Here is a 1,153,433-nt window from a genome sequence, read left to right as displayed (position 1 = left end):
ATACCTGGAGACAATTGAAAATAAAAACATATAGGGTGCAGCAAAAGCAGTACTAAGAGGAAAGCTCACAGCATTCTGTACCTACCTCAAGAAAGAAGAAAAATCTCAAATAACCTAACTTTATACCTCAAGAAACATGTATGAAAAAAATCACATATGAAGCCCAGAGTTAGTAGAAGGAAGGAAAATAGATTAGACTATAAAAGGACAATAAAAAAGATCAATGAAACCAAGGGGTGTGTTCTTTTAAAGAAACTGGGAAATCTTTAGGTAGCCTCAACAAAGGGAGGATTCAAAATCAGTAATTAAATATAGACATTACACTTGCTATCACAGGAACAATTAATTATACTCTAATAATTGGGGAATGAAGGATGGATAAATTCCTAGAAAGACAAAATCTGCAAAGACTGAATCAAGAAGAAATAATTTAAAAAAATTGAACAGACATAACAGGTAAGGTGATTGAATCAGCAGTCAAAAAACTTCCAAAAAACACAAGCCCAAGACCAGACAGCTTCTTTGGTGAATTTTACCAGATATTCAAGAAGAATTAATACCAATCTTTCTTAAACTCTTCTAAAAATAGATTAGAGAATGTTTCCCAACTTATTTTATAAGGCCAGTATTACCCTAATACCAAAATTAGGTAAGAATGCCACAGGAAATAGTAGGCCAATATCCATAACGAACATAGATGCAAAAATCCTCAACAAAATGTTAGTAAATAGAATTCAACACCATATTCCACACCCGTACGCCAAGATCCAAATGGGGGTTATCGCAGGGTAGAAAGGAAGGTTCTATATTCACAAATCAATGTGATAAAACACATTCACAAAATGATGGGTAAAAATCCCATGATCATCTCAGCACACTCAGAAAAAGCACAGAACAAATTTAACATACATTATAAAAACTCTCAAGAAAGTGGATAAGAGGGAACTTACTTCAACCTGATAAAGTCCATCTGTAACAAGCTGTGGAGCTAACTTCATACTCAATTGGTGAAAGCTGTTTTATTTGGTAAAACATGGAATATTAAAATAATTTTTGACAAAAAAAGTTGAAAGTTTTTTCCCAAAGTTCAGGAGTAAGACAATGATGCCCATTCTTACTGCTTTTATTCAACATAGTACTGGAAGTCCTAGCTACAATACTCTAGGAAAGAAGGAAAGAAGGAGGGAAGGAAGGAAGGAAGGAAAGAAAAAGAAAAAGAAAGAAAGAACAAAAGAAAGAAAGAAAGAAAGAAAGAAAGAAAGAAAGAAAGAAAGAGGAGAGTGGAGGAAGGAATGAAGAAAGAAGGAAAGAGAGAGAGAGGGAGAGGGAAGGAAAAGAAAGAGAAAGAAAAAAGAAAGGAGAGAGAGAGGGAGGGAGGGAAAGAGAAGGAGAGAAAGAGAAAGAAAGAAAGAAAAAGAAAAGAGGAGAGGAAGGAAAGAAAGAAGGAAAGAGAGAGAGGGGGAGGGAGGAAGAGAAAAAGAAAGAAAAAGAAAGAAAGCATATCCAAATTTGAAAGGAAGAAGTAAAACTATCACTATTTGCAGATTACATGTTATTCTATACAGGAAACCCTAATGACTCTATCAGAAACCTGTTAAAACTAATAAATGAATTCCATAAGTTAAAGGATACAATAGCAATACACAGAAATCTGTTGTATTTCTATATACTATTAATGAAGTACCAGAGACTTTCTAAAATCCCATTTACAATGGCATTAAAAATCATGAAATACTTACAATAGATTTAACAAGGGAGATAAATGAGCCATACACTGAAAACTGTAACACACTAAGAAATTAAAGATAACACAAATAAGTGGAAAGTTATTCACGTATATGGATTAGAAGAATATTGTCAAAATGCCCATACTACCCAAAACAATAGATTCTATGCAATCCCTGTCAAAATTCCAAAGGCATTTTTTCACATAAATAGAACAATCCTAAAATTTGTGAGAAACCACAAAAGATGGTTTGCTGTGATGAGCAGAGTGATGTAAGCAAGGGTTGAATCACTATATTATACACCTGAAACTAACATAACACTGTGTGTTAACTAAATGGAATTAAAATAAAAACTTTAAAAAATAACCCCAAATAGACATAGCAATCTTGGGAAAGGAGAACAAAGCTGGAAGCATTATGCTCCCGGACTTTAAACTATGTTACAAAGCTACAGTATTTAAAACAGTATCATATTGGCATGAAAAAGACATATAGATCAAAGGAACAGAATAGAAAGCCCAGAAGGAAAGCCACACATATATGGTCAACTAATTGATGACAAAGGGGCCAAGACTCTACCATGAGAAAAGGACAGTCTCTTCAATACATGTTGTGGACAACTGGACAGAAACCAGCAAATGAATAAAACGATCTTATGCCACATACAAAAACTAACTGAATGTGGACTAAAGCCTTTAATACAAGACTATGAAAACATAAAATTTCTAGAAAAATAGATAAGATCCTTGACACCAGTTTTGAAAATCATTTTATGTATGTGGCAGCACAAGCAACGCCAGCTAAATGAAAAATTGTTTAAGACTACATCAAAACAAGCAAACAAACAAAAGCAAACTGCACGCAAGCCACCAGCAACATGAAAAGGCAACCTACTGACCGGGAGAACATATTTGTAAATCATCTATCTGAGAAGGTGTTCATATCCAAAGTATGTAAGGAACTCATGCAAATCAATGGCAAAGAAACCAACCATCTGATTAAAAGTTGGGCAAACTTTCTGAATAGACAGTTTCCCATGAAAGACACACAGATGGCCAACAGACACATGGCAATGTGCTCAACGTCACTCATCATTGGGGACACTGGAGTCCGAACCACAATGAGATTTCACTTCACACCTGAGAGGCTGGCTACAATTAAAAAAAAAAAAAAAGAAAGACAAGAACGAGCAAGTGGCAACAAAGGATGTGGAGAAAAGGGAGCCCTGGGAACTGGTGGTGGGAATGTTGCTGCCACCACTATGGACAACAGTGTGGAGTTGCCTCAAAAAGTTAAAAATAAAATTATCATATCATCCAGCAGCTGCACTCTGGGTATTTGTACAAAGAAAACAAAAACACTAACTCAGAAGATACATGCACTCCTGTGTTTATTGCAGCATTATTTACAAGAGCCAAGATATAGGCCACACCCAAGAGTTCACTGACAAAGGAATGAATAACGAAAATGTGCTATACATACAATAAAATGTTATTCACCCCTAAAAAAATGAAATTTTTCCATTTGAGAAAATACGGATGAACATTAAGGGTGTTTTAGGAAGAGAAGTAAGCCAGACAGAAAAATGAAGATCATATGACTCAGTTATATGTGGAATCTAAAATTAAAGAAAGAAAAAAGCACACATAAAACAAGCTCATAGATACAGACGACAGATGGTTGGTGGCCAAAAGTGGGGTGTGGGTAAAATGTGTGAAGCAAGTCAAATGGTAGAAACTTCCAATTATAAAATAAGTCACAGAGATATAAAATACAGCATGACAACTACAGTTCGTAGTCTATTGTATCATTGAGAGTAGATTTGTATAGTTATCACAAGAAGTATTCTGTAACTAGGTATGGTGACAGATGTCAACTAGACTTGTTTTTCAGTATATATAGATATCAAATCATTATGATGTATTGCTGAAACTACCACAATGTAGGTCAATAATGCCTCCATTAAAAAGAAAATATTCCAGGGCGCCTGGGTGGCTCTGGCAGTTAAGCACCTGACTCTTGATTTTGGCTCAGGTCATGATATGAAAGGTTCATGAGACTGAGCCCCATGTCGATCTCCTTGCTTGAGATTCTGTCTCCCTCTCTGCCCCTCCCCTGTCATCCCCTACCCCCAAAATAAACCAAAAAAAAAGCATTTTCCAAAAAATGTCCAAAACTAAAATATATATGTATACATTTGCTACCCAGAAGATTATTTTTATATTAACATGTTTTCTTAATAGAGAATTTTACAGGAAATCAATATGTCTAAACTTTTATATAGATAAATACCTCTTCTATTAAAGAGAGTATCTGACTAAGGGGTACGAAGAGTTGAGCAAGATGAGTTAGTGCTAAAGATGTAATTTATAGCCATGTAACTATGGTTAACACCAATGGGTTGCGTACCTGCACGTTGCTAAATGGCTATGTCTTAAGTGTTCTAATCACACAAGAACAGAAAATCCTATGTGAGGCAACAGGTACGTTAATTATCTCGACTGTGCTCTTTCGCTATGTATTTTTTAAAAGCATCTTAAAGTACATCTTGCATATATACAATTTTTTTGTTACTTATACTTCAGTAGACTTGGCAAAAAAAAAAGAAAATGGCAAATGTATAAATCTAAAAATCTCATTTACATATTTTTTGTACATATCATAAATACTAGAAGAGGATATTTACTCTGGTGTTAGTTTTTAAAGTAACAAACCAGTCAGGATTTCTGAAAAGAGGGCCTCCTGGGTGGCTCAGCTGGTTGAGCATCTGGCTCTTAATTTCGGCTCAGGTCACCACTCCAGGGTCCTGGAACCGAGCCCCACGTCTGGCTCTGTGCTGAGCATAGAGCCTGCTTAAGATTCTCTTTCTCCCATTGCCCCTCTCCCCCACTTTTTTCTAGAAAAAAACAAATTCCAAAACAAGAGTTGTGGGGACAGGGGGAGTGTTAGAGAACAAGGTCAGGGAGGGGAGCAGGCACACATCCTCAGCCCTAAGAGTTGCTCTTAGAGGCATAGTCCTGCCAGGGTGGCCATTAAGTGTGGGTCAGTTAGGAAGCGTGGTGTCACTTTACACATGAAGTTTCAACCCCCAATCCCTCCGTCTTTTTTCCCTGTGTTACCTTCCTCTGATTGTGCTTCCTCATAACTGTCACTAATGGGCATGAAAACTGATAGCCTTGAGATTTGCAGGAAAACCAAAATCAGAATTCACTATGAAGACACGATTTTTTAAGTGTACAAAATCACATTAATGATTTGATAAAATTTGAAGTCACAAGAAAGAAAGATTGCCTCTGAACATCAGCCACACAGCCTTCCAGAAAAGGCAGTCCATCACACTCTTCATGTCCGCGTGGCTACAGACCGTGGGGTCATTTGAAATTTGTTATTGGTATGAACGGATGGCAAATGAGGTCACATTCGATTCCAAGGCTGTCTTCCAAATACTTTAATAAAAACAAAAAACCCAAGAACATTTTTTCCCAAATCTATAGCTGCTTTCAACACACTTTTATTGCTATTTTCACTCCTGTTCCTTCTCCTTATTCTAGCATCTTCTACTTGCGGAAGGAAAAACTGACAGAAGGGAACTAACAAGCAGGAACAAATGTAAATCCTGGTGAATAGCAGAATCCTGTTCTTCATGTTTTAATTTTACAAAAGGATATAATTAATCTAGCAGTTCTTCGTTTTTAAAGTGTTAGAACTTCTTTGGGGGCACCCGGGTGGCTCAGTCGGTTAAGCGTCCAACTCCTGATTTCAGCTCAGGTCAGGATCTCATGGGTCATGGGCTCAAGCCCTGCATTGGGCTCCAGGCTGACTGCACAGAGCCTGCTTGGGATTCCCTCTCCTTCCTTCCCTCCAACACCTCCCAACTCGTGCTCTCTCTCTTTCTCAATATAAATATACTTAAAGAGTAAAAAATAAAAAAGTTAGAACTTCTATGGATGTCTACCACCACCTACAAATGTTTTCATACACTTTGCAAGGAGAAAGAAATCACGTGGTTACAACTCAACCCTGGGAATTAGAAGGAAAGAACAAAATTAATGGTGTGGGGAAATCACTGTGGCATTGTACCAGGCTGTTTTATTTATATCTACGTCTTGATTTTCCTTTTCATTTCACTAAATTAATGTCGTTCTCATATTATTTTCTCAGTAGCTTAATTGAAATGTAAATTTTTAATAGGCAATTAAATCTATAGTTTATTTCCTTTTCTTTGTATTTCTAGTATATTTTTCTAACCATAAAGCTTATTAATGAACTTGGTAAGTTTCAGAAAAATTAGATGCCATAATTGTTCATCTATCAAAAAAGATAAAATTAAAATGTTGAACTAAATGCAGATGATATTAAAAAACTGACAATTGTAACTTTATTTTAAATTTTTTAAATGTTTATTTACTTTTGAGAGACAGACAGAGGCGTGAGCAGGGGAGGGGCAGAAAGAGGGAACACAGAATCTGAAGCGGGCTCCAAGCTCTGAGTTATCAGCACAGAGCCCAACACGGGGCTTGAACCCACAGACTGTGAGATCATGACCTGAGCTGAAGTCGGATGCCCAACCAACTGAGCCACCCAGGCGCCCCAACAACTGATACATTTTTAAGTTAAACTTTACATGTCATATTAAAGAAGTGTTTATGCCTATGAAATTATTTTTTTAACTTTCTTTGTTGTTAACCAGACTTATTCTCATTGGTTACAAACATGCTAATTGGTGGCTACATTTTACACAATGTTATACCCGTGTGTACACAAATATAAAACGAATATCAAAAATATCACCTCTAATATATTTATTTTGAGACATTTATTTTTTCTGAAAAGTAATGGTGAGTGTTTAGTTTTATATTTAAACTTAAAATATTTGGCAAATATCGTTGGTGTTCATGGGGCACCTGTGTGGCTCAGTAGGTTAAGCTTCCAATTTCAGCTCAGGTCATCATCTCACTGCTCATGAGTTCAAGCCCCGCATCGGGTTCTGTGCTGACAGCTCAGAGTCTGGAGCCTGCTTCGGATTCTGTGTCCCCCTCTCTCTCTGCCCCTCCCCTGCTCGTGCTCTCTCTCTCAAAAACAAATAAATGTTTAAAAAATTTAAAAATATATATATATATTGTTGGTATTCTGATTATATAAGGTCAAGTGAGAATCTTCTGGGTTATCTGGTTAATTAAGGTTACAAAGTATGTTGACTATGCTCTATTACAGTCATGACCTTTCCTTAGCCATAGAGTATTTGGATTGTTACTTATTCTCTGATATTTTAATAAGTGTTAAGTGACCTCCTCAATTTATTTGTACTCAGACTAAAGATGATTCAGGATTTATCTATTAAAGATTGCTGGGAATGAAGTCCCTAATGAATTATAGCTTTACAATTTTGTAATCATTTTTGACTTTGACTCATCTTTGATTTTAGTGATTTCCATGACTCTCAGTTAATAAACTATAAAACTGAGTCCCCCTGTTTGGTGAGCACTGAGGAACATATAGAATTGTTGAATCACTATATTGTACACCTGAAACTGATATAATACCGTATACTGATGACACTAGAAAACTAAAAATTAAAAAAAACACCAAAAAAATGAAACTGAAACAAAATGCAAGTGTCTGTTTCTAAATTTTCTCTTATAAAAATAAGACAAAAAATAAAGTACTTTAAAACATGTTAATTTAGATTGCCCTCAGCTGCATTTTAATGTGTTTTATGCATAATTACAGGTCATTAATTTTAATAATGTATACAAAATGAAATGTGTTAAGTAATGAATATTTGGAGATTGTCTTGTTAGGATAAGCATCAAAATAAAAATTAGAAGAAAAATCATTAGCCTTTAGCAAATAAAAAACATGTTTTTTTTTTCTCTCAGTTGTAAGAGTCTTTAAAATACCTGAGACTGGAATTTTAGTCCTTTGGTGCTTTTACCTAAATGTTAAATATAATCAATACAGTGCAGCATAATATGTATTCATTAATGCAACAAATGTTTATGTCAGACACTATAAATATGTGTCTAATAATAGACAAATCAGAAGAAAACCTCTCTAACCTCATGGAGTTTTATCCTATCAAGGAAACGGGAAGTAAGTAAAAACGTGCAGTATACATGGTGATATGTGAGAAGGAGAAATTCCCAGCAAGAGAGAATACAGAAGGCACCGGGCAAGGGGGCCAGGTTGCACTTTCAGCATTAAAGCAGAAAAAAGGCCAAGTGTGAGTTGGCAAGTCCCGCCCACTCAAAGGGAGGTTAATGCCGAAGTGTGACTAGCAGGAAGCAGGATCCCCGGCATCTAAGTCAGCTAGCCCACTCCTCTCCTAGCAGGATCTCGCACAGAGAGCCGGGACACCGAAGCTTTTCCGTCCAGGAAGCAACTTTAACCATCATGCCTGCACGGGCTCCAGGGTTCTGTACCCGAAAAACTGAGCCCTGAGCGCATCAGGGTGTGGCCTTTCATGCACTTTCTACCGGTCTCCCAGACATGGTGATATGTAGACTTATTGGACACAGTCCAGGTTACAGAGTCCTGTAGGGCTACGCCTACGTGTACAGGAGCTGATTGGGCCATGTTGCCTTCCTTTGTTCTGAGGAGGCCTCCACCACATTCCCCCCTTTGATGCTCAGACCCCCTGTCTGATTTCCTTCCTCAAGAATGACTGTCTGGGTTAGAGGCGTGAATAGCTAAGAAAGCACAGAAGACTGTTAGGGCAGGAAAACTACTGTGCATGATACTATAAAGACCAGTACAGGCCTTCATAGATTGGCCCAAATCCGTAGAATATACAATACCAGGAGTAAGCCATAACATAAGCTACTTTTGGGTGATGACGATGTGTTAATACAGGTTCATCAGGTACAGCAGACATACCCTCTGGTGGGGATGTTGATAGTGAGGGAGGCTGTGTATGTGTGGGGTAGAAGGCATACGGGAAATCTCAATTTTGCTGTGAAGCTAGCACATTATTACTTATATGTTAAAAGGCTATTGGGGCGCCTGGGTGGCTCAGTCGGTTAAGCGTCTGACTTTGGCTCAGGTCATGATCTCACCCTTGGTGAGTTTGAGCCCCACATCGGGCTCTGTGCTGACAGCTTAGAGCCTGGAGCCTGCGTTGGATTCTGTCTTCCTCTCTCTGCCCCTCCCCCACTCATACTCTCTCTCTCTCAAAAAAAAAAAAACATTAAAAATTAGAAAAAAAAGTCATTAAAAAAAGGAATGACTTTCCAGTAGATAACGTGATCGCATATGATTAATCAACACCCAATGGCAATAATTTACTAGTGCACCTCTCTATTATGATCATTAAGGTGGCCACCACCTGCCTTGTTTAGCAACCACATATCTAAATGCACAACTGAACAACTTTAGAACAGAAGGCTTTATGGTTTTCATACAAGTCTACGTGTTTTTGCTAATTTCTGATTATCAATCCCATCATGGATTTACTTCAGGAGAGCACCCCCCTCTTCTGTCTTGCCCTTGGTTTGACCCACAGAGCAAGCGGCCACTAGGTTGCTGATCAACTATCACTTCACAGAAAAGGAAACAGAGACAACCCCCCCCCCTCCCCGGAGGCAAAAACTTCCCTGAAATTGACAAAGTAACTGGGATTGCATCACTCCAAGGCCAGTGCCTTTTGACCCTACCTCTCAGAATTAAACACACATTGTGGCAAATAGAAGGCAATGATTCCCACATTTGTTTGATTTGCAGCACAGAATGAAATTTCAAAACTCAAATATTTGCCTGGAGGACTTAGAAAACACCTGAGACTTAACCAATGGACTCTGAGCCCTCTGTGCTTTCTAAAGGGTAGCCATTACTCCAGAGGCAGCCTTAACCATTGAGTCTATTGCCCGGGAGTATCTTTACTCTCTCCTTTGAGGGAAGCATAGGGGATGGCCTTGCTGAATATGGAGGCATGCACCTGAAAGTGGGCAAGGGACAGTTAAGTCGACCCTGTAGTCTGTCATACTGTCCAGAGCCTGCAGGACAGGGCGTTTCCTGTTGAGCACGATCTTTCTTGTCCCCGATGGTCTGAACCAGCTCCAGACCTCAGCCATCATCCTTCTCAAGTGACCACAGCAGCCTCTCATGCTACTTTTCTATTTTGAGACTTTTTCTTCTAATCTATGCCATCCAATCTGAGTCTTCATGACGGTCATTTAAATCATGCATTTTTTTTTGACCTGTGCAGAGACCAGTACATTTCTCACTTAACAACTTCCAAGAATTTTGCCGATGTCTCTGCAATACTTCTGCTTCCAGTCACACCCACCATGATACACCTCAGTCAAGCCAGCCCCCTCCTCCCATCTCCTCTCTGATTGGATTCCTCTGCTTCCGTGTCTGGACATTCACAGAGGACACCCTCTTCTTCAAATCTTGTCAGACCTTCTCCACTATTTAAAATGCAACTCTTGTATTAAACCTTCACAAATGTCACCGAGTTATCACCTCAATTGCTCTGGTGATCTCTCAGCATTTGTGAACCATTTGTGATTCATGACACAGGACAGGTTAATATGTTTGTATTTTACTGGCGTTCTTGTCCATTTTTTATTTTTATCAAATTATCTCTCTGGAATAGAGTTATAACTCGAGGGCAGAGACCATGACTTTGGCCTCCTTTGTTATTCCCCAGGCACTAAATGTCAGAGTGTGCATACAGGAGTCACTCAATAAATAATTACTGAGTGATGGTCATGGGCTATTTGCAAATACTCTGCCCTTTGGAAAAGTTGTTATTCTGATATTCTCCCCTTAGACCTGGATGAATGCCACCATATGTAAAGGCTTCTCTTTTCTCCTCCCCAACCCCTGCTCATCCCACACATAGTACAAGGTCTTGCTGCTCAAACACGGACCCATTTGAGCTGCATCGGCATCACCCAGTAGCTTGTTCAAAATGCAGAATCATAGGCCCACATCATGCCTAATATACCTGCAGTGCTCTTTTCACATCATCCCTACCAGAACATTGTATGCACATTAACACTTGAAAAGCATTGTCTTAAGGGGAGTGATTCTCTTCTCTGGAAAACCCTACCCTGTGAAGCTGGGATGTTCATAGCCTGCAACTGATGTGGAGAACAAAGGCAAAAGGAAATGTAGATGAAATTAAATCTCCTTATAACTTGCAGCCCATTGACAAATACTTGAGACAGGCAGAGTATGACATTTCTCCAGGAACTCCCCACCATCATAATATTAAGGCTTTGCTATAAAGAAAAAATACACACACACACACACACACACACACACACACACACACACCGCTCAGCTTGACAAGAGCCAGGCCTCCAAGACCCTGTAATTCTTCCCTAACATATGACTATCTTCTTGGAAACTTGCTTTATCTCTGCTCCCCGTGCCAACTTCAAGTATATAACCAATGGGTCCTTACAATCCCAGTTTGGCTCTTTCTGCACAGGGGTCCCCATGCTTTAATGAAACCCCCTTTTTTTGCACCAAAAATGTCAGAAGCATTCTTTGACCGTTTGCTCCTGGACCTCACATCAAATCACACCACAACTGCTTACTTTCATTCCCTGGGTTGTAGCCACTTAAAAACATTGTGCCTAGTCAAATCGTTAACTGAAATGAGAACAGGCATACCTCAGATCTATCACTATCAGATTTGGCTACAAACCACAGCAATAAAGCATATAGTGCAATGAGGTGAGTCAAATGAATTTTTAGGTTTTCCAGTGCATATAAAAGTTATGATAACACTATAGTGTAGTCTAGTAAGTGTGCAATAGCTTTAGGTGTAAAAATACGCATGCCTTAATTTAAAAAAATCACTTTATTGCTAACATATGCTAACCATCAGCTGAGCTTTCACAAAATCATCTTTTTGCTGGTGGAAGTTCCTGCCTTGGTGTTGATGCGGGTGGAAGGCTTGCTGGCTGATCAGGGTGGTGTTTGCTGAAAGTTTGGATGGCTGTGGCAGTTTCTCTACAGAAGACAGTGAAGTTTGCCACATCAATTGACTCTTTAACATATGGTTTCTCTGCAGCACGTGAGGCAGTTTGATAGCATTTTACCCACTGTGGAACTTCTTCCAACTTTGGAGCCCATCCTCTCAAACCCTGCCGCTGCTTTCTCCACTCAGTTTATGTCATGTGCTCAGTCCTTCATTGTCATTTCCACAGTCTTCACAGCGTCTTCCCCAGGAGTAGATTCCATCTCAGGAAACCACCTTCTTTGTCCATCCACATGAAGCATCTCCTCATCTGTTCAAGTTTGATCATGAGACGCAGCCACTCGTCCACTTCTGACTCTCATTCTCTGCCTCCTTCCACCACATCTTTTGTGACTTCCTGCATGAAGTCTTAAATCCCTCAGAGTCATCCCTGAGAGTTGGAGTCCACTTCTTCCAAACTCCTGTTGTGAATGTTGATATTTTGACCTCTTTCTATGAATCAAAAATGTACTTACAGCATCTAGAATAACGAATCCTTTCCAATTTTTCAATGTACTCTGCCAAAATCCATCATAAGAATCACCATCTGTGGCCCTATCCTCACAAATTGCAGCTCTTAAGTCAGAAGATTTGCAAATCAGAATCACTCCTTTGTCCGTGGGCTGCAGTTGAAATGCTGTATGCAGGCATTAAAACAACAATCTCAATGTGCGTCTCCATCAGAGCTCTTCGGTGACCAGGTGCATTGTCAGTGAGCAACAATATGTTGAATCTTTTTTTCTCTGAGAAGTAGATCTCAACAGTGGGCTTACAACATTCAGTAAACCACATTGTAGATATATACACTGTCATCCAAGCTTTGTTTTTCTCTTTGTAGAGTGCCAGCAGAGTAGACGTAGCATAATTCTGAAGGGCCCGAGGATTTTCAGAATGGTACATGGGCATCGGCTTCCACTTAAGTCACCAGCTGTGTTAGCCCCTGACAAGAGCATCAGTCTTCCTTTGAAGCTCTGAAGCCAGGCATTGACTTCTCTCTTGCGGGGAAAGTTCTAGATGGCATCTTCTTGCAATGAAAGGCTGCCTCACCTATGTTGGAAACCTGTTGCTGAGGAGCCTGGGTGGCTCAGTCAGTTAAAGAAAAGAAACTCTGTTGTCTAGAGTAGGCAGCTTCATGAATTATCTCCTCCAGATCTTCTGGAGAACTTGCCGCAGCTTCTGCATCACCTTGAACTTTCATGTTATAAAGATGGTTTCCTTCTTTCAACCTCGTCAGCCAACCTCTCTTGCTTGAAACACTTCTTCTATAGCTTCATTACCTCTGTCCACCTTCGTAGCACTGAAGAGAGTTAGGACCTTGCCCTGGATTCGACTTTGACTTAAGAGAATGTTGTGGCCCCTTTGAGCTTCTATCCAGACCACTCACACTTTCTCCGTGTCAGCACTAAGGCTGTTTGGCTTTATTATTTTAGCATGTCTAATTTTTGTAAGAATCTTTCCTTTGCACAGTTTAACTGTTGCGAGAGGCCTACCATGGCTTTTGACATGCCTTCCTCGCAAAGCTTCATCATTTTTAGCTTTTCATGTAAAGAGGGAGATGTGAGACTTTTCCTGTCACTTGGACAGAGGCCACTGTAGAGTTATTAACTGGCCTAACTTCAGTATTGTTGTGTCTCAGGGAACAGGGAGGCCCAAGGAGAGGGAGAGAGATGGGGAGGGGGGCAGCTGGTTGGAAGAGCGGTCAGAACACATATTTATCAATTAAGTTCCCAGTCTTACAGGGGCTCGGTTCGTCATGCCCCGAGATGATTACAGCAGTAACATCAAAGACCACTGATTACAGATCACGATAACAAATATAATAGAAAAGTTTGAAATATTGTGAGAATTACCAAAACGTGAGAGACACAAAGTGAGCATATGCTGTTGGAAAAATAGTACCTATAGACCTGCTTAATGTCAGGTTGCCAAAAACCTTCAACTTGTAAAAAAAAAAAAAAAAAAAAAAAAAAAAAAATCAGCAAAGCTTAGTAAAATGAAGTATGCCTGTACGTGTCCGCTAAAAATTATTCCTGATCACAAAATTCCACCCATGTAGTTGTCGAAGTCACCTGTTCTATGTAGTAAGTACTGAATCAGTATTTAAAGCCACTGAATCAACAGATAGATTTCCATCAGCCCCTCTGCATTACACCGTATTATATGTATGGTATTGAAGTAAGTATTCAACACACCTCTCCTGTCTTCAGAGGGCTTGTAACTGACTGGCTGATTTCCCTTATCTTCATATAATAGTAAACACTTTTTCTATTTGCAAAATGAATAGAAATTCTGTGATTATTTCAGTTATTTATCCTACAGAAAAAAGTATTACTACTCGGATGGAAAGCTAGCAAAACCCCAGGTGGAGATGTGCACTCACAAACGGAGGTAATCAATCTCTACAGAGATGAACAACGTGTCAAAAAACTTTAATTCTGGAGGTGAAATTATCAAGGAAGGCTACTGTTATCCTTCCCCAATGCACCTTGTATTTCACAGATATCTTAAGCCAATTAACCAGTGATCTTTCTTACCATTTATCATAGTCTCTATTCTCATCTTTCCCAACCTTCTGTAAGAAGTGAAACCTTGTCATGGGTGGTTATAACTGACTTGAAACTTTCTGATCATCACAGTCTTGAAATATTGAAGTATCTATTTACTTTCACTATATCAGTAAAACAAGTTAGCTTGAACTTTATGAATTTGGCAACAGCATATTGATTCTGACTCACAGATTTGGCAACTCTATAGGGTTCAACCTAATACTTATGACATCCTTTCACAAGTCAGAGATGAAGATTTTGGTTCATATGCAAAGAAGGTAAACTATAATTAAATAATTTTCTCTTTTTATTTTTTGTATGAAATTTATTGTCAAATTGGTTTCCATACAACACCCAGTGCTCATCCCAACAGGTGCCTTCATCAATACCCATCACCCACCCACCCCTCCTTCCCACTCCCCATAAATCCTCAGTTTGTTCTCAGTTTTTAGGAGTCTCTTATGTTTTGGCTCCCTCCCCCGCTAACCATTTTTTTTTCCTTCCCCTCCCCATGGTCTTCTGCTAAGTTTCTCAGGATCCACATAGGAGTGAAAACATAGGGAATCTGTCCTTCTCTGCATGACTTATTTCACTTAGCATAACACTCTCCAGTTCCATCCACGTTGCCACAAAAGGCCATATTTCATAATTAAATAATTTTCTACAGCTAAAAATTTTGCTCATTTAAACTAATATTAAATGGGTAACATTATAAATTCTATAAACATGAATTATGTTGAATGTTATGAATATGTGTTGTAGAGCAATTTGTCTTTTATTAAGATGGTTTTTCCCTTTAATAAGAGACAATTTGAAATAAAATTAGAGTAAATAGTTACTGAAATATGCTAATAAAATACAGTCAAATATGGTAATTGAAATGCAAAGACCACTCAATCTAAAATGTCCATGGATTGCAATTCTCTCCAGTTTCAGAGCCAAAGTTGCTATACATAAATTATTTTTAAAATTGAGGTAAAATATGTTTATGGTGAAATGCTCATATCTTAATTATACAATTAATTCAATGATCTCTGACAAATTATTCACTCCCACAAATCCAGCCAGGATGAAAGCAAAAACCATTTCCATATCACAGGAAGTCCCTTATTTGCATTTTACATTCAGTCCCTAACCCTTCCCTTCCTAGGCAACTTTTGTGACTTCTAGTATCAAGCATTAACTTCATTTGGTCTATATCTTCATATAAATGGAATAAATATATGCCTTAGGTCTGGCTTCTGTCTCTCAATATAGTATCTTAAAGATTTATTAATGTTGAGCGTTTCAGTAACTGATTTCTTACTGTTGGGTAGTATTCTTTTGTTTAAATATGTTAACATTTGCTCATCCATGTTTCCCTTGATGAGCACGTGGGTTTTTGCAGTTGGGGGCTATCTGAATACAGAGGCTATATTTATATTCCTGTACACAATGTTGTGTGGACATATGTTATCACTGCCCATGGGGAATAACAAGAAGTAGAATTCCTTGGTTATAAGGTAGTATGTTTAGTGTGACGCAAAACCGCCAAAGGGTTTTCCCAAGTGGTTGTACCGTTTTGCACTCCCAGATTGTCGTGGATAGTTCAAGTTGTTACGCAGCCTTGCCGACATTTGATGTTGTCGGTCTTTATAATTTAGCTACTTTTTGCATTATGCAGCAATATCTCACAGTTATAGTTTGCATTTCCCTGATGATTACTAATGTTGAGAGATTTTCATGTGTTTTTGTCATTCTTAGATGTTCTCTTTTACTCAAGTCACTTGTTCATTTTCTAGTGGTTTTTATTACTGACTTATATGAATTACTTAAATATCAGATGCAGTCCTTTATTACATAAAACCACGTTGAATATTTTCTTTTAAGCCATAGCTTTTTCCTTTATGGAATATTTTGACGATATATAGTTTATCAGTTTTATTTCCTTTCATAGTTAGTGTTTTATCTTCCATAACACAACTCAGTCTGCCCCATGACTGTGAAGTTATTCTCCGGTATCTTTGAGAAGTTTTTAAATATTATCATTTACACAAGGTCTAGTATATGTGTAAATAATATTTTTTGCATGTGGTGTCAGATAGGGCTGGAACTTAATTTATATATTTATTTTGATTTCAGACTCCACTGGATCCCCTCCGTTGTGGATATATTGCAGTTTGAAGGTTAGGAAGGAAACACAGCAAGGGTCATTTATACATATTTTCTAGGGATTTAAAAACTGATGACAATAGAAGGTAAAAGTGAAATAATAACTTCCTGATCCCATGAAACCAGGATTCATATGAATATATATATGTAATGTATAAATGAGCATATACACAGATAAATTTACACACACGTGTGTGTGTGTGTATATATATGGTGTATATATATATATATATATATATATATGGTATATATATATTACAACATATATATATGGTGTGTATATATATATATATATATATATATATATACAGAAAATATAACTGTTACTATATACACAAAGAAAAACACTATATATCATGATGTATAAAATATAGGGTTTTTTTTAATTTTTATTTTTGAGAGAGAGAGAGAGAGAGAACATGCATGAGTGGGGGAGGGGCAGAGAATGAGGGAGGCATAGAATCAGAAGCAGTCTCCAAACTGTCAGCACAGAGCCCAACATGGGGCTCAAACTCATGAACTGTGAGATGGTGACCTGAGCCAAAGTCAGACACTTAACTGAGCCACCCAGGTGCCCCTAGAAATTATTTTTTTTTAAACTGCTTATCTAATTCTAGGACCTTTGTTTATACACAATGGACAGTTGATTCAAACTGAGCAAAACACTGTCTTTCCCTACTCCTCCCCAATTTTCTTTTGTTTCAAGAGAAATGAATTTATATGTGCAAATGAAAAAAAATGCAAATAATTAACCTAAACATATTACCTTATATACAGAAAATTCTTCAGTAGATTCACTTATTCAACATGTATGGGAGAATAATAAAGAAACCACATAAATGTGATACTCTTCTTCTAGCTTTGAAAAAATTAATAACCTATGTATGGTATGCATTAATAATTAACATATGAAAAAAACCTTTCAAACATTTTTATCACCCTCAATTTGCTACATACTGCTTAACAGTATTCTTTAATACTTTAATAAAAGGTTTCATAATGTATTCATTTTAAACCATAAAAAAATAGGAATGCGTGACACATAACTTACCTATCACCAACTCATTTTACTATTTTAAGATTTGAGAAAGTGAAACATTGGTGTAATGTGAAATGGAGGTTCTAAAATACGTGATTAATAAAACCTTATGCTCTGAAATTGAATAAGTCAGTTTCCCATTGGTACATTTTAAAAAATCCCCTGGCTGCCTGGCCGGCTTGTACTTGTAGCATAGCAAAAACCAGATATGTATTTTGGGTGAATTTTACTTCTTTATCTGAAAATTAAAGGTGCTTCCGGTTCTGCATGTCTAATATTCTAGGCATTCTCTTAACAAGAAAGTGTACAAAAACTCTGCTCATTGCTGAAATCAAATGATCAAATTCACTGACTTCTAGAACTTATACAGCAAAACTCTAACCTGAATGGACAGGACACTAGGTTTGGAATACCATAGATTTGAATGCAATCTAAGTTGCCCACATGCTATGTAAATTGAGGATATTTGTATAACCTTTCTGTATCCCAAGTTTCATTACTGAGGATGGAAAAAAATATCTCGGCTGTACATGTAACGCTCCAAAATTCAATATCTGCAGTGTTTCCACTTGACTTTTGAATCTCGATTCTCTTATTGAACTGAATAAAAGTACTTGTGGCTAATGTTGTGTTACTTGAAGCTCTAATGAGATATATTGTGTGTGGGTTGTTGCTATGTGAAAAGAGCACAGAATGTGTGGCTGAATATAAATATCCAGCAAAGAGGAGCAGGGCTTTCAACAAACATATTGATTACAACATAATGGTACTTGATTGGAACAAGAAGATATATTGGGAAAATTGAGACTTTAATGTCATCAGAAATTATATTAGGAGGCAGTTCAAAGTGGTGACATAGGAAGATCCTGAACGCCCATCTACCATGGACATACCAAATCCACAGCTATAGGTTTCCTCTGAAAACTAGCAGGACAACTGCTTTACATTGGCAAATGATAAAAGAGCCACATCAAAATGGTAGCAGAGGCTGAGACACCATCTTTCCATAAACTTCACCCCATTACAGCGACCCACCATAGGGGGCAAACCCCAAACATGGAGCTTCTGAGGAGCAAAATGTTCAAACCCTACATCAGGCATGCCCACATTGAAGATCTGCACCTGAGCAATGAGCACCCATAACGTCTGGCCTTGAAAACCAATGGGGCTCTCATCAACAAGACCCAAAGTGCTGTTAGCACACTGCAGAAATTCCTCCTCACAGGCTCAGGCCTGGACTCACTCACTGCAGGGCCCAGGGCAGAAGGGTCCATTTGAAAAGAACATGCATTACATGTCAGAACTTCGTTTGCTAATCTTAAAGTGTCAGCTTGAGGGGTCAGGCCTGTCCGGATATTCTCCAGAGATTGAGGCACTGACAAGCACCATTTTTGCTTTGTGTTCTCCCTAGACTTTACTAAAGCCAGTAGGCACCTTTTGTTTTCCTCAGTGGGAGCCATCTTCACACCCCCTTTTGCTATGCTCCCAAACACCAGTATCTTCTAAAAGGGAGGTTCTATAGATATATGTTGCCTCATGTTTACATCTGTAGCCCCAGTTTTTATGGATGCAGCTTAGGGTCACCCCTTGATTGTCTGGCTTTGGAGGCCAAGGGATTGTATTCCTGAGTCCTGTGGGACTGTAACAGTTGAAGACACAGTTTGTTGCAGATTACCACAGCCAAGGCTCTATAGAGATAACAGCCTAAAAAAATACCCCTAGTTTTTTCTGAGAAAGATACCTATTTACCTGAGCAGGAGTTTGGCCTGAAGGGAATGTTTCAAGTATGACACACATCTAGAGGCTACAGAGGTGCTCTCAGGAAACAGAAGCCAAGGGATGCCATCTTAGCACTCTCCTTTTGCCTTGTTATAGCTTGCTGCTATCTCCAGGAGTTTATACACTGATCTGTAGCCCTGAATTTAGGACTATGGCTTAGGGAGCACATCCCAGTCACCTGATATGATGGCCATCAGGACTTAGGCTTGCAGTCCCACAAAACTGTATATATTTTTATAATTTGAAAACAGTTACCTATGATTCTGGCTTCTAATCAACTTGAATCTAGGTGCTGAAGGAAATTCTCCTTGTGCTCGGACACTGGCAGGTCATGGCACACCCTAAATGACTGGTATCTTTTAAAAATAAAATAGGCTGCTTGGAAGATATGGAAGGTTTGAGAGACAAGAATTGAACAGAGTTAATGATAATGTTCATTTCTATACTAAGTTCAGAATGGGAGAGGGGGCTGTTTTATCTAATACATAGAAATCAACACAGAGAGTCAAACAAAATGAAGAAACAGAAGAATGTGTTCCAAATCAAAGAACTAGAAAAAAATCCTTAAAGAAACAGAGATGACTAACTTGCCTGGTAAAGAGTTCAAGGTTATGGTCATAAGAATGTTAACTGAACTTGGGAGAAGAACGATCAAACACAGTGAGAACCTCAACAAAGAAATATAGAATGAGAAAGTACCAAGCAGAAGTCACAGAGCTGAAAAATACTACCCATGAACTGAGAAAAAACTTCCTGAGAGGGATTCAACAACAGACTAGATGAAAAAGGAAAAAAGGTCAGTGAACTTGAAGGCAGAGGAATTCAAAATCCAAGAAATGATAGCTTAACAGACTTCTGGGACAATATCAAGCAGGTTAACATTCTCATTTTAGGGGTACCGTCAGGAGAAGAGAGGAGGTGGCAGAAAACTTATTTGAAAAAATAATGGCTGGAAACTTCCTTAACCTGGAGAAAGAACCTAACATCCAGATCCAGGATACCCAGAAATTTCCACAAAAGATAAACACAAGGAGACACAAACCAAAACACCTTATAATTAAAACATCAAAAGGTAAAAAGAATCCAAAAAGTAACCAAAGTAAAACAACTTGTTATATACAAGGCAACCCCTGTAAGATTATCAGGAGAGTTTTCAGCAGAAACTTTTATCATTCAGAAATGAAGGAGAGATAGTTTCCAGACAGTCTAAGCTAAAGAAGTTCATCAACAATAAACCTACCTTACAAGAAATATTAAAGGGACTTCTTGAAGCTAAAAAGAAAGGGTACTAACTAATAACAAGAAAACATATGATAATATAAATCTCACTGGAAATGGTAAATACATAGTAATGGTACCATAGTAATGGTAGTATATTAATTACTATATAAATATATAGTAATAGTAAAGCTAGTTTACTTGTAAAGCTAGTAAGAAAGTTAGAAGACAAAAGTATTAAAGGTAACCATGATGATCAGTTAAAAGATAGTCAAGATCAAAATATCTAAAATGTTACATAAACGTAAAAAAAGTTGTTGGGGAAAAATTTAGAGCTATAGAATGCATAAATTACGTTGTAATCAACAAAAATATACTGTTAAATATAGGTTGTTATGGGTAAACCTCATGGTAACCACCCAGCAAATTCCTATAGTAGATGCATATCTACTTTAAATAACACGTTAGGTCAGATGGGGACACACACACACACACACACACACACACACACACACACACACACACACACACTTGATCCAAGAAAGAGAATACATATTCTTCTCAGGGGCACATGGAATGTTCTCCAGGACAGATAATATATTAGGCCACAAAGCAAGTCTTAAAAAATTTAAAAAGATGAAAATCACACAACATTTTCTGAACATTATGGCATTAAACTTGGAATCAATTACAAGTAGAAAACTAGAAAATTCACAGATGTGTAGATGCAACAATGCACAACTGACAAAAAAGAAATTAAAAAATACCTGGAGACAAAGAAAAATGTAAAAGTAGCATGCCAAAGCTTTTAAGATGGAGCAAAAGCAGGTCTAAGAAGGAGAGATTCGTAGTAATAAATGCCTACCTCAAGAAACGAGAAAAATTTCCAAAAACATAACTCTGCACCTCAGAAAACTAGAAAAAGAAATGAATCCCAGAGCTGGCACAAAAAAGGAAATAAAGATTAGAGCAAAAATAGATGAAATAACAACTAAAAAGGTAATAGAAAACATCAATGGAACCAAAAGCTGGTTCTTGGAATGAGAAACAAAATTTACTAACTTTAAGCTAGATTCACCAAAATTCTCCCCACCCCTTCCTCCCTCCCTCTCTCCCCCCCATATATACACATATATATACATATGTATATGTATATGTATACATATACATACATATATACTCACATGCAGTATACATATATACATATACATATATATACACATATGTATATTGTGTGTATATAGAAAGAATAGAGTGTGTTTGTGTGTGTGTATATATATGGTATAGAAATGGTATATATCTACATTTGTGTGTGTATATATATATATATATATATATATATATATATATATGTCTCAAAATCAGAAATGGAAGAAGATATTTTATAATTTCTACCACAGAAATACAAAGGGTCATAAATGACTACACCAATCAATTTTATGCTAAGAAATTGGACATCCTAGGAGAAAATGGATAAAGCTCTCGAAACACACAACCTTCCAATACTGAATCAAGAGGAAATAGAAATTAAAATACAGTGCTTACTAGTAAGGAGATTGAATCAGTAATCCAAACTTCACAAAAAACAAAAATTCATGACCAAACTACTTCACTGGTGTTTACCAAACATTCACTGGTGTTTACCAAACATTCAGATCAGAAATAGTATTGATCCTTCACATAATCTCCCAAGAATAGAATAGAAAATGCTTGTCAACTCATGTTACAAGGTCAGGATTATCCGGGTGGAAAAGGACAAGATGAGAAAGAAAAAACAAACAAACAAAGAAACAAAACATAGGCCAATTTCTGTGATGAACAGAAATGCAAAAGTATTCAACAAAATTGAACAATACATTAAAAGGCTTGTAAACCATGATCACACAGGTTTTACTTCAGGGACACGAGAATGGTTCACCATTTACAAATCAACATGTTATATAATACATTAACAAAATAATGGATGAAAATTATATGATCATCTAAACGGATACTGATAAACATTTGATAAAATTTAACATCCTCTTATGATATTAATGCTCAACAAAGTTGGTAGAGACGGAATGCGCCCACATAATAAAGGCCATTTATAACAAGTCCTCAGCTAATATCATACTCAATGGTAAAAGTTGAAAGCTTTTCCTTTAAGATTAGGAACCAAAGAAAGATGTCCACTGTCGACCTAAGTCCTAGTCACAATTATGCAAGAAAATGAAATAAAAGTCATGCAAATTGGAAAGGTAGAAATAATATTGTCTTTATTTGCAGATGACATATTATATATTAAAACCCCTAAAAACTCCAGCAAAAAAAACTGGTAGAACTAATAAATCCAGTGAAATTTCAAGATACAGTATCAATGTGCAAAAATCTATCTTTTCTATACAATAATGAACTATAAGGGAAAAAGCAATCTCATTTACAACTGTATCAAAAATAATACTTAATAAATTTAACCAAGGAGATGATACGCCTGTGTTCTGAAAACCAGACAACACTGACGAAAGAAACTGAAAAAGACATAAATGGAAAAATATTCCATGCTTGATGTTTAAGAATTAATACTGTTAAAATGTCCATATTTTCCAAAGCAATTTACAGTTTCAATGCAATCTCTCTAAAATTTCTGATGGTGTGTTTTTCACGGAGTAGAAAAAAGAATACTAAAATTTGTATGGAGCCACAAGAGATCTCAAATAACCAAATCAATCTTAGCAAAGAAAAAAGTGAGAGGTATGCTAGAAGTAAGCTATAGCTACAGTAATTGAAACAAATTGTATTGGCATAAAAATACATATAGATCAATGAAATGGAATACAGAACCCAGAAATAAGCCCATACATTTATGGTCAATTACAACAAAGGAGCCAAGAATATATAGTAGGCAAAGTGCTGTCTCTTCAAGAAATGTGTTGGATAAACAGGACAGCCACATGCCAAAAAAAAAAAAATTTGGACCACTGTCTTACACCATACACAAAGAGTGACTCGAATTGATTTAAGACTTGAATGTGAGACTGAAACCGTAAGAATCCTAGAGAAAAATAGGCCATAAGCTCTGTGACATCAGTCATAGCAATAGATTTTTGGATTTTACTCTAATAGCAAAGGTAACAAAATAAAAAATCAACAAGTGGGACCACATAAATATTAGAAGGTGCTGAACAACAAAGGAAACCATCGACAAAATGAATAGACAACCTATGAAATGGAAGAAGATATTTGCAAGTCATATTAATATCCAAAATATATAAAGAACCCATACAACTCAATAGCAAAGAAAGAAAAAGGGAGGGAGGGTAGAATCCAATTTAAAAGATGAGCAGAGGATCCAAATGGTCATTTTTCAAACAAACAAACAAAAAAGATATACAGATGGCTAACGGGCTCATGGAAAGATGCTCAAAATCCCTAATCATCAAGAAATACAAATCAAACCGCAACATGATTTCACCTCATGCTCGTTAGGATGACTATTTTTGAAAAGGTGAGAAATAAATCTAATAATAATAAGATTATGGTGTTGGATATGCAATGCTGTAAATACATTAAAGCATAGTGATTTACATATTTTAAGCAGGAAATGTAAGGTATATAAATTATATCTCAATAGGCTGTATAAAACAAGACAAAAGGAAACTGTCTTTAAAGCCCGCAAATGTCAAAAATATACTGGTAATTAAGAAAGGCATTAAAGGTAACTTGTGTTAATCCCACATTGGTTTGTAAATCCTTAAAGATATACATTATGGATGTGTAAAATAAGCTTGGGAAATCTACATAAGATTTCTACTATGCCTTTCCACTTTAAAAATACTGGTTCCATCTTGGGGCACCTGGGTGCCTCGGTCAGTTGAGGGTCCGACTTCAGCTCAGGTCATGATCTCACAGTCCGTGAGTTCGAGCCCCACAATGGGCTCTGTGCTCTCAGTTCAGAGCCTGGAGCCTGCTTCGGATTCTGTGTCTCCCTCTCTCTCTCCCGCCCCCCCCCCCCACTTACACTCTTATCAAAAAATGAATAAACTAAAAATAAATAAAATACTGGTTCCATCTTTTATGAAAGCAGCATTGGAACCCATCTCTATGGCAATGTCATGGTCATTTCAACATGTGGCCTCCTCACAGATTCTAAACACTTGGATCCGGTCATGCCTAAAGCAACGTGAAATCATGTATTTTTTCAGCACGAAGTGTTCCGTGCCTGCTATGTACCCATTCCTGTCCTAAGTGCTCAGTGTACCGTGAATCCAGGGACTTCCACTGAGTACAGCAGACAGTTCCCAAGGTTCAGGGGGGGATATGGATACTAAGCAAATATTTGAATGGGCAAGAATTAAAGACTGAACATCAGATCATAAGAACTCAGCTGAAGAGTGAAGAACTGGCTAACAGAGAGGGGTGTCAAGGACAACACTCAGGGGAGAGGAGGTAAACCCTGAGGAACAGCTTCAGAGTTGGGACCATGACAAGGCATGGAGTGCACAAGACAGGCTGGCCAGGAGATGGGAGTGTGGGAGCCCTGGAGTGGCTGCAGTGCATTGAGAGAATGTAAGCCCGGGACGAGATGAGGTCAGAGAGAGGCCAGTATGAAATCACTTCCAACTTTGTTCAGAGAAGGACCTTGGACTCCATTCAACTTGAGAATGGAAGTCCTAAGTGAGTTTTGATCAGGGGTGACACATAATCCAATTTCCATTCCTTTTTTTTTTTTTAACATTTATTTTTTTTTGAGAAGAGAGAGAGCATGAGCAGGGGGGCGGAGAGAGAAAGAGGAAGACACAGAATCGGAAACAGGCTCCAGGCTCTGAGCCATCAGCACAGAGCCGGACGCAGGGCTCAAACTCACAGACCGCGAGATCATGACCTGAGCCAAAGTCGGACACTCAACCAACTGAGCCACCCAGGGGCCCCTATCCAATTTCCATTCCAAAAAAAAAAAAAAAAAAAAAAAAAACCCTCTTTTTGCTATACTGAGGATAGACCAAAGTAGGCCACAGAAGAAACATGGTCACCAGTTAGGAAGCTGGGCCTGAGCCATCCCGGTGGGAATGAAGAGAAAGGAAGAATACACAGACATTTCCATCCTCCCACTGTCTTAAATATCAGTTCAAAACATTTAAGTGATAGGTGCGAGATGCTAAAAAAGTTATTTTGCATTCTGAGCCCGGTTGAAATTCCAATGCATCATAAAAGCAGTATTAAAAATAGGCAATGTGAATTAACTGGCCACTGATAGTCAAAAAGGAGGACATTCATTGAGAAGTACTTTTTGCCCAGAAAAGTATTCCTTTTCCCAAATCTATGTGACTATAATAGACTATGGAACTATGGATTTGATAGCTTTATTAATTTCAGTGGTTATAAAGCCATTATACACTACTTGCCTGTGAATTAGATGAGCATTAATGCAGCCAAAGGTCCAGTTGCTCACTTTGGTGCATATTTTTTCATAAAAGTCACATTTTCTTTTATTAGCTTCAAGTTTTTATTTAAATTCCAGTTAGTTCACATACAGGGTAATATTAGTTTCAGGTGTACAATTTAGTGATTCAACACTTCCATTCAACACCCGGTGCTCATCACAAGTGCACTGCTTAATCCCATCATCAATTTTACCATCACCTCCCTTCTGGTAACCAACAGTTTGTTCTCCATAGTTAAGAGTCTGTCTTCTGGCTTGCCTCTTCTCCCCTCTGTACTCATCTATTTCTTAAATTCCACATATGAGTGAAATCATATGGCATTTGTCTGACTGATTTATTTTGCTTAGCATAGTACATTCTAGCTCCATGCAAGTCATAACAAATGGCAAGATTTCATTCTTTTTGATGGCTGAGTAATATTCCATTGTGTGTGTGTGTGTGTGTGTGTGTGTGTGTGTGTGTGTGTGTGTGTGTACATACATCTTCTTTATCCATTTATCCGTCGATAGACATTTGGGCTGTTTCAATAATTTGGCTATTGTTGATAGGGCTGCTATAAACTTTGGGATGTACATACCCCTCTGAATCAGCATTTTTGTAACCTTTGGGTAAATACCTAGTAATGCAATTGCTGAGTCATAGGGTAGCTCTATTTTTAAACTTATGAGGAGTCTCCACACTGTTTTCCACAGTGGCTGCACCAGTTTGCATTCCTGCCAACGGTACGTAGGGATTCGCCTTTCTACCTGTTGTTTCCTGTGCTCTCCATTTTAGCCATTCTGACAAGTGTGAGGTGGTGTCTCAATGTGGTTTTGAGGGGCACCTGGGTGGCTCAGTTGGTTGAGCATCCTGCTTCAGGCTCTGTGCCGACAGCTCAGAGCCTGGAGCCTGCTTCAGATTCTGTGTCTCCCTCTCTCTCTGCCCCTCCCCCTGCTCATGGTCTCCGTGCACGCTGTCTCTAATAAGTAAACATTAAAAAAAAATTCAATGTGGTTTTGATTTGTATTTCCCTGATAAGTGATATTGAGCATCTTTTCATGAGTCTGTTGGCTGTCTGTAGGTACTCTTTGGGGAAAAAAAAGTCTATTCATATCTTTTGTGCACTTAACTAGATTATTTGATTTGGGGATATTGAGTTTGATAAGTTCTCTATATGTTTTGGATACTAATCTTTTATCAGATATGTCATTTACAAAAATACCACAGAAACACAATTATAAGAAAATCTTATGAAAAATTATATGCCAACAAATTGGGCAATCTGAAAGAAATGTATAAATTCAAGAAATGTATAAATTACCTGAACTGAAACAGGAAGAAATACAAAACTTGAACAGACCAATAACCAGTGAAGAAATTGGATCAGTAATCAAAAATCCCCAACAAACAAAAGTCCAGGGCCATAAAAGTCACTTTAAAAGAAAATATACACACTCTTCCTAATGTAAATAAAAAGGAATACGATTAGAAAGGGAAATATATACTATTATTTCTATAGAATATTTACTGCAATTCATCATTAAATGTACCTTTGAATATCGTTAACAGTCAGGAAACAAAATATGTTTGGTCACATGTCTTCATATCTTACAATTAAGAACATCAGTTTAAAAAAAAAAAAAAGAGCGGATTTACTTTCCCGGTATGTGATTATGAAAAATGCCATGGGTTAGTGAAGGTGACCACTTCAGGGTCTCAGGTTAGTAGCCCAGAGGAGAGTGCTTCCCCACCCGTGTGCCCAGGTACCATTTTCCTCACAGGCCCCTTCTCCTGGCCTCCAAGGCCTGGCTCATGTTCACCATGGATTGCAGTTAACCCCCCCGCCCCCAGGTGAGAGCCCTAGAGAAATGTGGATTATGGAGACAGCATGGTGCTCATGATGAAAGGAAAAGGGCTAGGATGGCTACCATTTCCCCTAGGATGCCAACATCTCAGGGGAAGGAGCCACATCTGCCCACAGAATGCCATTATCATAGAGAGACATGTTTCTCTGAGACACCATCATCACAAGGGAAGAAATACCATTTCCCTTAGAACACCATCATCCTAAGGGCAATTTCCTCCAGAAGACACAATTTTTCCCAGAGCACATCAACTTAAGGGAAGCAATTACCATTTCCTCTAGGACACCAACAGCAGGAGGGAAAAAGCCGCAGTCCCCCCAGAACACCCCACCATTCCAAAAAGCAGCAGCAGTTACGAGTAGAGCCATGGTATCCGGCTCCCTCCCTTGGTTTGGCCTCCACCCCGGCTTCCCAAAGATCTGCGAGGGATTTCTGAGTCATGAAACATACTTCCTTCTGCAATAGGAATAACGTCTTGTTTGTAAGAAGCACATGAACCTATCTGAATCATTCTCTCAAATCAAAGTGATGTCTTTAGACAGGCAATTGTCTTGGGGTGGAGTGTGATGGAGGACAGTGGAGTATCTGTCATTGTACCACAGTGTTTCTTTCCCTGTTTTCATTTTTTTTTTAAAAATCTCATTCATTTGGGCTGTTTGAATCCTCTCTACCCAACATTTGTGGGTGGCCTCTTTCACTATGTTAGGATTATCACTCATACCTGTTCAACTTCCTTTATGACAGAAACCTCACCATGCCTCGGTTTCCTGGACTGCTCTTCTGGGACAGACTCAACACTCCTTGTAGGTGGCCAGGTTCCCAGCAAGCACCCAGAGATATGCTCCAGAAATGCTCACTCTTTCCCCCTTCTTAGATTCTGGGCAGGACTTTTGCTCAGGCAGGCTGGGGGAGGCATCCAACAGTGTTGTTACACAGAAATTGTTTCAAAAGATATGAATTTGAATTGGAAAAAAATAATCAGTTGGTTTGGCGGTCTCCAATGTCCCTTCAGTTTTAATACTTATTTATGAAGGCATTAAAAAAGCACAGTTCCACCTACTATAATCAATGACATAGGAAGACTTGGCCTTACTTGGCTAAACAGACTGCTTTGGGTTTCCAGCCCCACCCCTAGATCCCAGAGTAAATAAAAGTTGTTTTAACTGTTAGCTATAGGGCTCAGTTTTTATCCTCTCTGATATATCACTCCTTCATTTCTTAGTAATAGCTTCTCTGTAGCGATGTTTGAAAATGAAAATGCTAACCATTGTATGTCCTTGAGAGCAGGTAACACCAACACATTGAATGAAGCTCTTAAATATCCAAAGACAGCCATGCTCCCACGTGACCAATTGGAAGCCTCCATAACTGACCTCTCCCAGGGAACCAAGACAGGGCTGTGGTGTTCCGTATTCAAATCATAGCACACATGCCCAACACAGAAATGTAAACGTTTATAGAGCTCCTTAAATAGCGCTAACGGCAGTGACAAGAGTGAACTACACTTCATTCAGCCTCATGTGTTTCAAGCAATCCTTTGAGCACTTAACCTTCCGAACAATCCAATGAGACAGGTGATGTTACTGTCTCCGTTTTAGACATGGAGAAATTGAAACTTGGTTAGAGGAGGTTAATTACGTAGCAAAACGTTAGTTGCTTTAGCTTCTTAACTCCCGACAAAACATACCGGACAGTTATCTGGTCTACTTAATCTAACTTCTAGAAACAACTTAACCTGGCAGCAGATTAATAGTCCATGAGCAGGCTCTTATCTGTAAGAGATAGGTTCAAAGACCCCAGTCCGTGCCTAAATCCACACATATTACCAAACCCTATATGTACTGTCTTGTCCCACGCATACGTGCTTATGATTAAGTGTAATGTATAAGTCAGACACAGTAAGAGTAACAACAATAAAATACAACAATTATAACAACATGCTGTACTAAAATCTATGCAGATGTAGTCTTTCTCTCTCTCACAATACCTTACTGTCCTGTCCTTACCCTTCTGGTGATGGTGGGAAATGATGAAAGTTCTCCACGATGAGACGAGGCGGCACCAGTGACGTGGGCACATGATGTAGCGCTAGGCTTCTGCTGACTTTCTGATGCTGGTCACAAGGACAGCCTGCTTCCAGGCCTTGGTTAACCACGGGTAACTAAAACCGCCCAGGACAAAACATGACTTCCTCTTACAACCAGACCCCAGCTACCATGTGCTAGAGGACTGGGGACATCGTAGCCCAGGCGGCCTGTCCACAGAGCCCAGGAGCTTCCTCTCCCCGCCTTGCCATGCACTGAGGCAACCTCCCATCTCCTCGGATAGGACACAGTACCCGTGGGAAGGCTTGCAACTTACTCACACCTTTCAATTTTCTCTTGCAACAATCTGCACTGGAAAATTTCATGAAAAAGCCAGGACACTGATAGAGCCACATTTCCATGCCATAGTAATTTTCCTTCGGTAATCAACAGAAACTTAAGCAATTTATACAGCACGCCGGCAAAATATTCAATTTTGTACTTGAGAAAAAGAAAAGTAATAGAAAGAGATTGAGCTGAGAATATCACCAAGCCCTTTAGAGTAATTCGACACCGTGGGTAGCGGAGGGGTGTTTTCTCATTTTTTTTCATACGTGTAATGAAAGGCAAAGATCATTAGACCAGAAATGTCAAGTTATCTTTGAAACACGAATGCAGTGTTACCAGTGCAGAGCTTAAATAGATACTAATGATATGTTAATTGGTTAATTGCACATTTTAATAACAGACTCACAAAGCCAGGAATTCTTTATGTTTAAATGACATAATCGTGTGTTACTTTTGTTTTCGATAAACACTGGGATATTTTCATTCACCTACACATCTCTATATAATTAAGTTTTGGCTTTCTCTCCTTGAGCTATAATTTATCCTAATGTCTTTACTAAATAGGAATCATCTTGAGCAACCTATTTTTAGTCCCCTTTCTGAGCAGTCTAGGTTGTCAGTCAGAGTCACAGAAAGGTGACACATCCTCACTGGGATGCTGGTGCCTTACAAATGGAATTGCCCTTCTCTCTCGGGTCTTGCAGCATCCAAAAGCACTCCCTGCTCGCGCCTGGTAATCAGAGAAAATAAATTATTTTTTGAGGGTATGTGCAAATATTTTCAGTCCGTCCCAAACTTGGGTTCCACTTTTAATTTTTTTAATGTTTATTTTTGAGAGAGACACAGACAGACACAGAGCACAAGCAGGGGAGGGGAAGAGGGAGGGAAGGAGACACAGAATCCGAAGCAGGCTGCAGGCTCCAGGCTCTGAGCTGTCAGCCCAGAGCCTGACACGGGGCTCAAACCCATGAACCACGAGATCATGACCTGAGCTGAAGTCAGACGCTTAAGTAACTAAGCAACCCTGGGTTCTATTTTTAAATTGCCTTCTTATACAGAAGATACAGCAGTTACGGGGTGGGGGGTGGGGGGGGAAGGGGAAGGTTTGTTTATGGAAGACCTTTTAGCCTTCAGCAACGTCACTCAAGAATGTATCTCTTTGGAATCATATAAATGGTCCTCAAAATTAAAAACAAAACAAAAAAATATACACACACACAGTTACGTATATATGTAGCATTAAATATATACACCTAGTTACCATGTTTTTTATATAAGTATATGCGTATATAGTGTATATATGTACATACGTGTGTGTATATATGTGTATATATGTATATATATTTGTATATGTGTATATGTTTATTTGTATATATATTTATACATAAATTTATTAAAAGTTTTTTTGCAAGACAACATTACCACAAATTATACCAAGAGATACAGGATACACAATAAAGGCTTTTACAGTCACACTTACTAAGGGAAACAGAGGTGTCTTGTCTTTTGTTCTTATGGTAACTGGAAACTCTCTGAAGTAAAGACAGATTTTAAGAATCTTCAGAATTTTGGTATAATTGGAGGGTTTACTGTGATATATAAAACTATCATCAAAAGCAAATTTTACCTACTCTACAAAAAATTATGGAAAAGACTTCAAAAATTTGTGTCCTTCTCTTGAAAAGTTTCCAATTGTAAGTTGTCTCCATCATGAACCAGGGATAACACACTAGATACAGGTCAGTGTATAACGTGGGCAGGACTGACATGTTTGGCAATAATTGTGCCATCATCTCGGTAGTATCTTATTAAATTGTTCTGCATCAGAGGTAATTCCTAAACCAAATAGATTTAAATTTATTCGTATGATCCTTCCAGCATTTGGCAACATAGCAGTTTTCTCTGTTGCTTAGAACTTCAAGCACCCATCCTCCCAAGGGTAGGATGGCAATAACGTGAGGGTTGCTTTTATATAATTTCCAAAGTGTCTCAGAATGTGAAGTTTGGGGAAGGGGGCAGTTTGCAGTAGAGTAAGGCAACGTGTTTCCAAATCAAAAACCTAGCCCTTACGTCCTGATGACAGTTGTGCAGTAACCTCAGGGATTCCCAACTTGCGGCTGCCTTGGCCAAATGCTCATGCAGGTGCCTTGGAACAGCTCACCCCATGCAGAATGTTCATTTGCAAGAACAGACACATAGATACAGATACAGCTTAAGAAGACGTGGATGAACCGAGAGTAGAGCAGTGGGTGGCACCTGCTCATCCTCCAAACAGCCCCCAAAGAATCAGTCAGCGTCCCTGACGTAGGGCAGCCCACCCCCTGCCATGCCATGGCCTTCATTTAATAAGGTGGACTCAGGTCTTTGCTTAATGCACCTTCTATACACAGTGAGACCTCTGGGTAAGGAGATGGGCAATCAGAAAAGGGGCCTGTGGGGGCGCCTGGGTGGCGCAGTCGGTTAAGCGTCCGACTTCAGCCAGGTCACGATCTCGCGGTCCGTGAGTTCGAGCCCCGCGTCGGGCTCTGGGCTGATGGCTCGGAGCCTGGAGCCTGTTTCCGATTCTGTGTCTCCCTCTCTCTCTGCCCCTCCCCCGTTCATGCTCTGTCTCTCTCTCTCCCAAAAATAAATAAAAAACGTTGAAAAAAAAATTAAAAAAAAAAAAAAAAGAAAAGGGGCCTGTGAACAAACCCATCACTGTGTCAGGCGTTCGCCTATTGAAGCACCTGAAAACCCATGTAAATCACGGGAGTTGCACTCTACAGATATGCACAGAAAGGTCAAGAGGAAACTTCAGAATCCATATAGGAACCATGAGGATGGGATCGAGTGCAGTATGGTGGCACCTAGAGCCATGGGCATGTGACTACTGAATGTGATAAATACAAAACCAAACCTCTCTTCTCTGGATCCAGGATGGCTTAGCCATGGTCTATGCGCATAAGGCAGCAGGGGGGCAGAAAAGAGCCTAGCTTGACCTGGGCTTGAGTCTTGCCTTTTGCTAGTGACTGCCATGTGCAATGCGTGGAAACTTTCTGCATTTCAGATTACTCATCTGTGTTATATAGAAAGGCAAACCGAAGTCAGAGCTGGAATCTTCTCTAAAACAGATCTTTCTAAATGTGTATTTACATACTGCACAAAATGAAATGACAATTGTACAGCCTACTGGAATAAATAGATGAGACTCTCTAAGGCTAGAGGCAAGTGGACCAGGGCTGCTCCAGGCCACACCCATCTGCCCAAAAGATTAAGGGTATCTGTCTCCTCCATTCCACATCCAAAAAGGCAGGAAACTCTCCTCTAAAGTACCACACTTTAGTCATGCCATGCACATGTTCATAAATGAAAATACACTATTTATAGCTTATTCAAAATTGTCATTGATAAATATTTGTACGATTATCTTTGTCATAATCAGTAGATTCTATTTTATGGAATCGGGCATCGTGGCTTTACCATGTCTATGTTGACAGTGATTAGTACAAACTACCTGGTTCTTTACTTGGAAAATGATATTGGACTACACGATTGTTAAGGTCCCTTTCAACTACACCATCCCAGAAACCTGTGGTTCTCAAACTTCTGTCTATTTCAGAATTACCTGCTAGACTTGCTGGGACACAGAGTGCTAGCTAGACACGTCCAGACTGTCTGATTCAGTCGGTCTCAGATGGTCCCAAGCCTTCTCTTTGTAACATGTTTCCAGGTGATTGTGAGGCTGCTAGTCTGGGGACCACACATAGTAAACAAGGATCATGAGCCTGTGAGTCCATAAGTAGGGTCGGGCTTTGTTAGAAGGTTGAGAGCAGGGAGCGATGGGAACTGAGGGTTCTTGAAGAGGAGTAGATACTCCTTTCCCAGATTGAGAGGCAAGGTCATGGGCCTCTGGGAAAACTGCTCAGAGAGACTGTGAGATCGCCCTCATTGTGTTTGCGTTTCTCTCTAACCCATCACAGTTTACTCAGCATTCAACAAATTGTTGCCTATGCAGGGGCCATCCCACATACTGATACGGGCCTAATTTTATGTTGGCTCGCATTCCTCCATGCGAAATTAAGTATCCTTTCTTCTGTGTCCTTACCTCCCCAGCTTTGTGGTGACGTTGGGGATATTTTAATGTTTTGTCTGGTTGCCTTTCTCCCTTGGTTTTTTGGGACAATAGCACCATCTCCAAATTATACAATTATAGGATCAGGAATATAGTCAGTGATCAGAAGTCAGAAGTGTTGGGGGAATGTCTAGTCCTTGATTGTGTAGAGAAGTCTTCATCCAGATATTAAAAGGAACTCTGCTGTTTCGTATATTTCTGAGATCTCAGAAGAGGAAGAGAAGCCAAAACCCAAACCACCAGAATTATTGGACAAAATTCTTTTTCATTTGTGAAAATCGACATGGGATTCAGGAAATACTGTGACTTAGGAGAAGGAGCCAAGTCAAAGCATTGCCCGCCTCCAAAAAGGCAGGCGGGACAGAAGGACGCAGAAGCCACTGTGTGAACATCACACCTCAGAGGCAGCCCTTCCCCTGGGTTTGGATTTGGGTTTGAAGGGCTGACGATGGTGCCTTTCCAGGGAAGGTGTGATTATTATCCAGCTGTGATAGCACCTCACTACCACACACTATTGGTGTCAGAGGCCTGGAAGCTTTATCAAGTTGTGATGAAATTGGGGAAGGAAAGAACACCGAACCCATGAACAGGAAATCGGGGTTCCCTTCTCGGCTCTGGAATTTCACAGCCATGTGTTCAACCCAGCAGTGCAACACCTGGTTGTGGTCACTTTTCTGAACTTCGACATCAGGGAGTGGGGTAGATGATCTTTCCAGGTCCTTTCCGGCTTTAAACAGAAGTTCCTTTGTCCAGAGATGGGGGGGGGGCGGATAGTGCTCAACCTTCCGGCCCTTTGTCTGTGAGATGGAGATAAGGACGCTTGTCCTCTATCGATTTGGATGGAAGGGCTTTGAAGCCTTCAAGTTACGTGACAAGTTATGGCTCCTGCTTGTTGGCAGGGAATGAATCTTAAATTTTAAAGAGCCGCGTTCTCGAGTTCATGATGGAAGCTTGTTCTAAGAGTAATCCTTCTGTGTCCGTGTATATACATAACTACTCTGTGTTGTTCAAAATGTCCTACAGAACTGTGAGCTTGGAATCCGTCCTATCACCGAAGTAGTTTTAAGGAAGAGGGGAAACATGTGAGTAGAAAACACTGAAAGTAATTCTGAAGCACAGGGAGAGATCACCAGAGGTAGGTTTATGACCACTGAAAACTGCCAACCTGCTGGAAGGTTAGCACTGTGGCTTAATTACAGATAATTAAGGCTTTAAAATTCCACCTGTACCTGTGATTCTTCCTTGTTTGGATTCACAGAGCATCTTAGAGAACAATTTATTTCACTTTAGTCTTATAGTAGCCGTCTGATTTGATCTGTACTGGACCCCTATTTCCCCCCTCACTAGGTATCTCTTGACACCTTGGTGAAGCAGTCCTCTGACTTTCCTTTAACAGCATGTTCTCTCCTCTGTGGTCTGTGCAGTTGGGCACACTGATGACACCCCAGGTCAAGACCAAGGCGGGGCAACACTACCACTCACTCCTGGCTGTAGGATTGGGCACAGGATACAAGCCAGACCATTCACTGCCATTGTAAGCACCAAGAACACTAGACAAGTGTTTGTTTTGCCAGGAAAATGGTGGGATTTTTTCTTGCTGCATTTGAAAGAGCAAAAATATTAGGTTTTCTGTTACACAGACAGTTGAGGATGCCAAGAAGAGGGGATAGCTTCCCAGACAAAAGCTGAGATAGGACACAAAGAAAGCTGTGAGGACATTGCTTGAGCACCTGTTAAGCAATGTCTTGATGTCACCCTATTGCCAGGGTTTCTAGTCACACCGCCTAACACACCTTCAAGTTTTCCTCAAGCCAGTTTGGCTGAAGTTTTTGGTCATTTGAAACCTAAACGGTCTTAACAAAAGGCACATTGGAAAGTGCTTTCTTCTTGTTTCTTTGAGATGTTTAGACCTTAACCCTAAGTCAGTGATTGATGATGTTTTAGTAGGTTTTTATGCTTAGTGTGGAAAAAAAAAACAATTCCATGAAGCATTTCAAGGTTTTCTCAGTCACTAGGATGAATTAGTGAACCTCGATATAATTATTTCCTTAAAAGACAACAACAGATCCACTTGCTAGAATATCTGTTTACATTCTTATTCATTTGATATTTATATAATTTTAATCAGTGATTGTTCTGATTCAAAGAGACAACATACAAATAGTATTTTCCTCTACACAGAAAATATAGGAAATGGAAGTCCGTAGAAGAAATGAAATAATTCCATGATGGCTTGGGGAGACTAGAATCTCACAGGGGACATTTCTGCCTTTTGCCCACCATGAACAATGTGCCTATCAGTTTGTTTCCTGAACCCAGTATGTATGCCAGATGGTAAGACACTTAAGTGAAGGAAAAACAAAGGAGTTGGCACACTTAAATATTAATTAAAATGTTTCACAGTGATGTGACTGGGTTACGGTATGACACAGTCTCTCCATTGTGGCTTATGTGTTTTAGGACACTAAAAAAAAGTGGAAAACAGTTCAAACGTTGAGCTGAAATTGAACTATGCTTGAAATCTTGCTTATGAAGGAATAAACACTTACTCCATGAATGACCAAAATGGAAAATGCATTAACCAACCCATCTGTGTACCGTCCAGAGTAGACAAGCAATAAAAGAAGAGATGATGAAGCATGTGGATGACAACAAGAGCTCTTTGTTGTCCCGATAGACCCCTGGATAGCCTGGTGCCTCCCCATTCTTGCCTATTTTAATTAACCAAGGGTCAATCAATAGTAGCCGTTGAGTTAACTGCCTTTCCTTTGAGGTTGCAAAGAGTTTTGAAGCATGTATTCAATCAGTGCCCAAATTAGCCAACGAGGACCACTTTAATGGCATGCCAGCTCTTTTGTGGTCATGATAATGTGTTTTGTCTTTTTTGATAACATCAGGTATCTATCATGGTAAAGAGAAGAGGCAGTGCAATTTTGTGGGAGGAAATTTGGAATTCACTCTTAGGTTACTTAACAGAGTATGGTGACACCATTTAAAAATCAAGGGTTTTACATAGGTGAATACAGAAGTAAAACCCTACTTTCAGCTAGTTTTATTGCCTGGACACTTTCACGTGTGTTTCCACAAAATTTTTTAACACAATTACACCTCAGTGGAATTCATGACATTTTAATTTCAGTTTAACATCCTTACCAGTAAAAATGAGGGAGAAGCTACATTGTCGTCATTAATATAGCAAATCAAATTGCACGTATGTATAAGCAAATGTGTAAATACGTTTAGTGCTCCAAGAGTTTATGTGATAGAACGATGCAAGATCAGATATACCAGAGGTGCATTTAATTATGCAAATTATTTGAAGGAAATAAATGATCTAAGCCATTGAAAGAGGCCATATTTTCCTCAGCATCCCACGTAAGAATTATTTTAATTAATTCTGTGAGCACTGTGTTCAGTCAACCTCCTATGCTTGGAAATTATGTTTGAATTCAGAGAACAGTATGAATGTGAAGATTGATCGATCTACCTTAATGAGTATCCGTCAATGCAGTAGATTGAGAAAACACCCCCGAATAACAGAACACAAAAGTACCTACAACTCAATTTAAAAATTTCAAGATAGTTTTAGGACATGATTCTTCAACCTGCCTGTGTTCTATAAGGAAGTTAACATGTTATTTAGAAGCAATTCTCCAAGTGGCTTAAAAGCCCTATGCTTGCCAATATTCAACTTTTTTTTTCCTCTCACCAAATTGTCCATCCTGAGAGAGGAGGAAGGTGGGCGGGGAGGGAATGGAGGAAGACAACCGAAAATGGCATCACTCTGCTAATGCCTTCCATTACTGGCCAAACTTGAAGTCTATGTGTCTTCTCTAAAGCTTGGAAATGTATGTGTTTTCGATCAGACATGTTAAGAGGAGAAAGTGATCACTCCCCCCTTTTTGTTGCTGTTCTTAAGAGGTCTCTGCTCTTGGAACAATTTGTGACAAATCTCTTGAAATTTTGAAAATGTTGATTTAAAAAAAATCATTTATTCATTTTTGAGAGAGTGTGAGCAGGGGAGGGGCAGAGAGAGGGAGACACAGACTATGAAGCAGGCTCTGAGCTGTCAGCACAGAGCCTGACACGGGGCTCAAACTCATGGACCACGAGATCATGACCTCAGCTGAAGTCAGACACTTAACCGACTGGACCACCCAGGTGCCCCAAAATTGTGATTTTTACCTAAGTAAAAGACAGCAATTTAACAGATCTGTACAACAGAATAAAAGTAGCTATAAAATAAAACTGATAATCATCATGTAAAATACTCTAAAGACAGAGCTACATCCAGGGCAGAACCATTTTTTGTCAACATCTACCACCTCAGCCTCTAGCTCCCACTATTGCCAGAGTTTACGGCTTGATGGGAGCTTCGCAACACTTGTTATGCAGTTCTTGGCACATCCTTTATTTGCATTCAGAATAGAAATGAGATTTTGCTTACACTCAGTTCTCAAGTTCCGCATCTGGCCCACAAATCATTAGTCCTTACTACTACTATTGTTCCTACAAAACAGGACCTATAACCTGATCAAGGACATCTTCAATGCCAAGTACCTCTTTTTAATATCCCACATCGGAGACTAAACTTTGGTGTAAACACCCTCCAGATTGCCACCGAGTAATAGAACGGCATGAAACGAGGCCTCTGTACCCTCAACAGTTCTTTAGCCCAGTGGTTTGAACGGTGGGTGGTTTTGCAACCTTTCTCTCGTAGGGCGTATTTGGCCCTGTCTCAGGAGAAATCTGTTGTCGTATCTGAGTGAATGTCCCTACAATTTGGCGGTAGAGGCCAAAGATGTAACTAAGTATCCTATGAGACACAGGACAACTCCCATCAACAAAGAATTATCCAATCTGAAATGTCAGTGTTGCCATGGTTGGGAAACCCCGTTAGCCCTATGGTTATCGGTAATTTGGGAATGGTGATTCTATCTTACCCATGAATCTACAACATGCATTTTTTATTTACTATTCTTCCACTCTTCTATTTATTTGTAAGTGTATGATTACTTCACACCATTCTAATACTGTAAAGAGACATTAATTACTAGGCAGCCCCACTTGTGTTAATTATTCAAAATTGTAGAATAAAACAAAACACTTCCATTACTTCTGAAACCAGTCATCAAATGGATATGATCTCCGAAGACACAATGGCCTGCACAAGTGATAAAATAAAAGTGATGATACAATCTTTTTTTTTTAAGACCAAATTAATCAATAGTGGAAAGTACAAGGAAAGGTATTTAAATATCTCCTGATATTGAGCAAGACATATTTTAGAGGATAATTCAAAACAGATGATGTGTTGCTTAGTATTTCTCTCAGATGTGGTGGTGGCTCTTAAATTTCAGTCATCGGAGGTCCCTGTTGTTCTTCTATTTTACTCTTCTATTCGGTTTTATAGGAACATAGAACACTGTTAACATCTGGGGTAAATGCCTGAGGATGTGTAATCCTGAACACAGGAGAAAGAATAATGAATGCAGTTCTGGGTTAGTCCGCTCCCAGATAGAGTCATGTGTGATAGGCACCCGGTGGGGGTCAGGGAATACCATTATAACTTATAAATGGTAATTTTATTTTTTTTTATTTTTTTTTTCAACGTTTTTTATTTATTTTTGGGACAGAGAGAGACAGAGCATGAACGGGGGAGGGGCAGAGAGAGAGGGAGACACAGAATCGGAAACAGGCTCCAGGCTCCGAGCCATCAGCCCAGAGCCTGACGCGGGGCTCGAACTCACGGACCGCGAGATCGTGACCTGGCTGAAGTCGGACGCTTAACCGACTGCGCCACCCAGGCGCCCCATAAATGGTAATTTTAAATTTATTAAGATGAATTATGTTTATAGTATATATATAGTTGACGTTGACGGATATTTTGCCAGTCCCCCGAGTTTCTGTGCAAATATAAAAAGTAAAGTCTAAAATATGTGTATGGTAATATTTAAATATGACAGCAAATGACACAAAGAAATGTGGGTTTGCAAAAACCAGTACTTCAAAATTATATAAGAAATAGTATGATTCTTAAAGCTCTAGATCTGATAGACAACTCAGAAGTCATGTTTTCACAGAAATACAGCCTAGACTACATACTCCCCCAGCCTCTTATCACTGATCATGACTTTTTTCATATTCTGGATTCATCTGACACTGTCTCTTTGAACTTAGAGATGCTCACACAGATTACAGAAGGTCATAAAAACACATTGTTCCTTTGATCTATAGTAGTAAGTCAGTGAAAGTGTCTCAAGAGGCTAAATTCTAGCCTTTGCATCACAGCATGTGGCAATGAAATTAAAGCCAGCTTTACTCCACACTTATTAAACTAAATTATCATCAAAAGTAAATGGAAAGAAGAAAAAGAGAAATAATTCATTGGACTAGAAATTTCATTTATTCCTCCAATAGGTTTGCTGATAAAAGCATTATAGAATCAAACTTTCAAAGTCAGTAAGATATTGTCTGCATTATTAGGTCTGACTGGGTCATCTCTCTTCAGGAAAATTCTTGCCTTCATGATAAACTTTCCAGTTGTATTTTCCCTACCCTGCCTCTGAACTGAATTGAAATAATGGCAATTATAATTCAGGTCCCGCTTCCAGGAAGCAGTGCTACAAGAGGCTGACATGGTTATATGTAAGTGGGTCACAGTCCTCCCTCTCACCCCCCAGTGACAAATAGTGGTGGATTAGAATAGATGTAGCTTGCTCTTTGGGGTTTCTCAAAAATGAAAAAAAAAAAAAAAGGAACACATGAATAAGTAGATTAAACAAATACTACTTGGCAATAAAAAGAAATCAATTAACAAACGTGTGTATTGTGACTGTTCTAAACAATGCCTAAGGACTTAACAAAACAGAATAATTGAGGTGCTAATCCTTCTGAACTACTCTTTGTATATAGAAAATCTCCCCACCTCATAGTTGAGTCCATCTTTAAGTCTTAGTTCCCTTAACATCAAAACCCCAGGTTCAAAACCTAAGAAAACACAATGTAAAAAATCCTCTCTCATTCCAGATTCAGGAAGAATCACAACTTTTTTACATAGCAGGGAGAAAAATATACTTGAGCCTAATTACTGGAAACTTCTTTCCCCTAAATTAAGCTGTATTTCACTTTTCCCACACTCTGTGTCATCGCTATGTGACCCTTCTCTGTGGCAGTGACCCAAGAAGATAAACCAACGAATAAATACATAAATAGACTCAAACCATGCTTCCCGATGTTATGTAAGAAAAGAGAGGGTGTCTCAAGGGAAAAACAGCAGCCAGATGACGGGAGAGAATTGGTTGTGGTCAGGTTGCCCAAGAAGATGACCTTAGGTAGAGATGGGAATGAGGGGCATTTAGCCCACTCGACCCAAGGACCAAAGCTGTCCAATCATCTGTACCCAGAGCCACAAATATGGCAGAGCCAAAATTCAGGTGGCATTTTAGGAAAGCGCTCCCCTTTTAAAGCCTAATGTGGACCTCCACTGATCCACTTTTGGAAGGTATCCTGATCTTCAATATCAGCAGTTAGGTGGAACCTTCTAGAAAAAGGGGTAGAAAAGATCCAGAATATTGAGTAAACACATTCATCTGCCCATGCCAAACCCGACTTCCAATGTCTGTATCGAACACGCACCTCACAGCTTCACGCTCAGAGTGTTAAGGCTGACGTGTTACACAGCAGTCCTGTTAACTGTAGACAGGAAGCTGGTGTTAGAGAAGTGGATTTTTCTGGTGCGTTCGGTGTACTTCTGTATGTTAGAGAAGAAAAATAATAACTCAACACTTTCCGCTGATGCCCAAAGGTTCGACTCTTGATCCATTCGGTGTGAGGCAGGAACGCAGGAGGAGGGCTCAAGGCAGTCTGGCCCTGACTCATTCCGAGACACTGCAGCCCAGTGTAACAGCCAGATGTTTCAGGCAAGGGAAGTATTTCCTTTGGCTTTCACACTGTCCCAGCCAACATCCTCCCCAGATCTGCTCCTCCAGGGAAATGTGCAGCCCACCCCATCCAGGCAACCAGAGACACCACCCCCCCACCCCCCCGCTCTATTCAGAGTCACAGGATGGGGTAGAGAGACTGACTCACAGTTTTTAAAAAGCTGCACATGAAAGAAGGAAAGCCCTTTCTTAATAGAAACTTCTGCATGTCAAATCCTGGAAGGAGGTCAAAGTTTCAGAAAAAAAACTATTAATTAACTCATGCATCACCTATTAATTGAGCACATTATGCGTGCCCAGAACGTTCTTAGGCAGTAGAGGCACTACAGCAATTAGACAATCGGGGGCTTCACCCTCAAGGGGTGGGCAGACCAGGACGGCACGGGCATGTTCCAGGCACATGAAAAGCACCGTCAGATCGGGGGGAGGTCCGGGTGCCCAGAGACCACAGGATAAGAGCCCTGGCCTCACCATGTACGAGCAGCAATGACCTTTTGAATGAAGGGACGTTCAACACAGCGAGGGAAATGGAGAATACCAGCAAAGAGGTGATATCAGGACAGACAGAAGGTGTCAGGACACGCCTGGCAGGATCCCCAACGCATCTACGTCCCTCTCATCTCTACCTCACCTATTAACCAGCACTAACGAGAGGGTCCCTGGCATGACTTAACACTCCTCCTCCCACTTTCCTCCCGGAAATGCAATATTAGCAATACCACCCCACACACATGTGCGCACACACAAGCACCCTCCTGATTAGGATTTGCCAGTTTACAAACTTTAGAAGGGGGGTGGGGGTTGACAGTAGGCTTGCTGTTCACTCCCTTTTTGACGCACGTGTGACAGTAACCGGCAGACGAGGGAGGAGAGACAAGAGAGGTGGGAGACAGATGCTGACCTTCATGGTGGGAAGGGACCAGACATCCACCAAAGATTTAGAGGACAGTGACTCTGATGTCCTCTAGGCTGGTTTTATATACAATCCCTGCTGTTGTGCAGGCGAGAACCCCAGCTTTTCGCTGTGAGGAACCTATATTCTCTCAAAGAAATGGCTGCAGCGATTAAAACAGATGGTGCTGGCGAAGAGACAGGCGTGCAGGCCAACAGAACATAACACACAGCCAAGGAACAAACCCGTGCACAGTCAGCCAGTCCACGGACCTTTGACGAATGTGCCAAAAACCACACTGGGGAGTGGCCAGGTGTTGGGAAACTGGATATCCACGTGAAGAATGTAAGTAGGCCTTATACCGGAAACAAAGATCAAAGTGGATTCACAATTTAAACCGCAATTATAAAACTACTAGAAGAAAATATACAAGAAAAGCTTCATGACCGTAGGCTTGGCAATCATACCTTGCATATGAACTAAGAACACAAGTAACAAAAGTAAACTCAGACAGGTAGGACTTCACGTCACTGCAATGGAAACAGCCAAACAGCATGAAAACAACAGCTTACAAAATGGGAGAGAAGATTTGCAAGCCATATATCTGACAGGAAACGGATATCCGAAATATGTAAGGAACTCCTACGACCCAATAACAAAAGCAAACAAAGTTTAAAAAATGAGCAGAGAAGACAGATCAGTGGTCGTCAGCTGTGTGAAAGGATGCTCAGCATCACCAATCATCAGGGAACCAGAAACCAAAACTACAGAGACATCGGCTCACACCTGCTAGAAGGTTATTTTCAAGACAGGTATCGGCAGGGATGCGGTGAAATTAGAATTCTCAGGTATTGGTGGTGGGAACACAAAACTGTGCGTTGTTTGCTGTGTAAGCCAGTATGCAGACTTGTCAACAACGAAAGATAAAACTAGCATTTGGGGCACCTGGGTGGCTCCGTCAGTTAAGCTTCTTTGGCTCAGGTCTTGATCTTGGGGTTCTTGGGTTCGAGCCCCACGTTGGTCTCTCTGCTGCCTGCACAGAGCCTGCTTCAGATCCTCTGCCTCCCTCTCTGCCCCCCTCCCACTGGTTCTCTCTCAAAATAAATAAACTTAAAATAAAAAACAAAACTGGCATTTGATCTAGAAATTCCATTTCTGGGTATTTATTTATCCAAAGGAAACAAAGGCAGCATCTCAAAGAGATACCCGCACTCTCATGTTCATTGCAGCATTAATCACAATGGCCAAAACATGGAAGTAACTGGAGTGCCCACTGACGAATGAATGGATAGAGAAAACATGGCGTATGCAAACAACAGAATAGCATTCAGCTTTCAAAAAGAAGGAGATGCTACCGTTTGTGACAATATGAACGAACCTGGAGAGCATAATATTAAGCAAAATAAGCCGGTGATAAAAGGGCAAATACTGCATGACTGTACTTACATGAATTCTCTAAAACAGTTGAACTTACAGAAACAAGAGGAGTAGAATGGTGATTACCAGGAGCTGGGAGGAGGGCAAACGAACCACACTTGTTCCACTGATATCAAGTCCAGTTAGACAAGACCCATGAATTCTAGAAATGCGCCCTACAACACAGAACCTGTACAATACTCTGTTGTGCACTTCATTTCTTGAGGATAGACCTCATGTCAAAGAGCTCTTACCCCCCGCCCCACACTCACACGAAGAGACATGGGAAAGTTCAGGAGGTGATGGATAGGTCACTATCTCGATTGCCCAGACTCATCCAATTATGCAAATTAAATACATGCAATTGCACGTTTATTAATTATACCTTAATATGCCTCTTTTTAAAAGGTTCCTAGCATTTATTAAGCTATAGAATGATGACTACACTACTTTATTATTCTATCACTGTAACCACCTTATTTTGCTGAAGAAAACTAACATTTAGGAGAATATTTGCTCCATATGGTAGAAAGAGTTTGAACCCAGAAATCTGTGTGTACCCTTGCCCTTTCTTATATTCCCTGAAGAATACTGGAGCCCAACCAGTGGCAGGGATGTTGAAAAGGTCCAACGTAGGCACACAGAGCAGAGGTATGTTACAGATGCAGAACTGACTTGAGTTAGCCCAGCAGCGCCTCTCTCAGAAAATCAGTATTAGGTTTACTTGCAGATTCATAGCTCTTCAACCTGTCTTCCACTTAGACATCAGCATCACCCTTTGCAAATATAAATATTGGATAAGGCTAATTCTCTACTTAGAACTCTCGGTAATTCCTCTTTTTTTTAGAAACAGACACACACTTTAGAATGCACCAGGATACTGCCCCTGGCCAGTGCAGACCAGTTCAACGTGGACACCTGTCAATGTGCCCTACAGATTGCTCGGTGCTTCGGACACTAGCATTAGTCCGTCCTCAGTGATGGCCTCCAACTTCAAGGGCCTTATGAGGTAGTATTAGGTGACAGACAGGGTTGCTGAACAGTTTGGTGCAAGTGGGGGGGGGGGGTGGGCAGAAATACGTGCAGTGCGTCAGGTGAGATCAGGAGAGGAAATGTGCATGCCAGGTGGGCTCCTAGGGCAGATGGAGTTTGAACCGAGTAGTAAAGAAAAACCAAGAGTTGACCATGATGAGGGAGATAAATAAAAAGGTGGACCAAGCAACAGGAAAGCATAAAAGGTGCTCCAGGAAACGGGGGCTTGAGCAGAGTGGACATAACAAATAGGTGGTTTTCCCATCCATCCAAATTGAGCTTTACAGCTACCTTCCTGCCCCTCACTGGAGTCAGGTTCAACGAAGGAGTTAACATTCGTCGAAACTCCATGCTGTTCCATGTCCCTGCAGCTTGGCTCCTGCTATTCACTTTTCCTGAGATAGCCCGCTTTGCTTCCATGGTTTTTCTTGTACAATTTCTGTCCTTTAAGAGTTAATCTCAAATCTCTCCTTCTGAAATAGTCCTTCAATGATCTCAACAGTTAATCACTTCATTCCTTGAGCAGACACCAGGCTACGTGTCTGCCTCTGTATTTACTTACCCATTAAATGCACTGACTGTGTGTACGTATACCCTTCAAAGGCACACTCCTGGTCTCACAGATCTCTGAAATCTTCATACCAAGCATATTGCAAGTAATCAAACCGATCATATTTAGAAAGAAACAGAAAGAAATGGAGTTCTTGGATAGTTTTTAGTGTATCTAGAGAAAGAATAATGTCAAAGATATATCTCTATTTCTAAAAAATTAGGGTACACATTTCAGAACAGAGCTACTGGTCTCCATAAACATTATAGGTAACAGGTGTGCTGTGACTTCTACTTTCTTCCAAGGGGAGATTCTGCATCCCCCTCAATCAACGCATCTTAATCAGTCCCTGTCTCCTCCCTGTCCCCACCTCCTTCACACACTAGGTCACAACCATCATTTTTAGCTTCATACATCCACACACAGTGACTTCTTCCTGGGCAAGTGGCATCTTAAAATCCTCCAAGTTTAAGAGGACATTGAACTTTCAATATGGGTTGTTGACAGTAAAGGACAGATAAATGATTGATTCATGAAACTGGCCTGTGGGTTTATTTTGGATTAGTTACATAAAGATAAATGCCTGTGACATTTCAGAGGGTGTATCTAAATTTAAGCTAGATTAACTCGCTCTAGAGAGCTAATAGAGACTTGGCTGATATCCAGTTACCCTACTAAGCCACATTGGAATCAACCTAATGTGCTGCCTCGATTTCCTTTGGTTGTGAAGGTTGAGTCAACTGAAGAAGTAATTCAGCATCAGTATTCTGGGATGTACATGGTCATGGAAAAGCTTCCAGGAGGAATAAACTGCCCGTGATGTCATGAGCCTTTTATACAAATGCCAGTTATCCCACAGAGAGAAAGTGTTGTCTGTGGTTTCAGAACCTTTGCATTTCTCTTTGTTATGTAAGAAATCAAACTCGGCAATATCCTTAAGAGTTATCGGTTTAGGTAGAGAGCTAAATGGTGGAGAACTGTGAAATGGTTTAATTTTGCCAGACCATGTCCAAAATTTTTGTCCTGAAAACCTCCTGTTGTATGTGTGATAGAAATATAGTAATGCCATTTTTAATCCTGGTTGTCTTACTTAACAGAGTTAAATATCCTTAGATTTCAGGAAAGGAAACCACATTTCTTCTGCATACATTTCAGGAAGGAACTGTAATTTTAGCTTATTTTTGAATTAGCTTATTTTTCACAACGCATCAAGTATCCTTATGTTTGTTCCTCTAAAATGCCTTGCCGATCTTGGTCAGTTAGATATAAACGTATGTTAAAGGTGATTTTGATAAAGATGGTAATTTTGTAAACTATCTTAATGAACTTAATATTTTATCATTACAGTCTTCCATTTTATTAATGCGGAGAATTAAATACTTGGCTTTTTACATCTACGTTTCAATTTCTTCTAATATACAAACATTTCAAATGATCTAATTAAGTCCAGTGATGCCTGTGTCCTTGATAAATGTCACTGAACTTCCCTTCTACGCAAAGGTCTGTTTCACTTTCATTTTGGTTTTGGATGGTCTGTGAGGTGTGGGAATAAAAGTATAAATGTGAAGCTGTCTCTTATTTCTGCAGAAACATTTCCTTCACAAGTAGAATCAAGTATTCCTTTGGGAATATCTGTAGTGTGGGAGACTATGTCTAATTTGACAGAGCTGTTGATTTATTTGAAAAGGGAATTCTAAAAAAAGGCAGGCCACCTCCTTTGAGTACATTTTCACAAACCACCACCACACCCCCCCCCAAAAAAAAAAATAAAACAAAAAGCCTACAGATTCTGTGAGACTTCCAGGTGGTCCGTACAATGTTTTTCAAATGACAGTAGGCAACTTTCCTCCCAAAGCTCAGAGCTACAAAACTTCCAATGGGAAATATAAACATTATCATCATATGTACCTTTTTCTTCCCCTCCAGAGCTGCAACGCCCACTTTCACAGCAACCAGCCCCACACAGCCATTAACTCTTGAAATGTGAGGAATCTGAACAGATGTGCACTATAGCTATAACGTACAGAAAGGGTTTCAATGGCTTAGTCCAGAAAAACAAAGTAGTGTTTCAGTGACATTTTTATATTGATGTGTTGAAATATTTGGTATTTTGCACTGGGTTAACAAAATTTACACAGAAATTAATTTCACCTGTCATCATTCCTTATAATTTGGTGACTTTAAAAAAATCAAATGACATGTGGCTCACAACATATTAGAGCATTGCTCTCAAGTCTAAACTGATGGAAAATTGATTAATGGTACCACCTGATGCAGGTTTTGTAGGAATTCTATAGCTTTTAGTGTGGCTGTTCTATCCGTAAAAACTGTAAAAACTCTGATGTCTTTTTTTTTAAACTACTACATAATACTGATGACTTAAGTTTCAAACTTTGGAAATGTGCTAAAAATGCTGATATTTTTTCCATCTTCTGTGAGGCTCCTTTGTGATGGGCCCCCTGGGTATATTTTATTCCGCCAGGAATTTCTCAGGAAGGTCTTTTAGAAGGAAGTACATAGGAGCATTCTTGTCCTTTACGCCAGATGCTGTGGGTCTGATTGTAAAGAGTGTTTGTTCCCTGAGGGGCAGTAACAATAAGCAAATACACAGGTCAGCCAGAAAACACTTGAGAAGGAACTTCTTCAGAGGTATCAGGGAGGGTTCGTGGCTGCAGGGTAGGCAGTTGGGCTTCATGTACTGGGATAAAGGGGGAGAACTTAGAAGCATGTACAGTTTGTACTTGGGAGATGAAACACACACCCCTTAGAGCTGCCGAGGAACGCGTCTGCTCCCCAGAGAATCAGCAGCTCTAGCGAAGATACGGAAGCTAGTTATGGAAAATTATCTCTGGAGCACATAGGAGGCTGGTGGAGCCACATCCAGTGTTGAATCAGTCCCCATTGTCAGGCTCAGTCCAGATTGTGTAGAATTTGGAGGCTTGAAATACAATTTTGATATAAAATAGACTTCTATAATTATCAACTCATTGTACAGTAGGGCAAGACTGAAAATTAAGATGAAGTGACAAAATCAGACACACAAGTAGAGATTTTTTTGATGAATTCTAAGTAAAATCCCTTGTTTTAACTAGACTTTCAGCATGATGATATTCTCTGTCACTTCACCGCTTTTTCTTAAAGGTCACCATATTGTCTTTCAGCTGTATGCCCACGTGGACCCTTCTGTCACATACGAGTTATAAACAACTTCACTTCTGCAGTTGGGGGCCTCATTCTGAGAATAAGGGATTTGGTTTGATCAACCAAGGACCTAATTTAAAGCCCTCTGTAGCAACTGTAGAGCTGGGCAAGGTCACTAGAAGACATCCTGCATGTGGTCAACCCAGGCAAAGACCGTGCAAAGACACTTCTACGTCAGGTCACAAAGTAAGCTGAGTTATTGATGTGTGGAAATGAGTTATTTCTTCTTGAAAGTAGCCAAAGATACAAATTCCAAAAAATTTTTCAAGGAAACTGCTAATTAAGGACTTCAGTGATAAGATGCCTTTTAAGGGAAGATCACCTTTTCTAACTGGTAGGCTCTGTTTTCCTTCCTACTTGAGGCAGTCTTTTTAAATCTTATAGGTCAGGAGATCATAAAACTACTTCAGGTCCAACATTCCAGATGTCTTGTCTTTCAAGTTCCTAACATGGGGCTTAAAACACGTCCTGTTGGCTGACTGGACTCTCTCCCAGGGGGTTAAAGTTCTGTTTCTGGGACAATCAAGCTATTTGTATCTTTTCACTTCTATGGGATCCTACATCTGAATCCTCTCTGTTAACAGTATCTTCCCACGTTCTGGTGAAGCATCTCTGACTTAGTCCTTACAACTTATTAAACAATCATTTAGGGTTAAGTATTAGAACGCAATCATAAACATACTTTTAAACAGTGACACATCTAATGTAGAGAAGATAATTGTAAAAGCCTACATCTGATTACATAGTTTTGATCCTTAATGTAATCATACTCATTCGTTCTTGAAATATTCCATGTTGTTTCAAAGATTAAGTACAGGGGCACCTGGGTGGCACAGTCAGTTAAGCGCCCAACTCTTGATTTTGGCTCAGGTCATGATCTCATGGTTCAAGGGATGGAGCCCCACGTTGAGCTCTGTGCTGACAGTGCAGAGTTTATTTGGGAATCTCGGTCTCCCTTTCTCTCTGCCACTCCTCTGCCTTCACTCTCATGCTATCAAAGTTAAAGAAAGAAAAGGTACAAACTTGCCTTTCATTCTCACTATGTCATGTAGGTTTGTGCTGTCCTAAAATTACTAGTTGAAAATCCTAACACGAGGTAGAGCCACTGGGAGGTGACTAGGACAGGAGGGGGGAGCCCTTATGAATGGGGTTCGTGCCCTAATAGGAGAGTCTCCTGAGGGAGCCCTTGCCCCTTCCACCACCTGAGAATGCAAGTAGAAGTCAATGGTCTGCTACCAGAAGGAGGGCTCCCACCAGAACCCAAGCAAAATGGCTCCTTGATCTTGGATTTCAGCCTGTGGAACTGGGAGAAATTTCTATGGTTCATAAGCCACCCAGTTGATGGTGCTTTGTTATGGCAGTGCACAGAATGAGATAGTTCTGAATTGTCTGCCAACAGTCAAATGAACTGCACGTCCCCTTGCAAAGTTATATTTAAACCACAGGTGATTGGAATCAAAGGTTCTGTATAAATAGAAATAATTAATCATGAATAATTAAAGACCTGAAAAGATGCCTGTTTAGGTAACACCTGTATTTAGAGATCATATGTATCTGGTTAGGAAAAAAAACAACATTTTAAATAAAGGATTATTTTAGTGGCTCAAAACATGTCTGGTCCTTCACGATATGATTTTTAACTTGTAATTCCTCTGTGACATCTCGATTTCCCCAAGGAACTGTCATATTCCTGAAATGTTTTCTGCTAGATCAAAGCCCAAGATAAAATTTCAATTACATCAATGAAATGAACTATTCATATGGAACTAATCTTTCTATAAAAACCTCTTCAAATAAAAACATCATTTTTGAAAGGCAGATAAACCCAATTTATTGACTCAGTTGTGAAGTTTATCAGAATATATGTTATCAACATCCTGTGCTTCTCCAATATACAATACTGAATAGTTGAATAAGAAAAGAGTACCCTATAAATTGTTGCCAGTTATGCAAATATGAAGCTGTGAATGCTGCCACACTGATCACAGACATCCTTGTTACAGAACAGTCCCAAGAGCTCCAAGTAAATGATACAGTAAGCAGGATTTAAAATTAGAAAATAAAGTATCTTGATATTGCTACACAAATAGGAATCCTAATCTACAGACTAACATCCTCGTGCTTGGCAAAAGCTGACATCTATACGAATTTGTGGGTGACGTACTCCACGTCAATGAGCAAAAAGTTTTGACACAAAGAACTTAATTTCATCGTATACCGGATGCTAACAGACCATATGGCAGTACCTGGGAACGTTGTAATTGAAAGTCACTTAACATTTACAAAGACAACCCAAGTTTAACGACGATACAATTCTTCACATTTCTGTCCAGAAAAGACACCCTTGCTCTCATGGAAAATAAATGATGATGCTGTGTAAGTTCTCATGGCTCTTTTCAATGTGCTTGTTTTCAGTTTGGAACACCTGTCACGGCTTTCACTTAATTATAATGCATCTATAATTAAGAATCTGTTAGATTTTTCATAGAATAGTTTTGAGAAAATTGCATTAACATACTGTCAGATTCCAACAGCCTCTGTCTTGGAATACAAAAAAAAAATAAAATAAAATAAAAAACAAAACAGACTCCTATACAGAGAACAACCTGGTGTTTGCCAAAGTGGTGTGGGGATGGGCAAAGCAGAGGAAGGGAATTAAAAGGTTTGACCTTCCAGTTACAAAGTAAGACAGGAGGGGCGCCTGCGTGGCTCAGTCGTTTAAGTGTCCAACTGTTGATCTAGGCTCAGATCATGATCTCACCGTTCGTGAGTTTGAGCCCTGTGTCAGGCTCTGCACTGGCAGTGGGAAGACTGCTTGGGATTGATATTCTCTCTCTCAAAATAAACAAGTAAGATGGGAGAATGTAACGTATGGCATAGGGAATATAGTTAATTTGTAACAAGTTTGGAGATAGTTGGAGTAAGGTGTGGAGATCACTGTGGGATGTATATAAATGTTGAATTACTGCTGTATGCCTGAAACTAATATCGTAGACCAACTACGCTTTGATAAAAAAAAAATAACCATCAGTAAATCTCACGTGAACAGATGAGAACTTGATCTTTATCAGGGCTTCCCAAACCCTAGTCCTCACTGATTTCTGTCCTCCTCCCCACTCCTTTGATCTCCTCTAACACCTCTTACAGACTCTCTGGAAAACAATCCATCTCCCCCTTGTCTCTTCCATGCCAGTCACGCCTTCCATCTAAACCCTAGTCCCAGCCATTTTCCTCCCTCTGTGGGCCTCTTTGCAGATGCTTTTTATTGGTCTATTTCTGTTCTTGACTTCCGGCACCCCTTTCTGCATGTTAGCCAAAATGGCTTTATTAAACAGAAATGAGATAATATGCCTTCTCTCCCATGCATTCTCACACAGCTACCCTATCGCATCTCAAGCTGAAACCAAACTCCTTGCTCTTGATTACAAAACTCAACACTGTTGGGTCTGGTCTCAGACCCCATTTCACATCACTAACCCCCTGGCCCACGGCAGCAGCCACCAGCTCGCCCGGGACTTCACCGCATTGGTCTGTTTCTCAAGCGTGGCAAGCCCATCCCTTTAGGGTTTATACTCCAGGAATGTCCTCTGTCCACAATGATCTTTGCATAACCTGGCCCTTCTTGTCACTCAGAACTTAGTCTAAATGTTACCCCTTCAGAGAGGCCTTCCAGGGCCATCGATCTAGCAGCCAGAGATAGGTCGATTCCTAGGCTTAGCTACAAACTCAGATGCCCCACCAAACCCTTGTCACCCTCCTGCCTTGCTGGCTTGTTTGTTGCAGAGATCCCCAGCCCTGCATCAAACAGGATTTCGGGAGGTTAGGGATTGGTCATGATTTTCCTCGCTGTAACCTCAAGTATGTTTAAGGCTGACGGATACATAATACACAGTGAATAAGCATGGGTGGAGTGAAAACTGTTCTATGAAACACACAGAGTGGAATCAAGTAGGGTCAAGAAATAGGCGAAAAAATGAGCCTTCTGTAGCATTTCTCCAGATTGTTAATATGTCATCACGTGGTGTCCCCAAGACAGGAATGTGAAATGAATGATTTCCAAAAATGTATTTGACCACTGGAGAATTTTTTGTAAGGAGCAGCTCTGACTAGTGTGTAACGATGAATTAAATTAGAAGTCACCGACATGAACAAATTTGTCTCCACAGACCTGTTGAGAACCTTAAGGCTTTATTTTTTTTTTAAGGAAACAATCTGCACAAAAAAAAGTTGAGCTCTTTTTGTTTTCCTTTTCACCATGATAACTACACTCCAGATCTAGCTCTGTTAATAACTATTTGTGTTGACTTTGGACAAATCATTGTAATTTTCTGTGCCTGTTTCCTCCACTGTAAAATGAGCACGATTTCTCCATAGTCACATGATTCCTTATGTTTTAGAGCTTCACTTCCCTAAGTCCTGATAATTTGAGAAACCCCACAGATGCACACAGGGGAAGGGAAGGAAAATAAGGTAAAAACTGAGAGGGAGGCAAGCCATGAGAGACGCGTAAATACAGAGAACAAACCGAGGGTTGCTGGAGGGGTGCGGGGTGGGGGGATGGGCATTGAGGCAGCACTTGGGATGAGCCCTGGGTGTGGTATGGAAGTGATGAATCACCGGGATCTACTCCTGAAGCCAAGGCTACTCTGTATGTTAGCTTGAATTTAAATTTTAAAAAGGGGGGGGGGATTAAGTATGATTTGAGGTCAAGTAAGGGAAAACCTTATCCAAGTGACCACAGGTGTTTGAAGCACTGAAGAACTCAGTGATCATCCCGAGTGCCTGTCTTTTTGGCAAGATGAACCTTTGCCTCGGCAGGCCTCGGCCGTGACCACCAGCCCTTCACCCCTCGGCTCAGATGCTGCCTCCCCCAGGAATAGCTTACTGCCTCCAGCGCCCCAGATCGGACCTTCTCACAGCTCCCTGCTTCGTCTTTCCAGTGTGATCCTACGTTGCCTTCTGTGATTGTTTCCACACTAGTTCCCTTCTCTACATTTTGAGCTCTGTCCAAGTGAGCAGCATTTTGAGGACTATTACCTCCTGGAAACCCCAAAGACTTCTCGCAAGTAGAAGGCACTCAACCAACAGGTATCTGTTGAGGAATAGGAGTTGGGGGGGAAAAACTTTGACATAAAATAACAATAGAATTCACTACCATGGCTGATATCAAAGTGGATAGCCATTCATATTCAGATCAGAGAGAGATAATGCGCCTGAAAATTCCTCCCAATTTTGTGTTTATTCAAATGCAGTAATTGTTTCAGAGCACATAGTCTCAAGATGAACACACAGGCACACCAGCACAAATGCTAATTGAAATAAAACGATTAGGGGCCAGTAAGCTCTCCTTTCATGAATGCCTAATGACAATTTTAGGAGCATATTCATTGAAGTTTGATACGTTAATAAAATCTATACTCCCCTTCTCTCTCAAATTCTTTGTTCCCACTTTCCAGGAGAGGGTTTATATGAGGACAGTCAACAAATGGGCAGCATTTCCACACAAAGAATTTCTGCCTGTTGGCTCTGAAGGGAGCTTGGTACAAGATCAAGACCCGAGGAATAGAACATCAAGAAGGAAGCATCAAATATTGAATATCTAATACTGTTTAGAATTAGAAGTCAAATATTATTTCACAAATGCTTTCACAATTCAGAAGAAAACCAATTTCTCTGGAGAGTGGCACATTGACGAGTGATCAGTTTTTCACAAAGGCATGTGAAAAGTTAAAAGGAAAAAAATATTTTGAGAGAATACTGTTATTAGTTATTTCTGCTCCTCGGGGGAGCTGACCCTGGGGCGGTGTGGCATGTTGCATTCAGTCGGTTCCATCTGTCTCCTTCTGGAATTATTAACAGCACTTGCAAACTTGTCTTCATGATACAGACAAATGGTTCGTGGAATTGCCCTAACAATGACCAAAACCATATTAGAATTCCATAAGAAAAGAACCAGGGGATTCCTTATAAATATGTTATCAAGGTATTGAAACACACAATGTCAATAGTTAGAAGTTCATTTTAAAAAACAAGCTGGAGGCAAATGTTTTCATCCTCCTCTGTGCTCACTGCAGTAATGGAACATCCCAAATGTTCTGTTGTTGAGCCGTTTTCACTGCACTGCTTATGGATTTCCTTCAGAATGAGTCCATGACACGTACAGTCTCTACTGGCCAAGACTATGTTTAGAAAGCTAATGCATTTATGATTGAAGAAGAGAAATAGAGCATTTCAGAGTACTGTTATCAGACAGATAGCGTACCCTCTAACGATTCCGGATCTCTTCACTCATAGGTGACGATGCAGATTACTACGTATTACGTCTCAGATGGCTAGCTCACTAATAGAGCATCTTTTCAATTAAAGTTGTATAGTTTGGTAATCGAGAGATATTGGAACACTAAAATACTTTTCACACTTCGGCTGTGATGCATTGGCAGAGTTTATTAGGTTTCTTCAGTTTGTGGGGTCATGTCCCACATTCGCTGATGGTTTTATGTGTAGAAACCTGTATTATGTGAAAGTAGGATAGTAATCCTTCAGGGTTACTTGAAAAACGGAAATAGTTATGCCAGCTAAGTCAGATGGGACAAATGTGCTGCCGTCATCTGAATTCAGGCTCAGCCTTCCGTCCTTGCCTGAGGTCCCTTGTCTGAGCACGCTGGATTATCTTCCTCTTAATTGAAAAATCAAAATGATGTTGCCTGTTCAAAATGTTTATAGTAAGATTCCTCTTTAAAATCATTACTTGCCTTCTTTTATTTACATTTTCTCAACTGGATCATTTTTATAGTACTTCTTTACTGAAATTCTTCATTTGTGAGCCATTGTTATAAAAGATAAAATTTTGTCTCTTATTCTAAATCCCTAGCCACGTTTCTCTCTTGCACAGTGTTACTTTTTCTCTTAACTATTTTTTATGTTTAAGAAATGGAAACATTCTAAGATGGAAAAAATAACTTAAAGAACCCAGCCACAACAATATGAGTATTTGAAAGAGTCAAAGATTTCAAGTACTTGCAAGGAAATTGAGATCGAAGGACCTTGAACACTACAGATTTGTGACTGTGTTTCAAGAGGAGACGAAAATGGGGCTTAAGCATTGATAGGCTTCTACTCTCTAGAATAGGATCCTGATTTTAATTTTGATCTGGCTGAGACTTGAAACACTCTGCTTTCATTGAAGAGAACACAAAAATCAATCTATAGTGTTATAGAGGAGAACAGAAATGTATATTTGGAGAAGAGAAGAAAAGCCATACTGCATGGATAACACAAATAGGAGTTGAGTGTTTATTCCTTCAATGCATTATACATCTATGTGGTGGTTGATCATTGGGAAGCTTATGCGATTTTTCTTATTTACATTCAAGTATCAATTGTATCAATGATCATGACTATTGAGGACTGTCAATTTGATATCTGAACCTTTCTGATGTTTTCAAAACATTAGGGAGGTATCTAATGGTAAATTTCTCTGAGTTTCTAAGGAAAGTACATAATCATAGTAAATTTATCAGAAAACTCTAATCAAGAAGTTCTTGTGTTTACCGTTTTTATTATATATGTTGTTAATATTTGCAATGTTTCAGGCTGTCTGAGTGGCTCAGTCAGTTAAACATCCGCCTTTAGCTCAGGTCATGGTCTCTTGGTTCATGAGTTCGAGCCCCGCATTGGGCTCTGCGCTGACAGCTGAGTGCCTGGAGCCTGCTTCGGATTCTTTGTCTCCCTCTCGCTCTGCCCCTCCCCAGCTCATTCATGCCCGGTCTCTCTCAAAAATAAATAAACCTTAAAAAAGCCTTGCAATGTGTCATTACAACACTAATTGTTATTTTGTCTCTATACAAATAATGTTCTAAGTATCTGGGCAATTTTACATAGAGGGACGTTTCATTGGCATTTAAAATAACTTAGGTTCAACTCTTCTTTATAATTAATCTATATTTTCATATAACTTCCGTGTTACAGGGTTTTATGTTTCTACTTTTCCACAACCTTTTTCCATTTTAACATCTAGAATTTATTTCAGTAACTAAGTGTGTAGTAGTGACGAATGTTTCTGATCAACAAATTGATAGAACTTTGGACAATAGTTTCTCCAAAATAGAATGCAGAAATCTCCTTTATATGCGTTATGGTGTTGTAGGATGACTTTCAACAGAAGCTAGCCATGTCGTAGTGTGCTTTGGTCCAGTCTTGCAGGGTCATCATAGAATGGATAACTGCAAGAATGTGGCTATGGTTGTGTTGTTCACATGGTAGCCATGCAGAGAAAACCTTCTTAAATGGAAGAACAAAATGGGTCAGAAGATGTGAGATGTCTTCTTTGACCACCAAACTCTGATGAACTGGTTTAGTTGTAAAGGACATACTTACGTATTTTTTGTGCTAAATCAAGTGTAGGTATTATTGTCCATCGATCTCCTGGCATTCTTTCCAACCATTCTCCCTATGTAGTTACAAGATCTTCTTTCTGGCTTGGGGTTTCACCTTAGGAAGATGTGTGGGAATCCCTTCAGGTCCTTGTGGGAATTCCCAATACCCGAATGCAAAGGTATCATCTCAGGGGACATACAGTTCCTCCAAAGCAGAAATGTCCCATCTCTGAATTAGGTGACGGGCATTAGACAGACATTGCTCCTTTGTATATGGTTTTAAGCCCCATCTCCTCCTTGGGGAAAGAACTTGTCTGGAATGATTCCAAAAAGTGGTGATACCAGAGTTGGGTCTTAGAAGAAAGGATAAGTAATTTATTTATACTAAGTGATATTTAACCTAAACCCTATTACACACTACACGAGACAAGTGATATTGCACAACAACCTGGGTTCAGTTAGGATTACAATTTAGAAAATAAGCAGTTTATTATCATTTCACTCCCAGGAGAGAGTGAAATGTGTGCAAAACAAAAAATAGGGTAAAATTTTCTTAACTCCAAAAGCTGGGCATTCCGATTCCTGTTACCTTTTAAATAGTCCCATAGAAAAATTGAAGGCGCTAATATTTACATTTTGGCCATTTTATGTAATTGGGTAAAGCGGGGCTTCGAGGTCCTCATTCACGAGATACTGCCCTGCTTCAATATCAATAAACTGATGTTGTCATGAATAAAAAGTTCTGTAAGAGCAAAGAAAACTGATCCCAGTCCTTCACCAGTTACTTTGAATGAAGTTACTCCTTTCTCAGCCCCAGGTTGGGGGGAGTTTATGTCCATGGGTGATTTTTAACATAGACAGATAGGAAGATAGCAGACATGTAGCAGATCCCCATTCTGTACTCAGTGTATATATGAAAGGTATGGCCATGAAGGAGACTGTTTCATCCTATCAGTTCCATGGTCTATGGTCAAAGAAAATAATTGGCCAGTTATTCCAGCATAGATGTGCATAGATAAAACTTACTTAACCCTTAGAAATATCCTTTCGACATATAGATGAATCTCTTCAATAGTAGAAAATGGGACTGCAGCCAGCACTCATTTCTATAGCTGAGCCCCGGGCTAGAGCTATATTCAGCCTCCACAGGGTCAGAGACATATTGAAGAAGCATGAACTTTGATCTAGAATGACTGTGTCTGTCCCAACCGGCATGCATTTCTAAGAGCAGAGATGCACCCCTGGGAGCTAATGCCCAATGACAGAGACAAGATTTGAGGTCCTGAGGACGTAGAAAAAAATGAAAAACAACAGAGCTGACTCCCCAAGATACTGTTACAAATAATGATGTTTGAAATGATTGACAAAGTGGTTTAAAAGTCTTTATGGAAAAGTCTAGGATTTGGTGGAATTTTCTATGGATTGTGAGGAGCTCCTTCCTTATTTGGGCACAGAGGTGTCTGTTCTGGAGGGAGAAGAATGTGGGCGGACAGCACCTGTCCCCTGTCCTTAAATCCTAGATTTAAGATCCACTCGTCAGCTCTGTCTTCGCTCTCGGAATGCATCTATCACAGGCAAAAACAGACAAAAATAAAATACATAGTGCTGTTTTTGTCATTGGTGTATGGAATTCTATTCCCATGAGCTTTGTCGTAACCTCATGGAAGTAGCTGTTTTTCTGCCTCTTGGAAAATGCACAGATGGGTATACAATTTTTCAAATTCATAGACACACCAGGGACACCTGGGTATTTATTATTAATATTTGGATAATGTTGCTATCAATTCTTATTGCCCTTGATGGCCACCCCCTTCTCAATTTGTAGTTCTTCTCTGGGTGTCCAGCCAGCTAGCCTAACTCCGCAGATTTCAGACTTACACCAGCCTCCACAGTCATGTAAGCTAACTCCTTAAAATTGATCATTTTCTGTATACATACACACATCTTGTTCACTGCTTCTCTAGAGAATCCCAATGAATACAATTCAGTATAGGTTTATGTCACCCCTGCTTCAAACGGACCAGCTTAGCTTTGATTTTTTTTCTAAATATTTGAGCTTCCAGATGTAATTTCATTCAGAGACAGTTTCTACTGATTACGAAAGAAAAAAAGTTTGTAAGTCAATATTCCACAGTGTTCTGGGGCATGTGTTAGATACTGGGAACGAAACAGAAAATACAATACAATCATGCACTTGAAGAACAAATAAATTAAATGTCTAAGTAATAAAATAAGGAATCAGCATTGTGCATTCCAAACTTACACCAGGTCCCACCTTCCTGGAATTGAGTGTGACATTGTTTGATGCTCTAATGGAGTCATCAAAGTACAGGTCTTACTGATACATGTATTAGTTCATCAGAGATGCCTTAGCAAATTACAGGGTGGCTTAAATAACACACATTTATTTTAGTTCTGGAAGACAGGGATTGAGGTGTCCACAATATTGGAATTTCTTGGGGCTTCTCTCCTAGATTAGTCGTCTCCTCAGGTTTTCCCTGAGTGTGATTCCTAATTTTATTTTCTTATAAGGACACTAGTCAAACTGGATAGTGCCCACCTTCCAAAAGCCTCGTTTTAACTGTCTCAAGATATGGTCAGATCTGAAGGTATTGAGGGTAAAGACTTCAACATGTGGATTATGGAGGAGGAACAATTCAGCTCATAACAATAGGCACCATGACATCCCTAATTTCCACTGTTATCATGTAAGTGGGAGACTGTGGCTTCCATGGGTATCGTCTTGGCTTTCTTTAGAACCATTCTTAGGGGATATAAAGACGTCTGGGCAATGCTCAACTATCCTGGGTAGCAGCAGCCTTTTAACATTGAAATGAGTCTATGCTACTTTGTTCTTTGAAAAACAGTCAATATCTTAATGCAAATTACAAGACCATTGGCAGTACAATGTGAAATTAACAGAAGATGCCGTGACTGTCCATTCAGTGGTGTGCATGGCTGTCTATAAGTTGTAAGGCAGAGCTCGTGAGGCTGAGTGGGCTGACCGAATTTATGAAGCATCATCACATACGGGTCAGCAGGAATCACCTCAAACACATGAAGTAATTTGGAATTATGTGCTTTTTATATTTATTGATACGATTCTGTGGGAGGTTTTTACGGAACACCCAAATACTTTCCCCCAGTTCATTGAGATATGTAATCAGCATATAATGTTGTATTAGTTTAAGGTGTACAATGTAGTGTTTAGTGGTATTTCATAAATTGCTAAATGATTGACCGCAGTAGGTTAACATCCATCACCCCACATAGATGTAAATTCATTTCCCTTGCGATGAGAAATTTTAAGATTTCTCTTAGTAAGTTTCAAATATACAATACAGTATTGTTAACTATAGTCAGCGGGCTGTAAATCACATCCCTAGAACTTACTGATCGTATAACTGGAACGCTTTTTTTTAACCTTTCAACCACCTTTACCTGTTGCCATCACCACCCCCCATCCCTGTCCTTGTCAACAACCAGTCTGTACTCAGCCATAAACACGAAGGAAATCCTGACATTTCTGACAACCTGGGTGGATCCTGAGGGCATGACGTTGAGTGACATTAAGTCAGAGAAAGACAAATACCATATGATTTTACTCCTACGCAGAATCTAAAAAAAACCCAAATGAATAAATAAAGCAGACTCTGAAGTACAGAGGACAGTGGTTGCCAGATGGGAGGTGGGTGGAGGAATGGGTGACCTAAGAGGATTAAGAGGTACACACTTCCAGTTAGAGAGTAAGTCATGCAGACGACAAAGACAGCGTAGGGAATATAGCCGATGACATCGTAATAACGTGCTTTGGTGACAGATGGTGACTGCACTTATGCTGAGCACTGGGTAATGTACAGAACTGTTCAATCACTATGCTGTAAACCTGAAACCAATACACCACTGTGTGCTGATTGTACTTCAACAAAATATACATATTGAACCCCTACTAAACATGACCCTGGGCTAATATCCGATGATACATAGTAAAGCCAAAACCAGACACAGTGTCTCTTCCTTTGCTACTCACAACCTCATGGGAAAAAGGAGTATTAATGAAATACTTTCAGAAACACATCACAGCAGCATTTGTGAAAAATGCTACAAAGGAGAGTTAATGAGGCTGTCGGACAGACCTATGATGGCACAGAGATGTGACCGATGTTGGACGCCTGCCTGGATGAGGAGGACAGACAGTACCCCGGGTAGAGAGAAAGGCCTGCGGAGTCGACCAGCTGTGGGAGGTGCAAGGTAACTGTCAGGAAATGGAAGTCAGGGTTCACTGGAGCCCCCAGAGATTGAGGAGATCCTGGTATACAGCCCAGCTGGTGGGTCATGCCCATTCCTCACGGGAACTTACAGGTCATGTTGGTGACTGTTGCCTCGACCTCAGCAGCGGTGGCAGTGGAAAGCAGGCAGGACGGGAGGAAGCACGATCACTTTGGGAAGAATCTGTTTAATTGCAAAATGAATACTCTTGGGGGGAATAGAGATTGTGTGTTGAGACTGATTTGAGGGGCTGTAGCGATAATGCAGATGTGACACTGTGATAATTTGGTCAAGGAGATACATAAAGAAGTCGACCAACAGGAAACAGATTCATACAAGATGTTGGTGGAGATGTGAGGGAAGATTTCCATGTGGAATAGATGGTGGTGCCATTCTCTGAGCTGGAAAAGTCTTGTAGAGGAAGAGTATACAGAGGAGAGACTGAGATTTAGCCTGTGTGTGTGTGTGTCTGTGTGTGTGCGCACGCACACACACAGACATGAACATACACGTACATTCACACATAGATGCATATGTGTATTTATTCTCAATATCTGGGTGTCTAATATATATATGTCGCTATATACACACACGTATCTATATGTTTATATATACACATCAGGGAACATGGTGTCTCCAGCTTTGTATCTATGTATCTATATGTATATCTCTATGTATAACTTGTTTGCACATATGGTTAAAGGTGCTTTTGGAAGTTTAATAGGATATTTCAAATAGGCAGAATAATGGATCAAGAATTCACAGAAGAGATATGAGCTAGATTAATTTATAAGAATTTGTATCTGATCATTAAACATAAGGGCATACTTATTTGTGACCTCACAGGGAGAGAAAATGAGAGGATCTGAAAGTTGTGTTGGGAGATGCCAACATTTAAATTAACTGTTTAAAGTAATCATACAGTATGATCAAGTGGTGTTTATTCGGGTATGCAGGAGTTCAACACCCACAAAATCAGTGTGAAACACCACACTGAAACAGTGAAGGATAAAAATCATGCCATCATTTCGGGGCACCTGACTGACAGCTCAGAGCCTGGAGCCTGCTTTGGATTCTGTGTCTGACTCTCTTTCCGCCCCTCCCCCACTTATATTCTCCCCCCTCCCTCTCTCAAAAATAAAAATTTAAAAATCATGGAATCTTAATAGATGCACAATTAAAGACACTTGACAAACTTCATCTATTTATGATAAAACCTCTCAACAAAATGGAAACATACTTCAACATAATAAAAACCATATATGACAAGCCCACAGTTAACATCATACACAATAGTAGAAAGCTAAAAGCATTTTTTCCAAGATCAGGAACACGGCAAGAATGCCAACTCTTGCCACTTTATCCAACATCGTATTTGGAGCTCTAGCTAGAGTAATTAGCAAGAAAGAGATAAAAGGCATCCAATTTGGAAAGGAAGAAGTAAAAATGTCTCTACTTTCAGATTACATATTATATATAGAAAATCCCAAAGACTTCACCAAAAAAAAAAAAAAAATGGTTAGAATAAATGAACTCAGCAAACTTGCAGGATACAAAAACAATATAGAAAGAAAGCCCGTTGCAAAAAGAAATCCTTTGCATTTTTATACACTAAGAACAAATTATCAGAAAGAAAAAGTAAGAAAATAATCCAGTTTGCAACTGCAACAAAAATAAAATCCAAGGAATACATTTCATCAAGGAGATGAAGGATGTGTACACTAAAACCTACAACATTGATGAAAAGAACTGAAGACAAGACATATAAAAAGATCTGTACTTTGGGGCACACGGGTGGCTCAGGTGGTTAAACGTCTGACTTCGGCTCAGGCCATGATCTCACGGCTTGTGGGTTTGGACCCAGCATCAGGCTCTGTGCTGACAGCTCAGAGCCTGTAGTCAGCTTCAGATTCTGTGTCTCCTTCTCTCTCTGCCCCTCCCCTCCACTCATGTTGTCTCGTTCTCAGAAATAAACATTAAAAATATTCTTTTACATAAAATAATCAAGGATGGGGTGCCCGAGTGCCTCCGTCGGTTAAGCGTCCCACTTCAGTTCAGGTCATAATCTTGCGTTCCATGGATTTGAGGCTACCAGGCTCTGTGCTGACAGCTCAGAGCCTGGAGCCTGCTTCAGATTCTGTGTCTCCCTCTCTCTCTGCCCCTCCCCCCCCCCCCGCCTCATTCTCATTCTCTCTCAAAAATAAACATTAAAAATTAAAAAAAAAATCTGCGCTTATGGATTGGAAGAATATTGTTAGGGTGTCCATACTACCCAAAGCATTCTACAGATTCCATGAGAGCTCCATCAAAATTCCAATAGAACTTTTCACAGCAATTAGAACAAACAATCCTAAAATTTGTGTAGACGTACAAAGGGTCCTGAATAGCCAAAGCAATTTGAAGAATAACAGAGCTGGAGACATCATCCTCCTTGCTTTCAAACTTTATTACAAAACTACAGTGAATTAATTTATGACAAAGGAGGCAACAATGTATGACAGACACAGGACAGTCTCTTTCAATACATGGTGTTGGGAAAGCCGGACAGCCACTTTACAAAGAATGAAAGCAGACTACTATATTCTACCATACACAGAAATTAATGTAGAAAAAAGATTAAAGAAACACCCAAGTGTAAGACCTGAAGCCATAAAACTCCTAGAAGAAAACATCAGTGGGGAGCTCCTTGACATCAGTTATGGTGATATTTTTAGTTGACACTGAAAGCAAAGGCAACAAAAGCAAAAATCAACAAGTGGAATTATATCAAATTTAAAAGCTTCTGCACAACAGAGAAAACCATCCACACAGTGAACAGGCAACCTACAGGGTGAGAAAAAATATTTACAGATTACCTGGTAAGGGATTAATATCCAACATATATAAAGAACTCCTATAAGTCAATAGTAAGCACACACACACCAAAAAAAAAAAAAAAAAAAAAAGCAACTGATTAAAAAAAAAAAAAAGTCAACAGAAGATCTGAATAGGCATTTTTCCAAAGAAGATATACAGATGTCCACATTAAAAGATATCCAGAATCACTAGTTATCAGGGAAATGCAAATCAAAACCACAAGAACGACCTATCAAAGGACATTAACAAGTCTTGCTAAGGATGGGGAGAATAGGCAACCCTGCATACTATTCATGGTAATGAAAACTGGTGCAGCCACTATGGAAAACAGTGTGGAGGTTCCTCAAAAAAATTAAAAACTGAACTGTCATATAATCCAGTAATTCCACTTCTTAGTATCTACCCAAAGAAAACAAAAACACTAACTCAAAAAGATGTAACAACACATGTTCATTGAAGCGTTATTTACCACAGCCAAGATATGGAAACCAAAGTACACATCGACTGATGAATGGATCAAGATGATGTAGTATATACACAATGGAGTTTTATCCAGCCATATAAAGAGTGAAATATTACCATTTGCAACAACATGGATGGATCTGGAGGGTGTTAAATGGAATAAGTCAGAAAAAGATAGAATGTATGGTCTCTCTTATATGTGGGATCCAAAACAAAAACCACCCCAGAAAAACAACAACAAAATACAAACTCAGATACAGAGAAGTGACCGATGGTTACCACAGTCAGTACGTGGGGGATTGGAATAATGGGTTAAGAGAGTCGAAAGGCACATATTTGTAGTTATAAAATAAGCATGTCATGGGGATGAAAAGTACAGCAGGGTGAATATAGGTAATACTATATAGTATGAAGTAGCTAAGAGAATAGTTCTTAAAAGTTCTCATCACAGGAAAAAAATCTATATATGCTAATGGATAACTCGGCTTTCTATAGTGATCACTTTGCAATACATACAAGTAACAAATCATGCATGAATGCTGCCATTTGTAGAAAAGTTTAGATTTGTTTCAAGAGAACCCGATGGCAAAACACGAGTCTGACAAGTCCAAGTTAAAAGGAAGGAACATTTTTGACTCATCACCAGGAAGAAATTTCTAAGATCAGAAGAGCCTTTTGAAGTAATAAGTGCCTTAGTCGAGTCTATCAGTATAAATGCAGTGATCATTGTCTGCCACGGTATTAGGAAACTGAATCACTGGGTGAAACATTGAAAGAAATGCATTTAAGGGTCATTCCAAAGCTAAGCTCCCAGGGATCCCACGTTTCTTTGATATTATAGCTCTACATACATTTTTTATGAGCATTTTCTTCACTGTTAAAAAAGACCTATTATGAACAGCTTGCTTCCCTTTTAATGTTTTCTCAACATGCCTAAGCCATCAAAAAGGTTTCATGAAGTAACTAAATGCTTCTGTAACTTTGAATCTTAAAGAAAAAAAAAAGGCAGCCTATATTAGCCAAATGGTGAGACAGATGTTCAAGAATGGCAATGCTGAAGGAGGTGATTAAAATGCCAAATAGTATCTTACTGTCCCTTTAACAGAAATATCCTTGAAAACTGTCGGGTGCAAGTAATGTGAGGGAGAACAATTTGCAGGTAAGCAAAGTAAAGTTGCTTTTAATTGTCTTAATAGCAAGAATGCCTACTTCCTGGAACATAGTAGGCATTCAACATATTATTGACTGAATGGAAAAAAATTATACACATGGAAAACAAAACGGTGGAGGAAATCTATTCCTGTAAATCAATCAAAATGCACATGTGCCTCATTATTTCAGGATAAAGCGAGTGTGTATAATGGTGTTCTCAATTCTGCCAGTCATGAGATACAGGGCAAAGTCCCAGGATAAGTAAATTCTCACTGGTTGATTTGAATCCAGGCATTAGAACGGACTGTTCTACATGATTTGTTACTGTTGGTCATCGTGATGAGGAACATATCAGATGAATAGTTGAAATTGGGTTTTTAATCCATGTAACGCAAACAAATACAAAAGAATTTTCATGAGCTTTTGGCTTGGAAAAGTTTTTATTACATAGTTTTGAATACCTCATGAGCTTGATTTTGAACCATCCTTAAAAATTAAAATAAAAAAAATTGGGGTGCCTGGGCGGCTCAGTTGGTTAAGCCTCTGATTCTTGATTTTGGCTCAGGTCATTATCTCACGGTTCATGAGATCGAGCCCCACACAGGGCTCCGAGCTGAGTGTGGAGACTGCGTGGGACTCTCTTTCTCCCTTGCTCTCTCCCCCTCCCCAACTCACACTCATGTGCATGTGTGTGCTCTTCAAATTAATATTAAAAAAAATCTTAAACTAAAAAATTAATTGGTAAAATAAATGGTCATCAAATATATGTTCTAACCAATTTTGACTTCCACTAAAAGCCACTATTTTTTATCAGTGGCACTGGGAGGAGGGACCTTTGACAGCCTTTCAAAGTAAAGACCAAAAACTCTATTACCCATTACTCTTTCATTACTTTCAAAGCTTTGCAGTTATAAATTTCCGTGTAGTACATAATCCACTTAAATTGCTCATCATAGAAGTCACCAAATCTCAGCACGAATAAGGGATCTTAGAGTTGGTTCCCAATTTTTCAGGCCCAACACCCTTTCAAAGTTTTTTTTTAACGACACGATCATAATTCGAGTCTTAGTATCTTTTGATTCAAATAACAGTACCAAAATATATATATATATACACGTAATACCAAACTATACACATTCCCTAGCAACTGAGAGGAAGTTGTATTAATAACATGCACAAAACATTGAAACTTATTGAACATGTACAACCTGGTAAACGGTCTCTATCCAAAGCTCTAAGACCATGTAGGTCTGGCATTTCTTCATGGGAACCTCACCTCGCCGTTGGATCGGAAGCACTGGCCGTAGCTAAGCCTTTTCTACAAGGACTCTTTGTCCCAACTCAGATTGTACTTATTGCAAAAGTAAGGGGAAAGCTACAATTTTCAAAAAACAAAAACACAACAACAAAAAGCCAAACACAGTTATTTCCCTATTTTTTGCAGCATTAATATTTATATTGAGCTGAAAATCCCTAATACTTGTTCTTTGTTCCCATATTTAACGGAGCACAGAATAACTACAACTAGATAATAGACAGGCCATTTGCCCTCAATTCTTTCAGCTACCACCACCCAATTCAACCCACATCTACTTGTTAAACAATTTCTGGTTCCTTTACACTTTTCTGGATGGCTTGAATCTAAGTAGTACCCTTATTCAAACCTCTGTTGTAGAGTCATGCCCATGTGAAATTCAAAACGAATCCCAAGTCTCCCCAGGAGACCAGATTTCTCTTTCTAGAACATTCTATGTATCAGTGCACCCTAAGTTAGGTTTTGGACAGCCACATCAGCACTATTAGTCCATAAAGTAAAATCTCAGTGACTGGTTGGTGTGTGTTGTTCTTATGCTCATTCCCCCATTTTAAGCAAACGTTAAACCATCTCACCCCCTTGTGCATTGGCACACCATCACCAGTTTTACCTACTTTTAAACTTCAGTTCCAAGCAAGAACCGGGTTCTAATCTCAGACCTCTTTCAGAGACTCTCCTAGATCCTCGGGACACGCTAGTACAAATAACACATGCCCTCCTGTCCGCATGGAATTTACAAAAGAGGCTGCTGACAGCTATAGTTTCGACTTGTTGGGACCCTAAGTTACATAGATTTCAAAGAGAGCTTGCAAATAAAACCAAACTAATAAACTGTCAAAAAAAAAAAAGTGTCAATTTGATTCAAATTGGCAAAAAAAAAAAAAAAGCGCAGTTAATATTTGGTTTAAAAATCATCTTTTAAAAAGTGATGAAAGGAGTCAGGTTTGAAAAATCCAGTAGCAAGGAGCCACTGTCATAAATGGAAATATAATATTAAGACCCTAGGTCTCACAAACTCGATGCGAGAAGGAAAAATGTAAAATTTCCTAAACGCAGTAAAGGCATTCCACGAGTGAAATGAAACTGCCAGTAGTCAACATTACTCAATTATTTAAAAAATCCCAATTTGATTTCTAAAACCACCATCAGATTTAAGGAATGTTATTACTGTTGGGTCCTGAAACATGGATTTTACCTGCGTGGGTCCACTTACACACAAATATTCCGTAAGTATTTGTACAGTATCGTAAATGTATCCGCTGTTCCTTTTAACATTTTTTCTCTACCTTCCTTTATGGTAAAAATACAGTGTATAATACACCTAACAAAATGCGTGTTAATTGTTAAAGCTTCTGGTCAGCAGTAGGCTATTTCTAAGTTTTTTGGGAGTCAAAAGTTATTTACCTATTTTTGATTATGCTGAGGGAGTGAGTGCCCCCAACTTCCGTTTTCTCCAAGAGTACAGTGTATTCACATTTACAGTTGGTGAATGTCCTGGTGATTTTTTATCTCAGTGTTTTTTTTAATTAAAGAATTTGGATAAGTGATTAAGGTGGCATTTTCAAACAGAATCAACTCTCTATTATCCACTCTGGTGACCTGTAAATTTCTAGTTTCCTTGTAAGTCTTGCTTTCCTGCTTTTTGTAATTAACAAAATATCATCTGCTCCACTGACAAGAGTTTCATCACTTGTGAAAGATTTTCTCAGGGTCCCTGGGTGGCTTTGTCAGTTAAGTGTCCAACTTCAGCTCAGGTTGTGATCTCATGGCTCATGGGTTCAAGCCCCACATTGGGCTCTGTGCTGACAGCGCAGAGCCTGGATCCTGCTTCCAATTCTGTGTCTCCCTCTCTCTCTGCCCCTCCCCAGCTCATTCTCATTCTTATCCTCTCTCAAAAATAAAGATTTAAAATAAATAAAATAAATAAAGGTGTTCTCTTTTATACTATTTTTTAACATGAGTGAAATCCTTTAAATTATTCATTTATTAAATATTCATTGAATGCCTACAATGTATAACTGTCAGCAAAAATATCGAAAGACATTTAAACCATTTGTTTCATTCAAACAGGGATAAAAATTTCAAACTATACCCAGACCCTGTGCACATGAACCATATCACAGGTATGGAAAAAATACGAAAACAAAAAAATTAAAAACCAGTAATTGGTATTTATATCAAAAATTAAGTTATTAGAGGTTTTTTTGGTTTTGAATAAAAAGTAGAATAACTATAAATTACAATGCCTCTGCGTCAACATATCAAGCTGGAAACCAAATATTTGAATATTAGAAAAAAAAACTGATGCAATATCATGGAATGCACATTTAAAAAAAAAACAGGCAGGAAAGATACAGTCAAGAGCCCCCACTGTGGGGAGGAGGAGGAAGATACAATATACAGTCTGTTAGGAAGTTCGTGGTCTTGGGGGAACACCCCCATCTGTAGGAATCTCGGATCTATCATCTGAAAGTGGGAATGACAAGAACCCTCAGTTCAGAGAGCTGTTTTAGAAATCAAATACAACGTACACTTGGAAATTATAAAGCAGAACACACGTGGTGAGTAAAACTTAGAGTAAGCCAATTGAAACTGAGCAGAACTTTCCACCGTCGCATCCCAGCAAGGTTCCAGGAGAACCATAAACATGAACTGAAAAAACGTATGTTTTTTCGGCCCGAGGGCTTGGCCAAGGAAATGCCTGGCATCCAGCACTCACACAAGGTCTTGCTGTCATTGTCCCTATGGCTTGACTTGAGCATAATTGAATCCCCATCTCATTCCTAACAAGATCATCAAAATGGTGCTCCCTCTCATCTTTATTTATATTAACGCATATACAAAAGCAAACTTTAGGAATAAATCAAAATCCAGAAAAGGTCCTGTGTTATTTATTTTCCTTAAGTAGTTTAGAAAATGGGCCTGGCTGGTCACTCAGATCTCTAGCAAGACAGCCATGGTAACTGCCCAAAAGGTGATTTTCAATGAAAAAAGGAAAATCAATAAGGACTTTGGGGGATCAAGTTTGGGGTGAGATGGAATGACAAATACTTGCAGAGAGCCTGAGAAGCCATACTCAATAGATACATACATACCTCACTTTCCAAGCAAATTATTATAAAAGAGTGATTTTAGGACTCAACTCTGTGATCCATAGTGGGAGCGCTCGAGTTGATTTATGTGCTCAGGGAGTGCAATCTGTTTGGTAATGTGACTAACAGTAACTTTATCATTTCTTAGCAGAATTGTCACAGGGAAAAAATTGGATTTTTAAGAAAGTAATAACTAGGGGCCAATGTCATTTAAAAAGGCACGTGCGGAGACCTCCTATCTGCAGGTGGAGGGAGTCCTCTGAGCAAGCATCTGGGAACTCGATGTTTGAATTCATCATTGTCTGGAATTGAAACCTTAGTAGTTTATTTCCAATAGGGAAAAATGCAGGGTTTCATTGGCAGTGAGGTTATGTGACCTTAGTGGCTTCTAAGTGAAATATCCTCTGCCTTCTGGAATAATCAGGTGTGTTTTTTGGAGGGGTAGGGGGAGGAAGGAAGGAAAAATGTCTCTTAAAGATTAAAGCATGTTAAAGGTAACTTGTTATTCTTATCAGTATTCTGTGCATTTAAAAATTGAGATTCTAGTCCCCACTGGTTTTTCATTCTAGTGTCAAATAAGTAACATGAGGATACAATTCAAACTTCAGAAGTAAAAACAGGTTCACAACATGTCTCATTTTGTAATGCAATTTAACGAAGGTTTCTTCTGAACCCACCGTCATCTTGAAAATGCACAGGTGCGTTTGAAAATAAGCCTCAAGTATAACGCACATGTGTAGATACTGATGTGAAGCCAGGAATAATTAGTAAGGCTTAGCAGCCCAACTTGGTCGAGAACGTGGTACCTGTAAAAATCAACATATGTACGTCCTGATCAGCATCATCAACTGGACAAGTAGATGAGTTAGACATGTTTCCTAAGCAAGTATCCCCTCTCTGTTTCTTCATGTGTAAAGCTGGGATAACGTTAGGATGTATTCCTTGGGACTGCCGTGTGCATTGCGTGTCAGTGTGCAAGGCCTCCAATGTCCATCGACTTGACATTGGAGATAACAGCAGCTAACTTTGTGAACATTTAACTCCCCCTAATTCTTCAACAAGACCAAACACCTCAGCCAAAGAACTTCTTTTTAAAATGCAATCTTCCTATCTCCACCAAAGATCACCAGTTTCTCCCCTCAGTATGGTCTCAGGATCAGAAAGGCAGGTAGAAAGTGTGTGGTAGGCAGAAGTCTAAGATGAGCCTCATTCCTCCTATAATCTGGGGGTCCTAAGAGTATGGGCTGGACCGTAACCCACTTCTAACCAAGGGGGTGTGCAACGATGGTGTGAGACCACTCCCATGTTGATGCTGCTATTTGGGGAAGGGAAGGGGTTTTGAGGATGTAATAAAGGTCCCTGGATTGACTGACTTTAACTTATCACAAGAAAGTTAATCCTGGGAAGCCTGATTTATTGGCTGATCCCTTTTAAGTGTTTTAGTTCAGAGACCACAGCGGTAAGGACACTCAACTGCTAATCTGGAGGAAATGCACTGGCATTCCATGGGGAGGGCCCCTGGCACCCAGGAGCAGCCAGCCAGCCATCAGGGGCTGCCTTGCTCAGTCCTCCACCCGCAAGGGCCTGCATCCCATCAACAGCGACATGAGTGTTGAAACAACCTAGACTCTCAGATAAGATCGCAGACCACTGTGTGTAGGACCTTGAGAAAGGACCCGGCTAAGCCTGACTGTGGTTTCAAGTTTGTGTTAATGTTTTGCGTGTTAGAAAAGCAACACAGAATGCTTCCTTACATCAGATCTAAATTCCTAAGGCTACAGTTTGGTCTAATGTCCCTGCCCAACACAAGTGATTATGAAATTCCGTTGAGTAGCAATATATGCACAGCGATTTCAGCTAACACAGAACACCAGCTAATTCAGGTGGAGATCCTCTTTTTCTTGGGCACCTGTAACTTTTCAGCTTTATGCACTTTCTGTTTGAGTAAGGCTAAGTATGTTTTCTCGCTTTTAAAATAACCCAACAGGATTTTTCCACTTTACAAGGGATCTATCTCCCTGCCACATCTTCTTTCTCTGTTTTAACCATACTGGTGATATTTCGCTCTCTCTGTTTCTCTTTGTGAACTTAATAGCTCACCTTGAATTTTTTATTTTCTGCTGTGATTACTGTTTGGGACGGAGGGCGAGTTGACCTTTTTTTTCCTACTGGCAAAAAACCACGTCAAAGAAATCCAGGATATCTCAGAGGAGACATCCTATCCTCCAACACCTGCCTCCCAACATGGGAGCCCATTCTGTCTGCTTCCTCGAGCAACAGAGCCCACGAGATCAGGAAAAACAACCAAAAACGAACTTTTGTTACACATAGTAACTAGAAAAAGGCACATGCTGTTCTATGGTCTTTAGACACAGCTAATGTTTAAGCATGTAGCAGCTGTTTTATAACTTAAATGTTTTATTCCATGAAGTGATCTGGAATCACATAGTTTGCATTTCATAACAAAAGCCAGAGGATTTGCTCGCTTATTTAGTACAACCTTACCTGGCACCCATGTACTATTTTTTGTAAATATGAACTTTGAACAATTTTGCAAAGCTCAACCTCATTTTTTTTTGTTTTTTAATGTTTATTTACTTTGAGAAAGAGAGAGTATGAGCAGGGGAGGGGCAGAGAAAGAGGGAGAAAGAATCTCAAGCAGGTTCTGCACTGTCAGCACAGAGCCTGCTGTGGGGCTTAATTCCACAAACCCTCAGGCAAAATCAAGAGTTGGAGGCTTGACTGAGTCACCCTGGAGCCCCATCAACTCCCTTATGTTCGAAGGTAGATAACAAGTGGAATTTCAAAGCAAGAATTTTTATTTAAGTCCTGTTCTACCACTTACAAAACCTGTGTGGCTTCATATCTGAAAATAGAATAGTATACGAGATGCTCCTGGAACACATGTGTCGGGTCATGATTATAAAGTATATAGTACTGTAAGTTATTATCGGTAATAAAAGATGTTTAGAAAGTATGTAGGTTTTGGTCCAGAAATAGCAAACAGTGATGTATGGCACCTATTGTATTGCAAAAATTGACTCCCACGTATGCAATGAGGTTGTAACCACGGGAAAGAAACCAGTTGAGAAGACTAGCACACTAAAAATTAAAGTGTGAGGGTCACGACTATCAAGAAAATACAATAATTTCAAGCAATAGCCTGATAGGTGAGTGGCACTTGGGTGGCTCAGTCGGTTAAGCATCCAACTTCAGTCCAGGTCATGATCTCAGTTTGTGAGTTTGAGCCCCTCGTTGGGCTCTGTTTTGACAGCAGGGACCCTGGAGCCTGCTTTGGATTCTGTGTCTCCCCCTCTCTCTCTCTGTCCCTCCCCAACTTGCGATCTTTCTGTGTCTCTCTCAAAAATAAAAAATAAACTTAAACTCAAAGCATGTGCTGTCAGGCGAAGAGTTCAGCTCTTAAGTCTGTTGTGGGGAAGATTCTCCTGCAGATACTTGAAAGCAGAGAACAGCACCATAATGTCCCAAACACATCTGCATTTCAAGGAGTGTAAATCTAAATTACAAAATATAAACAATAAATCACTTTAAAGTGATCTACTCCAATGAGTTTGTCTAATTTTCAATATAAAGATGTGTTAAGTACCTAGCAGGATTCTAAAAACAACCAAAATCAAAACAAAACCCAAAACTTTGTCCCCAAATGACATCTGTCTGGTTCTAGTGTGTGATAGGACTTTATCCTTCCAGAGACGGTGAAAAGAGGACTAGGGGGTGTGAGATTTTAAGTCATACTAAAGACTATGTAAATATTTGGTCTTTGTCCCATTTCTGGCACAGAGCTCCTGAAACCCTGGAGATTCCCCACGTAGCAAGAGCAACAGTGGTGTCTTATGTTAACGAGGCAGCTTTTGGAAAGCACCTTAGGAGCTGGTTGCCAGTAGAACCAACCAGGGGTTAGTTGGGTTGTCAGCTCTACTCCCCCGACTTCTGGGGAGGCGGGAGGGGACCTGAGGTTGGATCGATTGCCAATGGACGCCTATGTAGTGAATCCTCCATTAAACACACAGATACACACAGGACAGAGTTCAGAGAGCATCTGGGCTGGTGAGCACATGGTGGGTGGTGAGCATGCGCTGGGAGTGTGGTACTCCTGGAGAGCTCATGGAAGTCCCCCAGCCCTTCCCCCATACCCTTCCCTGAGTGTGTATCTCTTCCGTGGGGCTGTTCCTGAGTTCTTTTTATAATAAACTGGTAATCTAGTCAGTAAAATGTTTGAGTTCTGTAAGCTTCTCTAGCAAATGGATCAAAACCAAGGAAGGGATTATTGGAACCTCTAATCTACAGTGTGTCTGTGGGTCAGAAGCACAGGTGACAATTTGCACTTGAAAACTGCCACCTGCAGTCATGGGGAGGAGTCTCTTAGAACTGAGCCCTTCACCTGTGGGATCTGATATCATCAACTGGTAGAGATGATCAGAATGGAGTTGAACTATAACACCTCAGCTGACCTCAGAGCATTGTTTGGACATGTGTTGGGGGAAATCACACACACACACACACACACACACACACACACGAATCGGTGACCAAATCATTAATAGAAAAAAAATCAGGTTACTGAAAATTTCATGGGATCCAGTTATGTGGTTTTTTTTTTTTAGTAAATTGATCAAAGTTTTATAAATAAACTTTGTATTACACCTAATAAAGTGACATTAGAGAGGACAGCTCACTCTATATCTGAATTTTTTAAATTTACTATTTACATCTAGCTGTTCTGAATGCAATATGTGCTCTAATTTTTGAAGACTATTTTTTAACCAGACTCCCTTTTACTAAAATTTTGATAAGGCAGAAGTGGAAATACGCAAAATGCTGTTCAAAAGGAGAAACAGTATTAAATGACTCACATTTAGTTCAACCCCTTATGAAGGCAATAACAATTCTGAACATAACTCACAGCTACATAACTATAACCAAGACATAACTATAGCCTTTCTAAGCCACCTCACTGCACACACTATGTAATCACCTCAGTTGCCAAATGCCAGAATTTTCCAGAAAGTTCTCTGCTTAGGCTCAACATGAACACCAAAACAAAGATGGCAGCTTTCTGGTCTCTCTGAAGGGTAGATTCACTTTAGGATTTACTGTGTTTCTTTGCATGTTATGAATTGAAAACTGCTCTGTCATCCTCCTTTCATTCACCCTGGTCCACTTTTCATTGCCATTAATTCTTTTTTTTTACTGAAATTTTTAAATTTCACTTTTGTTTTTGGTTTTGGAATTTGGTTTTCTAGTTTCTCAGACTCAGGAGCTTCATGAACTTGGCAAATATTAGAAGACACACTAAGTGAGTCTCACAGATGTTTCAGACTAATATAGATCACCAGCCAGGCCAGTTACCATTTTCTCTGTGTCTTTACATGGTGCTTTTTCTATATTGCAATTTAAAATTTGTGTTGAGTGGAACAAATTCTATAAATTTTCACTTCCACTTGGAGTTTTCCCCCACTCCTCCTAGACCTGATGCCTATCCTAAACTTAAGGATTTGTTTTATTCAATTTTTAGATATTTTTTCCCTCATCCTCATTCTCTACAAAACCATGATTTGGCATCCTGATATGTAACGGTGATTGTCTTTATTTCAACAGGAATTAACAATCTCACCAATCATATGATAATAGACTTTAATAATTAAGGTTCTCCTCTACTCTCTATTCTCCCTGAATATAAAGTTGGTGTGTATAGTTTTGACCCTCAGCATTGATCACATTTACTAGCTGAATGGGTACGATACCTGAGGGCTAGGTCAGGATCAGGAAAGCCTAGATAAGGAAAGCGAGGGTTTCTTTAGAAATGAGAGATTAGGGGCTCCTGGGTGGCTCAGTCAGTTAAGTGGCCGACTTCGGCTCAGGTCACGATCTCACAGTCTGTGGGTTTGAGCCCCGCTTCGGGCTCTGCGCTGACAGCTCAGAGCCTGGAGCCTGTTTCAGATTCTGTGTCTCCCTCTCTCTGACCCTCCCCTGTTCATGCTCTGTCTCTCCCTGTCTCAAAAATAAATAAAATGTTAAAAAAAAATTTAAAAAAGAAATGAGAGATTAATTTAAAGGAGGAGTCAGCCTGGGAATGGTTGATGAGCAAAGGAGGGAAAAATTTACAAAACACATGCACCAGCTCAGAAATACACAGGACGGTGTGTGGGCAGAGAGACAAGACACATGGGAGGCTTGGAAAGACACTATGGGAAGTAAAGTTCAAAGAGGTAGAACAGATCAGAAGACTGTAAACTCAGAAGTCAAAGAAAGGAGGTACAAGCGGGTGAGTCACTGCACAATGACTTTAACACAACCATGCTGGGCATGGTGATCTATAGTCTTACCTACATCCACATTGTAAGCAGTAAAATAAGTAAATATATAGCTCAAGGGTTGGAAGGATGATTCTGGCAGGTATTTGTATCTGTGATGCAAGTGACTTCATTTAATGCTCCATAGGGAAAACGAAATGGGATTCCCGAGACTGTCTGCACACATTCTGCCTGGTTTAAGAGGAAAAGCCTCCAGTGGGAGGTCCATTTTGGTGCAGTTGTGAATTGGGGACATGAGGGTCTGGATAGGAAACAGGATTTAAAATCAAATTCAAAATTTTCTGAAGCTTTGGTAAAACTATTTACAAGGAATATTTTTTTGAAAGAGTTAATGTTACAAAAGATTATACCCTATAACAATATTGATAAATTTGGGATAAAGAATCAATGTTTAAGTCTCATGACAGAATCAGCTTTGTACTAAGTACACTCCATATTGGTTCAATGTCTTACTGTCCTGTTGGTCGCACTGTTTCTCTGTGCATCTAAACATTTGCCGCTGAAGTACTATTTCAAATTCACACTCATGTACATCCTATAAGTGTGATTTAACAGGTTGTAAAAGACAGGAAACCATCAAAACCCTAGAGGAGAAAGAAGGAAAAAACCTCTCTGACCTCAGCTGCAGCAATTCTTACTTGACACATCTCCAAAGGCAAGGGAATTAAAAGCAAAAATGAACTATTGGGACCTCATGAAGATAAAAGCTTCTGCACTACAAAGGAAATAATCAACAAAACTAAAAGACAACCGATGGAATGGGAAAAGATATTTGCAAATGACATATCAGACAAAGGGCTAGTATCCAAAATCTATAAAGAGCTCACCGAACTCCACACCCGAAAAACAAATAATCCAGTGAAGAAATGGCCAGAAAACATGAATGGACACTTCTCTAAAGAATACATCCAGATGGCCAACAGGCACATGAAAAGATGCTCAACGTCGCTCCTCATCAGGGCAATACAAATCAAAACCACACTCAGATATCACCTCACACCAGTCAGAGTGGCCAAAATGAACAAATCAGGAGATTACAGATGCTGGAGAGGATGTGGAGAAACGGGAACCCTCTTGCACTGTTGGTGGGAATGCAAATTGGTGCAGCCACTCTGGAAAACAGTGTGGAGGTTCCTCAAAAAATTAAAAATAGACCTACCCTATGACCCAGCAGTAACACTGCTAGGAATTTACCCAAGGGATACAGGAGTACTGATGCATAGGGGCACTTGTACCCCAATGTTTCTAGCAGCACTCTCAACAATAGCCAAATAATGGAAAGAGCCTAAATGTCCATCAACTGATGAATGGATAAACAAAGTGTGGTTTATATACACAATGGAATACTACGTGGCAATGAGAAAGAATGAAATATGGCCTTTTGTAGCAACAAGGATGGAACTGGAGAGTGTTACGCTAAGTGAAATAAGTCATACAGAGAAAGACAGATACCCTATGTTTTCACTCTTATGTGGATCCTGAGAAACTTAACAGAAGACCATGGGGAAGGAAAAAAAAAAAAAAAAAGAGGGAGGGAGCCAAACCGTAAGAGACTCTAAAAAAATGAGAAAGAAAAAAAAAAACAAGAATAAAAAAAAAAACTGAGAATAAACTAAGGGGTGGTGGGGAGTGGGAGGGAGGGGAGATAGGGGAGGGTAGGTGATGGGCATTGAGGAGGGCATCTGTAGGGAGGAGCACTGGGTGTTGTATGGAAACAAATTTGACAATACATTTCATATTAAAAAAAAAAGACCAAATAAAACTGATCCCAAAACTTACTAAAAGCTAAAAGCTCATGTATCATAAAATTTAGGTCAAAGAGACTCTGTAGATTTGAAGGATATGTAGTGGTGATTCTCCTCTAGGTATCTCCTTTCTTTGACTTCTGAGTTTATTTGATCATTTACATTGTTTTCAAAGAAAATAGGTTTCTATTCAAAAAGAAATAGAAACTGCTGTTTCTTCTGAAAGAACACATGAGCATAGTAAAAAGGGTGTGTTTCAACTTGATTATATTTTGTTTCACTGGTATTAAATTTATAGAAATTAACATGGGAAGATAATTTAAATATGTAGGTAAAATTATGGATTTTTATTAAAGATGAATTGTTTTCCACTGACATTAAGATTTCTGAGGAACCAGTTCATGACATAATGTACTGTATCATTTTTCAAAAAATAAACCTGGTAATTATTTTACAAAGCAGAACATTTGAAATGAGGATTCCTTTCTTGACAATGGTATATATCACAGCCCTGAAATCTCTTCAAGTTTGATTCTTCTCATACTTATCATAGAGGCATAGAAAAAATTAAAGTTCCCAATTTATGCCCAACCACTGAAACTGTTTAACTATATGTGGTTATCTTTTTTGAATCAACATGTCTAATGCAATTGATTTTTCAGATACTCATTTGTACACTCTGACAAATTATCTCAAAGGGAAGAAAGAAAAAAAAAAAAAAAAAAAGGAAAAAGAAAACTGGTTCCAGAGACCTAAAGTTTTGTCAGACCCTGAAAGGTTAGTATTTTAAACTATGATTAGGCACCATTTATTATAGGCCAAAGAAGGGGAGTTTGGCCACTGTACTAGCCCTGTGCCAAGTATAACAGATTAGGCTTTATGTAATAGTGAGAAAGAAAGAAAAAAGGGAAGAAAAATAAGATCAAAACAGAGTTGGGAATGCAAGCTGGTGCAGCCACTCTAGAAAACAGTCTGGAGGTTCCTAAAAAACTAGGAATAGAACTACCCTATGGCCCACCAATTGTACTACTAGGCATTTATCCAGGGGACACAGGTGTGCTGTTTCGAAGGGACACATTCACCCCAATGTTTATAACAGCACTATTTACAATAGCCCAAGTATGGAAAGAGCCCAAATGTCCATCGATGGATAAATGGATAAAGATGTGGTGTGTGTGTGTATGTCTATACACATATACATACATATATATATATACATACACACATATACATATATACATACATATATACATATACATACATATACATATACATATACATACATATATACACATATACATACATATATACATATACACACATATACATATACTTACATATATACACATACATATATATACATATACACACATATACATACATACATATATACATATACTTACATATATACATACATATATACATACACACACATACATACATACATATACACACGATGGAGTATTATTTGGCAGTCAAAAAGAATGAAATCTTGCCATTTGCAACTATGTGGATGGAACTGGAAGGTATTATCCTAAGTGAAATTAATCAGAGAAAGACAAATATCATATGACTTCACTCATAGGAGGGCTTTAAGAGACAAAACAGATGAACTTAAGGGAAGGGAAACAAAAAATAATATAAAAACAGGGAGGTGGACAAAGCATAAGAGACTCTTAAATATGGAGAACAAACAGAGGGTTACTGGAGGGGGTGTGGGAGGGGGAAGGGGCTAAATGGGTAAGGGGCATTAAGGAATCGACTCCTGAAATTATTGCACTATATGCTAACTAACTTGGATGCAATAAAATTAAAATTAAAAAATATATGAGTAGAGAAGAAAGGGCTGAGTGGGCAGCAAAAGGAAATGTACAAGGAAACAATCAGAATGATGAACATGATATTTCAACATAAAAGAATGAAGACAGAAAGTTGTTGGAAGGATGGTGAAAAGGACCATAAAAATCTGGTTAGGCCAGTGGGCCAGAGACACTGGGGGAGTCAAAATACTGAAGGGTTGGTGTGTAAGAAGAATTGAGCTGGAAAGATAGCAGACCAAAGAGAAACATGCATAAAACTTCGACTATGGATGGATTGCAGGCACTGGTAGAGAAAAGTTCTCTACGACAGTGTTGAGAATGACTGTGGACAACTGAAGATTATTGCAGAAAAGTAGTTCAAGACACTGAACATATAGGTTGTTGGAAAAGCCATCTACGCATGTGTTGAAATCATTAAGAATCAAGTAGAAGTATAGAGAATATGGCTAAATCAGGTTAAAATAACTGAAAACAGATAGAATGGGTCAGGCATTGTTGGTGGCAACAACCAGGGGATGTCGTGAATGCTCTACGCTGGAGGCTCAAGAAGCAAAGATGGGGGTTGATAGAGATGAAGTCTGGTCTGAGGTCCGTCACGTAGAGCAAGAACAACGCATGCCCCCCTCCTCCAGTCTGGTGGGCGGAGAATCACAGCAAAGTCCCACCATTACATTGAGAGGGCTGGAGGGCTTCAGTGTCCCCAGGAGCAAGCAGGAAGTAGATAAAATTCAGATGGAAGAAGTCACAACTGACAAAGAATTACAGAAAAATATACGTGGTCTCAGGAAATGAACAAAGATGGGGAATGGAATAGAGAATACGAAATTCGCCTCAGGAGGATTAGAATACTGGTGAGCAAAATCTCCTCACTTATCAAGGTGATGGACAGCAATAAAAAGAGAAACAGGAGGTCTAGGTGAATTTATGACAGTGGCAAAGAAAACCTGAGTAATGGAAGCATGAAGGGGGGATGGTATCAGTGTCCTTCCACGTCATTTGTGCACTAGATTCACATCCTCTCTTGCTTACACCGTTCAGCAGCCCTTCTCCTCTTTCTAACCCATTAGTATTTGTGCCTGTCACCTGGGTCATTGCCTTCAACATCCAAGTAGGCTTTATCTCTCTCTTTCTCGATCCCATTAAAACAGTATCTCTTGATCCCATTTCCCTTGCCAGATAATGTCCCATTTTTTATATGCCTTTATAGCACAACTCTCCAAAGGAATTTTTTTTCCAATGTTTATTTGCAGAGAGAGACACAGGGAGGGGCCAAGATAGAGGGAGACAGAGAATCCCAAAGAAGCTCCATGCTGTCAGCACAGAACCTGATGTGGAGCTCCAGCTCACAAACCGTGAGATCAGATTCAGACGACTAACCCACACAGGCGCCCCTCCAAAAGCGTGTTCTGCGTTTTGCAACTCTTCTTCCTGTGCTTTGAAAACCAGTCCACCAGGCACTCAACCTTGCCATGCATCTCCAACTGTTCTCCTCCGAAGCATCGATTATCTCCACATTGTTCAATCCAATGCTCATCATTCTTGATCTATCATCAGTAGCATTTGCAACAGGTGGTCACACCCTCTTCACTAGTTCTTCCTTTTGAGAACTCAGCCCTGAAGCTCACAACTAAGTCACTGGTCTTTGTAAACTCTCCGCTGTGGGCTTAATACTTTTCACCTCACATATATTACTTTTATTCCATGCTATATAATTTATTTGAAATATTTATTTTCCATCTTCTATTAGGAAAATGTCAGCTCCATGATGGCAAGGCTATTTTGTTCATGGGTCTTTCTCAAGCATTAGTATGAGTGACTGATAAATAGCAGACGGTCAAATCAGTATACATGGGAGGTAGGAGGAAAAATGAACTAGAGATCACTTATCAAAAAGAAATCCTTGACATCATGAGTAATGGTCTTGGCCATTCAGGGTTATTGTCTCCTAGTCTGGGAGATTGTAAAGCAATGCAGTTGGATAAGCCTCAGAAACCTTGACAAGTACCTCTTTCTGAAACTTGATCACCTTCTATTGGTTCTACAAACCATGTAATTTTATAATTTTGAGTAAGCTAATAAAGTGTCAGCATGCTGTGCTTAACAATAGAAAGAAACCAGCATTGTATTTTTTGCAGTGTAATAAATTATGCCTTTGTCTATGCCAACTGTAGTAGTGATCCCCGTTTCACTCAATGAGCAAATCATTTGGTTATATTATAAAAAGAGTAATTGAATTTGTTTACTTCTTACTCATTTGCTCCTTTTCAGAGAAAAGACTTATTATTCTCATGTTTACATCTTTGTTGATATCTTCCCGGTCAAATATCAACTATTTTTTATTATTAATAAGCATAAGTAAAAACTATGAAATTCTCTTAATAAAACAAAAATTGGAAGTGAACACCATGCTAATACTTTGGGAACGTTTGAAACTTTCTTCAAAGGCTCATATGTTAAACTCCAAAACATTCTATCAATAATCCTTATAAAATTAAATTTTAGTGTGCATTGAAACTTTTGCTGTAATTTTCCTTTTTGTTGTAATTGTTTTTCCCTTTGAATAACTTAATTTGCTTTAAAATTGCAGATAATAAATTAACTTAAAGTCTTACATTTCCAGGGGTTTTAAATGCTAATATGGAAGAATATCCAAATAGCAAACCTTCAAAATTAGTTGGCACAACTTTTATTTGTATGCATTTTTATGTACAAATAAAGAAGGCATAATCACTGAACAGCACAATGTTATCAGTAGTTTTGCCTTTGTTTATCTGTCTTTTCTGTCTTCCTCCACTACAACTCTTACTCCCAAGGAGACTTCTAAGTTTATCAGCCAGATTATCAGGCTTTACAATATAGAATGGGGGGGGGGGGTAGGGAGAGAGGATATATACAAGGATTGGGGAAAGAATTAAAAACTAAGAGACTCTAGAGAGGGAAACTAGGAGATATTAAGTGGTGCCATGACAGAGGTCAAAACTCAAGTGAAAAACTCAAGTGACCTTGACTCAAGGTCAAAAAGTGAAAAAGCAATTATATCAAAGTAATAAAAATAGTAAATTAATAAATTTTGATTCATTTACAAGATGAAAAATTACATAGATATTATAGTTTTTACAAAATATTTTTAATATGAGTGTTAAAAATGATATTCAATGAAAACAATACAAATGGATGGAGGCTCATTGACAACCAATGACTCAATGAAGAAAATTAAAAGAAAACCAATACCTTGGGACAAATGAAAATGAAACTACAACATAACAAATTTTATTGAATTGAGCAGAAAATAGTTCTAAGAGGGATGCTCATAGTAATAAATGCCTACCTACCTCAACAAAGAAACATCTCAAACAAGAGGTGTTTACACCTCAAGGAATAAGGGGAAAAAAATGAAGCCCAAGTTAGCAGAAGGAAGGAAATAACAAAAATCAGCAGAAACAAATGGAGAATAAAAGAAAAATAGAAAAAAAAAATCAATGAAACTAAGAGCTGCTTCTCTGAAAAGATAAAACTGGCCAAAGTTTAGCTAGACTCATGAGGAGAGACACAGAGAGAATTCAAGTGAAGTCAGAAATGGAAGAGGAGACACCGCAATGAATACCACAGAAATACAAAACATTATAAGAGGCTACTACAATTATACACTAACAAATTGAACAACCAAAGAAATGGATAAATCCCTAGAAACATTCAAATCTGCAAGGAAATCATAAATAGAAAATGTGAACCGATTACTAAGAGATTGAATCACTAATCAAAAACCTCCCAACAAACAAGGACCAGACGGAGTCAGACGTGAGTTCTATGAAACATCCAAAGAATTAACACCAATCCTTCTCAAATTCTCCCCCCCCAAAAAATAGAAGAAGGGAGAACAATTCTAAGTTCTTTTTACGAGGCCTACCTTATTCTGACTCCAAAAGGAGACAAGGACATCACAAGCAAATTACAAACCAACATTCCTGTAAACATGATACAAAAATCCTCAACAAAACTTTAGCAAACCTAACTGAAGACTACGTGGAAAGCATCACCATACCATGGTTAAGCAGGATTTATCCCAGTGATGCAGGAGTGGTTTAGCACCCACAAATCAAGCAAAGTGATATGCCACCTTAACAAAATGAGTAAGAATTATATGATCACCTCAATAGATGCAGAAAAAAATAAAAAAACCACAATGAGATACCACCTCACACCTATTGGAATGGCTAATATCAAAGAGACAGGAAATAAATGCTAATTAGTATTTGGAGAAAGGGGAACCCTTAAGCATGGTTGGCTGACCTATAAATTGGTGCAGTCACTATTCACAATAGTATGGAGTTTCCTCCAAAAGTTAAAACTATGCCATGATCCAAAATTTCCATCTCTGGATATCCAAAGAAAACTAAATGCTAAGTTGAAAAGATACATGCATTCCCATGTTCATTGCAGCATTATCTACAATAGCAAAGATATGGAAACAACCTAAGAGTCCGTTGACAGATGAATAGAGAAGAAATGGTATATATACCTAATGGAATATTATTCAGCCATAAAATGGAAACCTTGCCATTTGTAACAACACAGATGAAACTTGAGGGTTTTATGCTAAGTGAAATAAGTCAAACGGTGAAAGACAAATGCAGATGATCTCACTTATATGTGGATCTAAAAACAAAAACCCCCATAGGTACAGGGAACAGATTGGTGGTTGGCAGATTGCCAGAGACAGAGGTTGAGGAATGGGTAAAACGAACGAAGAGGGTCTAAAGATACCAACTTCCACTTATTTAAAAAAATGTTTCATGGGGATATAATCTACAGCATGATATGTGTGGTCAATAATGCTGTATTATATACTTGGAAGTTGCTAGAAGTAAATCTTAAAAGTTATCTTCACAAGAAAAAATTCTGTAACGATAGATGATGATGAATGTTAAGTAGATATATTTTGGTAATAATTTTGCAATATATACAAATATCAAATTGTGTTATATGTCAGTTATACCTCAATTAGAAAGTGTCATATTCAATGAGAAAATACATCTATAAATCACATGCAGCCATACATGCATAAACTCACATATTTACAAGTCAACACACATATACAGAGAGAAATTGAAACATCCCAAGATAACAAGTAGTTATTTTCTCCTGTTAAAACTATATTTAAAAATTTTTAGTGTAATTTTTTTTCCAAAATTTTGGTAATTGGTATGATTTTTAGTAAGAAAAAATTATAAAAGCTAGTGAATGTGGCCAAGTCTTCAATAATGCAAAAGTAGTAGTAACAGATTTTTTCATATTCTATACTAAAATCTTTACGATTTAAAGCCCAGGACACATATATATGTCATAGGTGTATATAAGTACACACACTTTTTCAGAAGCAAATGCAATTATATCCTAACCCTTAACTTGCTAAAGAATACAAAGGTGTATAGTATAAAGTTAAAAAATCAGATCTTGGAAATATGTTGATAGAGATATGTACTGGTTATGACATTGAAGAGTCTCATGTGCTGAGAAACTTATTTTCTAACTGCCATTTTGCCTTTGTAGGTGTTAATGAGTTTAACAGAAAAATTGATCAATCAAGTTCTAGTTGGTACAATGCCAGATGACTAAGTATGCTAATTCTTATGATAGTTTACTGCTTGAAACATGAACATAATTATCCTGATTTCATTTATCTTAACAGTCACTTACCAAATAATGGAACTATTTTCTGTCACCAGGATTTCATTCTAATGAATCATGCAGTATTAAGTGCTAGTGTACTAACTTTGAGTGAGATTGGACTTTCCATACAATTCTTACTTGTGGGGGTTCCTATTGCCTCCACTGACTTAGAGCCTGCATACGTTTATTATGGCACTTTGGGAACATGGTTTCATTTGCATTTTTATTTGCACCACTAAATTTGTACAGGTGAGCTAAATACTGGATCTCAGAGGCATATTTAGTAGTTTCATTACTGGTATGTCTCATCTGATCCTTTCTATTTTCTCTGGTATCTAGAGAAACATTCTCTAACTTTTACATCACTTCCATCATCATGCGATCAACAGGCTACCCTAGTAGCCTGGAGTTTGTAAGGAAGAGGAGTCCTGAAAGACTAGGTGTAATTTAACCACACCACTGATTTCAAGATTTCCCAAATCATGTTGCATGGGGAGTACGGTCATTGTACTCTAACTTGCCATCTATCCCACGTCCTGTCTCTAAGATGGCCATTCCGACATCAGGAGAAGAAATTTCCAGGCTGATAAACTCAGGAATTCCTATTGGTTATTGAAATATAGGTGGAAAGGACAGAAGGTTTCCCGGCGCCATGTTTCAATGCCAATGTCTGGTTCACCATGCATCCTTTCCGTCTACGTGGAAACTGAGCACTTGTCAGATATAGGCTGCAGGCCAGAGTGAAGACAGCAGGGAACAATACCCAAGCTGGCCCATGGTGGCCAACCATCCCAGATAAACACTACTAGAAGTTGAAGGACATGTGTCACTGCCACATAGCCTAGCTATACTGACAGTCATGAAGAATGAGATCGTATTAGGGAATCTACTTGCGTGGAGAAAAGTATGTGATAAAGGCATGGAAATGACCAGAAAAGTTTGAGAGCTTCGGTTTCCTGTGCTTTGCTTTGTGCAGGAAAAATTTTAAAATGACCAGGAAAAAAAAAAAAAAAAAAGCCCATAATACCTGTCTCAAGGTTGTCTAAGAGTAAAATGATGGGATTATATAAGCTTCATGAACAATGTGCTAAAACCGTATAGGAGGAAGTCATTGATTCAACCTAGGTAGTAGAGAAATTTTTCAAAAAGGGGGTAGTAAGTAAGCTGGGTCTTTAATGTCAAGAAAATTTTTCTAATGAGGAAGCTGAGAAGGTCAGAGCAAATTAAACCAAAGAAAATTAGCAAAAGCTCCTATTTAAGAGATTATCTTGTATTTGAAGTAGCAAGTCCATGAATACATGATAGCAAGGCAGAGAACACCCTGCTTCTGTGTATGAAGACGTCCAGGTCCAGAAGTGGTATGTGACTTGTCAAAGATGACACACTGGCAAATTTCAGACACCACCTACACCTGACATCCTGGTCCTCTGTCAGATGTCTCCATGAGCTTCCCAGTGAGGAAAGACAGAGATAGAAATAAGAGTGGGAACTAATGTGTGACAAGCCTGAATGAGATTTTAATCAATCTCTTAGAGTCTTCATGACCTGTGAGCATCTTGTGTGAGAATTCCTTCATAAAGACAGAGTTTAACATGGACTCTAAGGATACAAATGTTGAGAAAGACGGTACAGGGAAAATAACTCAGCATTTGTCCCAAGTTGAAATGAGAACTCAGGAGAAAATAGCTTATTCTTTTATAAAATATCTAGTCACCTTCATTAAATGAGAGGTTATCTGGCATAAAGCAGATTTCTTCAGTCTTTAAAAATGGTCAGCCTTTGGCTCGTAGCCAATCCACTAACGCTTAAATTACATTTTAAAACCTATTGACTTCTCTGTAAGAAATTGTTCTGCATTTGTGTTCATTCTTGGAGAAACGAGTGATTATATTTTAATACATACAACTGGTTAGTTGACCCTTGGACAACATGAGTTTGAACTGCTTGGGTCCCTTTTACAGATCTGTTGATGAATATAGCATGGTCCCTAACGCCCGTGTTGTTCAGGGTCAACTGCACTTGCCTCTGGGAAGATGTAATTTATGACTGTCAAATTGCATTTTATAACTTAGTCAAATCACTTCAATCTTAGCTTTCTTTCATCAAAGATAGAAACTGAGGGTTTTGCCAACGGAGTGATTTTTTTAACACCCTAAATATCTCTATTCTCTAAACTCATAATTCAAAGTAAAAGTTAGGCAATGTTTTTCTCTAATATAGTCCACAGAATCAGGGTGGACTTTATCAAACCCTCAGGATTTCATTAATATGAATACAAACTTCAAAAGGTTCTTTTTCAGAAGAATGTTTAGAATATTTCATGCTTGACCTTGATTTTACAACAGTGATTTAAAATGCACTCTGTATTATCGCTTACCTTTTTCATCAGCTTGATCTTTTGCTTTATTTCAGCAGAATATCAATACTAATTTGTCTTTATATAATAATTCTAACCATTGGTAGGAATTGAAGGTCTACTTAATTATAAATAGATGTTTAGAGTATAGTGTTCAATATGCATAAATTAACTAAAAGAATACTCAATTTTTTAGTTTTTGCTAAATACTTATACATCTATTTTAAAAATTATCCATTTCTAGACCTTCAGTGTTGTCTTTATAGTCTTAATAGGGACTCGCTTGCTATACCCCAAATAGAATAGTTGATTAGTTAACATGATATCTTCAATACTACTTTGTAGGTTACGATCCTGCACATATTAAGAGATTAAAATTATTGAAGCCATCTCCTTACGTTCTTGGGAAGTCAGGTGACACCTGTGGCACATTTTATTTTCAGTAGAGCATTCCAGTAGGATCAGGTTCATTTTACTAGGTAAATTCAGAGTTTACAAATGGATTGGGAGGTGATCGGGGCCAGGTTAGGTAGAAGCAGCAGAAATAAGGACTACGTCAATCCCTTCTACTTAAAACCTTTGGAAATCACTAACCTTCCCCTTAAAGACATTATAATGGAACTTTTACTTGTGTGATTTAATAAATATCTACCTCCTATGTGCACACAATAGACTCTAAGTTCTATGAATAGCGATCATAGCTGTCTTAACTCAAAGTCTTAGCACAGTGCTGGAAACAGCCTCTCGAAATACTTGCTGAAATCCTCAGCAAATGAGCAAAAGACACCATTCAACTTCTTCAATATCAGCCATTCAGAGACACATTTGGATCTTCCTACTTTTCCTTCAGCATCTATCCATGGTGTCCAACATGTCTCCCATTTTTAGGATTCTTTTTCTCTATAACATTTTAGGTCCAGAAATAAGATTTTAAAAAACTGTCTTTGGAAATATCATGATTTATTTATAAGTTTGTAGTAAGAATTGTGGCCATAAAGATCTGGCTTTTGTGTTTGGTTTCTGGGAGGTAACCTTCATTATAGATAGAAGAAATCTCTTTGTTTTCGATGGGGCTGACCACACCTGACAATTTAAGGGTAGGGTCCCAGCCATGCCAGAAAGACCAACATTGTGATATGCGGTGGGGACTTTGGGCCACATGCTATCAGCTGACCTGGAGACTGAGGTCAGTCATTTGGGCAATCAATCCTGCCTATGTAACAAAGCCCCACTGAAAATTCTGGATGGCGAATTTGGGCAAGCTTTACCGGTTGGCAGTATGAGTGCACATTGTCATAAATCAGTTCTGGGTGTGTAATGCAACTTGACCCCCTGGAGAGGGGACAGGAAAAGCTTCATGTGGGTCTCTTGGTTGATTTTAATCTGAATTAAAATCCTAGAATACGTATTGAAATGCTCATTTGGCAAGTTGAGGGATTCAGCTAAGATTTTCACAAAGGAATGACCACATCAGAACAATAATGTCTCCAGCTACTGGCTTTCTGTTGCTTGCCAGCCCACTCGGGCATTAATTATCTGTTCTGAGAACTCTGTCCTCTGGAGAAATGTCAAGGAACACAAAGGTCTTAAGAACTGTCCCACAACTAGTATAGTTTAAATATTTATACTATGATATGAAAAATTGTCCAACTGAGCCAATGGATGTGTGTCACTAAATAAAGCATTTAAAATTTGAATGCAGGTGTTCATTTCAGGAGAAAATAGAATATACTTGCAAATTCTTTCAGGCAAAGCACCTTGTACATAAAATACTCTGGTGTTCTGGATTCACCAAGGATACCAGAAATAATTTTTCAAGTATGTTGTTAATGATGTGAAAGTCCTAAGTGATGATTAGCGTGAATGCTGGGTTACAGATCATGGGTGCAAAGAAGAGAAACTGATTTTTATATTCCTTTCATTGTAATGACAATTCTGTAAAGTAGTTACGTTTTTTACAAAAGGGTGTGAAATTAGATGAAATCAGGTGAGTGAAATCACCAAGCTTTGTAGGCTGGCCTAAGTGCAGCACTTTGTAATAGCAAAGTCCAAATTTGAACCCGGGCAGCACGAATGGAGAAAGCAGGCCCATGTCGCATTGCAACAATTAACGCCTCTGATCAGCAGCTATGTATATGGCAAACCGCCCCACTCTACCACACGGCCTTCGGTTCCTTTACTATACTCTGCGCCTGTCCCTCAACGAGCACGGTCAAGCATCTGTTCTGATTGCAGTCACCCAGAGGAATCCATCAATGACTGTTGGGAAGCCAGCGCTTTGGACTTCTCTGAGGGATGTGCCTTTAACCTGGGCATACCCCCTTGGGAGGACTTTGGAAGTGAACCTTATCCAGGGATTACGTGGGAATGGGTGAGAGGGGGCATTGGTTTCTAAAGCCAAGTGATCTCCGGCCCACCTCCCTGAACCTTGTCCCCTTGGGTATATCAAAGCCCTCTTGTTACCTGGAGGAACAAGGAATAGTTCTGTCTGCTGCAAGAAATTGACCAAGGGAAATCTCCCAATGGTTCCACTGGCCCGTTCAATCCCCTTTCTTCTTATCCTTCTAGGTGAATTTAATGACAAATTTGATCTAGGAGGCCACATGTGTATAAATGTGTGGCTGAGCCTAAGGTCTGCAGTGGAAATTTCATTACCCAGCATGTCTGCATTTCCAGGCTTCCATGGCTCCTTGGAAGGCAACCTCTGCAGTATGCCTTCATAGCCTATTTAGGGATGCATGTGTTTATGTCAGTTCAGACATCATGAATCTATACTATCATTCCATGTGCCTTTGCCTACTTGCTAAATCTAAGTTTCCTCCCCCAAACACTCTAATTTCCCTGTTATGTAGTTTATCCAATTTTTTATGGCCTTGTACCTGTCCCATCAGAAGGGGGCTCTCCTCTTTTTTAAATTATGCCAGGTCATAATTTACCTACCTAATACACCAGCCTTAACCTACCTAATACACCAGCTTCCACTCCCGAGACCATCATGACTCACTCTTGCCATTTAGACCAAAGTAGACTCTCATGGGTATCATTCGCTCACCTAGGGGCCTCTACCAGCGGAGCTAACTTTGCTTCTCCCTGTATTTTCTTTTTATGCGGCACTTCCATTTTCCGCTAACATTCTCCCACTTGCCTTTCATTATCCTCTCCCGGAGTAATGGTCTCTTCTCATAATTCAGATGTGGTCTTTCTCTAGAACCCAAAGGTCACCTTTTCTGGAGCTTACAACATTTTAGTACCCTAAATTCACCTTACTCTGAAGATTGTCAGCACCTGTATTTGCAGGGTATTCTATTAATTTAAAAATAAAATGTTTGGGAGAGAGCAATCACATGTGCACACAAGTAGGGGAGGGGGGGAGAGAGAGGGGGAGAGAGAGGGGGAGAGAGAGGGGGAGAGAGAGGGGGGGAGAGAGGGGGGAGAGAGGGGGGAGAGAGGGGGGAGAGAGGGGGGAGAGAGGGGGGAGAGAGGGGGGAGAGAGGGGGGGAGAGAGGGGGGGAGAGAGGGGGGGAGAGAGGGGGGGAGAGAGGGGGGGAGAGAGGGGGGGAGAGAGGGGGAGAGGGGGGGGAGAGAGGGGGGGAGAGAGGGGGGGAGAGAGGGGGGGAGAGAGGGGGGGAGAGAGGGGGGGAGAGAGGGGGGAGAGAGGGGGGAGAGAGGGGGGAGAGAGGGGAGAGAGAGGGGGGAGAGAGGGGAGAGAGAGGGAGAGAGAGGGGAGAGAGAGAGGGGGGGAGAGAGGGGGGGAGAGAGGGGGGGGAGAGAGGGGGGGAGAGAGGGGGGGAGAGAGGGGGGGAGAGAGGGGGGGAGAGAGGGGGGGAGAGAGGGGGGGAGAGAGGGGGGGAGAGAGGGGGGGGGAGAGAGGGGGGGAGAGAGGGGGGGAGAGAGGGGGGGGAGAGAGGGGGGGAGAGGGAGAGAGAGGGAGAGAATTCCAAGCAGGATCTGTGCTGTCAGAGACCAATGCGGGGCTCAAACTAAGAAACTTTTTGAGATCATGACCTGAGCTGAAATCAAGAGTCAGATGCTTAACCAAGTGAGCCAGTCAGGTGATCCTGCATGGTATTTTTCTTAAGCAAGGATTTTGTTTATATATTGCCGTGCAACTGCTTGATTGTTCAATTAACTGAAACATCCAATATACTTTTCAGTTTTTGTACTGAAAGTACTTTTACACGCAGGGATTCACATGCTTTCCTAACAGCAGAGCGTGAGATGTAAGAAGAGATTATTTATGTTTTACAAATAAAGAAGTTAAAGCCCAAAGAGATTAATCACAACGGCATCAGTTACCTCAGTGGAAGAATCAGGATTAATGTTCAAAACTTTGGTCATGAATTTTATGCTTTTATTACGTAAATTCTTTTGGAACAATGCTCCAAGACTCTAACACCAAACCTTGTGAACATATTTCATGTTGTGGCACTACAAACCACATGTGTTTTCTCGCTCTCTCTCTCACACCTATATCCTGAATAATTAAATAATGTACATAGTCTCTGATTAAGAAATCTCTTTCATCTAAAATGTTAAAGATCCACCCAGAATTTTCTACCAGTTTTTTCCGTTTAAAAATCCCATAATGTCTCCATTTTTAATGCAGAGTGCTCAAAATTTAAGCACCTGAAGAAAGCATCGATTCAATCGGGTAGTTTAATTTTCACCATTGCTTTTAAAGAGTAGTGTAAGAACAGGGAAATTGACATATGTCCTTCCAAACATTATGGAAAAATGGTCTCAAGAGTCTCCGAGGTTTGATTTCATTCTTTTGTGTAGCTACATTCTAGTCAGGTCATGAATGCATAGGTTAGACAAGAAAAACAGGTTTCCAAGTCTTAGAATTACTCTGTGAAAGTAAATGTGAAAATGGCTCAAATATATTTTTTTTTCTGAAGTTAAAATGCCATTTCCCACTTCGTTTTAAAGCTCTTGATTTTTTTCCTTTTATTTGATCAGCTTCATATGGATCACCTTTTATATTTCAGGAGATCTGCTAAAAGTTAAAAAATAATAATACAATGATGACTCGGGCTTTCCTTGTCCACAAGGCCTCATAATTTTCTCTGTTGTGATCAAGGTTTGGGGCAATCAGAATTTACTAATTCAGATATGTGTTAAGTTCTTCCTCTGAGAATGTGTGTTGGATAAAGACAGGGCATTGATAAGTATAGAAGAGGCTGATCTATCCATTTCCATGGGAAAAGGCAGGAAACAAAGTTAGGAGAGAAAGTGGGGAGGAAGGGAAGAAAGAGAGACACTTCTGGGCAGTGGAGGGTCCCGTCTCTTTGGGATAGGAGCATTATAACTAAAGTTCATCTCCCTCCCTCAAAGATAAGTGTGGGCAATGTGGTCATGCAGGTGTTAGTATAGCTCGAAGTCTGTAAAGTTACTAAGAAGTTGTCCCAAAAGTTATACTAGCATTGGTCAGGTTAAAGCTAATGGCATGGCTGACTGAGTATACTTAGGACAAGCCAACTATCATGTTGGGACTTCTGACTGAACAAGAAGCTTTTGTCTCTAGTTGGACAGCCCAGTTTGCGAGTACGACATCACCCACTTTAGTGTGGTCCCCTAGGTGCTATTTCTCTCCTTTCCCAAGTCAGACATGCTCCGGGTCTACTTGTCTGCACATCCAAAGCATATTGCTTTGGTCAATGTGATTGAATAATATTTCTACCCCATACTTCAGCCCTTTAGCCCAGTCGATGGTTAGGCTTAGATGCGGAACTCTTGGTCAATAGCATTGGTGCCTCGAGAACCCATTTGGGGAAAAGACAAAAATCATTCATCCACAAATCAGGGTGGTAGTAACTCCTCTCATGTGGATTTCACAGCATCTAAGCTGATTTTGCTGATCTAAACCTGGGTGTACAGATGAAAGAGACACACGTTTCTGGACCCCATGCCGGGTGCTGGGCCAGTTCTGTGCAGAGCTAGACAAGAAGGGCTAGCACACAGAATCATAGGTGCTGACAGATCTGAGAGGGAGCTGGAAAACTAGAGAAGGAGGTCTACAGTAATGCAAAAGACAGTGGAGAACAGGACAGAGGAAGCACAGAAAACAAGAAACAGAAGTATTTAGATGCCACTATCAACATGATAATGACATCATCCCTTCATTTATTTCTTTACCTCCTAACAAAACACAGCATCTACTACATACTAGGTCCTGTTCTAGGTTCTACGGAGCAGTAAATGAGACAGTCTGCATTCAGGGCTTCTATGCTGATGCACTGATTCTGCTCACTAGGTTTCCCTCAAATTCTCTAAGTTTTTTTTATTTTATTTTAATATATAACTACCCTTTCACTAGTGAATTTGAACGAGGAACATTTATTGTAGAAAAATCAAGTTGTAAATAGTATTTACAAGTAACCTCTAAACAAGATTAATTCAGGTTTCCCTCATATCTGGAAGCGTAATTAAAATGATAAAATGGAGAGAAATTTTATAATCATCTCTCGCCACATTAGTCAGACAAATTTCCCCCAAATAACCTAGCAGTACTTTTGAAAAACAAGAAACCATTTAAAAAAAATTCATGAGCTTTCTTCCAAGGAAGGATTAAACTATTCCATATATGTTTATGAATACACCAAAGATACATTAAGAAGTTGCTTCGTAACTGCATCAATTTGAGCCTCACTAAGTCTTTATTCCTCATTCAAATCTTTAGCCCCCGTTTTGAACATCATTTGTAAGTACCTACAAACATTTTTTTATGAACATTTTAAAAGGGAACAGTTAAAAAAGACTAGCTGAGCCCGAGGGGATTGGCATTTCTGTCCTTTTAATGGAATACAAAACTTCCCACATATTTCACTTTACCATTGCTTAGCTCAGGTTTTTTCTTTTTTGAGAAACATTTTCAATTTAACTGATTTAATTTTGTGTGCACACACACATATGTGGGATGTTAACATTTTGAGTGTAGTGTGATGGGGGCACACCCTCTAAGGAGTACACTTCAGTCTGCAAACGGCCCCCTTAGTCCTGGGGAGCGGGGGGTAGAGGGGCAGGAGCCACTGAAAAATACTGTGTAGTCTGTGCTGTCCACGCCTCCACCTTGAAGTCAGGATTTGGAAACGGATGCAAGGAAAATCGAGTAGAAAATAGTTCTTCTCAAAGCCATTCTGTCAGAATGGTTCTCGCACCGTGAAGAAGCCTCAGGGATCCCTCTGATGGTATAAATGTATCCAAAGTGAAGATTCCTGACTCTGATTATGGCTCCACATCCAGAAGGATGTGGTCTGTTTACTATTATGAATGGCCCCTCGTTACTAACCTATCGATTCATCTTTAAGCAGTTATTCCAATTTGGTTTTGAGCAATTAAAATTTCTGTGGCACCAGACACATTTTTGAGGACTCTAATTCTGATTTTCGCTGCCAACTGTCGCTCTTGTGCAATACATGGCAAGGTTATGTTCCCATGGGACACATGCACGCATAGAGATTTAGCCGGCCAAACTCTTGAATTGTTCCTGTTAAGATGTTGACATAGACTTGCTCTTTTATTGTCCTTTTACCGACCACTTTTTTCTATTAAGTTATGGCAACCATTTTTTTTTTAATTTTTTTGTCTTTTTTTTTCCTATTAAATAGTGAGGATGGGTAAGACAGCTGGTTGGTGTTCTGTCTTGACAGTGAATATATGGATGAAAGAGGAAATCAATAACTAGCTACCTAACTTGAGGACCACGGCCATATAGTTAAAAGCTACAAGTCATATCTTGAATCGAAGGGGAAATGTGATCAGTCTAATAACCACCACAGAGGGTAGGTTTACGTTTTACAGAATGGACTGAAACTGTAAGATTTGTTAGAACAAAGATCCAGTATACAAGTGCCCTTCATTCCTGTCTTTCAAGGCTCTCATTCAAGAGTGGTTTTCCTGTGTGTGTTCCTGGGCAGTCGTGTCATTAACCAAGCGACAGCAACAAGCTGAAGATGACAGAACAGACAGCGTTTTAATGTGTCCGAGGGAACGTGGGGCTGGCGAGCTACCTCTAGTGAGGTGCGTAGGTACCTGAGACCCACACAGAGTCCTTTGCACACATGATCCTCATCTTACAGAGACCTGGGGCAAATGCCATATTTACCTCAGTCATTCCAGTTGCTTATCTAGACCAGGTGACAAGGAGCCCTCCTCCACCAAGGCCCAGGAAGCAGCCTGCGTCTGTGGAACGGGACCCAACTCCACCAGAGTTCAGGTCTCCATCTCCAGAACTGAACACTGGACACCTGACCCCATCTCCCAGAAGTCATCCCCCAAACTCCCTGCACCCGCTCATCTTTCTGCCTAGAGACTGTTGGGTCCAACCTGTTCGTGCCCTTGGTGGCTGTTTATGTCACTGCAGGACACCCACATTGCCCCCTCCCCAGGCCGTCTGACATTTGGCAATGCACACCTTTCTGCCTGTATCAGTTGGTAGATTGAGTCTTGTACATGCGCATCGCGTCTTACTGCGTTTTTGCTTGGCAGAGGCAGGACGCTGGCTAAACTCAAGTGTTTGCCTAGTTCGCACCTGCCTTATTGCACCTGCGTAGCGAACCCCAAGCCAGGACGAGGGGTCTCAAGGTCACTTCGGGGCCATTCTTCTGATGCGCACCCTGTTCTCTGCCCTGTAGTCCTACCATCTTTCCCAAGTGCGGGTTACTCCCCCTCCTTGGGAGGTTACCTGTGCCTTTCTATCCTCGTCGCATCTTAAATACTACATACGCAGGGCCACGGGGCACCGTTCACACTTCCCACCAAACCAGGGGGATCGAGGGGCAGCTCTGGGGGCCATCCTCATCTTTGTGCACCAGGCACAAAGACCACGTGCAAGCCACCAACCATTCCCAAATGCTTGCCTCCAGCCTGAACTGCACTCATGAAATAGGGGTTCACCTTCCCAATGGCCTAAGACACTTCATAGGTGTCTTCAGTTTGAATGGGGAGCTCAAACTTTCTGTAAGAACAAGTTCCTAGTGTTTCTCTCCAAACGCATAGTCCTATGAACTCTCCCCAGCCCATTAACACAGCCCCCTTCTTCCTATTGCTAGAGCAAGGAGCCTGAGATCCATTCTGGATCTTTCTCATTTTCTCACAATCCACATCCAATCCACCCGCAACTCCTGTCTCTTCTCCCTCACTGTGCACGCAGAATCTGAGCATTCTCTGCACTCTGTGTGGGTCCACGCTCCCATCCCCCCTAGCCAGTTATTATGACCACCTCCAAATTAGGGTCCTCGTTCATATCCATGCGACTCCCGCCACCTTCTACCAACACCGCCATGCTGACCCTGTTCCAAGGAACATCAGGTCGTGTCTCCTTGTGTCCAGAGCCTCCCAGTGACCTTCCATCGCTCTCCAAGTAAAAATATGGACCATGACCTGATGGGACCCTGTGTGACCAGTCACCCCCAGGCCACTTTAGGACAGCAGCTCAGTGTCCTCACCAGCCCCCTGGCTCCAGCCACACTCACCCAACGCAGCGGGCAAGTCCCACCTCCAGGCTTGTGTGCCTACTCTTCCCTGTGTCTGCAGGGAGGTCCCCCAACAGCTCTGGGACTTGCACCATCACACTCCAAGTCTTCAGTCAGCTGTCACTTTGTCAAATGGCAAAGCACCCTGCCCCACTGCACCGGTTTTCCACCTTATAACTACCCTACAGTCCAGAGCACAGAGGGACCTAGTACAGGCAGACTCCTACCTACTGTGCCAGTAACTTTTTTTCTTTATTCCTTTTCTCCGGTCCTGTTGTCAGTTCCTAGAACCAGTCTCACCACTGCTTTAACTTGCACTTCCTTCCACTGCTAGGAAGGTTGAAGGTCTTTCGTATGTTTAACTACCATGGATACTTTTCTTCCTAGGAATGCCTGACTTCACGTTGCTGCTCACTCATAAATCAGATACAAATTTCTATCAGAGGCGCACCTGGGTGGCTCAGTCGGTTAAGTGTGCAACTTCAGCTCAGGCCATGATCTCACGGTTCAGGAGTTCGAGCCCTGTGTCTGGCTTTGTGCTGACAGCTCAGAGCCTGGAGCCTGCTTCGGATTCTGTGTCTCCCTCTCTCTCTGCCCCTCCCCCCACTCATGCTCTCTCTCAAAAATAAACAAACATTAAAAGATATTAAAAAAAGATTATCAGATATAAGTGGGGAGAATGGAAATTTGCCAGATTCCTTTATGAACTGCCAGCTTATCTTACTTGCATTTTTAAAATTAGTTTCATGAATTTGTTATCTCTTACCTTCAGTTTTGTTCAATTAAATAAACTCACTGATACAATTTTGTATTAGTGCTTGAAGGGCACCGATGTCCATCACCTTGTTTAAGGCTCCCAAGGATAACACAAGCAAAAGAACAGGGTGATCATAAAAGGTCATCCAGATATTATAAAATTATAAAACTGGTGTGTAACTAATGGGAAAAGTATACAGCGGTACAAAGAAGGAAAAGTGGAGGTCTCTGTACCTTCACTGTAAGCAAACTCCCCAGATATGCTAACCTTGGACAGTTGTGGGCTTTCTAGATAACATCCCCTCTATAAGAAGGTCTTCTGAAAAAATACAACTGCATTTTCCCACAATTTGAATCTCCTTTAAAGGCTCTTTTCCAGAAGGTCCAGAAAAATTTGTCATACACAATTCTCTCAAGCAATATAGGACAGTAACAATAAATTCCATCAACTCTCTACGTATCCATCTTTCCATGTTTGTATGTCCTCACGTTTTCTTGGCCCTGTAGTGACCCATAGTGTGTATACAGACTAACCAACCCCTCACCGATACGCCTTTTTCCCCCAGCTATGCATATACCACTATAGTGAACATTCATACACGTCTGTCTTTGCCCGTTTGCAAGTATTTCCTGAATTCCTAGAGTTGTAATTACCGGCTTAACGCCTCCGGCAAACTTGGACTTTCCCGAGTCCTGCCAAACTGCCTACAGAAAGTCCATCACTTTGTTACCAACAACCGGTAAGAGTGTTTCTTTAAACTTAATCCAACATGTATATATAAATTATATATTAGAGTTTAAATTCAGTTAAAGTAAAAAAATGGATTTGTAAAATTATAAGTATTTCATTTGTAAGACTCATAGTTACATTTGTTATCTGAATATTAGAAAAAAGTTAACAAATATTTAACTTACAAGTTATTTGTCCTTCTCTGTTAATATACTATCCCTGTTATTTGACCATATGTTTACACATTAATTTAAATTACTCAAATACTATAGAATTGCATTCTTTTTGTGAAACATTAATAAGAAAAAAACATCAATATGATCACTCCCGTTCTTCCTAGACTTTTATCAACAGAGTTTGACATTCTGTTTCTTAGGGTTTTGTTTGTTCAATGTTTTTATAAAACTTTACATGGCCCTGTAACATGCAAAATATGGCTTTACATTTTCAAATGATTTTTTAAACAGATCATAATTTTTTTTCCATTTGAAAGCGTACAAATCTCAATGTTTCTTTGTACTAATGTGTAGCATTCCATGAGATGGATATATTAGAGCTTCTTTAACAATAATCCTATTAGTAGACATTTAGAATGTTCTAAATTATTATAGCAAGTAATGCTTCACTGAGCATCCTTGTATCTGCTTTTGATGAAAACAGGCAAATGTTTTTCTAGAATGAATACCAAGTAACCTAATGAATAGGGAACAAGTCTTATTAGCACCTAATAATAAAATTGCCTTCCAAGCAACTGCACCAGTTTAAACCCCTACTGATGTCTCAAAATTTTACCCTCCGGTTGATACCAAATGTTACTCCTTTTCCAGGAATAAGGAGTCAAAAAGTTTCATAATTAAGTTGCATTTCCTGCAATTATTAATGAGGTTGAATATCTTTTTGAGATGTTTAACCACCGTTTATATCTCCCTTGCTGTGAGGGCCTGAATTTCTTAGTCTCTTAGCTTATTATTGATTTGTAAAAACTCTTTATATATAGGGAATATCAAGCTTCAAATAATATCACGTATGATGCTCCTATATTTCTCACTTTTTAATTTATCTCAAGTTCTTTTTTTTTTCATATGGAGGTCAATCATTTTCTGTGGGCAAAAATATTTTTATGTAATTGCTTCCCAAACCCACACTTTAGTATCTGAGAAGTTTCTCCAATTATAGATGGCATGTAGATTAAATATAAAGATGATGTGAAGTTTGAAGATTCGGGTGAGGCTTTTACAAGTAATTCTGAGCCATTAATTCCTTTCTCAAAGTAAACAGCACTATTCATTTGGAAATAAAGAGGAAATAAATTGGTTTGTAATTCTGAGATCATCTATTCTAGTCTGCCTCTTTTTTTTTTTTTTTTTTTTTTTTTTTTTAAGTAAAAAGAGTACAGCTGTGAACTGAATATGTTGTGCCTCAGGTCACTTGGTAACTGCTTTTGTGTTCATTTTAAATTCTGCCAGCATTCCCTCCCGTGGAAGCCAGACGCTGTGCTGGCAAGATGTTTCTGCTTCAGTTACCCCCTACTCTATACATCATAGCCTCCCTGAATTGCTAGTTAACAAGCATTATCCCAATCCCATTTTGCAAATGAAAAAGCTTTGGAAAAGGACAGGTAAAATGTGTCCCCTTGGTGCCTTAACTAGGTAATACCCTGCCAGGTCACTTAGATGATGGCCCTCAAGAATTGAGGTTTTCTGTTTCAGAGTTTCCTGATGGGCTCTGGTGAAAAGTCATTTTATAATTCAGTTTTCTCCATCTATTCATTTATTCTTCATTTACTCATGTTTATTCCCCAGCTCTTCAATCCTTTAGACCTGCTTACTCTGTAGAAGGCCTTTTTTCTCACAGCATTATAGATACAGAAAACACATGCACGCACAAACGCACGCAAACACACACACACACACACACACACACACACACACACACACACACAAGACACCTGTCTCAATCATAGGAGCTCCCCTGCATGGGTGTAGGAGAAAGAAATGACTAATGGTTGTCTGGTCGCTTTCCAGGGATTGGCAGTCTGTCAGGGCTGGAGTCTACCTTCGTAGGTTCCTAATGTTAGGAAGACAGACATATTCATTTGAATCAGATTGACTAAGAGCAAGGGGTTACCAGTCACTTTTTTCCATCTTATTTTTGAGAGGGAGAGCGAGCAAGCAGGCGGCGGAGGGACAGAGAGGCAAGGAGACATGGAATCTGAAGCAGGGCTGTCAGCACAGAGCCCAACATGGGGCTCGAACTCACGAACTGTGAGATCATGACCTAAGCTGAAGTCAGATGCTTAACCGACTGAGCCACCCAGGTGCCCCAAGAGGTTAGCAGTCTTGAAAACAAAGAGATCTGAGTGGGGATTCTGGTAAGAGAAAAGCAACGCTCTCCAGGACTGTGTTGGTCTACTAGGTGTGTTCTGAGACACCATGTGGCTGAGGCAATTCTCCCTTGGTTTGGCACCTAGTTTTTAATAAGCATTCTGCACCTAATTCCATTATATGTATGGGGCGGGGGTCCCCAAAGCAATTCTCTGGACGTTGGCTTGGTATTCTATAGGTTAACTCAATTCTGATGCCATCTGTGTGAAGATAGCATCACATCTCACAGTTGAAGGGCTCAGTCCTGTAAGACTGCCCGCCATTCCAGAGACTAATCACAAGTCCAAGGGGACATCTGCACTCCTGGATCAACTAGTTATAAATCAGAGGTTCCCATGCCTCCTTTGAGTTCAATTAACTTGCTTTTCTAGCTAGCAGAACTCAGAGAAACATTTTCCGAACTAGATCACTGGATTATTACAGAAAGGACATATCCAAACGCCAGATGAAGAGATACATAGGACAGGAAGTGGGGAAAGGGCACAGAGCTCCCATGCCCTGTGTTACTTTCCTTGATTATCCAGGTACACACCAACCTGGAAGCTCTCCAAACTCACACTTTCGGAAGGCTCTGTGTTATGGACGCGTGACTGATTAGATCATTGGCTTTTTTTTCTTTTTTTATTCAACCTCCAGCCCCTCTCCCCTCCCCATAGTTAGGGGCGGGGCTGAAAGTTACAACCTTCTAATCACGTGGCCGGTTCTCCTGGCAACAAGCCCTCACTCTCAGCTGGTGTCCAAAAGTCACCTCATTCATGTAACAAAGCACACCTTTCTTTCTCTCAAAACTTAATTCCACAGGTTTTGGGAGCCTGGAACTAAGAAATCCTGGATAAAGACCAAATAGAGATGAGGAGTAGCTTTTGGTAATCTAAATGACCAAATACAGATTTCTTATAAACCACAATGTTGCACTTTCCCACATCTCCCTGCAGCTGAGGGGGTCTCCGTGTAGGGTCCTGTTGCCAAGCCCCGAAGTGTCTTCTCTCAGCAGCATTCACCCCTGTCCACAGGGTTGTGCTGTCTGCCACCCCTCCATTCCATGAACTAGCCAGTGTCCATGGCCATGGAGATCACCCTCAAGGTCTTGCCATTTTGAAAGGGAAGGAGAGTATGCTTACTGTATAACTACAAAACTCAAGACCAGGCCTCTGCCTGGGCCAGAGAAGTCCTAGATGATGGAATCGCAGGCTTCCCAACTTTGAACAGAAGTAGAGCCTAGAGAAATTATACCTCCGGGGAACCGTGTGAAGACACAGCTTCAAGTAGTTCCTGTAGCCATCATAGGTGTTACCCCGGACCAAGCAGAGTCATCAGAGACCAGAGAGCTCAGATTTTATTGCAGTCTCCTATAGACTTTTTACTAGGTTACACTGGACCACATGTCCTAAGCTTTCACAGAGTATCAGCAGCACCTTATGACACATTGCCATATCTACTCCAGGGTGTTAGAGACATCATTCAACATATTCATTCCCACATGTGCAAATTTTTTTTAGCTTAGTTCAGAAAAATTAGACTTCCAAAGGGAACTGCCATGCTTCTCCCTGTGGAAAATGAACCCCACAATCCCTTTAATACAACAAATGTTATGGAGCCCTTACTCTGTGCCAGGCATGGCCACATACAACAAGAGGAAACGCCACAAGGTGTTCTATGAAGACTAGATTTTGGTGAGAGACCCTGACCAAAGGAAATGAGCAAGGAAACACATCGAAGACAGGGCAGAGTTCAGAGAATACAATTAAGGGAATAGGGTGCCGTGATAGAGCCTGATGTGGGCAGCCGGTGATATAGACAGGACTTGGGGAAGGCCAGCCAGGGAGGTGAGGTCTAGTGGAGAGCCGCCAGAAGCAGCCAGCAAGGGCTGCTGGGGAAGAGCTGGGCTTCAGAGCATCACAAGAGGAAGCACAGATGCAAAGGCATCAAGGCAGGTAGGAGCTACGAACACTGGACAAGTAGAGAGAGGAGGACAGGAAAGTAGGTATCACATCCCACAGTGACTTCAAGACCACAGTGAGGTGTTTGGAAATTATTCTAAGTTAATGTCAAGCACTGGAAAGGACCTTAGGGGAGGAGGGAAGCAACGAAGCCATTTGGGAGGCCCCTAGGATGGCCTACGTGGTTTCAAATGGGAAGACAGTTGTGCAGAAAGAGGAAATCTTTGTGCTGCATCCAGCACCCCAAACTCAATGGATTTATAGTTATATTGAGTGAAGCATTGTGAGAGATTGAGGGCAATGGATGAAGTTTTTGTTTTCAGAAGATTAACGGTGTGTAAAGTTTTGGGGTTGGAAGAAGCCATCGGGAGGCAGTGAGAGAAAGAAGAACAGGTGGAAAAGCTAGACAGGAGGCTCCCTGGCATGAGGGGGTAGAACACAGGAGAAACAGCAGGTGTGGAAGGGAGAAACCCAGGATAAGTGGACCACAGAAGAGTATTTTGGAAGAGGATTGGCCCAATTAGGAGAGAGACTGGCAAGAAGGGGAGGACTGCACACAGAGGCTGGTGAGGGCAATTCCAGCCACAGTCCCGGGACAGAAGCCTGGTGACCTGGAGGAAGGAGTGAATAGGGATTAACAAGGAGAAGACAACATCTAGAAAAGTCTTCACACTGCATTAAATGGGGGAGGAAAACAAGGTGACAGCTTGAGGGCATGTGGCATCCAAGCAAGGATCATCCGTAGGGACCACTACAGCGTGTCCCAGCGTTTTTCAGAAGGACCATGAAAATGACCATGCTTCTCCTTGTGAATGAGTAAATGGGAACTTAGAGTGTGAGGGTCAAATGTCATAGTTATTCCTCAACTATACTTCTACTTTTGTATCCTTTGATCTTGCGTTTCAAGTTTACATTTGAGATTTACTTACACAGGCATTTTCTACACATTCACTTCATTCCTTTCAAACGGATTTAGCAGTGCTAATAAGAAATTAACCACTGGAAAACCTGTGACAGACGCCTTGAGCCACGAGGGCTATAGATATTTGAAGGAAGGGAAGGGGATAGCTCCATCCAAATCCCACATGTCATGTCATGTGAGCCACACTTATTTTATTATTTTTGAGAGACAGAGGCAGGCAGGCAGAGAGAAGATCCCAAGCAGGTTCCGTGCTGACAGCAATGAGCCCAATATGGGTCTTGAACTCACAAACTCTAAGACCAAGACCTGAGCTGAAGTTGGACGTTTAACTGACTGAGCCAACAAGGTGCCCCTATATGTCTGTGTATGCTTTTTTTTAAAGGAGTTGTTAGAAGCATAACAAATAATTCGTAACTCTTAACACAGCTACTAACTAATAGTACACTTTTAGGTGAAATGTAAGCATTTTAAGAAGTAAAATAGAATTGTTTTACTTCAAACCACAAACCACACCAACTTCAGAGTCTTTGACGGGGTTCTCAGCCTCATGTAACTCAACTCTCCCATGAAGGGAGCTATTTAATCCCTGCTTTATTCATCCTCTGTCCTTCATGATAGGAAGGAAAGGGACATTTGGAGAAAGGAACTGGGCACTCGGCTCAGCAGGTCTTTCCCTGAAGCTTTGGAACCTGACTGACTACTGGGAATGTATGTTCTGGCATGCTCTTTGTTGTACGACCAAGGGGTTCTTCCCTGTGTTATGGGTCCTGAAGGTGTCCAGCTAGGTCAGAGATGGCAGAGGAATGTGCCATGGTGCTGTGCTAGACTTGGCTGCTGACCCAACCCAAGTCCACTTACAAGTATCAATGGTGGTAATATTAAAGTGAGTTATATAGTGCACCCTGGGTCTCTTTTTCTATTTGGTTCTAATCGAAGTAGAGAAGTCACAGAATTTACTTAGAGATGCCCTCATGCCTCAGTACTCCCCATTTTTGGTGCAGCCCAGAGGTATAAAGTGAGTTACTCTTGGATTGAAGACCAGAATCCAAGACTCAGTCTTGCTCACACTCTCTTTTTAAATGTGAAACAGTACAAGTTTTCTGTTCCAGTTAATATGCTGTTTACAGTAAAGCTTCTGTTTTCTCTCATTTATGGCTCTAAGCACATAGCTTGTATATTTTGTGTAATTCATGTCTAATAATGTAAAGAATTAGCAAGTCTATTAATAACTCGGTTTTATACTTAGATTATGTTAATACTATCAAGTGTATAATCATATAAATATTGCAACTTTAATAACCATGAACAACAAAAACATTGATAAGGAAAATATTTTATATATCCAGGACAGAATCTAAAGTTTATATTGGGTCTACATCAAAATAAAAAGCTTCTGTAACGCTAAGGAAACAATCAACAAAACTAAAGGCAACCTACTGAATGCAATAAGGTATTTGCAAATGACATTTTCATTAAAGGGTTAGTATCCAAAATGCATAAAAAACTTCTAAAACTCCATGCCACAAAAACCTACATGATGATACAATTAAAAATGGGCAAAAGACATGAACAGACATTTCTCCAAAGACTATCTATAGAGAGCCAACAGACACACAAAAAGATGCTCATCATCACTTACCATCAGGGAAGTTGATTTGATACAAATCAAAACTACAAACAGGTATCACCTCACATCTGTTAGTGTGACTAAAATCAACAACACAAGAAACAACATACATCAGCAAGGATGTGAAGAAGGAATACTCATGCTCTGTTGCTGGGAATGCATGGTGGTACAGCTACTCTGGAAAACAATATGGAATTTCCTCAAAAAGTTAAAGATAGACCTACCCTATGATCCAGCAATTGCACTATTAGGTATTTCCCCAAAGGTTACAAAAATACAAATTCAGGGGCGCCTGGCTGGCTCAGTCGGTCGAGTGTCCAACTTCCTTCAGCTCAGGTCATGATCTCACAATCTGTGAATTGGAGCCCCATGTCGGGCTCTGTGCTGACAGCTAGAGCCTGGAGGCTGCTTCAGATTCTGTGTCTCCCTCTCTCTCTGCCCCTCTCCCACTCATGCTCGATCTCTGTCAAAAATAAATAAACATTTAAAAAATTAAAAAAAAAAAACAAATTCAAAAGGATGCATTCACCCCTATGTTTATAGCAGCATTATTTATAATAGCTAAGATATCAAAGCAGCTCAAGTGTTCATCGATTGATGAATGGATAAGACAAAGTGCCACCCCCCGACACACACACACACAGGAGTATTCAGCCATAACAAAGAATGAAATCTTGCCATTTGCAAAAACATGGTTGGAGCTAGAGTGTATTATGCTAAGCAAAATAATTCAGTCAGAGAAAGACAAATACCATAGAATTTCACTCATGTGGAATTTAAGAAACAAAATAAATGAGCAAAGGGGATAAAAGTGACAAATGAAGAAACAGATTCTTAAATATGGAGAACTGATGGTTACCAGAGGAAAGTTACGGGGTACACTTGTTGGGGCACCTGGGTGGCTCAGTTGGTTGAGCATCCAACTTTGGCTCAGGTCATGGTCTCCCAGTTTGTGGGTTCGAGCCCTGCGTTGGACTCTGTGCTGACAGCTTGGAGCCTGGAGCCTGATTCAGATTCTATGTCTCCTTATCTCCCTGCTCCTCCCCTGTTCATACTGTTTCTGTCTCAAAAATAAGCAAGCATTAAAAAAAAAATTTTTAAAGGAGTGCACTTGTGATGAGCACTGGGTGATGTACAGGAGTGTTGAATTACTATTGTAAATACGAAATTAATATAACACTGTATTATAGGGAATTAAAGAATTTTAAAGTTTAAACTAAATTATGGCTCATAAGTCTTCAACTTAAGCAAATATACATGATAAATCATAATAGGTTATTAGATGGCTAGCATAAAAAGTAATTCATTCTGGGTAGTTATGTAATAACCGTTTTTTGTTTTGTTTTGTTTTGTTTTTGTCATGTTTTGCCTACATGCCCACACTCCCTTGGTCTCCAGACTTTCTTTGCTTGGGAGACTCAAATAGAGCATTCCATGTTGGGTAGTTCAAAGACAAAACAAATATCAGGTAATGCAAATGGAGGTCATTTCTTAGATTATACAGTTTCCAGGGAGGAGATTAAAAGGAGCTTGGTCCGTCTCCTGAAGTAACGATATACTATCCGCTGTTCTGAAAACGCCCTGCGTCTGTAAGTTCTTCATCTGAGAAGAGGAATCCTTGAGATTGCCTCTGTAAGTATCCCCACAAATGGAACTATTACAATGGCGATGATAATGATGCGAGTTTTACTTTTCATTTAGAACCATGAAAACAAATACAAATATTAGCTAAGTAAAACATGAGCTAATTTTGTTTTGTTTTTCCTCGTTCTAAGAATTGAAAAATTATATCAACAGGGAAACATGTAATCAATGTGAATTCTTTCAAATATCTACTCCATCATTTACTGCGCAAAGACTTTAAAAGGCTCAAAAAAAAGTCTTTTATTCAAGGGATCGGAGTCGCTGTTATGTCTGATGCTTTGCCTAGGGCACAGTTTAGAACATGTGCCGTTCCTTCTACTTAAGGTCAGTCACCTACGCTTCCTGATTTTGAGCTAACTTAGTAACTATTTTACTATCATGAATTCCCTTTTTCATATATTTAAATTTTTTGAGAGAGTGCGCGTGTGCATGTGCACAGACAAGTGTGGGAAGGGGAGGGGCAGAGAGAGAATCCCAGGCAGGGTCTATGCTTTCAGCATGCAGCCCCCACCTGGGGCTCAATCTCATGAACTGTGAGATCATGACCTGGGCTGAAATCAAGAGTCAGGACACTTAACCAAATGAGCCAAACAGGTACCACACACCCTGCCTTCTCCTATTTTATCAACTGTGTCCAGGATACAATAAACTGAGCCTAATTCTTCCCTGATATCAGAAGTGATAATTAGAGTGGATATACGGGAATGTAGCTTCATCTATGCATTTTACATCATGATTTGGGTACATCATTAAAAACTTCGTATAGTACAAATTCTTGAATATCTTTTACCCATCCCTGATATTCCATATCCTTATGGTGTTTTTTGTTTTTGGTACAATATTACCTTTTGATAACTGTGCAGGCATAGGATGCCATCTTTGTGATTTCCGGCTCTCCCAGGATTTTATTGTATTCTCTACTCAGTGTTCAATACATTGTGTTTTATTATTGTCAGTTCCTAGTTAAGGCAGGTACACGTCATGTCTACTAACAAAGTGTTTAGTAAAATCATAGTTTTCATGTATCCATTGATACACCCATAAATGCATGTGCTGCATGCATATTCTAGAGTTTATGGGTCTATAGCAAACATGCTCTAGAAGTGAAATCTAAAATTTTCAGGATTAGGGTAATCCAAGGACACTCTACATACGTCAAATATCCATGCACTTATGTAGCAATAGCCATAAATGTGGAAGAAATTAACCACTGGTTGTGCAGGACTTCTTCCCAGGTGAGGCTCGGATTTGCCTGGGACATAAAGCGAGTTATGGAAGATCCCCTCCCCCTTGGCAATCCACTTCGTTGTTCTCCATTGACACCACTTTTTAAAAAATCACACAGGCATGGCGGCCACTCTGTCGGTTAAACGCCCAACTCTTGATTTCGGCTCAAGTCATGATCTCACAGTTCATGGGCCCGAGCCCCATATTGGGCTCTGTGCTGAGAGTGCTGAGCCTGCTTGGGATATTCATTCATTCATATTCTCTCTCTCTCTCTCTCTCTCTCTCTCTCTCAAAATAAAAGACACACAAGCATTCTAACTATATTTGTTCCTATTCATTGGCTTCACAAGTGATGAAGCACAAACATCTCTTTCCCTTTAGAAAGCCAACATGTCTAGCTATCTCATGGTTTACAGAAAAATGTGAAAGGCTAATACTGGTACCACAAAGAGAAAAACATTGTAGGTGGATGAGAGCTCACATCAACCTAAATTAACACTGCTTTCAGATTCAGATATTTGTGGTTTATTTGTTGTGTGTGTGCGTGCACTTTAATCTTAGAGTGGGACTTCTCTAATCATTTTCATATCCTTATTGACCCAGTGCTCTGTATGTGGTAGAAAACTAGAAGTATTTTTTAATAAATTAGAAACTTATTAAAGATGGGCTAGTAGGTTGGATTACACAAAGTTATTGTCTACTGCAAAGTGTTGAAACCCGTAAAAGATTAAAAAAAAAAAAAAAAACAGTTCCTAACATAACAAGTATATTAATTGAATCCACATAGGGTCCTATGTTTCAGTAGTGAATTCCAGAGCATTCTATCATGGTACAAAAGAAATTAGATTCAAGAATAGCCAAGAGGAGCAGTTAGAGGAAGCAATTTGATTCCAAGTGCAATTCTGTATGAATTACCTTCTCTTAGCATGTATTATAAATCAAATTCTTTTGCCCTATGCACCAATATTTGGTTACATCTTTCAAACTCCCAAAAATATGGAGGTTTTTTTAAATGTTTATTTTTTAAAGAGAGAGAGCATGAGCGGGGGAGGAGCAGAGAGAGAGAGGGAGACACAGAATCCGAGGCAGGCTCCAGGCTCTGAGCTGTCAACACAGAGCCCGACACGGGGCTTGAACCCACCAGCCGCGAGATCATGACCTGAGCCGAAGTCAGACACCCAACCCACTGAGCCACCCAGGTGCCCCATCAAAAATATGGAGTCTTAGTTCTTTATTAAATTTTACTTGAATGACAACAATATTCCCATTTTACATGTAAATGAACTGCCATATGACCAAAGTGGTTTTACAGTGTTTATTTTATGTAAATTTTAATTATCCAAATATTGCTACTCAACTTTTTTTTTTTAGTTATAGATGAAACTTGTTTTCCAAAGCTACACAAGGGATTGATTTCATTAATTGCCTTTCAATGGGCATTTCAGTTATCTTGTGAACAGTTACTGTATTTTTGGAAATTCCTTTTCCTAACTGTTCATATAAATCTACGGAGGAAGGAATGCTTGCACTCGTGTTTCATACTCCCTCAGTTTCAAATCTCCCAAGCGAGGAAAAATTACTCCTAAAGATAGTTATGTAAGTATTATCTGAAAATAAATCTGTGAAAAGTAATATATTTTCCCTTGCAATGACTGATCATAAGGGATTTCATTAGAGTAATCTAATGCCTGGGACATGTTTGTGTGCTTGTCTGTGTTTTGTTGGTAACCAACTTCCCTAGTCCTCCTTTGTGCCCCATTAACTGCGAATCCAATACTACTTAGCAAGTATTCACGTTGGATACAAAGCCAATAAACATAAAAATGAAAAATAATTTTTTTAAAGGTGCCACTTATGACAACAGCAAAACCTCAATCCCTATGAGTAAATCTGAGGAATGACTCATTAAACTTAACATTTGTGGGGGGGATTACAGAAGAGATAAGGTGGGGTGTCTGGGCAGCTCAGTCAGTTAAACGTCCAACTCTGGATTTCAGCTCTAGTCATGATCTCACGGTTTGTGAGATCAAGCCCCGCATCCGTCTCTGTGTTGACAGCTCGTGGTGCCTTCTGGGATTGTCTGTCTCCCTCCCTCTCTGCCCCTCTCTTGCTCACACTATCCAAATAAATTAAAAAGAAAAAAAAAGTTAAGAAAATGCAGAATACACTATGCCCAGGTGTTAGGAGATAAGGAGACAGTACTGTAAAGGTAGCAATTCTCTTCAAATCAATAAGTTTAATCCAATCCTAACGCAAACACCAGCAGGGTTTCATTTTGTTTTGTATAAATTGACAGACCAACGGTAAAGTTTGTAGAAGGCTAAGTACATTGAAGAGTAATTTTGAAGAGCAAAGCTTGAGGTCTTCCACTACCAGTGACAAGGACTTCTGGTAGTAATTAAGCAGTTAAGACTTGAGGGACTCATTCAAGAAATGCCTTTCTGTTCTGTGGGGAAAGGACTGGCTTCTCAGTGGTTTTCACAGGACACCTGGGTGGCTCAGTGGGTTAAGCGTCAGACTCTTGTTTTCAGCTCAGGTCATGATCTCACGGTCTGTGCATTCGAGCCCCGTATTGGGCTCTGCACTGACAGCATGGACCCTGCTTGGGATTCTCTCACCTCCTCCCTCTTTCCCCCTCTCCCTCCCCCTCCTCATCTTTCTCTCACTCTCAAAGTAAATAAACTTAAAAAAATGGTCATCAGTAGAGGATGAATTGCGTATCCATGTGTAAAAAAAGTATCTAGACCCTCTATCATTCTGGATCTAGAAGTAAAATGAGAAATTTCCTAGAGCCCAACACCAGCTAACATCTTCATGACCTTTGAGTAGGCCAAGGGTTTTCAAACAGGAGAATAGAAGTTAAACCATATTAAATTTATGAAATTCTATGCATCAAAAGACACTTTTAGCCACAGAGAAAGGATGATCACCATTCATATACCTAATTAAAGATTGACTTACAGAATGTATAAAGAAGCCTTATGAATCATTAAGAAAGAGACGTAACCCATAGGGGGCAAAAAGGCAATAGGCTTGAAGGGACAATTCTTGGAGAAAGATCAAGAGAACCAATCCGATAAATGTGAAAAGATGCTTAACTTTATTAGATAAAGTCAAATAAAACCTCCATAAGGAGATACCACTATATCACTATAAAGAAAACGGAACATTAGCAAGGTTGGAGAACAACAGAGTCCCATACACTGCCCAACACCATGAGTTAGCACATGTATTTTGTCAAACGGTCGCCAGACTCTAAATTGAACAAAGTCATATTCCAGGACACCATACCATTTGTAGGCATACACCCAAAAGGTGTTTATTTATTCACCTAAGACATGCTAGAATGTTCAAAATGACACTATGTGTAATCCTCACAACTAGACGTTATATAAATGCCCATCAACAGAAGAAATGCATCAATTACGGTGTATTCACAAAATAAAATGCTGCACAGCAACAAAAAGGAACAGACTCCATGTAGACAACACTTGGATGAAGACAACAAACCTATCCTTGAGTGAAAGAAACTAAAAACAATGCAAGACGTATGGTTCCACTACATAAAGTGCCAAAACACAGGAGAAATTAATAAACACTGGTCGAAGAGTATGGTTACTTGGGCAACGGGATTTAGGATTCCAAGAGCATAGCCAGTTCTTGCGGGGGTGGATATTCTACTACATGACCCTGAGCTGAAGTTTCAAAAATTCCATTTGTGAGCATTTTCAATTCTAAATGTAGAACATACGCACATTTCCATATGCATATTTTATTTTGTTGAATTGATCAAAAGCCTGAGAACATCCGAGAATGTACGTTGTCTCTTTGGCTAAGAAATTCTCTAAAAATCCTTAATATAAACAAAACTAACAGCATGGTTAAAAGCTTAGGCCTCACTCACATGGGTTCATTCCAGAAAATGCAGATTACCAGCTAAAGGAGCAATTTATGTCTCATTTTTTCTCATTAAAAATGGAAATAAATTATTTCCTACCTCATAGATTTATTGTGAGCACTGAACGAATCATACAAGATGCAGTGTCCTACACATGGAATCAAATTTGAGATCTCCTCAGTACTAATACACTATAGTTTTTATTATTTTTTTTAACATTTATTTTTGAGAGAGATAGAGACAGGGTGTGAATGGGGAAGGGGCAGAGAGAGAGACACACAGAATCTGAAGCAGGCTCCAGGCTCTGAGCTATCCGCACAGAGCCCCACGTGGGGCTTGAACTCACGGACTGTGAGATCAGGGCCTGAGCTGAAGTCAGACGCTTAACAGACTGAGCCACCCAGGTGCCCCAAAATACACTATAGCTTTATATGAATAGTGTGTGTGTGTGTGTGTGTGTGTGTGTGTGTGTGTGTGTGTGCGCGTGCGCGCACCTGTAATTAGTTCCCACTCCTGCTGTAAATGAATCCTTAGGATTTATAGGTCTTTTGATCACGGATGCACATTGAATCAATGCCTTCAAGTCTACAAAAACTCCAATTCATTGATGAAATTTATTCACGCAAACTTATCGATCAAGTACCATATACCATTGTATGGTTGATCTCTACAATCTGGAAATGATCAATTGAAACTAATTGTAAACCAACAGGAAAGTGGCACCTTTTAGCTTGTGTTACAGAGTTTCATTTATAAGTATTGCTCAAAAAAACAAACAACAACAAAAAAACAAATGCATTTACCAATTGGGACAATAAGAAAATAATCGGCTATATAAATATGTTCATCTATATAAATTACAAAGTATAAACTACACATATACCGTCTAGTGAAATAGACACAAAGTCAGATTCTTCAGATTTTAGCTCCCATACCAAAGATGGGTTTCTATGTCGTTTTCCTACCTTCTAGGAAAAGTAAACACAATGAAAGAAATCCCAAGTTATTTTAGCATTCTGCCCTCATTTTCTTAGTATTTATAAACTCGGGTGCCTTAAAATTTGCTTTATGAGTAGGTAAGTTTATTCGGCAAGCCCCACACTTTCCTTTTATATGCTTATGACAAGTCTAAACACCCTTCCATTTAACATGCAATATCATCTGCGCTGTGTGGACAGTACGTGCATTATGAAAGCCTGGATAGACAAAGAGTAATAAATATATTCCTCATAGAATTGTTACAAAGACCTCACGCGTATCCAGAGTGGCATGTTCTGCTACAGGTCTTGAGCTCAAAGGACGTGAAAGGACACCAGAGAATAAAAAAAAAAAAAAAAACATAGTTGCTAGTGCCCCCAAGGATCTACACAGGAGCACCCACACTCAAGGCTGTGTGAGGTCATGTGCAGGTTCAACACCATAGTCAGTCTTGATTCCCTGATACACACAGTTCTACAAGTATGCGTGCACACATGTAAGAATGTATTCTGATTTTGTTAAAAAGTTTTAATGCTTATCAGCAAATTATCGATATTCTCCTTTAAATTACAATTTTATCCAACTCCACTGGGAAATGTCTCCTATGATTGGCCTTCATTTGTATAAAATGTAGGTAAATAAGAGTACCAGTCTCATGGACATTTTTGTGCTTTCGTAGAGACCACATAAAAATATCTACTTTGTCCTCATGTATATCAAAATTCCAAGGCTGAGAAACTTGCTACCATAAAATGATCATTTTCATGCTAAATGCCCCATGTGTGGGCACAGGAGAAATTTTTGATGACCAACTCATTGCAAATTGTAGGATGCTTAGACATTAAAATATTCACTTACTGATGTTCTATTTATAACAAGACTTGATCTTCCGAATGGATATGGTTTTGTTCCTTTGTGAATTTCATGGAGTAAAAATGGGATCCAAAATTTACTCTTTTTGGTCCGGTACTAGTTAAGCTAGACATGTTGAAGGAGAGGTGAATAGAATGCGTTCCCTGCACACCCGAGACTGAGCAGTGGACCCAGTGTGTAGACATTGGTTAATGATGTGGAAGATTCTCTGTGGCAAAGAATTCTTGCCTAGCTTGCCTGTGGTTCCAAGGATTTGGGCATTCAGTCAACAACTTACTAGACATCCAGTATTTGCCAGGCACCATGTAGACACTAGAAATAGAGGTGAAGAACAAGGGAGATCTCATACTTATCCTTCTAATGGAGAATACAGGCGAGAAAGCAGGCAGTTACACTGTCCTATCACAAATGCCATTTGAAGTTTGAAGAAAGTCATACCAGCTTTGGAGGGTTAAGTGTGCACAAGAGGTTTTGTGGTTGGGAAACTGAGTTAGGAATGAATGTGGACAATATTGTGATGAGTGTCTGGATCAATGCTGGAGAGGGTCTTGATGTGAGTCAAAGGTAGTTCTGATGGGGTCTAGGGTACCTTCCTTAAAGATAAACAGAAAATCAGCTTTGGAGAGGGGAAACACAAAGAGGTTTGGAGGGCTTGGAAGCCAGACTGCAGGACTTGAACTCAAGAACCAGAAAAGGCGGAGTGCTGAAGGCACCAGAGCAAGCAGCGACACTGATTGGAACTCCCATGTACGTAGGATTCCCAGTGGGGTCCTGGAGAGCAGCAGGGGGAGTGAGGCCAGGGAGGCAGAGGATGAAGGGAGCCCACACAACAGGACTGTCAGAGAGCCAAGAGCTGACATGGGTCATCTAGAGGGACAGCAGCTTCAGAATATGGTGGCAAATGTGCACAAGGTGGGAAAAGAAGAAAATTGGATTTCTGGTTAGGTGCTGGGGATGGTTGCTAATGGCATGACCAGCATCTTTGGGAAGACAATGGATTTGATAGCTGTTCAGCAGGGTATAGGGAGTGCCCATTGATAAAGCTTACATTAATCTATTAAATGAAACACAACTTAATACATCCCAAGGCAAGTGAAATTATGTGTGTGGTTTCCTTGACTCTATCCTGTTCCTGAAGCAAATAGCTTCCAGTATACAACGAATACAGACACTAAGGTTTATTAGGAGGTATGAACATGCAAGAAAAATGAAAGATTCCTCTGGGAGACCATCTTAACAGCATGCACAGAAAAATCCTGAGAAGCCATTAGAATCAGGCACGTGTGTGAGTTATAAAATCAATCTGACCTTTGTCAGGGGTTTGTCAGTATTTATTGGCACCCTAGCGACATTTATATTGTTCAATGAAAATATAAAAGCTTGAAGCTGCCAATGGAATTGTTGTAAGGACAATATCCGATCGCAGGATGCTATAAATTATGTGAACAGAGCTGAAGTACAAATTTCTACTGTTCTCAAAGATGAAAACCTTCTGAGAAACATCTCTCCAGAGTCTGCTGTATCATCAGAGAGATGAGGGAAGAAAGGGTTTACTTCACCTATCACTGCCATCACACAGACTATTATCTGGAGTCTCAATTTGCCACAAACATGTCCATGGTCTCCATTTACTAATTGTATCTTCACTGGCTTTCTCTTCTCTATTCTTTGTTACCCCTCCTTTTTTGCATATTCATGCAAGTACATGTGTTCATGTATTTGCATCACACACCAACACCCCCCCACACACACACACACGTACATTGAAATAAAGCTTATTTATGGCTAAGAGCAGACTTTCTGAAATCAACCATATGGTATTTCTGATCTGACAGAATTTCTATCAACAGAACAATTTGCTTTTACGTTTTTAAATTCTAGTTAACGTATGATATCAGTTTCAGGTGTACAATATAGTGATTCAATGCTTAACACCCAGTGCTCATCACAACCGGTGCCCTCCTTAATCCCCTACCTATTTCCTATTTCCCCCAGCCCCCCCCCAAACACACACATCCCCCCTGGTAACCATCAGTTTATTCTTAGAGTTAGGAGAATGTCTCTTGGTTTGCCTCTTTTTTCCTTTTGTTCATTTGGTTTGTTTCTTAAATTCCACATAGAAGTGTAATCATATTGTATTGGTCTGACTTCTTTTGCTTAGCTTTGCTTGACATCCTAAATTGGGGTTTTCAATTTTCTATGAGGTTTGTGGCTTCTCTGTGAATCAGTACAAAAGTAACAAGTCATAACTTAAGCTGTCAATAAACTCTTTAATCAAAGTATAGCAACATTGATATAATTTTAATTATTTAAAAAACCTATCATGGTCAGTTATCGGTTTGCTAAACACGATAGCAGTAATTTAGAAGGTCATCCGTTCAAGATTTTCCTTTTATGGAGCCAGATGGTAATTATTTTGGGTAATTACCTACATATTCTGTCACTACTCAGTGCTTCTATTGGTATGTGGAAACATCAATGACAACACATTCACAACTAAGTGTGGTTGTATTCCAGTAAAACTTTACAAAAACCGGTGGGAAGAATTGGCCCAGGCTCTTATTTATGGACTCCTGAGACAGATCTTGTAATAACTTATTAAGAATCCTCTATATGTGACACCCTTGCTAAACCCTTAATCTGGTTCTTTTTAGGTAGTGATCATTCCTGTTCTCCAGAGGCGGCTACAATTTAGGAAGGTGAAGAGATTTTACCAAGATTACATAAATAGGGAATAAAAAATGGAATTTGAACCTCGTTCTAACTCCACAGTGTCTGCCCCCAGTGGCTACACTCTGACTCAATCCATACTGATTCACTAAGCATTAACACAGCCAATAATCCAGTCACCATATCACTTCTCGGGTTCTATTAGACTCTGGAGGCATTAAAACACTCTTCAGTGGACAAGATCTAAGGAAAAATTCGTTTGCTAACTTTCAGAAAAGCCCTGAGTGTTCCCAAGAGCGAGGACTGTAGGCACCTTTCAAATTCTACCCTAAACATTTTCTCATCTATTCTTAGGACACAATTCCACTCAAGCCAAGTATCTCCGTTAGAAATTCAACACTTTACCAAAACTATACTGAGTGGGTGAAGTTGATGGCATTCTTAGAGAACGTTCCAGACACTGGAAGTGTTTGAGCTCCCAAAGGTGCTTATCAACAAGGAACAGCTGACTGTGGGGAAATCAAGGTCCTTGTGCCTGCAGAGTAATAGAGCCACCTGGGAGACCCACAGGGCAGCCTTCTTCCACTGCCAGGTGATCCTTTTCAGGACAAAAAGAGAGTAATGGTTCTTTGTAGATGCATCCAAGGGCATGCTATTTTGTCTGAAACATCCGTGAATATTAGGTATTGTATTCACAGAATTAGAATTTAGTTCTACACCCCGGTTTCTCATCTCTGGCTGCACATTAAAATCACCTGGTAGTATTTGAGGACTTCCAATACCCAGACCTTCTCCTGAACCAATTAAATCAGAGTCTCTGTAGGGCTGGGCAAAGAAAAGCAAAGCTCCCCAAGTAACTCTAACATGAATATAGAGTTCAGAGCACTTCTGTTGACCTGGAGTTAGGATCCATTATCTTTGTCCCTGAGGAAAAGAGACACTAGAGATTTTGCAGGAAACAGCTTTGACTCCAGGAGAAGACTGGAGCTAGTGACCCAGGCCAGTACATGAACTGGGTGTGTGGTGTTAGGAAAGTCTTTTGTGCTTCTATGCCTCAGTTCCTTACATATGCAAAAAGAACTTGGAAATGTCAAGTCTTCTTCAGGCTTCCATGGGGCGATGAGTGAACAAAGAACCCACTTAGCAAAAATTACAGTTATGAAAATAGTGCTGTTGATAACAGGATAAATTTGAGGGGAAAAAATAGTGCCTTCAGAATTTTTATCTGATTGTGACAGAAGCCTAGCTTCTGGTAAAGAAATTGAAAGCCCAAAAGAGATTTATGATACAGTTATTATTCTGCACTGTTGTACAATTAAAAACAAATTGACCTTTATCTAAACAGGGTAACATAAACAGCAAACATTATTTGTGTAAAATATTTACCATACTGTAAGGTATTTTTTTTAACAGACTTAATCTGAAACTTCAAATCAGAGCCTAAAGATTAAGTTAGGTGTCCTAAGGAAAATGTGCTCATCTGCTAAATATACCCACATACAAATGCCTTGTTAACACAAACCTGACAAGTTGATCTTCAAGCAAAGACTTTGTATCCAAATTCAAAGCGTAGTGATTACTCAGTTGGGTGAACTGTCAACAATCTTGATAGATAAGCTTATTTCATTCCATACCAAAACCTTTTTTTTTTTTTAACTTAATGCAATGTTCATGTGCAAAATGCATAATTAAAAAGGAGTGTCATTTAGGAGATGATTATCGACGAGTGCAAATGAAACACAAGGTGCTTTGCTAGTTCTCCCTCCTGACCTTGCCAGGACTCCTGTTGTATCAAGTACCCAGCTGGAGAAAGCGGAGCTAATAATGGCCCAGCTGCATCATCTAACAGGATCTTTGTGATACAAGCAAGGTCAAGTGCTCTATCATGTAGCGTATTAATCTCACTGTGCACAGAAGGGGTGGGGGGGGCGCTGCTGGGACGTGATTTCTAGCTGGAGAGCCTATGGAGGTCCAGGCTATGGGATTGTGAGTGGGAGTGTCCAAGGTGAAATGAATAGTACGTCTACAAGGAGCTGAAAAGGATGGTCTGGAAATAATGTCTATGCTTGTGAATGTGTAATATTTTCAATGATCTTCAATATAGTTTTACCACAATAAAAGCATATCTTTACATCATTTAGGCATGCATATACATTACTAATTGCATTGTCCTTGAAACGTCTACTTCTTATGACCAAAACCCCTTGTAAATCCAGCTGCCACAATTACTATAATTCCATACAACTGTAACAAAGAGCTTAATATGCCAAATATAGATTTCATCTGTAGATCACCAATGTATTAGAAGTTTGACTTCTAATAATTCAAGACCCAAAAATCAAGGTCTCGAATGTAGCAACGAAGACTGTTGTTAAGGTGTTTTCTCCAAGAGAGATTTGTAAACAATGATAAAGCAACAATTGAATAAAAAAAATGGAGAGGGTTATTAGATGTTGACCTTCTAGAAATCCATAGCCTGTAATTTCAGAAGAAGTAAAACCCTGCCATGTTTTATGCTATTGAAAATTTTTTTTCTAAGTAATTAGCAAATGCTCCTTACCTATCAGAAGAAATGCATTTAGACTATAAATTCACACAGATGAAAGTCTGAAAAGGATTGGGATACTGTTTCTAATGTGGCCCTACCATGTACAAAAGCAGACTCAACATTATCGTCAACACATGGCCGTAAAGGTAGAGGTATCGGATACTCATCTGTCGTGAAGTCTTCAGGAATATAGACAACAAGAAAATAAAAACGAAATCTCTAAAGTCAAAGGCACTGAAATCCAAAAATTCCTTCTGAATCACTATTATCTCATTTTCTGTAGTGTCGCTTCAGGGTCAATTCACTAATTTAACAATACAGTTTTATAAGTTATTGAATATATGGATCAGACCTTCCTTTGGAGTATTTTGATAGCTAATATATCGGAAGGATAGAATTTCACTTTTGATAAAAGACAAGCAATCTTATCGGTCCAATTTGCAAAGAAACATCAGACATTTTACTGGATGTTAAAATTAATCTGCTTGGAAAATCTTAATAATATGGAGAACTGCACCCGTTAATTCACCAGATGCCTCTTGTTCCTTTACCATTGGGCAGACCCTCAGCTAGACGATGGAAAACATAGATAGATAGAAACTTGGTCCCACCCTCGAGGAGCTCCAGGTGTCTTGGAGAAGACATAGGATTCCAATTTAGTGGGAGGCGTTTGAAGGGGGAGGACATGGTAGAAACAGCTGGGAGCCCCGTGGAGAGAGGCGGGATTCTGGCTGCCACGAGAGGCAGCTGTGAAGGCGTCCTGACTACACTGGCAGAGATTGAGGTCCACGGGGGGCACAGATGACGAGGAAGTTTTACACGAAGGGAGGTGTCGGAATTCTTACTCTCCAAGAGAGAACCTGCTCCAGAGGGGACAGAGGATCTGTCTCTAGGGTAGAGTGGTTTGGGAAACTGGAACTAGAGAGGCCCTTTGTGACAAGATGGAGAGTGGCGTTCTATCCCACACTAGCAGGTAAGGGCCCTGCACGGCAGCAGCACACTGAGGCTGCCACGGCCAGTGCTCTCGGAATGGAGGGCTTCAACAATAGGAAATTATTTATTCACGGCTCTGAAGGCTGGAAGTCTAAGATCGCGTTATCAGAAGGTTTGCTTTCTCCTACCTCCTGGGCTTCCCGAGAGCCGCCTCCTCCCTGGTCCCCACGGGGCCTCTTCTCCAGGCATGCTTACTGCCTGGTGCTTCTTCCTGATCTTATAAGCGCAGTGGTCCTACCAGATTTGGCCCCACCCCCCCTGACCTCTTTCTAACTCAGTTCCCCCCTTAAAGGCTCCATCTCCACATACAGTCACGTTGGGGGCTCCAACCCCTAATTTTGAGGAAACACAATTCAGTCCATTATAGGGACCATTATAGGGTTTTAAGCAAATGAGAATTTTAGGAACATGACTTTGAATGTGGTGCAAAAAGTGGAATGGAGAGAAGAATATTATCAGGTGCATTTAACAGAGAAAAGTAGAGCCCCTTTCCTGACGATCAAAGGTGATGGGTAGGCAGAATGTTCTGTGTTCGACTTTTCTTTCCCCATGCTTACAGCCGCACTCCCAACTTGTACTGGAGCTGAGTAAGTTTTGGCATAAGGAAAATATGCAGACATTTAAACACCGGGGCTTTGTTATTTTTAATACCAGTGGCCTGGGCCAGTGAGAGAGGTTAGAGCCTTTATGGAGGTCCTACCTTCATGCAGGGCTGCAAAAGCCCTGCCAACACCTGGGATTCACCTGATCCCCCTGAGTCCCTTGTTCCATCCCCGGGGTGACCCAGGGTGTCCACAGTGGCGCCACCCATTTGTGTCCTTCTCTGAGAAACCACACAGGTGTGGTTGAGTTCCAAATCTCCACAGAAATAGAAATTATATCAAAGGCATTTCTGATGGGACCCTACCAGCTGGTATTCAGTGGACACTTCTGTGGGTGCTGAGAATTCATGTCCCTGAATTTCCAAACACTGATGAACTTGCACATTGTCCACCAACTGTTCTGATTGTGGGGCCGGTCCAGAGTAGAGAGTCTCAGCTTCCTAACTCAGATAGGACGGGGCGCTTCACATCTCTGCAATTAAAATAATGTTGATCAAAAAATTAAAAACAGAATTACCCTGAGACTCAGCAATTGCACTACTAGGTAATTACCCAGAGGATACAAAAATGCTGATCTGAAGGGGCACATGCACCCCAATGCTTATAGCAGTGCTCTCAACAATAGCCAAATTAGGGTAAGAGCCCAAATGGCCATTGGCTGGCAAATGGATAAAGAAGATGTGGTGTGTATGTGTGTGTGAGTGTATATAATGGAATATCACTCAGTGATCAAAAAGAATGAAATCTCGCCATTTGCAATGACATGGATGAAACTAGAGTGTATTATGCTAAGTGAAATAAGTCAACAGAGAAAGACACATATACGATTTCATTCATATGTGGAATTTAGGAAACACAATAGATGGACATAGGGGAAAGGAAGGAAAAATAAGATCAAATAGAGAGGGAGGAAAACCATAAGAGACTCCTAAATACAGAGAACAAACTAAGGGTTGATTGAGGGAAGATGACTGGGGGGATGGGCTAGATGGGTGATGGGCATTGAGGAGAGCACCTGTTGGGATGAGCACTGGGTGTTACACGTAATTGATGAATCACTGGGTTCTACTCCTGAAATCAATAAATACCACAATGTGTGTTAACTAACTTGAATTTAAATAAATAAGTGTAAAAAAATAAAATTTATCTCTAAAAGGATAGAATAATACCTAACTCACAGGGAATTCTGAATAAATATTACATGAAATAGAGCACGTGGCATATTTCCCCATCCCAGAAAATGAAGCGTGTTTTCAACCCCTAAGTTAAATAACACTTGTTACTCCAGATGAGTCTTGCCTCAGAGAGCACTTGAAGGAACACGTTAGGAGCATTTTCCAAAGAGAAGGAATATCTGATGCCTATAGTGATGCAAGGTTTTTGTCTTGAGTCTTTCCAGGGACTAAAACACTACAATGTCGAGTGTGTGGTTTATGAAAAAAATGTTCATATTCACAGAGTGGCAGAAAAGAAACTTTTCCTAAGTGTCTGATATGGACTAAATGCTGTGATATAATTCTTCTGACAACATGCAAAATTGATGTCATGAACATTTTCCAGGTGAGGAAAATGAAGTCCTCTCAACGAGTGAGCAGGTTTTTGAAGCTACGTCTCTTGGATTCCATAACCCATGAACTTTCCACTGTACCTTCCCGCCCCCAAAACTAGCCTCCAAGTGACACAATTCTGACCTGAGATGGAATCACAGCTCTTTAAGTTCATAACTATGTGATTAGGACACATTAGTGATTTCCATAAGCCTTAATGGACTCATCTGCAAACCTATTCGAAGGTGCTCAGTGAAGGTTAGCTATTGGTATATTTATTATTTCGGTATAAGTTTTACAAAATTGTCAGAATGCCAAGCTCTGAAGAAATATTTGATTATTTTCCAATTAGTTTCCAAAAGCATATCAATTATTTTGATAATAGTACATGATAATGTTAGTAATATGAGAGCAAAAAAGCAAAAAAATATAGAGGCTGGTCACATTTCGGTAAGGTTTTATCATATACATGCTGAGAAGTCCTTCTTTACATTAAGGCAATACAGATTACACACACACACACACACACACACACACACACAAAAGATAACATTAGTAAGTGAAAGGTAACAGCCCAAAATATACGATGTCTTTACAGTGCTTAGAATGGGCAGTTACATTTTATAAGGTTAAACCAAATAGTTGAGGTCAAACATTTACTCGGATACCTGAACATTCAATAATCCAGCACCCCGGCTACACATCACTCACCCGTAATTGCTAAAGAGAAAAAACTGTCTTCAACCTCCCTCTTCAAGAAGATGTGTGGGAGAAGATTCTACACTTTTTATATCTTAGCATTTACCTACACAAATCATTAGAGAAATGTGTCTCCCAAAGCTAGCAAATCGTAGGCGTCAGATCCAGTCACTTGAGAAAGACCCTTTCCAGCCCTGGAAGCTGCCCTCTCCGAGTGTGCACCTAGGGTCCTGTGGTTGGAGGATTGTGCAAAATAAGAGACTTTGCATATGAATGGTGAAGACTGCTCTCCCCACTCCATTTTTTCCTCACTTTCACGTATAGCTGAGTTGTCACTAGTCCTCCTAAGATAATTCCTGTGCGACCTCGGCTCGATCATGGCACACAGTGCTGACCACAGGAGTTCTAGAGCGAGGATGTGCTCTAAGTGACAGACACTGGAAGTAGGTAAGCCATGGGCATGAGAAAACAGTTGTTGATATGGATAGAGACAGATGCTACTCAGTGAAAGTAACTCGATGGAAGCTTTCCCAAGTAACAACGCGCATGACGTCACCAAAATGTGTTGTCACACTCACCTACAACTTGCCAATATGAGTGATACTTATAAAACAAGTGTGAAAAAGTATTTGACTAAGAGAATCCCAGATGATCATTCTGTTGTCTCTACCAAAAAGTATTACAAAATCATAGGATCACATGAAGAGGTGATCAATCTGCCAAAGCTGTAGAAAAATACATGTTATAGGATTTGTCAGAGGTAAAAGGACTACTAGGCCACTTTGTTTTCAGATTCCCACCCCCCCACCCCCAATATTTCTGATGGTTATAGAATTGTTCAGCATTGGAAACAGGTGTAACTTGTAATTTCTTGCCTAATTCTTAAAAATGTCAATTTTAAACTTAATATAATATTCATAATTTTGTATCTTTATTTGGTAGAGGGTCACCCAAATTGTATGACCTTTAGACTTGGCAAGACCTAAATCAGCCTCTGGAAACTATTATGACAGTTTGATATCTTGTTCTAAAGTTTTATTTTTAAAAAAAAGTAAAACCATCACATTTATTAAAATGTTTTCTGTTACAAATGAAATTCAAGAATATTCGAAAAGGAGAGGCATACACCCATCTTCTACTTCCTATGCCTTGTGTCTTGCTTCCTTCCCATCCCACCCCCTGTAAACTTCACTCTGGGTTTTCTCTGCTTTTGGCAGCAACTAGATATTACAGTGCCATCGGCGAAATATCTCTTATGGCTGTGACATTCATGAAGACCAGCATACATTTAAGTTTGTCTGATTAAAAGAAAACAATTTTTGCACTACCTTGAGCCCTCAATTACAGAACTGCAGATAGCTTTAAAATTATCTAATTAAAAAAATTCTAAGACATTTTCCTCAAAAATATCCACTTAAAATAGTTTTTCCACTGTCCATTGATTTGTTGTCCGGCATTGGGCGATTTACAGGAAAATAAATGCTCCGAGATATGGCTAAAGTAAGTGTTCGGCGTTACTGCTAACAAGAGAGTCTAATTGAAAACTGCATTGATCCTTTTTTCCACCTCCAACTATATGAATTCCTTTCTTGATTAACTGGAATTACCAGGGAAGTGTCTCCTACCTCCACACCACAATTAGAGCCGCGTATGGGTGTTAAATATCTAGGTGCCCTAATTTAGATTCACTGGCAATGTTTGCTCTGGTTCTGTTAAAAACAGCATTGTTTTACACTTGTCTTATAAATCCTAAGAAATTATAGTGTCTTAGGAGCATTAAAAATTGAACTATATAGGTGACTTAAGTTCCAATATGATGAAGAGACTAATTAGAAAAATCAATCATGAAATGTCCATTTGGCTTGAGACCAGCTTGACAGAGGCCATTTGAAAGACATTTGCAAGCTGAATGCTGTTCAGGCGAAGTATAACCATGGTCATCATAATTACATATTCAACAGCTTACTCACATATTGATTAGACATAATTCATGAATCATCTAGATTTGAGGCTTCACCTCAAAATCACAAACTTGAAGACACCAATAAATATTTCCTGTATACTAAGAAAATGAGTTTTAATCAAAATAATTGATTTTTTAATCATAATTGTGGCTCACCACAACACAGAGTTAGAATGTCCATTGCATACTATTCGTTTATAAAGTAAACTTGAGTAGTAATTGATTAACATAGATTTTGTGCTTTAAATTATGACTGAGAAGATTTATCACCCAAGGGAATGTCTTATTTTACACAGTAGATGAGATACTATGTGATAGTGTTTATGTTTGTCCCTGGTAATACAATAGTATAGATCTACAAAATTTAAATATCAGTAGACAAAAAATAGAAAAATCAATGTTATTAGCCCTACTACTAATTTAGGTGTACCTGCTCTTGTGAAATATTTAGAAGGACATAAACGTATTTAATATTTATATGCATGGAATTATGGACTTATATTTCTTTTTTTAAGTTTATTTTGAGAGAGAGAGCATGCGTGTGGTGTGACCAGGGGCGGGGCAGAGAGAGAGGGAGGGAGAGAATTCCACGCAGGCTCTACACTGTCAGCACAGAGCCCTTTGTGGGGCCCAATCCCATGAACCCTGAGATCATGACCTGAGCCGAAAACCGAGAGTTGGATGCTTGACTGATTAAGCCACCTAGGAACCCCTATGGACTTCTATTTCTAATGCCTGGACGCATCTCACTTTTAAAGATTGTCCTTGGGGCGCCTGGGTGGCTCAGTCGGTTAAGCGTCCGACTTCGGCTCAGGTCATGATCTCGAGGTCCGTGAGTTCAAGTCCCGCGTCGGGCCCTGTGCTGACAGCTCAGAGCCTGGAGCCTGTTTCGGATTCTGTGTCTCCCTCTCTCTGACCCTCCCCTGTTCATGCTCTGTCTCTCTCTGTCTCAGAAATAAATAAAAACGTTAAAAAAAATTAAAAAAATAAAAAAAAAATTTAAAGATTGTCCTGATAAATTCTCAAAGAGGGGAACGATCATATGTACAATGTTCTATGCACATATTTCTAGTTTAAGACTTTGCATTTAGCTTCTAACTTATCCATTTATGTGTTTGTTCTTTCACTTATTTATTCATCCAGAATGTACTTCTCAACTAATACTACAGTGTTAATTTTTCACACTCAAAATGTGGAAGTCGAGGAGCCACACATCAGACACTCATTAGAAACATGGACTCTCAGATCCCTGCCCCCACCCCGTGCCGCCCCCCCGCAGATATATTGATTCAGAATTAGTAGTTTCACAATATCCCCAATGGCTGTGTTAGAGAAGGTTCTGGTCAGAAAAACATTGTTCTGAATGGAGTGTTTTAGGTCACACTGGTAAAAGGTGAACCCTTTCATGCCCTGGTGGTACTGGTTCACATTTACTGCAGCACGACTGGTTCTAGAAAAAGAAAGGCATGACGAACCAGGGAACTGAGGACTAACTAGCGATTTCCAATGAGACATACTATGGTTTATAACTTCCCAACATGCTCACCACCGACCCATAAGAGATTCGCTCCAGTATTTGGGTCCCATTCAATTTAGTCAATAATATGCCTAAGAAACAACTAATAGGTTATCTTGAAATCTGTAAGAAAAAAAAAATCTACCAATTCTATAGCCTTCATGAAGTTGACAAAAGTGCTTGAATCAATGCTTTCAAAACCTGTATCTGTCTGTCTGTGAATGAGACTACCCTGGCTTCTGGGGCGGGGAGGGGGGAGGGGGATGCATGAACTGATTTGTAGAAGTTTATATACCCCTTTTTCCAAATTAGCAATGTTTTAAAGGACTAAGACATACTGAAGATAGTGATCGCTCTACAGTGGGAGAAAGCCTATAAAGATTCTGAAACATTGAAAACAGAGGCCAGGACAGAAAACAAATGGAATAAAATGCTACCAAATGCATATTGAAAAATTCTAGATTCTCTAGTTCTAAAAAATGAGAAGTAGAAACTAGTTTCAAAAAAAAAAAGCAGAAAAATAGATGGAGACAGCATGTAAATGGGCCTGAAGGACTGGTGTCAGCATGGCATCGAGTTTGAACCACGACTGTTTCATTTGCCTATTACTTACTTCGTTCTGACATCCGGCTCTCTGGTAATATAACAGCTATCTCATAAATAACTCCGTCCACATTGCTAATGAAGACTGCTTGACCCCTCATCCCGTGTGGTGCTTTCTGCCGGCCATCGATCTGGAGCAAGGTCACCTCTCTCTGGATCTAATTTGCCTCCTTGGTGAAATGGTCTCATTACACTGGAAACTTCCTAATGTACCTCTCATGCTGGGGGTATTCATGAGAGCCTCGAAACCATGGAGACCCTAAAGCACAGCCGCTAATTTTAAAGCTGTAGTTGACATTTCAACGAGGTAAGGTTAGAAGAATGGCAGCAGGAAGTTGGCAAAACAACCAAGAAGTTCAAGGACACTTACCTGGAGACAGCGGTTGCTTCACGCCTGGTGATGCAGATTATCTACACTTCACAATACCCACAATATCTACATGATGAGAGTTATTATGTGCGAGGGGCAACCAAATACGTGGATCGGGGTTCTCTCATCACCAATTAGCTCTAACAGTGTTTCAGCCTCTTGTAAAACAACCAAAAGTTCTCAAGGATCCATGGGCTGATTAGTTTGTTGTTCAAGTTATGATCTTAAAATCATGCAATTATAAAATTAGAAACGCTTACAGCTTGTATACAACTACAAAAAATGCCAACAAATTAAATGCATACGGAATTATATAAATGAGAATTTCTGAAAACATCAATGAGTGTGATGAATTTCAGTAACAAATTGCCACTCAAAACGGACTCTTCTGGCACAAATCATCATCATTAATAATATTATTATCACTATCAATATCCTTTAACATGTCCACGATACTCTGATGAAGCACTATTAAAAACCATGGCAAAAATCTCTTCTGTAGGAAACACTGATATAATTTACCTTCCTTTGGCCCCAATGGGTCAAGGTCACTTGCACCTTTTTCTCATTAGCCTGGGGATATTACGGTAGTGCTACTTATAGCCGATGGAATCTTAAACACAATGCAAATAAGGTGGCCATGCTGATAATACAGTATTTGCTTACACAGAGTTATATAATCATAAAATGAAAACACAAAATTAGAACCAAGGCACAGAGAACTAGAGACTCCTAACACGTCTTCAGATCCCGGTTTGAGATTGCTGTTCTCATTGTACTTGGAAGCAACACATATAAAGACATATGCTACGATCATCGTAACACCCACTGTCTCACAGGGTAGCGGCTGGGACAGACTGGGGCAACTGTGACTCACCAGTTTCCCCTCACCATCCAGCTACAAGCTTATAAACCTGGAAAATGTCTCTTATATATGGAAGACATAAAGATCAGATAAAACTTCAGGAACAGGCAGAAGTACAAATGATAACCCATCATTTGAAAATTGGAAGTGCAGACAATCAGATGTCATTTAATCCACGTGGAGTAAATTACCTGTTGTGTGTCATAGCTTGTTGTTTAAAGTAAGAACTGTCACTAATCAATGGTCAATATGGCACCTTAAAATATAGGACATATCAGCTAGTTTTAATAATATTGTAGCTTAGCATTGTAACTGTACTAAACATAATATTCCAGAGAGTGCTTTGGGGTCTATAGTGTCTCTAGGTTATCACAATAAATATAAATCTTTGCTGCAGTAAAATGTGCAGATATAAAAACCTGCGTAAGACCATTAATTCATTCAAAGGTGCACCCATACATCATTTTGAATCCACAGGTTCTCTTAGCAATTGTCGATTTGTCTCTCTCTCTTTTTAATGTTTATTCATTTTTGAGACAGAGACAGAGAGTACGTGCATATGTGCACAAGCGGGGGAGGGGCAGAGAAGGAGGGAGACAGAGGATCCGAAGCAGGCTCCGTGCTGTCAGCACAGAGCCCGATGTGGAGCTCGAACCCACAAACTGTGAGATCGTGACCTGAGCCAAAGTCGGACGCTTAACTGAGTCAGCTGGGTGCCTCAATTTGTTTGTCTCTCAGAGTTCATAATGGACAGTTGCATGAATTCTTGGGCAGAAAAACCTGAATGTTGTGTTGCAATTGAACCCTTATATCAAAATGAGAAAGGAGCCTTTCTCTAAGATATTCACACCTTCCTGAGTTCAACCAGTGGATCATCAAATATTTATTCATTGCTCAGGACAGAGTTGATGGCCCAATGCACCGGTGGCCACCACTGGAGACACAGTGATACAATCTGTGTTGACTTTCCTTTCCCCTCCTACCCTACCACACTTAATTGTATTTTGCATTTCTTTTTGCCCAGAGATTTGTACAAGCTATAGAACCGTCATTTTCCTGTCTCTTTGTGTCTCTAAAATCAGCCTGCCTGACCACATTGTGGAAATATGAGTAAGATAGATGTTATAGAGCAACCATCAACAATTGAGCAGCATTCCTACTACTAAAATGAAGAATCGTCATTCTAATACTTGAGCTTTTCCAAACTGTGTTTTTCAGGTCACTGACAAGCCCCCTGACTCCTGCCCAGCAACCAGAGTTCAGAGTGGCTCTTTCCTGGGTCCATGCACTGCCCCCTTTTTTACCATCAGCTGCTGTTCCTCAATCCACACTACCCAGAAAGGAGTTTTAAGACTGAATCTTAGCTTTTCCATTTACAAAATTGTGTGATCGGGAGTAAATTATTCTACCCCTCTAAGGCACAATTTTCTTATCAAATAAAGTGGAGCACTATCTACTTTGCAAAGTTTTATGAGTATTAAATTACATAATGCACTACCTGGCCCATTTGAGAAATTGAATAAATAGTAGCTATATCCAACCTTCCTTCCGTGTATCCATCCACTAATAAGAATGATCATTCTTATCCAAACTACTTATTTTTACTCTCATTTTCCACAGCTGGTACAACACAATATGCTTCTTTGGTTCACTATTAGTTTCTTTTGGTTTGAAGCTGGAACCTGGAAAACTCTATGGTACGCCTGCACTGCTGACAGGCACCTGTTTTTCCAGGCGTGGCCTAAATGTCACTTCCTGCAGCGTTGCTTTCTTTGCAGATGTCGTGTCTTCACTCTGAAATCTTACATTACTTTTGTTTATGACACTTTTAGAGAATGAAGGAGTTCTGCCTTGCATTATATTTGTATAAATATTTGGTCTACTTTGCACCAGTATGTGTTTCTAGGGAACCAGAATTATGGCTCATTTTGGAACCCCATAGGCGTAGTAAGAGCTGAATTACGATATAGATTAACGCTGCCCTTCTTTCCCAAACGGATTCTAAGTCCTTTCAGGAAGGATGCTGTTCGCTGCCATGTGACCCAGTCCATTGCCAGCAATCTGAAGTCTCCTCCTATGTTGTGGTTATGATTATTATTATGGGCCTACGCTAGAGATTGTGTCTAGCCATGTCTCCCGTGATTTAAGTAAAACACGGATTTTAAACCAGTCATTCTGACTTGAAGCCTGAGATCGAGCATTTCTGAGAAGCTCACTGGTGATGCCAGCTCTGCCTTTGCGGAGCTCACCTGGAGGACGAGGAATTCAATTATTTTTAATATCTGACCTTTGATGTCAATGAAAAGAGGTGTGGAGCTGCACGTAGAATGTCCCTGAACCAGGATTTGTGCCGAAGATTGACTTTCTCTGTGTTTACTCTACCACAGAGCCAATATCCACCTAAATCTCTGTGGGGGCGCTGGCACAATCTCCTTGATATTTTGTAAGAGATTAACAGAGTCCCTCTGTTTAAATAATTATCAGTAAAAGGTAAATATATAGCCAATGTGTTCCTGAAAACAACCCATCCTTCTCCATGATATGAACGTTTTTTTTTCCCACCTATGGAGAAGTATATTTAGATTACATTCTTTTATACACAAGGAGAGGAAGGTATCCACTCAATACCAAAAAAGATTAATAAAATCTACCCGAGTTTAAATCCAACATAGCAAATAGTGTTGGTCACCTGAACAAAGTTCTCTACAGACTTCGTTAGCAGCTGTGAGCAGTGACATGGCTTCAACTAACCAGGCAGGTGACATAAAGTCACTGTACAATGTAATGTCCCACCAAAGACCGACAGGATGCCTATCACCCCCCAAAAGTCAGTACATGATGCATCTGTAGGGACTACCCGGTGGGTCTCCACATTCCTCATTCACCAGCATCCCTCAGAGCCTCGTGAAAGTACAGAGTATGTGCCCCACTCCCAGAGTTTCTGATTCAGCTTGGCTGGGAGTCTGCGTTTCCAATAGGCTCCCGGGTTGTATTCCTTCTGCTGGACCAGGGGCCATGTGCTGGGTGATCTCCTTACCTACACACAAGTCCACGGGAATGATAGGGTCATGGCAAAGTTGGATTTTGATTATGTCACTCTCTTGTTCAGAATTCTTCAATGGACTCTTCTTTAGTAAGTAAAGTCCAAGCACCTTGTCCTGCTTAAGCTCTTCTCTGACTTTGGACTCTCTCTCTCTAATATTATATATAATATATATATATCTATATATATATATAGATATATATAGATATTGCATTATATATTATATATGCATTATATATTATAATTGTTATATATTAATATATAACATATTATAGTCATATAATTATTATATCATATATTAATATATATTATAATTATATATATGTGTGTGTGTGTATATATCTATATATATATCTGCAAACATGCTTGTCCATTTTTTTTCAATCCTGTTCCTTCACCGGATGGTTATTATGTCTGAAGGCTCCTGTTTTTGTCTGTCTCTCTATGCCCTACCTGTTGGGGGAAGGTGAGGGGATTCACATTCTCTCCCTTTGCTTCTCCCAAAGCTAACTTCAGAGCTTTGAGAACCCCTCCCACACTCTAGGCACACCATTCAAGCATCATCCTATAGGCATTGCTGATGGGAGGCATTCTAAGTAAATTGTAAATAATTATCTTGACTCGGGCACTAAATGCCATGGCATAACGTTGCAACGTGGATCTGCTTCAAATCAACTGTTGCAAGAATAAAAAGTATGACACATCGATTTGGCATACTAACTAATTCAAAATCCCAAGGTATACCTTCATCATCTACTGCATAGTCTAAATATATCATGTGGAACATTTAATACATTTTCACCAAATATGAGAGAGGAATGCTTAATACTTTAGAAAGCCTGTTGTAAATTCTAGAAAGAGGCTATTGACAAATTGTGTCCAACAGGGAGAATAAAAAGTCAAGGTTATGCTCAATCAAAAGGTTGAAGAAAAGGATTTTTAGGCAAAAGCCACAACAACAACAACAAAAACAAAAAACAAAAAAAATGCTGTACCATGATCTTTGGAAACTTGTCTTTAAATAAAGTAATAATTCAGTATCAAATGAGCCTAAATGAGTATTTTGTTTTAGATTTGCAAAGTATAGTTTTCATAGAAAAAGTATACATAATTATTTATGGCTTATATAATAATGTCAATTAACTCAGTGGCTGGAAGAAATTCCCTACCTCTGGAAATACAAATACCTCTGAGAAGGAAAAAAAAATACATATATATATGTATATGCATATAACATATATATGTATATATAATGCATATATATGTATTTTATATATAAGAAATACATGCATATGTGTATTATATATGCATTTAACACATATGTATACTTTATATACAACATGTATATGTGTAACATATATGTACATAATGTATATGCATATTTTATATAGTATACTATATATGTATATTTATATATGGCACATATGTAATACAGATATAATGTATACAATGTATATGTGTGTTTTTTATATATAACATATGTCTACATAATGTGTATATGCATATATGAAGAAGGATATAATTTCCATTTTGTAAGTTATATGAAAATATTAGGGTCAAATCCTCATATATAGTCCCCAACATCATCATCAACTGTTACCAGTGAACATTATCCATCAGACTGATGCTGGGTGGCTTCTTCTAGTACTAAGTGCCCTTTGTAGCAGACAAGTGAAATTCCTCAAATACTTTGTGTTTTTTTCTTAAAATTTTTTAAGTTATACTTTTTATTTTGAGAGAGGGAGAAAGTGCGTGCACACGTGTGAACAGTGGAGGGGCAGAGAGAGAGGAGAGATAGAATGCAAAGCGGGCTCCAGGCTCTGCTCAGAACCTGACACAGGCCTTGATCCCGTGACCCTGGGGGTCATGACCTGAGTTGATATCAAGAGCTGGATGCTCAACTGACTGAGTCACCCAGGCGCCCCTCCTGAAACACTTTGTAAGTGGGTTTTATGTTGCCATTTCCTAGATACAGAAAATGGTTGAGAGGTTAAAAATGTTCCCAAGTGACATCAGCTACTAAACAGCCAAAACAGTATTCAAATCTAGACCAGTCTGATTCCCAAACCCTGGTCTTTAATCAGCCCACTATGCACAAGTTACTTTGTATACTACTGTGAACAGAATAAATGCACATAACCTGAAGCCAGATACCTGAACTCCTACAGCAAATGCAAAGATGACCATTTGTGTTGGAAAAGCAAAAAAAAAAAAAAAGAAAAAGAAAAAGAAGAAAAGTTTAATTTTATCAAAAATCTTAAAAAAAATACATTTCGTCAACATATTATACACACAATTTAAGACCATGATAAAAATTAAATGTAAAGTTCACATTTAGTGTTTAATTAAAATTATAACTGGAAAAAAAAATCAAAGTTCAATTATGTAGGAACTATCCAAATGTGGTGATTTAGGTTTTTCTTTGTTTATCCCCTTATCACTTTCCCCTAGTGTACTTTTAGAGATCTCATGATGCATACACTTTAAAGTAACATTATGATAAAATGTTCCACAGCCCATTTCAGTAGGGTATCATGTAACCACGTAGCAGGTCTTTGCTTTATCTGTAAGAACTGGCTTCAGCCAAGGGTGGGGTACCTCTGGCTGTGGCTGGTGCCAGGTATAGGGCAATACCATGAAGAAATACCCTACGCCAAGGTTAGCTGGCAAAAATGCCACCCATTAATTCATGTTAGGGAAGAAAGGGAACAAGGTCATTGGGGGAATGTGGACTTCTCTGGATCCTTGCCATCAGCGGTGCATGTGAGTGATCAGACTCTACCTCTGGTCAGTCATCATCCATCAGACTCAGAATTCAGGCCCTGTTACTGATGATTAACAGCCCAGAAGTTCTCTTATATAGACCCTCTTTTCACAACACTACCATCTGGGATTCAGGAAGATAACCTCCTGTCTTCCCGAGAACTTTATTGGGGTTCTTGCCTCTGAAAACAGACCTTATTATTTTGGGGGGGCACTGAGGGCAGAAAGCGGGGTGATTTGCTGGGGATAGCAGGGAGCCCAGATGTATTCACGGCCTCCTCTAACCCCCAGGATGACTGCAAAGATTTCACTTATGATAGGAGATGAAGTCCAGTCCTCAAAGTGGGAGCCACTGAGGATCAGAGCCCTAATCGCCTGCTCCCTTATGGAATATAGGAATCACTGCAAACCTTTATTTGCAGATGCCTGACCATGAGCCAGACTAGATGCTGAGCACATAACATTCACCATCCACTTTGCACAACGCTTTGAGAAGACAGGAGAGGGGCCCCTGGGTAGCTCAGTCAGTTGAGCACCAAACTCTTGATTTCCACTCAAGTCATGATCTCTTGGTTCATGGGACTGAACCCTGTTTAAGGCTCAGTCCTGAAGGTGTGGAGATTGCTTGGGATTCTCTCTCTTTCTGCTCCTCCCCTGCTCTCTCTCTCTCAAAATAAACTTGATATATATGTATATACATGTGTGTGTGTGTGTGTGTGTGTGTGCGTATGAATAAAAGAATAATACAATAATACAATAATAAGAATAAAAGAAGATAGGAGAACACTGGGTCAAGTTTCATTAAGAAATTTATTTACTCCAGGTCATTACATTGTGAGTGGAAAAGTACATTCAAAAATTTCTAACTTAACCTCATAGCTGATGCCCTCACCACGATGGCTGGAGACCTCCCAGCGGGAATGTGAGGAATGTAGCGATGCTGTCTCGATGGACAAGAGCAGAAAAATGTGCTTGCAGTTTTGGGTGTTCCCAAATGCCCTAAGCTTTGAAAGGTCTTATGTCTCCTGATAGGAACTCCCAACCTAAGGGAAACTCTTTTGTAGCTAGAGACCTCATACTTACCTCTCTCTCTGTTCTTAGCCTGGAACATGCTTAAAAACTTTGCTCAAAAAATATATATTTTTTAAATTGTTCTGCTGGGCCTACTTTAGCAGCATGAAACAACTCTGCTGAAGAAATACCTTAATAGCAGCCTCGAGGTCTGACAGATATTATTAATATAACTTCCAAAGGTGCCAAACTTGCTTCCAGGCATTAGAAGAGATTCTAGTTCTTTGCTATTATTTGAAAACAGGATCTGTATGCGAGGACCAGCAGCATTTAGACTTCTCAAATATCGCTCATGGATGTAATATAATAACACATTCCTCCTCAGAGAAAGATCACTCTTATCACACTTATATTGTTCTTCAAAGCCTGATAGGGAATAATGTTCTTAATGTTATTTCGGTAGGAATGTCCTTGCCTCTCATGTCATGAAGTGAAAGGAAAGATGTAACTCAGAAAGCCTTTGGGGGATTCTAGGAACAGGTGTGGTGGCTGCAAAGAATCAGTGATGGACTTGGAGAGACTGCACGATCAGGATGGGGTCAGGCCCTACCTAGGATTAGCTAGCGTGGCTACCATGTCCTTGCCTGGGAATGGACATCTATCTTCAGAAATGGTTGGGTGTTGGGGCAACATTTCCTAACTGGGGTCTACCAGTTGTACATCTTCTGTGATGATTCAGCGGGTGACGATGGCTGAGAAGCTTTGCTAGAGCTGATGGTTGCAAGTGGGAAACAAGACCAAATTCAGAGGGAAGATGAGCTGGTCAGTGGCCAGGACAGGATCAGCGGATGAGAGAGAGCACATAGCCCACACCTGACATGACAACAGGGACGACAGCCAGTGTGTTGTTTTGTTACATAAGAAGGAGCCTTGTGACAAGGTGTGATCTTTGTCCAGGAGTCCAGGAGACCTGTTCTGCCTTTAAGTAGCATAAAGGGACAAGTCCTAATGCCCTTTGTCACCCATCACTGCAGGAACAGGTGAAGATCCATCTGGGGATCTTCATATTCCTCTCTGGACATTAGGGTTCCCCTTCATAAACTCTTAGGAAGTGGGGAACAATGGATACTGGGTTAATTTTACCAGCAGGTGCAAACGCTGATCAAGGTAAGGGCCTCTTGACTCTTGAGATAACATGAACTCCATGGATTGGAAAAATGACCATTAGTTTCCATCGCCATTTTGGGTAGTGTCTGTAATGAAAGTACCACATACATCTGGATGAAAGTTGATAGAATGGGTGCAAAATAATTAAAAAACGAATCCCTGTATGACAACTGTGTCCGACTCTAATTAGATACGTAAGACACACGGCTTTTTGACTGGAGTGAAGACAAAGTTAGAGCGTGACAGGAATGTTGTTTCTTATTTCCTGATCATCACCTATATTTTGCTCTAAATGGAGACATCCCCACCGCAAAGGTCAAATAGTAACATGGCCCTGGGAAAAGAGAACTAAATATAAAATGAGGGGAATAGCAGTGTGTGAATTTTAAGGCTTTGAGTGCACTGGTTTTATTGGAAGAAAAGGATATTGATAATGCTGTCAAAACAATCCTCATGAAGCTCAGCACATTTTTGTGTAGAAGTGAAAGCCTGTCAGAGGTCAGTCTGCTGTCCAAATGCTCGGATGTCTCGCCACCGTATTAGAATAGATGGGACAAGCAGTACCCTGCCTGTCCCACAAGCTGACTGCAAGGGGACCCAGAGCATGGGGATCACAGGACCATTCACGACACTGCTCTGAAGGTATTCCCTTGAACATCAAGAGGACTCTGAGTCTCTTTACAAAGTCCTGAAATGTAACTTCACTGATATATTTGTTATTATATATTTTATTTTTTTAAATATGAAATTTATTGTCAAATTGGTTTCCATACAACATCCAGTGCTCATCCCAACAGGTGCCCTCCTCAATGCCCATCACCCACCCTCCCCGCCCTCCCACCTCCCATAAACCCTCAGTTTGTTCTCAGTTTTTAAGAATCTCTCATGCTTTGGCTCCCTCCCTCTCTAACCCCCTTTTTTTTGTCTTCCCCTCCCCCATGGACTTCTGTTAAGTCTCTCGGGATCCACATAAGGGTGAAAACATATGGTCTCTGTCCTTCTCTGTATGACTTATTTCACTTAGCAAGTTATTATATATTTTAAATGTGAATCGGACAAGCAGGACACGAACTTTACCAAGAGGTGGGGTTTGAACGGAGTAGGCGTTCTTATGGATGTATTATTGGTAGGGCTCTAATACAACAAAAGACAGATGAGTTTAATATGAAGCTTTTATGGTTAATAAGAAAACAGACCAATATTGCTAATTATATAATTTATTTTTCTCCTCTGTTGTTAAGATATGCTTTCTCAAACCATTAGGGGTGTAGAAACACTACCGCAAATCCAGCACCGCTTTAGAGAGTGTATTGCCTTCCCCCCAGAGGACACCGCTATGAATGTAAGCTGTTATTGGAGAGTGTGCATAACAGGCTCAATCTCCATCTAATTTCTCCTTTCTTAGAGGAGATCAATTTTAAGAGAAGTAGAAAAACAAGTGTTTCCCACACACTTTCCATACAATATTGTTAGTATCTTGATTGACAATGATCACTAACGCTTTCTTGGGCATATTTCTGTAGCTATTTCAAGGCGCACTGAGCCAAGTCCTACTTATTCAGCGGCTGCCCAGCTATCCCTTTGGGGACATTCCAGTGCTCTAGAAATTTGAGATGACCAGGGCACTCTGTCAAGTTACCTTGGCAACAGTGGTTTACTGGCCAGGACGCCAATCTCAGGACTCAAAAGGCTCCCAGAAAATCACATCATGCAGGCCAGTCTCTGGGGACCTCGATGTCACAGCCTCACTTGAAAGCCTATTCCAGGATTAAATCACATCATTCTTAAGGTCCGTTTTCTTACGTTTAACTGAAATTGCTATTGTAGATTCTGGGTTTCCCCCCCTTTTTCCTTACTAAACGGCCACAAACACCATCTGTTCCTATTTCCAGTGTGTTTCCTGTGCAACCTAATGAATCACTAGAAGTGTCTTTCATCATTTTGAGCTGGCAGTGCTTGTCTGAATAGCCACGTGTGCTCCTGGGGCTCCCGTAGCACCTCCAAATCTTCACCCCCATCACTGCCATGATGAGGAAGGACCCCTCATCAAATACCTCCTCACCTCACCTGCCTGACTTCTCAGGACACTGAAGCCTGTGCCCTCTGTTTAGTTAAACTCATTTCTGTTGCTCACCACAGACACTAAATGCCAGTTTTCACCTCTGATTTTTCCCATTACTTTCACCAGAAGACAAGGACCTGTTTCCTTACCTCTGTCACCTTTTCTTATCCTCGCACGTTCAAAACAACGGTCTTCCATGTACTTTCCTGTATTCCCCACATCGCCTAGTGTCTCCAAAATACTTACTAGTTTGATTTTTAAAAAATGTTGAAAGCATCACTTGCTGTGTATATATATTTTTTCAGTATATTTTCTTTCACCCCATTTTATACTTCATTGAGACTTTTAAAACCCTAAATCAATACATATAAATATTCTGTCAAGCCCTGTGAAAACAATTTTCTATTCTTAATTAATTAGAGAAATGTGAATCTCACATTCCCAGTGAACTGGTGATAACTTCAGAGAAATGTTTTGCTAGTTCTCTAATTTGACACATTCCAATATGGATGTGAATTTATTAGGATATGTCACTAAATATGGAAAACACAACAAACTGAGAGTTAAGATTCCATGTTTTGGCAAACTATGTAAGGTGCAAACTCATGAGTCTTACTTCAGTCAAAATGCTTATTGAATATTTCCTACATTCAAGTCCGTCTTCTAGCCCCTTGGGGGCAGTAATAACCAAGGCATCAGGATTCTCAAACAAGACTGTTTAAGTGTTCCTAGACCCTCATGCCAAGCATTGGACTGGTTTAGTCTCCCTACAAACTCTATTTTGGAGTTGAGACTTGGAGCATAAGCAGGAAGAATGGTGACAAGGGAAATCAAGTCCCGTGGTAAAGGGAGAACATTCTAGGTACTGTTTACATGAGTCCTGAGGTAGGAAAAGTAGAGTGTGTGTCAGACACTACACACACCAAAAACACGCAGATAGAAAAACGGAACGAGAGGCCCAAAGTCAGGCTGGAAAAGTAGACGGGGGTCTGCGCTTATAGGCCAAGGGCAACAGGAGGCATTAAATGCAAGTAGGTAGAAAAAGTGGTACAAATTGGCTTTTAAATGATCCACCATTGGAAGCATGGGACAGGGAGTTACAGGGAAGGTGACGTTAAGACAGCATTAAGACTGACTGGTTGGCAGCTATGGGCAGTCACATGCAAGAGAGAACACAGTGGGCTTGGAACAGGAACTGGTCACAAGGATGAAATGAACCAAATAGGGTGGATACAGGGAACCTTATTTACTGGTGGATATAAAACTAATGAAAAGGAAGAATCATGACTTGGGCAACTACGTCACTAGAAACGGCACCTTTGAAGACATGTAGCCCTACAAAAGGGACAGCTTTATTATGTGTGTGATGATTTGGGGTTTGAGCATGTTGATCTATGAAGTATCCATGCTAATCTATGCGGAGACATTGAGTTAAGTGTTGAATATATGTGTTGGAGCTCAGAACAGACGTTAGGGTTGGAATAAACGTTTGGAAAGTTCCTGACACACTGATGACAACTGGAACCATAGGACTAGTTTTCTCAAAGGATGATCTGAGAATCACCTATCTACAAAGTAGAGAAGATCCAAGGCCAATCAGGACAAAGGGAACTGGTAGAGGGAAATGAGCCTCCAGAGTGGAAGAAAGAAAACCATGGGAATGTGCCACAGAAGGAAAGGAAAAATAACTTTTCAAAAGGGGTGGAGTGATAGTAAGAGAATAAATAATATTACTACTGAATTCCAATGCATTTGGTAATAGAAAGATCAGGGCCTGCTTAGTAAGAGCATCTATCATCAATTCCCGATTCATTACCAATGTATCCCCTCAACAAATACTCATTGAGCACCTACTCTACCATGGATCCTTCTGTTAGACTTTAAATTCTTCAAAGACATGGATCATATAGGCCTTAATTTTGTGCTGCTTAAATATTACAAATAATTCAATAAAAAAATTGTTCAGCTCTTTGTAAAATTTAGGTTTAGAAAAGGCAAAAACAACCTAGCAGAATTTCAGTGTAATGAAAGCTGACAGAGAAAAGGACTTTGTGAATATAGGGGTGTCCAAGATGGCGAGACTCTACAATGGCATCCAGGGATGCAGAATGGAAATAGCCATTGAATGGGTCATTAGAAAATCCCTGTTAATAGAGAGAGAAGAATTTCAGTAGTACCATGGGTTCAAAAGATCAACTTCAAGGACTTAAGAAAAGGGGTAAACAGCAGGGAGCAAGATGTAATTACATGTTACCTAGTATTCAGTCCAATTCTAAAACAAGTCTCATATGAGATGAATAATTACATAATTCTGCAAATAGGCAACAGTCTTCTAAAACATTTGAAAAGCTTACCATAAGTTATATTTAATTTTAGTATAACTAGTGTTCTTAATAACTTATTAACATTACTGATTATGTAGAATTCCATAGCCCTTATAATTTATAGGTTGAACATTCATGTAGTTAGTTAGCTGCTCAAATTATGAACTCTCTGAATTTCCATTACATCTGTTCCTAAGAATTTAACATCAATTTTATTGTATTTATCTACCTTGCCTTTCAAGGTTTAACATTTCAAATATCACCCCAACTAGACATTTTCATTCGCTTTGGAATTAAAGTGAAATTAAACATCATATGAATTTCTAGCAGAGTTATTTGAGGCAGAATTACAAAAATTTATTCATATTAAACTCATCTGTCTTTTGTTGTATTAGAGCCCTACCAATAATACATCCATAAGAACGCCTACTCCGTTCAAACCCCACCTCTTGGTAAAGTTCGTGTCCTGCTTGTCCGATTCACATTTAAAATATCAGGAGTGAGATGAAGCAAATAAATGGTTGATCTCATTGCTCTTTGCTGGGAAGGAAATGATTCCCAAGCTTTCTTTCAGCTTCTGCTTCCAGGTTTAACCACTTCCTGTGGTAAGTTCCCTGAGAGCAGGAGTCCTTGCTTGGGTCTCAAAGCCCCAGTGACATGTACCACTCATGAAATCTTCAGGATTTTTAGCAAATTGCTAGTCTAAAATTTGTCAGAAAGGAAAACTGCTAAGTCCATCATGTATTTGTTTTTAAATTTTTAGATTTATTTTGAGAGACACAGAGAGAGCACAAGCAGGGGAGGGGCAGAAGATGAGGGAGAGAGAGAAGCCCAAATAGGGTCTGTGCCATCAGCTCAGAGCCCAACGCCAGCCTCGAAATCAGGAACCATGAGATCATGACCTGAGTCGAAGTTAAATGCTCAACCAACTGAGCCACCCAGGCGCCCCAAGCCCATCATGTTTAAATGCAAGATGACTAGTATGTCTTAAAGCAATTGATCTGACACTCTGTAATTCTTAATTAAACACCACCACATGAGCTTTTCTTATTTATGATTTCATGTCTAGAGCTCAATTATATTGTAAAGTTTCTTTATTTAGAGAGAGAGAGAGAGAGAGAGAGAGACAGAAGGAGGGAAGGGCAGAGAGAGTGGGACAGAGTGAATTCCAAGCAGGCTCCATGCTGTCAACACAGAGCCCAACTCGGGGCCTGAACTGTGAACTGTGAGTTCATGACCTGAGTCGAAACCAAGAGTCGGACACTTAACCAACTGATCTACCCAGGCACCCCAGGAATATTTTAAAGAATATTTTAGAGCTGACTGCTAGAAGGGGAGTGAGAATTCATCCAAGGGATACTCCCACTTGATGGCCAGGCTATTTGGCTCAGTGTGTAAAGTCAAGAGTTTAGCCAAAGACTCACTCTTTTTTCTTGGGCTAATGATCATAGTTTTTAGCTCATAGTGCAAAGACATTATAATTCTATGCAAGCACTTCTTTTTACCCCCTTCCTTTCACACTACAGTGCTTTAATTCATGTAAGATAGAATGATACTACCATATTATAGTGCTGCTTTGTGTAAAACAGGACAGTAACATTCTAAAACATTCAAAGTACCAAAAAGTTTGAGTTCTATGCTTGTACTATAAGTTTCCAATTCTCCCATACAAGGCCCCCATTTTCCTGACAAATGCAGTATAGATTTCTAGTTGTCTGAAAGCTTATAATAATTTGTAAGTAATATTAAATTGGCATTACCAAATGGTGTATTTCTCCTTGGAATAAACATAATTACACAGCTTTACTTGTTGTAACACTTATATCTTTAATTAAAATACCTAGAAAATCGTATTTCCCCACATATTTCATGGATATCAATATCATCTTAGTTGGTATTAACCTCTTCTGAGAAGCTGCCATTCTACTTGGTTAATCATGATTTTGTTTTTCACATGAAAACTTGTAAATCATTTAGGGAAATCATTGAAATTCTTGAATTGGCCGCAACATGTGAGAATATTGGTTTTCTGCTTATTTAATTGATTTTGAATGTAACATAGCATCAACATGGGGCTATTTCATCTACAGCTTTCAGATTCAAATACCTATAAAATTTTACTTTTCTTGTAAAATTGTGTATAGTTCTTCTTGCAACCCATGGCCTTTTCATCAAGTGCTTTTTTTCAATTTTCAACAAAGGAATGTCAAATTCTGGACATTCTTCTTTTTCTAGGGGTTGGTAGCCACACCATTACAAATCCAATATATTTTTTTATCTGCCTACCTCTCCTGTTGAGCGATAATTAAGTTGAGTTATAATTAGATATGCTTAATGTTGTGCAAACTCTGAACACAAAATGAATGTGGCATTTAACACACACAAGGGCCTTAATAAGTGTTTGTGGAATGAAGCCAGGCTTCTGATTCTCATCCTCACTCCCCATTGTGGATTCCCTCTTATCCAGCCTCAGCCCATCACTAAGCCAAGAGCCCGACAGCAATCCACCTCAACTCCACACGACACCATTTAAGTCCTGGGTCAACAACATGGCTGCCTCAGGACTTTGATACTTTGATTATCTCCTCCATTTTGGCTTCCATCACAAACCTGCTCCCATCCAACTTCTCTCTCTCCATCTCTTTATAAGGGCAAACCCTTAGTCCTCTTTGGCCTCCCTCGGAGGTCACTAAAGCCGTGGCTTCAGCTGTCCTGTGTCCAAGTGAACCGAAAGCCTTTGTGCCCGTTGTTCAATCTCTTCTGATCACCATGAGTGTGAACCTACTCTTGACTGGGCATAGTTCATCAAATGTCTCAGAGATACCTCCATCCCAGCATGCCAAGATGCTATTTGCGATCTGTCATTCCAACCCTCTCTCAAGCCCTGGCTCTCTTTCAGTGTCCAGTCTCAGCAAACAACTCTTCATGTCTCCTTATGCAAACCAAGGCCCTGGCATCACCTTGCCTGTTCCCTCTCTCCTCATATGCAACCCGGCACTGGACCCTGCTGACCTTCTGCCTCCTGAACCTACTCCCACCCCCCTGCTCTCCCCCGCCCCTCTACTGCCACCACCTCAGTGTGAGATCTGTTATGTCCCAGGGAAGGGTCATGAAAGCTTCTATCCCTCACCTTCTGCTTCTGTAGCCCACTGTTTGACAATGCTTCATAGAGCAATCTTTTTGAAATTTCAGTGTGATCATGACATATCCCTCCTCTATGCCTTCAATGTTGTCCAAAGCATTTAGGAACAAGAAAATTAAAAAACAACAATAATAATCCTTGGCATAGTCTATGAGGCATCCCACAGTCTAATCTCCCCCGCCCCCGCCTACTTTTCCAAATTCGTAAGACATCCACTCGTTTCACCTCTCGGTACCCAGTGCCCCGGTCCTGGCTCTCTGCCGTACCACAGTGCCTGCTGTGCTCACCTTAAAGGCAACCCCACTGGCTAGAGATCTGGGTCCTGGTCACTCTCAGCACCTGTCAGCCCTGTGCCAATGTGTGGCTGGCACAGCCACCCTGTCACTCCCGCACATGTGTGTTACCTGCAGTGTCGGCCCATGGCCACTCACACCTGCCTGTCTGTGTTGGCCACAATACCACCCCAGGAGGTACTGGATTTAAATGATCTGCCACTAGCTCTGCTGACCCCGTCGGCCCAGTTATTTTTAATGTATGACCGAGTGGAGCACTAGGATTTTCAGGAACATGGGCCCCACTACGTCTGTGGCCCTGCTTCACTTGACGGAAGACATCAGGGTATCTGACTATGGACCCCTATCCCCCTGAAACGCCACACAAGATGGAATGATGGGTATACAAAGAGAGCAAGTAGAAACATGTTGAAGCTTTTGGCAAAATTTGGGCAAATACCCTGAAAGCAAAATGATGGTTGCCAGGAACTGGACACGGAGGCAAGAGGACACTGCTGTTCAAGAGGGTACAGAGTTCTAGAGGAAAGGTTCCAGAGACTTTGCTGTACCACATTCTATAGATAACACCACTTTCTGGGGCACCTAACCATTTGTTAAGAGCATGGATCTCATGGTGTGTGTGTGTGTGTGTGTGTGTGTGTGTGTGTGTTTTACCATGATGAAAAAACTAATCACCTGCTCTCATTAGGTTTCCTATGGTGTTAATATGTCATTACTGCCGTCCTGAAATGAGGTTCTTAGATAAGAAGACACCACATTTGTGGACTATCTTGTAGTTTATAATGATCATTTATATAAAAAAAAGGTACTTACTAGTGTTTCCTTTTGGGGCATTTCCTTCCTATAGGCCAGCAGTTTAATAAAAGCAGAATTAGTATTACCATATATAGGCTAGTAAATAATTACCTGTAACTTAAGAACAAGCACTAAATTAGGATTCAGATGACTTATACTCTGTCTTATACTGTGTTGTAAATTTGCTTTTCATGTGATACAAACCTTGTTAGTGTCAGATTCTTCCTGTATTAATGAGGAAAATGAGAGGATATGACCCCTAAATTCTTTATGGCTCTCTAATTTGATTGTTCAAGTTATCAAGTTATCCATATCTCTTACCAAACATGTAGTAAGTGGACGGAAATATAGATTAATGGACAGATACTCTTAAATTATACATTAAAATATCAAATGTCTCTTTATCTTATCACCTCCTTCTATAACCACTTACCTGTTCTTTAATGGAATTGGTATTTGAGATTATCGTTCTTATAAATGAGTCTATTAAAATTAGAGAATGAACTTAGAGGAGAAAATGTAACGGGAAACACTGTTGAGCGATGGATCTAAGAAGTACAGAGAGAAAAATGATCAAGAAATGAGGTGCTTAATGGGGGACATTTATTAATATGTCTCCATCACATAGTGCCCCGATACCACCACCATCAAAGCAGGTCTCTGCTATGACCTCCATAGGATGGAGTCCGTGATCGAATTTCAGAGACAGAAGGCAGTTAGAGGCATGGTTCTTCCCAAGCACCTGCAATTCCCACCACATAGACAGCCATTTATGTACTGACTTCCCTGTCTATGAGGATGTGGGAGAAAGATGATGGATACTTGGGGAGTTCTCTTCATAAGTGGGGGGTATACAGGCAGATAAACCATCTCACTGTGTCCACAGTCACACATCCTAATTCAAGGGCCACAATATGGCTCCATGGGGCTCCATTCACTCCATAGTCTATTGTGAGGGTAACCCCTGGGTTGTGCAGCTCACAGTCTGCTTGGCCACAGTGCAAGATTGCCTTAATTCTATGTAATGTGCCTCACTGAATAAAACACATAGAGAGACAGGAAAATCGTGCAAATTTAATCTTAACCACATTCAATGAGAGAGGAATGAAAAAATAAATTACATGTGTGAACATGTTATTGGTGTTACACGTTCTAATCCATGGAAATTAGCAGCTGCAATTTTTTTTTTAAACTTTGCTCTAGTTACCAACCTAGTACTTCTGGTTAAATAATAAGGGCCTTTGTCTTGTTTCAACAACTTGGGTCGTGAGCTCCTGGAGAGCTGAAGCTGTGTCTTTTGCTTCTCAGGGAATCCCACACCCCCACGCATTTAATAGGCTCCTAACTATCTGCCTCTTTCCTTTTGATTTGATTTGAATCGATTTGATTTGATTTGGTTTGGTTTAAATGTCCCTTAAGAAATACTTCATTCCACGGAGTCAAACAAACATCATGGATATTTTAGGGACAAGTAGACAAATATCTTTTAAGTTTCCTTTTTTTAAATTTTTTTTTAACGTTTATTTATTTTTGAGACAGAGAGAGACAGAGCATGAACAGGGGAGGGGCAGAGAGAGAGGGAGACAGAGAATCTGAAACAGGCTCCAGGCTCTGAGCTGTCAGCACAGAGCCCGACACAGACGCGGGGCTCGAACTCACGGACCGTGAGATCATGACCTGAGCCGAAGTCGGACGCTTAACTGACCGAGCCACCCAGGTGCCCCATTTTAAGCTTCCTTTTTACATTTAGAAACCTATGATGTTATCTAAATTCTCTGGCAATGCCTAAACCCCTTCCACTCTCTGCGAATCTCAAAATATCCAATACATAGAGAAAATTATTGAGGAAATTGTTCTGAGGAAAAGCAAGAGGGCCAACTGATTGACTTTCTTTTTGATTGATCTATAAGAATGTCGCCAAAGAGATTAAATCGGCTTCATGTGTACATGGGCTCGCATTCTTTCCGTGGTCAACTGACATAGTTAGGACCACATTCCAGCCTCCGTGGCTGGGGAAAGGTCCAGTTTGGGGTCGGTTTTAGCGAATTATTAGATGACTTTGCTATTTGTGAGTTATTACCGATACAATTCAGTATTGCCACAAAAACTGGTTTGTAATGGAATGCTTTCTGATATTGGCGTCAGGAGGTAATTTTGAAACATTAAAGTTGTGAAAGCCGCTGTTACGAGTGAGTCAGCAGTGTGTATAACGTGGATTAAAAGGGGATAATTAAGGACCAGGCAGCCTCTTGACTGTTTGCAGTGCTTCCAAAATCTGATTCTGACGAACAACTCATTTGTGGAACACCAACGGGTCGCTTAGCATCATCTGTGCTGTTTCTGAGCAAGAAAGGACTAGACAATACTGATTTGATTAGTCCTGGTATACTTACGTAGGGAGATAAAAGATGCCATTCACTTTGAACTTTTGATGTTCGCTTTGTGCCTGTAATTTTTGTATCCAGATGGCACAGTTTTATATCAGACCAACCCTAATTATTTAATACTGAGTCGTAAGGCAAGAGGATTTAAAATGATACAAAGAAGATGTGTCACAAATGTAAAGGGAGGGTGTGAATGTCAGGGGCATGCTTATTTGGGGGAAAAAAAGTTTAGAAGTTCACATTGTTTCGGTACCCAATAAATTAAAACATTTCAATTTGCGAGTATTTAAAGAACTGGAAAATACAAACTTAAAATATCCAAGACTATCTTAAGCAACTATTTTTCTTGTTCTCTGTTAAATATATCTTGACATACGACTATTAAACATTTCTGAACATTAATCTTTTTTCTGGAATGAGCATGAAGACTTAGCTCAGGATATATTTCAAATAACTTCAGTATAATTCTGTGTTCTGCATATATATATGTATTAGACAATCTTATTATGCCTGTTTTTCCATATTTCGAGTCATTGTCATGACATATGTGCGACTAAAATATTAACCCTGTCATCATCTACATTTTATTAAAATACCAACTTACACACCAACATAATTGCTTTTGGATATTGGAGCATAATTCATGGTTAATTTGCATGGATCATTTACTAGGGTAATTTTACATCAAGCATGGATGAAATCAGTGAATGCTATAAAAAGATTATTTTAACACATATAAAATCCTTTTAAAAATGACAATTTAAACAATCTCTCCCTATGCTCCTAATTGGCACTCATCCATTACAGGTTTTCTGAAGCCCCTTCTCTATCGTGGATCATTGCAATTTATAGCTCCAGTGCTATTTTTAAATAAAGAACGCACGTAAAAATCAATAGAAAATCTGAAGCCTAGTTCCTTAAAGGCTCAAGCAGATAGATATCGCTCTTGCTTTTTGTTATAGGTTAGGAAGGATATCATTGGTTCTGTTTCATGTTCCCTCAAATATTTCACACACACACACACACACACACACACACATACAAATGATGAAAATATTTCTCTGAAAGGTAGATTTAGAAAGTCATCTACCATGTATTACATTTGGAGGAGAATAGAAATGGTAATTTGTCATAAAAATGTTGATCATGCAAACATTCTGGTGTCTCTACGCTTATAGGAGCCCAGGAAAAAAGTGCTGGGAATCAAAAGGATACAAGTCAGGCCTAATTGTCCTCCCAGAATCAGCATTTTCAAAGAAAATCCTCCTGATCAAGGAACTCCTGCCCTGCTTTGCTTACAAATGCCTACAAGCAATACTTTTTCTCGACCATGCATTCAATGAGAAACCATAAACATGTACAGCAGTCAGGAGAAATGTGTTTTGAGCACGACACAAGACTCCATGGGGCCTAGTCCCGAACCATTATATTCAACCCAATTTTCAAAGACCCTGAGATGAGGAGGGGACAGCTGGGGAGCCAAGGCATGAATAGGTCTGGAGCTACGGGAACCAACAACCTGGATGTAACCCAGAGACGGAGGGAGGCGGAAAGATGAGACGCGGGATGGGGGCTGGACAGTGTAGCCGTGCCTTTTCTCCTCCATCTGTAGCCTCAAGGGTTGAACTCCAGGAGCCTGCGTACCTGGCTTTCATCGCAAGGAATGTAGTAATGGGGGCCGGGGACCAGAAGGTGTGGAAGACGGGGTGCAGGCAAGGTGAGGGACCTGTAACAGAGCCGGCATGGGAAGATACCATTCTGGGTTGCGTTCATTTATTTGCGTCCGTCCCTACCTTATTACAAAGTGACTTCAGGCAGCTGGCGTTTGCATATGCTACCCTAATTAGAGAAGAGGTAATAGGAGAAAGACACCCTTTCAAATGTATTTTGGCCTGAAAGTCAAAATAGGACACGATAGCAAATGTCAGCAGAAGCAATAGAGTAAGATTCATCAACTTCTACAGAGCAGATGGCCACCTCCCCCTTCCCGCGCCTTCTGCCCCTATTTCTAACTGCTCCTGGTGTCATTTCTTACCGGTCCCAGACGGAGTCTCAGAGTCTTTCCCAAGCTAGTGTATTAATTAGGTCAATGGTTCCCCTTTGGTTTCCCCTGGAGTCAGCTGGAGACCACATCCATCACATGGCCAGAGTTCTGATGCCACAGGTCTAGGGTGGGGCCGGGGAATTCGCATTTTAAAGAAGTGCCCAGGTGAAATTGATGTTGCTGGTTGGGGTGCAGGTGGCGAGGAATATCAATCTGAGAACAAGTCCTCAAGACGATTCTCCCCCGTTGACTGCAGCGAGCACAGGAGACAAAGCCCTCCTGCACAGACGATCTTTTGGCTCTCAGAGCATCTCCAGTCCATCTTCATTGAGAACAGCAAGACACCAGAAGGAAGGCTCCCCTTGCTTAAAGACCGGGTAGGGATTGGCAAGATCTCCCGAGCTTGGAGAGCTACGGAAGAGGGGCCTCGACCGCGTCCTGCATGTAACACCAGTCCACCCAGAGGCACTACTGGCTGAATTATTGCATGAGCAAGATTATTCATTCATCCAACAAATACTTCCTAAGCACCTATTATTTCCTAAGCAAAAATCAAACAAACTGAACTCCTGCCTTCAAGGAGCTCGTATTCTATAAAGGGAGATGAATTTCAAAAATGAAATAACAAGTAGTATATACACACACGGGTACTTATGTGTATATATGTGTGTGTGTGTGCGTGTGTGTATATATATATACACTTGTATACATGTGTGTAGCTATATCTAGATCTAGACACAGAATCTAATCCATATAGCTTTATCTTTACCTATCCATCTCTCGCCCATCTATCTAAAATCAGGTAGCAATGGGATTCCTGGGAGGAAAATGAGGAAGAGAATGATTTGGAGCATGGAAGGACATCAATAATACAATGTTAATGAGATTAACCATAGTCCTAAAGGAGAAAGAAAGCCAACCTTGAGAATATCTGGAATTCTGGGCAGAAGGCATTGCAGGTTCAAAGGTCCTGGTGTATTCACAGGATAGCAAGAAGCCAGCGCGGCCAGAGCTAACTAAGTGTGTGGATCAAAAGTGGCCAGGGATGCATTTAGAGAAGAATAAAAGGTTGTAGGTCCTCGCAGGACATTTTTAGATTTTAGCTTTACTCTAAATGAGCTGGGTAACCATTGGAGAGTTTTGTTCAAAGATGAGTTGTGATCTAATTTATGCTTTAAATGATTCCTCTGGATGCTGTGTTGAGAATGAGATGTAGGGGCAAGGACAGAAGTGAGGAGGCTGCAAACGTCATGGTGGGGGACACCATGGATCCATCCAGCTGAGAACAGGGTACCCATGAGGTGCTGAGAATGGTCAGATATGGATCTCTTTTGAAGGCAGGATCCATTGGATATGCTGATAAATAGAGTGCATGTGAGAGGAAGAGGGGAGCAGGGGAGAGGGGCAGATTTACAATGATGAAACCCACCAGGCAGGTGGATAAGCCCACTCTGAGATGGCGACTGGACACTACGTGGAGCAGACACGGAGGACACTGGGTGATGGGCTGCAGGTCTGGCAAAGAGGTCCAGGCTGACGATGCATACTGGCATTGCCAGCATGTAGATGGCATTTGAAGCCATGAGACTGGGTGAACTCTCCGAGAGGGTGAATGTAGAGCAGGAGAGAGGTCCAAGGATGGAGCCCAGGTTGTTAATAACCCCACTATGGGCAAAATGCAGCCAACCACGCAATGACACGAATGCTCAGTAATGTTTTGTGGACTTTTAGCTCAGTAGGGGGACAAAACTAATTCACAACCCAGGTCACAGGGTAATTGAACCATATGCTTATGTAAATCATTGAAGAAATAGAACCCATTTCAATGGCGTTGTGTTGGTCCCTCCACCAACCCCTCATCGCTTGTATTGAACTACACATTGACATTAGCACATGGGTCTACATCAGGAAACATTTTAAGATGACCTCTTCCAAAAGGTTTCCTTGTTTTTCTTGTTAGGACCCCACTGGTGATATCATTCAGGACCTCAACCAGTGTCTTTTTCGTGATGATCATGAATTTAACACTTCTTTTCTTTCTGTCTCCCAAACATGGTTGGTTTTCAGTTGATGTGCACGTTGAAGTCAATCCTATTTCCCTTTTTGTTCTGTCTGCTGAAAGATCCAGAACCAAATGTATGGGAGGAACCCTTTAGTGCATAGCCTCTCTCCTGGATCCATCTTATCTTTTCTCATTTTCTCTTTCCTTTAATTTTTCCAATGCATAATATGAATTTTTTTGTTTTTAACTCATTTTGCAATGTTTCAGGCATGCCTTCCAAATCCCATTTTGACTTAAGTTTTATGTGAATAAATGAACACTGCTTTACAATTTGACCCTGAATCTGCCACATGGTGCTGATCAGAATATGACGTAAACATCCTTCCACCAAAATTTGAATCTAATTAGCAGAAATCAAGATGTTGCTCTTTTTAATCTTAGTGTTGGTCAAAGGGATCTGTTCAACAATCTCCAGCTACGTGTTCCGTAGTTCAAAAAGGACAGTGAGAGTTTGAAATCCATTCGGAACTGAAGATTAACCAGGCAAATGCAGAAAGCGCTGGCATTCCGAAAGCTAATGAGGGAAATGAAAGATGAATACCGATGCAAGTAAACAACGGTCATGTATTTATGCAGTCAACATCCCCTATGCCCTGTGGGCAGTGTGGTGCAGCCCCAAGCAGAGCCCCACGGAGGGACAGCAAATGCAACCAGCAGACAGAGCATGCTCCCTGCTACATCACATTGGCGTCCTGGGGAGAGGACAGATGTCCGAATATCTAGCCGTGCTACGAAATCTAAGGCGCTATGCACTCCACTAAAACTCAGATGCCATGGGAATGCGTAGAAATTCCTTTCTGACTGAGGGAATCTGCAAGAATTTATAGAGAAGGTGGCCTTGGAGCCAAATCTCAACGGATAAAATAAGGTTGAAGAGTGAGGTGAGGTCAGGTGGTTAAAAAAGAGAACAAGAAAGGTTTTAGAGGACATTCTAAGGAGGGTACATTTATCCTCAGGGTCTAACAGGAGACGGACAGGGAACATTTTTCGAGAAGTGGCAGGACTCAAGCTGTACTTTAGGAACCTAGCCAAGAGCGCTAGCGTGAAAGATGGTGGAGGGAGAAACCCAAGAGTGCGGGAAGAGTGAGGAGAAAACAGATGTGGTTTTAATTCGGACTCTTCTTAGCTTTGCGGCAAATTGCTTAACCTCACAGATCCCCGGGATTTTTTTTTATTATGAATAACATTAAAATAATAATCGGTACATGGGGCAAAATCCATGATTGAGTTGTGACAAAACCTAAAAGAGGGCTGACACTTGAAAAATATTTATTCTGGGTTAACTGCTATTTCCGTCATCACCGTCATCATCACTTCTAGGGGGTCGATCAGTTAGGATGCTACCGCTGTCAACCAGCGAAGAAACCGGAAGTCAAAATCTAATAGCGCTGCAACAATACTGATGTCGCACCTATTGGAGTTTCGCTAGCACTATGTGAGGCAAGGCGGCACCTGAGGAAGCTGCACACTCTGGGGACACAGGGCCAAACGGGTGAGGGACATGGCATGGAGGGAGGGTGACGAGCGGCTGAAGCAGCTTCTGTCACACACGCGTGTTGGAGAGCATGCACCGCGATGAGTGGCCGTCACGGGGCCTTAGGACCGTTCAGTATGTGTGGAATGGATTTGCATTTTAGATTTCTCCCCTTCCGAGGATACAAGGAGCAAAGGGAAGCTTTGTTCCCGGTTTCGGACGCTCACACACGTTGTCCTGGTATGGACTGGGAAGATGAAGAGGTAAAGAAGGAGTCAGATGCCAGGACCAGACACTTCGTGTGGGGCCCGCTGAACGAGGGCACAGGTTCTGGGCAGCCGGGAATTGGATAAATGTTGTAATTACTGGATGCCAGCAGACATCACACGGCGTGTTGAGTTGCCTCCTGGCTATTTTTGCCCTCTTCATATCTGGGTCAGATCAGGGTTGCGGTAGCTCTCAAAGTGGGCAAAGAAGGACAGGGAGAGGATTCGTGAGAATCAACCGAACCCATGCCTTTGCTCAGAGTAAAGGGATCCCAGAGTATTTCCGAAAACGGGAGAAGTGACTGATGCTACTGTCATTTCAATCACTCACTCTAGGCCACTGAGGCCAGCGTCCAGTGTCTCTTTACTTTGGGTCACCAGGGGCCGCCCCACGCACCTCCACCCCCGCCGAGCCCTCGGGGGAGATTTTAGGGCTGGCCTGTTCGGAGTCCCTGTCCTCCAGCTCTCTGGGGCTTCGGGGGGCTGTGATTCTGCCCTGGCCGTGCGAATCCAGCACCTCTAGGAGCAGACGTGTGAGAACTCAGACGTGCTGGGTGTTGGGAGGCTGGTGTCTGGGAGCGGCCCTGCCTCCTCGCCCAGCAGCCTAGGAAAAGGACTTTACCTGGGCCCTGCAGAGCACTGTGGATGGACACTCCCCTTCCAGGGCGCGGTGCTGGTGCAGGGTCTGAAGCAACGCAGCCCGAATTTCAGGGAGCCCTTTGTCCCTAAGCGACAGGGAACAAGCACAGGGAACAAGCACGTGGCCGCTGGCCTCCAGCAGCACCTGGGAGCGGCCGTGACCTCGCACATAGGACTTGCCAAATGCAAGTGATTTGCAAACCAGGAAGAACCTGGCCCTGATGCAGTTAGGCATGTTTTCTCCCCCAAAATGTACCAAGTGATAATTAGCACGTGTTAATTTTTCTTCTTTTTAACAATTTGGATAGAACCTTCCAAGACCCTAAGAACACAATATCCTAGTGGCCGAGTGTCTCCGTGGACACACACACAAAATGCTTGCACGCTCAGCCCACGTTAACAACCCCACGTGAAAGTTTTGTTTACCTCCCGGCAAAAGAGGAAATTCACCTGCCATCTGAAAGCAATTAATTTAGCCCCAGAGAAATAGGCTTGAGACTAAACATCGAGTGGCACCACAATTTGTTTTTGTTCTTTTCTTTTCTTAGATTAGCTGCTGAATATGCCATGGTTAAGAGAATGCAAAGAAACATTTAATCACGTACAGATTTTGTGGCAGATGGGGAAGGGGAGTTATCACAGTCACAGGGACGGTAGGTGACAATTTTGGAAGGATGGTCAGTAATGACAAGAGAAAAAAGAACATGCAAAACACTTTTCCTGTCAGGCCCTTTGATGGCTGGTATGGGTGTGGAGAGCCTCTTAATGATTCCCAGCATTTCCTTTTTATCAAGAAAAAGAAGCAATACATAGATGCAGCTTTTAGGGAATCCTATCAGAGGGGTTTCACACTCAAAGCATACGCCATGGCTTCCGGTAGCTTTTCATCTCAAGGTAGAGACGGACGTGGTAACAACTCTGCCGTGAGAAAGAACAAGGTAATACCAAAGGAGAAAAACAAGCCATATGTGCTCAGAGTTCACAGAGAAGGTGGCAAAATCAAAGAACGGAAGATCACACTAGAAAGTTCATAGAGTCCCTTTGAAAGGGTTCTTCCCAAAGTTTATCTTTTTTTAGAGGGCAATTTTACAATATCTATATGTTTATTAAAAAAATAGTCTTGAGGAAGTGAATCCTTTCTGACCCATCAATGCTACTTCTAGGAGTTGATCCTAAGGAAATAAATGCAGTGATTCAAAAAGCACTCATCATGATGTGGTTTAGTATAAAATTCATCAAGCTAGCAGAAATCATATCGAGTAACTTCACTGGGACATCGGTTACATGAGTGATGGAATATTCATTCAATGGGATAGTACATAAAATCCACAAACTATATGTATTAAACATTTTTTTTTGAGAGAGAGGGATAAAGAGAGAGAGAGGGGGTTAAAGAGAGAGAGAGAGAGAGAGAGCGCACACACAAGCTGGGGAGGGGCAGAGAGAGGAGGAAAGAGAAAATCCCAACCAGGTTTGACGTCACAAACCGTGAGATCATGATGCAGCTGAAATCAAGAGTCAGATGCTCAACTGACTGAGCCACTCAGATGCCCCCCGTCTTTTTAAACATTATTGTTTTTCACAGATGATATATATTAATAAGGCGATAATGCTCACTGAAAGAGAAAAAGTAGGTCTTTAAATGGTATGTAAATAGCACCACCTTTTCACATCTACCTACGCATATCGTATAGGAAAACATTTAGGATATTAGATTCATTTTTGTGACTAATTTAAATTTTATTATTACTACTATTATTATTCTTTTTGCTTATCTACAATTTACTCCTTGACCGTGGAAGAAAAAAGTAGTGCAGGATGTCACTATGAGCTAAACCTCTCTGGAATATTCTTTTGCATCAGTGAGTGCTTTTGAATATAATATTTAATGGGTATTTTTAGCCGATTTGGTACAACTTTCTTTTAACGATATTCCAGTTCTTCTCAAGATGATTATGACTACAGACCAGTATTTGACTACGGTTTATCTTGTTACTGACTTACAGGGAAGAATCACAGTGAAGATTCAAATTAATTAGAATAATTGCTTTCAAGTGTGAGACTCTCACTAGTGTCTCTGTGGATATTAAAAGTACACAGAAAAATGGCAAGAGTAAAACTTTAAGTTTTCATTGCTTTTCAGTCAGTTTAGTTAGTATTAAAGAAAAGTTGTATGTTTAATTATTGCTTCAACTCTGCTTATCCATATTGACTTAAAAAAAAAGACAAAAAACACCACCATTCCTAGAGTAAAAGCAATAGCTCCTCGGGCATGGTGTGAGCAGGCCAGTGAGGAAGACAGCTGGCCTTTTGTGCACTGGTTACCCTCCTTCAACACAGAACAGATGCTTGAAAAGCCGTAAGTACGAAGCAGGCTCTCCTTGGATAAGGTGACATGCATGCATAATACACATATATACATACACATAAGACATACGTATATACACATACATATGTATACACAATGCAATATATATAATATACATATACAATGTACATGTACTATAAATATAAACCTATATACAATGCGATATTCCTCAGCCATAAAATGAAGGAAATCCTGCATTTGCAACAATATGAAATTCTCTTGTGGAATTCCTTCTGCCGAAAGCCTGAACACAGATTCTCAAACCTGAGGATGCTTTAAGAGTTAAATTACTCATGTGAGATATTGAATCCTACCTACCAGCTAATGGGGATGATCGATGAGACCAATAACCCTTGCCTGACAAGAAGGCAGAGCGTCGTCCACCCCCAGGCTGGACGGAGAGGCTGGCTTGAAGTTCTCTGGCAGCCAGCCCTCCAAGTTCACCCAGACTCACCTGTGGCTGACCGGACCTGAGCTCCTGCACATTTTCAAGAAGCAGCAGACATTTGGCTCAGTGAACAAGGGATTGTAGGTTGGGATGTGATTTACCTTGGACCAGCCCCCACGATCCCACAGACCTACACGGATGTGCATTTTCCAAATCTAAAAGGCACTAAACTCAATATTCAACAATAATAAGGCAGATATACCTATCGTGTACTGTATGCTGAGTCCAAAAACCAAACTCCAGGCCTAGGGGCTTACTTCCTCTTCTGTAAAATGGGAGAAATGATACCGATTCCAAGTCAAACAAACAAATCCTAGTTGGGTGAAGGGTCTCTGTGCATCTCCTGCAAGACCGTGGAATGCATGAAACTGGGAGCATTGTCCTGAGCACAATAAACCAGAAGCAGGAAGAAACATACCGATGATCTCACTCACATGCAGAATCAAGAAAAGCCAACTTCTGAAACAGAACTAGAATGGTGGTCGTTGGGGTTTGGGCGTGGGGGAAATGGGGAAGAGGTTAGTCAAAGGGTATACACTTCCAATTAGAAAATGAATAATTTCTGAAGACTGATGTACATCACGGTGACTGTAGTTAATAACAGTGTATTCTATACTTGATAAGAGAGTAGGTCTGAAACGTTCTCACCACAAAGAAAGGCAAATATCTGAGGCGATGGGTGCGTTAATTCCCTTGATTGTGGTGATCATTTTACATTGTATGAAATCATCATGTTGTACCCCCCGAGTACATATAATTTTATTTATCAATTATGCTTTGATAAAGATGGAAAAAATAAAGTATAAATAAAACAAATAATTTTTTAAAATAAGTACATTGAAATACATGTATTCACATGATTAACCACCACCAACACGCTAAGCGGGTTCTGTGAGAGTATCTCTAGGATTTGCATTTCCTAAGGCCTATGTGACTTTGTGTTAGATTAATATTCAAGAGAATAGTTTATTAAATGAAGTTATTGGCAGATCTTAGGATAGGCCCTACCATTTCTAAGACCATTCCAGAAATGTGTGACATACAGACTTGGTTAAGATACAAGCAAGGAAGTTATGTATATCTTTGCCAGCATAGCTTGGAGGGGGCAAAAACACACGTACAAGTTCCAATCACTGTACAACTAATGTCTGTCTCTAGCACACTTCACATTGAATGGGAAGTTCTCTTGAACTTCAAATCGGGTTTCCACGTGCTTGGAGCCACGTAGACTTTCATGTCCATTCTTCACATGGTTTCCTGCTATTTTTCCTTTATTTCCCAACTAGAAACCTTCAGAGAGAATGGGTTGAAGCTGTGCTTTCTAAATACAGAGTATATAATCAGTGAAAGACGTTTCCGAACACAGACTGATCTGCAAGGGTGTTTCCTCTGAAAGTCTGGATGTCGTGAATTCCCCAATGCTGTTCCATAGGGGCTGTGACCGTGTGGTCAGATTTGTCCATGGGTGGGATGTTACAGCACCTGTCTCTTCCGTCCTTCATGTTTACCTGGCCAAAGCCAAAGCATGTGCCTTGCACAACATTTGGGATATAGAAGAGAATAGATAAATTGAAAAAATTAACGGAACAATATGCTGCTCACGAACGTGAAATGGAAAATTGTTTATATCCAAAAACTTCTTAGCTCGGCATGTAGATAGATGCCTGCGTGCCCACACACGTATCACATAACATGTAGATAATCCAGTTTTCACCACTCAGCATAGGTAGAACTTGCATACCTAAGAGTGTACATGTATATCATGCATATACATATATGTGGAGGTGGTCAGATGTAATCCCTTTTCCCTGAATCACGTTGCTGCTGGGAGAGAAGCAAGACAAAACTGACGCCTTCTGGGATGGAAAAGTAGGGAACAGCGCTGGGCACCCCCAGCCTGTCTAGCCCAGTGTGCGTGGGCTTATGCACACGGGTGAGGCCTGGAGGTCCAGGTGACTTGAGCAAAGGCCCGGGGCCACCCAACGGGGGGCGGGGGGGGGGCGGGGCATGGCTGGCTTTCAATCCAGGTGAGGCTGATGCCACAGTTTTTGTCTGCAATGATGGCAGGATTAGAGATGTGCCCCTGATGGAGGGAGGAGGTGGGCCTCCGCAAGAGCGCTAGCCAGTCCGCAGCCTCAATGCAGAGCCCTGTGCGTGGAGGGAGCTCACCTCCTGTGACACGAGGGTAGTGGCCACAGACCACAGCAGCCGGGAAGGCAGCAGCTGCAGACCCACACCCGGGGGTTGCACGTACTTGTGTGAGGTGTAACCAGGTCTGCGGGAGCTGGGAGGCGACACAGGGGTGCCACTCGGTGAGACACCACAGGCTCTGATGATCTCAGGTGTCACAGCCCTACGCCTCGGGTGCCCTGTGATAGCAGTGGGGGCGGCTGAGCTCCTGCCGTGGGCCGTAGCACAGCAAGGTGGCCGTGTCGTACCAGCTGGTTGCATAAGGTGTTGCTAAAAAAATAAGTAAGTTTGCTAAAAAAATAAATAAGCTCATTTCAGGTTCTTGAAATGGTCTAGGATAAGACTAATCTTACCCCAAGATTAAGGAGAAAGTATTTCTTACAATGTCTTAGAACGCATGTATGCTAAAAATATCAAAGAGAAAATGATCAGTGGTCCAGAAATCCAATGCTATCTTGCCTTAAAAAAAAAAAAAAAATGTTGGTCTTCAGGTATTGACTGTGCATGCATTTATTATAGAGATCTGTGGATAATGTCTCTTTTAATGGCCAGAAAATGATATCGATACTCATCCGTGTCTAGCACCAACTGTTAGCTATTTTGAGAGTCCAAGTGATATAGGAGACAAAGAATGTTTTTCCTGTTGGCAAAATCCAGACACCTGTCTTCACAGATAGTTATAAAACGACCCACCAGGATATTGGACAGAGCAGAGGATTAGAGACACAGACCGGAAGTTTCGTTTTCCAGGTCACTGACTTAGAGGCAGACGAGCTTGCTCCCCGCCCAGGATCTGTAATACAGATATGACCTTGTGCCATGTATGTGTGGAATAGCTCCCCCCACACGGAAGGGCACGCACACAGCCCCGGATGCGGTGAGGCTGCCCTCCGGTCTAGGAAGGAAAAGACATCCATGGGCTGACTCCGCTTTCCGGGTTGGCCTCCTTCCCCTGTCTGGAGGGGGGCCCAGAGGCCCAGAGAACTTCCCACTGAGAAATGGTGTCAGAGCCCGCTGTCTCTTGACTGTCTTATCCTATTACTTGTCTGTCTGAGCCATTTCCCGGGCTTCATTCAGGGCAATTCCCTGACATTTAGTCCTTGAGCTTTAGAGGACAGGATTTGTCACATTCCCTCCCAAATGATCCTCTCTGCTTGACCTCCGGGTTAATTCCTGATGCCTGGCTTGCTGAAGTCCTGGACACCTTTCTGACCCTCTCTCAAATCCCTCTTGTCTGTCCTGGGTCTCTTTGCCCCACCTCTAATAGATTTTATTGTCCTGCTCCCGCTCCTTCCTTGACACAGACTGATGTTTTCACTGCCTTAAGTGAGTCCGGCATTCCTGCTCTGGGCCCCATGGATATTCTAGGAGAAACACAAAGAAGATGCCAGATCTGTCCCACTCAGTGTTCACACTCGACAGAGACTTCCCTGTGTGTGGAAAGATGGAAATGACATTCTCATAAGGAGTTTAACTGTTCTGCAGTCTTACGGTGTGCCGCTGTTTGAGTAGCTCACATCGTGAGCAAAAATAAAAGCACAGAAACCATTCAAAGTGGGTATACTGAGACTCTCTGGTGTATGCACAGTGCTGCAAGCATGAGGGAAATTAACAAGGTGTTGGCCGTGCCCTCAGTGGGCTCCCAGTTCAGTCGGGGAAGCGGACATCTACATAACCACCTACGGTACCACACACTCCTATCATCTCCATAGAAATATGTGAGCAGGTGCTCAAGGGTTACGAAGGCACGGGTGGTTGATCCTCCCCGCGGAAGGGAAGGAGTTTAAGAGGGATAGTCTTCTGCAAAACCTTTGAAATTTGAGGAGAATTTAAACAGGCAAAAGCCAGGTAAGGGACTCTGGCTGGGGGAGCGCAGGGGAAGCAGACCTGGAAGCTGGGCCACGTGGGACAAGCTAGGGAGCCACCCTCTGTCGCTACAGAGGACTTGGGAAAGAACAGACAGGAGATAAGGCAAAAAATGGTTGGAGTGTCTTCGGGAAGCGTCTTCAATTCCAAGCTAAGAAAGTTGACGTCTTTCTCGGGAGTGATTTGGAGCAATGAAAGCATTTTTAGGAGAGGCTCGTGCTGTGACTTAGCTTGGGAATCAGCACAAGCTGTTGTTGTCGCTGTCCCCAGTGCCCCCCCCTTATCCATTCAGCTGGCAAGTCACAACTCAGACATCACACCTCCAGGAGTGGCCTCCCCCCTCCCCAGAGGAGTGGAAACCCCCTATTGTGGACGCTTATGTGGGCTGCACTCCGCTGATGCCTGTTGGGACCACAGCTTGCTGGGAATTTATGTCTTCAGTGCCCGGCAGGGTGTCAGGCACACGCAGGTCATTTGTAATGTTGATTTGAATTACAGTCAGGGCAGTGATGTCGTAGTTACACAGAGGGACAGGAAGAGACCTCTCCAACAGCACGCATAGAGGTTTGGGTTTGGCCAGGACACGGGCAGTGCCTGGTCAGAAGAGAGGAGTGTAGCAGACGTCACAGAGTTGTGTCCGAAATGCTCAGCGTCTGAGTAGATTTTGCATGCAGGTCTCAGGTGGAGGAGGCATCTACGAGATGAGGGTACCTTGCACACTCTGATGCCTCCCTTGGATGCCCTGCTGCCCTGCCTGATTTGGTGTCATCAGGATTACACATCTGAGAGCTTGCCACACTTACAGAAATCTGGGACATGGTGTGTCTATGGTCTAAGCGTCTGCCAAAGAGCTCACCAGCCACCAAAGGCAGAGCTGAGGGGGTGGGTACTGAGGACATTCCTGGAGCAGCAAGTGGTGGCTCTCTGGATTCCCTTAGGGATCATTACAGTGAGTGGAGAGTAGATGTCCTGTCCGTGAAGAAATGGAGCTCTGGGGGCATCCATTCAGATCGTATTCCCTGGAGCTGTGCATGTCTGTGTGCAGAGACCTAGGTCTGGGGCACATGGGAGCCATTGTTATTTTCCTGGCACAGGTTCTCCACTCCTTCTTTGCTTTCCTCCAGGGTCACAAAGGTGTACAAGATACCCAACACAGACATTGCCTGGGCACAAATGCAGCCCAGCCTGGTGTGACAGGAAGCGTTGTTTAGAGCAGCGCTCACTTTGTGAAAGGCAGCCGGGGCTGGGCCACATGTTTAAAGTTACCGATTCCATTTATTAATCCCATCTGTAACGAGCTGCTCCTATATGCCCAGCGCCTGGATAGGTTCCAGAGCGACAGTGGGGATAACACAACTTCAGCTCTGAAATGTCTCCATGAAGGCTCTAGGAGAAGACATAACCCGGGAGGAAGGATCTCAACTTCATGGTCAGGTCATGCTTCCCTGACAATGACACCCATAATCTGAAATCGACAGGGGGACCAGGAATTACTAGCAAGCAAAGAGGTGGTGCACCAGGGTGGGTAGGTGTCCTGGGTCCTGGTGGGAGAGTGATCTGTACAAAGAGTCTGAGCAAGGAAGGAGCACTGGGCTTTCCGCTGGGAACTGAACCAAGTCAACCGCATCTGCATCAGAGCATAGAAACCAAGGGGAGGGTGTGTACATGGGGTGAGCCTAGAAAGATGAGCCGGGAACTGAACGGGGGACGGAGAGCTCGAGAGGCTAGAAATCGGTTTTGTAAAAGGCACAGAATATACAAGAGGAACACAGAGCAGGGACAACGTGATGGCTCCAGACATGAGAGGAGACAACGTCCGTGAGAGGGAGGAGAATAGCTATTGGCGTGCCATCCTGAGCGAATCTTCACAGGTACCTCGAGCAAAGAGTGAAGCTAGAAAGAAAAGCTGTCCAGGAGAGAGCAGACCTGCATGAGGGCTAATCACGAGTGCCATGGCGCGTGGAAGAGATGCCTAACAGAAAGAACAGATTGCAATGAAAGAAAGAACTTTCTGAAGGAGAGGTCTTCTCCTGTCGTATGCTTTGAAGTAGGCTAGGGATGGTTTTTTGTTGTTTGGTTGTTTTCTTTTGTTATTGTAGCAGTGTCTCCCAGAGGGTAGATATGTGAGTGTGAAACTTTAGGAATAAATTTCTAGAAATATCTGTATATAAATATATCTATTGTATTTTATATATATCTGTGTACATGCATATTTGTGCGCACACACACAGACACACACACACACACACACACACACACACACTTCTGGATCTCTCCTTTTCATTGCTTTTCAATGAACTTCCAAGGTAAGAACTACCTTTAACATCCATCGTTACTTCCATCAAAGTCCAAAATATGGCTTAGAAGAAGCAATATGAACTCAATGTATGCTCAGAAGACAGTGGCTTTCCCTGGTAGCATGAATAACACTCACTGAGAAGCCTGACACTTCAGGAACCCTTTGTTGGATCAGATTATTCCATTCCATTTTTATAAAGCAGAGGGAAGTGAAACATCACACTCTGAATCATGTCAGTTACATGTCCAGAAGAGCACAGGAAAATCTGACAACTTCTAGATGACTTTCTGTAGATGACAAGTGATCAGCTCTTGGGAGTAATAGGTTTATGAAATTCTTGAGTCTCCTTAGGGAGGCTGGGTAATTCACAGTCTCTGTTGATGGTATTGATGCTTTCTGGCTTCTTAGTCATCGCAGTTAAAGAGGTTTAACTAGAGAGAAACTCCCAGCAATTTATATGATGATTTTCTAAAGACATAAGAAATCTGGCTTAATGTCAAACAAGTGCTCAAACAGAGCTCTTTCAAAACCTTTCACATTTCTGAACGCATTTCAGAAAATTATCTCAATAAATTGACTCCATGTTTTTCGAGTTACATAAGTAAAATGAATGAGTCACCGACACAAGGCAGTAATGGTTGAGAAGAAGAGGTACTCAAACCCTTCATTTTACACCTGAGAGTGTGGACGGCGGGAGGTTAAGTGGGAAAGGAAGTTACGAACGTATTATAAATAGAACCCTGAAATTTATGGTAAAGCTATTTGGAGAAAGTGGAACAGACTGGCCGGTTCTATTTCGGCTCAAAGAAGGTCGTCTTAACTTTAAGTACCCCGCGGGTCCCACATCTATTTTTACTGTTGGCAGCAGCGAAACCTTGTTGAGTCTTTGAAAGAAATGAGTTTGCCAATGGATGAAATTGCCTAATTTGGCCATCTTGGGGGGGAAGAGTGAGAACTACCAGTTCCTCTAGCCATGTCTAAAGGGACTGCTCAATATCCGCACTGTGAGTCTTTATGGGTTTCCTGACCTAGTTTGAGATGCTCCAGAAATGACGTGCCTCTCACATTCCCTCAGGAAGACCCTTTCCTGGCAGATCACCCTGACGTGTCCTTTATTTTTTAAGTCCAAATATACTTGAATCTCCTGATTTCACCAGGTAATTTTCCTTTGCTTTTATGCGTATAAGATAAAAATTCAGAATATGTTAGACACTTTCAACTAATAGGCAGAAACGTGTCTTGATCCCTGCCATTATTTCATCCTTTCTCTGTGAAATGTTTCTGCTTTGTATCTTATGCTCACTATTCATGTCAAGTTCCTACTATTGCCCCATAATCTCTCACATCCCAAACTACTTACTTATTAGAAAACCAAATCCAGAAGAGTTCAAAGACATACAGCTAAGCACTGAGCAGGACTTTTCAGAGAAACAAGCCAACAATGATGGATGTTCAATCCCTGATAACTATACAAAGTGTTTAAAATGGGCCAGTTCCCCAAGATTATTAATAGGTTCAGAGTGACGACATGTTCTACCCTATTTCCTCTCATTCCAGACTGTTTTAGAATGAAACATACGACACATGTATTAAAAGGTTTGTTTTCCATTACTGCCATAACAACTTCACACAACTATGAATGCTTAAACCGACATGGATGTATTATTTTATGGCCGTGCTGGTTATAAATCTTACACAGGCTATACTGGAATAAAACTAGGGTGTCAGCGGGGATGTTTTCCCCCTCCAGGCTCTAGGGAAGAAGGCATGTAAGGACCATCCACATTCTGTGGCTCGCGGCCCCTTTTTCCCTTTTCAGGGTCAACAGCCATGGCTATGACTCTCATGTGCATTCCCCTGACCTCCTTCCTGGGTTCCTTCTTCTCCCTGACTCTCCTCCTCTGTCTCCCTCTTCCATTTGTAAGGATTTTTGATTACATTGGGCTACCCCATAATCCAGGATAATCTACCCCAGGTCTGTAACTTTATCACATCTTCAAAGCCCCCTTTTGCCACGTAAGGTGACATAGTCACAGGGCCTGGGGATTAAGCTGTGGACACCTTTGGGAGCCATTCTGATAACACCAAGCTGTTCAGTTCAATTCTTTACATCTTGTCTGAATCATCCAAGTTCTTAGTAAATCTATTATAACAACCACTGGCTTGTGTATGAGTCAACTTCCTTTAAATTAGTTTGCAATGAAGGAACAATTGACTTTATAATGTAATCTTTCTGTTAAATGACAGCTTTAAGATTAGCCCAGGCCTGGGGCACCTCAGTGACTCAGTCTGTTGAGCATCGGACTTCGGCTCAGGTCATGATCTCATGGCTTATGAGTTCGAGCCCTGCATCAGGTTCTGTGCTGACAGCTTAGAGCCTGGAGCCTGCTTTGGATTCTGTGTCTCCCTCTCTCTCTGGGTAACCCACCCCCCACACCTGTGCTCTGTCTCTCTCTCAAAAGTAAATAAACATTAAAAAAAATTTAGCCCAGGCCTGTGGATGAGGACAGAAAAAGTCACAGTTCCAAAGGATATGCCTTATATAGAACCTCCACCAACCTGACACCCCAAGAAAAGAGGATATGAATATTTGTCTATTTCCCATGGACAAATCAAGAAATCCAAGCATGTCGATCCACTCTGGAGTGTGACTCATTGGCACGGCTTGCCTCTCACCATAGAAAATGAATTATATAATTATTACAAAGTCCTCACCCTTGATTCTACATAAAATACATCTGTCCAGGAGTTACACATTTGTAGAAACTAGTTACACTACCTTGATATGTGTCACCTAATTATCTACCTGCTCAGTATTTTTACAAATTGCCTCATATTCGCCAAAGCAAGGGTCAGCAAACCATGGTCTACAGGCCAAACCTAGCATATAAACTAAGAATGGTTTTTACATTGTTGAGTATTTGAAAAACCGTCAAAAAAGAGTAACAATTGTCTTTCTCTGACTTATTATAGAGCACAATACTCTTTAGCTCCATCCACATCACTGCAAAAAGATTTCATTAGTTTTTATTACATATATGTGTAATATATATGCGACATCTTTTTTTCTTTATCCATTGGTCAGTCAGAGGACTCTTGGGCTATTTCCATAGTTGGGCTGTTGTAGATAATGCTGCTATAAACATTCCGGTGATTTCATTCATATGTGGAATTTAAGGAAGAAAGAAAGAAACAAACAAAAAACAAGCAAAAGGGGGGGAAAGAGAGGGAGACAAACAAACTCTAGAGAACAAACCGATGGTCACCAGTGGGGAGATGGGTGGGGAGATTAAGGACGCACTTGCCGTGCTGAGCACCAGGTGACACATGGTGGTATTGAATCAGTATATCGTACACCTGACACTCATATTACACTGTATGTTAATTAACTGGAGTTTAAGTAAAAACTTGAAAAAAGAAAAAAAGTAACATTTTGTTTAGTAGAAAAATTACATGACATGCAAACCTGCATAAAGGAAGTGTTCCTGGAACACAACCATAACCATTTTATGGCTGATTTTTCACTACAACAGCAGAGTCGAATGGTTACAGCAGAAACCACATTACTAGGGCACTTGAGTGGATCGGTCGGTTAAGCATCCGACTCCTGATTTCAGCTCAGGTCATGATCTCACGGTTTCCGGGTTCGAGCCCCATGTTGGTGCTCTGTGGAGCCTGCTTGGGATTCTTCCCCCCCTCTTTCTCTGCCCCTCCTTTTATTGCACACTCTCTCTCAAAAACTAAAATAAATAAACGTTAAAAAAAAAAAAGAAACTGCATTCCTAGTAAACCCTAAACTATGTCTTCACCTTAGAGATGAAATTTGTTGATTAACACAAAACTATCATTTTTTGTGGGTCGGTATTTGAAAAATGTGGGAGGTGGAGAGCATATTTACTTACTCACATTACTAATGTTGATACACCACTAAAATGCAATCCCACCCTGCTCTTGAGATCTGAACCCCTCAAAAAGAACCTAACTGAGGGGGAAAAATACTGTTAAAGCCTCAACAAGTAAACATGGAATTCAGTTATAAAACTGCCAGTGAGTAAATGTAGGTGAGCAGGATATACTGGGTTTTTGAATCCAGAAGTCACTTACCTTTTGGCCATTGTCAGTATCAGGCAAAGGGGTAACCTATTTCTAACAGAATCTAACACACGCTCACCAAGGTGGTGGGGGAGAAAGCCTTCCGACAAAGTAGCAGAGTAACGCAATGCTTCCGAGAAGCAGCTGTATCCGACCTCGGCAGTCAGAACTACATAAATCCAGGCAAATAGGCAGATCGGAGCGGTGTATTTCCTCTCACAGAAGATTATTTCAAACGGTGACATAAACACTGTTGCAATCGGTTACAGCCAAGGTTTGGCTTTTCTCTTTAAACGGATCCTGCACGTTTTTAAACCTGAGAGTTTAAGTTGAACACCCTGACATCAGAGAGCTTGACTATGTATTTCATTTGATGCTGCTTTCCCTCCAGATAATGGAGAAAGGAGGGAAGCCAGCCCGTGCCTAGGGAATCCTGTGCACGGAAGACGGCTTGCAGCCCGGCCAAGAAGCCCTGCGGGCACAGGCCAGCCCACGAAGGGCAGCACAGATTCCAGCCACAAGTGGACTGCTTAAACCTTTGCTGATCACTGGCACTAATAAGCATCGTTTTGCAAATGTACTTGGCAACTGAGATGCAAAATAATCCTATGATGCATAACTCGGGGTGACATTTAAAATGCGCATCAGGGGCATTTACACATATCTCTTGATCATCTCTTTCAAGCCCTCAGTGGATGTGTTTTCAGGTCCAGTTTACACACTGGAAAGTAGAGGTTCAGAAAAGATAAGGCAACTGTACTACCTGAACTTGTACCAGGTGGAACCAGAGGTGGCCCCACCCAAGGATACTTCTGCCCTTGGCCAAAACCCAATGTACCCCTGTGTCTCCGACAGGGAGGAGTTTTAACACCTGAGAAGAGCTGAGAAGACTTTCACTTCTTGGAGATGCCAGGTTTTCAGTAGCAGGAAGTAAATTACTCTTTTTTTTTTTTTTTTTTTTTCTGACAACTAAACCATACAGTGTAAACTGAGGGGGGGGGCTTCAACAGCTTAGCCAGAGATCGTGTCTGATTCTGAAAGATTTGTGTTTAAATACCGCTTGCCCCAAACATAACTTTATCTCATCTCAAATCTCTTCAACAGTGCTTGTCCCCAACCCCCTAAACACTGCTCTTCCTCCCGTGGGTGGGGAAGGGCCACTGTTTGGAACTCTGTGCACAGGAGACTAGAAATGCAGGATTCTATCAACATGATAAACAGTGTATCTGAGGGCAGGTCAGAATCACAAAGTGTTGAAAGGGTGAAAGGCAGAATGTTACCGTTTGCCTATTTCTTGTCCTTTTAGAAGTCATTAGGATTGAGGTCCTGATGAAAACAGGATCTGATAACAGATCCAAAGAATATCTTCTCATGTGTCCATCATTAATAAAGAAGAATAAAAAATGTCAAGTATGGGTGAAAGCCTTCACGTCATCAAGGGTAAAATATAGCGCTGATATGCGGGCAAACGTGACATTACCTGAGTCATTTCAAGGGGTCAGCACAGCTCATCGATGACTTCTGTCCTAAGCAGCTCAAAATCATGACTGTCAGCAGTCAATTTGAAAAGTGGGTTTGAGGGGCTCCTGGGTGGCTCAGTCGGTTGAGTGTCCAACTTCCGCTCAGGTCATGTTCTCGCGGTTCATGAGTTCGGCTCAGGCTCTGTGCTGACAGCTCAGAGCCTGGAGTCTGCTTTGGATTCTATGTCTCCCTCTCTCTCTGCCCCACCCCTGCTCGTGTTCTGTCTCTCTCTCGAAAATGAATAAACATTAATTTTTTTTTTAAGTGGGTTTGATAGAGGACATTTATTGGTTGATTTATAAGGAAGCTTTTTTTTTTTTTCTGGTTCTCTTTTCCAGGCTGACTGGCATGAACCTTCCTTCTCCCGTTATAAGCAGCAAGAACTGGTTACGACTGCATTTTACATCTGACAGCAACCATCGGCGCAAAGGATTTAATGCACAATTTCAAGGTAAGAATGCCCCATTTGATATACAGAAAATAACGGAAGATATTTTGGTGTTTTCACCCTCAAGTTTCAGGATTCCCTTGCCAGAGATGGAACCAGAGATATAAGCTTGAAAATACCTTCTAGAACTTTCGTAAACAATTGACTTTGGAAATTCTACAAAGGATACTAGCAACTTACTAGTAAAGCTTTCTTGCTTTGACCGCATGCAATGTATTTTATTGTTTTCCTTGAATTATCACTATGTTTTAATCAGTAAGTCAATAAATATATATTAGCATTTATTTTAATTCATATTTACCTAACCGGAAAATATCCACAGATGCCCTGTTGTTTTCTTTATCCGCTCCTTAAAAATGGTACAGCATATAGGCCACGTGAATATGCAAGTGTGACATCATACCCTTTCAGCTGTAAAATATATTCACAGTACCTAAACCCAGCTACCTGCTTTAATAATTTACATGTACGTGAACATCAAAAGGAAAAATGTGAGATTTTTTTTGCAGCTGAGTGAAACAAAGTCTGTGGTCACCAGTATGTAGGTTTGAAACTTCCTCTTGGTATGGAATTTCTAGTGTTTATACCTGGATAACATAGTGTCCTTGCCCATGTGTTTTTAATAGTCAATAATCCTTATCGATACCATAAAAAGGATCTAACTTATTAGGAGATCCATTGAAAACAATTCCATTTTGCATTTGCAAATAACAATCAAATGAACCTGTCAGAAAGCAGGATGCCCTCCCAAGCAAACTTCTCATGCTTCCCCCAAATCATGACCATGAGCACATCAGTTAAGCCCGCATTCCCTAAACAGTAGCCACATGCAAGCCAGGACGCCAAACGAGGAGATTCTAATAAGCCCCCACGCTCCAGAATCTAGTAGGTCAGAGAGACAGTTTGCAGACAGCTTCCATGAAAGGCAGAATGAAAAGCGAAATCATGCCAGCCACTCCAGGAGATTTTAGTAACGCTCCAACAAATGGTCTGGACATGTCCTATCTAAAACCCACTTTAAAATCCGTAATGCCTTCATTGTGTCCTTTTGGACAAGAGGTAGAAAACTAAGAGTAATTTTCAGGGGCTTGAATACAGATAGCGCTGGGGAGCACACGTGGAGGAGTAGTGCTGGTTTTATTTGTCACCGGGGTCCCCGGGGCAGGGGGACCTTCGAGGAATTGCCAGACTTCAAATGCAGGGCCAATTGTGTTTTACCAAAATGTATTCATCCGTCATCAGGAGCCTTGCCCATCTCACATCGTCTTCTGATGCTGCCAGAAAGTTCTTTCCTTTATCTTCTTTGACTGCAAATATATGGTTTTATAGGAGTCATTACACTTGGCTTCTTTTCCTGAGATCAGGCAAGGCTGATCTCCTTTTTTAGAGATCTCTATTTGCCTTTAGCTTTTAAGGCCACATACCGTGCCTGTAGTCATAACAGGGGGCATACATAACATATGACACATATATATGTTGTACAGTCTGCGTCTGGAGCCCTTTCTTGTCCAGCAAGAAAGCAGGACGCAGGATTAAAAATGTGAGAGGAGACAAGAGCCCGGGTAAGGGTCTTTGCTCCGTTTTTATTAGGGTCAGAAGGCTTACAAACATGGTGATGGACTTGCACAAAGAGACAATAAATCTGTGAACACTAACTCAGGGGCCTGAGGGCAAGATGTGCGGGGTTAGGGGTTTGGGTTACTACAAAGCAAAATCCTGGCCCTGGGCTAGAGGTTGTTTACAGCAGACATGAGGCCCCACCTCTGTTTACAGAAACGGGCCTAGGGGACAAGGAAGACAGAGCAGGCTACCTCAGGGTCAACAAGGCACCTTTCTTCTGCTAATTAGCTCCCCTCAGGGCAACTTTGCCTGCAGAGGTCTGTAGCCCTATTTACCTGTTTACCTCCTTGGATCCTTCCTTCCTGTGAAAGCAGCTTCCTGCTCTTGTACTAAGTTGGAGGGATGTTACCTGCCCTGAATACCTCATCTTGTTTACCTCATCTTGGATGTTTTCATCCTGAGATTCCCTATCCTTATACCTTTGTCCTATACTGGGACCTTTGCCCTGTTTACCTACTCTGGGACCTTTGCCTGGGAAGTTCCATCTGAGTTTTGTCTATATCCATCCATATCCACAGAGCTATATAGCCCTGACTTAGAAAAATCCTAAATCAATATTCAGAAGGCAAACTGACTGACCAATAGGTAGGTAGGTTGATCAATAGGGTTGTTCTATAACTACTGATTGATCTTCTCCAAAGGTCCTGATCCTGATTAACAGATTGGCATTGAACCACAGAAGAAATTTCTAGGTATCATTCCTTAAACCAATCAGTGAATTTGGCATCTATACCAGTGATTGGAAGAAAGGCAAAAAATAGAATACCAAATTTGAAGAGGGTCCAAATTGGTAGATCTAAGTAACATTCTGGTTGACAGAAAATTGTAATAGCTTAGACATATCAGCCATTGATAAATAAATAAATATGAATCAACTATATATAAATATATATAACCATATAACTATTTATATAATTAGCTAACCATATATACATATACTATTTAATATATGTAAATATATTTATATATAACCAATATACATATGGTTAAAATTATACACACACACACACATACACACACGGAGTGATGAATAGAAAATTTGCACATAGTGCAAAAATATAAAAAGATGCAGAACTATAAAAAGGAATGAACATGAACATGGCTTAACAGTAATATATTCGAAAACCTCTCCAGGCGGACTTTGAAGTTCAACTCCAAGACAAACTGATTTCAGGGAGCTGCCAAATGTTTACTCTCATTAGCACACAGACCCTTATCTCAAAGGAGGAGTCATGCCTAAGACCACATCGAAGCAGACAATATGTGGAAGATAGGGGTCAGTACCAGATATTACCCTTTTGAGAAGGAAACCAACCAAATGGGCAGCATCCAGGATGATGAAAAGAAACCTTCAAGAGAGGACGCAAGGACCACTGGCTTAAGGAGTGTGGTAAATGTTATGCAGGAAAGTATTGCATTCATTTTTGCTGGTCCAGAGGGAAGAAATATCACTAATTAATGGAAGCGGAAGCTACAGATAGTCCTTTCTGCTGATTCTAGAACATGCCTATGGGCCCCAGAAGGCAAGAGATGGCTCAGTAGCTCAGGATGAGACGAGTCTCCTCTCAAAGTCCCCCCCGCGCCCCCCCCCCCAGCCACCCTCCTGGCCCCCTCCCTGCATGACTTTGCAGTCAGGAGCATTCAGGTGTTTCATTCGACGGGCCAGCGGGAACCTTCCTGACACACGAGAAAAATAGGTTGTGCATCTAAGTCTTTCCTTTTTTCTCTGCCTAGATTGAACTCCAAGGGGCCCCAATTTGTATTGGACATTTGTTCCAAGGAAACAACAACAAAACACAAACAATAATAGACACCAAGGTTATTACCAACACAACTGCAAAAAAGAAAAGCATAGTAGATGAGCAATCCAGAAAAGCAACAAGAGAAACAATAGTAGTAGTGAAAACTTACAATGTGTTTACCGAAGGCTGTTTTAAGATCTGGGTATATATTCCATCAGAGTCTGAATCTTGGGTTAGTCGGTGGAGGAGGGGAACGTTTTTTAGAAATATACATTTCTATGCTTATGACCTTTTAAACATAATTGCAGTCACGTTGATCATTTATGGTCACTATCAAGACTATACAAATTCCATCAGTATTCCTCGGGGTAAATATGATTACAACTTATGTAGGATACCTCTAAAAACTCTTTGTGATTCTAAGCTGCTAATGAAGCCTTTGGGTGGGATCTCTGGATGACAAACTTCTTCTCTGTTCAGCAGTACCGTGCATGAGTAGAATTTTATAACTTCTAACAACAAAGAATAGCTTCTTTTTAACTTGGTGCTTTTCTTGGTCAAATAAACAACCACCACAACATATTCTTTCTTCTCTTTGTGTCTTTAACTTTCATCTCTATGCTCTTTATTCTCTGGATTTTACACTTTGTTCTGTGCTGTCATCTCTTCAATCAGGCAATAAATTATGCCAAAAGTAGCAGTGAGGTTGACTGAGAAGTAAAACTGGTCTGTAGTTGCTACTCCTAAAACATGTTCACTTTTAAAATAGCAATGTGAACAAAGAAGTGGAAAATGCAATAAAAGCCACTTGATATATTTGCAATATCTTGTGTATATATTGGGTTCTCATGGAATGACAGATTTATGTAGGACACATTATTTCTTTAAATCAGCTGAAAATTGAGCTCATTCATTATATGTTGCCTCCCTCATTAATTATAATTAAATAAGTGCCTCGTTAGCACAATCAGTCTCGTAGACATTTTTGACGTCTACGAGATGGATTTTCTAAAGATGTATTGATATTGAACCACAGGCACCACTTCCCTCTTAAGTAACAATATGTGTTGAGCTCTACGTTTACATATATTTACCTGGCTACTTATAAAAATACAATTTTCACAAAATGAAACTCTCATTGCTTTCTGAAACTGATAAATCATTTTGAGTGTTTGTCATAAAGTACCAGTTTACACAGAGAACACCTGTCTCATAAATCAAGGGAAAACCTGACCATGGATTTAAATCTTGTGTTGACACAAATAATTAGCTTTCTTTTTAGGTGATAGCTCTATGTAACTATTCATTTTACTTCGTATTTAAAAAAAAATTTTTTTAATGTTTCCTTATTTTTGAGCGAGACAGACAGACAGAGCATGAGCAGGGGAGGGGCAGAGAGAGAGGGAGTCACAGAATCCGAAGCAGGCTCCAGGCTCTGAGCTGTCAGCACACAGCAGGGCTCGAACCCACAGGCCAAGAGATCATAACCTGAGCTCAAGTCAGATGCTCAACCGACTGAACCACCCAGGGGCCCCGTTTTTACTTTGTAGTTAAAGTGGAGAGCTTTAGGGGCACCTGGATGGCTCAGTCAGTTAAGCGTCTTTCTTCAGCTCAGGTCATGATCTTGCAGTTTGTGTGTTTGAGTCCCGCATGGGGCTCTGTGCTGACAGCTCAGAGCCTGGAGCCTGCTTCGGATTCTGTGTCTCCCTCTCTGCCCCTCCCCTGCTCTTGCTCTGTTTCTCTCTCTCTCTCTCTCTCTCAAAACTAAATAAACATTAAAAAAATTTAAAAAAGAAATTATATATATTCATACAGCAGGATACTAGACAAAAATGAAAAAAAGACAAATGACCTCCACATGCATAATGTTGAATGGAAAGATCCAGGCACAGAAGCGTGTGCATTGTATTGCCCACATAAATATACTCGCATAATATAAATAATATTTCAGGAATATATACATAGAAAATTTAGGATTCTAAAAACTGTTTACGTGGGTGTTCATTACTAAAAGAATATTTTTACTGTGTGTATGTGTATGTAAAATACTTGAACTTAAAAAGTGTTTTTAGAAACGGTTAGAACAATTCCTATCCAAGAAAATGACAAGGTGTTTAGAATTCTTTTACAAACAGGGCTAGGCCAAAATACCTACAGAAGCCCTACTCAATGCCATGGTGCAACTGAACGTCAAAATTAGAAGCCCCAACCCGCACACAAGGAAGAGGGTTAGTAAGTGACAGGGCTTGCACAACACAGCTTGTAAATGGCAGGCAGCGTCAGGATGTAAATAGAAGTCTCTGATCTTTCTTTTCAATGTCATCCTTTCCAACCCTATTTTCACAATTGACTTGCTGCCCTGATTTACGAGTTCCGATCAGAACATCTTTCTTTGGGGAGCAGTGATTTATTTTTCTAAAGCAGAAATCCCACTGAAGAAAGCAACACCCAGGGACAGCTCTAAGTTAGTGGCAACGTTATCTATTTTCTCAGGTTGATCTATTCCAAGCAGAAAACTGGCAGACCACTGCGGGAACAGGTGCAGCAATGATGGGAGGGGGTTGGCAGAAATCATAAATCTGGAACATGAGGCACTGAATAAGAGAATGAGCAAATGTATTCACGAAGAATGTGTGTGTGTGTGCGTGTGTGTGTGTGTGTGTGTGTAACTACTGGACAACAAGAAGGTAGAAGGTAGTGTTGGAAAGAAGCTAAAAAATTGAAACACAATTCTGCAGAGGAAGGAAAATAAAAAAATAGAGCAAAGGAACAGTTTCACAGCATGGCTAAGGGCAGGCCCAACTAACAGAGAGGTTCCACTGGCACAGACACCTTGAGAAACGAGGAAGCCACTATGCAGACACTCTGTCCACAGTGTTCATCCTGCTCCCTTCCCTTCAACCATGAGCGATTGACTGTGTGGCTCAGAGAGAACAGGATTGGAGGTAGGATTCCTTGATCTCAGTCCAGTCCTGACTCAGTCTGGAGTCTCAGAAACTCTTAACTGGAGAGATGTCCCTCTAGACCTATAGTCCTCCTATATAGTGAAATCTGTTTCCTGTCCTAAGAATGGGGAGAAGAACAATGCTCACCTGGGCACAGAAGTGGAGATTAAAAAGGTAATACATTGGAGGCATCTAGCACAGTGCCCAGAATGGGCTCCCATGTGTCTCATAAACTTGGGTTTGTAATCTCGAGCCGGGGAAAATACCTCGGTTAGCCTGTCTCTCCGTCTCACAGACTTCGCATGGAAAACCCAGTAAGTGCTTTGCGGGACTGTATTACTTTCACAAACTTCCTGGAACTTCTTAGAGTGATTTTCAGTCCCCAACTGCTTTGTCTCTTACTCCCCTGCCTCCCTCTTTCATTTACACTACCTCACTGACCCAAGTCCGATGACCATTCATTGGGATGCCACCTCAAGTCATTTGGAATTAAACTCTCTCCAGCTCCCTTATTGGACACCGGCAGTGTGGGTTGCACGGTGCCAGGGACACAGAACCAAACAAGACGAGCCACGTTTCAGCCCCTGGATTCCAGCGAAGAAGTCAGGGAGACACATAAGCTGACCATTTGCCTACATCGTGGGTGAGATTATGCACAAAATGCCCTACAATTAGAAAGGTGTACCTCGACTGACTTGGCAGGGAGCACAGGGCATTTGTAGGAGGTTTCCTAGAGGAGAGGGTGCCTGCACTGTGTTCAGGTCACCAGGAGAGAGGGAGGAGGGGGTTCTGACTACGAGAAAAGTGCGAGCAGACCCAGAAAAGCATGACATGTCACAGTGTGTTCAGCCTCCTGCAAATATTGATGGTTCAATACTGAGGTGTGAAGGGAGTCAGACAGAGCAATGAGAAATAAAGCTGGGGAGGATAGCTGGATCTTGGAAGGATTTTATGCTATCCTTAAAAACTTAACTGTACCGTGGGTAAACAAGAAAGATCACTGGAGTGTTTGTGGAGAGGAAAAATGGAGAACAATGCACACATTTTCATCACCCAAGCTGCTGGTAAGTTCCCCTTTGTTAGCTTGCAGGTAGTGCCCAGGGATAGCTCTGAAAGAAGGACCATGTACTGGAACATTCTAAGACAGTGAGCACAGGAACAAAGATTGTCCCTAGGTCATCATGTTTAAAGAAGAGGAACAATGTTGCTGAGGTACATGAATTTGCCCCTCAACAAATTTGATCCCTAAAGGGATCCAATGTCCTTCAGTCCAAGGCTTTGCCACAGTCAAATTTAAGGAATTAGTATATTTGAGAGAGAGTGTGTCCATCAGAAGTGTGTGTATGTGTGTGTTTGGTGGTGATGGTCATAGAAACTTCTTCAGAGCCCAGTGAGCCGGGTGCTAGACAAGACAGTGATGCGAAGCCTGGTGGGACAGATTCCCAGGCTCGGCAACAGTGGTCTGGTCGTATCCCAGCTTTCTCCTGGGGACACATGAAGGGGTCAGTATAAATGAACACATTTCACCAACAGTCATGGTACCCCCAGTGTGCACCAGTAACACCTCTGTTTATAGTAGTGGTCAATAAAGGAAAGGCCTCTTCTCCCACGGAGTGGCCATTGTAGACAGGATGAGACAATCCATCCAACCAGTCAAGAAACACCAAGTGGCAACTGCAGAGTGGGAAACTTTATCACTCGGTCAAGAAATAGCCTTCCTCGCGTCAACTCCTGAGCTGAGATCCGAATGGACTGTGTAGGTCAAAAAGAGCAAAGCAGACACAGAACAGAGCAAGTCCCAGTCCCTGGAGGGAGGAGGAACCGCAGAGGGACAGGAACACACTGAGGTGTGGAAAAGCTCAAGAGATGCATTGGGGCAAATTCCTGCAGGGCCATGTGGGGGCATCCACAGGGGGAGACTGGATTTATGTCACGTACAAAGTAAGACTTCAGAATGTCTGGATGAGAAAGTGATGTGACCTGATTTCCATTTTGAACATATCATTTGAGTTTTTCTGTAGAGAATGCAGTTCTAGACCTTAATATTCTGTCCCCTCAATGTGTTACGGCATTCCTTATAAATTAATAAATGATCATGGTGGTTCTTACTGCCTTCTCTCTTGTCGTGACTACTTGACCACATCCTGAGATATAGAACATGTCAGAGTGCTAGAAAATCATGCTTTCTGGTCTCCCGTGTTGAGGGCACCCTGAGCTAAAGGGCCTGGAGGGTTGTAGTCCTGGCTCAGGTGATATGCAGTTTTAATGTTCTCATTTGTCCAAAATGCCACTTGGCCAAAAATCTTTACCTACTGCACAGTGTGCTCTTGGGCTGGCTGTGCAACAATCTCATAGACACGTCCCACTTATGTTGTAAAAGACAGCAAATAAAACAGGTATGATTTTGTGTGTCTCTCAATATATTTAAAAAACCCTAATGGTAAAAATTCATTCTGAACAGCTGTTTGGTGTCTACTAAGAAGAATGAAGAGAATGTGTTTAAATTTGAGTAGTAATTATTTTGACTAAACATTGAGGGTAATATCTTACTAAGTTGAAATAAGAGAACATATTTCTTAAGGAAAGCATGCAGTTTTATTCAACAGAGATGTTAAATTAATAGATAGAGTTCTCACCTCGAGGCAGCCCTAATGGAGTAAATGAACTTTTGAGTTAGTTCCAGACTTTTGATTTAAATCAATGCATTTTCATGTATCGATTTATTTTAAAGTTGTGTTGGAAATATTAACACATGATAAATCTTAGTCGTTGTATATCAAACCACTTAAACTAGACCCTTTCTTTTTCTAAACTTCAAAATGTGGTTCATCCTGGAAAACGGGAAGCCGACAATGTGACACAGTAAATCACAGCTATTTAAAACAGACTAATACATAGCAACAGCAGGTGGGTGTTAAGTTCTTATGCATAAAGAACAGAAAAGCTTAGGAGGGTTATTAGTCCCTCGGTAAATCGTATTTCTACAGTTTCGGCTTATGTGACGTTAAGACAGAAGTCGTTCTGGCTTTCAGTTCAACGAACCCCTAACTGGACCCATTCTTCATGCTTTTTGTCTCTTGCTGGCAGTTTGATCGGTCCATTTTGCAGACTACATTTAGTGCTTATGGGCTAAATGGGTGCATCCACCTCTCGCAGGACACGCATGCTTTGGAAGCTAAGACAGTACGCTGCCCATACCAGGAGGCTGTCAACCCAAGTTGTCGGCATTTACAAGGACAAGGGAGCCTCAGAGTGTGGTTCCTTCCCTCCGAGTGGCTGTAAACCACTCACCCAAAGCAGTTACAGCGTGGCACCGTAGGGCCGCCCGGCTCTGTTAGTGCTGCAGGAAGCCAGTCAGCTTAGAACGGACGCATCACACTGCTTGTTCTCTTAGTCATCTGGGTCAGGTTGAAGAGCAAAGAGGTGCCCAGTCGGCATCATGAGTAATCCAGGATGAGGCAGTTAGCTTCGGCACTACCAGTGGCCGCCTCGTGGGACCAGAGCCTCAAGCCTCTTACGGTATGCTAGTGCCCACGTCTCAGGGCAGAAACACAACCCCCGACACGAGTGCAGATGTGAATTCACGTTGGGTTTGGAAGCAACGTGTGGCGGGAGGATGCGTGCTGTAGCCATTGAAGACTGTGGTGGGAGAGTTTATTTTTGTTCAGATGCAGACTGTTTCCCTCACATCACTTCAGTGTATTTCAAGTCACTCATCTGAAAGTCCTTCCTCTACCACAACAATTCCCGGGAGGTTTCTCCAAGGGTCCCGTCCATCTGGTAAACAGCCTGAGTGGTGGTTTCTAAAGGCTCACAAGGTTCCAGCCAGCATCTTTGCACAGTTGACCACCATGATCTTTACCATTGGAAGGGCTGTGTCTTTTCACTCCATGGGAGATCTGAAGTTAACTCTTGACCATGACATTGCATACAATTCGCTAACCCAAGATATATTTAACCGAAGAATATATATCACATAAGGTATAGAGTTCTAACTATTTTCCTATAGTTACTTTAAAATTTACCTTGAAACTAATAGGAGCTTTCTCCAGACATATACCCAGGGCTGCGATTCAGCTCGTCTGTCCATATTTATTGTGAAAATACTGACTGACGAATTACCTGACAAGCCACAGCCTATTTATCTGAATGGCCTCCTGGATGTCCTCGCCCTGCCCGACCTGGGTTGTTCTGCAGAATGCCTCAGTGTTAGCTCATGAAATTCCTTAAAGATTTAAGCTCTAGAGTAACAGCCAGCTTCAAACCTTCCCAGAGGTAGAAGAGTTAGCGGCTTGTGCTGTTTGAATCGCGCCTGCGATATACCAGGTGCCCAACACATTTTAAAACGTCCTCCCAAAATATATTCAGAGTAGCTACGTGTGACTAGCCAGCTATGTGGAACTATTTACTAAACACACCATTAAGTTCTATAGAAATATACAGCAAAACAAATATGGATGTCCTTCTTTCTAGAGAAATGTACACTAAGCCTCTAGAAGACTTATGTTAGTATATGTAGCTAAGTCACTAACTCTTCCTCATTTTTAATCCATTGGTAACTATCTTTGGCTGGTACTTTGTTGGTTCCTTTTGGTTTGGTTTGGGTTTTTTTTTTTTTCCTCCAAAAATTAAAGAAAACAACTTCCTAGGTAAATCTTCCCCTGTGATAAATGCCCTCATACTTCCCAAGCCTGGGGCTCAAATCTGGTCATGCTGGGTCCCTGTGTAAAACATCGCTGTAGTTCCCACCACGTACAACACACAGAGCAGACACCAAAGCTCTCACAGATATGTCTCCAGCCTTCCTTTGCACACTCCTCTTTTAGCCCACATTGCAGACACCGCACACTCCTCTTACGAAAACACTCACTTTGTCGGGACGCATCATCCGGTCCCCACCCTGGCCCTATGTTCCCACCTACACACGCAGCCCCCAGGGTCTTTGACTCCCTTTCTCTTCAGAGAAGCCTTCCCAGCCTCCCTCACCAGCACCGATCACGCACCTGCATGTACCTGCACAGCACTTAGCCTTTTCTTATGACTTTTGTTTTGAGCTACGCTGAAGTTTAATTGACAAATAAACTTGTACATAGGCAAAGCGTGCTATATCATGATCTACTTGCACAATATGGAAAGATCTCCCCCATCACGCTAACGAACACACGCATCACCTCACACACTCACCTTTGTTTTTGTTTTTGTTTTCTTACAATGAAAACATGTAAGTTCTACTCTCTTAGCAAATCTCATGTATACAATAGAATGTTATCAACTGTAGTCACCAGGGTACGTGTTAGATCCTGAGGCCTTATTCATCCTATGACTGATTGGTTGTACCTACCAATCTCTCCTGATTCCCCCTGCCCCCCGCTGCTGGAAACCACTTTCCTACTGTCTACTCTCCATTTCTGAGTTTGATTTTTTTTTGTTTTCACATATATACATCACACAATCACTTGCCATAAGTGAGGATAATAAGGTAGTAGTTTTGTCGTTTTGTTTTTGTTTTTGTTTTTTAAGAGCAGAAGCACCTTCTCTGTTGTCTCCAGCACTCAATGAAGTGATCTTCAGGAATAGCATGCACTTGATGTTTGTTGAATGAGTAGCTGAACTCCTGAGCAAATCAAAAGCACGTGGAAGGGATCTACTACCCTGTATCCATTCAAATGGTAGCATGGCCTAGTGGAAAGAGGTTGACATATGGAGTCTGAAGACCACTGTGACCTTAGCCAAGTCTTTTAGCTTCTGCAGATGTCTGTTTTTTCATCCATAAAATAGTGCTCACCACAGCCGCCTTGCAGGAAGAACACCGTGGGGCTCCGATGGGGAAGCCACACAAAGGCCGCGTTCCAATGTGGCGCAGATCCGATTGCTTTAGCTACTGCTGCGGTCTGTGCTTCTGTGTCTCGGGCAGCGAGATGGCTGGGATACCGCGTCCCCCGGAGGCCTCTGTGCCTTGTTCGCCTCTCCACCGCAACTTGCCTCATCTACATGAATGCGCGTTACCTGTGGCAGTCAGGACGCAGTCAGAACTCTTCACGGGGAAAAAAGTTGGGTGGCTTGTATCATAAACTCCTTTCTCTCTGATCCTTCCCAACCATCTCAGGAGAGCCTAGACCTGAGTGGTGACCCTAAGGGTAGGCGAGCCGGACAGACCAGTGCCCTGTTACCTGCAAGGCCACAGAAGCAAGAGCAGAGGCTGTGAGCTTCTTACTGGGAAGCACACACAGTCTTCGGAGAATGTGTCACTACCTTGGTGTCCCGTAACGTCCTTGGGTAGTGGTTTCCTTGTCATATAATCTTCCAGCCTCTTCAGACCCTGGATGTGTATAGTTCTAGCTGGAGGCTGATGGGGTGGTGGCTACGTGAACAAGTTTGACGAGGGGTAGCTATTTCACAACGCATACATATATCGGAACATCGAGCTGCACACCTTAAATACACACAATTTTTATTTCTTAATGATACCTCAATAAAGCTGGGTTTGGGGATAAAGATAAACAGAAAGAACAAAAATAGAAGTTGGACAAATATAGACCAAAGCGCTTTTTTTTTTTCCTAATGCTAAGTAATTGTGTTCCTTCTCACGATAAGCTGATTATGCTTACAGACTTTCCTTACCTTTACGGTAAGACTGCCCAGTAGATCATTTATTTTTTCTAATTCAATAAAAACACAGTATGAAATAGATATATACATAGGCAACATCGTTTTCACTATTACCTTTTTTCAGAAAATTATATTTATCCCTGGCCAACAAATAATTGACTGAATTTAAAAACCTCAACCAAGTTGAAATTAGAGGTTTCTCTGACATCTTACGGTCTACAGGTTGAAGCTGTTGTGATGACCAGTGTTTCCCCACTTTCCTCAATTTCACTGTAATCAGCCTTGGCTGCATAACAGGGACAGTCAGAGCCTTTAGAAAGCACCCAGAGATTGTGATTTTCACGATTTAGGCTGCGGACCAACATGGCTACTTTTTGTGAAACCTTTCTACATGACTCCAATGTGGAGCCAGAGTGAGCAGAATAATGTAAGCTGCCTCTAAGAGTTCTGATACAAGCATCCCCCCTCACTCATGGGGGTGTTCCAAGACCCCGGCAGAGGCGTGAAACCATGACGGTATTGAATCCTATATGATCTATGTTTTTTGTCTACACACACAACTTATGATAAAGTTTAACTTGTAATTCGGCACAGTAGGAGACTAGCAATAATAACTCATAATTAAGTAGAACAATTATAGTAATATACTGTAGTTAGTTTTTTTTAAATTTTTAAATGTTTATTTTTGAGAGAGAGAGACAGAGTGTGAGCAGGGGAGGGTCAGGGAGAGAGAGGGAGAGAGAGAGAGAGAGAGAGAGAGAGAGAAACAGAATCTGAAGCAGGCTCCAGGCTCTGAGCTGTCAGCACAGAGCCTGATGTGGGGCTTGAACCCACTGACTACGAGATCATGACCCGAGCTAAAGTCGCGCTTCACCGAGTGAGCCACCCAGGCACCCCTATAATAATATACTGTAATAAAGTCTATGTGAATGTGGTCTCTCTCTCTAACGTCCTGTACTCACCCTTCTTCTTGGGGTGATGTGAGATAAATCGCCGAGTTGGTGAGATGAAGCGAGGTGAAGGATGTTGACATTGTGACGTAGCATTAGGCTACGATCGTCCTGGATGCTGTCAGAAGGAAGATCATCTGCCTCCAGACCTGGCTCATGGCGGGTCACTGAGACCAGAGAAAGCAAAACCCCAGATCAGGGGGACTGCTGCTCTAACTTACAATTACTTCACCACCAGTAATCTTCAATGCTTTAAAAGGTGATGGCTGTTGCATAATATTTTGAAATTCAAAATTTAACTATTTGAATTGCCCACTTAAATTAAAAATTCCGTATATTAGAAATTACCTTGGTAGGGGTTGGAATGCAGATAGCAAATCTACTCTAATACTAGCAAAACAAAAGTAGATAATTCATCTTATATCCTATTTGCTTCATAACTTAATAGGAACGGCAGGCACCAGTGCATGTTACTTATGAATTTATCTGATACCTTCTTACTGTTGAAAAATCATCCAATATAGTTCTACAAACTCTCTATCATCTTCATTGTTTTATGCTTTATTCTTTAGAATGACTTAAAACATAACAAATTATATTTGTTAATTCAACCTTTAATACAAAGGTATAAAGATGGGCATTTTTCTCAAATTCTTTTTGAGAATATTCTCTTCTTTGTTCTAAGTGATTTCTCTTTTCTACGTAATCTTTAACAATGAGATCAAATTTCTAAAATAGATTACCTTAATGAATGCCACTGTTAACTATAAACCTGTATTAACTGCTATGACACATTTAAATAAATATGCTATCTAAATGAAAACGAGCATTTTAAGATCTAATTTAACAAAAAACATAAAAATAAAATAAAATCTAATTTAACTTGGTAACTTGAACATAATATACATTTACAAAATCCTTTTTGTCATATGATAAATATAAATTTTGTAAATATATCTAATTTAAGCATAGGACATAAAAATAACTATCTCTGCCTTCAGGAGTTTATAATTTAATTAGTAGCTCTCAATATATATTTGGCTCAGACTCCCTATGGAAAATTTAATAAATGTTACAGACTTAGAGAGGGTCCATATGTATCAGATTTCACGTATATTTTTGTGAACTTCATGTTTGCATGAAATCCTAGGGGTTACAAATACATTTCAGGTAAGGAATTATGTCTATTGGAAATACAGTGTAAGAAATATGCTTTCAGTTAGCATTGGGCTGTAGGAGACCCACTTAACAGAAAGATGATAGATACAGATAGGTAAATAGGTTAATATACAGAAAGGGTTTTTAACGTGTGTGTGTATGTGTGTGTGTGTGTGTGTGTATGTGTGTGTATACACACATACACACAGACACACACATTATATCTATATCTATATCTATATCTATATCTATATCTATATCTGTAGATTAGGCAAAAGTGTGAAGGGGACAATAATGTGTTTTGGGAAGCTGGGAAAAAAGGGGAGTATCCAGCTTCAAAGGGCAATTTGAGAGGGAAAAAAATCAAGAGTGCTTGGAAAACGTTGAGTTACATCTGCCATTTGTGGAAGAAAGTGGTGGAAAAGTACATGTTGGCCAGAACGTGACTGCCATTAGAAAGAACCTGAACCCTATAAGTGGGTCTTCAGAAGTTGCTGAAGGACACCTACCTGAACAGGGTTTGACTTGGAGAAGGAGGACAACGGGTCTGGCATAGGTCAGAGAAATGGGCATGGTGTGGCCCCAAGTATGTTCAACGACTGTAGGGCACTTTGTTCTTTTGAAGGATGACTATCCATTCAGAGGACAGAGATTTGGCGTGGTGTTCCTGTCCCAGTGCGCAGTGTAGAACACCCTTGTCATCTGTTACTGTGCCGGGAGTCACCTGTCTACACTCGCTCACTGCACTGAAGAAGTCAGGCTCAGCAAGGTTCATGGCGAAGCCCCTCAGAGCACATGACAGACGTGCGGAAGTAAGTCCGCTGCTGAAAAGTGGAACACAGCCCTGATCGGAATCCCATCGCACGTTTGCTGCGACACACTTGTCACGAGATGTGACAGGCAAATGGACAAGAGTCTGGATTCGAACACCTAGTCACCGAAGCCTCCTGGGGTTCTGTTCTCCTTTCTCATCTCTCTTTCGACCTCTTGAAAGAACACTTGGGGCACCTTCTTTACCACCTGTGCCCTGCTCTGCCCTCGCAGCTTCTGGGCCGCCAACTCTGTCTCCTTACTCATGCCTCTCCTCCTTAGTTTGCACCTTCCCTGCCCCGTAAGTGAGGGACCCCAGCAAAGCTCTGCTCTCATGCCCTCTCCCTGTGCTCTCCCCGCTGGGAGCCCTGTCCCTCCAGGGTCTTGCTAAGAAGGTGCTCGACACAGGAGCTCTCTGCCCTCTTTCTGCCCCCTTCCTCTGTGCCAGTGGGCACTTCTGCCTGTTGCTCGGGTCACCCTGTCCCTCTCCTCCCCTGTACAGATTGGAGCCTACATTCTGATTCCCTGAACTTCTCTCTGCATCACCACCTCGAATCCCAGCACGAACTCCTCCCCCTCCTCTCCTCCCCCTTCCTCCTTCTCCCTCCACCTCTTCTGCCTCCTTCTCCTCTTCCCCTTCCCTCCTCCTCCCTCCTCCTCTTTCCGCTCCCTTCTCTCCCTCCTCCTCCCTCCACCTCTCCCCCTTGCCCTTTCCTCCTCCACCCTTCCTCCTCCTTCTTCCACCACTTTCCCCTCCTCCCCCATCCACCTCTTCCCCCTCCTCCTCCCTCCACCTCTTCTCCCTCCCTCCTCCTCTTTCCCCTCCCTCCTCCTCTTCCCCCTCCCTCCTCCTCTTCTCCCTCCCTCCTCCTCCCTCCACCTTTTTCTCCTCTGTCTCCTCCCTCTCCTCCTCCTCCTGTCTTGACCATATGGTTTCTCTGCTGCAGAAGTCCTCCTTTCTTCCTACTATCTCCAACTCATATACATCCCGAGAGTACTCTGTCCCAAAGTGCTGTCTCCCACATCTGATAACTATGGAACCCGCTCCTTTCCATACCAGTCATGCTGCTCTTGACTAGTACTGCCTTGTGCTGTTGATTCTTTTCATCGGAGCTCCCTTTCAGATGCAGGAGCCACTGGCCAACCATGGCTGGTGTCAGTGGAGATGACCTGTGGGTATAAAATACGGCAGGTTTCAAGGCAACAGGAATATACTGCTATGTGTGTGTGTATGACAGTAAGACATTATATGCTAAAATATTTTCATCATTTTTTCAACCCTTTAAATGTGTCCACCAGAAAGTTTTAAATTACATATGTGGTCACATGGCTCGCCCCTATTTTCTTTCTACTGACAATGCCACTGCATGTCATTTTGGTCTCACACTGAGATTGGGAGGGCCTCTCCGACAGGACCACGTGAAGTGATTTCTAGAATGGTAGCTACAACCTCACCTTGTTTCTCAAGATAGGTCTCCTACCAACTCCTAATGTCTGAAACCCTCGTATACAAGCCAAACTCTGGGTTTAGCATTTTGGTTTATAAAGAAAAATCTCCACAAGATGTAAATGTTGCCATTTATTCTTCAGTCTGAATGCATTAACTTGACTGCTTCTTGGAAGTAAACAAAGAATAGGGATTATATGAAATTCTCCAGTGATTAAGGGAGAAAGAATAATGCCAGAGAAAACAGTGCACGTCTATGGATTATTATTATTATTATTATTATTTTCAATTCACAAGATTACCTTGGACCAGCCTTTGAGATCTTGTGTAAGAGGCCTTGATGTCACTCAGTAGATTGCCAAGAATGGCAATTTCATCAGTTCCAATTTTTTCAACGTCTGGTACTAGGACCAACACGAGTTTTCCGAGGGAGAATAACACAGGCAATTGTCACCTGCAGACCTACCACCTCTGAAAAAAGAAAACTGTTGGGGCACCTGGGTGGCCCAGTGGGTTAAGTATCCGGCTCTTGATCTCGGCTCAGGTCATGATCTCACAGTTCATGGGATCAAGCCCTTCATTGGGCTCTGTGCTGACAGCAGGGAGCCTGCTTGGGATTCTCTCTCTCCCTCTCTCTCTGCCCCTCCCCCCACCTTTCAAAATAAATAAATAAATTTAAAAGATAATTTTGAAAAAAAAAAAAGAACTGTTTGCGGTAGGGTAGAAGAATGTTATAGTCAGGATACTCCAAAATCAGTATTTAAAAATGAAATCTTTGCCTTTGATAAAAGTAGAACTTCAGCACAACCAGCTTCCAAACTCATAGTGGTGACAAAGAGGAAGGGGTCTGTACTACTTACGAATGGATCCCTACCAATGATGGCCTTAGTTGTGGAGAGCTTAGTCAACATAGGCTTCCCACAAATTAAATCATAATGTAAAATAGGCGATATGATTATTATTTTTATTAGATATTTATTTATTTAAATTTATTTTAAAAACTTTCTGTGTAATTTCTTGGAAAACTCCACTTGGAGTATCATGTTTTTTAATGGACAGAAATGCTCAAACCTGGACATGAAGCAAGCATGCTATTAAAATCATTAAGATCATTGGGGCGCCTGGGTGGCTCAGTCATTTGAGTATCCGACTTTGGCTCAGATCATGTTATAGGTTCGTGGGTTCAAGCCCTGCAGCGGGCTCTGTGCTGACAGCTCAGAGCCTGGAGCCTGCTCCAGACTCTGTGTCTCCCTCTCTCTCTCTGCCCCTGCCCTACTCATGCTCTGTCTGTCTGTCTGTCTCTCTCTCTCAAAAACAAATAAATGATAAAAAAATTTAAAAATCATTATTTAAAGCTTTTGAAAAGGCAGTTACTATCGAGAACTAAAATAATTTTTAAAAATTTAAACTCAATGAAACTAAATACCTTTATTGCATTTGTTCAGTGTGTGACAAAGGAACATGTTGTAAGTGGTTCTAGTTTTTGCAAATGCCTTTGTATTTCTTCGATTCACTCAATGATACCCCGAAGAGTCCGAGGGAATTTTAATTACAAGATTAGCAAAGATAAAGCAGAATTCTGGATTAATTTTTCCTCTCGTCTTTAGAGAAAATGCCATTATTGCTTAAAGACTACAGTCAGCATTATTTACCTCCTGAGATTCTTTAACATACCTACTTCTCTGAATCACCCCCTAATGTAAAATGTCTGCATCGTTAATTGCTAAGAAAATTGAAAATATTTTAACATTATACCTTGACCGCACCTGGTTATGAAATGTATTGCTATCAAGGTGCCTGGGTGGGTGGCTCTGAGCTGACAGCTTGGAGCCTGGAGCCTGCTTTGGATTCTATGCCACCCTGTCTCTCTGCCCCTCCCCCACTTGTGTTCTCTCTCTCTCTCTCTCTTTCTCTCTCAAATATAAATAAACATTAAAATAAATTTAAAAAAGAAATCTTTTACTATTGTCTTGGTAAGTGTGGGTCAGTAACTTAACACTTAATAATAATGCACACTGTACCAGAGTCCTTTTGATGTGCTTTTGTCAAATCCTTGATATCATTTGCAATTTTCTTTAACTAGGAAATTCTATTTTCAGAGTCATTTCTTGTGAAATAAAGTTTTAACTCAAATGATTCTTTAGGGATTACTCTTCAGGTTTTATTTCATTAGCTATTTTTAAACTGATTAATTCTAAGCAGGAAGCTTACAATTTTTCAAGTTCATTTAATTTTCTTAGCAACAGGTATTGCAGGAATGAATAGATGGAGTCCTTTCTGGTTTTTGACTAGAGTTTAAACAACAGGTGTTGAAAATGACAACAAACCAAACAAAAACAAACAAATAAATAAATAAACAAAAAAAAACCTAAACAAAACACACACAAATAATGGAGACTTCATAAAAATTTCACGTCTCCTAGGCTATATTAAGGAATAAATGCTGTCTTCTTTGTTCCTCTAGAAATTGAGCCATGTTTTATATATGATGTGCAGGAAGCTTATTCATGGCAAACGTAAAATCATGGTGACAAAAGATTAGCTTTAAAATGGCTACGGGCAAACACATATACAATAAATCCTACTTCAAATAACAGTTAAAAATAAGTATGTGATAAACACACAGTCTTTTTCCTGTTCCATTCGTTAAAGCTATAGTTTATTACACTGATGAAATCCAAGATGAACTTTTCCCCACACTTTAGTGTCTCCAAAAGGAGGATCACATATTCGGCATCATTGTGTCTTTGTTCTTTCTCAACGGTATGTTACAGAAAGTAAATCTGCACCCTGCACTCAGCAGTGTCTGAGATTTGACGAAGTACTCTAAAGGTACTTGTTGATCTGATTTAAAAAATTTTTTTAAGTATATTTATTTATTTTGGGAGAGACACAGAGAGAGTGAGCAGGCGAGGGCCAGTAGGAGAGGGAGAGAGAAAATCCCAAGCAGCTCAAACTCACCAACCATGAGATCACGACCTGAGCCGAAACCAAGAGATGCTTAACCAACCGACTGAGCCACCCAGATGCCCTTTGTTGATCTGATTTTAGACACTTCCCTTTCCCCAGATGTTAAGACTCTGTATTGCTTCTTCTCGTTTCCGGCCTGCCTTTCCTTCCCTGGGCTCCTGTGCACATGAAGAGTTCTAGAACCTTCTCCTAGCTCCGCATGTGCCTTTCCTGAGGTGCAGAGCAAAGACAATGATAGGGAAGAATAAACACTGGGTGTCGCAGGCATTAAAATGTGTATTCATTAATTTTATAGAAGTAATGTAAGATAATTTCAGACGAATATGACACTGTAAGCTGCAGCCTTACACTGTACGAGTTTACACATTAACAGATCTAGCGAAGGCCTGCAAGCGTTCGGCAAACATATTTGCTTTGAAGGACTTAAAGGCGGTAAGTGACAGGAAGCTGAGCATTCACACACGGAATCAGCATTTCTGAAGACAGTCTGGCAGCTCGGCTGTAACTGGAAGATGACAGGAGATGAGACTGCGGACAGAAAAGCATGAGGAAAGAGCATCGCATCCAAGGCTGCGTATACGCCTCCGATACTTCAACCGCAGATATTTGTTTATGACTTCACGTTGAAAGCCTTGTCAGCAGGACGGCTGACGGCTGCCCGGGTGAGAGATCCCAGCCTCTGTCTGCCCCCATCCCCACACAAAAGTCACCCACTACGCACCAACAAGAGTAGTCCCGGGACAGCTCAGGAGTCCACGGAAGCTGCGGCAACACAGTGTCGCGACACTCCTGAGAATAAGTGCACAAAGGGAGTAGCGGGGGCCACTCCGTTTGCCTGCATCACCCCGCCCCCAGCGCCCCCCTGGAGGGAGGGAAGTCCTCCCCGGGCTCCTCTGGCAGGGAAAGGTGCGAAGTTGCTGGGGACACGGACGCAGATGAGGTGTCTGGAGATGGCTAGCAATGAAGACAGGCCAGGCTGTCACCGTCAGCCACATGGCAGGAGTGACCTTATTGCCCAGGGCGCCTGCGACTCTCAGTGTTGAGGAAAGCCAGAAGCTTTCCTAGCTGTGCTCCTGAGTCCCAGCCCCCAGCCCAGCTGCCAGGACCCCCATCAGCGCTGCCACGGGCACTCCAGCCTGACACACGGCCCGCAGCCCACGCATGCGCCTGCGGCTAGCCCTGGCCACTACCACCAGTGCCACCGTCTCCACCACATGTGCCCACGGTGGGCCCCTGCCCTCGTGACACCTTGCAGGACACCCTACAATTCGGTGCATGCACGTCACTGGCCCCACTCACCACGGGCACCTGACACCTGCCCCAGTCCCTCACTGCTGGACCTGGGAGTGCTGCCGGGGACCCCACAGATCCCCCAGGCCTTGGGGATGCCCCGCGGCTCTTGCCACCAAGCAAGCACCACGCAGCTGGCGATGCTGTAGACCACAGCTGTTTGAGCAGGTGGGCCACCACACCCCCCACACATGCCTGGAGCCACGGCAGGCTCCAGCGTGCACCCCTAGCAAGTAGAGGTCTCTCCTCACTGAAGCCAGTCCACGAAGTGTGAACACACGACAGGTTCTTCCAATGTGCGGACACGTGTGGAGCTCACAGGGATCACAGAGAATCGGGGAGACGTGAAGCCATCACACACATACAACAAACGTCCAATAACTAACCCCAAAGTAGTTGGAGATCCGTGAACTGACCGACATAAGATTTGAAATAATTGTTCTGAAGAAGCTCGGAGTGCTACAAGAGACACAGATAAACTATTTAACAAAATCAGGAACACAATACAAGAAAAAAAATGGCAAGTTCAACAGAGAGAAAACACAAGAAAGAACCAAGGACTACAAAATGCAAGAGCATTTCATGGCAGACTCCGTCAGGCAAAAGAAAGAACCAGATGCCTTCGGAAGATGTCTAAACAAGCAAGAGATACTCAACATCACGCATCATCAGGGAAATCAGAACCACAATGAGATACCACCTCACATTTGTACGTGATCTCAACTATATGTGGGATCCAAAAAAATAATAAATTCAATTCATTTTAAATTAAAAAAAAAAATGAAGCTTTTAGGCACAGAGCCAGGGGCTTGGGGTGCAGAAAATGGGGACATATCAAAGAATACAAATTTTGACTCATGAGATGAATACGCTCTGGAGACCTAATATACAGCACAGTGACTACAGTTAATACATATTGTTTATTTGAAATTTGCTATGTTAGTAAGTTTCTAGTGTTCCTACCACATACACATAACTGTCTGAGATGATGGGTGTGTTAATTAGCTTGATCGTGATAATCATTCCACAACGTGTGCATATATATCAAAACATCACCGTAAATCCATGCAATTTTTATGTGTCACCCTACTTCATTACAATAAAACGTATCTACGGAAAGTGTTAGTCTGAACAAGTTTGAGCATGCCTTTTGTGTATGCTTACATGTCCACTACCCAAGGAAAGAGGGGGCATTGCTGAGGCTTCACAGAGTTTTAGAACATATAATTATTAATGTGGTAAAATTTCCAAAAATACGCATCATTTACCAGTATCTATACGCAAAGAGAAAAATGGCCTCCCGCATAACAGCATAGCTGCCGTGTGTTAGAATGTCCACCCCATTCACATGTGTTATCTTATTCAAGGCCCCTTGAATTTGTCTCTGTCTTTGGAATTAGAGTTGATGACCAGACTCATCACATCTTTTGTACCGTCATTTGAGTTCAGTCCTCTGACCTAGCTCTACTGCATCATCTCAGGCTCAATCTCTCTTAGCTCATGCTGAGCGACGAGTATCATCTGAGGGTTTTTTTTTTTTTTTTTGCCACTTTCCCATGACAGAGCATACAGCTCCTGAAAGGGGCTGCTAATTCATCTTTGTCTGAGAGACCCATAGTTGCATTTCTGGTTATCATGATCAAATTCCAATTTAAATAATTCATTAGCTACAGCTATTAGCTTCAACCCAAGTTCGAAAGAAATAAAATTTGTGATATCCACCATGCATATTTTATGAAAACAGTATACAGTTATAGTTACTGAAGCCCAGGCCCTGTGTGTATACATTGGAAGATGTATTAAAATATGAACAATACACGTAAAAACAACTAAGACTCTTCTCTACTTGCCAGTGTGGTATTTGTGTTTCCTCTTAGGGTGCTCTCTCTCTCTCTCTCTCTCTCTCTCTCTCTCTCTCCATTTTTAAAATTAAATCCTTTATTTTTTGGAGTACATTTAGATTTACAGCAATGTTGAGCAGAATGTATAGAAACGACTCATGTTCCCCCTGGTTCCCACAGGTACACAGCCACCCCTCTCCATTATCAACATCCCCCACCAGATGGTACATTTGTTATAATCGATGAGCCTACACTAACACATCATTATCACCCATTATCATTGTTAGGGTTCACTCTTGGTGTAGAACATTCTGCGGGCTTGGACAAATGTATAAAGGCACGTATCCACCATTAAAGCATCATCTAGACCAGGTTTGCTGCCCTGAAAATACCCTGCGCTCTTGTTTTGTAAACAGTGTAAAATTGACAACATTATCAAATCTATTTCTGTATTTATTGAACCAGGAGAACAGAAGAACTAACGTTTCCGTACACGTATCTACTACATGTACCTCATAAATAAATGTGTCTGGTAGAGTCTGTAACGGTAACGGAAGGAGGCTATAGTGATCATTGACCGTAATGTGGGGAACACATAAACAGCAGCAAGGGAGATATGGCTCACCTGCATCTTGTTAGTCTATCACCGTGTTCTTCCGCAGTCTTCGCAGGTCATTTAGTTGTTTCTGATGAAAATTTCCCGCCACAGTCATCTACCTACTGTATTAAAAAGCAACATCGGAGTTCAAGGAAAGTCTCACTTTGCGAAGATGAACTACAGGCTGACACAAGACTAAATGGACTGTGTTTCTTTAGTTCTCAAGACTACCATCTTGGCTATTTTTTTCTTTTTAATTCTCTCCTTTGATTTCAAGCGCTCTTGTGCAAATACAGGAGGCAAAGTGAATGCTGGCAAAGAATCTTTAATTAAATACCACCGCCTAAATTCGGAAGTCAGAGACCTGAAAAGGAGAAAGTGCCATTGATTTTCCTGGACAGGGTGAAGAGATTGTGGGGCATCCAAACAAAGTAGCTTAAGAAAATCTTAGTAACCGAGAGGGTACTTTCTGTTGGCAGAATCTTGGATTGACTTAAGAGGAAAAGTACTATTCTATGCAAGGAGGTTGGTAAAAATAAACCAGTCACGGTGTCAATAAAAGATGTTAGAATCAGTAGTGGGAGTGTGGCAACAGGCAGCCACAAAAAGATGACATTTAAAAATTACAGGGGAGCCCTTTCATGTAATGCTAAAATAATTCCAACTTCTTTGTTACTAAAATAGTTCTAGGAATTAAAAAATACAATTTGCCATGAGGACTGAGATTCAGAAGGTCAAATTAAGAAAATTAGGTTCATGGCAAGATGATATCTTTTTCCCCGGAAGAAAATCACACCAGCCTACTTTAGGGGGATAAACACACAGTTCATTACTACTAATCGGCTTATCTCGAGAGAGCAAAAAAAAAAAAAAAAAAAAAATCAATGATTATAGATAGCCATTGTTTGTGATAAGGACAGCAGCACACAGGTAAAGGAAATGCAATTTTTATTACAGCAACAGTCTCTGCTCCCATCCAATGGAAGGTCAAAATAGAGTATGTGACTACGGTAAGTTGCATAATTATTTAATGTAAATAATTCTGTGAAACAGACACTGGGAGGAAATGTTCCATGCCATGCTTCATAGAGAACAACCCAATATGACTTAGAGTTTGTCCTTCATGTGACACTGTTCCTACACGCATTTATAAGACAGAGGGACTATCACAGAAGAACCATGAAGAAGCCTGGTTTTTGTTTGTTTCTTTTTTTTTTTTTTTACATTTAACTTATTTTTGAGGGAGAGAGGGACAGAGTGCAAGCAAGGAAGGGCAGAGAGAGAGGGAGACACAGAATGTGAAGCAGGCTTCAGGCTCTGAGCTGTCATTACAGAGCCCAACGCAGGGCTCGAACCCATGGACCAGGAGATCATGACTTGAGCCGAAGTCAGATGTGGAACCCACTGAGCCACCCAGGTGCCCTGACAAAGCCTGTTTATACAGTTGCCATTCTACCCACCAGGAACTGAAGCTGGGCCAAAAGCAGATATGTGCACAAATTCATCACTAAGTGGTCAAGATGAATCTGAAGTCCAAGCTCCCCTCTTGAGAAGCTTCCAGAAGCAAGACATAAAGGCTCCAAGGTCTAGGGAAGGAGGAGGTTTGGCTCTGACAGAGCCAGACCATCGGGCTGGTCTGGAGGTGACAGGAGGCAGGGCCCAGGGTGGTAATTAGGGGAAGGGGGCAGATACACTGGATCTGAAATTCTTCTCAGACCTTAAGAGTGAGGAATATTTGTGTTGTTATCTTTAACTGCTAAGAAATGTTCCATCATTTGACAAACCCATTACTTACCTACCCATCCTTTTCATTAGGGAATGATGGGATACTTCCAAGTTTTGTTTCTTCAAAATGGTGGTGAAAAACCAGTTGTGTTAATGCATGTAGAGAATGACACAGCTAATGTGAACCACCATCAATATTTTTATGAACACGTCAAGATGCAGTGGCGTGGGAGGGTTTTATGAGTATTAAAATGGTTCAAGGTATGTAGGAAGCATATAGTGCTTGACACACGGGGTTTGTGTTATTGAACTAGTTTCATGTCCACTGCAAATTAGCTCTTTGAATTTCTCCTCCTTCCCTATTTTTTCTTTATCCAAAGCACTTATTCCCACTGAGAACCCATATATTTTACTCATTTACTTGCCTTTTGTTTATCTCTTTGCCTTGGAAGGAAAAGTGTAAGAGGGAAGGGATTTTTGTCTGTTTTATTTACAACTGTGTTTTCAGTACTTAGAACAAGGATGGATACAGATTAGGAAATTAATACAGATTTTCAACATGAGTAGTGACAGAAAGTATCACTATAAATTATCTCCAAGATTAGCTAAGAACTCGCATTTTATCTGTAGTACTATCCTAAGGCTAACGTTATGCTCGTCCTCCTTCTAAGTGTTTTCCTTTGTCCATGTGTCTAATACTGAAAGCAAGCTTGTCCAAGGTATAAACCATTTCTCCGCTGAGTGGACCAGGGAACCAGGAGGTTAAATCTGCCCATGGAGAGAGTTAAATCAGGAGCTGAATTGGGCTCTTCTGACTCTCCTTCTTCTTCTTCTGCTTCTGCTTCTTCTTCTGTTTCTTCTTCTTCTTCTTCTTCCTCCTCCTCTTCTTCTTCTTCTTAAGTATAAGAATTATCTGTGACTAAAAAAATGCAGAACTTGTCTTTTACTCTAGGGCTGGATAGAATCAATACTCTTGCACACCGGAACATATACATGGTAACACATTTTAAAACATGTTGCATTGGGGTGCCTGGAGCACCCATCATTCCCTAATGAAAAGGATGGGTAGGTAAGTAATGGGTTTGTCAAATGATGGAACATTTCTTAGCAGTTAATGATTGCTCGGTCAGTTGAGCAATCAGCTCTTAATTTTACTTCAGGTCATGATCTCATGGTTCTTGGGATCAAGCCCCATGTCGGGCTCTGCACTGACGGCGTGGAACCTGCTTAGGGTTCTCTTCTCTCCTTCTCTCTCTGCCCCTCCCCAACTTGCACTTTAAATAAATAAATAAACATTGTATGATGTATTTGTGAGGGTTCTCCAGAGAAATAGAACCAAAGGAGACAGATGATAGATAAATAGATGATAGATAGATACATAGATTGATAGATAGATAGATTGACTGATTTATTATAGGAATTATCTCCCACGATTATGGGGGCCAAGTTCCCATGATCTGCCATCTGCAAGCTGGAAGACCAAGAACAAAGAACCAGTGTGACATTCTGTTCAAGAGAGCCAGGAGTTGCCAACGTTTGAGGACAGTAGAAGACAGGTGTCCTGCCAAGCGAGGGCCAACTGCCTTGCCTCCAACCATTTGTTCTATTCACGTGGGATGATGGTTATCTGCATTGATGAGGAGATATATGTGTGTATATATATATATATGCATATATATATATACACACATATATACGTATACACACATATATATTTGAATTGGATAAACATATATATTAGATTGGATAAATATATATACTAGATAAATATATATATATATTTGAATTGGTAAAGTGAGTTAAAAAATGTGTAGGTATATATATATATATATATATACACACACACATATACATATATATGTGTATATATATATGTACATTTTTTAACTCACTTTACCAATTCAAATGCTAATTTCTTTCAGAAACAGCCTCACAGACACATCCAAAAGTAATATTTTACCAGCTATCTGGGTCTCCTTTAGCCAGTCAAGTTGACACACAAAATTAACCATCACATATAAGTGTTTCTAGATGCATTCTAAAATCAAATCCTAGGGTTAGCAATTGTGAGTCAATATTCACACAACGTGCATTTTTTTAAAGCTTTATATAGAAGTCAATTGTAGGATCCTTGTTGAGTGATGTCTGTCACTCAATATTCAAAGACGGCAAGAAAACATTAAGGAACCACTGACAATATGTCAGTTAACACGTGCCCTGTTCAAGGGAGGTCTGACCTGTGAATGTGTCAACTGAGGGACACTCTTTATCGGCAAGATCTATGCAGGTGCACCGTGGATCCACAGGGCCAGAGTTGCTACCGTATTTCCTTATCACCTCTCACGTTCATACCCATACTGCCTGTTCTAGGAAGTAAAGACATAATTTCCCTCCTTTCCCGCATATTACGCACCACTGGGAAGTGATAGTTCTTACAATGAGAACAGAGGTTATACTGAGGGGCTAAGCAAAGTAATTGGAGACTTCTGTGTCTAACAGCAAAGGTAAGATTGTTGAAGAGCGTGTTGTTGTTACTCTGCCAGCAGCTGCTCCAAACCTATTGTCATGGTAGAAGCCAGGTGCAGTGTACCTTTGCAATCATCGTTTCACCCCCCAATTGTAATGGGCCGGGAGATCTGAATCCCAAAGATCGGCCAGCAGCGTTAGGCAGATTACTACAGAAGACACCTTTATATGGAGCAGTATTACCAGTGTTTCAAGTCAGAGGCAGACCTGTTCTTACGCTGTCCAACAGTCTTTGCTAATCTGTTGAGCACCAAGCATAGACGGAGGTGTCACAGACACCACGTATAACACGGGGAGATGTGGAATTATGGGCTGAACACAAAATTGAAGCCTCCAACCCTCAACGTGAAATGCAGCCTTCCCATTACACACATCAATTAAATTTTTTAAGCAGTAGATCAGTAGTGTAATAATCTTAAATAATTAAGTATCTTTATTAAATATTAATTTAATGCATTGGAACCCAATAATAACATTAACATTCCTTCTCTTAAACAGCTTGTATATACTTCTGAGTTTCTTCATTATCCTACACACATATACATACATAGATGTACATGCTCACATCAGTAGATACACACACACTTGACCAAAAACAGATTTTAAAAACTCTCTACTACCTGAACCAGGTTGTGAGTAAAAATAAACAAATAAATTCTACGATACGTTTCTCAGTTTACAGTAAGTTTCAAAATAATTTTGAATCACTCTCTGGACCAGCACGTGTGGTCGGATAAGGGGCCTGAATGTGGGGCATCACTTACAATCCCTGGGACTCTGCTTTAATCCTGGTATTTCAGTGCTTGGCTTTTTAGATTTCATTCTTGAAAGTTCAGTTTATCTGGCAGTATGTTTTATCTGCTTTTTCTTTCTATCTTTAAAAAAAAAATCGATTCAGGATCTAACTTAGCTCTAACAAGCAAACAAATGAAAAAGCTCTTAAAAACATGAAGGGAGCTGAAACACAGTTTTCATGGCGGACTCCCAGAGCATAAAGCCAGTGTCTGTATGGAGTGCTCTAAGTTTTCAGATTTCCAGGAAATGTTGCCCATTTATCACCATCGGGTTTATGAATCTCTTTTATTTTCTTGGTTAAGCAGCTATCCTGAGAAATGACTTGGTCTAGTAAAACTAGCTTGTTTTTAACGTCATTGAAAGGAATGGCTGAAAAAAATCCTTGGCAAGACCACCTCATCAGTTTATTGACCAGGAGCCCGGAATTCACGGAGGTTAAATGACTTGCTCAAGGTTATTTCAGCAGAAGGCTAAGCTTTCCTCAAGATTAGTGCAGCTTGTTCTCAAGTTTTTGCCCTGCAAGGTGGCCTCAGGCAAAAGTGCTAAAGGATAGAGTTAATCTCCTCCTGGAGACTCCTGTTCCCAGGGCAACCACCACAGGGGACCCTCACTCAGGGCTGTGCCTGGAGCTTCCAGGGGGAGCTCTGTCCTCCCTGGCCCTCTTTCCCCGGCGGTATCCATTTTTAAGTGTTTCTGGCCCCGGGATCGGAAACTCATCCAATGACCTAAAGACAAAAGAGGGTTCCATATGAGCCGATACGATTAGTCTGAAACAAATTTAGACAGTGTACACTGTGCACTCCCATAATATTACTACTGTTCTTTAACTATCCGCCAAGTTCATTAAGAGCAAGGGTTTGGAGTCAGTTGAAGGGTCGCGAACCTCAGTTATTCCTCAGGGGAGCTGAACAATGTTGGCAGATCACTTACTCGCTGAGAGGTTTAGTTCCCCTACTTACAAAACAGGGATAATGGAAATCTACTCACGGGTTGGGAGAAATCGAGGAAACGCTTCATGTCTAAAATATAAGCGCACAACGAATGTCGTCGTTGTTGGTGCTGAGTGTCCGATTCCATCCTCATACTCTGTACATATAAATTCTGTGCTTTATAAATAACTTCGACCCACCCACGATTTGTGCTTCCTTCACTCGCGCCGGCTTGGTGGTCATGATTCTAACTTCTGGTTTCTTCCAACACGTATTTCCGGTGATAGTTTTTGTTCCTGAGGTTTACACTCACATAATAATCCCGTGTTAAGTTCTGAAGAGCCGGACTCTCACCCAGCCCTATTGTCCGTGTTGGTGTACGTGTTCATCCATGACGCACTCACCTGTGGCGGCAGGTTTCAGTTTCCCTGCAAGGGACTGTGGCTGCCAGGCATTACTGTGCATCTGCTAGTGGGTCCCCACCTCTCACCGACACTCCCTCCCGTGCTAGACTATACTTCCACTAAGATTTGTTAGTCCTCTATCTCCTTCCTTCACAGGCAGGCATTCAGTAAAATCTGTCTGTGGAGATAAACCCGTGAGAGAGAATGCAGACTGGTGGTCTCCAGGGGCGGGGGGGACAGTGTGGGAATGTAGAGACGCTGTTCAATGGGGAAGGGGCTTTACTTTGAAATGATGGAAATATTCTGGAACTAGACGTGGTGGTTGACGACACTGTGAATGCACTAAATGCTATTGAATTGTTCACTTTAAAACTATTAATGCTATGTGAATTTCAACCCAATACTTTTTAAAATAAAAATATTTATTTTTGAGAAAGAGAGAGAGAGAGAGAGAGAGAGAGTGAGAGCAGGGGAGGGAGAGAGAGGGAGGGAGACACAGAATCCAAAGCAGGCTCCAGGTTCTGAACTCTCAGCACAGCCCAACACGAGTCTCTAACGCTTGAATCGCGAGATTATGACCTGAGCCCAAATCTGACGCTTAACTGACTAAGCCACCCAGGCACCCAATACTTTTTTTTATATCTGTGATATTACAAGAATACTAGAAAGACCCTCCCATATGTTACCAGCCCCCCAAAAAGTATTCTTTCAAGTAATGTGATGCACTAGAGCTCATACCAGCTATAATAAATATAGCTACGTGTAGGGGAGGAAGAACTTCCCTCTACCCTCTTAGGTTCTGTAACTGAGGCCTGGGAATTAGGCTGACATGAGACATATGAGCAGCAGAAAAGCACACACATTTTATTTAATATGTGCATTCGGGAGCCTTCATAGGAAAACTGAAAACTCAAAAAAAGTGGTTAGGACCAAGAGCTTATAAACCAAGAGTGAAAAATTTGTGGAGAAATAACAAGATAAAGGAAAAGAGGTTCAAAGCCCTAGCGGCAGTAAATTGTGGGCAGGGATTGAAATATACAAGGGGAGCGAGGGAACAATAAAAATGATCTCAATAGGTCTGTTTGTAACTGTCCCAGTGACAAGACTGGTCTCTTCCTGGTGCAGAGAGGGACCGTCCTCATGGGAAATTTCACGACTTGCTTTCAGGTAGAAAGAGAGTGGTCAGAGAGCCCATCCTGCGTCTGCTGTTTTTCAGGTGCCTTCAACTTAAAATGATCAATATGTCAAAGTGGCATATTTTGGGATGGCTTGTTCTGAACCCCCTTATACACAAACCATCATGGAAAGCAAGCTTAAGGTAGCCTTTCTCGTGTGCCAGGATCTATAAGGAGTGTTTTACATGTATGGAGAAGCCATTGGTGAAGCCCTCATAGCCCTTCATCCTACATCTGAATGTCCCTGCAGCTGAGGTCAGAAGTTCTGGTAGGGATGGAACTCTCCTCAAGCTCCTCTTCTGCTTCTTGGCCAGAGATTTTGCTCTCTTGCTCTGGGAGCTCACTCAGCACAGAGCAGCCTGGAAGTGCTGGGAATATAGGGCCCCATCACCCAAGGAGAGGAAGGCATTGGAGGGTAAATCTCTCCAGCCCGGATCTGCTCACGGGCTCATGCTTCAGGGGTCCCTACAGGAACCCTGATGAATTGAGGGCCATGTGTGCAAAGCGGTATTTCCTTCATCAGTGAATATCTTTTTTCCTTTCTTGTTCAACCTTCCCATTCCTTTATTCATGCTCCCCAGGACCATTCCCAAGTGAATGCACCGCCTCTAACTCCTCGTTTCAGAATTTGTTTTTGAAGGAACGAAAATTAAGTGAGCATCACCTCATACAATCTTCACAATAGTGGCCTTTGGAGGTTAATAGGAATATTATACCATTTTGCATTACAATGTGGAGAGGAACAGAAACAAAGACCTTCCATTCATTAAGCAGCAGAACCCAAATTTAATATTGATTTGTGACACTCCCAAGCTCATATTCAGAAACCCAACACCAATGAACCTGGTTGTGATGATATCTAGTCTGGCTGGGAGAAAGAACATCAGCATTTTTTTAGCCCCTAATGAAATAATGGACCTGCATAATGGTCGTCAATAGCTCCTAAAATCACAGAAGGAAAGACAAGCCTTACGTCACGTGCTTCCTGTGAGAAACACAAAACATCTCTATGCCGAGTTCTGGCCAGACAATCGAACCTGAATCTTATCAAGGCTTTATCTGACTGACAATTTTAAGGACACTCAAAGGACAGAGAAACATACCAAAGATGTGCACAGTACTATGATTAGCAAGGTGTACATGTGGGACTCTATAACACACTGCTCATTTTGTTTACTAAGTGAACGTAAGGTGGATGGGGAGGGAAGAAACAAAAAGAGAACGTACAGAAGTTTAAAAGAGACTTCAGAGACATAAAAACCAATTATAATAGCTGCACCTTATTTGAGTCCTGAATGGGTAATTAATTTTAAAAATGAGGTAATTAGAAGAATTTGAATCATGGATGGATATTTGATGATGTTAAGAGATTACTGTGAGTTCACATGTGATCATTGTATTGCGGTCATTCATTTTAAAAAGCGTCTTAATCTTTTAGAGATGTACACTGAAATATTTGTAGACTTATGAATTTATGGCCTGAGGTTTGCTTCAAAGTAGCATGGGTTGGGAGGGAAGGATATAGGTAACCAACAGGATAGCTACGTGTTGGTAATAAGTGCAGGTGAATGGTGGTTACGTGTGGGTTCAATACCATTTTATCTGTAATTGTGTTTATGTTTTAAATAATTTTTCCATACTAAAAAGATAAAGACAACAGCAACCCTTGGCAAGAAATGAGACTTTGAGGCAGTAAATTATTCTACCTATTATAATAGCTAAAAACACTTTCTCTTATCACCTCTAGCATATTTTTTTAATATCCAGCATATAAAACTGTGTTGTTTTTGAACATGTCATAATATTTGGTTAAGAGCTTCATCTCTGAGTGACCTCCTAGCAGCTTTCTATCAACATGGAACACTGGAAAAGTTCCTGGGTCCGCAAAATGGAATAAGGGCAGCGCCTTCTGATGAGGATAGTAAATGCCAGGGAAGGTCAATGCCTCAGAAAGAAATCACGGCTTTTTGGACGATGAGGTAGTAGAAAGGTGCACTTGTAGGTACTGAGAGCATATAGCATACAAGGCCATTCCCTGGTGGTTGCAAAGTATCAATAATTATCCCTGCCACTAACACAGGGCCAGAGTAAAAATCAGTCCATAGAAGGAGAATGCATCTAAAAAGCTATCATGTATGAAATTCTTTGCTCTCAATACCCAAAGATTTGCTCAGTTGGTGCTCGGTGGTGGTCAGGCCCAGAGCAAGTGAATCCCACTAATTATCAAAGGGACATCAGAGAAATTACCGAGTCAGGGGCCATAAATGCAAGTAAGTCCATATGATCAAGACAGCCCCCCTCTAAACTAACCTTTTCGGTAGCCAAAGACACAAACGGGAAGTCATGTTATCAGCTTCTCTGGTGGAAGCATAGTTTCAGGGAACGAAAATACTAGAAGCTATATAATCACCACATGGTCTCCTTCCAAGTAGATCCACTTGTAAAACAAGAACGGGTCTCATAGGCAAGGGAAGAACAAAGTCTGGAGAATAGGACGGACAGAATGGACCTCAGCGAGGCGTGCCTGAAGCCCCTGGACCAGAGATCCTGCTCCTCTGAGCAGTGATGGGAGAAGTGATAGGAGATCCTGGAAAAATGGTTTAAGAAAGGTTTGTCTGTCTTCAGATAACCCCCCGTGTCTTGCCTATTCTCCTATACAAAGACATGCTGGTGAATTCAGGTATGTTATCATACCTGATGACAGCACCTGATGGTGCTGGTGTGGTCTGGTCACAGCCATCCGGGGCTCTGAGCCCCTCTGCATGGAGTCTGCAGTGCACTTTGCTGGGGAGAAACTCTTTCCCCACTTCCAAGCGTATGAGATGCATTTACTCTCGTTGAAGATATTAGTCCTATTGTAAGGTGCAGACACCTGGGCCTCAGGACCTAAGAACTGAGTTAGTGAGTGGGGCGGAAGCTAGATTTGAAGATTCTTCTTCCAATGTCCACCAGAAGCCAGCATCGACTTCCATGGCATTCTTAGGCCCATGGGTTAAAACATTCCCAAAGCCAAGGTTTCATTGTACAAGCAAGACGGGGCAATGTTTCTCAATAAACTGAAGTGGTTTTAAGACAGCACTTACACCTTGAATGGCAGTAAATCTCATCACGCAAGACTGTGCCAAACAGTCAACAATACAATTTTCTGAAAGGTTGTCCATTTCAGTGCTAAAATTGCAGTTCTCTGGTGGACTTGCTTGGATCATGTGAAGAATTATCACCAGTTTCTGGATTAGAGGCTTTGCTGGTTGATTTGGGGCTCTCTTGCTAGACCTCATATTCTTACTAATATTTTGATGAGGTCAATTCACATTATTTTATGATTCATGATTAAAACTGCAGTAGATGGCATATTTAAAACTGTGGGTACAAATAGTCCCACTCCAGCCCATATATCTTGAATAAAAGGAATAATGCCATTTGAAAAATTAGTGAGAAATTATCAGATAGTGCTCAAGAAACATCACATATGACATTTAATCAATGCTTCTACTCTATGGCTAAAGGCTGATCATTCAAGTTATTTTAAATTGTATGATTTGCAAGATTACATGGGAGATGATTCAATTTTGTTTTCCTTTTCAACCAAGTTACTCTGCAAGTGTTGTGGGGCGGTGCTCTCCAAAGCAGATACTCTCACTGCGGGAGATAAACAAACCAATCACTCCGCTGAAGAGCCATTGGACATATTCAAACCCACGTTCACATTTATTTTAAAAGAAACGAAGTAAGGCTCCTTAATTTTTTATTGTTATTTTAAATTGTAGTACAATAAACCAAACATCAAATTCCCCCACGTTTAAGTGGGCAGGTCAGTGTATGAAGTACAATTGACACTCTCATGCAGCCACTGCCACCACCCATCTCCCGAACTCTTTTCATCTTCGCCAGCTGAATTCCTGTCCCTGGAAACACCAAAGCCTCATTTCCTCCTCGTGCAGCCCTTCTAGGAGTTTGACTGGCTACCTCACGCAAGTGGAATCGTACAATATTTGTCCCTTCTTGAGTGGCTTACTCTGTTAGGTATAATGTTTTCCAGGTTAATCATATTGTAGCAAGCATCAGGACTTTTTTTTTTTTCCTTTTTAAGCCTGAATACCATCCCCTTGAATGGAGAGACCATAGTTTTTATCCATTCATCCATTGATGGCCACTTAAATTGCTTCCATCCCTTGGTTTGTGAACAATGCTGCTGTGACCATAAGTATACAAATATCTCTTTGAAATTCTGCTTTCAATTCTTCTGGATATGTATCCACAAGTGGAATTGCTTGATCATATGTAATTGTATCTTGACTTTGTTGAGGAGCCGCCATACTGTTTTCCATAGCAGTGCACCATTTTGCATTCCCACAAACAGTGCAGAAGGTTCCAACTTCTTAAGTTTCTTTAATTTTTAATACACCACTGACATCAGCCTCATGCTAGCGTGTCAGATAGAAAAAGTCCATGGGGTACCTGGGTGGCTCAGGTGGTTAAGCCTCTGACTCTTGATTTTAGCTCAGGTCATGATCAGATTCATGGGATTGAGCCCCACATGGGGCTCTGTGCTGATGGCGCGGATTCCTGCTTGGAATTCTGTCTCTCTCCCTCTCTCTCATACACTCATGCTCTGTTTCTCTCAAAAATAAATGAAAGAAACTTAATGAAAGAAAGAAAGAAAGAGAAAAAGCCCAGACATGTGAAGGTATTCAGAGGGAAATGAGCCCCCCCCCCCCGCCACCCCTCCCCCACCATGTCTCCTTCCAGTACATCAGGACTAATTGCAATCCTGCAGTCCAGGTAGGATATTGATGCAGATTGCTGAATAAGCTAAATACGTTTCTGTACGGTTCCTGCTGTGAGGTGAGCTTTCTTATTTACGAGAACTATCAAAGCCAAATACTGGGATAAACTAAATTTAAAATAAAACATTCAAATCACTGCATCAAAGTCACTATCCATTTGAAATGAAACACTTTTTATGCTAAGTATTCTAAATAGTAATGGGTATTATGGGATAATAATGTATTAACTGACATAAAATGGTATTACCTTTATAGTGAGAGGGAAAGGGTCTATACCATTAAGAAATAAAATTAAAAAAATAAGCACAAATACTGAAGGTGTGAGCTCAAAATGTTTCCCGACGTAATGTGCATCCACGAGGGTAATAATGCAGAGGTTAGTAATGAGTTACTTGTGTCAGCCATTAGGCAGAGAACTTCAGAGAGAACAGGGGCTCTGTCTTTGGGCCAGAGATACAGGGCTTGGCAGTGACTCTTAACATGACTTTTAAAAATACATTAGGGGCATCTGAGTGGCTCAGTCAGTTAAGCATCTGAGTCTTGATTTCAGTTCAAGTGATGATCTCACGGTTCGTGGGATCAAGCCCCAAGTCGGGCTTCGTGCTGACAGCATGGAGCCTGCTTGGAATTTTCTCTCTCCCTCTCCCTCTGCCCCTCCCCTGCTGGGGCTCTCTCTCTCACTCTCAAAAATAAACAAACATTTAAAGAAATACATTAGGTGCTCACAGAGCTGCTATTAACATCAGAGGGCACAGAATGAGCAAGGCTCAGGAGGCACAAACAGGCAGGCCAGTGCTGCTAGCTCGACAGGAGCCCGTAGGTAAATGCACACCTTGTACCTTTCATAAATCAGAAACACAGGCTGATCACGCTTCTCTGACATAAAGTAAAAAAGTAATGACTGCCAACACTTGTAAGAAATTTCATATAGGTATCTAGGTGTCCTGCTTCTCTTGAAAACATATAGATTCAGGAACACTGGATGCAAATGATGGTAAGAAAGTCACGTGTTACAGAGGGTGTGCGATCCCTACACAGCCAGCCACACGCTTTAGCCAACTTCCGGCTCTGCCATTGTGAAAACTCATCTGACCACCTTTAATCAGAGGCCAATGTCACAGGCTGCGGCTGGGTATGGTACTCGTATTGCTACCTAATGAATGACCTTAAATTTAGTGACTTAAACCCAGACAGCGATTATTCTATATATTTTGTAGGTGAGGACACTGGAAGCAACTTAGCTGAGTCATTCCAGCTCAGAGTTTTTCATAAATTTGCAGTCAAGATGTTGACCAGGATTATGACCATCTGAAGGCTCAGCTGTGGCTGGATGGCCTGATCCCAAGATGGCTCATTGTCATGGCTATTGGCAGGACATATCAGTGTCCTCACGGCTGTTGTCAGGGGACCTTAAGTCCTCACTAGGTGGGTGCTTTGGTCAGTCTGGGCTGCTACAGAAAAATATCATGGATTGGATGGTTAAAACTGCAAGCATTTATTTCTCCTAGTTCTGGAGGCTGGGAAGTCCAAGATCAAGGCACTGACATATCCAGTATCTAGTGACAATACCCTGTGGTTTGCAGATGGCCACCTTCTTTCTATGTCCTCACATGGTAGAGAGGGGGGAAAAAGCTCTCTAGTGTCTCTTTTCATAAGGGCATCAACCCCATTCTTGGACTCCATTCTCATGAGTTAATTCCCTGCCAAAGGCCCCCCCAGCTCCAAATCACAATGGGGGTTGGTGTTTAAACATGAATTCTGGGGGGACACAAACATGGAGTCCACAGCAGTGCAACTTTCCAGGGATGGCTTGATGGTCTTTATGGCATGGCCAATAATTTCCTGAGAGGAGCAATCAGAGAGAGAGAGAGAGAGAGAGAGAGAGAGAGCAGGCAGGAAACTGCAGTGTCTTTTTGGGGACCTAGTCTCCAAATTTACACGAATCACTTCCACTGTCTTTCTATTTAGCACAAGGCGGTCACGAGGTCCTGCTCACCATCAAGAGGAGGGGAATTAGGGCCCCCTTTTTGATGGGAGTGTTAAATAACTTGTGGATGTAGTTTTAAAAACCACTAGAGGCAGATAGGTGGCTGAGATACTGTCAGAGTCCTTAAGAAATTCCCAGACCAGTGGTCTCTGTGTCCTCCCAAGTTCTCCCGATGTTTTCACTAAGAACACAGCAGCACACGCATCTCCCTTTGCCTTCCTTCCAATTGCCATGGCAACTACCTCTGCTTCCTCTGAGACCAGGCTCTCTACTGGTACACTGACTCCCACCCCTCGTCCTGATTCTAGGGCTTGACACCTTCTCTTCTCCTGAATCAGCATTGTTCTCCTCTCCTCTAGATCATTTCCATTAGACACGAACTTGCTATATGGTGTCGGGGGGAGACTATCACACACACAAGCAGGAAAAACAACAGCATGCCCCTGGCCCTACTATCTCCACCAGCAACCACCTTAACTTCCTGCTTCCCTTTCCAACAAAAAATTTTCAGAGGTGATCCCTATACTGGTCACCTAGAATCTTCATGTTTCTAGGCCCATTCGGTGAAGCCTCTGTCCCCATCACGGGAATGAAGACACTCTTGTCAAAGTCACCATTGTCCTCCGGGTAGCCAAATCCAATGGCAGTCCCAGCCCTCAGGTTGCTGGGCCTTCCCAACAGCACTGAACTCTTTACACTTGAGCTTCCTTCACACAATCCCCTTCCGGAGTCTCAGCGGTACTGCCGGCTCCCTCAACGCTCTCCTCAGCTGCCCATGCCTTCGCGTCCCTTGCTGAAAACTCATCTTCCAGGGGTTCTGAGCATCATTCCCGGTCTCCTCCAACAGTGTGGAGGAGTTTATGCATAAACTTCTTAGGATATCATTTGTAAATGCATAAAATAAAATAATAGGAGACCAAAGAAAACTGGTTGTTTTGAACTACTGTCATCAACATATTTTAAAAAACTTTTAATGTTTATTTATTTTTGAGAGAGACAGAGACAGAATTTGAGCAGGAGAGGGGCAGATAGCGAGAGAGACACAGAATCTGAAGCAGGCTCCAGGCTTTGAGCTGTCAGCACAGAGCCCGACCCGGGGCTCGAATTCACAAACCGTGAGATCATGACCTGAGCCAAAGTCAGACGCTTATCTGACTGAGCTCCCCAGGCGCCCCCAGTCATCAACATACTTAAAAGAGAATTTGTAAATAGTGATGAAGGTGCTTCTTTAGTGAAGTGGTGACTTTACTAGCTATGATGTTCTGAATTAGAAAATTATATTTTGAGGTATCTGTGATAACTGTGTAATGTGATAAGAAAATATCTGTGCTTTCTGTTGGTAACCAGGTACTGTTAATATTATTATGGTTTGTTGCCTATACTAATAAATGAATCAGGGGGAGGCTTATTTTCAGTTAGAAGTTAGTTGAGGGTGCCTGGGTGGCTTAGCTGGTTAAACATCTGACTTTGGCTCAGGTCATGATCTCACAGTTTGTGGGTTTCAGCCCCGTGTCGGGCTCTGTGCTGACAGCTCGGAGCCTGGAGCCTGCTTCAGATTCTGTGTCTCCCTCTCTCTCTGCCCCTCCCCTGCTTGCACTCTCTCTCCCTCTCTCTCTTAAAAATGAATAAATATTATAAAAAGAAGTTAGTTGAAATAAAAGTCTATTTTTTTTTCTTATTTGAATTCATGCACTCTTGAATTCTAGCCATGACACCAGTGTGAATGCCCTGTTTGCATAGGAAGCCTGGCACAGAGATCAGTTCTTATTTCCTTGTCTGTTTCCTCTTATAGCCTGGAGCAGAGGTTCTCAAGCCCTTTAGACTGAGGACTATTGAGAATCCCAAACACTTTTGCGTGTATGCATGATAGCTGTTGATGTTTAATATATTAGAAATTATATTTATAGAAAATTTTAAATGTTCATTTCATTTAAATTGATAATAATAAACCCACTAAAGTTAACAGAATTTTATGTTTTATGAGAATAACCATATTTTCCAAAAACAAAGACCAAAAGAAAAATAAGTAGATTGAAGACTAACACCATTTTATATTTTTGCAAAACATTTTAACATTGGGCTCGGAGGAAGAGGCTGGTATTCACATCTACTTCTATCTTAAACACATTGTGCCATGTTGTTTTGGTTGAAGTGAATGAAGAAAATCACAGTGCACATAGATGAGTATTTGTAAAATAGAGAAATATTTTAAGACTTTTTAGAGAATTATTGGATATTTTTAATACCGTACAAACATTAATCAATGGGTGTTTCTTAAAGTTAGTTGCTATACAGAACCTTAAACCTTATAAAGTTTTTATATTCTATTATGATAAAATCCATTGGTCAATTTTGCATTTTGAATGGATCTTTTACCCGTGCATGGCTTCAGTGTATAATGCATGGATCGTTATATACTTATAGGTTAGTTGAGTTATTCATATTTCTGTTTGTTGGTATAAATATCTTAATAAGAATATATATTGTACAATGTCTTTAAAAAATGATGTCTGCCAATATCACTGCCCATTTCCACAGACAATTCTAAGTATTGGAAAGTTGTAAAGATCAGAGGTAGATACTAGATTTCTAAAATTCTAATATTTGCTTGAAAACTCGAATTTCATCAGCAGCAAAAATATCATCTGGTTATTTTACAGGGATAATAGCTATTCATTTTCAAATGAGTATCACCTAATACCCAACTGTGAAAATCTGAGTATCTGAAGATAAGCATTATTCCAAGACGGCCTCAGGATCATACATACCCATTGAGTAAATATGACTTATCCCTCCTGTGATTAGGTTATACTTTCTGGCACAGCTGGCTTCAGAAAAGGGCCATTCCCCCTCTCCCTCCAATGGGCCCTTCCCAGGGGTCCTTCCTAGGAAAAGAGACTGTGTGTGTGAGAGACTGAACATGAGGGAGATTCCCCATTGCACTGAAGGTGAATGGAGCCACACAGCGGGGACCCTGCTCAACAAGAAGACAGGGACCTCAGTCAACAATCACAGCATCATGATCTCATTAGCAACCCGAATGAACCTGGAGGAAGGTTCTTCCAAGGGCCCCCAGGTGAGAAGTCAGCTGAGCCTCCTCCTTTGAGTGTCTGAGGCCTCAAGTGGGCCGTACCTGGATTTCGGACCAACAGAACTGTGAGAGAGTATACTCTTGCTGGTCTAAGGCACTGAATTTGGAGTTATGGAGCCATAACAACTAGGACACTCACCAGAGTCCGTTAGTCTTTCCTTCAAGTACAAATGGTGTCCATGGAAAAGCAGCCAGTTCGTCGCCAAAATCAAAGAACCATGTGAGTGTTTCTCCTCAAGACAATACCACATTGTCATGCAGCAGAAGTCCTTAATAAGTGCTTCCATTTCACCAAGCAGAACACCAAGAGGACATGCGCTCAAGGCTTGAGATTGCATGAAATTAATTATTTTCCTTGCTTCATCCTTGGCATTCTTAAGTGAACTTGGGTGTCATGGAGAACATGATGGCTGTGACAGCTCGTTGGCGCCAGGGTCCTGATTCATGCAAAGGCACAACAGTTTTAGCTACCATTGCTTTTGTACACAGTGAAACAAGTACATACTTAGTATGAAAGCGGACACAGCTTTGATCCAATAGTCCCCTCCAAGGATCCTGATGCCCTCTGCCATGTGTGTCGCTCCTTGAGGACAACTACTGTGGCTCATGTCATCTATTTTCTGTTGTGTCTCGAGGGCCGATAAGTCCCCCCCCCCCCAAGGTGGTCTCCCACCCCAGTCTCATGTGACCAATGTGACCAAACTCTTGGGTCCATGTCTAGTAACAGGCAAATCAAACTCGCCACACCCAAACCACGTCATTTTCCTGTTCAACCTTATCCTCCGCAGTCTGCAGCATCTCATACTAGGGGACGTTTCTCTTCCACTTGCTCAGAACAGAAGCCAAAGTAAAAATTTATATTTTGTGTAACAATATAATTAGAAAACCTAACCTAAGAGAACCCTCGTTCATAACCGGGAATCCAGAAAAAAGCTACTCTGAGGCAATTTACAGAACCCTGTGCTACAATATACCTCATGCCTCAATTGAACATTTATACTCATAGGAACTTTGTCCCCTGTGTTGTTTTCTGTACAGTTGTTAGTGGCAAAATTTGGGGGATATTGGCAGGAGGTAAGAAGGTGTATAGATCGTAGAAAAAAATCAAAAATAAGGGAGAATTTTTTCATGAAAGAATGATTTGAGACCTTGGATTGGGGCAGATACTATCTTAGATTTAGTCAAGATTACAAGTTTAAGCAGTATCTGGATTCCTTAGGTAGTGTGGCTTCAAACTATTAAATCCCCCTTTAGGTTCATCTTAATTTTTATGGAAATTTGATTCCATTATATTTAAATTTATTTTTGCCTTCAAATGTTTGCCTCCCCAAATTGAAGATATCTGCATTTCCATCCCTTAAAGCAGGTGTTTGCTGAAGCCTGTGACAAATCCCTATGTGTACGATATACACTAAATCCAGCCCCTTTAAACAGTCTTGTGGGTTTTGGTGACGGTAGGAGACAAGGGAAGAAGGGGTCTAGATGTATGTGTGGCATTTATGTTTATCAGGGTTTTTTCCATCACCACAGTGACCGTTACTAAACAGAATTCCTCATTCTCTGCTGTTTCCCTCATACAGCATCTCTCAGAAAATGCTCTGTAATTAATCACTCAAAAGTGGCTCAAGATGGCTCATTCAGACAGAAATTTTAGTGTTCCCATGTAAAGATTTTACAATTCCGTCCCTTTTTATCACCACATTAAGTTTGATTTAATATACCATTTAATGAAATTAATGAGGCTTTCTCAAAGCATTGGGGGAAATCAGCAAAATAATAGTACTTACAAACTAAGAAAAATTAAGATAAAAGCAAAGACAGAGGAAACAATCTGGGGCAGCAAATGCCGTGAGAATTCACAAAGAAAACATTCTGGAAGTGGATTTGTCTCTCGTGCCATGTGCTAGAACGCGGGATGCTGTCCTATTCCCAGGGGCTGAAGCCAAATCGAGATGTCACGTGCGCTGACAACTTTCCTGGGTTTGGCAGTGTAATCCCGGTAAATCGTTGGACAGGGCCCACTACGAAAGCTGAGCGGGGAGGTGGTCCGATCTACGCCCTCCCGTCCTCGCTCGGGAAGATCCACAGCCCTGAGCCCAGGCGCACACTCGCGCCTGTGCCCGCGCATCCCTGGTCTGAGGGACCAAGGACTGGACTTGGGAGATGAGTGAGAAGCGTCTGAATGTGCAGAGACCAGAGAGAGAAAGAGATGTTTTCACGGCAGCTCCTCCTCCTGTTATTCAAGAGGCACGGCCGTCAGATGCTCACCTCCTACGGGCCGCAGTGAGCAGGGCCGGTTTCTGCAGGCTTCACCACGAGCCAGCTTCTGAAGGCCCCCATGAGCCAGGCCCCCCGCGCTCCGTGTGCAGGCCTACCACTAGGAATCCTCTGAGCCTCCCCGCGGGTCGGCGGACACAAATACGCTGCCATCCTTTGTGCGAGAGAAGAAAGACCTCGGGCACACACACCGTGAGCGCTCTCCTACCGTGAGACGCCATCCAGGTTTCAGACGGTCAGCACCTGGTGAAGGCGGGACAGCGGTCACGGGGGCGCTGAGAAGTCTGTGGTGGCAGGGAAGAAATAGCTGTCACAGAATTTGCTGTGACCTGTCCTCACCCAGTCTGAAAGGACACGTGTATGTCCTGAAGAACTGATGCAAACAGTTTACCTTGTGCAGTGAACACCTTCGCACAGACAAAAGCGGGAGGGGTGGTACCGGGAGTTGCCCCAGAGAGATGTTCCAGCGGATTCCCTCCTTTTCTCTACCCGATTTCTTCTATGAATTGCTAGAATTAGGATCTTTTGGTCAACACTCTGCGTCCACAGGGATACACTGATTTTTCAAAAAGCTTCACTTTGCCCACCTCACCAGGTGTGTGTAAGAATATCTCAGGGGCGCCTGGGTGGCTCAGTTGTTAAATGACTGGCTCCTCATTTCAACTCAGGTCATGGGTTCGAGCCTCGTGTTGGGCTCTGCCCTGATAGCACAAAGCTTGCTTGGGATTCTCTCTCTCTCTCTCTCTCTCTCTCTCTCTCTCCCCCGCCCCCCTCTGCCTCTCTGTTATGCACACTCTCTCTCTCAAAAATAAAATTAATAAACTTAAAAAAGTACTTTAAAAAAGGGAACATGCTTACTGACTTGCTGGTTGAAAAATGCTATCTCATTTCTGTTTGCATTTAAAATAATCAAGGTGTTTATTCCTTTATTCTTTAAGATCGTTTGACTGTTACTGTCTCATGGTCTATATACAGTGTTCTATGGGGAGTTTGTTATATATTGTTTTATATATATACACACACACACACACACACATATACATACACATACACGTATATGTGTATGTATATATGTGTGTGTGTGTGTGTGTATATATATAAAATCTGAGAACAATTTCTTTAGTAGGATGTTTTGTTGGTTTATTTATTATTATTATTATTATTTTGAATGAAAAACACGTGCCAATTTCTCTGCTAGAGACTAACATAACAGGATCTTGTCCTAGCTCCTCGGGGACTGTACTCAGGGCGTTTACAGTTTCCTCCCTGGTGTCCTGTCTGTGGTGAGGTTAAGGAAAGAAGCTGAAGAAGGGAGAGACAGTGATACTTCACCATGAATGCAAACAGGAACTGGCAAGTTCTCCCTCCTGTTGCAAAGTATCTTTCAAGTGCTCGGCATGCCTAAAAGGAGCCAGACATCACACCCAGGTGCTTTTATTTGTTATGTCAATTACTCTTCACAACTCTGTGAGGCAAGACACTTAATCTTTATTAAACAGAAGAGGTACCTGAGGTTTCGGGGCATCTTAACCTGTCAAGGTGACGGCAATAAGAAGTTTCAGGAGGATGATGAGATCTCACATCAAACTCCAAAATCAATGCTGTCTAAGGGTGAGGCTTTTGCTATGAAAAGAATCAAGGGTTTGACAAATGCAAATCTGGAAGTGCCCTCAGTGGATGTCTTTGTCTCTTCAGGCTGCTGTAACAAATTACCAGCGTGGTGTCCCATAATCAACAAATACTTATTCCCCATAGTTCTGGAGGCCAAAAAGATCCAGTTTCTGGTGAGGGCCCATTCTCTGGCTCCAAGATGGCAGAAGGGGACAAGGGATCTCTCTGGGACCTCCGCCACAAGCGCCCTAATTTCATTCCCTAATCACCTACCTAAGGCCTCGCCTCCTAACACCATCACATTGGGGGTTAGGACTTCAACATATGAATTAGATGGTGGACGCAAACATCTGGACCATAGCGGTACACAGTTTAGTGCACACTGATTGCCCAGTACAAGGACAGGGCCTATTCTACGTGAGCGATGCTCACGCTTGTTCAATTTTCCCCGGTGGCTCTGCCCAGCAGCATGCTTCCCACTGTGTACAGAGCACAGCACTGCTCTTGCAGGGGACGCGCCAGCGCCCTTACCTTCCAGAAGAAGACACAGAAGTCCAGGCTGGAGCCCTGCTCTGGGGTAAATACCATCCACATTGTCTGCCTAGAACAAGAATGAGGACACCGAATATCAGGCTCTTGGAAATTCAAGTCCTTCATTTAATTGATGTGAAAAAGATAAGGCCCTTGGCTCAGGATTTCAGACACTTTCAGAAGTGAGACTGATGCTCAGATCTCTGGACGTCGAGGACAGTCCCCCTTCCTGCTGAACCAGACATTTCACAAAGTGGGTGCCCACCCTGCCAAGGAAGGTGGCTTCTCTTCATAGTCCAGCTGGGAGAGCTGGGGAAATGGCAGTGGAAAATCTCTCCATGGGGTATAACACAGACATGAAGAGTGTGTTGAGGGAAAGAGACTCAACATCTTTATTGGCAAGTGTGAATTTTCTGAGATAATTATGCGTACATCCCTCTGAATAATATCTACATCTTAACACACAGAAGATGCGGAAGGAGAAAAGGTGTTTCCAGGGCACACGATGTCACTCTCTCTCTTTTTTTAATCTTCTCCCTTTCTCTAGAATGTCTCCAATTGGTGTCTCCTTCTTGTCCCCTCTTGTGTCCCTTGGTCCCCTCCATCCCTCGTGTTTCGAAGGAAATGACCTGAAATTAACTTATGTGGGAAAAAACAATAAATCACTACAGAGTTAAGGAAAAAATCTTTCAATCCCAAAGTGTTCCAAGTTAAATCTTGAATGTTCTTATCTCTGACAACTTAAATTGCAAGGAATATATATTATTTAATTGAGGTCCATGATTTGTTAAGTACACAGAGACAAATAAAGTTAACTGCCTTCCTTCCAATAAAAACTTTTATTGTAATTACCCTTCAAGTTGGCAAAGGATCCAATAACCAAGTGTTTGTGGGTATCCCACAAGAATCCTTCTATCACCTGATCACGATCATTGATGCAATAATATAACTTCACAAATGAAAACTTTCTCTTTCAATTTAGTGACGTTAGACTAAGACAGTCCGATAGTCAACCAACAAAAACTATCAACAGTAAAACTTTTAACATTGTACAGTATTGGCAATAGATAGCTGAGACTTTTCAGATCCAAAAGATCACTTGTAACACCTTAGAGAGGATGATTTCTCCAACAAACAAAAGATTCTGGCTGCTGAAAAATAACAAATAGTAACAAAGAAATCTGATAATGTAGTTCCTAAAACTCAGTTGTCCGTTTTCCTCATGGGTCCATGTGAAGGCATCATAAAATCTAATAGACAATGTAAGAATGGATAGCTGAGTGTGGGCTAACTTACAAGGGAGCCTCTGGCAAAATAGCCTAATAAAGAAAAGACAATAGTTATTTATTTCTACATTAAATATATACATATATATGTATATATATTATAACGAGAAACTCCCCATAAAATAAACAAAATAACGTATGGACCATGAGATCATGATAGTATGACTTAAAGAATAGAAGAATAAGCACATTCATTACTTTAAATGCATGTAAATACCTATAGCATTTTTCAACTACCAAGTTAAACATTTTTTTTTTTTTTGGTAAAATTCAATGTTGGCAAAGGTGCTATAGTCAAGATATTCTTAAGTAAACTGCTGAGGTAAACTGGTATAGTTCTTCTAAAAATCAGTTTAATACTGCAGATTAAGAGCCTTGACTAAAGAATATCAGTTCTAGCAACGTATTCTGCGAATGTGGTCAGAATTTACTGACGTGGTCAAAAGGTGTTTGGTGTTATAAACACTTGTAAGGAGCGAGAAAATGTCTGTGAGGGAACTAAATGTGTGGAAAGCATTTCTTTTTCAAAACTATTCGAAGACCTCAATAAATCTAGTTTAAAAAATAAACTATGTAATGACAAGAAAAAATGCTCAAAGAATCATACAAGCAGAATAAAAATATATTTACACTTTTGTTTGTATTCTGCAGATGTCATGTGTGTCTTTACCTCTATAACCCTTTTAACTTATATATGTAATGCACATAGGGTTGGAAATAAATACACAAATAATAGTAACAGTGGTCATCTTTAGATGATTTGTTCAGTCACTTTTGTTTTCTTTCTGATAATTTTTAGGTTTTGCCAATTTTCCTGCCACGTCCACATACTACTCAATCATAAATAAAAACGTTCTATAGGGAAGGAAAACAAAATCAATTCTGTGTGACTCAGTGCACATCTTTTGTTAGAACAGGATCAACGTTAACAGACATTTGAGTCTAAGTAAGTAACATATGAGTTCATCAAAGCATTTCTTTGATAATTATTCAGGAGCAAATCACATTCTGGCTTTGAAAATTTAACGTTGTAAAAAGACATGTCGACTCATATACAAATACAATAAAGCCTTGGTTTGTGAGCATAATTTGTTCTGGAAACATGCTTGTAACCTAAAACACTTGTATATCAAAAAAAATTCTCACATAAGAAAAAATGGAAACTCAGATTATTGGTTCCACAACCCCAAAATATCCATATGAAAATGATTACAATACTGTAATATAACACAAAAGTATTGAAAAATACAAAATATAAAGAAAAATAAACACATTAACCTGCACTTTGAAAACCTTCGTGGCTGGTGTGAGAGAGATAAGAGAGAGGAGGGTTATTTTGTAGAATGACTTTCACTAATGGAATCTTTTTCTGTGAAATGCCCAGAGTCTAAGAGACCCCCAAAAATGAACCACCAGAGTCCAGAGTCAAAGCTAAGCAGCAAGGGTCATTTATTGCAGGTTCGAACCTGGACCTCTGCGCCCTTGTTGCCGGTGACGCCGAGAGGTCCTGAGAGAGGTTTTTACACCCCTTTTATAGACAGGTACAAACAAGTCATGGGGAAATCAGGAATTTTCCACAGTTACAGAGCTGCGATTGGTTGGTGTTTAAAGTTGGACACTTAACAGTATTCGATTGGTTCCTGCCTTTAGGTCAGACCACAACCGGGGGTACGGGTATCACAATGATTGATCAGGAGTACACGGATGTGCCAAGCAACAATGATTGATCAGGAGTACACGGATGTGCCAAGTAACAATGGTTGATCAGGAATATACGGATGTGCCAGGCAACAATGATTGATCAGGAATACATGGGCGCACCAAGCAATTGTACAGAAGCGGAACAAGCTGGTTAAGCTTGGTTAGGTTTCAGTTTCCCGTAACTTAAGCTTTTAAGTTTTAATTTTCTCGGGCCTCTCATTCCCCCCTTTCTCAAGTACCTGAGGACCCAATCTTGGGTCCTACAGTGTTACCTAATCAAACTCGCTTTCCATGTCGAGGAGCTGATACTGTGGTCTAAGGACCATAACCTGAATGGTGTTTAATCTATCTCTAATAAAGTTCATTATTTTGTTTGGCATGCGAGGTCCTCTTGGAGCTATTTAATTTTGGTCCGAACTATTCCTGATTTATTGGCATAAAAGCAACATTTTTCTCGTAGGGCTAAGCAGATGCCACCTTATTCTGCGGTTAGCAGATCTAACCCTCTTCTATTTTGTAACACCACTTCTGCTAGGGAATCTAGTTGATCTTGCAGATCCTGGATTGTCCCTGACAAGGCCTCGACATCGTTAATTAGTTGCCGAGAGAGTCCCAGATAGGAGTGTATGGAGACTCCTAATCCCGCTGTCCCAGTAGTTAATGCACCTGTAATTTCTAGGCTTGTCAGTAGGGGGATAAAAACCACAGCTCGTTTGGATCTGCCAGTTGCAAAGTTTAAACTAGGGATGGGCATGGGGGTTCCAGCAGACGGCTTTTCCAACTGAGCCACGGCAGCCAGCTTGAAGTTGTATATTATTATCACTAGCTTTTGCTGCCCTGTTACTCTGTAGGATAGCTGTAAAGTAGGTAGTGGAGTTGTCTGGCCCTATACATTGCTGATAGGAGTCATAACAAGAGCTATGCATCGACTCCTGGAAAGTAGAGCAAGGGCATTCTGCTATGGGGGGCAGGGGCTTAGGTTTGTCAACACATAATCACTGCTGTTTTGGGGGTCCTGTGATGTCATAGGTCTGGGTTAAGTGAGCAATTGTGGTCCCACAGTCTTGGGTTTGAGTGTATCTTCGCTGATAGTGACCACCCCTTCCTACAGAGCCGGCTACTAGTCTGTTACCATGTGGCAGGGTGAGGGTTCTAACTACGCCACCTCTGCAATCACAGGGCCTTCTATACAGAGCTCCGTACAATTTCTGTTTGTCAACGGGGGCATTTAGTCCTCCCTCCAGGAGGTTGAGGTTGAGGGCTAGTAGGACAAGGGTTACTATCTTGAACATGTCTAGGGGAGGCACGGCACAAGGTTAGTTTGAGGGTTTTTTTTTTTTTTTACTCCGGTCTACAGTCCAAGTAGTATTTTTATCAGTGTGTCCCACGAGGTCAGACAGCGGGTCGACAGGCTTCACGTGGGTGTGGTGAATCCAGGTGGGGAGGTTATCTACCTTGATGGCGGTGGGAGTCGTCAGGATGATTTGGTAAGGTCCTTTTCACCTGGGTTCAAGGTTCTCCTGCCGGTGTCGCTTGACGAGGACCCAGTCTCCTAGACGATACTGATGAGGAGTGGGTGGGGGCCCCGTCTCATACAGTTCTTTTAGTTTAGGCCACACGGCCTCATGAACCCGCTGTAGAGCCCTGAGAGAAGACAAGAGGCTGTTATCTTGGTCTAATTGAATGAGGTAGGTATGATGAGGTAGGTATGATAGGTGTGGGTCGGCCAAACAGGATTTTATAGGGTGTAAAGCCCAACTTGTATGGGGAGTTGTGAACCCTGTACAGAGCGTAGGGGATTAACTTTACCCAATTAGCGCCAGTCTCCATAGTCAATTTAGTAAGGGTCTCTTTTAATGTTCTATTTATTTTTTTCTACTTGTCCTGAGCTTTGGGGCCGGTAGGCACAATGTAATTTCCAATCTGCCCCAAGTACAGAAGCCAATCCCTGACTTACCTTAGAGACGAATGCAGGTCCATTGTCTGACCCTATCATGACTGGAAAACCATACCTGGGCAGGATTTCCTCTAGGATCTTTTTGGCTACTATCTGTGCCGTTTCCTTCTTGGTTGGAAAGGCTTCAGTCCATCCTGAAAAAGTGTCTATGAACACTAGTAAGTATTTATAACCGTATTTGCCGGGCTTTACCTCGGTGAAGTCCACTTCCCAGTGGGCTCCTGGTATGGTTCCTTTTTTTCGGTGGCCTTGGGCTGTGGTGTGTGGGTGCGCGTTTTGGAGTTGACATGTGGAACAGGCTGTCACAACCCTTTCTGTCTGGTCAGAGATGTTTCTTAATACCAGTTGAGATCGTCTGAGGAGATCCTGAAGTCTTCGGGGCCCCAAATGGGTAGAGCGGTGTATTTTTGTCAGGATTGCATGGCCCAATTTTTCGGGAAGGATAAGGCGGTCTCTAGAGTCCCTCCACCATCCATCTGTAACTTGGGTCATGGGGAGCTTGCGCATCCAAATAAGATCATCTTCTGAGTATTCAGGCTCTGGGGGTAAATCTCGGGGCCCTGGGTCTGGTAGCTGCGCAGGGAGTACTTGAATGGGGTTTTGTGCTACCTGGCGTGCAGTCTGGTCAGCGAGGTTATTCCCTCGAGAGACTGGATCAGTTATTTTTTGGTGACCCGGGCAATGTACTATGGCCAATTTTTTAGGGGCCCAAATAGCGGCCAATAGGGCCAGAATTTTATCTTTATTTTTGATGTCTTTGCCTTTAGCAGTGAGTAGTCCCCTCTCACGGTATATTGCCCCATGTATATGGGCCGTGGCAAAGGCATACCGGCTGTCTGTATATACAGTCACTTTGCGGTCCCGCCCCATTCTTAATGCTTGGGTCAATGCAATTAGTTCTGCCCTTTGGGCAGAAGTCCCTGGGGGCAGAGCCTTTGCCCATATCACTTCAGTCTCAGGTGTCACTGCTGCCCCCGCATACCTCTGTCCTTGATGGACGAAGCTGCTTCCATCAGTAAACCAGGTGACCTCAGCATCAGGTAACGGCCGGTCCTGTAGGTCTTTCCTTGTTCCATGGATCTGCGCTAGGATGTCGGCACCGTCATGGAGCGGGGAGTCCAGGTCAGGGTCGGGTAGCAGTGAGGCCGGGTTTAGAGTTCGGGGAGGGGTGTATGTGGTCCGCAAGGGATTTAACAGGAGTCCCTGATAATAGACCATCCGAGCATTGCTCATCCATCTATCGGGGGGCTGCTTGAGTACTCCTTCGATGGCGTGGGGTGTGGTGACATGTAACTCTTGACCCAGGGACAGCTTATCAGCGTCTTTAACCATTAGGGCTGTAGCCGCTATTATCCGGAGACAAGGGGGCCATCCTGCGGCTACAGGGTCCAGTTTCTTTGAGAGATAGGCCACTGGTCTGGGCCATGGACCTAGATGCTGGGTTAGCACTGCCTTGGTTATGCGTTTATGCTCATCCACATATAAGTGGAAGGGCTTAGAGATATCGGGCGGTCCTAGAGCTGGGGCCGATAGGAGAGTTTTCTTTATCTGTTGGAATGCCTGCTCAGCTTCTGCAGACCATTCAAATGATGGTTGGTTTTTAGAGACTGCGTAAAGGGGTTTGGCCATTTCAGCAAAACCTGGGATCCACAACCGGCAGAATCCCGCAGACCCCAGGAATTCCTGAGTTCTGGGTAAAAAGGATGGGGGCCGCTTTGGTTTGCCATGGCTCTGACCCCGAGTGCAGTTGCTTCTTTTTGGGACAGTCACGAATCCAATGTCCCTTTTTTTTTTGTTTGTTTGTTTTTTTTTTTGTTTTACAGTAGGCGCATTGGTCTTTGTCTAAGGGGCGCCTAGGGGGGCGAGTTTTCTGCTTATCCTCTGGAGCGTCCCGATTATTATATACCCACTGAACAATGCGGAGTAAATCCTGGATCTGTTTTTCTTCTAAATTCTCTACTTTTTGGAGTTTCTTTTTGATGTCAGGGGCAGCCTGGTTTACAAAAGACAGATTTTCAGGGGCCTCAGGGTCTATGGGAGTGTACTGTCTAAAGGCTTCCATTAATCTTTTTAAAAAGTTGGCAGGGCTCTCTGTCTTACCTTGTATTACCGAGTACACCTTGGCCAAATTGGTGGGCTTGCGTGCTGCAGCCCGGAGACCCGCCATTAGAGTCTGGCGATAAATGAGCAGTCGTCCCCTATCTTCTGCCGTGTTGTAGTCCCAATTAGGCCGAATCAGGGAAAATGCAGCATTAATGAGGTCAGGGTTAACAGTAGGTCGACCATCTTCCCCGGGGACCAGCTTCCGCACCTCAAGTTGAATTCTCTCCCTTTCTTCCGTGGTGAACAGGATTCCCAAAAGCTGTTGGCAGTCATCCCAGGTAGGCTGGTGGGTGAACATTATGCTCTCTAGGAGGGCTATAAGATCTCTAGGGTTATCAGAAAACCGAGCATTTTGGGTTTTTCAATTATATAGGTCACTGGTGGAGAAGGGCCAATACTGGAGTCGGGGATTGCCCGTTTCATCGGGGGGTCCTATTTCCCGCAGGGGTAGGGCTACAGTGGAGTCGGGGAGGCGAGAGCTTGGCTCACACTGGGTGCGCCGGCGAGTTTGGCCGGCTGGCCCTTTAAGGTTGGTTACATTTTCAATAGGGCTTGGCACGGCTGCTGCCTGTAGCCTCCCTGGTTCTGGCACAGCTGCTGCTTCCCACCCCCGGCCCCCGTTCCCCTTGAGGGGCAACCAGTGGGGCAACAGGTGGGGCGGCCACTTCGGGCAGGGCCTGGGGTGCAAGGGGAGGGGGAAGATAGGGTGAAGGGTTTTTAACAAGATCTTGCCAGACGAGGATGTAGGGAACCTGGTCTGGGTGGCCCTGACCTTGGCAACTATAGGCAAACAAAAAGTGCCCTCAGTAGGCCAGCCCACCCCAAAAGTGGGCCACTCAGACTGGCAGAAAGTGATGAGTCTCGACCGGCGGATGTCCAGGCTTAGGTTATGGCCTCTCTCCCTTCTTCCAGCCTGGACATCCTTGAAATTAGCTAGAAGAAGGGAGAGAGGTGTACTCTGTTTCTGTCCCATAGCCTGTATAGGAAAAAATAAATGGTTAGTTTATGTTCCGGAAGCGAGGTGGATATACCTGCAGGGGAGAGAAGACAAGTTAAATCGCAAGCGCGGCGGCAAACAGAAAGTGCCTTGGAGAAGAGACCAGATACAGAACGGGTGTCCGTAACCCGAACAGAGTTCTGATGGGCCAAAATAGTGCCCCAGACGGGAGCCAGAGGACGTCTCCTACTGGTCCCGACTGACTTCCCTATAGCGCGTCCGCCAGGGCTAGGTCAGTCACTGATACAGATCCCGCGCGGGAGAGCCAGAAACAGACAGACAACTGACACAGACACAGACACAGACAGAGCCGGCTCACTCACCGATCGGTCTCAGAAATGACCCGTTGACTTGGGGTCTGGTGGGTTTGGGGGGGGGCCTTCCTGGCCAATGCACCAAATGAAATGCCCAGAGTCTAAGAGACCCCCAAAAACGAACCACCAGAGTCCAGAGTCAAAGCTAAGCAGCAAGGGTCATTTATTGCAGGTTCGAACCTGGACCTCTGCGCCCTTGTTGCCGGTGACGCCGAGAGGTCCTGAGAGAGGTTTTTACACCCCTTTTATAGACAGGTACAAACAAGTCATGGGGAAATCAGGAATTTTCCACAGTTACAGAGCTGCGATTGGTTGGTGTTTAAAGTTGGACACTTAACAGTATTCGATTGGTTCCTGCCTTTAAGTCAGACCACAACTGGGGGTACGGGTATCACAATGATTGATCAGGAGTACACGGATATGCCAAGTAACAATGGTTGATCAGGAATATACGGATGTGCCAGGCAACAATGATTGATCAGGAATACATGGGCGCGCCAAGCAATTGTACAGAAGCGGAACAAGCTGGTTAAGCTTGGTTAGGTTTCAGTTTCCCGTAACTTAAGCTTTTAAGTTTTAATTTTCTCAGGCCTCTCATCTGCATGTGGGCCAGTGTATGCACTTGAAAGGATGTTGACTACAGAACAGTATTAATAAACTCTTGTCATACACTGTGTTTAATGTAACTGGCAATAGGGCAGCAGAGGAAAGGGTCTCTATCTGCAGGCATCCTGATCTAGAATGAATCAGAGCATTCCTAAGCTCCCTCTTGGATGGAAAAGCCAAGGCCTGTGCATAGGTGCTTGGAAGTGACAGAAAATACACGAGTGCCACTTGTGGGCACCTTCCAATGTTCTGAAAAATCACCCATTCCTGCCAAACATCGTGGCCTGAGATGAAGTATCTGAGCATGGGAGATGATCACCCAGAGTCCTAGAGAGAGAGAGAGAGAGAGAGAGAGAGAGAGAGAGAACCGTTGGCTCAGTTGTGATCATGTCATATTGGGCATCACGCACTACGCGTATTGCAAGACATCGCTTATTTATCAAGTTAAGATTTATTAGAAATGTTTGCCCCTCTTGTGGAACACTCGCCAAACAAGCTCCTCACGGTCCAAGGTTTTACTGTATTTAAGCATTATATCTTATGTTGTAATAACAAACTTTTCATGATAAGAAAATTTTACACTGCCAACTGGTTAAAGTGAGTGGCATACTGCATAAAGGAGGCAGGCCGCCTGGGTGGCTCAGTCGGTTAAGCGTCCAACTTGGGCTCAGGTCGTGATCTCGAGGTCCGTGAGTTCGAGCCCGACGTCAGGCTCTGTGCTGAGAGCTCGGAGCTCGAGCCTGGAGCCTGTTTCCGATTCTGTGTCTCCCTCTCTCTGACCCTCCCCCATTCATGCTCTGTCTCTCTCTGTCTCAAAAATAAATAAAACGTTAAAAAAAATTAAAAAAAAAAAAAAGGAGGCAGCATGGCTCCCTGGAGAAGCAAGCAGGCTGTAGAATCAGATGTCCGAGCGGAAGCGGCTCTACCAGTAGCCATGTAACCCAGGATAAAGCAATTAACCTCGCTGTAAGTCGTGATTTTGCTGGAAATGGTTGTAATCATGGCGGAACTCTTACCACACTGTGATGGGAGAGAATACGATGCACACACAGCACTCTGCTGGAGTCAAATGGGTACTGATTTAAACATTATTGGTAATAATCACAGCACGGTAGTAATAATTTATTGAAGTATTGATGACAATACTTGCATGGGATCCGTGGCTGGGGGGGGGGGTAGTTACAGCAGAGTGTGGATACCAGACAACACACCAGGAAGCCTGTGAACAAGGAGTGGTCAAAGGGGCAGGGACACACGGGGGCGGGAGGGTGATCAGGGCGGGGCTGGTGCCCCCCCCCACCCCCCACCTCTGTAGAAGGAGCTCACTGTGCCTGAGACCCCCCGCACCGTGCGGGAGTGCAAGTGGAGAACTGACCAGGAGACCTAGCGGTAGGGAAGCCACAGCTCACCTTGTTCAAGGCTGTTTTCAGATTCAAGATAGGACGAGACAGGGCCGGAGAGTGGCCCTTCTCCGGAGCTTCGCTTCACGCCTCAGTTACCCCCAGAGCAGAGCGGGAAGCCGAGGCTCCTCCCCTGACGCAACGTCAGGCCGCAGGACCCAGAGCTACTCACGCACGCACCTGCCTCTTTCTCACGAGGCTGGGGCTAGCGCGAGGCTTCACCTCCTGACCCGCGGCGTTTTATCACCGCGCTGCCGCCGGGGAGGGGTGAGTACGGGGCAGTGGGAAGCTTGAGAGCTGCAAAGAACCTTCCTGTAGCTGTGTGTTGGTGTCATTTTCTTATTCTTAGTTACTGTTGTTAATCTCTTCCTGGGCCTGACTCATAAATTGCACTTTATCCCAGGTGTGCACACCTGAGTAGGACAGGTGGTAGGTCAGAGAGAGGTCTGTGCTGCCGGTGGGTTCGGGCGTCCGCTGGGGTCTGGGGCGGTGTTCCCGGTGGGTCGGGGTGGGGCAGTGGAGCGGTAACACAGTTGGTTTGGGGGTTTCTCCTGCTCCCCAGGAGAGGACAGAGGGGGGACCGTGGCAGCCCATGGGACCACCCAGTCTCTCTGCGTGCTTGCTCTCTGGTTCAGCAGTTTTGTTTTGTCTCGGTTTATGAAGACGGGAAGCAAAACAGTACGTTTCTGTGGTAATGGAATTGATCAAGCAGGAAAAAAAAAAGTTTGTGCAGAAAGAGGAGGAATTATGGCGCTGTGTTTTTGAGGTGCTGAGCTCTCGTGCGGATGTAGAGACTCTGGTTTTAGATGAGGAAATAGGCCCATCGTCTATCATAATGGACATAATGAGAGATTGTGTGCATACGGATTGTTTATCAGTGTCTACACCAACCATACATTAATGATAATTAACCAGAATAGGAAATTGAGTCAATACTTACATGTTTACTGATCCTTGTTTAACTATGGGGGCATTTTGCTTTGGGCTTTAAACATTGTTTTTTAATGTTTGTTTATTTTTGAGAGAGAGAGAGAGACAGACAGAGTGAGAGTGGGAGGGGCAGAGAGAGAGGGACACACAGAATCTGAAGCAGCTCCAGGCACAGAGCCGCATGTGGGGCTCGAACCCATAAACCGCGAGGTCATGACCTGAGCTGAAGTCAGACGCTCAACCGACTGAGCCACTCAGGGCCCCTAAACATTTTTCTTAACGTGTATTTAATCTGAAATTTGAACACTCTTTTATAAACAATAATGAAATCTAATGAAGACATGCTAATTTGGTTGGGGGTGCTAGGTAATTAGATCTATTAATGAAGCAATTGAATATTTTGAAGGCATTTCTAGAAAATTAGGGAACAAATATTCTTAGGGGAAGAAGTGAGTTTTACAGTAAAAAATGCAAGCCACTGGAATTGCTCAAGATATAACATTTTCAAAACATTTACTTTTCTCTTCAAAAAAGATTGACAAAACTCTAGGAGATACTACAAAAGTGTAGTTTTTTTTCCCCCCTACTAATAAAGGAAAGCAGAAAATGTGCCTAACAACCATGAACCAGAACCAGTTTTTTTGTGACGAATGACATTTCTACCAATTCAAGAATAAATTGACATAAAAATGGAAATTTAAAATAAATCATATTTACTAAGGGGACAATATAAAAAGACAATCTAAACACAAAAGATTAATAGCTTGTAGGATATAATTGCTTACTTGCCAAATTAAATAAAAAACAACTGATTAATTGCAAGTCGAAGAGAACAAGAGTGTTTCTGACAATGAGACAAGGTCAGATACTGTCATTTGTATATCTGTTATGTACTTAAGTACTTTATACACCGATATTAGATACTACATGTACATTTATATTAATTTAGTAAAATTAATGAGTATGAGAATCTGAGTCAATCATAAGTGCAGTGAACAGGGTTTATATTTTTATTTGCAAACCTTGAACTCTTGAGATAGTCATTGCTGTGTACGCATGATGCAATTTCCTCTGTGAGTTGTAAGGTTTCTCAGTGGTTTCTGTCACTGTATTTAGTAAATTCGTTTTGTTTGAAACTATGGTGCATTTACTTTATTTATTTGAGATGATCCGAGCTCTCCTTTATAGGGAGAGCATTGTTGCAGACATTGGTACGGGAAGCTCCAGGATGTCATTGGCGGAAGATACGGCTTCCTAACAGAGGTGTAATGAGCATGAGGACCTTTGTGAAGGCCAGGCGGCCCTTGCCGGGGACAAGGCGGGGAACCTGGAAAGCATCCAGGACTGAGCTCGATTAGGACCCCATCATGGATGTAGGAGGGGAAGGATGTTCCCTTTGGAAAGGGTTGAGAAAGCAGTCGCTTTACGTAGAAACAGTAATATTTATCTCTTATCATATTGCCACTCTAAACATAGTTATGAAAAACTGTTGTCATTTCGATATAGTGGTTCTTCCCTCAAATTTCCAAACTACCTAAAGTGGGATTTAGCCTGACCCTGACAGATTATAGCGAAAGAAGCTGATAGAAGAAAAAGAAAGAAAGAAAGAAGGAAAGAAAGAAAGAAAGAATAACATATCCTCTCTGTTGCTATTTTCCAATCTTTTCTACTCTTAACCTGCAAATGTTATCCCTAGAATTTTTCACCTTATTAAATGTCCTCATAGGAAAGGAACTGAAGATACCTATTTGAAGATGCTAAATCTGAATTGCTGAGAAATGATCTTAGGCAGGATAGACCAGTGAGTCTCAGACTCTAGTGATAGCATTTATCCAACTGTCTCTTCCCCACCAAACAAAGTAATGAAGAGAAAGGAAAACAAAATAAAACAAAACAAAGCAAAACAAACAAACAAAAAAAAGCAAAGCCAGGTGGCTGTGCTAAAAATTTGTAGCTTGAGGCCAGGCCCAGCTCCAGAGTTCCTGATTCCATACATCTGAGGTTGACCCAAAAATTTGCGTGGCTGTCATTCAGGAGATGCAACCGTATCATCCACTGTAAGACTTGAGACTGAATGCGCTAAACACTTCTGTCCATGAGAACTTTAGGCTGCTGGCAGAGGTGGCCCTGGGTAAGCGATCTTTCTGGAGATGCTCCCATCTGTCTGCCCTACTGTCTCCCTCTCTTCCTGCATCTTTTCTGGCAAGAGGAACTCTTCATCCATGTCTGCGGAGAGCCACTGGAGGGGCAGGAGGCCACTGGATGGAGGAAAAGAGGGGACATAGGAGGAGGGCCCTTGGAGGAATGCCCAAGCCAACTGCCCTTTCTTTACAATGTCACCAGGAACCAGTGCTGTGCAATTAGAAGACCCAACAACTCGAAACAAATTAGGACTCAGTGGGGCAGATAGTCTTCATTACAGCGCCATCTTGTTGGGAAAAAAATCCTCGGTGGAATGACCTTCACACAACTGCATACACTTATTTCCAACATTCTAGAGTTCATCAGGCTCCCAGATAGGACGTGTGTATTTAGAGCCCATTATCGTGCCCTGAAAGCTACTCTTTTTATTTCTGTTTATTTTCTGAATGCGTTGAGTTCTGTTTGTGTTAATCTGTTTCTTTTGGGCGACGTTTGCTTTAGTTTCATGCTGTTTATTATCTCCCGTTGATTATCCTGTTCGTTACTTATTGTGCATTCATCTCTTCTCTCCTGAGTAACTTCAAGACAAAGTTACTACAGCCCAAGACAGCGGTTATGATGGGTGAGGCGCATGAAGGCGTTCCCCAGTTCAAGTTAAACCATTGTCCTGGGGAGTCTGACAGACAGGGTCACTGCAGCCAGCGGCACTGTGGTGATATCCACAGATATCCTTCTCCCACCAGACAGAGAGAAGGATGAGGAAGATGTCAGGTGAGGAGGGAGCACACGGGAGAAGAAAGACCCCTGATGCCCGTTGATGCTTCCCTGCTAGGCAGTTGGACGTTAGGGAGCAGGATGCCCCCTAGGGGATGCCCTTTGGGGTTAACACCCTTGGAAGGAGGAGAAAGCAGCTATCGTGGGTTTCCTGGAAGTCCTAAGCAGTCCCAGCGATGCACAGGGTGCTTGGAGTTGAACTTGCTCCCCTTCGGGACTTGTGTACGCTCGTGTGCATTAGTGTGGTCGGCCCCTGGAGGGTATGACCCCGGGAGAGGTGGCTGTCTGGAGGTCAGCATTCCCTGAAAGGGGCTGACACTGAACACTACCCACCGACCAGTCCATCCACGAAGGGGCATCTCCGTGGCACGTCTCCATATCCACCAGGAGTGGCTGCACTGTTAGGAGTCCCATGGTCTGGCTGCGGTACCGGCCATAATGACCTGCTTGAGCCGCATCACCACACTGGGCTGATTCACTCATTTCTCATCTGCCCTGTTGGGAAGAGCTCTTCAAAGTCTATAAAGCACTTCCGCACTCTCATTTTCCCCCTGGTGAAATTCACAGCAAAGGGACTGACCGTCGTTGAAAAGATTTAGCAACTGAGTTTGTGGTGTTTAAGTGATTTGTCAGATTACGCGACCATATTAACGGGGGTAAGATTCACAGTCCAAGGCCAGACTCCTTTAGATTATGCCCAGAAGGGAGTGCTTGAAACCCCCATATGCCACTAAACAGGTGGGCTCATCAAAAGAGATCCTGTGAATAAGAACATTTGGGAAAAAATGATTCAGCAGTCCCTTAGGTAGAAAGTCCCAACTTGCCATCATATTGGGGTAACTGTGAAGAATTGGCTCCAAAGCAAAGGTCGGTGGTGACAGTAGCTACGTACAGTCATATCTGACACGGAGTCTGCTTTTCACTTGGCTGGTGGACCTCCAGTGTCCTGGGTCCTCTCCTTTCCTGCCACATCCCAGCACACGCCCTGTCCTGGGGCATCCCCCAGGGTCTCAGGCAGGTGCTGCCCCATCCCAGGAGTGCTCTCCAGTCCTCTTGTGCCCCACACCCTGTGTCTGCTGTCCCAGCATGTGCCCCACGCTCTGTGTCCCAGCAGCCCGTAGACATACTGTCAGGGGTCATCATCAGAGCTGGCCCCGCCTCGTTCTCAGTGCCTTGGCAGCAAGATCCCAAATGTCCAGGTACCCTGCCACCGTGTCTTACCTAGAGTTGTGTGTCTCAGCCTTGGTGGTGAAAGCCGCGACCCATCACCCTACCCATCTGGCGGCAGCTTTGTCTTGGCCGCTCCTGAACCCCAAATCTGCTCAGTGGTGAGCACTTCCCCATCCTTCCCAAGAGGCTTCATGTGATTCCCTCCTTGGGGGAGGTTTTTTCAATGATGCCTTCCCCCTGCAAAGGTGTGGTCAGTGCCAACGGGAGGGAATTGCTTCCTTCCTCAAATGCAAGAGCTTGCTTTTTAAGAGGGAGGTGGGAAGTGAGGTAGAATCAGCTTTTATTTTATTGCAGAAAGAAAGTAAAAGTAAAAGTATCAGTAGACTATGCTTTCCCTTCGACTTTGGTGATGTTGAGATGATTTCGAAGGCCAGGTAAAGGGCTCTCTGTCATCTTTGGCTTCCTTCCTTTTAGGGGGTCTCTACCTCCATGCTTCTTGCACTCAAGCTGGCAGAACACAAGGGTTCTGCCTCGTGGGTTCTGAGTGGGGAGATCTGTATCCCAGTCACATATCTTTCCGTGTACTTCCGACAAATCTGTGAGCCTTCGTTTCCCGGCTCCCTGGTATGAGTAAAGGTCTGTACAAGACCTACCTGAGTGGTGGGAGAATTAAACACCGTGGTGGGTTTGAAGACGCGTCCCACAATGTAAGCCGTTAACCAGTGTCCGTGTGAAGAGGCAGGTGAAATGTGTGGTGTGGGACTCTGAGAAGCAGAGATGTGGAGACCTGTACCCAGGGGGCCAGAAAGTCCACCGACGAGATGGTGGCAGAGTGCAGAGGGGACACAGGTTCAGTGACATCAGCTATAGAACAACCCGAAGGGTGCCTGCTGTGGCCACCGCTAGGGCACACGTCTGAATACACAGGAGAGTAAGAGCAAACACCGTCAGGCACGGAGTCTATCGTGTGCTCCCCTGGGTTACGTTCGTTATGTCTACACCTTCCTCATACAGCCTTCCCACCCCTGCATTCGACATCAGCATGCCCACTGCATTAGGGCTCTGCAGAGAATCAGAGCTAATAGGCTCCATATGATTTTTTATAAGAAATTGGCTCTCCCAGTTATGGGAGCTGAGAAGTCCCAAGACCTGTAGGGCAAGTGGGTGAGGTGGAGATCCATAAGGGCTGATGGTGTAGTTACGATCCACAGGCTGGCAGGCTCAAGACCCAGGGAGAGCTGATGTTTCAGTTTAAATCTTAAGGCAGGAAAAGCAGCAGCAACAACGACAACAGTGGAACTAATATCCCAATATGAAGACACACAGGCAGGAAGACTTTTTTGCTACTCAGGAGAATGTCAGCATTTTTTTTCTATTCAGGCCATCTACTGATTAGATATGTCGCACCCAGATTAGGGAGAGCAGTTTGCTTTACTTAGTTGATCTAAATATTAATCACATTCACAAAGCACTGTCACAGAAATGCCCAGGATACTGTTTGACCAAATATCTGGGCACTCTGTACCCAGTCAAGTTGACACATAAAATTAACCACCACGCTCACTTTACAGAGAAATTAACAGATTCTGAGTTAAGTGACTTACCCAGACTGCATAGCTACCAATTTGTTAGCAAAGATTTGAACCCGGATCTGCGTACTTTGAGCTACTCTAGGTCGTCTCATTTGTGTACATGATAACTGTTCAAATTAAATATTATATTTTCAATATAAATATTAAATTATTATTTAAAAGTATTTTTTAAGGTTTTTAATGACAGAGAGAGACAGAGCGTGAGTGGGGGTGGGGCAGAGAGAGAGAGAGAGGGAGACACAGAATCCGAAGCAGGCTCCAGGCTCTGAGCTGTCAGCACAGAGCCTGACGCAGGGCCAGAACTCACAAACTGCGAGATCATGACCTGAGCCGAAGTCAGACACTCAACTGACTAAGCCACCCGGGTGCCCCTTAAATTATTATTTTAATGTAAATAACAATAATATATTTTTACTATTTAAAAGACTTTTAAATCAAAATATTATTTCCTAGTTTCTTCTCAAGAAATGCCTCCTTACTTGTTGTTTTCTAGAAATGACCAGAAAAGTGAAACTTCTTAAAATGTTTGATGCAGGACCTGAAATCACTAAGGAACATAAATTTAAGCTTGAGAACTATGACCCTAGAAGCCAATGTCATATATGCCTTTCTTTTTTTTTAAATGCTGTCTATAGATAACAAGCATCTGGGAGGATTTTCGTTCTTTTATTTAACATCTTATCCCCAGCACTCAGAACACGATTTCCCATATGAGCTCCCCATGAATGTATGTATGTTAAACTTTGTACTATTAAATAACTACATGAATAAATAAATGAGCAGCTTACATTTTATCTAAAAATTATCATGAACGCAGCAAATTTAGAAAGCTCTAGAGTCATTGCACCTTCCTTGAGAGAGCAGTCTGCCTGAGTACTTGTTGAAATGGTGGTGATTTCTAGATGGGCCATCGCTGGTGTTGAAGGTAAACCACAGCCCACATCATTTTTAGCTTCTGACACTGCTGTTATAAGATGCGATCTTGCTGCCTGATAGCCTTGCATTAATTATTCACAAGCTCTTGTACTTCATTTGCTTTGCATCATTAACCTCTTAGAACGTGTCCCACTTTCCAGAGGTTGGTAAGCACGCAGTCATGACTCAAAATGCTGTGAGGATAAAGCACTATTTTGTGATATCCCTTTGACTCTTACCTACTAATGGCTTTATTTTGTTTCTTGCAGTGAAAAAGGCAATTGAATTGAAGTCAAGAGGAGTCAAGATGATGCCCAGCAAGGACAGTAGTCATAAAAACTCCGTCTGTAAGTCCTCTTTTCTTTCTATATGAGGATTGATATGTCAATTAGAGGGGACACAGAGGAGAGAATGGAGGCGTCCTGGAGAAGTAATCCTATAAACTGCTTTTCTCGCTTCCCCTCTTTCTACTTTTCTACCTGCGAAAGTATTTGCTGGAAGAAAGAATGTGCACTGGCTTCACATTGTTGGGGAAGAATGTCCTGTTGACATTGTCCTAAATGAATCTGCTAAGTGTGTCTCAAATCTGTCTTGACTCTCTGCTCTCAATGGTCACTGTGAGGCTGGACCTTCCGATTTCTCTCATGAATAAGTGTTCCACTGCTAGCGTTTGATCCCTGCTTCCTTCCGTTCTTGTATGGATCTTTAGGATATGGTAGTCTGGTCTTACCATTTTCCTGTTACGATGCTCTCGACCATCTGTTGCCTGAAGAATAAAATAGCTTTAGGGCAAATCCTGAGTCCTTCCAAAGAGGAAATACGTACATATATATACATGTACATAAAGACCACATGTATATAGGCTCCATTTGCATATGCCTGGCACGTGGTAGTACTCCGTCACTAGCTGTTGGATGACGGGAGGTGTCTCCTACCACCTACTTTTCTAGTGTCTTCTCCTGGAAGTCTCGTTATTACTCAGCTGAAGGGACCACCTTGCCATGCCTTGGATGATGTCACGGAGCTTCTCTGCCAGAAGTGACCTGCCTCCCTTCACTGAATGCAGAAACCCATGTCATGCTTAGAGACTCCCCTCCCCCTCTGAAGGCTCTCCTGACTCCCAGGCATGGTTAGCTGGTCCCTCGTTTGGTTCTTACCTCTGTGACGTCATTTATTTTGTCAGTTTCACGGTGCGTTTACCTGTCCTACGAAGTGCAGCTCCGCAGGCCCCATGGTGATACCCAGGCGGGTTCATTTCCGGTGTGGTCCTTGCTCAGGCACCGTTGTTCCTTTTAGGACTTTCAAGCTGTCGAGTTGCCTTTTCTGTTCATTCCTGGTGACTTCTTCTGGTGTCCCTACTTACCTGCTCTCTTTGTGCTCCTTGTCCAGTGTTTGGGATCTATGCATTTTATCCATTTTCCCACTGCCTAGCATTTAGTAGAGATGGAAATCTTGGCATGGACATCTTGAGCTCCCTCAGCCCAAGCAGCTCTGATTTTATCTGCGTGATGTATTGGGCTTCTGCATGAAGTTTTCTCCATGGCAGATAATCTACAACAGCTAATAAATAAACAAAAATAAACAGCAATATAAATCTTTTAAAAATCACTTTGTAGAATGACCTACTTCTGCTTCTCAGTATCCCATTTGTATGGTATCCTACTCATTGCCTGTGGAACAGCGTCCATTGACTATATGATGGCCCTGTTCCCTGGCCGCTGAAGAGGACAGAGAAGTAGACTCAGACTCCTAGGATGTAAGTGTCAGATACAGGGCATGTCTTAGATCTCTCAGGCTACCATAACAAAGTACCCTAGATTGGGTGGTTTCAATTTATGTCACATGGTTCTAGAGGCTGGAAAGTCTGAGATCAAGGCAGATTGAAGTTCTGATGAGGATTGCTTCCTGGTGTATAGATAGCTGTCGTCTCTTATATCCTTATATGGTGGAGGGAGAAATCATCTCTCCTGTCCCTTATCAAGGCACTTATCCCATCATGAAGGTTCATGCTCATGACCTCCTTACCTTCCAAAGGCCCACCTCCAGATACCATCACACTGGAGGTTAGGATTTCAATAAAACAATTTTGAGAGGATGCAAAGATTCAGTCTATCAAAGGATGTATTGCTTGAACTCCGACTAACCCAGGTCCTTAGGTACCACACACACACACAAAGTCAATCTGTAAATATTTTCATTACACTTTCTGTTTGATAATCATGGAAAGTGCCATTCAAATCAGATTGGACTAAAAAAAAAATGGAATCCAGATGAAGGCAGAAAACAACTAAGTGACAGAGAAAGAAAGGAAGGGTTTTATTAATAAAGTTTTGATAGTTTTTATTGCTAGCTTTTAATTCTGGATGTTCAGTAGGGTAGGGGATGTGGTATTTATAATAGTTTTGTACTTTATATTTTATAGTTGAACACCTTACAGAGATAACCCACAGTAATGTAGAACCACACAGCTGCTGAACCTCCCCATTACATCAGTATTAGGTCAACACCAAACTTCTCTGCTAGAGCAAAATGTAGATGGAAGCTATCTTTGTAAAGAGAATGTCTCTCTGTCCTTATCTGAACATGAAGTGACAAAGGCCTGATTACTCACTTGGTGTGAAAAAGGATGCTGTCCTTTCTCCAAACAGCATTAAACTTTTGGTTTTGGTTGTGAGACATGAGAGTTAATTATTAGAAAAAAATGAGGATCGAAGAAACTGAGGGCCTTCTGAGGTCCACGATGTAATAAATAATAAAATGTTATTTACACAGAAGTTGTGGCCAGAAAACTAAGTGACGTGTTTCCTAGAGAAATGGACTTGGACTTTGAAGACAAGGATTCCATGGTTGTAAAAGTATGAAAGGTAGCCAAGGTCAGGTTTCATCATTTATGAAATTAAAACAATAACATTTTAATTAATGCTTAATTTAACGTTTTAATTTGGTCAAGTGGGTAAAGCAAGGTGTTTATAGATTGCCCTCTCCAGTATATGTCGTGTGATGGGCATTCAGCAAACCACACCGTGAGGAACTGGATTTTCTCTGATGAAAACAACCCTTTAGTAAGTAATCCCGCCTCACGTTATTCTCCTCCAGAGGGGGCATCTGGTTCCTGTTGGGACCCTGTTTAGGTTGCTAGAAACTGCTCAAGATTCTGATCATCCACACAGGGCAAACTACCCAAAGATTCAGGTGTTTGAAGAGAAACAAACAGAGAAAACACTAGACAAGGCAAGGAACCATGCCTTCTGGCAGTGTCGATCCAAGCCTCCCCAAGTGCCAGGAAGAGAGACAGATACCTGGCTGGGGAAACGGAAAGATTTGACAGACTCCCTCAAGGAATTCATGGTTTAATGATGAAAGGCTCATATAATTATAGCAGTTAGGTCACTAGAGTGCTGGAACGAGGTGACGTGTACTATGTTTTATAGCAAGACTAAGCAAGGATTTTATCACTTGTATGTTAGGGAAGTTTGTACAGATCTATAGTGGCTGGTGCATAGGTTAAAAGCAGATTCCCCGTTTCATCGGATAGATAACCAGTGCCTGTATTGAGGTCCATTTTCCAGCCACTTAGCACACATCCCTAGGGCCAGCGTGCATTTCCTTCCTAGACCTGCCTTGGTTCTCCATTTGGTCCGAGACCAGCTCCATGAGAGCCGAGTGCTCCCAGCCGGCAAAGCCCTTCCCAGCTGGTGCCTTTACGGGATCACACGCTGCACTTCCTCCTCCCCAATAGCCCAGCCAACAAGCACTTAGCACGTATATACTGACTAAATAAATGAAAAAGGGGAGAACACAGGAGAGGCTCGTTTTCCCCCATTGTGGAACAAAAGCCCTACATATCCTCTCTTCTCCATGGGATTGATGAATCTTCTGTGAATTTTGCTCTGGAATCTATATTGGTCAGTTTCTTTATCCAGCCCTGGTTTCACGTTACCAATTAACCCCTTAGTCATTCACATCTGTCCTTCACATGCACAAACGTGATCACATAGTACAGGGGGTGGGCACAAGCGGGGATATTTTAGTCCTTCTACATAATGAGGGCAATTAATTTCCTCCATTACCTTGTAGAGTGGAATGATGTACAAGTTTGTTTTTTCATCAGGTTCATTCATTATTGATTAATAAGTGTTTTCAAAAAATCTCAGAGGTAATTAAGGTATTCATTCTGCCTATTGCTCTACATTTCCAATCATTTTAAGCTTTGGCAAGATTGCAACATAAATGGGGAGCATCACTCAGCAGAAGGGCATCTGGAGAAAGCTCAGTGACTGTCCCACCCTGAGCTTCCCTGCTGTCTCCCAGTGACGTGGGGTTCGCCTTTCTTCTGAGAACAGACCCTCTCAACACCAAGTGGTTATTAAATTGTCACTGCCTATTTTTAACGTTTATTTATTTTTGAGACAGAGAGAGACACAGCATGAATGGGGGAGGGGCAGAGAGAGGGAAACACAGAATCGGAAGCAGGCTCCAGGCTCCAAGCCATCAGCCCAGAGCCCGACGCGGGGCTTGAACTCGCGAACTGCGAGATCGTGACCTGAGCTGAAGTCGGATGCCCAACCGACTGAGCCACCCAGGTGCCCCATCACTGCCTATTTTTAAACGGCGGTAACGGTAGACACAGTATGTCTTCCTCTTCTGAATCTTGACAGTCGCCTATGTGGGATACAGTGTTAGCAGCCCCCCATGGGAGAACCAGGAGCCTGGACAATCCGTTAGTGCCCTTCTAACTCCAAAATATAAAAATCTGTAGGGAGGAGGGTAAACGAAAACCTTGGTTGTTATTTTTCAGCTAGAGATTGTTTTCCCCCTGTAAAGTTAAGGACAAATGACTTTACAAACTCCACATTGATTTGTTGTAACTCACTCAGATGTATTGATGGCCCATGCTGTGTACTGAGCATAGCGGTCACAACAGTGGATACCCAAGCAGGGTAGGACATTGATGTGGAATCATTATTTAATGTAAAATAGAAGAAAACACTACGGAAAAATTGAACAGTATAATGCATTACCTTATAAACCCTTGGGTAAAAATAACAGAACATCATAAAATAAATGACCCTAGAATTCTCCTACGTTTGACTGTAAACCATTTATTTCATTGCCTTTGTGTCTATGGATAATCAATATTTTTTTTTTCTACCTTGAAAAATAAAAATACCTGAAGCAAAATAGTCCAAGTTGCCAAATAGACAGTCCTGTTAATGAAAAGCAATTGATCAGGTATCGTCTTCTATAATGATACTCAGTAGTTCCATTTTTTCCTTCTGGCTTTTCTTTTGAGTCAGAAATAATTATTTGGAAAGGCAGATTTTAAAATTTTTGTAGCTCTGTTTTTAGAATGACACAGCAAAATGATGCCTTAACCACTCTATACAGCTAGAGAGACAATCACAACTATATAACGTCTGATTTACCTTTTTAACACACATGACTGGTTAATCCATTTTCTAAAATATACCCTTATAAATGACTTTCCATCTGTCTGGGGTCATACTGCATTTATCCCCTTATCACTATAATTGTTACACTCATAGTGTTCATTTTCTTAAGTTTGGAAAAATTTAAGAGCGTGTGAGATATACTTGTGCGAAATACTTTTTACTTATATTCTGATGGGCGGTGAAGAAAAAAAAGGGATTAATCTTGTGTCTTGCCTAGTTTCTTGCCTTCTTGTTGGACGCTAAGCTTAGTGACGTTATCACCAAGGGCTCAGCCCAAGGACACTCTCTTGCCAGCTCTCTCTCTGCCAACGGTGACTGGCGTAAGCTAGGAAAACAGCAACCGTGAATTCTCATTAATGGGGTTAAAACAAGAGATGAAGAAAAGGCGGACCATCCCAATAACTGTCTTGGTTTGGAAAGCAGTTCCTGTGCGATCACTGGAACGGAATGAGCTGTGTTTGGCTTACTGTCCTGGACTGCCGTCTGGATTTCCAGACTCTGACATCTGGCTGCCACGCAAAGTTTGCACGCCCCCGTGTCAGGGACGTCTCTCGGACCAGGCCGTTCCTTTTCCTCGCCGGGGACCCGGAGCCTGGTGCCGGCCCTCTCTCCGGCAGCCAGCAGGCCTGCGCCCTCCCAGCCATCACAGGCCGTCCATTTCTCCTTCGCTCCCGGCCACCGTGGTCCCCGGCCGGCCCGCAGTGTTACCGCGTCTTCCTCCCCCAGCCTCCCGTCCGCCTGCTTCCCCGCGGCGGGTCACGCTGCCGCGAGCCCTCTGGGCGACACGACGGTGGCTTCCACGCACTGTACTCCATCCCCTCCGCCTCTTACCCTCCTCCACTGGTCGGGACGTGTTTCTTCAAAACCTCCCGCATCTTCCGCCCGGCTCCGCTCCTCTGTTTCCTTAGTTTGAAATGATGCTCTCCCAAGGACTCTCATCCCTCCCTTCCTTCGGCGAATCTCTCAGAATTTACCTTTTCTGAAAGACTCACTGGCCATCCTGCTTCCACACGTCTTGCCCGCCCATTATCGTATCCCTCGTGTTCTTTGCTCTGGTTTCTGTGTACCACTCGCCATGACATATACCAGCCACCACGCGTGTGTATTTACGCTCTACTTGCGGGGCGCGTGTGCGTGTATTTGGATGTGCGTGTGTGTGTGTGTCCTTATTCCTGTCTCCCCCCACCCCAAAACTAGAATATAAACTTGAGGATAGAGCTTTCCTTCTCCTTTCTTCACCGATATCTCCAAGTCGCTAGAGTCACATGCACACAGAAGTTGCTCAAAACGCTTGTCCATTGAACGCCTGAGTGTCCTAGTTACGTGGTAGCCTGGAGCAGGGTGACAGAGTCGTGCTCACACTTTTCTTCAGTGATGTCATTGTATCCCACATCTCATTCATGCACACAGTAGTCACACACTGAGGAAAGACCAAGAGCTTAGGGCTGTCCAGAATATGTTCCTTCCCCAGAGAAAGTTACAGCTAACTGGTATTTCTGGTTATGTAAATATTTATCAGACAGAGCCTGTCTTAATAAACGTAGCAACATTTAGTGAGCTTTGAGTAAAGATACAAGTTTATTTTTCCAAACAGCAGCACATCGACCCATAAAAAGTAAGGATCTACAGAAAGTTAGGATGTGAAACAATTACATTAGTCACGTACTATGCCACCAGCCAAGTCACCACACCTTCTGTACGAGACCTCTTTAATGGCTTGGTCACTTGAATATCTCACGTATAGACATGCGCTTGGCATTGGTTGAAAGTATGCTGCATTATCAAAATCACACGTATTACATGAAAACGACCCTGTTGATTGAATCACACATCAATGGCAGTAACATTCTGTAGTCTTAGAACGTGATACCCACATTTTCACTGTGAGGAATTGATTTTCTTCAAGTGTCTGTTATGAGTTATGAACAAGTAGTAAACTCTCATTGTCAGTCTAGATTTTGTGCTCTAGGAGGTCAGCGACCACTCTGTGGTGCACCCGTTTCCCCCCGGCACTACCGAGTGAGTCCGCGTGTCAGTGGATCGCGGACTGGGACGTGCCTGCTTTTCGAGAGGTCGTTTAAAGAATGCGGTGGCGAAAGGCGGACAGCCTGTCTCCTGTGTACCCGCCCAGGTTCAGAGCTGCAGGGGGCTGGGATGCAGGGAGGGGCAACGGAAGGAGAGTGTGTGAGGAGATGAATAACCCTGAGTAGCCCACTTAATTCGCCTCCGAGGCAAGGCTACCCGGGGAACAGAATCACCCAGCTGGTCAGGATGTCAGGATGCTGTGTGGTTTCCACCCCTGAGACTTTATTCCGGAAATAATTTTCATCTGGCCCAGTACCTGCATATGTTGTTGTTCTGTTCACCCCCACATGAATCGTCTTCAAAAATTAAAATGATCTGCTTTACCCATTCCCCCAAAAAAGCATGCTTTGCTTCCCAATACTGTCGTTAGTGTTACTACACGTATCATTAAATGGCCAGCCGTCCTGCCCATCATCCGGCTTTGTTTTTAGGGGACCTTCGTGCTCTATTATTAATGGGTGATTTGTTTGAATGGTTGCAGACTACGGTGATTTGTAATCCCACTACAGAAAAAGCCATGCCTGCTTTCTCTGTGCTGGGTTTCCGGCAGTAAGTGCTCTAGGTCTTGCTTCGAAGCGGATTTTGACAGTAGGAAAAATAATAGCCCCATTAACCTCTAACAGTTGTATAAAGGTTTAATAAAACACGAGGGATAATTGCCGCAATCTACTGTGTTCTATCATAAAACGTGGTAAGAGGGAGTTTTGCAATTGTGAAAGATCCTTGTTTTCTTAACAAATGTAGCACGAATCCCACGTAGCACGAATATGCTAGATTTCATGAATTGCTTCATAAATCAGGTAAGTAAATTATGCTTGCAGTTTCTACATAGGCCTTTGTCACTGCAGGAACTAAAATATCTTTCAAAGTGCGGTGGGAACCCCGGCTGCAGAGGGGAGTGCTGTCTGGAAACAGGGTAGGAACAGCGTCACTGGTAACTAGAAGGAGAAGAAGGTGGCTCATCAATTATTTAACACACCACTTACACAGATAATTGCTTAAGTAACCAGGAAAAAGAAAGGACCTATGAAAATACGTAAAATAAGATACAGCTTGATTGGATCAGAGACAGTTAAATGGTACTGTAACCCTAATAGGAAGTAAAATGCTTTTTCAGTGATTTCAGCATACAATTATGGAGCATAATTGATTAACTAAAGGGAAAAAAACTCACTTTGCAAAGCGACTGGAGAATGCATTGTTTTGTTTGAGAGAGCTCGCAGGTGGCTGCAGCTCTGACAGGACAGGATACATCGTAGCATTTCCGTCACTTGTTTTTTCAGAAGCCCAGAATATCACATGTTGGGTTTGTGTTTTCATCAAACTTTATAAAGCAACTTAACCTTCCAAAATAATTGGATGAGAACGGAGTGCCGAAGAACCGTAAGGCTCTGGAGCCTTGTGGGATTATTGGTGTTTGGGTGTCAGTACAGTTAAAATAATTCCAGCAGCAGTTAGAAGGAATCGCCTTTCTGATGGCATTAAATTACCTTACATGATGGAATGTTTGCTAGTGAGTAACTTCCATCAGAAACTAAAGAGGAAGATAATTAATCATGGTGACTCCTTTATGAATTCAGTGAAAGCCCTCCATTTTACACATGAGGAAACTGAGTCCGTGAGTTAAATTAATTAGCCTCACGATAAAGACAAGAGCTGGAGCTAAAAATCAGGTTCTCAGAACATCAAGGGGAATTCAGAAAAAAAAAAAAAAAAGAAATACACATCCCTGAAGCCCCATCATTTTATTTAAATCACATTTTGAAGGTGCCTGGAGGAAACTGAAAATATTTTCAGAATAAGTCCTTTGAGTGTGTATGACATTACAGAATCATAACATTACAATGGACTTCCAGTTTTTGGGGAGAAATCACTTTGCCCAGACTTGGTAACTTTGCCTCGCTGAATGAGAAATTTAGATAAATGAACTGATGTTGACCAAGCGGTGATTATGCCGATAATTTATGTTAATTTTAAGGAAGGCGATTAGCATGTTCGGTAACATGGAAAATACAAGAAGCAGCATAGGTACCGCATGTGTGTAGATTGATGGAGAAGTAGAAACACCCACCTTTCTTCAGTGATTCAGGGAAAGCCTGTTGGGAAGACATGGGCACATTCAGATTCGCTCCGGCGAACTCATGCCCTGCCCGTATCACAGGTGATCCTCCAAAGCCCCGAACACCGGTCATGTGCCCTACAGTGCCTTTGCAACATTTTACTTGTTGCCAGTCTCTCTTTTTGACTGCTTGTTTTGAAATAATTATAGATTCCCAGGAACTTGCAATAAAGTCTGCAAGGAGCGCTTGTACCTTCACTGTTGTCCTGAATGGTAACATCTCCCCTGTCTGGAACGCAGTAGCACAGTGGGTCCAGTGACTTTGGGACAGTCCACAGAACTGATTCGATTTCACCAGTTCACGTGTGTGTGTGTGTGTGTGTGTGTGTGCACGCACGCATGTGCTTGCACAGCTCCGTGCACTCGTATCACGTCTGTGGGTTCTTGGGGCAACCGCAATCACGGTACAGAACTCCCTGTGAACAGCACACGTCTATTCTCCAGCTGTCTTTTCAAGGGTATCTTGAAATATCCACCTTGCTGTTTCAAGGGTGTCTTGTTCATGGAGCCGTGAAGCGGGTAACCATTTGTGACCGGCATGTGCCGCTAGCACAACTTCCTTGCCATCCACCCAAGTGTTTGTATGTAAAGTTTGCTCCTTTTTCTTGCCATGTGGTGTCCCATGGCTTCCCTGTACCCTGGGTTGTTCCTCCTTCGTGTCGTTGAAGGATGTTGGGTGTCTTTCTGATTTGGGGCTTTTAGGAACAAGATGCTAAGAATGGCTTTTGCATGAACACGTGTTTTTATGTCTCTTGGATAAGTGCCAAGAAATGTAATTGCTGGGTCATACATGACCTGTATGCATGTGATATTTGCATGTATTGATTTATGAGAAATTGCCAGACCTATTTCCGGAGCACCTGCATCGTTTTACACCCTCACAAGCAGTGCATGTGTGAATCCATTTCCCAGCAGCCTCAGCAGCACTCGGTGTTAGGACTGACAACAACAACAACAACAACAACAACAACAACAACAACAACAAAATTGGCCATTCTGAGAAGTAGGCAGTGATACCTCATTATGGTCTTAATTTGCATTTCCTTAGTGGCCCATGATGTTGGAGATCACTTCGCGTGCTCATCTGCCATCTGGGCACCTTCTCCAGTGACATGTTAGCCCACATAGTTCACCCACTTTCTGTTTGTATTGTTTTGGTTGTTTGTTTGTTTTTCTTGTTGAGTTTTGAGTGTTTGTTATATGTTTGACATGCTCATCCTTCGTTAAAAATGCAGTTTGCAAATATTTTCTCCCAAATGTTTTCATATTTTTCTGTCTTCAAAGGGCCTTTTGTAGAACCAGTCTCTGTCTCTGTCCCTCTCCTTCTCTAAGTTTTAGCTGATAGATTTCTGTCAAAAAAATAAATAAAGTAACTTCTGGTTTCTGCAGACACACATAGCATGGACAAGAATAGCGGGCAGGTGGCTGCCCTGAATAGAAAAGGTGTGAGGCCCCATCCCCAGAACCCCATGACCTGTTGGGTCTTTCAGGCTGCTTGCAGTAGTAAATCCTGCAGCTTAAATGACCTATACATAGAAGGCCAAGAAACTGATAAAATGTCCTCATTCGTAATCCCACAGTTGATTGGATATTTTCATGGGGATTCAAAGGAATTATAATAATCTTAAAATAAGGGAATTTAAGTTATGGAAATAAAACTTACTTCAAATAATAAAGAGTAAAATATATTTTACAAATTCTTACTGATTTTTTTTTCAAAATGTCCTATCTTTTACTTCTAGTTTGACCGTATATACTTAGGTTTGAAATGGACGATTTTTTCCCCTTACTCTGCTGTCTTGCCTGCAAAATGGAATAGCCTTACTATAAGTCATCAAAGAAATGTAACGATGATATATTGACTTCAGAAGTGTTCACCAATTTTCTTTTGTTACAAATCCATCCCAAGTAATCATCACAGTAATTGAAATAAATCAGGTAATTTAATTGCAGCAAATTATTATATTTTTTGATGTCATGCTTACTTGATCATATCCCTAGAATTCAGTGCGTTTACATTATTTTTATAAAGAAACAGCATATGGAGAGATGTGCTAAGTGGAAGTTTATGCCAGAGAAGGAAAATAAGTTGTGTTTTAAGATACATATGTGAAAATACATGGCAAATCAAGGAGATAAGCTAAGATTAACAAACTGGGTAATTAGTAAAGTGTTTTGCAGACAGAAAGAACCATATTTTGTAAGCATTGTGTGCTGCAATTATTATTAGAATGGTTGCAGGGAATTCAGTTTGCTTATTTAAATCACCTATTTTATAGTTTCATCTGTCAAACTGAAAGGCATATAAAACTGAATAAGCCATGTGACATCCAAACAAGATACTTTCATTATGTACCTGGGAAAACCTCAGCTTCAAGTAAACATTCAAGTTTGGTAATTAGCACGTAAGAAATTTTCCATACACCCCCAGCCCCAAGAAAATCTTTGCAGCTTTTTTTCTTGTGCAAATGCATGCATAAATGTTCCACAAACCTTTGTAGGTTTCTGACATTGGGAAGAGTGTTAGTTACAGCTCTGCGTACTTCTCAGAAGGACTGACTCATCTGCAAAGAGGTGGAATAGAGTTAGAAGAACATCAAATGCATTAGGTAGCTGTAACGATTACAGTTGTAATTTCTGTGAAATGAAAAAAGAATCCTATTGGAAAATGAAGCGTTTGCTGATTGGGCTGTAATCCACCTGCAGCCGGCCATGTTGCATGTGCTCAGAACAGGGTGTAGATACCATCTATCCCACCCACCACCAAAGGGCCATTTTCCTTATGTTCAGTCACACAAAAATTATTTATGGCAGATTTTGACCCAATTTTAGTTTTTCATTGCCTGCTTTTTGCATCACAGTGGCTTGCTAACACTTGCTTTAGTTGAATGAATAACTTCATTTCTGGCTTTCATTTGTTTTGTAAATGAAACAAACAAACAAACTAAAGTCTCTATTTTGGATGTTCTTGTAAAGTATACAAACATTTTTCTCCAGGATTATCATCCTTCAAAATAATATATTTTTTTAACTCTGGTAACAAAACTAAATAAACAGACATGCTACTAATGTTATCCTCTGTATCTGTAAGTTCTAATTAGAATAATATAAAGCCAGACTTGTGTTTTTCTTGGTTTTTATATTAACCTCACTGTATTAAAAGGCTTAGGTGGAATGTGCTTTGTTAAAATGAGGCTGAGCATACCAGACAATTTGAGCAATCCTTTTTTATTTTTTGTTACTCAGCATTTGTTTTTGGGCATTAAGTGTTTTCGATAAAGGACATTAAGTTGCTAGTCCTGCATTATAGCACTATAATTAAGATCTTGCTTGTATTTGAAAGTCTTCAAAGGTTTGTTGCATCTATAAGACGACTGGTTTTTTTTTGACAATGTCCTAAAGGCCCTCTCTGCTTCTCCAATATCATTGTCTCCACCTTGGCAACAATCACACATGTACACCCACACGCACACGCATGCACATTCCCAGACAAGGCCACGTGCCTTTTTCCGTGCTGATTAGTCTGTTATGAGTATCCTTTCTGCCTTGGCCCCCTCTGCTCTCCAAACTTCCCTTTCTCCTCTTTGAATAAGTTCCAGATCATCCTGTAAAACTGACGTGACACGGCGTCTTCTCTGCCCCTCTCGTCACCCCCCCAAGATGGCCAGGTAGCGTGCTGCTCAGGGCTACCGGTTCCCTTGGGCGCAGAGAGATCGGCACTTTGCGTGTAGCCTGCAAAGGCTCTGAGACCTGGTCCTAGGGTCTGTGCTGTGCTCCCTGCGTTCCAAACGCATTTGTTCGTCTTCCCCCTCTGCCGCGCCTCGACTTGTGTTGAACTTGCAGCGCACCCGGCACTTGGCACGAGCCCGTTCGACCCACAGCCTGCTCTTCCCGTGTGTCATTCCTCAGGGGCGGCCAGGGGCGACATCCACCCCGTGGGACCTTTCTTCCATCTCTGCCGCCGACTCCGTGATTGCAGGCTCTGCCTGGACCTCCGCTTCAATCCCAGACACACGCGTGCCGCTGTGTTCCCGACATGTGCCCTGCGCACGCACCCGCTCCCTGGGTGTTCCACCGGGAGCCCTCCGCGCCTCCGCCCCCGGCCAGCCTCACACAGCCTGTCCGGGAGCAGTGGCAGCATCGCCGCCTGAGGCGGCAGAGTCCCCACCTCCGCCCTGGGTCTGGGCCCCTTGTCGGTCGTGAACGTTCGTACCTTATCCGTGCTCACGTTCATCCAGGTCTCTGAGCCCCCACGTGCACTGGCGCATGTGTGCACACACACACACACACACACACACACACTTTCTCCCTCCGCCTCCAATCCCCTTCCAGTTTTAGTTTTTTACCTCTGGTCATTATTTAGTAATTATACACACGTATGTATGTTATGTGTATGTGTATATATACCTATATGTATATATGTGTGTGCTATGTTTGTACACATACATACATTTTGATGCATTTTAATGTTAACGCTCCCACTAGGATGGTACCGGAGACGTGGTGGAGACTCAGGGGATGTACATTGGACGAGCGAGTGAATGAATGGATCTTCGTGTAGCTGCCTTCTCATCCAGCTGACAATAGCATCCTGTCCTCCACCACTCTCTCACTCAACACCCTAGCTAAGTTAGCCCACCTCACAGATGTAAGAAAAACGGTCCTCCTCTTCACCCTGTCTTATCACTTGTCTAGAATCTGTCAGTAATGAGAGATATTTATCCATTTGCGTTTGTTTCTCCTAGAATAGAAACTCCTTGATAAGAGGCCTTAGCTTGTGCTCGCTTGTCTGCCCAGAATGTGTGATGCCTGTCATGGAATAAACGTTTGGTCAATAGTACTGATTTATCGACCGGGCGAGTTTACTCAGCACAGTATGTGGACTGGACTAGGTTACGATGTGTATCTACTGATACCTAGCTCTCTGTCGTCTATCTGCCATAGTCTCTGTATACAATAAATGGATACTTGCTCCCAGAGAAGAATTTTAATATTGTAAACCTTCTTTAGATTAGATCAGCATTAATATCAGCTTTGGTGTTTTAAAGAAGGCAAATTCAAGTGCTCACATGGCACATGGGATCACATATCTTTAAGAAATAAAGGCCAAAGCACATGAGAGTCTTCAAGTTTCCGAAGGAGCACCTCTCTATCCTGCAGCAGTATTTTTGTGATGCACATTCAGGTCTGCAGGCCTGAAAATATCCTACCAGGGGAGGCATATGGGCCATGAGTCAGACTTTCCAGGTTTTCCTCGGGAGAGTTCATTCTCTGAAATGTTTATTCAAGTGTAAATGTCAGGTGGCTCTGGGTCAAATGCGGTACGTTGGAGCTGACAAGTCCATAAAGAGCATTTTACCTGAGCCCCTTTCTTTGGGGACATGGTGGCCTGGAAGTGGCAGAGATCACAGAAATCCCACCGGTGCAAGGCAGACAGCATGGGCAGGGTGTGAAGGGGTGTGCCCCAGGGCACTGAGACATGAAGGGTGTAAAAATCGGAAGCGAGCAGAAACAACTTAGCGCAGTGTTCACAGCAGTAAGTAGCTACAGCAGGAGCCCCGGATGTCTAAGAGACTCTTAACGGAATGAATCGCGAAGTCGGTGGGAGGTCTGATCTGGATGGAGCCTGGCCATCCACAGGTAGCGATCGACTTGTTAGTGAGTGCGCCTGGGTCCCGGCACCCAGCTCAGGGCCTGGGTGGCCACGGCCATGCCAGAGAAGCGGAGGAGGGATGAATGAAAGGTGACCTCAGAACGCACCTTCAAGGGGAACGTGCTGGGTCCTGAAGCCACGCAAGTTACAGATTCAGATTCTTCGCAACCGTGTTCAAGTTACATACTCTGTCGTGTCGTTTGTTGTTTTATCACAAAACTGCCTCGTATATTTCTTAAACCAAGAGGAATTATTACAAATAAGATAAAGTTGAGCTAATTTTTTCATTTCTGAAATAGTGATGATAGTACTTGCCTTGTTAGACCATTTTGACCATTTATCACTCTTCATATAAAACACTTAGCCCAGTGCCTGATACAGTGGGCACTTGGTGACCATACCTGTAGATTCTATTTGTGTTTCTTAGGACAGAAACCACACTGTGGGCACTGATCGTACTTACCATATAGAAGTGTTTCTACTCTCAACTTTATCCGAGTAGATCACGAACATTTTACTTTGAAATACCAATTTTGAAATGCCCTGGGAAATTATAAACTACACACCGTAAGTTCCTAACCGTCTCTCTATTGAAACAGATGTGATAAGTGATGTTCCCATGTGTGATCCAGAAGAGAAGTCACAGAGGTGTCGAGATACTGAGCCTCAGCCCTCGGCACCCTCCCCATGCACACCCCCCCACATGCACACACACACATACACGCACACACACATAATGTGTCTGATTTCTGTTTTATTTGGGTGTGATATTTATTTAGTTTTTTTAAGGTTTTTATTTAAGTTTATATATTGAGAGAGAGAGACAGAGAGAGAGAGAGAGAGAGACAGAGAGAGAGAGAGAAAACCTGTGCACACAAGAGGGGGAGGAGCACAGAAAGGGAGAGAGAGAGAATCCCAAGCAGGATCCATGCTGTCAGCACAGAGCCTGACAGGGGGCTTGAACTCACCAACCATGAAATCGTGACCTGGGGTGAAAGAAATCAAGAGTCAGATGCTTAACTGACTGAGCCACCCAGGTGCCCCCTCCCCCCTTTTTTAAAAGGGATGTGATATTTATTTTTAAAAATTTTTGTATGTGAGTAAATCACCTACTTAACGGCCTCAAAATACGTAGTTTGCAAAACAAAAATAGGGCTATTTTAGATTTTTTTTTTTGAATTGAACTGCATCATGTAATAAGAAAGCATGGTAAAGGTCCATCGGCATAAGCCGCGGCCCAGGTGAGATGAGCTTCTGGCTGTCTGTAATTCCCAGTTTGCTTTCACACAGCTCCACTCACCTCTCAACAGAAAGTAGGCAAATAAAATCCATGTTGAGATTAGCAGTGATGTTATCACAGGGATGACCTTGAATCAAATCTGGCTAATCTCAAAGCTTGCAAATGTTGGTTAGTTTGGGTGTGTGGTTACTGACAGCCTGTTTGGAAGGCATCCCTGACCTGATTCAGACAGTCACTGTGCGGGGTCCCTAGTGGAAAACCCCTAATCACCACTGTAACAGTCTGTCCACAGGCTGTAGAAAGGTGTTCTTGAATGTTTCATCCAAGCCTAGCAAATTTGAGGTTTCTGTTTTAAGTTTACATTAGTGTATGTTTCCTAATGCAAGAACTCTACTTACCCTCCTTCCCACTACACTAAAATATTATGTATAGTATATTAGTGCTTGGCGTTGATATATTATAGCATCCTTATTATTTAATTGCTCATTTTGATTATTTGCAACCTTATTTAATTTTATCCGTGTAAAATGCTGGAGCAAATAATCTCTTTTAGAGATCCCGGGATTTCTTTTCTTTTTTTTAGCTGATTGATGAGGAATTATTGTTCCTGCAGTGAGTGGGTAGTGACTGTGCCAGAGACACTTCATGTCACTGGCCCTCTGGGATGAACTATCCTCCACTGGATGTGAGGGAGATATTCAGTGGGAAATGGCTTCTTTCTGAGAAGAAAAGTGAAATGGTATAAAGTGAGGGCACAATGCTTGGCCATCTGGAAGAAACAATCTATAACTACTTCTAATGTCTTGCCATACACTTTTTTCCTAAATGTTTTATCCAAAGGAGATGCTGGCATTTCAAATGGCATAAGCTAGTGTAATATGTGGGAAGGGCAATGCAAGAGTTAACCAGATCATTTTGGGGGGTCTTACTCTTTGGCTAGTTTTACCTCTCTGGCACTGAACTTAAAACGTTCTGTGATTGGCTGGGGTGCCCAGGCGGCTCAGTCGGTTAAGTGCCTGACTTCAGCTCGGGTCATGATCTCACGGTGTATGTGTTCGAGCCCCGCGTCAGGCTGTGTGCTGACAGTTTGGATTCTGTCTCCCTCTGTGTCTGCCCCTCCCCCACTCGTGCTCTCTGTCTCTCAAAAAATGAGTAAACGTTAAAAAAATAAAAAAAAAAATCTGTGGTTGACTTAAGGATAATTGTGAAGGAGTAAAGGGGCATGGAAGGGGGAGGGAAGGTCTACAGCTCCCAGAAACTCATTACATGTGCCCCAAAATCATGTCGGAGCACAGATCCTACAGTTTAAACCGGAGTGTGGAGTTGTTTGATTGTTGTTATTTTCTCATTGTATGGGTGGGTTAGGAATGGTTATATTAGTCACATTTTTACTAAGATGGTCCTTAAAATGCACCATATGATATTAACACATAGTGTATGGTCCACAATTAAGGTGAGATAACACTTTTTAAATTGATAGTATTTCACTCATTGGATTATTTAACACTAACCTATTTACTGTGGATAATTGTAAATACACAGAAGAGTGGAGATAGCTGTAAAGAGAACCGCTGTGTTCTCCATTCCGTCATTTGTATTTTATCTGTTCACTTTCTCACAGTCCCCCCTCCCCCCTCCAGGTATCTTAAAGCAAATACCAGACATCACATTATTTTATTTGTAAATAGTTAACATATAGAAGTGTGTAGATAGGTAGATACATAGACAGTCTGGCATGCCTTTTATATAAAGCATGAGGATAGTACACTTTCAAAACACCAAACAAAATTGAATTTATTAATTTCTTAATATGTATATTTCTTCAGAGTTGTCCCAATTTATCTTTTTAAATTTTTTAAAATATTTATTTATTTTTGAGAGAGAGAGAGAGAGACAGACAGAGACAGAGAGAGAGACACAGACAGAGCATGAGTGGGGGAGGGGCAAAGAGAGAGGGAGACACAGAATCTGAAGCAGGCTCCAGGCTCTGAGCTGTCAGCACAGAGCCCAACGCAGGGCTCAAATTCACAAACTGCAAGGTCATGACGTGACCTGAAGTCAGACACTTAGCCAACTGAGCCACCCAGGCGCGCCCCCCCATTATCTTTAATCTGTGGTTTGTGTAAATCAGGATCTCAAACGTCTACACTCTGTATCTGATTACTGTGCATACCTGCTTAGGAATTTTAATCTCTTTTTCTCTCCTACATCTGTACTCTTCTTCTTAGTTTTTCCAGTGCCCTTCACAAATTTTTAAAGGAGGGCTTTAGTTCAGAGACTGTTTCACATGGTTGATATTTTCAGTATCACAAGAATTATACCCTTAGCCTTTTGTTTATTTCGTTCCTGTCTCTTTTTATTTTGCTTTTGGACCAATAAGCAGTTTTAGAACAACTTGAATAAAAATCCCCTTCACATTATATTTTTAAAACTCAGTTTGGGAGCTAACTTCAAGTTTAGTTATGCTATTTAGAAAGGAGCTAATTGAAATAAATAAACAGTATTAGTGAAGATTCTCTTATGAGCTGACATGCGTTTCTGTTTACATCTGCATTGCTAATCTCTATATTTGTTTACTTTTTCTTTGGTGTTGTTTTCCTTGGTTGTCATTTTGTAATTAATAAACAGTTATTTAAGGAAAGTTTTAGGTGATAGAACAATTGTGTGGAAAAGTACAGAGAGTTCCCCTGTCAACGCACCCCCACCTACCCCCAAACACACATGCAACCTCTTCCATCATTACCAGCCCTCTCTGGAGCAGTACTTTTGTTATAACTTACAAATCAACATGGCACCTCATTATCAACCCAAGTCCATGGTTTTTTTTTTTATTTTTTATTTTTTTTGAGATAGAGACAGAACATGAGCAGGGGAGGGGCAGAGAGAGAGGGAGACACAGAATCTGAAACAGGCTCCAGGCTGTGAGCTATCAGCACAGAGCCCGACACAGGGCTTGAACTCACAGACTGTGAGATCATGACCTGAGCTGAAGTCGGATACCCAACCGACTGAGCCACCAGGCGCCCCCCCCCCAAGTCCATAGTTGACAGTACAGTTTACTCTTGGTGTTGTGTATGCTACATATCTGAATAATGACAATGTCAAGTAGCCACCACTATAGTTCATACAGAATAGTTTCATTGCCATAAAAACTCCTGTTCTCCACTTGTTTATCCTCTCCCCACTAACCCCTGAAAAACACTGGTCCTTTTACTCGTTATATTTTTACCTTTTCCAGAATGTCATATAGTTGAAATCATACAGTAAGTAGCCTTTTCAAATTGTCTCCTTTCACTTGGTAACATGTAAGTTTTGTCCCTGTCTTTTCATGGCTTGATGGCTCATTTGTTTTAGTGCTGAATAACATTCTTTTGTCTGAAACGACTACAGTTTATCCATCATCTTTTGAAGGACGTCTTCTTTCCTTCCAAGTTTTAGCAGTTATGAATAAAGTTGCTACCAAAATCCACATGCAGGTTTTTGTGTGGACATGTTTTCAACTCCTTTGGGTAAATACTGAGGAGTGTGGTTGCTGGATCTTAGAATATGCTTGGTTTTGTAAGATACCGCCCAAATGTCTTCCACAATGGCTGTGCCATTTTGCATTCCCAACAGTGAACGAGAGTTCTTGTTACTGTACATCCTCATTAGTATTTGGTGTTATGGGCATTCTGCATGTTGCTCGTTGTAATGGGCACATAATAGTATCTCGTTGTTTAATTGACATTTTCTTGGAGTGTCTTTTCCTATGCTTGTTTGCCACCTGTGTATCTTTGGTGAGATGCCAGTCCAGGGTTTTTGCTCATTTTAATTGGTTTGTCTGTTTTCTTATTGTTGAGTTTTAAGAGTCTTTGTATATTTTGAATAAAAGTTCTTCCCATCTGTGGCTCGCCTTCTAATTCTTTTAACGTATCACAGGGCAGAAGTTTTTAACTTTTATAAAGTCCACCTTCTCAACTTTTTTAATAGATCATACCAATATTGTTGCATTTAAAAAGTCATTGCAAGATGCAAGGTCTCTTAGATTTTCTCCTATTGCCTTCTGGGCATTGTATACTTTTGCATATTACATTTAGGTCTGTAATCCATGTTGAGTTAATTTTTGCAAAGGATGTGGGATCTGTGTTTAGATTCAGTGTTTTCCGTGTGTACATCTAGTTGTTGAGCACCGTCTGCTGAAAGGTCTGTCTTTTCTGCATTGAATTGCCTCTGCTCCTTTGTCAAACAGAAATCAGTTGACTATATTTGTGGGTCTGTCTTGGGGCTCTCTGTTCTGTTCCATTTTATCTGTCAGTTTGGCCAGTATGGAGCTGTCTTGATTACTATAGCTTTATAGTAACCTCCATTTTTATAGCATGTCAGAATCTGTACCATGCTACAGTTTCACCCAGAATGCTTAAAATATAAGTTTGTTCCTTAAATTGAGAAGTCTGGACCTAGGGACATCTTGTAGGAGTGACACTAAATTTCAATTCACTGAACAGTCTAGAATTTATATGTTTTTTTCCAAGTGGGCTTTTAAAAAAACGTTTATTTTTTTCAGGGGCGCCTGGGTGGCTCAGTCAGTTAAGTGTCTGACTTCGGCTCAGATCATGATGTCACAGTTTGTGAGTTCGAACCCTACATGGGGGCTCTGTGTTGATGGTGTAGAGCCTGCTTCGGATTCTATCTCTCCCTGTCTCTCTCTGCCCCTCCTAGGCTCATGTGCGTACTCTCTCTCAAAATAAATAAACTTAAAAAAAATAAAGTGCTAAATGTTTATTTATTTTTATTTTTTTGAGAGAGAGACAGAGAGAGGGAGGAGGGGAGCAGAGAGAGAAGGGGACAGAGGATCTGAAGTGGGCTTTGTACTAAGAGTAGAGAGAGCCTGATGCAGAGTTCGAACTCACAACCGTGAGATCATAACCTGAGCTGAAGTCGGACACTCAGCCAACTGAGCCACCCAGGTACCCCCTGCCCTGGGGTCTTTTTTCCCCAACATCTCTCACTTTGTATATGATAATTATAGATGGTTACTAATATTTATTAGGCACGTGTAAGAAAGTTTTACACGTATTAGAAAAAATAGTTTTTATTATCCTTCTGAACAGTAATTATTATTGCCTTTTATGTGAAGGAACCAGGCTCCAAATTCACTTAGCAGATGCAAGGTCTAATATCTGTGTGCCAAGCACTTCTACAAAGTACATTATCCCGTTTTCATAGGGATCACTAGATGACTAAATTTCCTACTGGCATTTATAAAAGATTTTTTTGAGACTTACCACATTTAAAATTGGTGCTTTATATTTTGTTATATTCCATTTCAAAATAAGAGAGGCAGTATTTGTAATTTTGGATAAAAATGTGTTATTGTGTCCATTCACCATTCATGCAACACAAATTTATTCTGGCCAGTTTGTGTCCAGCACTCTTAAGTACTTTAGTTGTATCTAAATACAAGGTATTGAAATACTTCAAAACAGTTCAAACAAACTCAGTGTTCAATGGCCTGAACGCACTGAACATCTTTGTAAGCAAAAAGAAGCAGCAGCACTGAGCAAAGAAATCACTAAAATTTGATCCTAAATTTTTTCATATTTAGAAGGGAGAAGTCTTTAAATTCAGATAATCAAAGAAAACAGGTGGAAGAGGAAGAAGAGAGAGAGGGTGGGGAATTGCTGAAAGCTGTTTGCTCAGCACCTTGGTGAGGGACACTCAGTCCTGACCGTGGAGGACAGTTATGGACACGACCCCCACACTGTCTTTTCTTCTCTTGAGAGATTTTAGTGAAGCAAAGATTAACTATTTTTACACGTAGAACTTTGCCATAACTCAGGGTCCCAGTGTCTTCAAGAGAGCTGCTTGTTTCCAATGACCGTCAGCCATTAATTAGGGAAACAGGGCACAGGCAGTCACTGGGCTGTAGCTTTCAGAGCAAACTATAAACGGTGCTCTGTACTGGCTGGACTCACCTCAGAGACCGGTTTATTCAAAGTAGAAGAAAAACAGCATTTCCACTGAGAAGATCTGCAAGAAAATGGAGAAAATAAAATTGAGAAGAGTTATTTTTCATATAGATTTCTCATTAACGACTGTACTTTCATACTCTTTTAAAGGTCAGCTTCATGGCCTTAAATTAGAAGTAGAGTGGATTTCCTTTTAGGTATGGCTTCCCTGTTCGCCCTACACTGAAATGATAAAGATATAGATGGTCTTATCCAGTCTACGAACAGGTGGCTGTTTCCTTTCTCCTGTCATACATGGGGTAACCGCATACTTTCTTGTCCAAACCGGTGCTGTCCATAACACCAGCTCTAAATTGGGACCTTTCCTGGATGTAAGGTCCCCTACACTGCACCAGAGGTGATTCAAGGAGAGAAGCAGGATTATGTCACATTTATGGTCATGGCTTTACATTTGTGTAGGATCCTGTATTTATTGGATGCGGACTGGGTATTTTATGCTGGATTCTGTAACGTGCTTCAGCATCACTCGTTACCCCCGCCGCCATTTCACTGTATCCTTCATGGCCTCGTATGTTTAAATGAACTTCTGTGTGGATATGGAACAGGCACTTGTTCAGGAATGTCTGGCTAGATCACCGCATGGAAGGAAGGAAGCCAGAAGCTGATCCTCTGATTTATGTGGTTTCACTTCTCTATTTTGCAAAAGTGAAAACAAGCTTAGATGTCTTGAGGTCCTTCCCTGAGGTCACGCTGCTGCCTGTGAACGACAGATCTTTCAACGGCACCTTCTCAGCGTGTACCCCAGACTGCTGGCGTTATCCGTGATGCCAAGAACTCGATGGATGAGCCATACTCTGATTTTACAGACAGCCCAAGCTTAGCATCACGTGATGATTTGATGATGTGTAGAACAGTTCTAAGGAATTTCTACAGTCAAAAAAAACAATTACGCTGCTGAGTCCTTAAATTAAACATAGTGCATGAAGTTAGCCCTAAGGCAACTTTGTTTTGTAGCCATTCTTTTGGGAAAAAAGAAAAAAAAAGGATTAATGGATTCACTTTTCCAAGTCAGGATCTGATTATATCAATGTTTTACTCCAAAACAGTAGAATCAAAATAGTGATTCCCAAAGTCCACCATTATTTTTCTATAATGAAACCAGCAAATTGATATATAGTCAATATATCTCTTATTTTTTACTTCAAGAAGTAGGCTTAAATTATGTTAATCTTTATGTTGATACATGTATATATTGTGAAATAATTACTATAATAAGGTTATAGTTAATGCCTTCGTCACCTCACATAATTACCTTTTTTTTTTTTGTGGGGGAGAATGGTGAGAACATTTAAGATCTATTTTCTTAGCAATTTTCAAGAATATAATCCAGTACTGTTCACTACCCATTTCATACATTAGCTTCCCAGAACCTGTTCATCTTATAGCTGAAGGTTTGCACCTTCTGACCCAGTCTTTCAGGGACTGTTTCCCCCACCCCTTTTCCCTGGTGATCATCATTCTGCTCTGTTCTAGGAGTTCAGCTGTTTTAGTTTCCCTGTATAAGTGAAACTGTACCGTAGTTTTCTTTCTCTATCTGACTGGTTTCACTCAAGCATAATGCCCTTGAGGTCCGTCCATGTTGTTGCGAGTGGTAGGATCTCCTTCTTACTCATGGCTGAGTGATATTCCACTGTAAATATAAACCCCAGCTTCTTTGTCCACGTGTCCATTGACGGACACGCGGGTTGTTTCTGTTTCTTGGCTTTTGTAAGTAGGACTGCAGCGAACATCGGAGTGCAGATACCTCTTTAGATAGTGATGCCGTTTCCCTTGGATGTATACTCAGAATGGGATTGTCTAATCATATGGTTGTATTCTTAATTGTCTTGAGGAACCTCCATAAAACAGTATGGAGGTCGACCATATGTTGACCGTTCTAAGTGGAGCTTGTCTGAATCTTGAAATGTTGGTTCCAAAATGAACTTATTGCTGCACTTTATTCCAGAGACAGCTTAAGGGGTAAAATGTGGCCATGTTCTTCTCCATAATGCTACAAATTCAAATAGAAAATTTAGAACTGCATAACGTACGTAGAAATGGTGAATATAATACCTGCTTTGATGGAAATACTACAGCATTTGGAATATTATCTGTGGCGTTCAGAATAAGGGTGACTCTGCCTAGCTGCAGTAATGTGATGACGATTTTACCTTCTGTATTATTATCCCAAGTTGGGTTCCCAGGAGAACAAGGTACAGGGATAGGAGAATGCAGTCTGACTTGGATGGCACGTAAAGAAGATAAAATGTGTGCACATCATTGGCAAGCAAAGACAAATCCCAAAATCTGCATATAAATAGGAATGTTAAGTACCAAAGAATAATTCAGATGAAAAAATACTTGAAGTTGCTGATTTTCCATATTTAGAACAAGCCGTCATTAAATTAAAATAGAGAAAACTTTATCCATTTGGTGTTAATCTGTTAATTCAAACATGTTCTCATGAGTTTAGGTCGTGCTTTTCCTCCACATCAACCAAGAACTTCACATCATCCCAAATTTTCTAAAACTTAATATTCTGAGACACATTTTAAGTAAATAATAACATTAAATAGAGCCAAGACTACTAGCCTAAAGTTCATGAATATCCCTTATGTCTTAAAAATTCTGGCCAAATATTTTGATAACGAGGTAAAACAAAGCCGATACGCTTTTACTGGGGAGCCGTGAACTCGAAATCTGAAGACCCAGGTTTGAATCGAAACCACTAGTTGCAAGGACTCTGGCAAATCGTTGAACTGCTTTGTCTCAACTCCTTCACGTGGAAAAGGGATGATAACTTCACAAAATAATTATAGGAATTAAATTGAAAGAATATGGAAATGTTTTCAGTAGAAGAAAGACCAGGCACAAAAATCATACTCAGAAAAGTGCTTTAAAGCCGTTTCATTTTTTCCCCACTAAAACTAATCCCTCACCACGGCGCCGAAGTGCCCCCAGTGTGGGAGAGTGCTGAGAGCGCATGTGGCGCTGCTCCAGAAATGGTGGGGTTATAATTCTGAATTCCCCTTAGGCAGATAGTTTCACACCATTGTGTGTAATTGCTTTAGCAGAGAAGCCGTGACGACATGGTGCCCAGAAGAAACAGCTTATTGGTGGTTTTGTGGAAGATTGGTTGTGGGACAAAATGAAAGAGGTCTGTCTGCGCTGGTCCTTCCTCACCAGGGACACAGGTTCGTCCCCTGGGTCACCAGCGTCAAATGGTCACAAAGTGCTTCACAAAGAGGTACACACCCAGTGGAGAGTTTTATTTGATGTATTGATCCAACTTTCCTGTCTCTCCAATCCATTCCCCTCTTTTTTGGTCCCATAGAGAGTTGTTTGGGGAGATGCCGTTTGATGATGGCATAAAAATAAGGGATTGGAGGAGCACCTGGGTGGCTCAGTGCGTTACGCATCCTACTTCAGCTCAGGTCACGATCTCACGGTTCACGAGTTCGAGCTCACCTCCCCCCACCCCCCCACCCCCGCATCGGGCTCTGTGCTGACAGCTGGGAGCCTGGAGCCTGCTTCGGATTCTGGGTCTCCCTCTCTCTCTGCCTCTCCCCCACTTGTGCTCTCTCTTTCTCTCTCAAAAATAAAGAAATGTAGTTAAAAAGTTTTAAAATAATAAGGGATTGGATAAAGCAAGGTTGTTCTGAGTTAGAGAATTTAATGGAAATACTGAGTTTTGCATGATCCGCTAGTTTAAGAAATATGCATATATTAATAGAGGTTCACATTTCAGTTTGACAAAGATCAGTGCTGTTTTTATTAGGACAGACTTCCACAACACACAGGTGGATGTTCCCCGGCCTGGCCCCCAGACCCCCAGGTGATAGAATCCCTTTTGTGTAAACAGCACGAGGTTCCGCTTGGGAAGATGTTTCTAAGCAGAGGTGGCCCAACAGTCTCCAGCTTGCTTTAGTCAGGGGCATCTCCAAAGCATTCGCTGCTACTTCCTGAGCCTGGTCGCCATGGTGACGCTGGGGCAGTGCCTGAACTTCCTTCTCCTGGGTCTTGGCTGGAGCTCAGATGGGTGCACTGGCCTCTGCCCTCCAACTCCTATTATAGGGTCCTTGACAGTTTTTATTTGTTTTACACTGGTCTTGGGCAGGGTGTGTGTGTCGGGGGCGGGGGGTACATAATTGTGTATCTTTGCAAGAATCCCTCGAAAAAAGCCCTAGATGATTACTAAGTCTCTTTATTACATGAATAATTAGCTTAAAAGATAACTTTTCTGGGGGAGAAATATTAGATGCACACCGTTAATCTTACACTTTTAAAGAGTGATTTTCTTTTGTTTATTTGTATGGCATTTATGTACCCATTTTGGTTATCTCACGGTTGATGGAAATGTATTCTCACCTTTAGGATATTGATTTTGATTAATGTACCATCCCCAAGTATAGGTACCTAATCCCACGACTCGTGACCTGACCCAACCTCCTCAGGAAGCAGATTCCCTACATAGTGCATGATGTGAGTTATTTGGGGGGGATGGGGGGGGTGTTTGTCCCATTAGTATATGTTTAAATACATGGGCTTCTGAGATGAAAGTTTTGCAAACACTTTATGAAATTTGATGTAATATAAAATGAAATAACTTCTGTATGGCTAACGTTAGCATATATTGAGTGCCTAGGATGTGCCAAGCATGTCGGGTAGAGTGTTGGTTTTTATCTATTCTAACAACAAACCTGCCTCACAGACCTAACCCTTCAGGAAAGAACATTAAGTTAACTGACTTGCCCCAGGGTAACATAGCTGGTAAGTGCTTCGGGCCAAGGATCAAAACATCATCCTCTGACTCTGCAGCTGCTGTTTATTTTCAATACATAATGCAGTGTGGATAAAGGAGGAAAACACTAGAAAATCTAGCAGAAGGAAATAAATGAGTTATTTCAGGTGTAGCTAAGGCAAAAGGGAAAATGAAATGTGTCATCGTGAATGTGTGAAAACAAGCATTCAAAATCATCCAGACAAACTTTTTTTTAGAGCTCAAACCTAATTTACTTCCTGGTTTCTCAAGATATATCAGAATATATAAATATATTAAGAGATACAGGTGCTAATCAAATGAATATTCCTTATGTCTATATTTGTCACCAGTGATAAAATACTGAAGTCAGAGGGGGGGTAGATGATTACTCTGTCTATTTAGGGAAGTTGGCAGGCAGTGGGCCTGAGGGAATAACGGTCCACGACTTTACTTCCAGCGACGGGTCACTGAGAGAGAACAGGCTCACGTCACGAAAGGTCGCGTTAGACCAGACAAATGCAAAAACACTGCTGTCTTAGACAGCTTGGGCCGCTTTAATAAAGCACCGTCAACTGGTGGCTTAAGCAACAGGCGTTCATTTCTTACTGTTCTGCCAGCAGGGAAATCCTACATCAAGGCACTGGCAGATTCAGTTCCTGGCAAGGGCTGTCTCTCTTCTTGACTTGGGTGGCAGCCTTGTCACCATCTCCCCAGGCAGTGAGGTGAGAGGGCTGTGGCCTGTCCGTCTTCTTGTGGGGACACTAATCCCAATACGGGCCGCATCCTCGTGACCTCATCCAACCCTGCTGCACCTCCAAATCACACTGGAGCTTAGGGCTTCGACATGTCAATTTGTGGACATACAGACGTTGAGGCCATGGCACCACCTCCTCTTGGCTTCGTGGTCTTTCCGCCCAAGTCTTCATTTGAACAGAGAAACCAAAGAAAATAGCGCCCCGAACCGACCTTTATCGAGTACCTCTGGGGGATACAGGCAAGGGTAAGGTGTATATACAAAGACGTGTCGAATGGTGTCATTTCCCCGAGGAGTGAGGGAGCCAGACCCAGGCCAGGTCGAGGCTGTGCCATGGGTCCTGTGGTGGCCGGAGGCAGCGGTCCGTCCTTGCGCCTTGGTGGGGGGAGAAGGGAGCCCGCTGCAGAAGCCCGTGGAGAACACCGCGCTGGGACAGACCCCGGGCAGGCCGCGAGGAGAGGCGGCGGTGTGTCTTCCACGAGGCGGTTCGCGGCAGAAGGTATCTCCCAAGTTACAGAAAGACGGGCGTCTTCGGCATGCCTGCATCCCCCCGGGCGTCGAGAACCTTCTGCGTAGACTTTCTTAACCCTTAGGATTCTGGCCTGTTTCCGTTTCCTGCCTGCACAGCCTTGAGAGGTCAAGCACTGCATGCCTTCGCTCTCTTTGAGGTTGTAAAAACGGGCTCCTTGTCGACTGGCCCTACAACAGTCCTTTCCCACTCTCCTGGCCTGTGAGGTGTCCTGAGAACTTCACCCTTGTTTTGGAATCAGTTCCGCCTCTTTGGGAACCTTGTTTACCTTTCAGTTTCAGAAGAGTAACACCATCAAGAACGGCCAGGGCTGCTGAGCCAGCAGGACTGGGGCTCCGTCCCTGCCTCCTTCCCTGCTGGCTGTATGCCCAGCACCGGCGAATCTTCTCCACTCTGTTTCCTTATCCGTGAAATGGGAATAACACTCCTGAATATCTGCAGTTACTATGGCATTAAGTGAGACACTGTTTTGACGATACTTAGCCTAGTGCCGGACACATAGTAAGCATTTAATTAGTAATAGTATTGTATTAGCCTGTGAATCACGTACACTGCCGGGTATATTTAACACTAATCTTTATTTTTTGCTGTTTATAATATAATAATGGTAACAGCCATGACAGCATCTTCTATTTAAAAATCTCTGATTTCATAGAGACCTGCTTAGAAAGTGATAGCTTCTCCTCAGCTGGTGTCAATCTCTTAACCTACTGCATAATACAGGATATTTTACATCCTATTCAAAGAATGGTATCTATATCCACATTCAGAGAATGTGGCATTTTTGCTGAATTATCAGCTTGCAATAAATTAACATGGGTTACACATAACTAGCAGAATGAAGCCAACCATATTACAATCTGACTTGACATTATCGAAGACTTAAAGACACTTCAGGGTCATATATTGTGTCAGAATCTTCATTACGAATGCCAGGCAATATGACACAATGGCAGCGTGAAGAGTCCCTGATGACACCATGGGCCACACCCATGGCTACTGCCCATGTTTGTGCCTTTATTCTCAGGAGAATAGCTCCAATTTCCTTGCAGACTAAAATCCAATACTCCTATTATGCAGCAGGCTGGCTGATTGGGTGTAAGTTAAAAATAACTCACACCATAAATGCTTTATGTATAAGTTGGCTGTGCCCCCTAGGTCGAGAGAGCTCAGTTATTCAAGTTAAAATTAACTTCTGAATCAAGTATGTGCATACTGAGGGGCAGGCTCTTTGTGAAATATCGAAGATGTGAATGCTTTACTGTAAAATGTTTGTGCACGGTGCAGTTGGGTCGGTTGTTAAACAAGTGCCTGCTTGTCATGAGGCAGGAGCCAAGTTGTGCCTGGAGAATAAGGAGAGATGATGCTACTTCTTCAAATGCTTTCATTCCATATTCTTGCTGAGTAATTGTCTTATACTCAATCATGAAATTGTGTCTCCCTTGTTCAGCCCCTGCCTCATTTTCAATGCACCTGTTAGGCTGGATTATAGAGGATACAGACTTGGCATGGAGAAAGACATTCAGTGGAAATGCACGTAGGAATATTTATTCTGGCTCAGATACACATGACCTGTGTGACTGAATGGTTATCCTCTCTCTATCTGAGGCTTTCCAGGCAAGAGTCAAAAGCCTGTTTGTCTAATAGTGCAAGAATTTTCTTTAATCTCTTCCTTCTCTATACTAATTAATTGATGCATTTACTGTGAATTCAGTAAATGCTTACTGAAAGTCTACAAAATAGTATACTGTTAAAGCTCACACTCTAGAGGGAAAGAAAACTAAACATTAAATAAATAAGTAAATAAAAACATGATGTGTGTTTGTTAGAATTACAAGGAGGTATAAGAATAAACAGGGAAAAGAAATCATGGACTCGCTTTGGGGTGGGGAGTTTAGAGAAAGCTCTGTAATAATGAAGCCCATGGATTGGTCCCAGAAAGTGGAGTGGGGGCTTTCTGTAAGTCTCTTATATTCAGTGATGTGCTCGTAAATGTTTACCAATCAGTTATGTGAGGGGCAGAGCATGATTTATAACATTTTCCAATCTGCCTGGTCAGACATTTCCACGTTGGCCAGTTTCTAGCTGTCAACCTGATGTCACTGGGTAGCCAAATGAAGTACAAGTCCCTATTGTGGTATTTCCACCAGACAAATACTAGCCTCAAGGGTTCATATAAAGGCCAAATACAGTATAGTAATTAGGAATTTATGAGATCTACATCTGTTTTAATGTAATGGCTTAATTTTAAGTTGATATCATTTAACCAGTCAAGGGCTATGTTTAACAATCCATCATCTTGCAAACTTTCTCAACATTTAACGTTTGCCTCTCATACTCTAGTGTAAACATACCACTGATTTTTTTCATACTCTTTCTGAGATGTGGTAAGCAGAACATAAGGGCATATCCTAAATGTTGACACAGGCTGCAACATGTAAAATGGGTAAGATAATTATTGATCAGTCATTTGGGGCAAGAACTGTCAGAAAGACCTTAAGATTCTCAGCTGATTTCTTGAGTTATGGTTTGGAGTCCTTCAGTTTGATGTTTAGATTCTTTAAACTGCATGAACTTTATGAAAACCTTATGGATGCATCAGACTCTTTTCTGTTAACTTCTACAAAGTTAAAATTGCACGATCTCTGTCCTTAGAGATATTTCATTCTAGATAAGAAGACTTCAGTGTGTATTTATTTTTGAGAGACAGAGAGTGAGAGGGAGGGGCAGAGAGAGAGGGAGACAGAGGATCCGAAGCAGGCTCTGTGCTGACAGCGCAGATCCTGTCACGGAGCTTGAACTCACGAACCCTGAAGTCATGACCTGAGCCGAAGTTGGATGCTTAACCCACTGAGTCACCCAGGCACCCCTCTAAGATAAGATTAAAAAAAAAGAAAGAAAAGAAAAGAAAAAGAAATAAAAATGTAGACATTTGCAAGATCTCTAAAACTATATCATACTATGGAATGATACATACTATGAATGGAATGGTATGTATGGAAAACTACATACTATGGAATGACATACTTTGAGAGGAATGAGAGGTGTTTACTTTTCTTCATTTCCTTCATGTTTTGTTTAACCTTTTGTAATTTTGCTTTTGAATTATTTTAGTTTCATTAACATCGTCCACATAATGAAAATAAAACTGTGCAGTCATAAACACTCTGGTGTGATTCACACCATGAGAAAAAAGAAATAAATCGCTTATACGCATTGAAAACTTTGTTGAGGATACATAAAATAAAAATGTACAATTTTAAAAACGCCACACAAAGAAAAGAAAAAACAAGTCGAGATGCTTTATAAATGATCGTGGCAGGAATAGAGCATCCCTGTGCCAGTTGGCTGTGTGTCACGGCTGCCCATCTACAAGGGTTGGCCATGTCTTCCAAGATGTAGGAGGTTGTGCGTAAAATACAATCCGGAAGCGTTAGACGCATTTGTGTATGTGGGAAGTTTTGAGAAAAGATTTGAAAAAAATGGGCTTCCCTCCAGTTGATCTTACTTTGTCCGAACCCTGTTGAAAATCCAGTCCTTTGTGTGAGGTGACTCCTCAGGTCCCGGCTCCTGAAGTGGGTGCGGAAGAAGGTTAAGTGTGGTGATGATGATGGTGGTGATGATGATGTTGCTTACTGCCATCGTCACATTCATCTGAATTCACTGAGCAGCAAGTTGTCCCTGGCAGTTGAGAGCGTGCTAGAAAATGAGGGGAGACTCAGTGAAATTGCGCACAGAGCAGGGAGGGAGCGGGGCGTCTGGCAGGGCTGTCGCTGCCTGGGGCACTGGGCCTGGCCTGATCGAAACACGTTTCTTGTAAATGAAGCACCTGATACGATTTTGATTTGGGAAACTATGTGAGTGCATCAATTTTGGCTTCAAAATGAAAACAAAAAATGAATCTCACTGTGCTTTGGAGGAAAATGCTAGCTATAAACAAAGGATCATAAAACTAGAATTTTAAAGGAATTCAAACTACTCAATCTGATGAAATCAAAATCCTAAGAGGGCTTTGAAAGCTGATTCCTACCACCAGTTACGAAGCCTAAAATCTCCATAAAATTCAGAACCAAATAGTACCTGAGATTTTTGCAAAGAGCTTTCGTGCCTACAACACCTTGGCATCCCAGAAAGGTTGCCATGTAGGCAGGGCAGACGGTATTGTTACTTCCTTTTCACCCAGAGTCACACCGGCCTGGGGATTTCAAGCAGGTTTATTCCCCCGGACGTTGATGTATTTTGCCAGCAAATATTCACTGGGTGCCTTCTGTATTTTTGTTGTTCTGAAATGTGTGGATGAACCTCCGATATTACACAGCTTATTTCTGGTGGGTGGAGTGCCAATAAACACATGTACAAAAGCCAAGTAATAATCATCAGGTAGGATAATCCTTACCTGTTCCTCCTTCGGGAGGGCAGATTGGAACATGATGATTGGAGATCCCATGATTTGTGATTAACGTCTCTGCATAATCAGGACTTGCAAAAGCCAAGTAATAATAAATACAGGGATCAGAAGATAGAAAATGACGGTGGAATATTTTGCACGTTATGTTGGTCAAGGAAGGCACCTCCAGTAAACCAGCTTTTGCTGAGGCTGGCAGACAGAGAAGGCTTGAGCCCAGAAAAGACGAGCTTTCCAGGCACATGTTGACACCTGGTTGGTGTCTTCCAAAGACAACCAGAAGGTCAGTGGGGACCAAGCATCATGAGGAGGGAGATAATGACTGGAGGAAACAGAGGGGGGGTTTAGGTGGTAGGGTGGCAGGTGACACAGGGCCACTGGCCGTGGATTTTATTCTACGTGATGTAGTAAGTCACTGAGGTATATTTATTGGGGCAACCAGCCTCATCTTGCTTAGGTTTTAAAAACATCACAGACAGTGCTTCTGGGACAGTAGATTCTTCCAGAACAGTGGAAGCAGAGAGACCAGATAGGAGGCTGCTTTAGAGTCGCAGATGAGAGACGAGGGTGGGCACGCAGGTGAGGCTGATGGAGGTAAATCAGGCAGCTTCCACGTCATGGGGCAAGTCCTTGATTTCAAGGGTCTGTCCTTTGTGGTACAACGACAACCAAGCAGGAGTACCTTCTGTTTTCATGTCTTTGGGTAGCTGTTTAACATACCAGCATATGTATGTCCCCACATGTCAGGAGAGGAGGAGGAAGGTCATACTCGATGATCACCCAGATGCCTTCTGTTGATGGTCTGATGCCAGTGTCCTTTCCTCTGAATTGGCCAGAGTGGCAGCTGGAAGTTTTGTGATGGATTAAGTGAGCTTCTGATTATGTGCCGGGTCCTTGCTTTCTTCTTTTGTCCAATTCCTAGTGCAGGAACTCGCTGAGGACAGGTGCTTAGTGAATATCTGTTGGGTGAATAAGTGATACAAAAAATTGGTGAGTCAGTGAATAAGTGATGTTTCTACCATGTCATGATTTTTGCGTCACTGAATTTCGTCATTCAAATGATCTTCCCCTCTGCCTCCTGAAAACTCAAATTTCCTCTGTTCAAGACTCAGTACCCTGGGACTGACATTGCCAATATTTAGTTGGGGAAAACCATTGGTTGAATGAATGAGCGGATGGAAGTACGAGTAAGTCTTTTACCAAAGTGCATCTGGCAACCCTCTGCCCTGGCCAGCCCAAGAAGAGAAAGCTGTGGTCAGCCAGGCCCTCCCAACTGAGAAGGGCTCTGAAAATTGGGGCCAGGAGGAAGGTCACTGGCCATCCAGTGAGACAAAGTGAGGGAGAAGAAGACACAGAAGACAAGGTTTTACATCAAGTTGTGTAATATGTGGTCTTAAATCTTAGGGTGTTTTCTTTTTAATTTTTAATTTATATCAAAGTATATTTTCCTTTTCTCTCACCATTCTGACTTTGAGGAATAATTGCCATTTTTTCTGTAGAAAATGGCTTCCACAAACATATATCCAGCAGGGTAAGTCCTTGGTCTTTGAAGACAGATTATGGTCAACTCCGGAAGATGAATTAAGTTTAATGAAACATTTTCAGTGAGAGTCCGTGCTGGTCTGTTTAATTATTGTTCCCTGTCCCCACCTGCTTATATCATGCCTCTTAAAGAGCTGTGGTGGAGAGGACGTACGATTCATTTCATCATTATGATTAAGGTTTGTAGCCATCGGAGCAGTAAGGCTATGACGCCTGCAGGTCTGTGATGTGCCCAGGGGTTTCTCTTCCCAGGACCACAAAGGCTGTTTGCTCCGTAGGGGGTGCTCTTCAGAAGCCCTCCTTTCCTTTATTACGAACAACTGCTGATCCCCTGAGGCTCAGTTCACATATCACCTTGTCCCAAAAGCCCTGTCTTACCCCCATCTGAGTTAAGGGTCTGGGTTTTCAGAACAAGCCACCCCTGTCTCCCGTCCACTCCTCTCATCCTCCCTGACCTCATCCCCAGCACCTTCCCTCTCCCACTGGGCTCCAGCCATACTAGCCACCCTGGGACACCCTACTACCCCTCACTCTCCTCTCATCCATGCTTTATTTTTCTTGCACCACAGATCACTTGACAGATCATGGAATATATTAATATGCATCAGTGGAAGACCTAATCTGTCTCTGTTTCTAATCTGCTTCTTGATCTGTCTCCTCACCAGAACGTGAGTGCACGGAACAGCCCCTTCTTGCGTACCGCGCAACAGACCGGTGTTTCCCAATGTCTGCTCTGCAGGATTGCCTAGCTCGTGCCAGTCGCTCAATAATTATTTCAAGAATGAAGATACGAATTGATCTGCACACCTTCGGGAAAGCGTGTCTGTTGGCTATAGGTTAAGTTCTTATGATTGGACCCTTAACATTCGTTTCCCTGTTTTTTACCCCTAGGAAAGCACTTAGAATGTAGCAGGCATTCAAGAACTGCTTGTTGAATGAATACACATACTGGGCACTCTGGCCATACATACGTTAATAGCAACAACTAATCATGATTTAGTACCTTTATCAAATTACATTATGAGTCATTTATTGAAATACCGAAGTGGGCCCCAGCATTAACTTCCACGTAGCCAGGTATTTGTATCTGTACATATGCTTCACGTCAGTTCTTCTGAGCTTGAGAGAGACGGGGGACGGGGTGATGGTAAAAGAAGTGTAAGGAATAGGAGGGGGGCTCTTTCCAGTGTGGATCCAACAGAGACTAAAACAAATCGTCAGAACCTAGCAGTGAACTCAGGGATTGAATGAGAGGCTGAGTCTGTGTCTCTGCAAAGCATTCCTAGGGCTGCTCTGAGGACCAGTCTGGGCTTCCATCTGCTTCCCTCCACGAGTACTTTACTATATTTGGGTGCTCATTTCACTTCATTTCGGGTAACATCTCCATTCTGCGTGCCTGGAGACACGTCACTGTGTGTTCATCCCATTTAAGTGCAGTTTTTCAATATTTTACCCAGGAGTTACTTAGAACCCCACTGAACCAACTACTTGATTAAGATTAGGTTGATAACAGAGAATCAAAATCCTGATTATTTTCCTGACAAGTTATACGTTATTTGGTGAAAAAAATACCTCCGTTCAAGATGTACAAAAGCTAATATTGTAGGAGTAGTTTTCACTGTGTCGCTTAATATTCAAGACGTAAAATTCCTGATGGATGAAATAGAAAATCCATGTTACAAGGGTTGTTAACCCCTGAAGTTGTATACATTCCTTGGGTATCATTTAAAAATCATTCAGGTGGGTGGCTGTGTGTGTGTGTGTGTGTGTGTAGTAAATACCTCAAATATCTTTAAAATTATGGGTTGAACTCTTTGACGCACAGGTAGACAAATACAACCCTAATGAAATGTATTATTTTCGTGGAATTTCAGTCATTGAAATTCAGTCTGTAGAGTCTTTGGTGTGTTTTGTCAATAATGGACTTAACTGTTTTAATCCTGACCCTCTTGATAAGCTCTGTGGAGAGTTCTAACAGCATTTGACTGCATTCCCTATTTTAAATGTTAATCTGGACATCTTAATTAGGGATCTGCCTTCAACACCATGATGAGATAAAAGTCAGCCATTTATGGCTTCTGGGGATAAGGGAAAGGAGAGAAAATGCTCCTGGCTTTTATGCTGTCACTGAAATGGTGTGGTGACACATAAAATGATGCAAGGCAGGTGGAAATCCAGACGTCTCATCCTACTTGCCTTGTCCTTGTGGGGAAAAAATAGATGCTGTTGACATTCCATCAGTATGAAATTCCCATGGGGTATTTCATAGATCCTGTGCGTGTTAACACTTACCAGTTTCCATTTTGTCCAAAATAACACGGTTTGGGAATGGAGTCGATTCAGGTGACTAGGGTAGAACTGGAGCAGAACACCCTCCGTGGCCTAACAACAAACATTGCGATTTTGAGATAAAAACTTGAGGTCGCCTCACTTGTCTGATGGTTGGAGATTTACACTCAGCTTCAGGGAAGTTGGAACAAGGCTTCTGTCTCATGGACTCTCAAATATGTGTCTCAGTGTCATCCTTTTCCTGGGTCTTCTCCACGTGCCCTGTCACTCGTCCCACAGAACTTCCACTTAAATGTCTCATTGTCAAGTCAAACCTGTCGTGTCCCAGGCTGAATGCATGACCCTCAGCTTTGACAAAGCTCTTCTCTTCTCCAGATCTCCTGGTCTGCCAGTAGTGTCACTCTGTCTCGCTGTCGTGGAGAAAGCCCTCGTTAATCTTCTTTCACCAAGCCATTCCTTCCTCTGTGTTCATGACAAAAGTGTACCAGCCTCTCTTCCTGGCCTCTCGTCTTCCTTCTCTTCTAAGGATGCGGCTCATCTTAGCTCTTGTCACCCACATGTCTGGGGGTGTTACCCTTCTCGTGGCTGTTTCCTGTTTTCCACACCTCTTTCTTTATCGCTGCCGCCAACAAAGAAAGTGGATCCTTGACCTTCATATATTCAAGTCAGAGAGAGGTGGAGAGAAAGAGAGACACAGAGAGAGCATTTAAACAGTACCGACAGTTTTAAAATGTAGGCGGCACAGGCTGTTTGACTGCATAGGCAAATGCCTGAGCAAACAGGAGAAGATACGATTCTCCCACTCTCTTGGTTGATCGTAGTCGATCAGGCTGTACTTCCTAAACTCGCTGTTACTTCCAGGCTGATCACGACCGTGTACTGCCCTTTGCTGCATGAACTGCCTTCAGCACCACACTCTCGCTGTGTGTGTGAAACATCACCGCATTCAACGTAAATGTCTCGTTTAGCACGTCGTCCCGTGTTTAAACCCAGCCACAAAACAGCTCTTTCTCGGATTTTCAACAACGTGGGATAAAAACTCTTCTGCTCGTCTCTGTGGAGGGCTTCGTGGCTCCTCCCTCCCGCAGCCCCTGGCCACACATTCCCCTCGTGCCGTTCTTCGTCTCCGTGGGGCTGCCGTCTTCTCGCCTCTGTATCTGCAGACCTTCCGCATCTCTCGGCCCCCTGCCCCGTCCGCAGGGTTGCTTACTGCGCGAAGCCCGCTTCCTCCTCTGCCAGCCCCCCCAGCCGTCGTGGTGGCCGCAAGCACACGCACGCCCCCCTGCTGGCTCCGCGGCCTCCCGTCACTCCCCTCTGCTCCACGCAGCTGCTCTTACGAGGGCCACCTCGTGGAGCTTGTGTGAGTCAGAAGGAGCCTTGCGTACAAAACACGTCGCCCTGGACTCTAAGCAAGTGACTTTAAGCCCTGGCCCTATCAGCACGAGCTAAGGAAAAGCCACCGGACCCGCGCCTCAGTTGGCGGGTGCGTTTCTGACCCACGTGTTTGCCGGGATGATCTGACAACCTCGGCGAGACTGTTCCTCATCTGTGTATCACTCGCTCTGTGCCAGGCACTGTGACGATCAGCGATAGGTTTAATCCTCTCAGTAATCCCGGGAGGGGAGTGTTAGAGCCATTCCCATGGCGCACACGGGTCACAGGGAAACACGGAGGTAGAGGAAATCCCGGGGATAGGTGAGCCGCCGAGGAAGACTCGGTCTCACGATCAAATCAAGCGACGCACACGACAGTATTTTACAACCTGTGAAATGTCAGGCACGTACCCCGTTAGTACGCCTCGTGTGGGGGGTACCCGGCCGAGCACACGGTCAGCACTGGACACACTTGATGGCTGGGGACACGTTGTTCACCGTGAGCGACGCGTGAGCTGCTGTTCGTGCAGGTTTCCAGGGGTTGTTCTTCCAGATCACAGTCAGGGCCCGCGCTGCTTGGAAATGTCGTCTTCGTATTTTAGATTCATGTGCATTATTTCTCTCAAGAAGTTACAATTTTATGGTCCGTTTGGGAATGTTATTTTATGCCCTATGCTTTTACTCCCCAGTTATATCGCATATTGGGAATTCATTATATTTACTGATATTTCTTCATAGGGGTGTTAAGGGAATTAACATAACAGAGTTTGAAATTGATTTGAGCTTCTCTGAAGAGCCCAGACGGTTAATAAAAACATTATTTCCTTATCTGCTTTACAACATCGCCACTACCTTTCCCTTACAGTGGGAGATCCCAAAGGGATCAATTCCTGGTTTGTTCTTTTTTGCAGAGAAGAACAAATAGGGTTACCCAGCGGTGGTTGGTAAAGGGAATAGTTTCATGACTTAGGCTTCCTGGAAGGCTTCTCTTTGTGTGTCTCACAGATTTGAAAACTAATTGGAGTTTTTGATAATTGTAGAATGATTTCAAACACTGAGGCAAGCTACCTTTGTCCCAAGTGAAAAATATCATCGGGGCGGAGGGTACTTAGCTCAGCACGGAGCCCTGAGTTAGTTTTCTTTTGTGTAACAATAGTTGTTACATCATTTGTCAACAAATGTGATCATCTTTCTAATTTAGTACTGTTTACCATCAGTTTTTCCAAAAGGTTTTGGGACTAAATATGCCCTGTTTTACTTCCCAGAGCATCTCTTCTATGCCGCGGGAAACAGTTTTGCTTTCGAGTACTGATTTCTTGGACCCGTGGCAAGTTACACGTCATTTTAGGGATTTATGTGCTATTTATATAAATTGTTCTGAAATACTTACATTAGTATTTAGAAAATTAGACTAATTTCAAGTACAGTTGACCTTTGAACAACACAGATTTGAACTGCCTGGGTCCACTTATACCCAGACTTTTTCCAATAAGTCCAGCACAGTACTGTGAATGTATTTTCTCTTCTTTATGATTTCCTTAATAACATATTTTCCTTTGGCTTACTTTTATACAGAATATAATACACACAACATACACAGTATGTGGCAATTGACTCTTCGCGTTCTCGGTGAGGGTTCTGGTCAACAGCAGGCTACTCATAGTTGGGTTTTGGGGAAGCCAGAGGGATACATGGATTTTCAACCACATGGGGGTCGGCGACCCTAAGCCCTGCATTGTTCAAGCGTCGGCTGTAGATGTAACCAGTCCATGTTAAATTCAGCGACAGTGTTCTGAAGAGCTAACATTATTTTTAGCGAATATGCTGTTAACATTAGGTCTTCCTAGTATATGAGAGTTACTGGGCACGCATGCATGCACACACTCTCATCGCCTGTATCTAGAATGGAATTACCCATTCAAATTGTAAAACAAGGGGCACCCAAAATAATCCCCCTACGTTTGGTAGGGAATTCTCAGAGTTACAGGCAAAAATTCAAATACAGTTTTGAAAAGCTTTAAAAGTTTTAAAAAAGCCATAATGAAAGCATGCTCATTAAAACGTCACTAAAATTCACTTTTAAGATACGAATGATATAAAAATAAAGAGGGGGCGCCTGGGTGGCTCAGTCGGTTGAGCGCCCGACTTCAGCTCAGGTCATGATCTCACGGTTCGTGGGTTCAAGCCCCGTGTCGGGCACTGTGCTGACAGCTGGGAGCCTGGAGCCTGCTTCAGATTCTGTGTCTCCCTCTCTCTTTGTGCCCCTTCTCTGCTCATACTCTGTCTCTCTCTTTCTTGCTGTCTCAAAAATAAATAAAACATATAGATAGATAGATAGATAAACAGATAGAGTTGGGGTGCCTGAGTGGCTCTTTCTGTTGAGCATCTAACTCTTGATTTTGGCTCAGGCATGATCCCAGGGCCACCCTCTCTCTCTCTCTGCGATGAGAGAGGAGCCTGCTTGGGATTCTCCTTCCCTCTCTCTCTCTGCCCCCCCACCTCAAAAAATATAAATAAATAAAAATTATGTAAAATAAAGCATTTAAAAATAAATAAAGAGAGCATTTCCTACTGAGGAAATGTATGCTGTGTGTGCGTAAAGCAGAGCAGTTAATGCAAGAAGTCCGTACGCAGGACCATCTGTTTATACACTTAAATGCAGTCATTGGTAAGAAAAACTGAAGTTATTCCACTGCAGGATTTCACATATTTACCATTTATATTTTATGAAAGGAATGCCGTATTTGAACTCAAGTTTACATCCTAAGTTTATGTTTTGCTATTCTGTTATGAGAGAGTTAAGCCACTGAAGATTTTGAGTCCTTCTTGTTTTTTAATAAGAGTAGTATTGTTTGGAACAGTAATAATTACTATTAAATGCCTCTGTGCTGGCTCTGTGTAAGTTAGGCACTTGGTATTTCATGGGGAGAAACTCACTGCTTCTGCTCCTAATCCAGAAATTTTCTGTATGAGTTATGTGCTGTATTTCTGTATTTGAGATATTTACCACCAATTGGCGATTGAATATTGTTCTGCCCCTTACTAAAAGAAAGAAAGAAAGAAAGAAAGAAAGAAAGAAAGAAAGAAAGAAAGAAAGAGAAAAAAAAAACAACACATAACATTCCCAAAGAAAATCTGGAACAAGTATAAAGGGGATTTTGTGTATATCTTGTGTGTGTGTGTTTTTTAAATGTCTTTCTAAATTCAAGTTACCTAATTTTCTACATTTTAGCATCCTTGGATGACCCATTCCAATTGACTTGTGTTAAATAGTGTCATTCTTGTCAAGGGGATTTGTTACAAGCCCTGAGAAACACCAGATAAAAGTTTTCTTTGAAAAGAAGGTAATTTTCTTTGCTGCCTTTTCCATATGTTTGGCTTCCTCTTGCATGGTGACATAAGGAGGGCCTCTCCTCTGTCCTGGCAGCCCCCAGACCACCTGTAGTCTCCAGATGTGGGAAGCTGTGGTGTCCCCTAACCCAGAGGCTCCCTGTCGTCCCCGGGCTACTTAGCATTTTGTCACATCCCTCCGAGCCCTACCCCTGTGACCCACAATCCTCCTATTTGCTTGTCTAGACCTCCCCCTAAATTTTTACCACATGCCCAGCACTGGGCCTGACACAGAGTGGGGCATCATTTTTTATTAGTAAATGAATAAGTGGCTGCATTTGGGGGCTAGGTCATGACCTCCTGGGAGTGTTGACCAGAATATGCCCCTCGGAAATTCCTTCCTTTGTCTGGACAGTTCCCCAAATCCATGACTTGCAGCCAATTTCTTTGGGCTTTAAAGACATTTCTTTCTTTATGAGTGCTCAATGAATATTTTAAATGAATGGATGAATTTTACCAAGCCTTCATGGAACCCGCCCTTTAGAAAAGAATGTGTTATTTTATATCCAGCATGCTTTTAAGTGGTCCAGACTCATAAAGTTAAAAAAAATAATTAAATTATTCTACCAATTAAGGTAAATTAGTCAAAAAAATTTTAAGATGTCATAAATAGATTTAGTGTACTGTCTAATGGGGGACTCTTGCATTCACCATTTCATTTTTCATCCTACTTGGATGTTCTTGTATATTAATTTGAACTTTTCTAAAGTTTTTTAATGTTTATTTATTTTTGAGAGAGAGAGAGAGAGAGAGAGTGTGAGCATGAGCTGGGGAGGGGCAGAGATAGGGAGATACAGAATCTCAAGCAGCTCCAGGCTCTGAGCCATCAGCACAGAGCCCGATGCGGGACTTGAACCCAAGAACTGCAATACCATGACCTGAGCCAAAGTCAAACACTTAACCAACTGAGTCACCCAGGTGCCCCTAATAATTTGAACTTTTACAGAAACTTTTCAGAGAAACTATGCCACAGCCATTTGCAAGTGGCCCCAGATTTTCATGGGTTTTATGGTCTATCCACAGGAAAAAGGTTAACAGTATTTGTGGATATGGATATTTATCCCATCCAGCCAAGGTATTATTATTATTATTATTATTATTATCATTATTATTACTACTACTACTACACAACTTGTTTCTTAAAAAGAAATAAAAGTTAGGATTGTTTCTAAGACTCTTCATGTTCCAAAACACAGTGTTTTGCCTGCAGCTAGAAATGTGTGTAGCTCACAGGGGAGCGTGGAGGTGGAGAGAAGACATCTGGGCCTCTGAGCACATCGTTTCCAAATACCAGCATAGTGGGTTCAGAGCATGATCTCGCAGTTCGTGGGTTCAAACCTATATCGAGTTATATTACCTGGAGAGAACCAAGAGAATGAGGAGGGGACAGGGTGAGGAAGGAACTCTGGACGTTTTCAGGAAAGCAGACAGGGGAAGTGGAGCCCACAGAAAGAAGGAGGAGACAGATGGAGAAGGGCCAGGAAGGAGAGAGAGAAGACAAGGGAGGGTGGTAAGTGGGCCAGGGGCCAGGGGCCAGGGGCCAGGGATCGATTACCTTAGCAGACAAGAGGAGATCAGATTTGGCAACAGTGAGAAAACAGCAGATTGAAACGTTGAGCCCAAATCACAAGCTTCTTGGCAGCCATGGTGGTTCTTCTTAGGCTCCTCACTGGAAGAAAGTGCATCTTGGTGCCCAAACTTCCTTCCGCTTGCCAGTGTCCCCCACCGTCCACACCTTGTGTATAAAAAGTTCTCACAAGTGAAGTATTTAAACCGTTACCTAAACAGTGTCCAAATAGGTTTTTTTGTTTGTTCTAATTCTTGTTCTTTGTTCAGATGTTTAAGTCGTGTGTAGAGCTTTCCTGGCTCTGAATGAGGGTGCCACTTATCACCAGTGTTAACACAGCCATTGCAAGAAAGTGTAAGAGCAGGGGCACCTCGGGGCCCAGTCGGTTGAGCGTCTGACTCTTGGTTTTGGCTCAGGTCATGATCTCACGGTTCATGAGATCAAGCCCCATGTTGGGCTCTGTGTTGACAGCATGGAGCCTGCTTGGGATTCTCTCTCTCCCTCTTCTCTGCACCCTCTGCTGCTTACACGTGCTCTCTCTCTTAAATAAATAAACTTAAAAAAAAAGAGTGTAAGAGCAAAAGTCAGTGGGCTAAAGTGGGGCCTGGGGGTGCTGGTGTTACCACCTGCCAGCAGCCGGGCCTGCCTGGACACAGGGTTACACACGGGCCACCTGGGATCAAATTACTGTAGGACAGGGTGTGCCCTCAGCCCAGAGCCCATGTCTGCATGGCCGTGCGGGAAGGGTGAGGTTACAGGAGGAAATCTCACTTCACAAATGTGTACCCGCAGAAATGGAGCTGCTGGTGATCATTTGACCTACTTAACATTGTTTTCCTGTCTTATATTGGTTAATTATGCACGGTTCCATTGAAATCACATGCCCAAAGCAATAGCTTCCTGCAGGAACAACACTTACCTTTCCTAGCAGCCAAATGCTCAGGACAGAAGTGTCTGTTTTCATAAAAGCACATCATGAGAAAGTTTTTATAAGAGGCTGGGGCAAAAACTTTCCCCTCCGTACACAGATGTTGGGTGTTTTTACTCTATCCTGTCTCACACACTTGTGCTTCTTTTACTTAACTACTTCTTTCTCCTTTAATAGGATGATTTCTTCATTTACCATATATAGAATCATAGGACATAGATTTCAAAGAATCAAACCATTTTTACATAAGAATGAAACAGGACGACAAACATCAGGAGGCTGTATGTGGATGTACACGTAAGAGGAAGAAAAGGAGGAAGCATACATACACCTCTTAGCATGCTATGTAAAAGTCAGCATACCCACCTTACTGGCAATTCAAGAAAGGTCACTCTGGCTCCAGAATTTGCTCCTTTTCTTTTCCGAATGGTTTCCATTGATTGTGGGAGGCTAGACAGAGGAGGAATCATCATTAACCCAGCAGGTAGGGCTGCCCCTCTTTGACCCCAGCCATCCTGGATCCCCTACCAGGGCACCTGCTGTCCCCCGGAGCACTAAGGGCTCTCATTGCCTTGAATATAGACAGAATGTAGGTGGTCCTTGTCAACTTGTGGCTTCTCCACACGCAGTTCCCTCTTATGAGACAATCTTTCCTTGCCTACATATTAACAGCATGCTTTTTTAAAAAACATTTTTTCCCCCAGCATTACAAGATTGAGCTAAAGGTATCATGAAATCCCACATACCCATGACCCAAGCTTCCAAAACTACCAACATCTCACCAATTGCATTTTATTTATTTATTTATTTATATGAAATTTATTGTCAAATTGGTTTCCATACAACACCCAGTGCTCATCCCAACAAGTGCCCTCCTCAGTACCCATCACCCACCCACCCCTCCCTCCCACCCCCCATAAACCCTCAGTTCTCAGTTTTTAGGGGTCTCTTATGTTTTGGCTCTCTCCCTCTTTAACCATTTTTTTTTCTTCCCCTCCCCCATGGTCTTCTGTTAAGTTTCTTAAGATCCACATAGGAGTGAAAACGTGGAATCTGTCCTTCTCTGTATGACTTATTTCACTTAGCATAACACTCTCCACTTCCATCCATGTTGCCACAAAAGGCCGTATTTCATTCTTTCTCATATCACCAATTGCATTTTAAAACTAGAGTGCTCCAGGGGGCACCTGTGTAGTTCAATTGGTCAGGCGTCCGACTTCATCTTAGGTCATGATTTCGTGGTCCATGAGTTCAAGCTCCACGTCGGGTTCTGTCCTGACAGCTCGGAGCCTGGAGCCTGCTTTGGATTCTGTGTCTCCCTCTCTCTTGGCGCCTCCCCTGCTCACACTCTGTCTCTCTCAAAGGTAAATAAACATTAAAAATAAAAAGAAATAAAACTAGAGTGCTTTAGAGCAAACCATAGATACGTGATTTCACCCACAAAAACGTGTTTCCAGCAAATACTATTTAACTACACCATCATTATCATACTTAGCACAAATAATTTTTTGGTATTACCTAATATCCATAACCCATTTTTTGTGGTCTCAGAAATATCTTGAGACACTCGTCTACTCAATTGGACTCAAACAAGTTCTGCTCATTGCATTTGATTTTTAGTCTGTAAGGCCCATTTAGTCTATGATAGTCTCTCTCCTCTTACATTCTCCTACCATGTATTTGTGGAGAAGGCAGGGTCATTCGTGCCACAGAGTAGGAGCCATTCTGGACCCGGCTGATTGCATCTTCTGAGGTCACTGTTCTCCGGTCTTTATTTTGCAAATAGTGTCACTTGGTTCAGAGGATCTTGACATTCCGCATTAGTTCGATTGGGCCAGTGTAACAAGATACTGCAGATTCCGTAGCTCAAAGATGAGAAGTGTGTTTTCTCTCATGTTGGTCACGAGGAAGTCCACGGCCATGGTTTCGGCGCATTCTCTTATGGGGCAGGTGGTACCTGCTTGCTGTGTCCTCACATGCAGAGAGAGGGTTCTCTCTGTGTTTCCTCCTGTAAGGACACTAATCTTACGGATCAGGGCCCCTCTCTTATGACCCTGTTTAATCTTAATCACCTTCTTATTGACCCTGTCTCCACATACTGCATAAATGTGCAATTCTCCGATAAATGAATTAAAGTAAAGATCAATGTCGGTGTCATATTTTTGGACGTACCGCTGAGAGGGGACAAACGTGTTCCTGTCTGCATTCACTCTAACTTAGGCCCTTGGCCAGCACCGGGTCCCGCAGGTGCAGGGGCAGGAGGGTGCTCCCCATGTGTGAGGCTGTCTCCCGTCCATCCCGGCTCCTGGAACCTTGGGTACGAGCAGACTAGCTGCCTACCTGGGGTTGTCAGGAGTCTCACAGAGGTCAGTGCTGGCAGGGAACCTGGACCCCGCCTGGCACGCAGCTGATACTTTACCAGAGATTGAGAAGAGCAGGCGTGAGCAGGGGAGAGAGCCGACCTCCGTTTGTTTTAAGCAAATGAGCGCGAGCATCTGCTCCTTTTTAATCAGAGGAAGGAAATACAGCACTGCTCTCACCTGAGGAATGAGGCGTGTTACCTCCGCGTCTGACTGGTTCCTCATCGTCAACCAGGTTTTCATGACGGAACACAGATGCTTCCAAATTTGAGCAGTGATATTCCAATACGCATTTCACATGCACATGTTGTTACCTGAGGCTCCTCATTTGAAATGCAATTAAAAATACTAAGAATAAGATAGAACACTGGCAAAGGTAATCCAAGTGGTATTTCATCATTTCCCCTCTTTGCACATTTTTTCAGGGATATGCATTATGGTAGTTGTTACCACCCTTTTAGAATCCAGCATTGCTTTAAAATCGTACAGTTTTACATAACGTTTATAAAAAATAATCTGTTTTGTTATGTGTTAACAGAAGACACATTTTTAATTTTTAATACATATATTTATATAAGTGTATAGATATATTTTAAATATATATTGAATATATGTTAACTCATAAATTAATTAATTTAATTAACATAATTAAATATACGTTAATATATTTGCCTTGTTCTTAACTAAATATGGCATAATGCACTTCGACTGCAAAGTAATAGTACCACACCTTTTTCTTATGCGTTAAATCTATTTTGATCTGGCCTCTTATGAACACAAAAGATCACAAAAAAATCATGCCCATACACAGCAACTCCCCTTCGGAAACAAGAAAAATAACCACGTCACATATATCGTATTCTACAGAATTCCTGCTATTGTCAGCAAAAGCACACAGCTCAAATTCTTGGCAGTATTTGTTTGAATAAAATGTCACATTGCCCTCAAGACTAGAAGCTTTAAAAATGGAAGAAGTCACTCTAAAAAAAAGGACACTTATCTAGTATTCACCGAATTTTTTTAATTTATTTTAAATTGTCAGAGAAGATGTTTTAAACACTAAATTGTAATTACAGAAAAGCAAACAGATGTTTTCCTATAGTATTTCTAGACCGTGTGTGTGTGTGCGCGTGCGTGCATTTTTGATGTGGGAACACTTGATACTGGGTAATGATCAGTGATGCCCTCAAGAGTTTTGAGTTGTAAATTTTATTTTTCATAAGCTAAGTATCCTACATTGCTATAATCAGATCCTTCCAAATCCCTCCAAACCTCTATAACCCTCTCTGTAGACATCTACCATTGTACTAATCACCTTTCATTCTAACCCCTTCCTTTGTGTGTCTTCCCTGTGCTCCCAAGTGAAGTGTGGGCCCTCTGAGGACCAGGTGGCATTTATCTATGCTTGCACATCATCCAAGATGGTAATAAGTGTTGTCCCAGTTCATTCATGACATTCCTCCTTCCTGGTCCTCCTAGTGAGCCCCTCCAGTGCCTTCATTAGGGGGCCACTCACATGGGCACACATCCTTCTGAACTGAAGTCTTAGGATTAATTCCAAACATCAGGAGAGTTGCAGCATTTCTTTGGGGATAGAGTGCACAAGGTCTGTTTCATGGCCCTGGGCTTCCGTGCACAGGAGGCGTATCTTGTTAGCTTCTGCTGTATTTAGAGCTGTTGCCCACCTGGCTGAGGTCCCTGGAGATTTAAGTTTTAGGAAAGTGTGTGAATGTGTCCTGTCTTCTTTATCTTCACAGTTTGAGAGATTGTCTTGGAACACTGTATGACCTAGAGTGGCTAAAACAGTAGAGGCTTGTTTTTCTCAACATTGAGAAGTCTGTAGATAGGCACCCAGTGGTCTGTTGATGGTACAAACACCTCAAGCTTCTGGGCTGATTTAGTCAGTGTTTTATTGGCTTGCTTAGAATGCTTTTCTGAGGAATTACTGCTGGATCCCTGCGCCCTAGGCTCCACGAGCCTTGGCCCCGTTGGCAGAGACTGTCTTGCGTCCAGCACACTCGTGCTTTGCCTTCCCCTTCCCCGTCCTTTCTCGGTGATGCCCCCGCTCCTGTCCCGCAGCCGCCTCTGCATGGACTCGTAGGAAACAAGGTCACTTGGGCTGCAGACCTTCCCTTCCTCAATCGGCGTCCCTCCGATTCCGTGCTGAGTCTACACACCGCACGCTCTTCTGGAGCAGCTGTGTGCCTGGCCTGGCGTGTGGACGTTGTTGGAGTTTTAATTTTAGTGGTGGGAGAGGAAACTGCAGGGAGAGGGATCCTGGGATATTTGCTAGAGCCCCTTGGGGGCACCTGGCCCTTCGCATCGTTCCTGGCATCCCAGCGAGGAGATGACACCTGCTCTGATCCCTCCAAAGTGACGTCTGCTGCATCTTCCGTCAGGTAATCTCTCTTGGTTCCGTCTTGAAAACACTAGAAGATGCTGTCTTCGTTCTTGACATCAGAGCCACCCTCTCTTGTTTTCTGACAAAATAGCTAACTTTCTAATGGCAAGCTTATGCTAAGTGACAAATGACTTAAAACCGGTGAATGTACAGAAGGTTCTGTGTGTGTGTGTGTGTGTGTGTGTGTGCGTGCGCGCGACCTTCACAACCTCCGCTTACTCAGTCAACCTGCGGGATTAATTCAATTGGCTCCTTCAATGCCTCTTGCCTTTCTTGCCTGGGGCACCCGCAGGGGGAGCTCTCACCACTAGGGGGCTCCAGCCAATACCTTGCACACTTGGGTTATCCGACAGGTATATGGCATGCCCCTCCAGAATTACTTGGCTGTTTGTACCAAAGCTATTTATGGCAGTGCCGTTTGCCATCACAGCTATTTAATTTTATAAAATAATGGATAAACCAATGATATTAGAGTTTAAAAAAGAGAGTTACTGTGTTTATAAAAAATAGCTAAAATACAAATTATGGCCAAATAAACTGTGGACAAGATGACTGCCAACAACTGTGTGTGTGGGGGGAACTTTTTAACCAAATAGGAGGATTATGCTCTCAGCCTCCAGACTTCTCACATTCTTGCTTCACCTTAGAGTGACCAAAAACTGAATATTTTAGATGATAATTGATAAGATCTTGGTTGGGTTTTGTTTGTTTTTGTAAAAGGCTGCGTTGTCTGTGTACCAGGAATCATAAGGAAGGAGTTCTCTCTAGAACTAAAGTTTGAAACATTAATGTACATTTTCACGTGTGGAATGAAAATGAACTGGTCAAAGGAGCACATGCTATTTTTTTAAAATAATTTCTCTCTTAACTGATGACTTTAATCTAAAGAAAATAAGTGTTTGCTGTGTCAGTCCCCCTACACGTGGCATTTGCAGCTTGAGAGATGCACGGAGACCCCCGAGACAGCAAATTCCAGACGTGATGCTTAGTGGCTGAACCGTGTGGAGACCAGCTCACGTCTCCCCGTTCAGCAGAGAGCCCGTCCTTCCTCCAGGTCTGGGGTGTGAGCAGGGGCCGGGGATGAGGCACTGATTCGGGCTGTGTGGATTGTGGCCACCAGGAGGGCTCTGGGCTAACTGGGGGCCTGTTGAGAACACCCTGTGCCGTGTTCTGTTCTGCTCAAGATCCAAAGCTTTTATCAGCTGCCAGGATGGCCAGTGACCCCTTTGTTTGCCGTGACCGGGAACCCAGCCATTCTTGCTTGGGCTTTCCTGATCCAATCTGTCACACCCAATACACGAAAGACTGACTTATGAGAAGGATGTATTGGTTTTCCAGTAAAAGCAGAAATTTAACTCTTTACGTAATCATTACTAATTCCTGTTTTTGAATTTAATTTCTCTTAACATCGAAGATTTAAGGTTTTGTTTTCTCGTGATTTTCTAAAACGCTGTGTACTCTATTGCCTGTAGCGTTTTTCTCTACACATGTACATACACGTATAGCTACACTTACTTTTACACACACATCTGACATTTGCACTTGATAGAAGTCAAACTATTTCAACTTTACGATACACACTTACCTTTACAAACTCCATTATAAAATATGACATAATTTTACAAATCTTTATATTTCTGTTACCTCTACATTTTGGCTAAAAATGTCATTTTAAGCCAGTACCCACAAAGTACAGTTTACAGTCCGGTGAAGCTGGCGATGCGCTCTAAGATACTAAAATTGAAAAGGATGCTGTGTTCAGTGATATGTGTGTGTGTGTGTGTGTGTGTGTGTGTGTGTGGGCACGCGTGCACGTGCATGTTGTAAAGATGAGTGGGAATGGGTGGGGCCATTGTTTCCTGACAATACCCACTATTCTGACACAAATGAGATGTGATTATGGCCATTTCTACCTCACTGGATGTTATTCACCCAACCCCTCCATGCAGTGACATCCAGTGTTCACATCAGTGATCTGGGTTCACATTATATATTTTATGTGACAACTGTAGGCTGTCATGGGTGAAATGGAACTGTCAGTTTTCAGATAGAGCAAGAGCTGATTTTTAACACTGATGCTGTCAGGACTGAGACTGTCATTTCTGGGAAGGAGGGCGATAAATACATAATTAAGTGTACTAAGTGCGTGTTGGTCGTTAGTCTTGTATTACTGTGTAGGGATAAGTCATCGTCAGGACGCTTGTGGGACACCACCGAGATACGGCCAGGACTCCCCTGGAATCATTGGTTTTCAAACCGGGTGCATAATTGCTGCCACATGGACTGAGAAGAGGGGCCTCACCAGGCTGGGTGGTCCATGGGAGGAATGATCTAGAACCACTGTTACCTTACTCTTTTTGAACCATCCCTGATTTAACAACTTTTTCAAAAGTTTATGTACTTGTTTTGAGAGAGAAGGAACATGAGAAGGAGGGAGAGAGAATCCCAAGCAGGCTCCGTGCTGTCAGCACAGAACCCATTGTGGGGCTTGATCCCACGACCCTGAGATCATGACTGGAGCCGACATCCAGAGTTGGATGCTTAGCCAGCTGAGACACCCAGGTGCCCCTGATGACTTTGTAATTACATAGGACAACATATAAATAAGCAAGCTATAGAAATAGATTAAATGTATGAAAATATGTTTTTAAACTTCAAATATATAACTTTCCAATTTTTCAGTTGATAAAGTATACAGCTGGAAAAGTGAAGCTTGGCACTGATGAATGTCTTAATGCAGTGCTGTTTTCTGATAGAAGCCCTTTTAAAATGCCCCATATTGGTGAGAAATGGCCATATTATGTAGTATTTTAAAGGTAGAACTTACAGGATTTTCCAGTGGGGTAAGCTTTAGGAGGAAATGAGGCAAGAGTGACTGAAAGGTTTCTGGTGTAGTAAACTGAAGGGTACAGCTGTTCCCTGGAGATTCTTGTGGGGGCTGGAGCTGGCTTGGAGGTAGGGGTGGGGAGACTGAAATTTCTAGGTGCTTGTTAGATGTTCAAAAGGAGATGTGGGTGGTCAGTGGTATAGAAGCATTTCCCATTCAAGGGAGAGGTCAGGATTGGCAATGGTGTGGCTGGCGTTGAAGCCACGAGCAGGAGATCCGGCCAGATACTGCTCTAGAATGACTCACGTTTACATTCTGGAAGCGACGCTGTGGTCTTCACGTTGAGGCTGGGAGGCCCTTTCTCTGGAGGCTGACGATGCTTTGTCACTGTGGACTGTGTTGGGAGATGGGTGTCCATGGTCAGCAGCTCAACCCTTGCACGACGAGCATCACATACATTTAGAATAACTGACGGTGTGCACTCTGTGGGACAGAACGGAGGCAAGGCAGGAGCCTGGGCAGAGCGGAGCCCCTATAGCCCTCTGTCCCCACCAGCTATGCTGCCTTCGCCCACGAGCTCTCAGCTCTGCTTCACATCGGCTCTCTTTGCCATGTCACGGCTTCAGTGAAAGCACAGTAAACACGTGCTTTTCTGTTTCAGCTCAAGGCTTGCTTCTCCTTTCGAGCCTATCTTCTAAATTAAGATTATTTCTTAAGAAATCGAAAATATACTCTATCAGACTGCTTGTGCCACGGAGGAAGCATCCAGCTAAATGGCGATCGACAAAATGTATACGTAGGTTCAACATCGATAAAACATGTAGAACGATGCTCTGAAATATGACAGCTCATGTGGTGTGTCACGTGCTGATATTAGTGGCTTTAATATCACTGATGGATTATAATACCTGTTTTAAAAGCAGACATTTAAATTAGCGTAACATCTAATGAAGTGTGATAGATTTGTAAGATTCTTTTCTTTTATTACTCCAAGAACAATATTAAATTTGAGATCCAGATTCAGGTTGCAGAAAAATTATGTAAAATGGAGAAAATACCAAAGGTCAGTGTGAACATGTCCTTGCCCAGAGTTATTTGCTTGAGGCTAAAGCTTGCGTTGTAGCCTGGATGTTATGATATTCCTGTTGAACCATTTAGTGAGAGTGAGTCCGGAAGGTAACCCAGAAAAAAAAAAAGCACCTGAATTTTCCATGGTGTCGCTCCATTTTCTAGCTGCATGCCCTTGGGTAGCACATATTTTGATCACCGGATATAGAAAGAACCTCAAACACGGGCCCGGGCCCATAGCAAGAGTTCTCAAACTGTAACTGTTAATAGACTTGCTTATTTAGATGGACACATGGAAACACCGTGTGCCAGAAGCAGGTGACAGGAGCCACACGGCATCACGCGGTCGCATAAGACAAAGAAGTTATGGTTCTGAGAGGGGGCCACATAAAAAATAAAAGCAAACAATAACAACAACAAACACATTAAATGTATGTGTCCTGTCCCGACTGTAACATGTGTCACTGCTCAGCCTGTTCCCAGATTGCTTTTCTGGTCCCTGCCGCAGCCCTGTGTTTCTCAGGTGGGTCCGTCTCTGTTGCTTGTGTTTGCATCCAGAAGACCTGGTGTTGGGGAAAGTCATTGAAATCTTTTGGAAAAACAAAACAAAGTTCAAAAATAATTTTCTGTATTCTGAAACCAGAGGATAAATAAATCATTTACAGCTTTCAGCTACATTTTCAGTAGTTCCAAATTCTCAACAGTAGCTGTACTTTTTAAAAGCGATTCTGTCCCTCAACAGAAGCAGGTATTCAGGTATTAAAATCTGAGTTTGAAAAATTCCCTGTCATAACCAAAATAGTGGTTAACATTGCAATAATTATTCTTTCAGAAAGGAAGTTTTCAGGACAATTTCAGTTATATAACATTAGAGAAAGGAAGCATTGCAAAATAAAAGGAGATTGCTTCTCTGCCATAGCTAAGTGTTTATATATATTTTTATATTTAATTTTTACAATAAAAATATTTGTATAAATATAAATATATACATTCTGATTTTATATGCTGAGAGTTAAGTTTGCCCAAATTTATCCATACTCTCTAAAATATGTCATGAAAAAATACCACTTTACAAAATCTTAAAGAATAAGTTGTTATGTACATCAAAATGCATTTGAAAAGGAACACACTACATTAAAAAATATCTGCATATATGACAATAGTTACATAAATATCACACCTCAGTAATAGAATATTCATTCACCTTCTAATGTGTTTAACCTTATATTTTTCTCAGAATAAATGACCTTTTGGTACAATTCTGTAAGAACATTTTAGTGTATTATAATTACAAACTACAAATATTGGATGCCTCTGATGCCTGTAGGTGCTTACGTATAGCTGCCAATGAGATGAGCCACAGCCGGACACTGATAAGGAAGAAACACCACATGACAGATTTCAGAGGGGAGAATATCACATCATTAGGTAGCCTCCACATGCGGAAATTGCCATCGGGTGTGAAGTGTTAGGAGGTAAGCACCGGTATTTGTCAAGAGTCAAAGTTCAGTTGCAGTTCCCAAGCTCAGGTGACGTAAAGGACATTAACGTCACGTGGCAAACATGTCACAGAACATTAGCCGTATTGGCAGATCACGTCCCGCAGTTCTGAACTACAGCAAGCAGGCTCATCCACGTGAACACGGTCTTTCTTAATGGAGCCTGAAGGTGGAGACACAAACAGGCTTTCTCAGGATGGTGGATACAGTAGATCGGCTGCTGAACAGCAGAGCCAACTCCCGTCCTGGGCACAAGCTGGAATGCACACATGCACGCACACACACACGTGTGCACCTGCATGCGAGCACATCATACACACTTGTGCACATGCACACACAGGCATGCACATGCACACACATGAACACCTGTGTGTGCACATGAGCACACACACACACCCCACACGCACACACCAGGCTCCCTTGCACTAGGCTTCCAGACTTGGTTCCTTCCGTTTGGATGATTCAGGAGGTCATTTGGTCCTGAGCTGGCAGGTGTGTCAGTGGTTCCCAGTCCTACCTGATTGTACCACTTCCTGTCCGTGACAGAGTCAGCTGTCTTCTTACAGCCTCAAGTGTGATTGGAGCATGTCCTGGACAGAGAGAGGAAGGGGGTAATCAGGAGAGAGAAAGAACAAACTTCGGGAAACATGCGATGAGCAAAGGAAGAGACTGGTACTGAGCCATAGTCACTAAACTTAGCAGAGATGGGGGGGCACCTGCGTGGCTCCATCAGTTAAGCGTCCAACTGTTGATCGCAGCTCACATCTTGATTGCAGCTCAGGTCTTGATCTCGGCATCAGGAGTTCAAGCCCCATGTTGGGCTTCATGCTGGGCGTGAAGCCTACTTAAAACAAAACAAAACAAAACACAGATGAGGGCACAGTGGCTGGTGCACAGGCTTTTATATTGAAGACTTGAGGTTATGTAAGTATGAGGTCGAAAATGGAATGGTAAATGATGAATTTCAAGAAACAGGAAAGAGTTTGGAAAGGTTGTGGAATGCTTTGCAGTGCGTTTTTATGTAAGCAATTATTGTATCAGGCAGTATGTGTCCAGTCCTTGCTCTGCCCTTACTGGCTTGTATTGCACACACCAGCTATTTGTAGTGTCTGAATCTCGACTTTCTCATCTTTGCCAGCCCCGTAGACTGGCATCGATTTCCTCCACCTTGAAAGTGATGTTGTAGGTGGGGACCAGTACATTGGGAAGTGCAGGGGTGGTGGATAGGGGGCTGTCCTGTGCACTACAGAATGTTTACCAACATCCTGGCCTCTGCCCCACTGATGGCAGTTGTAGCCCCCAGTTGGGACAGGCAGAAATATTTCCAGACTTTGTCAAATGTCCTCAGTAGGGCTCCTTTGTCCTGACTGAGAGCCATGGCGTAACCTTCCAAAAGTTTGCTGTCACGTTGATTCTACCCCCCTCTAGAGCCAGGACATTCCTTCCCCAGTATATATAAATTATAAATATAAATATAAATATAAATATAAATATAAATATAAATATAAATAATATATATATATATCTTATAGAGAATCTCTCATAATGATGCTGAAAATAAACACCTTAAATTGTTCCAAGCTTATTTGGATTTTGGATTTGGATTTGGATTTTTTTTATGAGAAATCTTTGAAACAATAAGACATCTGACCTGGAGGAAAAACTATAGATTCACTTCTTTTAGAACAACTTCCTCCATCTGGAGAAAGCTTTACCTATAATGTGTGATAACCAAATACAAAATGTTATCAAAAACATCTTGGCTTTTATAACAATAAGTAAAAAATGTTGCATCTCTCATCTGTCAGGGCATGCAGATTTTTAACAGTAAGAGAATAATTTAGTAGAGTGTACCATCACAAGTTGGGGGAGAAGAGAGGGTGTGTCCACAGAATCAGGATTTCTGGACCAAATCTCTATTCAATGTCAGTCAAAACGAGCCCTTGACCACTTGTCAAAGAGGCAAATGTAATGCGCATTGTTTGTGTACACGTCCCAGTTAAATCATGGACGACGAAGGAAAGAAGACAGGGCATATGGAAGAGGGGGCAGAGAAAGCTTCCAGCTATGGGAGCCGAGTCCGGATAGAGTAGCGAGTTCTCTTCTTACTAGACGCCTCCTGTCTACAGCTGGACAATTGTACCTTTGCCCTCCATCCACAACCTCGCAGGTACGTCTGGGTCACTGACTGGTTGCACAGCAGATAGGGATATCATCTACCTCCTTGCAGCGTCCTGCTGTTTACAGTAGGTGTCAGTGCTTTGTGAACAGGTACGTGTCTTCTGGAAACAAAGCATGACCGTTTTTTTTGAAACGGCTCACCGATTACAGATTCACCAGCACTGTATATTTTACCACATTTGCTCTTTCACAGTTAGTCTTGGTCTTCCTCTCCCCCCCTCTCTCTGTCTCCTCCTCTAATCTATACCTTGATGCTCATTTCCTAAGAACAAAACCAATATCTTACAAGTACCGTGTAGTGTTCAAGTTCAGGAAATTTAATTGAACACTTCTCATCCAATAGCACCGGACCAAGTTACACACGTTGCCAATTTTCCCAGGAATGCACTCGCTTCTACACTTCTCTGCTGGCCAAGGGCCTGTCCCAGGCTCACAAGCTGCCTTTGATGGTCTGGTCACCGTACTCCCCTTTAATCTGGAATATCCCTTCTCTTTTCTTTGTCTTTCACAGCAAGCTTGTTTGTGAAGACTTCAGGCTATCTTTTGTGCCTCTTCATCTCCGGTATCACCAAAGAATGATCCTTCCCCACTAGCTGCCCTTAATGTGATTGCTGTTTTCAGTCTCAAGTTCTTCTGTGGATTGTTGTTACCCTGACAAGGTCTGGGCTCAGCTTCCTATGCACAAGAGTGCCAGCCTTACCCAGCGGCATCAGGACTTCCCCAGAAGTGGAGGGGAGATAGCTGCCGAAACACTGTTCAGATTGCCTCCTGCTTGCTTTTGAGGATGTATGATGATTTAGGTACTAACATTGTATCTACCTCCTGTACCCACCCCACTGCCCGAGGCAGGGGGCGCACACACCAAATTAAGTCAGGGAGGAAAGAGGCCCGCGGTAGGAATTGGCAAGGGGAGGATGGCAGGGCTGGATCAATAAAGACAAGATGGATGGCGAGTTGTTATCCATGGAAAACATCCTCTCCCTGGCCTCTGAGGAAACAGAGGAGCCAGGTGGGAAGCTCTGTTTAGAAGAAGTGCTAATGAGGTGTGCAGACAGGCAGATCTGGGCCCTTGGAGTCTGCCTTTGGCAAGAACCTAGAAAGTTACTCATTTTTAGTGGTTTACTGGTTTCCTAACTGCTGTTTTGGGCTGTCCTACTGAGTACCACGAAAACAGATTCATGCATTATGAAATGTTTCTTCTCCCCAAATCCCAACTACGAAACCGCCAGATTTGTATTTACATTTCAAACGGAAATGGTGATTGTCTTAATAGATGCAATTTTCCCTTATTTTCAAACAAGGTAGTTAATTTTTAAGATTAAAATAGATTTTGTTTTGATTTCTTATAACAAAGCAATGCAGGCATAGAAAACTTGGAAGATGCAAATGAGAAACACTTTAATTTGAGAATTAATAAAAATCTCTACAGTGCAAAAAACATAAGGTTAGCATTTGGGCATATAGCCGCCTTTTTTCATGTAATCTTTTTTTCTTTCAAATATGGCAAAATACTAAGTAACTTTTTTGTTGTTCATTTTCTTCACTTCAGATAAATATTTTTAAAATTATAAATAAATATAAATACAAATATAAATATAAATATAAATATAAATATAAATATAAATATAAATATTTTCTATGTTGATAGACATTCTTTGACATACATTTTCCTGGCTGGAGAGTTTTCCATTATGTGGCCACAGCACAATTAATTTAATCTACTTCCTTTTGTTGGGAACTTAGAATATATCCAGTTCTTCTGATAACATCACTATACTAAAATTGTTATAAATATCACTTTAGCCTATATATTTTTAAAACAGGTCCTCTTAATTATTTCCTTAGGATACATTTTGAAAAGTAGAATTTATAAATCAAGAGTTAAAAGAAGACATATTTTGGAGATAATAGTATCATAGGAGAAGGTAGGATTCAGTAGGCAGAAAGGGAAAGATGAGGGCCTGAGGTCCCTGGGTGGGGAAAACACCTGTTGTGGAACGATGCTGGGAGTGTCTGACCACAGCAAACTCCCTCAGCATAAAGTTCTTCTTAAGAATGTAACAGACTCCACCTGGAATTTGACAAAAGACCTGAGTGTGGCCATAGACCACCCCTCATACGATGGAAACGAGCCAATCAGAATGGGCAACCCAGCATCCAGAGCTATCAAGCCAATAAGGGTAGGATCTGAGAAGGAACAAGGGGGAAGGAAAGGGGGAGGGCCGACCAGAACCTTATAAAACAAGGACCCTTGCCTGTAGTCCCTGGGCATTCACTGCATTCACTTTTGAATGCCCCCTCTTTGTAAAGAGAGTGTCCCTACTATTTCTTTCTTCCTTTTTTTTTTTTTTTTAAATTTACATCCAAGTTAGTTAGCATATAATGCAACAATGATTTCAGGAGTAGATTCCTTAATGCCTCTTACCCATTTAGCCCATCCCCCCTCCCACAACCCCTCCTGTAACCCTCTGTTTGTTCTCTGTATTTAAAAGTCTCTTATGTTTTGTCCCCCTCCCAGTTTTTATATTACTTGTGCTTACCTTCTCTTATGTTCATCTGTTTTGTATCTTAAATTCCTCATATGAGTGAAGTCCTATGATATTTGTCTTTCTCTGACTAATTTCGCTTAGCATAATAACCCTCCAGTTCCATCCACCTAGTTGCAAATGGCAAGATTTCATTCTTTTTGATTGCCAAGTAATACTCCATTGTATATATATACCACATTTTCTTTATCCATTCATCCTTTGATGGACATTTGGGCTCTTTCCATGCTTTGGCTATTGTTGATAGTGCTGCTCTGAACATGGGGGTGCATGTGTCCCTTTGAAACAGCACACCTGTATCCCTTGGATAAATGCCTAGTAGTGCAGTTGCTGGGTCATAGGGTAGTTCTATTTTTAATCTTTTGAGGAACCTCCATACTGTTTTCCAGAGTGGCCACACCAGTTTGCATTCCCATCAGCAACGCAGAAAAGATCCTCTTTCTCCACATCCTTGCCAACATCTGTTGTTGCCGGAGTTGTTAATGTTAGCCATTCTGACAGGTGTCAGGTGGTATCTCCTTGTGGTTTTGATTTGTATTTCCCTGATGATGAGCAATATTGAGCATTTTGTCATGTGTCGGTTGGCCATCTGGATGTCTTCTTTGGAGAAGTGTCTCTTCATGTCTTTTGCCCATTTCTTCCCTGGATTATTTGTTCTTTGGGTGTTGAGTTTGATAACATCTTTGTAAAATTTGTGATACTAACCCTTTATCTGATATGTCATTTGCAAATATCTTCTCCCATTCCGTCGGTTGCCTTTTAGTTTTGCTGATTGTTTCCTTCGCTGTGCAGAAGCCTTTTATTTTGATGAGGTCCCAGTAGTTCACTTTTGCTTTTGTTTCCCTTGCCTCCAGAGACATGTTGAGTAAGAAATTGCTGTGGCCGAGGTCAAAGAGGTTTTGATCTTCCTTTCTGATCTTATACTCTAATGAACTTTTTCCCTGCTGCTCATTTTGTGTCCACCTCTTCATTCTTTGAAGCAGTAAGACAACAAATCCGGTGGATTATGATAAAAAAATTCTGCAACAATAGTATTCATACCCAAATTTACCAATGTGGCTTAAACGTGCGTTAAATAATGGAGTTTGTCCTCTCTTAAAGTAACATGATTTTAATGGACCTCTTTTTTACAGTATGTATTATAATTTTTTTCTTTTGTTTTTAGTTTTTTTCTGAAGATTACCTAAATTTGGGGCATCTGGGTGGCTCAGTCAGTTGAGCGTCTGACTTCGGCTCAGGTCATGATCTCACAGTTCATCGGTTCGAGCCCTGCATTGGGCTCTGTGCTGACAGTTCAGAGCCTGGAGCCTGCTTGGGATTCTGTGTCTGCCTCTCTCTCTGCCCTTCCCCCACTCGTACTCTGTCTTTCTTTCAAAAATAAATAAGCATTATAAAAAAGTAAAACTACCTTTGGCTTCACAATCAGATGCCAGAACCTCTATATCTTTTGCAAAGTGAAATAAACTCTCAGCTTGCAGCTGCATAGGCTGTGGCTGCCCCAGGGTCTCCTGCTTGCCTGTAGAAGTTACTTCCATTCTTAAGTTACCTCGTACTTCTCCACCTGTGACCACCACCCCTTCTGTCAGTGGTCAGGGAATGTCTGCCCTTGTCTCTGGCTGAGTGTCTCCTCTGAGAGTCCAGAAGGCACAGAGACACTTGGAGCTCAGCTTCCATCACAGTCTGGCTTATGGAAGCATTGTCCTCGATCGGGATAGGTCTCTCTGCCTGACTCTCATTCTCAGAGAGTGCTTCAGAGTCCACTGGCTGCAACTTCTGAGGACGAGTGCTGGGGCACTGATGGCATTGCGGGTCCGAGAGGCCCCCCCCCCCCCAGCTCCTGTGCGCCTGTCTGAGTGCAGTAAGGAAGGTGACTCTGGACCAGTGAACTCAGGTCCCAGTCTCGTGAGTGAGGTTGATACAGAGCTTCAAGACAGATGTCTATGATCCGAGATGGTGGATCAGTTGTTGGCTTTTCTGAGTCAGATGAAGAGTGGTGAGGACGCGAAGAAACGCGGACGGTGAGAGACACCTCTAGAGATGGGGCGTCGGTAACCTAATGTCCTGGGGAAACCGGGCATGCCGCTCCTGTCGGAGCCGACCACCTGCGTCTCATCTTCATCACCTCTGTGCCTTCCTCAGCCTTGCGTGTTCCCTCCTGACTTCCCACGGATCCTCTCTTCCTTCTCTGCCTCATCCTCTTAGTGAAAAGAGGGCAGCATTCGTGTGCAAAAGGCACTCGTGCTTTCTCTCATTCCTTCTGACCGCCCCCATTTTATAGTGAGCACCGTGCAGCAGGGCGGTGGTCTCAGGTGTCCATGGCCTTACCCCCGTGCATCATACCTCAAGGCCAGCTGGCTTCAAAACCTATGCTTTCAGCAAGATTCATCATAGACCAGAGACACTGGTATTGTTTTTTTAAATTCCCCAAGAGCGGTGGTTCTCAAATATTAGCTTGCTTTGGATCCTCATGGAGAGTCTATTAGAACATGGATTGCTGGGCCCACCCCCGGCGGTTCTGGTTCAGGAGGTCTGGGATGGGTCCTGAAATTTAGAAAATGTGCCTTTCTACCAAGTTTACAGGTAAGGCCTATGCTGCTGGTTTAGAGCACTGGAGATAAAAATCGGATGCTCTGATTCCACTGGCTTCAAATATTGGTTTCCAGTTTTCTCCTTCTGTGTTAGGAATTCCTTTGCAACCACATTCCATCTAACCAAAGCCGCAAATCCCCTAGGGCCTGCCATTCCCTGGCCCTGACATTAAATCTAACAAAGCCGATTAACTCAGCTAATACATGAACCCAATTAGCTGATAAGTCACATGATTACATGTGACTTGATCCCTGTGATTTGATCCCTTCCTTCCTCTCTGTTGCCCACAGATAAAAGAGAGCCCTGACTGGGAAAGCCAAAGGGGGTGGTTACTGCACCTGGTGCCGACCGCCTATGGGTGGGCCTGTGGATCATCAGCTCATAAGTCCATTTCCCCAGCTACTCTGTCCTGTCTCTCTCTCCCCACCCCTCCCGCTCTTCAGAGATGGTTAAGATCTTCTGGGCTTTGCCGTTGCGCTGTCCCACAGCGATGGCCGCTTCCTTTTATCCTTCCTGGTGGATTATTACTGAGCTGCCTGGATCTGGATCTCACACATCATGTCTTTAAGTATTGCCTCTTCTGACTTCTAAATCATCTTCTGAGACTCTGATGAGTCACACACCACCTTCTCTGTCCCTCGAGCCCTTGCACTTTCACGTCCATAGTGGCATCTATATATACAAGGGGCACACACACAGAAGCAACCACAGATGGAAAGTCTAAACTTTCATGTATCAATAATATCGATAATATATGATATATATCATAATATATGCAATTATATAACATATGAGTATACACATATTACACATAATTCTAAAATACGTATTTTTATATTCAAGCATACTTTATATTCACTGTATATACACACCTAGTACATATATACATATATAGCGAATATCAAATATATTTGAACATAGGGGTGCCTGGGTGGCTCAGTTGGTTAAGCTTTTGACTCTTGATTTTGGCTCAGGTCACAATTTCATGGTGCATTTCGTGAGTTTGAGCCCAATTCGTGAGTTTGAGCCCTGTATAGGGCTCTCTGCTGACAGTGCGGAGCCTGCTTGGGATTCTGTCTCTTCGTCTCTCTCTGCCCCTCCCCCACTCACACACCCTCTCTCTCTCTCTCTCTCTCTCTCTCAGAAATAAACTTAAATAAATAAATATACTTTAATATAAATATATATAATTTGATTGTATATTGTGTATAGCTATATATATTATATACTATGTGTAATATGTATACACTGTATTTTGTACCCATCTATCTATCGATCTGCCCATCCATCTAGGTTAGCTTAGACTGTCCATTTCTGGTGACTGTAGTTATCAAAAGGGAAGCTCCAGGCGGCCAGGCTTTGCAGATGCTGTTAGGATGGTCCCTGTCTTCTGGGACTGCTTATCTCTCAGGGTGCCTGCTCTCACCTCATTTTTATATGAAATTTATTCAGTGTTTATGTTTCTTAATGTGAGCTGTTTATAGATACTGCTCATGTCCCGAAACCTGGCTGCAGTTAGCCCTACCGAGACCAGGAAAGTTAGAATCAGCCTGAAGGAGAGGTCAGCAGAGGTGTGCACAGGTTCCTGGGACGTCACACAGATGGCGGTTTGTGTTGCGATGGGTGGCTGGGATGCTGAGTGACAGGGAGGGAAATACTTATCTAAGATGTTTCCATTCAGCCTAGAGCCTGCTTTTTTTTTTTTTTTTTAAATTTTTTTTTTTATTTTTTTATTTTTGGGACAGAGAGAGACAGAGCATGAACGGGGGAGGGGCAGAGAGAGAGGGAGACACAGAATCGGAAACAGGCTCCAGGCTCCGAGCCATCAGCCCAGAGCCTGACGCGGGGCTCGAACTCACAGACCGCGAGATCGTGACCTGGCTGAAGTCGGACGCTTAACCGACTGCGCCACCCAGGCGCCCCGAGCCTGCTTCTTAAAAGTAAACGATGCACTTGGAATTCACGCATGGACATAAATACTAGTATTCTCTCAGAGATTCTGTGATGGCTTATTGAGATTATAAGAAGCATTTCATAACTGAGGTATAAATCATGGTTTTTAAATACATTTTCTTCATTTCCCACGCTTCTCTCTTTTTGTACTGGAATAAATACACTCACCCAAGTGACCCAGTTTTACTTTACTGTATATGACACGTGTCTACACATCCTGTCAGACAAAAACAAAGGCGCAAGAAGCCACTTAATAATAAAGTAGGAAATCTGTGGGTTTTGATAGAACCAGAGTTTTATTACTGCTTCCAAGATCTACTCGGTTTGAAGTTGTTCCATGAGGTGGTGAATGAAATGTCCCCACTGGGGATTCTGGCTTCTATTGTTAGCAACTCATTGCTTCTCCTTCTGGAGAAGAGAGCTGGTAGTTGCTAACACTTACTACCCTGGATATGCATGGGGATTAATGAGTCACACACAAGAAACCAAACGGAAAGTCTGAAAGAGGCAATTTACTCCAGTGAAGTGATTACCCATTTCATGTTAAATGTGCGTTTTTTGAGAAACTGAGTGTCTTCTGCAATAACTTGAATCCAGCTTTGCTTTCGGCATTCCTGTGGGCCCAGAGAGGCCTGATTAACGACAGCTTTCAAGGCCCGTACACACACGCGCGCGTGCACACACACACACACACACACACACACACACACATACACACACTGAAGGTACATGAAAATAAGGGATTTAAAAAAGATGCTGTTGGTTTCACCAAGTTTAGTTAACATGTGATTGTGTTGCCTTTCTTCTTCCTTGACGGAAGGACAAATCTAGCAAAGTGTGATTAATACTAAGTGTTAATTACTGAGAGCATTTACAATTTTTATGAAATTGGCAACATAAGACTTCCCTGCCCCTTTTCTGTTCCTCTTCTTGAGATTGGGTCCTCTCTGCAGGTGGACTGGGGGTTTTCTACTTCAGGTCATGGCTGTATTCTTTCTGTTCTGACCATGAACAAGCCTGGTTCCTACCTGTTGACTTTCTGTTGCAGAGAGATACATTCTTCCCCGGAACAGAGTGTACATGTTTCTTCTGCTTCCATAAGTTACCAGGTAGGAGAATCATATAGAGTCTGGACTTTTTCCAGAGGCTACATCAGAAGGAGCCACACGTATTTCTTCTGCAGTTTTTTCTAGTCCTGGATCTCCAAATACATCTGAAGTTCCTGTCGTCACTACTGTCACATCTCAGAATTTCAAGAGCAGCTTGTGGGTTGGGGGGGTGGGCCAAGAATAAGGCTTTCCTCTCCCCATAAACCAACATTGAAGCTCTTGCTCTGGTTTTCCCGATCAAGCCACAGCTACCACTGGGGTTGAGAAGTAGCTTGAATAGATAATATATTCTTTGTGTATTATTTATGGTATTACATCTATTTGTCATCTATCTATCTAATATATATTTTATGTATCTATCTAACAGGCTTGACCTATTGCTGCTTAAAAACCTGGTTCTAGAAACCAATATTTGCAGCAATGGTTATTTGAAGTTTGGTGAAATATGGGGGGTGAAGCCTCAGTTTACGCGGGAAGGTGTTGGATTAAGACCTGCTCTACGTGGGTTTAAGTCTTCGCTCCTTGATTCATTGGTTGTATACCCTTAGTTAAATCATTTAACATCGTTACATCATTACACCAGAGACATCTCTGGCATGTGATTTCACAGGGTCTTTAGGAAGATTAAATAATACATTTGAATGGTACTTATGATGGTGCTCAGTCCATACAAAATAATCAAATATTAGACATTATTTTACTAAATTATTATCTTGATACAGAAGAAAGCAAACCACTAAATGTATTCCTCCTGTTAGATGCTTCAACATAACGTATTGTATTCAGGCCAGGGAACAATTCTGAAGTTATGGCAAGTTATATTACCTTTCTTGAAGACTTGAAAACAGATTGAAAGCGATAGTGTGATTCATTCAGGTTCATAAGGTGAGTTAACACTTGAATTCAGATCTTTATGATGCCAAAGCTCACAACAGCCTTCCAACACATGTATAATTGCCGTCCTCACTTTACAGACATTCTCAGACATTCATTGTTTATGAAATTTCCCCAAAGACCTAAGTAGCAAGTGGGGCAATCCGTTTTCAGTTAGGATGCTTCTGACTGAAAATCATATAGCTTAAAATAAAATGGATCGCGTGACTCAAAAACTAGCTTAAACAGTAAAATTAAAAAAAAAGTATCATTACATGGATCAGAAGTCTGGAAGTAGACTGTTTTGGAGGTCAGTTACCGAAGGACCCAGCAACATTCAGCAGACCGTCTTTGTACTTGTCTCTGCAACCATCATTGAGTCCGCTGATCCCATCATGGCTGCACAGAGGCTGCTCCAGGCTTCAGATCTCTGCTTGCACCAAAAACCAAGACGAGGAGGAATGCCCCTGTATCATGTTTCCTTTTAAGAGAAAGAATATTTTCCCCAAAGATTTTTCTCACATTTTATGGCCAGTGTTAAGTCACATGCACATACCTCAAGAACAGCCGGTAACATAAATAAAATGACTTGTATTGGCTTAGATAGACTCCTAAAGGTTTCACACACATCCTCCCTTTCCAGATCTTGGAGAAAAGAGGAAAAACAAAAAGGCAGCCATCACTATTAGTGGTCAGTAGTGAGTGCGTGTGCCTGAAATAAGGATTTGAACCAGGCGGTCTAGTTAAGCAGATTAATTATTATACCTGTTATTTTCTTACTGGCTGATGTGGTTTGAGGTCCCCAACATAACCTTCAGGTTCAGTCATCTGCTGGAAGGACTCACAGAACTCAGAAAAGCCATTATACTCACAGCTACACTTATTTCAGCCAAGACACAGACTGGAGTCAAGGAACGGAAGGGACTTCTAGGGCTGAGTCCAGGAGAGATCAAGAGAAAATACCCAGATGTCCTGTCCCTTCAGAGTTGCACAGACAGCACTTGCTTCTCCAGGCAATGACAAGTGACAAACATACATGCTGTATTGCCAACCAGGGACACTCAGTGAGCCTCGCCGTCCACAGTCATAAGTGACCGCCCGTGTGGCTCCGTGTGGTCGGCGAGCACCACAGAGTTCACGCGGATACCATGTGGCCCTTCTTCCCACATAATCACATCGTCGGCACAGACTGCCTGCCATGGCCCGGAGCTCTAGTAAGCAAAGATACTTTTCTCAGGCAGGAGGATATTCCAAAGGCTTAGAGGTCACCTCCCAAGGCAGGTCAAGGACTGACCAATCTTTTAATATGCAGGTGAGGACAACCCAGCTTAGCTACGTTCACTGCCCTGGTGATAGTGCCAGATGAGGACTACTTCTAGATGTTTTAAATAAGGGACATGGACATCCATCATCATATTTCATACTGAATTCTCTTAAATTAGGATGATTCAATTCTATATATTTTAAATAGTTTTGAATACACATGTCACTTTTCTTTGCTTCTGTGATCTTCATGATATTTTAGAGTTTGTAGCTGGTTACATGCTATGTATCAAGTGGATGTGTGACAGATAATATCTGGTGATTATAAAGCAAATGCATCTATGGTTCCTGGAAAGAGAGTAAATGTTCTGCATGGAATTTTCATTTTTGGTTTAAGGATAATCAGATGTTTTCAGATTGACATACAATATACATCGATGGTGGGAAAATGTGTACCTTTACCATTTATTTGTTTAGTTAGGAAATATCAACACACCTGCCAAAATGAGAACGGGTTGTAGTGGCTAAAATGAAGTACGCTTTTTGTGTGAATGTACAACCAGCTTGATTCTCCACTACATTTTGGTTCCACAACATTTGTTTTTGACTTCTGAATTGGACACTTGCATTTGCATCTGCCAGATTTTATTTGCATCATACAGGGGCAGGAGCATTCATTCAGTGTCTCACCTCGCCTGGTTTACAAACTTGTCAGTCTGAAAGAAAACATGCCATTCCCGATAACACCTTTTACACAGTGCATCTCTGAGTCTTTCCCCCTCCTGAGCCTCCAGGCTGAGTATTAAAAACTTACTTGTCGGTGTTTATTTCACTGTCATTGTAATTCCTGTTATACTCAATGTGAGCATTTTAAGTTGTGTTTGGTTTAGGTTTTGTGAGGAAAGGAGAGTTCGTGATACATATTATTTTCAAGAATTAAAATTTTTTTACATTTATTTATTTTTGAGAGACAGAGAGAGACAGAGCACAAGTGGGAGAGGGGCAGAGAAAGAAGGAGACACAGAATCAGAAGCAGGCTCCAGGCTCTGAGCCATCAGCACAGAGCCCGACGCGGGGCTCAAACTCACAAACTGTGAGATCATGACTGGAGCCAAAGTCGGTCGCTTAACCGACTGAACCACCCAGGTGCCGGCATTATTTTCAAGAATTTATTAGTCGATATTTTCTTTAGTTAGAAAATCAGGGAGAAATGGTGGGAAAAAGAGATACCAGCAACTATTAGATAAATTAGTGAAGGGAGTCAACAGGGCACAGAGGCTAACCCTGGAGGTGCCCGGTACTAGGATAGTCACTAAGGAAGGGTAGCTCTCAGGTGCGTTTTTCTTTTTCTTCTTGAAGTGGAATTTGTACTTTTACAATGATCATTATACTTTTTAAAGCCTGCTGCTTCCGTTTCATCCCCCACGCTTCTCTGAGAGCCTCCTTCCTGAAGCAGGATAGCAAACCGGAGTGCAGACTGTAAAGAATATCACTGGCGTGAGACCCGGCTGTCCCTGCACCTGAAGAGGGGGAGCACATGGGAGGTGGACTTGATCAGAACAGCACAAGTATGCTGACACCGGGTCATGACAGCAGCTGCCGTCACCTTCTTACTTAAGTGGTCATTTCCCGTTTTAAATATTACCGGGATGAATCATTAGAACGATGGTCCTTTTAAATTAGTTATTTTTAAAGAAATTCCAGTAATTCAGAATCTACTCTTTTATGCATTAAAACACGGCAACCTGTTTGGTCTAACCCATCAGCAACACCCACTGCAATCTGAGGTTTTCACCACTGCAGTTTTACGGAGATACATCTAGGAGCTTTTGGTAATTCTCTCACTAATGAATAAATATATAAAAATGAAAAATATTGTATTAAAATAGAAATACCCAGGGATAGTCTTTAGGTTTGTTTTTTTTTTTACTCCGTGAGGGTAATGGGGAACAGAGGTTAGAAATAGAGGCCCAAGGAGCAGAACACGGTTCCAGCTGCCAAGATAAAAGGGTGTCCCCCACAAGCATGGCTGACCTAAGACTTGACCTTTCTGTAATACGATGATTCTAGCACCATATGGTGACAAGCTAGTACTAGAAATCATAGCTTCTTTTCCCCCTTCATTGCCTAAGCATTTTTAATCTTATGACAAACTTGGGGGTTTTTGTTAGTCTTCTCTACCAAGAACTTGAAAGAAAAGCCTTGCTAAATTTTCTGCTTGTAATAATAAAAACCACAATGAGAAAATCTAAATAGATAATAATCACGTTGTTGTATCCATAGTGGCACATCGACGGTGAGTTCACCCATGGTCATGGAATCAGTATCCTCTCTGTCCAGCCTATAACTTGACGGCCACTCATTTGCAGTTGGGAAGGGCAGGAGGACAGCTCTCCAAGAGTGTTGGTCTATCAGGGGTAAGCCAGATTATCTTGGGTGTGGAGGAAAATTCAAGTTTTAAAGATAGATTAAGTCCTTGTACCTAAGGCAGAAAAATCCCAATCCCCTTTAAGATCAATCCTCGGGGAAAATTACATACACTCAAAAGCTGTACCTGGAACATTTTCCTGGAACAGCTAAATCCCACCCTCCACACAAAGACTTTGGTTTTTCATTATTTGACCTGAATTAAGCTTGCTGAAACCCCCGGTGATCTCTAGTGTTGTCAAACCAATACACATGTTTTAATCTTCTATGTACTTGACTTCTTAGCCTCATTGCAAACTGTTCACAACCTTTTCACCTTGGAAATTCTCTTAATCTGTTCCCCCGACACTACCTACTGCCTCCCTACCTGCTGCTTCTCAGCTGCTCGGCTGTTCCTCAAATCAGCCATCAGCTGGTCGGTAGTGTCGTTCTCCTCCGTGTGCTAGTCCTTGTACGGATTCTGGGGGTAGGGTGATGGACAAGACAGAAAAAGCTCTGCCGCCAAGGGACTCCCATGATGGAGAAAGGGTCCCAGGTGCATGACTAGTGAAACTTGTGATGGTGTGAAGTGCTGTCCAGACGAGAGAGAGACAGGGCATGTGCAGGCTGTTACTTTAGCCGGGGCGACCACGGAGGGCTTCTTGGGAAGGCAGACGCGGGCGGGTCTCTGTGTGCCAACAAGGCGCTGATGGGAAAATGTGGCTGAAGGCCCAGCCCGTGGCAACAAGCACGCTTGGATGGCTCAAGGGTAGGGCAGTGTCAGAACCCCATTCTGGATCACATCAGTGATTCCCGTGATTTTAAGTACGCCGTCTATGGTAAGGAATCCTGGGTTTTTGTAAGAGATCGCATGCACGTGCAGCTGACGTGTGCACGGGCTGTCTGTCGACACCTGAAATGTGAGGGATCAACAACGGCTCAGCATTCCAATCTTCATCTGCTCTCCTCTTACCTGCCCTTCCCCTGCACAGGAGGTGATAGCTCCTTCCATTCAGCTCTTCAAACGGGTGACTGAGTTTCCTTCCATCCTTATGACCAAACCACTTACAGAATCTTTGCCGTTTCCCCTCCAACACAATAAAAGCTGTCACCTGCTCCACGTCACTGTGCCTGTGCAAGCCTCCCCCATCTCTTGTCTGGACTCTGCGGACAGCTTCCTCCGTCTGTCTGCCTCTGCGTTTGACCTTCCCCAGGCTAGTCTTCTAGGAGTAGCCGGTACCTGATTGCGCTAAATCAGACCTTCCCATTTTGTGGTTTCCCATCTGGTTCTGACCTCCTCTCCGTCAGCAGTGATGTGGGCAACGTGGCCTTCTCCTTTTGGTTCTTCGAATGCTCCCATATCTTTCCTCCCTGGGGACCCGATTTTGGCTGTTGACTTGCCGTGAGGGTTACAGTGTCTACTCTGCCCCTTAGCTAACGGACACACAGCCTTCAAGTGTCCGTCGAAATGCCATTGCCCTGCAGGGGCCAGCCTGATGCCACCCCGAATCCTGTGCTCCCTCTGTTCCCCGTAACTCTGTCTCTAACCGTATTCTGCCCTTTCCTTCGTGGCACCGATTCCAAGTTGTAACTGCAAATTGCTTTGGGTTTTTATTGTCTGGTGTTTATTTCATGAGGTTAAGCCTCCCAGAAGCTAACACAGAGCCTCCCATAAGGGGCGTTCAGCCGCTGTGCTGCTGAGTGGATGGCGGGCAGCTGCACAGAGTCGGCCACAGCTTACTTGCTGTTTCTATTTTCAAGTGTCCTCTCCATGGTGATTTTGATGACTGCAACCTATCAGAGAAATAATCATTTCAGTTGTTTGCTTCTTATGAATAGAAATGCACCGTGTCTTCAAAAAATACGTTAACATGTCTTGCGGCTTTTAAATATAACACAATAGCACTACTGGAAACAGGTGCAAATGCCGTGGAAGCAAAATTTCAAACCCACTTCCTTCTAAGTTGAAAGGTAGGATTTCCTACACAACTAGTTTTATTTGAGTTCCGAGATGCTAAACCCCGCTAAACCCTGTGTTTCTGAATGGCGGTTCCTGTTACACTTCTTAGCCTTTGTTCCACTATGCAAATAACCTTCCTTCCTTCCTTCCTTCCTTCCTTCCTTCCTTCCTTCCTTCCTTCCTTCCTTCCTTCCTGTCTTTCTGTCTTTCTTTCTGTCTTTCCACTTTGTGAAAAGTACACGTTGCTTTCCGTGTAATATTATTGTACCTGTATTCTTTCTGTGTCTCTCATGTGGTATTTTCTATCCCCCAATCTTTTATAAGTAAACTTACGTTTCATCACATCCCTGGATGAAATTTCCCTGAGGATGGGAATCATGGAGACAGACTCATGCAATTTTAGAGTTGAAAGAGCACACTGAAATAATGTAGCCTGAGGTGTTTATAGGGAAGAGGAGTGGAGCAAATACTGGCAGTGATATCATCTTTATTGAGCAGTTCCAAGCATGCTGCCTGCACCGTCCTTACACTTGCACAATGACGTTGCACGGTAGGTGTTTCCGATGAGGAAATGGAGTGTCCTAGAGGTTGAACAGCCAGCTTGCCCAAAGTCCTGCAGCCATTCTGAAGGCATCTGTCCTTAATCCCAGCCTTGGCACTATGACACCTTGAGAGCCACGTAGCTTGTCTGCACTCTCCAGAATGAAAGATAAAGAACTGCACCATGTTATTTCATTTTTAGTCACTATTTTCCTCTGATTTTTCTAACACAAACCTTGTGTTTTTTCAATCTGTATCCTCTAATTATGGTACCTTACTACTTTCCTTCATTTATCAGTCATTATATTTTGTCCTTTCGGGAGGAAAGATGTTGCCAAATTACCTTAAATGGTATCTTTTCCACTTTCTACCAAAGTTCCATTTTCTAAGGAACCAAAAAAAGGTTGATTAAGTGTATTCCCATGGTAGGTGCCATTTAAAAAAGTGAAAATCCAATTCAGATTTCGGAGAAGATATTTCAGAATAAATATATTTGAATACACACACGCACACACATCTACACACAGTTCATCTTTTGCGTTTCACATTACAACCACGTATCACTAAACACACACGTCTCCATAATGGAGAACACATCTGAATGTCACGTGGAATACATATATGAAAGGATACGTAAGAAAGAAGTAAGACTGCTTCTCATTAAGAGTCTCTTTCAGAGACAGATACCATATGGTTTCACTCTCATGTGGATCCTGAGAAACTTAACAGAAACCCATGCGGAAGGGGAAGGAAAAAAAAAAGAGGTTAGAGTGGAAGAGAGCCAAAGCATAAGACACTGTTAAAAACTGAGAACAAACTGAGGGTTGATGGGGGGTGGGAGGGAGGGGAGGGTGGGGGATGGGTATTGAGGAGGGCACCTGTTGGGAGGAGCACTGGGTGTTGTATGGAAACCAGTTTGACAATAAACTTCATATATTGAAAAAAAAAAGATTCTCTTTCAGAAAGCGTCTTCGTGGTGCAACCTTTACCTTGATACCTGACTTGTGTTCTCCATGTTCCCACCTCCCCTTTATAAGCAGTTCTCCTCTGTGGTGTGGAAGATCCGTATCCATTCTGCCTTCCCTATCTTTGCCCACTCTGTCCCCTTGCCGGGGTGCCCTCTTCTCCAGTAGCCCCTGGGCTCCTTTTGTCGCACCTGTGTTCATCTACACCGTGAGCCTTGAAGTCCCTCAGGGACAGGCTGGAATTCTCGTTTTCTTCCTTTCCTTTTCACCCCCTGATTCATCCTTTCCCCTTTCCTCTTTTCCTTCTTTTTTTCCCTTACATTTTTATTTATTTTTGAGAGAGAGAGAGACGGAACACAAGCAGGGGAGATGCAGAGAGAGAGAGGCAGAGAGAGAAGGAGACACAGAATCGAAGCAGGCTCCAGGCTCTGAGCCGTGAGCACAGAGCCCGATGCAGGGCTCGAACCCACAAACCATGAGATCATGACCTGAGCCAAAGTCGGACGCTCAACCGACTGAGCCACCCAGGCTGCCCTCTTTTCCTTCTGATCCTTTCTCCCTTTCTTCCTCATTTTCTTCCTCTCTTTTGTTCCCCTTTTGTTTCTTTATTTTTTAAGACTATTTTAGAGTGGTTTCAGGTGCACAGCAAAATTGAAAAGGAAGTACAGCGATGCCCCACATGCTTCCTAACCGCGCGCGTGCGCGCGCGCGCGCGCACACACACACACACACACACACACACACACCCCGTCAGCATCTCCACCAGAGTGTTTTTGTTCCGACTGACAAACCTTACATCGTCACACAGTTATCACCGAAAGTGCACAGTTTACATTAGGGTTCACTCCTGGTGGTGTGCACTCTTTGGGTTTCGACATGTATCTATCATTAGGATGTCATACGGAGTATTTTCACTGCCCTCTGTGCTCTGCCTGTTCACCTTTCCCCCTCTCTGTCCCTGGCGACCACTGATTTTTTTTACTGCTTCGTTTTGCCTTGTTGAGAAAGTCATACAGTTGGGATTATATAGTGTGTCACCTTTTCAGATTGCCTTCTTTCACTTAGAGATACGCACTTGACATTCTTCCATGTCTTTTCATGACTTTAACTTCTTTTTATCACTGAAAAGTTTTCCATTGTCTGGAAGGAAGTACTACAGTTTATCAATTCACCTAAGGAAGGATATCTTGGTTGCTTCTGAGTTTTACAATGATCAATAAAGCTGCTGTAAACATTCATGTGCAGGGTTTTGTAAGTCTTCAACTCTTTGGGGGTAAATACCAAGGCGTGTGGTGTCTGGATCACGTGGTAAGAATGTGTTTAGTTTTGTAAGAAACCACCAAACTGCCGTCCAAAGTGGTCTTACCATCTTGCCTTCCCACCGGTACTGAGACTCCGCGCTCCTCCATAGCCTTGCCAGCATTTAACGATGTCACGGTTCAGGATTTGGGCCACCTTTATTTTTAATAACTTAAAAAAAATCTTAGATTCCTTTGGTTACCAGATACACTTAAGGGAAAGAATATTCTTGTACTAAAAGTAGAAAGCCAGAAACATGTATCTTTTCCAGGGGCTAGTTAATTTCTTGGTGTTGCTCTCACCAACTAAGATGTGATGTACTAGGGCGTGTAGGCTTCTTGGTGCAATGCTGCTCTGCTCATCTCCACCAAGTGGGTGTATGTCTGCCTCCCTGCATTCGGATGCCTCCCTCAGCTTCCACTGAACAAAAGCGGACCTTCTCTGCACCTCCAGGGACTTCTGGCTTCACCAAAGTGGCAGGAGAGGGCTGCTGAAACACTGCATTTTTAAAAACACACCACTGCCTAGCTCTTTAGGTAGGAAATACTTATAAGGGACAATGTATAATTACTGAGGTATTGATATTTTTTTTCCCATCTGCCTCCTATTATACCTGAGCTTTTGATGAAACCTAATGCATGCTGCCTACTGAATGGCATTCTTCCAATGAGAAACTTCATCACTAACTGTCTCCTATCTTTTATACATGGAAACTAAATTTCTCAAAAAAGTAAATGTTATATGTCCAGATAAATTATTTTAAATTCAAATCTGTGAGTTGTGTCCGTGGAAGCATTACCTGACAAGGAAGGCAAGTAAGTTCATGGCTTTGAGTCCCCCAGAGAAAGGTGCGTGGTCTAGAAGACATGGAGAAGCAGATCTCTCTTCATTTTTACATGCATCTTTCTCTCTTTATTTATTTTTTTAAAAATTGTTTTAATGTTTATTTATTTTTGAGAGAGAGAGAGAGAGAGAGAGAGGAAGGGCCAAAGAGAGAGGGAGACACAGAATCTGAAACAGGCTCCAGGCTCCCAGCTGTCAGCACAGAGCCCAATGTGGGGCTCGAACTCACGAACCGTGAGATCATGACCAGAGCCGAAGTCAGACGCTTAACCGACTGAGCCACCCAGGCACCCCATGTCTTTCTCTCTTTAAAGAAAGAACCTATTTTCATTATACGATAATGCAACTATATAAATACATACAGCCAACATTTACAAGTTACCTGTACAACTTAAAATAATTATTAAGTTATAAGGGTAGACATTTCATGACTAGAGAGGTTTACAAGTCAGCAAATGAAGGTTAGGTATTAAGGGAGTACATCTATCAACTCGTCCACGCTTTTTTCTATTTTGTTTCCATAAAAACAAAACTACACCACATACTCTGTTTTATGATCTGCTCTTGGGGTGCCTTGGGGGCTCGGTTGACCAAGTGTCCGACTCTTGATTTCAGCTCGGGTCACGATCCCAGGGTTGTGGGATCGGACTCTGTGTCCAGCTCTGCGCTGACAGTGTGGAGCCTGCTTGGGATTCTCTCCCTCTCTCTCTGACCATTCCCCACTTGCTCTCTCTCTCTCTCTCTCTGAAAATAAATAAATAAACACTGGAATATATATTTAATATATAAAGTATATATGATCTGATTTTTATGTTAAAGATATTTAGAGTTATTTACATGGGTATTAATACTGGAAGTATAATGTTTATAAGGTCAAGTATTTGTGAAGTGCACATAAGTTATGTTCATTTTTAAAAACCTTTGTCCATAGGAGCACCTGGGTGGCTCAGTTGTTTAATCATCTGGGACTTCAGCTCAGGTCACGATCTCATGGTTTGTGGGTTTGAGCCCTGCATTGGGCTCTGTGCTGACAGCATGGGGCCTGCTAAGGATTCTCTCTCTCCCTCCCCGTGCCCCTCCCCTGCTCTTCCTCTCTCTCTAATACATACATACATAAAGAATTTTTTCCTGATAAATGAATTCAGTAAAGTTGCAGGATACAAAATCAACATATGGAAATCTGTTGCATTTCTGTATACCAATAATGAAACAGCAGAAAGAGAAATTTAAAAAATCCCATTTATAATTGTACCATAAGTAATAAAATATCTAGGAATAAACCCAACCCAAAGAGGTTAAAGACCTGTACTCTGAAAATTGTATAACACTGATGAAAGGGGCCACCTGGGTGGTTTAGTCAGTTAAGCATCCAACTTTGGCTCAGGTCATGATTTCATGGTTCCTGAGTTCGAGCCCCACAGCAGGCTCTGAGCTGACAGCCTGAAGCCTGCTTCAGATTCTCTGTCTCTCTGTCTCTCTCTGCCCCTCTCCTGCCCATGCTCTGTCTCTCAAAAAACGTTAAAAATTTTCTTTTAATTAAACAAATTTTTAAAAAACAAAAAATAAAAACCTTTGTCCATAAATGAATATTATCTCCTCAAAACACCCTCCTTAGCCAAGTATATAAGAAAAATGAATTAATGTAGTAAGAACAATGTAGGTCTTGAAAGCAAAAACTCTGATACATGTATCAGCTAAACAGATAGGATATACTAACTACTCTCCCAACCCCACTTTCCTGTTTGTCAAATGTAGTAACTTCCTTGCAGAGATTTTGTGAGGATTGAATTATGTAACATGTAAAAGTACCTGCCACAGTACATCACATTCTTTGATTCCTCTCCTTGCTATGATCCCTTTCCTTACACAAATTAAATTTTATGTATTTTTGTTGGAATACATTTATTAATACTATATTATTTATTAATATTTATATTTAATAATATTAGAATATTAATACTAGATTCTTACCCTTTTCATATTTACATGTCTATAACTTACTGATATTTTCAGTTGAGACCATGGAAGGAAAAAATCGTAGCCAGACTACAAGTATCCTACAAAGTTTTTTCACTGGTTTTTAAGATCTAAGAACTCATGACCAGAGGTGAATAGGCCATTATTACTTCAAATACATGTAACTTAATACTTCATAACTTGAAAAATGGAGACATTATACACATACTATATCATTGAGTGGGGATTATTATTTCTCCCACGTATTTACACCTTTGGATTTTCAAAATGACCATCACCATGCTGTAAGAAATGTACTTTATGATAGTCAAAAATTGCATTCCTCTGGATTACACGTTTGCAGAACATCTGAATAATGTACAGAGTGAAATTACCCATACGGATATGCTGAGATAAGGAGAGTTTTCAGAGTGACCAAGCAATTTGATTTATTGATACATTAATACATACATTACTGATACATCATTATAATGTTAAACTATGTGTATCACATAAATTCTCAGAGAACTTAACATTTCTGCCATCTTAAAATAGTTAGTCTGTCTCTTATTATATAGTATTACTTTAAACAAATATTAATAAATGTATATTATAAAAATATGTGTGATATACAAACCATTTGTATTAAATAGCACTGGTTTATTAATATTATACATTTAAAGCTATTTTATATAAGCAAATATATAGTTATAAATATATATTTGAATATTTATATCTATTTAATGTAAAATTTAAGTTATTTAATATCTTATATGAATACATGTGAAATACATTTGTAAGTGATAAATATATACGTCAAGTATATGAAACACGTTTATACAAGTTACATTTACTGTGTTAGAATGCCTTTAAATATAAATTTCTGAAATCACTTACAAACTATCTGAGAAAGAAATTTTCTATGGGTACTCATCCCTCAGATATCTATTTTTTATTTTTGAGATGTAAAAATTAACAACTAAACTTTTATGATGTAGATAAATTATCTTTAATATGAAGTATCAAAATATGTGTATTGTAATATAAATTTACAACAATTTCATGTATATATATATGCGTGTGTGTGTGTATATATATATATATATATATATATATATATATATGCCTGAATCAATTATAGTATACACTGACTTTGAGATTTTTCCCCTTTCTTCTCATATCTCAAGGTTATGCAAAGTAACACACATCCTACGCAAAGTACCATAAACTGGCCTCGTCAGATGTTGGTTTTACTGTTAGAAGACCATGTATAATTAGGTGCGCTGTGACATATCTTTGAGAAGCCCTAAACTTTTTCAAGAATCCTAAGTCCAGCGTCCTTGAATTTGCAGGAGACTGAAGCAGAAGTTACAGGCTATAAGACCTCAAGCTGAGGCTGCTTCGTCCCTGAGTGATGGTCACCCTGCATCTGTGGGAGCCAGGACAGGTGCACAGAGGCATCTCTGGTGCCTGCCAATGTACATCCAAGTGAACATGCCAGAAGATGGGAGGAGTCAGGCCTGTAGGCTGTGGCATAAATTTCCATGCTGCTGATTTTGCAGAGGTCATTGAGACTGGTTTCATACTAGCATATTCTTATTTTTCATTTTATTTGAGTACCGAATAAATATCTTGGTTTAATTTGAAGATACATAAAGAAAGTACTCCCACTTTGAACATTTGCTGCCATAGTAATTTTAGCAGTTGGAAGGGTGATTACTCATATCATAGCTCTTCTAAGAACTTCTTGTTTTCTCCCCTGGCAGAAAAACAATCTAGAAGAGGCAATGTTAAAGAAAAAAATAAGTCTTAATAGTGAGAGAATTTGGAGTGTTTAAAATGACCTGGACCATAAGATCGCTGCAGATAGTGTTCGAATAATGTTAGAAAGACAGGAGGTTTTCAGTGACAGCCAAATCATCCTTGTTTGTTGTGCGGTTGAGAACCATTAAAATTTTTGAAAGTTCCTCGATAATGTTTTTATTACTACATAATATTTTATTACATAAGAAGCTAAACTGTATTTTATTTTTAAATGTTTACTTGTTTATTTTGAGAGAGAGAGAGAATGTGCGTGGGGGAGGGGCAGAGAGAGGGAGAGAGAGAGAATCCACATCAGGCTCTGCTCTGTCAGCACTGTCAGAGCCCGGATGCAGGGCTCGATCCCATGAAATGCAAGATCATGGCCTGAGCCAAAATAGAGAGTTGGATGCTTGACTGACTGAGCCACACAGGTGCCCCTAAAATTCCTTTGAAAAATAAGTTGCTGTAAGCTAAGAGCTTGATTTAGGAATAGGCAATAGAACTGGAAATAAGAACATGGCAAACTTAGATCTAAAAGTCATGATAGTGGGCATTCGATTACTAGTGTTTTAAAAGTCGGCAAATTAATGCAGTGAGAAAAGAGAGAGAGTCCAGACAAAATGTCTGGCATTATATTAAAGGAAGCATTTGACAAATATAGCTCACACAAGGGGCTTCATGTTCTGTAATTCTGTTGCATAAGAGGTGTTTCCTTGATGATTTAATCTGAGGTCCCAAAAAGTGCAGATCGAAGCAAGATGTGTTGATAAATTACGTCTGTGCCAACCCTCCCTTTCAAGCCCTAGTGTTGCACTGGTGATAAGACTTCTTCATTCAGATATCATCAATTTGTGTTTTACTTGTCAGTATTTGTGTACTGTTCTGGGATCGAACCAACTGCTGGCAAAGACTATAAATGTTCACCAGAAACAGAGAAAAGTTACCTTTAATTCTGGTATGCATGTGGAAATATCCCATGTGATACTCAACAAAGTAAGAATAATCCTGTTAGAGCTAAATGAAAGAAATTAGTACAATAGCAAAATGTTGTGGAGGTTTACATTTAGTTAAGTTAGTGGTTTGGTGTTTTGTTTCGTTTTGTTTTAGGAAGAAACAACAGGAATAAGTTTTATTCTTGCCAAGATAAAATTTGCAAATCAAAAAGAGGAAATGCATTAGAAAGTAGGCATTGCTTTGCATTTCAGTAAAGAAATACTGAGTCTGTTAAATGTGGAAGGAACGAATGTCAGTGTTGACTTGTTCCACACTGATTTATGGCAGGAAAGTCTGAAGTTTATAGTACCCCCAAACACACATGCATGGCATGGGGTGTGTATCATCGAAAGGTCATTGACAGAGGGAAATATTGCTACCAAGGAATTTCAACCAGAATGTGTTCTGTATAACAACATATTTTGTTGTTATGGAACTAAAACCATGTCACCTCTCTGAAGGTGTAAAATGGTTAGAATTAGTCTCAAAATTGATCCATCTGAATGAGTATCAAAAATAAAAATGTGTTATAATAGATCATAGGAGCAATGTCACTAAAAAGTCGGATTTTCTTTAAATGGCTCTTATTTTGGACCGTTTATTCCAAAGGCATACAAACTAAATTTTAACTCAAAAGATGGCACCTTACATGAAGATTTGAATCTTCAAGCCAATCCGTAGCTCTGGTGCTCTACAGGTGGCTTAGGGCCTCGCGTGGAAAGCGAGTCTGGTCTTTTTACTGCAGGAAGATTGCCACCAGATGGTACTGGAGCTGAAGCCTCATGGCTCAAAGCATATGGCTCCACATATGTATGTTAGATTGGGAATATAAATGAAAACACCTTTCTTATTCCAGCTTTTGGTGCTTCGTATCTTTTCATTAGAAATGGAATTTTATTATGAAGAATCTTTTAACATTATTTTTTAAAGGCCTTGGTTTAAGTTACAAAGCCCTTAAACATACGATGTCTCAGTAACTTATTGCAGGAAGTGTAGGGAAAGGAACCTGGATTCTGGAATCTATCAGGTCCCAACTCTGGCCCCGGTTTTCTTTCTTATAAAACGGGTTTAATATTATCACCTCATGGAACGGCTGTATGGATTCAGTCTCAAGAACTCTGTAGGGGCACCTGGGTAGCTCAGTCGGTGAAGCATGCTAGTCTTGATTTTGGCTCAGGTCATGATCCCAGGGTCATGAGACTGAGCTCCCTGTTGGGTTTAAGCCTATGCTCAGCGTGGAGCCTATTTAAGAGTCTCTCTTTCTGTCACTCTGCCCCTCTCCTCTGCTCATGCGCACGAGCTCTATGTGTGTGTGTGTAAAGGACAGCTAGAGTTTCCAGCTTTAAATTTAAATTATTAAATTTAATTAAATTCCAGATTTAAATTTAATTAAATTCCAGATTTAAATTTAAATCATCCTCATCATTATTATTCTTAGTGTTTTCTTTCTGCTTGTTTCTATTTCAGTAATTATAATTCTTGTCTCCACTGAGTTATTTGTCTCTGTTTTCTTTAATAATAGAGGTAGTTGTTTATATTTCTTTTGTATTAGTTACTTTTATCTCTATAGCACTGGTCTCGCTGTGTAGCTTGCTGCAAATAATTCATGTTGAATTTTAATTGACAGTCACAAGGCATGTCCTCAAAGAGCAGGATAATTTGGTAGGAAAAGCATCTTCCTCTTACTGAACATACTTCATAGGAGTCTTCATATTGTGAACCGAGATACTTTGAAAAAGGCATTTAAGTATATATACATTAATATAATTTACACATTTTAAATCAAAATTCATTAGAAGTCTTTTACAAACTGCCTAATTTGTATCTGTTCATCCATTTGCATAATTTTACATTTTGCTTTGGTATTAGTTAATGATGGGTGATGAATCTACCCATTGGATATTTCCAGTTTTGATTTTTATCTCCAAGGTTTTGACTAAAGTTTAATATATTTATTAGTATCTGTGGCATGTGTCCCAGGAGATTTGAAAAGATGTAATTCAACTAAATTAGAGTTAAAATGATATTAAACCAAGTAATTCCTCTCTTTTGAAAATGTGTCTCCAAGGCACTGGGGAACCTGCTTGAAGCAGATTGAGCTCCATGACTCTTTCCAGCTTTAAAGCTTCAGTTTTTCGAGAAATTAATTGGTCATGATGTTGATGGGTAGGTAGTTGGGATTTATGGAGCTTATTGTTTACTTGTACATAACCTGTTTGTCACCATGTCTTTGCCGTCGTTATCCCATTAAAAACCTATCTTTGTTTCGGGAAATCAGCCATATTTTACATTTAGTCCCTCATCACTTTTCTGTTATCTTCTGCCATCTGCAAACCATTCGGGCTTGTCTAATTTATTCTGTGCTCTCACAGAATTCCAAGTAAGTAACCTTTCTTGAATAAATAAGTGACTTTGACATTATCTTTAAAAAGACCCAGAGTGTTTTGATCTGACTTGGATGGGTACTTCCAATTTCTCTCATTTCTTTTTATTACTACTCCACGGGAGAAAAACAGAAAAAGAGGAGATAGAAATAGACCTCTTTTAAGCATTTATGTTACGTTTTAGAGCAGTCTGTTATTCTAGAATAGTGAAATAAGAGCCACACTAAAGCAGACCAGTTCTGATAAAAACAGTGATGGCCATTTACCTTAATGAGCTATTTTCATATGACACAGCGATGACCATTGTGCTCTGGGGTATATAAGATGTTTCTAAGTGATGATGACAGAAAAAAAAACATGGTGCAAATAATACTCTGCACTGAAATTTGAGGTTATTAAAACTAGAGTCTCTTTGAGAGACTTATTAGTAGACCGCTGCCTACTGCCTGGGGACTCTGCCCTAGCACATGATATAGACTCTGAAGCCATGGGGCTGAAGATAAAAGTAGTGAAGTCAGTCCCCCATCTCTGTAAGGGATACATTCTCACACTCCCAGTTAATGTCTGAAATCATGATCGGTGCCAAACGCCATATATGCTACATTACGTCCTAAACATACATAGCAATGGTAAAGTCTAATTTTATAAATTAGGCACAGTAATAGACTAACAACAATTACTACTGATAAAATAGAACAATTATAACAATATACTGTAATAAAAGCTATGTGAATGTCTCCCTCTCTCTCTCTCTCTCTCTCTCCCCCAAAATATCTTACTGTCCTGTATTTACCGTTCTTGTGATGATGTGAAGATGATAAAATGCCTATCCAATCAGATGAAATGAGGCGAGTGTCACAGGTGTTGTGACATAGCTTGAGGCTTTAGATCATCTGCTTCTGGACCATGGTTGACCTGGGTAACGGGAACCATAGAAAGTGAAATGTGGATAAAGGGGACTACTCTAGAACTGTCAGACTGATAGAAGTTGATGTGCTAATAGGTCACAGATTTATAACTTGCTGGAATACACACACATACACACCCAGTGGTAAGATACACAGAACATAAAATTTACCATTTTAACCATTTTTAGGTGTACAGTTTTGTGGCATTGCGTACATTCGCATTGTTGCCCATCCATCACCACCATGATGATCTCCAGATCACCAGACCTCCAGAATTTCATCTTCCCTACTGAAACTCTGTACATGTGAAAGAATAATTCCCCAGGCCGTTCTCCTGGAGCTTTGGAAAACCACTATTCTACCTCCTGGCCTTGTGAATTAGACAACTCTTCACTCCCAGCTGCTGTGTGTCCTTGGATGTAAAGTGAATCTCTCGTAGACAGCATATAGTTGTATCCTGGTTTGTTTTGGTTTATCCATTCTGCCAATCTGTGTCTTTTGATGGGGAATATATTAGTCAGCTAGAGCTGCCGTAAAAGAGTGCCACAAATTGAGTGACTAAACCAACAGAAATGGATTTCCTCACCGTTCTGGAGGCTAGACGTTCAAGATGAAGGTGTTGGTGGGGCGGTTCTTCCGAGGGTCCTTTCCTTGACTTGTAGATGGCTGTGTTCTCCCTGTGTCTTTGCAAGGTCATCCCTCTGTGGGTGTCTGTGTCCTAATCCTCTACTTATGGGGTCACCACTCATACTGTAATAGGGCCACCCTAATGACCTTATTGTAACTTACCTCTTCAAAAACCCTCTCTCCAAATGCAGCCACATTCTTAAAAGACTGGGGGTAGGGCTTCAACTTGTGAATTTTAAGGGAACACAATTCAGCCAAAACATGTAGCTGATTACACATAAAGAAAGTACTGATTGAGGGATGCCCGGGTGGCTCAGTCAGTTAAGCATCCGACTTCGGCTCAGGTCATGATCTCATGGTTTATGAGTTTGAGTCCCAGGTCAGGCTCTGTGATGACAGCTTGGAGCCTGGAGCCTGCTTCGCATTCTGTCTCTCTCTCTGTCTCTCTCTCTCTCTCTGCCCCTCCTTCGCTTGTGTTCTCTCTCTCTCTCTCTCTCTCAAAAATAAAAACAAAAGAAAGTACTGATTGGAAGGCACTTATTTTGACCGTTTTTATTTGTTTCCTGCATGCCCTACAGCCTTTTTTTTGTCCCTCATTTCTCCTATTACTATCTTCCTTTGGTTTAGTTGATGTTTGGTAGTGACCTATTAGGGTCCCAATCTCAGTTCCTGTTGTGCATATTCCATAGGTACTTTCTTTGAGGTTGCCATGAAGATTACACGTAAGATCCCAAAATTATGACAATCTGTCTTAGAATGATACCAACTTAACTTCAACCACATACAAAACTGTGTTCCTTCACTCTGCCCTCACCACCACTTTATGCTATTGATGTCACAGATTGTATCTCTATTTATTGTGTATCTATTAACACAGACTTGCAATATTTTTATGCTTTTGTTTTTTTTAAATATGAAATTTATTGTCAAATTGGTTTCCATACAACACCCAGTGCTCATCCCAGCAGGTGCCCTCCTCAATGCCCATCACCCACCCTCCCCTCCCTCCTACCCCTCATCAACCCTCAGTTTATTCTCAGTCTTTAAGAGTCTCTTATGGTTGGCCTCCCTCCCTCTCTTTTTTTTTTTTCCCTTCCCCTCCCCCCGTGGTCTTCTGTTAGGTATGTTTTCACTCTCATGTGGATCCTGCTTTTGTCTTTTAAATCATGTAGAAAATTTTAAAAATGGAGTTTCAAACCAAAATTACATAATAGAGTTTTTAAAAAAGATTTCTGTCTATAATTCCTTTTACAAGAGAACTTTTGTGTTTTCATCTTGTTTTGAGTTATTGTCTAGTGCCCTTTCATTTCAATTTGAAGGACTCCATTTAATGTTTCTTATAGGGCCGATCTATTAGTAATGAATTCTCTCTGCTTTTTTAGTTTGCTTTTCTTTTGGTCTGTTTATGCCTTAATTTTCCCTTTATTGTGGGGGAAGGTTTTGCAGGGTAGAGAATTTTCAGTTAACATGAGCTTTTCTTTCAGCCCTTAAATATTTCACCTAATGTCTTTTGTCCCACGGGGTTTCTGCTGAGAAGCCTGATGGTTTTGTTGGGGATCTTATTTGTGATGGGGTGCTTTTCTCTTTCTGCTTTCAAGATTTGTTGTTTTTGTCTCTTGACAGTTTGAGTATGTGTCTCATTGTGGGTTGCATTGACTTTATCCTACTTGGAGTGTGTTTAGCTCCTTGGATTTGTATATTTGCATCTTTACTCAAATGTGAGAAGCATTCAGACATTATTCAAATTCATGTTTAAGACAGTTGTGTTATAGTCTTCGTCTGGTAAGCCTGATGCGTGTGTTTCTTCAGGGACTGTTTCTGGAGATTAATTTCATTCCTTTGAATTGGGCACATCTTTCTATTTTTGTATGACTTGTGATCTTTGTGAAAAAATGTTCACCTGAAATAAACAGTTTCCTCTCCCAGTTTTTGCAGAATGGTGTGGAAGACCTTTATAAATTAGTGGGCCCCTGAGCCGTAGGATTAGCCTGGCATGAAGACTTAAGGTCTTCTCAGGTCTCTTCTGGGAATGTGTGCTGTCTGGGTCTGTGCGTATGCTTTTCCAGACCCCCATCCAGCTGCTTTCTGATATGTTACTACCCCAAAGAGCCTCACTCCAGCTCCTTCCCAGGATCTTAGATGTTCCGTTGTAACTTCTTGGCCCCAGATACCTGCATGGCTGCAGCCCCTTCGCACTTTACAAATGCAGCAGTCCACCAGCGCCTTCCGTGGCTTCTGGCTGCCTTTCCCCATATGAGCTCCAAGGCAGGCGAGACAAAAACCGGTCTCTCACGCAGCCCACAGGCCAGAATTTGCAAACAAGCTTGTTTTTGCTTCTCCACCCTCGGCGAGGGAACCAGGAATGAGGTCAGGAACGAAGGTGTGAAGCAAGGCATGTTAAACCCTCAAGAATTCTCCTGCCCTCATGGATGTGGCTTTTCCTCATTGGGCGTTTGCTTGACTGCTGTTGACTTCTGACTGGTATCCAGAGTTCCTACAAAGTTATTTTATTTCGTCTGTAGTTTTTATTTGATGTTTCCATGCTGGGGTGAGGGCCTGCAGCTTCCTGTTCCACCATCTTACCGATGCCACTGCCCTTCTTGCTGGATAATTTTTAAATGATAGTGAGAAAAACAAATATTTAAATACGAAAGAAAATTTCAGAGGTGAGTCCATTTCTCATACCCCACTGCAAAATGAGTATTAGAGGATATAAAAATCTCAATTAAAACCTGTAAGAAATGAAGATTATTTTGGAATGATGAAGTGCTTCCTAAGAATAAATTTATTTAACATATTTTAGTAAGGTTTGTACTTAATGAGGGATTACGTCCATATTGCAATTTCATTCTAACTTAGCAATGAAAACTGAATCTTGCTGTGATTATTGTCATTTTTTATGCACAGTTTTAATACTATTCTTAAGGATTTCAGTATCTACCTAGATATATTTTTTCTCATGGAATCATTTAAAATATATGTGGAGAAAAAAATATATATAAATCTATTATGTATAGTTAATATTTTATATGTATTATAAATATATAAATATGATCTGGACATATATATTATAGATAGATATAGATATAGATAGGTAATGAAACAATCTATTTAAATGGGTTTAAACTGTAGGAAACACGAGTTACCCAATAGGATGTTAAGGTAGGGTAGGTTCCTGAGTTGGCAAATTTTCTGTCTCAACTATGATATCAAGGGTCCAGGTACTTGGTATATATATATTCTCCATTTATGATATACCCTCCATTCTTGGAACATAGCAATATGGCACCAACAATTCCACATTCGAAATCCAGACACAGAAAGATCCAGAATAAAAACAGAGATGGTCTTTGTTGGCTCACTGGAATGTCTTCCCAGTGGCACAGCTCCAGACTTTCCCTCATGTCTCACTGAACAGAATTGAGTCACAAGCCCTCTGTTGAGCTAATTTCTGGAAAGAAAGAAGGAATTGCCTCGGCTGGATTAGACAACTTAGATAGGGTGGGGTGGGTGTTGGAGTGGCAGCTACTCTATCCAATAAGCAAGCGTGTCCTTTAAAAACCCTTCTGTGATTGTACAACATCCCCGTAGGAGGAAGGCTCCTCATGGAACACATTCAGGAAATACATCAGCATGTTTGTAAAAGAAGAATGATACTCGTTTTTTTTAGTCCAATGATAAACATGTTCAATGTTTAAAACATAATAGGTAATTTTATTTAAATTATGTCTCATCTGGGCATTAACAAATAATTAGTGTCTTCATCTGTGGGTCTTCTGTATAAACTGTGGCATTTTACCATTCTGTTCTTTTTTGTCCCATCATGCTGTTAGTTGTGACCTATTGTAAAGTTGAACATAAGGAGAAAATGTATTTTTTAAAATTAAATTTTGACCACGTCAATAGAAGAAGGGCTCAGACTAAAAGAAGTCTTGATTTTTCAGACATAAAAATAAAGATGTATTTTAATATATCTAACATGTCTTAATTCTAAAATAAATTGCATTTTTAAAGTCATGATCTAAGAACCAAGCCTGCCTAACATAAATTTATTCTCTGAGGATTTCTCCAACAGCTAACCAAATTTACAAGAATGTTTCTCTCTATTATAGTGAGTCAAGGAGGCGTTGCGTTGGTCTCTGACATGTGTCCAGATCCCGGGATTCCGGAAAATGGAAGAAGAGCAGGTTCCGACTTCAGGTAGGAGATACAGAAGTTATTTGAAAAGCATGTGATTTTCTAAAATATATATAATTTCAACTTGTTGTCCTTAACTCTGATGTCCTTTTGATTTAAAGATACAACTTCTCAATTATTACGGGGCTCTTATATGTAAGGCATACTGTGTAAAGATCTAAGACAGACTGTGTTTAAAACTTCCACGTGGTGTAGAGTTGATGCCTTTCACTATATGAGCAAGTATTAAATATTTAACCCTAAATGAATATAATCAAAATTTGTCTCAAGGGTTTTTTTTTTTCCGGTTTTTCATTAATTACCATCTCCTATTCTAATGCATTTTGGTTAATGTTTAAAAAAATAGATGGGGCAAAAATTTAACTATAGCCTCATAATTATTTCATTCAATTTTTAGAATAATGAATGTAAGTGGCAGTCAATGCAATTTATTTCAGAAGATGTTATGATTCACTTTACTAGGATCGTGATGAGCTAGAGACTACTTTCCAGTTGTGACATTATTAATGTAGTGGTGATTGTAATAGTGTATTATAATTATAGTGCCATTTATATTTATAATGATTACAATATCATTTCTTTGCATTTTTGAATTCCTTTCCATTAGTTCCAGAAATGTTTGCCAGTTTACAAGATGGATACACATACTGGGAGTAAGCTTCAAAATAAAGAATACAGGGGGTTGGGAAAAGTGCTTTCCTCCCTTAAAATTTCACCATTTTTGACAGGGAAACAATAAAGATACATGTAGAGAGCTTGGGCTACCACAGTAAGAGGAAACTGAAACAGTCGCTGTGCCACTAGAGAAGGAAGAAGGAATATTCCTCAGTGAAGCTGGAGTAGCAATGCCCATTTGGGGAAATATTATGTAATTTTAATCATTTACTGATGTATAGTTAACAAGAGTGTTGTATTAGTTTCAAGTGTGCAGTATACTAGTTCACTGATGTTACACATTCCTCAGTACTCGTCAAGATGAGTGGATTCTTGACCCCTTTGTGTGTCTCACCCCTCACTCCCCCGCCTCCATTCTGGTAACCGACAGCTCTCTTGGTTTCTAAGAGTCTCTATTTTTGTCTCTCTGTTTCTTTCGTTTCCTAAATTCCACATATGAGTGAAAAAGACAAGTAGCGATAGTAATTTTGAAAAGGTTAGAGAAAGAATAAAATTGTCTACAGGCTGGCTGTAATAAAGTTGGTATAATTATAGACAAATATACTTTTTTTTCCATGAAAAGGAAACAAAGAAAATACACACGATAACAAAATGCGTTTGACTTCCTAGCGGTGTCCGCCTTGTTTGAAGTGGATGGGAGATCATGTGGTTTACAGGTTAAAGATACCAAGTTTGAGTGTAGCTAGGGGAGCTGGTGTTTCAGTTCAAGTTCCTTTGAAGCAGAGCCTGAGACAGGATTCTTCTTCAAGTGATTTTTTTTTTGTTTGGAAAAGTGCTCTTTGGAGAAGGGCAATGGGGGGAACAAGGGGGGCAGAGTGAAAAGCTCAGACGCAGGCTGGTTCTCGCTGCTGAGGAGCTTCAGTCTGAACCCACAGGGACTCTCAGGGGACGGGTCACATCGACCAGCTGGCTCCCCCTCTGGTACCCACCCTCCCTGGCTGCCCATTATTGGGTTCCTTCTTTTGGCTCAAGGAAGTTCTCCAGAGCACAGCTTGGTTGTGGGTATTTGTGAGCACTCTCAGTGGGTTCTCTGACAGAGACAGGTGCTGGCTTCCACCAGCAGATAAAATAGCAGTCAGCCGAAGGCACCCGGAATTCTGTCTTTTGCAAAGCAAGCACATACACGAAATGTACACATTCTTGCTGGAATCCATAGAGCTTTTTATGTTTTGATTTCCTTCCTTATCTCAAAAGTGACCTCCTCCACTTGCCCCTTCCCCATTTCACCCTGGAAAAAATGCTCTCCTTGCCTCACTCCCAGAGAACTGTACACGCTCTCCCACGATTCTTCTTCATTATTGTTCACGTGTCCGTTTTCCCCATCCAGCTCACGCTTCTCCGGTGCAGGGATGGTATTGTATTCACTCCGGCTTCCTCAGTGACTGAAATGGTGCCTGGCCCACGGGCACTCGCGGTATTATTCAAGTGCCCCTTGCGTGTGAGGGAGATTGTCCATCCAGCACTCTGTCATCCCTGAAAATCTTTGCAGGGATCTGGGAACTTCCTTGGTCTGTTTTGGAATAGCTCTGTTTTAAAACATGATGAGTTAAATGCTGTCTGACAATGCCAGGTTCAAATTGTATGCTATGGTAAAAGGAACTAGAGAAACTTCTTTTCTTTTTTAATTTTTTTTAAATTTTTATTTATTTTTGAGACACAGAGAGACAGAGCATGAATGGGGGAGGGGCAGAGAGAGAGGGAGACGCAGGATCCGAAGCAGGCTCCAGGCTCCGAGCTGTCAGCACAGAGCCCGACGCGGGGCTCGAACTCACGAACTATGAGATCGTGACTTGCGCCGAAGTCGGACGCTCAACCGACTGAGCCACCCAGGCATCCCAGAGAGATTTCTTAACCTCCAAAAGTTGACAAGGAGCTCAGAGACATCCAGGGCCAGTTATCGGTTCAGCACAAGCATAGCAATGGAGCATTTTATGAGCACCTTAGATGAATGTGCTGGTATTTACTCTGCTCATTCTTACAACAGCCTTATTTCTGAAGAAGAGGTTCAACGTTGGGGTAAACATTAGCCCCTGGGGTTATGTGTGTCTTCGGGACAGCCAGTGAAGGAAGGAAAGGAGTTACCGTATCTCAGATGAGACATTCACGCTTTCAAATCCTGACTTTCCTGGGGAATCTCTATATTGTTTCCATGTCTCCAAGTTCATGGCAATCGAATAATATAACAGCACAGAAAGGGATTTGAAAGAGTAAATTTCCTATAGGACTAAATACAAATGTAAATATTTTTGCCATCTATGGACGTGTGTGTGCGCGCGCGCGCGCAAAACTGTGATAGTCCAGGGGCACCTGGGTGGCTCAGTCAGTTAAGCATCCGACTTCGGCTCAGGTCACGATCTCACGGTCCGTGAGTTCGAGCCCTGCGTCGGACCCTGTGCTAACAGCTCAGAGCCTGGAGCCTGTTTCAGATTCTGTGTCTCCCTCTCTCTCTGCCCCTCCCCCCGCTCATGCTCTGTCTCTCTGTCTCAAAAATAAATAAACTTAAAAAAAAAATTAAAAAACTGTGATAATCCGGTTATAGTAGCTTTTTCTACACTTCAGAGGACTAGATCTCTAGATGATGCTCACAACTACAAATAAACAGTTTTCAGTTTTTCTTTCTAATGTGAATGAATTTTGTTTCTTTTCCTTGCCTGAAAGAACTGGCCAGGACCTATCTTATGAGGTTGAATATAAATGGTAAGCCTTTCCTGCTTCATTCAGTTTTTAATGTTTTATTTATTTTTAGTAATCTCTACCCCCATCATGGGGCTCCAACTCATGACCTTGAGATCAAGAGTCACATGCTCTCCCCCAGCCAGGCATCCTCATTCTTGCTTTATTCTTGATCTTTGGTGGAAGGCATTTTGGTTTTCATCATTGAGTGATACTAGCTGTAAGGTTTTTATAGATTATTTTTATCATGCTGAAAAAGCGTCCTTCTATTTGTAGTTTGTTGTAGGTTTTTATCATGAATGGATATAGATTTTCTCAAAAGCTTTTTCTAGATCTATTGAGATGATCTTTTCTGTTTAGTTTTTAATATGATTAATTACATTGACTGATTTTTCTTGCATTCTGGGATAAATTAATTTGGTCGTGATGTATCATCCTTTTTATATACTGTTGGCTTTGATTTGCTAATTTTGTTTTAGATTTTTGCATGTATGCTCATGAGAGATATTAGCCTATGGTCTTTTCTTGTAATTTCTTGATTTTGCTATCAGAGTAATGCTGGTCTCATCAAATTAGTTAGGGAATATTCTGTGCTCTGGAATATCCTGAAAGAATTTGTGTAGAGTTGATAACATTTCTTTCTTTAGTTTTTGAGAGATTTATCAGTGAAGTCATCTGGAGGTGCAATTTCCTAACAAAAAGTTTTTAAATTACAGTACAACTTTTTTTCTACATACAAACCTGTTCAGGTTCTTACTCTGCTTAAGTAAGTAGCTTTGATAGTTTGCATCTTTCAGCGTATTTTTCAGATTTTTATCCAGGTTGTCAAATTTATTTTCATAAAGTTATTCATAATATTTTCTCATTGTCCTTTAAATGAGTAGTGGTGGCAGAATTGCAATTCCTGACCTTGGTAATTTGTGTTTTCTATTTTACCAGACCCACTTGACTCGTGATATGTCAGTGTTATTGATCTTGTAAAAAAAAAAATCTACATTTGGTGTCACTGATGTTTCTCTATTGGTTTTATTTGTTTCATATTCCATTGAATTCTGCTCTGGTCTTTTATTATTTTCACTCTTCTGATTACAGTGGGATTTATATGCTCTTCATTGTGAAGTTTCTTAAGATTGAAGCTGTGATTTAAGATTCCTTTTTCTTTTCTAATGTGGGTGTTCAGTGCTTTAAATTCTACTCCAAGAATGGATTTAACTGTATCATGTATAAATAGCATGTTTTCCTTTTCATGCAGTTCAGAATACTTCCTATTTTCCCTTGTGATTACTTGTGTAATCCATGGGTTATATAAAAGTGTTCTATTTAGTTTCCAAATATCTAGGGATTTCCCCAGGTTCTTTGTGGTCAGAGAACATACTTTGTATGACTTAAATCCTTTTAAATTGACCAAGAATTGTTTTCTGTCCTAGAATATGCTCCATCTTGGTAAGCATTTTATGTGCACTGGAAAGAGTGTATGTTCTGCCATAGTAGGGTGAAATGTTCCCTGAAGGTCGGTTAGATCAAGTTGGATGACAGCATTGGTCAAGTCTTTTGTATCCTCACTGACTTTCTGGCCACTTGTTCTGTTGTTGAGAGAAATATGTTGAAATCTCCTGCTATGATTGTGGGTTTGTCTATTTCTTACAGTTTCATCAGTTTTTGCTACATGTCTTTGGAAGCTGTGTTATTAGTTACGTATGTGTTTGTTGTCTTTTTAATGAATGCATACGTTTGATGTTAGGAAGTGTCCCTCTTTATCTTGGATAGTATTTTTTGCTCTGAAATACACTTTGCCTTGGTCTATCCTAGTCACTCCAGCCTTCTCCTGACATTTATGACTACGGTGACACTATATATGCGTTCATACTCCTGCTTCTGCGTTTAATATGTTCCACTATGTTGTTTTAGCTAACATATTTTTAAAAATCCTGCCTCACATATGGTTGAAAAATAAATGGATATTTGGGGCACCTGGGTGGCTCAGTCGGTTAAACGTCCGACTTCGGCTCAGGTCACGATCTCACAGTTCGTGGGTTCGAGCCCCGCCTTAGACTCTGTGCTGACAGCACAGAGCCTGGAGCCTGCTTTGGATTCTGTGTCTCCCTCTCTCTCTCTGCCCCTCCCCTGCTCATGCTCTGTCTCTGTCTCTGTCTCTTGAAAGTAATAAATAAACGTTAAAAAAATTAAAAAAAATAACAAATGAATATTTATTGTTTTCCTCCAAGTTTTTATTCCAGTTCTAGTTAGTTAACATACAGTATAATATTTGCTTCAGGTGTAGAATTAGTAATTCATCTCTTCCAGACAACACCCAGCACTCATCACAAGTGCCCTCCTTCATCCCCTTCACCTGTATAACCCGTTCCCCCATGCTTCCGTCCAGTAACCTTCAGTTTGTTCTCTACAGTTAAGAGTCTGTTTCTCGTATGTGCCACCATGAGTTTGACAGTTTTCCAATGCTTAAATATCTTTCCAATAAGATACATAGACATATATAATAGGTGATACTATAAAAATTGATAAAGGATATTTTCTTTAAAAAATTTTTTTTAAGTTTATTTATTTTGAGAGAGACAGAGACAGTGTGAGCAGGGAAAGGACAGAGGGAGAGGGAGAGAGAGAGAGAATCCCAAGCAGGCTCCGTCCGCACTGTCACCACGGAGCCTGACGCGGGGCTGGAACCCACATACTGTGAGATCATGACCTGAACCAAAGTCAGATGCTTAACGACTGAGCCACCCAGGTGCCCTGATAAATGGTATTTTCTTAAATGTTGGCTGCAACTTGGAATACGGAATCATAACAATAAACATTTTATACGTCTTTGTCTTAAAAGCCACTGATCTAGCTATCATATTGAAATGTTTTATTCATCCATGATTTTGTACCATCATGCATTGGCCATTTGACAAATCATGATTCTTTGAGTTTTGAGTTCTTCCGAATGTTGATACATTTCACTACACAATGTCAAAAACATTGCATATTTTAATATCTCTCTATATCTTATTGGAAAAATATTTAAGCATTGGGAAGCTGTCAAGGTCATGATGGCACATACAAATTTTCAGAATTTCTAATTTCTATTAGACCACTTGAATTTTATCATTGGTGACAAATTTTGTAAATTATTTTTCTTAAATAAAAGGCTCATTCAGTAGCCCTCAGTTTGTTCTATATATTGAAGCGTCTCTTATGGGTTAGCCTCCTTCTCTGTTTTTATGTTATTTTATTTTTCCTTTCATTTCCCTATGTTCATCTGTTTTGTCTCTTAAAATACACATGTGAGTGAAATCATACTTGTTTTTCTCTGACTGATTACTTAGCATAATATGTTCTAGTTCCATCCATGTAGTTGCAAATACCAAGATTTCATTCTTTTTGATCACTGAGAAATATTCCAGTGTGTGTGTGTGTGTGTGTGTGTGTGTGTGGACACGTGTATATACATGCTTTGGATTCTGTGTCTCCCTCTCTCCCTCTTCAGATTCTGTGTCTCCCTCCCTCCCTCTGATAGCTAGATCAATGGCTTTTAAGATAAAGACGTATAAAATGTTTATTGTTATGATTCCATATTCCAAGTTGCAGCCAACATTTAAGAAAATACCATTTATCAGGGCATGTATATGTACATGTACATGTATATATGTACACACACACACACACACACACACACACACACTACTTCTGTATCCACTCCTCAGTCGATGGACACTTGGGCTCTGTAGTTTGGCTATTGTTGATAATGCTGCTGTAAACATTGGGGTCCATGTGCCCCTTTGAATCAGCATGTTTGTATCCTTTGAATAAATACCTAGTAATGCAATCAATGGTTCAAAGGATAGTTCTATTTTTAACTTTTTGAGGAACCTCCATACCATTTTCCAGAGTGGCTGCACCAGTTTGCATCTGGGGGATGGGCTAAATGGGTGATGGGCCATAAGGAGGGCATTTGTCAGGATGAGCACTGGGTATTGTATGTAAGTGATGAATCACTAAATTCTCCTCCTGAAACCAGCACTACACTCTACATTAACTAAATTGAATTTAAATTTTAAAAAAGGAGCCGTAAATAACATGTTTGACGAATACTCAAATGCTATCAATAATAGCTTATTAGTTATTTTTTCAAATAAGTTTCATGAAAATAAAGCAGTTGATTCAGCTCACAATTCAAACAATTTCAATGAGTTTTTCCTCGAGATCATGTAAGGCTTCAGTATGTACCACAGATGCATAGGTATTCAGTGATCAAGATTTATCAAAAGTAATCATTTTTCCTGCTTCATCAAGGACTTTCTTAAGTGATGCTGGCCTTCCTTTTCCTCCCCCCCCCCCTCCTCATCCTGGTCCTTGTCCTCATCCTCGTCCTCGTCCTCCTCCTCCTCCTCAGTCTTCTCAGTCTCGTGCCTGATGCTATGGCTTCCATTTGTGTTAGGTCACTATTGGGTTTGCTCACCATTGCTCTTTTACCATCAGTGGACATAGCAACCCATGGGGAAAAAGCATACATCTTTTAGTATTATTATAAAAACAGTCTAATATAAAAATATCATACCCTCTGAAAAGGTCTCACTACCCACCCGAGGGATCTGTGGGCCACACCTTGAAACGAGGTACACTACATATGGAAGTTGAGTCAATTCAGCCTAAAAATAATTGTTAGAGTCATGTGGAGGAAGGATATATGAACAAAGAAACATGCTATTCAGTTATTTGCTGCATTGTAACTAAATTAAAAGTCATTGCCATCCCTACTGGTGGTTTAGGACTGTGTAGTGACCCTGGGCATCCGATGTACCAAGTCTTTATTTCATCGACTGCCTCCACCCAGGCGACGGTAGAATCCATGTGTGTTCATATGCAGGCTGTAAGACCATGGCCATGTAAACATACCTCGTGACCATTAAGTGAGGTGATATGTCCTAGGCTCAGCATATAATAAGCTGACTATAAATGCTGGTGTTTTAAAAAGAAGGAGGCTGTTCTTGATTGTTTAAATTCTTTTGGAGACTGTTTTTAATGAAAAGCAATTCAGTTCTTTCTAAATTCATGTAATCAAAACTAATGACTAACATATAATCCAATCTAATGACCAACATTGTCAAGATGAGTGGATGAATTCATTTGTAGTTACCACTGTAATTATATATAATTTGGGGCTTTTTCTGTTTAAAAAATGTTCACTATATTAGGTTGGTAAAATACTCCTCATCTGATTTTATTTATACTATTATTTTTGTTTCTATGGAAATCTTTTTTTTCCATAGACAATCTAAATATTAACTCCAGTATTATATATGAAGAATTATAAATAATTGAAGCCTAAAATTTGAACTTTCCTTATTTGAATTCAAACTATTTGGGGGACAATTTTCTGATATTTTTTTCCACCCTTGACCACTCTCTAAGAGACAGAGTGAATTCATTAGAACGGAATATTTATGAGTAGATTGATAGAAAATTCGTATATCAGTTTGTAAAGGATGGAGCTGGAGTAGGGTTGGAGAGTTTGTGGACGGATACGGACATCTATTTCCTATGCTGGTAGGATAGATACTGTAGGTGCAGACAGATACCGTTATCCCAACTTTCGCAAATATGGCTATTGAAATTCAGAATGTTAACATGCCACGATGCAATAACTAGTCATGGTCATAGCTGGGACTGGAAACCAGATCTTATTGACTCCAAAGCCTCTCTTGGTCCCAAAGATCTGTAATGAGGAAAATCACATTGACTAAATATCTTCACACCTGTCACGCAGGACCGCCGGATAGGGGTGTGCGGGGTGTGGACACCACTAGTTAGCCATATGAGGAGTCAAGATGTGGTTCACACCTAACCTTGAGCTCACCATTCCAAGCCTTATACCTTAACATGGGGTTACCCTACACTCAGCACAAGGGAATCTTTGTTCTAACTGATAAGAGTGAATGTCATGTTGTAATTTTGCATAAAGGATCCACTTAGACTAACCACACATGCTACACACTGCTGGGTTACTAGGTTCTTTATAAACATTGTGCAAATATTGTGTTTTATATGCAAATATTATATAGCCACATGTTATACGTTCTGTGTCAGTCGTATAAAGATTATACACAAAATAAATATAAATATTATACTTTATATTGTTGCTCCATGTTATATAGTATAGGTTCTTTGTGTGTATTATTTCCAACCCTCAGATCTATTCTTTATAAAATTCTTAATCGCATGTAATAGATGCTGACATTGCGTGTAGGGACCCCCGGATTTCCGTAAAACATGGGCTTCCATTCTCTTCCGTGGCTCTCCTTCCTTTTCTTCCGTAAGTGTGACTGTAACTCGCCTCCGTGGCAGAAACCCGTTTGATAAAGATCCTAAATTTACGCAACCTGTAGTACCCATCCTAAAAGTCCCTCCTCTCCAGCATGGCCACTGCTACCCTGCAATTCTTAGCCCTATTCTTAACCAAATATGGTTTTCCCTGCTACCACACCTAAGCCACCGTGAAAACTTTCCTCAGGTGACAGACGTCTCACAGGCAGATTAGAGCAGGCTAATAAAGAAACTCGAGGAGCTTGAAGACGCAGAACTGGGGGACACTGACATGCCCCATGGTTCTCCCGAGGATTCATTCTTTGTAGGACAGGGTATTTTTCAGTCATCTCTGCCTTTGCCCAACCGCACAGTTGTCTTCTATTTGTAGGATAAGGGGTCTTTGCTCTCACTTCGCTTCAACCCATTGTTTCAACTTCTTCAGCAGAGTTTTTCGTGTCACATATTTATGTTTCTGTCACATTAAATGTATGCTCCCATCATGTTGGATTATGAGGCCCTAAAGGAAAGAAGACAGCACAGGATTTATTGATTTTATTTATTACTGTGCCCCACATATGGGAGATACGTTTTTATATTGAATTGGAATAAGGTGATGCTAACAAGACGTCCCTGGGGGTATGCAGTCATAGTCTAATTCGTACCCTGCAAACCCACCAAGTTAGCCACCGTTGGTCAGACTTTGATTAAAACGTGACCTGTGCTCACAAAGGGAATTTGGGTATTGGAAGAGTGATGGTTGTGACTTAAAAGTAAACACTTCATTTGTATGGTTGGTGATTATGGAGCCTGTTCAAGTTAACACCATCTGCTCTTATGTCGTTGCCCATTTCTCAACAGATCTCACGTTCAGACACTCTGTGGAGTCAAGGGGCGTCAAGTGGAATTATGTGTCACCCAGTGAAAGGAGAAACCGGGGTGCATAAAAGAAAATTACATAATCGATGAGAAGCGGAACAAAATCCATTACCTAAGTCTCTTGATAAACTGCTGTTTATTTCTAGTACTTTCCACATTCAGCCCCTCTTCCTTTTCTTGTAACACATCAGTAATTCTCTCTCTTTTTTTAAAGGGTTTTTTAAAAATTTTTTAAATGTTTATTTCTGAGAGAGAGACAGACAGAGCATGAGTGGGGGAGGGGCAGAGACAGAGGGAGACAGAGAGTCCAAAACAGGCTCCAGGCTCTGAACTGTCAGCACAGACCCCAATGTGGGGCTCGAACTCACGAACCGTGAGATCATGACCTGAGCCAAAATCAGATGCTTAACTGACTGAGCCACCCAGCTGCTCTCCCTCCTCTCTTTTTGGTGTTCTTACCACTAGTAATTCTCTTTATAGCTTTAGTACTTCCCCACTGTAGGTCAGTTTCAGTGACATCAGAGCCACCTGCCTTTTGTTACATGAAAATATAAAGAATTGCATGACCAGGATATAAACCAAGAAACAAATTTGGCATTCTTTTCCTCAAGAATTGCTATTGATTAAGTTCTCTCATGGACTCAGTTTTTATTAATTTTATTAATTTTAATTACAGTATAATTGGCATACAGTGTTATATTAGTTTCAGGTGTGCAACAATGCAGTAACTCAACAGTTCTTTTTTTATATAAAGTGTATATATTTATTTTGAGAGAGAGAGAGAGGGAGAGATCATAAGCACAGGAGGGGCAGAGAGGGAGGGAGAGAGAAAGAAAAGAAGGGGAAAAGAAAACTCAGCGTGGAGCCCGAAGTGGGGCTCAAACTCATGGCCCATGAAATCTTGACCTGGGCAGATGTTTCAGTAATTCCATCCATCACCTGGTGCTCATCATAACTGCACTCCTTAACCCCCATCACCTATTTCCCCCTCCCCCCATACATGTCCTTTCATTGAGTCATTTTTCAATCATGTTTGAGTAGGGGGAGGGGCAGAGGGAGGAAGAAAGAGAATCCCAAGCAGGCTCCATGACCAGCACAGAGCTCTATGCGGGGCTCGATCCCACAACCGTGAAATCATGACCTGAGCAGAAGTCAAGAGTCAGACGCTCAAGTGACTGAGCCACCCAGGTGCCCCTAGGGCATTTAAAAAAATGTTTATTTATTTTTGTGAGAGAGTACAGGAGCAATGGAGAGAGGGAGACAGAGAATCCCAAGCAGGCTGCACGTTGCCAGCACAAAGCCTGACGTGGGGCTCGAACCCACGAACCGTGAGATCATGCCCTGAGCCAAAGTTGAATGCTCAACCAACCGAGTCACCCAGGTGCCCCAGCCCCTAGGCCATTGTTTAAATGACGGAGGAACGAGGGAAAACCAGGCAAATTGTCAGCCACTGCAGGTGTTACTGTGGTGGTGGTCAAGGGTATTAGTGAATTGACATCTTGCCGTGGACAGAGAGAATAGTGTGGAGGCTGTCTGGGAACTTTGGTTACCTCCATCTTGCACAGTCGCCTGTTTTCTTGCTTTGTTGGAGTTCTTCTGTTGCTTCCTATTTTTCTTTCACTTGCTATAGTGGGAAATTTAATTCTACTTTAAAGTGGAAGTGATGTATAAAGCAGTATTTTGGTGTCCTGTGCAGTGACAGTTCTCCCCGTCAGCTCTTTTTTGTTTCTGTTGTATGTTTTCCATGACACGTTGGTATCATCAGAGATACTTGATGACACAGTGGACATAGATGACCCGGATCTTACCCATCCTACGCTTTCTGCAAATCCTGTGGCCCTTTCTGACCACATTCCCTGAAATGGACCTTTTCATTCACACCCTCCTCTCTCTGTGCTTTCTTTGGTTTTTACTTTAACTTTGTAGCACTGACCAACACCCACAATTACATGTGGGTCTGTTTACGGTTTATTTTTAGCACATATAATGCATGTTCATTGTCTCTCCCCCACCAAGAATGTAAGCTCTGAGAATGGACTTGGTTTTTTTCATTATTGTAGTATTCCCAGAGCCTAGCACAGGCTTTGGGTCACGGCAAGTGCTCGGAAATACTTGTTAGAGCTTTCGTGTATACCTTTTATATTAAAGAGATGCTCATATTTACACATTGTTAAGGCAATGGTGAATGTTGATTCAGCATGCAGAATTTCGATTGAAAGGTAGATTTTCAGGAATAGAACTATTCCAAAGAAGATAGCTAATTTTTATTTCCTCTAGGGTCTGTGTTAAACACTGAGTGCCTACATTTGCTGGATAGTTTATGTACACTGTTGCTAATCTTAATAACAAGAAGAAAATATAAGTATAATCATTATTATTGAGATTATCAAGTTAATCACTGTAAAAGTTTTTAATTTAGAATTAAATCCATGTTTAGGATTTTGCCAATAAGCAGACTTTAGAAACTATAATGGAAGCTAAAAGAAAATATAAAAACATAAACTAAGTTTCTTGCTGAAAAAGTTTCCCATCCTTATGACATAATCCAGTTGTACTCACTATCCTTAAAGGGACAGTGATAGAATTATCTTTTATTTTTTGAAAACTGAGCATTATCTTAATTATCAGAGCATTGTTTAGATCTGGTAATGATTTCTTTACTATTCTCTTGAACTTGGAAAACCAAATGAAGGAAGAGAGTCTGGGACTGAGTATTCCTTCTAGTTCTCTGTATCAGTGAACAGCATCCTGTATTGGAATATGTAGCACCAAAATCGCCTGTTGTGCTCCAAAGCATTTTTAAAATTTGAAAAATACTGGAGGGACATCACTGATTTCTATGCTATTTGCCGAATGTAGGCATCTCACTGTATACGATTCACTGTTACTAAGAAACTATAGTCTATGAACGACATTTGCCAATGATGATTCTTCTTTCAAAGAGCATTGGCCATATTTCAAAAACTACTTAAAGAAATAGCACAACTGTATTTTCCTGCCCACACTATTTGAGACCATTATGTGCCTCTGAAAAAGGGTGCTCCGTGAATGCTCCAGGTCTCATTTATCTGGCTGAAACCGCTTCCAATAAAGAACCCACCAAGTACAACTCATGGAGCATTCTCCCTCTTTCTTCCACAGTCTTTCCAATATCTGTAATAATACTTTTTTTCATCAAAATATTAATATGCATTTTGGTAGTTTTCTGGGGCAACAGATCACGGTTATTTAGGCATACCTCAATTTGTTACTTTCAAAATGCAGAAGATAGCTGAAGCATGTATTAGCCCATTGTATCCTGACGCACATAAACGGATTTTTAAGGACAATCTGAATACTAGTGCTGTCTAAAATGACCTTCTATGATACAGTTCATTTCTTCTGTTTATCGGTTTCCCCATCTGTAAAAGAGAGCGTGGCAATAGAAGACTTGAGGATTTCCGAAGTCTGTTGGAGCTGCAAAGCTCTGTGTCTCTTAGTTTTGCCGCGGTCTCTTCTAGAATGCGATTCTACAAAACTTCTGTGGTGTTACTCAGAAGTACCAACAACCTCAAGGCTGATGGAGGCATGTGAGATCATCAGCACTGATACGCGAAGGAGTTGCCAAGTTCAAGGACAATATTGACGCAGTGAACACTATGTACTTATACCAGTGCATTTATTTGGGGCCATTCTCCTGGTCTCCAGTGTTTCCAGTTCCTTTTAAAAACTCTTCAGGATCTCCGACCACTCGCATCCTTGCCCAATATACCTCCACCAGAGATGCCTCCATGGAAAGAATGGAAGGAGAGTTAGCATCCATTGATCTCCAGTAGGGAGAGAGCTGCTATCCTCAGGCGTGCTCTAACTGCCCCCGGTGGTTCCGATTCAACTGGTCAGCAATATGGCCTGGGCATTAGGATTTCCTTTTAACTCTTTAATTGTGGTAAAATACCTATAGCATATGGTTCACCATCTTAACCATTTCTAATTGCGCAGTCCAGTGACGTTAAGCACATTCACGTCATCGTTCACGCATCACCACCGTCCATCTCCAGAACTAGTCCGTCTTCCAAAACGAACAAGTACCTTCTCATCCCCCACTGCCCCCATGTCCTGGAAACCACTTTCAGTGTTGTGAATTGGATCACTGTAGACGCCTCAATACGAGGATTGTTACAAGTGCCCATGTGGTTTCATTGGGCTAACAAGGTCAACAACTACGGGACTACCTGGTGCATGTGGGCGTAACCAGTCAAAAGGACTTGTACTTTCACAAAGATTGTGTGAAAAAGCGGGAGGAAAACTCATTATTAGGAGGCTCTCCCAGTAGCTTTTCTTAAACAACATCTGTATGTCTGCAAAAGTCAGGTTGCCGACTTGATTCCCCACTGCAAAAATATCGCCCAGTCGTGGCCTCCATCGAATCATGTTCTGGGGAAACATAATAAAGAAGCAAGACCTGTGAGCAGGAATTCCAGGGCTAATGGAAACCAGGAACCAGGGGCAAACGCAAGTGTAGAAGTAAATATACAGGTACCACTGAGCTTCCTGGAATTTCTAGGTGTTATCAAGCTTGTTACCCCAAGATCACAAGAGGAGGGTTAATGAAGGATGTTTGCTCGTGAGAGTGGAGAGGACCTCCCGCCGCTGAGCAAACAGCTGGGTGGGTGGTGAAAAGGAGGATTTAATGCTTCTACTTTGTCAGGTGAGACGTCCTCTTGTTGGGCGAATGGCAGATCCCCACGAACTTACAACAATACTCGGAAGATTTAGATTAAATTTCCTCATGGGAGAATTCACACGTGTTTCTAAATGCTGTGCCTCTGAAAGCTAGTCACAGTGTGAAGACTGCTGGTCATTTGAAGCCTGTGTCACAGCATTATTATCGCTTACCCCCTCGAAGTGCCTTCTATGCTGATCGTTGTTAGGGGTCTTTGTTGCACTGCTGTTAACATACAGCCTCTAAAAATGATACGAAATATTAGTTTCTGTTCTTTCCTCAGGCTAGAGAGATCCATCTACTCTGTAATGCATTTTTAGTAGTGCTAAATTGCCTTAAGGTTTGAGAAGATGAGTCTAAAAACTGTCTCTATAAAAAGAAAAAAATGACCCAGAAATGACACATTATGTGTGAAAATCAAAAGGGTAGTAAAAGGCATTCTGATATTCACAGCGACTGTGCATTTGTCTCTCTGATGATGGCATTGTCTGGGTCACTGTGCAAACTGCACTTTGCTGGTGTCTTAGGCACAAGTGGATGGCTTAGTTCGCATGGTTGCCCTGGTAGGCCCTCGGTGTCCTGTATGAGGGCCACATCTCTCAGTTGATGGGAGCATCCAGTTAGGTATGAAAGGACCTTTCTGACTGGAGGAAGGATTCATCTACTGGAGAATCCATGAGCTTATCTAAGACAACTTATTTTGAAATAGAGGCAAATGATCACGAAGATGTACCTGCAAGTTGGAAGCCGAGGGGGATTTCTTCCTTATGCTGCTGAGGAAAGCCTCAGCAGGACCCCTACAGCCTTCAGATGCATTGGCTTGATGGACACCTGTGAGATGATCAGAACTCACATCTCTGTCTCCTGCTCTATCATTCCACAGCTATTTATTTCAGGGGTAGTATAAGCTCCATATACCATGCTAGGGTCTGATTAGAGGGTTAGTGAAAACACTCCCCCGGGAAGTGCTGCTCTCGGTCCCTGCCTTCTCTGGGTGGCCCGATTGCCCAGCCTTACTTCTTCTGGATTTGTGTGCTTTCGGCTAATGTTTCTCAAATGAAACATACAAGGGAGCAGTGAAAGAACTAAGTTCTTTATCAAAGAGAGAGAAAGCAGAAGGGGTGAAGGACATGAAACCAAATTCGTGTGTCTATGGAGGAAATATTCGGGGCCAGGAGGGAATGTGACACCTTCCGTGGCCTTTGGGATGGCAATTGGAAAATACCACTGTGGACAAACCTGGCTGTTTGCAATTCCCAGGACAGACCATCAACTTTAAAACCAGCAGGGCCTTCTATGAATGTACGGAGGGTTCAATTTACGACACGTATACTCATTCGAAAGTAAATAAAGTAATTAATTAATTAATTCTGTAGATCTTTCTCTTTCTGGCAGTAACGTTTCCACTAAAGGAAAAATGTGTTGTTTTCCCACAGTAGTGTAGATTTATTTAACTCATTTCTCAATAATTGTTTGATGAGGTGTCTCTTGCCCACAATAGCACATCATTACATCCTTACGTGCGTGGCGCCCGGGGCACAAAAGGTTGACTCAGCAATTGTTGAACCAACGTAGGCAAGGCATAATAAAGGCCGATCCAGAAGGGTGAAGACCAGATACATTTCTTTGCTGGCACTATTTCTCAGTCCTATTTTACTTATAAATTTACATATATAGCCTCAGGAAAATGACTTTTCTTGATTTAGTCGGTCAACATGTACTTGTCGAGTGCCTACGATGTGTCAGGCACTGTTTAAGGCACCAGGGAGATTTTCTGCATAGGGTTGGAACTTGAGTTTCAATATTCTCCAGGTGTTGAAGGACATTAGAATTGCTCCTGACAATTTTCCTCTAATTTCTTTCCATGTATCAAGTATCATTTCTCATCTTTGTAAAGGTAGGAAAATACCTTCAAATTCATTTTAACATAAGTAAACTTTTTAGCATTTTCTTCCAGGAAGCACTGGAAGAACAAATTCTATTTTGGGAGGCAAGCAGTTATTTTTAATGGTCAAAGAAAACAGTAAGGAAAAAGAGGAAGAGAGAGCAGAATGAAAGATGAGATGGGGGGAACCCGGAGAGACCTGCACGTGATAAGAATTATTGTGTTTTTTGCAAAGTTAACTAAAACGTGTTTATGAGGTTGAATTCCAAGCCCATGGTTTCAGATGCACAAGATGTAATTTTATTTATACTGTAATTACTTCCCCGCCCCCCCCCAGATCCCTGTTGTGTGTGAATCAGAAAATTTTATGTATTCACCCTTAAAGTTAAGATCAGTGATATGTCAACCTGTTAGGTTCAAAGTCAGTTACTCCCTCCTTTAACACCATAAAAACACCGTCTTTATGGTGTTAAATGCCGGGGCTTAAGGAAAGGCTGTCCAGGCGATGGTGGGGAAGAGACCTGACTTTCCCTCCTCATCTGTGCCACGCGGCTTCCCACCATGATCACCCCTCCGGCTCTCGCAGGGCGCACGTCCTCATCCTGGCTGAGAAATGACCTCCAGATCTGTGGCCTCCCCGACCGTCAGCCGCATCTGGCGTGGGAGGGTGTGAGCACTTGGGGGTGCCCCTGCTACATCATCGCGGGAGCCCCACCCTCAGTCTGAAGTTAGCCGTGCTGCCATAGTTTTAATCGGAGGGGCTGTACCATAAGGTGGAATTCTTTATGGGATCACAGCTGGAAAACGAGAACAAGTCCCGTATCACCCTGGGATCTCCTCACGCGACCCTGGAAGAGTCCACCTTCTCACCACCCCCCACTGGCTTCCTGGCCCAGGGCCTGGTGGGAGAGCAGGGCCCTCCACGTGCACAGCCAACACAGCTCGCCTCATTCTCCTTCACTGCCTCGCCTTGGAGCTCTGTTTTGCTTAGTTTTCATCGTTTACAGTTGGGTGTGAGGAGCAGGGAAAACGCACCATCACACCTCCTTTTATTGTATTTCGTGACTTACGTCTGGACTGCACCTGTGATATGTTAATACCCGGGACTTTGGGGTGTAAGTAAGATGTGGGAGGAAACTCACAGGTGTGCATAGTCATGGACACATGTGCCAACACGCACACACCTCCTTTATCACTTTACGTATCGTCATGCCCCATGGTGCTGCTTCTTTGTAAGCAAATAGTTCTGTGAAGCAAAATTTCCCAGTGTCACCCCGGTTCATTTTACGAGGACAAATATGTCAAATCCTAGCTTGAACTTAGTTCTAAAGAAGATTTTTTTTGCTGTAACTTTTGTGTTTTCTGTTGCTTAAGAGTGAAAGCAGTATTATATAATTATCTTTTTTTTTTTTCCTAGAGATGCAAAATGTTTTAATGCCCACTTTTGGTGCCTAAAGTATCTATGACTTTTTAAGTGTAATGCTTGAACTGCATGTATTTGTAAACAAAGAGGCCGATATCTGTCTGCCTACCTACCTATCTTTCTATTTCTATCCATTTTGATCTGTATATTGATTTAGAAAACTCTAAATGGAGAAGTTGATTTTTTTAGTACATTCAATAGATGTCCACCAGTATGGGTTGAGGAAAGATTGGAGATATTTCTATCTTGATGGTCCAGGCTGTTATATCCCTGGTAATTAATGGATAGTTAGACATCACAGCTAAATCAACTCATATCTTATTTTGGATTCTGGTTTAATATTTAAGTCACTTCAGGTGTTTTGTTTTTTTTTTTTTCAGATTTTTTAAAAATCAGAAATACTTATGGCACCAATTTTAAGTAAATTTGTAAAGAGCCATTATTTAGGAAAACGAAATTTAGCAATAGTTCATGTTAAAACTAAGCCATATTTTAGGGCACCTCGGTGGCTTAGTCGGTTAAATGTACAACTTCGGCTCAGGTCATGATCTCACAGTCCGTGAGTTCGAGCCCCGCATTGGGCTCTGTGCGGACAGCTCAGAGCCTGGGTCCTGCTTCAGATTCTGTCTCCTTCTGTCTCTGCCCACCCCCCTCACTGCCTGTGTTCTCTCTCTTTCAAAAATAAATAAACTTAAAATAAAACTAAGCCACATTTAGAAATAGCTCATTCACCTCAAAAGACTCTTCAAATTGTGGTAGGTAAAGTCAAGGAGATGGTGGCAGATGGAATGTCGTTTGAATTCAAAAAGTCAAGGGATGAGGTTTGCAGAAAAGCTAGTCGTCGAAGATGTGAAACATTTATTTTCCCCTGTTCTATTTAAAACACAAAATTAGGCCACTTGAACTGTAGCATAAAATTTAACTTAAACTTTACCAGTTAGGTATTTATTATCTATATACAACATATCTTGATCTCACACGAAACCAGTTTTCTGTTATTTCTTACAGTTTGCAACTACTAGCAATTGCCAAAATTGTAGAACATATTTAATCAAAATGTTTTAAATTTGCTTGTCAATGGGAAGGTATTAATAACTGTTATTTTCTAGAATTTTCTTCTAAAAGTCTTGTCCAGAAAAACAAACTGGTTTCCTAATGTTACATAGATAATTGCAGACATAGTAATTATGATCAAATCATAAATCATATGAAAACTTAGTGTATTATATATTAGCAATTGAAAGTATGCATGGATTTTAAGTTGAACTGATTCATGTGTGAGATAAAAACAAAGTAAAAGGTTGAAATAGGTGGGAAATTGGGTTATCGTTGTTTGCTTTTATTTTTTTCAGTCTCAATCAGATCCATCATATGCAGAGAGTTTACCTCATTTCAGTTCTTGGGACTAAGTTCACCCAGCGGTGGCTCTGTTTTCCAGCTGGCAGTCAAACTAAGGTTTTTACTAACAGGATTTTAAAAGATTGTTTAAAGCTTACATTATAGATTATTAAAACCAAAGGTAATGCAATTATTGGAATATAGAAACAGAAGTGTACTCATGATGATGTCACCACTCAAAAACTAGTTTTTGCCTATTTTTCCTGATAGATGGGTATTGATATACATATTATTATTATCTGGAGTCCATACAGTTTTGCATCAGGCTTTTCTCCCTATCGCTATGGGTTTATGCTCACCTTTATTGTGCGACATTGGAGTTTTTCATATACATCTGGAATAATTTAGTCAACCCTGGTTCTATTGTTGGACACTTTCATGGCTTCTAAAAACCAACTCTGCCCATATTTTGGATGATGAATATATGTTATAGTGCCAGATCACTGATATTACTGAGGTTCTTTTTTTTTAAATTTTTTTTAACGTTTATTCATTTTTTGCTAGAGAGAGACAGAGTGTGAGTGGGGGAGGGGCAGAGAAAGAGGAAGACAGAATCAGAAGCAGGCTTCAGGCTTCCAACTGACAGCACGGAGCCCGACGCGGGGCTCGAACTCACGGACTGTGAGATCATGACCTGAGCCGAAGTCGGACGCCCAGCCGACTGAGCGACCCAGGCGCCCCAACTAAGGTTCTTGATGTCCAAACAAAACACAGACTCCTAAGATTACCTAGAGGAACAGTGATTGGAGGTCTGAGAAAGCATCCGTGAACAGTGCAGGTTTCGATGGAGTGGGATGCCGTCTGCCATAACTAATGAACGGTTGGCTGCTGTAGTTGAAATACAGTGGTGGCCAAAGGAAGCAGTAATGCCACTTTCCTTTCTTTATGCTTGACCACACCTGTGATAATGTAGAAGCCATTAGCACTTTAGTTTACCAGGATTGTAAAAAAAAAAAAAAAAAAAGGTTGATATACTCTCAAATCGCAACTCCCCCTAATGTGTTGTTAGTCATATCATAACATTTGACTGATTTTCTCCATAGCACTTATGATACTCTTTTATGTTCTTCTGGGTTAATTTCTTATTTGTATTTTCTTCCCTTAACTACACTGTTACTTCCATGAGACGGGGATCTTCTCAACTTTTAACTCTTAGTAATTTTTGCATCTTGATACCTACAGTGGAGTGGCACATAGTAGATGTTCAATTAGTATGTATTGAAAGAATGGTAAAATACACGAAAAATGAGATTTATGTAAACAGAAGGAACTGAAGATGGAACTGAACAGAGAAATATAGTTGCTTACAGAACAAAATTTTTAGATTTATTTCGTTTATTCAGTGTGGCTCCAGAGGTTTAAACAAAGACCAATGAGCAGAAATTATGGACGGATGGCTCCAAAATGTATAGCTGTTTTAAATAACATGTTTACATATACATGTTTTAAATGTATAGCTGTTACGATTGACCATGAAAATTAGAATTATGTGTATATTTTGGTTTGTACACTTTTTACTTTCAAAAGTAATACAAGTTATGTACCTATGATACAGTGTTTCTCAAAATTAATTCCAGGGAGTTTTAGTTGCCATGGATACTGGTGAAAAGGGGCTCCCTGGAAATATATAAATTTGAAGATCTTTATACTTTACATTCTCTTATGTAAACAAAATACATTTTTTGCATATTAAATTGTAGCATACTGAGAATCCTCTTTAGAAAAGAAACATGCTAAATTTTGCTAAATCCAGAATTTTTCAGTTGGTTTGACCCTGAGTTGATGATTTCTGCAGGTATCGGTGACCATCCCCAGAGTGTTTTACAGAAGTGTGGGAAGTGCTTGTGTGATACCAGTTGAGTAATATGCACTCTGAGACTGTAGATGAGAGTTTTCAATAAGCAGGAACAGAATGTGTGTTTATTTCCCTTCTCTGTCTCTCATCTGTTATTAACGGTATCCGTGCACATGGGAGACTTTCATCTTTTTTCCCCAGGGACCCCCTTGCATTCCCATTTTTGTCAGCATCAAGCTCAGAGTCTGTCAAGTGGAAAACATACGTAGACACTCCTCTTGAAGCAGGAGGCGTGTGGGATTCTAAAACGATACTATGCTCAGCTCCCTTCCAGACAGCAGGCTTAGAGGACAGAATCCATTGGTGTGTTCAGACTCCGTGTGTGCCTGGCACGTTTTGTTATGCACCTGTTGAATGGTTGCTGTGCAACATTTTGTTACGCTTAGGACCTTAGAACTTCCTGTTTTCAGATGCAGCTCTGAAGCCCAAACAATTTGTTGTCCAACTTTAGGCTGGATGGATTGCTTTTTTCTAAAACAAGTGGTTTTCTTTCTCCTGTAAGGTGTATTTCTGAAATATCATATCACTGGCTTTCTGAATATAATTAATGTTTGTGATAGTAACATAGATTCTTTACTGAGACATTTTTCTCTCCCTCCCTTTCATTGGGACAATTTTCGTTTTATTTTGTTTTATTTTTTGTTTTGTTTTATGTTATTTTATTTTGTTTTGTTTTGTTTTATTTTTATTATTTTATTTTATTGTAATAAAAACACTCATCATGAGGTCCGTCCTCTTAGCCAGTTATAAGTACACATTACTGTCGACTATATGATCAATGTTGTATATTCATCTTACTTAATTAAATAAACCTTGATGCCGGTTGATTAATAGCAGCCCATTCCTCTCGCCCAAGCCCTGAGTAACATCGTTCCTGTCCTTGAGTATTTTTAGAACCTCGTAAGTGGCACCACGTAGCATTGGTCTTTCTGTACACTGAGACGTTTTCTTAACCTGGACTTTTCCAATCCTTGTTTCTTCAGGGTATTTATTCACAAAGAATGACTCCAACTTTGTTTTTGGAGTACACAATTCTTTCTTACACATTTTCTCACCTACACCACAGCATGCAGTCAGGTCGCCTTTGTTACTCTGTTCATTTTAGAGATGAGAAATTAAGGTTCATATATTTATTTAGCTGTGAAGTTGGCAGAACAGAAATTTGACCCCAGGTCTTGTGCTGTGTGTCCTGTGCTAAATTACAGGGTTCTGTCTAAGCATGATCTCTCAGGGATTGCTTGAAGTGTAATCTTGTTTGGAGGGCATAATACGCTGACAACACTGTGCTGATATTTTTGTGAAGAAGACTTCCATGAATAATTTGGGTTGTTTTCTCTCTCTCTTTTTTTTAACTGCTTAGGGTTGGTGCAAATGTCCAGTTCTCCTGTGAGGATAATTATGTGCTCCAGGGATCCAAGAGTATAACCTGTCAGAGAGTCACGGAGACACTGGCCGCGTGGAGCGACCATCGGCCCATTTGCCGAGGTAAGGAGCACATGACGGGGATGTCTTCCCACACGCTGGTGTGTTTCGTGAACACGAGTGAAGTCTCGAGCAGCGTTGTGTCCACTGAATACAGACAAAGCAGGACAAGGCAGACGGTGATGCACGTTTTCCTAGTGCATCATATTTATTTGGAATTTGCGAGGCGGCAAACATTTGCAAGATATTAGCAGTTTTTAAATTTCCGGAACAACAGAAACAAATCTGATCACTCACACAACGCACACACACGCACTTAGTCAGTGTTACCTGCTACTCCTCTCCCTCCCTCCCTCTCTCTCTGTCTCTCCCACCCCCCCCATATATATATGTAGATAGATAGGCATATAGATGGATACAGACACACAGACACACAAACACACAGAGACACACACAGTTTGCACATTACTCGGTGTTACCTGGTACTCATCTACATATATATACACAGTTTACATATTGCTCAGTGTTACCCAGTACTCATCTATATATACACACGTTTTGTGTATTACTTGGTGTTACCCAGTACTCGTCTACATATATATACACACACTTTGCATATTACTCGGTGTTTCCTGGTACTCCTCTGTGTATACACACAGTTTGCATATTATTTGCTGTTACCCGGTACTCGTCTGCATATATATACACACAGTTTGCGTATTACTCAGTGTTACCCAGTACTCATCTATATATACACACACACTTTGCATATTACTTGGTGTGACCAGGTACTCATCTATCTATACACACAGTTTGCATAGTACTCGGCGTTACCCGGTACTTCTCTCTCTCTCTATACACACAGTTTGCATATTATGAAAATAGGTTACATAACTAGATCCTTTTGCAAGTTTTATGCGCACCCCTGCAAATCTAAAAATATTCTCTGCTCAGTGGCAGTGAGGTTGAATCCTTGGGTTCTGGTATCAGTGGTAAAGGGACTTTAGTAGTGTGCTCCCAGGTTAATCTGTCACTGATGAACTATCTTAAGCTAATCTGTGCCATAGCAGAACATAATGCTGCACATCATCATTATCTTCAAAGATGTCAAAACAAGATTTTGTCACTTCTAAGAAGTATGTGAACAGTCTTACCACAATTCTACAATCCATAGCGAAATCAGCAGAAAACTGCTTGGGTTGTTTTAATATGGAAAATTAATAAACTCCAAAGAGAAACCAAGGTTTTGTTTTGGTTTTGATTTTTGCGTTTTGGCCATAAACTAATGTATGCAAATTGCTACATTTTAAAGAAGGGAAAAAAAGCACAGAGTTGACCAAGGAATAAAAAGGGAAGTTTTAGGGGCGCCTGGGTGGCTCAGTCAGTTAAGCTTTTGACTTTGGCTCATGTCATGATCTCGCAGTTTGTCAGTTTGAGCCCCGTGTCGGGCTCTGTGCTGACGGCTCTGAGCCTGGAGCCTGCTTCGGATTCTGTGTCCCCCGCCCCTCTCTCTGCCCCTCCCCTGCTCACGCTCTGTCTCTCTCTATCTCTCACAACTAAATAAACATTAAGATAATTTTTAAAAAGGGAAGTTTTATACAAGAGAATATCTTATCCCTCCTTATAGCCTTTTTGAGGTGAAGAGACTCATCATTTCTTTTCTAAATTTAAGCAACACCAGTGACATCCTGTGACGTGAACTGGTTACCAAATACACTGCTAGCTTTATCTAAGAATGCCAACTTCGCAAGATGGCCTGTACTGTACCCTTGCCTGCAGCCATTCGAGGCACTTGAACCTGTGGACGGTAGAGTGCTGGGGCATCGAGCTGCACCCTGGGAGAGAGAGCCTGTGTGCACTGGCTGCCAGCGCCTTCAGGGGGTTCTTTCCTCTGAGTCGGACACGCTTCTTGGAGAAGCCCCAATCTCTGGTCAAGGAAACGCAGACTCTCTGCCCTCCTGCTCTTTGTCACAGACTACTTCGTACATCTAATACCTAACAGACAGCAGCAGGCTTTCCGAGGAATTATAGCAAAAGCCTGCCCCTAGCAAGTGATGGTGATGTCTAACACTCCCAGTAATAAATGAGGACTAATTCACAGGTATTATTTTAGCTTCCCTTGGGGGGAAAAATGCGTTTATTCTTTCATGTTTTTCTTGTTCTTTTGTACCAGAAATATATGTCATTATTTTAAACCCCAAACTAGGCAAAACTAGGAAAGATGCATCCATTTTAAATTGATATTTTAGAGTAAATTAAGGAAATATGTGTGTAGGACATTATCTGACTCATTAAATCCATAACTTTTTTTGGGGGGGGGGCCTGAATCTCATCTTAAGCTCAAAACACTCTCTCAGGCTCCCGACACCCACTTGTAACCTGACTTGTATCACAGCCTCTGAGGTGCTCATCTGTCATCCAGGCTGTGGGTCAGGTACCTTCCCCATCTTCCACCTCTGAGCGCTCACACTTTGAGGTCATTGGACGGGGAGCCTTCCAGCTCCCCGTTCCCACAGATTCTCGTGCCTCACCGAATGCTGTTTTACCAGGGAAGGGCTCTTGCACAGGACCTCTGTTTGGCACGTAGTTCCCCTGACTTGTTCTTTGCGAGAGACCCCTCCCCCTCTGATGCCCGCCTCTCTCCTACCCAGAAGCAAAGGGTGATCAGCTCTCTCGCTCTTCCCTCCCAGTTGGCGATTCCGGCAGTTGGCTTAAACCAGACAGCCCTTCGTTTTCAGGGAGTGATTCTGTAGTTCTTGTCCAATTACGTTTAACTTTCTGAAGTAATGAGCTATCGTCGCTGGGAGTAATTCTTTTTTATTTTATATTATGTATTCTTAAGCATTTCTTAATGTTTATCTATTTGTGTTGAGAAAGAGCAAGAGAGTGCCAGCAGGGAAGGGACAGACGGAGAGAGAGGATTTCAAGCAGGCTCCGCGCTGGCCGGGCTCGATACCACGAATCTTGAGATCATGACCCGAGCTGAATTATAAGAGTCTGATGTTTAAACCGAGCCACACAGGAGCCTCCACTGGAAATGATTCTTAGGAAGACACTTCCGTGAAGGATGTATAGATCAAGTCTGTAGACCTTAACTAGGACACATTGTGTCCGGGGAACAATAACAAATAATATATTTTTAAAGCTTAACGTTTAAAATTTTTTTTAATGTTTATTTATTTTTGAGAGAGAGAGAGACCGAGCCTGAATGGGGGAGGGGCAGGGACAGAGGGAGACACAGAATCTGAAACGGGCTCCAGGCTCCGAGCTGTCAGCACAGAGCCCGACGCGGGGCTCGAGTTCATGGAGCGTGAGATCATGACCTGAGTGGAAGTTGGACGCTTAACCGACTGAGCTACCCAGGCATCCCAAAAAGCTTACGTTTTAAAGAAAACTATATTTTAGTATATTTTGGAGTAGCAAACCATGAAACAATTTAAATAGAAAGGCCTGAAATCTTGTAAAGAGGAGAATCTGAGATCTGCTATTTAGAATTAGGGGATAAAGAACAGGTGACAAACATCCAGACCCCAGGGGAGCTTCACCCAGACGGAAATGAGTTTCTGTCTCACGAAGACATCAGGAATCGGGCAGTGTGGGGCCGGTATGGCAGCTCTGTTTTGGGGATGAAAATGTCCTCAAGACTCACCCTGTGAGCCCTGTGGTCGGGCCCTCCCCCTCACGGTTCCAGGCGCTATCCAAATCCCAGGTAGCCAGATCCAGGGGGTTAGAGGAAACAGTGGAGGGAGGCAAAGCAGCTGTAACCTGAGGAAGGTTCCCCGGGAAGCATCACCTGCCTTTCTTCCTGCTCTATCCCATTGGCCAAATCCCAGCCAAGTGTTCTCACCTGGCTGTGAGACTTCGAAACGTAGTTTTGAGTTTAGGCAGCTAAATATGTAGCAAAAATTTATATTTCCATGGAAGAAAGGGGAAATAGTCATTCAGGGAAATTGCGTTCTCTGCCAAGGGGGGTGTTCTTCCTTAAGAGGGAGAGTTAGAATGAGTCACTGAATAGATATGTGTCATAAGTTCATGTTTTTTACATGTTTGTTTGCTTGTTTTGTTTTGTTTCGTTTCGTTTCACTTTGATGTTGCTTTTCTGTGTCACCTGCAGCTTTCTGTGAGTGAGAGGGCAAATGAGGAGGCAATCATTCAGCCTTCTCTCACACCCTCTGGCATTTCCATACAATGCCGAGTTGTAGCTGTAAGCAATAAGGATGAAAACAGGTGGGACTGTGTGTAGAGGAACATCCCAGTTTCTGGACTGGAAACGGCTGGCTTATCTGTGAGCATCATGGTGAAGTAAGGAACCTGTGCATTCCTTCTTGACCCTGTACTCCCCTCCTAGCCACATACCCCTCTAACAAGAGGAAAGCCTCTTTGTTCAAAGCCAGCAGGCACATCCATTCTTCTAGTCTGGAAAAAAACAGTCTTGCACAACATCAAGCGGTCCCCAGGTAGCATGACCTGGTCAGTGGCTCACACAGCTGTGGGCCAAACACATTAGTGCATCTGTAGGTTGGTCCTATAGAACATTGTTTGGAGGAATTCTCTATCCGTGCTCTCTACTAGAAATATATGCCATGTATGTACTTCAAGATATCTAGTAGCCAGATTGAAAGCCAGTAAAAAAGCAGCCGTGAAACAGGTGGAATTAAATTTAATAACATTTTATTTAATACAACTGCCCCGAATATTATCATCTTAACATATAGTCAATATAAAGATTATGAGAAGATTATTTACCTTCTTTCTCTCTCTCTCTCTCTCTTTCTCTTTTTTTTTTTTTTTTTTTTGTACTATGACTTGGAAATTCAGGTGTATTTTATACTTATAGCACATCTCAGCTCAGACTAGCCGCGTCTCACCTGCTCAGTAGTCACATGTGGCCAGTGCCCACTGTGGACATCTCAAGTCTAGATACTTCACTCGGCCATGGGCCTAGCTTTTCTCCCAACTGTGGGATGCAGTCAACACCCTCATAGATGTGAAGGGAAGAAATGAGTTCACAGAGTCATACACTGTCCCAGGTGGCATCCCTTGCTGTGGAATATACTTTCTTCCATTAATTTGTAAGTTTTGGGGTGCCTGGTGGCTCAGTCAGTTAAGCATCTGACTTTTGATCTCGGCTCAGGTCACATCATGGTTCATGAGAGTCAGTCAGGCTTTGCACTGACAGAGCAGAGCCTGCTTGAGATTCTCTCTCCCTTGCTGTCTGCCTGCCCCCGATTCACGCTCTCTCTCACATGCATGCACTCTCTCTCTCAAAATAAATAAACATTTAAAAAGTGTTGTAAGTTTCTCAGGTTGGAAGTATTTAGGAACCCTGAATCTTTTAGTCTATTAGCATTCCCTCCTTTAAATAGTGCCTCTACCTGCTTCTCCTGACAGGTTCATCAATTGCAGAAGAGCTGAAAAAAAAATGAAGTGGAGATTTAAAAAAATAATAATAAAGTTGAGATTTTATGACAATTTCTGTAAAAAGATAGCTTGAGATATCTAAACTGTAGGGGGGAATGATTACCATGAAACTTAATGGTATTTCAAATGCTACCCAAAACGGACTGTTGGTACTTAGCTGTTGATGGGTCCCAAACGCCTAGAGCAGTTTTCTGAATTCATTTTCCCATCTGCACGATCACCATAATAAATAATATGTAAGAAGAGAACATCATGGTTTGGGTTTTCCTGACTCATTCTGAGGCTTTAAAGGAGCTCTTACATGGATCATCTCGGCCAGGATATTCTAAATTCAACCGTCTATCAAACACAGTAAACCGCCCCTGGTCTGAGCTTTGCACGCATTATGAGATTTCAGATCGGTGAATTAAGGACTGGTTCTCAAGGTTCTCATCTTCATGAAGGGTCTCTAACTCTTAAGTAATTATCGTGCCTTCTCTACAGAAGGAATACCTGATGGAAGTGTTTGATAAATTGCAGTGAGTCAGAAACGATTTTTCACATCTGGACACTGGTATCGTTAGCCAGTGCTTACATTAGCTAATTAGCTTTGAGGATGGGGGGAACATTACCTTTTCCTCCTATTACCAAGTAGACAAATGGTTGTCACAGCTTGGTGATTATGCAAGTGATTTTGTTTGAAATGATGCTTACTTCATTCACTTCATGCTTACTTCATATGAAAACAACTATTACGATTTTTCACAGGGTAAAATCTTACGAACTATTTAAAACTATGTAAAGTATCTTTGGCAGTAGATTTTTAAAGTAAGCAAACAAACAAACTAAGGAAGAAGACATAATTTTAGTTTTTAAGTAAAACGTTTCAGCTGGCATTTCATTCTGTCAACATTTACTGGGGCTTAGCAGAGAGAACTTCCTTTAATGTTAATGCACTCTGATCTGTGGAATTAATATTTTTAGTTGCTCACTGAGTTGAAAGAGCACAAAAGGAAAGTGAAGTATTATTTGCATTTGTAACTGTGGTTACATGGAACCATTTAGAGCCACCAGGGGTCATTGAATAAAGCTCTTACCTTGGGACTCTAGATTAGGTTAGCTAAGAATTACCTTCAACTTATTAAGTTGTCATTTACCAAGAACTTTTTATAGTTTATTCTTTATTACCCATATTTTCTGTCCATGCAGAAATGACCTTGTAAATAGTAGTCAAAAGGCCACTTACCTGACCGAGGACTCTTTATTCTACTGGATTAAATTTTAAGTCAATTTTAAGATTATATTTTGTATACTGATTGTTATACCAGGTAGCTGTGATCTCTAGATTTAAAGAGACATAACAGACTTCTGACTTTTAATTTAATTCCAGTGAATTAGGAAAAATTTATCCTGTTGCTTCTAGAATTCCAAAGTTGTAAACTTCCTAGCTGAAGACCACTTGGGTGAAAAATACATTTTTCTCTCTTTTTTAATTAGGTTATTGGAAATAATAAAACTGTATTTTTATATTACTCTCAAATTCTGTTGACATAAAATGACTTGAATGCTAATGTTAATTTGGTGCTAATCATGTTCCTAGAACATGATACGGACGTTTCTGACATAGCTTCCTCTCATGTATTGTCCTTCTACCTGGGACACTTTCCCCCAGGTGTCCACGTGGCTGTCCGACCTTCACCTTTGTTCAACTGTCATCTCTTCCAAAATCCTTCCATGACCACCATCTTCCCGAGGAAGTCCTTTCATGATACACCTCGAACCCTTGCTCAGACCTTTCTAGAAAGCTTCTGTGTCCTCCACACATTAGATTAGGTGGCCTGTGTTTATGTGTTAATTTCCCGTGGAAGACAAGGATCTTGGTGTTGTTCTGTCTCTGCAGAAGCATCCGTGCCTAACACCTTGCCCAGCTCACGATAAGCGTGCTTCGTGTATTTCTGTTATACATAGTATGTGACGTGCTAAGTGCCTTCCTTGCTCTCCTCCTTCAATCCTTACAGCAATCACAGATGAAGTTATGATTAGTATACTCATTGAACAAATGGAGGGTGTGAAACGAGTTAAATCAAGATTCGATGTCCAGTCACTGCATTAACTAGTCTTGGAACTCAGCTGCGATTAAGAAAAGTGACTCTTAACCTCTACAACACACTTTTTTCCACTTTGGTTGACAATCTGGATGAAACATGAAAGCTGTGATGGATCAGAATGCTTTCTCCTAAACACGTACAAGAAACAGACTATCAAATATGTTATTAAATTGTTTGAAACATTCTTCAGATGTGAGTCCAGGTAGCCTCTTAATTTAAATGTAGTCAACTAGAATATTCCTCTCCAATTAATGTGATTAATTAAATAGTTACTATAGAACAATACAGATTCCTGGAACTGAATTTACACAGACAGACACATGATTACTTCATATTACATAAGACAGATTATGTGAAATGAATATGTTTTGTACTTAATATTCATTGATTAAATAGATAAATGGCATATATTTGCTTTCAAAATCAGTTTTTTTCTCCCTATCTACTTTCCGTTTTGATACATTTTCAACTACCATTTTGTGAATTCTTATTTAATTTTAAAAACGTAAAACATGTAAGTAAAATTTGAGCTCACAAGTTTAGAATACTGCCACGGGTAATACTAGCTGTACGTTAGGTCACGGTTATTACCAAAGACCACTTATTAAGCATTATTGATCATTTAAGTGTGTATTACTTTATATTGGATGTTGTATTTCCAGGAAGATCTTGACAAGGGAGAGCACTTAGCAGGAGTAGGAAGGGGGTATTCAACTCTGATTTATAGAAACACGCACGTATACATTTCCGTTATGGGAATATATTTAAATGTTGCTATAAAACCTGCTTGACATGACTGTAGTGTCATTACTTAATTACGTTGGCCAATTAAATACTTTGTTGACTAATTGAATGCCTGTTTGGTACAGAAGCAGCTGTTGGAGGAAGACCTCCCCCCCCACCCCAAGGACACTGTGCAATTGCTTACTCATAATTAGATCAGGTTTGCTAAGCTAGCAGGTTTGTGCTTGTCCGAGAAGGTCCGCGGCCCATGCGTGGGGTGCGGTGAGGAACCAGCAAAGAGTCCGAGGTGGAAAGAGACAGGCAAGGCGACAGACCTTCAGGGCTCCAGCCTTCTGTGTCAGATAATAGCATGGCTTTATGAATCTCCACAGCAGTGGTTGAGTTCCTATTCAGTCATAGCACAGAAGCCGCTGGAAAAGCAGCACAGGTGCACTTTGCAGACACAGTGCCGCCAACCCGTTCCTCTCGAAGGCTCTGTGTGCACTGCCAGCTCCCTCGGCTCCCGTTCTCCCTTCCTGCCCCGCAGGCTGGCCCCTCTCGCGTGTTCTTCCCGAACCTGACCTCGGGTGGGTGGCCAGGTCCAGACACGCACTGACTGACTGTCCTCGTGGCTCTGTGCTGAATGAGGCTCAACCGTCAGACGCATGTCAGTGGAGCTCTTAGTCCTGGTCCCTCTCTCGTCCCTCGGGCTGCCCTGTGTTCCTTAGCTCTTCTCATTCTTCCCCAAGATTAGGTTTCTAACAGAAATTAGAGATGCAGTGGATATGAAGGAAAGTCGCGTTCAGATGCTTGAGGCTGACGAGGAGGAAGACGCGGAATGTGGCACGGCTGGCGGGGAGGCTTTGCTCTAAAATTCAGGGTTTTAGGTGCTCCTGGGGGGCTCTGACTCTCGGTTTCGGCTCGGGTCATGATCTCACAGTTTGTGAGTTGAGGCCCTGCGTCGGGCTCTGTGCTGACAGCTCAGAGCCTGTTTGAGATTCTCTCTCTCTGTCTGCCCCTCCCCTGCTCGCTTGCTCTCTCTCTCTCTCAAAATAAGTAAACGAACAAACAAACAAACAAACTTAAAATCTAGGAATCTGGCTGTTTCCTATAAGCCTGCCCCAGAACCACAGAACGGAAAGGATGCCCCAGGTGACGAACTCTGCCTGCGGGAGATTCAGAAGATCACATCCAGACCGCACGGCAAACACCACAAGCGTCTGGATAATAAGAGCCAGAAATCACAGCAGCTCAGAACACATTAGTATTATTCTGTGAAGATTCTGCACGTAAATGGTTGAGCTTCGAGTGGTCGCCGGTAGAAAATCTGGGGTTATCTGGGATTTGTAGAAGAATGTTGATACAGAAAGCAGCACCCAGTGACGCCTCATTGGTGTGAAGATGGTGGTATCATCGCTTGGTGAAGAAGCTGATGATCAGGAGGGGGAAGAGTTAGAAGAGCAAAGACTGAGGTCCTGACTAAAGTTTTTAACAGTTTCCAAAGGAGAGGATTATAATTAAATAATTATAACTAGATCGTATTATTTAAGGTCATTACACTTGTTTAAAAACTACAGCAAGTATTCGGGAGGGGGGGGAATTATCAAATGCTAGAAATTGTTCTAATTATTAAAGTGATATAGTGGTTAAAACAGAGAAAAATCCCTGTCCCGAATCGTCCACATATGTCTTTTCTGCTGATTATGTTAATGGCTTGATTGAAAGAATGGGTAAAAAAATAGTTAAAAGTAATGGATTAGAAAAATGTATTGCAAAAATAGAGATATATTTCTATGACAAAAAGAAAAAAAAATTTTGTGTGAATTAATTTGACAATTTCTGATGAAAAAGATCTCCGAAGAGACGGGATTCATAACTCACTCTATGTGAAACACTGTCCTAAATAGGCATGAAAATGTGAGAAATGTACTGCTTTCCTATAAATATTTTGCTAATCGTTATCTCACTAAAATATATAATCACTAAAAGTCCTATTTCCCCCAGCAACGGGTAAGATGAATTGCACGGAGAGCTGCTAGGCAATTTGAATAAGTCAAGTTAAGGGTCAAGCTTCAAAGCAGACACATGGGACATAAGGCCGTTGATGGAATGTCAGATTTGGTGAACTTTCCAGCAGAGTGACAGCTGGGGCTAATGACTGGATGGGCGCAAATTGTCGGTGGGAATGTAGCAATTAGTCCCCGACTGCACTCCCTCACTCTTCTGATGTTTTTCTGAAGTTTGATATACTTAGAATGGCACTTTGGCAATATTAATTCAAAAGTAAGTCAAAAAATATTTATTGTGCAATGTGACGTTATGCTCATAGCAGCTTTTCAGTGTGAAATTTAACAAAGAACGAGCCTGTAACCCAAAGGCATTGTAATTCGAAATGTATTGATGATAACTTTTCTTCTAAGATTTTCTCATGAATACTGCTAACAGGGCGCTTTAGGAAACTTTCGCATCTGAAGCTCATGGTCCTTTCTGAGAACATGTTCCTAAAAATAGATTCTGTTGTGTATAGAGGTGGGTGTGTTTGTGTGCAGTTAGCTCTCCATTGGAGGACCTACTGGATTTTGAAAACCAGATCATCTTTTATGGGTCTTTTTTTAAGAAATCTTGTCCATTTTCAGAGTTCATGCCAGTATTTTAAACATCGATTTCCCTGTGTTGTTAGTCACCGTATAGTAGACTAATTCTTAGCTAATTATTTTCATAGTAAGTATTGAACGACTGAAGAGTTGTCTACTCTCACCACATTTTTATATGTCAGCAACTATAGACACTGGCTGTGGTGCTGATGATAAGGGAAGGATGCCCTCCCAAGGTCAAGAAATTCACGGCCTTGTAGGACAGATAGATCTGTAAACGAATCATTACAAGAAAGAACTATTATTGGGAATAGGTATGAATTTTGTTATTGTTACGTCCATATAAATGGACAAGGAGTATATATTCCTGGGGGCAGTTAGGAACAGCTCAGTTGCATGGTCTCCCCTGACTTGTCCACTGTAAGATGGCCCTTGGAAGTCAGAATCCTGCCCAGTTGATTCTGTGACTGTGTCTCCCAGAATAATGCCGGATCTGGAGCGGGTGCTCAGCCAAGAAAAAGAACAAAGGCAAGACGGGTCATGATTAGGATTAATCTTTTATTGGGTGACAGTTTAATTGGTTTGTGTGATATGAAACCTTAGGAAAATGAACTCGCGCTTCTCTTACATTATTTCTTGTGAAATTAGTTTCTCTGCTCTTTTTTGCAAACCCAGTTTAAATTACTTTTTTAATGTTTACTTCTTTTTAAGAGATGATGGGGGTAGAGGCAGAGAGAGAGGAACAGAGGATCTGAAGTGGGCTCCGAGCTGGTACCAGTGAGCCTGATGTGGGACTCAGACTCATGTGAGATCATGACCTGAGCCAAATTTGGACGCTCAACCGACTGAGCCACCCAGGCGACGCCCTCCGCACCCCCACCCCCCCAGTTTATATTATTATGTTAAGACTGGATTGCATTTCAAGCCCACATTTGATTTCTAAAAATTACGTGCCATTTTTTTTTAAAAAACTCCTTTCTTAAAATGGAAGTCAGTTGAAATAGATATATTTTTAAATTTTTTAATGTTTATTTATTTTGAGAGAGAGAGAGAATGAACATGAGTAGGACTGGGGTAGAGACAGAGGGAGAAGGAGAACACGGAAGACGGGCAGAGAGAGAGGGAGAGAGAGAATCCCAAGCAGGCTCCACGCTGTCAGCCCAATGCAGGGCTCAAACTCACAAACTGTGAGATCATGACCTGAGCCAAAATCAGGAGTCAGACGCTTCACTAACTGAGTCCATCCAGGCAACCCCTGAAATAGTTTTTTATATTAAAACCTCAGTAATATCTGTTAGGTTATGTCATTTCTGTAGTTTGCTGGGTGGGTCTTTCAACGTAAGGTCGTTTCTTTCCCCTTCTAGAGCCACCATTTCTATTTTCTTTCTTTAAATTGTCAACTACATTTTAATCTCTTGCTTGCCCTGTGCTGTAAGGAAATTTGTATAGTTGATTGTAGAGTAGAGTCCAAAGCTTGGAAGAGACTTTGGAGATGACCTGTGGTACCATCCGTGTTTGGAGTGGAAAGGACAAAGTTGTCATACCACGTGGGGTGTGGTGGGGCGGCAGGGAGGGTCTCTGGAGCTCCCCTGCACTGCACTTTCCCCTCTATCTTACTGTGTCTGCGTGCAGCCAGAGGTTTGTACAGACTGCCTCTGAGTCAGACTGGGATTTGGGTGGGCTGATTTGATCTGATTTGGCATCATCCATGGCGGTATCAGCGACAAGGTCACTCTTGTAACTCGTGAATGGTAACGCCTTGGAAAATTTAATAAAGAGCTCGGGTTGGACGTTGCCGAAGTCAGACAAGGGTCCCCATGGCTGAGTACACTGCACTTGCCCACTTGAGTTCTTGAACCGCTTTTTATCATAATCAGCGAATAACTAATCTGATGTTTCATGTGCCTAGTTTGTCTTCACCACACAGATAAAATGCTGAAGAAAGTAACACCATGTCTATGTATTTCTAGCTAGAACATGTGGATCAAATCTGCGTGGACCCAGCGGCATCATCACCTCCCCTAATTACCCGGTTCAGTATGAAGACAACGCTCACTGTGTGTGGGTCATTACCACAACTGACCCGGACAAGGTAAGGCCTCCCCCGTCCCCTCAGTGTCGCCGATGCTGTCAGTGCTCTGACTCGGACAGTGTTCAAGATCCACAGCCCTGTCAATGTGGGGTGCCCTTACACTTTGCTGTTTGAATAGAAACGCTCACGTTGCCTCCCGAGTACATATATCCACAGTTAGTGGGAAAAAGTCTAGGACTCAAATAGAAGGGGAGTTTTCCTCATTTGGTTGCCTCCTCCTGGTTCTGAAGGTTGGCCTATGTTCTCCACCTCCCACCCCAGTTTTGTTGAGATATAATTGACATATAACATTAGGGTGTATAATATAATCATTCGATGTATGTATATTTGGCACAACAGTTAACATTCATCATCTCACATAGTTACCAATTTATTTTCTAGTGGTAAGAACTTTTAAGACCTATTCTCTTAGCAACTCTCAAGGATACCGTACAGTCACTCTGAATGTAATGGAATATGCTGGAATCAAGAATGGCTTTAGGCGGGCATGGTGAAGCCCTAACCAGAATGAGGGTGTGGTCCGGCACCCCCCGCTCCACCAGGGGCACCTACCCTACATCTGCGGTTCCTGCACCGTTGTTAATAACGACCTTCTTTTATTCTCCAGATCGGTCCAGTTTGGAATAATATAAATATATAAATTCTCCCTACCTTGGATCAGGGAAAGGGCCTCAGGAACCAGTTTTTTTTTTTTTTTTTTTTTTTCTTCTGGGAAGAGATAATGAGTTTGGTTTTGGGCATAATGAGAATGAGGTGCCTGCTGTATTTCATTCAAGCGGATATGACTGATAGCAGCAAATGTGGAATTCACAAGTGCGTTTTCTGCTGCCGAGATCTGGGATATGCATGATGTCATGTGGGGAAGCCAATAGAGACAAAGAGAGTCATGCTGATGGCGTATTTTTCTCTGGTGTCAGTGGGAGGGGGACTGGGCCTCCGCTGTAAGGAGTGAGAGGAGTTTTGCAGTTCTGAGTGTCAGGCGAAGAGCTGTAAAGTGTGGAAGTCCTTTGTATGGAAGGAGCAGGAGAGCCCTGCTGTGGTGATAGGTCAGGCAGTGGCTGCAAGGTGAATCTTCAGTAAATCTGAGTAACGCCCGTACGGTATTCCAAAATTCATTTAATTCCAGATTGCATATAAATAATCATGAATATTTTTTATACTACAGGTACACCTATATATCTGAGTTTCTTTCTTTCCCTCACATACTAGAATAACTGAAATCTCTATCTAGAAGGAAGCTTAGACTTCCTATTGTCTGTACCCTTCACCCCACCGACAAGAAACCGAGATCCGGGGAATGTAAACTACTTGTTAAAGGTATCCCAGCTATTTTGCTCCTACGGAAGGAGGAGAACATGTGTCTTACTGCACTGTGAGGGCACTTCATTAGCTCTCTTCGTTAGAAGACTCATTTATTTCTGCAGCTACGTGTTCCATTATCACTGTGAGGGGTGCCATGAGGAAACGAAATAATAGGTTATTCAGTGTGTCAATAGGATGTTTGGGGCTGTAGGTATGAGAGAAAGTGTTCAAGAAACATTATTTCACCTAACAAAAGGGGAGAGCCGGTGAGAGTCCAGATTTAATTCAGGAGCTCAGGAACATCGTTGAGGATTTATGTGTCTCCCCTCTTTTCTGCTCCACCATCCAGGGCAGTAATGATGCCTGCCCCGCCTCAGGTCACAAGATGGCTGTGGCGTAATCATGTTCGCTGAAGAAATGAGCCATGTCTTTCTAAAACATGGAAGGGATTTTCTAGAATGTCCCTAGTGGACTTCCCTTCAGGTTCACCTGAGTCGAATGCCCATGTTCCAGCTCCTAGGGAGCCTGAGGAAAGAACCATCTGGAAGGCAGAAGGCAGGGCTGAGGATTATGGGAAACCAGTTTTGTCTACCACATGTACACGAGCAAAGTGTTGAAGAAAGAGGTTTGGGTTCTCATCAGGTTCATATTTTGTTTATGGCACTTCAGATCCCATTATTTTCCTGTTTTGCCAGACTCCAGCAGGTTCACGTTTGATAAAATGCATGAGGTGTGTTCTTTGAGGATGTTGCAACATGGCCAAACTGCAAAATGATAAATGAAATAACAGACATATGCCATTTGGATTTACATAGTTCTCTCATTTTAGGGGTTTTGCTTTCCCAACTCATCTTTATGTACATTCACATAGATTTTTCTAATGATCTTATATAAATTTGGTTGACTGTAAACACTCAACAGTTAAATTACATTTCAGGAATCTTGTGTTATATCGCTTCAGTAAATTCTTTGCCTTTCTTCGTTTATTTTGGTGAAATGTTCAGAGAAGAAACAGGACATTCCAGGTTGATGCACTCATGCACACCAATACTCTTGCTAGAGCACCACTTAGACACCTGAAGGCATCTCAATTAAGCAGAATTACCATCCAAATTAAGAAGCAGTCATTGCCATTAAGTATAATTAGGCTTAATTTGATTCCTTGGGAGACATTCCAAATAAGGGGGTTTCCCGATTAAGCACATGGTGACGAAGGTATATTACATGTTGAGCATAAGAGAGGAGAATGGTTCTATAAAGATTCCCAGACAGACTCTTGCTAGAAGCATTAGAGAGAGTTCTAGATAAGAAGTGTTGGTGTACTCAATCTGTACATTTGATGTGACTTGCAAACCTTTGAGAAATAAGGTGGAATAGAAAACAAAAATCAGTTTCTAATGTCACCTAGAGATTAGTTGATAAACTCCTCTTTTGTTGAAACCTTAATCTCCTCTTAATGATTTGGTCTTTCCTGGTCTTATATTTGCTCTCACTGTTATATAACCAAGTGACATGTGTCAATTTATGCAAGGCATTAACATAAAATTGCTTATACAAGATAATTATCATAGGAAGTTCAGTGGCTAGTAGCAATGAATATTATAATTTGTCATATTGTGTAATATCATCTTAAAAAGAATATGAGAAACATATTTATAAATACACACACACGCACACACACATATGTGGACACCTGAGTGACTCAGTCAGTTCAGCATCCAACTTTGGCTTAGGTCATGATCTCATGGTTCATGAGTTCAAGCCCCATGTTGGGCTTTGCTCTGATGGTGTGGAACCTGCCTGGGATTCTCTCTCTCTCTCCCCATCTCTCTCTGCCCCTCCCCTGCTCACACGCTCTCTATAAAAAATAAATAAACACTTTAAAAAATTTAAAAAATATATATATAATTTTCTAAATTATATTAAGGTGATGTATGTTATAATTGAATATATAACATATTAACATATTACCCACTATATATTATAATATATTAACTATAACTAATAATTATAAAACAGTTTAATATACACACACACACACACACATATATATATATATATATATATATATATATATATATATATTTTAGGAGACCCTGTTATGTAATGTGTTCTAGGTAGAAATTAAAAAGAAATTTTCCTCAAGATTCAGTTTAGCGGAGAAGCAGATTTCTAAACAGCCAAGTACAACTGCTCCCGCCATACTAATCTAGTAAAAATCCAATAAAAATTAATTCAATAAGGAGATATTTATTTAACATAGATCGTTGTATATGCATTCAACAACTCAGCTTTCTCAGATAAAACTCGTGACAAGTTGTGTGACCAAATTCTTGAGAAAGTCATATATGGTTGATGAGTTACAGATAAGAGGAATTACCAGCAAATGCTCTCAAAAGTTCATCCCTGTGGTTTCCATTGGGAAGGTGAAGGGCAGACAGCTTTCCCTGGAAACTTTGCACGGACACGGGCGGCATATGTCTGTGTATGCATATGTATATATGTACGTACATACACAGATTTATATCTCAAATGCGCTTCATGGCGACATAATTTCAGTACCTGATTTTAAGTTGATCTCCTTGGAAAGCATTTTGTTACTGTTAAACTCCTTGAGGATTTCAGTGATTGTAAGCATTTGAACTTTGTCTGTTCAGGCTTCTAAGACAAAATACCGCAGATGGGGTAGCTTAGAAACAAAGAGTTCCAGAAGCTGACAGTCCGAGATCTGGGTGCCAACATGTGAATACCCTTGTGCGGAACATGGCGTCAGTGTGAAGCACCTAGAACACTGTCTGCCCAGTGCTCCGTGCCTCCCCTCCCCCCCTCCTTCCCTGTCCTTCCTCCCTCCCCCTCCTCCTCCCTCCCCCCCTCCTCCTCCTCCTCTCCCTCTCCCCCCTCCTCCCTCCTCCCTGCCTTCCTCCTCATCCTCCTTTTCTTCTTCTCCATTGCTATTGTTAATGACTACATTTAAAGAGCTGTAAATCAGACCCTGAAGGACAGGTAAAGGGTTTAAGTTTTGTGCTAATGACAGTGGGTGTCAAGAAACAGAGGAAAAGAGGGGCATCTGGGTGGCTCAGTCGGTTGAGCGTCTGACTTCGGCTCAGGTCACGGTCTCGCGGTTCGTGAGTTCGAGCCCCGCGTCGGGCTCTGGGCTGATGGCTCGGAGCCTGGAGCCTGCTTCGGATTCTGTGTCTCCCTCTCTCTCTGCCCCTCCCCCGTTCATGCTCTGTCTCTCTCTGTCCCAAAAATAAATAAACGTTAAAAAAAAAGAAAAGAAAAAAAAAAGAAAAAAAAAAAGAAACAGGAAAAGAATGGCGTTGCCATGTATATGTCTCAGGTCACTCTGTCAAGAGTCAGGTGGACACAGTTGAAGGACTCACGATTGGAAGCAGAAGACATCAGGGTTTTGGTGCAATTGTGAAAGATCATATGAGCCTCCATCGGGACAGTGGTGTCAGGATTGGAGAAGAGGAGTTGAATTTGAGAGGAATTTAGGGACTAGGTAATTAGATACAGCGATTTGCACATCTATATCACACCTTCTATTAAATGCACAACTCGTACTATCTAAAGAAAAAATAAGAAGTCTTGTTTTAAACTTAATGCTTGTAAGAAAGTACAACTGTGTGTTAGACTTCTTTTCGGGGAGGGAGCATTAACTTTTATTACTCAGATTTTTTTTACATAATGTGAAATAAATTCATACAGACGTAGAAAAGGCATTCATCTACATTCAAATTATTTCAAAGTTAAGGTAGATTGAAATATTTCACGTAACAGTTTGTGGTGTTTTGAAATGGAGTTTGAATGGATCCAGTTCCATACATTGTATTGACCCATCAGGGATTCCCAGACTGGTGGAGAGACCATGAGACACATGATTATCCACTGTAATACTGTGCCAGGCGTCCCCGTCGGTTCTGTCACAGACACCTTCCCAGCCCAGAGCCATGATGGGCTCTATTTAATGGCTCCATTCCGTTGTCTTCTGTGTCACTGAGCTCCTGTGGAGAAAGTCACGTGCCGTGCCAGCTTCCCTTCGTGGCACACGAGGTGCCCCCTTAGTTCTTGCTGGCCATCGTCATTAATCTTGATACGGATTCATTGTTCCCTCCTTGTCCCCTCTCCAATATGTTCATCTCTCTGCGGCAGCCCTTTTATCGCCAGCACCGTCCCCATCAGCACTGTTTAATAAGCGTATCCTGTTTAGGAACAGAGTTTGGCTCTTTCCTTCTCGAGTCTCTGTGGGCGCCGTTCCTGGCATCCTTTCTGTCCTGCCACACGGGAGCCTGCCTTCCACGATTGCCGCTAACAGGTTTTTCCGCCACACTGCAACTACTGCCTTGTTAACCGAATTTAGTTATTTTTGTCATCTCTTCTGGGTTCTCCAAAATAAAATAGAAGACGGGTCCATGCTTTTGATTTGCTTGCATTTTAAGTCAAAAATGAATCACACACACACACACACATACACACACACGTATGTGTATAAATACATATACACACATGATGGAGACAGCATTTTTAGAAAGACTGACCTGTTAGTGTGCAGACCACATTAAAAAGTTAAAAAGTAAAACAAAGCAAAAACAAACAAAAAATACTGCAGAGGTGTAGACAGATGATCTACATCTGTTTTACTTGGTGTGAGTGATGGAGATCTAGGCTGGAATAGTGATTGTTTATAGAAATGGAGAAGAACAAAATATCCACGTAACACTACTGTGAGAAAAGTACACAGATTTACCGATTTTTTAAAAATAAAAGTGGCTTTAGTGGAGGAGACTTTAATAATTGTATGTCCAGAATCTGGAAAGGATGAATCTTCATCCTCATGACAGAAAGGTGGAAAAGTTTTTTTTTTGTTTGTTTCTGCTTTGTTTTCTATGAGTAGTATGGGTGCGCGCGTGTGTGTGTGTTATTGTAAAAAGAGGCAGAAATAAATAGTTTTTTCTCCCACTTAGGTTTATGTGTCTTACACGTAGTCACTGTTTTCCGTCACCTTTTGCCCTTTAATATGTTTTAAGTACTTATTTCCTGCATTGAAACACATTTCCTTTTGCATTTTTCTTCTTTTCAGTGCTTTTCTTATTTAAACACATTAATAATTACACAAGTAGGGAAAGCAATACAAAACTTACCCATTCAGTGTATTTTTGAGCCACACACTCTTGATAATTGGTAAAGAGTGGTCAACAGAGCAGCTACAATCTCTGCTGGCATGGAGGTGCCACTGCAGAAGGAAGAGAGAGGGAAACCACCCAGGAACTAGGTGCAGCCACATAAAGGAGGCACGCGGCAAGCAGTTCCTTGCAGGGATGCGGGACCCATGATGGCACACTGATCTCCGTCAAAGCGCACCTTGAGAGAAAGTTGCTGTTGTCATGAGAACACTCAGAACTAACAGAACTGTCTAGCTAGTTGCTGCTACCATCCTTCCAGCTCATTTCTCTTGTTCTCTGGCCTCTCTGTACTTCCTTTCCTTCTCCCAATCACTTGAAGAGATGTTTAAAATTTGGGGAGGGTCTGTCCCCACACACATGATTGTGGGGTCCTATAGGGCAGTGGAAAGGTGTAAGGAGAACCAGGTATGTTACTCCAAGCCCCAGGTTCCAGCCTTTGCCCGTTTCCTAGCTGTGTGGTTTCAAAAAGACATAAAGTCTCTCTGTCAGTTGCCTCATTTGCAGCATAATCTGAATACTGATAATACTATGTAGACAAGCTAATGGTATTTCTCCATTTGTCAGATGAATGCACATATATGGGAATACCTCTGAGTTATTAATGTTACTGCTACAATTATAGGATCGCCTCCTAGTCTCTTCTCCATACGTGGAGTTTCTTTGCATTCCATTGCTTGGAGGACTCTGTTCTCTGATGAGAGTGATCAGTCATGTAATCAACTTACCTGAACATAGTACTGCAAGTCCAGATAAGCCCAGGGCATTTCTGGGGCATCCTAATAGCATTTCGCGTAGAGAGATACAGAGAAGATTCGTTCTCTCTTGCTCAGCAGTCTGTTGCCCCTCCTAGAGCCTTTCTCTGAGTGCATCTTGTCATGCAATCCAGAAAACAACCTTTATCCTAGACTCATTTCCTCCTCTGTCACCTCTAGTTGAGCATCTTTCCTTCGTGCCAAGACCTTCTGGATACACTCTCCCTTTTCCGTTTTCCACTAGTGACTCTTCTAGGTCAGCCACTTCTGTCAGCATGCACCATGTATTGCTGTGAGATAGCTCAGCTGTTTGTCATATTCTGTTCTCCACTGTCCTAATTTATCTTCCACAATAAATGGGAAATATCTTTTCTAAAAACTAAATATGCATAGAAATGTGCATGTAATAAAACAAATACATGATCACTGTTTTGCAAAATCAAATGACACAGATAACTAGAAAGCAAAAACCAAAGGAACTAAGTATTTCAATCCCAAAGATGAGCAGTGCTAACTATCGGTGCATACTTTTTGTAAGACTTTTATCTCTATGTTTCTAATCACAAACACATATGCAAGAACATAGTTTTCCTTTATTTCCTTCCTCCTCCTTCCTCCTTTTTCTTCTCAATGACATCTTCTAATTTTAGATATGCCAAAATTTTACAGATCATTGTTACTTTATAATGCACTGCATATATATATGTATATATGTGTGTATATATATATGTGTATATATATGTACATATATGTGTATATACACACATATGCAAATATATAATATATATCCATATATAATTCATTTATAATGGGTGCAGGATATATATATATGCATATATATTTCCATCCTAATGTAATTTGTATATGTAATTACATATATATATGTAATTTACCATTTTTAATAGGTGCAGAGTATTTAATTCTATCAGCTTCTTCCTTTAAACAGGTCTCTAGACTGCACCATTCTCTGTCATCATGAACAGTGCTTCAACAGACATATTTATGTTCGCTGTCTTGGCCGCTATTTCAGTAGGTTAAAGTCCTTGAATTAGAATTATAGTAATAATTTACACACATTTATAATTTTGATGCTTATTGTCCAAATACTTACCCTGTGCTAAAAGTGTGCTCATGGAAACTCCCACCGCATTATATAGATGTCTGCATTTCAACAACATTGAGAACAAAGGTAAAATATGACTCTGTTGTATTTCAGCATTATATCCTCAGTAATTCTCTATGGTCCATGGGAGAAAGTCCTTTTCGTAAGATCTATCTTTCACGGCAGGGCAACTGACATCACTCCACTCTCATTTTATCACTTGTTCCTGCATGCTTAGTCCCCAGCCACGCTATTAAACTCTCGGATCTTGAAAAGTATTGTACTGCTGCAGGCTCGTGCGCCTGTTCATACACCCTGAACAAAAACCAGGTACTGGGGTGAAAATGTATGTTATTGAATGACTGAAGCAATATTTATCATCAGATTCATGGCAGAAATTCTATACTTTGTTGCGAACTGATGAACTAATTAATGGGTTGACCATATTCTTTATTATCTGAACCAAAACTCTTTTAAAGGATAATGTATTAATAATAAATCTGGAAACAGTCAAAAACTGAAACTATCCAAGTAAACCAGGACCTGTGTCACCCTGTGAAGGGACAAAGGGAAAAATATCCACAAGTAGAAGAAACTCTGTGTTATTTTCCCTTCTGTAGTTGTAAAAGGATTACTTCCATACTCCCAGAACGGAAGGCAGGAGAAATGGTCAGATCTCCCAAAATACAGGAAAAATTCCCCAAACAGTAATAGCGTTGTGTGACCAATTCTTAACTTGCTCAAAGCTACACAATTAAACATGTGTCTTTTTAAAATGTTTTTTATTTGTTTATTTATTAACGGCACACAATGTAAAGGTACATCTTAGGAATTTTAAATGAAATGAAATAAGTTACTTAAATTACCTTCTGCAAGCAAGCCTGTGTCTGTCACATCTTTGAATTTACACTCTCTTGCACGGTTGAATGGCCTGTAGTGAGAACTAATAAATGATTTTTAATAAATGGCTGTAATTATGACCAAGCATTTACTGTTTTATATCACTGGGGAGGCAAAGAAGGTCGTGCCTTAATTGAAGTTTTTGTTTGTTTGTTTATTTTGAGAAAGAGAGACAGACAGAGAGGGAGAGCATGAACAGGGGAGGTGCAGAGAGAGAGATAGAGAGATCAAGAGTCCCAAGCAGGCTCTGCACTGTCAGCACAGAGCCCGTTGTGGGGCTCGAGCTTATTAACCAGGAGACCATGACCTGAGCCAAAATCAAGATTCAGATGTTTAACCGACTGAGCCACCCAGATACCCCTTTGTAAAAATGTATTTATATATATATATATATATATATATATATATATATATATAACTATTTGCAGGCCAACAGTGCTACAAATCTACATATTATTTGTGTCCTTAACGGCTGCATATTTTGTACAAATATGCTTCCAGATAAAGTATTATTTTCATCAGAACATCTATAGCATATAACACAAAAGGTGCATTTGACACTATTAAGCTCAGTTGTGGTTAATATTTTGCAAGCAGTTGGCTTCCCCATATTGTGTTACATTGCACTTGCTGGTCTGTATTTTTGCCAATTACCCAGTGGTTCCTAACGAGGCGCAGACTTAAAAAGAGAATATTCCAGAGGTCTGGATACTGTGTTCTGCTTGCCTTCACAATCCTCTAAGTGATGATTTGATGTGTGTATTTGAAAGACCGTGTTAATGACCTGGTAATTGTTTTTGCTGGTTTGCACTGAAGTGTGAAGTGTGTTGATAACTGTCCCCTGGCATTGGAGGGGGAGCAGGGAGCCACACTGATTCTTACCCTGTGGCCGTCTCTCCACGGTCAGACGCTGAACAGCTGTCCATAGAACTGAATAAATCTGTGAGGCGGAAGAGCGATGTGGCATCGCACCTTCCTTTTAAAGGTGCTTATGGTGGAGAAACACAATGATTACTATTTTCGTAATAGGTGGCAGCTGGCCCCCACATGGCTTCACTGAAGTCAGTGAAGTCATTTTGAACTTATTTGCAGTAGGAATTTTTTGTTGTTGAAAAAAAGGCTTATATTTCATATGACACGTTTTTTCAGATGACTGAACCAATGAGATTATCTCACAGGATCGCTTCTAAATTCAACACCGTGAATGAAACTGTTCTTAATGAATTATTTCATGTTTATAAAACCCACTTAGGACATTTGGGATTCTGAAGAGTTCCAGTGTCTGGTGTCATCGGGTATGGTGAGAAGTCTTATGTAAAGAGGGCAAATATGGAATAATATAGGGTTTTTTTAAGTGTTTTTTTTTTTATTTTTGAGGGAGAGAGAGAGGGAGAGAGAGAGCAAGCAAGCAGAGGAGGGGCATAGGATTTGAAACGAGCTCTTTGCTGACAGCAGAAGCCCTGATGTGGGGCTCGAACTCATGAACCATGAGATCATGACCTGAGCCAAAATCAAGAGCAGGATGCTTAACTGACCTAGCCACCCACACACCCCTAGAAGCAGTTTTAATACCACATTTGACTGATTTGCAGAGCCCTATATAGATACATGATCAAAATACTCAACCATATACATTTCATCTAGAAATGTATGACACCAAAGATACGCATCTTGCTATACACACACACACACACACACACACGTATATAAGCAATGTATATAAATAATTAAATGAATGAAAAAGAAGGGAAAATTAAAATTATGATTGGCACATAATTGAAATAAAAAACCCTGACATTTGAATGAAAAGTCCTCAAAAGTTACAAACAGAGAGGGAGGGAGGCAAACCATAAGAGACTCTTAAAAACTGAGACTAAATTGAGGGTGGATGGGGGGTGGGAGGGAGGGGAAAGTGGGTGATGGGCAGTGAGGAGAGCACCTGTTGGGATGAGCACTGGGTGTCGTATGGAGACCAATTTGACAATAAGTTATATTAAAAAAAAAATTAAAAAGTCCTCAGGAGCAAGCATATATACACACACGTAAATATTTTAAATTTATATGTAAAATGAGTGTCTCTTGATGCAGGGTTCAGGAAACTGAGTGATGGTTATGTAAAATCTTCAGCGAAGCAAGATTTTACTAAGTTCTTTCAGATACGGAATTTTCACAGTGGAGCTCACGTATCAGCTGAAATCATTGGGCACCCACGCTTTGCCTCTGCCCTCCGGCCCTGCCCGAGCTCAGCCTGCCTCTGCATACCTTCCTTGGAGATGTGCCCTTGGGACTAGTTGGCTGAATCCTCAGGGATAACTTCCAGGCTGTGGTCTTCACTGATCACACCCGATGTCTTGAGAATGAAGTGAAAACCTCCACGTGGCTCGGCACTGAGAAATTTACCAACTTCTCTCACTTGATTCTAGATCCCCAAACGCACATCCCAGCCCAGTTAAGCAGCACTGCTCCCTAACGCGCCCCTATTTTCCTCCTCCTGTGCAGACACATTTCTCCGCATTCTGCTGGGCCTTGTCCGGGCTTGGCTCACATTTCTCGATGCTTGTTGTGGCTTGTTCTTGGGCCCTGCAGCCCGATCCTGTCCACAGCTCTACGCAGGGCCTCCCTCAGCACTGCCTGCCTGCAGACCACTCTTCCTCAGCATCCGCCATGCCTCATGGCTCTTGTCATCACACCGAGGCACTCAGGGTCCTTCCCCCAGTGGCACTTCCTGCCATTGATTCGTCTACCACTTGTTAGGAAAACACCGGCAGGGCAGAGTATTTTCTGCTCAAGGTATCACAGTAGTTGGTCGGTGTCCTGCTTTTTTCAGCTTACTCATGTAGGACTTTCAGTTTTCCTAGCCCTGGTTCTCTTGACATATGGTTCTGATGACTTCTGCTCCTCGTTAGATTTGTTTTCTGTCAATATTTTCCATCTGTGGATGTTCTGAAGCATTTGGTATTCCAGTTAACATAACCAGGCTAAGATAACAACCCTCACCAACTCAACGAAACCTAGATGCTACCATCTGTTGGCCATTTCTACTGACTGGTCAGTTAGTCCTTTGGCCACCATGTTGAGGTGACTATGGGAGTCTTGCTCCAGGATCTCATCATGGCGGCAACTGTGGGTCTGTCCAGTCCTGCCTATTTTTGATTCTGAGTCCTTCCCTTCTTTTGGACCTCTCTTCACCCCAATATTGGGTTACTGTAGCAGCAAGCTCCCTGCCCCCCCCCAGCTCTGGCCCTCCTCCAGATCCGAGGCTGGTTTCCTCCAGTCGCCATCTTCCTCAGACCCAACTATGTTTATAGCACACACTTGCCAATGTGCCGTGGGCGTGACTGTATCCGATTCACACTTCATATTAAACTAGTCAGAAGGTTTCACGGTGTTTCCTCCCACTTTCAATATGTACCTATGTCCTCCTGACTCCTCCTCCTCCTTCTCCGCTTCTTCCTCCTTCTCCTCCTTCTTTTGCAAAATGTAAAACTTAAGCAGCTTTATTTTAGAATGCAATTGCCGGAGGTTGTCATGGCAGAATTGTCCTGAAAGAAGGAATTTATCATAACAATGACATTCAGTAATCATAAAGTCAACAGATTAAGATTATATGTCTAATATTTATTCAAAGTTATAGTATGGGCTTCTGCAGATTTCCCCTAAGTTTTATTGAGGTATATTTGACAAATACAAAATGGTATAGATTTAAGGTATAAAACATGATGTTTCAATATATGTAAACATTGTGAAGTGACTACCAGAATCAAGCCAAGTGACCTATTCATCACCTCACATAGTTACCTTTCCTTTTAAATTAGGGTAATTGAGTTACCTTAATTGTGAGAACAGTTGAAATCCATTCTTTTGGCAAATTTCAAGTGTGTAATACAGTATGGTTACTAGTCACAGCGCTATACGTTACATCTCCAGAATTAGTCATCTTGCATCATGAAAGTTTGTACCCTTTGAATAATATTGCCCTGTTTCCCCCACCCCACATCCCTTTCTTCTCTTCAAGCTTTTCCTTTCATTGTTTTCACACAATAAAATATTATCCTCATTTCTGCCTCAAGTTGCTACTCTCATAAAGAATACTTCTTGTCTATCCTCTTTTTATATTTTGTCTATTCTGTGGAAAGCATTGACCTAGATGTGAATGAGATACAGTAGTAACGAATTTATAATATAACCCTTAAGAGCACATACATACACATACTGTTATTCTAAATTATTAATGTATGTTTCAGTTCTCTTTGGAAAATAAAACACAGAGAAAGTAAATGTCATCAAAATTCTATGATTTAATATATGAACAAATTAAGTTCTACTCTCTGTGCACTACATAGGAATCTGCTTTTCTGTCACTGTATAAATATGGATATTTGTATATGCACGTATCGGTATATGTATTTATGTGTGTGTATATATACGTACATATGATGGAATGTATACACACATATATAAAGTAAAGACAAATATTGTTATAAGCAATTCTTTGCTTATTTTTTACTCAATAAAACATGAACATCTCTTTCGATCTATTTGTTTATGTGTCTACTCACTCACTTTAATATTTTCAGTGTCCGTTAAGTATGACTATACTAAAACTTGTTCAGCCATTCCAAGGTAATAGATATTTTGGTTGTTTCCAAAATGTTGTTCTCATAAGCAGTGCTGCAGTGGCCATCACTGTTACTGTCATGGGTCCAGTAAAGTCCCGCTGTAATTGTTGACTACTTGAAACCTGTACAGTCTCGCCTTCCCCATTAAGTTCTTCTTGCCTCGGTTGCCATGGATATCCTACCTCTAGAGTGTTGTCAGTTTTGAGGCATCTAGTCTTCTGACAAATTCTCATAATAGTAAAGAAGCTAAGGCACTAAGCAGATATAAGATTAGATTGTGGATCAGCCACCTGTGTCACATACTTTGTTTTATAAATTGGCTTATCCGAAGAGGCAATTAATGACCTCCAAATTATTATAGAAATCCCTTAAAGGGGGTGCCTGGGCAGCTCAGTCGGTTAAGTGTCTGACATCACCTCAGGTCATGATCTCCGGGATCGTGAGTTCGAGCCCTGCATCAAGCTCTGTGCTGACAGTGTGGAGCCTTCTTGGGATTCTCTCTCTCCCTCTCTCTGCCTCCTGCCTGTCTCTATCTCTCAAAAATAAATAAATAAACATAAAAAAAGTCCCTGAGGGTATCTGGGCAGCTCAGTTGGGCATCTGACTCTTCAACTCAGGTCTTGATCTCGGGCCGTGATCTGATTTCAGCTCAGGTCGTGATCTCACTTTGTGAATTTGAGCCCGACATCCCGCTCTGTGCCAACAGTGTGGAGCCTGCTTGGAATTCTCTCTATCCCTTTCTCTCTGCCCCTCCCCTACTCCTGCTATCTCTCTCTCACAAAATAAATAAACATTAATTTTTTTTAATCCCTGAAAAGAAAGTGGCTAGTGTATTCATACTTTAGCAAATTTGTGATGGTGGTCCTTCTATAAATCTGAAATACTGTCATGTTAGTGCAGACCCTATTTAAGTATGTTCTCATGTATCCATAAATTAATTTTATTGTATTTATCCCAACCTTACATTATCTGACAAAAGGCATTCAGAGTGGGTTTTTTTTTTTTTCCTTTCCATAATTAATTGGTTGGTTGGTTGGCTGGATGGTCAGTTGGTTGGCTTGCTGATTGGTTTTAGGAGTCATGTATATCTATTACTTAAGTACATTCAGTTCTCCAGTGTCACACTTTAAAATCTCCTCACATGATGGACAGTAAAATGGCGTGTCTATAATATGGGGTAAACTACTCCTGGAATAGTAACCCTCTTCTAGGTTGTCTTCAACACATAATACATTTTCTACCTCCATGAATTTCAAGAAATAAGCATCATTCATTTCCATTTAAAGTAAGTAACTTTCCATAATTGTATCAATTTCAAAGAAAACTGACATTTAAAAATTAATGAAAATAGTTCTGTTCTTCCATACCGATGTTCAAGGTGGAGTTACTTTATATGCGCATTGAATTGACCTAGAGTAAAACACAGTTTACGTGGACCTCCTGACCCTACAGCGGGCACACGTGGGCTCTGTGAGTGGAGCATGTCAGTGCAGACATTCCTGCGTCAGAACAGGCCTGTACAACGCACGTCAGATTTGAATCCTCTGAACTTAAGAAAATGTCTTCTGCATCAGGATCCACATGTCTCCCCGCTTCCGTTTGTCTGATTCAGGCTAACCCAGTTCTGACGATGTTTGCAGTCTACTTAGGACGATTTAATTTTCTGATGTCTAAAGGAAGGTTAGCACAGTTCAGAAGGACCTTTACAAGTGCCTAAAAATGCTCTTTCTAAAAAGACATTTTTGAGAACCCTTTAATTTGGCATATACTACTTATTTCAAAGTGTAATGGAGATTTAAGATTCCTGTATTTAAAATACATAAAAACTCAAAGTCTGTGTGCTGATCTGATTTTTAAGGAGAACGTTTACACCATATAGGTGGTATAAACCATCAGTTTTCAAGCTTTGTATCAAGACATTTTTCAACTTTCCAGTAATTCTCTGTCCTTCCTTCCAAATCATAGTGCTGTTTCCCTGTGGATAGCCCTGCTCTCTGTCACAGAACCACACCTCTGTGTCTCAGAGGGGGGAAGGATTCCACTGTGACTGTAAAACTGCTTTTGCACGATTGCTGTAATGGCCTCGCCATTCTGTCCAGTACTTCAGAACATGAGTCCACAAAATCCCCTTCCTTGTAGTCAAGGCTCTGTCATGGAACATCTTTCCCATTCTAGACCTGGGGTGTCAATGCCCCTGCAGGATTGGGGAAATCTGTCCTCGGGTCCAACAATGACTGGCCTCACTTTCCAGTGTCTAAAACCACGTCTGGAATTTGGAAAGCGGGATGTCCTGAGGTGCCTGTGTCACAGTGGGAGATGATGCTTACAACCACAGAGAGCATCAGATCCAGGCTGGCCCCAGGCTTGAGCCCAGAGGGGATGGAATGCCCTACAGTGAATAATTCTTGCCATCAGTCACGTCTGTATGGCACAGAATAACAAAGCACACTGTGGTTGAGTATCAGACCTCAGCTATGAATAGCAAAGACCATTATTTAAAAAAAAAATACCTTTTTATACCTCTATTTAAAAAATCTGAAAAGATGGGATGCCTGGGTGGCTAAGTCAGGTTGAGCATCTAACTCTTGATTTTGAATCAGGTCACGATCCCCGGGTCATGGGATCAGGCCCCACGTAGGGCTCTGCACGGAGTGCAGATTCTCCCTGCTTGAGATTCTCTCTCTCCCTCCCACTGCCTCTCTCTCCCACTTGTGCACTCTCTCCCTGTCTGTTAAAAAAAAATCTGGAAAGGAATTTACCAATTCTGAAGTTATGAGTAGGGAAGTAAAGGGTGCTAACCAAGCCTGGTTGTGATGGAAGTCACATATCCAGTAAAATCTATTTTGTTCTCCTAGGTTCCCAGAAGACAGATAAGTTTGTTTCATCCACTGCCTCCTGGATCACTTACCCACTGTGTCTACCCAAAGGCTTAAAGCCAATGAATTTTCAGGCTCATGAATTTTAAAATGTATTTTGGCATAAAAAGTGTATTCATCTGTTGGAATTTCCAAATATCTTAAAGATGGGAGTGGGTGGGAGATACTACAATACAGAAAAGAAAGTGCCAGAAGATATCAGCTAATATTGCTGGAGAAATCAGCCGATTTTAGAAACAGAAAGGCATTTCATCCACTGTTGTGCTGAATCCTTAAACACTCCGTGTCACAGGCTCTGTTATTAGAGTTTTTGCCTTAAAGGTAAGAAAACTGAGTCATGAAGAGGTAAAGTGTACCTCTTTCACCACTATCCAGTGCTGCCTCAGCTCTGGAGGCGGAGGGAGACTGGTGCTTATGGTAGGTACAGGCTCGTCCTGACAGGTGGCTGGCGCGTCCTGAGAACAGGTGTTATTGTGTTCACGTTGAGCTGTGAGCGGGGATGTGCTGAGAGGGCCAGTGGTGCGACGCTGTTCCAACCAAGGAAGCAGACGTCTCCACCACGTACACACGAGCTGCGTGTGCCCTCTTTGTGTGTCTGCTCATCACGTAGTTACAACATCCATGGAGTATCCGCGTGTCATCTGTCTAGGGCCTAGGAACACAGTGGTGCCCAGACCAGGTGCCGATAGGTGCCACGAAAAGCAAACAAACCAGTCAATGAACGGATAAAATTTAACAAAGGGATAGAGGCTGATGAGGTCAAGGTCATGGACTGGGGGTGTGATGTGTGCCTGAGACTGTGTGCAGGGCGGTCGCCTGAGCTGAGCCCTGGAAGATGTGAGGATGGGGGAGGGGAGGTCAGTGTAGGCAGTGCCAATTTCCTGTGGTAGGAGTGAGTTGGACGAAATGAGAAGCACCAGAAAGGCAGTGGGGTTGGAACAAGTGGGTGAGGGCAGAAGTGGCAGGCGCTCAGATTTTGGATACATTCCTGAGGAAGAGGCTTCGGAAGACTTGCTGATGATTGAGTATGGGAAGAAAAGATCCAGAAGGTTAATACACAGCTCCAAGGCTTAGGAATTGGGCAGCTGGAGGGATGGCCATACTGTGGCCCCTTGTTTCTACACCGGATACCTTTATTCCTTTTTCCTTTTCTTCCTTTACCTGGCCTTTTACCTAGAACTCTTCCCAATCAAAAATAAGGGAAATTATAGTAAAATCTAAGAACGGGGAGCATTTAAGGGGCACCTGTGTTGCTCAGTCGGTTAAGCATCCAACTTCAGCTCAGGTCATGATCTTGCAGTTCGTGAGTTCGAGCCCCGCATCGGCCTCTGTGCTGATAGCTCGGAGCCTGGAGCCTGCTTCCAATTCTGTGTCTCCCCCTCTCTCTGCTCCTCCCCTGCTCATGCTCTGTCTCTCTCTGTCTCAAAAATAAATAAAACATTAAAAAAATTAAAAAAAAAAGTTTTTTAACATTTTGTATTTATATTTGAGAGACAGAGACAGAGCACGAGACGGTGGGGAGAGAGGCGCAAAGAGAGAGAGGGAGACATAGAATCTGAACCACGCTCCAGGCTCTGAGCTGTCAGCACACAGCCCAATGCAGGATTTGAACCCACAAGCTGTGAAATCATGACCTGAGCTGAGGTTGGACAATTAACCAACTGAGCCACCCAGGAGCCCCACTTTTTTTTTTCTTTTATTACTATCATAAATGTTAAACACGTACAAGAAAAACATCATACATTTCTGTTAAATAATTGTTTTACGACAAAACAATTTATTTCTTTCATAAAGGTAGGCTCAGTGGCTTTGACTTACAGGTAGCAAATATATGTAAGTTAAATTACATTTTTCTCAAAGTCAAGCTTATTAGTGTGAAGTAGTAAAGTTACTGTGTAAATAGTAAATGAGTAAGAATAGAAATAGAACCTACAGTTTTACACAGGATTGGAACGTATTTTCTTGTTGCATGATATGGCCAGGCACAAATACAGGCACAATGATAGAAAAATAGTGCACACAAGTGTTGATCTCTTGCCCTCTTATAAATCTGTGCACATACAAGAAGTGGGGTTTTTATAACTACAAACGTAAAACCAAGTGTATCTCTTTTATGTGAAAATTGCTTTTTTGCTTCACAATTTTTTGCTTCTCAGTGTAAATCTGACCTAAGCACACAAGACTTTCATTTTTTTTTTTTTTTTTTTTACTGAATGGTGACTTTCTGTCTTCATTCCTGATGCTTGAAAACAAGACGCTCGCTCATACATGTAAGAAATTCACCTTGCAGCCAAGGGGTTCCCGTTTTCTTAGATATGGCAGAATGTTCCTCTTCCTCAGACTCCAGGGGCTTGGGCGGGGGTGATGACACCAGATCACAGTTCACATTCCTGTTCTTCCCTCAAAGTCCAGCTCTCCAGCTGAACAGAAGATTTGGAGAGAGAGTTCCTCACCCAGCTCTCCACTTCTGTGAAGAGAGGGGAAATACTAGTTGGTCCCATTCTGTGGTTTTTCCAGAAGGTTTGAAAACGACAGGCTACCGGTATTTGATGTCCTTCCCTGTTCTAGACCCAGTCATCACTGGAAACGTTTTAGGATTTTCTTTTGCAACATGGTTTCTCCAATGTTCCGATTTCCTTTTAAATTCAGTAGTATGATTGTATCAAGCCAAATAATTTTCTCCACGGGGCTAAGGAAGCCACTTCAGCAGGTTCACTTGATGAGAAAGGACTGCTAATGCTCATATCTTCCACTTTTTCATTGTCAGTAACATTCTTTGTCTCAGTGTCCAGTCTTGAAACATTCTGAAACTTGTCTTTATCTTACCCGGCTAAGTATTTCTTACAGCATTGCTCAAAAGCTCTTCAGCAGGTACCCCACTGCAAAGCAAACAATGTGTGGTGAAGACATCAGGGTTTTTTTTGTTTGTTTTTGTTTGTTTCTTTCAGCAGTAGAGGCAGAACTTTCCATGAGGTCAACAATCTATGGGAATGGTCTGTACAGATGCTGACACGAGTTTCTCCAAGATCTCGTTTCCAGACAAGAGAACAAATCATTAAATGCATCTTGGTCTTTGCTTATTTAAAGCAGAAAAAAATTCTTAAATTTCACCACGAGTTTTGTTAGTGGATCTTTTGACTATCGCCTTGATAGAGGAGCTGCTTCGTAGGGATCTTTCTCGGTATCAGGGACATGTTATCAACGTGTTGACTTTTGGAGCAGTGCAGAGTAGAAAGTATTTCAGCTCCTTGTATCCTATTTTAGAATTCTCACTGTATAGTCACTGTAGTTTTTCATGCCGCATTACTAAGGTTTCACCAACTGTTTGACTTTGCCTTTTCTGGTCAATAAATTCTGCTGCTAAATGACTTACTTCCTGAGCCTCTCCACCAGTGTGACTTTTTGTTCCTCAGCGAAAGCTTTACTCTATTTGAGATTCCAGTAGCCTTTAAAATAATCGGCGCAATTACCCATTGAGTGGCTTTGATTTGAAGTGAAGCGTCCTCAATTTTGCTGAAGTCAGTACTGCGTTTGTAAGGTGTTTTCCAGTAGCAATGCGCAGTGAATGGGACCACTTACATTCCCCACGTAAAACCCACGACAGACGGCTTTCGTTGTCAAGGCAGAGTTCCTTTGTGTTTCATGTGGCATTAGCTCAGTGAAACGATTCAAAAGATTCTAATGCTGTATCATTAACCTTACCAGAATTGTCAATAGACCTAGAATACTCCTCTTCTACTTCATACGTCATCTTTAGAAATTGCCACTTGGGTCCATCAGATACGTGCACATGACAGAAGTGGCAATAAAATATGAAACAACAGGGGGGCACACATAATTAAATGAGCGGATAGTGAAAATATAGAAACTTCATCCACCTGTCAATCCCCACAGTCCGCACTTGACAATATATACAGTAACATCAGTGTGTGATGAGTCCAGTTGGGTAGTGGTGTGTAAAAACCCCTCTTTACAATGAAATTCTTGTCTCAATATTTTATCGCAAAGTGAAGCTTCTTTCCTTTATGAGACATTCAGCAACACGCTAAGGGAAGTTTGGGGAGATAATTCCGAGGAAAGGGAACACCATCAATGTGGCTCTGCATTCATCGGCCGGCTCCCAGCCTCATGTCGGGAATCAGCAGTGCATTCACCCCATGAGGACACTCTCTGCCCTAGTTTGGGGAACCTTCCACTACAGAATCAGCAGCGCATCCCTCAGTCAGTGTCCATCATCCTGAGCATCGGCACCGTGCGGCGGGTCAAGTTGAAAACACCAGTCTCACGCAAAACCGCCTCCTCTGATGCCAGTTAAGGAAACTCAGGCATTGAATGGTTCCAAGCAGGAGATATTGGTCGTTCAGATGAGTTAAGTGAGAGTCAAAGGAGGTATGGATTTGAGAGCTATTCCGGGGGTGATGCTACTAGGATACCGCAGTGGGAGTTAGGACTTTGTTTAGACGGTTCTGTGAGTGAGTGTGTAGAAAGATGAGAAGCAGACGCTCTGAAGAGTGTGCGGCAGGACGCGCACTAGGTTTCTCCTGGCCTCCCCTGCCCATCGTCCTTGGGCACAGGGCTACCATGTCAGCAGGCACGAAACAGAGCTCCTGTGCCCTTGCCTGCAATCGGACTTTCTAGCCGCCGATTCCAGGATTCCACTGGTCTTTTGTTTCTGAATCTACTGGGTTCCTCATCAAGAAATCAATGGCATAAATGTGGGAGTTTGGGGGAAGTATTGACGTGCTTGCTGGAGCTGAAGCTTCTTGGGGCTTTTCTGATTTGAGCGAGGGGATATGTTTTCCAAGAGAAGCAAGGGCACGTTACAGGAAGCCCGGAAGGGAATACTGTATGGTTCTGGCGTGCACCAGGAAGTCATGTGTGAAGTCCAATGCCTGTGAGGACGAGTCCAGAGACCCAGCCACAGTGGAGGAAACAATTAATTCCAGCTTCCTAGGGGGCAGTTTATAGTCACATATTGAATTGAAAACCACTAAAATCTGACAATGTATATATTATCTTCAGAAAACAAAATTATCAAATGAGAAAAACAAATTGATCCAAATGTATAAGACCTCTAGTTTTCCTTTCTAGTAGGGTACTTTTCTGGTTTTGGTATGAGGATAATGCTGGCCTCAAATAATGAGTTTAAGAGTCTTCTCTCCTTGTTTGTTTGTTTGTGGTTTTTTTTTTTTTTGGAAGATTTTGAGAAAGATTAATGTTAATTCTTCTTTAGATGTTTGGTAAAATTCGCTAGTGAAGCCATATGGTCCTGGTCTTTTCTTTGTTGGGAGGTTTTGACTTACTGATTCAGTCTCCTTATTAATAGCAGTCTGTTAAGATTTTCCATTTCTTCCTGATTCAGTCTTATAAACTGTAGGATTCTAAGAATTTTTCTGTTTCTTCTAGGTTGCCCAGTTTGCTAATGTATAATTGTCCATATTAGACTTTTATGATCCTTTCTATCTATTGTGGTATCAGGTGTAATTTCTCCTCTATCATTTATAATTTTGTTCATTTCAGTTCTTTTCCTTTTTTTCCCTTGGTCAGTCTAGCTAAGGGTGTGTCAATTTAGTTTATCTCTTCAAAGAACCAACTCTTCGTTTGGTTAGTCTTTTCTAATCTTTTCCTGTTCTCTATTTCATTTATTTGTGCGCTAATCTTTATCATTTCCTTTCTGTGTTAATTTGGGCTGAGTTTGTTCTCATGGGGGTTTCCTTATACGTAACTCCCCTCCTTTCTCTTGCTGACTTTTGACAATGTAATAAAAATGTGTCTCAGGGCAGCCCAACACAGGATCAACCTATTTGGGGTCCTTTGAGTCTAGGGGATCTGGATGTTCATTTGTCTCCTCTGGTTCAGGAAGCTTTGGGCCATTATTGTTCTAAATATACTTGGTGGCTCATTCTCTTTCTCTTCTCCTGGAATTTCCATGTGAATATTCTTCCTTTTTACTGTGTCCCATAATTCCCATAGGCTTTCCTCACTCTTTCTCATTCTTTTTAAATTTTTGTGTCCTCTTTTTTTTTTAATGTTAATTGATTTATTTTGAGAGACAGAGAGCAGGGGAGGGGCAGCGAGAGAATCCCAAGAAGGTCTGTGCTGTCAGCACAGAGCCTGACACAGGGCTAGAACTTACAAACCATGAGATCATGACCTGAGCTGTAATTAAGAGTCAGATGCTAACCAGCTGAGCCACTCAGGTGCCCCTCTTTTCTCCCTCTGATTGGGTAATTTCCAATGTCTTATCCTCCAAATTGCCAGTAGTTTCTTCCATATGTTGTCAACTCTACTTCTGAAACTTTTGAATTCTTTAGTTCAATTATTGTTCATTTCAACTCTAGTTTTTGTGTGTTTTTAAAAATTTTTTTAATGTTTATTTATTTTGGAGAGAGAGACAGGGTGTGAGCAGAGGAGGGGCAGAGAGAGAGGGAGACAGAATCCGAAGCAGGCTCCAGGCTCTGAGCTGTCAGCACAGAGCCCGATGTGGGGCTTGAATCCAAGAACATTGAGATCATGATCCAAGCTGAAGTGAGGCGCTTAACTGACTGAGCCACCCAGGAGACCCTGTTTTGTTTTGTTTTGTTTTGTTTTGTTTTGTTTTGATGATTGCTACTTTCTTTTGGTTTCTCATCAAGCTTCTTGTTTTGCTCATGCAGAAAATATGGAACATTTCATCAATGTGTGTGTCATCCTTGCTCAAGAGCCATGCTAGTCTTGTCTTTATTGTTCCAGTTTTAGTATGTGTGCTGCTAGCCAAACACAAAGCTTGATGTGAAACTGTATGTGCCCCCTCAGTGCCTTTGCTGATGCCACTCAGCGCCCCTCCCCCTTGAATATGGCACATCGCGGGCTCGGCTCTTTTTCCTGTTGACACTCGCTCCATCCTGTAGCTTGAAATACTGTAGTCTATAGGTTGCCCTCTTCCAAAGATTTCTCTAGACAGATTCCCGCTCTACATGCATCCAGTTGTCTACTCAGCTTCTGCATTTACATGTCCAATAGGCATTTCAAACATAGCTCGTCCAGAACAGACCTAGATTTTCTCTCCAAAACCTGTTCCTGCCATCCTCTTCTCGGACACTGGCCGTTTCTCTCTGTCAGTCACGTAGGTTACAAAATAAACTCCATAGTGATTTCCAACTCTGTCTCTCATGCCCCGCCTCTCTCCGCAAACACCTACAAATACTCTACGCCCCAGAGCCGGTATCCAGCCCTCCCCCACTTCCGTTAATCACACAGAGGTCTCGGCAGCCATTGCGTCTCACCTAGATTTTCGCAACTCTCTCCTGACTGATCCCCTTATTTCTGCTTTTGCCCCTGTTCAGCTTTTGCCCCTCAACATAGTAACCAAAGTGATTCTTTTAAAAGTTGCTGTGTATCACTCCTACGCTTAAAGCTCTCTGGCGACCTGTCGCCTGTCTCTGTAGAAAATCAGAAGTCCTAATGATGTTCTTCAAGGCTCCGCATAAGCCTCCCCCCATGGCCCCTCGGTCCCGTGTCCTGCTCCAGCCCCACACTGCCCCAGCTCATCAGCGTCCTCGTGGTTTCTCAAACACATCGAGCACTCTGTGTCTCAGGGCTTCCGTCTTCTCCTTCCGACACGATCGCCTCTCGGATATGTGCAGACTGATGTGCCACGTGCTATAGATCTCTGTGCGGCCTGGGAGCAAACCCCTCCCTGCCTTCCACCTCCGTCTCCCTGCTCGCTGCTTCTCCCTGGCCCCTTGGGACATGCAAATAGCCAATGATGCGTCTGTTGCCTCTGACACCGCCCTAGAGGGCAAGTAAGGGCAGAGGCCACGTCTGTTCATTCACCACTGTATTGGCAATCCTAGAACTTTACTTGGAAAATGGCAAATGATCAAAAGTATTGTGGAATGATGACATAATGGAATTCGTACCTTCGGAGCTGTGGGGGGAAAATAATGCCAAGGGGCTCGAGCGAATGATGTATTTTACATAATGTCTTCCAGGCCCATCCATGCTGTCGCCAATGGCAGGATTTGCTTCTGTTTTAAGGCTGAATAATATTTCATTGCATGGATAGACTCTTTTCTTTTCTCATTCATCTGTGTACCTTCGGGTTGCTTCCATATCTTGGCTACTGTGAATGATGCACGGCCCTGCTTCCATGAGGCATCTAAAATAGCTGAAGGTTTAGAAGTAGACATTAGGGTGGTGATTATCACAGGCTGGGGGAGGACCGCGTGGACAGTTCTTGTTTAATGGGCGTAAAATCACAGCTCTCTAAGACGAGTGTGTTTCAGAGATCTGCTGTACAACATCGTTCCTAGAGTTAACAATAAGACGTTGGGCAATTAAAAATTTATTGAGAGGATAGATCTCATGTTAACTGTTTTTCCTACAAGAAAGAGGGGGCACAAGGATCCTTCTGGAGGTGAAGGAAATGTTTACTACCTTCCTTGTGGTGATGGTGGCATGAGTGTATGCATGTGACTAAGCTCATTAAACTGCATGCATTAAGTATGTGTGGGTTTTGTGGGCCAGTTATATCTCAATAAAGCCGAAGAAAGAAGAAAACATAATGCTGAAGAACTTAGCACAGTACGTGACAAATATTAGTTGATTAATAAATGCTAAGTATAGATGTTAAGGTCAGAACCCTTAGGGTTCAAGTGTTTCATCATAACATAACTCGAAAGGAATTTCCATAGGAAACAAGAGACTGGTTGATTTTCTTTGTATTTTTAAAAATACTTATTTATTTTGAGAGAGAGAGAGCACAAGAGCATGAGCAGGGGAAGGGGCACAGAGGGGGGAGCCAGAGAATCCCATGCAAGCTCCGTGCTGTCAGCGAGGAGCCCTTTGTGGGCCTTGAACACATGAACCATGAGATTGTGACTTGAGCCGAAATCAGAGAATCAGACGCTTAAGCTAACTGACCCCCGCCGGCGCCCCTCTGGTTAATTTTCTTAAAAGGATGTGGGGCAAAGTAAGATAAATACAATGTGTTCACAAATGCCAAAGTAGACGATTAGGAAGAAATTTCAACTTTAAAAATGGTGTTAGGCTGTATCTAAAAATAAAGCCTTTTGTTTTTAAGGACATTCAGTGGACGCACAGATGTGGTGCAAAAGCTCTGGGTATTTGTAACAGAAACTGTTAGCACTGAATTTAATTAACTCCCTCTGCTGTGTTGCCAGATGAGAAGTTTGCTTTGTGCGTAAGGTAAATCAGGAGGCGTTGGTTAAAATTCAGAGTTTAATAAGCCGGAGGCATGGGGAGAAGGCGTTTTTATCCAAGACTAAGCCGTCATTGTGTGTAACACCACTCCGCTTAATTTCCACGCGTGAAAACTCTGTGGCAGACAAGCTTACGAACAACTCACACCAGAGAAACGTGCACTTCGAAGAGCATACCGTGCTCACCACAGTGCGGCCCTGTGTGGTTTGTTTCAGATGCGTACGTAAGAAGGATTTCAAAGATTGTTTCTCAGTCTGGAAACGAGGTGCCCATCTGTGCCTGATGTGATTGTGGCTGATTTAAAGGAGATCGTTTTCTAACTCTGGTTCAGGAACATTATCCACCGGAATCTCAAGGTGGCTCAGCACACTTGAGTTTTCCGTCGTTTTCCACAGGTGTTTTCTCCTTTTCCCTTTGTAATAAAGAGGCGGCCAGAGACTCTTAGCTTTGGGTGTTCTGTATCTTTAATTTTATGTCACAGCCCCACACTTGGTTCCACAGGCATGTGACGGGACCGCCCGACAGTGAGGTAGTGACGGGAGCAGTTTTGAAGGTTTGGGGCGAGGGCGAGCTGCTTGGGTGCGTTGCATAACCCGAGAGCCTCACTTTCGCTGCCAGGCACAAGGCGAGCGTCTCTGCAGGTGTCCGTGCGTCACCTTCCTCTCTGCTCTGCACCAATTCAGGCCCTGGAAATAGAGATCTGCGCACACACACAGATAGCCGCTGTCACCAAAGCTTCTAATCCAGTGGATGAAGACATAAGCCTGAACACAAATAACATATGATGAAACCCGGGACGGGTGGAGCGAGGCCTGCAGGGAAGAAGCCATGCCCTTTCATCCGTGGTAGCCCTGGTGGTCTTCTGAGAGAGGGAGGAAGGACTAGTGATGGACCGGAGGTGGCCTGGGGGGAGGAAGGACTAGTGATGGACCGGAGGTGGCCTGGGGGGAGGAAGGACTAGTGATGGACCAGAGGTGGCCTGGGGGGAGGAAGGACTAGTGATGGACCGGAGGTGGCCTGGGGGGAGGAAGGACTAGTGATGGACCGGAGGTGGCCTGGGGGGAGGAAGGACTAGTGATGGACCGGAGGTGGCCTGGGGGGAGGAAGGACTAGTGATGGACCGGAGGTGGCCTGGGGGGAGGAAGGACTAGTGATGGACCGGAGGTGGCCTGGGGGGAGGAAGGACTAGTGATGGACCAGAGGTGGCCTGGGGGGAGGAAGGACTAGTGATGGACCACAGGTGGCCTGGGGGGGATCCCTGCAGGCGGAGCCCTCAGCAAGTGCCAAAGCCCTGAACCTGAGGAGGTGGGCACGTTGTGGGGAGAGAAACATGGTTATCTATGGGTTTGGGGTGACTGGTGGGGGTAGGATTTGTCTGAGAAGCCGCTCACTGAGGGCGGAAGGGGTAACTGCCTCTCAGGCTCTATGAATATGTTTGGACTTCATCCTCATTGCAAGGAGAGCAGCTTCTGGAAGGTGTGCACTTTGGTTTGGAAGCTGAAGAAGGTTTTTGTGACTGCTGTGTGTAGAACCATTTGTGGGTGAGGCAGGAATGGAAGCCGTCGTGGCATTCCGGGGGCGACAAGCAGGTCCCCGTGCAGGTGGGGTGGCGTGCTGGCTCCGTGGATGGCGTGGACGGAGGGCTTGCAGGGCCGTTGAGGAAGTGGCTGGTGTGATGGGAGAGCAGTACAGGACTGCAGGCTTTGATGGGTAGTGAGAGGGGATGAGGCCGGGCTGCCCACACTAGTGGAGCTGGGTCCCTTTGCTGGGTGACGGAGACAGAGGCAGAGTGAGTGCCTGTGCCCCCCAGCTGAGCTGTCACGTTCGGTTCCAGTTGGCGGTTGCCACGTGCGAATGGCGCATCGGCTCTGCCCCGCCCATCTCCTGATTTTCCAAGGGCAGTTGTAAATCTGGGATTTCACATGCAATCCTCATTTTCAAGTCTTGTTCCAGAAACCGAAACATTCTGCTCTTTTAACCACGCAGGTAGCACTGAGCCATATGGCCACCGGTTTTGCATCCTAAGCATAAAAATCGCTTATCACAGAGTCTCATGAACTTTTCTGTAACGAGAATATGATAAATGTCAGACTACATCATTACCCTTCCTAAATAAACAGCTTTAATGGAACAAATGCTCATTATTCTATATTCAAGAAAAATAAAGGGAACATCGCTGTTGAAATATGGGAGACAGGGATGTTGAATTAATTAAAAAGTGTTTATTGAATCTATAATATCTAACCGAGTGTGTGCCAAGTGCTAATGGACGGGATGTCTTCGGTTGTTTAAGTGTTCCTGATTTCTTGCCCTAGAATTTCCAGCTCCCACCGAGTAGTTAAAAGTGTTTTGACTCTTGATAATGTGTGAGGTGATACCTGCTTCGGGCACACATAGCGTGTTGTAAATCAGCCTGGAATCTGCGTGAAATAAAAGATGCTCCGAAAATGTCATGAGAGGAAATGCAGCGCCCATGATTTCATCCTAAGAGCGCAGCCATCCAAATCAACCCGTAAATATTAGTGCTTTGAAAAAAAAGATTGATATATAGGAGTTTGTCCACACCTTTATGAACCGTTGTCTTAAATTCCTGAGGGACTCATTTTAAATATCTTTTGCCACCTTGCAGTGAGCTGACGTACTGTGCCTGGCCAGTTTCTGGAATGCAGCAGGTGTAGTATGTGGTCTCGTTGCCTGATACCTTAGCTTGTTTAAAACAAGCCCCCTGAACAGTAACATATCACACGGGCATCACAGGGATGTAAGCCGTATAAGAAAGAAAGGATTCAATTCGCTGTTCCCCAGTGCTGCGGGTGAGGGCTCTCAGTAAATCCGGACTCCTGCCAGGTCAGATTTCACTTTCTCGGATTTCTCATCCGAACTACAGGAGACAGTGTTTGGATGCCTGTTCCCAGCTCCCCCGTGGATGGCACTTAGCTAGAACAGCTGCTGAAGAGGGCAGCTCATCTGTGAGGTACGCGGGCACCTTGGGGTGTCAGGGCTGGTCTCGCAGGAGAGTCGGGAAGAGAACACGCTCTGAGGGTGAACTTTTTTTTTTTTCCTCGCGTTCCTCAGTGACTACATTTCTGACCACTGCCACTAGATGGTAGTGACAGTTCACACTTGCACGTTGCAGCTCTCATCCGTACTAGGCGCATGAAGATCATAACCACCATTTATTGAGTCTCTACTACGAGCCAAACCCATCCCTCATGTGGATAGCTCTCCCGTAGAGGAAGTAACGTAGCCCCAGTCCATCAAAACGGAGACTTCTGCTCAGCGTCCCACAGCACACAGGTGGCCTTGTGTTCTGTCCCCGTGCCCAGCCTTTCGGTCACACTTCGCAGACTCCCGAGTGATGGGATCCCAAACCCCCTGATGTGTTTACACGGCGTAAGGCCGGAAGCCGTGCCTTACTCGATTTACAAATATAATGTAGAGAATAAGTGCACAAGCTGGTGAACTCACCTCGCTTGGAGTTCGTCGTGCTGCTTCCCCACGTGGGAAACACGCTGCCATCCTCTCTGTGCATCTGCTGGGGGTCTCGGGCCCTCCAGGCCAGAGCTGGGCGCAGCAGTAACGGCCACAGTCGTATGGGACATGCACCGAATGCTTCCCACATGTCGGACGTCCCGTGTGGATGTGTGTAACCTCTGTGAGTCCTCGCGGGAGCCCTAACAGGTATGAACCCCAGCAGTACCCTTTTACACAGAGCAGAAGTGGGATGTCGAGAGACTCGGTAACTCTGTCAGGATCTCAAACACACCGTAAGGAAGGGGTCGGGACCCAGATCTGTGCTGGCGTATCTAAAGCGCCTGCACTTGGCACCCTGGCTGTTGCACACAGCAGACCACCACGAATTCTCATTCTTGTTGGCGGGATCAGGGTCGTTACTGGTCACAGAGACGGAGTGCCAAAACCAAACTTCCCTTCTACCCAAGGATATTAGATTTGGAGCAAAACCTGCACGACTGTTCTCACGAGGGGATGTGCAGAATAATTACTGTCTTGGGCTTCACAGCCAGGGGCGTCTGGGTTCCAATCCCAGCAGCAACTGCTTTCTGCTTCTGATCAGGGTCCCACCACCTCTCTTTAGTTCCAAGAAGGATGTCAATAGTGAGTCCACCTTGAGGTGCAGTTGTAACAATTGCAAATAGCATGCAAATCACCTAGCACAGCATACGGTACCTACGAGGTGCTCACACTGGTATGTTTATCACTGTTATTTTTATGAATTTTACCCTGGAAAAATCAATCTTGCAGAATATTTCTTGGAATGAGCGCTGTATTTGTTTGGAATAGTACTTCTTCAAGCCCTTTGTGTTAGACACCGAAACTCTTGTTTGCAGAATGTCAGCAAAATTTCAGCATAGGGAGAGAAACCGGTCTGCCCTCAAGGAATAAAGATTTTGTTGGCCCTGTAGATAGACAGGTGGGGAGATGGTGGGAAGGGTACAGGTGTCTTCCCGAATGTCCTTAAAATCTTCAGGGAAGTTAGACTGTGCTTGTTGAAGGATTGACTTTATAAAACACTGTGAGGAGAGGGACCGTGAGGAGAGGGACCGTGAGGAGAGGGACCGTGAGGAGAGGCCCCGTTTGACACGGACCAGTGTCCATTGTCTGCTGTGTAACAAATGACCACACACTTGGCAGCTTAAAACACCACCGTCACCATCTCGCACTCTGTGCTGGTCGAAGTGTGGAAGTCTGGCATGGCGAGGCTGGGTCCTCTGCTCGGGTTCTCGTACATCTAAAAGGAAGGTGTTGGCCTTGGTTTCTCATCTGGATCTGGGTGGCCTCTTGGGGACTCATCCTGGCTGTTTGCAAAATTCAGCCCTTTGCAGCTGTGGGACCAAAATCCTCAGTCATTTTCTTGTTAGCTGTGGCTGGAGGTCACTCTGAGCTGTATGGGGACACCTTCAGGCCAAGCCAGGTGGCTACCTCATACTATGGCAGCAAGTTCTTCAAGACCAGCGGGAGAATGCTTCTCCAGACAGCTAAAGTGAAGGCATATATATCTATTGTAGGGTAATCATGGGAGCCACCAGCCCCTATGAAGGAACCTGATCGAGTGAGAGATTGCCCCCACGCACAGACCCTCGCCACACTCAGAAGAGGAGAGGACACAGGGGTGTCACAGGGAGCTTGCATCCTAGAGGCCATCATGGGATTCTGCCTACAACTTGACCAAAGACCACAACTACAGAGAAAAAAAAACATTTGCAGAGAACTCAAACCTGAACTTGGGAGAAGCACTGAGCGAGAGTTCTCTACTGGTAGTGCTGTGTCTCTGCTAAGGCCTGGATACAATGAACAGCGAAATAGTATTCGTGATAAATACAGGCTATTGGAGATGAGAAGAACCCGAGAAGTTATTTGGCATTCCTTCAAGTTAGGTGAATTGCAAGAAATCACAAGTAAAAAAAAAAAAGAAAGAAAGAAAAGAAAGCAAAGTCCGTGCCATGGAAAGGGGTTAAGATCCACTATGAAATCGGTCTTTTATCAGCCATGTAGTTAAAAGTAAGGGAGTGGCTCCACGAGCCTATTTTATCATCTGTAAAATCCTTACTTCCAGGGCTGGTTAAATGAGATTTATAAATATCTCTGTCTGTCTCCATCTGTGTATCTATCTATTACCTATCTGTCCATTATCAGTCTGTCATCTATGTATGCATCGTCTATCATTTATCTATCATCCTCCTATATTGCTGACATTTGGCGAATACCAAATCCCCCCAAAAAATAGACTCCCCCCCCTGGAATATTTAATTATGTAGGTCTGCCTTTGGACAAGCCAGGCTCACTCACTCTGGCTGCGCTGCTCCCCACCCTGCGCAGCCCCATCTTTGTGGGACGCTCGTCTTCACAGTACAACTCTGTGGCTCTGCCATCTTTCCAAAAGTTCTTTTAAAAATATCTGTTTGACACTTCTCCCAACAAGCGCAAACTACACCTGTCTTCCGAAGTGCACGTGGGAGGTGCTCCAGAGCAGACCCTGCGTGAGGCCACGGGACAAAATGCTTAATGAATCTTAAACATCTGAGATCACGCAAAGGATCTTTTCCAATCACAATGAAGTAAAACTGGAAACCAACAGCAGAACAAAAACGTGAAATTTCACAAATATGTGGAAATTTAACACGCTTCAGAGAACCGCTGAGTCGAAAGAAATCAGAAAGGAAAGGAGAAAATAACTTGAGAAAATTGCAATGAGAACATGACGCACCAAAGCTTCCAGGGAGCCGCAGAAGTGGTGCCAAGAGGGACATTCACAGCCGCAAACGAGAGTTCGAATCAACAGCCTGACTTCATGTCTTAAGGAAATAAAAAAAAAAGAACCAACGAAATCCAGAGCTGCAAGAAAGAAGTGATTAAATACAGATTAGAGATAAATAAAATCAAGAACAGAAAGACACATATCCTGTGATGTCACTCATATGTGGAACTGAAGAAGCACAACAGATGAACATGGGAAGGGAAGGAAAAATTAGATACAGAGAGGGAGGCAAACCATAGGAGACCCTTAAATCCAGAGAACAAACTCAGGGCTGCTGGAGGGGAGGTGGTTGGGGGGATGGGCCAGATGGGTGACGGGCCATCAGGAGGGCACTTTTGGGACGAGCGCTGGGTGTTGTATGTGATGGTGAATCACTTGGGTTCTACTCCTGAAGCCAGGACTACACTGCATGTGAACTGACTTGAATTTAAATAAATAAATTACTATATATAGTGTATGTATGTATATGTACGCACAACACACACACACACAGCAGAGAAACAAGAAAAGAATAGAGCAAATCAATGTAACTAACAGTTGATTCTTCAAACTCAGATCAACAAAATCGACATCTAGAGAGATGGAATATAAGAATCACTGGTTTTGGAACGAAACGATCAAAATGCATGATTGTGCTGCACTCTTCTTATTCCCGTTGGTAAAATGTCCCAACAAAAAGAACAACAACGGTGGGGGGCGGGGGGCTCCTGGGGGGCTCAGTCAGTTAAGTGTCTGACTCGGGCTCAGGTCATGATCTCATGGTCCATGGGTTTGAGCCCCACCTCGGGCTCTGTGCAGACAGCTCGGATTCTTCGGATGCTTTGGATTCTGTCTCCCTCTGTCTGCCCCTCCGCTGCTCTCCCTCTGTCTCTGTCTCTCTCTCTCTCAAAAATAAATAAACATTAAAAAATAGAAAAACAACAAAAAAGACGTAGGGCACTTCATTTTTACGTGTGCACATGAATCATGCATATACTTATAAACATCATCTCCCTGACTAGGGAGGCACGGATTTTTCACAAGCAGCATGCCCTGCTTCCCCGCATCCTATGGCCAATTTGCTGTCTATGGAAACAGTCAGCGACAGATGACAGAGAAGGAAATTCCAGGACAGGGTTGTTTGGGAGGTAAAGAAAGTATGTGTATGCACGGGGCAGTGTTCCTTTCAGTTTTTGCGTGAATGAGATATCCTCAACAGTATCCTCCCAGATATATTTACAAATGCAAATGGGTTCGTGAACTCTGAGAAATTGGCATTTTTTTCCTCAACTCAAGCAGTATGTTTTTGACAACTCATGAACAAAAATTCAGAGCGATGTTTGTCCTTGCCTGGGTTGTGCTCTTACATCACGAGGTTCTTGGAAAACACAATTCAATTATCTGAGCCTAAAAGTCCCCATACACAGAATGTGAGTCTGTCTGGCTCACCTAACCCTTGTCTTCCTCCAGCCCAAGTCTGTGGTTGTGTCTTAGGAGAATCCTTTACGGGTTCTTCAGTTACTGTTTTCTCCCCCTTCAATATAAAAATACAGTTTCACTTTAAGAGTGAACTATTCTTTCTTGAATTAATCTGGTGCAATTAGATGGTCTTCCAAGTGAAGTCACATGAAACATGAAAACTGCTTATTTTGCAGTTTATCTTTTTGCAGCTTATCTTTTAATTAGTGCCGGCAACTATGAAAAAAAAAAAAAAAAACCTGGATGGAAACAGGAGTTAGTGGCCCTTTGCAATTTAGTAACACAACTCTTGATTCAGATGAGAAAATCTGAGTCAACGTTATATGTATCACCTCGGTTATATTGTTTAATGTTTCAATGAAATAATAAGTCTAGTTTTTTTTTTAAAGAAATCAGTGCATTCTATTGGAAATTTCTATAGCTTTTATTAAGGTGAGCACTTTTCAAAAGTTTTACTGGGAATTATAATGTTTGGGGAATGTGAATGCATGTCAGTATGGCTGTACATAATTGTCAAACTTTTCCCTGACACAACATTGTCTAAGTTTTATTTATCATATTTTATAGACAAATGCAAACCAAATGCACATTTTTAATACATAAATAGTATGAAAATTTTAATTAGGTACATCATTACATTTAAATAGATGACTATATCTAGAGATGATTCTATCCAGGAGTATTCTATCAACTTTCAGTTGTGGGGGAAGAAATAGTCTAAATAATTTTACATCAAGTATTGCAGCCTCTCAAGTTTCCAAACCACCTGGATCTTTTGGTCTCATGTACAGCTACTTTGACCTAGAAGAAATTTAACTAAATGATACAAATTTGTATTTTGAAATGCAAATTGCGTGTTTTATACAGTTTCCTGAACCATCGCTCTGGTCAGTTTTATGGGAATGGAACTGATGTTGTAAGGAAGAGAGGCCCACAAGGTGCCTTAGGGAGTGCTTGTTCAACAGGCTTCAGAGGCCAGAGAAAGTGCCATCGAAACAGCACAGAGCCCTGTCTGTCCCCTAGGCTCCATGCTCCCACTGCTCTCAGACACATTCTATGGTCTCTTGCCATTCTCCCCTTTCATCCTGAGAAAATTCGGGGGGAGGAAGCCTTTTGTCACTCAGCTTTAGCAGAACACCTCAATAACCCAGGTGATTGAAAATGCATTTGCATCACTTCTCACAAGAGATAGTTCAGAATTCAGTGCTTAATTTGAACGTTGGTGCGACAAATCAGGCTCTGATTCCACTGGAGGATTTAACCATGTGAAAGAATTCTACATCAGTATCTTTTGTAAAAGGAAGAGTCATCTTTCGTTATTCTTAACTCTCCTCAAAATCAGCAGTCCCCGAAAAAGGGTGGTTTTGCCCTCCCGGGCATGTAGGACAAGGTCTGGAGACATGTTTGGGTTGTCACAGACTGGGGGAGGGGTGGCTCAAGAATCCAGGGGGTCAAAGCGAGACAGGCTGCCGCGTGCCAGGTGCCGCACTGCACACAATGGCCCCGGATGTCAGTTGTGCTCACTTCGGGGAGCACCATCCTCAGTCAAGTATGCGTATCAAGTGTTATCAGATAGCACAGTGTGTACCTTTTTATTTTGAAACAATTGTAAATTCCACAGGAAGTTGAAAAAAAAAGTACAGAAAGATCCTGTGTACCCATTACCCAGATCACTCAATGATGACAAGTCACATGCCCTTTCTATGACAGCAGCACCAGGCTGGTCGATCATACCATCTACCGATCTCACCAGTTTTGACATGCACTCGTGTGTGTGTGTGTGTGTGTGTGTGTGTGTGTGTGTGTGTGTGTGTTAGGAGGAATCGGCTCATGTGATTATGGGGCTGAGAAGTCACACTGTCTGTCCTGTACAAACTGAAGATGCAGGAACATTGGTGCAAGTACCAGGCCAAGGTCAGGAGACCAACATGCCATCTCAAGAGGTCAGTAGAGAAAGAGAACTCTCCCTTCCTCTGCCTTTTTGTTCTCTTCAAGCCTTCAACAGATTGGGTGATGTCCACCCACACTGAGGAAGGCAGTTTTCTTTCCGGAGTCTATTGACTCAAATGCTAATCTTTTCTGGAAACACCTTTACAGACACCCAGAAATCACGTTCAGTCAAATATGTGGGCATCCTGTGGACCAGCCAAGTGGAAACATGGAAGTACCCAGCACAGCACCTGCCTACAGGCCAGGAGAACAATCTTGTTGGAGGGCTTCTGGGGGAATCTCATTCTTGTAAAGCAGAAGAGAATGCTGGAGGCGTAGAAAATACATACTGATCTTCAGGATCAGCATAGGTGAGGTGAAACATATAGACACATAACTCACTGCTCAGGGACAGAATAGTTTCCCTCTGTGCTTTTTCCTTTTGGGTGAAGGTGACCTGGACATACTAGGTACTCCAGAAATACTGACTAGAGAATAACGTCTGGTGTCCTTCGAGGCAGAAGCTTCTAGAAACACTGATTCTGCTTGCATCAGAGCAAAACACGTAAAACTTTGACGGTGAAGGCAGTTGAGGAGAATTAAGTACTCTTACCTATAGGATAACATATTGCCTTAGAAAGAACACAAGATAGTGATTCATTGTTGGCACTCTGGGGCCATTACTGTTCATAGGGGTCTAGTTTGAGTGTTTTATGTCCGACACTGGGTCTAGAGAGCCAATTTTACAGAATAACCAGTCTGTAGTAATATATTTGCTTTACTTAAACTTTGCAGAAATTTTAGCCACTTATAATTTAAAATATACTTACATTGGAGAAGGCTTTATTTCTCATGACTCACACAAAAGGCATTGGGAGTCCATTTACACAAAAATTATACTTCAGACATTTTCTCCTCTTTGGAAGAATATGCCTCTCTATATTTGCTTTTACTGTGATAACTTTATATTTTAAGATAAGCTATATATTCCATAGAGAATTTAGGAAAACTGTGTATTTTTGATCGGAGAAGTGTCAGAAATACTACACATGACCACTGTCTATAAATATAGGTTAAATACCAAAACACTGCTTTCAGTTTCTAAAATGAGAAGAAAAGTTTCTTTTTAACCTGAATTAATGACTCAGCATTTTGAAGGCCCTTTGAAGCGCCATGTACCCAGGTTACAAACTGTTTGATTTGGGGTAAGTTTTGAAGCTCTATGATGTGTCCGCACATCTATAGAGAGGGGCTGATTCCTCCAGCATTGAAGTCATTATAAAGTTGGACACAACGTATGTGAAATGACTAGTCCGTGGTACATGCCCGATACCTTCTACTGTGGAAACCAAGTTGAGGAGCACTTTCCTATGGAGGTTCTGGTGACCCAGGGCACTGTTCGTTAATTCCTGTGTGAAGTCACTGGTAATAGCTGAGTATCGCTGTTACAATTCTTGCAAAGCATTGTTCCCACTCTTTTTCTCTAAAAGGGCTTTCTGACATCTAGATGTTAAAATCCGGATGGGTCACGGGAAGCTGAGTAAATAGAGCAGCATTTAATTCCATTGATTGCTGACAAGATGAGATTGATAGAATGTCCGTGAAGAGGCTTTGGAGATACAGTGGACACCCCAGTGGCAGGCTTATTCCTCTGCTGCTCGAACTGTCAAGGAAGGCAATAGCTTCCACTGGTATTTTCAGAGCAAAATCAATGGCATGATACAGCATTTCTTATCACGGAGGATAATTCTCTATGTCCCGCTGTCAGTTATAATATAGCTCGGCTTGTAAATTTTGGTGAACTCAGTGCCAGGAGTATTCTATGATTACCTTGAAATTAAATCCACTGTAGAATCTTGATCCTTATCCTGCCCCCCAGAGTGCTTTTGAAATACTGCCCTTCTCACTGAAAATGCTAATTCCCTTTTAACCTGGCCTACTGCTTTGAAAGTTTCTGAGTACTTTTAAGGGCCCTCAGCATACAGAAATGCCATCTTAGCTAAGAAAGGTCAAGTCCTTAATGGTTTCTGACTGGTGGAGTCCCAGGCAGCCTAGAAAACTCCACTGATGCAGGACTCACTGTGTACGGCCTGTGATTTCTATGCGTGCAGTGGAGTACATTGGGGTTGAAAGGAGATGTTCGAAAACAATGAGATGCCACTGCATCCCTGTCACCGTGACCAAAATCCAGAACTCTGACCACACCAGACACTGGTGAGGATGTGGCCCAACAGGGACTTTCATTCGTTGCTGGTGGGAATGCAGAATGGTGCAGCCACTTTGGGAGAGAGTTTGGTGGTTTCTCACAGAACTAAATACACTGTGTGATTCAGCAGCTGTGCTGGGTGAGTGGAAAACTCATCAGAACAAGTTTCATGAGTTAAAAAAAATATATGTATTTTTACACAAACACCTGCACATGGGTGTTTATAGGAGTTTTATTGAGAATTACCAAAATTCAGATGTTTTAGCAGGTAAATGGATAAATTGTGATCATGCAGACAACTATACAGTACTAAAAACAAATGAGCTCTATAGTAATGAAAAGACAGGAAACAAACTTAAGTGAATATTATTAAGAGAAAGAAGCCAGTCTGCAAAGTCTACATACTGTGTGCTTCCGACTAAATGACCTTCGGAGAAGTCAAAACCATAGACATAGTAAAGAGATCAGTGGTTGTCAGGGGTTCGGGATAGGCAAGGTTGAACAGGTGGAGCACAGAGGATTCTTTGGGCAGTGAAATTACTCTGCATGACACTATAATGATGGTTACATGCCAGTATGCATTTTTTTTTAATCTACAGAACGTACAGCACCAACAATGCACCCTAAGGTGCACCTTGGGTAATTATGCTGTGTCTTCAATTGTAACAAATCTACCCTATGATGGGAGGCTGTGCGCGTGGAGAGGGCTAAGTGGTAGTTCTTGGCACTTAGCTATGAACCTAAAACTGCTCTAAACATGGTAGTCTTAAAAATAATAAATAAAAAGGAGACTATTCCCTAACCCATGAACATTGTATGAAAATCAAATTTCATTACCTACAAATAAAGTTTTATTAGAGAACAAAAAAAATGAGATATTCGCTTTAGTTAGCTTTTTAGTTAGAGTTCCATTCAGCATGGATACATCCAGGATTAGAGCAGAAATTAAGGCCGTGTTGAAAATTGCACACTGTCCTTTCCCTAGGGCAGCAAATGAGTGCATAGCTGTGTCCTTTTCAGGAATATATTTCTATATCATATGACACCAAATTTCTTACTTTTAATTCTATCATAATTGATTCATGCACCGTGATATTAAAATAAAAATGTACTAACGATGAAATAAAATAGTAGTACTCATTGACATGTGATTCAGTGTGTGTGTGTGTGTGTGTGTGTGTTAGACTGCCCTTCCCCTTCACAGCTGTGTGATTTGGACTACAAGTGGCTTAGTCTTTCTGGGACTTATGTTCTGTAGGGTATAAGCATGTGCGTTTCTAATCAAAAGTGTCTCTTCCATCTCTTTCATCTCTCTTTGTATCTCACGTAGTCTCTAGGAGAGAATGCAGTGCCACAGCAGAACAAAATAATTTTGGTAAAAAAGTAATTACAGGAATAGGTTACTGGTAACTAGGATTTATTTTAAACATCGTGTGACTGATATGTAGACACTTCTTAAATCTATCCTATGCAGAATAATTGCAGACACAGTGATATTAACTCATAAGTGGCTCATTACTCTGCCTTGTGGTCAAGCCGAGGAAGATAATTCTCTGCCTGTTTAGAAAAAAATTTACAGAGCTGACTGTAATATTGCATGTAGAGTCAGAGACCTGAATTCAATCTTTCTTTCTTACTACTAAGATCAGAGACTACCTGACTCAAGGTTGTAACGCGTATTAAGTATTGACATGCTCTTGAGAAGCCTGTGTATAGGTGTTTAATGTAATGAAAACATCGAGTATTCACTACGACAAACTTTTTGCCTATCTTATTATGATGGTGGTTCTGCCAGAACTACGGAATTTTCTGGAGAGATGTTAACTCACTGTGGCTGCTCTATAGACCGAGAGTTATGTGTGAATACGTTTAGTAAGATAAATGTGGCATTATTGAATATGCAGTACTCCTGAATACCAATGTCCAAAATACAAAATATGTTTAGATGTCTGAATGTCTTCCTTTAAGACGTAATTAATTTCTTAAAAGACACTCTGAAAATAAAGGAACAACAACAACAACAACAAACCCACTACTGAGTTAGTTTAAATATTTGAAAGCATTCGTGCCCATTATTTAGTTGAGACGGGAGGTCATTCCTCATGTACTATACTGCTAATAGTTGGTTACATGTATGTGTGTATTATTCACTTTACCATTTAAAAACTAACCAGGGCATCTATGTCTTTGACTAGATTTAGGTTCTTATTGAAATAAAGATAAGTTTTGTGTCCATCTACAGACTTACCTATACCATGTAACTCAGAGACTTACTCAACCCAGACATTTAAGGAATCCTGCGTTTAAATTTAAATTTCTAATATATATAGTTTTTTGTTTTCTGTTTTCTTTGAAGAGCCCTTACTTTTCCTGTCATTACTAAGGATATAGGCAGCAATCTTTGAAGGGTATTCACATGACTTGGATATGATAGAATATCATTAGAACATTAAATTCTAGTTTTCCAACTTCTTTTTCCATAATTTTTGTTACAGTGTGTGAAAACTTGGGGATTTAAGACTGAGTTTGCCTACGTCATTTTGACTTTTCCTCTTTCAATCTATGTTCGCAGGACTGTCGGCTTTACATTTCAATTAATTAGAAGGACGTTGTACTAATTGCTACAAATTCCTGTGGTAGCAGTGATATAGACACAATTAATATGTGGTCTTATTTGGGTCTTATATAGGAAGATAAGATCTTCTTAGGGCAAGAATTAAAACAGTTTAGGGCATTGCTGTACTTGGCAACAGTTAGACTCTACACGTGTTGCAGAGAGATGCAACTTGCCCTCACCTGTTGTGTGTCACACGTCTTCCTCACGTTTCCACACTTCTTTGTAGCAACCCTAGAACATCTTTCAGATGAGGAACTCGAAGTTCAGAGCACTTTCAGATTTCCTTCTAGCTCAGCGCAACTGTAACATACGCATAAAAAGGTAGAATTGTAGCATATTGTGAGAATACAGATTCAGGAAGCACTGGACTCAGATTTGGTAGGCTGACAATCACTGGTGAGTTGTTGACCCTTTTGATGAGCCCGTTGGGCTAAAGCTTCGGATCTCCGCAGGCTAAAACCAGATAAATACCGGCCAGCTTCCTCATGCTTCACTGGTCAAAATTACAGTTGATGAAAGTCACAAATCTGAGATTGTCTTTGGCGATCATGTAGTTTCATGCCGGCAGAATCTAGTCAGGTTCTGATCCCGTGAAAACACCTCCTGGGATGAGGTGGAAACTATGAAATTGTTGCCAGCAGAAGGAACATTCTATTTTTTTATAAACATTTATATATTCCGAGAGAGTGCACGCACATACATGCATGAGGAAGGGAAGGGGCAGGGGGAGGGAGAGAGAAAATCCCAAGCAGCCTCCATGCCAGTGCAGAGCCCGACACGGGGCTCCCATCTCATGACCATGAGATCATGACCCGAGCTGGAATCAAAAGTCAGATGCTCAACCAGCTAAGCCACCCAGGTGCCCCGAGGGAAGGAACATTCTAAAAACACTCTCCTTTGCCTTTACTCTGTATGCCTCATCGTCTTCTCCCACATTTCAGTCTTCATTACTTGTCACTTTATCTGACACCTCTCACCACAAAATATGACCTTAAGGAAAGGCACTAGTGTGTACTTTTCTGCACTACTTAAATCAGAGAATTACAGCAAACACCCCCCCCGCCAATCACTTTAAGGATGTGCTCATTGGAGATTTTCCTCCTGTGTAACTTCTCGGCCCATGAGATAGAAAACTGTCCCAGAAAGTTTAAGTTACCCTTCAATGTCAGAGATGAAGGAGAATCCCAGGCTTCTGACGTGTAGCCCAGAATGGTGTCCGTGTGCTATAAAAAAGCTGGTCTTCTAAAATCTGTATTATGCTGGACAATTAAATCTATCAGCTTTTTAAATAGCTTGGTGCAAATTAAATTAGACAATTTCGGAAAATACTGAGGAAATGAGAACTTTAAATAGGGTGAGAAGAGAAGAGGTTTAAGGTGATTCTTTCTTAGCACATGGGCCAAGAACTTCTTACGGCATTACGTTTGGACCTCACCTCCCAGTCCTGGGAGGACAACAGAACGGGCCCACCCTATGAACAAGGGTCCCACACCAAAGAGGAGTTACGTAAGCATGCTCAAAGTGGCACAGCCAACACGGAGGTGATGAATTTGGGTCCTTTACGTGCCTCAGTGACTGTGCACATTTGTTTGCTTCCGGGGGTGTTGTGGTGGGTGGGGCCTCTTGACACCATCTGAAGGCCACACGGGGGGTCTGGAAGCAGTGTTGGGAGGGAGAAGTGGAGCGTCACCGGCTGGGGAGTGGCAGGTGTAGTCCTCACTACTCCTCACATCTGTACTCAAACACCACCGCGGCCCCCGCCTGTTGGCCGCACGGCCCATCTCCTGGAGATCGCGATGCCCGTGCCTTTTCCTCTGTGTAATCGGCTTTCGTTCTTAGACTTATCCCTTCTGTAAAGTATTCTTTCCACCCCAAAGAAAGTTCTTTCCACCCAACTCCCACAACCCTTTGCTCTGTCTGCTCCGGTAACACATACGCTGAACCTTCCCTTTCTGGACTCTGAGCTGTCTCTGATGCACGAATGGCTTCCTTGTTCCTTCCTCCATCCTCGAAGATAAAGTACGCAGAACTCAGGGGTCTGCCAGAGTTCCAGCAAACTCTCACATATTTTATAAATTGTTATGCCATTTTATTTATTTATTTATTTTGTTTATTTTTTTAAGAGGAAATTTATTGTCAAATTGGTCTCCATACAACACCCAGTGCTCATCCCAACAGGTGCCCTTCTCAATACCCATCACCCACCCTCCCCTCCCTCCCACCCCCCATCAACCCTCAGATTGTTCTCAGTTTTTAAGAGTCTCTTATGGTTTGGCTCTTTCCCTCTCTAACTTTCTTTTTTTCCTTCTCCTCCCCCATGGTCTTCTGTTAAGTTTCTGAGGATCCACATAAGAGTGAAAACATATGGTACCTGTCATTTTAAAATAAATATTGCTGTCTTGCTATCTAAAGGAATTACGGTCAACAGATTGATACAAAATTCAAATGGTATTGACCCATAGGGTGGAAACTATATGTATTTTTACACTTGTCCCTGATATGCATACCTTAAATATTAGGTCAAAAATCCTTCAGAACTTCTACTTTTCTTTTCTCCTTACTCCCTGATTTCCAATAAAAAGCTGTTGCTTAATGGAAATTCATGTTTTCAAAATAATATGTACACTGTACGTACAATAGACATAATAAAAAATTAGAATTAATAGTCTTAGAACTATTTTTCACACTGCTGAACACTCTGTCTAAATGATTGAACTTTGCAATCAGAGAGGTAGTTTCAAAGATAGAGAATTGAGGGGGAAAATGATAATGCAATTTAGGTAAACGTCCCACATATCTATAGGGAGAAAAAAAGAATCATGAGGCAACACTCTCATGTAATTGAGATAAAAGATAATGCAAATAAGTGCTTGTTCACAGTTTGCAGAAATGAATGTTTTGGTAACTATAGTTTTTTATACTTTAATATATGCAGTGAATAAGGATTTAATTGGATTTGCCTCAGCCTCTATTAACAACACAGAATATGACATCAAACTATTTCCTGATACGGAAGTAGATATATATGATAATATACGTTTTTAAATGAGGGATTTTTAATAAAGCAGCATCTATTATTCGCTAATGAAATAATTTTGTTCTTTATATGTACTAGGAATGCAATAAATGAGGATTCGCTTCAGGCTTCGTGTCCTCACTAAGAAAACTTATGGTTGATGTGGATAATACTTAATGTTCTTCCAGTTATAACATTTATTCATTGATCTGCTTGCCAGTACACATCGTTCTGTGCCCGGGAATTTTACTAAATATTGGAAGAGACCAAACACAACAAATTACAGATTCACCTAAAAATTAGCTTATGTTCGAGTTGGTGAGACTCGATGCCCGTGCAGGTAATTTTAACACCAGGGACAAGCAGTGCCAGAGTGGGAATGAGGCTGGAGACCATGGAATCTCAAGGAAGGTGGCTTTCTTCCTCAGTCGAGGAAGACTTCATGGAGTCGCTGGTGCTGAAGGTTTGCTAGGATTTGAATGTGGAAGATGTGGGAACACAGAGACACTGATGTGCAAGAACGTGTGTGAGAGAGAGCCACAGTTATGTGTAACTTGTGCCATACAGAGCAGTGTTTTCAATGACAGGCATCGTGTTCGTAGAAGTTAAGTGCTGTCACTAATCATAGTCAGTTTGTGAGGTGATGGGTTTGTCAGTCGTATCTCAATAAAGCTGAAAAACTAAAAGAGAAATGTGGAAAAACGAGCATGGCGTTGAGTGCACGGAGCACGGAAGGAATCCTGCGAAATGACTGGAAAGGCAGGCTGGACAAGTCGGCAAGGAGACCGGAGGCCATGAGAAACCACTGAAGTTGCTGAAGCAAGGATGGTGGGCGGCCATAAGATAATTGATCGGTTTTAATGAATTAATGTGTTGTAATTTATTGTCCATGTCTAAGGTGCATGGGAGTGGTGAGTGGCTGAAGGTGACGAGACTGTTAGGAGACAGTAGTCACTGGCATTACAGGGGTAGCCAGACACACAAAGTCATGGGCGGGACGGGTAGGAGAGAAGAAGGAGATGATAAGTGAGTTTTCATGGAGCATAGAGGGAAGGAGGAAGCAGAGATGACCTTCAGGTTTTGAAGCTCAGTGACCAAGAGGTAGTGATGTGATAAAAAATAGTGACAGAGGCCTAGAGTGGTTCCTTGTGCCAGAAGTTGAGCGTGAGGTGCTAAAGTTGTTCTGCTGGGGATTGCAGATTGATGCTCAGGGAGTGGACTGATGGGCAGCAAGAGTGGTCGGAGGAAAAAACCAGAAGACAAGGAACATGCAGGATGTAAAAGAGAGGGTGTGAAAACAAACAGACTAGATCTGGGGTTGCAAGGGAACCAGGAGCAGGTCACGAGTGAGCCAGCAGTGGGTGGCACTGTTACTAGCTGTAAATGTGAAATGTACACATAGTCTAGAGCTGGCGAGATTAGACAGCACAACGGAAATTTGCTGTGGAATCGTCAAGATAACATACTGTATTTTCTTGGTTATAATCTAACGAGAGTAACTTGGTATTGTAACTTCTTTTGTTTTTCATCTTTAAGGTGTTTGTTAGATGTTCTTTCATGGTATCTTTTTCACAATTGAAGTATTGGCTCTTAAGGATTGTAGTTCTTTTTTTAAAATGTTTATTAATTTATTTGGAGAGAGAGAGAACGAGAGCACACACACGAGTGGTGGAGGGGCAGAAGGGGAGGGGGAGAGACAGAACGCCAAGCAGGCTCCACATTGTCGGGGCAGAGTTCCCGACTCAAGACTCAAACTCATGAACTGAGCCGAAGTTGGACACTTTACTGACTGGGCCACCCAGGTGCCCCAAGGATCCTAAATCTTAATGCTCTTAAGTCCTGCTGTTGATGTGGGTGATATTGGAATCGGTTCATCATCATTTTCAGGAGGACAGGTTGAATCTTAATAATCCATGTAATATTTCTTCCTATTAGCTTCCTATATTAGCTTTCCTATTTCTTTCCATTTTTCTGCATAGCATCATTATTAAAATAATCATGATTTAAATGAAATTCTTTTTTAACCTGTTCTACTTTCATAACATTAGTTCTCAAAAATTACTTCTCCTTTCCTATAAAGATTCTTAGAAATCGTCTTTAATCTAAGAAACTTGAAACATACAGTTTTACCATTATTTTCTTGGGGCCCATTACATGTATAAAACAAGAGAAGTTACAAAAAGTCCACCTATCTCCTAGGACAGCTACTTGCTTTGAGTTTATAAAAGGTGAGATTTTGTAGACGTCTATCATAAGTGTGACAGCAGTATGATAATTTCTGTGCTAGCCGCTGAGTGGTGGTCTAGACAATGTGGTATGAAGTATTATAAAGTTGGAAGTGAACTTATTTAAAAATTAAGATGAGATCTGCTGTATTCAGCCAACTTGCTACCTTTACATGTATCACACACAAGACAACCTGATTTTGTAGAGGGAAAGTTGCTTTGCTCCTTAAGCTAAAGAAGTTGTGGTCCTGCGTTTTGCCTTGTAAAATGGCCTTGTGCTCATGCACGGGTAAGTGTGGGTTCTACATTATACCACCCTTCTTCAGACTTTATTGCCCTCTCCACTAACCTGCCCTTCGGCCATTGATTGTAGGAACGAGCCTCCTGAAACTGTTCCACTTACCACACAGGCTGGCTGGAGGTGGAATTCAGTGTCATCATTAGTCTTTTGCTCTTCTGTGATCAGAAAGCTTCGTGAATCCTCATACAACACCTAGACTGTTCAATTGATATGCGTAACCTTTAGACATGCTGTCAGTATATTTTTTTCAGCAGATATTTTTGTTGTTGTTAATGCAAGGAGGAGGGTAGTACCATAGTTATTTGGCAGACACAAAACCATACTTCTCCAGTTGAAAAATGGACATACCAAGTGTCTGCAGTTTTCAAACAATTGTGTGGGTGTTAGAACTTTAAGAATCAATCTGACTAACAGGATGAATATTGCGAATGAATATCATGACAGCTTTTCTTGATACACAGTAACCGAACAACAGGTCCATGATTTTATCTGAAAACTAGTAACAGGTCTCCCTCCTCAGTCCTTACCCTTGCTTCACAAATTGAAGGCCAAGGACAGCTTTCTAACATATTACTGTGTGTTTCTGTCTTTGGCAACAAAAAGTCATTCATTTATCTAACAAGAATTTATATGCCTTATCACTGTTTGTGCACAATTGGGAATCTGCAAGGTGATTAAGACACAATATGACTTGGAAAATGGAGAAATAAATTTGGACTGGGTAAGATATTCTGAGGAAAAAAAGAAAAATGAAAATGACAAGGAAGAAAGAAGAGCACAGTAAGTGGGAAGCAATGCGGGGAACCCAAGTGAGGACAGGGATCCGGCCGCAGAAAGGGCATGGCTGCTTCGAGTGCCGTGTGGATTACACAGAGTCCCCAGTGTGCCATCGGCCATATGCGCGTGGACACCAGGGCCAGTGACCAGCATCTGGAAGTCCACCAGTGATGCCCAAGCAGAGAAAAATTGTGACAGTATTGGTGAAGAAAAGAAAAGATGGCTGAGGTTGGTAGCTTGTGTAGGGTGTGTGGTCAAGAAATAAATATACGTACCAAAAAGGAGCTATAAATCACATTTCCTTGTCGAGTAATGAATTTGGCTTACCTTCCCTGGGCTGCTACTTTCAAATGCTTTTGTATCTTGCTCCTCCCCTAGCTAGTGAATTATCACAGAAGTTGTCCTGAATATTCTCCACTTTCTCTTGTTGCCACCTCATCCCGCTTGGAGGTAAACATATTTGAAAGTGAAGGAAATGAGTCCTAGATAATTTTAGAGACAGAAGGGAATTAACAGACAGAAAAAGTACACAGACGGTCTAAGTGGAGGCAAAGAAGTTGGCCAAGGTTGGTTGTCTTACTGGAAATGAAAATGGGTGATGGTGTCCATGGTTTGGAAAAGTCCAGAAGATTTGGGAGAGATCTGAGCGTATTTTTGAGCATATTTTCAGAGAGGTGAAATAAGCCGGAAAACAACATACTTACCATTGGAGGTAATTATTTCCAGTTCTTCTTTCCAGCAGTCCTGAGAAGTAATAGGGAGCAAGCGGTAGAAGCTACCATTGAATGGAAAGACGCAGCTATTTTTTGGAAGATCCCATTACTAGTAAACATAATTTCCATATGCAGGGGGAGAAAAAGAGTTGACAGTTTGCCCAATAGGCATAATTAATCATTGTGTTTAAAAATAAGGGATATTTAGCTTCTTAAACACGTATATTTTCTTTTTAATTTGTAAGTTACCCAAATATTTCCACAGGGGACCATAAGGCACAGAAGTTGGATTCTTTAACATTGGTTCAAAAAGGGTTTTTTAAATGTCGCAATAGAAACAGAAGTTGGCATGCAAATTCTTTAAAAACAGAAACTTCATCTATCCATTTGAAAAACGTTACATTCTTATTTTGAAACTAAATAAGGGACAATATGAAGGAATTCAGTAGCTGTCAGGATAAGCGTTTTATGATTCATCATCAATGTTAGAACCATATTGTAGCTGGAATGACTGTAGATATAAGCAGCGTTTATTACTAGGTTGATTTATCTGAAGTTTGCATGGTGCCTTGTTCCATCTAATAATTAATTCTCATGAACAGAACATGTAATGAAGTTTTCAGGTCTGCAGCCCTCACAGGAGAAGCACACCAACAATTTATTTAAATTATTCTTTGGGGCATGATTAGTCATTTCTCATTTGCCTCATTCGTTTCTTCTTTCATTTTTCATATCCCACATTAACTCCAAATTCTGAATTATTTTGAAATATGCACTGTACTGTCACATTCTAATTTATTCTTACATGGAATATCGCATTTTATTTTATAGAGATCATTGATGCTTACTGTTTAGTCATTTTTCAGACTTCTTTCTTGAGTCTATAAATGACATTTAGCAAAAGCAATATTGTTTCTGCACGTTCTCGTGAAAAATATTAGTGTGTCTCCCATTTAATGGTCTACAATTAAATAGTCATTTCCTAGATGGTGTTGATGTGCAGGCCCACATTTTAAGCTCAGGAGGAAAATGCAGTTATCCTCAGTTGTTGGCTGAACTAAATACATTTCATTTTATATGATCTTATATTAGTTAAAAAATACACATTCATCATCAAAAATTGAGAGTACAAAAAAGTAGAAAAAGAAGAGTCCATCATTGGTGCATGATCCCCTGAGAACCTTGCAGTGTGTGGTGTATTTCCGCCTTTTTCTCCCCTAGAAATAATTAACTTAATAGTGTTATATAGTTCTAATACATAGTTATCTTGGTCATATGTTATAATCACATCTTCTATATGTATATATATATATATATAAAACAAATTTACCTTCTTGAATTCTTAATCTTGATTAGTTTTTCAACTCTGTGAATTACATCATCAAAACTTTTATGTGGTATTTTTTAAATTATTATATTTTTTTCCTTGAACCTTCGCATAGAAGAGAATGCCTTTATTCATTCATTCATTCATTCATTCATTCCTTCAAGTTAGTTAACATACAGTGTAGTCTGGGCTTCAGGAGTAGAGCCCAGTGATTCATCACTTCCATACAACACCCAGTGCCCATCCCCCATCTAGCCCATCCCCCCGTCCTCCTGCCCTCATTCCTCGGCTAGTTTTAAAAATCTTTTAGAAAATCTTTTTCCTAAAAACATCCATGTAATGCTACTTTCTTAGTCTGTGCTAAGTACTGCAGAGAGCAGCAATACTGAGTCTTTTCCCTCCCACTCAAGTACTCATGGAACATTGACACTGGAGACTATATACTTTGCATCAAACTATCCTAAGTCGCAAAGCTCACTAGTGATTTTAAATAAATATGTGGATTGTAACATAAAAAACTCTGCTGGTTTGGATATTGAGATCTATCAGTTTAATAAAAAACAATTTTTTTTTATTTTTTTAAATGTGTTTTTTTAAATTTATTTTTGAGAGAGAGACAAAGAGCTCAAGCAGGTGAGGGACAGAGAGAGGGAGAGAGAGAATTCCAATCAAGCTCCCTGCTGCCAGCACAGAGCTTATTGTGGGGCTCAAACACACGAACCCTGAGATCATAACCTGAGCGGAAATCAAGAGTCAGATGTTTAACCAACTGAGCCACACAGGTGCCCTCCCCCAAAAATATATTTTTAAATAAAGTATTGTTCTGCTTTATTCATTATATTTTACTTAGAGTCTCTGTTTGCTGCCCATCATATCTACCCTGTTCTTTCCCTCTTTTTTCTTATCATTTACAACTCTGTGTCTTTTCAAGTTTTCTATCTAATCACAGATTTTACTCCCTTTCTCTGCTGGGGTAGCAGAGGTGGTTCAATTTCCAGATACCCCAATTCCAGTATCTGCTTGACTTGTCACACCTGCTTCTGTTCTACCCAAGGACCTGTTCCCAATGTCCTGTGGTCAGTGTTTTTACCCCCATCCTTACAGAAACATCCCCTCTGACCTTGAATGGGTCTCTGTGGCTACTGAATGATATTTGTGCAGAAATGCCCTATTTGAGTTTGATTTTCTCTGTGATGTGATGAATGAAATAGAATAATATTTTCACAGCTGCTCCAAGAAGGTACCTGACTCATTCAGCCAAAGGTGACTTCATTGGTTTGAAAACTAGTATGAGATCCAGGGCTTCTGGCATATCCTGTCTCTGTTTTTTCTCCATTATGTTAGACTTTCTCCATTATACCACACTGTCTTGTAACTTGAAACCAAAACAAAACAAAATAAAAACAAAAAACTATCCATCTGATGTGTTGACATTCTTCAAATTATTTGTAATCCTAGTGCCTGGCATTTAGCTTGAACTCAATAAGTACGATGGTGAATAAGTCTTCCGCTTTGCAAATGTTGCTGAACGTTCCTTTCTGGAAGAGTTATTGGAGGCAGTATTAAATTTGGGGGCAGTATTCGTGGTTAAGAAAATGGACTTGAGGTCAGAATGCCTAGATTCAAAGCTTTGCTTGCTGTGAGAGCTTTTTTCAAGTAAATGAACTCTTTATACTGTATCTTATTCACCCTTGAAGGCGGGGTGGGGGGGGGTTCTGCTCGGATCTTTTCCACAGAGTTTTGAGAAGATCGGATAAATGACTAATTGTAAACATGTAAAACAGCGATTGACATCCTATAAGCATTATTCAATGGCTTGCTACTGTTTAGTAGTAGAGTTTTGTCCCTCCTTCATTACCAAACACTTGTCATTTCAAAGTGTGCCTGAGGTATTAACCTTCCCCACAATTAACCTTCTTTTGTGTCCCTGCACACAATAGGTCACTGCAGTGCGGAGCATGGTGAAGGACATCGTGTGTGTTCAAAAATCAGCTGTTAAATGAACTAGGGGAGAAGGCATCCACATAGGCAGACACGTGAATGGCCACTGAATAAAATTCTCATCTTCTCACAGAATAGTTGCTTATTACTTTGTTCCATGTCCCTAGTCCCCAATGTCACCACGGGGTCCACATGCCCCTGGAGTAGGGTAAGATTGGGAACATTCTAAATGCGTGGAGCTGGCCACGGAAGACCAGAGTCTTGCTTTCTCCCCCTCCTGTTATATTGTGCCTCCCTTTCCCTCTTTTTAAATGATACTTCTGAGCAAAGAATAAGTGTGCATATTTCTCTCCTCAAAGTTTCTATGCAGTCTGTCTAGCTAATACATGCGAAGTTCCAAACAACAAGATTACAGAAGTCATTAAGAGTTTTTGTGACTTGAGTATTATTCAGAGGTGATCTGTACCTGCCTCAGTGTATTGAACACAGTGCCAGCATCCTCCCACATTTCATTATTTTCGCCACTTATTCCAGAAAAACCCAGATACAGCCCTCTTGTCCACATCAAGGACACATAAGATTGTCAAATGCACTTGACATTTAATTTCCCCAAATGTTTAAGATTACATAAATAAGATCTTCCCAACTCCTTCTAGATTCTTCACATCTATTCAGAAGGAAAGTAATATTGATGGCATTGACTTTAAAAATGTGAAAAACCATGGGGCGCCTGGGTGGCTCAGTCGGTTAAATGTTTGACTTCAGCTCAGGTCATGATCTCACAGTTCATGAGTTTGAGCCCCGCAATGGGCTCTGTGCTGACAGCTTAGAGCCTGGAGCCTGCTTTAGATTCTATGTCTCCCTCTCTCTCTGCTCCTCCCCGCTCATACTCTGTCTGTCTCTCCTTCAAAAATAAATAAAAAGATTAAAAAAAAAATTTTAAATGTGAAAAACCTTTAATGTATTAACTATACTATTATCAAAATAATAGATAGATGTTGAATGTAATTGGCATATTGGAAATCAGACTAAATCTTATATATCAATTTTAGGATAAAATTTTATTTTTAAAGAGTATTTTTATATATTCTATATATATATATATATCAATTTAGATAAATGTGGTTGGTTAATGTAATAAATAAATAAATGCGTAAATAATCATAATGATAAATCATAAACCCTCATACTATGTTTCTCTTATTTTTTTTCTTTTTTTTTTTAACGTTTTTTTATTTATTTTTGAGACAGAGAGAGATAGAGCATGAACGGGGAAGGGTCACAGAGAGAGGGAGACACAGAATCTGAAACAGGCTCCAGGCTCTGAGCTGTCAGCACAGAGCCCGATGCGGGGCTCGAACTCACGGACTATGAGATCATGACCTAAGCCGAAGCGGACACTCAACCGACCAAGCCACCCAGGCGCCCCTCTTATTTTTTTTTCAAGTGTCATTAATATGTCCTTGATAATACACATTCCTAGTGTAAGTTACAATTTAATGGGAAAAGGATTGGGTGGTGACATATATTAAAAGAAGACCATTGTTCTAACTTGAAAATGTACCGTATTCAACTTCTAGATGACATTAATAAAAAAGAACTGCAAATATAAGAAAATAAGTTATATGAAAGCTAGCTGAGACATCTTTGACAAGTCATAAAGAAAGTAGTGAATCCTGTGAGCAGATATACCTTAAACGGATTTGCCATCCAATTTATTCAAGAAACATCACTTTTTAGAAGATTGTTATTTGAGACGTGTTAGTTTCAAAAGCAATTCAGCTCTTTATTTGAATATATATTGTCCCTTTCAGTTATATTACAATTGCAATATTCATGAAGTTTGCAACCTATGCAGGTTAAGAAATAACTGATAGATTGATAGATGGTGGAAGAAAGTTTCTTGTAGATTAGAGAGGTGATGCAATGAAAGCTAGGAAGATACTTTCAGTATTATGACGTTCACATTTGCTAGAACACAGAAATTTCAGGTCCTAATCTTGGCTCTGGAAACAAGTAGGACCAGAGATTTCGAGGTATATGTGATTCTTTACGTATTCTTCCTAAGTTTATTTAATAAATATCTAGTCATCTCCAGAAAACTTTAGGGTGTGTGTTGCCCAGTGGTGTGCCAGGAGACAGGCTGATTTGTAGGGTTGACCAAATTCCGTGGCCTAAATATTCACACCCCTGAAAGCTTAGTATTTTCATAGGGAAGTAGGCTAGTTTCATTCTCTTCTAGAGTATTCTTCAGTTTAGCCTATCCAAATGAGAGTGGATCCGGATTTATCAGCTGCTGAATGGTTTTGCCCAGTAAGAATGTCCAAGGAAACTCTAACAGAGGAGGAATTGTGTGTCTCCAAGTGTTAGAACCTTACCAATGAGCTAACTCTCTGATAGGCTGACACTTATAAGTCTGTCCTGCAGTATTACAGATTTTAATATTTTCATTATAAAAAGTGTTACAGGAAGGTATTAACTGTGACATAATTAAGATGCGATCATGTTGAATTTCAGTTAAATTTAGCTACACTTAGGTAACAATTCTCCTGATGGCGTTCCATGCTAAGATTATGCTGTACATGGTGCACAGATTTCTTGAGTTGATTCATTCCTGTCCTTCTCTGCTATTTGGCCGGGATGAAGTATTTTTTCACATGATTTTGTATTGTGCTGGCACCTAATTTCAAATTACGTGGCTGAGTTTGCCATGTGCAGGAACAGTTGTTTATGACGGCAGTTCTGGTATTTCTGGCACCAGAGCACAGATAGTTGGAAGCAATTACTCTTGTTCCCCCCTGTTGATTATGGTGACCATAATGGAAATCTAAATTCTTCAATTTCCAATGTAGGTTAATGAAACCGCTAGTTCAGTATGCATTCCCTCAAAGTCATTTTTAATGTTTATTTATTTGTGTGTGTGTGTGTGTGAGAGAGAGAGAGAGAGAGAGAAAGAGAGAGAGAGAGAGGGAGAGCACGTGACAGGGGGGCAGAGAGGGAGGGAGACATGGGATCCAAGGCAGCTGTGCCCTGTCAGTGCCGAGCTCGATGCAGGGCTCGAGCCCATGAACCATAAGATCATAACCAGAGCCGAAACCAGGAGTTAGATGCTTAACCGACTGAGCCACCCAGGCGCCCCCGAAGTCATTTATATATGATGACTATACATTAAAGAATGAGGCTCAGGATATAATGAGAAGCCCCTTCAAATACCGTCTCTACTCCCTTCCTCGTTGGTAATGGTTGGCACATCAGTAAGGATTATTCAGTGGGGACTATGTATGAGCTGACAGTTTAATGCTAGATGGGCACGATATTTGCAAGACATCCTAGATCCCCTAAAGAGACTACAGTTCATCAGCTGGTGTGTGGTGTGTAGAGAGTCACAAGAGTATGAGAGAGGTCAGACGTGTGGCAAAAATGTCTGTTAGCAGCAGTGTGCTGAGAATGTCTCTACCGTGCGCCATTTAATAACGGCTTCCTAAGGGAAGGAAAGAGAATGTGAGAATGCCATTCCTGCTTAGGGTCCTTCGGTGACAGAACAGCCTCAGGAGGGATCTGAGGGGATCGAGATGGGCCTTGCATCCTGTAAAGAGAGGAGGATGGAGTGATTATCTCCAGGAATACAGATCACAGAGCTGTCTGGAAAGCATGTGTGTTGCCTCCAGAAAACGACTTTTCTATCCCTAAAGGAAGGCATAGTTCAGACCCTGTTCCCTCATCCACTTTGTTATTAATATCGTTTCTCTCGCTCTCTCACTGTCTCCTTTCCCCCCGCCCCAAATTGAATTAATGTAGAGTTGTATCGAATACTTTGTGTATTTTCCTGTCTTTTTATATCCCAGGATCGTCTCTCTAAATCTGGGATGTTTACTCCTGTAACTGAAGTGCTGGACCCTCTAGACCTCCTGTGCTCAGTGAAATGTGTTCCCCAGCTGATCTGTGAGGAGAGCCAGTACATGAAGCGTGTAGGCAGTTGACCTGTGCACCCCAGCATCTGTCCGTGGGGGCACAGAGACACCCTGACAGGTAGACTGTCTTCGGTGCCGGGGGCTGAGCGGCGCCCGTGACCGCACGTTCTCTAGGACAGTGTATATGGTCAGCGAGAACACTGCTGAGCCCACCCCGCATCCGGGGCTGGCTAGGCAGTCGCTTAGGGAGACTAACCCTGTTTTCTTCCGGAGCATCAGAGGTGCCCCGGCGTCCTCACAAGTCCAAGACCGGATGTCAGGAGTGAAAGGAAGTGTAGTTAGCTAAGTCAGTGACCAAGGGAGTTACCCTGCCCCCAGCAACGCACCCCGACTCCTGAGCAAATTCCCTCAATGTTTTATTTGGTTAACATGGATGCCTATGAAGGCAGGGCTTCCAAGGGTGAGTCTCTTCCCTGCGGTCTCGTCATCAACACTAAGACACTTCCTTTCCTGGGAGGATGTGACTCTTCATCTCAGCACAGGTCTTGATCTCAGAGTCACGAGTTCAAGCCCCACATTGGACTTCACGCCCCTGTGTGAAATTTACTTGAAAACAAACAGACAAACAAACAAACAAAAGACAATAAAAAACATCTTTTCCTGTTTCCTGATTCAGCCTTCCAGTGCCCAAATAAAAAAAACTCTTCCCCACATCAATTTTACTAGCAAAGCACCTGAGGACATATCCCAAGATTTCCCCCTCTCCTTGATTAAAAATAAATGTAATGAGTCATTTATCTTCACAGAATTCATGTTCTTGTTGGAAAGCCAAACTTTGAAAACTTAGGCTATTTGTTATACCAGCCTTTTTTGATCCCCCCCCCCCCATACAGTTTTACAACGTCATGGCTGAGAATTAGGAGCTTGTGTATCTTACGTGGATTCAGGTTGTGCCTGTGGAGCAGTCCGTCATGTGATCGCTGCCTGTTTATGGCTCTGTGAAGTGACTCTCATTTCTCTGGCTACAAATCACACTGGTGATGCCACCTGTAGGTATATCTTGTCCAGCCTCATCTGCTGCTTCGCAGCGTGTCCCCCGCAGAACTTCTTAGTGTCTGCTCCCATGCTAACGTGTCTGCCCACATCACCACCACACTTTGTCTGCAAAACCAGGCTTCTTTGCCGTCTTCAGGCGCTGAGCGAAGCCTTCTTGAGGAAGCACCATCGCCTCTGTGCTCCCTGCCCGTCTCTGCACATGGAATGCCACACACACGGCTCCGTGTCTCCCCGTGGACTGAGTGCTCTCAGTGCATGGAGTTCGACTTGCATATCTGTTTTCCCCAGCCAAGTGCCGGTAAAGCCTGAGGGCTCTAAGTGTACGTTGAAAGAATGAAAGAATGTGCTGTGTCCGCGGGTGGCTAATGTAAAGGAGGGAAGTTGTCTTCAACCCTCTTAGGGTCCCTGGTCGGGTCTGCAAATTAAACTGACAAAGACAGATTCACAGGAGAAAAGGAGAAATTTGTTGAATTGTTGTGTGCATGAGAGCCTTCATGAGAGAATGAAGACCCGTAGAAGTGGCCAGAGCAGAAAGCTTGCATACCTTCCAGACAAAATAAATAAATGTGGAGACAACTGATAAAACACAGCGGTCTGGTCTAAGGGTGGTGAGTGGTGGGGATGTAACTGGGAAGATACGGTGAGCTTAACAAGACTGGTTTACAGCTTTTTCATCCCCCAGATTCCCATCCCTGGGGCTCCCAATGCCTTCCTTCCTCCTGGTCCTGGGAGGCCACCTCTCATAGGTGAGGTTTATGACCTGTTTCAGGGAAGAGGACAGGGCAGGGGAGGACAGAGTGACCTCCATGTTTCTGCCATTTTTTAAAGTTTATTAATTTTGAGAGAGAGCAAGAGTGGTAGGGGCAGAGAGAGAGAGAATCCCAAGCAGTTTCCGCACAGAGCCCGATGCAGAGCTGGAACTCACGAACCATGAGATCATGACCTGAGCTGACAACAAGAGTTGGACACTTAACTCCCTGGGCCAACCGGGTGCCCCCATTGTTCTGCCATTTTTTAAACTTCCTTCAGCGTAAGATACTGGATATGCAAAAGTGCCATGATTGGGGTACCGTTTAATGAACCTAGTCAGTGATAAAGCAGCATGAGTAATGAACCCTGTCCAGAACTTTGCTCTTCTTAAGGAGGCAAGACACACACACACACACACACACACACACACACACACACCCCAGCTGCCTACCAGTAGAGGGCGCCAATAGTGGCTATAATGCAAGCATTCTCCTTCTTAAACATTAGCAGGTCTTAAATGACCATTTGAAAATATATCTGAAATTGCAGAATTTTAAACTTCTAATGTAGATAAACTTAGGTCATAGCACAGGCGACTCCAGTAATGGAGAGCAGTGTGTTTCATCCTTTGAGTGAATACACAAGATATAGACAGATGGATAGATAGATACATAGATACATAGATGATGTCTTTATGGCTCCAATAAGAATTCATAGATTTTACTCAGACAAACTTTTGGGGAAAATGCTAATCTTCCAGCTTTAATTTAACTTAAAGATCCCCATTCATTTTCCTATTTGGAAATGGGATTGCTTGTTTATTTGTTTTATTATTTTGTATTACAAGAGGACTATTTTCTGAGTCAGGAAATCCCTTGTTAAGTCCTGGCTTTTTCACTTGCCTACTGATTTGGAGCAGCCCATCACTACTGCCTCTGAGGATAGTTTCTAGAGGATCACAAGCTTCTCCATGGCAGTCACAGAATGCTTTACCCTGTTTTAGTATCTCAGGCAATCTAACTTGTGAAGTCTTTTTAATCTGTGTTACTCTCCTTCCAGAGGGTAACTGGCATTTCTTGAGGCATCATTTTGTGTTTGGCAAGTGCTAAGCACCTGATAAATGTTACTTCCCTTAATCTTTTCAAAGACCCTCTAGGATATCGAGTTGATGGTTGAGGGCACTGGGCCCACATCCCACCAAATAAGTAATAGATTCTGGATGCAAAAAGTTAGTCTGGCTTCAAAGACGAATTTCCGGTTTATTGTCCTGTTCTCTCACGGTCTCCTGTGTATTTCTCTTTTCTGTGACTGGGAAATGGGAAGGGGTGGGGGAGGAGAAGTGAGTAAGGACCCAGGGCTTCAGGTAGGGGACGGAGACACAGAAGGCAGCGGCCGGCCCCTGCTCCGCTTGAACTCCTTGATAACACCCCACCAGCAGAGCACACGCGGCTTGCCTTCGCCTTCAGAAAAGCAAATATGAGCAGAAGTCCTCCTTGTCAGCCAGTCCTCTCTTTCAGGTGGGAAAATGCACTCTCTTCTAATTAATTCATTTTCTTAGCCCTCACCGGTATTTAAATAATTTAGAGGGGAAATAGACACATGACTTGTATGTGTTAATTAGAAAGATGGGTTTGTATTTCCATTTCACACGCTAAAAAGGAATGGTTCGCACGTCGGAGAGCACGGAGTGCCGTGCGGGGTAGGCTTCGCGCTTAGCACTTTGCTGGGGCATCGGGCTCGTGGTTGCCATGGCCTCAGGCGTGGGTCGGACGTGATCGCTGCTTCCCTGACCGGGCACACTTGCACCTGCGTGGGGGGCTGATACAACAGTGCCCACCCAGAAGGTGAGACAGCCGGTAGAGCCTTACGTTCTGGGGCCGACCTCGTCCTTTGGACCGGCGTGTCCGTTCTCGGAAAGCTCACAGCTGTGCGCCTGGAGACAGCCAGGCATCCACTGCTTCCGCTCCATTCGGGTGCATCCCTCTAGATATTAATTCAGCACTTCCCAAATTTATGAAGGTAATTTCCCTTTGATACGTTTTCGTTCCAAGTAGAAGGAAAGTGAGGTGGAAAATAGTTCAGTTATTTGCCCCAAACACAGACATTCCACAGACATTCCATGTCTCAGGAAGCCAACATCACCAAATTTTTTCTGAGAAAATTTTCTCATTTTTTTTCCCCAATAGCATTGGGTTATTTTTTTCTTTTTTCTGTTTATTATTTAAAACAAATTATGTATGTATGTATGTATGTATTTTTGAGAGAGAGAAGACACAGCATGAGCCAGGGAGGGGCAGAGAGAGAGAGACAGAATCCAAAGCAGGCTCCAGACTCTGAGCTGTCAGCACAGAGCCTGACATGGGGCTCGAACCCACGAACCCTGAGATTATGACCTGAGCCAAAGTCAGACACTTAACCGACTGAGCCACGCAGGTGCCCCTTTCACTGTTAGAGTTTTATATTGTATTAATAAACGAAACAAAGCTAACTTTAATTTGCATTTCTTCAAATATATACCACGTTTTCTTCTGGGTTTGTGTATGGAATTTTTCTGGTTGTCTTTAACAGTTCTGTGAGATGTATTCCTACGTTTTTCTTGTTACTTTGCTTTAAGTGGGGCCGTAACAAGCCATTTTTCAAATCTATTCTCAGTGCTTTTATCAGCTGCAAAAAATGTGCCTTCTACTTTTTTTTTTAATTATTGACTAGAACCCTTTGTTCCAGTTCCTTCTTGGCAAACTTAATATCTTCTGCTTTTATCTATGGATCTATAATTTTCTCTGGCAATTCTTTCATCTTTTAGACCTTCAAAGCTCCAACTCATTTATTGCACGTACCTTCGCTTGATAGATTTCAGTGTTCTGCATTTCACCACATCTAATCATGCCCTGATTTGTTCCGTGATGGTAGTTATTATATTGTCGTTCTTAAATTCCCAGTTTCTCACTCTCTCTCTTTTTAATAAACTGCTATCCTCTTTCCTCCATCTGAGAATATATTTCAATAATTTTCTAAATAATGCTTCTGATTCTTCACTTGCTTCATTTCAGGGATTACTAAAATTCTTTTGGAGCTCTCGCTGGTTTGCTCTCATTTTACACCACAAGCCACTTTTAATGTTCCTCCATCATGGCTTTGAGCTGCCTCTTTCCCCTGGTGGTCTGGATAATCTTTGTTGTTGTACAATGAGTGTTCTATATCTGGGACACTTTTATTGGCATCTTGATGATTTTTACTTGAGGGATTTCATTTTTTTTTTTTTAATTTATTTTTGAGACAGAGAGAGACAGAGCACGAATGGGGGAGGGGCAGAGAGAGAGGGAGACACACAATCGGAAGCAGGCTCCAGGCTCTGAGCCAGCATCAGCACAGAGCCCGACGCGGGGCTCGAACTCACAGACCGTGAGATCGTGACCTGAGCTGAAGTCGGACGCTTAACCGACTGAGCCACCCAGGTGCCCCAAGAGGGATTTCATTTTTAATGTTCATATCTGTCATGTTCACCGCCCCCCCCCCCCCCGGCCAGCTTGCTTCTTTCTTAAAGTTTTATGGATTTCTCTTTCCTCCTGGAGAATCCACAGGACTCATGCCTTCGTGTTTTGTGTTTTGCCAAGACAACGTTTCTTGAGAGAAGCGTGTTGCTATGAAATAAAGAAGGAAGTGTATAGTTGGAAATTGTTCTCTAGAAATCAAAGGATAAAGGACTCACTTCTGGATAAAATCAGGAGTTAGGAATTCCTACACCAGGAGGAAGACAGACATTTTGGTTGTAAAGGCTCATGAGGTTTGGAATAACAGAATCCGTCAGATTGGTGGCAGAATGGGGCCTGGTAGGCATGGGGAGGTCACAACCGCCGCTAACCGAATCCCTGCTGGACACATGCTAGATGTACCCCCTTGGACTGCACTGTGCTGTTTACCCTGGAAACCCTGTGTGGAAATGAGCACCACTCTGGTTTTGCAGATGAGGACGTGGGGGAGGTTGGGCGGCTTCCCCGTGGCCCTCAGTGAGGAAGCTGGCGGTGGGGAGGGGAGGGGTTCAGGGAGCAGCAGCACTGGGTTCTCTCTGTGCCCCCCCCCCCACGGGGCACACTCCTAGTCCTTGGGAGCCTTGAAGCCGGAGACGAAGGATGTGTGCAGGTGCCGCAGAGAGAATGCATCTTCTATTTAGTGCTGAGGGGGGGACCGGGCAGAGCCCCCAGGGTGGAGATCAGGGACGCTCCCCACTCTGGAGAACCCTCTGGGGGACTTCAGGGTTGGGATTCCCAGCTCCTCACGTCTTGTGTCCCGATGGTAACACCAAACTGCTGCCGACGGAGAAAGTACACATACTTACACATGTTGGGGGGTTGATCTTCTCCTGAGTCACTGGATAAATGGACTCGTGATGGCACAGGATAATAATAACACACTTACTCTTGAAATAATATTACATGCCCTCTTCTTATTACCAGCACGCTGAATTGTAGCCTTTAGAGGATTTTAGTTGTTTGTGTGCGAGGCAGGATATAAAGCAAGCGTGCCCTGGAAATAATGTCTTTCTCCTGGGTTGTGCCTTTCAGCTACTTTTCTTTCTCGGTTGGAACCAAACAAAGCTTGTATACATTATTTGCAGATATCAAAGCCTACTTGTACTTATTGGTGGGAAGTTTAGATGTATATTTATCTAGGGTCTACGATACATACATTTAGGGAAGGTGTCGCTCTGTCATTAAATATATTTTTTCAGTTGTTTTATGGTTGGTCCTAAGAACTTCAGGCTAAAATGCTTAAAATTTATAAAAAAGTATTTGATAATTTTTGTTTTGTAAGAAAGTGTGAACTTTCCTTTAGGATATGTAATAAATTGCTTTTGACAGGAAATTAATAATTTCCAGGTATAGATGTGTTACCATGTACTCTAGGAGGAAATTCAGTTTGAAAAATCTTTCTTCCGATAAATACAGCTGGTGGATCAGATATAGTATACCTTCTTTTTGCTGGAGTTCCTACCTTTGTGTCCTAAATTCTCATTCCCTCTCCTCTTGACTTCAAATCTACAGTGATTAAGGCATTTATAAATTACCCTCTTCCAAAATGTAAGAGTTTTTTTGCCTATTCATCTTGTGCTGTGAGTTTTGCATCTCGGAAAATTGTAAAAATGTTTTCTTGTTGTATATCTCTTTCTATCAGCATGATTTCTGGCATAAACAAGGTATTCAGAAAAAAAACAAATATAGTTTAAACGTCAAAACAACTTAGGGCCAATAAAAAGTGAAGGGCTTTTTTTTTTTAATCAGGAAACCTGGCGTATGGGGGGGGGCAGTGTGTGTGGTATGTATGTGTCTGGTGTGTGGTGTGTTTGGTGTGCATGTGTGTGTGCAAGGGGAGGAAATTATTGATACATTTGGATTCCGTAGGCTTCACTGAATCAAGTGGGACGTGCTCCTTATTGGAATGGCCCCCTCGACCGCCTTTGTTTCTTCCTACTGTGACTGTCTGCAGCACCTTCCTTTGTATTTTTCAGAACATTTCATTTTTTTAATGAGCACTTACAGAGTCAGTGTTACATCAGTCTTACTGCTCTATCATTGCATTCTTTTCTTTTCTCTATTTTGAAAATTTCTAAAGAGCGTACTAACAAGATTTAAAAACTTCTTTTGACAGTGTAACATTTCTAAGTACCAAGACTTCTGCAATTTATACTCAATCACAATTAAAAAGCTAAATTCATTTTTCTGTTTTACACATTTTTCTAAAATAATATGCCCAATTTACCACATTATTTCTCCTATTTAAAGTGAATCAAGCTGTTTTTCTTAACCTTTCTTTGAAAAAGTAACAACTTTGCTCCTTAAAAACAACAATACTGAGAAGCAATTCTACTAATTTGGTCTACACTTAGTTCAACCGCGATTACTTCTGTGTTTTTGGCTCCTTGCTCTTACGTGAAGGCAACGGCCAGCGAGATTTTGGTAAAACACTTGAGTTGAATGTCTACTAAAAAATGATTATGAAATGAACAAATCAGTTGTGCACAAACTGAGGAGCGGGAGGTGTAAGTGGCCGTGGAATTTGCGGTGAGCTCTTAGGCAGCGGGCGAGCGGCCACCCCTCTGAGGCGCTCCTGAGCGTGTTCTGGGAGCCCCCGTTGGGGTTTCTTCGGCAGACAGGTGTCAGCACCTCCAGAAGATGTTCCCTGACCGCCCCGGTCAGAGCTTCCCCACCGTCCACAGCCCGACGATAGCCTGTCTCTGCCCCATCCTACACTGGTGTGCTGCGTCCTCCAGTAGATTCCAAGTCATTGCACAGAGAATTTGTCACAGCGTTGTTGTGTTTTTTAATTGAAGTGGAGTCTGCACGCAGCGTTACAGTAGTCTCAGGTGCACAGCGTAGTGACTCTGCTAGTCTACGTGCTGTGCTCGCAAGTGCTCTGCCGTCCGCCCGTACGTCACTCTTACGGCACCACTGACTGCATTCTTGTGTGTCCCTTCCATCCCGTGACCCATCCATCCCATAACCGAAGCCTGCGCCTTCCCCTCCCCTTCACCCGTTTTCCCCGTCACCCCACCTCCTGTCCTCTGGGAACCATCAGTTCGTTCTACGTGTTTATGAGTCCGTTACTGCTTTTGTTGGTTTGTTGGTTTTGTGATTTGCTTTTTGTTGGCTTGTTTCTTAAATTCCACATGTAAGTACAATCATACGGTATCCGGCTTTCTCTGACTTATCTCGCTTGGCTTAATACAGTCTAGCTTCATCCACCTTGTTGCAAATGGCAAGATCTCATCCTTTTTTGGCCACATGATCTTCTGTTGTATATATATGCCACTTCTTGATCCATCCACCTCTCAGTGGACACTTGGGTTACTTCTGTTAGTTTGCCTGTTGTTAACAAAGCTGCCGTAAACATAAAGGTGCGTTAAATCTTTTCAAATTACTGGGGTTTTTGAGGGTTAAATACCCACTGGTGGAACTACTGAATCATATGGTAGTTCTACTTTTAGTTTTTCACTGAACCTCCGTACTGTTTTCCACAGTGGCTGCACCGATTTTCATTTACACCAACAGTGGGCAGAGGTTCCCTTTTCACTACATCTTTCCCAACACTTGTCATCTCTTGTCTTTCAATTCTATCCATTCTGGGAGGTGTGAGGTGATGTCTCATTGTGGTTTTGATTTGCATTTCCCTTCTGATTAGTAATGTTGAGCATCTTTTCATGTGTCTTTTGGCCCCTCTGGATGTCTTCTTTGGAAAAATGTCTGTTCAGGGCCTCTGCCCATTTTTAATTAGATTATTTGTGTTTTTTCGTGTTGAGTTTGTGGCAATGTTTAATTACCAGAGACTTGAACTGGTCATATAGGAAATAATTGCTACATCTGTAGTGTATTAAATCATTTCAGATCAGGGTTGGAAAACAAAACAAAACAAAATAAAACAGAATGACAGTTGGCCAAAAATTTCAAAGAAGTACTTTAAAAATGAGTATTTTGTAAGGAAGGTTAAAAGCTACTTCTGAAAATGGAGTTATATTTTGTGGCCTCTACTCTTATCTTCCTCTATTTATATATGAATGTGGAAATAAAATCTAAAAATCACCAATTTAAGACTCAGGAGTTCCCAGTTGGAGTTCTCAATCTTTCCCTAATAATTGCAAAATAAGTCCTTTGTCTTCCCTTGCTTTCATTTTCCACTTCTGAAAACAGTTTTGCAGCATATTGATGTTTTAAGCCTCCTTAGATTTTACATTCAAGGTTTGCTTATATTCTACTGCTGACCTCACCCTAACCGTCTGTTGAAAACATATGAGCAGATGTCATTGGGCTCCATCATTTTCCTGCCACCAGATCACCCAGCCTGCATTCATGATCTGCATGTGGTGTTCCTTTGCATTTAGGGATTCATTTGTACCTCATGAACGTCAAAGACATACTCATCTTTGCCCCTCCCACCGTGTCCCCACCGTGTCCCCAGCACCTCTCAGACCCAGGAAGCGTTATTCCTAATCGAGACCATTTAACCGTGGCTGAACTCAACCTGCAGAACCCCTTAATTTGGTGTGTTCGATGAATGAAATTAAGGAATTTTTGAACAACTAAGAAAAGTTTGATTTATTATATGTAATGCCCTCACATATTTCTGATAATAATTTGTCTTTCGACATTAGTAATGTCAGCAGGCTAAGGACAGTGAAAATAGCTATTTCATGTACATTTCTTATCCTGGAACTTTGATGGAAAAAATGGTGGGTATGTAATTTGGACTTACGTATTTTAAATATTTTGTGAGATTTTATTTTTTAAATGTGTATTTATTTTGAGAGAGAGAGAGAAAATGCAAGCAGGAAGGGGCAGAGGCGGGGGCGGGGTGGGACAGAGGATCCAAATCAGGTTCTGCACTGACAGCAGAGACGCCTGTGTGGGGCTCGAACGCACGGACTGCGAGACCATGACCTGAGCTGAAGTCTGACACTTAACCAACTGAGCCACCCAAGTCCCTTGTGAGATTTTAATTAGTTTGCTGAATAAGTCACTGTATTTTAAAGACTTTTTCTGTGGGCTAGGCACTGTAAAAGTAGAATGTGAATAATCTGGTTTATAATCTTTGATTCCACATTATTGCTAAAATACTCAAATAGGACATGTATGACGACATCTGATGTCTGACTGGTGACCGGAATATAGGGAACACAGATATGTTTTTAGGAAACACACCATGTTCTATTTGTCCAAAGCATGTTCCTTGAGACTTTCTCCCATTAACATTTCAAGGAATATTGGGGATGCAGATCAGCTCCTTTCCCCATAAAGCTTTTGCTCATGAACTCTTCGTGTGATACCGTGTGACATATCTGAACATCCGTCTTCCATTTCTGGAGGCTGTCAGAGTCACTGGCTGGATTTACCACTGGACCAAAACAAAGTTGGTAACAGTTCGCAGCGTATTTGATACAGCATCTCATGGGGCTCCTAGCTACCAGTGGAAAACACAACCGAAGGAAGGAGGGTGTATACGGTTTAGTGCTGAAAGCTACAGCTGTTTTTTGCATGTTTGTACGTCTTGTGAGAATTTGCTTCTGCATTATTGCACACCGACTTTCGATAGCCATTATTTATGGATATAGGCATATTTTTAACCTAAATATATGTGTTAAAGGTCTACTCACCTAGCAGATAATATGTATATTCCCATGATATTACTAGTATATGTAATTTATTAAAATTTTGTTATTAAAATTTGAAAGAACATAAAATGTAATAATAGGCTTATAAGAATATGATGATCTCTCAGTTCATCATAAATTAAGTATCGGGATGGCTGGGTGGCTCAGTCGGTTAAGCGACCAACTTCAGCTCAGGTCATGATCTCGCGGTTCATGAGTTCCAGCCCCGCGATGGGCTCTGTGCTGACAGCTCGGAGCCTGGAGCCTGCTTCGCATTCTGTGTCTCCCTCTCTCCGTGCCCCTCCCCGGCTGGCGCTGTCTCTCCCTCAAAAATAAGTAAAGATTGAAAAACTTTTCATACAATAAAAAAGATCATTATGTGCTAGGGGTCGAATATCAGTTGATCAGTGCCACAGTTCCTTTGGCTACATTTACCTTGGAACCCGTTGTACACGTGCATTTGTGCGTACGTTTGGACCTGTCTGTGTGAACCTGCGAAGATGCTTTGCAGACGCTGACTTGCGGAGGGCCCTTGAGGCCCCAGTCAGACCACTAACTGCATGAAAAGGCAGCTGTGTGGCAGAAGCTGGCGTGGGTGGTTCTTCCTGGCGGCCCTCCGGCCTAAGGATTTCCGTACGGGAAGTCTTCTGGCAGACAGGATGTGGAGCAGGAGGCGTCGCTGCAGGCAGGGGACCTGGACTTGCAGGGAGGGCAGGGGAAGGCCTGCCGTGGGGTAACCGGTTGCCCTTCTTTCCTCTGCCCGAGCGGCTGCAGCCTGGAAGACGGAAGCCCCCGACGCGCCCCTCCGTCCCGAGGGACGCGTCGACCTCGGCTCCTGCCTCCAGGAGCAGGTCCGCTTTCACCCGCTGGCGATGTCACCGTGGCTCTTGAAGGAGCCAAGCTTGGGAAAAGGCTGCGAGCGCCACGGAGCGTGGCACGCGTAGCTGACTCGTCGGGGGGCGTGCGGTGTGTCGGAGCACGGCGGGACGTCTCGGCCCGAATCCCTGCTGCCGTGGTGTGCTCTTGCTGCTTGTTTGGGCTGCCCAGCGAGTGCCCACTGATCTGGCGGCAGCGCCCTGCTGCAGGGACGTGAACCAGTCGGGAATCTCCTTGAAACGAGTGCGCTGCTGACTTACGGTCATCTGAGGGTTGGAGTTTGGTGCGGCCTGTTTACGGATAATGAGCTGTCCCACGGTCAGAGATGCTGCTCAGAGCATCGTAGTGTTGGTCATAGGTCGTGCTACTGACAGAAGAAGGAAAAAGTTCCATCCTTTCGGTTTGTTTATTTTTTTTTCAATTTTTAATTTTAATTTTTGAAAGAGCACAAGCGGGGGCAGGGGGCCCAGAGGGACAGAATCCTTAGCAGGCTCCAGGCTCCGAGCTGTCAGCACAGAGCCCGACGTGGGGCTCGAACTCACGAACCGTGAGGTTGTGACCTGAGCCGAAGTCGGACGCTCGACCGACTGAGCCCCCTGGCGCCCCTGTTAGTCGTTTTGTTTTGTTTTGTTTGTAATTTAAGTCCCTCTGTGCCTCTTTGATAAGAAAGCTGAAGACGAGTTAGTTAGAGGAACAGTGCGTGAAGCCTCCCAGCAGGATTGAGGCAAGTGGCATGTATGGGGAAATGGCATCTAGGTTCTATGCATTTGGAGATTTTTCTTTTTTAAGTAGCATTAATTTTGACTCAATGACATAGAACGAATTATCCAGGCCCTGATAACAAAATAACATCCTCATTAAATAAAATATGTAAGTTACTGTTTACAAGAAACAAGGATTCTATTCATTCTTCAAGAGCAAACAAATTTGTGTGTATGTGTGAAGGCTTCGTAGAGCAGTTTTAGGTTCACAGCAAAATTAAGAGGAAGGTACGGGTTTCTCACACACCCCCTAGTCCGCACGTGCACAGCCCTCTCATGACCAGCACCCCCGCCAGGTGCTGTGTTAGCTACGACTGATGAAGCCACGTGGCTGTGTCATCGCCGCCCAGAGTCGGTCGTCTGCGTTAGGGTGGCTCCTGGTGGTGGGCATTCCGTGAGTTTGGAAAAATGAACGTGTCCCACCATTAGAGTCTCGTACAGAGTACGTTCAGTGTTCTAAAAATCCTCCGTGCTCCATCTAAAGATGTGTGTTTGTTCACAGCTCCCAATTTGTCATATTTTATATAGAACAACACACAGTCCCATATGCTCGGTTTGTATCCATTTGGCAAATTTTCCCTTTCAACTCTTAACAGCAAAGTAAAGGAAAACGGAGATAATGCAGATTTACTTAAAATTCACCATAAATCACTGTCTCTGCTTTAATTTACTCAACACCCCTTCACATGAGAGCACATAATTTATTTCCACAACCCAGGGAAACTGTAAGTCCATAGACCTAGGCGTGAATGGTGGCATAGCCGTGTTCCCCTACACGGACTTGCATGTAGGAAGCATTGCTCAGTGGTAAGTGGGATCACACCCTTCCGTGAGGCACTGCCTGTACCTGTGGCTTCGGGTGGGGAGAGGAGCACTGAGTCAGGAAAGGGAAATGGGGTGTCTCCCCAGCCCTCCCTCCCCCCCACCATTTCTAATGCTAATTTAAATCACAACAGCACCTGATGCCCAATTTAAATGGTTCTACTTCCTCTGGAAATGTGGTTTCCTACTGATAAAACTTAGCATTGGGGACAATTGATTTAGTATCTTGCTCTTTTAAGAAGCCCCTTTGTTGATAAGCACATCGCTAGCCTGAGCGGTGGTACCAGTGTGTTTAAAATGTACTTATACAAATGAAAAGATTTGCACAAAGCCCTGTTCGTGAGAGAGGGCCAGGACATTAATTTGCCTTGAATATATGAATAAATGCAGAATAAATGAGCAAATGGGAGCACAGAGGAGGAGAGAGAGAGAAGCGTCATGTAGGTAATAATACTTAAATATGTTTGTAATTGTTCCCAGAAGATAAACATAAGGTCACTTACGTTTAAGGTCACTCCAGGTTATATTTTGTAGATACTGATTTATGTTTCTTTTGCAAAGTTTAAGAAACAAGTCTTCTCTATATTTTTAGAAGCACCTGATTTAGAAATGTTTAAACAGAGGGTAGTGTGTTGTTCTCATAGAGCCTATAGGGTTTTGATATACTTGATAATGCAGAGAAAAACTCCTAAGGAGCCGTTACTCAGACCAACTGTTACAACAACGAGATCCTGAGAATTTGTCAAAAAAAAAATACATAATGTTACAAAACGCCAAGAATGTATTTTAAAGATGATACCAAAGTCCTGACTGAATAGCATCTCCTTCTCACAAACCTGAGATTCTCTTTGGAGAATTGAAAAGTAAATGATTTCATCTATTTTCATTAAGAAATCTTTACTTGTAAATGTTAACTTCTATAATTTTTCTGTATTTATCAAAATATCCTCTGCGGATTTTAAATTTTTTGAAGTCTAGAACCTTGTCTTTCTTTTTTTATTTACGTTTTCTTATTCCTTCCTATTTTATCTATTAGGGAGTTTTGTCTGTAACAGGTAAAAGTTTGGTAATGACTTTGTGTTTATCAAAATACTCCCTAGCAGACTTTTCAGTTTTCTTTGAAGGCTAGAACCTTGTCCATTTTCTCTTTGTTTTCATCCCGAGCACTGTGGCCTGGGCACAGTACACATTCACTAAATCCCAGAAGACTGAGTCACTTGTTGGCCTCAGCAGGTGGAGGAAGTGTAGTGGCCACCCTCGTGGCTTTGACTGTGGGGGGTGTGGGGCCTCATGGCTTTGACCCTGGGGGGTGTGGGGCCTCATGGCATTGACCATGGGGAGTGTGAGGCAGGCAGTAAGAGCAAGCCCACGAGGATTCCAAAGGGTGAAGCGTTGTGAAGGGAAAAAACAATGTTGACAAAGAGATGGACTTTGTTGGACAGAGCGAGCAGGGGAGGTGCCTCCAAGAAACAGCCACTGTGCAAGGACTTGGAAGCATGTGTCTAGAGAACTAAGGAAACCACTTTGGCTAAATGTCACTGGGTCATTCACAGTCCCAAACACCATGTCTCAGTCAGCATCGTTCGCATTCACAACAGCCTGGATAGGAAAGCAGCCAAAGCGTCCATCTAAGCATGAGTGGATAAAGACAATGTGTGTTCACATACACAGGAATATTATTCAGCTTTAGAAAAACGAGGTACTTCTGTTTGTAACAGTATCGATGAACCTGGAAGGCATACTGCTGAGTGAAATAAGACAAATATATAAAGACAAAATCAATGTCTCACTATCTGCGGAATCTAAAAAAGGCCAATGCATAGTAGCAATGAATGGAAAGCGATGAGCAGGGGCCGGGAAATGACGGCCATGGAGGGATACTGGTCAGAGTTGTAGTTATGTCTGGTGAGTACGTGGAGAGATCTACAGAATGGTGGTTCTAGTTAATTACGTTGCACGGAAGTTTATAAAAAGTATACATTCCCCGTGTTATCACTACACGCAAAAAGTGGTAACTATATGAAGAGATGTGTGCATTAGCTTGACCGTGGTAATCATTTCACAGTGTATATGTATATAAACTGTCGTGTTGTGCACCTTACATACTTATGATTTTACCAAAAATGTGTGTGTTCCCTCAGTGTTACTTTTTATTTGCATCTCTGCCCATCCTTGATTGGAAATGATGGCAAGTTTCGTTACAAATGTATATTTCCGTGTTACTACCAGGTAGACTGTTTATAGAATATCATATTGTCTGACACGCGATAGGTTCTTTGCCCAAAATTGGGTCTACTTCTTCTCTTTCTATGGAGCATTAATCGCATGGAGTAGAGATTACACTTTGACAGCAGGCTCTGGCTGCTTGTTGATGGCCTTTGCCTTGCCTTGGAAGAATCCGGAAACGACCATTTTTACACCCCTAATGAAAACAGTTATGTAGTGAGACCCCCTGTCTGTGGCTCATTACGAATCGTCCAACCATGACCCTCAGGCTGTAATGGATTATCACTGCTTCTCTGCAGGGTGTTACAGGAGGCAGGTCTGAGTAAATGTGTCAGGAAGGTGCTGGGAAGGAAACCGCTGGTCTCGATGATGATTCTTCAGTTTCTTTATTCTCTTCTTGTTGGACCTTGGTCACTTACAGACAGACACATAAGAAAGAAAAAATGATACAAAACCCACCTCAGGCCCTCAGCTTCACATGCAGTGTTAACACTGGTTTGCAAGAGCTATCCGTCTCGACACCTGTTTCACAGCAGATTGCCAAAATAATGTATTCAGACAAACACTGCAATTTGAAAGGGTAGACTTTTAATAAGTTGTAATGACTGTGTCACTAATTTTAGTAGGAATTTTGAATAGCCAAGTTAATGCCTTCCCTCTCAGCATTGCTCAGAAGCACACCCGTGTAGAGCCCGCTCAGGGCCCTGCACGTTAAATTGGATGTTAGTCGGAAGTCAGCCTTCTTCCTGGCACCACGTTCCCTCCTTTCGGGTCTAAGAAATAGCCATTTGATACTTTTTTGCAAGATTCCAGAGTTGTTTTTTTTTTTTAACGTTCATTTATTTTTGAGACAGAGAGAGACAGAGCATGAACAGGGGAGGGGCAGAGAGAGAGGGAGACACAGAATCCAAAACAGGCTCCAAGCTGTCAGCACAGAGCCCGACGTGGGGCTCAAACCCACGAACTGTGAGATCATGACCTGAGCTGAAGTCGGACGCTTAACCGACCCAGCCACCCAGGCGCCCCAAGATTCCAGAGTTTTAGCTCTACTCCGAAATAGATCCCATTAAAATGTCTTTCTGGTATTATGGTTCCTGTTCTCTCTGTCCTGTCTTCCTCCCTTGATTCCTGCCTCTCTGGACGCATCTGTCTCCTCTAGTTGTCTATCATCGATTTCTCTACCTATAATTTATACTTATCTATTTACTTTTTTCTATCCTCTCCATCATCTGTCATCTCTCTCATTCATCTCTCTACTGATTGATCTTTGTATCTTTTACCAACCCATTATCTGTATCTGTCTGTCTTACCTGTCTGTCTCTCTATCCATCTATCAGGATCTACCATCCACCTAACTCCCCATTCCTTATTCTCTTTGTCACTCAGGATTCTAGCCTAATCTCATGACATCGCTGACTCTCTTTCTCCTCGATCACGTTGTTGGTCACCAAAGAAAGCATTTCTTCGTTCTGGAGAAAAGGACCCTGTGCTGTATTAAAAAGAAGTTCATAGAATCCTAATATATGGGTGTATCTGACACAAATTGGTCTTGTCTAGTTGGCATGGGGTCAATCACCATGACAGTGTTCTTTATGACAATAAAGCTTCGAGGCTTTGCAGAATTAAATGTAGGAGAAAACTTTCTAGCCTCAGATCTTTTCCTTATGTTAATTTGGATAATTACATGAAATCTGCATACATTACTCTAAAATATTTATTTCAGAGTGTTTTGGGTGTCCTCAAAATATATTAAAAGAAATATGAAAAGAATTCACGTATGAGATATATTAAAAGAATTGATGAACAATTCTTTTGCTTATATGGAGTTATCTTTTGGTCCTTCTAAGCACTATAAATGTTAAATATTTGATAGACGTTTATTTAACTTAAAACACAATATGGGTTATTTTCACTTTTAGAACTGGTAATCAATGTCTCTGAAGGGATAGCAGTTTTGAGTTCTATAAAATTCTGTACCTGAGAGTTCTCAAATGTATACAGTTATCCATAGAACTACTTTTTAAGACACCTGAATTTGTTTGAAATACAGTGGAATTAAGGAACAAAAACGTGTACTACAGCTGAATATTTGCAGCATTTAAAGTCATGGAAAATGTCTGTGATACCAAATGATGGTCTTTGCCTTTGCTTTATTTAGGTCATCAAGCTCGCGTTTGAGGAGTTTGAACTGGAGCGAGGCTATGACACCCTCACCGTGGGCGATGCTGGCAAAGTGGGCGACACCAGGACCGTCTTATACGTGTAAGTACGGGACGTGGGGTCTCCTCTCCTCTAGCGCACGTGGCCGTCTGTGCCCTCGTGGGTGGAGCTTGCTGAGCTCAGGGTGTCCAAGTCTGATTTCACATGAGGACTGACTCAGGAGTGTGTTTCCTCTGTTTCCATGTTTGCTCGTTCTTTATCAGTGTTTTCGGAAGTACAGGTATTTCCTAGCACCGTGCCATAGGTCTTACAGAGCCCTCACAGCCTGTAAGACCACGTGCTAAAAGCAGACAGGTTGTCGGGAAGTGGCCCTGGGGTAGCGGGCTGTGCCTCTGTGCATCCAGAGTCCCGAGGGGGGTACGGCCACAGCCCTGCTGACAGGACCAGCGCGTGGATCGCTGCTCTGCCGCTTGCCAGGGGAGGCGTAGTCGGCCCTGCAGAGTGTTCCCTGGATGCCTCCGCCGCCTGCTGAGTTTGGCCTTGAGGACGGTTTTGTCACTCCTGTGGGACCTCTGCTCTCCAGACTGAAAACACGATCTGGGAGAATCTCTGGTCATCAGGGCTTTCAGCACAGAGGGAAGCACCTTGCACGGATGGCTTCATGTAGCGACTCCCGCTCCCGAGCCAAACCTTCCTCCCTTATGGAGGCCATTCTGCAGAGTCTCACCTTTTCCTTTTCTCAGCTTACTTGTGCATCGCTCAGGTTTGCTTTTTATTTGTGGGGAAGCTTGCCCCCCATCCCTTCAGCTTGTTATTCTGCCGGAAAAAAGCAAAGCAAAACAAAACAAACAAACAAAACTTCCCTGGCCATTACACTCCCTCACTCTAATATTTAGCAGTTGCTTATGAGGTGGTTCACTTTGTTAAAAAACGTGCTATAGGTGAACCTGCTGTCCATGTGTTAACAAATGGATGGGCCGTTGGGGCGCCTGGGTGCCCAATCCGTTAAGCCTCCAACTCTTGATTTCTGCACGGGTCACGATCTCATAGTTGGTGAGACTGAGCCCTGGTTTGGGCTTTGCATTGAGCATGGAGCCTGCTCGGGATTCGCTTGCTCTCCCTCTACCCCTCCCCTGCTTGTATTCCCTTTCTCTCTCTCTCTCTGTCTCCCAAAATAAATAAACTTAAAAAAATAAATAAAGAAAAGAAAAGGAAAGAAAAAAAATAAAAACAAAAGGGACCATATTCTGACTACGTTGGGAACATGCTTTTGTCATTTATTGTATTTTGGGTATCTTTCCCTACGAGCACATGTCACTACCTCATCTTCTTAGGTGTCAATTCCTACCACTGCTAATAATTAAAATCATGTTACTGGCCCATGATTTATGATGGTAATTATAATAATAGCATTAGTAGTATCATAGCTAATAATTATTAACTATCTCATGTATCATGTACCATACTAAACACCTAATACATACTATCTTATTTGGTCCTTACCTTTACCCCGCAAGTTAGGGGTTAATAGTCTCCTCGTGTGATAAGTGATAAGACTTAGACTTAGGTAGATTGTAGTGGGATTCGCTCACAGAGTCATGACACCGTTTGGAGGCATTTCTTTCCAGGAAGCAGCTTTATTTGTGCCGGCATTGGCTCAGTTGGGTAAACGCCACATGGCGTCATCTTTTACACATTCTTGACTTCTTTGTCTCCCATATATGTGTAATGTACAGACATACGGTCTGACTGGGTGCTCTCATGTTACAGGGCTGTGAGGCATGTCACGAACCAGGTTGCCTTCCCTTATCTTGAGGTCTTTTCTCCCCACCTTCTCAGGGAGGGGACTCTGCCACAAGATTAGAGGGTTTACCCCAACTCACAAGCCTGGTGTGCATATCCTACATTGGATATGCATCCACGAGTATATGCTGCATATATGTGGGTATTTAAAGCAGTTATTCTTCTCCAGTGTCTACTGCTTCCTACGCATGGACGTGGCTCGCTTCCTGAGGCATCCTCATGGATCACCTTTTGCTTTCCCTGCCGCCTCACCCTTGGCGTTTACGAGCAGGGGTGCAGTAAACGAGTCTACTTGCTTTGTGCGCCTTCAGGAAAAGCTGCAGGAGGTGAATTGCAGGGGGAATGGGTAACTTCGTTTACAATGTCATCTTTTCCAACAGCCCCCCTAAAAGTTTCTCTCAGTCTAGTCTCCCACCACAGTATATGTATGCCCCTCTTCCCCCACCCTCACCAAATATTCTTTTTTGCCAAATTACTAGACAAAAATGCATTTATTTATTAGAGTCCAGACTCCTGCAGGTTGTGGCCCAGACAGATGACAGTATGGTTTTCAGGCGCCCACACCGATCGCCCAGCCTGGCATTGGCCTGCAGGGGGTTGCAAGCACCCACAGCGTGGATGGGAAAGGGGCCACAGAGCCAGCGACGGAGTTTCTGGCTCTGGCTTTGCTATTAACTATCTCTGTGACCCTGAGGGAAGTCACTTTACCTCTCTGCACCTCTGTCTTCATGCCTGTAAAGTGTGTATAATAAAGTCCCCCTGCCTGTGGCAAGGAGCAGAATGAAATAATGCGTGCGAAAGTGCTGCAGAGCTAAGAAATGTAACCCACAAGTGAAGTAACTTTATTATTACCATAACAGCTAATTTACGGAAGGGTGTCACTAAAGCAAATGAAAGAAAATTCTAAATAAATGCAAAATATGAAATACAAAAGAAGCAAAGCAATGCCCTATAAAATCCCTTAGGTCACTATTAAAGATCTAAAGTCATACACCTATTTTTTCTAATGCTATTTGTTGTTAAGAGAGCAACAGCAAACTATGTATTACATTGACATAAGTGTTATTAGAACTTCCTCTCGATAGCTCACATCTATAAGTGAAACACTAAATAGCCAACTGAATCAAACCGAGATGCCCTTTGGGAAACATAACGTAGCAAAGATCACTTGGGCATTTAATCAGCGGCAGTGGAGAAAAAGGAAGCCACTGATAGATTTCCTCAGTAGACAAAATCACAGAAAAAGAAAGAAAACAAGGAGAGAACCACAGCTGTGTCTTCAAATAAACAGGTACTTTTAGGGAATACATTGACAAATATTTTTGAGTGCTTATAGGCTAGACTTCATTCTCAGTGCGGAGCTGGAAATCTCACTGGAGAGAGGCAGATATGGGGGCAGGTACGTACCAGACCAGGGATGAAGTCGTTGGATCTCATGATGCAGATTTCAAATAAAATATGAGTTAAGAAACTTCTTTTTGGAAGACTGGTATTCACTACCTCAGGTTCAATATGTTATAGGTTTCCCCTCTGTGTGTGTGTGGGGGGGGTGGGGGTAGGGGTGGAATTCTAGTCTTAGATATTCAGGAAGAATTTGGAGAGTGAGATAGCCTAATCGGTTCATCCTAGATATGGTTGTAAAATGTCCAATTTCTGTCAATGGCTTTTTAGTTTCTTAACATTCTTGGCACAACAAGAGGACAACTGAATTTAGGAGAGACCCTTTTAATGATCCAATCTTCCCAAAAGACAAACAGATTACTCTGGTTATTTTTACAGAGGGACAGACTTAAAATTAAATAACTTATTTGGCAAATCTCTGTTGAGATCTATCCAAGAATATATATTGATAACGGTCTTGAATTTAATTTGCAGAAGAATTGCATCTGGAGTTTCCTCTGGCCTTTTCGGTTATTAGCAATGGGTGGCCGGGCAATTGCTTTAATTTTGGGTTATAGGTTTTAAATGTCTGTGCCTCTTAGGGGATCAAGAACCAACCTCAGGGAAGTCTGCAGGCAAGTAACATTGCCTGCATCCAATGAGATGTGTGGGTTAACTGCTAAGGGTACCAGTTGTTTCTTATGGCTGGTTGACCTGTTATTGCTGAAGCCGCTACTTGTTTCTAGAAGCTTCCTGAGCCCCTGGTGTGACCATGGCCATGTCCCCTTGCTGTTGTCGGCAGGTCCTGAGCCGAAGGGCATCATTCTCTTTTTATTAAAAGGCTGTGGAACAGCTCTAAGAAAGCAAACACTAAAAACTGATGATTCCATGTTCATGTATCTTTGATATCATCAGAGGACTCAATCAATATACATCTCAGTGCTTTGGAGAAAAGCTTGAGTAGTTTATGTTAGGAATAAGTACATGAAGACAGCTCCTTGAAGGCTTTCTAGATAAAAACCTGAGTTTCCATGATCAGAAATCAAGTACACTCCTTCGGTTCTTGGAAGCCTGGAATCACATGATCACAAACATTTCTCTTCATATTCTCACCCTTCTAATTGGCTTGCCTGTGTGCGGGGGTGCAGCTGATAGCACACATCAGACTTTATCTATGTTAGCTTTCCCATTGCTGCCTCTTTATCCGGGAGCTTTCTTACCAGCTTCTTTGCAAAACTATTTATCGCAACTCAGACATTGTGGTAGGATTCAGGGCGGGCTTCGAGGGGATGGTGAGCAACGGAGAAGTCAGAGGCTGCCAGCCTTCATTAGGACCCTGGAGAGGGGTCGCAGAGCAGGACCCTCTCTGGATGGGCTACAGAGTCTAGATTCTCTGTTCCAGCTACCCTTCCAGTGGGGAAATAACCGACTGCTGAACACCAGCATTCTAGGTTTGGGAGGCTAGCTGTTTCTGAGGTGTCTGGGGAGGCAGGCTGACCTAGGACCTTGGGGGCCCATGGGAAGTTGTATTTGGAGGCTCCTTGCCTACAGAGGAGAAGCCGTAGGTCCCAAGGGATGGGCAGCTCACCTGTAGTGCCTGCTGGAGATGGAGTGGGGAGGGCTCCAGCCAACCCTGGGCCCCGCCAACCTGAGTCATTTTCCAGATGTCCTGCTGATTATGCCACCAATATTGACTGACGGTGATTGCTTTCTCTAAGAAGCCAGAAACACATGTCTTTCTTCTCACACTGTTAACCTGAAGAGCTAGGGAGCTCTTTTCCATGACTCATCAGCCCAAAGCATTTCAAATTTGTGTGGCGTGTTTTTGACATGAAGTTAACTCAAAGGCAAAGTTATTCTCTTTGTGGAGGAGATAAGGACATTTAGAATGAGAAGGGACATCCACTTCCACAAGCCTGGATCCCTGTCTCGTGCCTTTCAACCTCAAAGGATTGTGTGTCAAATGGAATGGTTAATAAAAAATTGGTTTAGAAACATTAGAAGTACAGTGCCACAAGAAACTATTACGCTACTAGGTATTACATCTGCTTTAATACCACAAATCATGTGGGGTTCAGCAGTATTCTGAGTCATCTTTGGACATGGGAGGTACTAGGAAGGAGGAGGCCAGGGAGAGATGGAGCTGTCATTTACTGACTCTTGTCTGCACCTGCGTTGTCTCATGGCAGTCTTGTGACAAAGGTATTGTTTCCACGAAAACAAGCAGAGCTCTAATTCATGGTCATGTAGACAGCACACTGCTCAACGGGTATTTGAACTCAAAACGATTCCTGTTCGCTTTTGAATCTATAACAGAACATCACAACGAGGATATTGACATTGATTGATACAATTTACTAATCTTAGACTTTCCTGGTTTTATTTCTGTGTGTGTGTGTGTGCGTGAGTTCAGTTCTATACCATTTTAGCACCTGTTTCAATTCATGTACCCACCTCAAGTCAAGACACATACAAAGCTAACTCATGTTGCTTTTGCTCATCATATCTGTGTCCCTCTCCCTCACTCCTCCCTGACGCTGAGAGCCACTCTGAATTCCATCCGTACAGGTGTGTCATTTGTGAGAGTGTTACATACATGGAGTCACAGTGCCTAACCTTCTGTGCTTGCCTTTTTATACTCAGCAAGATTGCCTGGATATTGAGGAACTATTGAAGAATAGTTCTGTCCTTTCCGTGACTGATGTACTCCATGATATGGATATGCCACTGTGTGTTTAACATCTACCAAATTGCGTATCATTTCTGTACAGGTTTTAGCGTGACCATGAGTTTTCATGTGTCTTGGATGGAACTCCAGAACTGCTGTTGCTGGGTTGTATGTTAGTTGACTGTTTTGTTTTATAAGAAACTGTTGGATGACGCTGAACACCTCTTCTTGCTTTTTTGTCATCGAGACATCGTTTTTGGTAAATTGTCCAGGTGTTTTTCCCCTATTTTCTCATTGGATTCTTTAACATTATTTTTAAGAGCTTTTTGTAGATTCTAGATAATAGTTCTATTTTAAAAATTTTTTAACATTTTATTTATTTTTTTTTGAGATACAGAGGGAGAGGGGCAGAAAGAGAGGGAGACACAGAATCTGAGGCAGGCTGTGGACTCTGAGCTGTCAGCACAAAGCCCGACATGGGGCTTGAACCCACAAACTGTAAGATCATAACCCTAGCCAAAGTTGGATGCTTAACCAACTGAGTTGCCCAGGTGCCTCTAGATAATAGTTCTTTACACAATATGTGCTTTGCAAATATTTTCCCTCAATTTATTACTTTTTTTTATCTTATTTATATGTATCATCACAGCAGAAGTTTTAATTTTGATTAGGTCTAATGTATAAACTTTTCTAATCATAACTTCTGCTTTTAGGTGTCAATTTGAAGGACTATGATTTTCTTGAATATTTAGTCCTTTTAGCTATTTTCAGGTCTGAACCATTCTGTATCAATTGTGGAATAAACTTTATGTCTAAAAGTTCTTGGTGGGATTGTGATAGGAATTGCATGACATTGTTGAACAGTTGGGAGAGAATTGAGTCTTCCAATTCACAAATATAATATTTCCTGCCATTTATCAAATTTTGTGTGTCTGTGTTAACTGATATGAGTATATATTTGTCCTTTTTTAGCTAGTTCATATTGTGAATTACATTAGTTGACTTTTGAATGTTGAACCAGACTTACATGCCTGGAATCAATTCCACTTTGAGGAAGAGAACAATTCTTGTTACACATTGGATTAACTTTTATAGTATTTAACTGAGGATATGTTTGTCTAAGTTCATGAGACATACAGGTCTGTAGTTTCTAACTTCCTTCTTTCTTTCATACTTCCCTTCCCTTCCCGTCCTTCCCTTCCCTTCCCTTCCCTTCCCTTCCCTTCCCTCGTTTCTCCCTTCCCTCGTTTCCTCCATCCCTTCCTTCTCTCCCTCCTTCCTTCCCACCTCCTTCCTTCCCACCTCCTTCCCTCCCTTCTTCCTTCTCCCTTCCTTCCTCCTCCCTTCCTCCCTTCCCTTCCTCCCTTCCCTTCCTTCCTTCCTTCCTTCCCTCCCTCCTTCCTTCCCCCTTCCTTCCTCCTCCCTTCCTCCCCTTCCTTCCTTCCTTCCTTCCACCCACCCTTCCTTCTCTCCCTCCTCCCTTCCCCCTTCCTTCTCTCCCTTCTTTCTTTCATCCTCCCTTCCCTGCCTCTCTCCTTCCTTCCTTCCTTCCTTCCTTCCTTCCTTCCTTCCTTCCTTCCTCCCACCCTTCCTTCCTTCCCTCCCTCCTTCCTCCTTCCCTCCCCTCCCCTCCCTTCCCCTCCCATCCCCTTCCCTTCCCCTATCTATGTCTAGTTTTGGCATGAAATTAATACTGGTCTCATTTAATGACTTGAGAAGTATTCCTTCCTCTGTTATTTTCCAGAAGAGTTTATGAAAATTGATGTTAATTCTTCTATAAAACATAGATAGAATTTTCCAGTGAATTTCTGGGTCTGCAGATTTCTTTTTGGGGAGCTTTTTAATTACAGCATCAATTTCTGTAATTGTTACAGGACTATTCAAATGTCTGTTTCATCTTGGTTGAATTTTGATAGTTAGTGGTTTTCAAGGAATTGGTTCATTTTTTTATAACCTGTCAACTTGCTGAGTCTAAAGTTGTTCATAATATTTCCTTATCATGCTTAATGTCATTAATGACTGCTGAATTTGTAGTAATAACTACTCTTTTATTTGTTTGTGATGCATGTCTTCTCCCTCTCCCTCTCCCTTTCCCAGTCTTCTTAGAAGCTTATCAATTATGTTAATTTTTTAAAGTAATAGTTTTTATTTCTTTTATTTCTATTTTTTCTGTTGCAATTATATTTATTTCTGATATTTATCATACCCCTCTTCTGCTCCTTTGGATTTATTTTGCTTTACTTTTTGTAGTTTCTGGAGGTAGGAACTTAGGTAATTATTTCATTCCATTTCTCCTGTCTAGTTATTTTTAGTACTATAAATTGTCCTCTTGGCACTGCTTTAGCTATATCCCAGATATGTTTTTCTATATGTTTTGTTCTCATTTTTCTTCTGTTCTTTATTTGTTTGTTTCATTTGAGACTTCTTTTGATCATGGATATGTGTTGTTTAGTTTTCGTGTGTTTAGAAATTTTCCTGTTTCCTTTCTGTTAAGAATTTCTAGTTTGATTCTATTGTGGTCAAAGAACACTTTCAGTAGTATTATTTCAGTTTCTTTAAATGTGTTGAGGTCTATTATCTGGCCCAGAATGTGGTCTATATAGGTGAGTGTTTCAGAGGAGCTTATGGGGCATGTGTGTTTGCCGCTATTGGGTATAGTGTTCTCTATGCCAATTAGATCCTGTCGGCTAATTGTATTGTTCAGATCTTCTATAACCTTGCTGATTTTCTATCTAGTTTCTGAATGAGGGCCGTTAAAATCCTCAACTGTACTTGTGGATTTGTCTGTTTCTTCTCTCAGCTCTATCAGTTTTGCTTTATGTATTTTGAAGTTCTAATGTTTGTTGTGTACACAGTTAGGATTTGTGTGTCTTCCTGGTGGATCATTTTATCATTGTATAACATCCCACTTTGTCTCTAGAATATTTTTTTGTTCTCAAGTCTACTTTATCGAAATTTAATGTGGCCACTCCTCCTTCTTTATTGTCAGTATTTTCATGGTATAACTCTTCTCCTTCTCCTTTCAACATACCTTTGTCCTTGACTTTGAAATGTGTTTTTTTTTCTTTTTTTTTTTTGTGAACAGCATGTATTTGGGTCATGATTTATCGACTCTGCCACACTGTGTCTTTTGATGAATTAGACAATTGACATTGAAGGTTATTACAGAAAGAGTTTGTATGTGCCACTTTATTATTTGTTTTCTATTTGTTTCTCTGGTTCTGCTGTTTCTTTTACTTTCTTTCTTGCTTTTCTTTTCTAACCTTCCTGTGGGTTACTTCCACATTTTTTAAGGACTCCATAGTTTTCAAAATGGTTACTGTGCATATTACAATATACATTTGTGACTTATAACAGGCTACAGGTATATAAGTTCCCTATTATTGCTGTATCAAATTATGACAAACTTGGTGACTTAAAACAGAAATTTATATTCTGATAATTCTGAAGGGCAGAAATCCAAAATCAGTTTCATTCAGCCAAAATCAAGGTGCCAGCAGGACTACTCTCTCTCCAGAGGCCCTGAGGGAGGATCCAGTCCTAGATGCTTCCAGCTTTTGATGGCTGCTAGCGTTTCTTGGCCTATGGCGCCATCACTTACCTCTCTGCCTCCAAGTTCACACTTTCTTTCTCTTCTGTCTGAAATCTCCCTCTGCCTCCTTCTTCTGAGGACACCTTTGAAGGCATGTAGAGCTCACCTTGGTAGTCCACTACCATCTCCCCACCTGGAGATGCTTAAATTAAATACATTTGGAGAAATTATTGCCATATAAAATAACATGCACAGGTGTCATAGATTAGGACATGCACATTAACATGCCATCCGCCTATTACGATGGTATCAACATTTAAAACTTTTCCATGTAACCTCACTTCCTTTACCTTCCCAACTTTTAAATGTCATTGAGTATCAGAGGTGTTAAAATACTTATTTCAATCATTAAATATGATTTCTAGAACTTATTATGAAAGAATAGTATACTTTATATTCTCATATAGTCTTCCCTTTCTTCTTGATGTTTCAAGTTTCTCCTGTTACCCTTTCATTTCTTTTTGAAGAAATTCATGTAACCAGTCACTAAAGTTGGGTCTACTAGCGGCAAATTATTTGTCTGACATTTAAAAAATTTTTCCTTTTATTTTTAAAGATTACATTCACTGGACATGGAACTTATGCTTGATAGTTCTTTTCTTCAAAAACTTGAAAAATTTTGTGACACTTCCTGTGGCCTCCAGTGGTCAGGAGATCTACTGACATTCAAATTGGCAAATTCGAGTAAAAAAATGTGTCCTTTCTCTCTGGATATTTTCCAGATTTTGTTCTATGTCTCTAGTTTTCAAACATTTAATTAGATGTTCTTGCATGGTTTTGTTTGGATTTATCCGGTGTGAGGGTCACTGAGTTTCTTAGAACTGTAGGTTTATTCATTTCACCATATTTGGGCAGTGTTCAGCAGTTATTTCTTCAAATATCCTTCACTCCAAGGTCTCTTTCTTCTTCTTCTGGGACACTGAAGATGCCAAGTTTGGCCTTTTTGTCCCCCAGGTTTTGGAAGCTCTGTTCACGTTTTGTTGTTGTTTTTGTTTGTTTTTTGTTTCTTTTTTTCTTTTTTCAGGCTGTATTCTCTCTGTTCAGTGTAGGGAGTTCTATTCATGCACTCTCAAGTTCACTGATGGCATCACGCATCTCTACCATGAGCTTTCTAGAAATTTTTGTTTTAATATACGTTGAATCTTTTTAGTCCTATAATTTCCACCTGGTCTTATAACATCCATTTCTTTCCTGAGATTTTTTTTTTCTACCTGTTTTCAGAGACTTTGTAAAAGACTGTTAAAGCTTTTACATGATGGGTGTTTTAAAGCCCCTGTCAGACGATTGCATCACCCGTTCATTTCAGGTGTTGTCGGCTGGTTATGTTTTCCCATTCAAGTCTTGATTTCTTAGCTCTTAGCAGGACAATTGTACACTGGTTGTTTCGTCTCCCATGTTAGGACACGTTGATACTGTAGAGATCCCTCATTATAGCAGGCAATTACCCTGGGTAGGCTTAGCACATGGGCCTTTGGCAACTTTGTGGGCTTGGGTTCCAATGACAGGTTAGTTATCAGACACCTGAAGATGTTGTCTTGGTCAGCTTGGTTTATCTGGTTCTGTTGGCTCTTGTACTCCTCCTTACTGGGGCCAGGATGTTTCTGGGAGGGCAGGAGTTGGTGGGGTCCCCCTACTAGCACATCCTCCCCCATCTTACCCCTCACCCCTCACTCTGCCTGTGGATCTGGGAGGGGAGGAGAGTCTCAGCCCCCACTGCGGAGGGACAAAGATCTGCCTTGATTGGATCACTGGTGTGGCTGGCTCTCTCATGGGTTCTGTCCTCTGTGGTATCTTTCCTCAGAAAAGGGAACCCCAGGCTCATGAGGAAAGTAAAGGCCTTCCCTGCACACGTATCGCTGTTGGAGTCCCTTCATCTGTCTACCTGGCTGCCTGAGGTTGTTAAAGGAATATCATTTATATCCCAGAGAAGGATGAGCTCATCTGGAACCTTCTCTTGTCTGGTCAGGGGTTGGCAAACACCAGTCTGGTTGGTCTTCTGTTTGCATGAGGAAGACAGCTGGCGCTTTGCTGTCTCTCTGGTGCTGGGTCCCAAACCAGCTTTCCTTCTACTCCAGCCCTTCAAAGTTCTCTTCTGGTTTTCTCCTCTGCCATTCCCAGGGTTTAGAACTGTGACTAGTGGAGAAAAATGGTGAAAAGAGTCCCCATGGCAGGATTGGCCAGTCCATACACCTTTAAATAGTCTGCTGCCACCAACGGGAGAAACCTATAAAATAGCTTTACGTTGGGGGGGGTGCCTGGGTGGCTCAGTCGGTTGAGCGTCCGACTTTGGCTCAGGTCATGATCTCGCAGTTTGTGAGTTGCAAGCCCTGCGTCAGGCTCTGTGCTGACAGCTTGGAGCCTGGAGCCTGCTTCCGATTCTGTGTCTCCTCTTCTCTCTGCCCCTTCCCCGCTCATGCTCTGTCTCTTTCTGTCTCTCAAAGATGAATAAATGTTAAAAAAAATTTAAATAAAAAATTAAAAAAATAAGAGCTGGACACTTTACTGACCGAGCCACCCAGGCGCCCCTGTGTCTGCCCACTTTTACTAGGGATCTGAATCAGGGCATCTAAATCTTACTACCTCATCCCAGGAGTGGTCTGTCCAGGTACCTGAACAGATCTCATGTTCTGGCTTCTTCTGAATTAATTAATCACACTTCTCCTTAGTACTCGCTAGGTCCACCCAATTAAGACAGATGGCCAAATAAAACATTTATTTTAAATAACTGCTTTTTCTACACTTTTTGCAGAACTTAGGAAGTTTATGGACAGTAAGGCACTATAAAAAATTCAAAACCAGTGAATTCTAAGCCAGCTTGCAACTTACGAAGAGCATTTAGTTTTCAACAGCCCAATTTACGATTAAAATGAGTACTTTAAAGGTTTAGTGCACCATTTTCCTTTTAGATACCTGCAGGAATAATGCACGTATAACTTATTCTAGGGCTTCTACTACACAGCTTTGTGGCATCGTCACTCTTGGGTCTCTTTCATATCCAGGTTTGAACAAATTATTGTGTTTTTTTAAATTAATATACAGTAAAATCAAAGCTGTTGGTATACAGATATACAAGTATCTATACCACCAAAATCAGGATACAGAGTGATTCCATCACCCCCGAAACTCCCATTGCTTTCTTTTAAGTCTCCTCCCTGGTCCCTGGACCCTGGACCCTGGACCCTGGAGAGCTGATCTGTCCTCCATCACTATAGTTTTGTCTTATCACAAACATGGAGTTATACTCTACATAATTCCTGAGAATACAAGTGGGAATGTAAAATGGTACATCCCCTCTGGAAAACAGGCAGGCAGTTCCCTATGAACTTAAATATACATTTATGGTAAGATCCAGCAATCCCACCCCTAGGTATTTACCCAAGGGAAATAAAAGTTACCCTACACAAATGTGTACGTGAACACTATCCTAATTGCCAAAGACCTGTAAACAGTGTAAATGCCCTCAGTGGGTGACTAGACAAAGACTCTGTGGTATATTCACACGTGAATTCTACTTGGTAGAACCAGGGACAGACTATTGACATAAGCAAAAACATGGGGATCACAGAGGCATTACATTGCGTGGACATTGTTGTGGTTGGCTTAGCCACCCTTTCTAGCAGACACATGTCATGTATGTACGGACAGAACTGTTGAACCTTTTCACAAGGGCTGAAGAAAAGATCTGTTCAGAAATGAGACTGTTGTCCTATAGATGGTAACATTACGAGCTGTCAAAACGTCATAAAGTCACTGTGTCCTGTGGGTACAATTATGTTTTTGACCCACTTTCATATGAAGGAGTTGAGATTTTGAGTTGAGATTTTTTTCAACTCAGTGTGCCCTGGTTGTAGCCAAGGAACAAATTTATAATCAAAGTCATTTATTTCTTCCTGGCCTGATCATTTAATATAGTGGAACTTCCTGCCTATTTCCATTCAACATGGGGACTGACTATAGAAGACATGTCAAACCGCTTCATGCAAGCTGACTCTGTCTTCTCTGAAATCTATCAGAAATTCATAGAATGTTAGATTTCCACAACTCCTTTTATATAATTAAATGCAATTATTTCACAGATGAGGAAGCTTAGAGGCAAAAGAATTATTGAAAATTAAGGGTGAATTAATAACAGAGCTGTAACAGAACCCTAAGTACCAAGTCTTGGGTATTCTAAGATACAATAAAGATTTCACTCATCATTTGGAAATATTCCTATAAAATTTAAACATGTGGATATTTAGCAAATTTTAATGATGGCTGTTAATTTATATTTTTTATTGATGTGTTTACTCCAAAAATTTTGAATGTTATATGCCAGAGTCTGAGATAAAAAGACCAAGATAGAAGTTTGCACTCAGGGAAATTCAGAATTCAGTAGGAAACAGATGTTGAAGTAGGTGCCTATGATATGTTTGACTTAAATGAGGCGTATGCAGAATTCTACAATGGTCAGAGAAAAAAAAAATCTTCCATTGTCTAAGGGAGTTAAGAAATGCCTAGTGAGAACCCTCAAATCTTTAAGAATTCTTAGCTGCTATGCAGGAAGAATGGGCATCCTAGGTAGTGATGTCAGTTACCAAACACCTAGAGGTCGAGAACTGCCAATATTTTTGGAGACTGGTTACACAGGTCAAATGGCTGTGTGGAGCACAATATGTGTGGAGGGGGAAATTCCACTGTAGAGACAGAGGGCAAGAGGAAGCTGGGAACCTGCAATACAATGGCTTTTTTCTCAAAAGAAAATTTTATTGTAGTTTTCTAACAAGTAAGTCAAATTACTTAGTATTTCATTAGAGTCATTTTATCTTTAGCTTTAAATCAAAATATTGTGTATTATAAAGTCAATCTAGGAAGAAATGAAGCTGTTTTTAAAAAAGTGATTAAAATGATATAGTTAGGCTGACTATTAAAGTATTTTATCAAAACAAACATCTATTTTATTTTTCAGGTACTAATAATTGAAAAAATTCTGTTTAAACAGATAAGCAGTCGCAGGGGTCACAATAACATTTGCTTTTTCTTTCTAAAAATTCATTTTTCAGTGCCAGAAAATGGAAATAGTTCCAGAAACATGACAAAAGAACAGGAGGGAAATTCTTTTCCTTTGTTTTAAATGGTTGTAAAATAAAATTTAAGATTAAAAATCTAACACAAAAGTACTTTAAGATTTTTTAAGTAATTTTTAAAAGCATTAAATAATGTTAAAATAATTATTTTAAAATATTTTGAATACCATCTCACAATCCTTTTCATAAATAAACCAGTTAAATAAGTAGCAGGCTTAAATTCTAAAGAGAAGTACAAATCCTAATCTGATTTTGGATTGAATGAACTTTGTGGGAAGTGTAGCCCTGCACCAGCTCACTTAAATTCATGTGAATCAACAGACTGACATAGATGGAAATAAAATAACATCCAGTGCGTAACTACAAGAAATTCAAATATATTCACCAGAAGTATTTCTGATGTAGTAAATTTGGCAACATAGGTCTTTTCAATGTGTGAACATTTTCTACATAGTAGTTCAGGTTTTGACAACTTAGTTAATTCCAGTGCCTTAGATGGGAAAGGACTACAGAGCCAGGAGGCCTTTAGGAGGCTGCCTCCATGATGCTGGTTTGGGAAAATCAGCGCTCAGACTGAGAAAGTGGAGACAGAGAGAAGGATGCGGTGTGATTAGTAGGACTTAGTGATGAACGGGTGGTGGGGAGAAGGCACTCTCACTCTCTACTTCTCGTGACGAGGTGGTTGATGCCATGAGGGGGGATTTAAGAGACTCTGAGGGGCAGGTAGTTCCTGTCTGATTGCTTCCATGTTCTTCCTCCTATATTTGCAAATAAAGTTCTCTTCAGAGATAAAGGGAAATAGATTGGGAGGGAGCTTGAGAAAGGTGGAGATAGTTTGGGATATCAGCTAGTGGCACGTGAAGGGAAAAGACACCGAATGTGGCCCAGGGAAAGAGTGTTTATTGAGTGGCTGGCGGGAATCTGGAGATCACAGGTCCAGACATACTGGTGTGAGTCAGCGAATTCTTCACCAACTTACAGGAAGATAGAGGGGCTTGTTGGGTCTTATTAGATCCATGGAAGATGGTAAGAATTTCAAGAGTGCTGGCAGGGACGGCTGAGACATTGCATCAGAGTATCAGCCGCATTGTCCACAGCATGCAAAATATAATGACGTCAATGATAGAGGCCCCAGGAATTTAAAGAGTGGGTTTCAGTGGGGCGCAAGCACATGACAGTTCACATCACACGTAGATGTGGCCAGAGAGAGCGGTTAAGATGATACAAAGTATAGCAAAGTACCAAGCATGAGGGCAGTTGCACTGTCTGAGAGCAGGGGAGCGGAGCGTCACTGGGGTTGAAAGGATCAAGGAACCACGAATTGTGTGCCAGAATTATCCATGTGGACACTCTGACCATCCACGGGTAGAGATGGCCGTCAGCCAGTGAGTTGCAGGGAGGTGATGACAGACGTGAGCAGTGAGGTAGAGTCATGTCATGAATCTCAAGGTCGCGGGGGGTGTAACGGGTGACTAGAGAGTGGCGGTGGGGAACGTAAATCAGAAGGGTGTTGACTCCATCTCCAGATGGTATTGATAAATTATTCCAAAAGGAAGATGTGGTGTGTAACACACACCACACACCACACACCACACACCACACACCACACACCACACACCACACACACACTGGAATATTCCTCAGCCATTAAAAAGAGTGTAATCTTGCCATTTGCAACAACACGGATGGAATGGGTAGATCTAGGGAGTATTATGCTAACTTAAATCAGAGAAAGACAAATACCACATAATTTCACTGATATGTGGAATCCAAAAAATAACAACAAACACAAAACCCGAAATAGTCTCATAAATACAGAAAACAAACGGGTGGTTGCCAGTGGGTAAAACAGGTGAAGAAGATTGAAAGGCACAACATCCATTTATAAGATAAATAGGTCACAGGGATGACAAGTACAACATAGGAGATACAGTCAGTAATATTGTAAAACACTATGGTGACAGATGGTAACTAGACTCAGCGCTAGTGAGCATTGCATAATGTGTAAAGTTGTTAAATCACTATGATGTACACATGAAACTAATATAACGTTGTATGGCAACTGTACTTCAGTGAAAAAGAAAAAGAAGAAAAAAAACATTCTCCACGTACCTTACATGTAACTTAAAAGCCAATATGTTAGTGTATAAGAAAAATCAAAGGTTATAATACTTTCTTTCTTACATTTGTGTAAACTTTACAACAAAATGATACTTGTTCTTTTCTCTTCGTTTTCTTACCCAACGCAGTGAATTTAACTTAATGTACAACAAGTATCTGTTTGTAATGGCTCTGAGTAAGATCAGACTTCCCTTCTTATATTCATATAGTCTAGGAAATGTTATCCAAGACAAATAAAGGAAGAGAAATGTCATATAAAAAAATGAGCAACTGGAACCCCCCTTTCCTCCAGAAATACTCGACCAAACCTCTAACCGAGAAGTTATGAGAGCTGATTACAGTAATGAATGAGCAGAAATTTTAAGGCATAAGAGAATAATATAAGGTAGCCAGGATTTTAGAAGACAGAAATCAAGGGAGAACAGATATGCATGAAGGTGAATCTTGGATTTCACAAATCATTTTTCCGGGGGCATTGTCTGACTCTCAGTTTAGGGCATCCTGGCAAACAGGTGTCTGTGACCCAGAGAATGTGGTTTTGGGAGACACGGGATATGGGGGACCCTGAATTGGGCTATCAAAGCTGTGAGGACTTGGGGGTCCAGGATGTCAAGGGAAAGGGAATCACGGGGATGTGAACCTGGCATCTGCTGGACTTTGGTCCTTGATGTATTTGCCTGAGACCAACTTTCCAGGAATCAGAAGGAACGAGCCCAAGCAAAACTTTGCTGCAACTGGTCTACAGAGCTCAGCAGAACTTTTGGAATTTTCAGTGCTAAGGAAACAAAGGTGTCTCAGACCTGTTGTTTCAAGGAGAAGATCTACTACTAAAAACCGTGTTCTCTGGGTTGTGACACAGAAGGGGATAAGCACTAGGAAAACCACATGCCTGAAATGCAGCTGTGAATCATTCCAGTGACGGAATGGGTCAAAGTGGTCACTGTGCTCCCAGAAGAACATTAAATACTCCCAGTGGAAGGTCACAACATACAGAACCTCTAGCATGGCTTATGCACAAGGTCTGGCATTCAATCAAAAATTACCGGAAGTGTCCAGAAACAGTGTGCAATGCCTGCAACCAAGAGGGAGGGGACAGATAAAGAGCAAGATATCCTGACATAGCAGTTATCATTCAGGATTCTGACAATTAACTATGGTGCATGTGTTTAAAAGATAAGTGAAATAATCAAGAATTTTGCCAGAAAACTGTAATCTTTAACAAGTCAAATGGAAGTTTTAAGAATTGCAAAATACATTATCCACTATAATTATATGATTGGAACCAGAAGATGGTTTAATAAAAAAAAAATCCCGGCTGAATCAGGAAAAAATAATGTACAGAAAGTGTGTGTACATTTGGAGTTCTGGAAGAAAGAAATTGAGAGAAAATAGGACATAACCAATATTCAAAAACATTACCACTAACAATTTTCCAATACTGACAATAGACATCAAGGTAGAGATTCAAGAAATTCCATAAGCCAGGGAGGATAATACAAAGAAATCCTCATACTGGCACATTACAATAAATCTTCTGAAAAACAGGATGAAGAAATATCTTAAAAGCAGCATAAACAAATGAATATTATTTTCAAAAGAGAAAATATAGGATTGATAGAGTGCTTCTCAGTATAAACAAAAAAGGTAAAAAGACAACAGAATAACATATTTGAAGTGTTGGGGGAGAAAAAAGCTATTAAGAGATTTGATTAAAAATAATTGACCAGGGACACCTGGGTGGCTCAGTTGGTTAAGTGTCCGACTTCAGCTCAGGTCATGATCTCATGATTTCTGAGTTCGAGCCCCGCTTTGGGCTCTGTGCTGACAGCTCAGAGTCGAGCCTGCGTTGGATTCTGTGTCCCCTTTCTCTCTGCCCCTCCCGCACTCACACTCTCTCTCACATTCAAAAATAAACATAAAAAAATTTAAAAGTTGGCACAAAAACAGACACTCAGATCAATGGAACAGAATTGAGAACCCAGAAATGGACCCACAAACATATGGCCAACTCATCTTTGACAAAGCAGGAAAGAATATCCAATGGAATAAAGACAGTCTCTTCAGCAAGTGGTGCTGGGAAAACTGGACAGCGACATGCAGAAAAATGAACCTGGACCACTTTCTTACACCATCCACAAAAATAAACTCAAAATGGATGAAAGACCTCAATGTAAGACAGGAAGCCATCAAAATCCTCGAGGAGAAAGCAGGCAAAAACCTCTTCGATCTTGCTCGCAACAACTTCTTACTCAACATGTCTCCAGAGGCAAGGGAAACAAAATCAAAAGTGAACTACTGGGACCTCATCAAAATAAAAAGCTTCTGCACAGCAAAGGAAACAATCAGCAAAACTGAAAGGCAACCAACGGAATGGGAGAAGATATTTGCAAGTGACATATCAGGTAGAATCAGTACCCAAAATCTATAAAGAACTTATCAAACTCAACACCGAGAAAAACAAATAATCCAGTGAAGAAATGGGCAAAAGACATGCATAGACACTTCTCCAAAGAAGACATCTAGATGGCCAACTGACACATGAAAAAATTCTCAGCATCACTCATCATCAGGGAAATACCACAATGAGATACCACCTCACACCTGTCAGAATGGCTAACATTAACCGGCAACAACAGATGTTGGCGAAGATGCGGAGAAAGAGGATCTCTTTTGCATTGTTGGTGGGAATGCCAGTTGGTGCAGTCACTCTGGAAAACAGTATGGAGGTTCCTCAAAAAGTTAAAAATAGAACTATCCTACAAACCAGAAATTGCACTACTAGGCATTTACCCAAAGGATACAGGTGTGCTGTTTTGAAGGGACACATGTACCCCAATGTTTATAGCAGCACTATCAGCAATAGCCAAAGTATGTAAAGAGCCTATACACACACACACACACACGCACACACACAATGGAGTATTATTCAGCAATCAAAAAGAATGAAATCTTGCCATTTGCAACTATGTAGATGGAACTGGAGGGTATTATGCTGAGAGAAATTAGAGAAAGACAAATATCATATGACTTCACTAATATGAGGACTTTAAGAGACAAAACAGATGAACATAAGGAAAGGGAAACAAAAATAATATAAAAACAAGGAGGGGGAAAAACGTAAGAGACTTCTAAATATGGAGAACAAACAGAGGGTTACTGGAGACGGTGGGGGGGGGTGGGCTAAATGAGTAAGGGGCATTAAGGAATCTACTCCTGAAATCATTGTTGCACCATATGCTAACTTAGATGTATATTAAAAATATAAAAAATAAAATTTTAAAGTAAAAAAATAAAAAAATATAATTGACAAGAGGAAAAACAAAAAATGAACTAATTTATCATTAAATCATATTCTAAATAAAAGTCAAAATTCTCTGATGAGATAAAATAATATAAAATAATTAAAAAGAATACAACACAATTATATGCTGCTTTCAAGAGGCAAACACGAAATGCATATAGTAGAGTAGGTTGAAAGTAAAAGATTAGGAAAAGGTATTCCTTGTAAGAACTAACAAAAAGAAGAAGAAATACAGCTTTATAGTCATAAGTCAAAGTAAATAGACATTTACACTCGACATTTATGTTCTGTGCACTTTCTGATATGTTACATTTCGATAAAATGTATGCAAAGGGAAGAAAAACAACTCTCTTCGAACCAAACAAGCAAATACGACACCAAATATAAAAGAGCAATCTCTCTAACAAAGAAACAGTCTTCGAAAAGAAATATATTTTTAGTGACTGCACATCACTCACTGTAATTCTTTTTTTTTTTCAATTTGTGTGTAACTGCATGAGCTACTTCACATGTAATGACTATTGTTCATCTGCCTTTGAGCAATCAGGCTCTCTGTACCGCCCAAGGTGAGCGTGTTGGGTTGATAGACAAATGATACGATTGATGGGGCGAATCATGTGTTCCTATTCCCGAAAGTACTTTGCTGAAAGCAGAGCTTCCTGTTTGATTAGAGACATTTATTTTGGTTGAATTGATTTTTTTCTTACACTTTTTCTATTTCGGCATGCTTTTTGTCAGCGTGTTGAATTCAGTCAATGGATTTAGTGTTTCTTTTCACTGGCTGACAGTAGCCACTATGTGACTGTTTTATTAATGCCCAATGATTGTTTCATTGAAACTTCCATTTGGTGTGACCTAGACATTAATATGCAGAGTGAAAGTTCAGTACACTTGCCAAATCTGTTTCAGCTATGCACACACTTCTTGTTGATATTCTCTTAATGTACGGTTCCTTTTGGTTTTATATATATGTATGTGTGTGTGTACGTGTGTGTGTACATATATGTATGTGTGTATATTTATGTGCATATATGTGTATGTATGTATATGTGTGTATGTACACACACACATACACACACACATATATATCCTTTTCTATAATGTCATAGAGTTGGAATCATACAGTATGCAGCTTTTCAAGTTCTTTTTCATGGCTTGATAAAATCGCTCATTTCTTTTTAGTGCTGAATAATATTCCATCCTATGATGTGTTTCTAAAAGAGATCGTGTGGTAAGGTACATGATAATTGAAACTAAACAATCTGAGCATTATGTGAATGAATCAGAACATTTCTCAGCTTAGGGATGTTTCCCTGTCGATGGTGTGATGTCGTACAACCATACAGCGGTAAGAGATATCCGTCCGTCACACGGGATGACCACGGGTTCCGGATTTAGCACTCATCGTCCTGCACCTAGAGTAGGACTTCCGCTCCAGACACTAAGGGCGGTTGGTCACCCTAAGTCAGTTTTTAAAATGAAAGATACAAAATTCGATCACAGAAGAATAATTACTGTACAACGGCTGTAATATTGAAGCTGAAGTATAAATACACATTACAAGTGGCTATGGATTCTTTGAAGCAAGGTCTTACGGTGTATATACCTGTACTTGTTTGTTTAAGCAGCAAGACCTTCAAAGCAAAAGTAGAGATATTTGGCGATTCAAATAACGGTTTCCACATTTCTGTCCTGTGCAGACTCACTGGCTCCAGTGTTCCTGACCTGATTGTGAGCATGAGCAACCAGATGTGGCTGCACCTGCAGTCTGATGACAGCATCGCCTCGCCTGGATTTAAAGCTGTTTACCAAGGTATGGCCGCGACGCGCTTGCCGACCCCTGAAACTAGCATGCGTGCAGTGGTCAAGGACCATTCTCAATGCGTTAGACATAAGTAAATTTGGAATGTCACAATAACGTTTAAAAATAGGGACTGATTACTTGCAGCTTCCTTTTAATTAGAACCCTGCTTACAGTTCTTTTTGCAAAGAACTTTTAACTTGTGAAAAGCCTAGCTTGCCATGACGTGTGCCATCATTAGGTCAAAATAAAGAGCAACACTAAGTACAGAACACAAGCTATGAAACATTTTTATGCTTGTGGATATTGGCATTTTATCTCTTTTGAGAGGGAGATGTTATGGTTATGACTAAGGGAAATATTTTGAACAAAGTATGACTTGGAGTTGCGTTAATTTAATTAAGCCTCATTACATACACACTCATACCAAAATGTGTGTGTGTGTTGTTGTTGTTGTTTATTTTTCATGGAGAACAGAAATCTACATGAACTTGGAGGAAAATACTACTCTGAGTTCTTGTGTAGGAGAAAAATAAGTGTTGTTCGGGATTTGTGAGTTATAATTACTCTGGAGATGCTGGCTTCACCTCTGAATTCACATGCAGGTGCCATTGTCTCAGCGAGTGGTTTTCCATCATGCACTATGGCTCTGTGTTCTCATAAACCAAGGCATCGTGTTTAGTCTGGCACATCTTTAAAAATATCCCCACTGTATTGCTCTACCTGCGTTGTTTCATGTGGGAGGATTTTGTAGGAAAGAGATATCTTTTAACCTTAACATACAGATTGGTATTCAAAACAACTATTGTGGAAAATTTTATAATGGAAACAGAAGTAGAAAGAACAATATAAAAAACCTGAGATCTCTATTTGTAAACTTTTATAAACCTCCCAGATATTTTGCTCTTGACTTAAGGATTGGTTTGAGATGTAGCTGCCTGGTTGTCAGCCTCCGCCCGGTCCTGCCTCTGCTCAAGTATCCTCAAATATCATTTGGGAAACGAGTGATATTCCTACTGTGCTCCCAGATACTAGACCCATCCACAAGTCTTTATTCAATAATTACCTCTTTAAAAAGTAGACTTCCGTCTTGGTTCCAAGAGAGAAAAGAAGAATTCTTTCCCACTCTGCCCCCACCCAAACAACTAGATCAACCAGCTTGCCTCTCATTTGGGGTCTTCTGAGATTTAGTTCCCATAACCCCACCTGTACATGTCTGTTTGGGAGCGGAATGGGCGGCAGTCAAAGGCATCTCTTCAGTGCCTCAGAGCACACCACAATGCTTTGGCTGATCCCTCCTGCGTTCCGGAGATGGTAAAGAATGGAGTGTGCACTAAGGGAGGGAGAGAATCATTGTCCAGAGTACAAAGAAGAAAAATGATCTTCATAGTATCCAGACCTCAGGGCACCTAGAATAGCTATAGATAGGCACATCTGTTTTATCTGGCAATACACACACACGCGCACACACACACACACACACACACCATTTTCCTTTTGCGACACACTTTGGTGTTCTCTAGATCAACAATCAAATAGTTTGACTCAAGAAAGAAACACGAAAGAGGCTTGGGAGCATGTTAAATTCTTCATTTCGGATTATACAAATGATGGGTGCAAATCCTCTATCTTCAGTGTAGATCTTTTTTTTTTTTAATATATGAAATTTATTGTCAAATTGGTTTCCATACAACACCCAGTGCTCATCCCAAAAGGTGCCCTCCTCAATACCCATCACCCACCCTCCCCTCCCTCCTACCCCCCATCAACCCTCAGTTTGTTCTCAGTTTTTAACAGTCTCTTATGCTTTGGCTCCCTCCCACTCTAACCACTTTTTTTTTTTTTCTTCCCCTCCCCCATGGGTTTCTGTTAAGTTTCTCAGGATCCACATAAGAGTGAAACCATATGGTATCTGTCTTTCTCTGTATGGCTTATTTCACTTAGCATCACACTCTCCAGTTCCATCCACGTTGCTACAAAAGGCCATATTTCATTCTTTCTCATTGCCACATAGTATTCCATTGTGTATATAAACCACAATTTCTTTATCCATTCATCAGTTGATGGACATTTAGGCTCTTTCCATAATTTGGCTATTGTTGAGAGTGCTGCTATAAACATTGGGGTACAAGTGCCCCTATGCATCAGTACTCCTCTTCAGTGTAGATCTTGTATGTGTTTGACAAAGAGAAAGAAATCGTTCTCTTGTGCTAAGAGGTTAAATATGTGTCCCCAGATACAATAAAATTATCTCATATTAAAAAGTTTTATAAATTAATTTATAAAACTACTTAATTATGAAACTTTAAAAGATATATTTAAGTTGTCACTTGCATACACTGCCATACATTCAATGAGCCACAAACTGATTTGAAGTTATTTTTAACAAGACTGAGAACCTGTTACTGTCTTGAATGTAAGTCAAGAGAAGTCTTTTCAAGGTCAGCCTTATACTATACGCACATGCCTGTGAACAGATAGTCGCTTTATCAAAATAACCAGGAAATTACATTTTAAACCCAATCAGGGGTACCTGGGTGGCTCAGTTGGTTAAGTGTCTGACTTCAGGTCATGATCTCACAGTTCATGAGTTCGAGCCCCACATCGGGCTCTGTGCTGACGGCTCAGAGCCTGGATCCTGCTTTGGATTCTGTGTCTCCCTCTCTCTCTGTCCCTCCCCTACTTGCACTCTGTCTCTATCTCAAAAATAAATAAATAAAAATAAATAAAATACACCCAATCAATCATATATTCTTATTAATACAAAAAAAACCCAATTATTACAAAGAAAGTATTTTAACTATAATCTAAGAAAATATACTGTAGCCATTTAGAATAAAGCATAAATCTGTGTTTTACCTATTTCCATTTTCAAAGTTTAAATACTTTCCGTAAGTTTCAAAATTTTAGGGAACTAAGAAATGATACAAAGTACTGTAATACAGTAAAAATGGTGGCAATTTTATTTGGATTATTTTACTCGAGGGGAGCTGTTGAAAAGAAAGAATTAATTTGTAAATTACTGTCAGGAAAACTTTTGAAGTCGGCCTTGGCAAAAAAAAAAAAAAAATATATATATATATATATATATATACACACACACACACGTATTATGTATATATGTGTATGTATATGTATATGTGTATATATGTATATGTGTGTGTGTGTGTGTGTGTGTGTGTGTGTGTATGTCACTACTTATTTTTTCAAAGCCCAGCTCACTCTAAGTGGTTAATGGATGGAGTAGTGATCTGTGCCCATCATTTTCCTTGAACTGTTTTACTACTCAGAAAGTTGTAGGAAACTGATAATAGGGCAGGTGGTCCCTGACTCCAGACACACTTGTGAACTCTGTGTAGACAGGACACCATCGATTGTCGCCCAGTGGGTATACATGACTTTAGGGTCTCTTATAAAACTCATGTCAGCATTGCTAATTGTCTGTGTCTCTGTTCTTTGAGTTCTCCTGTGAAATGGTTCTTCAAATGTCTTAGTGGTTCCGTCGTCAGTTGCTGAGTTTATTAAAATCTTTAACATGATATGTACATGCATGTGTTGATGAAAACTAGACAGATCAATCTGCAGAGATGGGATTTTATTGTCTTCACTTTTACTCTGGGGATTTGAGCAAAGAGATAGAATGCCGTGTCTTCTAATTGTGCGCCATAGAGAATTCAGGAACCGACAAAGCGTACCGAGAAGTTATTGCATAGCAAGCCAATGAGACAGGTCATTAAAAGGCATCTTACAACCCAAAACCGTAAGCAGGGTGACAGTGACAGCGTCCTGAGCTCAGGTGAACATATCATTGTATGGCTGCACCCTCCTTGGGAGCGGAAGTAGTCGCGGCACTGGAGACTTCCGGGGTGAGGCGGGCCCAGCACCAGCATCCTTACTTACCTGTAAACTGCAAGATTCCTCCTTGGTGGAAACATCGGATGCGATGGGGAACTGATGGCTTTTCCTAATAAGGAATTCTGTTGCACACCCCACACAAAGGTTAGGACTAGAATGCACAGATAATTGCTGAATCCTTCCTGACATTTGGATATTTCGACTTGACCTTTAATTGAACTTCTCCGTGACTGTACAGTTATTCAAGATAGCACAGTAGAGGTGTAATCCTTTCCACATGACCTATACTCGCTACTGCCTTTGGTGAAATCTAAGAGCCTCAGTGAAATAGCAAACACTTCCCAACAGGGAAAATTGCAGGAATTAACTCCAGCAGTAGTAAGACACACATCCTAAGGTTTCTAGTGTGAAGCCGAGAGGGACTGGCATCCTTGCTAAGCTGTGGATCCTTGACTATTAAGAAATGAAAGTATTCTCGATTAAAATATAAATATTCTTTCACGTGTCGTATTTCAGTTTGAATGACCGCACAGCATTAATTCTGACTGCATTTAGCTGTAATCAGTACTCTGTTTACAATCCCAATAGTCTATTAATCACTATACCCTGAGATGTTATGGAAATGTGGACGGCCATCAACCCTTGAAAGATCTCCAGTTCAAGACCACATGTTATCTTTTGACCAAATAACGTTCCAAAGTCAGAAGGATAATGAAAACCAATAACTAATACAAGATTTGAGGATTTAAACATTCTAGAGAATGTTCTACATCAAAAGAAGACATTCGCATTCTAGAAGTTGGTATTTCCAGAGTGCTATATTAAAGTAACAATTAGTGATAAAAACCATGTGTAAAGGTGATTGTCAAAAATATAAATAATTGCATTATTTTCTTTAAACTAATAGATATTTGTGAATTGTATTGTCAGAAAAATTCGTAGAGCTGATAATCACATATGACTTAACTTTCTAGGTGTTGATATGCGTGGTCTTAGCTAACATAGTGAGGTGTTTGAGAATACAGGATGTGAAGCCAGACTACCCTGGGTACATGCTCTCCCATCTGCTAGCTATATAACTTAGGCCGGATTATGTAAAGGGTGTCAGCTTCCTCATGTAGAAAAAGGGAGAGCATAGTAATGACATTTCCTTCATAAGTCTCTTGTTGTAGAACTCACGACTTAAAACATGGAAATCCCATAGTACATAGAATGAGAAATGCTAGCTATTATTTTCATACACATTTTTCTTGTTAATTTTGAGATTTTTCTAGAAGTAAGGTTTTTAATTATGTAAATAAATATTAGAGCTCATGATAAAATATGTAAGGATAGTGAATGTCCTTTCTCTTCACCTTCTGACTTGGCCAGGAAACTTCCTTAAAGGCAGTGGCTGTCAGCTTTTCCTTATGTATCTTTCCAGAATTTTCAATGCACATAACACCATGTCTGAAATCTTGGCTTGTCTCTTCATCTACAAACCCCAGAGGAACCTTGATGTGCAAGAAATGCCGCATTCTCTTATTTTAAAATCAACTTGGATTTCTTTCAGAGACAACATCCTAACAGCGTGCTATGATTGGAGGGGCCCCACATTACCTGCTACCTGCCCGTCACGACCCCCCTCGCACCAAGAGGTTAAGAATTCCCCAGGTATTCTAGGGGATACGAAAGGTTTGGGGTCCTCAGATCCTTGCATCACACTTGTTACCATGAGACGCCCATGGCCTCTGCTGCTTTGGACAGTGCTCTCCGTCACAGGAGCTGCCTGATAGATGCTCTCCTGGTGCCCGCCCCGCACACAGTGATGTTGAGATGGTTTCATGTGGGAGAACCTCGGGTCCATCCCAGCTACGTGTGTACCACCAACACACTGGTTCTTAGTCCCGGGGGGAGCCCCACTTCTCTGTATTTGCTCCCAGCTGTGACCCCATGGAGACATTGGCCCGGATGGCCTCCCCTCAACATGCCTGCATAGTATGCTTGATTAACTCTGTCTTTAGATGAAGAGTTTGTGTTACATTAACCGATGAGGGGAGGCACAGAGGACAGCCTGGCTCTCCTTGGGAATCACAGACTTTCAAGGGGAGAACAGAGAAAAACTCGGAGACTAAAATACAAACATGAACACCACCGATGATTCAAGAGCAGCAAAAAGAAATATCAACTAATGTAAATTATAAACATAAATTTATATATATACATATATATACATATATACATATATATACATACACACACACGCACGCACACATATATATGGAGAGAGAGAGAAGAGAGACAATATGCTAACTCATAATTTACCATAAGAAAATTATTGGAGGGGCGCCTGGGTGGCTCAGTCAGTTAAACGACCGACTTCGGCTCAGGTCATGATCTCATGGTCCGTGAGTTCAAGCCCCATGTCGGGCTCTGTGCTGACAACTCAGAGCCTGGAGCCTGCTTCAGATTCTGTGTCTCCCTCTTCTCTCTATCTCTTCCTCATTTGTGCTCTCTCTCTGTCAAAACTAAGGTAAATAAACATAAAAAAAAAAGAAAATTATTGGAGAAAGTATCTTGTAAGGTGTAAAAAAATGACAGTGTTTTAGGGAAGTATGTTAGATATCTGAGAAAGTGATGGAGGGGAAGGGAGATATTTTGTTTAAAGGTTTATTTAAAACTTTTGTATATGTGAAAAGATATAGTTCAAAATAACCTGTTCAAAAATCCAAAAGATAAAAAAATATGATATAAATAATTATAGTGCAGCTGTCTAAAGTCATACTAACCTATTAAACAAACCGTATAAGACTTAATGTATGTATAATTATTATATAATTTTATGATTATACATATAACCTACAAATACTTAAATAATCTATATAACTCATATATATGTATGTTATAGATGTGTAAATCATATAAGCAATATATATGAAAAAATATACATATAAAGTAACACATGGAAATCTAACATAGGTTTAGTACATAGTTTTTCCACTCTATACTTTAAATTACTTATTATAAGTTACAAAAGTAACTACTGAGAATCAAAAAATGTTTTGTAAACCAATCTTACATTTAATAATACATTAAAATTACTTTTAAATATTATTATAGTATAATAGACCATGCCATTGTATACATTTAAAATACGCATTCTAGCATATTGTTGTTATGGACTAGAAAGGAAAATAATCTATTCTCAATGAAGTTCACGACCCTTGCCACTTCTAGCAGCGAGGAGGGTTGCCAAGAAGCAAACTCATTGCCTGGATATCGTGTCTGAACAGTTATGAGTTTGCTATAGTGGTGGCCCGCATTTTTCGGCTTCGCCTCCTACACTCACGTGGACTAACCGGGTCTGTTTTGTCACAGAAATAACGTTCAGTTGGTATCCATCACACGTGTTGATGAACTGCACTCCCACAAATCATGTTTTATGCAATTTGCCATAGCTATTTAAATTTTAGCAGGGGGTAAATTAAAGGAAATGTTCCCTGTGATGTGCTGCTGTGTGGTAAAAACAAGATCTATTTCAGGCTCACACTCAGAGTTATTTCCGTAAAATAATTTGAGTTCAGCATTTCTGTTTTGTACAGAAACAGAACTATCTCCTGTGTGCAGTGAACGCTTTGTAAATGGGAGTGGGTGACGATGAGCGTGGCCTTTTCTCCTGTACTCGGGCCTCTGCGTTTGTGCTGAGCGGGAAGGTGGTGCTCCATGGAGCACTGAGTACAGGGGAACAGAGGACGGTCGCACAGCAGCATGCCTGCTCTCTTGGCGGGCTCTACTACAGACACACCATGGATGTGTAATCTTCAAGATGCTTGTGATGGTTAATTTTACGTGTCACCTCGACTGGGCCAGGAGGCCCGCACACCTCATCGGACATTATTCTGGGTATGTCCGCAAGGCTGTTTTGGGAGGAGGCTAAATTTTGAATCAGTCGACTGGGTAAAGCACTCTGCCTCCCCAGTGTGGGTGGGCCTCGTCCGATCAGTCAAAGGATTGACTACAGTCATACCTTGGGGATATTGTGGGTTCGGTTCCAGACCACCGTGATAAAACAAATATCGCAGTAAGGCCAAGGCAAATGAGGTTTTTTGGTTTCTCACTGCATACCGAAGTTATGTTCACACTATACCATAATCTACTAAGTGCCTAATAGCATTAGATCTAAAAGTCAATGTTCATCTACAACTTAATTAAAAAATACTTTATTGTTAAAAAGTGCTAGCCGTCACCTCAGCTTTCGTTCGGCAAGGCATAATCACTGATTATAGATCACATAACAGATAGAATAATGAAAAAAAATGGAACTATGGCAAGATTTACCGAAATGTGACACAGACATGAAGTGAGCAAATGCTGTTAGAACAAGTGGTGCCTGTAGAAGAGCTCGACGCGCAGTTGCCATAGACGTTTAATTTGTAAAAAGTTATAACAATAATACTGTATCTGCAAAGTATGATGAAGCGAAGCCCCGTAAAGTGAGCCTGTAGGGCAGCAGGCTGAGTGAAGGAGAGCTTGTCTCTCTGCCTGACTGGCTTTGAGCTGGAACCCGGGACCTCCATCCCCAGCATGCAGACTCGGATTTGGATTGGCTCTTACACCGTTGGGGCGCCTGGGTCTGGACATCTCAGCCTCCATAATCATGTGAGCCGATTCCTTACAGTCATCTCTGTCCGTAGATCAGGTGATAGGTGGGTGAGTGGGTAGGTAGGTAGGCAGACAGATAGGATAGCTAGATATGATATATAGTTACGGTAGGTAGGTTCAATATGATCCGTACATATGGTTAGGTAGATATGACAGACAGATATTGTCGGTAGATATGATAGAAATGGTAGCTAGATATGATAGATACGGTAGATAGACAGATACGATACGTATGGTAGGTGGATAGATGGGTAGGTAGATACGATAGATGTGATGGGTATGGTAACTAGATATGATAGACACGTGGATATGGTGGATAGATACATATGACAGATACATAGAGGGATAGGTATGGTTGATAGATATGATAGACAGATATGGTAGATAGGTATGATAGATAGATAGATATAGAGACATCCTATTGGCTGAGTTTCTCTGGGGACCCCTGACCAATACAGTATTTCTCTGCTGTATCGTTGGATTTAATCCAGTTTCTCGGCACAGACGCTTCCTCATCATCTGTGTGTCTGCACATTTAAAAGGAGCCCACGTGAAATTAGATGCACAGTGTGTGGCCTCTGAACAGAGGACAGCCCGCCGGTCCATGCGGACCCTGAGCTCCGGCCCCTGGCCATTAGTGTGAGGGAGATACGCTACCCAGAGTCAGGCAGCAGTGTGCCTGTCAGAACAGCACAGTGGTTCCTGAAACCCTTAAGACAAGGGAAAGCTGCGTGAAGTAGCTTCAGGTAAACTTTGGTGTCAATTCTGCGCAAATCCCCAGGCGCACCTCACCGAGCAGTGCTAGCACTCAGCGTTCTTCACCACAGATACACAGGTCTTGTATCTCAAGTGCCCACAAACCTTCTTCCAAGGGCCTAGTTCAAATCCACCACGAAGCAGCGTTTGTCTTGGAAGCTGAGGGTGGGTGGGGATTTGTGTGGGAGGGGATGTGCCCTGGGGGCCCCTGGAAGGGGCCCGAGCAGAGAAAGGGGGACACTGAGCAGTGCCTGGGGCCTTGGCTGCTTCTCCAGGGAGCACGGGATCCAGACAGCCTGCACCTGTTCCTCTACTGGACAAGCAGACAGGGCTTCCGTCCCCTACACTGCGGCTGGGGGTGCCCTGGGTGGGGGAGGTGATTCCTGAGGGGGTGCAGCCGGGAGGAGGGGAGGTGATTCCCGAGGGGGTGCAGCTGGGAAAGGGGGAGGTGATTTCCTGAGGGGGTGCAGCCGGGAGGAGGGGAGGTGATTCCTGAGGGGGGGCAGCCAGGAGGGGGGGAGGTGATCCCTGAGGGGGTGCAGCAGGAAAGGGGGAGGTGATTTCCTGAGGGGGTGCAGCCAGGGGTGGTGATTCCAGAGGAGGTGCAGCTGGGGGCAGGGAGGTGATTCACAAGGGGGTACAGCCAGGAGCGGGGGAAGTGATTCCTGAGGGAGTGCAGCCAGGAGGGGGGGAGGTGATTCCTGAAGGGGTGCAGCCAGGGGGGATGATTCCCGAGGGGGTGCAGCGGGGAGCCTCACAACCAGAACATGACAGCCTTGTTCTGCGGAGGATGTTCAGGTGGGACAGTGTGGGGTCTGCCCTCAGCTCTGCCCACCCGGGAACCGCTTTTCCAGGAGTCCACTTGGTCTCATTTCCTAGGAAAACTCACATCCTCATGCTGCCCTCCTCTCCTGCCCCCACTGAATCCCCCTCTCCTTGTGTCGCAGGCTCTCTGCTGCTCTAGGTGGCTGATGAGGCAGGGAGACCCAGACCCACCTCCCTGAGGGTCTCGGTGCCCAATCAACCCTCTCACTCATGCCTTGTTTATCCTATGTGGGCAAGGGGACACAAAGACATTCCCCCCCCCCGCCCCCCGCCATGGGCCCCTGTGTGGCGAGGGACGGGTGTCCTTCCCTTCTCTCACTGTGTACAGCACTCCGCCCCTTCCTTTGCTCGTGTTTGGGGCGATGACCCCCCCAGGTATGAAGGCTTTTTCCTTGCTGGCTAATCCTTGGCATGGAGCTCTTGCAGGGACGGTGCAGCAGGTAGGGCGCCAAATGTAATGGGGCCCTTCCTGTCTCCGCTGCTGAAACATTTTCCCCAAGAACCTGGACCTGCCGAGCCTGTACACCTGGGAGCGTCGGTCCTGGGATGAGGGGAGGAAGCTATTCCTGCTTCCACTGCTCCGTTCCCGGGCCCGTGTTCTCCACCCACGGGGGATCAGCACATGTAGGGTCGTTGATTTCCGGTGGTCACCTTGTCCCGGAGAATGGAGTCCCATCCACGTCGTGTCGTCTCCAAGCTGGCTTCACAGCGATGCCTTTGGAGGGACATCTGCCACTCTGCCAGGTGGAGAGCTTCTCAGCTTCGTGGTGTGTGGCCGGACCAGTGGGCTCCATATGTGTCCCCACCGGTGGCTCCTTCTCTGATGTAAAGTGAGTCCTCTGAGCCAGTTCCCAGAGAGGCCCACAGCTGGGAGCACACGACTGCATGTCTGCAATCTAGAACAAGCCCTAGCAAGGGAAAATACCCCGCCGCATGGGGAACTCAAGTGTAAATTTTACTCTCCTCCCTGTGGGCTTCCTTGAGGCTTTACAGTGATTTAACATCCTGAAGAACAAACTTACTGTATTTTCATCAACACCCCTGAAATAAAATTGGCCATGCCCCAGGCCTTCTGCCCTTGGGACCAGAAGCAGGGTTGTGTACTTTCCTGGTGCCCAGCCATTGCTTCTGGAATGCCACTTTGATGTTCCCATCGTCCTGACCCGAAACTCACATGGGACAGTGTGTCCATTCTTATCTGACCTGGGCCAGCCACCAGGTCATTTCCCTGCATTCTTTAAGGATTTGAGCCGCAGGTTCGTAAGTGTTGATTTTGTGTCATTTATTCTCAGCAGTGTCCGTGGTAGATGGCCCCATTCTCTCTTCTGCATGGATTTCTGTCAGGCCCGTCTCATAAATAGCCTCCTATCGTATGGGGTAGACTCTAAGGGAGTCCTCCTCTGCATCTGTCCTAGCTGGTCACGGAAGTGTCACAGTGCCTTCCTGCTTGCTCGCCCCTCCTAATCTGCACGCACCACTAGCCCGGTCCAAATCACCTGTACTATCATGTGATAACATAGACACATATTTTGTAGGTCATATGTATCCCGGACTGTATTCTTATAATAAACTAAGTTAAATAAAATGTAATGAAGAAAGTCATATGGAAGATAAAATAAATTTACAGTACTTTACTGTATTAAGAAAAAAAGAATCCATGTATAAGTGGATCCTTGAAGTTCAAACTCACACTGTTCAAGGGTCAGCTGGATAAGCAAACGAAGTGAATTAATAGTTTGGTGGCCGAAGCCACAGCTAATGCCTGGATTGTTTAGATATTGGTAGTATCATGTTGGGTCATTTGACCCTTGTTAATAATCTTAGGTCCACACCAGTTTCTTTTGTAAAGAATTTAATTTAGGCTTTACAAGTTTTGTGGAATTCTAGTGTCAGAGAGGAACGAAATCCACACCCAGCATAGACTCTTTCTGGTCATTGGTGCTACTGTGAAGCAGAAACACACAGATCTGCCCATATGTTTCCTGCCTCACTCTCTCGTGTTTGCACTCCTGCTTCCTTGGTTCCTAGTCCCTGAGCACATAGCTGCCCTCCACTTGGTTCCCGTTGCCTCCTTTCCCTGGACTACCCATAAATTCCAGGTGCCCGCCATGTTTTGGTGGCACCTTGCAGCAAGGTGATGCATTTGTGCACCGGGTGCGCAGTATTTAGACTTCTCTTCAGTGTTATCTGCTTCTCCCACTGGGGCGTGGGTACAGGCCACCCGGAAGTCTTCGTAAGATGCGAATCAAGGTTGAGGCAGGGGACATGCTTTAAGACTCCACAGTCTGGGATGCTAATACTGTGCACTGCAAGGATGGGAAGTAGGGGTACAAGTCCTAGAATATCACGGCCTCTATGTCCCCCAAGTCAGCATGGGCTATCATGCCCTCTGTGCCCCAGGAGTCCGCATGGACTTTCATGGCCCCTGTGCCCCCCAAGTCAGCATGGACTGTCACGGCCTCTGTGCCCCCCAAGTCAGCATGGACTGTCATGGCCTTTGTATTACACACACACACACACACACACACACACACACACACACACCAGTGTCGCCTGTCTCTCCTTCCCATCCCATGTTCCACTGGCAGCTGGTCTGCCCTCCCTGGTGCCCAACCACAGCCATTGAGATGAACCTAATTCCTCACCCTTTTCCAGACTGCCGGTCTCCGCAAGAGCTGCACCGTGCCGATGCCACATCGGCCACGCCCCTACCTTACTATCTGTGCCATTGCCCCTCCCCTGCCAGGTCCCCTCCCTCCCTCTGCCTGGACACATTCTCCCCACCCTTCAAGGCCTTCATGTTGAGCGCTGCCAGGTGTGAGGCTTTTCTTGGCACAGCTCACGGGGACTGAGTGTTCCCTCTAGGGTTCTCCAATAGCCCTGGCTCATGACTTCCTTCCGCCAAGAGAACATCCGTAAGAGTCAGCGTCTTGTGCGTCCTCCAGTCCTTGAGAAAAGAAATCCATTTTATTCAGTTTTCTGTCTCCGGACTATACCAGCATACGCAGCGTCTTCACCTTGGTAAGCAAACAAAAGTGTGTTGTGCTGTAATGGATGTAATGCACACAGTGAAGTCATTTCAGATTTGGAGAGCTCATCCCCTCCGCTCATACGCACTGGCCTTCAGGCGGGTGTGAGTCGTGGGTCCGGTATTGAGGTACACTTCTCCTGGGAACCTGCATTTTAGAATCAACAGAGAAGACTGTTTGGGGGAATGATAAGCAAATGAGGAAAACAGAATAAAGTTGATATTTTATACAATGTAAGTAAGAGAGATCGAGTGCAAAATACATGCAATTTCTAATTCAGTGTATTAATACATTCATGTTGTGTTAATACCTCGATCTTACAGTTCTGCAAATGAGTTGAAGCCACATATCATAGTTGTCCACCTTACAGCTTGATGGGGTTTTTTCTTCTTAAATCCTTTCCTCTCTTGAATATGCCTGCCATCTTTTAAATCTTTGGTTGTCCTATTCTTGCCGGGTTACTTTTCATTTGTTTTTTTTCATTTTTACTACTATAAAAAAATTGAAGCCTAAGTTGGTATTAATCGAAATGGTTAGTTTTTGAACATTTATTGTGTAGTGTTTATATAAGTATGTATATATCTCATGTTTTCATTTATGCTAATGTACATATATGTATATGTTTTATATGTCTATTAATATATATGTATATAGTATCTGAAAATGCTGAAACTCTTCTCTGCTAAAAACTACTTACACATAATCATTCATAGAATTTTTTCTAGTAGACTTTTTTTTCTCTGATAATATGAAATTTAGAGCAAGATTGGGTTAATGTTGAGTGTATATGGGAACTTTTGATTATAAGTCTCCCCAGGTGGGGGGGGGGTGCTAGGCATTTTGACAATAGAGTCAGAAGTCAGCGTGCTTAGAGCTTACCTGGTTTAGAGAAACAGTTTCGTTAGTCATAGTTCATACCATTTTCCTTGTGTACGAAACAGGAGTTACAGAAGAAAAGCTTACAGTTCATAGAAACAATTTTGTGATTGCTTCTAAAAATACTGGTAGCCTCCTTTGGCTTGCTAATTCCATAGTTTAGGAATTCAACTAAGAAAAAAAACCAAATTCATTTTATCACATCATTTTATAGACAGTGAGAGCCATATATTGATGTTAGAACAGAGTGAGCTTAAAGATAGACAATACAAGTGTGCTTGTATTGCTACTTTACCTTTGCAAAGCTCCTCTAGAGAATATGTGTAAGTTTGTGGGTGGGGAACAAAGTGGTGTGCATAAAAACAATGTAGACAAATGAGAAAAATGGCGTATCAGCTGACAGATGTGTTATTTCAAGCACCTTTGTTGGAAACTTCTTCATCAGGTAGCTCTCAAATTTTACCAAAATTGTTACTATAGGTGAGAATGAAAATTACACCTATAAAACAACTCTTGGGATGAAGTTTTTTTAAAGCATTATTTAGTGAAATATATATGTGATATGTATATTTTATATATATAGTCTATATATATTATATATATATATATGCTGAAGTTATTATTTATATATGTACTGACGTGTATATGAAATGAAACATATGTATTTTATATAGTCTGTTTTATATATATAGGTAAATACATAGATAAATATATATAAATATATATAGGCTGAAGTAATTATATATATTATATACACATATAATATACACAGGCTGTTTTATAATATAGGAGCTATATATTATAGAATATCTATATTATATATAGATATATCTATATTATATATAGAAATTATATAGAAATATATATGTTATATATATATAATTTATAGAAAGCAAAAAATTGTGATAATTTGGTTAGAAATTTTAGTTTAAACAATGTAGTAGCCAAACTTATCAATAATTGAGTGTTAGGGGCTGAAGTAATTTGGTTACAGGTGTGTGTTGTATTGTTGCCATTGTTTTCCTGCTGGGAAATTGCACACTGACCCAACCAGGGCTTACGTGTCCTACCTCTGGACCAACAGGATTCACATGTGCTATTATTAAAACAAAATAAATACAAACACACGACAGTAACAAAACTGCATGCTGGAACAGTATTGAGCTTAAGGTCATTATTCATGTTGTTGACATCGAGTGGGTCGAAGGATCTGTGTAACAATACGCCGACATTCAGAACTGCCCGTCTTGAATAAAAATGTTTATCAGGAGAACCACCTACTCCAAGTTTCTAGTTTTTCCTGGGTTACACGTTGTGAGTAATTTATAAATTACTGATGTGAAATATTTGACTGTATCAGTAGTATGAGCCAGGAGAGCGGATGGTGCAGTACAAGAGGACATTCGGTTATGATGGGGAGATGTGACACTTAAATTCTAGGTTTAGGGGCTCATGAGCTTGGCTGCAGTGAGACATAGTGGCAATTAGTTAGGGGTTATGAGCTGGGCTCAGACAGTTATGGGACTGGTGTGGGAAACATTTGCCATCAGTATCTGCCCCGGTAGGAACCCACGTGTTGTGGATGATGAACCACACAAAGGGTTGTGGAATCATTGAAGGTAGCAATGTGTGCTTCTAGATTATATCGTAGCTCTAGAAGGGACATCACATTTCTATTTTTCTACTGGGCACATGTACTGTCTTCCTACCTTTTCAGGCATTGTGAGTGTTCGAATGTAAAACCTTGTCTGACATTGTCACCACCTGGATTCTAGAGCCAGATACAATGGTATTCCGTTGGCTGAAAGGTTTTTTTTCCTTTGTTCTTCAGTGACCCCACAAACTATGTATATATATATATTTTTGTTCCATATTCCTGCTTCCTTTACAATTTTAGTGATCGGAGCAAAGTAGAGTCCTTGTGGGGCTTACTAAATTGTGTTGATTTAAAAATGGGAACCGTTGTACTTTATTGATTCCAAAGTTGTAAGTGGAACTAGTTTTTCTTCCTCTAAATATATCCTGCATTTTAAGCCTCATACATTCGCTAGGGCTCTCAGCCAGGAGTGTCTTTCCATCACGTTTGGTTCTTTGTGACTCAGCTCAAAAGCATTCTCTCTGAGATGTATTTTTTTAATCTATCAGCATGTGTAGCTCCATTTGGGGAAGGGGCTTTTCTGTAGGGAATTAGGAGCCAGCATAAAGGGGATTCATGCAAAGTGAGGTGAACGAGAACAAAAGCTATCTGGGGAAAGCAGGCTGCTCCATACTTTGGTGGGAAGGTTCCAGAAGAGTAGCAGATCCCGGGACAGGATCATGCCGAGGACAGAACTTGAGCCAAGAGATGTGAGCTAGAGCTCCAGTTTTTCGTCCGTTTGCTCTGCGTTTCTCTGGCCCCTGATAGCCCCATCTCCAGTGAGAGGTGGGCACAGATCCCCTGCAGGCTCTTCTCCCAGCTCTGGAAAAATAGAAATCAACAGTTCCATGAATATTTGGTTTCTTTGGGACACTGATTCCAGGAATGATTAACAAGCCAAAAGAGAGGTGATTGCTACCTCTGATAATGAAATCCCTCCTCTGGGAATACGTCAGTGCCAAGATGGAAATGGGGAGACAAGGTAGCTAGGTTGTCAACAGTAGGGAACAGTTGAACGATGCCTAGAATAAAACTTTGCCAAGCACGGGACAGAGTAGCTCAGAGATGCTTACGTGCCAAGTGCTCCCTACATTTTATCAGAGAAGGGGAGAGATTCGTTTGTAACCACAGGCTCAAGTAGGAGGAAGATGGTTCCGGAGGGTCATGACTCGGTTTGCTTGAGGTCACACAGTCAGGTGGGCCATGGAGGAGTGAGGCACATCTTTGGACCAGAGCTGAGGACAGGCCGAGGGGCAGACACCCCCAGCCAACTTCTGTGACAGTAGTAAATCCTGACAGGCAGGATGTATGGATGAAAACGGAAGTCAGAAAATCAGATGATTTTCTGAATGTCGTATGGTCACAAGGGAAGGGCAGGTCCTGAAGAACAGTGCAGAGAGTTGCTTCCCCATATCCCCAGCCCCGTGACTTTTTCTCTGCCGTCAGAAGGCTTGCTTGCAGTGGGGTCACATTAGTCCCAGACCAGAGCAACTGGGACTCTCTTGAAGTACTGAATGTTGAAAATAACTTGAAACTTTCCAACTGAAGGCCTGAAATATTATTTTCCCTGTTCTCATATGAATTCTTTTGCTTAATTTCTCTTTGCTACAGAGAGCAGATAGAATGAGAAAGAGAAGTTTCCCTTCCCCGGCACCATATATCCCGAGGCACTGGAGGAACTTGGGTGGCATGTGACTTGGGCAGAGCCAACCAGTTATATACTGTAGTGTGATACAGGAGTGCACAGAGGGAAAATCGGGAGAAAGACAGGAAAATAGAGAGTTTTGCTGATGAGATTTCTAATGAATTTGGTCTCTTAAGTATTTTTCAGACTAGGTCCAATTTGTTTTCATCTTCTGTCTAAAGTTCTTCAGATTTATACCATTGGAATGCAAATAATTTGAAACTTTTTGTTTGTTTATTTGTTTTTCTTATTCCTTGAAACAATCCCAAAGGTTAATTGCATCCTGAATGCTTCCAACACTGCCTTCTGCTGCATGGACTTGAGTGTTGGGACAGAGAGGGTGTGGGCAGAATATGCATTTTCATGGGATTCTTCCCCATTTGCTTGGAAGTGAACTTTCACCAGCACCCCCACCGATAACAACTTTGATTTCTGTTTACATGCAATCGTTCATGTTCGCTGTAACTTGTTCTTACTGGGTTTCCTGCATCTTTCTTTTCTTTTTCTGGAGAAGTTAGTTTACTAACATTAGTGGAGGGTCTTCTTTTGGAATACAGTTACACCTGAATGACTGTTCCAAAATCAGTGCAGAGAGGACAAGGGGAGCCACCCAACTGTATCCTGCAAAAATGTGACGGAGGAAGTTAGTGATCATTGCCTGATATGTACCTATAACCTCCATAATGGCTCACTTGGCTCTGGGCACATAGAAGGTCTCTGCCTGGGGTGGGGGCTGGGGCCACTGAAGGCCGTGCGTGCCCCCCACCGGCTCCCCTGTGACCCCACCCAACACTCCCCACTTCTTGGCACGCAGTCCCTTTATTCACAACGAACAGGCTTATGACGACCACTGCGAACCTTCACTTTCCTTCAAAGCTTCGCTCCTTAAATCTACACTATGTTTCCCCCCCTAGATCTCAGTCAACAAAAAGGGCTCGTGTTTTCTGCAACCGGCACTCCTTCAGGATCTCTCCTTCACAGACATCCTTCATCTGCACGCATCCTTCCTTTCCACTGGCCTCAGAGAAGGCTGAGTGGACAACTCGTGTCCCCGGAGGGTCTCCTGCTGGATTTTCTTGTCCCCTTCGAGGGCTGGCTTATGAAGCAGACACCAGAATGCTTCTCTTGCTCATTTTCCTGTACTCATGATTTCTTCTCATTCAGGCCCCTTCCTGCCTCACTTAGAGGAAGGAAGGCAGCATCATTCTAGTGCTATCTTAGCCTTCAACCTTGTTTTGTAAAAAGTGTTCTCTGTAAAAAGCTCTGTTGGTCACGGTGGACAGACGTTCATCTCTAGCCAGCTTTTGGAAGTTTGAATGACGTCGGCTCAGGACCCTCTTTCAGCTTCCCAGCTCTGCATTTCTCAGCACTGCATTCTCAGAGAGGGCGCTCTGTGCGACGCAAAAGAAAAAGAAAACTTTGCATTCGGCTTGTCTGAGCTGCTCTGGTCCTAGTTCACAGTCCCACAGAACTGAAGGGAAGACACCTTCTCTGACATCAGGCTCAGTCCCCAGAGTGACTCAGTGGACCTGCCTGGGAGAGGTTCTGACCATCACCTCCTGGGTCCCCTCCAGGAAGAATCTGACCGGCCGTCTCCGGTTACTGGTCACCCCTGAAGCAGGGGCAGCACGTGCTCCCAGCCGCGTGGTTGCTGCGGCCACCGATTCAAAAGGACTGGGGCAGACCGGTTTGCAAAAGGAGAACCTGAGCAGCAAAGAACAAATAATTTTTATTTTTGTTAATGTTTATTTACCTTTGAGAGAGACAGAGAGAGACAGAGTGCTAGAGGGGAGGGGCAGAGAGAGAGGGAGACACAGAATCCCAAGCAGGCTCCAGGCTCTGAGCTGTGAGCACAGAGCCCAATGGCGAGATCGAACTCCCAAACCGTGAGATCATGCCCTGAGCTGAAGTCGGGTGCTTAACCGATTGAGCCACGCAGGTGCCCCAGAACAAATACATCTTTAAAAGAGACCAAAAATCAGATGTTCGCTACGTGACCCTACAGAAACCTCTGACCTTTTCTGTCTCCTGATGAACCGTGGCCCCCCATTGCCTACAGGGCTACAGACAAAATGCTTACTGGGCATTTCCGAGCCATTTGTAATCAGAGCCCCTCTGCCCCTAAATATTTTGATTTCTGCTTCATCTTTGAATACTACCTGATGTAGTGTATCTTTGAAAAAAACATAAGCCATTGTCCTTTTTTTTTTTTTCCTCTTTTGTTCATTCTGTACCCTTTTTCTGGGACTCTGCTATTCATCTTCACCGCTAAGTTTAGCATTTCATCAAAATGCTGAATTCTGTTGGAATTTGTGTCACGAGAAGAAAATGTGCTACTATTTTTTGCTAATTTGTGTTTGATCGACACAGAGTCACTTTGGTGTATCATTTTTCTTTTCTGCTGAGATCCTTTCATCATTTTATTGGGGCCTGGCATTCTTTGATCATTTCTATTGCTGTTTTGATGTTTTTAAATCCTCTTAGTAATGAGGTACTCAGACTAGAACAACTGATGTTGTGCAGCATTTTAGTTTTATTAAGAATGTTCTGCCTTCCTGAAGATGAATTCACATATTACCTTCTTTTTTTCTTTACATCTTCACCTCTTTAATAACAAGCCATTATGTGCAAGCAGACGGCGGGCTAATCATTTCCTTTCTTCCTCCAACTCAATTAGTGCCATAATTTTTCCACATGTTCTCAAAGTTCGAAGAAGGTTTATTAAGGATCCCACCTAGTTACTGAGCACAAGCAGTACAGGTTTGTATTTCCAACAAGTTATGCCGAATAGATACCAGAATTCCAAAGTCTGTGTCATCTCATCAAAGGTATTTCTGGGTATCAGAAATCATTTAAATCAGCGAAATCATTTAAAAGAAGGGCATATATTCCAGTTTCTGTTTCTTTTCCTTTTCTTCCTTTTTTTTTTAATGAATTCATTAATTTATTTTTACTTTTTACAAGGAAAATTTTTTTTTTCTATCTGGTTTCCTAGGCAGCCCTCCTTTTTGCCTACACGGCATGAAGCCTCCACCAGAGCAGTCTGTCTGTACGTGGAATTTAGCCACGACTCCAGCATTTTAACCCAGACTTTGCTTTCAGTTGCCAGTAGGACCAACGAGCTGATCGGTGACCATCTGAACAACTGTTTCGTTATCCGTGAAGTGGGGGTGATAGGTGGGGTTTTGTCGGGATACATTTGCATGAATCGTGACGAAAGCTCATTCAGGCCTGTGACAGGGTCCTCGGTTGGAAGCTGTGAATACACTGTGTGCTTTGCAAACAGGCTCAGTAAATATGCGGTTTACCTGAAGGGGTGTTCTCCGGGAAGGAAAACCGATTTTATAATCGGTCGTGCACTGGGCTTCGTCAATGCTTTTAGTTCCGGCTCGTGTCTCTCGCAGGGTCCAACCGGACAGCCTTAGAATGCGCGTTCGTTCACCGTGTTCTCCCCTCAGCCCTCCCGCTTCCATCCCCCCCCACCCCCGAAGCTGTGGCTGTTTCTTTTCTCGAAGTCAATTCTGTCACAGCAGACTTTTCAAATGAGTTTTCGGTCCGTTTCAACTTTGCTGCTATCTTTCCAAACTGTTCACTTTCTTGTCAAAAATGTAATTATCCGTCCGGGGCTGGGGCAGTATTTTTGGCTTTCCATGACGTCTGCGCTCCCAGCGGTGTGCTCAGAGCACACAGTCATTTCATCGTCTCGTCCAGGTAGCATCTCCTTTGGAGTCAAAACGACGGATCTGAATTTTATGTTTTTCCTTTTTCTACAGCAACCAAGTTGAATTACACTCTTTTGTTCAAGGATATAACCCCTCAGTTGCCACTGCGTTATTTTCTGCGTCTTTCCTCTGACTCTTATCCGTGACTATTTACACTGCTTTCCTACTTTTGCAGGCTTTATTAAAATGAATCAGAAACCCTCACTTGCTACATGGCTTCGTTTCCCCCATCCTCACCGTTGACAGTGGACGTCCTCCTGGACCATTGCAGCTGCCCCCCGCCCCTACTCATATCCTTTCTTTCCCCCCGGGCTTGCTCTTTTATGATCTCTGATGCATAGATTCATCATCCTGCCTTCCGTGAGCTCTCTGCTCTGCCAACAGAACGTGTGATGACAGAGTCATGTCCTTACGTTGCTGCAGAGGCTTGGCCATGCGGGTTCTGGGCTGTGGCGTTCAGTTCATCCTTGATAACTTACTTCCTCTTTGCTAGAACTGTCTGTGAAACGGGCATCATCACATCTCCCTGGCGGGGCTTTTGTGACCGTTCAATGAGATGCTGATATGCGTTGGCACGTAGGACTAGCTCCAGAGGGTAATACTACTCGACACACTTACCTTAGGGCCATCTAAAAAATTACATTTTCATCCCCCAGTGAGACGCAGATAATGTGACCGGACTATGCGACGACACGGTTTTCTCCTCCATCTTTCTGATGCGCTGTGAGGCCTGAAAGTCTTATTATAAAGCCGTTGGTTTTGATGGCCGTTGGTTGATGGATCCTGCCAGTATCTTAATTTATACTATTCCCTCTGCCTTTTGTTGTTGTTGTTGTTCTTCTTCTTCCAGTTTGTGGAGAAAGAGGGCCGGTTGTCCCGTAGAGATTGTCACCATATCCGTTTTGCTGGTGTTCAGCAAAATCGCCATAATCGGTGCCGGGATGCAGAGGCTTGGTCGGACGCAAGTTTGTGTTCTCAGCAGGATGACTGTGCGTCTCAGGGTGGCTTTCCCGCCAGGAGACTCGGCCACCCTTCTGCAGTGATGGAACCTCCTCCCTGAATAGGGCTGGGATGGAGACACCTAAATCCGACACGTCCCTCCCTCCATTGGTCACTACCAACGACGTCTTACAGATGCCTCCGGGGGTGGGGCGGACAGTGATTACTTTTATTTCTGCATTATTGAGAACTTGTGGATTGAAACGTGTCCAATGATCTTCAGTCCGTAGAACGTACTGTCTTTATTGATGCGAAAATTGTGCTCTTTTTGCCTTTTGGGACCTTCTCACATTGACTCCTGAGGACGTGGTGGCCGTCCTGCCATCTAGTAGAGCAGACATTCAGTACCCTCCTGCATAGTTCCTGCTCCAGGCCTGACGTCGGCCAATCACCTGAGAAAACGTGTGTTTCTTCAGGGGAAAATGATATTTTAGGACTATAACCTGAGTATTTGTAATGTCTGTTGTTTCTTGAACTTCTTATTCCTGGGCTCTGTCAGAGAGCGAGTGTAGGTGTGTGTGTGTGTGTGTGAGTGTGAGTGTGTAAATATGTATGTGTTTCTCTGTGTGTGAATGTGTATGTGTGTGCATGTTATATATGTTCATATGCATGAGACTGCATGTGTCTCCTTTTATGTGTGTGCATGTTTGTATGTGTGCAAAGACGCATATGTTTGTGAATGTGTATGTGAATACGGTATGTGTGTGCATGTGGGTGTGTGTGCATGTGCTTGTGTGGGTGTGAATGTGTGTGTGCACACGTGTGTGGGTTTGCACGTGTGGTGTGTGTGTTATGCGTCTACGTACACGTGTTTGTGTGTCAGTTTCTGTGTGGGTGCGTGTTTGTGTGCTTGTGCATGTGTGAGACCAGGCACGCGAGAGTTCACGCTGACACACCCAGCTGAGGGTCAGCGCCGGGAGGTTTTCTTACCTTCCTCCCTGTCACACCTCCACCCCGTGGCACCCAGAGTCCCTGTCCTCAACAAGTGTGGTGAGGGTCGAATTAGAACGCCAGGTGCCTCCTCCGGTGTCTGGTCTCCAGCACAGACGCAAGCCCCTGAGGACAGGGCCAGCGTTGCCGTCCCCGTGACGGGGCTGGGGACGACCTGGCAGGCGCTTTGCTCTTGTGTCTGCACTTGCTTCCCACCCGGCCGTCGAATTACTGCGCTAACGGCTCTTGAGGTGTTCAGTTGGATCCGCGATTAGATTCGCTCGTTTCACGCCTCGCGGTTTCGGTTGCTTCTAAGAGTATCTTGTGTTTCGTGATCGTGAGAAATGGTTTCATATTTATGCGATTCCACAGTCACATCGGCCACATTGGGTTTAAAGTCTCAGTCTCCCCCTCCCCATGTCTTCCCCACTCACTACCCCCTTCCTCTGTGGCAAAACTGATTCTGTTGTATTCTTCAGTGTTTTGAGAATATAGACGTGTGTGTATGTTAGAAATAATACTATAATACAATATTGTTATGTGAGTCTACGGTGTTGTGTATAATCTACATGAATATTTGTGTCAACTCCTCCCAACTTAAATAAATGGTAATATGGTTTAGGGTATCTACCTTTTTCTTCCTATTTGATAAATTCTGGAGATCATTCCATAGCATTTTACTCTCTCTCTCTCTCTTTCTGTCTTTTCTTTCTTTCTGTCTTTTCTTTCTGTTCTTTCTTTCTTTCCTTCCTTCCTTCTTTCTTTCTTTCTCTTTATCCCCACTCCCTCAATCTCTCCTTCTCTCGTTCATTTTTTCCCTCTCTGTCTCTCTCTTCTTTTTCTCTTTTTCTCTCTCCCTCTCCCCCTTTCTCTCTTTTCCACCCTCTCTCCCTCTCTCTTGTCTCTCTCTCTCTCCCCCCTCTTTCTTTGTAATCTCTTTATCCCTCTCTCTGTCTCTCTTCCTCTCTCTCTCTTCCTTTGTATCTCTCCCTCCCTCCCTCCCTCCCTCCCTCCCTCCCTCCCTCCCTCTCTCTGTCTTCCAACCCATTGGAAGTTTATTTCCAGTCTTTTCTGTTAAAAATAGTCTGGCATAAATAACCCTATGAATTTATCTTTTCATATGCTTTATTATTTAAGCTACATGTTACATACAGCATGCAGAAAATAGTGGATATTCAAATTAAGATATATCTCATATATTCCAGAGAAATGAAGACTTATTTACAGCATAATACTAAAACAGGAGTGTTCATGGCATCTTTCTTCATAATAGAAGATTTGTAACTACCTAGATGTCATTAAACATGCAAATGATTGGGACTCCTGGGAGGTTCAGTCAGTTAAGCAGCTGACTTCGGCTCAGGTCATGATCTCGTGGTTTGTGAGTTCAAGCCCTGCGTCGGGCTCTGTGCTGACGGCTCGGAGCCTGGAGCCTGCTTCCGATTCTCTGTCTCCCTCTCTCTCTGCCCACCCCCCCGACTTGTGCTCTTTCTCTCTTTCAAAATAAATAAACATTAAAAAACAAAAACAAACAAAAACATGTAAATTATTGAGCAAACTGAGCATTGCGCACTGTGCGTACTCTTCAGCAGTGAGGAGGAAGAACCCAGTGATACACACAACACTGACTGAGTCTCCAGAGAGCTGGGCCACTACTTGTGAATGGTTACATGTCCTAAGATGCCATTTCTACAACATTCCATAGACATAAACAGCAGATTGGTAGTTGTCAGGGGTTGGGGAGGGGGCAGGGCTGGAAAGACGTGAGTGTGGCGGGAAAGCCCAGCAGCAGGGATCCTTGTGTTGATGGAGACATTCTACGTCTTGCCTGTTTCAATATCAACATCAAACCATAGTGAGGGAAGACACTTATGGGGGAAACCAAATGCAGGTACACGGAGTCCTTGTTATTTCTTCCAGCTGTATTTGAACCTGCAATCATCCCCAAATCAAGTTTAGTTAAAGAATAACAAAACTCCGGTACGCCTGGGTGGCTCAGTCGGTTGGGCATCCAACTTCGGCTCAGGTCATGATCTCACGGTTGGTGAGTTGGAGCCCCGCGTCGGGCTCTGTGCTGACAGCTCGGAGCCTGGAGCCTGCTTCAAATCCTGTGTCTCCCCCTCTCTCTGCCCCTCCCCCGTTCGTCTCTCTCTCTCTCTCAAAAAATAAACATTAAAATTAAAAAAAAAAAAAGAATAACAAAACTCCATAGTAATTCTTCACCAAATCACAGATGGAAACTGAATTACTCCTTTCCCAATTCCACCTCTGTAACTTTTCTATTTAGGAGCTTCTGCGGACATGTAGTTCATGAGTGCGTGAAAACCTTGGGTTCGAAACAACGATGCATGAGCTGCACCCAATTGCAACTTGTGCGGACATGTAGTTCATGAGTGCGTGAAAACCTTGGGTTCGAAACAACGATGCATGAGCTGCACCCAATTGCAACTTGAGGCAGCTTTGTCGAGATAATCTGTTTGTTTGTTTTCCTTCTTACAGTTCTGAGAAAGGGAAAACATCAATGCTGTCAATAACATTTAATTACTATAATGTCATATGTGAATAACATAATCTGTTCTTTCACTGAGTTTCAGTTGCTAAGATTCAGCTTCTCGTTGGGTGCATTCCCTTGTATCAGAACATCAGCTTGGACTGATCTTAGTTTCCACTGTCCCATTGGAATAAATGTTTGTTAACCTTGTTTACCAATTATACAGCCCATCTAATTTGGCCATGGGAAAAGTCAGAACTGTGTAAATCGTCCAAGAGTCTGTTTTCTATGAAAGCCAACTCTACCTCGTAGATGAGATTTCCTGAGTTGAAACCAGTAATAATGGGGTGTGGTTGACACATGGAGAGCTGTGTGATCCTTCTGGAAACTTATCTTGTCTTCTGTAAATGATGGTGTTCGACAAAGATACATCATATCAAGTGAGCAGCAGATAGGATTTTTATGAGTTTTCCCCTTGAACAATATTATGATAAATTCATACAATAGCATTTGATTTTCTCCCCTCTCTACCAGGAGGATCAAGCAAAGAAAATGAGTTCGCCCTTCAGCCTTTGAAGCTTTTCGATGCATGACAACCACAATCTAGTGATAAGAATTAAGCCCCACACTTTAAATGAGCAATAAGTCAGTTTTTCAAGCTGTCTCCTTTAGTGTTCCTGTCTGCATTTTTTTTCCTTCTCTTTCTGAGCCACGTTATTATTTCATATTATCTTTCTTCACATTAATTCTTTGGAGAAGCAATACATAACGTGGGTAATAAAATAATGATTGACATAACCTTAGATTTTCTTAATCATAACATATTGGCCCTTTGGAAAAGTTTTACTTTTACTTCCAAAGCCACTGACAACATCACTTTTGAGAAGAGAAGGAACCCCTTTTAGACTTGCTCCTAAGAATGCTGTCAACACATTGAAAATAATTTCCTCTGCCCAGAAACGTGTCATGTGTATAGCAGGATACAAAGTATCATACTTTTGCCACTTTGAGAAATGGATAATCATGATGTTGTAGTGTTTAGTATCAGAATAAAATACATAGGAGATACAGAAAGCTTAAAAAAGGACAGGAAACAACCACAAAGCTAACACCACTCCATAGCAGATCCAATTTGAATCGTTGATTTCCAGGCACTGTCTTGAGGGCTGTGGACAGAGAAGTTAAAATGTACAAGGAACCAGGACTCACGGGATCTGCATTCCCATCAGGAACGCGGGTGCCCCCCCCCACCCCACATTCCACTCGGGAAGGCAGGGGTCCTGCCTGCAGCTCCTGTCAAACCAGACTTGGGGCCAGGGTCTGGCATAGAGGTAAGGTCCCCTCCCTGCCCCATCAATAGTAATGTATTATTTGACGGGCTGCCCCTGATAGCAACGCGTAACACATCTCCTTGCTTTTGAGGCGTAGATTTTTTTCACATTCACATTTTCACGTCTCTGGTTCGGCTTGTGTCTTACAATCATTAATAAGGAGACCTCATGGTACTTTTTTATTTTCTTTCTCAGTGTTGCGTGAAATCCTTCTGCGTCTCATAACTGACGGTATCTGAGACCCGCTGTTCTTGCAGGTGGCGACAAGTGCAGTGGAGGGAGATGTCGGGAGGTGGGTCGGGGGCAGAGTGAGAGGAGTTCTGGGCGCTCGGGCGGCAGGCGGCAGGGCCCGTCTCTCTGCGGGGAGACGAGCTGGGTGAGGCGGGCGACAAGCCGTGGGGCCGTGTGAGGACCGTTTGGGAAGGAAGCCCTGCAGGTGTGGCATGGTGGGATGCCATGTGGGACAGCAGTGGGATGTGGGCTGGTGGGCTGGGGGCAGGGTGGTCTGTGGAAAGGCCAGGAGGCCGGGGGTCGCCGCGGGGGAGAGTTTGAGGGTGAGCCGTCTCAGGCCAGGCAGGAGCAAGACCACGAAGGTCCACGCACCGGCCCTGCGCTCAGCTCTCTGGGAAGCCCCCGGAGTCGCCAGGGGGCGGTGGCCTGATCTGACGCACGTTGTTGGAGGAACAGTCTGAGTGGTGTGCGAAGTTTAGACTGTGGGGAGGGGGAGAGACTGGAGGGGAGGCAGGAGGCCGGGCGGAGGGTCAGGCGGATATGGCAGGCGGAGCGGACACAAAATGCAGGCAGGGGGTCTCTGTGCGAGAGCAGGTTCAGGGGACAGGGCCGAAGGGACGAGCCGGACCGCCGTGCTGTGAGGCCGGGGCGCCCCAGGCAAACACCTGCAGCCCCCAGATGCTCACGGCGGGAGGTGGGTGGCGTCGTGGGAAGGCGCTCCCGGGGCCGGGAGCTGAGCTGGGAATCTCCCCTGGCCATCATGCCTGCTCTCCCTCGCCCCTGGGCTCTGTGCTGCCAGGATGGGAGGCAGCAGCCTGTCCCCTGGGTGTCACCGGTGGGGAGTGACAGAGGGGCCTGGCGAGTCAGAGCACACGGAGGCGGGCCGTTCATCTCTGGAGCCCCTTCTTGCGGGACGGCCCGGGAGCAGCGTCGCCGGGGCGGCCCTTCCTCTCTGCTGAGCCCCCTCCCCTGCCGCCGTCACCCCGGGGTGACCCTGTCTGCTGGCCCGGGCACAGTCTCAACCCGCCCCCGTAGTTCACTCAGACCCAAGCACAGATGTGCCCCCCAGCCCCTGTGATGCAACCCGCCTGCATTCACCCCTCCGAGCGTGCCGTTCCCTCCCGGGACTCCGGCTGGTAGACGGGTCAGCAGGATGGTCGAGGAAGCGAGTGTCCAGATGAAAAGAAGACGGCAGTAGAGGTGACTGCAGAGCCGGGTCAGCGGGGAGATGAGGGCGGCTGGCCGGTGATGGGGGTTCAGGGGGAAGGGAGAGCAGGCCAGTCACGTGGAGAGCGAACATGGCGAAGGAGGGTTGTTGTTTTCCACCTGTTAGGCTGGGGAGGTGACAGACGCAGCTGGTGTTCGTCACTTACAGGGACACGTCTGGACTTGAGATGGAAGGAATAACGATGTTGAAGCAGCTGTACTTAAACGTAGTGAACTCGCGTAGGGGACCGTCAGGGAGCACTGTTTCCTTTGGCACAGGCTTGTGTGGAATGAGCAATATTGAAAGAGCGAGATGGCTTTCTAATCGCTCTGAAGAAATGAAACAGAAAAAAATCATAAAACCGGCTTGATGCTTAGTTTTGCCAGTAAGTGTATGAACATCAACTACTAATTAGATAAATTTTGCATTAGGGATTATATTGGCCTGAAAATGAAGATCTTAAAAAATGAAAAAAATATGTTGAATTATTTCCTACACATGTATCATTCTGAAGGACAGTGGCATGGATAGGGAAGGCTCAGGATCATTTACTTCCTGTGCTGGATTTGTCTCACACTTTAGCACGAGGAAACCTCAGTTTCCCCGGAAGCTCTGAAAGTCGCAGAATGCTGTTGGGACCTCAGATCCGGTAACCTGTTTTCTTCTGGGGTATGCCAACGATGGCCTTCAGGTGCTATCAACTTACAGAAAAGCAGAGGAACCTGTGACCTAAAAAGGGAATATTCAGGTCTCCAGAGGGGATATTTGGCCTGGGAGCCATCTGAAGCGGTGAAGAGGTGGTCACCCCTGACCACAGTGGATCCTCAGTGTTGGAGTAACCAGAGGGCAGCGCATGATTGAATTCCCTGTACAAGAGGGGCTCACGGAGCCACCATCGCTGGCCTGTTGGTCTTTCTTCCTTGTCTTCTTTCAGTGGGGAGATTAAAAGCCACTGCACGCATGAATCTAGCTTAAGATGAAAACAGAAAGGAAGGGAGGGAAGAAGGAAGGAAGGAAGAGAGAGAAAGGAAGGGAGGGAAGAAGGAAGGCAAGAGAGAGAAAGGAAGGGAGGGAGGAAGGAAGGAAAGAGAGAGAAGGGAAGGGAGGGAGGAAGGAAGGAAAGTGGGGAGGCAGACATTCTGTCATCGTCTACAGGAAGGAAAACAGCGGATCCACCCTGGATGTTAAATGGCTGCCTGACAGGCTGAGGCACAGGAGGTGCCCTGGCCCCTGTTAGGTTGTGGCCCCCACGCCTGGCTTTCTAAGAGAACAATTCAGACTGCTCAACAAAAGAGGCCTCACAAAGTACACACCCCAACGGTGCTAATTATACAAGCGTGGGATCTTGAGAAGCGAAGCCAGAAGCAAACCGCCCACACCACACGGCAGCACCACAAACAAAGAAGAAAATGTCAATTTAGGAACAAAGGGAAAATTAAGAAAATGTTGTTGACTTAATTCCCGACTTGAAAAGCAGAAATAATTCTGATAGGGAAGAGTTGTAGGAAAAATGCTACGCCGTGGAAGGCCCTGTTAAGGAAATAAAGATAAAGCTGAAAGATCAGAGAAGTTGGAAGTAAACAAGGAATTCGGAGGAAACGGAAAAGAAACTACATCTGTAGGTCATGACCCACAAGACTCATCAAATAAGGTTTCTTTATTTCATTGTTTCTTTAAAACTTCTTTTAAAGTTTTATCAGAATGTGAGTTTCTAGCCTCTTAAACTCTGCATAAAAGGTATTTCTTAGATTATAATTTAAGAAAAATTGGTTACTATTATAGCATTTTTCAGCAAACTAATTTTTTTCATTAATTTGTCCCCACATCTTATAATGATTGTTGTATACTGTATGCTCTTGGGAAAGGCTGACAGTAACACCTTATCCATTGAGAGTGTATGTGCTTCATTGATTGAATGGCCATGCTCTGATGGCATGTGTGTTTAGTCATTACAAATATATCAAATATGTCACAGCAGACCCATCTCACGGAAACTGTGTGGAGTAGCAATAAGCTTCCGTTTTGAAAGTGATTCACTTCCATTAATAAGAAGTAGTGACAGGGGCACCCGGGTGGCTCAGTCCGTTAAGCACCCGACTTCGGCTCAGGTCACAATCTCACGGTTCGTGAGTTCGAGCCCCACGTCGGGCTCTGTGCTGGCAGCTCAGAGCCTGGAGCCTGCTTCGGGTTCTGTGTCCCCTCTCTCTCTCTGTCCCTCCCCTGCTTGTGCTCTATCTGTCTCTGTCTCTCAATAATAAATAAACGTTAAAAAAAAAAAAAAGTAGTGACTATCTTCTTGAGATTCCCATTTGTGTTTGGGCCAAAGGACTTGGCCACAATTCTCTACAAAAGCTATAAATTCACTTGCTTGACAATACTTAAGAATAATCACTTTACATGGTTTTTCCTTTGACCTTCTACATTTTCTTTGCATACATTCCCCAACTCAAATATTTTATTTAAAAATTTGTTTCTTTAAAATGAATTCCGTTATTTCCCGATCATATTCTGCTCCCTTTCTATGCCTCTTCACTGCCATAATATCTATAATAAAAAGGGAGGAAATCATTACCAGACAATCTGTTAAGTCAGTATTCTGGTGATTTGTTGATTGATAACTACCAGTTGGGTTCTGAAACTCTTTCTTAGACCATATCATTATGTTACGATATTTAGAATAGGCAACTGCAAGAATTAAACAGACCAAATGGCATTCACCTAAAGAGCTTTGATATAATCACATTAAAGTCTGATACTGTTAAGCATCTATTTACATATGGAAAATGATTGCATTCACTGTGTCACTGCGGTAAATAACAGACTGCTGCAGAGGGCAGCCGGTGATATTTTATCTTTTGCTGTAGGAGTGCTTATCACTAGGCTGATAGAGAGTACTGGGTATATGCTATGAAACTTAATTTCTCCAGCATTATAGATTAATAGGAAGAAATTCTTAAAAAGCCATTGAACAGGGGCACCTGGGTGACTCAGTCTATTGAGTGTCCAACTCTTGATCTTGGCTCAGGTCATGATCTCACGGTTTGTGAGATCAAGCCCTGCATTGGGTTCTGCGCGGACAGTGAGGCACCTGCGTGGGGTTCTGTCTCTCCCTCTCTCTTCCCCTCCCCCGTGATCTCTCTCTCTCTCTCTCTCTCTCTCTCTCTCTCTCTCTCTTTCTCTCTCTCTCTCAGTAAATAACTAAGTAAACAAATCAATAAATGAAATATCTCACAGTTCATGAGTTCGAGCCAAACATCGGGCTCTGTGCTGACAGCTGGGAGCCTGGAGCCGGCTTCAGATTCTGTGTCTCCCTCTCTCTGCCCCTCCCCCACTCATGCTGTGTGTCTCTCAAAAATACACATTAAAAAATTTAAAGTCCTTGAACAAATCATCATTGCGCACAGAGGAAAATTAAAGTCAGTGGCGCGATGTGTCGTATCTTAGTTTTGGCAAGACTTTGGTATTCCACCTAAAATACAAAGGGAGATCAGTAAGCGAGTTTGGTAAGTTGTTTATTGGGGAGGAAGAAATAAAATAAAAATAGAAAGTCAACGTAACCATAATTTGAGCTCTAGTACTGTGGATGGGACATGTCCTGCTGAAAAAAGGCATAAGGTGGGGTGGGGCAGAGAGGAGGCCCTGTGAAACTAGATTCCCGAGATTTCTAAAAACTCCAAATGACATCCTGACATCCAGATAGGGACAGACCTGATTTGCTGATGAAATTAATGTACATGCAGCCGGAATATGAAAGTAGCATATTTAAGAGACTGACCAGTGGGATGTCGGGTGGGGGGAACTCTGAGGATCCAACGTTAGTTACTGCATCTCGGGAGGACCAAGGAAGGGAATAAGTAGCAGCCAGGCTGGCACAGCCCCGATATTGCATCTGTAAATAGACGTGGAAATGGAGGGATGCTGATTTTTAGCTATTCTGAAACCGGTGTCTCAGTGGGATTATGAAGTATCCAGAGCATCTCCTTCTGTGGGGAGAGCCAATACGGCGTCTCGGTTGGTATCCTAACAGCGGCCCTACAGTGTTATAAGCTCTCCCCTGTATCATAAGGTCTGGAATCCTGCAAACTCTTTTTGCCAAGATCTCTTACCAGCAGGATTCCTCTTCTCTCCAAGGAACTAAAAACAAGAACATGAGCTTGAGAGTTCTGATAATACAGTCAGAAAATCCTGGATTTAAACCTTATCTTCACTGTTTACAACCTGAGCGTCTGTTCAGTGTTTGGAATATTGCTTACTTTCAATTCCTTTTCTGTAAAATGAGGTAATTGATAGAACCTGTTTCAGGTACTTACAAATGTGTTCTAAACTGCTAGCAAGGGGCAAGAAAGAGAAGGCATGAACAGTACCCATTTGATAAAATGTCCATACTTAGCCATGTGCCCACCACCCCAAGAAAAAAAAAAAGGAAAAACATAGTTCATACAGCCCCTGCTCTAATACGGTTTATACACTCGTTTAAAGTGTAGGTAACATATAGTAAGTGATGTAGATGGTTCTTAGCACAAAGTAAGTGGTTACTAAATATTATCTGTTCTTATTAACATTGGCAATATAGTGTAATAGCATTTTCCTTAGAGCACATACTCCTAGATATCCATGGAAGATATATCACCAAAAAAATGAGAAACATACATACATTTATGTATATGCATATATAAAAGTTTGTGTGTATGTGTATATATGTATGTGTATATATTTAACAATTATGTTTTAGTTTAGATGTCCCCTCTATAATTTCTTATGTACATATGTATGCATGTGTGTATATATATGTATGTATATATGTATGTATATATGTACATCTATATATACGTGTGTGTGTATGTGTGTATACACACATACACACACACAGATCATAAATAAATATACACAAATAAGAAACCGTCCATGTGACTGGCACACCTGAAGTGGTTCAGTGCACAGCCTGTGCGACCAGACGCAGCAGCTCTGGCTGTGAGTGTGGGTGTGTTTTGGGCAGTGGGAGTGGGAGCTGGCAGCAGTGCATATAGATAAGAAAAATGATCAATTATAGAGGAACAAGTAAGAACAGCGGCCTACTTTATGTCATGGTGAACTTTGTACTAAAAATATATTTTAACAACTTTGGGAGGTATATTTTAAGACAGCAAACTGCACACATTTAAAAACACATAATCGATGAGTCCTGACGGATGCATCCACGTGTCTTCCCCGTTACACGCTGACAGCACGGAACGTTTCCATCACCCCCCATAGAACCTTTGTGCCTCTTTGCCCCAGCTGAGATTATCAAGAATGAAATTCCTATCAACATCTGAGAACCAGTCTTTGCACATACACTTCCCTTTCCCCCCAGCAACCACCTAGGTGTGGGACAATGCTGTCCGTGCTTAGGGTGTGTTTCACTTTTTAAGAAGCTGTCACATTGCCTCCCAAATGGTGGTAGTATTCCACATTGCCATAAACAGCTTCCTTTCTCTGCGTTTCGGCCAACATTCGGTGCGGTCCATCTTTTAAACTTCAGCCTTTGTGCTAGGTATGCATGAAAGTCTTGTTCTGAGCCATCATTTAAATTTGAATACTTTGGGAACATGGTCTCAGCAGACGCATTTGGGAGCGGTATGGAGAGCTCCTACGCTATTTGCTTTCCCGTGTCCTTTCTTTGAAGTCCAGCTTCTGTCAGGGTCTTTGCCACAGTCTGCACATTCCCCCTAGTTTCCAAAGCTGTGCTTCCCTCAGAGGCGCATACCCTTCCTTGGAAACTGCATCAGGGAGGTTTCTGTCATTGTTCCCCTTGAGTGTTAATTACACATTCATTGCACACGGTGTTGTTTTTACACCCTCCAACAGTCTAGTAGAAATTGTCTGGGGTTTTTGAAACATACATGATACTATTTTTCGCTGTACTTAATGTCAAATCTCAGGCACTGGCAGGATAAAACCTATTTCCTAATGAAATCCAGGGAGGAGAAAAGGTAGATGTTATCACCAGATAGTGCAATTTGATAAAATCGCTAGGTTCTTGACTGAATTAAGGCTCGGTTTCATGTCTCGATGTTAAAACCCCTTGGCCTGATCCAGGCCTCTGTTAGGCCACTTGCTGGCTGAAAGATTTGCCAGCTCAGCTCTTTCACAGATGCCCACATCACACCCTGGCACAGGTTGATTTGACATACAAACACCTCTTCTGTCTAGGCAGTTGGTCCTTCTGAGAGGGTTTTGAAATGAGCTTTTATTTCATTTCTGCATTTGATTAAAACAGCTTATTAGTAGCCAGAGTACGTTAAATACTGCCTTTACATGTCCATGGAATTTGGGGAAAAAACAACAAAAAACATTATAAAATAAGTTTTAGAAGATCGGTATTTGCCAGGACGGTGTTATGGATATGAGGTTTGCAGAGGATGGCCTAATAAATTGTTTCATAGCTAAGAGATCTGAAACACGAATATTTTCCCATAAATATTATTGATGGCAAAAGGTTCCCACAGAGTGTAAAATAATCTCCATATTCAAGAGTCAGTTAGTACCAAGTAGTTTCCTTCTCTTTCATCTTCATTGACCATTTTTAGCATTTGACTATAGGAGTCTTCATTTTAAGTCTTTCAGAAATATACCTGTAGGAACTGGTGAATAGTTAAATGCTACTAGCACTACTTAATTTTTATGATTGCTTCTAGTTATTCTTACAAGAGGGCTGAGTCGTCTACTTATTAGGAACTAGGACTCTTAAAAACTACGGGTTCTTTCTTCTTCATTTTCCTGTCTTCAACCTCTGTTTCCCACGCCAATCATGGCGTTTTGTGGTTCGTAACGAAGTCAGGCGGCCACAGTATTTCAAAGCACAGTGAAGTCTGAACATTGTTATGCTTCATAGTGTTTTATTTATTTATTTTTTATTAAATATATTTTATTGTCAGATTGGTTTCCACACAACACCCAGTGCTCATCCCAACAGGTGCCCAGTGTTTTAGAAGGTAACGTAACCAGGCATGGCACATTTGTATCACTTAGCACCAATCACCTGGTACCTGGCCCCTATTTATGTCCACTGGCAAGCTTGGTGTGACATTGGAGGTAGTGGTTCCTAATGTTAAAAAGGATGAGAGTTAACAGGTTTTTTTTAACAGTTAATCATAGCGTCTGGCTTTGAAACTGGCAGACGGGGAAGGGAAGCAGTGTATCATCGTCCCGTGTTCATCATCTGTCCTGTTGTTTGTGAGGAGAAACTGCTCCAGGTGACATGGAGGAAGGGGAGGTGTGCATTTCCTAGAAGAGCCGACGTAGACTCTCCCCTGCTTACTTCCCATCAGTGACTTGGAAGTGATAGTCCTAAGTAAAAACAAAACAGCGGCGCCTGAGTGGCTCAGTGGGTTAAGCATCCTACTCTGGCTCAAGTCGTGATCTCACGGTTCGTGAGTTTGAGCCCCACATTGGGTTCTCTGCTGTCGGCACGGGGCCCGCTTCGGATCCTCTGCCCCTCTGTCTGTGCCCCTCCCCTTTCTCTTCCTCTCAAAAATAAATAATAAATAAATAAAAACGAAAGAGCTAGACATGTCAGACTATGTTCAAGAGAAGTCAAGAGGTGTTCTCAAGTATCTGTGACTCTGACGTGATCCACACGACTGAATCTGCAGAACAGAATCGCTTCCAGTTTGAAAAGGAAACCAGGCAGTGCCTTTCACCTGGGGGCACGGGAGCCCCCCCAGAGAACCGTGCCCTGAGTCTAGTGGGGGTATCAGCTTTCTCAAAAGCAGCGAATTCCAGCCCTTATATTTGCCATTATTTAAAGAAAAATGTGACAGACAGGCAAATACAGATTTGGAAAATGTTATAAAATACGAGTTTCATGCAGTAAACTGGCTTTGCTCTTTTATGTTTTCACAAATTATTAAGGGTATTTTGGTGGTGCAGCTTCCGGTTTGCTATTTCTTTTCCTGCACAGACCTGCGTTTTGGTTTCATAGTAATGCAGTTCTACCTGAGATAAAATCCCTTTTGTTCAAACCCAGCTCAGACCTTGCTGCTCAGCCGCATTGGGCTCGAGCTGCTAACCCTGCCATGGTCTCCTCTGGCCGGGTCCGCGTTAATGGGTCCTAGTGGTCCACAGTCAGTGTCACCTGCACGTGCGAGAGCGTGCTCTGGTCTTCCTTGGCTTGATGCGCTGTCCTTCGGGCAGAAACAGTACACCTGAACCCAGCCAGAGTTGTGTTCGTGGGTTTCTCGAGGGCAGAAGTCGCAGAACAACAAAAGCAGCAGGAAAATGGAAGCTCTCTGGGCTACCTGCTGCGGCCACAGGGCATTTTGCCCTGCACATGCTCTGTAATTGTGTCCAAAGATACTTACCCCCTGGGGCAGTTCTGACCCTTGGAGGTCCGCAGTGCCGCACAGCTCCGTGAGAGTTCATGGCTGCATGCACCTTGTCGTATGAGACTGTAATCTGAATGGCAGGTGACATTTTAGAAAGTATACTATTTTCCATTTCTGAGTAACACAAGCCAATCGATCCTGAGGGAAACGGCAAAGGAAGGAATGCCACTTTATAGCACAGGAATTCACATGTTTTTTAATCCGTGAGTAAGAAAGTTTTGTGTCCAAATTATGATACTCAGGTGATATTCGGGGGGCCACCTTTATTACTTCCTGAGTATCATGCCATGAAGGACAGGAACAACAACTGAAGAATCTTACTGTTTCCCTCCCCTGATCTGCACGCACTCACAGAGCTGCACGTATGCATATGCAATCGTGAATGGACACAGACTACACGTTAACCTTGTGATCTGTTTTGCTTGACGTACTCTCAGTGAATGCAGTAATAGGACAATGTAGCCAGCTATTTAGTCCTTTCCTAAACGCTTAATCAGATCAAATTGCGTTTTTCATTAATAGACTACACTTGACAATATCTGGCTTTATCAACCAAGTACAGTCAACTTTATGTAAATCGTGATATATTTAAATTTTGCCCTCACGTGGAAATTAGCTTCCTATATTGATAAGTGCGTGTCCCTGTTGGTAGTTGAAGAATGAGTACATAAAACAAACTCTCTTGAAAAGCGATGAATTGTAATAAAATCTCTCTGGAAACCATTGGAGAGTCTGCTTTTTTACCAACAAGGAGAACTTACAGTATGAGATAATTTTCCTGATTTGGTGAGTGTTTAAAAACAGCTAGGTAACTTAGGTGTTTGCTTCTTTGCATGCGCGAATTAACTGGTTTAAACCAAAGGGCTGGGGCCATGGGACTGGTGGAGATGATGTCCATTGTCCGAGTAGTGAGGGGACACAAGAAGAATGGGAAAGGCAGGTGCTGATTCCACAATGGAGCAGTTTCATTCCTAAGCAATCTCCCAAGAGAGATGAAGACACACGGAGCCTTGTGTGTTCATACGCATTATCCGTAGTAAATGAAAATAACTTAAACTGAAAAAGACTCATATGTACATCAACTGGTAATCAGATAAACAAATTGTGGTATGTCCACATTACATTAAGCTGTAAAGAAGTAATATGTCCTGATGTATAAGACCATCCGGATGAATCCAAAAGCCATTATGTGAGGCATAAGAAGCCAGACCCCCCCAAAATGAAAGAACTGTATGATTCCCTTTCTATGAAATCCTGTAGTAGGGAAAACCATGATGAGAGAAATTGTGTGGCTGGTTGCCAAGAGCCAGGAAAATGAGAGGACTCTAGTGAGAACGGAACACGAGGGAATTCTTGGAGGGACACAAAGGTCTGTGGCACGATTCCATCGGTGGGGACGCAGCCATATACCTCCATCCAGTTCATCAAATTAAATAAAAACTCATCAAACTGCTCATTTATATGTGGTGATTTTATTTACATAATTTATTCCTCAGGTGGGCTGATTAAAGAAAAAAATGGCTAAACTGGAATGAGCAATAATGACGAGAAAGTAATTTCTTTTTATTTTTTTGTTCCTATTTCTGTATAACTAGCATAGGTAAGAATGTATAAAATCATGAGAATCAGAGAAAACAGAGCCAACAAAGATTTAATACACTTGATTATTTTCCAACCAGATTCCCACATAGCAAGTCTTCATCTACTCTCTTTGTCATGTGCTCTTTTACAAGCTTTACTATTATTTCTTGTGTCTTCTGATTTGGTTTTCCAACTGACTTTCTTTGATGCCATAGTGTTTAAGGTACCTTCATAGACGCTCAATTGTAAGAATCACAGAGGTACACAGGATACGTGTGAAAAGATTCTTATCAGAGAGCATTTTATGAAGCCTGAGTGCAAAAACGATTTCTGGAAAGATTTCTCCTCACCCAGAACTCTTGGTTCTCCTTCATATTCAACCTATTGAAAGCATTGTCTCTTTCCCGCTCCATCAACAAACCCAAGATTAATTATTGCACATTTGGCAGATCCCCAGAATTAGGGCGTGTCTCAGAGGACCACTGAGCCGCTAAAGCATCAACCCACTCTGCAGGAAATCACTATCTCTTCAAGGGAGAGAGGGACCAAACCTAAAATAAATTAAACTGAATTTCAGAGAAAATAAATATTGATGAGGACCAGAGTGGCCAGCAGACGTCTCATTGATCAGATATTCATAGGAAGAGTCAACTGACTACAGATGACAGGAGCCATTCTATGAGACTTTAGGATCTGTAATTTACAAATTTGGGACCACTTACGTCTGGGATTTAGGGCACAATCCATAGAGCTAAGTATTTCGTCCTCATGTGCTGATATTTAATGGCGTGTACAAAAACTGCCATTTTTCTCCATTCATGGCTTTGTGTAAATGAAATGATAGAGGGTTGTGTGGTAGGATAGAGGACAATGCTTTGTTTTTCATTCTGATTGATAATAACCAGGTATTTCATCTACTTATTCTGCTTACCTTGTGAATACACCCTTAGCCCTGCACACCTTATATGTGGCTTCCTCAGGAGCTGCGGGCTCAGGAGAGTCCTTCTTGCCATCCACCACCCACGCACCCCCCACACCATGCCTGGCCAGTCCCTGGTTCTAGTCTCCAAACCAGCCCTTGCCCTTTTTATGATGATGAGTTTTCCTCTAGAGTTAGCTTGCAGATATCTTGCATTATCTGTTTAATTTTTAAAAAGTTGCCTAGGGGTGCCTGGGTGGCCCAGTGGGTTAAGCGTCCAACTTCAGCTCAGGTCACGATCTCACGATTTGTGAGTTCAAGCCGCACGTCAAGCTCGGTGCCGACAGCTCAGAGCCCGGAACCTGCTTCGGATTCTGTGTCTCCCTCTCTCTCTGCCCCTCCCTGCTTACGTTCTCTCTCTCTCTGAAAAATAAACATCAAAAAGTTTTTTAAAAGTTGTGTAATAATTCCATAAAAACTTTAAAATATAGTTTTCATTTTTCCACCCTGAAAATGAGCATAGAACCAGCTGAATGCAGTTTTATTGTTTTCAATTATTGTACTAAACTGGCCACCACCACAGTAAAACTTCACGTGACTTTTAGGGCCTTTTTTATAATGTACAGCACGAAAGAAGACTATAAACACGTAGTATTGGTCTTTTAATGTAACATGAACTTGATTATTAGATGACCGACAGAAAGAAACAATAGCCGTGATTATTCTCAGTCACAGGAAGCATTTTACTTACCAATGTTTTTTGAATTTTGGTGTGTAAAGCTGTGTGACATGTTCAGAATTTCTTTTTTAACTTGAGGTGTTAGCTCTTTGGTCTTTGATGAGAACGTGTGCTGTTTCTTAGAAACTTGCAGGTGAATAAACAAATTTGCATCATTTCTCTACTTTTCTTCTAGTTTCTTCCTGCATAGGACCCTGGGTCATGGTTGTTTTAAAGGGATTGCCTAGAAAAGAGTTTTCCCAGCTATCTGAATTTCCAAGTTAGTGGAGTGTTACTTGAATATCATTCTCCTGATGTCTTATATATGTGTGTATATGTATAAAAGATATGTACATATCTTTTGTCAAAATCAGATATACGTGTGTGTGTGTGTGTAGAGGTGTATATTTATTTTAAAATACAAATAATGTGTCCATTTTCATTACTTCAAAATAGATATTCTAGAATGGTACAAGTATTTTACACCTTTTTAATGACTCAGGTCATCTGGTAAGCAGGAACTTCATCCCTCCTTTTCCTGTAAGCATTCTAGAAACTACAAGGTGGTGGATTGTATCTTAATGTTGACAGTGAGCACAGAGTTGAGTATAAACCAGGAGCATCTGGTCAGAACAAACTGTCAACCTCACAGGCCCGCTCAAACATTTCACTCTCTGGCCAGAAGGGTGGGGCTCCTGCTGAGGTTAGGGACGATGACACGGCCCAGCTCGTGTTTTTACGAACCCCGGCCTAAGTAAGGTTCACCATTCGAGTGCTGCTTATGGTCTCAGAATCCAAAAATTGTAACCCCTCCCCCCGAAAAAAACTATTTGTGCACCTTGAGTGTAACATAAATGAAAGTAAAATTACAAAATCCTATAAGATTATTTCTATAACTGAATTTTTACTGATGAATTCTGGAAAGGAGGTTGCCTTACACACGCCTTTCATTTATTCTCAGGGGCTTGTCATTACTAATGGCTCTTTAAATTGTTTTTCATGTTTTTGAAAACAACCTGTAACAGTGGGACAGACGATGAACTTTAAAGGCTCTCATTGTGCCTTGCTGTTTCCTAACGTATTTTGGCCTGGGTGTGTGCAGTCACACGCATCTGATCACGGGTCAGGGGGTTCTCTGACGGCGGTGGAAGGCGCACACGCGTCTCACGCCCTGACACAGCAGCAGGCTCGCTGGACGGCAGTGACATCAGAGACCAGGCCAGGCCTCTGTGCTAGACACCAAGGAGTGTTGGCTCAGGATCAGTCCTCTGACCCCCCCGAATCAAGGTGTGCTTGGGTGACTCAGTCTGTTGAGCATCAGACTCTTGATTTCTGCTCAGGTCATGATCTTGCGGTTCGTGAGTTCGAGCCCCACGTCGGGCTCTGCACTGACAGTGCGGAACCTGCTTGGGATTCTCTCTCTTCCCCACTCTTTCTGCCCTTCCCCTGCTCTCTTGCTCTCTCTCTCTCTCTCTCTCTCTCTCTCTCTCTCAAAAATAAATAAATAAAAACAAATCCCAAATCAGCTTACCAACCAGCAGGGAGATCAGGGAAATTTGACCTCCTATTGTAGCTGATCAGTATTTGGAATAAAATGGTCACTTTCGGAGTAGTGCTCCCTGGGACCCAGTGTCTTATCTTCCTGGGCCTCACCACAAATACAGTTCTCAACCTCCACAGCCCTTGCAAATAATTTGGACAGCGCTAAAATTGAGTTTGGATACTGACACTCCCATAGCCTCCATGAGACGAGGGTGAAGAACTGAAAACGGTTCATTTCTGTGGTTCCTGTCTCCTGGATTTCTCGGATCCGGAGTTTCACAGCAGGGCCACAGAGAGGAAAGACAAACAGAGCAATCTCATTCCCGACCCATCTTTGCCGTTGACAGTACCTTTAAAAGCATCCCATTTTTATTTTAGTCAAACAAAGCACATTTGTGTGAAAAGCAAATACAGTATTTTACGTACACAACAGAATTTCCCCTCAACAGCGTAATTAAGCATGATTACACATAATTTTAACAAGCACGGGCCACTGTAACAGCCGTCTGCTACTTTCGGGGGTGACGTTGGGGATTGTGTTAGAAGAGAAATGGTCACGGGAGGTTTCGTTCCTTCCAAGTGCCCGATTACGCCTACATCCACAGTTTTCCGTAACCCCGCGAGCTTACACCGTGTCCGCCAGGGGCAAATGCTCAGGCGCAGACAGCGTGAGTGGATTGTCATTCATTTGTTGCAATATCGTGTTTTGTTTTTTTTTTAAGTTTATGTATTTATTTTGAGTGAACAACAGAGAGAGAGAGAGAATCCCAAGAGGGCTCTGCACTGTCAGCACCGAGCCCGACGCGGGGCTCAAACCGACCAACCGTAAGCTCAGGACCTGTGCCAAAATCGAGAGTCAGACACTTAAGTGACTGAGCTGCCCAGGCACCCCTTCAGTCTTATTCTCTAAAGGTAGTGAAAGGAAATCACTTATTTTAGATATTTGAGTCCGAACCTCAGGAAAAATGAGAATCAAGGAGCAGGTGCGTACCAGAATGTGTCCACTGTCGCTTCCCTCTCCAGAAGATGAAATTCGCTGGTCTTGGGCACATTGTCATCCGCTCACCGGCACCCACCCAAACCAGTAATTATCTGGCGGCCACAGATTACCTTTTATCTATGCTAGCGACTGTTTTCTTAAACCCTAAATTCAGGATAGAAGCAACAGTCAAGTGGCCATTGAGAAGGGTAGACTAGCAAGCCGTGTGGAATTGCCTTTACCACAAGAGTGAGTGTACAGACAACTGTGGAATACCTTACCCGATGCGTAGGTTACTTTGGAGTGACGCTACCAGAGAGAAAAGCTTTCGTTTTCTAAAATGTGGCGTTACTAACACCTGTAAGGAAGTGTTACCTCAGTAGCTGGGGCAGTATGGCTTCTGAAGAAATCGGTGGGTTGCAGTTCTGTGAGAAACCACATGGAATGTACAGGAACATTTTATCTGTGGAGCCCACATAACAACACATCAATTTTATGATGTTTTTTCCAGCTTTATCGAGATAAAATTGGCATGTAATACTGTGTACGTGTAAGGTGCACCGTGTGATTTCATGCATGTCTACTGAGAAGTGATTACCAAAATAACGTTGACCTCTCACCTCACGTAACTACCAGCTGTGTGTGTGTGTGTGTGTGTGTGCGTGTGTGCATGTGGTGAGGAATTTTAAGATCTACTGCTCTCTCCTCAACTTTCAAGTGTACGGTAAGTGTTATTAACTCTAGTCCCCATGGTATATGTTGCATTCCCAGGACTTCTCATTATAAGGTGAATCACAACTTACAACTAGAGTCTGTACCCTTTGACTGCCTTCCCTCCTTCTCCCAGCTGCCTCACCCCCTGGCAACCACCAATTTGCTGTTTCTTTGAGGTCAGTTTTATAGGATTCCACTTGTAACTGAAATTATACAGTGTTGGTCTCTGTTTGACTTCCCCCACTTAGCATAATGCCCTCAGGGTTCATCCGTGTTGTGGCAGATAGCAGGATTTCTTTCTTTTTCATCACCGAATGATATTCCATTATATATGCCACAGTTGTAAAAATCATTCATTCATGCACAAATGATTGTAATGTTTCCATGTCTTGCTTATTATTAAAAAAATAACACTGCAGTGAACATTGGGGGAGGCAGATATCTCTTCAATACAGTGATTTTGTTTCCTTGAGGTCTGTGTCCAGAAGTGGGGCTGCTGGTCTTGTATTGTAGCTTTATTGTTAATTTGGGGGGAAAACCTCCATACCGTTCTCCACAGCGGCTGCACCAGTTTGCAGTCCCACCAACAGTGCGTGAGGGGTCCCTTTTCCCCACATCCTCGCCAGCATCTGTGTTTCTTGTCTTTCTGATGAAAGCGCTGGTTATGGCGATGTCTCATTGTGGTTCTGATTTGCCTTTTCCTGATAATGAGTGATGTTTGAGTACCCTTTGGGCTACCTGTTGGCCATCTGTATGTCTTCTTTGAAAAAAAATGTCTATTCGGGCGATTTGGCCACTTTTCAATTAGGCTAGTTACTTATTTTTTTAATTTTGTTATCACTATTTCTTTGCTATTCAGTTGTATCGGTTCCTTACATATTTTGGGTTTTAATCTCTTCCCAGATAAATGATTTGTAAATATTTTCTTTCATTCCATAGGCTGTATTTTCATATAGTTGATCATTTCTTCCACTGCACAGAACCGGTCCTGTTTGATTTTATGCGGTTGGTGTCATATCCAAAGAATCATTGCCAAGACCCATGTCAAGGAACTTTTTCCCTGTTTTCTTCTGGGCATGTCATGGTTTTTGGTCTTCTTGACTTCAATCCACTTTGAGTTAGTTTTGTGTGTGGTGTAAGAGTCCAGTTTCATTCTTCTGCGTGTAGATGCTGAGTTTTCACAACACCTTTGTTGAAGAGGCCATCATTTCCTCATTGAACGTTCCTGGCTCCCTTGTAAAATGACTGTAGATACGTGGGTTTCTGTCTGGACCTCTCTATTCTGGTCCGCTGATCTGTATGTCTGCTTTTCTGCCAGCACCCTACTGCTTTGATCGCGAAACTTTGCAGTGTAGTCTGAAATCAGGAAATGGGATGCCTCCAACATCGTTCTTTCTCAAGATTGCTTTGGCTCTTTGGAGTCTTTTGTGGTTACATATACATCTTAGGCTTGTGTGTTCTTTTTTGTATAAAAAAAAGAAAGAAAGAAATGCAGCTCTTCTTTGTGTGGGGGTGGTCCAGGAGCTGCCTCAGCCTCACCTCCGAGTTCAGGGTTTTCTTCTCTCTGGATTGTTGCTAGTTGCTCTTCTTTTGGGGGGGGGGCTGTAGTTGGGATGACTTATGTCACCGTCTTGATCACGTCACTCCGGATCAATTGAGTAATCATTTTAAAAATCCAAATTAATATTCATGTAGTGACCAAGACCTCCGCAACCTGGTGTATCTACCATGTAAAACAGAAATTGTCTGACTTTGTCAAAAAGTAGATTTAGGGAGGGGTGCCTGGGGGGCTCAGTCAGTTAAACATCCGATTTCTGGTTTTGGCTCAGGTCATGATCTCATGGTTCGTGGGTTCCAGCCCTGTGTTTCGGGCTTTGTGCTGACAGCGGAACCTGCTTGGGATTCTCTCTCTCTCTCTCTCTCTCTCTCTCTCTCTCTCTCTCTCTCTCTCTTTCTTTCTCTCTCTCTCTCTGTCCTCCCCTGCTCACTCTTTCAAAATACATAAATGAACTTAAAAAAATAGATTTAGGGGGATAATGCACACCAGTGGGAACAGCACGTGGTATATTGTAAAACTTTACTCCTGATAAATCATTCTCACTTGGCAATATGGTGTGTTATCTAAGATACTATCATGAAAACATGGAGGTACATTTCCAAATAAAATAGATGCATTTTGTAAGTAAAGAAAACAGTATTTTTATTTTCCATCTATTGTATGTTTTTTCCTTTTTTTCTTTTTGATCTAGGATAAGGGCTAAAACATGATTACACTTCATAAAAGGATCCAGGGGATATTAAAACTCTTATGGGGGTGCCTGGTGGCTCAGTCCGTTAAGCATCCAACTTAGGCTCAGGTCACGATTTCACAGTCCCTGAGATCAAGCCCTGTGTCAGGCTCTGTGCTGACAGTGTGGATCCTGCTTGGGATTCTCTGTTTCCCTCTCTCTCTGCCCCTCTCCCCACTCACACTATCCCCCCTCCCAAAATAAATAAACATTAAAAAAATTAAAAAAAACCCTCTTCTTATAAATACAGCTTCTACTTATCCATGAATGCATGATTATTATTTTTACTACAAAATTATTTTGTCTTTACATATAATAAAACCCACCTACCCCATCGTGGATCCTAGGTCAGTTAGGAGTTGGAAATTATTTCATGAATAAGCAAATACATCTGAAATATGGTGAGAGTAACAAGTATAGAAATAAAAGCATATAAAAAACATGTATAAATATAAACCTCTATGACATTCATGAAGAATAATTTCAAGGAGGGGCACCTGGCTGGCTCATCTGGTAGAGCATGTGACTCTTGATCTCAGGGCAGTTAAGTTCAAGCTTCGTGTTGGGTGTAGAGATTACTTAAAAGTAGAATCTTTAAAAACATTAAAAAATTAGGGGCGCCTGGGTGGCTCAGTCGGTTGGGCGTCCAACTTCAGCCCAGGTCACGATCTCGCGGTCCGTGAGTTCGAGCCCCGTGTCGGGCTCTGGGCTGATGGCTCAGAGCCTGGAGCCTGCTTCCGATTCTGTGTCTCCCTCTCTCTCTGCCCCTCCCCTGTTCATGCTCTGTGTCTCTCTGTCTCAAAAATAGATAAACGTTAAAAAAAATAATAATTTAAAAACATTAAAAAAATAAAATAACTTTGAAGAGCATGTACTGTGCATTGGTCACTTGACTAGCTGCTGGAGATTGAGCAGTCAGTAAAATAGACCCTCGTAGAGCTTACCGTAAAGCACAAAGGATAAATATAATGCACAGTGACATGTGTTAGAGAAGAGAAGAGTGAGACGCAGGCAGATCATGGGATACAGGCTACCAGAGCGCAAGCACGGTTGAAATGAGAATACGGACAGTGAATTGACCTGGGGAGCCGATAGGCAGGGTGGACACAACGTTTACAGTGAGCGTGAAGGATGGAAAGAGAGTGTGATCAGAACTTGGAGCCTGGATGGTGGATCGCAAGGAAGAGAGTAAGGAAAGGTGGCCCAGAGGACTTAGCGTCCAGATTGTGCCGGGCTTTCTACATGAAAAGACTTTGAATTAAGAATGGAGGTTGCCAGAGGCATTTCCAGCAAGTTAGGGCCATCACCGGGTTTGAGGTTTAGAAACATTGTTTTGGCTGCAGCATAGAAAGTGGAATGAAGAGACAGGGTGTGAAATGGTGAGATGGTCATAGAGGCAGCAGTGCTGGGTGGACACAGACAATCCTGGGTGATGAACAATGAAACCCTAACCAAGGAGCCACTCGAACATGTGGGAGTGTAGTGGATGCTGTAGAACGTGTTTGTGTGGGGTATTTGGGGCCTGGAAGGACAAGTGGCAGAATCCATGAGTGAACTGTCCATGTTCTCTAAGATGGCCCTAAAACAATGTTTTTAGTAAAAAATTAAGCCGTGATTAATACAGTTCGTATTTTTTGCTAAGTTCTAAATCTGAGATTTCGGAGTGTCACAAAAATATAAAACCGGAAGGGACGTTAACAATCATCCAATCCTATGGCCTTTGTTTCTCATTAAGGTTAAATAACGTACATAGGGTTTTAAAGCTGGTTTGTACTACAACTGAAACAAAAATATCTTCACCAGGGAAGAGAGTGCATTTAAAAGCTGTTATACTACTTGCTGTCTTTTGAAACTAAAGAAATCTTGCAGAAACTTTAAAATATTCTTCCGTGGGTTCGAGAACCGTAACATAAAGTGGAAACACATGGAAGGAAACATCCCCATTGCATCAGAAATAGTTGTGATATGTGAACTGCTTTTACTCTAAGTGTTTTCAGCATGTGGTGCTCTTCATAACAACAACAAATAACAAAATTATAATAATGCAGGTGGTACTGGAACCTTTTACACCCCAAGTGAATTCTTGCAATGTATGAAAGGATTAGGGCACAATTCTCATCACTGATAAGAGATTAGTGTTTCTCCGCTCATCGTTCTTCTATGCACCTGACCGAATAACAAGCTGGAGAAATGTGAAGAAAGGATGGAGTTATCCATCTTTGACGGACTAGGGACCAGCATTAGCTGGAAGAAGGATAAGCTGACAGTGAGAGCATTCTGTGAACAGGGGGACCGGGGCAGGGAAATGCACCAAGGAAGGTGTGGATCTCTGCATTTGCCTCCAAAGGAGGTTGTGCAGAAAAGCACAAGTTGATGACCGCCATCCTGAGCACATGGGTCAGGATGCATGGGTGGACCACAGGGACCTCCCTAAGTGATGAGACAGGGCGAAGAACTGGAAAATTCTGAGCAAGAAGACATACATATGTGTCATCCTCATGAGCAAGTTGCTTTTAGGGTGGAAAAAGTAGGTCTTCTGACAGTGTGACAGACAGCAGGGGATGGGCTTCATGGGGAGACAGAGTGCATTTCTGCTACTCAGGATGGAGTTGACCATGTGGAGTGATAACAGTGTGAACCGTGCACTCAGCCTTCCCAGGACTAATGGTCCTTGACCCTCAGGCGGAACATAGGTGAGTGTTGTTGACAACAGACCAAAGCATAGGCTCCCTTCATCCACCCTAATCACCAGCACCCCTTCCTGTGCTCTCCTGTGGTAACTTGCTGGTCCAGGACAACCTTCCCTCTCTTAAAAGATGGGGAAGTTAAGGATCAAGCTTGGGCCCTCCAGAGAGCGGGAGGAGAATTAGACACTTGAACTTGGCCAACAAATGAGCACTTGACAACTCCCCCTCCTGTGTCCTGACGAACTTGTCGTCACCAGAAGTTCCCAGAAGCTCCATTTTCTTCTTCATGTGTGCTGACTACTCCTTCTCACCCAACTCTGACAATCCCCAACCCACGACAGACCCCCAGGCTTCCATCGTCACCATCAGCAAGGGCCTTCTTGTCCTCACATGGTCAGAGAATTGGTGGAATAAAAACAAACCAGTTGCCCAGGAACTGTATGCTACTCTAATCAGAGAGTAATTCTCTCTCTGGGCCTCATGAAAATAATTGTTCACCGAATTGCAAACAGTGCTCTCAAGAGTCTTTTTAGGAAACATTTATCAAAGGAGCTTCCTCCTTTTGACGATTCTCAGCATCTGCCAGGGGAGTGATTTCGAAACCGAAGTCAGTTAAGTAGAAAACCTTTGCCAGAGAAAGTAAAAGTGACCGATCTTGACCTAAGGAAGTACTCGTGTACTCTACAATAATTTCACGTCATGGGAACGACAATTTATAGATATCGTGTCTTTTATTCACACTCATGTTAGTGTGTCGGGGCTATCGTAACACACACCACACGTTGGGGGCTTACGTGTACGTCCTCATGGTTGCACGGTTATAAGTCCAACATCACAGTGCCGGCAGCTTTGATGTCCTCTGAGGCCTCCCTTCTCGGCTTTCAGGTGGCTGTCTTCTCCCTGAGTCGTCACAGAGCTTCCTCTCCATGTGTGCCTGGCCCTAGTGTCTCTTCCTCTTCTTAGAAAGACACCAGTCCAGGGGCACCTGCTTCGTAGTTTCCAAAACAGTCGGTGAAGTGTCCGACTTCGGCTCAGGTCATGATCTCACAGTCCGTGAGTTTGAGCCCCACATCAGGCTCTGTGCTGACAGCTCGGAGCCTGGAGCCTGCTTCTGACTCTGTGTCTCCCTCTTTCTCTGCTCCTCCCCTGCTCATGCTCTGTCTCTCTGTGTTTCAAAAATAAATAAAAACATTAAAAAATTTAAAAAAAAAAGAAGAAAGACACCAGTCCTAGGGAATCGACCTTAGTTACATCTCTAAAGGCTCCACCTCCAAATATGGCCACATTGAGGGTTAGGGCTTCACCATAAATTGTGCGGGGGTGGGGGGTGTATATAATTCATTCCATAACAACTCTGAATAACTATTGATTAACAGTTAATTCAGTATGGTATTCCCTGATAATTACCTGCTGTGCTGACATCCTGTGTTGCCAATTTAGGGCAGAGCCGTATCCTTGGGTAAGATGACATTATCTTATAAGATGAAATGTCTAACAAGAACACATGCCTGAACAGATGATGTGCCAACTCTGAAGAGATGACCTAATAAAGTACCCGTGGGCGGTGCCAAGATTCTCCAGAAGCAATTTGCTATTTGCTCTAATGCACAGATAATTGGATAATCAAGTGCCCAAATGTTGTGCCTAATTGTAGAGCAAAGTTGAAAAAAAGTGGCCTAGACGGTATTTAGATTATTCGTAGCTAAATGCCCATTTCAATCACAAAATAATCTCTGCAAACTGGGCACAAGCCATTGATCTCAATAGATATAATAGACATAGGATGCTTATCTTTGGTAAAAATTACCTATGGTAAAAATTAATAAGCAATATGTAGTCAAGGAAGTAATGTCCAATATCTATCTAGGACAGCGGGTATAGGGTACTTATGTCTAACAAGTGTGACTTCCTATCTCTGAGAAAAACTGGCTGTGAAACATACTTGGAAGAATTAGTGACTTTGTATTCTATGTCTGCTAACTAGAAGCCCGTGGAATGTTCTAAGAAACGGTGCCTTTCATTTCGGTACAGTTAATCTCCTTAGGAAAAAACTTGATAACAGGGCCAGTAATTTACTAAACCTATTTCGTAGTTTCCAAAATTAAAAATTCTTTTTATTTGGCCCTTGAATATGCACCTCTTTCTCTTCTATATGGACAGCCATCCATATGTGCTTTCAAGCCCATGAAATTAGAAATCAATTGGAAGTTAGCCAGTGAAAGAGTACCTGTGAATTGCCATCTACTCCAACAAAAGTAGCCTTGGACCCCCCGATTTTTATGGCAGGATGAAGAAAGAAAAAGAAATCCCCATGGCACCTGGGTGGCTCAGTCAGTTAAGTATACAACTTTGGCTCAGGTCATGATCTCACAGTTTGTGGGTTCATGCCCCGTGTCGGGCTCTGTGCTGACAGCTCAGAGCCTGTAGCCTGCTTTAGATTCTGTGTCTCCCTCTCTCTCTGCCCCTCCCTCATTCCTGCTCTGTCTCTGTCTCTCTCTCTCTCTCTCTCTCTCTCTCTCTCAAAAATAAATAAAAAATTTAAAAAAAGAAAAGAAAAAGAAATCCCAAATGGTTTTGATTCATTATATCCTGAAGCACTCTTATTTTTTCTTTTTACGTAATTTGTTATTTTTCTACCTATGTGAAAATCATTTTGATCATATTCACACTTTGTCTCAAAACACGTTTACTTTTATATTTACTTGCCTTAGTTATTTAACTCCCAACTTATCCCCAAAAGAATTTTTAAAAACTTATTTCTACTTTTTTTTCCCCTGAAAACTAAATACAGGGTAGCAGCATAGTTAAACACTGCGCTGGTGAACAGAGCCACACATATTAGAAAGGATTTTCTGTCTGGGAGGTGATTTTGTTCCCACTGAGATGATATTTTTGGTAGGAATTCAATTTTTAATTTTGCTAACATTCTGTGGCAGACTTTGTGGATTATCTATGAAAATTATCATTTATTAAAAAAAAAACAAACACCTGACTTTTTTTTCCCCCTACACTGTGGAGTCTAACATGACATTTCCTGGATCTTTCAAGGTAGGAATGACCCAGGTGAGCTACAGGGGACAAAGACAAGTGAACACATAGAGCCTCTGGAAAGTTTTGGGGTATTTTTGTTTTTTTGTGTTTTTTGTGCATGTGTTTGTGGTTTTTAAAGAGAAAACCCAGCTCGCCGCCCTTGTGGGAAGCCTGGACTCTCCACCTCCTCCTGCCTTGAGACGTGGCAGCCACTTTGTGCCACGAGACCGCACCCCTCACAATGTTGGCCTGTGAGTCCAGGGGGTGGGCGTCTGCAGAGCCTGTGGGCTCTCGCCGACCTAACCCATATGCCACTCTGCCCTCCAGCCTCCGGGTGCGTGAGGAAAAGGAAATGCTCGCGAGTTCAAGCTAGCGTTCATTGAAGCGTTTTGTTCCTCACAGCCGAGGGCAGTCCTCGTCAAATGAGATTCACAGTGTTTAGTGACACTAAGTGTCGTCATCTGGCCTGTGAGAAAGAGAGCGTTGTGGTGTGTGAGGTGACCTGGCTGTGTCCGTGCTGGTGTGACTTACGGGCCCGTTTACCGCACACGTTGAATCGTTTCCATGTGATTGTTTTTAAGCAGGCATATAGAATAAATCCACTTTGGTGTTTCTCTTTTTGCATCAATCTTGGCTTTAGTCCAAATTAAGGGCCGTTCTTGGGAAACTATTCCAGTTGCCCTTTGATAGCACGCACGCTGTGTGCTTGTTTGTGAAATGCTTATTACCAGGGGTCAGTCTAAATCAGTCTTTTTTTTTTTTTTTTTTTTGATTTTCTATACCTTCGTTCTGGTGCGGACACGCTCGAGGGAAGGGCCCGCTGGGTGAGAGAGGAGGGGGTGAAATTCTGCATGTTCCCTGTCCAGACGCCTGCTAGGTGCTGCGTGCCAGTGGGGTCCCGTGTTTTGTCGTCTTGAAAACCCCAGCCTCTCTCATCCTTCTGCCTCCAGTCCTGAGGGAGGCCCTGTCCTGCTTGGCAGCTGTCCCTCCTTCTGCCCAGGCTCTGTGTTCGCAGTGCAGCTAAATGCTTCGTTGGGAAACACTAGAATTTGTGAGTGGGAGGGGCGGAGCTCCCCGTGATGCTGCTGTGTGGGCAAGTATGGGAACTGCTGATTTCAAGAAACCAGAATACAGAGGCCAAGGCGAGAGAGGGGCCTGCTTAATTTTGCCAGAATTAAGACTGCCTCACTCTTTAAAAATGCAGTTGATAATGTCTCAATCTCGAAGCTTCTAGTTAACAGGAAAAACATCGTAATACAGACGCATCTTTAAAATTATCAGATATTGCATTCTGTGATGATAATACAGGGCCAAATGATGTAAGGATCAGCTTTACCTAAAGTTCTAAAGTTGAAGGGCTTGGGGCGTCTGGGTGGCTCAGTCGGTTACGCCCTGACTTAGGCTCAGGTCATGATCTCAAAGCCATGGGTTTGACCCATGCGTGGGGGCTCTGTGCTGACAGCTCGGAGCCTGGAGCCTGCTTCAGATTCTGTGTCTCCCTCTCTCTCTGTCCCTCCCCTGCTCGTGCTGTCTCTCTCTCTCTCTGTGTCTCTCAAAAATAAACATTAAGAAAAGAATATAAAAAAAGAAAAAGAAGGTAGAAGGGCTTTTTCCTTCCTTTTGGACCTGTCACATCCTGAAAACGGGGCCAGTAATGCTGGTGTTGGTCAAGAGGGTGGACATTAACATTGCAAGGAAGTAGAATGTGTCCTGAGCGACAGCTCCTTAGCACCCGGGGGAAGGTGGCAGCCACTGGCTCTGGACACGGAGTGTGGGCGGCTCCACTGGGTGCTGCCCTTGGCCGAATTGCTCCGGACCCAGCCCCAGCTGCACAGTCAGCATCTCTACGGTGGCTCTGAGGCAGCCTTTCTTTCCCATGACCTACGGGGTGAGCACTCGTGGCGAACACGGTTTCCTTTCAGCCGCTTGCTTTGATTTTAAAGACCTATGATGCCCAGTACCAACTTGAGGATATCTTTGCCATGACAGATACCTCGCCAGGAGTGTTATGGTGGTCATCCATCCGTCTGTTCAAATTATTGCACTGTAGACTTCTGGAAGATAATTATTTTTCACCCTAGTAGCTTAGCACGTAAGAGGTGCTCCACTAGTAATTTTGGAAGAGTACCAAAGAGACTAATACATGAGATAAAAGATGTGTGACTTAGACCTCCATTCTCAGTGGGGCACCCTTTCCTGTAACACATGTCACCCACCAAGTGTATCTAAAGGGGTTGGTAGAAGTTAACATCTTCAGGATAATTTAGGATTGGAGTTGTTGGCAACAAAGAAGCAAAAATCCATACAGTGGATACCTCTAAGTTGTATTTTATTGTATGGTGGCGTTTAGGTGCCTTCTCTCCAATATTTATTACAGCATGAAATGTTTCACGATAAATTAGGAAACAACTGGCCGTTCCCTGTGGTTTCTGTAGCTCTCACAGCATGATTATAAGAAAGCATGATGAAAGGACCGTATCCCCGTCAAGGTCTAGAGGTTCTGTGTCGCCTGGTCCTTGACCCGCTCGTTGCTTTTGTGTTTTGCTCGTCTGGCCCTTTATCACCGGACTACAGTCACTCTTGGCGTCTGGCTGTTCCTCAGCCCTGCCTGGTGGATTCCCCACTCAGCCCCGTGCTTTGGTTCTGTCTTCTGTCCATGCAGGGTTCTTCTCTCCACTCGCAGACGCATCCTCCCTTCACATCTCTGCTCGAATGTGTGCTTTGCAGAGAGTGTCCCTGGATCCTCCACCCAAAACAGACCACCGCGGTCTGTGTTCCCTCTTACCCCCCGTCCTCTCTTTTCAGAACATTTATCAGTGTCTGACATATTTCATACTATTTGTTTATTTTCTGCTGAGTGCCCCGAGCTGCAGTCTTCACAAGATCCATGATTTGGTGTGTTTTCTTGTTTCTTACACCTTACAGCCAGAACAGCCCATGTGCTGTGCGCCAAGATATCAGCCACAGACTAAGACATTGGGCAAAGCCTAGTAGCTCTTTGTAGGGAACAAAACAAGTCAGCCGCCTGTCTTATAGCTAGAAGCCTGGTCAGACATCTCAGAAGGTCCGTAAAAGAACAAAACAATACCAGCATCCACTTTGTTTCAGGCACTGATTTTAGGACTGGGAAATACAGAGAAAAATATGGATTCGTCATCTTTCTGGAAAAATTTGCAGTGTGATGGGACAGAAAGACAGGTTCGCAACTCAAATCAGTCCTGACTGGATTAGTTCTAAAATGTCTACAAAAAAAAGGACCCGGCAATTCTAGAACAGGGAGCCAGATCTGGGCTGTGGGGATTTGAAGAGGCTTTAATGAGGGCGGCGCCACGAAAGGAGAAGAGGAGGTGTGTTAGATGGGGGTGGGGGACACCAGAACGGAAGGAGGCCCGGCGGCACGAGAGATTCTGGAGTGTTCAGTATGCCTCTGGCCTGCATGTGAGCGCCCTTCACGGAAAGGCAGAAATTTAAGTTGAAGACGCGCACTGTATTGGGGGCATGCACGCTGACTGCATGCTGCTGGGTCCCTTTACGACATACAGGCAGCTGATTGGTGGGTGTACCCGCAGGTGCACGCCTGTGGGCTGGTTGAGGAGGACAGGACATTCCGTGGAGTGTTGAAGAGAAGATACAGAAGTGAGAGTCAACACCATGGCACCCCGACGTGTCAAAAATATCGTGTAGATAGGGTTTGATAAGGGGCCCTGCGGCAGGGTACTCAGCTGTGTGAAGGAGCCCAGGGGAACTGGGCTGTGACTGGAGCGAGCGTTCGTTCCCCTGTGCTTCTGTGCCCTGTGCTGGGGCCATGCAGGTGCACATGCAAAGGTGAGTCATCAGCCAGGCCTCCGTTAGCTGTGCGCCGCACCGCGTGCAAGTGTCGGAGGGCAGCTGTGCTCTCGTGGGTCGAGAGGCTTGCATTTCATTGAACAGGGTTGCCTTTTGTAGAGCAGAAACTGTCCAACGACTGACAAGTTCGTAGCGTTCATCTCCGTGTTCCTCATGACCGTTCTCAGAAATTCACCTCTAAGTCACCTGTGCTCATCTGGTGGCACCGCTCTGTTTTCCAGTATCTGGTCCAGAGTGATATCCCGTTTGTGCAGACGTTTTATTCTCTCCAGAAAGACCACACGGGCTTGCCACAGCAAGAGTCCCCCTGCCAGGCTCACTGTCAGTCTTGCTGTTTGGCTCCCATGCCATCTAATGCCTGTATGTTGGTAAAAGCAAAAACGCTCAGATAAATTAAAAGAGCAAATAGCGGGGCGCCTGGGGGCTCAGTCGGGTAAGCGTCCAACTTGGGCTCAGGTCGTGACCTCACGGTTTGGGAGTTGGAGCCCCTCTTCGGGCTCTGAGCTGACAGCGCAGAACCCAGTTCAGATTCTCTATCCCCATCTCTCTCTGCCCCTCCCCCCTTCGCGCTTTCTCTCTCAAAAATAAACAAACATTAACAAAGATAAAAGAGAAAATGATGAACCCAATTACTCATTTGTTATGTAAACATTTACAGGTCTAATATACCTAATAAAACGCGTTAGAGATGAATGTTAAGTATGTAGTGTCAATAGAATTGTTTTAGGTGAAGTTTTAAAATATCCTTCAAAAATAAATCATAAAATTCAGAAAACTTAATACGGAAAAATTAAAATGAAATAATAGGATGTAGTACTTTTAAAGGTTCTTGTCAAGAAGAAGGAAAACAGGGGCGCCTGGGTGGCTCAGTTGGTTGAGTGACCAACTTTGGCTCAGGTCATGATCTCACGGTTTGTGAGTTTGAGCCCCGCATCGGGCTCTGTGCTGACAGCTCAGAGCCTGGAGCCTGCTTCCGATTCTGTGTCTCCCTCTCTCTCTGCCCCTCCCCCACTCATGCTCTGTCTCTCTCTGTCTCAGAAATAAATAAACATTAAAAAAAAAAGAAGAAGGAAAACACATCAATAGGAATGTCATAGAGTCCCCAGTAGAAGGCTGATACCGATAAACAATATCAGAGAAGTAAAGAAATAATCACTCCTAATATTTCCTCAAGTTCCATTTCTAGATTGATAATTTGGAAGAGATCTTTTGACCAGCTTTTTTGTTTGTTTGTTTGTTTGTTTTTTGTTTTTGTTTCGTTTTGTTTTTGGTCTGTAGGGACTTCAGTCTTTCAACTGATAACAAACTGTCACAAAAGCCTCTCAAGGTCATCTTTGACATCTTACATTTCGTTGCGTATGGAAACAGGTTTCCTGCAGTTGCTATATCAATGTCAACACTGATTATTCATCTTCCATTTGTTCCATAGTTTCACAAAAACTATGTGAAGTAGGCGCAGATTCTCAAGGGAAGGCAGTGTGACCTCCAAGGGGAATTTCAAAACCCCGTGCGGATTGTGTCACGCTCATTTGGGGGCAAGAGCGGGCTCAGTGTGTTGGGGTCGCACGTGCAGAGTGACCCCTCGCACCTCCTCCAGATGAAGCTACACTGGTGTAATCACGGGCCACGACCACACTTCTCCCGTGGCTGAAGAAAAAGTCCTACTTGCGCTCACACCTGCTGACCCCACACCACGCTGTCTGGCCACTAATCACTGGTCTCTACGGAGCACCTAGTAAGGACACGTCAGACACGCGGCGGCCTTGCGTCTGGACCCACGAAGGTCGGCATCTTTGGTGGAAGTGAATGACCACAGGACTGTCTTCATCCCAGCAGGAGGGGCACAGTGACCTTCATCTGCGCCCACACCGCGGGTCTAACCACAACCGTGCGGTGTCCTAGCACTCCACTCAGGAGTTCTTGGAATCAGTTAATGTAGGAAACAGCATTATCCCAACGTGCCATCGTTTATTTCCTTGTAAGAAGGAACTGCAGATTTTGGAACCGCAGATGCACAACCGACGTCTGCGAGTCCAAGGTTTGCTCACAATCGTATAATGGCTAACACTTTGAGCCCTGCATGCTGGGTATGTTGTGTGAATTATGTCATTTAACCCCCTCATCTGTCCTTTGAGGTAGGCAGTGGTCGCTGATGATGTATAAACGAGGCTTTTGAGAGACTAAATTGCTCATGGTGGCCACTCAAAGGCCAGGAGGCCCAGAATCAAGTCTGGCATCCTGACTCCTGACCTCAGGGCTGTGTCCTTTGCCAGGACCAGGGGGTGCTCAGCCCCTCCCCGACTGAAGGCCCACAAACTGCAAGCTGGGTTTCGTTATAAACCATTGCTGTGAACTGCCTTTGATTCACGTCGAAAAAAAAAAAACAAAAAAACCAACTTGGTTCAAGGCATCCCGAGTGTTGAATTCAAGTAAACCCACTCGTGGCTCAGTTCAAGTCAAGTCACATGACTTGAACTCCAAGGTCTGTCCTTAAGAAAACAGGTTCTCTGGGTGATTTCTTTGGCCTGCGTTGCACCCAGGAACACTTCTGTTCCCGTGGATCTGTCACTATAAGGGTCACCTTCTTTACTGGAGAGCCCGGGAGGTTAGCGGAGCACCCTGGACCTGTGACCCTACACCTGTTTTTGTTTCCTGCTCTTATGCTTAAGAAAATAGGTGTGACAGTATCCCATATACTGGAAGTCTTGACAGCATTATGATAGTACGGGCTGATTCCACTGCTTTGGTATGCCTGAACTCTCAGAAGCACAGTTTCTCCTCTCGTCACTGGGTGTGTGTATACGTTCCGCATACGGTAGGCACGATCCTCAAGACCATCCAGCAACCCAGTCCTGTGCCATTCTACAGACATCCTCCAAAATTGTGAACTGGATTAGAAAGTAGTTAGATTGCTAATAAAACCTAAGTTTGAGTTTGTGCTTGGTCGGTGCAAGAAATTAGAATAAGCCCATGACAGATTTCAGAAGGCAGACCCAATCGGTGCATTTTGGATGTGTGCGTGGAAACCATCCCATGCATCTTGAAATTCGCTTGTCTCCCTCCCTGTGCTCAGAGAATGTTTACACTTGTATTCTGCTCAGCTCCTATCTCATCCTAAAACCCTGCAACACCTTCTTCCCAGGGCAAAACACACAAAAACCCAACAGGCTGCTCAGGGGGGGTCCCTCCCTTCCTTTCTAGCGATCGGTGCCCGCTACACTGGGCTGGTATCTCTTTCTTAGAAGGGCTGATTTCAGGCTTCCCTCAGGATATTTATATCTTCTCTTTCCTCCCCCATCTATTATTGTGTAATCCTTTGAACGGCTCCACTTTGCTTCAAACCCCACCTATCGTGATCTGAAACTCATATACATGTGAAACTTTCATGGTTTCCCTCCATATAATGTGAGCCCCATGAGTGCGAGAATTCTGTCTTGTTTGCTCAGTAACCTCAGTACCTAGAACAGGGCCTGACACATAGTTTGCTCTCAAAAACTATTTCTGTGTGAGTAAATAGCCTATTTTATTTAATAGATTCTGTGCAGTTAACACTTAAGACGGAGGTGCGGTTGAAGTCTATGTATACATACTCCTGGTGTGTTTGTGTCCCTATTTCATTACAGTTGTGTTTTCATGAAAAGGGGCTTGATTCTGCCCATTTTCTCTTCATCCAGAGACCATTAATATATTTGCTTTGTTTCATAAACGAGTCTTAAGATTGAGGGAAGGAATATTCAAATACATTTATTGACTTAAATATTCAGTAGCGAATGAACAATCTTGTATTGTTTACATTAAAAAAAAACCAGACAGATGAAAACATAATAGGTGTTTACATTTTAACGGCAGGGTGCAGGAGGCGCGTGGGCCGGAAGAGGCATCTATGTATGAATTGTAGCATTTGCGTCACCAGCATCCGTGTAACTGTCCGTCTCCCTTAGGAGACAGTACATTAAATACCTTTCTCTCAAGTTCACGTAACCTTTTTACCCCCAGGCTTTTGTAATTAAATGTTGATGAAACGAGCATGCTTTGGAAACTCTTAACAAAAACTACGTGTAGACCAGCAGAAGGAACCACTCGCTCACTTTCTGAATTGTTGACAAATGTTCACTGCATGTTTTGTTTTTTGACCGCTCGTTTTTCTCTCCCATTTTCAGAAATCGAAAAGGGAGGATGCGGGGACCCTGGGGTCCCCGCCTATGGGAAGCGGACTGGCAGCAGCTTCCTGCACGGGGACACCCTCACTTTTGAGTGCCAGGCGGCCTTCGAGCTGGTGGGGGAGAGGGTCATCACGTGCCAGCAGAACAACCAGTGGTCGGGGAACAAGCCCAGCTGTGTGTGTGAGTACTGTGCCCTGGGGGGCCGGGCAGGGGCCGGGGCAGGGGACAGAGAGGGCTGCATGCCAGGCACAGGCAGGGGACAGAGACGGCTGCTGTCAGCATCTCTAGGGAGAGCCTCAGAGACCAGAAGGGGCAGGGGCGTTGTCCAGTGCCCACTCCCTCGCTGTCCTCACTCAGGTAAAAGCGACCCGTGACGTGGGTACCTCTTTCAGAGCATGTGGAGCCCAGGGCTCTCTGTAGAAAGAACGTTCCGTGCAGAAAGCTTTGGCTCCCTCCAGGGCTCCCGCGGGTGGCCCGAGTGAGACCTCCCCAAGCACCCGTCTTTATGACTTTGCTAATGCCGCACCAGGGACACATCGCTGGTGAGCCCTGCTGGTGTTCGCTCGGGTTTCGGTCCAAGAACTGCCTGCTCCTCGTAAGTCAAACGTTTGCACTTCATGGCAGTTTAAAAGCAAGATTTATTTGGTAACCAGATGTAGCTTGGCCTGGACAATGTGGGAATAAATCCAACAGGTGTCCTCCAAAAAAGTCACATGTGTACATACATGCACGTGTGCATACACGTACGTAAACTGGTTTCAGGTACACACCCTTAAGAGATAAATGTCCCAAGAGATTTTTATATTATCCACCCGAACCATTGGTCTGCTCCTCGGAGTTGTTGCTTATTAACTGGTACCCGTAACTGATAAACAATAAATAACTTGAGAAACTGCACTTTAAAGGCAAACTTAAAATGTAAAGAGAAAGGTCGTCCTAGAAGACTAAATAGCACAGATACTATTTTCCGGAAATTGTGTCTGTGACACAGACATGCCTTTTCATATGACTGTTTTGCTCCTCTGAAGGCAGAAAGCTTTAACTAGAAATTCTAATATTTGCCCCAAGTCCGTGAAGTCGGGGAGGATGATCTCTGCGTCAAGCCTCCACCCGATCATTTGGCTCTGGTGGTGGTGCGTCCAAAGGGATCCTGTCTTTCCGACTCAGGGGAAGTGGGAGTGTTCAGGTTCAGAATTGCCAGTTGAACAGTCGGACGCTGCCAGCCCTGCGTCCACAGCAACCAGCTGCAGGTGCCCCTTACTGGGATCTATGCAGACCTGTTTGAAAGTACGCTTGTGTCTTCCCAGTCTCGTGTTTCTTCAACTTCACTGCGTCGTCGGGGATCATCCTGTCCCCCAATTATCCGGAGGAATACGGCAACAACATGAACTGCGTTTGGTTGATCATCTCTGAACCCGGGAGCAGGATCCACCTCATTTTCAACGATTTTGATGTGGAGCCTCAGTTTGACTTCCTGGCGATCAAAGACGATGGGATTTCTGACCTAACAGTCCTCGGCACTTTCTCGGGCCACGAGGTGCCCTCCCAGCTGGCCAGCAGCGGGCACATCGTCCGCTTGGAATTTCAGTCTGACCACTCCACCACCGGCAGGGGGTTCAACATCACTTACACCAGTAAGCCTGCTGCCACCCGCCCCACCCCCACGTGTCCAGGCCCCCTGGCCACACGTGTCCGGGCCCCCTGACCACACGTGTCCAGGCCGACTCTTCAGAGGCTTTACAGTGATACGTAGCATAGTGACAGGACTGAACTTCCCTCTCTTCCTTCCTTCTTTCCATCCGTGCGTTCATCCATCCATCCATCCATCCACCCTCCCACCCACCCATGCATCATCCTCCACACAAAAACTACTGTAGTAAACGGATTGAGCCATTTGGGGTCAGGAGCCATGGATTAGGACACCAATACTTGATATACTTAGTGAATTTTGGTTAGACACCTTTTTTCTTTCTTTTTTTTTGTCGCAGGGCCCTCATTTGCAAACCAGATTGTATTTAAGAACATCTACTTAAATGCGTTGTTAAGTGAATAAAGTAAGGTAACAATGTTAAATATGAGTTATAAATCATAATTTACTGGCTGCCTACTTCTCTTAGGCTCTGTGCTTAGGATTTGCCAGTAATTATTTCATTTAATATTACAGAAACTCTGGGATATAGGCTGGGCATTCCTTATCTATGAATTAAGATATCTCATCAGATCATCAGAACATCTGCCAGAGGGCAGATAAAAAACACAAGAGCCAGGATTCTAACCCAGATGTGTCTGAACCAAAATCATTTCTAGCACCTGCCATATTTCTTGGTTTTCTTAGTGCATGCACAAAGTGCTTTCAAACTGTGCGATGTAGTGTAGACGATAGTTGTATATATTTATCCAAGTCTTCGTTGTTTCTGTCTTACTAGATATCACTATCCTGTCTGCTTAATGCATTTATCTATCTGTAAGTGTTTAACTGAAATTCAGGACAATAAATCACTTTATTAGTAAGCTTGTTTCTTCCTTTTTAAATATACCTACTTAATAGTCTAGTATTTTAATTATATAATTATAGAATTTTTTTTTTTCCTTTTTAGCATTTGGTCAGAATGAGTGCCATGATCCTGGGATTCCCATAAATGGGCGACGTTTTGGGGACAGATTTCTACTTGGGAGTTCGGTTTCTTTCCACTGTGACGATGGCTTTGTCAAAACCCAGGGGTCGGAGTCTATCACCTGCACCCTGCAGGATGGAAATGTGGTCTGGAGCTCCACAGTCCCCCGCTGCGAAGGTACGGGTCTGCTCTCGTTCGCCAGTTATTTTCCTTTGAAACGGTGACCTAACCTAACCAACAAGCGGACGCACAGCTGGGTTGGTTTCCCCGGGCTGATGTCACAGAGGACCGCACACCTGGTGGCTTAACAAATAGACATCTGGTGTCTCAGGGTCCTGGAGGCCGAAAGTCCGAGGGCACTGTCAGTAGGGCTGGTTCCTCCTCAGCTCTGAGGGAGAATCCGTTCCAGTTCTGTCCCAGTTTGGGGGGGGCTGCTGGTGTCTCCAGAGTTCCTTGGCTGCCAGAAGCATCACCCCAGCTTTCTCCATGGAGAGCTCCCACGTTGCCAAATGTGTCCTCTTTCTGGTGACACCAGTCACATTGGATGAGCGCCATGCTAATAAGCCACCCTAGCTGATTATGTCTGCAAGGACCCTGTTTCCAAATAAGGTCACATCCTCAGGTGCTGGAATTAAAAATCCCAAATATAAACTGGGGGTGGGGGCGGGCATAATTCAGCCTGTGACAACAGCACAGGCTTCAGGAGCCATGTTGTTTTGTGGCTCTTCGTGCAGCTGATGCAAATACCGCACAACTACTTTTCTTCTTGACATTTCTACTCTGGTGAACCAGGAAGGAAAACTAGAGGGGGTCGGAAATGGGGAGGATAACACCTCCAGTGTTTGGTCAGGTAAAAAGTATTTACTCAGAATATGTACTCACACCCCATCAGAATGGCCCATACAAAACGAGCTAAGATAAGAAAAGCTGTTTTAAAAAAACTTACCTCTGGTAAATATCAGGAAATACATTTTAAGTAGACTTCTTTTAAAGAGAACTTTTAGGTTCACAGCAGAATTGAGTGGAAGCTGTGGGTATTTCCCATATACCTCCCACCCCACAAATGCACAGCTTTCCCAGTGATCAGCATCCCCACCAGGTGGTTCATGTGTTACAACCGATGACCCCACAGTGACACGTCACCGTGACCCAGAGTCCATGGTTACATCACAGTCGCTGTTGGTGGGGCACATTCTCTGGGTTTGGACGAATGTGTGGTGACACGTATCCATCATTTTAGTGCCGTGAGGGTGGTCTCCCTACACTAAAAATCCTGTGTCCCGCCCCCTCACCCCTCCCCCAACTCCCAGCCCCTGCCAACCACTGATCTTGTTACTGTTTCTATAATGCTGCCTTTTCTAGAATGTCACACAGTCGCAGTCATATATTATGTAGCCTTTTCAAATGGGCAAGAAATACAGATTTTAAAACAAAGGTAAAATTTGAAAACGTTAATAAGATGTATTGTTCATAAGGTTGGGAATAGCTGGCAGTTTCTGGCCATGCTATTGAGGGGACAAGATTATGGCATCATGGTACAAATTTATACGAATGGTTATATGTTTTCATTTTACTTTTTGAGCTATATAAGTTGTATTTCTGGATCAAAATTGTAAGGACATACTCAAACAACTCTGGAAAGATTTTTTTTTCAAGAATGCTCTTTGCAGTATTAAATATAACAACCAAACGTGCAAATAATTCAACTTTAAACAACAGAGAATCAGATAAATCATCACACGCTCATACCGTGGATATGCATATACCGCTCATACACACCGGGATGCGTGCATCGTTAACACAGATTGTACCGTCGAAGATGTTCATCATGTGGTGTTCCTCGTGGGAACGACCAGATGATACGACCACTTGTGTTATAATACTCCACTGTGAAGAACATATGAATATTTGCGTATGTCGTGATAATAATAGTTTTTAAAAGCCTAAAAAGAGAGTATACAACAAAATGTTGATCACAGTTACAGGTGAATTTTTCCACTGTTTATTTTTTAGTTTTTCAGTTACCATCGATCTCTAGGTGTTTATTTTACAATAAGCAAATTCAAAAAATCCTGTGTGTCAAATACAGCCGACAGTTGTGAACCTGATCTGTCTTCCCTCGTAGGTTAAGGACCTTTTTCTCCTGTCTAGAATGATCGGCCTAACGTTAGCATGCAGGTAGTGTAAGCAGAAGCGGAATGTTCTGCGAAAGATGAACTGCCCAGCGGGCTGACCGCGGTGGGGCGGTGGCTTCTGTCTCACAACCTCATCCCTCAGCCCCAGGCCAAGTTAGTGTTGTTAATCTAAGGATCAGGATTCGGTGAAAGCTCCAGAAACACGTCCTCACGTTCATACTTTCATAAAGTGCTCAAGCAGGCTGGTGAGGCTGAGCACCGCTGGGGGTGGAAAACTGGTAAATTATAGGGTGAGAGCACAGTAGTAGGATGTTCATTCTTACCTATTTTTATCACGTCTTCTAAGGGTATAGTTTTTTAAAAAAAAATTTTGTAGTGTTTATTTTTGAGAGAGAGAGAGAGAGAGTGAGAACACAAGGTTGGGGGGGGGGGTGGTCAGAGAGAGAGGGAGAGAGTCCCAAGCAGGTTTCACACTCAGAGACTGACTCAGAGCTCGAGTCCATGACCCTGGGATCCTGACTTGAGCTGATATCAAGACTTGGACACTCAACAGACTGAGCCACCCAGGAGCCCTGGAAAGAAGGGGTTTTTTTGTTTGTTTTGGTTTTAAGTCAGTACTCTCTAGTCTCTGTTGTCTTCTGGGCCACGATTCTCACTGTCTTTGGAGTGCTTACCTGAAAAAGGCTGTGTGCACATGTGTTACAAGGTGCAGTGCAAATGTGTTCCTCAGCACAGTCGGAGGAAGAAAGTGGCAGATGGTGTTTCAAATAAAGTCCGACAAAGGAGAAAGTATCACATTAAATGTGAATGGACCATTCTTTTGTTATTTGGAAGAGACCTGCAGACTCAGCTGTGGGTTGTTAACACAGAAAACTCTTAAAGGACTGGTTGATGGTGAAAGATATTTTTCTTTTTTTTTTAATTTTCTTGTACTGAGAGACCCAATTCCTGAGTTCTGGTGACTCTCAGGGAGTGTGCATAGATACTCTGATAATCTAACTCACAAAATACCCCCAATCAATGTCCTTGCTGAAGAGAAATAGAAATGCTACTTCAGAATTGAGTGGATCTAGTTGGAAAAAAATCAAATGGAAAATAAAGGATTTAGTAACACAGGGGCCCAGTAGGTTAAGCATCTGACTTCAGCTCACGTCATGATCTCACAGCTTGTGAGTTTGAGCCCCACGTCAGGCTCTGTGCTGACAGCTTGGAGCCCGGAGCCTGCTTCAGATTCTGTGCCTCCCTCTCTCTGCCTCTCCCCCACTCATGCTCTGTCTCTCTCTTTCCCACAGAATTAATAAAGCATTAAAATATTTTTTTAAATAAAAAAAGCAAAAAGGATTTAGTAACACAAACACATTTGAAAAGACTCAGAAGGAACATGATGTTCCTTTGACAATATACACATTTATTGTTTTTCTCAAGGATTACTTTTTATAATCAATTATATAATTGATTATAACGTGAACCTTACAAATTACTCTAAGACCAGGCCACATACACTGATATTACAATGTAAGCATATTACACGAATAGAACCACAGGCAAATACTTTAGAGAAATTGTGTGGGAAAGCCTCAAGTCTTAAGGCATATGATACCCAGAAACCCTGTCAGAGGGAACCCTCTCTATTAAGATAATGTGAGACAGGGAGCCTGTGCTAGGAGGCAAATGCCCCAGGGTTGAACAAAAAGACAAAAAGTGAAGAAATTGATTGCTAAAATTAACAAGTTAGAAAAAAAGTAATGATTTAGAATATCATATCAATAAAAATCAAATGTTAGAATAATGCAAAAGTTAGTCTTTGTTAACATCAATAAAATAGACAAACCTTCTATGATTCTGATAAGAAAATTAGGAGAAAAGACAATTATAGGTATTTTAGCAAAATAGAAGAAAAATAACCATGATTACAAAAATAATAATTTGACATAATAATAAAATAATTTATTGTTACCAACAATAACTCTACATAAAGAGTGAAAGCCTCCCAATAGAGCAATTTCTTTAAGAATTATGTTTATTTATTCTGGCAGAGTTTGCTGGGTACCAACAAATCATGGGTATAAATTGTTTGTCGTCTGGATGAAAGATTTATCTGTTTATTTGTTCTGCCTCTAACCTGCCCATATATTTCAGTACAGTTCACTGTCATTGAAAACAAAACCTGGGCGCCTGGGAGGCTTAGTCAGGTGAGCATGACGTGAGCTCACATCATGATCTTACGGTTCATGAGTCCAAGCCCTGCATTGGGCTCTGTGCCGTTAGCATAGATCCTCTGACTCCCTCTCTCTCTTTGCCCCTCCCCTGCTTGTACACATTGTCTCTCTTTCTCTCAAAAATAAATAAACATTTTAAAAAATTTAAAAAACACAAGCTAATTTTGGGGGAAAATAAGTGTACAAGAATACATCATCAACTCTATGGCAACAAATTTTGACATTCAATGAAATTGGTGATTCCCTAGCAAAGTATAAATTATCCGAAGTGACCCCCCAAAAAGTGAAAAATGTAAATAAACAAAATACCATAAAAACAGGTTTGAAAAAAAGTTTAAAGGTTGGACGTTGAAAAAGACACGAGCACCAGAGAGGTGCAGAAGGAAGGTGTCTGTCTTCCAAGTTCATAGAAGTTTTGTGTTGGGAACACTATCACAGCTGCTGTAAAATATGCACTGACTCCCACATAATATCTCGTAGAGCCAGCATTCACGGAATATACCCCAACCAGATAGAAAAACATAATGCCGTCGCGAAGGGCACAAACACTCAGTAATAGAGAAGAATGTGCATTCTGAAGACCTCGTTCACATATTTGCTTTTCTGTTATCACCTCTGTGAATACGAAAGTCATTAGTGTTGTTCACCAGATAAACAGAATCTCCGCCAAATCGGTTGGTTTTCTTGGCCTCAGTGGTGTTTGGTGAAACCCGTAGCGGGTCCTGGCCAGTTAGGAGTGAGTGGAAGTGACGTACACAGTGAGTGACCCTGAGCCTTTGATTGACCCCTGCAAGACCTCGGTGCCTTAGCTCGTTCAAGAAAGGATCCCCTAGACAGGTGGCCCGTGCGAGAAATAGATCTCTCTTGTCACAGCTAATATAACTGTGGGGTTAGTGGCCTAGTATGTCGTAATCAGAGTCGGCTAATACGGCAAACTTGACTTTATCATTTAACAATTACCTATTTAATTTTGTTGACCTACAATATACAGATCAAAATATCTGTTTCATCAGGGTAAAGTGATACAAATTCTTCTAACATATACTGTAAATGTAAAGTGATATGTAAAAGACAATATATTAATGAAATACTGGCAACGTGTGACAGTGTGAGCACCTTCCTTCCAAGAAATACAACAACTCAAAGTTTTATTTATTTTTTTAAATGTTTATTTTGAGAGAGAGAGACAGACAGACAGAGCACAAGTGGCGGAGGGGCGGAGAGGGAGACACAGAATCCAAAGCAGGCTCCAGGCTCTGAGCTGTCAGCACAGAGCCCGACGTGGGGCTCGAACTCATGAACCGCAAGATCGTGACCTGAGCCGAAGTCGGATGCTTAACTGACTGAGCCACCCAGGTGCCCCAACAACTCAGTTTTTTTTTTTTTAGAACTTCAGTAAAGTGAAGGAAACATACAGTTTTGCATTTAGGTGGGAAATAAGCCTTATAGATGTAAAATAATTCACCACACAGATTTAAAAAGATCTCACGTATCAAACTTTTAAAAAGATCTATAATCGCTGCATGTCTTTCTTATATAGTATCTTTGGATAATTACACATGAAAGAAGTAAAATTGTTTAATTTTGCCTTTATCTTTTCTAAAAAGTATTTGCTGTAACATGTCAGGAAGCATAGGAATACAGGCTAAAAATATGAAGTTAAGGACTTAACTGGAACAAAATCCTAATGTTAATTGGTAAAGATAGGTTGTTTTTAAAATTATGATTACATAATGACGATTTTCTTTAACAACTCAAGTTCATAAAAATGACTGATTTCTTGTTATTAACTTCTAACTATACAAAAAATGCACACATCTCACAGCTTATTTTGAAAGAAAACTATACCAAGAAAAACATGATCCCCACAGCAGTCACCAGTGTTATCTGCCATTAACATATTTTTGAAATTTTTTCTCTTCTTTAAACAATTTTTTAATTAAATTTTTCCTCTTCTTTAAACAAATTTTTTATTACATTAAAAATTTTTATTAGATTATGATACATGTATAATTTTATATCTTGATTTGCAAAATGTAATATTTTCATTGCAGAGATTTACTTACATTAACAAGATTTGAAAACATTATCTCAAATGTGTTTGTGACGTTCCGATATGTAGTCATAATCTTGTCATGTTTATTTTTTTTCGTTTGTTATTCCATTATAAGTGAAGCCACCATGATTACTTTTATAGATTTCTCTGTCAGATGTTTTTCTCCACCATCAACACCTGGGTGAAATTGTATATAATTTTTAAGCATTTTAATGCACATGGCTATTTTTTGATACAATATATATTTTTTTTCAAAAATGATTTTTTTTAACTGGGGACATTTTTATGTTTCCTTTGATATCTGTAGATTGACAGATTTGATTACAAATATGGCAAAGAACTTTGAGAAGAAAAATCTGAAAAAAATATGTGACTGGGCAGAAACATGTTAAGTATATATTATTATTTAAAAATTCCTATAGATTATACAGAAATGCAAAATCCGTTTTCCAGAACACCAAGCACATGCCTTCCTGAGACTCCTTTTCTTCTTGATAATTATGGATCACACAAAAGGACTGATGTAGATTAATCCTACGTTTCTCGAATTTGAAAATTTTGTTTTCCTAACATTCACTAATAATTTAGTTTGATGTGTGTGGAAAGTCATTTTAATGAAACAAGTGCACCCTAGCTGAATAAGCACACACACATCATTAAACTATAGTATCTGTCTGCACACACACACGCACACACACACACACACGCACACACACACACGCATGTACTCACGCCCACACTCAGGCGCACACACGCACATATGCACACGCACGCACACGTGCGCACACACCCCACGGGGTAATTCTGTTTCAGATGTGAACTATTTTTGTTTGCTAATCAACAGATGTTTGTGGAAGTACAAATACATACAAGATACGGATGTCGATGGTGTGCATTTCATGGATCTGTCGTGAGAATCAGATGTGACAAATTTATCCCCTACTTCCACCTGGACGTTTTTAGGTAGAAGGACCTTTGCTGTGAGTTGATGATAGACGCCCAGGTGTGGGATGTACCTGCTCTGCTTTCAGTAATCTTCGTTTATCTGGGGATGCCTTTAGCTCGAATCCTTGACAACGTTAAGTCCTTGAAGACAGAAGCACATTCCTGCCGTCACAGGTGTGGCTGTGGTGTCCCTGTGTGTTTAATCTGACCTGCCGACATCCTGAACTGTCTTTCAGCCCCGTGTGGTGGACACCTGACAGCTTCCAGTGGACTCATTCTGCCTCCCGGATGGCCAGGCTATTATAAAGATTCTCTGAACTGTGAATGGGTCATCGAAGCCAAGCCCGGACACTCTATCAAAATAACTTTTGATAGGTAAGAACAAACTTTTCCTTAACTTGGGCCTACTGACCCATGCACGTCCAAAGGTTTTACTTAAATGGATGATGACAAGGAGAAGTAGGACAGTTCTTGGTTGGATTCCCCAAAGGAGTTCACTTAAAGAGAAACCGGCATTTGCTGGGTGTATTTGTTCCTCTTGAATTTTACCCTCTGAGGCCAGAGCTGAGTTCACTCGGCCGCCTTGCGTAGGGGAGTGCCAAGCTCCAGATGATCTTTCCCAGTGCTCGCAGTTGCTGGGCCCTGAGTCCAACTCCAGGTTTGGGATCTGTAGCTGAAATAAATTCGGCCTGGGGTTTAATTACAAATGGAAGCCTCTTTGGTCCCTTCGATGCCTTCTGGAACAGCCCAAGAATGCAATGTCGTGGCCTAGTGACGCTTTAAGCTACAGAGCTGTCACTGGGGTGTGTGACAGAGTGATTCCCTGTGAGTGTTCTGTCACCGGAATGCGGTCGGAGGTGGCTGTTTGATAGTAAATTTGATAATCTAACACAACAATCATACTACGTGAATTCTCCATGAGAAAACATATCTCCGTTTGTCTCCAAGATGAAATCAGTTTCATGATTTCAAATGTTTTCAAAAAGATAGATGTTTTCAAATGTAAGGAAGCATATTTGTTTAATGTTTTAAGCTTAATGTCTGGGCACTATAAGCTTTCTCTTAACAATGACCTTCTTCTTGACTGAAAGAGTTTGGGTGTTACTATTCAGGATATTATAATGTCTCAAGACGGATGAACATTGTTATATTTTTTCTGTTTGTTTCCACTAATTTTCTGCTAACCAATAATATATATAGGAAATACATTTAGTGGGAGTTGCGTTATCACTTGGTATTATTTGTATTTTAAATTATTGTTCATTTTATTAAGTCTAGTAAGATAAGAATCTCCAGTAGGATAATCTTTCAGAAGAAGATTAAAATTCTGTCTTGTGTATCCATTATACTGGAGAATGGATCCTTGCATATAAACTTAATCATTGTGAAAAAATTAACTCTATAGCATTCAGTAAATTAAATATGGTTCTTTATTAATTTTTATGCTTTCTGGTATTGAGAGGGGGAAGAGCAAAGCACTGCCTGATTCCTGGCATCACAGCAAATTTAAATCATTCAGGAAAAATTGTGGCTTTATATCCTGGTTTGGCACAAGTTACTAGTGCTGTGTTTTCAGTTGCCTGAACAGAGAGAGAGAGCCATGTAATTTTTCTCAATCTTGTCTTTTAAATTCTATGGAACTGTGATATTTTGCTAAATTTCATTTATAAGAACCAATATTTCTGATATTTTCAGACATCGGTGATTTTTACACTATTCTTTAGAGATTAGTTGTAGAGATTAGCCCCGAGCAGTGGGTGACATACTAGTAAAGGATGTGTTCATACATACAGACTTAAAGGTCCAAAATAACGGGGGCACCTGGATGGCTCAGTCTGATAAGCCTCCGACTTTGGCTCAGGTCATGATCTCACAATTGTGGGTTTGAGCCCCGTGTTGGGCTCTGTGCTGACATATCAGAGCCTGGAGCCTGCTTCGGATTCTGTCTCTCTCTGTCTCTGTCTCTGTCTCTCTCTCTCTGCCCCTCCCCCACTTATGGTCTCTCTCTCTCTCTCTCTCTCTCTCACTTACTCACTCACTCAAAAATAAATAACCATTAAAATTTTTTTTAAAAAAATTATTGTTTACTTATTTTTGAGTGAGAGAGAGACAGAGACAGAGACAAAGCAAGAGCAGGGGAGAGGCAGAGAGAGAGGGAGACACAGAACCCAAATCAGGCTCCAGGCTCTAGGCTCTGAACTGTCAGCACAGAGCCTGATGCGGAGCTTGAACCCACGGCCCGTGAGATCATGACCTGAGCCGAAGTCGGTGGCTCGACCGACTGAGCCACCCAGGTGCACCAAACTCTAAAAAAAATAAATAAAAACGAAATAAAAGTCAAAAAGTTACATTAAAAAATGATAAGTAAGTAAACAAATAAGTAAATTTCATGCTGGTGTCATTCTTACGCAAAGCGCATCAGGTTGCCAAATAAAGGAAAACAACCATTGTGGTGTGCAGTCCGCCAGCTGTTGAGATGTGCACCGTCATCAGTCCTAGCTGTTGCTAAAGAAGGAAGGTCTGGAGACTGTAGCACAGATTTTTCAAATGAGATTTATTTCATGCTTATCCAAACCTCTTGAATCTAAACTTGGGTAAGTGAGAAACCACAGCGTGTTCAGAGCACGTTCTGGAAAAGTCAGCGAGGAAGCCGTGCCATTGGACCCCAGATGCACAGCCTGTGGCTCCATTCCGGTCTACCGTGTGTCAGGGCAAGCGTCTTGGGTTCCTTCTTATGGAAGAGCAGGGGTCGCCGCGCCAGGCTTATGTCATTGTCCTCCGGCTGCTCTAGGAGGATGTTGCGTGATTTAGAGATAAGCAGGGCACAGCCCTGTGCTTTCAGCCTCTTCAGTTGTTGTGCCAGGACAGCCTGCGCTCGCCACCCCCCCCCCGCCACCCCCGCTGTCCGTCAGCGTCCTCTGATGCAGAGTGTGGGGATAATAATGACCCAGGCTTCCACGGAATTCTTCGTCTGAAAGTCACGGACTGAGTCCGAGGCTCGCATAAGCTGCTCGCTGATGGCACAGCCGGACACTGGAAACCGGGTTAGCTCTTTGAGGATGAGATGGGACCAGTTCGGAAGTTGTCTCAGTGCCTGGAATGGTCTCCTCATTGCACCCAAGAGGACCCAAGTGGCTGCCACCGTATCTAAATATAACACGGGGCCAGGTTCTCTGCGCGTATAAAGTCCTTCCTAAAAGTGAAGCACTTTGGGAAGCCGTTCAAACCGTGAAAGCCACGTTTCGTTTCTGAACAGCACCGGGCTCTCGGTGCTTCTGGTGTGTGCAAAGAGTGAGTGCAGGTTAAGAGGCACAGGAGTTTTTTTTCCTGGAAAGTATTCATAATATCATCATGTAGTTCGAATTACATTCTTCCTTTAAGAGATCATGTCTCCTTATGTGCCCATTTAAGATGTCCGTAAACTGGTTGAACAGGGGATCATGAAACATAGTTTGAAAATGCATGATTGATTTTTCACAATATTTTTAAGTTGATTTCTTTCTTTCTTTCTTTCTTTCTTTTTCTTTCTTTCCTCTCTCCTCTCCTCTCCTCTCCTCTCCTCTCCTCTCCTCTCCTCTCCTGCCCTGCTCTTTCATTCCGTCCTGTCCCATCCTGTCCCATCCTATCCTTCCCTTACTCTCACTGAAAACTAATATGGTTCACGGTATTTTTATTTTAGAGCTAAAGACTGCCCTCTTTCACATTTGGGATGTGACATGACCCAGTATTCAGTAAGAGGGATAGGTTTAGGGTATACCTTTTCTTCTAGAAAAATGTACCGTGCTTAAATATCATATGTGCCCAGGGCCTGGTCTTTTTAAAGGTTGAATAACTGTAAGTCTTTTATATAGATAGGTATACATGGCTTTGTCATGAATGCACGAAAATACTTGGGGAACGTCAGTAAGTTAATGCAGCTTTGTGTTCTGACTCGTTACGAATCTCCGCAGATTCCAGACTGAAGTCAACTATGACACGCTGGAAGTCCGAGATGGGCCAGCCAGCTCGTCCCCGCTGATCGGAGAGTACCATGGCACGCAGGCCCCCCGGTTTCTGATCAGCACTGGCCATTTCATGTATCTCCTCTTCACCACGGACAACAGCCGCTCCAGCGTCGGCTTCCTCATTCACTACGAGAGTAAGTCGGAGGGTCCACTTGCCATCTGCCCCCCAGGCATGCGCTCTGGTTCCCTAGCGCAGGTGACAGTCCTTGCTGCCTCTGTCCACCCTGCACTGCGTGCCCAGAAGCACCTTCTCTTATTGATAAGAGAGCAACTTGGGGGCTTTCACTTTAAAACTAAAAAAATAATAAAATACTCATTGATGGATTATAAAATCAAATAAGTAATTAAATGTGTTTACTACATGTTGTAATGATAAATTACTACTATTAGAAATACAGCTCCTGACCAAAGGAGTTACCACTAAAATTGTATCTCTTAAACAACAGCTGGGAGGTTCTTTGCTGGAAGAACATGGGTAGGCTGTTGTGTGAGCATGTTTCAGTGGGGAGAGAACATGGAACCAAGAGTGGAGAAGGAGTTAAAATCCAGCAGAACCTCAGTAATGACACCTAACTGTTGCTGTTTACAAGCACTGCAAGAGTCCAGAAAGATTGGTAGAAGTAATTACAACGGTTGCTGAAATGTGACAGTGCAGGATATCTTGCCCAACTTGAAGTGTTCCTTCCCATTTTTGTTTCCATAAATACAAATTTGAGTCATAGCTTTAGTTTCTGAGATTTGGAGATCAGGTCATGCTAGTACATTCTAGTGATCCTTACGATACTGGACTTGTGGAAGGCAGCCCGGGGGGTTCACCCTGGGAATGCATTTTTAACACCAGTTTCTCAAAAAAACCCAACACTTAATTTCCTCTGTTTGAAAATATGTCTATTTCTGAGTAGAAGGAAAAAGATGGATGAATGCAGAACACTGGATCTGAGGGAATAAAAACCTCTATTTTTCAAGATTTTTATGGTTGCTGTTTTTCACAGTCTTATCCCAAAATAAACAAAATTAAGTTTCAGTGCTATTGTACAAATACATAGTTACATATATACCCACACATATAATTTTACAAATGATCGTGAGTGGGGTCATATCTAACATGTGGGATGTTTATTCATTATTGTTTTCTTTTTGTTGCCTTCCTGTCCCCACATCACCCCCTGCTCCTCATGTTAACCTCTGTGCAAACTCCACCCAGCAGCTCAGATTAAGAACCTGTTATGTATGTTTCTCTGCTTCTCATGCTCACGTATGGACTCACATGCAAATATGTACAAGCATATACACATATACAAGTCTACGTGGAGTTCTTAATAGAAAAAATGACTCTCCCTGATAGGAAGAAAATCGACTGTTCATGATTTAATGATTAATTTCAAATTGAAATCGGTTGGTTTCACTTCATAATCATGCAACCTTTCTTTCAAAGTAAGGTCGTTTTTAAACATGAAGTACAATTTAAGAACCAGAAAGTGTCCTATTTCATTCCTTTTGCATGTCCCTTCGAGTCGTTGCTTTTCTTGGGAGTGAAGATATGTGCACATAACAACCATCCAGGTTTGTAAAACTCCTCAGTGCTGTATCGCCCCACCGCACCCCTTTTCGTAAGTCTGGAGCTACATGGCCTTTGAGCACACGCTTGGATGAAGCTTACGAGAACGGTGCCTTATTTAGGCACTGAATAAAACTAGAACAGAGTTTCTCATTCTTCTCTTTTCTCCCCCTTGTTTGTGTAGCCATACATTATTCTGCCCATTTTCTCCAGTACCCTGTGAAGAAATTACATCCTAAAGCCTATATGCAGGTAGTAGAAAGTGATGGCACCTGCCCACCTAACTTGTTTCAATAAACGGGTTATTCCTACGCATTCTTTCTAGAACTCAGAGAATGATCGAAAGTCAGGTCACGAGTTCCTCTTTCGCTTGCCACCCTTACTCATAGTCGATAATATGCCGGGAATTCTAGCAGTAATTTTTATGATCTTCAAAGAGTGACTGCATGGAGATAGGAGAGGTGGGTCTCCTGTGCTTGACAACAGAGCTGAGCCCTGGTAAGCATGCTTCCGCAGGCTGGAGTGACCTCTCAGAGAGCAGTGCTGTTTGCCTTTCCTCCGTCAGGGTGTCCGTAACAGAAGATGAAAACAGTCACCAAGCTGGTAGCATTTGCAGCGGAGAGATACTTGTGTGAGCGACAGACCTTTCTGATCCCTTGGGCTCCAGAATCCCTCCTCCTCCTACTTGACAGGAAGAGCTGGGAGCCAGGAGTGTCATCACAGAAGAGGACAGAACTCTGGGGGAGAAGGTGGGGAAGGTCCCCGCGGCATCCACCGCCCAGTGCTCTTAGCAGGGACACTGGTCTAAACGTTCATGCTGGCTTTTGCCCTGTGAACTCCCCGTGGTCCTTCCAGAAGGCCCCACACGTTTTTGTGAATTCCTCTGAATGAAAGTATCCAACGTATATTGGGAGAATACTGTCCGGAAGGACCACACCGAAGTGTGACCTGTGATCACCTCAATTTATTTATCAGCTGCTCTGTACTTGAGGAGAAACAGGGAGATGGGGAAAAGCAGATGAGCAGGATGTGGGATTTTTATACGGAAATGAGTCAGGAAAGGTCTGGGGTCTGTAACCCCACGGTTGCAGGCCGGCGTCGTACAAAACCATTACCTTCAGGCCTTAAAACTGAGCAGAAGCCGCAGCGCGAGCTCAGATGTCCCGTGCTGCCGCTGCTGTGGGTGGACGGAGGCCCAAGGGCTTTGAGGAAGCCCATAGCCAGCCCAGGTGGCCATCCTGGTTCAGAAGGCGTGCTGAAGGGGCAGCTCTTGTCAGACACAACTGTGCATCAGGGCTTGCCCGGGATTCCTAGTACAATGCGGGCTCCTGCGTTCACATTCCAGACATCGTAATTCACCATGTCTGCAGTGCCCGCCAGAATTCTGGATATCTCTCACCGCCTCGAGGTGGCACGTAGGTGGCAGCGGGTGCCTGAGTCAGCCCAGGCAGGCCCTGACAAGTGTGGGACTGACACATGCATTTCCAGGTAGAGGTAGGGCAGGTGGGCAGGGAGGCCACGCAGGAGCCCCCAGAGTCAGGGAAGAAACAAGAACAGAGAGAGGAGCAGAGAGAGAGACAGGAAGAAGAGAAAAACGTAAAAGAAGTCACATGTTACCAGCCCCTTTAACATTGTGACCAATTCTAGTACTCTTTGAAGAAATACGTCCAGAAGCCAGTGTGGAAGCAGTAGAAAATAATGACCCTTGCTTATCCAACACGTTAAAAAAAAAACGGGTTGCCCGTGACCCAAGAATGATTTATGTCAAATTCTTTATGCCACTTAAACGTAATAATAGAGGTCATCTCCCTTTCGTCTTTTGTGGTAAACATTTGACACTACCAGCCTTCCTTGCTTTAAAAAATTATTAACGATCCCGCTCCATGCCCAAATGGGCGTGTGAAAATCTGCTTTACAGGCAGAAGGCACTGCAGAGACAAGGCTGGCTTATTGTTGCACAGGTGCCATAAGCTAACGTGTGCTGCCACAGACAGCGTTGATGTCAGGACTTTTGAATTGTGAGGCGGACGGGCGAAGTCTTTCTTTTCAAGGTTTTCCTACGAGCAGAGCCAGAAGGGTCGTCTGTTCTGTGTGCAGACTCTTATGAATCATCCATTTAATTTTTTTAATTTGCTTAATTTTTATTTTTTAAAATTTTATTTATCTGTGAGAAAGAGACAGAGTGTGAGCAGGGCAGGGGCAGAGAGAGAGAGAATCCGAAGCAGGCTCCAGGCTCTGAGCTGTCAGCACAGAGCCCCCGACGCGGGGCTTGAACTCGTGAACTGTGAGATCGTGACCTGAGCCAAAGTCAGTTACTTAACTGACTGAGCCACCCGGGCTCCCCGGAATCATCCATTTTATAAACACAGCGTCCAGTTACAGTCTGTCCTTTTATTAACTTTATTCTTCATGAGGAATGGGACACAGTTTGTATAATAGTCGTTGTATTATCCCCCCAGAATAATCATTTGCTGGCTCTGTTTGTTGTAGAGCTTTGAACCACCACTGTAGAGTAGCCATGATTTTATAGACAACTGGACAGCTAATGGATATCTGAAGCATATGGAGGTTTCCATTCAATTTTAGAGCGTTGTTTTTTTGGAAATGCTTTCAAAAGTGTCCTTTAAAATATTCCAGAGAAGCAAGATTCATTGCATGTAAATGTATCTATCCTGCTTTGCTGCTAATACACTGCAATTTTTAAAAATTGGGGTGCCTGGGTGGCTCAGGTGGTTGAGCGTCCGACTTGGGCTTAGATCATGATCTCATGATTCATAGGTTCGGGTCCCATGTCAGGCTCTCCGCTGTCAGTGTAGAGCCTGCTTCAGATTCCATGTCTCCCTCTCTCTACCCCTCCCATGCTCGTGTTCTCCCTCTCAAAAGTAAACATTAAGGGGCGCCTGGGTGGCTCAGTCGGTTAAGCGTCCGACTTCGGCTCAGGTCATGATCTCGCGGTCCGCGAGTTCGAGCTCTGATGGCTCAGAGCCTGGAGCCTGCTTCCGATTCTGTGTTTCCCTCTCTCTCTGCCCCTCCCCCGTTCATGCTGTGTCTCTCTCTGTCTCAAAAATAAATAAACGTTAAAAAAAAAAAGTAAAAAAAAAAAGTAAACATTAAGAAAAATTACGAAAGGCAAAGAAGAATGTTTTTTGGTGTGTGTGTGTGTGTGTGTGCGCGTGTGTGTGCGCGCACGCGCACAGGCATGTGTGCATATTAGTTTCTGAGATTTAATGACTTTTTTGTTTTTTAATTTTTTGATGTTTATTTATTTATTTTGAGAGAGAGAGAGAGAGAGAGAGTAAGAGAGTATGAGTGGAGTAGGGGCAGAGAGAGAGGACAGAAAATCCCAAGCAGGCTCCACATTGTCAGGGCAGAGCCAGACTTGGGGCTCGAACCCACCAACTGTGAGATCATGACCTGAGCCGAGATCAAGAGTCTGACACTCAACTGACTGCACCCTTTTTTAAAATTTTTTATAAGTTTATTTATTTATTTTGAGAGAGAGAGAGAGCAAGCACAAGTGGGGTAGGGGCAGAGAGAGAGAGAGGGAAAGAGTTAATGACCTTTCTTAAGATCAGAAAGGAAAACTAGTCAAAATGTAATGGGTATGGATGCCGTGCAGTTGGAAACTTGGACCCGTGGGCACAGGCGCACCCCCACGGTGGGAGGGACGAAGGCAGGTGAGGGCTTAGGCGTGAACCCTGGTGAATAATTTAACATAACCTATTTACTTAATTTCTTGGCTTATTTCCTCATCTGTCAAATGGGATTGTGACTGCTGTTTCCAACCCTTTCGAAGGCTATGGAAAGAGCCTTGGGAGGTAAAAGGTACTCAGAATATGCATCCATTTCCTTCGACTGGAACTTGTAGAAAAACAGACAGTTAAGCAGAACTTTGCTTGTGTCAAGTGTATGTTAATATAATGTGCACGTGGACATCGTCAAAGCCATTCGCTTCAGTCATTCACTGGCAGCGAGTTTACTGAGTTCTTTGGTTGATGGGCCAAATGATGAGCAGTGTATTTATATCCCTGCATCAGAAAATGCATCGTCACGTTACATTTCGAGGAAGAAGCAATTGGGACAGAATTGGCACATACTCAAATCTTCAACAAAATCCGTTAATGCCACTTTTTCTTTGTATGGTGAGGGCTCGTTCGGGAGGGGGAAAATGCTCGAAGCAGTGCTCTGAAGTAGTCTGTGTAGGTTTCCTTCAAAGTCAGTTGGCTGCCCGTCCTCACAGACTGGTTTTAGTTCACTCTAAACGGCTTTTCCTACTGAGTCATGTCACCCACAGTGCACTGCCCTCCATTCTCCCTGCTGCCATCTTGTTGCGCGGTTCGTGTTTATGGTGCATTTCAGGCGAGTTGGTCGTCAGAGCTGTTATAATTCTAGCACACAGTTACCCTCACATGTAGTGTCCCTTCAAAAATATTGTAATGCAAAGCAGTATAATAACTGTACATTGTGCAACTTAGTTTTTCTGTCCATTATTTTGTGAAAATGAATGAACGAATGAATGATGGAATAAAGTTAGTACTAACCAGCAGTTATGACTTCAACATAGTGTTTATTTTGCAGTTCAGTTTTGTATGTAAAGAATTCTGCATTTATATTTGTATGCTTTGGTTTCCTCTGATGCTTTTCTCTTTGTTCCTTACAAATTTTGTGTGGGAAAAAGTTTGCTTACCATCTATACATTTTATTGTGAATATTATTACTTAATATATTGCCCTCACATCATCTAAAATATTAAATCCTATTATTTTTAAAGTTCTTTTTGAAGTTACTGTGAGAGAGAGAACAGGGCAGGGGCAGAGAGAGAGAGAGAGAGAGAGAGAGAGAGAATGAGAGAGAGATTGAGAGCGAATCCCAAGCAGGCTCCACGCTGTCAGCACAGAGTCCAAATCAGTGCTTAATCTCACAACTGTGAGATCATGACCTGAGCCGAAACCAAGAGTCAGACACTTGACCACTGAGCCCCCAAGGCGCCCTTTTCCTATTATGTTTATTTGCTGCGGTGCAGCGAGCGTATTGTTTAGTGATCATCAGAAAGCATTTGACAAAATGCAAAAATATAGTTAAATGGTTTGTCAGGGATCTTCCCACTAATCCATTTCTTTGGCAAAGTGTCTTTTGGGGGAATTCTTGTGTTAATCTTGTCCCTGCAAAACCAACAAGCTAGTGTATGTACCCATTGTATATAGGGCGTACTCTACAAGCCATCGCTGCGGTGTTACGAAAGAGGTCATAAACACGGCCTTAGGACATGAATGTACGTGGGGGGATTTAGAGACAGAGGGCCAGAGCAGATGACGGCTGTGGGGGCACATGATGCCGCCTGGCTTTCTGCAGAGCCGTGCCCTGCACAGGAATGGAAGGATGTCATGACAGTTGGCACCTGTTGTTTACAGTAGTAGGCACACAGTAGTTTTCAGGAAATTAGTTAGAATATTTAAGAAAAATTCTTGGGAAAAATAGTGCCATATATATGTCTTTTCACTTAGCTGCTTCTTCTGCTTATTGTTTTATTTTTTCCTCTGGAAATCTTAACTATGATGGTCTTCCATTTTTTACCCAGTGTAACCAAACTCTGGGGTTAAGCACACAGATTTGCAAAGGGCAAAACCTGCTTATTTTGCCAACTCTGAAACCAACTGCAAGTTCAGAGTTCCCAAAATGACCCTCCGTTCTGATAACTTGATAGAAGGACTTGACATACGTTGAAAGCTGTTGTGCCCACAGTCACATGCATTACAGAAAGGATCCAGGTTAGGCAGAGGAAGACACAAAGGGTGTCATCCTCTCCCCATGGGCCCATGAATGGTGTCACCTCCTCCTAGCCACGCTGTGGGGCAATACGCACAGTCCTGCCAAACTGGGAAGCTCACTGGGGTCTTTGTGTCCAGAGATCTGATTGGTGTTTCATTAGAGAAGCATCATGCATTGAATCATTGCCCTCGTGGTTCAACTCAATCTCCAGCTGCCCTTTCCTTGTCGGCTAGACTGAAATCCTTTTGGTCCAGGCCAGCAGGGACAACAAAACACTCCTAGCACTCAAGGAGTTCCAAGGGTTGGGGCGCCTGTGTGGCTCAGTCAATTAAGCGTCCACTTCTTGATTTCAGCCCAGGTCATGATCTCATGTTTTGTGGGATTGAGCCCCGTGTTTAGCTCTGCACTGACAGTGCAGAGTCTGCTTGGGATTCTCCCTCTCTCTCAATCAATCTCTCTCTCTCTCTCTCTCTCTCAAAATAAATAAACTTAAAGAAATTCCAAGGGTTTACAGGTTACCTCTTAGAAGCTAGACCTCTCTTAGAAACCACATTTCTAACTACCCATTTTTCAGTAGTGGCTCAGCTTTCTTGCTTGCAATCTGGTACCTACTGAATCACATTTGGCTGTATAGTAATGAAGAAATATTATCACTCATTATTTATTTTAAAAACTCACTCCTTACTTGTATGTCATGTATTTGACTTAATGAGTGAGGGTATAAGGTGTAAGGTACATCACTCAAATTTATGCAGTGACTGGAAATGTTATTCCAAAGATCATTTTGGGGGGACTGAGCATCATCAGTGATGATTTAAGATTTTTAATTAATGGTCTAAGTCATCACTGTAATGCTCCAAACCTAACTTAGAGAGTTGTGTATAAGCAATGGCAGAGTCTTTCTTATGTCTTTGAATTCATAACCATCACACTGTCATCTTCTTCCCCTGCTCCCGTTTTCCTTATCTTTTCAAATGTATATTCTAAAAATAAAGAGAAATCTGAGAGACAGAGCAAAGAAACTCTTGTAATGACATGATCATAATCACTTGACTTTATATAGCACTTTACTTTTTAGCGCCTTTTAGCATAGGCTAATTGTAGCCATCTCCAAAGTGGCTGACTGACGTGCAAATGTGAAAAATGCATGGATGTATGGAATGCAGTTTTAGAGAATCAGATCCAGTGAGGTCTTAGTTTGCAGTATGTGTGTATGGACTTGGGCGCATGTGTGCGTGTCTACGAAAGTTGAAGGATGACTGCCCAAATCTAACTAGAACATAAAATACAGTGAGGGGAAGGGGGAGGCTAGAGATAGACAGAAGACAGGCTTCATTTAACAGTTCACTGGTTTTCCAACGAAGTGAAGTAAACTTCAGACATCAAGGGATTATTCAGGTTTGTAGACTTACAGGTCATCTGATAAATAGTTAACAATATCTGTCTCTACAGAAAAATAGGATCAGATACGCAAAAGTGTATTGGTTGTTTACATTAATGGATGGTTGGATTCACTTGAATAATTTTCCAGGTCTGATGATGTCTGGGGATATTTTATATGTATGACTGCACACATATTTTTTCTATAAGCCAGCAGAGTTCCGTGGTTAATGTATTTTTTTCTGCACACGCAGGTGTGACTCTGGACTCGGACTCTTGCCTTGACCCAGGAATCCCTGTGAATGGGCATCGGCACGGCAGTCATTTTGGCATCAGGTCTACGGTGACTTTCAGCTGTGACCCGGGGTACACACTGAGCGACGATGAGCCCCTGGTCTGCGAGAGGAACCATCAATGGAACCACGCCCTGCCCAGCTGTGACGGTAGGTGGAGCTCAAGGGAGCCGTAAACCCTACAGAAATGTGGACACTGTCGATATCTCAGTTGTTTGGGTGGAATGTGTTGTATTGTACAGGGCGGTATGATACGAAAAGTTGTACACCTTAGAAAATTCCGTTTAATACTTGAAGTTTATCTAGCACATTTTTTTTTTCTATGAAGGCATCTGTCTTGAAATGAAAAATAAAAAAAAAAAATTATGGGCCAGTCTTCAACTTTATCAGCAGACACCGAAACTTACAGAGCTCAGTTATGCACACACTCTTACACGTGGCATTTGTTGAAGACAGCACGAAGGCAGGCTAGTGAGCGCGTGTGCTCCACATCATCAGGCCCGGTCTTCCTCCAAACCGAGTCCAAGCATCGAGTCACCACCCTGAGGTCTACACAGCTCCTCTAAGCTCTCAGCACTCTCCCCGGGACGACCGGGAAGCACCTTCCCAGAAGACCCCCAAGTGGTTTCCCGGGTAGCCACTCCCCCTTCCCTGCACTTATCCGCCCTTGGAAGTCTCCAAAGGAATACCTTGACGATGGCTCCATGCAGGGTATACACAAATACGGTACTTGTGGCCATTCGCAAAGGCAGTAAGGGATTTGTCCTTTGGCCATGAATAGAACAACATTATCACATTATCTCTATAAAAAAGAATATATTTTTCCCATTCACAACAGTTTTTCACCAATGTTGTAATGTGGTTGTATTTGTGGCTTAGAGAGAACCATAACAGAAATGAATTTACCTATAGAAAATACCGCACTTCATAACAAACTATTATAAAAAGTTTCATGGAAGGTGAGAACAGAATAACTTTCTTAGTACCAGGAGTGTTATTTCCTATTATCCAGAAGATCCTCACGCATGCAGTAATATAAGAAAATGGCATAAATTATAAATATTACAAAGAACAGACCATCAAGTTTGGGCAGTAAGTGCTAACAGATGACCATGTTCAGGATAAACATAGATCTGTGGATTTCCACACAGGATACAGTTAGTAGAAGTGTAATATCTATATACTCTAAAACCTTCAGGAGTATATTTAACAGGAAACATGGAGGCTTACCTTAAAATAATTTAGAAGTTTACAGTAGAATACAAAAAGAATATCCTCATACAGGGAAATACCTGATACGTTTCTGGACGGTAGGGATGAAATTTAAATATACAAATTTTTTACAAATAAAGTTTTACATTCAATACAATCCAATTAAAATGAATTTGGATTTTTAATAGAAATTTATAAATATGTTATAAATGAATCTGGAAGAGTAAAGCCTCTAAATAGGCATATTTTTTTTAAAAATGATAAAGAAGGACTCTATCTGGTATCGAAGTATACCAAAAATAGATGAAAATGAAAATATGAAACCAGTACAGAAATACACAAATAGTTTATATGCCTGTATAAGAACTTAATTTGCTAAAATTATTCCAAATCCATGAGGAGGGATGACATTTCATAAATGATGTTGTTCAAATTGTAAATCCAGACACAATAAATGGAAAACATTGATAGATTTCACTACATAAAAATTAAAATTTCTATTGAAAAAAAAGTTAAAGGAAAAGGTCAGACTACAGAAAATAATTGGTCTGTCCATGTAATGTGATTCGAGATACTTTTATCACCCAAACGGATGGAAGAAAAACAGTGACATACACAAAACAACAGGTCCACGAGGAAAACACATACATAGGCTTTTCAGAGAAGGAGACAGAACACTTCAAAATATGTCCACTCTGACACGGACTCAGGAAAATGCAAAAAAAAAATTTTTTTTTTTTCTACCCTGTTGATTTGCAAAAAAGTAGAAAGGTCAAATTACTCTCCATCATCATGGGATTAGGGAGATGCGCGTTCATTCTGTCCTGTTGCTAGGAAACTGAAATGATACCCCCTTTCTGGAGAAAAGAGCAAGTCTCAGGACAATGCACGTTGTGTACGTGAACATATCCATGCATGTACTTACAGACACATTTACGGTATATACATAGAAACTGGCTGAAAATAGACATTCTAAAACGGTAACCCTAATGCTCTCATTTTGGGAGGTTGGTAAGCTGTAGGGAGAGGGAGAGTCTTTCAGTTTTTATCTCCACATTTTTTTGGTGTTATATGAATTTGTATTAGGTCTTATTTTTGTAATTGGAACCCTAGTGATGAAGAAAATAAATAAAATTTACTCATGTAATTACTGAACAGTGTCAGAGGATGCTAGCTACTGGACTAATAATTTTTTTTAATCTGAGGTATCATAAATAGTATGCAAAAATATTTACTATATTTATAGTAGGATTTTGTATTGGCAAGAATTATAACAAGGGCACAAAGTATGATAAAGGTCTCACACCTAAAATACTTAGTTGTTACTCATGCATAACTAAGCATCAATCAAAATATTTATTAAACCATTTAATCCAAAATCTGCAGTAAGCAAATCATAGAAGTAATTTTATTGGAAGAGTTATTTACCTGATATGCAAACACGTGGCTTTATTGGGAGCCACTGTGCAAATTTAATAATAGCTGTTATTTCTTTTTATTTTTTTGACCAGAGCTGAATGGGACTTAGGAAGGGAGCACATAGAAGTTGCTCTCTTTTTTCCATTTTCCTTCGGGATGAATGAGTTGAGCGACTGCCAACGCGCGGCCTCAAGTTGTAACTGCAGACTTTTCAGGCAGCGCGGGGAAGATGGAAAAGTTGAGGTCGCTGATTGTGCTTTAAACACACAATCAGTTGGGGCGCCTGGGTGGCTCAGTCGGTTGAGCGGCGGACTTCGGCTCAGGTCATGATCTCGCGGTCTGTGAGTTCTAGCCCCGCGTTGGGCTCTGTGCTGACAGATCAGAGCCTGGAGCCTGTTTCAGATTCTGTGTCTCCCTCTCTCTGACCCTCCCCCATTCATGCTCTGTCTCTCCCTGTCTCAAAAATAAATAAACGTTAAAAAAAAATTTAAAAAAAATACACAATCAGTTGTGTTGATGAAAGTGCCCAGCTCTTCACAGGAAGATACACAACAGTCGTCTAGCTAACTAGACTCTGGATCTGGTAGAAAAGGCCGCCGTAAGGTACTAGTGAGAGTAGACACTTATCCAGACCCACCTGAGATGGGTAATTTTGATTTTAAATTGGATTCTTCTCAAGAGAGGACAACGACACTCTCCATGTATTCTTGATTGAACAGTGGTGGTAACTTAGTTCGTTTAAATATTTTAGTATCTGACCAAGATGACTTTCTCCTCTGCCCAGCAGACGACCCAGGCACGACTGCCCTCGTCCCCTCAACCAAGCCCATGCAGTAGTCACCCCCCCCCCCACTCCCACGTCCTTTCGTGTTGCGTTCCCCGAATCCACCCCTCCTCCAAGACCAGGATGCACTCAACCGAATCACACCAGGTCACCAGCATTATTAACTTTTCTAACATCCGTTTCTCCTTGTGTGCAGTGCCATAGACTTTAACTTTAAAACGTATAATTTCAGGTAGCCGGATACACTCTGTGGTAACCCACGCAGCCTGCTATAACAAAATAAAACCAGACACGGTGGCTTCTCTACAGCAGGCATGTGTTTCTCACTGTTCCGGAGGATGGGGTCCAAGTTCGAGGGACAACACGATCCAGTTCTTGTGAGGCCCCCGTTCTAGGCTGCACATGGCTGTGTTCTCCCCGTGTCGTCTCAGGGAGGAGGGGCAAGGGAGCTCTGTGGGGCCCCTTCTATAAAGGCCATAATCAGCCCTTGTGACATACCCACACCTCAAGGCCCTGCCTCCTTAACACCATCACGTTGCCCATTAGGGAGTCAACATGAGTTACGGCGATACACAAACATCCAGACCATAGCATGTGCATATATCATACATACACTTAATTATTTAATAGTTTTCTCAGTTGTATTTTTTTTTTAAGTTTATTTAGTTTGAAAGACAAAGAGAAAGCATGCATGAGCAGGGGAGAGGCAGAGAGAGAGGGAGAGAGAGAGAGATTCCCAAGCAGGCCCTGCCCTGAAAACACATAGCCTGATGTGGGGCTCATACTCACGAACCATGAGCTCATGACCTGAGCCGAACTCAAGAGTCGGGAACTGAACTGACTGAGCCACCCAGGTGCCGCTCCTTAGTTTTCTTTTAAGGTCGTAGTGATAGGCATTGAGGGTCTCACCTAAAATACAGCACTTGAGCCTGGATTTCAGTGATGAGTCGAATTTCCCAAAGTGGCCAGCCCGTGCAGAGGCACTGAGGCAGAGAAAACGAACACACTGGGGCTGACCTGGCACATTCTGCAGATTCCTGGAGGTTTGGGGACGTAGAGTGAATGGAACATGAACAAAATGGTCAGTGGGAAATTCTCTCAGAGAAACGAAGGGAGGATGGGCAGAGCAGGGTCTCGAGGCCTTAAAGGTAGCTGACATGCTTTAGAAATGACAGCATGCATTTGGCCTTTTCCATAGAAAAGAAAGTACATTCGATTTATGTGTTGTGTCTCTTTTCCTTTCTCCCCACTGAAATCCGTGTACATTTGAAATTTAACCCTTCTAAAAGGAATTTGTAACATAAACTGTTTGCTTTGCTTTGGTTTCATTGAAAACTCTTTCAGATAATAATAAATTTATGATAAATGGCTATTAATAAATCTGAAAACCTGGGGAGATTGTAGAGTTTGATATAAGAGTTTTAGACAGTCATGGTTGATTGTTTTCATTTAACTGTAAGAACCGCTCTTGTTGCATTTTCAAATCTTAAGCAATCTTTTAACCCCCCTGGGTTTTTATTGTGACAAATGATACATCAATAGGATATTTAAACCTTTAAAGATTCATAGCTCTGAGAATGGAAGAAGAAATCAGAATTAATTACAATATTTTATATCCCCATGAAAAGAAGATACACTCTATCAGTATCTTTCATCTGCATAGCATCTTGCTTCATTTCAGTTTTACCGTTTATGCGTTAGCATACTCACATTTTAAAGAGATATCGTGAACATTCAAATAAAGTGCCTTCTTATTTGTTGAAAAACAAGTGCTAGAAAAATTTTGGAAAACTTTCTTCACTGAATAAATATTTGTGTACACTCTGGACTCTTTCCACAAGCATCTATTGGAAAACTACTGTATTTGTAGGTACACAGCTGTAAGTTCATGAACTTGTAGCTTAGAGAAGGGAAAGACTTATTTTTTAAATCGCCCAGTGAAAGAAGTGCTTTATGAGGCACAGGAAAAGTGTTTTGAGAATAGAGAGATGAAAAAGATAAGTTACAATTTGGAATCTTGGAAGTCTTGGGAGGCAGGATTCAAGATGCATCTTTCAAGATACTGTTGAGAGGAAGAATTAGAAGTGAAGGAATGCTAGGAATCCAGGCATGAAAGTGTCAGCGGGCTAAGGGATTTGGGGGATAGGGAGTCCTTTGCTCTGGATGGATGGGAGACTGAAGGTCATTCAGAGCCCTTTCACACTAGTCCTAAGGGACAAACCCTGTTTCCTTGGCAAGACTTGAAACCACAGGGCGCCATGGTCCCAGAGTGGGACTCCAGCTTTCTTTGAGAAAAAACTGAGGATGATGGCAGGGCTTGAAATAACATCCCCTGCTTTAACTGAACAGCTCTAAATTATTCCCCCTTTTATTGGTAGGGTTTCCACGTAAGATTTATTTATTTTAGATAAAAGATTCAGTATAAATACGTGAATGAATGGTGGAACAAATGAGTGAACGAATGAGTAAACTTAATAACTCTGTAGGACATGGAGAGGCCACGGATAATTGGAAATAGAATGTCACCCCATTAAGTTTTTGCTTCAGATAGAACTTTATTAGTAGTTTAAAGCGAACAAGGAAAACGGAAAATAAGAAAAGAGGGACAAAGCAGACGGAATACTGTGTGCTTTCACATGTTAATCTCTCTGAGGAAGAGACAGGAAGGCAGGAGCTGGGACATAAATCACACAAAGAAGGCCTGAAACACGCCAGTTTCACCAAGTGTGAGAGGTGAAAAACAGAAAGTGGCTGTGAAGACAGGGCCCCGGAGGTTACATTCCAAGGGCCTTTGCCGGCAGTGGGAAACTCAGCCGTGGCCTGAGAAGGAAGCCAGTGTTTCAGACACGATTTTGGGAGCCAGCAGGTTGGTCCTCAGAGTCGGTGCTGTGGAAACAAAGGGTATTTTCAGGGAGCAAGGAGAGGCCGTCCGCTCCGATTCCTCTGGCCTGCCTCTGGTCCAGGCAGAGGAGACACGGAGAAGTGAACACTGAAGCCGGGGTTTGAGCTCTACGAGCTCGTGTCCGCACACTGGGACACATCACAGGCCTCTGGGCAGGGTCTGGCGACAGGAAGCGGACACCCGCAGGGTCCGCGGGTGGTCTGGGGGCTTTGCCAAGGACACCCCTAGACCCCCAAGACTCTCCAGGACACTGGCAGCTGGCAGCCTGTCACAGGGCAGTCTGTGAACACGGGGTCCACTCAGACCGCCCGTGCCCCCTCCATCCTTGTATCACCCACTCAACGGTCCACATCCCTTTGGCCCGGACACCTGCGCGGATGGACTCGGCAGCCCCCCGGCCCACCCCACCGTGCTCTAATTCCCTAGACCGCCTGTGAGTTCCGAGAACGTGTTCAGACCCTTGTTCTTAGTCCTGATTAGTCACCTCCTCAAGTTATTTTGCTGGCCCACTGGAATGCCAACTTTGGAAGAAGAGTGTTTTGTCTGTGTTACTCCTTGCTGTGCGCCCAAGAGCTTGCGTGGGCCTGGAAAATACCAGTAAATTCCTCAGTAAGTCATTTTGGATGGAGGTGTGGGTGGATGAAAGGATTAAAGTAGAGCCAGAGGCAGAACTCGAGACATGTTTGGGAAAGACTGCCTATACATTCATCTCTCCTGTCTTTCCTCCTTTCTGTATGTCTCCGTTTTCCCGAGAGGTTGCCGGTGTAATGTCTCTGGGTCTCTGACAGTGGGTAGGTAACGTAAATAGCAAAGTGAAATTCAAGGAATTATGGCCCTAAGGATAGCAAAAGTAAAGGTTTACTGTGCTTTTTACAACTACCGGAAAAGACTGTGCACTGCAGGAAGAAACAGATTATTGTCATTCAGACTACATGCCCCGCTCCCTGTGGCGCTTCTAAGGGAATGGAGACTTGTCTGTGAGGATGTGGCCAGAGGCCCATGTGGACAGTAAAAACGAAAGCAGTTCCCTTATTTCACTCTCTTCCCTCTTCGATGTCAGGCGGGAATACCAGTACAATTGTGTACCTCAAATCTCCTTTCCCTAAAAAAAGAAGGAAAAAAAAAAACAAAAAAGGATGCTTTGTGGATGAAATCATTTCTATTCAAAACTCTTCATAATGCTTGAAGACTGTGTTGCATTTGCACATACATGAATCAAAACGAGCCGCAGATTTACTGATTTACTTCATCGGTGTCTTTCTTTGTTACTTTGCTCCTAAACGGCGCCTCGATGGCGTGGGTTCGCGCTTTCTGAGTTCGGTGTTGAACTGATGGAAACATCAGTGGTCAGATGTCTCTCCTCCCAATCTTCTCCCAGTATACGATCCACCATTTTATCCTGATGGCATGAAGGCAGAGGGTGAAACAGAGATTGATGAATTTTATAGTGTCTTAAGTGTAGCTGGATATAGATTATTTTTATCCGTTTTCTCCAGCGTGTGGAGGTTTTAAGGTAAAGATTACTGCAAATAACTGCATATGTGGTACCTCAACTTGACATCAAATGGTTTCCACTCGTTATGCTTCCATCCTTGGTAAATACTTGAGAAGCTAACGTCCCGATCTACCCTGATCCAATCACAGACACATAGAAAGTTGCTAATAGGTAGCTGCTATGCTCGAGGCTGCATTCTGTCCCCGGTCTTGTCCCAGGCCACGGCCACCTTTCTCATGTCCTTTGTTGAAGCTTCTCACCTCCCTCGGCTGGTTAGCCCTGGAGAGAGCGGGTTGGGCTTCTTCATCCACATCCATTGGGCGGGTGGTCTCCACGGCTCCTATTCTTGCTCCCATCCCCTGGGGGGACTTGTGAGTCCAGCTGCCATGACAGAAGTTCTGCGTGGATGTGCAGTAGGCATCCAGCTTCGGGGACCTGAGACTGAGCTGGTCTACACCCCAGAGTCTACCTCACCTTCAGTTCCTTCACGCTCTTTTAATTTTTAATTTTTTGGTTTTTTTTTGTCATGGCGTCCACATCCCATTCATGAAAAAAGCCCGGTGGCTCTGCCTTGAAACCATGGCGAGGTCCTCCCCACTTTCTTCGACGTCTGCCGTCGTGTCCTACCCACTGGACCCTCTGCCAGCCTCATGCCATTCTCACCCAGCGCCAGGGAAAAAGGCCCAGTTAGCGCCTGTCCTGCCCCACCGGAGCCTCCAGGGCCCTACACCTCACTCAGACAAGTGGCAAGGCCCCCACCCTCTAGATACTGTTCATCCTGGCTTCTCCCACCCCCTCCCTCTCAGCTGCCCTGGGGCACGTCCCGCCCACAGCCCGACTCAGGCCTGGTCCCAGTGCTTGTCTCTGCACACAAGTTCTTCCCAGGTCTCCAGCCTCTCCCTCCTTGGTCTCCAAGGTCTCTTCATGGGCCACCTCCCAAGTACGCTTCCCTGCCCACCTGCACAGGTGGCCCCCAACCCCACACAGTGCGGAGAATTCCCTGGCCTTCTTCTCTCCCTCTTCATTTTCTCCCCTGGTGCTTACCATCTCCCAACATCATGTATAATCTGCTCTTTACATTATTGTGGAAATAGTCTCTCTCCTTCAACCGCAGTGTTGACTCTCTGAGCGCAAGGACTTTTGTCTATTTTGTTCACCATTTCCAGGGCTGAGGGCAGTGTCTGGCCTTTTGTGGAACAAATTAATTCCAAATGTTATATTAACACTACCTGTTTCGTAATGAGATGGAGTCAACCTAATTTTAAGACGTGACAATCCTCCACCGTTAAAATTGGCTAGAACTCACTCAAGAAGTTTCTGTTTTGCTGATTTTTATGTAACTCTTCCCATGTGGTTTACATTTTCAAAGAGATTATCTGTTCCCTTAAAACACATGATGCATGAGCATGATACGAAGATCGCATCCTTCACAAACTCGCTAATTCTTCCGCAGCTGTTACTTTATGGAACTAGCTTTATGAGACACAGTTCAGGATGTTCATTCTAATAGGAGAACATTACTTCAGGTATCAGTCATTTAATGATAATCTTACCGAGTTCCAAAAAGGAAGCTTGGTTACACGTGTGCGTGGAGAGCACATGGTAACAGATTGAGAACTGAAACTTCCCTATTCCGTCGATTCCCTCAATGTCTCTACTTTCTCATTCACATGATTGCATATAACCTTTTTCTTTATTCAGAAGTGAGTCTCAGCGTGCCTGATTGGCTCAGTCGGTTGAGCAAACGTCTCTTGATTTCAGCTCAGGTTGTGATTCCAGGGTCCTGGGATCAAGCCCTGCATCGGGTATGGAGCCTGCTTAAGAATCTCTTTCTCCTTCTCTCTGCCCCTCCCACAAGCTCATGTGCACTTGCTCTCTCTCTCAATCTCTCTTTCGAAAATAATAATCAAAAAAAAGATTAAAGAAATTAGTCTCTAAGACACGTTGAACAGGTCATCTTGTTGAGGATTTAAATCCACTGAAGAAACACTAAGACCGTCAACTCTAAAAAAATGCAAACCTGCACCATTTCTGAAGCTGTAATTGTGCAAGTCAGGGTTGTCTAGAGAAAAAGAACCAGTAGGGTGTGGGTGTGTGTGTGTGTGTATGTGTGTGTGTGTGTGTGTGTGTGTGTGCGCGCGCAGAGAGAGAAGGAGAGAGAAAGGGAGGGAGAGGGAGAGAGAAAGGGAGAGAGAGGGAGGAGAGGGATTTATTATAAGGAATTGGTTTACATGTTGTGGAGGCTGTCCACTCCTAAGACTTGCAGTGGACAGCTGGAAACACAGGAGAGCGGATGGTGTGAATTCTAGGCTGGAGGCTGTCAGGCTTGAGACTCAGAAAGAGTCCAAAGGTAGGAAAAAAATAAATAAATAAACTGATGAGATTATCTGTTCAAAGGCAGTCAGACAAAGGGAGTTTCACCTTATTTGTGGAAGAATCACCCTTTTGTTCTGTTGGAGCCTTCCACTGATTGGCTAAGGCCCACCCACATTAGGGAGGGCAGTGGGCTTTGCTCAGGCCACCTATTGAAATGTTAATCTCTTCCTGCGTCGTGCCAGATACACCCAGAACAACCTTTGACCACAAATCTGGGGATCCCCCGGCCAGGTAAGTCACGCAGAATCCCACTCTCGTGGCCATACCTGACTCTGTGTTATTTTGTGGGTTTTGTACTGTTTAGGATGCCTTTCTATGACATAGCTAATTGCAGGTAAAGTTGCAGTTTTGTTTTATTTTTCATAGAGGTGATATTTGACACACTTTTAGTCCTTGTGCAAAGTAAGTATCACTTTAAAAGTATTTTATTCTAGCAATCATCGCAAAAATTTACTACAGCGATAAATATTCCTTATTATTTAAAGCCCTCTGTGGAGGCTACATCCATGGGAAGAGTGGAACCGTCCTTTCCCCAGGGTTTCCGGATTTTTACCCAAACTCCCTGAACTGTACATGGACCATTGAAGTGTCTCACGGGAAGGGTAAGAATATTACATGGATTTTATATGTGCAGAGTGGTTAGAAGAAGGTATGCATGCGTGAGCAAGTAAGCTACGTGATTTCTTCACATATTATTTTAACCGTAAATTTTGATGTTATGTACGATTTTAGAAGAAGAGTGGTCTGGAATCACTGATGCTACAGTAGGAGTAGATTCCCTGTACTGCTTTCTATCGGGTAACTTAGATTTATACAGGTCAACGTGTGCTTAGAAAGTAGGTGTGCTGGCAAGGAAAAGAGGCATGCGTCGGAGAAAACACAAATATTGATGAAGTCAAAGGAAGTAAAGTATCCAAACTTCATTTCCATGATACATCTAGCATAAATTTTGTACTTGCCTTATTTTCTAAGTTTACTCAGTATTATTATACGTAAGTCATTTATCTTCACACAATCCAGTGATGATTTCTGGAGCAGATTTAATTATCCTCATTTTATAGATAAGCATACTAAAAGCCAGGAAGATTCGTAATTTGTGTGAGAAATGTAGTTCATAAACACTGGATTTAGGACTGTACCTGGGTGTTTTCTGTATGACAACACTTGTCATTTTTAAGGAGATAATATGAAATTTTGATCACATCAATCTCATGGAGACAAACTGTCTTACACTTAATTTGGACTCTGCTGCTAAATTGACATTTTTGATTATGTGTCCTATATTACGCTATGCTCATAGGTATCATGAATGCATGTTCAGAATTTCCTTGAAGGAAATCAAGAATAAAGCAGAAACAAATTGTGAGTGACTGAGTTTGTCACTATAAAGATGAGTATTTTTATTTAAAAAGAGCTGTTTGTAGTTAATGTTATTCGTTTTCCTATAGGAATCCACTGATCCTTTGTCGGTATGGTTAACGTGAGAACAGATGCCTAAAAGGCACATAAATCTATAATTTCAATGAATTCTCCCTTCAGCCCTACGTTTATATGGCTAGACCTCCAACCTGAGGTTTCCTAGAAGATATTTGTTAAACGTAAATGAAAAAGTTATCTGGTCCTTCTCTCCTCTGGGATAAATGCTAGTCACCATTCCTACATGCGTTTACTGTAAATGCCCGCCATGTTGTACTTGTATATCTGTGTCTGTCTGTGTGTTTATGTCTGTGTTTGCGTCTGTGTCTGCACCTGTGTCTGTGCCTACACCCATAAGCCCATGTCTAATCGACACCTGTGCCTATACTTCCATATCCTTAAGTATTTATTTCTACCGTTTATCCCCTCTTCATTTCTTAGTCCACTCTTTCTATACATTCTCTGTATTTTCCTTTGAAACTTAAAAGTTTGCTTATTAAGATTTTTTTTTGATTCAAGAGTTTGATGTCTCTAAGCCCAGAAGAAATGATTTTTCTTTAGCTGTTAACTCTGATATCTCTCCCTCCCCCACCCACCCCCGGCCCCTCCCCCCCTCCCTTTTTCTGCTTCTCAGGAGTTCAGATGATCTTCCACACCTTCCACCTAGAAAGCTCCCACGACTATTTACTGATCACAGAGGATGGGAGTTTCACCGAGCCCGTGGCCAGACTCACTGGCTCTGTACTGCCTCACACTATTAAGGCGGGTTTGTTTGGAAACTTCACCGCCCAGCTTCGGTTCATCTCAGACTTTTCCATTTCCTACGAGGGCTTCAACATCACGTTCTCAGGTATGTTGTTCTCCTCTAACGTGTCTCTTCTCTGGCAATAATAGCACTGTGTGTGTGAGCGTATGCGTGTGCCTGTGCGTGTGTGATTACAGGTTAATGTCCCAGCGGTCGTGAGCATTAGCTGGTGAGCCAAGGGGGCCGAGCCTCCTTGAAGAAAGACGCTAGGACCTCTGCCCGGCATCCTCGAAATGGCACTTTGCAAATTCTCATCCCTGAGAAATTGCTAATATCACTAAGTTCTCCTGAAAGCCCTTCTCACTCACTTCTCATCAGTTCTATCAAAATCTCAAGGAAAGTGTCCCCATTGGGAGACATTCTCAGGAGAAGCCATCATCTGATTATTTTGGTGCCTGCCTTCCAGCGGATGCCAATACTTGGCTCAAAAACCTCCTCTAGAGTGAAATCAATAAAAAAGAAGCGTGAATACACACACACACACACACACACACACACACACACACAACTGAGGATGAGTTTTCATTTACTTTGATGCAGTTATGACCACAGACAAAACCAGGCTCCAAAATCATGTGACATTTTTACTTTCAGTGATGGCACCTACATGATATGTGAAGGCTTTCTGCTGTTTGCCCGGGTTACACTGTTACTATGAATGGTGCTGTGAATAGTATTACTGTGTTTTTGTGGACGCGGAAAAAGTACCCACACTTAAAAATTAGCCGAGCGTTTATGAGATGCATTTAATCACATAAGCGATGCTCAGTGACCATGGTCGGGTCCCTGCACTAACACAGATGCAGCCTCAGCCCACAGAAGGGCGCTCCTGCTCTAAGATCCTGATGGGTGGACACAAGGGTGTTTTTGCACTTCTGTGTGTGATGCTTTGGAAAGGACAGTGCTCCTCCACTCCGCTCCGCCCAGCCCAGAGCTAATGCAGTTTTCATTAGGTAGTTCCTGAGTCCCGTAATCAGGAGTGATTTCTTCCCCTTGGACCTCCCATAAGTTCCTTAGCAACTTCTGATGCCTCGTACGAGATTCGCCGTCACAATATTTGGGTATTTATCTCATCTCCTGTTCTAAGGCTAAAACTCTTAGGAAAGGGGTTTCTGTACCTTCCGCCTTTCCATCAGCAGCAGGTGTATTCCTATGTCTTCTACGCAGGAGGAAGTTAATAATCACTCAGTATCACATGGTCCTTAGCGATATATGCGTTGAAATAACTGTCGTAAAGAAAAAGATTTCTTAGGGATTTTAAGATGCTCTGAACTATTTTATACGCCCCATAATTATAACCAGTGCCATTTATCTTTACCTGACTTTGTTGATTTTTCTTGGCATTTCACTGCATTAGTGGAGCTCTTGGGACAAGCTCAGACAACTTGATTTCTTGGAAATTTGCCCATAATCGGGTTAATCATGAGATTGGCCGCTCTGTGGAACAAAGACTTAAATTTTCCTAACACTAATGCCTAATTCCTCTGTACCTTCTTTCCTGCTGGGTCTCAGTTCGGGCACCATGAGAATGTCACTGTCTTTGTTCTCAACTTCCATCGAGATCCAACATGGAGTCAACTAGAACATTCCACAGGAAGAATCTGGCAGCGCCCACCTCTGTGGGGCTCCCCCCTAGATATGTCTCAGAAGTCTGTCGTTCCCACCCTTTCCATGGCATCTGTTTCTTAATTCTGTCACTCCCAGCGCAGAGCTGACAATAAGCCTTTTGGTTAGCAAAGGTCAGAAGCCAGCTCTAGGGCTAATTGTCTTCTTCCGCAACCTCCCTAAACAGACAAGCAGGCGAGAAACAAGACACACTTTCTGGACCTTGGCAGCGCTTTGCAACAGTTTTAAAATATTTTAAAATGTTAAAAATTAAGGTGGTCGCGGTTTTTGAACACCTGGACCAATCCACTTGCACACAACCGATGGGAAACGATTCGCAAAGCTTGCAGAAGGAGTCACCTAACCTAGACTGTGTCACACACAGGCTCAGACAGTTTTGAAAAAAAAACAAAACAAAACACAACACCTGGGATTGCAAAGCCAGTGCTGCCCTAAACTTGTTCTTCAGGTGTGCTGAGGAGTAATTTCATTCGCAAGAATTTCGCCTTGAAACCTGGCTGCAAACAATTGCCAGTGACACTAATACAAGGGCGTTTATTTTTTAAGTGTCCAAATAAGTAGCAACTTTATCATGCAAATGAAGTGTTTTCCCTTCTGGGGGCTCTTCAGATGTGTGCACAAAATCAGTATGGTTTTCTATCCGCCTTTCCTCCTGCCGGCCCAGTTTCCTTCTGTCGTTTTTAGAAGGTTTTACTAAAGTGGCATTTCCCGATGCACGTCACAGTAGTGTCTCTGCAGATGCTAATGGGACAGTGTGGGAGGGAGCTCCAGATGCACGAGCGGTTACACACAGCTGCCCAGCGTCTGCTCTGTCCCAGGTGTCATTCACTGGTGCTTAATTGAGTGGGCTTGATTCTCCAAGCATCCTTGACCTTCAGCGCGAAAATTATTTCATAGGGTTTACGTCACAGCCGTAAAATGTTCACCTTATCTTAATGTTACACATCTATTTAAAAAAATACTAGAATTCATGCGGTTCATCACGAACCAGCTTAGGGTACAAAGAAAACCAATCCACATAACCACTACAGAGCAGTTTGAACAACTATGCGTGAGGTTTTTTAAATAGTAGCTGTTGTTTTTTTGTTTTGTTTTTTTTTTTTTAGTTCTTGGTAAGTAAGTTTTGAGTGTTTACCCAAGTTCCCACACATTTACTCCGTCTCCTCTCTTCATGTCTCAGAATATGACCTGGAGCCTTGCGATGACCCTGGCGTCCCTGCCTTCAGCCGAAGAATTGGTTTCCACTTTGGAGTCGGGGACTCTCTGACTTTTTCCTGCTTCCCGGGGTATCGCTTAGAAGGTGCAACCAAGCTTACGTGCCTGGGTGGGGGCCGTCGTGTGTGGAGCGCGCCTCTGCCAAGGTGTGTGGGTAGGTGGTCACACGCTTTCATTTCATTCACCCAGTGGGGACAGGGCGCGGTGCAGTCAGGGCGCAGGGCCCAGCTTGGCGAGGGCGGGGGGGGCACCCTGCTACCCTGGGCGTGAGCCCCTCTGGGCTGCACTTACCTTGTCTGTGAAGTCAGCTCCTTTCAGCCCTCCGTTCTTACGACTGAATGAGGGTAAATCTAAAGCACGTGCCAAGCATATTTGTGAAGGAAAAAATATGCACAGAAGTAAAAATCACCCGGAACAAAAGGAAAAATAAAAGCGAGACGCCAGGCTGTGTTAACACAACTGGTGACAATTCTGTTGCGTAAAACAGTGAGTATCTCCTGGTGTAATGATGGGGACAGTTTAAAATACCGGTTTCCTTGTTAACTTTGCCATTTAACGCTTTTGATTTGATTGTGGCATACTCCTGCAAAGTGGGCATTGTAGAAACTTCCATGCCAGAGTAGCCTTCTCAGTGTGTTTTTGAGGAATTCAAGGGGGCATTCCAGAGAGAAGCAGGGGTCTTTACTGGGTACTTTCCAAGACGGTGGGATTAGGATGCGGGCCCAGTGGGGTTACATGTACTGCTAATCTGGGAACTGAGCTCCCATAAGGCAGAGAGCGGAGCGGAGCTGTGAGCGCAGGGAGGGCTAGATTTGGAACCACCTGCCCGTCTCGGGTCTGCGCATCACCCCAGAGGTAATGCCTAGCACCTGCCACTCAGCCGTGTGGCTTAACATCTTTAAAGTCTGTCCTCTCGAGTTACAGAAAACTGCCTAAGGACGCAGCGTTATGACATTCATCCGGAGATTAATGCCAGCCCAGCGCAGCGGTGAGCCTCTGCGTCACAGGGAGTCCATGGTTCCGCCCTGGTCCCACTAGTTCATGTGACAGAGGCGGGTGGCAACATTGTGGAGATGAGATTTCAGGACCCATACAAATACTAAGTTGTTACTGTAGTAAGACCCATTTTTTCCCATGGCAAAGAATCTCTTCAGTTGTCAGCACAGTTTAGGGATGTTGTTGATTCAACTGGTAATAGGGTCCTTTTGTGTTTTAATGATATTCTGACAGTCAGGACTTCGTTTAAAAAAAAAAAAATTACACAAGTAAACATGAATCAAGCCATCTTTCTCTCTCACCAGGGCACCTATCTGTAAATGTCTATTGTCTGTCTTTCCCCTAAAATAGTGGTTTTCACTCTCTTTTTGGTTATGGTTTTTATTTGACATTTGGATGCCATTTCTGAACTCTGTCTCAAAAAAAAGAGATACGGTATTTTGCCGATGGTCCTGGGAATTCCTAGGTTGCCTAGAATCCGTGTTCCCCAAATTGACAATTTCTGAATGAGATAGTTTAAGATCTGGAAGAAACTCCCAACCCAATGAAACCAAAGCTTTGTCCCACACATGGAACGTTAAGTCTACTGATTGGTCAACTCTGTTGAGTATAGTATGCCATTTGCTGTGAGCCTGTTTGATTTAGATTCATTATCTGTACACTGTTCCTCTTGTTTTTTGGGTGTTGACATTGTTACCTAAAATATAAACTAAGAACCCATAGTTAACACCCATCACCCCTAGTTCCAGAGCCTGCACCACTCCAAGCTCTTTACGTGTGTTGCCTCATTTCACTTCCAAGAATTAATGAAGTACTGTGACTGTCATTTCTGCTGTACAGATGAGGACACTGAGACACAAAGGGTCTCGGACCTTGGCCCACAGTCACGTGCTTACGATGTTGGAACGCAGGGCACCCAAAACCACGCTTCTCACTGTGGCCCTGCACTGTCACACCACCCAGGGGCCTGGGTGTGCCCTGTCTTTATTTAGCCTCTTGTATTTTGCCTGGTGTTTCCTGAATTTCCCTCCAGCCCACCTGGGCGCAAAGTTCCTGTAGACAAAATGTGACTCTTGGTAGCTGACCCCCAGCTGACCCAGGAGGCCTCGGGAACTCCTTGGTATTTCTCCTTTTCTCTCCTTCTCCACGTCTAATTAGTGGCCCGTTTTGAAGATCCGGTGTCCCACCTAGTTCTCAGCTCAGGCTCTCCCACCCTCTGTGTCTGCCCGGCCCTGGGGAGCTTCTCCCAGGCTGCAGGACGGAGCTCCCTGAGTGATCGATCTAATCCAAGCCCCGTCAGGGTGCCCCCTTAGGAGAACCTGTTAGCCCCCAGCGGTGACTCTGGTGGCACACGAGGCCCATTATTTCTTGGCCCGACTTTCCACCTTCTTGCACGACTCAGCCACGTACTGAAGCATCAGCAGGGGAAGCCCGTGCAGGCCCCTGGTCACCCCGGCTCTCCTTCCCTCTGTGTCTTTGTCTGTGCTGTTCCCTCACGTCCCTGTGCTCACCCTGCTTTTCTGTCCAGCTGACTCTGCCCCATCGTTTTGAACTCAGTTTACGCGTGAGCTGTCTCTACCCCGTCACCTGCTGGCTGGTGGGACCTCCGTGATAAAAGCTCCATTCTGTGGAAGTTGCCTTAACGTTTCTGCCTCCCATGAGGCTATTTCTTAACACTGGGGGCTACCTCATCCCTAAAATCCAGCTGTGTGCCTTATTCAATAGATGCTTGTCAAAGTTTGCTTCCCTCCAAAGCTTTTCTCTTGATGTCAACATTTGGATTCATTAAACTCTGTGCCTGTGTTCCTTCTTTTAAAATCATGGAAATAGGGGGCACCTGGGTGGCTCAGTTAGTTACGAGCCGACTTCCGCTCAGGTCAGGATCTCGCGGTTCGTGAGTTTGAGCCGCTCATAGGGCTCTGTGCTCAGCGCCTCCAGCTCAGAGCCTGGAGCCTGCTTCCCATTCTGTTCTCCCTCTCTCTTTCTCCGTCCCTTTCCCACTTGTGCTCGGTTTCTCTCTGTCTCTCACAAATAAGCACTAAAATTTTTTTTAAAAATAAAATAAAATCACAGAAAGAAGAGTGATCGATTCATAGTTGCAAATCCAAAAATTGCGAATCCATTCCAAAGATCACAAGTGACATCAGAAGAAAGTCAACTGAATTATGAGCATGCTGTTTTGTTTTCATCCAGTAAACACCTCATCTTAAACAGAATTTCTAGTGAACACCTAAACTAAGAGCTATTTTTCTCTTTTATCAGTTCACTTGTAAATGAAAGAGAAATGATCATTTTATTTGCACTTTTTCATTGTAGGGCTATTTCAACCTAATTATTTAGAGTACTAGAAATAGTATCATTGTGTACTCCATGATTTGTGACGAAATGTGCAAGCCCTCTCTTGTGCCACCTTTTCATTTGCATTACATTTTATGCATATCATTCAATATGTTTTTTTTTTATTGCCAAGTTAAAAAAAAAAAAAAAAAAGAGCCCAAACTGGTTTAAGGAAAAGGGAAGGTTTACTGACAATATAACTAAATAAGTTGGGACAACTTCAGGTGGGCGGGTTAGATCAGATGTAATCAGGGACCTGATGCCTTGTTTTCTCATCTCTCCTGTCCTCTCCCCGCCTGGGTGCTGGCTTTATCCTCAGGCTCCACAACCCAAGGGAAGACATTAGGCCACTCCCTGCCTTCCCCGGGGGCCTCCTCCTACGGCTCTCAAGTCTGCACACACTGTGGAATCTCAGGGTCGTGCTTTCCCCGAGGCAATCCCTTTCTGTGGGGTCGCTGGGTTGCCTCTGATTGGCCCAAGTAGAGAGTCACGTGCCCATTCCTGACCACTCAGTCCCAGGACAGCTCTGGTTGTATTGGAATACTTAGAGGTCAGTCTGCACAGGTGTTGAAGAATCAGGAAAAGTATTAAAAAACATACTTTATGGTATTTGAGATGTCTTGTGACATCTTGTTGGGGAAAAAAAAAAAAACAAAAACAAAACCCAACAGGGGCGGAGTTAGAGAGCAGACATGAAGAGTGTCCAGTAGAGTTCTCTAAACTAATATGGCATCATTGAACACACAGGTTTTGAACACACGATTTTTTTCAGGCCGAGTATGATAAGCCTCTATATCTACATCAGGTTAATTACCAAATAATATCTGCCGAGAGAATTAAAAGAAAACTCAGTGAAAGCGAGAGTTATCCTGTTGTTGAATATCTTAATTAATTCAATTTTTGGACAAACTACAATGCCCGTGGATGGAATAAAATAATTAAAAAAAAAAAGTCAACACTATTAGCCTCAGTTGTTTAATGGATTACAAATATTTTGGAGAAGCATGGTAAAACAAAATAGGTTGCCTGTATTTTGAGAAATTGAACTCAGCTTTAAATCTTTTGAACAATTCTGTCTAAACAATTCTATCTATCCCTATGCTGACCAGTCTGTTGCTTCCATTTATTTCTTGAATTTTTGGTTTAAAATTTCTTTTTTTTAAATTTTTTAATTCTTCATTTATTTTATATATTTTTTGAATGTTTATTTATTTTTGAGAGAGAGACAGAGCATAAGTAGAGGAGGGCAGAAAGAGAGGGAGACACAGAGTCTGAAGCAGGTTCCAGGCTCTGACCTGTCAGCACAGATCCCGATGCAGGGCTCAAACCCACAAACCTTGTGATCCTCACCTGAGGCTGAAGTGGGAGGCTTAACTGACTGAGCCACCCAGGCGCCCCGTGGGTTTAAAATTTCTGAAACAAAATTAAAACCTGAAACTAATCTCTGAATTTAATTGAATCTTAAAAGGTAACTCAATAATAGCATTAAATTAAGGAAATAAAGGTTCGGAGGATAATAAGTAGATTAAAAGTAGAATCAGCATTTTATTCAATTCTTCTATATTCTTTATGAGTAAAAATAAGATTGCACATTTTAAATAATTTGGCTTTATATATAAAATAGAGTACATATGTGTAGAGATTCTGATATACAATATAGACTTCGTGTGTATATATATGTTAATTAATTTAAAATAATCAATTTACAAATTCACAATGGTCTCAAAGGCCCCACTGCAATTTCCACAAAACTTTAATCACTGCCACCAAAACTTTCGCATGTTGTCACTTTCTTCAGGAAAGTCCCTGTTGGGGGGCGGGGGGCGTGTGTGCAGGCTCAGTGTTACTTTGGGGAAAAGCTCTTTGGCAAAGATTTTGCTTGAATCAGGTTTATGATGTGCGCACAGAGTATCTGGGCACAGCCAGGGGCCTTGAAAGTCAGCCTCCAGAGCCCTGAGGAGTAAATGCCTGTCCTTCAAGCCCCAGGTTGGGGGGTGTTTGGTGATGGCAGCCTGAGCTGAATAAGGGTGGCTTCACAGGTAGATACTGTTGAAGGAAGAATTTATGGGAAATCAATTGGCTCCTTTCTATTAAGTTAATTTAATTTTAATTACTTCATTTCCATTAAGAAACTCTAAATGACAATCCAATTTTAATTACAATTTCAGTGGGTTCTTTAGAAAAAGAACAAATGATTCATCTTAAGGAAAATTATATCCATTCATCTTAAAGCAATTGTAAATGGATTATTGAAAGAACTGAAAATTGATACATTTAATTGCTTTGGTAATAGAGGTTTACAATGGATATTTTTAGTCAAGTTCAAAGAATTTTTGAAACTCCAATGACTTAAAGTGTGTAATTTTCTGCGCACTTGCTTTTTACTGTTAGTGTCTTATTTTCTTTATTTCCTATGGGATAGAGTCCCAGGCTTTAGTGGGCAGAGTGTTACTATATTTTATCTGTTCTGCCATTACTTCTTTGGTTTTCCTTGGTGTTCCTCTGGACTAATAATTCCAGAATTTGCTTCACAAACCCATTGTCACACCATTGCACCCTTTTTGTTTTCTTTGAGAGCCTTCAAGATTCTTTGCTTTCTCTTAGGGCATTTCCTCTTCTCCGAACACCCTTTGTCTGGACACCTGTGTGCTCCAAACTTTTAGGGACCTTGCACCTTGGTTTGGTGAAGCCCACACGTTCCCCGAGGTCTGGCCAAGTCTCCCTGCAGCCAGATTTCCTACGGTTCTCTGATGACCGCCCACCTCAGTCACGTCCCTGAAGCCACATAAGCAGCCTTTGTGTCTCACACCGGCCTGTCCCCGTGTCCCGCTGCAGCATCCCCGACGTAGGTCTCTCCCTAGACCCCGGGTGTTGCCAAACCTGCTAGCACCAAGTTGAGTGATGAACCAAGGCGTCGAGATAAAATGGCAAATCACGTTCAGCCTTTGAGATGTCGTATTTTCTTACGGCTCTTGACACAGAATCGGAAAACGATAGCAACAGCCACACGTGCTCACTGGAATGGTGTCAGCCCAACCGGACAACTGTTTTAAAATTGAGGAGCGGTGTAAAGGTCACGAATTAAGAGGAAAAAAAGTAATGACGTGATAATCTGCATGAAAGTCTTTGAAGAATATAAAGGCATACAAATATAAATGAAGTAGTGATGTGCCTAGTATGGAACTGTATGATACAAAACACTGTACTGAAGTAGATTTTTTTAAAAACAATCAACATACCAAGCTCGTATATTCTACAAGCAATTTCATACTCTTGGAGAAAAATGCACATGAAAGACTCCTTAAGCACCGCACCACATTAGAAGAATGAAATTCCATCCTTGTACATGTAAACGTATTGGTCGTGTTTATTGAGGCTCAGTTGTATATGAAATAAATGAGTTACTGCTGAATGTTCACTTAGAGATTTTACCGTGTCTCAGCCCGAGAGACAGTGGCTCTGACACCAGTGGGATTTTACTGTGAAGGGGGGAGCATGTACCTCTCACTTGCAGGAGGTCCGTTTCTGCAGGTTAAAGGAACAAATCGTCTGTGTACAAAGGGTTACAACAGGCCAAACGATTGCCCACACCTATTATTTCTATATAGTGCACTTAATTAGCACCTCTTACTATATGTCTGCCTTAAAGCGAAATCCCAGGATCCAAATCCTAATAAAAAGAGATGTAAAATTACGTCTTTAGATTTAATAGTTTTTTTTTCCTTCCCATGTATCCAAAGGCCAGAGTCTTCTCTCTAGTTCTCCCTTTTTGCTGTATTATGAGAAATAAGTATATGGTTGGTGTCTTAAATGCTAATGTGGAAACAAATACCATCTCCAGTTAACCGGTGACCTGTCCCAAACAAAAGTCCTCAAAAGGATACACCCATATAGAGCAAACCCATACTATCTTAGTTTCATTGTTTTTCATAATTAATAATATTGTGAGTTATTCACTAAGATGTGTATTCATCACTAGTTAGGATACAAAGGGACACAACTCCATTCCTAAGTGTGTAGAGTTTATGTCAACTCAATAACTGATCTGTACTAGTTTTGTGACCTTGGGAAAAGCCCTTGGTTTTTCAGCTATTCTGTTTCAGTGTCCTCACCTGTGAAATGTGGTTCATTGACCTATTTGATAAGGTTACTGAGAAGTAACAGGGATCCCTGGGTGTAAAGAACTTAGAAAAGCATCTGACACACAATTACCAGAATTTACGTGTCAGCCTTGTCATGATAGATTATCACTTTTGAAAAATGACACCTCTGGCCGGTTCTGGAAGATTCTCCTCGTGACAAATGTGTGAAGGAGAAGAAAAGAATAGAAACGCAGTGGGATGAAGACCAAAGAAAGAGATCCCAACCACGGTGAAAACGAGAGAACAAAACCCATTCTCCACAAATGCCGAACCACAGATACAGACGGAGGACGAATGTGAACATGGCCGAGCCCCTGTCTTTGGGAGGGGGTAGTGCTTTCCTCAGGGGTGGGCTTGTGGATGAAACCCATCAGAGTTGATTCTCCTTGGCTCTGCTTTCCTCACGGAGTGCCCCCTGAAGACACCTTCGGACTTCTCATACGTGTTTTCATAGCTCCTGAGAGAGGCAAAGCTTGCATTCCACACTTGGGTTCAAGATGCGTAGACTTACCACTGTGTTCAATTAATTACCCCTTATGCGTTCCAACCCTCCCTCCATCCTCCTGACCTCATTCAGTCAAGAAACAAGACCACAGCCTCTCCTGATGACCAGATGGTGACCAGAGGGAGGGCCAGGACCCTCATTATCCCTTTCACCTCCGGTCCACCTCTAGGGAGGTTTGACTCAAGAGTGCCTGTACTTTACTGTGACTTGTAATGCACACAGTCAATAATAGACTTGACATGTTCAGATGTACGGTAAACCCACATACACACAGCCAGTTATTCTAGCCATACAAATCCTTCTTCCAATGTTTTCCTAGACTAAAAATAACCTATTTGCTACAGTATCAGTATTTTTTACATCTTCCATTGCAAGACTTCTTTTCAAACTCATAAGGTAATGGATAAAAGGACTTAAATTTCATTTTTGAATGGTTCACTTTATTGATCACTGTCAAATTCAATTTTAAATAAAAACCCCTAATATTTGTGACTAGGTTTTCGAGTCCAGTTATCAGAATTCAGTTGGGTTTTTAAAAAAATTTTTTTTTCCACCCTGATATCTTTAACAAGTTGGAACCCCCCACTGCTCTATCCATAGAGCAGCCAAAGGCGATATTCTACCTTGCTGTTTTGATATCCTTTCCATTTATCCTGGTTTTTATGTTTTAAAATGTCTTATTTCTCTAGGAGAGAAAAAAAAGGCAGAAAACATATAAGAATGTCCATTAGTTATTATCATTTCCCAAGGGGATTACTTACCTAAAATATTTGTTGCATTTAACGTATAAATTGATTGATGTATGTCTTCAATCTGAGATGGCCTAAGAATCAGTAGATTGCTAACACAGAAAGACTGTTCAAAAGGCAGATATCCAGCTTGAGAGACACATCACTTGCCTGTCTCCCCATATATTTTTGTAGTCTTTAGAAAAGATTTTAAAAGATGATTATAATTAAAAACCATGATTACATATAAATATAATATAAATATATATCTGTGGTTTTAAAATCATATTATGAAGCTCCATTACCATTTTGGTGGCTCACCCACTCCTGGTGTTTATTTCTCAAAACGTTCCCCCCTGATCCTGAGCAAAGCCTGCCTTTAAGTCTTCACTTAAGAGTACATGAGGGTTATGGGGTACCTGGGGGGCTCAGTCGGTAAAGCTTCTGACTTCAGCTCAGGTCATGATCTCATGGTTCATGGGTTTGAGCCCCGTGTGGGGCTCTGTGCTGACAGCTCAGAGCCTGGAGCCTGCTTTGGATTCTGTCTCTCCCTCTCTGCCCGCCCACCTTCTCTCTCTCTTTCTCTCTCTCTCTCTCAAATAAATAAACCTTAAATTAAAAAAAAAACAAAAAAACAAAAAACAAACAAACTACATAAGGGTTAGGTGAGCCCAAGTTCTTGTGTGCGGTTGTTCTCCCAGCCCTTCTACATGGGGACGTTATGAGATCCAAGTGCACAAATCATTACGAGCTGATCTTAAATCTGTAGCAATTTTCTGGCAAAGAGGCTCGGGATCATGGCTACAAGTGTAGGTGATGTTCTTAATTGTGAGAGGAAGGTCACAATTAATGAAAATGGACACGCACAACATGTCCGCCAAAGTTACAGAACATGGCACAACACTGCACACTGTGAGTCCCTCTCCCTCATCCTCACCCCCACTAAAATGGTGCATTTCCCTGATTGTCACTTTCCAACTCGACCATTGTTCTTCAGACTCATACTTATCTTGTTGAGTTTTTAAAAATCACTGCACTTGCCACACAGTGTGGCCAATAAATTATTTGGTGCAGAATCTGGTGGGTCTCTCTTGTGACATACACACACACACACACACACACACACACACACACACGGCACCTCTATTGTTTTGAGGTGATTTGGGACTTAACAGGGTTTTAAAGCTGTAGTCTTTCGGCTAACCGTTTGTTTTTAAGGTGAGCTGAGAGGTTAAGTGACTCTGTCTGAGTTGACATAATGTGAAGACCAAATTTATTTTTATTTTTTACCCTGATTAAATACTGTTTTATGCAAATTTGGATCTAGAAGTGAATTACCTCTGCTTTCTTCAGGAGAAGGGCAGAAGAAAATAACATTGACCTCCACTGAATGTTCTTTTGTCCCGAGATGGAACACAGACAGGCTCGGTGCTGTGACACTGGTGGGCTGCTGAGTGGTTTTATTTATCTTTAGATCCCCTTTAAATGTGTTCGGGTCGATGCCACAAAATATCAATTTAAGTACCACAGAGCTGTCACAGTGGCATTGGCAGGGACGTTTCGTGAAGTAGAAATGAGGCCTGGGGAGGGATATGACTGCTCTATGACACAGCCGGTGTGCTTGGGTGTAGCGATTTTGTTCGAGATCTCTTTGTGCTTCTGTGGAGTAAGAGGTACTCTGAAAACAGATAAGAAATCTTGAAAATGAATGAGTAGAGAATATTTCCTGTCCAGCTGGTAAACAGTAAAAAAACAAAAAAAAAAAAAACAAAAAAAAACACCAATCTACAAAAACAATATGTTAATTAGAAACATACATTGAGAGAGGAGAGGGCCGTCATGATTGTAGAATTTTTATGTGTTAAAATCAGTAATTCCACTTTTCAATTCTTTCTTTTTTAATGTCCTATTTATTTTAGCTGAATGCGGAGCAAGTGTCAAAGGAAATGAAGGAACATTGTTGTCCCCAAATTTCCCATCAAATTACGATAATAACCACGAGTGTATCTATAAGATAGAAACAGAAGCTGGCAAGGGGATCCACCTCAGAGCACGGACCTTCCAGCTGTTTGAAGGAGACATTCTGAAGGTAAGAAGAATCTTCTTTTATGTGACTCCGTCTCTTCTCAAGGAGCAAATTAAATATCTGTCCATCTACACACACACACACACACACACACACACACACACACACACATTTAGATGGACATATTTTTTCCAACTTACTTAGCCAATTGGTTTGAGAAGGGGGAATGTAGCCATGTTCCTCAGTGGCGTGAGTGTAGACTGTGATCTATCTTAGTCTGCAATCTTGGATCTAACATTCGCTGTATGTCTTGGGCAGATTATTCAGCATTTTTGAGGTTTAGCTTCCTTATGTGTGAAAACACATGATGATGCCCATCTTCAAGGGATGTTTTGAGATTTAAATAATATACTGTCGGTGGATGTGTCCAGGATTGCGCTGAGCACGCGTGATTATTAAAGCTAGTGGGCCCCCAAGGCCACGCTTTGAATAGTCATTCTCGATGACTAGATGTGGTCCCAACATTCAGAGTGAGAAAGATTTTGATGTGCTAGTGGAAGCAAGCCCAGCCGCTATCACCAGACCATAAAGCAGAGCTCATGTGGAGAGGCCATGCCAGACAAGACAGAATTTCAGTGGGCGAGTCTGAGCTGTGTTCATGGCACTCAGGGACATTCTTGGAATAGGACCAGAAACTAGGGTTCTGTGCATCAGACAATACAGAGCACCAGAGCCTCGGGGAAATGCTCTGGGGTGCGGGACCCAGCACACCACCACCCTGTAGGTGGACTCCAGGAAAAACAAAAAACAAAAAATACCCCAGCAGAAATGGATTCTAGGAACAGTCAAGGCTTGCATTGGTCTATGAAACCCAGCTCTAGCTGGAAATGCCCCCATAATCCCTAATGTTTCCACTGCAATTCCCACCTCTCCTGTAACTCTTTGAGGATCTAGGGGCCAGGGAGGGGCATCTGGAGAGCGAGGGCATGCAAAGAGGGGCATCAGACTAATGGCTGACACCTCCCAACCTGTCACCCTGCTCGGTCCAGTGAGGAGTGAGCACCCGGTCCAGGGGACACAGCTCATTTGTGGCAGGAGGGAGACATCTCTCTTCTCATTCCTTGTGAAGTTCTAGGGTTTTCCAGTGACATTTACATCTACATGGACTCACACATTGACGCATCTCACATTCAGGAGAGTCCACACGCCTTGAGCTGCCAACACCGGGAAAAGATGCAAAGAGCCAGTTGAGAGGGAACCATCACTGACTTCCCGGTTGTCATCCATTTGCACAGCGGTTGAAGAGGGGTCCCTCCAGGATCCCCACCCTGACCTCATCAGCTGTTATGTTCACACTTCAGAGGCACTGAAAGCCTAAAGTGCCTTACTCCCTCCTAAGTCCGGCCTTGACTATTTCAGTGTCATTGTTGAGAAGACCAGGTTTATTGTCATTGTTCTTCTATTGTAATAGTCTTTCAAAACCTCATGCTGACATCATGAAGCTCTGTAATTAAGAAGTGATTTTCAGGCAGGAAACTAATATGTTCTCACCGATGTAAAAAAAAAAGCTGTGTCGTAAGGAACCATTTTCTGAATTCTCTGATAACCTCAAATTTAGAAGTCAGTAAGCCTTCAGAGAAAACTTGTAAGTAACAATTAACCATGCTTGGTGTAGGTGAGTGATTAGAGATACCGCATAAAATGTACACTAATAAATATTGCTGCAGAAGAAGCGAATGATGTTCATTTGTGATTGCACGTAGTTTAAAGTTGTTGATTATAACAAAAAGCAAATAAAAAATCATGCTTACCTCACTTAATTGCAGAGAAACTGTCAGTCATCTGAAATGCTGAATGTTTTGCAAGCAGGTATTTTTTTATTGGCTATGCTAATACATATCTCCTGTCAAAAACTCTTCAAGTGGGATTCTCTTATTTTTAGCTTTAAATGCTATTCACATCGTTCCTTCGTACATAGTAGGATCCAGTAAGAAAGACCAAAGTTTTGTGCATGGATTTCCACGTATAAAAATATGTTTTCTCACATCAAATGGGAAAAATAAAACACGTAAGAGAAATAGAGCTTGAAAGAAATGTCATGAAAGGAATATATATGGAACACAAAGTTAATTTTGGAAACGGACCTTTGGGTATAGCTCTGTAAAACTGGGAAAGACCCCCTCCCCTCAACACCCCCCCACCCTGCCACTCAGGATGCTGCGTGATGTCTCCTAACCGGCGGCCACCTGCTCACTCGGCCATCCCGCTCTGGGCGGAGGGCATGGGTTAAATTCAAAATCAGAGGACCATTTGTGCTGCACAGAGTTCAGCCTTGTAGTAACAGGACTCGGGGAGCCTTTCTCCAGTACCAAAAAGGAACACCTGGATCCTGGCAGCAGCTAGACGAGGGCGTGTGACCAGCGGGTGTTATGCTGAACTGCTGTGGCTTGTTCCTAATTTCAGTGGAATTAAAAATCAAGTCTTCTGACTTCTGATACCATCTGGGTGGTCGTTTGTGGTCCACAGAAAACTCGAATCCAGATTTGTAACTTGAGGGAGCTGACAGGATGATGCTCTGCATGGTGCATGACTTCTTCCTCCTCACATGCCCCCTGCCAAGCGCAGAGCTCATTGCCTGCGGCGTAGACAGGACAGAATTATGGTCTGGGAGAAGCCCATAATTCAGCGTTGCTATGATTCATTTTGAGTGGTTGTAGCTTTGAGGATCCTGGAAGCTGGATGCTGTCCAGATGATCTAGTTGATCTGTGGGAAGTGTCCAGTCACGGCCAGTGGAGGTGACTGTTGACAGTGCTCTAGAACTCTCAGGATCGAGCTTATGTGACTGTTTCCTTGCTTTTATGCCCCTCATTTCTATGGGTTTCTGTAACTTACAGAGAATCGTGTGGTATATGCCGTGAGACGAGACCTTTCTCGCAAGGTCTGGGCATCTTCTTTCTGACCCAGATTCCTCTGGACTTAAAACTCGTTACACTCTGGTGTCGCAGACACACCATGTCTGATGAATCCACATGTTGAGTCAAGGGATGATTTTTCCACGATAGCCTCTTACTGGCTTTTAGTGAGGAGTTGTAGGGTATTTGATACTACTCCTCTCACACATACTTATCTAATTGGAAAGGAGTAAAATAATGAGCCATAAAATTAATTTTCCCAAATGTGCTCTTATCTTTTAGGAGTGTGTATACATGTGTAAGTCTGTCAAGCAAGGTATACATTCTGTACGCTTATTAGAAGGGAGTTGAGAGAAGAAAAGTAAGAATTAATCCATGTAAGAAGGAAAATAGTGGGGAAATGAACAGACATTGGACAAATCTACTGAGGACTTTCATGACCTTTATTTAATTAAGATTTTTTTTAATCAAGAAAAACTGGATGTTTTCCCATGTAATACACATTCATTCTTTCTTTCTTAAAACCCTTATCCATACCAGTGGCTCCTTGCTATGAACCATTCCAATAGTTCAAAGAGGCAAACAGATTATCCTTTGCCACTGTGCATTCTGTTCTGGACACTTTACTAGGGCTGTTGGGGGGCCTCAACAGTCAGTCATTCCTGAATGCAAATCTAGTCTATTCTGACATTAGCATAAAAGGTTCCTGTGAGCTATCCCACGTGCCTGTGCCCTAAATTGTTTGACCCAATCCCCACTTAGGAAATGTGACTGGCACTCATCCACTCCCAGGGTGGTCTCCCTCAGTGAAAGTCAGGGACACAACCCCGAATGCCCCCTCTCCCTTACCTCTAACATCTACACAAAACCAAACGTGTCTACTTGCCTTCCAAATACTCGTTTTAAACACCCATGCTTTACGACCACCTAGGAAGGTAAAGTCAAATACGAAGTGTTCTAGAGGAAGACAGCACGTGTCTCTGATGTCATTACATGATGGGATTCTTTTATCACAACTAATTCAAGACTAAAGTCCCCTCAATCTCAAAGGCTGCAAAATGTGACAAGATTTCCACATCTTGTCTTGTATTACATTCAGGTAGGAGGGATGTCCAAATACTTGCATGATAGTTCACAGACGACGCTGTGGCTAAAATTGTGTACGCCCCTTCAACCTTGGGAAGTGCATTCTGAGGGAGGGGGAGAAAGGTCAATAATGGAACTTGGAAATGCAAATAAAGGTGTATTTAATTTTAAGTGAACATGGGAAGGACTCCCAAAGTGATCCATGTAGAATGAGCTGACCACAGTTGGAATCTCGTGTCTTTCGTGTTGATGGTAATGATACAACCTAAAGAAAGAAGACTGCTTCGCAGGGTTAAACATTCAACTTTCAGTAAACTGTATATGTTTTTCAAGTACCGCACGAGGTCATGTGTTTGAAGATTTGAATATCATATTAAAATTGCTAACTTGCAAACAGAATTAAGTAATGGGGATTCACACTGTGACTTCTCTTTAGGTGTATGATGGAAAAGACAGTTCATCGCGTCCGTTGGGGTCCTTCACTAAGAATGAGCTCACGGGGCTGGTCCTTAACAGCACTTCCAATCACCTGTGGCTGGAATTCAACACCAATGGCTCTGAAACCGACCAGGGTTTCCAGCTCACCTATACGAGTAAGTAGCATATGACGTCATCATTTCAGGTTTGTTTGTTTTTTTAAATCTCGGGGTTCATCTAATACCTCGCTGATGATTTTTTTTTTTTTTTTTTGCTTAGCTAATACATTTTAAATACTGATTTTTTCCTCTGGTCTCCCTACTGTGTTCTGAATTAATATTTAATTCTTAATTTAGACACATTGCCAGAAGTGATAGTTTGAAATTTATTTTCTTAGATGCATTAATATTTTCATAAGAAAATGACTGTACCTGAAAAGAAACTATCATGACTTTTAAGAGCTTCTGAGCTTAATAAATTCTGATTATAATATAGTATGCATTGACAAAGATTCATATTTGTACATATGAAAGATTTAAAATGAATGTTTGATGTAATTAATAGCAATAACTTTGTCTACCCTACATCAGTACTTTACTATTATATCTACATATATAAATATTAGAATCTATATATTACAGAATGTCAGTTACATGTGTGTAATTTATCTAGTCACATATACTACATATAAATGTCATGAAATAAAACAACCCCACGTACTAAGCTCTTTCTTAGCACCACTAACGTCCTAATAAGAAAACTAAACACAAAGAATTTCAGGATTTGCTGTGAAGATACCAGGTGTATGGGCTGGTGGAGTCAGGCTGTGATCGCGGACCTACAGTTTTACACAGAGTCCTGTAGTGCCCCCTGATTAATGTCAATCAAAGTACAGAAAATATTTTTTTAATGGTTATTTATTTTTGAGAGAGAGAGACACACACAGAATCTGAAGCAGGTTCCAGGCTCCGAGCTGTCAACACAGAGCCCGACATGGGGCTGGAACTCACAGACTGTGAGATCATGACCTAAGCTGAAGTCGGACACTCAACCGACTGAGGCACGCAGGGGCCCCCAAAAAATATTTTTAAAGATGAGAATGAAGAAGAGAAAGAAGTACATAAAATAAAGAAGGAAAAGAGACTGTGCTTTCTAAAAGAGTTATTTGCAGTATGGTCACTGTTATTTCCACCATTTATACTTCCAAACAAGTAAGGTAAGACATGAGCTACTTGGTGTGGATAAATAGTGAAAATCAAGTAATCAATGAAATGTACCAGATAGTCCAATCTTTCACTAATCTGCTGCTTAAAAATCTTTATTACACCAAAAGCCATGCCAAAAAATACAAAATTTTGGATTTTTTTAGCATGAAAGTGTATTAGTGATCATCAAGATTGATTTCTTTATTTGACAGAGAAGCAAATGAAGGCCTGGAAATGATAATAATTATCCCAGACACAGAGCTAATCCAGGTGCCTCAAAGGAAGATTAATTGCCTAAAATCCCCCTTGGTGGGCAAAATTACAGGGAAAGGCCTGCAAGACTTGGTGAGCAAACACAGAAGTAGAGTAGCTGACACTAGAAAACCAGTTTTTCGTTATCATGAAAATAGCCATTTACGAGATTCAGTAAACAGCAAGGATATTAATTACATTGCATGCACAGTAAGTTAGTAGCAGGGGCATTATAAAACCAGTTCATGATTATAGTTTTTTGTTACTAGAGTTTGACTCTTCAGAATGTCCCTCTGAAGCAGGTTTCAAAGGCTTCTTGTAAAGCCCTTTGGCTTTGCTTCAGACTAAGGTGGACACCCTTGCAACCTCTTTCTTTCTTCCACTTTGGGTTTTCCATCAGTATGTTCATAGATTTTGTTTTATTCCCACTTGCATTCACCCCCACCTCCTAGCTGTTACACGTGTCATATTAGTCTTAGAGGACGTTGGATACTTGAGAAAGAAAACGGTTGGAAAACTCCCTAGGTAAACCTGAGAGTTTATTGTAAATAAAGGGTATCTCCACGCACACCTGGCGTGTTCCTCCAATCCTGTCGTCGCCTCAGCTCGTCTGACAAATGGTGCGTCCCGCTACGGTTTGTCAGCAGGGACAAGAAAGCATAGGGCTGTGTGTTTCCCTGTCTCCCCTGTGCATTTCCGTGTCCTCGATTCTCAGTACCACTCCAAGTGTGGAGGTAACTAAGCTCACGTGCACCCTTCCCCGCCTGCTTCATAGAGAATATATCTGGTTCTATTTCACATCGCGTTGTTTTCCCAACCCTAGTTTCTGCTACCTGTTTTCTCTCTACGTGCCCTGGAGTAATTCTTGATTTGTGAACATGTGTTCCTACATTCTCATGGTCATGCAAAAGATATCCAGCAGCAAGTGCCTGCCTTTTGGAACTTCAAGCTAACTGGACCTGTCACCAAGGATGGGGTCCCTTGACTGTTTCCAGAATTCTGACTCCCGCTTACTTCCCAAATTGCAGTTAAGAAGGGCCATCATGTCCTAAAATCACGTGACTGGGCTGAGATTAGAAGTTGTGGGCTTCATTTGTGTATAATGTCCACCTTGTCACATCAAGAAGGGTCGCTTCATTGTGCTATTGTCAGCCTCCATTAGATGACGCGTGGCTGGTGTAACCCCACGTTTCTCCATGGTATCCAGCATAGCTTGAGGACCTTTTGCTGCACACTGCTTCCCCCCCCCCCCCAGCCCAGCTGTTTCTCTGGGTAACTCTGAGAAACTTGAATCTGTGGATCTGTTTATGGGCACTCTAATCATACAGATTTTTTTTTTCATTACATAACAGCACAAACTTTCTGAGTTTCTGAGAACAAACATTTCAATGATTGGTATTTAGCTCTTAGTATAACTTAGTTGATGGGAATAATTATCTTTTCTTCCTGTTTTCCCTCTTTGCCTTCACCTACAAAAACACAGATGCTCCCTGGGTGCAATTTCCACTTGTGAGGTTGTCCTAGAGCTGGAACACATGGCCAGATGGGAAAACGCATCTGTAATATAGAATTGGTGGTGCTGATGGCTATATAATCAAAATAATATTAGCTTCACATTAAAGTTTTAGCTTTAAACACCAAGTAATTAATTAAAAAAAATCCCAAGCTCCCACAATGTGATCGAATACCGGAATCAAATACTCATCCCTAAAAGATGGCTTGGAAATAATGAATGGTTATAAAATGTTTTGAGCAAGTTATTAAAGCTTAAGACTAAGTAAAGACACTTTCAGCTAACTTCAAAAGACTTTTGTAATTGCCTCTTGATAGTTAATTGCATCACTTAAGGAAACATTCATATTTAAATGTTTCAGTTCCATAATTAATCTGCACACACCATTGGATCAGAAGTGTCAACAGAAAGTAAATATATAGCTTATTAAACACCCTAACATTTTTGAAGTGGATACAAATAATATTTGAATCTCTTTAATATCTACAGCATACTCTCGCACACCTGATTTTGCCATCTTGGTAATTTTGTGTCCTGCTAAAGAGCTCCTTTTACTCTTATCCACAAATTAGAAACTGAGTCTCCACATCCTTGAGTGGCTTGCTGAAGCTTTCATATCCGGAAGTGGTCCAGCCAGGACCCCAATTCAGGTCTCTTGACTGAAGCCCAGAACTGAGGATGAGCTGAATTTCACAGCCTTTAGATGGTCCCGCCTTGTTGACTAACACACGTATTGTCTGATATTTATACATGCAAAGGCATTGGTGAGGAAGAGAAGTCGGGTATCTTGGGGACAACATGGGGTAAACGCATTATATTAAGCAGCCGCTGGTTTGTGAGTAGTAGGTTAGGGCAATATGCAACTGAAATAAAGTTTCCTCTATTACAAAAACACTCCTTTTTATTAGAGATTTGTTTTTTTCTTTTTTTTAAAGTTTATTTCTTTGTTTTGAGAGGGAGAGAGAGTAGGGGGGAGGGAGAAAAAGGGGGGAAGAGAGAGAGAATCTGAAACAGGCTCCATGTTCAGCCCAGAGCCCACCTTGGGGCTCGATCCCAGGAACCATGAGATCATGACTGGAGCCGAGGTCAAGAGTTGGTTGCTTAACCTACTGAGCCACACAGGCGCCCCTACAGATTTGTTTCTTTTCATAACAAATCATAGTCTTCCGATTCTATAAGTGTGTCGAATGGAAACATGACCCATAAGGTCTTTGAGATCAGGGACCATGGGTGTTCATTTTTTATTATCTGCGGCACCTTGGACAGATGCCTGGTCTGTAAGACAAAAAGCTTAGATTATATATCATTGCTATTTAAGCTGTATTCCAGGAAGCTCTAAGATTCCACAGAGCCCTCTCAGGGCAATAAGAATTTCACCTTATCTAACTTAAGCATTTTTGTTTGCTTTCTCCTGGTGATTGCAAAGTTCTTCAAGTATCAGGAAAAAGTACATTGGCAGTGGATTGCTGTGTTTTCTAAATATTTCAGCAACTACTTTTATAGAAAAGTAGTTCTGGAAATTAAAAAAAAATCCTATATTGAATTCAGAATTCTTTAAAAAATATGTTTAACCTCTTTTAGAGTTTCACGAGAATGTTCCCAGAATAGTCGCTCTTCAGACCCACTTTACCGCGGGACATATGGGAGGATTTGGATCTGACACAGGCTTTCTGGATTGTATACTCTTAGTTATTTCAGTAGAGAGAACCAAACGAGCCCTCTGTGGCAACTCAACAGAAATTCTCTACCTGGGGGTTTTAGTAAAATAACTGTAGTTTGGACACACATCTCGGGGCTGTCTTACTGGATCCATTTTCCGATTAACCAACAACTGTACAGGTATTGCCTATATACTGAATGTTTAGCACTATATTGAGTCAGAGTAGGCAAAGCCAGGCTTCCTGTTATTAATAAATGTCTTACGATAGTCACATGTCGGACTTGTGAAACACAGATTGTTAGAAATGTGACTAAATATTTATATTCTCAACTCTGGAATGGATCTGAAGCTATTGTTGTAGGAGTCAGTTCATGGCCCTGATTCACACTGACTGATCGTTTTGACCCTTACTACATTGTGATTTTTGGCTCTTAATACATTCTTTTTTTATATATTTTTTTATTTTTCTCCAAATAAACTATAGTCCATTGATGATAGTATGTGATTCTTATATTTTAAGACACACACACACACACAGAATTTTCCAGAAGAATGAGAGATCATTGAAAGCCGGAATCACAGTACAAACTTCCAGAATTTTCTTTCCTTCCTGCTAGATCCCTTTCTTCTTTCCTCTAGATTAAGTTTAAATGCTTGTTCCTGCGTACAAGCTGCCTTGCTGTCCAGCTTCCTGAAACAGAATCGTCTGCTCTTTCTTATATGTCTTCCAAACCTCTAATAGTTTGTCTGTGCACCTTTTGCTTTCACACCAGTAAAATGTGAGGTTCTCAGGAGGCAGAGCCTTACCTTCAGCAACAGCAGGTAACCTCCACAGTCACTTAGTAGGTGACGATCACCTGAGCTGACCTGGGTTGGTGCAGAAGGAGGCAGACTTGAGGGAAATGTGAGGAGATGGATGCGACCTTTGTGCTCATGACATGATGGGTATGGGAGTCTGGATAGGATGCAGCGTGTGTGACAAGGAGAAGAGTAAAGGCATGGTTGGCTGCAGGAATCTGATCATGGAAGTTTTTAAAAACTAGGCAGAGGTAGTGGTCAACATCAAGGAAGATCCGTTAGTGGTATTTGAGGAATGAAACTACGTGGGAGTCGGGGATGGAAGAATGGCCAACTGACAGTGGTACGATTATCAGGTCTTAGAAGGTCCTGAGGGAACCTTGGAAGGTTCGTAGGGAACTACGAACACTCAGGGGACTTTCCTTACTGTGGCCTCACCACCAAAACTCTCAAAGGTGGCACGTTTCTCCACGTTCTTAAAATTGCTCCCCTGTCCCCAGCATGAATTGTCTGTGGAGGAAACGTGGAGATCAATCTCATGTTCCTCCACAACCATCATCTGAAACAGAGGGATGTGCCCGTAGTTGGTTGGCGGTTTCTACGGAGTGGCCCGTCCGTTCACACCCTCCTCCATGGTAGCTCCTACTCGTTCTGTTTGCCGGCGTCCATCACTAGGCGGTAGGAACGTTGGCATCGATGCCAACAAGCTACGGTGTCTTCTGTGGATGAGAAAAGCGAACCCAGAGATGTGGGCTTGCCCAGCTGTCACCTGGGGTTAACGTGCTGCTGGGGCTAAAATGACACCAACAGTAACTGCTGGTATAAGTGAGAGAGCAGCTCCGGCTGTGAATAGATTCTCAAGGCCCGTAATGAAGTACTACGAAGCACTGTCACCTTCGTGCTTCAGGACAAGTCAGAAATGCTGCAGGTGTGAAGGATATACAGACACCATGAGCGACCAGTTACCGAAAGCAAACCGGATGGGGAAGAGTCGCATAAGTCAGAAACTGCCATCTCGAGGCCCTGAAGTCACGGATGATAAGGAGAGCTAGTTCTCCGTAGCATCGCTAGAGAGCCTGCATAGGTCGGTGCACTCGGTTATGTCAGGAGCCAGTCTGCCCACGTGGCTTTTTCCCCAGCTTTATTGGGTTCTAATTGGCAGCATTCTGTAAGTTTAGGGTGGTGAGCTGATACATCACACGTATTGTGAAATGATCCCCACATGAAGGTTAGCACAGCCATCACCGCACATGGTTTGTGTGTGTGTGTGTGTGTGTGTGTGTGTGTGTGCGCGCGCTGAGACCTGCCCATTTATTTTTTTCTTTTCTTTTCCATTGCTAATAGAGATTCTTCTGAGTTTACCTCCATGACCGAAGGAGAGTCACATGCACAATGCTGTGTTCCCTTCATAACTGATTCCATTTTTTTTTTTACCACTGTATTTTGGAAGATCTGTATAAGTTAAATGGCCGTTCTTGAGTATAAGGTCTAGAATCTAATTTTATAAATAATAAAGGTATTCACAAAGTTACCAAACACTGTTGGTTGCATGTGTGTAAGTGCTGTTATTTTGGAGTTTACTTCAACAGCATTCACCACATCCTCGGTCTCTATGGTGTGTAGCATAGCCTAGAAAATCATGTCAAAGTGATGTTTCCTTCAATGAGTACTTTGTAAAAGAATTTATAATTTTGCTGCAACCAAGGTCAGTGTGGAAGAGGTGGAGAAAATAACCAGCTCACACATAAACCCACACCAACACTGACAGATTTTTCTTCTGTTTCCATTAAGATTAAAATTGTGCCAAGGAAGGGGTGCCTGGGTGGCTCCTTCAGTTGAGCATCTTACTTTGACTTAGGTCATGATCTAGCAGTTTGTGGGTTCGACTCCCGTGTCAGGCTCTGTGCCGACAGCTCAGAGCCTGGAGCCTGCCTCAGATTCTGTGTCTCCCTTTCTCTCTGCCCCTTCCCTGCTTGCTCTCTCTCTCTCTCTCTCTCAAAAATAACTAAACATTAAAAAAAAAGGCTTATGGAGCACGGGTTTATTCTCAAATAGCCATTAATCCAACAGATAAAACTGCTGGAAAATGTAATAAGCGTGATTTGTTCTCCCTACGGTAACTGGCAGGTAATAGTATAATGGTGTTTCGAAGCAATAGGCAGTTATTTTGTGCACTGGTTTTCTACTGTTGTGTAACAAATCACCACAAGCGTTAGAGACCTAAAACACTTTATCACTCACAGTTCCCGGGGGGTGGGGAGACGGGGCCTGGCTCAGCTGGGTCCTCTCAAGGTCTCCCGAGGCCGTGATCCAGTCGGTCTCACCCAAAGCCGGTGTCCCTGCTTCAGTTCCCGTGGCTGTGGGCAGAACTCATTTCCTTCCGGTAGCAGGACGAGGCCAAGCTCCTGGGGTTCTGGGGCACTGCTGGTCTCTCTGACCAGCAGGAGAGGCCTCTGTCTTGGGGGCCCAGGCCTTCTTTGGGGGACTTTCATCTGGTCATGTGATCGAGTCAGGTGCACCCAGGATCATCTCCATTTCAACTAACTCAGAATCACCAGATCTGGGGCCTCCATTGGGCTAAAGCTTTCTCTCACCTTGCTACAGATCTGGCCCACGCTCCGGAAGGGGAGAGGATTTCGTGGGCATCAGTGTCAGGCACTGGTGGGGTCCTGGGGTCACATTCAGGTCTGTCCGTCACAGTTTCCTCTTTAGGAATTTTGTTTTTTAATTCTTTTTCAGATAATTCCGTTTTCAAAAACAGTGTGTTTGTGTGTGTGCACTCACTTGCAGATACAGGTAGACCTTTAAAAAGAGGAAACATACAATTTGATTGGTTCCGTGAACTTTTAAATTTCCAGGATATGTTTGGGTTAATAGTTATGGATCTCTAGTTGCAAACAATACAAGTCACAGAGTCACTTTCTGTACTGTCATGGATTCAGTGTTGTTTTTTTAATGATTTTTATTTATTTCACTTATTTATTTTGAGAGAAAGAGAGAGAGAGAGAGCAGAGAGAGAATTGGAAGCAGGCTCCACACTGTCAGCGCAGAGACTGACGTGGGGCTCGATCCCACGAACTGTGGGATCATGACCTGAGCTGAGAGTTGGCCACATAACTGACTGATCCAGCCAGGTGCTCCTGGGTTTTGTTTTTTAGGCCCCCAAATCTCCAAAGCATGCACCTGTCTGTGACTTCAGTCTGTCTTTCGGGGTCATGAGGGTTAAAGCGACCCCGGTAAAGGATTTGGGTGCAGGTGAATTTCCACAGAAGCCTAGTAGAAGTGTGTGTGGTGCACAGAAGGGTCAAAGGCACAGAGAAAGGAAAAGTAAAACCTGGTGCTGAGGCTCCAACCACAAAATGTACTTGTCTCACAACTTGCTTAAAAGAAAAAAACAATTAGAAAGCCCTAAACATTTAAGTCTGACAGTTTCTTTTTGTTTTAATCTAAAAATTATCTCTGCACACTCATATGTTTAAGTCTATTCCCAGAAAAATGAGCCATATACCTCTAACTTCATTATTTTTATGTTAGATTTATTTTAGTTTGGGCATCGCTGTTGAAACAATTCTTCCATGAATTCTTATCAAGTGCAACACAGTGACTCTCAGCTGTGAAAAAAGAGGGGGAAAAAAGCTTATTTCTAATAGGCTTCCAACTAATATGTTTTTTAAAAGTGTATATTCAGTGAAAAATTAAATTCCATACTCAATTTGTTTTGCTATAAAAAGGATAGTGTTACAAGGAGAGAAAATTGTAATGTCAGTAGTGTGACAAGCCCAGAACTCTATGCTTATGTAATTGTATCATTGGAAACCTTTTCTATCAATATATCAAGACATGCCCATACTTTTTTTTTATAAGCTTACACCTTCTGGTAAGAATTCAGAAGATTGCATTTTTACTCTGCTTCTACAAGAAAACCCAGAGAAACATATTGTATACAATACATCCTTCAAAATAGAATGACTTTCATTGGAAATGTCACAATGGAAAAAACTGTCCGTGTAATTCAGATACAATAGAGGCAGGCTGCTAGAAAGTCCTGGAAGGAACTCTGTATTTACTGTAAAACAAGATGGGCATATTATAAAGAGGAAAGGCATTCACATCTCTGGGAATGCCATATGAAAAACCAGTCCCCAGTCCACCATCCCAGCGTATAATTCTTGGTTTGCATTAGAAAATTTTATTCTGGTGTGTACACTTTTAGATGAAAATCAAGATAGCTGTTTAATTACCGTAAGACATCAGGAAGAAAATAGTGGAGCCAAACGCGATGGCATTTCTAAGAAAGGGGTGTGCAGATGAGTGTTTGTGGAAGTGCCACACTGTGAAACAGAAACCCCTCCCACCGTAGGGTGGCTCAAGGTGAGGCTGTCCTGAAACCGGACATAAATCGTCATCATTTCTCAGAGAGAGGAAAGGGCAAAGTATGATCAGGACCATGTTAAGAAAGGACAGTGGCACGAGGTGACACGTAATTGATTTACTCAATGTCAGACACAAATGAGAGCTAGAGGTGGCTGTGGAATCCGTGTCCCTGGCCTTCTAATTGGATGTTTCATCATCTTGCTCCCTTACTGACATGCACAGCATCGTAAAGACTAAAATATAAGCATTTACAGTGTTTAAAAAAGCTCTAGTGAAACCTTCCTATGCTTCACTTCTGTGACAACATGAAAATTCCCTAATTAGGATCGTAGGTCACCCTAGTGACCTACGTCGCAGTCCTCCGGATCCTATAAAGTTCCACGTGCATGTTGGTCTGCACTAGTTTCTTTAAAAAAGAAAGTTTTTTTAATGCTTTTATTTATTTTTGAGACAGAGAGAGACAGAGCCTGAGCGGGGGAGGGGCAGAGAGAGAGGGAGACACAGAATCCGAAGCACGATTCAGGCTCCGAGCTGTCAGCACAGAGCCCGACGCGGGGCTCGAACTCACGAACCGTGAGATCATGACCTGAGCTGAAGTCGGATCCCCAACCGACTGAGCCACCCAGGTGCCCCTGCACTAGTTTCTACTTAGCTTTACAGGATTTCCCCAGAGATTTAGTTTTGTGAATTGTATTTTTGTTTTATAATTAATTATTCCTTCTATTTTGTGACAACTTGCCAGTTGACACACACAGCTATGTATACTCATCTTTTGGAACGGATGGACATACTGCTAACCATCAGTACCTTGAGAAAGACAAAAGAGCCTCCAGAAGGGTGACATAAATAATTTAAAGGATTAAACTAAAAGCATATGACTCGAGAGAGAAATAAATGGAGGCTGACAGATGATATCACCAAATGCTATAAAATCGAGCATTTTATGGCAAGAGTGATGACGGAATTTTTGCTCCGCTCTTCTTTAGGGGAAATAAAAAGTAATCACTATTGTATTGGTCAAAGTCATGGATACATTGTTTTTGCAAAAGGTCACTCATGGGAAGAAGAGATTCACAGAGACTTCTCTGCCGTGTCAGAAAGGCAGTGTTGGGTAATGAATCACAAGTCAGTTTATCTCTGATTTTGATTTTTCTTGCATGTATTATGGCATTTGTAATAATTCTGTAAGGAGAAAAAAACGCCATAAGAAATTTTTATTTTTTATTGTGCAGGGGAACAGATCAGTAATTACCTTTTCCAAAAGTTCCATTTTTATTTTTAAATTTTTATTTTTCTCCACTTTAATGAATTTTGACATTAAGACATTCGAAGGCTGTTTAGATCTCTACCAGATAATTAAATGAGTCTTTTTTTTTTCATTTTTTTAACAAAGTAAACATTTCAGCAAACAGTGATATGAGCATAATCCCCTGTTAAATAACAAAACTAAACTCTTAGACGAGGACGTGAAAAAATTTGAAATTTCAGCTTGAAATTGGCAAAGACTCTGGAATGATCCAGTTATCAGCACTCCGTAGCAAATGTAAGAGTGTATACACATGGTCAAGTGATTTAACTTACTGGTGAAATTCAGGCCAAAGGAATACACCCGCCTCTGTGTCCGGAAACTAGGACTGAGTGTCTTAGCTGTGTCACCTGTCAGCTGTGTGATCTGTCATATCGCAGCACATACTTTTCTTCTGTAAATAAGTCGTTGTTTTTGGACAGTCCTAGTTCTGAAATTCTACAACATTGGAATCAATCAAAAGCTATTTTTACTGTTCAAAGGGATATAAAATTTTTCTTGTGATGATTTCAGCAAAGTCTACCTTTTAACTCCCTACAACAATTGGATAAGTGACAGCTTGTGTGTGGGGTATGAAATAAGCAGGAGCCCAAGGTGACTCCAGTGTCGGTGGGCTCCGGGGATGTTATTTACTGACTTGGGGAATCGGGAACGGTCGATTTGTAGTAGAAGAGGTTTAGATGTCATTTTTGGATAATAGGGTCTTGACATCCCTCGGTGCTTGGTATTAGGTTTTTAATCTTGCTTCCATATGTAGCATAGATGGGAGATGTGAATGAAGTTAGAATTTGCCCATTAGATGTTGTGTAATCTAATTCTGAGGTAATGCCAGTAAGAGCAAGGTGATGGAGGTAAGATGTAAACAACAGGTCTTTAAAAATCTCTTTATTTATAGGGCTTTGATGAGTTGACTTGTTAAATAAGATAAAAGGAAGGAACTGTGGCTGCAGGCTGAGTTCTGGATGATGATGCAGGTGTCAGTACTGTTAAGCTCTAGAATAAAAACAGGGGACTTATTTGCGAATCCTAGCATTTCTTAAGATAAGAGTTTATCATTACAGTAATCAGAAACCTATTTCCTTTACCAAATAGCAAATAGGTTGAACAGGAACATTGCCTCCGTGGCAGAGTGTGGGGGTGAGGGTTAGGTGGTGTTAGGCTTAGTCCACAGCTGATGGACCCACCTGGCCGCATGGCCTGTAGGCTCCAGTCGTGAGGTCTGACGGTAATGCAAACCCATCTGGAGTCAGGTATCCAGAGGATTCTCTACATCTTTGGTTAATTTATTGAAATCTGATACATTATACATCTTGGTCAGTAAAATATCAGTTGAGGAGCCAAATAATAAAATCCAAGAGGTAACAGATATGTTCATAGAAGAGCTGTCTCTTGTGGAAATTTCCAGAGGTAGTTAGCACGCATCAGTATGAAATAAGATCTGTATGAATTGGAACTTTTGGAAGAGGTAATTACTGATCTGTGCCCCTGCACGATAATCGAAATAATTGCTAAGAAATTGCTCATTCATGTTTATTATTTCTTTATTAATTTGAATGTTTAATCATTAAACTGATCTTTTTTCATGTAAAAGATGAATTCCCACATCTAAAAGAATAGATTGGTTCTGATGAAAAGTACAAATGAACAAATAATTCATCAGGAAATGAATGAAAATTTTCTACTTGTACTCAAAACCTGTTCAGTTTTCAGGCTATCAAAAATGCTTGAAATATCTGTCATCGGTCATCTGAGCATCATCAACCTGAATCCACTGTGACCAAAATAACACCATTTTATGTCCATAATGCTGAAGACTTCTGATTGCATTTCATACAATAATCCCATGGAAATAAATCTATGAAATACCCATTTCATTATATAAATGTGTTATTACACATTTCCACTTGAGTATGTGATGGGACTCCCTCTTTGGAAAGTCAGCTTATGGAAAAATAGGAACCTCTGTGTCTTCCATTCAAAGATGGTTAAGTAATATTGTTGTACCCATTTTTAATCTTCATTAGCTGGATGGATATTTCTGATTGAATATTGGTTTTAAATCTTCCCAATTTTTTAAAAAATTAGTATGAATACTCAAAAGATAAGCAGTGATTTTCATGATTTTAATAATACTTGGAAATCTTTAGAAGCTTAACAGTTTATTTGAATTAAAAGCAGTCACTGACAAGTTGGAATTAATATAACCACCAATGAAACTCAGTAACATGAATACATTAGGGTGTTTCTATTCCCACTTCTGAACTTCCTTAGATAATGTGGTAAACAGAGTACTCACTATCCCATCCCTGTCTTCAAGGAGCAAGTTTTTAGATGGAATAATAAACTACACACAGGAAGACGTAGAAGAAAAAATAACTTGTGGCACACCAATGGTCACATATTTTGCAGTGGATTCATAAGAAATTCGAGAAGGACAGAGGACTCAGGAGGAATAGGTAGGGGAGCCTTAACAGGAATGGGCTGGATTTGGTCTTAAAGGACAGGTATGATTTGGAGGACATGAGCAATGCAGTCAGGCAGTTACTCTGGATACAGGGGGCAGGAGGTGGTGACAGAATGGTGACAGGAATGAGTTTCACCTGGGTTTCAAGAATGATCCGGCCAGGAAACGCCCTAGCACACACTGGAAAGGAAGACCCAAATGCAAAACAAAGTGAAGTACTCAATTCAAGTAAAAAAAAAGAAAAAAAGAAAAACAAAAACTTAAATGCAGATGAACTCTTCGTGGTGTTTATCATACACCTTCACACGACGTGTGTAAAAGCTCTGAATGAGCAAGTGTCGTACCTGCGCGCAGGTCTCCAGTTAGGTGGTTCCTGTTACTGAGGTCTCAGAAGTAAGCTGAGTGAGCCCCGGCTGGCTCTTGCAAGTCACAGGTAGGCTGATGGATGGCGGTCACTCGCGCGGAAATTCTTTGGAAGAATGAGATGTGGAACATGAGGAACGGTACCCTTACCCCCTAAAGCCGTGATAAGCCAGCAGTGGTCTGGTTGTGGCTGTCGCTTCTTGGGAATTGATGGCCTGGCTACATTGCTTGAGGGGGTGCGTTCTGGCATATGGTTTGACAATAACTTTGTATTTATTTGTTGTAGAATAATATAGATAACAACATATGAATACTAACAGCAGCAAAAAATCTGAGTGTTGTTGATAATCCCTTATATTTATACAGAGTTTACTTAGGAAGAGTTCAGTGTGTTCTGTTAAATCTTTTACTTTTTCTTATAAAAATCTCTGTAACATGGGGGCAGGAAGAAAGAGGCATTACCATCCATATTTATCACTTGGAAACGGAAGTGGGACGAGGTAAAGGAAAGTGAACTTGAGAATGGACTTAGTCTGGACATCGTTTGGAAGAGCTCAGTTGTCCCTCATTTCCCATATCCTGTGAGTCCTTGTGCCCCTGGGCCCCTGACCTTCTGCGTAGGGTGTTCTCAGCAGCTCTTCCCGTGGGCATCGTTCTGTTTCCAACCATTCTACTTCTTCCACTTGGGGTGTTTACACGTTCCCATGGGCACCTTTGCTTTCCTCACACTTTTCTTTTTTTCCTTTTGCCAAGAATCAGATACACAGACTGAAGAGAGGAAAGAGCCGTGTTCGCAGAACCAGGACTCATGTCCCTAGTTGCCTCCGGGATAATCTCTTGAAGATCAGAGGTTCATTTGGTTGCATGTAAATTTGACATGTCTCTTGATCCAATGGGGACAACCTTTCCGGGGAAAAGAAAGTGTGACAGTTATTTTATGAGCAAAGAAGAATTAAGTCCCCCATGGGACTTTCCAAAATGCTCTTCTTTTGTTATGTAGTACAATGCTCTTGGCCAAATCGAGTGAATCTTCGGTAGCAAGTAAGAAGAGACAGTCCTATCTAGTTGATCAGGATGTGTCTTGGGTAGTCCTCGTAGCCCTGTCAAGAATGCCTGAAGGAGCCCAGGGTGAACACAGCCAACTTTGGGAGGGGTTCCTCTCAGGACCAAGTAGGGGAAGGTGAGGGGCCACTCCAAGGGGAACTCACTCTGTATCAAGAATTGTCACCTTAATCTTGTGTGCATTAAACTGCCAGGCTTGCGTGCTTCTAAAAGGAAGCTGACTTTGTCTGGGGCACCTCCATCTGGGCTCTAACAAAACTCTCCAGTGTGTCCTACTTAGGATCCTGTAATTAACCATTCTCTAAGATTATTTTCAGGATTAAAAGAGATGTCCTGGACAGAACTGCCTAATGCATTGCATGGCACAGTATGTGTTCTGTAGGTACCCCGTACCATGCTCCCTTCCTTTTCATGCTCACCTTTATGGAAATAAGCATCTGGAATCAGTGCCCTGTCTATTTATTTTGTTCCTAAGTGGAAAGAAGACCATGAGATCCATGGGTGAAAACAATAAATTAAGCACAACTTATAGTTCTCTATTAAAGTACAATAAAAAGTAAATGCATTGTTAATCATGATATTCCCATATGCAGATAATATGCAAATATAAACATCAAGTTTTAGACCATGGGAATTAATATTATATGCTAAAAATTCCATACTATCAAGAAATGATGGTTTTAAAAATAACTCACCGATGTGTTCCTATTTTCCCGTTCCCCACTCTCCCCACCATTTTCATTTCACGGATCAAGACTTTCATAAGCAAAATGGCAAAAAAAATCTGAAAATTTTCTATCGTTAAAAATAATTACATAGTTTGGGGTGCCTGGGGGGCTCAGTCGATTAAGTGTACAACTTCAGCTCAGGTCATGATCTCACACTTCGTGGGTTTGAGCCCCGTTTCGGGCTCTGTGCTGACAGCTCAGAGCCTGGATCCTGCTTCAGATTCTGTGCCTCCCTCTTTCTCTGCCCCTTCCCTGCTCACGGTCTGTCTCTCTCTCAAAAATGAAGATTAAAAAAAAATTTTTTTAAGATAATTACATAATTGAATTATGTAGGAATGCTCAAGTTTCTTAAAACATTGCTGAAACTGTGTCTTGGGGTTTAAAAACATGCAATTGTAATATGATCAAAATATAGTTTAATTGTGGTATTTTTGATAAATATATTGGTAGAAGACTTTGACTTGCCACTTTGTCTTGGTTCTATATATTGATATTTATTTTCTCGAGCTAGTGAAATCTGCATTCAATCTAGCTTTAACTTCTTCCCTGTTTTGATACCAAATTATTTAAGTGTGAATTGTTAGCGTTTTCATTCCTTCTGAACTTCGTATTTGGCCATGAAGATTCTTCAGGACTGCAAACTCCCACAGCTAAATTTTAAGGAAATCAACAATAGTTAATCAGATTCTTGGAATAGTCAAGTTATTTTAAGCAATTAGTGAATTTCAGAATTTAAAATAAAAATATGCTTGAGGTTTTTTTTTAGACATATTATTCCTAACTCCACCCCAACCCCACCGTGGAAAACAGTCTTTTTCAGAGAGGAAGTTACTTCTTAATCTGCAAATAAGAAATGTAAAAGCTACCATTCTATTAGGGAATATATTCTGAAAATAATCAAATTGCATTTTATGTAGTCAGTTAAATGTGATATATGGTTGGTTGAACTTGTTTCATTGTACTTCTGGATATCCCTTCGTATAAATGTGTATATGTATGTATGTGTGTTTGTTTTTACTGGTAAAACCGAAAGAAGCATCCGCAATCAAGCATGGCGTGTTACTTGCGGTCACCTGTGCACCCCTTGGAAAGTACAGGTGGCTCATTTAGAAGCAGCCATATTTCATACTGTGTGGCTGCCTATAAATGGGTTGCCCTGTACTAGCATCCTGTTTTCCCAGAAGTCCTGACGAAGGACATAAGACTCCAGCTTGGTGAACTCTTCCAGCTGCCTCCTAGAATGTGTGTGCATTCTGTTCTTCTTAAGCACTTGGTGATGTAGTAGGAACACTTCCAATTAAACTCTCGGCCCTAACGGGCAAAGCTATGCCTGTATACTGAAAGAGGATGTAGTATCTTGTGAAATACATTATAAATTAAGTGTTTAATATGTGTGTATTGAATGGATGTCCCATTAAAATGTAAGACGTTCACCGCTGTATATTATTTGTCTTTCTGTACAGATTGTGAGCTCCTGGTGAGCCAGGACTGAGATCAATTAATTTTATATTTCCAGTACCTAGGAAATTATCTGAAGTACAGTAGACACTATAAAAAGGTGTTAAAGAAATGATTTAACTAATTAATGCCGTAGATAAGAGAAGGAGATTTTCCAGATATGTTTTCTCAATAAAATTATCTAAATCATCTTTTTTTTTACTTTAATACCCATTAATATTAGGTCAAAAAAGGAAAAGATTATATTAGGATATTATACTCCCAATGTATTTTATCAATCAAATGAAGTGTTACTAGACTAAGCTACTATATATAAATTACTAGCTTCATCATCACGTAGAAATCATAACGAAAAGTACATTTTATGAAAATAGTATTAATAGCTTATATTTACAATTAAAGTACTCTTTTACTTCAACATTTTTGCTTAAAACTTAAATGTAGAGGACTTGGATAATCTGAACATACAGAATGGTGATGCCAGACAAATACTAATATTAACCGCCTGACTGTAAGTTTAATTCTGTATGATAGGAGCCAAACTTACAAAAATTTAGAGAACTTCCTATTAAAACAAAAAACAAAAAAACAAAAAACAAAGCATTCCGAGGCAGCTGGTTAGCTCAGTTGGTTAGAGCATGGTGCTAATAATAAAAAAAAAAAAAGAAAAAAAAAATTCCGTGTTCCTCCTACTGTTCTCTCCAATATAAAAAGTAGTGAACACCAGAAAACACAAAAGTAATTAGGAAAAGCAGAAAAGCGACAGAAAATAGAGACGGGGAGGGACAGCTGTTAGGGTTGTGGTGGTGTCATCCATGGCTTCCATATTTCTGTTGCTGATATGCTCATGAAGGTCTGTTGCTATTCCTTATCGTGTCTGATTCCTCTATTGGACAATAAGCTCCATAAGCCTTTCTTGTTTCGTGTCCTAAATATCTTAAGAGCATGTTTATTTGTAGTTATTTGTAGAAGAAGGTGTTAATGAAAGGGTTTCTTTTCCTGGATCATACACTGGCTTGTTATGAGATGACATCAGGACCCGACATGATGTTTCTCTTCTCCCTCAAAACCCTCGTGTGAGCTCTGTTCTCTCCCTTGTGTCACCTCTCCATCACAGCCATCCCTCTGCTGCCTCTACTTGCGTCTCGGGCTCCCCTTGCATGATGACACGTTTGCGTGTTCTGCACACACACGTGACTTTACCCCGTGCACTACCCTGTATCCCACTGCTGCAGCCAACCTCAGTGCTAGATAAACATCTTTTAATTTTTTCCTGTCTTATTCCCTCACTCCAGTCCGCACTCCATATTGCCCCTGATTCTCTCTGAAATACAAATACCTACAAATATCTGTGTGTCACTTCCTTGTGCAGACACCTGTTTCCCCACCAACATCGCACTGCAGGCTGACTCACTCTGCACTCCCCTCGGCTGCAGGATAGCCCTTCCCTGATTTTTACAGCAAAGCATCAGTGAGATACACCTGCTACCGGAAATTGGTCTCCATCCCAGGATACACCATGTTCTTCCAAACCTCCACATAATAATGAAGACTTTATCTGGAGACTTCTCTTCTGGTTCTGTAACCACCAATGTCTACTATCCTTCCGGAACAGCTCAGTTTTATCTCTTCTGTAAAGTTGTGTCCCACCTTCCTCTTTCCTTCTGTGCCTCTCTCAACCTTCCCACAGACCTTTGCTGTAACAAGTATCATATCTTTTTATTAAGCTTATATTTGAGAGCGAGAGAAAGCACAAGCAGGAGAGGGGCAGAGAGAATGGGACAGAGGATCCAAAACAAGTTCTGTGCTAACAGCAAAGAGCCCAGTGCGGGGCTCGAACTCACAAACCATGAGGTCATGACCTGAGCCAAAGTTAGATGCTTTACTGACTGAACCACCCATGTGCCCCTCTTATTGTTTTTAAAATACTTATTTTTTTGCTGTGTAGGTAAGTAGACCATGGACAAGAGGGCCCTGTTCTGTTCACTTCTACTCACAGTAACTAACAAATTCCCTGCCTCATAGTCATAGTAAACATGTCTTAAAAATTTAGACAATGTGCTAATTATAAGTTCTTACCACAGTGTATGAGTTACCACCGTCTTCACCAGTTGGATGCATTTAAAAACTAACACAGAGTAAAATGCCCTTGGCCCACCCTTTCCCTGCCCTGGTGTAGATGCTGACCCTGATGTGGCTGCCAAGTCCCCATCCTCAGTTGTAAATACTCTCAACAGGGACAAGCCGTGTGCAGTGGTAAACATCAGGGAGAAGGTGGACAGTGCAAAATGTTTCACAAAGCCCTCCCAGAACTGGTATTAACACCTTGAATCACTGTATAAACTCCACGCAAGGTCAGAGTATATTCCACATTAATGTCTCATTTTGGGTCTATACAATATATTTAGAATTACAAAATATTTTAGGATTGACTGCAAGAATTCTTAGCTATGATTACCTTTATGGTTTGTTAGTGACATATTTCATGAAAACCAAGATGGTTCCAGAGAAGTAGCTACTTTGGCTATCTGATTTTCACTCTGGAGTTCAACGGGCTTTTTGATATTTCACTCTGGAGCTCAGGAGTTCATTTTTCTGTTCAAACGTTTTCACCATCCTGTTGAACACTGCTATTTGGGGGAAATTCTCAGTATCATCTCCCATAATGATGAAATAACATCAGTCATAAAATAATATTGGGGGAAAATAAACGATAAAAAAACTAGCTGATAGAAAAAAATCAGTTTGAAACCAAGAACAGTTGTAGGTAAAAAACAGCACTGATGTGTAATTTTGTAAATAATAACTTAAAACTCCAATGCAAGTACACATACTTCATCTAGAGTTTCATTCTTAAATAATGAGACTTGGGTTTAAGAGCAGGAATCCAAACATTTCAGGAAATTCTTCATCAGTGAACTTTACTTTTCAAGTGAACCACCAAAATAACCTGAAACAGCGCTCTGGTCTCAAGCTACGTTTCTTTCCAGATGACTGCAAGTCCTTTTACCTTGATACACGAGCGATACCTTGCAATATGAGTAGTACCTACCTCTGAGCATCACATGAGCACAACTGAGCCAATGATTCTGGAAATTCACTTTGATATACAAGTGCTTTGGATGACAAGCATGTTTCCAGAACAAAATATGCTCACAAACTAACGTTTTACTGTACTTCTTTTTACTGAAAGCAAATGGGAAAGCTATGTCCCTTTCTGTGTGTTTGTGTGTTTTGTTTGTTCTGGTTTTTGGTTTTTGCACATGGCAACATTTTCTTAGATTACTAAGGAGATTTTTACCAAAAGGTACATTATTCAAATTGAAATAAGTGTCAGGTACAGTTAAATGATGACAGGATTCTGTGAATATTTGGAGCTTTTTCAGTTGTTTGTAGGAGAAGGTATCAGATTTGTGAATGAGGAATATGCTTTTTCCTCAGCTGTGGTTCTCAAAGCTCGCCTACACAAGGAAGCACCTTCTCAAAAGCTGTTTAGACAGAGGCTGGGAAATTCATGACTGCGGGCCTCATTCAGCCTGCAGGCACAGAATGGATCAGATCCAGGGCAAATTCTTGTCTCACACAAGTGCTTTATGGGGAAGATAAGAACTAGACCAGATACTTGAGAGTTAAGTGGAAGTCTCTTATAATGCTATTATTTTGTTAGATGCTCAAGATATATACCATTTAATCCTTAAAAAATATTAAGACTGGGTAAATACTGTAAAAGATGTGGAGAGGTCATTTCCATCTGCCTGATGTTTACAGCTTGTTTTCCCTGGAACATTTAGTCCAAAGCATCTTTGCTGCTTATATGACCTCAGAAGAAATCACAGGAAACAGACACAAATGGAATTACTAAATAAATTCAATACCAATCACAACTCTTAATAGATAATGTTTTGAAATAAATAACTGGCTTTAATCTTTTTTAAAGGTTCTGTGGCCTAAAAGAATATACAGAACCAGTATTTGCTACACTGATTTCGTGCAGGCTGGTGGCTCCAAGACAGGAAGGGACATCTTCTCTGTATTTTTAAAGTCATCACCCTTTAGCAGTATTAAGATTGGTCATTATAAAATGTTTCAGATTCAGATTAAAATGGAAATGTCTCTTCTTTGGAGGAGTATCTTTGAGATCTAAAGATAAATCTTAAAAATACTTTTTGAGGTGTTTTTGATTAACCACAGGACATTTTTTTTCCAGAAATAGTCATGGAATTCATCAGGGAGTTTTTTGCTGCTTCAGAATGTTGCTGTTAGGCATCTGTGCAACTTATTAGTTCACCGGTGTTTAAAAGCAGTGTTGAAATGTTTTCAGAGTCACAGTGATGTTACAACTCCTTAACCACAAAGCAAGCCAAACTCAGTCGAAATGAATTCATCAGTTTGTGGACAGAGAGCAGAGCGGGGATGTGTTTCCGGTGCTTGTGGACGGACTGAGTCCAACAGTCCCAACAGCGAGGGAAATGTGGGGTTTCTGAGGATTTCTCCAGCCGTTTCAAGACAGTGATCAATCCTACTTTCAATGCTTCCTCCAGGGATAAAGTCTGTGGTTCCACCTGTAACTGGAAATGAACTGTTAAATCATGTGGGGCATTTCGTGTGAACAAAGCTCTCTTTGGTGGACTGAAAATTGGAAAACTGAATTCTGGAATGTCCAAATACTTTTCAACTGTCTGACAGGGAAGAGGAATGTATTTCCTACCATGACGTTGGATGGGCCTAGAGGCTTTGGGCGCTTAGTAATCAAGTGCAGGACTCTTTACACGTAAGGGATTTCATGATGCCGTTGAAGACATAAGCAAACTTTTGAAAAACTGCTAGAAGGCACCGTAAGAAAGCAAGTACCACAGGTACTGGAGATAGCAGCTACCCGTTCAGAGACAACTTGACTCAACTGTGTGATAGGATGTGTTGTGTTGTTGTTTTTTTTTAATTCAAGATTAAATGATAGAAAAAGCTGTCAAACCTTTCTCAAAAAAAAAAAAAAAAAATCAACCCAAAGAAGGCTTGGCAGACTTTATTAGTACATCTTTATTTGTTTTATTGTTTGCCCTCTAATGTTCTTTTTTACCTTCCTCCAGAAAGGTTTTAATGCCAAGTGGTTAGTTGTAGAGGTTTGTCTGTAAAGCTGCAGACTAGAAGCTCGTGAGAACGCGCACAAGTCACACAGGAAGTTCAATGTCATTACTTTATCAGCACAGGCACGCACCTCTGCCAAGGGAATCTTTTATAACAAAAACGGTTCTGTGTCACCCAGAAGCAACTGGTCCTCATCATGGGAGGTCCTGGGCCAGCTTGACCGTTTCCTCGTCCAGGCCTCAGTACTCCACAGCAGGTGCTTGTGTTTCAAAGCTTAGTTTAGAAGCATTAGGTGGGGGGTCTGGGGGGGCTCAGTCAGTTATGCGTCCGACTCTTGATTCTGGCTCAGGTCATGATCTCACAGTTTCCTGAGTTCGAGCCCCACATTGAACTCTGCGCTGACAGCATGGAACCTGCTTGGGATTCTCTGTCCCTCCCCCGCTTGTGCTGTCTCTGTCTCTCTCAAAATAAATAAACTTAAAAAAAAATCTAAGAAACATTAGATGGATTTGCCAACTTTTTCTCCCATTCCGAGTGCCATTAAAGCCTTCACCAAAAGCCAGTAAACCATCTGGTCCTTTGTGTTACTGACATCTGGCTTTAACAATCTGATTCTGGATTTTAAACATCTCCACTTTCAGAATATTTATTCACTCAACAATCATTATAAACTAAAAAGGAATCCAGATTTCTGGTGCTCCTTGAAAGGTCGGAGGCTCATGTCCCGCCAGGTGTGAATTTCCACGGCACAGGAGTTCGTAACTGTCTCCCAGGGCCTGCTGTCCTGCACGGACTTTGCTCTTCGTTGATAAGCCCTGCATGTCCTTGAGCATGAACCCAACTCCTCGTATGGATTCCTTGGCTTACCCGGCATCCTGGCACAAGGGTGTGGATGCTAGTGACAGATCCCTGGCTCTTGTTGATACCTGGAGTTTGTTTGTCTACTGAATATTTTCAATTTTATCTTCCACTGTCATTTGATACTTAAATACCTAATTTGAGTTCATAGTGGAACATCTGAGATGTTACTTGTTACCAGGAGCGGGGCCCTCCTTAGGCGTGGCCGCACCTCCTTGCTGGTTCTGTCCTCAGTTCCTCACACCCTGTGGCCTTGCTGTAAAGCGCTGCTCAGATCCCCTCGCTTCCAACCCAAGAACCACATAAAGCAACAACAACAAAGACTCTGGTTCCGTTTTCCCTTTTGTAGAAGGAGAAGCACAGGCTAATTAATGTGTAGAGCCTTTTGCGACACTTCTGTCCCATGGCTGTCTGTCAGACGCAACTTCAGCAGGATACTGGCTTGCTTTCTCCCCGGTGTGTTGGCTGTCTTTGGTCAGATTAGACTAGTCAAATATCTGCATGAGCCCTGAGACCCTTCCCCTAAACGCCTGCCTCCCCTTTGTGGCAATTAAAATATCCCTTTGTTTTGCACCGGGATTGATGTTCTCTTACGTTCTTTCCTTCTGGGCAACTGGAGTTAAAATTACAATAAAACCTTGGTTTGCCAGCATAATTCATTCCAGAAACACACTTGTCATCCAAGGCAATTGTAGATCAAAGCGAATCTCGAGAACCATTGGCTCAGTTGTGATCACGTGACGTTCGACGGCACGTACTACTCCTATCGGAAGACATCGCTCGTGTATCACGTTAAAATTTGTTAGAAATGTTTGCTCATCTTGCAGAAGACTGGCAGAATGAGTTACTCACAATCCAAGGTTTTTCAGTATTTGCATTTCTTAAATAGATCAGAGTTATTGTAAAGGCATAGTTAGTAACGACTAATACTTTATGGGGGACACTTTTAGGAAGAGAGTTAGCAACTTGAGTGTAAATGACCACATGTCATTTTCTCTCCCCTGTACAAAACTGCAGAACTCAAATCCTGATTATATAGAGATCATCAGGGTGGCATTATGTTGCGAATTTATGGATATATTGTCCTCCATGGAAACCGTCTCAAATGCAAGTCTGGCAGGCCGACCTATCAAAAATCACAAATCACAAATCCATCCTTCCTTCCTTCCTTCCTTCCTTCTCTCTCTCTCTCTCTCTCTCTCTTTCCCTCCCCCCCCCCCTTTTCTTTTCTTTTTTTCTTTTCTTTCTTTTTTTCTGAAAGGAAGAAATCAAAGTTAGGTGGAAGTTAATGTTAACAGACCATGTGGTACATCAAGTTCCCAGCTCTCCTTTTTAAAATGGTCAAAATTTGCATCGGGATACAAGGGGAGAAATGTTAGTGGAAGACTGTCTCCACAGATGGCCGTAATATATTGCCTCACATAAAAGCAATATACAGCTCTCAGTACTGCAGAAGCTAAATCTTCATTTCTGTCATCTATTTCTTTGAGTTTAAGAGCTAAGTTTGGCGAAGTCATTATAGTGATTCATTTCTGGGATTTCCGTTGCACGTGGAGTTAGCTGCCCAGAAGCCCCCCTAACTGTATGCCACAGCAGTGTGGCAGGTGGAAATTCACAAGCCTGCCTTCTGTGAGTAGGAACAACTTTTCAGTTTCCCATGAAGCTTAAGATCTTGCAGTTATAGAGAAAGATGGTGTGAAGGTGGGCGGGTCATGACTGCAGGTTACAGTCAGTGCTGGCAGTAAGGACCCTGAAGAGTGCCTTTCAGGCTCTGTGCCACACAGGCATGGCTGGTCCCTCCTTCTGGAAAGTTTGAGCTTGACAGAAGGAGTGTGGAAGTAGGAAAAGCTTACAGCTCCATGAGACAAGGCTCTAAGGCTTACTGGAGAATTCAGCATGCTGGCATGCAACCTAGATTAGCAGACGAGAATTTGGAACTCTTAGGAAAAGAGACTCTCCGTATAATTATGTAAATAGATAAGAACAAATAAAATTATCAAGCATCACGAGACGACACATGGTTACCAAATAAGTCCAATCGAGACCCACCTGTGTTTTTCCCTTTTTAAATTCACAGTCTTCTTTTTCTTTCCAAGCTCCGGGAGGCGTTTGATAACCTCCACCATCTCATCTTTATTTGATGCTAACCTACAGTCTACCGTTACTTCTACTCAATCTTTCCCCTCCTTTCTCATAGGTTTTGACCTAGTAAAATGTGAGGATCCAGGAATCCCTAACTATGGCTATAGGATCCGAGATGAAGGCCACTTTACTGACACTGTAGTTCTGTACAGCTGTAACCCAGGCTATGCCATGCATGGCAGCAACAGTCTGACCTGCCTGAGTGGCGACCGGAGAGTGTGGGACAAGCCACTGCCTTCCTGTGTAGGTGAGTTGGGAAGTTGGCCTCCTCACTACACAAAAGCATACCTGAGAGCGGGAGCCCCACGGTGCTGCGGAAGAGGGCAGGGTTCTTCTGCTGTCTCTGCAGTGTAGGTTTTTATGTATTTCCAAGATATGCATGTCTTTTCGTTGTTTCTTGTTTTCTGTAGGAAAGGACGATTTCCTGGTACTGTTTTACTGAGGCTGTCTGTACAGAATTACTATTGGAATTATAACTCAAGTGTTTCATTGTTTTATACTCTCGACTTTGATTATGTAGCAGATAATGTCTTTCCATCGGGATGATGCTTGGGAATAAGTAAAGGAAACAAATGATGGAGACGGACGAATGTGATTATTTTTGGTTGTGTGTATAATGTGGACGTGATGGTTTGGGGGTTTGTTATTAAAAGAGCTGTATGGAAATCCGAGGGCCTGGAGTGAATCCCCTCCTGTTTCCCTGTCTCTCACAGCGGAGTGTGGTGGTCATATCCATGCTGCCACGTCAGGGCGCATCCTGTCTCCCGGCTACCCTGCTCCCTATGACAACAACCTGCATTGTACCTGGACCATCGAGGCCGACCCAGGAAAGACCATCAGGTACTTTCTTGTACTTTGGTTTCCGCGATGCAGTTTTAGAATACGGTCTTGTCTTCTGTATTTGTAGTGGAGATAATAGTACATCTGTTATTATCCATGACTAGATTTAAGTTTGTGAGTCAAAGAAAAACACATAATGGTGTGCATACAGTTTTGGTTGGCTCACACGCTTACTTTGGTGTTCCTTTAAGAACTTGTGTTAAGCCATCTACAAAAAAGAGAAAAAGGAAGTAAAGGTATCAGTTAGCTTTTGCCGCATAACAAACTGGCCACCAAAGTTCAGTTGCGTAAAACAGTGATTTATCTGCCCTTGACTTTGTGGGTTGCCTGGGCAGTCCTGGGCTGCGCACGTTTGGCAGGGTGGTCCAGGATAGTGTCACTCAGGTGTGCACATCTCACCTGGACGTGTCGGAAGGCTGGGGCCTCTCGATACCAGACTGCTGTTTCTTCAGTAAACTAATCACGATGGAACTTTCCCGGCAGCAAGAGAGGGCACGCCTTTCAAACTTCGCCTTGCGTAACATTTGCTAACATGCCATATGTCAAAGCAAAGCTCATGAGCAAGATAAAGTTTGAAGAAATACACTCCAGCCCTTAACGGAAAGAAAAGCAAAGTCATATTGAAAAGGGGCTTGCATACAGGGTTGGGGAGAATATGTGGTCATTTGCCATATACCGAAGTTAAGTTTGAGGTAAACCAGGAAAGCATTTCAATCTAAAGTTACACATAGAAATGAAAATATTTACAAATCACTGAAAAGTGGGGTACCTGGGTGTCTCAGACGGTTAAGCTCAAATCTTGAGCTTGGCTCAGGTTTCGATCTCAGCGTTGTGAGTGGAGTCCCATGTTCGGCTCTGCACTACATACACATGGAGCCTACTTGAAAAAAATCACAGAAAATTGTGCAAACATTTTAAAAGAAAATACTCTATTTTAATTGATGGGTCTTGGTTATTGTGGTAATCTTTTTATACGGATAAGTAAACCAACAAAAAGTAATCTTTGCAAAGCAAGTGTTCCATGTTCTGGTCAGAAGGCCATGTCAGAAACCACAGCACGTAAATCACAAAGTAATTTCAAAATAAGTTGTTTCTTGATTATAGTTCTCATGAACAAGAAGAGAACACAGTCCTTTGCAGTGCTTTGTAGAATCATTTTACTGTGTGTTTATTTTTTTTTTTTCCCTTTCATTGTAGTTCTTCTGAAATCTCTGTACACAATTTACTGTCTAAAAATTTTGCCCCACCCTGGGGCGCCTGGGTGGCTCCGTGTGTTAAACATCCGACTCTTGGTTTCAACTCGAGTCACGATTTCACGGTTTCGTGGGTTCAAGCCCCGTTTCGGGCTCCTCTGTGCTGACAGTGCAGAGCCTGCTTGGAATTCTCTGTCTCCTTTCTCTGCCCCTCCCCGACTCTCACTGTCTCTGTCTCTCTCAGAATAAATAAAGTTAACAAAAATTAACAAAAAAAAAGATGAACAATTCTGCCCCACCCCTAACAGTCCTAATCCACAGACGTCCAGTCCATTCACTGCCTTGTGCACCAGGAAGACCACGAGAGACTGAGTGGCCAATTCAGCTCCTTCTTCAAATGTATGAAGTTGAATCAAGTGGGAGATCAAACACAGAAAGTTCTTTATGGGGCTAGTGAATGGACAGAAGCATTCATAAAGCACTGATTTTTTTTGTCCTTATTCATAAAAGGCACCCTAGCAGACTTAGTAATGTATGTAAAACAGACATAGACCCATCATGCTGCAATTTTATAACTTAGTGACAGTAAACGGGAATGAAAGCCGAGGGGAGATGCATATTGTATCCTGTGATGCTCCGTTCCCTTCATCGGACATCCATCCTCTGAAACCCACAGCTCTCTTTCACACTGTGACACGAACATGTTGCCGTCTTTTTAAAAAATAATTTTTGAAGTTTATTTATTTTTAGAGAGAGAAAGAGTGAGAGTGGTGGAGGGGCAGAAAGAGAAGGAAGGAGAGAGAAAGGACATGAGAGAGAATCCCAAGCAGGCTAGCTGCTGTCAGTGCAGAGCCAGATGTGGGGCTCGATCTCAGGAACCGTGAGATCATGACCTGAGCCGAAACCAAGGGTCGGACGCTTAACCGACTGAGCCACCCAGGCACCCCAAATATCTTGCCATCTTAAACTAACGTGGCACAGACTATTACCACTTTCAAAGCCTAACAAAAAATAATTCTCATTACTTAAGAGGAGCAAGAGAAGGCATGTCAATCACATACATAATGCAAGATGTCAGTTTATAATAAATGATGTCAAAATTAACTTGTGACCTTGATTAAGATAAGTGGTTTATTAGATAATTATTGATCTACTGCGACAAAAATAAGATATATTAGAGTAACAATGTAAGAATCTGTAATTCTTTATGGAAATCAATGCACTTTTCCACTGAAGTAAATAAAACTAAATATTATTTCTTAATCTTTAACTCCTGAATGCTTGACCTGAGTATTATAAAAGCCATTATACTAGTTTTTATTTTGAAAAATTCTAAGGATATTTTATGATTCCCAAAATAACTTGACATAAACAGGATATATTTTCTTTTAGGAAGATTTCAAATTTCTGTATCTCTTACAAGTTCCTTTGTGATTTGTTTCCTAAGAATTAAAATAAGCATTGTTCTCCTAAATGCAAACCAGAGGATGAATTCATTCTTGGCAGGTGAATCTAATACTTCATTAACATTTTAATAAGAAAAGAGAAAAGAAAGTAATAAAGAATGAGTTGAAGTAATAACAACTGTAGAACTTTTATATCATGGACTGGGCTCTGATGTTTAACCATTAGGATTCTAGAAAAAAAGACATTGAATACACTAATTTGTTGTTCTGGGGATGTTGTCATTCCCTTCCATGTCTTTCAACTATGAGAGTTTACTTTAGCAAATTTGTAAACAGATCTTTTTGATTTAAGCCATAAAGTCCTTCCTAATAAGGAAATCAAGAAGGAAGCATCAGTATTTATAATTAATTTGCTCAATCAATGTTCAGCTTCGTCTCAAGATGTTTCTGCTGATTCCTCTTCGTTAAGAAAATATATTGATTTTGGTGTGGCACTTTGGAAAACAAACATAATTAAAAGAACATGATGTACAATTTTAGGCTTTAAATGGTACTACTACTCAGAAAGATAGGGTCCAGTTTTAGCTTTGATATTTGTTGGCTAGTGTCTAAGCCTTAGTTATTCCACTGGTAACTTAGCCAGTATTAACTGAACTGTTTATTTGATAATGAAGAATGCATCAGTCATATAAACATGAGTTCAGGGATTAATTTAAGTATTTAAAAAATTCTTCATATAAATGGAATTCATTATTACACATTCAGACTCTGATTTATTTAATGTAAATGTTTTTACTCTCAAAGAATGAATAAACAACAGGATCCCAGAAATTATTTAAAAAATGGTTTCGACACACTTCAGGGCCAATTATTGTTGGACCCATTTTGATTTCACTGAAGCCCCGAGCAATTTCTGATTGCATGTTGCATAGCTTTTTGCTCAAGGCAATAGATGACCCCTGAATGGTTATTGTTATAGGGCACCCGGGTCTGGAAGAGGTTTGTAATTTTAACGTATATTCTATAAAGCAGTTACCTGAGCTGAATTTAATTAAAAGTCTAATCACAAGACATTGTAGTACATGTAGCCACATTTAGTGTTTCATGTAAACATTTCTCTAAGAGACTCTGTGTATATTGCTGAACACAGCTGTAATTTATATAATAAAGATAACAGCACTATAACCATCTTCAGCAAGCAGCATCGAAGGCCACATTTTACATAAAGACGTGTATATCGTTCGTTGGTATTAATTGCTTTTCTGCAAGTGTAATTGTCTAGAAAACTCACTTTGAAGGTATTTCTGTGCCTAGTCGTTCGCAGGAAATTACGTTGGGAGGTATGGTTAAGGGGAATTCTTTTGGAGAAGCCCGAGCAGGATTAGAAACATCAGAGGCGTATCAAAAATTTACCTCGCTTGTCAAAACTGTCCCTGTCCAGACTTTTACAGAAAGTGAAATATGGGTTGCTGGACCTCACCTCAACCTGATGTGCCCTGGACTTGTTTCTTGGCTATCCCGTGTGATAGAGTACAGTGAGGTCTGGCTTGGAATTGTAGGGATATTCTAATTTATTTGTGATCAGACTTCAAAATCCCCATAAGGAATAGAGTCAAGAGGAAAGTGGTGGGCCAGTGACCTCCACTCATGAGACAAGTCTGTCCGGTCTCAGTGTTGAGCCTTAGCCAATGTGCCGGGAACCTGAGTTGGAAGCCTTTTGAGGACCTAACAGCTGAGCATGGGGCCAGGAATCAACACATCTGAGGTTTCTCCTTTCCTATTTAGACCACAGATTATACTTCTCTGTTGTAGACAGTGTGAGGAATTCGCCAGCCACGAGAACTTCAGCCATCAAAATGAGGAAGGAGACCATTAGTACTGACAAGTCCGCCGTGTCTGGCCTGGCTTCCAGTCCTTAGCCTGGAGCCATGGGGACAGCCACGGGGTTTAGCGTACCTCCCCAGCCACTGAGGAGCCAGTAAGAGAGAGGCGGGACAGCCGCGGCACTCCTCACTTTGTGGGATCCTCACAAGCGCAGTTTCGGTTATTAATCTTTATTTAACAGCCCTCCTCCAACCATGCGGCCGGAATCTCCGCAGAAACTTGTGGACGGGTGAACAGTTGCATAAAGAACAGACTTGCATTTTCACCGTTCAGTCCCCATGTCACTACACAAATAATGGAGGCACACCACCATCGCCGAGTGACCATGTCTTCTTTCCAAGTCCTCGAGTAGTTGAGCATGTGCATCTGCTACCAAGTTCGTGCACAGGGCATGTTGCGTTGCTGCCTCGTTTCCTCGATAAACCCACTTGACGTTCTGCATGGACATCATGAAAAAGGGCATTGGCCAACAAAGACAGAAGTAGAGAAAAAAATGAAAAGTGGTAACATGCGAAGTGAAATTGGAATCCAAGCTAGATGGAGATATAGGAGAAGTAGTTGGCAGTGGAAACATGGGCATTACCCTGTTTCGTAGACACCGAGACCCCCGGAGATGTACTCCAAATACATCAACTTCTGTCATTGCTGTTATCATTCCCCCCGGTCCTGCTTCTACTTCTGCATCCCCTAGTTCTGTTAACATCCACCTTCCTCCAAGTGGTTGGGGATTTTAATTATCAGGATTATCTTCCGCTCTTCCTTATTTCTCCTTCCTCAGTCTCCAGCATTTCCCCAAAAAGGAAGTCCAAGATGTCGGTCTACGTCTCACAGCATTCCTTTGGTAATTACGTTAAATTTCCTCATTATAAGCACTTAGAAAAAACTCAGTGCAGATGCACCAAAGCCTTGTCAGCTCTCCGTTTGTTCATCTTCCTTTCTTCTTATCTTACTCTTCCAGGTCCTTACTTAACATGCTCATTACCTTCCTTATTTTAATCTTCTCCCAGCTGACCTTTCCAAATCCTTGCTCTCCCCTCCCCAGTCTCTGCAACACTCCCATCGCTGATCAGCAAGCATAAGCTCCTTAACAAGAGCTGTAATACCGCCTTTGATTTGGCTTACTGTGCCTTCACAAATTTGTCTCCAACTACGAATAGATGCGTTAGTCCCTAATCCCAGCTGTGCTACACCAGCTCTGTCTCTTGACCTCCTTCTCCCCAATTACTCCTTCTTGCCTCATCTCCAGATTCTTCCCATCTGTTAGGACCCAGTTGAAATGTCAACTCCTCGACAAAAATTTCATTCTTATTATCCCATCTAAAAATAACCCATTTTCTTCTTTGAATTCAGCATTTCGATCCTACAGCTACCATCCATCTGAGCGTCTATCTGCGTGAATGTCATAAGCATGTATCCACGGATGGAAGGCAAAACTCTTCGTACCCTAAGCTTCCCTCCTGCCCACACTCACACGATCCTCAAATCTCACTAATGCCGTGACTGAAGCTCCCAGGTAGTACTCACGCACCCACCGTGGCCACCACTCTCCTGTTCAGACCCTTTTCATTCCTGAGACCTGTTAACTGACCATCCTGGGAGGGCTTTCTCTAGTCCGTTGTTCCCATGCTAGGGAAGGTGTTTTATTTTCTTTATTAAAAACATTGGTTTAATATGACCAAAAATGAAGGCATATATAGACATTTTGAAAAATGTAAAAAAAAAAAAAAAGACACACATTATACCTCTAGCAGACGTGATTATGAGCATGTTGACGTGTCTTACATGCATGTTATGTGTACCTGTGTCTATTCTGCAGTGTGAGTGGCTGTGGTTAAATATTGTCTCTTGTTAGTAATTTATGTTATTTCTAATTTTTGATATTATACATAATCATATGGAAAATAGTACTGCAAGTAAACTTTTGCTTATATTTATAATTAATACCTTAGAATACATTTCTAGGAAAATCTTTGTTGGGTCAAATTGTGGAAACATTTTTACATGCCTTTTTGTTTTGTGTTGTTTTTGTCTCTTGAGAGAAGGCTTGTGAGCTGGGGAGGAGCAGGGGGAGGCGAGAGGGAATCTTAAGTAGGCCCCACTCCCAGCCCAGAGCCCCATGTGGGGTTCAGCTCCATTTCACGACCATGAGATTAGGACCCGAGCCAGAGTCAGGAGTCAGGCACTCAACCAGCTGAGCCACTCAGGCACCCCCACATTTTTATAGGCCTTAATACAAACGTTTCTAGAAAGCAGAAATGATCATTTCACTTTCCCACTTCAGAAAATGATTTTTGGTCTGCTTATTATGTGCAAAATAAATTCAAGCTCACTGGCATGCAATTCAAAGTATCTATTTTCACTTATTTTTGAAACACTGGAAAAGTGTTGCAGAAAAATAAAAAGGCTGAAAACTAGTTGGCTGTCATCCTCGATGTGAAAGATGACTACTAAAAAATTGTTACGTATTTCTAGAATTTCACCATGCAAACACAAATCTGTACACTTTTATTTATTCATTTATCTATTTATTGAATTACTTTTACACAAATAGTATCACGCCGTAATTTTATTCTGAGCATTTTCTTCTCCGTTAATAAACATAGTCAGCGTTTTAGGTCCTTTCTCACAATTCCACCTCATCCCGTCTAGTCACCGCATAACAGTCCGTTGCCTGATTGTACCATCGTTTACTTAAACCATACCCTGTAGGGACACGTGGGTGGTTTTCGGTTTGTCACTGTGATCAGCCATGCTGTGTATGCACATTTACGTTTTTAGGGCCGTTAATGAAATTGCTTTTAAAAAGAATAGTTATGGCCTCCACCAGTGTATGAAAAGGGAGGGTCTCCACAATTTCACTGAAACCAAATAAAGTCTTAATCTTTGTCAGTCTGGCGGGAAGAGAAACTGTCTCTACAACATTTTGTTTCTTGTGTTTATTTGTTGCTTTTATTTTTTGACGTTTTTGACATCTTTTTGTATTTGTTTACTAATTTTGTCCCTTTGCTTGTACTTGAATTCCCTTCTTTTTTTCTGTCTTACAAGACCCCTCCTAGACATCTTGAGGCAGAATTGGACACATGTCCCTCTGTATCGACCTGAAGCTTTATGCGTACCTGTTGGAGCTTGTGATGTGGCCTTGTAGTGTGTATGGGTTTTGTTTCCTCACGGGCCTGTGTCTGAAAGGAATGGGAGCTTTAGGATGATACTCTATTTTCTTTCATTTTTATTTTTTTATTTTATTTATTTTTTTTTAATTTTTTTTTAACGTTTATTTATTTTTGAGACAGAGAGAGACAGAGCATGAATGGGGAGGGTCACAGACAGAAGGAGACACAGAATCTGAAACAGACTCCAGGCTCTGAGCTGTCAGCACAGAGCCCGATGTGGGGCTCGAACCCACGGACCGTGAGATCATGACCTGAGCCGAAGTCGGATGCTTAACCGACTGAGCCACCCAGGCGCCCCTTTTCTTTCATTTTTAAATGTTCCCTACGTAGTTGTATAGAGTCTGGCGTATTGACGTTTCGTATTTCTTTTATTTTAAATGGCTGTTAAGTTTCTGTGTTTACATTTTGTTTTATCGTGTTTTTTGTCAGTCATGAGACAGTTTTCAAACTGGCAAAACTCACAGCACCAAGCTGCATGGTTGTTTGCGTGTGTGTGGAAGCTTCTCACGAACATGTAACATGTACGCCTGAACCTGCACCAACTGTCAGTCAGTATGTGGCTTGTTCATGAAATAACCCCCCACGTAATCAGCAGCCAGATAAGAAACCAGAAATACAGGATCATCAAGATACAACATGTGCCCTTTGAGCTCCATTTGAATCACTCATTCTCAAGGATAATCACTATCCTGCTTTAAGATGAGCTTTGCCTAATTGGAATAATTATATAAAGTGGAATTATACAGTGAGATTGGTGTTACATCTTCATTTCTGCAACCTTTCCCTCCCACTGATAGAGCTAGATTATTCCATTGCATGGATATACCATAATTTATTTATTCGTTCTGGATATTGATGGATGTGTGGATTGTTTTTATCTGGTGTGAGGTACCATATTGAATATGCCTTCATGTATTATTTGGTGAATACACATATGTTTTTCTCTTGGATGCATAGCTAAGCACTAGAATTTCTGAATAATGGTGAGTCCTGCACTCAGCCTTGGTAGATTCTGCCAAATGATCTCCCTAAGTGATCATATCCCTGTCTTACTCCCATCACCACTTAGTTAAGATGTCCAGGTTTCCACCTTCCAAATACACTTGGCATTGACTATCATTTTCTTTCTTTCTCTTTTTCCTTTCCTTTCTTTCTTTCTTTCTTTTGTTCTTTCTTTTCTCTTTCTTTTCTTTCTTTTTCTTTCTTTCTTTCTTTCTTTCTTTCTCTCTCTCTCCCTCTCTCTCTCCCTCTCTCTCTCCCTCTCTCTCTCCCTCTCTCTCTCCCTCTCTCTCTCTCTCTCTTTCTTTCTTTCTCATTCATGCATTCATTTTGACATAGACAGAGACAGTGTGAGTGGGGGGAGGGGCATAGAAAAAGGGACAGAGAGAATCCCAAGAAGGCTCTGTGCTGTCGGTGCAGAGCCCAGTGTGGGGCTCCAACTCACAAACCGTGAGATCATGACCAAGGCCAAAACCAAGAGTCAGAGGATTAACCAACTGAGCCACCTAGGCGCCGCTCTTTTTTTTTTTTTTTTTTAATTTATTTATTTAGTTTGAAAGAGAGAGAAAGAGTGAGAGAGCACATGAGCAGGGTAGGGACAGAGAGAGAGAATCCCAAGCAGGCTCTGTGCTGTCAGCACAAAGCTAGATGTGGGGCTTGATCTCATGAACTGTGAGATCATGACCTGAGCCAAAATCAAGAGTTGGACACTTAACCAACTGAGCCCCAGGTGCCCTGACTTTTTCATTTTAGCCATGCCAGTGAGTGTGTAGTAGTTTAAATTTGCATTTTCCTGATGATTCATCAAGGACAACATGCTTTTATATATGTTTATTTTTATAAACATCAAATTTTTATGTTTATTGGCCTTTTGAATATCCTCTTTTTATAAATTGCCAGTTGAAGTCTTTTGCCCATTTTTTTTTTGTGTACCAGATTGCCTATCTTTTACTTTTCGATGCGTATATAGTTTATATATATATATATATGTATATATATATATAATGCAATATGTTGTTAATTATATGTTTAACAATTGCTCTAATATTCTTCAGTCTTTTAATCTCATAAGAATGTCTTTTGATAAATATGGATTTAATATCAATGAGTCAAATTTATTTTGACTCATTTTTCTTTTATGGTTAGTGGTTTTCTTACCATTATTTACATTGTGTTATATCAAATTGTTTTTTTTTTAGAGTTATTAATATTTAGGGGTCAAGATTAGGAAGTCCTGCCTTCCCAAAGTTATATAAATATTGTGTTGAGTTTTCTTGCAGAAGACTTATTTTACCTGCACATTTGTATCTCCATTTCATCTGGAATTGATTTTTGTGTACAGTGTGAGGAATATTCAGGTATTTTGTTGTTTTTGCTGTTGCAATTAGTGAAATTCAATTGGCCATTTGTTGAAGTCAGTCTTTCTTCATTGAAGTATATAATGCGATCTTTATCATACACCAGGCCATCATAGACATGTGGGTCTGTTTCCAAACTTTATTGCATCCCCTGGCTCTATTTGTCTAACCAGTGTCATACTTTCCCATCTTAATTATTTAATTATTTTATAATAAGTCTTAATATCTGGTGCTATAGTCCTCCAGCTTTGCTCTTGGTAATATAGATTGCTCTCACTGTTCTTGACTCTTTGCATTTCCATATTCATTATAGAAATACTTGTTACTTTCCACAAAAGAAGTTTCTAGGATTTTGACTGGAATCACATCATATCAATAGAATTTGGGGAAACCTGATATCATTTACAGTGCTGAATTTTCTGATCCCTAACACAGTGTTTGGGATATTTATTTAGATCTTATATTACTTGTTTCGACAATGCTTTTCAGTTTTCTGTGTGGAGGTTTTTCACATCTTTTGTTGGAATTGTTCCTACCTACAGGATGCTTTTTTTATGAATGATAATAGTATTCTTATGTCGTGTTGTATTTGTGGCTACTATATGGAAATGAATTATATTTTTATATTTATCCTATGTAAACTTCTTATTCTAAGAGTTTGTAGGTTTTCAAATTTTCTCTAGGCATACAATCATGCTATCTACATTAGTAAGAGTTTATCTTCATTTTTTCCAAATCTTATGCCTTTTGCTTGTCTTATTCCAGGGGCTACAATCCCTAGAATAATGTTAATTAGAAGTAGTGATAGTTTCTTTCAGTGTTCTGTTCCCTGTCTCAGGGACTAAATTCTTAATTGTTCTTTACTTCAGTAAATACATTTTAATCATAGAAAAAAGTCTCCATAATGAAAAAAAAAATAAAAAATATTAAATTTTACCATCTGAAGTTATGAAATTCCCCCAGAATCTATAGGAAAATTATTTGAATTTGTAAATAAAATTACTTATGCAAGGTAAATAAAAATAATAGTGTTTTCTACTTTTTTTTTTTCACTTAGCTGTACTCTATGGACTTCTGGCTATATATATCACTATTTACTGAACTTTTAATTCCTTTGTTGTTAGACCATTTATCCTGTTTTCAATTTTGTCTATATGTTTGTATGTCTGTATGTTTGTCTATATTGAGCTCCCAGAGCCAATTTTGATCATCTACATTTTCTAGAAAACAATTTCATGCATAGTTTAAAGCATATTGCCATAGACTTACACATAGTAATTTCTTAAATTAGTTTCTTCACTTTTCATCTTTCCTTCATTAATTTGTATTTTTATCAAAAAGTATGACAAGCACACTGTATAAAAGTAAATCTACAGTGATAGTTACAATAAGTAGTAATTCTTTACATCACCTTAACTGCTGGAACTGATCGACAATATGAATTTTGCACTTATTAAGCCTAGTGTGTCCTGAGTAGCTTTAGTGAAAATCACTGAACACCTAGACACGTTCTAGTAAGACTGAAGCATGCCAAAGGCAGGGAGATCTAACAAACAGCCAAAGAAAGAAACACATATGTTATTAGCTTGATAAAAGGCATCTTAACACAGACTAAAAGAAGGAGATCTTTGAAAAACTAAAGGAAAATAACCATCAACCTGGAATCCTATAATCAAACTATCATTCCTTACCACAGGTACCTGTTATGCAATTACTGACACACAAAATAGTACTATACTTTGTTTAGGGGCATATATTCACCAGGAATATATGACAGTCAGGAACTTTTGTTCAGCTTAAGAACATAATTTAATATAGACACGACTGAATTGTAGGGAGACATTGGAAATGTCTTCTTATACATCTTTATGATTCATAGGTTCAATAGATAACAAGTTAGGAAGCTTATCGATTTGACCATGGACTTATTAGACTTATTTTAAAAAGATCTTCAACCTTTAAGTAGAACCTGAAAATTTTGTTCAAGTAAGTGTGAAACAGAAGCATGGTCACATACTAGGAACAAACTGTCAATGCATGTACACAGAATAACATATTTTTACCCCATATCCAGAACAAAATGGGATAGAAATAGAAATGTATGGCAAAAAAGTCACATAGGAGAGGAAAACTCCTCCCTTTTTCTTTTGTAACCTCTTGGGCTGGTCTGATAATTAACCTGATGTGAGATAAACTAACAGAAGAAGAAAAAAAAAAAAAACAAACAAATTTAATTCACATGTACAGAAACCCCACTGGAAATATAAGACTCAGAGCACTGACCAGAGCAGGCATGCTTTTATAGCTTTTAGACAAGGAGACCATAAATTTGTGAAGAATTGACGAGACAAAGATGTTTGGGTTTGGAGTGGTAGATTAGAGAGGAAGTCACGAGGTTTGCTTGCACAGCCTTCTCTGCCCTCGACCTGTGTCTCTGGTGGCAAGGATGTCTTTCTGGTTCAGAGGGTACTTTTCACAGAGGAGATTAATCTCATACTTTCAGGAGGACAAGGCGGGTCACACAGTCCCTCTTGCACCAGCTGTTTCTTAAGTAACTTTAATTCAAAATAACCAGTATTCCAACAGGACATATTTGGGGTTGGCAGATTCTGCTCCCCTTCAGTAAGAAAACACACCTTCCATTTTAAAAATTAAAAAAAATAGGGGGACCTGGATGGATCAGTTGGTTGAGCATCTGACTTTGGCTTAGGTCATGATCTCACAGTTCATGGGTTTGAGCCCCGTGTTGGGCTCTGTGCTGACGGCTCGGAGCCTGGAGCCTGCTTCGGATTCTGTGTCTCCCTCTCTCTCTGCCCCTCCCTGGCTCATGCTGTGTCTCTCTCTGTCTCAAAAATAAATAAACATTAGAAATATTTAAAAAAAAGAAAAAATAACTCTATGGTCTTGTAAATAGGCATAGAAAAAATAATATATTTCATGATCAACAACATAACAGGATAAACAGAAATCCTCCTACCATAGTAAACAGCAGCAGATTTTTCTTAAAATGAAGGGTTGTGACAAAATTTTTCAGCAAAAATATAATAATATAATATAATATAATATAATATAATATAATATAATATAATATGATATAAATATTATGACCTAATACATAAGCAGTAACAAAAGAGATAGCATGTTACAAAAGTGGGAAAACATGTTTTCAAGTAATTCATAGCCCATGGTTCTCTTTATTCACCTGTGACCCTTGACAATATCATCTAGTCCTTTGGTATAACAACCACTTATTTGCAGAAGACCCACACATTTGTTATTTTTGCTACTTTTTTTGGAACTCCCGCTTCATATGAACAACCGTCTCCTTACCGTCTCCACTCAGTGCCCATTAGGCACCTTGAACCCTACACGCCCCAAGCCCCTCCGTCCTCTGGTCTTCCCCACCCCACAAACCTCGCCCACCTATTCTTTGTCAACTCTGTGGATGGCACCCCCCCCAGCCTTTGTGGTTTCCAGGAAACTTGGGGTGACCTTGCTTCCTCTCTCCCCCGTGTGCCTCATCCCGTCCTGGTTCTGTCTTCACAATGTCTCCAGAGTCTGACAGCCTCTTAGTGTCTCCACTGCAGCTCCCCTGACAGCATGCATTTGCCTCCACTACTCTTGATTCGACATTTTCCTCCACACTCTGCTGTCCACACAGCAAGCAGAATAAAGGCTTTAAATCTTAGGTGAGATAGTTGCTTCACTGAAAATGTCCCATTGGCGTGTCACCCAGTGGACAAGCTGCAAGGCACTAAATGTTCCGACCCCCTCTCCCCACGCCACCCCTGCCCACTGTTTGTCTCACCTGAGCTTTCACTTCTCAGTCCCTCTCTCTGCTCTGGTTACACGGAGTGCCCGGATGTCCCCAGGGCTGAGGGCACACCCTCCCTGCAGTTTGCTTGGCTTCACACGTCCCTCCCATGGGGTATGACCGACCTCTCTGCCTCCTCTGAGTCGCTGCTGAAGCCCGGCCCCATGACGCGGCTCACCTAGGTACCCTGTTAGTACTTCAGCCCTTCCCTCCTGCCCCAGTGCTCTTTACTCTGCTTTGCTCTCTTCCTCCTCCGGTTCCATTTACCAGCCGCTGGCCGGCAGTCTTCTTCACTCGCATGAAGGGTCAAGGGTGGGGGCTCCGGCCTGGCCCCTCCCATCACCTCACCAGCTCCGTGAGAGTGGCTCTTCTAAGTTTCCTCATCTGATGCGTCCAAGATTGCAGGAAGAATGCCAGGACACAGCTGGTGATCAGTAGACACTTGTTGAGCCGCTGAACTGTATGGAGGGAGGGAAGCGTTAGAGACACAAAACACGTTCTACCTCGTGAGTCATCGGGGGATGCAATTTGCCTGGGATAGCATCCCTCAAGCACCAGATGTTCTATCTGTACGACTACCCGATGTCTGATAACATCGGGTGTTGGTAAGCACGTGACAGAACGAAGGCCTGCGACCACTACTGTGAGGCTCAGTGCTCAGGTCACTGGGCAGAACAGCTTGGAGATTCTGTTTGAGCCTAGAAAGATCCTGGGTGAGTTCACAGGGGTGCTTGCTGGAGCACCATTGCCATAATTAAGAAGTGGGAATGTGGCAGGGCGCCTGGGGGGCTCAATCAGTTGAGCATCTGACTCTTGATTTCAGCTCAGGTCATGACCTCATGGTTCTTGAGTTCAAGCCCTGCATCGGGCTCTGCGCTGTCGGTCCAGAGCCTGCTTGGGATTCTCTCTCTCCCTCTTTCTCTGCCCCTCCCCTCCTCTTTATCTCCCTCCCTACCTCTCTCTCTCTCTCTCACAAAATAAACTTAAAAATAAGATGTGGGAATGTGGCTATACTCTTGTGGTGAGCAAGACATAACGCATAAACTTGTCAAATCGCTGTGTTGAACACAACTAATATGACGCTGTGTGTTGACTATACTTCCACAAAAATAAGTAAACACACACACAGAAAACCTCAAAAATAAAATGTAAAAACAAACTATCCTTTAGTAGAGGACTAGAAAAATAAGTATTTACCCATGCTTTTACAGTGTAGGAACAAAACTGTACATTTTTCGGTGTGAAGGACTTTCATGTAAGTAACACTGAATGTAAAAAGCAACTTGAAAATGGTACCAGGACATACACCCCAAAATGACCTCTCTTACGCCATAAGCGTTCAATGTAGAAAACAGGACTAGAGATTGTCTGGGGAGACGTATGCACGCGGACATGGAAATGATGGAAATGTGAAAGGGGAAATGTACTAGGGAACAGTCCATCCACATTTTAGAAGTGTGCAGTGAGCAGAATGACCGATGAGTCCGTGGAAGAGAGGGTTGTGTGGCCGTGTCTGTAAGATTTTATTTTTGCAGACGATCTGCAGCCGAGGAGCCCAGCCCGATAGGCGGTACAGGGTCTGCTACAGCCTGTACTTTTCTCCATGTTAAAATTATTTTATGTCGACATCTTAGGATTTTTATCTCCCTGACAATTTTGTGTAACACGCGGTGAAGGAGAAACTGGAGACCAACCCCATCAGGAACTGGTGACTTGTGTTGGTCCGTTAGCTAAGCCCTTCCACGGGGCTGTTTGCTTGTCCCGACGACAGTCCTGCCCGGAAGAGTGAGCTTTCTAGAGGAGAGATGTTTTACGTTGCCCTGGGAGATGTCTGTAAATCTGATAGAAGTAGATGCAAATGTTCTCGAGACGGGAATTGTTGTCACACATTTCTGCCTTTGTGTTGGTATTTCAAATTATGCATTTTTCTGAAAATAAAACTTATAGAAACCAACAGCATAAGATGAGATGGTTCGGGTCCAAGGACAGCATCCCCGTGCTTCAAAGAGGGCCTTTGCAGGTGTCTCTCTGGGCACGGATGCTACCACCTAGTGGGGTGTTTCAGGAACCACACGGAAGCCACGGAAAGATCAGACTTTGATTAGCTTAAAGCCAAGCGATGTCGAAGTCGCCTTTGATTTGTGAGCCCGAGAAAGCTTTGAATTATGAAAAGAACTGACAGTCTCAGAAGGAATCGTTCCATTGTTTCGTCCTTAACACGCGGCTCTGCATAGAGCTTGGCGGTGTGTGTCCGTCAGGGGCAGAAGGGATCCTCGGTGCACCAGTGGGTCCACGTCCAGGAGGCTCGGTCCCCTCTGCCTCGTTGTCAGGTGACACCGTGTCGCCGGGGTGTGGGCAGACGAGATGAGCTCGCGTGCATTCCCGGTGGTGCTCAGGTGTTCTCGTGGAGCGGGAAGCCCTCTTCCGAGTAAGTGTGCCAGCTGTGCTCTCTCCCGCAGCCTGCACTTCATCGTGTTTGACACCGAGACGGCCCATGACATCCTGAAGGTCTGGGACGGCCCCGTGGACAGTGACGTCCTGCTGAAGGAGTGGAGCGGCTCCATGCTCCCCGAGGACATCCACAGTACCTTCAGCTCGCTCACCCTGCAGTTCGACAGCGACTTCTTCATCAGCAAGTCTGGCTTCTCCATTCAGTTCTCAAGTAGGTGACGGCTGCCCTCTCCCTCGTCCTCGCGGTCATTTGTGCTGCCGTTTGTGTCCTTAGGCCTCGCCCCTAATGGAGGTAATTTCTGTGGAGCGTAATGGGAAATTTTGAAAATGCGTCTCAAGAGAAAAGTCCGTTTCAGGGAACGCTCGCGTTGGCAGGAAGGGTTGGGCATCGCATGTCCGCGGTTACGTGAAAAAATACACACACAACTTTAAAGGCTCGAGTTAACTAGGGAAATTTGGGCCCAAGACATGTGTGGATCTCTACCTGAATGTAAAGTTTATCGCTGGTGCCCCCGCAAAACCTGTACCAACTCCAGGCTCCCTGATTGTGCTATGGAGTCCCCATGCCATGGAGATGCTCACCTGCTGTGCTCTGAGTGTCCGTGGTCAGCCACCCCAAACACAAGTGCCCTGATTCTTCTCCTTCTTTGGACCAAGGTCTTGAGTACTTCACTTGAGACGGTGATCTCTGGGCGATCGCTCACGGGACACAGTGTTCGCACATTTGAGCTCTTACCTCCTGAAAGACAGGTTCCACCTTGGCTTTTTTTTTTTTTTTTTTTAACTCTCCAGCCCATTTTCAATGAGCGGTTTCTCAAGAAGGAAGGAGTGAAGATATTCTGTGGAAGTTCCACTTTTTTTCAAAATTTTTTTAATGTTTATTTATTTTTGAGAGAGACAGAGACAGAGCGTGAGCAGGTGAGCGGCAGAGAGAGGGAGACACAGAATCCGAACAGGCTCCAGGCTCTGAGCTGTCAGCCCCATGAGATCATGACCTGAGCCGAAGTCGGACGGTCAACCGACTGAGCCACCCAGGTGCCCCGGAAATTCCGCTTTTGAGTGCCCTTCAAGTTGCACCACGTAGAGGTCATATGATTTGGCGGTGCACGTGGTCAGCCGTGGGCGTAAGACAAGTGGGGTTTGCACATAACACCTTCCAACCCGCCTCATCCCTTGGCAGGTCACTGGTGAGCATATTTAGGATTTACATAAGCAAATGGACTTAGCTCAATTTAATGCTTTAAAAGGTTGCTAATAAAAATGAGATTATCATCTGCACAATTTTTTATCTCTGGTTTTACTGCGCTTCGAGCGTGGTAATTTGCAATAATTTGCAAGCATGTGCTAAATTTTTCACCAGTCTTTGGTAAAAACATCAGAGGTAAGTTTGTTCCAGCGAACCTAGCTTGGGGGAAAATGTCCTTCATCTTAAGAATTTTGCTCTTTATCTTCAGAAATGGTGGTGAGTAGACAGTAGATGTGTAATCTACTGTCCTTCTCTGGCAAAACAAAAATGTTGGCAGCACTATGAGGTTATGTTTGTTTTTCTCTCTTACCTGTTGTATACTTTCCTAATTTGTCTTAACAGATAACTTTTTAGAGCAATTTCAGGTTCACAGCAACATTGAGAGGAATACAGAGGTTTCCCGTATACCCTCCCCCAAATGCCCAGCCTCCCCCGTTGGCAACATCCCCACTAGATGGTGCATTTGCCACAGTTGATGAACCCATGCTGACATCGTCATCACCCAGAGTCCACAGTACGTGCTACGGACGTGCACAAATGTGCAATGACATGTATCCACCATGATAGCGTCGTACATTCATCCATGGCCCTGCACATCTCTGTTCCACCTGCCCACCCCTCCCCTATGCCCTCAGCCACTGGCAACCACGGATCCCTTTACTGTCTCCATGGGTTTGCTTTTCCCAGAATGTCACAGAGTTGGAATCACTCAGTGATTCCCGCGCTACAGGATGCTTTTTCCGATGGGTTTCTTACACTTGGTGATATGCATTTAAGGCTTCCCCGTGTCTTTGCACCTCTTCTTAGTGATGGATAACTCATTTCTTTTTAGCGATGAAAAATACTTCACTGTCCAGATAGACCAGAGCTTCTTAACCCATCACTACTGAAGGGCATCCTGGTTACATACAGGTTTTGGCAATCATGGGTAAAGCTGCTGTAAACATTCTTGTGCAGGTTTTTGTGTGAACGTAAGGTTTTAATTCATTTGGGTAAATACCAAGGAGCTTGATCACTGGATCCTACGGTAAGAATATGTTTGGTTTTGTTCTTGGCCTTTTAAAACCCTTCCTTTTTTAAAATTCTTGCAGAGCCCGGAAACCGCTTATTTTCCTGTGTTCCTTCAGGATTCCTTCTTTTCAGGAAAAGACAACTTCCTACTTTGGGTTTTTGTTTTAAAGGCCCTTTGTTTTATATGAGAATAACAGACATTTTAATTCTCCTTATATGTTGATGTTTAGGAAGTGTACAACATAAACACATCCACTGAAGTTCCTACAGAAATGAAACTTGCTTATTTTTTTGTAAATTCAGTGTTCCAGGTGCTCTAGTTTGAACCATGTGAAGGTGTCAATTTTATACATAAGAATGTGTGACTATTGGCAAATCATATGGTTTTACAAGACCCTTGTGCATGAACTTTCCCCCCTCCATTCCCAGCTACTAAGTCCCTCCGTCTGGTACACTTTGAGAAATTCCACATTAAGGGCAAAAATATACTATTGATTCTGAGGTTCTATTATTAATTGGGTTTCTGCAAGGTTGTCTTAAAAACTCTATAAAAAGGCCAAAAAATATATAAAATGTTGCTTGTTATAATTTAGATTATTATAAATTAGATTATAATTATAATTTATAATTTTTCCCAGACTCTAAGGAAACTTGGGCTTCTCTGTTGATCTCTAAAGATTTGTGACTGACCTTCTGTCTCCTTTTTTATTGCTTTATTGGTGAATTGAAGATATTGTACCAATTTCTAAGGACATTTGCATTTAACCCTGCATTCTGTGTTGTACATTTTCTCTTTGCATTTTAGATTATTCTCTGCCTTTTCCCAAGCTGCTCGCTGACCCTAGAGGTGAACATGTGTGCACTAGGCCTTCTCTCCTATTTGGATTCATCCACTGGGGAGCTCTGGCAGGACATGAGAAATACAGGATGTAGTGTGTGGCCGGGGGTTTGATGTACCCTGTTCCCTCTCCTGTCAATTTCCCTGGGGCTGGCTCTGTCCCTCCGTGGAAACTTACTGCTTTTCTCAAGAAGCTGTGTCTGTCCATGTTCTTTCCAGATACTTATAACCAGTTCTCAGCAACCACACCTCTACCTGGGGTTAACCTTTTAACGAAGCCCTCTCAAATAATCCTATTGGAAGTGTGCTCTAGGTTTTGTGTTGGATCCTTATTTAATTGTAAATAAGGTTGCAGTCCCGTGAGCGACATTGGGAAGCCTGTGAAATGGTCAAGCGTGTGTTCCACTCTCTGTTATTAGAACAAAGGCCATTTCTCTGTTTTCTAAGTGAAATTATATCCACTTCAAGCTCCTATGCATGAAGGTAGATGAGAAGTCCAGTATCGGTCTGTTGTACAAAGCCCCCTCCCCATGTTGTGGTGTGTGGGGAGTCAGGATGTGTTCTGTGTGGTGAGTAGGAGGAGACCAGGTCCTCTGTGCTCTCTTTGGGTGCTGTTCTTGCCCTTGGTGGCCACACAGATTCGTCTCACGGAGGCTCTGTCTGTGGACAGAGCTGGAACACAGCGGCCCTGCCCCTCTCCACAGCCAAGATGCTCCATGAATTTCGAGTAAAGTCTGCCATTTCTGGGACACCAGTGGGAGTGAGATACTGGGACACAAGACTCTGTGTCTCTGAGAACTTGATGAAAAGTTGACTCTTACACCTAGTTACCCTAGATGTAACAGTCAGAATTTGCCCAGGACAAAAATGTTTCCTAAAACCCCTGTCAGGTAATAAAACTGACACGCCCGTGTTCCAGGAACCCCGGTCGGCACCAGTGCACTGGGGCATTTTGGTCAACCTACCCTTACCCATGACCAGTGTGCCAGTCTCCGTCTCTGCAGTTGTGGGACCTTCCTTTCCTCATCAGACTTTGCTCATGGGAGGCCCCATTGAGAAACCAAATTTAAACTGGAGTCTTGCTGAACCCAAGGTCTGAATCTCCTCAAAATATGCAAAAGAGTCCATCTCTCCAGGCCAAAAGGGCTTTGCTCCTCTTCTGTAAGTGAGAAGAAGGCAAAGTCCATAAATTTTTATCTATGATCTTGAGACAACAACAACAACAAAAGCACTTTATGTATAAGTTAGATTGTTTTAGCATTCATAAGTCAAGCTAATGTTAAAATTTGAAGTATTAGCACCACACTGCGATTTCAAAATAAAATTTTAAATGATGGAACTGAAAAAAAAATGTTTTCCTCATGTAATTGATGCCAAGTATAACCACTGTTCCCAGGCAAAAGTGCCCTTTATTCAATAATATTAAATTCGAGTTTTCTTGATAAGCCATTTTAACTTGATAGCATGCCAATAATATGTGAACTAAGAATTATAGGTGTCACTGAATTACTGGAGGGAAACATACTCATTTGGGCATTGGTTTTCTTAGAGGTACTTAAATCATCAGATTTTAAATAAGCATAAAGCATAAGAACTTGACCTCACTGCCACTGTATGTCTCAGGCACGTGACTCTGTACTAAGTTGGAGCTTTTCAATTTTGACGACACCCCTGTTCTCAAAATGCCTTCTTCAGCTGCTTCTGTCTTTCTTAGTCCTCTTTCTTCCACTGGCCACTCTTTTGTGGCCTCAGTTTTTTGTTTTTGTTTTTGTTTTACCATTGTACTGTTATTTAATTTTGTGTGCATATTATCACTATTTTTTAAATTTAAATCCAGGTTAATTAATATATAGTGTAATAATTTAGGGGTAGAATTTAGTGATTCATCACTTACCTATAACACCCAGTGCTCACCCCAACGACTGCCCTCCTTAACGCCCATCACCTATCTAGCCCATCCCCCCACCCAACAACCCTCAGTTTGTTCTCTCTAGTTAAGAATCTCTTATAGTTTCTCTCCCTCTCTGTTTTTCTCTTGTTTTTTTTTTTTTCTTCCCTTCCCTTATGTTCATCTGTTTTGTATCTTAAATTCCACTTAAGAGTGAACTCATATGATATTTGTCTTTCTCTGACGGCCTTATTTTGCTTAGCATAATACACTCTAGTTCCATCCACGTTGTTGCAGATGGCAAGACTTCATTCTTTTTGATCGCCGAATAATATTACATTGTGTGTGTGTGTAAACATTAAATATTTTTTTAAATTATATCTATATCTGTGTCTGTCTGTGTCACATCTTCTATATCCATTCATCAGTCAGTGGACATTTGGGCTCTCCCCATACTTTGGCTATTATTGATAATGCTGCCAGAAACATTGGTGGGCATGTACCCCTTCGAAGCAGCACTCCTGGAGCCTTTGGATAAATCCTTAGTAGTGCAATTGCTGGGTCATAGGGTAGCTCTGTCTTCAGCTTTCTGAGGAGCCTCCATAGTGTTTTACAGAGTGGCTGTGGCAGCTGGCACTCCCATCAGCAGTTCTGTTGCGGCCTCTTTTGCTGGTTTTCCTCTTTCTGCCCTCAAACTCTAAAGGCTGGATGTGTCTAGGTTGACATCATGTGTTTCTTCCTGTCAACATTCACTCCTCGGGTTTTATCAGCCAACCTTCCAAAACCTCTGCCCTGAGCATCCACTGTCCATTTGCCACTGCTCCCTGCCTTCAACTTGGCACATGAAACTTGGCCTCACTTCCAACCCAGTCGTCTCCCAAAGCTGACGTTCTTCAAGTCTCTCCTGTCATGGCAGATGGCAACTCCATTCTGCTTGTTGTCCGGGCAAAGCCTCCGAAGTCATTTTTTTTTTTAGAAATCTCTTTCTCACACCCCATATAACCCCACAACAAATTCGGTAGGGTCCATATTCAAAACCCCAAATCCAACCAGTTGTCTCAACCTGTGCACTTGCCACATTGGTCTAAGTCTTTTGGGCTTGGGCTGAGTTATCCAGGCTTCGTCTCTCCTGCTTTTGCCCATTTACTAACTTACCTGAGCACAGGAACCAAGATGAGTCTTTAATAAATGCTATAAAATCTTCTGTGCAAACTTCCCCTAATCCACATTTTCAACACCACCCTCAATCACTGCCCTCCATCCTGTCAAACCCCCTGTAAGTTAACACTCCAGCAGAACACCAACCTTCCCTGGGGGTGTCCCCCATATATGGTGTATGTCCATTTTACATACTTAAATCCCCACCCTTATCTCTTTGCTGGCTTAATGAATCCTAGTGTGGCCACGGCCACCTTTGAAGATTCCTTTAGCGAATGAGTCCTTTGTCACTTAACAGTCCCCAGATCCAACACCCATACATCTGGTGAAGTGCTTATTGTGTCATCTGTGAGTACTCTGTTTGTTGTTGCTAGACTCAGTTCCTGGAGGGCAGACTGTATTTGTATTTCTACAACCTGATAATGTGATTAGTGGCTAAAAGGATTTGCTAATTGAAAATGCTTGAAAATACTGAGATGACTTCGACTGCATGACAAACAGTGTGTCATCTACAGAAAATGATGGTTTTGCATTAACTTTGGCTTCATTCAAAACTTTTAATAGGCAAGACCTTAATCATAAATATTTAAAGACTAATTTTAATAATAAAGCTTCTTTTTTCCCTCCTGGGTTATTTTCTACCCGATGTTGATAGTTAAGATAAATGATCTTCAATGTTTATTATTAGAAGTGTAGTGGCCAATATAGACTGTGTTTTGACTAGTCAAGATCGCATTATACAGATTCAATGAAAGTCAGGCATCTTTGTTGACGATGTATACCTTTATTTATCCTTGATTACTTAATTGTTTATACCATTCAGAAAGCAGGCAGAACATTTTCATTTTATAAAGCTTAATGCCCATTTTTAACATGAGCATAGTATAATCTATCATTTGATCAATTTGGTTATCTCATTAAATCATGATCATTTTTTGCCCCTGCTCTAAAATACTTTTGGGACAGGGACAGCTGTTTACTGAGGGTAAACTGAGGTTTACTGAGGTTGCTTAGTCTCAACCCCGCATGTGTGTGTGTGTTTCACAGCTACGGATGCAGGAAGGTGTGCAGCACACGCTTCCCTGTGTGTTTTTACTACACTTGCCCGTAAGACGAGCTCTTCTGAGCTTGGAAATGAGCTGTTGACACTCACAAGATATTCAAACCCCATTAAAGATCCATTGTCCTGCCAGCTCGGAGCAGCATGTAAAACATGAGAACAAGCATCGACTAGTGCAATTATGCTAATTGTAATCAGCCTAACACTTTTCATTAAAGCTTAATTACCATTTAATCATGCATAAAATGCAAGAAAATGGAGTTGGGCACAGAAAACTGACCTTTGCTCCGAGGGTTAAATAAGCTTCAGCTGAGCCTTCAGTGGTCTCTACCATCCGCCCTTCCTTCTTAGGGAAAACAGCCCTGGAGCAAGTTGGCACGTCAGATTCTGTGGGATGGATTTCTTCGTAAATCACGGCTGTAACTTAGCGGCTGCATGACACCTCTTCCTAATTCGCTTTATTGAGAGATAATTTAGTAGGTAATTTTCAGGTGAAAAAAATCATTTGCTGTTTATAATGAGAGAGGCTGTTGGGGCTGCCAGTCGCCAAATGGGCTGGGATTGTGTCATGGGAGAGATCCAGCCACGAGCCCTGAGTTTACGGGCCCGGTGTCCGTGACGCACAGCACATGGCAAGTGTGACTACTGATCCTCTCTGCTCTCCCAGAACTTGCCTCAGGGGACCGATGGAGAGCTGACCGCAAACTCTCACCATTGGCCGCTCACACACACAGATTGTGAGCAGCTCAAGGTGGAAGAGTTTTATTCAACTTTGATTAGCAGCACCCAGCTCATGACAGAGGCACAAAGCACGTGTACTGCATTGATTGAGCATGAGATGCCACCTTAGCTGGGGCTCTAAATCCCACGTTCCGTGGGAAGCTGGGATTTTAGCTGGATTAGTCTTGTCTGATAGCAACAAGATTGGTAAGGAAAGGAAAGGAGAGAAACAGGACAGGTACATGACACCTTCGCTGTTTGTGAGAACATATCTTGTGTCCCTCCACTTTAATGAGATATAATGTGACACCGATAGAAGTAGGGTGTACAACCTGGTGATTCATACGTTTATATTTCGCAGAATGATTAGCACGTTCGTTTTTGCTAACACCTCCATCACATCGCGTAATCACCATCCTTTTCGGTGGTGAGAACATGTAAGATGTACTCCCTTAGCAACTTTCGTGTGTATAATACAGCACTTTTCACTATAATCACCGTGCATCGGACTCCTAGAATTTATTTACTTTGTTACTAGAAGTTTGTACCATTTGACCAGCATCTCCCCATTTCCCACATCGTCCAGCCTGTGGTAACTACCTTTCTATGATTCTATGATTGTGACTTTTTTAGATTCCACCTATGCGATGTATACAGTATTTGTCTTTCTGTGTCTGATGTAGCTCTGCACACACACACACACACACACACACACAGAGAGAGAGAGAGAGAGAGAGAGAGAGATCTGCAATGGGATTACATCTTTATCAGTTCACCTGTTCAGGGACACTTAGGTTGTTTTCTTATCTTGTCTGTTATGAATATGTCTTGTCTGTTATGATCCTATTCAAGATCCTATTTTGATTTTCTTTGGATAAATGCCCCATAGTGAGACTGCCGGATCATACTGTAATTCTACTTTTTAAAATTTTTTTAGGAAATTCCGTACTGTTTCCCACGGTGGCTGCACCAATTTATATTTCCACCGACAGTGCACAATGGTTCCCTTTTCTTGAGGATATCTCTTGGATGCTTGCTATAAAAGAGAATATCAACATTTTTCTATAGAACGACCATCTGGAGTATCATCTGTAACTGCCTTCCTGCTAACATAGATCCTACCCACACTCAAAGCTCATTGATCAGACCTCAGGCAACAGTGATGTCTGTGGATAGCCACGGCCTGCCCACCCTTCACCAAGACGTGGGACATAGAATTTCCCATGAATCTCAAACTCTAAATCAACACATGATATATTAGGCAGACTTATGCAACCTTATTTTGAGGAAAGGGAAATGCTCCCAAATTTAATAGACTGAATTATCACAATGTCTTTAAAAACATGTCATTCAAAAATAAGTTGAGTCAGTAAGGAGAGCATAGAGAGTGCAAATCACCGTGGCAATAAATGTTGAGATTAACCATCTAACCACACCCTGTCCTTGGTAAGGGTTACCCTTGGGCTCATAATGTGTGTGATACCATAGGTATAATAATTTCACAGTAATGAATTTAACTGTTCATTTGTGCACTCATGCATGGATCCATTTATTTGCCAACAAATATTTGACCCCTTCCTATTATGTTTCTGATATGATGCTGGTATTGGAAACCCACAGTTGTGGAAGGCAGAAATTGCCCCAGTCATCAAAAATGGTAGGAGAAGGGCAATTAGATAATGAATGTCTACAATGTGAATGGTTATAGCACCACTGAAACAACGTATGCCATTCAACAGCAATCCTGCACGTCTCTGGTTCCCGCAGATCCTATCCATGTCCTTGCCCTCCCTTGGATGACCTATCCAGCCCTGGGATTCTCAGTTCCCATCTTGTCTCTGGTTCCTGCAGATTCTATCCGTGTCCTTGTACCCCCTTGGATGACCTGTCCAGCCCTGGGATTCTCAGCTCCCATCTTCTACCCTTTGGTCTTCTCCACTGCATTTCCCTAACTCCTCTTGGGGTTCTCACTGGTCATGCTTCACCTAAAGCTCTTGAAAAGTTAAGTTCAAACCTGTCTCTCTTCTACTCTCATATCTATCTGTCTCCGCCCCCGTTTACTTCATTCCTTTGCTCTTACTGGGGCACCGAGGCTGTTGCTTTCTCCTTCCTATTCCTTCCTCCTAATTTGTGATTCCTCTTCCCTTACAGAGCAATGTCTTCTGTAGAATCTCTCCTGTGATATGCTGGACCCCCTTGTCTTGTGAGCTTTGTGCTATAGTCATCTGCCCTCATTCTCGTGCAGCCTGGGAGAGCCCCTGATAAGAGCCACATGAGCTGACAGCTTCTTCCACAAGATATGTTGGCCATCACCTCACCGGGGCTCAGCTATGGTAACTTGTCTGGTGAGCTCTTGTCCCCACTCACCTTATCATTTTCCAGTCTTCACCACTTTCCTCCAGTCATCAAACTGGTCATATTCTCTTTGACTTAATGGATGACTTCAAATCATACCTCAGCAAAGACAAAGCCGTCAGAAAGGTGCCTTCTACTTCCCTCCGCCAGACATACAAACCTGCTGTTGTCTCTGTTTGCTCACTCCTGTGACCCAGAATATCAGCCTCTTCTCCCTAGCAAGGCTCATCCTAACTAAGGATATCCCCGCAGCTGCCACAGGGGACTTTGCTCTGTTTTGACCTCTTTCTTTCCTTAATTTCATCCTTCACTCTCCCTGACTCCTTCCTTCTGGTATGTAATCGCTCAAATCACAGTGTAGAATGAATATGTTAAGACTGCCTTTGCCACCTTTGGGACCCATTTGTTGGTCTTCTCCCACTAGAACAAAACCTTATAGCATGGTCGCATCATGACAGCCATTGTCCAGGTGATCAGGATGGGACCCCCATCCTGGAAGCCACCACAGCAGCTAGGTCTCCACCAGCACCAGGCTCAGTCCAAAGGGCCGTTCAGGGGAAGGCTATTGTATTGTACTTGCATTTGAGAAAGACCACTTTGACAGAAAGCCAAGTCTGATCAAGCTAAGCGCCTGCTTGAAAACTACTCTAGTTTCTAGTTCACATGATGAATTCTGTCACATGACCTTGCGTTGGTCAACATCCGGCTTCTGTCTGCCTCTCCATTCTACCTCGCTTCTTCTCCTGATTTCCATCAGATCCTTTTCTCTTGTTTTCAGACCTTCGCTTTCCTGTTCCCTTGGCCAACACTACCCACCCCCTGGTCACTGTCTTCATTTTACAAGTCGCAGTGAAATGCAATCTCTTTTAGGAAGTCCTCTGAACTGAAACCATAAATAAGAATACATTTTCTATGATTTTTTACCACTTCCCCTTCATAATATTCACCCTGAATTATTTTTATAACTTCCTGGTTGTTATTGAGCACCCTGGTACTCAGAGGTCATCAATATTTTGCACTAATTAGTTCATTTACTTTCTGCCTCACAGTTGACACATGATAGATAGTTTTTTGCCTTTTTTAATTTTTGTTTTATTTTGTGTGTATGTGTCTGTATTTTCTGCTTTTTTTTTTTTTTTTTTTTTTTAGTTCTTGGTACTGGTGAGACTGAATTTTCTAAATGAATTATTTTCTAAATATTTCTGCTCTAATATTCACAGTCTTTAGGACTGCTCCAGATCTACCCAGAAGACGTGTGTCAAATTGCATTTGAAAACAACTTAAGGTAGACCTCCCCAAATAGCTCACATTCCCATTGAGGCCGTGGAAAAACGTGCAGTAGGGATTGGAGTAAATGCTTAGCAGCACTTAGTGTTATTAAAAAGGCTATAGGCTCTCCAGATGCTAGCAATCCTATCACCGAGCACAAGGGGGAAAAGATATGCTTAAATAATTTTATTGTATAAATACATAGTTTTTATTGTATATTTACATATATAATTACCCATGTATAATTTGAGCATAATAAAACTTATTTGAACTGACGAACTGCATGATCTCAAGTACACACACACACACACACACACACACACACACATGTGCGTGCGTATAATTTTTAAACTAGGCAACACAGAGGCGTGGTTTTCTGTATGTGAGAGAACATCTGGCCTGGGGCTTGGCCCCGTCTTTACCAGTGGTGTAAACTTCAGCATGTAAGTCAAAACTCATTAGCAATAATTTCCATGGTAATTAGGTTAAATTAGGCCGTAATACTGTTTTTTCCACCACACAGTTTTGATGAGGACTGTACTCAGAGGTAAGGAAGATAAAAGCACCTTGACTTACCGGTTTCCTCCAAATGTAAGGGATTGCAATTCTGTGTTCCCAGTTCTAGAAGTAGACTCAAGGGAGGTATTACGTGAGAAATGACTTAGTCTGCGGTTCTCAAGTTAGATTGTTCCCTCTGCTTGGTCCCCTGTTTCACACCACTCAATTCAAACTGACAGCAGTAAGATTCTCAGGCCTGGTGCTTGGTAAGACCGCATATAGCTGTCCTTTTGACTTCAAAACAGGAAAAGGTAGTAAGGAAGTAGGTATCACTTTATCATGCTAATGATATGATGCCAGATCTTTGCAGTGCAGCTGAGGTTCCTAGAACGTATTGAAAGTGTTAATCAAGCCTTTGGAATCAGTCAATAATAGGCAAATTTGCAAAACTCTTCATGAAAAGCCTGATGTTTAAGTATCTCCTCTCCTCCAGTCTGTTTTTGGTCAATACACGGCAGTTCATTGTTTATGCCTAATAGAAATCTGAGAGTCAGTTTAGCCATGATTACTTGCGTGAATAGATGTTTTAAAAAGGAGCTTTGCAGGGTGAGGGTTGAGGGTTTTAATTTGCTTTTGACTTTAGATATAAAGAATCTAAAATCCCTTTCATTGACTGAATGAAGGATTCTTCAGTGCTGTCAGGATGCAAATCACAGCCAAGATTGTATGGCACATTCAAAATTAAAATAGTTGTGTTACTATTAGGTATAAGGTGGTTTTATTTTTTTATTTTTAAAATTTTTTGAAGTTTACTTATTTTGAGAGAGAGAGAGAGAGAGAGAGAGAGAGAGAATATGAGGGGGCAGAGAGAGCAGGAGAGAGAATTCCAAGCAGTCTCTGAGCTGACACAGCACAGAGCCTGATGTGGGGCTTGAACTCACAAACTGTGAGATCATGGCCCGAGCCGAAATGAAGAGTGGGACGTTTAACTGACTGAGCCACCCAGGTTCCCCAAGGTGGTTTTAAACATAACTTTAAATAGAATAGTATTTCTAAACTTCCAAGGACAACATACTTGGTTTCTCATACATTTCTGTATTTGACATCATGGAAGAAAAAGTGCTAATTAGGGTGATTCTCTGTGAGAACTCACAGTCCCCGACTCCAGAGGAAGTGAGCTTGCTTCACTGGGCAGTCCTAGGTACTTCATGAGGACAAGTGATTCTTGAATCATTGCGAACACTATTAATCTGTTATATTCTTAGGCTTTTTTATTAAAAAGTTTCCAAGTGCTTTCCTTTACATGGTCTAAGTTCTACAACTATATGGTTTCCAAAGCTCACAAATATAGTTTCATAACTAACAAGTAGATGTTGGAACATTTGTTTGCAAAATATAGAAAAATAATCTGATTTGTAGATATTGCCTAAATTGGACGTTTATTCCATACCGGTCATATTCTCTTTCCAGTAACTGATTATGAGTCTCTTTGAACTAATTTAGAAAGTTAATTTAAAACAATTTAAACAAGTTAGTTTTAACAAACATCCAATATTATAAAATACAAATAGGAGAATCAGAATCCAACTATAAAACTTGATTAGGGAAAAAGGGAAGGGAATGATACATGATACTAAAAATGAAAATTTGTGGGGTGGCAAATCCATTTCATAGTTTAACAGTTGTAATAACATTTCTTAAATTACTGTATTTTCTTTTAATTAGCATGAAACATTTTTATGGGATTCAGACTGAGCTTTGCTTTAATGAAATACACATTCCTTTTTGTGCAAAATCAAAGTAATTGATATATTTCTGGTGCATATTAAGCTTTTTAATTGTAGAATTCAGTTTATACTTATGTTTGGTGGATATATTTTTGGCATATTTTCATAGCTATTCGGCACTTGTTAAGTACAAATATCATAAAGCAAATTTTCCACTTTCAAAATATTGTGACACAGAACTCTTGGGTGACAGAGCATCCGGGGTATTTAATGTTTTCTTATAATGTCACTCGTCCTGTCTACACATCTGTTTTAATACCTGTGCTTCAGTTGACAGCCTGCAATCTTTCATGCTTTTAGCAGTTTTAACATGTCTGTCCAAGGAATCCTTGTCCTTTGATTTATTTTCTTCCCTCCTGGCTCATGGTAACAGCACCGATTGAGCCTCATGGGTAAATAGTAATTGTGTTCACTTGAAAGGACTTTCTGTTTAGTTTAGTTTGTTTGTTTGTTTGTTTTTGTTTTGTTTTGTTTGTTCCTAAGAGAAATTGTCGTCATCTTCAGGAATGGGCAAAAATGCCATTGTGTAGGGTCCATCTTCAAATTTGCCAATAGTTACCAAGAATTTACAATCATGAAACCCATATTGCTTTTTGCCATGAAGGAACATTCAGAAATACATGACTTTTGTGTTGAGTCTGGATAAGTTTTTAATCCCTTTGAATTTTGAAATGAAACGTGTGTAAAAATAACTTTGGGCTTGTAGTCATTGTAATTCAAAGGAATATTACAATATAATTTTTTTATATTTTTACATTAAAGTTTTTCTTCAGAAGTGATTATAAATCCACATGCACTTGTAAGAAATAAAACAGAGAGATCCTGTGGATCCCTTACAGTCTCCCCCAATGATAACACCTTGCAAATCAAGAGGACGGATCACAGTTAGGGTGTTGGTGTTGATACAATCAATGTATGGAGCTTTCACCACCAGGAGGGCACCTCAGGTTGCACCCGAATACTCACCCATTTCCCTCCTGCATCCACTCTATCTTAAAGCCCACAACCATTAATCTGTTCTCCTTTGCTATAACTTTGTAATTTCAAGAACGTTACATGCAGGGAGTCATGGCGTACGTGGTCTCTTGATACGGACTCCTCACTCAGCCCGTTCGGAGAGTCATCTTGGCTGTGGCCTGTAGCCACAATTTATTTCTTTATATTGCTGAATAATACTCCATGGAATGGGTGTACTAGCTTCTTGAATCATTCACCCGTTGAAGGGTATCTGGGTTATTTCTAGTTTGGGACTATTATGAATACAGCTGCTATAAACATTCATGCACAGGTTTTTGTGTGAACATAACTTTTCATTTCTCTGGGATAAATGCCCAGAAGTCTAATTTCTGGGTTGAATGGTAATTGAATGTTTAGATCTTAGTGGCCAAATGATTTTCCAGAGTAGCTGAACCATTTTACATTTCCACCAACGATGCGTAAGGGATTCCACTGCCTTGCATCCTCTCCCGCATCGGACGTCCGTGTGTATACACGAAAACGCAATAACGTACAACATTAACTGTGCTCATAGAGATTGTGCATTCCGCTAATGGCTAATCATTTTGAACACCTTTTTATGTGCTTATTTGTCATCTGTATATTCTCTTCAGTGAAATGTTGCCTTCTGCCTTCTGCACATTTTGATTAGATTATTTTTCCCATCTTGAACATTCTTTATGTATCTTAGATACTAGTCCTTTGTCAGATATATGGCTTTCAAATTTTTTCTCCCAAGATGTAGCCGATCTGTTCAACTTCCTAACGAAATCTTTCACAAAGGAAAGTTTTTAACTTCAATGATGTCTAATTTATAAACTTTTGCTTTTATGGATCCTACTTTTGTTTTCATGTCTAAATGCCCTGCCCTAAACTCTGAAGATTTTCTAAAACTTTTACAGTTTTACCTTTACAATGGAAATTTGTGATTCATCGTGAAATAATTTTCTTGTAAGATGTGAGACTTAGGTCAAGCAACCCCTCCACCCTTTACCCTCTTGTGTATTGCTCTGGTACCATGTGTTACTTTTGAAACGCAGAGAGAGATTTCTTTCCCTTTGCACTTGAGCAAACATCAGTTCCACTCCGAAGGGGGATAGGTCTCAGTAGAATCCATGTCTCCAATTATTGAAGGACTCTCACATTTTCAGAAATGAAAGGGAACATGTTGAGACACAATTAGGTGGCGCTTTGTAGAATTCAGACCACTGTCTTTCACTTACGGTCCAGGCTTGAGTGGACACACCCTAATGAATGAGTTAAGATTTTCCTTTCTGTGTATTTTCTAAACCTTTTCCAGCCACTAAGGCTTTAATACATATGCAACAGAATTTTGACTGCTGGCTAGTGTTTATCCTATGAAATACAAAGTATGTGATTCTTAAGAAGATTTCTCTATTCATGAGTAGAATCTAACCTAAAAGAGAAACTTTCAGAAAGTTGATAACCTGCTCATGTGCATAAAGAGATGAATTCATAAAGAATTTAAATCCATTCTCTTAACCCTAGAACATGAGAATTGATGTGATAATGCCTACTGCTTTCTTAAAGATCAATGTAAGGGTAAGGAAATGTATCAATGCAGTTATTACATGATAGTTTTCTACCCCAGGGGCCAACAAACTTTCTCTAGAAAGAAATAGTAAATATTTCAGGCTCTGTAGGTCCCATATAGTCCATGCTGCAATTGTGTAGCCCTGCTCTTGTAATGTGAAAGCAACCGTAGACAATACATAAACGAATGGTCATGGCCATGTCCCCATAAAATTATATTCACGAACACTTGAATTCCATGAGCACAATTTAAATTTTTTGCGTCATGAAACAGTATTTTTCTTTTGATATTTTTCAACCACTTAAAGACATAAAAACCATTCTTAGCAGGCCAGCCCCATCAAAACAGATGTTGGGCCAGATCTGGACCACAGGCCATCAACTCCTGTTTTAGACCAATAAAAGCAAAATCAATCAGCTAGTGCTTTAATATTTGTATTTGAATCACCAATTCAATTAATTGGAGGGTGAGAAAGAAAGTCCAGTATCTCTCCTAAGTACACATTTAAAGTTGCAAAGGTACTTTTATGATGTCCCGTGAGAAAAGACAAATGTATTTAATTGATCACCGTAATTGATTTGTAAACTCATCCAAAAGTAAATAACCTCTAACAGACACAGCAAATCTAATACTATAATACTGAGATGTCCAATCCTTCTAAATATGTGACAACTGTACACATGTTGTTTATTAACTAATTCATCCAGTCAGCCAGTCAGGCCATATTACCGAGTGTCTTTAATATGGCAGGCACTGTTCTAGCAGTTGGCTACGATTGAGTGAATGAAACAACAATCCCTGTTTTGCAGAGCTCACATTCTTGCTAAACATACGTGAATTTTCAGTTGTACTTATAAATGCGCCCATGTATTCCATTCTTTAGTCAGGCAATTAAACATAGGGGCCCCTGGTCAGCTCAGTCGGTTAGGGGCGGGCCAACTCTTAATTTCGACTCAGGTCGTGATCTCACGGTTCATGGATTCAAGCCCCGTGTCAGGCTCTGTGCTGACAATGTGGAGCCTGCCTGGGATTCTCTCTCCTGCTCTCTTTCTACTGCTCCCCTCTCATGTATGCACTCTCTCTCTCTCTCTCTCTCTCTTTCTCTTTTTCTCAATAAATAAGTAAATAAATAAACAAACAAACAGACATTAAGAAAAACAACTCCGAGCACTGAGGCATTCTAGTGAACATATGAGTGCACACTGTTAAGCATGTTTTCATAGACTACTGCTGTGGCGCTCAGAGTGGGTGTTCACCTCACCCCATGAGCAGTTATTATGAACACATCTCCCTCCTGCACCAGCAACATTCCTAACCGGGTCCCGGGGGTTCCGGGGCCAGGTCCCCACTAGGACTGCCCCCATGTTCCACAACTCTTACCTGCATTGTTTCCATCACAGTCTGCTGCTTACCCCTCCTCTTAGAGAACCCTATTTCCCTGAGTGTTACTTTTCCATAGGCAGCTTTCAGTGATCTGTACTCCACTTCGTTTCTTCTTTTCAGATGTTTATTTAAATTCTAGTTAGTTAACCTACAGTGTGGCATTGGTTTCAGGAGTAGAACACAGTGGTTCATCGCTTCCTTACAACACCTAGTTCTCATCCCAACAGGTGCCCCCCTCCGTGCCCGTCACCCGTCTAGCCCATGCGGCTCACAAAAACTAGTAACGTTACACTTCGCATTTATTCCACGCCTGTCATTTATTCAGCTTCACATGTATGTCTGCTGCCTTTCTAAACATTGCATGGAAACACAGCTCCCTTTGCTGTTTATAAAAATAAATATCCGTAATTGAAACCTAGTTTCCAAATAGGAGGTCCAGATCAGGAGATCATTTAGACTAAAAAAAATTAAACACCTCATTTCCTTCATTCTTCTTGGTACCCGTTGTAAATGTCTATTATTTTTAATTAAATCTGAGTTTATATCACATACTTCAGTCTCAGTTTGCGTCACATGCAATATATGTATAGAACTGTATGTTTATTTTTGGAGAATTGATTATTTGACTTAATTACGTTTATTTCACACATAATTCACCTTTATGCTGAAACATATCCTTTGTTATATCATGATAATGCTTATAATAGTTCACTGGGTTTTTTTTAAAGTTTATTTATTTTGAGAGAGACAGAGACAGAGTGTGAGGGAGGGGCAGAGAAAGAGGGAGTGAGAGAACCCTAAGCAGCAGACTCTAGCTGTCAGTATAGAGCCTGGCATGAGGCTCCAGCCCACAAAGCCATGAGATCATGGCCTGAGCCGAAATCAAGAGTCAGACACCCGGGCGCCCCTACTTAACTGTTTATTAAATATGCATTATGGGCCAGGCCTCAGGCCAGGTGCTTTAACTTCTTCATTCAACCAGTATTTATTGAGTGCCTACTGTATATAAGGTACTGTGTTGAGCGCGTGGCTTATCAATGAGCAAGACAGATGTGGCTCTTGCCTCAGGAAACGTGCCATCTGGTGAAAGTAAAATCAGGTCAGTAATGGAGCCCCGTGGGACAAGGCCTCTGGCTGGAGAAGGGCAGGGGCATCTATCCGGAAGTTGAAGGGATCAAGGAAAGACTTCTCGAGAAGACGATGTTTAAGCTAAGATCGGTAGGATACGTAGAGCTTGTTAAACTGGACGAGGGTGAAGGGGGACCTGTCTCTAACCATGCCACGTGTATCTGCAGAGGTGCTGAGATGAGAGAGAATGTTAAGATTATTTTGTCAAGGCCACGTTAGTAGTAACTGAAGCAAGTCTATTAAAACTAACTTAAGAAAAATATCGTTATTGGCTCCTATGTTACGAAGAGTGAGGGGGCGCCTCAGTCGGTTAAGCGTCCAACTCTTGATTTCTGCTCAGATCATGATCTCAGTTTGTGAGTTCGAACCCCATGTCGGATTCTGCACTGACAGCACAAAGCCTGCTTGGGATTCAGATTGTGTTATTGAACAAGCATTAAGCCAGAGTGTGTTATACATCACAGGCAATCTGCTATAAGTATGCAAAGACAGGAAGAAAACTCTGTCCCTTTTGTGTAAAGAGGCGTCAGCTATTACATACGTGTTCTCGGGAGAGACCATAACCAGTGCTCAAGCAGGAGGACTCGGAAACACCGTTTACTGTGACATAGTTCATCCTCAGTTAACCTGGTAGTTAGATAATCGGGTAGCTATTCTGTGTTGGTTCATTGGCTGTGTATCCTGGAACAGTAAACTTCTCACACCCTTATGAAGGGAGGCGGGCAGTTTCGAGTCTTGGTTCTGGTGCCTGCTGACCGTCCTGTGCAGACTGGCTTAGAGGAGCACCAGCTTTCTGATGAGACATTTCAAAGGGATGGCTCCCAGCACCTTGGAAGAGATTGTCCTACGTCAGGAGGCTGGCAAGTGGCCTATTTAGCTTTTTAAAAAAATCAGCGTCCATTTCAGAGAGACCGAGAAGGCATTAATTGCAAGTTTACCAAGTACATATTCTAGGAACCAGGAAGAAGTCTCTTCCTTTCGTTTCCAGTGGGTGGAACAACCTTGACCTGCCCTCACAGGTACCGATGGAGGGCTGGCTGCAGGTGCGTGTGCACCAGGTACCAGCCATGAGCCGGGCTGTGCCCTGAGGTAGGGACAGGCTAACGGGTTGAGTGTGCCTTGTGCGAACCAAGGACAGCTGCTAGACTTCCCTTGCCTCCCTGGATGCGGGGCCGAGGCCTCCTGTAACAAAACACAGATGAGCAACAAGCAAACAGGCAGGAACTTGCTAACCCACGTACCTCGTGTATGCCCGGTACTCAGGGAGGCGTGTCTCCCCTGGTGCCTTCCCCACTTGCCGGAGTACCAGCCTCGACCAAAGACAAAAGAAGAAGGTGTGTGGGGAGGGGAGCCTCCTGCAGGCAGCCTGGCCAGAAACACGTGGTCAAGGAGGGAGAAGGTGGCTGTTGCTGATTTGAGCTGCTACCTTCTCCAGGATCCGACTCTCCTGGAATTAAGCCTTTCTTCTCATCCCGGTTCTGAGAGGAGACATTCTTACAGATGGAATTTCCTTTCGTTTCTCTTCCAAAAGGGTAACCTCTACTCTGTTTTCAGAACTTCTCTTGTGTCTGCTGTTTCTCAAAATTATCTGCGCAAAGTAAACCTGTACCCATAGGAATATTATGGGGTGGCCCTTTCTACCGCCCTTCGGTGCCATTTACAAAGATGGGAAATAGTAAATGCATAATTAAATAATTAATCAAGGAAGGAATTAAGAAAACCCCTGGGCTGTTTCACAAAGGCATAATGGCAACGCACCCACTTTCCTCCCTAGATGATTTCCAGGAACACCTTCCTGGTCTCTTATCAGCATAAAATCCAGAATCTCCCTCTGAGGGATTCTCAACTCTCCCCTGAAATACCCAGGTAATGAAGCGTGGGTTTGCACACTTGGAAAAGGAGTTGTCTGCTTCTGAACACGTGGGGTGGGCAGGGCTGAGAGTCTGTCCCTGGGACATCTGAGGCTCCAAGCCGCCTGGCGAAGCCTTCACGGGGTGACTGTTGAGGATGGACCCTGCCTTCCTCCCACACGAGGGCGTGCTGAGGGTGCCACAGGCTGTGTGCTGCCTCTTATTCTTAACATCCTCGTTCCACACTTTGTTCCTCAAACAACAGTCACTCATCAGTTCACTCCTCGGGGTCCTACAAGGCCCAGATCTCAGTCACTTTCAGTGCTGAGTCAGTGCCCCCCATGAAAGCTTTAGCCCTGGCTGTCCTGCCTCCATGATTTACCTTTGGGGGGCTGACCTGGAGAGGCACACAAAGTCTGAGCTGCTGGGCACATTTCTCCAGAAGGGGATCTCCAGCCCTGAGTGGAAATTTACCCCTCCTACAGAGGTGTTTGTACAAACTCACTGCCCTCCACCGGGCGACCTACAGGCTATCTATTGGGGGAAGGGTCCTCCCATCAAAACAAAAGATGGCTTTTCCTCAGAGGATGGGGAGAACCTGATGAGGTTTTTTTGAGTGGTAGTAGAGTTCGTGGGGTCCAGGGCCAACGGCCAAGAAAGCATTCGTGAAGATGCCTTCGGTGTAAAAAGGTGACTTTATGAAAGCACAGGGACGGGACCTGTGGGCAGGAAGAGCCGCCCTGGGACCCTGAGGAGAGACTGGTTATATACTATGGGGCTGGGAGAGGTGAGGTCCAGGGGAAGTTTCCAGTGAGACTTTCATATGCTAAAGACTCCCGGATACTGGAGGCCTGGCCATAGTCAGGCTAAGGTTTTCCCCTCCAGCAAAGCATTAGCATTAGGTCAGGAGGGAGTCCTGGAGGAACTCTGTTCTGCCTGCCTCAAGTATCTGTCAATGGGCTGCAGGGTGTAAGGACATTTAGTTCCATCTGCCATCACTATGCCATCACTGTGGAGGGTGATGTTGGGGCTCCAGGAAACTGAGTCTGTAGGTTTCTGGAGATGAGGCTGTTGATCAGATTGCCTTTTTCTTGTGATTTACTAAGATATTTGTAAACTATGGAGACCCACGTCCTGCCTGACTGTGATCTTTGTAGGTTAATCCTTTGTTTTCTTTCCTCTCCTTTGTCCCTGGGCAGCCAGGAGAGCCTGAGGAATGTCACACACATCCCACCTTGGGGGAGGGGTGCGGTTTGCAGCCTGGCAGCTTGTCTTGCCCCTCATCAGACCCAGCCTACATTTACAGGACTAAGAGGACCACCCAAGAGACCATCCCCATTCCAGTTATTTCAGCTGTGCCTGCAAACCGTAAGAAGGAGCTCAGGGGCTGTCTCCTCCAAAGAGCCTCCCGGGCATCCCATACAGTCCCTGCCTGGCCAGTAGCTTTTTATACATTGTAAATGGCATGTCACACATAAGAGCTTTCCTTAATAAGCTGAACAACATAGGTTATACTTACTGTGCAGGTTATGTTCATAGCATGTGTACAGCCTCTGCCGTGTTGTATCTATTGAGGTGTGCTGCAAAGGGCTGGTTTAAAACTCTGTATGCTAAGCAAACTTTTATCAACTAATAGCTCAGTCAATAAACATTTTTAAGTGATGTTTAAGAAGCACGCAAGGGGCAATGAAGTTTTGGGGTGATGGAGGGTAGGGGGTCAGGAACAGATGGCCAAGAAAGAATTCTTGAAGACGTCTTTGGTGCAAAAAGGTGATTTTATTAAAGCAGGGGACAGGACCCATGGGCAGGAAGAGCGGAGCTGGGGTTGTGAACAGTGTCTGGTTTCATACTTTGGAGCTGGGGGGGTCAAGTCAAAAGGGCGGCCCCCAGAGGGACTGTGATTCCACTAAGCAGGACTCAGAGATGCCAGAGGCCCGGCTGTTGCAGAGTTCAGGTTGTTTTCCCTCCAGGAGGTATTAACATCAGGACGGTAGGGCGTCCTGGAGAGATGTTCTGCTCTGTATTTGCCACAAGTCTGGTCAATGGGCTGCAGGTTATGAGGGCATTTAATTTCACCTGCCATTTCCTTCTTGCTTTGTTCCCACATCACTATGGAGGGTGATGTTGGGGCTCCAGGAAGCTGAGCCTACAGGTTTCTAAAGATTAGGCTATTGATAATATTGCCTTTTTCTTGTAATATACTGAGATATTTGTAAACTGATGGAGACTCATTCTTGCAAGACTGTGATCTCTCTCAGTTAACCATTTGTATTCTTTGCTTTTCTTTGTTCTTGGGTGGCCAGGAGTGCCTGAAGAATATTACACATGTCCCACCTGGTGTGTGTGTGTGTGGGGGGGGGCTGCTGGTGTGCTAGCTTGTGCTTGGCCCCAGCTTGCCTTATGGTCTCTTATCAAGGAGTACCTGATGCATTTAATAGGACGTAGCCCAATTTCTTAATTTTTATTTCATTAGAAATACGGTCTTCAATGTTACAAATTAGTTTTCCAGTTGGAAGGGAATTTGAGTCCATTTCAGGTTCTTCTTTAATAACTCTCTTCTGTCTATACTGTTAGAAACAAGAAGGTCCATTGCATTCACATGAAGTGGAGCATGGCTTTGGGCTCTAGGTGCCCGGGACAGTCTGGGATTGCAGTGGGCAGAGAGTTGGAGACATCCTTTAGATTCTATGCAACCTGTGGAAAGTGTGTCTATGATCTGAAGTATTCCACAGAACCCCTTGGGAAATCGAAAAGCTCCATATTCATCACCTCAGGAACAGTACCTTCTTTTTCTAAGGTAATAGAGGGATAAGGCCGATGTCACTAAAAGTATTATTTCCCTTTTTTATGGCAAGAAACCAGGAGTCAGAGTCACCGAAATCCCATTTGAAGAGAAAATATTTAAGAGAAAAATGACTAAAAGGTACATTGTGACCCATCAAAGAATACAGTTGTGAAAAAGAAATCAACACAGGCTTCATCATTAACTTTGTATGACCCTGAAGACGGAGAAGAAATTTCTGACCCCAACACAGTGTCTTTGGTTGGGGGCTTTTATGTTAGTTCCTGGATAAGCATTATTACCTTCACCAGGAAACATCTTTCCACAGTTCATAGCCAGGAGAAAATAAAATGGCATTTATTTCAAAGATCCAACCAGTGTATCTCCCCTTGCATCGTATAAAACAGTTTCCTTGACTTCACCTGAAGTGTTCTCATTGCTTTTTTCATCCAATTTAAATAACCCTGGGAACGGTTTATTTTTATTTCATAATTCTACAAGAAAAGAGGAAACATTTGGGGCTAATTTCAATTCGACTAGACGTCATGGTTGATCTACTGGTAATTTCAAATAATCTTTGAAGATACACAAGCAAGCGTATGTATCCTTTCTAAGAACATGTAAAGAGCAGTTTTATGACAGCCCGCAGTATCATATAATTAGCCATCTATGTGCTCACAGTGTTTCTATTGACTAAACAACATGAACTTCAGGAGTATATAACTTTTTAATGGTGTGCTCTGGGATTATTCTAGATATTCCAATGAAAATTTGGTTTGGAAGTAGAAAATGTACTTGTAAAACAGGATTAAACATGATACCATCGAAGGACATAGAACCATCAGTACAAGCCACTGTTTCATCTCCTGGTGTTCTGTGGATCTTCATTTGGAAGAATTTGAAGAGGTTCGTCAAGAAGAATGTGCTCTATTACGTGAATTTAGGAAACACTGGATTAAACTATTAAAAAAAAAAGAGGTTTCTTTACTGCAAGATTTCTCTGAACCTTTAATCCCTGGTATGCAATGTGAACTTATGAGAGGGAACTAAAGTACCCAGTATTTGCCAGTCTTGTTTGACCAAATACCTGTTCATAACCTACAGAAAAGTGTTCTGTGGAGTACTAATTTTTGCAAGGCTGATGCATCTATTGAAATTCTTGTTCACGCACAAAATCTGTGCACCTTTGTGTAAAGCTTCATTGTTGGGCGGTGGGTGTTTTTGCTTTTAATAAATATTGAATACAAATTTGGAAAGAGAAGTAATTAAAATATGTCTTCATTTTAACTATTACAGTGAGGTTCATCCATGATCTCCTTGGCTGTTCTTCTAAACTTTCATTTTAAATTATTTTCACACTAAATAAACTGTGGCGGAAATTAACAGAACTGCATATGAAATCATACATATGACCATTTGCTTGAGAAGATGGAGTTTGTTTTGAGTATATGCAACTCAGCCCAAAGGAGAAGTTTGGTTAATGTGCAATAGATGTGCTTATTTTTATTTTTATTTTTATTTTTCCTGAAGCCCAGTGAAATCTCAGCAAAGGTAGAGGACAAATAGATATTAGACTCTTTAGGAACATTCCTCAAATAGTAAACTCAAGATTGCTTATAAAATACTCCTTCAATACAGGTACCATTTTGTTGCCTAGATGGTGGCCACTTAGGATTCTGGAGATTGAATTATCTAATTACTGTTCTATCTCATATAAATGGGTGGCTTATGGGTGGGGCGCTCCTGACGTTCTAACCAAAAGCTTCACATCCTGAAGTCTGTTCTGCACTCCAGCACTATACCAGTCTTATTTTGGGGTAATGCGTTCGCTTTCTGCTCTGCCTTCTAATCTTTATACTTATCAGAAAGTGGGAAACTAAAAATATGTCCTTCAGTGACTGTAAAATGGCATTTCTTGCCCTCTTCTCATCGGAAAAACCTATTCTCAAGCTCTGATGCTTCCTTTCCTCTTGATATCTACTGAGACCTGTATTTCCAAGGAAAATGCCCCTTCTTAACACACCCGAGGTGACAAATAACAACAGTGGTGATGAACGGTATGATATGCCAGATGTCATTCTATGGGATGAAGATATAACTATAATTGAGGGGCTTCAATGTCTAGCCTTACAATAAAATAGGTACTTTGACAACATATTTACTGAAAATACATGAAAGATGCTGGAGAAAATTGTTGTTAGTCTTTAAAAATGTATAACTGAGCCTATAAGAAAATAAGGAATCCTCAGAGGTCCTAGAATCATGTGAAATAGGGAGAGATTATGAAGCTCAGAAGTTGGCTTTGTCTTGACAGCATCTGGGGGTCAACAGTGATGCCAGGCTTCCATTTTGAGAGTGCAGTGGGCTGAGGAAATAGGAAGCCAGTTAAAAGATCTTCCCGATATTGGAAATATAACTGGACACCTCATATACATTTAGAATTCTTGGGGGGGGTGTTTACTGTCAGTATAAGGGAGAATAGAGAGATGATAGATAGATAGATAGATAGATAGATAGATAGAGGCACAGATATAGATATACATGATGTAGAACTCATAACCACAAGCTGATAGCAAACTAGCTTATAGATGAATTCCTATCATCTGTATGGTTTAAAATGCATCACTTTTCTCATAAATATAAATTTATTGTAAAGAGGTAGAAGGCTCCTAGTATTCCAGGTGCATGGTAAAATCAAATGTGAATCTCCTCTGGATGAATGTAGCTTTAGAGAAAACCACAAAGAATTTCTATGGCTGAATCTTCAAAAAACAGAAGTGTGAATTCAAAACTCAGAAACACTATAGTTTCCATGAGATATTGGAATTATTATCAGATCAAAAAGTCTGAAAAATAAAAGAGAAGAGCAAAGCTGAAATTATCAAAAATCCAGATTTCAAGATATACTACAAAGCTGTAGTAATCAAAACAGTATGGTCCTGGCACAAAAATAGACACATAACATCAACAGAACGTGAGACAAAGCCCACAAACCCATGTGTCAAGTAATCTTCGACAAAGGAGGCAAGAATATACGATGAGGAAAAGACATCTTCAATAAATGGTGCTGTGAAAACTTAATAGCCACATGCAAAGGAATAAAACTGGACCACTTTCTTACATCCTACACAAAGATAAACTCAAAGCAGTTTAGATACCTAAACGTGAGACCTGAAATCATAAAACTCCTAGGGAAAAAAAAACAGAATAATATTAGTATTCAGAATACATAACACCAGAAAAAAAAATAACCAATTAAAAATGTGCAGAGGTGCTGAGTAGATATTTTTCCAAAGAAGACATCCAGATGGCCAAGAAACACATAAAAAGATGCTTAACATCACTAATGATTGTGGAAATGCAAACACACCTGTCAAAATGGCTAGAATCAAAAAGACAAGGTGTGGTAAGTGTTGATGAGGATGTGGGGACTAAAGGAACCCCTGTGTGCTGATGGTGGAACTGTAAATGGTGACCCATTGTGGGTAACAGTATGGAAGTTCCTGAAAAAATTAAAAATAGAACTATGATACCATCTAGTAATTCCACTAGTGGGTATTTACCCAAAGAAAACAAAATCACTAATTTGAAAATATATGTACACCCTACGTTGCTTGCAGCATTATTTACAATATCTTAGATATGGAAGCAACCTACGTGTCTGTTGATAGATGAATGGATAAAGAAGTGGTGCACACACACACACACACACACCCACAGAATATTACTGAGCCCTAAAAGAATGAGGTTATGTCATATGTGACAACATGGATGGATCTAGAGGGTATTTTGCAAAGTGAAATAAGTCAGAGATACAAAGGTGGATACCATCTGATTTCAGTTATATGTGGAATCTTAAAAAAAAAAAAAAAAAAAGAACATACAAACAACAGCAAAAAAACCAAAAATAGACCCGTAAATCAGAGAAGAAATTCATGATTGCCAGAGGGAGGGAGTAGGGAAGGGCAAAATGGGTGACAGGAGTGGGAGATTCAGCTTCCAGTTATGGAATGAATAAGTCATAGGGATAAAAGTTGCAGCATAGGGAAGATAGTCAATGGTATTGTAAGTGATATGTGGTGACAGAGGGTAGCCACACTTGTGGTAACCACAGTGTAATGAACAGAGTTGTCCAGTCACCGTGTAAAAAAAGAACAAAGGAGTCAAAATGTGAGTAAGTAACAATATACTATATAAATAGCCAAATATATTTGAAAACAAATGATGCATGGTAGAAAAGCACAGTGATGGAAAATTTAAAACTCAGTGTCCTGTTAAGATAATAAACTGGAGGGGCACCAAGGTGGCTCAGTCAGTTGAGTGCACTGCTCTTGATTTCAGCTCAAGTCATAATCCCAGGGTTGTGGGATCGAGCCCTGCATCAGGCCCCACACTGGCCACGGAATCTGCTTAAGGTCTCTCTCTCTCTTTCCCTCTCTCTCTTTCTCTGCCCCTCCTGCTTGCACTCTCTCTCTCTCTCTCTCTCTCTCTCTCTCTCTCTCAAAACTAATTTAAAAAAAGAAAATAAGTTTGATGCAGATGAAGCTAAGAAAGGATGATAACTCTCAACAATTGCCCAGAAGAGAGAACGAAGTTTGCAGAGATTTTTTTATGTTTATTTATTTATGACCAGAGAGAGAGAGAGAGAGAGAGAGAGAACACATACATGAGCAGGGGAGGGACAGAGAGAGAGAGGGAGATAGAGGATCTGAAGCGGACAGAGGATCTCTGCACTGAGAGCAGAGAGCCCGAAGCAGGACTCGAACTCACAACCTGCGAGATCATGACTGCACCAAAGTCACATGCTTAACTGACTGAACCACCCAGGTGCCCTGAGAGAACGAAGTTTAAAAAGATTATAAAATGAAAGGAAGGTTAAGAGACATGGAAGATAGAGATATTTGCTTAAATTTAATTTGAGAAGTGAGAAACAGAGATTTGACGAGATGATGGCTTAATCCTCAGATTCAAAACCTCCAGTAAATTCCCAGCAGAGTTAGTAAAAGGAAAATCATGCATAGATGCAATATTATGAAAGTTCGAATACCAAATACAGAGTAAGATCTTATTGTAGTTTCAGACTGAAAGATGACATGGGAAAACTGGAAGCCCGAAGAACTAGAATAATTTTCTTAACAGTAGTGAGGAGCGGGGGGAAATCCCAACTAGTTACTGACCCGGAACTATAAACTCAGTAAAAATTTCCTTTAGGAGTAAAGAAGAATTTAAAATATTTTTAAAAAACTAAAGTGTTTTTGGACAAAACAAAGGTAATTTACCACCACAGGACTTGTTTCAGTCAGTTATTGCTGCATAACAAAGGACCCCCAAACTGAAACACTGTCTGCTGGAGCAAGTCTACTTGATTTTATTATTTTTTTAATGTTTATTTATTTTTGAGAGAGAGACAGAGTGCGAGCGGGGGAGGGACAGAGAGAGAGGGAGACACAGAATCCGAAGCAGGCTCCAGGCTCCCAGCTGTCAGCACAGGGCCCGACGCAGGGCTTGAACTCACAAACTGTGAGATCATGACCTGAGCTGACATTGGACGCTCAACTGAATGAGTCCCCCAGGCACCCTGGACCAAGTCTATTTCAGACTGTGGGTCTCCACCTTCGGACTATGGGTCTCCACCTTCAGACTGTGGGTCTCCACCTTCAGACTGTGGGTCTCCACTTTGAGACTGTGGGTCTCCACTTTCAGACTGTGGATCTCCACTTTGAGACTGTGGGTCTCCACCTTCAGACTGTGGGTCTCCACCTGCACTCTGTTTTAAACTGTGGGGTAGCTTTGCTTCAAGGTCCAGGTCTGCAAGCCGACTGACAGTCTTGCTTCATGTTCTTATTCTTCCAGGACTCATAAGTGTGTCTTTTCATGGTTAGGGCAGAAGGGTAAGAGGGAAACCTCCTTGAGCCAGACTACACTTGTGCTTGCATGGTATCTGCCAGCTGCTAGCAGAATGAGTAAATTGTGGCACTGATGCAAGGAAAACCGTGTGCAATGACAGTAACCAGAGCCTCACGCCTGAATGTGGATGACTCACAAACATGATACCAAGCAAATAGAAAGTCTCGTAAGAAGCCATAATGTGCGATTCCATTTATAGAAATTCAAAAGGGAGGCCACCCATGCAGCCACTATCGGGATGCATCCATTTATGGTAACTATCAAGAAAAGGAACAGAATCATAACCATGAAATTCAGAATAGTGACTTCATTGGGAGTGGAGGGGCGGGGGGGGTGGAGAGTGCAGGCATCGATATGTATTGATAATATGGCTGAGTGATAACATTCTATTTTTTAATCCGAATGGTGTAATAGTTGTTCCGTTTTTTGTGTTTTTAATAGTGTTTTAGATCTTCGTGGTTCTGTACTTCAATGTATAATAAAAGCCAATTAGTGAAAAATGGTGTCTGGGTAAGGCAACCTGTGCCTTCAGTCAGCTTGGAGAGACAGGTTTGCAAGGTGCCACACGTGATGTTCACGACAGATTCAATAAGTTAGATATTTTCCATTTGTTCCGATTAGTTAGCTGAAGGTCAGTGAGTTGAGGCGATCTGGGTCCCAGGGGGCAAGGCTGGGCGCTGAGCCAAGCCTGACCTCTCCGAGGAGCCTTGACGTTTGTACTTTCCTTTCAACCTTCAAACCTGCACAGCCGGACCCTTCCCCCAGAGAACACAGGGCGCGTCCTGCACTGTTTTGCATGTCCTCACTTTTATTGAAATCACAGCTGTCTAGCCAGATACGTGGCGAGGTCCCAGAATTCCCAAACCGAACCAGACGGGAAACCCAAAGCACACGATCCAAGCCCGCACGTTTCTGGCAATCTGCACACGTCAGGATGGGCAGCATGCTGGCTGGGTTGTGGGGCAGTCACCGTTTCCCTTTCTCTCTCGCTCAGGAAGCGGGTGTTCTGTGCCCTGGTGCCCTCCACAAGAAGAGCTAAGTTTCCATCACAGTCCCTTCGGCCCTGAAGAGGGAGCGAGCTCGCCGTTGTAGGTGAAAGTGAAAATGGAATCCCAAAAATTCTTTGCAGTTTTGGACCCTGATGGGCGTCTTCCTAAGTTTTAGTAAAACATCAAGTACGAAGCAGTGACAGAAACTGGAGACAGTGACAGGACTTTTCAGGCCATTACGTTTCAGTGCATTGTGGGAGTTAAAATCCTGGTCCAGAATCTGGGTGGGAAAGTAGCTCTGTTGATTGGACTCACACGGGGCTGGTGGCTGATTTGTGGGACGTGATTTTGGGTGCCTCTATTACAATACGCGCTCCATAGGTCTTCAGAGGCTCCTGTTCCGGCTGTCCCCCCAAAGCTCTCTTACCAGCTTGTTTGGAGATGCTGGTCTCTGCTAAACCGACTTGAAATTCCTAATATTTAGATTCTTTTTTGGACCAAGAATCATCATTTTCAGAATTTTGTTGAAATTAGGATGACCGTTTCATTTGTTGTCCGAATTGGAAGTGTTTTGAGAGCGAAACGAGATTATTAATCATTTTACCATGAAATGGGGTTATTAACAATTGCACCAAGAAAATTACAGCTATCCACGAATGGTATCCTGGTTAAGACCGACCCGCGTCTTCTCTCGCTGGCCCCCGTTGTAACATCAAAGGTCATCGTGAGCTGGTGTTGCCTGGAAGGCACAGAACGTAAAGGAGTTTGTCCTGTTCTGTTTTACTCCACGTTCTTTAAGATTGTGGTGGTTTAAGCATTTTCAATCGTGGTTTGTATTTTCGTTTAGATATTGTTAATGAGAACAGCGGAGGAGAATGTACGTGTGCTTATTAAGGATAGCATAATGCAACTCCTTGATACGTTCCATCACTGGCTGCGTTTTCAACAAACTTTGCTTGTGTCTGTTCAAAGTGAGCATTCTCAGGATGCAGGTTATTGAACGTATCCCTGGGAATAGGAACTCTTCATACATTCAGGGGCAGACGGAAGAATCCCGATGCCAGTCAAGAGGGCCTCAGCACACAAGAGCTCCCTCACCCGTGCAAGCGTGGGGACCCCGTGTCCATCGTTTGACCCGGTATTGCCTTTGTTCCGCAGCATCCGTCGCGTCCACCTGCAATGACCCAGGCCTGCCTCAGAACGGCACCCGCTACGGGGATAGTAGAGAGCCGGGGGATACCGTCACCTTCCAGTGTGACCCCGGATATCAGCTCCAAGGACAAGCTAAAATCACCTGTGTGCAGCTGAATAACCGATTCTTCTGGCAGCCAGACCCTCCCACGTGCATAGGTATGGTACAACAGAAAACAGACATGTTCTGTTTCGGAACGCATGCACGCCACTCTAAACATTGCTCCATAAATGTGTTCGTTCTTCAGAAACATGTCTCACGTGCCCTCTGGTTCACAGACTCCATGGAGATTTCACTGTAAACCTGGAAACTTTATTTCATTAGGTGAAATGAAGGAAGCGGTTTACTTAATGTGCAGTAATTGACAGTTACTTAACGTGTCCTAGCCTCAGCGGAGCTTGTAAAAATGACTGTGACTTAAAATTCTGGGCGGCTGAAAATTCATAACCCTTCCTTTGCAATTCTCATTTTTAACATAGAAACATGCCCTTCAGCAAAACCTACTCAGTAAGAAGTATTTTCTTTTTTTAGATGGTTTTTCCATAATATCAGTATATTTGAACAGAATCCCGAAAACTAGAGATTATACTGCTTTGGTCAAAATGAAGATAAAAGGAGAACCATGTTTTTGAAATTCACTAGGATTTTGTAGGTTGACCTTACTAAAGGATAGCAGTTGGTTTTGCAGACTTCTGTTTGAATAACTATTCACGGAACTCTATCACAAATATGGTTTTAGGGAAATACATATTTTTGTATAAATAGTGATTACATATAGAGTGTCCCTTCATTCAGTCAGCTGTTTGACCATAAATACCTCTTGCACCTTATTTTTGAAAGGAACCCTGCTAAACTTTATTATTTTAATGAACTGTCACCGTTGAATTTGGACTTCTTTATGATCTGCTTGAAAAATGTAAAATTTAATCTGTGAAGAGAGGAAGTGATCATGAAATGATATGCACATAGTTAATAGGCCATTTTGCATAGGGTGAACTTGAGGGGATTCTGTGATTTAAAATGATTTTTATTGTCATCGACACAGCAGTAGAGAGATTCTCCGTGGTCCCGGGGAGCTGTGCTACGCAGCTCATAACTTATCACTAAGTACTTAGAGGAGTTTGAAGATGGATGGGATCCGATGGTTCTGCTCGTTAGCGTGTGCAGCCACCTCGGAGAGCTGCCTTTGTTTACCTGATGCTTTGTGCCGTGTCTACCTTTCATAACTCTGTGGGAGCCATTCTGCATTTCATTCCAAGCCGCCTCATCTGGAGATTTGCAAGATTTCTGCATGCTTCTTTTTAAGATAGAGTGATTGCCTATAAATGCAACGAGCATTTTAAACCATCACGCTGTTTTTAAATTGGGAACAACTCCCCCCAGTTTGCATGATTTTAATCTCATGGGGGAGCCGTGCATCTATCCATTGAACACTTCGAGATTATTTCTCAGTTGGCATTAATGTAGACATTGGGAAAGCGTGACCATCTTCCCAACTAATCGATCACCTTTCGTTAGTTTATATCTTAATGACATAGTTTTGACCAATGACTAGATAAGCCAGTTCCCAGCAGAGAAAATAGGCAGCGTTTCTTCTGCCTTGAGCATCAGCACCAAGGACGGGCTAAACTCACCTGCAGGTAAATGAATATCAATTATCTTGGCAGCCAGGCCTATGCATATAGGTATTATGTAACGGGAAATAGAAAATGTGTATATGTGTATTTGGGAATAAGTGGATCTTATCTTTTCATTACATTTTAAATATATATACATACATACATATATACGTATATATATATATATTTTTTTTTTTTTCTTTCCCAGAAACGAGGCTTATGTCCTCTGTAAGAAACTTGTCAACTGGGGCATCAGCTGATCATGTCTTAGCACGCACATAAATTCTGTTCTGCTGATTTAAAACAGTTTTTCTTTTATCTTCAAGCCTTTTTTTCCCCCCTTATTAAAAAATAATGCATGTTTAGTTAAGGGGGAAAAGAGGACAAAAAGCTGTCATCTTTCTACTTGGAGGCAAATACTATTAACACAAACATACATAAGTAAGCTTCATAATTATTTTATGTTTATCGAGTCTATTTCCAAAATGTTTTTAAGTGACAGCATCCTATTTTGTCAATTGCACTTTGGCTTACCAGCGCGAAACAAAATGAGGATCTTTTTGTGCCGTGATGTGCTTTCTGCATGTTCTTCATGACTGCACAGCATCCGAGTGGATCCGCCCACACGACTGCTCTCGTCCCCTCTGACTGTGCACTCCGAATCGCTTCAGTCTTCCCCTACCACAAAGATTGCCAGAATGAACCCTCTTGTTGCAAAACACACCCTTGATTATTTATAAATGACGTATTTCTACACATGTATGTGTTTCTTAAGCTTTTAAAACATTTTTCAAAACTCAGAAGGGTTGCACCAATTTACCAACAGAGCCATGAGTGAGTGTTTATTTTCCTTAAAGGAGGCAAAAACAAAACAAAACAAAACAAAACAAAACCAAAACCCTGTTCTTATTTCTTTTTTTATTGTTATTTTTAATGTTTATTTATTTTTGAAGGAGAAAGAGAGCATGAGCCAGAGGAGGGGCAGAGAGAGGGAGACACAGAATCTGAAGCAGGCTCCAGGCTCTGAGCTGTCAGCACAGAGCCCGACGCGGGGCTCGAACCCACGAACCCCGAGATCATGACCTGAGTCAAAGTCAGCGCTCAACCCAGCGCTTTTTCCCCTTTTATTATTATTAGTGTTTCCCCTCGTATCTTCATTTCTTTCTCTCTCTTTTCTGAAATCCCTTAGCCTCTCACCTGCTGGCATGTTACTCATATTTCCACCACCTCGTCTGTTGCTGCTAATTTTTGCTGTGGACTGGTTGGATAGCTCCCTTTTCTCACTTATCAAAGGACTCCAATGAATGAGGCACTACCTTTGGGATTTTTTAGCAGATTCCCAAGGACTCCTCTGCAGACCAGAGGACACTCACCACTTTCTCGTTCTGCATGAGGATCCCTCAAAGTCCCCATAATCTCTCTTTCCTTGTATAGGCTGCAGTACCTTTTCTCCAACTCCAAGTTGTAAATGGCTCTCAAGAGCAAGAATTTGCCCTAAGTTTGCAGAAATTCATTCCGTGTCATCGTCTTGCCCTGACCCCCAGGGCAGCTCTTTCGAGCCCAGTTATGCCATTTGATGGTGTGAATGCTGAGTTGTATCGAAGCAGAAACACGCATGTGTCTCATTCGAGTGTGCTGCTTCACACCGTGAAGGATGGAGGTGCTGTTGGTACGTTAAGGAGGGGATCCTAAGGATTCGGGAAGGAGGCACTGGGGATTGATACAGATTCGTGGGTTTTGTGTCTACGTCCATTCCCTCTGGAGTATTTCCCGAAGTGTCTGGGTCACGTTTTGTACGCAATGCTGATCCTGTCCAAAATATTTTGCAAGGTTTCAGATTACAACCTAATGAAACTAAACTGAAGAATGCCTGACCCAAAGAGAGAACAAATACAGCCAGACAGTGCTACTTAATTCCCCTGGGTGCTCTTGGATAACCTCATTTAAAAAGGCCTCCTTGGATCTCTCAGGATAAGACAGGAATGCCTCTTGGTTTCTCTTAAACCAGTACCTTGTGTCACCCCCACATTCTTCCTGCTGGCGACACCCTGGTAGCCAGTGTCCTGAATCTGTCGCTCTGCGTCTTGCAAACCCTGCATGCGGCGGAATCTTCTAGACCCGGAGGTACCTGCTCCCTCCATCTCAGCGCCACCTGCCTCCACCCGCGCCTTGCCTGGCTTTCCTCTGTCAACGTCCACTTGATTCTGGGGGAGCCGAGTAGACAGTGGCCCCAGCAGAGTTTATTACAGTCACACTCGATGCTGGGGGGACATGTGGGTTTAGCCATTTTTGCGAAAATTATATCCTATTACTCTTGAATGTGTATCTGAATTTATTATAATACTAGTGATACTAGTTAGAGTTTGCCTTTAGTGAGACTGAAATCATAACAGAAAGTAATGGAATGTGTTATATTTCTTCTTACGGAAAATTAAAGTTTTCAGGAATGTTAAGTGAGTATTCAAAGACACAATCGTCACAAAAATTAGAAAGCACGTACATTGGCATTATTCACAATAAAAGTCATCTGTATGTATGTCTCTGTATAAAAGATTGCCAATTAGGGTGTTTCTTTTTCTACTTACCATTTTTTTTCTCTTAAATGGGTATATGGCCAGTGATGTGAAATAAGATAGATAGTTTAGGGAGAACATTATAGTTTAATTGGGCTGATTTTTTTAAGACAACTTGGTGAGAAATCACTGTATTTGCTGTGAAGAACCATAAATCTTGAATATTCACCCGTGCGTCTAAAATGTATACCTGTGAATTTTGCAGTGTTTTAACACCTTTAAACATGATGGAAGATTTAACAGAAATCCTATGTAGTAAATGAAACCATCCTAAACATTTTGAAGTTCAAGAATGAAAATTGGCTTGCCTATTAACACCACTGAACTTCATAATTATTATCTTCCTAACATAAATGTAAACACAGGTAGTGAAAAAGTGATAGGTAAAAACCAAGTAGATTGATGAGTATCATCTAAAGCACTGTTCTCTGATACTAACGTGCTGAGCATTGTGATTACATTCTATTTTCCAGATTGATGTTCTGGCTCAGTCTGTTACGGGTTCCATATTCCCAGATGTCACTTAAACTTTGTGTTAGTTTTGTCATTTTGAATTGTATCCCAAACCTTACGTATATCAGAGGACTCTGGGGAATACCTGGCGTAACGTGTATTCATTCACTCAACAAATATTCCCTGAATACCTGATCACAACTGTGCCAGGTGTTAGTGAGACACAGGTGAACAGGAAGCATGCCTTCTAGAAGAAGTCAGCAATGACTTTGTGAACCTACGATAGGACAGGAGAATCAGCAGGACCATAACGTGACGTTCGTGGCCATTTCTTTCCCTTTCCAAGTGTTTCTGTAACGTGTATTGTGTGCATTGTAGGAGTGTGGGGGAGTAAAGTCATCTGTTTAACTGGGTAGAGCTTAAAATCATAGCAACTGAAGTTTATTTGTCAACAGTTACAAATCCTCCGTAAAAGCAGGGTGGGACATTGTATGAAATTCATGAACAAGTCCATGAAAAACGTACAGACCTCCTGGGCCTTAAATTTTCATCCAGATAATTGTCTACTAACCTGACACATGCTGAGTGCCCTTGATGAATTCTGTGATGTCCTACTTCACCTTGACCAGCATTGTCCCTCTTCCATGGCAGCTGCGTGTGGAGGGAACCTGACGGGCCCAGCGGGTGTCATTCTGTCACCTAACTACCCGCAGCCATATCCTCCCGGGAAAGAATGTGACTGGAGAATAAAAGTGAATCCAGACTTCGTCATCGCCTTGATATTCAAAAGGTACTGTCTTTTGCTGAATCCCCCTTGAGTAGACTTTTCAAGTGTCACACCGAAAAATTACCTCACATATCCCTTCACAAAGTACCTGGTTTTACCTTGAGTGACGCCCTAGATGTTATTCGAATAGTTACTACATAGGGCTGCATAATGACCTAAATGGAAATACACATATATGTACTTTTGCTTTCGAGAAGTCTGCTTGTATTAGGACATGGCAGGAATTACTTTTAAATACTATCCTGCATGCAATATGTTCCACATGAGAAGGCTGAATTTACAGAATATTCAAGAAAAGTAATAAAAAAGTGGTACAGATACACTTAGTATGATTTCTCATCAGGGCACTACAGAGACAATAGGAGTATTTCTCTAAATGCGTGCTAACGAAATCGTTTCCGCAATACATCTTGTCTGACATTCCCACAGGTAGTCCTGTTACCATCACTGAAATATCATGACTTCATAGAACTTTGAAAATAGAAATTCCTCTAAATGTGGTTGCTGTAAAGTCTGAATTAATAGATATTACTCTTTAAAAAATGATTGCTGACTTATCCCTGCTAAACCAGATGACGGAGTTTCAAACATTGTGATTATTTTATAAATGTAAATTCTATAGGACTGTTCTATTATTCGTATCTGGTGTATGATAATTGCATTTTTTCCAAATCCCACGATCTTCGCCTTTGTATTTTGATTATTGATTGAACTAAATGAAGGGACTTTTGAAAAGGCACCTGGTTCTAGAGGCCATCTTATTGATCTCTTAGCTCTCCAGGGTGAAGTGGTCTAAGTATATCTATCTGTCAGTTGAACACGGTTCCTTTTCTGATGTTTACGTCACCAACCCAGGCCTGGCCATGATTATCTTTCACTTTCTCCTCCTGATGGGATCTGAATCAGTATAATTTTAAATGTCCCTGATTCTAAATGTTAAGTCATCCTGATAAGCCATCATGTCTTCAATTTACTCAAGCTGCTATAAATTTACCCAGTGATGAACCCTTATTATGCCACTCACTCAGCCCTTGTGCAAAACCACTGAACATTTGCAGCTGTATTTTTGGGTATCTCTGTAGGTTTTGTGAATGCTAACTTCTACCAATGCCTTAAAACCTGGAGATGCCTCTGGCACCGTGAGATTAGAAGTAAATGAACAATTGAAAGCCTTTTAGAGAACATGGGGCCTTAGAAGTAGGAGTTTCCTACCCTCCAGTGTGTGGTAGTGACTAATTATCAAGGTTCCCTCAGGGCAAAATCCATTTGATAGTATAGACGGACAGCAGCTTTATAGAGGTTTTTGTTTTTCCTATTTATTTTACCCACCTCTCTGGAAGAGAGGTGAAGTAGAAAACCTCCAAGTTTTCTTCCAACTTCTAGATTAAGTCATTAGCTGACCCAGTGTCACAGAAAAATCACACATGTGTGACTTCTTCCAAGACGTGGACAACCGGACAAGCTGCGGGTGCTCGGGTGGGAGTGACCCTCAAGCCTTACGACTGGGTCTACTCGGTAGATGGGAGCAGGGAGCCAGAAGTGCTGGGTGGGGCCAGGATTTCACCTCCCCAAGCAAAGAGACGCTGGCATTGACACGCGCTGCCCAGACGCACGGTTTATAGGGAGTCAGTAAAGTCAGGTGTGCTTCTAAGGGGCTGGGGAGCGGATGGCACGACTAACAGGAAGGACCAGGCACTGTGTGACCTGGAACGTTCACTCCAAGGCCTTTCCTGGGACTTGGGGTCTTTGGGAAGGGTGACTCATCACAGGTCCCTGTAGACCGGGGAGCCGAAGATACTCACACATCGAGACTCAGATTACATTTGGTTCAAAAGCTGGGCCACACTTTGGCCTATTTATTGGGTCTCATGGATCGTGCAGAATTAAAAATGGATTTTACAGGGGCGCCTGGGTGGCTCGGTCCATTAGGCGTCTGACTTAGGCTCAGGTCATGATCTCACTGTTCGTGAGTTCGAGCCTCTCCGCTGTCAGTGCAGAGCCTGCTTCGGATCCTCTGTCCCCCCTCTCTCTCCGCCCCTTCTCCCTCTCTAAAAAATAAAAATAAATTTAAAAAGGACATAAAAATGGATTTTACAAATAGAATCATGATGAATTACAAATGTCACTCCAGACTTTAGTGCATGGATTATGGTATATCCAAAAAGAGAGCGAGAGAGAGAGAGGTCAGACTATATTTCCTTTCTGTGACTCAGTGTATCTCCAGTGCTCAAATATAATCTATAACAGTAATGAGCTCTGCTGGTTAATGGGGATACAGCATCCCCAGATTCTAATAGCATTCTTATAAAGTATCCCAAATAAAATTCTTCCTCCAATCAGATTCTTCTTGTTTGATACAATTCCTGTTGACACCTTTCTGTTTGGTCATGCCTGATCTTTTACTCCTTCATTTGTGAGTTTTAAGGAATTTGTCAAATAAGCAGACTAAGGAATCTTTTAAAGCTCCCTTAAAAACTATGTCCAGGGACTTCCCGCAGCACCCAGTGTAGCCTTGGCATAAACTGGGATGGCACGATGCAGGACTAGGTGCAGTGTTAATGTTGGGTCCTCTGTGGTGCCCACTCTTGGTGGCTTCCTTCAGAACACCTGGGGCAATTTCTGGAGAGACCTTTTGTTCCTATTTCATCACCTGGATCTCCAGATAAACTAGAGCCACTTAAACAACGTCCACGTCCACGTTAGTGATGATAAAGCTTCCTTGACTCACCATCCCTGTTATCCAAATACACTGCCAACTGAAGGGAGACAGAGTGGACGCTGCTCGGAATGAGTCCTTGCTGAAGACACAAAGGCCCCGACTCAGAGATGAGGAAGAAGTGGAAGGCCAGTCAGAAGGCGTTACTTGGAACCTCTGTCAGTTTGTCGGTTATTTCTGATCTCCTCGAGATCTTATCATCTGTGCCAGCTTTAGTCTTTGACCTGAGAGTGTGCACGTTTTGGAAGTGCCCAGACCATCATCCGCCTTCTCATCAAAAAAGGCAGAGACACGGAAAGCCACATCCCACCTGAGAACTTTGGGGATTACCAGGGTATTTAATACTAGAGGAGAGAGACACAGAGAGAGAAGTGGAGAGAGCAGGGGGGCGGGGGGTGTGGGGCGGGAAGAGAAGATTGGAAAAAGTCAATGATGTAGGAACATGAAACGGAGTGGGTGCCTACCACTCCTCGTGCCATCCCAGGGATGACTGATGTCAGCTGACTGACCCAACCAAGTAGAGGCAATTACATTTTTAAAAGTAAAAACAAACTCACAGAGAATTAAAAAAAAAATTAAGGAGAGCGATATCAAGGATACCTGTTTTTCAAACTAAAAATATTCACGTAAAAATCAAATATCGGTGGGAATTCCCTTTCAAACCCCTTTCTTTCAAACCATATTTCTTTAGCAATTTCCTGGGTGCAGGGAAGAGATATTCTGTCCACGTTATTAGGAATCTTTGTCTTACAGATATCTTCAAACTCCTCCCATTTTGTAAAAGATGAAAGATTTATACGATCTGAAGGGAAACCAGAGTATGAACTCCTACCATTTTGAATATAGCAGTCATTATGTCTCGTGCTAACAGTATTGACCATTCATATTAGTTACACACATTGCTACTGTCACATTTAAATTATTTTTACATTTAACTTCTGGGTTGTTTGGGTTTTTAAAATTCGTTGCATGAAGGTAAGTGAACTCACTGTGTGCTTGTAGTCTGGAGGAAATACGAGACACGTGTTTGGTGCCGAACCTGATGAATGCTCTTTCCTTTAGTTTCAACATGGAGCCCAGTTATGATTTCCTACATATCTATGAAGGAGAAGATTCCAACAGACCTCTCCTTGGAAGTTTCCAGGGTTCTCAAGCCCCAGAAAGAATAGAGAGTAGTGGAAATAGTCTTTTTCTGGCTTTTCGGAGTGATGCTTCCGTGGGCTTGTCGGGGTTTGCGATTGAATTTAAAGGTACTGTGATCAGCTTAATTTGTGTGTCAAATAATTTGTATCAAGGTTTATTCATTGTAAGCATTTATCTCTGAGGTCTTGTGTGACTGTTTCATACATAAAATGCTCGCATAACATAATGTTCGATATTTACAGTGGGGAAGAAAATCCAGAGACACATTTCTACCTTTGCTGAAAGGAAAAAAGAAAAATGAATAATTTCTTTTTCCCCCAACTCATAGTCATGTAAAAATAAATTATGATGTGTGTATTGAAGGATTTGATGACATTTAAGAGTTGGGGCATCTCAGTTGGTTAAGCGTCCGACTTCGGCTCAGATCATGATCTTGCGGTTTGTGAGTTTGAGCCCCGCGTCGGGCTCTGTGCTGACAGCTTGAAGCCTGGAGCCTGCTTCCGATTCTGTGTCTTCCTGTCTCTCTGCCCCTCCCCTGCTCATTGTCATAGTCTCTCTCTCTCTCTCTCTCTCTCTCAAAAATTAAGAAACACTAAAAAAATAATAATTGTTATTATTTTAACGTGTGTTTTAATATCCTCTCATTTGTTTCTTCAGAATGACTAAGGTTAAGTACATCAGAATAGTAGTTTTATCTCCTTGCTTTTCAGCGTGTGATTTTGTGGCCCTCACCTGTCTCCACCACCCATGGGCACTGGTTCATGAGGAGCCCCAGCCGAGGCAAGCTTCCTTGTTTGCCCACCAGATGGGTGTCTCCCACTTCGTTTGGGACCCCCCCCATCACCTGTTGCCAGAGAAAATAGAGACAAACTCAAACACAAACCACCCTAAATTAAGCATTTTTCTATAGCGTCCATGAAAATAATCACATTCTTTTCAAATCCATGTCTCATGGAAACCAAGAACATATAAGATATATGACAAAGAATTAGAGAAAAGGACTTAATGAAATATCAATTCAGACTAGTGAGCGCTTTAAAAAAATAATGAAAATATGTATACTGATTTAAACTTGAGTTACTTATCAGTGATTAGAATTGTCAAATAAAACACAGGACACATTTCATGTCTGTTAATGCTTCAATGGACTTATGTTTCTTTATATGATTTTAGGTAGAAAATTAATCTATTTCCTTCTAAACACCAAAATCTACAAACTTACTGATTCTTATTAAAATGCCTAAGAGAAAAATATTAAACTCAGCAGTCAGAGGAGTTCTTGTGCTTTGGGGATGGGATCTGTTAATGTTTATGAATAATGAAAAACAGCACATTTAGGCATTTACCATATCATCAGACAGTTTCTGGAGTAACAAGAACTCACAGACGTGCACTTCACCACGACAGTGCCCATTCTAGAATGAGCTGCAAAGCACCACCCCTCCTCTAAACATAAGGATGGACATTTGTCACTGCCCGCCTGTGCACTTTGTGCTCTCCAGGGCCTCCTCGGCTGGACGAGGGAATAAAGGAGGAAGGAGGTACGTTCCTAAGGGTAGGAAGAGAGACGTGCATCTTTTGTGTAGGTTCTTTCAAGACCAGGGCAGCTGTCGAACTGGGGGCCACAGCTCTTCATGTTTTCAAAGCTCTCCAGGAAAGGCTGTGAAAAACAGAAGTAGCAGAAGACAAGGAAAGGTCGCAGTAACGGTGCTTTGGTCAGCTCTCCGGCAGGACGAGAAGTAGGAGGCACGGGCAGGGTCACTGAGCCACAGTCTCTGACACCGGCTGATTGAACCCACTGTCCTCCCTCGCGTGAGTTCTCAGAGGCGTGTCCTTAGGGAGGAAGGACATGAACTGTGGCAAAACACACTATGTTATGAAGTCATCGAATTAGAAAATAGGACAAACCGTAAGCGAAAACCGTGTCTGTGATTTATCACGAAACATCCTGAAGCGAGAGCTGGAGAAATAGAACCACAGGATTAGAGGGGGTTCATTTGGAGAGATGAAGACACCTGCCATCAGAGACCTAACTCAGAGACACAGAGCAGGCGGTCGTGTACATGGTGTTTAGTGAGACAGTAAACTCTACTGAAAGGGATGTGTAACAAATAAATGATTGAAAAGGGTGAAAGGGCAATAGGCATGTATGGTAGACCCCTTCTCTGTGGTTTTGCTTTCCTGGTCTTGGTCTGGGCCACTGGAGGTCAGTGGGGCCTGGGCGACCCGTGGTCAGCAGGGTCTGGAAGCACATGCTCCGCCCCCTTGAGCTGGACTCAGAAGGGCACCAGAAGGTCCCCAGGAGCCTGACACTGGTCATCGCGTCCAGGTCACTCATGAGCTTGGGTATATTTTATAGTTGTTCTATTTTATTAGTAGTAATTATTGCTAATCTCTTAAACTCTCATAGGCATATATGTATATATAAGTAGGACAAAACATAGTATACATAGGGTTTGGTACTCTGTGCAATTTCAGGCCTTTCCTGGGGGTCTGGAAATGCATCTCCTAAATAAGGGGGACTGCTGCTGTGTACTGAGAAAATTTTTAGTACTTTAAGAGAGAGAGGAAGCATGAGCCCAGGAGGGGCACAGAGAAGGAGACACGCAAAATCCGGACTCTGAGCTGTCAGCGCAGAGCCCGACGTGGGGCTTGAACCCAGGAACTGTGAGATCATGACCTGAGCTGAAGTCAGAAGCTCAACCGTCTGAGCCACCCAGGCGCCCCCATAATACATTCTCAGAATACGTGAAGTCACCAATTGCCAACGAGATCTCTGTTTGGCTGATGTTGACACAGATCATTATAAATACAATGGAAAATATGGAATGAATACAGTTAAACAGCCCTCTTTTGTTTCCTCCAAGCTTTCCCAAACTTCGTGCTGTTCTCTTCCTCTGCCACATGCCATCCATTCCTAAGAGGACACACAATGTTAAGTCCTCAAAACTCACTCCACTTTTAGTCTGTCATGGCATATCTGTTAGAACCTCTCAGGATGGTTTTCCTGCAAACAGGAGTTTGTGGAAATAATAATAAGCAACAGATGGACAATCAGTAAGAAACAATTTAAACAGCATAATCAATATTAATTCCAGCCAAAGAAAATCAGTCTACCACTTATAATTTCCAGAGATCTTTTCTATGTGAATGAAGGAATTGACACGCGTCAAGCCAGAAGAAGAGTGAAAACGTGTCTATTTTATCCACTCAAGTCACCCTTGAGCATGTATTGATATTAATGACCTTAATCCCTCTGTCTCTCTGTCTCTGTCTCTCTCTGTCGCACTCACACTCACACACACACACAGACATGCACACACAAGCCAAACTGTATTTTTATACTGTCAGTTAAAAAATGAAGATTAATGTTTCAGGTATCTTCTAAATTGATCACTTGAACATCTATAAAATTCAGGTCTAGAGCCTTCTGACATTACCAGGAACTTTGATGATGGCATGAAAAATGTTGACATGTATAAGCAAAAACGCCATTCAAATGATGAAGTACAATATAACTATGTAACTATATATATTACTATATATATATATAACTATATATTTATAATTATAAATTATTTATATAATTGTATATATTTATAACATATTTATATATTATAATTTGTATATTATATATACTTATATATATACTTATATATATTATATACTTACATATATATATAGTTATCCCTCCATTTAGAGATATTTTGGAAGGTCTATTGAATATAAAGACATTTAAAATGGTAAGGTTACCAAAAGTCAACAGGAATTAACCACATAGCTACAAGTCTCAGAGGGGAAAAAAAAAGACTGGTTTCTATTTATATTTGGGAACAGATAGGCTTTTAGTAAAAGTTTCTTTTCAGTTTATTTCTTTATTTTGAGAGCGAGACAAGGGAAGGGCAGAGAGAGAGAGAGAGGGAGAGAGAGAATCCCAGGCAGGCTCTGCGCTGTCAGCACGGAGCCCAGCGTGGGCCTCGGACTCACAAACCGTGAGATCGTGACCTGAGCAGCAACCAAGGGTCGGACGCTTAACCATCTGAGCCTCCCAGGTGCCCCAAGTGAAAGTTGTTACACTTCTGTTGGGCTTCCAGGTCCACAGTCCGCAGCAGACCAGCTCTGGCCCTCGCAGAGCTGCAGGGGAGGACAGAATGGAGGGCGAGGTGCAGCCCGCTCTGTGCCTAGAACGCAGCCGGCCCTCACCTCCCTGCGGGCGGTCACCGCAGCCAGGTCGGAGCTGTCGGGAGGTCGTGGCGGTGAAGGTGCGGCGACTGGCGCTTATCCATCGGTCCGACCCCGCCGCCAGGCGCTGTGCCCCCGAGTGCAGGGAGGGAGCCCTGTGGGAGGCCCGGAACTTCTCCTGTCCTCCCTGCCGGTCTCCTCTTCCCGGTATCAAGTGCTGAGCACTGGCACGCACCGAGCCCGACCCCGGGAGTGGCCGGATTCTCTCATGGCCTCTAGGGCGTGTGGTTTCACATCAGCATGATTTAAGCGCAGTGGTAGGAAATGACCTCAGCTTTTCCAGCCTTGCTTTCTTTGCTTCAGTACTAGGTTCCGTAGCAAACAGAAACAACAAAAAAAACAAAAAACTCGTAAAAAGTAATGTTGTGTTTTTTACCTAAATGAAAGTGATTCAATAACGATTCTGTAGTAAAATGTGGCTTTAAGAAAAGAAGCGTAATTGTATTAAGTTGGAGTTTTTCCTATTTTCGTGTTATTGAATTGTTAACTTGGTAGTCATCACATTGATAATGACATGTCGTTATTAATAATATTAACTTGATACTCAGCTACTAACTTGGTTATTTGTCCATCTATAAATACTTTTTGAGCTTTTCTCATACACCAGGCACTGTTGTAGGCACTAGATAAAATGAGCAAGCAAACAGAGAAACAGACAGAAGCTTAAGATCCCTGCCCTTACGGAGTTGACCTTTGCTTCTACAGAGAAGCCCCGGGAAGCCTGTTTCGACCCTGGAAATATAATGAACGGGACACGCATTGGCACGGACTTCAAACTTGGCTCAACCGTGACCTACCAGTGTGACTCTGGCTACAAGATTGTGGACCCCTCCTCCATCACGTGTGTGATCGGAGCGGACGGAAAACCTGCCTGGAGTCAGGCCTTGCCTTCCTGCAACGGTACGCGTGGGCCCTGTGCTGTCCTTCGTAACACTTTTACTTTAGAATGCACGGTCTCATTTGACTTTTACTTTAGAACACAACGTCTCAGGGGCGCCTGGGGGGCTCAGGTCATGATCTCACGGCTCATGAGTTCAAGCCCCGCATCAGGCTCCGTGCTAACAGCTCAGAGCCTGGAGCCTGCTTCGGATTCTGTGTCTCCCTCTCTCTCTGCCCCTCCCCTGCTCATGCGCTGTCTCTCTCTGTCTCAAAAAAAAATAAATGTTAAAAAAAAATTAGAATACAACATCTCATTTTACTTTTACTTTAGAATGCAATGTCTCATTTTAGAATTGCTGTCACGCTTCAGTGCTGTAGTCCCCTAACCAGTGGTTAGGGTTAGATTCCCGTACAGAGCCACTGCGGACTAAGTATTTCACATGCCTTGATCATTTGATGTATGGCCATTGGCACAGGCTTCGGGAAGGGGTGACATTTTTCTCTCAGATAGTTTGGCATTTTTAACTTCTTTTTTTTTTTTTTTAATATTCTAGGCCTGATGTACATTAAGAGGTACTAAGTGACAGTCTCCAGATGCACTCTTCTGCTTCTGTCTCTGCCTCTGTATTTCAATGTCTCTCTCTCTCTCTCTCTCTCTCTCTCTCTCTCTGTGTGTGTGTGTGTATGTGTGTGTGTATGTGTGTGTATACATGTATATATGTGTATACATTCATGTGTCATTCTCCCCCCAAATATCACTAGTTGTAATTCTTTATATGGGCATTCAGTTACTAAATCCACATATTAAAAGGTAAGATCAACCTTCAAGAGCCGACCGAACTAGGGCACCTGAGCAGCTCAGTTGAGTGTCTGACTCTTGATTCTGGCTCGGGTCGTGAATTCACAGGGCTGTGGGAGTGACCCTGGGTCAGGATTCGTGCTGTCAGTGGATCCTGCTTGAGATTCTCTCTCTCCTTCTGTCCCTCCCCAGCTCATGGCACTCTCTCCCTCTCTCTCTCCTTCTCTTTCTCTCTCAAAAAAAGAAGAGACAGAACTGACCTACAGTGACAGCAGTCTGGTGGCAGTTACCCCGGACAGTGCAGTGACAGAGACAGATGTAGATTTCCGGGTCTCTGGCCGTGTCCGTATGTTAATCTAGTCAATGATTTCATAGGACTGTCCATAGACCAAAGTGTTCGAGCTTTGGGCATATGACTTGTAACCTCTACCCTGAGATGATGCACATTAAAAAGAAGATGGTAAAGCCCATGGTGTTTGCAGAAAAAAAAGTGATTTCCAAGTTATTTTAGGATGAACTCAGGTACCAGTTTAGTTAGATATAATGAACTTACCAAAAGCTTTCTTTTTCTCCCCCACTCAGGACAGCTCACGTTACTGGTCCCTTCAGACCAAATAGGTCAAAATTTTTTTAATTTTTTTTTTTTAATTTTTTTAATTTTTATTTATTTATTTATTTATTTATTTATTTATTTATTTATTTATTTTTATTTTTTAGGTCAAATTTAAAAATTAAACAAAAGAAACAAACCAACGTAATGCCCTTGGTCGCATTGTGACATCCGTGTCCCTAAGTCTGTGTGTGAACCCGAGAACTTGTCGATTTAAGAAGCCACCTTGCCAGGACCCAGCCCTGGGTTCTGGCACAGTAAGGACTTCACACAAGTTTCTAGAGGAAATGAATAAGTTAGTGAAAAGCTAAAAATAAATTTTCATGGAAAATTATGCAGCCTGTTAAATCTTCCTAATCTGACATGTTTTAATAACCAAAATGAAAACAGATTCATCGACGCTTCTCAGATTCCAGGTCTGGAAGAGCGAACGATGCCGAGAGAGGGAAGCAAATACACCGTGCCCCCCCCCCCCCCCCCCGATGCATAGTGCATGTTTCCATGTTTTTCATTAACGTCTGAACTTAACCAGTAAGCTTTGGGTCCTCAGCATCGTAATCTCTTCTGTGGAGGGTGAGGAAGCTAGCCAGCCTCATAACTCATGTTAACTGCAAAGTGCGTGTGGGACCCTGTGGGATTTCCTTGTTGCAAATTTGCGTTCCCCCAACGCCATCAGGCCCGGGATAGGGGTGGCTGTGTGCCTGCCTGCTCTGTTTCGGTCTTGAGGAAAAGCCAGAGAGGAGTCCAGTTCCACATCCACTCTTAACCTCACGTGCGAGGTGGGAAGGTGGTTCGGTGCCTGTAGGCCTCTGTGTCTTCTCGTCAGGGACAACGGTGATATTTGCCTGATACCCTCTGTGGACCTATCATAATAATCATATGGAACGATAGCTGTAAAAGATGTAAAAATCAGGGCGCCTGGGCGACTCAGTCAGTTGAGCATCCGACTCAGCGCAGGTCATGATTTTGCGTGTGGTTCATGGGTTCGAGCCCCACATCGGGCTCTGTGCTGACAGCTCAGAGCCTGGAACCTGCTTCAGATTCTGTGTCTCCCTCTCGTTCTACCTCTCCCCCACTCATGTTCTGTCTCTCTCTATCTCAAAAAGAAATAACCATTAAAAATATAGATACGTAAAAATCCACGTATATTTATGTTACATTTTGTAGAAACTTAATATGTCACATTTTAATTATATTTAAAATGCACATGCCCTTTATAAAATATAAATAATGCCATATACGTAAAATAAAATGCCCAGTAACCTCATAGATTTGGAAGGGCCTGAGAAACATCATTCATCTCAAATTCTTAAAAAGCAATCTAAAACTTCTATTTCAATGTTTATTGTGATTTTTTACTTTTGAGATTTTGGAAGCCACTTGTTATATATGTAAATTACTCTTTACATACATACACATATACACACCTGTAAGTGTAAAGGGAAATTAATCTATAAACATAATAAAAATATTATTTATATTATTAATAATAGATAAACATATATAAATATATTGAAATATATATATTTATACACCAATAATATATAACATTAATAAATATAATGTTTATGGATAACTAATAATATGAATAAGTAATATATATTTTTATTATGTTTTTAGGTTTATTTCCCTTTATACTTATAGGGTGTATATATGTATATGTATTTCAATACATACTAAATATAGATCTTGAAATAAATATATTACATTAAATAAAATATATATTAAATGTAGATTAAATATATGTGTGATGTACATGATTCATGTACATGTATATGTAAAAATAATATGCATATATAGAAAGCAAATTTGTGAGGGAAGTTTGTAAATTTTAGCACCAGGCAGTGTATTTAAGTCGTGACCATGAAGGCCAGCTTGTGAGTCAGTGCCTCCCCTGGCTCTATTTAATGAAAAATGCTGAAAAGCCACATACTTAAGTTACCATGTGAGCTGCTTTGGGCAGGTTGGACAACATGGAAGTTTTGGGGTCCTTCCTGCTAAATTTCCTAAAAACTAACATGAGGGGTGTCTGGGAGGTGACACAGTGGAACCCAGGCAGTGCTCTCACGGGAGCCTAGGGTCCTAGATCGCCGTCCCAGAAGTGGGTCCAGGGCTGCCTGCAGGCTGCTTACCTAGGTCTTGAGGACCCCACTTTCCAGGGGAGAGGTTCTCAGGGTGGGGACTGGAGCAGGGCCCAGGGGTTATCCAACTAGAGGCGGCCAAATTCTGGCTGCACCACCCAGGGCTCAGGACATAAGAATGCCTACCTCACCAGTGTTGGAAAGATTAAATGGGATATGCATATGGCTGTCTCAGACAAAGTAGGTGCTCAATAAATAGAAAATCTGGATTCTGTATGTAAATCTTAATCTACCTGTAAATGGAATACATGATCCTTTTAATAAACCAGAGGGCAATGATGGCAGACTCTTGGTCTGACATCCAGTCACGTCGTGACTGTTGAGCATGAAACCCCAATAAGTGCAATGCCCTTACACACACCCCAGTTCCCAGCAGACATCGCGCGTAGATAATGTGTGAACAGAAACACCTCCCGGGATATAACTTTCTACAGAGGTTCTAATATTTTTTCTTGTATTCCACTAAATGATCTGTACATCCCAGGTGTGGTAATATCCCTCTTCAGACATCTCCATAGAGGATATATATATATGGGGACCAGAGTAAAAATAAGAAAGAAGGTGAGTTTTAGACTTTGTTAAATAATAATGCAGGAGGAATTAAGTTTGTATTAAACTCAAATACAATTTGAACCTGTGGGGGAATGATAGCCACAAAATAAACATAAATAAAAGAAGTCACGGGGCGCCTGGGTGGCTCAGTCGGTTAAGCGTCCGACTTCAGCTCAGGTCACGATCTCGCGGTCCGTGAGTTCGAGCCCCGCGTCGGGCTCTGGGCTGATGGCTCAGAGCCTGGAGCCTGCTTCCGATTCTGTGTCTCCCTCTCTCTCTGCCCCTCCCCCATTCATGCTCTGTCTCTCTCTGTCTCAAAAATAAATGTTAAAAAAAAAAATTATAATAAAAAAAGGTTACTAAAAGAAGTCACATTTGGATAATAGATACAGAATCAAATTTTAAATTAGAGATTATTTCTTCTTCTGTATTTGAAGACCCATAAAGCCAAGAGCAATTTCTGTTTACCTGTCATCAAAGTGCACAACACATAAATTTTTATTTATGCTATTTATTTACATTTAAGTAGAACTCAAACTACCAAATCATTAAAGTAGAAATTACTTCCCCCCGTAGTTTATTTTGGATCTGTCATGGGGAATAACACATTTTGTGCATGAATCACTACATGTGGATCATTTAGATGACCAGCTAAACCAGGGATTTCTGCTATACTGTAAACATTTCAAGCCTGAATGCCTCAGTCTATTAAGCGTCCAACTTCGGCTCAGATCATGATCTCACGGTTCATGGGTTCAAGCCCTGCATCAGTCTCTGTGCTGGCAGCTCAGAGCCTGGAGCCTGCTTCATATTATGTGTTTCTCTCTCTGTTTCTCCCCCACTCATATTCTCTCTCTCTCTCTCTCTCTCTCTCAAAAATAAAACATTAAAAAAACATTTCAATATTCCATATATTATGGAATGCAGGCCGCACGTTCTGGACTAGTTTATTTTACATGTAGAATATGATTTTTTTTTCTTGGTGATTCATCTGTTGTCTGCAGTTTTTCTTCACTGAAATTTACTGTAAATTGAACTGAAATTGAAACAACCCAGAGCCTGTTTCACGGGTCAGGATGTTAGCTGTGTTGTTTCAGTTTACATTCAATTCGATTGAATTTTGTTGCCTTTACATATGAGACATACATTTCAGTTAACCAGATGGATGAGTGAATTCTTGTTACCATCTGTAGTTATGATGTTATTGCTCTTTATTCATTTAGAAAATTATCTGTTTCATGCATTAATTACCAAAGAGCAAGAACATCTTTATTTTTCGTTTATCACATTAACGTAAAATAATGCCCATTACGGAAAAGACCATACCTATCTGCGTCTGAGGTCAGCGCAGTAACACGGACAGAATAATCATTAAGAATGAAATGAAAATCCTATACATATTTTTGTCAATTTCGCAAATGTTTGCTTGTGTTCAGAATAGTTCTGGTGCTTATCTAGAACGTGTAAGCACAACCCGATGCATCAAGGAAGCAGTGGACCTAAAATGCCAGGTCAGTTTCCTTTCATTCCATCTTTTTTTTTTTTTTTTAATGTCTTGTGTTATCACAAGATAATTCTCTTTCATCCTGTCCTTGAACAAAATAAATACTTGTAGGTATACTTCCACAAATGCATCACACGGTGTCCTTGATAAGATTTCTGTCTGTCAGATCATTTGAGCATCCAAATGTTACCCCAGTGGTGATTGGCTTCCACTTTTTATTTATACCTGTGGCTTAAAATTTGAACTGGATGGATTTTCTAGGTTTAAAAGAAAGGATATTTGCACAGTTACCTGCTTGAGTTTTATATGGCTGAGCAAAAAATAGATTTCTATGCTTCATGGTACTTACTTTTTAAAATTTGAACTGTAAACTTTTAAGGAAAAAGTAGTTCTGAAATACCCTGGTTGCATTTATATGGATGAGGTGAAAAAAAAATTAAGCGACGTATCTAAATTAGTAGAATAAGTCACCCAGCATTTCATGTAGAACCTTCAGCTTGAGAGTTTAACTTCTATCAACAAGTTAAAATAGAATTTTTCTTTTTAGAATTGTAAAATGTCAGTGTAAGTGTCGTGGGATGATAAAATTATTCTGAATCAAGACACCAGCGGGAAGACCACACTCAGTGTAGTTAAAGAAAATCTCTACCTGTTGATCATAAGTAGATCAACGCTGTCAGATGCGTAAGCTGTTTTCCCTTGAAACTTAGAATAAGACTTCAGTTTCCCAAGCTGTTGTGATGTATGGCTTCGAACTCTCACAAATCACGAATGAGGTGCTTTGACATTAATGTCAACATAGTCCAAGGAACTTTGTTAGTTGCGAAGAATGCCTATCAGTTAGGACTTGATAGTGTGTTAATTAACATTGAAAGGATTAAATATATTGCCTTTGATTTGTCTTTTGGTGCTTGAAAACTGTCTTACCAAGAATAAACAAGTTGTACAAATCTACTTTCTCAAACACTAAAAATGATTCTGACTTGAGGTCCATGGGGATGTATCTGAGACCAGGAGCAGCGTGGTCAGGCTGCAGGCAGCAGGGTCCGGGAGGCTGGTAGTTCAGTGCCTGTCCCGGGTCACACTCTGCAGACTGGGACGTCTTCTGAAGTCACATTTGACGGATTGAAGGATAGGGCGTTTAATTAAAAAAACTGGGAGTCACGAGACTAGGATTCAATTGAATGTCTGTTTGAACATGCTTCCAGAGTATTTTCGGTGTTGTCCCAGTGTTTTCAGTGTTTCCTTAGCAAAAGTAATGCCCAAGTGAATAAAATAATGAGAAGGAAAGTAAAGACACGCACACGCGCGTGTGCGCACACACTCACACACACACACACAGAGCTCTGCACGTAACACTTGTTACTGTATGTGCCCTGGCTTTCTAGTTATGAATCAATTCAGTTTTCAATCAAACTTGCAGGAAGAGACCCCGGCTTATTAGTAATTCTACATGCTACTCTTGAACTGAGTCTTTGAGATGAAAAGTTCAACAATGAAAAGCTAAAAGCAAACATTATTTTTTCTAAGCTCTGTAGTAATGTAAAAACAGTAGAAAACTGAAATAATTTTTGTAGCTTTTCAGTTAATATGACTGATGCCAACCAGAAAATTCTCGTGAGACTCAAAGTAACTCAGGAATCTATTCATTTCAGGCTTGTTAGTTTCTTACTAACATTTTCATGATCATTTTAGCACTTCTGGGAGAGGTTTTGGGATTTCCTGAGACCATCATAGGTTTTTCTCCTAAGTTGTCTTTATTCAAACTTGGTAAATCTCTGCTTTTCTTTTCCTTCACTTCCCACAGCGAAATTAAGTAGTTTTTCCATTGGCCACTTTGTTAACTTTCTTTTTTAAATTTTTTTAATGTTTGTTTTTGAGGGAAAGAGTGTGAGCAACAGAGGGAGACAGAGTGTGAGTTGGGGGGTGGGGAAGGGGCCTAGAGAGAGGGAGACACGGAATCTGAAACAGGCTCCAGGCTCTGAGCTGTCAGCGCAGAGCCTGATGCGGAGCTCGAACTGACGATCCGTGAGATCATGACCTGAGCCGAAGTTGGACGCTCAACCCACTAAGCCACCCAGGCACCCCCCCCCACACACACACTTTGTTAAACTGTTGAACAAACCAGGTGAGATGCTCATTTCCTCAGTGTTTTCATCCTCCTGCGGCCCCGCCCCTCTCGAGCAGGTGTGGCGATGGTTTTGCACATGCTGTTTGCTTACTCCCTCTTGCAGCTCCCTGCGGAGGCCAGTACACGGGGTCCGAAGGGGTCGTTTTGTCACCAAACTACCCTCATAATTACACGGCCGGTCAAATATGCCTCTACTCCATAACGGTGCCAAAGGAGTTTGGTAAGTTTGTCTTTCTTTAATGTTTTATTCGTGGTCATATTTGTTTCGATGTTAATTTTTCTGTCATCTTATAAACAAATCTTTCGGCTCTGACTATAATAAAAAATATAAAAGATGACTTGTGTTAAAGCAACAGGTTTTCTAAATGTACACAGCATCCACTCCAGTCATTTTATCAATGTCATATAAAATGCGTAAATTTTCTTCTAAGATTCTGATCCAGAATAATCAGAGAGAATCAGTTTGGCTTGACTCATCCTTTGTTAGAAACTGGTTCTTTTTGAGGCAGGATGGCCAAGTGAGGTGGGCCAGGGGAACACTGGATGCCAGTCTGCACTTGCATTTCTCAGTCAGATGCTGACGGAAGTCACTGGATCAGTGAGCTCACCTTCGAATGGGTAGAGATGTCAAAGCGGGCAGATCCCCATGTGACCCCTCAACACCTCGCTTACCAATTTCCCTCCTGAACTCTGCTTCCAGCCTGAGCCAGCTTTCCGCATGGCTTCTTCTCTAGAAGGGCCTTCCTGCCGGGTCTGCACTGGGTTTTCCCAGAGCTGGATTCCCACACCTCCAATCTCACTCTTGACCACGGACATTTCCTTTGACTTGGGTTCTTTTCTGGAGTAAACCAGATAGTCGTTTTTATAACTTTGTAGACCAGGTTCTTTTTTTCCCAGTAGTACAGTGAAAACCCTACATGGCTAAGTTTTGTTTTTTTCCTTTACATGTGATGTAGCAGCCATCCACTCATAGACGGACAGCAGATAAAGATTCTAAGGCTAGAATCTGTTTGAGGGAAAACCTTTTAGAAAGTACAGTTATAACACAAGTAAGTTACTTGTTGGGTAAGAAATTGGCACACGGGAGACAAACGGTTTCTGGATGGCAAGTAAGTTGTTCTGCGTGTGTGCGTTTGCACAAGACGGGCAAACATTTCTAATAAATGTTAACTTGGTAAACGAGTGAGGTCTCGAAACACAAGTCGTACGCGACGCCCGATGTCACATGATCACAGCTGAGCCAGTGGTCCTTGAAATTTGCTTTGATATACGAGTGCTTTGGATGACAAGCGTGTTTCCGGAAGGCGTTATGCTGGCAAACCAAGGTTTTACTCTATTTATTATCTACAGGCCTCTTCGAAACTGACGAAAACCTTCACCAGGAACTTACTTTAGCCTTAGGTGTTTTAGGTCACGGGCCCTTCATGAACCGTGTGACGAACTTGCTTGCTATTTTACCACACACCATGTAGTGTCTACCCTGGGCCAGTACTCAAGACTGTTAGGGTTTTCGGGCTGGGCTTTCCTTGGTGTTTAAGAGATGATGGACATGCTCGTGGAGACCAGGGCAGGGGGACCAGCTCCCCAACAGGCAAAGGGCTGGTTCACTTTGTGAATGAGACAGCTGTTACTCTCGTTTAAAAAGTGAGAGGGCTTCAGAATATCTACTTTGCTACAATAAACAAACAATAAAACTTAGAATAGCTCCTGATTCTCACTCTTTTTGCTTGACCAATTCCTTTAAACCAATGTCACTTCTTCAGCTCCCGTTAATTCGTTTTTTCCACCTAAGTGCTTAACGACATCCTCCAGTTACTTTCCTATTCCTTTTACTTTTGTTCATAGATAAACGGTAGAACGTATTTATCACAATGGAATATAGCAGCCATATTCTATGATTTTAGTTTATTTCAAAATTTATTGAATTGTCACAACACAATTATGATTTCCCAGCAGATAAAAAAAAAAGTCACACCTCTATCATAAATATTGATCAGAGTTTCCCAGTCTGAAATGTTTAAAGATATACATTTATCACATTCGATCCAGACAGAAAATTAAATTTTAATTTGAAATTAAAATAGTTGCACAGAGGATTAAATGAAAATCTATACTGCCTTATCTTGTATTATCTTTCTTCTTTTCCTTACTCTCTCCTGGGAAATAACTCAGTTCAACAATTTTGGGGGCACCTGGGTGACTCGGTTGAATGTCCGACTCTTGATTTCTGCTCAGGTCATAATCCCAGAGTCATGGGATCGAGCCCCACGTCAGGTTCTGTGCTGCGGATGGAGTCTGCTTGGGATTCTCTCTCTCCCTCTCTCTCTGCCCCTACCCTGCTCATGTGGTCTCTCTGTCACTATCTCTCTCTCTCTCTAAAATAATAATAATAATGATAATAACAAACAATTGTGATAAGGGCCAGGATGAATAAAACATAGTCTGTGCCCTAAAATGCCCACTTTTTAAGTGCCACATTAGCTCAAGGTGTGGGCGTCGCTAGGTGGGAAGAGGCATGACTGTGGTGAACACAGGTTCCAGGCGGGAAGTAACATTTGAGGCAGGTCTTCAGATACTCCAATTCTCTCCCTGTTTTCACCCAAAGTGTCACCAAAGTACCTTTCTACGACAAAGCTCTGATCATGGAAACACCTTGATACACATTTTTTACTCCCATTTTGCCCACGAGAAAACCCCGCGTTTTTAGGTCCTAAAGTCTCAGGCTGCGGTGGCTTTTGCTTTCCAATCCCCTCCTTGTCTCTTACCCACTGAGCGCCTGCCACACCAGGCCTTTTGCCATATTTGTCACCTGCAGAGTTTTGCTTTCAATGTTCACGTACTGAAATAATTCCCTGCCCTTCATTCTTCCCCCCAAGTGGTTTAACTTCTCATGCCTCAAGGAAGCGACACTGCTCTCCCCATTATGAGACATGGACTCTCCCCCAGGGAGACCCCGTGGCCATGAGCACTTGTCAGTCTTGGCTGCCCGTTTGGGGCAGAGTCAGTCATAGGTCTGAGCTCCGCCCAAGCAGCTCATCAGAGAAGCCTCATCTTGGCCAACATGTAGACCCACACCCGTATTTGTTGTGAGGAGCTCAGTGCACGTTGGCGTGTGACGGTCCTGGGACCACGTTTCTCTCTGGATCATCTTCAAATTCTGGTTCTAAAAGTTTCTTGACATTACGTGTCTGTGATTCACTTTTGTGCTATTTAAAAGACCCAAGCGTCCTGCCTCCAACGTGATGAAGGTTTCATTACTGGGGGAGGGGGGCTGCTATGAGAAAGGAATTGTATGAGCCAGAACCATGTTGAAATCATAAAATTCTCTTCCTCTTTCTAATTCTTTGTTTTAGAGCAGTTCATCCATTGGGGAAGTCCTCCTGGCTTACATGCTTCCTTTAATTATTTCTCTCTAGAAAATTATAAAGGAATTATAAAATCTTAAAATACATGTATGTATGTGTACATATACTCTATTACGTGCATACTGTACATGGTGCATATTATACATACATGTTTATGTATATATGTAATACATGTGTGTGACAGAATATATGACATATCTAAAACACACACACACACAAGCTATTACAGTTAGATTCCCCTCCATTTCGCCAACACATTAGTTCATTAGAATCTGACATGTATAATTGATACACACATATCCATTTCTTATGCAGAATGAGAATAATTTTAGTTTAAACCTTGCACATAAATAAGAATTAGTTGCTCCTTGCTTATATACTAAATCACAAGTGTTTCTAACTATTGTGGAGGCCTGTGTATTGTCACTTTGAGTGAAAAAGTTTATGAAGTTTGAAGTGCTGAAATGCACAGTAATGTTTTACTTGGAGGAGGTGTGTTCTTGCTATTTATATCACCTATGAGATAAATAAAATTGTGTGGTGGGGTCATAATAAACAGCTCTATGGTATGTTGCTGACCTGTGTATAAATCGCAATGAGTTCACGTGAATTTCACCTTGTAATAACAAGTGAACAATTTTAAATTCTTCACCAAACTGACATGTTTTTAAAACCAAGAATTGTCTTGATCCCTGTACCTATTGTACATGAAACGAAACATCGTTAACTGCTCTTAAATAATGGGGCAGCTTTATGGCTATTCTTGTATTATCCTAATGTAGTTCCAGAAAAAAATTTAATATTCAAACACATTGGGAACAGTAATGCTATTCCTTTTATTATGTTTCAAGACACTGAGAAACGAAATAAAATTGTTTAAGCCACTGAAAACTCTTAGAAAGCCGGGGAAACCAGTTCATGATTTTCTGCTGGGATCTTAGGAGCACGATCCTTGAGAGGAATCAGTACATAGGTGGTGTAAGCCTCCGTGTCTGTGTTTTTTAATAAGCGTTGTGCCACCCACCCCTTTATTTTGCAGTCGTATTCGGACAGTTTGCCTATTTCCAGACGGCACTGAATGATTTGGCAGAATTATTTGATGGGACACACCCACAGGCCAGACTTCTCAGCTCTCTCTCCGGGTCACATTCAGGTAAACATTCAAAGCATTTGATCTTTAATTTTATTTAGACAGCCAGGGTGACTCATTTTAAACTTGTCATTTTTTTTTTCTTTTTTAATGAGGGAGAAATGCAATCATCTTTGAATTTGCTTGCCTACTTAATAACATTGTATCTTCGATATAAAATTTCAACTGTATGTTTATCTCAGATATAAAACCGCTGACCATCATTTTACTTACTAAGGTTGTGGGAAATACAATATCCATCTCAAGAACAAAGGAAAATATCGGAAAAAGAAGGGATAATAAATGATCTTGTGTGTTCTATTTTCTATCCCATGTCCCCTAATCTTCCTGGTGATAAGCAGTATCAATATTGTGGTCTCAATCCTTGCCAACCTTTAAATACGTGCGTATAGAGATTCATCACACTCCTACAAGTACACGGGTGCGTACGTGTATACACATACACGGATGAATGTGTGCGTGTGTAAATGCGCGTAAACGTACATGGGGCTGCATAAAACGCGATGCTATTTCAAACTCATTTTGTACGCCGCACTTTTATTGAAAATCACATCTGCAGTTCTTTCCCTACGAAAAAGTGTATAGACCGAAAGTGATTCGTTTTAGTGCTGAATAGGATTCAGTTGATTAGCGCAGCACAATTTAATTAGCCCCTCATGGATTGGGACCCTGGGCAAACTGCAAGGTTTGTGCAGTCACTATGGTGTCATCCCTGATCTTGCCAACCAAGACTAAGTTTGATTATTTCCTGTTTTTCACTGTTGTTAACCAAGGTTCTTAAGACCTATGTCTTGTTCTTTTCTGCCAATGTCCAATGATGGAACGTCGAGAAACGCATCAGAAGATACAGATTTATGTTATGTTATGTTATATTATGTTATGTTATGTTATCTTAGACACAGACAGAGTCTGAGCGGGGGAGGGGCAGAGAGAAAGGGAGACACAGAATCCGAAGCAGGCTCCAGCCTCCTAGCTGTCAGCACAGAGCCCAATGTGGGGCTCGAACCCACGAACCGTGAGATCATGACCTGAGCCAAAGTCAGAAGCTTAACCGACTGAGCCGCCCAGGCGCCCCCAGAAGATACAGATTTAAAGTACTGTTACCTATTGACAAGTTCACCTCTGAAATGCTTATGTCATTCATATGCTCCTTAGTGGCACGTGAGAGAGACCATTCCTGTATAGTGGGTGTACTTTAAAAGGTAAAAATATATTTCATAAATTTATTTTTTCTGAATCTAAATGGTTTAGTATTTTTAAACAAGTTTAGATTCATATTTTCTTAATTTTCTTAATTGAAGTAAAATCCTAGCAAGTAACTGTCAAATAAAGTTGATTCTGAGCTACTGATAAATATGATTCTTGTATTTCCCACTTTGTCAGCTAACAGACTTACGATCAGTGCCTGCTTCAGAAGGAAGCATAAGTGAGATATTGATTAAATCCACATTTTAATAGAACGAACAGGCAAGACCAGTTTTAAAATCTTGATAGAAACAATGCGTCTGGGTCCTAAACCCAAAGGGAGATCTGATAAGAGTACAACAGCTGAGAGTGAAATTCCAAGTTAATAATAGTTATTTTCCAAAATATTTGCCACCACCCCACAGTGTATTCTACGGATCCCACTAATTACCTCTGGTTTTCTTCGTTAGGTGAAACATTGCCATTGGCGACATCAAATCAGATTCTTCTCCGATTCAGTGCAAAGAGCGGTTCATCTGCCCGGGGTTTCCACTTTGTTTACCAAGGTAAGGGTCAAAGGTCACTGAGCACACCGCTCTGCCCTCCCCGACCTCAGACATACTGCTATTTTCAGTTAAAGCACTAGCCATTTCTGCATTGTGTGTTTTTTTTTAATACTTAGGAAATTGAAGGTATTCATATGTTTATAATAAAACGATTTAATAAAAATATCACAATTTGCTTTCTGACACTTAAATATATATGATATTTCTCCTGCAAAGACACAATGACACCTCATTTATCTGGCATCATCAGGAAACACTTACTGATCAAATCCCCTTTGTCTGGCACTTTATACTTTGCAAAAGGATTGCATGTATATTATAGTTTATGTAACTCAGTAAAGTGTCTCATAAGAGTTTAGATTTCAGTACCTGCTTTCGTGAAATACATTTAAAGCACATTTTACAATTCCAGATCTTCCCGTAAAAAAAGGAAGTCGAAAAGGCAACTTAACGAAATCAAACAAAACCCAAAATACCGTCCGTGCCTCCGTGACTCTAAACACCCATTTTGTCTTATTTGTTCTGTTAACTTTTGCACCTTGACACCTTTATACTTATTTCTGAAATTGGAGCTTATTCAAAATGTTTGAGATTGTGCCAAGTTTCTAAACAATGAGGATTGTTTTGTTTTCTATCTCTAGAGTCTACCTTTGTCTTGTCTATTCAGTGCATGAACTTGACAAAAATCCATGACAACTGTTTATACACTTTCAGAAGCACAGAGCGGGTCTTTGGATGTAGGTTGTAATGGCCGTGAAGCTTGAGATGTGAGAGAGATTACCATCTTGGCGGATAAACTGTGTGTTCTAAAACAGGAAGAAAGACTTAGTTTTTCCAGGTCTCAATTTTGCTTGAGGCTACAGAGATTACTCGCCCCTCTTAGCTATTTTCCTCGGAAGTGGCAAGTGGCGGGGAAGCCCCAGGTGCCAGTAGCTTCTGTCCTTTACTAAAGACTTTGGAAAACAAGCTTGACATCATAGTGTTTGTAAAAAAAGAAAAAAAAATTACGGAAAATAGCAATCTGTCATTTCACTTACAACTCATTTCTAATACTCTCACGCTGCAAGACCCATGCCCTCAAAATGTTTTCCTAAAATCTATAAACTATACAATATTTCATCATAAAAACCTCACTGCTCAGGAACAAGATGATGTGTAAAGGAATGAGAAGGAATAGCGCCTTAAGTACACTTTTTAACCTGGAGACATTTAAGCTACTGACATTGACTGTCTTGATAAGGGGCTTTCCTTCCTTTTTGATAAAGATTAGACATCGAATAAAATATCTGAGGCAAATGACCCTAACTCTATCCTACTTACAAATACTGTCCTCAGAAGTCACGACTTTAAAAGGTATGTTTCTTGGCTTCAAGTAACATATCGCCATTAAAATGAATGAAAACAGAAAAGTGGTAAGAAAAGAAAATCATTTATAGGAGGAATATGTTTTCCTTGTCCTTAAGAGTATATAATGACTCTAACACCCTCAATATTTTATAAAGTCTCAATATACCTCCTTTTCTTGCTTTGTTCCTATAGTGAGTTTATGCAAAAATTGTCTTTTTATCAAAGCTAAATCCCTTGGAAGCAAAGAACTAGAATCATGAATGCAGTTTATAAATCACTTGAGAACACCTGGGGACGTTTTCAATACATCTGAAAAGTTAAATTGAATATTACTTTCTGAAAGATGCTGGTTACGTGGGAGCCAAGAAATTATATGAAATCCATTGTTTAAAAACTTTTTGAATAGCGCGTTCGAATACCACTTACGGCTTCATTCTTTCCTGACTTACTAAAGCTTTAAATTGCATGGGGAGTTTCTGCACCTGTTAGAGACATCGGTGGCAAAGTAGGTAGCGAGGTCAGGGTGCACGGAACCCGGACTTGACCCAGGCGTTCCAGCATCACTGCCTCTTGCGCTCCACTCCCCAGCCCTCCATGCCGCCCGCTTAATAATGAGGCCTAAGTAATGAAGATGTTTCCATCTTTCTGATCCTGTGGAGAAATGGATGTAGACTTTGTTTTACAAAGTGTCCTAATTAGCTTATGTCTTTGCTGGTTTTCCTTTGCTTTCCACACCCCTTAGAGGGAGAAGGGTCTATTTGAAAGGTCAGAAGTGGGAAAGACAGTGAGTTAGGACCCACGAGCACCCCAAAAGAGGCGAATGGAGGGGATCCCTTCCTAATCCGGTGCTTTAAATACCTGTCCCACATTAGTTTGTCAGTGACAACTCAGTACCTGTGAAGCCCTTCGTCCAGCTGCTTGGTGCTGTTGAATTGAACACTCAAGGACTCTATCTACTCAGGGTGGAGGAACTACTTTCCAGGTCACGGGTCCTACAAGCAGTAGTGTGGACGGAGATGGAGAAGACATGGTGCATTTCAGTGACAGGCAGGCACCTTTTACAGCAGGTGGCTCAGGAGTCATTCCTCCTGGGGCCACCTTGCATCCCCCTTGCATTCAGCCACCACACACCTCGGCAATGTGACAGTTGACTCGAGAAGCAAAAGCTGTTGGTAGAACCTACCAGGAACAGACATCTGGAGATTCTCCGGGAGTGTGAGGGTCCCTGGGGCTGTGCTAACATTTTGGTTTCCCAGCTGGACCGCTGTTGATGTTTGTCCTACATAAACAAAGTTCCCTGAAGACACGGCAGGAGCACGCCTCGCTTTCCGATGTGAATGCGTTCAAGTGGCTTCTTGGATTTCCTTTCAGGCAACCTGAGAGGGTGTCCCCTCCCTCCTCCCCCAGCACCCAGCGATTCCTGAGCCCTCCCTCCCTGAGCTCCCAGACCTACACACTGGCAGGACTGCAGTCAGCAAAGGGGATTCTGCACATTTTGATAATCTTTGGCACTCCGCAGAAAATGGATCGCGCGTAAAGTCAGTGTATTCTGGGGGCAGCGAGAAAATCAAAATTCATGTCACCCTAAGAAACCCACCATGTGGAACACTCACCTACTGTTCCTTAATAAATTGAGCACAGTCTGGTTCCTCTGGTGTTAGAAGAGCCCTTTTAGTCTATATTATGATGTGCTTATGTTGCATTTGTAGATTTTTTGGGGGCTCCAAATACACACTTTTTTTTCAGTTTTTTTTAATGTTTATTTATTTTTGAGAGAGAGAGAGAGACAGAGCATGAGCAGGGAAGGGGCAGAGAGAGGGAGAAACAGAATCCAAGGCAGGCTCGTGGCTCTGAGCTGTCAGCACAGAGCCCGACGTGGGGCTCGAACTCACGAACAAGATCATGACGTGAGCTAAAGTCTGACCTTGAGCCAAGTGAGCCACCCAGGTGCCCCAAATACACACCTTTTAATAACAGAATCAACCTTAGCAATATTGGAAACAACACAAGAGCTGACGTGCGTGGCCACAGAGACGACTGAGGCAGAGCAGATAAGTCTCCTGTCCTCTCCTGCTTACTCTGAGGCACATGCTAATTTATGGCAGGGTGGTTAAAAACCATCTGCACAACCCCCCACCCCCACCCCCGCCATGCTCTGTGTGTGCACGTGACTGAATGCGTCTATATTAAACTCGGCAGTCGACAGTGTCTCATGAGTGTACTACTATTTTTAACTCTCTTATATTTGTGCCTGGCTGTTTGCACAGATCATCCATTTTTCTTGGGTATTTCCGTGCAGGATTCAGCACTTCATTAAGTTCTCTCAAAATAAGTCATTCACACCAAAGCTAGTAAACCAGGTAGGACATCCTGAATATTTCAGGAGGGAAAGGAGGCCATGTGTTTATAGCAAGCTTCCCCTGAGTGCACAACTTACAAGTGTCAGTTGGCCGAGTTTCCATCTTTCTGGACACATTTGCTGTGTGGACAGGTCCATTCCAGATCCCCATCTGAAGCAGCCTCCCGCTTCCTGGCCTTCTGGCCTCCCGGTCTCCCAGATTCACTAGCTTGGGGCTTTCCTGTCCCAGGGTCTCCTACCTCCTACAGCAAGACTCACTGCCCTTAGCAGTGAAATTAACAGATAAACAACCTGGAAGCAGGAAGCACTTTTTCTGAGTTTGGGTAGAAAGAAATTGACATGAAAATTTCCACGTGAGGTCCTTCCCAGTTGTTTAAGTACATGTCTTTACTGATTTTCCCCAAACCTCATCTCCTTTTAGATGACATAAATTATAAGGTTTTCTACTTCGAAGAGACTCGCGTTTTGTATAAAGAGCTTATAAAATGCATACTTCTTACAAAAAAGACTGAGCATAAAGTTTTGTTCATAATTCAGTGATGTATGCTTGAATTCACTGACGAGTGATGGCTTGTCGAATCCGATTTTTCAACTACCCAAACAGAATGATTTTGAGAAATAGAAAATATCCCCCATCACTAAAGAAACAGGCAAGCCAGCCTCCCTTAGAGTGGCCAAGTGACTGCTGCGGGCATTCGGGTTTGTTACTACGTTATTGTCGGTGTCTGGTTTTGTCGTCATACCTGCTCTGAAAGATGGGCGGTGAAGGAGCCGCGTGCGCAGACCTGGGCTGAGCTCTGGCAGTGGCTTCGGGCGAAGGACCCACCACGTGACGTTAGGCTCTGGCTTCCCCTCGCGGTGGGTGCTCTGAAAGCCCGAGAGCAGCCCCCAGCCCCCGCAGCAGCACAGCGCACCTGCCGTGGCCGTCACTCGTCGTTCTGTCCGGCACCTTCTCTCCTGAGCCGACCTCAGTCCCCGTTTGCTTTCCGCTGGGCTGATTCCCCTCTTGCTTCACCGCAGTGTGAAACATTGACTAAAAGATACAAGGTAGTAACCACAGAGGACGGAATTTCTCCCTGATGCTGCCCGAAACATTCAGGTGAAGGGCAGGGACCGGACCGGGCCGATAGGGAAAGTGGCTGAATGCTGTTGGATGCTCCCCAGATGGTGCATGGGCGTTTGAGGTCGTCTGTGCCTGCTTCGGCCCCACTTTCCAGAGACTTAAAATTGTTCTTCTCCTCACTGGGGAAACTTCTTCCTCTAAAGAACAACCTTCATAATGTCACCCAGATGTAGGTGTTGTTCATTTATCTTCGTTTTCTTAAAAAAGGACAACCATGAAGTTCATGAGGAAAGGCTGAATAGTGGCCTGTGTCCGAGTGACCCTTGATGGTGTGTTGTCCCCGTGTACGGGGCCTGGAGTGGCAGTGATGCCCTGGAAAAAGTGCTCGCATATTTATGAAATATTAATGTATTATTAGAAATAGAAACGTCACTGTGTTTGAGGCTTCTTAGATAAGCGTGCAGCGTTTGCTATCGGTAGCCGGGTGTTTTTCGTGTAATTCAGGACAAGGAGAAAAATTGCCATTGGAGACATTTCTCCATTTTGGTAACAACAGCAGCAAACATGGAGGAAGACGCCTCCATGGGACGGTCTTTATTTATTTCCTCTTTGGCCCTCACGCTTCTTGTTCAACTGCACCAAAATGCTGAGACGTATAAATATGACAAATAGGAATTTTCAGCAATTTTTATTATGATATAGTTATTCTGCATTCTGTTTTTCTTCTAAAAAAGAGCCATTCTGATGTATCATTGTTTCAACTGTAGTGCTTGGTATGTAATTTTATTAACTTTGCATCAGAATCGTCTTCTGACTCCGTCTCGTAGACTTGCTTTCTTAGGAGCAGTTACTCAGATGCTGCCTGTCACTGGTCGGGTTCAATGCAAAACCTGATGTCCCCATGTTAGGAAAAGCAGTGTGAACATGGACCACTGTTCTTCGGGAAAACAAGAACGCGAGCACACTGTCAGAGGGGGGCACCGTTGGATGAAGAAATGCACAGACTGAAGAGGATCCTGGACACGATACATACAAACGTCCTTTAGCTGCAGAGAATAAAAACAGATCATGGAGTTTTCATGCCCATACCTTGTGGATCTGTTTCTCAGCGAGTTGTTCTGGAGTAACAGACGTCTCTGCGAGCTGAAGTATATTCCAAACTTTACCCCGTGCCCCTTTTGGGAAGCAGAACAATGTCTCACAGACAGTAGATTCCAGTATACAACCTAACAGACCCCTCACCTCACACTGGAACGAGGCTCACCTGCCCGTGGCTGTCAGCCGAAGACCAGACCTCAACGAAAACCACAGCCCAGGGAGACCCTGGGGGTGTCTCAGAAAGGGAGTTCCGGGAGGGACTGGTTATGGGATTGAGGTTTGTGCCAGGTGATTTGGGACGGGACTAAAGGCAGTGTGATTTTGCTTCGCCAGAGGGGCTGTTGGGGGTGGGGCGGGCCGTGTGGTTGGCCATCTTGACTTTTATCCAGAGGTGGAAGGAACACGTGTGTTGTTGCAAATGGCAGCATTTATTTCTGTTTTAAGGCTAAACGGTGTTCCCTTGTATGGACGTAACACGTTTTCTCTGTCCCTTCACCCACTCATGGGACACTTAGGTTGTCTCTCTCCACAGCGTGGCTACTGTGAAGAAGGCTGTGGTGGACACATGGGTGCAGACAGGTCTTTGAGCTCCTGATTTCAGTGTTTTGGGGGATATATCCGCAGAAGTGGATGCATACGCAGAAGTGCTGGGTCATCCGGTAGTTGTGTTTTTAATTTTGTTATTACATCACAATAGCCGTATTATACTCACTAGACTCTAAGGTCTTTGAGGGTAAGTACAAGCTCTGAGGCACCTCGTTATCATGAGCACAGTGATTTGGGCGCTTAATTAATTTTAATTGCCTGCATATCACTCAGGTCTCATAAGGCGCCAGTGCTCCTGATGCCGCGTTTAACTCCTCTGAAAGGAGAATAGAAGGCGGTCCTTGGGGTTGGTAAGAGGTTGGATGCAGGTATGGAAGTGCTCCCCACATCGTTCCCTCTAGACCCTGCGGAAGGCGTTACTGATTTCTGTATTAACATAAACTCGTTCTGGACTCTCTCGACTCCTTTTCCAAGGAAATGGTGGGGCTTCCCCGGGAAGACACCGATGGCCGTGTTGTGTGTTTGCTTCTAGCTGTCCCTCGGACCAGCGATACCCAGTGCAGCTCTGTCCCCGAGCCCAGATACGGGCGGAGAATTGGCTCCGAGTTCTCGGCCGGTTCGATTGTTCGATTCGAGTGCAACCCGGGGTACCTCCTTCAGGGCTCCACTGCCATCCGCTGCCAGGCCGTGCCTAACGCGTTAGCTCAGTGGAACGACACAATCCCGAGCTGCGTGGGTAAGTGTGCCCGCGGGTGTGACGGCGTGCGTGCTCGCGGGTGTGATGGTATGTCTGCCCGCAGGTGTGACAGCGTGTGTGCTCGCAGGTGTGACAGTGTGTGCGCCCGCGGGTGTGACGGCGTGCGTGTGTCCACAAGGCGTGACAGCGTGCACAAGGCTGTTCCCTCCAGCTTCACAGCTGGACGAAGCAGCTTCCGATGCTCACGTCCAGTGTGCACAGCCTGATCCCGCTCCAGACCTGTTCAAAAAGCAACGTGTTTCCTCTGAAATAGCGGCGGAGCGGCTCCACGCTAAAAGTCACTGTGTCTCACGAAACAACTCATTAGATTAATGAGGATGAAACACGTTTTCTTGCACAAAACCTATCAAGTACGCCATTAACTCTCAAGCCCTGGGTATAGAGCATAATTTCCTTTTGGGGAAGAATCGTTAGAATGTTGATCTGGTGTCTCGCATAATGTCCTCTTAATAAATTTGTGCTGATGAAGGCTTGAAAAGTAACAGGTTAATGCCGCCCGAATAACAATGGCCTTGTTAGTTATAGTTTATTTGTTTCATTTTGCGTGACAACCTCGAGAGCAGTCGTGATGAGGTCTTAAATTCACTTGTACGTTTTCAGCGTCTCTTCTCCCCGGATTTGCTCATAAACCCCCTTACTCTCATTGGGGTTGCTTGTCTGCATATGGAAGGCAATAGTCTGCAAAGCTCCTTAAATCATCCAGATAAAATTATTCTGAACAGGAGTCACTTCCGAGATGTCCCTGTCAGGTACAGTCCCTTCTTAGCCTGAAGAGGTTTGCTTTTAGACACCAGATCTGTAAACCTTGGTACTGTGGTAGGCAATAATCAATGATACTGGGAATTGGTAAGAGAATAGACTGAATTTGACCTTGGCCACCACATGCCATTGAAAGGACCGTACTCCGTGTCAAATGTCTCTTAATATGTGATCACACAGCAAAGAAACGCTAAGCATGAAATTAATGCTGTCCTTTGCTGTACTTTATTTTTATGAGATACGGTTCTGTCTTTTAGTCCCCTGCAGTGGCAATTTCACTCAGCGCAGAGGTACCATTTTATCCCCCGGCTATCCTGAACCATATGGTAACAACTTAAACTGTATCTGGAAAATCATAGTTACGGAGGGATCAGGAATCCAGGTAAGCCCCTCAAGCCCAGAGCGCCTGAATGCACGGGGCTTGCTTTCTGTGTTTGTTTTCTTGTTTCGTTGGTTATTTTTAAATACTTAAACCATAACCTCTTTCCCTTTTCTTACTTCTTCTACAACATGCTTCTAATCACATTTCTAAACTTGGGATTAAAACCAATAGATTTAGGGGATAAAAGCTGCCCAAAGTGCCGTTTGTAGAAATTTGCAAATGTCACTTCATGGTTTATTTTGTGGGGTTTCACCTTTCTCTTTGGTGTATGTATTAAGTTTCATGGAAAAACCCTGCATGATCAGGCAAATTTCTTTAAGCCGAAAATACTTAGTAACTGAACACTGTTGTTTGCTAGATTCAAGTGATCAGTTTTGCCACGGAGCAGAACTGGGACTCTCTGGAGATTTACGACGGAGGGGACATGACCGCGCCCAGGCTGGGAAGCTTCTCAGGTACGCTGACACCAGTTCCCTCTCGTCTTTGTGAATCAGAATCATCAAACACTAACGAAATGAGCAACAGCCACAAAACGTTCCCTGTAGACGTTTTCCTACAACACTCGTGCGCACATCCACATTCGCTCATCTAGCGTTGACAGTCTTAGAGCGAGACCACAGGTGAGCCGAGAGACAGCTTTGTTCCCAGTGAGCGGGACTCACGCTGGGGAGGTAGCAGGTAGACGGTGTTTGCGTGTGACAGTCTGAGGCCGGGGGACGAGGGACCCAGGGGTAGTGATGGCAGGTAGGGGTGAAGCAAAGAGTAGGTCACGGTTCACAGTTCCTGCGAAGAGATGTGCTGAGATCGGGCCGTCCAGGAAATTGTACTCCGAGGTTTGCAGCTTCGAGGCCTGAGGTCTGTAGTGCTTTGGGACCCACCAGGTTTGCAGAGCAGCTCCGCCCTTGACGGCAGATGTCCCCAGACCTGAAGTGTAGGCAGCCCCTCCTTTCTCTTTCTTCCACCCCGGAAACTGCTTCCGGGTTGGCCTTGGCGTCTCCCTCCTCGCCCTGGTGGTAAGCAGTACCGCCCAGCTCTCTTTTCCCTTTCTTTTCTACTGGGAGGTTATCTTGTTTCCTCCACCCTGAACAGCACCAACGTATCAAAATTCCCGACAGAGGGGCACGTGGGTGGCCCAGTCCGTAAGCATCTGACTCTTGGTCTTGGCTCGGGTCATGATGTCACGGTTTGTGAGTTCGAGCCCCGTGTTGGGCTCTGTGCTGACAGCGCGGACCCTGCTTAGGATTCTCTCTCTCCCTCTCTGTCTGCCCCTTTCCGGCACTCTCTCTCTTTCTCCCTCTCTTCTCTGTCTCTCTCTCCCTCTCTGTCTGCCCCTTTCCGGCACTCTCTCTCTCTCTCCCTCTCTTCTCTGTCTCTGTCTCCCTCTCTCTCTGCCCCTTTCCGGCGCTCTCTCTCTCTCTCTCCCTCTCTTCTCTGTCTCTGTCTCCCTCTCTCTCTGCCCCTTTCTGGCACTCTCTCTCTCTCTCTCCCTCTCTTCTCTGTCTCTGTCTCCCTCTCTCTCTGCCCCTTTCTGGCACTCTCTCTCTCTCTCTCCCTCTCTTCTCTGTCTCTGTCTCCCTCTCTCTCTGCCCCTTTCTGGCACTCTCTCTCTCTCCCTCTCTTCTCTGTCTCTCTCTCTCTCTGCCCCTTTCCGGCACTCTCTCTCTCTCTCTCTCCCTCTCTTCTCTGTCTCTGTCTCCCTCTCTCTCTGCCCCTTTCTGATGCTCTCTCTCTCTCTCCCTCTCTCTCCCTTTCTTCTCTGTCTCTGTCTCCCTCTCTCTCTGCCCCTTTCCAGCGCACTCTCTCTCTCTCTCTCTCCCTCTCTTCTCTGTCTCTGTCTCCCTCTCTCTCTGCCCCTTTCCGGCACTCTCTCTCTCTCTCTCCCTCTCTTCTCTGTCTCTGTCTCCCTCTCTCTCTGCCCCTTTCTGGCACTCTCTCTCTCTCTCTCTCCCTCTCTTCTCTGTCTCTGTCTCCCTCTCTCTCTGCCCCTTTCCGGCACTCTCTCTCTCTCTCTCTCCCTCTCTTCTCTGTCTCTGTCTCCCTCTCTCTCTGCCCCTTTCTGATGCTCTCTCTCTCTCTCCCTCTCTCTCCCTTTCTTCTCTGTCTCTGTCTCCCTCTCTCTCTGCCCCTTTCCAGCGCACTCTCTCTCTCTCTCTCTCCCTCTCTTCTCTGTCTCTGTCTCCCTCTCTCTCTGCCCCTTTCCAGCGCACTCTCTCTCTCTCTCTCTCTCTCTCTCTCCCTCTCTTCTCTGTCTCTGTCTGTCTGTCTCTCTCTCTCAAAGTAAATAAACCTTAAACAGTTTTTAAAAATCTTGACAGTAGCCGTTATCAAGATCACCATCTTCCCTGTCACCATCATCATCATCATGACCTTTACTGAGCCCTGATAGGGCCAGGCTAACAGAGTCCTAAAAATCGCACTCTGCGCGAAGTGCTGTCCTTGCCCTTGTCTTACAACTGAGGAGCAAAGATCTCCACGTTTGAGAATTAACCAGGATTGCACAGAAAACTACGAGCTTTTCTAAGAGTGCGCCCGGCCCCACAGACGGCTCCTTGTGTGGCACGGGCCCGAACGACGTCTCCCGCTTATCTCAGCCGCATCTGGAGATAACTCCATCCTGTCGCTCGGCAGGCGCCGAAAGAAAAGTGGGTGACGGGCAGGCTGTTTGCGGTGCTCGCGACAGCTGTGATCTTACCACGACTTCTTAAGTTACTCCAGAGTTGTCTCTGGCTGTCAGCCAATGAAAACATCTTTTTACGGGGCCATTTAAAGTTTAGTGTGAGCCAATGCCAGTAGAAGGTATCACCCCTCACACGCCACCTGTATTGGTCTGTCTTTGCATGGTGTATCTTTGGGGACGTTTATGTGCGACTGCCCCTTCCAGACCTGCACGCCTCATCTGCTGTGCTGTCTCCCCTGGAAAGGTTCACGTCCTGCCCCCACCGCATAGCGCCTGTCGCAGTCCAGCTTGGCCTGCGATTTTTCACACCGCCTCCTACGTGTCAGTATGATGCAGATATCAGGCACCATGTTTGTTTTGGGGAATAAAAAAGTCTGTCACAAAAAACAACACACTTGCACATCCGTATGCAGACGGCAAAACGTAATAATGTTCATAATCGTAATCATACATGTTTTCATCATATATAAATATAACGTAACCTGGTAATACCTGTAACTTTTGGCGAAGATGTAAGACCACAGGCAGGTGTTGGGTGATGAAGGAGGTCAAAAGCTGCATTTGCCTAGGATTTGGGGGAACAAATGAAGAAATGTCTTAATGGACGGCATAAAATATCTGGGGAAAATTATAACATCTTAACAGATGAGTAAAACATGGGCAGATAAATCCAAGAGAGAAGAAATGCTTCAGGCAGTGAAACCCTGTGGTTTAGTGTGTCTATTATACAGTGAACCCTTGAACAACATGGGTTTGAACCACAGGGGTCCACTTATACGTGGAATTTGTTCAATAAACGGAGAACAAAACGGTAAACATACTTTCTCTTCCTTACGGTTTTCTTGAGTAAAACTTGCTTCCAAGGTATATCTTTTGCGATTTTTTATCTGAAGTTCAAATTTCATCATTCAAATCTATTTTTTATGTATCAACTAATGTACATCAGCCTGGATTAAGCCTTCTCTGGAATAACTACTGTCCACTGTGTGTGAACTTAACTTCAGATGTGTGATGTTATATTTCTTAGTTAATATTAGGAATAGGTTGATTTCTCCAAAAGAAGGGTTTAACCTTGAACGAATTTTTCCACCTAATTTTCTGAGGCACGAGTGTGTTGCTGAACACATTTACATACAACGTGTGTACATGTTCTTTGTATACAGCAAGGCAGTTGTATAGTTGATTGACTAAGGTTAGCAGGAATGACTTCCTAAATGCTAGTAAAAATGATAATAATAAAAGAAGTAAACACATTGCCTACGTATGTGGCAAAGAAGAACAATACCAATCTTCTCTTTCTTATTTTAGTTTTTGGAATTAGTCAGGAGAACAGAACCTTATTTTTCTGATATTTCACGTGTACAAATTTAAACATATTAAGTCAATTGATGTAGACGTCAAGATGCATTTCTAACTAAAAATCGGGTTTACTTTTAATAGTAAACACTGTCTCTAGCTAAATGTGTAGATGTTGGCTACACTTTTCAATTTTTTTTCCAGGGTTCTATTTCAATTCCAGTTAGCTCACATGGAGTGTGATGTTAGTTTCAGGTGTACAATATAGCGATTCAATATAGCATTTGATTCAATATCACACTTCAGTATAACACCCAGTGCTCATCACAGGTGCCTTCCTTAACCTCCATCATTTAAAACCTATTTGGCATAAATACCATTGCAATGCAATTCTGAGCACAACCACCAGGAGTTGGCACACACTGCATGGGTTGAAGGCATGGTTTTCCAACTCCCCTGAGACCCCAGTCCCACGCTCAGTGTCCTTGGACCACCCGCCCTTTGACCGACTGGCTAAAAACTCAGGGGTTTATCTTAGTTTGAATCATTCTCTTACATAGCTCACAGGACATGAGAAAGCAATCTGCTAATAAATAAAGTGTATTGTAAAGTAATCATATCAGGAACAGCCAGATGAAGTGACTCATAGAGCGGCATCTGGGAGGGTCTCAAACATGAGCCTTCCGTGTCCTCAGGACGTGTCACTTTCCAGGCACACCAATGTGTATCACCCACCTGGAAGCTCTCCTGAGCTCTGCTCTCCAGACTTTCCACTGGGTTTTCATTACGGAGGCACGATCCATTCAGTCCCTGGCTACAAAACTCGATTCGGTCTTCAGCTCCTTACCCCACAGAGGGTGGGAGGTCAGGCTGACATCATCTGGCTCAAAACCCCAAGCCGCTAAGCGCATGGCTGTCCTTCCCACATGCACAGCCACCACCCTACTTTTTGATACATGTGATCATAAGCAGAGCTACCATAAACTCCGGTGTGGTCTAAGGAGCCCACCTGGAATAACAAAGACGTTCCTGTCAGAACAGTCCAAGGGTAGGGGGTTACTGTCTGGATACCAGGAACAAAGAGCAGACAGTTCATTTACTACACAGAACCACATATTAACAGTGCGAGCAGAGACTACACCACTATTTTGATTCTTTATCATTCTGAGATGTCACATATAAAAGGAATAACAAAAAACTACTTAGTAAAGTCTTAAGAAAATATAGATGATGTGTAAGTTTTATAACATTGTTCTCTGTCCTCATAATATCTGCCTTTGATCACAGTATTTTATGATACATGTTGGCTCGAGTGATTTTTATAATAGATGTGGTGGCATAGAGGTACCTGAGCCTAAAACATCTCTAAGATAATCGTCGATACGTAGCCTGTATTCTTTTCTGAAATAGAAATAAGGATTTGTTGTGTGTCAAGGTTGGGATTAAGAAATTCCTCCGAAAAAAATCATCATGGAGTTTGCTGTTGCTATCAACTTTCTTGCAAAATGTAAGATGCAAACTTCTTGTAAAAGTTCTAACCAAAAATGCAAAATGCAGATGTATTGCAAAATTCCTTGCAAAAATGCAAAGATGTAAGCTTTTAAGAAAACTAATATTAAGTTAAATAAAAGCGGGTGAGCAAGCAATGTGATCAAAAGAAAAAGTCATTAATAAATAACATGTGAAGATATAAATCCAGTTTGAAGTCATCTAACTGGAAATAATAACATTATACATTATTTTATATAATGTCTTCTACCAAATTAAAAGAGTCTGTCTGACAATCTTTTCCCATGCACTTAGATTGAGCTTCTTTATACTTAAAATCAATTGCATTAAATAATACACAGTGTTATGCCACATGCAAATATATAATAATATTATGATATTGCAGACACACTTCTTTCTGAAGTTAAACAGACCACTTACATCTTGTGGTTTAATATTCCAAGGTTTATGTATTTTTGAGATAACCTGATAATGTTTGGATGGGGGTGATTTGGTTGTTTCTAAGACCTTCTCACCTTCCAAGAGAGTAGCATTTTTTTGTGAGTGAGCCTAGTCAACCACATCCTCCTCCTCTGGGCTGTTTTCAGCCTTTGTCACAAATGCATATTGGGGGAAAAAATATCAGTGAGAGCCACGTTCACAAATTCAGCATTTTTTACAGTTGTAGCCATTGTGAATAACAAGGGTATGTTCAATGGAAAAAAAATAATTCGTGGTTTATGAATATGCCCTGTTGAAAAAATAATCGAGAAAATTCCTGATTTATACTCTACACATACATGACAATAGTCCCCCCTCACCTGTACTTTTGCTGTACGTGGTCTCACTTACCCATGATCAGCCACGGCCCTGGAAGAAGACGATCCTCCTTGTGACGTATTATCTGAAGGTCAATGCTGACCTATAGCTATATATCACATGCCTGCATCATGCACCTGACTCTGTCCCACCAGGTGGGCATCTTACCGTCTCGCACTATCACAAGAGGGGGGCCTGCAAGACAGTAAGATATTTTGAGGGAAAGGCCACATTCGCATAAATTTTACTATGGCACCTGTTATAATTACTCTGTTATTAGTTGTTAATCTCTTACTGTGCCTCACTTATAAGCCACACTTTATCATGGGTGTGCATGTATAGCAAAATGCATAGCATACACAGGGTTTGGTACGTTCCGTGGTTCCGGGCATCCGGGGGTCTTAGGATGTACCTCCTGTGGATAAAGGGGACTACTGTGTACTATTTTATGTAATATGCTGACGGTGGAGAAAGTGCTTCTCTTACATAGTTGTATATGGACCCTTTGGCTTCTCTGTTATTTTACTTACTGCCTCCCAAGGGAAGAGTAGTGGCCTTTCTGATGGTGAGAGCCTCTCGCTCTTGGATTCGGGTACGTAATGAGTACACCACTGTGGAAAGGAATGACGTCACAGTCATTAGCACTCATTCAACCTCGGAATAGTGGACCGGGCAAGGCCTGTGTGTCTCTTTCCTTCCCTATGATTCGGCCGAGACCAAGTGTGCGAGGGTTCTTCTGTCTTTGCACCGCAAGCTTTGGGGGAAATTATCCTGGGTTCTGATTCCTAGCCCACTGTTTCTCTCTCTCCATCTCTCTCTTTCTGCACACACACCGCTCCAAGTGAGTCCTGAGACAGACGCTGGTGTGGCCCCTGATGATTCACCCACACACCGTCGGAAGCCCGGCTCCTTTTTCGTTTGAGGAGTATGTGGCATTTGTCCAGATTTAAAAAGAAGAGCTTTATTTTACTTCTGGCTATGATCTTCTCTTTATTCACTATCGGACAGACTCCTGAGGCCATGAAGGATGAATGGTTTCAGACCCAGTGCACACGGCAGGGTATCTTCCTAGCTGGAGTTAATTTTGGGAGGGATGGCATGAATTTTCAGATTTCGTTGTGACTGCCTTTCTTTTCCCGTGTGCTTGCTGGGTGTGTTTGGAACAGTCAGGGACCCCACAGAGTGGATGAGCAAGACGGTAGCTGGTCAGGTCAGAAGGCTGGGCACGTACGTGGGAACTGAGGACCTGAGTAATATAGTGACGGCAGTGAGAACCAGGTTTCTCCGTATTTGCTAAAGGAGTTAGAGACATGGAAATGAGGCAGGCTACTTGGATTTGAATTAGAGGTCTCAGTGCAAACTCATGGTTTTAATATGTATCGATGAAAATACAGATGTAAGCGTGTGTGTGTGTGTGTGTGTGTGCGCGCGCGTATTTCCCACCTCTGTCTTTTGGCAGATGTAAAGCAGCACCCCGGTAGCCAAGAACCCCTCTGGCACCCAATGCTGAGTTTCTGGATACCAACTTAATACTGTTTTTCCCTAGAGGAGCAAATATTCTTGGAGAAATGAAGCCTCATTTTTCAGGGCTCTGGTAGGAAAAAAACATTACACATACACACACACACACACACAACGAGCTGCTCTGTCTAAAATAGAAATCTATGAGTCCATCCCAATATAAGTAGCTACATGCATAAACGAAATGAATGAAGAAGAACAATTTCCCTCACAGCACGCAAACTAATACATCTGGCTGGAAGGTGGAATGAGAGGATCATCATTTGGCAACTGTTCCAATGATAAGCAATTCAAACTGGAACATCCATGGCTGCCAGAACTGCTGGGCCGAATTCTGATGAGAAACGGCGCATTCACGGTCTCGTTGCATCTCCCCGCCTAATTGGTACTCACTGAGAGCAGGAGAGTAGGAACTCCGGAGGGGAGAAGCCCGGCAGATTCCACTTTGGCCCAGCATCAGTGGTGGGGCCTCTGGTAACGGACATGGTATGAACGGGTGTACTGATGGACCCGCTGTCAAAGCAAGCAGACATCCGAGAGCTTGATTCCTCGTGGGGCTGCACCTGCGCTGCTGGAAAGCACCCCTGTCCCGGCCCATCTAACACCAACGTGATGCGCCGAGAGCAGGGTTTGGAGGAACTGCCCCGAAGGAGCCTGTGCAGCCCGAGCACAACAGCCCCCTCGCACCCCCAAGACCGAGTGTGGAGCGGATGAGACAACCAGGCAGGAATACAGTGTCGGCTTTTAACATTCTTGCCAAAAATGCATAGGCCGAGTCGAATAGCAAAGACCATCAGACAGACTCAAGTTGAAAAATATTCCACTCAAAAAACGTGCTTGTGTTTTTGGAAAGTATCGAGTTGTTAAAGGCGTGAAAAGACTAAGAAACTCTTCTGGATGGAAGAAAACGAAGGGAGCCAAAGATTGAATGCGCCGCATGATCACGGACAGAATCTTTCTGCTACGAAAGCCAGTATTGGGGGAAATCAAATGAGATCTGTGGATTGCATGTTTGGAACTACCGTGTCTGTGTTAGTTTTTCCTTGATTTGAGATGTTCTGTTGTAAGGAACACACACTGAAGTTTTACAAGAAATGGGCCATCACATTTGTAACTTACAAATTGTTTAGAATAAAATAATGTCGTATATACACACATATATAAATTAGTAATAGAGATAAATATAATTATTATGTAGTATAGAAAGATACAGTGGATATGTGGTGTGTTCGTGCTATGTTTGCACCTTTTTAATGTTTGTTTATTTATTTTGAAAGAGAGAGAGAAACAGGGAAACAGAGTGAGTGGGTGAGGGGCAGAAGAGAGAGAGAGACAATCCCAGGCAGTCTCCACATTGTCAGCACAGAGCTCGACATGGGGCTCGATCCCATGAACCATCAGATCATGACCTGAGCTGAAATCAAGAGTTGGACCCTTGACCAACTGAGCCAGGCATCCTGAATCTTTTTTGAGGTACAAATGATTTGATTTTTTTTTTAATGATTTGAAATTTTTTAACAGGAGCTTTTTAAAAATTTTATATGGAAAAAGGATTATAAATCAGTCTTAACATTTCAATACTTTTAAAAGCATAATCAATATTTAAACTCTTTATTTCTATGGTACTTTAAAAAATATCTATAAGAGAATATTGAACCCGTTTTAAAAGTTTGTTATTGAGTAAAAACAAACAAGAACAAGTAGTTGTTAAAGGTACACATTTTGGGAAAAACAATTGACTTACTTCTTGAATGAATTGAACTTTAAAAAAAAATAGCCATATATATACATATGTATATGTATACATATGTATATATATGGCTTGTGTTCTAAGCCATCTACAATCATTTTTGGAAGTAGGCAGGCTATAAATTATAAATGAATAGAATAGATCAAAATTCATACCAATTTGTCTGTGCTGAGAGTAGAATCTGTAGGGCTCTAATACCATTTCTCAGTTTTCTGTGTTAGGTGTTGCTCTATCTAGGTCACAGTAAAACAATATGATCAAAAATATACTGCCTGTGGCAACACTTTTAAAAACATCTCCCAGCTGGGTTTTGTGTGCTGGGAATAACTTCCTGTTAGGGCAGTCTAGAGAGGCCCCCGTGGGCGCCCCTTTACGGCAGGTGTGGCTTGCCCTCCCTCCAGCTGGGGCCAGGTTCTCCCTGCACGGCACCCTCCCAGGCCTCCCTCGCTAATTGGTACCCGTGTGTCTGGTGTGCCCCCCGAGGTGTCAAGATCCGGCATCTTTTGTAGAGGAGCGAGTGGTTATATTTCATCCTAGAGCTGCAAACAAAGTCATTCAGGCCTTGCTACCATCAGTAATAACACGTAGAGGGAACCTCACTCACACAGCATTGTCACATACGTGGCAATTTATTACTCACATGTAAGGGACTTAATATCGTGTTCATTTTCGGGGCACCCAAGTGGCTTAGTCCATTAAGCATCCAACTTCGGCTCAGGTCATGATCCCGTGGTTTGTGAGCTCGAGCCCCACGTTAGGCTCTGTGCTGACAGCACGGAGCCTGCTTGGGATTCTTACTCTCTTCTTCTCTCTGCCCCTCCCCACTTGTGTTCTCTCTCTCAAAAACTAAACAAATAAACTTAAAAATACATATATCATCTTCATTTTACGGAACTGGAACATATTAAGATGTTTGCAGTGATGAGCTAATTTGTGTCAGGACTCAGGCGTGGAAGCAGGTTTTCTGACCACACCGTAACTCAGTCAACCAAAGACAAGAAACCAAAAAGTTGAACAATGTGCAGTAAATACCTGTATGTACAGATTCCTCTACTGGGCCACGAAGACTGTGAAGTAAATTTTGGAAAGTAGAAGTTAGGGTCTCGTCTCCCGAAGACAGCAAATTTGAAAGAACTGAACCAAGCAGGAAGCCCTGCAGAGGAGTGTTGTCCTACACGTGAAGGCAGAGAAAAGCTGTGTTGCTACAGACGAGGGCGGGTTGGGTGGTATCTAGAGGAGAGGGTAACTGGGTCGTTGTCTGGTCTTTGGTAGAAGACGCATGGGCGGGAAGCAAGGAAGGGCAGCACTGTTTAAAGGAGTTTGAGTCGGGGCGTCTGGTGGCTCAGTCGGTTGAGCGTCCAGCTCTTGATCTCAGCTCAGGTCGTGATCCCAGGGTCGTGGGATTCAGCACCTTGTTGGGTTCCACGCCGAGCATGGAGCCTGCCTGGGATTCTCTCTGTCTGTCCTTCTGCCATTCTCCCCGCTCATGCTTTCTCTCCCTCTAAAATAAATAAATATAAATAAAAATTAAAAATGCAGCAGAAAAAGTCATCAGTTACCCCAAATTGCAGGTAAAACCAGGCAGACAGTAATGCAGATCCTGTCATGGCACCTGATTTGGTTAGACTAGTTAGATCAATGGTAACATGTCCTTCTTTCTGCAAAGATTATCTAAAAATACAAAACTGGTACTTGTTAGGGCAGCACACTTACTAAAATGCTTGTCGTGAAGGGCACCGGCTGGTGTGGGAAGTGTTGAATCACTATACTGTACATATACAGATAACACTGTATGTTGACTCTCCTGGACCTGAAATATTTTAAAGTTGGAAAACCACTAGAAAAAGTACATGAGAACACAAAAATAATACCAGAGAGAGAAGACAGCAAACATCATACACAATGAACACAAATGGGTAAAAATCGGTGTTTTTGGTGGAGGTCTCTTTCTTGTCTCGATGTGGACAGGTCTTGAGTCAGGCCAACAAGTGGGTGCCGTGGACGCCTTCCTCCCTCTTCCTCCTAAGTTTCTCTCTGAGGCCTCTTCTCTTTGACCCAAGTCAGCATTATCTACAATAACCAAGATATGGAAGCAGCCCAAGTGTCCACCCATAGATGAATGGATAACATAGACGTACACACACACACACACACACACACACACACACACACTGGAATACTACTCAGCCATAAAAAGGAGAGGAATCTTATCATTTGCAGTAACATGGTTGGATCTAGAGGGTATGATGCTAAGTGAAATAAGTCAGTCAGAGAAAGACAAATACCAAATGATTCCACTCACATGTGAAGTTTAAGAAACAAAAGAGATGAACAAATAAAAAAAGAAACAAACAAAAACCACTCTTAGATGCAGGGTGATGGTCACCAGAGGGGAGGAGGATATGGAGACAGGTGACATAGATGACGGGGATCAAGAGTCCACTTATCTCGAGCACTGAGTGATGTATAGAATTGTTGAACCCCTACATTGTACACTTGAAGCTAATGTGAAAATGTATGTTAGTTACAATTGATTTTTTTAAAGAGGGTAAAATGGGTCAAAAGAAAAGAGAAAGAGCATCATAGGCCTATAATTATGGGAACACCTCCAACAGAAAACATGAGTTGTGAAAGAGAAGAAGCTAGAAATGTAGACATTGGTTAGATCATGCAGGGTCTTAGGTCAAATCAAGGAAGCTGAAATTCCATCCTAAGATCATCAAAAATCCATGAGAATTTCCGTATGAAATAATCATATGTCCATTAAAAAAAGAAAGCTTTCCGACTCCTGGGTGGAGAATGAATTGGTTGAGGGCAACAGGAGATTCAGAAAACAGGTCGGGAGAGCATTGCATTCATCGTACTCACTGGTGGCTGGCCCTGGGGTGATGGCGGTGAAGGGGGAGGGTCTGAGGAGGCTGGCCAGAGGGGGCCTGTTGGCAGATGGCAGGGTGGGGTCGCAGAGAGAAGGAAGCTTGTGACGGGCCATGAGCGGATGCTAACTGCTTGTTGACTGACATGGGGACACAGGGGGTTGGCCAGGTTTTACAGGCATAGACTATGGGTTAGGTTTGCACACTCCACCCGCAAAGGGCCTTTGGATACCTGGAGAGGTGAGGGCAGCGGGAGTCTGTACCTGGCTTGTGGACAGAAAGCTGGTGGAGGAAACGGGATCATGGAAACAGAGAGAAGGATGCTGGAGAATCTTACCTCTCCAGTAACGTTCATCTGTCTTGGATAATTATGGACTCATTTCCTTATTCCGTTATTTAAAACAGCGTTTCCTTCTTTCCACAGCAGGGTTCTGTCCAGTGCGGCTGGTTGTAGTAATTTTCTTGTGCCGTGATGAGGTTCACCCTCATCTTGAAGCACGTGCATGTCAAGACAAGGGGATTTAAACTCGCTTATCATTTCCCATATTTAGTCCATCCTCCCAGAATACTTTACACTTCTGATTGAGGAGCATTTTCCTTGTCCTCAGCCCCCTCCAGTATCCGCTCCTCTATCACCCTTGTCCCTGCCATCGATACCTCTCCTGCTGACTTTTTGTTTGTCACAACACAAGTCAATACATTTTAAGGAAAGCAAGCATCATGTCCTACACCTGTATTTTCCTCTTCACTCATGCTCAGTTGGAATTGTTTGCAGATCTCAGTGGGAACATTCTTCAGTTTGGATCCCCTATGGATGGAAAAGAGAATGTGTAGTCAAAAGGAGCATTTTATCAGTATTTCAGATCGGTCCACCCAGGCTAACTGCTCCCCCAACCTCCATAAGACTTGCTCTTTTGAGGTTTTTAAAATATTTTTTTAAGTTTATTTATTTATTTTGAGAGAGAGAGAGAGAGAAAGACAGAGAAAGAAAGAAGTGGGGAGGGACAGAGAGAGAGGGAGAGAGAGAGAGAGAATCCCAAGCAGGTTCTGCACTCTCAGCGCAGAGCCCGATGCGGGGCTCGAACTCACAAACCATGAGCTCATGACTGAGCAGAAACCAAGAGTCAGATGCTTAACCGACTGAGCCACCCAGATGCCCCTCATTTGAGTTTTTCCCTCTTTGTTCAAGTCAAAACAAAACAAACAAACAAAATGATTGTGTTGTGAAAAGAATGGCACTTGAAAAGCCAGTGCACCAGTGCCTGGTAGAACGTAAGAATTTGTGTGTTCATACCCTGATACGTTAGAGAGACGTCACATCAGCTTGAGGGGGGCAGAGAGATGTGCAACTTTTTGCTGTACTCGCACAAGAGAAAGGCGCCAAAGGACAGAAGCATCAAAGCCCGTACTCAGATTCGGTAGGTTGCGCTCAGACAGACCGCAGGGCTTTGTAAACCTGAACAGATAAACCCGTATATTTTCTCTAGAGGAAGGTGAATGCATTTGTGATGTTAAAGTCCCCCACCTGTTTCTTTCAGGAACCACGGTCCCAGCTCTTCTGAACAGCACGTCCAATCAGCTCTGTCTCCACTTCCAGTCTGACATTAGCGTGGCAGCTGCGGGCTTTCACCTGGAGTACAAAAGTAAGGTCCCCTCTTTCTGCATCCGGCTTCCGCTGTTATATCGAGTCATGTTCTGAAAGGAAAAACAAATCCGTGCCCTCATTACATAGTAAAATATCCTCGTCCCAAAACGACTCTCCAAGTTGCATGAAATTGGGTCATACAAAATCTGTCCCCATGAAATACATAGTATAAAGAGCAAACTAATGAGGAAATGTCAGTTAGTATCTGGAATCGTTGGATAAATGAAGTTCGTGTCTGGAAAAATTGTTCAGAAGCACAAAAAGTAACCGTGTGTGCTATTCCTGGTTTTCTTGTGAGTGGTGTTTATATTAGCGTCCAGAAACCCAGAGAGTCATCATTTGCAAGCCGATTATGGTCACAAGGCCTCCAAGGTGGGTGGCGCAGGGCTATCACAGAGCCTCGCTGCACGCTGCCCGCTTCGTGTATTACTCATTTTAATTGGAAGAAGGTGTCGCGAAGGAGACGCTAACCTTTTAAAAATGAATGTGAAAAGTGAGTTAATAGTCTGATAAATGGGTTGACAAAGGTCAGATTCACAAATCTTCTTTGGCGTTTGATGACGCAGGTAAACCTTGTAAAAACGAAGTAAGAGTTTCCAATGAGAGTCAGGTTTATTTTAGGACGTGTTTTCAAGCGCTAAAAATGCTTGATGTCGATATCCATCTCCTTTAATAAGTGGTTGCAAATAAGCAAATACACGGATGGCTTTAATAAGTGATCTTTTGAATGGAGATAAACAGTTTGCCGAGACGAAAATGCATGCGTGTTTTTGAAAGGCCAGATTTCCAGCTGATGATAAATATTCCGGACCAGACACAAACCACAGGGCTGTTTCCCGTTTCGGTTAAATTTCCCTACTTATTACAGGCATTTGTATGCAAGTTTATTCCAATTTATTTGAATAGGACTACTTTGGTGACAGTGTAAAAGGATGCTGTGGGTGTTATTTACGTAGGAAATGTCTGGAAAAAATCTGCCACTCTGATGCATTTCGTGAACATCTGTAGATAGGAAACTCTCAACCTCATTTATGATAGCGCTAATAAATTCGCTAATACTTTCAGCAGTGTTAGAACTGATGAATGTTCTTATCTCTTTCTTCCAAACTTATCTTGTGGCTTCGGGCTTTTCACTTACTTCTCATAAAGAGAGGTGCTAGTAAAATGATTCGTCTGCAGTTACGAGTACATACGATTACAGCTTCAACGATATAATTGTCTGCCTTTCACTCTATTTCCCGCCCATGCACTTCGTTAGAAGAGGAACATCAAGATCTTTCTCACCGAAATGCATCGTATTTACAAATCCACAGCCTTGCTTAATTACTTAATGTGCTTATATTTTAGTTGGCCAAACATAATGCTACAGTCCTGTTGGTTAAGATTCGCTGGGAGTGGCGGTTTTTCGATGCCAGCACCATTCTGATACCACCTGTGTCGTTCATGTGTTCCCTTAGCCTCTGTGTATCTACAGGCGCTCGTTTCTCTGTTCTCATCCTACGTGCAGAGTTTAAAATGTGGGTTATGTAACGTGTTCATAGAATTAACCTTAAGAAGGCCAACAGCAAACAGTATAGGGACCGTGGAAATAAACTGCCCGGAGATTGTCTGATACTTTTAATCTCTTGACTTATTTTTGCATCTACCTGAAAATAGGTACCGCCTGTCCACAAGCCTCTAAATCCAGATTTGTTCCTAAAATTGATATCCGTGAGATTATAGTAAAAACAACAAAAGCCCCCGCCCTATGCCAGGTCTAAACATGTCGCAGCTCCTTCCTGCTTTGTCCTCAGAAAGCCCTCTTTTTGAGGTACGCCCGGTTTTTACAGGAGAAAGGACACAAGACAGTGTCTTCAGCCTGCACAGGCTCTAGTCACCCTGCTTGTGACCCACGGAATGCCCAGAGACCCTTCGTCACGAAGGCGCTTTACCAAAGGCAGGAGCAGCGCCTGCACTGTTGCGTTTGACGAACAGGGACACCGAGGGTCACGAGTAGTTGGGGGACACGCGGAAGGGAAGGAAGCCTGCAGGTCGGTGTTGGAGATGCGGCTTGTCTGGCACTGAAACCAGAGCTGTGATCGCTGATCCGCACCTGCTTCTCCGTGAAGACTTTCAGTTTCTCATCCAGAAGTGAGCGCCTGGCCCCGGTAGTGATAATGGGCCATCTTTCCGGATGAGCACTGATAGGAATTTCCCCAACAGAAAACAAACATTTTTATCTGAGGGGATGAAGCATAAAATTTTAATGACTGAGAAAGCAATTCCAGGAAGGTCTGATCAGATACGGGTGATCTGGGTTCTCTTGTGGGGTCCGAGCGGAAGCTCAAAAGATCGGCACATTGAGCGCGCCACGTTCTGGAAGCCAGACGTCCTTCTTTTAATTTTTTCAGCAATTATTTATTTATTTTGACAGAGGCAGAGATGGCGTGAATGGGGGAGGGGCAGAGAGAGAAGGACAGCCTACGCCAGGCAGGTTCCACACTGTCCCCACAGAGCCTGATGCGGGGCTTGAACCACAAACCGTGAGGTCAGGACCTGAACCGAAATCAAGAGTCAGACACTCAACTGACTGAGCCACCCAGGCACCCCCGTCCTTCTTTTATTTTATCTATCTGGGTAGGAAGTTTGACACGGCTACACAGAGGGACATGGTTGTCACCCTTGCTCTGGGCTCTCTTCTTCAGAAAAACTACCAGAACAGAACAAAACAAATAAGCAAATACCATGGAACATTAAAGATGTACGTAGGCAATGATGATGCTGGGTTACCCTGGAAATTATGAAATCTGAGCCGAGGGTACGTAGCATGAACCTGCCACTGGGGAACAATCTGGTGGTAGCCATTCTAGAACTCGGCAGGAAAGAGCAGAGAAGGTTGGATATATATGAACATAAGCGTGTCCATTGACATACATGATATGTGCCATATACAGCAATAGACCAGGGTTGGTTGACTTCACTGGAATTGGTGGGAGGAGAGCTAATAAGGTTGAAGCCATGCGCCCTGCCGGAGTGTTTGTCTTTGTCTTATTTGAAATAAGGAAGGGCACACCCCCCTGTGTCTGGGTCCCTGAGCTATTTGAGCCCCTTCCGGACCTTTGGCAGTTTGCCAAGAGGATGGCCTGAGTGTTTCATTCTTTCCCATGCGTGTTTGTCCTGTATTTGTCACAGAGGTAGCTTCATGTCCTGGATCTCCTGGAACAGGCTGTTCTTTGGACTTGCTGCCACCTGGGTACCTGCTACCTCGTCCCTTGGACGAGTTCAAGAAAAGTTAGGACCTCGCAGTTTAGATTTTTCTCGTTGTTAAAGTGAAAATAGTGTCTTATTTTTCAGATTTCTATATCCTGTGTGGGAGTGGAAATCCTTTTGTGGGTTTCCCCTTGTCCAAAGATAAATATATAAATACCAAAGTTATTCTTTTAGGTTAACCAAGGACAAGCTTTTCTTGAATGCTCTTTTTTACAATTTTTTTTTTAAAGTGGGCTCCACACCCAACATGGAGCTTGAACTCACGACCCTGAGATCAAGAATTCCATGCTGTACTGGCTGAGCCAGCCAGGCACCCCTTGAAATGCTCATTTTGGAAAAAAGATGGTCTTTCTATGTCTATCATCCATGTAACACGTACATAATTGTAACACAGTAATATAGGATTTTCATCATAACTGTGAAAATTTTACAAATACTTACAGATAAGTTATAGAATTAAATTTGATAATATGTTTATATTACAGATACATCATTAGCAGAATAAGTCCATCTAATCTAGACCTATTCCCCATTTAGAAATTTTTGAATAGAAACTATTCTGATTTTTACATATACCCGTGCTTATTTAATAACCATACTTTCCACGATTAAAACCTTCTGTTTTAAATTACACCATTATTCGGGTGTACCTGATACATAGTTCTGCCTCCCTAAGTTGGAAGATATTTAACCTCAATTCTGCAGCAAACCTTACAACACCCCATTGAATACATCTGTCCTGAGTTAGCGTGACGAAGCCATGAGTGAATTTTACCTCCAGCACAAGGCTGCTGCAATTATGCAAGCCCCTTTGGTGCTGATGCATGGCACTTGGTGAAAACAGCACCAAAATCATTGCGTACGCAGGAACTTTTTTATTTCAGCATTTTTATCATGAGTTTTTGTTTGATTGTTTGTTTTGTTTTGTTTCTTGTCAACGTTCACTACTGGGAAACCCAGTGGAGCTAGTATAATATTTCTGGAGTCTCTAAGATACAACATTTGGCCCCTGGAATGCAAGTAAGACAGAGAAGCCATGGTGCACTATAGACTTCACACATCTTATAATACATCACGGGAGCCATTCTTTAGTTTTTTCTTTCTTTTTTTTTTTTTTAAACATTTATTTATTTATTTTGAGAGAGACAGACAGACAGAGAGGGCCAACAAGCAAAGAAGGGGCAGAGAGAGAGAGAAAAGAGAGAGATTCCCAGGCTCAACAAAGAGCCCAACATGGGCCTGGAATTCACGAACAGTGAAATCATTAGCGAGCTGAAATCAAGAGTGGGACGCTTAACTGGCTGATCCACCCAGGCGCCCTGCGGTGCCCCCGTTCTTGAAATAGTAGCCCAGCTATGAACACGGCCCGATGTGAAGGCCATTGTCCCATGTCTAGGGATCTGGCCACAGAGAAGACTATACTGGTGGATCAGAACCAGGAACATACAAGCTATGACAATGACAGCATCACATGAAAGGATAGGGGAGAATAAGACAAAAATATTGCAGTAATTAGTACATTTAGAATATATTTATTCTGAAACCGGTTGGAGTTTGAATCAGTGGTGTGTAGTTATCATGAGGAAGAAAAGGAAAATTCGTAGAGAAGAAAATACAGTGAGTCTCACTGTTTGAATTGCATGTTACTCCTTTACAAGGGAGGGTTAGCTGGAGGTTTGTTATTTGTCACATTTTAGCAGTGTGTTTATTGTCATTAGTTGAAGTGATTATCTACCGTTATAAAATATTTGTAACATATCTTACTATTGATTTGATTTTGACATCAGTGTTTTTTAAACATTCATTTGTCTAGAGCGCTCTGTGATACAGTGTTGTTATTTCGAGTGCAGCCAGTTCAGAACCGATAGCTCACTAAGTCCTTCTCACATGTATTTATATAATCGGTAGTTAAGCATATAGTGAAAACAAGATTACAGATCATCAATGTATAAGACCTCATCAAAAGGTATGTAGTCAAAAAGATAAGATTGTCTAATTTCCTTTTAAAATGACCTGTTTTCCAAATATTTGATTCAGCGAAACAAAGGAGGAAGGTATAAATGTACTGGACACATAGAATAAAAGAAATGACATCATTCAGCATTAAATGTAGCTTTGAATTTGTGGGAATACAAGCAAAAAGGAAATAGATGTTATTTACATCATTTTCTTTTCAAAAAGGAAAATGTAGTAGTTAATTAAAAGAGATGATTTCCTTTGTTCTGTATTCTAAAAGGTACTTACAATTTGCAAAGGAAGTTGTCTTCAAAACGCAGAAATGAACTTTGCATGACGGTCGTGTATCAATTTTTTTACATAATGTGGAGAATATAATACAGTTAGCTGCATTAATTTCCTTCCTGCTTGTGTTCACTGATTCAGTAGGTACCATATTTTATTTCCTTTGTGTACTCATTTCAAAACAGGAATTCAGAACGAACTATCTAGATAAAGATTGAATTCTGGAAAATGCACTGAGCTTTTTGAAATCAAAAGTACTAAATCTTTTTAGTAGGATGTTATCACAATCGAATATTGACAACTTTGATTCGGTTACAATGATTACAATGATCTTTATAAATACCTGCAAATTATTAATGAATGTTTCAATGGCACTTTAGTATTACATTAATACTAATAAGGTTTCTCAGCTTGAATGCTGGGCATGAATAAAATCACAGGGGATGAAAAATTAAACAAGAATGAGCTTCAATCTAACTGTCACTGTGTTTACAGAGATTTCACTCTGTGTACTCAGAGATTAAAGCTCACTGCTTCCCACCTAGTGAACATCTCGTAAACCAGTACTCATTCAAAGGTATAGTGAAGTTATCTTCTTAATCACTTCATGGTAAGCCCCTTTTTGTGTTTATTTATATACTAAAAATCCATAAGATTTTTTTCTAAATGTTCTTTCCAAGAATTGCCTCTATTAACTTCCAGTTTGGCAAACAAAGAATGTCTCCCTTAATCCTTTAAAAATCGGTTCAAGTCACATCAACTGATAATTATTCATGTCTTCCTACTTTTCTATCAAGTTCTAACTCTACCGAGGACCACAGAAGTTTTTAAAGTTGATCCTTGAACAGTGTGAGGGTTAAGGGGTGCCAAACCCCCAGTCATCGAAACTCTGCGTGTAACTTGTGACCCACCAAAACTGAACGACTAATAGCCTACTGTTGACCAGAAGCCTTACCGACGACGTAAACAAGTCAGTTAACTCATGGTTTGCATGTTATATGTCTTATATACCATCCTGTTACAATAAAGTAAGCTAGGCAACAGAAAACATTATTTAAAAACTCACCTAGAGGCAAATATAGCACTGAACGAAAGTTTCTCTATAGTCTTTGGAATTTTAGGCATTAAGTTTGTGAATGGGCAAGAGTGCGATGTATAGAACTGAGGACTTATCTTAAAATTGCACCTGTGGAGTCCTACTGCTCCCACACTTATTTAAGAGGTGGGTCCTGGCCTAACGTGTATTTGTCAGCTGGCCTTCTGGATGCTGCTCGGGGGAATCGTCAAGCATTAAATCAATCATGCTGCTACTCAGGCCGCTCGTGACTCAGAATTGAAAACGAGTCTGGTTTCAAATGAACTGTTGTCGTTTGATGCATCTGCCCCTGTGAGTCATTTGAGGCTACTTTTGTGTTTGGTTGTTCTCTACGTGGAGTGGCTTTCACAGAACGTGCACGTTTTGCCTTCATTCCACCCCTGAGTGATAGTCGTTCCTCCCTCCTCGCTCATTCGTGCTCCAGCTCAAGTAATGTGTGGGCATCCCTGCATTCATCATGAATTATCCGAACGTCTCTCATATACGGCATGCTCTGGGCTCTGTGGACAGAGTCATGACAAGACAAGCGGACATGGTCTCTGCTCACATAGAATCTAAATTCTAGTGGGGGGCATAACAAACGAGAAAACCTAGCGTGTCCGTGATGGTTACAGATTGTGCAGAGTGCCTTGGAGAAAGTAGACAGAGCTCTGACATGCAGGATGACTGCTGTGCTCTGTTTTAGCTAGAAAATACGTTTTGAAGGAAGGGTGGAAGAACAGTAGTCAGTCACAAAAACACTTAGGGGAAAGCATTAGAGTCCAAAGAAACTATGGTCACAGCGAGCCCAGGTGGAAGCGTGTCTAGCACACACATGAAAGTGAAGAGAACAAGAGTCTAGAGTAGAGGGAGCAGTGTGAACAGTAAGAAGAGAGGTAGAAATAAGGCCCAAGGGTGAGCAAGGGGGAGAACCACAGTGCCTTGTAGCGCGGACTTTGTCGTAAGGATGATCGGAAGTCGTTGAAAGGGTTCCATCGGGCAAGTGGTATCATCTGGTGTGTCCTTCACACAGATTAAGCTACTGAGTAGAGACAGGCGGTGTGGGGCCGTGGCAATAACAGAGGGTCATCTGTATTGGGTAGGCCCTTTGCAGTCACCAGGAGGGGTGACGTGGCTCCAAGGAGGAGGGGATATGTGGAGAGACAAGGATTTGACACGCAGATGGCGGGTAGACCAGATGGTATCCCGGACGGACATAGAGAGTGAGGATAAAGCGGAAGTCAGAAGGCCCTAGAGTTTGTTTTGAAGGATGTATCTGAATTGAGCGTTGTTTGCCAGGATGGCGTGACGTAAAATCCTGACTTCTCCAGAGTCAGTCACAGCATGCCGCGCATACTCAGAGTTCCGAAATTATATCCGGTTGTTTTCATGTGATTAAGTAATAGAGAAATAGAAGGGATTTTTATTTAAATTTAATTTTCACAACTACCCAAAGTATTTTGTTGGTTTCTACTAATCTTATGATTAAAATACTTAAAAAGTTGTGGCGTGAGGAAGTTTGCTAACGAAAGCCACTCAGTCCTTCAACTCTTCTTTTGTCTTTGTTCCGTCGTGGGTTAGTCGCTGGTGCTATTGATTCTTTTGTCTGAACGCCTGTTGTAAATGCTGCACCACGTATTTTATGGTGATGGTTTTCTCTGTATCACTAAGTATTATATTGTGGGCTTGCACATTAATGGCGGACAAACACGATTGGAATATCTGCTGGTTCTAGACTGCCATGAGAATCTACACATTTCTGAGAATGGCAGGGAACTGGGTTTTCTTTTCACTGCCACCCTCCTTGTGATCTTGTAGCTCGGTTTGCTTTGCAGTGAGCTCACTTTCATTGCATCCTAGCCCGTTTGAGTCCGCGAGTACTCTGGAAAAGCAGAATTGTTGAGCCACTGCGTTTCTGAGTCCAACTCTAGAAAAATAATGTGGGAAATATTTATTAGATGTCAAGCTGTCATTATCTATACACATACAGATCCTCTATGCCCGTGTAATGGGTAAATCTAGAGATTTTGTCCTTCTAGAACAGACACTTCAAGAGAGTCCCACAGGCAAAAGTATACCGCTTTATTGACAAGTTGTGGTCACTCGAAAATTATTATTCTGTGTTTTTAATCATCCCATTGGCTTCAGGATCTTCTTGCTAGCTTAAAACTCGTGATATTATTTTATCAAATTCATCCCTTGGGTGTTACAAGTTGAAAGAATATTCTACTGCCGGTCTTACAGATCTTCCACGGTAATTAGCTAGGGAATAAAGATGCCATAATTTGAATAAGTAATTACGGGTGACTCGGTGACTTAGCCAACCACCGGCTAATCTTTTATGAGATGCTCAGTCCTATCAGATGGTCTAGATCAAGGCTCTAGACGCGGGGGAGTGGAGTTCAGTCACGTAGGCGATCGAAGAAAGGTTCTGAGTGTCAGAAGGGGAAGCAGTTTTAGAAGGGGGGATGACACATGGCTGTTTCCCACTCCCCAAACTAGGAGGCTCCCTCCTCCTGTTCATCAGAGTTGTCTATGTTCTGTGTCCCATTTCGTAAGTAAAACTGAAGTGCAAACGCCCTTTCCTAGCGGGCTCTCATCAGATCTACTGCTCCGTACCAGATATGTGATCGGCAAGAAAGCCTTTCAGGGCATGTTCTCCTTAGGTCCCTGGTGGGTTTTTTTCATTTAAAAACATGCGTTCCCCTAAATCTTGACATTCCCCTGATTCTTAACGCTGGACTATGGCCACAGTGTTCCACTGGTCCTGTTTCGGCCCCTTTCCAACCCAGTGCCACACTGGGATTTATCCCTCCATGCCTCCTTGATCCTAGCTTTCGTCACCTGCCAGAAATCCTTCAGGGGCTCAACAGTGTGTCCCTTGCTTCTTATGGCATCTCTGTCCAACGTCTCAATGGGTTTTATCACTCAGTTTCCCCTCAAGCCATTTAATTTGGTCAGACACTGTCCACCGCACTGTGTACGTTTCCATTTTCACACGAGTGCTCCTGTGTCCTCCTCACCAACGACCCCTCCCCCACGTGTCTCTGCCTTTCAGAGTCCCACCTGTGCTTCTAGAACCACTCAGCCTGCCCCAGCCATGAAGCCTGCCTGTACTATGTCAACCCATGGTCACTGCTTTGACCTCTGTTTATATTAGCATTGATTATCCACACGCTTCAATTACAACACATTTTTCCCCTTAGTACTGTTTTCTATGGCCTCTAAGCCCAATTAAACTGCTAGTTGTATGGGATTCTGGGAAATATGGCCCTTCTTCCACACCTCCTTTCTTTAATCTCTGTACAGAACTTAGTAAATTGTGTTGATGCACTTGTTTTCACGTGATTTAATTATTAGGTGATAATGTCCAGTTAGGGGGGAGAAATTTCAAAGAGACAAAGGGGTAGGTCTGTGATCTTGTCTTTGATTGTCAATTTTTTAAAATATAAATTGTATAATTCCCTATTGTATGTGAACTTTTTTTATCTTTACGTATTTATGAAGCGTTTTGTATTTTCTACAGATGCATGTGATGCATAGATTTGTTTACAAAATTATACTAAGACTCTGCTAGTTCTTGGAGATGTATGGTCACCCATTGTAAGGAGCTTGTTCTAAGCAGTGAGAGGGATGTAAACAAGGAGATTGAAATGCCCTATGATCCGTGCTGTGGTCTGTGTTGTGGTTCCGTGTTGTGGTAGGGTTAGGTACAACCTAGGGGGCCCTGTTCATGCTGTCTCATGTGTCTGACTCTAGACCTGACGTTCTTATCCCACCTCTGCTGATTTTTTATTGTGGTAAAAAAACATGTTAACGTTAAACTGAACAGTCCTAACCATTTATAAGCGTGTGGTCCAGAAGCGTTAAATATATTCACGTTGTTGTGCAACGGATCTCTAGAACTGTTTCGTCTTGCAGATCTGTATGCCATTGAACAATATCGCTCCTTCTCCCCTCCCTCCAGCCCACGGAAACCCCTTTTCTCCCTTCTGTTTCTCTGATTTTGACTATTTTAGAGATCGTGGAATCATACACTGTTTGTCCTTTTGTGATCAGCTTATTTCACTTGGCATAATGTTCTCAAGGTTCATCCATATTTTAGTCTGTGACGGGATTTCCCTTTTTTAAGGCTAAATGATACTCCATTGTGTATATATACCACACTTTCTTCTTTCAGTGGACATTTGGATTACTTCCACCTTTTGGATGTTGTGAATAATGCTCTGAGTGCACAAATATTTTTTTGAGTTTTTGCTTTGAATTCTTTTGGATATATACCCAAAAGTGGGATTGTTGGATCATAGATCAGTTTGTTGTCTTTTTCTAGTTCCCTGAGGTGTAAGGTCAGGTTGTTTACCCGAGATCTTCATTCTTTTTTTAATGTAATCATTTACCACTGTAATTTCCCTCATAGTACCACTTTAACCACATCCTGTAACTTTTTGGTATGTCATGCTTTTGTTTTCATTTATCCAGATATGTTCTGAATTCTCTTGTTATTTGGTCTTTGACCTATTGGTTGAGTTTAAGATGCATTGTTTAATTTCCACAAAATGTGTTTTTTTTCTGTTTTCTCTCTGCTGTTGATTTCTAGTTTCATTCTATTAAGGTTAGAGAAGATACTTTGTATGATTTCAATCTTCTTAAATCAGTTTAGGTTTGTTTTGTGCCCTGGGGCACCTGGGTGGCTCAGTTGATTGAATGTCTGACTTTGGCTTAGGTCATGATCTCACAGTTTGTGAGTTTGAGCCCCGCATCAGGCTCTGTGCTGACAGCTCAGAGCCTGGAGCCTGCTTCCGATTCTGTGTCTCTTTCTGTCTCTGCCCCTCCCTTGCTTGCTCGCTCTCTCTCTCTCTCTCTCAAAAAAAAAAAAAAAGAATAAACATTAAAAAAAAAAAAAAAAAAGGTTTGTTTTGTGACCTAACACGTGGTCTGTCTTGGAGAATGTTTCATATGTGCTTGAGAAGGATGTGCATTCTGCTTTTTTGGGTAGAGTATTATGTAAATATCTGTTAGGCCCAGTTGGTGTTTAGTGTTGTTTGAGTCCTTCCTTATTGAACGTCTGCCTGGTGCTTCTGTCCATAACTTAAAATGGGGTATTGAAGGTTCTCAGTATTTTTGTGCTGTGGCTATTTCTCTCTCCACTTCTGTCAATGTTTGCTTCATATATTTGGGAATCCTAATTTTGGTCACATCTGTATTAATAATTGTACCTTCCTGGTCAGTTGATCCTTTTCTCATCACACAATGTCCATCTTTGTCTCTGGTGGCAGTTTCACCTTAAAGGCTGTTTTATCTCTGTAAGTGTGGCCACTCCTGATCTTGTTAGTTTCTTACTTTTATGAAATATCTTTTACATCATTTCATTTTAAGTCTATGTGTATCCTTAGATCTAAAGTGAGTGTCTTGTAGGCAGCATATGATCGGATCTTATTTATTTTTTATCCATTTTGCCAATCTGCGTCTTTTACTTGGTGTATTTAATTCATTTACATTTAAAGTAATCACTGATGAGGAAGGACTTGCTATTGCCATTTTATTCATCTATTTTCTGTATGTCTTACAGTTTTTTTGCCCTTCTTTTCCTCTATTGCTGATTTTTGTGTTCTGTTGTACTTTTGTAGTGATATGCTATAATTTATTTCTCATTTCACTTTGTGTGTATAATGTAGTTATTTTCTTTAATGATACCATTGCAATTACATGAGGCTTCTTAAAATTGCAATAATATATTTTATGATAATAATTTTTATCACATATAAAATTCTACTTTATATCTGTTCTACTTTATATCTCCTCTTTATTGATGCCACAAATTACCCTTTTATATTGCATATCCATTAACATAAATTTGCATTTCTTTGGGGGCAGATCTAGTGGTGATGAACTCCCTCAGTTTTTATCTGGAAATGTCTTAATTTCTTCTTCATCTCTGAAGGGCAGTTTTGCTGGATATAGTATTCTTGGTTATCAGTTTTGGGGGTTTTTTTTGTTTGTGTTTTGTCTTTGAGCATTTTAAATATGCCATCTGAATCCATTTAACCTGCAAGGTTTCTGATGAATAAAATCCACTGGAAGTCTGATAGAAACTTCCTTGAACCTTACAGTTTTCTTTTCTCTTGCTGTTTACAAGAGAAAAAAAAATGTTTTCTCATTGTCTTCTTGTTGTGATAATTTGATTACGGTATGTCTCAATGTAGGTTTCTTTAGATTTAACCTGGTTAGAGTTCCTTAAACTTATTTAATTGGTATGCCCGTTTCTTTCCTCAGATTTGGACAGTTTTCAGCCATTATGTCTTCAAATAGGCTTTCTGCCTTCTTTTCTCTTGTTTTCTTCCTTCTGGGATTCCCATAATACACATAGAGTTCTGTTTGATGGTTTTCTATAATTCCATTAAACTGTATTCATTTTTCTGCCTTTTATTCTCCTCTGACTTGACAATTTCAAATGACCTGTCTTCTTCAAGGTTGCTGTTTCTTTCTTGTGCTTGAATAAGTCTAACGTTGATCCTCTCTAATGGATTTGTCAGTTCAGTTCTTGTATTCTTTAGCTCACAATTTCTGTTTTGTCTTTCTTCATGTTTTTTTGTTGTTGTTGTTGTTGTTGATATTTTTATTTTGTTCATATATCCCTTTCTTGATTGAGTTGAGTAGTTTATCTGTGTTCTCTTGTAATTTGTTGAGCAGTCTAATGACCATTATTTTGAATTCTTTGCCTGGTAATTCACGTCTCCATTTCTGTATGGTGGGTTTCTAGAGATTTCATTTGACCCTTTAATTTGACCATTTTCTTATTTCTTCATATGTTGTTTCATCTTCTGTTGCAATTTTGTTTTACCTTCTGTTCAGCCACATTTCTCTGTCTCTGCAATTTAGTTTTGTAGAGGGTGGACTTTCGCCTGTTGGCCCAACTAGAGATTCTGAGTGCTCCAGCCTCTTCTTAGGATGTGTGCTCTTGGGTCTTGCGCATGTAATCTCCTGACAGGAGACCTTTGCTGGCTGCTAATCTGGAGCTTCCCCTAGATGTGTCTCTTACCATAGCTGCTTGCAACTTGAGCCCCCATCCCCAAACCTGCCGCCCCTTCCTCCTGGCTATGGTACTACAAATTCTGGTGTGAATCAGTCCACATTATTGCCTTTGTTCTGAGGTACGGACTTTGTATTTGTTCCTATCAACCCTTAGATTCAAGGAAGAGAGAAACCAGTCCCTCAGGCAGCTCTCTAAAAGTCAGAACATTGGGTATATGTTCCACTGTCATCTTTCCATCCACAAGGAGACCTCGGAAGTTGGGACTTTCCTTCCAGTAGTGCCCACTGTGTCATGGAGAGAGTCTCTGGCCATGAACTTTTCCACCAGCTTCAATGCAGTTTGCTTTGTGCTTCTCCAGGGTTCAGGAACCTTTTAAATGGTTTCTAAATTTCCTACGGGGGAGTTTGTCTGTATTGGTGTTAAGTTGGTGTCTCCAAGGGGGAAGGAAGCCCTGGGGTTTCCTACTTTGCCATCTTGCCGACATTACTCCTAGAATTGATGTATTTTTTTAAAAATACGAGTTAAATTGTTGAAGGACTAGTTAAATTAATTCAAATTATTCAAGAGCAGAGAATTTTAAAAAATATATATATATATGTTTATATATTTATACCTTTGCTTTACTACTGTGCTACCAATTTCTTAATCTGCTAACAAATAATATGTTTGGCCTGAATGCACACTGTTGCAGTTTTTTCTTTTCTTTTGTTTCTAAGGTATAATTACAGTTGAGGTTCTGACATTGTGCTCATCAAATGTTATGTAAAATCCAACATGTTAAATTATTTCATACTTTGTCATATCATTAGTATAATTTATCTGCATAGTCTTCTGACCATACAGATATTTTATTCTGTAAGAATGTTCGTATTAGTCTGTAATGTTTCCTCAAGCCTATATACTAAATATCACAAATGTCTGTTTACAATGATCAAATATCTATATGAAAGTGTTTAGTATTACACCTTAAGCAAATTGTGGAAGACTATTATTGATCATGGGTCAGTAACATCTTTTTGTAAAGGGCCAGAGAAAATATATTCAGCTGGAGGGCTAATGAAAGGAGTTACTACAGCAAGAAATAAACATGACCAGATTTGGCTCAAAGAACATTGCTCAATGTTATAAAACATCATGCCAAAAGAAAAGTATGAAAATTATGGGTGTAAAATTATGGGTGTAAAAACACTTCTTTTTTCTTAAATAAAGTTCCTTGATTCAGTCAGTTAATCTGATGATTTGGCCTATTGAATAATATGAATCTCAATGAAATCTGAATATTTTATATTTGCTTACTTCAGTGAAAAGCAAAAACATGCAAAAACGCATGCGTTAAGTATTCCTATGTATACATATAGTCACAGGTATTAAATGTTCACATTTTATTTGATACGTATTTCCACTAGTCTAACTGACACATAAATTAAACAATCCAAGATGGTTTTTATTGCCATTGTTATCATTTTAAAGCTATAATTGACCTTTTACTCAGAAACCCTGGAAACACCAATAAATACCATTATATTTATTTTTGTGTAATTGAGGTTAAGTTCAAGTGTTAGGTTTGACATTTAAAAATTTCAACTACACGTAATATTCTGAGTTTTCTGAACTCTATGTGCATCTAGTAAGTTTTCAAGTGGGAAAACAGTTTCTCTAATTCGTAATAAGTATCTCTGTGGCAAAGAGGACGGAACTTTTTTCAGTTCTAGCTTACGTGGTCGTTCTGCTCATGAAATAAGCATAGAAAGTCAGCCACGTGCACGTAGCTGAGGACCTTCTCCAAGACAGGGTGTTTCTCTTTTCACTGTGGGTGAGAGGCGTGTTTAGCAATATGTCACTTGGGGCAGGTAATCTGTTCGCTGCTGTTTATTGGAGACATAGGGAGACATAGGTAGAGTACGATCTATTTCATAGCGTTTGTTCTTTATTAATGGAAAATACGAGAACACGTTGTTTAGCAGCCAAGATAGTTTTTAGCTAATACCTGTGATCATTTTGCCACAGTGTATTATCCTTTTATCCATTTATTAATTCAGTCAATGTGTGTATGCTTATTCCAGTCCACGCACTAGATGCGTTCTGTGTGCAGACGTCTTAGTCAGGTCTGGCTGCTGTGACAAAACACCGCAGACCGGGGGGCTGAAACAACAGACATTTATTTCTCACTGATCTGGAAGATGGGAAGTCCAAGATCAAGATGCTGGCAGGTTCGGTTCCTGGTGGCGATCTGCTTCCTGGCTCGTAACCAGCCACCTTCTCAGCGTGCGCTCACCTGGCCTTTCCTGGGTGCACACGTCTGGAGAGAGGTGTCTCTTACCCTTCTCATAAGGGCCTTAATCCCATCGGGAGAGGCTCCCCCGCGTGAATTCATCTAAACCTAATTATGTCCCAAAGACCTCACTTCCAGACACCATGACGTTGGGGATTAGAGCTTCAACAAATGCATTTGCGGGGGGCGGGGGGGAGGTGTGGAGGGAGGCACACAAGTATTCAACGTATAGCACCAATGAAGAAGAGGGAGCCAGTTCGAGTCCCCGCGGAGTCTGCAGTTTGATGAGGTTGATGGTCCAGGAACCATTTTAACCTTAACGTGCAATCAGAGCTCTGCCGTGTGGTGGTGGGACACGTGATCCACCAGTATTCAGAAGGTGTTCGGAGGGTGGAGCTCAGCCGTGCCCTTTCCAGACTTGAGCACTCACTTCCCTCCTCTCCATGAGTGAGAGACAAAGGTCAGTGCTTCTCAACCTGTTCTGCCAGACACTCCTGTCCTGTCTTATCCACGGGTGGTTCACTGCCCGAAGTGGTCCTGTAATCACAGACATTTTGGAAACCCTTCAAATAAAGTCGAGGAGGATTCATCACGGCAGGATTTCTCTGTGCCTTTATATCTAAAATACTTCCAAACCTCCAAGAGAGATAAATAGAATCTCTATTTCCCCCAAATTTATGCTACGACTTTTCTTGACACAGGACATACAATCCCTTATACTTTGAAGATTTCTTATGATCTACTAAGTGGAAAGAATACAGAAAGTATTTATTATGTGGACTTAGCAGGCCCACAGTTTACAGATAAGAGAAATATTTTTAGGGGCTCAGTCAGTTAAGTGTCCAACTTGGGCTCAGGTCATGATCTCTCAGTTCTTGAGTTCACATCCCGTGTTGGGCTCTGTGCTGACAGCTCAGGACCTGGAGCCTGCTTCGGATTCTGTGTCTCCCTCTCTCTCTCTGCCCTATCCCTGCCTGCGCTCTGTCTCTCAAACACGAATAAACGTTAAAAAAAATTTTTTTAATAGAAAAGAAGAAAATATTTTTAGCTCCACATGATGCTAAACTTCTTTGACAAAGATTTAAAAAAGTAGTTTCTTTTCTTTCTATCAGATGCTGTTTTATTAATTAATGGGGTTTTCTGTGTACACATTCTGTTGTCATAGAGACATATTGACTCATAAAACAGTGGAATATAGAAAGTCTAGGTGTGCAGTGCGACGCTCGTTAGGTTTATGTCTATGTGATCATAACATTTGACATTTATTTCATGCATTGTCACCTCCCGTGGCATCTCCCTAAGTGAAGCTGTGATGCCTTTATTCACCAGTTTTCCATCACATCTTCTGACCCTTTAATACAAGTTCCCATTTACGGGTTACAGACCTGATCAGTAACACTTCTGTTTTAGGGTGTACCGTACCTACCCACGTGTAAAGACAGATTTTTATCCACCAGTTTTGTGCAAAGGGATGGTTATTTATTAATTTAGTTAGCAAAAGAATGTGCCCCCCAATTCTTTTCTTTTCAAAATTAAGGAATATCACACGGGGTCCCTCTGGTGCTTATGGTGGCCTCCCTGTGTACTTAATAATGCCCCTGTACCTGCGTAGTTCTTTCACCTATCCGTCCTTGTCACGAACCCAGCTGTGGTGATCTCTCCGTTCAGGTCAGCTTACCGCTCTCTGTTTCATCTTCATTATTGTTTTGAGCAGTGCAGCTGGCATGACATAATTCCTTTTTTAAGTTGTGACCTTTAAAAATCACACGTCACGCCGGCCAAAATGAGGACAGTGCCGAGGTGACAAAAGTCCTCAACGTCTGTCCGCTGTACCTACAAAGGCCCACTTTTCCTGCTCCAAACCTTTCAAAAAATTACATGTTTATCATGGATTTCAAAATTGTTTTCACTTTCAAAATTTAAGCAGACTGTTCTCTGCATTTTATCTAATGAGTTTAGAAGAACGGCTACAATTCCTTCCGGAGACCCGAGGAGGCTACTTGCCGTAATCCGCTTCATAACTCCCACATCTGATGCTCCACTGGCAAAAGCAAAACCATTAAGCTGTAGATTGGGTCAGATTAGGACCCTTGCCTTTTTAATGACTTTGTTTTATATCCTTCACTTGGAGGGCTAGACACATGGAGAAACACAGACTGCTTTGGCTGTCTTCTAAATCTCATCCCAACTTTAGAAATCAGCACATTTCAAACTGTGCACATTTATAGGTGAAAGGATCCCAGTGTATATCTGTGTATAATATGGCATAAACGTCGCACTACATAAAAACACTTGTACCCTGTGTTGTTGTTCATTTATGGCAGCGGGGCTAAATCTTTAGAACACCCAACAATTACCTTCTTAGGAACTTCACATGTGATCAGGATACCTCAAGATTCAATCAGGTTGCTTCGGAACCACCTTGTTAGAAACCTAGCTTTATACCCTTTGCTGTATCACCATGTATGGTATGAAATGTAAACATGCCGTGCCTCGAAAGAACTAGAAATATTTTCTACAACACTTTTGCTTACAATGGGACAATATACTCTACCAGATGCCTCTCCTTCTGAAAAATTAATTTTGAATTTTCCTGCCAGATGGCTTCGTGTCACGACTTTATTTTAGAGAAGTTTGAGAGCAGGGTTCTTTTATTTGTATGTGCCTCCCTACGTGTCTCATTCTGTGTCTAAATCACTAGCTTTTAGTGGACTGGTTTTATGATTTTATCTGGCACATAAGTGATAATACCACCCATGACTTAACATTAAAAGTCAGTTTTGCTCCAGCAAGGTTCTTCTAAAACTCTTCCCGTTATAGGTGTTTTCAGGAATGACGCACACATGTGTGGACTTAAACTGACCTTCTTGCCAGCTCAAATTTCTTACCCTGCCTACTTCTTCTAGTACCTTCTTTATTTCACACGTTGATTAGTGTAATGATTGAATACACATAGTCTACCCTTTTCATACCAAAGATTGTTGAGTAGGCCTCCTTCTGTGCCCTAAAGGTCAGAAAGCCATTGTTCCATCTTGTCAGTTAGGACTTGTTGTCTTTCACTGTTACCAGCATTTCTGGCGCTGGGATGCTGGCTCCCTCCTGTCCGGTTTCCCCGTTTGGGGTCCCTCATGTGCAGGGTTGCTCTGTCTCTAAGGGGTTTTACCCCGATCCTGTAAATCATAGGACTTGGTGCCGCTCTGCTGTGTTGGAACACTTCTGTCTGGGGCTGCACTTCAACCCCAACTGGTTGTGGGTCTGAATCTGCCGCACCTTGAACTCTCCCCTCTGCTAGAGTGCTGGTTTTCTAAACCCAAACAAACATTAAAACCCCCACTCATAACATAAATCTACTGTTTTCACTTCAGCTTGACTGACTCCCAGGGTAGCCAGCATTGCATCGTTAGGAGAGAAGCATGATGTATGGAAAATACTTGGCTCCGGTCCAGGGTAGCTCAATAAATACTTGTGGATTATCCTATCAATCATTTATTGACTTATCTCCATGTAAATACATGTAGAGGATATCACTAGGACTGTTACTAGAAGTAACAAACATCTCCGTGTTGTTAGCTTCTAAAATACATGGGACACCTAGTGACACAGACAAGCAAGACAAGGAAGATACTTCTGTCTACAGTTCAAATATTAGGGTAGGGGTGCTTGGGTGGCTCAGTTGGTTAAGTGTCCGACTTCGGCTCAGGTCATGATCACACGGATCGTGAGTTCAAGCCAGCATCAGGCTTTGTGCTGACAGCTGGGAGCCTGGAGCCTGCTTGGGATTCTGTGTCTCCCTCTCTCTCTGCCCCCCCCCACTCATGCTCTGTCTCTCTCTCAAAAATAAACATTAAAAAAAATTCAAATATTGGGGCGCCTGGGTGGCTCAGTCGGTTAAGCGTCTGACTTCAGCTCAGGTCACGATCTCGCGGTCTCGTCCGTGAGTTTGAGCCCCGTGTCGGGCTCTGGGCTGATGGCTCAGAGCCTGGAGCCTGCTTCCGATTCTGTGTCTCCCTCTCTCTCTGCCCCTCCCCCATTCATGCTGTGTCTCTCTCTGTCTCAAAAATAAATAAACGTTAAAAAAAATTTTTTCAAATATCAAGGTCTACATATAACTGCTTCCTGTGTCTCATCATATCAAATACTGATTAAAATGATTTTTGTATATTTTTGATTTATTCAGAAAATGTGTTATAATTCCTGTAGTTACAGATAAGTGCAACTTATTTTTTTAAGAAGAATTGGATTTACACAATTGAAGTAAGGAGGAAATGAAAATAAATAAATCTATAATAAATGCATAGAAATCAACTTATAATAAACAAATACAGTGCATAGGTAAAATCCCATTATAGCTTGTATGTAAAGGGTTGGCGTTTCATAACTGGAATTTAATTTTGAATTACTTGTTGCATTTTTTTTATTTCAAAATATGTCTTTGGTTTACTTTGATTTATTTTTGGGTTATTGATATTCTCTGGTCTCTGACATGCCTGGTGTGCACCTAAAGTACACTACAATGAAAATGTGGTGCCACCATAAATTAGGTTTTTAGTATTTCAAGTTGTAATTAAATTTATACAAAGGGTATTTGAAGTATTTCTTTTTCAGGGTCAAATAAAAAAAAAATAGTGACATATGGTACGTGATATCTCTAGGCCGTGGTAGGAAAAATCGTGAAATTTAAACGTAGTTACAGTATATGTTCTCCAGTTGAGAAAGAGATAAATTAGAAGTGTACCAATAAAACAAGAAAAAGGCCTAAGTGATTGTACTTTCCCATATTTAGCAATTTTGTCATACCTAAAAAGCCCCAATTGGCTTGAAAGATTGTGCCAGGGATTAAAAACAAATGCTACTCAATGCATTTTTAATATATAGCCATTTAATATGTCATTTAATATATAGCCATTTAGGGAAATATCAATTTCAACTTAGAAAACCTTTATGATACACTTCATACCTGCTCATCCCAGATAAAATCAATGTGTTACAAGGCTTGAAATCATCCAGCTAGTTTATGTACTGGTGGTGTCCAATTCTGATGCACATTCTGTAGCATGTATTTTCTCAGATGAATAATCACACTGGTGGTAAAAGATGAAGATACTTTCTCTCTTTGCTTCAGTTCATCTCAGGTTTGGGGGGAAAGTGAGGCAAACTAGTTGCTTCTCAAACTTTAATGCACACAAAACCTTAAGGATGGTGTTAACGTGGTCATTCTGCCTCAGCAGCTGTTAGCTGGGGCCCACAAGGTGTGTCCTTGTCAGACTCTCATAACATGCTTTGTAAAGCAAGGAAGTGAAGGAATTTGATGTCTGCAGGTTGACCATTCAGTTACCGACCTCGAGAGATGGGGGCATTTACATACCTGCACTGGGAAACTTGACCTGTTAATTTGACTTGACTTTGCCCTTTCCTTAACATCACACACAAGGAGTCGGTTAGCTGTCTGTGAGGATTCAAGCAATATAATGCGTCCAGTACAATGATCCGTCCGTATCAATGTGCGTGGTTGCCGTTGCCCAGACCCAGAGCCTGCTGCACCAGGGAGCATATGTGGGGTCACATTGGCTCCTGCTTCCAGATGCACGTCGTGCGTTCTGTAGCCATCTTGGATTTCTGAATAATTTTATCCTTGACCTCGTGGTTTTTAAGTGAAGCCTGATGGAACAACAGAGGGTGCACCGATGAGAGGAGGTGTCCCAGCCACAGCGCCCCCACACACGCACACAGTCCTGGGTGGGAGGCAGGCTGCACACAACCTCATCTTGCACAGCTGCCTGCATAGACCTGTTCTTCCGCTTCCCACCAATTTTTGCCTCTGGGTTGACTGGCGGGCTTCCCCACCTTCCCTGTCCCAGCCGTAATTCCCAAGCGTCCCCCATCCCAACCAGGTAACGACTCTGACCCATTCATTCCTGTTAGTGTCAAGAATAAGAACTGAAGTGTACGTCCAAGGTCACAGGAAGAATTTTAAGCTGGGCTCCTCTCGGTAACGTCCTTCCCCATCTGTCACCCTGGATAACCCCTCAGTCTGTGTAAACTGGGCTGCGAGAAGACACGCCGCATTGATACAAAGGGGTATTTGCGATCACCAAGTCCTTAGCGCCGGCCCATGTCCAATGTATTGTTTATTCTATAAAATGCCATAGCTGCATATTTTGTTATTTGTTCTATGGGGTTTATATGGAGCGGTATCAGTGTTAAATACTTAGAGTTAATTTTTCTGTACTTTAGGCCGACAGCCGGTATTATATGACGCATTAAAGAAATCGTTAGTGCCCTAACTGAAGGCGATCCCATTGAGAAACGTGTCTGATTACAGCCTTAGATCCGTGGATATTGGTTCTGTTCACCCACGAGCACACTGCTCAAGAGGATTTTGTTGTTGTCTTTAAATGAGAGCGAGAGAGAACCTAAAATATTCGAAGAATTTGTTCTCATATTACGTTTTTCCAGAAGGGTAGACTTCCCAGATGCACACTTAGAATGTTTCATAAAGATTGCCATCTATGCTTGAAAAAACACAAAGCAAGCAACCATTGTCATGGATTTTGCATATAGTAAGGAACATAATTTTAAAGGACCTTTTAAAATGGGTACGTGTTGGAATTGGAGTGTGTAGGAGTAAACACGGAAGTAGCAGACTTTATTGTCTGAGGACAAGCTTGGTTCGCCGCGTGATGTAAATGAAACGTACTGATACTTAAAAAGTAGCTAATGACCGATTTAACGTTGCTTGTGGTCTCGGTAGTACCATAAGAGAAAGAGTTAAGGCCTTTCGTTCTTCTCGTCGGGAGGAGAGCAGCCGAAGAACCTGTCTGTTACTCGAGCCATAATACCATTCGTATTACACTCCTCAGCACTTGTCTTTGCGTCTCCACAGCGGTGGGTCTCGCTGCGTGTCAAGAACCCGTCCTTCCCAGCAACGGCATCAAAACAGGTGATCGGTATATGGTGAACGACGTCCTGTCCTTCCAGTGTGAACCGGGGTATACCTTGCAGGTACTTTCTTTCGGAGATTTGGGAATGGCGAGGGTTAAACTTCGTAGTCCCTGCCCAGCTTCGGGGAAGGCAACCAGCGCCTGGGATCTGTACCCAGAGAAGCTCATCTAGTTTCTCTCACCCTGTTTGGGAATCGCAGTGGTCACATTAAGCCCTGCCTGCTGGTCATCTTAATTAGAATGTGGAAATAGCTCTAAATGATAAAGCCTAGCGTCTCAGTTTTGTGATTATTTTATTTCAAAATGTATGTTCTCCCAAAGAATATGCAGAGAAAATTCTAAGGGACAGAGTCCTGACACGGTCTCTTTCACCGTGTGACCCCGGCCACCCAGTGACGGGATCTGCTTTTGGGCGGTGTGTCTGTCCTGCTTTGTACCTCGGTCGCACATTCAGTTGGGCAAATGCCCATTCGGTACCTACTCTGTCCCAGGTACTCAGGTCCTCAAGTAATAGGTTGACATCGTTTTCAAGAAATATTGACAACTTTTTATCACTTTTTTATAATTTTATATGAAAGTTTTATAAACATTGAGAACCTAATGTGTAGCGACGTTACTTTTTCTGTTAATTTTTTCTAGTCTAACTGCAAATAAGCTTACTCACAAAATAGTTTCCCTCTGTCACTTAACATAATAATATGACTCTCCCTGCCGACAATATTACTAATCTCAGCATGTATGTTACAAAGTCCGGTGGAAATAGTTAAGCCCGATGTTGTGTCCGCTCTTCAGTTATTTGGGGTCACAGAGTACTTTTTGCGGCATGCTTATGACGACATTGAAGCTGATAGTATTTCAAGGGGAAATGTTTAGTTCTGGTCTTTAACTGATTTAATGAGCTTGAGGAAGCATCAGAAAAAAGTTGCAAGGTTCCAGAGTACAAGGCCACCACCATGAATGATACAAGTTCCAGAGTGTGTTGAAGGGAGATATTTTGCAGAGCCGAGACGGGTCACAACGACAGCTCACAAACGCCGAGCGCGGAAGGAGTGCCCCCCAGGTGCCTCAGCTGTGTTCCTCCCAGTCACCCACACAGGGTGGGAACAGGAGGCCTGTCTCTCTCACTGACGAGGAGGTGGGAGCTGAGCCGGGGGTGAGAGAAGGGGGTGGAACAGAAGAACTGGTAGGGCATCCCCGGTGGGGCCACGCTTGGGAATCAGCCCAGGTTGTGGGTTTAGAGGACCCACCCTTCTGCGTCTGCAAGATGCCTGACACACCCCGGCAAGGGAAACGCATCATTGCAGTCACGACGAACAAACACCAGTGTCTAAAGTCACCTGAGTAAGAACAGCTACAACCTACAGATTTGGTGAGCACTACCGTAATTACTTTGACTCTGCCAGGAGATGGGCAGACCCTTCCTTGCAGAGCGGGACAAGAGTTACTGAGGAAGCTTTACTACACCTTCACACCTGAGCCAAGTTTTTAAACAAGCGTGCTAAGGCTATCTGAACTGATTCTTTAAGACAAATCTTTTTTTTTTTAAGGTTATTTCTTTATTTTGAGAGACAGACAGCGGCAGCACGAGTGAGGGAGGGGCAGAGAGAAGGAGAGAGAGAGAATCGCAAGCAGGCTCTGAGCTGTCAGCACAGAGCCCGCTGTGGAGCTTGAACCCACGAACCGCGAGATCGTGGCCTGAGCCGAGATCAAGAATCAGAAGCAAAGCCGACTGAGCCCCCCAGGCACCCCTCTTTAAGACAAATCTTAAACAAGTTACAGTATAAAGAATTCTGAGCCACACCCCAGGGGCTCCATCTAGAGAGACACAGCAGGATATACTGATACGCCATCGCGATGCCTCTTTGGGCGCACGTTGTAATTGAGCGCAGATCCCCACATGTCGGTACTTGCTTTCCTTCTGGATGCTCACCTCCTTCCCACTGGTTCATGGTGCCACTTGGAGAATCCTTTTATAAGCGACACCTCTGCGGCCCTCCAAGAGGAAACTGGAAAGGATTATTTGCTAAGGGCCTTTCTTAGAAGGCACCAAAGAGTGTGCTGCCTGCAGGTAAGGCCTGAGGACACACGTCTGCCGAGCACAGCCTGTTTTCCAAACGCAAACCAAGCTGTCTTGTCTTGATCACAGACAGGCTCCGGCTCTGACCTCACAAGCTGCTGTGGGTCGTTCACGGGAGAAAGGAAGCAGCCTGGGTTTTTTGTTTTTAATTGCTAACGGTGGACAAGAATCTTCTAGCACAGTCACGTATTTGGAGGCACAGCGTGCATACATTGCACACCATTTATGAAAAGCAGCCTTCCTCGGACAGTTTGCACACAAATGTCTGTGAGCGTGTGTGCCTAGGGAGGTTCCTGGGCGTGGCGCAAAGGTGCGATCACGTGACACGTTGAGAGGGCTCCCGAGTGCTCGTGGGATTTAGGATTTCCATTTTCTGCAGGCTTGTTTCAGAGTTCTTTGAAGAGATGAAAAAAGAAAATGCCCATTCCAAACTAGTAAATAATGGAGTCCTGTCTTCTTTTGGATCCACTATACACATTTCAGCTGGAATCACTAACGTAGAATGTTGGTGCCGGGGGCGCCTGCCTGAGGGGCTCAGTCGGGGAAGCGTTCCGCTCTTGATTTCCACTCAGGCCACAATCTCAGTTTCATGAGTTCGAGCCCCACATCCGGCTGTGTGCTGACAGTGTGGAGTCTGCTTGGGATTCTCCCTCTCTCTCTGCCCTTCCTCTGCTCACACTCTGTCTTCCTCAAAATAATACATACATAGATGCATGCATACATACATACCTACATACATAAATAAAGTAAAATGTTTGTGCTAGAATCAATAACAGAATATGACCCAGATCAGTAATAAATGCCTCCTTTATTGGTAGCCATCAATAAATACCTTGAAAGGCTTTTGCACTTTATGTCTGTCCGTAATTCAGGAAGAAATTTATTAAAGATAATTCAATGGATCAGAAAATGAGTATACGCACAGCATGAACTTTAGCAGGAAATGTGCTGCACAGAATGTCTTCTTTAAGAGTAAATATAGTCTCCTTTGGCTGTAATGACTTTTTAACATATCAGAAAGTATGAGAAAATGAGTTTTGTGGCAGATGAATTGAGTTTGAAATGTTTCTGAGCTCAGGGAATTGGTTTGTTATTGACAACTGCATTAACGCAAACGCTTGTTTGATGCGTTTGCGACATGGCGGGATTACTTAACATGAATCAAAGATTTGTTTTCAGCTGCCTCTGTGCCAGTCGTGGGGCAAACGGAGGCTCACAGGATAAGCACGCATGGCAGAGAAGACCACCTAGTCACAGGGAGGAAAACAAAATAAACACGAGTAGTCTGCACACACAGGTGTCCCATTGACTACCTTCTCTTTTATTGTGAGAGATTTTCGCACAAAACTCTCAGGATTTAACCTGCAGCTGGTTGATTTTTCAAACACAAATACTAGGACAGATATTCTTGAAGGCTGCAAGTTCAAAACTGCATATATTTAAAGGATAAAGAGACCGTGGGTGATGAGGATTCATTTGACTGCAGCCACAATTATGTGATGGTGTGCGAGGCGGTCCCATAACCGAATGAATAGGAAGCCTCCTGTTCGTCTGGTGGAGGAGGGACTGACAGTTCTCTGTGGGACCGTAAGGGGCGTGTGGGTGGAGTGTGAACCGTAAGCATGAAAGGTGAGTAGGTAGGTACCTTTTTGTGAGACGCTTGCATCCTGCTGAACTTTCACCTTCAAATCAGTCACCTCGCATTTCCTAATCATTTACAGCCTCCAAGATCAAAAGCTGTAACTTCTGATGATTTAAAACAAAAAAGACAACCAAGGATGTGTTTATTTCCCAAGCCTCCTTGCTAATAAGCGTCGAGAAACGAGCGCATCCCAGACAGAGTGTTGGGTGGGCCAGTGCAAGATTCTGGTCTTTACTGAAGGGAAACACAGTGATTATGGATTTTTTTTTTCCCCATCCTGACTCAGAGCGTGGGATTCCTTGATAAACGTTAGTGGAATACATTTCACGATTTCTGACTTGTCCTTCGATCAGAGAAGGAAACCCCAGGAAGGACAGAGGTTCTCGCGTGCGACCCGCACCTGCCCCGTTTCCAGTGACGTGAAGTCCATTTCCTTGTCTCCCACAGGGCCGCTCCCACATTTCTTGTATGCCGGGAACCGTTCGCCGCTGGAACTACCCGTCTCCCCTGTGCATCGGTAAGGACGTGCCCGCGACACCGCCTAGAGGCACACCTGCGCAGTCAGCAGCGCGGCGGCCAGCCCCTCGAGCTCCTCTTTGGGGCTGCACACGTTGCAACTCCTCTCGAAGCTCTTGTTACTTAACACGAACACCAAAACGCGGTCGAGGCGCGAGGAAGATGGCCCAGGCGTCTTCTCCCACGGGGTGTACTAGTTCGGCTTTTTCATCATCTTCAGGCCAGCCTGCGCGGAGTAGGTGTGAGATCGCGGGCTCCAGGCACCGGACTCCAATTACATTTGTATCGGAAGGGCCAGTGGATTAATTATGAGAGGGAATGAGCACAGCAGGTCTGAAAGCCTGAACGTCGTTCCGTGTCAGCCTTGGGGCCTCAGGAAAATCAGGTTTCCAGAAAACAAAGTCAGAAGTCCAAATAAATGATGTGAAGTGGGAGGGATGGTATCGTATAGGACAAACAGAGAGGCGCCCCCCCCACCCAGCCGCTGCAGACGTGTCCCCTAGGACGGGGTGCAGCCCGCCCCTTTAGGGAAGCACGTGCCAACCCAGCCTTTTAAAGACGAAGATGTGCCCTGGGGCCCAGTTAGCGGTTGTCGAGAGTCCCAGGGGTTCCCTGGAACGGCAGGTGGTTTCCATTTCCCTCCTCTGTGGGAAACCTTGGAGTGTGAGGCCATGTGCGGTGTCTTGACTCTTTAAAGTCTACGTGGCGTTCCTGCCGCCCAGGCCTCGAGCCCCGCCCACTGCCCATCAGCCGTAGGTCTGACTCAGACACCTTTACTCACAGCTCAGGTGACCACACGGCTTTGTCCGGTGCTGACCTCACCTGTGGACTCCGTGTGCCCGACCTGCACACCTGTTGCCTTCTTCAAACCCTGTACCCCCTTCCCAGGTGAACACCGTGATGGTCACCTTTCTTGAATAACCCGGATGTTAGCTCAGCTTCCTTCTCACTCACCAAATCCGGGGTTCTTTGCCCTCGTGGGCCTGCGACCTCAATGCTCCCCAGTTGTGAGTCTCCCCCCCCCCCCCCCGAGGCCTCGGCTTTAGGATCTCACAGGCTTTGAGTGCCTCGTTAGGCCCCTGCTGAGTGGTTGCTGGCCATCTGCACACGAGCCTAACCTACAGCCCCTGGTTTCGGGGCACCTCCTAGATCAGCAGGGGAACGAGAGTCCTTGCTCCTGGCCCTGCAGCTCAACCCCCCCACCCCCCCAACTTGCACACATCCCTGCTTTGCATGCCCCCCGGGATGCCCCAGGGTGCCTGCTAGTTCCCGCCTCCAGGCACAAGCCCTGCCTGAGCCCCACCTCCTGCACCTGTGCCCCCGCATCAAGGGCCAAGGCAAGGGAAGGTAGGAGTACCTCCCATCGGTATTTGAAATGTTGATATTTTGTTCATCACAGGGTTTGTTTCTGGTTGCTGTTGTCGCTGCTGTCGTTTGCATTACTTTTGAAGTTGCACCAACAGATGGCTTGAGGATCCGGGCACCTTCTTAAAGTTGGCACCCGGGGGACTTGCCTCACTGGCCTTACCCTCCCCCCAGCCCTGTCCGGGCTCCCACCCTCCGGTTGGAAAACAGCAGTGACAGAAAGTCGTTGCTACAGTGAGCGTGACTCTGCTCTTCTTTGTGCAGCTGGACTGTCACTTTCTGTAACTCGAATGGCCCTCCCTGCAGTCCCAAGGACCTTAGAGGCAGAGCCAGGTGTCAGTCACCACGGTACAGTTAGCGCACTGGGCTCTCGGTGACCCCGATGCCTGAATGACCCGTAAGTGACCGACGGTCAGACAATCTGGACTGGTACCGCAGTGATCATGGACGCCTTGTTCTTGGTCCCTCTCTTGTGTCAGCACACGGATGCTGCGTGGGGTGCACTCAGAAGCCCCTTGTCTCCAGAACTGCCTTCAAGCACCTTCATACTGCGTGTGCCATTTCAGGAGCGAGTGGGCAACTTTCCTGAATGAATGCAGATGATTTTTAAGTTCGTTTATTTATTTTGAGAGAGAGAGAGAGAGAGAGAGAGAGCCGCAGGGGGAGGGGTAATGCAGAATGAGAAAGAGAGAGGGGTGGGTGGTGGGGGGAGAATCCCGAGCAGACTCACACTGCCAGCCCAGAGGCCGACTCGGGCCCAGACCCAGGAACCATGAGATCACGACCTGACCTGAAACCAAGAGTCTGACACTCAACCAACTGGGAGCCACCCAGGCATCCCAGAATGCAGGTGATTTTAAAGGGCACAAACATCCTTAAAAGTGTCCTCTGAGCTGGTCACACATTGTTCACGATCCATTCGCCGAGGACCGTGATCGCTTAGTGCGTTTTTCCGGCACCCGCGGGTAAAGCAAGGGAGTTACGCTCTGTTACGTGTTCCTCTGCAAGCCTGGTTTTCCGACCCCTCACGCAAATCCTAGGTATTAAATGGTTTTTAGTAATATACAACTTAATCACCTAGAACGGGACACAGATGGAGCTGTGCACAGAGGAAGATAAAACGGAACCAAACCTTTACAACAGAACCGCGGCCTTTATGACGGTCTCGTGCGGGAAACAGTGGCTGTCCTGTTATGTTCATCGAAGCATGTTCGTTTAAAAGTGAAAACGTTCCCTGGTGACCAATACCTTTTACCTGAGAGTGATTTCTTGGTAAAAATAAATGTCTAGATTAGCACGTCACCTAAAACGTTGACACTTTCTGTAGAGATTTGACATCCCAGGCGCGACCTGGAAGGGAGAAACAGTAACAGGGGTACCACCTTCGGGGGACCTCCTCCTCCTCCCTGCCTCTTACCTTCAGAACATCCATCTTCCTATTTATTTGTAAATGAAGAACCTTCCCTTAAACCTGGGGACTGAAACATTTTTAACTTTGAAATGAAATCAGCTCACCACGGGGATTCAACCAAATGACGTGCTATGGCACCCAGTGTTACGTGAGGGCATGTTTTATTCAAATAGTTAACCTATATTCGTCAAGTATAATTGATTTTTATCTTCGACTTAGCATTAGCACGTCTCCTGTATTAGCAAATGTCGAAGATACGTCAGCTTCCATAACACCTGCTGGCTCCTAACTGTTTACAAGCTCTAGAGAAAGGTTTTTCGTTGGAAGACTCACAAACAACCCACAATAAGTCTCAAAGTCTGATCTGAGAGAGCAGAAGGTTGTTTTTGTTTTTTTCTTTTTTCTTTTTCTTTTTTTTTTTTTTTTTTTTTTTTTTAGCTAATGGCTTCTGATTAATCCAAACTGGGGGATTTTAAGACTAGAAATCCATAGAGAGATAATATTTTATTTATTAGCTCTTGGAAATTTCAAGTACTAATGAAGACAAGTTATATCAAAACACTTCTCTACAGGTTACTGAGTGTCAAGCACCACTCTCAGAGCTCAACCAATATTAACCACTTTGAACGTGACAGCAAGCCCCAGACTGGCCACGCCGTTTGCCAGGGCCCTGCCTCTGAGCTGGTATTCTCTACACCGTGGGGTCTCTCCTGCAGGGCATGGCCTGTGCCCTGGATTAAAGTTCCACATATGGTTACCAAAAAGTCAGGAATCTGCACAAAAGAAAATAAATAAACCCAGTAAGATGTCAAGTCCCCAGCTACTTTATTCCAATAAACACCTTGACCTTTGGAGACACCATATTTGCCAGTAACTCCCTGCATAGGCTACTTAACTATAAGAGAGGGTCAGGTGTGGAGGGAGTGTCTCCGGCAGGAGGCAGGAAGTCAGTCTACCAATGGTAGTGGACCAGTAAGCCCTGAGAAGAAGGCTGAGGCTTCAGCAATTGGAACAGTGGACAAGTATAAAGTAAGACAAGTCCATTGGTGGAGTTTGAAAACATCACAAAGGAAAGAAGATTGACGCTCATCTTTTGGGAGCTCTGTTTGCATGCCTAGTCAATGACTTTCATATTTTTAGGTAAACTAAGTGAGGATTACATGTAATGGTAACCAAATACTCAAGGAATCAGGTTGCCACTGTATATTTGAAAGGGGATCTACGCAATATCCAGGCCCTTGTCTCTGTCTTCACAACCCTGATCGTTGGCCCATGATAAACAAAGTTTGTTTGGTAAACTGTTGATGATGACTATTGATGATGACGTCCAGCATCCAAGTGCTGGGTCAGCTATTCATGTGAGACTATCCCAGTCCTCAATCGAAGATGTACATGGAGGGGTGCCTGGGTGCCTCAGTCAGGTCAGGATGTCTCGGTCCATGAGCTCGAGCCCCACCTCGGGCTCTGTGCTGACAGCTCAGAGCCTGCTATGGATTCTCTCTCTCCCTCTCTTCCTGCCCCTCTCCCACGCACAGTCTGTCTCTCTCTCTCTCTCTCAAAATAAATACATAAATAAATAAATAAATAAATAAATATTAAAGAATTTTAAAAAAAGATATACATAGATATTTATATTTTCTAATTCCCAATCTTCTTTTCGTAAAAACTGTGTTCAAAATCAAAAGGGTCTATTTAAAAATGTTGCCTTTACTTCACATTTGTCTCAGTGTTGCTGTCATTGATACAGCATTTTCATGTCTTTTTCCCTGTGGTTGGACATACATACTTACTCTCATTGCAAGATGAGAGCCCCAGGGAAGGAAGATCACTGCTCAGTATATTTAGGGATGCCGTGCAGATCCACCAACATGCCTTCACCAGAACTGATAGATTTGTGGGTAAAATGCATCCCAGCAGCTAGATTTTCACATACTTGGTTCTCCCACAAAGAGGTCACCTTGACAGGTTCTGCTCTAAACAACAACAAAGTTCACATTCAGGGTTTTGCTGGAATTATTCATTCGTCCCACAAAACTGCATTACTTAATTTTTTTTAAAGCCTATTTCATTAATAACTTATACAATGTTGAAATCCAGATCACGATTCCCTAGCTTGGGCGATCACCATACTTACTGGACTGGATTTTTTAAGACTTTAGATTTTTCCTCCTATCAACTGTATCCTCGACACATACAATTTTTCTATGTTGGTGATTAAAAAAGCAAAAAAAAGTATTCCGCACAGGTCCTGAGAGCTCTCTGAAAGAAGGCCTTCCACAAACTATTTTGCCTAATGAGAACACTGTTAGAATAGCAATAAAGCTTTTTAATGTGACTTCCTGGAAGAAGTGACAGCGTTTGCATTATGACTTCCAGATACAAGAAGTTGCCATTTTAATAGGTCACAAATGGTCAGGGATTTGAATTTCATCTGCTTACACACATATTATTTGACAAGTGTGTTATAAAATCAGTTGTTTCTTTATAGCCAAACCTCAGCTACAGTAGCATAAAATGTGAGTGACAGAAGTCCGGCCGGATGTGGGAGCTTACGTTAACACCCTGTCATGACGATGGATGTAAGGTTTCCTGGGGAGAAAGTGGGTTTAGTGAGCCGCACCCCAAAACAGAAAAGAATCCCAAAGGAAACGTATGCTGGTTAAAACGTCGGTCCTAGAACCAGACAGAGCTCGCATAGTATTCTGACCGCGTCGCTTAGGCAAACTTTTCATCTCTTCAGGCTTGGTTTCCTTATCTGTAAAATGGGTAATAACACGAACTTTTTAGGGTTGTATGAGAATTAAGTTCTGCAGTGTATTTACTCAGCCTGTTGGGTAGCACATAGTTATCAATGAATAGAGAGTAACTAATGCTACCACTCAATGAATAGCGACCTGTAACCTGGAAGCCATCGGGACTAACATGCATGAAATTGCACGGCACTTGACATTTAGTCGCCTTTCCTGAGTCTCCACGTACCAGAAGCAGATCCATTTGGAAAAACCGTCTTTGTTCTTAAATAGTTGACGCCCGAGAGGAAGGACCAGACCCGAGGGTAACTGAAGTGCATCGCGCTGTGTGTGTGCTGTGATTGAGGGTGAATCCACTTCTGCAGACTTGCTCTTACCTAGCACGATCCCATAGAGCAGCTGGAATTAAATCCCCTTGCTAGAAAGCCACGACCCCCAGCACTAAGTACCCTTGTCCACTTTGCAGCAACCTGCGGAGGGACACTGAGCAGCATGGGGGGAGTGATCTTGAGCCCAGGGTTTCCGGGCGCGTACCCCAACAACCTGGATTGCACCTGGAAAATCCAGCTACCTGTTGGCTATGGTAAGTGAAAGTTGTTGTTTTTTGGGGGTTTTTTTTTTTTTTTTTTTTTTTTTAATTCCTGTAATTTCAACTTTGTAATTTCTATCTTGGAAAGAATTCAGCTGAAGAAAAAAAAAAATGTGCCTTATTCTGTTGACATAACTGTCTTTAATTGAAAGTGGCTTACAGATTTAAATAAAGCTTTGGCAGAATAACTTCAAGAACAGAAAGTTATTAAAAAACCAATTCAGCCATGCAGCTCTTTTCAAGGCAAATTAAATTAGATGGATGATGATATAGTAGGCACACGAGGTATATGTAGCATCCCTAATTCAATTATCCCTCTCTTTATTCATAATACCACCTTTTAGAATCTATTTCTGGAATTTAATAATGGTTGTTTCTTTGGAACAATTTTTAAGGCTTTTTCAGGTTGCGACACATTTTATTACTGTTCCATAAGTTTTTGTAATTATGTATTGCATTGATTTCGGTTTATGAAAATGGCTTTTTATAAGATTTAGTTATGAACTTTCAGGATAGCCACCTTAAATAATTCATGACATTAATTGTTATGTACAGTAAAATCTCATTATGGCCTTTTCCAGAAACGCACGGTCTTTGTGAAATTTTGATTCCCCGCCATGCCTTTCCTTGTCTGCGCCATGATTTCCTTCATGGATGAGTTCATTAATTTGGGTTTTCCCCACCTGTGATTTTTCTCCAGCGCACACACTGATGGGTGTACCAGGTCAGGTCCTTACTGAATGTCCTCGTGCATAGTGATTGAGGACATCTACGTGAAATGTTAGTTGGATGATGAATGAACTTAAGCCCAAGTGGACGTCGCTGCCCTAGATCATGGTTTTTTATTAGGTTTTCAAAGCTTTGGCTGAAAAACCTGTGTGCCGGATGGATGCAGCAGCAGTGATGTAGAACACGGAACAAGGAAGGGTCCCCCTGCTCAGCAGAGAGGAGCCAGGAGGAACCCCAGGCAGGAGGGCCCGGTGGGCATCGGTCGGGTGTGCGAGCACAGTCACGCTGGGGACCGACCCCGAGTGTTCCACCAGGGAGGGAGGGCAGCGTGGAAAGGCGCTCCCCCTGGGGAGAACTCATGGGAGCTTCCTGTCCGCTGAGGTCCCTAAGGGGCCAGCAGAGGTCAAATGGGACAAGGAAGGGGAGAGACCGCCAAAGGTTACAGAGGCTGTTTCTTCCAGGTTTTTGGTTTGGCTTTGTTTCTTAGACCATAAACTCTCTGAACATAGGGAAATACATCTGCCAGGTGCTTAACCAGTATTAGCTCAGTTACTCTCAAAAGGCCGGACTGTTTCCTAGCATAGGGGTCTGAAGACAGGGTTCGTACAATCTTTGAGTCAGGCGGTGGAGGTGGGATCAAACATACACGTGACCCAGGCCATTCCAGCAGGGTCCTCAGGCCCTTCGGGGTCACGGGCTCATCAGGCAAATGACCACACTGGTTAAACGCAGAGATTCACAGAAACGTGGGCCCCCGCAGTCTGAGTCGGGTGTCGCACGCTCTACCAAGATGGGAGGTGTGCCTGTCTCATGGGAAAAACCGACAGAGCCGCAGAGGGTTCGGGTGAGGACTCGCTAAAACAACCCAGGAGGAGTTTAGCACCGGGCTTGGCGGGTCAGAAACGGCAACAGCAGCCAATGAAGAAGTCAGCTGGGTTTTTTTTTATTATTATTCCAAGTATTTCCCACTTTGCTTTCAAATCTCGTTAGAAATATATTATTCCGGAAGGGGTATAAATATTGTATTAACTTATTTTCCCAATTTGACCATTCTGTGATTGAAAAGGTTATTGTTTGGCATTTTTCCTTATGTTGTTTGTGCGTAAACCAGCGTGAAAGATACAATAATTCAGGGGGAAAAGTCAGTCAAGTTGTCTGACTTTGTGATCATGATCTATGAGCCCAAAGAAAATATTTATTTGAAGAAAGACCAAAATGGGAAAAAAGATTTATGAGATGTTATAATTAAAATAAATTAAGTTTTTAAATATTTGGTACTGCGTAATTCTGCGGTTTGAAAGTATCTTGAAGGAAAGGCAAAAAGAAACCTTGTGGCTCAAATCCTAAATACATACAAGATAATATCATTAGCCCTAGATTTTTAGAATGATGTAATTATGCCCCAGGATACAGTTGACTCTTGAATAACCTGGAGGTCAGGGGCGCTGACCCTGCATAGTTGAAAATCCACTATGACCTGATTCCACAAAAACTTAGTTAATAGTAACGTTACCATTGACCAGAAGCCTATCGATGACATGAGTACGTATGGTGTACGTTATATTTTGTAGTATATACTATATTCTTACCATAAGGTGAGCTAGAGAAAAGAAAATATCATTGAGAAAATCTTAAGGAAGAGAGACCACACTTAGGGTCCTGTACTGTAAAAAAGCTGCACAGAAGTGGACCCACACAGTTCAAACTGTGTTGTTCAAGAATCAACTGTAAATTACAGATTAAATGTAATGCACCGGGTTTGCCGGAGATACATTTTAAAATCTATAAATATCCTTCTAAAAACGAAGTTACAAATTTAGAGGAAAGGCGTCTAAGTGGTGGTAGGTCCCCCGACAGGGATTTTTCCATCCCTGCTAGAAATGCCTTCTGAGGCTTACAAAATGACAGCGCTTTTTGCTGATGTTGAGAAAACTTTACAGCCTAGCTTTCAACTCCATGGGAGAGTTTCGAAACTCTTAAGTAAGTTAATTTTATCTCTTTCTGGTCTTTTATCTCTGCCGGTTCTCCCTTGTAATAACATGGCTCAAAACACCTCCTCTCCTGTGGTCAAAAGCACGCATTTGAGATCCACGTTTTCAGCTGCGTGTGATATATTTTCATCTGGGGCATCTGAAGGTGTCACGGACTCCATTCAAATTCAAATTGATCACTTTCTTCTTTCCCTTTACTCGGTTTATTCCAGAGTGGATTCTTCTGTTTCATTCCCTGTCTGTATCTACAGCATGACCCTTCCCTGGAACTTTTCTTTCCCTCATTCTTACCTTAGCAATAATTCCTCCCAGGATCTCCCAAGTCATAGGCAGACATCAGATCACTAGCCTGGAAATTTTGAGATAGCAAGTTTGGGTCTGAAACTCAGGAAAGTGCGATTTTGCGTTAAACACTCTGGAAGTTTTTTATTTAAAAAAAACAGATAGGAACATAGCAAAGATGACTATCCTATCCCTTCATGATCATCTCTCCCTTTTTTTAAATGTTGATTTATCTATTTTAGAGAGAGAGAGAGCACACATGTGGAGGAGGGTGAGAGAGAGAGGGAGAGAGAGAATCCCAAGCAGCCTCCATACTGTCAGCAGAATCGGGGCTCAGTCCCACAAACCATGAGATCATGACCCAAGTCAAAGTCAAGAGTCGGATGCTTAACCAACTAAACCATGAGGTGCCCTTCATTTCTCCCCCTTAATCTCCCACATTGTGTCCTATCAACACCAAAATCTTAGGATCATTCTGGAACATCTCCTGTAATTACCACCCAGGACACAGCTACTATTTTCCCAGTGGGACAAGGAGGGAGATTGGGATGACATGTTTCTATGGATGACACAATAGATGTTTCACCTGGAAAACTTCTGCTGTTAAGATGATCTTGGCAACCAAGTTGGAAGATCATAATAAGAGATATTTCCTCCTTGGAAGGACAACGTGATGGGTAATTTACATCAAGTGCGGTAGACTTACCAGCTCTTCCGAATGAACATGCACTGGGCCTGTTGCTGTCAGTGCTCATGCCTGCTCCTGTCCCAGGTGTCCTGCCTCAGGGACTGCCTCTGCGTGTGCATCAGGGGCGGGGGGGTGGTCTACTCCTAGCCCTTTCTCTGTCCGAGGTTTGGGAAACCAGTCTAAACAATAGAGGTTGTGGGGTCACTGGGAAGTTCATCTAGAAGAGGGCACCGTGGGAAACTTGCTTGCATAAGACCCAACGATACGGTCAGATTTATTGTGAATGTGTACTTAAACTTGGAACATTAAATGCCAAGGAGAATGATTGCTAAGCCCAGGGGTTCTGAAATTTTGCTGCGCGTGAGAATCCCGGGTGGGAGTCACGTTGTGACAGTGAACTTCCTGCGGCTTGCCCCTTGGTGCCCTGTCTCAGCCCCGCTGGCCACACCAGGAAGAGTACTCAGCAGGGTTTTTATCTAGCACTTCCGGTATTTTGGATGAGGGAGTCACAGGTTTTGGGAAGCATTTCTTCAACTTAGGGAAGGCCACTTGTAACTGAAATAAGATGAGAAATGCACAAATGTTTTTTTCATAAGATTCTTATACATTTTATTTTCAGTAGAAATTGCTTTACCCAAAAGTGTAGAAATCCAGAGGTTTTGACACAGTGGAGTAGAGATAGAATATTATTTCGTATGAAACCGTATGATAAACCAAAACTTTAACATGAATTACAAAAAAAAAAAAAAAAAGGAATTGCTACGGTTATTACAGAGTTTTCTTTAAAATAAGTTCTATTTCCATATTTTTAAAGTTAGTTCTCTCATTTCTTTAAACGCGATCTCAAATATCTGCGTGTACATTCCTGTGGTCTCGATTTTCAGTTCTGGTGGTGGGTTGCTTGGGGCATTCATGGCTGTGCTGCCAGTAAACACAGATGAACCCGGTTCCTGCAGCCACAGGGATAGTCCACAGAGGCAGAACGTGGTATCGTTGCCTTTCTTGATGAATTTCGTTCACGGAGGATTTTACTGGGGTGCTTTGAATCATTCCCTACCACTGGATTGCCCAGGACCAGCTGAGAGGGATTATCCGATCCATTAGTTAAGCAGCTGCCAGCTTAGTCAAATAATTCTTTTGATTCTGTCATTTCTTTCCAATGCCTGTGGATCAATCGATAGTTTCATTAAACAGGCAAAATGATTAGTTGCTTCGGCAACATGTGAAAACCACCTTTGTCTCACGTTGCTGTTATTTGTCCCGGTGACAACCGTCTCCTGCATCCAGTCTCAGGGAGAGAACACAGCTCTTCTCTCCAAGTGCTGGAGGGACTTTGCGCGGAGGGGTGGGTGGGCAGGAAGTGTGGCGAGTGCTCACGTCTGGGGGCTCCGAGTTGGGTTGACTAGAAAGCTTAGTTCCATCAGTCACTGGGGTTGTGAATGTGCCCAAGTTACCAACAGTGTTGTTGAACCTCATTTCCTTATCTTTAAAATAAACATAATAAAACATCATCTCATGGGGCTGCTCTGATTAATGCAGATGCTGGATATGGAGCAGGGCATTATTTGGCCGTTAGCCACTTTTAGTCACAAAACCAAATGCCCTAATGATTTTTACCCTGTTTTCTTTCCTCGTCACGGATTTCGGTTGATATTTTGGGTTGCTTTGGCACAAGCCCCATCGACACAGAATTTCTGTCTCTGCTTTCTTGAAATTTTCTAAAGGCACAGTCAACAAAAATACAACCGTGATTTTTTTTTCCTTTGTCTCTGCCTTTTCTGTTTAAAAACCACTGCACCAACTTTGCAGGCCACGCTGTCCAAAATGACCATGTCTTTGACCATCTAGAGGCATATGTAGGCAGGCTATAAAGGATACTTCAGAAGAGTCACTCTTGCCGTGCATTTATTATGCACAGAAGATAGTAAATAGAGCACTTAATATTCACAAGGTCTATCATCCAAAAAAAAAAAAAAATGAAGGTTTCACTCAGAAGTCAGGGTCACATTACTTTTTAAAGTTTTGTCAAATCCAAAGTCAAACGTTCTTTGTGCAGGTGACTTTTCCTGACACTTAATTTTCAGTGTGGACGATACTCAGAGCACAACAATAAGGTGCTCCATAAATTCCACCAAATGGACATTCAGATTGATTTTTCTTGTTGTAATAACACATTTTTGTCAGCATTTCATGAGATAATGAAAGGATAGCTAGGCTATGCTTATTTCAATCCCTTCATTTTGGCTTTATGATGTCAAATCGGACACAAGTCACTGAAAATTAGATAGCTAAGTAATTCTGTTTTAAACCAGATTAGAACTGGGCTCTGTTCTGTTCCATCTCCTGATGTGTGTTAAGAGGTTTGATATGTGGCTGGATACTTTATCCTGATTAAAATGCTAATTTTTTCATAAGACCATAATTGCCATAATTCTGTTCCATTTCAAGTTTAATTCCAAGTCCGTAAAAGGCCACCTCTACTGTTGCCTTCACTTGGAGATATTGGCCATCTTTAACTTTTGTTCCCCCTTGATCTGCTTGCTGGCTTTCATTTCTTCCTTGACTGTGTCATTCTATGAATTTCAAAACGTATCTCTGGATAAATGCATCTGAAGTCTGCATATGAACATCTGAAACGAGCGTATTTTAAGCCGTGTCCCTGCTGTTTGATTTGATACCCAAACCGCGAGTGCATTCTGCAAGTGTCTAGTCTTGCCCTAGTTTCCCATGTTGTACATACCTTGGGACATAAATAAAATGTCAGCGATTCAGCAGTTGTTTGCATTCATCTTCATGGTGACCAATGTGTTGGGTGTTCATAAGCCTTTGCAGACCACAGCAGTCAGTGGCCCCGACTTTGGCACATGTGCACTCAGAAAAAGGCTCCGTTAGAACAGTTTCATTATTATATCAAAACCCTTTTTGGTCAGATCCATGGGCCATGATGCAAAAGAAGACTGTGTTTCTAACTCAACACTGGGTGAGGGACTAAATCCAGTACTGATGTGTACCTCGCTAAGTGGCCAGGAGCTCAGCTGCCACAATAATGTTGAGGGAATAGTTGGGAATTAAGGGACTAAGGGAGCCCCTAGTGCTTCCCTCTCTCCATCTCTCTTTTCTTCCTTCCTTCTCTCCTGTCCGTCCTTCTCTCTGTTTCCATCTCTCTCGATCCCTCTTTTCTTTTCATGCTGCTAAATTTCTTTGAACCAGCATATTTGCTAACATTTAGAAAAAAAATTAACACTTCATTGATGGTTCTTCAACAAAGAGAAATATTCGACATTTTGAACTATTTACAAAAATGCTTTACATTGATGGCATTGCTCTGTACTCCCGTATGGACGTGACCTAGGGATAGACAAGCCAAAGACAGACTGGGATCATCCTTCCCTGGTGGCTCGTGTGCTGCTAGTTTATAGATTCAGACTCTGACACCTGGATTTCATTACTTGTTCTAAAATGGTCCTAACACTTGGTTGACGGGTTAAAGCTCTTTCCCCTTAGACAGGATTTTTCTCCTGCCTTTTGCTTCCTCTGCCCCTTTCTGAAGTATCCTATATTTTTTTTAAGTTTTTTTTTCCAGTAATCTCTGCACCCAATGTGGGGCTTGAACTCATGACTCAGATCCAAGAGTCACCTCTCCTGATGAAGCCAGCTGGGCACTTCTGAAGTTTCCCATATTCTATTCTTTCCTTCCTTCCTCTGGCAGTCAAGGTTGAACAAATTTAATCCAATCTTGCCCAATGAGAACTGGAGTATCTCCAGCTTTCTGAGATTGTTCATTCTCGTACAGCACGTTTTCTAAACCAGGAAAGCGAGCTCTTTCCTGAGACATGGGTGTAAATCTAACTCTGCTTGTCCTGTGCTGCACTGGACATAACACCTAACATCTCTGAGTCACGTTATGATGATACCAGTAAGGACTTCGCTGGGTAACTGTGAGAAAAATGTCACTTGGTAACGCGCAGCTTCAGCTTGATAATTGGCCTCACACTTCCGTCCAAACAGAGGGGGCTGTGACGTTCTGTGCCTCCTCACGGTTTTCTCCGTGGTAGATGACACTGTGTTTCTTGGAAGACTATATTTACTGAGTGCCTATATCTCTCTCTCCTGCTTGGCTTGAACTTCTCTCATGCTTTTTTTCACTGAATTCTGCTTTCGATAACTGTATTTCCCATCAATACCCGAGTAGATATGTTTGCTTGAAATTTTCTCTGCACTTAACACTAAGTGAGGCCACCCATGAAAGTATTATCTTTACTTTTCCAAACCTAGAAAACATGGGTCACTATAGGAGATGACAAGCAAAAATAAAGCTCTTCTCTATCAAGAGCAGATGAGCCATAACACAAAGTAAAGCTTTTCTGACGTGTTGGGAGAATAATCTGTAATGGCTATTGGAATTCTCAGTGTAGGCTTTACACACCTAAATTAATTACATGGATTTATGTGAACACAGATGCCTTTGGAGTTCTATAGAAACTATTTAAGTGGCTTAAAATGTATCAGCATCAGAGTCAACTAGATTTTCAAAAATGGCACAAAGTCATAGCGAATCAGTCTAAATCATTCTGATTTTTATTTTCTTCTAAATTATCATCGACCTCTTATCTGGTACATAGACCAATAGGATCCCAGTGACAGTGGTCACTTGGACAATCTTTTGGTGTGTGAACCGTGCCAGGGTATGAGATTGAAGTGTGGAAGTCACGGTGGGGTTTTAGATTGGGTTTTTTGCAAAAACAGTCACTGGCTTTGTGTGCATAATGCAACTGAAATAATCACCTGCTAAACTAGCCAGTCTCTTGTGTCATGATATGACCATCCATTTGAAAGCCACTTTGAAAGGCTGTTGCACTTTTTTTAGACCCATTTCAGCACCTTTCTTGATGAAGTTGCAAATTAGCTTATGGATGATCCAACATACATACAATTCATTGCCAGACGAAATCATTGCCGTCCTTGTGAGTACCAGTCATACTCCAAGCATCATGCCTGTATATTTCTGTGATGTAATGCTAGTAATTGTATTTGACAAAGATGCGGACTGAGAGACATTAATTACGTGAACAAAGGTCATACAGCCAGTAGGTGGCACAGGTGACATTGAACCAACGTGCGTTGTCGCCCAAAATGTGTGCTCTGCCACTGTGACTGCCTTGTTCTGCCTCCCGGAGGATCGTGCGTGGGGACACTGATGCCATTTTAATCACTTTTGACACACGTTGCCCTTATGCATTTTGATGTTAACTCTCACTAATTTTGCCTATTTTTTCACAGGTGCACATATTCAATTTCTGAATTTTTCTACCGAAGCTAATCACGACTACCTTGAAATTCAGAACGGGCCCCACCACGGCAGCCCCATGATCGGGCAGTTCAGTGGCACAGAACCCCCTTCCTCCCTGCTCAGTACGACACATGAAACGCTCATCCACTTTTACAGCGACCATTCCCAGAACCGGCAAGGGTTTAAACTCACTTACCAAGGTAAGGAATCAGCAGAAACCCAGATTTATCTCTTAAACTGAATGGAAATAGCATCCTCCCCGATGGGTTACAAATGTGCAGAGCTGGAACCACTGGTTCCCCAACTGGTAACGGACCCAGGGCTGCTCACACGGCGTAGACGCGAGCAGAGGCCTCGATGGGGATGGGGGCACACCGCACTGTCCTCACGTGTCGCCGCCAGTCACGCCCTGCTGCGGCCCACATCACACTCCTGAGCAGCTGGCCCCGCATCACGCACACCTCCCCATCTGTCACGGTCCTCTGGCTGCCGGGGCTTCGCGTCCCCTCCGGACGTGCGGGCGAATCCGGTCACCGCGGCAGCAGGGCTGGAGGCATGTCTCCTGCACTGGCTGTTGTCACAGCTCGAAAATAATGGCTGAAATTATCAGTCAAGTCACTTCCAGTTACACCAGGAAGAAAATGCAGTGAACCAACTTCGTTTTTAAACTCTCTGAACACGAGACTTGAAGACAAGTTTGAATCAAGCCTCATCCAACCATTTTTGACAAGAGAAAAAGTTCAGTTTTCATTTCATACCAGATGATTTAGCTGGCATTTCTTGGTTATCGTTAAATCCTATGAAGCTGGAAATGTCAACACACGGGCTTTTCGTTTTTAAAAATCTTAATTAAATCACTTGCTTTCTTTAATTTCATCGACTGCCTTTGAAATTAAGGGTTTTACTGTTTTACTCAAAGATGACGCATTTTATGTTGAAGTTTCAGACATTGGTACTCAAGTTGTTACTTAAATATAAAATCTACACTTAGATTTCCAAATCTGGGGTCTCTTAAGATACAAAACCCCAGTAGGAGGGAAATAAAGACTGGGGCAGGGAGGAATGCGGCAGGAGACGTGGCCAGAATGTTCTTGATGCAGATGGTGTCCTTCACTGCTTCCCGCTGTACCCCATCCCCCTCAAGAAAGTGTCGCTTGCATGCACACACACACACACACACACACACACCACGTCTCTTTAGACATGTATTTTTAAGTGTATTTATTTATTGAGAGAGAAAAGGGGAGGGGCTGAGAGAGGGAGAGAGAGAATCCCAAGCCGTCAGCTCAGAGGCCCACTTGGGGCTCAGACTCATGAACTGTGAGATTGGGACCTGGGCAGAAGCCAAGAGTCAGAAGCTTGACCGACCCAGCCACCTGGTGCTTCTATTTATATGTAATTGTCAGTGTCCCTTCGAGTCCTGTCTTCCTTCGGCTCCCACTTTCTAGGAGACATTGAAGCACTGTCTGCACCACCTGTCCCAGTTTCTAAGACTTTCCCCACCTTCTCCTTCCCATTCTCATCCAGACTCTGACACAGCATCGTGTCCAGGTGTTCTTTCATTCCAGCGGCCTTCCGTGCTGCTATACCCCCCGCCACGCGCCGTGGCCCGTGTTCTGTGGTAGCGTTCGAAGGTGTTCCCACCTCTGGCCTGGGACCCTGCCCCCTCCCTGAGGGCCCACACAGTCTCTTGGCGATTCTGCTGCCCCCCCCACCCCCCCTACTGCTTCTCACATCTCTGGGCCTCGGTCGTTCTCTTCTGCCGGACAGCCGCGCGTGCAGGGCTGGCCGAGCCCCAGCTGCTCATCACCCCCTTTCCCCCAGTGTCCTCAACACATTCGAAGCCTGTGTGGTGTGAGTGCTGGACGGCCTGGCTGCTCCTGTCCCCGATTCCAGTCCTGCGAGTCCCGGGGCCGGGTGTCTGTCCCACTGCCACACATCCCCTGGGCATCGGGCTGGCCCGTGAGCCCTGTGTGCAAAACCGAGCACACGGTTTCTTCTCCGGGTAGGTTCCTCTTCCAGCCTTTCCCATCCCTCTGAGGACACGGTGCGCATTTGAGCTACCCGCTCCAGCTGCAGAACTGGCGTACTCGCGCCCCCGTGCCCGCTTTCCTGGGGACGTGACCCCGTGCGTCATGACTCTTGCCCCAGCTCCCAGTTAGGCAACATCGCGCAGTCCCACCAGATGCCGCCACGCATCTTGTCCTCACCGCCCTCCTCTTTGTCCCTGAAAACTGTCAGACCCTTCAAAGTCCTACCACGTTCGTCCTTCCCACTTCTGACGCTAAGGCATCAACAGCCCCCGTATCTAGAATGAAATGCAGAACGACTTCAGCCTTGGTAAAGTGACCCTCTAGCCGAAAGGATTATTTAGTGCCCCTGGAGAAAAGGTCTCCTGCAGCAGAAAGCACAGGGCTCTGACCGTAAGATCAGCGCAGGTATGGAGGGGTGGGAAGAGGGGTTTTCCTCTACAGGGAGGAGCGGCAAGGCTACGGGGGCCTGGGTCTGGGAAGCGGGTGAGCAGGAGAGACCGTGGTGGGTGGTGAGTCAGGAAAGGTCCTACCCTGAGAGCAGGCTGCCCGCGGAGCGCCGTCTGCTGGCTGGGGCTCGGGCGCCCAGTGCGACCTGGTAGGAGCAGAGACCAGTGTTTTGTTCCGGCTCCTCGGTGGGAACAGGCGGTGAAGCTCACCATCTGGGAGACATGATGAGACCAGATGAGAATCTGGAGAATTCGTGTATTGTCCAGCCACAGGCAAACACGGGTGTTCCTGACTCTTCTGTAAGTGGCAGGGGAGGGGAAGGTCTTGGAAGCAAGGCATCTCCTGGCACGTGTGCGTGTGCGTGTGTTGGGGGTTCCCTCACCTTCCTGCTGGAAGGCTTGGCAGGTGTCTAAGGGAGATGTGGCTTTCACCTCAACACACCTCTCTCTGTTGCGTCCTGTCCTCTTCACCTGTTTGTACGCTGAACTTGAAACTTGAATCATAGTTGCCATGAATTCAGTGCTTCTCTTTCATATTTTTGTATATCTGGTGTACACCCTTTACCTAATTCTATTGAAGTACATTTTATTAAAGTATGAACATTTCATTCATGATCATCATTTTATTTATTTTTAAAAATTTCTTAACGTTTATTTATTTTTGAGAGAGAGAGAGAGCGTAAACAGGGAGGGGCAGAGAGAGGGAGACACAGAATCTGAAACAGGCTCCAGGCTCTGAGCTGTCAGCACAGAGCCTCACGCGGAGCTGGAACCCACTAACTGTGAGATCATGACCTGAGCCGAAATCAGCCGCTTAACCGACTGAGCCCCCAAGGCATCCCTTGTTTACTTTTTTTGGAGTTTACTTATTTTGGTCAAGGGGGAGGGAGCAAGAGGGAGGGAGTGCAAACATGTAGAAGAGGGGCAGAGAGAGAGAGAGGGAGAGAGAGAATCCCAAGCAAACTCCACACTGTCAGCACAGAGCCCGACGCAGGGCTCAAACTCACGAACTGTGAGATCATGACCAGAGCTGAAATCGAGAGTCAGCCACTTAACAGACTGAGCCACTCAGGCACCCCATGATTGTCATTTTAGACTTGGCTATTACATGGTGACCTCCATTGTTCAATTGGCATGACTTTAATGTATGAGTCAATAAGAAAAATATACATAATTACACATCTCAAACCATGAGCTGCCAATTAAGTGATTTATCTCACTTGATCCCGAGAACTTTTGAAAAGTCTTCCCCACTTGGAGTATTCTTAATACTGTATTCAAAATTTAACTTCTCTCTCCTTCTTGGCCTGCAAAACTCAAGTACAAATTCCCATGATTTATATGGAAGTTCTGGAACTGTATTTTATCTTACTTAACTCTAACCTCCACAGTTCGAAAAATATTTCTTGTTTTATCTCTCTTGATATTTTCCAGATAGGGTTATTAAGGCCATGTCCACATAATTCTAAAGCTGTCAATTACTGAAATCCAAAAAGAATGCTCTAAAATGAACACACAAACACACACATACACAAAGTCTAAATAAGAATTATTTAGACAGTAGCTCATAAAGTTGCTGCAGTTGGCTAACAAAATACTACAATTTTTAATTGTCAGTATTTAGATTAGATTTCATATAGTTTGTGAGATACCCATAGATCCACTTTCCTTTTTTATCTCACAGTGTCAGAATCTGTAAACATTTGGTCAGTGTTCACATGTAGGGACAGTCCCCTGAAGTGTCATAGTGATGGCCCCTTTCAGAGTAGAAAACCATTGACTTCAAAAATTTCCCTTATCCCCTGTGAGCTTTGAACATTGATGTTGTCTGTGCGGCCTTTAAACATTTGATTTCGTGAAGCCTCATCTAGGCCACACATCTGGTTGGCTGAGCCGAGCACATGTTTTATTTACGTGACGTCTGACTCTGTTTAAGTATCCATGCTGAAAATAAATAAATAAGCAATTCTTAAACAATATATTTTTTATTGCAGGCAGTGAGTTGGCTATAATTGAGAGCTACAAAAATAAATAAAAAGAATGAGAACGTGAATTTGAGGTGCCCCAGTTTCTTGAAGGTCATCATATCTGACAGGGATGGATGGTACTTAATTAGATTATCGGTGTTTGTCATTTTGTAAAATGTATAAATTGGCAAAATGACACAATTCTGATTCGAATGTCACGTCAAAATTCCTAGGTCAGACTTGAGATTTAGAAGTTAAGCTCGTAATTAATAACTCATAAGAAGCTGCATAAATCATGCAGGCATGTCTTGTCATTCTCAACGATGCCTGGTTGTGCCCCTATTCTTAAACCTCGTCGTTTCTTTATGGCTCTAGAAAGGTTAAAAATGTTACTAGTGGATGTCGCTCTCTGGAAGTTACATGACTTCTACAGAACTTGGAAAATGGAAGGTGGAGAGTCATGTTGAATAAAATTGAGTTCATGTACCCTATTTCTAAGCCAAAAACTGAAAAACTGATGGAAGCCTGAAGATATTTATCAGTTCATTAGATACTGGAAAATCTGGTGGATATCACAAATATGACTACGTGACCCCACTGGCTGTCCCATTAAACACCTATAATTTAAACACTTGATGCCCTATTGCTTGAGAGTGATAGGTGTAATAGTTCTTTTCCTTGAGCCCAACAAAGGATTCCCTTACTCTTATAATATTGGTATGGGCTTATTGGTGTCTAGATTTTCATAATGTTTATGAAATTGGGGCCATTAAGAATTTTAGCGACTCTCTCTCTTCTGTTTTTGGTTATTGTAAGTTAACATTTGGAGAAGTTAAATATTCTCCTCTCTCTCTCTTGTTCATTCTTACATTATAATAGAATAGTGTAGTGCCAAAAAGTTTAAAGGTAACTTTAAGTACCTTAGACATAGGAAGTAAAAATGTCTTCTTTTTTTTCGAAGTTGCACTCTTTTGCTTTTTCCTTTTGCTATATGTACTAAGCACCTTTATTTTTGTATTTTAAAAATGTTTTATGTTTATTTTTGAGAGAGAGCGAGAGACAGAGACAGAGTGCGAGCAGGGGAGGGCCAGAGAGAGAGGGAGACACAGAATCTAAAGCAGGCTCTACGCTCTGAGCCATCAGCGGAGAGCCCAACACAGGGCTTGAACTCACAAACTGTGAGATCATGACCTGAGCCGAAGTCGGACGCTGAACCGACTGAGCCACCCAGGTGCCTCAAGCATCTTTTTTCTTTTTTAAAGATATGTTTAATCCGCTTCTCCATTTATTCACTCATAAAACTGTTGAATTTAAGTGAATTGAATCTATGAGAAAATAGGCTTTAGTCTGTCGATAGTAGATAGTGATCCTTCCCCTGTAGGAGGAGAAGCAATCAAACCACCTTCCTGTGCAGTGAGCCCGGGAAGGGTAGCTTGTAGCTGGTTGTATAAACCCACTGCCCATTCCTTACGGACACGAACATACTTGTCTGCATGAAATTGATGTGCTTCTACAACTGAGTTGTTCTTTTTCCTTTGACCGTGATACTCTGAGGCACCTTGAGCTAACAAGAGCAAGGTCGGGTCTACTCTGTCCTTTCCACCCGTCTGAGTGAGTGAATCGAGTTCTCTGCAGGAGGCTCCTTAGACACATCAAAATGCTTAAAATAGCGGACAACTTATAGTTGTGTCAATTCCCATCCACTCGAGGGCAACCTGGTCAAGATGGAGAAAGTGCCTCCAGTGGTAGTTCATGGGCTACACTATAGAGACTAGGTAGAGCCTGCTTGGAATTCTGTCTCCCTCTCTCTCTGTCCCTCCCCATCCCCCCTCTCCCTCCCTTAACATAAATAAGTGAACATTTAAAAAACTAAAATAAAATAAGAGTTTTTCCACAGTGTAAAGGTCTTCACGCAGAAGGTCTGCCGAGCAGCCACCCGCGGTTGCTCAAAGCACAAGACACGATTGTAACCACAATTGAAGGCAAGCGCCTTGGTCAGCCATCCCCCAGCCAAGGCTTTGGGCTGCCCCCAGAGCATGGGATTGGCTGTCACCTCGGGGACGATGTAGGTTGGCTTCACTGATGGGTATGGGGAGTTCAGATAACCAATAAAGAACGTTCAGTCTCACTGAGGAGTGAGAAACAGGGTCATATCCTTGTTACAAAAGAAGACAGATGTGCCATTGGAGCCATGATAATGGCTCCCTGGGACACAGGGAGCATCCTTGTGTGTGCACTTCGGGAATTCTCTGGACTGCTGCATGTGGCTCTGTGGCTCTTGGAACCCCCTTCATTTTTCCAAGGAGCGGGAAACCAAGCTCTTGAGGGAGGGTTCAAAGTCACATTCACACGGACGCTGATGCAAATTAGAGTGACCCTCCCTGTGGCAAGGCCGTGAGGAGACCCATGTGAATTTACATGTGGTACATGCTGTTTCCCGTGACAGTTCATTAGGAATCTCTATGCACTGGGGCACCTAGGTGGCTCGGTTGGTTGAGCGTCCGGCTCTTGGTTTCCACTCAGGTCATGATCTCACAGTTTGTGAGTTCAAGTCCTGCATCAGGCTCTTCACTGACAATGCAGAGTCTCTCTCCCTCTCTCTCTGCCCCTTTCCCGCTTACACACTCTCTCTTTCAAATAAATAAATAAGCTTTAAAAAAACTTTTAAAAAAGGACTTTCTGTGAGAGCACCCATCTGCGGTTCCCCCTGCTTTCATTGGTACCCCAAGGGGTCTGCCAAACCATGGCTAGAATCTTTCACTGACGACGGTGCTCTGTTGAACGCCGTCTTGATTCTGCTCACGTGGAAACCGCCATCCAGTTTTGATGTATATTTATATACATATATATGTATGTATATATAAAGGTTTTATTAGCAGTTGTATGTGATACATTAGAGGACCCATTTCTCCAGCAGAGTTTATTATGCTTCGAGCAAAACAAGCATGAGAACGAACTGCTGATTTCATTCTAAAAGAGTATTATAAAGAAGGAAATTGGTTGACAGTTGGAGCCCAGTATGGGATTCTCCGTTCTTTTTGTGAACCTGCTTCTGATAAAGTAAATTTAAGCTCAAATAACAACATTGCAAGCACTGTGGGTATTTGCTAGGCCATTTGGCCCTGGCTTTCAGGAAAAGGCTGTTTTTATGGCTTTCAGGGTGAGGTGGCCCTTGGGGGAGGTAGGTGACTGGCTGTGGATTTGTCACGCTGGCCCAGGAAGGAGCACAGTAAGGAAATGAAGAAATAGACAGTGTGTGTTTGTGCATATGATGGTGTAAACATGTACAGGTGTGTGCGTGCATATGTGTGTGTGCGTGTGTATGTGTGCATAAACGTGTATGGATGTGTGAGTGTGTGTGTGCATGTGTGTGCATGTGTATGTGTGTGCAAACATGTACAGATGTGTGAGTGTGTGTGCATACATGTGTGGTATTTCTGTGTGTGCGCGTGTGTATGTATGTGCATAAACATGTACGGGTGTGGGGGTGTGTGCGTGTGCATCCATGTGTGCACAGCGTGTGCACCTGTGTGTTCATGCACGTGTAGTTCAAAGAGAAAAAGACATGCCGATTGGTCTTGGCTTTCTGGTCTGACGTTCCCTATCCTTATACTCACCAGCACAGTTTTCCAAGCTTCTGGTTTTCAAATAGGATGTGGTAACATTCCAAAAGCAAGTAAAAATGAGAGACTTGCCACTCTGATGCTTGACGTACTTTCCTTCCAGACATGTTTTCCTTTCACTCAGGTTTGAATGCTCTTTTCTTTGGAACAGTTATAGATTTATTTCCCCTTGAAGTCTGGTACTAGGCAGGATATTTCAACAGTAAGATATTTTACTTATGAGATGCAGAAAAAAAATTTGGAAAACACCTCTGTAGAATGTGCAGCTATTGTCTTTATGCTGGATTGCAAATGCCAAAATTGTGAGTTCCAAGCACTTTTTCTTTGGCAAATGAGGGCTAGAGCTTTGCATTTTGTTAATAATAATTGTGCTTATGATGCTTATTGATCTGGAATAAATCCTTAAATAGGTGATTTTCCCTTCTATTGTCTCAGGAATTTCATGTTATAATTTAGCTTCACCAAAAAGGAGTCCCAGAAACTCATTATATAATTGCTAAACTGTTTGACTTTGTATAAATAAGTTATATCTCCATACTGAGTTATTAAGCCTATGTGTCAAAAGATGGCATTGAGTTAAAAATACTCCAGCAAGCTTTTTCCTCTTATTCTCAATGCATGATAGGTGCAACTCCCTATAATAATGAAGCGCATTACAAATAAAATGGAATAAATGTATTATTAGCACATCACAGTTGATAAAGTCTCGTTGCATAAACCACGTCTGTGATGTCCACTCTGATCTTGTTGAGGAGAGAGCCCTCGTCCTGTGCTTGCACAGTGGACACCAGAGGGGAAGTCTGCAGCTGCTGGAGATTCACGAAGGCCCCATTTTTTCGGGGGGGGGCCTTTGTCTACCTCCAGGTTCTTCCTGGTATCAGCCCCTAGAGGAGCCAGCACCATAAATGACTCCAAGAGGCTTAGAGGCCTTTGCCCTGGTACCCCTTCTGATTTCTGCTTCTTGCCTGCCGTCAGTCATTAGCTGCTTATCTGACTCTTGTCCAGAGACATCCAATTGCAAATATAAAAATAAGGAAAGCCAAGTAAAATGTGAAATGAAGTGAAATTGTGAAATTAAGGGATTTTTAATCTGCTAACTACAGTGAGGGTTTAACCATGCTGTTAAAATTTCTAAATTTATCTCACAACATTGGAACTTGCAAAGACACCGTATCAACTGCACAGTATCCTTATTACATGCAAAATATAAATATGTATTATTTACTACATAAACTAGAGTTTAGAAAAAAACATTGTACAGATATTGGTTGCTGGTACAATTTTTCTATGGGCTCTTTTTTTAAAAAAAATAAGAAAATGAAGTTGATTTTTAAATTTTATTTGTAACAGACAATTAATGAACAAATCAAAACATAATAAAACTCCATATTTCCTAGTTATTAACCCTTAGAATGGAGTGCTAGTATAATTCGCTTCTAAATTAAAGGGAAATTAAGTCCACATTCACCTGACATTCTTTACAGGCAATTTTTATTATCATTTATTTTACCTTTTTAAAAAAGTCAATTCATTTCATATACTTTTTTTTCCCCCCAAGGTAAATGCTGTCAAATTTATATTTGGTTTGTGCTTTACTACTTCTAAAGCACACAATCAAGTGTTTATTAATTGCAAGTTGTTTTAATTCCGTTACTGCTACTAATTGTTTTACTTAGATGGTAAGTGGCAACTTAGAAAAGATATTTTTCAAAACTTGCTGGAAACATCCATCTTAATAAACTGCCCATGATCCCAGGACTGTCAATTCCATACTAACCTAACTTCTTACATGAGCTTGATTCTGTCCGTTTCAGCCTATGAGTTACAGAACTGCCCGGACCCACCTCCTTTTCAGAATGGTTATATGATCAACTCGGACTATAGTGTGGGACAGTCCATATCCTTTGAGTGCTACCCTGGGTACATTTTAATCGGCCACCCAGTCCTCACCTGTCAGCACGGGATCGACCGAGACTGGAATTATCCTTTTCCAAGATGTGACGGTAGGTTAACCGTTCTTAGCAATAATGTAATTTTCCATGTATATAATAGTGCATTAAATGATTAAATGAATGTTTTAGAGAATCTGTTCACCTATTCAACAAATATTTATTAGCGATCTATTATGGTAAACTCTTTCTACCTAGTATCTCAGGAATATCATGCCAGTAAGTTAAAAAGATGAACAAATAGGCCTTGCCTTCAATGGTTGTTATAAAGGAAACAAAATAATAAACACACATTTATAATGTGAAACCAGACATAAGAATTGCATGAAGAAGGATGGCATTTGCTTGGGAAGTGATCAGGGACATCTTTATGATGGTAGTGGTATTTAGAATTACGACGGTTCCACCAAATTACGGGATTAGTAGAAGAAAGAATGCTCGTTCATTTTACCCTAGATGTTTTTTATTGTTTAACTTTCACAGTTATCATTTATTGCTTTTGTATTTTGGGAAATGGTTTTGGTTTTTAGTGGGCATTGGAGCATACGTACTATTTTGCTACTCAGAGATAGGGCATCAGAGGTAGAGAGAATAATGAAAGCAGAGACATCCTGGAGAAACAGTCGTAGGAAAGTCGCAGCTCAATAGTACATGATGATCAGGGTTTCTCTGGAGGGCTGGGAATCAGCTTGACCGTCAGTGGTGTTGGAGGGAAGTCTGGATTCATCAAATAGCCCTGGTCAGAGCAGAAATCACTTCTTTAAAGATTCTGTATGGCAGCCTGATTTTTTTTTTTTGATGATTTCAAAATTTTTGTAATATCAAGTTGAAGTTAATAGATCAAGCATGTTGTTCATGAAGAAAGCATATGAAACAAAATTTACTGAAAGTCTAGTATTCTAACATTATAAATACAGTCCCTTTGAGTGAAAAAAATAACGAAATTACCAACTCTGTGGTCATTTGAAATGCTAAACATTTATATCCCAGGGGGCAAAAGGGAACCGCAACTCGCTGGGTTTCTGTTTCTACTGAAAAAGTAAAAACAAACAAACAAACAAAAATAAACCGAAAAACAAAAAAACAAAACAAACAAAAAAAACCCACCACCAGTGGACTTCTTAAATTAGATTTTTCACCTGTATTTTTCTATTCTACGTTATTGTTTAAAGAACTATGAAAAGAAACTTCAGCTGTATTTTAAAAGATCCTTAGTCTGATGCAAATTTAATAACATATAGAACAGCATTTAAAATTTTTTTTATAAAACTAAGTCTAGCAGTAGCATATCTGGTGCTTTTTATTAAAACATTTAAGGGACTCCCGGGGGGCTCAGTCGCATAAGCGTCTGAATCTGGATTTGGCTCAGGTCATGTCTCATGGCTCGTGAGATGGAACCCACCTCAGGCTCTGTGTGGACAGCCTGGAGCCCACTTGGGGTTCTCTCTCCCTCTGCCCCTCCCCAACCTGTGCAGGCTCACCAGCTCACTCACTTGCTCTCTGTCTCTCGAAATGAATAAATAAACCTAAAAAAAAACTTTAAAAACCTTTTTTTTTTTTTTTTTTTTTACTATTCTCCATTTAAAAACTCACATTTTTTATATGTATAGAATACTTGGGATTGTCATGATTAAACCCTTTTCTTTTTTAAATTTTTTTTTTTTTTCAACGTTTTATTTTATTTTTGGGACAGAGAGAGACAGAGCATGAACGGGGGAGGGGCAGAGAGAGAGGGAGACACAGAATCGGAAACAGGCTCCAGGCTCCGAGCCGTCAGCCCAGAGCCCGACGCGGGGCTCGAACTCACGGACCGTGAGATCGTGACCTGGCTGAAGTCGGACGCTTAACCGACTGTGCCACCCAGGCGCCCCAACCCTTTTCTTAATTGGAATTTTCCCCTGAATCCTTTGAATTCATCTATGCACGAGAGACTTCTTGGCTTGATATTAAAAAATAGAACTAAATCGTTAATTAGGCTTCATCACTTTTTCAAGCGAAGTTTTCAAATATAGAAATAAATGCTGGCTTAGAATTATTTTGTCAGCGTGAAAATAACAAAATACATTGTGACGTAGCTTAAAGGGGACGCCACCTCTTATAATGACAACATGATACGTCACACTACCCAGAGCTGGCCACACTGATGCGGAAGTCCTCCAGACATCCAAGTCTGCCCCGGGCTCCCGACAGCACCTGAAAATAGGAGATTTGTCCCCAAGCCACCCTGAGGTTGGAAAATTCACTGAAAGGACTCACAGAACTTTATTATATTATATACTCTATTCTATATAATATTATCTATTGTATAATAATACAGCTATTACGTACTCTGGTTGTGGGTTAAAACAAGGAAAGGACACATTAAAATCATGGGAGAAGATGCATAGAGTACGGGAGGATGCACCCGTCTCAGCGCTGACTGGTGACAGTGTCTTGGGGAGCTCACCTGGGTGTTGGTGCCCAGAGATTTTCATCCGGGCAGGGCTGATGGCTGGATTGCCCGGTGGTTGGTGTCAGCTTCCAGACCAGCTGACATCCCGTGAGGCAAAGGCCCCACCTTCGGTCACGTGGCTGGTACTTCCGGCATGGGTCGCCCCCTCCTGGAACTATTGAGTAGACGCTCCGACCCCCCATGAAGCAAAGCCGCTCCTATCGGGTGTGCGGTAAACCCCCTCCCAGACAGAGGGCTAGACCTCTCCACAGGCAAGGTCAAATGCTTTACTGCACGAGCATCTTTACCGTCTTGTCTCTCTTCATATCTATAATGTCACAGAATAAGACAAAATAAAACATAAGATTCACATAAAATTATATCATAAATTACATTTTCTAAGCAGCGTCCCACATGTGTTTAATATCCTCTCCATATTGGATTAACTTCCAAAAAAACACAAAACAAACGGAGGATATTATTTTATAACAAAAGGTATTTTTACGTGTGAAAGGTTGTATTTCCAAAAAGAGATATAAGAAAAAAAGAGTGTTTGCTAAGCACGGTGGGCTGTTAAGAGGTCTGTCGGGGTCCCCGTAGGCTATGGTTAAGCCCACAAAGGACACCGGCAAGGTCCAATTGCCCAGCATACTCAGCCTGAAATGCATTTGGGTTAATCCAGTGTGCTTTTTCAGTTCAGGCTTCTTCTTGGTGTATAGGACAAATACACTGGAAAACCATCTTCTAAGATCCAGCCCGTCCACTTCAGGAGACTCTCGGGGTAGAACAGAGATACTGTGAACAACCTCTGGCAACTTTAGTAAAAACTGAGTAATTCAGACAATTATGGCTCAAGAATTCTAAATGTTAGATAAAGTATGATAAAAGTATGATACCTATTAAAAAAGAAAAAAAAAAAGGTCTCAAAGTGACTTGAGAAATTCAAGATGTTATTTTTGCCAGTAACATAATCATACAGAAGTCCCAGTTAAAAAATGGATTATAATTGTTAAAATATGGCTTAAAAAACTTGTTTATTAATTTACTAAATTAATTTGATAATCAAATATGCATCTCTACTTACAAATACAGTTTAAAATTTTTAGATATTTTGTTTACCTAATTAATCTTCTCTTACCTAAATACTTACATAGATATAATTTTAAGATCATTTTTAGAGTTAAGCACTGTCGTGGTGCCTGGGTGGCCCGGTCAGTTAAGCACCCGACTCGATTTCGGCTCAGGTCATGATCTCAATTTTCGAGCCCCGCATTGGGCTCTGTGCTGACAGTGCAGAGCCTGCGTGGGATTCTCTCCCTCTCCTCTCTCTCTGCTCCTACCCTGTATGCTGTCTCTGTCTCTCAAAATAAATAAATAAACTTAAAAAAAATAATTTAAAACGTATATTTAAAGTTAAGCGCCGTCAGGATATTCCTCACCTTAAAGTGCAGTAGGATGTTGACGGGGAACTATCTGGACAGAGATAATTTTTAGGATAATAATGTGTTGCAATTAGTGTATTAGTGACTACATTTAGATTGAATGATTTTGTGAGCAGAACCCTATTCAACTGCAGAACCCTAACTGACATGTGGAATCCAAGTAGCCAAAGAATATGTTATTATGTACATAGTTTTGAAAATTAAGGTTTATCAAGTTGATTGATAAATATAGAAAATAATCTCTCTTAATAGTTTAGAATAAGAATGACATTCTAAAGAATACAACTAACTTGTATTCATAAATATTATTTTAAATACTCCCATTATCAAACAGTTTCTAAGATAGAGTGCAGCGTGTCTATCTCAAAACCATCATAAGGAAACCAAAGTGAAGAAAAACAAAATAGGTCAGAAATACCTACGGCGCCGCACACATTCTGTGAGATTAGGCATTCCGTTCCTGGGTACATTAATAGTCAAGAGTTTAAAATTCATAAATATTCATGCCAAATGTAGGTATTGGTTGTTTGGTACCTTAAGCTTTTTCTTCATGCTCTCATTAGGCAGAAATCTGGACATAATCCTAGAGAAAACCATCCATAAATTATCTATAACTGTCCTAGTGGATATTTAGGGTTTTTAAATTTTAATTTCTGGTTGAAACAACTTAATAAGCTCTTTCTATCCATCTCAGTTCAGAGAAAGTCACTTGGTACATGTGTTGTGGGGAAGAAGCATAATAAAGAGATGTCTCAGTGCCCCTTGATTTTTCCAAGTGTGGCCTCAGGTAACACAAAGGGTCGGTGTCTCTCCACCTCCCCGTGCCGATGTCCACCATGGCCACCAGCTCATCTTCCAGTATCTTCTGGCTGCGCGGGAGCTTGACTTGGCGAGACACACCCATCCCTTGTTGTCCGAGCCACCTCACAGCTTCACGTTCTCAAATTACAGCGGAGTCGGGTAGGAAGTGAGGGTGGGGTGAAGGCTACGTAGGCACAGATAGGCACTGACTACATTTCACATTGAATGAGGCGTTCAGAGAAGTCGTCACCTCCATCCTGATCAGGGTAGCTAATGCTAGCTCTAGGAGGTGATGAAAGAAGATACCTTAATGCTCTTTATGTACATAGTTTTCTCTGGAGAAATACATCCAGAGATAACTGGAGAGCTCTCATTAATCATACTTCACACGGCAGCCCTTTCTCACAACCTGTTGTTGATTTGCGTGTGCATACTGTGTGACACTCGACATTCACTCTGGCACTCCTGGCCACCGTCTGTGCCTTTTTCCTACAACAAGTCATGCTGTGACACTGCTGGAGAGCCTCTGTTGGAACCCAGTTCTGACTGTCTCCCCAGGGAAATTCCCTGGCCCCACGGGGCGGCCCCTGCCCTGCCCCCCACTTTGGATACCAGTCGCATGTCCGGGTTATCACCTGTCCAGAAGTCCCCATGACTCCCTCCTCCTATGGGACTGATTTGCTAGAGCAACCCACAGACCTCAGGAAAACGTACTTCCGCGACTCCAGATTTATTACACAGGACGTGACTGGGCAAGAGCCAGATTGAAGAGACGCAGGGGGCTATGGGGATAAATGAGAGCAGGTCGTGGGTGGGGATGAAAAAGAACACGGTCCTTGATTGTGTGTTGGGAGATGAGCAGAGGGTTCTGTCCTCTCCAGCTGAGCCATCTTCCCAGCACCCCAAGTGTTCACGCATCGGGAAGTTCTCCAGACCCCTTCCTTTGGTGCTTTCCAAGTCATCTCATTAACATAAGCGCTGCTGTGGTTGGAAGGGTCTTGCTATGAATAAGGAAGGAGAGCTTTATCTCTTTTGTCATGTAACTTTTATCCAAGGATTTCTGGAGCTCTGTGCTAGGAGCAGGGAGGTATTCCTAATTACTAACTGCATCACGATATTAAAGGTACACTCACGAATATATAAATGAACATGTGTTTATTTACTCTTTGTGTCCGTGAAGTGGAAAAGAGCCTGTCGCGTGTGTGGCTTCTGATTGTGAAGCACGGTGCGGCCGATGCCGATGTCGATGCACTCTCTCCTGGCCAGTTGGGTGCTGTCCTTGTCCTGTGGGGACCAGGCTCCCGGGCACACGGTGGCGAGCCGGGAGGTGCCTCTGCTTGGCTGTGGTGCACTGATCCTCCTGTGTCTAGATCTCCCCACGGAAGCTTCGTGATTGATCTCCAGCTCAGGGTCCACTTTGAACCTCACCTTCGGGGAGAGGGCGGATCCGTGCCTTGCTGAGTCAGGTCACACATCCACTGTCTCTGTGGCCTTAAGTGAGTGGCCACCCGATCCTGCAGATCTCCGTGCACCTTTGGGACCACTGCAGTGAGGGCCAAGCCTTCTCTGGGCTAACGGGCCAGGAAGAGTGCTAAAGGAAACGTCAACTCTCTTTTCTCTCTAGACTACGGGGCAAGATTTGCCTTGTGGAATTTTATATGCATCGATGGAATATTATTAGTTCATGTGACAAGCAGTGATTGTTCTTTCCCTCATCATACTTATATAAGTTGGCTTTTATACTTACTTATCATTTGCTTCGTATCTTTCTTCATCACCGTTCAGTGAGCTCCACAAGGCAGCGCTCTGTGGTTCTCCACTGTGTCCCCTGCTCTAACCTCACATCTCCTGGTACATAACCGATTCTCAATAAATACTCATTGAATAAGTTAATGGCGGACTTATTCTTTGACTATCATCCACAAGTCATGGCAAGGATACCTGACTTGCTCAATGTCCTAGAGCTAGTGAGTGACATCCAGAACTTCAGAAGCCAGCAATGTGTCCTACCCAGAAAAATCACCATATTGTTTCTTTTGCCCTTTAAGAGGTGGCACAGTCCTTTTCTGTTTGCTTGTTTTGTTGTGTTTTATCACCATTGGGAAGGGTGCTACTGTGTATAATGTGGTTATACAATTATAAGGTTCAATCTGAAAAGTCAAAATGCACAAGGGAAGTCTTGGAGACGATAGATTGTAAGTCAATACCACATCAATAACCTCAGGTCCACATAAGGTTTGTCAGCCCACTGACTTCCATGTGTTCCTTCCTAAAATATTTTGTGGTGATTGTCTTATTCATTTTCAATTTATTAGTCATTTCTTCTGTCTTATTTATCATGATCTGAGTTAGGCAGTGGGGATCAAGGAAAGCAGATGGTGGGTAGAGAGGAAAAGGAACACAGTCCCTGACTTCTGACTGCTAATAGTCTGATGGTCTAACGGTGGAGAACAACTACAGCTAATTGCAGCCGCATAATAAGTGAATAACCATGGCCATCCAAGGCCAAACCACCTTTAAGGGGGCAGTAACACTCGAGTCAAGTTCTTAAGAAAGGGATCAGCCCACCCTGGCAGCAGGGTAGGAGAAAAGCGTTTGAAAGTTTCATGCAGGGTGAATATTGGCATCATGCTTGGAGGTGAGAGAACGTATGACAGTTTTCTGGGGACACCAGATTATAAGTTTCCGTGTGCTTCAGTTTACAAAGCAAGGTTTGCCTGACTCCAAACCCCACTTATTAATAATTATGCCATAAAACTTCCAAAATGTTCTCTAAGGCCCCTTCCTCTATGGATTTTTTCCAAAACTTGGACCAGATTCCATCTGTTGTGCCCTGGAACATTTTCTCCTTCCTCTGAAAAAGAACACAGGGGCATGATTAAGGCCGGATGTCCCATACTGCCTCAGGGCATGTCTGTCATCGGTCAGCACTGTGAATTGTTTATTGAAGTTGTTTTTCTCTTTTTTTAAAAACATAGTTTGATCTGTTTTCTCCACCTAAATTTTACACCTTTGGTGACAAGTCTTTGAAAGCCCAAGAAGATTCATGCTAGGAACAGCCACTCATCCCACATCTATTGGATTTTGGTTGATTAAAAAGTCTACTGGTTTATGACTTGATGTATTTATACCACTGTCTGAATGTAATAATGCGTTCAGATTATTCTGCTAATATATAGTCACTTCATTTCTCCGTAGATAAGACAAAATAATTGTCATGGCAACAGGGAACACCAGTTCGTTAAGTAAAATAAACAGGGACTGATTGGGGATGGTGAGTCTTTACACCCCTGAAAGCTGGTGAGATGTGAAAATGCTTTGACTTACATAATTTTCTCCCATTTCTTCAGGTATAGATCTGCCAAGAATTGATAATATTTTTGTTTAGGCAAAGAGACTTGGATGTTTAAATAGGTTTTAGAAATCTCACTTAAAACAACGAAAAATTTCCATTATGTATTTATGCATAATCTCTCCATAATCCCTTGTATCACATAGCCAATGGATCATCAGCTCAGTCACCCAAGATAACTGGGTAACTGAGTATGGGCTTTTATTTTTCTTTTTAATTATCTGGGAATGACTTCATCCTGAAGGGATTTTGAGTGTTTGGAGACTCTATTAAATGGAACTTAGATAACTTAGTTCAGAAGTAAAATTCATCTAAGGTTTTAAGACTTTAGGGGAATTACTTTGACAAAGTAGTCACTGAGAAATATTTCACAATTATTATTTCTTAGAAGGAAAATTTCGGCAGAGGGGCTTTAGAGACTTAGAAATATTTAACTGTGTCCTTTCTAAAGCTGACTATGTGGACCTTAATTGTTCTGCTTCCTTTTCAGCTCCTTGCGGATATAATGTAACATCTCAGAACGGTACCATTTATTCCCCTGGATTTCCAGATGAGTACCCAATTTTGAAGGACTGCTTCTGGCTTATCACTGTACCTCCTGGCCACGGGGTCTACATCAACTTCACCTTGCTGCAGACTGAAGCTGTTAACGATTACATTGCTGTTTGGTAGGAGAGCCCTTTCATATAAAGTGATACACGATTGTGCTAAACCATTCCTGCAGCCAGCTACATGGTGCTTGTAGGTCAGATTGACGTATAAGAAATGAAATTATTAGGGGGATATGGGAAAGGTAACTTAGCAATGAAATCCGGGAGATACAGAGAATAAATGTCATGTCACATGTTTGAGTTTTACTCCATGGTAGATAAATTCAGGGCTACTCTGAATATAAAATATCCCAAGCTTATTTTATTTTACGTTGTTAAGTATGATAAGAAATGGCACGATAAGAACTTGATGCGTCTGGAAATAGCGAAGACATAATCGCACGTAGCCCTCCCTCCATCCTTTGTGAACTTTGCAGAGCTGCCCTTCCATACGTGTAGGAAATACTATGAGCCAGCAAACAGGGGCGGGGATTTGGGTCCTGGTTCTCCTTCCAAAGAGCCACGTGGCCTGGCATAAGTTGTCTGTGTGACCCTGGGCTACCTTTGTGTGTCTATGGGGATGACTGTCCTACCTTTGCTTTTGGAAGGGAGAGGTTATGGGGGACACAGAGATTGCCAGGTCCTCTGTGACACTATGGTGGGAGAAGGAGGGGGCATGGACAGGGTGTGAGGAGGTGAGCTTAACTCAGGGTTAAAGATCCACGATGTGCTGCCAGGATGAACTTCCGTGAAAACTGGAGTAATGGCAGGTAACTACACGCTACGCATGCGCGAATGCGTGTGTGCCTGTTGGGGAAGTCGGCATAAATGTTAAGGGTTTCTTATTGGAAAGCCTGTAAAGTCAGGGAACAGGGTGAGTTCAGGCTATTGGCAGATCTCAGATACGGATATTACGGGAGTCCGAGCGAGCAGGACGGAGAATACAGGAGCTTATAAATCGTGTGAAGGATTCCAGACTTAGTTCTCAGAGCAAAAAGGACTCAGTAGGTCTTAGGAAGGAGAATCACCTTGACTGCAGAATGCCCAGCCTCACTTTGTGGGAAATATATTAACTGAGGGCAAGAGGGGAGGCCGGCTTTTGAGGCTATAGAAATAACTCTGGCAGGGAGGTGATAACGGCCGACCCAGTGGCTGAGGGAATGAGGAGGAAGCTGAGAACTTGAAATATTAAATTGATCAAGGCAAACATTATAGTATCAGCCATTTCACCTGGATTAACCTATAGATTTAGCAGATGGGAGCGAAGGCTCTTCATATTTAACAAAGTAGAGTGCCTGTTGCAAAGAACACTAAGGAACGAGAGACTGAAAAGTCTCTTCAACTTTGTGACATTACACATCTCGGTATTTCTAAACAGTGTCCAGAAGGTGGTGGTGTTTTATTCGGTTTGTTAAAAACATAACCATTCAACTGAGTAAATTTGAAGATCTAATTGGCTTTATTAAATGATTCATGAATTGAGTAGCCTCCCATCTGGCAAGTAGAGAGATGCTTGGGGACTTAGGTGTGCCCAAGGAAGGTTTTCAAGGGAAGAAGGGCGGGGCAAGAAGCCATTAGCAAAAGGAAGGATTGTTTCAGGCAAGGTCACCTTCCCTTAAGGAGAAGGGGGGGTCTTATCATGCAGATTAGCTCCTCTTCCCTGGGGTGGGGGTGGCTGGAGACAGTCCTCGAGACCTCACTGGCGCTGACACTTTCTGAATGATTGGCAGAAAATTTCACTCCAGGAGGGGTTGAAACTGCATTCAGTCTTGCCGTGTGCTCATGGGGCAGGGGACTCCACCTTGGACTGTAGTTTTCTTTGTAAGCAATATTTGAAAATCTTTTAGTTCCGTTGCAAGATCTCCATAAATTTCACCCATAATTAAAGAGACACCATTGAATTTAGACTTTCAAATGTAGGCATTTGCAAGGCAACTGATAGGTGGTATTGCGGCCACCAGAATGAATGTGAACGTGTCTCAGTGATTGGTCTGGAAAGGTCAGCTGTGGGGGGAATGGAAGTCAGCCCTGAGTTTTCAGGTGTGCGCGGCAGTCCCGTCACCCGGAGCCCGGGTCAGACCAGCCCGCTGATGCCAGGACAGAGTCCAAAAGTCAGAAGAAAATGATCCTTAGTTTCAGCTGTAATTAGGAGCTTTCCATCAAAAGTCTCTCTCTCTTCCCTAGGGATGGGCCTGATCAGAACTCACCTCAGCTGGGAGTTTTCAGTGGGAATACGGCCCTGGAAACTGCGTATAGCTCCACCAACCAAGTCCTGCTCAAGTTCCACAGCGACTTTTCAAATGGAGGCTTCTTTGTTCTCAATTTTCACGGTCAGTGCATTTTCACCTTGTTGAGGCAGGTGGAGAATCGCATTTGGTTTTGCTGGTAGGGTTGACATAGGCCTCCTCTCCAGCTCAAGTTCCTTGATTGTGCCCAGCGAGAGCCTTAGGGGATTTTCTTGAGTTCCATGTCAGGGTTTCCTGTGATCCTCTTTTGCTTAATGGTATTTGATTATATCACGTCTGGTTTATGGGAAGTTTGGATTCCTTCCAAGGTAAGTGGATTGCAAATGCAACTGATATGGAGACCCTTGAAAGACATTGAGTGCCTTTGTGGATTTCCTCATCCCTGTCTCCGGGGGGATCAAGGTAGCAAGCGTCATGTGATTACAGATGAGGCAAAAGCAGATCTAATGGTTTTGAAAATAAATAATTGGGAAAACAGCGTATCAGCACCTGACATCTCGTAAGGACTGTGTCCACGGAGGTCCTCAGATGTGAGGCAGGGGGAGACCTTATCAAATGTAAATACGGACCCGCCACCAGGCCATGGGTGAACCATCTCTGTGGCAGAATCCCAAGTATATGTGAAGTGATTTTATTTCAATGTCATAATTTTTAAAACTGTACACTTCTTTCCCTTTGACTTTATTATATCTTCTTTGGCACGAAATAATCCCATACGCATGTGAAGCTTGAGAATTTTATAAAGCGATGATTTAAACATATAGACATTGCAGTGTCCCTAAGCATTAAAACAACATAAGAGGAATGCTTTTTGTAATATTTTTGTTTATTCAGCAAATGTAATTACAGTTAATTTTTTTCCCCATAAACCGTTTAGCATTTCAGCTCAAGAAATGCCAACCTCCCCCGGCCGTTCCACAGGCAGAAATGCTTACTGAGGATGAAGATTTTGAAATAGGTAATGTTTCCTTCACTAGGATACCATCAGCTCAGTCCAGCTTTTTACACCAACTCCTAACTCGGATGAGTAAGCGAGCGAGTACTTGTCAGAAATATTCTAAAGCATTATTAGGGGCTTATCCATAGAGGTTATTAATCGAATAAATATGGCTTTCTTCCTTCATCTCTGTGATGTTCGTTTTCTGAATTTGAATTTGGCTTTTTTCATTTTGAGCGCCTCCTGATTCTGCCCCCCTCCCCGCCCCCCACCAGCATTTTCTAGTTTGTATTTTTCTTTTGAGTCAAGTTTTCAGAGACAGGCTTACACAGATATTTGTGTTTGGTTAGCAAAGCATGTTCATCCACGAGAAGGACTTAATCATGTGCAGCTAAAATAATGATTAGTATAACATTGACCTTTCACTGACACTGGAATGTAATGGTGAATATATTTAATGATCTTATTTAGAAATTCTGCTTTATCATTCTATATTAATGGCCTGTTTCATTAAATAATCATCAGGTCACATTAGGAAACCAGCCGTGGCATATGTTTGTGGTATAATTACCATGACCCAGGATTTCTCTGTCTCAGTAACAAATACAACACCCTGTTCGCACACCATGTCTCAGACCACTGGTCAAACCACGTGCCCCAATTTCTGGTTACTCATAATGGCTCAGTTAATGGGAACATTGCACTAATTAGGGCAGGGTCACGGTTTAGCCCTCTCTGGATGCATTAAAGCCCTTCTATTCTACATCCTTAAATCCCAAGCGTCTAGTTCCTTCTTTTTTTTTTTAAATAGGATTACTATCAGTTAAGATAGCATTTTTGTGCGTCAAGAAGTGAAAATGCTACCATTTTATTCAACAAAAACTGAACCCAGGTGTTGGTTCGGAAGTGGTCTGCTCATTGACGTCATTTGCTAAGGGGTCATGTATTCCTTTAATACGTTCACACACCCTGTATGTCGTGGAAAGCTAAGCCCCAGGTCTGTTGTGCTGACTCTTGCAGGGGATTTTGTGAAGTACCAGTGCCACCCTGGGTACACGCTGGTAGGGACTGACACGCTGGCCTGCAGGCTCAGTTCCCAGCTGCAGTTTGAAGGCTCTCCCCCAACGTGTGAAGGTACGCACAGCTCAACACTGCCAATGTACTTGTCCACAGAGAACGATACTGCTGGGAAAGGTCTACATTTGGGCTTTTGGTTCTTTTTGCATGACTCTGAATTTAATCTCTGAGTTAGGATCTCATTGCAATCAAAATTACCTGCTAACAGAAATACGTAATTACCTTTCTCTTTCAGCTATCTCTAAAAGACAGATCAAAGTCCTGTCAAACACAAAGTCTTTCCCAATAGTTCATCAGAAAATTTTCGAACATTTGGCAATGTTGAAATAAGTTAAAAATAAGCATCTGAATAGCTATCACCGAGGGTCCACCATTAATATTTACTATGTATCCTTTGTCACATGTCTGTTTTCTTTTTATCCATCCATTAATGTATCTGCTACTTTTGATGCATCTCAAGGCTAACTACAGGCATCGCCACACTTCCCTCTAAATACGTTAGCATGCATAAAATTATCTAGTGTTTACTGTATTTTGTGTAAAATTTACAAATGTTGAAATGTATGTTTGTTGCATACAATAAATGCACCCGTTTCATGTATTCACATGTCCTTAAAATACATAGACTGTAGGCAATAACAGACAGTATAATTAGATCACTTTTCAAAATATTTGAGGGGCTCCTGGGTGGCTCATTCGGTTAGGTGTCCAACTCGTGATCTGGGGTCAGGGTGCGATCTCATGGCTTCTGGGATCCAGCACCACATCGGGCTCTGTGCTGACAGTGCGGAGCCTGCTTGGGATTCCCTCCCCCCTCCAAAAATAAATAAAAAACAAACTTCAAAATATTTGAAAGGCTCCACTCTCAAGTAGTATTGGGAGAAAAAAACACTGGAAAAAATATATAAATAAGTTGAAGGGTTTTCCAAATTAGAATAGTTTTTATTTTGTGACTTGAAACTGACAGTAAACATTCAATTCATTGAAAGAATGGGACCTCCCCCCTTTCAAGGAATTTGAGCACTATCATTCGTTAGGGATGATGAAGCACTCAAAAGTTAGGAAGGGAACACCCAGCGCCCGAGTCCGGACTCCCATCAAGTGACCTGGGTGGATCATTAGTCCCTTGGACATCGTGTGCAAGGAGGATGGTCGGTCTGCCTTATTTATGGGATTGCGGTAAAGATGCGGAGAACATTACATTATTCCAGGTGTTACATGATGTTAGTTGCCGTGTAAGAAGCAACTTTCTTTGTACCGTGCTGGTATCGGTTTTACAAGGGCTCACACCTGTGGTGTGGTTCTTGCGGAATGTGGTGGTAACTTCCTGCATTCTCCTTATGAATCAGGTAGAATCCTAGTCACCCGGGGAGAGGAAAACAATTTTCACCATCATCTGAGGAAGATCTGGAATGAAGTAGCTTTAAATAACCATGATACCTCAGATTAAGTCAAAGAAAAATTACTTCCAAATCGTGTCACTGGGAGAGCCAGTGGGTGTGGGCAGAGAGCAAACCCCTGTAAACACCCAGAGGACCCACCCAGTTGTGGGAGGTGCTGAAACTCTGCTTCACGGGTGCCTCCCTTAAAGTTGGGCCGCATGGGGTGCTGAGTCGGGAGACTGAGTCATTATTTTCTTGGAAAAAAATCAGTGTGTCGGTACCATGTTACGTCAGCAAAAACCATCAACAGTGGATTTTTTTCCCATTTTATATAAAAATTAATGGACGTGCATCGTGTGTTTTTAAGGCACATTTTAATTCCAACGAACAGAGCCGTAAATTTCTCAACAGAGATGACTTTAAGCAAGGACGGTCTTAGTTGATTAGTGAAGAAAGGCATAAATATTTATTTAACACGCACTTCAAAAATAAGGGAAATTACTTTATTATGTTGGCTACCTCCAAGATTAACCTACTTTTTATTTAAATGAAATTAATTCATGACAGTCCAGGAACAGAGTAAATCAGGACAACATGAACACCATTCTCTAAATTACTTGGCTCTCGCACCCGTCTGCGGGGAGATTTCTGCTAACAAGACACGTTCTCCCAGCTCGGGCCAGAGGGTCTCGCACCCTAATCTGTAGCAATTACTACAGATGACAGTGTAGTTCTCTTCTCTTACAATTCAGGAGTAAAGTTAGCTTAGCTGCTGTTCCCTAAATCCTCATTATTAAAAAAATAAGTAAATAAATAAAGGAAATAGGGGCTCAGATGTCTTTTATCAAATACTTGATCACTGAATGATAATCTTCCTTCCAGCACTTTCTACCAGTTGGTTGGGCTCAAGGGGAGGGGGTGGGCAATCCCCCAATAAATTATTGATAGAAAATCGTGTTAGTTACAAGTCCTTCTTCTTCACATGTCATCATCCTTTTAGAAGTTCCACTTGGAAAATTATTACCACCTTTTGGGTGATTGATTCTTCCTTGGGAACGAACAGTGGGAGCAACTTGTTCCTTGAAAGGTAGCATCCTATGCAGATAAATTATACCCTGTTGGATACCAATCCTCGTTTAGAAAACACTACATGAGGATCTGGAATCTTTCCCAAGACCACCAGGCAATTCTCCCGTTCGCCCCGGACCCTGGCTGAACGTCCTACAGTTGAACTCAATTCTGATACTCTACTTGGAGACAGGGTCAGACCCCACAGGGTAAGGGCTTAGTCCCACAAGGCTGTCCCCACTCCCGAGGCCAGTCACAGATTCAGGTAATCCCTTGTGCTTCTTAGTGACCCGCTGTAGGCCAGAAGTACTCCTGGTCCCTCTTTGGGTTTTGCCCTGTGTTAGAAGAGCCCATGTAACTGAGGGAAACATTTATTTACATGTGTCATATACGTATGTGTGTGTGTGTGTGTGTGTGTGTGTGTGTGTATACATACACATATATACACACACACATACACATATATATTTATTTATATAATTATATACATATATACATTATATTTATTTATTTATAAAATATATATATAGAAAATTATATTTATGTTTTTTTTGAGAGAGAGAGAGCGAAATACAGAGCACAAGCAGGGGAGGGGCAGAGAGAGAGGGAGACACAGAATCCGAAGCAGGCTCCAGGCTCTGAGCTGTCAGCACAGAGCACAGCGTGGGGCTTGAACTCACGAACCGTGAGATATGACCTGAGCTGAAGTTGGACGCTTAACCTGCTGAGCCACCCAGGTACCCCATCAGTTATATTTTTTTTATATCATAAAGAATTATATTCTGTATCCTTTAGGGTGTAATTATGTCCTAAAGGATGTAATAAATATAAAAATACAAATTTTTCCTTTATATTCTAAAGGATGTAATAAAGGGTACAGATGAATAGTCTGATGAAGAGGTACGGGGTGCAGGGTGAAAGGGGTTCTCAGCACATGAGCATCTGGGCCCTGGATTTGGGGTATAAGAGGTTTTATAGGGCCAGTCTCCCCTCCTCTGAACCCCAAGCCCGTGGTCCTACTGGAAGTCTGTGAAGGGGGCAGGAATTTCAGTCCACTCATCACTGGCTCTCTCTGCTGACCAGCCCCATACTGAGGCTACCAAGGGACCCACCCCAAGTCGCCTTATTGGCCTAGACTCAGGTGTAATCCAAAGGGGCTCGTCCTGACCAAGACATGCTCAACATGCACGAAGTGCCAAGGGTTTTGAAGGTCTGTGCCAGGAACCTGGGACAAAGACCAGATAAGTTTTACAACAGAGTCACGTTAAGGAAAGAGAAGCCCTTCAAAAACCGAAGAGGAGTAATAACCAAGGTCTGGAAACGAGAGGACGTGGGGTGTCCAGGAAAGAAGAGGAAAGGAGAACACTTTGCTCTTAGGATGTGTTGGGGAAGTGGCATTAAGTGTGCTGGAAACTACACATGGGGCCACATTTTAAAAGGCCTTCAGTATTGGGTGGCTTCAGCCTGTGGACAGTGCAAATCCATCCGTAGTTTTTAAAATATTCAATTACAAAGAAATCAGAAACCTATATTTTCAACAAACGCTAAAGACAACCAGCGTCCTTGAGATAATGACCATTTGTTGGAAAGCTCGAGACCAGAACATGCCTGTCCAGGGCTCTGGGTCACAGCTTTCCCACTTGTTTATAGAGCTCTCTGTTTACAATTCTCTGAGACCTCCGGGTGCTTTTAAGAATTAGTTTTAATTATTTACAAAGCCTAATGCTTGACTGCGTTATTTTTGCTGAAGGCCTGCAAGATGCATTCAATAATATGCTTTGGTTTTAAGCCTCGCATTTTCTTTTTCTTCAAAAATAAGCTGAAGGAATAGCTTCTCGCCGAGGTGGGCTGGCTCAAAGCTCAGGGGACCTTCTCAGGGAGGCGCGCTCTTTTAGAGGCATCTTTGATGGGAACCTCAAACAGATGCTTCCCGTGGTGGGAGGGATCCCCGGGGGAGACGGTGGAGACGCGGGATGTGTGTAATGCGTGAATGCTGATCTAGAAATGAACAGCCAGGCCCTGGGAGAGCCCCTCCGTCTCCAAACTCCCCACTGTGGGTGCGTGTAGCTCCCAGCAAGGATGTAGAGCGAGGGACAGGAAGGAAGAGGCTCATATGAAAGAGCCAGAGAAACAAATGAATCAAAAACACGTTAACTCCCAGGGAGATACATTCAAGTGCATTTTAAAACAGTATGTATGTCTGGAAAAAAGAAAATGTTGAGTGTTGTAAGACAAAGGAAGCAAATAATTGCACCTATACTTTGATTGTGACTTCTCTAAGAAACAGAAGCAGGATTTGAGAATGAAAGGAATGCAAATAGCTAAGCTAAAGATTCTGTTTCTGATTTGTCACCACTCACGGCTTTCAAACCCTGGAGGGCTGTCCTCTCACCAGGTGGATGTCAGCAACTTAGGGAGGATTGTCTGCTCCTAGACAATCTGCCGCCCAGTGTCGCCTACTGACCATAGCGGCGGGATAAAATCAGAGAGAGGAGATTTGGCCTAAACCTTTCTCCCGGGTCGTGCCACAGAAGGGAAGGTGCTGGAATGGCATCCTTCCTCAGGAAGAGGCAGGCAGGGGGTCAAACCCTTCCAGGCTTTGAAACACCTGCCCGTGTAGTGCTTCAGACTGAAGGAGAGGGTTTGCGTGTGTTCACTGATTATAACCCTTGAGAGTAGTTTCATTTGCCTCTAGCCCTGGCTCTCGCTGCAAAGTCAAGGCTGATCTGTGGAGACTCTGAACCTCCAAGCCCTGCACATTCTCACCCAGATACAAAGTCCGGTTTTTTAATGTGTTCTTTTAAAAAATGCCAATGTGTTCATTTTTGAAAGGGCATAATAGATTTTACGGGGTGATCTTACCACTATCACAGAAGAAATTACTTTTTAAATTAAATTGCTTTAGGCTGTTTTGGTTTGAATTATTTTTTATATAACTTACCATTAATTAACACTGCACATATTCTTAAAAGTCTACCTAAATTCTTATTTATTAAAAAGGGTTCTTGGGCACCTGGGTGGCTCAGTCGGTTAAGCATCCGACTCTTGATTTTGGCTGAGGTCATGATCTCACCGTTCTTGAGTTCAAGCCCTGCATCAGGTTCTGTGCTGACAGCATGGAGCCTGCTTGGGCTTCTCTCTCTCTCTCTCTCTCTCTCAAAAATAAATAAACTTTAAAAAAGGGTTCTATGAAATGTTTCATCTTTGGTGATCTTATGCCTAAAATTTATAAATTTTATGGTACACAGAATACGAACACTAAGACAAATGAAAGATAAAAAAAGGAAAAGTTCCCTTTTATCAGACAGTTACTGGAATCAAAACATATTACATGTGATTTGCCTATCAGGTTGTGAAATGTCTTTATTTTGAAATGTGTGAATTAGTAACATAAATTTGATTAATTAAAAGGAGATAATTCAAAAAATAAGACACATTCCCTCCAACAAAAGCTCTTTTTCATGAAGGAAAAGCTGATCATTTAACTTTTTAAAATTTTATAAGTAGTTTTGCTATTATCTCTGTTTACTTTTGAACCATGATCAATAGAGAAAAATTGTTTTCTCCATAATTGTATAAATAAACTATTTCTGGAAGATAATGAAATTATCATTGAAATAAATTACTGATTGTGATACTGGTGGTTTTCTTCTGTGTGTTCATACCTGTGCAGATCAGTTTTATTTTAATGACTCTGGAAGCAGTTGAATAAAGCAAAAAGGAAAGCGGGAGGGGAAAAAGTATGTCAGTGTGTCCACACTATCTTAATGATTCGTTCATAAAGATACATTGATAACCGATTCATTATGATAAATTCATCCTTTACAAATCACTACTCGTACTCAACACTGTAACAACCCAAAGATCCAGTATGGCTTTCAGCCCAGAACTTTCTCATTCATCTCTTATCACAGTCCCAAGAAGTCAAATCACATGTGTAAAATTTACTATTCCTTTTTTGTTTGTTTGTTTATATTTGAGAGAGAGAGAGAGAGTGTGGGTCTGGGAGGGGCAGAGAGAGAGGGAGGCACAGACTCCGAAGCGGGCTCCAGGCTAGCAAAGAGCCTGTCGCGGAGCTCGAACTCACCAACTGGTGAGATGGTGACCTGAGCCGAAGTCAGCCACTTAACCGAATGACTCACCCAGGTGCCCCTAAAATTTACTATTCGAAATGAAATTAAAAGTATTAAATTATATTAAAGTATTATATTAAAAGGAAGAAATAAATAGTATCGTTTTCTGTTAACCGAAGATAATTGCACAACGTTTCTGCGATACTACATTGAAAAGGTGAGTTGGGAAAACATGAGATCCTAGGATCCCTGCCCCAGTCGAAGGTGTGTGGGCAATTCAGTCACAGAGCGAAAGGCACATGGTAGTTTCAACCACTCCTGTGTGGCCGCTTCTCACCTCACTCACACAGGTTAACAGGGCCAAGGGTGTGCTTCGCCATCGCTTCCAGAAAAAGAAAACTTTCAGGGTCCAGGTTTCTTTCAAGCGACCGCTTTATCAAAGTTGGCTGCCCTAGTGTCAGCGGCTTAATCTCTTTGATCTATCAAAGAGGTAAATGCGATCTATCTATCTAATCACCTTGTATATCGACGTATATATTACATACGTGTATATAATTCTCATTTAAATTATAGGTCGGTATAATTATCATAAATGATAATTACTCATTATTCAGTGGTTTTCTCCTGCTGTGTTTGTCTCTTGTATTAAATTTGGTCACAGCTCAGTAGGATAGCTCCACACCCCCTCCCCCGCTGCCACCATTGGCTTGTAAATATAGGGAGAGAAATTCTCCTATGGAAGTCGGCTTCATTTTGTTAAGGAAAATTTTTACTGGTATTTTTCTCACTAGCGCAATGCCCAGCAAATGAAGTCCGGACAGAATCTTCTGGAGTCATCCTCAGCCCAGGTTACCCAGGCAACTATTTTAACTCCCAGACGTGCTCATGGAGTATTAAAGTGGAACCAAACTATAACATCACCATCTTTGTGGATACATTTCAAAGTGAAAAGCAGTTTGATGCACTGGAGGTGTTCGATGGTAAGTTTCTTGTTTCCTTTCTTTTCTTTTTTACATCAGTAATCTCTCTTAGTGTAATAAAAACACCATTATCATGTTTTTGTTACACAGGACTTTAGTATATCTTTGGGTTAAATTATCTCTCCCCCAAACGAAAATGAATTGTTCTTGCACTTGTATGGTCTCAGAGATCAATTGTGGAACATGAAAATATTTTTGTTAATGTTTCAACTTTTAAGCATACTGATGCACTCTGAAAATGTCCTGAATGAACTTGAGCCATTATTTAATTCTTTAACGTGGAGATTTACAGTAGATGACCCCAAGCAACTCTCTCCTTTTCCCTAAGTATTCTATGGATTCAGAAGATATTTTAGGAAATTTAAAAGAGCTAAAGTTACATTAATCTATTTAAATGATTATTTTACTAAAAACATATAAAACTAATGGCTCACAGATATTTCTGGATGTACCATCTTTAAAAAAATAGTACAATACACTTAACAAATGTTAATACTGTTTTCAACTCTAGTCTCATACGTTTTTACACAATTCTAATAAACTTATTAATAGAACAAGGCCATGCTTAGAAGTAGTATGTGGTTGAATTGTCAGTTTGAAATGGAACTGATGTTAATATTTTTCTTTGCATAGAAGTATTATCATAGCCCATAAAATTAGACCAAGGTACAAATACGGCTGTCCATAAAAACAGGGCTTTGACATGTTTTGATGGACTTGTCATGTGTCCAGTAAAATAACAATCAACTCAATAAAAAAAAAAATTACTGTAATTGATTCTGTGTGTGTCCCTATGCCTTTAACTTCCTTGATGAATCTTAACAGTCAGGTTGTTCATATGGACAGACACCACAAGTATCAACTTCTGTATTCCTAAAATGGTGAGCTACTAATTGGAAATTAAACTCATCCTTATGTGCATGGAAACAGAGGACTGCGGAGCACAATTTCTTTCACTTTCAGAGGTTTTTTTCTAGGTGTATATTAAAATAGACAGGCACTGCTGAAGGCTTCTTCTGTAGTCTTTAGGATAGAAAGACGTAATTTATTAGCCAGGTACAAAACTGATGTCAATAAGGAGCCAGGTAAACTCGATTCTGAGGCCAATTAGATGAGAGACAAAACTAGAGTAGGTGAGCACCCACTCCAGGGGCTGTGTGTGTGTGTGTGTGTGTGTGTACGCGTACATATTCCCCAACCCAGGAGCTGTGTGTGTGTGTGTGTGTGTGTGTGTGTGTGTGTGTCTGCGCGCACATGTGTGTGTACATATTTCCCACTCCAGGAGCTGTGTGTGTGTGTGTGTGTGTGTGTGCATGTGTGTACACATATTCCCCACTCCAGGGGCTGTGTGTGTTTGTGTACATATTCCAATCAATTGCTGGATGTAACTAATATCCTGACATAATTACCTTACATGTGTCCGTGTTCCCTTGTCTCACTGTCGTTGGATTGGAATTTAGCTGACGGTGCTTCTTCCGCTTCCAACCACAGCAACAACCTCATTACCGGTATCTGTGCCTAGGTGCTTACAGTTTGATCTCCCAAAAATAGGGATGAAGCACACCCATTACCACAAAGTAGATAATAGAGATAATATCAAAGCTGCTGCTAACAGAATTATCCGAGAACCGTGGTTAGGTTTGTTCTAGTCTCAAACATTTGACTATAAGATGAAAGGAGACAGTTTTATATGAAGATTTTATTAAGTGTTGACCTTTTTGTTGCATTGAATGTCATAGTTAGTGCATCTCTCTGTATCTCTATTTGCCTCTCTCTTTCTTCTGTAAGATAGTGGCTCTTTTATGGCTCATGAGTTGTGAAAAATATGCTGAATATATTGATTTTAAGCTTCATTATCCCAGGAGTATATTACTTTCTGTGGCTCCAATAATGGATATTCCTCAATTAAAGAAATAAATAAAAAGATTTAATCATTGTAGAACTCAACTGAGAAAGGTGTCAACATGAAGATTGGGGTGTTCACTGGTAAAACACTTCCATCGTTTCCATGTTGGTGATGGAAACTGCTGCTCTCCCTTGTGGCTCTGTGTTCTTCTCCACATGCTGATTGTGGAGGTGGCTTTTTAAAGAAGACTCCTTGAGAAAGCTTGTTACATGTTAGGAAGGAAGAACCAATAGAAAATGAGGAAGAATGAGATGTTGGATTAAGAATACCTGAAACTTGACTCGAGTTCTGTCATTCAAAGTGACATGTTAAAATTTCATGAATTTCCTAGTGTTATTTTATTTTAGAATATGTATTATCCCTTTAAACAGCAACAACAAAAAGCCAGCACCCAAACCCATTACAGTCTTCTTTAATTTTAAAATACAGTCATCCTTTTATGGGACATCTTCCAGGAAACTGAGAAGGAGCATTTTATCTGATCTGACTTTGCTCTAGTGACACTGAACACTGCCCTGATCATCTCTAATGTGCTAGGTTTTTCTACTTGATGACTAAGGCTGTCATCACAAAGTACCACAGATGGGGGGCTTAAGCAGCAGAAATGTATTGTCTCCTGGTCCTGGAGGTGAGAGGTCTGGGATCCAGGTGGGGGCGCTCCTGGTTTCTCCTGTGCGTCTCTTCTTGGCGTATAGCCTCTGTCTCTCCCTGGGTCCTCACCTGGTCGTCCCGTGCCTGTCTGTGTCCCCATGTCCTCTTTGGACTTCAATAAGATTAGATTAGGGCTCATTCCAGTGTCCTTCCTGAACTTTAAAGTTCTCTCTTTAAAGTCATTATCTCCAAACACAGTCACCTTCTGAGGTACTGGCAGGTAGGACTTCAACATATACATTGGGGTAACACAATTCAGTTCATAACAGGTTTTTTTTTCTTCTTAATAATTTTAACTGCTCTGATTGACAGTTACACAAGAAGTGAAGTTGTAGGTTCTCAGTCCCTTTGCACGAATAAAGATGCTGCATAAATCTCAAAGCGAACCATGTAACCTGATGAGATGGGGACTACATCTAGCAGCGAGGGCCACATTCTCCCACTCGTACGTAGTGAGCTTCCTGGGAATGGGCCGCGCAATGTAGAAGAGCCAGAGATGTCAGACTACGAGGGGGCGTTGAGTTCACCAGCAGGGATTGTTGTAGATGACTCCCCGGAAGTGGGAATACCGCTTCTGTATCCAAGAGAGCAGTTCGTCTCAGGAAGTATCGTGGCGGCAGGGCTAATGGTGGTTGACAATGTACTGCACTTGTTTCTGTTTTTCTTAATTTAATTAATTGTTTCAAATCTGCATCCAAGTTAGTGAGCATATAGTGCAACAATGATTTCAGGAGTAGATTCCTTAGTGCCCCTTACCCATGTAGCCCATCCCCCCTTCCCACAGCCTCTCCAGCAACCCTCTGTTTGCTCTCCGTATTTAAGAGTCTCTTATCTTTCGTCCCCCTCCCTGTTTCTATATTATTTTTGCTTCCCTTCCCTTATGTTCACCTGTTCTGTATATTAAAGTCCTCATATGAGCAAAATCATATGATAGTTGTTTTTCTCTAATTTCTCTTAGCATAATATCCTCTAGTTCCATCCACATAGTTGCAAATGGCAAGATTTCATTCTTTTTGATTCCTGAATAATACTCCGTTGTATATGTATACCATCTCTTCTTTATCCATTCATCCCTTGATGGACATTTGGGCTCTCTCCATACTTTGGCTGTTGTTGACAGCACTGCTATAAACATTGGGGTGCATGTGCCCCTTCGAAACAGGCCACCTGGATCCCTTGGATAAATACCTAGTTGCACTTGTTTCTATTAACTATGTGTTAGATAGTAAGTTTGTTTCTTGAATATTTAAAAATTTCAAATGTGTGGGGCGCCTGGGTGGCTCAGTCGGTTGAGTATCCAGCTTTGGCTCAGGTCACGATCTTGCAGTTCGTGAGTTCAAGCCCCGCGGCGGGCTCTGAGCTGACAGCTCGAAGCCTGGAGCCTGCTTCAGATTCTGTGTGTCCTTCTCTCTCTTCCCCTTCCCCACTCATGCTCTGTCTCTCTCTGTCTCTCAAAAATGAATAAATGTTAAAAAAAATTTAATTGTTTCAAATGTACAAGAAGGTGAAAAAATACACATATGGACTCATTTCTTAATGTAATTAATTTTAGGATTTTGTCAAAGTTACCTTAGGCTCTGGTTTTTTAAAGAGGCAATGAGTACGAAGAAATTTAGGGCAGAAGACATGAATAGACACTTCTCTAAGAAGACATCCAGATGGCCAACAGACACATGAAAAGATGCTCAGCGTCACTCCTCATCAGAGAAATACAAATCAAAACCACACTGACATACCACCTCACACCGGTCAGAGTGGCTGAAATGAACAAATCGGGAGACTACAGATGCTGGAGAGGATGTGGAGATACGGGAACCCTCTTGCACTGTTGGTGGGAATGCACACTGGTGCAGCCGCTCTGGAAAACAGTGTGGAGGTTCCTCAAAAAATTAAAAATAGATCTACCCTATGACCCAGCTAGCACTGCTAGGAATTTACCCAAGGGATACCGGAGTGCTGATGCACAGGGGCACTGGTACCCCAATGTTTATAGCAGTACTCTCAACAATGGCCAAATTGTGGAAAAAGCCCAAATGTCCATCAACTGATGAATGGATAAAGAAGATGTGGTTTATATACACAAGGCAATACTACATGGCAATAAGAAAGAATGAAATAGGGCCTTTTGTAGCAACGTGGATGGAACTGGAGAGTGTTAACGCTAAGTGAAATAAGTCAGGCAGAGAAAGACAGGTACCATATTTTTTCACTCCTATGTGGATCCTGAGAAACTTAACAGAAGACCATGGGGGAGGGGACGGAGGAAAAATAGTTACAGAGAGGGAGGGAGGCAAACCATAAGAGACTCTTAAGGACTGAGAACAAACTGAGGGTTGATGGGGGTGGGGGAGAGGGGAAAGTGGGTGATGGGCATTGAGTAGGGCACCTGTTGGGATGAGCACTGGGTGCTGTATGGAAACCAATTTGACAATAAATTATATTTAAAAAAAAAAGGAATTTAGGGGCCCCGCCCATATCCAATACCACATGTACCTCTCCTAGCATGAAACGGTATTGTGAAGCGGGGACATGCTTGTCCCTGTTTTATGGTTAATGCTCTATCTCTGTCTGTCCATTTTTGGTCTGTCTGTCTGTCTATCTCTCTGTCATCTAACTATGTATCTCTATCTATATCATCTCCTATCTCTCTACAGACACACATAATTTATCTTCGGTCCACTTTGGAATTTTTACACAATTGCTATCATATTTATCTGCAAATAGATTTCTTTAGTCATCAGTATGCTGTTTAAAGAATCATCTATGCTGATCCATGTTATCTAGTTTATTAATTTCAAATGTGTATAGAATTCCTTTCCATGGCACTTTAAATTCTTTTCTAAAATTCCAAAGTATTAGTTAGGATGTAGGTTTCCCCATACAGAACAATACCAGAACAGAGGTTTGGCTATGGAAATAATACTCGCGCACAGGTGCTGAAGTTTATAGAAATATAAGTAAATCCTCAGTTTTCCTGGATGTTACCAAATTATTCTCCATAGTGATTCTACTTCTACATCATTGCATGAAAGTTTCTATTTCCCCGTACGCTTACCATACTGTCAATACAAATGATGATAAAAATTACTTTTATTTCAGCCGTTCCTGCTTTATAGGCAAGGTTCATATGATCTATGTGTTACGTGTTAAAAATGTGCAAGTATTTTGATTGGCTCTTGCTTTTTGTTTTTTAATCAGGGAATATATTTGCTGCTTTATTAATTTGGAACTCTGTGTTTGGGAAATAAATAGCTGTATATTGTACATTTGGACCCATAAATTTAGTAAAAAAGCTAAAGGTAGTCTGCATTTTGTAGGTGCTAGCTCGTACCTGAACTTTTTTTTGTCTTTCTGTTTCATTTAGGTTCTTCTGGTCAAAGTCCTCTGTTAGTGGTCTTAAGTGGGAACCACACTGAACAATCCAATTTTACAAGCAGGAGTAATCAATTATATCTCCGCTGGTCCACCGATCATGCAACCAGTAAGAAAGGATTCAAGATTCGATATACAGGTTAGTAAGTGAGGTTTAGTTTAGCAGAAAGGTGTTTTTAATACAAGTGATCTGCATTAGTTAAAAAAAAGTAATGTAGAGATTTGTAATGTAAACCTAATCCCCAAAGATGAACAATTAACTCCCATAGAAACAATATGATGGGAAACCGCTCTGAGAGAGACAGATCTCTAAACTACAGTCGGGAAAACAAACCATTTATTGATTAATATTGTTTTTATATTTTTATTTATTTTTAAGAGGGGGGAGGGGAAGAGTGTCGGGGAGACAGAGGATCCGAAGCAGGCTCTGTGCTGACAGCAGAGAGACTGATGCGGGGCTCAAACTCATGAACCATGAGATCGTGACCTGAGACCAAACCAGGCATGTAACCGAATAAGCCACACAGGCACTGCTTGTTGAGTAATATTTTAAAAATTATTGCTAAAATCATAAAACCTTGAATTGAATTAGGGAAAGCAAAGGCATTTCCTCTAAAAGATAAAGTAACATAATATAAGTAGGGTTAAATGCTAAGGAAACAAACAGGAAGAGATATTCATATTGCTACTAGTTTTATAAGTGGTAATAATCTCTTAATAACATGTCTTTTTATTGATTATCTATCTGTATATCTCTATATACTTGGAGACTCTATTCACATATATATACATATGTATATGAACACTTACAAAATTAATACATTTTTGCATATATATTTATTTGTCAACATTTAAATCATTTTGTCCTTTACCCATGTATTTTAATTATTCTCTGCCTATGTTTTTCATATTAAGTCAGTCAATATATTTATGTCCTACATAAATATATTTATGTCCTACTAAATATAATTATGTCCTACTAAATCCTGCATACATTTGTAATATGACCTAATACCTAATGTTTATACTGTCCTACCGAAGCAGTAGACAGACAATTTAAATTCCTCATATATTTTAATTACTAAGAAAAAAGTATACACTTTTTTCAGTATCTCACTCCACCATATCCCATGGTGATAAGTGAGGTGCATTTCCCTAAGGAAGAAGCCCATTAGACGCTTTCAATTGAGCGATGATTCACCAGAGGATTACTGATTCCTATGTTGGTATTTTACATGGTCAGTGCTGAGAAACCTCCTGAAGGGGGAACAGCAAAAAGTCATAGTAGTTTGGTTTTTTTTAAGTCTGTTTATTTTGAGAGAAGGAGAGCAGGGAAGCCAGGGAGAGGCAGAAAGAGAGAGAGACAGAGACAGAGAATCCCAAGCAGGCTCCACACTGTCAGCACGGAGCCCAATGTGGGGCTCGAGCTCATAAGCCATGAGATTATGACCTGAGCTGAAGTCAAGAGTTGGGCGCTTAACCAACTGAGCCACCCAGGTGCCCCCAAAAGTCTTAGTAGTGTTTAAGATTTCAGCTCTTTTGTTGGGAGATATGAAATCGTAAAAAAGTATCAAGATTTGAAAAGGCTCTTGATGTGCAGACAGTGGGCCTGAAAGTCTTTCTCTTCCTTTATGAAGTTTAATAAAATGCACCCAGACCTCCATTTCTCCCCCTTTCTCTCCAAGTAGTTACTCAAAATGCTTATTAACAAAGAGCTCAGAGCGCCTGGGTGGCTCAGTCGGTTGAGTGCCGACTTCGGCTCAGGTCATGATCTCGCGGTCCGTGAGTTCGAGCCCCGCATCGGGCCCCTGTGCTGACAGCTCAGAGCCCGGAGCCTGTTTCAGATTCTGTGTCTCCCTCTCTCTGACCCTCCCCCATTCATGCTCTGTCTCTCTCTGTCTCAAAAATAAATAAACGTTGTAAAAAAAAAATTAAAAAACAAAACAAAACAAAAAAAAAAGAGCTCACCGTTGAAATTGCTTCCACTGGAATGAGTTACGAGAGTATTAGGGCACTGACAGGATTTGTGCTCGTCATGTTCCTTGTTTTGAAAACTAAACACTGAGCCCTTTAGAATTGCCTGAATGTATTTCCAATGTGCAAAAATGGACAGTGCAGGGGAGATCATAGTGAACATCACCTGTCTTCTATCTCTGGCAGATTGCTTAGTAGCATGGTGATAGGACTGTACCTTGAATTCTGTCTTTCAAAGGATATTTTAGTTCATTATTGAGCCATAAGTTCTCTGTTAAACTGTGTTGGGGGAGTAGGCAAATGGAGAATTTCACAGAAGGCTGTAAATTTTTTGTTTCGTCACTGGGTATGTCATCTGACAGATGATTTTCACAGATTTTCACAGATTTGGTGATTGAGTTACTTCTGCTAGGGGTTCATCACCGGTGGTTCTAGAGCAGTGATGGCATGAGCGTTTCTCTGAAATATAGCAGCATGGGCCGGGGAGCGCCAGCCTGTAATAGGACCACACGTCGTATCTTGAGCCTCCGTCTGTCTCACACATGTGACGTATCGGTCATCCGGACACAGGAGCAGTACAAGTGATCACCACAGTTTGAAACTGAAAGTGAAAAGGACAAAGCAAGTGCTGTGCAAGGTGGCTCTAGTCAGTGCAGCAAGGTGTGCTGCATCCGTGCACAGTTCATAACGGGCCTTCCGTACCAAAGGAAGCATGTGAGCGTCTGTGTTGGGATAAAGATGCACACTGGGTGCTCATGTACCCAGAAGCCCCAGATATCTAACTTGCCGTCCTCTCCCATAGTGAATGCCTCCCCAATTTTCCAACAGAGTTTGGTGATTGCACATTATGTCTTTCTATATCCAGGAATCAAACAGGCAGGGCCTCATGCCCAAATCTTTCCCTTTTCGGTGCTCTACATCCCCCGCCCACTGCCCCAGGGCCCCTCCATATCTTGTTCTAGGTGAGTGAGGAAAGGAGATATTTTGAGTCTGGCAATAGAAAAGAACATAGTAAAGAGAAGAGAAAATGGACAGTTTTCAGACTCTACGGAGTTAGACAATCTTGCGCATTATATCCCTTAACAGAATGAACGGTGACAAAAATCACAGGTAATATGCAGTGAATTCTGAGGTCTCCCTGTCCCTTCAGGGACATTTCAGATGTTATCTCATCTCTACCGTTGGAACACGGTTTTACAGTCTGCTCCTTCTTCCTATAAATTATCTTTTTGTTTTGTTTTGTTTTGTTTTTGCAGCTGAAGGCCAGGGTGCCTTATTCCTTTTCTAAAATAAACATCTCTGTTGATTCAAAACTTACAAAATTTAGTGTAGAAGGAGGACATGGAAAATGGCATGACAAATAGGGCAGTGAATCACAAGTTTCTCACAATAGTTAGTGAATTTTAACTTAATAAAAAAGAGTCCATTAAAAAAAATGAAATGGTATTTCAGACGATCATCCAGCTGAGAATATTCTCTGAGGATGCTTCTCACAGGATTATGGTTGGACACATAGACATTGCTTCTGGGCAACGCTATGATATAAAACCTTCAAAAAGTTGCTTCTGAATTTATTTCCAGGGAAAGGTTCAACATTAAGCATTCAGACCTGTATGTGTGTTCTTTATGGAACCCCCACAGGGAAGGAGGACACTTAAACCTCTTCTTTCAAAAGGAAACACATTTCCAGAACTTCACTACTGTCTTTATTTTATTGTTTTAATTTATCTGAAGGGACTTAGTAGGATTATACGCTGCAACGAAACTGGTCTTGTAAGAATAAGAATACATTCTTTCTCTAAATGAATAAATAAGATGCTAGTCTTCAGCCTTTGAAATGTTATATTCTGTGTAGGTAAGACTGTTTTATTTTAACAAATGCTTGTCCTCCATTTTAAAAAAGTTCCTTCAAAGGTGGTGATTAAAGCTCTTGTAAGATTTTTATTGACCTGGAGTAGTGCATTTTCTTCAGATTGTATTCGAATCCCATATGTTAGAATATGTTAGAAAGAAGCTTAATGTCTACATCACCGTGCAATGCACAAGATCCACTTAGCTACAGTGACAAGGAAAAAGTTAATGGCTGTAATTGCAAAATGTTACAATCTTCTATTTTTCCTTTTTTTTGGATACTTTTCCTTTTTTTTTGAGAATTGTTTTGTTTCACATAAGGTGGCCAGTACTGGACCTTACCATTTCTAATTCTGGTGGTCAGTAAGCTTATTTAAGTGGGTTAGCTTTAAAAGGATGAGTGAGGGAATTCAGTTTGATTTTTCCATGTATTTCCTTACAATATTTTAGCCAGAAAGTCGAGATCTCCCTTCACTCTGGGTAGCAATTGCATGCAATCTAAACTTCAAAATAAGAGATCGAACCTTGGCTCTGGGCTTTGGGAAATTTGTTGTGTTTTTGTTGTTGTTGTTGTTGTTTGTTTTTGTTTGTTTTTTTAGACTTTATTTTTTCAGAGTAGTTTCAGGTTCGTAACATAGCAAAACTGAGGAAATGATACAGAGACTTCCCACGTACCCCCTACCCCCACAAGCACAACGCAGGCCTCCCCCGTTATCAACATCCCCACCACATGGTGCATTTGTTATAATTAGTGAACCTACGCACACATGTCATTATCACTCAGAGTCCGTGGCTTACGTTAGGGTCACCCTTGGTGTTGTACGTTCTGTGGGTGTGGACCAATGTATCCTGGAGTGTATCCATCATTACAGTGTCATACATGGTGGTCTCACTGCCCTAAAAATCTTCTACTCTCCACTTGTTTGTACATCCCGCTCTTTGGCCCTTGGCAACCACTGACTTTTTAGCATCTTTCTAGTTTTGCCTTTTCCAGATGATCACATAGTTGGGATCACACAGTATGTAGCCTTTTCAAACTGGTTTCTTTCACGGAGTGATACGCATGTAAGGTTCCTTCATGTCTTTCCATGGCTTGATGGTTCATTTCTTTTTGCTGAAGAATATTCCATTGTCCGGATGGACCGCAGTTTACTGATCTGTCACCTACTGAAGGGCCCCTTGGTTGCTTCCAAGTTCCAGCAATTATGAATCAAGCTGCTGTAAACATTTATGTGTAGGGTTGTTTGGACGTGTGCACATACATTTTTAAGTTCTCTGAGCGAGAGAAGTTTAGTTTTGTAAGGAACTGCCACCATCTTCTGAAGTGGCCATTTTGTATTCCCACAGCCAACGAATGAGACTTCCTGTTGCCCCTTACCCTTGCCAGACTTTGGTATCTGGGGATGTGTTTTAGACCAAGTCGACATATTGGTGCTTGATTTCCCAGTACTTAAACAATAAAGATACCTCGTGTATATCGCTCTCATCGAGGAACTGCAGCAGTGCCTATGTATCTGTTTACATCTGTGTGTGTTTGTGTGTCCCTAGCACCCTACTGCAGCCTGACCCACACTCCGAAGAATGGAGGCATTTTCAACAGGACCACGGGGGCGGTTGGAAGTCAAGTGCATTATTTTTGCAAGCCTGGGTATCGCATGATCGGCCACAGCAACGCAACCTGTAGACGGAACCCAGTTGGCATGTATCAGTGGGATTCTCTCGCCCCGCTCTGCCAGGGTAAGAGATGTGCTTTTTCTTCCCCCAACTCGAATTAAATTTAGTGGTCTTATTTTCACCACATTTTGACAATTACTGAAGCGGTGACTATGGCTAAAAGGTAAGGAAGAATGGAATATGGGTTAATAGAAGTACAAATTAAACTTTCCACAGACCAGGCAAACATTTCTGACATTTACACTAGGCTTGATTTAGCTTTTTCCAGCCCGAGTTCAGAGGACGGTTGAACAGTCACTAGATGCTGCGTAGAGTTATCCTCATCCTTACTTGTACCGCATTTTGAAGTAAAAAATACGTTATTCAATTTAGATTCCAAAGAGTTTTTCTTGACAGTTGTATTAATTAAAAAATCAATTACTAAAGCCCCCTTTTTAAAAAATTTAGATTAAAAACCCATTCGTTGAGCCATATGCCGCATATTTCATTTTCTTTTGGTCATTTGAATTTAGGGCTTATTAAAGTTGATTTCAATATTTCATGCCTTTTTTGGTATTTTATCTGTCGTACGCATAAAAATCAAATTTCAAACAAGTCATTTTCATTTTAATTGAAGGCTTTGAAGTCATGAAATTTTCATAGTTTTGTCTTATCGAGATTTATATTCATAACGAAATATATTGGTCTTTGAGAGCTAATTATGATTTATGAATGGAGCCTCATATTGGTTTCCTTTTTTCTGTTTTTTTTTTTTCATAGATATTAGACTTTCTGGTATTGCTCTGTGAGACAATAATGGATATTTATCACACTAAATATATGTGTCCTTGACCACAAGGAGTTAATCAGACACTTAGCTTGCATTACTGATGTTCTAGCTACTAAAATTCTTTGTAAATATAAGACACACACAAAGTTCTAACAGCTTCTTTCATTAGGAATGATGATTTGGTTCTTTAAAAGAGTACTTTTTCTTTCTTTCTTTCTTTCTTTCTTTCTTTCTTTCTTTCTTTTTATTTTTTAAAGAGTATTATTTTTTTCTTTCAAAAGAAGTGATTCTCATTTTCTTTAAATGCTCTGTTACTCTGTCTGTGACACAGATTCTATTGCCTAGAGTGTAGCCCCGGGGGGGCTATGTGTCATTAGCACAGGGGAAGAATGCACGTGGTGATAGTCGTGCCCGAACCCCCAAAGCGGACAAGGAAGGGAGGGGTGGATCAGCATGGGCAGAAATTCCAGAATCAGGACCTCTAGAGTCTGAGTCACAAAGGAGAGCCCAGGTGGAAGCTGCCGTCAAAGTAAACAGCACTCAAAGGCACGGGGAGAGACCTTGGTGTGGTGAGAGGGACACGGGAGGGGCGACACCCGAGGCCTGGGCGGGTCCATCTTCCTGCTCTGTGAGGACTTCTGGAAACCCCTGTGCGGCTGGACACGTGGCTGCTCCAGCCACGAATGGCCGACAGGAAGAGGACAGTGTCTGCAGGCTGTTTTGCTGATACGCCGTGACCTCTCTCTCCGGCTTCCATTTCCTCCCTCAGCGGAACTGTTCGAGGCTGAATTAAATGACGCAGAAACAGGGCACCAGAGGCCAGATCCTTCGGGAATACGTGCTGTTTGGGCTGAGGGACCTGAGTGAAGGTGATCGTGCTGTGTGTTGCTTGCGTTGTGCAGAACCCAGACGCAATGATGCTGCGGTGTGGGCTATTGGAATCCCACAATGCCCTTGGCAGTGGGAAATCAGATCGTCTTCCTTGAGATTTCTTCTGGGAGATCAAGGCCCCAAGTGATTGCATTCTCAAATCATAACATGTCTCCATGAAGTATCATCTTCCTCCCACAAATCCAGTTTTCTACACTTTTTATTAAGTCTTCTGTTAACCAGGCAGTCAGTATGATTGTGGTCTTTCTTCCTAAACTATGACTTCTCAAACCTGGAGGGCACTTAAGAATAATCTCCTGCACTTTACTTGTGTTAAAGTATTTGGAACTGAAACACATAAAAGGTAATGTGACTTCTCAATAATCATAAAAATGTTGACCCAGAATCCATACCTTCTGCCCAAACTTCAGCGTTGGAATCAAATTGTTTTCTGCTGAAAGGACTTCTATTGTGAAAAGTCTTGCGGGCACCGGTTCTAGAGGTAATCTATATTTTTGGTATTTGATTTCATTTACTCTGGAAACATCTTTTATCTTTTAGTCATAGGTATCTAAAATTTGTACAAAATAGCACCTTAATTATAATAACATACAATATATGTCATCATATGTGAGGCTGTAATATTTAAAAATAAAAACCATGGTAGAAAGTATGCTTTTTGAGGGGCACCTGGGTGGCTTGGTTAGTTAAGCATCCGACTCTTGGTTTTGGCTCAGGTCATGATCTCTCGGTTCATGGGTTCAAGCCCTGCATTGAGTATGGAGCCTACTTGGGATTCTCTCTGTCTCTGTCTGTCTCTCTCTCTCTCTCTCTCTCTCTCTCTGCCTGCCCTTACCCCGCTCACACTCATGCACCTCTCTTTCAAAATAAATAAACTTTTTTTAAAAAAAGAAAGCTTTTTGAAAGACATTTAAATGATGCAGTACAATTACATAGCGTTTTTATCATTTAAAAATAAAATTAAATCTTTAAAATAAATAGTAGAAATGATTTTACAGTTAAATGAAGGCCATTGAGAAAGGATGATAAAATTTTGAATAGAGTAAGCTTTGTAACATATATTGGCACTTTCTACCCTAAAGGTCGTTTACTCATGATTCAAGGGCCATTAGAGTTGATTTAGGTGAATTTAATATGAGACATAAGTGTGTAATTGTTAACAGTATTTAAGAGGGGCCAATTTGATGTGTTCAGCATTAATTATTCCCTTTCCTTTTGTTGCTTATAGAATGTAAAACTTTCACATAATATAAACACTCACCTGACTTCATAGAAAGCCATGGGCTTGTTTTTCGTCTAGCCAGGTGGAGACTTTGTGGATTATTCCTCTCACATATTAAATCGTCTACTCTTTTCTGTGTTAGGCTAAGAGGAGTCTCCTATCCACCCATAAATATTGAGTATTTGTTTGTGCTCGGCTGTAAGGAAACAAAATGAATGTTTCCTCCCTTCAAGAGAATCACAGCCTAACCATGAAAAGAGATTGATAAATTATGGCAATTACCATCACATATATCATGACCTAAGTTACATATCGTTAATTAAACAGCATCCTCCTTCAGGTGCATATAGAAATCTTTTTAGATGGATGCCTCTAAAAAGTAGGATCAGAGAAAACTTACCAACAATTGTAACATCAAAAAGATTGTTTTAGGCTAAATTTGAAAATACTTGAAAAATAAAACACAAGATTATCCTACATTTATTGGGATTTTCCTTCAGTGTTAAAATACAAATGCTAAGGGAAACCTATTTTTGACTTGGTTGTTGGTATTTTTATTTATTTATAATTTAAATTTACAGTGGGAAATATATTCTATTTAGCGAAATTTTCACGTTCAGTTTTATGATAATTGAGGATAATTTCAAGTTTTGTTGTTTTTTTTTTTTAAACAATATTTTGGTCCAAAGAGAGTTAATATAGTGGTGGATTATTGCCATCTAACAATACTGAACTGTTGACAGTTCATCATTGTAGATCATGAAGTTAAAGACTGGGTGAGCGTTTTCTTTAAAATGCTCTGAATTCTATACAGGAAAACAGCTTGCACAACTAGCATAAAGGTATAAGTTTTTACCTCCAGAAACTACAGAACTTTCAAACACGCTCTTACAAATTGAAGTAGAGATATAGTCATACTATATATGTTTACACAACGAGTATACAACTCGTGACAGATCTGTTTTCAGACAGACGCAGAGTGACGCTCATCACGACTGTGTTTGTAGCTCAGGGTCATAGGTGGCAGGAGTAAAACCTGAGACAAGCGTTAAGGACTCTACACCCACTTCCAGTTCAACCCAAACGTGTCTCTGGATTAGGCACTGCACGTACTGAGGCACGTTCCCGACCCTTTAATCTCTGATGGTCCAGCGGGAGACACAGACTTGGGAGTCAGTAAGTACAGTTCAATGTGGCATTCAGCGAGAGCAGACGTGCACTGAGTAGAAGTCGTAGCGAAGACCAGGGATATTTTTCCCGTCACTGGACACGCGGGTTGGAATTTGCAGGGAGTGACGAAAACATGGAGCAGCGGGCAGGGCCCCGCGCGGAAGGCCCTGCCTGCAAGTTTACGTGGCTTTCACGGCCTCTCCTGCGGTCGATGCCGATGTGTTGGAGAGCTGTGGGCTCTGATCACAAGGTACAGTCATGCCTGCATTTTAGAAAGACGGGTGTGGTAGTTGCCTGGCGGCAGGTGGACAGAGTCTTGTCTGGGATTCAGGGGGGCCTAGAAGTCTGCACTGTGTGCGGGGCAGTGGTCGAGTCCTTGGAAATACGGTGGAAATAGGTCTGTGAGGAAACAGGTAACTGTCTTCTTGGCAGAGCACGGCAAGGGTTGGGAAGAGGCGTCTGCGGCGACCTGTATTTTGGTTTCCTTTGCTGGGAGTCTTGCGATATGGCTCACTGCATATGGGCCCCGGGAGGGAAGGAGGCTCACGGGGCCAGTTCTGATGCGCTGCCTGCCGGGTGGCTGTGGGAACGCTGTGCCCCAGTCCAGGCTGGCGCTCCAGGAAGACTGAGTCCTACCCTTATCAGCAAGGGTGACGCAGTTGCATTCATTCAAGATATCGGGCACGTCATTGTTTGTTTTCCATGAGACAAGACACTACTCTGTAGGCTCCGGAGGGACCAAATCAAATGAATAAAATTATGACTAAAAAGTGCACGTGCTGCCGTAAGTTTCAAACTGAATTACCTCCACCACAGAACAAGCCCTATCCGAGACGTGGAACCGGGTGGCACATCGCGTCACCAGCGGCTGTAAATCCTGTAGCCCACCCTATCAGAGGTCTTGGAGATAATTGGGAACTTAATTAGTGGTGCGAACGTTGAAGTATTTTAAGACTTCTACCAGATTCAGAGATCATCGTGGTTATTTTAATTATTCTTATTTGAAAATGGTGGACTCGGGGCTCCTGGGCGGCTCAGGCGTTTGAGCATCAGACCTCGGCTGCTTGCCTCATGACCTTGCAGTTCAGGAGTTTGAGCCCCGCGTCGGGCTCTGTGCCGACAGCTCGGAGCCTGGAGCCTGCTTCAGATCCTGGGTCTCCCTCTCTCTCTGCCCCTCCCCTGCTCGTGCTCTGTCTGCCTCTCAAAAACTAAATAAAGATTTAAAAAAAAGTTTTCTCAGTGATTTGAACAGCACTCCTTTTAATCTTACAGAAGAAGAAACACAATTTATACCTTTCCTAACTTCATGATGGTATTGGTCTCTTTAATTTTTTTAATTGTCTACAATAATACTTTGACACGTTTACTAAAATATTTAACACTTGCGTTTTGATAAATAAGCAACATCAAAGCCTGGAGTGTTGAGGTCATTCCTTTCCAGGTCCCCAGCTGCTGACCCTGTAAACTATATCTGTGCCGTGGTCCCCAGGGCACCCAGCCAAATGCTTTTGTCACCTATAGCATTTGGTAAATGTTTTGAATGTCCCAAGTCCATAAATCTATGACCTTATAAGACATGCATTCGAGAGTGATTTTTTTTCCCCCTTTAAAGATGACCTAATGCCGGAATCTGTTTTGTTTTCTCCTGTTTTCGCTGACTTTTTGCCAGTGGCATCTTAGACACACAGAATTTTCAGAGGAAAAAAACGTCCCTGATGTTGTGAGAGTCCTTATCACTCTAAACCTGTTGCCTTCAAGGTAAAGAGGGAATTTTAATATCTAGCTCTCAGGATTGTTGCGAGGGTTAAAGAAGTAACTTAGAATCAGTCTTCAACACTTGGGTCAGTGCTATCTTATTGTTAGGTCTGGAAGAGGGCGTGAGGGACCTTCTCCAGGCTTAGCCAGGATCCTGTGACTCACAAGAGATTGAGCCAAGGTCACAGCTCTGGACTGTCCTCTCCCAGAGCGAGGCCTCTTCCAAGATAACATAATGGCTTGTAATTAGCATTTAGAAAATTCTGGACAGGATTAAACAAATAGTGGGGATCACCTGTGAGTGAAAAAAAATGTGGGAGGCAAGATGTATTTATTGGTTTCAGAGAACTTCAGGTTGTGTTTCTCCTGTTGCCTGACCTTTTAAATTATTTTTCTTAGAAAATCTGTATTGGTTCATATCCTCCCTGATAAAGTCAGGCATATCTTCTGTCCTTCAGGCTTCATTTCCTGCCTTAAAGCAAGAAACTCTGCCAAGCAGCTGTTTCCATTATCAATACACTGATCTCATTCATCTTGAAGGGAAGCCTGAATTAGAACTGAAATTTTCTGCATTATCTCAAAGGCCCAGGTAAACTGGTGCATCACAGGGAACCGCTTTCGAGTTTCCCCTGTTCGAGAGAGAGAGCAGCTCCCAGCAGCCATTTTGTGTTTTCTTCGTTTACATAATATGAATTTTATGGTAATTCTTTTTGTTCGTTTCAAGTTTTTGTTTAAATTCAAGTTAGTTACCAGTGTAGTACTGGTTTCAGGAGGAGAATTCAGGGATCCATCACTTACCTACAACTCAGCCCAACAAGTGCCCTCCTCAGCCCCTCCCCCATCTGGCCCCTCCCCCGCCCACCTCCCCTCCAGCAACCCTCAGTTTTTTCTCTATCACTTAGTCTTTTGACTCTCTCTCTCTCTCTCTCTCTCTCTCTCTCTCTCTTTCTGTTTTTAAAGCTTGGGTTCTCAGGGTCTTTTGTAAGCTGCAGCTTTAGCTTGGGGTTGACATTGACTATCGTTTAATGCTCTGCTCGCGTTTTGCACGCAACGAAGAGTAGGAAATACGATCTTTCTCCCAAATTACACGATTAAGCTTCTGTTTGTGAAGTCAGAACTGGAAGATACAGAGACCTAGATGCCTCGCAGAGTAGAACTGCCAGGAAGGCTGTATTTGCTCAGGTAAAGGTTACCTGTGGGGGACAAGCTGGGTGGATGAGGGAAACGGCTTGGGTAGATCTGTGAGTCTTGTAGGAGCTGCGTTTTGTCTTCCCAGCTCTTCTGTCTCTACGGATTGCAGTGCTCAGAGGGGACCCTTCCCAGCAACACACAGACTGAACCTTTGAGATGGGGTTGGAACCCATGTGTTTGACACAGAAATCTATGCTATTTCCATTCTATCCTGCATGTACCCTTAACATTACTGCTGCCCTTTGAAAGGGCATCTTTCAGAAGGCAACTGTTCCTTTTTTAGTTTTCAAAAATAGCAACGTTATTGGGGCACGTAGGTAGCTCAGTCAGTTAGGTGTCCGACTTCGGCTCGGGTCATGATCTTACGGTTCGTGGGTTCGAGCCCCGTGTCAGGCTCTGCGCTGACAGCTCGGAGCCTGGAGCCTGCTTTGGATTCTTGGGTCTGCCTGTCTGCCCTTCTCCTGCTTGTGCTCTGTCTCTCTCTTTCTCAAAAATAAGCAAACATTAAAAAGTATAAAAATAGCAACATATCAAAAATTAGGAAGATATACTCAGTGTCCTGCCATAGAGCTTGAGTTATTTTGTAAATCTTAATAATTGTTCTTATGAGCATAAAACGCTCATAAGGTAATTATGACTCTTGGCTTGATTTTTACTCATGTGCCTATTTATTTGCTTCTATGAAATGGTCAAGCTCCTCTGTGTCATGATAAGAAGGCAGTGTTTCTAGAAATTTAATGTAATGTGTTTTTTCAATTCCAAATTACCTAGTATATAAGAAAATACGGATATGTACGAATATAGGTTATAGTCACCATGCCAGATACAGTTGAAGTTATTAGGTTATGAATCCACATACTTCACACAGCCCAAATCTGCCAACCCCCCCGCGTTTGCCCCGATCTCTTTATAAAGGATTTGAGTGATTGGACCTTGGCAATTTCAACCAGTCTCTGAAATTTAGATGTGGACCCACCTGTCCCCAGCCTTCACTGACCAATGGGAAGCTGAGGCAATCTGGCTTCACTGAGGTTTTGCTTCCTCATCTGTAAACGGGGATAAGAACATTCCCTGCCGCCTTATTTGAAGGAGTAGGTGAAAACTTTGACGTGAAATCTTTACCACAGAGCCAGGTACTGAGAGCCAGGTACCCGAGAAAAAAGGAACTCTCTTATACGATACAAACATATTTCCATCCACGAGTGTTTTCAGTAAGTATGTGTTGACTTGCTTTCTGGCAGAAACTTTACAAATGTCTATTTAAAGTCAATAATATTAGGGCATCTGGCTGGCTCAGTCAGTTAGGCATCCAACTCTTGATCTCAGCTCAGGTCTTGATCTCAGGGACATGAGTTCAAGCCCCACATGGGGCTCTGTGCTGGGCATGAAGCCCACTTACATTTTTTAAAGTAAATAAATAATAAAGTCAACAATATTTAAGTGACTAAGCTGGTAATACATTTCTCTTACTTTTCGTGATGAGCAAAATGAGGCACCAGCAAAGTTTTTCTATATGGGGTCAGGTAATAATATGTTAGTCTTTGTGAGTCATTTGTCGTTTCTGTGACATACTCATTTTTTTTAAGTTTTTTCATTTATTTTGAGAAAGAGAGAGTGTGAGGGAGGGAGGGGCAGAGAGAGAGAGAGAGAGAGAGAGAGAGAGAGAGAATCCCAAGCAGGCTCGGTGCTGATAGCACAGAACCTGACATGGGGCTCCAGCCCACGAACCCCGAAGAGATCGTGACCTGAGCTGAAATCAAGTCGGACACTCGACCAACTGTACCACCCGGGCGCCCCACATGCTCTTCATTTTTAAATTCTTCAAAATCCCTTTGGTTGAGCCATTTTTTATTGGTGAGCTCTACCAAAACACTGCAGGCTGACCTCCGACCTAGATGACGTGCCAGGATCAGACCGGAATGCAGGTTATAATTCATCCAATAGCAGTTCTCTTCTCTAGTTAGTAACCTGTATCTCAGATATGTTGTGGAAGGCATCTACTTTCCTCTCTCGTGGTCAAAAACCCGGCGTGATTATTCACCAAATGAAAGAATGTGTTTTCTCTGTTCGTGCCTGGCACGAGTGTGAATCGCGGAGCTCGTGTTTTCTGTCTGTCTCTGGGACGTGTTAATCATAAAACCAGCAGTGAGTGCAAACATACATTTAGGGTAATTTTGTATCATGGCAGTTGTTGTATGAAGCTCTTGACCTTCCTGGGCCAACAACTACAAAATCCACAAAGCAGTAATTTTTCCAAAGGGAATCCAGAGTCCTGTTGATAAGAGTGCCTCATAGAGGTCAGCCGTGTATCTTGCCTTCGAGGAAATTCCTGTGATGTAGTTTTTGTGCTTAACACTGGGAAATGATTCTGACATGAGATACTCAGAATATTTCCGCAAACAGCCAGATAGGACCGTGTGTGTTCCCTGCACCCCTGGAGCATCACAGAAGGGAGTGCCTGCACTGGCAGCCGAGAGGGAAGAGTCCATACGGAACTTTCTACTCGGGCATGCGGCACTTTGAAAAGCGATGGCTCCTAAATCAGTTCAAGGCAAAGAGGAGTAAAGATAGGAAAATGACCCATGTGCCACTTACGATACCAACTGACATTGAAAAGTAGGTTATGGTCTTGCATGAAAGAGCCACAGTGACAAGCTATACCTGCAAAATTGGCAGTTTGAAAATGGTGGGGAATTGTAAGTAACCTTTTCACTGCCACTCATGAGCTCCCGGAGGCAAGCCATTCTCTGGCTCCAGGGGGACTCAGGTGCCCCTACCCTGGGGTCCCGTAGCTCCCTTTGCGCATATGTCTCAGCACTTGCTACTTTGTTTTGTCCTTGTATGTCTGTCAGTTTCTTCCTGGATCAGTGGTTCTCAGCTTCGAAAGGTCACAAGAGTGATCTGGAATTCTTGTTAGAGAAGGAGCCCCTAACTTCCGGCCTCTCTATTCTCTGGTCCCCTGACTCTGACAGAGCCCGTCCCACAGAGTCTGGAACATGTAGTTTTACAGCCATCCTAGGTGAACTTGGTGCAGGCGTCTAAGGAACGTATGTTAAAAATCTCTATCCTTGAAGACAGAGATATTGTCTTATATTGGAATGCCCAGCATTTTGCACAATCCCTGGACCGTAACTGTCACTGGTAGAAATTTACAAATAAAGAAGTATGGTTCCACCATCTCCTCAACTGCCTCCCTTAATGAGATGTCTGTCATAAGTGCTGTTGTTGGAAAGAAACACAGTTTGCAATTAGGCTACTGGTGATGTTGTCTTCAACTTTCCAACGTGCAGTCACAAGGTTGTAGGAGTAGCTTCTACAAATCGGAGCACCCCATGCATGGTGTACGTGGCCCATAGTGCTCTGTGATTGGCTGTGTGTCACTAGGCAGTGGAAAGGCAGGGGGATTGTACTGTTACATGGCGTTATGGGCTGAATTGTACCCCTCACAAAAGGTACGTTGGAGTCCTAATGCCCACTAGCTTATGATGGGACTATATGCCCACTACTATATGATGGATCGAGGGTTTTTACAGAGGTCAACAAGTTAAAATGAGGTCATTGTGGTAGGCTCTTAATCCAATATGACTGTTGTCCTTTAAGAATAGAAAATCGGGACAGAGGGAACGCCATGTGAAGAAGACAAGGTTGAAGATGGCCATGTACAAGCCAACGGGAAGGGCCTGGAAGAGAGTCTTTCTCATGCCCGTCAGAAGGAACTAAGCCTCCCAACACCTTGATCTCCGCTCTCTGCCCTTCAGAGCCAGGAGATTGTGCATTTCTGTCGTCCCAGCCCCCAAGTTGTGCGGCACTCTGTTAGGGCGGCTGGAGAAAGCCAACAGGCCCGGCCACCTTTCCAGGCTATAAAATATTCCCTCTTCCTTCCTGATTCCACAGCTCCCCAGACGTTGGCTCCTCCAGCCCTCCAGGTCACTTCCTCCCTCTGTCCCTTTTCTTCTACTGTAAGAAAGAAATGGAAAGTAACAGCTCTTCAGCAAGCTGTGCCACCCAGTAATGATGTGGATTGAAACCGAAGAACCTCAGGGCTTCACTGAAAGTGGAGAGAAAAGGTCAGATTCTTGGCATCGTGTCTCCACCACATCTGCCTTTCCCATCGCAGTCAAAACTAGGACGCTGGTAGAAAGAGACCCACAGATAACACATCTGACATTATTCCAAGAGATTTCCAATTTGGCCTGAGGGATTCTGGGCACACGTACATAAGTGCCCACCCCAGGAGCTGTGTTCTTCAAACGTTTTTGGCCACGGCAAAGAAAGTTTGGTGACCATTTTCTAGTCCGTGTTAATGCACTTTTCTTTAAAATAATACACTCTTGGCATAGGAATTTATCCTGTGATTGATTTTTTAATGTTTAAAAGCTCGTTCCTAGCTGTCCCTTTTTAGGCAGTTATAATTAACTGTCAAATCTCCATTGTTGATTTTAGTGCAGGGTGTTTGTTTTGTGGATTAGTTTGATATATTCTATGGTTCCATATTTCTAGTTGGGTCAAATTAGTGGAGAACGTTAGTAAAATTGGACCCTTCCATGGAAAAACTTAGAAACAAACCCTCTCACCTCTAATTCTAACAGCTTGGATTTGCAGGGACAGACTTCAGAAAAATTGATCATGGTTGTGCAGACCTAGACTGGAGGAGGATTGGTCTTCGATGCACCAGGAGTTTGACTCTGAAATTCATTTATATTCTTGACTCTGTTACTAGGTATCATTGGTGATTCTCTTTAAAAAATAATTTATAAGAGCATTGGCTGTAGAAGGCATCATCTTGAGGATAATTTACCACGCCAATTTGTAGTGGACCAGCTTCCATATGGGCATTTCGTTCGCTGGAATAGTTACTTCCAAATGTCCCATGAAGGATGAAAATGGCGATCGAATTACAGGGAGACTGGGACCCAGGGTCTCGTGCATATGGTGCTTTAGTTTGAGTTAGATGCTGCCTGCATAGAAGGAAACACATGATGGCCAGTCGGAAATATAAGAAATAGCATATTTGCGATGAACCCCGTGCAGTGGGGTTCAGACGGAGTGTCCACGTTGAGGTTGTTACATGTCATCTGCATCTGTGCCCGCGACATCATTGACCAATGGTGGTGCACGTGGGCATTCACTTTCCAGGAGGCTGTGGCTGCTCAGACAGGGAGTGGGCACTGCTTTTTGTTTGTTTTATTTCTAACTTTGAATTCGTGGGAAATAATACCACCTCCGATTGAGCATTGTTGCATATTGGTGTGCACATGGCTTGATCTTTTTTTTTTTTCTTTTCCAAGAAATTTTCTAGAAATAGATTTTAATGATCTTCAAACAGGAGATTACATACACACACATATATTTGTCTGTATAGATCAGCACTGTTGATCATCAATGAGAATCACACCATGTTGGGTCATTATTTAGCTTCCACGATGTCAAACGGGGGATGTTCTATTATGAATCCTGAAAGTCTTGAAGGGACAATAAAGGTCTCTGTTTTTCCGTAAAAAGCCAGTAAGCATGATGTAAGGCAGCAAAGTGAGAGATTTTTCAAAGCCAATGGAATAAAAAAAAGTGGGGAAGTAGTTTTCAAATTATGAAAAGCTGGAGACATTAGTGACATAGGCCATGAGATTTTCCTCCTGGATAGAACTATTGGGGAAAAGGGAATCACAAAATTCTTTATATTGTTCATTATAGTGAAAAAGGCCATTGTGATGCGGTTGAAGGAACGTAAACTTGATATTGAGACATTTGGCACTAGGGGCTGGCTTGACTTTGGATAAGGTCTGACCCTTGGGTAAATCATTAACTATTTTTGGACATCAATTTCCCCACTTAACCTGAAGATCATAATATTGATACAAGTCCTTAGTCTGAGGATTCAGTGAGATGATTGAAGTAATTACAGTGCCTAAATCTATGGAACAAAGGAGAAAACTACATAAAAAGATATATAAACATCTGATTAAATATTAACTTTTAATATAAGATACTATAATTCTTAAATAGCATGTTTATTGCATATCTGGTGTATATTTATTGAATTAACATAATCTAATATATTATAATGTAATACTAGTTGAAGAATGTTGACTGACATTATTACATTAATATTATTAAAGTGAGGTGAACTAATTCTCCTCATTATAGCAATATTATATAATGCAATCTATAATGTTATATTGCTATAGTATATTGTATATGTATACATGACATATATAACTATAGTATATGTATTTATGCATATGAAAGAGGATGTTTGAACTAATTTTAAAGTGATATATTGAGGTTAAAATTGTGATTCTCAATTTAGTCTTAAATATTTGTGTGAACTTATAAAAAAAAAAAAACTCATTCAGTGTCTCTGGGCCTTGATTTGTCACTTGGAACATAAGGATCACTCTAATGACCTACATCATCACTTTTAACCTGAAAGATCAATGAGCCCAAGAGAAAGCTCTGGTGGCCTATCATATGTGATTAGGCTCGGAACAGGGAGTCACTGAGGTCAAAAGATGGGATTTAGGGAGCACAGGGACTGAAGGAATTGGGCAATAATTTGGACAGACTTGTGGACAGACTTGCAGATGAGAGAAAGACAATCATAGCTTCCTTCTTATATGTGTTCGAGAAAGGGAAATACTGTTGCTGTGTGCCTTGTTTGCTGACTAACTACTCAAGGCTTGAGAACATCTCCTAGAGGACAGAGTTCATTCATTCCTTGGATGAATTTTACTGAGCTCTTTCTGTGTCAGGCACCAGACTTACCATTGGGCCCATGGTGAGCCAGAGACAAGAGATTGAAGGGGATGGGGTAAATTAGTCAACCTCTGAAAACCTTTGTGGATTTTTGTTGGTCTATAGCTCTTTGTTAGTAACCAGTGACACCCTCAACTCATCCCAAATAGAATCTCCTACTGAGGCTGACAGCAGAAATTGAAGGTAATGATTTCACCTCAACTGTGTTGGTGACTGACTCTTCATCCCATGCATTTGTGATGCCAGAGGAATTTGGAGGAAATAAACTTAAATATGAATTTCTGATTGTGCAGTTCAGTTTTCTGTTCTCTCTGGAGCCTCCATTACCATGCAGTTATCTGAGTGGTAATATCTTCCTCTTTATCTGTGAAACCGATGTCAAAGGACTTTGCTGGAATTATGATCATCCATATGAAGTCTACAGAACTGTTTGACTGATATCACTGTGTCCTATTTTTGAAAAACCAATGATTACTGTTTTACTAAAGCTATTATATTCTTGGATATTTTTATTTCAACCTCTACAGAAATTAAGACAAAAGAACAGGAGAGAGACATGAGTAGTCAAGGATTACAGTGCCCCCAGAATTCACTTTATACATTTAGTTGATTCGTTTATACCCCACCTTCTTTCAGAATGACTTTGCACTGGCTGCTTAGTCTGTTCAATTCCCTATGGAAAAGTCAGCAATAACTGAATTTAAATTTTGTATTTGTCACTGATTGATTATATCTTCTTATGTGTCACCTCATTCTCCCTGTGAGCAAGGTTCAAATGAACCGCAAGTCTAGAGTGTCATGGAGTTGTTCATTTGAATATATTCAAATTCCAATTTTTAATTGATGGCTAGGTGCTAAATATTAGGATGCTTCGTTTCATTACCCGTCATAGTTGTGTCATTCATGAAAAGGTAAAGCACCAAGAATTGTACAGGAGAGCTATAACCAGAAGCCCTTGGAAAAAAGAGGCAGTTTTCTACAATCCAATGCATCTTGGCATCACCTATGGGCAGTTTCAGTAATCAGCCTTCAAGAATATGGTTAGAAAGTCTGCACAGTGTTATTAAATTTTAATTTAAATTGCTGATTAGTAATTTGCCGATGTTCCCACAGTTCATATAGTGTTAGGAGAAACAATTTGGCTAGGTAGCGACGATACCCTCTAAACCCATAGAAGCTATAATCTTCATGCATTTTCCTTTAGGAGGGACCTTCAGACTCAAATTTTGTTATATCTACTGCTTTCCTACTATTACCAAGGATTCTGGCTTCTCAGCTTTATTGATATTCGTGATTGTTGATGAGTTTTAGCTAACTCCTACCTATTTTTCCTTTCCTATTTTGAGAAAACCCTTATGGGATGTTTTGTAGGCTGGCTCTCTGTATGTCAGTCTATCATCTTTGTCTCTTTATCACTTATATCCATGTATCTATGTGTCTATATTTTCTTTTTGGTTTTTTTTTTCCATGAAATGTTACACACATTATATGCTTGGTTTATGAACTGGGAATTCTAGATCTTTTACCTCTTTAGATGTGCTAGGGAAATTCTTCTGGCCTTCACCACATTGAGTTGTTTACTTTCCCATTAAGTAAAAGGTTAGCATAAGTTAGTGGAGAAAAAAAGCATGAGAAGACACTTATAGTAATGTTTTGTAGCATGGGTACAATAGAGTTGTGTGTTTCAGGTTTTGTTCTCTCACTTTTGCCCTTCTACATGCATATATCCTGGGCATAAAAGAAAGAAAAGAAGGCAAGAAGAAAAGTTTTCTGGTCCTTGATTCTGAGATGAAGTCCCTAATTTGTCATTAGTTCCCACTGTATTGAGAGTTTGAGTTAGCAGTTCCTTAAATTCATGTTGGGTATTTCTAAGAAATTGTACTTACGTTTTCTTTTTTTTTTTTTAAGTTTATTTTTTTAAGAGATAGAATGTGAGCAGGGGAGGTGCAGAGAGAGATGGAGGGGGTAGAGAATTCTAAGAAGTTCCACACTGTTACCACAGAACCCGACGTGGGGCTTGAACTCACGACTGGTGAGATCATGACCTGAGCCGAAATCAAGAGTCAGACGCTTAACCGATGGAGCCACCCAGGCGCCCCTGTACTTAGGTTTTCGGAAAGAACCAGTCGGGCTTCTCCTGCGGAAACATGGGATGGTTTTGAATTTCCAACTGTGGGAAATCAAGGGTGACATTTGCTCTGAGCACTGACACTCCTAACAGCCTTCCCTACTTATATCCTGTGTATATTTCTTCTTCATTTTCTGTGGTTTTGATTTTTAAAAAATAAAACATAGCCAAAATTTTAGGTCAGCAGTTTTTATTTTTATTTATTTTATTTTAGTTTATTTTAGTTTAGTTTAGTTTAGTTTTTAAGTTTACACCCAAGTTAGTTAGCATATAGTGCAACAGTGATTTCAGGAGTAGATTCCTTAGTGCCCCTGACCCATTTAGACCCTCCTTCCTCCCATAACCCCTCCAGTAACTCTTTGTTCTCCATATTTAAGAGTCTATTATGTTTTGTCCCCCTCCCTGTTTTTATATTATTTTTGCTTCCCTTCCCTTATGTTCATCTCTTTTGTATCTTAAATTCCTTACATGAGTGAGGTCATGATATTTGTCTTTCTCTGACTAATTTTTCCTAGCATAATACCCTCTAGTTCCGTCCATGTAGTTGCAAATGACAAGATTTCATTCTTTTTGATTGCCGGGTAATACTCCATTGTGTATATCTACCACATCTTCTTTATCCATTCATCCATCAGTGGATATCTGGGCTCTTTCCATACTTTGGCTATTGTTGATAGCGCTGCTATAAACATGGGGGTGTACGTGTCCCTTCGAAACAGCACACCTGTATCCCGTGGATAAATGCCTAGTAGTGCAATTGCTGGGTCGTAGGGTAGTTCTATTTTTAGTTTTTTGAGGAACCTCCATACTGTTTTCCAGAGTGGCTGCACCAGCTTGCATTCCCACCCACGGTGCAAAAGATCCTCTTTCTCTGCATCCTCGCCAACATCTGTTGTTGCTTGAGTTGTTAATGTTAGCCATTCTGACAGGTGTGAGGTGGTATCTCCTTGTGGTTTTGATTTGTATTTCCCTGATAATGAGTGATGTTGAGCATATTTTCATGTGTCAATTGGCCATCTGGATGTCTTCTTTGGAGAAGTGTCTATTTATGTCTTTTGCCCATTTCTTCACTGGATTATTTGTTTTTTGGGTGTTGAGTTTGATAAGTTCTTTATAGATTTTGGATACTAACCCTTTATCTGATATGTCGTTTGCAAATATCTCTTCCCATTCCGTCAGTTGCCTTTTAGTTTTGCTGATTGTTTCCTTCGCTGTGCAGAAGCTTTTTATTTTGATGAGGTCCCAGTAGTTCATTTTTGCTTTTGCCCAGTAGTTCATTCCCTTGCCTCTGGAGATGTGTTGAGTAAGAAGTTGCTGCGGCCAAGATCAAAGAGGTTTTTGCCTGCTTTCTCCTCGAAGATTTTGATGGCTTCCTGTCTTCCATTGAGGTCTTTCATCCATTTTGATTTATTTTTGTGGATGGTGTAAGAAAGTGGTCCAGGTTCATTCTTCTGCATGTCGCTTGCTGAAGAGACTGTCTTCATTCCATCGTATATTCTTTTCTGCTTTGTCAAAGATTAGTTGGCCATACGTTTGTGGGTCCATTTCTATGTTCTCTGTTCTGTTCCATTGGTCTATATGTCTGTTTTTGTGCCAGTACCATACTGTCTTGATGGTATGACAGCTTTGTAATATAGCTTGAAGTCTGGGACTGTGATGCCTCCTGCTTTGGTTTTCTTTTTCAAGATTGCTTTGGCTATTCAGGGTCTTTTCTGGGTCCATACAAATTTTGGGATTGTTTGTTCTAGCTCTGTGGAGAATGCTGGTGTTATTTTATAGGTCAGTGGTTTTTAAATAAAATGTAGGCAAAAATTTATACCCACAGCATTTGTTTTGCTAGAGACACCTTTAATCATCTGTGTCTTTCACTAGGCAACCTGGTCTCTCTCTGCTACTCCATTTCTTCACTTGTAAAAAAAAGAGGGTGACTGACCAGTGTTGATTGGTTCACGTGCAGCCCCCCTAAATATTCCCTAGCTAACCTCACCCAATGGCCAGGAGGACGTTTTACTAGTCCTATTTGGTAGGTGGTGAATCTCAGGCTGACATAGGTAAAGTGAATTTTCTGTGATCAGAACAGCATGTACATCTGCACTGATTAGTGTTTTAGAGCATGATCTCATGACATCCTCCCACTTGCCACATTCAATAAACATGGCCCCCAAAATGCCGATTCCCATGAAAACCAGCCCTCAGTGAAGTGCATTCAGTCCTTGAGTGCGTTCCTCTGATGCCAGATGGAATGCCCGTTAAGGTCACTTGCAAACATGAGAGACTGAACTCTGTGGCACAGTGGCAGTGAGCGAGTGGCTCCGATTTGGTCCATAACACCCCTGAATGGTGCCTTACTTTCCTCCAGCTTTCTCTCTCCAGATACTTGCTTTGTATTGAACGAAACTTTGTTTTATATTCCTAAGAAAAGACCCCCATTTTTGTTTTGTTTTGTTTTGTTTTTAACATTTGCGCTTGTGCCTTCCTACAACTTTCTAGAAACAGATGGGCACAAGTCAGTTACTTTCCCACAACCTTGCTGAAGTCACGGGTTTGCCCCTACACCCCCCTTCCTTGCCGAGTCAGAACTTTTCCCTGTAATTAACCATTTGTATGTGACCTGCTGGGTTGCCTTCCTTCCACAGCTTTTTTGTTTGTTTCAAATTAGTGGGTTTTTTTTTCTTTCTTTCTTCCTTGCACCATGAGGTACTACATATTTTCAAGAGGTTTAGAATAGCTGAAAATACTTCTCAGCTGAGTCCTGTTATCTTGCATTTTCCAGTTCAGAGTTGCCTTTTTTTTTAATTTCATTGTCCATCTGTTTGCTTTTAAGGTCTGCAAATACAAGTCATTACTTCCCTCTGTCTGCCCTCATTTTCAGAAACACTTTTCTTTGTCCCTCAAAACAATGGAAGGACATTTTTGATGCGAGTGTATGCTCTCTTTTGAGCATCGGACATCACCCCTGCCCACAGTGAATGAATGAAGACAGTATGACATATTAGATCCCATGGCCTAGTGGTCATTCAGGCATTTTACCTCCTCTCTTACCATTCTTTTCTTTGTTTGTTTTTCTTACCATTATTTTCTATCTCAGCCTTCAGCATGATATCAATGATATATTGGGTGCTGGCTAAGCATCAGGTGGGTATTGCTTAGTATCTAGTTATTCTGAGAAGTACTTGGGAAATCAGGGAAGATAAGGAGAGTTTAATAATAATAATAATAATAATAAATAGATCCAGAAATATTACCATCAATGCTCACATTTAACATGATCTTTATATGTTCAGAATTATATTTTGAAAGCGTATTTCTAACCTATTGATGCATGTGTTTATTCATTGCTGGTGGTTGGACATTGGAAATAGAAAATATGAATGTGGTGAAATATAGCAGGTGGCACCTTGGAGACAATAGGACAGCAACTGAGAGGCATACCCTGGCATCAGCTACTCTGAGATCCCAGCTCTGACACAGCCGTTTGCTAGTTCTACTCATCTGGGCAACTTGCACAACGTGTCCAATGCTCGCTTCCATTAGTGCTTGTATTAGGGTTCTCTAGGGGAGCAGAACCAACAGGACATATGTTGATAACAGGGGATTCATTAGAGGAATTGGCTCACACGATTATGGAGGCAAAAAACCCCAGGATCTGCTGTTTGGGAGCTGGAGAAGCAAGAAAACTTGTGTAATTCATTGCAAGTCCAAAGGCCCAAGAACCAGGAATCCAGTGCCGACCGGAGTGGGGTCAGTGGTGGTTAACTCCCAGACAGAATCCAAAGGCCCAAGAACCAGGAGAGCCCCTCTCCAAGGGCAAAAGGGGGATGTTCTGGCTCAGACAAAACGAGCAAATTCACCCTTCCACTGCCATTTTGTTCTGTTTGGGTCCTCAGGAGTGGATGATGCCTCAGGAGTGGATATTATACTAATAAAGGAGATGATGTTGTTTGAAGTTAGAGATTTCTCCGTAATATGGTCTATCTCTACCATCTCTCTGTGCTCGCGATCAAGCTTGTCCTGGCCCAGTGCTTTTAGTGTATCTGGATCTCGACTAGTTCTCCTGAGCCTGAACCCTGCTTTGGCTCTTGAGGAGACACTGGTAGCTCTTACGTGGCCACTTTCAGCCAAGTACCGCCTAATCTCTGTTGGTGGGGGCACACGGGGTGTGAGAGATTAATCATCACATGTTTCCTCCATACCCATGATGGCAGGAAACATCCTTCCACGCCTATTTCATTTTTCATCAACTCTAAAGAGTTGAAGAAGGCTTTCCTTTATGTTAAATCTGAAGAAAGATTTAAACTAATGAAACTTACCATTTGCTTAGAGTCTAATGTGCTCCCAGTGTTTTGCTATGTGCATTTGATTGTATGTCCTGCCGAGGTCACCCTGATGAGGACATAGGATGATTCTTATTTCACAGATAAGGAATCAAAAAGGCTTACATAAATTAAGTAAGTTTCCTAAATTTTTTTAATGTTTATTTTTGAGAGAGAGAGAGTGTGTGTGAACAGGGGAGGGGCAGAGAGAGAGGGAGACACAGTATCCAAAGCAGGTTCCAGCCGCTGTCAGCACAGAGCCCAATGCAGGGCTCAAAATCACGAACCGTGAGATCATGACCTGAGCCAAACTCGGACCCTGAACCGACTGAGCCACCCAGGAGCCCCCAGTTTTCTAAGTCATAAACAAATAAATAACCAACTCAGACTTCTCCATCTCTGAATCCATGTGTTTTTCAAATATTCCATCCTTTTTCCTGTAGATTTTTAAAGAGAAATCAATGTGATCATTACACAGACCTTTACTTCTCACATGTATGTGCACTTGTGATCATTTTCCCACACCAGTGCTCACATTTGGATGTTGGGCGTGAAACAAAGGAACAGCTCACGTGACACAGGATACCTAGATTTGCTTTGGGTTCCAAAAAATATGGCCTCACACCTAGCAATGCTCAGCTTGCACTGAATGGTTTTCCTGGGCTTATTGCCTGAAATAGAAGTTAATAGTGGAAGAGTGCTGTCCTCTCCCTACAATCACTTACAATCATTGTGTTACATTTTTCAACACACCGCGAATGGTGGTGACAGTTAATTTAGAAGATATTGGCAATGCTGATATATACTTTTTGATACAGAAACTCTTGAACCATATTTTACCCCTTGTTATATATTGTTTTAAATGTGAATTAATTCATTCATTTTGTGCATCACCTATATCACTACTTAGAGTCCCTGGCTGGATGGAACAAGTTATGGAGAAAGAGAAGATTACATAAATCTCTGTTAATCAAATTCAAAATGCTTGTTGGCCAGCTTGCAGCATTTGTGCCTGTAAATTCATATAGCTGAGGATGTGACGTCCTCTCATCCAACAGCAAAGCCACACAAGGCTCACTGATTAAATCCAGCCCTGTCTCTGGCTGGTGTGAGTCATGTGGGAGGTCCTGACGACATTGCTGGGGTAGTCGTGGGTTTATTACAAAGACACACTCTCGAGCTGTAATGTACTCAAATGGCATTTCCTACTGGTGGTCCTCATCAAGCCTGTCATGAAAAAGTCATCATGTGTTTGCTTGAGTGATGATCGGAATGTCCGTAGGTTGAGGATTGTGGCCAAACAACAAATTAAAGTTTACTCACGGGAAACCTGGTGAGATGCTTGACCATCTCAAGTGGAGAACTGGACCCCAGTACAAGATTACAGAAACTATTAACAGCCACGCAGACACTTAACCGTGTTTTAAATTCTTTGCTAAACAAAATAATTGTATGTTGACTTCTTACAAGTAAAGTAGTGGAGGGTCGGGAGTCAGAGGACATGCGTTCTGCTCTACCCTGCTTGGAGTGCTCCCGGCCAGATTCCTCGGTGCGCCTGTGTGAGGGAGTTCAAGTCGCACCTTTACTCTCATCTTCCATATTTATGGTGTGGTAATTTGGGAAGAGACACCATACAACAGTGTAGGTAGCAGGAGGAGGTGGATGAAGTGGCAGGGACATTTCTCTCGAATGCGCTGAGGAAGCTTTGTGATAGAATTACAGACTTTTAGAGACGAGGCCACAGACATGACCTCGAGAGACTTCGTTTCCAGGTGAGGGTTCTTAAGCCAAGACAGAATAACCAGTAAAGTATTTGCCAAATGCAACGGATTTCAGAGCAGAAAGTAATGGCCACTTAAAGCGCTAATATAAGTGGGGACACCATCGCTCCGACCTTGCATCTCTGCAGGGAGTGTTTCCCCTACAACACGTTCTGGGTTTAGATGTCACGTTAAGTTTTATTTCTTAAGGGATCTTCTTCTTGTAAAGGAAAAGTAGGACTCTGGTCAGTTGTGCTAAACACCTATGACATTCAGGAAGAAAATGACTTTAAATGATCAATTCACTCTGTTTTAATTTCAACTGCGTAGCTAAGGTTCTGCTCGAAGAATGAGGGAAAAAAATAGGAATTTTGTGTCCATACATCTCAAGGATATTTTCCACTATTTGAAATAGAATTAAATTACTAGCAGGAAACTCTTGTTTTAGAAAGAATCATAACATTCATTCAATAATTTTCTGTCCTTCTGAATTCTTTGCATTTATTTCCGTTGATATCATATTGGGAAGGACACTGACATGATGGGCAACCTGAAATCTATCTTTTCCGATGTAACAAAAGAAGTCCTTTTGAAAATTCCAGTTACAAGTTATATTGGAATGCCAACTAGTCATGGGATAACTAAGGGCTCCTTGTCTCTTTTTCAAGCAAAATGAGGCATTTATTTACCTATCTGGTGTCATTTCCCCACTAACTACCAGGGTTATGTACAGTTGCTTAACTTTGAGTTTAGAACCATTATCTATACAACGGGAATAATACCTTTTGCCTTCCCCAAATTACGTGATAATTTTATCATTCAAATTAAATAACTCATGGGAAGAGAATATATATATATATATATATAATTTAAAATATATGTACTTTTAATCAAACTTATAAAACTTTAAGGTAGAACCTAACATATATATTTATGAAGATATTGTTATGGGAGAAATCAATTCCCCAGATATCTGAGGAAAGCTATCTGTGTCTTCTTTTAGAAAGTCTGCATCTGTAATGTGCTGATATGTGTTATTCTTCCAACAAATTATTTCCATGGTACATGTTTTAATAAATTATGAATCAATAAATAAACAGTGATAAGTCTTTTCACCAGAAAGACTGAGTGGAAGAATTTGTTATTCCTTAAAAGTTGCTTATAGATTATAGGATACCATGTTCAGTTTATAGTCTAGCCATGCAGACTATGGACAGAACTGAGTCTAGAGTGATTCAGGGGGTATGTTATGGAGAGAGCCAATAGATACTAGAAATACCTCTTTCTCTATGCTTGTCCCCCATTCTTTCTTTTGAACTCCAGATGTAGTCCAGGCCAACTGCCCCACTGAAACATTTTTTCACCTCTGGGTTTCAATGCCAAGACAGAACTCTTTATCCTGTCTCAGAAAATGAGACTCTAGTCCAGCCGGTTGCTTAATGGACTTCTCTTTCTTGCCCCTACCTGAGTCTCTGCCTGCAACCATCAAGCCCTTCTGATTCTAGCTTCTGAGTGTGTCCCAGTCCATTCACTTTGTCGGGGTGGGAGGGAGAAAATTTCCTCTGCTCTTCACAGTTCCTGTAGCTGATCTAAAAATTGAATTGACATGAAACAGATGAACAGGGAAAACAAATCAAATCTCATTTCATACATACAAGGACCCCACATACATGAGGGTCAAAGACAGAAAGGTAACATGGTGTCCATGCCATCCTGAGCTAAGGAATGGGCTGGGGCCCTGGGGCTTCAGGTGGGAGGAGGGCAATTTCCAGGTCAATAAGTACAAGAGCGGATGTTTGGTAGTTAGATCTTGGCCTTGTCATATGGATGGGTTAGTCACCTAGATAAAATTCATGTCTGGTAAAAACTGTCATTCTGGGAAAAGACCCCCAGTTTAAATTCTTCTAGGTAGTGAAGGGAAGGTGAGATGCTTCTCTTGAGCCTACAGGGCCTTGATTGCCTTCAGCTCAACATATCCACATGCCACAGTGACACCTTTTGGGGCCACTTGTTCCGAACCTTTCTGACCTCTTTGTGCCCCCTTCCAATCCACCTTCACCTCTCCCAGGGACCTCCAGAATGGCCTTCCTGCACCAGCTTCACTGTGTCCATTTCGCAATTCATCCTGCAGGCAGTGGTTTCAATGAGTTTGTGTGACTGCCCGTTTGAAATCCTCTGAAGTCTGCAACATAAAATGCAGACTCTTTGCCACAGTTCTGAATAACACCTCCTCTAAAGATCTCTCAATCTTTACTTTAGGTGGCTCACCCTTCACAGTCACAGTGACCTTTGATCAGTGTTTTCCTGCCTCAGGCGGGGCCTCCTTCTCTGCATAAAGGTGCTTTCCAGGACTTGAGGCCTGGGGCTTCAATACTGAAGCCTTGACTGAAGCCTTTCTGTCTTAATTTAAATAACATTCCTCATTTGTTCTTTCTTTCAGCACCTTGTTCTGTCTCTTTGTGACACTAAGGACAGCTTTTACAATCCATGATGTAGATTTGTTTCTAAGCCTATTTGTCTCATCCAGTACTACTAGAACCTGCCTAATAAACTGTAAGGTTCAAGAGGGAAAGGAAAAGCTCAGTTTTATTCATTACCGTTTGGACTATGCTTCATACCCATTCTGGCACGTAGTAGATAATATTGTCAAGTGAGTGAAGGAACAAGTTGTTCTTATTCTTTGATTGGCAGGATGTATGAAATATATGTTAGAAATGTGTCAGATGCTCCAATTGAACAATGTTAGATATTTCTATAGATGTATTTGAACAGAATCAAAATTACCCACTCCACCAAATGTGTCAAGGGGCACCATTACTGATCCCCAGATCTGTTTCTCCAAAAACCCTATCCCTTCGCCAGTACACAAAATAAATTAAGAACTATTACATTTGTCTTATATACCTCACAGAAATACAGTAATGTTCAAGTTAGATAAAGTTAAATACTATCAAATTGTGGGACATTTCTTCTTGAGAGAATATGTAACACTTGTCACTAACAAAATGGCCATTTGGAATAACCTGAAATTCATTGCAAAACATGACTGCGTTTATTTAGAACTTTAACAAAATTAAGGATTTAGAATTCTACAGATATAATTTATATGAATATGTGTCTGAAAAACTAGATATGTTATTATGGCATGCATACAAGTGTTTAGAAAAACACATAGAAATCATCAGATAATTCTTCATCCAAATATAACTCTATTATAAGTATCTCTATCAATGATTCTAGAGAAAATCATAGTTAAAACTCTGCAAATCCTTGAAAATCACAAAAATACCTATATAATATTTCATGTATAGTTACAGATGTTAAATTTTAAAATCTATAATTTTTATCAAAATCATGTGTTCATTTAAAATATTGAAAATTAAAATATAGTACTTAAACTAAAGTGAAAACTTTCTTACTGGTTGTTCAAATTGTAAACTTAGTAAATCCACATACTGAAATTCAGGGCCCTGGTAATTTTTGAAAAACTTTCAAGTTATACCTTTGTTAGTGTAATATTTTTTTTCCATTTCCCATAAATAAATAAACAAAGTTAACATATATTTATTGAGAGCTCTGATATTCAAGGCAGTGGGAAGGGTGAAAAACATGTGTGGATATTCTGCACTTGAAGGATTTTTACACCTTTAGGAAGAGGGTATATGGGCACTATTCAGGTAAGAGGTAGGCATGTGGGTGGGACAGACAACAAGTGCTAAAGTGGTCAGATTTGCAGGGCCTGTGGTCTGCAGGATTCTTAACTTTTTTGCCTTGGCAGACATCACCAGTCTATCACAGAGCCCTTTCTTGTTCAGCCTCAGAACAAGATTGTTGTTTTTGTTGTTGTCTTTATTGTTTGTTCATGTTTGTTTATTTTTGAGACACAGAGCATGAGCAGGGGAGGGGCTGAGAGAGAGGGAGACACAGAATCTGAAGCAGGCTCCAGGCTCTGAGCTGTCAGCACAGAGCCTGATGAGGGGCTTGAACTCACGAACTGAAGAGATAATGACCTGAGCCGAAGTCAGACACTTAACCCACTGAGCCCCCAGGCACCCCAGAACAAGATTGTTTAAAAGATATTCCAGCTTTCACTCTAGGAAGATGAAGTAGATGTTCTTTCTTCTGTTTTCCGTCCTAAGTACAACTAAAATCCCTGAAAATTATATAAAAAACAATTATAAGAGAACTCTGTAAGATACAGAGAAGATGGTAGAATGACTTAGGACCTCAGAATGGAAGGAATGACCCAGTGGTGAGATTCTTAGGCTCTCTTTACTGCCTCAAAGTCCTAACTGCATGAGGAAGAAACTGGTTATCTTGAAATACCAATGGGCACAGGCAAAATAACAATAATAATAATAACGATAACAACAACAACAACAACAACAACAACAACCAAGAAAAGTCTGTTCTCCCTGCCGAAATAACAGAGAAGGGATGGCCCAGACAAGAAAGGAAATATTTAGTCAATAATCATTCTTCATCTAAACCTTATGGGAAAACCTGTGATTATACCCAACCACTGATTGCAAAGACCGAGTGGAGATCTTTTCCAGGCTGTCTAAGATGGCCCAACTCTCCCCTACGGGGTGGTGTCCAAGGAGGCCTTGGAAGAAACATCAGTGACACCAGGTAGGAAATTGGACCTCACTCCAGGTGGTGGTGATGATCTTCCCCTAACCCCCCCTTGCTGGGATGGTATCAGAGGACACATATTTGAGAGTCAGAAATGTCTCCATTCCTCAACTGTGACAAAGCCATTCCTCTCCATGTCAGCGGAGGCCACAGGAGGATCCATAAGAAACACCTCCTACTGTCCCGGCCAGCAAGGCACTAGTGGGGACTTGCAGGCCAGCTGGAATCGCCACCTCGCCCAGCGAGGACCCCACTAACCCAGAATTCTACCTCCACCTGGAGGTGAGGAGGTGGGACCTCCCTTTGCTTACTAGAGTGATGTTAGGTAAGCCTTAGGAAAACAGAGCCAGTCTTAGGACATAATGCCCAAAATGTCCAGGTGTTAATGCCATATCACCTGTCATACCAAGAAATGGGAAGATATCAACCTAAATGAGATGAGACAATCAACAGAAGCCAATGTCTAGATGACGCGGTTGCTGGAATGCTCTAAGATTCTAAAACAGCCATCACCAACAATTAAAATGCATATGAGCATTTTATTATATTATGCATACGATATATGCATTTGGTAATAAACAGTTAAAAAAAAATAGGAAGGCCCAGCAAAGAAATAGAAGATGCAAAGAATAACCAAATGGAATGATTAGAACTAAAAAATACAATAACTGAAACGAACAAACAAAAGAACTCAGTAGATGGACTCAACAGCAGAAAGGAGATGATGGGAAAGGACCTCTCTCCTCTGAATTGAAGATAGAATGATAAAAAGTAGCCACTTTGAAAAACAGAGAGAAAATATGCTTACAAAGAAGTAAACTGAGCCTCGCAGACCGTGGGACTGCAACATGACTGGACACGTGTGTCCTCAGGGTCCCAGGAGATGAGCAGAAAGATGGGAGAGGCTGAAAAAGTGCTTGAGGAGATCTGGCTGAAAGACTCCCAAGTTTGGCAAAATTTGTAAAAATGCTAAGTGAGCCCTGAATACCAGAAACCCAAAGAAATGCACACCAGAGCACACCATAGTTGAACGTCTGAGAGCAAAGGCGGAGGAAACAAATCTTGAAAGTAGCCAAGCAGAAACAATGGATCACCTACCGGGAGATAAGGATTCAAGTGGTGGTAGATTTCTCATCAGAAACCCTGGTGGGTAGAAGGAAGTAGAACAGCATGTTTCAAAGGGCTGAAAAGAATACCGCCCAGAATTCTGTAGTCAGCAAAAATATTGTTCGAAGGCTTTTATCTAATAGTTATGTAGTGAATAATAAGTGACGTGATTTCTATATTATCGGTCTCTGATACTTTTATTACACTGTAACAAAGTCACTGTTACTTGGCCCAACATGATTATTAACGCAAAACAAATGCAAGCCCTGATATTATAGAGCAGAACCAAATTCTAGATGGCAATTGGGATATTCTATTACAATCTGTAATTAATATTTATATGTGTATGTATTTAAAGTTACACACACATACACACATTTTAATTAATAGAAAATTCTTCCATGCTTACATTGTATACTTTTGACCCCGTGGAAATCCACGGTCATTTGAGGCATTGGCTGTGTGGCTGCCTTGTTCTTCATTATGCCTTCGGCAGAATGTGGGAAGGATTGGCATTGCTCTCTTGCAAAGCAAGTCTTCTTCTGTACCTCTTAGCACATCCCATTCTTTGCAGAGCATTTCATGGGCTCTCCATTCTTCCAGTTCCTGAGCTTATATGCAGTTCTTTTGTTTATACTGCTGATGTCCAACTTGGTCTTTGGTTATAAACTTGGTACCTATCAGACTGCCTTCATGTCCCGTTTCAGACCTTATTACTTAAATATACCTCTTACTTTAACCAGTCCATAGGCATCCCTACTGCAGGATACTATTTTCGTTCCAGGCTTTACTGGGTGATTGATCTCTCTCTGGGTTTGCCTTAGCCTTATGAGTAGGGTTCAGATAATGAAAAGGTAAAAAAAAACAACAACAACAAAAAAAAAACAACCCTCCCAACAGATAATGAAAAGGTAGACATTCTGTTTTGAGATACTGGGTATGTGAGCTAGGATACCAGTAGAGTGTGAAGCAGATGCTCAAATAAGCAGGCACCGCGTGGTCACCAACCAAATCCGGGCCGTGTAAACAAGAAGTGACTGGAAAATTCTAACTGGACTTAACTGGGAGAAAGTCTGTGAGGGTAGTAGCTACGGTGAAGGTCTGATGACAACCTCAGGGTTTATACATATTAAGCTTGAGATGTGGGCATCGTTCAGCTGGACAGCAGGTGACAACACCACGTGGACTGAGTGGCTGTCAAGATATGAGGATCACAAGCCTAAGGTGAGAGTCACAGCCCAAGAACTCTTTGAAGGGAATAAAAAATGGAGAAAGAAAAAAAAAAAAAAAGGAACGCAAATTGTACGGAGTTGAAATTCGATGGGTAGCAGAAAGAAAAGGAGGGATTGTCAGTTATAGCAAGCAATCATGGGAAATGGAAAATGGGAAAAAAATCGGAGAGGTGTAAACCTCCAAAGACAGGAATGACAACTACTGTTTGGTCTTAAATATGTAAAGAAAAAAATCCCATGAAAGGTTCGATTCATAAAAGAGTATGACCCTGGGCACAGCAGCCCTTCCATTTATATATTCGAAACCAAAATGTTAAATGTCTCATGAGACATGTAGTAGAAAGAAGCTGATTTACTACCAGTTTCCTCTTTGCTCTCTTTGCAAGTCACTTTTTAAAATTTATTTTGAAGACGGAGAGAGAGAGAGTGGAAGAGGGGCAGAGAGAGAGGGAGAGAGAGAGAATCCCAAGCAGGGTCCCCACTCTCAGTGCAGAGCCTGCTGTGAGGCTCAATCCCATGAAATGTGAGATCATGACTTGAGCCGAGATCAGGAGCCAGACCTTAACTAGCTGAGCCACCCAGGGGCCCCACAATGTTTTCTTGAGTATTGAATACTTACGTTGTATCAAGCTAGTGCTCTTTGTTCTGTGTCCATTATTTCGTTGACTCCTTACAGTTGCCTTTGAGGTGGCCATTATTAACCTGCAAACCGGACATTCATTGTCACTGACCTGAAATCATAGAGCTGACAAATGTCAGGGACAAGAACTGATCGAGAAGTCTGACTTTAAAGTCCGTGCTCTTCCACAGAAGATAAATTTATGGGCTGAGTATGTGCTCATTTGCCTAGATTGTTGGGAAATATAATGCTATATTAGTACAATGAAAAAATACTAAGACAATGTATTCTCTTCAGCTATAATAAAAGGAAGAACATAATGAATATTTTGAAAGTCACATACATTTTACTCATTAACGTTTAAAAAGTGATCAAAACAATATCTGTCACATAGTAATCATGCAAAAATTTTGGAAGGAATGAATAGATGACCCCATACTAGACATTAGCAGGAGTCTCCCTTTTAAGGGAGTCTGTAAGGATATCACCAACCTTCATTGAATCAGAAGTGTTAGAATTTCGTGGCTGATTGATCGCCAACCTTTATTTTAAGCCCCGCCAAACAACCTGTTGTTAAGACACTCTACAGAGTTGTTAAAACCGGTAGCTCAAAGCCAAAAACAGATTCCCAGTGGCTGATCAGATGACAAAAAGTGGGTCTTCTGAAGTCCCCAGTATCAGGGTTCACGCGTGAAATAAGCTTCCAGATTTAACATAAGTAGTTAGATACCTTTTCTCTTTGGGCCTCCGGGGTATGAATCCCTTGAAGGTAGGGTTTCTTGGGTGTTTGTATAATGTCCTCTTTCTCATTTCGTCTGCCAGAGAAATGTCATTTCGTTGGCTTCTCATCCCAAATGAGAGCCAGAAGGGAACTGGGCCCTGGGCACGCTTCAGCTAGCGGCAGGGACATTAAGGTTTGTGAGAATGAGCCAATGATTACTTGAGTGACTCCTGAGAGGAATTGGTGAGGAAACAGATTGTTGACCCTGAGAGATCCAGTCACAAGGGGCATTCACTGCCTTCAAGAAATTAAGATGAACATTTTGCAAATGATGGATACATTGCCTCAGTAAAGCAATGGCTTTGGAAAGCCAGATGTTATTTGGAATGCTTTGTTCAAAATGATGTCTGTATGTGTTTAGAGGAACCTCCACACTGTTTTCCAGAGCGGCTGTACCCTATGACCCAGCAATAGCACTGCTAGGAATTTACCCAAGGGATACAGGAGTGCTGATGCCTAGGGGCACTTGTACCCCAATGTTTATAGCAGCACTTTCAACATTAGCCAAATTGTGGAAAGAGCCTAAATGTCCATCCACTGAGGAATGGATAAAGTAGATGTGGTTTGTATACACAATGGAATACTACTTGGCAGTGAGAAAGAATGAAATCCTGCCATTTGCAGCAAAGTGGATGGAACTGGAGGGTGTTATGCTTAGGGAAATAAGTCAGGCAGAGAAAGACAGATACCATATGTTTTCACTCTTACGTGGATCCTGAGAAACTTAGAAGACCAGGGAGGAGGGGTGGGGGGGGGAGTTACAAACAGAGAGGGAGCGAGGCAAACCATTAGAGACTCTTAAATACTGAGAACAAACTGGGGTTGATGGGGGGTGGGGGAAAGGGGAAAGTGGGTGATGGGCATTGAGGAGGGCACCTGTTGGGATAAGCACTGGGTGTTGTATTGAAACCAATTTGACAATAAATTATATTTAATATAAAAAATTTAAAAAAATAAAGTTTCCCCTGTAAAAAAAAAAAATGATGTCTATATGTCTAAGATTTTTTTATCCCCTGGCTACTGCAAATCTTTACTATAGTATGCTTCATATGTATATCATGTAATTTTTTTCATATGTATTTTTCATATAGATGTTAAATAGCAGATTATAAAATTAAGCACAAGAGAAATTTGAGTGCTTGGACTTCCCAGAAACTTGATTTTTATCACCCACTACATTAAAAAATGTTTTACCTTCTCTGACCATTTTCCATCGCATTGATTCACGAATTGTGCTAAGGAGAAAAGAACAAAATGGCAACGAAAAGACTCGGAACCAGTGTAGCTCAGTGTGCTCCTCCCTGGGGCTTTCGTGGAACAGCAGGTGGTCTCAGCTGGGTGTCACCAGTCTGCTCTGCGGCCTGAGGTTTTACACAGTCTCTCTGATAGCCTAAGCAAGTCCTTTTACCTTTCTGACCCTCAGTTTCCCTTATCCGTAAATTGATAAGTTTATGTAAGCTCTTTCAGTCTGTCTTTCCAGCTCTAACATGCTACACGTAGTTTCTCATTGGAATCAATGTGGGAAAAGTTTTAAACTTCCCCAATTTAAAACCCATGAGGTGAATAATACCTTAAATATTGACCGAGTAAAGGAAGGCCATTACTGTAGTTATTGCAAAACGTTTCTTTGACAAATGCACCCGAATTGGGTGTAGATCCTTGGGAATTACTGTTGATCCCTCTGTCCTGCTTTCCTACTTTGTGTCCTTGTTGTAACTTACAGTCATTTCACATGAGAGGTATTTTTTGTCTGTTTGTTTGGTTTCTGTCTCGTAGTAGATGAGTCTGGATCAGAGCTAGTAAATTAAAGAAGGAAATATTTATACTAAACACTCTCTTCATCTTTCTTGTTTGTTAAAAAATTCCTGTTCCTCTGGAGAGTGTGATGCTAAGTGACATAAGCTATACAGAGAAAGAAAGATACCATATGTTTTCACTCTTATGTGGATCCTGAGAAACTTGACAGAAACCCATGGGGGAGGGGAAGGAAAAAAAAAAAAAGAGGTTAGAGTGGGAGAGAGCCAAAGCATGAGAGACTCTTAAAAACTGAGAACAAACTGAGGGTTGATGGGGGGTGGGAGGGAGGGGAGGGTGGGTGATGGGTATTGAGGAGGGCACCTTTTGGGATGACCACTGGGTGTTGTATGGAAACCATTTTGAAAATAATTTTCATATATTGAAAAAAAAAATGTCTGTTCCTTGGGCACCTGGATGGTTCAGTCTTTTAAGTGTCTGACTTCGGCTCAGGTCACGATCTCACAGTTCGTGAGTTCGAGCCCCGCGTCAGGCTCTGTGCTGACAGCTCAGAGCCTGGAGCCTGCTTCGGATTCTGGGTCTCCCTCTCTCTCTGTCTCTGTCTCTCTCAAAAATAAAGAAACATTAAAAAAAAATGCCTGCTTCCTTCGTACTGCTTTCTTGCCGGCTTTATACCGAAAGCGGGCCTGCTCAGCGCCTGGAGGACTGAGCTGTTCTGCTCAAGGCAATCTCCCTTTCTCCTCCAGTATTTCGGTTCCTCAGACCCTGTTTTCTGAGAGATAATTCATAAGATAACAGATACTGTGCTTGTGGACGCATTGAGGATGTCGGCTAAGTGATTTGCCTCTCATCAGAACTTGATGGCGCTTCGAGGAAAACCCAGTCGTGGGGGGTGAGGGAGGCCAGACTGGGGATCAGTTCTGATCCCTGTGAAATCTCAGCACCAATGCGTCGGTAAACTTTGTGATGGGAAAGATACCATTTTATCCTTTCTTTCCAATATTAAATGATGTAAGAAGCACGATACTGCGCAATCCTGAGCCCGACCATGTGATGAAAACATCTCAGTGTGTTTAAAGCGTATGACAGAGTTCAGGGGCACCTGGGTGGCTCAGTCGGTTGAGCGTCCGACTTCCGCTCAGGTCATGATCTCACAGTTTGTGAGTTGGAGCACCACGTTGGGCTCTGTGCTGACAGAGCCTGGATCCTGGATCCTGCTTTGGATTCTGTGTCTCCCTCCCTCTTTACCCCTCCTCTGCTCATGCTCTGTCTCTGTCTCTCAAAAATAAATAAACGTAAAGAAAAGAAATATAAATATCTTACCATTTGTATATGTGCTAGAGATAAAAATAGAAACAGAGCCAATATCATAAAGTCTTGTAAGAATAACTCCCCATTTGTGCCATTTCTTTCCAGCTGTGTCCTGTGGAATCCCTGAGTCCCCGGGAAATGGTTCCTTTACGGGCAACGAGTTCACTCTGGATAGTAAAGTGATCTATGAATGTAATGAGGGCTTTAAGCTGGAAGCAGGCCAACAAGCAGCGGCCGTATGTCGGGAAGATGGACTGTGGAATAACACGGGGAAGCCTCCTGCGTGTACACGTGAGTGTTAAGTGCCTTCACATGTCTTGGCAGATTTAATTAGAAGCAAGATTCACCGTTAGGAGAACTCCAGATTCCAAAGTGTGCAGAGACCCTCTCCACAGCACGTGAGGGCTTGGTCTCTGGCGTTGTGCTAAGATTAAAACCAACTTATTCCGCGTAAAATATCCCAACCATGTATGTAAAGTCAGCTCTGATTCTGAAAAGTTGCTTGCAGAGAATCACGTTGGTTCCATCAGGATCTAGACCCTCTGATGTTTACAGCAAACCTTCACTAGGCTGTCTCTTTCCACGTGGGTAGGTGAATTCGAGAGGGTGTAGAGACGCGCCGTCTAGCAGTGGGTCTCCGCACAAAACACGAAGGCAGAAGTCAGCATGACTTTCCGATTCACCCCCCACCTCTTTGTAAATCCCTTCATGTTAAAGGCAATGCCCGGCTTCTTTGTGGATCACCCACTCTACGTAATACGTCGGTGCTCAATAAATGAGTCACTGATTTGCAAAGTGCAGTAAGTTTTCTGGAAAGCGACTTATGGTATATAATAATATTCTTAAGAGGGTCAAAAGTTTGGGCCCATTCTAGAGCTGTAGTCTTAAAAAATAGTAATTAACTCCATAAACAGAGCCAAAGTTCATACACACACACACACACACACACACACACACAATTTACAGCAAAACTTTCATTGCAGCTATATTAAAACTAGCCTCAAATAGGAAATAATGTAACTACCTAATTTCTGAAAATGGAAAGTTATATAATATTTCTACACATACAGTGTTTTTGCTCTGAAGATATTTGAAAAACGTTTTCACATGATCTTCAACTATAAAATCAGTCTATTGATCTCTTTTTGTGCACAGTACAGTATTTTTGGTCATGTTAAAATTATTTAAACTCTTAGCTACAAATGCATAAATGTTTACAGAACATAGTTGACTTTCCTCCATACTTCTTAAACTCCTTGTGATCATTTTCATTTATTTATTTTTACCTTTAAAATAATTATTGCTTTTCCTGACAGTCAATGAGACAAGAGTAATATTTCTTAGTTTTTATTTCATAAAGTACTGTTTTATTGTAATTAAGAAATAGTGCAGGAAGCTAGAAAAATAAGATACATCGGTAGGTTTTTACGTTCAATCGTAAATAAAATTATTTCCTCAAATGAGCTTAACCCCGTAGATGGTAGTAACACTAGATGTTTAGGGTTACTGATGATAACAATTTCCTGGGCGTTTAACACCCTGCTCACTTTGCACATAGCTTAGAGGTTGTCATTAATAACGCTTGACAATGTAAAGTATCTACTATGTGCCAAATGTTTCAAACAGCTTATCTCTCAATCCCCTGACAGCTCTGAAAAGGGAGGGCACACACGGCCTTACCAATGAAATAAAAGCTACTGGTTTGCAGAGTTAGAGTTGAAGTCGCTCCTCTCCAGTTACGTCCTATGTGCTTTTCATTATGCCAATGGTTCTGTACTCTGGGTACACATGACAATCGTGTAGGGAGCTTTAAAAACTACTGATGTCTAGGTCTGACTCTCAGGGATTTTGAGTTAACTAGTCTTGGATGGAAAACAGGCATTGGTGTTTTGTTTTGTTTTGTAAGTTCTCTGGGTGCTGTGCTTAAAATGTCAAGTGTATGCTAGGTTTTAAAGGCAAAGCCATTTAAAATTTGTTGAGTGTCTGAGAAAGACATGATGCATGATAAGGCAACTATGTAAATTATGTAAATGTAATTTTTATTCTCACATCCTTTTTTAATAGGCCGTTTTTTAGAAGAACTTCAGGTTTATAACAAAATCGAGCAGAGTACAGAGATTCCCGTAAATCCTTCCCCGATTATCTACATTCCTCACCAACAAATGGAGAAAATGGAGAGGCTCATTTGTTACAATTGGTGAACCCATTTCGATACATCATTGTCACCCAAAGTTCATAGCTTGGGTTAAGGTTCACTCTTGGCATCGTATGTTCTGTGGGTTTGGAAAAATGGATAAATACAAATACGAACCATTATGGTACCATACAGACCATTTTCACTGCTCTGAAAATCTTTTGTGCTCTACCTGTTATCCACCCCCATTCCCCCACCCCTCAACTGTTGGCAACCACTGATCTTTTTCCCCGTCTCCACAGTTTGCCTTTTCCAGAAGGTCATAGAGATGAACTTTTTCATTATGTATCCTTTTCAGATATCAGGTTTTTTTTTCACTTACTGACATGTATTTAGGGTTCTTCTGTGTCTTTTCATGGCTTGATGGCCCCTTTATTTTTAGTGCTAAATAATACTGGCCCCTTCCTTTTCTGGATGGACCAGAGTTCATTTACCCTCCCACATGTACTGTAGGGCACCTTGGTTACCTCCAAGTGTTGGCTGTTATGAATAAAGCTGCTGTAAGCATTCAAGTGCAGGTGTTGTGTGGACGTAAGTTTCAACTCCTTTGAATAAATACTAAGAAGTATGATTGCTTGATCATAGGGGAAGAGTATGTTTAGTTTTCTAAGAGACTGTCAAGCCATTCTCCAAAGGGGCTGCACCACTTTGCATTCCCACCAGCAGTGAGTGAGAGTTCCTGTGGCTCTACGTTGTCACCAACATTTGCTGTTGTCAGTGTTCTGGATTTTAGCCTTTCTGACAACGTGTGTTTTGTTTTGTTTTTTAATTTTTTAAATGTTTATTTTTTGAGGTGGGGAGAGGGGCAGAGAGAGAGAGAAAGACACAGAACCTGAAGCAGGCTCTAGGCTCTGAGCTGTTATGACAGCACAGAACCCAGTGTAGGTTTCAAACCCACAGACCACAAGATCATGACCTGAGCCGAAATCAGATGCTTAATTGTCGGAGCTATCCAGGCACCCCACCTCCTTGTTGTTTTAATTTGCATTTCCCTGGTGACATATGATGTGGGACATGTTTTCATGTATTTCTTTGCCATTAGTCTACCTTCTTTGGTGATGTTTATGTTTCGAGCTTTTGCCCTTCTTTTTTTTAAAAAAAAAAAAAGATGTTTCTTGTTGAGTTTTAGGAGTTCTTTGTATATTTCGGCTAACAGTCCTTTATCAGAGATGTCCTTCCTAAGTATTTCCTCCTAGGCTACATCTTCTCTTCTCAATCTCTTGATGGTGTCTTTTACGGAGCAGAAGTTTTCAGTTTTGATGGAGTACAACTTACTGGTTCTTTCTTTCATGGAACATGCCTGTGGTGTTGGACTTAAATAGTTATCCCCCTAATCAAGGGTCCCCTACATTTTCTCCTATGTTACTTCTAGAGGTTTATACTTTACATTTGGGTCTTTGATCCATTTCAAAGTCATTTTTGTGATGGGTGTGAAGTCCTGGCACGCGCATGTCTGCGTGGCCCGGTGCCATTTGCTAAAAGACCGTCTTTGCTCCATTTGTATTGCCTTCTGCTCCTTTGCCAAAGATCGGTTCACTGTGTTCATGGGTGTCAATTTCTGCATTTCCTACTCTCCTCCACCAACCTGTGTGTCCATTCTTTTGCCAATGTCACACTGACTTCTCCCTTTTGTTTTATTGGGTTAAAACAATATAAAATGAGACATTTTTCAAAATGTATTTAATATGAATGCAACAATTTAGAAGCTTAACTGAAAGAATATTTTGCAGTTTCCTCTAAGATTGATCTTGTTTTCAGTTGTAAGTATTTCTAGGGACATAATTGATTTTACTAAAAATGACCCGATGGACAGATACTTCCATGATCTGTAAAGCTGTGTGGAAAGCTTTGAAGCCATCATTTTCCCTAAAGATAATCCAGCCTATTGGGGATCACAGTCAGACAGTCTCCGTGGCATTTTCTTTGACATTTTGTTTTAACTGATGAGGCGTTTCCTTTGGATTGAACGTAGAGGCTGCCTCACATATGTGCCTGTTACACCACAGGTTGATGCAATGAGCAAGAACCTTTAGTGTGTCACTATAACGTTGAGTTGCTTCGTCCTGAGCATGGGCTGGACGGAATGCCCTGTGCATAAATGAAAACTAGCTTTGATGGCGTACGGGCCGTATTTAAGTGTCAAGGCCACCCCTCATTGGCGTAAGCAACTATGCATACCCAGGTTTTTAGCACCTCTTTACAGCTTGGACTACAGAATGCCGATGCCAGTGCTTTGTATGTGCCAGTAAATGGGTTGGCATCATAAGACTCCAACACAGAGAGCCAACTATGTCAGCATTCTGAGGGAAAGAGGCACGACCTAGCTTTTTAAGTCCTTAGTTGGGGAGTAGAGAAAGAAAGAAGCAGCACACTTCACAAAGAGAGAAGCGGATAAAATGCCTCGGACCCCGTGGAGGAAGTGTGTGAGACCCACAGTGGGCACGAGGGCCCAAGAAAGTCATCACACCAGGAGGTGCTGCACACACCCTGGCTCGTCCGCCCAGCACTCTGTGATGTGTGGTCTGTGAGGACATCTGGCTTACGACTGCTGGCGTAGGCAGGTCCGTGAGACAGGCCTCTGCCCTTGTTGGAGTCTGCACCAATGCACGGGACCCCAGACACACAGCCTGACGCAATCATAGCAGGGAGCGATTAGATGTAGATGAGGTTAGGGGCGCCAAGGTGGCTCCGTTGGTTAAGAGTTGGACTGCGGCTCAAGTCATGGTCTCAAGGTTCGCGGGTTCTAGCCCCACGTCGGGCTCTGTTCCAACGGCTCGGAGCCCAGAGCCTGCTTTGGATTCTGTGTCTCCCTCTGTCTCTGCCCCTCCCCCACTCACGCTCTGTCTCTGTCTCTCAAAAATGAATAAGGTTAAAAAAAAGATGTAGATGAGATCATATGGATGCTCAGCCTGGGATTGGTTTTTACAAAAGAGGTGGCACTCTGCTGGGAGGAGCGCATGGTCTGGGGACACAATGGTAATAATGGGGACCGCGCTTTTGAACGGCAGCTATAGACATTGGATTGCGTCAGGCGTGTCCGTGCTGCGTCATTCGGTCATAACAACAATGCTGTGGAGAAGGCAGGGCTTTCCTTACCTTCCTGATTTAATAAAAGGCAAATAGCGGAGAGAGCCCAAATCTGTAGTTTGCAACCAAATGAACGTGACCAGACATTACGAAAACATCTGGGGGAGTACTCCATGGCACTGAAACCGCCTTGCTGGAGGCCCCTGCTGCCCCAGGGCCAGCTATACGGTGACACTGGCTTGGCAGACATGCTTTGGGCCTCATAAAAGCACAACGGCGTGACGCTGCCGGGATCTGCCTGGGGAAGTCCCGTGCCGTGGTCCAGTATGGACTCAAGGCTCTGTGCCTGTTCTAGACAGGCTGAGTGTCAGACTGGTTTCCTGACGAGTGGGGACGAGCGTGAGGAGTGGTGATTTGAGCGCCCCCATCAGCTCAGAGAAATGCCCGGAGAGTGGGGTAACAGCAGAGAAACCATAGGAGCCGGGCGGGGCCTGGGGGCTGAGAACACTCCCGTCTCCCCACAGCCAGTAGGTGGGGACTCAGACGGACCTCCCTGTGCCCTCCTCAGGTCCCTTCCGCCTGTGCCACGTTTGTCCCACCAAGTCCCCAAGCTCTGCGTACGGAGCACCAGGCCGATGCAGGGCCGCCTGTACCTGAATCGCCCCCCTGCGTGTCCCTGAGGCTCCTCTTACGGCCCGTAGACCAAACTCAGATATTACGGCGAGTCTGACTTGGAAACCGACCAGCTCACGTTCAGTGTGTGCATGTGTAGGTGTTCATGCCAGTCCTGGACCTTCGACTGCCCTCCAGGCTGGAGTCCGTGAGCTTTACACACATCGCCTCACTCACCTCTCAGGAGGTATGCAGTTGTTATCCCGCCAGACGGACAAGAACCTCAGAGGGATCGGTGGGGTCCGCTGGCTGGAGTCACAGATGTAGAGAGGAGCCAATGGGGGTTTGTTTCCGGAAACAAAGGGGAGTCCCTGCTCCCTGCTTCCGTCCCATTCTGCCACTAGCAATCTCATGTCTCAGAAGCCTTGTGTGTTAGAGAACTAAGCACAGAGACGGGAAGCGGGTGCCGTTGTAACCCAGCACGTAATTCATCCTGGGAAGCGTTAAATCGCTGACAGTGCGTCAGGGAGCCACCTTTTGTCTGTAGTGGAACCAAATGATTTCAAGGACGTGGTCTGAATTTATGTCTAAAACTTTCTAGAAAAGTCGGGAATGAGGGGCCTTTGGCTGTTCAAAGGCAAATATTACATCACTTAAGAGAACTATTCTGTGCCGATGTGAAACATAATATAACACACATAAGGTGGTCTAATTTATACATGCATTTGAATTTTTCTGCTTCAAAAGTGCATATTCTAGGCGGACGATTGCTTTCAAGCTACAATAAAAAATTAAATCACAAAATTATTTCCTACATACAAATGAGGATTCCAGTAGAAAGAAGTTATAGTATGCTCGGTGAAATGGTTGTTAAATGGGAAAAAAGCCGATTTGCATTTTAAAGCTTTTGATACTGACTGCTTCAGTAACACGGACAATACATACAACTTTTATAATAAAATGGAAAATTAGCGCTGAATTTTTTAAGTGTTATTTCTAACTTTCAAGTATTTTCTTGCCTCACTGTTGTCCATTAGATTTTACAAAAGGGAGAAATGGACATTTCACTTAAGTTCCTTGGTATTCAGGGACTTGGAAAACCTATTTCATTTTTGGAGGGGGAGGGATGAATTTCATTGAAATTCAGAAACTGCAGACAGTAAGCACGAAGCTTTACCCGCGAGTCACAAAGCTTGGTTACTGTTGAGCTCCCCGAGACTGACTCCTCTGTGTACGTTGTAGATGTGACACCATTCAGTTTCCTTACTGACTGCAGGAATGTGTAGACCGGAGCCCTGATTCCGAGGAGATGAGAAACACTTCGCCTTTGATAAAGAGTACGTGTAGATGGTAAATAAAATCAGTTCGTCTGGCCGTTAGCTTCACGGACGTGCAGGCTGCGATAAGTAACCGCTTCAGTTTGCCTGCTGCGTGCAGTCCCGCATGTCCCTGCAGCAGGTGCCTGAGGCTCCTTTCTCTCCATTTTAACTTATTTACTGACACTGGATTTGGGTCGTTGAAGATTTGATTCGTGCCAACGGCATAAGAGAACAAGGGAGGCTCTGGGTATTAACGTATGGGTTTCATAGTTTGACCAAATGATGGACTTTGCATACGGGAGCAATCAAAGCCGTTAAGATGACCGCCTAATGAGAAACGAATCCCAGGTCCTAATCCCAATATAGAGGTTTGCTTTTTCGATTAAAGGCATTAGTCAGTGAAGTAAGTTTGCCGTGAACAATTTATCAGAGACCTACTATGCGTGCCAGGTGCCATGAGCACTTTACGTGATTAAATGTAACACCTATATATTCCAGAAGAGGGAGAACAGGATAAAGTCATATTGTACCAAATGGCTTTATGTGAGCTGCAAATAGCCCACTCATAGAAAAACTAAGATTATATATAAGTTATGTACATGTAAGTTATCTGTAGGCCATGTCTGTACAACATACGGGTACGTGTATGCATTCGTCTATATATAATACATATATGCACATATGTGTATAATAGTACATATATACATGTGTGCACACATATATAAATACATATGTGTTTATTTCCATATATATTATATACACATATAAATACATGTGTATAATATACATGATTGTGTATTTATATATTTATGTTAAATATACATATGCATTTATATATGTAATGCATATGTGTGTGTTTATAAATATAAGAATACCGTATATATAATGTTTTGGAGCATATACACTTATACACTTAGTCCCTTAGGACATGGTCTCGGAATTGCTTCTGTTGTCTTTACTGATCACCCCCATCTTCAGAGTAGAATACACACAATACGTTACCCTTGGCTCCTTGACAAACATTGTTTGATCGTACGTCATATCGCTGAGCCCTGTGTCATGACACCAGCTGTACATCAGGCCTCTGTGACTTTCCACTACGCCCCAGGCCCTGTCATGAGCATTTACATGCCTGCAGTCTGAGCCCTTTAGTGGACCTTTGCAGCACTATCATTATCCGCATCATGCAGATGGGGACTGGAGCCCCCAAAAGTGGAAAACCCCCCAAGGTTGCATGGTCGGTCCACGGCAGAGTCGGGACTGAAGCCATCTGTCTGCCGCCAGCCCCTCCCTGCTGGAGGCTGGACTCCGCCTTGCAGCTAGTGTGAATGGGCCCATCTTGCCCCACAGGATGCATTTACAAGGGATTTCAGTGAAGATGTTAGCAAAGCCGATGAAGAAGAATCCAGTTCCCGCTTGATCTAAATACATAATCATCATATGCATATGTCTTTTTTAATGCATATTAAATTAAGTACATATTTAATGCATATTAAAGCTAAAGGGAAAAAAGGACTTTTGTAGGAGGCACAAATCTATTTCCAGCTTCCAAGGAAGTCTGTTTGTTACAAGACTTGGAAAATAGCCCAGGCCACAAGGTCAGTTCAGAGCCTCAGCTGGCAGCATGTGCCGGAGACGTGCGCAGTGTCCCCCAGCGCTCCCCAGCCCGCCCTGATTCGTCCCGTGCCCGGCGCAGACCGGGGGAGCAGACCTGGCAGGTGATGTGCTGTGTGAGCCTACACGAAGTTGTCAAACAGCCAGTAGACGCCGGCTGGGTTCCTGCTCCTCGACGTCGGGGTGCGTCACTTTGCGGGATGGGTTTGTGCAGTCGTGTGCAAGGTGAGGGAGGAGTCCTCGCCAGCCCTGGAAGCCTCTGTCGTGGCCGACCGTTAGCGCCAAACCTCAGCTACTGTAGATTCTGCTGGGGAGGGGTTTGAAGGCTGTACATTAAGGTTGTGCAAACTCGCTGTGGTTATTGAAACCGTCCTTTTGGGATCATGGTGCTCCGTTGGAGTTTAGATATTGTTTCAGATTAGATTCAGACCCCTGCTTTAGGGCCAGCTGTGCTCCACTCTATGATTTTCTTTTGCAAAGACTGAACATGGCTTAGTCTAGCTTTTTGTGTTTTAATTGGACTTGTGAACAGGTTCCCCTTGGCGCCTTGATAAACATAAGAAAGAAAATGTGCCCTGAAATGCCCCATGGTAAATCTGGGTCTTGTTTCTTATAGGTCATTTGCGGCCCCTGAGTAATGGAATATGTTAGTTATTATTGTTTTATCTTTGAGAAGCATAAACCCTGCAACAGCAGGTGCATTTGTCCATTGGGCTGACGGCCATCTCTTTGTAAGTGCCTGTGAAATGGACATCAGGGCCCCCGTCAGACGAGATGTGAGGAAACTGCTTTTTTACAGTTGCTTTTTTTTAATTTGCTGCCATGTAAGCAGAGTGACTCATGAACATGAGAGGTTTTCTCCCTTTTAGTCTGGATGGCTGAGCCTTTGCCCAGCCCAGCAGGCTGAGACGTGTGCCAGGCGAGCCGTGCTGCTGTCAGCTGGCCAGGGGTCTGCCTCTGGTGTGTGTAGCTGTGCTCCAGAATGCTTCCACACCTGGGTCAAGCACGGAGCACACACTTCCTGAAATGTAAAATAGTCCTGCAAACTTGAAATTGTGCATGGTTTTATAGATATAGAGAACTTGAAATTGTGCATGGTTTTATAGATATAGAGATATAGATATAGATATAGATATAGATGATATAGATATAGATATAGATATAGATATATAGATATAGATATAGATATAGATATCTATATATATAATATATATATATATATATATATATATAGTAACTAATGCATTAAATAGACAACACTTTATTTTAGTTTTTATTTTTTCAAAGTTTATTTATTTTTGAGAAAGACACACAGAGCATGGTTGGGGGAGGGGCAGAGGGAGAGGGAGACACAGAATCCGAAGCAGGCTCCAGGCTCCGAGCTGTCGGCACAGAGCCTGATGCGGGGTTCGAACCCACCTACTGTGAGATCATGACCTGAGCCGAAGTCGGACGCTTGACCGACTGAGCTGCCCAGGCGCCCCAAACACACAACACTTTAGGGTTAGTGATCATTCTGCATATTCTGTACATACATTGATGTCAAAACTAATGATTATTCTTTTCTGTTACATTGAATGATTAAGTCTATTCATCTTACTAAATATACATATATATAATATTAAAGTATATATATATATATATATATATATATACACAGTAAATATAAGTATGCATTTACTAAGTATAAATATAAGTATAATATAAGTATATTTTCACTTAACTATTCTAAACCCAAAGTTATGGAGAGACGGGAAAATTAACACACATTTCTATGAGTTCTTGACATCAGTGTCCCCACAGAATGACGTGATGCTGGTTACTTGAAATGTTACAATCATGTACCATCCAAAAAGAATGTTTCCACACATCTGTCACTCCTACTGAAGTGTTTTGAAGAAAAAAATGACTTGACTCCATGTATGACCTCATGCACTAAATTATAAGAATTTAGGAACATTGTACTCATCGCTGGAAGGGAAGTTCACGAGTTCCGAGTTTCCTAGCTTAGCCCCATCTTACACACGGTCGTGATGCTCCACCTGGTCCTGTGTGTGTGGAGTCTTAGCAGAGAGAGTGTGTGTAAGCAGAACGTATTTGTTGCATATTAATGTCCTCGTGTCACTGTAGTGCCACACCATCAGAGGAAACAGCTCCCTATTCACTCAGCACTGGATCGAAATCGTGTCTTCTCATGCGCCAGCTTTCATGGTGCCTCCTGCACCCCCGCTACAGCACCAAACCACCAACTTTCTGGAAGCATCCACGGCTCCCCACCCTTCTTTTATCTTGTCCCTTTGGATGTCTGCAGACCTGTGTCCCAAGTATTAGAGATTGAGGATCTGACCAAAGCAGGTGTCATCCACTTGTATAGCATTTCACATCAGGTGTACCTCAGCCGGATGGCCACCGGCTTCAATGCCAGTCCCTAGTTTGTGTGGTTTGTCTCCATGAAAGCATCCTTAAGTCCTTGGGCAGGGCCCTGGCCCTGCTCTCACGGCACTGACTATGTTGTATTTACAACAATGTCAGAATTTAGGGTCACATTCATCATAACCTACAAATTACCCCGGAGACATTGTTAGGCTCTTAAAACAACGGAAGGAGGAAAGTCTCACTAGGGGAAATGGGAAAGAACATTTAAACAAATGCATCGACTATTTTTAAGCAAACAATTTTCTTTCCGCAAAAACTCTAAAGATGTTCCTAATTATAAGAGCTGGTTCAGTGTTGGTTATCGGTGCATACTGAAACCGTGACCTTACGTGTGCAACTTACGGGACAGAAAAAACACACAGGTAAAAAGAAGACACATGCCCACAACAGGAAACTTCTAGGGATGTTTAGAGGGAACTGAAAAGCCAAGTTTTTAAAAGACAGGTATTGGTGATGTAAATACTGTGGATTCCTTTGTTGTGAGCCCAGTGGACAAGGAGTGAAATACTAAGATTATTTTACTATAAATCTACTCCTTGATTATCAGTACTGTTTTCATCCCGTTCAGGGGTTGGTTTAGTATAATTAAAAAATAAACCATTTTATGTAATTGAAAAAAAATGGCTTTAGTAGGGAACTTCGATTATAGAATTATAAAAAAAAAATCTGAACAGTATTTACCAGTATCACTAAGAAGATGAAGTTAATTCAGTATTAGTCTTTTTTGTTATTGAAATCAGATTTCCTGGAAGGTGTTTACCTTTAAGCTAGGGAAAGAGCTGGAATATTCTTTTTGTTTTTACTTAGTTACAGTTAGTTAGGTAAATGCTCTAGGGTCTGACTCCACTAAGATCTACTTATTAAAACTAACATAGCAGCAAAATAACAAGAAGCCTGGGGCAGAAAAATGTCTGATCTCAAGAAGGGGCTTTTGTAAACTTCATAATTGAATGCGAAGAAATCTGGCAATTCCAGGACTAGAAAGAACATGAGAATGTTCAGAGGGTTTAGATTCAGTCAGGAATCTTGGGGAGGGGGGTGGCGGTTAGGGGCTTTGAAGTGTTGGGACATTTTTTTGGTCTGGTAGCAAAAGTCTGATCACTCTCAGTGAGCCTGTAAGTTACCTGCTAAAAGGTTGCTTTTAAAACTCTGTGATTTGAGCTCTACTAATTCGCTACTCTTATTCTAAACAACTCACACACTCAGGATTTGGTTAACATCTGAGCTTAAAACAAAAATCCAGAAACAATGTATTTCCTTAAGAATCTCATGCTTTCAATCCAGTCTTGGTGGTGGGGCTTCCTCCCAGAGCAGTGTTGAAATATGGGAGGGTGTGGACTGCATTGAAATCTCTGTCTTTCAATGTCTTTGCTCAAAGACCTTACATTCCTTATTTACCTAAGCCCAAGCAGGCTTGTTCCTCAGCTTCTAATGCACCAGAACTGAGCCGGCTTCTGGGCCCCCTGACCAGTGAGGACAGCCGATTAATGGCATGCTGAAAGCTCGCCCAAGTTGTGAGCGCGAAGAACATTTACGAGGCTGATTAAATCATTCTCCTGTGATGGCATCCAATGGTGATTTTACAAATCTAATTAAATGTGCTTGAACTTGGTGATAAGAAGCACTCCCCTTGTTGGGTATAATGGGGGGATCTGTTGTTAAAAGAGAAAAGAGAGTTGCATCCCTGCATGGAGGGGCTGATGGGAACACCCCGGAAAATGTATGATATGTGTCTGTAATTTATTGTGGGGACGGGGAAGTCTAAAGGGCTTTCTTTATGGTGGAAATACTATCATTGTCTGAATACCTTATACAAAACAACGGTTAGTCTTTCTGCTTTGCCGCTGGCCAAAGGAGTCGGTAACAAATCAGAATCACTCACGGTAGAGTCAGATTCTCAATATAAATTCTCAAGTAAAATACAAAATATTTTATGTTGTCACTGAAATGTTTGCAAGACAGAAATTGTGTGTGTGTGTGGGGGGGGGGTGGTGTGGGTGTGAGCAGAGGGTGAGGGTGAGCTGGAGAAGGGGGTGGCATGGGGAGGACCAGCGGATCTCTCCCTGCCCGTGGGGGATGGGAGGGAGAGGGAAGGAAGAACAAGCCAGGAAAACCCTTGTCAGGTCTCTGACCTGTGTGACCGGGGCTGCTCACCTTACAGAAACGCCAAGGGGAGAATGAGGTGGTATTTGGGGCCCACAAAGGGTCCTTTGTCTATTCAAGTCCCTTTTCCTCCCACAAGGCCCAGAATTCAGGCACAAGATTGGGGTTTCCCCTGCCGCCAGGCCAAGGCAAGCAGGGGCACTGCCTTCTGTGACACTTTCATCGGCACTAATTCCTTAGGGCTCATCGGTTTCTCGGTTTCTCATGTTGTTTGCATAAGAATGCGGACATCCACTTGGATAAAACTGACCAAGTGGCCCCCTTTTCTCCACCATCTGGAGGAAACCATTTTCTGGCACCATCTTGGTTGACATTCCTTGGGATGTTATCACCCAGACCACGGCCTCACTTGTTCATGCTTAGACATTTGCTATAGGTTATCCCTCTGGGCATCTTTGAAGGTATTAAATAGAACCCCAATTGCCACAGCTTCTGAGGACCTCTGCTCTTGCCCCTCTCCCTTTGCAGAACTTTCACATTAAATATTTATTCCAGTCTTACTTTTCCCTTTACTCAGGTTCCACCCGTATGGTTTTATCCCTTCCATTCCTTTGCAGGTTTGTTTTTTGTTTTTTGTTTTTTGGGTTGTTTTTTTTTTTGTTTTTTTTTTTTTTGCTGCCACAACACTTTCTTGGCACATTAGTTTTCAAAGTGTGAACACACGCTCACACACACACATGTTCACTCACTCAGATTTATAAATATATGTCATCAGCACCTGTTTTAGGGCAAACATACTCAATAAAAAATGTGAAAAGACATAGTGCTTACAGTAAAAGAGCTGTTAGCCTACTAGGGAGAAAGAGATTCAAGTGATCAGTTTTTTTTTTTTTTCTGGTTTAACAGAATCAGATAATTCTAAGGCAAACCAAAGAGCATTTTCACAAAGAAAGAGGTAATCATACAGAATTTGGAAATCACCACCGTAGATGATATGAGCTCAAAGTAAACGACCGTTTCCACTGTAAATGCCAACAGTGAATCCTTCCTGGCACAAGTAGAGTTTGTAAAAGTTAGTTCAGGTCATTGAAAACAATTCAGCTCATTGTAGAAGTACAGTTTTTGGTGAAATGAAATGAACTTTAGTTGACATAGGCAGTGGGATTGAAATGGAGCTATGGATTTACAAGGTTAAAGGCATTAAAAACTTTTCAGAAATAGCCATCCTGCCTGGAATTCTAAAGGTATTCCAGTTAGAGAAGAATTTGCTTGTATTATTCAGGCAAAACACTTAAATATCCATATAAGTTTTACTTTTTGTTCGATTATAATTAACATACAGTGAGTATTCTGTTAGTTTCAGGCATACAATACAGTAATTCAACAATTCTATATATTACTCAATGCTTATTAGGATAAGTGTACTCTTAATCCCTTTCTCCTGTTTCCCCATCCCCCCCCCCACCTCCCTCTGGTGACCACCAGTTTGTTCTCCATATTTAAGAGTCTGTTTGTCTCTTTTTCCTTTGTTCATTTGTTTTGTTTCTTAAATTCCACATAGGAGTGAAGTCATATGATATTTGTTCTTCTCTGATGAACCTATTTCACTTAGCATTATTCTAAGTCCACCCATGTTGTTGCAAAAGGCAAGATTTCATTCTTTTTTATGGTTGAGTAACATTCCTGTGTGTGTGTGTGTGTGTGTGTGTGTGTGCGCGCGTGCGCGTGCACATGTATGCACACCACATCTTGATCCATTCGTCTGTCATCGGACACTTGGGCTACTTCCATATTATTGGCTGTTGTAAGTAAGGCTGCAATAAACATAGGGGTGCATGTATCTTTTCAAATTATTCTTTCTATTTTCTTTGGGTAAATTCCCATTAGTGTAATTCTTGGATAATATGGTAATTCTATTTTTAATTTTTTGAGGAATCTCCCTAATGTTTTCCAGAGTAGTTGTACCAGTTTGCATTCCCACCAACAGTGATGAGTATTTATTTTTCTCCACACCCTCGCCAACACTTGTTTCATGTGTGTGTGTGTGTGTGTGTGTGTGTGTGTGTGTGTGTGTTTTAATTTAACCATTCTCACAGGGTTCTGCTTTGCATTCCCCCAATAGTTAATGATGTTAAACATCTTTTCATGTGTCTATTGGCCATCTGTAATTTTCTTTGGAAAAGTGACTATTCAGGTCATCTGCCCATTTTTTAATTGGGTTATTTGTTTTCTTGGGGTTGAGTTGTATAAGTTCTTTATATATTTTGGATGTTAACACCTTAATGTATATATCATTAGCAAATATCTTCTCCCATTCAGTATATTACCTTTTTGCTTTGTTGTTGGTTTCTTTTGCTGAATGGAAGCTTTTTGATTTTGGTATAGTCCCAATAGTTTACTGTTGCTTTTACTTCTCTTGCCAAAGGAGACACATCTAGAAAAATCATTCAGTGGCCGATATCAAAGAAATTATTGCCTTTGCTTTCTTCTAGGATTTTTATGGTTTTAGGACTCACACTTAGGATTTTAATCCACTTTGAATATCCATTTTGAATCCATAAAAATTTTGGACAATCATTTCCTTTAAAAATACTTAAGAGAAACAGACCTAAGGACTACTTTCAAATTAGCAAATCCTTTTCACATTTTATTCATCATTGATATTATTGTAATAATACTGAAAAGTCCATTTTTTTCACTTTATTCGCATTTAGTACTGGTAAATTACAGATAGAAGATTCAGTGAGATTTTTGTAACATTTGAATATGTCCGATTCAACTATGATAAACTATATAGAATTTGCTTTCTAATTTACTACTAAATAAGTAATTTATTAATATCATTGTGAAAAAGCTCTGATTTCTCCAGCTAAATCTTCCAGGCTCAATAAATTAATCAGTCAGCTCAGTTCTGAAGGTGGTCGACTGCCTTGAATGTTCATATATGGAGAAATGGAGTGCCAACTTTGTAAAATTCATTTCATATATTATTTTACTTTAGTATATATATATATGTATATATATATATATATACACACACACATATATATATACTCACATATATTAAATTTTGCATACATTTTCAGCATATTCACAGATCGCTTGAAGTCATCCCCAAGAAAATGGCGCGGGTGACACCATTACCACTATTATCACTGTTATTACATTTGTAGCTCCTGCTCTGTATTCAGTAGTTACTGTAATTCTAGGCCTTCTCCTAAGAGCATGAAAAGATGGTCTCTTTTAAGATCTATTAAACATTTGTCCTGACAGTATTAATGCAGTCTGCAGATAAATGCTGTGTGCCTGTAAGGCCAGTAACATACAGAATATCTTATGTAGGTGTGTTTCATAGAGAGGAAGGGAATGGGGGCATACGATTTTCTGATCGTTTGTGCCCAAGCTCGTTGTCAATGTCTATTCTATTCCAAGATTCTCAGAGGAAATTGAGACAAATGATATGTAAGATTCTTCTACGCATGTGCTCATTTACCTGATGAAGATTTTCCATCCAAATGAACCGTGCAACTTCTTGTGGGTGATTTATCCATTTCTATCACAGCGTCACTGCACAATCGCCAATGCACCTGCAATGAGGCCGCCGAATGCATTTTCCATGCATGATCATCCCCTGTGACTATGTGGGTAGTAGAGAAGAGCACCTGAAATAATAGGCCAGCAGCTTCTGTTTTGCAAGATCAAGTTCAGAGACAAGGGTCTTACCATTAAAAGCAAACGTGATCTGATCTGTCGAGAAAACAATGGTGATGTTAATAAGTATGTTTCATTTCCAGCGGTGATTTGTCCTGGCATCGAAGCTCAGCTCCCGGAGCACGTCACCTGGAGACTGGTTTCGGGGTCACTGAACGAGTATGGAGCTCAGGTCGTGCTGAGCTGCAGTCCTGGCTATTACCTGGAGGGCCAGAGGCTGGCACAATGCCAAGCCAATGGAACGTGGAGCCTAGGCGACGAGAGACCCAGATGTCGAGGTGAGTGACCAGTGCACTTCCCAGGTCAGGTAGCCATTCTGAATTAGTGACATCACTGACCGCCACCTTTTAACCCCCCACTGTGAGTGATTGCCCCTATGGATTAATAATGTAACCAAATGGCATTTCTCATCATTATAATGATGAATATGGATTTTTATGTGACATACTTAAAATGTATGATGGCTGGGTTAAATATTAAATGTTCTATTCATTAATGATTGCGTTGTATACATTTTAAAATATTCGAATACTCCGATATTTCAGATCAACTCAAAAACAAATCCAGGCCTATGTTTCAAAAGATAACTCCTTCCATGCACTGACTATTCAAACCCTCTAATTAGGATCTTGGGAAATATTATTTATGCTGAAGGTGTTGTGTTCTCAAATAATGACTGTCTTGAAAAGGGAGATTATTATTCTCATAGGTACAAGATAAGCAATTAAGCCTTTGAGTGGGTTTTATAACAAATATGAATAAATAGAAAAATAAAACAATATTAGTATTGTTCAGAGCACTATTTGACTCAGATATATTTAACACATACTCTTTAGTGGGTTGTTCAGAGGAAATTATCATGCACAGAAACAAGTAGTCAGACCAGTGTCAAATTTATCAAGCACACAGCTTAATAAGAAGAAACCAGAATAAAATAAGAAAAATGACAAAAGAATGCTTTGTTGTCTTTGACATAGCCATCCTAATTCAACTTTGAATAGAGCCAACGGTAAGTAAACATGTATCAAGCGCTCAGTCAGGAGCACGAAGGTAAGTTAGGGAGGGTCAGTGAACTTGAGGACCTCCTCCATAGTCCGAGTGCATGACACCACCAGGTCCCCAGACAGCCCTGCCTGAAGCCTGTTTTCCAGAGTAATCATTAACGGTTCCCTTGCCTTTGTCACAAGTGTCCTGGTTTGACTTCATTCATACTAAATTTCCTCCTTGTTCCTCTCGGTCCGAATTAGGGAATCCCCTCCTTCCCACATCCACGCGGGTCTCCCTTACAGGCACCCACTGCAAAGCTCCATGGTGTGATTCAGAGACTCAGTCACTAAGCTCAGCGAGGAGAGTGGAGGCGAAAGACTGGGGAGCCTCTACCTTTTGCCTCTCTCAGACTTTCTAGGCAACATTCCATCAGTTTCGATCCAGAATCAGAGTCTTAAAAGTAGGCACACGTAAACTTCTTGGAAGTAGGGAGTTCACGCGGGGCTTCTGCGGATGCAACCGTCCAGTCTGGTTTTTGCTGGGCTTTCTTGTTGCCTGGTGTGCCTGGGGAGGATGGTGTTAGTGTTAGGTGGGTATTTGCTATGCCACAACACGTTACACCAAAGTCCCAAATCTCCATTCCAGAAGAACTGACACAGGGAGACTCGTGTTTAGAAGAATGTTTACGAAAACCGGGGGCAGGGCCAGCCTGATTATTGAACCAAACTCCTTAGCAGGAGGTTTCTACTTCTTTGGGGGGAAGAAAGCAAAGTTGGGTTTCTACCATCCATAAATTGTGTATTTGCCTCCATTCTTCTGAAATTCTAGAAAGTCTGTCTTTCTGACTTTAACATACCTCAGTCTGGTGATTCCAATACTAAGTCTGGTCCAGGAACAACAGCCAGAAATCCATATATCTGGAGATCTCTCCAGCCAACTTGGCATACAAATGTACTTTGGAAATTGTCAGCCATTCATTGGTATGGGTTGTTGTATCACATCACACTTTGATATTTATCTATCTCAAATATCATGGACCTGTGGCCTTTTCCAGAGTCAGTGGGTTCCATTGAAATCACTGATTGCTGGTTTTTTTTTTTTTAATCATTATTTGTAGTTTTCATCATTCCAGTGTGGCCAGAGCAAGTCCCTTCTCCCTGGTTTCTTCATCTTCTCCTTATGATGTCTTTCAAGTTGTCCCTGTTTTCTCAGGAAGACAGGATATTTTATGCTCATCCTGAGTTTTTCTTAACTAAACAAGGAATCAGCCATTCTCCAAGGAGCTCTGGAAACTTTTGGTGGAAAAGGGTGTTAGAGACCAGCATCTGTGCCCAAGGGTATGCATTATGTTGTTCATATTATCAGTGGTAGGAAAAGCTGACCAAGCTAACTATTACTTTTGTGACCAAACTGAAAATGTTGTTTTTCTTCCCCCAAAAAGACTTGATATGAATATTTTTTTTGATTAATTTTTATCTCTACTGATACATTTTTTTTTAAGTTAAAATAACTTAAATAACTCAGGGCGGTCATGACCCCAGGGGCAGCTGAGTCATGTTTGAATATTTTCACTTTGAGCAAGGCCTTCCTTTGACTTATAACCAGGCATCTTGGCGTCATTCCTCGGGGCCTATTAAAGCAATTCCAGACTGTGGTCTACACAGCATGCCTTCACATACTTAACAGTCACCTGTCCTGTGATGCTATCTTCACAATAAACTGCCCCGAACCATCCACAGTCATGTCACGTCATCTGTTTGTGTTCATGTTCATCTGCACATTCAGGAGGACTTTTCCAGGTAGAACGTACCGGAAAGTCCCTACTCTTGACCTTATATTTATTTGCCACACTCACTAACACTATCCGTATTTCTGACAGGCAAGATGGCCTTACAGGTCTAGAAACACCATGTCACAACATGACTTTCTTTCTAAGTTGAGGATTTCAATATGCACATAATTGTAGAACTGAAGGCAAGGGGAAGGACGCTGCCCTGGGGGGAGAGACACCCATGGCTTGTGATCCCTGGTCACAGTGAGGGGAGGCGGTGTGGACCGCACAAATACTTGGGAGGAGAAAACAACATGGAAACGAGGCTCTATTTGGATGTTTGACAAAGCGTATGTGTATACGTGGTGTATATGTGTGTTGTGAGTGTGGTGTGTGTGTGTGGGGGGGTGGTGTGGCGTGTGTGCGTGTGCGTGTCAGGACAGCTTCCCCAAGTGAGTGTCGCTGTCACCATCGCCGTGTGGGTCCCCTGCCGGCTGAGCCCCCATTGCCCCGCTGCGGACAAGCCGCGGCCGTGCTCCCTTAGTCCTCCCTACAGGCTGGTGAGCCTGATGGAGGACAAGCCCCAGACCCCGTGGGCGCAGGGACATTTCCCCAGAGGTGAAGGAGCGGCGGCCATAGAGCGGGCTTGCCGTCCACTGAGGGTGCATTCTGGCCCCAGGGGACCTCACGGCCGCTAGCGCGTTTCTGACTGTGCGGACGTTTCAGGACACGGTCTAATTATGCTGAGTGGCTGCACGCGGATCTTTAAATATCCTAACTCAAGGCGAAGCTCGCAGTGTGTTTGGGAAGGGCTTAGTGGAAAGTTCATGATAAATTGTAAAAAAAAAAAAAATTAACTTCTGCGGGAATCCGTTGACATTTGGCCCCGGCACGTGTTAGCACTGTTGCTGCACATGAGACACAGCCCTACAAGTTGAGCGATCCCAGAAGCTGGAACTTCAACAACAATAATGTTCCAATCACGACCTCCCCTGTCCGAATTCCTGCTGAGACATCCTCCCCAGGACACACACCAGCTGCCTGTGTCCGTCTGTCTGTTTGAAATGGAACCACAGCGGGGACCCCTCAGAGTAAGATCGGCTCCATTCAAAACCCTGGTCTACGTGGCACAGCGGTAAACGTTGTCGTCCCTTGAATCGTCAGTCGAGGCGTTCACACGGATTCAGCCCACGAAATAGGTCCCCAGGTCAGCTCCGTGTCAGTTGGCCCCGACCGAGCCCTGATCGGGTACCAAGCGTCGCTTTGGCACTTGCACGCGCCCTCTCATTAGAGCCAGCGCGCGGCTCTGCGGGCAGGTGTTGGTAGGAACGCGTAAGAGAGGAACTAAGGAGGACCCCGGAGTCTTGGAGGAAACCGGCCTCCCCGTAACCGGCAAACCGAGGACCGAACCTGAGGAGCCTGGAGCCAGGGTCTGTGTTCTTCTTCGCTACATTTGCTGCCTCTGATCAGCTCACTATCGATAAGAACTCCGTAACGATCAGCTACCCGCGGCCTGGGCCCTAACCCCTTTATGCAGAGTAACTCAGCAAGTCCTTGGTTCCCTCAGAAGGGTCTTCAGACCCTTGGTCGTGACCCGTGCAAAACCACACGCAAGCCTCTGGGAACAGTCAGCCTTGATGACTCCACGGTCCCAACAAGTCACACAAGTACATGGAGGGAACGGGGAGCTAGGCCTCCCGTTGATGCGGGCGTCCTGTTTTCATCACGCGTGACTAAGTGCGGCTGACGGCCCCGGGCACGACCGCTCCTGTTCTGCAACAGGTGTCCGGTGACTGCCACGTGGCTCTCGTGGCCGATGCACACGGAAGGGCGTGCGGACGGCCCGCGCGCTTGACTGGTCTGCCTCCGTGGCTGTGTCCGTCCACCGCACGGTTTTGGAATCCGCTCTAAGCGCGCACGTTTCCATCCCAAGGGCGTAAGAGGAGGAAAATTAAGCCTCCTAGATGGTTGACCTGTCTGACCCTAACCAGACATCCCTGTCCCTGATAAAAATTAAGGCTGAGCATTTTGTCATGCTTAAGCAAAAGAATAACCCGCAGACTTGAAGTAACATTCGCTTTTTGTTTGCCTTCCAGTGATCTCGTGTGGAAGCCTCTCCTTTCCGCCAAACGGTAACAAGATTGGCACGCTCACAGTTTATGGGGCCACAGCTATATTTACGTGCAACACGGGCTACACCCTGGTGGGGTCTCACGTCAGAGAATGCTTAGCAAATGGACTTTGGAGTGGCTCCGAAACTCGATGTCTGGGTAAATCAATCTATCATCTGGTATTTCTTTAATTTAGCTAAGCCTGAAAAATAGACTGTGGTTGGGCAAGGCATAACACTTCTTGCTACAAATGTTCCGACAGAGAAACTAAATCCTACCTGTGGTCTTAGCGCTACACTTCACACAGCAACTTCTTTAAGTATTGAAGGGGATTATTTTTTAATCTGGCCAACAAATGAAAGTCACATATTGCCTTGAGTGACTTAGAAACTATTTTCTACAGTGCTGAGGGTATCATCGCAACTTTATGCCATCAGTTTAGGACACACAAAAACGATACTCAAAAATACTACATGCTTTATCTTTAAAAGAAATTTTACATTGTGTCAGTAAGTGGGAGTGACTAAAATCAATCAGCACAAGTACAATGAATTATTTCGAGAAGAGTGTGTGCACAGTCACGTGTTCTTCCTTCGCTTAAAGGTTAAAATTTTCTGCATGATAATTTAAAAAACTTGAGTTGAAAATCTTTTTCGCTGAAAAAAAATCTAGTGAATAAACATAAGAAATTGTTGAATTGGCAGCTTAAAGCACGGACTTACAATGCTCCTGTAGGTCTCCAAGTAATCTTTAAAATATGTTAACTGCCTTTTGTCCTTTTGACCTCTTTGTGGGACCTCGATAATTTTGTAATCGCTCAAAAGCTATAGAAGCTGGAAAGTTTAAGCCTCTGACTCTCCATGGGCTGGAAATCACTTCAGGAATGAAGCCAGGACCAGTAAATTTTGAATAGTAAAAATCTGGTCTTTTTACTTGAGATAATTTGAAGAAATGCTCAGGAGAATTTGGGGGAAAAGAGAGAGAGAGAAAATGAATCTAAATAATAATTCCAGAGGAAATCAACCAGCGAAAAGAGTTTCTTTGTCACTCTTATCCATGAAAGGATACCTGCTTTCTTTCTTTTTTTTTTTTCATTCGAGAGAGAGAGAGAGAGTGAGCGAGCAGCGGGGAGGGGCAGAGGGAAAGAGAGAGAATCTGAAGTAGGCTGCATGCTCAGCCCAGAGCCCTATGCGGGGCTCGATCTCATGACCATGAGATCATGACCTGAGCTGAAATGAAGAGTCAGGCGTTCAACCAACTGAGCCACCCAGGTGCCCCTGACACCTGCTTTCTTTAAGTTGCTGTCATACCTATATGGAAGCTGCCAGCATCCCCTGTGTGTGTAAATACATATATTGTTGCTGAGTGTGGTCAGTATTGTTGTCAGTACACTGTGAAACTTCCTTGGAATGTGTGTGGGATTTTGTGTTGATAGTCACTAGTGCCTCTGAGATTTTCTGAGCCTTCCTACGTGTCATTATAAAATGTCTGGTCATTGAGTACCACTCTCCGTAAGGCGGCCCTCCTTCGGGGTAGCTCTTCTCTGTTACCTTGAGTGACAGACACTTGGTGCTAGGAAGGCAACCAGGTGGTCTAAGAAACGTACTTGTCTGCTCTAATTGTGATAATGGAAAGCAGTGACAATTTACATTTGACTAGTGACCTACTGGTTACAAAAGCCTCATGAGGTGAGATGGTTACTGTGGCCTCAGGGAGTTTGAGTGGCACAATTTCTATAACTGACATCCTGGGGTCTGCTGGGGTCTTGTTGATTCCAAAGAAACCTTCACTTTTTCTCTGGTGTTCTTCTTGCCTGCAGATAAGGACTTCGAAGTCGAAAGGTTGCACGGTGTGTTGTATAGTTGTCTGGGCTAGTGTGCCGCAAAGTATGGCTTAGGTGCGATACAATATGTCTTAGAAGCTTTTGGGAGACGGAGTGTTCTGAAGGAATTGAAACTGAAAATAAAGAGGAATAAAACTGTCTGGAAAAGAATATATAACACATTAGCGTAGGAGGACCTAGATGTAAAATATAAGGAATGATAAAATTGGAAGAGGCAGAGAATACGGAAGAAAAGCAACTAGAAAAATATTAGAGAGGACACATTGCCACATATTATAAAACAACGAGTAAAGGGTGGGTAATACACTTAGTATAAATATTTCAAAAGTCAGCGAATGCAGTTGCACAACTACCACTGCGACTTGAAAGTGTAATTCGTGATGCAGGCACACCTCCGAGATAACTGTGGATTTGGTTCTAGACCAACACAATAAAGCAAATATTACAATACACTGAGTCAAGTGTATTTTTTGTTTTCCCCATGCACATAAAAGCTATATGTACGCTATACTGTAGTCCGGTAAGTGTGCGATAGCGTTACGTGGAAAAACAATGATGTACAGTTGACCCTTGAACTACACGGCAGTTAGGGGCTCTGACTCCTCCCTCCTGTCAAAAATCTACATACAACTTTTGAGCCCCTAAAAACTGAACCTCTGATAGCTTATCGCTGACCAAAAGCCTTACCGATAACATATAAATGAACACGTATTTTGTATGTTATGTATAATATATACTGTATGCTTACAATCAGGTGAGCTAGAGAAAATAAAATGTCCTTAAGGGACACCCGGATGGCTCAGTCAGTTAAGCTCCATCCAACTCTTTGTTTTTTTAATATTTTTATTTATATTTGAGAGAGAGAGAGAGAGAGACAGCACGAGTGAGGGAGGGGCGGAGAGAGAGGGAGACACAGAATGCGAAGCAGGCTCCAGGCTCTGAGCTGTCAGCACAGAGTCTGATGCGGGGCTCGAACTCCTGAATCATGACATCATGACCTGAGCCGAAGTTGGACGCTCACCCCACTGAGCCACCCAGGTGCCCCTAGCTCCATCCAACTCTTAGTTTCAGCTCATGTCAAGGTCTCATGGTTGTGAGATCAGGCCCCACGTCGGGCTCCGCACTAAGCGTGGAGCCTGCTTGGGATTCTCTCTCCTTCTTTCTCTGTGCCTCCCCTGTGTCTCAAGCTAAATAAATAAGCAGAGAGAAAATTTATTAAGAAAACCTTAAAGGACAGGAAATACATTTACAGTACTGGATTTGCTGAAAAAAATCCACGTGTATGTGTACCCACACAGTTCAAACCTGCGTTGTTCGAGGGTCAAATGTACACGCCTCAATTTAAAAATACTTCATTGCTAAAAATTGCTACACAATCCGAGCTTTCAGCTGCTCACAACCTTTTTGCTGGTGGAGAGTCTTGCCTCAGTTGTGATGGTTACTGACTGATCAGGATGGGGTCAGCTGAAGGTCGGGGTGGCTGTGGCTGTTCCCTAAGATGAGGCAACGTGGAAGTTTCCCACATAGACCGGCTCTTCCTTTTATGAACAACTTCTCTGCAGCACGTGGGGCAGTTTGACAGCATTTTGCCCGCAGTGGGACTTCTTCCGGCTTTGGAGCCACCGTCTCAAACCCTGCCGCGGCTTTCTCAACTCGGTTTACGTCGTGTTCTCAGTCCTTTGTTGTCATCTCAGTGACCATCACAGCATCTGCACCAGGACTAGATTCCATCTCAGGAAACCCCTTTCTTTGCTTGTCCACATGAAGCGTCTCCTCACCTGTTCAGGTTTGATCGTGAGACGCGGCCCCTCGTCCACTTGTGACTCTCGTTCTCTGGCTCCTTCCACCACGTCTGCCTCTACTTCCCCATGAAGTCTTGACTCCCTCAGCGTCATCCATGAGGGTTGGAGTCCACTTGTTCCAGACTCCTATTTATGCTGATATTTTGACCTCTTCCCATGAGTCACGGATGTTCTTAATGGCATCTAGAGTGGTGAGTCCGATCTGGAAGGTCTTCAGGTTACTTTGCCCAGATCCATGAGAGGAATCACCATCTATGGCATCTATACCCTTGTGAAATGCATTTCTTCGATAGTAAGATGTGAAAGATGAAATGATTCCTTGATCCACGGGCTGCGGAATGGATGCTGTGTTAACGGGCGTGAAAACCGCATTCGTCTCATCGTGCGCCTCCATCAGAGCTCTTGGGTGACCAGGCAGAGCACAGGCAGGTAGAGCACAGGCAGAGTAGATGTAGCCCAATTCTGAAGGGCCCGCGGGTTTTCAGAACGGTACGTGGGCATCGGCTTGCACTTAAGGCACCAGCTGCGTTAGCCCCTGACAGGAGCGTCAGTCTTCCTTTGAAGCCCTGAAGCCAGGCATTGACTTCTCTCTGGCGGGGAAAGCTCTGTAGCATCTTGTTCTAACAGAAGGCTGTTTCACCGACTCTGAAAATCTGTTGTTTGGTGTAGCCACCGTCACGAATTATCTCCGCTGGATCTTCTGGAGAACCTGCCGCAGCTTCTGCATCAGCACTTGCTGCTTCGCCTTGAGCTTTTATGCTACAGAGACGGCTTCTCTCCTTAATCCTCACCGACAAACCTCTGCTGGCCTTAAACTTTTCTTCTGCAGCTGCCTCCCCTCTCTCAACCTCCGTAGCGTTACAGAGAGTTAGGGCTTTGTTCTGGATTAGGCTTTGGCTTAAGGGAATGCTAGGGCCGGTGTGATCTGTCTAGACCGCTCAGACTTCCTCCTTGTCAGCAATAAGGCTATTTCAGTTTATTATTATTTGTACGCTCACTGGAGTAGCATTTTTAATTTTCTTCAAGGACTTTTCTTTTGCATTCACAACTGGGCCAGCTGTTTGGGGCAAGAGGCCTAACCTTTGGCCCAAGGCTTTCAACATGCCTTTCTCACTAAGCTTATTCATTTCTGGATTTTGATTCAAAGTGAGATATGTGTGGCTCTTTCACTTGAAAACTCAGAGGTCATCACGGGGTTATTAATTAACCTAATTTTAATACTGTTGTGTCTCAGGGAATAGGACAGCCGGAGGAGACAGATGCAGCAGTCAGAACACACATGACATGCACCAGTCAAGTTCACGGTCTCATATGCACGTGGTTTGGGGTGCCCCAAACCCTGTTACAATAGTACCAGCAAAGATCACTGATCACAGAGCACCATCACAAATATAATCAAATATAATCAAATATAATCAGATTTGAAATGTTGTAAGAATTACCAAAACGAGACACAGAGACACAAAGTGAGCAGACACTGTTGGAAAAATGGCACCAATATACTTGCTCAGTGCAAGGTGGTCAAAAACCTTCACTTGATAAAAATACAGTATTTGCAAAGCACGATAAAATGGGATATGCATGTGCATGGAGTGTGACAATGAAAGGTTATCTCTTGTCCTGAATAATAGATCACTTATGTCTAGATAACATAGTATAAACCAGTAAGAACATATGTCTGTGGGACCCAAGGAGATATGGCCGAGGCCAGGGTGGGGGTGGGGGAAACAGACAGGAGAACAGAGGTAAAGTCAGCGCTAGAGAAAATTCTCAACAGGCTAGACAGATAAAGGGAATAGAGGATCCAGTCCTAAATCTGGCACAAAGATTTGATAAAGTAGATAACGGATGCCACCATGACCTCAAAGTCACCCAGATGCCTTACTTGTATACAGTGATTTGAATGATATTATTTATTGACAGTGAAAAATGTACAAGACAATTTTCAATTATATTGACTTCGTTAGAACGCACAGGAGGTGCTCACAGCTACCGTTCATAGCTAAGAAATGACTTACAACAGTGAGGAATCTGCCCAACGTTGTAAACAAGACAAAACAACCCCCACAATTCTGACTTTGAGAAACAGATCACCCCAATGAAGAGAAAAATGGAAAATTACCCAAAGAAATGGAGACAGTTACATGAGATGTTCTACAAGAAACTCAGTTTGCAAGCAAAACAACCCTACAATGTACTAAGGGAATTAAAATACAGGTGAAGGTCATGCTGTGAAAGATAGATTCACCACGAGCGGGGTGCAGTGAAAAGATTCAGGACCATGAAAGTGTAAGGACCCTGTAGAATGCAGGTTTGAAATAAGAGCCAAATTCACTCATTGTGGTTGGTATTGAAATAGTGGATGGCCCAAGTAAAGCAGAAGGGCTCAGCTTCCTCTTCATTCTGTCCTCTGTGTCATGAATTGCTCTGGAATGCAAAGGTTAGAACCTGCTTTTGTATCAGAAACCAGGACCCCAGGAGAGAAAAGGAGTCTGTCCAGGAGAACTTGAGAGTTTGAGTGGAGTGGCTGGGGGGACCCTAGAGGAGGTGTCCAAGTCACTGACAGTCCCCCTGCCAGTGGCACGTTATTAAAAGGAACGTGTAGTGTGATTTTTCACACGAAAAGGAAAGAAGCAAGCTGGCAGGAACGGTGGATCTGTTAATTTGATGATCCACAGAGCTGTTGGTCAACTCTGTTGTTTGCAAGATCTGTGGTGACGCATGCTTATGAAGAACACAGATAGTTTCACAAAATAACATGCAAGTCTGGGTTCATCTTTGTCTGACCTTGCTTTTAGATGGGTGTTTAGAAATACTCTTTAGAAATGGTGCTTCTGAATTTGGCAAGACGTAGATCAAGGTTTTCTGTTACGACTCTCACAGTCAAGAAAGTATAGGAGCGCTATGTTGTCTTTTAACAATTGCTGAAGGGGCTTTCCACAGTGACATCGATTATTGGGTTGATGCGACTGGAAAGCAGATTTCCAGTTGTGTAGTTCTCTCCCTCATTCTAGACTTCTCCAAGAAGTCTACTCCAAGACTTCTATCCACACCTTGAGTAGAGGCGTAATAACGCCAGCTGAAAGAGCGAGAGTAAATATTTGGCAACCGATTCAGAATGTCACCGATTTCAGTGACAGACGAAACACATATGAAAATAATGCAATTCATGGAAAGCTTCACTCTAAGTAAAAAGCGAAACACCTTCCAATGTACATGACGAAGAGAAAGTTAGGAAACCCTAGCACTCGTGGAAGGATTTGGTGTTCTCAATATGAGAAGGCTCATAAATGCAGAGGTAGCCCTGAGACTGATGGTGTCCAGGCTTCATGAACAGGACCCATCTCATTCTCTGGCTAGGAGGTCCGCGTCCACAATGATGATATCGCTTCCGTGAAATAGTTCAAGTGGGCGGTGAAAAACTGGCACGAACCTGTGCTCAAGGATGTAGTAAACATGATAGGTGAAGAATGTTTGGAGAGCCTGTGATCATCAGTTTGACTGCAAGACAAGTTAGGAAGTAAATAACAGCCATGTTCAAGTATTTAAAATGGTATTGAGAGGTGGAATAAACCCATTTTGGTAAACTGTTTTACGTTACAAGTGTCAGCCCTGATGGATGGATAGTGCCCACCACAAAGACCTGTATTGAGATCTCTAAGTTTTAATCAGGTGGGGACAGGGGGATAAAAAAGCAACGAAACAAAAATAAAATGAATTAAGTACATGTACCAAAGGCAAGAGCCAGGGTTGCCAATGACATTAGTGATGCATAGTTTGATTCATTTGTTTGGAATGGCAGACACTGTGCGGAAAAGTAGTTTTCAGACTATGTGTAAGAAATTCCTTGCCTTTATTTTTTAACATGTTAGACCTGCCCTAAAATGCAAAGAACAGTTCACACAGAAGGCAGTCGCCTGTTTGGTAGGCTTTTACATGTAGGATTCCTTTAGACTTGGAGCCTCATTGATTCCATGTCCCAGATGCTTTTCATTAGAATGCAAAATGCTTTGACAAAAGCATTTTTTTCCAAGTGTGTGAGGCATCTTGTTTTTTTAACGGTTACTGGAAGAAGAAATACTTTGGCCTGAGAAGTTGCTTCTCTTTCCTGTGGAACGTGGATCATATTTCCAGTTGTAGCACTGTGGTTATTTCCAGCGATTTCCAGCAGGAAAGACCATGCCAGGGTCCTCCGATGATCACTGCAGCAGAAATGGCTAAGCACGTGGACCGACAGCACTTTCACACTGGGACGCTGGGGACTGTATCTGCAGGAGAGCTGTATTTACAGAGATGAAGGATGGTCTTCTTTGCTAAACACTCCGGCACTGAATCCACGCTGTGTTGGAGCTCGCTGGTCTGAATTCTACGCCAGAACCTTTGAGACAGGATGCAGTGAGGGAAGCCGCTCTACCCTGTGTGTGGACATCATGGTAGCTTAACTCCAGGCAAAGGGAGGCCTGTGTGCACCACAGGATCTTAGCGTGCACTTAATCGATGCTGTCATTCTCACCTTACTACTGGGGTCTCCCAGCGCTCTGCGAATCACCAAGGGCTTGTTCTAGTTTAACATCTGTGTTGTGCGATGCTACACATCTCCCTGGGCTAGGGAATTAAGCGCTGGGAATGCTGACCCCATATCTACTCATCAGGTACCTCAGAATCCATCGGGGAAGTTTGATGATCCCCATGGTCCCTTCCGTTTATCTTCCCTGTGGTAGTTTGCACTGGGCCCAGCAGACAGCACACAGACTAGACGAGGTGGTACGCTTGTAACCCAGGTCTCCCGCTGTAGAGACCTACATTAACCTCTTGATGACATTTATATCATTTAGACTTCTCACACGTAATAACGCTTCATCTCCGGCACCTGGCCACCTCTTTAGTATGTGGTATTCGAGATGTCAGTGATAGACCGAGATGTTACCCACATAAAGAACATGTTCCTTTTTTAGTAGGTTGTTTTGCTAGTATTCGAAATAAGGTTGCCTTTGCTGTACTATAATGGCCTATGAAGAGATGAATTTTTTTGTACGTATAATAGCATGGTGACATTCGTATGGCTGAAATAGCTAGATGACATGATTCAAAATAATACTGTTGGATCATACTGTCTCATAGTTCTTAGAGAATAGAATTGGCAAATATTCTGCAAACGCCTGGTGTTTTAGGATAGATCCGTGTAAAAAAATTTAACAGCCGATTACGGTAATGCTTATATTACAGCAGAATTGCAGCAGCGGAGTAGAAAGTTTACGCGCCCACCCCTGATCTCTGGTACACAACGTTCTGTGTAAAATTTAGCTGTATGATGCCGGGGAAGGGAAAATATTTGGCAACGGCCAGTGCTAGTCGTCACATGTTACATATGCATCGTCAGTGGCTGGGAGATAAATGTCACGAAACACTCCCCAGCCGCAAGCGCTTCTGTCCGTATTTCTGAATATTCTCTAATGATATTCATCCGATTCCTCAGGAAACGTGGCATAGGGTGTAAAGGTTAATAGGATCCAGGTCTTCTGTTTTCAGGAATTTATAATCAGAGGAATAAAGAAGATAAATACCAAGTGCCTTTAATAAAAAGGTGAGATTAGTGAATGGCAAAAGAGAGAACTCGGGGTGGGAGAGAGGCCGGTGGAGGAAGCCGTTTGGAGCGATGCTGGGAATGTGCACAAGCAGAAGTGGAGCGAGTTCCTCCCAGAAACTCCGATGTGCATCCAGTGCTGCAGGAGGTGGTCCAGATGGTCCAGAAGGCTGGCCCACTGGCATGCAGCCTGTCCTGGGGAAGTGCTCTGTGTCGAGTCCCAGGAAAGGGGGGTGTGCACTAATGCGGCAACGCGCTCATGGAGGAGAAGCCATCTAATTGTTCAGGTTCAGGCTCTGGTTCAGGCACAGGCTCGAGGCTGGGGTGCGGGGCCACACCCTGCTCTCGGAATCACACTCTGCCGGTGGAGATACGTAGGGCAGAAAAATTAGGTGTCTATTTGCTGAGTTCACAATGCAGCAAAACAGCAAAAAATCTTGAAGTCTGGGTATTTTTTTAAGTTTATTTTTTTAATGTTTATTTGTCATTGAGAGACAGAGAGACACAGAGGGTGAACAGGGGAGGGGTAGAGAAAGGGGGAGACACAGAATCTGAAGCAGGCTCCAGGCTCCGAGCCGTCAGTACAGAGCCCGATGAGGGGCTCAAATTCACAAACTGCAAGATCGTGACCTGAGCCGAAGTCAGTCACTTAACCAACTGAGCCACCCAGGCACCCCTTTTTAAGTTTATTTTTAAGAGAGAGAGAGAGAGAGAGAGAGAGAGAGAGAGAGCACATGCACACAGGCAGGGGAGGGCAAAGAAGGAAGTATGTGCAAAGTGATAGAGTGATTATTTGGGGAGCTGTACAAAAAGGGACAGATAAAGGACTTCTGAAAGCCCCAGAGACTACCCAAATCCTGAAACTTTTATTTATATTAAGTATGGCTTAAACTAATTCTCTTGGCACTAGGAAGTGTCAAAAAAGATTTGAGACAAACATTTTGCGGCGAAGATTGGGCCCTCCTTTGATGTACTCATGCACAAAGTGTCGTGTACCTCCTGTAAGCAGATACCTACGTGTCCTTGGGAAAATTCCCTTGCTGTCCATGGCACCACATTTTCTCAGACTTAGGCAAAGTTGCTGAGCACTGCCCCTAGAAATCACACTTGTGGAAGATCAAAGTCTTGTCTCTCAGCACTCAGACGTGTTCCTTTAATACGTACAGATCTGAAGATTCAAATGCATCCAATGGTGTTTAATGCCAACAAGTTTCTCTGCATGTAAGAATCTGAACCATCTGACATTTTGTGACTGTTTGTTAATACTCAAGAAGAGTTTGTCAATTGGCTTTGGAATCCACTGCCAAATAACCTTGCCTTTAGCGCAAAGCCAGTGTTATTGCCCAGAAAGGAAAGAATGGAACAAACTGCATTTCTAATTCTTACGCAGGTACTGGGCATTTATAATGATTATTATTTTATTTTCAGCAATAAGTACCAATAATCACAAAGCAAATATGAAGGTTGAATATTTGGTTTGTAGATTTTCTAAAAATGTGTAAATGTATTCCATTTTAATCCCCAGATCAATATTGGTATTTGTACAGACACAAACCAGTGCAGTGAAAAGGTGACCTTACAGTAGTGAACTCTCAGGTTGGGGAGGAGTGTGTGTGTGTGTGTGAGAATGTGACCTGATGATAGGAGAGAGATCCAGGTATACAGTTCCGTTTAATGGCACAGATTCCACACCAAGGGATGCAGGGCTCTGGGTCCATAGAGTGCACACCTATAACGTGGGAGATAGCGTGTCCAGAATCTCTACTGGTGCAGTGCGTTTCTATGGAATATGGGCAAAAATGGAGCTTATTTACATTTCCAAATCACCGAATTCATTTCTAAAATCGTACAAGTGCACATAATTGTAAGACACTCTAACACGCGTTACTTGAAAGTACATTAAAACCTTGGATTCTGAGTAACTTTTTCTGCGAGGGTTCCACAAGATGAGCAAACATTTCTAGTAAATTTTAACTTGATACACAAGTGATGTCTTGCGATACGAGTCGTAGGTGATGCCCAATGTCACGTGATCACAACTGAGCCAATGGTTCCGGAAATTCACTTTGATATACGAGTGCTTTGGACGACAAGCATGTTTCCAGAACAAATTATGCTCACAAACCAAGGCTTTACTGTAACTTGAAAGTTGGAAGTGTTCAGCGTTTGCATGTGTTGGGATATTAAGGTATATCTGCCAGCTGACATATGACACCCTGGGTCAGTCACTCAGAAAAGTCACCAGTAGAAGTCAGTGTGTTTTCCAAGGGCTGTGGACCGCATGGCTCCTTACAGAATGAGAAACAAATAGAGAAACACCGTAGGAAGCTACTCTAAATATTGCTCACATCCTATGAATGGATAAGGTTCCTGCTCTAAAATAGAGCATTCCAGAAAGCACGGATAGCATCCGTACAAGTGCTGGAGGAATCCAGTTCATTCGAGAACAAGTTTTCACAATATTCACTCTACCAGAAACACGTTCAGGAAAGCACCTGTGTCCTCTCAGAAATGTTAGACCACACCTGCTAAGACATGGGGTTTAGATGGATCTAGAAAGAGCTGCTTGGAGGAGCCTGTCCTGCTCTGAGTCCTGCAGTAGTGGGTGAAGCCTGCATCGCTGACCTGCCTAGTCCCCACGTGCTGGCCGTGTGGTGGGTGATCACCCTGCTGACCCCCAAGACTGCAGACAGCAGCCTGGGCTCCCCAGGGATCCCAGCCGCGTCCCAGCCCCTCCGATCCTGCCTCTGGCAAGTTTGCAGGGAACCCTTGACCCAGGGGGAATCCAAGAAACCAGGACACCCCTTCCTGGCCTCAGGGCATTCCTGTCCCCCCCCCCCCTTGTTTCCAGCTTTCAGTCTACCTTCCTACCCATCTCTTTTTAGTTAAATTTCTTGGGCAGGGCGCCAAGGTTGGTTAAGTCCGTTAAGTGTCTGACTTTGGCTCAGGTTGTGATCTCATGGTCCGTGGGTTCGAGCCCCATGTCGGGCTCTGTGCTGACAACTGGGAGCCTGGAGCCTGCTCCAGATTCCGTCGCCCTCTTACCCTGCTCCTCCCCTGCTTGCACTCTCTCTCTCTCTCTCAAAAACAAATAAACATTAAAAAAAAAAAAAAAACTTCTTGGGCAAATTTTATCCCTCCTAACCCAATTTTAGAGAAAGATTATCAAAAGACATTCTCTTTTTTTATTTGGAGCATTCTAACTGCAATATAGTAACAGTTTATGAACGAAAACAATAATGCAGCCTTCATTATATACAGAATAGCATAAACTATAAGCCAGGAATTTTCAAAGCCTGTAGCACAAAGCAATTACCTGGCAAAGGAGGTCATACATCCAGGTGGCTGTGACCTGGCCTATTCCACTGCAGCACAAATGAAATCTCGGTTGTTCTGGAAATTCTGAAGGGTCCCTATTCTATCCTTCAGTGGTCTTCATAGGCCAATAGAATGATGTTCGCTCATGGTGTAGCCTGTGGGCTCCAGAGAACCATCCGCCCGACACTGGGCAGCACCCACGCTGGCACTGAGTTCCTAATTCAGCTACTGATTCAAAACCAGTTATAAGAGTTGGGGGATTTCCCGCAGTGCAGACATGCTGATTCTGCACTTGGAGAAAAGGTAGAAAATGTAACGTTCCAGAACCGTGGAAGAAATAGATTTGGTCATTCATACTTGAAGTAAAAGGAAACTTGGCAATTCCTGTAGGAGATATTCCTATACCTATCTAGCTGGCTACAGAATTAAAGATCCCGTAGAGTGACAGTTTTTACCACTCTGCCTCGTCCCCGAGCCCTAGTCGGTGCTCTCGGGTTCCGCTTAGTGGCAGATTACTAAATTCACAGGTAGGATTGATCCAGAAATAAAGCAGCCCGCATGCTTGTCACTCCGAGATTTTCTTTCCACACTTGACTGAAAGCATTTCCAACTGATATTTCTCAAGAACTGAGTTCCTGATGTGATTCTGTTGGCTACAGAATTGCCTGTAGGAAACAGTGAGTGATCTGTGTTTAAGCGGAAGCCAAATGTTAACAAAGAACAAAGGAGCAAACAAACAACAACAACAACAACAATAAAAAGTGGGATCTAGGACCAACTATATACTCACATCGTTTTAATTAGTTGATACTTTGCTTTGAATTTCTTTTTTTTTATTTTGTAGTTAATAGATTTTCTTATCCTTTGCTATCGTTTACACTTAGCAGAATTGTAGTAGCGAAACCCATCCAAGTAGTGGAAGACGCATGAAGTAAAGAACAGTATGTACAGTTATAAGCAGATAAACGTGGATGCCCTTCCAGTAAATGGATAATGTGGTTCTATAACACCATGGTCATGTTGCCTGTTTTAGGGTCTCCAGTGTCCACTCTTGGCTGCATGTCCCGCCCTGCTCCCCCACTCCCGTGGATGCCCACACCTTCAGGCCCTTCCGAATTAGACCTCCCCATCGCTTTTTCACTCTCTGTGGTTGGATCTTATTTTCTGTGCAATCCCATGCCCTAAGAACATTGCTGGCCAGTAGGAAATCATCATTAAATTACTGTCAGATCGCCTAGCAGGTAATGGATTTGGATATGCTTTGAAAATGGAAAGGACCTCACTGTCCACTGTCACAGGGATTTAATGAGTGACATACATTTTAGCCACTGGACAGAAGCATGAAGATAATTACAAAGCATTCTATGATAGATAAAGAGAAACACTTCCTACATAGTGTATCTAACACAAAATGTGGCTACATCAAGGATAAAGAAACTCACAAAAGACATAGCACAATATTGTCATAAAGTAATAGACTCTTACATTTGAAAGAGATTTCCAAGTATATTGAGCTCAAATTCTACCTAACACAGATTCCCCCCCTGCCCATGATATTTTTACATACTGTCAACATTCTGGTTAAATACTCTTAAGTGAAATTGTGTGAATATTCTGTATTTTTGAATGGCTTATAATTGGTTTAAGACTTTGAATGTTTTAAAAACATTTTAACGCATGGGCTGGAAATTCATATAAGTGAAGGTCCGATTGGTATGTGTTAGCTTCAAATCAGGAAGTCACATGGTCTACATGTATTCAGATGAGGACGCAGAAGCAGCAGGTGATGCTATGGATTCTTCCTGTCAGGCCCTGAGCCAAAATGAAGTGCTTTGGAAGGACATCCTCTATGTCCTTTTCGTGTTGAAGACCAGATCCTCAAAAGAACTGAAATGACCACATGTCAGGGAAGAGGCGCCATTGGGAATTGTTGCTTCCACATGTGGCTGTCATCTTTTCCCTTCAATATCGAAAGTATACAGGTACCTTCCTGACCGTTAAGAGTAGCTCTGTCCCAGGTTTCCAGAAGATAGCGCAGACTCAAACTATGTGCTCTTACAAAAACTCCATTATGAAAGAGAATGTTTATTAATTTCTCAGAGTGAGTCTGGCCAGGGACGTTTGTCCAAGTCAAGGGTGAGACCAAGCAGATCCTATAAATGGTGGAGGCTTTCCCATCGCTACGCACCCCGCTTACGCATCCCAGTTGCCCTGCACCCCAAGTCCCTTCTCATGGAGTGGTGGCAGGCTTCAGAAATAACCCCCAAAGCACTTGGCATTTTTCTAGAACAACAGCCGGGAGTTAGGTGGCCCACTCCCTCTTTGAAAATTGGATTGTGTTGTTGTACATGTTTCTAGAAAGTACATGTTTTAATGGTCACCTCAAAAGTGGCTGGGATCTCTGTGGGATCTCTGTGCCAAGCCTGTGTGCTGCCCCTCGTCTGGCTCTTTTACTAGTCGTCGTCACCCGGATTGGAAAATGGCCCCATCTCCCGCCTAACAGGGTACACTTTGCATGTGATGGCCTCTCGAGTGGCAGAGGGCTTGTGGAGCCAAGGTCAGTGTTCTGTGATAACATTCCCAGCTTCAGAGGCTCATTCTTCAACCCTTGGGGCACATCCTTCCTCCTCTGAGTTCTCTGCATGCATCAGGTATCAGTTTGGGGGAGGTGATCGGGCCTCTTGCCAGGATGGACTTAATCGATCGGGCCGAATGGGAAAAACCTGTCGAGGCGACAAAGAATCGACCAAATCTAGCATGACTTTTTTGGCCCGACTTCTTATAAACGTTGTTCGAGCAGGGATACCCGGCATCGATCGGGTCTGTTCCCTCTCCGTGCTGCAAAGTCACCTTGCCGATAATACACTTAGTGCAAAACCCAGGAGGACACAGTGCCGGTAAACGCTGTCAGAAGCAGAAACATAGATTATTATTTTAAATTCTTCAGAATGATGGAGTTAGCACCAATTGTTGCATGGCAACGATTTGACAACTTTCTCCACCTTGGAGGTGGTCTGCTTTGTGTAAAGCTTTGACAGCTGTGTGCTCTATTTGGGAAATAAATGAACAGGGGGAGTCAACATCAAAACACTCTGCATGGGGGCGCCTGAGTGGCTCGGTCAGTTATGCGTGCAACTCTCGATGTCAGGTAAGGTCACGGTCTCACGTTTGTGGGATTGAGCCCCGAGTCAGGATCCAAGCTGAGCACAGAGCCTGCTTACAGTTTCAGTCTCTCTCTCTCTCTCTCTCTCTCTCTCTCTCTCCCACCCCCATCTGTGTCTCTCAAAATAAATAATTATACATTTAAAAAAATACTCTGCCTCTACTCCCGCCTGTCCCTCCCTATCCACATCAGCTTTGAGGTTTGTGTGGGTCACTCAGGAACTTGTGGTGAACGCCTTTTTCTTCGCATGCATCCCAAACCCACGTGTAACACGGATCCTTGGAATGTCAGGTACTCCTAATGCTTCCTGTTTTGTTGATTAGCCGTTCTTTGCATAGGAGAGGAAGGGAGAGGTGAGGAGGGAAGGGGCGGAGGGGACCAGGTGAGGGGAAGGAGAATGGAGCAGAAGGGAAGGGGAGAGCGTAGGAAGGCAGGTGGAGAGCGGAACAGCCACACAGAGCCCCCCTCTTCCAAGTTCCCTCTGTGCCACGTGGCACCCTGTGGTTCTTAAAGGGGAAAAAGTGTGAAGGACACTTGTTAAGGATGGGAAGGCAGACTGTGTGTGGTACCATCATGCTAGGTGTGGGGTCACTGCATTGGGATTTTCCAGTGGGGGAGAGAGGTGGCGCTCATCTGTGCTGCATTGGGAGTGGGGGTCACAGTCCCGGAGAGGAGCGGTCCTGGGCGGGGTTCCCCAAGAGGGCACATCAGGGTAAGGGGGGCTCCGGCGAACCTGACCTAGCAGTATGGTGCTGAAGGCAGGCCAGGGGGACAGACCTCACCCGGGGGTGGTGGGAGATGGAAACCCATCAGACAGTGGGGGGGTGGGGGCTTCTCACTGAACTGACCTCGCACAGTTTTTGCTAACACTGGACTTTACACGAAGGGGCATGGGGGAGAAGGCTCGGGAGCTGCCAGAAGTGCAGTCAAGCCAAGGGTCGTGGTCACACTGCCCCACCCTTCCGCTCACAGAGAACAGAGCACCCCTTACTTCCTTCTGCACACGGACGCTCTCTGTTACTGGAGCCTGTTGGACAACGTTTGCCAATTAATTACCTTCTCGCATTTCAGATTCCTTCCCGCCATCGCTTTTCACCTCTCCTTCAGTGAGAATGTCCGTCCTGATGGCACCTTCCTGCCTTTTCTTTTCCCGGCCCCACACACTTCCCACGGGCAAGCTCAGGGAGCTTCAGCTAACATCCATAATCCTGCTTCTCCTACACCTGCTCTGTCCTCAGGACATCCGTCCCCTCAATACTGGACTCTTCTTCCAAGTGACTACAAGCCAGTTCAAACCTAAGCAAATGCACATGTTTGCAACTGAACGTATTTTCTGGGGCGCCTGGGTGGCTCAGTCCGTTAAACATCTGACTCTTGATTTCGGCTCAGGTCATGATCTCGCGGTTCATGAGTTCTGGCCCCTCACTGGGCTTGACGCTGATGGTGCGGAGCCTGCTTGCAATTCTCTCTCTCTCTCTCTCTCTCTCTCTGTCCCCCCCAAATAAATAAATAACATAAAAAAAGAAATTAAGCATATTTTCTGATATTTATCTTGAAATTTCACAAACAGTTCCACGATTTCACACTGGAAACTCTCTCACACTGGAAATCCTTACCTCCCATGGTCAACATGTCACAAAACATATCAATACTAATCCCAAGTGTCTCTTCCCCTTTCCTGGCTTTTATTTGGAAAAGCGGTAACAACATAAAATCTCGGTAAGAGATACAAGTAAAGAAAATACATGGGGAAACCATAATCGGGGAAATAACTTCATTAGCAATTCCTCTGTGTTAGCAATTTCATATTTGAAATATGACTCCCACAATTGTTGAGAACAATAAATGTGACAAAGCAAAAAAATTATATAAAATGCTGTGTATAAATGGGAAAAATTCCAACACGTTATGTACTTGACAGTAAAGGTAAACAGGCTGTGAATGCAGTGCTTTCATCAGAGACTGACTCTGCAAAACGTTTATCGGTTTTACTCGTGTCTGCAGCTGGCCACTGCGGTTCCCCGGACCCGATCGTGAACGGTCACATCAGCGGAGACGGCTTCAGCTACCGAGACACTGTGGTTTATCAGTGCAATCCTGGCTTCAGGCTGGTTGGAACTTCCGTTCGAATCTGCCTGCAAGACCACAAGTGGTCCGGACAGACCCCCGTCTGTGTCCGTAAGTACAACGTGAACGCATTTCAGCGTGTGCTTCCTTTGGTCACCTTTTCTCCTGGGAGGAAGTCTTAGCACAGACGTGTGTAACCTCCAGAGTGAGACAGAATGGAGACGCGTCCCTTCACCTGTGTTGAGAGAGACGCTACGGGCAGGGCTCCTCCCTTCCTTTCCAACCCACCTCCCCCTCTGTTCCCTTCCAGCACCTCCAGAGGCTGGTCCGCAGTGAAGGTGCTCCTTAACTCCTCTCAGACAGGTAGATCCCAGGACGAGCGATGTCGTGCACTCATTTACCTGATTTCATCACAGGGTAAACAGGGTGGAAACAGAAGGAGGGCAAAGGCACGGAGTCTGTCCGCAGGTTGACTTTCCGGAGTCCCCCTGATAGCTACATACCCCTGATCTTCCGTGTTGTTTCGTATTTTTTCTTTCAACAAGAATCCAGAGTTTTGCCAGCAGTCCTTCCTTTAAAAGAAAGAGGTAGAATCTCATGGAATGATTGTCCTCAAACTTTATAACATCCAAGATAACTATCAACTAGTGTTTTTAGAAGACATTGTACTCTCTATTGCAAAATTTGTTTTACACCGATAGTCTTTTTCTCCTAGTATATTCTTTATTTTCCTGCGAATTATACAGAGGAAATGTTGCTGCGGCCATAGATAATGACAGGTATCATCTAGGAAAGTGCGGTGGTAAATGGGCAGAGTTCAGGGGCGAAAGCTTTACTTAGAAGAAAGAACCGTTGACAAGATAAACGAGGAGGAAAACACCAGTTTTATGACTGTAATGTGTTTCTTTTGAAAGGGCTTCTGAAGGATATCTTTGGGATTTGTATTGCTGTTATTTAGGGCATGACATTAATGACAGTTCACTACCTTTCTAAAGATCGCACAATGGGGACTGTCAAAGAAAATGCTGTTTGAGCATGCACACTTATTTTGCTACTTTCCTGATGTTTAAATTGATATTGGAAAAATTGATGTATATTCAGTTTATCAGCCAAGTCCCTGTAATGTTTCAAAATGAGAGTTCCACGAAACTAGCTGGTGTTCTCTAAGGGGAAGATATTCAAAACTCGTAATTGGTGTAAGAATTTTACCCCCTCTCATTGTTCACTGCTTTATTATATAGAGTTATTTGACGTTCTGTCGTGACCTAAGAATACTTAGTAAGATGAAGAAAGTTCATCTTCCAGGTGTAGGTTATTTTCCATAATTATAATAAACACATTAGGTCTGCTTATGGTTCTTTGTCACCCTTTTCCCTTCCAAGTGTAAATACAGCCTGTAAGGTATCTGACAGCCGGCTTTGAGTCCATACGTGGGCACGCCTGTAAAGGTCTTGATGAGGCGTTCCAAGGGGGGGTGACGACCTGGTTGTTTTCTGACACTGCTGTGGGCCTGTCTTCCTACGCAGCCATCACCTGCGGCCACCCCGGGAACCCTGCCCACGGCTTCACCAACGGCAGCGAGTTCAACCTGAACGACGTCGTGAACTTCACCTGCAACACGGGCTATCTGCTGCAGGGCGCCTCTCGGGCCCAGTGTCGGAGCAACGGCCAGTGGAGTAGCGCCCTGCCCACGTGTCGAGGTGGGGGTGGGGCCGGGAACGAGTTGGGGAGGGAGGGGGGAGGGAAGGGGGAGGGCTCCCGGAACGAGCCCTGCAGCCTGAGGTCAGCGGGCTGATGAACACCCCAAAGCACCCGTGTGTGTGATGCTTCAAGGGCAGGACTCCGCAGGTGCTTTCACTGCTGGGGGTCGGGCGGGGGGGGGGGGGACACAGTTGGGAGAATGATGGTGAAGACGGGCCAGGTGTTCGGTCGGAACAGTCTAGGCTCCTCTTCTGTTTCCCTTCGTCGTTACCCATTCATTCGTCTGTGCCGTGTCTTCGGACTCAGCTTCTAGACCTGGGGGTACATTTAGGAAGTTCTCAGCTTTTAAATCTCTCTCTCTCTCTCCTCCCCCCCGGCCCATTCATTTCTTCAAAAATCACCACCTAGATCTAGGCTAAGACCTGAATTTTCAAGATCTGCTGTTTTGGGGGTTTTGTATTTCTAGATGTTTGAGCTCGTATTTAAGGGTCTGTCTCCATTGCTTTCCGTGAAAACATGTCGCACGTGAAGGTGACTGGTGCTTCAGTGTGAAGGCGAGAGTTTATGGTAGTGACGCGGTACGGGAGCCAGACAACGAGTGTTCCTCTCACTGACAATCGCCCACCTCCCCACTGGGGTCCCCAGGAGGCTACATCCACATGAGACGAGAGCAGAACGGGATCCCAGCAATTTTTAAAAACAGCAATGGGAGATTTGGCTCCCAGACTGTAGAGTTCTGGTCCGAGTCTATATGCGAGTGCTGGGCCCGAGCTCCAGACGAGGCGAAGTCTCCGAATCTCCCTTCCCTCTAAACACTAGTATTAGATTCAGCCCCGCAAAGCAGGCTTCTGGTTGTGACGTGGCTGGGCGTGGGGTGGGGTCTGGCCAGCTTGAAAACTAACACGTTTACCTTATGTATTGTCATTCTTCTTATTACTATGAGTCGTGGAAGCCGGGGGCCACGGAGGAGGCCGAACAGGCTTAGAGGGCAGCTCTGAATGTGCGGACCAGCACAGAAAGCTGGCTTCCGCGTGGCATCTCGCCCCTTCGCGTTTTTGCGTTGAACGCTGGGGTGGTTTGGTACACCCCGAATGCTTCCAAACGCTGCTCCAAACACAGCCGAGGGGATCACCCTCACCTCTCGCAGGGAAGCGTGAGGGGTGCAGATCTGCAAGAAACGGGGGGGTGTGGGCAGTGGCGGGAAGACAGAGCTGTTGGCGTCTTCACTGGCTAGGCGGCCGCGGGGGTCTAGGAGATGAGGCCGCTTGAATCGCACTCTCTTCTCCACCTGGGCGACGGGAACACAGCACAGCTGCAGCCACAATTATGCACGAATGCCTGGAAAGTTCAGTCCGGTTTGTCTGGACACAGGGGCACAGCGTGATTGTGCCTTTGATGTCTTAGGGACGTCCAAACACGCCATGTTCCTGCTCCCCCAAAGCCCTTCCGTTCAACTTCGTTTAACATTTACTAAGCACGTGCTCTGTTCCAAATGCTGTGCTCTGCTCTGCCAGTAGAGAGGTGGGTAAAATCACTCATACCTTGGAGTCGATGACAACGAAGACCGGAGGTGCTCGCTAATTAGGTGGGCAGAATGTCACCCACAGCTGCTGAGACATCATCCATGTGACACGGAATATATGCTTGCCAGATGGCAGATGGGATGAACTCAGGATGATGGGATTTTCCTCGTCAAACCTTTTTTTTTGGGGGGGACTGTATTCCACTTTTCTCTAACTTCTACCAAAGAAGAGTAGTGGAAATCAAATGCTGCCATTTATTCACGGTTTTCAGGGTTTTCGATACCACGCTGAAGGTCCTTTGGAAGCCTCAGGCCCAGCGTAGCGCTGGGATATGTACTGACCTCTTCAGCATTAATTTTGCCTCTCTTTACCGTTCTCCATTTCCTCAAAAAATAGGAATGTACTTGATTTTTCAGGGGACTTTATTTTTTATAGCATAGAAAAGAAAGTTTTAAGGTTCACAGAAAAATCGAGAAGACGTAGATTTCCCAGGCATCCCTTGCCCACACGTGCACAGTGTCCCCCATTATTGACGTTCCCTACCATCCCTACCAGATGGTGCATTCGCTACAATCGGCGAATCCACAGTAACACATCTCACCACCCAGAGTCCATTCGCACCCGGGTTCACTGGTCGTGTCGTACAGTCTATGGGTTTGGACGATGCATAATGACACGTATGCACCCTGACAATGTCATACAAATAGCTGAACTGCCCTAAAAATCCTCAGTGTTCCACCTGTTCATTGTCTCTCCCCCCACTAACCCCTGGCCACTACTGATCTTTTCAGTGTCTCCATAGTTTTGCCTTTTCCAGAAGGTCACATAGTTGGAATCACACAGGGTGTAGCCTTCTCCGACGGCCTGCTCTCACTTGGTGATGTGCACTGAAGGTTCCTCCATATCTTTTCATGGCTGGACAACTCATTTCTTTCTCACGCTGAATGACGTGTCATTGTCAGCATGGACCACAGTTTATTTATCCATTACCTCCTGAAAGGCATCTTGGTCGCTTCAAGTTCTGGTGATGACAAATAAAGCTGCTATAAACATCCATATAGAGATTTTTGTGTGGACATGAGTTTTCAACTCCTTTGGATAAATACCAAGGAGTATAATTGTCAGATGTATGGTAAGAGCATATTTAATGTTGTCAGAAAGCACCACCATGTCTTCCAAAGTGGGGGGCGCCATTTTGCATTCCCTCCAGCAAAGAGTGAGAGTCACTATTGTTCCACATCCCTGTCGGTATTTTGGTGATGTCTGTATTCTGAATTTTGGACATTCTCACAGGTGGATAGTAGCTCTCCTTGTTGCTTTAATTTGCATTTCCCTGATGACGTAGGACGTGGGGCATTTCCCTGATGACCTAGGATGTGACATGATGTGGGGCATTTCCCTGATGACCTAGCATGTGGGCGTTTCCCTGATGACCTAGGATGGGGGCATTTCCCTGATGAGGTAGGATGTGGGGCATCTTTTCATGTGCTTTTTCCCGCTGTATATCTTCTTTGGGAGGCATCAGTGAAGGTCTTTGGCCCATTTTTCATATGGATTTCTTGTTTTCTTCCTAAGTTTTAAGAGCTCTTTGTCTATTTTGGATTAATAGTCCTTTATCAGTCATCTCCTTTGCTATTATTTTCTCCCACTCTGGCTTATCTTCTCATTCTCTGGGCGCTGTCTTTTGCGGTATAGAACTCTCAATTTGTGCTTCATTTTGAAAGCTGTTCCTCCCAGTACATGTGATGAAGGGGTAGGGGGATGCCTGGTAAATGCCGTCCTACAGGTGCTGAGTGGATTGGAAAACACCGGAACATCTCCAAGGTGCCTTCTGCTCATGTTTTCCTATTTTCTATCTCTTTTGTTTGTTTCCTTCATTTATGAGCTAAGAGCTACAGTCTAGTGCACAGAGTTTACATATTTATTATAAAACCAGGGAAAGCATGATTTCAAGGAGGACGGGCTCATAAAGGCGGTGAAGCCTTAGGGAAAAAACGTCGTAAAACTCAACAAGGTGAAGATAACAAGAATAGCTACTTTTGAAACAAAATCGTCAGGGATTCTTTGCACCTGTTGCAGTACAACCTGATTCTTATCTCACGTGGTTCCTTGAATAATTCCACAGAAAGGTTGGCAGGCCGTGTCTCACGCCAGCGCCCCCGTTGTGCTTGATCTCTTCTCCCCAGTTCTTGATAATATGTGCCTCTCACATGTCTGATTTGGGTAGGTCAATGGAGTGTGGAACACCAGGTGCTCCTACAACATTTAGCTAGCTCACGGTGTGAAAGAGAGACTCCACCCAGAACTTTGGAACAGAACTCCAAGTAGTCGGTGCTGAAGTGAGTCCAGACTCCATATAGATTCCTACACAGTCTGTGTCCACTGTGGGGCCACCTCATTAGGCTTAGACTCAGCCATTAACAGGACGAAGTTCTGTGCAAGTCTGTAGCATTTGTGATCAGTCAGAAAGCTCAGGGGGCGCCTGGGGAGCTCAGGCAGTTGAGCGTCCGACTTCGGCTCAGGTCATGGTCTCACGGTTCGTGGGTTCAAGTCCCACATCAGGCTCACTGCTGACAGCTTAGGGCCCGCTATGGATCCTCAGTCTCCCTCTCTCTCTACCCCTCCCCTGCTTGCATGCTCTCTGTCTCAAAAATAAGTAAACACTTTAGAAAATAAATAAATAAAAAGGGAAGTTCACATCCAGGACACTAGCTGTAATGCCATACCCTGTCTTTGCAAACGGGATTAGGAAAGTAAAAGAAGGTGTGTTTTTTTGTTTGTAGTTCTACCTTTTCTGGAAGAAAGATATAATACATGATATGGTTGCAGGTTTCCTGAGGAAGAATGAAAACAAATGTCTCACACCTATTTTAAGAATCAGATTATGCACATGGTCCTGGAGGTCCAAGTTCCTACATGAAAACATTCTTGGAGCTCTGTCTCCTAAATTCCAAACCTCAAAGGTCCGGTCAGTTCCGTGAGAATACCAAGTCTGACAAATTTTCAGTATCATTCACTTAGTATTTCCTTTCGTAATGTATTAATGTTTGTCTTGTGTGCAAACCTTAGACGTTTTTTCCTTTCTTATCAGAAAATTCTAAATTCAGAGAGATAAAATATAGTCCCTATGTGATTACACACGTGAAGATAAAATTAAGAAAATATGGGGTTAGTGAAATTTCTGTTATACTTAGAGAGGAATAAAAAAAAAGTCAATAATAAAAAAAATTAACTAAAGAGGCACCTGGGTGGCTCAGTCAACCAAGCGTCTGACTCATAGGTTCATCTCAGGTCATGGTCTCATGGTTCCTGAGCTCTACCCCCATGTCAGGCTCTGTGCTGACAGCGTGGAGCCTGCTTGGAACTCTCTCTGTCTCTCCCCAAAATAAATAAATAAAGCTTTAAAATACAATATAATAAAATCACTAAAGAACCATGATGCATATGATTGCACTTAGGTCAATTAAAAATTATATATAATCACATGTTCTCAAAATTTTTAAATGGCACCATTTGCAAATTAAGGGAAATGTAAGAACCAATCCCATGTCTGTGGCTTTATTTAACACACCCCTTCTGTGGGTCTACGGACCCGGGGCAGCCCGGAGTAGCTGTTGAAAGCAGGGCCCGGGGGCCCAGGTAATGTACAGCAGGTTCTCTCCAAGAGCAGGAAGAACAGGGACAGGGGGCAGGCAGGCCCCCAGCAGCTGTGCTTAGATTTCTACTTGCAGAGTATTTTCTGGGGGCGGAAGGGGAATGAGGTCTAGATTTTTCAGCATGTGACTCGGCATTGCCTGTGCCCGAACAGGGCTGTGTGGCTGAGCTCTCGAACTCACTCATCTTGGATATGTCAGTCCAGGGTCTGCGGTCAGTGGTCACCTTCACATCAGTTTCCTTACATGAACACTCAGGGAAGCGTGCCCTCGTCATGGGTTTCTGTGAGTTCTGCATAAACCGGGGCTTGTGAAACTTCGCCCAGTGCCCAGCAAACAGGAGGGTCCTCTGTTCTTCCCACCAGGACCACATGCCTCTGAGATGTATATTCACTCAGGAAAGTCAGGCAATCGATTGTAATCAATGATAATTAATTAGTGTTTACTTTGTAGCAAACCTGAATGTCTGAATTGCAATTCACTTCATCTTTATCAGGTATTGATAAAAATGAAAACATAACTTTCATGTATTTGAAAAACAGTCATGAATTGTTCTTGTTTTGTTTTGTTGGGTTTTTTTTGCTATTTTTCTGTGACCAGTAATCCCATTTTTAAAACTTGGAATCATTCAGTTAGTGAACAAGTCCAAAAATATTTGTCTTATACAATATACTGAATATTACATAGTTATTTTATCCTTGTCCTCTACACTTCGTGTAATTCTTTCTGTTGAAAACATTTTTAAAACATAATACACAGAACTCAAACCATTATGAGTGCTTTTTTTAAAAAAAAATGTAGTGAACTAATTCTTACTCCTTCCTAACACCAACGAATTTAAATTTGCTATGCTTAAGTTACAAGGCATTATTTTCTTGTTTTCCTGTTCATGGTCAGGTTTTTATGAGGCATAAAAGAAAATGGAAGAAGCAGGAGTGAAGACCAAAAAGAAATGTAAACACAGATTTTCAGACAAAAAAAAAAAAAATCAAAAAAATAGAAGACGGTTCCTCCCTCCCTTCTTTCCTCCCTCCTTCCTTCCTCCCTCCTTCCTTCCTCCCTCCTTCCTTCCTCCCTCCTTCCTTCCTCCCTCCTTCCTTCCTCCCTCCTTCCTTCCTCCCTCCTTCCTACTTCCTTCCTTCTTTCCTCCCTTCCTTCCTTCTTTCCTCCCTTCCTTCCTTCTTTCCTCCCTTCCTTCCTTCCTCCTTCCTTCCTTCCTTCCTTCCTTCCTTCCTTCCTTCCTTCCTTCCCCCCTCCTTCCTTTGATTGTAAATCACTGATACCACAGGAAGTGAAGTTCAGAAGTCATCAGGGCCACCCTGAGTATCCTTCTGCCTCACTCAGTAGACTAAATTGAGAGCTTGGGACTCATGTCCTGTGTTGCATGGACAGCTGTCATTGAGAGAAAGTCATCTCTTACCACCGGGTTTGATCTATCACTGAGCCCCTAGGGCAAAGGGCAGTCAGAATCTCCTGTGACCACTGTGCTTGGCAGTAGATTCAGAATTTTTATTGGAACAATTTCCTTTACATCTTACCTGGTATACTCTGCTGAGGATTTTTTGGAAGTGAAACGTCAGAAAAAATAAAAAGGAATAAGCATTATATACAGTAAAACCTTGGTTTGCAAGCATCATTCATTCCAGTATTTGTAATCCAAAGCCCTGGTATATCAAAGTGATTTCAAGAACCATTGGCTCAGTTGTGATCATGTGACATTGGGCGTCACATCCTACTCGTATTACAAGACATCGCTGCTTTATCAAGTTGAAATGTATTAGAAATGTTTGCTCGTCTTGCAAATGCTCGCAGAACAAGTTACTCACAATCCAAGGTTTTACCATATTCACTGTTTGCCAGTTGGTGTGTGATTTGGTGAATTTCAGTAAAACAATTTTTGTTTTTGTTTTTTTGTTTTTTGTTTTTCTGAGAGAGAGGGAGAGTGCGTGTGAGCAGGGGAGGGGGCAGAGGAAGAGAGAACTCCAAGCAGGCCCCATGCCTGCCCCAGTGCAGAGCCCAACCGGGCTTGATCTCTCATGACCATGAATTCATGACCTGAGCCAAAATCAAGATTCGGAGGCTTAACCGACTGAGCCACCCAAGCGCCCCTAAAAAAAAATTCTTAATGAAAATGGAGAAACGGCATAGTAACTTTATATTCTAATGTTATGCATCAATTCTACGTGGAATCCTCACTATGTTTTCCATGTTCCTGAGTGAGGCAGGGGCTGGACTGTAGCAACGATACATGATCCTTTTCAAGAACTGGACTAAGCTTTGAACAAGTGCCCAGTCTACCCACAGAATTAAAGTTTCTGTGCTCCCTGCGCGATTCCTATGCAATTTGGACACGGTTGCTTCTGTGTGGCTTTCGTTAAGGAGCACCCTAACATAAGGGCTCTCTCTGCCAGATTTCAAGCTCACATCTGACTTGTTAGAATAGCTGTCCAGAAATAAAACTTGCTTAAAATGTAAACTTAAGGAAGCTACCTGAAAAAAAATACCCTCCATTTTTTTATTTAAGAATCACTTTTCAACATATTTTTAAGGTTGGATGTGAAACCTTGGTATCGTGGTGAAGTACGGTCAGAAGCGTACCAAAGACACCCATAAATGTGTATGAGTTTACAAGCACGAATAGAACCTAAAACCAATTGCGACGTAGATAATGGAATTGTTTATTGTCAAGCCCGTAGCTTTTGAGTCTTGTGTGTTTCACACAGGATTCTAAGTTTGTTAGGACGTCCCACTGTCTAGTCCCCAGGCTGCCACTAAACCTCTCTGCGTTTACACCTCCTACATCTGCCACGGTGTTTTGTCCAGCACCAATGAAATGATGATAGTTTATTATCAGTTTCACCTACATAGTCTTCTTCAGTGTAACATTCAGCCCATCAGCCACCCTCCTCGCCCACATGCATGCTGTCTCTCCCTGTCATTTTCCTTTAAGGGTCTGTCACAGTGGGAACACAGTCGTGAATGTGCGTCAGACCATTGAAGCATATTTGATCTGAGATACAGTCAGAAACAGGGCTGTCCTCCCAGATATATGGAAAACTGGCTGTCTTGTGTTTTCAGAATGTCACCTACTGCCACTTGAAAATCTGTATGTTTAGTATTTTTATGTCTATATATATACATATATATATATAAACACATATGTATGTTTAATGTTTATTTTTGAGAGAGAGACAGAGTATGGGTGGGGGAGGGGCAGAGCGAGAGGGAGACACACAGAATCGGAAACAGGCTCCAGGCTCTGAGCTGTCAGCACAGAGCCTGACACGGGGCTCGAACTCACAAACTGTGAGATCATGACCTGAGCCAAAGTCGGTTGCTTAACAAACCGAGCCACCCAGGCACCCCTCCAGTTTTTCAAGTTGTGACCTAAAGCTTAGCCTTAGCATTAACCAAAACCTAGTTTTAAAGTTTAAACAGTTTCTGTTTACTTTTCTTTTCAGTGTAAGAATTATAATGAAATTAAAAAAAAAAAAAAAACCAAAACGCTTCATCCCCCTGGCTTACCTTTCAAAGTAAATACAGATGGCAAAAATGTAGTCCAAGGCAAGCTGTCAGCTAAGAAGTCAGGATTCGTCATTTATACTTTTTTCAGAAACCAAACTTTGAGAGGAGATGTTTGTGGCCTTCGTGGGGGAGATGGTTTCCCAGGTGTCTACTTATCCCCAGATCGTACTTATCCCGTTGTCTATGAATTATGTGCAGCTCTTCAGACACGTCACTCTTATCTCCATAAAGTGGTGAATAATGAAAACACTAGACCTGTAGGCCACAGTGTTGACATCAAAGATTGAAAAGCACTTTGGATTCTGTTTTGGATTTCCTACTTCGAACCAGATTGTGGATATAGAGGTTAAATTGCATGGTGCTGTTATAATCGTCTCAGACACCTGCCAAATAAAGCCTTATAATCTTTATATTGATCGCTACTTAATAAACTTTAATAAACAGACAAGTGATATAAGAAGCCTACAAGGAAATCTCTTGTGTTTAATAGAAGAATGTATTATGAAAATTGTTTCTGAGAACCGGAGACAGAATTCAGAATTCCATTATTCGATTCAGACGCAACTGAAGGCTTCAGAGATTGCCCCAGCCAAATAACAGGGTGGAATCGAATCCGTAACAAACCTAGCAAAGTATTTTAGGAGTTTCACTGTCCAGACCACCCAGGTCCCTGCTATTAGTGCCTGTGGCACGTTCTCATGGTGCCTTTTTCTTTATTTTCCCACGACCTGGAAGAAGAGAACGGTCTAGTTTCTAGTTTTGAACAGCTGGAGAAATCCGTCATATTTTCCATCATCAGAGAGGTTTTACATGAAAACGTGGTGATTGCTTTGGGGTTTATGTGCAGAATCAAGAACGTGGGGCAGATGTTGATTCCAGCACACGACAAACTAGGGCCGGTTAATGAGGTGGCGTCTAATGAGACAGTGCACAGGCACATGACCACGCTGGTCTGGATGGAACAGGATTGAGAGGCTGAGTGCTTTGCAGGGTCCTACAGTTTGAAGCGCATCAAGGGAAAGTGAATCGCTCTTAGAGACTGAAGGTGGAATACATTGGATCCAATAATTAGCAAATCATGTTTCAAAAACTGGCATTATAATATTTCATTGCTCAGGTTATCTATGCACTCAGTATTCAGATGAGGGCAATATTTGTGTCTGACTGCAGCTGTTTAGGACTAATTCAATAGGACAGGACAGAAAGAATGCACGAGCAGATTTAGGGCAATGTTGGATAAAATGGACTGTTACTACTCAAAACAGTTTGAAAGAGAATACATGTTGAAAGCAGAAATCATAGGATGTGCTATTTGTAAATTTTTTTTAACATTCATTTTTGAGAGACAGAAAGAGGCAGAGCATGGTGGGGGAGGGGCAGAAAGAGAGGGAGACCTACAGTCGGAAGCAGGCTCCAGGCTCCTAGCTGTCAGCACAGAGCCCGACGCGGGGCTCGAACCTACCTGAGCCCAAGTCGGAAGCTTAACCAACTGAGCCACCCAGACACCCCGGATGTGCAATGTTTTTTGTCTCTCTATGTTGCTCAAATATTTTTCCAGATAACTTCTCCAAGAATAAAGATTATGTGTAGAGAAGAGGCTCCATACATAGCCTCTACAGAATTTTTGGAAGCTAAAATTTATAGCAGTTATTCTCCAAAAAACAAAAAACAAAAAAAGACAGTGGAGGGGATCCCTTTGGGATTCATGTTATCAAGAAATACTCATGCATTTTTATAAATATGCTTTACTGGACAGGTAATCAGGAGCCCTAATCCTTACTTAGTTCTAGAGTGACCATCCTTGTGACCTCAGGCGTGCCACTGATCATTATATTAATGTCTTCCCTTGCCCTCTGACACACCCAAGGGTCCCCAGGGAACACACTTTGTGCCCCCTCTTGAACTCCTCCCTGCTGGGCCAGTGTCTAGGGCATCTCGTTCCTTCTAGCTGATGGAATTTAGTTCTGCATCACGTTTTAATACCTGGACCTCAAGTCCACCCGTTGGCTCCCGGTGTGTTGGTTAGTGACAGCTTAAGACCAGATGAAGAGCTCCACCGTGAGATACTGATTTCTCTCCCCGATGTTACCCTCTCCTGGGCTCCACGTGGCAAGCATAGAAGGTCAGGTCTTTGCAGCAGGTCTGGCTGGTCGTCATCAACCTCGTGGGTCATTTCACATGTGAGGAGAACATTTAAGGAAGTTGATCCCCTCCACCCTGCTGACAGCTCACGGTTGCAACTCACGCGGGCCTGGGCCCATGGGACCCCGAGACGGGGATCCCGTGCAAAAGTAAAGGAAGGACCCGGATGGAAGAGCTGTTCGCAGACACCCGCGAATTCTTCCCGCAGGCAGCCCGCCTTCCATGTGGCCAAGCACACCCTCGTGCGACCGCGGCACGGACCATCTCAGAGCCCCCTGTGGCACAGACTGCTAAATTAAGTTATTCCTACCCCCAGCAGAGATACACAGCCGAATCTCCTACTGGAGCCTCCGAAATAAATCAGAAGGAATGGAAATGGATGTGTCTGACTGCAGCTGCCCAGGAATGATGTGATAGGACAAGACCGAAGAAATGTACGAGCAGATTTAGGGTTTTGTAGACGTAACTCTTACAACATAAGGAACAATTCAGTTTTGTCCATTGGCGCTCAGGCAACGATGATCATTGTGAAGCATTTTTACTTCTTCATAAAGTGAAGCACCTTTGAAGGGTGATGAAGTGGGTGAAAGAAAGGGAAGGTGCCTGGGACTCAGCACTCTGGTGCTCCTTCTAGACGATTCTGTGCAGCCCAAGTCCCACAGTGGCTGCTGGTAATGAGGGCACTCCTGTCTCTCCTCCGAATGGGCAAGAGGGGCCATTGGGGAGAAACCAAGCCCAGGGTTTCAAAGCCGTTGGGCATGAAAGTCGAGTAATCTAAATCCTCGTCCTCTGGCCACGGAGGAACTCAGACAACAGCCCATCCCTTGGCCTGCAGAGAGAAGGAGGCAGTTGGGATCTCAGCATCACTAATTACTACCTCTCTGCCAATGGCCTCCCTCTTCTCCGTGTTCTCATCTCCAGCTGGGTCCTTCTGTTGAGCTCTGGACCCTGCATGACAGTTGCTCTGTACATTTCCTGTTTCTCATCCACCACGCGATTGGCCTATACCGAAGAAAGCCGGGGCAAAACACGAAAGTACAGAAGAGAAAAGTAGGAGCTCAACCAGGGCGTGCGGAGTCCTGTGAAGCACTGGGGATCTGCTGGGTGTCCTGGCGGAGGCGTCCGGGACCTGGCTCACTCCGTCCACGACGGAAGACCCTGATGCCATGTTTCGGACTGGCTGCCGAGAGGAACGTGGACGGGAACGGGAACACAGAGTGTCTGCGGCATGCCGGCCAGGGAAGCACTTTGCTGCTTATGAAGGTGTATCGCTAGCAAACTATCTCTGTCTCCTGGGCTGGACACACAACTCGAAATGCCAGGTTATAAAAAATCATCAGTCTTTCTAGTACGTTAGACTTTCTCCAGGAGGTTAATCCCCGCTATGTCAGTGGGTCCGGTTATAATTTTAGCGTGCGGTGTTTGCCGTGCTCCATACACACAGGCTTTTTTGGCTCGGGAGAACTTGAGTCTTTCTTCTCTCAACTCAGGACTGTTCTAAAAAGCATAGACTACGATGTGACAGCGCTCAAAAGGGTCTTTGTAAATGTCCATTCTGCCCTCCACCTTGCTTACTACCAAGCGGAAATCAAATGCACAGATAAGGAAAGGCTTTGCCCCCAGGCACTGGGACCCGTGACGTGCACCGACTGCCTGAGAATTAGTTCAACAGCCCCTTTCTGAGCCAGAAATATCTGGAGAGAGTGCAGCTTTCACGGCAGCTGTGTCATTCACTGGTGTGGTGGGTCAAAGCCCGAGATAATCAGGGGTTCTTTCTTTTCCTCTGCACCTGCGAAAGCACATTGCTAATTCCCTTACAGATGCCAACAGGCATTCAGGCTAATAGAGTGCCATTCGGATTAACCAGAGCATGTCCTGAGTGCCACAGCGGACTGTTTCACTGCGGGGCTGTTTCTAAAGGGGGAAGAGGCTGAAATCAGAGGCTGGCTTGATTTACATTTCTATTAAGCGTTGATGGAAGAATTGTCATTTTTGTTTGCATTCCACATATAGCAGAAATTACTTTAGGCACACATACTGAAGCATTAATTAATGCTGGCAGGGGGTGGGGGGGAGGGATTAGTGTGTCACCGACTGTCCTGAAACATTACATGCGAGTAAAAATACTTAAACTAATTTCGGTGGGTTCTGTTTTAACATTTTCCTGACATAAAATCTTAACCAAGAAAACCGTTTTTAGACTTGATATTGAAGAAGTCTGTTATCAGGAAATAAATACAGGGAATCGGTCCCGTGTTGTAAAAACTGCCGTAGTAGCAGGTACGTTGCTTGACAGTTTTTGAAGCATATTGGCCCCCAGCAGTAAGTAGAATTTGTCAAGGGAAGAACATTTATGATAAACCTCAGCTGTGATGGTGTCATCTTCTAGCCTTTCTAAAATGATGAGTGGGGCCTCTTTGCAGATCTGTTTTGCTTATAAGTGTATCTAAATGATGTGTAACTTTTTCTTTTTCCCCTAGTGGTGAACTGCTCAGATCCAGGCTTTGTGGAAAACGCCATTCGTCATGGGCAACAGAATTTCCCTGAGAGTTTTGAATACGGAATGAGTATCATGTATCATTGCAAGAAGGGATTCTACTTGTTGGGATCTTCTGCCTTAACCTGTACGGCGAATGGCTTATGGGATCGGTCTTTACCCAAGTGTTTGAGTAAGTGAGGGGTATCTTGGATTCTTGTGCCACAGAGCCCTGTAAGACCATGAGCAGAACAAAAGAGAAAAGAAAAAAAAAATAAGTCTTTACAGATTGTGTAAGTTATTATGATATCTTTATTGATTGGCCAGAAATCACAAAATGCAACTCAGACAAGTTCAAGGGTCACAAAAGGAGAGGGGACATAAGCAAATTCTGACACCAGCTTCAGAAGGAAGCAGAGCCAGTGTTTGGGGCAGCGGTTGGACTCATTCTGAGTCTGTGTTTGCTTATTACAATAAGGACGATAGATTCTTGACCGTATCCTCCTCCTGACCCATATGGTTAAGAGGAAAGCATATTGCCCTAAAGAACGGAGGCAGTATTTCTAGGCAGACACAATGATAGGTCATCATTATGTGGCCCCTCTCACGACATTATCAGTATTTTTCGACCACGTAGATGAACAAGAATACATTTTCCCCAAATAGCTTTCAGTCTTAACCTTCTTTTAACTTGATAGACCATATTGTCCATTAGCTTAAAGACATCCTCTTTTTCCAACAGTCTGACGGTTTAGGAAAAGGGGTCTTTTTGGCCTTTTAAAAATCATTCGGAAACAAAACAGTCCTTAAAATCAAAATGTCATCTTCTTCGTATTCATTTTATGTGCATAGAGGATGTGGGAAATGACAATTACATCTTGAATTTACTGGGAAAAAAGTGATAATCTGTCTTACCTCTTGCATTATAGCGTTTTTAGTACATTTTTAGAATAAATTAGTCCTGGAGATTGTTTTTCCTGTAATTCAGTGTCCCTCACAACCCTCCCAATCTACATGGAAACTTGTCTCGAATTCTAATTGTAATGAGAGAATTAGTTTCTATGGAGAAAGCGTGACTTCTTTCAAAATCAAATGCACAGCTTCATACGCTCAAAAATGCATCTATAAATTGATTACAATCTTCATCATATTTTGGCTGCTTTCTGGTTTTCTAGGCCTTCACACACGGGAATTTTTCAGAGAAATTAGTTTTTCTGTCTCTGCCTCCCCAAACATTTCTTTTGCATCTTCCCGGTTGATGTGAGACTTCCATTAGTTTTTGTAATGATGCCAGTGTGCTCCAGATCTCCAGGAACTAGGTTGTAAGTGACTCTCATCCTCCTGGGTGGCTGGTTCCCACCGCTTGCTGTCATTAACAGTCGGAATTACCATGAGCCTGGGGATACAGGTTCTCTGAGGGGCCATTTGCTTGTACTTGGGCTACAGCTGCTAAGCTTCATCTCTCTTGTTACTGCTATTGTTTCGCTGCTTTTTTTTTCTCTTTTAATTTCACCTGGAACTGGTCATTTGCCAACCGTTTACTAATTCAGCCCTAATTAGCTTCCTTTTAGGACTCCATCTAGATAGAATCTTGTTCACCAGTGAATGGATGTCAGCGTAAGACCATATCGATATAAGGGCGAATGTGACTCAGGGGATGCCTAATGTGTTTCCGCCTTTTAAATCTACCTCTCTGGTTGATATCACTTTTGGGTTGCCAGTGATCAAATGCAGTGACGCTCGGGTGTTAAATCAGTGGGCTTTGAATAATTTGTCTGTAGCCTGAGTCCTGCCAGAGTTGCGTGCCGCACAAAATTTGTCCACTGTTAATCCGAAGCTGGGACTTTACAGAAAAGGAGAGCTAAATCTTCACTAGCCTACATTAATCTGGATTCTGGAATTTTCCTTTTTAAGGATAATTTATGAGTGGATTATAGGCCTGACTTGGCATCATTTTAAAGAAATGAACAGGAAGGCTGAAATTATTGTATAGAATATACTGAGGGAAAGTTCATCGCTAATTTATTATTACTACTAATTCAACATGTTAGACCACCACCTATTCCAAGGAAAATTGTTAAAAGGGTCTTCCTGGATCCACAGACTGGAAGAGTAAGCAGATACAACAGAGTTTTCTCCCCAGAAGCCAGTATAAGGTTGTCATAGTAATAGTCATATACTTGTAGAGTTACATGGAAATAGTTTTCAGGAATCTAGGTAACTTGTGACATTTTGTATATATAATACTGATTTTATTTTTTAATAAAGTTAAAGGCAGGTGGAGAAAAAATGTAGGTAGAGTGACTTTCTCTTTGAAAGCCTACATGGAAATTTTTATCTTAAGCAAAACTACCTTAAGATAAAACAAAGCTAAAACAAGATTCACTGACAGACCCTTTCCTTGTGTTCAGTAATATATGGATATTTAGGTGGGGGACTGTCATCTGGGACATGGTATTTTCCATTTATGGGGCACTGCAGGCATTTGCCAGTATATTTAGACTCTTTTCATTTTATAGGTGATGTTTGTATGGGTGTCTGTATGGGAGACTTACCAACGTAAGCACTTCAACGGGACTGATGTAATCATTTATTTTAATTTTTTTTCCTAAGCTATATCATGTGGACACCCAGGGGTTCCTGCCAATGCTATCCTAACTGGAGAACTGTTTACATATGGTGCCGTAGTTCACTACGCGTGCAAAGGGAGCCGGAATCTTGTAGGCAACAGCACTAGAGTGTGTCAAGAGGATAGTCACTGGAGTGGGGCACTACCCCACTGTACAGGTGAGGAATTGCTTACGATGTGGTGTCATGGTACAGACACGCCAGTGTGCCATCTGGTCATCTCCAATCTTCATCGATACCTTCAAGTGCCAGTCACTTCCCATTTCCTCCTGTGGGAGTCCCGGGAGTTCTTTTTCACCTTGGCCAAGAGGCCTGCCTACCTGGACTCAGTTTGTCCCTGGTCATTCTTGATTCCTTCTCCGTACCTCCTTTCAGTTCTTCCACATCTTTCCTGTCTCGGAAATTGATAATTCCATCAACCCCCTTTGAAAACGTCATCTTAATTCTTTCATGAATAATTCTTAAGTAAATAAATAAAAGTCAGTGAATCATCAGCTCTGGACATAATTGAGAAGAACCAAACCTCTCATTTGATTGGTTTTTACACAATACAACTTAGTCCCATTTCCCTTTCATTTTCTGTACTGATGCATCCAGTGGACAATCCCTGCGTTCATCATTCCCAGGATTTTACTTCTTCCAGAGAATATAAACTGTTGTCATACTGCATTTTAATAAGCTAGGTTGTTTACTCACACGGGAACAATTTCTTCATGTTCTCCACTTTGTTGCTACAATCGAGAAAGTCTTTCTTAGAAGATCTCCAGAATGCAGTATGACTGTAATGCACTTGAGTGACTTTGCACTCTCCTTAAACTTAGCAGCTGTGGTAAACAAGTCTAACAGAATTCTGTATTACCATTTGTGTCTGCGTTCAATAGGAAATGATCCTGGATTTTGTGGGGATCCGGGGACCCCAGCACATGGATCCCGGCTTGGAGATGAACTCAAGGCCAAGAGCCTTCTCCGTTTCTCCTGTGAGATGGGTTATCAGCTGAGGGGCTCTCCTGAGCGGACGTGTTTGCTCAATGGCTCATGGTCAGGACTGCAGCCCGTCTGTGAAGGTGAGTACGGTCCAGTCTGAAAGTCAACCTGTGCACTTGGAACCATGTAATTCATTCTAAAATGGCCAGTGATTTCCACAGACATCCTAGAGATGGAACCTTTGTGTCACTACACTACTTTCCTCCAACTTGTGTAAGGGGATCATCCAAACTCATGGCTGGGTGTATGGAGATGTTCTGAGTGCTCAACAGGTCATCTAACCCAGATGCTTGCCTTTTGAATGTTTATAACCTAGAAGAGGTTTCTGATCTTCTGATAATAATCTCTGTGGGATTTGGTGGCATTGTGTGGTTGCTGGTAATGAGCAGCTCGGGAAAAGGAACAGTGAGTAGAAGGGTGTAAATCCCTGACCGTAACTTCTGTGGGCCGAGATAGTCTTCACGTCACATCTTATTTCCCATCTCTTGGTGGCCCCTGTCCAAAGCAGGTATTCTGAAAGAACCTGGCTGATTTTGTGCATCATATTTTGGAGAGAATTTTCTCTGCATCAGTATTTGAGAGGCAAAAGTGGACATGGCAGGATGCCTCGGTAATTCCAGTAGAAACACCATGCATACCTCCCCATGCCAAGTATTGGCAATTCCTGCCTTCAGCCAAGGTGGGATGCGGTATCACAAGTTTGTTTAGAGCCCAGAAAGTAACTGACTTAGAATTCAGACAGATAAGACTTTAAATGTTCCAAATGTAGGGTTTTTTTCATACAAACTTCTCAGCTACTTAATGTTTGAGTCTAAAATGAGTACACAAATTAAATATCCATCTTTACATGAATGAAACACTTGCTATATAATTTGACCGACTTGAATAAACTGAAACAATATCAGTACCAGAAATATAAACCAAGTTTTCTTCATCTTCATTTTCTCTGTGCCATGTACGCTGGTATCTGCTCATGTCTCATTTAATATATAGAATAATATATTTGTTATATGTATTATATAGAATAATAGAAAATAATATATATGTATTGATATAATCAGACTATTACTTATAATCTGATAAAATCATATAGGAAGTGCAATCCTATATATGTACGTGTATATGTGAATATATATACCTTATATATGTGTATGCATATGTATATGTGTGCATATAATCTCATCAGAGTAATAGATTATCCTAGAGGTATCTATATCTAGGTAAAGAGATGTGTGTATATAATAACCCAAGGTATTTTTTTTATTGCAAATCACCTTCTCACAATCAAGTTAGCATAATATTAAGTTAGCGTAAATATCGAGTTACTGTAAATATTAAGATTAGGCCCTAAAGAAGTTGACTTAACTCAAATATGATTGAATAGTAATGGTGGGATGCCACCTGCCACTGTGAGCCACAGGATGACACTTCCCTGTATTGACTAAAGTATGTGACTCTAAATTAGTAGACACAGTGTTACTCAGACACAATGTTCTCAGTTTCCCCCTCTCTTGGAGAATTTGAATATTACAATTTGCATGACAGCACATCTTTCTCACCCAAACCAGAGTATTTTCTACTCTATAATATGTTACCTCAAAGTTGTACATGACTTCTGTAACCTACATTTACGCTTCGTCTAAACCTTTTCCCTCTATACTACGCCTGGGAATTGTCTGTCCAGTATATATTTGAAGATTATTAAAATTAAACAAGAGATCCACTTTACTCCATGACGTGTTGAATGCCAGTAGGCTAGCCTTCTTTCTGGGGACAACTATAAAACAACAAAATATGTGAGACATTTATCTTATTAAACAACAGACAGTGCATGACTGTGTTCCATAGGAGAAAAGGAATCTGTGAGGTGAGCCCATAATCTCCTGGTATATTTTTCTTACTGCACAGTCGGAAAGTGGAACTCAGGTGGTATGGTGGCTTGGTGAGGTGATGCAACAGAAATTGTTCTAGGCTACTGAAACAGAACTTACAGAACAGGGAATCTGAGAATGGCTGGCTGAAAATGGGAGAGCCCCATAAGTCTGGTGGATGTTCACTGGGTGACTTGGGTCACGGTCAGGCAGATGAGAACAGGTGAGACCCATTGATACAACAACCTTCTGCTGCAGAGTTGAGAGTGGACTCATGATACTAGAAGTCATACCCTACTGAGAAACACTGGACATCTGGCCAGTCAGAGCTCTTACTGTGCACTTGGGACATTTCACAGATGCCCAGAAAGCCCCATGCATTATGAATATGTACCATTCCCTAAAACAAGTGTAACATGCTAGAACTAAGAGCAAAAACATGGTAGCACTAAGACTGAATAGATCTCCTCTAAAAAATAATGAAACTGATGGCAACACCCAAAGGATGTACAATTAGTTTAAAAGCCCACCAGAACAAACTCCAGCACATTTGGAAGGACATAATCCATGCATCATTTTGTGCACAATGTCCAGCATAAATAAAAAATAACTACATATGCATAACTCAGAATGACATGACCCCTAATCAAACAAGCAAAGAAAAAACAAATAGAAATAGAATCTGATCCTGAGATGACCCAAATGTTGAAAATAACGCATAAGGACTTAAAGCATCAATTTAAAATATCTTCATGCACTTGGGGCACCTGGGTGGCTCAGTCGGTTAAGGGTCCAACACTTGATTTGGGCTCAGGTCATGATCTCACGGTTTGTGAGTTCAAGCCCCACATCTGGCTCTGTGCTGACAGTACAGATCCTGCTTGAGATTCTCTCTCTCTTTCTTTCTCTGCTCTCCCCTGCATGCTCACACACACACATGTACCCCCCTTTTTCTTTCAAAAATAAATAAATAAACGTTAAGAAAGTATATCTGCAGGGACTTAAAGTATGTTAGCATCATAAACAGAGAGGGAATCTTCATAAGAAATGAAAATAATAAAAAAACAATCTGATGGAAACTCTGGGATTGTCTGGATTGAAAACTATAGTATCTGATATAAAAACTTTGCTACATAAGCTTTGCAGATTAAAAATGGCAGAAGGGTCAGTTACCATGAAGACAGTTCACTGAAAAGGATCCAGTCTGAAAACAAAGGAAAAAGAAAACAACAACATCAGCCTAATAATTTCCTATGGGATAATATCAAGCAGTTTAACATACTTGTAATTGAAGTTCTAGAAGGACAGAGAAAGAGTGGGGCAGAAAAATGGTTGATAAATTATTGGATAAAAGTTAACCAAATATGTTGGGAAAATACAGCTCCCAAAAGCAGAACAAACCTGACTTAGATGCCTTCATATTCTCTTAAAAATGGTCACTCACAGGGCACCTGGGTGGCTCACTCAGTTAAGTGTCTGACTTCAGCTCAGGTCATGATCTCAAAGTTCATGAGTTTGAGCCCCGTGTGGGTCTGTGTGCTGACGGCTCGGAGCCTGGAACCCGCTTCAGATTCTGTGTCTCCCTCTCTCTCTGCCCCTCCCCTGCCTGTGTCCTATCTCTCTCTCTCTCTCTCTCTCTCTCTCAGAAATAAACAATACAAAAAAAAAAAAAAAGGAATTCTCATTCACTTGGGACTGTATATTCTATATCAGGTTTACCATAAGCACTTTAGTTTTGCACATTTAAAAGGTGAAAAAATTTAAAACAGTTAAGAGTGAGTGATATTTTTCCATAGGAATCTCACTTTGGTGCTGTGATATAACACCATGGGTTCTATTCGAGCAAATCATAAATGAATCCATTTATTTGATTAGGAGAGCTTAATTGGATTTTACTTCAAAATGTACCTAAGTCAGACCATGCAAAGTATTTTTAGAATAGCATTCGGTTTATCTAAAGTTAGAAAGTCAAGTGTTTCTTATAAAATCCTTAGAAACTTGGCTATTAAAATCTGTGTACAGAGAGAAGCTGAAATGTTTCAATATGGCAAAAGTGCCCAAATATGCTATGCCCTACAAAACTGACTACCTCAGAACTGCGGTGTTCAGAAATCATGGGAAGTTGAGTAAGAGTATAATTCACACTCACGGTAATAACAAATGATGGCTAGGAATGTATGGCTAATCCTACACCCCCACAAACACACGTTTAAATCTTTTTGGGCAATCTGTGGCTATTTTTTCTCACTTGTTATCATAGAGCCAAACCTTTGGGGAACATATTATTCTCTACAGAAAAGGGCGTTACCAGTGACTTTGGCATTTCCGCCAGTGTTGGCTATGACTGTATTCAATCCGGTGAGACCATCTACCACCTGATGAACTACCTTCCCTGAATCTATTAAAGGCATTAGAGCCTGATGGGGCATTTCAATAAATGGTAAAAAAAAAAAAAAAAAAAAAAAAAAAAAAAGAGAAGAGTTTATGAAACAGAAAATAAAAATATTTTAAAAACTCTTAAGTGTCAAAGAACTTACATTTGTAATGTATTTCCATCATTTCAGATCATGTTTTCTTTGCTAGCCATCCAGGCTTGTAATCATAGACTCATCAACTAAACTTTTCAAATGGATGTATCGTAAGAAGTTGCTTAGATATAACGGCCTCATTGCTTTTAGTTGCCTTAGGCAACTGAATCCTCTTTCCCAGGAGCTGATGATAAAGCCTACCTTTCTTCCAGGTAATAGACAAGCTAGCACAATGTTTATAATGAAGGTAACAACAGCATCAGCCACCCCGTCTACCTTTACTGCTACTAAGAAGTCAGATTGCCTTCTAGGCATTTTGCATGCATTCTGTTTAATCTTATGAAAAGTGAGAGTAACTACCCTTATTATACCCGTTCTGCAGTGAGGACACTGCATGTCAATAACTTGATTTGATGGCTCATGTGTACTTAAGTTGTATGAGCAAAGATTCAAATCCACACTATTTAACTCGATTTAGCAGCCATGTCCCTAATGCAGAGTGCTGCCTGAACAGTCCCAGCATCTGTAGATAATACATGGTTTCTGGAGTGAGTTTAAGGCTTTTTTATTACAAATCAAGTAAAAGAAAATGATCTTTTACCAAAAGGAGTCCCATTAACCACATGTAACTGAAAAGAAAAGATGTATTTAAATTTTTTTAACTTATTACTTATAGAATATATTGTTTCCCTTCTGTGACTATAAATGTCATCTCTTGTTTTTCCTCAGTGGAGGTCCTCCTATGTCATGGAGGCATTAATGCAAACACAGACATTTTAAGGCTAACTTCCAATCTTCATTTTTCTTTTTCATTTTCATGGGCATAACCATCAGTGAAACTGTCCTTGTCAGGGGAAAAAAAAAAGAGTTAACTGTGAATTTGATTTTGCAGGATACAGTTATCTGAGGGACTTTTTAAAATTTTATTTTATTTTATTTTATTTTATTTTATTTTATTTATTATTTTATTGTAGAGACAGAGAGAGCATGAAGGGGGAGAGGGGTAGACAGAGAGAGAATCCCAAGTAGGCTCTGTGTTGTCAGCCCAGAGCCTGACATGGGGCTCGAACTCACAGACTGCAAGATCATAACCTGAGCTGACATCGTGAGTCAGACTCTTAAATGACTAAACACCCAGGAACCCCTGTTTGAGGGACTTTCTAAACATTAGGATGTCATTATCATGATGGTTATTCTTACCCTGACAACATATATGTCTGTAAATTAAGTTCAAATATGTTCACCTGTGTCTTGCATCCCATTTTAGCATTATCTTTCTCAGGTGACATTTGAAAATTGCTACACATTTTAATCGTAGTTATGGTTAAAATAAAATGTAAGAACATGGTTGTCTGGTTGGTTTGCTAAATTACGAATTGGATCAATACAAGTCTCTTCTCTGTCGGGCTTTTCATTGGTACATCAAACAACAAATGTCACATATTCAATGATGGATCAACATGTGTTGAATGAATGAGTAATTGTCTCGAAGAGTCCAGCCTCTGGGCTTTTGGCAACATGACATTTTGATTGATAGTATAGCCATCACAAGACTTTTGGGCTTCAGATGTTCAATGTTAAATATCATCTGCTTCACTATTGGCAAATAGATCTCATTTCAAATGACAACCAGAAAAATGCTGAAAGATCCGTGCTAGGAAAGACTGTAAGTTCACACCAGATCCATTAGGGAAGAGGGTTGTGGTGGACTCATGTCTGTCATGGGCACAGACAGAGAAGCACCAGCATGCATGCTTTGTAGTTGTCAGACACGATCAAGTCCAACCTCAGGGTCAGCATGTTTTTCAGCACAATATGATCGGCGATTCCCTTCACGTCCATTACAGTGTCTCTTCTATACTATGTAAGTTTTGTAGTCAGTTTGTTTTCTTCTGTATTTTTTTTTTTTTTTTAGTATATACGTGTATCTTTGAGAGAGAGTGTAAGCAGAGGAAAGGCAGAGAGAGGAAGAGAGAATCCCGAGCAGGCTCTGTACTGTCAGCACAGAGTCAAGTGTGTGGCTCAGTCTCATGGACCGTGAGATCATGACCTGAGCTGAAATCAAACATCCCATGCTTAACCGACTGAGCCACCCAGGTGCCCCTGTTTTCATCCACATTTTTAGAAAGAGTCTATCTTTGTTCTGAATGCTAGATTTGAAAGTGGCACAACTAAATAGGAAGGAGCATTTGTAAACACTCCAGCCATTCTCAGAAATGGTCTCAGGATACATTCTGCTGTGAGCGTCCAACGAAAGGTCATATTCTTTCTATGTCTACCTGCTGTGCATCATGTGGGAGTGCTAAGGAGAAAAAAACACAATCTTTGTGATAAATAAACGCGAGTACAAAAGTCAAGAAAATCCTATTATGGGTTAAAACCATCACATGATACACACCCAGAAGCCACTGAGCTTTCTGGGCTAAGAAAGTGTGAGGGGGGTACACCGGGCCTAGAACTGTTGCCCAGCCTTTCATTATTGCCATCGTTAGGGGGCATCTTAATGCCTGCACAGGCATTGGGATCATCTAGAGAGAAACAGAGTGCAGCCTGTCCAAGGCCACTTAAAACAGCTGCCGTTGGTTGGGGTAACAATGAGGAGACCATTTTACAAGACAGTTTAAGTACTCACTCATACTCCTCAGGCATCACTTATTTTCCAAAATGAATTCTACAGATGTGAAATATGACCCGATTTGACCAGATTTCTAAAAAATCAGTTATTACGTGAAGGGCGTGACTTCCAAGTTGCTGATATCAGATAGATCCTTTAAAAAAAATCCTTTAAAAAATTTTTTTTTTATTATTATAAACATGTGAAATCCCAAAGAAGCAAGTCTTGGAATTTTTAGTGCTTTAATTCATCTTTTAATTTGTTTTGAAGTACTTTAGGAAGAATACTATGAAAAGACAATTTTCACATTTGTAACTCATCGATAAAATAACGGTACAAATCATAATGTAAGATATATATTCAACATCTTCATAGCAATAGGTCCTATTTTCTTAAAAAGAAACATGTCCTCTACGACACTGACAACCTCTGGTCTCTTGTATTGATCATTTTGGTAGGAGCTCACTGTGTTTATGTGTTACTGTCGCTCACAGCTGTGTCCTGTGGGAATCCTGGCACGCCCACCAACGGCATGATTGTCAGCAGTGACGGCGTCCTGTTCTCCAGCTCGGTCATCTACGCCTGTTGGGAAGGCTACAAGACCTCGGGGTTAATGATTCGGCACTGCACAGCCAACGGGACCTGGACCGGCACAGCCCCCGACTGTACAAGTTAGTAACAGCTGTCATGTGGGCCCAAGGACGTCACCGACTTGACCGAGAAAAATTTGTTTATTTGTTAAATACTTTATTGATTTTTTTAACACATGGCAAAAACAAGGTCTACATATATATGATGGCTCTATTTATTAGGCAGTTTTAGATCTTTCTTCACCTTCTTATTTATATGGTTGAAAATATTTTCTTCTTTTTAACGTTTACTTATTTTTGAGGGGGGAGAGAGAGATTACATGCGTGTAAGCAGGGGGAGGGCAGAGAGGGTGACAGAGAATCTAAAGCAGGCTCTGTGCTGTCAGCAGTGAGACTGAAGCGGGGCTTGAACTCACAAACCGTGAGATCATGACCTGAGCCAAAGTCAGACATGTAACCAACTGAGCCACACAGGCGCCCCCAAAGCTATTTTCATTGGCCAGTGGGTTGGACGTTGGAAAATTGGGGCCAACAAAAGTCAAGGTTTGTCCTCTCTGTAGAACATCTCGTTTGCAGAGAAGTAAGAAAAGCGTTTATTCTCTGATCGCAGCCTTTGTCTCTGTCCTTAACTTTGTGATGAGAGTACACATGGTACATAATTAAGGACTGGACAGAGATGGCAGCCGGCATCCCCACAGCCAACCAGGATCAAATAGAAACAAGCGATTCCAAACACAGTGTCCCGACAACCAGTCAGCAAACAGCACACAGAGGACAATCCTGCTGTAACAATTTACTACTGAATCAATTTGGTTTGTTTTCATTAAGTTTAATTTTGTATTTATTTTGAGAAAAAGAGAGTGAGCATGGGAGGGGCAGAGAGGAGAGAGAGAGAGAGAGAGAGAGAGAGAGAGAGAGAGAAAATCCCAAGCAGGTTCTGCGCTGTTGGCACAGAGCCCGAAGTGGGACTCAAACCCACGAACCATGAGATCATGACCTGAGCCGAGACCCAGAGTCAGACACTTAACTGACTGAGCCACCCAAGCGCCCCACTGCTTAATCATTTTGAATATCAGCATAAGGGGAGTAACATGAACAGAAACCATAATGAATTCATTTAATGTTTGTTTTTGTTTTTGTTTTTACCTTTCTAATGCTTTTTGTCTTCTGCTCATTAGTTATAAGCTGTGGGGACCCAGGTACACTGGCCAATGGCATCCAGTTTGGGACGGATTTCACCTTCAATAAGACTGTAAGCTATCAGTGTGACCCTGGCTATCTCCTGGAACCTGTCACATCATCCACCATCCGTTGTACCAAAGACAGTACATGGAATAACAGCAAACCCACCTGCAAAGGTCTGTGTCATTACCTTTCTGGTCTTGCTGACACAGAAGCGTTTGTTGAATTCCATTTCACTGCATTTGCAAGCATTTATGATGTCCTCTATGTGCTAGGAATTCTCGTGAACTCATTTGCAAATAAAATCACTGCCATTTTCTTAATACATTAATCTCAGCTTTACAGATGGGAAAACAGACTAGCAGAGTTAGTAAATGGCTCAGTGTACAAACCAAGATTGGGAGACATCAGCTCCCAAATGATGGGGTACAACCTTTAAGTCTTAAGTATTTTGAATCCCAGTGATGTCCTCTCTCTCGGTAAACATTGTTAACCCCAGATTTATTAAGGCTTAAGACAGGTATGATGGGGAAGAATAATTATAGGACTTTAAACTCCACTTAGAGAAGCCAATCATCAAATAATGGCGGACCATGTTGGTAAACATGATGTTCTCTGGGATTCGGACACTGAGTCTGAAGATGCCCTACAAATATAGAGGTGGTAGAAAAGGTTTATGACTTGGGGGTTGGACTTTTCAGGGAGAGAAGGTCAGGGAGATGCCAGTGGATGTGACTTGAACGATGTAGCTGAGGGCTGGGCTTTGACAGTGAGAAAACAGTGGTGCTGGAGACAGTTGTCCAAAGACAGCGATCTGCATGGTTAGGGCTCCTCTGCCAGCACTGGAGAGAGCACGTGCCAGCTTCCTTATCAGCCGGGCCAGAGTGGGGCAGGAGGGGCACAGGGAGACAAGTGGGGCTTGAGCGTGGCTGGCCCCAAACAAAAATGCAGTGGCTGGCTCTTTGTTGGACTAGGAACCCGGACAGTTCTGGGGGAGTTGTGAGTTGGACCCTGGCAACTGATAGTGAGGAAGCGTTCATCTTCAGTGGGCTCTGAGAGGCAGATGGGTCTTGGGGCTTGCGTGGACAGAGCTCAGTGTGAGGCCTCCGTGAGAGCTGGGTGCTCAACCACCTGGCTCCCTCTCCCTTCCGACGTGGGCCTGTTGGTGGGCCACGTTTTCCCTCCTACCGGTGCGTAAGGATCGCAGAGGCTCCTGTCTTCCGCCAGCCATCATTAATGCTGTGTCTGTTGCAGGCGCTGGATAAACGTTTACTGAAAGTCACAGACTAGTGTCAGGAGCCATCTAGTCACGTGACGTGCTCATGACAGCGACCAATAATTGCACTGGTCTCTGTGATGTCACGTGCTTTTGTAGACTTTTGCTCCTCTTTTGAACAGCCAGTGCAGTTGGAAGGAACTCCGTGGGCAACCAGGCCCTTCCAGAAGAGACCACTCTCTCCCTCTGAACCCGTCTGGGGCTAGTCACCTCCTCACGTGATTCTGTGAAACCACGTCGCTCATTACTGTTCCCTCCTAGGGGACTTCTCACTTGATATCCCCTGTCTAGAGCACGTGTCCCCCTACCCCCTCACATGTGGACTCTCAAGAAATATTGGTTGAAAAAACTGAATAGATGAGAGATAACAGAGAGGCTCATTTCCAACTGCTGACTGTGCATGTGTGACTGTGTCTTCCGACGTGAGAATGCCTGAGTGTGAGCACGCAGAAGAAAATGCAGGTGAGAGTATACACCTGGGTCCCTTCTCTTGCTGCCTTCTGTCATTGGCAAGCCTCCTCCAGTGTGAAAAATCCAGAAAGCTCTTGGATCTTCCAAGAAGATTTGTCGATCACAGTCCCCAGCCCCCTGCACTTCAGGGTAATGGCTAGACTCTAAGGGGGCTGCCTGGGGCCATGCCAACCACTCATCATCTGTGAGAACTGCGTCCCTGCTCGGGGGCCCCACCGTCAGCTCAGGGCTGATATAATACACTGGGCGGTGGTGTTCCACAGAATCTTCTTAACCATGCAAGTGCTTGGTTTTTAATTATTCGGCAAATGGGTCCACAGCCTATGTCTTTCACATATTATATCTTTATGTGTTAAAAAAACACAGAGCTTGCCAACTATATATATAAATCCAGAAGTCTGTACTCATGCCATATAAGCAAGCCCAGATTTGATTTGTTGTTGAGAACCATCATGAAAAGACATACATTGAATACGAGTATTTCTTCCCTTCTTGGCCTTGTACGTATTGAGAATGTCATGTTCAATCCTGCTTTCTTCCACCGTGTGATATGTTGTGACTTTGCTGTGCTCTTATGTACTTGATCTAAATTAATGAAGAAATATTGGAGAAAAGTTTTATTATCTCGATGTGCTGTCTTCCTCAATAATTCTCGTATTAAAAGAAAACAACCCTAGGTAGATGTCCTTTGTGATCCGGGTAGAATTAAAACGTGCATCCTGTGAGTGTTAGGGTCGTGGCGGATGCTCCGGATGTTCAGTCTCGTCTGTTCTTTGAAACAGCTGTCACGTGTGGCCAGCCTCCTCAAGTACAGCACGGGAAGGTGGAGGGAGCAGATTTCCACTGGGGGTCCAGCATCAGTTACAGCTGCGTGGACGGCTTCCAGCCCTCTCACTCCGCCATCCTCTCCTGCGAAGGCCGTGGGGTGTGGAAAGGGGAGGTGCCCCAGTGCCTACGTAAGTCCCCCAGTAATGCTTGTTCCTGGGTCACGTTGCACTGGACCATGAGGAGCACCCTCAGCTCCCAGTGTGAGGAGAACAGCGACGTGTCCTCTATAGCCATGCTACCATATGCAAGCGTTCACGCTTGAGACCTCCCCGCTCAAATGCGCATTCTGCCCCTCGGTCATTTCCCAGTTTAATAGTTGTCCCCAAAGATTTCGCAGACCCTAGTTACGCGACCCGAGTGGGCTGACCCGATGCGGCAGCTCCTATTGTTGGCTGACTGCCTTGCTGTCTCCAACAGCTGTGTTCTGCGGAGACCCCGGCACCCCCGCGGAGGGGCGGCTCAGTGGCAAAAGCTTCACCTATAAATCTGAAGTCTTCTTCCAGTGCAAACCTCCCTTCATACTGGTGGGGTCCTCGAGAAGAACCTGCCAGGCCGACGGCACGTGGAGCGGCACCCAGCCCACCTGCATCGGTAGGAACGTTGGCAAGACCACCACGAGGGTGTTCGGGGGTGGGGACCCGCACGCTAAAATGGGACCGTTTGTGGCTTCACAGATCCTGTGCCCACAGATGGTTCATTGGGCAAGCCCTCATCGGCTACTCCAATTAAATCCTACAGATCAACTTTGGACTTGAATTTAGGTCTTGTTTCCCTGTCTGCACCTCAAGTGGCAGGAGCATTCTTTCAGGGAAAGACAGCTTTGTTGAAGACACTGTCATTGCCCTTCTCCAAAGCCACCATCACCGGGAAGACGGCCTGGCTGTTGTTTGGGCGTCATCCCCTTGGTGCCAGTCTGTCTTCACTGGCCAGTCCCTACTGACCCACCCACACCAGCAGTGGTGGAAGGAGTCGGGCACGACGTTCTCGTGACCTTGGAATATGGCAACGACACTTACAAGTCAGAAGACGCTTTCCATATGATTTAAGCCCTGCCTTTTTATGTTGGATTTCTGTCTCCTAGAAAGGATTCAGATACAAGCTGTATTTGTCAAAAGTCAAATTCTTAGTGGCAGAGAAACATTACCCTTTATTTCTGTTAAGAGCAATTTTCTTCATACCTCATGGCTGCAGATTCATGTTGATTGATGGGTTAATTTTTTCACCAGCTGTACTGAGCCAAGGAGTAGATGTTCTGCATCTTTGTAGTAAACAATTAATGATCTATAGTCATGGTTTCTAAGAAATTGACTGATTACTACTTAAACACAAAGAGCTTCAGGAATAATTTCCTTGAAGCACTGCCTTTTTTTTTTTATTAATAGACATGTTTACTGCTATTTCATTTAAACCGTTGCTACACGGTTCCTATCTCTATACTAAGAAATGGTTTTCTTCCTTCCAATAGGTTAGTTTCTCTCGAAAACAATTTTTTTTGTAAGTTAGGTGATTTTTTTCATACGAGCATCTAGAGAGCAGCAAATAATAAAGCTACACGCTCCTCATTGCTCAAGTCCTACACTTTTGGGGAGAGAAATGTCACTTTTGGTCTACCATAGGCCTCAACTTTGAAGCACTAAATATATTTCCCATTTTGAAGTCTCGAGGAAAATTAACTCAAGAAATGTGCAATCATGTAATGGATGACTGAAAGAGATGACCACTAGTGAACTCCTTAAGAACCGAGGGATCATAATAATTATGGAAGACAGCATATTAGTGGACCAACCAGTATACTATGTCTGACCAGAAAATGGAAAAGAGTGTTCATTCTGATACAGAAAATAATACACAGAGCAATTTAGAATCTGATAAAGAACTAAAGAGGAATACCTAAAGAAGTCTGAAAAGAAGATGAAAATAGCAATTTACTTTGATTTTTAACTTTAATGCAAAACATCTTACCTATCTGCCAAAATATAATTTTCTCAATTTTTTATACTTTGTCTATTTTTAGAGAGAGAGAAAGAGAGGGAGAGGGAGGGAATGAGCAGGGGCGGGGTGGAGAGAGAAGGAGAGAGGATCCCAAGCAGACTCCGGGCTCAGCGCAGAGCCCTATGCGGGGCTCGATCTCGAGACCGTGAGATCATGACCTGACCCGAAATCCAGAGTCGGGCACTTAACCAACGGAGCCACCCGGACCCTCCCAGTTTTCTTAAATTTTTATGACCTTTGAGTAAAAATGTTAGAATCCCTAGGGTAACCGTATCTGGCGCTCTTTGTTTTGTTTTGTTTTTATGTGCACTTCAGATCCAGCTCATAACAGCTGCCCAGACCCCGGCACTCCACACTTCGGAATACAGAATAGCTCCAGAGGATATGAGGTATTCCATTTTTATTTCACCCTGTTTCTCTGTAAGTATAAAATGCAAGTGACACTCGAACATGTGCGCATGGCTTCACGTACCCTGATTCATCGTATATTTGCGGAGATACATTGATTCGGAGAGGATGCCCACGTGATATTTTAACTGTCAAAATTGGGATAGCTGGATGCATCTTAATTCACACAGTAGCAATTGTCATATTGATTTCTACTTGAAAGTTTGCATGACGTGATGTTTTTTGTTCGCTGAACTGTCGTGGCAGTTCTCCAGAGTGACTGGTCACTGAATAGCTACACGTAACAATACCCTGTTCAGTGACCCGATGCATCATGGGCAAATAATACTAGATTTTAGAGACAAAAACAGAAGAAAACGCATTCAGCCTCCTCAGCTAGTAGGCCTACTTTGTGATATTTCTTCTCCATGCCACCTCTGTGTATGAACTATTTGCATACTTGATATCACATTTGACGTTCGTTTGCCTTTTTAAATAAAAAGTACATTAACGCGTTAGGTAGTATTTAGAGGAATAACCAAAACTGGGAGGTAATGAACCTTGAAATAAAATGTTTCCACCATCTTAAGTGATCAAGTGACTTCACAGCTCGATGATGAGATGGCTTTGAAAGCCACAGTTAAATATGTGTAGTGCGTTCAAGTTAGAGAGCCCACTAATTTAGAATAAAAAGCCTTTTCTCTTCAGCCACTTCACTGAGGCTTTCCTGAAACCTAACATATTCTTTCTTGGTTGGCTCTAACACACCTTGGCTACTTCCTGATGGCATTCCTACACCCCCCAGAGGAACTTGTCGTAGGTACCTATGAGGCACAATATGGCGTATTTTATGTTAGGTGTCGAATATGGCCAACTCCTCAGGGAAATGCTTACTGGCATGTAGAAATGTCATGCCACATATACGCCAAGGCCTGCAAATACTATACTGAGTAATGCTCTCACTGACTCCCCACGGGTTCCTTATCTGCCCTCAAAGAGCCCACGTGAAGTCCACATTTAGTGACTACACTCGGCATCCTATCCCTGGGATCTATCTTAAGAAACTAATAGGAATGGATAAATTTCTCACTCCTCTGATGACAAAATCAAGTTACACTAACAAGAATGATAGGTTGGATCCAAAAGCAAGATTTGCTAATACTTTAAAGACACAGACGCCATCCTTTAAGGAGATGGCTAACCCTGTCAGAGGAATCGTCCCAAAATGTTTCTTGTTTCTTCTTTCGTTTTCGTCAGGACACATTAAGTTGTGAATATAACAGAGTTTTGTTTTCTTCAGCACTGCGTTCTGCAACATGCTCACGCAGAGTGAGCCGCTTCGGTTTTAGAACATCCCTTGTCATGCTGTGTTCATTACGCAAGTTAAATGCTGCCCTCCAGTCTCCGGCGGGCCACGTCCCGTCAATTCATAAACACCAGGTTAATTTACAGTGATCAATCTGGACTGGCCAGGCATCTTCTGCTAAAAGATACTCTATTGAGAAGGACACTGTCTTTTCCTCCGACCAGTACCTGATAGAGGCTCTCTCTTTTCTTCTTGCTGGTAAATAATGTTGCGTATTTGCCAGGAGGTCCGATTGGGATCAGTGACATCCTGACAAGGAAATTCGATGGAGGGTATTCCTGATAGGTGATGGATTACTCTTTACCCATCTCTGCATCTCAAATCCGTTATTCCTTTGCAGTTTAGGTAAATTTGATTTTTTTTTTTCTGTATAAATTCCAATCTCTACTTTCAGGTGCCAGTGGTAAGGAACAGCTTGTTTATTTTTTATTTTTTTTCTGACACGCTTCATCACTATTCAGTGCAGCAACTATTGCCCCATGTTTTACTCATAGTTCTTCCCAAAATCCCAATGAGGGAGATAGGGACTGACCCAGATGGGAAGACACATGTAGAGGAATTAAGGACCTGGTTTGAATCCTCTGAGCAAGAATCAGGTGCACTCTTCACCTGTGCACTTACATGGCTTCATAATTCATGCCTTAGGAACCCACTTGGTCCCATTCCGAACCACAGGGTGTGCAAAGCTGCCTTCCAGGCGTAGACCGCCTTTCTGTGAGCGTACTTCTCTTCCGTTTTCTGTTCTCCCCAACCTGCATGTCCCGGATATAAGTGATCGGTGACCAGGGGAGATCATTGATTCCCTTCAACACATGACCATCACTGATCCTCAAAAAACATGTCTACAGACCGCTGGGAACCTTCCCTTCAAGGCATTTCCAGTTAGGTTGGGGAAGTAGATAAACATACAGGTGCTTCTAGGACATTGCAGTAAGAAGCATATGATGCATCCTTGGAAGGTCAGGAAAGAATGTGCAGAAGTGAAAGTTAGCAAGATGTCAACAACTAAGGGGGGTGGGGTAGGTGAGGTTGTGAAGGTCTATTGGGAAGATACTTCAGGCATGCGGGTGGCAATAAAGAGTTCAAGTATCTGCTGCTTCAGGAGGATAGACTGAGTTTCGAGAGATTCTACGATAGAGCAGGAGCTGGCCAATCCCCAGCAGTGTCAACAAAAGCAATTGGGTAAAGCCAACACCTTAAATAGGGATAGCAGGAAATAATGGAAAAGGGAAAAAAATTATTATAATCTGAAGACACAGAGGGCCAAAAGGAAAGAGAAAAACCGTTCTTTCGTCACCCAAGTAAACTCCCTCTTAAATGACCACAGTTCTCTGTACCTGCCTGTATCCTCACCTCGTGCATTGAGCAACTCGGCCATAACACGCAGTTGAAACGTCCATGCTGGCTCAAACAATGCCCTGACATGGAAGAGAGAGGTCACTCGCGTGTCTTACCCTGGAATGAGCTTTCCAGCGTGATGACATTGTATCTCGCACGTCCGCTCCGCCTCTGAAGCCCATGTTGGATTTCCTTTCTAGGTCGGAAGCACCGTGTTTTTCAGGTGCAGAAAAGGTTACCACATCCAAGGTTCTACGACTCGGACTTGCCTGGCAAATTTAACTTGGAGTGGAATACAGACAGAATGTATACGTAAGTGTGATTTCTTCCACCGCAGCCAGCCACAGCCTATGTGTTCTCGAACCTCTGGGAGGCGTTTGCCCTCAAGGGAAATAATGAGGAATTGCCTGATTTTTGTTTGTTTGATCATTTCTAATTCCCTAGACCAGAATTTCTCAGAGTTTGATTCCCTAGAACTAGCAGCATCAGCGTCACCTGGGAGTTGGGTAGTGATTAAAATTCTCAAGCTGTGGCCCCAGACTTTGGGAATCAGAAACTCAGGGGCTGGAACCCCAGTGGGAGCAAAAAAGAGGGACAGCACGCTATCATCACCCAGCTCTGCGGGTGATACTGGGGCATGCTAAGGTCTGAGAACATGCCCTAAACCAAACACAAGTGAATGACATCGGTAACACTCACAGAAAGGAAACTTTCTTATCCATGCTATTATTCTTCTAGAATGTTTACATTAGATTATTAAAGAGAGGGTAAAATGGATCATGAAATATGTCATGATATTAATAGAAATATCTTAAATGTTATTTTTTTATTTTAGAGAAAGAGCGAGCAGGGGAGAGGGCGGTGGGGGGGGGGGAGAGAGAGAGAGAGAGAGAGAGAGAGAGAGAGAGAGAGAGAGTCTCAAGCAGGCTCCAAGCTCAGTGTGGAGCCTGAAATGGGTCGTGATCCCACAACCCTGGGATCATGACCTGAGCCCAAATCAAGAGTCAGACGCTCAACCGACTGAGCCACCCAGGCGCCCCTTAAACGTTATTTTTGAAGTCCATATGAATTTATCATTCAAATTGTTATGTAGGATAAAATTTTATTTTGTGACTTAATCATGAGAAATAGAAAAGATATTGTGGGAACGATTCATAAGTCAGTATTTCACCCTCTATCAGCTTAATGAAATAAAAAATTTTAATCTTACTGTGTTAAATAAGAGAATCAAAAAAAGTAGAATGTCATGAAAAATTCTTTTAATGGTGTATAAAATGTGATTTTTGTGTATTTATCAGTATTATCAGATGTATATTTAATTCAAAGCTATCATCTCTAATACTCTAGTCAAATGATATATGTGGATATTATGTGTGCACAGATATGCATATATATGTGTATATATATTTGCATATAGACTTGTATGTCTGTGTATATGTACATATACAAACACGTGTGTGTTTGTGTCTGTGAATCTTGGAGCTTGCTAATATCAGGTATTCGTATGTTGAAAGTTTACTGAAGCAGAAAATAGTACGATACTTAAAACAGTTGCATTCATAATTTTAATGTTGTCAACTTGTTTTATAATCATCTGCGAAGAAGTCCATTTCTTGAGACATACGTAAGAAGTTACTTGAGATTTAAACATTGCAATCTTACTCCTAAATTACATTTTAAGAGAAGTAAGAATCTATAACATTGCACTCAGCTTTCTAAACATAAATCAAATTTTTACCAAAATTATTGAATTAACTGAATAACAGTCTTGTTAGCTGCCATCAGACAAAATCAAGGCATATTTCTTTTTTGTGGGGCAGGCTGGGTGGCTTAGTTGGTTGAGCATCCAACTCTTGATTTGGGCTCAGGTCATGATCCCAGGGTCGTGGGATCGAGCCCTGAGTAGGGGTCCATACAGAGTGTGGAACCTGCTTGGGATTCTCTCTCTCCCTTTGCTCCTCCCCCTCTTGCACATGTGCACTCTCTCTTTCTCTCTCTCTCTTTCTCTCTCAATCTCTTTAAAATAAAAATCTAAGGGTGCCTGGGTGGCTCAGTTGGTTAAGCATTCAACTCTTGACTTTACCTCAGACCCTGATCTCATGGTTCGTGGGTTCAAGCCCCGCATTGGGCTCTGCACAGTCCGTGCCGAGCCTGCTTGGAATTCTCTCTCGCTCCCTCTCTTTCTGCCTCTCTCCACCCATCTTGTCAGTCTCTTTCTCTCCCTCTCAAAATAAATAAATAAACTTAAAAAAATTAAAATGAAATATAAATTTTAAAAAAAGTGTATTTCTATACCTGTGCTGATCTGTGTGTGTTTAGCTTATAGGGATGGTCTTTTAAGGAAATGTGACATATCATTTATCTTAGTAGTACATCAGAAGTGATCTATTTATTTCAGTGCTCTGATTTATATTCTAAATCTCTACACGTAATTAATTACACACACACACAATGCAGACAGAGAGAGTAGAGAGAGGAGGGGGCAAGGAGGGAAGGATAGGTAGGGAGAGCTGGCAAATCCCAAGTTTTCATGATGTTAAAAGTTTCAGGGAATATTGGGGATATCTCAAGATACCATACTCTCAATTTTAAGTTGCAACCTGACTTTGCAGCCACTTCCAAATTTTGCCGTAGTTCCTTATTTCTTTAGACTCTAACTCTATCTTACGCAAAGCGCCAGCGCTTCCTAACAGAACGCGTGCCGTTTCAGCCCACGCCTGCAGACAGCCAGAAACGCCAGCCCACGCGGACGTGAGAGCGATAGACCTCCCCACCTTCGGTTATACCTTGGTGTACACCTGCCATCCGGGGTTCTTCCTCGCGGCCGGGTCTGAGCACAGGACGTGTAAAGCAGATATGAGGTGGACGGGAAAATCGCCTGTCTGTAAAAGTAAGTCGCTGATGAGGGAGTGAACGCCCCTCCCTGCCAAGCCCCTAGCAGGAGCATCAACTGCCCATCGGGCTAGCTTCCGTCGTAAGATCCATAAGTAAACAGCATCATGGAAGTGGTGTCGGTCACCCCAGCTGAATCTGTGCTTCATGTGGTGAGCTGTGTGTGTGAACGTGTGCGTAGTAAGTGTTTGGTACAACGGAGGCATAGTCTAAGTAGACATGTAGGTTTTACTATTTGCTATTCACACTTGAAGCCGCAGAGAAAAGCTGTCTGGTTCAAGAAAAACATCATGCGCTAAAAGGCCAATAATACACACCATATTTCTGGAAAATGTATTTTTTTTTTTTTGATGAAAATGGGCAAATATCGCCCAGGATTGGTGGATATATAAACGAAGCCGTTATTTTTAAGACCACAGGCTGTTTGGTGGCGGGATATACATCTGTGTATTCTTTACATTGGTTCAAATTACAAAAGCGATTGGCACGAAGGTGATGCATTAATTACCCACGTATTTGTGTACTTACAAATGAGAGCCCTAAGACAGGGTCAGATCTGATGACAGCTGAACTTTGAGATTCCCCACCAAACACAGATGACACACGCATCAAATACTACATGGCATAAACACTAAATATGGAGTGTGATAAAATCTGTGACTTTAGTTTTACTCTCTGGAAGCCTATTTATATTTCCAAATTAGGAATTCTTGTCTCCCTTGCCCTTCTCCATCAGATGCAGAAGAATACGAACTTTAAAAGGGTAATTTGTAGTTTGATGCAGACCTATAAACGCTAAGAGATTTTGAGTTAAATCCAACGTGATAGACCAAAGTAAACGTCCTGCAAGGGAAACGATTTGGTGTTATTCAATATCTGTCGATTTGTACTTCCGTTGATTTGGGTGAGGACTTGGAAAGTCAAGAGAGGCTACGAAATCTTAGCTGTTCTGTATGCCACCTTTCACTGGCGGCTAGCATATCCCAAATAGGATCGAGAAAATGGATATCAACCACCCTCGTTTGCAAGGCTCTCTGTTGTAGCACACCACACAGACATGCACCTGTCACAGCTGCACTGGTTTTCACCATTAAGCTCCGTTTTTTTTGACAAACACAAAGGATACTCTGCTGTGAATGTAGGGGTTTAAATGGATATGTAGAAGACATTCCTATTTTGTACCTCCAAGCAATCTGGAGAAAGGAAAATTGCCTCAATTTGACATTTTTCAAACTTATTCAAAAATAAATGTTTTTGAAAATGATAATTTGTCTTTTTACTTGTAGGTAAAGGAGTGGGAGAAGTTAATGAGACAGTTACTAAAACTCCAGGTTTGTATTCCAGAACAGTCCTAGATCTCAACCACATAAGCGATTTGTTCTCTACTCTGTACAGGGAAACAGATTTTAACACGCAGACTTCCGATTCCACTAGACCGTGAGCGGGTTAGCGATCCAGCCACCTAGCGCGCCGAGCCCACGCACATTTCTTTCTTTCCTGACGGTGGTTTGTTAACGGAATGACAACACTTTACTTAAGACGAGAACCTGCGGCACGATCACACACGGTTTCATTAAAAGGTGCCTCGGGCATTGTGTGGGCAGAAACGGACTCGAACTGTTGATCACAGGATGTGATATAATGGAGAGCCTTATAAAGAGGGTTGCGATTCTTTCCTCTAAACCGGAAGCTGATGTGAATGAGGCATTGGGACAACGTCAGCTGTTACCTTGAGCCGATCGGATGTAGAGCTCCATTTTTTCCCCCGTATCTCCATAATCCAGGCATCCTCTGCCTCCCAACGTGTTAATTATTGCTTTTTGTTGTATGTGGTGCCTTGCTAGATGCATCACACAGAAAATCGAAAGATGCAGTTCTGTTTCCTAGGCGACATGCTTACTGCTCCAAATCCTCTGTGTTATAAAGTTAGAGACTCTTTTCATCATGCACTGTGTCCCCAACTTACAATGTAAGTCAACCTTTTTTTTTAACAGATCTAGAAAACTTGCATACATATATAAGGTCATTTCCCTAGTAGTTTCCTTATTCGACTTTGAACACCGATCTTTTAGACAGGAAGGTCTGTCCTGACATCAGATGCGGAAACCGTATGTGTAACGCTCTCGTTGAGTCACAACGCTGTGTTAAAACACCGCAGTCTCAGCGGGGCCAACGTCCCGACACGATGAAAGGAATTTTTCCAACGTACGCCATGAAGTGTAAAAACTCCTTCTTAAAATCGCCATTCAAATGTTATTTACAAACCGAATACGGAAATCAATAGTCTTTATCCAGACAACATTGTCCGCAGTGAAAGGAAACACAATCTGTTGCTGTGATGGTGTGTTTGTTCTGTTTTTGTTTGCTTATTTTTTTGTTTCAGATATTGAGATACTTGCATACTTTATTTTGAAGGTGCATCCATCCTCATCAGTCCACCTTCTCTCATTCCCTCCGAGGGGACTTGCTAATTGTGGTTGTCTGTTGAGGTAGCACGTCGTAACAAATCTCCGCTTGCGGCTGTTGTGTCACGCTGCAAACCAGCAGCAACAGAGCAGATGAGAAGGCCCCCAGGGATCACCGTCACCACATTGCTGATGGCCATGTTGATACAAGCAAGCCAGCTCTGGGACGCTGGTTACACCTTCCTGCACCCAGTCAGGCATGACCCATTCCTCTGATACACCAACAAGAGCCACTCGTCAGTGACAGGCTGGAACCAGTACATTCATAGCTTCAGCCGAGTGGGTACATTCTCGTGTAGGGAAAACAACCCTGATAGGATTCTAAAGCCTGTTAATTTTAGTGAAGGAAAATACAGTCTTTTCAGGTTTGCCTGAAAACTGGGCCCCCAAACGGCCGCTGATAGACAGGCAGAAGTGTTGAACGTCCCTTATCAATAAGCAGCTGTGTGCGATGTCGTGTTGGTATCGTAGTTTTTAACCTTTCCTAAACTTATAAAAAGCACTATGATCGCAAGCTGAGTCTACTGAGAGCCACGGGAAGGGCCGACACTCGCTCCTTCTTGGCTGCCTCCCTAGCTGGGCTCGGTTTCATAGGCACAGCCGAGCTGGCAAGACAGGACGATGGCCAGTTGCGCTGAAAGGGTCACATGAACGTAGATAGTCTATGTGTGTCCTAGAAATTGGTTCCAGCAAGTGGATTCGCTAAAAAACTTGATTTAGGGAGAAATGCATCTTCACGTACATCCATGGCATTTGACATCGTTGCCTCTAACTTTCTTAGCAATCATGGATGTTTTTCACAAGAATAGAAGAACGTGGGTGGGTGGGTTGGGATCTCCTTGTGAGATAAAGACCTCCCGCCCCAGAGCACTTGTGTCTTTATGAGCTGGGTGGGCGCCCTTTACTGCCGCTTTGACGTGCAAGCTTTCTGAGGGCAGGCAGTTCCTGGTGGATGATACGTGCCATCTCTCTGAGCTTTCTGTGTCTTCCAAAGAGTCGACCTGGATGTTAACGAACAACCGGTCGTGGTTTCCCGGGTCAGTCTAACATCTTATTATTAGACACAATAACCTCACCTCATATCAGTCGCTCTGGTTCACCGCACCCTCTGGCCTTGGCAGCTCCGTTAAAAAGGAACGTTTTGGCACCTAAAGTATTTCTCCCACAAATCAACACATGGACGTGGGGGTGCATCTCACAGCAGTCTCCCTCCCCATTCCATTTCCATCGCATACATGCCGTAGAGGGCCTGGGATAGGTCATCTCTGTCCTCATCACCGTCATGATCTGTGATCTCTCACTCAACACGTATTATGCCTCTGTGTTGTAGAATATCTAAATTTAATTTTTCTGTGAGAGCTAACATTCCTCTGGTTTTTTCCCCCCCCACAGTTCCTTCAGATGTATTTTTTATCAATTCAGTGTGGAAGGGATATTATGAATATTTAGGGAAAAGACAACCCGCAACTCTAACAGTTGACTGGTTCAACGCAACAAGTAGTAAGGTGAACGCGACCTTCCTCGAAGCCTCGCAGGTGGAGCTGAAATTGACAGGTAGGCCCTGAGGAGTTTCATTTTCCTCAACGAAGAATGTGGGCCGAGGCAGACCCTCTATCTCCTCACAGAGGCGGGAGCTACCATTTATTAAATGCTCATTAAAATTACATTGGCTTTGCATAAGCTGTGTCTCATGGGATCCTCTCGATAGCCATGGTAGGTTGGTATTCTCATTTTTAAAGATTACAGAACCAGCCCAGAAAAGCTAATTAATGTGCTTGCGATTATGCATGTGACATACTAAGTCAAAGATGTAAGATTTATATCCAGAGCTACATGTCTCCAAACTTCATTGTGTCAGTATCCTTGTTTTCAATTCACGGTCCTCGTGAGATTTATTTGTCATCCTGCTGTTAAAATAAAAGCAGCTCTAATTTATATGCCAGGCCCCATTTTACGTACTTAACATATATTATCTTCCTCATTCTTACGTCTGTCCTATGATACGAGCATCTTTATCAGACACATTCTTTACTGACGATAGAAGAGAGAGAGAGAGAGAGACCCAGAAAAATGAAGTGTCTTTGCTAAGGTGCTTTGGTAGAGGTAGAATTTGAACTCAGGAATCAGGATTTCAGCACTTGGAACCTCGAGTCCACACTCTTAATAAGGGTATCGCCTTTCTGACTATATAATGTCTTTTAAAATCTTCTCATTTATTTCACTTCTCACAGCTATGTGTCCTTGTCTGTAGACCAACTCCAGGAGGGTAGGGATTTTCTCTGAGCTATTCTCAAGGCCCAGCCCTGGGCCTGAACACCAAGGGGCCCCGAATGGCACCTGCTCTTTCTCCAGCCACTGGAAAGTATGATGGCGGCTCAAGATCCCCCCCTTCCTCACATTCCCCTTTCCTGCTTCCTGGAAGTGGAAAACGTCCCAATATACATACTGCGGATTGAGGAAAAGCAAAATCATTTCAACTCCGAGAGGCTTAGCAGGCACCTATCTGTGAGCCCACGGTCTCGCAGCCACACGCGACTTCCTACGTCGAACCTATAAGTGGAAAAGTGATTAGGCCACGTGCCCAAAGGTACCCGTCATCAAAATCCACCCAGGAACTTTTTGAAACGTCCAGATCCCTCAGTCTTCCCCAGCTGCCTGGCTTAATCTTTCTCCTGGTAGAGTTTGGATTTATTCCTTTCTCAGAGAAGGTGGCTCCCCGAAGAGGGAGGGAGGAGGAAGGCAGAGCGTGCAGAGCCAGCCGCGGCCACACTGAGGCCCTGTGGGGGTGGCTGTTTGCCACATGAGACCGTATTTCATCACGTCTCCCTACAGCGCGTAGCCCTGGGCTTCAGAGTTTTAGAGGTTGGATGTAATGCCAACAACACGGAGCTGCTGAGGGCGAGAGGAAGACCAGCCCAGAAGGCCCGGGGCAGTCCCTCTTGTCAGCTGGGCCCCGCTGGTTCCCCTCCACCCCGTGTGCCCACCAGCGGAGACCGGGTCCTGGGACAGTAGAGATTAGCTTCTCTAGTTAGTTAGCAGTTAGTGTGAATTAGTAGCTCACGGCCGCGTTTTCTGGAACAGGCAGCAGCATCTTCCTTTGACCCCGTGTTCTCGGCACGGAGGACATTTTGGTTTTAGGTTATTATTCGTTTAGTACTTGTTTGTTTACTTATTTACCTACTTCCTCCATGGGGTGGGGAGCGAGCTCTGGCTGTCAGCGCAGTCCCCGCCTGCGCCTCGCCGCGTCACCTCATCTCTGGGCCCTACTGTTAAGTGTCATTCTCGCCGCCTCACAGGAGGCCGAGAGGTGTGACTGTGCAGTCTGTCCTGCCCAGAACCACACCGGCTACTCAGGGATGCTCGGCACGATCCGCTCGCCGTGCTGTTCACTCTGTCTTTAGAAGGAGCCATATTGAGGGGCACCTGGGTTTCAGTCAGTCGAGCATCCGACTTCGGCTCAGGTCATGTTCTCCCGGTCCTTGAGTTTGGGCCCCGCGTTGGGCTCTGTGCTGACAGCTCAGAACCTGGGGCCTGCTTCGCATTCTGTGTCTCCCCCCTCTCTGCCCCTCCTCCATTCACTCTCTCTCTCTCTCTCTCTCTCAAAAATAAATAAACATCAAAAACAAAACAAGAGGTAGCCATATTAGGGCTTCTGGCTGGGGTCTCTTTGTCCTCACAAATGACCAAAATATGAATTTAGAAAGCTAGATTAAAACAATAATATAACTGAGTGTGTATAACCTTTATTCTTTCTGTGGGATAAAGACGTCGAATGCAATGCAGCGGATGGGTACGTGGAAAACAGAAGTACTGAGGCTCAAATATAAAAATAACAGCAATAATTTCCATTACTTCTGATATTGTCCTCTCTGTACCGTATTCCAAATCAAACGGATTGAACGCCTGAGTTATTAACCCTTGTGAAATCCTCCAATGTAAGAATAACTGACTTTGATTTTCTGTAGGTGTTTACAAGAAGGAAGAGGCTCACTTACTTCTGAAGGCTTTCCAAATTAAAGGTCCCGCAGATATTTTTGTAAGCAAGTTTGAAAATGACAACTGGGGACTAGATGGCTATGTAAGTACTTCCTGTGAACGGTCGTCACGCAGGGACAGAACAGGCACTTAGACCCACGTCCTGTATGTAACCCCACATTCCACCCCAAAGTCTGAACATGGCCATTGCGTAACCGCTCTGACAGTTCTAAAGAAAAAGTCATTCCCAGATAGAAATTTAACGAGTGCCACTAATATCCTTCTTTGTAAGTTAACCATCGTTTGTGTGCCGACTCACTGCCCGACATAAGGGTATGCGGCCTCATGTGATGCTCCCCAGCCAAGAGTGTGTCACAAAGTGAGTTTAACATGACGTAGGTTATATATGAATTCCTGTATCTGTCCCCCTTTACAACCCATGCACATGTTCTCGATTTTACTACCTGTTTCGTGGTGAAAATGAAATAGTGAGGATTTATGTTAGTCCTAGTTCACGTGTGTCTTTTCCAGTTTTTAACTACTGACGTGTCACTGGAAGGAAGGACACAAGACACCATATTTAACCTGTACTATCTAGCTGTGAGAATACAGTTCTATTATGACAGAACAGAGTATTATTAATCCCCGCCATGCATTGTTTTTCTCTTCTTCATGCACATCAGGTGTCATCAGGACTTGAAAGGGGAGGATTTACTTTTCAAGGTGACATTCATGGAAAAGACTTCGGAAAATTCAAGCTGGAAAGGCAAGGTAAATGCTCGCATGTTATTTTTTTTTTTCAACGTTTTATTTATTTATTTATTTATTTTTTTGGGGACAGAGAGAGACAGAGCATGAACGGGGGAGGGGCAGAGAGAGAGGGAGACACAGAATCGGAAACAGGCTCCAGGCTCCGAGCCATCAGCCCAGAGCCTGACGCGGGGCTCGAACTCACGGACCGTGAGACCGTGACCTGGCTGAAGTCGGACACTTAACCGACTGCGCCACCCAGGCGCCCCTCGCATGTTATTTTTTTAAAGCACATGTCAACTTGGCCTTCACGTTATTGTGCTGAAAAGAAATGGAAAGGCCACGACCTTGGAGGAAACATAAACAAAATATCAGGAAAGACAACCGTGTTTTACAACAGAACGGAAAACAAGTGCTGGGCACAGCGGAACCGACAAATACAAAGCTGGAAGAATGCAGTATGTAGGCCAGATATGAAACTAGTATCCTTACTATATGAAGAGATACTAGAAACACGGAGACAGTGAAGCAAAGGTGAAGCTCAATTAAAGAACTAAGTAAACTACATAGCCCTAAGAAAATTAGAAGAGGGACTCGGAGTAACCAAGAAAGCACGAAAAAATCTTTTAACTTCTAAGAAACGTGTATTATGGCAACAAAGGTTTTCCATTTTTAATGATCAGAACATCAGATTTTTAAAGCAGTTATTCTGGGGAACAGTAGAAACAGACACCAGGGCCCTCCATTCGGGAGGTGTCCAGGTAGAGAAGGACAAGCTGACTCTGCCGAGAGACTCTGCCTTTAGAGATTTCAGCCAGTCAAGTGTGGAAAACTCTTCCTCGTGCACCTCACATGACTATCATAGTTGCTTAAATCAATAGTTTTATGCAATGTGTCACATTTAATAAGAAGGAGTCTATTTCAGTATATTTCACTAAAGAAGTGAGGACTGTACATTGACGGGGAGAGAGGCGCATGACTTCTACAGGAAGAAAAAGTTTACTGCACGTAGACAGATCCTCCTTCCCTGCTTCCGATCTTTCTCTGCTACTTGATTTCTACCTTAGTTATCAGAGAAAGAAAATATGTGAAAAAAATTTTCACTCGATTGGACTCTTCCCCCATCAATCAGCTAGTTTTGTAATCGAGGAGGAGTTAGAATCTTCTTGGGCCTGTCTTCATCTGACATCTCAGCGGGGAAGTCCCTTCTGGGTGGTCGGGAAGATTAAGAGACAGCGGAAAGCATTCGCTTTGTGCACGTAGAAGCTCTTTGCACACGAGAGTCGCTGCGGTTGTCCCTGCTGACGGGGATGAGAAAACACATGTTTGTAATGCGATTAGCATCCCATTTCTCCAGAACAACATAGACTACTTTATATCCTACTTGTAGAACACTATTAACATAATAATTTGGGGGGGAACATTCTATCCATATAGGCTTTGACCTCTGAGCTGCCTTTCAGAGGCACAGGGGTATAATATTTTGTGACGATTATCACTCACGGCTCAGTTCATAAGACTCTTACCAAGATACTGAGGGGTTCCAAAGGAAACACATACCGACCTGTGTATTATTATATTTAAAATAGAAACTCTACCAAAAAGAGTAATCAATCGTAAACTACTCTAATGCCACCATTCCAAATGCAGTAGCTCAAACTAGAAGAGCTTTAAATTACAATGTCAGCAGTGGTACTTTAAATTGGGCTATGTTATTTTGAGGTAATGACATAGAGTAAATGCATTGGACCAACGCTAATGATGAGTCAAGTTTGTTCTTGCTCTAAGCCAAAAACCCTAGAGTTACCTGCCCTCCCTTCTCCCCCGGCACATGCTCCAGTAATTCCGCCTAAGGACGCCCCGGGGAGCTGTGCGCCATCCCCCGTGGACTTCTGGGTTCACTCACCCGACAAACCCGGCCCGTACAATCACTGTGCTGTTGCCCCTTTCCTTGCAGGACACCATTTCTTCCTAATCCGACAAAATAGCAGCCTGCTTTAGCACGGAATCTTTATTCCCACGTGATGATGGGGTTATTGTCAGGAAAAATAGTTCGCCTCACTAGTTTGGCTAACCCCTATTTTCATGGATGAAAATAAACCACCTCTTAATCGTCTACAGTCAATAGATAAACGGGAAGACAGTGATCTTTAAATGGATACTAAACCAGCTTGGGTTGAAAGACCACCCTAATGCAGAAACTCCAGTAGGAACCCGAATGATAAATTGGCTTCCCCATTTAAACTGAATCACCCCACCCCCAACCTCACATACACATGCAAACAGTATGGAAGAAAACCAGTGTAAAACATGCATCTGTTAAGCGACTTGTATTCCAGAATACAGAAAGGGCTTTTGAGGTTCAAGAAAACAAAAGCAAATAACCTGACTGAAAAGTCGGCAAAGGATTTGAATAGACCTCTCTCCACGTAGGTACACGTGATCGATAAGCAACGAAAAGCTGCTCAACATCACTAGTCATTCAGGAAACATAAACCACAGTGAGACACCATCTCACAGCACTGGGATGGTGATGGTCATGTGGGTGAGAGGCGGCAAAATTGTGGACAGATTGGAGCTGTCCTACTTCACGGACGGGATGTAACCGTGGTGCAGGTGTTGTAGAAAACAGTCTGGCCGTTCATCAAGCAGTTACACAGAAAGTTACCAAAAGGTGCAGCCATTTCACTCCTGCAGGTATGGCCAGCAGAACACGTAAGAACATATGTTCACACAAAACTGTGTGCCCGATGCTTGTAGGAGCATTACTGCCAATAGCCCAGACGTGGAAGCCGCCGGATGTCTGTCAACTAATGAACAGACAAAACGTGCTATATCCATACAATGGAATGTTGTCTTGAAGACATTATACTTAGGAGGAGGAGCCATGCACACACACACAAAATACACATCATAGGATTACACCCAGGGACGCCTGGGTGGCTCAGTCGGTTGGGCGGCCAACGTCGGCTCAGGTCATGATCTCACAGCTCGTGAGTTGGAGCCCCGCGATGGGCTCTATGTTGGCAGCTCAGAGCCTGGAGCTTCTGACTCTGTGTCTCCCTCTCTCTCTGCCCCTGCCCAGCTCACACTCTGTCTCTGTCTCAAAGGTAAATAAACATTAAAAATTTTAAATAAATAAATAAACAAACAAACCATCCAGAATAGACATATTGAAGACAGACAGCAGATCAGTGGTCTCCTGGAGCTAGAGGTTGGAGGATGAGGATGCTGGGTTTCCTTTAGGGAAGACAGCAGCGTTCTTAAATCGTAACGATGATTATGACACCATGTGCACATACTAAAAGACTGTGAACTGTACCTTTGCTGTATTATTATTATTTTTTTGTTTTCATTACTTTTATTTATGTTTTATTTGTTATTGACATTGACATGCAACGTTATGTCAGTTTCAGGTGTACGACACAGTGTTTCCACAAGCCCATTCCATGCTCAGGGGTCACCACGATAAGTGCGACCACCATCTGCCAACCATACGACGTTATTTCATTATTGTTCATAGTATATCTTAAGCTGTACCTTTCATCTCTGTGACTTACTTGATAACTGGAAATTCGTGCCTCTTCATCCCCTTTATCTTCATTTCACCCACCCCCCTATCCACCCTCCTTCTGGCAACCATGAATTTGTTCTCAGTTCAAGGGTCTGTTTGTTTTTTGTTTATTTTTATAGTCCACATATGAGTGAAAGCTATGGTATTTGTCTTTCTCTGTCTGACTTATTTCACTCAGCATCATACTCTCCAGGTCCATCCACGTTGTCACAAATGACAAGACCTCATTCTTTTTTTAATTTTTTTTTATTTTTGACTGAGTAATATCCCATTGTGTGTGTGTGTGTACACACATATATATATATATATATATATATCAGGTACACACACGCACACACACACATACATATATATATACGATCTTTGTCTATCGATAGATTTAGATGTACTTTGGGTGGGTACTCTAGTGTATGAAGTTCTTTCAATAGTGATCTTTTAAAAAATTGAATGGCTAGCTTATTCCATGTAAAGAGACGCTTGCCCTCACTCTTAAGCAAAGATATGTGAATGAGGAACAAAGGACGCCCTGTGTTTGATTTGTCAGAGCAGCAATAGTAGAGATAGTATGAAGGAGGAGGGCCAATGGGAGGGGAGGGCAGGGGAGGGGAAGAGGCTAGCGGTTGGATACCACACAATTGCCCAAGTGTTTTGTAGCACTCCTCGTGAAATAATGGTTGAAATGAAATCAGAGCACCACTTTGGAGGACATTCTGGTAAGATTTAGCCACGCGAAAAGTTACAAATTCTGTTAGGCAATGATTCTGCTTCGTAGAATTTATCCTGTATGTTTAGACTCCTGCTGCTGGATAGCTACAGAAAAAAGATTTCATTGTGACATTAGAAAAATACTAGAAATGGCCTAAATGTCCTTCAAAGGTAGACTGGCTGAAAAATTTCTGGCATATCGAATTAATAGTATACTCTACACCTAAAAAAAAAATAAATCTAATTCATGTGTGCTGATGGCAAAATTTCAAAGATGGATGGTTAAGTTGAAAAAGCCAAACACAAAAAAAATGTATATCATATTCCCATGTTTTTAGAAAAGTATGAAAAGGGAAATAAACATATATATTAATAGTCCATTGCTGGAAGAACATTATATTATTTGTGTACCTTTTGTGCCATTTTAATGAATATCATGTGTGTGTATTACCCTTTAAATCTTTGAAACGAGAGTAAATACATGAAACTCGCCAGGAGCTCCTGAAGGCGTGATCATTGAGAAGCTCCCAAAGACCTTCTTTTATGTTACTCTGTGTTACGACGGGCGGTCTCTTGCGGCAGGTTGATTTTCCACAATTTTATTGGTGGGAAGTCCGATGCCTATTATGTTCAAACATAGACAGTCTTGTCTGTGGATAACAAAAAAGTAACTTCGGTTAATTTAAGCAGAACGCAAATTCATTAGAATGAGGCAAAGAGATTCACAGAACTACAGAAAGCTGGAGAATGAGGTGTGGTAACTTCATGGAAACTGATAGATGCTGACGTAACACATGGCAGCACCGTCTTTCACTTGACAGGCACGTATTGAGCCACTACTGTGTCCTCAGTTCTCTCGTAGGCACTGGGGGTTCAAGAGGAAGGCTAGCCGACGAGCTCCCTTGGCACAATGCAACTCCTGTCCTAGTACACACAGGTCCTGCTGGACTTGTGGCCGTGTGCCGTGTGCACTGTTGAGGCAGGGAGGTGTCCTGACCTTTCAGTGTCACCGCAAGTCTGTGGAGTGGGTGCCATCTGAGCGGGCTGCCTCGGCGCCCTGTACAGGACATTGTCACCCTGGGCGCTGGCTGTTACTGCCGCACCACTGCTGCTGGACCCACCACCGGGGACACTCAGCATTGTCCTCAAGGCTCCCCAGCCGCCACAGCCATGGGATGGCTTCCAAGCCACCTCGGTGCTGTGCGTCAGTCGCCCCGGTTCACTGCCCAGGGTGGGGGCATCCAATGGGGCGCGAGTTTAGAGAGAAGATGTATCTGGCATTTTCCCCTCGCGTGGGGGCTGTGGATGCCTCTGAAAGTGAAAAATTATCTGATTCATATGTGCTGATGAGGAAGGATCTCAAAGAAATATGGTCAAGTTACAAGAGCGAACATCAATTATAAAATATGTTCATGTTAGAACTTAGGACGGTAAGGAGTAGCGCAAGCCGGCATCTGTGGATGCGACGACAAGTCAAATTCTTGCCATGTTTTTGATGTGAAGAGAGGATTTTTTGTTTGAATAAGCTATTTAAATGTATTTGATTGTTTACTTACATTCATGGTTCGTGAAAGAAAATGAAACAAAACTTCTCTTGTATTTAACATTCTGTAAATTCTGGTACTACACTTCTAAAAGCAGGTCAACTTATTTTTCACAATTCTGCTATATCCAGATGACCCCAGTCGTAGTCCCTCACACACGGGCATTGAGTGAGCTCAAGCGATTAAGCCAAATACATTTCAAAATTTGTGTTATGGGTAAACAGTTTAGATCAAACTTTTTTTTTTATCGTATCTTTATTTTTGAGACAGAGAGAGACAGACCACGAACAGGGGAGGGTCAGAGAGAGAGGGAGACACAGAATCTGAAACAGGCTCCAGGCTCTGAGCTGTCAGCACAGAGCCTGACGCGGGGCTCGAACTCACGGACCGCGAGATCATGACCTGAGCCAAAGTCGGACGCTTAACTGACTGAGCCACCCAGGCACCCCTAGATCAAACTTTCTTATCTGGAAGGAATCGCTTGAGAAGTGTTTTCTAATTTGAGTTTTCATCGTTTGCATCTCTGTCTTGGCCGTGCATCTATTTGCCACTCTGTACCTGTGGATTATAAATTTATAGTTACGTCACCTTCATGACATTTGAGATGCTTACATCCGCCTTCCCTTCTGATGGACAGAGATCACGTTTTATCATCCTTCCGTGTCCTCATGGAAACTGGCATGATGACACTGAGCTATATCCTTTTGTTGAGCATTCTTAAACCCTAACGAATTCTGCAATGTACCTAAAATGAAAGAGGTTACACCAATATATTTGCATATGGAGAATGTAATGTCATTTATATAGACCCCTGGAATATTTAGGTAATTTCATCAGCTACTGTTTTGCTGGAGTCTGTGTCTTAGGACAGGATATAACAGCCAATGGTACCCATAGATACGTCCACATACATAGACAAAACCATATGGATGCTTTCAGTTTTAGTTTCAATGCAAATATATCTGACTGAAAGTCAAAGTCACAATGTATGGTGCCCCTTTCGCCTTTCTCACATTTGACACGTGAAATTTTTTTCATGGTATTCTTGAAGGTCATTAAGGAATAATTCATTTTTTGTAACTTGATCATTAACAGACGTTAAAATCTTTCTACAAGACTGTCCGTTTATCGATGGAATTCAACTCCTTGGAGGCTCGGGCCCCGTTCATAAAAGTTGCCAGAGGCTTATCTTCCAGTATGAATGCGGGGCCTGCAAACTAATTATTCGTTTTGTTCTCCAGATCCCTTAAACTCGGACCAAGACCCTTCAAATCATTACCACGGCACTAGCAGCGGCTCGGTCGCGGCTGCGATTCTCGTTCCGTTCTTTGCTCTGATTTTGTCCGGATTTGCGTTTTACCTCTACAAACACAGGTACCGTAAAACGCCAGTGTGCTTGCAAGGCCCTGGTCTGGGGAATGCACACTGCCCCCGGTCACACGTTCCCCACGGCTCGACGGTTTTCTCTCTGACGTTAACGATGCCCACATGGCAAGGCTTTGCTTTGCGTTGTCCGCCGTACTTTTTCAGCAGGGCGACTTCGAGTAATGAACTTTAGGAGAATAAATAGATGGATTAAGAAATAACATGCTGTGTTTCGTAGTCCACGCAAAGACACAATAAAGGATTACATTTCTACTTTTAAGATCGGTGGCCGGTTGTTGGGAACACTGAGACAGCATTTCCACCCTCCAGAAGAAGATTGAACAGAATGGTCTCTGAGTTCTTTCAGCTCCATGAATCTGTGATCTAGAAATTGTGGGTTTATTCCTTTCTTTGAGCTCTCACTATGTAGTAGGAGATATCACATGTTCCATCGCTTGAAAAAGTGTTCTGAATATCTATTAATTTGCATATCCCTGCTAACTGAAACATGTCAAAATTGCAGAAAAACAACTTTAGTGAAGTAGATCCTTTCCTTGGAGTTAATGTGGATCCCTGCCCCCCGCCCCCTACAAAAAAAAAAGCTGTGGAGGAATTATAAGTCCTTATACATGTTGTCTTTCTCTGGATAATATATTACCTGGAAGAACATGGCATATGCCAAACTGTTCTAAAATACTACTTAGAATAGTGGTATTCCCTACATATAATAACAAGAAACTAAGAAAACAAAAGAAAAATAGAAAAAAACCCCATGATTCTCTAAGATATTAAGTATGTTAAATGTGGTCTGTGTTCATTTATGTGATACAGATATTTCTGTTTAATCCTGGTTTAAAAAAAAGGAAAATGTGGTGTAGGATTTTTTTTAATGTCTCACAGCATAGCTTCAAATATGTGCTTTCTTATGCTTTGCAAAAATACAAAAAAAAGTAGGAATGTCACTTCAAAATTATATTGCTATGTGATCACGTACATGTGTACACTTTTCCTCTAGTTGGAAAGTACTTATTTTAAAAATATAATTCAGTAAAAGGAATCTCAGAAGGTACTTACAAAAGTAAAGATTGACACATCTGTATTAATAATTACTATTATTATATTAGTAAGTATTAATATATATTGACATATAATTATATAATTAAATAACTAATGTTATTATATAATTATTAATAATTGTTATTATTATTATGGAGAAAACAGTATTCTCTGCATATAAGTCTCGTGAGCCTTATCTTCAAATTTCTCCTTGGGGCTAGTTGAAAATGTAGTAAATGTAAGAAAAGATATCCCGCCACTTTAGCCAATAAAACACCATCCTGAGAAGTGCTTCTATTCTTAAATTAAATTAATTCTGTAAATTAAAAGTACATCTTCTTTCGCAAGGTTCTCTAGGAAACATAATACCCTTATAGATACCCATACAGTAGGAATTTGTAATTCCTACAAATTCATTTTTGTTTTTTGTTTTTTTTAAATCTTTTTGGCATTCATGTTAACCCCAAGGTTAACATGCAGTTCATTAAAGTTCTTTTACCCCACCTATTGACATTTCCCTGTCTGTAGGGGGGTCTCTGGAAGCCCCCCCTACAGGGGGACCCATGTGCAGGAGTCAGATGGCATCCCCACCTGCCAGTGAGCGTCTCATTGACGCACCTCCCAGCGAGGCCGACCTTTGTATGTCTCAGAGACAGCTCCCTCCGGCACGTCTCTGATCCTTTCAAAAGACAGCCCTACACAATTCAGCACTTCTGGTTATATCTTAATTTTAAGATGACATAACATTGGGGGGAATATTCAGTATATATCACAGCTGTAGTCTTTCAACCCTAGAAGCTTCCCTACCACAACGTTCTGTATTTCAGTATTTGGTGCGTCAGCACAGGAAATGCGTGAGGGTAGATCACAGACCACAAAAGCAGTGGGGAGGGGACACCATTTGGTCCTTTTGTGAATTTGACCCCTTCCTTCATTTCCACGCTTGTAGGCTGGTGGGATTTAATCTCAGTGTGGCTCTCGCACAATGTCGCCCATCATGCTTGTCATCCGAGAGGCCGCGCTGTGTCTAGAACGTGACAGAAGGGTGTCTAATCTCATGGCTCTCATGAGCCATTAAGCCAGTGTGACTTCTTATAGTTCTCAGAATTGGGGGGTTTCTGCAGGAGCAACCAAGCCACGCCCGATCACCCAGGCACGTCGTAAGTTCATTTTCCTTTGAGTTATTGCCATGTACCCAGGGAATGCACCAAGATATGCGTTTTCTCTCCACTGGCTTCTTACCCTCTACAGATGTAAAAGTTCCTTAAGCAGTTGGCTCCACGTTTCTCAAGTTAAAACCTTATTCCTGCTCATTTCTGACTTGCTCTCATTACACTTGGAAGTGTTTCCTCCGTCAGAGCCAGGGCTCCTGACACAGGACTCCCACATGCTTCGTTCTCTGCAGTCCTCGGGTCCCATCCAACTCTGTGGGGTTTCCCTGGCAATTTGGGAATGGTGGTGACCCCTGACCGGGGAGACTACACAGGGGATTTAGCCAGCTTTTAACTTCATTAACGTTTGGCCGCATTAGTTTATTCCATTTTGCTACTGGAGCGTTTTCAAGTTCAATGTCAAAGACCTCTCCAACTCCTGGGGCAGTTGACAGGAACCTCATTCTGTGAAACGTACACGCTCAGAATTCTCTTTTTTCTCAATGAACGTAACGTAAGTTAAGAAAATTTACTAGCTAAGTCACTAAAACAGAAGCATCAATAATGTTTTTGCTAGTGTGGTTGTTGGCATTAAAGTTCCGTTTTTACCACGTGATGTATTTGCCTTATGTAATTTCTCTGGAAAAAAAAACATGGGGGAACAGACTAGACAGCTTTAAGTCTTTTACATCTAAAATTACTTTAATTCTCTAAAGTTAGATCATACACAGGGGGTTTCTTTAATTAGAACCTGTAACCAGTAGTTTGACAAACAGTTGAATGTCTTTTCCATAACTTAGTCACTGGTTATATTATATTACAAGAATAGCTAGTATTTGGTGAACATTATAATAGCAGTGAACTGAAGTTTATGTTCCTATTTTCGTTTGATCTGAACAGTCCTAAAGGGTTGACATCTTGATTCAGCATCTTACGTTTTAGAGAGTGACTGAACAGTGACTTCCTCAGGGTCATAACAACTTACAAATGACAAATGCCTAAACCAAACTCAGACCCCGGCATTGATGAGTTTCCCATGTTGCAAAGAATATTTGTAAACGGCAGCTAACTCTTTGATTTTAGAAACAGCTTCCATTTTTTTTAACCGTCTTTGTAATCCCAACGACCAAGTCTAAAAAAGAGAAAGGTCTACAAGCGTGGTGACGCGCACCCTTCCCCACAACCGTGTGTGTGTGTTTCCCTGCTGAGTCGGGTGTGACGTCTTGTACTCAGGCCCCAGCTGCTGTGCCTCTTTTCTTGAAATCTGGGCATTAACGGTCTGTTCCTTCTTTCCCCTCTAGAACGAGACCAAAAGTTCAATACAATGGCTATGCCGGACACGAAAACAGCAATGGACAAGCTTCATTTGAAAACCCTATGTATGATACAAACTTAAAACCCACAGAGGCAAAGGCTGTGCGGTTTGACACAACTCTGAACACAGTGTGCACAGTGGTATAGCCCTCAGTGCCCCATTAGGACTGATTCATAGCCATACCTCTGTTGGACAAGCAGTAACTCCTTTGGTGCCATATACCACTCTCCCTTCTAGTCTTGGCTTTGCTGCGGTGATCTTTCACATCTTCTGCTGGCGTCCGTGCGGCGGGAATCTCCAGTCACGTGCGCCAGAGTCTCCTGAGGATCGGGTGACACAGAGACCTGCATTCTGAACGTGGATTCTCCATGCCTGGCTTCATCTGCTCGGGATCAAGGCACACTCAAGGAAGACTGCCGAGTCACGCCAATACTTTGTACTTAATGCCTCAGACTTTCGTATTTCTGTGTGGCTGGGATGCCTTTCAATGCAATCTTCTGGGCACGTGGATACATCCCCTGGGTGCGGTGATAAAATGATAGCACCACAATATGTTGTTTTGTTTTTTTAACCCCCATAAATATGAATACTCTGAAAAACAACAACAACAACAACAACAACAACAACAACAACAGAGCTCTCTTGAAGAAATCTTTCTGGTAGAGATGCACACACCTACAAACGCTTCACTCTGTCCTTCCTGAGACCTGACAAGCTTTGAGGACTCACGGCTCCCCTCGGTGTCCATTCCTAGGGCCATTTGCAAATTTCCCAGTCAGCCGTTCTATTGCAGAATTTTTGATGCACAATTTTTTGCACTAGTGTGTTATGAATGACTGAGTAAGATTCTGATAAAAAAATAAACTATTTACACAGGGTTTATACACACTATCCATTGTATATAAGCATCTTCTCATGCTGTCCAGCGAAACATCCACCATCCATCCGTTCAGTTGGCATCTTAGCGAAAGAAAACATCCCCAGATATGGCACAGGTTTTGAAGGGAAACATGGTGTTGAAGAGATTTATTTTATCATTGCTTCTTTTAGCTGCGTATGTGTGTTGAAGTCATTGATGATGTCGAAAGAGGGGGGAAACACCAGAGGGCTTTGCAGTTGCCGCACACTCTGTTCCCTTTAGCAGCACCCGTGACCGCCAGCACTGCTGTATTGCGTGGCCAGGGGGCTGCTGAGCTTCTGTTTGCCATGGAGAATGTCAGTAGTAATTTATTTTAGATAGCTCATGAGCTTGTGAGGCTTGGCTGACATCACAGTTTGTTCTTCCAGAGCACCGCCACTCTCCGCTATGGCATTGAAGGACGGTGCTGTGCAGTCGCCCCTTGAACTCAGTGGGAACTGTCCGGGAGCAGAGCATCAGATGTCCCTCCGGAGGCCAGGAAACATTACACACACTCCTCTTTCCCGGTGACACATTTTACATATCACTGTGTCCTTCGTTTCGTGCTAGTTCCAGATGCAGAGACAACTGGATTTTTCACGTTTAAAATTTCTCATACATTAAATTCTGAATGATGGTAGGAAGGAAATGGGCATGGTCCCCAGTGCGGATAAAAACATCAAAGGATGAAATAGAAGACATGGCAATGAGATGGTGATGTCACAAAACCACAGTGAAGACCGAGTTTATTTTTATTTATAACTGTGGGCTTGGCTAAAAGCGTCTTGAAAAGGCAGTGCTTATTTTGTTATTTGCGTTTTAAGTACGTACCCCCCATATGGAAAACATCTCCCTTCTTACATTCCAGAGCAGCGTCTGTAGAGCGTTTCATTCCTGTTGTTGTGGGCGTATTCACACCTAGCTTTAAGGCCGATATAGTGGTGTCTCTGTTGCATGTTTAAGTACAGGGCTTCAAAAGTGAAAAAAAAAAAAAAAAAGGAAAAAAAAAAGACACAAAAACGTGTCAGGATAATAGTTCCTTCTTTCATGTCATGTGTTTTGATTTGAACGCTTTAGCGGATATTTGATCCTTGGTGCCCACTGTCGCGTTGCTCGTTTGAAGGGTCCTATGCTGTTAGGAGGACATAACTGACCTCTTCTAGTTGCTTCTTTGCCTTTTGAACTCCAAATGACAAATTCCTTAGTATCATGCTGAATTCCCAGCACCTTTTCCTCTGGCCAACCTGATAACGTGACTGGAGATTTGCTTTGCAGCCTGGGGCCCTTATGCGGATTTTTCTCCTTAGACTAGACAAGGTCAGCCAGAGCCAGGCTCCTAACACGCACACTGACCGGGCACGGAAAGGGAGCGTGAGGAAGTTCCAGGATCGCTGTGTGCAGGGGAGAACAGGGTTACTATATATATTAGGTGTATATATATACATACATATATACATATAAATATATTGTACATATATCTAAGTTTGAGTCATTCAAACTAGGTGCAAAATGCTGACTTCAGAGTCTGAATCAATGTCTCTCTCCCCCCATCCCTGACCTGCTTGCCGGTCAACGACGTTACAAATTCCTGAAACGACAGGACATACATACACGCGGCAACCACATATCAGATATTAGATATCATTTTCCTTTGTGTGCACAGTAAACCCGACCTTTGGTTGCCACTTTGGAGCATGTTATTAAACCCCAAATACAACATGCGATGGTCCTGCGAGAAGTCCGCCGAGTTTCTTCCTAGGGTGTGTGCGCGGTATTGAACCAGATCCCCTGCGAGGTGTGGAGGTGCGCGTGCAGGTGGTCCACACACGCGCCTTCCGCCGTGGGGCTGCAAGACTCCTTCTGGAAGCGCCCAGAACCGTGTGCGGGAAGGACCCCATGCTAACACAGGTTATGTGCTTCAGAGCTGTTTAAAACTGCTGCTCGTATCACACATCTTGCCTTTCTTCAGGCTAGCTGCAATAATTTTTTTCTTCTGTAAGATATTTTGTAAACAACAACAACAAAAAGCTATTATAAAAAAAGGGGGACAGAACGCTGGTATCACGATCAGGAAACCCATCGCACCTCTGCCCGCCCCGTGTTACCATCTCGCCACATGCTGCTGACATGAAGTAGGTGCAAACGACCTTTTTGTACAGAGATATATTTTTTATGAAGAATTTGTAAAATTATTAAATATGCTGTAATTTTTTGATTAATGTAGGTAAATTGTTAAAAAAATAAATGTTTTTACAAATACAGAACTGTAATTTTCCCAATAATGTACAATGTACCACCCCTAGCTGATTTTCAGTTCCGACCCTATTACACATGTATTAATATTAAAGTGGCCTGTTAAAATGAACAGTATCTTTCTTTTTTGTCAAAAACATTATAAAGAGAGTGTAATATAGCCTGTGCAATGCCACCTACCTTTAAAGCAAATCAGAGTTCTAATTAAATATTTAATTTTAGATTTCTAGTTTTTGGTGTGACTTTATTTTAGCCTCATATGTGCATGAATTTATTTCACCATAACAGGTGCGTGGAGTCTGTGTCAGGGGAGGAAAAGAGTGCAAGCATTGGTAAGGGGCTCTCATTGCACTTAGAACCAGGCTCAGTGTTTCCCCCCAGACGTCGGCATCGTGGGCGTGATGAATAAACAGCACACTTGTGAGTGAGCATGATTCGGAGGGTGGCAGGGGGAAGCTGATGTATTTCTCCCTGGTCTACCTAAACCCCATGAGAGGAGTTCTTTCTGTAGAGGTCTATGGTATGGGAACACGACACGTAAGGACTTGATGGACTCATTTAACAAAGCATTTCAAATATCACACTTGAAGAAGGCTCAAAAATTTCCCTCCCTCAGCCTTTAAAATTCAAGGCCAGCTGCGGTCCACTCATTTTGGAGCTGAGAGAAAACACAACACTTTACAACTCCTCGGTGGCCCATCAAGCTGAACGTCCTGCAGTTAAACAGAATGATATACTAATTTTCCTGGGAGTCAAGTTATTACAAAATGAAAAACGACCAATAATAAAAAAAAAAAAATAGCCCCACCGTGACTTCCAAGAAACGAGAGTTTTGATATCTCACTTAGACTCTGGATCTCTTTGGGTCCATGGATGTTTTTAGGGCCTATTATGCACCGGACTTTTTTCCTTCCACACGACCTGCCTAACTTCAGATAGTCCTCTGAATACAGCAAAGTTGGTGTAAATTTTCATGTTATAGATGACAACACAGAAGTTCCAAGAGGCTGGTTAATTTGCCCAAGGATGCACAGCTAGACAGGGTGACAGTAGAGATCAGTTTTCTCCTCACCTTCTTGTTTTCACTAAAACTACCACATTATTAAATTCATCAGGATTTTCTTTTTCTGCAATGAAAAAAAAAGTTCTCATTTTCATTGTAAATGATTGGTTCTCACTGTGTTAAAAATTACCCCAAGTTAAAAATTCCGAGAGGTATAACTACTCCACAATATGAGTGTTACTATCTCCCACAATTGCTCGCATATAATCTGCCCTCAAGAAGTTTTTAAGAAAGTAAACTGGAATTCAAGAGCCCTGAAGTCATCCTGTGGTTGTAACACACTGTCTAACACGCTGAAATCAAACAAGAACTTTGTTTTTTTGTAATTTTTTTTAAAGTTTATTTATTTATTTTGAGAGAGAGAGAGAGGCAGAGAGAGAATCCCAAGCAGGCTCGCCATAGTCAGTGCTGAGCCCGATGTGGGGCTCAAATTCACAGAACCATAAGATTGTGATCTGAGCTGATATCAAGAGTTTGTTGCTTAACTGAGGCACCCAGTCGCCCCCATGTGAGAACTTAATCTGAGCTGACTTTTCTACCTGTGCATCTTGAAAACTGACTAGGAGGGGCGCCTGGGTGGCTCAGTTGAACGGCTGACTTCGGCTCAGGTCATGATCTCTCGAGGTTGACGAGTTCAAGCCCTGCGTCGGGCTCTGTGCTGACAGCTTAGCAGAGCCTGGATCCTGCTTCAGATTCTGTGTCTCCCTCTCTCTCTGTCTCTCCTCTGCTTGTACTGTCTCTCACTGTCTCTCTCAAAAATAAATAAAACATTAAAAAAATTAAGAAAAAAGAAAACTGACTAGGAATTACTACGTCGTCTCCAAAATCTGTCTCCAGCGTCTGGCGTACTTAGCATGTAGCAAGCGTTCTCCATGGAGTAGGTCCTCAGGTAGCTACAGAACCTGAGCCAAGTACACCTCAGCTCTCATGCTCACTGCTGGGGACTTTTTCTGGAAGGGCTGTGAGTTTTACACATTCTCAGCATGACCTGGGATGCCCACAACATAGGGATACGCAGTCCATTCTAAGCGACGGCTCTTTGCAATAATCAGGAAGCTCTGACTTTGTCACTGTGGTGGAGGTGCTTCCTTCCAGAGGACGACAGGGTCATCCCACTGACTAACGGCACCAGGACAGCCACACACAGCACTGTCTCCTTCTCTGGACGCCGTTGCCTCTGAAGTCTGGCGGGTCTTCCCTTTTGGTGGCGGCAGCAAGTGGCTATCCTTTGGGAACCTGTGCCCTCGTGACAATCTGTTTCGGTAGCATGCCTGCCATAGCCCTCCATCCATCCGCGAGCCAGAACCACTCTCCTCCTGGAGACACAGACATGAGATGCGTGTGGCAGGATGAACACTGACTGCCCAGGAGCTGAGCCCATCCTTCCCCACAGCTGCGTCCAGGCTGTTCTCCTGAATCAGCTACCTCCCACCTTTTGATCTTTTCTTCTTCAATCTTCCAGACCTGGTACCTCTACTTGCGTTTAGGGGACCCATCAGTGTAATTGCACTTAACAGATAGAGACAGCATGTCCATGATGTGCCCTGACACAGCCTCTCAGGGGCCCAGCGCCCCCCTGCCCCCGGCTGCTCCCCCCACATCCAGCCCCTGCAACCAGGACCCACCACCCCTGAGCCCTGGTGTCCCTGAACATACGCAACAGTGAAGGACTGGAGGTAAAGCACCTCACAGAACTACTCAGAAGCCGGGACACTTTCCACGAGCTTCCTTGGCTGGATTCCATGCAAGTCTCGTCAGGTGAATTAATACGCTCATGTGCATAAACGCAACCAGAGAGGGGACCAGCAGCTTTGGGCAGTGCTCAGGGATGACAAGACATTGTCTCGAACGCTTACGTTAAGAGATGTTAGGGGCTGAAAGGGTAGCTCTGCAATACTGCTTAGAAGATGTCTTTTGGTTTATCTCATTTCGTCACGTTATCCTCTTGTGGCTATTAAAGCAGCTTTTAATTTGTCCCAAAGTTTCTTTTAGGGAAGGTGCTGGTGCCATTGTTTCAGGCCCCTGGTACTGCTTCATCCACGGGGTTATGTGTAAAGGAAGTGCTTAATGGGGGAGAGCGAAGAGAGAAATCACTCCAAAAGTATTAAGATACATTGCTTTCTTCTCTGTGCACTAGAAGGGCATCTCACAGCCTGGGGACCTGGGCCAGGCCCAGCACACCTGTCTGTACCAGACACTTGCCACGTGGGTGTGCCCTATGAGTCTTTACGTGGTCACTGACCTGACACTACTCAGCATTTAGTTGCAGCCCATCTTCCTGTCCTTACACACCTAGGGTGGTAAGTTGAATGCTTTCGGTGCAGTAACAGGCATCCAGTCCTCTCGGGAGGCACAAGCCCATACGTGTACACCTGGGACCAGGGGCTCCTGTCTCAAGAACATACCTTTGATTTAAAGAAAAACGCCTGGGTGGATCAGTTGGTTAAGCTTCTGACTCGGTCTCAGCTCAGGTCTTGGTCTCAGAGTTGTGAGTTCAAGCTCCATGTTGGGCTCCACACTGGGCCTGAAACCTACTTAAGAAAAAAAATTAAATAAAAATAATGAAAGAAAGAAATAAGAAAGAAAAAGAAAGGAAGGAAGGAAGGAAGGAAGGAAAAGGAAATAAAGAAAAGAAAGAAAGAAAGAAAGAAAGAAAGAAAGAAAGAAAGAAAAGAAAGAAAGAAAAGAAAGAAAGAAAGAAAGAAAAGAGAAAGGAAGGAAGGAAGGAAAGAAGAAAACAAGAAAGAGAAGAAAGAGGAAGGAAGGAAGAAGGAATGAAAGAAAGAAAAAGAAAGAAAGAAGGAAAGGAAGGAAGGAAAGAAAGAAAGAGAAGAGAAGAGAAAGAAAGAAGGAAGGAAAGAAGAAAGAAAGAAAGAAAGAAAAGAAAAGAAGAAGAAATAAAGAAAGTAAAAGAAAGAAAAGAGAGAAAGGAAGGAAGGAAGGAAGGAAAGAAGAAAACAAGAAAGAGAAGAAAGAGGAAGGAAGGAAGAAGGGATGAAAGAAAGAAAAAGAAAGAAAGAAGGAAAGGAAGGAAGGAAAGAAAGAAAGATAAGAGAAGAGAAAGAAAGAAGGAAGGAAAGAAGAAAGAAAGAAAGAAAGAAAAAGGAAAGAAGGAAGGAAGAAGGAAAGGAAGGAAGGAAGAAGGAAAGAAAGAAAGAGAAGGAAAGGAAGAGGAAAGAAAGGAAAGAAAGAAAGAAAGGAAGGAAGAAAGAAAGAAAGAAAGAAAGAAAAGAAAGAAAGAAAGAAAAGAAAAGAAAAGAAAAGAAAAGAAAGAAAGAAAGAAAGAAAAGAGAAAGGAAGGAAGGAAGGAAAGAAGAAAACAAGAAAGAGAAGAAAGAGGAAGGAAGGAAGAAGGAATGAAAGAAAGAAAAAGAAAGAAAGAAGGAAAGGAAGGAAGGAAAGAAAGAAAGAGAAGAGAAGAGAAAGAAAGAAGGAAGGAAAGAAGAAAGAAAGAAAGAAAGAAAGAAAAAGGAAAGAAGGAAGGAAGAAGGAAATAAAGAGAAGGAAAGGAAGAGGAAAGAAAGGAAAGAAAGAAAGGAAGAAAGAAAGAAAGAAAGAAGGAAAGGAAGAAAGGATGGAAGGAAGGAAGGAAGAAAGAAAGAAAGAAAACCTCCAAAAGAAATGAACACTATAACCCCATTTACCAAAATGATTAAAAACCATGCAAATTAATATTCTATGTTGTAAGTGGATATATGTGTGTGTATATATATATATGTATATATATGTATATATGTGTATATGTATGTATACACATATGTATATATGTGTATATATATGTACATATATATTGATGTTGTTAGAAATGCTTGGAATGGATTAATGTCCTGTTCAGATTAATGATCCTTCTAGGGAGGGAACAGAGGAATGGAATTGAGGGGATACATGGAGTTGCCTGCAGTGGAAATTTGGGCAAGGTATTTACCAGTGTCATCGAAAGTGGATATAAAAATAATATCTACCTTATGGGGCTGTAAAGAAAGGAAAATGTGAAAGTAGATTTAAGATGCATAAAATATAGCCTACTATAGGGACCCCTGGGTGGCTCAGTTAGCATCTGCCTTTAGCTCAGGTCATGATCTCATGGATTGTGAGTTCGAGCCCCACATCGGGCTCCATGCTGACAGCTCAGAGCCTGGAGCCTGCTTGGGATTCTGTGTCTCCCTCTCTCTGCCCCTTCCCCACTCAAGCTCTGTATCTCTCTCTCTCTTAAAAATAAAATAAACATTAATTTTTTTTAAATGGCCTAGTACACAGTAGTACCTATTTATTATCTATATAATCTATTGCCTATCTTGCTATCAATCACCCATCAATCCATTAATCATCTATCATTTATCTCTCACTGTACAATTAATCTTTTTATTTTTTTAAAAATCTGAAACAAATAGAAAAAATGTTAACTTTGACGAAGTTGTGCAAGTATGTCCACATTACTTTTATCATACTTTATGCCTTAACTGGTGGTTGACAGTCTTCCCCTCGAAACGTTAAAATAATGGACATGGCAGTTAGGCTGGCGGAGGCATGAGCCCTTGCCCGCCTCCTCCTATCTCTGAGACGCTGGATGATTTCGTAACTTCTCCTTCTGGCCAATTTCCCAAACTCTTTCCTACATTGGGAACACCAGTATCGCTTTGTTTGAAAAGCCCGTGCCCTTTTATAAATAAAGACAGGCTGTGGATGGTTGGTGAAGCCATTGGAAACACCCATATTTTAGAGTCACTTGAAGGCAAAGTTAGTGGGGGAGCTGTTTGTGCTCTATTTTGTTATATGCTTGGTGAATGATTTTAATGCGATATTTTATATCGATGTAAGTAATTTTATGTTATAGTCAATCTTCCTGGGTTTTTTTGTTTGTTTGGTTGGTTGGTTTGGTTTGGGGTTTTTTTGGTGGTAAGACACTGACCATGAGACCCACCCTCTTAGCAAACTTTTAAGTGCACGACACATGTGACTACAGGTGCTGGGCTATACGCGGGCTCTATGATAGGGTCGTCCCGAAACGACAGACAGGTCTATAAACACTAGCACTAGAATGTGTTCTTCAGAATCTGGGTGACTGACTGATGGGGCCGTGTCTTTCTTTCTTGTGCCCCAGATAAATATCACATTTAATCAAACATTTTGATAAGCAACACACAGTTCAGGGACATGATTACATTTTTATGGATTTAGTACAAATGGCGATTTACGATCTGACAGACAACCTGGAAAGCTCGCATCACCCGGGGCACTGGCAGCCTGCTCCTCACCTGACTTGGCCTCCAGCTGTCGGATCCTTTACCGCCCGAGGGCTCGGGCTCTGGGACACCAGGCGTGGCCTCTGTCCTCCCTGTCCTTCCCACTGGTACCATCGAGGCCAGGGTGGGACCCCTCGTCTCCTGCTGGAACACAGCCAGTCTCCGAGCTTACGGAAAAGACAAAGGCCCTTTCCTGGATCCGGATCCCGGGTCACAGAGAGCTCTGGAAGGACAGACGGGGGATCTCGCAGGCATTGCCTAACGCTGTTTTTCTAAGACTGCACAGAGCCGGGGGGTTTTAAAACATGCCAAGCAGAGGAAAAATTAAAGTATCGAGTTTGTCCTCCTTCTCAACTGGTTGATGAAAACAGATTTTGGAAATAGAACGTATTGGAGAAGACGTAGATGGCGAACAGCTACGCTCACACCTCGCTGGTGGGAACTGACGCCTTACCGACATCAACCGGGGAAGGGGGAGATCTGAAGGGTTCTCAGCACAGGTGAAAAAGGGTCGTCACGGCTGTCAGCTGTGCTACCTTGCTGACGACCTTGCCACAAACAGGTGGGTCAAATCGTAGGTCGTACATCTTAACCTGACACAATGTTATATGTCAACCGTATCTCCATAAAGCTGGGAAAAAACATGCCCTCGGCTCAGCAGTCCCACCGTAAGTAATATGTCGTGTAACAATAACCTTCAAGTCCTAACAAGGAGGTGAAGCTTGTGTTCTCTCCAGCGCTGAGAGTAAAATATTGGAGACAAGATAAAAAGCCATTGACAAGGAAGAATTTAAATAAATTATAGTACTTCTGTGTAATGGAATACAATGCAATGGGGGGGGGGGGGAAGAAGGCATTCTAAGGTGTACTAATATCTAATGATGTACAAGACTTATTTAAAGTAAAAAAGTATAGGGGTGCCTGGGTGGCTAGTGGGTTAGGCACCCGACTTCGGCTCAGGTCACGATCTCGTGGTTCGTGGGTTCGAACCCCACGTCAGGCTCTGCACTGAGCTCAGAGCCTGGAGACTGCTTTGAGTTCTGTGTCTCCTTCTCTCTGTGCCCCTCCCCTGCTCACGCTCTGTCTCTGCCTCTGTCGCTCTCAAAAGTAAACTTAAAAAAATAAAGTAAAAAAGCATCATGCAGAGCTGAGGTTCTGCTGTGCTTTGATATGTGCCAGCAAAGGGCTGCAGACACTCGTGAGTGAGCACGCAGTATTTGGAAGACTACTTAGAAAGTGGTTGGCAGTGTTTGCCTCTGCGGAGGGAATCTGACTGAATGAGAGGGTAAGGAGATTCACACTTCACTCCATAACGTCCTGTAACCTGACACTGTATGTTCCCTATGTCCACAACTGCATGCATATCTCCAAAATAAAAATAGAGAGATGCGTATCTGTTGTTAGAGTGTTGCGTCAGCCTCAGACAGGATTTGACCAATATAGGAAGACCAATAATCTGGTTGCAAACCGAGGCGCCCTTTCCTGAGTTGGCTCTCAGAAACTCGCAGAGATCAGATTCTGACAGAGTAAATGGTTCTTAGTGGTGAGTCATTCGCCCGGTAGATGAGGGAGAACCTGGATTCCTTTAAGGGTCTCGATATTCTCCACATTTTCATGCCTTAATCCTCCATCATTCCTAGAGGTCCATGGTCATTGGAAAAGTATTGGTCAACAATTAGAATGTTTCTGCTTGATGAGAAATTAAAGTCAGTACTAAAAAAGAAAGAAGAAAGAGGAAGAAAAAAAGAAGGAAGAGAGAGGAAGGCAATGCTTTGCCCCTTACGATTGTAGCATATCTCAGTCCTAAAATAAAAGGAATGGGAATAGGAAAGGAAAGGAAAGGAAAGGAAAGAAAAAAGAAAAGAAAAGAAAAGAGAAGAGAAGAGAAGAGAGAAGAGGAGAGAAGAGAAAAGAGAAGAGAGAAGAGAAGAGAAGAGAAGAGGAAAAGAAAAGAAAAGAAAAGAGAGAAGAGGAGAGAAGAGAAAAGAGAAGAGAGAAGAGAAGAGAAGAGGAAAAGAAAAGAAAAGAAAAGAAAAGAAAAGAAAAAAGGAAAGGAAAGGAAATAGACACAGCCTTGCATATTAGCCAAAGTATATGTTCAAAGAGAGGCTCCCACCCCGTTCCCTGTCCGAGGGCATGTGAAGTCCGGGGCTAAGGAACCAGAATGTTTCCTGTGTTGCACCGTTTCCTTGGCGATGCGGCTTGTTGCCCTGAGAAGAAGATCACTGATCCAAAGAAGAGCAGCAGTCGGAACACACAGGCTCAGGAGTCTAAAGAAAACCTTCCGTGATCACCTGAACAGTGGCATAATGCCAGCCAGGTAGAGGGGCTGAGATTCGTGTTAGATGTATTAAAGCGTAGCAGCTCCATCCCCCAGAATTTGGTTTTTCCCACTTCGGGGGAAAACCGAGACGCAAAAATGTTGGTCCAGCTGCAAGAGTTTAGAAGGTGGTCACGGGAAAACCGCAGTCATCAGAGGTGGCTGGTCCCCTGCCGTCTTGCTCAGCGTGACGCCCAGCGAAAGCACCCAGCCGAGTCGTGCTTGTGTGAGCACAGCCAGAGGGACCACTCGCGGTGTCTCCCCAGGCCGCCGGCCCTTCCCCCCCAAAACAGTTTTCTCCCCCGGCTTTGCTTCATTCCCTTACTTGTGAAAAAGTCTTTCTCCCACACCAGGCACGCGGCTTTCTCACTGCCTCGGACACTAGGAGCCGTCAGACCCACGGACTTCTTCCCCACGCGGGAGGCCTATGGCGTGTCCTCGGGAGAAAGCCAGACCCCAAAGGCGAGGCGTGGCACGGAGTGGCCCCTTGCCCTGGTGGCCCTTCTTGTAGACAAAGGTCTAATTAGCAAGAGGGAAAGTGTGCAAAGCAGAGGGGAGGCTTGAAAGTGTTGCAGTTCATTGGAAAGGAAGAAATCAAGGATTTTGACAAAGACACAGGCAACGAGGGGCCCCATGATGGAAAGCCAAAGTCCTTTTGTGGCTTGGAGGGCACAGAATGTGACAAAATGTTAGTAATTCCATGGTCTCTCTCTCTCTTTTAATTTAAATCCAAGTTAGCTAATGTACGGTGCAGTGTTGGCTTCAGGAGTAGAACCCAGTGACTCATTTCTTAGATACAACACCCAGTGCTCATCCCAACAAGCGCCCTCCTTAATGTCCCTCCCCCACCTAGCCCATCCCCCTCCACCTCCCCTCCAGCAACCAACCCTCAGCTTGTTCTCTGTGTTGAAGGGTCTCCTATGCTTTGCCTCCCTCTCTGTTTTTATATCATCTTTCCTTCCCCTCCCCCATGTGCATCTGTTATATTTCTATGCTTGGTTCAAAGTCCTCACCCTTCCACGCCCAGTGGCTTTCCCTTGTCATGTCTCACGGACAATTTTTGGCTCACTCGGATGTGGCATAAAAGCCCCTCCTCTCTGTGAACACAGTGTCTTTGGCATTCCTCAGAAAATATATGTGCTTAATAAGACAGTTCCATCCATCCTGAAGTTTCTTTCTGCTAATTAAAGTGTGAAGAATCTAGACTTTGTTTTTGTTTTATTTTAGAGGTCGAGGGGAGAAGCAGAGGGGGAAAGAGAGAGAAAATCCCCAAGCAGTCTCCACGCTCAGTGCAGACACCGACGCGGGGCTCGATCCCACAACTCCGGGATCATGACCTGAGCTAAAATCAAGAGTCTGGAGCTCAACTGACTGAGCCCCCCAGATGTTCCTGAAGAATCTAGATTTCTTTTTTTTTTTTAATGTTTATTTACTTTGAGAGAGAGAGAGAGACAGAGTGTGAGCAGGGGAGGGGCAGAGAGAGAGGGAGACAGCCTCTGAAGCAGGCTCCAGGCTCCCAGCTGTCAGCACTGAGCCTGACGTGGGGCTCGAACTCACGAACCACAAGATCATGACCTGAGCCAAAGTCGGACACTTAACCGACTGGGCCACCTAGGTGCCCCTAGGATCTTGATTTCTTAATAAAGCCAGGTACCTGTGGGAAGGGACCCAGGAATCGTGTTAGAACTTAAGTGAAGAAAGGCAGGAGCAAATTAGTATTGAAAATATTAGGAGCTATACGAAAGCTCGTCACTGAAAATAAAAAATGAAAAGTTTGGGGGCTGCATTCTGCAAGCCATTTTGCAGAATTCTCATCCTACGTGCCATGAGCAGTGCGGCTGCTGTGACGCACGGAGTGCCTCGCGTGGGGCTCACGGTTTATTTCATTTAAGCCTCTGCGGGGCTGGCTGCCCGGTTTGGGGGCCCAGCAAAAACAGCAACACAGGGTCCCTTGTCCAACAGTAGGACAGACGTGCCGCGATGGTCCCCCAGGAAACGCACGCAGTGATGGGCGTGGAAACCCAGGAGGTAAACGTGGAAGGAAGGGGTAGTTCCAGGTAGACCGCTCTGGGCGGGGGGTCCGCATCTACAGAGACGGGCACACGTGAAAGGAAAAAGAAGGAACACGTGAGCGGGGAGATGTCCAGACCAGGCTGCAGAGCGGACAGAGCGTGGCCACCCCAGCGGGGACTCCGGGGCAGGGGGGCGGCGGCACTGTGTGCACACTGCAGTCACTCAGGGGCTGCGTCCACCATCATGTTGCACAAGGCAAATCTTCCCTTTTCTTGTTCAATTTACATGAACACTTGAATGCCAGTTGTTCTCTTAACGTTGGGTTAAATTTATTAATGTTGATTGTCAAATGGTGACATAAATATCACACAAAAGAGAATGTGTGTGTGTGTGTGTGTGTGTGCGCGCGTGTGTATGCATACATATCGCTACTTCTGCCTTTATAACTTGACAAGTGCCTGGATTTTTTACACTTGAGACTTTCATCTAATATCACCATCACAGGTATTCCAGCTCCATATCTGCCCCGTTTTTAAACAGCTTCTCTAGTTTTGGAATATCTGTTTTGTGGTAGGAAGAACAAAGGCTCTGACAATGTCTACATCTGGGCACCTGGGCGGCTCAATCAGTTAAGCGTCTGATTCTTGGTCATAATAAATTAAGTATTCTCTGTTAGGAAGTTAGATAGACTTAGTTCTGTATTTCTTCTTGACTCTTTTCACAATGTTCATTCTGCTTGTCAAATTAATTGGTATAGTTGCTGCTGTTTATAATTTTAAATATCCTTATTGTACCTGTATTGTTATTTTTTTTCTAATTTCCCCCTTTTTTCTTAATCAAACTCCCCAGAAGTTTCTTTATTAATTTATTCACAGGAAAACATTTTCTGATGTCTTCAATTGTTTCTTTGCATACTGTAATTCACTTTTATTTAGTTTTCTGCCATTTTATGTTTGCTCTTTACTGTTTTAATTTCTTGATTCTTTTGGTTTACATTAATATCAAGTAACTTTAGATTTTTGTGGGGTCAAATACAGTTGTTTGACATTTCAGAGTACAGACAGTGTAATTTCCTGCCTAGCAGGGAACCAAAAGTGGAAAATATCACAATGAGATCAATCATTAAAAGCACAAGTAAATGGTTTTGAGAAAATTATAAAAAATAACAAAAGCACAGAAACCAGGTAGTGTGTAAGCAATCTCTTCAAATACTGAGATTATCGGTGGGGGGATGTGCCAGATGGGAGATGGGCATTAAGGAGGGCACCTGTTGGGATGAGCACTGGGTGTTGTATGTAAGTGATGAATCACTAAATTCAACTCCTGAAGACAAGGCTACACTGTATGTTAACTAACTTGAATTAAAAAAAAAAAAAAAAAGGATGTATCTTCAGGACATGACACTGGGAATAAAATAAAATAAAATAAAATAAAATAACTGAGATTATCAGACTAAATTCAGATTTTCTTCTCTATGGTGTTAAAAGGGGACAAGCCTAAAATACTTGGGAGATGAATAATAAAAATTAGATAAAATGTGAAACAGTTAAGCATTGCCCATAGACAGCACATAAAGGAATATGAGAGTGTCGATGTTCTGGCAAACTCTCTACAGGAGGTTAAAAGTCATGGTGGGGAGATGTTGGACAGAAAACGACACGCGGTAAGTGAGCCCCTAGAGCAAGCACACGCTGAAACGTTCACTACGTATCGGTGCTTAGAAAATTCGAACCGTTGATCACAAGCTGATTTTGGAGGAGGAGAAAATTACATGTTCAAAATTGGCCGGGATGGCAAACCTGTTTGAAGTTGCTCTCCCGCTATCCTTGCCATATTTAATCTACGTGTAGAGATTCAGCTGGCAAACCAGTAACCACCAAGAACCAGGAGCAGAAAGGTGCGACGATGGGTTCTTTAACCAGGCCCAGAGGTCAAAACAGACATCTCTAAAATCCCAGAAAAGTGCTTGATGTGGGATATAAAAATACTGTCTATTCTGTATACGACTCTTAATTCATTTCAGGTCCTACTCCTTTTCTGACACAAATAGAGTTTCACCTGGGAACGGCCACTTTTCTATTTCACAATTGTGGGTGATTAGTCAATGATTTAAAAAACAGAACACAGTTCGCCAGACGGGCAAAGGGATCTCGAACCTGTGTGCAGCTGGTAAGACATTTACAATAACAAAGAAAACATTGTCAGAGTTGGAAGGAGAAACTGGCAAACCCAATTACCGTAGGAGATTTTGACATACAGCTCTCAGGAACGGACAGGAAAAACGGAAGGATTTGAACAACCCAGTGAACAAGTGTGATATCGCTGCTTATCTACAAACCTGCCCCAGGCACCTTCCACGTTCTAATTCCCTCATAAAGACGAACCCACTAATTCTTTGTCCACTATCCTCTCTTCAAAAGACCCCCTCTGAATTTCTGGCTCTCCTTTAGGAGGGGAAGGGAGGCACTGATTTCGCTATCCCGTGGCCGATTCTGCAAAGACGTTTCCAAGACACAGGTATACTCATCACCTGTTGTCATCTGCTTTGAAAACAGAGATAAAATTACAGCACGATTTGAAAGAACAGAAAAGTCACATTTTTTACACTACAGATTTCAGGCCATGTGCTTTCCCTGGTTGATGAAAGACTCCTTGAGGGTCAGGATGAGGAAAATCTCCTGCTTGGTCCCTCGTGGTGCCCTATGTAAGTGAGGCAAATAAAAACATGCTTATTAATGATACTTTGCAGTGGACATTTGCTGGCTTGGGCCCTCCCACTTTCCTTTCTCCTTTGGAGCGCCTGGGTGGCTCAGTGGGTTGAGCGTCCAACTTCAGCTCAGGTCATGATCTCACGGTTCTTGGGTTCAAGCTCCATGTCGGGCTCTGTGCTGTACAGCTCGGAGCCTGGAGCCTGCTTCCGATTCTGTGTCTCCCTCTCTCTCTGCCCCTCCCCTGCTCATGCTCTCTATTTATTCTTGAGAGAGAGAGAGAGAGAGAGAGCATGAGCAGGGGAGGGGCAGAGAGAGAGGGAGAGAGAAACCCAAGCAGGCTGCAAGGCGTCAGCACAAAGCCTGAGGCCGGGCTCAAACTCACAGACCGTGAGATCTTGACCTGAGACGAAACCAGGAGTCAGATGCTGAACCGACTGAGTCACTCAAGCACCCTAAAATCTCCCTGTCTTATTTAACTGTCATGTGAAGTTTTATTGGCATCACACAAATTTTGCAACCCTTCAGGAAACAGGAAAATTAAGTGCGAGTACAGAAACGTATGGAAAACAGCTGTCTGACGACAGCTGGAATGGTGTCGGGGCCCCTGAGAAGTCGCGCCTCCTGTAAGCTTCCAGTGGCCCCAGTGCTCCGGCCGTGGCGTTGGAAGGATGAAACACTCCTCTTGGAAATAACTCTAAAATCTGCAGCGGTGACCTCTATTCATTTCAGTCTGAAAAAATGTGAGTGAATGTTCCATAGGCACTTAAATCTCAACTCTGCTGAAAGTGATGTTTACAACAAAGAATGATTCTGTCCCCCTTTTATAGAAAGTAACCTAAAGAGAAGGCTGAGCCGGGCAAGCGGAGGACTTAGCCTCTTCCGCCCAGATCATCAGTCTCTCCTAGAGTCAGACTGTGGCCACAGAAAGGCTGCTGGTAATAAGAAACGGGGGAGTCCCTCCGGCTGCCTGATTTCTCACGAGGAAATGAAAAGCCCCCAGACACGGCTGACAGCCTCTCCAGCAAAACATGACAGAGTGATTTCATTATCAGGGCTGCCTGGCAAATGGTCCGTTTCCAGTGGCCCAGTGAGTCTGTTACCAAAGGGGAGGTCCCTGTTAGGGTAGCGAAATGAGACATCACCACACATCAGTTGTCGCCCCTGAACACTGTCACCGCTGATGGTGTTGTCTGCTCTGCGCTTAAACACGACTGCGGTGACTAAAGCAGGCGCACAACATAGTAATGGACGAGGGGGCGCTGGCCCGCGGGCTAACCAGTGGTCCTAAGATGTTGGTGACGGTCCCTGCACGCGGCTCAACCAGATGCCAGAAAACCACCCTCCTCCTGTCCTCCAAGCCCTGCCCCGGGGTGCCCTCCTTTCAGCCTCTCTATTCCCATCTGTGCCGGTCGCTGTTCCCTCTTGTCCCCGTTGCCACTGGCCCAGCTGGGGAGGTCAGGCTGCGTCCCAGCTAGAGCACCCACTAGATCGCTCGGTCGACTCTGAGCTCAGTGTATCCGCCGCAAGAGCTCCTCTTCAGAGAAGCCGCGGAATCTTCTCTCTCATTCAGATCTGAGCTGGTCATCTACCGGGTTCCAAACCGAGCGGCTCTCCGTGCCCAGCACCCTGTACTTACCCCCGGTAACACCCCTAACCCCGGGGCGTTGTGTGCAACCTGTCACCCGCTGCCTCGAGATGGGAGCTCTGGGGGAAGTTCTCCCGTGTCCTGTTTACACTTGTAGCCCCAGACCCGCAGGGCGCTTGATTCACAGCTAACATGCACTCATCTCTGGAATAAATAAGTATCGTCCATGAGACACTGCATAAAGTACCCCTGGACTGTTTCCATTTTCATGTATTTATTTTCAAGTTTACTTATTTTGAGAGAGACAGAGAGAGAGCTCAAGCGTGGGAGGGGCAGAGAAAGACAGAGAAGGAAGATCCAAAGTGGGATCCGTGCTGACAGCAGAGAGCCTGGTGCGAGGCTCGAACCCACGAACCGCGAGATCATGGCCTGAGCCGAAGTCGGACGCTTGACCCACTGAGCCACCTAGGTGCCCTCTTTTTTTGATTGTTTGCTTGTTTCTGTTTTAATTTATTTTTTAGTGTTTCTTTTTGAGCCAGAGACAGCGTGCAAGCAGGGAGGGGCAGAGAGAGACGGAGGCAAAGAATCCGAAGCAGGATCCAGGCTCCGAGCTGTCAGCACAGAGCCCAACGTGGGGCTCGAACCCACGAACTGCGAGATCATGACCTGAGCCCGAGTCGGACACTCGACCCACCGAGCCACCCAGGGGCCCCTGTTTTAATTGTTTAATTAAAAAGTGTTAATCCTTGTTGTGGTTAAAGTGCTGTGTGAGGTGTACCGGCTACAGGTAGGTGAGTTGAACTTCCAACTACTGTGAAGTTCATACTGTGATGGGGAAGACAGATTGGACACGCACATTACGCCGTTATGGTGGGTTGGCAGTTTCTGTTAACGGAAAGAAGAAGATTGCTAATTGGGGGCAGCTGGCTGGTGCAGTCAGAAGGGTGTGGGACTCGATCTCCAGGTGGTGAGTTCAAGCCCCAAGTAAGTGTAGAGATTACTTACATAAATAACATTTAAAAAGTTTCCTAGTGGATATAAAGAGCAACGAATTCGAAATCCCCCTGTGTCGCATAAATGTGCGGTAGGACTTTCTCTTCCCCGTGCTGTGCGCTGCGAGCAAGGAGCTCCCAAGGGTGCAGGGGAGTGCACGGGTCGGCCGAGAGGTGCCCACACCCCCCGGGCAGGACGGCCCACACCACAGACCCACCCTCCTCTCCCATATTGTCCTTGCGGCCACCGGGAGGGCGGGTAAGGCAGAGGCCGACCAGGGGACGGTGCGCACGCTGCCTCCCCGAGGAGGGGCTCACACTCGGCCCCAGGGTCCCTGGCACTCTGGTTCCCGTCCCTCCTCCCGCAGCACTCGGTGCTGCTCCCACGGCCTCGGCCACACTCCCGTCCTGTGGCTCCCTCAGCTTTTGTGTGCAGGGACACGGCACCTCGCGGCTTCCTAGATGCCGCTCGCTCCGGGGACTGGGGACAGACAGAGCGGCGCCCCCCCGCCCCCCACCCGGGGTGCTTTGCAGGCTCATTTCCCATCAGCCACCGGGAAGGGGTGTCTCTGACTCCAGACAGAGCATCAGAAGGCCCGTAGCTACGTCATCCCACGTCATTCAGCCCCTCGGTCTGTCGGGCAGGTGTTTAATCGCCTCACATCATCCCGAGAATGGTGAGTGCAGGACAGGAAAATATCCTGAGACAGAGAGAGAGAGAGAGAGAGCAGAGTCACCTAACTTTTATCACAGGAAGTGGTTACAACTGTTCTGTTACATTCTCGGTTGTGGTTGGTCATCTCTTACTGTGTCTGGTGTATCTTTACCTGACAGGTGTGTGTATAGGACAAACCCACCTCTACAGGGTGGGGCATGCTCTGTGGTCTCGGGCACCCTCTGGGGTCATGCAAATGGCCCGGGAGGAAAGAACTAGAAGTGGCCGGTAAGACCAGCAGGTCCAGACCACAGAGGCCTGTGCAACACATCAGTTCCCGAAACTGTGACTGCTCCCTGGGAAGGCTGTATTAAAGGAGAGTGTGTCAACGTCAGTGAGAGAAGAACTGGGCTTGTAGAGACTTTAGAAAAGAGGGTGAAGGTCAAAGAGAGCATGAGACCAGGGGTAGAAATGAGCACTGAGACCATTAGTCCCCCTTTGGACGGAAGAAGAGAAGGAAACGAGGAGACATGCACGGAAAGTTATTGTTTCTCGGTCCCAAATGCACCTGCTATTTTCTGCTTCAGGACTGCAGAGTTGGAAGCCACAATCTGTGTTCCGGGCACCCTGCCATGAGCTCAGGGCCCTGGGTTCTGCTTCCCGGACACACGGGCCAGGTGTGCGTTGTGTAGCCCCCAGCCGCACAGGGGACCTGCCCCCGGCCACTTCCTGGTGCCTGGAAGGAGCTTTCCAGAGAGTTCTACGGCTCACCATCTCGGGGAGCTTCTCTGCCAACCAGGTGGCCACGTACTCCTCACCCCCCCAGCGGGACTAAGCCTCACCCCCAGATTTGTTTCCTCCTTGGGCACTCTCCCTCTCCCCTAGAGCCAGTGACTGGTCCCTGTACCTGCTCACTTCCTGAGCTCTTCAGACTCTTGTAATTCCTCCTGAGTAAGTAGCTCTGTTTATAGGTGATAATGGTTTATATTGAACTTCATCTGATCAAAAACCACTGTGTGGTACTTTCTCCTGATTTGATCCTAACATATTGCCATTAAACTCTTATAAAGTTCGGGGTGCCTGGGTGGCTCAGTCACTTTAGCATCTGACTCTTGGGTTCAGCTCAGGTCACGATCCCAGGGTCACGGGAGCAAGCCCTGCGTTGGGCTCCACGTCGAGCATGAGCCTGCCTGGGACTCTCTCTCTTTCTCAGAAATGTTTATAAAAGCCAAACCACACACGCACATTTATTGTTGTCCTGCCCAGGGCCCCCAAATTTATGAAAATATTATGGGAACACACGTATGCAAATCGAGTGAAAATCAGTCAGATCTGGAACAACAATTGTTCTAGTGGGTTTCCTCCTGGAGGAAAATTGAAGGAAGAATCTCAGGGATTTTGCCACATATCTGGGTCAAGGGAATGAGAGAAAGGATTTGAAATATTTTTGAAGCATCCAGTTGCCTAGATGGTTCAAGAGCTTCTGAGTCTCGAGCATGTATGCTAGTGTCCTCCCTTCTCTAGCGATGGTAGCCTGTCAAAGACAAGCAGTCCCTCTCTTTCCATGGTGCCAAAATGATACACATTCAGTAGAAACCTTCCGAGTTTGGACCTTGATCTTCTCCTGGGCTAGTGATAGGTGGTGGACCCTCTCCCATGAGGCTGGGCAGGGGCGGCCACGGCTCCGAGTCAGCCACACGATCACCAGGGTCCACGACCCACAGGCCAACAAGCATCCTGCACATACAGACCCTCTGGTTTTCCCTTTCAGGGCAGAATTCGACACATTGCCCGAGACAGTCAACACTTTACTGTAGAACAGGCTGTGTGGCAGATAATATCATCCAACTGTGGGCTAATGTCCGTGTCCTGAGTGTTCAGGGTGGGTGAGGCTAAGCTGGGATGCCCGGTAGTTTGGGAAGACTACATGCTCTCTGACCTGGCATTTTCCACTCAGGATGAGTTTGTGGGGGTGTAAACCCTTGTAAGCTGAGGAAGATGTATAGTTGATGATTCACATCACCTCCCCTCGTTATCAGAATTACTTCCCAAAATGAAACTTGGCTTTAAAAATATGGGAAAGTTTACTTTCAATTTTTATTTTGTATGGGGACTTCCTTTGCCTTTCTTTTCCCCAGAGAAAGTTGTGGAAGCAATTGAAGGTCAGCATTTGTCATTAAAGGAGAGACCACTGGATCATGTAACCAGGAGAATGAAAAGACCCATTTGGGTTTTTATGCCACGGTTGCCTGTGTTGTGAAGGATTTGTTAGGCAGGAACGTTAGGAGGTTCCCAGAGGTCACATAGGTCAGGCAAGTGGTTATGGTGAATGATGGTAACTGTGCAGATACAGAAAAGCAATAGAGACCAAAGCCCTTTAGAGGTAGAGTCAACCTGGCTTTTTCCGTGTTTAATCCTGGGGAGGGAATCAAAGGACGTGTGACGCAAAGCTCTCAGACTTAGGGTCTCGAGCTGCCGCGTAAACATCAGTGTGAGTCATAGAAGGAGAAGAAACCCGATCGGAGTTCATTTTTGGCACTGTGGGATTTCCATTAAGTTGTTGACCAGCAAAAAAAACAAAGCACAACCAAGCCATGTGCTACGGAGGTGGCTGTCGCGTGGAATTCAGGTGGGTGAATCCTTCAAACAGGAGATTGAAGGAACCACCTCACACACGGTGACTGAGGCCACAGGAGGGCGGGTACAGACGCTGATATGGCTGCTCTTCTGGACACTCTCTCTGTGTTTCCGAGGTCCTCCCCCGGGTCAAGACTCTGCTGGAGGTGATCTATGTAATCGTGCAAGCTCCCTGACGCTTCAGGACCCGGTTCAGGTAATCCTTTCCCCAGGATCCACTCCTTGACAGACCCTGTCTATATTTGGCTTGTGTAGACTAGCAGGAGTGTGACATTCACGGAACTCACTGTGTTTGGTGTTATTCATATAAGGATGAGCATGTTTCTTGCAGGAATCCATCAACTCGCGGAGGAGTGCGTGCGTCGTCATTTTATCTAGGTCTCTGCTCTGGCGGGTAGTAAGTGCCCAATACATTGTAGTTAAAATTTAGCTGAGGGACCTCTGGTTCTGGGCATGAAAAGTTCGTTGGTGTTACATGTAGCCTCTGTGAAAACAACTTTAAAACTCGGGCAAAATATATAAAACAACTGTTTTATAAGCCAACTGGTGTGGTCTTGACAGGAGGCACATGGGGGTTCGCAAACAGCCCCCCTTGGATATCTTGTGTTTCTCCACAACTTGAGAATAGAGGCATTAACTGCCATTTGTCCCAGACAATCCTGTCAAAGATTTTTATACGGCAGACAGCTCTTGGAAGTCTGGGAAGTCTTCGAAGCTCTTGGAAGTGGTCTCCTGCAGAGTAAAGGGCAGGCAGGTTCTTAGCACACCATTATACACAAATGTAGCATCCCTAATACTCAAAGTTCTTCAGCTGTGACTCAAGCGAGCACGTACGACACACCCACCTGGCTCTGTGTCACCGCCCCCCACAGGGATCGCAGGGCCAGGGGAAATGGTGCGAACATACAACTTGTCCTGTTTGCTCTCCTGTGAGAAACAGAGGTCTTTGCCTCTGATCCAAGCCTCCTATGTGACATACCACAATATGTAAGTGGGGGTGTAAGTCCTGGCATCTGAACCAGGAGCTCCCACGTTCAAGGGCAAGAGGAGGTGGATGTCCCAGCTCAGGGTGACCGAGAATTCACTTGTGCCCTGCCTTTTTGTTCTACTCAAGCCCTCGGCAGATTGGATGAATCCCGCTCACACTGGGGAGGGGGGTCTTCTTGACTCAGTCTACAGATTCAGGGGCTAATCTCTTCTAGAAACATCTTCACAGACACCCAGAAATAACATGTTGTCAGCAATGTGGACATCCCATGATGCAGTCGACTTGACACATAAACTGAACCATCACAACCACCACAAAGGAGGCTCTGCGCCTTCTTGTAAATCTTGAGTGTTGGATACTGTGTGTGTCTCACTTGGGGCTTCTGCAAATCGACACCCTTGGAGTGAAGCCCAGCTAGACATCCAGCTCTGACATGCTCACTATCGTTGGGTTCCCATGACCTTCGTGGTCCCTGTGATCTGCAAGACTTTGCTGATTTTGCCAACTATGGGCTCTGGGAAGGAGAGGCCAGCCTCCCTGATACAGCTGTTGGTATGCCCTTCGGAAAAATGTCTGCAAGTTTGCTGTGGGGTTCCTATTAAAACAGGGTCCCCCCAGCTTCTTAGGCTTTGAGACCCTCCTGACTGATATTCCCATCTTGGAGTGGGTCACCCTGGATTCAGTGACTGATATGGAGAAAGTCCCAATGAGCTTGGGCTGTCGAGTGAAACTGGGAGGCTCAAGACGTGGTCGCTCTGTCCCCACAGCGTTGTGGTTCTACATGAAAGACCGATAGCACTTCCTCTGGGGAAACTTTATTTTCCGATCTGATGCTGAAAGGAAATATCTGACTCAATAGGGTCCTTGATTTACAGTGTTCTTTAGAAGCTGGGTCCAGTTTCAATGATGGTTCAGCTGAGCTAAACCCAGAAAGTTCACTGGACTTGTGTGTGTGTGTGTGTGTGTGTGTGTGCACCCTCAGCTGCACAGAATGAATGCAATTGCTTCATGGTGGGAAAAACTCAGAAGACCTTCTCATGGATCCAGCCAGGACTCTCCTTAATGATCTGTCTCCTTGATGAGGCTCAGCCCTTACCGGTTCTTAGGTTGTCAATCACAGCCTGTTTTTTCTGACCTTTGAAAACCTAGCAGGTTCAAGACACTCCTCTTAGGGGCTATAAACCCTGGAAATAAAGTGTGGCCACTGATGGAACCACCTGGACAACCCATGGAGATGCCAGTGAAGAGGGCGAGTCCTCTGATGAGACTGAGAGGAGTCCAGCACCTGGTCCGCCTGTATTGCTCAGACTGGCCCCAGTGACACCCAGCCCAGCAGCGTGACAGATGTGGGAATGTGTTCAGGAGCACGCACAAATGACCGGGCTCTGATGCTGACACAGAGGCCGCCTGCCCCCAGGTTCTCAGAATTGGACTTTTGACCCCATTGAAGACCGTGATTGGTGCTTCCCTTGGGGGACACTGTTTCAGGTTACAGTATTGCTGTCCGGTTCCATTGGCTGACACTGGCCACACCCTTCTGGCCCCTGAAACTGTCTGGTGTTGTGTTTGCTTTGCAGTCTGGTGATGGCACCCTCTTCCATTCACAAAAGATACTCAGTCCTGGACGGGTAGTCGAGACACTCCATGCATCTGCCACAATGGCTGTTCTCCATGGTTATCTGGCTCTGGCCCCTAAGCGCGCTCTCAGAAATATCCCTGTCTGCCTCCCCCACCTTCTTCTGGCCTAACACCTGACTTGGGAGTTTTGATCCCTAATTAAAGCTGTTTCCAGAAGGGCTTATCTCTCAGCCACTTCCAGAGTCAGGATAAAAGGAGGCTCTGGAGACTGATTTGTAAACTGGGGGATTTTGCTCAAGCCATTGCTGGGTTTTTCTATATTTTTCACACAAAAACGGGCATTACCCAGCCCCTCTGGTAAATCTGCTGGGTGGATTCCGGCCAGCAGGGGGCTTAGGGTTTAGAGGTTAATGCCTGCTCAGCCCCCGAGATTCTCCCGGATTTGCATGGTCCACACAGCCCTCACCGGTGCCTGTCAGGGGTCTACACTGGTCAAAGTGTGGATGCAATGGGTCTCCGTCAAGGACCTCTATAAAAGGGTCGAATAAATGCTCTTTTCCCTCTTTGCACTTGACCACTTGGGATAAAAATACCTGAGTGGTAGCAAAAGATGATTAAAAATAAAGTACAGTGGCTCCTGGGGGTCTCGGTCAGTTGACTGTCTGACTCTTGATTTTGGCTCGGGTCATGATCCCCGGGTCGTGGGATCGAGCCCTGCATCAGGCTCCTCATTGAGTGTGGAGTCTGCTTAGGATTCTCTCTCTCTCTCTCTCTCTCTCTCTCTGTCTCTCCTTTTTTCTCTAGATTAAAAAAAAGTGCAGTTGCAGCTATGGGAACAGAGCACAACAGTCTTATGGCATCAACTCTTTCTCTGCATATTATACTTGAAACCTTTAAAATGTATGAACAGACTTTTATAGGAAAGAAAATGCACTCACGTAAAAATGCTCGGCCCTCTCACAATCAGAGAAATACAGCTTAAAAGTACAGTGATTGACCATTTCTCACCTTGGAATGGAAGAGGAAAAAACCCAGTACAATACACAGCCGCAATCTTAAGAGTGTGAACCCAAAACGTACCTTTATACACTGCCTGTGAGATTGCAAATTGGTACGACTTAAGTGGAATATGTATCTTAAAATTAAAAATGTTTTTAGGGTGCCTGGGTGGCTCAGTCGGTTAAGCGTCCGATTTCAGCTCAGGTCATGATCTCACGGTTCCTGAGTTCAAGCCCTTCATCGGGTTCTGTGCTGACAGCTCAGAGGCTGGAGCCTGCTTCGGATTCTGTGTCTCCCTCTCTCTCTGCCCCTCCCCTGCTCACGCCGTGTCTCTCTCCTTCTCTCAAAAATGAATGAAAGTTAATTTTTTTAATTAAAAATGCTTTTGCCCATACATGACTATATATTTTTTGTTTACGTCGATAATTTCATATGTATAAATGTCCTATGTCAAATTTATTGGCACAGCCCCAGAAGCGCACAGGACAGCGGTACTGAAAGTTGCAGCAGATCTCTGTGGATGGGTGTGAGCAGCTGTGAGGCACACAGACACAGGGAACTAGGGGTAGACGCCTCACATCGGTGTCCCCTGGGGTCCATGATGTGACTGCAGATCGAAGAAACTGCACAGCGCATCTCCGGCAGGGCGTGCAATCAGCACAGTGCTGGTCCGGGAAGCCTGACCGCATGGCTCTGGTGGATTTACCGTGTTTCGGGGCACCTAAGACAGACAGCACCCGTTTGAAGACATGCCTTTATTTTATGTAACCATGAGAAGGTTAGAAAAGAGCAATGCCGATCACAATGCTGCGCACCCCTGGTTGTAAGGGGGGGGTCTGTCTCCGTATTTCCACGTCAAATGTGTTAGAATATACAAAATAAATAAGTTAATTAATTAATTCCATTGTGGAATCAATGAAACTCAATACCTCTCGCTTCACACTCTTTGTATCTTTTGAATTTTTTAAATTAAACTTCATACCTTATGTTACCTATTTGAAGGCGTGTTCAAAATAATATATTACCACCAGTCGAATCCTCTTTTTATGGTTTGGTGCTTTTGAAAAAGTCAACAGTATTACAGGGGATGAGTTAGAAGTGTGCTCAGGGTGCCAGCCCAACGAAGCCTCGTAGGGACCCAGTGAAATCGCAAAATAAGGAGCCAGAAGAAGGTGACGCTGGCCTCCCAAAGTGCCGAGGCTCCAAAAGAGAACAGGAGGCTGCATTTATTGCCACCACCACGGAGCTGGCGTGGCCCTGGGAGGGGAGAAGAGAAGGGAGGTAGTAAAGTACGCTCGGCGGTAGCACAGAGAGCAAGCGACTTCATTTCACAGACCCTAATTCTCATAGAGATACTTCGGAAATAAAGGACAAAGCCGCACTGATTTCATTAAAGAGAAATGTGTGTGAAAAATTAAAAAAAAGGACTGCTCCTAACTCCTCCGTGTGACCATACAGAACATGAGGTTTATTTATTAAAACCGCTGCAAAGTAAATAGTGACATCTCCCTTTAGGTTTGGAGTAATGGGCACAATACGTAATATTTATGGAGCATTTATGATGTGTCGTGAACTATTTAAGCTGCTTACACGTATCAACCTATGATTGAGGATCCTCGGTGTGTAAATACATCACTTCTCTGCTCATTTTCTTGCAAAGCTCCAATTCAGTGACCTAATTAAAAATAAATGAAAATTTCTAGACCTGAAACGAAAGCCTGACTCACAAATTCTGGCTGAAGTGACATTGCATCGAAGTCATTGCCTTCAAAATGGTATTTTGCTCTTCAAGTGGAGAATTTTCATCATTCATCCGTTGACCTCTTTTTATTTCATTGTGCACTAATTAGCTGTACCGTTCAATTATGCGTAAAACTCCAACCCATGATATTCAAGGGTGTCCGAACAGCTCTGTCAATCAGTAGGAGCAAATTGGGCTTGTATGTGGTTTTGTTAGGTTGGACACCAAATAAAGAAACCTAATTATCCACATTGCGTGTGATTTACACTAAAGATAATCAGAATGGCGGAATCATCAAATCAGTAATACACTGAGATTCAGACCTTCACTAGTCACTCGGTCTCATTAACGTTCTAATTAACACGTATTAACTGTGTAGTCTGTCTTCAAGCTTCCCTGTCTTCAGATGCCCTGCTTATATATTAGAAAGTGTGAAAAACCTAGTAGACTTTGTTCCCTTCTTTGATCAACACCCACAGCTAGCTCTCATACTGAAATGGAAGTCGATTTGAGCTTTAGGAAGTATATGAACTCTTTATACCGATGAGGAAATCACTGCCTCCCTTTCTTATCATTGTATTTTTCATTCGGTTTTTATTTTTAGTAGCATTATACTTGCTCCTAATTTGGAGTTACCGTATTTTACGAGGTACAGCAGCTCCCCCTACATCCCCCCCCAAGAGGCTACCACATTCAATTCTTTCCATTACTCTTTTTATATTTATATTTATATATATATATTTCCCCCCAAGTACATGTGGAACTTTCACCAAGCTAGGCCACATGGCCACAGAACAAGTCTCAATAAACTTAAAAATACTAAAATCATCCAAAGTATCTTCTCCGAACTCAAGACAATAAACCGGAAGTCAACAATATATAATGTTTGTCTCCTGTAACAATGATTGGCTTAAAGTCTATTTTGTGTGTTCTTAGTGTGGCCATCCCTGCTCTGTGTTTGGTTGCCATTTCCATGGTATATGTTGTTTTTGCCATTTTAACATTCACTCTATTAGTGTCTTTGGAGCTAAAGTGAATTATTATAGAAGGCATATAATTGAACCATTTTTCAAACACATTCTGCCAAACTCTGATATAATTGGAGCATTTAATCCATGTGAAAGTTAACTTTATGTGTTGGCTGAGCTACGGGACCCAATGTTTGGTAAACACTAATCTAGACGTTGCTGTGATGGCATTTTGTAGATGTGCCAAGATATAATTAATTTTTCACCAATTTTTATTTATCATGTGTGCATGCCTATAACACTTCCAGACTCTGTAGTTTTGTGCCTTTTTTCAATTTTAGAAAAATCTCAGCCATTGTCTTTTTTCTCTGTCTCTCCGTCTCTATCTCTCTCTGTGTTCCTTTTGATCTTTTATTTTTTTAAGTTTATTTATTTATTTTGAGAGAGAGAGAGAGAGAGCACAAGCAGGTGAGGGACAGAGAGAAGGAGAGACAGAATCCCAAGGAGGCTCCACGCCGTGAGCACAGAGCCCAACGTGGGGCTTGAACCCACGAACCGCGAGATCATGCAAGTTGAACCCAACTGGCCGTGAGTTTTGTTAACAAGATAAAATGTCATTTATCACAAATCCACAAGAAAGAAATAGTTTATCACATCACAGAACCATGGAACACTCACAGAACTGGGGCGTAGTTTAGACGGTTCAGACACAGGCTGATTCATTTGGTGGGCACCTGCCAATCCGTGTATGACTGCCTGCTCTTCTGAGCCCTGCCAGTCTCTTTGTGTGCAAATTAATGGTCCCTGTAGGCACGAGGGTGAAGACCAGAACACGCAGTTTGCAATCTTGAGTTACAGAAAGTCAAAACATGGGAAAATCTGTGTGTTTCACATTATGTCCTAAAATATAGCATCGCTGCTAGAGTATGTCTTAAATCTCATTTCCTTTATTGGTTTTGTTGGCTTGTTTGCTTTCGACTGAACTTGCATATGCTGTGTGTGCGGTAACGCCCTGCAAAAATAGTCCTCCCTTCCCTACAGTGGACGTCTCTCCACCTCCTGGTCTGACCTCACGTTCCTCTCAAGAGCAAGCGACTGACTGAAGGTGGAAACGACTCAATGCCAGGTGTCGGTGAATAAGTGTCACTGCTGACTGCTCCTCACTCTCCAAACTCCGTTCCTTCCAGGCTGCAAGGCTCCGTTTCCTCCCTCACACACACCTTTAGGACAACTGAGTCCCCCCCTCTTTCCTCTTACTGGGGCCTCTGTACTCAGAGCTCCCTTTAGCCCTGGAAACTGGTGATCTCGTGTCTACCTCCTGTCCTGAACTTCATGGTGCAGGAATAGGGGTGCCCAGTGGTTCAGTCAGTTGAGTGTTCGACTTAGCTCAGGTCATGATCTTGGGGTTCATGGGTTCGAGCCCCACGTCGGGCTCTGTGCTGACGGCTCAGAGCCTGGAGCCTGCTTTGGATTCTGTGTCTCCTTCTGTCTCTGCTTCTCTCTCTCTCAAAATTAAATAAACATTAAGAAAGATAATGCAGGAATGGCCTCGAGAAGCCACTAATGACTTGTGGCTGTAGGAGCAGGTGTTGCTGTGCTCTGCGGTCCTCCCCATCACTCCTCCCTGTGAGCCTTGGCTCCATATTTCTTATTTTACTTCCACGCCCAAACTCACACCTGTTACCTGACCTTCCTCTTGTTGCCACTGCTTGCCCCTCTGTCCCAGTCTGTCTAAACCCAGAGTCATGTCTCATTCCTTTCCCAAGACTCCTCCACATTGCTTCCTCATTTCCTAAAAGAGTTGGGGAAAAATAGCTTAAAAACCTCCAGCATTATACACAGAAATTTATTATTATTTTTATTTCAGTGTGTGTTGATTTACGGCCAGTGGGTCAGAGGTCACGTTAGAATAACGGAGATGTGCGCGCGACGCATCTTGACAGACTCGCGTAGGATGACATACAATTGCCAAAATGTCATGGTGTTTGGAGACTGTTATGTTACTAAGCAGTTTCCACAACGTGAATTCAATATCTTTATACTCTGTATAACTCCTGAAACTATAAATGTGATATGACATAAGTGCGAATTTTATTTCCTCTTTTTAGGAGCGTGACTTAGTGTTCTGTTTATTAGGAATTAATTACATTTCTGATTCTGTTTGTCGACTACGCTGTTCAGATCTTCAGAAGGTAGTTTTCTGTCCAGTGGTCTATCAGTTACTGAAAGAGCTGCTTAATCCTCAGCTATGACTGTGAATTTGTCTGTTTCTTCTTTTATCTCTACCAGTTTTACTTCGTGTATTTAGAAGCTCTGCTGTTTGGTGCGTGCACATTTAGGGTCATTATGTCTTCCTGGCAGATCGATCCTTTACTGTGTCTCTAGTAATTCCTCTGCTCTGAAATGGAGTTTATCTGATGTTAATATAGCCACTTCTTTGGTTTTTAAGTGAATGTTCGCACGTATGCATTTTCCTATTCCTTTCATGTTCAACTCACCAATGGCACTGAAACTGAAGTGAGTCTCTTACAAACAGCATGTAGTTGGATTCTGTTTTTACACACTTGCCAGTCTGTGCTTTTTAATTGGTGTGCTTAGATCATTTACCTTTAAGCTGGTCATCGATCCGTGAGAACTTAATCTTCCGTTATTGTATTAGTTTTATGTTTGTTTCCTCTGTGTCTTATTTCTTTGTGTATCTCCCATTGCCTTGCTGTGGGTTACCTGATAATCTTTTAGGATTCCCTCTGGACATAAGTTTAGTGCCCTTGAGTGTATCTCTTTGTATTGTTTTTATCGTGGGTGTCTGGGTATCACAATACACACAGATACCCCTGATGGTAGTCGACTGGTACTGGCATTTTACTAATTTTGAGTAAAGTATGGAAGCCTTATTTCTACTTAGTTGTCTTTATCTTATCTACTTTAAATACCATTGTCTTCTGTCTCAGATGGCATCGCATAGTGTTTGTTTTGATCATCAGATGTGATCGTAAGACTCATTAGGAAGACCTCGTCTATTGTCTGTACACACATATCTGGTCTTTCTGTTCATGCTTCTTTCTAGATGCTCCAAGAGTCCTTCTGTTGTCATTTCCTTTCTGTTTGAAGGACTTATCTTAGTCTTTCTCTATGGGTATTTGTTAGGAACACGTTATTTCACTTTGTGTTTGTCTGATAATGTCTTCATTTTCACTAGATTCCTAAAGGTCGTTTTGTAAGTTATGGAACTGCAGCTGAAGATTTTTGGTATTGGGAATGTCTTGCTGGTGATGCCCAGCCATCCGGTATCCCTCAGTGGGGGGAGACCCTTCTTCTTGAGTTCATATGGTACTACCCTCTACTGATCATATAATGAACAAAACCTGTACCGCTGAGTAAATGTCCTTAAGATGAGACGGGAAAGATCCAGCCATGCAGAATACCAGAAGGAGTAATGTATATGAAGGCACTCCAAATATGCTCCAAAAAGTGAAAATTGCTATTTCTGTATAGTATAATCATTTTCTTTATGGGGTAAGAAAAAAGTCCACTGCAATAATTATAGTAGATTATGTGTCTTCAATGCCCTTATGGGAATAACTTTAAAAGGGTAAACACCAAATAAAAATTGTTAAAAATTCACCACAGAATGTTTCGTAAAAATTAACCAATGCAAATGTATAGTTTCGGAAATGTCTAATTAGGCAAATACCTAAAGTATGAGTCAGTTAATAGTCCAGAGCATACTTAATTATCTATTTTAGTTTAGGACCAATTAGCTATGGACAATTTAACAATAGTTGTTACCATATGTAACATTTCAAATTAGATATAGAAGATATAATATCATTCCATTTTGTCTGTGATTTTTCCTTGATTTAGTACTGGTGTAAAAGAAACAATATAGCCCCATCTTCTAAAGACAGCTTTGACATTTTCTGATTTCAGTCAATTGCTGAAGGCTACTTGCCATGCATGCTAAATCCGGGGAAAATGGAGAGCTTTCTAAAGACACTAAACGCCATGGCACATGGCACTCTATCAACTAGATATGTAGATATTTGATATCTTCCTTATGAATCTTTAATATTTTAAACTCCATGTTATATAGAGCTTCTGCTGAGGAAAGTCATTTACACATGCAAATCTTCCTCCTTCATTCTGTATCCACAAGGGAAGCAGAGATAAGAATTACAGCAAAGTACATTCAACTTCAACTTAACTATAATTGATTGGCATCTGGGGTCTTTCTCGTTTGATGGATCTCAAAAGTTTTATAATAGGATAAAATGTTATCAATATTAATGAGCCTCACTTTATTCTGAAGAACTATTATGGAACAAAAAAATCCTATTCGAAAGGAAAGTGGGATGCCATCTAAGCCAGTCATAGTCAAAACTGTTAGCAGCAGAAATCTTTAAAAATAAACTTAAATCTCACACGCATGATGGGACAAATGGGCACTGCCCTAACCATGTGCCTACCCAGGATCTTACTGCGTCCTATAGTTTTATCAGATGGAGATTTGAACTCATTTTGTCTCCTTGGTCAACAATGAGAGTTGCCCCTAAAAAACATGTGTGTGAAGGGGTTTAAGGCATTGACTTTCTGTTGGCTGAGGAGGACAGAACAGAATTTCCTTAAGACGACGTGAGGGATCCCGGGTGCTGATGCAATGCGTGCTAATAAGGGAAACACCACTCTTCAGTGTGGAATTTGTTGTTTATCTGTGATAAAGTGAAGCGTCTTGAATTTTATTGCTACTTAACTGATGGCTGAGTCTAGTGGGCGTCTGCCACGCTAACTTTCCCAATGTACTTTGCACCTTCCCACCCTCCCCAATTTCATTAAGAAAATGTGTTCTTCATTGAGCAAATGCTGGATCTCGTGGCCTCCCAACCCCTGTATCGATCCCAATGTTCACACAGGTTGGGCTCAACCTAACCCAAGCCAACCAGGGTTCATCTTTTGTCGTTTTTATAGTAGAACACGGAGTAAGACAAATGGGGGTCATATATGGCTTTGGATCACAAATTCCAAGGCTGTCAGGTCAGCCCCTCCACGTGGAGGCATCAGAGCACACTAATCTAGCCCAGAGCAGAAGGGAGGGATGAGATAAAGATGTGAAGACAGAGTTCAGATGTCACTCTGGCAAATCAGTCCTTGGGATGGATTTATTCTTCCCTATCTATTTTTGGTACACACATTCCTTATTTGTTTGTCTGTTTGTTTCAGCTCAAGCTGATTTGAGTTGGGCTTCTGTCACCTGTACCCAAAACTCTGACATATGTACCTGGGGCATGAATCTATGAGGGGCAGATGGAAGTGGGATAGGACACCTACTTTCTTTCTTATGTGTTCAATACTGGAAGTCCACGAGATCTGTGGGCTGTCCACAGATGCTTGCAGGACTGAGGCTCAGGTTACCTTTCCCCTTTGCGTGATGGAGGAAGGACTTAAGGAACAACATAACCTTGTACAAAAGATGATGAAGGTTCCCTACAGGAAAGGATCAAGTAAGGGGAATATAAAACGTTGCCTCTCCTATAGTGTAGTTACATCGTGAGGTTAGCTGACCCTTGATTTAGGAAGTATGTTTAACCACTAGAGGTTGGAGCCCTGTACCTGGCAAATCTCAAAACAAACAAATACACAAAATGCAAAATGTCAAAAGGAAGAGAGAACACCTATTCTACCCAACTTGATTTGGAATCAAGCAGGATATAGGGGCCCTTAGACTGAAACTCAGACCCCATGTGGTTCTCAGTGAGAGCAAGGGAGAGATCCACAGTCCCAAAGAAAATGAAGGGGGTGGTTCTGAGAGACGGCAAGATGAAACATCTGGATGGCCCCGAGAATGTGGTAAAACCTTTCAAGAAGGGAAATCAGAAGCACTAACACTCAGGCTACAAAGGGAAATACCGTATAAAACTCAGATAAAAACCGAGCTGTTCTGTGCTTGGAAGATATAGTTAAGGGGGATTGAAATCCTTGTCAGCAACCTTGCTCCCTCCCCAATGAAAGACCTCAGGTCTTTCATGGAACTCCTACGGTTTCATTGAATAGAGTTTGGAAAATACTTATCCGAAGCCCTAATTGGAAAAATGAAAAATCAGAAAACAAAACACAAAAAACAAAAGCTGTATCTTTAGAGAAGTTACGTGAACAGCTCACAAACACATTTGCTCTAATAAAAGAACTGTGTTTCGTGGTTACCGCCTGTCAGGCTGTTCATGTTGAGTTCCCGCTGAAGCTGGTACAGGTCACTTGGCTCCCAGTTCTTCAAATATACAGGAAGATGTTAGACCCATCAACAGGCATTCTGGAAGCTCAGATGTGAGCAGGGTTGCCAAACACTAAGAATTCTGAAGGTGCATATTATGGAACCGCCTTTTCTTGAATTGACCAAATTCACCTGGTCACAATGTAACGTGGGTCACTCTGAACCCGTGTTGGGGCCCCTCGCCCCCAGCGTTAGCCATGGTCTGGAAGGTAGAGTTCTTTCTTCTCTGGGATCCAGCATTTCCTACTGGCTGCTGAGCTGGCCGTTCAGAACATAATAGGGTTTTATTTACTCATTACAGAGGATCCCAGTGGCGTTCTGCATAATCACTTCTATAAATTCATATGGCGCTCCAGGAAAACCATGGAGTGAGCCACTGCCTGCCTCGGACCCCCGCGGAATGGCCGTCGTAACACCAGTAGGGCTTTCACCAGGCTCCCCAAAATCAATGTGTTTATCTGCTTCTTGTTCCAATTTAGACTGTAAGTCTTGGGGAACAGCACCATTTTATTTATTTGTGTTCATTTCCTATTTGCACAGTGCGTGCCTTCACTGGGGAGGCGCTTCGTATTCAAAACCTAGTTCATTTCCCAAGGGAGGAAAATACAGTATATGTATCATAAAATATATATGCATTTCATACATAGACATGCATATGTCTGCAATATATATATGAGAGAAGGAAATGTTACTGCCGTTACTGCCAGTATATATTGTTCTATCATATTTAACTTTCTTAACGTTATTTATTTTTGAGAGGCAGAGAGAGACAGAACGCGAGCAGGGGAGGGGTAGAGAGGGAGACACAGAATCCGAAGCAGGCTCCAGGCTCTGAGCTGTCAGCACAGAGCCCCTCATGGGTCTTGAACTCACTAACTGTGAGATCATGTCTTAGCCAAAGTCAGCGCTCAACCGACTGAGCCACCCAGGCACCCCTCAGCTATTTTTCTAAGCTACATTCAACTAATTATTACAGAAGTAAAGCTTCTGAGCTTTTACCTTCTAGTTGATTCCAAGTAACGATACTATTTTAAAAAGAATGACATCCACACACAAAGAGATAGAGTGATGACATCTTCACAAATATTTAGTAAGAAAGATTACACACACACACACACACACACACACACACCTGCTTAAAATAAACATTCAAAAACCTCTCTGAAACCAACGGCTGCTCCCAATGATATGAACAGAGCAGAGTGTGGGGTTAGAACTCCTCGTTCAGCAATCTGTTCTCAAGGCTTTCTCCCTTCTGGTTGCTACGCCAAACTAACCTAAAAACAGCCACTCATATTACATAAGAAAAACGTAGTACATGCTTTCTCAGTAACAGAAAGTTAATGTCAATGTCTCCCAAAGTGAGTGCAAATGTCTCCCATAGAAAATTACTGAAAGGGGGCTCTTGGGTGGCTCAGTTGAGCATACAACTTTACTGTTCTGTTTTCCTCTAATCCCATGGTTTACAAACCATATTTAGTTGGATGCCTCCTGAATTTTCTATATCGGGTCCTTCTAACTCCCCTAAGCTACGGACTCTAGACGGACACTGTCACTCTCACTTAGATCTTCCTGGGCACGTGTTCTCACACCAATCCCCAAGGCCGGTGGCCCTTTGCTTTCCTCCCGATGTCTCTGTAGCTCTCAAAGAAAGAGACAACAATGAGATTAAAGCCCACGTGTTCGTGGAAAGCCTTCAAAGCCCTTCTCTGTATCCTATGACCTGCACGTCCTCCCGAAGCCACAGGTCCCGAACCAATGCCAAGAGCGGCCTGCTTTTTAAGTAGTCAGTAGTCTCTGATTTTCAGCAAAACATATTCTGGTCCATAGATGTTCCCAAATCTGCACCTAACCCCTCATTTTTTAAAACTTGGCAAATGGTATCTCTATTCCCCACGTTCTCAGGCCAAACCCACTCTTCCCTCCCCATCCCGGCCCTACTTTTGCACCAGCCCCAACCCAGCTGATCATTTCCTTTCAAAAGGAACACAGGGCTTCCCGCTAGTTCCCTGCAACCACCAACCTCTCCGGGCCGTCCTCTCTAGGACCCCCGGGTGCATCCTGCGGAAATGTCAATCTCACCCAGCACTCTCCAGTTCAAAACTCTCAAAGGACCGTCTGTCATGATTAGAATGGCAGCCGGCTCTTTACGTGACCTGCAAGGTCTCACGTCACCCGGCTCTGTCTCTGCAAACTCGAATTCTGCCAGCAGCTGCTGTCCTTCTTCCTTCTGCTTCACACCATCTGCCTCCTGGCTGTTCCTCGAAACCCCAAAGTGTATGCCTACCTCAGGGTTGATGCATTTGCTGTTCCACTCACCCGGAAACCCTTCCCCTTGGTGACTGGTGGCTAAAGCCTTACTTTTCTTGAGTCTTTCCGCAATGTCATGTTCTTCCTGATGGCCATGGCCTTGGACCATATGCCTTCATTTCTTTGAACAAAGTGAAGTAACCAGCTGTCAATTTGTTCCAGCCCTCAACAGGGATTTATGCTGAGAGTAGCTGGAGGTAGGTAGGGGCGCCTGGCTGGCTCAGTGGGAAGCATGTGCCTGCCACTCTCGATCTCGGGTCATGAGTTCCAGCCCCACGGTGGGTGTAGAGATTGCTTGGATAAATAAATAAACTTCAAAAAATGTAGCTGGAGGTGATTCCTAATTGGTAGACTCGTTATCGTAATTCCTAAAATGTATTTTTGCTTCCTTTCCCTGATTTCACAAAATTAATTGCAATGGGAGATATGAGCCAACGCGATGCTTGCTCCTGGGTTTGAGGGAGTGCGTGTGCAGTTGGGAACAAACAGGAGTCACGGAATCATGGCTCCGTGACAAGGGTAAGAAGCACCATTGAGCTGAAGATGAAACTAGAGATAAGAATTCCTGCTACGTGGTTGATTTTTGTTCCTGCTGGATACAAACCTTATCAACTGGAGCATCTATATCCTTTATCCTGCTCTTCCCCCTAAGATCCTAAAGTCACAGCCTCTCAACAATGGCGTGAGTCTTACCCTTTTCGCAAGAATCACATAGTAGCCCAGTGCAGTGACAAACCGCCATGGCGGGGGGGACACGCTGGAGCCTCATTTATCAGTCATGATGTTTGCGATTGATTCAATGCCTGTATCATCTGGATAATTGAATCGGACCTCTTTCTGCAACAACGTTTTTCTTTTCATTCTTCACAATAACATGCAGATGGCAATGTGGTTGAAATGCATTATGGGCTTTGATGTCTGCTCTCCGGGAATGTCATCTGGAGTCTGGAAGGGGGCGCTGGGTATCATGAAGGAGTCAGGGGGCTCCTGATGAATCAGTCAGTGCCCAGGTCTCCGTGTGCTCCTCTCTCCCAATCGCTCCTGTCAGGTACTTGTGTGAAGCGTTTGGGCTCTTGAGAGAAAGATACTTTATTGTCGATATCCATCACTATTTTATTTCTAGCATTTTGCACAATCCTCGGCACATAGACATTCTTTTATTTTTTTAATTGAATTATTATCTGTTGTCAGGGTGCCTGGGAGGCTCACTCAGTTAAACGTCCGTCCCGGCTCTTGATTTCGGCTCAGATCATGATGTCGCAGCTCGTGAGTTTGAGCCTGGCATCGGGCTCTGCCCTTGGCAGCACGGAGCCTGCTTGGGATTCTCTCTCTCCGTCTCTCTCTCTGCCCCTCCACTGCTGGCATTCTGTCTGTCTGTCTCTCAAAATTAATAAGTAAACACATTAAAAATTTTTTAAATATTATTCTAGTTGTCCTAGAAAGAGCTCACCTCCACCTTCATCATGTATTTACATGTATAATACATGAAAGTCATATATATATAACTTACGTAAGTATTTTTACATAGTGTATGTATACTCATATATATTATATAAAACAGATGTACACAGATCATACCAAGAGTCTTTTTAAAAAAATTTTTTTATATTTATTTTTGACAGAGAGAGAGAGAGAGAGAGAGAGACAGAGCATGAGACGGGGAGGGGCAGAGAGAGAGGGAGACACAGAATCTGACGCAGGCTCCAGGCTCCGAGCTGTCAACACAGAGCCCGATGCCCGACAGGAGCCTGAGCTCAATATCACAAACCGTGAGATGGTGACCCAAGCCAAACTCGGATGCTTAACCAACTGAGCCCCCAGGTGCCCCTCAACAGTGTACTTTAAATCCCCAGAAGCAAATCCCCGGAAGCAGTGTTTTTGAAGTTGTTTTCAGGCAGCTAGGGTTCAGAGGACACCGGAAATCGTCAGACCCAGTGATACATAATGTGTTCCCAAAGCAAGAACTGGTTGCTGCATAAAAACAATTCTTAAAAGCTAAAAGAAAATGTTTTTTTTTTTTTAATTTTGCTTTGACTGTAACAATTGGCAAAGGCTTTCAGATTCCAGGGTGCACTATGCTTGTCCGTGAGGGGACTTAGCGCTCCGCTTTCCCCACACTGATGAGTCAAGGGCAGCCTTCTCTCACAGGGGATCTCCCAGGATGGGCGTTCAAGGAGCACACTTTGGGAAACTCTGGTCTGGACAAATACAATCATTCTATTGATAAGGAAAGTGGGACATGTCATTTCAAAGTCACATCATTAGAAATAGCGAAAATACAACTTGTCTTCCTCTTATTCAGTGATACTTTACTCCAGCATGCATGTATAAAACATGCCTGTTATATAGACATTTATATACACTTACATTATATACAAAGATAAAATTATAAATTTATACAGAGATATGGATGCAGTTATAGATCTAGATACATACACACGTAAATGTTCTAAGTCATTGTTCGGTTTAGGACAAGCAACAATCAGGACAATCGGGTTATAATCTTACCTCCCTAGAAAGTGTAAAGCACTTTGAACTATTTCTGCCTTAATTCAGAATTCAGAATTATATACATATTTTACAAACACTGCCAACGTCGTGTATCTTATGTTGTCGACAATATAATTTGAGAGAAAGGATTCCTTCGGTAACACGTAGTTACCGGTTTTAAGAATAGATTTCTCCAGCAAGTTCTAGGTAATGAGCAGAAACTTTGCATTTGGGGGCAAAACAGGGGTAAGTTTTGATTACTCAGAAAGGACCGAGCACCATAATTGAAGTTCAAAGCCTGCCACTAAACCAAATATGAGTTATGCTTTCACTGTCAGAATACGGGTCCTTCCAGGGCAAGTCCGTGTTAAATACACTAGCAGAAACACGGGCACCAAAGCTGCTACTGTGAGATCAGCAATCAACGCATCACCAGGTCTATTCTCCACGTGTGCTCTGACGGAAGGGCCACAGTGGCGTGCGGAGGCCGTGACGGGAAAGTCACGGCACCAGAGTCTATTCGCACCTACAGTACGTGTGCCATTGTGCAGCAGGGACACCTGCCAAGCCTTGCTGGATTATAACGTGCAATTTTTACCCAAAAGGAAACTGTCAAATACTGCATTTCATTTAACTCCACGTGAACTTAGCCTGAGTAGCAGGGGTTGTGTGACGTGAAGTGACAAGAACCCAACAAGACTGGCCCGGAAGCCCTAGGAGGCATGACGTGCCGGAGAGAACACCTGCCCGGACTGTTTCAGACGCAGGTCCGTTCTTCAGCTGAAAATCTCTTTTTCTCTCCTGGATTCTCATTTTATCCTTAAAAACAAAAGCCGTTCGTGCTAATAAATGATAGAGCACTTAGCAGATTCGGTAAGTTATGTGCATAATTGATACAGCTTTATGTATTGAAAGTCAACCCAATCCATTGTAGAGCTTAAAATAGTCAGAGGTGAACTTGTGCCCCTGACAAGGTTATCTCTGGGCTACTTAATGACAGGTGGGGGGCTGTTACACAGAACGTGCCAGTCTCTTTTCTCTGAACTTTCCAGATGCCATGACACTGCTCCAGAAGGGCATCTCGCTGTTGCAGAACATTTCCAGCCTCAGCCAGGTCTTTCCGCGACCGTCCCTCCGGCTTGTACATCTCACCGTGTTTGTCAGCACGGCTCAGGCTTCCAAACGAATAGAGAAAAGTACACATCTGGACAAGCTTCTCCTTTGGCAAACTAATTCTATTAGGGTACAGATCTCCTCGTTAGACGTAATCTTAAAGACTCATATTATGATTAGTAAATGTTCTGCTTTGATTTAGCCTAATGGCCTCTATGGAAAGCAACCACACAGACATCAGTGCACCGGGCACTTACGATTCTCTATCAGATAACCTCAGCCCGCGCCCTTCGCCCTAGTCTTCAGACATGATTTCTCCAGTGCAGAGCCTGAAATTGGGAGGGAAGGCTTCTGACACTTCCTTGTACCCACGACACAGAAGTATTTTCCAACCTTAGCCAATGATCCCTGAGCTAACATCTGCTGGAAAGCTTCTGGGAAACGTCCCAACCCTCGCACCAAGAGGTGAACAGAGACGCGTGCCCCTCGCGCCCTTTGCAGCACGTGGCTGCGTGTTAGCGATGCTGAGGACTGCCACAGTCCTGTGTCACCAGAGCCAGCGGAGCACGGGCACCGACCTGCTAAGGATGCCAGATGAGCCGTACGGGAGACGTCCAAATGCAGCGCTCATCCACGAGCCACTGAACCAACCACAGAATCACCGTCTCTCAGTTTCTTACAATGTGAAATCACAAAAGCCCTTTTTGCTAATGAGCCTTTATTAGGATATTCTTTTACGTGCAGTCTAACTGATGCAAAGAGTATATTTCCTATTGTCAGGAGTCTGACAATCTAATGACCGAGATTACTGAAATGTACACAAATAAGGGTACAGGGGAAATGCATCACTTCTGCCCCTAGACCCGGCTGCTATCCCTGCCCGGCCCACACCCAGTGTTTCTTAGCTTCCTTTGGGTCAACCACCATTTCACGTGGTTTATTTCCTTTGGGGTGGACGGATCGGCACGCTTGATCCTGTGGTTGGTGTAGGAATAAACATATAACTTGTGTTTGATTCCAGACCCCCTTTATTTCTGAAACGATTATAAAATAGTCTTTATTCTCGGGGTCCCAAGAGTATGGAATATAAGCCTGGAGCAGCCGGTAGGTCTAAGAATATCACCGAGCTGCCTGAGAGTCAAACCACCTATAAGGGGGACAGCAGAAAATCAAATAAGAAGTAAAATTGAGAGGAATTGAAACAGAGAGAGAGAGAGAGAGAGAGAGGGAGAGAGAGGAAGGTAATTTTACTACACGGATCCTGCCTTACTTTCAGCTTGAATTTCAGTTTATTTTTGGCTAATAAATGTTGCTTTAACTCATCTGGGTTGGATTTATATTTATATTATTTGATTAAAATAGCTACGAGTGCAAATAACGGGAAGTCATACTCAGTTGCCATATTCACAGACGTCTTGAAATTCGCAGTTCTCACTCCGCAAGACAAGATTGCCAGACAGCAACGGGGGTGGAGGGGACTGCTTTTCAGTCAGCACACGGGGACAAAGTCCCAGCCATGTTCTGGGGGCAGCCAGGAATGAGGTTTGCAGGACAGCAGGTTACTGGGTGTAGATACTTGGAAAGTCATCTGAAGTAAGACAATAGCAGGTGATTTCTAGATAAGGAGTTATCTTATTCTGACCTACCATGAGGGACCAGCCAACAGTTTGGAGGTGGGCGGCCACACGTCTGGCACTTGGCAACAGTGAGCAGGTGCAGGGGAAGGTGGGCGTGGAGGTTAAAGGTGGGACCCTGTCACTCCTTCACCGGGACGTAAATGACCCTATGTCTCAGTTTGCCCGAGAAGATCAGTTTAATGGCAGTTGTCCCAGAAGCCTTCCCAGTCGAGCATGTCCCAGATAAAGGCGTCTGGCTTACGCAGTAATTTATAAGGTACAGGGTAGGGTGGGGATTTGGGGAGCTGAAACCCTGCTCAACTACTCACTCCCCAGAGGCTGGGCATATGCCCGAGCCCACGGTGAGCGCTCTGTACCTCTTAGCCATTGTCACTTGAACTAGGGAGTTAGAAGTAGACTTGAGAAGCAGGAACTGGGTTGTACAGGGAGGAGAGAAGAAACTACGGGAGGAAAAAAAATGAGGGAAGGAGAGAGAATGAAGGGAAAGAGGGGGGTGGAGGAAAGTAAAGGAAGGAAGGAGGAAGGGAAAGGAAGAAAAGCATGTGAGTTACCAGCTTTGAAGCAGAATCGGACGGGAGAAAGAAAGGTCGGGAAGGATTCACATCCTGAGTCCACGCACCTGGGGAACCGGTGACACAGTTACTTACACGTGAGAGCAGGTTTGGGAAAATGGTTGAAAGTGTTGGTGAGGGTTCTATAAATTCCAGGCATCACTCACCGATCTTTAGAACAATCGCGTTCTCAACACCTACCTGACCGTAAAGGAGCGCATTATCATCTTGACAACTCCCCGGACAGGGAGCCTCGCAGGCTCCTTCCCTTCCAGCGCGGGGTCTCCCAGGGCTGTGGGGGCTCAGAAATGCCCAGATCACGCGTCCCACCCTGCCCAGAAGATGCAGCGTTTGCTGGTTTACTTTAAAACTCGCTGTGTAAGCAGCGGGCTCCGTGTGCCTTTAACACCCTGGGGTCTCCAATGAGCATTGGAAGTTCTCTAACTGGAATCCTCAATCCTGATGCGGCCCTTACTAACGAAGTATTTTCAGAGGAGTGAGCGCCTTAGAGGTTGTCACTTAGCCCCTAATGCATCCGTATTGAAATCTAACCAGAGGGCAGCCTCTCCTAAAGGTTGTTAGGATCTCCTGCGGTGGTGCTGGTTAGTGAAATGAATGGTATTTATGAATGTGGAAGAGGAAGAATGTGTCCAGATTGAGGAGCACAGTCACAGGCCCTTGCCATCCGGCGAGGAAAGCCTCTGTGTGGCCCTCGAGGTGTGGAGTCCGGTGGCCCCACATTTTCTACCGCGAATGACCAGCCGTGGGTCCCTCACCGCCAGACCGCCCGGCTTTGTAACTGCTGTTGGGTCTGCCTTCCGGGCAAGGTGCTGGTCAGACGTCCCTCCCGGGCAGGAGGGGGGTCCTTCCCAAGTACAGAGGAGGTTCCGGGACGGGATTCACCTGTTTGCCTGCTCATCGGGACCCCCAGCGTCAGCACTGCCCGGATTTACTGATTCCCCTAGTGTTTCCCGGTGTGCGTCCAGGATGACCGCAGCGCCTTGAGGGACAGTCCTAATTCTGTATTCTGGGTTTAATTTAGGTACAAGATAGGTAGGAATTCACAGCCGTCCCCTGTCATTGGGATGCCCTGGCTCAGAGGTCAGGGAGTGAGAGCCCCTTGGGGCAAATGGCGTGGGGGTGCTTTTCACCCCATGGGTGATGCCCCAGGCTAGAGTCCCACTGAGGGGAAGGAAAGCAGAGAAGATGTTATCTCCAGGCAGGGGTGGGGCGCCTGTGAACTCTGACTCTTGGTTTCCACTCAGCTCATGAGCTCACGGTTGGCGAGTTCGAGCCCCGCGTTGGGCTCTGCTCTCACAGCAAGGCCTGCTTGGGATTCTGTCTCCCTCTGCCCTTCCCCTGCTCTCTCTCTCTCTCTCAAAATAAATAAATAAACATTAAAAAAACCAGACAGGGGTGCCGTCACCTGCCCATCCCAGGACGGACAGCTTTTGTAAGCCACCCGGACACTCAGCAAGTCCTTGTCTCTCCCTGCTGCCTCCTTGCTCATCTCCTCTCCTCTCTCCCATCTTCTTCCCTCGGTGATAAAAGGAAATTGGAAAAGGTAATAAGCTGCACTGTCAAAGGAGTAGATGTTGTTCCTTCTCTTGGACTAACGAGACGCCTGATGATGTAGGAAATTGAAAAGTGTAACTTCCCCTGTGAAGTCGACATTTGGAGGCCAGGCCGGCTTCAAGCACCTCACTTTCAGCTCCTCATGGGATGATTCACTCCAATGGCTTCCAGGCAAAGGAAAGGAGAATTGGGTGTCTGCGGTCCTGACAGAGGGGTGAGCCTTGAACGTCTGTGGCTGAGGCACGCGCTCTGTCCCGATCCCCTGTGGTGTGTGCACACCCTGGGCCACCCTGAGAGGAGACACTCAGCCCGGGGCCTCCTCTGCTCTCACTTCATAGAACTTTTGGAGACCTCCACACCAACCAGTTCTGCCTCTCTGTCTGCGTATCCTACACCCGAACTCAATTCGGCCACCGCCTCCTTGGACTTGGCCTACAGGCCGGAGGGTCCCAGGACCCTCCTCAGGTCTGAGCAATTTGCTAGAGGGGCTCACAGAACTCGAGAAAGTATTTTACTTACTGGACTGGATACACCTCAGGAGTGGCCAGAAGGGAGAGATGCACAGGGCAGGGTCTGGGGGAAGGGGGGAAGGGTGGGGATCCGCCCTGTCCTCCTGGGGACTGGCCGGCTGCCCCCACCCCTACGTGCTCACCAACCTGGGAACTCTCCAAATCTGTCCTTCTTAGTTTTTATGGAGGTTTCATCACCCAGGCAGGGCTGATTAAATCACTGGCTATTGGGGATTGAGTCAACCTCCAGCCCCTCCCCAGCCCCAAGGCCAGGGGTGAGGCTGAAAGTTTCAACGCCCCCCCCCCCAACCCAGTCACATCATTCGTTTCCCTGGAAACCAGTCCCCAACCTACAATGCTTTCCAAAGTCAACTCATTAACATAAACTCTGGTGTGGTTGAAAGGGGCTTGTTAGGAATAACAAAAGACGCCCTTCTGGTCTTTTTTTTTTTTTTTTTTTAATTCTTTTTAATTTATTTTTATTTTTTGAATTTACATCCAAGTTAGCATCTAGTGCAACAATGATCTCAGGAGTAGATTCCTTAGTGCCCCTGACCCATTTAGCCCATTCCCCCTCCCACAACCCCTCTTGTAACCCTCAGTTTGTTCTCCATATTTAAGAGTCTCTTCTGTTTTGTCCCCCCTCCCTGTTTTTATGGTTTTTTTTTGCTTCCCTTCCCTTATGTTCATCTGTTTTTTATCTTAAGTTTCTCATATGAGTGAATACATATGATATTCGTCTTTTTCTGACCGGCTGGTTTCACTTAGCATAATACCCTCCAGTTCCATCCACGTAGTCGCAAATGGCAAGATTTCCTTCTTTTTACTCCCCGAGTAATACTCCATTGTGTATAGAAACCACATCTTCTTTATCCGTTCATCCGTCGATGGACATCTGCGCTCTTTCCATACTTTGCCTGCTGTTGATAGTGCTGTTGTACACATTATTTTTTATTATAAATCGCAGTGTCACCAGAGGATTAATTTGCACAGGAAACGAAAATTTTCTCCCGGAAAGAAAGGGACCCCTTCTCCTTCACCTTCAGAATTAGGGAACACTTTTCCGAGGCCTCAGAACAGTTCTGTTCTGCCTCAGAACAGATACTGAGGATCAGCACGGGCAGTGCCCCATGAGGGATGGGGTCTCCTTTAGGCTCAGCCACGCCGGCTTGAGATCCCATTTGCAGAAGCTATAGCTGAGGATGGGCGTGAATGGTGAGGCCCACCCGCACATAGTCCTCCTGTGAGTGGACCACGGACCGCGTCTTGCATGGAGCCCATGGTCAACAGAGGGCCTCACGCTTGCTCTCTTCGCCTGGCTTTTGGAAACTGGGCTCGAATCCTCTGTACTAAGTAACTATTGTAGGTCCTTTAGCGGGTAACGCAGAGTTTGACATACTGTTGAGTTTCTGTTTCACCTCAACTGTGTGAGCTCTTTCCTCTCCTTTGTCGTGAGCTACTGTGAGGAGAATTTCGTTCTTATTTCACCACATGGAGCGTGACCGGATTCTTGCTTACAGATTTCATAGCCTCAAGCATCTTTGCAGGTGTCCCCCAACCCCCTGGACCACCACTCGTGACACCGCAGAGGGCCCCAACCTCGGTTTCACCGGTGGGGCCCAGCATAATGGCGGTGCCACAAGCGAAACGCGTCCACGTCTGCTCACTAGATGAATTAGTGTTCTTTGCGGGTCTGCAGGTCCTCCGGGGGCTTCACGTGCACGATGATAAAATCCAGCTTCACGATATTTCTGACTATTTAAACGGCTGTTTAGGAAGTTAAATTAAAGTTAGCATTTGTCTCAGGAGAACGTTTTTTAAAGGGAGATGTATTAATGAGATGCCTCACCTAAATGTCATCGCATTAAGGCACCATTTTCCAGAATGTCAGGTGTAAACCAACATGATCTTTACTGTGCTTACGCCCAAGTCCATTTCTTTCATCTCTAGGTGAAATTCGAATTTCCTCTAGAAGGCACTGCGAAAAATAAATAACAATCAAATCTGTGTGACCAGCTTTCATTTTAGTCAAGTGAACATATACCCAAGATACATCGCCACCCTTAAGACGGAAACGAGGACCTTCAGCAGTACACAAGAGTCAATTATTTCCTCTCTAAAATATACTAAACGTTTTAGAAGATACCAAAGGTCGGTAGCCATGGAGCTGGAAATCACTGGTTTTAATGTGCTTGCGAACGGACAAGAATTAAGTAGAAATGATTTTAGGGGGACTCTAAGCTGATAAAGTATAAGTATAAAGTGTAAGTTAAGTTAAAGTATAAAGTATAAGTATAAGTTAAATTCATTTGAGCTTCAGGCTTTATTGTAGTACTTTGGATTTGCATTTGGTGTAGAGCTGCGGCCAGACCAAAGGTAATGAAAATATTAACTGGAATAAAAGGGAGTAACTGGAGCTTTTTCAGTGTGGTAGGGAGGCAATCATGAAGGGAGCAGTGCTGATTAAGGACCATGGAGTGTTTGTTTTGTTCTTAAGAAATGTGAGAACGGGGGCGCCTGTGCGGCTCAGTCCGTTGAGCACGGGACTCTTGACTTCGGCTCAGGTCATGATCTCATGGTTCATGAGTTCGAGCTCCGCATCTGGCTCCACCGTGATGGTGTGGAGTCTGCTTGGGATTCTCTCTCTCCCTCTCTCGCTGTGCCTCCCCACCTCCTCTCTCAAAATAAATAAATAAACTTAAATATAAAAAAGAAATGTGACAGCAGAACGTGAAGGTACCTGTCTTCCAAGTCACATTTGGACTGTGTTTACTTGCATTTAGAGAGACACAGGATTACACGTGTCTCTTAAAGCCTCGAGTTCCTGGCATAACTAAACTATTCTTTAAACTCTGCGAACTATTGTCGCAATACTTAAAGAAATGAAAAACTAACATGTCCAAATATTTTATGAGGTTCGTATCTACATTGCATTTGCCTGTGAAATATTTAAAATCTGCACTTTAATCTTCAAAGTGAAAAAGGCGATTACTCCTCTCTGCGAACATCATTGGCGGAGAAGTTAAATTTCGTGGAAACAGCAGAAGCATCAAGTACCAAGAAGCTACAGCAACGTTTCCAGAAGAGAAAACAGCAAGCGCTTCGCCCTAATTGCTGAGGCAGCCGGTTTGAGCCAGACGGCCTCTCCCTGGCGCTTGAGCGATGAACCCTTCGTACCTTTCGGACTTTTCCTCAGCCTTCCCTCCGCCTCATCATGCCTCTGGCCCTCCCGGATCTGAAGTTCCTTCATTGCCTTTATGACAACATATCTAGATTAACTTTGGTTTCACATTTCCTGTCCATTTTTCTCTGCAAGATCCTTACGGACAAAGGTGGCTTTAGAATGAGGGAAGGAAGGACCCGAATCTGCCACAACCAGTGGTCTTGCCCCCCCCCCTCCCCCGCTTTCCTTTCTTTTCCTTGCTCCTAATCACTTGTGGTAACTCTCTGCGTCCTTTGTCTCTGATCATGTAGAAAAGGCCTCTTAAGCCTTGTTACATATGCATTTAAATAGGGTACATGGAAATAGTGCGGGGAAAACAAAACCCAAAGAACAGACAACATGCCTCTGCAAGAAGAAATGCCTCTTCAAGCCCTGAGCAGAAGCGCACTGATGTGTCCCGCATTCTGAGTCAGCTGGTGCTCTGAGCTGGCCCTTTTGCTTCCTTTCTCTTCCTCAGTCTGCTCACTGAGAACCTCACGGGAGCATCGCGGGATGCTGGGCAGTGAGCACACTTCACACAGACCCTCTTTGACCACGACCGTGGCATTGGCACATCAGTCCTGAGGATGAGGCTGGCTACGCCCTTTGGGGATCCTGGGGGGTCTCAGGAGCAGGAGGTGGTGACGCGGCTGTTTGGCCACAGCCTTTCGTGGGGCAGAGGGAGGTGAACAGGGCTCGGGATGGCTTCAGCTTCCTGCCAGCCCCTAGTCCACACCTTGGAGCCGTGTATCAACAAAATGAAGAGCCTTTTCCTCCCCACATCGTAAGACCAACTCCCTACACGTTTTAAATGACTTATTGAAGTATCCAGTTCAAACCCGTGTTGAGTGTACCATTCACTGATCTGAGGGTCAGTTTGCCAGGTTGTGTGACCATCACCACTGGCCAGTGCCCGGGCGTTTCCAGGACCCCCGGGGCCCCTGTGCTGTCTCTTTGCACAGCCCTGTTCCCTGCAAGCCTCAGGCACCCAGTCGTCCATTTTCCATCTCTGTCTAAAAACGGGAGCTCTCTCCTCTCTCTCTCTCTCTCTCTCTTTTTAAAGGGACTCCTTTGCTATTTTTACATATTTATTTTATTCATCAACTTTAATCCTCTATCTAAAGAGATTCCTTTTGAAAAAAAATGTATTTCCCTTTGACCTAGAACACCTAGTTACTAGGTAAACAGTTATTTTCAAGCGTCCAGTCCCTCCAAACGCTGTGCACAACATTGAATGAAGTGTCGATTGGCAACTTGTGTTAATTCTGAATTTTTTTTTTTCAGTTTTAAGGCAATGGGTTTAATGTACAGATGGGTATGGGGAGAGGCTGGTAGGCAAGAAGGCTGCTGAGGGGGTTTTTTGCTTTCTGTTTCTGGAATAACAGTTCACACTGCGTGTTACAGTGCTTGGCACGAAAGAATCCCAGGAAAATGATGTTTTTTAAAGACATGCTTGATGGAGGAATTCAAACTACACATACCTGAAACAAGAGTACGAATACTTACGTGATCCACATGACTCAACATTAGCGGATCTCCCACTTTCCACTGCGAAACCTGCCAGCAGAGATCACACGGACGTACAGCCACGAGGCTGTTCTGGAATATTCCCATTCCCTTAGGCTCCTGCCTGACTGAGACGTCTGCTTGATGGTTTTCGTAAAATAATAAAAGAGAAAACTATCTTGAAATATACATAGTATTTTCATTGGAAGTGTCTGAGCTCTAGTTTAAATTTTAATCAAGATTATAAATATTGAGGCTGTGTGGTGCATATAGATTATGCCGGAGAACTGGTGCGACGCCTCATTTGCTCCTTCCTAAGGCTGCACTCTGGACTTGCAACAACAGATGAAAAGCATCGGTGGAGAGATTCATTTCTTAAACGATGTAAAATAGTGACACTTAAAATGAGGGAGCTAGTAGGCAGGAAGGAGTGCAACATGCAAGACAGAGAGAAAGAAATAATACAAGAGTCGGGGGACGATGGCTCCTTACTGAGTCTGGATCCTCAAAACAAAAAGGTTGAATTACGCTTGACTCTCTTCCAATTTTACAGTTTTTGCATCTTCCACAGCATTGCTGGATTTAATCTTCTATTTTTGTACACGTGTTTTATTTGGGGAGGAGATATTCAATGGATAGAATTCTGTGTTCCACAGCAACACATCAATAATAAATGAAGTTTGCTCATTTTATTTTATTTATTTATTTATTTATTTTTTATTAAAAAAATTTTTTTAACGTTTATTTATTATTAAGAGACAGAGCGTGAATACGGGAGGGGCAGAGAGAGAGGGAGACACAGAATCCGAAGCAGGCTCCAGGCTCCGAGCTGTCAGCACAGAGCCCGACGCGGGGCTGGAACTCACGAATTGCAAGATCATGACCTGAGCCAAAGTCAGACGCCCAATCAGCTGAGCCACCCAGGCAGCCCTGAAGTTCCCCTATTTTAGAATAAAGACTAAAAAGCTAGAATACTTAGTACCTGGGCTTCATTTCTTACATCAGGAATTAATGTTCTCCTTCAATTTAAGAAATAATAACTGAAAATTGTCTATATTTATTCTTATGTGTTAGTTGTTGCTGCCCATAACTGACTAGAATTTGCAGGTAAAAAAGGAGTCTTTTTTTTTTTTTTTTCACTCACTGAGATCTCCAATCCCCAGCATGGCGCAGGGGACATAGGAGATGCTCAGTAAATAAGCTTCGGGAAGTAAAGAAATGAAATTGAATAACGTCTTCAGTGACCTGGAACCCAAGGAACAGAAAACCCAAGGAACAGAAAACAGGGGAGGAGGTCAGCCTGATTGTTGCCCGCAGCAAGAAAACCTCTCCCGTGTCCATCAGACTATGTTAGAAGCGGCTTATTGATAGGCTCACTGTACATAATCTGTGGGATGGCAGGAGGGAGCAGGGCTTTTGTCTGGATCGGATGCTCTCAGGAAGTGGGGGCCCTTCTCTGATTGGGGATCTTACCACACCTGGTGGCTGAGGCACAGGGAGGAAGAGGGGTGAGGCTATAACTGGGAAGGAAGTGATAACCACGCTAGCCGGGATGCTTGCCTGGTCATAGCTGTGCTTTGGACCGCGTTCACACTCTTGTATACACCGTTCTGTAAGTTTGCTTGGGCTGCCCTACCGAAATCGGCCAGAGGCTTATGCTCTCCTAGTCCTGGACGTCAGATTTCCAAGAAGGTGTGGGGGCGGGGCTGGCTTCTCCTGAAGCCTCCCTCCAGGGCTTGCAGAGGACCGCCTTATCGCCGTGTCCCCGGTGCGCACACATCCAACGTCGCCTTGGCCCACCGCAGAATGGCTCTGTTTCACGTTGCTGTGAAATTGCTCGTTTTCAACAGGCTGTTGTCCAATCCTGCAGGAGCATTCTGAGCACCATTCCGAGAAGCTCAGCCCTGTCAACCTCCTCTCCCAGGCTTCATGTACGTACGGTATCCACGGCATTACATTTTATCCACTTACAATACAGGCGTGTCTAGGATCTGCAGCTAGGCTCTCACTGAGATCCCCGGTAAAGGCGTTCCAGGATCAGGTTTCCATAGTGGAAATGAAGCTTCCGTATTGCATCCTTTCTCCTGAGATCCCCTCCTTCCCCTTCTTTATGGTCACAGCTGTGGATTTCTCATGTGTATTTCTTAATAGACTATTTTTTTAATGTTTATTTATTTTTGAGAGAGACAGAGACAGGGTGTGAGCAGGGGAGGGGCAGAGAGAGAGGGAGACACAGAATCCGAAGCAGGTTCCAGGCTCCGAGCTGTCAGCACAGAGCCCGACACGGCGCTCGAACTCACGAACTGTGAGATCATGACCTGAGCCGAAGTCGGATGCCCAACGGACTGAGCCACCCAGGCACCCCTCTCGTGTGTATTTCTAACTCCCTCTCACTAGGTTTTAAATTGCTTCATGCAGAGGAACTTCGTTTTATTTATCTTTGTGATTTTAATATTTCTAGATGCTTTGCTTGTAACGGAGCTCCATAAATATTGAATAAACAATATAAAAACAGTCTTTACCAGCATATATTATACATCAGTGTTTGCTAACTAATTTGTGACAATATCATAGTTTCTTTTGCAAATAGGCTTTCAAGCATAAGATAACCTCTTCGTATCAGATATTACAATCAGCTCCTATTTTTTCCGGTATAAAGCATTTCTAATTTACAATGGGTGGTTTTCCCAAAGCTTTTGTGTAATTTGAAAAATGAGACAGATAAAATAGAAGGTGCTTTCTCATGGAGACAATAACAAAATGGTACAGTGAGGCTCCAGGGTCAAGTTTAACCCCATTTGGCTAAATTCAGACTAACCTACTACTGCTTGTCTGAAATGGGCTCTCAGAGTAAGAACAAATGAAGAAGGTAAGAAGCAGTATGAGCCAACAAAAACATGCTGGGTCACTAGTTAAGAGACCTAACCCAAGGTCCCCATTTGTCACGTGCCCAGTAACTACCTGGCTAACTCACTCATTACACAACAGACGTCATCCTCATAATCTTTATTCAAAAGTGAGCTTGAACACATGATTCTAAGTGAGCTTGGTGTGTGTGTGTGTGTGTGTGTATGTGTGTGCGCACGCGCGCACGTGAACTAAAACACCAGGTGGTGGTCAGAAGCATCGAGGGCTAATTCTGCCCATGACACATATGACAGGCACTTGGTCGGGGCTCTAGCTGGCGTCACTGTAGAGCTGGATTTCAACGCTTGAGGCAAGACTGGACTTGTTCCCCTAGGACACTTAAAGGTCCCCCCAAACAAGGACGTCAACGTGAAAACAACCATTTCTATTCTTCAGCTCTCCTATTTAGGGCATGATTGTGTCTCAGAAAGGGTAAAAAGCTGTGATGAGTTTTCTTGAAAACAAAACAGAGTCAGAGACCGTTGTTTCCTAAAGCAGAAAATTAAAGGAGTTTATGATTTTTGAAAAGAGTTTGTGATTCTGGAAAGGAGAGGAACTCCTTTCTTGGGTTGTCATGGGAGAAAACCCCATCTCCTCCCGTGAGGGGCTGTTGTTCTTTGAAAACTGATTTGTGGCATTTGCTCTTGAAGACTGAATTGGATGAGGAATTTGGCGATCTGGTTCCAAAATATGTCTGTTAACCTCTGCTGCTTAACAGGAAGATGAAGACTGGCAAAGTGATTTTCTCTTGATGGGAAGACTTCCCACTTTGTGGAGTTTCATTGCATTAATTCAAGTGTCTGCTAAGAACCAGATGGGTGCGGGCCATGGGGCGAGAGCCAGAATTTCAGAAATAATTAAGTCAATCCTCTTGGCTACCATGCAGGGGAGTGGGTCACAGATTCCTAAGTTGGCCGAGGGATGTGGGCACCTACCTGCTAGCTGTCATTTGGACACAAAATATCTCCACGAACTTGAACAAGAAACTCAACCACGTTGGGGTTCTGTCTTATGGATACCGTGATGTGGTCGTTTAAAGTACATAATCTCTGATCTCTCCTCTCTCCACAATTCCTGATTTAAATTAAAAAAAACCCAAAGTGCCATATCGAGTAAAATAAACACAATATTGAAATTTGAGACTGTGTGGCATCATTTTAAAAGTTTTCAAATGAACTTTCCAGAATTGGAATTTTTTTTTCTTTTTAATCTATCAGATTTTTTGGTTGTTTCTGGTTTTACTCAAATCATTATTTTTGCGGGAGAATCTAAAGCAGACACGCATTTGTCAAGATCTAACACCGGGGGCTCAAACATGATTGTTTTTCCTTCTCGCTTTGTAGGAATATCACTTTTCTGGGTGAACTTCCAAACTGTTTCTCTCAAGAAGGAAGACACGGGAACTTTCACACAGGGCTCTCTGGGAGCGCATTCACAAGGAACCTTCCAGCGCTCATCCTGCCCGCACCAGAAAGGGAGCCGTCTCTCCCAGGGAAGTGAATTCATCATCTGGCACTTCTGTCCCCTCCAGGGCTGCTCAGACACAGCTGGTTTTCACTGTCAGCCTGCTCTTCCTTCTAGACCCGAGTTTTGACACATACCTCCACATCGTACACGTGGCAAACAGATTTGACTTTAGCGCTAAAGAAAGGAGAAGCCAGGAGTGTTCCGCATCTCCTACAATGTTTAGAAAATACATTTGGTTTCCCTCTTGCTAACTTTGAAGTCAGACGTGTACAAACAAACTGAAATATCGAAATGCTGTCAAAGGTCATTTTCTCCAGGGGAAAACGTAAGTGTTCTTTTACGAAAACAAGTTAAAGAATGATTGCCGAAGCACATTCGATAGAAACTCGCTTTTCAACTCTGTGGTACCCGTTTCATCTCTACTGGAAATTGGATTAACTCAAAGCTTTTCCTTTCTCTTTTCTCACTTTTTTCCCCCCTATTTATATTTCTAAGACCCTGAGCAAAGTCTTTCATCTAAAAATTCATAGACTAACCTCCTTAAAATGCACGGCAGAAGATCTGAATATCCATTTTGGCAGATGTTCCTAGAATTTCCTCTGTTTGGTGTGATTTGAATTCTTCTCAAATAAGTTCAAACAAGTGTTACAATATACAGTATGGGCATAGTCCCTAAGCCTGAACTGCACTTTTAAAATCTCATATTCATTAAATGGGCCGCGTACCTGGCATGAAACAGAATGGGAAATTTGGCCAAGAGCAGTATGATGGGATCTAAATCTTGCAACTCAAACCAAGGAATCTTGTTTGATATGGAATATTTTGGAGCTGACTATTATTATATATTTACCCAAGTTAACAACGGCACTTTTTTTTGGTAAACACTGAAAGTTCTACCAATTGGATTTTTATTATCTTACCGGCAGAAGCCAGCCAGAATTATAAAAAATAAGAAAGAGGAGATTAAAATTAACCTCATGCCATCTAATTCAGCTCAATTCGGTAGAATTATATCCTACTACTCTTCTGTTCTATTCTACCCTGCTCCACTCTACCCTACCCCACTCTATCTAGCTTAGAACCAATGAGGTGCTCACCGTATTCAAGGAAAAGCACTGGAAATGATAGAAATCATGGTGACTATCATAACACTCCCCGCCTGACAGTGAATGTTTTTGTGTTTCCACATCGGTAGGGCATTCGAAACCTATGTGACTAGGACCCGGCTAAGGACCACACTGGGAAGGTATGGAATAGCCAGGAAGGGATTTCCTCCCTGAAAGTATGTGTTTGCATTTCAGAGGGAATGGGATCTGGAGTGTGTGGACGTTCGAGTAGTTGTGAACTCAGAGAGACTGTAGTTGTCTACCAGGAAGACATTCATTTATATTCCAGAGGGTAAGAACCCAGGATCTTGCCCTAGTCTCCCCACGGAATCTGTTTACACTAAGGAGCAAAGCCTTTTCTCTCTTTATGGGAAGGTGGGGTGGCAAGCTGTACCCCTCCTGCGTAAGTCTCCAGATTAATATTTTTGGGATTCCTCGCCTGTGGTATGGACCCTGATACATATAGGATAACATCTGGCTCTCATCACATCACCCCAGATCATGGGAAGTTAGGAGCAAGGAAAAGTGATGTAGTCATCGCTGTCACCAGGAAATAATAGCCTATCCCTGGGCCAGAAAGCATGTGACTACTTTCAGGATAATATATATATAGAAGAATAAATCATCCAGACGGGGGACATAACGTGAGCAAAACAGGGGCCAGGTCTGTCACAGGGGGTCTCCACCACCGTGGGGGGTCACGGGAGGTGAAATTGGAAAGTTAGAGACTGTGTCCGGGGGAGGCTTTGACACAGATTTGAAAAGCCAGGGTGCGTCTGAGTAAATTGGGACCTATTTCAGGTTGCTGAAAGAAGCAGGACGTGATGAGAGGTTTCATCATTTTACTGTCCGGGAATCTACCCAGCAGATCTGAATGAGCCTGGCGTTCTATGTTTATGTGTGTCATCGAATCGAAGATTAGAACACCTGTTCCACACCACCAAAACCTTACGTGGTCTTCTGTGTCTGTCCAACCATCTAATGCCTTTACAAGGAAGCACTGGTTTTGAGGGAAGCTGCTGAAAAATGCTGTCAAACAGCGTGGACTCTTATCGCAAAATATTTTTAATCCGGATGAGTGGCAAAATTGCCCGTCTCAGAAATGTCTGCTATTTAATAGCCCACTTCTTCTAAGAGTCCAGGCTATTTTGTTGGGGCGTATTTTGTTCTCGTTTCAGAAAAAGGTGTCACGGACTGCGTGGCTGGAGAAATGGGCACTTATTTCTTGAGGTGCCGGAGTCTGGAAGTCCAGGATCAAGCTGGCTTCTCCTGAGTTCGGTCTACAGCTTGTCGATCTTGCTGTGACCTCCCTCCGGCCACACATGTGGTGCCTTCCCCTCTTCTTACAAGGACAGCAGTCAAGGTGGTCTAGGGCCCCAGCCTACCGGCCCCACTGTAGCTTAATTATCACTTTCAAGGCCACACTGCCACATGCAGTCACACTCAGGTTAAGAGTTCAGCAGGTGAATTTTAAGGGGACACACACCTGCGTATTTGTGATTCTTACACCGTGTTTCCTGAAACCCCAAAGCTTATTTCTTCAGAGACACGGTGTTATTTGTTACAGTGAGTGAACACTGGCATAATTCAGACCCTTTTAGTTTTAGACCTGATTTGCACGTGGAAGCATGAGCAGAGGAAGAGAATATCGCAATTCGGTAAGGTGGCAAGAGTGTCTCTTTCTGTCTTTCAAATCCTTTATTTCTGCCCACGTTTTCCTGATGCACTCTTTGAGGTTTGTTGGAAAATGGACAGAAGATTTTCCATGGAAGTGGATAAATCATCTTCAAGAGACACATAAAAGAAAACAACTTTCCAATTTACTCTCTCTCTCTCTCTCTTTTCTTATAAGAGCAGCAGACACTGGGGCTTCAGGGCATTTGGTTTAGATTATTACAAAATAATACATGGGAGTCATTTTCCCTTTCTTCAGAATTCTTTAGTGAGTTGTCTTTCTTTGTCAGCCTCTGTATTCATGAAAATTTTATAGTCATTTAAAATTCTCGAAGTTTGCCCCAAATTAAGATGTCCTTTGCACAGACACCAACCCACACAGTATAAATCAACAGATGTGTATCTCAAGCTTGTACTGACAATATGCCGTTAGATGAACATGAAGAAAAAGAATTGGTCCTTGCCTTAAAGTAACCTACTGGTGAGTGGCTGGTGCAAAATAATAATGAACCTCCTTAAAGCAACAAACATTATTTGCAAATGAATATGTTTCATTAAATTACTAAAGACCTCATTCTTATGCTGGACAGAAGCTTTAAGGATTAAAAAATGCAAATTGTCAATGTGGAAATAAAAATGAACCTATTTTATTTCAGGGAGTTTGAAAATACTCGTTTCTCTTATGACCCGTGGCTTTACAAAACCTGGGCAATATCTCAGGCGAGAACTGAGGAGGTCAGCGCCTCTGGGAACTCCATCTGGACATGGCTGTAAACGATGCAGTGTCCACTGGGCCACTGGCCGCTTGGACCCAGAACAGTTACTGTTCAGAACTCAATGAATCTCTTCAGCATGTCTAAGCCTCATTTTCTAAGTCTCTAAACTTAGAGGTGTGGGAGAAGAAAAACCTCCAAGAAGGAAAAGCTACGTCTTCTGCAGGATCTGCCGTAAAGAGTAACGGCCACAGAAGGTTCTCGTACGACGGCCGCAGGAAGCTGCCATTACAATGCTAGGCGGGGATGGGATGCCAAGAGGAGAGCTATCTGGACCGGAGCAGGATCACCGTCGAACTCAGGCTTTCGCCGCTTCTTAAGCCGTGGTTTTGGAGAGGTTCAAAGAGAGGAAATGGACATGTTGACTGAATTAATAAAAGAGAACCACACAAGTCTTCTCTTTCTGGTTTCGAGCAGCCAGGATCAGACTCAGCCTCTCAAAGTAAATGACCATACCAGCTGGACACAGTGTACACAATCATCATTCACAGGCGATGGGTGACAGCTTGCAGGAGCCTGCACCTGCAAGCCCACGTGTAACTTCCAGGAAGCAGGAAGCAGGAAGCAGGAGGGCAGAGACACAGAGAGCTCACCTGTCTCACTGGGTGAAGGGAACAGAGACCAGAGGTGCCAACACAGGTGGGATCTGGGGGGAGGGGTGCTGGAAAAGGGAGATCCTGCGGAGGGAATGACAAAAGTCTGCATGGAAATTCTTGAAACGCAGACTGGCTCCTGGTTGCAAGCACAGGAGGTGAGGCTCTGGAAGACCGGGAGAAGACACACGTCCAAGGAAGAAGGTGATGTTCTAGAAGTCATCCTGTGCCTGGAAGACGCTGCAGGTGACGTCCAATCTGGGGGGGATTTGCTGGGTATTCTGAGAATATATAAGGTAAATACAACACTAAAAGGAGATAGAAAATCCACGATTGTAGGGGGAGTTTTAACGTAAGCCCCACAAAGCTGATAGACAAGTAGATGAAAATCTGTGACTGCAAAGATCTGAACACTGTTAACAAACGACCGTACTGATATGATACATATATGCATATATATGCACATATATTTATATACATGTATATGATTGATATGGTATCCAATAGTGATAGATTTACATTCTTTTCAAGTGCTCTGGAAGCATTTACTAATATTTTCCCTGTGCTAATTCATAAGACAACCCACAAGAAATTTCAAAGGGTTGAAACCATTCAGATGACAGCTTTTGACTAGGGTGAATTAAACCAGAAAGCAGTAAGAGATAGATAAGCCGAAATTTACCCACAGATCAGAAATTAAGCAATACCTTTTAACGTAAACCCCGATTAAAAATTCAAAGCACAATTTTTAAAAGTATCGTAAGTGAATCATAATGAAATTTCAAAATATCAATATGTTTAGATGAAAGTAAATGCTCAGAGGGAAGTTTGTAACAAATACATTAGAAAGAATACTGGAAGTAAAATATCTAAACTTTCTTTTTTCTTTTAGATGGCAGTGGCGGGGGGGAAGGGAGAGTCTGACGTGGGACTCAATCCCAGGACCATGAGATCATGACCTGAGCCAAAATCAAGAGTCCCGTGCTTAACCACCTGAGCCACCGGGGCACCCCAACATATGGAAACTTTCATCTCAAGAATCTAGGAAAATAGCAAAACAGAACAAAGTATGTATAAAGAGGACAATAAGGAGAAGAGAAGAAAGCAATGAAATGGGGAAAATACGTGAATGTTTCCTACCCTCAGAACATCTGTAGTGCTTAGTTCAATGAAGTACCTCGCACTTAGTAATTTCTAAATAATGAGCCGTCTTGGCTCCCACTGCACAGTATGGCGCATGAAGTCAAGTGGCAACAGGTAGCAAGCTGTGCGCCTTCCGTGTGCCGGGCAGTGCTTGGGGCACCTGGCATGTGAACACGCACTCGATTCTCCAAAGTGGATGAGGCAGACTCTGTCACCGCCCCCCCCACCCTTGCTTTTGGGTGAGAAAACTGACATCAGAAATGTGAAGGGACTTGACTGCCATCATGTAACTGAGGGAAGCAGAGCCAATACTTTAACCTTGACACTCTATCTCCTGAGTACATGCCCTTAACCACTCCTATCACCTCCCCATTCATGGGTTCTCATCTTCTTGTGCTGTTCAGGCCAATTGAAGTGTTTCTCTTCTTGGTATATCTTACTCTAGTGTGGAAAAATTCATATAGCATTAAAATTACCTTTCTGTGTCAGATTTATCCCTTGACCTATGCTTTGAGAGAAGACAATAGTATGTTTCTGTCTTTGAATAACCTTAATTTACATAGTATCTATCTATCTATCTACCTATCTACCTTTGTAAAGAACAACTTGTTTTTAAGGGTCATTTGTCTAAAGGCATATGTTAAAATGCATATGTTAAATGCACACATGGAAAGAGCTTTTGAAAAGGAATAAAATTATTTTTGATCTCAAGCGAAAGCTTTTCTGAGTAATTAAAATAGTAGAACATCAGAAACAGGTAAAGATCATTGCATTTTTTAAAAGAATGTGATGCTCCATCTTCTAACTACTTTATGTCCATCCTCTGAACTAATGTGAAAAATTAGTCAATGGCTTATGCAGCAAAGGTGTTCGTCAATACCTTTTACTCAGTCTTGATGGTGAACTGGATTTGTTTTCGGTAAATCAATAACCTTCATATCCTCTCCCGCAAAAAGTTAAAAACGTCATTCAGAGGATGAAAAGCAATAATTTTGAATTTTATTCTCACTTAGCTAAACAATTTAAATTCCCCCTTGGTAAGCAAATCTGAGGATGTGGGTCCCAGCCTGCTAGAGTACAGATAGAGAATGTCAATGATCGTTTGTTCTTCCAAAGCCTCAAACTTGAGGTTAATGGAATCACACTGAATAATGAAGGAGAATGTCCAGACACATTTTATTAAAAAAACATGACCTCTTAAAATTCAATTATACACGTTCTCAATAAAGAAGTTTAACTCAATTATTATGGCTCACCAAAATAGTGTGAGAGAAATCATTCCAGATCTCCAAATTCATTATGGCACTGTCCTGAAATCTGCTCACCTGAAAATTTATTTTGAAATACAAACCAGGATTCTTTAACTTGGTATTAACCTTTTAGAACACGAGTCAGTCAAAATGTTTGCAAAGTGTGTGCTCCCTCGTATTACGTTTTAATGCTCCGTTAACGAGAAATGTGGAAATATCATGAGTGTTTTTCTTTTTTTTACTCCCGGTGCACAGATGAGCAGTAGTTAGAGGCACGCAGCGAGTGTATTGTACACGCTTATTCCCCTCATTTTAAGCACTCTTCCCCAGCAATGTGAGTCTCCCACTCCCAGCACCTACAGCTTTATATAATGGTTATGCTCATCATCAAGCTACGGCACGTTTTATTTGTGTGCATAGTTTCTGCTACAAAGTTATAGCAATCTCTAAATCACTGTGCGCCAGAGATGATTTTTCTTGCCTTCTAATCGTTGTCTATATTCTGACTGGGACCAGAAGCGTCTCCCTCCTCTTGGCCAGCTGACATCCTCAACTCCATTCAGGATTCAGGGAAGAGGACAACTTTTTTCTCAAGAAAGCTGATTTTGAGCTCTAAAACGGCCTTCTAGGAAATTCCCTGCGCTTAGTCAGGTTATAATGTTTTTATACAGCATCCGATTATTTCTGTATGAATTCAATTATTATTTGAGTTCCTCGGGCCCTCGCCTGTCTACTGCGGAGTTATGAGGTTGTTGGGCCGATGGCCTGACTCCCGGAAGCGAGCAGTGTGCCCAGCACAGAGTAGGGGACATAGTCGCTCTGCGACATGTCCTATCAGACCTCTAGAACTCTCTGTGATGTTGCCACCATTTCTGATTCTGTCACGCAAGGCTCCTCCTTGACCTGAACTTCCTGCCCTGATAAAATAGTTAAACGTGATGTAGTCTTTACTTTTGTTCGTTTCATTGGGCTTCGCGTTAAAAGCAAAGACGGGCTCCTTCAAACGTTGTTCGGCCTAATATAGTCAACTTGTGAAGAGCTATGAAAATGATATATTTTTTTACAAAGAATTGTCATAATGAGGAAAATTGTTCTTTTTCCCTTAATACTTTTAGCAACTACAGTTTGTACCAGTTTCGTTTTTATTTCATTTTGAGCTGCCTAATGAAGAAACACCGCATGCATCAACAACTCAGAAACAATAAGGGTGTGTATATGTCTTGGGAAATTTATGATATGTTTCTTTTAAAAATAAGTATGTTTTGGGAGTAATTGCATCTGACGCTCTCTTTGGGGGTAATGGGGGTAAATTCCTTTTAAAAAATGTATAATTTAGAAGGGGCGATTTTCTTTATAAGATTCTTTTTGTCTTAAATTTGTTTTCCTACTGACATTTCACTACGAACACTGGTCTTGATTACAAACGCACATTTTAAAATTCACATCAAGTGGATAATTATTGTTTTCTCTCTCCTTTAAAATAATTTTCCTCATGATATACTCGCACATGTAAAGTCTGTCAGCCTCCAGCAATCAGCGGTCCCCACTAGAGGCAACCACTTGCAATTCTTTGGGTAGTTCTCTAGTAATTTCCGCTGGTTGTTGCCATCATTTCCCCAACAAACCAATCAAGAAACCCAACAACATTCATACGGTGCGTCCTGATGACTGCATTTTAGGCTGTGTACCTGCTCACTGCTATCATTAAGTTACCTATTGCAAAATGCATGAATCGCACTGGAGACCGCTAATGTCAGGGAGAAGGAAATCTGAACCTAGAACTTAGGAAATCAGTCATTCGGGCACTCACTTTTATTTGTCAGTCTCCCCTTCTGCTGCCAGTGTTCGAATGATTCTGAATTGAAATCCCAGTCATGATGTCTTTATGATTTTGTGAATTTATATCAACTCTGTTGATCTCCGGGTCCTCTGTAATTGTGTGAATGACACCCACCCCAGCCAGAGTTTTACTGCAGTATGTGGTTACCACCTTTCTTCTCCATTCACTTTCCTCGAAGTCATGGTCTTCTCATTATCACAACACGAGTTTAGCAGGTAGGCTTAATACTTTCTAAGGGTGCTTACATTGTACTGAAGAGCCTGATAAAAATGATGGGGTCCCCATGAGTGAATCTATGATGGTGGAAAGATAAAAAGGGAAACATATCTGGAGTCATGGAGTCTGTTGCTGAGGCCATGGAGGCATTTCAGGTTTGGTCTCGCGGAGATTCTTCAGGGTATCCGAAGATAAACTCACCCATTGCTCCTATGTCTACCACAGGCTTCTAAAATGTGTGTTGCTTCTATTTCTACCACAGGCTTCTAAAATGTGATTTTACCCTAAAGGTAAGATCCTTGGAAGTAACAAAACAGCAATAGACCTAAACTGCCTCTAAACTGTATTCCTTCAGGGAAATTACAAAGGCATAGAATTCAAAGGCTTAACTTGTTCGTAGAGTAATTTAGCACCCCCATAAACACACTGTGCTTCACTTTTAGAGATGGGAACAGGTGTTTCACTTCTGACTGGCTTGGGACAGCCATCACCGACGCTCAAAGGGAGTTTGAAAATATTTCAAACACCAGGTACTTGACTTAAGCAGATTTCCACCTACAAGCAGTTCCTGACATTCCATTCTCTCCAACAGAATAGTGAGTCACACAGCCACTGAGGGCGACAAAGTGGCACCAAGATCCCCATGGATGACAGAAGCCAGCCTGTGGAATGACCTCAAAGGGTTCAATCATTCACTCTAATTGTGCCCTGCAGTGTCCTGTTAAGAAGATAAAGTCAAATATGAATCGTCTGCCAGGTTCCTCACCTAACGATCTTGGGGCCCCTTACCACCTCCAAACCTACACCTTCCGATTTAACTAGTTATCAGGTAGGGTAGGAAATACAATCATTCCGTGCATCACAGGGCTTGGGAATTGCATATAAATACGCCCTAGTGAAAACTGTGTCTTCTGTGCTCCAACGTTGTAAGCTAGAATCAATTTTAACTTCCATATGAATGCAAGACCCACAAAACAGGAAATCTTTAAAAATCCAGTTTTATTCTGTCAAATTTGCTGGTTCGTCAGTGGTGGAATCTCTAATTCTAAAACAGGGAATTCCTTTCTGTGACTGTATATGGCAAAGCATTGAAATCAGGCAAAACAAGCTGATGTAGAAAACAAAGCAAAACAAAAGAAAACAAACAAAATGTGTGCCATGTCTCAACTCAGAAGTGGATCCCGGTACATATTTGAAATCATAATGTGGAAAATGGAAAATGTAAAGCCAAAGGTCACCGTGGTATCTTTGTCTCCCTGATGCGTGAGGGTCTAAAACCAAAGAGCAACGTTTTTTGGAAGAATAGAACCAAATCCTGCCGATGGAGCATTCGCAATGTCCAGGTTATGACCAGCTGGGCGAGTCCAGGGCCTCCAGAACTGGCGCACACTATGGGAAATGCTAGGCGTAGTTCTCAGGCTGAGAAAGGCAGGTCTTCGGGAATGAGTGAACAGTCTTGGAAACGGTAACTGTCTGTGTAACTGGAAAATGCCTTGCTTTTGCATGTATCCTTGAAGCCATTTTTGCTGAATAGAGAATTCTGGGGAGGGGGCTTATTTCTACCGTTTGTTTTTGTTTGGGTGTTTTGTCCAGAATCGGTGGTTGTTAACTGAGGGAGGGGTAGTGTGTGAGGAGCTCATTCCTTCTTATCTGACGTAGGAGTTCAGATACAGGTATTTAAGGAAAAGTCCAACAGTGCTCATTGCCTAAGTGTCATGTTGCAAATCCAAATCTGTAGGAGGAGAAGCCAAGCCAGATGCTGGGATGTACTCAGTCACAGGTGTTAGAGCCTTCACTCGAGACAGTTACATAATAAAAGCCGAAATGACACAAGAGCAGCTCCTACAATTTAGGATCGGTCCATGGAGAGAGGAAGAACAAAGTTACACCAAGAGCTGGTAGAAATCCCGAGGAAGAGTCCCCAAAGGAAAGAGACAGCCCTCTAAATAGAGTAGCTGAAGAAGGCTTGATAAAGGGACTACATGCCAGGAAACCCCCTAAGAGACAGCAGAAGTGACCCCCAGGGTAGCAGAGGAGAGGGGGGATTTCTTCCCCAGCGGGCTGGGAAGGAAGGGCGTAGCTCTGGGAACCTGGGAAGGTCTGCAGCTTTAGTGCTGTCACAGGAGATACGCCCTTAGAGGAGGAAGACAACTATCTCAAACCCACTTTCACTCCTTCGCTGTGGACGCCTCTCATTGCTTGGACATGGGCCCATGCCCAGGGCAGCACAGACACAGGCAGGCAGGCTAGAGAACCTGGGCAGGGGGAAGTGGTCCAGGGGACTAAAAGGGGAACCCCAAGCACAAGTTATGAGCCTGTCCTAATTCCCATTCATTTATTCCAGAACTAAAGCAAAGCACTAACGTCCAGGAGATCTTGTTTCTTGACTTCCACAAAAAGAAAGAAAGAAGAAAGAAAGAAAGAAAGAAAGAAAGAAAGAAAGAAAGAAAGAAGAAAGAAGGAAAGAAAGAAGGCAGGCAGGCTTCTCTTCCTTCTCTTTTCACTGCTTCTCTTTACTAGGTGGTTGGTTCTTTTCGTTTTTCTTTCTTTCTTATTGCAGGCGTTGTTAGTGGTATTACTTTGTATGTGGTTGCATATACAGGATTCCCCTGACTAATGTATGATTTAATCTTGATCTCTGCAGGTCTGGGACATGATAGAAACTCAGGAACTATGTTTTGAATAAATTAATGAAAAAGGAAAATGGGACAAGACATTGTACATCACATGTGTGCTCAAGGTCACATAGAATCACGGAGTTGGAATCAGACATATTTTAAAATACTTGTACCTTAACACATCCCAGACACCTCAAGGGTGTGGGGAAGCTGCGTGAGTTGTGCTTTCTTCCCGTGCTTCTGCTTGTCCTCTAATGAGAACAAATATGTCCCCAAGCCTCTGCTCTGTCTGTCCCCCTTTGACTCTACCTTGGGAAGGAGTCCTGTCAGCTGAGTGGGACTCAAGGTCTGTGGGCCTCTGCTGCGGGACATTTGAGGGGTGGCGGGGCAGCCATACGGGGCTGGGCTGCTTCGTTTATTAATCCAAGCCAGTGGCTTCCTTTTCCAGTTCTCTTCCTGATCCCACCTCAGGGAGGGGAGCTGGGTGAGCGAGCTCAGCCCGCACACCCTGCGCTCTGTTCCCTCCTGGGCTCCAGCTCTGGCTGGCAGAATGTGCGGGTTGCATGCCAGGCATCCTAAGTCACTTCTGAGCAGAGCACGGGCTGGAGCTGGGCCTCCCGGGAGCCCGCCCTCGCACCACCGTACCATAACCTAACCTGCCCTGTGGGTGACCCTGCACCCGGAGCTGGTGGCCTCCGGACAGACGTCCCCCTGGAGCACCACACCTGAGCTGCACACTCTAAACCAGATGTTTGCCGTGCATTAGAAAGGCACGTTCCATGCTTGCCCAACTGTTGGCAAAATGGGGCTTCGTTGCCAATTTAACCACCGATCTCAGTGGGTCCCAAGAAGCAGCAGAACCCCAGAGTAGAGGAGGGTGAATGGGAACCCCTCAACTTCTGTGGCAATAAAGGAGGGGCCATTACCCAGCTCTTTAACTTTCATCAGATCGTGATTCGCTGTAGAACATCTTTCACTTCTCTCCTAACTCAAAAATTTCACAAATCCATGAATTGTTAAAATGGGGAAACACTGCCTATAGACATGAAACCCAAAGATTCTTTATTATTGTTGTTAGTGATGATACGTTATAAGCTAATTATAATATTAAGTTTCAAGAGTCTGATATTGATGCCAAGATATTTTCTGTTTTAAAAAAATTTTTAACACTTATTCATTATTGAGAGACAGACAGAGACAGAGCATGAGCATGGGAGGGGCAGAGAGAGGGGGAGACACAGAACCTGAAGCAGGCTCCAGGCTCCAAGCTGTCAGCACAGAGCCTGATGTGGGGCTCGAACCCACGAGCAGTGAGATCAGGACCTGAGTCGGAGTCCAACACCCGACTGAGTCACCCAGGTGCCCCGATGCCAAGATATTTTCAACAATAGTTTGAGAGTCATTCTTTTCTGGAGTTTTCAGTCTTAACTTTTAATCCGTCACTAATGGGTGATGGTTGACTTTTCCCCAGACACTTTCATATAATCCCCATTAACATCCTGCCATGAATTAACACTTAATTAAAATATATAATCATGTTTTAATTCCTTGCTTGTTTCCCTAAATTCCTTGCTATTTATTAATACATAACAGAGCATAATATTTGCATTTTAATTAACTTCTTCATACTTAATAATCATTTGCTTTTGCCTTTGTATCTGTTCACAAACAATAGCTAATTCCCTAATCTATTAATCTATCCTCCCCCTGCACAATTGCTTTATCTTGTAATTTCTCACTAAACCGAGAAAATATTTACAAGGGCTTTCTTCCTTTGTTAACTTCTTTTTAAAATTATTGCTGTATGCTTCGGGAAAGCTTGCCATATTAAGTTGCAAAATCCATCGATTTGCTTAAAATTTATGTAATCTGGGGAGAAGGGGAGCCACGTAAAAAAACTAGCAGGGTGCTAAGCAAACCTCCCGCACTTCGTCCGGGATTTAATCACTCTGTCACATCGGACAATAAGATTCCTTCATGTTACTTTATGCCAAGACAATACTGCTCCCGTATCATATATAATCTATAGCTTTCCTGTTCTGGATTCTTACTCTACAGGGAAACAGCAGCCTCCTTTTTCTTAGCAGTGAATCAATTCTGAAACATTCCTCAACTATAATCTTGAGCAACGCGCCTCATTACCTTCAGTGAAGAAGGTCACAGTGCTTGGTCAATATTAACACCCAGCTTGACTGTCAATACACAGGCTCTGGGTCATTTTTCAATGGCTTTTTGAAACACTAATTAAAGGGAAAAAAACAGATAAAGAGACCTTGTCTTCTTTAGTGTAAAATATTAGAATCATAGCTTCGTACAAATATAAAATGAACCTACAGCAAAGGTTTTATTTACGTCATCAAGTACTAAGGGACCCAGGGATGTGTTGTCACAAGTCCAAACATTATTGTAGAGCAGGTGTACATAGGGGCCATGTAATAAAGGAAAATTAGGGGAGGACTTGGTGTTACATCCAAAACTGGTTGATGAGAACAGGACAATGAAGCACCACCTGTCAGTTATCTTTCCCACCGGTTGGAAATTCTTTTCATTTCTAGCCGAAGAGAGAACATTTATAGGTTTATCTCTGTCCCTATAAAGTTATAAAACAGCCCATCCAATAAAAAAAAAAATCAAAGATTCAAGTTCAATAGTGCCTTTTTTAAACTATTGCATAAGTTTTCTGACAAAGGCTATTTAACAGGGAAAAGGGGGGAAAAAGGGGGTGCCTGGGTGTCTCAGTCAGTTAAGTGTCTGCTTCTCGATTTCGGCTCAGGTCATGATCCCAGATGGTGGGATCAAGCCCCCATGTTGGGCGCCATGCTGAGCGTGGAACCTACTTAAGTCTCTTGTCTTTCTCTCTCTCTCTCTCTCTCTTTTTCTAAAAGAAATTAAAAAGCAAACAAACATGTATACTGACAAGGAGATAGTGGGAGCCCCAATGAGCTGGGGAACGTGAGCCATGACCCAAAGGGGCAGCTCGTCCTTGGCCAGAGTTCCCTGTACCTTGTGTGTATAGAGTTCACACAGCATCCAAGCCTCCTATTATTATGTTTTTTTTTAACAAAAATCTAGAAAAGAGAAGTTTCCGGGGAAAAACGATTTGTGAAAGATTCTGTAGACCAAAACAACAACCGAACTACCTTTTGGGGTTCCAGTTTCCAACTCCCAGACAGCTCAGGACGCACCGACCCTGGGGGAAATCTGTCCTAGGGGTGCTGAACGTTCAGGTGACTTTTGACAAGGCCCCCGTTCACCACCATTTGCCCCCTTAGCGACTTGTTACTTCCCCGGAAGGCAAATTAAACATTTACTATGTTGGCTTCAGGCTGGAGTCCCCTGGTTCTCTCCCTGAAGCCCGAGGGCTTCAAACTTATATACGGTTACAGGCTTAAGGCTGCTAATCCCACACCCATTCTGGGTCTGTTGCCCGACCAGGTCTCCTGGCCCCAGGAAAAGCCCGGGTCCCCAGGGCTGTGGCACCATAAATCCCTGCTATGGCTGGAAAGCCCCGGCTTTCTTTTGTGGAGGAGTTTGGGACATCTGAGAGTTAAAGACACTTCACAGAACAAAGACAGAGCTCAGGCTTCGTAACAGAGTGGAGATCCCGCTGGCTAATAGACCTCTGGACTGGGGTCCCCTGGTGACTCTGCCATCCAGCCCCCGACTCCCCCTCCTCTTTCGGTGTCGGGGACGTGGAGAGGGCTTGGCGTTCTCTAGGATACAACCTCCAAGTCACGGGATGGGCCTTCAGAAGGGGGCCGCTGGGTAAGATGTATCCAGAAAGCCAGCAGACATGTCCCTGGTTGGGACATCGCGCGAAGCCTCCGGCGCCTATGCAGACCGGCCAGGGCGCTGCATAAGCAACACCCAGGCCTGGCTGCCCATCGATATTGGCGACGGCGTCAGATAAGAAGTCCTCTGTCCCACTGAGATGGGGACACTGAAGGAGTCTATAAAAATCTGCCATTTGCTCCTTTTTCTTGCTTCTCTTCTTGCGAGCACATGCACCCCCACTTTAGCCATGCTTCCTCCTGCAAACAGTGTATGTCCTCCTCGTAAGGGACAAGGGGCGAAGGGTTTCTCTAGAACAGAAAACATGTAAGGAATGACCAGGTGAGAGTGCCAGGAGGAGCCCTCGTATGCGCATCCAGACCACGGGCACTAGACATCTCGAAGCCAAGACCTCTGCTCCCAGGAATAACTGACGTATGAAGGACACTTTGTTCTAACCTGTTCCTGGATGTCGGAGAGGACACGGGCCCCAGACCAGCATCCTCCACCGAAAGCCCAGACTTCACGCAAGGACGAGACCCCCTCCCCTTTCCTTTTCTGAGTCTCCCAGACACTGTGTCTGTACCTGCACTCTCTCTACGGTCCATAAAGTCTGCTCTCGCCTTCTGCTGGTTTGCGTTAGAGTTCTATCCTGTGTGTAATGGGGACCCTCCCGGCTGGTCCTGTGGGACCCCCTCTGGGTCCTTGCACCCGGCCTGCCTGCATTGCCATCACAGCCAAAACTGTTCCTTGACGTACAGCCCCTGCTTATGATCCAGACGAAGTTCATCTCATGGTACCACAGGGACTCCACCGACGTCATGAAGGTTCTTAAATCAGACACGATAAAACGGGCTGTCCTTGTACATGGCACGTGAGCGTCTCCTTTTTTTAAGCCGCTCTATGTATTTTTTTATACTAAAGTAATTTGGGAAGGATTATTAAGTGGCAGTAAATATGAGAAACTCTAGCAAATAGGTGACTCTCACCAGGTGTGTTTTCATTTATACAATATCAATTGAGCATTTAATTTGTACCAAACACGTCAACTTGCTGTCGAGGTACCGGGGGCTCATTAAAGACAAAGTTCGTGCCCTCACAGAACTGATTTCTAACAAAAAAACGCAAAGTACCAACAACGTAGAAGTTCAGTTACTGAGCATTATTGCTCAGAGATACATCTACTGACTAAGGTCATTCGGTCCTCAAACCATTCTTCAACTGTGTTTTTCGTTCTTTCAGGGACTGGTTCACAGATCATCATCTGTCTCCTTTTGTAGTCTTCTCAGCCAGAACCCCAGATGCTAATTTGTCTTCCATTTAATCAAATTAACAAATAAGGAGCAAATGAGAAGATAGCACTTTCTGCACAGGTAAGAGCGTGCCAATGACTGTGCAGCACCAGCCCGTGGATGGGCTCGGTTTATGCTCCTGACCCACTGGTTCTGTATCATTGCATTTGTTAGTGGCTTTGAGACATCACCCCACCTCGATCTCTAGCCGTGGGTCTCCAGGAGACGTCTGGTCCCAAAGTGTCTTGCTTTTGAGTCCTGCCCAAGGACAGGATTCATACACGTAATGGACTTTTCTTGTCTGAATTTTCACTTCACCTTCTTTCTTCGTTGGTCAGTGAACATACGCTCAGTTGCTAACTGATACTTAAGAGCAGATGTTAGGGGCACCTGGGTGGCTCGGTCAGGTAAGCATCTGATTTCAACTCAGGTCATGATCTTGTGGTTCGTGAGTTCGAGTCCTGCGTCCAGGCTCTGTGCTGACAGCTCAAGATCTTTGGATCTTGTGTCTCCCTCCCTGTCCTTTCCCCGATTGTGCTCTCTCTCTCTCTCTCAAAAACAAATAAGAATACTTAACAAAATTAAAACAGAGCAGGTGTTATATCTTGCCATTACAATGATCATAGGTTGATTTGATTAATAAAGCCTGGCATGCTAGAAAATTAAGTTAACAAAAGACTAAACTCAGTTTGCTCATTTATCAAAGGGGAATGAAAATTCCTACTTCAAAGGGCTATGATAAAAATTAGAGTAGATAATGCAGAGCTTTGCAAGCAGTGTGCTCCTGCCCACCCCTGATGTGACCCCATCAGAGAACACCCCCGCCCCCCTGCCGGGGTAGCAGCCTTCCCCAGTGTCCTCTGAGAAAAGCATATTCCATGTGATGTTAAAAAAAAAAGGCAACGTACAAAATCTCGTGAGCTGTGCAACCCCACTCAGAGCTAACCGTTGGATTAAGCTGTGTGCTAAGCTAGCAGGAAATGTGGAAACGGGTAAGGAATTTCATAACTGAGCCTGGGACTACACTGACACCTGTCTCTGTCCTGTGTCACCCATCTTCTGGTGCTGACGGTCATAGAAGAGTGCAGCCACCCACCCTTCTCCTACCTGATCCCGGGACCCTGACACCATTGCTCTAGTCTACATCTCCGGAGAAGAACTGTACTTCTTCGCTCCTGGTGGCAAGACCCTCCTGGATGCTTCGAACTGTAACGCAATGACTGACGCCTGAACTAAGATTCTTCAGGACCTCTTGATTTCTGTAGAAAATCATTTACTAACATTTTCTGCTTTTTTAAAAATTTAATTGTACCTTTTTTTTTTAATCTGAGAGCGAGAAGAAGAGAGAGTGTGAGCAGGAGGGAGCAGAGACAGAGGAAGGAGAGAACCTCAAGCAGGCTCCATGCTGTCAGCACAGAGCCGAACTCGGGGCTCGATCTCACGACCCCAGGATCACGGTCTAAGCTGAAGTTAAGTCAAATGCTTCACGGACTGAGCCCCCCGGGGTGCCCCATGATTCAGTGCTTTCTTGGGTTCATTTTGTCATCAGTCCCTTCATTCAGGAGGTCACAGCAAGGAGCTGACAGCGCTAGCAATGACACCACGCTCTGGCCGAATCCTTCCCGATGTACCCCAGGAATCAAACTCAGTAGAAATCTACTCTCTTAGCCAAGTCCGGGAACGTACCCTCTCCTGATTAAGTGAGGCTCACCCGAACCCGGTTTGGACTCTCTCTGACTTGCCCGAGCTTTCTCTCCCTGTGCTCACTGAAGCTAGCCATTGACTGTCAGCCAAAATTCCTCCCTGAGCATTTTCTCCTCCGCGTCTTCTGACCCGGCCTTGCTCTCTCTAAAGGACGCTGCTCCCCTGCACCTCCCCACAGTAGTGTCTGGTTCTCTCCTCCTTCCCCGCTCCGGCCTGGAAGGTGGAAGTGTCTCCTTGCTTCTTGCTGCTTTCTCGGCTTTTCCTCTCCGTGCTCTCGGTCATCATTTCGTGAAAGAGGCAATCTACTGTGAGTTAATATAAAAATGAAAATTTGATTGTTATGCCGTCGCTTACACTCAATAAATTTCAGAGACCTTATAAATGGACTCTGGTAAGGTCGTCCCCAGGAGCTTAAGTAAGGAAGAGATATAGAAATGATTCCCTGGGTTTAATTGTGAGCCTTGAGTCTGACTTTTTCCATCATATTTCTTCCACAAAGTAGTTTTCCTCAGTTTGTTGTGGTCAGCACGGTCCCTTAAGTAGCTCCTTTAGCATCGCTCCCGATAAATCCTTAACTTGTGTCCAAATGTTTTAAAAGGCGCAATCACTCACTCATTGAACTGGCCTCTGTGCCAGAACCGTATCAAGTGCTGAGGATACAGAAATCTGGGCTCAAGTAAAATGGGTTGAATACCTTCCTGGCCCTCGCTTGGGTGCCTGATGTATGTGTTATAGAAGCTAGTTGTCTGTCCTCACATGACGCTCCCCTCTGGGCAGCTGCCCCTGTCAGGTCCTGGGTGGAGGGTGGGGCTGACCCCTCATATCCTGCCCTTCATCCTCCAGGAGGATGTCTCCAGGAGGAGACAAGGTGCATCCTGAGCAGCCAGCCCTTCCCAGACGTTCCCGACCCAAGTCAGCTTATCATTTCCCACTTTCTTCGGGATGGACTGTGGGTCAAAAGTTCAATATGACCTAGAAAAAGGCTTCAGCGTCCTCATTAGCCATGGGGTCAATGCCACACAAAGGGTGGTTCGGGGACTGGCATCAGGGCCAACACCTGGGGCTTGTTAGAGATGCAGAAACTCAGGCCATCCCCGCGTGGAAGCAGATTTCCAGCTGATTTGTGAACTAACTGAAGTGTGAGAAGCATTGACCTCAGCAGGTCAAGAAATAGAACAAGCAAACAACATCGCTGTCAATACCATTTGTGCTCTGGATTCATGCCCTTAAAATGGAGCCCGTCCCCAGATCTTCCAAGTGGGGCGACTGAGAAGTCAACTTCTTCACATAACAGTGCATGATCACTATGGTTCTGTCTTGAGAATCAAAGGGTCCTCATGCCCCAACAGACCAGCTCGTTTCATCCTCAAAACAAAAGGAGGGCAGACATTTAAGACCCTTTAATACAAAAGCAAACTCAACGGCAGCAAGGGACAATAATCTGGATCGTCACACCTCCGATAGATTCAACAGTGGGGTTCAAAACTAAGTTTAGCGTCTCTCCAACCTTCTATCTCCACCTGCCCTCCTGTGATCTGAGGAGGGCCTGGTTCTCCCCACCAGAAAAAAAGCTACAGCCCAACGCTCCTTGCGGGGTTTTCCATGATTCCATCTGGAGCCAGGAAACCATTTATCTGCAATCCTTCTCACATGTTAAAGTCCCCCAAGTGAAGCAAAGGGTAAGGGCTCATTTTTTTTTTTAACACAGATTATGCAGAGGAACGAAACAGAGTCAATTTACAGATCTAATTTGCAGATGGACGTCGCTGCCATTTCCTACGTTTAACCTTTTAAGATCATCGTCTCCTAAAACCCACATGCCGCAAATAAAGAGCATCTTCAAATGTAAAACTTCCAAGTATTTGCATTGTCAATGAGGTTTTTTTTTTTTTTTTATTTCTAAAAGATCATAGCTACTTGAAGTTTCCCTTTCTTTCACTCAAAAGGATTGAAAAAAGGTAACATCTCTGGAGAGGCACAGGGTTATGGAGAAGGTTAATTCGGGCCAGTCTTGCTTTGAATGGTTTATGATTGTCCGTAGTTTCTTTCATTGAATTTTTTTAAGAGAAATTCACTAGGAATTTCAGCCACAAAAAGAATCTCTTCAAGTTACTGCACACACTTAATTGTTCTTTTTCTTTTTTGTCCCCAAATGAATGATTGAGGTGGCTGCAGGAGATCCACCCTTCCTATTTCATTGTGTATTTTTAAAACACTCACGTGTGCCCCCACTGAGGTCTCAGTGTGAACAGGCGGTCGGGGGGCCGCTGACACGTGGGCAAGAGTCACCAAAATGGGGACACAGAGCTGTGCAGTGAGCAGACGCCTTTGGAAACACAGCCCTGGTAGACTTGCTCGATGAACGGTTGCCAGTAACCTTCATTTTGCACAAAACCCCAATACCTGCAAAGCACAATCACGTGAGGACGGCCTGTGTTCAATTCGACATGGTTTAGGGACTCACGTGTTGCAAACAACACGCTGGAAACCGGAAGTAATGACACATAAAATTGCACGTGACCCCTCCTGCTACTTTCAAAGAGATGCCAGCCAAGGCTTTCCCGTCACCCAAAACAACGTGATGCTTCAAACGGTTTGACGTTTGTGGATATGCGGGAGCATCTGCTTCTCGATGGTTTTAGAGTCTCGTGTTCATATCTTTTGCTTTTCATTCCTATAAATGCTTTTCATTTCTGGATTTTAGGAGTGCTTTAATATTTCTAACTGTCCTTTGTTTACATTTAAATATTGATTTCTGGGTAGCTAACGCGGGTCTGCAGCACGAGTCTGGAACAACTTTCTACCGAGTGACTCAATGTCCTTTCGGCAGCAGCCCTGAGATTTCCTTTGTTTTTCTTTTTCTTTTTTTTCTTTTTTTGGCTATGATTCGTGGATACGCCCGTCTTCTCTCTTCACCTCTGTCTCTCACTCCGTCTCTCAGAAGCGAACATACAGACATACACACACATACACACATCCATCCGCACATAGTAAACACACATCTCTGGTACACATTCAGAGAAGTCAGTTACTGTTTGCATTGAGTTTTCGTATTATTCTGTTGGCATCAAACCGCCCTCATCATCCACAGCTGTCATTACATTAACTCTATGTATTTCCGATTCTCTCTATTATGTCTGTTAATAAAACAGTGGAAACGCCTTTCCATACTTAATCTAAAATGCATCCATTTTGTTGGGCTCTCATGTGAACCTGTCTCCATCTGATAACTGTGCAACGCCCACGTACAAAGGCTTTACTAAACTCTATTTGCGTCGAGAGAGTTACCAGAAATTACAGAAGAGATCTGTTACCTATACACTCCAAACACGTTGATTTTCTCCACAGTGTGGGTATCCATCAGTGAAAATACTCGCCAGCAAAACCTCCTGGGGTCCTGCTCCATAGACAAGGGACTGGATGTTTGTGTCCCCAAAATTCACATTTTGAGACCTGCCCCTCAACGTGGTGGTGTCAGGAGGGGGGCTTGGGGCGTGGGGAGGTCATGAAGGTGGACCCTCAGGAAGAAATCCGTGCTGAATTGGAAGAGACAGGTGAGCTAGCTAGCTCGCTCTCTTCCTTCCGTGGGAAGACAGAAAGCAGTCCTTCATGAACCAGGAAGAGTCCCTCATGGGGAAGGCGACGTGCCGGCCCCTGATCTCAGACTTCCGGCCCCCAAAACTCTGAGATGTGTTGTCGGAGCACCTGGCGTATGGAAATTTCTTCCTGCGGCTGAGCTCAGCCACTGTGGATCTTGAAATCCCACCCTCACTTTGTTTGACCCACCTGATCCAGCTCGCCCCTCCCAGCGCTTGTCTGAATTGTAGGTTACTTTGTAAAGTGTTTATTTTGAGAGAGAGAGTGCGCGTGCACAAGCAGGGAAGAAGGAGAGAGAATCTCCAGCAAGTTCCCCGACGTGGGGCTCGATCCCACGACCATGAGATCATGACTTGAGTCCAAATCGAGATTTGGACGCTTAACCAACTGGGTCACCCAGGTGCCCCAGTTATAGGTTACTTTAAATTCGGGGTTCCGAGTCTCCCTTCTAAACCAAAGTACCATTGAACAAAATTAGAGATCACTCTGTTAACTCTTTGAAATAGTGTCCCAATCAACCTAAATCATATTTATATTTAATTTGCTATTTTCTTATTGTTGGATGAAAATGATTTACTTGCCTATTAATGCTTTTTAACTTCTAAGCTCAGAGGCTTAAAAATGATTGTTTATTTCTGCTGATATTTTAACATCCATATGTGATCCTGAATAGTCTGTATGCAGAGAATGCCCTGTATATTCAAGAGGCAGATAAATTCGCCCGATGCTTCTCCAAAAGCTATCGATTTCCACTAATGTCTTCTTTATCCATTTTTCATTGTTCAGCAGAATAAAGTGATAAACACATAGATCTTTTTTAACCAGACAGTTGAGTACTGGGCCACACACACACACACACACACACAATGTACTTGAATCTCAAATTAAACAAGTACTGGAAGCCTGTTTTCTAAGCAGATTCCCTTCTTCAAGAGTCTTTCCAAAATGTGTGTACAGATAACAAAATAGCTTCCAGACTATTCCATCCCCCCCAAATTGCTTCATACCATTACATTCTATAGTATTTATTGCAATTTTAAAGGAAAGTACTGGTTTGTGAATAGAAAACAAGAAAATAGGGGCATGTGGGTGGCTCAGTCGGTTAAGTGTCTGACTTCGGCTCAGGTCATGGTGTCACCCATGGTTCGTGGGTTCAAGCCCCGTGTCAGGCTCTGTGTGGACCGCTCACAGCCTGGAGTCTGCTTAAGATTCTCTCTTTCTGTCTCTCTCTGCCTCACCCTGCTCTCACTCTGTCTCTCTCTCTCTCTCTCAAAAATAAATAAACATTGAAAAACTTTAAAGGAATTTTAAAAATTAAAAAAAAAAGAAAACAAGAAAATAAAACTGAAGGCAAATGTTCATTTGAAGCTAGAGAGGGTTGGGGTTGGCCACAGTCTTCCTCCGGCAGTAACCCCAGGAGCACCTAAGGCTCCTCTAACCGTGTGTTGAGTTTGTGGGGCCGGAAGACCGTCAGGGCTCGTCTTGCTATGAGGTTTTCATACGCACATATAAAGCATGTGGCTCGGAATAGTGCACATTCGTGGCTTTCATACCAACTGAACGATCCATGCCTCATTGTGTGTTTAATTATGGGCTCCCCGAATCACATGTCCTCCCTAGGGTGGCCAGTCCGCACCCACCGGGCGCACCGCTGTGTCTGTAACACCGCGCCAGGCTGAGCTGGAGAGCGGTCGGCGCACCTTGGTTGAATTTGCGGCTTTTAAACACTTGAGCACAATTACAGATATTTGAGAGGCATGTTTTATAATCTCACTGAAAACAAACTGAAGCTTAAGTTTACACACACACATACACACATGCACAAATAATTGGTTAGGTTTTAAACCAGTTCTCTGAAATTCTCTGAAGAAAATTCGTTGTGTCTTTCATCATTGGCAAGCTTGGGACTGAAAGGACATTAAAATTAACTATGGCAATTAGTTGGATTAAAGGCACGAGAAAAGACAGTCTGGCAATACCCAGGAAGCTGGATTTCCCATATGTGCTTCCTGGAAACTGTATTGACGTGGCTTTATTTGTACCTAGTTTTGATGTTCTTCCAGTCTGCTCTCCAATGTTCTCTTTTATAGCTGGGACCCTGGTGCGGCCTACAAGCTAACTAATGTCGTAGTAAACCCGAATGGATTGCTTTGCTTCTGCTCATCACAGCAAACTGTTCTCTCCCGCTTCTAAAATATTTTAATGGTTAAAAAAAGTGAGTATGCTAGTGCTTTTTAAAGTCACCATTACCGTTTCTAAAGAGGAAAAGTGTCGCCCTTTCCAGAAGTTTCTATTCATCCAAACATAAAGCTTGTAGACGTTTGTGTCTGGCAGTTTTGGTTTGTGATGTCAGCTGGAAAGTAGCCCCCAAAGACATCCATGAACCTGGGGATGGTGCCTTGTGTGACAGCCAGGACCTTGCCTGTGTGATCCAGGCAAGGATCCTGAGATGGGGCCAGCATCCTGCCTTACCCACGTGGCTCCCGGGGTACTTCCAGGCGTGCAGAGAAGAGGCGGAGGAGGGAGCTGTGATTGTGCCGAAGAAGGCTGTGTGTAATGACGGAGGCAGAGCCTGGAGTGATGCTCTTGGGAGATGGAACAACGGACGTCGTGTCAAGGTCTCCAGGCCGCCGGAGGAACTGGAAGAGGCCCCCAAACAGGCTCTCTCCTAGAGCTTCCGGAGAAAGCACAGCCCAGTAAGATCAGCCTGAGACTTCTAGCCTGTAGGACTACTCGGGAATAAAACGGTTGTGTTCTATGCCAAGTTCATGCAGTTTGTGACAGCAGCCGTAGGAGAGGCACACACCTAGCGAGCTTTGTCCTGCCCGCATCCACCTGCCTGCTGGGGTACTTGGGATCCGCTCCATTTCCATTCCCAAGTAGTATTCTGCCGTGTGGATGCATCACGGTTTGTCTTTGCAAAATGTGATGGCTGTTTGGACTACGAAAGATTCCTGGTCCCGGAGATAAAGATAGTGTACATAGGCTATTTTCGGTGGTAATAGGTTTTCATTTCTCTTGGGCAGATACTGAGGGGTGTGATTCCTAGATCGCATGATAAATTACATGTGTAAGAAACTGCTACAAGGCCGCCTGGGTGGCTCAGTCGGTTAAGCGACCGACTTTGGCTCAGGTCACGATCTCGCGGTCCGTGAGTTCGAGCCCCGCGTCGGGCTCTGTGCTGACAGCTCAGAGCCTGGAGCCTGCTTCGATTCTGTGTCTCCCTCTCTCTCTGACCCTCCCCCGTTCATGCTTTGTCTCTCTCTGTCTCAAAAATAAATAAACGTTAAAAAAAATTAAAAAAGAAACTGCTACAACATCGCCCCAAAGTAACTGCATTATTCTGCATTTTAATAAATCATCGCGTAAGTCCCATTGGCTCCCACTTACAGGCAGTTTGTCTCCATTTCGGTTTCTCCTTTTCCAAACTTTAGCCATTTTCGTGTACCTGTTGGGGCATCTAATTTGCATCTCATAGGACTTACAAGTATGTAAAATTCTGCTTTTATAGCTATAAAATCTACAAAATCCATGGGTTTGATTTCATGGGTAATGCGTAGAGGATGATGGGTGGCAGTCAGCTTGTAGAAAGCTGTAAGAATACAATGCTAGTGCTTGGCATAAAATAGGTATTTAATTAATGCAAGTTTGTTCCTTTTGTTTTCAGAAAATAAATCTACGTCGCTGATGTCATGATACGAATCACAACATACTTACTCCAATGACATTTACTTTAATTCTTTCTATGAAATAAAAATTTTCAGTTTCCTCGTACATCAAGAAAAATTATATTAGAAACTTTATAATATTCCTTTCAACTTTAGTATTATAACAGATTGAATTTGAGAATCTGATGCTCTCCTAGATTATTTTCCAGTATCTTTAAGCAGTTTAAGGGTATAATTTTAATTTCCAAAACTATTGTTAAAACCCAGAAATCACTCCAAAATATGGCTATGTATTATACTCTGGAGAAAGAATCTAATATGTCTTCAGCATTTTCTATGCAACACACATTGTACTAACCACATGCATACATATGGTTCTTTAATTTTTGTGGAAACCGATGAGATACAGTTGTATGGTGTCACCATGAAGCTGACAAAGACACTGATATTTAGAGTAGTGTCTTGTCTGATGTCCCAAAACTAGTGGAATACAAGGATTCTGATTTGAGAACATCTAAAACCATATAACCACATAACTGGAGATGTACATTGAAAAGAAGTTTTTGTTATTCATAAATCTTCCTGGTGATTTCAAAATGGCCGCTTGGTCAGGCTGAGCGAGCGGGACAGGAATTCATGAGGCAGCACCCCATGCTGCTCGAAGAAAGCGGAGCCAAGGTTGTAAGACAAACAGTAAAGCCAGTAAGAAGGTGTCGAAGGTGGGTCGATCCCTTGGGGGCAGAGTGACTAATATTAATAAGTGCCACTAACAAAAATAATGGGTCACACCAGACACCTGGTACATGGTAAGCAGTGTTTTAAGCACTTAACTCATAATCAAGTCACTGACTTGTCACACCATTCTAGGGAGGAGACATTCCTATCATCCTCTGAGCCCTGACTCGTGACCAGTCTGCCACATGCCTAACACTCAACCGTGTCTCAGGGGTCTGTTTTTAAAATCCCCCACTGGCAAAAAGTAAAAGGGCTTTTAAAACATGTGCCAAATTATCCCTTGTGGGCACTGAGGCAAAGATTTCTACACGTGAGATCAGGAAGCTGAGTAGAAGTGAATAGGGTTGGGTGAAATGCATTTGCTTCCACCATGGCCCCCATGAGATATGGCATGACCAGCCCAGTAGGGTATCTTCTACACGGCAGTGCAAGGAGGGGACACCCAATGGCGAGGCACCAGGTCAGACCCTCACTTACTACCTCTTGATATTCACGTCTCTCAATTTGGAGGAAGGGATCCATAGTCACTAAATATGGATTTACTATTTATTATTTGCAATTTACTGTTTACTAGTGTGAACAATTGTAAGATTCTGAAGGAAAAATAAAATAATGGGATGCTGGTGAATTCAAGAGCTTTCTAAAAATGTAGGAAATGGGGAAGTACTCAATAAGGTGGGCACAAAGGAAATAACGTTTTTTTTGAGAGAGAGAGAAAGAGTATATGAGCAGGGGATGAGGAGAAGGGAGACAGAGAGGGAGAGAGAGACTCCCAAGCAGGCTCCATGTTGTCAACACAGAGCCCGACATGAGGCTTGATCTCATGAACTGAGCCTCCCAGGCCTCCTGGAAATAATTAATTTTATGAAAGTATTTGATAAGGTGAAATTTGAGAAGTCCTGTGTTCACTGATGGTGAGAACACCTATTTTTCTTTTCACCGATAAGCCAATATATTTGGAAATCAGGGAGAATCCGAGGCTGAGACCGATTCTAAATTTATAAACATACTGTTAATTAACATATGAAATAAAGTATCACAGAGTTACCACTGCACTGTCTTCCCGAGCCCCAAGAATATTAGTGATAATGTGCAACACACCGAATGGTAGTTTCTTGAGGAGGTTGAAGGAGCAGAAAGCTAACTTTCATGTCCTGTGCTATTGCTGCCATTTTGAGTACCTTGTTATCTTCCACAACGAGTGTCATAAAACCACAGATTTTGATGCTAGAGATGTTATCGTTCACCCTCACGAAATTGATGCATGATGAACCCAAGACGCAACAGGATACAAAAAGATGCTTGAAGGCATTCGGATATTCTATGAGAGAGCCAAGAAAAGAACTCGATTTTCTTCACATTAAGTCACACAATCTCCACTATTACATGTCTCTATAGCCTCCCCTCACACTTAGGTGAATTCACTTAGGTGAATTGGCACCATATGTCTGATTAGTGTGTGAAAGAAAGAAAGAAAGAAGAAAGAAAGAAAGAAAGAAAGAAAGAAAGAAAGAAAGAAAGAAAGAAAGACACACAGATTAAGGACTAAGAGAGGATTTGGGAGATTTGAAATATACAATATGCCTTCTGTCAAGAGTATGCTCACACTAGACAAGCAGCAAAGTTTGCAGAGTTTTGTTTTGTTTGCAGAATAATGATCCTAGCATGGGTCCAAAAACAAGCCGTGTAAATAAGAAGGATTGTACAAGCATATCAGGGCTGAACAATGCAAAGCAGTGATGTGTGGTTCTCCAGTGCCAGGCTACACCTGAAAGCAGAAATAACGAACCAACGGAAAAGTGATAAAGGAGGGAAGGAAATTAAGTAAGTACCTAAGTGATCGTGACGTGGCTGCTTGGAAAAGATATTTGTTGATTTTTGTATTTAGTCGTGGTTACTGATCCAACCTTTAACCAATTTCGAAGCCGGGAATCCACAGAGCTGAGAGACTACTGTAACAAATTCACATAAATAACTTGCAGGCATTTTAGATCTGTAGAATCTGGGAAGAGAGAGCTATAGCTGTCACTGGGGTAAATACTGGAACCAACCACAAACCTAGAGGAAATGGACCCAAATTAAAAAGATGAAAGTTAGTGAAGACAAGGATAGAAACTGCTGGCCAACGTGGGCTGGGAGTTCAGCAACTCCGTGCCTGGCTGTCCCACGGAGCCTGATGATCTCCTTCATAAAGGTCCGGTGTTCCAGAATTTAGGTAGTATTGGCCTTTTAGTATTCAAAAAGTGAATTGGAAGAGTAGGCATCCGTGTTCAGCTCTACAAATATAAACTTACACCATAAAACTAATGAACATCACACGTTGGTTACTTTGGAGAAGCACATTTGATGTGGAAAAACACAAATCGGAAGTTTTATCACTCAAATAGATTTCAGTGCTGTTCTGCAAATGCCTGATACATATGAGAGACAAGCTTTCTTGGCTTTCTACTCAGTGAGCAGCCTGAGGAAGGTGGAGCGAATACTCAATGGCTCACCGTCTCGGTGGGCGCCTCAAGTGTTTTAGATCTGGCAAGGACACACCCCCGTAACTGATGTTAAATCTGAGCCCTCAAACGCGGAGAAAAAAAAGCAATGTAAACCAGGAAGAAATTATAATAATAGCGAAAATTATAAAGTCAGACAGGGAATACATGAAAGATGCATAGTGAAAGCTATGTAGTCTTAAGAAGCCTAAAAATATCTCCGTGAATTATACACTGATAAGAGTAATCCACAAGTCTGGCTGCATGTGATAGGGTATGTTGGTAGTGTTTTGTCCTTTTGAACATATGATGGTCCATGTAGGAAGGCGTGCACTACGGTCCAAAGATGTAGCCTGTTCTCTAAAGTTCAACTGTCAGGGGCACCTGGGTGGCTCAGTCGGTTAAGCGTCCAACTCTTGGTTTCAGCTCAGGTCATGATCTCACGGTTTTGTGGTTTCAAGCCCTCTCTCTCTCTCTCTCTGCCCCTTCCCCGCTCAAGCTGTCTCTCTTTCCAAATAAATAAATAAACCAAAAAAATTTTAGAAAAAAAATTAAATTAAACTGTCAGAAGTCTAAAGTGAACCGACAGCCATAGAGATCCTACAGGATTCTTCTTACATAAAACAGCAGGTATCAATTAAAAGCATTGCATTTCTGCTTCTACCCCCACTGCTCTGGCTACGTGACAGTGTTTCGGGGCAATAGTGGCTTGAGGACGGTCAGGACTTTGCTCTCCTGCTCGTGCCTATGCTCCCAGCAGCTGCTCAATAAGTGTGCCTCTCCCTAACGAATGAATGACTTGGGGGTAGGTGGTGGATACGTGCATATTTTACTTGGCACGTCAAGAGTTTGGCACCTCTAGCTGAGCACTCTTAGCTGTGGTTTTTCGTCTTACCCCAGAGTCTGGCAGTCTCTGCCATGTGGCATCTTTCAATTCCTGCCGAAGGGACGTGGCTAATAACTACACAGGAAACGACACGATCCAGGATGCCGAACTACACAGGAAATGACACCATTTAGGACACCAAACCACTGATAGTGTTTACAAATGTGCCTGCAATGTAACACGTATTAAAAATTTCGGTGGCCATACATCCTTTCACCCAGAAAAAAATAAAGCCTGGGGAAACTTCTGCCTTGGCACAGGCCCACGGGCCACTGATGCTGCCATGGGTCTTCGTGACATCACACACCCGAGGTGAAGGGGAGGAGGCTGGGGCATGGCTGCTCCAAATTTGACATCCCCAAGGTCTGGGGTGTGCTTGTGTGTGAACAAGTGCCTTGTTTCCTACCATCTGGCCTATGGGCTCCACAAATATCTTATTAGTAACATGGGCTTAAAATGATTTTGAAACAGACACAGATGAGTTGGATGTGTGTATCACGTGACATTTGTTCCCCACTACCACCAAAAAAAAATCATTAATAACACTTGGTTGAAAATGTCATTTTTTCCGAATCCCTATATGAGCTGGACGGTCACGGCGCTTACTCAAGGGAGCAGGATTTGTCAAGAATATGTAGCTTGTGTCCCGATTGCAATATTTTCATGACATTTCAATACTTTCGAGGCCATTGAGACAGAAATTTGAATTCCAGTTTGTCAATTAAGGTTAGTTTGAATGGACCAGTTAATGGATGCAGAAAATGAAAACTGTTCCCGAGCCCTGGGTGACGTGAGCCCACGCTGTGGAAATGATTGAGAGGAACATAATTTCCGACAGCTACTTTACAGGAACAAGCTCATTTAGAAGTAAGCAGCCGAGTACTGGTTCCCTTTTGTTAACTGTCATCGGCATAACACCAACAGGCGAGATCTAGACGAGGGAGAGAGGAGAAGACAGGAGAAAACAGGTCGCTGGTCTGGGCGAGGAAACACTGACCTTAGTGGGAATATCAGCAAGGAAACTTTAATCAAAGCATTGTTAAGCACTGACGCCAGACGTTCAGAGACTGACCTCAACTTCTTCTCCACTCGAGAGCCATTGCAATTGCATGGCTCAGAAGATGGTGATGTCCCTTGGACTTGAGTAGGCGTTCATTCCCTGTGCTTTTTATTTAGTTTTACTTTGACCACTAAGTAGCCTCTTTCTGACTTTGGCATCAAGCGTCGACATCTCTGAGGAAATCATGGATCGCTTGAACAACCGTGTTGTACAATGCTGTTGACCACAAACAAACTCTTGACCCGCTCCTTGCGAATTTCCCAGTTTATCCGTGAGACTCACAACCGTGATTTGTATGGATATTCAGAGATGAGAAGTGTTCAGATCTATCATTCCCTTTGTTCTTCCCAGCAATCTTTGGAGGCCAATATTTGCACCATTCTTGTTGTGAAGACTGGAAAACTGAGGTTAAAAATACTCAAGGAAGGTGTCAACCACATCGGCATGATTAGTCCTGTAGTCAATTTCTAACCGTTTGAAACAATGTGACTCGAGCGGGGAGGTATGAAATAATGTTTGGACTTCTAGGCAAGTATAAATAGCAGCCTGTAAAATCAAATTAATACGGCAATCAGGGGCATCTCAAAAATGGGATCATGCTCAGTTTTAGGTAAAAGAGCTATGATTTCCTCAGGGAAGAAATTGCAATTATTCTCGAGAGGAGTCTTAGGTAGTTAAGGGAGACTCTCACTTACATGCCACATACTTATTTCTTCTTTGAATATTTGTGATAAAAGTATCTTCACATTTTAACTGCGTAAATAAACGCAACCCTGATAAGTTAGTCTTTCTGATATATATGAAAGAGTTTTCTCCATTAAAACAAAGACAGGTGGCTCATCAAAATCTTTGTTACTTAATCTTATGCTCCATAGTGGTAACAACCAAGGAACAATTATAATGCCCCGAGACAGTCCAGCCTTTCCAGGAGAAGTGTACTTGCATACCAAAATTAATAAATGTGCAGGTATTAAGTTACATTCACATGCACCCTCAGAGTGGTCCCATAGGAACACCTCAATAACACATTTTACTACAGTCTTATCTAGACTATGTCTTAGTAACTATGTAATTGTGAAGAGCAAAATTCACAAGAAAATATTTTTAAAAATGTAAATGCCCACATAATACTAGGTAGAGTATTATCTCTCCTGTGGCGATTTGGAAGGGAAGTCCTGGATAGAATGTCCGTCACCGAGGGCAAGTATAAACAAGCAATTTCCCTCTGCTGATCTGGAAGAGAAAATATATCATTTTCTTCATCACCTGGAGCCAGTAATACAGTTTGAAGCAGACGTTCCGTGGTTCTAATTTAATTCATTTCGTGTTGGCTGTCTGTATTTTTTCCTTGTATTCAAGACATTTAGAGAAAGTTTTTTTTTCAATTTTTTTCTTACATTTATTTATTTTTGATAGAGAGAGACAGAACACAAGTGGGGGAGGGGCAGAAAGAGAAGGAGACACAGGATCCGAAGCAGGCTCCAGGCTCCAAGCTGTCGGCACAGAGCCCGACGTGGGGCTCAAATTCACGAAACGCGAGATCATGACCTGAGGTGAAGTCAGACACTTAACCAACTGAGCCACCCAGATGCCCTGAGAAAGTTTTAAACACGATATAAAATAACCTAAAGTAAAAACGGTTTGTGAGCCTATGTTTCCTCTAAATTAGTGGTTAGTCCCGAAGACCAGCGTTCTGCCAAACACTCTTTGCTGATTTGTGCGAACAACGTACGGAGACAGTCACAGGATTCCCTTGGCAGTGTCCCCCATGTGTAACCATGGTTTTCTCACTTCTGTGAGGAATTGGCAATAGTCTGAGACAGCAGCCCATCGTAATATGGTTAGAGTCCGCAGTGTTTGCTGTGATCTCCTATTTCCCCACAGTTCCAAAAGTTGGCCGTCTTGTTTTCTTCTTGCAAAATGTAAATATACACAAATAAAAATCTCCCTTATATTGACATTTAACAAGTAATACATTTTCCAAGAATAATTTTTTATAGATTTATGTGCAAACAAAAATATATCTTCTTTGTCCATGAAATATGGAGAGTCCTAGGTCTCTCGACCTTTTGGTAATGGCAGATATGACTGTATACTTTGGCAGCTAAATCTGTTCTGTCTACTATGTGAAATAAATTCTAGTTATGTCTTTTCCAGCCTAAAATAAAATGCAGTTCGGTAAGTGCATTCAGAGGGAGAATCATGTCATAAGGCATCAAAAGGGTGAAATTGAGTCTCATGATAGTTTCAGTATGGTTAATGGTGAATAGTAATTGATATTAATGAGATAGCAAAAATAAATTTGAGCGTGAATAATAGATACGCAGGAATACCTAGTACCTTTTTCATTCGTGTTATTCTTCATTCAACTGAACGCAGATTGTAATTTTTTCCTGTTTATTTCTATCAAGAATAATTTTGGTAACCTATTTAGAAAACCTTCTACATATTTCCACAACCTTCGTTTCATTGTCTATATTCTATTAATTATGGTCAGACAATATCCATTTAAGTGTTCTTTTAAAAAAATTTTTTTTGCATTTATTTATTTTTGAGAAACAGAGTGAGACAAAGTGTGAGCGGGGAAGGGGCAGAGAGAGAAGGAGACACAAAATCCGAGACAGGCTCCAGGCTCTTAGCAAGCGGTCAGCACGGAGCCTGATGTGGGGCTCGAATCCACGAACTGTGAGATCATGACTTGAGCCAAAGTCGGACGCTCAACTGACTGAGCCACCCAGGTTCCCCCATTTAAATGTTCTTTATATCTTAATTATGGCACTATTATTAGTAACATTGAAATCGATTCCCTAACATACAAATATCTGCTTTCCTGAACGTACAATTAGATTTTTCCCATCCAATCTTTTCACTGCAAAAAAAAAGTAAAGTAGCAAATTGTAGTTGAATATAATTACACCATTCAAAATTATAAGCTTGTAAAAACAAATACCACATGTAAAAAATCTGACATTTCATCTCGTTGAGCCAAAGCTTACCTGCCCGCAGAACTTGTGATCATGGACCTCACGGCAGAAATACCAAGTACTGCAGTGGGGTTACAAACACATGAAGGAATTCTAATTTCTGTGGTTCTCAACTGTGTTTCCTTCTCATGCAGGTTTTTCAGCAAGCAAATTAAACTACATTTAATCTGCTAAACTGAAACGTTTCCTGAGCCGTGCAGCATTGTATATGTAAAGGTTCATTTCAGGGTTTCCTTGGTTTGTTTTTGTTTTCCAATATTCCTTCGAAAGATGTAAGAGAAAACTGGCTGAACCTCGGGCATGCGATTATTTCCAGATGGGAATCTGCCGCTTTGGTGACAGACCTGTGCCCTGCTCATTTCCACCAGAGACAGAACCTGCAGTAGAGCAGGCGTGCAGACTTCCCAGACTGTGCTGGCCAGGGGACAGCTAACTGCTATCAAAATCAAAGACAATGAAAAGAAAATGGGTCGACTTCCTTATATCTTACTCTTGTGGGATCCAAAATAAGTATTCTGGGCAACAAAAGGCTCTCCTCTGAGCACTGATTCAAAGACTCGACTCCTTAAGTTTAGTGGCTGTGTTATTTTCAACACACGACCTGCTTCCCGGGTCACGCATTCCGTTCTGTTGGCCTCACCTGTGTGTGACAAGAGGTGGGATGTAATTTTCCTTGCTTCCAGAAGGAAGGAGAAATGTGGATTTAATTAGGATCCAGCAAGGCTCGGTGCAAGGACTGGGGCTCCAGTAAACTGTGTGTGTGTTCAGATGCTAAGAACAAGTTAATTCTGTTCCCAAATGACAAAGGTCACTACACACTTGAGGACATTGATTCTTATATGTTTAGGAACCGGGGATCATATGAAAGATTGGATTACAGTTCTGGATCCTAGTCCCAGAAAAGTGTGTGATAGGTAAATAATGAATATGCATGTACAGTGTGTGTGTGTGTATACATATGCATATATGTATATATGTGTATATGTGTATATATATATGTGTGTCTATATTTGTATGTGTATATGTATATGTGCATATGTATATGTGTATATGTATATGTGTATATGTATATGTGTATATATATACATATATATGTGTATATATACACATATATATGTGTATACATATATATATATATAATATTGCATTTTGTGGTATACAATTTCTATGACTTTCTAGTGCTCTGAGGTCCTTTTCATTTTCTACAGGTAAACAGCTCTTGGTTAGAATTACCACACTGGTCCTCCTAAATCCTGACCACCTGAATCAGAAGGACATGGGCTCAGTCCCTTCTCAAATCAATGACAGACCCTAAAAAAACATTTAGGGAACTCTTAGAAACTCAATGAAGGAAACTCAAGGAATGGGCACAAGAAAAGTATTTCTCATTCCAAGTTACAAAGGAAAAATGTTATGATCAAAATGTTATATTTTATTTGATTTCCTCTAAAAAATGAGATAGCTCTTCTAACAAAATTTTGCATCTTTAAACATACTGCTAAGTGAAATAAGTCACACAGAGAAAGACAGATACCATATGTTTTCACTCTTATGCAGATCCTGAGAAACTTAACAGAAGACCATGGGGGAGGGAAAGGGAAAAAAAAACTTAGGTAGGGATGCAAACCATAAGAGACTCTTAAAAACTGAGAACAAACTGAGGGTTGATGGGGGGTGGGAGGGAGGGGAGGGTGGGTGATGGGCATTGAGGAGGGCACCTGTTGGATGAGCACTGGGTGTTGTATGGAAACCAATTTGACAATAAATTTCATATTAAAAAATAAAAAAATAAAAATAAAAATACTGCTGATTTTATAACTCGAAACAAAAAACAACAACAAAAAAACCAAAACGAACAAACAAAAACAGAAATAATCTGGTAAAATGGGCAGAAGACCTGAATACACATTTTTCCAAATGAGACATGCAGATGGCCAGCAGACACGTGAAAAGTTGCTCAACATCACTCATCATCAGAGAAATGTAAATGAAAACCGTGATAAGATGTTACCTGATACCTGGCAGAATGGCTAAAATCGTCATCTTGTTAAATCCTAAGTCGCAGGAGTGAGCCTCCATGCAGTACGGGCCAACACCCCAACATACTCCTGCTCCTTGTCCCCATTTCTGGTTCTGTGGTTTTATAGTGAGTAAGGCTTTCGTCCTGAAGCAGGACCACACGTCCCCATTTGGGCTATGCCGGGCCCTTGACCGTGATCGTCGGCCTGAAGGCCATGAAAAGAGGGGGGTGGGAGAAAGTCTAGTAGTATCCTTCCAGTCATCAGCCTTGGACGAGGTCCACAGGGTGCAGGGCAAGCCAGGGTGCTGGAGGAGAGCCTGTGAGCTCGTGAAGCTCAGCCTTCTGGCACCGATGTCACCCTCCAGGTCACAGGTTCTATCCCTCCTGGGGACAGTCTGCACAACTGTTTAGCCAGCCCTCTTGCAACTCGGCCTCCCTTCCAAGCAAACCCCGGGCCTGATTTTCTCTTGCGAGAGCACGAGGCTCTTCCTAAACTCTTTCTGGGCTGGGAGTGCGGGTGTCTGGCTTTCACAACATCCCCAAAGACGGTGGTCGACCCACCTTCCCCAGGCTTCCAAGGCAGTTGGCGAAAGCTGGCAATCTGATGATCCTTATGCCCAACTGGAATGGCAGAGCTCATAACCTAAATCCCCCCTTCATCCAGGCTATGATGGGAAGGGTCCGTCCTCAGTAGTGAAACATGCCGGGGATGAGGGCTCTCCACTGACCACCAGCGATGGTCCTCTGGACCCTCTGAGCAGAAAGTGGCCTGTCCAGGATTCCATCTCGGGGTCTGCTTGCTGTTCCCAATTGTGTTCTCGTACTGAGCCTTAGCCTGACTTTTATACATGCGTATGCACACACACGCACACACACACACACACACACATACACACACACACGTGCGTTTACTCTAAAACAGACCTGACGCAAAGATTTTCGTACAGATAGTTTTTCTGGAAGATAATCCAAGAGTGGGGATGAGGGAATCACATCCGTTCTAAAACTGTACTGTGACACACACTAGGCTTTTTATGTATACTTGAATTTGTGTGTGTGTATGTATATATACATATGCTAAATTATTAAAATACAAACGCACTTTATAAATTAACTCGCTCTGATAGACGTTTGCCATTTTCTTCTCTCCTCAGTTCTGCTTTTTCTTCTGAATTTTCCATTTATCTTCATTTCTTTCATTTCCCGGATGAGATAGGGATTTTTTCTCCCTCTCCCCATATCTTATGCAAAGAGTTACCAAATCCTATCAAACTTCCTTTCAAGTCTCTTTGAAATGCAACCCTACTTTGATTCCAAAGTCACCCTTAGTCCGGACCCTATCACCTTATGAGCCGCTTATTTCAAAAGCTGGTTTATCGCTGCTGCCTTTCCATTTTAAGTTCTCTTGGATATATATTTAATGTATCCAGAAGTCAGAAATAGAGTCGGTCTAACACAAAACCATTTTCGTGATGCCGACCTCTTGCTAAATGAGTCTGATGACTTCTCATTTTCTAAATGAGAAGCTTATGTTCCGTGTTGCAGCCGTTTGCATGATCCAGTTTGAAGCCCGCTCTCCAGATGTCTCTCTTTCTCCATCACAGCTGATTTTCCCCTTTCCGACGGAACTGTGCTCCTGTTTTGCAAAATCACCATTTTTCCCCATCGCACCACCTGTGATCACGCAACGGTATGCCCTTCACACCTGGAATGTTTTCCTTGGTTTCTCTCTGCCTAACACCATAGATAGGATTACTATTTCCTTAGAGCCCTTTCTGGCATCACTGGCCAGGCTTCTTTCTGCGACAAATCAACTCAGAGTCCTCCAGAGCTGTGCTCCACGTCCTGCCCGTGTGTTTGCCACGACTAATGATCTCTTCTAGGTATACACCCTACCTCCTCAATCAGGGGCCCATCTTACTCAACAGGGTTTGAAGCTGATTCCAAAATTCTCCAAAACTGGATGTCCTGGAAATCAGGAGCAGCTATCAAATGCAAGTTTATACGGCCTCATTTCATGTATTTCTTTATTCTCCACTCCACTTCAAAGCTGGAAAGTAACAAACTGTGTTTTATTCATATGAAGTTTATGAGCAGTGCACCAAACTTCAAAGGTCAAACTTCAACATTAATCTGACGAGCTACAACACCTCATAAAAATAAATGAGGTAAATAATAATGGAATCTAAAATGTTTGCGCAACATAGAGATGAAAAACGACCTGGCATAAACTATTATTTTAGGATCCTGAATATATTACAGTATATTGTTTAGTATTAACGTTGTGAATAAAAGCTTTTTTTATGATATTGTTGTCAGGGAAAGAATAACATATAACTTAGAGGCTAAATATTTCATACATTCTTTATCTATATTTAATTTTTATTTTGAGGAATGTGGTGTGCTTTACCCTCGGTCAAAATCGCCAGAGTAGGAAGCATGTTTTATTCTATTTTTTAGATATCCTGCCTTGGCCCATTAGGGTCTTCATAAATACAAGCTGCTTGATGGAACAGCCATCGGAGCCTCACCTAATTCAGGCATGAGATGTCAACTGTCTTCTGAATCAGGGAATTAGAAATGGAGTAATTGGCCACAAATGAGCAGGAATTTCTAAGTAAAACCAGGAAGGATACAGGACTACGTATGGGAATTGGCTAATAGCGTCCGATGACTGGGTGTTAAACTCAAGCACACTCAGCACCCAGATGTGTAAGCACACTTGGGTGGATGTCAGGGACGGGAACCCCGAGGATTCGGGCTCACAAGAGCAGGAAGCTGGCAGACAAAAAACTCAGACGCGGGAGGCGTTCATAGGCATTCTCCAAAGACAGGGACTCAAAACCATAAAATAGAGGCAGAGCTCTGTACCTGGAGTGGAGGCTATGCTTCTATGAAGGCAAGTAACTTGAACCAAAGAGAAACAAGCTTCTCAGTGCAACTGATACCAGTCTGCTCCAAACTCTCTAGAGGTCAAAAGCTTTTGAGGGCAAGAGATCTTTAATGTGGTTATCTTAGAAGTAATTGGAAGGAGACTTATAGGGACCAAGGACCTTGGGTTGAGAGAGTTTTTCATTCAAAACCTCACCAGATGAAAGAACAGAGAGCAATTCCTTGTAATATATTTTAACTGAGGAAGCAGCATAAGTGTGTGACGTGTCCTGAACCTAAGTGCACAGCCTGGTGACTGCACGTGGATGCACCTGGGACGCAGCTCACATGAAGACATGGAACAGCCAGCACTCTAGACCTTTCTCTCGAGATTTCTCAGTCAATGACCTCCAAACTCCAGGGCAGTTAACCCCTCTTCTGACCTTCAACACTCCATGGGTTGGTTTCCCTGTCTCTGATCTTCATGAAAAGGGTGCACCCTAACCCTAACCCTCATTCACGTCACATGATGCTCTCTGATCAACATGACAGCTCAGAACTGTTTGCAAACCCATAGCCCAATCTTTATGTAGGGCACCCCATGGCGCATGGACAAAACAAAATTTAATTATTTGTACTCCTTTAGATGGGAACTGTGTTTTGTTGTTTTGTCCTGTGTCGGGGTATTATCAACAAAGCTTCTCTGCGTCTCACCGTATGTGTGTTTTGGGTGATGTCTGTAATCACTCTCTCGAATATGTAAGCAGGAGTGCAGTGACTGGGTGCTGGGCCAGGCCTTACCTCCAGCTCAGTGCTCACGGCCTACCGGCTGCCCATCATGGCGGCCTCCACTCTCTCCAGCAATGTATGCGGGCTCTGGTCCCTCCGTGCTGTTCTTTATACTTGCCAAAAGTTTCCAGTATTCCAATCCTTTCTCCAATATTCACAAGTTTATTGTGGCTTGTTGGTTTGTTTCAAATTCAGCCCTACTGATGGGTATTGAAGAGGTAACCCACTGTGGCCGCAGTCTGCATGTTCTTGAAGAGTAATGTTGCCGGGCCCCTTGCCAATAGCTAATTGGGCGTTTGGACATTATGTTCTACTTTGAGCTGTTCCGGTGCTGTTTTGACCATAGTTTGGTTTTGTTTGATTGTTCTCTTACTGATTTGTTAGAATTCTGTGAAAATACAGGCTATGAGACTGGTGTTGGAATGTTTGGCAAAGCCCTGCTTCTGCAGGCAGTACCTGAGAATCTGAGGCAGTCCTTAGCTTAAAGCCAGAGGCACTGAGGAACCCAGCCGGGTCACGGAGATTGCCCTGGGTTCAAAATTTGTTAGAAATAATGGCTTGCATTCTGACTGAGCTGCTGCGTGTTCATTTTACTGCTGACCCAGGAAACAAGTAGTTGCCAAAGTCATGTGCTCTGATATGGGGGTGAGAGTGAGCTCCATAACATGTCTTTTGGCTTTCACTGGGTCAGGGGGGCACCCAAAGTTGGTAAGTCTTGGCAGCCCACGTAAAGAGGCCAATACCTGGCTCGGGGGCCCAGGGGTATGGGCTTCCTGCCTTCCCAGCACCAGGACTGGGGAGGGACAAGGCACTAGACACTCACCAGGTCACCACGTAAGTCACTTCCTTTGAGCGCATTCACGTATGCTTGTGTCCCTTTCCTTAGTGTGACAGGCGCTGGCACAGCACATGGAAGCCAACCTCTAGTCATGGAGGGAACAAAAGGCCAACCAAGGAAATTAGGTCTGGGATCACACAGGTTTGTAACAGTGTGTCCGATTTACACAACCTACTTTCATCTTTCATGGGATGTCAAGAATGACTCTGAAAATAGAATGTAACCCTCAATATAAGTGAGAAAAGAATGAGTGAATCATGCATTTTGTTCACATTTGCAAAGATCATATATAAAATTATATATTATGACTTTGACTATATATGTTATTATTAATCGTTGCCTGGGTAGGGGGCTCCTGAGTCGCTCAGTCAGTGGAGCGTCCAACTCTTGATCTCGGCTCGGGCCATGATGTCACAGGTCATGAGTCTGAGCCTGTGTCAGGCTCTATGCTGACAGTGTGGAGCCTGCTCGGGATTCTCTCTCTCCCTCTCTCTCTTCCCCTTCCCTACTCATCCTCTCTCTTTCTCTCAAAATAAATAAATAAAATTAAAAAAAAAATAATTGCCCGGGTAACAACTTCCCTAATTGCAGAAGAGATAAAAACAGAATAACGGTTTCAAGATATTTCAATACATGGATGAAATTCCAGTACCAAAGTGCTTCAGTAAAATTGACTAGAGTGTCTTTGCATATGGATTATGAATCCCATCCCCTAAGGCAAACGTGAATATAAAGAGTGAATGTTTCTTTCTTTCTTTTTTTTTTTTTTACAAAACCTATGAAGTCCTGGGTTTCCATTAATTTGAATAATTACCTGAAACTAAAAGGTCACAGTAATTACATTGAATGGACTGAATTAGCAGAGTTCATATTTACTGTTTGGAGGCTGTTAAAATTTGGTTAAGCTGGTGTACCTGTTACCATCACTAAGCACTACGTGATATAACTTCTGGAATTGCAAAGTGTCTGTCGGGCAGGCTCAGTTCTCAATGAGACTTTCACACTTGGGTATTGTTTTAGAAGTAAGTACGTATAGCGGGGATATGTAAGTGAACAGAAAACAGTGGTTTTCCATTTCATGTTATTCTGTTTCTTTAAAGTTTGTTTATTTTGAGAAAGAGAGAGTGAGAGGGGAAGGGGAGGAGAGAGGGGGAGAGAGAATTCCAAGCAGACTGTCAGCGCAGAACCTGACGCAGGGCTCAGACTCACGAACCACGAGGTCTTTGTATGTCAGGAATCCAAATCTGAACAGTTCCTGGAAGGTTGGCGGCATCATTCCCACCTTAGAAGTGAGAAAAGGAAGGCTCAGAGTAAAGAAGCTTTCTAGCGCCCCTCGTAGAGAAGACGTGCGTACCCAGTTCTGATTTCCACCCGGTTCTCATTAGGGAGAGAAACCACGGAGAGAGTGCTCTCAGAAGACGCCTTCAGCCACCAGGAGCAGACGTGCTGAAAACAGGAGAGAACAAAAGAAGACAAAGATCCAAGGGTTCAGACCTACCCAGCTTGGGGAAGAGAGGTGTCTGGGGCAGGGGCTCCCTTCTCCCCCGTCTCGGCCGTCAGTGTCATTCTGCAATAGCTTCCCTGAGAAGCCCGGCCCTCCTGGGTTTCCCGAGAGTTTCCTTTCTCCCTGTACCCACGGTCTGAGGACAATTCTGAAGACATGACACGAGGGCGGTGCATGGTCAAATCCTGCACGCTCGTAAGAAAAACAGGAAGACCATTCTAAGGCCGATGCCTTTGGACAGACAACATCTATATCCAAAAGGGTACTCACCAGATGCCTTACTTTTGTGTAGTAGTGATTATGTATGGTGTAGTTTTCCGACGTCATCCGAGAACACAGAAAAGCTTCCGAGTTAGTTATTATTACTAGTATCCTTCCATACTCAACGATCTCCTCCCCAGGACCGACGTTTGGGGTTTTAGACTAGCTTATCCCCCACCGTGCATCTTAAAACATAAGCGATGTGCGGAGCACATGCACGATGGGTGGGTAGAGATTACACAGAAAAACAGAAATTAGGGGCGCCTGGGCGGCTCAGTGAGTTAAGCGGCCAACTCTTGGTTTTGGCTCAGGCGGTGATCTCGCAGATCGTGAGCTCGAGCCCCGCATCGGGCCCTGTGCTGACAACGTGGAATTTCTCTCTCTCCTCCTCTCTCTGCCCCTTCCCCACTCTCTCTCTCTTTCCCAAAAGAAACAAACAAACAAATAAATAATAAACTAAAAAAAATTTAAAAAACACAAAAATTCTGTTTTTGAAGAAGGCATTATTTTTCACTGGAAAATTATACATTTAAAATGAAAGTACCATTTTATTGAAGTTTCCTGTGGAAGAAAACTGCTCGTGTCATGCGGTGCTTACTGATTACGAAGTTACTTAGAGGAAGGTGCTAATTATGTGCTTACATTACATACCAACAATTTTTCAAAGAAGCATTTTCCCTGAACAATACAATTATAGTGTAGATGCAGGAATTTAGATTTTTCTCATTTTTATTATCAGGGGGAAAAGTCCCTCCCTAATGGACCACCTGAAAAGAATGCTTAATTTAGAGCCTTGTTCTGGCTTTCAGTACATTTTTTGTCTTAGTAAAGATTCTGAAAAAAAAAAAAAAGGTTGATTATGACAAAAAGCATTTTTAAAAGAGTATTGTAAGTAAGAAATACTTCAATACTTTATTTAGAATAGGGTATTTTAAAGTTAAATTTGACCTATGCGATACTGGTAATTGGAATTGATTCTTTTCGTTTATAACACAGTGTGTTTATAATGTCTTGTGGATGCAATGTAGAGTAAAATAGTAATAGAAAAAATTATAGTCCTTGCCTCTTGCAAGGAAGAATAACCCTGATGGAAATACCTTTTTCACTCAAGTACATATGAAGAGTATAAATACGATGTTGGGTACAGGTGCTAGGTAGTAATCACCAACTGAGTTGACTGATCACTGTGCATCAGTACTAAACACATCACTGAGAGATTGGAGTTCATTCACGGGCTTTAGAGAATGAGATGGTCTAGCTCTGCAGATAATGCACTGTCCTGCTTTTGTTTGAAGCTAATCACGTGGCTAAGGACCTTGCAACATACAGAGGTCCTCCTGGTTGTTTTTACGCTGACATTCTGGAACCGATCCAAGAACTTACGATGTTTGCTCAGGCTAACTTTGTCAGACATTGATGACTGAACTTTGAGGGGAAACTGAACAGTCTCTTTGCTGGTATAATAAGTTATAATATTTGTGGAAACATTCCATTACATACAGGGGATATCTAGAAAGAGATGTTAAATTCAAGCAGGAATGAATTGATTTTAATACTAAATTAAAATCAGCTTGTCCCACTCAGATACTTCGAACATTTAGGTGCTTTGAAAAGAAACTAAATCTCGGTGGAAAAAAATGTCAGTGCTCTTTGTCTGTCATAACAATTCTGAACAGTTGTCATTTGTGCTGGTATAATTCATAGCAAATGCTAGCTAGTTTATTCTTAAAATAAAAAAATCGCTTTAAAGATTGCCTTACAAATTAATGTGCTTCCAGCCTTTTCTTTTTGAGAACTCAGCCATTGCTAAATGCAACACAAAAAGTCACCAAGGTAATCTTGTAGTTCTAGGCAAAATCTATTAATCTTTGAGAAATTCAAAAGTAAATTTGCTGATTAAGGTGATGTGTGTAGGTCATTCCTTACCATCATTAAGCTGTGGCCACAGAAAACATTTGTATATATATACACACACACACACACACACACACACACATACTTGTTTAAATAAATATATATATACATATACATATGTATATATCTACATACATATATTTATCATGTACTTTTTTGTGTAGATTTTGTATAGATTCTACATATATAAGCTATGCATATATACATATATACATGTGATATGTATATGTTATACATAAATATATTCTGTTCATATGTAAACATACAAACATACTCTTTTTCTAAATAAAGGTATACTAATTTTGGAAGATTTTCAGAAGCACTAAGAAAATTTAATGAACTGCCCCCACTACTTTCAAAGATGATTTTTAGCCATATAAACAGGAAGAATTTTTTTTCAGCTGCACTCTGAAAGTGAGGGGAATGTAATCAAAGTAAGATTTTAAGGACCCGAATCTCACACTGAATGGTAGAATTATCACAGGCCATGACAGCTGGAAATGATAGGGATTTCTGTGCAGTCCTGATATTGAGAGCTAGCTAGACTGCTCTGGGAGAAACATTGCTTAGCTTGGGAAAAATAGAGTAGGAATTCATAAAACATGGGCTTAGAAATATTATTTTGAACCAAGAGGCTCTGTATAAAGAGATGGTGGTATGATGGTGGGGCCCCACTGAACAGCTGGTAGCCATTGATTCTGTCGATCAAAATACAGAAAAATTGATTGTGTGTAAAAACAATATTCTTCTCAGAAAGCACAAGCTTCTGAGTGATTCCTCAACTGGAATCTTAAGAGTTTTAATAGTTCCAACCAACGTTTCTTTTTATATAGCTCGTCGCATCGTAATACAAAGTGGTTTTGACTCATTGTTTAAATATGAAATGGCCTTATCATTCTGGATGATCTCTGAAGTGCTTTCCAGATTTTTAAGCCTGCGGTACTCTGGAATGAACATAGTTCAGGTGAAAAATCGACAGTTCAGCTGACCCACAAATGAGGGTTTTTTGACATCTCGGACAATGCTTGTCCCGTGACCACAAGTTGAAAAGTCAGTAGAACAATGATTCCATTTCGGAGTCTCTCCGGATGCCTCTATTGGATCAGAATGCAGTCACGCAGACACTTGCTTGAGTCCCACATAGCACTCCTGATACATGAATTGATATCTTTCTGTTTTTAGCCATTTTCCTTTGGAGGACTTTTTGATTGTTGCCAAAACGATCACAATGTTCACGGTAGGAAATAGAAGGTAACTGTGGAGATGAAATCCCACAACATGTATGCAGGTGTGTGCTCCAGAATGGAGCCCTTACAAGCACCAAAACCCAGTAGAATTCAATACATTCTAGTCATAGTAAAGATCAGACCAAAGATGTGTTAATGAAGGTACATTTATGTGATGGCATGTTCCAGAAAATGATGAGAGAAATCAGACTGTAAGTCAGGTCTATTCAAGGAGATCAGTCTGTACTTACTCTATGAAGTAGAGACTGTACCAGGACAGAAAGAAGTAGGTTAAAGTCAAGCCACCAGTGCCGCAAGCAGCCTCTGACTGTGACAGAGAGAAAATGACGCCCCCCAGTTTAGACACCTCAGAGCGCAGGCAGGTAGGTCCTCTAGGAAATTCAAATCGATATAGTGATCTTTAAATCAATATACTATGTTGCTTTCCTGCTCTGATGTCAGGATTATTTCCTCTTCCCGCCAGTCTCCAGAGTATGTCCCTCAACACTCACACTTTCTGGGGGTTGGAGGGACAGTCCTGTGAGGAGAGTGGGTCCTTCTAGCAATGTCAGAAGGGGGGTTGTCTTCCCTGAAGACTTGGCTATACTCCTTGTGTTTGAAAGACTAACACATTTTTTTAAAGTTTATTTTATTATCTATTTTGGGAGAAAGAGAGAGAGAGAGAAAGGGAGAGGGCCAGAGAGAAGGAGAGAGAGAGAGAATCCTAAACAGGCTCCGTGTTGTCAGTGTAGAGCCTGAAATGAGGCTCGATCTCATGACCCATGAGATCATGACGGAGACAAAATCCAGAGTCGGACGCTTAACTGACGGAGCCACAAGACTAATATATTTAAAACACTTGAGCACTTGGGGCTCCTGGCTGGCGCCATCAGAGGAGTGTGTGACTCTTGATCTCAGGGTCTCGAGTTCAAGCCCCACATTGGGTGGAGAGGTGACTTAAGATGAATAAATAAAACTAGGTCATAGATTATTAGATCAAAGGGGTCATATAACTGAAAAATGATTGACCAAATTCAATTTTAAGAAGCATGAGTTTTGAGTTTTAGAAAGTATGGCCCTTAGAATTCTCATTTTGATTTTTCCTCTCTCCCTGTTTCATAATAGCTTGAAGCCTGCATGAATAGACATGGAGAAAACACTCTGTATTACTTTTAGCCTAAAATAAATAATATATATATTTGGTTTTTTTTTTTTTCCAGAGGAAGGGATAGTATCTCATCCTGGGAAGTAGTTTACTGGGTCCCAGAGAAAATATTATTCTTTGAAAATAGAGTGTTCTTGGGGCACCTGGGTGGCTCAGTCGGTTGAGCGTCTGACTCTTGATTTCAGCTCAGGTCATGATCTCAGGGTTGCTGGATGAAACCCCACATGAGGCTCTGCACGGAGTGTGGAGCCTGGTTCAGATTCTCTCTCTCTCTCTCTCTCTCTCTCTCTCTCTCTCTTTCCCTCTGCCCCTCTTTCTCTCTCTTTCTCTCAAAATAAATAAACTTTAAGAAAGAAAAAAGAAAATAGAGTATACTCTATGTCATTTAGCTCCCTTGAAAGTATAGTAGAAACCATGTATTTTATAGAATTCTGTATCTTCCTTGATTTTAGTTCGGATGTTAATCCATTCATGACTCTAGCTCCATATCATTATTAAGCTTATTTGCAGGTTGTTGATAAATATTTATGATTTTTCTCAGTTTTTCTTTACAGAACTTACAGTGAGGTGAAAAACTCTTACTTTCTTTATAAGAGTTAAATGTTATTCTCCAAATATTACCAAAAATAGAGGGAAAAAAATAAGGTCGCTAAAGAGTAAAACTATTATTTTTGGGAACACAGTTGTCCAGACTTATAATAGTTTAGTGAAATTCATCTAATAGTTTAATCTTGTTTAAAAATGGTTAAAAATAATTAAGAGTATGTATTCATAGTAGATCTTAAATCTCTCTTCCCTCTTGATTTCTATGAAATATTAGCCTTTTGAATGAAAATTGTGGGGGACTAACAAATACATTGTGTTATTTTGTCAATATAGCTAAAAATTTGGCTTCCAAATAACAGCAATTGAACCTAAGATGATCTTTAATCTTTATGAAGTTGTATTTCGGGTTCTTCCTCACATTGGTGGATATTATTGACTTTCCTAAATACAAACTGTGAATGTAGGAAACATAGAAGTGACCTATAAATAAAGCCCAGGGTCTAGGGAAAAAAAAAAAAAAAAAAAAAAAAAAGAACAAACACATCCCAACCCAGAATGTTAATGAGTTTATTTCCTAGTTCAGTGATAATATTTTAGGAATATATAAACTCAATTCCTTCTCAGTAATTGTACCTATTTTTTTTAACTGGCCTTCTACATAAGATTTAACTTAGGTAAAGGGAAGAATTAATTCCTTTAACAACCAGCAATTAAACTAGAAAAGAAACAACCAAAAAAATCCTGTAAATGTCCCCTGTGTTTTGAAATTATAAAATGGGTTTCTGAACATTCCAGTTACCAAAAATGCAGAGTTGACTGTAGAAATATCGTTAGCTGAACGGTGACAAATAGGATATAACTTTCATAATATGATAGGGAGGCTCTTTGGAAACATCAGACAGCAAATATCCATGGTGAACCTGAAAATCATTTCTTTTGAGAGCAGTGACAGGCGAGAACACCCTTATCATCAGATCTCCTGAAAACCACCCTGCAGTTCCTGGCCAGTGCGGAAAACCAAGAGACCCAAGCACAACAACAAAAAGGCACAGCTTAAAAGGAAGAGTAAAATCGTCATTCTCTAGTGACGTGACTGCATGCATGGAAAATCTGAAAAATGAGAATTAAGAAAATTTTTACATGCTTGCTATTCACAAGACTTCCATGTATAACATGTATAACACGATGTACATTGTGATAACATTCATATAGTATATCATTTAATAATATAGTAATCATGCTGTATCTTTCTTCTTTCTTTCTTTCTTCCTTTCTTTCTTTCTCTTTCTTTTCTTTCTTTCTTTCTTTCTTTCTTTCTTTCTTTTCCTTCCTTCCTTCCATATTCTTTATTTCTTTCTCATCCTTTCTTTTTTCAAAAACCATTCATCTATCTGCAGATCTTTAAATCTTTATTTCACAACCTCCATTCAAATTAGGAAGATTAAAATAAATCAATTAAAAAATAAATCCCAGGGTTTCATTGACACAGTAACTGTGGACCTTGTTATAGTTCAAAGGCAGAAATAATGTTTTACTGAGGGAAATAGCAAACGCATATATTTCTGGGATGGGTTAACACGAGGACTACACACTTAGCAATTCCACCCGATCTACATGAATTGTTAGGTTTCGGATTTATCTGAAAGGTCCCGGGGCACTTTGGATGGTGGGGCAAGTAATACTTGAGAGAAGCATGTAACTCCTGTTTTCATTTCATTTACTTTTTAAAAGGAGTTCAAATAATTTTCAGGCAGGTGATCGCCTCAGCCCAGAGTTTAGAGAAGAATGATGTGCCCGTATTCCAACCTGACCTTGTCAGTGCAGCTCGCTATTCGAACCTTCAGGACAACGAGGGACCCTGAGCCGGGGTGGTTCTGAATCGGTATGAGAGGGGCTACATTCACTGCTCCCCAGAAACTGCAGAGTAAGTCCCGCTCACCAGACTGGAATTCGGTAACAGAAGCAGAAAATAATAACCTGGCGCATCCTGCCATTTGACCTGAGACAAGGAAGCATGTGACTTCACTCTGATCAAGCAATAGATGTGGAAGAGACACCACCGTGAACTCCCTAGGTGACTATTGTCATTGTCAATTAGAGAGAGGCTTTCCTTATCTTATGCTGCTTTTGTGAAATGCGACACTAGCTTTTCCTTACAAAATGTTTGTGATACCCACTATCAGGAACTCTTGTTCTTAGCGTGGAAACAATCACAAATTGCTAAATGCTCGGATCTAAAGGAGATATTAGGGTGGGTTTTCTGCCTTATCAGGTTTGTGATTTACTGCATCTGGGGCCCAGAAAATGGGATTATTTTAAAAAGCTTGCACCTTCTGAAATCCTGATTATTTGCATCCTGAAAGCATCCTTTAGAGTTTTAACTCAATTTTCTACATGAAATATACACAGACTGATCAGGTGTGTTTTACCTCCCCAGTGTCTTTGATAATTGGTTTTTATCTTTTTCCACTTCTACCCATATTTCCCTAAGTTTTTCTTGAAACAAATACAATCATCTAATGTAATCTTAACAAAAGCATGTCTGATTGGATGTTAAACCACAAGGAATCAAGTGCCAAAGAGTCAACATTCTAATAAGAATATTCAATTTAAAACCAAACTATCAGGGCTCCCACGTGGCTCAGGTCATGATCTCACAGTTTGGGAGTTTGAGCCCCGCATCGAGCTCTATGCTGACAGCGTGGAGCCTGCTTGGGATCCTCTCTCTCTCTCCCTCTCTTTCCCCCTCTAAATAAGTAAATAAACTTAAAATAAATGAAAATTGTTACTCTTGGATCGCCCATATCATGAGCTAAGTCCCCACACAACATCAGGTTGAGACCAAGTCAAATAGTAAAGCAAGACAGACAGGGACAGGGATGAATTTTGCAAAGATGATTCCAATGTGGTGGGATGGCCTTCACAGGGTTTTTATTTTTTTCTTTATTTTTGCAATCAGAGTATTTCCATGTTAGCTTTCTGAAGACGTGTGTCCTTTCCTGAAGCTAACGTCACTTAAATTTAGGTATTTGTATTTATATGTGAACTAAATGATTCACAAAGTGGAGGTGGAGGGGTTGTCATCACGAGAAAAGATGAAATGCTTCATTCAGGAAAGATTGAAATGACTTCTGGAAAACCACGGATGAGAATTCACGCTTGCCTGGCATCAGCGGCCAGTTGCGGGTTAGACGAAGGTTCCGGCACTTTGCCTAAAATGTCTGTTAGCGGAATTGCAACCGGAAAGAAAAGAAACCCCACCTTCTAATCCGCGTCCTCCAATTTTCAGTGAAGATGCTCTGCACGCGTTGAATGATGTTGAATGATGCCTCCGACGTGTCCATAGGACGGTGCCGTGACTCCGGCAGGGCGCGTCTAACAGTTCTGGGGTGGGGTGGGGTTTGCTTGTCTCCCCTTTTAATTATTGATCCTTGAGCTTTGACAACTGTTCGCCGTTGAGGACCAAGCGGGCTCTACATCACGCCGATGGCAGGTGCGCTGGGCCTCCAGGCTGCTGTCTGCTTGCTCACGTGTGTTTAGAGCAGCTCGGCTACGCGGGGTGTTGTCACACGGCAGGACTCAATGATCGTTAGGTCACTTCGTCCTCGTCCCTACGTTGCCCTAAGTGTGAAAACATACATGGGGCTTGGAGTAAATGATCGCTACTAATCATTAGGAACGAGTTGCCGTGGACGGGCCAGGGCGTACTCACACTGACAGTGGTGGCTCCCAACCTCTGGGTTTGCATGCTCTGCCTTCACTCCAAGCCCCTTCAGTGGACAGAGCCACCCACGCTGTCACGACACTGGGGTTCACACGTGTCCTAAAGCGTATCCAAGGGTGTCCAGTTTCAAAATCACTGCACTCTGGGGTCATTTGGATTTTCTTGAAAGGTTAAGACAAGCATTTCTACATCACAATGAGAAGGAAAAATATTTGCACATATCAGCCTGCATCCCGGGGGACAGCGTTTGCCAAACCTTCCTCCACGCTGGGGTGGTGATGATAGAGCCCACGACAGGCTCAGGGGAACAGGAGAGGGGCGTCAGTGTCCTTGCTGCTACACTGGAGCCACGGTCCCTCTTTCAGTGACCTGCGGGGAGGCCTGCATGTGAGGGCAGCAAAAGTGGATTTGGCTTATGTCTCCTGGGCAGAGGGCTTTTCAAATCCTTTTATCCGTCCTCATAAACATGTCTTTCCCAGGCCCCCCTCTTCGAGGCAGATGACAATGTCTAGCGCCCTCCCAGCTTGGCACATTGTCAACCTTGGTGGCTGGGGCTGGGAGACAGTGACCTGCAGATCCCGGCTGAGACCCTCCTTTCAACCATGACTTCTGCCCCGAGCTCTGCCTTCCAGCACCTCTGCGTCCCTGCCTGGGACCCTGGAGAGCCAGGAGAGGCTGCAGGCACCTGCAAGGACTCTCCTGCTGGCTCTTGGGGCACAGTTCTTACTCAGGGACCCTATGCTCCGTGGCCTTGCACCCCCCTGCCTGGGCTGGTCTCTCCCCTCCGGGGAGACCCCAAACCGTCCTCCCCACCGTCTGCCCCCATCAGCTGACAAACACCCCAATTCTCCATCTACAATGTCCACCTGACTTGCCCTGTGGTCTTAGGAAACCTAGCTTTCTCCTATCGGCAGAGAAGACACAGTCTTTTTGTCCTCAGAGACAAGAAGGTGTCCAGAACCCAGTCCATCGTGTTTTCTAAGTCTCGGGGCTGTGCCACTGCCTGCAGAATATGACAAACAGGAATGTGCCATAGTCCAGCCTTTGCAGGTGACAACAAGGTCACATGTGTGAGATGTACAGGTGCAATTCCACGGACCACAGCCCCAGCCCTGGTTAGAATATTTTTAATGATTTTTTTCCAGCTTTATCGCAGTAGGATTGACAAACAAATTTATATATATATATATATATATATATATATATATGTAATATGTATGCATATATGATATGTATGTATATATATTAGACTTGTACAATGTGATGTGAGAATATACATACATACTGTAAGGTGATTACTATAATCGACCTAGTTGGCATAGCCAACCCCTCACTTAGTTACCATTTTATGCTGTTTTTTGACACTGGAGAACTCCTCTCTGAGCAAATTTCAAGGATGCATACATTATCACCAACTAGTCACGAGGCTGGACATGAAGTCTCCAGGAGTGCACTGCTCCTAAAACTGAAGGTCTGTAGCCTCCCCAACAGCTATCTCCCCTTCTAAGATAGTGGCCGTAGGGGAAAGTTTCCCAGTGCAAACAAACAGCAGCAAACCACTGAGAATGAGGGCTCTGGGTTATATAGTTGGTGGTGCTCTTTACTCAATTAGCCTACGGCAGTTGGAGTTCCAGTCATTTTACAACCATCCATGTGGCAAAGAGGAGAGAAGGGATTTGTTGGTACACGATTCTTTCATTCCCTCTCTGAAAAAGTTGTCCCAAGTCAGAGAACCGATTACGAACTGCCAGCTGCAACTTATCTTTCCGAGGATGGATTTTTTTCAAGTATCAAGTCAAGCACAGAAATTAAGTAATACGATGTTTCCTCTTGCTGTCTACACAAGAATGCCCTCAGGATCCCTACACGTTTTCACACATGCCTCCAAATGCCACTTCACTGACAATCATTGTACTGGGAAGTGTAATTTGGGTCCTTGGTATTTTCTGAAAACTGTCCGTGGCTTGTGTAACTTAACACCACATAAAGTTTCATAAAGTAGGACAATTATTGTCTCTGATTTATAGACGAGAACAGTGATCGTTGGATTGCCAAGAAATTTGCCTCATTTATGGGCACAGAGCAAAGGCAGGAAGAGAAGCCAGACTGGAATCCTTCCATTTTTTTCTTACAAAAAGCCAAAAGGCTTCGAAATTGCATTAGACCTTTTGGAGACAAAAGCATGTATTGTGGTGTTAAAAATCTGATGCTAAGTTTAGTTTCGACTCTCCATGGTAACACTAGTGCTGTTGCTGACTTTACGTGGCAAAATATGGCGGCAGAATTTGGGATTTGAGATTGGGTTCTCGGAGTGTGTCCTTGTTTGTTTGCCTTCCTTGAGTTCGAAATCCAAAATCTAACTTAAAAAAAAAAAAAGCAGATGATGTTGAAGGCAGATTCCTCTGTCTTATCTCTTCTCAGCCAGTTATCTGTCCCTTACTGTGTCCTTGTTCCGTTTGAGGTTGTTCCAAACCATCTGGGATGTGTGCCATTTTCGAGACAAATGGGAGTAGAACAATCCAAAATGTAGACCACCTTTGTTCCCATTTTGGAGTTAGCAACTTCCCGACAATTTTCTAGTTGAAGAGGCAACAGCCCCTGCGTTGAGAGAAGAGCCCATGGAGCAACTTCTACATGTGGACTTATGTCCATTTGCAAGAGATTCGTGAAGTGAAACCAAGGGTAGAGCCATCTTTCAGCCCTTCCCCACGGGTTTCCAGGGAACGGGTTTTATTCTGTCTCCATACCCCTCAAGACCATTGCTAGCACCAACTCCTGTCGATACTTCTCTCTCTCTCTTTCTGTGTGTGTGTGTGTGTGTGTGTGTGTGTGTGTGTATGCATATGTGTGTGTGTGTGTATGTGTGTTCCATACACTACTGTCGTTGGGAGGGTCCCTAGGTAAGTGGGGGAAACAAATGAAAGTACTGTAAAGCCACATGAAGTGGTGTTAGGAGAAACGGGTGCTTTTGAATAATGTTATTTATGGGATCCATGAATTATATGAGTGCTGGCAGAAGAAACCATACTTTAATTTGACAGCTCTCTAAGATTCCCTAGACAAGCTTAGCCAGACATAGTCACCCAGCGTGGAAAGAAACAAGAGAATTTATATTTGTTGAGCAGCAGGCACCTAAACATTGCATACTCAGAGCAGATCACTGTCCAGCCATCCTGCGACCAGCTTGTAGAGATGAAAAGCCAAACCCCAGAGTCTCTTACAACACCAGTTCCAATAGCTCTCACATTCCTACAACAAGCTCCTTGCACTATGTCGTGCACATAGTTTTCGATTTCTAATGAGAAATGGCAAGGTAAATAAAGCTGTGTTTTGTTAATGAAAACACGACCTGCACTTGAAAGAATTGGTTTTGAGTCTGGAGGCAGGTGTTTGGATGCCACTTCGGTCTGCATATGCTGTTTGGTAAGAACGTGGCAAGGAAACCCAGGGGAGAGAAAAAGATACGCTTCGCTTTGAGATATTCTATTCTTTGAATTGCAAAAGTAGGACATACAGGGGCGCCTGGGTGGCTCAGTCGGTTAAGAGGCCGACTTCGGCTCAGGTCATGATCTCGCGGTCCGTGAGTTCGAGCCCCGTGTCGGGCTCTGGGCTGACAGCTCAGAGCCTGGAGCCTGTTTCAGATTCTGTGTCTCTCTCTCCCTGACCCTCCCCCGTTCATGCTTTGTCTCTCTCTGTCTCAAAAATAAATAAACGTTAAAAAAAATTAAAAAAAAAAAGTAGGACAGGCACACGGAGATCAAAGGGCAAGCAGTGTAGATAGTTAACATGAAAGTCTGTTGGGGTCTCCTGTCTCCTTCCACATTTGCAGTCCTTAGTGGGAACCAGTGGTCACCTTTTCTCTCTTTGGCCCTTCTGATGGTGACCCCCACACCTGACAACTCCACGATGGAGAGACTGTGCCACCAATGCTGGAACTGATCAAACTTAGTATCTCTAAAAATGGTTCCAATCAGACAGTAGGTATCTCTGTCTTCTTGCAATAGAAGGGACACAGCACCATCCAGGAAACTGAACCAAGTCTTTACAGAGCTGACTTCTAGTGTAGGCAACACAGTCATGAAGAACAGATTTTAAAAAATACAAGCAGATGGGGCGTCTGGTTGGCTCAGTCGACTAAGCGTCCGACTCTTGATTTCGGCTCAGGTCATGATCTCACGGTTCCGTGAGATGGAGTCCTGAGTCGGGTTCTGAGCCAACAGCACGGAGCCTGCTTAAGATTCTCTCTCCTCCTCTCTCTGCCCCTCCCCATGCTCTCTCACGCACACACACTCTCTTTCTCAAGAAAAAAAAAATCAACCTAAAAAATATCAGCAGAAAGTCAGTAGACATCACAGAATGAGGAATATTCTTTTAAAAACAATTCCAATATTCTTTTAAAAACAATTACACAGTGTAGTATCCATTTCAGGTGTACAACGTAGTGATTCAACACGTCCATATGTCTCCCGGTGATCTTCGTGCCGAGTGCCCCCCTTCATCCCCATCACCCATTTCCTCCAACCCCCCACTCATTTCTCCTCTGGAAACCATCAGTGTGTTCTCTGGACTTAAGAGTCTGTTTCTTTCTCTCTCTCTCTCTCTCTCTCTCTCTCTCTCTCTGTCTCTCTCTTTTCTCTTTGCTGGTTTGTTTTGTTAGAATGAGGGATATTCTAAAAAACAACAGACTTGGGCGCCTGGCTGGCTCAGTCTAGGTGTCGTGAGTTCGAGTTCCACCTTGGACGGACTGATTACTAAAAATAAATAAACTTTAATAAAATAAAGTAAAATAAAAAACAGTGGAATTGGTGTTGTCCACGGTGAAGGCAGTGGCATACATGGATGCACGCTCTACGTTAAAAATGTTTCAGAGACCCAGACATGCCCTCCATGCTTGGACACCGATTCAAACCGACCACCAATTTTGAAAGAGTCAGAAAAATGAGAGAATAATCTACGTTTGTGCTGGTTTTTATGAACTATTATTTTGGTTAGGTATGGCAATAGCATTTTGGTTATAATGAGAATGTTCCTAATTGTTTCAGAATTTTTTAATGTTTATTTTTGAGAGAAAGAGAGAGAGAGAGAGAGAGAGAGAGAGAGAGACAGAGCTCAAGCAGGGGAGGGTCAGAGAGAGAGGGAGACACAGAATCCCAAGCAGGATCCAGGCTCCGAGCTGTCAGCACAGAGTCTGACGCGGGGCTGGAACTCACCAACCTTGAGATCATGACCTGAGACAAAGCCGGATGCTTAACTGACTGAGCCACGCAGGTGCCCCAAGAATGTTCCTAATTTTTATAAATATATACAGCAGTATGTAGGGGGGACATGATTCAGTGTCTGGGACTTGCTTTGAAAACTGCAAACAATAAGCAGAACAAAAAGGATTAGATAAGGCGGATATAGTAAAATCTTGATCATTTGAATCCATATGGCTGATATGTGTCCACACAGTACAGATCCAATATTTTGTGTGCACTTGAAAATGCTCATAATATTTTTAAATATATTGGTAAATGAGTCGGTCAAAGGAGAACTGAACAGTAAAAACTGTCCCAGTGGATCAAATTCTGGACTTTTCTGATAACTTCAATCATATAAAAGTGAACGAATTCTTTTGCATATTACCTATAAATTCTGTTGTTTTCCTCTCCCAGTTCAATCTCTCATTTAATTTTATTTCTCATTAACATTTTCAATTGCCAGCGAGGTACAAAATGCAAGTAAAAATGAACCCAGAAAAATGTTAATTTTGAAATTGTATACTGGTTCTAATAAAATATTTGGGGAACGGAAAAGCAATGTGCTGCAAAGATTATTATAACTAAATGGGGGCTCATTTCATTCATTTCGCTTTGCATCACAATAAGACGCTTATCACAAAAATCCGCTAAAACAAACACTTCCTAAAGAAGTAGCAATGAAATTCTATTTCACTTCATAGGTACAGGGTACTCCATTATCTTAAGTACTCAAAATATAAAACTGGTTAAAACAAAAACAGACTCTTTACATCTGCATGTAGAAATTTTAAGAATGTATTAAAATAAATTAATATTTTAAAATGATAATTTTACAGCTCAACCTAGTATAATGGGCACTCAAGCCATCCACGATGCAATATGCATGATTCATTTCCATACTTACGGATGTAAAATACTTCCATTTAATTAGAACGGCTTTATTCTCTCAACAATTGGTACTTGCCATATTGTGAAGGATATCCATTTATTATGAAAGAAAACTCATATCAAATGTTAATAGCACTACAGCTTTTGCATTATTTTAAGTCCAAACCTATTATTTAAAAAAGAAAAAGGAGATGTTGCCTGTGTTGGTTTGGGGAAAGTAACAGAGAATTTTGTAATTCCGAATTCCATTTTCCACGATGAAAAGATTTGTGGGGATTATTTATTGTAGTTAGATACATTTTTAAAACTGCTCTTTTTTTTTTTTTCAATTTTCTTCTTATTTGTGAGTCCAAAGGAAATTATTGGCTCTTTACTATGATTAAATTCTGCAGGCTTCTGTAGTCAGCAGGAAATTAATAATTAGTCGTTGCTGATAAAGCACAGAGCATCTCAGTCAACCGTCTTCTCATATCAATTATCATCTTGTTTTTATCAGATATTGGGGAAGAATTGGTACCAAGTTTGGGCAAGAAAAATGTATAATCCCTTTCTAGAAAAGGAAAAGTATGTCTTTAGCCATCCATGCAATCATATAGTAATGCTACAAATATTTCCTCCTCCCTTATTATCCTATAGTCAGAGAATAAGAAAAATAAAATCAATACATAATAATTAAAAAATAATAAAATATTCCAGGATTTCCCAGCCCCCTACCTGTTATGCAGAATGTCTCCACATTCTGTCTTCACTTTTTCTTTCTTTCTTTCTTTCTTTCTTTCTTTCTTTCTTTCTTTCTTTCTTTCTTTCTTTCTTTTTTAAATGTAAGCTCTATGCCCAATGTGGGGCATGAACTCCCAACCCGAGGATCAAGAGTCACATGCTCTACCAAATGAGTCAGCAAGGCACCCCTCTTCTTCCATTTCTATCTTCAGTGCGTGCCTATCTGTCCCATAAACCAGAGACAAAACCCCCTCCAAAGCCCTGTACGACCTCTCATTTCCTTGGTCCCGTATGTTGGCTCACACAGTACATTTTTTAACGTTTTTGAAGGTCTATTATCCCTCAAAGGTGGGATCGAAGACACTTATTTTTAAGTTTACTTATATTGAGAGAGAGAGAGAGGGAGCTGAGGAGGGGCAGGGAGAGAGAGAGGGAGAGAGAGAATCCCAAGCACGCTCCTTGCTGACAGCTCAGAGCCTGGAGCCTGTTTCGGATTCTGTGTCTCCCTCTCTTTCAGACCCTCCCCCGTTCATGCTCTGTCTCTCTCTGTCTCAAAAATAAATAAACGTTAAAAAAAATAAGTAAAAATGGGTATGTTTTGTTTCAAAACATTTAGAAAAATTTGGTGTTAAATGTGCTCCTTACCAAGGAACAGCTTTGTATCGGAGCCACAGCTGCTGCCTTCTAACCTCCTCGATGGCTAATGATTATTGAAGGGCTGTCTTAGGTACACATTTGATGTCAGGTATTTGCTGCTTGGGGAAAGAGACAAAAGTCGGTGGCACGGGATGGCGTGTGTCTACTTCCATAACTGATGCTGCTATACACCTCAGACCCCAAAAGACACAGAAACGTTTCCTAAGTCATCAAAGAGTCGTTCGTGACCTTCAATGTCATTTTAATTACACGTATTTTGTGGTGTCATACTACTGAAAGAGGCTGGCAGTTTATATAATAACTATTGATAAAAGTTACACTTACCAACACGCCAATTACACGGACGTGTCTTGCTAACCTGGACCATCTTTGCCAAACCGGGTTAGAGAATTGCTTTTCATGAAAAGCGTATTTTCAAACAGCGAGGCGTGTCTCTCTCAGCTACCGTCGGGTTGTCACAGGGAACCTCACCAATGTGCTCTGCTATGTAGAAGCCAATGAACGAATACAGCAAACGGTACGGGGCACTGACACGTTCTGACAGTTTGGGGATTTGTAAGAAATCTCTGTACCAACGTCAATCCCAAATCTGAGAAAGCAATCCGAATTTGGCACGGATCGGTCGGCTTGGTGATAGAAACTTATTTTCTCAGCTGGGAGGAAGTGACAGGCAATTAGCTCACATCGTTCATTACAGAGACGCCAGAGGGAACAGTACTCTGTAATTTTGCATGCACATCACGATGACTGCAAGGGTCAATTTGGGCTCGCCCAGGAAAAGAGCATCCAATGGCAGATCTCAGATTTCACAGAAAGCAACAAACATACCTCCTCAGCACGCGCTTTATATAGTCGTATGGATCTCTCGTTGCCGAGCAGGGGACTTCAGAAGTGATTTATGGACGTACGATTTACAGCCATGCCCAGAGAATGCGGTGTGCATTTCTTTGGTCTTTAAAAGCAGCAAGTCCTACAAAGAAACCAGACTTCTTGAAGGGGATACATCTCTTCTTAATGAAAAATATAAAATATGAATTGATTTCTCTAGCTATTTTGAGAATATTGATTAGGAAACTCTTCGTTTCCGTAACTTATTACTTTTTTATTATAAAACTACAACAGTGACATCCAGTGCTTAGTAAAATTAATGGCACGTCGTCTCTAAGGACAGCTAAGGACCCTCCTGTTTTGAACAAAGATGTGTGTGCTTATTTGTCATATGGACACACATGCATAGAAATACACGAACCGCTCAGCGTGGCTTTACTAACTGGAGAGTGTCATCGGCGTGTCCTTCTAGACACGCACACACGGGCACAGCCTCATTTGTCTTCATACTACAAAACTCTCCTGCCCGAAGATTTGGGCTGTTCGTCTTAAACGGTTTTGATGAGAAAGTTTGCTGAGCTGCATGGGCATTGTTTTCTGTGTTTGTCTTATTTCTGCGTCTTAGGATTCACGCACCTGAGATCAGCTGAATGGTGGCGGAGAAGCGTTCCTTGGGGCTCCCACGGAGTGATGGGCTGAGCCCACATCATTCTCTCCACTTCTCTGTTCTTCAGGATCCAGATACATCCCCCAGCAGGCAGACAATTGTCGTGCAATGGGGGAGAGGGTTACGTTTGTGCTGTATCTTTCTATCGAGTGTGGATCATTTGGATTTGAGTCCTCCTCTCTGCCACACCGCTGCACCTGTCGAAGGCTGTCACCAGGATTCCAGAGTCTAGAAGAAGAGGGAAATGACACTGCAGAGCCCATGCACTGCCTACGATACCCATCTGAGACCCAAGTCAGTCAGGTAAAATCCTTTCAGGTGGTCCCTGTTCTCATGAACATGTACTTCCAACTTCCCAAACTGGTATACTGGGTTCAGTCTCCAGTCCCAACTTACTTCTCTGGCTTCTTCCAGGTTTCGACACATGTAACTTTCTGCCGTTTCCACCACTTGGCCCATTTGCCAATAATACGTAGCTGTTCTCGAAACAAATTACATTGTGTCAGATCTCTTGTCCCACGCTGTCCCTTTCCCTTTGGTTAGGTTGTTTTGTTTTGCTTTTGTTTTTTTGTTTAAGTTTGTTTACTTATTTTGAGAGAGAGGAGGAGAGAAAGAATCCCAAGGAGTCTCCACGCTGTCAGAGCAGAGCCCAATGCAGGGCTCGATCTCACGAATCATAAGATCAAGACCTGAGCCAAAACCAAGAGTCAAACACTCAACCCACTAAGCCACCGAGGGGCCCCCTTGGTGCGTCTTCTACTCATGGTGTGCATGTAGATCCTTCAGTTCTCTCTGCTTTAGTTTATTTCTGTATATGAGCATAAACTATTCATTACTGCCTTTTCCACAAGGTTGATATAAAGAAAAAGCTAATATAAGGGAAATATGCCCACAGGAGTAAGTCATACATGGTCAGGTTACATGGATATTCAATAAAGGATCCTTTGTTTATGTATTACCAAAATTTGTGGATTGTGTAAAAAAGTTGAACAGTTAAAATAAAATTTATCTTATAAAAAATATTGCTTTTGGGCTCCAGGATGGCTCAGTTGGTTAAGTGTCTGACTTCGGCTCATGTCATGATCTCAAGGCTCGTGGGTTCAAGCCCCGAATCTGGCTCTGTGCTGACAGCTCAGATCCTGAAGCCTGCTTCGGATTCTGTGTGTCTGCCCCCTGCCCCAGCTCACGCTCTGTCTCTCTGTCTCTCTGTCTGTCTCTCTCTCTCAAAAATAAATAATATTAAATTAAAAAATATTTCTCTCGCTTTTTATTTTGGAATAATTATAGATTCGTAAGAAGTTGCAAAGATAGTATAGCGAGGTCCCATGAACACTCAACTAGTCTCCCCAGAGTATGTGGTAAGTAAGGACAATGCATTATCAAAACCGGGAAAGGGACACAGGTACAATGTGCGTGCACATGATCCTATCACATGCAGATTTAGGAAGCCGCTGACACAACCAAAGTAGAGAACCATTCCATGACCACAAAGACTTCACCCCCACTACTCCCTTTCCAGTCATGCCTATGCCTCTCTTCGTCATCTCTAAACACTGGCAACCCCTAGCTTTTGGTCCTCGTCTCTATAATTTTGATATTGCAAGAGTGTTGTACGAATGGCATCATGGGGTACACAACTCATGACTTTTCCACTCAGCACGGTGCCCTTGGGATCCACCCAAGTGGCCACATCTCTCCATAGCTTGCTTCCTTTTCTGGCTGAGTAGTGTTCCAAGGTGTGATGGTTTTATGAGCCATTCACCTATTTTTGATGTTTTCAGTTTTTGGCTATTAAAGTAAAGCTGTCTTGAGCAATCATAGACATTCTTGTGGAGATGCAGTTTTCATTTCTCTGGGATATATACCCCAGAGTGCAATCGCTGGGTCATATGGGAAGTGCATGCTTGTTGTTCTTAAGAACTTGTCCAACTGTTTTCCCCGCCAGCAGAGTGAGAGATCACTTCTCGGAATCCTCCCCAGTGTGTGTTATTGCACTGGTGTTAATTCCAGCGTCCTGATGGATGTGTGGTGACAGCGTGTTACTGTCACTCATATTTCCTCAACAGCTGGTGATGAGCGTCTTTTCAAATGCTGATTGGCCATCCATCACTCCTCGTCAGGAAAATGTCTCTTTATGCCTTTTGCCACTTCTCCGGTCACATTTTGTTTATTCATGTTGAGTTTCGAGATGTGTCTGTATAGTCAGGATGTGAGTCCTTCAACATATGCGTGGTTTATAAATGTTCTCTCCCACTACCCACTAGCTCATTTTCTCATGCTACCCAGAGCCTTTGCCAGAGCAAAAATTGTGGGTTTTTTAAAAATTTTTTGTTTTGTTTTCTTTTTGTCTTTCCTGTTTTCTCATTTTCCATTTCCTTATTTTTTCCTGTCTTTGTGTTCCTTGACTACATTTGTAGATTCCCATTTTCATTTGTCTATAGGTCTATAGTGTATTTATATGTATGTCTTCGTCTAGCTTTCAGTGGTTACCGTACACACATAACTTATCACAATCTACTGGGTCAACCTTTTACCTGTTTGAGCAAAACATAGAGACCTGATCTCTCTTCATACCCTTTTATCTTTTCTCACTTTTAAGATAATTATAGTATTTCCTCTACGTGCGTCAAGATCACGTTAGACGATACTGCAATTTTTACGTCAACTATTAAACAGAACATAGAAAACTGAAGAGGTGAATGAGAGACTATATACTGCAGGCTGTTCTTTCACAAGATCTCGCTTCTTTTCTGAGATTACAAGATTTCCTCACTTGAGGAGGAACATATTCGGGTTCAGTCAGCTTCTGCAATCTGTGGGTTTATGTCTTTTGCCAAGTTTGGGAAGTTTCCAAGCATCATTTCTTCAAACATCTTTTCAGCTCCATATCCTTTGTCTTCTCCTTCTGGGACACCAGTGATGAGTGGCACATTCTTTGTTACAATCCTACACATCTTGAGTCTCTGGTCATTTTTTTTTTTTTTCTTCAAACTACTTTCTGTCTGTGGTTCAGACTGGGAGAGACAAGGCTGACAGCTGTTTTCCTTCTTGGCAGATTTTTTGGAAGAACAAGCCTCTCCCACAGACAAATAAAAGAAGAAACAAAGCAAATTTTAATGTCCCAGGTGTGGGTTTGCCTGATGTATTAAAATCTGAGGCAGCACAGCCGCGTTATGAATCGGCTGTGTCTGACAACTAACCTTCCTTCCTGAGTGCACCAGACTGGTCGGCTGGAGGCTGGGGGCAGGATAACGCAGCCAAGAGAGTTCAGACAGCAAACCAGCCAGTCGGAGTGGTAGGCTGGATGATACTAACACAAAGTAGGAGTAGAAACACAGAGGAATATAGAAGAGTTGGGACAAACAGAAAACACATGTCAACATGATAAACTTCCAACCCTATCTTAAGTAAAATTAACGTAAATGGATGAAGCATTCTTATTGAAAGGCAGGGATTGTCACATTGGATGAGAAAGCTAGACATAAGTCCATGCTGTTTATAAAAAACACCCTTTAAAAGGACACAGATCGTCCAAATGTAATAGAGTGGCAAGAGGCATACCATGCAAACTTTGAGCAAAGGAAGGTAAAAGTGGGAAGATTCACACCAGGTGGCTCGGGCTTTGAGACCAAGAGTATTACAGCAAATAATGAGGCACGCTTATTAAAGATAACAGTACTTGTTCATCAAGAAGGATTAACAGTCATCCGAAGTGTATGTACCTTAAAACCTGTAATAAATGAAATGAAAATTTATAAAAATAAAAGTAAAAAGGGATGAATTTCAGACACACAAAAAATGGCTGGAGATTTAAAACCATTTGTCCCAATAACTGATAGAGCATTGCAAACAATCATGGTATAAACTGTTTCTATTACAAGGGTTATAGAATATTAACTTTGCGGTGGGTCAGATAACAACGCCCAATACATGAAAAAATATAGAGTTCACAAAGAATATTTTCTGGCCATATTGTATTAAGTTAGAAATAAATTACAATATCATATTAATAAATGAATTAATAAGGTTTAAAATAGGCCACAAACCAAAGGAATACTCACAAGAGGAAATATTTTGATCCTAATGAGAAACACATCTTATCAGAATTTGGGGATGCAGTGTCTAGATAAAGAAACAGAGCTTTAAAGGCCTGTGAGTAAGAAGGATGTAAAATGAATAAGAGGCTTAAAAAAATAAGCAAATTAAACCCAAGTAGATAGAAGAAAAAAGTTATACTAACACCAGAAATCAGTGAAATAGAAAATAGAAATTTAAAACTGTGTTTATATATGTGATGCATATTTATATAATATATATTATATATAATATAGTAGGTATATAATACAGTAGGTACAGTACAGTATAACACATTAGGTATTATATATACCTATATACAATTACTATATAATTGATTAACTCACAGCAAGTCTAACCAAAACACATAGAAAATACATATTATAAACATCAGAAAATAAACAGCAAATTTCCAGAAATCATATAGCTTTAAAATAATAGGATAATAATATAAAATATTATGCAATAAGTTATGAAAACTTAGGTGAAATGGGAAATAGCCCTGAAAACAATAATTTGTCAAACCTGATTCAAGGAAAAATTGAAAAATATGAATATTTCTACCTATTTAAAAAACTGAATTCATAATCACAAAACTTTCTCCCAAAAGTCCAAGCCCAAGTGGCTTCACTGGTAGATTTTATTCAAGATAAGTGTATAATAAATAGTATCAAGCTTAGCCAAATTCTTCAGAAAATATAATACTCCTAAAATACAGTACACATAAAACTAGTTTTATGAGACCAAGATAATCTTGATAGAAAACCGAATAAGAAAATAAAAAAAAAAGTAAATTCACACACGGAAAAGCAACAGCCCTGAGCAAATCATTAGTCAATTGAATGCAATTTTATGTAAGAAGATAATATATCATGAACAGATGGATTTTAACCAAGAAAAGCAAAGTTTGTTTATCATTCAAAATTATCAATGTCATTCACCACGTGAACTGAGTACTGGGTGGAAACAAACCCACAGTCACCTCAATAGATGTAGAAAAAGCTAGTGGGAAAATTCAACTCCCAGCCATGATGAATCATCTTAGCAAGTACCTGCATCTAAAAAACAGAATCTTCACACACGGAATCTAGCATCTTCCTTAAATGGAAGACAAAGATGATGTCTCCATCATTTCAGGAGAAGACAGGATTATCTACTCTCGTGATTTCCATTCCTAATTCTACAGGAAGTCCTTGCCAATGAAATAAGCAAGAAAAGTAAGCAGAAGTATAAACTTGGAAAGGAGGTAAAACTGTCAGGATTCAGAGAAGACTTATTTCTGTATGTTGAAGACTCCCCTGAACCAAATAGAAATAAACCACAGAAACTCATAAATTAATTTGGTGAGATCGTGGAATACAGAGTCAATTTATGAAAATCAATTACATTTCTATGTACTAATTGGAAAGTACGCTTTTTGAAAACATACCATTTTATAACAAAATGAACAACCTAGGAGTCATGTTAAATAGATGTTGCTAAGGGAAATTAAAAAACCCAAGTAAACAAAGAGATACGCTATATTTGTAGTCTTGAAGAATAAATATTTATTCTTATAAATAGTTTAGGATTAATAAATATTCTCAAGCTGTCAATACTCCCCAACTTGATGTATAGATTCAAAACACTCCTACTCATAATCCTTGCAGATTTTTCTGAGAAGTAGAGTATGTATAGAAATGTAAGGAATCTGGGATTCCTTGGAATTTGTGGAAAAGAAGAGGGAACGTGTGCCATCAGGGTGATCACAACAGTGTGGTATTGTTGTAAGGTCAGTGGAACAGAGTAGAGTGAAGACACAGAACCACACAAAGTTAGGGTCAATTGACTTTTGACAAAAATGCCCAGGTAATACACTGGAAACAGTGAGGACTTTTTAAACAAAAATACTACTAGTTGTTATGTGTATGGAATGAAAACTTAACCTTGACCTCTAACTCACTCAATACATAATAACCATTTGAAATGGATCAAAGACTTAAACATCTATTTGAGAAGCTCCCAGAACACACAGCACGACTTTGGTTAGGGCAAACCCCTCTAAGACACACACACACCCTCACACACACACGCACAAATAGCTATTAAAATGGATCATTTTACCTTCATCAAAATTAAAATGTTCTACTCTTTGCCACTAAGAAAGAAATAGCCAATCCACAGACTAAGGAAAAATATCTGTAATACATTTATTTGACCAAGACTTGTATCCAGAGTATGTAAAAAAATCTCCTACGGATCAACAACGAACAACAAACCCTATCAGCAGAAAGTTGATAAATGGCTTGAAAAGCACTTTACAAGATGCTGTACAAGTATCCAATAAGTAAATGACAAGGTACAAATGAAATCATGAAATAAGATCTCATGTTCATTGGAATAGCCAAAGTCAAAATTATAGACACTACCAAATGTTGATCAGGATGACGAACAAGGAGTCTTCTCATGTATTTTGCTCTGGATGGCAAATTGCTTCGGTAACTTTGTCATAGTGTCCCCTAAAGTTACACACTCAGCTCCTCTAACCCCTTGCAATCCCGCTGCTAAGTATTCATTCAAGAGAAATAAACACAAATGTTCACAGAAGCCTTATTCGCAACAGCCTCAAACTGAGAAAAAACTGAATATTCATCCACATGGGAGCCAATAAGCCAATTGTAATATTGCCACACAATGGAATACTAATTAGTAATAAAAAGAATATCAACACTAATATATGCAGTCACATGAATGAATTTTCAAAACATTATGATAAGTAAGGAAGTCAAGCACAAAAGAGATATTTCATGAGTCTGTGTTATGAATCGCTACAATAAGCAGAACTAATTTGTGGTGATGAAATCAGATAAAGTGATTGCTTCTGGAGGGGGTTATTGAATGGGAAAGGACAAGAGAACCCTTCTTGGGTTGATGCAAATGTTCTGTATCTTGTTTTCGGCGGCGTGAATGTTTGTCCAAACCAACCAAATGGAATACTTATGACCTGCGTGTTTTATCGCGTGTAAGTCATACCTAAAAAAACCAAGAAGCTGAAGAGAGGTAATGTAATTGATTCCTACACAAGGAGTTTCCGCTCCCATAGCGCCATCAAGGGAAGCATCCACATGGTTAGAGTAAGGCCCAGCATGGCGGCTCTCCAAGAAAGTGACCGCCACGAGCTCCGCTGACTTCGCCTCTGAAGCTCAGGTCAGTGTCTTCGGCCTGAACGTCTGTGCTGGCTCACCTAGTCAGCGGAGGGACTCAGGCTTTCTGCTGAACTTCCAGACCGGTTTTGTAGTAATTATGGCCCAAGTGGGATGAAATAGATCGATATACTAACAATGTAGCAGAAATCTTAGGCTTAAGATTTCTAGAACACTACACGCTCGGTTTATAGGCCTCGGGCATCTTTTCATGATCTGTTTCACCTACTTCATGCTCCCTTTTCCCCATCTTTTTCCTGCAAGGTCAAGAACGTGGAAGGTTCCTTTTGGTCTTACAGATGGTTTTATTCTTACAAAGCAGTGGTTCTCAAGCAGAGGTGATTTTGCCACCCTGCGGGACCACTGGCCATATCCGGGGACATTGTCGGTTGTCACAACTGTAAAAAGAGGATGCACTACTCTGATCAATGGGCAGAGGCCGGGGATGCTACAAAATACACACAAGGCACAAGAGCCCTTCACCACAGCCAAGTATTATCTGCTCTAAACTTCCAATAGTGCTGCATTTCCCCCAATGATCGCTTCCCTTGTTCTTCAAGATTGAAAAGCGTTATCTTCTTGAGGCTTAATTTTTAGAAGTCTGTTAACCGGCAGGTGGACTTTTAATATTTAACTCTTGAAATCACCTGCATAGAAAGCTGTGATCATTAAGAACTAAGCACTTGGGGCGCCAGGGTGGCTCAGCTGTTTAAGCGTCCAATTTTGGCTCAGGTCATGATCTCGCGGTTTGTGAGTTCGAGCCCCGAGTGGGGCTCTGTGCTGACAGCTCAGAGCTCGGAGCCTGCTTCGGATTCTGTGTCTCCCTGTCTCTCTGCCCCTCCCCAGCTCGCTCTCCATCTCTCTCTCAAAAATAAACATTAAAAAAAAAGAACTAAGCACTTAACCTGATTTTCCCTTCCATGTATAACAATTGCCTGATACCATGATTTTTTTTGTCCCACTGATTTGTGATGGCAAAATTCTGATAGATGTTATATTATTATACGGTAGGGTCTGTTTAAGGACTATTCTAGTCCTTTATACTTGTACTATTTATTTATTTATTATTTTTTTAGACAGCATGAGCTGGGGAGGGGGGCAGAGGGAAAGAGAGAAAGAGAAATCTCAAGCAGGCTCCTCTCTCAGCACAGAGTCTGACTTGGGGCTCAGTCCCACGAACCTTTGAGATTATGACCTGAGCCAAAGTCAAGAGTTGGATGTTCAATGGACTGAGCCACCCAGGTGCCCCTGTACCACACTTTGAAAAAAGTGTGACTTTTGTCAATGGTACAGTTTCTGGTAGTGAATTGGTTATTTACTGTATCTTCAAATAGGCTACAAATACCGTGAAGGTAGGGGTTGAATTATTGAGTGTCTGTATCTTTCTGTATAGTCTGCAATTATCAGATATTAAATTGTGTGAAAGATCTTTGCAAAAATTTTCTTCATTTTTTTTTAACTTTTTATTTTTCCGGGGTTAATTTTTCCAGGTAAACTTGATCAAACATCAATATCAAGATTTAACAGAAAGCCAAATTTACCGTAGGAACTGAGTAAATGAAGTTTCTTGTATACGAAATTTAAAATCGTTACAGCATTTATGAGAAAATGAACAAAACAAAAATGCTTGCAGAACTTTATCCTAAGTATTTTCAAAATTTTCCCTCTGACAGCTTATCCATTTGCTTAGGAGACATTTTGCTCTTATAGTTAATACATGGCTTAGTTAGAGTCTGTCTCACTGTTCATTAATTGCTGAATCCAAATAAATGCTGTAATTAAATTTAATTATAAAATGAATTGAAAATATTTCTATCTGGTTTTGTTGATAAAGTCATTCAGTTGGATGCCTTCTGTTTTGCTTTTGAAACTCACTAATTGTCAAATGGCACACACAGCCTATGTGGAAAGAAATTCTCAAGTGCTAATAATTAATTGGGCAAATACTCCTCCAAGGATAATTTGCATGCAAGTTACCAAAACTCATTATGGAATGTGGATATATTTTTTTAAACTTTTCTACTTAATTATTAGTGTCTTCAGAACTTATCTCCCCCTTGAATTATCCCTGGACCCCAAACTGGGCCAGCTTGTTCCAGATGGGTCAAGAGCTGGCCCCGTCGCGGTGTGGGTGCTGTTTTCATCCTGCCACCAGGTGGCGCTGTTCAAAACGGAGAATTTTGTCCAAGGCTTCGCAGTTTTGCGTGTTTGTCCGGCTTCTCAACATAAACTACGAAGTGGATCTTCAAGACGTGTGATCCCAACCTCTTACTCAAAATCTTAGCCAACCACGCCTCATTTGGGACCCAAAATCTATCGATCTTATTTGATTAGGTCTGTAAATAGCACATACTGGCAGTGCTAGGCCAGAACCTCATCCAAGCTTGTCTACTTGTTAATCTAATAGTTAACACTTAACCTAGTGAGCCCAACCATCCCAAATTAACCGTTCCCTTTGGGACCGTCATCAACACCCAAGAGGTGGGGGAGCTTTTCTTTCAAACCATCAGAATACCCAGAGGTTACTTACCTTGCTGTCCACACACCCTCCTGGTCAGGCCAGCTTCCTCAGGGAAATTCAAAAGGGATTTACACTCTTAAGGGAGACAACCCCCTTTATGCTAAAGAGCTCAACCCTTAACCTTCCATTAGGAGTTAATGTGAGTGATTCCAGGTGACCTTACCTCTGCATGCCCCGGGGGGTTCTACTGCCCTTCCAGACAAAAAGGAAAACACTCAGCCAGGGTCTGTCTCCCGTGGGGTCCGCATCTGAAACGCAGTACGGTCCACGCTGTTCACGTTTCTGTGGAAACAGAACAAAAGAATGTGAACCGGGGGCGCCTGGGTGGCTCGGTCCGGTTAAGCATCCGACTCTTGGTTTCGGCTCAGGCCGTGATCTCGGGACTCCTGAGTTCGAGCCCCGCGTTGGGTGTGCAGACGGTGCTGAGCCTGCTTGGAGTTTTCTGTCTCCCTCTCTCTCCACACCTCCCCTATTTACGCGCTCTCTCTCGTTCTCTCTGGCTCAAAAATAAAGAGGTAAACCCTAAGAATGTGAACCATCGTAGAATTTTGCAATTAGAAGAGATGAAGACGCCCTTCTGGGAGCATTAATGTAAAGGAAGAAGACACAATGTGGCACAACTGAGGGACAACAGGCAAATTAGTCAGAGCTCGCTAAAGCAAGGGGGTTGGCCATCCTGCTCTGCATCTGGCAGTGTCTCAAAGGCGCGCAGGGGAGTGGGAAAGTATTTACAGGGGGAGAAGGGACGGCTTCAGCTATTGCCAGCGTGCCCTGATGGGAGACTGTTGGCCTCGGGAAGCTGTGGGTGGGGGTGACTGGAAGTATGGGCTCTTACGTGATTTCTGTGACTGGCCCTGAGCTGGAGGAGGGGGAAACATTAGGGAAGCTCTCAGGTATTGATCAAGTCGCGGCCACTGGACGGGCTTCCTGGATGGATTGCTAGAGACAGAGGTCTGACCTCCCACAGGCTGGGCCCCCCAGGCTGGTGACTGTAGAGGGCCATTTGGTTTCTGGGCTCCTTGCTGCAGAGAGTGGGTCAGAATTCTGCTTTTGTGGCCTGGCCATTGCCCATTTTGTGCATTCAGTCTTCCAAAGTACGACTCTGTTAGTAAAATACAGAACTTGTAAAAGGCGGCTAATATATACAATTTCTCACGCAAAAGCTAAATCATTATTGTTTTGACAACATTTTCCCACTTACCCTTGAAAACAGTTGCTGTTGTTTTCTTTTGGGAACCAATTCTAGAAAAATGTGAACACTTCAATTCTATGAATTGCGTTCAATCATAATTAATCATAGGGTTGGAGAGGACCCAACGGTCCATCTTCTTTTAAGAAAGCAAATTGGTATATGAATGGACAGAGTACACAAATCAGGTCTTCTCACCAGAGTTTTTTCTCTACTGATCGACTTTGCGGGACGAAGCCCTTGCGTACGTGTGCGGTGCTGTGACCTGGCAAGTGGAGTGACAGACAGTAATCGAAAAGGACTTTGCTCGTAGTATTACCACCTTTCCAAGACCTCGATAACTTTGCCATCAAATCAATATGCAAAAGCATCTAAGTTTGTTTGCAACAGAGACAATGTTGAAAGAGCAGGTGTTCCTGTCCCGGACTCTTGCGAGACCTGAGGGGAGGTGCTGAGTAACAGAGATGCCTGCCTGGCTCTGCAGGAGGTTGGAGGGTGTGTGGGGGGGGGAGAGGCGGGGAGAGGGGGAGGGAGGGGAAGGCAGGTGGGGGCAGAAGCCAGCCACTCCCTGTCGTCCAGAGCTCTGGCTGCAAGGACACAGGGACAGAAGCACAGGCACTCTCCAGGTGCCCCTTAGTGACAATGACTTTCCGTGGCTGAAGACGTTCTTGGGCTTGGATGTAGGGGAGCCGGAGGGAAGCGCTGGTCTTTGCCCCCCAGCCCCAGAGGAGGGCAGCCCGTGGGATGCTTCTTGTGTGGATTCAAAAGCGAGCTGTTTGGCCATCAGCATGTAAGCTGCCTTTTAGTTTGCGTATTTTTTCCCCTCCACAAATGGAAGGTCTTCGCCCTTGTTTGGACACAGCTGGCTCACGTAAGGATAAAGATGCCAAGTTGTCATCACACCGTGCTGGCACGCGCCTTGACCTCCTCCCCCTGACTCACGGACAAGCCGTGAGCTCTCAGCGAAGTCACTGTGGTGTGGACCGATGATGTCAAGTGGTTATGGGCATGATACACTTACGGCAGCGATCCCGCTAAGTGTTTACCTTTGTGCCTGGAAAAACACCTAATGAGTCCTGCCCCGCATCCCTGTGCTCTCAGGAACCAAGGTGGAGGGCCGGGGCAGGCCAAAGTCAGGGCTCACGGTGGGGCTCGTCCCCGTTCAGCCATACCCATGGGATCCTCTTTTTCCAAATGCTAGATCCCAGCCTGCGGCACGCTGGGCACTCAGGGGTTGCGGTGTGCTTTTATAAGCTCAGGATATGAACAAGATTGGTCCTGGGCACCACTGTAATTTCCCTGGTGAGAAGTCGTCATCTCATGCCTTTGGCTCTGTCTTCCATTTCCCAGGCCTCCGTGCTTACAGAGAGGGTTGCTTCTGGCAATTTATCCCGCAGATTGTTCTTTAAAATATATATATATATATATATATATATATATATATATATATTAGGTGAATTGGGATCCATTCTCTAAAAGACTCTTGTAGATAATCAATGAGGATATAACCCATTGATTTACCTACTGAAGACGTGACACAGGATCCATTTGCTAATTTTAGGTTGCTAATTCTTGAAAATACTCAAGTAGCATTTACAAATGGAAGCTCTACAGGCAAGTGTTCATACTTGGAATGTCAAGGCTGAGACTAACTCTTTTTAAAGCCCTTCATCCCCAGAGTACCATTTATTTCATATTTATGCAGGCTCCGGAAGGTGTGTGAATTGAGTTCACTACATCTTTTCATCGTATGTATTTCCATACTGGATATAAACCAGCTGAATATAGACTTTGGAGGGTCTCCAGGGAAATCAAAAGAAAGTGGAGACAGGGGCATCAAGCCTGCCACATTCCCACGTCCTTTGTCTCAGTGTTTCCCCAGAGGTGCCTCCCTCTTAGGAGGGCACACAGAGCTGGAAGTGCCCGGCGTGTCAGAGAGGTGGGACACAGCAGGTCACAGCCACACAGTTGCGTGACACGTCGTGGATTGAATTCTTGCTGTCCCCCCAGTGCTCCTAAGTGAGGAAGCCAGAAACCCAATGTTCCTCCTCACTCATTAGCGAGAGCAGAGGATTTGTTGGAAAACACACCTCGCTTGGGCCAACCTCCATCATTTGCTTCTGTTTTCCTTGGGAAGCTTCGTGAGCTGCCTTCCGCCCTCTGTGTCTGTCCATATTCTTTCAGATAAAAATTCTTTCAAGGAAACTCATTTCTATTGGAACCATGTGCACCTAGCACTTCCTCGAGAGCTTTGTCATCCGCTCTGTCACTCCGCAGAATGTACTGGGCTGCGTAGACATTGTGCAATGTGCCAGCCGTGTTTCCAGGCCCTGGAGATAAAAGAGTGGACAACAGAGACGATGTTTCCTCATGGAACATACAGTTTTGTGGAGGAAAAATGAGCACATGTTTACCAACCGTCAGAAGGTCTATGGGGTGAGAACACAGTGCTGAGGGGGTACAGTGGGGGAAGGTGGGACTCAGATAAGGGGGTGGAGGTGACCTCTGAGGAATGGCCGTGGAACACAGGCGTGTGGTTCAGGGAAGGGTTAGCCAGTGTCGCGTGGACAGAGCCCCCAGGCAGAAGAAACAGAAGGTCTGAGGTGAGGAGGAGTCTCCTCCCAGAAACTTAGGTAGGAGGCACATGGCAGGTGTGCGGGGCACAGGAAGCATGGGACAGAATGATGGAATCTGTTCCCAGAGAGGCTGGCAGGGGTCAGATCATGTGATATTTCCCATACGTGGCAAGGGGCTGGCAACAGAGGACAATACAATACATCACTGCAGATTTAAGCAGAGGTGTGATGCTAGCCAATTTGTGCTGTAAAAATCTACTCTTATAGAAATGACACACTGAGAGCTGGTGGAAAATGGGCCTCATGTGCACAGGAGGCAGTTAGAGGGCCAGTGAGGTCTTCCGGGGTGGCGAGGACAAGTAGGGTAGCACCAGCAAGGGAGGAGGCAGGGTGAGCATGAGAAGAGTTCCGGAAGGAGAAGCAAGGGAGTGGGAGGCCTGGAATGGAGAATGTAAGGAGGCAGAGTTCAGTAGTGACAGACAGACGTCAATGGGGACAGAGGCCCCGTTGCCTAAGACAGAGGAGCCTCGAGGAAGCACGGGCATGAAGCAAGAGATCATCTGTACCATTTTGACTGATCTGCTGTTCCTTATTGTGCGTGGTTATTTTTTTTTGGTATTGTTGTTATCTGTTTTGTTTTGCTTTGTTCTGTCTCAATGTCAGGCTTGGTGTAGGAGTCGAAGATTCAAAGATGAAGAAAAGAATCCAGTCTTTGGCATTAAGAATTTCATCTTTGATCCAAAGACTTTACAGCTAAGAGAGGAGTGGAGACAGAGAGACCCCTGACCTCACTCCCAGGCAGAATGGGAGCACGATAGAGATGGGTCGGGTGGTCGTTGAGGCAGGACTCTGGACCGTGGTGGGTGGGTTAGCGTCTAGGGCTCGATCCCACAACCTGTAAGATCATGACCTGAGCCGAATCCAGAGTTGGACGCTTAACCGGCTGAGTCGCCTAGGCGCCCCAGATACCGTCTGTTTTGAACAAAGATGGCATCGATCGTCATCGGGATCCCGAATGGCCCCGGGGTCCTGCAGGACAGGGGCAGCGTCTGCATGGACACATTCCTCAGACCATGGACAGCACCCATCTTCCACAGCACAGTCCCACCCCCTCTGTTGGGCGTCATATCTGCCAATACTCATTGCCTATATTACCTTGACTTTCACCGCTATTCTACATACACGTTCTCATGCTTAGTTCTATTGATGAGTGTATGGTTTGTGGCTCATAGCTACAAAAATTTTGCAAGCTTATTGAGGTCAAGTCCTATGTCACATGCCTCCCAATTTCCTTTATAGCTCCTCTGGCAGCAATGTCTTACTCACAGGAAGGATTCAGTAAACATCCTCTGGTTGATTAGCACCGAACCGAACAACTCTCTCGGGATACATATAAACTCCTCTTGAGCAATCAGTCGGCTATTTCCACTGTCTTATACAAGCATAAACTTAGCAACATTGATGCAAGATGGCTTTTCCTTTTAAACGGGAGCACACCGAAATGAAAAGTCCCCTGATGGAGATGGTTTTAGAAACACCAGTAACATGTCAGTAAATAATTTGATCGCCGAGCTCGGTGACTAGGGAAGAATTACCGTCGATAACCGAATGGTGACTTTTCGTATGATTTTGATATACCTAGTTGTCGCCCCTATGCGTGGGTTTGAACTTAAACACACCCACCTTTACAGAAAGTCGTGGCAGTGTGATTGGAAATGAAAGAGGAGGAGACGGGCAGTCTGTCAGAGACAGGTGTTTCCACACTTGTCCTGATTGAGCACGGGGACAAGAAGAATTCAGAAGTGGGGCTCACAAATCTGTTAGGAGACCTTGGGAAGATCCTGCCGTGAGAAAAAAAATACCGAGTGATAAGAGAATACTCTTCAAGGAGCCTCGTAAGGAGCAGCAGATCCCTTATCATTTGTTTCAGTTTTTAGAGGAACAAACACTGTGTGACCTACTGACATGAACCCACCTGGAAACAGGGGCGAAAGGCACATGGGGGCACATGGCAATCGCATCTTTTCCGAAAAGGGCCTCTGGAAAGGACCGCGGTAAGTCCGCGTCGTGAATATTCCAGAGACTCACACATGCTTAATTCATTTTCTTTGTTCACTTTTAGGAAGGCAGCCATAACTTCAGCTCTTACTCTCAGGTGCACCCTTTGTATTGTATCTCCATTATTTCTGGATAGTTCTGCTCTTCTGATTTATTTTTCACTACAGGATCTGGATTTCAAACCTTTCACATCATCCTCTTGACAGCCGACTGTCCTTGGTTCCGCACAACCGAAAGTCACTTCCTCTCCCGGGACCGCCCTCGGCCTCCGGGGCTGACCTGTGTTCCTTCCCTGCGTTCCCTGTGCACACGTGTGTGTCCTCCCCAGGGGACAGACCCGATCGTGACACATGCCACGTGACCCACTTTTTGATCAGGTGTGTCAGGACACAGGGCATAATTAATGAATACCGTTGGAATAAATGGACGGAAATGTTTTGAGACTGATCACGCACAAAATACACTGATGAACGATAAAGTGTTGAGAGGAGGCAATTAAAAGGAAAAAATTAAAAGAAAATACAGAGGCAGTTTTTATTTCAATAATAGTATTTTCCACGGAGAGAGAATTCCAGCACAATAATTACCCATATTAATAGCATCAAAGATAATAAATCTTAAAATACTAAAATAGATTCCTACCAGTTTCTTTATCCCCTTTCAAAAAGGTTATTATGCTACAGGTGGTGTGTTTACCCTATATTTTTTTGCTTAATGTCACCCAAAGAATTGCTGTGACAGGTGTCACAGACATAGTTTTCTCCTTGCTGAGACTCACCTTTGCACACACACTGAGTCTGGTCAGTAGAAGTGTGATGCCTTATGGGGGGGTGTGGGGTCACCATTGCAGCCTGACAGCACCTTCCGGGTTCAGCCATCCGCACACTCTGGCCTGACCTTCCTCACATCCCCCCTTGGCACGGCTTCCAAGGAGGGTATTCAGTTGGCATTCCATAAATGTTAGGGGCTTTGTATGGAGGGTAAGGAATCTCATTATTTGCACGCCATATGGCATGTGGTCCTCACGACAGTCGCACCAGGAGCAAAAACAAAGAGTTTGCAAGTGAATTTGGGGGGAGGTAAATCCCAGCCTGCTTTAGCCACCGCGGATCAAGTGCAGACAAGCCGTTCGCCGAGTGTCCAGAACACAAGTGTGCACAGGCTTCAGTCCCCCAGAGAACACCGCGGGAGATGTCACAATTAAAGAAAGGTGGGTCCACACGAAGACCCACATAGAACAACACTCATCACACATCTCGTCTCCGAACACACCTACAGAAGTAAAAATCATGGAGGATCCAAATCGCTCTGAATCATGTGGGTGAGAATTTTACCATGTTCGGGATTAAAGCAGCCCGTTAAACATACTAACTCGATTAAAAATAACCATGGCGCCTGGGTGGCTCAGTCGGTTAAACACCTGACTTCGGCTCAGGTCGTGATCTCGCGGTCCATGAGTTCGAGCCCCGTTCGGGTTCTGTGCTGACAGCTCGGAGCCCGGAGCCTGCTTCGGATTCCATGTCTCCCTCTCTCTCTGCCCCTCCCCCATTCATGCTCTGTCTCAAAAATGAACAAACGTTAAAAAAAGTTTTAAAATAACCATGACGAATCCATTGTACATCAAGATAAATAAGGTATTTTTTAAGAGAAGATAACTATTTTCCAAAGCAAATAAATTAGAGGTTTTCACAATTTTCTAAATCTCTTTTATGTCTGCCTTGAAAGGCAACGAGGGACCCTGGACGTTCACCTACAGACAGGCTGCAAAGACAGGAGCAGAACCTGCCAGAATGCACTCTGTACGGGGACCTTCCCCGGAGCCCTGCCATTTCTCTCCTCCTGACCACAGCATGGGAGCTACATAATACTGCTCTCATCCCAACTCTCACAGCGGGCACAGAGAGGCTCACTAATGTAGTCTGGTCACACAGCCAGCAAGGCGCAGAGCTTGGGTTTAAACACGGGAAAACCGACTCAATTCTATGTTCTAAAAATCTGCATTTCAGGGAAATATGCATGAAGTAGATGTGAAGCTTTCACTCCTGAAAGTTCTCTTCCCGTTTATCACAAATCAGATCTGGAAATGCATTCCGAGAAGGCGTTACAGAATCCTTCACAGGAGAGAGGATGTGATGTAATATGCAAAGATGATTTTGAAAATGAAACGGTGTCTCCTGGTAAGACACCCAAAGCCCCTTGAAACATTTCTCGTAAGAAAAATGTGCACCAAAAACAAACAAACAAACAAACAAACAAGACATAATGATCACTACTTCTCGGCAAAACCGTTTTTTTTTTTTATTTTATTTTAGTAATCACAAAGACAAGATTTTCAAGTATGATATAATGTTATTGTAACACAGTAAAATAGCATGGAACATTTTTGAAGTGTGTTCTTAAAACCAGCTACTGAGGGGGCGCCTGGGTGGTTCAGTCAGTTAAATGTCGAACTGCAGCTCGGGTCATGATCTCATAGTTTGTGGGTTCAAGCCCCTGTGCTGGGCTCTGTGCTGACAGCTGGGAGCCTGGGGCCTGCTTCGGATTCTGTGTCTCCCTCTCTCTGCCCCTCCCCTGCTCGTGCTCTGTCTCTCTCTGTCTCTCAAAAATACATCAACATTAAAAAAACATTAAAAAAAATAAAACCCACTTTTGACATAATAAATACTTTAAATATTTTGTACAAGCCAGCAGCCAGGTAGCCTTGTAATGTACTCATCCGTATCCTTTTTCTTTCCTTCATTTTGTGTTTGCATAAAATTACGAAGCAAATGTGTCAGCTATTTCTTCCTTTACACACCTGAATCAGTTTAAACTGTGGTGACTCAGGAATATTTTTTAGTTATCTTAATGTCCGAATACATCCAGAAAGAAAGGCAACAGGCTTATGGGTTTTTTCAACAGTTCCTTCGCACTCCCATGTGCCAATGGAGGCAAGACAGACAGTGTCTTAAAGGTTGAACACACATTCATCTACATATTGAGGAGCTCTTCACCAATCTCTAATCTCTTCTGACAAATGTGTATTTAATAATATGTTCTTGCAGCTGGAAAATCACACCACATCCAGAGACTTAATTCCAGGAGCGCCTGAACAGGGTTATTTTCTTTTGCCTCTATCCCCCAGGGAAAATCCTAGCTACGCCGCTGGCATAACTATAACCAAGGGAAGCGGTTTTGGGAAACAAAACCCACAGAAAGATGGAGGGCACCCTCAGTTGTGTGGTTGAGCACGCGAAGCAGGGCTCTGTGTGGGTCAGGCCATTTGGGATGCGCCAAAGGAACAAGATGGCACACCGTAGTTTCCTGACTCACTGGCTGTTCTCCCGCGTGACTGTGACGTGGTCTAGAACCTCCAGAAATATCCAGGCCAAAAGCAGTGCCGAATGCTTGAACTTAGGGCACCAACAGCACATCTAGTTCGGACGAGTACTCCAGGAGTCAACGTGAATGAAATGCCATTTTGCTGAGCACAGAATTGGTTTTCATTTGGAAAAGCGATGGGGAAACGGAACCGTGGTTGGAAAGGGCCATAATACAGAGGGGGCCCATGCCTCTAAATGTCTTAGTTCGGCCTTATGCGCTGCATGGGGTGTTTGGTTCTATTACTCATTTTCCTAAAATGTAGTTCTTCATAACTCTTATATAAAGAATCAGACACTCTTACTGTTATTATTATTATCATTATTAATTATTTTATCATTGAATTGTGATCTCTCCCGTGCTAGGGCATCTCCCAAGCTCATGATGCATTATTATCAGAAGTAAACATTAGGATTGGAAGAAAAAGTTAAGAGCTCCAAAACACACACACCTGGTCTGTATTCTCATTTACAACTTTTTATTTACTTCTTCTCTGTTGCTGTTAACTGTATGATTATAATATGTGTGCATGTGTCTGTATAATATGCCTATATGGTGTGTGTGTGTGTGTGTGTGTGTGTGCGCTTAGGGGAAGAACCAGAGGCAGTCACATCGTGAAGCCAGCGTGTGGAATGGATTCTGACATAACACACTGCGGCGGATCAGGGTGCTGAGGATTGACACAGAACAACAGAACGGGAGAGCGGTGCAAGCCCACGATGTGTCCGCGTCTCGGAGCACAGACCCTTCCTACCTGGAGCCACACTTGGATAGGGAAGGCCCGGGAAAGGCTTCGCTCTGGCCATAGAAGACACAGCCCATGAAAGATCCAGGGGGCGGTTCGGAGGACAGAACCACACTGTGTGGGAGGAAGCAGGGAGGGGCCGGCAGCAAGACCCCTGGGGTGTGGGGTGCGGGGTGCGGTGGACGACCTGCTGGTTGCACGTGGGTGCAGAGCTGACCAGCAGGTCTGTGTCACTGGTGCAGGGAGTTCACCCGCGTGTAAGTGGATCTCTCGATGACACTGTAGCTAAGTGTTCACTCGTTTATTTTTTCTTTTTTACACATGCACAACTATGTAGAATAGACCACGTAGAATAGAATAGACCAGGGCTGCCTGGGTGGCTCAGTCGGTTAAGCGTCTGACTTCAACTCAGGTCACGATCTCGAGGTCCGTAATTTCGAGCCCCGTGTCGGGCTCTGGGCTGGTGGCTTGGAGCCTGGAGCCTGTTTCCGATTCTGTGTCTCCCTCTCTCTCTGCCCCTCCCCTGTTCATGCTCTGTCTCTCTCTGTCTCAAAAATAAATAAACGTTAAAAAAATTAAAAAAAAAAGAATAGAATAGACCATGCCTATTTTTAACCTCCAAAGAATCTCTAAAATACTGTCTATCTATATTATATCTGCAAAAAAGAGGTTTCATAATACTCTTAAGGTTTTCAAGATAATTACACAGAAATCAAATGTTTTTGTATTCTTCCAGGTCACCATAACACCAGACTGTCAGGGTCTGATACACGTTTTCCAAGTTTCCTCTTCTAGAGCAATCAAAACACATGTGCGCACGCACACTCACACACACACACACACACACACACACACACACAACACACTCACAGTTCTGGCTTGTGCAAACAACACGCCTGCTGAGAACAAATAGTAAAGCCAGAGAGTTTACAAAAATAGAACGTCTCTTCAAAGGCAATGAAATCTGTTAGGGCAACCAGGTCTCCAGGGCCAAAGTTGTAAAGAAAAGAGAGCTACACGGAGGTGAGTGTGTATTATAAAACCCGCTTTTCACATCTGGCCTCTTACAGATTCATGGCTCTGTGTGGAGATGTTTCTAAGAAGTAAATAGCCAACAGAGCTTTGGGAAATTTACTGGGCTGGAGAAATGAAATTGAAGTTTGGGCCTCCTAACTCACCGGCAGCCCGGACTCACCAGGCCAGCATCCAGCTGAGAAAGGAGGGGCTGAGTGGGGACCTTACACTCAGCGGTTTTGACTTTCAGTAATTTGCCTTTGAGTTCAGATACAAAGAAAGGTGCTGGGCTTTGTTAACACTGCATGCTCTCAGGAGGAAGCCCGGATACTTAAGAAGGAAAGAAGATCAACAAATAGAGTAAACAAGGACAAAACTGTAAGTGGCCATAGGTGTCACAGAGTAATCAGCATCATAGTTTTAGAAAAATAAATGCCAATAATGTGTATGTATCACTGAGAAGCTAATAAAACAAAAACTGGAAAAAATTTTAAAAAATGACTATTGCAAAAGGATAAAGGACATAAAAGGGAATTTAAAAGAGGTGAGACAATTAGAAAAACATGAAATCAGGTCATAAAATGTGCACTGAGTGGTGCAGCCTCTCTGGAAAACAGAGTAGAATTTCCTCAAAAAGGTAAACATAGAAGTACCCTGCAACATAGCAACTGACCCAAAGAATACAGCGATACTGATTCAAAGGGACGCATGTGGGGGCACCTGCGTGGCCCAGTAGGTTGAGCATCTGACTCTTGATTTGAACTCAGGTCATGATCTCACAGTCGTGAGACTGAGCCTCATGTCGGGCTCCGTGCAGAGTTTGCAGTCCGCTCAAGACTCTCTCTCCCTCTCTCTCTGCCCCTCCCCCACTTGTGAGCTCTCTTTCTGTCTCTCAAAAAATAAAAAAAAAATCATAAATACCTTTAAAAAAACGACAAAAAGGAGTGCATGCGCCCTGATGTTCACAGCAGCATTATCAGCAGTTGCCAAACTATCGAGAAACCCCAAATGTCCATCAACTGATGAATGGATAAAGATGTGGTATATATATATATATATATATATATATATATATGAGGATAAGAGTATACACACACACACACACACACACACACACACACACACATATCACAATGGAATATCACTTAACCATCAAAAAGAATGAAATCTTGCCATTTGCAATACATGGGTGGAGCTAGAGTGTACTATGCTAAGTGAAATAAATCAGTCAGAGAAAGACAAATACCATATGATTTCACTCCTATGTGGAATTCAAAAACCAAAAGATGAAAGTATGGGAAAGGAGAAAAACAGAGGCAAATCGTAGGAGACTCTTAACTATAGAGAACTGAGGGTTGCTGGAGGGGAGGTGGGTGGGGGATGGGCTAAATGAGCGACAGGCATTAAGGAGGGCACTTGAGATGAGCACTGGATGTTTTATATAAGCGATGAATCACTAAATTCTACTCCTGAGACCAATACTACACTATATGTTAGCTAACTAGAATTTAAATAAAAACTTGAAACCTTAAAAAAAGAAAAAAGAAGGCCATGCAAACTGTAAGGCAAACAAAGGAAGGATGCTTTATCATATCAGGCTGCAGAGCAAGAATTGTTTCTGAAGTTTAAGAGAGATGTTTCATGACACCCACAAAGATGTCACAATTTTAAATGTATATACGTTATCTTACCTTAACTACAATATATATAAAGCAAAGTTGACAGACCAAAAAAGAGAAAACAAACAAACAAACCCTACATACATCCTGGAAGACTTCTACACAACTCTACAAACAACCAATAAAACAAGTGGAAAAAATCTTATCACAGTATAGACAATCTGGACAATACCAATAAAAATGTTGGCTAATTTATATTTTGTATATAACTATGACACCTCAAACCGACAACATTTCGGCTGTGCTATGAGTAATAATGTGTAGTGTCTCTGGTCCAGGGGCCTCGTGTCTTCTGCCAGAACCCATGAAGCTGTGGCCTGGTAACGTTAGAGCAGGGTGAACTCTCAGGCCCTTCATGGTCTTGAGAAGGATATGGCTGACACTGGCTAATGGAGTATTAGAAATCCTGAGTAGTCTGAGAAATATCAAAAAAATTGAAAAAGCTTTTCCAAAAATATAACTCTTCCCTGAAATACGGTTACTGTCTTCCCAACCCCTAACACTACTTTGTCAATCCAGTGGGTCAAATAAGTTGCTGTCGGAGAGATGTTTCTAAGGCACTGCTCTGCTCATAATACTTGTGGTAGGTTGGATCATTGTCCCCAGTTATTTACGCTCACCCTGTATCTATGTTCTTTACTGTGTGATTTTGCAGTATGTTTCCCCACATGTCACTGATGTGGGCCTTGCTTTGACCAAAGGAAGTGGACAGAAGCTATGCATGCCAGTTTCCAGCCAAGGCCTTCAGAGGTGGTACATATTTTGCTTACCTCTCCTGTTCTTTGGACCCTCTGTGAAAAAAAGTAGGTCGCTACTAGTCTGTGGGCTAAGTGAATCCACCTTGACTTCTGGAGCCAAGCCTAGTGGATCCAGCGGAGCCTAGGAGTTCCATCTGACGGGAAGATGCACTTAAGAAACAAACATTTCTTGTTTAAGTCATTGATATTTTGGAGCTATTTTGGAAGCAGCAAACAGTAATACAGGTTTCTATGCTCATAAAATTCTAAGGGCTTCCCATGGCCTGACGAATGAAGGGTATAAGACTTATGTTCAATGTACTCTATAATTTTGCCCTATCTGTCTATTCAGTCTTATCTTTCTCGATTCCCTTTCATTAACCTAGGCTTTTACTAACACTGCTCTGTGATTTAGTCCATGAGAGATTACTCTCAAAAATACCTTTCCTTTGCCAAGTCCAAGTATCTTTTCTTACAGCACGTTCCCCAAAAATCTATCCATTTCAACAGGCTATCACCTTGATGGACCTTCTTATTAAGAATCACTTTCCCGTAATCACAGTTCATATCTTTAAATCCACCAATACATTTTCGTGTCACAGTCTACCTCCTAAATGAGCTGCGTTGGTAAACTCCTTCCAATTCATCGATGACAGCAATTGGACTCTTTACCTGCTAGAATATTTGACAATGCTTGACCATCATGTTTTGCACAAGCTCCCTGAGTTGACCTGAATGACCGCGGGGGAAATATTACAGAAAGTGTCGTGCAAAAATCATCAGGGAGGAACACATATGGGGAGATTTGACTAAACAATGAACCCTCCATAAATGTGACTTGTGATGATTTTTCTCAGAATTAGTTACAAAGAACAGATGGAAATTGATCACTACAGATTAATCTTTTGCCATAATTAACAGAGTCAGAATCTGGGGCTGAAGACTGTACTAGACAGCAACCAGGCTGGTACTGAATCCTTCCCAGGAACCAACAGCTGAGAACTGTGGGTCAGAGTAGCTACCACCTACGCATTGATATCTAGTCCCACTTAGGACTCTGGTGCCCCAGCCAACTCCCTTCCCCCGGCAACACAGAAGAAACTGCCTTACTGAAGGAGAACCCGCCACCTTCCCCTCATCCTAATAATGCGAGACCTGTTAATAATGAGTGGTTTGTTGAGGAAAGGGCAATTTGCCCCTTTCAGTTAGGTCCAGATGAAATTCCCTATTAAATAAAAAAATATATGTATAATTATATATATTATATGTATATATACATATACAGAGTATGTTCCCATCTTAGAATTGCAGTGAAGCTAAGGACTGGTTTTCTAGTGCTCGCTTTCTCCACAACCACGTTCCTATGATGGAATCCCCTCGCTGCTTCAGCTGATTAGTCCACCCATTCGAGGCGAGGTCTGAGACAGTTTATTTTCTTTTTCCTGGGTGATTAGATCATAGCACTGACGGGGCACTTCTCACACCAATCGTTTTCCACCATGTGTGCTGGAAACAAGAAACTAGCTGGTCAGTGAGAGAGATCGACAATGTGCATGGACAGAGAGTCACAGAGATGGAAGGCAGGCAAGTCAGACTTGTCACGTTCTTGCAGACTCCAGCTTTACTGCGGGCACTAGTGACTTTAACAATCTTCATAGCCTTCCTATAAACTCCTCTTTCCCTGCTGCTAAGACCAGTTAAGTTTCTTGTGATGTGACTCTCAACCAAAAAATCACTGCATTTTCAAAAATATTGACATGACACGCTTTCAGACCTGGTGGTTCTTCCTGTAGATTTTAAGCAATCATTTGTCGAACTGTAGCGATATAGACAGAGATGATTCTGCCAAAGAAAACGTGTCATTTCTCTGGAAACACTCTTATTCAACATATTCAGAGAGCCTACAGCCCTGGATGTTGCCCGCGTAGGACTCATGAACGAGAGGACCAAGTACGTCTGTTATCCTGCAGATATACTATTCAGAACTCCAGGGATATGGAAAAAAAAAAAGTGTTAGAGTCACACATGGCACTTTCCTCCACATGGACATTGAGATGGAAAATTGTTCGGTATTGGTTGAAAATAGGCATGAGTTGATCGCTTGAGAGTGAACTCTACTGAGGCATCAATAAAGAGGCAAAGCCAACATGGTGTTCAGTTGCTCCTTCTCTGTTCCTTTCTTTGACACTGGTTTTGCTGAAAGTGGACAGAACATCCTCACTCCTCTCCTGCTGCTTTCAGGAGAATCATCTGCAACCACAGACACATAACGGTTTTGCTTTACGTTTGGGAGGAAGACCCAACCCAAGAGTGGACAGTACATTTTCCTCTCATTCAAACTGCAGCCTGGGGATAATTTTGATCCACGCAATAAGGTTTCCCCTTGTCACGTAAACACCTCTAAATATCAACTTGTTAATGTCCAGTTCATCTGTGTCCTTCTTCAAGACCACATGCATTTGTATATTTATTCCCATTAAACTGTAGGTGTGAGAAGTGACAGAAATGAACACCGTCCTTGCTAATACAGGCCCAATGTCTTGGTGTCAAAGTAAACTATGTGGACAAAGTCAACCTGTTCCTGTGCCCCCTCACAGAGTTGTGAAAGTAGGAAGCAAATACTCTATGTCAAAAATAGGATACACAGTCTCTCCTGCCGAGGTTAGTGTCTACGGGTTCGGTTTCAGTGAAATGACGGTATTTTTTTCTGTCTAATATCTAATGGGTCTAGTAGTTTTCTTCAGTATTTGCGATATTCACCTTTCATTATCAATCATCACCAAAGATACTATACATGTTTTTATTTTCCTAAATGAGGGCTTTGTGGGGACACTTTCCTCCTTGTGGATTATGCTGTGTTTTCGGTGATGGAGGAAATTAATCTAGCAATCCAAGCCATACTTCTATATCTAAATTTATTTCAGGCAGTCATAATTATAACTAAGTAGGCTGATGCTTTATTATAACCTCTGAGGGATTTACTGTTCCAGGCTTAACTGCTTGCATCTGTTTATGTCTTTGGCACTATGAATCAATCCAAACAAACTCCGTTTTGCTAATACTGCCATCTGCCAGCTCCCATTCACTATTTACCAATAGTAAAGGCTCCCTATCATTCTAATAATAAGTGAATGAGCCATTTTGTTTCTTTTCTCAGGCAGCAGGAAGCCACTCACCATACTTGCTAGATGCTAGTTAGCAAATAAATGTTTAGTGAAGGATTTTGCAGACTGGCAGGTCTCTAAATTCTGCAACAAAACAAATTTAATCAGAACTCGTGTTCCACATTTTTGTTTCACCGATAGTGTGCAAAGAGTTCAATATAGAAACTTCTTAATTGACTGGCCAGGGACAAATCAATGAGGTTCTCCTTCTCCGGCAGTCGGCTGACTACAAAGAAACAGAATCAATTCGAAGGCTACACCACGCAGAGAAGTGGAAGAAACTGAGCCATGAGCTGTAGGAGACAATCCCTTTCAGAAGGATATTGGTTTGAGTATGTAAACAAGGACAGATCGATTAAGAAAATAAGGGCTTTGTGGCCAGAGGCCTCGGCGACCCAGATCAGACCTCCCTCTAGATCCAGGACAGGCTATCGGCTGTGTGGCACTACTGGCCAAAGCCGAGCACTGACGGGGGGCTGGAGAAGTGGAATGCCCCAGAACAATGGGGTGACGACACAGGTAAGTCATTTGACCTCAAATCTCCAAGGATGAACAATAGGAGTCTACATTCTGAGGTCATTCGGCTCCTTCTGCTCAACCAAGGAGACGCCCTGTGCCCTGAGCTGAATTTTAAGATATCCGGGGCGCCTGGGTGGTGAAGCGTCCGACTCTTGATTTCGGCTCAGGTCATGATCTCACAGTTTGTGATGTCAAGTCCTGTGTCAGGCTCTGCACCGACAGCACAGAGCCGGCTTGGGATTCCCTCTGTCTCCCTCACTCTCTGTCCCTTCCCCACTCGTGATCTCTCTCTCAAAATAAATAAATAAACATTTAAAAACTCTCTTCTTTTAGCACGCTCTTTTAAAACTCCTACTTCCTCCGGTGTCTGCAGGTAAACAGGTCAAACAGAAACACAAAGTACACAAAGCTTGAAGTTTCAGAAGTGCATGGAAACGTAGAAGCTTTATCTGAAGCGTGTCCCTATGACAAAGTAACCCCAGCTTATCTTTACTATATGGCTTTAAAGATCCTCTGTTACCTGTCTGGAATGGGGTAGAGGCATTCCTAATGTCGCTAAATTCTAAGGTCACTAAAGCTGCTAAAAACAATTGTAACTAACTTTGGAAGTTAAGAACATACCACTGTGGATTAGCAACTCAGTGGCAAAGAACGATTTGTCAATTTAACAGCATTCTAAAAGCATGTTGTATAATTTATCTTTGAGTATTAGATGGTAGGATACACTACAATATGAGAGCAACAGCAGAAAATTACACATTTTTGGAAGTTTATTTATTTATTTTGAGAGAGAGAGAGAGAGAGCAAGTCGGGGAGGGGCAGAGAGAGAGAGAGAGAGACAATCCCAAGCAAGCTCCTTATTGTCAGCACAGAGCCTGACTCGGGGTTCGAACTCACAAACCGTAAGATCATGACCTGAGCCAAAATCAAGAGTCAGGCACTTAACCCTTTGAGCCACCCAGGCGCCCCATAAGTGTTACATTATTTATGCTGATCATGTAAAGAATGTTTTTTCATTATTGCCAAATTTAATTGAAAATACCCTTTTAAGGATGCTTCAAATATGTGAATCATTTTTAACAGGAAATTACGTGATCAGAATGCATTAACTATTCACATACGTGTGCCATATGGTTACATTTAGAGATTAGCTTCTGACCCACACATAGGCAATATGAAATGTCAATTTGCCATTTTTATTAAAATAATTGGTGACAATTATCTGAACTCTCTAAGCATTGTTTAAATGACAGGCAAGAAGAGGTTAATAAGAAAGGAAGAGAGGTAGAGAGACAACTTAATTCAATATTGAATTAGCTTCTCTCAGTGACCAAACCCACTGTGGTCCCTAACCCTGATGGACCTCTAGCTGGGGTCCTGTTGTTTCAAGTAGAAGCAAATTTAAATCTTTCTTTAAGAAGGATAATGTTTCCCAATGCTTCGAATTATCCCCAAAATGTTTCATATGCAATGAAAAGGCATAACCAAAAAACAACCAGGTATATGAGGAACGATCGCAATGTAAATGCAAGTCAAAAAGTAAAATGCTGCATAATAGCCATAATCTGATAGGTGATCTGTATCACGAAACGACCAGACAACCTTCATTATACCTAATATGTTTGAGGAAATATAAGACAAAATGGTAATTTTTCAGAAATAAATTTGAGAGAGAGAGAGAGAGAGAGAGGGAGAGAGAGAGAGAGAAAGCACCAAATAGAAATTGCAAAACTGAAAAAGCAATGCTGAAATGACATCTCAGTAGGAGGATTTAATAGCAGATTAGACACTGCAGAGAGAGACTCACTGAACTGGAGGTTGGTCAGAAGAAAATACTCAGCATCAAACCATCAAACACGGAGGGATACAAGGGTGGAGAGCTCAGTAGAAAGCAGAAGAGACAAGGTATGGAGGTGTGGTATGTAGATTTGCTGTCTAAGAAGGTGGGGGGCGGGCAACAGGCCATCAATAATCAGGTGGATAAGGGAATCATTGTATATTCACATGCAAATTAGAGGTACATGCAATAACGTGTTTGAATCCAAACTAACATAGTGTCGCACAAGAGAAACCAGACATAAATAAAAGCAAACTGCAATCCCCTTCATATTAGATAGAAAATTAAAACAGAAAACAAATCTATATTGTTTAGGGGTGTGTGCTTAGACTAAAAATGTATTTTAAAATGCAAAATGATTACTATAAAATCACAACTACAGTTTCTTTGGAGGAGATATGAGAGAAGAAAAAACAAGGTGGTCTTCTGAATTCCCAGAAAATTTTTTTTTCTCGTAGGTGGTGATTATACTGATATATTTTCTATCTATTGTTTGTTATATTGTCTATCTTTGGTATGTATTTTGTATTGTATTTCTTTTTTTTCCTTAAAAACATTTTTTAACATTTATTTGTTTTTGAGAGTCAGAGAGAGACAGAGCATGAATGGGAGAGGGGCAGAGAGAGAGGGAGACACAGAATCCGAAGCAGGCTCCAGGCTCTGAGCTGCCATCACAGAGCCCGATGCGGGACTCGAACTACAAACTGTGAGATCATGACCTGAGCCGAAGTCGGACGCTCAACCGACTAAGCCACCCAGGAGCCCCATGTTGTATTCTTCAATAAAGTGTTTTTAATTAGTATTAAAATATAAGGAACTAGACCCTATTAAATGAAAACATTTCCTTTCAGCTTTTTCTTTTTTGTGTCTTAGTGTATTTTTGGTTTTCAGTTTATACTTACTGTTCTTTACTTTAATATATTGACTTTAAAAAATGAATTTATCAACTTTTCATTGCTCTTTGATTTCAGATCTCTGTAAGCAAGCCGTGCAATGTACTGTTGGACTTTCTGTCCGTTGACTTTATTTGTAAGTGCGTTCATAAAATAGCATCATTGTTCTTTAACATTTCCAATATGTTAGTAGTGAGATCAGGCATCCTTGTATCATTCTTTTTTGCATACATATGTGTGCATATATACATATACATGTATATATATATATACACATATACATATATATATGTAACATTTTATATATATGGATATTATGTTTATCCATTCCTCCCTCCATCAATGGATACTTGGACACTTAGTTTAGTTTCATACCTTATTATAAATAAGGAGGCTGTGAATATGGTGGTAGAGATATCTTTTCAAATTAGTGTTTTTGTTTTCTTTGGATAATGACTAGGATTGCTGGATCATACGGTAGTTCTCTTTTTATTTTGTTTTGTTTTGGTTTGGTTTGTTTTGTTTTCGAGGAACCTCCATACTGTTTTCCAGAGTTATTGTATCAATTTATATTTGTACCAAAAGTACAGGAAGTTCCCTTTTCTCCACATCCTCGCCAACACCTGTTATTTCTTGCCTTTTTTGTAAAAGCCATTCTGACTGGTGTGAGGTGGTATCTCACTGTGGTTTTGATTTTCACTTCCCTGATCATGAGCAGTGTTGAGCATCTTTTCATGTGTCTGTGGCCATCTGAACATCTTTTTTTTTTTAATTTTTTTTAACGTTTTATTTATTTTTGAGACAGGGAGAGACAGAGCATGAACAGGGGAGGGTCAGAGAGAGGGAGACACAGAATCTGAAACATGCTCCAGGCTCTGAGCTGTCAGCACAGAGCCCGACGCGGGGCTCGAACTCACGGACCGCGAGATCATGACCTGAGCCGAAGTCGGCTGCTTAACCGACTGAGCCACCCAGGCGCCCCCTGAACATCTTTAGAAACATTCCTAGTCAGATCTTCTGACTACTTTTTGTTTATTAATTTTATTTACTTATTTTTAAAGAGAGGGAGATTGCAAGTGGGGGAGGGGCAGAGAGAGAGCCAGAGAGAGAGAGGATCCCAAGCAGGCAACACAATACACACAGAGCTCAGTGCAGGGCTCGATCCGACAACGCTCAGGGATCATGACCTGAGCCAAAATCCAGAGACCTATGCTCAACCCACTGGGCCATCCAGACATCCCGGATCATTATTTTTTAATTAGATTGTTCCTTTTTTATTTATTTATTTTTTTTTTTGCTATTGTAACAAATTACATTTTTATTTAGTTCAGATTAATGCTTAGGAGTGAAATGGCCGGATCATATGACAGTTGACTGGTTAGTTGCCAAATTGTTTGCAGAGGTGCCGGTTTGCACCAGCAATACAAGTGATCCACTTTCCGGTTTCATGGCCTCCTGGACAGCATTTAGTGTGAGAAGTCTTTGGCTCTTTTCAGCCATTCCAATACACGTGCAGTGATGTCTCATTGTGTTTCTAGTTGGCATTTTCCTAATGGCTAATGATGATACGTTTTCTTCAGTGAAATTTTTGTTCATGTTTTGCTCTTTTTTTAATTGGATTATCTGTTTTCTCCCATTGAGTTTTGGGAGTTATGGTAGATCCTACTGTTCGCAATGTGGTGGTCAATTTTGTGTCAACTTGGTTAGGCCATGGTGCCTGGATATTTGGTCAAACATCCTGGCTGTTTCTTCGGGGGGTGTGTTTGGATGAGATTAATAATTAAATTGGTGGATTTTGAGTAAAGCATATTGCCCTCCATAGTGTGGATGGGTTTCATCCAACCAGTTAAAACCATAATAGAACAAAAACCAAACTCAAATAGGAAATTCTGACCATGCACTGCCTTTGGACGTGAACCACAACTCTCTCCCGGGTCTCCAGACAGCGAGCCTGTCCTGTGGATTTTGGGCTTGCACCTCCACAATAGTGTAAGCCAGTTAACTAAAATAAATCTCTCTCAGGGCGGCCGGGGGGGCTCGGTGGGTTGAGCATCCGACTCTTGATTTTGACTCAGGTCACGATCTCACGGTTTGTGAGATAGAGCCCTGCGTTGGTCTCCGCACTGCACTGACAGTACAGCACCTGCTTGGGATTCTCTCTCTGCCCCTACCCCCCAAAGTCTCAAAATAAACTTTACTAAATAAATACATAAGTAGATAAACGTGCACATCCTATTAGTTCTGTTTCTCGGGAGAGCCCTGACTAACACTAACCACCAGAGAGAGCTAGGACGGCGGGCTCCCTCGGCTGCTGGCACTGCTGCTGGCTGTCATGTCTTTGGCTGTCATATCTCCATGGAGACCATTTCTATCTCTGAATCTCCTCCAGGCCCCGGGCAAAATCTGGCCCATTGGTGTCATCTCTGGTCTCTTCAAAGGTTGAGAAGAACAATGTTATACATGTTTTATGAAGTAACTGCATAAGGTCAATATATACGAAGTCATTTTACCTTAAAAATGCAATATTTATTGTAGAACAGTTTACAAAACACTTGTATTAAATCCTAAAATTCACAGAAACACACAAAGAATACCCAAGCAAATGAAACACTCCCATATCCCACTTCTAGGCGGATAACCACTTTAACTCAGTGAATTCGATGTAAATGTTCCAGCTTCTATTTTTTTCTGTGAGCTTGTGTTTACTCATAATAATGCATGTATATTATAGTAAAATAGGATAGACTATATCCCAGTAATAAGACCTTCTTGAATACAAGGTAATGACCACTTACCAATGCCTATATCCAAAAATATCATGGGAAAGTTAAATATACAAACATGTAAGAATATAGAAGAAAGAATTATGTCTACTCATAAGTCTTTAATATTTAATTTAGTTACCATACATGATTTAAGTCACATCATATAAAATAAACAATCTGTAAATATTAAATGTTTCCACTCTTAGGCTTTTTGAAATAATTTCATTCAAAATCTCCCCATGCTTGACATGTGTGCTGTCGTCACCTTGACAGACGGTTTGGAGTCACCTAACACAGTCTTCCAGACTACATCATCTTCACAGCCACTGAAAAATTTTAAAATATAACATTTCTTGATTGTATGAGATGCTGTCACTGACGCTTTTGTCTCAAGTCAAAAGGATTCATTTGCATAACATTAGCACCTGCTTATTCTTACGCCACTGTAGATAAACCCTCATGGTCTCATGACCTCTACAGCGCAGCCAGTTACCAGTTTGCTTGTTAAGGAAGTCTTCAAAAGGCTGGTTTATGATGGTAACAAATGTTATTTAACCTGAGGCCATTCGACTGGGAAGATATAGATATAGATGTATATCTATATATAATAGATATGGTAAATTCAACTGGAAATATATATATATATATATATATATATACCATATAATATGGATATCTTTGTATACACACACACACACACACACACACATATGGTAAATAGTTGGTAAATCTACATATATTTAACCTTTATCCTTTTTTTGTGTTTCAGTCCAAAAGCATCTAAATTTGCATTGTTCATAATAATGTTTCTTTTCTTTCCTCAATGGTACTTCAAAATATTGACCTGATTGGCAGAGTCCCGTACATGCGAGAGGTTTTTAAGTGGAATTGGTAGGCAACTCTCTGAAAGGTAATTTGGGACAATAATGCACATCTGGTATTTTGGCACAAACAGTGTTTTATTTTTAAACCTATGTTTTATTCAATATACTTCAATCATCTTTATATTTTATGAAATACTTTCTGTCATAGGAAAATTAATGATTAAATAGTATTCTGTTGTGTCGACTTGTTTTATTTAACCACTGCCTGCTTCTTTGGCCTTTTTCATTTTTGATGCTTCCTTTAATGGAAAACACAGGGATGAACCTTTGTAATTGTGCCCTTAGAAATTCCATAGTTTCTTTCCTTAGCGTAAATTCCTAAGTACAGAAGTGATACGTTTTTCTTTTCTTTTCTAATTTTTTAATGTTTATTCAGTTTTGAGAGACAGAGAGCAAGCAGAGAAGGGGCAGAGGGAGAGGGGGACACAGAATCTGAAACAAGCTCCAGGCTCTGAGCTGTCAGCACAGAGCCTGACGTGGGGCTCGAACTCATGAACTGTGAGATCATGACCTGAGCCAAAGTCAGACGCCCAACTGACTGAGCCCCCCAGGCGCCCCAGAAGTGATATGTTTTTCATAAGGCCTTGATGAGTATTTCCAAAATGCACAGCAGGATGTGTGAATTTATATTCCTTTCAGCAGTATGTGAAAACCTCACGCCTTACGTCCTCACACAACCTGGGGATAATTCTCCACTGTTTCCAAGCGTATAGGGTCTGACTAGGGACTCATTGTATTGTTCACTCACATTGAGTGAACAACACAGTGGTGTTGATGTTTTCCCCCCAGAAATGTATTGGTCATTTAATTTTTGTTCCCTCTTTTGTTTCAACCTCCTTATGCCATCTGTTCATTTGGGTAAATCTCTTGGCACTTTAATCACAATCCACTGCTACACACACACACGCACACACCCACACACACACACACACACACACACACACATTGATTCTGGACCATTGTCTTGATATGAGGTGGTGTATCACTTACCAGTGTGTTCTGTGGGTTGACCAGATGCTTCTGTTCTTCTAAGGCTGGGTCAGGCTCCCATGGGTTTGCTTATAGGATTGCGCACAACTGGTGAACTGGGTCAGGCTCCCATGGGTTTGCTTATAGGATTGCGCACAACTGGTGAACACAGCTGAGTGATGTGGGATGGTCTCACTCACATGTCTTGGGGTTGGCAGTCTGTTGGACAGATGGAGGACAGGTCCCTGGGACACAAGCTTCTCCTAATCCAGCAGCTGCCCTGGGCTTCCTGACCTGACAATGAAGGCAAGGTAGCAGGCTCCCACGTGCAAGCACCATTCAGTCTTCTGTCACGTTTGCTATTGTCCCGTTGGCAACTCAAGCCACAGACTTAGGGTGTGGGAAGGACTACCACGGACGTGAGCATAGGTGCAACAAGCTAGCACGGGCCTTGCTAGAGTGGTTAAATCTAGGACGTCTGGGGTAAATCTAGCTTCAAATTCTGGCTCAGGATCTTAAAATATGTGTGATTATAGACAAATTACGTAAGCCCTCTGAACTCCACTCTTCTTATGTCCAAGATATATATGCCTAATCCTAGAGGTGTAGAGAAGTGGGAAGGATTAAATAAAATGATACATATAAAGTGCTTACCACAAAGCATGCCGCAAAAATAAGGGCTCAAAAATATTTTGGCCCCTGTTACCGAGTCAAATTCCTGGGCTGTAATTTTTCTTCTTTTTGATGAATTATTTCCATTCCTCATGAGACCACGTCCCTAGTGTGCACGCCCCTCTGAATGCTGCCATCTGGAGACATGCCTGAGTCCAAGGGTGAACACAGATTAAAATCAAAATGAGTTCAGTGCTATGTGAGTTAAGGACTGAATTACTTATCCTCCGTAAAAAGTGCTCCCCCCGGCCCCACACTGGCTCACGGAGGAATTTATAATGCAGCAGTAACTACCGTCCAACCTGGTTAGCAAACAGCAACGTGCTAACTTCACCATAGGGAGACTATTCAGATTTCCTTCATTGTAAAAAATGACAAAGATAACTCTTCAGTACCACCATCTTTCATTAATATGTTCATTAATTGCAACATGTGTGCAATCGGTTACCAGGAATTTAGCCCCTGTTTGAGAACTTGACTTGCCAAAATACTACTTCTCACATGATTTCCTAAACATTGTCCCAAATTCAGCTCCCAACTGACTTTTCACTATTAAATGGTCTGGGTCAGCCCTGCCGTCGCTTCAGGAATGGTCTTCTTTCTTCCGTTTTCGCCCTTGGCGGTCCATTCTCCAAAAACACAACTTAGATTGCCTACTGATGAACGTATACCTGTTTCCCTGAGCTCCAAAGCTACCTTCTCCGTCCTGCCGCTGCATGAACTCTGTTAACCACATTTCCCCTGCGACTTTCTCAGATGGCTTCTTGCTATGTTCCATCAATAGGAGGGAGGGTGGCGAGTAGAGGGAAGGAAGACGGCCGTCCCTTCCTATTTTTCTGTTTCCCGTGGCGTGGTCCCAGCTTTTGAAACTCCTGGAATCAGATTCAGCACTGAGGTCCAAGACCCCCACTGAGGCATAAGAAGCCCTGAGCTGTGCCTCAACCCAGACATGTGAGTGTCAGCATGATAGATTCTTCCTTCATGCCCCCAAAGTCATAGCAAGAACTGGTTCACGTCACCTCTGAGGGAGGGTGGGCACCAGTCCGTGGACCTTATCCTTTGAGCTTACTTTTTTTTTATAAACTTAAGTTTTCTTAATACCAACTTTCCCCCAAACCTTAGAGATCACAGCTACTTCCTGCACATTTTATTTTGAGTTATCTTAGCAATATCTTTTTCCAGGTTTTTAAGGTTTTCTAATACCTCTGAAAAACAATCCCTTATATTAACTCTGTGTAAGTACATAATGTATTCTCCATTTTCCTAACTGAGCACTGACTAATACAGCGTGGGTATTCGGAGTTGTTGTAGGAAAGGAAACAAACATCAAAAGGTGGAATTCTGGAATTGTCCTGGTGATGTTATTGGTCTTTAACATGTCAGATTTCCCTTCCCGCTAGAAAATGAAACATGGGTAATCCACAGCGTATAGTGGCACCGCAGGCATGCACACCAGTGTTTGCTTGGGATGAACTGCCTCTTTGTACCTGTTGGGACCACTGAAATACACAGACTTCAGTCAAAATCCCATTGATCCCTGACCACTATTATCCCCTAATTTGATTTAGGGTCACCAGAAATTAACTAACATCAACCTGTTTCCAATATCTAATAGCCCTAACAAGCTCAGAGTACAATTGCCCTAGTAACTGGAGGTAGGTTTATTTGGGGGAAAGCTTAAAGTCTTAGAGTCTCTATTCATGACCTTGTTCTAGGGAACAATGTCAAGTGAGGACTGAAGTGATTCCACCATAAATAGATATTTGGCCCAAGTTCATGCCGCAGGACTCCAAGGAGCTGTGGAGACCATCCATGTGTAATTCCTACAGGTTCTAATTGCAACAGGCATACTTGGCTAGAAGCAGAGCCTCACGTTGGTCACCTGGCCCATGGAGCGGCTATTAGGTGGGAAAAGTAAGTGGAAGCTGATCGAACTTCCCTGCCAGAATACTCAGCTCTGGAAGGACCGTGTCCTCAGCACAGGTTAGTTGCAGAGACGGCGCAGATTAGTGCCACCTTCTCAGATTTCAAAGGTGCAGCCACGGAGCCCGTCCATGCAGCTCGCTTGTTAGGCCAGCACAGAAGGTGGTCAAGACTCGGAGAAAAACTATGAACTGCCATAAGCTTCAGCAGGCGGGATTCAGTAGCAGGTGTCTTTCCATACATGACTTTACTGAAGCAAATCGACACAGCTCCTGGCACCTGGGGCAGCGTCGTGGATTTGGCAAACGTCACAGTTTGGCCTCTGCCCACCTCTGCAAGAACCAGCAGATGAAATTTTCTTCCACTTCGTGGAGACATTGGTGCTTCTTCACGGTTCACCCAGGAGGGCACAAACTCTTCCGCTCTGTGTCACAATCTAGACTAGGGGTCGACCAACCATTTGGTCCTTAAAGGACCAGATTGTAAGTATTTTGGGTTTGCCGTCTATACAACCTCTGTTCTAACTAATCAGCTCTGACACTGTAGCACAGAAGCAGCATAGACAATGAAGAGGCCTGGCTGCATTCTAATCAAACTTCATTTACAAAAGCAGGCAGCCGGAATGTCCGATAATTGGCAGACTCCTGACCTAGACCAGAGAAAGGTGATCATCTAATACCCTACAGGACACCAGTCTGACCTACCCATTGAAGATCTCAAACTGACTGGACCTCATAAACGGAAATTGGCACATTTTTAGAGGCTTTAGGAAGGCTTTTGTTTACAAGGATAGGAGATAAACCTCAAACACTCCTGGACTAGCTACTTACTTAACAAAGTTAATGGGGATCTAGTGTCTCGGAACGTGTTGGAATATCCACTCCAAAGTGAATGACATTTTATATGAATTTCTGGTAACAATACGTACCACATTTGGATGGCAGCTGATAATCTGTAAACACGTCCATGTTTTAGTAAGGTCCACAATAAGAAATTACTTTGTAGGTATCTGCTGGGAAAATAGTAGGAAACAGGATTTAGAAACAAAGGCTGTGCTCGATCTGTGCTTGAAAAAAACTTAAATAATGTTTCTTCTCTACTTACTGGTGGAGGATTCTAATAATCTCTACTAGATCAAGTTTGATAATTGTGTTTTAAATACATCTTTGATATCAAAACTAAATATAGTTGGTCTATCACTGGTCTATCACTTAACGAGAGAAGCATAAATGTGTCAAAGTTGTTTAGACACCAGATTTGTTTTTTAAATTCCATTTGTAACCACCAGGTTTATTGTCATAGATATTTCTTTGTACCACACATGAGAATGCCCTGTTGCATACTTTAAATTTTCTGATGCTTTGTGTTGTGTGTTTCTTTAACTCTGGCCCTGGCTAGTTTTGCATCTTTGGGCCAATCCAGTTTCTAAATTTTAATTGAATTTTCTTTTGTGAAATTAGGTCTTTACTCCAGTTCCATGTGTTCTTTTCATTTTAATCCATTTGAGAAATACTTTTAAAATACTGAGTTTTATGTGTTAAAAGCATGCGCTTTATAGAGAAAGGATGCATTTACCACTGACATCTATGAAAAGTTGAAGCAAGTTTTAAAACCTTATTAAAACTCTCATCTTGACTGAAATATGGTAGTCACATCATCACACACTTTACCTCCATGATATATTAGTAGGAAAACCTTTAGAAGTACCAAACAGCACCAGGTGAAGTATTATATTTATATTTATGTTTATGTTTATATATACATAAATATAACAAAAAGAAGCACAGGGAGAAAAAAGTAGGAATTAAAAAAAGAGAGATGGAAAGAATTGCAAGCAACAAGCAAGGTGGGATTTTGATCCAACCATATAAATAATTCCATTAATTTTAAATGGTCAAAGCCTATCAATTAAAAGGCAGAAACTGTCACTTTGACTAAACATGTAATATCCAATTATATACTGTGAAACTCACGTTATGTTAAATATGTAGACATGTTAGAAATAAGTGGATGGGAAAATATTGCAGGTAAACACTAATAAAAAAAACTGGTGTATTTATACTAATATGAGACAAAACAGATTTCAGAACAAGGAATTATCAAGGGTACAGAACAATACTATGTAAGGAAAAAGATGGACGTTTACCAATAATTCTAAGTGTGAAAGCACTAAACAATACAGCTTTGAATAATTAAAGCAAAAACTAAGAACTCAAAGTAGAAAGAGATAAATCTATAATTAAATTTGGAGAATTCAGCAGATCCCTCTTAGTAATTAATAGAGCAGGTGGACAGGAAATCAATCTGAATAATCCTATTAACCAACTTTTCCTAATTAACATTTTTAGAACTGCTTACTGAACAAAAGCACGGTACACTATTTGTTTTCAACTGTACATGGAACTTGTAACAGAAAAGGGAAAAATGAAATAATATAATGTATACTCTTTTTCCAAAAAGAATAAAATTGGCAATGAGTTATAAGGAAAAATCTGGAATATCACCAAATATTTATAAATTAAAAAGCACGAAGTACTTTTTTTGTTTTGAATTGTTTTGAAATGAGTAAAAAACTAAAATACAAAGTACCAAAATGTTTAGGACATAGTGCAGTGTTTAGAGGGAATTTAAAACATTAAATTTAGATCATATGACTGTATTGGTCAGGGTTCTCTAGAAAAAAGAGATCAACAGGAGATAAATGTGAAGATATTAAATATAAAGAATTGGCTCCCACAATCATGGAGGCTGAGAATCCCCCCAAACCGTCCTCTGCAATTGAAAAGGCCCAGGAATGCTGGAGGTGTGATTCAGTCCAAGACTAAACAAGAGTTCAATGCCTCATCACGAAATCAGGAAGGAAGTGCTGATTTTTTCCTTCTTCTGTCTTTTTGTTCTGTTCAGACCCTCAATGGATTGGAGGATACCACCCACACTGGGAAGGGCAATGTACTTTATTGAGCCATCAGCTCAAATGCTCCTCTCATCTGGCAACACCTTTACAGACACACCCAGAAATAAGGTTTATCCGAATATCTGGGCACCCTCTGATCCAGTCAAATTGACATAAAATTAACTGTCACATTATAAAGAAGAAAAGCCTTGAATCAATACTCTAAGCTTCTATATTGTGAAACTAGGTACAGAAAATTCAAGAAGAGCGGAAGTCAATGAGACAGGAATGAGGAAAACAATAGAAAAATCAATGAAAACAAAACCTAGTTATTCTAATAGAGAAAAAAGAGAAGAGATACACATTAACATTTAGCACTAGAGATGAGGCATCACTACACTTCCTACAGACATTCAATGATAGCATACTGTAAACCAATGAACAAAGTCCTGTAAACACTCATTCAAAAAGAAATAACCCAAGTCAACCATTAAAGAAATGAAATTTTAGTGAAAAACCTTTCAAAACAAACTCTAATCTCAGGCGGCTTAGCTGGTGATTCTATCAACTACTTAAGGAGTAAATAATACCAACTCTATACAAATTCTTCCAGAAAATAAAATAGGAGGAAACACTTTGCAACTAATTTTATGAAACCAGGTAATTTGGCAGCTAATTTTATGAAAGGGTAATTATCCTTTTATGAAGACCAGACAAAGATATTCTGAAGAAAGAAGGCTTCAGATAATTTCCCTCATGAATATATATGCAAATTTCCTTAATAAAATATTATCAAATGAAATCCAGCAACATAAACTAGATACTATGTCGTAACCAAGGGGGAGGTTATTCTAGAAAGGTAAGCTTTCATTCAATATTCAAAAACCAACTGATACTTTTTTACCATATTAACAAAACAATATAAATTGATTATTGCACATATGCATATATATTATCATCTCGATAGATGCTGAAGAAAACCTCTTAATAGAATCAACAACCATTCATATAAAAATTGTAGGGAATCATCCCAATTTAATACATGTATCCACATGAAATCTACGGCAAATATCATATTTAAATTAAAAGCTTTCCTCTGATACTGGGAATCTTGAGGATGCCCACTTTTGCCATTTCTATTCAACATTGTAGCAGATGTTCCAGACAGTAAAATAAGGAAAAAATAGACTAAAATTGCTTGCACTCTAAAGAAATAAATAAAATAAACCTTATTCAGAAATAACCTATTTTTCTTAATATTTCTTAATTCATTAGAATTAATGAATGAGTTAGCAAAGTTTCGGAATTTAAAAAATTCTATCTGAGAGACTCCAGAATTGGACCCAGAAAAGTATGGCCGACTAATCTTTGACAAAGCAGGAAAGAATATCCAATGGAAAAAAGACAGTCTCTTTAACAAATGGTGCTGGGAAAACTGGATGGCAACATGCAGAAGAATGAAACTAGACCACTTTCTTACACCATTCACAAAAATAAACTCAAAATGGATAAAGGACCTGCATGTGAGACAGGAAACCATCAAAACCCTAAAGGAGAAAGCAGGAAAAAACCTCTCTGACCTCAGCCGCAGCAATTTCTTACTCAGCACATCGCCAAAGGCAAGAAAATTAAAAGCAAAAATGAACTATGGGGACCTCATGAAGATAAAAAGCTTCTGCACTGTAAAGGAAACAATCAACAGAACTAAAAGGCAACTGACAGAATGGGAAAAGATATTTGCAAATGACATATTGGACAAAGGGCTAGTATCCAAAATCTATAAAGAGCTCACCAAACTCCACACCGGAAAAACAAATAATCCAGTGAAGAAATGGGCAGAAGACATGAATAGACACTTGTCTAAAGAAGGCATCCAGATGGCCAACAGGCACATGAAAAGATGCTCAATGTCACTCCTCATCAGGGAAATACAAATCAAAACCACACTCAGATATCACCTCGTGCCACTCAGAGTGGCTAAAATGAACAAATCAGGAGACTATAGATGCTGGAGAGGATGTGGAGAAACGGGAACCTTCTTGTGCTGTTGGTGGGAATGCAAACCGGTGCAGCCGCTCTGGAAAACAGTGTGGAGGTTCCTCAAAAAATTAAAAATAGATCTATACTGCTAGCAATTTACCCAGGGGATAGAGGAGTGCTGATGCATAGGGGCACTTGAACCCCAATGTTTACAGCAGCACTTTCAACAATAGCCAAATTATGGAAAGAGCCTAAATGTCCATCAACTGATGAATGGATAAAGAAATTGTGGTTTATATACACAATGGAATACTACTTGGCAATGAGAAAGAAGGAAATATGGCCTTTTGTAGCAACGTGGATGGAACTGGAGAGTGTTATGCTAAGTGAAATAAGTCATACAGAGAAAGACAGTTACCATATGTGTTCACTCTTATGTGGATCCTGAGAAACGTAACAGAAGACCATGGGGAGGGGGAGAAAAAAGTTAGAGAGGGAGGGAGCCAAACCATAAGAGACTCTTAAGGACTGAGAACAAACTGAGGGTTGACGGGGGGTGGGAGGGAAGGGAAAGTGGGTGATGGGCATTGAAGGGGGCACCTGTTGAGATGAGCACTGGATGTTGTATGGAAACCAATTTGACAATAAATTTCGTGTTAAAAAATAAAACATAAAACAAAAAAATAAAAATAATAAAAAATTCTATGCGTATAGTGGCATAAACATTTTTATATTAAATCCAAAAAATAATGACACTATATAATCAAAAACATGATATGCATAGGGATAGATCTCAATAACTATATATGAGATTCATATGCTGAAAATTACAAAATATTGATGAGAGACATTAAATGCGACAGAAAAATCCAGAGATAAATTTTGTTTATGGATCTGAAGACTTCAAGCTTCTAGTAAGTAAGGTATCCTCAAGTTGCTCTATACTTCCCCATATTGTAATAAAAATTTCAGCAGGTATTTTGAGCAAATGACAAGTAAACTATAAAATTTATCTGGAAAAGTAAACATCCTGAATTAACCAAAATAGCCTGATTTTTAGATGGAACATGACGTGGAACATGTTAAGAGGAACATGACACTTACCGAGAGACAGTGTGACACCCGTGTTAGACGTGTAAATGGAACGAGATCAAAATTACAGAAATATACATAAAATCTCATTGAGTTCATTTTTGTTAATGTTGTCCAGGTAATTCAATAGAGAAAGGATAATCTTTGCAATAAATGAAAAACAAAAAGAAATTATCATAAGTGAAAACTCTATCCTTCTCTCACACCTTAGACAAAATTAACTTGACCTAGATCATCTCATGGATTATAAAGATTTGCAAATTAAAAATTCTCTCACAAAACATTTAAGAATGTATTTTTAACCTTTACTCTTGGCTTAAATATGCATTTCTTAGAGAGGACACAATAAACACATCATAAAACATCATGAAAAATTTAAATAGGACTATTAATTAAAATTTTCTGCCCCTTGAAAGACACTATTAAGAAAATAAAAAGACAAATGCATACTTGGATAAATTATTTTTAAAACTCATATATAATAAGGTATTTAATAATTCAATAATTGATCAAAAGAAAAAGATGAATTAAGAAGAAAGTGGCATAATATTTGCAGGGATGTTGCACCAGGAAAAAAGTAGTGAATGACAAAAGAAGTACATGAAAAGAAGCTCACCATCTCTATTCAATAGGGAAACTCAAATTGAAATCTCAAAAAATTCCTACTTCATACCTACTGGAAGAGCTGATTAATCAGCTCAATGACAGTGAGCTGTTAATCAATAAACACAACAAAAAGGACAGTCATCACGTCACATGCTTGTACTAATTTTGAGCAACTGTAACTCATCCATTCATGGTGCCGTACAAGTGGTTTTTACCACATTGGAAAACAGTGTGACCGCTTTTTATGAAATTAGCAATCCTACTCCTGGGTATTTACCCAAAGGAAATAAACACCTTTCCACAGAGGTTTTGTATGCATATGTACAAAAGTTTAGGCATCTAAGTCCGATATTGAGGAGGCAAAGCTAATATCCAAACTAGTGAGTCGATGAGCAGGGTGCTGTCCGCCTACGCAGGAGAACCGGTCAACAGCATAAAGGAACAGACAATAGGAAGGATTATATAACATGCATTGACAACAAAAGGCTTGGTCCAAGTGGAAGATGGCAGACGCATACTGTGTATAACATTCAGGAAAAAGCAAGTCTAAGCTCAGCAGCCGTTGCAACGGCCTGGGGGTTCTGACAGGGGATTAACTACAAGGGAGCAAAAGAGAACTTCTCGGAGGAATGGAAATGTCCAAATCTGCAGTAAAGCAGTAGTGATGCCTCCACGTACATATATCCTAATACCCTAAAGAAAGGATGTAAATTATACCTATGAGAATCTAGGTTATGAAAGTATAAGGCGATAGATGCAAAATATTAAAACCATGCCTTGCTGTCCCAATCTTCCATAATTATTTTATCCTTACCAAAAATAAATGTTATCTAATTACTAAATTCTTTGGAGGGTGATATTGTCATTATTATTATTATTTTTACTGCAGCAAGAAATTTTTGTGATTTTGGGGGCTGCAATATTAAGTGAATTCTAGAGATTAGTACACTGGCTGCTAGCTTGAAAAGAGTCTTTGTTTTGACATTCAAAGCCCTAATTTGCAGATCTATTATAAATATAATAGAAATATCATTTCTCTACCTACCTACCTGAATTCTCATCTCTAGTCTACACTGGTGTACTCATCATGTACTGAACCATATTCTTATTTCTGTGCTCCTAGTGATCCACAGTTTGGGAACTTATTCATTAGAAATAAAAGGAAAGGGGCCCCTGGGTGGCTCAGTCAGTTGAGTGTCCAACTTTGGCTCAGTCATGATCTCACGTTTCGTGAGCTCGAGCCCCACATTCGGCTCTGTGCTGACAGCTCAGAACCTGGAGCCCGCTTTGGATTCTGTGTCTCCCTCTCTCTCTGGATCTCCCCTGGTCACACTTTGTCTCTCTGTCTCTCAAAGATAAACTTTTAAAAAAAAATAGAAAAGTAATAAAAGGAAAAACACACAAAATTAAGATCTATATTAGATTTTTGCTTTTTTACTTTTAAGTGTATAGGGAAGGGAAATAGCATGAGCAAAGATGAATTAAACAAATGTGTCCTTAAGAAACTTACAATCTCGTGAGCAGATTGAGAGCCCAGAGCACAATGGCAGATTTCCAAAGGGATATGAACTTGGTGCCATGAAAATGAGAAGGAAAGATCAAGTTCAGCCAAACTGACTGGCCAAAGGTCAAAAAATTATAAAAATCAACGTGGCAGCATGAATGTGGTGGGGGAAAATGGAGGGCAGGGTCAAATAAAATCAGGTAGTGCTCCTACGAGAAAGGATATGTGATCAGTGATCGAAATGAAAATGCCAGTGTTCAAACGACACGTTGCTAACCTTTTGTCCAATGTTTTAATTTTCTGTTTGGATGGGAAGAAAGAAACAGGGGAAAATAAAGAGCAGAAAGAGGTGTTAGGAAGCCAGCAGTTTGCGTGGACCGCCGGGAAGGCTGGAAGGCGGTCACCGATAGAGCTATTAGCTATAAAGTACATTGAACTCCTAATTACAGTCTTGATGCCTGGAAGGAGCAGCTAGAAACATGGGGCTTTCCAGCAGGGCACCAGCAGCCCCAGGGGGATAGGTGCTTTAAGCCTTTTAAGCCTCTCAGAGCAAAAACAGCTTGAAGCTGTGTTATCCTGAGCTACTCTGCTTGGCCAGTATAAGCTGCTGGAATCAATGAGCACAGCATTTCCCAGAGGCCTCTGACTTTGGAGAAAGGGGAGGGGGCAGCATCATACTTCTAAAAGTCTTAGAGTTTGGGGGAAAGTGATGCCACTTACTCTGAACGGTGAATCATATATTTAAAGGTGAGGTTTTATACTCACGTATTTAGCAGCGATGAGTTGTCATATTCTCTGTGGCTTGGATCCTGGAAATCAGTATTTTTTCTGAGCCTGCTGTGTTACAGGTGGGAATACTGAGGTTAGTCGTTTTGCCTAGAGTCCTACAAGTTTAAGGGTGGGATTGGTGGATCCCTAATTGCCAGGAGAATTTTGTTTCTTCTGCCTCATCGCTAAATATTGTTCTATTCAGGAATATAAATTAAACAGTGCTTGAAAAATTAACATCCCGGTCCAAGTTTCCCCAAGCTTTGAAATCAGTCATCGTCTCCTGGGCATTGAAGCAAAGGGCAGTCTTAAAACAAGGACAAAAGATGGGATTTTAGCCCCAGCAAGCCAAATGGAGCGACAGAGAAAGCATCATCCCATGAACTTGACCTTCATTTGCATGGAAGAGGCCTCTTCCTTACCCCTTTGGCAGAAATGGTCCTGGTCTATCTACCATGTGTCCCTCCAGCTGCACCCCGCCCCCCGTGTCATCCTGCTCTTTGTCCCTTGGTGGGGGGTGGTCATCTCTGCATAGACCGGACCGCCAACCTCTGACACCTTCTTGAGTCCTGTGATCTCCCACAGACAGTGGCGGCAGGGAGTGGGTGCACTGATTTCCCCTGGCTCCCTTCTGAGGACTGGTTTTACCCTTGAGCAAAATCAAAGATTACTAGGGTGAAAAAAAAAAATGGAAGTCTCTATCCGAGGAATTGGCCCATAAGCAAGAGAGGGAGAAATAATTTCTCAAGGGCATTGGTAAGCCACCAGCTTTTATGAAGTGGGTGTCTTGTAAACGGCACCAGAAAGAGGAGTTTCCCGTCCTGGAAGCATAATAGCTCTGCACATTGAGCCCCCGTCGTGCTGCACAGAACACACGGAGGGCCGGTGTGCAAATCCGGGTGTGACACAGCCCCGCCGTTTGTGCTGTGGAGCGGCGTGGCCGTGGTGTCGATTATTCGACGACCGGGCATACGTCGGCCTCGTTGGAAGAGTCAGTCCAAGAAACTCCACTTCGACCAAAGAGGAGGAAAAAGAAAAAGGAGAAAGGTGTCCTCATTCCCCACCCCGCCCCCCTCCAGACACAGAGTAACTCCCACGCACCTGCACCTTCCCCAAGTCACAGCTTGGGAAAGAACTGGCTGAGCAGGCCGGGAGGAAAATTGCAGCGGAATGGTAAACTGGGCAGGCGGGCTCATTTCTTCTGCCATTTGATGGCATCTACGAGGAGACGGTGGCAGAGGGCCAGCTCTGTTTCCAGCCTCAGGTCAGAAGGCTGGCCGGTGCGCCTTGCATCCAGGCAGAGGTCAGCAGCTTGCCTGGCGGGCGCGGGTGATTAGTCAGAGTCCTATAGGAACAGGGCTGCGGCCGTGTTCCCCACCCTGCAACCGTCTGAACAACATTTCTCCGGTTCCTTCCAAAGTAAGGTGAGGCTTTCTGCCAGAGAAGAGAGAAAAAGCCTCCATGAAAACAAGAAGTCGGTGGATGTATGTGGGGAAAACAGTGCATGGTGAGCGAGTGAGTTGCGGGACTCTTAAAAGCCCCGTCAGAGACTAGCAGCCCCTCAAGCCGTGATGCGACAGGTGCCCGACAGGCGTGCAGTGTGCGTTGTGTTTTGTTGTCAAGAAATCCAGGACGGCACGGGGCTCTCTGAAGACCGCTCTACCCTGTCGTTCTCTGACCCGAATGTTCTCTTCTTGCAAGTGTTGATGCGCTGAATTTACTCTTTTTTGATCTCTGCTACCACGTAAACAGCTCCGTGTTTAAAGACATTTATGTTTACTGTACAGGAGAATAGGGGGAAATGCACACACACTAATCGATTGATGAACATTCTAATAAGGAAAACGACGTAGATGTCAACTAGCAGCCGGCCCCCTCCTGCAGGAGATATTCTACCATCATAGCCTGCGACCGCACGTCCCTAACTCTCCTACGAGTGTCTGGGCGCCCAGTCACTACATACCTCCCTGTATCCTGAGCCAGCTGGTGTCGAGGCAGAAGCAGTGCTATTCTTTGCATGCTGGGAGAATCTAAAGAATAGAAGAGGGACTCATTTCTGAAGGAGATGCCAGGGGCAGTGATAGTCTAATCACTATGGTGCCAGTCAGAGAAGGGACGATTAGTAAAACACACACCTAAGGATCCTATAATATCCTAGAGAACGGAGCACACGCTAATCTTAATAGGACACCAATCTCTCCCATAAATTTCCCCGGAGTCTAAACATTTGTGGATGAAACTGTCTCAATGCAGAACATTTCAGAGAAAGGGACGGCTTAGTCAGATGTGATGAAATTATCTTCCCGAAACGTTTCAGGTACAAATATGTTGGCATCCAATACAACTCCTACAATCTCCTTGGAGCCAATGAGATTAATTCCTTGGTGCTCGCTTTGCGCGATGATCACACAACCCATTTTCGGCTTGTCTCAGGACATCAGGGTGGAGATTTCCGAGGCAGACCGTCTGGATTTGATCCTGACTCTGCAATTTGCCTGTTTGTGCCTGTTCCCTAATCTCTCTCAGTGTCAGGTAGATAGTGAAAAATAAATGAGCTATCCTAGGAAGAACAAATGAGATATCCCAGGAAAAGAACCTCGTTGTATAGTTTTATTGGGTCAACAAATTCTCCATGTGCTTAGAACGCTATACAAATTTCAAGGCTTGGGAGTGATTTATGTCAAATACAATCAGAAGCCATTTATTACCCATGGGAAGAATATAATAAACATCCCTTACACTAAAATAAACTAAGAAAATTAATTTTTAATAGAGTCATTTTAACATTTTCATGGACAACCAGTGGGTTACAGACCTTAGAGAGAGTTAAGGAAGAAGAAAATAAATTAGCCTAACTCAGGAAAGCATACCTTGGTCACTATCAGCGTTATTATAAATTAAACTTAACAATAAACCTTGACTTCACAAGTTCTTATAAGTAATTTAAATTTCTATTCAACATTCATGGCTTAAAAATAAGTGTCCGACTTTAAATAACGTTACCCAGAAGGCAGACACCTGAAAATAGTTCTTAAAGATTGCAAAATGGAAATATATTGTGTAAGGATTGCAGAAGGACTAAGTATGCTTTCTTTTGTTTTAAAAGGCTTAAGTACAGTACGGTATTCAGCACAGCAGCTGTGTCTGAAGTTGAGGCAGGCTGGCCTCTTTGTTCAACCCAAACCAACCCATGGATTCACCCGCATTTCTGTGGCGGATGCCAGATGCCAATGTGATTGCAGGGTTTGGGCAACCTGCAGGGATGGTGGGGGGTAACTTGCCCCAGTATATATATATATATATATTCCATTGGGTGTGAAACATGATTCTATACAAGGCAAAATAATTGATGTAAATCTAAGAACGCTTCTCTGGGAGCTATCAGAAGGAAGCCTGTCTGAGCAGACTTACGTCCCAGTGACCTGGGACACCTGGCCCAGGCAGGTATGATGGCTTCGGAACATGCAATGTATATATTGTATAATATTAAACCTGATTCGGGGTGCCTGGGTGGCTCAGTCGGTTGGGAGTCTGACTACAGCTCAGGTCATGATCTCGCAGTCAGCAGGTTCTAGCCCCGCGTCAGGCTCTGTGTTGACAGCTCAGGGCCTGGAGCCTGCTTGGGATTCTGTGTCTCCCTCTCTCTGCCCCACCCCCACTCACGCCCCTCCCCCCCTTTCTGTGTCTCAAAAATAAATAAACATTACGGAAATACTTAAGCTGATGCAATGACTTGGGTGTGTCACAGGTGTTCTGAAAATCCTTACGAAGGGACACTAGACTAAACTCACAGTAGACACAAATCACAAATGACTGCTCAAGACTTGCCTTCCCAGTTCCCCTCCGGCCCTCCTCCGCAGGGACACTCACCCCGACTGCTCTATCACAGACCTCTCCCACCCCTACCACGTCCACTTGTCACCACACTCCACAAGCTCCCCAAATACCGTGCCTTGTCCTCCCCTTCCCAGCATGCTAAGACTCTGGCAGGGTAGTGACCTCCTGTAACCTAACTGCTTATCAACATTCTATGCTGGTGGTATTGCCACCAGTGTGTATACTTCAGGCATTTGTGATGTACTCAAACCAAAGATACGCTGTGACACGCGTCCTCGTACAATATACCCTCGCATAGGTGCGCGGATGAATATATACCGTAGTCGTTTATTAGCTGTGGGTTTTGTGTTGCCGATTCATCCACTCTCTACAATTTAGTTGTAATCCCCACGTCCGTCCTTGCAGTGTTTGTGTGGTCATTTGTGCACGCGTGCAGGAGCCGAAAAGTGGACGCGCCCCGGGCTCACGTTCCCAGCTGAGATGAAAAAGAAAAGTGAAGCTTCACCCTTTTGGTTTCAGCTCTCGCACCGTAAGCAAGTATCTTCGTTGTGGTATGTTTAGTGATGTGTTTTTTTCTCAATTTTGTGCCTTTTCAATTTTGCCGTGTCCAGTGACGCCCGGTGCAGTCTGAGGCGCCGTGTAGTTGCTCCAAAGTGCAAGAAGGCTGTGATGTGCCTCACGGAGAAAATGCACGGGACACAGGCCTCCTTCAGGCACGACTGGCAGTGCCCTTGGCTGTGAGTGAGCATGTCATGAAAACGTCCTCACCAGAGGCTTGCAGGAACCTAACCTTGGATTTCCCCTAAGAGCCCTGGTTCATATTCACTGAGTCAGTGTTTGTGGCAACTTTATAGAACAAAACCACCGCATCAAAGGAGAACCAACTGTACATACCTGTATATTTTCCTCTTCGTCGTAAATCCTTAGAGGCACCTTGGCTAGATCGAAAGCTATGCACCTGTTCAAGGTTTCTGAACTGCAACAAACTCATCCTCCAGAAAGATTGCAGCCCTCCTGGAAGAGGGCTGTTAGTGTCTGTGTTGCACCACGGGCTTCCCAGCACGACCACCGTCGTTTCATGTCTTTCTAATACTCTGTATAAATCTAATCTCCTAAATATGCGTTTTGGCCACATTCTTTAAGACATAAATCTGGGAAACTGGAAAGAGATGCTTAAATAACTTCATTCTAGTGATCAAGGAATACTGACCTAAGAAAACTGGATTGTTGAATTCTGCCTTCATCTATTATTTAATTCCTTACATGCAAGACGTGCGTTACATCGGGACGTAAGATAGCACAGGGAACCACTTCAGTACATTAAAAACGTTACGTACTCTTTAAGTTTAGATTTTAGAAATCATTTAACATCCTTGCCCTGTCAACTCATATGCTAGTTACAAAGTTCATGTTGCACAATGAAAACCCAAACCCAACTTCAAAATAGTTTATCGAATTTAAATCAATAATTTCAAAAAGGAGTGTCTCTACAGGGCATTAGAATACCCACGGTATTTTAACTCGTATATTCGTACAGGTCTCAACAATTTACAAATTGATGATGGCTGATGTCTAATCTCTTTTAAAAGGTCATCCTCCTATTTCCAAGGTTTTAGATATACAGTGCAGTATATCTGTCTATATAGTAGACAGAGTATTTTGTAGCAGATCTGTGGCATCCTATAGTAACCCTATAGTGACATTTTCTTCTAGAAGAGTCAACGGCTTCTGTAGCAATCACTCTTTCTTTCCCCAACCTGTTATCTACCTGGGGGCCGGTGGTGGGAGGGCAAGTCTCCAGGTGGATACTGTGATGCGAAAGTGACATACTGTCTTTTTCGAGAGAAACCGAATAGTGGCTACTGATTCCATAGATGTCTCTTGTGCAGGTGGAACAAAGGGTGTGGCCACTCACGGAGTCTGTGCAAAGCTATCGCTGGAAACGGATGTTCAGACAGGACACTTTCAGTTCAGAGTTTCTACTTGTGTTTGCTACTGGGAGACAGAAGCGTGTGGTGCAGGCAAGGCATGTGGAATTCTGCAAAAGTGCCCAGGGACTCTGTCAGGAAAAGGGACCCAGGACTGTCATAGATGAACAGGCTGGCAGCGTGGACTGAATGTTCTAGAAGAACAGAATACACCGGGTAAGCAGTAACATAAAATAAACAACAGAATAAACGTTCTGTGAAGTTCATTTTGGTCACTTGGTAGGGGGAGGACTGCGCGGAAAAGGTTCTTTTTGGCAAAACAGACTAAACTAAAATTTCGAGTGACGGCGGATGCTAAATTTTGCAGAAAGCCTACTTTAAATTTTCAATATGAAATATGAAGATGCATGTAACATTTTCATTTGGTTGCAAAATGTAGTGGACCTTTATTTCCTGACACAAACAACAGAAAGAGCTTGATTGCTCCGTGACATTGTAGGACGGTCGGTGGAAAAACAGCTCTGGCCTAGATACCTTTTTTCCTGCGGTCGTTCTGCATTTTAGCTAATCGGCCACTAGATGTCACTACTCCACATCAACCTGGACTACACTTTAATTATAGACGTTAAATGATTTTCGGATTCATCAATCCTTTAAAATGTCACCTTCCAGAGTGAAATTTTTGACATTATCTCAAGTTAAAATTGTTTAGCTATCCCTGGAGACATTTTTTTTTGAAAAAGAATAAGAATAAGAACTGAGATAGGGGCGCCTGGGTGGGTCTGTCGGTTAAGCCTCGACTTCGACTCAGATCATGATCTCTTGGTTTGTGAGTTTGAGCCCCCCATGTGGATCTCTGCTGTCAGCACAGAGCCCGCTTGGGACCCTCTGTTCCTCTCTCTTCTCTCTCTCTCTCTCTCAAAAATAACCATTAAGAAAAAGAATACCAACTGAGATAAACTGAGCCTGGAAAACAAACAAATTTGGGAGTTAATAGAGAATTGGGCTTACTGCTATCAATGATGGCAACATTGCCTCAATGTGTGGATATAATGACAAATGTGTAAGTTCAGTTTAGTCTAGCAAAAAAAAAATGTAAGGCTTGGCTTCCAGAGTGGGTAGGTGTTGGTCAATACTCAATAGCACAGGTTCAAGGACTATTAGAGATGTGCAAAAGTGTCCTTTGACCCTCGTGAATGGCAGTGAGGCAGCGCAGAGAAGATAAATCACCCAACTCAGGTCACACAGCAAACTAGTGTCAGAACAGAGATGAGGCTCTCTTCCCTTTCTTATGAGCCCACCAAGGCAGGTGGTCACTGAAACATGTAAATAAACAAGTACTTCTTGTTTCCTTTTCCCTGGCTCCCAACTGGTTTTCAGATGCTAATGATGGTCGCATAATTTGGGATGCTGGATTAAAACACAGACTTCTACAGCCAGATAAGTTTTGGATTCAGTTGCAGAGGAAGAGCCTGAAAATCTTTTTTTTTTTTTTTTTAAGTGAGCATCCCAATTTATTCTGGTACCAGCAGCCTAAAATGACCACTTAGAACACAGAACTTTGGAACACCTGGAAGACGAAGGTCATTTGCATATGATGTCTCTGTGGGCACAAGGGGGCCCGCGGGTGTGTCCCTCCTTTTAGAACAACACCACAGCGCTGGCCAAAGTGATGTCAGATGGCAATGGCCTTGAATCTTCGGCAATGTATGCACATGGAAATCATTTCAAAATTGTAGACTTTAAGAATGATTACAAAAGGTTCTGTATGTTTGAATAGGGTTTATTGAGGTAGGGTTTTATTATTGAAGTAAAATTTATTATTTATTATTGAAGTAAAATTCACTTTTCATGGTTTTGAATCTTGATGAGTTTTGAAAATATAAGCCATCATGTAACCACCAAGGCACAGCCACCTGGAGGGTTCCCTTGTGGTTAGAGTCTGTCCCCTCCGAGGATCCCCAGCTTATGGCCATCGCTGACCTGACTTCTGCCCCTATAGTCTTGTCTTGTCCAGGATACCATAAAATTTCCTTCAGTTTTTTTCTGTATAAATTTTAATATCAGCTCACCAATCTCTACAAAAAAAATTTGCTTGGATCAGGATTGTCAAGAATTGATGTGTGGCAATATTAATCTTTTCATCAATACACATGACATATTTCCCCATTTATTTAGGCTTTCTATATCTGCAGTATTTCAGCAATGTTTTGTGGAGTTTTCATCTTAAAGAGTATCTTATTAAACATAGCCTAAGTATTTCTTTTTGATGCTAATATATAATATTTAAAATTTCAGTTTTCAAATAGTCACTGCAATCATATAAAAATGCAATTGACTTTTCTACATTGATTTTGAAAACTGACACTCGCTTATTAGTTCTAGTGGCTTTTAAATTTTTTTAAGGTTTATTCACTTTTCAGAGAGAGAGAGACAGAGCATGAGCGGGGGAGGGGCAGAGAGAGAGGGAGACACAGAATCTGAAGCCAGCTCCAGGCTCTGAGCCATCAGCACAGAGCCCGATGCGGTGTTCGAACTCATGGACCGTGAGATCATGACCTGAGCCAAAGACAGACGCTTAACCCACTGAGCCACCCTAGTTCTAGTGGCTTTTAAAATAGTTTCCTCTAGGAGCACGTGGGTGCCTCAGTTGGTTGTCTGATTCTTATTTCGTCTGGCTCAGATCATGATCTCCTGGCTCATGAGATCGAGCCCTCTGTCCGACTCTGCGTTGACCGTGAGGAACCTGTCTGGGATTCTCTCTCTCCTTCTCTGCCTGCCCTCCCTCTCTCACTCTCTCTCCAAACAAATAAACTTAAAAAATAAAATAAAATAAAATAAAATAGGTTCCTCTAGATTTTCTGAATACACGGTTTGGTTTTATTTTGTCATTTCCAATCAATGTGCCTTTCATTTTCTATACCCCCATTATGTCACAGGATAGAGTCTACAGAACAGGGTTTAACACAAGTGGTAGAAATGGATGACCTTCTCTGTTTCTGATCATAAGGAAAGCACAGAGCCTTTCCCAAGTAAACGTGAGGCTAATGTCAGTGTCCCGGATATATTTTATGAAGTCGAGGAAAAGAAGTCATTTACTGTTCCTACTTTACAGAACATTTTGTTCAGGAATGCATGATGGGTCTCGCTAAGTCCTAATCAGCATCTCTTTAGAGAATAACGTATTATTGTTTATTATTTAGTTGGTTAATGTGAATTACCTCAGCAATTTTCTAATGTTCAATCAATCTTGAATTCCGTGGTAAGCACTGCTTGATCATGGCATATTATCGTTGTCTGTACTGTTGGATTCAGTTTGTTAAAATTTAGCTTAGAATTCTTAATTCTATCCTTATGAGATACACTGGTTTGTAGTTTTCTTTTCTTGTAATACCTTTGCATGACTTTGGTAGCAGGTAAGTATGCTCACATCTTCAATTTTCCAGAAGAATTTATGTAGAATTGGTATTATTTCTTCATTAAAACTTTGGAAAATTTCACCAAAGATACTGTAGGAATTTGAAGTAACTGCCAATTGTTGAGGAAATATTTTTAAGTACAAATTCAATTTAATAGCCATAGGACTATTCTGTTTATCCATTATTTCTTAAATAAACTTCGAAAGCCTATGTCTCTTATGATATTTGTTCATTCATCTAAGTTGTTGAATTTAACTTTTTTTAAGTTTTTATTTACTTTTAAGTACTCTCTACACCCAACGTGGGGCTCGAACTCACAACCTTGTGATCAAGAGTTGCACACTCTGGGGCACCTAACTTCCTTAGTTGGTAGAGTATGTGCCTCTTAATCTTGGGGTTTTAAGTCCGAGCCCCACATTGGGTGTAGAGATTACTTAAAAAATACAATCTTAGGGGCACATGGGTGGCTCGGTCAGTGAAGCATCTGACTCTTGATTTCAGCTCAGGTCACAATCTCACATTTCATGAGTTCGAGCCCTGCATCAGGCTCTGTGCTTTCAGCACGGAGCCTGCTTGGGATTCTCTCTCTCCCTCTCTCTCTGACCATCCCCAGCTCTCTTTCTGTCTCCCTCTCTCTCTCTCTGTCTGTCTCTCTTTTTCAAAATAAATAAATAAACATTAAAACATTAAAAAAAGCAGTAAAATAAAATCTTAAAAAAAAACCCCAAACTGCATGTGACTGAGCTAGTCAGACACCCCTAAGTTGTTGCATTTATTCCCTTAAATGTCCTGTCATATTTTCTTATTATTCTTTGAATATCTGTAGGTAAGTTCTCTAATGATGTCATCTTCCTAATATTTAAACAATATGGCTAAGAAAGCACAGTATATTAAAATAAATGCAATAACACTAAAGAAGTTGAGTAAAAGTTGTATCTACCACTATTAGAAAAAGAGAATATCCTTGATTTAATGACTCCTTTTTCCACCTTAAAACACGAGGAGAATGAGACAAGCAGATCAACCCAAATTTAGTAAATGAAAGGAAATAATCATCACAGTGGAAACCGAAATAGGAAACAATAGAGAAAATCAGTGAAACCAATGCTGAGTGTTTGAGAAGGAAAAAAAAAAAATACAGAGCTAAGACTCTGGTCACACTAATTAGGAAGAAAAAAAAAAAAAGAGAGAGAGAGTGAGAATATCTGAAGTCGATGAAAAACCGAAGACATGCTTTATTTTAAAAACTCTCTGTTCACAAGACAAAGGACAGATAAACAAAGCGTAAGAATATACATCGAATGTGTTAGAGGTAAGGCTTGACATAGCAACGGCGAACAGTCATGGTGCACAAACCACCCTCAGTCCTCTCAAGTAACCCGCTAGAATATTTTATTGAACCACATCAAGAGCAAAACAGCCACTCTTTGCTGATTCGGGGACGTACAAAGACACTGAAGACGGATTCAACATATATTCCAGAGGAGTAGATACCAAGATCATAACTGAATTAATTTCCAATGTAGACTTTGAAATTACGCGTGGCGAGCTACGCCCTTGGACTTGACCCGGTGCCGGGGCTCGGCCTCTGGGATCTGTGCCACTTGTCTGTAAGGTGAGTCTCTGAGAATATTAGTCTCCAGAGAAAGCTAATTATTTGAGGGTCGCATTGTGCAAACACCTTGATGCCACATAAAAAGCAGCCAAGAAACTGCGAATCCCTCTTGGTCGTCTTTACTTGACAGCTTGAAGTAAATGAACAAACAAGTAAATGAAATTGTTCACCTTGAAGCTGAGCAGAAAAGTCCCTTGTGCCCCTCGCCACTACAGTAGGTACCACCGTGCATGGCATTCGCTGTTGTCCTCAGCCTCCTTCAATCCCGTATTCCCACCCTCTGCGGTGTAACCTGCACTTGCCTTCACTGGCATCTACTAAATACACGGAACTAACTCCACAGCACCGTCCCAAGCACGCAGAAGGGTCTCCTTCTCCCTCGACCTCCCTGTGACATCGGTTTGACCCCGTTTCCTGCCATCGGGTGCCTCGGGGGCTCCTTTGAAGCTCGTATTTCTGCGGTCTCTTGTGGATCCTAGTCTCTGCAGCAAGAAACTCACTTCACGGGTGTCTCTCCCTCCAGGGGACCCGCTGGCTTCCCAGGGCTGATCTGCGTTCACTCCCTCAGGGTCACAGAGGGCAGCGATGCTGTGTGTGTGTGCGATGCTCCCTCGCTGCTGGGTGCTGGCGGGGAGGTGGTGTCAGAGTGATGCAAACGTGTTAATCGTCCCCAAGCACATCCTCTCCGGAGACATTTTTATTTGACTGCTTTTATTCACCTCATCTTGTTTGTCTTTTTCTCCTTCTCGTTTCTTCTCCTTTTACATGGTCATCTCTGGATTCTCCTTCATCTTTTTTCTTTTTTCTTTTCTTTTTTTTTTATGCGGAACCATGTCATCGATTTTGTTCAGTTGGATCTGCAGACCCATTTCCTCAGGGTCTAACATTTCCTCTCTCTTACCTCTAAGATCCTTTCCAGCGTTTTCTTTCAAACCGTTATTTTAAGAGGGTTTTCGTTTTTCCCGTTAATGTTTTTAAAATCTTAAAATAATCTGTTTCTAAGAAAAAAATAAAGAAGACTGCACCACTCCTGATTCTCATTCAAGATAATATCTTCTCAGTTTTAAGTTTATCTACTTATTTTGAGAGAGAGAGAGAGCAGGGGCAGGGCAGAGAGAGAGAATCCCAAGCACACCTTTAGCACAGAGCCCAACGTGGGGCTCCGTCCCAGGAACTCTGAGATCCTGACCTGAGCCAAAGTGGGACGCTCAACCGACTGAGCCCCCCAGGCACCCCTCAGACCATGATTCCTGATCCTTTGTGGTTATTCTTCCTTCTATTCCGCATCCCTCTCCTCCCCGACTCTAAGCACCAAGGCTGCCAACATGTCCACCTGTCTTCTCCATCTCTCGTGTGTTGGCCCGCACTCCCGCCCAAACTTCTCCTCTCTTTGTGGGCTCGGCAATGGTGTCCTGCTACCTTCCTTCCCCGGGATTACCTTCCTGCTCATCTCCCACCTCCACTGCTGGTGTGAAGTCTCACCGCACTCCCAAGTGAACACATGCTGATGCATGCACGTATGGACACTACTATCCCTCGTGAGCGTGCCCCCCTTCTTGGCACCCACAGGGTGTTTAGTGGTTCTCAGAAAGGATCCTATGGCTTGAATCTCAGGGTCTGTTTTCTTTCTCTCCACTTCTCTCTTCCCTGGAAAGGTGACATATTGGTTCTGCCTGCTCAACATCAAGATCTACTAACCTCTCTTTCCCATTTACCACTGCCATCTAGCCAACTCACAAGCTGCCTCATATTTCCTCAGATGGTGACAACTGCTTTGCATATGGCTCTGGCATCCATAGCTGCCATAAATCGTTCTCCACTGCAGATAACCTACAACTTTATTCACGTTCCTCCGCTACTTGAAAACTTCCATATGCCTTAATGTTTAATAAATAACATATGTACCCTTAGAACAAAAACTCAAGGCACTCCTAGGTACAACATATATTTCCAGTAATGCCACCCTATTTCCCTACTGGGGCCCATGCCTCATGTACATTGGATTATTGAGTTTTTTATCAAACATGCCTGCCACTTTTCATAATGCTCATGCTTTGAACCTTCCCTCCCAAACATTTTACTTTTTATTCAGGTTCATGATTTTTCACTTTGTGCAGTCTTCACGTCCCCTAAGGGATTGAGATTTTAAATACAGACCATATCTTTTATTTTCTTGTTTATTTAAATTAAAAAAAATATTTATTTATTTTGGGGAGACAAAGAGACAGAGTGCAAGCAGGGGAGGGACAGAGAGAGAGAGGGAGACACAGAATCCGAAGCAGGCTCCAGGTTCTGAGCTGTCAGCACAGAGCCTGACACGGGGCTCGAAACCACAAAGTGCAGGATCATGACCGGGGCCAAAGTCGGACGCTTAACCGACTGAGCCACCTGGGCGCCCCTAAATACAGACCGTATCTTAAACATCGATGTGTCTCAGACTGTGTGGTCTGAACTATCTTATGTGTGGCTAATGCTTAAAAATATTTAATCTAACTGATTGGACTCAGTTACTATCTGTTTGATATTATTTTGGTAGTTACTGCTTATATTTACAATGAGGTAGAATATATACAAGTTTCAACTAGTTTAATCGTTCCTTTCATTTAGCCTTGCTGTTCACCTTATCCGTAGTTTTCAAAAAATTAATGGTGTTGCAGATGTGAATTTCAAATTTTGTAGACTCATACATAATTCTACTTAAGAATCCCTTATCTCTTTGCTCATTCTTACTTTCCTTTCTCTTTCTTTTATTTCTCCTCCTCCTCCTCCTCCTTCCCCTCCTTCAACATCCTCTTCACATTAGCATTAGTCTTGCCAAATACATGTATTAAGGACTTAATCCACACAGTCAAGAAAGGTTTGGAAATAACGATTTTCACACTACTGACACATCCCTCCACTTTTACTATTATTATTTAAGAATTTCTCGAGGCATGCATATTTGGTAAACAATGTTTTGATATGTTCAGAATTCTGAGAGGTAAAGCTGGAACTAGTTAGGAAACACAAGCAGGAACACAGCTGTCAAAGGTTCTTGGAGGCAAGAAGGGAGTGTTTTCCATCCTGTCTCCATCCGCCATCTCCCACACTGAGGACTCTCTCTCTCTCTCTCTCTCTCTCTCTCTCACACACACACACACACACACACACACACACACCACTCAAGAAAGATTACTTAAATTGAACTGCTCAAGACATTTAAAAAAATCTATACTGTTGGCTTATAGTACCCTGATTTGCAGAGCGCTCAACTCAACCTGGTTGAACATTCCATGCCTGGTTTATAGCACCTGCTTCAATGAACAGAAGTGGCGTAATGACTTGTCAAAATGTCAGTTGAATTAGAAAGCATAGAATCACTGGATTCTACCAATTTTATGCTAAAGGGTTTTAAGAAAACCAAAGCCCAGCACACAACTGCTTTTATGACATAAATTAATAAGCTTAGTGCAGAAGAGTACAGAAGCATTGTAAGTAAATTTTTGCTTGTACAGTGGTAATGTCCTAAGTAATTATGAAGTCTGCAGGTCTGAAATCATGTCATTTTTTTATCAGAGATGTTAATTTATAACTCATATAGAGGTGTAAATAGAGATGTAATAGAGAAGTAAATTCAAAAGTTATGAAACATTGGTTGAAATTACTAAATAATATTTTGGTTACAAAAAGAACACATTAGGAAAATAATAAAAAAGAAAAATCAACATATCAATTACAATCTATATTAACAACCATACATTGTACCTCACCGTGTGAGTCCATGAATTAAGCTCAATGTCATTGCTAAAAATATGTACCCTTCTCAAGGTAGCTAAAATTATGCAAAAATTGTATAACTGACCTTTTAAACAAAGCTCTTCTGAATGTTTTCTTGAAGATGTAGGATAAAGAATAGCTTCAAAGGAGCTTACACTTGAACTTCAAAGTACACTAAATCACACATTCTGCTTTATTTTTTGAAATCTACAGCCTTTATTACTCTCATAGACTGTATTTTTCAATTACTTCTCTTATCTGCTCTCCCCAAAGCATCCCCTCAAAAGAAAGTGCTCCCTTATCATGTCCCTGTAAAGGAAACATTTGTGCCCATTCTGAAATTCTTATTTCCAATATGGCAACATGGACAGCAAAATGAACACAGTCTTGGAAAGCGGTCCGCCTGGATGCTAACCACGACTCTGCTATCATCTATCTGAGTAAACCTCGTTGATGGATTAAACAAGGTTCTTGGAGGCAAGAAGGGGGGTGCTGTCCACATGTGACACAGATGGATTAAACAATTCCTGATGTTCTGCAGCTCAAAAGTTATGATTGCTTTCAATCTCCCAAAACCTGCAAAGGGAGATATAGAAGTAGTACTTAATCAAAATACCGACTTCAATAGGTGTTGACGAAGAAAGAGTTACGCATGGAGTTGCATTGAGAAGGTTCATTTAACCTCGGAAATGCAAGCTTTTTAGAGATGACTACTTTTCCACTAATCTCCACCCCTGCGAGTGTGAGCTTAGGATATGCCCAAGCTGGAGACCATGCACTGTGGTCTGTACGGCAGCTGGGTGTGGGCATGTGACAAAGTTCTAGTCAATGAAACTGGAATAGAAGAGATTGACCACAGGCTCTGGGTTAGACCACTAGGAAAGGGATGTATCTGCATGACCACCACTTTCTCCTTTCAACTGACTGGTAGTCAGTGAGAATTTTTGGGGGCAGCTGCCTCAAACACAGTGAAGAGAATCTGTAGCTTGAATATCCTTCCTCCAGTCCTTGCCTTGAAAGAAAAAATATTCTGTATTTTTTAAGCAACTGAGTATTGATTTTTTTCTTGTTTTACATCAGTTAAGCTGCTATACTAATACATGCACTCACAAGGAAAAAAATGATAATAGAAATATTTAGTTTCTAATCAAAATTCAGTATTCAAATGTAGTAATTTATTATGTGATGGCTCTCTATCTATGGATCTATCATCTATCTATTCCTTTTATGAGGAACAAACTTGTTACACTAAAGCTAAGGTGAACAGAATTAACAGAATGCCCTAGAAAGCGTGGGGATTCTGGATGAATGCTGGGCTTATGCCAGACTCCATGAGGATTTCGCTACCTATTCCTACAAGCCTGTGATTTATAACACTGAGGACAATGGCCCAGCAGATACAGCTTCAGCCAGAATCCTCACTAGTCCATCTGAGCATGGCACCAAACCACAGAGCCCCAGTGCTGTCACTTACAAACTGGAAACTCTAGAAGACTCATTGTCCTTTTGCAGTAATAAGTATGAAACGAACTCACATCTGGTAGCATTAATTGGAAGTTGTTATGTTAGAGCAGACCTGCTCAGGTGTGAGAGCCGGGGAATCACCTGGAAGTCTTGCTGAGATTCACGCTGTTGGACTCGAGGGGTCTGGGGTGGGCCCGAGATCTTGCATTTCCAAACCTTCCTTCTTCTTGCTTTGGTTTTAGCTTGTTCCCTTCTTCTAGTTTCTTAAGGTGGAAGGTTAGGTTATTGATTTTAGGTCTTCCTTGTTTAATATAGTTTATAGTTACACATTTCCCTCTCAGCACTGCATATGTGTTTATAATTGTTATATCTATCTTTTTATCATTGTACAATTTCTGTCTTTGTCTATAGTATTGGTTTTTGTCTGAAAGTCTAGTCTAAGGTGGCTGGTATTAACACAACCTTCTCCAGTTCTTTCTAAGTTCCCATTTGTCCTGTATCTTTTTCTATCTTAGTCTTTCAATCTATCTGTGTCTTTGAAACTAAAATTTCTCTCTTGTACACAGCTTATAGATGAATCATGTCATTCTTTGTTTGTTTTTATCCATCTGCATATCTCTGCCTTTTGTTGTGGACTTTAGTCCATTTGCATTGAATGTAATTACTGATAAGCTGGGTCTACATTTGCCATTTTGCTATTTGTGTTTTATATGTTCCATACTATGATGGTTCCTCTGCTCTTCCGTTGCTGCTTTCTTAATGCTAAATGAATTTTTCTCTAGTATGCCAATTTAATATCCTTATTTTTATTTTATTATATTTTTGAGTTATTTTTCTTACTGGTCACTTTGGGTTTATACCTCACATTTTACTTTTTTTCCAGATTTTTTAACAAGTAAAGCAGTCTCTATGCCCAACATGGGGCTTGAACGTATGACCCTAAGATCAAGAGTTGCATGCTTTACTAACTGAGCTAGCCAGGCACCCTTATACCTAACGTTTTAATTAATAACAATTCAGTTTGGATTAATGCCAAATAAATTTCAGTAGTATACAAACACTGTTGTTATATGCCTCCACCTTCCTTCCTGCCATTTTTATCACACAAATTACACCCTTATACGCTGTATGCATAGGATTGTAGTTTTATAATTATAATATGCAATATTGTATGCAATATCTCAAATCAAATAGAAGAAAAAAAGTTTTATAAAGAAAAAATATATTTGCAATGCTTCTTATGTTTACCTATGTAGTTACCTTTACTACTGTTCTTTATTTGTTCATGTGGATTTGAATTGCTGTCTCCTGTCCTGTTTTTTTTCCCAAAGAGCTGTCTTTCGTATTTCTTGGAGGCAGATATTCTAGTGACAAATTCTCTCAGTTTTTGTTGATCTGGGAATGCCTTTATATCTCCTTTATTTTTAAAGAGCTGTTCTGCTGGGTATAGAATTCTTGGTTGACTAGTGTTTTTGTTTTAGTTCTTTGAATATGTCACTCTACTGCCTCCTGGTTTCCACAGCTATTAAACTTTGGAATATTCTTTATACATAATGACTTGCTTGTTGCTTGCTATTTCTAATATTCTTTATGTGTTTTGACAATTTGATTATGATGCCTCTAGATGTGGACCTCTTTAAGTTTATCCACCTGGAGTTATAAACTCCTTACAGGTAACACTGTAAGGCTCCTTACAGGTAATACTAATGTGTTTGTTTGTTTGTTTGTTTGTTTGTTTGTTTGTTTTTAATTGGGAAATGTTGGTCTTTTCTTCAAATATTTGTTCTGCCTCTTTCCTCTTTTTTGGGAACTTCTATTGTGCTTATGTTGGTACATCTGATGTCACACAGGCCTTTGAGCTCTATTCCTTTCTTGTTTCATTCTTTTTTTTCTCCTGGTCCATAGACTAGAGAGTCTCCACTGACTCATCTCCCAGTTCACTTGTTTTTTCTTCTACCTGCTCAAATTTGCTGTTGAGTCCTTTCAGTGAATTTTTCATTTCAGATGAAAAACAGTGGAATTTTCAGTTGGATCTTTTTTTCATAATATCTCTACCCCTTTATTAATGTACTTAGACGTGCTTTCCTTGAGTTTTTAAGAGATATTTCAAAGAGCTGATTTAAAATTTCGCTTTGTAAATATGGGATCTGGGCTTCTTTAAATGCCATTTTCACAGAATATTTTTGGTTCTGTAAACACTTCACTTTCTTTGCATGTCTCATAATATTCCATTGGGAAGTGAACATTTTAAATAATATAGCAACTCAAGAAGTTAGATTCACCTCCCTCCCCAGGGTTTGTTATCCTTCCGATTAGTTAGTGGTTTTCTGAGCCAATTCTGCAAAGTCTGCATTCTTTGTTGTATGTGAGCCCTAAAGACTCTTCTTCGTTAGCTAATGATGGGATAGTTCTCACACAGCTGGAACCATGTAGACTCTCAGTCTGTACCACACAGCCAGGTGTGCACGTTGGGCTGTGCCTTCAACACTCAGCATTCAAGTCAGAACTTTTCAAAGTTCCTATGCATGTTCCATTCCCTGGATTTTTCTTTAAAGTCGTAGGTTGAGCTTATTTCTTGCTCCCAAAGGTCACCTCGTTGTCTGGCAGCTGCAATGTTAAACAACTGGCGCTAATTGTTTTGAACAATGACCGTGAGGAAGAAGCTGTTCACACTGGGTGATCACCAGGTCAGGCCAAATAACTGACAGGCCTTGAAAGTGGGCTTTTCAGAGACTAGTGGACAGGTCAAATGATAGCAATGTTCTGAGAATGGGACTTTAAAAGGGTTTCAGCTCTCATATTACCCTTCCAGAGGGAGTTTGGTTTCTGATTTTCCTCATGGCTGAGGAATGCTTATTCTCAAGAATACCATGGGCTAGAATGGGGCAGGGATAAAATAGGTTAAAATGTTGCAAAACTCAGGTTTTAGAGACATTCAGCTGTTCTTGAATAAATGCTCCCCAGAGTAATGTAAGCCTTTGGTTCATTTGCTGGTTTGTCAAGTTTTGCCAGTATTCTCAATTCTTTTCTGGAAGAGAAAATGCTCATGGGTCCTTTCTCAGACATTACCAATGACATCATTTAACAAGTAAAATGTGTATGTCCGTGTTCACAAATTAGCTTTCAAAATCAGTAGTTTCAGATACAAAAATAAAATATCATTTAACATAGGTATATCAATTTGAACACAAATACAAGGAATGTGAAAATAAAAGACAGATTTTCTCCTCATAAGACATCACGCTTAGCACCTTCCTTCATGAAACTATGATTTCGGAAACGAACTACACTCTAGCAGCATAGTTACCTAGGTTAAATTTCCGAGAAGCATCTCTCAACCATGACTCGTATTCCACATTTGAATATTTCAAGATTGCATTCTATCCACGAGTTTAAACGTCCACCAAGGAAATCATAAACAAATGCAGATAACATACCCGAGTTGAGAAATTGCATTTTAAGTCTAAAATGACACCATCTTCTATTTAACCTGAACATCTTACTTTTCCCAAGAACTTACCCCTTGTGTTGTTCGATATACCTTTCGAAGAGTAGTGACTTTCTAGAAAGGGAAGACTTGATTTCACTTCCAATTTCACAGCCACATTACTGCTTCAAGTTATTTCCCAACAATGGCAGTATTTGGACAAGAGAGGCATCACTTTGAGATACTCGAACCTTATCCTATACTCCCGAATTTTGTTAGTTCCCCTATTACATCAACCTTATTTTCTAAATTCCTCTGCATCTACATTCTAAAATAATTTTCTTATGACGTGCTGACATAGTTTGAGATTTTATATTGTGTTCAATTTAAATAGTTCATATTCCCTGGAACCACTTTTAGCTGTATGGAACTCATTGTCCTTCTTATCAGCAAGCTGCAGACTTGCTCCCAACGTTCCTGTTGAAAATTATATTCTCTGGTTGAGAAATATTCTATCTCCTTTAGAATTTAGAGGATACCTGTGAGGTTTTGGACTTTTTTTTTAACTCTAAAATATCTTAGTTGTTTCAGTCCCCACTGAAAATGACAAAATTTCAATTACAGCCTGAAACTATATATTTTACTTCTTTATACTACTCCGTTAAAGAATGACTGTTGAACATAATTCTTTACTATTGTCTTTTTTACAATTTATTTCGTATTTCTACATCACAATATCAGATATATAAAACAATTTGACTCTCTTGTGTTTTAAAATATTTCTATGGGATTTTAAGAAAGGCAAATACACTGAACTGTGAAGCCGTATAGGAATTTCCACATTTGCAGACTATGTGAAATATAGGGTCAATCATAGTCACCGAAAGTAGGTGACAGAGGTTTCACGCAGACAATTTATTACACCTTATGCTCTTCTGTAATTTACACTTTTCCCGCTTCCCTTCACCCGGATGGTTTGAATTAGGTTTGAGCCAGACTCCATTCCCTCCCAGCTTTGAAAGATAGTAATAGATAAGTGATAAAGAGAACCCTTTGTTGTACTACATTCACACACTCCAACCCCAGAAGCTGTGTCTTCACTGTCATCTCCAGAGCCAGACTTCGTAAACATTGTCCCCAGCCAGTATCTTCATGCATTCTTTGCCCACAGTTAGGAACAAAAAGTGAAGTCTGGCTCTCTCCAGCACTCCACAGAAATCGCTTTCACGAAGATCATCTTTTATTTCCCTTAATCACTCCAACTTCCTGAAAGCAATTTCCCCCCCGGGGCATCTTGGACAACATACTTCTGGCTTCCTCTGCTTCTCCAATCCCCTCTGCTTCACCCGCTTTGTGAAATTCCCTTCGTTGACTGTGTATTAAGGATTTACATCGTCATAACTGTGCCCAGTGTCTCCTTACGGCCTCATTTTCAACGAAAAATCCCAGCTAATCTGATGCCTTCTGTCACTCTTTGTATGAAGATGGAAACAAAGACTGTGAGGGAAGCCCAGATCCTGGGACAGCATGTCCATCGTCACTTGGGTAGCATCTTGGGGAACTATTTTATTTTCTCTCTCTGCTTTAACACATCCTAACCAATCATGGAGTCTTGTTTTATATTAACTCCAAAAGGGCTCCTGAATTAATCCATGTCTCATACCCATTTCCATTTCCTAGTTCGTGATCTTTCTTTTCTTGATTAGATTACAACCAGTCTCTTACCTGCCTTCCACTTTTTCAGTATGCTTCTTCCAACATGGTAAGTAATAAAAAGCTTTTTTTTTTTTTTTAACACTGAACCTATTATTCTCTGAATACTGTTTGAGGTGTTTGTAATTATCTTCCATGTGTCAAAAGGCTTAACCCCAATTTTCAGGTCTACCCAAACTTACTTGCCTTTTTTTTCCTTCTTTTCCAGTGATTTGGAAATTCTTTCATGTCTGGGAGGCCAGCCTGTCTTTTTACAGTTTCTTCGTCCTCCTGGACTGTTTCCTATGCCCACAGATACATGCAGATCTGTGTCAGTAAGTACATTTTGTAATAAGCAACAGATGCTCCTGGAATCATGTGCAAAGTGGAGACACGGGCCCAAGGTTATGCTCCGGGACAAAGGTCCCAGACTACACCACAGAAATGCCCGATGAAGATGCTGGGTGTTACCCCCGTTGCTGCTGTCTTGGGAACCAGATGCTCTGCTCTGTGGGGCTCTTACAGATTTAACTTTGCTGCTGTCACTGTCCCTGCTCGCTCGCACTTCAGAAGATCTAGGCCAGGAACTTCCTCTGCAACTGCTCCTACATCTGAGTGTGGGAGGTCCCTGCCCCTCTCCACGCCGGCACCATGAGTTCCAGGGAAAGTGTCCTTCTCCGCTTGCACTCTTCCAACCTTGTAATATTGTTCTGATCAGCCGAACCTGAAATAAGTCTCAAGGTTCTACCTGGGGCAGTTGGGACTCATGAAGCTGAAACTTCTCCCTAAATCTTAAGGGTGCTCAAAGGTTCTGGTCAACCAGAAGGCATGTTTGGTAGTCACTATAATTGACACTTTCCCTCTCAAAGAACGGTGCTCATTGTCTTGTACCCCACCATTTACTTACCTGGTCTTCACGTTGCTTGGCAAACCCAACGAGACCAAGGATCAGGACCACCATATGCACGGCATTAGCCACATTTCCCCCTCATCTCCCCCCTTCGCTCTTGCAGGAGACCACAGAGAATGCCTGCAGAGGAGAACAAGCGTGAATCTGCAGAACATTCATGCTTAGAAGGGCTGTTTCCTCACACTGCTCTGGGACAGAGACGAAGGAAAGGAAATCTTGAAATACCCTCATCATTCTCTGTGGTGAAGAGCACAGAGCCCAGCCATGTCTTGTGGAAAACTGTCCCCATGAAAATGTGACACCAGGAGCATGGATGTTCCCCCTTCCCATCAGAGCAAACCCCTACCACTTAGCAGGTTCCTCAGTATGATCTTTGCCGTGCACTCAGGTATTGTTTCAAATTAGTGGTTGTCAGCCACATTATCCAAATTATTCAATGTGCGGTTTTATACAACCGATCATCGAGAAAGACAAATAGATCTATTTACCTTTCGCCAAGACTCAGAAATGAAAGCTTATCTTCAAAGTGTCTATCCCATTTTAGTGGATAGTAATACCTTACCACGCTCAGGTCGCTAAGTTATGCTACAATGTTTAAGAAGTTACTCATTTCTGGTCTGTGTGCCACCCATCTCCCCGAAACACGTCCTTCTGAAACACGTCCCACTTCCTTTCTTCCCATTACCTGGTTTTATCTTGATTCTGGTGCACAGCTCTTCCTGTTTTTCCAGGCATTGTGGTTCTTTCCAAATTGCCTGCTGTGCTTTTGCCCATCATTTAAACTCGACAGCTTGAACGTGTCACTGATGCTTGTAATTTGCAGCGACCATCACCACCACTGTACCCTGCCGTCACCTGTGTTCTCTCCAGGCCGGTATCCCGACGCAGGGGGGTGGAAGGGGCACATGTGTTGGGCTTATCTATCAGAAGGATTCACAGGTCCCTAAGCCCAGTCCTTTCCTACACAAGCACTTCCATTTCCTCCTCACAACCCTCCTCGGCCTCCTTGCGGTCGCCTCGTTGCCGGTGAGCGCGACTACTGAGTCGCTCTACTCAATAATTCAGCGTGATTTTGCTAAAACACACATACGTCTCTGCTATTTCTCTGAATAAAACAGTCCAATGGCTGCCTGTTGCTTATATTAAAAAAAAAGTTTAGAGTCCACCGGTGTCCCTGCTCCCCTCCTTCCAGAGGAAGAGTACTTGCGGAAGTTTGCAGAGTTCACAATGAAGAGGCCATTTCAAGCCCTCCTTCCCCGTGAGCCCACAGAACCAATTTCTGGTCAAGGGGACATACAAGGGAGAGATTGGCAGGAAGGGTCCGGGAAGTGTCTTTAATGGGAGAGGACTTGCCCCATGCTTTGGCCACTGCACGGGTCCCTGTGAACAAATAGTCTGGGTTCTGTCCCCAAAAGGAACAGCTGTGTCCTCAAAGAAGGAACCCTGAAAGTCTCATAAGTCGTTACACACAACACAGATCACGTGGGGTCTCGGTGACACGCTCCTCTGACGTCCTCCAGTCTGGCTGTGGCTATTAAGGGTCTAAAAATCAGAACCTCAGCCACCGATTTCGTGGGCCCCAGTCGTGCGTGGGGTCTGCAGAAATACAGAGGCCACTTCTCTGTGTGGACATGAAGCTACACGAGGCTGACAGCCACCCCCGTGGGCACGCATTCGGGCACTGGCTGCCCGGATGCCCGATGGTCACGGGGGCCCCAGGTGGACATACAGCGCAGCTCGGGGCCAGCTGCCCTCATGCCCTCCCCACCACTCTGCCCCAGGCACCTGCTGCTGGTCACCTGCCATCACCCCCCCTGCCCCAAGCACCTGCTCCCGCCCCCCCCCCATGCAATCTGCCATCCCGAAGCAGGGGACACCCAGAATGACAGCCACTGTGGAGGGGAGGGCGCCTCCAGCGGCCGGGGTGAGGACTTGTGTGGCCACTTGCTGGGAGGGGTCGCCCTCACCTCCGGCCCTGGTCCCCAGCTGGGAGTCCCGGCTACCTCGCGCCTCTCCCACCTGTTGCAGGGACCTCATCCTCACATGTCGGAGGGAAGGCGCCGCTAGGCAGGTGGCAGGCCTTTCCAGGGCGCAGTCCCGCGGGGGCGCCGGGCCTGGGGCTGCCCTTGGCGCTAACGCCCACGGCGCCACCAGCTTCCTGCCCTGCTGGGGACGTCCCTGCCTTGCTCCCCTGGACTCTGATCTCTCCGCCCTGCCCAGGGTCGTGACCCAGGTGTGACCCCGTAGGCTGGGGCCGTCCTTGCCGTGGTCCCCTAGACCCTAACCTTGCTTCCCTGCCCTGGGCAGTGACCCGGGTGTGACCCCAGGTGCTGGAGCCACCCCCGTCGTGGTTCTGTGGACCCTGACCTTGCCGCCCTGCCTTAGGCGCTGCTCAGCCATCCAAGGAACACGGTGGCCCAGGGCCGGGTCTCCACAGGCCGCTGGCGGAGCCCCGAGGGGGAAGCATGGCCCCTCAGCGCGCGGCTGTGCATCCTCGCAGGCACCCGCTTCCCCTGCACCCGCTTGACTTCACTCTGAGCGCAGCAAACGCGCTCACTGACTAGTGGCTTGGATTAACATAAACTGGGACCCCAAATAGCGCGATGAAACAACAGAGCGTCTCTCTTTTCCGGTGAGCACGTGGACGCGGCGGCCTAGAGCAGGTGCCCGGGGGCACCCGCGGCTGGAGGTCCCGCCTCAGCGAGTGGCGGGGGAGGTGGCCTGGGCCCGGAGTTGGGGGTGGGGGTGGGGACCACAAGGTTAGCCCTCTCCCTTTGAAGGCGCTTCCGGGAACGTGCAATCCACTTGCGGTCACGCGAAAGCAGCATTCTCGAAGATTCCTCCCTCCAGAAGTGCGGTGATGCCTCCTCCTTCCGCCCCCGAGGCCTGCACGTCTGAATATGGCTTTATTCCTGAAATATCAAGACATTTTCCAGTTAGTAATTCTGTATGGAATTTTCATAAACATCGTTTTCCTTTAATTTAATCTTTGCATAGCCAAACTAAATTCTTTATTTTGTTCTTTCTATTAGGAACGGTAATTTTCCTGTCCTCTGTAAAGCAACTTTTGACCTTTTTTTTAATACGTGCTCTAATTTATTTGGCTTTTCTTCTGCATTCAGTGCTTGCCCCAAAGTTTTACTATTTATTAATAATTCAGTCATCCGCTGTATTTATTATGCTTTTATGCTTTTTTCTAATTTACTTAGGAGTTCTATAACGATGCTGTTTTGATCTTATTTCCTTAGCTTCATGTTCTCTCCTTTCAGTAGTTAAAGTTTCTCATTTTTTGTAGTTTCTGTTTCACTAAATGAAATTCTTTTAAGTTCCTTGCTAAAATAAATCAGAGAGATTTAATTTTTTTTTTCCTCATGGGTTATGTTTTTGGCTAGACTGGATTTTCTGGGTTTTGCTAAGATCTTTCATTACCTTTTAATTACATCATTTTTCATATGTGCTATGCCACTTAAAACAAACATCCATACTATGGAATATCATTCAGTGCTAAAAAGATACGAGCTATCAGACCACAAAAAGACGCGGAGGAACTTTAAATGCACTAAGTGAAAGAAGTCGGTCTGAAAAGGCTACCTAGCGTATGACATTCTAGAAAATGTAAAATATGGAGACAGTAAAGTATCAGTGGTTGCCAGGGATTCGAGGGGAGGGAAGGATGAATATATGACATAGAAAGGATTTTCAGGGCATTGGAATTACTCATCGTGATACTGTAATGATGGAGACAGGTCCTTATACATTTGTCCAAACTACAGAATGTCCACCCCCAAGAGTGACCATCATGTAAATGACAGGCATTAGTTAATGTGATATATTGATGCCGGCTAAGAGATTTAATATTACCCACGCTGCTGGCTCATCTCTTTGGCACGGAGGGATGCCCCATTTTGTTCACCCGCCCCGCAGCTCCCGTGGCTCGGGTTTTCTGGAAGCAGCAGCAGAAGTCAAGCTGGGATTGAGGTCCAATAAGAACCTTAGACAAACCCATGGGAAGTTCTGGAACTATGATGGCCTTCAGAATTTCCTCTAGTTGCACCATGCCCAAGCCTCTCTATTTCCACATTGGTTGGGAGCAGCTACGAACCGCTCTGGGACAGGATGTGATCTTGGGAAAGGTGCATCTGAAAGGTGAGGCCATATCTAGGGGCTAGAAGCTGAAAGTGATCTCCTGCCTGTATCGCCAGCAGCCGTCCTTGTGGACGAGACGTCCAGGTGGAATACCACAGGTGGTAGCACGTCCTGTCCTTTGAAGAAAGGTTTAAGGAAGGAAGAAAGAGTTGAAGAAGGTTAGGAAAAAGAAAGGGACAATAGTGAGTCCCTTTCAACACTGTGAAGATGAGTCATGTAGCAAGAAGATGGCATTTTTCTATGAATGTGTAAGTATATCTCAAGTTTTAGGTCTAAAAAATACAATTCCAAACCAAAGGGTGTGTGTGTGTGTGTGTGTGTGTGTGTGTGTCAGGACCACAGCACAGACTCAGCCGCTTGACCAACTCCCATTACGTGAATGCTGAGAGCACTTGGAAGTTGGCCTTCAGCCCATTTCTGGCCCTGGGATCACCATGTCCATTTTTCGGGTTCATTTTCCCACACGCCCTGTGCTCTATTCCTTCTGGGATCCTGTAATCTTTACCTAGCAGTGTGTAAAGATTTATGTAGGTAGGTAAAAATGTGCCAACTTGTTACTCCCTCCACTGAATTAAGGCAAGTTTCCAGGTCTTTTATTGTTCCTTGAGCAACATCAGCTATTTCTTGCTATGTTTCTTACCCAGTCATTAATACTCTTACCGCAAACATGCCTGGAGGCGATGTCGAATCCCCCTGCAATTAAATCTCTCTCTGTGTGAATTCTTTTGCTTCCACCTGCTTTGTTTTGACACGTATATTTCCCTTTGGGAGCCATATTCAAGAAAAACTAGAAAATCCTAGGTTTAAAAATATTGCCTCAAGCCCCTTGTACAATGCTGCCTGCTTTTCACTCTATACCCAAAGATAAATTTATAATGTTCTTAATGGTTGTCACTGGGCTCTGGCATTCTTGAAAGAAAGCATTGAGGCACACCTCTAAAACACATGCACCGTATTTTTCTGTTTGTAAGTCACTAATCATTCTAAGGAGCTGGATAAACCAGTCCTCCCTCATTTGTTTCCAGTGAAATACTTGGAGACGACTTACAAAATGGCAGGCGTCGTTTCCAAGAAAAGCTTGTGTTTCACAATATATGCAATGGTATTTTAAGACTTCGGGGATTCTCGATCATTGACTTCCTAAATTTGAGCAAAAGAAACATTCTCTTGAATGTTTCTTTTTTTATGTAAGCCATTTTCCCTAAATATTGCTGAACTGTAACTTTGCATCTTAAAGTAGTTTTGTTTCAGGATCTATCAGGAAAAAAAACTGAGCAGAGATTCTTGTCGTCGAATAAAGCAAGGCCCTACTGTGGAAATGCCATTAAATACGGCATGTTGGAATCACGGCAGACTGAAGACGAGTTGTGAGGTATTGCGCTAAAATTTAAAAAGTCTCTGCTCCCCAAAAGGAGCGCATAAAGATTTCTCAGGCTTTGCAAACGAAATCTGGTTTTGTAAATACAGTCAAGGCATCTTTTTTGGAACATGGCATTCCACACACCCATCCCCACACACACACTCATACTCTTTATCCAAAAGGAATATATTGTACGTGGTTCTCCTTTTATTTGTTAGGGGACATATCTGCTAGTCTCTGGGGAAAATGATGCACAGACACTTACATCTTCAGCAGTGCGTGCTCCTCGTCACAGAGAAATTTCCTGGAGAACTTAGCACAGGTGTACTGCATATCTGATACTTTTCCCATATTTTTGGGAAATTCAGAGAACAGAGATTTCATTGCTTTTCCCTAGTAAGAGCAGATCTTGTCTCACGTGGATGCTATAATCTTGAACTTTGCAGCATTCCGTGATGATTGAACGCATCCATTTTGTTCTTTGGGGGGATATTTGTGTCGTTCCAGTGTTCATCACAGTTAAATGCATCTCATAACAATTTAAATTCTTGAGCTATCTCATATTTATCCAGTGCATTCTCTGTGACTTGTACTAATCTAGCTACAAGAGAAGGGACAATAATAATCAGATTACTTAGTTAGACACACAAGAAATCTACCCATTTTTCTTGCTCTGATATGTTCATTTCCTTGATGATGGAATCAAGGCTTGGATGTATTGCAGATGTTTATAATTCATACGCAGCTCAACGACAGTATAGACTCTGTATAGGCAAAGATATTGGCAGTAAGGAAGGGGGATGCTCAGTAATTTATTGTGGGTAACCACAGTGCTTTGGTCTGTGGCAACGTTAATATTCAGAGACTTTAAACATCTTTATGGTTCCTTGTTAAATTGGGAGCACATGGTGACCAGGTAAGAAATGAAGTCCTAACAGAAGTCTGTCTATGGCAGGCCCACTCCATCCATAGACCCACCCAGTGGCTATGCCTGCAGTTCTTAAATGAATAGAGTAGGCATGTCTGAATCTGTCACCTTTCCCATCGTGGGGCCTTACCTAGTGGCTTAGAAGCTGTCATGTACAAATTCCCAAGTGGAAGCCTCGAAAGCTGTCTCCTCCCCATGTGGCCAAGACTCAGCATCAACAGCAACAGCCCAGCCCGTGGGGACTGAGAGACACTCTTACAAAGGGAGACGGTACAAACGGGGCACCTGTCCTATCACCGTTTCAACTGCCAGTCGGCATCCTGCCCAGCACATGTGGGCCTTGGAACATGAGAAGGGCCTTCTGCACACTTCACCAGGCATGAGTGTCCTTGTCTGGTGCTCTGCCCGCACCAGAGTGGGCAAGTACCCATTGTCTGGCTACGGTGGAAAACGGATCAGAACAAGCTCATATCCACATGGATAAAACAACACTGTGCATGTAGAGCTTTGCCCCAAGGCTGGGTTAAATATCCCACCCATGTCCTCCAGAGGGACCTGAATTGTCTGAACATCCTGCTGATATCTCATTAACCTGCTAAATCAGTGACATCATGCTGGTAAGTCATACACCCATACTGGAGACAGACATGTTCCATAAACTGGAGATCTACTCTTGTGCACATTCAGAGTCCCGCCATGTCAGTAAGATAATTATATATCCAGTGGTGAGGGGGATGCTGGAGCACATGATTAAAATTAAGGGAGAAAGTATCGAATTGCACACCTCTCCAAAGAAGGACAACGATGCCTATGATGGTTAATTCTGTGCACCAGCTCGGGTGGGTTATCATGACCAGCTGTTTGGTCAAACACCAGTCTAGATGCTGCGAGGAGGGCATATTGGAGGTACGATTAATATTTAGAATCAGTAAACTCTGACTATCTTCCATAACGTGGGTGAGCCTCGTCCAATCAGTCGAAGGTCTTAAGAGTAAGGTCTTTTGGGATATCCCAAAGAAGAGGGAATCCTGCCACAAGATGGTAACAGGAATTCTGCTTCAGTTTCTAAAGAATCCTGACCAACACAGTGTCTCTTAGGCCAGGCCCTATTCTTCAGCTCAGATAGCAGCCGACTTCAGAAGCAGCCGCTTTGGGGAGGCTCAGAGCAGGAAGGATTCTGCTGCAGTCAGACAGGGGCTGAAAAGTGGCCATATAGTCACAGTCGCCCTCCATGAACTAGGCTTTCCGGTAACCACTGAGTCATCAGTTTGGGTGGCCCAGATACGACCTACTGAAGACAGATTAAGAGAAATCACGGGGCAGTGGCACGTGTCACACCCAGATAACCAGGCCCCCGTATCACCCACCACTAATGGCACCCAACCCGCCTGTCCGCATACACCTGGCTGGATGATCCTTCTGACAAGCTCACCCAGGAGGAGAAAGCTTGAACTTGGGTCTGCATGGGTCAGCCCGGTCTGCGGATGTGACTTAGAAATGACTGTCGGTTCAGAAATGAGTGACAGGCACCTCAGGGGTATTGAAAGAGAGTGGGAGAGTGGCGAGGATCCATCGCTCTAAACAGTGAACCCGGTCCATTCACACAAGTAGCCTGAGGTTGGTGTGTGATCAGCGTTGAGTGGCTTGGCTGGCGCGTCAGGAGACTAGAAGGAGAACAACACCAGGAAGTCTTGGTGTGGGTGAGATGACGGACACGTGGGGGTCAACATGGAGGGCAGAGATCTTCGCCATGCCTGGCACCTGCCACGGAACGTATCCACCCCGGAAGCACGAGACAACAAGGTGGGCGGAATTACTTAGGTGACACTGGCCACCCCGATGCTAGCCCTATGGTCACATGATGTGCCCGGGCGGCACCCAGCAGAGGTCACGTCGCTACCTCGCACTGGTCACATAGCTGCTGCAACTGTGGAGTCCCTTGTCCAGTAACAGAGACAATCCTTTGAAGCGTTTAAGAGACGGCCCAACCACTTGATGGCGAGCTGATTGAATCAACCCCCTTTAAGATCAGAAGGGGCCGTGGTCCAACCTGGACAGAAACAACGCACATTCTGAAGGCACGCTTACCTTTCTTACCTACCGGGGTTTCGTCGTCTCCACCTTCTGAAGGTCACAGGCGATACTGCCTTTATAAGGACGGGACACCGTCCTCCAGCACGAAGTACACATTTTGGCGTCGTGTCTCCAACAGGAAGGTGATATGAGTCCAAGGTGCAGTTCTGGGAGTGGGGGGGGGGCTCTTTTATTGTCATCCCCAGCGACCCACTTAGGGAGTCTTACCTCCTGTCCCTGAAACTCTGGGTTTTGTAGACTTGGAGGTCTTCACTCCCAAAGACAGAACACTTCCTGCAGAGGCTCCTAGGGGCAAATGTCACCTCCCTCAGGTTCTATGCCCATAGGGTCGCAGCACAAAGAATCGCTATTCCAGCAGGGGTAATAACGAGACCAAAGGGAAGATACGGGGGTGCTGTCACAGAATGGCAGATGCCACACTTGGACGCATCTCGGTACTTGGTGCCCCACATTTGACGGTGAGCAAGCACACACAGCAGCCTCCGTGTCCGCAGCTCGTAGCTCGGAGGGATGAGAGTCTGGGTCAGGCTTAGGAGCCTACGGCAAGGTGCTGGTGGACGGTGGGGACGCTCCAGTGGAGGGGGCAGGTGGGAGATGAGGGCTGTCGGCCACGGCCGCCAAATAGCCTCACCGCTGGGGATGCTGTGCACACCTTAGAGCCCCCACCCCCGCTTCCTGCCAGGAAGAGACTTTCACTGGAATCTTGGGGTGGGGGTGCTTCTCAGAACAGGAAGGGCTTCCTTCAAGGCCACTCTCTGTGCTTTTGAGCAGATGCCCCTTCGGCTATCCCCCGGGGTGAAAATAAGCACCTGTCCCCAGACTGTGGTCCTGCCTGAAGCTCCTGTGTTCCCTGAATGGCCAGCGGGGACCTGAAGAACCTGGCTGAGCTGGCCTAGCCTGGGCCCCTGCTGGAGGGGCGTGTGCACAGACCCCTCGGCCATGGTCAGCCTGCACAGCGCCCTGGTCTCCCCGCGGCCCAGCCCCGCACCAGCTCTGTTTCATGTGTATCGAGCCGAACTCACGCTGGTAGACATCTGTCCAATAGCCTCTGTGTCGGAGGCTGGGACCTCAAACTCTGATTTATTTATTTTTAATGTGTAGGGTTTTTTCCCCCCTAAAGTAAGTAAGTTCCAAAATAAGGCAGGGAGACTCCCAAAGAAAAATAAAAAAAAAAAATAAAATAGTTTAATACCCTTTCTTGTTCCACACTGTAGGCTATTTCAATCCATTCTCTTTCCACTAGGGTCATTTTTCACCAAGGTGGGGCTCCAAGTTCATCAGTATTAAAAGTGATAATATATTGTTCTTCCTTGTTGTCACATCCTTCTTAACATGAAAGCATCATTGGAGTTCTGAGCACTTGCGTAGGGCCAGGTAGTTTTCTCTCCAATACAAATACCTGCTAAGCCGCTCTCTGAAAAAGTCCTTATAAAACTCTATGTCCAAGCAGGAACAGGTTCAGCAGTTTCCAGCGATGATAAATGATAAAACGGTGAAAACCAGATGCCCTGTAATATACACGTTCATATCCACGAATAAATCTAAACGTAGGAGTACACTTTGAGCCCCTTTCTGAAGAGCTCTTTTAAAAAGGCTGTGTTCCCATTAGATCTCGGATTTCCTTTGTGTTAAGAGGCACGGTTACTAATGATCAGACGGGCATGGCTGGAGGTCCCTTTGCACTTTAATAAAATTGGCCATTTAAATGGAAATGCATTAAAGGAGACCACTTATACAGCTTTTCACTTCTCTATATTTTTTCAAATAATATATCTCATTTGCAACACCACGTCTCCAAGACCTTCTGTGAAAATTAGAAGTAAAATAGTGGCTCCATTAATGATGAGGTTTGTCTCTTAAGGGCTGTCAGGGTAAGTAAAATAATGGTGCGAATAGAAGACGTATGGGCTTGAGGAAGTCTCCTTTATAACCCCAGAGCTACAGTCTTGCAACATTTTGACAAAAAGTAATTACTTCCTTTATTTTGCCCAAGGGCTATCTTCTAACAACAACAAAAATAAAAAATAAAAATTACAGAATACATGTTGAGTTAAATGTGTAAATGGATGGGAAGGCATGACTACTGAACAGTCATATAAACTCAAACCGAGATTAATTGCTTACTTATATGCGAAAATGAAGAATAAAGAGAAGTGTTTTCTTTCCATCTAAATTGCTACTTTAAATTATAGCAAACATGTCCAAATATTATGTTGTTTTAAGAATTATGAATAATTCAGTTTGACTCACAATGATTAAAGATTTGAAATGAAAAAGAGAGAAGTTATATTTACTGATAAGTAGATTTTTATTGCAGCAAATGTTATTATCTGAAATAAAATTGTACACCTTGCATGGGATTTCTAGTTCAGGAGCTGATGAAAAAATTCTAACTGCTGATTGCAGATAGGGTTTGTTTACAGATCTGGTTCAGGATTTTATGAAAAATTCTAACTTCTGATCGCAACTAGGGAGTGTTTGGGGATCTGGTACCCATGTGTGGTCCCAACGGTCGGTAGCTCTACTGAGACAGAGAAGCATAGTCCTCGCAAACAGACGTGTGGGGACAGGAAACGTGTGTTACTCTGCTTGCTTTAGTGGACGCCTGTGTCACACACCAATGATTAGGAGGTCACAGCTATGTAACCCTGAGCTTCACTGATACCCCAATGGGACACACGGATAATTTCATCCACTAATAGTCCAGGATCTTGGATTTCAGAGACAGGGGTTAAGAAGGGTCTCCTTACATAAACAAATGCGAAATTATACATGTTTATACGCATATATAGCACAGTATTTTCTATAAAGGAGTTAATTCTATGCATCCTATTTGAAATCTGCCTGGTAGGGATTCAGAAATATATCCTGACTGTATTTCCACACGATGTAAAGAAATAGAGTTGCCACGTTATTATACACAGTTGCATTGTATTCTGCTATATGTGTGGAGCCAGTTTCTTGCTAACAGTATCTCTTTATTTCTAACTTTTCCTATTATTACAATCATGAGATATCTGTAAGTATTTTGTGCACATATCAGATTTTTTTTCTCTCGCGTTAGATGTCAGGAAATGGAGTTATTGGGTCGAAGTGTTTGGATGCTTTTGTTTGTGAATAAATACTCTGTACTTGGACTTCCAGGAAGATGGGGTCAATGTGCTTTTCTTATTTCCTCCCACAAAGGACAACTAAATCTCCTCTACATTGTCTGTAAAACAGACATAAGACAACCATGGGGGGGGTGGGGTGGGGGGAAGGCAGACCAGTTAAGAATCTCAGGACCCAAGGAACAGCACAGCAACGAGTTCTCCAGATCTTATTTTTGTCCTTTACATCTGCATTTGGAGCTGAAGACGATCTTTGGAGGTGGCCACATCCTGATGCGATATTGATGGAAGGCCAGTAGGCGAAACAAGAGCTGATCTTTGCAACCGAATGACACGATGCCCGGAGATTGTTCACGTCCCTGGCTATAAATGTTTGCGCGTTGGGGGTGCGGCAAAAGTGCAATTGCAGAGGCACCAGGAGAAAATGGAAGGTGAACACACAGGGACTGGGGTAAGTCTTGAGGACTTTTGTAGAATATGGAGGTTGGGATACAGACCAATCAGTTGTAGAAGTGAATGGATCTGGTATATGGAGGAAAACTGAACCTGAGGAAAGGGAGCAACTTCTGGAACAATCTGGAGGAGGTGAAAGAGCACAGGACCCTGTGGGGAACAAAATAACGGAAGGGAAGTAGCAACAGTTGACTGCGAGGCGGGGGAAGCCCCTTGGACAAACGGGACAGTGTCGGTGGACAGAGGACGGACTTCCAGCTCACCTGGCAGTAACAAGCAACTCAGTATTGTCACCATTATCCAGCAGTAACGACCGCCCTGCAGTGTCCGTGTCAGTGGGGACCACCTGGGCGGCCGAGAATCCCAACCGCACCCAGCAGTAATGAGGCACACACTTGTTGGGTGTCACTGGAAGCCAGCTGGAACATCAGGTGTACCGTCTCCGCTGGCCAGGAATGAGGTGTTGTCCTCGACACCCCTGCAGAGAAGTGTCAGAGGAAGCCCATGGAAACACAAGATTGTAATAAGGTCCAGAGATTCCTAACGAAATTTTTCCATGTCCAAGATACAACGAGACATCTTTATCCGAAAAAGAAGGAAGATCTTCACCTGAATAATTAAAAAAGATAACGAATAGATGACCCACCATGATGAGAGAGATGTTAGAACTATCTAACAAAGATTTTAAAGCAATCATGAAACAATGCTGTTATAAACAAACGCTCTTATATAAACACCTGAAACAAACAAAAAATAGAAAACCGCAGCAAAGAAACAAAGTCTCAACAAAGAAATGTAAAAATGAACCAAATGGAAAATTTAGAGGTGGAAAATAGAGTAATCAAAAGACAAAGCTTGGTAGATGAGCTCCGCATCAGAACTGAAGGGACGGAGGAAAGAATCGGTGAACTGGAACATAGAACAATAGAAACCACCTAATGTGAACAGCAGAGAGAAAACAGACTTCAAAACAAAATGAAACAAAACAAAAAAAACAAAAAAACAAACCCCAAACTAATAGAACAGAGCCTCAGGACTATGTGAGACTATAAAAAAGATCTAATATTTGTGTCACTGTAGTTCTGGAAGAACAGGAAGTAGAAGATGGGCCTTGAAACAGTAATGGCTGAAAACGTCTCCATTTTGACAAGATACGTAAACGTACACATTCAAGAGCCGTGCGCACCCCAAGCGGGAAAGATCCATGCCAAGGTATCATGACTTAATTTCTGAAAACTAAAGAAAACTTAAAAATCTTGAAAGCAATCACAGAAAAATCCCATCTTTCCTGTAGGTGAAAATCCATTCAAATGACAATAGCTGTCTGATCAGAGCCTAAATAATCACGGGTCAAAGAAGAAATCTCAAGGTAAATTTAAAATATACATTAGATTGAATGAAAATTAAAAATGCAACATTTAAAACTTGTGGATGACAGACAAGAGAGTGGTGAGAGGAAATTTTAGGGTATGAAATGTGGCGCTCTTTTATGGAAGAAAAGAGAAAAAGACCAAACTAAACTCAAAGCAGCCATAAATGATAAATCCTAAAGATAAAAATGGAAGTCAGTGACATTGATAACACAAAAACAACAGAGGAAAATCAAATCGTTGGCTCTTGAAAAGATCAAAAAATGGAACAAACTTCTAGTAAGACATACAAGGAAAAAAGAAGAAACAATTTCCTGCTATAAGGAATTCAAAAGGATACCAATAGAATATATTCTATGATCGACCCTACACAAATAAATCTGCCAACTTAGATGAAATGCCCCACTTCCTTGAAAAACACAGATCATCCAAACACATTTAATGTGAAATAGATATTATAAATAACCCCATCAATCTTTTAAAAACGAATTTGTAATTTAACAACTGCAATAAAGGAAATCTTTAGGCCCGGATGATTTCAGTGGAAAATACTACCAAGCATTTACAGAAAAATTAACACTGGCTCTGCACAGTCTCTTCTGTGTAATAGAAGAGGTGGGAATACATCCATTTTATTTCATGAAGCTCATGTTACCTTGACACCAAAACCAGACAGAGTTTAAAAAGTAAAATTACAGACTGGCATTCTCCATGAATATCCGTGCAGAAAATATTTTAAACTTAAACAAAATATTAACAATGAAACTTCACTAATATACAAAAAGAATTAAATACTGTGGCCAAATTTACTCCAGGGATGCAAAGCTGGATATGTATTTAAAACATTCAGTGTAATCTGCTGAATTAATAGGTTGAAGAAGAAAAGTCACACGATCATATCAATTAGTGCAGAAAAAAAAAGCAATTGATGAAGTTGAACATTCATTTAGGATAAAAATACTCAGAAAAAAAGTAAGAAAAGAGGGCTATTTCCTCAACCTGAAAAACAGCCTCTTCAAAACCCGCAGCTAACTGTGTACATAAATGTCAAAGACTAAATGATCCCCCATCAGAGCAGAAACTAGGTGATGGTGTTCACTCTCATATCTCATCTTCTGCTTAGTCCAGGAAGTTCTGGCTCATTCGATAAGGCAAGGAAATAAAATGGACACATGTTAGAAAGGAAGCAATAAAACTGTCACTATTTGCAAATATGTCTACATAGAAAATTCCAATAAAAAATACGGGTAGAAAATCCTAACAGAACATAGAAGTAGAAATCTTCAGGTGTGTCTACACAGAAGATTGTCTACATATATTCTGAGTAATATACAAATAAAAACAAAACAAAACAAACCCCCCAGGACCAATGAGTGTGTTCAGCCCGTTGCAGAGAGAAGTATAAACATACGGTGTTATCTGTATTTCTCTACGTTAGCAATGAACATTGCTAATTGATGTAGTTTTCATTTTATTGTATTAAAAAATAGAATACTATTTACAATTGCTTTAAAAACAATACTTATGCGTAAGCCTAAGAAATATGATGCACCGGAGTTGTATAATAGAAACTGTGCAGGGCTGACAAATCAGAGAAAATCTGGATAAATGGAGGCATATGCTATATATTTTGGATCGGAAGACTCAAGATTCTAGAAATATTAACTCTCCACAAAATGACGTGCAAGTTCAAGACAATTCCCCTGAAAACCCCGGCAAGAATTTTCTGTAGACACAGACAAGATAGTGCTAACCTCTACCTAGACTGAAATAGAATAGGTAAAGACATTTTGAAAAAGGATTGGTTTACCCAATTCCAAGATGTATTATGTGGCACAGTAATGGAGACTGCGGCATTCCTGGAGGGTCTGATACATAGAGCAGAGGAACAGAATAAACCCTGACAAATGTGTGTGTTTTTGAAAAAAAAAAAAAGTGTAAAAACAGTTCAGTGAAGGAAAGACAGTCTCTTTGATGATAGTGTTGAACAACTGATTGAACATCTATAACCAAATATCGGGGCAAGGGATGGAAGAAATGATTTGAAATCTAGGAGAGAGGCAGGGATGTTAAAATTGACAAAAACACAATCTATAAGAGACAACATCAATCGATTGCACTTCATCAAAGTCAAACATTTTTACTCTACAAAAGACTGTTGATGACATACAAAGATGTGTTACAGGAGGAAGCACCTGGAACTCATATGCTGGGAAAGGATTGGTATCTAAAGTGTATCAAGAATCTCGAAACAGCAAAACAAGGGCCAACTAGGAGACCAGTGAGAGACATGAATAGACAGTTTACTACACTCACACAAAACTCTGCACAAATATTTATGGCAGGTTTGTTCCCAAAGGCAAAAACTGGAAACAACCTGGTTATCTTTCAATGACGAATGGTTAAGTAGACTTTTGTACTTCAACTCCATGGAACACTTCTTAGCAAGATACAGGCATGAATTATTGAGGCATGCCATCCTATGGGTGGGTCTTCAGAGAATTGTTCTGAGGGGAGGAAAAAAGAAAAAGCCAATCCCAAAATGTCACAGGTCTCCTGATCCCATTAAGGTTCATAATGACAGGATTGTGGAAACGGAGATAAGATTCAGTGGCTGCCAGGGGTTAAGGCGAGGGCAGGGAAGGAAGGGAAGGAGGTGATGATGATGTCCTGTTTCTTGGCCATGTCAGTATTAATGGCCTCCGTGGGACATCACGCTGTAGGCTTGCAAGATGTTACCAGTGGGGGAAACGCGTCAAGAGCACACGAACCTGCGTGTATCGTTTCTTGTAAGTCAATGGGATTCTGTAATTATCTCAAAATAGGAAGCTTAATTAAAAAAAAAAAAAAAGTCCCGTAAATCTGTTCTCTGGTAGCAATTTAAACTCCCACTAAGAAGAAGATGAAGGTCTTCATCCACAGTGGGCATCGCCAATCGCACCTTACTTTTTACCAACTACCAGTATCTATTGTTACCCATTCATATTTCTCCTTCATTTGCTTTTCCTTGCTTTTGTCCCTTATTTAAAAAAATCTTAATGTTTAACATGTTTGTGCATCTGATTTTTTTTGTTGTAATGGATTTATAAAATATTTTTCTTGGTAGGATTTGATTTTTAAATCAAACCTTTTCTGCTTGAAATTGTACGTAAAAATGTGTACATAGATACCTGGTTACTGGCTCTAAGTCATGTTTGGAAATAATTCTGTTAGAAACATGAACAATCTCAGTTTAAAACATTTTAGGGGCACCTGGGTGGCTCAGTTGGTTGAGGTCCTGATCTCGGGGTTCATGAAATGGAACCCCGCGTCAGGCTCTGCGCTGGCAGCTTGGAACCTGCTTGGGATTCTCTCCCTCTCCCTCTCTTCCGGCCCCTCCCCTGCTCCTGCTCTGTCTCTCTCCCTCTGTCTCTGTCCCTTCCCCACTTGTGTGATCTCTCTCTCTCTCTCTCTCAAAAAATAAATAAACAAAAAAATTTTAAACAATCGCATTTTATTGCAGTAGCATTATGGTCTTTTCAACAAAAATGTCTGTCATTGGGATACCAAACATAACCCTTTGCTGATCTACCATATGGTTTAAAAAAATGCATTTTTATTTAAACTCTGTGTCTTAATGTCCATAAACAAAAACTGAAAATAAGAACAGTACCTGTTCCAAGGGGCGCCTGGGTGACTCAGTCAGTAAGGTGTCCGACTTCGGCTCTGGTCATGATCTCACGGCCCGTGAGTTCGAGCCCCACGTCGGGCTCTTGTGACAGCTCGGAGCCTGGAGACTGCTTCGGATTCTGTGTCTCCGTCTCTCTCTCTCTGCCCCTCCCCTGCTCACGCTCTGTCTCTCCTGTCTGTCAAAAATAAATAAACATTAAAAAAATTGAAAAAAACAAGAACAGTACCTGTTCCTTACGTTTGTGAGAAGAATAAATGAGAAAAATCTCCACAATACTTAAGATCATGCTTCACACTTACAAAGACTTCAGTAAATATTTGTTGCCATTGATCCAAACATAACAAGCAAAACAAGGATCCTTTCCTTACTTAAAGATCTGTGATTTCCATTGAACGAAGTATTACTACCTTAACAACCTTTTTTTTTTTTTTTTTTTTTTTTTCACGTCTTCTCTGCAAAGCTGTGTTTCTTCAGCCTCCCTTTCACACCGAGGGGACTGGTGTCAGGGCAATCTGTCTGCCCTACTGTTTCCTGATTTCTCACCCCGGAACCTGCTCATTACTGGGGACACTCTACAGACCCTCATTGCCTTCCTTGGATTTGGATTTCCGTGGCTGATTGCCTATGCCTGCTACGTGCTTCCTATTGATTGCCAATTCATTCGCAGTTTGACTACAACTGATTGCCTTGTGATTTCATCGGATTCACTATTTGGTTCTTTTGATTGCTCGTTCAACTACCTCCCATTTCGCTGCTGGAAATCAGCCCACACTCTACTCAGCCGCTACTCAACCCATGTCCTCGTCCTGACCCGGCTGTTCATGATGACACCTCATCTTTACTCTTCTTTCCGCATCGAAGAGACCCACTGACCGGTCACAGGGCTCGTCCTTGGAAGGCTGCTCTGTCTTGTTATCACCTCACCGTGTCCTGTACCCTCCTCCACGACAGGTGTTGGCTTCTGGCCATCGGGGCTGGTGAGTAATGGTACCATGCTTTCTCACCAGCTCCTGTCCAACATCAGCCCAGTGTGTTCTGTCCTGTTTCCATGCCCCACGTGCTAAATATGATTTATTTCTATGTTCTGAGTGGTCTCTATGAAAATAAACATTTAGGTAACTTCAGAGAATCTTTCTGAATTCATAGCTCTCTTTTATAATACTTTTTTATTTTTTATCTTCTCTCCCATCGCTACTTAATGTCCCAATAATATTTATTTCTGTGTCTATAGAATTGTTTCTAGTTAAGATTTGCTCATTAAAGAGTTCTCCTTTTCTTGTCCCTATTCAGTGAACTATAAATTTAATGGCTTCTTATACATAATCTCTCTATATTTTCCTTCCACTTACCTTTTCTTTTTCTTCTTTCTTTTCCAATTTTTGGGCAATTTTATAACTTATATTAGCTAAATTCTGTTTTATTTCATCTTTATAGCATGATACTTAAGCTCTGCTCTCATTAAATTGATTACTTTCCAAGTTATCCTTTCCTATTCTCCACGGTCTTAACTTTTTACTTTACTTATCCACTGTCTTACCTTTTTACTTTATTTCTTTATCCACTGTCTTACCTTTTTAAATGTGATCAAAATATTACTCACATTTTCTATATCAAAAATCATTTCATATTCTGCTAATAGTAGTTTTAGAATTTGGTGGTAAATAATCATAATTAAAGGGAACCCGATGCCTTTATTGGAATCAAATTTGTAAGATTCAGTTTATAGTAGCTTAGAAATGAATGAGTCATTATTACTAGCATATGGACATTCTTTTCTGCATTTTGAGCCTATTAAATAAAGCTAAGTATGATCAGCTACATTAGATGGTCAAAAATGCCTTTAAATTTAATTCTGAGAAGCAAGTGAGACACTGCATATAACTAACAGCCCTAAAACATGGGTACTTTCAATCCATATATTTTATATTAGAAAGACAGAAACTCTTTGTATCATTAACAAATGAGTGTTTTGCATTACGACAAATGACCAAGTACGATATAGTTTCTAAACAATGGCATCCAAAGGTAGTGTTTTGCATTACAACAAACGACCAAGTACAATATAGTTTCTAAACAATGGCATCCAAAGGTAATTCTAGAAGAATGAATCTGGAATTGAGTTCCCAATGAAGATTCAAACATGTTCAAGACTGACTCTCAAACAGGCTTTGGTGCTCTCAGTCAAAGTCATACTTTTTTTTTGTATAGGACCTTGAAATTGTAAACTATATGTTATTCTTTCATCCTTTGTGAGTGGTTTTGAATAAACATCTCAGTTTTTTCTTGTCATATACTATTTATTAACTAATTTCATACGGTATTTTAAATTGTGATAAAACGTGCATGACATAAAATTTACCAGGTTAACCACCTTAAATATACAATCCTGCAACGTTAATTACATTTGCATTGTTATGCAACCATCACCACCACCCATCTCTAGAAACTTCTCATCTTCCCCAGACAAAACTCCGTGCCTATTAAAGACAATCTCCCCAACTCCCAGACCCCCCAGCCTCTGGCAACCACTATTCTCCTTTCTGTCTCTATGATGGGACGATTATAGGAACTGCATGAAGTGGACTCATGTTACCTGTCCTTTCATGACGGATTATTCACTTCGTTCGATGTCCCCAGTGTTTGTCCGTTTTGTAGCATGCGTCAGGCTTTGGGGGGCTTATAAGGCTGACTGTTATTCTATCGCAAGTGTTTACCACGTTTTGCGAACCCTTCTTCTGTTGATGGACGCTGTGAATAATACGATCATGGGAAAATAAATATCTCTTTGAGCCCTTTCACTTCTCTTAGGGATATGCCCAGAAGACGAATTGCTGGATCATATAATAATTCTATGTTTCATATTTTGAGGACTCTCCAACCCATTTTCCACGGCAGCAGCACCATTCATTTTACTTCCCACCAACAGTACACACAGCCTTACAGTTTTTCTGCATCCATACCAATACTTGTTCTGTTCTTGTTGTTATTTTGTCTGTTTCAGTAATGCACATCCCAGTGGGTGTGAAGTGGTATCTCACTGTGGTTTTCTATTTATTTTTTAATGTGTATTTAATTTTTTGAGGCAGAGACAGAGCGAGCAGTGGAGGGGCAGAGAGAGACACACACAGAATCCAAAGCTGGCTCCAGGCTCTAGGCTGTCAGCACAGAGCCCGACGCGGGGCTTCGAACCCATGACTGTGAGATTGTAACCTGAGCCAAAGTCAGATGCTTCACCGACTGTGCCACTCAGGTGCCCAAGATTATATTTTTAAAAATTTTTCAAATTCTTATTTAGTTTTGTGAAGGACACAGAGACAGAGCATGAGCAGGGGAGGGGCAGACAGAGAGGGAGACACAGAATCCAAAGCAGGCTCTAGGCTCCGAGCTGTCAGTGCAGAGCTCGACGCGGGACCCAAATTCACAAACAGTGAGATCATGACCTGAGCTGAAGTCAGATGCTTAATGATCTGAGCCACCCAGGTGTCCCTTCTCATTGTGGTTTTGATGTGGAAATTCCCTAAAGAACAGTTCTGTTGAGCAACTTCATATGCGATTATTGCTCATTTGTACATCTTGTTTGGAGACATGTCTATTCAAGTCCTTGGCCCATATTTAAATTGAGCTCTTGTTGAATATAGGGTGGATATAACCTTTTATCATATATACAATTTGAAAATAGTTTCTTCCGGTATGCCTGGGTGGCTCAGTCGGTTAAGTGTTCGAGCCCGGCATCGGGCTCTGTGCGGACAGCTGGGAGCTTGGAGCCTGGAGCCTGCTGCAGATTTTGTGTCTCCCTGTCTCTCCACCCCTCCCCTGCTCATACTCTGTCTCCTCTCTGTCTCTCAAAAATGAATAAAGACATTTAAAAACTTTGAAGAAAAGAACATGTTTTTTCCCATCCCGTGCGTTGTCTTTTACTCTGTTGACAGTGTCCTTTGGTGTGTGTAAGATTTGAATTTTGATGAACACCAACGCATACATTTTTCCTTTTGTCATTTGTGCTTTAGAGGTCATATGGGAGCAATCACTGCCAAATTCGACGTCTTAAAGCTTTTCCTCCATATTTTCTTCTAAGATTGTTAGCTCTCACAGGGAGATGTTTACTGCATTGTGAGGTTGTTTTTTGTACCTGTTTTCAGGTAAAGGGGCAACTTCGTTGTGGATATCCAGTTTTCTCAATATTGTTGAAAAGACTGTTCTTGCCCCATTAGACGCTCCCGGCATTTGTCACAAATTGTTTGGTCACGATGTGAGAGTATATTCCTGGGCTCTGCATTCCATTGGTCTGTATGTCTGTTTGGGGGCCAATACCACACTGTTTTAAGTGCTATAGCTTTATAATATGTCTTGAAATCAGGAAGTGTGAGACCTCTAACTTTTTCTTTCTCAAGATTGTTTTGGCCATTCTGAGGCCTTTGAGGTTTCATATGAACTTTAGGATGAAATGTTCTATTCTGGGGGAAAAAGGCCATTGGGATTTTGCTAGAGATTACCTTGAATCTATAAACTGCTTTGAGAAGAATTTACATCTTAATGTCATTAATTCTTCCAATCCATGAACAGGTGATTTCTTTCCAGTTAGTTGCGTCTTGGATTTATTTTAGCAATGCTTTTGTAGCACTCAGTGTACAAGTCCGTCACCACCTCGGTTAAATTCATTCCTAAGTTTGTATTCTGTTTTGATGCTATTGTAAATGGGATTGTTTTCTTAATTCTCCTTCTGGATTGTTTCTTCTGAGGATATAGAAACACAAGGGAAAATTTTTGTGCGTTGATTTTGTACTGCAACTTTGCTAAATTTGTATATTCATTCTAACACTTTTTTTTTTTTTAACGGAATTCCCCTGGTTCTTGAAGAAGCCAAAACTTTTCCCGGCCTCCAAAGACAGTAAAATCAGCATTTTGCTCTATAGATGCTAAAGTGCCATCTGGAAACTACCAGATATAGTTAGCCAATATTATATTTAGGTTCAAGTCAGTTGTATTTTATTATGTTTTCTACATGGTTTAGAGGACTACATTGCAGGGGAAAAGAATTAAATCGTTTATTCCTAGCTGGATAGAAACTATTTAAGAGTGTGAAACATCCACAGCAGTGAAATTGTAGAACTTTTACCTAATTTTATATTATCATCCACATACATCTTTTCTATGCCTGAGTAGGGACAATGTAATCCCCAGCTGGAGATACAATTCAAGAGTTAATGTGATGCTAGGACAACGTTGCTTACCTTGAAATACTTGGGTTAAAAGACAGGAATAATATTCAAAATATTTAAGGTGGCATGGTGTGAGATTCAAAGCACTGGAAACATTTTGACCAACAGGAACGGCTATGGAACACCAGCAACTGGTGCATCACAATCTACCTTGAAGGCAATGAGTTTAGGGCTTTGAAACAAATAAAGAAGCCCCTCTATGGACAGACTGAGAAAGCATTTAATATAAGAGTGATGGAAACCTGGGACATATGCTGTGTTTTCAGTCTCCCCAACTTTGCTTTTTACAGTCGCATTAAACAAAAGCGATGTCTTCAAATAACAGAGTCATGTGGCAAAAGGAATACACACCTTCTTCCGCATTAGTAACTGTCTTCCGAAGAGAGTTGTGGGTATAGTTTTATAAGATGGTCGTAATGTCAATTCAATGTTCTCTATCAATTTATTTCCATCCCAAGTCTCATTCGGTCTGTCCATACATCGCTCTGTGCTGTCACTTCCCAAAACCTGGTAATTTCAGTGCTTTTTTGGTCTCCGGTTACATCCAGCCTTCCAGAGTTTTCTTCTCACCCACCCTCTCCCCAGGGGCACGTACTTTTCTAGCTACATGAAAATACTGTTGGAGATGGGATGTCTGGAATGTGCATGGGCTCTTTCTGCTCCACTACCACGCTGAACAGGAGCCTTCCCGGACTTGTCTGACCTCCGTCCCTTCTGGTGCCTGGGGAGGTGTTCAAGTTACCATCTCTCTTGTCCTCAGGAACGTGCAGTCTTTGTCCATTCCGCTTGCCCTGAACACTCAGCTCTGTCAGGTCACGGCTACTTGTCTGAACTCCTTGCTGATGCACAAACTCTCACTTGCCTTTTGATGAAAATACGCAGCTTCAGAAGGCTGTCCCAAACCCCGTGTCGTGAACACACTGACCTTATGCAGGAAGATTTCTTCCTCCGCACCCAGCCCCGTGTCCCAGGCATCACCGGAAAGCAACATACACGTCTTCTCTGTGCTTCGCCCCACCTGTGTGTAGGCATCCTGTGACCCACTGCTGCCCCTCCTGCCACTCAAAGTGTCCCCACGGGAGTGGGTAGGCTGCAGATCCCTCGCAAGTGCTCAGCAGTACCTGAGCTGTAGAGCAGGAGAAAACGTGGACCCACGCTGAGCACTGAGCTGTGACCCAGGATTCTGTGATGAAACTCGGGGTCTCGAATTTGCCTCATTGTTTTCTGTATTCGCCCCTGAAAGCACAATGCATTTAGAAGGGCTCAGTTTCAAAATCTGTATTGCTAAAGGACACTGGCTGCCTCTAGAATTATAAAAAACTCTCTCTCTCTCTCTCTTTTTCTCTTTATTTCATTCAAATTCTTGGTCCTTGACTCATGATAGCTTGAGAAAGTTTAGCTGTTCTGTAAAGCTGCCCGTTACCTAAAATGAGAGAGTCTGGGAATGATGTAACCATATCAGCGGACAAACAACATAAGCCAGACATCTCTAAAAATAGAAAGAAATAAGAGAAGAAGAAGGGCTGGAGGAAGGGGAGGGAAAACCAGATCCCAATTAAGTACACTGAACAGAGGGTTCCCACGTTCTCAGCGAGGAGAATGAGAAAGGGGCCGAGAGAGGATCCCATGAGCAAAGACGGAAGGGGCTGGTGGAGGACTGGGGAGCTAAGCAGATGGCTTGAGGGAAGCAAATGCAGACAGGAGGAAGCAACATAATGTATAAGCACAATTGTGCATGTATTCCATCTCTATAGAGATTTTAAAATTGTATTTGATCGACATATTCAATTCAGTGGGGGAATGAGAGAGATCAAAAAATACATAGGTTTATTGTCAATTCTGAAGGGTAAGACATTGGAAGGACCTTTTAATGGGGAGGATAGCTGCCAGAGAAATATTTGGGAGTATTTTGTATTCCCTTCTGATTCATGACATTGGGTGATGGGGGCCTAGAGGTTAACTAACAGAAAAATGGAGACGTTTCTTGAAGAGGCTGCTGCAAAACTAACAAAATGCTTGTTGTCCTACAAAAAAAAAAAGAAGGTAAAATAAACTGTATATATGTATACATACACATTTTCTCAATAAGAAAATTTAAAGCAAAGAGATGATTGATTTGACCATGACTGGAACTCTTTATTTTTGTTCTTTATTGGAGAACCTGGGTGGCTCAGTGGGTGAAGTGTTCTACTCTTGATCTCGGCTCAGGTCATCATCTCACAGTTCATGGGTTCAAGCCCCACATCTGGCTCCATGCTGACAGCGTGGAGCCTACTTGGGATTCTCTCTCTCCCTTTCTCTCTCTGCCCCTCCCCTGCCTGCTCTCTCCCTCTCCAAAATAAATAGACTTAAAAAATTATTTTTCTTGTATATAAAAGCATGTCACAAAATGGTTTGCTAAGTTTAACTTAATCATTGGCAAAGCTTGAGGAGTTTCTTGTACTGTTCCATGAAATTTGATCTCTTGATATAGGTAACAAGCCCTTCTACTAGAATTTTCCAGGGACTGAGTGTGCATTGGCATGAAAGACATCATATATTTAAGGCATTTTGGGCAGATTAAAGAATTCTGTGGCATGTGTAAAGATGTTTCTAGAGATTGCAGCCTAGAAAATAGAGTTCATAACTCCATAGACAGGCACCATGATCATGTTGGAAATATGGTATTACACATATATTCTCACTTAATGTTCAACAGTGTAAATGACCTTTATTTGATTCTAAACAGAAATGTCCATTTATTTTTTTAAATCTTACTTGAGAGAGAGAGAGAGAGTGAGAGTGGGGAGAGGGATAGAGGGAACAAGAGAAACAATTTTGAGTAGGCTCCACACTCAACACAGAGCCCATTGTGGGGCTCAATCCCATGACGCTGGGATTGTGACCTGAGCTCAAATGTAGAGTTGGATGCCCAACCAACTGAGCCACCCAGGCGCCCCGCAAAGTAACTCTTTGTGGACAAGTAAAATCTACTGGCAACAAAATGGAATAGGGTGAGGACCATGTGGGATCAATAATCACCGGGTTTTACATGGCAGGCACTCTTCTATTTTGTTATTTATTAGCTCCTCTGACCTTCAAAACTATATCAACCAGTTCGCCATCTATTTGCCCATTTTACAAATGAAGAAAGTGAGGTATAGAAGTTTTACCGACTTGGCCCAGCATTATATAGCTGGATTTTGAATCCACAGTGGATTCTGGGGCCCATGAATACTACTGGGGCCCGCTAAATACTACTGTCTCCTGCCTCCAACTTTTGTAGGACTTTATCCTATTGATATGCTAGTTCTTTCTGAAATCAATGTTCTAAGTAAACCCTAAAGTACTTTCCGATCACATACATAGTATAGTTACAGAATTCTATTAATTTAGAATAATAATGAGCGGTGCCTGGGTGGCTCAGTCGGTTAAGTGTACGACTCTTGGTTTCAACTCAGTTCACAGTCTCATAGTTTATGGGATCAAGCCCCACACCAGGCTCTGTACTGACAGCCTGGAGCCTGGTGGGATTCTCTCTCTCTCCCTCTCTCTCTGCCCCTCCCCTGCTCGTTCTCTCTCTCTCTCTCTCAAAATGGAATGAAATAAGGGACTGGGGGTAGATATCACTGGAGCAAATATTTTTTTGCAGAAATTGGACCTCTAAAGAAATATAAAGAAGAACAATGTTAAAAATAATGTGAGATAAACAGATCGTTTAGTTAAGAGCTTTTGCAAAGTGTATTTACAATTCATACATTTCCAGAAAATTAATTTTCCCCTAAATATAGTCCATTTATAAAAGTAAGAAAATAGTTGGCTAACTACAGTTATTGGTACAAATAAATATGTAGACTTTTATATACTTGCAATTAGGGTAAGTCATTTTTGCTTTAACCGTGTCTATTCAAAGGGTCTTGTATTTTGCTGTTGTTCAAAAAATTTATTTGTGACAGAAATGATATTGAAAAGGTTGATAAAAATCCATTTTGACTCATGGAGTTTAAAACTACCATATATTCACATACGGTAAAACATATTGGCACTCAAAATAACATGTCGGAGAGAAAAATGGCCGTTGCCCACAAAATCAATCTCTGGTGCAATCAATTGTTTTTACTATTATGATTTATTGAAAGCATGGTGTCCCGACCTCAATACCAACTTAGATTTAGAGTCTTAGAACTTACAAAAACAAAAGAAATTCAGCTGAATTTGAAGGAAAAACCCAACTCTCTTCTACTTATCACATTGGAATGACCTAATGCAATTAAGTATCAAGTAGGATATTTACACCATGAGGTGTGTGTATATACCCAGAAGACGGTTTCTTTCGATGTTACGTTTTAATGAGCATCTAGTCTCATAGGGCCAAGTAATTGCTTTAAGGAATAATGACTGCTTCTGGAAATGCTTTTGTTTTCAAAGTTCATATTTTTGACGGGTATTTTTAAAGGTTAAGTTGACGATGTGGAATTTTCATTGGGTGTCTTCCTTTGAAGCTTGAATATTGTTCACTATGTGAGTTTTTTTGTCTTTGGAGAATTCTATTGCCCTACACTGGGAGACCGTGAGTATCTTAACGTTTGCCTGAGTAATTGATTCACACTTCCTAGAGAATGCCTTGTTATGTTATATCTCAAAATATTAAATTTTGGTTGTTTTTCATTCATGACATGACAACTATATTCTTGAAGTACCATCCAACCTTGTTATTTTTCAAAGTGTTTTGGACATTAGGATAATTACTGTTGTTATTCCATAAAACAAGGAAGATCAGACACAATGATTTCTATTTTGACGGAGGAGATGGCTCTAATTCCAATTCGGGTAAAGGCGGGCATGGGGCACGCATTCAGGCTATCGTACGTATAAATGTCTTTGAGCACTTGAACATACAAAGAGATTGAGCATATAAACCCTGGACAGGTCAGAAAACGAAACAGCTCTAGGAATCCAGAGAGAAGGACATATGAACGTCCCGTCAGGGAGAACAGTGGGGGGAATCAGTGGCACACAGTTTTAGTCTATGATGGTCTTTGGTCTGGAGTCCAATGTCAGGGGGAGAAGGGCTGGTCCTCGGAGCCAGGGGCCCATCTCTTTCCAAGTAAAGAGCGAGGGCGGCTATGTGGCTATTCTAACAAGATTGCGTGGCACGGGGCAGGGATGATTCCCTAAAGCCAAACCAAATCACTATAATAGAAAGAAGGAGACCTGGATAAGTCAAGAAACAAAATGCAGTGACAACCATTAAAACATGATTATTCCTATTGTTGGCACAGCCTCTCCCTAAAGCTTGGAAAGAATCAAAGTCCCTGTCACAAACAGAACAAAAAGCAACAACCATTATTCTGCTAATCCCTAGCATTATAACATCGATCTGGAAATCCACACTTAGATGATAAATCATATCAAATATCCTGGGAACAATCTGAGGACAATAGTTGGAGAGGACTTTTAAAAAGAGACCTGTGCCACTGATTCCACAGTAGGCGACAGGACAGAGTCAGGACAGGTTTTCAGGGAACAGTATTTTGCAGAAAGCATTTTTTGATCCAAAACAGTGAAGGACTGGCAGATTTTGCTCATGCGTGGTAAAGGCTTGGAGATTGCCACTCGCGTCCTTGCAACAAGAAAAAGCTGGGCAAACTGATAATCGGTTGCTTTTCTTGCCCATCAGGGAACTGCATATGGCACAGAAGCTGCCACAGAACATTTAAGTGCAATTCTGAATTCTGATGGGTGGAAACTCGAGGCATTCCAGGGCTGCTCGAATTCCGAGAACTGTCCATGGCACAGCTACCCAGGTTAAGTTGCTCTCAAGGAGGGTTGACTACCCAGGTTGACTTTGCTCTCAAGGAGGGTCAGTCTATGCGGGGGCACGTTCATATGCAGCAAACACTCCGTGAGACCCACGTGCAGATTCCTGGACCTCTTTTTTTCCATAGAGCCGTCTCCACTCCAGAGCTCTGCCCTGTCTGCTCACTGTAGGTAGCCCGCTTTGCTCCGATTGCCATGGGCCTCCCCTGTGCGGCCCGGAACGTGCCCCCTGCAGGAAGCCAGGGTGGCCTGAAGGCTCCTATCCCTTGTGTCTCATCTCTCAGAGTTCACAGTACTGAGGCGCCTGCTGTCCGTTGTTTGCAAAGTGCTGTCTCGCATGTATCTTTCGCTTTTCTGGGTGTTTCCTTACCCCAGTAACATGTACCCCAGTTCGTTACAATTCAAAGTCTTCCTCTCTATCATTTGCTTTTTGGTGAGAATCTTTTAAGTATCAAGGCTTAAGAGTATTTTTTAAATTTGTATATTACTCAATGGAGTTTTGACTCTTTTCTCCCCCCAGATTTATTGGGATATTATTGCCATAGGACATTGAGTTTAAGGTGTGCAGTGTGGTAACTTGATACACAGCCTATTCATCCTTTTCTCCCCGCCCCCCCCCCCCAAACCAATGATCTTTTTCCCATTGGCTTTCTAGAACGATGCAGCGTGTAGACTTTTCAGACAGCCTTCTTTCACTGAGGGAGACGCATTGATGGTTTCTGCGTGCCTTCTCATGGCTTGAAGCCTCATTTCTTTGTGGGTAATGGATAATGGATAATATCCCATTGTCCGGGTGGACCACAGGTTGTTTATCCCTCTCCCACTGAAGGGCATCCTGGTTACTTACAGGTTTTGGCAATTGTGGGTAAAGCTGCTATAAATATTCTTATGCAGGTCTGTGTGTGAACGCAAATTTTTCATTTTTAATTCATTTGGGTAAGTACTAAGGAGCATGACTGCTGGGGTGTGTGGTAAGAAAACGTCTGGTTTTATTCCTGGCTTTTTAAAAATCTTCCCTATTTTTTTAGGTTTTGCAGAACCATGATAAGGTTCTCTGGTGTTTCAAAAGGGGGGAATTTCCGAAGGCAGACACCCCTTCCAGTTAAAACCCTTTCTCTGAACCATTGCAGGTGTGCCCCGAAGAGACAGTGCATCTCGTTTTCCCTGGAATAACCCAAGTTTTGCCTCCTGATCAGGTGTCCCTCCCGGTTTCCCAGGTGTGTCAGATGTGTTCCGGTCGGACAGTGAGCTGTGTCACTGACTCAGGTCGTGTGCACATCTGTAGGCGGTCGTGTGGTTGGGTCAAGGCACGCGGACTTTGAGTCGGACACCCTGCGCTTTTAGCACACCTCAGCCACCTGGCATCTGTAGGACTTCATGCCAATGACTTGTCGTTAGCTGCTAGTGTCTTCATCTGTGAAGCGGGGATGGTAATAATTGAAGTCTCAAAGCAATGTTGTAAACACACAATGAGCTCACGTATGGAAAGTGCTTCCCTCACGTGCAGCACATCGGTAGCTGTCAGTGAAGGTCTGCTAACGTCCGTCACCCTCAACGCTAGGTTCATGGCTGTACCTCGTGCTTAATACCATTTTGTTTTGAAATTACTCATAGTATGCCGTGCCTTTAAAAACAAAACAAAACAAAACAAAACAAAACAAAACAAAACAAAACAAAACTGGGGCGCCTGGGTGGCGGTCCGTTAAGTGTCCGACCTCGGCTCAGGTCACGATCTCACGGTTCGTGGGTTCGAGCCCCGCATCGGGCTCTGTGCCGACAGCCCGGAGCCTGGAGCCTGCTTCGGATTCTGTGTCTCCCTCTCTCTCTGGCCCTCCCCTGCTTGTACTCTGTCTCTCTCTTTCTCTCAAAAATAAATAAAATGTTGAAAAGTAGTAACATAATTTAAAAAGCCATCTACATGGAGCTTACTAGGTGAAGTCAGTGTAGATGGTCCATGTATGCATGCACGTGCACATATGTATGACTACGAGCACACGAGTGAATGGGCCATGTGCCAAGGGGGAGTTCATACATTTCTAGAAATTCAACTTCTAGCAAGAGAGTAAGATTCATGCATGAGCAAATATTTGTTTAGAGCCCATTACATGCAGGAATGGGTTAGGCTACAGTAGAAAAGAACAAGGTTTTTGCACTTAAGGGGCTTCTAACATAGGGAGGGAGATAGACAGTAACCAAGTAAATGTGCTGTCATGTATTGTCTCCAAGTCTAGAAAATCCTACAGACACATGCAATAGAACTAGAGGAGATAATACCAGTGTGGGGAAATGAAGGCAAAGGGACTTATGTGCTGATCTGGAGAGATCGTTCCTTGGACAAGCTGAGCCTCCTTGAGTCAGCAGGTGAAGTCCCAGCAGTCCCGCCTTTAAGGACTGGGAAGAGATAGGTCTTGGCCTACGCAAGGAGCAAAGGCCTTCGGCATTGGTGGCGTGGGCTAATGCAAATGGTGGTGAGGCATGGCACCCGCAAAGCAGCTGCCGGTAACAGGTACAGCAGGCCGTTGAGGATGCTTAAGACACTCTGCCCTTCTTTCTCCCTCTTTGAATCTGGACCCAGTGTGACTTTGCCGTGGTTGGCAGGACCCTTGCTTTGGGAAGGCCCGAGCTGCCATGGAAGAAATGTGTTCACCCTGCCACGCTCTGGGGAAGCTTAGGTCACGCTGAGAGACCAATGTGGTACCCGGTTAAAATCCCCAGATATGCACCCAACGCCAGACGTGTGGCCGGAGCCCCGTCCAGTTGTTTACAATCTCTGTTGGGTCTTGTTTTCTCTCTTCTCTGATACTCACATTTCCGCCTTGCATCACGTGCCTTCCATATTTAATGTATTTCCAATCTTCCTAATCTCTGGAAGCTTTCTACCCAAACTGGATAGGTGTGTGTCTGCTAAAAAAACTTGCCTATGTCATTAAGATCCTGACCACAAAGAACATTTTAGTTCCAGAAGGCTTCGCCAGTAAATTTTCAAAACACTTCAAGGAAGAAACATTAACAATATGAAAGGAAATTAAAGGGGAGGACATTTTCCTAATTCATTATGTGTAGCCAGGATAATTTTGAAATCCAAACCCGACAAAACCATTAGAAGGAAGGGAAACTGCAGGCTAATCCCCCATATAAACACAGATTCAATAATCCCCACCAAAGCATTAACAGACGAATCAGTACAGAAAAATAATCATTCATTATGACAAATGCAGTTTATTCCAGGAAAGTGAGGTTACCTTTCCATTCAAAACGCAGTCCATGTAAAATGGTGCAGCAATTTTGGAAAACAATCTGGCCGTTTCCTACAAAACTAAATATACTCTCACCGTATGATCCAGTGACCATTATCCTTGGTGCTTATCCAAAGGAGTTGAAAACTCACGTCCACACAGAAACCAGTATACAGATGTTCATCGACACGTTAAATGAGTTACCGAGCAATGACACAGAAGAAACTTGCATGCATATTAGCGAAAGAAGCCACTCAGCAGAGGCCAAATACTGTACGATTCCAACCCTATGGCGTTCTGGAAAAGACAAAACTATGGAGACAGTAGAAAGATCAGTGGTTGGCAGAGATCAAGGGGACGGAAGACAAAGTAGGTGGAGAACAGAGGATTTTTAGGGCAGTGAGACGATTCTATGTGATATTATAACAGTGGATATATGTCATCATACCTTTGTCCCAACCCATAGAAAGGACGCCACCAAGAGTGAACCCTAATGTCAGCCGCGGATTCTGGGTGAGGACGATGTGTCAGTGGGGGTTCATCTGCCATAACAGATGTGCTATCTGTTGGGAGATGTTGATAATGGGGCAGGCTCTGTTTGCGTGAGGGGTATATGAAAAATCTCTGTACCTTCAGCTCAGCTTTGCTATATATCTCAAACTGCTCTAGAAAACTTAAAACTCTTAAAAAAACCCATCAATGTAATATACTACGTTAACATAGAAAAAGGTGAAAAGTCACATGCATTTTCTAAATGGATATAGAAAAGCATTAGGTAGTATTCAATATCTATTCATGAAAAAAGACACAGCAAGCCAGGAATGGAGGGGAAGATCCTTTTAAAAAACAAAAAAAACAAAAAAACAAAAAGACTAGGGGCACCTGGGTGGCTCAGTCAGTTAAGCATCCAACTTCGGCTCAGGTCATGATCTCGCAGCTCATGAGTTCAAGACCCACGTCCGGCTCTGTTCTGACAAGCTCAGAGCCTGGAGCCTGCTAAGGATTCTGTGTCTCATTCTCTCTCTGCACCTCCCCCACTTGCACTCTGTCTCTCTCTCTCTCTCAAAAATAAATAAAAATGTAAAAAATAAGAAAAAGAATTAAAGAAATTCTGAGGACTCTACAATTAAACTGTTACTCTTCGTGCATGATTCAAAAAGTTAGGTAGATACAAGGTCAATGCGCAAAAGCCTATTCTTTTCAATATAACAGTAACAGAAGACATGAGAATGAAATAATTTTTTTAAGTTTATTTATTTATTTTGAGATAAGAGAGCACACAAGGCAGGGGAGGGGCAGAGAGAGAGAGGGAGAGAGAAAATCCCAAACAGGCTCCACACTCAACATGGAGCCCGACACAGGGACTCAATCCCATGACCCTGGGCTCACGACCTGAGCTGAAATCAAGAGTCAAACTTTCAATGACTGAGCCACCCAGGAGCCTCAAAACTCAATAAACTTTTATACCCTTTTGTGATGAAGTTTAACGCTGGTTCATTATTACAGACAAACAAGCTAACAAACTCTTACAAAAATCAGGAATGGAAAACTCCACTTAGTGTAATAGACATTATCTTAAACTAATAGCCAGATCCAAACTTGAAATGGCAGTAGACAACTGTTTCCCAAATTGTTCTTTTGTGTACTAGCCTTGCACATTTTTGCCTTGCACAAAGGAGGCTGCATGGTCAATAATTTGGGGAAAGGCAGCCTTTTATTGGTGTTCTACAATTTCTTGTATTTTAAAGACTTCAGGAAGTCCATCACTAAATACATCAGACTACCTTGTTTAAATCAGCATTTTTCTAACTAATGGGCCATAGGATCCATTTTTCTCAGCCACTTATTAGAACTCCATTAATGATATTCCACAGCACTTGCTTTCGGAAATACTGTGCCAGATACATACTCCTTGGTTCATCTCTGAGGAGCAAAGTTTTATTGTATTTTAAATAAATAAATAAATAAATAAATAACAAAAAGCATTTAAAACATTAAAATTGTTTTTAAATTTTAAGATAAAACTAATAATTTTATATAGAAATAGATAACTCTAACAAAATATGTAATAAACCTCCACACAGAAAGCTGTAAATCATAGTGAGGAAACATTGTAAGATTTAATTGAAGGAGGTGAGAGAGAATGTCATATTAATGAATTGAAAGATTAGATATGATCTAATGTGAAATATATTCACCGATTCCCTGTGGCTCATTAAAGATCACAGCAGGACACTTTTTGTAGATATTGACAATGTGATTTAAAATTTATATGACAATTCTTAGGGCTAAGGATAACAAGGTGATCTTAAAGAAAAAAAAACCTGTTGGATTCATAGCACTGGATATGAACATTTATAAATTTAAAGGCATTAAGAGAGTGATTTGGTACAGGATGGCCACGTAGACCAGTGGTTCTCAAAGTGAGAACCAAAGAGGTAGTTAGAAGTGAGTTCTTAGCCACGCCCTCTCAATCCCCCAAGCTCCCGAGTCAGATACTGTTGTGATAAGCCCCCCAAAGCGTTTCTGAGGCATCCTGAAGTCTGAAAATCCCTGATGTAGACCAATGGGGACACAAGAGCAGAATATACACATATATGGATGTAGTAGGTTTTGGCAGAGTTGTGACACTAAGGCTTTTTTTTTTCTTTTTTCTTTTGTTTTTCTGGAAGCAACTTTATTTGTGCCAGCATAGCTCAGTTGGGTTTGCACCTGAAGAGCTGGGCGCCAAACGCCACGTGGCTTAGTTTATTATCCATTTTAATTTTTTTTTTGTTTCCCATGTAACACACAAACACGCAGTCTGATTAAGTGGTCTCATGTTACAAGGTTGTGAGGGATGTTGTCACGTACGTGTATAGTTACGTTGTCTTGAGGTTTTGTTTTGTTTTGTTTTGTTTTGTTTTGTTTTAAGGTAGGGACCCTACTGCATGGACACTTTGCTTATCGCAAGGTGACCCGCCAAAACAATAGGGAAAAAGACGGAGTTTCATGAAATAGGGCTGGTATCATTGCAAACTCAAAGGGCCAAAAAGTGACCTGTTCATACCACATAGAAATTACATTCACCTAGTTGGTAGAGCTAAATGTGCAGGCTAAACAAGAAAGGTATAGATTTTCTAGCAGTAAAATGTCCTCATTACCTGAGATACGGAGATATTTTACAAAAGGATGAAAAAGCATGAACCACAAAAGATAGTGTTGGTAAATGTGGTTTTAGTAATTTCACTTATCAAAGCACATACTTAAGAGCATGACAACTGAAAGGCAAGACCCAGAGTGAAATTCGAGTCTTTGTGTGTGTGTGTGTGTGTGTGTGTGTGTGTGTATGCAGAACGTCTGAAGAGCTCCTAGCTCTTTTGAATCAATAAGGAAAATATGGGAGGAGGAAGTGTAAGTGACCAATGATTGTGAAGAGATTTTCAACCCAATTAATTATCACGGAAGTGAAAAATGTAAACCCGATATGATATCATGCCATACACGCACACTTGTGTGGGCACACACACTCACACACACACACACACACACACACACACACACAGTCACAGCCACACAAGGGATAGCTGACATGAGAATGACTGACGGTTTCAGGAGTCGCTGAGAGTATGTGGCCACTGTACCCCCTCTTGTGCTGTTCTTGGGAGAACGATGAGGTACAAGAATGCTGGGGGACCCTTTGCCAGTGTTTACCAGAGCTCACTGTCCCCTCTTCCTCGATCATTCTGCTCTGGAGTGCACGTACCACAGAAATGTGCACAAATGTCCGCCAAAACGTCTCTCATGCAATGTTTTTAAAGGGAATTTATTTTGTAAATTTTTTTTTAAGTTTACCTATTTGTTGTGAGAGAGACAGAGACAGCGCGAGCAGGGAGGGACAGAGAGAGAGAGAGAGAGCATCTCAAGCAGGCTCCGCGTCGCCGTCTGCAGAGTCCAGCTCAGGGCTCGAACCCATGAACTGTGTGCTCATGACCTGAGTGGAAACCAGGAGTCAGATGCTTAACCAGCTGAGCCACCCAGGTGCCCCTTATGCAATGTTCCTAAACAAAACGTGGAAACGCCCAATCTCCTCATCAGTGGCGAAACGGACAGATAAACTAGGATTCCTTCCAAAGAGTGGAATGTTCCTCAGTGGAAAGGAGGAAGGACTGCTGTGTCGGAGCCCAGATCCCTCTCTTAAACCTAAGGTTGAGTGAAAGAAGCCTCAGAGAAAAGCTTGCATACCACGTGACAGCATTCCATGAAATTCACCAACAGACAACATGGCCTCCTATCAGAAGTCAGGACAGTGATCATGGTGAGAAAGCCGGTAGGGCTGGTGTAGAGCCAGAAAAATTGTGTGGCTTTGATGGAAAACCTTTTGTTCTTTGTGGTGGTCACCGGGGTGCGTACCATTTCCGAGACTGGATCCATCCAGAAGCATGTGGGCTGTGCACTTTTTGTAGGAACGTTATGCTTCATTGAAGTTTACCTCAAGTACGTATCATGCCAGGAGATTGTAATCTAATAATCTACTCGTTTATGTGATCACACACACACAGATTTGTTATTGGCGGGGGGGGGGGGTTGTTCCACTTTATATAACTCGATCACCTTTAGGATTAATCTTACCCAACATTCCCATATTTATCTCCTTTGGAGCCTTTTTGCTTCATGGCCAAAACTCGCTACCAAACCCTACCAGCTTATCATTGCTCACTTTTTGCCTCCTCATCTGAGAAAAGATTGACCAGGATGACTCCAAATTACGCCAGAAGAGATTCAACCACCGCTCTGTACGTAACGGGTTTGCCCCACGGTGCCTCCTTGTCCAGGAAGGTGCATCTCACTACAAGTAACGAACCAGGGCAAATTTCTCTTAGGTGTCAAAGCTTCCCACTTCTGTGGAGAGGATCCGCTCTCTTCTCGCCTTTTGCCACCTACTCCGGTTGAAGCTTCTTTACTCCGTGTGAGGCCAGCTGCTGGAGAGGGGTGGAACTTGACCTCCAGATGTGCATGCTTTTTTGTTGATGTCGGTTGTTATTTATTTAGTTTTTCTGCAAAACGTATTTTGAAACAAATTCATGAACACGATGAAAATAGTGTAGTTTTAAAAGATCCCTGATTACTAAACGATACCATGACTCCAACTCAAGTTTCTGATGCAATGACTCCAACCGAAGCTTCGGCGCCTTTGGGATGGGTTTGGGTGGATGTGAGGGCTACATCTGACACAGCTTTGAGGAATGAGCTTCGTAAATTCAATCACATACAAATATTCAGCTTCTGTGACTCCGATAAATTTTGTGAATTTGGGGTTGTACATTTCGCTGTATATCTTATGCTATAACCCATCACTTGAATTTTGAATTATAACCACTTTTCAATTTATGAGTAGTTTTTTGCCAACATTAATGTTACAATAAATATTCATGACATGATTTGTTCACTGCAATCTGTCTAAATCATGAATTTTCATTTTGAAAGTGAAATGTTTTCTGTCTTCTAAAAACAAACTTACTTTTCATTAAACATTCAAGAAGATCTCTAAGGATGCTGGGCCTCGTTTTTTTTTTTTTTTTTTTTTTTTTTTTTTTTTACATAATTGAAGATAGAATGTAAAACTTAGTTAATCATTTTTTTCCTCCCAGCTTCAGCAACTTTATAAATTATGCCACTGAGGTTTGATGTAGGACAAGATTAACACGCTAGGTGTCTGGACGTCTATGAGGTCGTGCCCCAGATATATGAACTTCTGGTGGCCATCGTAAATTGAAGCAGCGTCACGTTTCAGATTAATTTCCAATTTATTACTGCCAATAATAGCTCCAGGCATAATAGAACTCCCCCTGCTTTGTCAGCAAAGAGGAAAGGGTATCACCCCTCCTCTGGCTCTGTGTGCCATACCAGTGACTCCATGACTGTGTCTTCTGTGAAGTAAGTTTCTGTACAGCAAGGCCCTTTTTGAGGTTTTACATTTCCTCACATGTTGAACACCAACAAAAGCATCCTCAGCCTTTCTATTGTTTTTGTGTCTCAAAATCAAGGAATTCACCTTTTACTCTAAGCTTAGATTAATGTTGTCTTTTCAATCTTTATTTGACGTAGCATTGGATTCTTGAAATGTCTTGTGTCTAAATGTATGGTTACTTCATTTTGATATTTTCTGTAAACATCATTGCCATAAAAAGAAAAACTCCTTCACTCGGGATATTTCTGTATAATACACACAGAGCAAGGTCTGGAAAGGTCCAGAACATGGGAGATTTTGTCTCCATGGAGCTGTGGTGTGCCACCCTTCTGTGGGAGATGTCTCCCCAAGAGATGTCTGCACCCCCATGTTCACAACACTCAGTACATGGAAGCAGCCCAGGTGTCCAGCAATAAAGAGAATGTGTCCACGTGCACCCACATATACATGCACACATGCACACACATGCACACACACAATGGAATATTACTCAGCCCTCCAAAAAAGGGACTCCTACCATCTGAAACAACATGGACAGGGGGAACCTGGGTGGCTCAGCTGGTTAAGTGGCCAACTTCAGCTCAGGTCATGATCTCCCAGTTCATGGGTTCGAGCCCTGCATCAGGCTCTCTGCTGTCAGCACAGAGCCCGGAGCCTGCTTCGGATTCTGTGTCTCCCTCTCTCTCTGCCCCTCCCCCTACTCTCACTCTCCCTGTGTCTCTCAAAAACAATAAATAAACATTTGATACAACACGAATGGACCTTGAGGTCATCGTGCTAAGTGAGATAGGTCAGACAGAGAAAGGCAGACGCTGTATGTTCTCACTTATATGTGGAATCTGGAAACATTGGGGCTCATGGGGACGGAGTAGAACGGTGGTTGCAGGAGGCAGACGGGCTGGAGAAATGGGGAGACCTCGGTCAACGGGTGTAAACTTCTAGTTTACGATGAGTTCTGGGGATCTGCCACGTGGCGAGTGTAGTTAAACCGTGTGGTGCACTTGAAAGCTGGGCGTAGAATTTTGACATTCTCACGAGAGGAACAAAGACGACACGCTGGTAGCTGTGTGAGATGACAGTTGTGTTCACTAACCTCCCAGTGATAGACATCCCAATGGGTGTCTATCTAAAATCATGGCATCGAAAAAATAAAAATAAAATCATGGCATCATGCAGCGAAAACTCACACGACGTCATGTGTCAAACGTGTTTCTGTAAAGGTGATAAAACTAATGTACATTTTTTGTGCATTCTAATGTTCTAGTGTGAAAAGCTCTATATTTTAGAGGAAACATCTGACGCTTGATCAGAAAAACGTCCTATTTGCTTTCGTTTTGCTTCACACACTAGACCAACGTTAGACATGAACCTCATTAAAACTAGTAGATGGCGTCAGGAGGAAGAGAATTTGGCCATCAGTCACTAGCGTCCAAGATGTTTTGTTTTGTTTTGAAACGGTCGAGCAGTAACATGGGATATGACACAACAGTAGCCCAGGGAGCTCAAGACACAGCAGGAAGGGGTCCCCACAACAGGTCCTGTGAGTAAAGATGACACCTTCAAGTTCCATCCCCTGCCGGCCCCAGCCCCTCTCCATGGCTCTGCAAGGTCCAGAGCTTAGGCGGGTGGAGCCGTGCTTATGTCGCAGACACACAAAATATTCGCCTGCAGGAGATGAGCCCGTATGTAATACAAACTGAGAGGAAACAACCCTTTGGCTATGGGCTAAGGGTTATTTGCACAGTTAAAACTGGCTTCAGAAAGAAAGAAAAGCTTCGGGGTTTTAAAGAGGCAGAACTGTCGGGAAAACGTCCGACATATCGACAGCCAGCCGTGTCCTGTGTACAGAGCTCATCAAACCAAACTTCACCGCGTCCGCTTTAATATCCTTCATCTGAAAGTGGATCTTTCGCCTTAAAGTTCAATGTTCACTCTGATATGGATGCACCTTGGTAACAGTCAGTTTATATACTTTTATGGCCCTCAGTTATGTGTTTAAAATAGAGGCAGACACACCTGTAAAGATAGATCCGAGGTGTCTCAAAAAGATATGGGCTCAAACAAGCTCATCTCAAGAAAATGATCCCTAAACATCTTTTTATCTGAGCCACAGACCTCTTGGTTTGTTTAAACCAATCTTGGTCTTGGAAAGTTCCCCCACCTCCCTCTCCCTACTCTGCTGGAACATGGTATCCCTCTCTGTCCTTGTTCTGTTAGCCAACCCTTGTGACTGCCCCAAATCAACCTCATCCAATAATTTAGATTGCAGACCTGCCCATACATCGTACTGTCTTCTACTCTGCAGATTATCCACTTGTTTTTATTGGGATTTTAATACAATAGATGTTTTATATATTTTTTACTGTTTATTTACTTTTGAGAGAGACAGAGCATGAGCAGAGGAGGGGCAGAGAGAGGGAGATACAGAATCCGAAGCAGGCCCCAGGCTCCGAGCTGTCAGCACAGACCCGACGTGGGGCTCGAACTCACAGACTGTGAGACCCTGACCTGAGGCGGAGTCGGACGCTTAACCGACTGAGCCACCCGGGCGCCCCTAAAATAGATCTTTTAAGTGGAGACTATCTTGAAAGCTATACTTGCCAAGAATGCGTCTTGAAGACAACGATACTGATCTTGATGGAAGTGACGGCTTCACCTCTGGCCCCCCCACCGTCGTCAGAAGTGGGTTCAAGCTCTAGCTCATACCGCAGCTCGTCCTCCACGAGACGACGCACGCTGAGCTCAGACTTCGCCTTCACTGCCATGCAGGCCGCCAGGCTTGTCTGAAGCCCGAGACTTGCCTCCCGAGACTTCTGCACCCGACTCCTTGTGTTCCTTTTTACATCATTTACGCTAACCCTTCCCGCTCAGACGTGGGCTCCCCTGAGGAAGCTTCCTGACCCGCAGGTGCTTATGTGGCCAGCTGGCTCTCAGCTGACCTTTATCTCTGCGCTCACCTCCCTCAGCTAATGTGTCTACACTCCGGCCTCTCCCCCAGCCGAGTCCTCGAGGGAAGACACCTCCTCCCTACTTGTTCGGATCCCCACTGGCAGGCACAGCGCCTGCCCCCGACATGGGCTTAATTCATTTGCTGAATGAATTCCCCACGAGCCCAGTCTATCCAACGGAAAAGGCTGCGTGGCTGCGATAATTACACTACATTTCTCTTTTCATATGCATAATTAAGCAATGCTGATATCTATGCTCATAAAGACCCCACATCCGTTTTAGGGTGTCATTTAGCTTTGAATTTATTTTCTTTCTGTTCACGTTTTATTTTCTTACCGTTTCCCGCGTCTATAACGTATGTGAGGAAAGTACTTTCTGAACCGGATGGCTCACCTCCATAACCAGTCCCCAGTCTTATTTGTTAAACATCTTCAGCCAGAAAAGAGGTTGCAAATTGCCAATTGCTCTCGCCAGCTGCAGCTAAGCCGTGACACATACTTGCAGCAGGGGACCGTCTTTCCATTAGTTCATCACATCCTATCATTATAGTCCAAATGATATGATTCAGTATCATTATGTCACTTGCAATGCAATACGATGATGAGCGCCGAATGAGAAAACACCACTGCCCAACAAAACTGCAAATTGGAAACATGCGTTTCTCTTTGACCTCAGCTCCCTGATGTACTTAACGTAAGAAAATTCATATTTTAAAAGAGTCTTCCCCAACTTTGAGAATGTTCCAGAATATAGGGACACTAGCATGTTAGATTAAGTTATAACTTGCTCGATAAAATGTTAACAGTTTTTCCAATGGGTGGATTCAGAGATTAGCAACACAAAACCAAAAGAAACTAAACAGAAAACGAACAGTCTTCTGGTAATTCTCACACCTCAAGGTACACAGGTTCCATGATTGTGAGACCAGAGCCCCATCATAAATTCTGCCCTATAAGCGTTCATAACGCTTGATGAGGAGTTCCATTTCCTGTGCCCGATGGACATTTTTAACGAATGGAAAGAAAGCCCTGTCTTTTGCTGTAGGCATTTTCATTTTTGGTACATCCATTCCCCAGGTGACTAAAGTGCAAGAGGAAACTAATTCCCATGCGAGCTACTCAGTAATGGAATAAGAATAAACAGGATTACAGCAAGGTCTTGCCCGGGAAGTCTTCAGAAAGGAGAGAGGTGCTGTTTCTAAAAGTAAAGACCCCATTTTAATTCAAGTCCCAAAGAGTCTTCTATCGACCTATTGATTTCTGGTGGTCAGACAAGCTTCTTCTCAAGAAAGCTCATTGCTTCCCTGGTCAGGTTTACACAAACACAGAGAGTTGTGCCCTGAGTCTTGAATAAACACCCAGGATTCGTATGTATACTCAGGATATGATGTGTGTCTTTTCCAAATATCTAACTTCTTAAAACATGTCTACTTTATTTTTTTATTTTTTTAAATTTTATTTTAGAAAGAGAGAGAGACAGAGAATCTCAAGCAGGCTTCACACTGTCAGCACAGAGACCGATATGGGGCTCGATCCCACCACCCTGGGATCATGACCTGAGCCAAAATCAAGAGCCAGACACTCAACTGGCTGCACGACTCAGGTGCCCCCAAACTTGTCTACTTCGTTAAGTGAACATCCCGAAAAACTCAGTGCCACCGTAGGCCCTACCAATAACTTACGTAGACAGTTACGCAAGCTTGGGTGGGGGGGGGGGTGGTAAAAATGGCAGCTTGAACTATTCCAGAGTATCACCGTGGAACGAAATAACAGAACAAAATAACAAATGTGACAAATACCAATGCCAAAAACTTTTTTTAGCGTTGAAACATCACCCTCTTTAGACTCTTTACAAATCTGACTATTAGTACTGGCTAAGGCAATAAGAGATCGTGTCTCCAATCCAGTCTCTGGCTTCCAGGGTGACTAATGTACAGACCAAAACCTAAGAATGAGACTTTGGAATATCTGGAGCAGTAGCTGTATGATCCCTTCATGGTGTTCCAGCCTCAGAGAAGCGGGAAAGGTGATGGATCCCAAGATACCGATCTTCCGGGGGGAAAACTAGAAAGGGACTTTTCTCTGCGCTCAGTCAAACCTCGGTTCAAACACACGTTCCATTTCTTTGTACCCGCATAATACAAGCTCGGTTTTTCCTTCTGTAAGGCGAGATAACAACTCCCCTTGGAAATGATTATGAAGGAGAATGTATATAAAACATTGGACACACATGTACTCTACTTGTGTGTGTTTTCTCCTCCTCTGGCAGAATGTTCTTAAGGCTTCTCGCTGACTTGGGAGCTAATATGCAGATACCGTAAACGAGACCAGACCTAACATTGGTAGGAAATGCAGAGTATCTGTGCTCTAGTCTTACACACACCCTTCTGTCCCCCAGTGGCAAAGGGGGAGTGTTTACCACAACAGGAAACTCAACACTCTTGGGATTTGCAACCCTCTTCTAAGTCAGTTTAAGAATTATTTAAAAGTATGTAACATTGTAACGGGGTATCTTATCCTTGCCTCACAAAGTTGTTTTCAGCAATGAAGGTTACTCAGGTTTCAGTGAATAAACAAGCATTTTTCCCCCTCTGGGTCTGATGTTAAAGGGAAATGTGATGGCCGGGAAGGATTTTCTCAGATGCTCTGGTGACACCAGGCCCAGCACGCCCAGCTTTCACGTCTGTTTCTTTACCTAAATTCACTAGAAACGTCACCCTTCTGCAAACATTTATTTGTCCTGTTATAAATAAAGGGAGTTGTAGTACCCTCAAGAGAAACGCTAAGGTTAGTTCACTGCATCAGAAGAGCATCTTTATCACGGAAGCAAAATCATAACCCCAGAATGGTTTCCTACAAATCTCTCCACAAAGGAAAATAAATCCTCATATGATGAGAGAGCCTACTTTCAGCACAAGTTTCACAATATAAGAAAGTTTTGGAGAACACTCAGTGCAACATTTTTCTTCTGTTTTATATTCTTTATAGAATGGGGGAAAAAGAGACTTTTGTAGGTCTGAAATTTATTACTGGCATCTACTGAGCATGTTTTGAGGGGCTAGTTGAAGTGTAATTACCTTATTTTCCATTTTATCCATTGCATCATTTTGGGGGGTATTTTTTAGTCAACTAATTTAATCACTAAATTTTTAAAATTTGTATATATCATAAAATTTGCCATTTTTAACCATTTCTAGTTGTCAGAATTGCCTTCCTTTTCTCCGTGGTGTGGATAGACCACATTTTGTTTATCCGGTCATCCATTTACGGACAGAGTCTTGAGTCACGTGTATTTTGGCTACCATCAATGATATATAGTTACTTTTTAATGTCGCTGCACAGTCCAAGTCCTGAGAAAATAAGGAGCTCAAGAAACTGTATTATATTAATTCACTCCCACGATCTATGTGAACTCTTTGCGTGGAGTCCGTTGCCCACACTGCGCTCACCCAATGGGGGAGCGCGGGACGGGCTTCTGGCCTGCTCGGCACACGAGGCCACCTCATCCTCCTGGAACATTCTATTTCCTTCACCCAAAGTTCCTGTCACCTCACAGCACCAGCACTGCATACCCGTTGGATCCTATTTCCCGAGGGCTTCCACGAACTGCCGTTCTCAGGATTCGTCTCTACATATGAAGAGGCAGAGAGAGTCAATGGCTTGTTTGGGGCTTGGGTGGAGAGCGGACCGGGTTCTCTCTCTGCCTCTCTTGCCAGGAGGCCGCTCAAGCTGTTTCCTCTGGGACGTCTTCCCAACTCCTCGCCGTGACACGCCAGGCAATGCGGACCTCACTTTTCCTGCCCATTTGGAAAACACCATCAACCTCTTGAAAAGCAGAACCCAGGCATTCAGCCACCTTTTAAACTGACCCACAGAAAGGGACACACCTGCGCGTTGCAAACAAGTGATATCAAAAGAAATGTTTCTACTCAGACAAGTGCAATAGAATGGAAATGGGACAGGCTGTCAGCATTTAGCAAAAAGCCCTTTACACGCATGCATGCACGTGTGCGCGCACACACACACAGATAAATGTTCAGTAAGGTAAGCTGTCGAATGAAACAAAGTCATAAATCTATAAAAAATAGTTTCCGTCTTCGTTTCTAACCCACAGAAATGACTAAGTACAGCCCAGTTCAAAAGGAACGAAACCCCCTAAAAGCAGCACGGAAAGGTTCTAATTGGGGACACGATGAAGCCCTGCATCCTGCTTCCTTGTAAAGAGGGTGTATTTGTGTCCCCCAGAAGGTGACGCTCGCCTTTCTGTGTTTCTGTGGACCACCAAAAAGGGAACCAATGGAAGGTCATAAATAGTGGGGAACACCGGGTTACAAAAGGGTGTGCCATGTTGGTGGGGCCATGCTGTGAAAATATAGCGACCCTTTCCAAGGCAAATCACATAACATCACATAACCTGCGTTCTAGGACATGTGTGGTGCTGTTCCATAATTCTGGTTAACCAGCAATGAAATGCTCCTGTGATCCTTGGGAGAGCTGACCACACGTGGGGAGGGGGGTGGAGCCAGACATGGCTGAGCGTGAAGTTTCACGTGCTGTGCGACGGTTTAGTGTCCCTTTTCGTACCCCAGTTTAATGGAAGATATCACATAGTTGAAAAAGACACCCTGAGTTTAAACAAACGTGGAAAACAAAACAAAGGCGTGACATTCATTTGCCTTTCTTTGGGTGATAAATACAGCAGGCAGTCAAGATGCTTTTGCTAATTCAACTAAGCCAAAAAAAAAAAAAATCAATAATATAGTAAAAAGCATACTTGCTACTAATGACTGAGAGCTGAAATTATTCTTCATAGAGCCCTAGCTGTCCCAAATCAAGGCAGTACCCACTCCTACGCAGACCCGGACAGAGAAAGAGACATATGAGTCGAGCCCAGGACAAGAACCCAGGACCAGAAAGAATAATCTAGGTCAACCAATTAATTAATCTATTAATTAAAATTGTATTATTATTTAAGACTTTTAGTACTTCTTTCCTTTCTGTGACATACAAATTGATACTAGAAACTCTTTGAACCATATTTAACGATTTATACTCCAGATTCCTATATGTAAGCACTTAGCACACTGATTTTAATGGATATGCCTAATTGTCCTCGTTGGCTTATTGTGAATCAGCGAAGGAATCATGTTTACCGTTGTGTCTCTTGGGCTTTGCACGGTGCCCAGGAGGAGATTGGTAAACATTACCGAATAACAGAACGCATCTTAGTGGACCTCACACATAAGGTTCACGCCACCTTTCTTCTCAATTTTTTGTGATAATTAAATGACATAACGTACACGAAAATACTTTTTGTGCCCAGCCAAGGATTGGGCACAGAAAAGGTCATTTTGCTCAGAAGTGCTCAGAACCTAGGTTAAGTGTCAGGTGCACGTACCGAAGGTGTAAGCCAATGACACTGGGTCTTTCTTCTGGATCCGACAGCAGTCAGCTCCGGGAGGCTGTTAGAAACTGCTGCGTTCTTTGGTCTTTGTGAAGAAGAACAAGATTGCAGGTGTGAAGGCTCGCTGGGGAAGTAGGACAGCCCCCGCAAAGCAAGGCCTTGTCATTTAAGGCGTGGAGGAAATTTGCATGCGTTCGTGTGTCGACTTTAGAAGCCTCATCTCCACGACTTCTATCAGCAGCACATACCGATTCAAAGAAAAGGGGTCTGGTCCACGTGGGATATTAAGTATTGATGAAAGACATTCTTCTTCTTGAAAGCCAATCAAAATCATTGCTGCTTATTTTCTTGTTGACTTCAAAATAACCGCACTCCTTTGTGGGCTTAATGTATATGTCAGTGCACTTTTAGCTTTTTCCTAAGAAAAGTCTTCTTTTGTAGAAGAAGGTATATTTATCATGTTTCAGTTAGTTTTGTCTTCTGTGAATAAAAAATTACTTTGTTCTCATTTAAACTCAGTGAGACGGTTTCAGGAGAGTCTTCCCAAAGCAAATGGCTGAACCTGAGATTTGAAAGATTAGTTGCAGCTAACTAGATCAAAGGGTACATTATGGAGAAGGGGTGAGAGAACCGTCCAAAGGGAACAGCACCTGCAAAGAGTCTATGGTAGGAAACGGTGTAACTCATTCAAGAGATAGAGACAAGGACCATATGACTGTACCTGGAGAGCCAAGTCCACAAGAGTAAGAGGCTGAAATGAGGCTGGACAGATGTTCTGGGTCTATGTAGAGCACTGTGGGACATACCAAAGACTTTAGTGTTGATCTGGTGGCCAAGCAGGGCGACTGAAGGGTACAGAGTGTAAAATGGCAAGATCTTCATGGTGATGTGGACTGTGGCAAGCGTGAATAGAAAACCAAGTTAGGGGGTGAATGGTAGAGACACAGAGAAATAAATGCTGTGAACGGTCTGTTGCTAACGGTTTGTCGTTGACACTTTGTTGACTACTTCATGGAAATGGAGAGAATAGAATGCATTAGAAAGTTAGAACATAAAACTGAAAGTCATTCATAATGGGGCACCTGGGTGGCTCAGTCGCTTAAGCATCTGATTCTTGATTTTGGCTCAGATCAGAATCTCACGGTTCCTGGGATTGAGCCCAACTTTGGGCTCTGCACTAACAACCTGGAGCTTGCTTGGGATTCTCACTCTCCCTCTCTCCTCCCCCCACCCCTCACACCATTCCCCTTCTCTCTTTCTCAACATAAATTTTTTAAAAAAAGAGTAGTCTGTAATAAGCTAGATATGGTGGCAGGCATGGTGGAGAATTGTTTGTCACCTCTGATGTATAGAAGTGACTCAACAAAACAGAAAACCCTCAAGAGGACCTGAGATGGGAGGGAAAATCAGGCACTTGACTCTGGAGATAGTGCACCGAAATTAAGTTTCGGACTAAATGAGTGATGTCAATGAGTGAATTCCCTTTTTCTTAATCCAGCTTGAATTACATGCTCAGTACTTTTCCGCATACATAACACCCCCCAAATCAGTGTAACAGAACAGCAGCCACTGGCTGTGCTCATGGATCCAGGATCACGGACACAGGCCAGGGGTGGCTTGTTTCAACACCTCAATGCCTAGGGTCTCAGAAGACCCCAAAGCTGGGGGACTGACGCCCTCTACGGACCGACTGCACCCATCTCTGGACATTGGGCTGGAAAGACTCAAGAACGGCCTCATGCCTTTATAGATGGCTTGCGTTCCCCACGTGGGGGTGACCTCAGGACAGTTGGACGTCTTTTACTCTGGCTTTGAGGGCACGTGCTAGGATTCTAGGAAACAAGTGGAACTTTGCATCCCCTTCTCTGGGGTGAGTCAGGAATCATACAGAATCTCGTAACACTCTTTTCAAGAGATTCACCCTCCCGTCTCCAATGGAAGAGAAAGAGCCCTCACTTCTGGGTTGAAGGAGAATAAGGTCACATCGTAGAGGACCATGAATGATGGAAGACACCTGTAGAAGCCATAATCTGCCTCTTGGCTTCTCTGCCTCTTGCAACCAGAGTCTTGGGCAGACAAGGACAGTGTCCCCTCTTACACATCTTTTGTCTGGAGCCATGTAGGCAATTCATGTAACACAAATCAAGAGGATGCTTGCAGAATTGTCTAGCCTATCCTCTCTTCTCTTTCTGATTTGTTTGTGCTTTATATTTTGAAACACTTCAACTGTTGATAACACCATGTAATTTATATAAAATAAATATAGAACAAAACACTGGCAAAGAAATAAAAATGCAAAGAAGCGCATAAAATATTTCTATCTAGAACGAATCACTGTTAATAATTTGATAGATATTTGGTGTTTGAAAGGTACCTTCCCCAGGCTTCTCAGGTTCCTTAAGTGATTATATCCTTAACATAATTAAATTTTTATTCTCTCCTTTAATATTGCACAAGTATTCATCCATATTATTAAAATCTCATCATGAGTGTACTTTTTAATTTTATTTTTTACAAGTATTTTAATGTTTGTTTTAGAGAGAGAGAGAGAGAGTGCACATGAGCAAGGGGGAGAGGCAGAAGGAGAGAGAGGGGCAAAGGGAAAGAGAATCTTAAGCAGGCTCCATGCTGAGCCCCGACACAGGGTCTATCCCACAACTCTGGGACCATGACCTGAGCCAAAATGAATGTTCAACCAGCTGAGCCACCCAGGTGCCCATGAATATAATTTTTAAATAACATTTCATCAAAGATCTATAACAAGAAGAGTTGTCTACACCACATTAAAACCATGAAGAGGTAAATAGTGGAATGCAGAGACAAGTATTTATTGAGCACAATGTATGAAAGGAGAGAGCTGTCCAATGAAGGTAGTTTGGGGACAATATCATGGGGGGACAGGAATTAAACTTGCTTCCTGTCCTACAGGTATAAAAAGTGGTCGCCTCATTTTCAAAGGCTCGTAATGGGATTTGGGGATACTGAAGGGGTATCCCTTCTCCTTTCTTTTTTTTAATGTTCATTTATTTTAAGAGAAAAAGAGCATGAGCAGGGGAGAGGCAGGGAGAGAGGGAGACAGAGGATCCCAAGCAGGCTCTGAGCTGTCAGCGCAGATCCTGAGCGGGGCTCAAACTCATGAACCCTGAGATCATGACCTGAGCCGAAATCAAGTGTCAGACACTAACCGACTGAGCTACCCAGGCGCCCCAAGGGCATCCCTTCTGTTTCCCTACTCTAACCGCCAGAAATATACACATTAAGTGCTTTTGTTTTCTGAAAGAAGCTATAAAGTGAATATATATGTGTGTATACATACATACATATATATATATATTAGTAAAAATCATACATAGTCATGAAATGGTTCCACGAGGCAAATGTATGCCACTGATGTACTTTTCTTGCATCTGATTTCTCTCCCAAGATTTGCCTCTGAGTGTAATACAAACACAAAGCCTGAGTTGTGCAGGTGTGAAAGCGTGCGTGGCCTCAAGGCGAATGTGGTGAAATCCGTCAGAGGTGTGGTTTTCATCTTGCTCTAAAAAACAAACATTGCATTTTTCAAATCTTTAGGAAATACATTAGAGAAAAAAATCTCTAAATATAAGCAGGGGAAGGAGAGAGCTCTTGATCACACACAGAAATTTGCTCTGGAGAATTTATTTTCACTAGAAGAAAGTTAATTTATTTTCATTAGAAGAAAAAAAAAGTGTTCGTTTTATTTCAGTCAAATAACCTTCAAAAATTTGATGATGCTTATAACACAGAAACACAAGAAACAGAATTATTTTCAAACTTTACATGGTTGTTAGGGGTGGAGTTGTGTCCTCCCCAAATCTTTATGTTGTGGTTCTACCCCCCACACCTGATACCTCACAGTAAGAAGTTACCTGGAAATAGGGTCACGGCAGATACAGTCAGTGAAGTTGAGGTTATAGGAGAGTGATCCAATATAGTGAGTGTCGTTTTAAGAGGGGAATTTGGGGGCGCCTGGGTGGCTCGGTCGGTTAAGCGTCCAACTTCAGCTCAGGTCATGATCTCGCAGTCCGTGAGTTCGAGCCCAACGTCAGGCTCTGGGCTGATGGCCTGCTTCTGATTCTGTGTCTCCCTCTCTCTCTGCCCCTCCCCTGTTCATGCTCTGCCTCTCTCTGTCTCAAAAATAAATAAAAACGTTAAAAAAAAGAGGGGAATTTGGGGGCTCCTGGGTGGCTCAGTCAGGTAAGCGTCTGGCTCTTGACTTTGGCTCAGGTCATTATCTCACGGTTTCAGGAGTTCAAGCCCGGCGTTGGGCTCCATGCCGACAGCACGAGCCTGCTTGGGATTCTCTGTCTCTTTTCCCCACCTCTCCCCTTCTCTCTCTCTCTCTCTCTCTCAAAATTAATAAATAAACTTAAAACAAATTAAAAACACTTTAAAAGGGGGAATCTGGGCCCAGACACCTGCACAGGAGGCTCATGGGAAGACGAAAGCGTTCCTTGTGTCTACAAGGAACGCCAAAGACCCCAGCAAACAGCGGAAGCTGGGGGGACGGAGAACCCACTCTCCCTCACAGCCTCAGAGCCCACCCTGCCGACACCTTGACCTCGGGCGTCTGACCTCCAGAACTCAGAAAACAGCTTCCTGTTGTTGGAGGCACTCAGGATATGACACCTTGTCACGGCAGACGTGATCGTCAACGGTCACTTCATCTGTGTCTCTCGGAAAGGGTTTTCCTCGGTGAGAACCAGAGACCCCGCAGGGAAGAGTGCACCGTCACATCATCTCCGAGAAGCGAGCGAATGGAGGGGAATTAACAAATGCGTTGATTTGTGGCCGGATCCGGACAAGACCCCAGGCCCCGCTGGGCCTTCCTCCTGAGCTCTCAAGCTCTCAGCTTGCCTGTTCTGAACCCTTTCCGATCGAAGGACAGCAGTGGGAACAGTCAGAGAGACACAGAGGATTCGGGGAGGTGTTTCCCCCGGATCCAGGCTTGGACGCCTTCTCGTCCTTGTTCCTCACTCCTGCCTCGCACGTCTCTTGTGCCGCTTAGTGGTGATGGGCGGAAAGAAACACCGGTTTTCTGTTCTCAGTAGGTGCTATGCACACCTGGAAAACAGTTTCCGAACTTTCACTTGCCCCAGTTTTCCGAGTACCCGAGAGTCTGACCTTAACAAATATTTGTATCTCTCTGACCATTACTGAAGCAAAACAAAACCTGTGCTTTCCTCCTTGAAGCCTGGGACCATGAACAGCAGAGGTGACTCACGAGCTCTGAGGGGGAGGAGACGGGACTGCAAATAACGCAGATGGGGGTCAGGTCAGCACCCCCTTCACCCTGCAATGGCCCCGTCTGCTCCGGCACAGATTGGTAATGAATCACAGAATTCCATCCAAGGTTCCGCTGACCTTTCTGACGACCAGGGCCGTTTTCTGTGGGAATAGAGGTGCGGTGTGAGGGAAGCACGGACCTAAAATAAATCCAGTTACTGATTTGGAGCCCACGTCCGTGCCAGCAGAGGGCAATGGCCTTGTGAGAAATCTCTACCGAAGACCACAGCTTTGGAGACTCACTTTTGCCAAGGGCCAGAGGACGCACAGCCAACTCGTCAGCAGCTGCCTCGAAGCCACCGTCGGTGCCCACAGCGTGGTCACTGCTCAGCAAGTCACGGGCGAGACTGCCAGGGAAGGAAGGCCGCTTGAAACTAATCGTAACGCTTCCCCAAAATGAACAGCGTTAGTCATCAGGTCTGTGAACAGGAGATTCGGTGCAAACCAAGTAAAAGGTTGAGTAGCCGCCGTGTCATCTGTGCTGGCTGGTGGGGAAATCTGTGAAGCCGAGTTCTAGGTCACACCGACTCCTCCCAACACGAGCCCGTCCTCCGCTGGGAGCCGTCCCTGTCCTCGGGACACTGCTGAGCCGTGTGCATGTGACCTCGTCCCGATGTGGGTCAGGGAGCAAACAAAATCCAGAGGGGGCGGGGGGTGCACAGCAGTGGCTGGAGACCAGGATCCAGGCGGCACCTTCCTTCCCGGGGCCGTGGCCGTGACTGTGGCCGAGGCATGTGTCCCCCGAACTGCTGGGAAGGAGGGAGCGTGGCCATCAGCCGTGGACCCCGTCTGCAGCCGGGATTAAGAGACTACAGTGGTCAAAAGGGAAGGTGGATTGGGAACCAAGTACAGTCACCTGCCGTCCTGCCGTGGGACAGGCGGCCACCTTCCCACACAGAGAACACGCTCACTCACACCTGTCTTTGCCGACTGCCCCAAAGCCCCTCCCAGGGCGGCATCCGATGCCAGCCCGGGGTGTCGCCGGGCCTCCTTGTCATGCTGGGTGCCGGCCGGTCCGCTAAAACACACACAGGTGTCTACAGAGGCCACGGGTGAATCCAGAGGCCCGCTCAGGGGGGAGACAGCAGAGAGATGGGGCCAGAATCTGCGTGCGACAAGTCTGACCTTGTCCAGTGGGCGCCCACAGGAGAGGCAGCACAGCAGCACTGGAGAACATCATCCGGGAGGCTTTCCCTGTCTGTGGTGTCGCCCCTGGGAGAGCTGGAAGTCCCGCCCTGCCCCTGAAGCCAGGCCAACAAGAGTCCGAAATAGAAGGCGGGGCACGGGGACACGTGTGGAGGTGATGGGTACATTCGTGACCTTGACGGTGGCGACGGTTTCCCCCGTGTGGGCACACGTCCCAGCTCACCAAATGGCATGCCCTAAACACGAGCCGTGTTTTCTGTATCGATTAAATCTCGGTAAAGAGCTGAACTAAAATAAGAAGCATATCCTGAGCCCAGCACCTGACATGCGGCAATAGGGACAACTTCGAAATGGGCCACTTCTCTCAATATTTATTAACGGCTGGGACGACGAGGCATCTCGGTGGTTATGCCATCCGTCCGAACTGACTTATAATTACTTGGTTGGGGTTTAGGGGGGAGATGCCGTATTTCTTCCGTATTTCTGATTGAGAAGTAACTGTTTGAGACTGATTTATAGTAAATACAGCATAAGGTAATAATCACACTGGGTAAATGTATTGAATTTGGAACAAGTGCTTCATTTCCTTGCTCTGTTTCACTGGAAAAAAAAAATCTATCCCCCCAACGACAAACAAAGCCTGTCATGTGTTTCAAAATACGTGACGGAACACCCGAAATCTCCCTGGATAAGGCAGTGATTGCAGCAGGGAGGGTTCGCAGATGCCAGCAACCGGGTGGCGTGTGATCAGAATTAGTGATCACCGTGTTCCTCATATGCTCTCTCCCATTAAAATGCAATTTGCCAAATTGGAGAATTTCTAATGCCTTAAATTACGTTTTGTTGCTGCAGGTTTTGTTGCGGCTGTTTATTCAGATTCCCTCCTGTCTTGACAACAGTAGGGAAATCCACGTTTTTGTCAAATCGTCCCCCCGAAAACTACCGGGTATCTGCTGGTTGTGGTGTTGATTTATACTTCACAATTAATATGGGTCGTATTTTACGTGCGTTTAAGCAGGCATCCTTTTTGCTGCCTGGACATTCAGAATTAGCTAACAGGCCTTTTGCCGTTCACACCGCTTTAAAACATGGACGGTTTGATTATTGCAAGAATTAATTGCCTTTCTAAATCAGTCTGCACTGTATTTAAAGAAACGATACTGGTCAACCACAGGTTAAAAATGATCTGGTGTCCGTAAAACATTCAGTGCCTTTACGTAGTATCGTAGTTTATATTCTGGATTGATACAAATAGGGTTCCATTTTGGGATGAGCACTGGGTGTTGAATGGAAACCAATTTGACAATAAATTTCATATATTGAAAAAAATAAAAAAGAAAAAAAATAAAAATTAAAAAAATTAAAAAAATAAAAAGTAAAATAAAAAAATAAAAAAAAACCAAAAACCCCCCAAAAAACAAATAGGGTTCCAACGGAAATACTTCACCTCCATCTATCCGAAAACTACACTCAATTTCCCCGACGAGAATGTCTGATTCGAGGAGAGCACGTGCCTTAAGATGTGGAAAGGTGTCGGCAAACCCTCCCATCTGTCAGAGATAGCACCCCAGGGTGAGCACCGCCGTAAAAATCACTTAAATTTGGAATACGAGTCTAAACTCTGAGGCATTGAGACAGAAACACAACCGCTTATGAGTTTCGAGCAAGGGTGTCTCGTGACTCAGTGGCAGTTCTAAAGCATCAGCCCTGCTGCGGTTGTAGGCAATGCGCTGGGGCGGATGTGAACGCAGAGGAGCCACTTGGAAACACACACGCGTCAGGCCGCGAGAGGGTCGTGGCTCAGACGCTAGCGTTGGCGACGAGGAGAGAGATGTAAACATCTTTTGGGTGTAGGACAAGGTGTGGTGATCCATGTTGTGAGGAGAGAGGCAGGGTTCGGGGATAACTCCACGGCGGTGTTCGTTACAGCAAGCTTAAAGAGGAGGTATTTGTGGCGGGGGGGATGTTACACACGCACACACACACACACACACACACACACACTCATATATCCATAGGAGGCTTAAGGATCTTTAAAACTCTTGAGCTAAGATGTCTGGAACACAACCATATAGATTTGGGGACCACAAGGGAGAATGGAAGAGACTCATACGATTCCCTTTTACGTCCATCACGTCTAAATTCTGAACTTAGGACACGTCATCACGTCCTTTCATGTTTTACGTATTCACGTATTAAGATGCTACTGTGTTTATCAACTCAAAAACTCCTGAGATAAACCTTGATGAAAGACCAGAGCCCCTGCTCTGTAGAGCTGGCCGTGTGGGAGAGACACAGCAAAAGCAATTAAACTAGCAGATAGGGGATGAGTGACAAACGCCAGATGAGTCACGTTGCCCAAATTCAAGGTCCGGAGACAGACACAAGGACGGAAAGAAAGTAGCCATAGGCTAGAGGAGGGTTCTATTTAAAACTGTTGTTTCCTCAAAGTGTGTAAGAGAACCACCATGTGGGGTAAAGTAAGAATTCAGAAATGCCTATTGGCAGTTGGAGGCAACGGTGAATATTTTGGAGAGAGTGTGGAGAACAGGGCAAGGCGATTCACCATGTCTGAGAGTACAGGAGTTGATGATAAAACAGCTTAGGGTTGGGGCAAACTACCCGTGTCGCCACAAAGGTGGCAAAGAATATATTACAATACAGGGCGCACCTGAGTGGCTCGGTCGGCTAGGCGTCCGACTTGGGCTCAGTTCACGATCTCAGGGCTTGTGAGTTTGAGCCCCACATCGGGCTCTCTGCCTCCCCCCCAACCCTCTGCCCATCCCCTACTAGTTCTCCCTCTCTCTCTCTCTCTCTCTCTCTCTCTCTCTCAAAAGAAGTAAATAAAGATATACTTTAATAAGTTATTGCAATACAATGATTCCTTTGGTGTGTGGTTTTGTGTGCATACAAACCACTACTTGGGAACGCAGATTCTCCAAAGTCTGTTTCCAAAATGTAACTCTTTGCTCTACCAACATCATACCAGTTGAAATGGTCCCTTCCTGTTTATATACTCCTGAAAACGTAACTTGCAGAAGAAACCTAATTCTAGAAACCTAAGCCCCGCAGTCCCACGTGAGAAATCCCGTGTGCTGTAGCTCACTTAGTGGCCTGGCTCCATCAAGAATTCATCCAAAAAAAAAAAAAAAAAGAATTCATCCAGCAGGCCAAGCAGAAATTATAAACTACACGCCTAAGTCCTACATGTCTTAGGAATCGTTTGGGGACTGAAGATAATTCTCATCTGTAAACACAGCAACATTCACTGAGGTCTTGTCACACACTGGACCTCAGATGCTGTGAAGATGTTGGGGAACTAGCACAAGAAAGGTTTAGGACCCTGGAGAATGGGGGATCCTACAAATGTCCAAGTTCCTGCAATAAATTGTGGCTCTTGAAAGGGAGGGGCACAGTGTCTGAACATTTCCCGTAATTAAGGGATGACATAAATCATCAGATTTTTTAAAAGGCCACCGAGACCTAGGTGGGATAAAACAATAACAAGAGCAAAACAAACTGACAATCTAGGTACATGATGAAATTTCAGTATGTAAAATACAAAGAAATATACATATGTATATTATGTATACTATATATGCATAGCTACATATAGTGTATTTAATTCAGCATTTATATCATTGTCAGAATTGTACTCATACAAAAAGATATTCTGTATCCCGTGAGTCTAGAAGACAGAGCATAAATCCTTCATTATACTATACAGATTTCTCTACATTGGTTAACAAACAGTGATACACAAATACATCAGAATGTTTCTCATCAAATACATCAGAATGTTTCTCATCACCGTGAAACTTACAGGTTGTAAGTCAATGAAACACATCATTAAAGGTTGAAACCATTTTTTCCCCTCATATAGGCAAAATTCCAATCTATGAAAATAAAATGTTGAGGACGCCAGACGTATCACACCCTCCAGCTTGCCGTGGAAAATGCATAGCCTAGCTCAAATGAAACATGCACACGCGCACCCCAAGAAAGCAGGTTCTAAGTACATGCCCAAGAGGAAGACTTTACTTCTGCACAGGAAGACAGACACAAGACTGTTATTAAAGTGCTCCTTCTACAGATGAGACTTTGGAAAAAGAGCAAAATGTCTTCTGCAATGGTAAGTGATGTATAAAATATGACAGGTTCATATGGGAAATTTCAACGCATGGCAATTAAAAAATATGGAATGACTCCATAAATATCACTCTAGAAAATATCAAGATGACAGGGCGCCTGGGTGGCTCAGTGGGTTAAATGTTTGACTTTAGGTCAGGTCATGATCTCACGGTTTGTGGTTCCAGCCCCGCCTCGGGCTCTGTGCTGACAGCTCAGGGCCCGGAGCCTGCTTTGGATTCTGTGTCTCCCTCTCTCCGTGCCCCTCCCTGCTTGTGCTCTATCTCTGTCTCAAAAATAAAAATAAACATCAAAAAAAAATCAAGATGCTATTATGCATTGGTCCATAAAATGGCTCATTCCAGTAAGACATTTATAGATGATAACACCTTAATAATATTTTAATAAAATATGCCAACTATTACAGACCCATACATATGTACGTAAACATATAGATACGTAGATGGATGCACTCAAGATAATTAAGTGTCTCATCTTCTTCCAAAGAAATACACTACACAAGTGAAATTTTGGCTGTAATTGTGTGAGTGCTATTCAAGCAACATGGGATATTATCTTTTTCTATCATCTATCTATCTGTCTATCTATCTCTATCTATCATGTCTTAAAAGAGACATCACCTGTTATTGTTTGGTGTCCATCCAAAATCCCAGTGAGGGAAAACTTCCATTATTTTTTCTTTCAAGCTCAGACATTGTCATTTCAATTGAAGTAACATGATGAAGTTCAGAGAACCCAGGAGCGTCCCAGCATTTAGCATTGATCCAACACAATATATATGCGAGGTCATGTACACCGTGGGCCAAGCCATATCCACAAAAATTGGAAAATTGGACACGTGAGGAGATTGTTGAAACAGAAGTTACTCTTCTCCTGGGTTCGGAGAACAACAAAGACAGGATTTGATGATAAACTTTCAGTCAGGTAATCCAAGATCCATCTCTAAATTTTCTTTCTAGTGCTCTCATTCCTGGTACTGAAAAAAACTCTAAGGAAATCCTATTTCTGGAGGAAATTTGGATTTCAAAAAGTATTTTAAAAATACATGTAAATAATCTCTAAGAAATATTTTATTTTATCTTAGACTAGTAAATGGTATTGTAAACTTTAGGATATTATGGTTTGTAAAAACATATATTCTTGGATATCATGTAACGCACATGTGATCCAAGATTTGTTTTAATGAGTTATCAGAATGATCTTAAAGGGAATAATTGCTTGGGAGCAAAGATTTTCCTTGTCTATGCGAGATAAATTGCCATCTGCTGAATTCTGATCTATTTGCATATCACAGTTTGACGAGCAATGTCGTGAAATTGATATAACACAATGCAGGACTTATGCATTTTTCTTCTAGGTTTATGGGATACAAAATATCTCCTCCTATGAGTAGTAAAATGACTAGATTATAGCACATAAATTGAATATGAACTATTCTTGGCAGAAAAGAAATTTATATTGTTGAATATATCTTTTGGAAATTTTCTGATCAAAGCAAATCATTTTTGAAAGGGTTTTTTCCCCACTTTATCGATTACAACATCATTTCTCCTACACTTTTATGTTTATTATACCTATAAAATACATAATTGTGGTAAAAGTCTCAAATTGATAGTTATGCGTAAAGTAAGAGCTGAAAGGCCCTTTTCTTCCTGCACCCAGTTCTACTTCACAGAGACTGTCAGTGTTAACTCCTAGGATATATTCTTCAAATATTTTGTCTTTACAAATAAATTTATATTCCAATAATGTACATATCCGTACAAGTACGTATGCCTACATTTTGTAAAAAGCCACATAAATAAGTGAGACAGACAGGGTCTAGGATGGCCTCCCATGAGCCCCAACTCCTGGAGTGATCACCTGCTGGGATCTGCTGTCCTGTAGGGTGGACACAGCTGGTCACTCCCCTCCGTCCAACAGCATATGGTAGAGACCACAGGCCTTGTATGGTGGCCTGGAGGTGGTCATGTGGTTGCATTACCTAAGTTGACAGCCCCTGCTTTGTTGAAGTCACTCTGTGCTCTCCTGACTTTCAAGAAACTACCCACAAAGTCGGGAGCCCTGTGACCCAAGGAGATGTGGGTGTCCCATAGACGAAAGGGTGGCCTCGGAGAGGGAACAGAAGCCCTCAGCTCTACAACGGCAGAGAACCGGGAAGCAGACCCCTCCCCAGTCAGGTCTGATGAGCACACAGTCCCCAGGAGGGTTGCAGCTGAGCTGTGCTCACTTGAAGCTAAATTTGCCATAATATTGCTGTTTTGTTACAAAACGGATACGGTAGTATCACTCTTATTCAATATGTTGTTCCACAATTTGCCTTTTCACCAAGCAATATATTATTAAGATTTATATGTGTGTGTGCGTGTGTGTGTGTGTGTGTGTGTATACAATTAGATGAATATACATCCAACTATGGGTGAAAATTAAGCACAATTATAAAGGTTTCTACATAAATTATAAAGGTTTCTACATATATATATATATATATATATACATAGAGAGAGAGAGAGAGAGAGAGAGAGAGAGAGAGAGAGAGAGAGAGAGAGAGAGAGAGAGAGAGGCGAGGCAGAGAGAAAGGGAGAAAGAGAGAATCCCAAGCAGACTCTGTGCTGTCAGCATAGAGCCTCATGTGGGGCTCGATCTCAGAACATGACCTGAGCTGAAATTAAGAGTTGGATGCTTAACTGGCTGAGCCACCCAGGTGCCCCTGATCATAATTTTAAATAATTTACATATGCTTCTGTTTCTCGATTATTTTTTTCCTGTATATTTTTAATGAAAGATGAGCTATTTGGCAAACATTCTTTGCCTCTTGCTTCTTCCTCCACTCTCACATTTCCAACAAATCCTAATTAATGTTCCATTCCTGCATTCCAGTCCCCGGACTTCAGCTATGTAAGAAGGAAATGGGGTATTTGTCACAATTCTGAGTTACACTCCAGGGGCTGATATGAAAAGTCATGGCATGAGTGTGAACATCAGCCAAGGAAAGACCCATCAGAGGCATCTTGCTTTCAGGTAAGGGCCGGGGTACATCCCCAGTGTTCTACCTCTGGCTTTTTCAACTTACAAGCTTCACATCACAAAGTGGTCCACACTGGTGCTTGTACCCGATAAGATTTCCACGTGCCAGAGATTGGCAACCGATTTCCATAAAAATTCAAGAGGCTGCCATCTGAGTGAAATTTCTAGGGTCTGTGACATGTTTCAACATGGTTCCTAAGGCAAAATACAAGTTGCTGCGTTTGGACTCTCGTATGAGCAGGAAAGAAGCATAATGCCTAACAGAAATATTTGACTGCTAGAGACAAAAAAAAACACACTCATATGGGTGTCCTGTTTCAAACCAATAAAAAGGTAGCACTATTTTAAGTTTATTTATTTATTTTATTTTCAGAGAGAGAAAGTAAAAGAGAGCAGGGGAGGGGCAGAGAGAGAGGAAGAGAGAGAATCCCAAGCAGGCTCCAGCAGGTTCTATGCTGTCAGCCTGGAGCCCCATGAGCTGAAATCAGGAGTTGGTTGCTTAACCAACTGACCCACCCACGTGCCCCAAAAGGCTAGCATTTTTGAGTGAGGTTCAGCACAGGAGATTATACCCATTCCTGGGAATAATCTGGACCCCGTTTAAGGATAATCTGGACTCCTGGGTATAAAGCTGGACCCCCTTTAAGGACATGCAGTCTCATATTGTACTTGGCACAGTAGATCCAATGGCTATTGAAGTGTCTGTTGCTGATGGGAAAGCTTATGCTATAGGTGAATCATGGTGCAGACCTTTATAATTTTTGAGCAAAGTCGTGCCATTCTATGCAGAAAACCATTCTCTTTTTAATAAACAGCATCTGTCTTGTCTCGGGCTCCTAACAGACACTGAGTGCTTGACCATGGGCCACCAAGTCGCCATGCAACCTAAGCTGCCCATCATGAATTAGATCTTGCCTGACCCACTGTGGTAGACAGTGTAACGCCCCACCCCCAAAGATGCCCATGTTCTAATGTCCCAGTCTGTGAAAATATTAACTTCCATCCCAAAGGAGACACTGCAGATAAGGCTAAGATGAGGATTTAAAGATGAGAAGATTATCCTAGATTCTCTAAGTAAAACCTAAATAATCACAAGCGTACCTATAAAAAAAAGAGCCAGCAGTGACAATCAAGGAAGGAGCTGTAGAGTGAAAGCAGCTTAGAGAGTACAGGCGGGCTTGAAGGTGATGAGCCTCTGGCTTTGAAGATGGGGAAAGTGGCCTCAAGCTGCCATATTGCATATTGCAATTGGCCAGTAGTCTCTCTCCCTCCCCACCTCCCCCAGCACCGTGTGAAATAATTTCCTTTTAGGTCCAGTTATACATATGATGCACATTAAACCCCTTTTACTTTCCCAGGCTATCCAAATTCTCCCTTTAAAATAATAGCTGCCACTAAACTGCGTTAACAAAATGGATGACTAAATCGAAGGAAGAGTTCAATATTTATTCAGATTGTTAGGGATGAAGAGTTGAAAAAGTGGCACTTGCCCCGGTCCATGGTCCATCAAATTTGGGCATTAAATGGTTTGGGAACTTGTGTACTTACCTAATTTTTCAAAACGAGTATACTTCTTTAAGTCCATCAGAAAAGTTATTGCAGAACACAAATGTAGACAACTTTTTTTTTTTAATTTTTGTAATGTTTATTTGTTTTTGAGAGACAGAGAGACAGTATGCAAGGAGGGGAGGGGCAGAGAGAGAGAGAGAGACACAGAATCGGAACAAGGCTCCAGGCTCTGAGCTGTCAGCACAGAGCCCGATGCAGGGCTCGAACCCATGAACCACGAGATCACGACCTGAGCCAAAGTCAGACACTTAACCGACTGAGCCACCCAGGCGTCCCAAATGTAGACAATTTTCAACTTGAAAAGAATGTAATATAGCATCAACAGATAGGAAGAGGGTGTTTTCCAGGGAAAAGAAAATGATCTATGATGATTCAATCCTGTACCAAACAGCATTTTCACGATTTCTGTCTTAAAGTTGAGTGTCATTTATCAGAGCAGTGCTGGTAATGACTAGTTTTCTCTTGTTGGTGAGATAACCCTCACCATCATGGTCCCTGTAGTGTAGTGTGGGTACCAAGCGACTCACCATGGATTACCATTGTTGGCTCACATAGAACCACCTTTCCCAGAGGGCATACTCTTTAATATCCATGAAATTGTAGTTAGCTCCAATTTTCTTCAGATCCCAGCACTTAAAGGCACCTGGTTTTGGCAGTCGGTATAATTTCCAACATCAAGAGAGTCCTGATGGCTTCCTGGAATTCTGTGTGATCAAAATGCCCTTGAGCTATTTTCCCCCCATTACGGTAATTGTAATACAATTCAAGTTAAAAGTTAATAGATCATTTTCTCCACTTAGACTCCTTAAGAATTCAGGATTCTCAGGTAGGTATTTTATGATGAGACAGCATCCAAAGATTTTAAGATAGCCCTGAGATACAAAAGTTTCACTTTAATGCATTTATATAACCATGACCTAAACCCCAGAAGTGGGAATAACTGTCTTCGTTTTGCACACAAGGAAACTGAATCCCAGGGAGAATGCTGGAAGGATCATAGCTAGGGAGTGGGAGAGCTCCATCAAATCAGGTAATTCTGACTACGTACGTGTTCTTTCATAAAATAATGGATTCTGCAGTTGCTGTGGTTAGCCTTCAAAGTGCACAATTCCTTTCTCTTGTGTTTTTATCTGCTATCACTTCACTTTTTAGTGCAAGTTCAACTTTACCTCTGCGCCAAGACCTTGCTGGTTTTGTGTACTCAGAATAGGGAGGAATGACGTCACGGGATCAAATGTTAGAAAAACTGGTTGGTATAATATACTTATCTGGCAAAACACTTGGAACTGTAATTCCAACTGGCAGTAAAAGAAATATTATTTAAAATTTTAAATCATCGACGCTGTGAATATATTGAATATATTGTGAATATATTGTTGTATCTATTTCCCTCATTTTGGACCTTTGAACACCTCATTCTAGGTTATTTTGCATGTTAGGCAATAAAATTTAAATGAAGAAGGTGCTTGGATTCCAGAGAAACTGAGATGAGGTACATAAAAATGCAATTGATTAGTACCTATGATATTGCTTAATGCCAGGGTGGGGGGGGTGTTTCATCAATATTTGCTGGATGGTTTAAGGAGTATGCAGAAGAAACTATAAATGCATCCAGAAAATTAAGAGTAAATGTAATGATGTGATGAAAGATAATCCCGGTGGAAAATTTCAGAGATCCTATCATAATATTTCTTATTATCAAAGTCACTTATTTGTCATTGATTTTCTCCCCAAATTCCTTTTTGGAAAGTTACTTTTAGGCTCTATTTCTCTTTTCAGCACGTTCTAGGGCCCAATGCAAAAACTAAGGCTCGATCCGGCACTCCGCCACTGAAATGCTTTGCTTCTGAAGGCAAACAATGGGCTCTTTGCCAGGTAAGATGTGTGCACCAGTTGAGTCTATCCCTGAACGAATCGATGGAAAGTTACATTTCTTAGCAATATTTGTTCTATCGACTCTTACCCTGTAGCGATAATGCAATTACTGAGAAAGGAGGTGGTTTTATTTTGGAGTCGTGTCAGTGTTACGCAAGACAAATTAAGGGGTCTTCACTCTGAAGGTAATATAAATATATTTTAGAGCGAAAGCTTCAAAGCAGCTTTGTCGTATTTCAATTAGATGAAAACGTCTGGGGGATAATTTGTTGCGGTCCGTATCTGCCCGTCTTGCTTCCCGGGCTGGTAGACACAGACGGCTGCTGTGTGTGTGCTGTGGGCTTTCCCGAAGCTTACAGTTGCCCAATAACCCATTGCACAGGCATTCTGGGATGTCTAAATGGACCCGGTAGCCGGGAATCTGCATGAAGAGTGGCAATCCCACCCTTGCAGAAAAGCTGGACCCCCTTTAAGGACATGCCCGTTCACGTGGAAAAAAATTAGAGAAGGACAAAATATCTTGCCGAATGACATCCGCCTGGGAGATGCCGGCCCACCGTCATAGTTTACTTGACCTCCTCTTGGTGAACACCGAGCCCGTTGATATATACTCATGATTTCTTTTTTTTTTTTTTAAATGTTTATTTAGTTTTGAGACAGAGAGAGACAGAGCATGAACGAGGGAGGGGCAGAGAGAGAGGAAGACACAGAATCTGAAGCAGGCTCCAGGCTCTGAGCCATCAGCCCAGAGCCCGACGTGGGGCTCAAACCCACGGACCGTGAGATCATGACCTGAGCTGAAGTCAGACGCTTAACCGACTGAGCCACCCAGGCGCCCCAACTCGTGATTTCTTCTTAGGGTCCAGAAAGGAATGGGATTCTTGGCAAAACATTCTAAAATACAGACTTCCTAAAATTTCATAGTGGAGGTCTCTGTTGTAGCTACTCAAATATTGTATCCTACGAACTCATTTGAATAACTGCTCGTTCCAAACAGCCGGGTGCAATAATCATGACAGAACCACTACAGACAGGCGAGCTGACCGTTTCTTTTTGTAAAGTCGGTTTTCAGCGCACACAGAGGCTGGACCTGATGACTGTGTTCCTTGAGAGCTGACCAGCCCCGTCCCCCTGGGGGTGTGCAGGGGCACAGGGCTGCCGTCTGGACGACCACTAGATGGCACTCCGTACATGTCTGGGAGATAAACTGCACCCCAGGGCCTCACTCAAGCCCAAGAGGCATGAGCTCCATGATTTCCTTGTCCAAAGTAGAGGCAAGATGGACAGACAGAATGCTGTGTAAGTAAAATGGTTAATGCTGTATCAGTCCCTAGGTAATCACAATGTTTTATACAAATGCCTTATTTATTTAACTTATGAATAAGCCTTAGCATATTCAAGCAGGCACAGGGACACTGTTTTCTTTGCCTCTTACCTCTTCATAGGCTCTGCTCCAAACCGTGCCCGCCCGTGGTGAGTGCACCTGCTGGGCCTCTTTGCCAGCTCATACAGTCCTGGGAGGATCAAAGCCATTTCTCTCTATTCTGGCATGTTTCTTGGCATTTTAATAATCTCTCTTTGAGAAATCAGCAAGCACAGTATTTTCGCTAACTGACTTGAATGTGTTTCAGGGAAATGAACCTATCGTTTCTGTGATTCTTAGGACGCAGTTGGGATCTCGGCTCCTTGGGAGGCTCCCTTCTAGGCTGATCCCTGGGTTCTCAGCCAACCGCAGGCCCTGATTATTGCCCTCATGGTGGACTCCCCCTGCCTTGGGAGGCACTTCCAATGTGAAAGATCTAACATAGGCCACGGGGACTGTCATCACTGGGAAATCAAAGTTTCCGGCCATTCGTATTTTTAGTTGAATTCCTTACCTATCAGGAACCTTACCAACAAATTGGCAGATGTGCTAATTTTCCAGATGAAGGACAGTACGTTCCAGAGTAAGCTACTTAATTAAAAATATATACTGGAAAATGGCCTTTTGAAGATGAATTCTACATGGAGAAATCTTTCTCTTTATTATCTTCACAGGGCCTTGTCTTATTGGGAATCTATTAAATATTTTATGAGACAGTTAATTAAAAAAATCAATAGCCAAATATGTATATATGTAAAGTATACACACACACACACACACACACACACACACATATATCTACATGTATATATTTTAAGTACCTCTCTCTATATATGTAACATATATACATAGATATAGAAAGTATATATACATGTAGATATATAAAGTATGTAGTCTTCACTTAGGATCAGGAACGATTATTTTAAATTACTTAATTTCACATTTCCCCAATAAGAAAAGTACAAACAGTTTTCTCTTTGAAAATGTCACTTCAATTTTCGTACGAAATTGAACTGTATATCTCACGACAGGACGAGTCGCAAATGTTGACTTGGCTACTAAATTCCTGGCCTATCACAATGAATATGCTACGGACGTATAAAAGTATTGCCATACAGCCTTTAAATGCATATGCCAAAAGAATAAAAGAGCTTTACAGGTGTGTACGTGTCTCTGGGTTCCTAAAATACATGAGCCAACAGCAACGTGCGAGGTTTAAAATGACTTATTCCAGAGCAATAACTTAATATTTTTTGTTCTTCCTTCATCAAGGCATATTTTGTACTTTCTTGCATAAAGTGCCTTAATGTTGAAGCTACCGTGGTAAGTGTGTTCATCACGGGAACACACAATGGGCTGACAAGACCCTGGGACAATGCAGGCAGAATTGAAGTGAGACTAATCAACACAAAATTGAGAAATCAAAATCACATTTGAACCCTAAATTACACGCCCTTTTCATCGCACAATTATTCCGCTTTTCTCGCATCCGGAGACGGACGCGGACGGCAAAGTAGTCTTGAGGAATTTGGGATCTGTTAGAGTGCTACTTTAAAACGCCTTTATTACCACGAGCAAAGCACATTTGGAGAATTTCACTGCTTCTAATAGCTATTTTTATATGACAGAATTTACCTGTTTAATTTGTACTTGTACATCTATTGCCTATTTTAAAATGCCACAAAGGAAAAATAAATGAGATTTGTGAGGGTTTAAAAGAAAGATCAATTAAGATTCATCGTAAACATATTTTTAAAAGTTGAAGGTTTCAGGATTTCTGAGTAACACATTGACTCAGACTCCAAATTTCCTCTATCGACACAGAGAATATTATTGAGAGAGCAAGACATTCTCTCGACAGAGAATAGAAGGCAAGAACATCTGGCCGGGACCTTGTTTGCTCAGTGATTCCCCTGTGAGCCTGTACCTACCTACTCTAGGCCTGGCTTTTGGAAAAATCCGTGCGTTTGCATTAAAATAGAGGGAATTAGAACACTGAAGATTCAGCTCTCACATTAAAGCTTCCTGTATCAAATATACGAGTGTAAAAATAAAGTGTGTTACATTTTCAACTGCTTTCTTGGCTGGTCTGGGAAAAGTGGGAGTGGGTTCTCTAAAATTAATGGCAGCAGAAATTGTTACTTTGGTGTTTTTCTTAGAACTCAATCAACTTGATTTATTTGTTTGTTTTTGAGGAAGATACGACCACCAGTACGTATCAACAAAATGAAGTTCAAAGGCCCTAGATGACATCTGAGTCAAATTCTGTGTCCTAAGGACACAAGGACAACAGCAACAAACAGCAGTGTCTGTGTGCCCGGTTCCCCAGGGAGGCACCCTGGTGCCCTCCGTGCATCCATTTCAGGTGCCCTCCGTGCATCCATTTATCTGGGTGGAGGCCCAGAAAGGGGGCCAGAGGGTCTGGAGAAGGATTCCTATTTTTGGGCGCAAGATGCCTGAGACCCTCATCACGAGATCTAAGACTGAGGAAGTCCAGGCTGGGTGATAACAGGGCTGGAGGGAGAGGGTGAGATTCAAGCCCCACAAAGGGACGGGCTGAAAGTCACGGCATCACCTTCCGTGGAATAGTGTTTAAAGGAATCCTGATGCAAACCATCTGCTTGGTTTTCCTCAGCCACACCTCTCTTTCCACCTTGTCACTTGTGATTTCAGTTCAAATGACTGTGATCTACAAATGATGACCGTCACCGATCTCTCTGCCAGCTTCCAAATCAGGGCGTAGGGGGGTGATTTGGGAACACAGCTCGATCAAGTAGCCATTCTGTAATGTAAACATAATTGAATAGCTTATACTTTCATGGTCGTTCATGCTTCCACATCCTGGGTCTTCCCAAACGTATGACAGGTAAACACTTACACCTTCCTTGGGCGTCATTCTTCACGAAGTCACGAACACAGGTGGAGACATAATATTATCTCCCACCTCTCCTGAATGAAATATAGTCGGTGGTGTTAAATGGTTCTGCAACCTTCACATGTACACCTGCCAAAACATATAAAATGTATTAACACGTGTGCGATAGTGACTAATGAATTAGTGAAAGAGAATTTGATCAGTGCTCTACGTTTGACTTTGCCTTTGGAAATTTTACTGGCAAATATCAGGCGAACCGTCCTCTAATAACACCCCGAGGGTCCGGCACACTGACAAAATAGAAAATGTACAGTATTTTGCTGTTAAAATCGACACAACGAATGCGTGAAGCTTCCTTTAACATGAGGGCCTTAACTTGAAAGTTGAGACTCAAATCACTTTCCCCGAAAGCACGTACTTTGCCCGTGCTAAGTTCTGTAGAGCTGGTTTTCAATTTAGTTGGGGGAACTGAGTCTCCAAGGCACCGTTTACAACTCTGCTTTCAATTTCCCGCAGAGCTAGGACCACTTCAGAGGGCACAATGCCTTCATCTTTCATGCAAAATTTTAAATATCATATAGGACTATACTTAGGGAGAGGATGTCCGTGCCAGAATGAATAAAATGATTTTGTTGGGGCAAACTCACCTGAACGACTCTGTTTGTGGTTTGCTTATGTTTGCGTGTAGCTGTTTTCCTTTCCTATGCTATGTCATAAGCATATAGGACATCGATGAATACAAACGTGAAGATTAATGAATTATAAAATATGATCGGTTTAATGAATTGCAAAATAAATACCTATACCCCTCAGGTAAAGACAGACCAAGAACTTCATCACGGAAACCTCCCAAATGCCTCATCTCCCAACGTAAGTTACCATTACCTTGACTTTAATGTTATCCCATTTCTTGATTTTTTCCTTCTTTGGTTTATGCCTAATTAAGCATCCCTAATAATAAAAGTCATTTTAAAATAGATCTTAGGGGTGCCTGGTTGGGTCAGTCGGTTCAGCATCTGGACTCTTGATTTTGGCTCGGGTCAGGATCTCCCAGTTCATGAGATCAAGCCCCACATTGGGCTCTGTGCTGGCAGGGCAGACCCTGCTTGGGATTCTCTGTCTATCTCTTTGCTCCCCCCTCACTCTCTCTCTCTCTGTTTCAAAACTAAACATTTAAAAAACAAAATAGACTTTATCTTGTAAAGCAATTTTAGATGCACAGCAGAATTGAGCAGAAAATAGAGAGATTACCCATGGGCTCTCTGTGCCCACACACGCACAGCCTCCCCAACCACCCTTTACCCAGATGCATTCATCACAGTCAACGACCCTACATTCATGCATCGTTATCACCACGGTTTACGTTAGGTTCACTTTTGATGCTGCTCGGGCTATGGTCTTGACACACGTATCATGACATACATTCGCCATCACAGGAAAACACAGAGGTTCAGCTGCCTGAAAAGTCCCCTGAGCTCTTTCCATCTCTTCTCCTTACCCCTGAAACCCTGCAAGCATTGATCCCTTTGCTGTCTCTGTAGTTGTATTTCTTCCAGAAGGTCATACACTTGGAGCCATATGGCACGTAGCCTTGTCAGACTGGCTTCTTTCACATAGTCACATCCATTTAAGGTTCCTCCGTGTCCTCTCATGGCTTTGATGGCTCATTTTTTTTTCCAGTGCTGAATAATATTCCATCCTTACGGATGTGGGGGAGTCCCAGTTTACTTACCCAACCTGCTGAAGGACTCCATGGTTGCTTCCAAATTTGGGCAACTCCGAGTAAAACTGCTTACAAAAACCTATGTGCACATTTTCGTGTGAACGTAACTTTTAAACTCGCTTGGTTAAACACCAAGGAACTTGATGGCGGAATTTTCTGCTAAGACCATGTTTAAATTTGTAAGAAACTATTAAACTGTCTTCCAAAAGGGCTGCACCAGTTGGCAGTCCCACCAGCAACAGATGAGGGTTCCTCTTGCTTGCATCCTTGTTAGCACCTGGTGTTGGTGCTACAGATTTTGGCCACTGTCATAGGTGCGTGGTGACATCTCTCTAATTTGTGCATTATACTTTTATTCAGTATTTTATAGAAGCGTTACGTATTCTGTAATGCTTGGTATCCTTTGTTCAGTATTAAATCTTTAAAATTCATTCACGTGTGTCTCCTCTGTTCAATTTTCACCTCTATCTAGGACACATGATATAAATGTCATAGGATGTGTTTATCGAGTCCACTGATAGACATTTGGTTCATTTTCATTCGGAGGCATCACTCACCGTGCAACTGTGAGTAGCCTTGTACAAGTTCAGGAGCACACAAGCACACACGATGGGAGTTACGTTCCTTGGAGTTGATGTGGGTTTTCAGCTTTACCAGAAATATTTTTTCTTAAACTAATTATGTTGTGTAATTTATTCTGCCACCAACAGCGAATCAGAGTCCCACTGTTCCATATAATCGCCCACACTCAGTGTCATTAGCTTTGATGTATTTGCCAGGCTGGTGGTTATGTCGTGCTATCTTACTGAGGTAAATTTTTCCACTTAGAATTTGTCATTTGGATTTGCCCTTTGCACAGCGCCTGGGCACGGCTCTTTTCCATTTTTCTAATAGATTGTTCTTTTAATTTAGGCACTTTTCTAAAAATGAGCTCTTCGCTAATTAATAGATGGCAGGTATCTTCTCCCGTGAGGTGGCTTGCCTTTTCTGGATCACAGTCCTCTAGGTTACTATTTAAAGTTTTATTGATTTGTTTACTTCTGTGCGTGCGTGTGTGTTTTTTTTTCCCCCTTGGCAAATATTCCCTGCACGTCCGCATATGTGTTTTCATTTTGGAGCAACTTTCTGTTATAGATTTTCTGTTTTACTTTTCGTACTTACCAGTCTTTGCTTTTCTGCTTCCCTGTTCTTGTCTTTCTTATATTCTTGAGTATGCACTCAGCTGTCTATTGCGTTACTGTCTCGATATTGCGTTATTTAATGATCTGTTATGGAATCTGCACTCCCCACCAACTCTTTTTCCTTCTCAGGACTGTTTTTAATGCTTTTCTGCTTTAATTTCCCACCTGCATTTCAGCATCAATTTGTCCTAATGGGATGTTGATTAAAATGTCGGTGAGCTTTTAGTTACTTCCAGGAGAATACAGAAAACCTGTGATACTAAGTGTTCTCATCAACAGAACCAAATTCTGTGTCATATTTTCAGATTTTTCTGTAAAATGGTTTTGCTTATATTGTTAGTAACCACGCTCTGCATTACCAGAGTTGAGGAAGACCTACTTTTTTTTTTTTTTTTTTTTTAAATCTATCTGTTGTCAGTGAGTCCCATTCCCAGCCTCGGTTCTTAAGTTTGGCCAAGAACGAAATCAGAACCAAAATCGTAAGCAAGCAAGTAAATGTTTAATAGTGTTCACAGCGAAAATACACCCCCAAGGTGGG

At 42.4% G+C, this 1,153,433-nt stretch overlaps 1 protein-coding gene, 1 long non-coding RNA gene and 2 other non-coding genes across 4 annotated transcripts; 2 read left to right on the top strand and 2 right to left on the bottom strand.

The window, feature by feature from the left end:
• Positions 1 to 187,115: 187,115 nt before the first annotated feature.
• LOC122237818 lies at positions 187,116 to 226,437 on the bottom strand. Its single transcript, XR_006216462.1, has 4 exons — positions 226,385 to 226,437; positions 216,012 to 216,081; positions 194,201 to 194,295; positions 187,116 to 187,197 (listed from the first exon to the last, which is right to left on the bottom strand). It is a non-coding gene; the product is annotated as an uncharacterized LOC122237818 (long non-coding RNA).
• A 7,431-nt stretch (positions 226,438 to 233,868) lies between these two features.
• Positions 233,869 to 903,115, top strand: CSMD1 (CUB and Sushi multiple domains 1). Its single transcript, XM_042982757.1, has 65 exons — positions 233,869 to 233,908; positions 234,168 to 234,245; positions 321,440 to 321,527; positions 344,678 to 344,802; positions 357,535 to 357,656; positions 430,084 to 430,187; positions 451,717 to 451,829; positions 510,861 to 511,043; positions 512,171 to 512,497; positions 513,461 to 513,655; positions 521,070 to 521,208; positions 524,784 to 524,971; positions 533,799 to 533,987; positions 544,511 to 544,627; positions 546,076 to 546,291; positions 549,053 to 549,241; positions 559,715 to 559,884; positions 564,257 to 564,413; positions 589,561 to 589,752; positions 590,219 to 590,345; positions 606,629 to 606,831; positions 638,199 to 638,390; positions 643,529 to 643,667; positions 647,443 to 647,630; positions 652,471 to 652,665; positions 660,485 to 660,601; positions 664,786 to 664,899; positions 666,552 to 666,647; positions 673,593 to 673,796; positions 674,834 to 674,958; positions 675,317 to 675,413; positions 688,921 to 689,025; positions 711,781 to 711,899; positions 716,005 to 716,074; positions 722,066 to 722,182; positions 731,159 to 731,368; positions 741,052 to 741,240; positions 749,703 to 749,880; positions 751,987 to 752,132; positions 752,926 to 753,006; positions 754,006 to 754,119; positions 761,377 to 761,565; positions 767,487 to 767,633; positions 772,868 to 773,056; positions 806,491 to 806,676; positions 823,485 to 823,679; positions 828,256 to 828,429; positions 845,985 to 846,158; positions 847,574 to 847,747; positions 861,072 to 861,260; positions 863,681 to 863,854; positions 864,577 to 864,759; positions 872,187 to 872,363; positions 873,461 to 873,640; positions 875,994 to 876,167; positions 876,457 to 876,630; positions 878,347 to 878,420; positions 881,323 to 881,434; positions 883,833 to 884,012; positions 885,301 to 885,345; positions 887,872 to 888,033; positions 890,445 to 890,557; positions 891,138 to 891,225; positions 898,269 to 898,401; positions 901,901 to 903,115. The coding sequence occupies exons 1-65, from the start codon at positions 233,869 to 233,871 to the stop codon at positions 902,058 to 902,060; spliced, it is 9,804 nt and encodes a 3,267-aa protein (XP_042838691.1). The 3' UTR covers positions 902,061 to 903,115.
• LOC122238269 lies at positions 266,854 to 266,985 on the top strand. Its single transcript, XR_006217214.1, has one exon. It is a non-coding gene; the product is annotated as a U8 small nucleolar RNA (small nucleolar RNA).
• Positions 381,049 to 381,154, bottom strand: LOC122238208. Its single transcript, XR_006217169.1, has one exon. It is a non-coding gene; the product is annotated as a U6 spliceosomal RNA (small nuclear RNA).
• Positions 903,116 to 1,153,433: the final 250,318 nt, after the last annotated feature.

The sequence above is a fragment of the Panthera tigris genome, chromosome B1 (assembly GCF_018350195.1).
Source record: "Panthera tigris isolate Pti1 chromosome B1, P.tigris_Pti1_mat1.1, whole genome shotgun sequence".
NCBI classification, from domain to species: Eukaryota; Metazoa; Chordata; class Mammalia; order Carnivora; family Felidae; genus Panthera; species Panthera tigris.
The sequence above is the reverse complement of the archived record's forward strand: the minus strand, read 5'-3'. Positions and strand labels throughout refer to the sequence as shown.

What these genes read in the sequence shown, in the direction of transcription:
- CSMD1 (XM_042982757.1), top strand. Translation starts at nt 233,869, where the DNA reads ATGGTGGTGATTTCTAGATGGGCCATCGCTGGTGTTGAAG. An exon ending in CTTCTCCATTCAGTTCTCAA is followed by an intron (nt 606,832 to 638,198) that starts GTAGGTGACGGC and finishes TTTGTTCCGCAG; the next exon opens with CATCCGTCGCGTCCACCTGC. An exon ending in TCTCGCCCCGCTCTGCCAGG is followed by an intron (nt 773,057 to 806,490) that starts GTAAGAGATGTG and finishes ATTTCTTTCCAG; the next exon opens with CTGTGTCCTGTGGAATCCCT.